The 1,129,967-nt window shown below is 38.4% G+C and overlaps 4 protein-coding genes, 1 long non-coding RNA gene and 2 pseudogenes across 18 annotated transcripts; 2 read left to right on the top strand and 5 right to left on the bottom strand.

Annotated features, from left to right (window-relative positions):
- Positions 1 to 11,468: 11,468 nt before the first annotated feature.
- On the bottom strand, positions 11,469 to 16,828 carry LOC113928518 (thymic stromal lymphopoietin). The gene is made up of 5 exons (XM_027604405.1): positions 16,806 to 16,828; positions 16,097 to 16,268; positions 15,179 to 15,223; positions 14,385 to 14,519; positions 11,469 to 12,309 (listed from the first exon to the last, which is right to left on the bottom strand). The coding sequence occupies exons 1-5, from the start codon at positions 16,826 to 16,828 to the stop codon at positions 12,193 to 12,195; spliced, it is 492 nt and encodes a 163-aa protein (XP_027460206.1). The 3' UTR covers positions 11,469 to 12,192.
- Positions 16,829 to 132,571: 115,743 nt separating this feature from the next.
- LOC113928519 lies at positions 132,572 to 134,069 on the top strand (annotated as a pseudogene). Its single transcript, XR_003521911.1, has one exon. The product of XR_003521911.1 is annotated as a thioredoxin-dependent peroxide reductase, mitochondrial-like (transcript).
- An 85,230-nt stretch (positions 134,070 to 219,299) lies between these two features.
- On the bottom strand, positions 219,300 to 242,161 carry SLC25A46 (solute carrier family 25 member 46). The gene is made up of 8 exons (XM_027605039.2): positions 241,748 to 242,161; positions 239,047 to 239,089; positions 237,588 to 237,645; positions 235,204 to 235,281; positions 234,672 to 234,772; positions 227,508 to 227,564; positions 226,222 to 226,279; positions 219,300 to 223,306 (listed from the first exon to the last, which is right to left on the bottom strand). The coding sequence occupies exons 1-8, from the start codon at positions 242,037 to 242,039 to the stop codon at positions 222,728 to 222,730; spliced, it is 1,266 nt and encodes a 421-aa protein (XP_027460840.1). The 5' UTR covers positions 242,040 to 242,161; the 3' UTR covers positions 219,300 to 222,727.
- Positions 242,062 to 495,166, top strand: TMEM232 (transmembrane protein 232). 6 transcript variants are annotated; one of them, XM_027605032.2, is made up of 16 exons: positions 242,062 to 242,186; positions 244,678 to 244,832; positions 251,424 to 251,541; positions 267,672 to 267,807; positions 278,947 to 279,058; positions 280,497 to 280,602; positions 283,139 to 283,296; positions 287,389 to 287,488; positions 291,067 to 291,233; positions 299,017 to 299,171; positions 312,951 to 313,074; positions 321,110 to 321,362; positions 351,145 to 351,323; positions 366,896 to 367,140; positions 492,080 to 492,173; positions 494,081 to 495,166. In XM_027605032.2, the coding sequence occupies exons 4-16, from the start codon at positions 267,689 to 267,691 to the stop codon at positions 494,270 to 494,272; spliced, it is 2,004 nt and encodes a 667-aa protein (XP_027460833.2). In that variant the 5' UTR covers positions 242,062 to 242,186; positions 244,678 to 244,832; positions 251,424 to 251,541; positions 267,672 to 267,688; the 3' UTR covers positions 494,273 to 495,166. The 6 variants fall into 6 exon arrangements, with proteins under 6 accessions (XP_027460833.2, XP_027460832.2, XP_027460838.2 ...); XM_027605031.2 differs by lacking the exons at positions 242,062 to 242,186; positions 244,678 to 244,832 and adding an exon at positions 250,238 to 250,484; XM_027605035.2 differs by lacking the exons at positions 242,062 to 242,186; positions 244,678 to 244,832 and adding an exon at positions 251,140 to 251,178.
- On the bottom strand, positions 447,777 to 448,764 carry LOC113928856 (annotated as a pseudogene).
- Positions 490,268 to 720,155, bottom strand: LOC113928857. Of its 3 annotated transcripts, none has more exons than XR_003521985.2 (7): positions 720,031 to 720,155; positions 694,623 to 694,809; positions 693,416 to 693,541; positions 680,440 to 680,657; positions 560,694 to 560,763; positions 545,694 to 545,741; positions 490,268 to 490,396 (listed from the first exon to the last, which is right to left on the bottom strand). It is a non-coding gene; the product is annotated as an uncharacterized LOC113928857 (long non-coding RNA). The 3 variants fall into 3 exon arrangements; XR_003521984.2 differs by lacking the exon at positions 680,440 to 680,657 and adding an exon at positions 573,412 to 573,529; XR_003521986.2 differs by lacking the exon at positions 680,440 to 680,657.
- Positions 720,156 to 929,642: 209,487 nt separating this feature from the next.
- On the bottom strand, positions 929,643 to 1,097,785 carry MAN2A1 (mannosidase alpha class 2A member 1). Of its 6 annotated transcripts, none has more exons than XM_027604650.2 (22): positions 1,097,364 to 1,097,785; positions 1,070,731 to 1,070,988; positions 1,068,227 to 1,068,371; positions 1,054,943 to 1,055,114; positions 1,035,369 to 1,035,496; positions 1,026,520 to 1,026,693; positions 1,023,607 to 1,023,793; positions 1,018,930 to 1,019,107; positions 1,012,514 to 1,012,716; positions 1,009,328 to 1,009,510; positions 1,005,005 to 1,005,119; positions 1,003,729 to 1,003,796; positions 977,110 to 977,275; positions 975,572 to 975,790; positions 974,689 to 974,811; positions 971,040 to 971,154; positions 956,569 to 956,702; positions 953,621 to 953,762; positions 951,312 to 951,445; positions 944,157 to 944,351; positions 933,984 to 934,094; positions 929,643 to 932,420 (listed from the first exon to the last, which is right to left on the bottom strand). In XM_027604650.2, exons 1-22 carry the CDS (start codon positions 1,097,496 to 1,097,498, stop codon positions 932,268 to 932,270), a joined length of 3,438 nt encoding a protein of 1,145 aa, XP_027460451.1. In that variant the 5' UTR covers positions 1,097,499 to 1,097,785; the 3' UTR covers positions 929,643 to 932,267. The 6 variants fall into 6 exon arrangements, with proteins under 6 accessions (XP_027460451.1, XP_027460453.1, XP_027460454.1 ...); XM_027604652.2 differs by lacking the exon at positions 1,097,364 to 1,097,785 and adding an exon at positions 1,096,412 to 1,096,526; XM_027604653.2 differs by lacking the exon at positions 1,026,520 to 1,026,693.
- Between the last annotated feature and the right edge of the window lie 32,182 nt (positions 1,097,786 to 1,129,967).

The raw sequence follows: 1,129,967 nt of genomic DNA, 5'->3' as shown, positions 1-1,129,967 counted from the left end.
ACGTCTATATATATTGAGAGTTTGGTAAGAAAATTGAAAAAGTTTCTTCAACCAGGACCTAACAGTTCACAAAGCCTTTGACAGCCATTTTAATCCTCAAATCAAGGCTGTGAGGTGTTTAGGGCAAAAAATATTATTACTGTTTTACAAATGAGGAAGCTGTTCCTTTGGGGGTTAAGCAATTTGTACAAGGTTCTGAGATTATTTAGTGCTCAAATCCAGACTAGCGCAAAGGTTAGAAAAGGATGAGAAGGGGAGATCACTGAAGGGCAGCTGGAGGATAGGAAAAATATGCACCCAGCAATCACACTTTCAAGACCAAACCTTGGGTCACAGATGGGTGTGGATTCACAATAGATAAGGGACCTGAAATTCCCAGAGATTACCTAATTTGTGAAGGGTCAGTTAATTAATGGTAGTATAGCAATTTGAATTTAGGCCTGACAATCAGGTTTATGTTCTTTAACCTACAACTGGACAGTGAGGCAAAAGTTTTAAAAAACTGGAACCATCATGGAAAATCCAGTATAGTAGCAGTAGATGTGCATGCTAGCTATTGTGCTGTGATTTTTTAAAGGGCAGATGTTATGGGCTGATTGTGAGTTTTCCAGTTTAACAGTTGGCCAAATTTAATTCTTTCCACCAGTTGCCTCCCTGAGTTGCTTGCTATTCAGCCGCCAGCCAAGTATGTGAATGTGTGGTAGGAGAAAAAACTAGCTCTTACTCTTTTTGCCCCCAGGGATACTAGTCACAAGTTAGAATAAAAGAAAATGTGGATATAGTAGATCATTGACAAATGATCATTTTCAATTTAATCCAACATACTAGGGCTTCACAATATTCAGGTAAATTAAATATACAGCTGTGCCATGTTGTCATTTCTAACTTTTTTTAAAAAAAAGATTTTATTTATTTACTTGAGAGAGGGAGAGAGCATGAGCAGGGCAAAGGGCAGAGGGAGAAGCAGACTACCACTCCCACCCCCACCCCACCCCCCACTTTCACCTGCCCCCACTGAGCAGGGAGTCCGGGATCCTGACCTGACCCCCAAGGCAGACGCTTAACCAACTGAGCTACCCAGGTGACCCTGTCATTTCTAACTTTTTAAAAAGGGTTAAATATGACTGTTTCTGAGTAGTTGGTGACTTCATGTATTGTGATCACCAGCCTCCAAGATGGCCTTCAGTGATTCTTACCTCCTGGTATTCAACACCCTTGTGTAGTTCCCTCTCACATTAAATAGGGTTGATTTGTGTAACCAGGCTAGGTCATAAAAGACTTTGAAGATTTTGACTTGCTCCCTTTTGGGTCATTTGCTCTGCAAGAAGTCAACAGCCATGTTGAGAGGATACTCAAGGAGTCCTATAGAGCCCTTCACATGGCAAGGAATTGAGAGCCTCCTGCCACCCACCAGAATTACCTTGCTAGGTATGTGAGTAAAGGCACCTTGAATCCAGATCCTTCAGCACTAGTCAAGCCTGCAGCCTTCTGATGACAGCAGCCTTGCTGACATCCTGACAGCAACCTCATGATACCGGAGAGATATATCCAAATTTCAAAACTAAGAAACTGATTTTCCTAAGAAAACTCTCTTGTTTTACTCCTGTATATCCTCCTCACACTCCTAATATCCTTTATATCTGTATTGGTTAGAAATGTTTGGGTCAGAAGCACAGAGAAACAAACTTTAAAACAAAATGATTCTGCCTAGTCAAGGAGGCAGGGGAGGGGCTGAGAATGTTTATAGAACAAAAGGAGCACTGGGTGTTATACGCAACTAATGAATCATGGAACACTACATCAAAAACTAATGATGTGGGCGCCTGGGTGGCTCAGTTGGTTAAGCGACTGCCTTCGGCTCAGGTCATGATCCTGGAGTCCCGGGATCGAGTCCCGCATCGGGCTCCCTGCTCGGCAGGGAGTCTGCTTCTGCCTCTGACCCTCCCCCCTCTCGTGTTCTCTCTCTCATTCCCTCTCAGATAAATAAATAAAATCTTAAAAAAAAAGAAAAAAACTAATGATGTACTGTATGTTGCCTAACTAAAAATAAAAACAAAACTAATGGAAAAATTGGAGAACCATGCTTCAGAAAGGACAAGAACTGGACCCACTCCTACTAACCTTTTCTTTTACTCTCCTTACCCCTGCCACTTTAAGTCTGCTCCTTTTGGATCAGGGAAAGGAAAATACAAGGTAAACATCATATTTGGAATGTACTCTTGGTAGTACTCGCTTGAGTATCAGATGTCCTCGGTCTCATGCATTCTGACCAACTCTTGGTCTCTCTCAAGATCCTAGTCATTGCAGTCTATTATGACCAGTTTCCCTCCCTAGAGTTCTCCCAATGCCGGAGTCCAGCTCCAGCAGGGAAAGGGTCCTTGAAGGAAAGGACGGCATCGGCGAGTGAGGAGACACGGGCACTGGATCAAGTTGCAAGCATCTCCTACTGATAGCCTCAGGGGGACTTTATTTATACATTAGAATACTTCCTTGTTTTTTCCATTCTTTCATAACATGTGATTTTATTTCTTACATCTTATTACAAATCATCTTAAATCATTTTGGATTTAAAAAACAAAGGTACTAGACAGAGCGTGACCGTGCGAGACGAAGCGTTACCTATCTATTGTGTGCTAATGCAGAAAAAGTTATATTTTTACTCTTGCTGAAAGATTATCGAAAGTTTATTCTTGCGCCCAAGGCAACTTACAATGTGTGCACCCTATCCTATCAAAGTAATATAGGGAGGTCCCTGTACTGTGGGAATGACATGAGATTTTTCTTTCCTAGAACTCTGATGTTTCAGAGGTGCCCGAGGAATCTCATCAATAGGGACTTTTACTGGGCCTGGATCCAACAGCTCCCTTAAGCGAAACTTATTAAAGAACTCTGCGTTGCTCATGTTAGATGAATTACGGATTGGAGGACATTGGGTATTTTTACTTCTTGGCCCATCGTCAGCCTTTTTGGAATCAGTTTCATTGTGATTGCTTACATAGGCATAACTAAATTTATAAATCATTTTATCATGAAACCCCAGGAAAAAAATCCCATTATTATAAAGATTGCCACAAATAAAATGAAAGGAAGTAGCAGGAGCCAGCTGTGGAGTCTCCTGATTTTCAGGATTGTCCCCCATACTTGGACTTTGTCAAACAGCATGAGTAGCTTGGCTCGTGCCATCCCAATGAGAACTTTTTATTTTTTTATGCACTCTGACTCATCTTCAAAGACACATATGAGGATCTTCCAAGTACTATCTTGCATTTCACTTAGGTGGACTTGGGGTGAGCCTACAAAATTCTGCAACTCAATAGAGTCACTTGCTTATACATACCTCTCATCTCTATAATTTTTTGGAGGGGGCACAACATTTAGCTTAAGAATTACAGGTATTGAGCAACTCAGGTCCCCCCTTCTTAGTAAGGATTGGTGGGGAAACCACAGCTCTCTCTACATCTACAAATTCTCTTTAAAGAATCTTCTGTCTTTCTCAGGTTGTGATCTGGTTATAGTCACTGGATCAGTCTGGCATCTCTAAAGCAAGTCCTAAATGAATTTGCAAGGTTTCTTTAGACATGAGGAGAGAATGGTTACTTGTTCTCAGTTTTGAGACTTTAGAAGAAGTTTCATTCTGTAGCCAATTGTGTTTCCAAAAATGATTGCAACAATATCACCCATCCTCATGCTTTTAATACGATGTGATCTTGACACTACTACTACTACCATCCAGTCTTGGGATCTTTATCTCCTCCCCTCTGAAGCTGGGTGAATCTTTTTGACTGCTTCAGATAATAAAGTATGGTGAGCATGTGACTTTCAAGACTAGATCATAAAAACCCCTTGCATTCCTACTTTGCTCTCTTGCAATGCCCACTTTTGGAGTCAGCCTCCACGCAGAGAGAAAGCCCAAACTGGCTCATGTGGAGAAACCACATCGAGAAGCCATGTATAAGTATTACAACCTGTCACCCAGCTGTGGTCTCAGCTGACAATCAGCATTAACCACTAGGCATGACAGTATACAGATGCCTCTAGAATATTTCAGCCCATAGGTATTGAGTTGCTCCCAGATTTCAGTTCTCTCAATTGACACACCATCTCTGCTGTGCTTTTTCTAAATTTCTGAACCACAGAATCCATAACACAATACAATATTTGTTTTGGAGTGGCTTATTATGCAGCAACAGTAACTGGAACACATTAAATATCGTCTTACAATATTTATGCCATTGCTTAAGCTCCTTTCTCTGCACAGTGTCCTCATACCTTCCATCTGGATAATATTCTCCCTTTTATTCCAAACCCAGTTCAAGTTCTACCTCCTCTACAAAGTCTTCTCTGACTTTTTCAGCACACAAGGAGCTCTCCTTTCTCTGAACTTCTGAGTATCGCTTCACTTAGTGCTTGTTTTCTGTGACAGATAGCTATTTTCTTTTCATTCTTTTTTTTTTTTTAGATTTTATTTTATTTTTTTGACAGAGGGAGAGAGACAGCGAGAGAGGGAACACAAGCAGAGGGAGTGGGAGAGGGAGAAGCAGGCTTCCCGCTGAGCAGGAGCCCGATGCAGGGCTCGATGCAGGGCTCGATCCCAGGACCCTGAGATCATGACCCCAGCCGAAGGCAGATGCTTAACGACTGAGCCACCGAGGCGCCCCTCTTTTCATTAACTAACAGAATCTCGTTATGTTCACATAACAGATGGTGTCGTAAGTTCAGTAGAGGCTAACACCCTCCCCAGCTCCAGCGAGTGAACATTAATTAGTCTAAGCTAATTGTGGTAATTAATATTTTTCTTGCCAGCGATTGGGTTAGGCAAAGGCTAGAGACCTAATTCTGGCCAATGAGATTTTAGAAGCTGTCTTTTGAGAGGCTTCTGGGAAAGATCTGTCTAATTTTTTTTTGTTTGGTTTGGTTTAACTGCAGCTATTCCAAACATAATATGGAGAAACAAAATATCAAGTTAATAATAAGAAAAGAAAACATTTTCCAGAATTCCTGCAGCAGACTTACTTCAAGTCCTATTGGCCAAGGCTACACTGTGAGTTCATGTTTTAGTCACGAAAGAAACTGGGAAAACAACTTTTCAGCATTTTTGACATCTCTAGAGGGAGGTGGTCTCTGTCATCAGCCACAGCAATAGCCTTAAAGCATAAATACAATTTTTTTTCTTTGTATTCTGGGATAGCCCCAACTGGAGAGCCTAAAAATAATGCCCAATTAGAGATGCCATTCATAATAGGTAAAAATGGAAGTAGGGCTCTTTCTTTTTTTACAGAAGAAGATCATAGGAGCAGAATTCTTTGTTCTATCTTTTCATACTATCTCATCTCAGGAAATTAAAACTCTTAATAGTTTTGAAGTAAAATGACAAACCATAATACTTTAATAACAATATTAATTAAAAATACCACTAAAGTTTCAATATCTTGTTCTATGAAAACTGTAATGTACATTTTTTTATTTTCCTTCCTGATATCTCCCCTCCTACCCCCTCAGACCCCACCCTTACCTCCCACCCCCACTATTTTTTGAAAATGGCACCAATCAGAATTATAGGTTATAGAATTGACAACAATTTCTAAAATTTTCAGTCTTATAAGAGCTTTCCAACCAAAAACTACTTCCCCCAAAACCAGATTTATAGTAATAGAGGAAAAAAGAAGCTTATAAAATTTGTGATTATTTACCTAAGTCCAAATATTTCATAGGAAAACCAGATTATTCTTGTAAAAATTTACAATATGATGTTTTATCAAATCAGATTCTTTGGAATAGTTAATGACAAAGAATGATCTCTCCTTCTCTGTGGGTGCAGGGGTGAGAGAGCTCCTTCATCTTTGTCTAAGTTTTCTTTTGATAATATAAAAAATATTCTGTATTATTGCATTTTAAGGCTAGATTCTGAGGTTTCATTAGTTAGCATTAGCAACACAGAGATGATCTATAGAGCTCAATTTAACTTGCAGAAATAGAGTAAGAGTTGAATATGATTTCTCTTTTCTCTTTCTAGTAAAAAATGTTATATATTTTTTAAAGATTTTATGTATGTATTTATTTATTTGAGAGAGAGAGAGAGACAGAGAGAGAAGGGAGCATGAGTGGGGGGAGGGACAGAGGGAGAGAGAATTTTAAGCAGACTCTGCACTGAGCTTGGAGCCTGACACAGGGCTCGATCTCACGACCCTGAGATCATGACCTGAGGCAAAATCAAAAGTTGGACACCTAACTGACTGAGCCACCCAGGTGTCCCTAAAAGAATGTTAAAATTAATACTACTTAATGAAAAACTGAAAAATGCTTTTGCAGTACGCCTTCTTTTTCATGCCAACCGGTTAAGAACAGTATACCACTTTATTTTGACAATGTGGTGTTGAGTTCTGACTCATAGTACCAGCAAGCATCATTACCTACTAAAGCAAAATTATTCATAACTCCAAATTTCATTCCCTGGCACTAATAATCAATTTAATGTAGATGTGCTTAATATAGGTATGTGTTGCACCAGCATAGCAGTGTGGCCTAAGTGTGTGCTAATGCTGTTGATATGGTAGTGATTCTTTACAAGGGAAGCCAGGGAGAACTCTATGGACTGACTTTGCCTTGTTCCAAGCTATATAGGAGATCTTTAGAAACACAGATGTAGCTATAAGAAGATGGACATCTGCATCAAAGGAGAAAGACAGTGTAATGTAATAGAATACTGAACTAGGTGTTGTCCTTTTCTACCATTTGACCCATCACTTAACTTCTCTAGGCCTGCGTTTCCTCTTTAACTGGTGCTCATGGTTTGGCTTCTTACAGAAGACAACAATGAGTATCCTTGGAGCAGTTTTTCATCATTGTGATAACAAATAAGCTGAATGGACTTGATCAGGCATAGAGCAGGGAGATCAGTATGTTTGATTGCCCTGGGTGAAAGCTGCAATGGGACATTTCAAACTCAACAAAGGGGAGCCCTTATAGACTCTGGTGAGTACAGCTATGACTTGAGTGAGGGAACTGATTACTTGGGCAACTTGGATGGGTGCGGATGCCCCCTGGGTGAAAAAAGATACAATTTAAATGTCATCAGGAGACCTGGGTTGAAATAGTACTCTGAGGTCTGCTGTCAAAACCAGAGAGTGAGGGCTCTAACGAGGAACTAATCATAATGGGAAGAGGAGTCTGGGCAGATGATTAGAACTTAGAAGTACCTTGAAATGCTGGAGATGGCTGATAGTGTAGCACCATGTCTCTGGAGCCTGCTGCCCATTCAAGATGTAGGTTTGGGGAATAGCCTCTGAGCATATAAAAATGAACTAAGACAGTGGTGACCTAAGAACCAAGGACTAAAGTTCAACATACATAATAACCTCTTATCCTTATTGTTTTATTTCTATATGGTTTTCATTTATAAAAAAAAAATCTTGGCATCCTAGTAAGATTTGGATCAAGTGACATATAAAAATAAAAATGCACATGACCATATTTGTAGACAATGATGAAGAGGTCTTACCAATTATATCTAATGAACAAAGGCCTAAGTAGATAATCTCTTAAATTTCTTTAGTTCTAAAATGTTACATTTTATTTCAAAGATGAGAATAACATGTCAGCTAACTTGAACATCTCACTAGTACATTCTTGAACAAGAAAATCTTGATTTATAGTATCTGGCACAAAAGGGTCTTGAACACTTGGGATGTTTGGGTAATTAAAGAGCAGATACTAACAGAATGATAGCTTGTTACCTGGTTCCTGACATGTTGTACTTACTTGAACTTTCATTTTTACCCTGGATTTCTCAATAGCAGTGCACATTTCTCGCCATGTTTGGGGTGTGCCTTGACAGGGTTCAAGATGCTAATTACCTGCAAGTATTTATTCAAATTCAAAAAGAGAGAAGAGCTGCTTACTATACTATTAGCTTATCTAATAGGTTTATTTTATTTTACTTTATTTTAATATTTTAGTGGATACGTTCAATGAAAGTAAAGATTTATTTTCTTTGTTTTGTTCATTGATACATAACAAGCACCCAGAACAGTGCCTGGAAAAGAGGTACTTAATAAACATTTGCTTCAGGAAAAAAAAAAGACCTATATATAAAATGCTAAAAATGTGAAATGTTTTTTCTTTCCTATATCAGTCATATCCCCTCCCAGAGTAATGAGCTGTGTCTATTATTTTAGGATTCCCAATACTTATACTCCCTCCCTATAGGAAGATTTATACCCCTGTCCGTTGCCCCAGCCTTATAGCAAATCCTTTGTAGACAGGGTAGAGAACATTTGACTTGCTTTGGTCATTACACATGAGCATATATGATGTACACCATGTCCCAGCAGAAGCTTGAAGAGTTATTGCATGTTTCTGCCAAGTCACTTGCTCTTTTCCTCTGCCACAAGAGGAAGACATATTCCAGATAAAGCTGCTTTTGCAGCCTGGGTCCTGGAATGAGAATGTATGTGGACAAAACCTGGAGCTGATTTGCAGTTGCCAGTTGTAACATGAGTGACTAACTGTTGTTGTCACAAGTCAGTGGGAATTAATGGTTATTATCTCACTATAACCTGGTGAGAGCCTATATGAATTCTGGAGAAATGTTTGAAAATTAGCATATAAAAACGATTTTTTAAGAAAAGTGTAGTATGTTTTTCTTTATAGAAGTATTAAGACTGTGTTACAGGAGGTAAGGGACACAAGGCTCATAAATGATAAATATCCTTTGGTAGGATTTTAAGATTTTCAAGTTATCCATGTTCTCAGCTATGTGCCCCGGGATGACACAAAATGAAGGCTTAGTGGATGTTTAATGTGCAAATGCTTTATTTTGCATTTTGGGGGGAAGGGGGTAGGTAGAAGAGGGTTGTTAAGAAGCCTATGGAGAAGAGTGGCACACTGCAACAACATTGATTCATTTTGGAATACGATAATTTCTTGCCTTTTAGATACCTAGAGAAGTAATGTTGGGGAGAAAGCAGGTGGCAGACACCAGATAGTTCTGGTGTCTGCCAATTCCACTTCTGACTCATGAAACCCTAAGGAACGGGAAACAGGTAACTTTTAATTTCAGTTTAATTCATTTATTCATTTACTCAGCATATTTACTGAGAATCTACTATGTGTTAGACATTGTACTAGGATAAAGTAGGAGCCATTCTCATAAGATTTCACCAGGTTTTCCTCAAATTCCACATCCATGTGATCTATTTACCCCAAATTATTCCACAAATTTTCATATCCAAGATATCTGCTCCAAACACAGTCTAAATTCATCCTCAACACAATTTGAAATCCCTTACCATCTCTTTCCCCATAAGAAGCATAAACAGTAGACAGGAGAGTAGAACGGAAGGGAACAGGGTCATAAAAGCAGGGCATCCGTGAGTACATTCTAGAAAAGTAGCAGCTTAGCTATAATCTCCAAGGCAAGAAGAGACTTGTTTAGAGGAAGCAATATGAAATATGCTAAAGAGTGGTATTCCTTTTATATGCTAACTTCTCCAGGACTGCCCCTTCCATCCCAGTCACAACTTAGGCTTTGTTCCCCATTATATTAAGGCCTGGCTTCATCTTGCTCACCACCCCCCCACACCCAACCCCACTTCAAATTATTCCTTAAATAAGAGCCTAACTCATATCTCTTGTTGGCTTTCTAAATTGCATCTTTCAGCAGTAAGTGACAATAATCACACAGACTCAAAACCAAAACCAAACCTTTACTCATCTCACTCACACAGTGGGAAATTAGGAGGGGCTTCAAGTTTGGTCAATCCACCCATTCTCTTGCGCACTTAAAACCTCAGGTTCTTTCCATCTTATCTCTCTGCCATTCACAGCTTCACATCTGAAAGATGATCGTATGGTAAATGCCAACTGCAATTGCTGCTGCATGCTTCTTTGTTTCCATCTCATGAGATGAGGATATAGATGATGTAAATAGCCTAATTAACAAAGGAGCCCCAGTAAGTATATACGCTTAAACCAGAATTTGCAACTTTCTTTCCATTGACCATGGAACATTTATAAAACGGACTATATATGAATCCACCCTGAAAACCTCAGTGCATTTCAAAAAGTAGACATATATAATCCACGTTTTCTTTACATTTGTAAAGTTCTTCCTAGATTAATATATGCATCTTCTTGCACATTACTTTTATTGATAGTAAGTAATCCAATTGATTACTTTTATATTAAAACACCTATGGGGTACATAGAAAAATAAAACATATAAATTACACAAAATTTTAAAGATAAAGCAGAAAACTCAAAGAAACTGCTTTCAGTCAGATGACTTTGAGCTGCCTCTTCTATCTTCAGTTCTTCATTCCTCTCTGCTTACAGGGAAATTGGCAAACACCTTGAGAAAAATTGTGAAAATATTTCTTTGCACAGTTTAGTGTAATCTCGTCAGTTAACCTCTAGTAAAATGGAGTTAATAGGCTTAAACTGCCATCTCTTTCCCCACCTTTTGCACAGGAAATTAATGAATACTAGCCTGTGCTAGACCCAAAGGAGTTTCTCTTATGATGGTATTTTAGGGCCCTGGGCCGGGTCTTTCTTTAGAGGACTTTATTTTGGAAAGAGGGCAAAGGAAATTCCCTTAGGGCAAAGGAAACTGCCTATTCGGCAACACTCTGAGCTTCTCTGGGTAAAAGCTGTGTTTTATTTACTTTTGTATCCCTGGTACTTGGCTGAAGGCATGGCACCACTAGGTGCTCCATAAATTCTTTTTGAATACATAATGTAAGCTTCTTCTTACCTGTTGGCAGGTAAGATGGATTTAGGGACCTTGAACCTCTCTTTTTCTGTGAGAACCAGCCCTCAGAGCAGTGGTCAGGGGAAAGTTTCCACTCAAGGAAAAATCAACATACTGCTATCTGCTCTATTTTGGCTAGGGTGGCCCCTCCCACTGAAAGGTGAGCGAGCCAGTACCTGCTGCTCTAAGCTGGCAGCAGGCATTCCAGGATAACAGAATGGATTTGGCATTGTTTACCTTCGTCTCCGTTGTCTCTTCCAGATGTGGGGGAAGTTAAACGGGAAGGGAGGACTAGAGGCACAACTTAGGAAAAAGATAATTGGAATGCATCTTGAAGCCACCTATCCCCAAATACTCTCTCCATAGGCAGGGCCAAGGCACAAAGCAAAAGGGGAGTAGGCAGTGGGCTTCAAGGATGAGGGGAGGTAATGAACTGAAGAAAAGTAGATCTTAAAAGTTTTCTTCACAAAAAAATTAGTTTCATCACATAATAACCAGGATTACTGGGTGTGACAATCATTTTCCAATATATACAAATACTGAATCACTACGTTGTACACCTGAAACTAATATAATACCTCAGTAAAAAACATTTTTAATTAAAAGAAATAAAAATTAAGGCTAGACCTCAAAAGAAGAGCTGAAGAAAGGTGATGCCCCTCAGAAAGTTGTGTGTGAAACTACTACATCAAAAAGACCAGTCATAAGAAGCTAATTTGAGAATTGTTTTATTAAGAAATAGTGTCAATTACAAAGCAATATGTACATTTTTAAAAGTGCTTACAAATAAATTAAAAATATATTCCATAAATTTAAAGATACATATATTTTAGCTTTAACAAAGGCACCTCTTCAGAATCTACTTGCATATATATCACTCTTGTCAGATAATTCTTAAAACTTGATTTACAATACTTCCACAATATTTTGCTTGGAAATTCTTTCAAACTGCTTCATTAGATGTACAACTTTCTGTGCACCCCCTTTTGCTTTTATTTTCTTCTTTTGTATGTTTTTGGTATGAGAACATAAGAAGTATCAGCACATGTAGAAGAAATGCTTGCCTTTTAAACAGATGTTTATATGTTATTGGGTTCAAGCTTTTCCTGCCTTAACCTTCTCCTTTCCCCTTCTACGTCGTGTTTAGATTCTTCACCTGAAGTAAGGCTTATGTAGGTGCAGCCGAAAATTACCTGGGCCAGTGAGTGGCTCAGGCATCACCACTACATCCCTCTCCATTTGAGGGATAGTATTTCCCCTGCCTTATAAGTCCATATCAAACAATAGAAGTTTACAAAAATAAGTTAAGAAACCCTAACATAATTAAAAAATAACTATCGGCAGTCTTTTACATGTCACAGTTAGAGTTAACATTACATCTACCTAATAAAGATGATTTATTTGGTTGCTATGAAATACAGCCTTAAGGAAGGTGTATTTTGTTTCTATGAAATGCGACTGAAACGACGCCACAGTTCTATTAAGTATGCAACTTGTTTCCGGCATTTATTTGTTGTAACTTCTCTTTTCTTTCTTTTCTTCTTTGCCTGGGTATTATTTATCTGTGGAACAGGAGAATCAATCGTCAAGACTGTCAGCATCTTTAACAACCATTGAATGGCAGGGTTTTCTTTATGCAAATCCATTTCTCAAGTGTGTCCCCAAAACACCTACTCACTGGCTGCTCCTGTATGCTTTCTCCAGAGGAATGCCCTTCCATCTCTCCACCCACCCACTCTGGGTTCAAGGCCAAGCGCCACCTCCATTACAAGGCCTCTGCTAACTGCTCAGACATTTCTTTTGGAAACTCTTCTTGTGCTTCAGAGTGTGTTTCATTTAACTTGGCTCTCACATGCTGTTTTTATTTTTTTATTTTTTTTTTAAGATTTTATTTATTTATTTGAGAGAGAGAGAATGAGAGATAGAGAACACGAGAGGGAAGAGGATCGGAGGGAGAAGCAGACTCCCTGCTGAGCAGGGAGCCTGATGTGGGACTCGATCCTAGGACTCCAGGATCATGACCTGAGCCGAAGGCAGTCGCTTAACCAACTGAGCCACCCAGGCACCCTCTCACATGCTGTTTTTATTATTGTATCATGGGTATTCCCTGTAGTTCTGAGCACAATGTCTTTTATGTAGGAAACATTGAATATTTATTGAATGACTAAATAAATGACTCAGTTAATGGTTTCATGATCTGACAAGACCTTAGGTTCCTCAAGAAGACGGTGTATGCCTCTTTATGGATATAATCCAGTAGACCTACTATTTGGACCCAAAGTGCTCCTCCTTTCTGCCCCTCCCACCACCTACCACCTATGTGTGCCACACACTAAAGAGGAGTTTAAACTTAAGAAAAAAAAAAAGACGTGATAATCTTCCCATGTATTCTTTTACCTGAATTACTCTTGGGTAGTGACAGACTGGGCCTTCTAGACACACAGTAGTCAGATCAAGCAAATTCATCAGGTTACTAAGCAAAAAATCTTATAATCTAAAATCTGCTGAATCATAAATATTATCGGTCTTAGGCTCTCCCTTTGGGCTTGGGAGGGGACTGAAATAAATTACTCAGACTTTCCCTTTTTCACAAGCTGTCCAGAATTTGATCTAGACTGTCTTCGATGCTCTTTATATGGATGAATGTCACTATGGCCATCTGTAGATTTGCCAGCCTTGGCAAATAGTGACAGCCTTGGCCACACACTTAGTGTGCAGACTGAGAAAGGTCACCAGTTAAAAGGCTGGCAGTAGTCATACATAACCACACTTGTCTCTCTTTTGTCTTTTTAAAATTTGTCATCAGGGAGATAAATGCCCTATTTTACTTGCCTGTTGAAATAAATATTGAAGACTTGTTATGTGCCAGGCATTACTCTAAGTACTTTAACATCTATTGACTCATTTAATCCTCATAAACACTCTATATGGGACTTGCTAATATGAGCCTCATTTTGCATATGAAACTGAGCACACAGAGCCTAGAAGTTTTGTCAATTTAGAAGTTTTGGGGCTAGGATTCAAAGTCAGGCAAGGCCATCTCCAGATTTCCTGCTCCTCACTCTGCACTACTGTTTCTATTTAGAGTTACATATCCATTCAAATGCATGTGACTGCATATACAAATATCCATATGTAAAGAGACAGCCATACAAGCAATTAAGCAAACGTGGGTAGAGATTTAATGTATAACTTAACATTTAAGAAAGAAGCACACATTATTAAGTGATAAGCCCAAGCAATGCTGCTCGAAGTTTGGAATGGGTAAGAATCTCATTAGAAGCCCATGCATGGGGACTGTGATTTTGAAGGTCTAGGTTGGGTCCTTGGGAATTACCATTTTGGATAATCACCCTCCCATGCTCGGGCAGCCAGGACGAAGGAGACTCATTGATCATACTTTGAAACACTGCCTAAGGTTCAGAACTACGATTCTGCCAAAACAATCAGAACCCTAGAAATAGATGGGTTTGGAGTCCCTGCGTGAACGTGGGGCTGAATCTACAGCTTTTACCTGGCTCATTTCCTCTTGGAAAGATAGGTCCTGAATAAAAATCATAAAGACTTCTGCAACAAAGTCCCACTTTAAGCTTAATTCCAAGGCTTTAGAAAGCGAGAGTCCAATGTATTGGCTTACCTGCATTCCGGAGTAGCCTGGGCACTGGAGAGTGAGCGCAGCATTAGTTCCTATTGCGAAGATTTCCTTGGCGAGAGACGTGCAGCCGTGGGTGGGATAGAAGGTAATGCGTTCGATTTTAGTGAGGCAATCTGGCTGCTCACGGGAGGCAAGGTTTACGAGAGAGAAAAAGAGAAAAACGCCAGGAAAAACAAACAAACAAAAAAAAACCAGTTAAAAAAAAACACGGTAAGAAAGATTTGGCGGGGGAGGTGCGGGACGGGGAGCGGGAGCCACCCCTCGCTTGGAGCGGGAGGAAGAAGTCTCGGTTGAGGAGAAGGAGAAAGAACCCACGGAAGGAGGTGGAAGGAGGGCGTTTTGAGAGTGGCAGCGGCGCTGGAGGAGAAAGGACGCGCGCCGGTTCTCGCTCGGCCCCAGTCTCAGGGCCCAGGCGACTGCCAAGAGGCAGCGCCCAAAGCCGAGGCTCTGCACCCCGGGAGAGGTTCCTCTGACGTCGTAGCCTGGTCCCGGTTCCTGATTTGCCTTTACTCCCCGGGGCGGGGAGCGGGGGAGGGAGGACTCTCCCAGAGTCCCGCTCGCTCCAGGGAGAGACTTCCTTGCCCTAAATTGGAACAATAGTAGTATCCCAACCTGGCCACCGGCCCAGAGGTTTCCCGCAGCCCGGCGTCCCTACGTAGTCTGCGTCGCCCGGGAGCCCAGCCACAGCCTGCGTTTCTACGCACAGCGGGATACCCTCTCCCAGGAACGCCTGGTGTCTCTCTGGAGAAAGCCAGCAGTACTGACCACACACTCACCGGGTCTTCACAGTAGATGGGGTTGTTGAATTCGGTGCTTTTGATCTGGAAGAAAGAAAAAAAATATATGACAAGAAGGGTAAAAATTTAGTTCACAGGAGAAAACCAGGCAGCCGCCTGCTCCCAGGTTTTAAGGATGCTCTGAAAGCAGTTTCCACTTAGGCACTTGTTTCCTATGCATCTGTTCCCGTCATTGACAAGGTAGTGAAACACTTTTGAGTTCAGATAGTGCCTGCTAGTGTTTGAAACTGGGTATCAAAGGATCCTGGTCCTAGAGAGAGACCCTCCCACCACCACCAAACTGGGCACACTTGTACACTGGACTACACAAGTGAGTAATAATACCATCTTTCAAATGCCCACAATCTGCCTTGTGGCCATTCATGCATTTCACACATGCGTGCTCTATCCAGAAATTAGAATAATCAGGAAAATGATTACTACTATATATTAAAACTCTGAAGTGCACCTTATCCCATAATGGCATTCTAAGGCTTCTGGAACACTAGAAAGAACTGAAGTGCACCTTTCCCAGGGCTATTATCTCTAGTTAGGACTTAGCTCACAAGAATTCCCTCTTTTTTACTCTCTTTTCTTTCTCAAGCCCTTTCCCACAGTCTTTCTACTGCACTTTCTAGCAGCACTTTGGTAGAGAATAGACACCTTGATGGATATGTGTTATCTATCAATATCTGCTCCTCACCAGTATCTGCACACTTAATGTGTGCCTATTTCTAGGTAGTTGTTTGAGAAGCCAATATATTTAAATATCACTTGTAAAAATTTTTGACAAAATGCTGGGCCATGATTTTTTCCAAATTATTTTTCTTTCCTTAAAAATTAAATTGTAGTTTTTATGTGGGTATGCCTATTCTTTTGATGAAAACACATTTGTTTTTTAAGTGTTTCTTCACTTACCCCATTCATATATTTCTCCAGGGCTTGATAAATGACTTCCTGATACTTCTTTCTAATCTTCTCAAAGTCACAGTCAGTGAAATTGTAGGTTAGCACCAGCCCTACCAGTTGCAAGATGAAGATCTTCCTGAAAAAAACTGACAGAACAAATAATAAGGCATCAGGCAATGTACTTGGAAGCCCAATTCCACCCCAGGTTCTCACTAAACTCTTTCCATCCACACTGAATTGTCTCTAGATCTGCAAGGCCTGCGTCAGGGGCATTGTGCCCAGACACCACTCTTTGCCTCTCATTCCCAGTGCACATGAAGCCCATATTCACCCATGCTGTTGCCTTAAGTTGGAGTGTCCCTGATGCTCCAGAGCTTTCTGGCTCCACATATATAACACCTAAACGCCTACGGGCTCTTTTCTTCTAGGCCAATGATTTTCCTTGATGTCATTCTCTTCCTTTATAGAATTCTGAATTGATCATATGAAAGGAAAACTAGAACTAGCCGAATCTATGGAATTTTCACATTGGTAAAATCATCAGGAATTTCCCTCACCTTCCTCCTTTTATCTTTGCCCTAAACCCTTGATATGTACCTGAAAGTGCTTTAAGAAACACATACCTATATCTTTCTCCCACAGGGCCACTTCCATGGCTAAGCCCCTTTCTTGTTGGAAAAAACACCCCAAAACGGCAGCCACTCTAAGGACTATTTACCGATGCTCATGCATGCTGTACATCCTGAGTATTTCTTTTGGCCACTTTCAACTAGTTCTTTCCCTCTGTGGCAACTGAGAAAACACACGTGCTTACTTAATGGGATGCTTTGGAAAGGGGGTACAGCCCCAGGCTTGGGCTGCACTTCTGCGTGAAGGCATTAAAATGCAATAGTGCCCAGAACCTTAGGCACCGGGCTGATACAAAGTTGAAATGAATGGGAAAAGATCTAATGGGGCTTGCCCACAAAACACTCACTTTCCCAAAGCACCCTTACCAATTTCAGGAAAGAAGCGCCTACTCTTGGGTGATTGGGGTCACCTCAGGGGCTGCGGTTTCTCTAGCATGTTCTATAGGTGTTCTATAGGTGTCAAGAAACCCTTAAAACCACAAAGCCCAACGCCCATCACCCTTCACAGCCCCACTCTAAAAGCCAGACAAGAAGCGAGGCCCCACTGCGCCGCGTGGTGCGCAGCCGTGCGCGCCCAGAGAGGGTGCTGTCCAGCGCGCGGCTCTTCCGGAGGCGCGCAGGATTCGTGCGCCGGTGCATCCCAGGCTCTGAGACCGCCGCTGCGCAGCCTAGACTACTTCGGTCGCCTTGGGCCTGAGCACCCGCGCGGGTTGTAGGGACAGGAGAGAAACAACGAGATGGCGGGCGCGGATTTGTACTTGCAAACCCTTGTTCATCCAGAAAAGGGCGTTGAAGCGCAGCGAAGTGAGTCAGGGAGAGAGCCGGAGAGGGTGTCTAGCCGCCTTCTGGGCTGTGGCAACGCCAACAGGGGGTTGAAGGGCCGGAAGGCCGACACTGACTGGGCTTCTGGGGGATAAACCCCGCTCCGCCCGAGCTTGGCCCGCGCCGCTCGGGGCTCTCCAGACAACCAGCTCCCCTCTTCCTCCCCTCACCCCCACCCCTTGCGTGTCAGAGCCTGCAGAGCCCTGGTCCTTGGGAAGTTCCTAGGAATCATCACCGAAGCCGCTGAGGCAGGGAGCCCCACGTGAGTGCTAGAAAGGTCACAGGCCACGCGGTGCCTGGGAACAACTGCAGGGGGTGGCGAAGGAAGCGGGAAAAGCACACACTCAGGGGTGGGGGTGGGGTGGGGACTCGGGCCAGAAGTGAACTTTTTTCACAGAAGGCGTTCAACAGCTGTACCAGTACAGCTGGACACAGTTCGCTAGTTAAGGCCTGGGGGTAAAGACTGCGGCGCTAACCCGAGTCATGGAAAGGCGCTGATTCACCGATGACTTCCAAATGGGCTTTTCTAGAATCCTCCAAGTTTAGGTTTTTTTGTTTTTGTTTTTGTCATGGCAGCATCGTTTGGGAAAGAAATATCGCTGTCCCTCTCCCCCATCACCAACTTTTCAGGATGTTGTGGGAGGATGCCAAATCTTGATTCATCTGTTGTGACATCAGAGGTGTTTCTGGTCAGCAAGCAGGAGCTAGAGACAGATTTCTTCACTAGGTTGGAATATGCTGATGGGAATAGGGACAGAAGAAAGCAGACTTCCGTGAAGTTCAACTTGCATTTTTCTAGGGTGTGAATGAATTGCCTCCCTTCCTTTGCTTCTTCTTTTAAAACTTTGCATCTATGTGGGTCTTTGTAGAGATTATGCAGACAAGGTGCCTCCTCCTCAGGCATCCAGGAAGTCATCTCTTTGCCTGTTAAACGTACTGCTAAACACTTATCTCCAGGACCCCTAATATCCTTATCTGTAACTATGTGACCTCTGAGATCACTTTGATAATATCATTTTTCTGTTTGATAGACTCTCAGTTGCCTTGACATATATAAACGCTTGGCTCCCAGCTGTCTTTCCAGCCTTATCTCCTTCATTCTCTTAGGCTTCTGTCAAAGAGTATCTGACTTTAATATGCTCTAAATGTGCATATTTTTTTCTTCGTAAGAAGAAAGCTTATTTCCTCTTCCCAGCCTCACACCCTCAGGTGTTGATATTCTCCTGTCATTCAACGCTCATTTCACTGGACATATCCAAAAGTGGTCTCCTACCTGGATGTGGTGTCACTCCTCTTTAAGACATATTTATTTTGGGCTTCTCTTTTATGATCTCCATTCATGATGTAATATTTCAATAATATTTTTCGACTTTATCTTTTTATTAGACTGTGAGGTCTTTAGAAGCAAGAAATGTTTTGTAATATTGATTTGTTCAACATCAATTTACTTTTTCCAAAAACATTTGAAATGACTTGCAATAAATGTACTGGTACCAGAAGATAAGAAACCGTCAAGATAAGGCAAAAGAAAGAAACCAAGGAATTAAAGGAAGTGTGGATCAGGTACAAGAAGCCATAAAATAACATTATTAAGAACTAGAGAACTAAGGGTGAAGGGGAGTGGAGATACAGGCGCCCGGTTATGGATATATACATCACGAGGATAAAACGTACAGCACAGGGAATATAGTCAATGGTATTGAATTAGCATTGTGTAGTGACAGATGGTAGCTACACTTGTGAGCAGAGCATAAGGAACAGATTGTCAGGTCGCTATGTCGTACACCTGAAACTAATGCAACATTGGGCGTTGGCTATACTTTAACTTCAAAAGAAAACGGGGGAATTAAGCTCAAAAGTGGTTCTGATTTTTCAAGCAAACATTGCAAAGGCGAGAACGGGAAGGGTTCTACCTGTTTGTTAGGGGAAGCCAATTTGCCGTATGCCTGTGATCATCATCATAACCACCACAGTTCGGTCTTATGTGCTGCATGTAATAGATGCTCAGTAAACCCTCAATAGATTAAAATACATTAACCTTCTTTGAAGATCATCGTTAGGAAGCAAATTATTTAATATGAAGGAATCTCTCTAAAAGGTTCTTTTTTTCCTAGCTTTTTGCTGCCTTCCTGCTAGAATCCATTTACAGCTTGCCTGGGGCTACCACTCAGATTAGGGAATCGCTGAAAATTCCTGGTGGGCTGAATAAGTTTCTGGTTTTTTTGTTTTGTTTTGTTTTGTTTTCTCTTTCCCTTTGTTCAAATGCTGAAGGTGTGAGCAGTATCTATATGTGTAGTTAGGGAAATACTAGGTTAGGTCAAGAATTGTGTCTTGACCTAAGAAGAAGAAGAAACAGAAGCGAGATCATTTGCAGCACTCTGATTACTCAGAGAGCTTAGGGAATACTCTCACCCATGAACTGGGCCAGAAAATGACCCATAGTACAGCTCTTGTCTCTTACCTTCACTAGAAAGATCTGCCATTCTTTTCTTTTCTTAGTATTTCTGTCATTGTTTTTAATAATAGTTCTCTTTCTTTTTCATTCTCTTACTCTTATTCTTTCCCTGACTCCTTTTAAATTTACTTTCTCTTCTTCTTTTAACTACGTGAATATTTAAGGTAGCCCAGTCCTCATGCAAAATTCAGTCTGTGTTTGAAGACATAGATCCAAGTTGTCAGGAAAAAGAGGTGCTATTTTTTCAATTAAAAATTTTTACTTTATTAAAGCATACTGTCATTGGACTTAAAAAATGGAAAGGTTGTCACATGTGTTACTGATGAAAGGGGATAGATTTTCTACTATGGAGTAAGAAAAGTGGATGACACACACCTTTGCTTGGTAATATTTTAGGAAGTGTGAAAATGCACTTTCCGCAGTAGTTGGGCCTGGAAGTAAAGATATAAACACTCCACCTTTTGGTTCTCACTTATGAAGAAAGGATGGGCCACACTTTGCAGAAGTGAACATTCCTTCTTTATATTCTCCCTCATTGGTCATAGTCAGGTGTAGTGTTCATGTAATGTGAAGTGGTGAGTGATGGTTTGTGATGACTGTGGTACATGTCCATTTTGCCCACTAATTTTGCATTATGCATTTGTACTCAAGCAGCCTTGTTGTTGGTTTGAACCATTGATTGGTTTTACCAAACTCCATTCTTCCTCTAAGATCCTTTGGGGACATTTCTAGACCAGAAAGTGGAGTGAGGGAGTCTCTTATGACAAATACAAGAAAAATATCTCTTTTATTTTATTTTATTCCAAGGCTGATGATACCTACATAATCAGCCTATGGCTGAGAAATGTTCCCAGATATTTTTGAATTAGGGAGTGAAAGAGGCCAAATAGATGCATGAAAACCTAGGGCCTGCACTCATTCCTGTGTAAAGAAACAGTCTTACCCTCAGCCAATTGGAGGTAAAAGATCTTGCTTACTTTATTCTTCTACAATCTAATAAGCAATGAACAGGGAGAAGATTGTTCAGGAAAAAGGTAGCCGTTGAGCTTTCTGAGAATGCTTCAAAAGAGTTGGAGAAGAGGTCAGAGCTGAAGGATAGCTCCAATTTTAATACCTTTGCAAAGATATTTACTATACCAAATACCTCCAGATACACTGTCCACCCTTTCCCTGCCCTGCTTTATACTCTAGGGAAGCTGGCCCATAAGAACTGCAGCAATAGGCTCCCTTGACCTCCAGCTTCTGGTCGGGTTCAACCAATGGGAGATTTTGGTAAGCAATCAGGGAGTAGGAGAACAGTGAAGTTGGGATTTTAATTCACCCACTCCCTCCAGGTTGGCTCCTCCCAGACTGGATGCTTTCCTCTCCTGAGGGCCCTAGCTCCTGTTGGTTGATTTTTTCATCTTGCTACCTTTCAGGTTTTGGTAACCATTCCCTTTCTTCATGTTTTTAGGTTTTAGGGTGATAATGGCCCCTTATTCTTGCTAGCCTAAGGGTACAGCTCTATTCTGAGTGTTACAATTTGGCTGGGCCAGACCCAGTTCTATACCCATTGTCCTGGCATAATTTATTAATAAAGCTTCTTTTTATCCTTAAAAGTGGCACAATTTAAAGAATAAATTATATGATTCTTATTGATTTCCCTACTTATACCCTTTGTAAATAGTTCTTTTGTTAAATTCTTCTACAGTTACCCAGTTTGAGTGTGCCATTGGTTTCCCATGGGCCCCCTGACTGATACAGTTGCCTACAGGGGTCACCAGCATGTTATCACTTGAAGTCATCAGCTTCATCGCCTTTTGTGTCTGCCTTGTGGCATCATACTAGTTCTATAACTTTTACACAGGAAATGTGGTTCTTGTATAATTAAATTCTTAATTTTTAGAAAAAAAGTGTCCCTACTCTTAGTTTAAGTGTGGAAGATGAGTTATAAGAAATTCTGCAATTTTCCTTTTTTTTTCAAATGACATCTCTTCCTAGTAATATCGTCAGCCGAGATTTGTAAGAAAAACTACATACGCGCACACCTACTTGACTCTGTTGTGTAACTTGCTTCTTGGTTGAGCCCTCATTGTTTACATATAAAATGCTTTCAAGAAAAGTTACCATTATGTGAGTCAAGTGGTGGCCACTAGCTTGATTCTCGTCTGGCATGTCTGAGGGCCTCCAAGTATTTCCCCTAGCATGAATCCCACTCTTATCAATAATGTATCTGGGTTAAACAATCGCCCTAAGTATTTCCTCTCCAAAACGTAATAAGTCTTTAATAACCATTTTATGGTAGTTTTCTAAGGCCTATTTTCTTCCCATAGAGCCAGTCAAAGTTTCTGAGAAAGGGCTGCCTGAGAACTCCAGATTCAGGGTGGGGGTGGAGAGGGGAAGAAATAGAAAGAAGGAGCAGACCCTGGACGGTTGAGGAGTATAAGTGGACAGCAAAGAAATATGGGATCTAAGAGTTTGACCTGGGGCCTGTCCTCAGGTGGGACTATCACCTAGAACAGATGTTGGGAATTTAGAGCAGGAGGTCAGCAAACTCCAGCCTGTAGGCTGAATCATGTTCACCTGCCTGTTTTTGTAAATAAAACTTATTGGAATACAGACATGCCCATTTTTTTCACAGCATTCTCTGGCCCCTTGCGCTGCGAAGACAGAGTTGTGTAGTTGAGACAGAAACCATCTGGCCTGCAAAGCTTAAAATATTTGGTATCTGGCCATTTACAGAAAAAGTTTACAGACCTCATTTCAAAAATGCATTCGAAAAGAAGAGATGGAATTTAAAAACAGATCTACAGTAAGTACTTCATACTTCCTTATTGTACAAAGCCAGGAATGAACCTCAATAACTCTGTATCTCAGAGAATATAGGCTTCTCTCACCTGTTTGTAAGAAAAGATTTATAGAATTACAATGTCAGTGCTATTCCTATTAGAAGAGTGTGCCAATGTATAACTTCATTGTAATTTAATTAAATGAAGATACTTGCATTCCCTCTAAACCCCCAAACTTCTCTGATACAATGAGCTGAATTACTTTTCCCATATATGCTTGAATTTTTGCAAAGTCAGAGGCTTTCTATTGGTGATTTAATTTTTTGAGGGATTTCTTCTAGAGGACAATAGTTTTTTAATAATTTTGATAATTTCAGACTTATGCATTTGAATTCAGATATGGTGCTTTTTTTTTTTAGATTTTATTTATTTGACAGAAAGAGACACAGTGAGAGGGAACACAAGCAGGGGGAGTGGGAGAGGGAGAAGCAGGCTTCCCTCTGAACAGGGAGCCTGATGTGGGGCTTGATCCCAGAACCCTGAGATCATGACCTGAGCCGAAGGCAGACGCTTAACGACTGAGCCGCCCAGGCACCCCTCAGATATGGTGCTTATATCCGCATTCTGTTTAGGGCCTAGAACGTGGCCTCATTATATCTGATTGTAATTCAGCTCTAGTTAATGTTTATTAAGCAACTATTTATTAGTTGCACAAAAGTAAGTTCAAAGATTCAGATAATGGCTTGTGGCATTTTATTTTGTAAATAAATGATTTTTTAAAAAACACAAGAGTTAATTAAAATTATTATTAAAATACTATTTAATTATTAATAATTAAAATTTAAATGTAGTGGGTTAATTAGTAGTCAACTAGTACAGGAACCAGGAGATGAGGGCATATGGTCCTGTCTGCTCACACATTCTATTTTCTCTCTCTCTCTCTTTTTTTTAAGATTTTATTTATTCATGAGAGAGAGAGAGAGGGAGAGAGCATGAGGTAGGGGGGAGGTTGGTGGTAGGGGGAAGTGAGAGGGAGGTAAGGGGAGGGGCGGAGGGAGAGGGAGAAGCAGACTCCCCACTGAGCAGGAAGCCCCTGTGGGGCCTGATCCCAGGACCCTGAGATCATGACCTGAGCCAAAGGCAGACGCTTAACCATCTGAGCCACCCAGACGCCCCTCTGTTTTCTCTTTATGCCTCACTGGGGTGATGTAAATAGAAGTTAATATATCAAAAGGCCTTTGGGGAGAGGCCCAACTGTGCATTTTATGAGTTAAAATGTAAAACACTGAGAGTACAGGTCTCCTTTCATCTTCAGATAAACTGCCCACCACTAGGTGTCTCAGTGGGAGTGTGCAGCATCACATGCACCTGAGAAACAGTGTTCCGGAGCAATTACGTAATGAACAGCCATGGACATTTTTATCTCCTTTTGCAAAGGGCTTGGAGTAACAATCTTCATGAGTCATTATTTTTCAGTTGCAGAGTGAGGCTAAGTGTGTTTTCCTCTGCTTGCGCTGCTACAACAGAATACCATAAACCAGATGACTTAAACGGTTGTTAACATTTATTTCTCACAGTTCTAAAGGCTGGGGAGTCAATGACTCAGATGCTGGTTGCTTCGGTTTTTGGTTAGAGCTCTTTTCCTGGCTTACACACAACTCTATTCTCATGTGATGGAGAGAGAGATCATCCCTCTGGTGTCTCTTCTTAGGACACTTATTAGGACACTAATTAGGATTAGGCCACTAATACTATCGTGAGAGTTCCACACTCATGACCTGCTTATCTCCCACATGCTCCGTCTCCACATACCTTCACGTCGAGGATTAGGGCTTCAACATTTGAATTTTGGGGGATACAACCATTCATTACATAGCATACATATCTATCTGACAAGTTGCTGGAAAAAAATTCCTGTAGTGAAAATTATATGTATATATATATATATATATATGAATATAATTATACTATTATTTAAAAATTTTCTTTGTTTTCTTTTTCTTTTTCTCTGCCTTCTTTTGAATTAATTCAATATTTTTTATTCCATTTTATTGCCTTATTTGCTTATTGGCCTTAGTTCTTTTGTGTGTGTGGCTGCTTTAGAATTTATAGTACATATCTTTAGATTATTACAGGGAGGTTCAAGTAATATATCATTTTATGTGTAGTATAGTAGTGTTATTAAAGTATATTTCTATTTCCCCCCTCTTGACTTCTATCCAGTTGCTCATATTTTTATTTCTACATATTTCTAAAATTGCACATTAATCGTATGTTTAAAAAGCAATTATCTTTCAAAGAGTTTTTAAAATAAGAAAGATTTACCTTATATATTTACCCATGTAGTTATTATTTCCTGTGTCCTTCTTTATGTTGTATATTCATATTTCTCTCTTTAGTAAGGGACTTGCTTTAGCATTTTTTTGTAGTTCAGATATGCAGGTAATGAACTATTTCAGGCTTTGTATGTCTGAATCTCTGCTTTTTTTGCCTTCAATTTGCTAAGGTATTTTGCTGAAAATAAAAAGTTTTCCCTTTCATTATTTTGAAGATTTCCTCTAATGTCTAATGGTTTGCATTATCTCCAAAAAGAAATCCACTGTCATCCTTCTGATATAAGGATGAACATAAGATGTCTTTTTCATCTGGCTGCTTTTAAGATTTTCTCTTCCTCACTGGTTCTTCTTTTTTCCCCCTAGGTTTATCTATATGTATACACACACACAATAATTGACATGTAACACTGTATAAGTTTAAGGTGTACAAAGTGTTGATTTGATACCCTAGTGTATTGCAAACTGATTACATCATAGTGTTAGCTAACACCTGAATCACTTCAAATAATTACCATTTACTTTTTGTGATGAGAAGATTTAAGATTTAATCTTAGTAACTTTCAACTATATAATAAAATTTTATTAACTATAATAACTATGCTGTACCTTAAATCTCCAAAAGAAAGCTGGAGGAGCTTTACTTAGACAAAGACTGTAAAATAAAAAAGACAAAGACTAATAAAGATAAATAATGTCATTATAAAATGATAAAGAGGTCAATTCATCAAAAGGATACAACAGTTATAAATATTTATGCACCCAACGTAGGAGCACCTTATTATATAAAGCAAATATTAACAAAGTTGAAGGGAGAAATAGCAAGGTAATAATAGTAGGGGACTTCAGTACCCACTTTCAATAATGGAAAGATCATCCAAACAGAAAACCAATAAGGAAACATTATATTTATTTATTTATTTATTTATTTATTTATTTGAGATAGAGCAAGAGCCTGAGTGAGCAGGGCCGGGAGGGGCAGAGAGAGAGGGAGAGAGAATCTTAAGCAGGCTCCATGCCCAGTGTGGAGCCCAATGAGGCTCCATCTCATGACCCTGAGGTTATGACCTGAGCTGAAATCAAGAGTTGGAGGCTTAACCAACTGAGGCATCCAGGTGCCCCAGGAAACATTATATTTAAATGACATATTAGACCAGATGGACTTAGATATTTCCAGAACATTCCATCCAATAGCAGCAGAATACACATTCTCCTCAAGCACATATAAAACATTCTTCAGTTGGAGGATGAAGATCAAGAAGATCGAAATCATGTTGAGAATCCTTTTCCACCACAATTTCTAGCATGAAACTAGAAATCAATTACAAGAAGTAAACTAGAAAATTCATAAGTATATGCACATTAAGCAACATGCTCTTGAATAACCAGAGGGTCAAAGACAATCAAAAAGAGAAGTAAAAAACTCTTGAGGAAAAAAAAATCTTGAGAAAGATGAAAAAGGAAACACAACATACCAAAACTTGTGGGGTGCAGCAAAAGTAGTCTAAGAGGGAAGTTTATAGTGATAAATGCCTACATTAATATAAAAGATCTCAAATAAAAAATTTTACTATGCACATTAAGGAATGAGAAAAAGAACAAACTAAGTGCAAAGTTAGCAGGAAGAAGGATATGACAAAGATCAAAGTGGAAATGATTAAGTAGATATTAAAAAGACAATAGATAAGATCAATAAAATTAAGAGCTAGTTTATAGAAAATAAAAACAAAATAGATCTTTAGCCAGACTGACCAAAAAAAAAAAAGAAGACCCAAATAAATAAAATTCTAAATGAGACAGTAGGCATTACAATTGATTCCACACAAATACAAAGGATCATAAGAGACTACCATGAACAATTATACACTGGCAAATTGGACAACCTAAAAGAAATAGATAAATTCCTAGAAACATACAACCTACCAAGACTGAGTCATGAAGAAATAGAAAATCTGAACAGACCAATTACTAGTAAGGAGATTGAATCAGTAATTAACAACCTTCTAACAAAGACCAGATGGCTTCACTGGTGAATTCTACCAAACATTTAAAGAACAAATAATACCAATCCTTCTCCAAGTCTTCCTAACAATAGAAAAGAAGGGAGTACTTTCCAAGCTCATTTTACAAGGCCAGCGTTACCCTGATAAAAACAGCAGACAAAGGGACAACAAAAAAGGAAAATTACAGGCCAATATCCTTGATGAACATGGATGTAAAAATCTTCAATAAAATATTAACAAACTGAGTTCATCAGTTACATTAAAAGGATTATACACCATAATCAAGTGGAATTTATTTCAGGGATGCAAGGTTGTTTCATTATCTCAAATCAATCAATGTGATACACCACATTAACAAAATGAAGAGTAAAAATCATATGATCATCTCAATAGATGTAGAAAAAGCATTTGACAAAATTTAATATTCTTTCATGATAAAAATGCTCAAAAAAGTGGGCATAAAGGGAATGTAACTCAACATAATAAAGGCCATATATGAGAAGTCCACAGCTAACATATTCAGTGTTGAAAGCTGAAAGTTTTTCCTCTGAGATCAGGAATGAGACAAGGATGCCCACTCTCACCACATATATTCAACTTAGTACTTGAATTCCTATCACCTTAGTTAGGCAAGAAAAAGAAATAAAAGGCATCCAAATCAGAAAGGAAGAAGTAAAATTGTCATATTTGCAGATGACATGATATTATATATAAAAAATCCAAAAGACTCCACCAAAAAAGATAAAAACCTGTTAGAACTAATAAATTCAGCAAAGCTGCAGCATATAAAATTAATATGCAAAAACCAGGTGCAGTTCCATACACTAACAATGAAAGAGAAATTAAGAAAGCAAATCTGATTTATAATAGCATCAAAAAGAATAAAATCTTCATCATTGGTTGTAAGCTATTTGATTATGATGTGTCATAATGTAGTTTTCATCATGTTTCTTATGCTTAGGGTTTGTGGAATTTGCATCTGTGGGTTTATAGTTTTCATCAAATTTGGAAAATGGCCATTATTTCTTCAAATATTTTTTCTGTCTCCCACTCTTTGCGAACACTAATTACATATAAATTGGGCCACTTGAAGTTGTCCTGAGGCACACTGATTCCTTAAACATTTTTTCCAACATTTTATTTGTGTTTCATTTTGGATTGTTTCTATTGTTATATCCTCAAGTTAACTATTTTTTTCTCCTGCTGAGTTCAATATGTTGTTAATGTCATCCAGTGTATTTTTAATTTCAGATTTGCCTTTGTCATTTTTAGAAATTTTATTTGGGATTTCTAAAATATCTTTCATGTTTGTATTTAACAAGCTCAATCTTTATCTTATTAAATATATGGAATATAGTTTTATTAACTATTTAGTGTTCTCTCTACTAATTCTTTTATCTGTCATTTCTGGATGTCCTTCTATTGATTGATTTCTTCTACTCATTATGAGTAGCATTTTTCTTCTTTCTTGCGCTCCTAGTAACTTTTGATTGGATGAGTGATAGTGTAGATTTGTACATTTTACCTTGTTAGGAGTTGAATATTTTGTACTTTATTGTGGGACATAGCTAATAGGAAAGTTTAATTCAGGGTGCCTGGGTGGCTCAGTTGGTTAAGCGACTGCCTTCGGCCAGGTCATAATCCTGGAGTCCCAGGATCAAGTCCCGCATTGGGCTCCCTGCTCAGCAGGGAGTCTGCTTCTCCCTCCGACCCTCCCCCCTCATGTGCTCTCTCTCTCTCTCTCAAATAAATAAATAAAATCTTAAAAAAAAAAGGAAAGTTTAATTCATTTGATTCCTGCGTTTAAGTTTTGCTAGGTGGAATCAGAGTCTATGGGTAATATTTCTCCAGAACAATGGCTATAACTTTCTGAGTAGTCTACCTGATGACCTATGAATTATGAGCTTTTCCTCTTTGGTCACATATTATTCCTAGCCTTGTGTGAGCAAGGGATTATTCTCACTGCCCTTCTACATGATTCTTTTCCTGGCATCTGGTATTATCTTTATGTGCCAGTGCCAATCAGTATTCAGTTAAAGGCTACAAGGGGACCCACACAGTACCATATAAAGAGAACATGCTTTGGAGTTACACACAACTTCACATTCTAATTCCAGGTCTGCCTGTTACTAGCTGTGTAGTTTAGGTCAACTCAAATTTCCTTGGCCTCAAGAAACCTCATTTCTCACTTGTAAAATGGAAATAATAATAATTTGTGTGAAAAAATGGGAATAATCACAGTAATAATGACTGTGAAGACTGGCTGCAAGGATAAATGTTGCTTGGATCTAGCACAGTTCCCGGCATAGGGCAAGTTTTAAATGCCACTGTAAAAGTAAATGGAGGTAGTAAATAACACTAATAGAATGTAATTAAAATGAGACACACAGTTCAAAATCTGGAAAGAAAATTAATCAGAAATGGATAATCTGTAGTTGATTATATAGATTATAAACTTCCAATTCAACTTCCTGCTAAAGATGTACCAAAGAGATAGAAGCAAAAAGACAATCATTCTTTTACTTTGCAGATTCACTGAATCTTAATGCAACCTCTCATTTTACCTTGAGTAAATGTAATTTTTTCTAGTGTTTTTTTTCAAAAAAATTCAATATTTTTAATATATATAAGTAAAGTTAAATTACTGTTGGCTATAAATTGTCAACAGCAGAACTAAAACTAGAACTCAGGTATCTTTCTGCATCTCCAGGCAGCCTGACTAAAGGAAGTGGAAATACTTTTTTACTTAAAATGGTCCGAATAGGGGCACGTGGGTAGCTCAGTCAGTTAAACCCCTGCCTTTGGCTCGGGTCATGATCCCAGGGGCCTGTAATCAAGCCCCCCCCCCCCCCCCCCCCCCCCCCCCCCGCCATGGGCTTCCTGCTCAGCGGGGAGCCTGTTTCTCCCTCTCCCTCTGCCCTTCCTCCTGCTCATGTGTGCACTCTCTCGCTCTCTCTCTCTCTCTCGTTCTCTCGCTCTCTGTCTCTCTCTCTCAAGTAAATATATAAAATCTTTTTAAAAAACTGTCTGAATAATTTTTTCTTAAATTATTCATCTTAATTTTCCAGAAGCATTGGTTTGGTTTTATTTATTTATTTATTTATCTATTTATTTATTTATTTATTTATTGTTTATAATAAAGAGAGAGAGCATGAGTGGGAGGGGCAGAGGGAGAGGGAGAGAGAATCCCAAGCAAACTCCTCACTGAGCAAGGAGCCCCATGCAGGGCTTGATCTCACTACCCCCAGATCCCAACCCCGAGATCTCCACCCCAGCCAAATCCAGGAGTCAACCACTTAACCTACTGCATCACCCAGGTGCCCCTGGATTGATTTTATGTTGCCTTGGTCATTGCAACTTTGCTTGGCATTTTTTAAAATCAGAAATTTGATCTTGTTGCTGCTTCATTATCTTCTTTTATTTGGTTATAAAAGTTTCTTCTCCTAGTTCAGTTTGTTTTTCATTCCAACATTGACTGGTTGAGCCATTATTGTTTTGTTCCCATGTTTCTGTTCTCTTGCTTTGCTTTATTTCACTTCACTTCAGTTCAAATGTTTGTTTTGTTCCCATGTTTCTGTTCTCTTGGTTTGCTTTATTTCACTTCACTTCAGTTCAAATGTTAGCTGATGTTTGTTTTCCCTGCATGCAAGCACTGCCTCAGTGTTGTGTAGACAATGATAGGACAGTCTTGTGTTTGAAGAGTATCTGTTGGGTTTGGTTGTCACTCTTTCACTTGCACTTATATCCATTTATCACTTACCTCTTCCCTTTTGCCTTATCTGCCTTATCTCCCCATGTATGCTCACTTCATTATAGTCATCTTATTCCCTGTCTCCACCTACTGCTGTAAGATTCCAATGGCTATCTGCTGCCAAAAAATCAGTGTTGGCTGGAAGGGAGTATGGCAAATTTCTGTTAAAATTGATGATCTATCCAAAATATGCTATTCTTTTCTTGAAGTGCTTTGTCTTTTTGCAATTTTTTTGCTTTAAGATTGATTTGACCATTGTTAATTTTGTATTATACAAAGTTCACATTGGGCTGAATCATTTTGCTTTATCATTTGCTTTTTACTCTTTCAATTCCACATCTGCTTTCTTCTCTTCTTTGCTTTTGCTACTCTTTCTTTCTTTCTTTTCTTTCTTTCTTTCTTTCTTTCTTTCTTTCTTTCTTTCTTTCTTTCTTTCTTTCTTTCTCTCTCTCTCTCTCTCTCTTTCTTTCATAGTGAATCCTGGGTTTGGCTGGGGTGGAGATCTTGGGGTTGGGATCTGGGGGTAGTGAGATCAAGCCCTACATGGGGCTCCACACTCGTGAGGAGTTTGCTTGGGATTCTCTCTCCCTCTGCCCCTCCCACTCATGCTCTCTCTCTTAAAATAAACAACAAATAAATAAATAAATAAATCTAAAAAAACCCCAATCCAATGCTTTTGCTGTGATCACTTTATAAGTATTAGCTCATTTAATATCACAACAATACTAATGAAGTAGATACTATTATTTCTCCATTTTACAGGTGAGAACACTGAGGCACAGGAAGGTAAAGTAAATTCTAAAAGTCACACAGCTAATACCTGGTGGATTGGAATTCAGTAAGTCAGGCTCCAGAGTTAGTGATCTTAAGCACAGTATTATATTCATAGGGAAAAAAAAAGGAAAGGAAAAATCCAAGAAGACTCCAGATGATAAAGGAGAAAAAACAAAAATATTTCTTCCCGTCCTCATGCTTTAAAGTTTATGTGTGCACACTAAAGTAATACATACTAGAATGTATTGTGCTCTTATTCAATGGTTTCTTAGAACTGTGTTATGGTCATCACATATACTATCTCTTTTAATATTCACAACTGCTCTAGGAAGTGATGCTATTAGTTTGAATCATATAAAATTATCCACATTTGGCCATTTCTGACTTATAAAAAATGACAATATCATAAGGGTCCACCTATTATTGTTACCCTTAACTACTAAGAGTACAGAAGCTTAGCATGGTTAAATTCCTTTCCTTTTTTTCTTTTAAGATTTTACTTATTTATTCATGAGAGACAGAGAGAGAGAGAGAGAAGCAGAGGGAGAAGCAGGCTCCCAAGGATCAGGGAGCCCGATGCGGGACTTGATCCCAGGACCCTGGGATCATGACCTGAGCCGAAGGCAGACGCTTAACCATCTGAGCCACCCACGCGCCCACAAGCAGGGGTAGCGGCAGGCAGAGGGAGAAAATTCCTTTTCCAAGATTGTGAGTGATGGCACTTTTATGTAGATGCGAATGATGACACTGGTAGCTGGAAATAAAGCTTGTCAGACTCCAATCTCATGCTTTTAATCAAAATACTATTCTGCCAGGGTGCCTGGGTGGCTCAATCGTTAAGCGTCTGCCTTCAGCTCAGGTCGTGATCCCAGGGTCCTGGGATCGAGCCCCGCATCGGGCTCCCCGCTCCGCGGGAAGCCTGCTTCTCCCTCTTCCACTCCCCCCTGCTTGTGTTCCCTCTCTCGCTGTGTCTCTCTCTGTCAAATAAATAAATAAAATTTTAAAAAGTGCTGTTCTGCTTCTGCATATGCTGTTCCATAGAACTTTTCATAATATGGCTATGTATCCCACTTTTCTATTCCTTATGGCCACATACACATTCGCACGTCCTCAGAATGGCACGGCTTGCTCTGGCTTCTTCTTTAGCATTAAGGTCTCTCTGGGGCCTTCCTACTTGAAGTGTGTTCTCTGGATCAGCAGCATTGGCACTACCCAATAGAAATGTGGAATCTCAGTCCCTGCTCCCACCCCCGCACCAAGCTACTGAATTAGAAACTGCATTTTTAACAGAATCTCCTTTAATGTACATAACAGTTTGATAAGCACTAGTAGACAGCCAAAAGGCTGTCTAGAAGCTCAAAACACGGGCAGCTTTCACATGGTGAGGAAAGGCAGTATAACATTCCTTAAATGAAAAAAAAAGGGGGAAGAAATGTATCTTGTCAAATATAAGTGATTCTCATGCATCCAGAAAGGCGGGGCTGAGAAGTGGAGTTCTGCAACATGTTCAGAAAGTTCGGAGGTTGGGATCCCTACTGAAAGGGAGAAGTGAGGTAGTAAGGTCTTATCCATTGGACAACCTTATGAGGCTTCTTAATTTTTTTGGCCCTCACATTGACCTTCTATTTGTTCTATCCTCACCTTATGAAAACTAAGTTCCGTTCCTGAAAATGCTGTCAAAAATTTCATTTTCTCTGTTTCTGTGAGGTTTAAAAATAATGTGTAATTTAGTAAATTTAAAACAAATTTAAAATAAATATGTGAATAAAAATCTTACTCTAATCCAAGGGGATTTACGCAACTCTGATTCACATCCTATTAACTTCAGGGAAAGCCTTTACCCATGCTGATAGAGAACTCACAGGAAGAAGTTTTTTGAATTAGGTAGAACATGTATCAGGCCTTGGGAAATCCCAGGAGCTAAAATTGAGAGTTTTGAGAGGATCCAGCTAGTATTTCGATATGAGCTAGCAGGTACCAAGGATAACAAGATGGCCAAGGTGATGAGAAATATGCCTCTGTAATGTGCTTATGTAATCAGCCCCCTACCCACACCCCTCCCCAGTTTAACACAACTGTGAACTGCTACTTCACAGGTAATAGGAGGAAAGAGAAGGTAATAAATAAGTATCAATTGATCCACTCTGCTTCTAGTTGGATTAGGCAAAAGAAGTTTATGAGTTAGAAAAGATTGTTTTTGCACATTAGTGAAAATTATTTTTGTTTCAAATGGCAATTGTTAATACCTATTTCAAAATTCCAGTGGCACAAAATGATGTTCAAAGAAAGTTTCCCACCAGATTCTCAGTGTCTCTCTTAAGGGGCTATCAATATTACTCTTTCCTTACAATTTTTTTCCCCAAATAAATTCATTTTAAAATTTTTATACAATGATATCTTACTATATGCATTGTTTTCCACTGTAATCTTTTTTTTTTTTTTTGCCAAACAGTAGAAAATCCTGTAGATTGTTTTTCACCAGTGTATATAAAACTGCCTCATTATTTTTAATAGCTTTGTAGTGGTCTGTTGGATGTTTGGATGTTATCATAATTTACTTAATCATTCCCTTATTGATGGATGTTTAGGTTGTTTTCAGTCTTCTGCTTTGACATGTCTGTGTGCATGAGAGAGATAGTAGTTAAGGGGAGAGACTAGAGATGAACTGCTTGCGTTTAAACCCCAGCTCTGACAGTTATTAGGGGGGACATGGTAAGCAGTATGCAAGGGTGAACTATTTTTACTTGAGGTAATATATCTACAGGATAAATATCTAGAAGTGGAGCTGCTATGTCGATGGGTATGTGCCTGCACAATTGTTATACATATTGTCAAGGTGCCCTTCATAGATGTTTACAACTTACACAGAGGGTAATTGTACCTTTTTCTCCATATTCTTTCCAACATTGAAATATGTTGAGTATGTTGGAAAACAAACCTTTAATTCTTTTTTTCTGTTTATTAACCAGTTAAATTGCTTGCTACTAGTAAAGTTAAGGGAAGATTGAAGGAGAACCCAACGCTGAAGAATAGGGTTAAAATAAACTCTTCTCCATTTTTTCCTAGGGTACATTTTATCATTGAAAGTATTAAATTTACTTTAATTTTCGTTAATTGTGAGACCCCAGTAAAGCTTCAAAATCTCTGTCTTACGAGGCAACGACTAACTTGTTCCTCTCCAGTATTTCTATTCTGCCCTTACTTGGACAAGGCTAGACTATATTTCCCAGTTGCCTTGCATTTGATAGAGGCCATGTGACTAGTTTGTGGCAGTACAAAGTTGGTGAAAATTGTGCACCCACTGCCAACCCTAGCCCCTAAAATACCCTGTTATTATCTTCTGCTTGCTCTTTCTTTCCTCATTGGGCAACCAAATGAAGAGGATTCTGGAAGATTCTCAAGGGTCCTAGGGAATGGTGGAGGTACTGGACGGAAGGAGACTGAGTTCCTGTATGATTATGTGGAGAAGAGCAGACTCCAGGGCCCGGACTATTAAGCAGCTATATGTGATATCAGTAAGAAAAAAATTGTTTTGTAAAGCCACTGAGATTTTGGGGGTTTTGTTATAGCAGTTTAGCCTACTCCAGCATTTCTCAACATTATTTTTATCACTTCTGAAGGTAGACTTCCTAGACTTTTTTTCATAATTGCTCCTTCATGAAATTTTAATACCACAGGCATAGTATTTTTTCTGCTAAGGAACTATTTGTATATCTGTGCTTTTTAAATAAAGAGGTTAAGATATTTTTGGCTCTCCACCCCCTTGCCAAGAACAGTTTTTTTCTCCCCAGGGATGCTCTTGATTCCACTGGTAATGGATGGCCTATCCTGGCTAATACACTTTGAAGAACACAGTTAAATTTTTCTTGGGGTAGTTCAAAGCAGTATTACTGGGAAGTAAAGGAGGAGAAAGACTGGCTGAGCTTGCAGGAGTTCTTTTCATGCTGTGTTTCTATATAACATTTGTAATCTTCATAAATGCCATGATTTGCATGATAGTCACTGTCAGGAATTCTAACAGAGAACATGCCTTTATTTATTTTTTTAAAGATTTATTTGTTTATTTGGGAGAGAGAGAGAGAGAGTGAGAGCACATGTACACACGCACGTGCGCATGAGTGGGGGCGGGGTGTGAGGGGGGCAGAGGGAAAGAGAGAGAGAATCTCAAGCAGACTGCAGTGAGCAAAGGGCCTGTCTCAAGGCCCAGTCCCAGGACCCTGATACCACGACCTGAGCTGAAACCAGGAGTCAGACGCTTAACCGACTGTGCCACCCAGGTGCCCTGAGCACATGCCTTTAAACTCACTGACTGCAACACATTTACTCCTCTGTTTGTATGTGGGTGAGAGGGGTGGGAGGTGAAGAGGGAGGGAAGAGTGGCCTAGCCTCTTATGCATTACGGTCATTTTAATATAATCAGATTGAACAAGTATCACCACATACCCCACCCAGTGCCTTATGCGAGTGAGCTGAGGAGGAATGAGAAGGCTCCAGACCACTGAGTGATTAACACAAGGCTGCTTGGATAACTGGCTTATAGGATTTTATATTTGAAAGAACACTGCCATCTTTACTTTTTCAATAGATAAGTGTCTCAGAAACTTCCTAAGGGAGTAGGAAGGAATAGAAACAGACACAGGAGCTCTTTCTCTGTGCAGCAAGCACTCTGTGTGATACACACAAGTACACATTCTTGCTACCACTTGTTATTTTCTGTTTATCTTTTTTGATAGTAGTCATCCTAATGGGCACCAGTGTTATCTCATTGTGGTTTTGGTTTGCATTTCCTTAATGATTAGATGATCATCTAATGATTAGATGAAAAGATGACTAACATCTTTTCATATGCTTGTTGATTATTTGTTTATTTTCCTTGGAGAAATGTCTATTCAAGTCCTTGGCCCATTTTTTTAACCCCCAAATCTGGTTCTTTTATTTTTATTTTTTTAGTTTTATTGAAGTCATAAAAAGTTGTAGGATATTTAAACTTTGCATCATGGTGACTTGACATATGTACACATTATGAAAAAATTCCTAGAATCCAGTTAATTAACACATCCATCACCTCACATATTTACCTTTTTCTTTGTTGTGTGAGAACATTTATGTTCTATTCTCTTAGCAAATTTCAGTTATACAATACAGTGTTATCAACTACAGTCACCAGGTTTTACATTAGATCCTCAGATCTTATTCATCTTACAGTCAAGAGTTTGTCCTCTTTTAATCACCTCTTCCTATTTTCCTCATCCCCAAACCCTGGGCTTTTGCCCATTTTTTAATGGGGTTAATTTGTTTTTTTGCTATTGAGTTGTAGGAGTTCACTACATATTTTGGATAATAACGATGATAACCTCTTATCAAATACATGATTTGTAAATATTTTCACCAATTCCTTTAGTTGCCTTTTCACTCTGTTGATTGACCTCTGATACACTGCTACTTCACTTTTAAATTCCAATTTGTCTAATTGTAAGTGAGGTTTTCATGTGTATGTTGGCTATATATATACATATATATATATATGTATATATATCTGTGAACTGCCTATTTATATTTTTCCCCTACTTTTTTATTTGGAAATTTGGACTTCCTTATTGAATTGAACTAGCCTTTTCTCCTGCTGATAGGTTGAAATATTTTTTATTTGCCATATATGTTTTCAATTTGTTAATTGAATTTAACCTATAAAGATTGTTTTTAAAACATTTTTATAGGGCGCCTGGGTAGCTCAGTTGTTAAGCGTCTGCCTTCGGCTCAGGTCAGGATCCCAGGGTCCTGGGATCGAGTCCCACATCAGGCTCCCTGCTCAGCGGGGAGCCTGCTTCTCCCTCTCCCACTCCCCCTGCTTGTGTTCCTGCTCTCGCTGTGTCTAAATAAAATCTTAAAAAAAAAAAAAAAAATTTTTTATAGTCAAATTTAACAATCTTTTATTCCATGACTTAGAAAAGCTGGCAGGCTTACTTGGCTGAGAGTGTATGTATATGCCAAATATACATACATACATATAACACATTATTTTCCAGCAATTTTATAGTTTCACTTTGAAATTTTTTAGGGTTGGTATTTGCTTATTTTCCTTTTTTGCTGTCTAACTATGAAGTTATTATATCTCTATTATATTATATCTCTATTATATATCTCTCTATATATAATATATATCTCTCTATATATATTATATCTTTATTAAATAATCCAGTTTACTCCCACAACTTGAAATGCTACCTCTGTTATATATGGATATTATTTTCTACATTTTCTTATGCATAACATTAAGCAATTTTTTTAATTATAAAATTTTCTGGACTCTAGCTGGCTAGCTACCTGCCTATGTATATCATTTCCGTTTACTAAAATACAGAACATCTCTGAAAGGATACAGAACAAACTAATAATGGAGGTGACTCTTGCAAGGGGAACAGGAAATAGGGTTACTGGAGGAAATGGGAAAGGAAGAGTCTTATGGTCCACTGTATACTCCCATGTATATTTTGAGTCTATTACTATTTGCAAGTATAAACCTATTCAAAAATAAATATATACATTTAAATGGTACGTAAACATCAAACACCACCTCTCCTCTCCCCTCATCACCCCGCCTCCTCACAAGTATGTTCTCTTACCCTTTAGTGCCTGGTATTCTCCAGAATGTTCTGCCTCTCCTAGTCCTTGGGGCCTGAGGCAATATTTAGTTCCCTAAGTTTAAAACTACAGGACCACCTTCGGCCTCCACCTTCCTGACTCTCCATGTTAAGGAAAGTGGAGTTTGCCCTGGGAGGTGAATGGAGATCCAGAGAGAGGAGGACAGTGGAGGTCACGGACAGTTTCCACATATTTGCAGGATGTCAAATTGCAGGAATGCAGGATTCTTGGGTGGGAGATGCAGGGAGAGCTTTTGAGACTCATGATTATTACTCTTGTCATCACCAATGGTAAAACTCTCAACAGCATTTCATAAATGTATTCTGTGCAATATTAGTTTCTCAAGATAACTCTTTAATTTTTTTCCTTGTGGTCGATGAAGTTTGCAAAACGAGTGATATATCTCCACTTTGGAGAATGATGATACACACTAACATTTTAAATGTATGAGTAATTCTGTAAAACAAACAACCTCTTTAATTTGTGTTTGAATTAAATTTCCTAGCTTGTTTGACTACGAAATCATTCTTACCCACACATGTCTTCAATATTTGGTTGTGACTTACCTACTGTGGCAGTGTAAAGTGGGAGCTGTATAAATTGTAACAAACAAAAGAAAGAGACAAGTGTTGGGACACCTGGGTGGCCAGTTGGTTAAGCATCTGCTTTTGGCTCAGGTCCTGGGATCGAGTTCCACATCGGGCTCCTTGCTTAGTGGGGAACCTGCTTCTCCCTCTTCCTCTGCCTGCCGCTCCCCCCTGTTTGCGCACGCGCTCTCTCTCTGACAAATAAATACATAAAATCTTTAAAAAAAAAAGAAAGAAAAATATGTTGAAGCAATAGATAAGAAATGCCAATCTGATTTTGTGTAAAATTAAATTTTTAGAAGACTATTTTGATATTTTTATAGAATAAATAGGTCAGAATTAGAAATAATTCAGCAAATGAAAACACTGCTAATAAATGGGTGCTTTTGAAACTTGAAAACAAGCCTCTTCTGCAGGCTGACCAATCCTAATAATCATGATTTTACTCTTCACGTGTTTGGCAAATCCTATCATGGTCAGAGTGGTCGTGAGTTTAGATCCCTCCTGAATTAGTTCAAATCTGAAATAGACAAGTCTAAATCCTGACATCTGCCTAAGTGTGTAAGTTCTGGAATAGGGATAACAAACTTTGTTTTCTGATAAGGTCTAAAGCAATGGTTGAATATGATAGAGCTAAAAGGTAGGCTGGGAGGGTGTGAAAACCAGGGAGGAATAAAGAAGGAATAGAGACATGACTAGAAAATAGAAAATAAAAAGAAGGGAAAATACTTGCCTGTGGCAGAGGTTGCCACTGACTATGCCTTAAGTGGCACTCAGTGGCCTCAAGTTGAAGGGTCCTCTCTCCTGAGAACATAAGCCTTTAATGTTCTCAGACCTGGCATTTTTGGATCTAGGTAGAGGCAGTGTGTTTTTTCAATCTTGATGAGGCTCTGTATGTCTGCTCTGACATTAAGAACGGGTGAGAATGTTCACAATTCTCATCTTATGTAAATGTAAAGGAATACTGTAAGATATGGTTCTCAATTCAGGCAATACATTAGAATCACTCAGGGAACCTTAAAAACATAGCAGTGCCCAAGCCCCGCCTCACCCCAGGCCAATTAAATTGGAATCTCAAACGTTTGGCTTTAGATGTGGGTATTTTTTTTTAAGATTTTATTTATTTATTTGAGAGGGAGAGAGAGCATAAGCTGGGAGGAGAAACAGAGAGAGAGGGAGAAGCAGACTCCCCCCTGAGCAGGGAGCCCAACAGGGAGCTCAGTCCCAGGACTCCGGGATCATGACCTGAGTCAAAGACAGATGCTTAGCCGACTGAGCCACCCAGGTGCCCCTAGATGTGAGTATTTTTAGACGGCATTCTAGATGAATTTAATATACCTTCCTGTTTGAGCCACAGCTGTAACAATATGGGAGGTGCCTACTGAGAATCCACCAGCTCACCAACAAGGGCACAAAGGACAATACACAAATTTGGTATGTTTTAGGTCAATGACAGTGAGGCTGCTTCTGGCTACTTACAATTGAACCTGTAATTCTGTAAGATCTCTAATTTCTGGGTCACAGAATTTTAATATAAAAAATTTTTGTTGAGTCGTCAGTATGATTACAAATTTGGCTCTAGAGTTGGACTGGCTCTGATGAAATTACTTAGGAATCAGAGGAGGCAGCATGATGTCCTGAGACACCCAAGGGATGTCTTGTATTCTAGACGTGTTCTTCCTTGCTTCCATTGTGGAGTGGCAATCCCAGTTCCCCTTGGTAGTCAGGATCAGTCACCCCAGTCAGCACAATAACTCTCTTCCTTGCCTGTTGACTCAGAAGCATGAGTAGCCCAAAGAGGCCAGTTCAATGGAATCATTGTGACTCCTGGTGGAAGCATTCCTCCATCTGTAATTAAGACCTCTAGGCCAGCAGAGCATAAGATTGCAGGAACAGGAAGAAAAGCATTTTCTAGTGGGTCTCTAGGGATAATAGTGAGGGATGCCACTACTCGCATTTCCATCCCTCGATTCCAGAACCCATGAATCCTAGATATGGGAGGAACAACATCACATACTGGATGCATCTATGTAGATGCAAAAATCCTCAATAAAATACTAGCAACTGAATCCAACAATACATTAAACAAATCATTCACCATGATCAAGTGGGATTTATTCCTGGCTTGCAAGGGTGGTTCAATATTTGCAAATTAATCAATGTGATATACCACATTAGTAAAAAAAAAAAAAGAATAAGTACTATATCATTTCAGTACATGCAGAAAAAGCACTTGACAAAGCACAAAATCCATTCATGCTAAAAACCCTCAACAAGGGATGCCTGGGTGACTCAGTTGGTTAAGCATCTGCTTTTGGCTCAGGTCATGATCCCAGGGTCCTGGGATTGAGTCCCATATCGGGCTCCTTGCTCAACGGGAAGCTTGCTTCTCCCTCTGCCTGCTCTGCCTGCCATTCTCCCTGCTTGTGCTCTCTTTTTCTCTCTCTGACAAATAAATAAAAATAATTTTTAAAAAATTAAAAAAAATCCTCAACAAAGTAGGCTTAGAGGGAACATACCTCAACATAATAAAGGTCAAATATGAAAAATTCACAGCTAATATTATCCTCACTGGAGAAAAACTGAGAGCTTTTCCTCTATGGTCAGGAACAAGACATGGATGTCCACTCTCACCACTGTTATTTAACATAGTACTCGATGTCCTAGCCACAGCAGTCAGACAACAAAAAGAAAGAAAATGTGAATCAGCATAGAAGAAGTAAAATTTTCACTATTTGCAGGTGACATGATACCACACATAAAAAACCCAAAAAAACTACCAAAAGCTACCAGAACTAATAAGTGAATTCAGTAAAGTCACAGAATACAAAATCAATGTACAGAAATATGTTGCATTTCTATACACCAATAATTAAACAGCAGAAAGACAAATCAAAGAATCAATCCCATTTTCAATTGCACCAAAACAAGATTCCTAGTAATAAACCCAACCGAAGAGGTGAAAGATCTGTATTCTAAACCTACAAAACACTGCTGAAAGAAATCAAAGATGACACAAAGAAATAGAAAGACATTCCATACTCATGGATTGGAAAGACAATTATCATTAAAATGTCTATGCTAGCCAAAGTAATCCACACATTTAATGCAATCCTTATCAAAACACCACCAGAGCTAGAACAAACAATCCTAAAATTTGTGTGGAACCAAAAAAGACCCCGGTTGCCAAAGCAATCTTTAAAAAGAAGAGCAAAGCTGGAGGCATCACAATTCCGGACTTCAAGTTATATTACAAAGCTGTAGTAATGTAGACAGTGTGGTACTGGCACAAAAATAGACACATAGATCAATGGAATAGAATAGAGTGCCCAGAAATAAACCCACAACCATATGGTCAATTAATCTTCAACAAAGCAAGAAAAAATATCCAATGGGAAAAAGACAGTCTCTTCAACAAAATGTGTTGGGAAAACTGCACAGCTACATGCAAAAGAATGAAACTGGACCACTTTCTTATACCATACACAAAAATCAATTCAAAATGGATTAAAGACCTAAATATGCGACCTGAAACCACAAAAATCCTAGAAAAGGCACAGGCAGTGATTTCTTTGACATTGGCAGTAGCAACATTTTTCTAGTTATGTTTCTTGAGGCAAGGGAAATGAAAGCAAAAATAAACTATTGAGACTATATCAAAATAAAAAGCTTCTGCACAGTAAAGGAAACAATCATCAAAACAGAAAGACAACCTAGTGAATGGGAGAAGACATTTGCAAATGATAGATCTGATAAGAGGTTAGTATCCAAAATATATAAAGAACTTATACAACTCAGCACCACAAAGTCAAATAATCCAATTAAAAAATGGGCAGAAGATCTGAATAGCCATTTCTTCAAAGAAGACATACAGATGGCCAATGGGCACATGAAAAGGTGCTCAACACCACTGATTATCAGGGAAACACAAAACCACAATGAGATATCACCTCACACCTGTCAGAATGGCTAAACTCAAGAACACAAGAAACAAGTGTTGGCGAGGATGTAGAGAAAAAGGAACTCTCTTGCACCGTTGATGGGAATGCAAACTGGTATAGCCACTGTGGAAAAGGTATGGAGGTTCCTCAAAAAATTAAAAATAGAACTGCCATATAATCCAGTAATTCCACTACTCGGTAGTTACCCAAAGAATATGAAAACACTATTTCAAAAAGATATATGCACCCCTATGTTTATTGCAACATTAACTGCAATAGCCAAATCATGGAAACAACTGAAGTGTCCATGGATAGATGAATGGATAGAGAAGATGTGGTGTGTATATATACTATGGAATATCACTCAGCCATAAAAAGAATGAGATCTTGTCATTTACAACAACATGGTTAGATCTAGAGAATATAATGCTAAGTGAAATAAGTCAGAGGAAGAAAAATGCCATATGATTTCACTCATATGTGGAATTTAAGAAACAAAACAAGTGAACAAAGAAGAAAAGAAACAAATAAACAAAAACCAGGCTCTTAACTGTAGGCAGCTAGCAGACTGCTGACACTTCCTCTCTCTAGCTGAGTTCTGTCCTCACTAAGAATCATCTGTTTTGTTTATACCTAATTCTTTTATGTAACCATGTAATTAAATGTTATGTGTATTATGAGCAGAAAGAATATTAATTCTATGAAAACTAGATTAAACACTTTGAGACAACTTGGTAAATAGTACTACACATAGGGGCACCTGGGTGGCTTAGTTAAGCGTCTGACTCTTGATTTCGGCTCAGGTCATGATCTCAGGGTTGTGACATGGAGCCCCATGTCCCTACACCCCCTTCCTCTCTAAAAAAAAAAAAAATAGTACTACACATAAATTGACTAATTTGGTATAAACAAGACAGCTATAAAAGATGGATAAAATAAACATCTGAAAAGATTTTGCATTCAGACTTCTTTACATCTCTGTAGTTTGTCTTTGACTTTTGTAAAAATGAAATTACATCATATATAGTCTTTGGATACCTTTTTCACTTGGCATTTTGTGAGATTCTGTAGTTGATTCTGTGGTTATAGCTCATTCATTTTCACTGCTACATAGCATTCAATACTAAATTTATAAATGCAACAAAATCTGTTTTTCTATTGATAGACACTTTAGTTTGCTTTAATGCTTACTTCTATAAACAATGCTACAGTAAACATTCTTGTAATGGTTTCTCTATGTTTCTTTCAGCAAATTCCTGTGGGTGATAAACTCCCTTAGGTGAGATACCCAAAGTGTATATATTTTCTGTTATCTGAAAATAATAGTTTTCAGATTAAGAACTTTAGCTTGACATTTTAAACTCATCATTTTGACTACATATACCTAATTTCCTTCCATATTCTTTTGTTGCTGGTGACCTGTCTTCTCTGAGTATAAGTCATTTCTTTGTTGAGTAAGCTCTCTTTTTACTTTGATAGTTTCCGTGGTTTTTTTAGTTTGCATTTTCAGTGTGAATATTCACACCCTTATGGAACACTCTCAGCGTTTTATTTTTGCATATTCTTACTTTGTCAAACTCTCTATTCTCTTCTTCTGGAATGCTTGTTTAAAATGTTCAAAAAGTGGGCGCCCGGGTGGCTCAGTGAGTTAAGTGGCTGCCTTCAGCTCAGGTCATGATCCTGGGGTTCTGGGATCTAGCCCCACTTCCGGCTCCCTGCTCAGTGGGGAGCCTGCTTCTCCCTCTCCCTCTGCCTGCCACTCTGCCTACTTGTGCTCTCTCTGTATCTGTCAAATAAAATAAATAAAATCTTTAAAAAAATGTTCAAAAAGTTTTTCATTCAAATATTTTACGTGTTCTTTTATAACCTTTAATCTCTATCTCCCTGTGATGTTTCGTTGGTGAATTCAATATTACTATATTTTATTTTGGTGATTCTCTCTTTGATTTCCATTTAGAATTTTTCCCATACATTTTATTTTCAATTGATAACTATATCTATAAAACTTTCAAATTTCATATAGTTCATTTTTATTTATTTATTTATTTATTTTAAAGATTTTATTTATTTATTTGACAGAGAGAGAGAGAGAGCACAAGCAGGGGGAGCGGCAGGCAGAGGGAGAGGGAGAAGCAGACTCCCTGCCAGGCAGGGAGCCTGATACAGGGCTCGATCCCAGGACTCTGGGATCTGACTGAGCCACCCAGGTGCCCCTCATATAGTTCATTTCTTATAATCTCCCTCCTTTCCATTTATTTTTTTCTCCCCAACACCAAAACACTTATTAAATTTTTTTTTTAGATTGCTCTATTTTCTTTTAACTGGGATACATTAATCTGCTAATTTATTTTCTTGTCTGTCTTTATAAATTTTCTTCATGTGCAGTGGAAGTGTAATATGCAGGCTTATCTTGATTGGGAAGTTTTTCTTTCATTTTTCCTTCATATTTGAATATTTTTGTGAAGCTTTCATTCCCAAACTAGGGCATATTCAAGGTTTGTGGGTCCTGCCACCTTTTAGATTAAGACTAGTTTTATTTTGTTCCTGGGTGTAAGGTGTCTCTGCTTTCCTCTATTTCCCTCATTTAAAAGCATTATATAAGCAATAGACTACATGGTGGCAATAGTTTCTTTTATGGTTTTTTTAAATTAACAAATAATCTATTATATGTATCAGGGGTACAGGTATGTGATTCATCAGTCTTATGCAATTCATGGCGCTCACCATAGCACATACCCTCCCGTTTCTTTTATGTTTTAGTTTTTCTTAAAGTCTCTCTTTGCACGCAGGAGAGATCTAACCTTTTCCCAGTTACCAAGCAATGAGCCTAATGCTGGTCCCTCAGCTTAGCCTATGTGGGCCACTTTGCGTTTTCATTTCCCACAGAATGTCATTTCAGCTGTCTCCTCCTGCTTCCAGGCCCAGAGGCCAGTAGACCTCAGCCCAGCTAACTGCTTATTTGGTTCTGTTTCTGGACTACAGTGAAATTTTACCTTTTAAAAAAATTATTAAGGCTATGTCTTTTTTTATTATATTTAAGAATATTTTATCAGTTATTGCTGTATGTTTGGAGCAGGAAGAGAGAAAGAATGTGTGTGTGTGTGTGTGTGTGTGTGTGTGTGTGTGTGTGTGTGTATGTGAAAACTGCCCCACAACTTCATCTTACTGGGAGTTGCTTCTTAATAATTTCATAGATTTCCTTATGTATAAGGATAGCAGCCTTTTGCTACCAATTTGCTACAAACATTTTACTGTTTTTCATTTTATTTTGTATATTGTATTTTTTATTACAGATGTTTTAAACCATAATTTCTTTCTTTGGTATACTTAGAAAATAGCAATTTATATTTTATTCTAGTGCTTTTATAGTTTTTAATATCCTAAAGTATTTGTATGCTCAATTTTCTAATATTTATTTTGATTTTAGATAGTAATAGTAGTATTTTTTCCTAAATAATTAGTACATTGTTTACTTATATATGTAAGTATAAGTATGTGTATCTATTTTATATATATCATATGTATGTTAAATAGCTCATCATATCAACTGACTTGAAGTGTCTGATAATTTTACACATGTAGTTTATACTTGATTCTTTTTTTTTATATTTTATTTATTTATTTGACACAGAGAGACACAGCAAGAGAGGGAACACAAGCAGGGGGAGTGGGAGAAGGAGAAGCAGGCTTCCCACTGAGCAGGGAACCCAATGCTGGGCTCGATCCCAGGACCCTGGGATCATGACCGGAGCTGAAGGCAAATGTTTAACGACCGAGCCACCCAGGTGCCCCAATGATTCTTTATACTACGTTCTATTTAACTTGGCTGATTTCAACAGCATTCATTAGTTTGTAATGAATTTTTATGGAGGAGCTGCTTTACTAAGTTTCAGATACATGGATAGGAGACAAACTATGGACCCTGGTAGATCTTCCCCAGGTGTCACCTTCTGAAAGCCAGCTTGAATAGTCAACTGTGCCTACCTTTTACTACATACACTTCCCAAAATTTCTACTTTATACTGAGAATGAATTATGAGATCTAGTTTATGCACAACAGTAAATTATAGGAGAAAGACTGATAGGCAGATCTCACTCTCCCACTAACTAGCCACTGTGACCTCTGTGATCCTCTTTCCTCATCTGTAAAATAGGGAGTATGTGCTCACCGTACAAAGATTTTGTGAAAATTCTACATAATGATGGAAGCATCAATGGCATTTCCCACCCTATGAAATAAATAATTAATAGATGATAATTATTATATACTGAAAATCAGTGATAAAAAGGAGCATTCAGACCTCCTGGTGAATATTCCTCTGGGTTGATTGCCCATGCCAAAAACACCACCACCAACAATAACAGAAACTAATTAGTAAGATTACAAGAGATTTACAGAGGTTACGGCCCATTGAGGATTATTCCCAGCCATGGCTAACTGTCATTTCAAATTTATTTATTTATTTTCCTTTAAATTTTAATTCATTTTTTTAAAGATTTTATTCATTTATTTGAGAGTTTGAGGGAGAGAGTGTGAGCAGAGGGAGAAGCAGACTCCCTGCTGAGCAGGGAGCCTGATTTGGGACTCGATCCCAGGACCCTGAGATCATAACCTGAGCCAAAGGCAGATGCTTAACTGACTGAGCCACCCAGGCACTCCTAATAATTTATTTTCTAAATGAGTTCTACTTGTCAGTGATTACTAAGACATGTGTCATTTGGGATGCCATCCAAGAAAAAAAGAATGACCCAATAGAGGACTTTTTATCCCAAATCTGAGCTTTTTCTGACTCTTAAATTCTGAAACATAAAGCTAAAAGAAAAAAAACCTCTGAAATCAATCGGTTGATGGGATACTCACATCAAACTAATAAGATAAATTGTAAGAGACATTTCATAAATTTATTTCCATGAATTTCTTCCATAGCTTAAGCTGTAATTTTTTTTTAAAGATTTATTTATTTACTTTAGAGAGAGACACACAGAGAGAGAGCGTGAGCAGGGGGTGGGAGAGAATCTTAAGCAGATTCCCTGCTGAGTGCAGAGCCTGACTTAACTCGGGGCTTGACCATAAGGCTTGACCATGGGGCTGCACCATGGGGCTCAATCCCAGGACCCTGAGATCATGACCTGAGCCAAAATCAAGGGTCAGATGCTCAGCTACCCATGCCACCCAGGCGCCCCTGTAATTTCTTTTTAAAAACGGGATTTTACCCTTTTTGACTGTATTGGGAAAGTAAAGATTTATCTGGGAAAATAGAAGAGAAAAGCACTAGGCACAAGGATACTACATGGGACTTTTCTTATTTATTTACAGTAACATTATCAGAGTATTAAAAATCTAATTTCAAAGGTAATATATGTTAATTTCAAGAGAATTTAAAGATAACTAAAAGCATCAAGGAAAAAATCACTCATAAACTCACACTATATATAATATTTTTAGCCATTTTTCTAAGGGTAAGAATGAGTAAAAATAGAGTTATACTAGCCAAACAATTTGGTAATAATATAGCAGTAATATTTTTCAATGTTATTTTATATTATTCTATAACATGATTTTATTTGTTTACATAATAATCCATACAAAGGCTATAGATTTTTAATTTTTAGATATTCCCCTATTGTGAAACATTTAGGTTGCTTTCATTATCTCACTGTGATGCATAATACTGCATTAGAGTCACTTGTTATATGGAACTTAGTTTCTAGTCAGCATGTAAGGTAAATATCTCATAGACAAAATTGTATCTGAAATTCTCTTAAAGCAGTTGCCACTTGAAATGTCACATCAAGTGACACTGATGTTATGTTTCTCCATAGGTCCATCTTGGGTAGGTTTTCCTCTAGATGATCAATATTTTTTGGGTGTAGACAACAAAAATTGCCTCTGGCATTTTTAAGCAAAAGGGTTATTTATTAGAAGATTATGGGGGATTATTGTTCATTAGGAATTAATTGGTAACTAGATTGGCAGACGGGCAAAAACCAAGAGATCTTTAGAAAAGGCTAAACTGCAGGGACAGTCTGGTCCATGCTTCAGTTGGTTTACTACAATTAATTAGGCCTTCAAATAGTTATTCCATCTCTGCATCCTTTTCTTATGATTAAAAGTTCTGATTGGTCAAGCTTAGGTTATGTGCTCACTGTTTAGTTGTACCAAGAATCAGACAAAGAAAAAAATCCACCTCTCTTGGCTTTTATAATGGGATGTACCATGAGAGACAGGAGTTAGAAATTGCCCTCCCAAGAGAACCTTAATCATGGGGAAATTCCACCTAAAAAGGAAATCGAGGTACTAAAAATGTGTGGGAAAGCAATTGGATACCAGGAAGTCAAGAAAAAAATATACCAGTTCAGCAGAAAAAAATCGTTTTTTTTTTTTTAAAGATTTTATTTATTTATTTGAGAAAGAGAGCACAGCCAAGGGGAAAGGCAGAGGGAGAAGCAGGCTCCCCACTGAGCAGGGAAACTGATGTGAGGCTCAATCCCAGGGATCATGACCTGAGCCGAAGGCAGACACTTAACCGACTGAGTCACCCAGGTGCCCCCAAAATCAGTTTTTTTTTCCAGTTAAGTGCCAGATAGAGAAGTTGGCTAGGGTTTAGGAGCTATATTATGCAAACTAGAATGACGCTTAGCAAAATAAGAGTTCTATGTTGTCAGAAACATCCCGGGACCCACTGAGGGGAACAGGTTCATCACTTTCATGTTTGCTCGTTCTATAGCTTCAGCTTATAGAATGACTGGCAGAATCATCACCTGCCTTATTTAAATTATTATAATAATTACTATTTTTGCAGAGGATTTAATGGCTGAATTTATGTAAATTAACTATGCTATGTGCTGGAATTCCAATGTAAGAAGAACAACTAAAATTCTTTCTGAGATAAGCAGTTTTAGAATATACATTTTGGAAGGATATCCAGTTTTGGATAGAGAGCTTTCTTTATTGAATTTCTAGATAGTGGTTAGGGAATCCTTGGACCTCAAAGAAATTGAATTCATATTTTGTGTGCATATTTCTTGGGAGGCATTCTAATGGTCTCATCAAATGTTCATTTAGCCTAAATAAGATTAAGAACCATCTTTGCATCTCTCTCTTAATTACAAAACAAGAGTTGAAACATTCAAATAGAAGTGAAGCTATAAGGCGATAAGAGGCTTACAACATTTCTGATAAACTAGGGAACCCTAGAGAAAGAGTAGTCTGTAAGAAAAATTTGGATCTGGGGGCGCCTGGGTGGCTCAGATGGTTTAGCAACTGCCTTCGGCTCAGGTCATGATCCTGGAGTCCCGGGATCGAGTCCCGCATCGGGCTCCCTGCTCAGCAGGGAGTCTGCTTCTCCCTCTCCCTCTGTGTGCTGCTCTGCCTATTTATGCTCTCTCTCTCTTTCTCAATCTCTGTCAAATAAATAAAATATATATAAAAAAAGAAAAATTTGGATCCTTTGCCAGCCTCTTTCCCTCAGCCAATCCTAGAGACCGTCATTAGTAATCTCAGTGGGTCAGCTTAAAATAATGTAATGGGTATCTAGGGACATACAATCATTACTATGAGACTAAAGAAAGTTCATTCTTCTGGAAATCATGCCTCCTTTTTTTTTTAATTTTTTTATTGTTATGTTAATCACCATATATTACATCATTAGTTTTTGATGCAGTGTTCCATGATTCATTGTTTGTTCATAACACCCAGTGCTCCATGCAGAACGTGCCCTCCTCAATACCCATCACCAGGCTAACCCATCCCCCTACCCCCCATCATGCCTCCTTTTCCCGTGATTCACACATCATGCAGAAGCCCCTGACTCCCTGGAGTTCCTATTACATATTCCTGATATAAAAATCTTACTTTCTCTTCCTCTTCTTCCCCTCCTCCTCCCCCTCCTTCTTCTTCTTCTTTTTAAAGATTTATTTTATTTAAGTGAGATATGCTTATCTTTTCCTCTAGATTTGGAGGAAGGATTCACTTTCTTTCTTTCTTTTTTTTTTTTTAAGATTTTATTTGTTTGACAGAGAGAGCGAGAGAGCACAAGCAGGAAGAGTGGCAGAGGGGGAGGGAGAAGTAAGCTCCCCCCCCACCCCCGAGCAGGGAGCCCGATGTGGGGCTCCTTCCCAGGACCTGGGATCATGATCTGAGCGGAAGGCAGACGCTTAACGACTGAGCCACCCAGGCGCCCCAGGATTCACTTTCCTAAGATGAATTGCTCTGTGTCCTTGATTTTTTTTTTTTTTTTTTTTTTTTTACTCCAGTGAAAATCTTTTAGGCTCAGACTCATTCTTATCCTTGCTTCTTCCTCCTTGTTGATCCTTCTCCCCTGACTTCAAATGTTGTGGTATATGTCTACTCTTTATAAAGTATTTTCTGGGGTGCCTGGGTGGCTCAGTTGGTTAAGCAACTGACTCTTGATTTTGGCTCAGGTCATGATCTCAGGGTCGTGAGACTGAGCCTCAGGTCAGGCTCTGCACTCAGGGGAGACTCGGCTTGAAGATTCTCTCCCTCTGCCCCTCCCCGCACTCACACACGCACGCTCTCTCTAAAATAAATAAGTAAATCTTCAAAAAAATAGTTTCTCTCACTTTCATTTTACTACCGAACTTTTTAATAAAAAGCTCACATCTTCCATGTTTTTACCACTTATTTTCTCTTTAAACTGTTGTGATCCCACTTCTATCTGAAAACTGTTTTCTTGATAGTCAGCCAGGAACAAATAACTAAATTTGGAAAGCTTGTTCTTGGCTTGAACTTCTTGGAGGCTTGAGCTAGAGAGCATACTGTTCTTGAGACTGTAGATTTGTATCATTCATTAATCTAGTCCAACTATGTTTTAAGTGTTTTACATATATAACTCATCATCACCACACTCTGTGAGGTGGTATCATGATTACCCCCATTCTAATGATGAGGAAACTGAGGACCAGAGGAGTTAAGGATGTGCCTTCAACTCCAGTTCAAATGTCCTTCATTCATTGCTCTCTCATTTCTACTTATTTTTCTGGCTTCTCCCTTTTTGCTGGCTTCCCCTTCTACCACTTTCCTCTATGGCTCAAAATAGCTGTTTGTCCTCATTTTCTCTATTCACTTGGCTTCAATAAAGTGGCCCGTTTTTATTAATAAGATTATCTTCTTTTTGGAGATCAATTTTTATTACTCTTGTGGTACATTTTGTTCATTCTGGATTCAAGGTTCTGGTTTATTTGATTGCCCACATCTAAGCGGTCATTTCCTTTCCCTTCTGCTATTGATACCCATCTTTTAAGACCTAGCCTGGGGCACCTGGGTGGCTCAGTTGTTTAACGTCTGCCTTCGGCTCAGGTCATGATCCCAGGGATCAAGCCCGGCATCAAGCCCCACATCGAGCCCCACATCGGGCTCCCTGCTCGGCGGGAAGCCTGCTTCTCCCTCTCCCACTCCCCCTGCTTGTGTTCCCTCTCTCGCTATGTCTCTCTCTGTCAAATAAATAAATAAAATCTTAAAAAAAAAAACTAGCCTTTTCTGATTTCCTTTTTCTTCTCTTGATTCCTACAACTCTTATTGTTTGGAACAATCAGTTCGATTATAAATGACCTATTGCATTATGCATTTGTTTCTTATATGCATGTCTTACCTTTTTAGCTGTACAGGAAATTGTTGGAGGAGTGGGGCTCCGCCTTTTAATTAATTTATATTCTCTATCCGTATTTAGCATCTAACATTGTGATGAATACATGAGAGGTAGTTTGCACTCCTTTGGTTTCAAACAAGATAAAACAACTATGGCTAATGTAAGCAAAAGCAAAATTGTGGTAAGGATTCAGGAAGCTCTTAGAGCTGATGGGAGCTAGAGCACCGGGGGTCCTCCTGTCAATGATCAGAATGCTGCTGCTGGTCAGGATGGGACCTCAGCCACATTCAGTCTCTTAGACTCAGCTGCTGAAGATGCAAATGAGGGGAAAGAACATCTGAATGGCCTCGCTGAGATCTCATGCTCCTCCACTGAGGGAGGAAATTTTGCTAATTAAAATCTAACCGGGTTGTATTAAATAGGAAAGAGGTCATTCCTCCAAAAAATTTATGTTGCTGTTAGGAAAGGAAAAAGGATATTGGGAAACAAACTCTGAAAACGTTGGAGGATAAACATTTATTTAATAAATGTGTTAACCTTGTGACATTGGTCACTACATTTAGGTTTGGTTTTTCAAGAGTGGGGGCAAAAATTCAGGAGCAGAGAGACATGCAGGTCAAGCACATTGTAAGGATAAATTTAGAAACTCCAAAGAAAGCAGGCTTTCATTTGGATTTAGATTCTAGACTGCTAAGACATAAGTCAGAGCATTTGATCATATGTCATCTGAACTACACTTCAGCCTGCATCTAAAATTTAAGAAGAAGAGGCTGAATAGTATAGAAGTTGCTTTTAAGGTCAGCATGGTAAATTGAAAAGAGTTCTAACTGCTCCTCCACCAATTCTCTTTGCTGTTAGGTAAACCCTTACACCTTTTGCTTCTCTGATTCCGTATAAGTAAAGGAAGGAATTGAAATAGATAAAATTTAAAACCCCACCGTTAAAAATCCTACCTTTTCACAGAGAATCTCTCATTTATCTTTGATATGGTTTTTAAGGTGGTTCGTGATTAATTATCACTTACAGGAACCATGATGGAATACCTTTATTTGTTGCTTATCTAGAAACACCAAATGACTCTTCAGTAAACTCCTCATAGATTTATCCAGATCAGTCCTGAGATTTTCATATGAGATTATGCCCCTCTCTGCATTTGGCCAGACTATCATGTTGCTCCTTTTTGAACAGTGTAAGTCCAATTTTTTGGCATGTCTACTAGGATTATCAGGAGTGACAAAACTCAGAGCCATAACTGCCACTTTAGTTCTCTCCAGATTTGTGCTAAAGCCGAAGGCTTCATCTAGGAGAGATTTTTGCCCCTTCCCTGGCCTTCTTTTTATTAAAATGGCTATTTTCCATCTCATAAGATACATATCTTCAGTCTCGGTTTTTAGGTACCCTTCTCTTAATATAGAGAGAGGTGGCTGACAGTTGCATAATTACTGCCCACCTGTACACTGTTACATGAGACTTACTCTTATAGAATAATCTTAGGGAAGTTGGACCTAAGCAAGCATTCACATCACGGATTTTAAAGTTCAAAGATTCTCCCATAGTTTACAGCTTCACCCAGATTGGATGATGATATATAATCAACATCATGTGCTTATGTATGGAAATGATTCTTGTTCTATGAACAAAGCAGTGAAGTGTAGGTAAAATTTCATTAAGGTGCATAATGTTGCAAAGAATGAACTGTTATAATGAAGTCATTTTAGTGTCCTTACAGTGAGTAACAAGGCTTTATGGATGTCATACTTCCTTCCATCCTCAACCCCAACCCCCTACCATCATATAAGTTATGCAAGTTTTGCTCTATACCTCCCTGGGGCCACCATTCACATTGCAAATTAAATAAGTGATGTTACCTGGATTTATATGATGCACAACCTGTGAAGCTTCATGGTGCTCCTACTCCCCGCACCTACACAAACACAAGAATTGCCAGCCATATAAAACCCTGAATATACCAAGTAATTGTTCAATACCGTATCTTTTTACCTGTCGTTACTTTTGCTCAACTGTCCTTCTGTACTTCATCTTTCTGGCATGCTTCACCTCTTTCTTTAAGATACATTTTAAGTTTTATAATTCATCAAACTAAAACATGACAATTATAAATATTTGGGTTATATATTACTAGATACACATCACTTAAAAAAATTCTATTATTACTGTCACACTTAACCATGCTTTATTGAACTCATCTGCTTTTCCTACTGGAGTTTGAATTTCTTGGGTATTAAGGACCATAAGTTATAGATCTTGCAAGCTCAACAATGATCATGGCACCTAGCACACAGTAGGCATATCATGAAAGTTTCTGAATAAATGGTTGAACAAATGTATGATAAATGCTTTTTTAAATCTCTGTAAGTTACTCTAGTGCAAGGTTAGAGAGAACAGTGGAGCAAGTGATGCAATAGTTCAACTGTCTGCTTGCATTTTGTCTAATGGAGTGATTGTTTGGTTTGTTTTATATTATCCTTTTTTCCTAAAAGAATAAAGGTGGTTTATACGTTCTCATAAATTATAATAGGATAAGAAAAATAACAGTGAATAGGTATGAGTGAAAGTAAAATCAGGATAAGAAATTAAGATGTACCAAGGATACAGTTAATTTAAAAAGTCCATACTACAAAGATGCTACATATTTGGTAAGAAGTGAGATACAAAAGTGGTTCTGAGATTCCTTCAAAAAAAACCAAAAAAACAAAAAAACAGAGAGAAACAAACCCAGTAGTGATGCTCATAGTAATCATGGGCTAAATACAAACCATATACCGAGGAGAAGGCCCTTTTTTATTTGATCCTCAATTAGGCTTTTGGACAATGTCATACTTGAAGGTGTTCTTATCATGAGTCATCCTTAATAAGATGCTAAGCGATGTGGTGGGCAAACTCTTAACTAAACAGTATGATAAATAGAATGAATTTTGTTGCTTTTCATTATTCCACAAAATAACTGGATATCATGATATGAACCTACAAAACAGAAAATTATTTTTAAGCAGCCAAAGCAATGTGTTATAGGTATACCTGTTTGATGCTATGGCCAGATGCAAGACAAAATCTAGTATACCCAGAAGAGTGTATAAATTACACATTTAGGCAACCATCCAAACATATTATGCCTCAAAACCAAGCAGATAGTAAATATTTCCATTAAGGTTTGACTCACAGATTATATGATCAAGTGGAAAAGAATGTAAGGTTGATAGGCTTTTGTCAAAAACCAGGAATATATTAACTTATCCTAAGATACATATCTGAGTGGACGATCATCCCACAGCCACATGGAGACTGGCTAATGCTTAAACTAGGTTTTGGGTCTACTCTAGTATGTTGGAGAGTAGCTGCCAATAGTTTTCTGATTTTTATCACAGAAACAGTTAAAATAATTTTAGGTGTTAGATTTTGAAAAGAGAACTTAGAAAACACTTTACATGGTCATAAATAATGGAAAACAAAGTAGCTAACTTTAGTTATTATAATTTCCTGGTGATCCCTTCAAGTTGATTTAGATTTAAAATATACCTTTTTTTTTAAAAAAAGAGAGAGATATTTTATTTATTTGACAGAGACATAGCAAGAGAGGGAACACAAGCAGGGGGATTGGGAGAGGGAGAAGCAGGCTTCCTGCTGAGCAGGGAGCCCGATGCGTGGCTCCATCCCAGGACCCTGGCATCATGACCTGAGCCGAAGGCAGAGGCTTAACGACTGAACCACCCAGGCTTCCCTAAAATATACCTTTTAATTCCTAAATTAAGTTAACCCACCGTATAAAGTTGTTGCACATATACCTATTATTTCGTGGAAGATATCTACCAAAAATACTGACTTGACTTTGTGGTAGCTTGTTTTAAGGCTATTTTTGTTGTTGTTATGGCAGCGATAGGTGGTAAAACCTGAATTGAGATCATTCCTACTTAGTTCATATAATAAATCTCTGTCATCAATGTGTAGGATCATATTCTATTCTGTATAGCAGGTAGTAGGGAGAGAATATAGACGAATCATCAGAAAGAAGTTTTAAACCACTAGGTACCAGTTAAAAATAAAGAAGATTCCAGTATAATATTGTGGACTGAGCACAGACATTTCTCTCCCCTATCTGTTAGGATCTTTACAATAAGAATGAAAATGGGGGGCAGGGAAAGCCTCAGAACAATTTTTCCAGGAAAAATTTAGAATTATGACCAATTTTCTCTTCTTCCCTACCAAAAAGTTGGGAATGAATACTGAAAACTTTGAAATGCATGGGGGCTGGTGGAAGACTTCCAGGGAAAAATTACTTCTAATTTCTAACTCAGAACTTCCCTAATCCCGTTAACTGAGATTTATAAGAGGTGTTAAAAAAAGAAAGTATTTCTTCTTCCTTACAAAAGCTGCTTGTAAAGTTCAGCTTTGTCAACTAGCCAGCTAGATGAGTTTCCTTTATTTATTTAAGCAAAGAATGTGATCGATATTGAAGGACACTTTTAACTGCATGGGATTTGTAAATTCATGGGACATGAAACCTGAATTTACTTATCTGACTATCTAAAGGTAATCATTTTGCATTCCAAAAGGCTTGGTTTAAGGTATAATCTGGGAGTGATGTTCTCTAGTAGTATGCAGCAATAAAGTCATTGCTTATGAGGATTGACTGTTCTCTGTTCCAATATATAGTGAAAAATATGAGAGCAGGAGACGTCAATGAATAAGAAATTTCAACAAATATAAAAGGAAGTGTTTGGAGACAAATTGATGGATGAAACATAGCAAAGAGCTCCACAACACAGCATCTATCCTGGAAGTTACATTGAGAAGATAGGAGCTGATGGTACTGATGGTAGTCACACAAAATCCATGCTGGGAGTAAGTGAGTATTAAGGGTGCAATGGGCAGGAGGTAGAGCTGAAACTAAAGAAATTAATTCCACGTCTCTCATTGAAATAAAGGAAAACCACAACAGCTACACGGAATAATACCTGTATTCTTCATTAAAAATATTTTTAATTGTGGCGAAATAAACATAAAATTTATCATCGTATTCATTTTTAAGTGTATAGTTCAGTGGTATTAAGTACATTCACATTGTTTTGCAACCATCACCATCATTCACCTCCAGAACTCCTCAGACTGCAAAACTGAAACACCCATTAAACAATACTCTCCATTCTCCTGCCCTCCCTAACCCAGGCAGTCACCATTCTACATTCTGAATCTATGAGTTTGACTACTCTAAGTACCTCATATGAGTAGAATCATGCAGTATTTGTCTTCTTGTGACTGGTTTATTTCACTTAGTCATGATGTCCTCAAATTTCACCCATATTGTAGCATGTGTCATAATTTCTTTCCTTTTTAAGGCTGAAGAATATTCCATTTTATGTATATACCACATTTTGTTTTTCCATCCATCTGTCCATGGACACTTTGGTTGCTTTTACCTTTTGTTGATTGTGAATAATGCTACTTTGAAGATAGGTATACAAATGTGTTTGAGATCCTGCTTTCAGTTCTTTGGATATATGCCCAGAAGTGGAATCGATGAACAATATGTAACTTTATTTTAAATTTTTTTTAGGAGTCGCCATACTGTTTTCTGCAATAGCTGCATCATTTTATATACCCACCAATAGTTCATAAGGGTTCTAGTTTCTCCTCATCCTTGCTAACAGTTTGTTGTTTTCTGATTTTTTGATGGTAGCCATCTCAATGTCTTTGCGGTAGTATCTTATTATGGTTTTGATTTGTATTCCTCTAATGATTAGGGATGTTGAAAATCTTTTAAAGTGTTACTTGGCCATTTATGTATTTTCTTTGGAGAAATATCTATTCAGGTCCTTTTCTCATTTTTTATTGTTATTGTTGAGTTACAGCAGTTATTTCCATGTTCTGAATATTAAACCTTTATCAGATAAATGATTTGCAAATGTTTTCTCTTATCCCATTGGTTTCCTTTTCACTCTCTTAATTGTGTCCTTTGAAGCAAAGAAGTTTTTAATTTTGATGTAGTCCAGTTTATCTATTTTTCCTTTTGTTGCCTGTGCTTTTAGGATTATACCCAAGAAATCATCTCTAAATTGTGTTCTTCATTATTAATATGAATAAACAAGAACAGATGATCCTAATTTCATGTAAACTCTTCCAGAAAATAACAAAGAGAAACTACTTCCAAAATGCTTCTGTGAGGCTTACACAATCCTGATACCAAAATAAGATAAGGACATGATGAAAATGTCTTTTTTGTTTATTACTGTAAATGAAGAGATTTAAAAAATATTTGCAAATAAAATCCAGTAGTGTTTAAACCAGATAATACACTATCACCAATTTGGTTTTATCCCAGAATATAAGGAAGTTTTACTATTAGAAAAATCCATAAATATAACTAACCTCTTAATAGATTAAAAAAAGAAAATTTCATGTAACCAGCTGAAAAACAAAAAACAAAGATCCAAAGGAATCTTTGGAATCTGTTTATTCATTATGTAAAAATCGTTGTAAGTTAGAAGAACTTCTTTAACCTGATGAACAATGAGTGCAAAGGCATATCATATAACACTCGAGACAAACAAGTTATAGTGACATTTAAAAAGATGGATAAGTCTTAACATTATAATATTTAACGACATTCTTCTTATAAGGCTAAAATAACATATTTTAAAGAACATGTAGATGCAGTCAACAATATTAAAAGGAAAGTCCGTGAACAATTAACATAGGAGTCAGGAGGATGGCACCTTGGGAAAAGGGGAAGGCAGAAAGAAAAGAAAAGGGGAAGGCAGGAAGACGGGATGGGGAGGCTGCATACTTGTCTGAAGGACCTACCTTTTGTTCTTGATGGCACTTCCATAGCAGCTTCCTATTGCATTAAAAGTAAGGAATCGAGCAAACAAAGTGGACCAGGCGTGGAGTGAGGACCACCAGTCATCATGAGCCATGAATTATGATTAATCTAGTCACATGCACCTGAGGTCAAATGAAAGAAAAACATTTGACCACAATGTGGAGGAAGAACACAGCAAGGCAGTACTTGGAGAAAACATGCTGGAGAAATTTATTTTTTGTTTATTTTTATTTTTTTAAGAATTGTGAGACTTGAGGGTGATTTTATGCTGATGGAAAAGAGGCAGTGATTAGAATGAGGCTGGGGACATAGTAGAGAAGGAAAATACCCAAAGGAGCAGGATGTGCTGACCAGGGGGACAGGAACAAGAGCACCCGGAGAGAGAAGTCTTTGAAGGGGACATTCTCTACCATGATTTCAAGAGAGAGGGAGGTGGGGAAGGGATGTGTGATGTGGAAATGTGCTGTCATGATAGCAGGAATTTGAGGGATTTCCCCTCTTAAGACTTATATGATCTTTTTAAAGTGGAAATTAAGGTGATCTTCTGAGTGAGAAGGGTGATGGCTGGCAGTGTGGGAAGCGTTGTGAATGCTCACATGGCAGTCTGAGAGTGGTTAAGACCTTCCCCAATAGATATACATATGCATGTATACATCACATCTTTTCACATCTTTTTTATCCACTCATCCATTGAGGAACACTTCCCTATCTTGGCTGTTATAAACAATGCTGCAATAAACATAGGGGTTGCATATGCCTTCAAATTAGTGTTTTTGTGTTCTTTGGGTAAATATCCAGTAGTGTAATTGCTGGATCATAGGCTAGTTCTATTTTTAACTTTTTGAGGAAACTCCATGCTGTTTTCCACAGTGGCTGCACCAGTGTGCATTCCCACCAACAGTGCAAGAGTGTTCCTTTTTCTCTATATCCTCACCAACACTTGTTATTTCTTGTATTTTTGATTCTAGGCATTCTGATGGGTGTGAGGTGATACAGAACTGTTGAATCAGTATGTTGTATATCTGAAACTACTATAACATTGTATGTTGATTCTACTTCAGTGAGAAAAAAAGAATACTGGCTTAGCATTGGTCCAGATTTTTTTTTTTTCCCAGAGAGATGTGACAGAAAAAAAAAGGGCCAAGACAGCCAATAATATTGGCAAGACAGAGGATGAAGAGACCATATATACAAAAGGAGGTGAGGAGAGGAGGAAGGACTGGGAGAAAACAGAGAATTGAAAAATTTTCTTGGAGAATTGGAAGACTTAATGTTTCCAGAGTGGATAATTATGTGAGATAATAACTTTTCATATCTGCCTGTGGAGGTAGTTTACAAATGTATAATAAATACAATGGAAAATGAGAAGTTAAAAAATAGTTACTAAGCTTTAGATGGGTCATTCATGTAGACCTGGGTGTCTGCCAGGTTACTGGAAAGTCTGGGGTCAGAGGAAGACATTAAACCAGATTCTAAAGACATCAGTGAATGAGAGGGCGTATACTTCTTTGTACTTGCTAAATTATTACAGTGATGATTAGGAACTTTTATCCCCAGAGTCTTCTGACTGGGAATGTATTTTCTTGCCACATATTTATCTTCACATCACATCATAACACTTCGGACATGAAATCTATTAAAAAGAAATTTTATCAGAAGGAAGAATGGGTTATTGAACCATGAAGTATATTTAACATAATGCTTATTGTGCAGGCAGTATTAGATATTGTGTGAATTATCAAAGTTACATTCTCTGTCCTTAAAGAGTTTGTAATTTGTTGTGGAAGTTAGGTTTACGTACACAAAACAATGAGAGAATAGCAGACTAGTTTGGGTATAAGTTGAAAATAGAGTAAATGTGTACAACAGGTGCCTGGAGAAAGGATAGGTCACTTTTATTAGGCTCTTATATGAATTTTGAAGAAAAGCAATGGTGTAAACTGCTGTAGGAACTCCTCTATTTGTATGGCTTGGAAATATACCTATATAATTTTTTCATCTAAGATAAAAATAATTTGTCCAAAACCAGAATACCCTTTTATTCTTTATTCTCTATTGAAGTGGTCATTCATTGTTTTTAAAATGATTTAAGGTTTTTTGACTCGGAATTCCTAAAGTCATCATTTTCATCCTTTCTTTTCTCCAAAATATATACCCTCTAGTTTGGGAATTTCAAAAAGGCATTACTCATTTTTAAAAATAACTTATAGAAAAAAGTTGAATTTAATGGAATGATTTTCCTTGGTTTCTTCCTAAGATTTTCATAATTTCCAATGATACATGTACAGATGAAGGAATAATTTTTTCCACAATCTGATTGGAAAGCTAAAGTCTCTATTTGGCATGAAGAAAATGGAAAGTTTTTTTTGAAGGAGTTAATAAAATTTAAACTATGTTATTTATTGAAATCATGCCCTTTGGCTATTTGGGAGTGTCAATGGTGAACCTTAGCCAAAATGCCTTTTCAGCCAGTCACTATATTGTTATTCAGGTTGCATTGCTAGGAGACATGGCCTACCTCTATCTTGGCATATTCAGCAGGGCCACAGCCAGTAGTACTCTTTGCCATTAGAAAATTCCTTTCAACTCAGAAAAATAAGAAAGGGACCTTTCTTATTGCAATGAGGCCATAGTAGTAAAAAAAGGATATTTGTCATCACAATTACCTTGTACACAGCAAGTCCTGTAAGGGGAAAGTTAAGAAATCTTGCAAACTAATCATTTCCTTAAATCTTCCAGTAAAGAAAGCCAAAGAAAAAATGGTATTTTTACTATTCCTGTTATAGCTTTATCTCATTAGTGTGGCCCAAAATCCTTGGCCTGAAATTGAGGTTGGATGAAAGATTAGAGAAAAAATTATCAGAAGAAATTGCCATCATAAGTGAAATAATAGTTTAAAAAATTAAGTGATTTGATAATGCAATATATGTTAAGAAAAAAACAGAAGATAGCAGGAGGGGAAGAATGAAGGGGGGGAAATCGGAGGGAGAGATGAACCATGAGAGATGATGGACTCTGAAAAACAAACTGAGGGTTCTAGAGGGGAGGGGGTGGGGGGATGGGTTAGCCTGGTGATGCGTATTAAAGAGGGCACATTCTGCGTGGAGCACTGTGTATTATGCACAAACAATGAATCATGGAAAACTACATTAAAAACTAATGATGTAATGCATGGTGATTAACATAACAATAAAAATTTTTAAAAAATTAAGGGATTTGAGAACAGATAATAATGACTCTGCCAATAGTTTTACCTTTGAATATAAATTTTGTTTCTATATACAGCTCTCAGGAAAATCCCTGCAATTTAGAATTGTGTTCCAATGTTCTTTCCCTATTTTCACTTTATCATTGACTTGGAAAACATTAAAAAGCATGCTTGATCTACAGCATCTATGAATTTTAGCACTTCCATAGAAAAGCAAACTATTAAGTACTGCTTTGAAATGAAATATGAGGGTGGGGGAAATATGGGAGAGAAGAGGAAAACCCTTTCTCCCTCAAGCTGGAGAAGTGTTAGGGAGAACAGGCATGTGCCTTTAGATGCCATCTCCTATAATCACAAGAGAAGAGAGCAAAGGTTAGACTCAGAGAAACTTGAGGACTGAGGATTTCTTCTCTGCTCTCCATAGCCAGAAATACCCAACTAACAGCCATTATCCCTTGCTGGCTCTTTCTTGGGTGCACCTGGGTTAGAGAGTTAGTTGAGTGGAGATGAGTGCACTTCTGCCAGTTGAGGATGGATTTTGTTGCTTTCCAGCAACAGGTGTTCACAGAGAGCTGAAGGCAGTGGGCCAGCTACTCCTCTCAGAAGCAGGATGAGAGGTGATGAGGAAGAGGGTTGCAGGAATACCCACAACAGTTGTCTTTTCCTGTTTCTCTGGTTCAGAGCCCTGAACTAAGTTTGCTTCAGGCAAATGGTGTCTGTCCCTTGCCCAGAAGCCTAGTTGCAGAGCTCTGATGCAGGGATAGATGATCAATGTTGTGAGTCTACCATTAGTAAGTCACTGTGTCAACCAAGGGCTCAATTTCCATGCCAACCAGTGCCCAATAATGAGCTACAGCCATTGATGGAGGCTGGACTTAGCTGAAATATATCATCTTCCCTAGTTATCTTGCACCCCACCAAACTGATAATGTTAAACTATTCCTTCAGTATTAGTGAACTGAGGGCCAATTAAGGAAAAGGGTAAAAAGGAAGATTATGAAACTCCTAGGAATTCAACTGTCTTCCTGCAATCTAGCCTAAACGTGCAAACCCCACTCACCAAAACAAAATTAACTGAAGTTTACAGGAGTCATCCTTTTGGGAAAGCAAATTAACAATTACCTGTATTATTGCTCAGTTAAAAGTCCTTAATGAGGATTGTGATAAAGGATTTTCCTGCCTACTTTCAGAAATATCATAAATGGGTGACCAGTAAACAATTTCAGTGCAGTCCCATAAAAATTATAGTATCTGGAAGTTCTTCTTTGGATCTGGAAATATCTTTACTGGTCCCAATTTTCAATATGATGAGTTGTGAGGCAATGTTGCTATATCATGGTCTTGGGACCAAACTATCTGGGATGGAATACTGGCTCAGCTACTTGCTAGCTGGGTGAACTTGGGCAAAGTTCAAACAAGAACCTCTCTGTTCTTCAGTGTTTGATTCATAATGTAAGAGTAATAATAATAGTCCTATGAGAGTATAAATGATCTACATATAAAAGTAAATGATATAAATATAAAAATATATGTATAGCTCTCTGAATCTTACCTACCACATAGTAAATACTAATAATTACTAGCTGTCATACTTTTCCTTTGATACTTTAGTGAGATTTTTAGAATGGCTGGATCAGAGGCAGGTAGTATAATGACCCTTTAAATCTTTGTGGTACAATGTTAAAAGATCCTACCCTCAAATAATTCTCTCACCAGGCTTCCACAAATCTCATCTATAGATTTCTTCCTTAAAGTCCCTGCCTATGGAGACATGAACTTTACAAATACAAACTGCTGTCCTTCACATATTTCCATCTTTAAACTACTATCCTGCTCATTCTTCTCTAGGTAGAATAAGAAGTCTCTATTTATACTCCAATTTATACTTCAAACATATTTTCATCTTGGCACCAAATTGTATATTTACTTCTCCTACTGGACTATAAATCATTAGGGTGTCTCTGCTCTTTCCCCAGTGCTTAGCACAGAGCTCAGGATTTAGTAGGTGAATAATAAGTAAGTTTTACTCTTTATTTATTTATTTATTTTTAAAATAAATAAGTTTTTACTCTTTTTTGACCTTGAATAGGGTCATCTTCTGGAACAAACCCCAAGGAAACGACATACATCCTTGACACTGGGAAAATCATTGTGTGTGATATTTGCTGGAAGTGTGCCTAAATATTTATTTATAATGCTTTGTCCCTCTTCCACCAGAAATGTTGGTGGTCCCCAGGGAATTAAATTTGGAAGAAATAAGAGCAGGGAATCCAGTTAATTTTATAGGAATAGCTGCTATTTCTCTCATTTTTAAATTTTTATATTTAAATTACTAAATCTTTATATTTTTAACTCGTTTCTTTTGTTACTTCTTTTCTCTATTTCTCTTGAAGTATACTGAGGATATCTCACCATTTAAAGTTTTCTGTGTACCTTGAAGCTCTTTTCCCTGTGAGGATTGAATACATATTTGTTGTTCAGATCATTAACTGAGAAGAGCTGGCTTATTTTTAAGGGGTTAAAGATTAAATAGAAGCTCCACAAGAAAAATGAAGAAGTAGAACTCTGAACCCACCTTTCAGAGACTTGCTAAGCAAGTTAGTGGTTAGTGAAAACTTTACCTCCTTCATGTATAAAACATCTTTTTCTGAGAAAGAATATCTCCCCAGTGCTCCACAAAAATGATTGTGTATTGCTTCCAAATTGTACAGTCGTGTGTGTTTGCTAAAATTACTGAAAGACTACAGAACAACCAAAATAAATAGATTTGCCATTTGACTCATCTATGCCCATAAAAAAAAAAAAAAAAAAAAAAAAAACACTGCTGATACTTCGGTGCATAACCTTGAGACTATATTTGATACTATATATAGGTTTTGTAACATTTGTATTTATATAAAAACTTTTAAAAAGTCAGTGAGTATACATCGTGTAGATGTTTTAAAGCATGTTTTTGAATTTGTTGATATCCCTATCCCATCTTATCCAAAGTTGGAGTTTAATTGTTCTCCCTCTTGAGTATGGCCATCTTAGTGACTTGAATGTAAGTAATGTAACATGGCAGAATGATACTATGTTTATTCTGAGAATAGATTATAAAAACTGACTACAGCTTCTACTTGGCTCTTTCTCTTTTGGAAAATACACCTACTTTGGGAGCCCTAACATGTAAAAAGTCTGGCTATCCTGAAAAATTCATGCTGTAGAGACCATGTGGAATAACAGAGAGAGGGGCAGAGATTGAGACAGATAGATAATGAGAGAGGGAGGGAGGGACAGGGGGAAAGGGAGAGAGCGAGAGAGGGAGAGAGACAAGGAGAGAAGGAAAGAGAGAGAGAAAGAGAGGACAGAGAAAGAGAGAGATGCCCCAGCGTGAGTCACCAGATACTTGATAATTCAGTCCCCAACCTTAGAGCTACCCCAGCTGACTCTTGAGTAGAGCCAACACAAGTAGTCTTTGCCAAACCCTGCATTAGCTGCAGATTTATGAGGAAAATAAATGTTATTGTTCTCTTAAGCCGTAAAGTTTGGGGATGTTTTGTTACATATCAGAAGATAACTGGAACACATCTACTAAATCTCTCTTAATAACTATATGGTGTTTTAATATAAGGGGTATAATTATATTTAACCATTTTTCTATTGTTGGACATTAAGGTTTTTTTTTCAGTTTTTTGTTGTTATAAAATAGTTGAACAACTTGGAACATACATGTCTGTGCACTTGTCCAATAATTATTTTAAGTTGAATTCTTAGGAATTCTAGGTAGTACACAGAAGTGTGGCATGGTGGTTGTTTTGTCATATTTCAAACTGTATGTGGTAAACCTCTATAATCCTTGCCAATCTAAGGCAGAAGATAGTAGTAAGTCATATAAAATTGCAATGAGTTAGTTATTTAATCTGGCAAACAAAAATGATATAATGATATTATAATCATATAATGGTGATGGCAGTTATTGCTATCACATTTCTAACTTCAGAGCATTCTTTTCTCTCAGTTTGAGGATAGAGTACATTTTAGAATACCCTATGGGATTTTTCTCAAAGTACAAATAGTTACAGTTTTCTGACCTCTCTACACAACCTTCTTCTCCTCCTAGTCACTTAGTTGAGAACCATCTCTTCAGTGGGACTCCACCAATGTTTGCCTGAAGTTAAATGGAAGGAGTTTAGCCTTGCCTATATGGAATCTGAGGAAAATGATCATTATATTTTCTTTATATTATAAGAAAAATAAAATATAACATATTGGGGAAGATATTAATCATTGAATTTGAATAAAACTTCCAACTTGCAAATAAATACTTTCTAAATTTTTAATGAGAAAGTTTATCTTGCTCCCATGGACATAACTTTTTTTTTTTTTGTAAATATGTATTGTATACGGATGTATGCTTGAGATGGTTACACGCAATTCCCTGATGAAGGTTTGGCAATGTTCTCTTTAAATTCTTGTAAATTATCATCAGCAAGAAACTTTATTCATACAAGTAGATAATTAAATTCTAAAACACACTTTACATCCATTAAATTTTTAACTATTTCAATAGTTGAAATTACATTTCAAGTTAAAAATTTATTTTTTTTGGCACCTGGGTGGCTCAGTTGGTTAAGCAACTGCCTTCAGCTCAGGTCATGATCCCAGGGTCCTGGGATCGAGCCCCACATCGGGCTCCCTGCTCCGCGGGAAGCCTGCTTCTCCCTCTCCCACTCCCCCTGCTTGTGTTCCCTCTCACGCTGTCTCTCTCTCTCTCTCTCTGTGTGTCAATTAAATAAATTTAAAAAAATCTTTAAAAAAATTTATTTTTTACTTCAGTGACAAATGTAATAGTAACATTTCTTGTGATAATTGTGAGTGGAGTTTGAAACCAATCCAACTTTTTAGCATTTTAAGTGTTTCATAATAATGGTGAGGCTTTTATTTGGAGTACATGCATCCATTATAAGAATAGCCCCTCATCACTAGTTGGAAGCCCCCTGAAGGGAACACACTGAGTCAGCTGCTCAGGGAGGTGCCTCTCCAGGATACCTTTGTCTTGCCTTTATGAACCCATCACCTATCCCTGAGCAGGCATGTGACTGCTGAGGTTGATGTCCAGGTGGTAGTATCTCCTTGGCAACATTCAGCAGGTTGTAGCAGAACAGAAACTACCAGGCTAGTTCATCCTCATCTTGCTTTCTCTCTCGGGCAACAGCTCTGTTGCTATTCTTTCCTACTCTGTTTTCTAACTTACTTAATTTTAAAATTTAATTCTGTTATATGCAAATAATGAATCATGGAACACTACATCAAAAACTAATGATGTACTCCATGGTGACTATAATTATAAAAAACATAATAAAAAAATTTAATTCTTGTTTAATTTCCTGCCAGGAGGGGCAGGTGCCTGGGTGGCTCAGTCATTAAGCGTCTGCCTTTGGCTCAGGTCCTGATCCTGGGGTCCTGGGATCAAGTCCCGCACCCTGCTCCGCGGGAAGCCTGCTTCTCCCTCTCCCACTCCCCCTGCTTGTGTTCCCTCTCTCGCTGTCAAAAAAAAAAAAAAAAAAAATCTAATTCCTGCCAGGAGGACCCCCTATGCTCTACTTTTACCCCAAGATTGTCACTGAGGCAAAAGGTGTTGGGCACAAGTTCGTGCTGCCTCATGGGTAGATGCACTGGTAAATTAAATTTCTAATGTTTTATTGGTAAATTTTGTGTAGACATTCATAAGTAAGTTTTAACTTTATTTTCCTTTACATGGTACTCATCTTTGGTCTGTGACATCAGCTAATGATTTGGCTTTATACAAATGGAGTAGTTTTTCATCTTTTTTTCTGTTATGGAAAATAAGTAGGGTAAGTATGATCTACCAGTTGAAGGTATTCTGGAGCTTCTAAAAATACATGGAATCAGAGCTTTTGGGGTATAGCTTTTTAAATTGATTCAGATGAATTCTCCTCCTTACTGAATTTTTCATACACTTTGGTGATTTATGTTTTCTTAGAAATGTATCCTTTTCCTTAAGGCCTTTAATTTTTCACTAGAATGGCACATATTGTCTCTGATAATTAAAAAAAATTTTCTCTAAGTTGTTGTTTGTCTTCATAAGGATTGAGATTGCAGGCTACAGAGGCTGCAGAATTTCAGTGCTGGTATTATCATTTGCTTGTGTTTTGGCTTGAATAAGTTTCTTAATGCTCTGTGACTTATTTACTCACCTGAAAAATAGAATACAAATGATATTTACCTGATAAGGTTGATATCATTGATCGTAAATCACTCAATAAAGTTTCTGGAGCATTGTCATAGTAAATGATAGTTTCTATCATTATTTTATTTCTTATTCTAATTGTTAAATATTTGTGCCTTTTCCCCTGCTTTTCTTTACTCTTGCCATTTCATATTGTATTTTTTTTCAGAGACCAGTTCTTGAACTTATGTTTATCCTATGTTTTTAAATTTACTGTTAATTTTTAAATGTAATTCTTACTTATTTTCTTACTTTTTGTAGGCACATATTGTTTTTATTTAACTAGCTTCTATTATTCTAAAAGCTTAATTCATTTTCTTTTTACTATGTTTAAGAAATACTCGTAACGCTCTAAATTTTCTTTTGAGTACAGTTTTGGCATTTTCATTGTTTTTAACATCTAGTAATCTCTAATTCAGCTTGCTGTAGGAATTACTGAGTAGAATAACCTAGTATTTTACTTTATTGTTTTAATTTCCTTTCACTTTTCTTCTGTATTCTTAGCAAGTTTCTCATGTTCAGCAATTCAGTTATCCGAGATTTTAATTACACTCTTAACTGCCTCCACCATGGGTCAGTTGCTGTTTTACAGTTTTAGATTTCCCGAAATCCTCTTCATCACACCCATCTCCTTTTCATCTCATTCTGTTGTTTTTCATTTCATTATTTTATTTTTATTTTTAATTTAATTTTTCCTTTTAATTTTATTTTTCTGTTACATTCTCATTTCAATATTTTTCCCTTTATATGTTGTTCTTCCAATTTATAGAGGCAGGTCTTTTACTTTTTCTAGGTTATCAGTAAAGTTCCTAAATTTCTTCTAGATTCTGCTATAACATATGTTGTGAAGTCTTCCAGGATATATGTCCTTTTATTTTGTACCACTCCTCTCACCCCCCCAACCCAGGTCTCTTTTAATTTTTTTGTTTTCCTTTGTGCATCCTTCAAAACAAGTGAAATATAGCCAGACCCTGTCTGATCTTACTACTCTGTCTTTTGGAATGGGAGTTGAATCCTTGGCCTAAATCTACAAATGGAAATTGTGTTGATTGGCATAGCTCCAATTATATTTCTAGTTGATAGAAGACTTTCATCTCTGGTACCTCTTTTCTTTTTTTTTTTTAATTTTTTATTGTTATGTTAATCACCATATATTACATCATTTGTTTTGGTGTACTGTTCCATGATTCATTGTTTGTTCATAACACCCAGTGCTCCATGCAGAATGTGCCCTCCTTAATACCCATCACCAGGCTAACCCATCCCCCTACCCTCCTCCCCTCTAGAACCCTCAGTTTGTTTCTGGTACCTCTTTTCAAGTTTTTATTGAATGTTCTTTCTATTCCTTCTGCGTGGTAATCTAAATTGATGTCTGTGTAATGCTTAATTCTAGAATTTGCTGTTATAAGGGTTTCTCTTTTCTGCTTTCCCCTTATAGTGTTTAAATTGTGGGTACCATAACCCTTAAAATTCACTGCTATACTATCAGTTTCAGTTTCCCCTTCCTTTCTACTTACATATTCTCTGAAATCAGATGGTACTACTCTGAAACTTGGGCAAGAGGCTGTATGCTGTAGAGTGCCCAACTTTGAGTCATTTCCAGCCATGCTTAAGCACACAGGGGTGGTGTCTATGGATCCAATGAGAAGCATATACCTGTATACCTGTAGCCCATGTATCCTCCTATAAAACACATAAAGGGCCTCTGAATCTCCAGACTTTCTCATCCAAATGGCCCCGAGCTCACTTTTTGGGCTTGCACAATTCTCTTCTCTGGTCCATCTTGTTGAGTTTGCACTGGTGTGTCCATGTGTTGGCTCTAGGAGTGCCTAGAGATGGCTATTAAAGGTGTGGTAAGTGGAATGACCAGTCTTAGGTTTGAAGACTGGGGTGACCACCTGCATGAGCAAATGGCCGCTTGTGGGCAGGCTGGGCCAGGGTGTGGGAAAAGAAGGGGGGGCGCTATGGGCTGAGGGCCAGAAGCTGACTTCTTGAGTAGCCCCATCTCAATACAGAACTTTGAGGAAATCTGAATTTCCAAAACACAACCTAAACTTATATATTATTATGAAGAATATTTCCAAATATAGGAAAATATGACATTTTATTTTAGTTTTTTAAGCTTGATTTATAATTCTTAAATACTTAGACATATGATTTATAGGCTTCCATTTTTTTCTTTCTTTGTGCTTCACAATTGTTAGGAGTGAGTCCGCTTCCAGGTAGTAAGAAAGTGATGGGAGAAAAAGGGTAAAAGAAGATGGTGGAATGGGCTCTGCTCTACAGAGCTGGAGGTTCCAGGATGGTAGGAGGAAGTCAGTGAGAGCCTGTGTTGAAAGTTTGCTGTTCTCCCAGTTTGAGTACTGTTGATGGATTGGTATTACCAGTTCTCCTGTGGTCATAGGAGTAAGTGGAATGTAATATTGTATATTAGTTGTAATACTAATATTCAGAAACAATGGTTACCACAATGTTAGTGCAGAAGGGCTGATTTTACAAGCCAGTCCTGTCAACCTTTATAATTGAAAGTAATATTTCTCAATGAATGACACCAGCTAAACCTTGATGCCAAATCAGAGAATAAATTTTTTTATCTTCCAATTTGGTGACCTTGAGGGAAGTAACATAGTAAAATAAATAAAATCAGCAGTATAGTTTGGCATACTAAAGGGTAGTTCTTACGGATATCACATAACTTCAATAGTCTTTTACTGGTTTCTAAGATTTTAAAATAATGCTATTTGAGTCAGTATGTAACAGTTGCATTTTATCTTAAGGAATAACTAAGGTTTTTATGTAAATTTTTCATAACTTTCATTTACTCATTTAAGACATATATATTGCATTTCTACTATATGCCAGTCACTGCTTTGAATGCTAGAATATAGTGGGAAATAGTAATACTGAGGGTGGGTTAGGTTTCATCTTTATGGGATAACCTTATAAAGCTTGGGTTAGTGATGAGTATTAAGATGAGTTTTATTGCAACAGTTTTCATCACAACCGTCTTCATTGCTCTTTGCTGAATTACAACTGGCAGAAGATGTGCTCCTATTTTGGCGACTTATAAAATATAAACACTAGCTCCGGTCACAGTGTTCTTTTCTCACAATTTTCAGTTTCACATTGCTGACTCACTTAATTATAAATTTCTCACTCTAGCATTCAAGATTTTCATAATATGTTACCTACTTCCTTATCCTTATTGGTTACTCCTATCCTGTGGCATCCTGTGTTCTGGCAGTCTTGGATTACTTTCTGTTTCCTGATTGTGTCTACACTTTCTTCATTTTGAGCCTTTCCTTATGTAATTCCCTTTCACAATAAGCTGTCCCTCTAAATTCTGAAAAGACTTGCTCAAGCATTACTTTCCATGAAGCCTTTTCCCTAATCCCCTCTACTGATTTTTCACTCTACTGAGCTCTCATGGCACACTGTCTCTACTTTTCTTAAGGAAAAATAAAACTGTCTTTTATTATAGTTATTATTTCCTGTTCTGAGCTCTCCTTGGTGGTGGAATCTAATGTACTCTCTTTTGTATTGCTTTTAATACCTAGTAAGTACTGACTGCAGGCCATAAGTAGATCAGTACGAAATGAACAAAGAGGAGACACTGATTTGGAGTCCTATTTGAAATACCTGAACAAGCATGCCACTATGAACTGAATATTTGTGTCCTTCCTCCCCCCGCACCCCACAACAGATTCGTATGTTGAAGTTCTAACTTGCACTGTGACTGTATTTGGAATAAGGAAGCAATTAAGGTTAAATGAGATCATAAGGGTAGGGCCCTGATTTGATGGGATTAGTATCCTTAGAAGAGACGCCCCAGCACCCTCTCTTCTCTTGTTTCTTTTCATCAAGTGAGGACAAAGTGAAAAGGTGACTGTCTACAAGCTAGCAAGAGAGCTGTCATCAGGAGTGCAATCAGCTGGCACCTCCATCTTGGACTTCAACCTCCAGATTCGTGAGAAAATAAATTTCTGTTGTTTAAGCTACCCAGACTATAGTATTTTGTTATGGCAGCCCTGGATGACTAAGACAAATTTTGGCAGTAGGTGTGGAGTGCTGCTGTAACAAATACCTAAAAATGTGGATGTGGCCTTGGAACTAGGTGATGTATTGTGGCTAGAAGAGTTTTGAGCCCAGTGTTAGAAAAATCTAAGACTGCTATAAAGGGACTGTTTATAGAAATACTGGATTTTATTTTATTTTATTTATTTTTTATTTATTTTTAAGACTTATTTATTTATTTTAGAAAGGGAGAGAGGAGTGTGTGGCGGGGAGAGGCAGAGGAAGAAGGAGAGAGAAACTCATGCTGAGCGTGGAGCTGGATGTGGGGCTTGATCTCATGACCCTGATATCATGACCTGAGCCGAAACCAAAAGTTGGATGCTTAACCAACTCTGCCACCCAGGCACCCCTAGAAATACTGATTTTAAAGGCCCATCTGGTAAGGTCTCAGGAAGAAATGAGGACGAGGTTATTGGAAATTAGAGGAAAGGTGATCCTTGTTATGAAGTGGCAGATAAGTTGGCTGAATTATATTCTACTGTTTTGTAGAAGATAGAACTTGTGAGTAATGAAAGGGGTATTTAGCAGGGGAGATTTCTAAGCAAAGTTCTCCTTACTGCTTTACAGTAAAATTTGAAAGGAGAGATGTGGATTGAAAAAGAAACCAGTACTTGGAGATTTGGAAAATTCTCATCCTATCCATATTATAAAAAAATGAGAAAACATGTTTTGAAGAGAACACTAACCATCAGTTAAAGAGATCTTGAGTACAACTCATGGACTTAACTGGACATCTCAACAGAAACCAGGAAAAGAGATGGGATTATATCAGCAGGGATACTGTCAGTTTGAATTAAAAGGGGCAGAAAAGTGGGACAGAGTGAAGGAAGGCTGTCAGATTTCTCGGATTTTATAGGATTTGACCACAGAACTCTTTGTCTGTGAATGTGTACTATTCTTCAAGCAAGGGAAGGATGACTTTTTAAAGTTAAAGAACAGAGATCACAGGGCTGCCACTCCCATCACAAGGCCAGGGGCAAGGCTGCTTCCTTACTGTTTCAGAAGGCTGGCTCATGCATGAGAGCCTCACAGAGAACCAGAGGGGTCAGATCACAACCCCTCCCCATGCTGAATGATTGTGGGTACCCCACAGAGCCAAAGGAGCAAGGCTGTCCCGCTCCTATGATCTGTGGGAGTGATGTTGTTACTCCAGTGGGCCTGGATGGCAGGACAGTAAGCTGAGAAGGATTGTTCTTGAGCAATGGTACTTTGGAGGAAGATCCTACAGGCTCTTGGTCTAAAATTATACACATGATAATTCATAGTCTTACCTCCTCATTTTTAAATTAAAGAATCAAGCTCAGAGGGGTGGAAAAAAAATTGCCCATTAGATTTTGAGCACTCTGACGTGCCACGTCTTATTTATCTTTGTATTCCTACCTCTATAACATAGTTCTTGGTGCATAAAAATCACTTGGGAAATAAATTTCACCAGTAAATATGATTGGTAAATATTTGCTAATAAATGGTAGCTGGTAGACAAAGTGTAAACATTGGTTCTCTTCATTATGAAAAACACTGACATTATTCTAAAGAAGTGCTGAGAATTATAGTAAAGGCATCAGTTATTCAAAGAGTTTGGTACTTCTCAGGAGAATGAAAAGTGGATGCTTTTGTAGTGGTGGATAAACTACAGGGAGCTGAAGTCCAAGCCATATAATAAATGACTGAAGCAGAAATGAGAACCAGTTTTTTCTTCCAGAGCAAAACCACCATAAACCAACACATATTGAGAGCAGGGAAGACAGTTGTGGAAGAGATAAGAAATGAGAGAATTGACTAAACAATTCTTTGTATGTTACTAATCCCCCAACCCTGACACCTGGGCAAATTGTTCTCAGGCTTAAATCAGGCAAAGAATCTTATTGAAATTGAGTTAATCTTCCCAGAAGGCCAAGGCCTTCAGAGTGCGGGTTGAGTTCCAGAGTAAGATTCCGTATTTTGGCTTTTGACTCTTCCCTACCTATATACCTAGTGATGCTTACAGGTCAAAAGGTCCACCTAAGATCACAGAGCTTGTGGTTACATCACCTATTTAAAGGAAAGGTCAGTGATTTCAGAGAAAACCTACATATGCTAACTAAATCAAGGAGCTTGTCTATTATAAACAGTTTTAAACAGACTATCAAGTTTCTCTAGGCATTTGGGAAAAAATAGCTGCACAAAGAAGCCATATCAAGATGAACAAACAGAACATGTAACTTGGAGAAAATAGGTGATAAAAAAATATAAAAAAACACTTTAAAAAGGATGCTAATACTTACCAGTTTACATGACAACCTTTGTTTCTGTTTTCCCAGGTTTTGATCGATAACACACCTCTTTTTTTTTTTAAGATTTTATTTATTTATTTGACAGAGAGAGAGAGACAGCAAGAGAGAGAACACAAGCAGGGGGAATGGGAGAAGGAGAAGCAGGCTTCCACTGAGCAGGGAGTCCGGTGTGGGACTTGATCCCAGGATCATGACCTGAGCCGAAGGCAGACGCTTAATGACTGAGTCACCCAGGCGCCCCAATAACATACCTCTTTTACAGTCAAAAGTGTTTAGACAACGTAAGATATGGTCTTCTTAAATTTATAAGAATTTTGTTTATTGTCTTCAAAAAGATTTATGAAGATAGTATATCTATTATAAAGCAAGAACAATGAACCAAATCTGCAAACCCCAAACCAAACCAAGTGAAAGCAAACCTTCTAAGCCCAAGAAGAAGATCCTGAAAATTAAAAAATATTATTACTTAAGTAAATATTTAATAGGAAGGCAATAAGAAGAAATAAAGAAAATCTCAAGAACGTATAGCAAGAACATAGAAAATAAGAGAAAATGTTGAGCTCTAGGAGATCAATCCAGAAGACACAAAGTCACAACAATATTTTGGAATAACATGAAATTTTAGAACACAAGGATAAAGAGAAAATCCTAAAATCTTCCATAAGCAACAAACAGCAACAACAAAAACAAGTCCCCCTACAAAGGAAGTGGAGTCAACCCCTATTAGACATCTTTTCAGGCTGTGGACACAACCTTTGGATACTTGAAGATTGTAGCAGTCCATCAAAGTTATGACAAGGAATGATTTTGAATCCAAAAGTCTATTTAATCAGTACAATTATCAATCAAGTGTGAAAGCAGAACAGTTTTCAGACATTCATACATTCAAAATTTGTTCCCATGCTTCATATCTCAAAAAAATCCTTGTGAAAATACTCATGCAAAACAAAGAAGGAATCAGAAACAAATGAATGTGGAATACAAAACTTAGTGAGATTGCAAGGAAAAAATCTCAGATTAACAGTTCTTGTATTCAAATTGTTTAATATTAAAACCTTCCACAAATAACATGTCTAACATTTTGGAATATCTTAGTGATTAGATGAGAAGTCTTTTTTTTTTTCAGCCAGGAAAAATGAAAGCCAAACAAAATTCATACAGAAAAATCAAGGACCAAATATAAGGAAAATTACAATAAGGCATGGTTAATGGGGTATAACTAGAGATAATCCTTTTGAGCTTGTTACGTGAAACATTCCTCTTCAAGGGGAACAGGTTTTGTAACATAAGATACAGGCATTTTTTGCTTAGATCCAATAACATGGTTTGGTGTTGCAGTGAATACACATAGTTACTAGCATAGTATTCTTAATGGTATTTGTTTGATTTTGATTTCCCAAATCAACCTATGATCAAAGAGTGGAAAAAGTCATGGCTATAGCACAGAATCCAAATATTAGAAAACCTAACAATATTAGAAAACCTTATACTTGATAGAATTTGGGAAGTGTTAGGAGGAAGAAGATGTACATGGAAAGAGGTATAAATATATTATGTACTTTTCTCATCTTACATAACAGAGTTAGGAGTTACTCTTTGAAGTTAAAACAAAACAAAATTGAGGTTTTATATATTATGTAAAGTCATGAAGATGATCAATAGAAAAAATAATACAATATAACTAAAACAAAAGGCCAGAACAAGGATGTATTCTAAGAAATTTCTAATCTTTTATAGCACAGTCAATAAATAAGATTGTGTGTAGGTGTGTGTGTGTGTGTGTGTGTGTGTGTGAAAACCGAAAAAGGGGTTCATTTTAGTTTGAGTCAATATTATGATACCAGAACAACATGTGAGGACACAGAAGCCAAGAGACCTGTAAGAAAATAAAAGCCCAGAAATGAAAAAAGAAAAAAAGACCGTAATATAGTGCTGTTCAAGCTTACTTGACCCAGATTTTTAGGGTAGAGATACTGCCAGCCCTAGAGTTATATTATGGAATTATAAGATTGGAAGAGGCATTCCATTCCAACTGCCCTTTTAGTTTTATTTGAACTAGAATTATAGGCTTCCTAAAAATGTCATAGCAAAACAAAAGCAGAATATTTCACCAAATTTAGAAAGATGTCACGTCATCTATATATATCTTTGCTAAAAGAAGAAAATGTTCCTTGAACTCATAGAAACAGAGAACAGATTGGTGGTTTCCAGAGAGGGGTGGTAAGGAACAGGGGAAGTGAAAGAAGATGATCAAAAGATAACAAACTTCCAGTTACAAGATAAATAAATTCTGGGGATATAATGTACTGCATGGTTATGATAGTTAACAACACTATGTTGTATATTTGGAAGTTGTTGAGAGTAGATTTTAAGAGTTCTCATCACAAGAAAAAAAGTTGTTAACTATATGAGGTGATAGATATTAACTAATTGTAATAATCGTTTCATAATACATACATATCTCATATTATTATGTTGTACACCTTAAATTAATACAATGTTATATGTCAATTTTGTCTCAATAAAATTGGAAGAAAAAGGAGAAGTTTCTGACAGCACAGCCAAATGAACACCTGCTAATACTTGAAAAATTCCACCTCCTTGCCACGCCAACCTTAAGACATATGCCTGGCAAGGACTTACTTTCTTTTGTCTTAACAAATGAAGGCATGGCTAACAAAATTCCTGCTCTCAAGCATTTACTCCATTCTTTTGTCTTATCCTGCTACTTAGGATGTTTTGAAATACCTATCTCTTTCCTGAAGTGAGAGCAACAACAACCATAACGAAATGTTATATCATGTCTGGAAAAAGCATCCAAAACCAAAAGACACCACCGCCAAGACTTTTGCCTTGATTTGGCAATGGCCACTTTTTACAAACTTTCTCTGAAGCCAGTAGGCATGCTGCCGACATCCAACAGAATTGGCCTCTGGCGTCATTTTGTTCCTCTTGGATTGCATCTCAACCTACTTGGACCCTCCACTTTCTTAACTCCTTGGCTTTTGACACTCTGCTTTCTTCTTTCATGGGAAGATGGCTTAGTGCCACACATCTCACATTTCTGTGGAAGGGAGAAAACTCCCATCCCACTGCCCGAGAGGAATCAGGATTGGTGAAATGCTTCTGATCTCTCTCTACTTTCTTTGCTATTTCCCTCTATCAAAAGGAGCACACAGTCTTGGTGAGAGCCTGATTCTCACTGGATGGTGTTAACACGTTGAAAACTGTGGCCCCACCTGATAGATTTCTCTCTTTGTTCCTGGGTTAAGACAGGATAAGCTCTCTGTCTTCCTGGAGTCTCAATACCTGAATGTGCTCAAGATGCTCTGTAGTTTCACTTCTTCCCACATGTGGATCCCAAGATCTAGACTTGAGAGCAGTAGGAGGAGGACCACATGTTGACTACAGATCCAGACTACCCTCTCCAACTCAACTTTGCAAGCAACAAAAGCAATAATAAATTTAAATTCAGAGTTTGCTCTTGTTCCACTTATTAACTTGGTTCAGATTTTATATTGGAGAAACAGGCTCCTAGCAACCCTAGGTAACAATATACCCCTGCCTCAGCAAACCAAGGGGATTTTCTTGGCCATCTGGCATGTTACAGTTCTTCCTTTAACTCTGAGCACAGGGGCCTAGTAAACTACTAAGAAAAAGGTAGGAAAGATGGATTAGGCCATTCTATTTTCTCGAGACAGTGATGATTTAGGATATAACTAGATGGGATAAATATGTGCGATTGTTTTTGTCATAACATTCTGTGCTCTATCATCATAATTTTTACATACTTGTTATCTTTGTATATATCTGATAGAGAATAATGGATACCTACCTCTTGATGCCTTAATGAGAACAGAAAAGTTGTCATTAGACACAATTACTCTCAATCATCTAGAGTATAAATGAGATTAGCAAATCCCCTCAAGGGGAAAAAGCAGCAAGCAGGTCTATCCATGTAGATTTGTTTGCGTGGCTTAAACCAGAGACTCTGTGAACCATAACTATCAAGGGCTAGTTTTAGTGGACGGCCAGACTTCTGGAGAGTTTGTTAGTGGGGTCCTAGGGAATCTTAGTAAGGACACTCTCTTAAATATGGCTCTGTAAGAGTTGGATGCACAGGAGGAAATTAGTACTTTATATATATGGAGAGTAAGTAAATGGAGATGATGATGACCCAAATTTGGGACACCTCAGCCAAGGATATCTGCAAAAGGAGTCGAGGGAGTCAGAAAAGAGGATCTCTACACTGCTATCCAGAAAAGCAGAACAGATTTCCTCAGTCACCCATGTAATTTGATTCTCATTGAAATGCAAAGAAATTGGCTTCTTTACAATTCCCAAAGATTTCAATCATCCTCTTCATATAGCTTTTGATTGAGAAGGGTTACTATAGAGAATGATAATGAGAAAGACTTGAAGTCGTCAGTCTCTTGCTCTATCACCTAGTCTGAATAGAGAGAACATGATTGGATACGGCAAACTGGTTTTGTAACACCAGCATTTCAAATCCTCAGTAAGCCTAGTTTTGAGTGAGTAAGATTACAGACTATATTGATGCAGTAGTGGAAAATGATGCTCTCAGGAACCATAGCAATTACTGATGTGCTGCAACCAGACCCAAAGTTCTGGGATGGAGAAAAGACAGAGAGCATCAGTGTAAGGCCAACAATCTTAAGGTGAAATTCTTTCCATACTGAAACATTAGGCAGTGATATTTAAAATTTTTTATTTTTAAAATACCACTGTTTAAAGTTTAAATCTTACTTAGAATTTTTTATTTAAAAAATTTAAAATGTATTTTAATTTCTGAATTTGAAGAGCTTTGGCCTAATAACTCCACTATCTTTTACCTTCAGATGTACTAAAAAAATCACAACTCTTTGGGGGAGATCATAGGTCCTAAATCTGAGTGTAAGTGTTTAAGATAAACAATATATTCAAGAATATCAGAAATTTCAGGACTAATTATAATTTCAGGAAGCTTGGACCTGATAAGGACTAATTCTAACCTTGAAGGATTTGGAGGAAACATACTTGAATTGTATAGTTGTGCTAACATTTTGAGTTTGACACAGAAGATCAAATAAATTTCTTAAGGTGAATTCCCCTCTTTCTGAGTGTATTACTGCAATTATTTTTGATCTCTGCAGAGGAAAGCCCTCTTGAGTTGATAGAACTCATAAAATGCAGAGTACTGGTAAACAGCTATGTCAGATGGGAAGGTCTGGAGCCGCACATACCACCAAAGTAAGAATATGAATCGGTGATAGATTTCAGGGAAGTCGGGGGCTCTGATAGGGAAATTGGAGAAATAGTTGGAGAAACGGGGGATGAGTGGGTGGTGATCCATCCCAGTCCCTCTATTTATATTCTAATTTGGCCATCAATATTCCTGTGTGAGACCTAACTAGGGAATACAGGAAAGTAAAGGAAATTGTCAGTGATGGCAAGTCAGGTGCTTAATGTGATTTTTATTCAGGAAGATCTCTATATCACCCTTAATTCATAAGTGAAGATATTCTTTCCAAGAACAATATATTCTATTTTTTTTAAGATTCTATTTATTTATTTGGGAGAGATTGAGAGACAGTAAGTGAGCACAAGCTGGGAGAGAGGGAGAAGGAGAAGCAGACTCCCCACTGAGCAGGGAGCCTGATGTGGGGCTGGATCCCAGGACCCTGAGATGGTGACCTGAGCCAAAGGCAGATGGTTAACTTACTGAGCCACCCAGACGCCCCAGGAACGGTGTATTTTAATTCCCATCAGTAATTTGCCTTCACTTGGCAATATTAGAAGTTTCTTTTCTGCTGTGCTAACACAGGGATATTTAAATTCCTTTACACCACATCATAATCTGATAAATAGAATTTAAACGGTATTTTAGCCTAACTCAGATATTGAATTAACATCCTTACCAATGACATTTGGATCAGGGGTGATTCAGAAGGAATGGTGTAGGCTTTCTGATGTCCCTTATTTATTTTGTAACTAAAAGGGGTAGACCATTAAAAAGAAAACAAATTTAGGTGTTCACCCAGACATAACCCTTCTGGGAAAACTGGAATCTGGGGGCAACCAGAGAAAGCCTGCTGCAGACTTTCAGTTGATAACCCCATTTCCAGTTTGGTTCTTCTAATCCTATTTCTTCTAGTGATGGCGACTACTTCTCTAGGCAGGCACTGCAATTCTAAGACATTTGACTTTCCAAAGATTCTGCATGAATGGGACCAGAAATGTGAAACTATTTCTTCTGATAGGAACAGTACAATTTACAGCAACTCTTTTCTCTGGTATTTACAACTGATACCAGCGTGGGCATTTGATGGAAAATAGCTATGGACTCTAGTCATTATTAATACCTAGCCCTGGCCAGGCTATGGGTGTTAACACTTCTCTGAGAAAGTGACCAAACTATTCTACCTTAGAAATTGAAGAGGAAAAAACCAACAACAAAAAAGCCCCACAAAAAACCACAATGGATTGAAATATATGATAATAATGAACTAACCTCAAGTCAGATCTCCATGAACTGGTTGACCTAAGAGCAGTTTTAAGCAAATGTGCTACCTACTATGAGCCATCTTTGCTTGCAAAACCTTACCCTACAGAGGAATCTTTGTGAGGTTTCTATGGCTTGTCATAGCACCAATCAGACCTAATGAGTGAAAACCTTGTGGTTGTGAAAAATAAGTGTCTCCTATTTAGTAATGGCAAAGAATTCTGTTTTAGTTGGGGTTAAATTTAGTTGCACATAACAGAAAATCCTAAATACTCAGTTGTTTCTTTCTTTTTTTAAAGATTTTTAAAGATTTTATTCATTTAAGTTTTTTTTAAGATTTTATTCATTTGAGACAGAGAGATACAGAGAGAGAGAGAGTATGAACGGGGGAGAGGGAGAGGGAGAAGGAGAAGCAGACTCCCCTCTGAGCAGGGAGCCCAATGTGGGGTTCGATCCCAGGACCTGGAGACCATGACCTGAGCTGAAGGCAGACACTTAACCGTCTGAGCCACCCAGGTGCCCCTCAGTAGTTTATTTCTCTGGAAGTTTGGATGTAGGGAGTATAGGACTGGTAGAGTACCAGGGTCACCAAGAAACCCTGACTCCTCCTATCTTGCTTTTCTGGCCTTCTTTTGCATGTTGCATCATGGCCCAAGATGGCAGCTGGAGCACTAGCATCACATCCGTATTCTTTAAGGAGACTTTCTAGAGGTCTCACACATTTCCAAACTTTGATTTTATTGGCCAAATGTCAGTTAAATGGCTAAATCTAGCAAGGAAAGATTGGAAATATATTTTTTCTACCAAATGTTCAACTGAGATCCACACTTCTATTCCTAAGAAATAAAGGGAAGAATGAATGGTCAGAGTCAATTAGAAATATCAATCTATGATAACATGGAAAAAACATATTTGTGACATCAAAGAGTTTGACCATTTTATTTTTCATTATTATAGTACAGACTAAATGTCTCCAGGCTTCACTCCAGAGATTTGAAAAGGAGCCACATTAATAGTAATAACTCATGTTTTATGGGCTCTTGCTCTTACCTGCTTTGGTATGTTCTCAGAATCTTCCACAATGCTCTCAGTATTTCTAGGGATATCTGGAAAGAATACTTTTTTTTTTCCCAAATAAATCTAGTCAGCTTCCCTGGGTCATGTGAGGGAAGACTGGAAATATGTTCTTCTATCAAGTGTTCAGCTGAGATCTACACTTCAGTTACTAAGAAATAAAGGAAGAACGAATACTCACTCAGGATCATACCCTCCACTTCCATCTACATTGATGTAAATGGTTGGTATTCATCCTTTCCGATGGCTGAGTAGTATTCCGTTGTGTATATATATATATATATACACCACATCTTCTTTATCCATTCATCTATTGATGGATATCTTGGCTCTTTCCATAGTTTGGCTACTGTGGACATGCTGCTATAAACATTGGGGTGCATGTGCTGAGTGAAATAAGTCAATCAGAGAAAACAATTTCATATGGTTTCATTCTATGTGGAACATAAGAAACAGCGCAGGGGATCATAGGGGTTGGGAGGGAAAACTGAATGGGAAGTAATCAGAGAGGGAGACAAACCATGAGAGACTCTTAACTAAAGGAAACAAACTGGAGAGGAGGTGGGTGGGGGGATGGAGTAACTGGGTGATGGGCACTAAGGAGGGCATGTGATGTGATGAGGACTGGGTTATATGCAACTGGTGAATTACTGAACTTTACATCTGAAACTAATGATGTACACTATGTTGACTAATTGAATTTAAATTAAAAAAGAATGAATACTCAAAGTCAGTTAAAAGTATCTATCTCAGATGATATTAAAAAATTCTCTGGGTCTCCTTCTGTTTACTGGACATGATACATGTGTCAAGCCATTCTGCTTATGGTTCTGACTCCTGCTGCACCTCATGAGCATCATATCTTTCTGGTTCTGTTCCTGCTTGAACTGGCTGTAGCCATGGAATACTGTACACAGTGCAAAAAAATGTTTCATTTACACAATATGTGAGAGTAAGTTGCAGACATCATGGTCATTTATCCCTAAATGAGTGAGTATTTCCCATGATTAGAAATATTATCCTACATAACCACAGTACAGTTACCAACTTCAATGTATTTATAATTGATACAATAATTTGATTTAATCTATTTTCACATTCTAGTGTTGTCAGTTTACCCAAACTCTCCTTTATAGCCACATTATTCACCTTTGGACTCTCCCTCTCCTAGGATTTCTAAGTTTTCATATCTTTCCTCATTCCCTTGGGTCTTGTTTTCTGAATGACATATATCCCTTCCCAATGTTTAAAAATGGTTTTAAAGAGAGAAAAAAAATTTAATCGTATTACTTTATTGTAAGACAAATAATAGTATGAACTAAAACCAGAGAAACTATGTTTTGTTTTTTTTTAAAGATTTTATTTATTTATTTGACAGAGAGAGAGATAGCAGAGCAGGAACACAAGCAGGGGGAGTGGGAGAGGGAGAAGCAGGCTTCCTGCCGAGCAGGGAGCCCGATGTGGGACTCGATGTGGGACTCGATCCCAGGGTGCTGGGATCATGACCTGAGCCAAAGGCAGACGCTTAATGACTGAGCCACCCAGGTGCCCCAGAGAAACTATGTTTTAAAGAAGGCCTGATAAGAATGGTATTCTGTACAATTTTTCTTTGTATGATGATACTTAAGTGTTTGCAAACCTTTAATTCTTTAACAGAATAAACTGTCCAATCCCAAATTTATTTATACTAAACAGCCCTTTCTTTTCATAGATCAATGGTTCTTAAATTTATATCACAGAATCTCCTGGGAAGTCTATAAAAATATTGAACCAATAAATTTTTGAGTGGCTGTGTGCCAGACACTGTTGTATGAAGAAAAAAAAGATCATTGAATAACTTTGGGCAAAGAAATAACATGATCTTTATTTAAAAGGAATGCTCTGGCTGCTGTGTTGAAAATATATGATATGGGGGCAAGGTAAGAAGCAGTGAGACCAGTCCCAAAGTTATTCCACACAAGCCAAGTAAGAGATGGTGGTGACTTGTGTAAAGGTGGAAATAACTGATGGGATGAGAAGTGGACAGACTCTGGATGTATTTGGTGATATAATCAATATGATTTGCTGTTTGATTGGTATGAGATTAAAAAGGAGACTCAGGAGTGACTCCCAAGACTTCAGCCTGAGTAACTTTTCTCCATATTTTAGCAATTAGGATGGGCAAATACCAGGTAAATATGTTGTGTCAATTATCTTAGAGCCAAGTTTGTCATGATGTGGTTAAATGCACACAAATATTTTCTATTAAACTATACTTTTTAAAAAAATCCAACAAATAAAAACAACCTGGTCAAAAAATGAACCAAAGACCTTAATATACACTGCACCAAAGAAGATGTACAGATGCCAAATAAGCATATGAAAAGATGTTCCACAGCATATGTCATCAGGGAGATACAAATTAAAACAACAATGAGGTACCGCTATAAACTTATTAGAATGGCCAAAATCTGGAATACTGACAACACTAAATACTGGGAAAGGTATGGTGTAACGGGAACTCTGATTTTTTGCTGGTAGGAATACAAAATGGTACAGCCACTTTGAAAGACAGTTTGGCAGTTTCTTACAAAACTAAACATACTCTTCCTGTACAATCTAGCAGTCATGTTCCTTGGTATTTACCCAAAGGAGTAAAAAAATTATGTCCACATGAAAACCTGCACATTGGTGTTTATAGCAGCTTTTTAAAAAAAAGATTTTGTTTACTTATTTGACAGAGAGAGAGCACAAGTAGGGAGAGTGGCAGACCTAGGGAGAGGGAGAAGCAGACTCCCCTCTGAACAAGGAACTTGACTCAGGCTTGATCCCAGGACCCTGGGATCATGACCCGAGCTGAAGGCAGATGCTTAACCGACTGAGCCACCCAGGCGCCCCAGTAGCAGCTTTATTTATAATTACCCAAACTTGGAGGCAACCAAGATATCCTTCAGTAGGTGAATGGGTAAATAAGCTGTGATACATCCAGACAATGGAATATTAATTAGCACTAAAAGGAAATGATCTGTCAAGCCACAAAAAGACATGAAGGAACCTTAAATGCATACTACTAAGTGATGGAAGCCAATCTTAAAAAGCTACACACTGTATAATTCCAACTAAATGACACTTTGGAAAAGGCAAAACTGTGGAGACAGTAAAAAGATCAGTGTTTGCCAGGGGTTGGGGTGGAGTGGGAAGGATGAATAGGCAGAGCACAGGTGATTTTTAGAGCAGTGAAAATACTGCATATGATGCCATAATGATGGATACATGTTATTATACATTTGTTCAAACCCGTAGAACATATAACACCAACAGTGAACCTAGTGTAAATTATGTACTCTGGGTGATTATGATGTGTCAATGTAGGTTCATCCGTTGTAACAAATTATCACTTCAGTGGGAGACCTTGATAATGAGGACAGCTATGCATGTGTGAGGGTAGGGTAACTTCCTCACAATTTTGCTGGGAACTTAAAACTTCTCTTAAAAAAGTCATAAACAAACACAACTCTTGAAACCTGCAAGTCTGAGTAGATGGTTCTGAGGCTCTCAGATTTTTGGTGGTGGGATGGAGGGAGATTTGAATATGATTTTTCATAGGCTTCCATATAGTATAAGGATCTTTGTTACCTGATTCTTCATATCAAGACTCTATTTTACACTTCCAGTGATGGAGAGTTCAGTATTGTCAGGGCATCAACTATATTTTGAATAGTTTGAAGTATTAAGAGATTCTGCTTTGTGTTGCAGCAAAATTTACTTGTTCATCATTCTGTATCTGCAACTATATTGTCTGTGTTTTCTGCCACATAGCATTTGAATATTTGAAGAGAATTATAACTCCTCTAAAGTCTCTCTTCTCTAACTCCCTTAGGGGAATCTTCCTTTTTTTTAAATCTATGATAAAAGCAGGAAATTATTTTATTGAATAGATCAATACTTTGATTTTTCAGTTTTCACTCTTTGAGCAATTTTCAAGTTTCATTTTCAGATTTCTATATTGGCTGATTGGACTCTAGTCAAAGTAAATATTGGCTCCAGAAACTATATCTAATAAGGCTTTACTCACTTCCCGTATACAAGTGTTCACATATACAGTCTGGATCAAAAACCCTTCTTTTGAACCTTCGTGAAAAAGGCATTGTATTGTTTTGCACATTTATTTTCCCTTTGTGTCTTTTTGCTTTTCTTCCTATTGAATATCTTCCTTTTCTTCTTTTCTTCTTTTTTAAAAAATTTATTTATTTATTTATTTTTTAAGAGAGCACACGTGCGTACGTGCATGCACCCCTGAGCAGGGGTAGAGGCAGAGGGAGAGAGAGAGAGAGAGAGAGAATGAGAGAGAATCTTAAGCGGGCTCCGCTCAGTGCAGAGTTTGTCCCAGGACTTGATCTCATGACCTTATCATGACCTGAGCCGTAATTAAGAGTTGGTCACTGAATTGACTGAGCCACCCAGTGGCTTCCTTCTTTTCTTCTTTTTAAATATAACAGACTTATGTAAAACCTTAATACTGTATTCAACAAATACATATATCTCTAGGATGAAGAAGAACGGTTCCAAAAGTAGTTCTTGTCGAACTTTGAGAATTTGGTTGGGTGAAAGGAAACTCAATATGAATTTACAGTTTGACAAAAAGGTAATGAAATCTTAAGTTGCATGAACAGAGACAGAATGACTTGAAATAGAGAAGTAACTACATTCCTAACTGCTGTCAGACACATCTGAAGTGTGTTTAGTTTGGCTCTGAGAACCCTTCTGCTGGGCAGACAGAGTGGACAGGAGGCAGCTCAACTGTGTTTGGGCCCTCTCTCATCATCGTCACTGGCGTCAACCCACAAGAGTGAGTCAGAGTGTGTCTAGCAGCCTCCGTACTTTCTCCACATCTGCTTGTCAGGGAAAGCATCCTAAGAATATGGAAAATCAGGACAATTGCTGTGGTCCCTCTGAGCTACTTGTCCCAGGCCTGTTCTCTAAGCTTGCTGTCCCATTCCTTATTGCTCTAGTTTTGGCATTGTCTTTGTCTAGCCATTAGAACCTATTGTCAGTGTACCACCTTTATACAGGGCAGAGTACATGTGCTTTCCAGAGATAACATTTTTCAGATTTGATAAACAGAAATTTTCAGATGTCATGACAGGAATCATCTAAAAGTAATACCATTGCTCTTGGTAGGAGCTCAGTGGTAGGTGTTGGGGCCAGGAAGGTGCATGAGAGCTGGGAGAGAGGTGGGGTGGGGAGAGAGGACAAGCCCCAGGGTGCACTCCAGTTCAGACTGCTCTTGATCATGCTATGCCTACATGGAGTTCTGACTTGGCACTTGGGTAGGAACCCCTAACTTTGAGCCTGGCTCAAGATTGTGATTTGCAGATTTTTTCCTAGGGCACTGATCATAACCAGTTCTTGTCCATGGATAAAAGAGTGTCATTGGCCATGGTACAGCTATGTGGACTTAAGTTGATAACTGTATCAGTCTTAAAAAATAACTTAGGGTCAGCAAAATGGATGTTTACATGTCATTACAGTTCAGAAAACTCTGACTTGATTTGGGAAATAATGCCTGAGGAGAATAAGATAATAAAGATTGTCATATAATTGAAAATTTTACTTTTCCAACTTAGTGCATCATGTTTATTCTGGACATCTTCTCTTGGGAATATTCACCCATGCCTCCTTCCTTTTCAAAATACACTTGTTCAAAATCCCATTTTGTTCAAATCTGCTTTTCTGCTGGGTCTCTACACAGTGAGTTAGTTGATCATGTCTTCATTAAATGTCATTTGATGATTTGTTTTTTTAACATTATTGAGTTGTAGTTAAAAAGACCTTGTAGAGGGAATAAAGAGGGAAGGAATGCCAGCTATGTAGCAGGTTGATGGGGGAGTTTTTTAGTGCCATTGAATTTATGTGGTGTGTCAACTGCTTACATATTCTGAAACATTCTTTCCGACTAGAAACCTTTCTCTCTGCATATCCCTTTACGCAGTATTCCCTCTTTTCCCTTAGAAGGACAGCTGTCTCCTACAGAGGGGAGTAATGAAAGAGAGCAAAAGTGGTGTCCTTTCACCATTGGCCTTTGGCTCTCTGGCCTATTTTTATTGCCTTTAAATACACAATTTCACAGAGAGGTTTATCTGCAGATAGTAGGGAAAAAAAAAAAAGGAGTCCCCAACCTGAGAAGATAAAGTCTGAAATTTTATTATTTCATGAAAATGTCTCCACTTCTACTTCTTATGCATTAGTAATAAAATATGGACTTACTTTCCCCTGAAAGCATAAATGAGTATGTGGGCATTCTAGACTTGCTCCCCCAGGTCCCTTAGCTCCAACTTCCTTAGATGCCGTCTGTTTCCTTCCCTCATCCTTACAGATGGCATCACTTGGACTCCCTTACTTCCTGGCTTCTGCTCAGGTTTGAATGATAGGAAATGTGAGTAAGATTCATCCCATGCTGTAGATGGGTGCCTTTCCTGGTTCCAACTCTCACTAGGCTCTGGTGGTATCATTCCTCTCCTCGCCCTTAGGCCTGCAAGTTGGTAGTGTCTTCCCTCTGTTGAAAATTCCTGGGTGCCTATATGTCTGGTAATAAACTATCTTCAGTGAAAGTCTTGGAGTGGGTCATTATTTCCTGTTGGCTCTCTGAAGCACAGGCTCAAGAAAAGTTTAGACAAATCTTGAATTCTTTCATTCATCCCCCACCTATTTTTTAGGCACCTTGTATTTGTACTGCCTTAGGCATTGGGGTGGTAGACAGTTAGGAGGGGCATTTGTTAAGGAGGATAACAGTTAAGTTAATTACAATATAGTCCTTCATATTTTGGTGGAGCCAGACTTCTACTTTGAAGGACCATTGACCTGAGGTCCCAAGTTGCTTCTTGTGCTCTGGCTGAGAGAGATATAATTGCTACTGAATGAACTATTGCAGCTGTAAGTGTCTCTTTGGGCAAAAAGTTGTCCTGATGCTTGAGGTGCAATGAATATGACCATGTATTATATATGTTTGTGGATATGGTGGGATGAGGGGGTGAAGAGCAAAGAATAAATCAATACCTCAAATTCTTCTCCTTTAACCCATATTCTTTCTATTTTGATGTGACGTTTCTACAGACAGAGTAGAATGGACTTATGCTCATTTAGGAAACATTTGGAATTCCAAAGTAGTGTGATGAGTAGGAAGTACCTAGCCACTGAATTAGATAAATCAAAAATGGAACATGAAACCAAGGAGGACAGGAAAGGGAGTGCAACAGTTAGCTCCAAGGCAAGGAATAAGAGCAATTTAAAAAATGACTAAAAGTTGGGCATAGATCTGGATTGAATCCTAACTCTGTTACTTACTAATTACATGGCATCTGGCCAACCACTTAACTCTATCAACCTTCAGCTTTCTGCTCTGTTTGTTGGGGGAAATTCTACATATATTGCAAAGTTACTGAGATATAGCACTTGTGCAGCAGTAATTGCTCAAAAAATGATAGCTGCTATTATTGTATAGCATATTCTTCCAGCTATCAATGTAATCTACCTCTTTTTTCCCAGCAGTACACTTTTGTACTTTTATTTTTTGGTAACTGACGTATTCTTTCTTGTCTCCTCTGATGTGTTTTGAGGCTGGGACTGTGTCTTTTAAAGTAGTTCTGGAAGCTCTCAGCAAATTTATAAACTAGTAATGTCTAACTCTTAGCTCTGCATTCTGTAAAGCACATGTGTTTGTTAGGCTATTAATATTTATCTTTTGGGAAATCAGAATGCCTTTGGTGATGAGGCAAGAAGCCAAGTACTGGATACGGGCCTTTGAAATGAGGAAAGATTAAGATCAGATGCTGAGGATGTTGATCTAGAGTTTAAGTCCTTTTCATAAATGACCTCTGTAAACACATTTTGGCCAGTGGTCACTAACCTCTTCGGGATTTGATCTTGTGAGACTATTCCCCGGTCATGAGTTCATCAGATTGTGTATTCCCAGTTAGATAAGTCATAGAACAGACATATTTATTTACAACGCCTAAGTCTTTAAATAAGACCTAAATATCTGTCCTCAAATTAGTACAGGCATCTTGACATCAACCAGTTTTAGTCAGAAAGAAAGAAAAAGTTTATACTAATCTAGTAATACTTTAGGAGCTTTTTATTTACAGGACTATGATTTGAGATTGTAAGTTGTATTTAGTGAGGTCTGGCATTGTACAACTAGGGCCAGGACTGTGCCTAAAAATTTACTTGTGCAGAATGAATTCAGGGACACACTATCTTCCTCCTAATCGAAAGTATCTGTTCTCCCTCCAGGTCTGGACCAATATGCCTTGTGGCCTCAAATGATTAGGGTCATTCCTTTTAGTGAAAACCAACAAGCATGTTTTGAAAAGCCATTACAATGTGCTTGGTACTTCATTGAGTGAGAATAATGAAAAAAATATAGCAAAGATTCAGCTCATATCTTCAAGAAAGTTACAACTATGATTGAAGGCATTTTCTTGGTAGTAGTTTACATTGTTTTGGCTGCAAGTGAATAAATCCAACCTAACTTGGACCAAAAAAAAAAACACCCAAAAACAATTTACTAATTTCATGAACAATGGGAAGGGCAATAGTTGCCTTGGGGCTCAAAAGTTTCTCTCATCTATCTCTGTTTCCCCGAGTTGAAATCACTCCTGAATAGCTTCTTCTTATGTGTCCAGAACTGTGATCATCAACCACACACAGATTTATTACCAAAAAGGATACGACAATTTTTTAGTTCTAATTTTTAGAAGTCCTAGGACTCTGATGGACCTACCTTAGCTTACATGGTTGGTGGGACTGTAAAAACCTCTCACTGGAATTACTGAGTTGGGGTATAAGAGCACTTTCCCAAAACAAAGGGAGTGATGTTATCATCTAGGAACTGAAACACAGTAGATACCCAACAACCTTTTCCAAATCTAAATTATTGCTCTTTGTCAGGTGTTTAGAGAATCATAAGGCAGATGATTAGGCTAACAGAGAAGATTGCAAAATAATATGAATTAGTCCTTAGCTCATTCTACTAGCTTGCAACATCATCAAAAGCCAAGGCGTCTGAAAAGAAAGTTGTTTTCTCTACTAAGTTCCTTTAATAATTGAATTCTACATGGATGAGGTAGAGATTTTAAAGTCTGTTTCAATTTAAATACAAAATGCCATACCTGATAACAACAATGCACACAGTATCCTAAAGTGCCTGCCCACCTACAGCCTTTGTGAGTTAAAACAAACAAAAAACATGAACCCACACCATGATTCATTTCTAATAAGAAATATTTAAGGAAGTTGGTTTAAAATTATCTGAATATTATTCTTAACATAAATTGCTTTTATAATTTTAGGTAGTAATATGAAATGCCTATATAATGTGCCCCCTTTTAACAAAATTAACTTTCTGAATCCAACTAAAGTGTTGCTTGCATGCCATCTCCCCATCTGACCAAGGACACTGAGGGGGCATATGAAGGACACCAAATAGGGAGCACAGTGGTAGAGCAACTGTCACTTGGCCTTGTCTCCTCCTCACTGAGGGTGGTATTTGACAAGCTTCTGACTTGTTTCTGCCTTAGTTTCCTCAGTTGTAAACCAACCATTTCTATGGAATGTTTTTAGCAAGGTCATGCGAAGTGTCTGAGGTGAAGAAAAATGTTCCTTTCTGGTTCCTTAGGAAGCTACATATTCTTGTCCTTTTGTTTTTTATTTTTTTCTAAAAAATTTTGGTACTTGCTTTTCCCACCCTCCAAAAGATCTAAGATAAAGAATAGAAGTGAGAAATTGTTCTTCCCATCAGCTAGCTTAAGGCAGGGCAAAACACTGCTTCAGACAAAGGCCAGGAGCTGGCTTGTTTTTTGGCAAGGAACTGCCCGGCAAAAAAGCAGCTGTGGCTCATACAGGAATGATATCATCCAAAGGTGATCAGAACAACAATAGTTAGTGCCTGATTTATTGTCTTTCAGGATGCCTTGATGGCCCTTGCTCAACAGAGAAGTGGGTGTCTTGTGGCTAATATACAAAAAGCTTGGAAAAAGAGTATCATTCTTGCTGATACACCCATTCCATAATACCTGTGGTGTGAAATGCTGAGCTAAGTGCAATAGTGCATTAGATTTTGCCCTCAAGCCAACTGGGTATTTAATTGAGAAGACGAGATAAATTTTTAAAAACAAGAGTAAATTAAGAATACAAGAGATGTACAAAGTCTGCATATGATTGTGTAAGATTTGAGTGGTTTAGATATTTAGTGAGTAAGAGGAAGAAATCACCATGAGTTGGTTAAATAATCACTCATATTTTGACAATGAAAAAAAATTGGCCTTCATTTGCAAGTGAAATATAACATTGATAAAGATAAGTAATTATAGGAAATGAATAATAAATGTTGCTATTTATTGAGTATCTATTAGATGCTATGCACTTTTCATATACTAGCTCTAATTATACGGATAATTTCATCTTTCATTGGTGGGGCAGAGGGGTGATAGCTAACATTACTTGCTAACCAAAGCCCTACGTACAATCATTATCATCATTATGAATTAATATTTTTAATAACATCATCCATAAGATGAGATGTTATTTTGAAGACTTAGACAAGTTAGGAAGATGTTTAAAAAGATAAACATGCCAAGTGTCAACTGTATGATAAAATGTGAAAAGTCGGGATGCCTGGGTGGCTCAATTGGTGAAGTGTCTGTGTTCAGCTCAGGTCATGATCCCAGGGTCCTGGGATCGAGCCCTGCATCAGGCTCCCTGCTCAGTGAGGAGCCTCCTTCTCCCTCTGCCTGCCACTCCCCCTGCTTGTGCTTTCTCTCTTTCTCTGACAAATAAATAAAATCTTTAAAAACGTGTGAAAAGTCACTGTAGGCTGCAGGAGGTATGGAAGGTTTTGCAAAGGAAGAGAGAGGTAATCTGGGCTTTAGATAAGAAGACAGAAACAAGAAAATCCTTCTAGGCAGAAAGAAACCTGCTAAACAAATCTGTAGAAGGAGGAATGGTTACATACAGGTGGGAAAGGTAGGTGGTGGCTAGTTTGGTTGGAGGAGAAGATTCTTTATATTGGCCTACAAGACTCTATCTGGTCTGGCTTTCATCACCTCTCTGACCTCATTTCCTCTGAGTCTCCACCTCTCCATTCCCATGCCAGCCACACTAGCCTTTTTGCTATTTCTTGAACTTGCCAGATATTCATCAGCTTCAGGCCCTTTGCAGTTGCTGTTTCTAATGTTACAGATACCTTCCTTCTAAATATTCACATGAGTTATGCCAATATGCCCATCAAGTCTTTACTCAGATGTTATCTACTTCATGAGATCTGCCTTGATCACTCTATTTATAGAGACTCCCTTGACACTCTTCATCTTTTTTTCTATAGCCCTATTGACTTCTAATATACTATATAATTTACTTATTTGTGTGTGTTTGGTTATTGTCTATTTCTTCCAACTAAGCAAAAGATGCATCAAAGTAGGGTGTTTTAAAATTTTGTGTATTGCAGACTTCCAATACCTAGAATAGTGCTTCGGACATAGTGATTAATTGGAATGTGCCATTGTTGTTGATATAGATTATCAGTGGGAATTAACACTAGAAGAGTATTTTGATGTGAGAATATGAATTCTAGGAAGACTCAGACAGAGGAAACCAGTAAAAGTGTTTGAGAGAATGAGTGACATGCATAAAGAGATGTTTTAAGGGAATTAATCAGGTAGTGGTAAATAGTTTGGGTTTTCAGGGGGAGGAATTGTAGCAGTAATTTAGAAGTGTAGTGATCTGGGCTTATACAAGAGTATTGGCAGTAGAATTACAAAGGAAGGAATTGATTTATTTTTAAAGAGGATATCTAAAAAGGAAAACCAATCACACTCAGCAACTGATGAGACATTAATACTGTGTATGTGGAGGTGAAGCAGAGACACAAAAGGTTCTGATTTATCTCTCCTTCCCCCTCCATCATTGTCTCTTCTCTGCCTTGCTCTGTGTCACAGAAGGCTAACTCTTGAGCTTCATCCAAGCTCCCTTGTCATGTTGCTTCCAGGTGGGTTCATCCAATGGGAGGAACTAGAATAGACTGGGGGGTGGCAGTTTCAGGTCTCATTGAGCTTCTGTTCCCTGGGCCTTGAGCCCTAAGGCTGCTAACAGCTTTCTGCTTTTGCTAGTCACTGGGCCTATCACTATCTTTTGTTTCTTTAATCCGTTTGTATCTCTAAAAGTAGTCCTTTCATTAGACTCTGAATTTGAACCATTTAGGGTAAACTCTATTTCCTCCTGGAAATATGATTGATGCAGAGGGGAAGAAGTTAAGAATTCCTGCAAAATTTCAACACTTGGGAACTGAAAAAGAATAATGTCACCATTAAGAAAAATAGGAAAACCCAAAGAAAGAGCTCAATTTTGAGGAAGGATGAAAACTTTACTTTGACATATATAGGGTTGGCCAAAACGGTAAATGTCTAAGTGGAATGCTTACTGGCTGTATATGAGGACTAGAGGGACCAGAATAAAAGTTGAAATTCATTCAACAATCAATTCCACAATCAGTTATTGAACCCTATATTGAGTTAGATTCAGGTTTGGGTTTCACTGAAGCCTAACTGAGATCTTTGAGCTAGGAATGGCAGTTTGTCTGTGAACGGGAGTGTAGATTGAGAAACACAGAGGGCCCAGAACTGAACTCTTATGCTCTCATTTAGGAAATGGAAGGATAAAGTAGAAATGTTCAAGTGGCCAGAGAAGGAACTGAGGAACTGGACAAGTAGAACATGAACAGTGTCAAGGATAAAGTAAAAATTCAAATATTATTAGGCAGTATGTCTGTATGTCATGAAAAGAATGCAAATAATAATCAGAATATAAATTAATTTATAATGTAAATTTTAAGTGTCATTAGCAAAAGTCACCACTTGGTTTATCTATGAGAACAAAAAGGTTTATCTGTGAAGACAAAAAGCATGGACTTAGTGGAAAGGAATTTAGATAGATACATCTACTGGAATCAGACAAAAGTAACCTGACACATTTATCTTATATAAGGATGGTCTTGCAAATGGGAGCTATATTCCATTTTGTAATTAAATTTCTCTCTTCTCAAAGCTTGAGCAGATATTGCCAATATCTGCCCCTATGACTGTCTTCTCTAACTTCCATGGTTCTAACTCTTCTAACTGCCACTCAACAAATACATATTGGACAATTTTAGGGTCTGTTAGAGAATAAGACTCTAAGACCCCTGCTTTTACGTTGCATATAATATAGTTGGAGATACATATAACAATTCACTAAACAAAACATAAAAGGGGCTTTCATTTCACGATAAGGACAATGAAGGAACTGCAACAGGAATATACAACTGAGAAGGAAGGTGCTAGAAGGCAGTAGTAGATATGTTTAGAAGAGGCCTCTTAGGAGGTAACATTTGAGCTGATGTCTGAATAGTAAACCAAGTTATAATCTTGGGGAGGACTATTTCAGGCAGACAATAAGTAGGTATACCTTACGTGAGGCAGGAATGAGTTTGAAATGTTGGATGAATAGGGAGAAGGACTGAGGGCCTGAGCAGTGTTAATGATAAGAGTGGTGGAAGATGATACAGATAGGACAGATCATATAGGACCGTGTAGGCAAAGTAAAGCAGTTTGGATTTTATTGTAAGTGCAAGGAGAAATTACTGTAGGGATGCAAATGTGGATAATTACTTTTCGTACTATATAAGGAGTAGATTATAGGATTTAAAGTGTGAAACTAAAGAGAACAATTAGGAAGCTATTGCAATAATCCAGGTGAATGATGGCTTTGACTTGGACTGCAATGGTAATTAATGAGATGGAGAGAAACACATAGATTTAGGATATATTTTGGGGCTGGAACAATGACAATTTGGTGATGGATTAAACAAATGGGATAAGAAAAAAGAACAATTCAAAGATGATTGCTAGATTCTTGGCGTGAGCGAGTGTGTGGATGTGATGGCAGTTACTAATATGGAAGAAGTGGAGAAGAAACAAGTTTCAGGGGAGTGTTGGCCGGTTCCCAAGACCATCCTCAGGTTCCATAATTCACTACAAGGACTCACAAAACTCAGAAAAGCTATTTTATTCATAGTTATGTTATTATAGTGAAAATATATAGATTAAAGTCAGCAAAGGAAAAGGTCACCCTATGTGGGTGAAGTTTAGAAGAAACCAGTCACAAGCTTCCTCTTGTCCTCTCCAAGTGTAGTCACATAGGTGGCGTTTAATTCTCCCAGCAGCAATGTGGGATAATATGTATGGAAGTCTTGCCAACCAAGGAAGCTCATCTGAGTCTTACTGTCTAGGGCTTTTACTGGGGGTCATTCACATAGGCATGGAATACCCACATGGCTGACCTTAGGTAATTGATGTCCAACCCCCAAGTCCCCAAGTTTAAACTGATAGAGCATGGCTCAGTGCTCCAGGAGTACAGAGGCACTTTATTAGGCAGAATATTTAAAAGCCTCAAAGGTTATCTGCCAGAAGCCAATAAAGAGCCAGGCTCAAAGACCTTTGGAATGTGCAGAATTTGGGCAGTTTGAGCCTGCTGAATTAACTTTTTACTGCACAAGGGGGAAGCCAAACACAATTTTAAGTTTGAGGTGCTTCTTTGACATCCAAATGGAAATTTCAGGGGTTAGAGATATGATTGTGGGAGTTTTCAGTGTACACAGCATATACAAGGTATTTAAAATCATGAGATTGGATGAGAATACCCAAAGAGAGAACCTATGTAAAAAAGAAGAGGGCTCAGGACTGAGATATTAGGCTCTGCAATACTTAGAGCTTAGAGTAGGACAATATGGCAGCACAGAAGATAGAAGTGAAATTAGGAGATTACATAGTCACCCAAGACAGAAGAAGAGAGTGTCTTAAGACAGAGGAAGTCAGGAGCACTAACTGTTAATGAGATGTTTAAAGGTGAAAGATGGAAGATCATGTGTAATCAGGATTGATCTAGTGAAGAAGCTGACAGTGATGATGGTTGAACACTACATCAAAAACTAATGATGTACTATATGCTGGCTAATTGAATATAATAATAAAAAATAATTTAAAAAAAGAAAAAGAAAAAATATAAAAAGAAGAAAGAAAACCCGTTCTTTTTTAATAAATATTATTTATTTATTTGAGAGAGACAGAGCAAGAGCAAGGAGGAGAGGCAGAGGGAGAGGGAGAAGCAGGCTTCCCACGGAGCAGGGAGCCTGATGCAGGGCTTGATCCCAGGACCCTGAGATCATGACCTGAGCCGAAGGCAGATGCCCAACCAACTGACCCACCCAGGCGCCCCATAAAACCTGTTCTTAACAGAAAAAAAACAAAATAGAGATAATTATAGGCATTGAGTCCTTGCAAAGGCAAGTTGTGCCCTCCAGAGCACAACTCGAGATGTACAATGCCTACATTGTGCAAGAGAGAAAACAGTAAACTGAGTTCAGGCCCATGTTTTTGAACATCTGGTGGGGAGAAAATGAAGGAGTTGCTGTCAAATTGCTTGTAATTTTCCAGTGAAGTAAACCCCATTTAAAATTTTCATTTTTTTCTTTATGTCTAGTCAACATAATACTCTCACCTTAAAGAGAATGGTTTGGAGGTTCCTCAAAAAGTTAAAAATAGAACTATGACCCTATGACCCAGCAATTGTATTATGAGGTTTTTACTCAAAGGATACAAAAATACTGATTTGAAGGGGCACATGTACCCCTGATGTTTATAGCAGCATTATCAACAATAGCCAAATTACAGAAAGAGCCCAAAAATCCACTGACTGATGAATGGATAAAGAGAATGTGTATATATATATATAATGGAATATTACTCAGACATCAAAAAGAATGAAATGTTACCATTTGCAAAGATGGAGTTAGAGTGCATTATGCTAAGTAAAATAAATCAGTCAGAGAAAGACAAATACCATATGATTTCACTCATATGTAGAATTTAAGAAACAAAATAGACGGGGCATCTGGGTGGCTCAGTTGGTTAAGCATCTGCCTTTGGCTCAGGTCATGATCCCAGGGTCCAGGGATGGAGCCCCATTTTGGCTCTCTGCTCAGTGGGGAGCCTGCTTCTCCCTCTCCTTCTGCCTGCCACTCTGCCTACTTGTGCTCTTTCTCTCTCTCAAATAAATAAAATCTTAAAAAAAAGAAACAGATGAACATAGGGGAAAGAACAAAAAAAAAAAAGAGAGAGAGAGGGAGGTAAACCATAGGAGACTCTTTAACTATAGAGAACAAACTGAGAGCTGCTGGAGGGGAGGTGGGCAGGGGGATGGACTAAATGGGTGATGGGTATGAAGGAGGGCACTTGTGATGAGCACTGGGTGTTGTATGTAAGTGTTGAATCACTAAATTCTACTCCTGAAACTAATACTGCACTATATGTTAACTAATTAGAATTTAAATAAAAACTTGAAACTTAAAAAAAATAAAGAGACTGGTGAGGGAAGAGAAGAATGGTTAATACACAAAATTAGAGGAATTCATGGACTGATGATCTTGATGATGGACAAGATCTGTTGGATTGAGTATAACAGGCAAAGCAAGCTGGAAGGATAAGAAGGTATAGTTTTAAAGGAGTTGCATGTATTATTTTAGTGGTGAAGTAGCTGCACATGAAAACAAAGCTCAAGATGCGGCCATTGAAGTGAATGCCTGAAATAGAGCTGAGGAGAGGTCCTTAGGAATAAGGAGGTGATGAAACCTAAGGAGCTAAGATTTAGGATGGATCAGCTATGTGTCCCTGAGCACCCAAGGGAGGGGTGAAGAGTGAGATCAAACAGTGGGAGTTTGGACCATAGAAAATAAATCTTATAAAGAGGAAAGTAAGGAGAATACAGGAGTTCAAGAATTTAATTGGCAGTGACCAAGAAAACAGACCGAATATCTGTGGACATTTCTGACTCTCAGGTCAGAATAAGAGCTGTTAAGGATAAGAGCTAATGTTACCCTTAAAGAATTAAGAGCTCAAGCATTCAGAGTTTAATTGCATTTAGGATGCGCCTAGAGAGGAATGTTTATCTAATGTTTTACTTGTGGTCACCCTTCAGATGATTGCATTCAGAAATATTTTACTAAAATGGTAATTTGATTATAGTATCTCCTTTGCTTAAAGGGTTTAATTGATTGTAGTATCTCCTTTGCTTAAAGGATTATAGTATCTCCTTTGCTTAAAGAGTTTAATTGCATTTAGGATGCGCCTAGAGAGGAATGTTTATCTAATGTTTTACTTGTGGTCACCCTTCAGATGATTGCATTCAGAAATATTTTACTAAAATGGTAATTTGATTATAGTATCTCCTTTGCTTAAACCCTTTCGATTCTTCTTAACCAAGCTACGTAACCTTGTATAGAGTAAGGAAGGAGATAGAAGGAGGAATAATTTTTGGATAAAGATGTTGAGAAATATGAAGGAAAAATATAGACACTTTGGTGAGTTCTAGGAAGATAGGGAATAGATGATGAAAAGAAGAAAAATTGGCTAAGTATATAAACATATTTCAAAGAAGAAAGGAGTTGTATGACATTTCTATTTTTAGAATATCAACAAGGAATCAAAGGAGCTAAACAAATATTTTGTTTCTAGCAAGTCTACTCCTTTTTCTGGCTTTAAATATCGTAACACAGGTGAGTGGAAAAGAGATGAAGACCACAGGCATTTGAATCAGAGATTAATCTGAATTTGAACATGGGAATAATGCCATGTGTTTCCATCTTTCCTATTAATTTCCTATGTAAAAATCAGGCCAACTAATCCATTGTTTTTACTCTTCTTGTCAATACCCCAAATATTTGGGAACAGATTAGAAACATGGTCTTTGTGTTGCTGGTATGGAATAATGCATTCCAAAGATTCAAGTTAAGAGGGAAGGTGGTAGAGAAAAATAAATGACCAGAAAAGAGAGGTAAACAAAGGAATTCAGTTGTCTTCTTTAGAAAAGCAGGAGGGGTCATCCAGCATAAAGCCTGGAGCTCCAAGAAACTCACCACTAACGAACTAAGATGTTGAAACACAAGCCTTTCGTTAGTTTTCGCTGTCATATCTCATGTTTAGTGTCCACGCATATTACATAGGTCATGGATAAGTGAAAGTTTGTATTTTTAAAATGGGAAGATTTCATTTAGTTTTGCTGCTTTTGGGCTGTGAATGTGAAGACAGACTTGGAATACTTTCACAAAGCCGTATGTTTGTGTTAACCATCCTCAACATGACAAATGGATAAGAAAGGGTCCTTGAGAAATCCCAGGAAAGGTAGGATGAGAGAAAGAAGGAGCAGATGACTTAACTCCTGAGAAACTGATATTATAACTAATCCTTCAGAGTGGTGGATGGTGAACACATCTTTCCCAGACACATAAAAAGCAGTAACCAATTATTACTTACAGCTTTGTGTTTTAAACCAACTATTATTTGGTTCTATCTCTTCCTTTTTCTGGCAAGTTCTTTCCTGGGGAAACCCTAAGGTCTGTCTTGGCTTGGGTCAAGTTTTAGTTTCACAGAGAAGTGGTTGAAATCTTGGGTTTTTCCTTTTGGACTGGGCACTGGCTTTCATCTATATCAGGTGCTATCCATTTACTGATAGTTCACAGAGGGATATCCCCAATTGGTTCTTTTGTCTTTCCCCTTGGTTAGGAGCAAATGCTTTCTTCATGCTCCATCTCCACACAGGATGTCCAACTGTTTGTCCTCCTGTTACAGGGCTAGGAAGTTTCCAGAGCTGTTGAACTGTGGCTTGTCCTTAGGGGAATGACATGGAATGGTGCTGACTCTTGAGTACATTTGGTCATTGTTGTCCCTTTTATCCTGCTTCCTGGCATTTGAGACAAAAGTGTTCCTTCTTCTTCCCTCTTCAAAGACTACTGGTTTTTCTCTCTCATTTGTCTTTGCTCTGGAGGAGCAAAGAAGTAGACTGGAGGAGGAAAACTAGCTCTTGAATAAGAATGAGTGAAAAGGGGGGAGTGAAATGTACAGAAAGTATGCTACTAATATTTTGAGCTAACACTGTACAGCATTCATGCAAATGATTAAGTTGGAGTAAATGTATGCCTTTTCTCAAACAGGACGAGGTGGTCTGAGAGAGGAAGCATTTTTGGTTGTTGTTAGTTTGGTTTACTGGTGAGCTTTCTTTTGCTTGTAAGTGACATAAAGCAAATTTGAATTAGCCTTGGTTAGATAGGAATTTGATTGGAGAGATACGGCAATATATAATGAAATGAAAGGAAGAGAACAATACAGTCTTAAGAAGGGTAAGAAGGGTAGGAATTCGGGGCGCCTGGGTGGCCCAGTCGTTAAGCGTCTGCCTTCAGCTCAGGTCATGATCCCAGGGTCCTGGGCGCAAGCCCCGCATTGGGCTCCCTGCCCAGTGGGAAGCCTGCTTCTCCCTCTTCTACTCCCCCTGCTTGTGTTCCCTCTCTCGCGCGCGCTCTCTCTCTCTCTCTCTGTCAAATAAATAAAATAAAATAAAAAAAGAAGAGGGGTAGGAATTCTCCTGGGCCTTAGAAACTGCAGCCTCAGGATCTGCAATACCCTCAGGGCTCTTTTCTTTTTCCCATTGATTCTTTCCCTATGTGTATAGACTAGCTTTCTCCATGTGTTAGAAAGCATGACCTCTCACTAACACCTAAATGGAACTTTGTAATTGGAAGAAAGAAACTACGTCCACCTTTTCTCTTAAGAAAAAGAAGGAGGTGCAGGAGAAGGAGGAGGGACAGGGGAGGGAGAAGGAAAGGAGAAAAACAATCTGAATAGGATATTTCTTGGCCAAATATTTATTTTGTGTAAATAAGGACAAAAGAAAAGAATTAGCACTGATCTGCACAGTAAGAATATTAAATATTTACTTGTGAGATTTCTTGCCTTACAGCTGGTAAGAAAAATATCTCCTGCTTTCTGACTTGATACCATGCTGTTTTATAACAATTGATATTTATACTTTGGAGACTGTGTGTGTGTGTGTGTGTGTGTGTGTGTATGTACTTCCTGGAAATAGGAAGAATAACAAGACAAGTTTTGTGACCACTACTGATGCAGAGAATTTTAGAACCCATGGGCTATTATTTCAGACTGAATAACTCTGACCTATAAAAATATGCTGCAGGGAGAAGTCAGATGCATCTTAAAACAAAATAATTTCCTGTCATCATGGGCATACTTTCCCAAAGGCATATGGAACATTAAAGGGACAGACCTGAAGAGAAGGGCATTAAGTTAGGGACCAAGGACATCCATTAGAAGCTAGTTTTGTACATTTTTAACTTCTTGATTGATTTTTTTTAAGGATAGTGTTCACAACAGATGATAGTCAACAAATATATCATCATAGAAAGCTATTTAGTTTCAAGAATATCTGTCTAGAGAAGAAATAAGACAATGTGGCACCATCATGGGTACAGGGTACAGGGAAGATCCCCGTATATTGCTTGGTCTCACAGAGATTCACAGGCCAGCAGACCCATATTTCATTAGATATATCGAGTGACTTGCCCAAAGCAGGTTTCTGCAAATCTGAGGAAGAACCCATCACCTTCCTTTGTCATTGTTTGTATTCCTTCCCTGTGTGTGACTCAGAGGCACATTAGTACTGACAATGTTCAATTTAACAAGACAAATTTAAACACATTTAATTAATAGGATACATGTTTGGCCAAAAAAAACGTCATCTGTAACATTATCAGGTTATTCATACTTTTGGATGGTCGCCTTTGTATGGTTCATGGTCTGGACATCTCCACATGAAGTTACAAAACACTGTGGTAGATGTTATACTAATTATTTAGTTTAATTTTCTCCCTTTTATGTTGTAATTTCCTTTAGTTACCTCAATCTTTCTGTAAAGACTGATACAGCTGTTCAACCTCATGTAATGATACTCTGTGGAATTGAAGAATGGGCAGTAAAGGGAATGTATCCTGAAACAAAGTAACCCTTTCATTGGTACTAGTATACCAACTTCTATTGGCACAGACGGAAGTATATTATTGAGGTGACCGCATCCTTGTAGATAGGGGGTGACCAGTAGTGATGTAAAGTTTTCTTATGGAGAAGCTAGAAATATTGTGGTAGAGCACAGTGAGGACTGTGACATAATGGCTGTGTGGACAATACAGGAAGAGACATGAGAAAATCCATTTACACATAGACTTGAGATAGGTAACAAACTGGGGAGGAAATTGACACTTGGAGTAAGTAGTATGATCATATTCCAAGTCCCAGTTGCAAAATCCCGGGTTAGGGTCTCACTGGCTCAGCTTGGGTAAGATGCTAAGTTCCAAACCAGTTCCCAATACCCAGTTAATGCAAGGGTTAAGCATTAAGGTAACTATTCCTGCAGACATATGGGTGGGGAAGAGGGAGCAGTTTTCCAAATAAGAGAGGGGTTGGATGGTCAATCCCACAATAATGCACTGGAGACTACTTCATCCACTATTAAGCATTAAGACTGAAGATACTCCTATTTTTGGCCAGCTGACTTTTCCTCAAACTCCTCCTGCTTATTATAAATATAGATTATAAAAGTCATAGAGAAAATGTAATTAATTGATTACATGGTATATTATCTGTGTTTCATGCCTTTTAGTGTTTAAGTATGAGGTCAGACTTGGAATACTGACCTCATTAATATAACAAATTAATAAAAACTTTCTGACAATTCTAGAAAGATCAGAAAGAAGACAGAAATGGAAAGTTGGCTTTTTAATTCTGAAAAAACTGAAGTTTTTAATAAGTTATCTCATATAAGCTGATAGAAGAAAATTGAGAAAACAGTGAAATTGAAACCAGGAATCACCAACTAGAAACTTTGTCCACTGAAAATTAATAAACAACAACATAAACAACTTCTTTTCCCCCCAGCTTTGTTGAGGTGTAATGATAAATAAAAATTGTATATATTTAAGATGTACATGTGATGGTTTGATATATGTATACATTATGAAATTATTAGCACTGTCAAGCTAATTAACACATCCATCACCTCACATGAGTACCATTTTGGGGGACGTGGTGAGAACATTTAAGATCTACTTTCTTTGCCAATTTCAAGTGCAGAATAGAGTATTATTAACTATATTCACCATGCTGTACATTAGATTCCCAGAATTTATTCATCTTATAACTGAAAGTTTATATCCTTTGACCACATATCCCCATTTCCCCCCACCCCCTAGCCCCTGGCAGCCACTGTTCTACTGCCTGGTTCTGTGAGTTCAACATCTTAAATTCTACATATAAGTGAGATCACACAGTATTTATCTTTCTCTGTCTGGCTTATTTTACTTTGCATAACACCTTAAAGGTTTGTTCATGTTGTCTCAAATGGCAGGATTTCTTTCTTTCTTCCCTTTTCTTTCTTTCTTTCTTTCTTTTTCTTTCTTTCTTTCTTTCTTTCTTTCTTTCTTTCTTTCTTTCTTTCTTTCTTTCTTTCTTTCTTTCTTTCTTTCTTTCTTTCTTTCTTTCTTTCTTTCTTTCTTTCTTTCTTTCTTTCTTTCTTTCTTTCTTTCTTTCTCTTTCTTTCTTTCTTTCTTTCTTTCTTTCTTTCTTTCTTTCTTTCTTTCTTTCTTTCTTTCTTTCTTTCTTTTTTCTTCCTTCCTTCCTTCCCTTCTTTCTTAAGATTTTATTTATTTATTTGAGAGAGAGTGAGCACAAGTGGGAGGGGGGACAGAGGGAGAGAGACAAGCAGACTCCCCGCTGAGCAGGGAGCCCAATGTGGGGCTCAATCTCAGGACCCTGAGATCAAGACATGATCCAAAGTCAGATGCTTAACCAACTGGGCCACTCAGTTGTCCCAGGATTTCTTTTTTTTTTTTAATGGCTTAGTAATTTCCTTGTGTGTGCATGTGTATGTGTGTATGTATACATCTAAATACACATACAAATTTATATACACATGTAAGTATACAACATTTTCTTTATCCATCTGTTCATGGACACTTAGGTCACTTCCATATTCTTGGCTATTGTGAATAATGCTGCAGTGAACATGGCACTGCAGATATCTCTGAGATCCTGATTTCATTTTCTTTGGATATATATTGACTAATGGGACAGCTGCATCATATGGTAATTCTATTTCTGACTTTTTGAGTAAGTTCCATACTATTTTCTATAATGGCTGTACCAATTTATATTCCCATTAGCAGTGCAAAGAGGTTCCCTTTTCTCCACATCCTTGCCAACACTTATTATCTTTTTGATAATAACCATCCTAATGGTTATGAGGTGATATCTCATTGTTTTGATTTGCATTTCCCTGATGATTAATGATAGTGAACAACTTTTCATGTACCTGTTGGCCATTTGTATGTCTTCTTTGAAAAAAAATCTCTTCATGTCCTTTGTCCATGTTTTAGTTAGATTATGCTCTTTTGCTATAGAGTTGTAAGAATTCCTTATATATTTTGAGTATTAACCCCTTATCAGATATATGGTTTATAAACGTTTTCTTTTATTCCATAGGTTGCCTTTTCATTTTGTTGATTGTTTACTTTGCTATACATAAGTATGTATGTATTTTTTTTAAGATAGATGTATGTATGTATGTATGTATGTATTTATATATCAGAGAGAGAGAGAGCACAAGCGGGTAGGGAGAGGCAGGCAGAGGGAGAAGCAGGCTCCCTGCTGAGCAAGGAGCCCATTGCGGTACTTGATCCTAGGACCCCAGAATCATGACCCAAGCTGAAGGCAAACGCTTAACCAATTGAGCCACCCAGGTACCCCTGCATGTATTTATTTTTAAGTAGGCTCCATGCCCAGCACAGAGCCCAACACAGGGCTTGAACTCACAACTGTGAGATCAGGACCTGAGTTGAGATCAAGAGTCCAATGCTCAACTGACTGAGCCACCCAGGCGCCCTTGTATGAAAAATGCCAGTGGAATTTTGATAAGGATTGCATTGAATCTTTAGATAGTTTTGGGTAGTACGGACACTTTCACCATATCTTTTAATCCAGGAATTTCTTTCCATTTATTTTTGTCTTCTTTAGTTTGTTTTCTCAAAATCTTACAATTTTCAGTGTACAGATTTTTCACTAGATCTGTTAAAGTTATTCTTTTTGTTTTGTTTTGTTTTGTTTTTTAAGATTTATTTATTTGAGAGAGACACAGAGAGAGAGAGAGAGAGCAGTGGGGAGGGGCAGAGGGCAAGAGAGTCCCAAGCAGACTCTGCACTAAGCACAGAGCCCAACATGGGGCTGGGGCTCATGACCCTAAGATCACGACCTGATCTGAAACCAAGAGTTGGTCACTTAACCTACTGCGCCACCCAGGTGCCTTGGTTAAACTGATTCTTAAATATTTTATTCTTTTCGGTGATATTGTTGTTAGTGTATAGAAATGTAAGTGACTTCTGTACTTTGATTTTGTATCCTGTAACTTTACTGAATTCATTTATTAGTTTGAACTGTTTCTTTGTGGAATCTTTAGAGTTTCCTGTATATAAGATCATGTCAGCTGGAAACAGAGACAATTTAACTTCTTTCTTTCCTACTTTTTTTTTTTTAGATTTTATTTCCTTTTCTTGTTCAATTTCTCTGGTCAGGACTGCCTGTTCTATGTGGAATAAAAATGTTGAGAGTGGGCACTTTTGTCTTATTCCTGACCTTAGAAGTAAAACTTTCAGCTTTTCACCATTGACAATGATAATAGCTGTGAACTTGTTATGGCCTTTATTATGTTGAGATACATTCCTTCTATATGTAATTTGTTAGAATTTTTATCATGAATGATGTTGAATTTTGTCAAATGTATCTTCTGCATTTATTGAGCTGATCATATAATTTTTATCCTTCATTTTGTTTAAGTGTTGTGTTGCATTTATTGATTTGCATATGTTGAATCATCCTTGCATCCCAGGAATAAATCCCAATTGGTCATTCTATATACACCTTTCAATGTGTTTTTGAATTTGTCTTAATAGCTTTTTGTCGAGGGTTTTGCATCAGGGATACTGACCTGTAATTTTTTTTTTTTTTCTTGTAGAATCCTTATCTGGCTTTGGTGTAAGGGTAACGCTGGCCTTATAAAATAAGTTTGGAAGTATTACTTCCTCTTCAATTTTTGGGAGGAGTTTGAAAAGGATAAGCATTAATTCTTTAAATGTTTGGTAGCTTTCACTCGTGAAGTCATAATAATCCTTTGTTCATCTCTGCCAAAATGCTAGTTATTCAAATAAACAAGTCACACATACTCAACTACTCATTTGAAAAAAAAAAAGATGGATTCCTGTGTTGTACACTGGGGATAACATAGGCATGCATGCAGAGCAATTTGGGTTCAAATCTCACTTCTGCTCTCTACTAGTTATAAGCCTAGATAAATTATTTAGCTACTCCCAGCCTCATTTTAGTGAGTAAAATAGTAAGAATTCTTTTTAAAGCATATGCAGACAAACACCAAAAAGGTAACTGTCATTTATAAAGCCTTGGAATTAGATTCTACATGAACTCATTATTCAATTTGGTCATTGTGGAAATTTCAAATGGAGAAAAGTGGGCAGAGCAGGAGAAATGCCATTGTTAGGGAGCAGGAATTCCTATCCCCTTCAAGGTCCTTCTAGCTGGACTAAGAATCAAATTGACATGAGACAGAGTAACAGGAGAAAATCAAATTTAATGGCATATGTACAGGGAATCCACAAAGACTTGGAAATTCCAAAGACAGTCAGGAAAATGAGGTGTATACGTCATCCTGAACTAAGGAGAAGGGCGTAGGGGCTGGGAAATTGAAGGGAAGGAATGAAATTCACAGGGCAGGAAGAAGAAGAGCAGATGTTTGGTAATTAGATTGTTGTCTTGCCATACAGATGTGTGATTCAGATAAAATTTATCTCTGGTAATGACCTTTATTCTGGAAAGATCCCTAATTTAGATTCTTCTGTGTATTTAAGGGAGAAGCAAAAGTTTCTCTTGAGCCCACTGGGTCTCAATTGCCTTCAGTTCAAAATAATCTTCATGCCTAGTGGTCCATCTTGGGGCAGCTTGCTCTTGGCCCTTACACCATCACTTACCAGCAGGTAACCAAGAGCCATGCCAGAATATTGTAGTTTTACCTTGGAGTTTACTCTCCTTTAGGACCTTTGGTTTTTTAGGCACAGACAGTGAACTTCATATGAGCATCCCATGAAGAATAGGCTAAACCAGCTCACAGGAGACTGATCCATATTTCATGATATTTTTTTAAATTTATACTTGGTAATGCATATTCTTTTCCAGAGTCTAGAATGCTTACTTTAACTTATAAGGCATTTCTCTTAAGAGACTCAAGTTTTTAATCTTGGCATCAATTTCTTAATAGCAAGTACAGTGCTACATAATTCCTTCAAGGAATTTGTTCGATACCACCAGAAACTGCAAGGGAAAAGCAACTGATGCAGCGGCATATGCCTGTACCTGCTTCCTCAGACCCACTTTAAACAAGTTGTTCTTTTCTCTATAATTTATACATGGCTTAGGTGAGTCCTCCTAGTTGCTTAAGACTTTGTCCAAACACATAACTATGAAAATTGGCACAAGTCTTAATTCCTTAGATTTTTCTTTCATGGGGCCTAGAGCACTGCAGTTACTCATGGCATAGAACAGAGATGTGTACGGGGGAAGGGGGGCAGTGTTCACATACCTTGGTTTATTTAGGAGAACAGATGAGCGCCATCTAAGGATCCGTATAGGAGAAAGCCAATTTCAGATGTATTTGCATTGTTGCATCATTACAAAACACTTTTCAAGCAGAGTCTCTTGATTCAGCATGAATATAGGAACTTGAAGTACAAACACTTCATATATTAAACATTCCTGATTCAGATCCACATATTACCCAAATATCTTAACTATGTTTTTCTGGTGGACAATGTACTATTATGGGCAGTATAACCCTTTTAGATATAATAGTTTAGAATGGTTATTTCCTTGTATGTATAATTTTATGTAAAAATGATAATAGCTAATATCTCCAAGAACAAGTCTTTTTCAGATATTTACAGACGACTGTTCAAAAGTTAAGAATTCTTTTTTTTTTAAGATTTTATTTATTTATTTGACACAGAGAGAGAGACAGTGAGAGAGGGAACACAAGCAGGGGGAGTGGGAGAGGGAGAAGCAGGCTTCCTGCTGAGCAGAGAGCCCCATGTGGGGCTCGATCCCAGGACCCTGGGTTCATGACCTGAGCTGAAGACAAACGCTTAATGACTGAGCCACCCAGGCACCCCCAAAAGTTAAGAATTCTTAATTCAAGTGGAGTCATGTACACTAATATTCTTCATGTTTGACAGTAATTTTAAGTAGCAGTATAAAGTAAGGTAAGTGGTGGAGAGAGTAGAAAAGCCAAGGGAAAATCAGATCTGAGACTCTAGTTTGAAAACAGCTGCTCCTGGGCAAGAGTTGAAGTTTCAAAAATTAAAAATTTATCTGATATGTAAATTCATCTGAAGATCCAGAATTAAATAAACAGAGGGCACTATCTAATTTTGAGCTTCCTTAAGTAGACTTTTGACTCTTTACTCAACCTGAGTAGATTGACCCCACAGGGGCCCATATTGTAAGAAGATTAGGAAGGACGAGAGGGTACCATATGTATTAAGGGGCTAATGATGCCAGCTCTTTTCCTCTTGTTTGTCCTAGCTCATGCACAGAGGGAAAAAGTGAATGCACAGGATGTGCAAGACCTGGAGACAAATACTAAATAAAACCACTGGGTATTATTAATTAACTGGTTCATGAAGTCTTTCTGCAAGTAGCCCAATCTAAGAGATGATTTTAATATGTGGCTGATGATACTAGGTTGTCTCTTACCTTTAATCTAAAAAAAACTATTGCCAAAAGGCTTAAAAAAGGATCATAGCTACTTCAGTGGTGAACAATATACAGTAGAGCCCCAGAATTATGCAGGAGAGAACATCTCTAACTAGTGCTTATTTTTTATGCCTCTTATCAGACATATTTTTGTGATGGAGCTGACTTTATGTCTTGCTATTCTATCCCATGATGATCCAGTTCTCGCTTTGATTTAACAAGCAACCTAGGGAAGAAAATAAACTAACAGGCCAGCAAAATCCTCCCAGGATTCTGCCATTTTATTTTTTGGTGTGACTGTCTAAATTCACATTCTAGCCTATCAAACATTCACTCACACCACAAATATCTACCAAAAGCCATCTAATAAGCCAGGAACTTTCCAGGTCTTAAAGATGGTAACCAAAGGTGAAAGACAGTATTTTTCTTTTAAGAAGCTCAAACTTTATCAGAAAGAGATCAAAATAAGTACTACACAAAATGATATGCTGTGAAGGACCATGGGAACACAAAGAGCAAGAAAAAAAAGTGAATTCACTTTGAAAAGTGGTGAAAGATTCCATGGGAGTTGAAACCTAATTGGGTTTTGAAGGAAGGGTTAGTGTTTGCAAAGAGAGAAGAATGGGGAGAAAGGCATAGAGGAGAAGCCGGATGGTCTATATGGGGAATGGGTATGAGTTTTGTGTGATCAGATAGGTGTGTTTGTGAACTACACAGGTTTGGCTGGAAGCGTCAGTCATGTGTGTGCTATGCTAAGGAGTTTGGGAATCTTCCTGATGGCAAACTAGCGTGAGGTTTTTTTTTTAATTTGATTCTCTTATTTTTTATAAGATTTTATTTATTTATTTGACAGAGGGAGACACAAGCAGGGGGAGTGGGAGAGGTTGCAGGCTTCCCGCTGAGCACGGAGCCCAATGCGGGGCTCGATCCCAGGACCCTAGGATCATGACCTGAGCCGAAGGCAGATGCTTAACGACTGAGCCACCCAGGAGCCCCTAGCATGAGTTTTTAAGTGAGAGAGAAACATAATCAGATTTGGACTTTAAAAAGATTAAGTTTGGAGAATATGTAGACAGCAATTTTTCAGTTAGAAGACACTTGCCTGAGGGAAGCCAACTAGGAAATTATTTTAATAGTTTAGGTGAGAGATAATAAGGAGCTGAATCAAAACAATAAGAATAGGGAAACAGGAGAATTAAGGCGTTTGGGTTTATGAGTCACTTCCCTAGAACTCAATCAGACACAAGAATTTGTAAAGTTGATAACAATCAAAATTGTTATTTGTGGTGATTCCCTCAGTATATACATACAAACAATGACCTGTTCAGCAGTTTGCTTTCTCCACTGCGCGGATAAATAAGAACAATGCTAAAACAGTCTTTTAAATTGAATCCTAGTTTATTTTCAAGCAAACTTGGCCATTATTCCTGTAAAGTGTTTTTGTTTCTTTGTTTTTCTGTTTAGTCTTGTAAAACATGCTTGCTACTCTAGAGCTCTTGAGATTTAAGCTACTGGTAAAACTGTGTCCAAAAAAAGGCTGGAGCTATATGAGTGTTTTTAAAAAATGGTAAGCTGTACACAAAAGGGGATTTTTAGGGTAATGGAACTGATCAGTATGGTACTCTATGCATTTGTCATGTAGGGAAGGAAACCTTTTCCCTTTTTTTTTATGTAGGTGCTTTGGCTGGTCTAATGATTAAATTGACATAAGATTAACAGGAAAAATACTAATTTAATTCTGTACATACGGGAGCCCAGAACAGTGTGAGACTTGAGGAAGTTTAACCAACACAAAACAGGCAGCTTTTGTATCTTTAAGACAAGGAAACAATGAATTTGTGAAGAATTGGCAAGACAAAGGGATTTCGGCTTGGGGTAGTAAATTAGTGAAGAGGCAACAAGTTTTGTTGGCCCTAAATCCCCTATCTCTGGTGGTAAGGATGCCTTCAAACTTCCTGGAACAGGGAGGGTACCTTTCACATGGGAGATTTATTTCCTGCTTTCAGGGGAACAAAGGAAGTCAGAGTGTGTTTTTTTCACTGGCTGTTTCTTAAGTAACTTTAATTCAAAATAATCAGTATGCCTCAGTGGCATATTTTGGGGTGGTGTATTCTGCTCCCCTTTAGTCCCACTTTTGAAACTTCAAGAAGTTTCACAATTTAGAAGCTGAGTTGGTAGGAGTGCCTGGCTAGCTCAGTCAATGGAGCTTGCAGCTCTTAGCCTCTGGGTTGTGAGTTCAAGCGTCACATCAGGTGTAGAGATTACTTAAATAAATAAACTTATCAAAACAAACAAACAAACAAACAAACAAAACTAACTGTTTAAAAAAAAGAAGCTGAGTTGGTAGATTGATCCACTATTTCATTGATTTAATCTCTTAGTCATGAAAATGGATCAGTTGGATTAAACAGTCATGTCTCTTTCTAGGAGGTGGTGATGGACCTGGGATACCAAAGTTAGACCTATATTGTATGAGAAGTCAGGTATCTAATAAGGGTAGTTCTATGGAAATAAAACAAAAATGATGGTTAATGATTGGAGCAAATTATAAACCAGTTTCTGAGCCCAGGTGACAACCAGTTAAGAAGATTTCTAGATATTAGGGTCAAAGCATCTTTTGCAGTTTGAATGTCTCTAATGATGTCGGTGGGTGTTCAGGTAAACTTTCTGAGTAGCAACAGGCACAAAGATCAACTAAACACAAGTTATTGTGGTGATTTCTCTGAAGTTTATATGAAGTCATTCATAGTCAGTTTGCAGGACTTCTGGGGAAAGGGCAGATTTTGTTCTTAGTGATTACAAGACAAAGTGGCAGAAAATTGGAAATGTTAGTTTGGAGAGTTGTAGCCAAATATTGAAGGAAACTCGAGGAAGTCAGGATCCAGTTAGTTTGCAGGTAGGAAATAAAAACTCAAAGACAATTAACAGCACTAGAATCTGGAATGAAGTGGGGGAATCAGAGGGGGAGATGAACCATGAGAGACTATGGACTCTGGGAAACAAACTGAGGGTTCTAGAGGGGAGAGGGATGGGGGGATCGGTTAGCCTGGTGATGGGTATTAAGGAGGGCATGTATTGCATGGAGCACTGGGTGTTATATGCAAACAATAAATCATGGAACACTATATCAAAAACTAATGATGTACTGTATGGTGACTAACATAACATAATAATAATAAAAAAAGGTGTACTATAATTTTCTATTGAAACATAAAATTTCTCTCTACATTCACCTCCATTTCTATCAGAGATAATCAAAGTAAGACTAATTTGTTTGCAAAAAAAGTCTAGTCTTGTTAAACTTGACCTCGTTATTTACATAGGTACAGCAAGAATAGCAATTGATGATATAGACCCTTTTAAATCTACTTTGCTGGAATTTTTCATAAGGAATCTGAGGCTGAACTTTTAAAAGACACTTGAGGCTAGGAAGCCAAGCCAAGGACTCACCATGAGACTTTGCTTGCAATACCTATAGATTTGGGTAAATTTCTCTCTTCTTGAGATTCCCCAAATAGCTTGGGGTTACTGAGCTTGCCAGGAAATGATCTTCTTTGCTCACTTGGTAAGGTGTCTGGAACCCTGTAAGAAAGGGGCTTTATTCGTTCCATAAAGTCAACCTTGGTTCCTTAAAGCTGTCTGGTTATATCTGATTTTTGCACGTCATTCTCAAATATGACATTCCAGTCAAAGCCTTGATAATATAACCAATGTTTCAATTGTGTACTGTTACAAGGAGAACAGATTCTTATTGAACTTATGAAAATAACTGTATTGCCATGATGATGAGAATATTCACTAAGAGTTTCTGAATTCTGGGGGGATCAGGCAAGGACAAAAAGATAAATGTTTCTTCTTTGTTCACAAAAGTATATTTTGCCAAGTTTCTGACAGGTTAAGAGAATCTGGAAAAACAAAACATGAAAGAACCAATAATGTTTTAAATAAAAAATCATAAAAAATATTATCATCCTAGTCAGTTCATTTAGTACCATGTAAATAATTTTTGTTGATCTTTATTTTGTTAGAAGTTTTATGAAGCCATCAATTTCTCCTTTAGAGAAACTATAATTCTTACCCAGTTTAATGGTATGATCTGGAAGTTACTAGAAACCTGTGCTTATTAAGAGTCCTTTCCTTCAATCTCTCTAAAGATGAAATACTTTTGCAAAAGCATCAGTATAAAACAATAACTTGCATAAATTGCAAAAAGACTTAAAAATGGCCATGGTTAAAGATCTGATGAGAGTTCATTATTAACAAAAAAATTTAGTTGTTTCTATGATACAAAATTTTAATATAATAACTACAATTCCAACTGATAACATTTTACCAGGATGTATCAGAATTTTAGGAATTTTATACAATTACTAGAACACATATTAGTAACATATATCCACACAAGTATAATCTAAGAAGGCTTATTATCACTTATTTGACAATGCTTCCCTTGTAATTTAACATATCAAGTAAGCCTAATTAGTTTAATATCTCTTTTTATATGGAAAGAACAGATCTTTTGAGATGTTCCAGAGATGGTCTGGAAAATCCCAAATTTCTTCCAGGTCAAAAAACTTCATTCAGAATTTGATTTTGGAAAGTTTGTCAAAAATATTAAAAAGTTTGGACACTTGAATAAAAAGGATCACAGATGATTATAAACAATCCCTAATTATCTATTTAACTAAAGTGAAATAAGATTTAATGACAAATACAGACGATTACATAATTTTAATCAAAACTTAGTTCATACTGTTAAGACAGTTAAGTAATCAAAGACCCGATAAAGACACCATGAAGTACAGGAAATTATTATAGTGAAATATAAAATCTTTGCTTTTTAGGCAGATTGCTTAAAAGGTGAAGAAAAACCTTTCATAGTATTTTATCAAGAGCAGACCAACAGTCCAAGAAAACTTTCTTTTTAGCAGATTACTTAGCAGAAAATTACATAAGAAAACTATTAATATTAAAGCTTATTTTAAAAAATGCTTATAGCAATTCAATGTTTAGCCAACTTGACTACACAGGGTAAAATTCTCCCCTCTCTCTCTTTTTCTCTGTCTTCAACTTTCTATATACATTTAGTTTGTCCTTCATTTTCTTCCTTCCCATTCTGAAAAAAACAGTTTTACTTTAGGACAAATTTATTTTCTTTTCCTTAACAAAAGTGCATCTCTATACCTTTCTTTCTTAAACCTCAAAACACATCCTACTTTCCTTGCATACAGAGTTGCTTCTCATCTTATTTCTAGTAGTTTTAATTACATGTACTAATTAGAATTTTTAAACTTTGGAAACCTTAATTTCTAGTGAAAACTAAGAAATAAGCATTTGTGAACTGGCAAATTAGATTGGCAAATTTATGAATACAGCTCATAATTTCTGGAAATACAAGCTTCCTCATAGTGCAGCCTTTCGGTATAGCACAGGACATGTTTACCAACAGACCCAAATATATTTAGCCTCTTGGTAATAGAAGGCCAAACTAGATAAGCCTATGTTCAGTTATTAATGTTTCAGTATTTTATCTTATCAGGAAATGATCTAGATATTTAATAAATATCCACCATTTAACTTAACTTAGTTAAACTCTAAAGCTTCAAGTTACCCAAAATATTTGGGAAACATAATTATTGCTGAAAAGTTTATTTATAAACTTTTATTCCACTTACATCTATCTAAATCATTTGCTTGCAACAAATAATGTTTGGATTATGCATGAAAACTTCATGAGACATTGGAGAAAGTCAGCCACCATCCCAAGCTATTTTTGTTGCTGACAAAAGAGATAGCATGAACTTATTTGACTAGTAAACCCAGGTAGAATAATCATTGTATGTCTGCATTATATTTAATGCTGATAACTCTAAAGACATGCCTATTTTAATTAAACCAACAAACTTAAATCAGCTTTTATTTACTACATATTATCCCAGATCACGTGAACTTGAAAACATTTGAGTTAGTTTCTGTATTTCTGAGTTTTAGGAATACCTCATTCATAAGCACTTATTTTTAAGCCAATTATATAGAATTCTTTTTGAAATTAATTTTGCCAATACCATCTGGAGGTAGAAAAATACCACATCTGTAATGTACATACATAGACATACACAAACATACAGACAGACACAACCAGAGATCTTATAGCTCAAATTCTAAAATTTTAGCTGTGAATCAGGTACAATCATATAAAACTCACTAGTTTATAAATAGCAGTAAGGAGGGCACGTGATGTGATGAGCACTGGGTGTTATACACAATTAATGAATCATTGAACACTACATCAAAAACTAATGATGTATTATATGTTGGCTAAATGTATCATATGACCACAGTGATATGAGGAATTCTTAATCTCAGGAAACAAACTGAGGGTTGCTGGAGTGGTGGGGGGTGGGAGGGATGACATTGGGGAGGGTATGTGCTATGGTGAGCGCTGTGAATTGTGTGAGACTGTTGAATCACAGACCTGTACCTCTGAAACAAATAATACACTATATGTTAAAAAAAAAAAGAAGATAGCAGGAAGGGAAGAATGAAGGGGGGAATCGGAGGAGGAGATGAACCATGAGACACTATGGACTCTGAGAAACAAACTGAGGGTTCTAGAGGGGAGAGGGTGGGGGGATGGGTTAGCCTGGTGATGGGTATTAAAGAGGGCACGTTCTGCATGGAGCACTGGGTGTTATATGCAAACAATGACTCATGGAACACTACATCAAAAACTAATGATGTAATGTATGGTGATTAACATAACAATAAAAAAATTAAAAAAAAAGATTACCTGGTCAAATGGCTAAAGCTTTTTACTAATGTTTGTGGAGAAGACTTTTAAGATTTGTATTTGTCCTTGACAAGGAATCTTATGGAGGGTGTAGACTAGAGTTTGGGCAAGGCAACTTTAATAGATGTTGGTATTTTACAAGCTTCTTTTCTCTTTCTGTTTTCTTCAGTCTCAGGTGATTTTGGGCTATGTTTTGTTATCTCCTGGGTGTTTACATTTTAAAGACATGGTGAGATTTGCATCTTCAAGGGACAGAGAAAGAATGTAAGTTTTCTCCTAGAAGCTTTGGAATGTATTTGTCTGTTATTAGAAGTCTAGGCTAATTATTGTTTAAATTTTTTGTTCTTTTCCTTAAGTGCAGGACAATTGAACTTCTAATGTTTTGCTTTTTTTAAAAAAATAATATCGCAAATGTCTGAAAGGCAAATAAGAAAGGGTCTGAGTGGACTTCAAATTGCTTTCATTGTCATGGCATTATTTCTCTGAAGATTCAAATTGCAAATTAGAATTGTTGATTTTTAATTCCTTTTTCTTGATTTCCTGCAGGCTGTCTTCCAAGAATTGTGTAGCTGCTTCCATTATAATGCTCGGAGTTTGACTATCCAAACATGCTATTTTGAATTTGCCTTTTTAAATCAAGGAGAAATTTTTCCCAGCAAGGCAGAAATTAAAAGATTTCTATGTTGTAGAGCTCCAAAGTTTAGTGTAGTATGCCTTTGAAAGGTCTCTATAAAGCATTCAACAAAGGCCTTCAGATGTTCTCCTGTCCAAGTGTACAGTTCAGCCTTAGACCAGTTCACCTTAGTGCAGGAAGCCTATAATATACTATTGCTTCTATTAGCTCTTGAACATCAGTCTCCAAGTTGATTCATTTCCTGATTATTTGGAGGAGGGCCTGGGAGAAATTCTGGTCATCTGTTTCATCTCTGAGAGGGGTTTTCCCTATGGAGTCATCTAGCTTGTCTATTAACTACAATATAATCATAGGTGGGAAGAACATCCCTCAGCTGCCAATCAATGTCCTTGTGAGTGGAGTTGTGAATGGTCACTAATCTTTCTAATTCCTTTCTAAGTTTGGTGGTATCTTCTGAAAGTGGAGGTAAAAGAGCTTCATACTTCAAAAGATCCGTTGTTGTCCAAGGGATGTGAATTCTTTGCCAACATGGGCAGACAAGGAGAGAAGGCGGAACATATCCACAAAGGATATTGCATTGGAAGGCCTGACACTGGTACAACCTGATTATAGAGCCCAGCAAAGTAAGCCTTACTGTCCATGCTGGGTGCTTCTGCTACATTCACTTTCTGGCTTTCAGCATTTACATGAGTAACCTGTATACCCTGGGCCTAGGGAATAGGCTGAAGTGCTGTCTATAGATTGTGTAGGGAAAAGGAGGCTAAAGCAGGCAGCTGGGTGTTTAAGGGATTTTCTGGAGAAGGTGGAGGAGTTTTTGGAGCTAAAGGAATTTGTTGAGGAGGTTGGGCCAGATATTAAGGACGGGGATTTACGTTGAATGTGGACTTTATTTTTTCTAAGTCTATTTTCTATCCTTCTATCTTTTGAAGGGAATCCCTAGGGCTAGCCATTATATTCCTTTGTATCCACTTTTTAATTTTGTCTTTCCATAGGTTGCAATAAGATAATTATTAATTATTTAAGAAGAGAGCTCCAATTTTTTCCCTATGTATAGAAGATTTTCCAATTCAAAGGATCCTTCTGGTCATTGATGAATAGGATTTTATGCTAATCTCAATAGTGACTCAAAGCAGTAAGCTTTTTTATGGCTTAACCAAGGATGCAAGAAGTGTTCCAAAGAGGGTGCAAAAGATAAAGCCCTCACAAGATCCAGAAAGTTAGCCTAAGAAAGCAAAGACCTAGAGTTAACCTTAGAAAGCAAAGCCTTCACTGTCACAGGTGGTAAGAATGTTGTAGAGAAAATGGCCTCTCCGCTGCCCATGGGACCATGAGATGCCTCCAGTCACAGGTGTGCTTTCAACTCCTCTCATAGCCCTGAGCAGTTTGGTGTTCACGTCCAGCTTCCTGATGCTTGGGTCCACCAGCATCTACAGGAAGGCGTTTTAAATAAGACCCAGCTCTAGGCATAACTCTAATGCAAATGCTAACACTGTGCTGTTGCTGTCTTCTGGGAGGGAATATATAAAACCATGGGAAACATTCCTTTGCTGCTGTTACAGTTATCTACTCATAATACCATGGGAAACATTCCTTTGCTGCTGTTATAGTTATCTACTCATAATACCATGGGAAACATTCCTTTGCTGCTGTTATAGTTATCTACTCATAATACCATGGGAAACATTCCTTTGCTGCTGTTACAGTTATCTACTGCTGTATAACAAATTATGCCAAAATTTAGTGGCTTAAAACAACAACTATTTTATTATATCTCATAATTTTTTTATACCAGGAATTTGGGAAGGGCTCAACTGGGCATTTCTTCTGCTTCATGTGGTATTGGTGGAAGTCAGTCAGTGGTATTTAGCTAGAGGATGGACTGGTGTGGAATGTCCAAGACCTCAATGTTTGGTACTTTGGTTGGGATTGGTTGGGAAGTTAGTGGTTGTCCAGAAGGGATACCTGTGGCTTCTCTAGCATGGTGGTCTCCAGGTAGTTGAACTTATTACATGGTACTTCAAGGTTCCCAGAAAGAATTTTCTAAAAGAGAGAAAGTGGACCAGAAATTGGCATTGAGAGTCATTTCCACTGTATTTTATTGTCAAAGCAGTCTCAGATCTTATCAAAATTCAAGGGGTAGGAATATAGCTCCTACTTCTCTATGAAAGGTCTGTTAAAAAAATTATGATCAACTTTGGCCACTATAGCCCCTGAGAAATTCTGTGAGTACAGGCCAAACTTCAGGCTACTAGTTCCGTTTTGCTGCCAGAGTGCTTTTTAGTTTTCTTTTCCAAGAGTCAGTCACCTGGATACTGTATCTCCCAGATACACAAGATATATTTCAAAACTCTCTACGTGATCCCACAGAAGCCCCCATCACAGAAGTTAAGGTAGAATTGGGGATCTAAAAAAATCTCCTCACCAGTTTACTCTCCCCACATTCTAGTGCCTCCTGATATCTGATCTGGTCAAGGGTTACAGGAGTTGTGCAATGATTCTGATACATTTCCTTTGCAAAGTTTGCATGTGGAGATCTGTCTCATACTGACTTTGAATTATGATATAGAACGTGTTAGCACCTTGGTTGAAACCAGGCAGGTAGAATTCTATTCTAACATCCTGTCCTACCATTTAAAAGTCAGGAGCAGACAAAGAGGAGTTAGGTGACCAGAAGAGTTTCTGTTTTGGATGGTCACCTAGACAGAAAGGGATGTTGGTCCAGGTTGCTGCAAGAATGCCAAGAGAGAAGCCCTATGGTCCCCAGGACATGGAGGAGGGAGGAACTTGAACCTCCCTCTCCTGTGTCACCTATGGCTTGAAAGTAGGGTGGTGGAGACATCCTACAGTCCACAGGCTAGGGCGGAAGTGGGGGCTTGATCACTCCCTTGAAGTGGGAGGTGGATCAAGGCTGGAAAGGCAGCAGTTCTGTGAGATGTGAAGAGTGGAGGTGGGGTGTTGGCATAGGGATGGGCAGGCTGCTAGGAAGAATTCATATGGGTGCCTCAGCCAAACGAACTTGGAGTCAGTTTACAAGGGTGTTTGACCATCCCTGGAACCAAAGCATAACTGGAAAGGTGAGAAAGGATGGAGAGAAAACAGATCTATCTGAAGTCCTCAGGGAGAACAGTGCTTATGGTGTAAAGTGATATTTCATAATTCGTTTAGGAGTGAGACCCCCAACGGCCTGCTCAAGTCACAACAGATGTTTGCTAAGGTGACTTCTAAGTCTTGCGGGCTTAACCGACTGCAGGGTTTTTTTTTTTGTTGTTGTTGTTGTTATTTTTTTATTACTGAATGAAGTACCCAAATAGGCATCAGAGCTGAACTGAGGAAAGTGTTTCTTCTCTAACAAATGTTTAGGTTCACATAGTGACTCCCTTCCAAAGAGTAAAATATGAAAAGAGGGAGAAAGAGTAATTTTACAGTGAAGAAAGCTGACAAATATCTCAGCCAGGTGATCATTGATGATGTCATGTCGACAGTGCGTATCTTTGGTATGATGTGATAAGAATGGCATTTCATCGTGCCATTCTGTGATCTTCCTTCCAAGAACCCATACTCCAGTCTAATCATGAGAAAAACATAAGAGAAACCCCAAGTGAGGGATATTCTACAAAATACGTGGCCAAATTGTTAAGGTCATTAAAAATAACTAGTCTGAGAAAATGTCACAGCCTAAGGATACATGATGACTAAATGTAGTATGGTATTCTGGACCCTGGAACAGAAAAAGACATTAGGTAAAGATAAGGAAATATGAATACAGTATGGACTTCAGCTAATAACAATATATCAATATTAGTTTATTAGTTATAACAAATGTACCTTACTGATATTAGATATTAATAGGGGAAACTGGGTGCAGGTATATGGAATCTCTCTGTACTATTTTTGAAGTTTTTCTATAAATCTAAAAGTGTTTTAAAAAATAAAGTCTATTAAAAATGTGTGTAGTTGTACCGCTTGCAAATATAAGTATTAAACAGATATTAAAAGAGACCCAAATCATTAGCCTCCCTCTCACTTGACTGCATTCCTTTTTTTTCTTTCCTTCTTTCCCCTTATGCAGGCCCTGAGTTTTTTTCCTGAACTGCTGTCGTCCCCTTCCGATTAAACTCTTTACTTCAGTTTCTTCTCCCAAGAGTCATTTCATAATTCAGTTTTTCTCGAGTAGTCAGTTTTCTTGTTTCCCTAGAGACTACACCATTGCTGTCTGTATAAATGACATTCTCCTGGGCACCTAATGCCTCCCAGGATCTGGCCTGAGAGTTCTTCTGAGCACATTTCTGTCATTCCATGCATTAACCAATCAATGTGCTAGTTCAGTGATTTTTCAGACTTTAAAATATTTTTAGTGAATAAAACCTTGTTTTCCCCAAATAAAATTGAATGTAGAAATCCAAGTTACAAATCAGATAAAGATAATACCATGGGAGGGATTAGGTTGAGAGATAACCTTTACAGCCCACCTTCCTCAAGATCTGTTGTAGGTCATCTGAATACCCCATTTCTGGATCAGTGGACTCTCACTGGTCCTAGGGCACTGAACACCCCCACCTTCTTGCCTGATTTTATGTACAGTGGCACAGTCCCAAATACCCTTCCTCTGTTTGGTCTTCTACAGTTTGGTCCTGTTAAAATCATTCTCTTTATTCAAATACTACCTCTTTCACTATGACTTCTTAGCTTGTCCAGCCAGAAATTCTGTCTCACTCCCATGGGGTTCTTGGCACTTGACTTCAACTTCTGTTATGACATTTAATGCATACTAATCTGTGTCAGAATTATTTGATTATACTAACTTCTTCATTAGTCCATAAGCCCCTTGAGGGCAGGACCTATGGTTTTCATATCTGCATATTCCCCACAGCAGGTAGCAAGATGCCTGTGCCTAGTAGACACTTGGTTAATGGTAACTGAAATAGACAGGTGGATAGAATGAACGCTGTAGATTTACTTTGGCTCAGACTCATAGTTTTGCTTTTGACCTTTAGCCTGCCTCTGAACGTTGATATGTGTTTGCTCTTTTTACACTCTTACTTCTTTTCCTGCTCATGGATGCTTATTGGACAATAAATTTTCCAGCCCATTGTGACTTAGACCTATGGAGAAATGGATATTGAGAATTCTTAGATTGTGTCCCTCCACTCCTTGTCCCATGTTCTTCACCCAAGCCTAGTCCAGTGCCTGGGACATCATTCAATTCAATATATGTTTGTTGAATTATTGAATACATGAAAATGATTTAGAAAAAGAACAATTATTTTTTAAAGTCAAAGCTGACTGGGTTCTTAGCATGTTTTGCTATAGAGAATGAGCTGTAGCAACTTCACAGCTATCCATGGAATGAGATGTCAATGATTCTGAAAATGATCTATGACATTTCAATTCAGATCAGATTTGGCTTTACAACTCAGCACTCATATCTGTACAAACCTCTGTTTACACTGTGTTATTTAGCTTGGTTTTCCCCTTGAATGCGATTCTTGAAAATGATTTACAAATATTTATTCTCAATAAAAATATTGGAGTAGAGTACAGAGTATGACTTTTTCCAGACCCTGCAATCCTCTACAGATGGCCCTAAATATAGCCATAGTGCAGATAATAGCAGGTGGCTCAGTGAGTGGTGGATTTTTTAATGGTGATAGCTTGAGGGTAAGGAAGGTTAAGGTAACATTTTTGGCTTGAGCAGCTACCTTAAGATCATATGAAAGTTATAGCCTGAATTTCCAAACTTTTTTGACCACTTTTCCCTGCCACAACTTGAAGAACAAAATGCACCATCACACACACACAAACTAAGGCATTGAAAATACTAATTTCTTGGTTTAAAATTACATAGATACACTAACTATAAAATATGCAAATATTTGAACAGTATACAAAATATACTGAACAAAATGAAAACATTTGCCTACGTTTATTTGTACTGTCATGGTTAATTTTTCTCTCAGGAGGTAGCCAAACTTTTAAGTTTGCTGGTCATTTTTCAATTCATTTTTAGTAAGTCCCTGAGCTTTTGATCGAGTTTTAGAGTATAGAAGTTTGGAGACTACTATTCCAAAGCTTAAGGTTGTTTTAGTCAGGTTGGGCTGCCATAACAAAATACCATAGACTGGGTGGCTTAAACAACAGAACTTTTTGTCCTCACAGTTTTGGAGGCTGGAAGTTTGAGATCAGGGTGCCAACATTGGGGGGTTGTAGTAAGAGCTCTTTGCTAAGGGCTCTCTTCTTGGTTTGTAAATGGCCACTTTCTTGCTGTCTTCACCTGGTGGTGGTGGATGGAGGGAGCTCTCTAGTGTCTCTTCTTATGAGGGCACTAATCCCATCATGATGGCCCTACCAGCATGACTTCATCTAACCTTACTTAATTCCCTCCCAAAGGCCCCACCTCCAAATACCACCACATTTGGGGCTAGGGCTTAATATATGAATTTTGGGGACACACAAACATTCAGTCCATAACAGAGGTCATTCTTAATTACTTCTTAGTCTTCAGCTAGATTCTGAAATTTTACTTGTAGATCAAAAGTTGCTATTATAGCATAGGAAGAGTAGTAGGGGAAAGTTTACTTAAACTCCACCTCAGTTTTTAGGCAGATTGCTTATATTCAGATGAAAATACAATTGCTAATTGCTCTTGAGTAGGTCAGTTTTCTCATAGCACTGAATGTCTTCTCCCTCATTCTACCTATTTATTTTTTTACTGTCTCTAAGCCAGTTTTATATTTGTTAAATAGGAAAAACAATATATACTCTTCAACAAATGTAATTGAAAAGTAAAATGAGAAAATGGATATAAAAACGTTTTATTAACTGCAAAGCATTCCACAGTAAAGTAACCTAAAGTAACCACAATAAGGGCACCTGGCTGGCTCAGTCGGTAGAACATGTGACTCTTGATCTCAAGGTTGTGAGTTCGGGCCCCACTGTGGGTGTAGAGAGTACTTGAAAAAATACATAAAATCTTAAAAAAAAAATACACTGGAAGGGCGCCCGGGTGGCTCAGTTGGTTGAGTGTCTGCCTTTGGCTCAGGTCGTGATCTTGGAGTCCTGGGATTGAGCCTTCTTCTCCCTCTCCCTCTGCCATTCCCTGGCCCCCTCCTCACTACCCCCCCCAGCTCACACTCGCTCTCTCTCATGTGCTCTCTGTCTCTCTCTCTCTCAAATAAATAAATAAGATCTTTAAAAAAATACTTGGGGGTGCCTGAGTGGCTCAGTCGGTTAAGTGTCCAATGATCTCAGCTCAGATCTTGATCTCTGGGTCATGAGTTCAAGCCTTATGTTGGGCTCCATGCTGAGCATGGAGCCTACTTAAATAAATAAATAAATAAATAAATAAATAAATAAAGTGACCACAATAAAGTAAAATAAAGTAATTTTATTATAATCTACACTTATTTGCTACAATGACAATTAAAATGCAGAAAAGCTAACCAAATATCTTATTTTGAGGTTTTCCTAAACAAACCACATTTCCTGCATTCACTGTGTGTGTTTTAACTGTCTTGCCAAATTTTACATAGAAAGGATTCCTGATGTTGGAGACATGTTTATCTTGGAAAGTTTGTGCCCGCAGAAAAATTGACACAGAATGCACCTGGCATCATTTTGACTTCTGCACACTGTCCGTCCAACTTGGGGATTAATCACGGCAAGAAATTGTGGGTCTCACAAGAAGCACTTAAAAAGCAATAAGGAAAGCAAAAATCTGCTACTTCTGTATACATACATTGTTAATGCCAAATTCCTGCTTTTGATACTATAATTATGAATGATGGAAACAGTGGGAAAACTGGGTAAAGGTTACATTGCAACTACTTGTGGATCTATAGTTATTTCAAAATAAAAGGGCAAAATAAAGTTCTGTTACCTCAAAAAGGAAAGAGGCTAGAGCAGAAAGAACAAGAATTGGGAAACAGATTATTGGTAAGTAATGTAAAAGTAGAGGCAAGGCAGTAATTGGCTGTTCCATTTTTAAAGGACTTGCACTGCCATCAAGGTAAACTGGTAGCACCAGAGAGAGGTGCTAAGAGATGAGCTGTGGTTTGCAAAGCCAGTGGCTTTCACTCACATACAGGTTTCAGGGGGATACTACCAAACAGACTCTTTAAGAGAGACTAGGCAAATGCCACAGATAGGCTGGGCAAAATCACAGGGTAACTGATGTTAATACCGTTCTCTCTGAAAAGGGCAAAAAAGGTTGATTCTCTTGAGTTGTGCTTTTTCTTGTTTCCATCTGACTGTTTTCCTCTCTGTTCCTCTAATCATGCTGAAGCCAATGAAGAAGACAAGAGGGGGCAATTAAACTAGCTAGACGGAAAACCATCTCCACAGGTCATTACTATTGATTTAGGAAGGGCAAGTTCATGTTGATGAAATTCTTAGATTCACAGGCTGGAAGTAGCTTTTCTTTTATATTCCCATTGCACCAACTTTCTTTCTGTTTTATGGCCGGCAGAATATTTTGTCTTCCATTCTGGTTCTTCTCTATTCTCTCCCCAAGAAAATTACAAACTCTTTAAAGGACTTTTTTTTTTGCAAGACATTTAGAATACTTTCATCTTTCTGGTTAACACCATTTGTATCAGTAATTAAACAGTGTTATTTTTGGCATCTCACATTAACTAGTCAGTACGAATTTATTTCTTAAAAGGTAGGAGTGAGAATAGAAGGACTGGAGACACAAGAATGTTAGGTTTCACATTTGTGTTAAAAGTTCAAAAATCAAAACTGTTTGCCTCTCCGCAGCAAAACTGTACCACAAGCTTCAATGTTTTAGCTTTAATCCCACGTCTATCATGATCATACCAGATTGCGAGTTTGTGAAGAAGAAAATTCTGTATGTTCAAAGTGCTTTGCCTTGATAATTATTTTGAATATTAACTGATGCAAACACGTTTCCTCTTATACTGTCACTGAAGCCAGGACATATGTGCTAAAGGCGTTTCTTCCAACTATGCAGGAGCGTTCTGCTTGAGCATCCAATAGTACTCTTACTAACGACTGAGCTAAAGGTTATCTGATAGAGCAAAAAAAAGAAAATGCTCTGCCAGTGTTCCTGCAATGACCAATACACCAAATTCAATGAACACTTTCATCAATAGTAGAAGGAATATGAAAACTGATAACATTAGTGACATTTTCAATATCCAGCTCTCTGGCAGTTACTGAAGTAGTTAAAAGGTCTGGACACTTTCCCAGTGAAAATCCCCAAGAGCTTTCTCTCTCTCACTCTCTCTCCCTCTCTCTGTTCCAGATCACCATCAGTACTTGAAGTTGCAATTTTTTTTTTCTAGAAAAAGAAGAGTTGCAATAAAATCTGCTTTTTTCTTAGCTTCAACAAAGACTATAGTTTTTTCATCACCTATGTTTCACAGAATTTCTACAAGTTTGCCTCCTTTTGAGTACTAGTCAAGTTGGAGAATAGTCTGCTGATCATCTCTGTGTGCTCCACCCAACTTGTCCAACAGCCACAGATAATTCAACTTTCAAAACTCCCCAGCCAAACTTCGAATTTCCTCTGGAAAAAATTGCACTGAGCATAAGGGTTTGATGTTCCTTTAATGGCATCCCAAGGCAGAAGATTGGCTTCTTCATTTCTGGTCCAAAATTCATATCTATCATGCAGACAGCTTCATCTGAAATTCAATATTTCCATTATCTGAGACCAATTTTTTCTTTATCTATGTTATCCATTAGTCTTCCAGGAGTAGCACATAATACATCATAGCCTTGTAGTGTCTGAAAAAGAAAGGAAGGGGATACCATTCTTGTTTGGGCACTCTGTTAGACAACTGATACTGTTCTTTTTTTTTTTTTAGGTATTTTACTTATTTATTTGAGAGAGAGGGAGAGAGGGTTAAAGAGAGAGAGAGAGACCACAAGTGGGGGCAGGGGCAGAGGGAGAGGGATAAGCAGACTCCCCACTGAGCAGGGAGCCTGATGCAGGGCTTGATCTCAGGACCCCAAGAGCCAAAGACAGATGCCTAACCAACTGAGCCACCCAGGTGCCCTGATACAGTTCTTTGGTTTTATTTTTATACATTCATAGAGATAGGGATTATTATTTTCACTTTACATACAATGAAACAGAGGCTCAGAGTGGTTACAAAACTTATAAATGGTAGAGGCAGGGATCCAACTAAGCTCTGTCTGATTTAAAAGTTCACATCGTTCCATTACACTGAGTCCTCTCTTCGTTCTATGGAGTTATCTGGTACTTCATTAGCTTGCCACAAGTATTTGTTGGCTCAACGGAGAGATGAATGGATGATTGAAAGAAACCATCTGAGGCTTTATGAACAATGCTAATCTGAGAAATAGAAATGTTAATAGAAATCTTTATAAAATTGCTCTACATTTCTAAGTGGCCCCACCTATTCCATCCAAGAGAGGCTGCTCCAACCTTCCTATGAAGTGAAAAGGGAACCACTGTGTTCCAGTATACCTACAATTAGGACAGACTCCAGCCAAAATTGGAAGGCGGGTGAAGTGAGGCTTAGGTGCTCTTCTTTCTCTGCACTTGGTGGCTCCTGCTTAGCACTATCGATATAGTCACTCCTGGACCTGAGTCTAGGCAAACCTCCAGAATTAACTCCAATTCACTTAGTTCTGCAGTCTTAGCTGCTAGTGGAACTAAGAGGAGTCAGCTTAGAGGAGAATTCACATGGGGGAGTTTAGTTCATAGAATTTGGAACCAAGTAGACTAGCTTCAAAAAGAAAAACATATGTCCTCCACTTATTAGTTCTGTCACTTTGGGTAAGCCACTTAACCAATCAGTCCAAAACTTTGGAATATAGAAATTTCCTCATATGGTTGGCATCAGGACTAATTGTGTCGATAAAGAGTGAGGCTCACAGTAGATACCTATTAAGATATAGCTACTTGGGCGCCTGGGTGGCTCAGTTGGTTGAGCGACTGCCTTCAGCTCAGGTCATGATCCTGGAGTCCCGGGATCGAGTCCCGCATTGGGCTCCCTGCTCGGCGGGGAGTCTGCTTCTCCCTCTGACCCTCCCCCTTTCATGTGCTCTCTCTCTCTCTCTCAAATAAATAAAATCTTTTAAAAAAGATATAGCTACTCTTCATAGTTTTTAGATGAATTTTTGGTAACTATAAGGCCTGTACTTTTTGAACCAAAGGCAAAGAAAATTTTTGAGTTTTGTGACTTTATATCATAAACCTTACAAAAGTAAAAAATATAGAGTTAAAAAATTTACAGTCACTTCTGTTAAAGAGAAAAAATATGTATATTTAGAACTATCCTAGAAATGGGGCTTACCTTACTTACTTTGGATTTTCACCTTGGTTTGGAGATTTTCTATTCTGAAACATAGAGCAGATGTCCATTTTATGGGCACTTCGGTCCTACTGGGAATAGGACACTGTCCAGTGTGCATCCTCCTTCTCTACCACCAACTTGGAAACAAAGGGGAAACTCCCATGAAAGTGTAGGGATACAGTTCTCCATGAGACTCTCATGTTTCTGCAAAATATGCAAGCATAACTAATTGCTCTTTCGTTCTAGTTTACCTTTATACAGGTTTTTGTAGAGTAAAAGCTTTAGCCTCTCCTTGCAGAGCCAAGTGCAGGTCTGTTTGCTGTCCAGTATAATAAAGATGTTTCCCTTTGGGGCAAACATTGGCAGGTTTGTTCCCAGCTCATTAACAGATTCAGGTTCTCTAAGTTCAGAGTTCCACTGCATGCTCTTCATCCACCCAGGCCCCCTCCCCCCACACCATGGGACTTGGGAAGCAAGGAAAACCAACTCATGATGCTTGCTGTGCTGTGATTCACAAAGTCTGTTGTCTCTAGTACAGGATTCTCTTGTCTTCTGGTAGCATGAAAATGTGACAGACTAACCTGTCAGCTTGAGAGTAGATAAAAATTCACATCGTTTACAGTTCTTGACAAAAAGCGTGTGAGAACATGGAAATGTGGTATTGTTAGCCTAGAGGGCTCAGAAATCTCTTCTGATTGGGAAGTGCAGGTGGCTGAGGGAAATTGTCCCAGGAGAGGTAATACCCGATGTAAGTCTTGAAAGATGAGCAGAAGGTGGCTGAGTGAAGAAGGCTAAAAGACGTGACGAATTCCAGGCAAAAGAAATGAGATACAGATGTGCATATGTTTGTGGGAAATTGGAATGTTAGAGCTCGGATTGCAAGGGGTTGGGCTTGGCAGGGGGATCTAAAAAGCGGTTTGGGAATATACTGATAAAAGAAAGAAGAAAAACTGATTTCTAGATTTTCTGCTCTGCTAACAGTCTCATGTGAATAGCCTTATTTTATTAAGATCGCAACTTTCTTGGGTAGGTATTACTAGCCTTTATAAAGAAATTAAGGCTCTGAGAATTTGAATAATTTCTGTAAGGTTAAAAAGCAAATAAATACTAGAACAGTGGTATAAAACCAATGTTCTTTCCATACCACCTTCAATCACTTGGTGAGGATTTTTAAATTTTTATTCTGTAGGTAATGTCAGGAACCATCTGTCTTTTTACATTTTTTTTTGTTGTTATTATTTTCTTTTATCCTTAATGTCAGGATGTCCTGATTAAGTGCATGGTAGATGGGCAGTTTGGAAGCAGCATGAGTTATTGGATAAGGGTTGTCTGGTAAGTATGAGAATAGTTATGAGATCATTGTAGTGATCCATTTGAGCGTCTTTAAAGAGACTGAATTGGGTAATGAAAATCATGATGGAGAAGAGAGTTTAATTCATGGAGTTTGGAAGTATAGGATATCATAAAGGTGAAATGATTAAAAAGAGAAGTGCAGAGGTTTATAACTTGGATGCCTAGATGATTTCAATTAGCTGAAATAGGTGATTCTGGTGGAGGAACTTTGAGGGACAACATTGTGAATTAAATTTATAAAATAAATAAGATAGGAAAGAGTGAACTTCTGGTGGTGAAATTTCAGGCAGTTTTTGCTTTGAGGAAGATAAATTTTGAAATTAGAGATGTTCAGTTTTTCATGGAGTTGACAAATTATTTTTTATTGGTAATTACAACATAATAATTAAAAATTTTAAATTGTACAGATATTAGACTGCATTTAGCAGAAATATTTTCTAGTAAGAAACACGAACACACACAAAAGGATATATGAGTATTAACAAACTATAGAAATGATCCCTGAACAGAAATGACAAATACCCGCCATTTGCATCGACATGGTTGGAACTGGAGGGGATTATGCTAAGTGAAGTAAGTCAAGCAGAGAAAGACAATTATCATACGGTTTCACTCATATGTGGAACATACGGAATAGCACGGAGGACCACAGGGGAAGGGAGGGAAATCTGAAGGGGGAGAAATCAGAGAGGGAGATGAACTATGGGAGACTATGGACACTGGGAAACAAACTGATGGTTTCAGAGGGGAGGGAAGTGGGTGGAGGGGGTAACAGGGTGATGGGCATTAAGGAGGGCACGTGCTGTGATGAGCACTGGGTGTTATACATAACTGATGAATCATGGAACGCTACATCAAAAACTAATGATGTACTATACAGTGGCTGACTGAACATAATAAAAAAAATGAGTATTAGTATGTTAATTTGCCCACTCTTTACTGTACTTCATTAAAATTCTTCTTAGTAATATGGGGCCCCTGGGTGGCTCAGTCGGTTAAGCATTCAACACTTGATATTGGTTCAGGTCATAATCTCAGGGTTGTGAGATCGAGCCCGGCACTGGGCTCTGCACTGGGAGTGAAACCTAGTTAGGATTCTCTCTCTCCCTCTGCCCCTCCCCTGCTCATGCTCTCTCTCTAAACAAAAAAAAAGTCTTATTAGTAATATTATTTCAGATTTTTACTGAAATAACAATTCCCCTCCCTGACTAAATAATTTTGGCTCAAAACAGTTGGCAGATTCCTCCTTTTCTATACCTTCTAATCAGCTCTCTGTGAAACCCCTTCCAAAAATTGAGTCCTTAAAAAGATTAGAAGAAGGGTGGCTCATGCCCAGAAAAAAGGCCAAGATTTCTTTAACTTTGGCAATTGACTTTACTCATTCTTTACACTAGCTTGTAAAAAGAAAGCCTGAATACTTTGTACCATCTGTGGATTTAAATGGGTTTCTCCTACTACTCAAAAAGATGTAGCTTTCTTTTGAAAATGAAAAAAAAAAATGTTTCTTTTGCAAAACTTTTTGTTGAGCAAAAAGATTGTGTAAATGCACATAGCAAGTTTCAGATCACTGTTTAGTCAGAGCTCCAGTTAACTGGCTGATTCACCACCACCACCGATGCCAGGATCATTTTTCTCACTTAACGATGGGGATAACTGGCTGAACGTAAACCAATGTTCATTCATCCAGGTGTGTTACCTAACAACTGATTCATTCTTAAGTTTTTCATGAGGAAGCACACACACACACACACACACACACACACACACACACACATACACACACCAAAGAGGAGGAGGGTAATAGTAAAATGGGAGCTGTTACATGATGGAAATAAACACTTGAAGGGGAGATTCTTTATTACCTTGCAAATGCAATTTGCCCCTCAAATTCCTTTACAGAAAGATTTTTTTTTTAAAGATTTTATGTATTTATTTGACAGAGAGAGACACAGCGAGAGAGGGAACACAAGCAGGGGGAGTGGGAGAGGGAGAAGCAGGCTTCCCCCTGAGCAGGGAGCCCGATGTGGGGCTCGATCCCAGGACCCTGGGTTCATGACCCGAGCTGAAGGCAGACGCTTAATGACTGAGCCACCCAGGCGCCCCAGAAAGATTTTCAACAGTAGACAGTTCGCATGTTTGAATATGAAAGTCAGGGCATTTCTTTTTACCTTACAAGTAAGGCCTCTGCAGCCCTTAGACCTGCTGCTTTCTGAAGAACATGCCTGACAAATGTATTGTGGTCTGGTTCTGGTCAAGCAAAATTCACTTTTAGCACCAGTTCCTCATAACATGCTCCTGCTGTCACCCAGCATGCGCCCTATTTTAAGGTCACCACCATTATCAATGGGCAGTTCAAAGACCTAAGCTTTGGTGACTTTAAGCTGAAATACTTGGTGCTTTTCTTATATGCTTTGGATTGCACCTTTGTGTGTCCTACAGAAATTGGTGCTTTTAGTGACAAAGCCAACAAACTTCACGATGTGAACTGTGAAGTTGTGGTTTCAGTGGATTCCCACTTCATCTGTCTTGCCTGGATCAACACAGTAAGGAAGAATTGTGGTTTGGGCCACATGAACATCGCACTCTTGTCAGATTTGACTAAACAGATTTCCTGAAACTATGGCGTGCTGTTAGAAGGCCTGGGCATCGCTCTAAGAGGTCTCTTCATCACTGACCCCAGTGGAATCATCAAGCAGTTGAGTGTCAATGATCTCCCCGTGGGCCGAAGTGTGGAAGAGACCCCCCGCCTGGTGAAGGTGTTCCACTTTGTGGAAACCCATGGAGAAGTCTGCCCAGCAGACTGGACCCCAGATTCTCCTATAATCAAGCCACATCCAACTGCTGCCAAAGAATACTTTGAGAAGGTAAATCAGTAGATCATCCCATGTGTACCCATTGCTTCTCACATCAGGAAAGAGACACAGGTGGAACTCACTTTTAGCATTTGAAAGATGATTATTTATAGAAGACAAAACACCAATTATGCTTATATTCATAAATAATACTCTGTTTTCTTTTTGTAACATTGGCTAAGGCTTTTAAATGTACTCACACACGTAAAGTGTCCTTTATTGGTAACTCTTGATGGCTAGCTAGTTTATAGAATGCTAGTTCACATAATCCTTGGATTGTGTCTTCAATGGGAAGACGAACCATTCTTCTTTCTTGGCCTTTCTTGAACTTTCATGTACACCAGAGTAGTACAGCAAAGTACTGAAGCTTCTGATCAAGGGTCCTGAAAGTTTCTTCTAGAATTTCTTTGCACTAAATTGAATTTTCTTTTAAGGGAACAAAGATCATAATCCTACATAGTTTTAAGGTGTTAACTTCAGTGGTCTAATTCAACTCTTGCAATGGTTGTATATGTACTTGAAACAAATGCGAATCATGTTTTTAAAAAAACACGGTGGCAAAGTGATTTAAGTGATCATGCGTGTTTCTCATCCCTGAGATTAATATAATTATTTTACTTGTTAGCTGACATAGGGTCTACATACAATTCTAGATATTGATTGGTTGTAGTTATAAAGGATATTTATTGAATCCAGAAATTGCATTTTGAAACCATTGTAATAATTTTCTTTTCTGAAGTGCTCAATGCAAAGTACATAATAAAAATTTTAAAAAATATACATCAAAAGAAATGTTCGACTATATATTCAGTTAGAATAGTCAGTAAGAAAGTATGTGACTTCTAGTTTGATGTATTCAAAGCTTCATTTCATAGTAAACCCAAGATATTTATTTGCTAAAAATGCTATCACAGTAATCAGGGCCTTCAAAATTTGATCTGCAAACAGAAAGACTAGAAGTTGAAGTGAATTATCCTCTTTGCATCAGGGGTCATCAGGTCCTGATCATCATATTTTTTTCTAGCAAATATTTTCAGCTTTGAGGGCCTTACTGTCTGGTCTCAGTCATAGCTACTCAACTCTGCTATTGTAGTGTGAAAGTAGCCATAGACAACACATAAATGACTGAGTGTGGCTATGTTTCAATAACACTTGATTTACAAAATCAGGTTACAGGCTGGATTTAGCCAGTGAACTATAGATTTCCAACCCCTGGTTTAAATTATTCTTATATTTGAATGTGAGGGCAATCTGGCTGCGACATCTGTCACCCCATTGATCGCCAGGTTGATTCGGCTGATCTGGCTGGCTAGGCTGGTGTCCCCTTCCTCCCTCATTGCTCCATGTGCATCCCTCCTAAAGCTGCGTGCTTGGTCGAAGAGGACACCTTCCCCGATAGAGGAGGACCATTCTTTGGTCAAGGGTATAAGAGTAGCTGCGCTCCCCTGCTAGGACCTCCAAACAAGCTCTCAAGGTCCATTTGTAGGAGAACGTAGGGTAGTCAAGCCTCCAAAACTCCAGACACATCCAGATGAGACACCACATGTGGCAGTCTGCCTTTCTTTAAAAAATTTAAAAAAAATAATAAATAAAAAATAAGTTATTCTTATATTTGCATCCAAGCCCCAACTTTCCAGTGTTTAGTACAATGCTTAAAAGGGACATAATTAAGTTTTGTTGAATGAATAAATGAATTATTAAAATAGAGTCATAGAAAAACTGTGAATTCATTCACAAATTCAACATGTATATATTCAGTATCAGATACAGGACACAATTCTAGACTCTGGAGCTACAAGAGTAGGCTAAACTGGCCAAAAATAAAATCCCTGCCCTTATAGACATTACGTTCTTGAGGGACAGCAAACAATACTTGAGATAAATAACACAATATGTAGTATGTTAAATGGAAATAGTAGGTAATTAAGAAATAAGGCACAGGGGATAGGGCTTGTGAGGAGCACTGGCCATTTTAGATTAGGTAGCCAAAGAAGGCTTTATATAAAGGTTACATTTGAGTAAAAACCAGAAGAAAGTGGGAACAACACGTTCTAGGCATAAGAAACAACAAATGCAAAAGATCTTAAAGAGATGTATTAGTGTTTTAAAGGTGTCAATTCTTTTTCTATTTTCTTCATATTTTAAACAAAGCACTTTTTCAAATAAGATATCATTTACATGTAATGAAATACACCCATTTTAAATGTAATGAATATAGTTTATGATGTCATGTGCTCCATAGTTCTTGAATGTTTGACACACCCCTCAAATATAGATATTATCTTAAAATAGCCATAGAAACTATTCAGAAAAAAAGCATCATCAAAATAAATGAAAGTTTCTCATACACATATTATACTGGGTAAGTAGTAAGAACATCAGTTTAATACAAAAGCTCAACAACTAGGTAAAAATATTACATGTCCAGTTTCCATTTTTAGATCATCTAGTGTTTATTTTTATAATTGTCATAATATGTTTAATCCTTGGTTTCCTGAGGTAATCTTTCAGACAGTTATATAGTTACATATACAGTAAACAGCCACTAGCCACAGGTAGCTGGTAAACATTTGAAATGTGTCTAGTGATGTGCTCGAAGTGCAAAATTCACATTTGATTTCAGACTTTCAGAAGAAATGTGAAATAACTCATTCATAGTTTTTATATTGATCATATGGTCTGAAATGATAATATTTTGGATAAATTGGGCTAAATAAAATATATCACTAAAATTAATTTCACCAGTTTCTTTTTAATGTGGCTACTAGAAAATTTAAAATTACACATGTGGCTCACATACTTCTGTTGGCATTGCTACTTTAGACGTAATAGCAGACTCCTCCTCTACCTGACTTCTCAGTTACATATACTTTTTACATTTTCATGATTTAAAACATTCACGTTTCTTCGATTTCTTCTTGCATTTGATTTTTGAGATCTATGAGGTCATTTAAAATTTTTTCTTTACTTTTTATTTTATGTTTAAATATTATCACAAGTATATTGGTGGCCTATGTCAACCAACAGATTACAGGAGTCTAAGGCACTAACATCTCTAGAAACAGACATTTTCTAAAACTGTCAGCTCTCACCTACAGGCAACAGGTAAAAATTTACTTCACTGTGGCTTTCAGATTTGCAGAGTTTACCCACAGAGATATTGTTTCCATCCATTTAGCTTTTTTTTTTAATTCGAAACATTCTTGTGGTGAGCATAGCATACTTTATAGAGAAGTTGAATCACTATGTTGTACACCTGAAACTAATGTAACATTGTGTATCAACAATACTCAAATTAAAAAATTTAAAATAGAATTCTATGTTGCCTTAGAAATGCTTAAGAGCACGTAAGTATGAAAAGATACCCAAAGGAACAAGTAAACTGTGAAGTGCCTGAGCAAGTTGCAAGGAAGCTCAGCACATTAGTTACCAATGTCAAAGTAGCAAGGCTGTCAGTGGATTTTTAATCCCCTTCCATTACCTATCAGTTTTTTTTTTCTAAGCCCGCGGATCTCTCCTTTTCATAGATTAAAGAGAACAACACATTTTCTTTAAGTTCTTTGATTCCAGAAAGATCTTTTGGGTCAAGAATTTGACTCTTTTGTTGCACAATCTTTCTAATGTTTATTTGAAAATAATTTATGAACATACGACAAAGTGCATAAATGCAGAAGCTAATATATTTAGCAAATGTAAACCTAATGCTTAAATTAACTGTTAATATTTTGACATATTTGCCTCAGATTTCTTTTTAATAAATTAAATGGTAACAATACATGTTCTCCTTTGCGGTGCCTCACAACTTTATTACCACCCTGATATCATAGTTCATGGCTTTGCATGTTTTTGAACAGTAACTGTAAATATTTGTCTTTGTAAACAAGGCAAAGAAATTATTTTTTGAAAGGAGAATTTAAAAAATGGTATTATACTGCTTCTTTCAGCAATTTGACTTTTAAAATCAAAATTACTTTGAGAGAGCTACTGATGGTGATACATGTAGAATCATTTAATATATTTAAACTACTGCATAGTTTTCCACTGTAAAAAAAAAAGTTTATTTATTCTGTACCCTATGGAAGGACAAATAGGATTTATCAATTTTTTTGGCTATTATGAACAGTGTTGCTATGAATATCCTAGTAAATATTTTCTTTGTGAGGATTTTCTAAGTTCAGATACATAGTAGCAAAATTGCTAGATCGTAGGGTATGCACATACCAACTTTAATAAGTATAACCAAATAATTCTCCAAAGGGTTTATACCAACTTACATTTCTTTTTTTTCTCTTTTTTAAAGATTTTATTTATTTATTTGAGAGAGAGAGAGAAAGCACGAGCAGGGGGAGAGGCAGGGGGAGAAGCAGGCTACCCGCTGAACAGGGAGCCCGATGTGGGACTCGATCCCAGGACCCTGGGATCATGACCTGAGCCAAAGGCAGACGCTTAACTGACTGAGCCACCCAAGTGCCCCGCCAACTTACATTTCTGTCATCAGGATATGGGAATCTGTTTCTTCACATACTTACTGATATTTGTTATTAGATTTATTTGTTTTTGTCAATTCTGATCAATGTGGAATAGAACTTCAGTGTGGTTGTGATTTTTATGACTGTGTTTGAAAATCTTCATTGGCCATTTGGCTTTTGTTTATTGTGAATTACATTTCACATATTTTGATCATTTTCTTTAGATTGCTTGCTTTTCATTATTTTTTCTAAAAAATGTACTTTAATACTAATTCTTCGGCAGTTACATATTTTTAAATATCTTATTCTAGTCAATGGCTTGCTTCTTTTTTTTTTTTTTTAGAAATGGAGAGACAGAGAGAGGGGTGGGGATGGTCAGAGAGACAGAAAGAGAATCTTAAGCAGGCTTCATGCCCAGCACAGAGCTCGACATGGGGCTTGATCTCACAACCCTGAGATCATGACCTGAGCTGAAATCAAGAGTTGGCCCCTTAACCAACTGAGCCAACCAGGCATCCCATGGCTTGCTTTTCTGTTTTGTTTATGGTATTGTTTGTCATATAGAAATTCCAAATTTTACTGATCTTTTTTATGATTTGGAGATTTTTAAAAAAAAATGGATATATAATTGACATAACATTGTGTAAGTTTAAGGTGTACAGCATGTTTTTTGCTACATTTATATATTGCAATATGATTACCACCATAGTGTTAGCTAATACCTCCATGACCTCACATAGTTATTATTTCTTTTTTGTGGTCAAAGTATTTAAGATCCAGTCTTTTAGAAATTTTATTTTTTTAAAAAAAGATTTTATTTATTTATTTGACAGAGAGGGAGAGAGAGAGCACAAGCAGGGGGAGTGGCAGGCAGAGGGAGAAGCCGGCTCCCCACTGAGCAGATCCCAGGACTCTGGGATCATGACCTGAGCCGACGGCAGATGCTTAACTGATTGAGCCACCCAGGCATCCCATGAAGCCTCTATTTTGATGGTGAAATATTTTGGGGGATTCAATATAAATACATGGTCATTTCCACTACCTACAAATGTATAATACTCTTGCCTCCACACATACAATTTACTTTTTATAAATTTGAAATATGTGAATATTAAGAAGTTTGGAGATAAGATGTTAATCTAGTAAAGAGAAAAAATCCTTAGATTGCATGGCTATAATCATTTTTTTAAAATTTCTATTTGCTGAGAGTTTCTCTGATAGGAGATATTTATTCTTTACTTACATTAACTTAAAAAGCTTTTAAAAGACTCAAAGTTTTAGGGGCTTCTGGGTGGTGCAGTTGGTTAAGCGTCCAACTCTTGGTTTCAGCTCAGGTCATGATCTCAGGGTGGTGAGATTGAGTCCCATGTGGGGCTCCATGCCCTGTGTTGGTGTCCTCGCTCAGTGTGAAGTCTGCTTAAGACTCTCTCTCTCCTTCTCCATCTGCCCCTTCCCCCTGCTCTCTCTCTCTTTCTATCTCTAAAATAAAATAAATAAATCTTTAAAATAAAGATTCAAACTTTATATTTAGCAGCATTTCCATTCACTGGCTCAAGTAAATAATCTATTTTGAGGATTTCTATAGACTTAAACTTTAATTCCTTATTCAAACCTTATGTTGAAAACCATTAGCTTACAGTCATCTTGACTCTGGGGCAGATTGGGATAGATCTAAACTTGACCCAGCTATTCAAAATAGTTAGTGAACCAGAAATTCTATCACAATTTCCTTGATATTACTTTTATTATCCCTATGCCTGCATGGAGCCTTCTTTATTGATAAATAGAAGGGCCACAGTGAGATGACATATTATTCAATAATCTGTGTAGCTATTGTATTTATTATGATCTTTTACATTAGTTCCTCAAATTATAGGAAAAACAGGCACTCTTATTAACAAGCCTAGAGCTGACTATATATCCTTATTTCTCTCTTATACACCCTCTTATAAATGCATACAACCTGACTCTAGCCTAATCTTGTCCATGGATTTTAATACCCAGTCTTGAATCATTGTCATTATTTTCCTCTATCAGCACAAAGTCTTGAAATGTTTTTGTTCTGTATTGTTTTCCATCCTTCTTATAGAATCAGCCTTAATTTTATCCACTTGCCTCTTTTCCAGAATTTTTCCTATATCCTGCTCTCTTCTATTTTTTTTAAAGTATATGGCTCTTTTTATGTGCTTCCTTTTTTAAATGATTTTATTTAAAGTCCAGTTAGTTAACCTACAATGTAATATCAGTTTCAGGTATACAATTTAGTGATTCAACACTTGCATACAACACCTGGTGCTCAACACAATAAGTGCCCTCCTTAATACCATCACCTATTTAACCCATCTCAGCATCCACCCCCAACCCGCCCGCCTGTAACTATCAGTTTGTTTTCTATAGTTAAGAGTCTGTTATTTGGTTTGCCTCTCTTTTTTTCCCCTATGATCATTTGTTTTGATTTGTTTTGTTTTTGTTTTATGTGGAAGCTCAAGTATTATGCAGCCCTGAATGAAGTCGTTGGGTTGGGGAAAAGATTCGGGTATGGTGTGAGGTAGGACTAGGTCCTCTTGTAACCCTGGGCATGTGACATCCTTAGATATTCAGGCACTTTATAACATTTGTAACCTTGGAAGTCCTTGCACTCCTTAGTCTCCTTTACCTTGAGTAAAATTCAATTTTTCCTCTCATACAGGTCTATCCTTACCTAGCAGCCAGCACCTGCAGGAGATTATAGTGGCAGCTTATAATTATTGTGACATTTAGTAGGTGTCAAGAACTCTTGCTAAGTGCTGTATGTGTGTTTTCTCATTAGGGGAACACAGTGAAATCTATAACATAAGTGAAGATTTTATTTTCATTTTGCCAGTTAAGAAGTTAGAGCTCAGGCGCCTGGGTGGCTCAGTTGGTTAAACGACTGCCTTCGGCTCAGGTCATGATCCTGGAGTCCCGGGATCAAGACCCGCATCGGGCTCCCTGCTCAGCAGGGAGTCTGCTTCTCCCTCTGACCCTCTTCCCTCTCGTGCTCTCTATCTCTCATTCTCTCTCTCTCAAATAAATAAATAAAATCTTAAAAAAAAATAAGTTAGAGCTCAAAGAGGTGAAATGACATGGATAGTAAACAATAGATTTTAAACATCTACCCATTTCAGTCAGCCTAAAAACTACAACATTTAACCACTATACTATTTTGCTTTAATATGAGGGGAAGATGCTAAAGGCAAAGTGACGAAGAAAGCTCTTTTTCTCAGTGCTCATGAAAACATACCTCAAGCATGTTACTGATCATTAAGGTGAAGTATCTGATATAATAATTTAAAAAAATACATGTTCTTACATCATTATTATCTGTTGAATATGTTTATGTCATTATACACTGTCCTCAGTGTGCTATCACCTGTGTACTCCTATTGTTGAAGGTAGCAGTAAATTGTCAATGATTCAAATAAGCACTTGGCAGGAAATGAGAAGTGCACAACATAAACCATCACAGATACTGTAATTGTGTGTAAAAATTTAAAAATAAAACACCCATTTTAATATTTTTTCTGACTCACTGTAGAACAATTATGTAAAATCTGTATCACTCACTATACACTGAGTAAGATAAAATTGCTGTGTTTCCAGTTATTCCTTCCTTTTTAGTGCCTTCTGATCTTTATTTTTTAAATAAATATTTTTTTATTTAAATAAATATTTTTCCTGCCCTACTCATAGTAATGAGAAAGATAACATTGCCATATTTCAAGTTACTGCTTCCTTTTTGTTATTTTTGATCTGTTTTGCTTTTCTTCACATACTTATGTGTATGAGTAAGCTGACACTGCTGTTTTTTAAGCTGCTGCCATGTTGTCCTTTTTATCTGCTTTTCTTTTCAGTTAAAATTCACAGAAATACGGGGGAAAGCAATAATAATTTGAAAGATATTGTGAAACAAGAAAATGTGGAGAATTATATACTTTATTCCACTTTATTCCAGCATAGATTTAAGATGACTCTCAGAAATATATGAGGAATACCAACAATAGCAAAACAACAACAGAGTCAGAAGACGCTATGGAAAATGCAGTAATAAGAGAAAAAAAGATAGAAAATAGGAGAGGGAGAACAAAAAACATAGAATATAAAATATAAAGATCTAATATATATTTAATTGAAGTCCAAGAGGTATAGGAGAAATTGTATGGGGAAGAGGCAATGTTTAAAGAGATAATGGCTGTTGAATTCCTAATAATGATGGAAGATATCAGTATGCAAATTCGAGGCCAAAAATAAAGAGCAAAGCAAATAAAAACAAATCCACACCTAGAAATATAATGTGGAATTGCTGAAAACAAAAAAAAATAAAGAGAAAAAATCTCATAATCAGCCAGAGAAGTAAGATGGGGCTACCTTCAGATGAGTAACATTAAAGGTAAGTTTCACTGTTGACTCAGGTCATCTGCTTTAGAGTGACGAGGAACATGGTAAGACAAATAAGTTCCCTTAGCATGAGCTGATTGCCATATTTCAGTTGTTGCTGAAATATGACTTCCATGGTTAGAAGGAATTCTGTGTGGAACAGTAGACATTCTGTAGAACCGTGGATGGTGGTTTTGGGAGAAATAATGTGGTCAGGGAAGGCAAATGCTTCCCAGAATAAATATTCACCCCAACAAGAGCAAAGTACTGCCCCCCCCTTTTTATGATGACAATGGTCTAATGTAATTAATCTGCCGCTGGTAGCTGACTGGTTACTGACTTGTTCCCATGATGAATGATGCCATGTTGATCTCTGGTATTGGCACCCAGTCAATGTGGCTCTAGCTGGACAGCCTTACTGAGTGGAAAATCATTTGATGAGTCTGTGCATAACTCCTAACCCTGCTTGCATGGCCAATTTATTTATGAACTCACTTATCAAGTACAGGGATGGCTTGGGAATGAGGCTGATTTATATATACAAAACAGATCATCTTGTCCATCTTGTCAGATTATTAAGATTCATCTTTGCTAAAATGACTACTTGGTGAGCATTTGCATGGGACAAATATGTTTAGAATCTGTACTTATTTGGAACAGTTCTTCCACATGCCATAACTGTCCACGTCAGGAAATGCCAACATATAATCCAGAACCATCTATAACCTGTCTTGAAGTTCTTTTTCTCAGATCACAGAGCTCCTCATGAAGCTATAGGTGTGGATATATAAAGTCCTGAGAATATAATTTTCTTTTTTCAAGTTCTCATAAGCATTTAGAAATCATCAACCAACCCTACTATATTTCTTATATCCGATTAAAATATCTGATGGGGATATTTCTTATATCCGATTAAAATATCTGATGGGGGGCGCCTGGGTGGCTCAGTCAGTTGAGTGTTTGACTATTGGTTTTGGCTCAGGTCATGATCTTGGGGTTCTGAGATCAAGCTCCACGTCAGGCTCTGTGCTAGGCTCAGAGTCAGCTCGAGATTCTCTCCCTCTCTCTCTGCCTCCCCCCCACTCTATCTCTCTCTCAATAAAAATAAAAAAAATACCCGATGGGAACAATAATTCAGCCACCCAAAGCTGTAATTGATAGTCATTTGATCATGGGCAAATGTAGGTAATAATTTAAGTCACTATTTTGCTACTGCATGCAATGGACTATTAGTATTCCATTTGCCACTGGCAATAGGATCATTAATGCCTATAAATCCAGGTGGTAACATTTCCTATAATTTCTTTCCATATATGGCTTTGAGTTAGAGTTGGCCATCTGAGAATTTTGCACAAAATTTGGAAGACAGAAGTGAAACAGCAACCATTACTTTCTGAGGGTCATCAGATCTGGCAGCTAGAAGTGCCTGACTCCCTAAATTCTCTTGCCAGCTCCAAATTGTCTAATTATGACAGTTCTTCAGGAGGGTGGCCTCAGCTGCTTAATGAGCTTTCTCTGACCCATTAATAGACCTTTTGGGACTCTTATTTTTCTAATCTACGATTGCCTTGGGGAATAAGTCACTTATTCTATAATATTCATAGTGGTTTTGTTTTGTGATTGAAACTTCACTAATACAGAGAAAAGGTAAAAATAAGAAATATGAATGAATAAAAGGATATCACTGCAGAAATTTAAAAGGATAATAAGGAAATTGTATAAACAACTTTCAGCCAAAATATTTGAAAACTAAGATGAATTGGACATATTTCTTGAGAAACAACTACCAAAACTGACACAATATGAAATATATAATTTAAATAGCTATATACCAATTTTTAAAAAATTGAATTCAGTGGAGAAAAAAGAAAGGAATTCAAAACCAATAACCTTACTCAGAAGTAACTTCCAGGCTCAGATAGTTTTACTGGTGAATTCTATCACACAATAACAATTTTATACAAATATTAAGGAAAAAATAATAAGCTTACACAAATATTAAGGGAGAAATAACAATTTAAACAAACTCTCAGAAGATAAAGAAGGCTGCAAGACATGCATATTTGATTTCAATATCAATTATTAAGTTAATATCAATACATATACACATATATGTACATGTGTATAACTATCAATCTACCTGTATATATGAAACAATCACAACTTTACAGAATAGAAAAGAGAAAAAAAGAATTTTTTTCCCTGAATTATTTCAGAGTAAGATGCAGACCCAATGCCTCAATGACACTTCAGCCTGCTGACCAAGAATTTTGGCAGTTAAAGGAGACCCCATGCAAGCAGAGGCAACTGACACTGAAATACTGAAGTAGAAGTGCTTTTACACAAAGAGAAGAGGGAAGAATATGTTTTGCGGCTAGATAATCCACCTGAATTCCTCTTCATACTCTCTTGCCCAATTTTGATGGTAAATGGACAGGTGCAGTAGCCATAGCCTGAGAAGGGTATTAAGACCAGAAACTAAGATACCTCAATTAATAAGATGGATAAGGTGAACAGAAACTTTTTCAGATAACTCAAAGAAAGACCATTTGAAATGTAAATGAGATAGATTTTGACTAATTAAAGTAAATGCTATTTGTCTCAAGTAATAAGCAAATGGAAATATTGATCCAAGAATTCCTACAGACAGAAAATATCCATCAACTAAAATGTCTTGATAAATTTAGAAACAGAGGACCCATCTTCTTAAAAGAATTAAGGATACACCTCATTAAAAATCATCATTGGACAGCCACATGTAGAAGAATGAAACTGGACCATTTTCTTACACCATACACAAAGATAAACTCAAAATGGATGGAAGACCTAAATGTGAGACAGGAAAATCTTAGAGGAGAACACAGGCAGCAACCTCTTCGACCTTGGCAGCAGCAACTTCTTGCTGGACATGTCTCCAAAGGCAAAGGAAACAAAAGCAAAAATGAACTATTGGGACTTCATTAAGATAAAAAGCTTCTACACAGCAAAGGAAACTACTGGTTATTTACTCCAAAGACACAAGGATATAAAGGATACAAACATACTCCTTTCTTCCTACTCTCTGATAGTCTATATTTAATCAATATGTTTCTCCATGTCCTCCTGTAAACTCTCTACCCCTCCCTTTCTATCCTAGCCAAAGCCTTTAAAATATCATATTTTTGATAAGATTTTTATTCTTAGACTTCATGCCTTCAATTTCTTGCTTGTGCAGTTAACCAAATGAATTATCTTAGAGTTTATTTCATGTTATTATTCACTTGTTTGAACACCTCTGACTTACCTGTAAACTTGTCTGTAATATTAGACCCAGAATCTCAGTATCTACTCATCACCTCACCCCTATAACATCCCAGACTTCTCCTAGGCTTCACTCAGATCTTTTGCCTATTCTGGTCTCAAGACCTCAAATTCCATCATCATATCTCTACAAGTATCTAAATCTTACCCATCCTCTAGAGCACAACTCAAGATTCATGCCTCATCTTTTCTGGCCTTAGCAGTAGATATTTATTTTGCCTTTCTCTGAATCTATATCACTTAGATTATTGCTTTGTTTCTGGGAAGTCGTTTAAATGGAATACCTAATATTTATTAAGTGAGTAATACCCAGTCTCTGAACACAAGTAGCTTATAGTCTGTAAGTTTTTAAATAAAGTACCAATTTTCCATCATTCCCAGATGAAGTCTGGATTTCAATTTATGTCCACGTTTAGAGATATAACTTGAAAGAATATTAAAACTCAGAGTGGGATTAATATGATTCACAGATTCAACTCATTTATATGAAATTGAAATAATTGAGCTTTGAACTTCTTAAATAATCCAACAAACCCACCTTATCTTAAATTTCACTTTTCTTTCCCACAGTGTGTTGTTTGCTGTTCTTTTTCTCATTCTGCCCAAACTGAAATGGCAGCCAAATGGCCAAATAAGATGAGGCACTTAAGGGGAATAAACAGCAACAACAACAACAACAACAATAACTCTAGCAGAACTCATGATAAATATTGCTTTAGTAAAAATCTTCATTTTTTAAAATTCTTTTATATTCATTATTACTGGTCATAGTGTTTGCCTCTTTTTTTTAAGATTTTATTTATTTATTTGAGAGAGAGAGTGAGAGAGAGAGAGAGCACATGAGGGGGGGAGGGTCAGAGGGAGAAGCAGACCCCCTACTGAGCAGGGAGCCCGATGCAGGACTCGATCCAGGGACTCCTGGATCATGACCTGAGCCAAAAGCAGTCGCTTAACCAACTGAGCCACCCAGGCGCCCAGTGTTTGCCTCTTAATATTAGTTTTTGCCTTTGTCTACACTGGGGAAAAGTTGGAGCCAGACACTTGTCTTCTTACATGGCAAAATGAATTGCCCAATGGCTTAAAGATATTATATTTTTGTTCGGGGATAGAGCTGTAATTAATGTTTAAAATTAGGTTGATTAAAGGAGAAGGACAGTAATAATCATTTATAGAACTTTTACGTTATCTTGGACAAATAAGAGTTAAAATTTCTGAGACTTCAGAGATATGGACTGAATTTCATAACTTAGATCAAAATTTATCTAATGATGTTAGTTCATTCCTGTATTACTCTTACAGATTAATTTTAAGTTCCTTACAGCTCTTTGAAAGGGCCCAAATAACTGAAAGATCAATCAATAATTTCAACAAATTTCAGTCAGATTTATTTGGCTGGCATTAAAAAAAGTCCAAGTGACTTCTCTTCCATAAACAGGTAAAGGAATGCATTTCATACTGCAATCTGTTAAGCAGTCATACATTCAATTTTGGCTCAATTCTATACTTCTACTGGTTGCATACAGAGGACAGTGAAGGCCTCTGGGATGATAGAGCCACAAGACTGAAAGGGCCCCCCCCCCCCAGCCATGACTGGAGAAAAATCGCCTCACATTTGAATGTTATAAGCAAAAAAATTAACTTTTAGGGTCTCCTGGGTGGTTCAGTTGGTTCAACGGCTGCCCTCAGCTTGGGTCATGATCCCAGGGTCCTGGGATAGAGCCCCACATCGGCCTCCCTGCTCAGCGGGGAGTCTGCTCTTCCCTCTCCCTCTGCCCCTCCCCCCTGCTTCTGCTCTCTCGCTTGCACTCTCTCTCAAATAAATAAAATCTTAAAAAAAAATCAACTTCTAATTTACCATACCACCTGAATAAAATAATAATTAAAAAAATAAGAGTAGAGAAAATTAAGTGAAAAACAGTATAAGTGAGCTAAAATATTCCATCATTCCCAAGGAAAAGGCAACAGATACTGTTAAAAATGATTAAATCGAGTAATGGAGGCATACATATATAAGGTAGAAATTTGATGGCAATCACCAGAAAAACAAACAAACAAACTAGAAACAAATGTCCTTGCAACAATTGCACTATCTCCACGATCTGAATTTCAACACCTGACTCTAACTGCCACATTCTCACTCTGCACTCACTTCCTTCTTGTAGCTTCACTCCAGTGATTCTTTGACAATTCCTATATTAATCTGATGTAAGAAAATAGAGAGTTTTGTAATGATTCCATGCATATGATGTATGCAGCGATTAGAATGAGTCATTCAGGAGTGGTGTTATTTTCTCTGTGTCAAGTTTGTTTGAAATTTCTGGAAATTGCCACAGTATTCTACCTTCCTTTCTCTCTATATATGTTAGTCTAACTTAAAAAAAAAAAAGTGGAGTTGTTAAGCTCCTGTAGGCAAAATGTTATAAAACAGATATAAAATATATTAATAAATTTGGTTCAACTTACGGATAAAGGTATTACATACGTATACAGACACACAATTTACTGCTGGATTTTTATTGTTTTCATCAGACCTTAAATGATTTCATCTATGTTCTTTCAAAATACATGTATTTCAGATATTTATCACATGTTTTTATTTTAAGAAAATATCTGAATGTCATTTCATGTCATTCCATTCCTGACATGATTAAAATTGGGTACCTCTTGAAAGCAGGACTGAGGACTGATAATGTGGCAGGAGATGAAAAAGAGATTTTTTTTAGTAAGTTTTGTGTCCAACTACATTTCTGTCATTTACTACATGTGTGATCGTAGACAAATTATTTAATATCTCTTAACTATAGTTTCCTTTGTATAATATTGAAAATATAGTAACTGCCTCATAGTTCTCCAAAATATTATGTTTTAGGCACATGGGGAATAAAATAAACCCATTCAGGTTAGAAAAATATGTACTTCAAAAGTCTAAGCAGAACAGTAATGCCCAATATGATGAAGCACATTTTATAGCCCTATAATATACATGTGAACAAAATCATTGATATATATGTACAAATTTACATATAATCATAAAACATCATTTATATTCATATACTTCTACATACTTTTCAATGCTCTTTGGTAATCTTACTCTATTTCAAAACCACTTTGCCTATAAGTAGAGGAAGTCTTTTAATTCCTGTTTTAAAAAATTGAATCTTTAAAGGGGAAGCTAACTACTTTCTTAAAGTCATGCTTTAATTATGAATAATAGAAAAAAGATTGGAACCATGATTTCTTGACTTCTAATTCAGCACTTTTTATAAAGTTTGTTTTTTTATTATTAGTAGTAGTAATTATGATTTGTTTGGCCTTTGCCCAAAAAATAAATATCACTATGGTGTCGTAATTGAAACCATGACAGTGTATGAAACTACCCAGGGGGAATATATTAAATGTACAAAAAAGAAGGCTTGAATCATGATCCTCAGGAAGACCAGCATTTAAAGAAAAGTTAGAACAGCATGCAAATGGAGAGGAAATGGCCAAAGAAAGAAGAAGCAAACCAAGGAAGTGAATGTAATGTCATAGAGGACAAAATATAAGAATCCTTTTTTTTTTTTTTTTGAGAAAGAGCATGCGCACAGGGAATTGGGATTGGGGCAGGGAGGGACTGGACAGGGGGAGACAGAAAGAGAGAATCTTAAGCAGGCTTGGCTCCCAGCACAGAGCTTGACACGGGGCTCAAATCTCACAACCCTGAGATCATGACAGCCAAAATCAAGAGTGGACACATAATTGACTGGGCCACACAGGCGCCCCAGGAATCTTTTATTAAAAAAATAAAGTAGTCTAAAGGGTTCAATCACATTAAAAGAAAATGTGCATTGGATTTAGGAACAAAGAAATCACTGGTATTTTGGGCAAGAGAAATTTCATTGGGGTGGCAGGAGCAGAAGATAAACTGTCATGAACTGAAGAGTGATTTGAAGGGGAGGTGGAATCATTGTTGATAAGAATTTTGTTTTCCAGGGTGCCTGAGTGGCTCAGTTGGTTGGGCATCTGCCTTCAGCTCAGGTCATGATCCAGGAGTCCCAGGATTGAGCCTCGCATTGGGCTCCCCACTCAACAGGGAGCCTGCTTCTCCCTCTCCCCCTGCTTGTGCACGCTCTCTCTCTCTCTCAAATAAATAAATAAAATCTTTTAAAAAAAAGATTTTCATTTGTAAAGAAAGGAGAATGATGGGGAAGTAGCTAGGGAAGCATGTAGGGCCATGGAGAAATTTGTTTTTGTGTTTTGTTTTAAATGGTAGAAACGTAAACACATTTAAATGTAGATGAGAACAAACCAATGAAGAGGAAAAGTCTGAAGATACAGGAAAACAAAGTAACAGTGTAGAGGGAGGTGTCTAAGTCAGGGGGCATCCAGAATATAGTTGTCAGAGTATACCTTGTATAGATGGGTGATATCATTTCCACAAGCAGGAAAGAAGAAAGGATGGTATGGATATAAGTGTGTAGATTTTGTGGGGGAAGGAGTTTGCATAAGATGGATTTTATTAATTTTGAGAAATATTTGGGAAGTGTAGAGGGATTAAAAATTTGAATCAAATGGAGACCACAGAAAATAGAAACAACAACAACAACAATAATTAATAATTGAGAAACCTAGAAGGATTCTCAGAATTGAATTATAATTGGAGGAATATAATATTAATTTCAGGGCCATTTAAAACTTCATAGTTTTGTAATTTTCTCCAGTAACAATGAACAAATGAGTAGTTGGTAGAGGATCAAAACCTTAAAAAAAAAAAAAAAGAAAAGAAAAAGAAAAAATACAAACTGACTGCCTATTGACATGTGCAAACACGATAAATTGGAAGGCTTTCAAAAATACCTCTATAACTCCTGATACTGAAAGTTCATCTAATCAGCAGGTTTACTCATGTTAGACATGCTCCAAGCTATCAGAATTTCATTCATATAACCATTCTGAACAACTGAACTAGAAACTTAAATCTGTAGTAACCAAATTGGTTCCAAGATCACATGAAGACCTATGAAAAGATAACCTGTCTTTACTTCATAATAAGATAAGAATTCTGTAAGTGACCTAATAAAATTCCAACAGCATACTTTGCTTTGCAAATAGGGAAGTTGCCAAGGCCATGAGCCACACTGATTACCTGGTTTTACTCCTTAATGCTTTAAATATTTCAGGTTCTTCACCTATACTAGAACGTTCTGAAAATTTGACTTAAAGCAAACATGAATGCTGTTTTCAAAATTTAACACAGTATTTGACAGCATTTTAGCATTTTCAAGTTTTGACATAGTTGATCACTCCCTTTTTGCACCTTGTTCTTTCACTTGCCTTCTCAGGTAATAACCTGTTTTGGATTTCCCCCTTAATTCCTGCTCTTTCTCCTTCCTGTTTGATTCTGCTTATCTTCCTGTCTTCTAAATTCTGAGATTCTTCTCTACTTTTAATCCCTAGGTGAACTTACCCAATCTTATGTCTATAAATACTGTCTACTTGTTGATTAATCCCCAATTTATGCTATTAGCCTAGACTTTTCTTTTGAGCTCCAGATTTATATATCCAGTTATCCACTTGACATCTTTATATATATCATCTAATAGACGCTAAAACTTAACCAAAACTAGCTCTTGATTCCTTCCTTCTACCACCACCACTCAAAGTAGCTTTAACCACAGATTTCCTCCTCTTAGTAAATGGCAACTTTATTCTTCTAGGTTTCTTGGGCCAAAGGTTCTTGAGACCTTCAAGACTCTGTGTTTTGTCTCCTACCCTTATCTCATCAGTCAACACATCCTGTTAACTAGGCCCATCTCATATTCATTCACTTCTCACCACCTCCACTGATACCACTCAAGCTCAAATCTAAGAAGTTCTTTCCAATTTTTGTTGTTACAAAGAAAGCTACAATCAGATATTCTTGGAGAAGTCTCTGTCTACATTATGCTGATGTTTCTCTAGGGTGGATAACTAGTAGGGCAAATACTTAACACTTAGTCATAAGGAATGGGTGTTTTATTTAATAGATGTGGTATGATTGCCATTTGGAAGATTTGTACCAATTTACACATCCTCCAGGGGAATGTTGAAATCACTTCCTGTGTCTTTTGGGATGGGTGAAAGCAGAATAGGGGTTGGGAAGGATGTCAGACTAGAAGAATTGGTGGGAGTGGAACAGAAACCTGGTATTATTATCAGGTCAAAGACAATTGTTCTTCAGGAGGTAAAAAGTCCTGATTATAAAAAATAAAGTTCCTGTTGTCAGAAATGGAGAAGGGATCTGTTTCCAGGTTGTTTCAATTAGAGGTGTCTCTAGGATCTACTTAAATTTTGGAAGTACTTGGATATACGTCGTATATTTTTTCATCTATGTTGAATATTGTGGGTTAAAGAGATACCCCAGAAATCATGTGCTCCTTCACTTATCTTTCTTTATACAGTTAAGTTTCATGTCAAATTGAATGTGAAAGCTTTTTCTGTGTATAAATTTAAAAATATTGACAGTACATTGCCAAGCTATCTATAAGAAAGGGAAAAAGAGGGTGTTAGAAGTAATTTAGTATAGAATAAATGACGTAATCAATAGTCATCCTCCTGACCATAAATGTATAACTTACTTATTTTAATTGTTCCCTCACAGAGGTAATATTGCCAATCATCCTGACCCCTAAGGCATTTATTTAGTATTGTAAGGGACTTAATATAGTAGGTAATTATATGTAGGAATATACTCTGAAAAAGTTCTGCCTCAGAAGTAAGGATGTATTCATGTAGTGAACATATTCTTGCTAGTAAGGGGAAATGTTTATGGTGAATATAGAATACCTTAGATATTCCTGTCAGGAAAATATTATTAATCAGGGAATAAGCCTCATCAGAAGTGGGGAAATCAAGGTATCAAAGGCTTCTATCAGATTGAAATAAAGATGACTGCAGGGACAGGGCCCATGCACTAAGCTGAGAGTCAAACCAGGCCATCACACCATTAACACAATATATTCCTCTCTTCCTTCAGATTCAATAAGTAGAAATTTTCTGAACAGGTCCAAAATGAGTAGAGGGGAGAAAATGAGAGATGGCCAGGAAGTGGGTGTGGGTGGAAATAAAAAGAAGAGTTTGGGTTTTTCCAAGTTTCATATATTCCAAATGTTATATTATATTATATTATATTATATTATATTATATTATATTATATTATTATATTATATCACATCATATCCAATATTACATTCTATGTTGTAGGTGTGGATTTCCATTTGGGTCAAATATGAGGGCTGCAAAGAACAGACTATAGGTTGCCCAAGGAGAAGTAACTAGACCACCTCAATTAGTTCTGCACTAGCTTGGGACTTAGCTATGATAAAATAACTTAGAAACTATGGCAAGTTTGAGCCAGACTGAAAGCTAGTGACAGAAAGGGAACCATGTACCCCTGTATAAACTGTCTTCAGGTACATGAGTTCCAAACCAGTCCTGGGCCATTTTATGAAGTATGATGACCCAGATAAATCAAAACAAAACTCACCTGAATCTAACCAAATGTAGGTGATTCTGCAGCAGTCTTGTGGTCCTCAAGTTAGGGAGTCCTCATTGCTTCATATGCCTATTCTTATAGCAATACAGATACCTAGCCATGATTCACTGGATTAACCCAGGGAAATTACAAACAGGATAGTGCCAAAGGTCTTCCAGAACAGAAAGAGTGAATACATAAGAGTATAAAGTATTCACTGCTTCTGGTAGCAAAATGGACACCATTTCAAGTACTGCCTCACAGAGTATCTGGAATACTATACCAAATGAACAACTGCCATTTGCCTGTTCCTATCATTGCCAGTATTCTCTTTATACACCAGCTTCCCTTTCTACAGTACAGCTTTCACTTTAGTTTTTAGTTTTTCACTTTAGCTTCCTCATGGAGACTAGTTTTTTTCTCCTAGCACCAGCGGGAATCACTAAAGAGACAACCCTGGAAGAGATATGAATCAATCGTTAGAACTGACTTGAAAAACTAGACGGCCAAAGTAATATTAATAGTGATTGATTTCTCTGGACAAGTGGACTTCATTCAGAGATATATTCCAGGCCTTTGACAAAGATGATGAATCTTACCCACCTTTGTGTTTCCACAGCAACTATTCACCGTTGGTGTGCCATTTTTCGTGATCCACTTTATTTCCTCCTTTTAATTTTTTTACCTGAGTCTTTCTCTCTATAAATTATAAGCCATGCCTGATTCATCTTTGAATCCAATATAGAACTGATATTGAGTCTTTCTCAGAGATAATGCAGCAACCACACAACTGGGCATTCAGATATCCTGGGGTTTGTCCTGGTCCTTTCTCTAACAAGCCAGTCATTGTTGGGCAGATATCTGCACTGTTTCATACCACATATTCTTTTTACCTGTAAGATGAAGAGGTTGGACTACATAATTTAAATTTTTTCTTCCAACTCTACATTCTAAGATTTAATTCCTGAAAAATAAGTGTTTTGGACCAATTGGTGCTTTACTGTGCATTAGCTAACAGTAATTTGTCTGCATCCATATGTGGTACTATCCTTTCTTCTCCTCCAATTTAACAGAAAATGCTAGTTAAAAATAGAGAGATATCATTTAAATAAGTATGGATCATAAAACATTTCTTTAGAAAAAAAAAAAGCTGAGGCCTTGAAGAAGACATAGAGAAAATCTCTTCTAACGTCTTCATGCTACAGATGTGGAAACTGAGCCAAGGGGAAGAATGTAAAGTGTCTGAGATTATGCCCCGAGAGAACCCAGCAGAACCTACTCTCCACCCACTACTTGTTTAATCATCCCATATTTGTGGCATATATTTGTAGGCAGCAGTGTCTTTAAAGGAATTTGGAAGCAAAGAGTAGCCTATCAAGAGTTGCTCTTTTCTTTTGTCTTATTAGACTTGACTGCTCCTGCTAAGTAAACCATAAACTGTTTATGTCTCTCTTATTGTTTCTCACTAGTTCTGTGGTATACACTTGGTTGAGATACGGTTAGTTTAGCAGTAGCCTGGATGCCAATAATTTGGCTGCCAGCAGAGCATTTGTAACAACCTCTGTGAGGAGAGTCTAGTTCTTTCTTCTCTGGAATCAGGAAGGAGCATGACTTCTCGGCAGGAGAGTTAACTCAGGTGTGGTGCAGCAAGTCTGTTCTGTGCCCATTTGGAACTCTGTCTTGGTGAGAAAAGGCTTCAGTACAGCATTGGGGAGTGCTCAGGGTCAGATGCATCACCTTGCTCTCCATTCACTCCCTACCTCCTGGAGAATGCCATGATTAGAACATTGGCAGGGTGGAAAGACCCTGGAGGACAATGATGGAGAGCTGCTGTATTCCCCCCTTGGTGGGACTGGATATATGATGATGTGTGGCTCTGATCTTTCGTTCAAAGTGGATTTGGAAGGCACATTTGGCCATGAGAACTCAGAAGTTATAATGAAAATGCTTTTTAACTGAAAAGCTATATGTGTGTGTGTGTGTGTGTGTGTGTGTGTGTGTGTACATATATATGTATATATGTATATAAAATAACTTTCTGGCATTTTACATTTATTATTTCTTCTAATCCTAACAAGTCTTATTATCATGGCACTTCTGTACCCCATGGTGGTAGGGAATTGAAAGAGACCTAGGTATGTCCATTTTTAGGGAAATGGCTAATTAATACGTGGTAGACACATACCATAGAAGAAAAATTTTGACACATACAAAATTCCATAGGGAGATCCCCAAAACAAAGTAAACAAAAAAGAGAGAATAAATTTACAGCGCAGTATCATCTACATAAAATAAACGCGGTGATTACAAATACTATATCCAAAGACACATGCATATTGAAAACCAAATATCAAATCCATTAGAGGGGATGCCTAAAGGGAGGAGTGGCTGGCATGAGAAGTGGAATTGAAAGTAACAAAATAATAGTAAAGAGAAAAGCCTTATATGGAATGATGATAATTTACAATAAGCTGAGGGCTAAATTGACTCAATTCTCTGCAAATACAAAAATCATTTTAAAATGCCATGGGCCATAATTAAAATAATACATGGAGTGCAGATAAAGTTGTACATAAAAAGAATTTACAGCCTTAAATTTTATGGTAGAAAATAACTCTTAAAATTAATAATATCCTGCTCAAGAAGTTAGAAAATAAAAAAGAAAATATACCAAAAGAATAAAAAGGAACAAAAATAAGCAGCATAAATTAATTAGAGTATATATAGACTAGACTGTAAAGAAAGCCAAAAGCTGGTTCTTTGATAAAGACTAGTAAAATTGACAGATTTTTCGCTCTATGGACCAAGAAAAATTTAAGAAAAAAGCACAAATAAATAATAATAGACGTGAAAATGGAATATAACTACAAATTTAGCAGATTTTTATTTTTATTTTTTTTGAAGATTTCTTTCACTTATTTGTCAGAGAGAGAGAAAGAACGAGAGGGAGAGAGAGCACAAGCAGGGGGAGCAGCAGAGGGAGAGAGAGAAGCAGACATCCCACAGAGCAGGGAGCCTGACTTGGAGCTCAATCCCAGAACCCTGGAATCATGACCTGAGCCAAAGGCAGACACTTAACTGACTGAGCTACCCAGGTGCCCCAATTTAGCAGATTTTTAAAAATAAATAGAGGATAGGGGCACCTGGGTGGCTCAGTCGTTAAGCCTCTGCCTTCGGCTCAGGTCATGATCCCAGGGTACTGGGATCAAGCCCTGCATGAGGCTCCCTGCTCTGCGGGAAGCCTGCTTCTCCCTCTCCCACTCCCCCTGCTTGTGTTTCTTCTCTCGCTGTGTCTGTCTCTGTCAAAAAAAAAAAAAAAAAAAAAAAATTTAAAAATAAATAAATAAACAAAAAAATAGAGGATAATATGAAAATACTCTGCATGTGTTTTCCTCCATGCCTGCCCCACAGCCCTTTTTCCTTTCCTCCAGCTGCTGACGCTTTGGGAGGCCTCTGATCTTTAGAGAGTTTAGGCTAAAGCAAAGAGTAATACAGAATCTTGAAGGCATAGACAAATTGATTCAACTGTCTGTTTTGTTTGAATATTTAGTTTAAAACTTATGAAGTAGAAAGGACAAAATATTTTAAACTAACAAGGCTAGGCGATGAGTACACAGGTGTTAATTATATTATTTTCTTTATTCTGGGAGTTGTAAAGATACCTAAGTATGATTTTTTTAAAATAAGTTTCTTCCACTAGAAATGTTTTTTTTTAATTGACTATGCATTAGCTGATTCTTTCCCTGTACTTATGTTCTCTGAAGTTTCCTGTCTTTCTATAAAGACAGTTAAATTCTCTTAAATTTCACATACTTATTCCTCTGAATAAATCCTTTATTTTCCTGAGTCAGAGTTGTTGTTGTTGTTGGTTTTTTTTTATATACGTATTAGAAATAAGCACTGCTGTATCTTGAGGAGGATCATGCTGTATTGCTGTGGTATTCCACCCAGTTCCCCTTTCGGACTAAAGGGCTTCTTCTCCAAGCTTCTAGGAATGTTGTCAAATGACATCTCTCGGTCTTCTGCCCTCATTGGGAATTGCTTCTCCTGAAGAAAGCTGCCTTGCCCAAGTTCAGATCCCCTTCTGGGGAAAAGACTGCATTTAATGACTTAACGATCGATGAGTATGAAGGCTCAGCCCCCATACCACAGCTCAGACAAGTCCAGTGGACCATTCCAGCTTCACAGTTCCCTGCAAGGTCATCTGAGGCATTATTGTGACTACACCACAATCCAGCTTCTTGACTCTTCCCAATCCTGCTTCATTCACCCCTCACAGATGGTAACTCCAAGAGCTTTCTTTAATAAAATTCTCTTTGCTAATCTGCATTGTGCACTGTGCCTTCCATGGAAACCACTATGACCAGTGACAGTGTAGCATGTTGGAAAGGGAACAGATATTGAAATCAGACATGTGCTTGTTTTAATTCTAGTTCTGCACCAGTTCTGCTACTTGGATTGCCTGGGTCTTAAAATGTGTAAAATGAGGGTAATACTTTCCTCATTGAATTTTTTGAGAATATGTTTAAATTCTCAATAGTTATAGCAATGATGATGTTGATAATAATGATTATAATTATTATTGCTATTAATGAAATCAGGTAATATGAAGAATTCAACAAGAGCAAAAATTCTCCCATTTTTTTTTTTTTTTTTGGTTTGGTTTGGTTTTTGGGGGGGAACTTCCTTCCTTCTTTCCTCCTTTCTTCCTTCCTTCCTTTATTTTTTAGCTAAAGTCATATGGGGGCCCTAATACTTAACCTTTAAAGTACATCTGTCAGGTGAAACAGAGACTCAAAAAAGGGAACTCTGAAAAGGTGAGTCCCAAAAGTCTTTGTGGCCATAAGGCCTTTTTCTGACAGCAAAATGGCTGTGAATGCACACAAGCCTCCATAAAGTCTAGCAGAAAATGGCTAATGTTTGGGCAGAGACCTGAAAGTCATGCAGTGCTGGTAAAACCTGAATATTTCAATCAGAGCAGAGAGACCTCACTAAGTTCATTGAGCACTCAGGTGAGACCTTATTAGTCTGCTTGGGCTGCCATAACAAAATATTACAGGCTGGATGGCTTAATCAACATAAACTGACTCTCTCACAGTTCTGGAAGCTGGAAGTCTAATCTCAATGTGCCTGTGGGGTTGGTTTCTGGTGAAAACTCTCTTTCCAACTTGTAGATGATGGACTACTTTCCTGTATCTTCACAAGGTCTTTCTTCTGTGTGCATACAACCCTGGTGTCTCTTCCTCTTCTTATAATAACACTAGTCCTATTAGATTAGGGCCTCACCTTTATGACCTCATCTAACCTTAATTACCTTCTTAAAGTCTCTATCTCCAAATACAGTCATATTAGGGGTTGAGGATTTAAGATGTAAATTTTGGGGAAGACACAATTCAGTCCATAACAAGACTCCAAAATAGTTGTGCTACAAGAGAAAGAACTACATGCCAAAAGTCAAGCTTGATAGAAGCAAGATGACTTGCCAATAATTATACCACTTGCCACATCTAAACCAATTCTGTTTATGGAAGAAATCAATCCACACTCCCTATGATGTATCCTTACATTATCTGTAATACAATATAAAATTACTGTACATGGCAAGTACCAGGAAAATGGATCCCATAACCAAGTTTAAAAGCAGGAAGTAGATGCATTTAAGATGACTTTAATGTTGAAATTAGCATACAGAAATTTCAAAAAAAGTATTATTAATGCCTTTAGGAATCTAAAGGATGAAGTTATGGAATCCTAAAAGAGAAATGATAACAATAAAAAATAACTAAATGAAAATTCTAGAAACAAGAAATATAATATCTAAAATGAAAAGGTCACTGGATAAACTTAAAAGATTACATAATATGGATAAGGATCAGTGAACTTTAAGATAAGTCAAGAGAAATTATCTAACCCAAACAGCAAAGAGAAAAAAAATTAACAGAGCCTCAATGACCCTTTGGGACAATATTAAACTATTTATATAAGTGTAATTTGAGTTCCATAAAAAGAAGAGATAGATAATAAGGCCAAAAATATTGAAGATATAATGGCCCCAAAGTTCTCAAATATGTTGACAAACACCAACTTAAGAATCCAAGAAACAGCAAGTACCAACCAGAAAAAATGCACTACACTAAAAATTACAAAACACTATGGAGATAAATGAAAGAGGTCTTAACAAATGGAAAGATATACCATGTTCATGGAAAGTTCAAGTTTGTGAAGATGTCAGTTCTTCAAAATTTATCAGTTAGTTGAACACAATCCCAACTGAAGTCCTAGCAATCACATTTTTGTGGAAGTTGACAAGCTGTTTTTAAAATGTGCATGGAAATGCATAGGAACTAGAATAGTCAAATTGATCTTGTGAAAGAACAAGAAATTTTGAAGACTCACAATATCTCCAATCAAGAGTTACTATGAAGTTTCAGTAATCATGACACTGTGATTTTGGCAAAAGAAAAGGTAAAGAGATCAATGGAACAGAATTCAGATATATAGAGTTAATTGACTTTTGGCAGAGATGCCAATGACATCTGGTACGGAAAGGAAATCTTTTCAGCATATCATGCTGGAACAACTGGATGAATCTATTAAAAATTATTTTAAAAATTAATATTGACCTCTATTTTATAACATATTTAAACATTTATTTTGGAAGCATCATGGACCTAAGTGTAAAAGCAAAAAGTGTAGAACTTCTAGCAAAAATAAGAGAATGTTTTCACAACTTTAGAATTTTAGGGGCTCCCAGGTGGCGTGAGCATCCAACTCTTGGTTTCAGCTCAGGTCATGATCTCATGGGTCATGGGATCGAGCCCTGTGTCAGGCTCCACACTCAGAAGGGAGTCTGCTTGAGGATTCTCTCCCTCTGCCTCCCCCTACTCTTTCTCTCTTTCTCTCAAATAAATAAATGACTTTTTTTGAAAATAAATGAATCTTTAAAAAAGAAAACTAGATATAATTGGGCTTCTTCACATTAAAAAAAAAGTGTTTCTCATCAAAAGACACTCTTAAGCAAGTGAAAAATCCTGGGAGAAAGTATTCATAATACATATATTTGATGAGGGTCTTTTATTCAAACTGCATAAACAACTGTTACAACTTAAAAAAATAAAACAAACAGCTAAATTTAAAAATGAGCAAAATTCTTGAACAGGTATTTCATAAAATTGGTATTTGAAAATCCAATAAGTACTTGAAAAGTTTCTTAATAGTCATTAAGGATATGAAAATTAAAACCACAATGAGATGCCATTGCACACCCACTAGAACGGCTACTTAAAAACAAAAAACAAACAAAAAGCTTGATCAAACTAAATGTTGATAAGAATATAGATTCCCCAGGGGTGCCTGGGTGGCTCAGTCAGTTAAGCAGTTGCCTTCAGATCAGGTCATGATCCCAGGGTCCCTGCTCAGTGGGGAGTCTGTTTCTCCCCCTCCTCTGCCCCTCCCCCTGCTTGTGCTCTCTCTCAAATAAATAAACAAATAAAATCACTAAAAAATACATATCCTTAAAATCCTTATATTATTAGAACCAAGCAATTCTTCCTAGGTATCAACTCAAAATAAATAAAAGATATGTTTTAAAATATTTGTACAAAGATGTTCATAGCAAATTTATTCAAAAAGCCCTCACTTGGAGAATGGATAAACTAATTGCAGTATATTCATTGTAATAGCATATTCTTCAGCAATGAAAAGAATGAACTACTCATGCACACAATATGGAAGAATGACAAAAATGCTATGTTGAGGGAAACATGGAGGTACAAAAGAGGACAAACTGAGTGGTTCAATCTATATGATGCTTACAAACAAGAAAACCTATGGTGATAAAGTAATACACTGGTTGCCTTTGTAAATTGGGGAATTTAACTAGAAGAGGGCATGAGAAAACTGCGTGGAATGAGGGAAATGTTTTATACCTTTACTAGGATGTTGGTTACTCAGGTGTATATATTTGTTAAAACTCATTGGATTGTAAAATTATGATTATTTCACTGTATATAAATTTTATCTTAATGAAAATAAAATTACAGGGGCTGTTGCCCATCTCAAAGTTTTGAAAGTATGGATAATAGGAAAATCTCTTAGTTAATGTTATTCTGATATCATTAGTCCCCAATGAATAATGTCCTAAGACACCTGTCTTTCCCAGTCATGTTCTTCTAGTCACTGTACCATTTATGTCATTGTTTCTGCTTACTTCAGTCAAATCATGAGTGATTCCCAATGATACATATATTTTTATTTTTATTACTACTAGATTTTCCTGATGTACAGCTTGACTAAGATGAGACAACTATTATAATATAAAAAACTATTACAATAAAAGTAACCTCAACTTGCTTTACTGTCTGATAGATGCTAAGAACATCTTTTCAAGTCAAGACATATAAATCAATCCCATTCTTTTTACTGAGTGCACAGTGTGTCACAGTTTGGATGTATCAAAGTTAATTTAATACTTTCTTTATTGATGGTCATTTAATTTGTTGAATTCGTTGCTATATTTTGTTTTCTTTTGTGTTTTGATACTACAGCTAGTTTTGCAATGAACGTTATATTTGGTTTTATGAATTTACACTTTTGTTTCTATAGATTCCAGACTAATTGCAATATTTTACTTACTTTCCATATTCTCAATACTAGTAAAACTCCATGAAGGCTGGGGTGCCTGGGTGGCTCAGTTAGTTAAGTATATGACTTCAGCTCAGGTCATGATTTCAGGGTCCTGGGATGGAGCCCTAGGTTAGGTTCCCCAACCAGCTGGGAGTCTGCTTGCCTTTCTCACTCACCTTCTGCCCCCTCCCTCCACTTGTGCTCTCTCTCTCTATCTCAAATCAAATACACAAATAAAATCCTAAAAAAAAAAAAAACCATCCCCCAAAAAATCCCTCCATGAAGGCTGACACATGTCTGTTAGTAAACTATTTTAACCCGAGAGATTAGCACAATACAAGGTACCTAGTAGGTTCTCATTGTTTGCTGAATGAACTAATAAATGAATAGATCATGTATTTGTGTATTTATTTGGTCATAAGGTTTAAATAGCAGCTGATTAGCTAGCTAGTCCAGTCCATTTAACTTCAACACTCAGCTATGAAAATTCTTTGAGGAAAGGCAACCCAAGTATATAAACGATTACTGAGAAGAAAGCCTCAAATCAACATGACAAATTTATTTACAAAATGAAAAGTGACAGAATGAAATAATTAAGTACAGAAACCTGAGGAAAAGCTGTTAAACTGAAACAGAAGCTAAGCTTTGACTTTGTTGATTAGTGACTTAAGTGAATTCCAATCACTTTAAAATGAGGAATTATTTATTTCAGTTTAATTCAGTTTTAAAAGGAAGCATTTGAATTCTTGAACAGGGTAGCTTGTACAAACAAGGATGTGTTTCTTTGTTATGTGTAGCTCAACCAGAAATGACAAGGAAGAGATGACTCCCGAGATGTGACAAAGGGATAAACCTAGGAGGTGTGCTTAATTCAAGGTACCTTCAATAGAAGTCCTGACTTTCTTGTGAATCTATTTGATTTTCCCTGGAACTTTGAAATCATGAAGTGTGTGTGCATGTGCACACACACACACATGCCTTCTCTTACTCTGTCAGTAACACTAGCAAAGTAGTGCACATAATTAATATTTTGTTAAATTAAACAATCCATAAGCTGGAGATGGGGGAGGTGGAAAAACCACAAACGCTGGCATGGAAGCTCCTGAAGAGAGAGGCAGTAGAGACTATGCTCCTCTCGACTCAGGGAATCTTGAATAACTAAAATGAATAAACAGGGACAACTCACTTATTGGTAAAGATTTAAGACTCCGAATCCTGATCTGTTGAATGCTAACCAAGGATATGAGCTTTCAAATTTTAAATGAATGAGACTTATGAATTAGGACTTCAAGTTTGATTATTATGCTATACACCAACATATACTTTTGTATTCAATACATATTAAAATAATAAAGGGCAACAAAGACTAATTCTATGAGTTAAGAGTAGGAGGATGAATAGCGATTTGCTTTTCTATTCCCTCATCTTCCTTAGGGCAAAAAAATTAGTACCTGCCCTTTAGCGCATGACTATCTGCTTGTGTCATAAATGTGGGCTCAGGGCCATTTAGGAAACTTTTCCTGATGATCTTGCCTCACCAGAATGATGCTGTCCTTAGAGTTATTTTGTTCAATGTTTTTCTTCTGAGTTTTATTTTTTATTTTTATTTTTTATTATGTTACGTTAGTCACCATACAGTACATTAGTTTTTGATGTGGTGTTCCAGGATTCATTGTTTGTGTATAACACCCAGTGCTCCATGCAGTACATGCCCTCCTTAATACTCATCACTGGGTTAACCCATCCCCCCACCCCTAACGCCTCTAAAACCCTGAGTTTGTTTCTCAGAGTCCATGGTCTCTCATGGTTCATCTCCCCCTCTGATTCCCCCCTTCATTTTTCCCTTCCTTCTCCTAATGTCCTCCATGATATTCCTTATGTTCCACAAATAAGTGAAACCATATGATAATTGACTTCCTCTGCTTGACTTATTTCACTTAGTGTAATCTCCTCCAGTCCCAACCATGTTGATGAAAAAGTTGGGTATTCATCCTTTCTGATGGCTGAGTAATATTCCATTGTATATATGGACCACATCTTCTTTATCCATTTGTCTGTTGGAGGGCATCTCGGCTCTTTCCACAGTTTGGCTATTGTGGACATTGCTGCTATGAACATTGGGGTGCATATGGCCTTTCTTTTCACTACATCTGTATCTTTGGGGTAAATACCCAGTAGTGCAATTACTGGGTCATAGGATAGCTCTATTTTTAATTTTTTGAGGAACCTCCACACTGTTTTCCAAAGTGGCTGTACCAATTTGCATTCCCACCAACAGTGTAAGAGGGTTCCCCTTTCTCCACAACCTCTCCAATATTTGTTGTTTGTTGCCTTGTTGATTTTTGCCATTCTAACTGGTGTGAGGTGGTACCTCAATGCGGTTTTGATTTGAATTTCCCTGATGGCTAATGATGATGAACATTTTTTCATGTGTCTGTTAGCCATTTGTATGTCTTCTTTGGAGAAGTGTCTGTTCATGTCTTCTGCCCAGTTTTTGACTTGATTATTTGTTTTTTGGGTGTTGAGTTTGAGAAGTTCTTTATAGATCTTGGATATCAGCCCTTTGTCTGTAGTGTCATTTGCAACTATCTTCTCCCATTCCATGGGTTGCCTCTTTGTTTTGTTGACTGTTTCCTTTGCTGTGCAGAAGCTTTTTATCTTGATAAGTTCCAAAAGTTCATTTTTGCTTTTGTTTCCTTTGCCTTTGGAGACATGTCGAAAGAAGTTGCTGTGGCCAATTTAGAAGAAGTTACCGTGTATGTTCTCCTCTAGGATTTTGATGGATGCCTCTCTCACATTGAAGTCTTTCATCCATTTTGAGTTTATCTTACGGTGTAAGAGAATGGTCAAGTTTCATTCTTATATATATAGCTGTCCAATTTTCCCAGCACCATTTATTGAAGAGACTGTCTTTTTTTTTCCATTATGTATTTTTTCCTGCTTTGTCAGAGATTATTTGACCATAGAGTTGAGGGTCCATATCTGGGCTCTCTATTCTGTTCCATTGGTCTATGTGTCTATTTTTGTGCCAGTACCATGCTGTCTTGGTGATCACAGCTTTGTAATATAGCTTGAAATCAGGCAACGTGATGCCCCCAGCTTTGTTTTTCTTTTTCAGTGTTTACTTGGTAATTTCAGGTCTTTTCTAATTCCATACAAATTTTAGGATTGTTTGTTCCAGCATTTTGAAAAATGCTGTTGGTATTTTGATTGGGATGGCATTGAAAGTATAGATTGCTATAGGCGGCATAGACATTTTAACAATGTTTATTCTTCCAATCCATGAGCATGGAATGTTTTTCCATCTTTTTGTGTCTTCTTCAATTTCTTTCATGAGTGTTCTGTAGTTCCTAGATTATAGATCCTTTACCTCTTTGGTTAGGCTTATGCTGAGGTATCTTATGGTTTTTGGTGCTATTGTAAATGGAATCCATTCTCTAATTTCTCTTTCTACAGTTACATTGTTAGTGTATAAGAAAGTAACTGATTTCTGTGCATTGATTTTGTATCCTGCCACATCACTGAATTGCTGTATGTGTTCTAGTAATTTGGGGGTGGAGATTTTTGGGTTTTCCACATAAAGTATCATGTCATCTGTGAAGAGAGAGAGTTTGACTTCTTTGCCGATTTGAATACCTTTTATTTCTTTTTGTTGCCTGCTTGCTGTTGCTAGGACTTCTAGTACTATGTTGAACAATAGTGGCGAGAGTGGGCACCCTTGTCGTGTTCCTGATCTTAAGGGAAATGTTCTCAGCTTTTCCCCATTGAGAATGATATTCACTGTGGGCTTTTCATAGATGGATTTTATGACATTGAGGAATGTTCCCTCTATCCCTATACTCTGAAGAGTTTTCATCAGGAAAGGCTGCTGTATTTTGTCAAATGCATTTTCTGCATCAATTGAGAGGACCATATGGTTCTCCTCTCTCTTCTTATTAATGTGTTCTATCACATTGATTGATTTGCGGATGTTGAACCACCCTTGCATCCAAGGGATAAATCCCACTTGGTCATGGTGGATGATTGTTTTAATGTACTGTTGGATCCTATTAGCTAGGATTTTGTTGAGGATTTTGGAATCCATATTCATCAGGGATATTGGTCTGAAATTCTCCTTTTTGATGGGGTCTTTGCCTGGTTTGGGGATCAAGGTAAAGCTGGCCTCATAGAATGAGTCTGGAAGCTTTCCTTCTGTTTATATTTTTTGAAACTGCTTCAGAAGAATAGGTATTATTTCTTCTTTGAATTTTGGTAGAATTCCCCAGGGAATCCATCAGGTCCTGGACTCTTGTTTTTTGGGAGGTTTTTGAACACTGCTTCAATCTCGTTACTGGTTATTGGTCTACTCATGTTATCAATTTCTTCCTGTTTCAGTCTTGGTAGTTTATAGGTTTCCAGGAATGCATCCATTTCTTCCAAGTTGCTTAATTTATTAGCATATAGTTTTTGATAATTTCTGATAATTGTTTCTATTTCCTTGATGTTGGCCAGTGGTTTATCAATCTTATTAATTCTTTCAAAAAAACCAGCTTCTAGTTTTGTTCATGTGTTCTACTGTATTTCTGGTTTCTAATTCATTGATCTCTGCTCTAATCTTAATTATTTTTCCTTCTTGTGTGTGTGTTAGGCTTAATTTGTTGTTGATTCTCCAGTTCTTTAAGGTGTAAAGAGAGTTTGTGTATTCAGGATTTTTCTATTTTTTTGAGTGAGGCTTGGATGGCTATGTTTTCCCCCTTAGGACCGCCTTTGCACTATCCCATAGGTTTTGGACCCATGTGTTTTCATTCTCATTGGTTTCCATGAATTGTTTAAGTTATTTTTAACTAATGAATCTTTGATTTTCAGGTTGACCCAAACATTCTTAAGCAGAGTGGTCTTTAGCTTCCAAGTGTTGAATTTCTTCCAAATTTTTTCTTGCGATTGAGTTCCAGTTTTAAAGCATTATGGTCTGAGAATATGCAGGGAATAATCTCAATCTTTTGGTTTGAGTTGAGACCTGATTCATGACCCAGTATGTGGTCTATTCTGGAGAAAGTTCCATGTACGCTCGAGAGGAATGAGTATTCTGTTGTTTTGGGGGGAATGTTCTGTATATATCTATGAGGTCCATCTGGTCCAGTGTGCCATTCAAAGCTCTTGTTTCTTTGTTGATTTTCTGCTTAGATGATCTGTCCAGTTGCTGAGAGTGGAGTGTTAAGGTCTCCTACTATTAATGTATTATTATCAATATGTCTCTTCATTTTGGTTAACAGTTGGTTTATGTAGTTGGCTGCTCCCATGTTGGGGGCATAGATATTTACAATTGTTAGATCTTCTTGTTGGATAGACCCTTTAAGAATGATATAGTGTCCTTTTGTATCTCTAACTACAGTCTTTAGCTTAAAATCTAATTTGTCTGAAATGAGAATTGCTACCCCAGCTTTCTTTTGAGGTCCGTTGGCATGAAAGTTGGTTCTCCATCTTTTCACTTTCAGTCTGGATGTCTCTTTAGGTTCAAAATGAGTCTCTTGTAGACAGCATATGGATGGGTCCTGTCTTTTTATCCCATTTGCAACCTTGTGCCATTTTATGGGAGCATTTAGGCCATTTGCGTTGAGAGTGATTATTTGAAAGATATGATTTTATTGTCATCATGTTGCCTGTGAAGTCCTTGTTTCTATAGATTGTCTCCAAAAATTTCTGTTCTATATCACTCTTGGTGTCTTTCTCCTTTCATAGAATCCCCCTTAATATTTCTTGTAGGGCCAGCTTAGTGGTCACATATTCTTTCAGTTTCTGCTGGTCCTGGAAGCTCTGTATCTCTCCATTCTTTCTAAATGATAACCTTGCTGGATAAAGTATTTTTGGCTGCATGTTCTTCTCAGTTAGTACCTGAATATGTCTTGCCAGGTCTCTGTGGATAGGTCTGGCATTATTCTGATGTTCCTCCCTCTGTACGTAAGGAATCTCTTCCCCCTAACTGCCCTTAAGATGGTTTCCTTGGTTCTAAGATTTGCGAGTTTTACTGTTATATGCTGGGGCATTGGTCTATTCTCCTTGATCTTGGGACGGGTCCTGTCTGCCTCTAGGACACGAATGGTTGTTCCATTCCCCAGATTAGGGAAGTTCTCAGCTACAATTTGCTCAAATATATCTTCTAGTCCTTTCTCTCTCTCTCCACCCCCTCAGGGATCCCAATAATTCTGGCACTGGAATGTTTCATGGCATCATTTATTTCTCTAATTCTGTTTTCATGGATTTTAAGATGTTTGTTGCCGGCCTCCTCTTATTCCTTCTTTTCTATCAGTTTGTCTTCTAGCTCACTAATTCATTCTTCTGCCTCGTTTACCCTAGCTGTTAGAGAATCTAGTTTACACTATATCTCATTTCTATCATTTTTAAGTTCGGCCTGATTAGCTCTCATTTCTGCCCTTAGAGACTCTATGTTGCCGTTAATGTTTTTCTCCAGCCTAGCTATTGTCTTCATAACTGTTACCTTAAAGTCTCTTTCTGACATCTTGCTTATATCCCTATCAATTAGGTCTGTGGGAGAAGCCATTGTCTCTGGATCTTTTCTTTGTTGGGAGTTCCTCCCCCTAGTCATCCTGTTGAGTTGTGTTTGAGGGGATTTACAGTCAAAAATATCAACCACAATCCAAGCAAGGTGCACCTTGGGAAAGTTTGGAGCAATCAGAAGACACCACCAAAAAAAAAAAACAAAAAAAAAAAACCCAGCCAAAATGAAACCCAATAATAAGAGCTATAAAGTACAAAAATAAAAACAACAAACAAAATCCACTAACCTCCCCCTCAAGAAAAAAAAAACAACAAAAAAAGGGGGGGTGCAAGGAAGTTGGCTATAATCCCTCTATGTTTCAAGTTCTTCTTGGGTGTATCTTGTTCTCTTTGTTAGAGAACAGCACTTCCTAGAGATACAGGGAAATTAAAACTGGTATATATGTAAAGGTAGTATTGAGTAGGGAAAAAAGGACTACAATGAAGCTTATATCTATATTTATATATAAAAAGAAAAAAGTGTAAGTGTGAAAAAGTTCAAGTTAAAAAGTTACTATGGAATATGTTGTATTAAACACTGGTTGAAATGATAAGTAGGTACAAAAAAACAAGAAGCATGAGAAAGAAATAAAAAAAAGAGAGAGAGAAGTTGTATCTAAGAAATACATAGGCCATGAGGCAACATCAGGAGCTTAATAAACTAATTTTCCCCTGGTGTTGGGGTTTTACAGTTTTATGGGGACCCTGGGGTTGTTGTCCTCTTGGAGGGGCCTGCCAGGCTATTTTTCAGTCAGTCCTGCTTGGGCGGAGTTGCCCTGCCCCCTATCAAGGGGCTGGGCTCTGTGGAAACCGTTTGTTTGGGCTTTTGTTCTCTGGTGGCTTCAGTTCTCTGGCGGCTTTTCAAGTCTTTTTGGAGGGTCAGAGCAAAGGAAAATGTCCTCACCCAGACCTCCCACAGTCTGCTCCTCTCTAAATCCTCCAGAACATCTGTCTCCAGCTCCCTAAGCTCTGCTGAAAACCGCAGCCTCCCATAGGCAGTGTGCGTCCCCGGGGATCCCCTCAGCAGTGGACCCCGCCCCTGCTTGTCTCTGCCCCCTGCGCCACCAGAACCGAGAGCAATCCTGGTCTGGGCGGGCCTGGGCCCTGGAGGCAATGGTGGCCAGCCCCAGGTCTGTGGGCACAGCTCCATGTCGGATCCTCTCCGGCACGGGGGCAGGAGCAGGCGGCGGCTGGGGTGGTTCTGCTATGCCCGCTAGGTCCCAGGGTTTGCCCCTTAAGCCCCTGTGTTCCTTTTGAGCGCTGTTATCAGTCCCTTCCCGTCCCTCAGCCACCGCTCTGCAAGCTATTGCTGCACTCCAGGCGCAGGACACTTTTGCACTGAGCTATTACTTTCCAAAGGCTTAGCTTCTGGAGGTCGCCTCCCCCTTCTGTTTATCCTCTGACATCTGTCCAGCAATCCCAGCTCTGTCCTTCGTGCCTCTCAACTGGTGATCCTCTGACTCCGTAGAGATCGAGACGTATAAACTTACATCTCAGGCTGATTTCGTGGGTGTTCAGAGTGGCTTGGTAAATGGGTGTTCAGATGGCTCCTCTGCCATCTTGTTTCAGGTATTTCTTCTGAATTTTAGAGACTACTTTTTTTAAAGAAATTATTTATTTATTTGAGAGAGAGAGAGATGAGTAGTGGGGAGGGGCAGAGAGAGAGAGAGGGAGAAAGAGAGAGGCAGACTTCCCACTAAGCCGGAAGCCCAATGCTCTATCCTAGCACCTGGAGATCATGACCTGAGCTGAAGGCAGATGCTTAACCGACTGAGCCACCCAGGAGCCCCTGGAGACTACTTTTTAATTAAATTCTACTTCTCAAATATAATATAGCATTGGCTGTCTTCATACCAACCCCAGTATATTAGTTTCCTAGGGCTACCATATCAAAGTACCACAGACTGGGTGATTTAAACAACAAATTTATTTTCTTGCAGTTCTGGTGACTGGAAGTCTGAGATCAAGGAGAAACAGGGTTGGTTTCTTCTGAGGCTTCCCTCCTTGTCTTCTAGATTATAGTCTTCTCCCTGTGTCTTCTAATGCTCTAACCTATATGTGCGTCTGTGTCTTAATCTCCTCTTTTTATAAGGACACCAGTCAAGTCAGATTAGAGCCCACCCATATGACCTCATTTTAACTTAATTACTTCTTTAAGGGCACTGTCTTCAAATACAATCACGTTCTGGAGTACTGGAAACTTCAACATAAGAACCTGTAACAACTAGTACTTCATACCACCACCAGCACTGATATAATGCGGGTCTTTACTATAGTCTTGGTGAGGACTGGCTCACTGTGGACCATGTTGATAGTCTTCTTAGTGTAAGTGTAGAAAAACCAGCCAAATCCAACCTCAGAGTTGATATTTTCTTTGCTCCTTTTACTGTGGTTTGGGATGGTGAGGGGCAAGGAGGGGAGATGATACTAAAGCTGGAGTAAGCTAATGAGTGTTTCAGTCTGTACTTTTGTGCTATGATACAACTTCTTATCATTGATCTTATAGTTTTTGGTGTTTTTCAAAAGATGTTTGAAAACATGTTTGATGTTGGGTGCTCATTGGAATAAAATCCAGATACATTTTTCCTTTAAAAATATTTACCTAACAATCAGATCTCTTACTTGTTCCATCTTTCTGTATTTTGCCTACCTTTTTTTTTTTAAGAGTTATTTATTTATGTCAGAGAGAGAGCATGAGTGGGGGTGGGGGGCAGGGTTGGGGTGGGGCAGAGGGAGAGAGAGAAGCTCAAGAAGACGCCACTGAGCAAGGAGCCTGAAGTGGGGTTTGATCTCATGATCCGGAGATCATTACCTGAGCTGAAATTGAGTCAGATGCCTAACTGACTGAGCCACTCAGGCACCCCTATTTTGCCCACTTTTTAAAACTTCCTTAATGATGAAGGAACATAGATGTGACTTGAGTCATTTTCTTGGCCAGAGCAAGTCTAACACCAGGTTCTGAGATAAACTTCAAGAGATACAGTATGTCTGCTTATCATCAGGGAAGAAAGAAGCCTAAGATATTTATAAACTTTATTTGTTTAATTTTGTCTCCTCTTCTTGAAACCATCAAGGGAGCAATGTAAAACATTCTTGTCTAAATGGAATTCCTTCTTGTATGAAGCTGTATTCTTTAGTTAGCCCTTCAACTCTGCCATACTATCCCTGAAGTTAATGTTCATTCTTTTTTTTTTTAAGATTTTATTTATTTCTTTGACAGAGAGAGACACAGCGAGAGAGGGAACACAAGCAGGGGGAGTGGGAGAGGGAGAAGCAGGCTTCCCGCGGAGCAGGGAGCCCGATGTGGGGCTCGATCCCAGGACCCTGGGATCATGACCTGAGCCGAAGGCAGACGCTTAACCACTGAGCCGCCCAGGTGCTCCGATAATGTTAATTCTTAATAGAAATACAAATGGAGCTTTTCTTTGTCAATAAGTAGATTGTTCTGAAAGCAAAATTCTAGATCATGTAAGAGCAACAACACAGCGCCCATAAGTGTTACGGAACATTTGGAAGGGGAAAGATTAACAGTGAATATCAATTAAAGCAAGATTTTGTAGAGGATGTTTGGCTTAAATATACCTTAGAGGATTTGGGTAAATTAAGAGATAAGGGGGGAGTCCCCCCAAAAGTCTGGTTGCAACAAAGAATGAGATATGCATGTATTATTTCTCTTTGATTTTAATCAGTTAATGCTTGAACTTTGTGGCTTCTCATCTTTTATTTTGAGTACTTAACCCCTTTTAGAGCATGGTCTATGGAGCCACTCCTAGTTCTAGTCCTCCCTCTAGCACTGTCAAGTGGAACTGACAACAACACATGCCTGGTGCAGTTGTTATGAGAGTGAAAAGAGTTCATGTGTAGTGTTTAGACAATAGCCTGGCAATATAACAGTTATATTATTAATATTATTATTACTTGATAACTCACAAGAATTAGTTTTTTTTTTAGTCCTCTCTCTATTAATCTGGTTAACCACTTTTGTACCATCTAAATCCCATATGACAAAAATTAAATGACTTTGTTACTTTCCTTCACTCTGCATTTTTTTGTTTTATTCTGACAAGGATACCTTGTTCTGTATTTTGTTCATTTTGTCCTCAAATCTAGTAGCTTCTGTATCATCCTTGTGCCTCTTATAATATATGCCTTCATTGCAAGTGGCTGAGAGATATTTATTCTCAGGATTGGACTGGCAAATTTACTCCTATTTCTTTCTTTTTTTTTTTAAAGAAGATTTTATTTATTTATTTGACAGAGAGAGACACAGTGAGAAAAGAAACACAAGCAAGGGGAGTGAGAGAGGGAGAAGCAGGTTTCCTGCTGAGCAAGGAGCCTGATGCGGGGCTCGATCCCAGGACCCTGGGATCATAACCTGAGCCGATGGCATATGCCTAACGACTGAGCCACCCAGGCGCCCCCAATTTACTCCTATTTCAACTTTATTAGAGATGATTTCCAAATTTCTAATAATTTCTGTGTGTATATGTGTGTGTGCATGTGTGTGTGTTTGCTTTTTTCATATCTGAATAAGACTAGAGCAACATCTATTTATCACTAATAATTTCCGAACTGAGATTATACAAAAGGTATTAGAAAGAGTAATTGTCTCTTCTGGACCTTGTTTCAAATCATATGCTCAGTGATTTTTAATAATAATTTGACATGACTAATTGATCTTACATGTAAGATACTTATAGCCTCAAAAGTTAATTTATAACAACAAATATAATTTGTAATGCTTTTAGTAACTGAATTCTCATGTCATTGTTAGCACAGTAACATCATTTCCCAAGTACAATGAGTCACATGTAAACTTTATGTAAAAAGAGAAATTTAAATTTTATATATCCATTTTTAACTTAAAACACTTTGGAATGAAAGTGTTCAAGACCTCCATATAGAAAATTACAAAATATTGCTGAGAGAGGTTCAAGAAACCTAAATAACTGGAGAATTTTGTCATGACCATGAATTAGATGATTAACATTAGGATGTCAGTTTTCCTCAAAATCATCTACAAATACAATGCAATCGCAAAAAAGAATCTCAAGCCCTTTTCTTCTTGGTGGGAATTGATGGACTAGTTCTAAATTCAATATGGAAATGCAAAGGACCTAGAATCCAAAAATATCTGAAAGAATAAGAGTAAAATTGAGGACTTAACTGGCAGATGTCAAATTTTACCATAAATTCACAGCATTTAAGACATATTGATATAGGAATAAATATAATATTAAAGAAAGTAAAGTGTCCAAAAACAGAAAGGAAAGACATGCTGGCTGAGGTATGAAAGACAGATTGGAGGAAAGTAACACCATGAGCAAGGAGGACATCAGTAAATATGGCAAATATTTAGTCTTAATGAGAAATGGTGATGGTCTAAATAAGGAAAGTGGAAAAGATAGAAAGCAGTGAACAGATTATGTAGAAGAGTCTCTGAGTGTATCATTTCTGGATTAGTGAGGATATTTTCTTGGTTTCTAGCATGAGCAAATGACTGAATTTATGTTAGAAGACTCTGGGGAGGAGTAATTTTGCATAAGATGACAAGAATCTTATTTATTTATTTATTTATTTTGTACATTGAGTTTTATGTGCTTGTAGGAAATCCAGAAATATTGAGTGGGCCATTGAATGAACCTGCTTACTTCTGAATAAAGTTCAGGAAAGATAAAAGGGAGAGATAAAGCAATTTAGATTAATCAGTTACATGTAGAATTGAAGTCGTGGGAGTGGATGAGATTATTGAATATAAATGTGTAGAGGAAGAAGAAAAGAGGGCCTGGTATAGAATCTTTAGGAACACCAATATTTTGCAGAAAGTTAGAACACTTCACAAAAGCAATGAATACAAGTTGCCAGAATGGCAGCTAGAAACCAGAAGAGAATTGTACCTTCAGAGGCGAGAGAAGAAAGTCTTCCAAGAGGGAATATGAGGTTACGAGGATCAAATGTAGCAAAGGTCAATATTGAAAAGTCACTTGAATTTACTATCAAGTTGCTTTTTCTGATCACAACATTTTGGTGGAATTGTGGAGATTGAAGCCAGACTGCTTTGGGTTTCAAAATGAACTCTAGGGGGAAAGAATAAGTACACACAAGAACTGTAGGAAGTTTGTTTCTGAAGCAAGGTAAATGGATGGAGAGAGATGGGCTGGTAGCTGAAGGAAGACATGGAAGCGTGGGAAGTTTATTGTTTTATACTTTTAAGATGAGTAACACAAAGGATATTTGAAAATCCTGGTTGAAAGTTGCCTGTAGAGGGAAACTGTGAATTTTAGGGGTGAGAAGTGATCCCTGAGTAGATGGAAGAGGATGATATCTAGAAAACAAGTAAAGGAATTGGGTTTAAGCAAGATTAAATAATTCTTTCATCTGAAATATTTTAAATGAGCATGAAAATATTTTTGCAGGTTACATAACAGAAATTGTTATATTTCCACTTTATAAGTTAAATAAGACAAGTTGTTGGACCAGGACCTGTGGAGGTGATAAGATCCCAAAGTTTGAAGAGGATAGAGATTTTAAATAGTGACTGTGAAGAATGGGAGGAAAAAATAAATAGTAAAAATTGAAGGATTGTAGTTTATGTTAAAGGTGTGGACAAAGTCTATCACATGAATTTATAGTTTTACCTACTTGTATGGTCATGTGTTATGGATGAATATCTGGGTTTCCCCCAAAATTCATGTGTTGAAGCCCTGTGGGAGATAGAGCCACTAAAGAGGTGATTAAAATTAAATCATGTCCTCATAAAAGAGGAAGGGACACCGGAGATCACTCTCTCTTCACCATGTGAGAGCACATCAGAAGGTGGCTGTCTATAAGCCAGGAAGAGAGCCCTCTCAGAAATCAGTCCACTAGACCTTGATCTAGGGCTTCCAGACTTCTGAACTGTGAGAAAATAAATGCTGTTTAAGATACCCAGTCTACAATATTTTGTTATGTCAGCCTGAACAGACTAATACATCCTATAGCAATTCTACAAAATTCAGTCTCTTAGATGTTGGAATAGACAAAGTAGACTCTTAGCTTGATCCAGAGCTGTGATAATGCCAGACTGGTGCAACAGAAAGATATTATTTAGGTATTTGAGATTGTTACCAAAAAAATTTACATGCCATGGAAATGTGTAGATTCTCAGCTTTCTGGACTGGCAAGATTATTTTAAACTAAAAAATTTTGAATGAATCTTATCTAAATTTCTTTGGCTGACAAAATATGCCTCTCAAAAAACACAGTTGCCATAAATCTCCTAGAGAGGAACCTAGTCATTAGCACCAGGATGAGAGACTGCATAAACAAACATTATCACAAACTGTCATACCTTCCATTTGTTCCCCTCAAAGCTCAGTTTTCTTTCCTAAATGTCCATTTATTTGATTTCCTTTGTTAAGATTGGAAATAAACCCCTAGATCTAGATGTTCAGAAAACCACTTCTTTTGTGCTCTTCTATACGCATGTGAATAAACTTTGTTTTTTCTTCTGTTAATCTGTCTCTTGTTAGTTAATTCGCAGGCACTCATTCATTTCAACCTAAGGTAATAGAGGAAAAATTTTCATCCCAACAAAAACTATGCTAAAAACGAAATGAGAGAAAAATGGATGAAGCAGTCTGTAGATAGTGAAAAAGTCAGTATGTAATATCTAACTCAAAGGATTGCTTTAAAAATTAAATTAATTCTATTTTCAAAAACTAATGATGTAATGTATGGCGATTAACATAACATAATAAAAAATAAAAAAAAATAAACTAATTCATATCTGTAAAACATGTAAAATAGTGCCTGACACATAATATGTATTCAAGAAATGTTATTACTCTATGGATCAGAGATCTCCAGTTCTTTGTGAATTAGAGGCTCTTTTTTTTTCCTTCTGTACATAGATGAGGGAATTGAGGGCCCCAAATACTAACCAGCTTGCACAAAGTTATGTATATATTAAGTGATAAGGATGGGATTTAAACTCAGGAAATCTGGCTCTGGAGACTGTGCCATCAACCACTGTGGTATGCAATCGCCCATACTCTATGGAGGAATAAAAATGTGAAAGAGCTGGAGGAATTGGGATTTGCAGTAAGAGAGGAGGATGTCTGAATTTATGATTTCAAAAGTAGGGTAGTTCTCAGTAAGTACAAGGGACTCAGCTGGACCTTGGAGTGAGTTCAGTCTGTACCCCTTACCAGTTCTCATGCAATCTTGGGAAGCCACTTTCTTCTTTGAACCTCCCCTTCCTCATTTGTAAGATGGGCGCAATAACCCATCTTGTCCTCCTCACAGGGATGCTGTGAGGTTCCAATAAGGTGCAAGGATAGGCAATTGCCTTGGGAACAGGTTGGGTGGGTTATGAGTTGTTGTCATTAGGACAGACAATGGGCCTGGGGCCTTCCAGGGATCAACACCAGTCTGGGAAGATACACAGGATGTATGGAGCATCATCCCACTGGTGACAAACAACAGCAGAGGTGAGGGACCTGGTCAGGCAGGGTGTGCTGACCTAGTCTGGGCAACTTGTGGCCAGGCAGCCTGTGCAGGTGCCCCTTTGCAGCAAGAGCTTCTCCCCACCTAAGAAACCTAAGAAGAAAAATAGTGGGAGAAGTTCAGGGATAATAATTTGAACTATATAAATTGAAAGATGGACCAGGGAAACATTGGACTGAACAAGGCATTGCGGGGGGGGGAACTACCAAAGATGTAGAGTGGCCCATGTGGTCTGTACAGAATGAATGTGTAACAAATTTTATTATCTTTAGAAGAATTAAACTGACACATGGAAGCAAGTAGTTATACCCACGGGTAAAGTAGAGTAGTTGTCTCCAAAGGAGATTCGTAGAATCTGGTAGAAGACTAAATCAGGAAAATGTGGGACAGAACCCCATTTAATGCTTTTATTAGGGTATTTCAAAAAGTTGTTCAATTATATTTGACAAATCATTATCTTTCCATTTCCACAAAGTCTAAGATAAATAAGTGCTCCCAAGTACCAGAAGTGAATGAACCATTCCTGATCATTATGGTCAAGATTTGGGTGTTCAGAGGAGACAAGACCAAATGAACAGACTACTTACAGAATTTTAGTTTACTAGAGCTTTTGTCTGTCTGGGTAAGTTACATGCCTCACTACGAAGAACACAAATGAAAAATTTCTTCACTTGCTGGTAGAAAACCTAAATTCCTTAAACAGAAATAAAAATCTTCCATTTCACCGTCAGAGAGAAAAAAACAATCAACATATAAATCCTGTCTGAAGGAACATGTTGACTCAAATGTTTTCATATTAATATGTAATTCGTCAAAGCTCATCATATGTAAATGACTCATATTATCATCATTTCCTGTTTGTCCATTAAAATGAAGGGAATTTTCAGAAAAAGGACTCTGGGCAACTGAAAAAAAGGTAGTAGAAGTATCATGTTGTGACAAGCTGGAGGCATAAGAAAAGCATATCCACATTGCATTAGCTCCGTTCCATCTTTCAATAGCAGGATGTGACACAGGAAGTTGAAGCGCACTGGGGCTTAAAGTGGAGAGAATAATGCCCCCAATATGGAGCAGAAGGGAGACATACAGAGGGAGAAGCTCCTGATGCAGAAGACAGACTTTGCAGACTTTCTTATTTTACAGAGCTTTGAAAGTCGGAAGCAAAAGTTATTCTAGGGGCATCTTTCCCCTTATAGCTGTGCAAACTCAGTTTAATGTAAGCATTGCCATTGATCAACATTGCTTTATAAATGCATCAAAATTTTGTAAGCATGGCTACATTTAATAAAATAAGTTTTATTTTAGAGCATATATTACTTTGGTTGCATCTTAGTATTGGGTTATCACTTTACCATGACAGCATATCAGATCATTATGTTCTCTGCATGCACTCATTGTTCTGTTTCTGTTAATTATAGGTATAATGTAAAGCTCCAACTTACGTTAGTGTCTCTCATGTTTACATGTTTATTGTCAGTTTAAAAGCATGTCTATTTAAATGAGCTCTTTCTTGATTACTATAAAAATTACTGACTGAAGTAATGGACATATTTTTGAGTTCAGAGAATTAATTATTTAATGATCATTTACTGAGGGCTTACAACACATTTGGCCATGTGGTATATATTATAAGCAATCTAAGGTAGTATAAGACATCATTCCAAACCACAGGAGATGTACAACCTGAGGAGAAGATATAGATTTGAAAAATGAATGAATAAGAATGTAATACAGCTAATAAAATGCTCAGAAGCACTGTATAAAAAAGAAGAGAAACCCTCACATACAACATATACTTACGGGGCGCCTGGGTGGCTCAGCCATTAAGCGTCTGCCTTCGGCTCAGGTCATGATCCCAGGGTCCTGGGATTGAGCCCCGCACTGGGCTCCCTGCTCGGCGGGAAGCCTGCTTCTCCCTCTCATACTCTCCCTGCTTGTGTTCCTCCCACCACCCCCCTCCCCTGTCAAATAAATAAATAAAATCTTTTAAAAAAAGAAACAAAACAAACAAAAAAATGTGTACTTACCATGCACACATAGGGATTCTTTGCTCCATTAAAAATGGTTATAGTTCTCAAAATGTCATATGATGTACATCTCTAAATGTTTGTACATGAGATTCTTCTTGCCTAAAGTGCCTTCTCCAGTCTGTCATCTGGCTCATATCTATCCTTCAAAACCCAGTTATGTCACTTCTTCCTGAAACCATTCTCAGGGTGCTAGGATGGCTTAGGTATTGCCAAGTTTCCTCTTGTACATATTATATGTACTTTGCTTTATAGTAGTGCACATTTTCCTGTGAATTAGGGAAGAAGGAAAGAAATATGTACACAGATATAAACACTTGTGAAGAGTGTGTGATAAAATAATGGAATTAACAATGAAAAAGCTTTGATTTTCTCTGGGTAGAAAGGAACTAGTTCTTTTATTTAAGGAAAGGGGTCATAACACTTTTTTAAAAGATTTTATTTACTTATTTGACAGAGAGAGTGAGAGAAGGCACAAGCAGGGAGAGCAGCAGAGGGAGAAGGAGAGCAGGCTCCCCACTGAGCAGGAAGCCCGATGTGGGGCTCGATCCCAGGACCCTAGGGATCATGACCTGAGCTGAAGGCAGACGCTCAACCGACTGAGCCACCCAGGTGCCCCGGGTCATAACAATTTTTATGTATAAGCAACTCTTCTAGAAGCTTTAGTTCCCTTAACACATTTAATCGGTACAATACTCCTATGATTTGTATAGTCCCGGTAAGGTTATTAGTAACTATTACCATCCCTATTCCATAGATGAGGGATTTTAGACAGAGAGGGGTTATGCATGATGCTCATGTCAGGGTTGCTGAGTTAGTAAACTCTAGAACCAGGATGCAAACTCAGACAAAGTACAGAGACCTGTACTTCATGACCTGAAAAGCGTAGTAAGGGCTTAGAACTGCTGCTACGGGATTGCAAAAAAGAAAGAGATGAAAGCCTCAGAAGATTGTTGAATGGCTTTAATGTGTGGCTAAGACCATAAGCAAACAGTGACAGGCTTCACATTGCTTTTTGAAGATCTTGATTCCCTAAGTGTAGTATCAAAGGATGTATATGTCTGGAGATTGGCACATGAGGTGGGAAAAATAGTGAAGAGAGTGAAGGAGATGGTAAAAGTGTAGTTAGGAATGTGGTAAGCAAAGCTGAGTGGGCCAGTGCTGAGGACTGATGGTAGCTGGGAAGTTCAACATGGCAGACGGAATACACTTGTTTATCTCTGCTCCCTCCCAAAAACTGCTAAAAGAAATAAGAAGATACGACCCTACAAAGATTAAAGGGGGGGGGGTGCAGCAGAAAAAGAGAAGTCAAGAATTTTGGAAGTTGAAAAATGAATAGAGTGGAACTAAGTTAGCAGAACCAGATAAAGCCATATTTGAATCCCCAGGAGGTTGGAGGAAGCCAACAAAAAGTAAACACATTCTCACTGCTGGATTCCCTGATGGAGAGGATGGAGGAGGCACTAATGAACTCTCACATGGTTCTAGATGATAGGATTGTGAGTGATTCTTTTTCAAAATTTCTGTAATGATCAATTATTACTGAAGGGAAAAAAGATTTCTAAAACAAGATTTCAGGTGTGGGACAGTTTTAGACGATGGCAAAATCCAGGCAGTAATAATGGGAGCAGGGTGTAGAATAGAGAAATATATTATACTTGAATATATCAGGGAATTTTGAACCCAGGTTATATAACATATTGTCAACATGCATATTGAAATTGACCGAGGTGGTCTTAGAACCGCAAACTTGTGAGAAAGTAAGGCTGGCACAGGGAGGATGGGCAGGAGATTAAGATGTGAGTGAAGGGCTGTGGGCTGTGGAAAACACAAACACATGAGCCATCACTTGTATTATTTCTGTACTATCTTGGCATTTTGGATAACGAAAAATTCACTATTTAGCAAAAGAAGCAATTGACATTCCTAAACCTTGTGGAGACCTAGCCTGCAAAGCTGTCTCCTTGGCATTGTCTGCAATTCCTGAGCAGGACTCCCACTCAGCCTCCAAACACCTACCAAATTTTTGAGCATTCACGTGAGCAAAGAGCCTGAAATGCAGCATTAGATTCCCTATGTGCACCTCAGACAGTCTTGCACTTGCCTTTCCAGGGAAGGAGTTCTGATATTATGATCACATTCCTAGGTTTCATTGTGTTTCATCCTTACTAGGAAAAGTGAAAATGGACAGGAAGGTGAAACAATAAATTTCTAGGTGTACCAAGTCAATCATACACATTTATATAAGGAGCTGCAAGACTCTTGATTAAAAAGAAACGTGTTGTTTAGGGTGCCTGGGTGGCTCAGTTGGTTGAGCAACTGCCTTCGGCTCAGGTCATGATCCTGGAGTCCCGGGATCGAGTCGGGCTTCCTGCTCAGGGGGAATCTGCTTCTCCCTCTGACCCTCTTCCCTCTCGTGCTTTCTATCTGTCATTCTCTCTCTCTCAAATAAATAAATAAAATCTTTAAAAAAAATAAAAAAATAAAAATAAAAAATAAAAAGAAACATGTTTGTTTTCACTTGATAATGCATCATTGAGATTTCATGGTCTGAACAATTCAAGGAGAAATACACACTTCCTGAACCTGAGTTTTAAGGACCTTGCTTCCTCCTAATTTACTCAGTTTTACATGTACTCACTCTTTCCTCACTTTTATACCTTCCACTTTCACCAGGGGTACTCTTTGTTGGACCCATCATGGCTTCCTCCCCTTTTCACTTAGGAGCTTTTAGTATAAGCCATCTTCTGTCTGTGTCACTGATGCTTTAATCTAGTTCAGTTAACAAGAATATATTACAGTATGCTGTTTTCAGCACCATGCTAGACATTAAGAGGATTATCAGAATTGTAATAATTCAGACAATGATAAACAAGAGGATGGAATGGCAAAGAGAAGTAGAAATATTTAGCGGTAAAAATGAATGTCTCCTGATATTTTATTAGGGATTAACTAAAATGTTTGCTCTCTCTGAAAGCTACTATATAAGTAGGGTATTAAAACAAATGATGCTGGGGCACCTGGGTGGCTCATTTGGTTAGGCATCTGCCCTTAGGTCGGGTCATGATTCCAGGGTCCTGGGATTGAGCCCTGTGTCAGGCTCCCTGCTCAGCGAGAAGTCTGCTTCTCCCTCTCCCTCTGCTGCTCCCCCTGCTTGTGCTTTCCCTCGCTCTCTGTCAAATAAATAAATAAAATCTTTAAAAAACAAACAAAAAAACAAATGATGCTAACTCCATGCACTTAGTAACATGTATAGTTTCCTCAACTTGATCTGTTTTTATTTGTGCATCTATACCTATTTTAATCTCAGAATGTAACTTTGTTTACATTATGGAATATATGTGGTTGGAATGGTTCTAATTGAATTAGGAGAGAATTTTAGCTTAACAAGTGGCTATCTAAAACTTCTCTTTTCCATTTTTATTTTCTTAAATAAGCTAGTTTATAATTCTATTACCTTTCCTCACCTATTGACTTAGAATCACTTGTTAATATTTTGAATTTATTTTGACAGATTGTTTTGCTTTACTCTTTCCTCAAATTAGTAATGATGATTTGTGTGATTTGGTATCTACTTGATCTGTTGACCATGAATATGAGGAGGACTGAAGTCAAAGTTTTAGGGTCAATATTCAAGTTTCAGAAATATTGGTAATTCTGAATGGTAGTTTTTTGAAATGTATGCAAAGCCTTATTAAGAGATGTTATGGGGATGTTTTCACAACTATATAAAGTTACTAAAATTATCAATTTTTTTTAAACAGATGTTTCTCTTTAAGCTAGGTGGGACAGATCCACAGCTTAGGTCCTATGAGTCAATCAGCATCATGGTATCTATAAAGTAGCTGAAGATTCCATGAGCTTAATCAAACTGTGCTTTCCCTCTGTTATACTTTAGTTTTGTTTCAGATTTTTGTCTCATTTCCCTTGATGTACAACTGTAAGACATCTCAAAAGCTAGAATCTTATATAAAACACGTGATAAATAACTCTTTTGTATTAGTCCTGAGTGTAAAAAAAAAAAAAAAAAGAGTAAAACAAAACACCTTGAAGGGATAATAAGAAAAAACAAAGAAAATGTGTATAGTTTGAGAAAGCAAAGGGACAGTTCCATTTAAGGAAGTATTAAAGGGCAGAAGTTGTGGAAACATACAGAATGAACAAGACTGGGTTGAGAAGTATTGGAGTGAATAGCAATAATTCAATTTCTGATATTGGCTCAAGCAATGAAGTGACATCATTTAAGGGACACCTGAAAACCAAAATGGTCTGTTTTTCCTGGGAATTGCATTTTTACTTTGGTCGACTCAGTAAGTCAGAAATATGCATGTATATTCAAAACTGTATTACTCAGCCGTTTTCCAACATTAGAAAGAACAAATTTCAGTTGTTAGATCCAGACTTGTTTTGGGGGTGAGTGATCCCTTGCAGTCTTCAGACAGTGTGCCATTATTTGCTCTACCATTGTGCATTATGAATATCAGAAGCTCACAATACTTCATAAGACCTTTATACGTTAGGGAGACCTATCTGAAGCCCTTAAAATACTCTTGTAGAGCTAGAAGGCTAAAGGGTAATGTCCTCTTAATTCTTCTTTGAGGTTATTCTTGAGCAATTTCTGAGTTTAACAGAATCAAAAACTGAACTCAAATACCACCTCCTGAATTAGATTCACCCATCTGCTTATACTCTGTTTCTTTATACTTTAAGTATTCTGTACGTTCATCACATTCCCCCTTTTATTGTGGTTATCTTTCACCACAGGAAATGGGTTTGTGTTCTTTTACATAGGGAGACTGGTAAATCTTTTAAGACGTTTGACTTTGAAATAATTAAGGCTAAATAGAAGTTGTAAAAATAGTACAGAGTCTTGTGTGCCCTTCCCCTAGCTACCCCAAACCTTATATAGCTGTGGTACAATATCAAAACTAGGAAGGTGACATTGGATTATTTCTGTTAACTCGACTACAGACCTTACCAATTTTTACCATTTGCTATAACTGCAATCTTTGTGTGAATTTGTGTATATAGTTCTGTGCAATTTTCTTCCAATTATATACGCATGTAACCACAACAATCAAGATACAGTTCCATTACCACAAAAGAACTCCCTCATGCTACCTCTTTGTGTTCTCACCCACCTGCCACCCACTCCAAGTTCCAGTTCCTTAGCAACTACTAAAATGTTCCCTATGTCTATGGTTTTGGCTAAAGATATTGATCATTTTTCATGTGCCTACTTTCCATCCATATTATCCCTTTGATGCCATATCCATTCATGTATTGTGCCCATTTTATAATAGGTTATTTGTGGTTTTTTAAATATTGAGTTTTGAGAGTTCTTTACATAGTCTAGGTATAGAAAAATATATTGAGTATATAGTTTGCAAATATTTCTTCCTGGATCTGTCATTTGTCTTTTCATCCTCTTAATAGTCTTTCATGGTGCAAAAGTTTTTTATTTTGAGGAAGGTCAACTTATTATTTTCTTTTATGGATCATGCATTTAATTTCATGTCTAAGAAATCTTTACCCTAAATCCCCAATTACCCCCAAGGGTGTTCTATGTTTTCATCTAAAAGCTTCATAGTTTTCCATTTTCCATTTATTTTTTTTTCTATTTTTTAGAAAAGTTTATTAATTTGAGAAAGAGAGAGCAAGTGCCAGAGCATGAACAGGGGGTAGGGCCAGAGGGAGAAGGAGAAGTAGATTCCCTGCTGAGCGGCGAGCTTGATGGGGGGCTTGGTCCCAGGACCCCAGGATCATGACCTGAGCTGAAGGCAGACACTTAACTGACTGAGCCACCCAGGCACCTCTTAACTTTTTTTAAAAAAAGATTTTCTTCCTTCCTTCTTTCCTCCCTTCCTTCCTTCCTTCCTTCCTTCCTTCCTTCCTTCTTTCCTTCCTTTTTCTTTCTTTCTTTCTTCCTTTCTTTCTTTCGAGTACCAGCCAGGGAGGGGCAGAGGTAGACAGAGAGAGAGAATCTCAAGCAGACTCTGTGCTGAGAATGGATCCCGATGTGGGGCTCAATCTTAGGACCCTGAGATCATGACCTGATCCAAAATCAAGAGTTGGTCACTAAACTGACTGAGCTACCCAGGTTCCTCTATGTTTTAAATTTAAATCCATGATCCATTTGGAATTAATGTTTATATATTAAATTTAAGTCATGGTTCATATTTTTGTCTGATGTCCAATTGTTTCATTTATTAAAAAGATTATCCTTCCTGTACTGAATTGCTTTTGAACATTCATAAAAAATCAACTATTATATTGAAAAAACTTTCTTCTATTTTTAGTTTTGGAGCTTTTTATTAGGTTCCTACTTATTTAGGACTTTTATGTCTTCTTTAGAGATCGACCCATTTATTTCTATAGAATATTTTTTTTAATCTCTGGTAATTCCCTTTTTTGAAGTCTTCTTTGTCTGATATTGATAGAACCATACCAGCTGACTAACGATTACTGTTTACATGGTATGTCATTTTATCTTTTTGCTTTTCATTTCTATGTCATTATATTTAAAGTATATACATTATAGAAAACATACACTTGGCTGTTGATATTTTTATATATAGCTTGTCAACCGCTGCCTTTTTATTGGTGTCAATCTCTGCTTTTTATTTATAAAACACATTAATATTTCTAAATGTAAAATATAATTATATTTACATTTTATATATATATTGATATACTTGGGTTTACTATATTGCTATTTTTTCCACTTTTTGTTCCTTTTCTGCTATTTACAAACCATTTTCTTTTGTTTTCTCTAGTGACAAGTTAATTATACTTTGTATAAATTTTAAGATTTATTTATTTATTTATTTGAGAGAGAGAGAGAGAGAGAGAAAGAGCACAAGCACAAGCAGGAGGCAGAGGCAGAGGGAGAAGCAGACTCCCCACTGAGCAGAGAGTCCAATGTCAGACTTGATCCCAGGACCCTGGGATCATGACCCAAGCTGAAGGCAGACACCTAACCGACTGAGCCACCCAGGCGTCTTTTGTAAAAATTTTTTAAAAATAATTGCTGTATGGATTGCAGTATTCACTATTAACTTATCACAGTCTATTTAGATACTAGTATTATGATACTAAAAAACCTTATGATAGAAAAATTGTGTTAAGCTCCTCCATTCTATGTGCTGCTTTTGTTTCTTTTAATTTTCATATATAAATCCCATAATATAATCTTATATTTTATTTAAATAATTACTTGTCTTTCAGAAACAGCCTTTTGCTGAGGCTAAGTCTCTTGGGGGGTGCAGTTGCATGGTGGGAGCTCCCTTCTTCCATCCAGCCTCCACTTGTGGAATGGAGGCTCTACCAAGGACACAGCATCCTAAGAATCTTGGGCCTCTGATTATCCTTGCTTCAGCTCATGCAGTGTTGGTTCCATGCTAAGAAAGGCATGCAAAATGACATCAGGCTGCTTCCTCCCCAACACCAAGCACTTAGCTCTTAGAGTGAGGGTATCACTCAGAAAGAAGCTTACCATTGTGCTCACCCTTGGCTCCAGATCTCTGGCTCAGAAATTTCTCTGGATGAGGAAGCAGGTTATGAAATAGTTAACACCTAATCTCTTCCCAAAGCAACTAACTTCATTTGCAAGAGAATTTGGAGAGGCTTTGCTTAAAGGCCAAACAGTAGATGTTGCTGTGAAAGGCAATGGGAAGAAATTCAAGATACAGGATAAACTGTAAGCTGGTTAGTTTTCAGGAAAGAAACAGGAAATAAGAAGCTCCCTTTCCCACCTCCTTTAAATTGTTAACAAATTATACATTGTATTTCCATTAGCATAGGTTTATAATGACTATTTGATTTTTTTTTTAAGATTTTATTTATTTATTTATTTGACAGAGAGACACAGCAGGAGAGGGAACACAAGCAGGGGGAGTGGGAGAGGGAAAAGCAGGCAGCACATGGAGCAGGGAGCCCGATGTGGGGCTTGATCCCAGGACCCTGGGATCATGACCTGAGCTGAAGGCAGACGCCTAACGACTGAGCCACCCAGTTGTCCCTATAATGACTATTTTATGCATTTGTTTTTAAATAATATAGAAAATAAAAACAGGTGTTACAAACCGAAGAATATATTAGTACTGGCTTTTAAGTTGATCTGTGTAGTTACCTTTATCAATGTTTTTTTATGTCCTCATATGGCTTTGAGTTATTGTCTAGTGTTCTTTCATTTCAGACTGAAGGATTTCCTTTAGCATTTCTTGTAGGTCAGGTCTACAAGCAAATAGCTCTCTTAACTTTTGTTTCTGGGGAAATCTTAATTTATCCTTTTTTTTTGAAAGATAGTTTTTCCAGATATGAAATTGTTCCTTCGCAGCTTTTTTTTTCTTTAAGAACTTTAAATGTCATCCCACTGCGTTTTAGCCTTCATGGTTTCTGATGAGAGATTTGCTGTTAGTCTCATTGGGAATAACTTGTACATGACCAGTCACTTCTCTCTTGATATTTTTGATATTTTCTGTTTTTCTTTGTCTTTGATTTTAATGTGTCTGAGTGTTGATCTCTGCTTGGAGTTTGTTGAGTTTTTTGTATGTATAGATTGATGTCTTTTATCAAACTTCGGAGGTTTTCAGCCATTATTTTTCAAAACATTTTTTCTTCACTTTTCTCTCTCTCTTTTCTTTCTAGGACTCCCATATAGTATATATTGATCTACTTAATAGTGCCTTGACGGCTCCCTCAGACTCTGTTTACTTTTCTTCATTCTTTTTTCTTCCTGGTCCTAAGACTGGATAATTTCAATTGTCTTATCTTCAAATTCACAGATTCTTTTTACCTGCTCATGCTTGCTTTTGAATCCTTCTAGCGAACTTTTTATTTCAGTTATTGTTATTTTTATTTACAGTGTTTCTTTTTGATTCCTTTTATAATATTTCTATCTCTTTATTGATATTCTCATTTTGAAGGTATATCACTTTTCAGATTTCCTTTAGTTCTTAGTCCATGGTCTTCTTTAGCATTTTGAGTATATTGAACACAGTTAGTTTAGTATTTATCCAGTAAATCTAATGTTTGGACTTCTTCAAGTCCAGATTCTGTTAACTTATTGTTTTCCTTTGAATGGTCCATGCTTCACTGTTTCTTCATATGCCTTGTGATTTTTGTTGTTGTTGCTATTTTGTTGAAAGTTGGGGTTGTTGAATATTATCATGTAGCAGTGCAGGAAATCAAATTCTCTCTCTATCCCAGGGTTCTCTGTTAACCATTGAGGGCTTCAGTCATCCAACTGTTTGATGACTTTTCCAAACTATTTTTGCAAATACTGTATTCCTTGTCATGTATCAGCACTGAAGTCTGTCTATTATCTCAGGTTCTAGTCAGTGACCTGACAGAGATTTCTTTAAATGATCAGAACCAAGAATGAGAATAATCTCTCCTTTTTAAAAAAGATTTTATTTATTTTATTTGAGAGAGAGAGAGAGTATGAATGGGCGGAGGGGCAGAGAGAGAGAGGGAGAAGTAGACTCCCTGCTGAGCAGGGAGCCCGATGTGGGGCTCCATCCCAGGACCCCAGGATCAAAACCTGAGCCAAAGGCAGATGCTTAACTGACTAAGCCACCCAGGCACCCCGATTCTCAGTTTTTGCAACTTGACTCTGAGTTAGATCACTCCTTTATCATCAAGACAGTTTAAAACAGCCTTAGCTTTCATCTACTGGTTGACCAGAGCCCAGAACCTACATTTCTGTCAGAGGTGCAAGCCAAGGGTTCTCTCCAGTGTTTTCTGATCATGTGTTTGGTTCTGGGCACTACATCTACTTCAGGGAATGAGATGGCCCTTCTGAACCAGTATTCCTCCAAGCAACTTTATTCTGAGCCTTTTTCCCCCAGGTTTTCAGTCTGGCTGATACTTGTCCTATGCACTGGGTTCCTATTTCTATGATAGGTCTTTTATGATCTTTCCAGTCTTTTTTTTTTTTTTTTTTGAGCAGGGGGAGGGGCAGAGGGAAAAGGAGAGAGAGAATCTTAAGCAAGCTCCACACCTGGCACATAGCCCAGTGTGGGGCTAGGTTTCATGACCCTGAGATGGTAACCTGAGTCAAAATCAAGAGTTGCATGCTTAACCGACTGAGCCACCCAGGTACCTCTCCAGTCTTTTCAATGAAAATTGGTCTACTCATGGTTTCCACAATTGCAGTTAATCTAATAATTTATATTTTACCTGGAAAATATATATTTCTTCTTAGGTTTTCAAATTTGTTTCAGTATAGTTACATGTAGTATTCTCTTACAATTATCATCTTTCCTATATCCATAGTTATATCTTCTGATCCCCAGTATTGCTTATTTTTGGGCTTTTGCTTGTTCCCTCTCTACTTCTGTTCCCTCCCACCTTCTCTCATTTCCCTTTTCCTCTTTCTTATTTACATGAAAGTTCAAGGGAGGATTTGTTTATCCCTTTTTTTGTTTTTTTATTTTTGTATTTAATAAATCTCAGCTTTGTTCTCTTTTTATTTATTCCTAGTTTTTAATTATTTTTTTCATAAATTTCTCATTTTTATTGGTATTTCTTAATAAAAGCATTTAAAGACATGTTTTAAACTTTTTCTTTGGCACAGCTTTCATTGTGTCCAAAGATTCTATTATGAAATTTTTTATTGCTTTCTAGGTAGTTTATGACTTTTCTAAGTTCTTCTTTAATTTATGAGTTATCTGGGAATATATTTCTAATTTTATAAATATTAAGTTTTTATTATTAGTTTCTAATTTTTAGATTATAGTCAGAGAATGTGACTTCCTTCCTTCCTTCCTCCTCCCTCCCCCCTCTCTCTCCCTCTCTCTCTTTTCCTTCCTTCCTTCTTCCTTCCTTCCTTCCTTCCTCTCTTCCTTCCTTCCTTCCTCTCTCCTTTAATGGAATGTACCAGACTTCCCACATCAGACCTAGATCTGAGGCTAGGATTTATTGTTTATTATCTGAATGGTTTTAGGGAAATCACCTAACTTCCCTAAGACTTAATTTTACCTTAAAAAGTAGAGATGATATGGGCACCTGGGTGGCTCAGTTGGTTAAGCATCTGCCTTTGGCTCAGGTCATGATCCCGGGGTGCTGGGATTGAGCTCCGTATCGGGCTCCCTGCTCAGCTGGGAGCCTGCTTCTCCCTCTCCCTCTGCCTGCTGCTCCCGCCTCTGCTTGTGCTCTCTCCCCCTCTCTCTGTGTGTCAAATAGAGAGGATAAAAAGTGTTTTTCACCATACTACAAGGTGGGTATGCATACCAAATATAACAATACACATAAAAGAAATTTCTAACTAGATAGTGGTCATGCATGCTGACTAAATATCACATACTGATTGGAAATTTCTTTTGTTGCATGTTGGTGAGACTCACAGAGACGTGATATGATGAGCACTGGGTGTTATTTTTAACTAATGAATCATTGAACATTATATCAAAAACTAATAATGTACTATACCTTGGCTAATTGAATTTAAATAAAAAAGAAGAGAGATAATCTAAAATGTATACTACTTAAGGGATAAAGAAGAGATGTTGGGTTTATGGAGTGATTGGCATTTGCTTTTCCTTCTGCCCAGACTGTTCTTTCCCAGATATTCATAAGGCTCACTCTCTTACTTCAATCTGGAACCTGTTCATATGTCTCTTCAGAGAGGACTGTTTTTTTTTTTGTAGGCTCCACACTCAGCATGGAGCCCAACATGGGGCTTGAACTCACAACTCTGAGATTAAGACCTGAGCTGAGATCAAGAGTCAGATGCTTAACTGACTGAGCCACCCAGGTGCCCCCAGAGGACCTTTTTAACACAAAAATCTCTTCTGGTCAATTTCTATCACTTTGCCCTGCTTTACATTTTATGATAGTACTTAACCATTTTTTAAACATATTATATAACCATTCTTTATTGCCTTCTTCATTCACTTTAATGTAAACTCCATGAGAGCAAATATTTTTACTTTTTACTCACTCTTGTATTCCTAATGCCTAGGGCCCAACATGTGGGGATCCCTTAATAATTAATAATCAAATGAGTAAGTTAGTACTTGAAAAAAAACACTAGCTAATGAATAAGTTTAATTTCTCTCAGCTGTCCAAATAACTTATTTTTGCCAAGATATGTTAGAAAAAAGAACTAACAGTTTTTAAGAAAACAGAATTCCTGGAAAAATGAATTTCCATATTAGAAAATTAAAAAAAATAAATAACTGTTTACTTGATGCCTATTTGCTATTTTACATATTCATGCACTTCTATGACTTTTGACAGAATTAATTGTTCAAAAATGAACCAAAATTATTTCAAGCTTGCATCTTTGTGAGAAATTTTCCTTTTTCATTATATATATATATATATATATATATTTTTTTTTTTGTCATACCATATGTCATGAAGATAACCATCTTTCAGATTTTAGCCGTTCTCAGATCACATTCATAATTTTTGGCCATAGCCACATACCTGTCACATGTAATTTTAATTTTCATTAATCCTACTTAAACCAACTCTCTCTATTATTTTAAACTTATTCTTGTCCTAAGTACAAACTTGCAAAATCTCAAGTTTGATTGTTATAATTTTTAAATATACAGTAAGTTAAATACGTGATTATTAAAACAAAAACTCATCTATGTGTGCCCAAATTATGCCCAGTGCGGTGGAATTGCTGACAGACTGATGGAAGATAGAGTAATGGATTATAGCAGCAGGTGAACATCCAGTGATGCTCTCTGAGGCTTGATTTATTCATGTGAAAAGGGAAAGGATGAAGTGGATGGGCTCTAAGTTCTTGGTGTTCCTCTCATAGTCTTTCTTCTAAGAGTGATGATTGGATCCAGGAAGACTTCCCAGGAAAGATTGAAGCTTGTTTCCTGGCACCCCAACTCATACATGAGTAAGGAAATGACTCCATAGGCCATTTCTGAACACTTATATCCTAGGTAATGAGAAAATAGGGGCTTTATTATGGAATTCCAACCAGATCACGTAAGTATGAAGTACATCTGCACATGTAAAATGAAACAGAAATACAAAACAATGAACAATTATTCCTACAACATACCTCATTTCTCTGGAAATTTTTTTATACGTTTTGGGAAGGTTGAATTACTTGGAAGAGCATTTTCCATTTTTTTCCTCCATATTGGAACCACCTGATTTTAGTAAAGTGTTCTCAGCTAGAACTTTCCTGAGGACCATATCCAGATCAAGCAGCCAACAAAGGGCATTTCACATGCCACAAAAACTGTGCTAAATGCTGTTAGGATGCAGGTGCTGTTTCTAAGCTTTCTGCTATATGAGGAGAGATAGGGCCATCCACAAGAACTTCACAATCATTGCCAAGTTCTTCATAGGAATAATAGTATTGAAACCACACATTTGTATACCTTTTTTATTTGATATACTAGGTAAACTGATATACTACTATTGATATATATATATATATATATATATATATATATATAGTTATAAATGTTAATTAATTTTTGCAACAATCCTGTGTGGAAGAGCTGCTGTCACTAAACCCTTTTGTAATTTAAGATTTATAGAATACTGGAAGGTCCAAAATAACTATGGGGCAGTCTGGTTCTCATTGGTGTCCTTATGGTCTATGGACATAATTACCTTTATTTCTAGAAAAAAATAATAAAGCATAAAATATGAAAATTAGAACTATATTGATAGGGAAAATAAGAGGAAATATCTGAAGTAAAACTGTCCTATGAATCCTAGCTACCTGGTTGTATGGCTGCTACTCAGAGAAAGATGGGCAAATGGGATTTGGTGCTTCCATTGGTCTCTTAGTTTTCTGATCAATTAGTTGAGCCATTGTGTTTACAAGTTTCAGAAACCTAATAATAACTAGTGTGTGCAAATAATTAGAATAAGAATGAAAATAAAGTGATTTATTAAGTTACCTAACAGAGAAGCCCATGGGTAGAGCTAGTCAGGCAGGTTATGTCCTGGCATTCAAATATTATTTTCAGGATTCTTTCTCTCTCTCTCTTTGTCTCTTTCCTTGTCTCTCTGTTTCTCTCTCTCTCTCTCATACATACACACAGACACACATATGCTCATAAGCAGACCATTTCCATGTACTGCCACCATCAGCTAAAGATTACATAATCCTTTATCTTTCACAAGGCCATCAGAGAGACAGTTTATCTTTTTTAATACATAGCTGGAGTGGGGGTGGGGTGGGAGGGATGGGGTGGCTGGGTGATAGACATTGGGGAGGGTATGTGCTATGGTGAGCGCTGTGAATTGTGCAAGACTGTTGAATAACAGATCTGTACCTCTGAAACAAATAATGCAATATATGTTAAGAAAAAAGAAGAAGAAGATAGCAGGAGGGGAAGAATGAAGGGGGGAAACTGGAGGGGGAGATGAACCATGAGAGACGATGGACTCTGAGAATCAAACTGAGGGTTCTAGAGGGAAGGGGGTGGGGGATGGGTTAGCCTGGTGATGGGTATTAAAGAGAGCATGTTCTGCATGGAGCACTGGGTGTTATGCACAAACAATGAATCATGGAACACTACATCAAAAACTAATGATATGATGTATGGTGATTAACACAACAACAAAAAATTTAAAGAAAAAAAACAGATACATATATAGATAAAATTCCTGAAATTCTGTTGCTTTGATCAACATAGAATCTGTGTAACATAGAACACAGTGTAACCCCTTGAACAAAAGGGTTGGTAGGTGTCATCATCTCAACCACATGCATTGAAACTAGGTGAAGGAAGCATCCCCAAAAGAATATCAGAGTGCTTTCACCAGAAGAAAGGGCAGGTATGTGTTGTCAGGTAAGGTAAGACGATAAAATATCCAGTAGACTGTGTTCTGCCAGTCACCGAGGGTTGGTAGAATGTCCTCAAGCAGTTACAACTCCAAAGAGGGATCCCAAACCTCAGGAATCATTGAGTAGACCATTGAAAATTACAGAGAACATAGCACTATATTCTATAACTTAGAATTTTTATCTTTGTATCTTTGAGCTTATTTCTTGAAGAGAGCAGTTCCACTCTATAATTGCTCTGTGTGGACCCTGCTGCAAGCTGCCCCTAGAAAAGGTGCTAAGAGAACAGGAAACAAGCACCAAGGGAAGAACAGGGGCGGCCAAGTGTCCTTCAAGGTAGGATGAGTTGTTGCTGCCCTGAAGTTTGGTAATGGAACTCACTGCCAGTGGAACCATTTCAGAGAAGAGCCCTTACAGATGGGAACAGCTATTGGGAGCCTGTGCCAGGAGTCACTGCCAAGAGTCATTGCCAAAAAGAGCTGCTGGGAAGCCACTGTGGAAGCAGAGAGAATTGCCACTAGTCTCAGCCCTCTTCATCACACCATTGGAAGTAACCACAGAAGTCTAACAGGAGAGTGATTGTCTTTCTTTCTAAATACCATGTATGTATATCTATAGCTACATTGGTATATAGATATAGACCTCAGTGTCCTACAAATTTCTATGTATTCCATTTCAGGGTAGAAGATCAACTTCCTTCCTTTCATCACTTACTTAGTTAATATTTATGTATGCCCCTCTCTCCAAAAAAAAAAAAAAAATTAACTTTGTACTTCTGTTGTGATTGCCATCTAGTGGAGCAAAGAAGTATGTAAATAACTGTTTAGAATACAGTGTAACAGGAATAGTTGTGCAATGTTGTCTGGGGAAGCCGGGAGATGGGGGGGAGGGAAGCTGCTTGTGCCTGAAGGACTTAAATAAGGCTATACCGAAGAAGACACATTTCATCTGGGTCTTACTGAATAGAAAGCCCAGACATTCTAACAGGAGTGGAAACCTGCTTTAGAACTGGAAACCAGGCTTCATATTTCAAAGTGTCACCTAAGGAAAGATGGTCATGTACATCACAACGTAAATGAAGAAATAAAGTAACTAGCTCTCAAAAATATATAGTTTAAGTGCCAGGAATATTTTGGAAAATATATTTCATGGAGTAAAAGAATATTTCTAATGTCTGATATGTACTGCATAATACATAGTTTCCTTCCAAAGTTTGATATGACTTATTCCTAGATAATGTGAATTAAAATTAATAAATATAACTGATTTTATCTTTTACTTTTCTAACCCCCATTCCTTCTCACTCACTATCATTTTTCTAGATCGCTTCTCCAGAAGCAGGAAAAACATGGTCTCACTGCCTGATTGTTATCATTTAAGAAACTATTATTAAATAATAAAAGGTCTTCAGTATTTGGTGAAAATTATGTCATAGGCATTATACTATTGTAATTTACAGCTATTAAGTTATTTGATGCTCTTTAAAATACTATAAAGATTGTGGCATTAATAATCCCATATTATAGTAAAGAAACTGAGGTTTAGCAACTTTTCACCAAGTATCATGATGGGCAACAATGTTACCATCCTAGCCAGGATCTCTGATTTCAGGTGATTACAACACTAAAGTAAAGCAATTGAAAATCAGGGAAAAGCAATTGCTTTAAGGATGTTTGTTTTAAGACCACTATTACAATATTTTCTTAGCTTGAGAAGAGTAATTTTGTCCACCCCAAATATGTTTCCTCATTTGTAAAATGATGCCAAATGCCTCAGTATTTTGATGTCTCATACCTTCTTTAGCCCAAACATCTAAAGATAAGACTTTAACTAAGGTTCATGAAGAAATATTTTTAGTGACTCACAAATCAACATAGATCTCAAATAACCAAATACCAACTCATCCTGTAGCAGAACAGGTGCATTCTTGAATGTGGAAACCAGGCCATCTTGGTTGTTAGTTTATAAGCCTTTTCAACTGCTTATTAGTTTCTTCCCGTTGATCTGCAGCCTCATAAAGTTTTTTTTTTGATGTAGTGTTCCATGATTCATTATTTGCGTAGCCTCACAAAGTTTTATAAGCTCTATAAGCCTTCCCAAATACTGAGGAAACTCAGTCTTTTTTTTTTAAGATTTTATTTATTTATTTATTTATCTGATAGAGAGAGAGAGTACAAGTAGGCAGAATGGCAGGCAGAGGGAGAGGGAGAAGCAGGCTCCCCGCTGAGCAGAGAGCCCGATGTGGGGCTTGATCCCAGGACACTGGGATCATGACCTGAGCCGAAGGCAGACACTTAATGACTGAGCCACCCAGGTGCCCTAAGGAAACTCAGTATTAAGTGCTTTTATTAACATGCAATACAATTAAACACCATATGATCTCACCTATATGTAGAATCTAAGAAATTGAAATAAAAAAAAAAAACCCAAACTCACAGAAAAAAGGATCAGATTTGTGGTTACCACTGATGGGGAGTGGGGAGAGGGGGAATCAGATGAAACTGGTCAAAAAGTACAAACTCTCAGATATGAGATAAGTACTAGGGATGTCATGTACGGCATGATGACTATAGTTAACACTGATGTATGGCATATTTGAAAGTTGTTAAGAGAGTAGATCCTAAGAGTTTTCATCACAAGAATAAAACCCTGTTTTCCTTTTACTTATTTTTTTTGTATCTATATGAGATGATGGATGTTAACTAAATTTACTGTGGTATAACCATTTTACAATATATGTAAGTCAAATCATGATTCTGTACACTTTAAACTCATATAGTGTTTTATGTCAATTATCTTTCAATAAAACCAGAAAAAAAGAACCAGTTTTACCAAGTAGCTGATATATGAAGAGTTGATGGGAGATCTGCTTTTTAGGTCATGGGCTATAATAATATGACAGTTTATCTGGTTTAATGAAATTTCTTATAAAATAATGAACCAAGTGATGTAACAGCTGGTAACTCTCATTCCAACTCCCACTCTTTTTTTTTTTCCAACTCCCACTCTTATATTGGGTATTACAGCTTAAAGCTAAACTCTTGAATGCTTCCCAGCTTCCATATTTAATTGACCACCAACCAACTGTTGGATAGAAATGGTAAGCAGAGGCAGAGTGGTCTAGCAACAAGAATCATGGGAGTTCAAATATGAAAGTTGGAGGTCCTGTCCAGATTTGGCTGACTTGCTGTATGATATTACTCAGACAGAAAGCCTCTCTGGACCCATCATATTCCTAGTCTGGCGTCTGTACCCCTCACGAGACTAAAGTGTGATGATTAAAGTGAAAAGACATTGCAGTTTATAAAGTGTTCATTTTTTTCTTTTCTGAATGACCATGAATAACTGCAATTTACCCTTCTTTCTTGATCAGTGTAGACTCTCTAAAAAGGTATTGTAAAATCATTAATGGTATTATCAGTTGCTGTGTAACAAATTATCACAACCACAACCATCTATTATCTCACATCTTTCTCCAGTTATGTTAGTAAAGTCCTCAGGTACTATTTACCTTGGTCCAGATAACCCACACAAAAGTTATACTTAAGTCAGAGTTATCACAAGTGACTAAGTGGGCCATTACAAACTACAAAAGCCCAAATTAAATGCATATTCATCTTTGCCAACCACTGATGAAATAAATAGTAAGGCAGTTAGTACACTCTGTTACCATTAATTAGGTGTATCAAAACTCTGCTGCTCATTGGCACTACCTCCAAGCTTTTGCATTTATGCTGCTGGGCTTGGAGCTGGTAGAGTGTGGGTAGAGGGAAAAACAAACACCTGTAAAACAAAATAAACCCACATGTACCTGAAGGATGCCAAAAATTTGATTTGCTTTTAAGTAAGTTATATTCTCAAACTATATTGAGTTTATCAGTCCAAATCCCAAATTAGAGCTGCAGTAATATCTGACCTTCTGAGACTCCTAAAGTTGGGTTATAGAATTATAGAATTATAGAATTCTGGCTTCTGAAGCTACTTGAGGAGCTCCTTGTGTCTCTACAGCCAAATAGACTTATCTACTGAGAATAGATATGTGAATATTTTGTCTGAGTCTTTGTTGGCGATTGAACCTTTTGTTAGCATGGGAACTTTGTCAGCACATAATGATAAAAGTTCCTTCCTTGACTAAACTATAAATGTAGGATTGAGCAGACAAAGGGGGTAAAAAAGATAGCATTCCTACCTATTTTTGGACATTCATGCTTTATTTCCTGTGGGTCAGTCTCTGAATGCAACGTACAGTGAGGTTTCATAATATTTAAAAAGTGGAAAATCCTCCGAGATTTTGACAGTTAATTGACAGTCTTGGTTTTTGTTGCTTTGAGTTTCCTTTTCCTTTTATTTCTCTAGGAGGTGTTTCAATAGGAAATTAGCAGTGCTGTGTTGTAAATTCTTCAATCAGCAGAGCATATTTAAAATAAGTACCCCTCAAATGACCTCTTTAACCACAGAAACAAAAATAACTACAAAATCCTCTGTTTGAGGAAAGACCAAAGAAACAAAACCAAACAGACATTTGGAGAAACTAGAAGAGAAAAAATACTACATGATTTTTGCACCTAGGACAAGTACTGTCTCATGAGATATATACACGAATCAAATTTTACTGCAAAGGTGTGATGAAGAAATGGCTGTAACTGGAGAAAGAAAATAAAAAGGGAAACGAAAGACAGGAAAAAGAGAAAAGTCATAATTTTTAAAACTGACAGCAACATCAGTAGGACGTAAGTTGTAATGAAAGCAAAAGGAAACAGACTCATTGACAGCAGAAGGAATTCATGAAACATTTATCCGGTACCTGATGTAGCAAAGAAATGGGCTAAAATGCTGAGAGTTCTAAAATGATTAAGATCTACTTTTCTTATAACAGCTACATTTCCTTGAGAACTTACTATGTGCCATAACCTTCCACACTCTTTAAAAACATTTTCAACATTTTTGTTTATTTGGTATTATTATTTTCATTTTATCAAAGAGGAAACTGAAGCTCAAAGTGTTTAACATTGTCAAGGACACAACAGTGTTAAAGGATATAGCTAGAATTCAAAAATAGATTTGTTTAATTCTACAATCCATTTTCTCTCCAGTATACCCTGCAAACTTCTCAAAGTCAGGAATCAGACAAGTTTACAAATATTACAAGAAGTGATCATGGGAATAGCTGGAAAGAAACAGGAAAAAATCCCTAACATGAATAAGATACTTTGATGGCAACACCAGTGTTAGCATATTTGGTTTTCAGTATTATCCTTGTCTTACTGAGGCATAGTCAACAATTGATAGTTATAATGATAATCCCAAGCCATCAGAAAAAGCTGTTTTGTTTTATATACTGTAATTCCTATAGAAAAAAGTATAAGATACATTAGAATTTCCTGTAGAATTTCAACTTCCCACCATCCCACCTACAAACATATCTAAGTTTGTGGCCTTCCCTACTTCTTTTCTCACATATCAAAGAAAAATTTCCTTCCTCATTCATTACCTAATTCAGTAAATATTTATTGAGTCCATGTCATGGTCTATGCTGGACTCTAGGGAGAAAATGAAGAAAAAGACAAGATTCTTGTCCATATGGACTCACATTCTAGGAGGGATAGTTATCAGATTATATATATTATATAATATAAATAATACCATATAAATGACAATTGTGTCTATTTTATATATTTTTATATACATTAATATATGTTTAGATGATTGTTATTTATATCACATATTTATGATACTTAAATACTTAAATTCTAGTTTAAGCAGAAAGAGAATATATTAAATTTTATTAGCATTTTGCAGCTTGCCTGGGTGAACCAAGGAGCCAGGCTTAGGGGCTGTGCAGCCAGGACTAACACGCAAGCCACACTATCCCACACTATGCCACACAAGCCACACTATGGCATGGCTTTAGCATGCCATCCTAATGTGGCGCCCCTGGAAACCGACACCATAGTTTACAACAGTGATACTGTTTCATCATCACTGTTCCTGAAAAGCAAAATGTTTTGGTTATATCCTTACCTAAAGATGGATTTGCTGGTACTCTTTAATTTTCTGATCTGAAGTTTCACACAGGCACATTGACTACAAATTCTAGGTCACATGCCTCTATCTTAGATGCAGGGGATCCTGGAAAAGTGAGAAATGGCTTCTATCTTGGAGAGATGGAATTCAGAATGTGGGACATTCCACAAATACAAGAAGGCTATCAAAAGACGATGAGCATCCTGGAAAAATATGCACAGCTGTGGCAGGCACTCCTAGCTGCCTCCCCAGTTCACGGTCTCCCCCTTACCCTTAATAACAACTCCTACTAACCAGACTCGGAGTGCCAGTGGACCCAACTAACAGTACTTCCTGCTTCTCCAAATTCCTTGGAGTAAGGAGTCACCATTTGACACATTTGGAGCCAATGAGTAATAGGGAAAGTCTTTGGGGGATTTTAGGAAAAACATTTCCTTTTTTTATACAAATGATACCCCAGTTCATTTTTCTCTTCTTTTTTTTTTTTTAAGATTTTATTTATTTGAGAGAGAGAGTGAGAGAGAGCCTAAGAGGGGAGAGGGTCAGAGGAAGAAGCAGACTCCCCACTGAGCAGGGACCCTGATGCGGGACTCAATCCTGGGACTCCAGGATCATGACCTGAGCTGAAGGCAGTCGCTTAACCAACTGAGCCACCCAGGCGCCCTCTCTTCTTTTTTGAAGCCACGACAACAAGAGATCCCTGAGTCAAATAGAAAATGCGTATCTATTTTTTGTTAGCTATTGCCAAATTCTATTCTAAAAGGATTGTACCAGTTGTATATCTACCAGAAATGCACCTGAGTGTCTGTTTCCTCATTATCCAGCTAAAAGATGTCACACTTTTTAATTTTCCTTAACTTTATGTGTGAGAAATAGTATCTCAGTGTAGTTTTAATTTGTGTATCCGTAACTATGAGTGAAGGTCAAAATTTTATCCCATACTTAAAGGCCATTCTTATACCCTTTTTTTATGATTTTATTTATTTATTTATTTTAGAGAGAGAGAAAGAGCTCACGAGCAGGGGAAGGGGCAGAGGGGGAGGCAGAGGGGGCGGGAGAGAGAATCTCAAGCAGATTCTGTGCTGCGTGCAGAGACTGATGTGGAGCTTGATTTCACCACCCTGAGATCGTGACCTGACCCAAAATCAAGAGTTGGTGGCTTAACCGACTGCGCCACCCAGGCGCCCCATTCCATCCATTCTTAAGAGTCTTTCATATATTTGGGATAGCAGCTTTATGTTGACAATATTTTCCTCTAGTGTCAGTTGTCTTTTGAACCTGTTTATGGGTTTTTTTATTTGCTATGTAGGTTTAAAACTTTTTATTTAGTCACATTTATTAACCTTAAATTTATGGCCTGGATTTTTAATCATAGAGAACTTTTCCCACACCCAGGTTATAAAGAAATTCACCAGTGTTTTTAAGTACTTATACTGTTTGATTTTTCCTTTATCCTTTTTTTCTTTTTTACATTTAGATTTTTGATTTATTTAGAGTTTATTCTTGAGAATCTCCGAGGTATGTATTTAACTTTTTTTTCCAAGCAGCAAAACTATTGTCCAGCACATTTTATCTAAAGAGTATCTCCCCACCCCCGCCACAGTAATATGTGATTCCACCTTTATCTTATGCTAAATTTTCATACGCACTTGGATCTATTTCTGGACTTTATATATTCTGCTTCTCTATTACTGCTCTGGCCTTACATTGTTTTAGTTACAGAGATATTACGGTATATTTTCATGTTCAGTAAGGTGACATTCCCTCAGAGTTTTTCATTTTGGTTTTGTCTTGGCTTGCAAATTTTTTCATATGAACTTTAGTATTAACTTGTCAAGTTCCATAAAATCTTGTAGGTATTTTTATTGGGATTGCATCACCTTTAGAAATCATTTAGGAAGAACTGACATCTTCACAATGTTGAGTCATCCTATCCAAGAACAGAAATCTTTCCATTTCTTCAAATACACCTTTGTATCTTTCAGGAGTGGTTTAAAATTTTTCTTTAAAACTTTTTTCTTTTGCATATTTTTTGTTAATTTTGTTCTCAAGTATTTAATCTTCTTTGTTGCTATTGAAAGAAGGATTTTTCTCCCTCCCATTATGTCCTATTATTTGAATTATAAAGGTAAATAATTTCTGTATATTTTTAATCAAACTGAATACCTTACTAAAATTTTTAAGTTTTATTATTGATATGTTAGGGTTTTCTAGGCAAACAAAAATTTCATCTGCAAATAGGGATAGTTTTAGGTCCTTTAAACCAATTTTTATGTCTCTAATTGATTTCTCTTGTCTATTTGCATCGGCTAATAGCAGCAGTACAAGGTAGAATGGGGTCAAGATTGTGGGCATATTTGCCTTGTTCTTCATCTGAGTGGAAATATCTCTAGGGTTTATTCATTAAGTTTAACTTGGTTTTATATAATTAATCATGTTAAGAGAGTATCCGTGAAGTCCTTTTTTCTTTTTTTTGTTGTTGTTGTTAGAAATGGGTGTTGATTTCTGTCAAAGGATTTTTCAACATGTATGAAGATAATCGCATGTTTTATTCCTTAGATTTATTAATATGGTGTATTATGTTAATGGTTTTCTAATACTGAACAATCCTGCATTCATGTAATAAATTCCACTTGATCATGGCATGCTATTTCTTTCACGTGGTGTTTTATCCTCTGCTAATATTTTATTAAATATTTTGTGTCAATATTCATAAGTGATATTGGTTTATAATTTTTTGTACTATCAGGTTCAGTTATATCTGTTACATAAAAATAATTAGGACATTTTCCTTCACCTTTAGTGCTCTGGAACAATTTATGGAGCATTGTGACTACCTCTGGTCTTAGAGCAGCATTTCTTAGAATTCGTTTGTGAAGCCATCTGCCTGTGCTTCTGTGGGATAGTTGCTTGATACCTTTTCAGTTTCCTCTACTAAAATTAGCCAGCTTAAGTTTCCATTTTCAAACACTGTTGCTTTTGTTAATCTGTATTTCACTAGTTATTCAGTTTATGTAGGTTTTCAAATATATTTGCATAGAACCCTGCAAACTGGCCTCTTATACTTTCTAAGAGTTTCTCCATATCACTGTTCGCCTTTTATTTCTTATTTTGTATATTTGTGCTTCACCTTTTGCTTCTTGTTCAAATTTTCTTGTAGTTTGTCTATTTTGTTATTCTCAAAATTCTATCTAAACTATTTCTTTTCTCTACCTTGTATATTTTGCTTTATCTAAATTATGATTTCCCTTTAATGCTTTTTCATTTACTTTGTTTTTTTAAGCTTGAAATTTAATTTAATTTTAATTCTTTGATTTAATTGATAGAAGTATGTAGAACTATGAATTTTCCTCTGATGCTGTTTTAAATGTATCCCATAGATTTTTATATTTGGTATTTTGTTATCATTATTTCAGATTTTATTTCCTCTTTTACCCAGAGCTATTTAGTATAATTTTATTAATTTTAGGTGAAAGGGTCTTTAAAATTTTTTAAAAATAATTTCTAGTTTTATTGCATGGTGGTTAGAATATATTGTTTATAATATTTCTACATTATAGAATTTACAGATATTGACTTTGTAACCTAATATATGATCGGTATTTTGTAAACATTCAATCAATATATTTTGCTCCAATGGTATATTTAGAAGATCTATTCTCTAGTATCAGGATATAACATTTGATATATATCCATAAAATCTGCACAATTGTCTATGTTGTTTAGATCTTTAACATCAATACTTATTTTGTTCACTTTATCTGTAGCATATTGAGAATGACACGTTAAAATTTGGTATCATTAGCTATATCTGTTTTTTACATCTTGACTACATTTTTTTTACTACTTTTTGCTTTATAAAGGTGGTTTCTGTTATTTGTTGCATAGATATTCATAATGTCATATATTTTTTGTGACTTTTGACTCAACAATTAAATGTGCCCTTCTATGCATGAGTTTATTCTGGTATAAATAAACAACTAACAAGAAAAGATTACTCTTACAATTTTCCAATTAATAAATTTAAAAGGAAATGTAGAAAGAATCACCGCTGGGTACATATCATAGTAACAATTTTTGTAGGCAGGATACACCACTGAATATTAAAATTAGCGAGTAAAAATTTCAGAGTAAATAGAATTTGCATAGTTTCAAATTTATCTCTCTAAAGATACATTAAATACAAAGGAAAATATAGTAACTTTACAGAGGAGAAACTCAGCAGACACCATCTGAATCAAGTAAATAAGGATAACATCACCAGTAATAAGACATGGTGACATAAATCCCGTGATAAGAAGAAAGGCACAGTACCATTTTTTATGAGATTCTTGCTAAAAACTCACAACCTCATTTCAATCATGAGAAAACATAAGACCAATCCAAGTTAAGGGACAAGCTACAAAATAACTGATCAGTACTCTTCAAAAGTGTCAAGATCATAAAGACAAAAAAAAAAAAGAAAGAAAGACTAAAATTTTTACAGCTAAATGCACTGTGAAACACTAGATAGTATCCTGGAGCAGGAAAAGGACATTAGTGGAAAAAATGGTGGAATTCAAATAAAGTCTGTAGTTTAGTTAATAACATATTTCCAATGTTAGTTATCTGTTCTTGTTAATTTTACCATGGTTATATAAAATATTAACATTAGAGAAAGCACTTTGAGGGATAAAAGGCAACTATTTGTATTTTTTTAATTAAGAGACTTTTTTTAACAACAGTTTTAGATTTATCAAAAAAATGAGCAAGTGGTAGAGAGGCTTCTCATATACTTCTCTTCCTCTCTGCCACAATTTCCCCTGTTAACTTGCATAAGTGTGGTACATTTGATATAATTAATGAACTGATATTGATGCATTACTATTAACTAAAGTCCATATTTTACACTAATTTTTGCTTTTCATGTTGTACAGCTTGTAGGTTTTGACAAATACATAATGTAATGCATCCACCATTACAGTATCATACAGAATAATTTCACTGCTTTAAAAATCCCCTGTTCTCCACCTATTCATCCATCTCTCTCCTCCGTTCCCTGTCCTCTGGAAACCACTGATCCTTTTAGTGCAGTTTTGCCTTTTTAAGATGTCATATTGTTTCAATCATATAGTATTTTATCTTTCAGACTAGTTTCTTTCACTTAACAATAAACATTTAAGTCTCTTCATGTCTTTTTGTGTCTTATTACCTCATTTCTTTTTATCACTGAATCATAATCTGTGGTATGGATATATCACAGTTTGTTTATCCATTCACTTATTGAAGAACATTTCTATTGCTTCCAATTTTTGGCAACTATTAGTAAAACCTCTATAAACATTTGTGTGCAGGTGCTTCTGTGGACATAGGTTTTCATCTCGGTTGGGTAAATACCTGGCAGCTTTATTCCTTGATTGTATGGTACAAGTATGTTTAGTTGTGTAAGAACACATTCCCACCAGCAAGAACGAGAGTTCCTGTTGCTCTACAACCTCACCAGCATTTAGTATTGTTAGAGATTTGGATTTTAGCTCTTCTAATAGTTACATAGTATTATCTTGCTGTTTTAGTTTGCAATCTCTAATGACCTATGATGTTTAGCATTTTTCATATGCTTTTTTTGCTATCTATATGTCTTGTCTGTCAATCTATGAGATGTCTGTGAATCTCTCCAGATCTTTTGCCCAATTATTACTTTTACTTTTTTTACTTTTAATTACTTTTAAGTGAGTTGTTTACTTCTTTATTATTGAGTTTTTTTAATTTTTTAAATTTTTTATTGTTATGTTAATCACCATATATTACATCATTAGTTTTTAATGTAGTGTTCCATGATACATTGTTTGTGCATAACACCCAGTGCTCCATGCAGAACGTGCCCTCCTTAATACCCATCACCAGGCTAACCCATCCCCCCACCCCCCCTCCCCTGTACAACCCTCAGTTTGTTTTTCAGAGTCCATCGTCTCTCATGGTTCGTCTCCCCCTCCAATTTACTCCCCTTCATTCTTCCCCTCCTGCTATCTTCCTTTTTTTCTCTTAACATATATTGCATTATTTGTTTCAGAGGTACAGATCTGTGATTCAACAGTCTTGCACAATTCACAGTGCTCCCATAGCACATACCCTCCCCAATGTCTATCACCCAGCCACCCCATCCCTCCCACACCCCCACCACTCGAGCAACCCGCAGTTTGTTTCCTGAGATTAAGAATTCCTCATATCAGTGAGGTCATATGATACATGTCTTTCTCTGATTGACTTATTTCACTCAGCATAACACCCTCCAGTTCCATCCACGTTGTTGCAAATGGCAAGATCTCATTCGTTTTGATGGCTGCATAATATTCCATTGTGTATATATACCACCTCTTCTTTATCCATTCATCTGTCGATGGACATCTTGGCTCTTTCCACAGTTTGGCTATTGTGGACATTGGTGCTATAAACATTGGGGTTTTCCATACTGTTTTCCAGAGGGGTTGCACCAGCTTGCATTCCCACCAACAATGTAGGAGGGTTCCCCTTTCTCCACATCCCCGCCAACATCTGTCGTTCCCTGACTTGTTAATTTTAGCCATTCTGACGGGTGTGAGGTAGTATCTCATTGAGGTTTTGATTTGGATTTCCCTGATGCCGAGTGATGTTGAACACTTTTTCATGTGCCTTCGGATCCCTATATTTGTATCTTTGGGGTAAATACCCAGTAGTGCAATTGCTGGATCGTATAGTAGCTCTATTTTCAACTGTTTGAGGAACCTCCATGCTGTTTTCCAGAGTGGTTGCACCAGCTTGCATTCCCACCAACAGTGTAGGAGGGTTCCCCTTTCTCTGCATCCCCGCCAACATCTGTCGTTTCCTGACTTGTTAATTTTGGCCATTCTGACTGCTGTGAGGTGGTATCTCATTGAGGTTTTGATTTGGATTTCTCTGATGCCGAGCGTTGTTGAGCACTTTTTCATGTCTGTTGGTGATTTGGATGTTTTCTTTGGAAAAATGTCTGTTCATGTCTTCTGCCTGTTTCTTTTTCTTTTTCTTTTTTTAATTTTTTATTGTTATGTTAATCACCATATATTACATCATTTGTTTTGGTGTAGTGTTCCATGATTCATTGTTTGTTCATAACACCCAGTGCCCCATGCAGAATGTGCCCTCTTTAATACCCATCACCAGGCTAACCCATCCCCCTACCCTCCTCCCCTCTAGAAACCTCAGTTTGTTTTTCAGAGTCCATCATCTCTCCTGGTTCGTCTCCCCCTCTGACTTACTCCCCTTCATTCTTCCTCTCCTGCTATCTTCTTCTTTTTCTTTTTTCTTAAAATATGTTGTGTTATTTGTTTCAGAAGTACAGATCTGTGATTCAACAGTCTTACACAATTCACAGCGCTCACCGTAGCACATACCCTCCCCAATGTCTATCACCCAGCCACCCCATCCCTCCCACACCCCCACCACTCCAGCAACCCGCAGTTTGTTTCCTGAGATTAAGAATTCCTCATATCAGTGAGGTCATATGATACATGTCTTTCTCTGATTGACTTATTTCACTCAGCATAACACCCTCCAGTTCCATCCATGTCGTTGCAAATGGCAAGATCTCATTCCTTTTGATGGCTGCATAATATTCCATTGTGTATATATACCACCTCTTCTTTATCCATTCATCTGTCGATGGACATCTTGGCTCTTTCCACAGTTTGGCTATTGTGGACATTGCTGCTATAAACATCGGGGTGCAAGTACCCCTTCGGGTCCCTACATTTGTATCTTTGGGGTAAATACCCAGTAGTGCAATTGCTGGATTGAATGGTAGCTCTAATTTCAACTGTTTGAGGAACCTCCATACTGTTTTCCAGAGGGGTTGCACCAGCTTGCATTCCCACCAACAATGTAGGAGGGTTCCCCTTTCTCCACATCCCCGCCAACATCTGTCGTTCCCTGACTTGTTAATTTTAGCCATTCTGACGGGTGTGAGGTAGTATCTCATTGAGGTTTTGATTTGGATTTCCCTGATGCCGAGTGATGTTGAACACTTTTTCATGTGCCTGTTGGCCATTTGGATGTCTTCTTTGGAAAAATGTCTGTTCATGTCTTCTGCCCATTTCTTGATTGGATTATTTGTTCTTTGGGTGTTGAGTTTGATAATTTCTTTATAGATTTTGGATACTAGCCCTTTATCTGATATGTCATTTGCAAATATTTTCTCCCATTCTGTCGGTTGTCTTTTGGTTTTGTGGACTGTTTCTTTTGCTGTGCAAAAGCTTTTTATCTTGATGAAATCCCAATAGTTCATTTTTGCCCTTGCTTCCCGTGCCTTTGGCAATGTTTCTAGGAAGAAGTTGCTGCGGCTGAGGTCAAAGAGGTTGCTACCTGTGTTCTCCTTTAGGATTTTGATGGACTCCTGTCTCACGTTTAGGTCTTTCAACCATTTAGAGTCTATTTTTGTGTGTGGTGTAAGGAAATGGTCCAGTTTCATTCTCCATGTGTCTGTCCAATTTTCCCAACACCATTTGTTGAAGATACTGTCTTTTTTCCATTGGACATTCTTTCCTGCTTTGTCAAAGATGAGTTGACCATAGAGTTGAGGGTCCATTTCTGGGCTCTCTATTCTGTTCCATTAATCTATGTGTCTGTTTTTGTGCCAGTACCATACTGTCTTGATGATGACAGCTTTGTAATAGAGCTGGAAGTCTAGAATTGTGATGCCGCTAGCTTTGCTTTTCTTTTTCAACATTCCTCTGGCTATTCGGGGTCTATTCTGGTTCCATACAAATTTTAGGATTATTTGTTCCATTTCTTTGAAAAAAGTGGTTTGTATTTTGATGGGGATTGCATTGAATGTGTAGATTGCTCTAGGTAGCATTGATATCTTCACAATGTTTGTTCTTCCAATCCATGAGCATGGAACGTTTTTCCATTTCTTTGTGTCTTTCTCAATTTCTTTCATGGGTATTTTATAGTTTTCTGAGTACAGAGCCTTTGCCTCTTTGGTTAAATTTATTCCTAGGTATCTTATGGTTTTGGGTGCAATTGTAAATGGGATCGACTCCTTAATTTGTCTCTCTTCTGTCTTGTTGTGGTGTATAGGAATGCCACTGATTTCTGTGCATTGATTTTATATCCTGCCACTTTACTGAATTCCTGTATGAGTTCTAGCAGTTTTGGGGTGGCGTCTTTTGGGTTTTCCACATAAAGTATCATATCATCTGCAAAGAGTGAGAGTTTGACTTCTTCTTTGCCGATTTGGATGCCTTTGATTTCTTTTTGTTGTCTGATTGCTGTGGCTAGGACTTCTAATACTATGTTGAATAGCAGTGGTGATAGTGGACATCCCTGCCACGCTCCTGACCTTAGGGGGAAAGCTCTCAGCTTTTCCCCATTGAGAATGATATTCGCTGTAGGTTTTTCATAGATGGTTTTTATGATATTGAGGTAGGTACCCTCTATCCCTATACTCTGACGAGTTTTGATCAAGAAAGGATGCTGTACTTTGTCAAATGCTTTTTCTGCATCTATTGAGAGGATCATTTGATTCTTGTTCTTTCTTTTGTTAATGTATTGTATCACATTGATTGATTTGTGGATGTTGAACCAACCTTGCAGCCCAGGGATAAATCCCACTTGGTCATAGTGAATAATCCTTTTAATGTACTGTTGGATCCTATTGGCTAGTATTTTGGTGAGAATTTTTGCATCCATGTTCATCAAGGATATTGGTCTGTAATTCTCCTTTTTGATGGGGTCTTTGTCTGGTTTTGGGATCAAGGTAATGGTGGCCTCATAAAATGAGTTTGGAAGTTTTCCTTCCATTTCTATTTTTTGGAACAGTTTCAGGAGAATAGGTATTAATTCTTTAAATGTTTGGTAGAATTCCCCTGGGAAGCCATCTGGCCCTGGGCTTTTGTTTGTTGGGAGATTTTTGATGACTGCTTCAATTTCCTTAGTGGCTATAGGTGTGTTCAGGTTTTCTATTTCTTCCTGGTTCAATTTTGGTAGTTGATACATCTCTAGGAATGCATTCATTTCTTCCAGGTTATCTAATTTGCTGGCATAGAGTTGCTCATAATATGTTCTTATAATTGTATTTCTTTGGTGTTGGTTGTGATCTCTCCTCTTTCATTCATGATTTTGTTGATTTGGGTCATTTCTCTTTTCTTTTTGATAAGTTTGGCCAGGGGTTTATCAATCTTGTTAATTCTTTCAAAGAACCAGCTCCTAGTTTCGTTGATCTGTTCTACTGTTCTTTTGGTTTCTATTTCATTGATTTCTGCTCTGATCTTTATTATTTCTCTTCTCCTGCTGGGCTTAGGCTTTATTTGCTGTTTTTTCTATAGCTCCTTTAGGTGTAGGATTAGGTTGTGTATTTGAGACCTTTCTTGTTTCTTGAGAAAGGCTTGTATTGCTATATACTTTCCTCTCAGGACTGCCTTTGCTGTATCCCAAAGATTTTAAACAGTAGTGTTTTCATTTTCATTGGTTTCCATGAATTTTTTAAATTCTTCTTTAATTTTCTGGTTGACCCATTCACTCTTTAGTAGGATGCTCTTTAGCCTCCATGTATTTGAGTTTTTTCTGACTTTCCTCTTGTGATTGAGTTCTAGTTTCAAAGCATTGTGGTCTGAAAATATGCAGGGAATAATCCCAATCTTTTGGTAGTGGTTGAGACCTGATTTGTGACCTAGGATGTGATCTATTCTGGAGAATGTTCCATGGGAACTAGAGAAGAATGTGTATTCCATTGCTTTGGGATGGAATGTTGTGAATATGTCTGTGAAGTCCATTTGGTCCAGTGTGTCATTTAAAGTCTTTATTTCCTTGTTGATCTTTTGCTTAGATGATCTGTCCATTTCAGTGAGGGCGGTGTTAAAGTCCCCCACTATTATTGTATTGTTGTCAATGTGTTTCTTTGCTTTTGTTATTAATTGCCTTATATAATTGGTTGCTCCCATGTTAGGGGCATAGATATTTACAATTGTTAGATCTTCTTGTTGAATAGACCCTTTAAGTAGGATATAGTGTCCTTCCTCATCTCTTATTACAGTCTTTTTTTTTTAATCTAATTTGTCTGATATAAGGATTGCTACCCCAGCTTTCTTTTGGTGTCCATTAGCATGGTAAATGGTTTTCCACCCCTTCACTTTCAATGTGGGCGTGTCTTTGGGTCTAAAATGAGTCTCTTGTAGACAGCATATCGATGGGTCTTGTTTCTTAATCCAATCTGATAGCCTGTGTCTTTTGATTGGGGCATTTAGCCCATTTACATTCAGGGTAACTATTGAAAGATATGAATTTAGTGCCACTGTATTGCCTGTAAGGTGACTGTTATTGTATACTGTCTGTGTTCCTTTCTGGTCTATGCTGCTTTTAGGCTCTCTTTTTGCTTAGAGGACCCCTTTCAATATTTCTTGGAGGGCTGGTTTTGTGTTTGCAAATTCCTTTAGTTTTTGTTTGTCCTGGAAGCTTTTTATCTCTCCTTCAATTTTCAATGAGAGCCTAGCTGGATATAGTATTCTTGGCTGCATATTTTTCTCATTAATGCTCTGAATACATCATTCCAGTCCTTTCTGGCCTGCCAGGTCTCTGTGGATAGGTCTGTTGCCAATCTAATGTTTCTACCTTTATAGGTTACTTATCTCTTCTCCCAAGCTGCTTTCAAGATTTTCTCTTTGTCTCTGAGACTCGTAAGTTTTACTATTAGATGTCGGGGTGTTGACCTATTTTTATTGATTTTGAGAGGGGTTCTCTGTGCCTCCTGGATTTTGATTCCTGTTTCCTTCCCCACATTCGGGAGGTTCTCTGCTATAATTTGCTCCAATATACCTTCTGCCCCTCTCTCTCTTTCTTCTTCTTCTGGGATCCCAGTTATTCTAATGTTGTTTCTTCTTATTGTATCGCTTAGCTCTCGAATTCTGCCCTCGTGATCCAGTAGTTGTTTATCTCTCTTTTTCTCAGCTTCTTTATTTTCCATCATTTGGTTTTCTATATCGCTGATTCTCTCTTCTGCCTCATTTATCCTAGCAGTTAGTGCCCCCATTTTTTATTGCACCTCATTAATAGCCTTTTTGATTTCGATTTGGTTAGATTTTAGTTCTTTTATTTCTCCAGAAAAGGTGTCCTTAATAACTTCCATGCTTTTTTCAAGCCCAGCTAGTATCTTTAAAATCATGATTCTGAACTCTAGGTCCGACATCGTACTAATGTCCGTATTTAATAGGTCCCTGGCAGACGGTACTACCTCTTGTTTTTTTTGCTGAGGTGATTTCTTTCATCTTGTCATTTTGTCCAGAGGAGAATAGATGAATGAGAGAACAAAATGCTAACGGTTAACAACGTCCCCAGAAAATATACTCTAAACAAATCAGAAAAGACCTGAAACCAGGGCAAAAGAAAGGGAAAGAAAGAAAAAAGAAAGAGAAAAAAAAAGAAAAAGAAAAAGATAAAAACAAAAACAGAACAAAACAAAACAAAACAAAAACAGAATATGATCAAATATGATCAGGCTAGTGCATAGATCAGTGCCACACACTAGATTTTGGGTGTATTTTGGTGTTAGAAGATAGTGCCTCCTAAAATTGTAAAGAAAGAAAGACTTATATATGTACAAAATAAGGGTTGATACAATGAAGGGATGGAAGATGACTGTAAAGATGAAAAGTATAAAAGATTTTATAAAAGGAATTGATAAGAAGTTGTTTGAAAAAAGAAAGAAGAAAATTTAAAAAAAAAAGGGGGAGAGAATGTGATCAGGCAGGAGACTAGAACAAAGCCATACACTAGTGATTTAGGGTATATTTTGATCTGTTAGAAGAAACTGTATCTCAAAATTTTAAAGAGAGAACAATTTATATATATATATGCCAAAAATAAGGATAACTACTATGAAGGGATAGAATATGACTCTAAAAATGAAAAATAAAATTTTTTTTAAAAAAAAGGGATTGATAAGATGTTGGTTGAAAAGGGGAAAAAGAAAAATTCAAAAAAGAAACAGTTAAAAAAATTAACTTTGAAAAACTAATGAATCATTGTAAAAAAGCCATGAATTCTATGTGCAGTATTCCCCTAGCGCTGGAGTTCTCCCGTTCTCCTTGATCGGTAAACTTGGTCTTGGCTGGCTGTTCCTGCTGATCTTCTGGGGGAGGGGCCTGTTGCTGTGGTTCCCAAATGTCTTTGCGGGAGGCGGAATTGCCCCGCCCTTCTGAGTCGGGGCTAAGCAATCTGCTCGGGTTTGCTCTCTGGAGCTTTTGTTCCCTGCAAGCTCTCGGTACAGCTTTGGAGGATGAGAGTGAAAATGGTGGCCTCCAAATCTCTGCCCGGAGGAGCCGAGAACTCGGGGCCCTGTTCCTCAGTGCGCCTCCATAGAAAAGCAGTCACTCCCGTCTCCCTGGTCTCCGGCCGCACTCCGTGCTCACCGGGCCTGTGACCGAGCATTTCCATCTCTGGCACCCGACCCCGCGCGGAGTCTCCAAACCCAGCAGATCCCTGCGGTGCACTGCCGCGCTGCTCCTCCCGGGGGAGGAAGGGGAGTCTCCCTGGATCTGCCGCTTGTTGGGTCCCTGCTGGAGGAGCAGTGGCCCGACTGGGCCACAGATCACAGTTTATGGCAACCCTGAGCTGAGAGCCCGCGCCTCGGCTCCGTCTCTGCAGCCGGCTTCCCCGCTCTGATACCTGGGAGCTCTGCCGCCCTCAGGCACCCCCAGTCTTTCTGTGACCCCAAGGGTCCTGAGACCACACTGTGCCGCGAGGGTTCCACCCCCCGCTTAGCCACTGGGGCGACACCCCTCAGCGGAGCCGACTTCTAAAACTTCCGATTTTGCGCTCCGCGGCTCTATCACTTGCCAGAAGTGGCTGACGGAGGCTCCCTCCCCCGCCGTCTATCCTCCCGAATATCGCCTCGGATTCACTTCTCTGCACGTCCCACCTTCCAGTAAGTGGGCGCTTCTCTGTTCAGAGAGTTGTCGCTACTCTCTTCTTCGATGTCCTGTTGAGTTCGTAGGTGTTCAGAATGGTTTGAACCCCAATCAGCTTAATTCCTGAGACCAGAAGAAATCCAGGTCTCCTACTCCTCTGCCATCTTGCTCCGCCTCCTTATTATTGAGTTTTAAATGTTCTTTGTGTATTTTAGATACAAGTCCTTAATCAGATACACGTTAAGCACATATTTTCTCCCAGTCTGTGGCTTGTTTTTACGTTATCTTTTGAAGGTGAGTATGTATGTATTTATTTATTTATTTAATTTTTAAAAAAAGATTTTATTTATTTATTTGACAGAGAGAAGAGAGTACAAACAGGGGAAGCAGCAGGCAGAGGGAGAGGGAGAAGCAGACTCCCCCCCGAGCAAGGAGCCTGATGCGGGGCTCGATCCCAGGACCCTGGGATCATGACCCAAGACAAAGGCAGACGCTTAACTGACTGAGCCACCAAGGTGCCCCTGAAAGTGAATATTTAAATAAAGAATAAAAATCAGCAAAGTTATCAAACGTTGCCCTCTTTGGCTATACTGTGTACATAGGTACATGTCACTGTAAATATTCTGATTTTATTTTAAGTAGGGTTAGATATTTTTCCAGAGCCATCATCAACAGAGTATTTTTGTTCCCTGGGAAAGAACTTAATTTAGCTTCAGGTTGTAATTCAAGAAAATGCTACATCCAAATTTATATAACAGACAATTTTTCTATTTACTTTGCCCTTTGGTTATAAAAGACTGGGAATGATGTCATTGTTATGGACTTTTCAGTAGCAATTACGGCAAATGTTGTAACTGAGAATGAATCTCTTCTATTATCCAAAGCTTGGTGATGCCCAGTTTATCTTATCCCCAAGATCCAGGCCATGTGTTCTCTCTGGCTCAGAATGACTTCAGCTAGCCCAAAGAAGTCATCTGCTCACTAGTTGCCGCACATCACAGGTCTTTTTAAAGACATAAAATGTACTTGGGGCACTACATTTCCATTGTTGGATGCAGGAGTCTTGCGACTACATCAGTAATTTAAAGAATTTGGCATTTCAAACACATATTTTCCTTGGGCACTGGGTGCTGGAGGGAGGCATGGAAAATTTTCCCCTGTCAATGGGTTAGCTCAGATGAACATTTCATAACAGCCAAATACAGGCTTTGTTCAGCACACCCTTTATACTTTTGTTTAAAAATAGTTTCAATCAGATCCCAGTAGAATCTGATTTGGGGGTAAAGAGATTCTCTAAGTAGTCTTAACAGTCTAGGTTTTTTCTGAGGCTCTGAGCCAGTCCTCAAGATAGCTCTGTAGATAGGCTCCAGCCTCAGGAGTTGGATTTCAGGCTGGCGGTTATAGGAGTTCCAAACTTATTTCCTAGATATGAGAATTGGAGATTATCAAAAGGGCGTCTTCTATGCTGTAAATTATGATTTTAACAAGCTATTTGCTTATAGTAAATACAGTTTGTATTTTTCAATACTTAGATGTACCCAAAAATGTTCTAGGTCTTGGAGCAGAATGGAGTGGTGAATTTATTTTGAATCTTAAGAAGGCTGTTTGGGAGATAATATGAGTAAAATCTGTAATTAGCCTGCCGGAGGTTCTGCTATTTCAGATGCTTGCTAGGTATGTGACTTTCATCAAGTCATGAATATTTTTAAGCTTCAGTTTTCTTTTATTTAAAATGAGATAACAGGGGTGCCTGGTTGGCTCCATAGGTAGAGCATGTGATTCTTGATCTCAGGGTCATGAGTTCAAGCCCTACACTGGGTGTAGAGATTAGTTTTAAAAAAATAAGATAATATACAGTAATATTATTGATAATTATATTATTAATATGATAGTAATATAATTATAGAATGTTAATAATTATGTAATTATTAGAATTATTATATTATAATTTAATGATTATATAGTAATATATAAGATAAAATGAGGGCAATAACCCTCATGGGGTCTCCATAATTATTAAATAATAATGTTTATAAAATGTATAAATAATATTTGTAAAGGATTTAGTACAGTGTGTAGCACACATCTGAAGGGGAGCAGAATATGCCCTCCAAAATATGCCACTTTGGCATATTGATTACTTTGAATTATAGTTACTTAAGAAACAGCCAGTGCAAGAAGGACACTCTGACCCTCCTTTGTGCGCCTGAGGACAGGAAATAAATCTCCTGTGTGAAAGTACCCTCCAGGAGGGTAGAAAGCATCCTTATCACCAGAGATAGGGAATTTAGGGCCAAGAGATATGTATAAATAAACCTGTTTCTTCTTCACTAATTTACTACCCCATGTGCAAATGTCTTTGTCTTGTGAATTCTTCACAAATTTATTGTTTCCTTGTCTAAAAGGTATAAAAGATGCCTGCTTTGGTCACTTCTTTGAGTCTTATATTTTTATGGGTTCCTATACATACAAAATTAAATTTGTTTTCCTCCTGTTAATCTGTCTCATGCCAATTTAATTATTAGACCAGCCAAAGAATCTAGAAGGGAAGAAGGGAAAAGTTCTTCTCCCCTATGAACCCAACACTCAATAAAATTTAGCCATTATAATGATGGAGATTACAGTCTTGTTGAAACAATAATAAACATAGTTGTTAAATAAGAAACACCTGTTACCTGCCAAAAGATATGATAAAGGTGATTATTTCTGTAAGACTTCAAAGGAGGAAAGAAGACTTGGCTATGTAGAAGGCTGGCCAGAAGTTCCTTGTGCATGCAATGATGTCTCATTCATCTCTTCTCTCCTGCTGTATCAGGGCACTTAGCATAGAAAATGTGCTCAAGGAACCTTGGCCCTTGGTGTGGCTTAGGATTTGAGTTAGGAATCCCAGAGATAGGATTTGTAGGTGAGATGAGAGGATACAATCTTGGAGCAGAGACCAAGCAGAGATGCAAAGACAGAAATGAGAGCCCCCCAGGTGCTGTGATTACACTAGCCACTGCTCATGCAGGGGGCACTGAGTGGTCAGAGGAAGCCTGGGAAGAGATGGCAAGCCCCTGGGTAGGCATAAGCACGTGGATGGGTAGTAGGAACTAATTTTAAGGGCATTGGGTGGTTAATGAAAGCAACTGAGCAGGGAAGCAATGTCAATAAAAGGATAGTTACAAAGAGTAAGGGCTATAGGGAAAACCTATTATTCATTTGTGAGATAATGAGAACTTAAACTCCAGAGGTCAAAAGGAGATTGGAAAGGGGAACACTTTCAATACTGCAGGTTATTTACAGACATGATTTCATTTAAACTTCAGTGAGATAGGCCTTATTTTCATTTCACAGGGGAGGAAACTGAGGCTCAGAGAGATGATTAGTATGCCATGGAACCAGAATTCAAAGCCAGGTGATCCAGGCTCCAAGCCATGCTCTTTTTGATAGGCTTTGATAATTGATTGACTATAAAATATCTGGGGAGAAATTGAAGATAATTTCAAATCGATTGCCTATGTTTGGGAAAATGCTAACATTATTGAGAGGAGGGAACCAGTTTGCAAAATAGAATGAATTTAGCTTTCAATATATTGAATTCGAGGCAATAGTGAGGAACACAAGTGCCAAAGTGCATGAAATAATTAGAGATATGTGTTTGGAGTTTAGAGAAAAATCAGGGCTAAAGAAGAATGTTGAGAAGTCAATTGAAACAATGGTAGTGCATGATATGTCCTCGGCACAAAAAAGTTAAGGCCTTAGAACAGAGTCAGGAAAATTCTAAGATGAGGTTTAGAAATTGGAGCCAATGACAGGGACAAAAGATGGAATGAAAAAGTAACAAATGAGATAAGGAATGTGCAAGTCATATATACATTTTTTGAAAGTAGGGTCTATCAAGTGACACAGAGCTGAGTTTCAGGTATATATTTGTATAGGTAATGTGTAGCTAGAAAGAAGGAGATCATGAATGGAAGAGGCAGGTGACATAGGAGAAAAAGACAAGTCTGGGATTGGGAAGATCTGGGTTACAGCACCAGCTCTGTTATTCTGTGACCTTTGTAAAGGACTCAATTTACACATTTGTGAAATGAGAGTTTTAGCCAAGATGATTTCCAAAGGTCACTCTGTGTTGAAATTCTAAGCTAAAGAGGAACGTTTCAAAATATATAGACAAGGTTGGGTACACAGTTGTATAATTCATTTACTCATTCAACATCTATTATGTCTGTAGAATTTATGTCTATGTCTATGTATGTGTAGTGAGAGTGGGGGGAAAATATGGTGTCTAGTATAAAGTTAGAGAATTTAAGAGATGCTCACATATAACTACAAGGTAGAAAGTCCATTATGTCACAGAAAGAATTAGGAGGCTATGGATGCTCAAAGAGAAAGGGAGAAGATGTTCCCAACGGTGAGGATTTGGGAGGATCTCCCAAAGAGCTCTTCCATTGTAGACCCAGGACAGATTAAGCTGAGAAGCAATTCATCAATTAGTGAGAACAGTGGTGTCCTTTGGTCCTTCTGTTGGATGTCACTAAAGCAAGGCGAACTTTGGCCTGGTGACCAGCCAAGGAGGCAAGAATTGAGCAAGTCCTGGGCCCAATCCTAGCTCTTCTTCTTACTATGTTTCATCTTGGTTGGACAAAGCTTTTAACCTCCCAGCTACAGTTCCTGCATTTATAAAATGAGGATACTGTTAAACCTATTTTATGAGTTGCCGTAGGGAATTAATGAGATAACACATTTAAGTCATTAATGATCTGGCCATTATACCAAGTGCTTGAAAATGTAAGATATTATTCTTTTCCTGAAGAGCAGATATTATTAGAGCATCTTTGAGGGGTCCCATTATGGTGGGACACTGAACTAGATATAAGACTAGGTTTGATTTATGGCTTTAGTTAGTTGCTTTACTTTGTGGACTGGCTGTGTTGGAGCACCCGTTTAATCCTTAGCCAGGTCGTTTACAACTCTGCCTCACCCTTCCTTCCTGCTTGCCCTGAGCTTATAGATCAGCTAGTGGTTAACGCTGAGGTTCTTCCTGGTTCTTTTCTGAGCATGCATCCTGTCCAGAGCATGTGCGTGGCTTTCTAAATTCCCTAATACACATGATGACTTTTGAATACCGATTCCCCAAAGCAACTCCTCTCTCCCTGGCTTTTCCTCCCTGGCTTTAGACGGTCTCTTGTATGTCCTGACCGTCATTCTTTGCCCTAAGTGGCTGAGGTTTTTCTGATCACCTTACAATGTTTTCAAGCAATGCCTACCATTTTTCTGGCCTGAGCGGAGCTCCAGTGAGGGAAAACAGATGAGCACTTTGCATTAGTTTTTCAGGTAGCCCCTAGAGAAGTTAGTACACATAAACACACTCACTTGCAAATAATGTCTCCTCTATTCCTTCCAGAGCCGGGGACTATGTCCTACAATGGCATGTGGAATACCACAGATGCCAGGAAGGCAGTTGGGGCAAAGGCAAGTAAAAACCCCACGAAGTTTTCCTACCATTAAGTTGCCTTTTTTCTTGATTCTGCATTCACTTGGTTGCTGTAAACTTGTTTTCTAGAGTTCTGACAAAGTTGGTTCTTTCTGGTTGTTTTTTTCTAAGTTTCTGTGGACGGACAGAAGTTTGTAACTGCCTACTTGCCATCTTCCTGTCATCATTCCCCTAGTTACTTAACACTGGACAAGTCACAACCTCCCTGTTACCTGTTTCTTCCCTAAACAAAACTACTCAGAAAATGCCTGAGGGCTGTTGTAAGGAGCAAATACGGGAATGTGGAAGACTTTTACAAAGTATAATGCACATGAAATCTTATTTTAGGAAGTAGGTGACTTGTTTTGTGAGCCACATCACAGTTACATCAGAAGGACTGTTTTAAATGGTGGGAAAAAAAGTTTATATATTTTTCCTGATCTTCATTTCTACCTACAAAAATACAACATTTCTTTTACCAGGAGCCCCTGTAGTCCTCTAGCATAAAAAAATACTTTTTTTATTTCAATATTTTATTGAACCTTTTCATATTACACAATTTGCTGAAAACATTTAAAATACTAGACAAAAACAACTTAAAAACACACACAAACACCTCTTGTAGCTGAGGTAATATTGTGTAAGACTCATAGTATCACAAGTTTTTGTTACTGTGCTATACAACTTGGTATCTCATTAATGAGTGACTCAAAAGAAAGACATTACACATCCAGTTTATGTTAGAGAGAGCAAGAGAACTGTGCAATTATTTGAAAGAGAAGAGAAAACAGAGATGCCAAAGTATCACTCAAATTCTAATGCAATGTGAGTTGCTACCAAGGGGATTTTATTTGCTTACATATTATTGAAAATAATTCATTCAAACCTGTCTTTTTAAGAGCTGGCAGAGTAGTCTTTCATGTTCCAAAAGATCAATCAAACTTGAGGGCAAATATCCTCCACAATCTCAGTTGCAAAGAACAAAAGCAGTGTGTTTTGTTTTCTGAGCAGGTATATGAATACACAGAAATATTGAAGCATTCGTGCTGAGTCAGTAAAGTGAATGCTTTGTGCAGTTGTTAACAAAACCTGTACTAAAAAGACAGCTGTGAGTAGTCAGGCATGTTTGCAAAAGTGAGTGAGATTCTTCACTCTCCAGTTGTTTCTGAAAACATTGGCCGAGTTATCAGATCCCCCAAACCTTGGTCATTTTGAAATCAGTTTGTTTTTACTGTTTCATATATATAACATCTAGTGCTGGGAGTTTGGAGGCTTCAATAAACTTTAAAATCCTAGGGGTTATATTTTCAAGGGCTCATACAATAGAGAAGGGTAGCTCAGGGGAAAGAAATCTATGTGCAAATGCACTAAATCAATTCATAAATTCACTTAACATACTCAGTATTTACCAGGTTTTTCAGTTTTTAACGCAATCACTTTCATACTATTTGACTCAAATGAAAGAAATCCTACAACGTAAAGCGAGCAAATCACACTTCAGCCCCATGGCCAAAAGCTGGGTTATGTAAGAGGACCATTGGGCCTGTGGAACATTTTAATAGAATCTTATTCATGATACTATTAATCATCTGAATTAAAAATATTCTGAGCTATTATCACCTTAAAAAATGTAGCCAATGGATATTTGACTTTGGCACATATATGCTAAGGAACGAAGAGCAATTTCTTAAAAGGGAGAGTATGCCTAATATGCATTACACTTATTCCTTTCTAAATTCATTCAAGTATATTTGGCCAGCATCTAAGTTCTTGAATTTTAAGGATTTTTATACTTCAACTAATTTGGAACGGCAGTGAAGAATAATTAGTATTTTACTTGCCACATTCCAATTTTAATATTAATTTGTATTCTGTCTCCGAAGAGACAAAAGACCAACCTTACTTGTGTGTGGTTCAGACTATCCATCTTGTAGTGATTCTATAATGAGACAGATTTATATAACTGAATGTTTATACTAACTTTTGTCAAAAATCTTGAAATAACCGATTTTTAACTACATGATGGATCTCATGGATTTTCATTAGTGAATACTTGATTCCAGATTCTGTTTTTCTAGAAATTTTCTGAAACTTGAAATTTTCTGAAGTTTACTCTTATTTGAAACAATCTTTGATTATAATAAAAATGATTGGAAGTTGGACAGATTATAAACATCTAAAAATTTACTTAGCAGTTCAAAAGCATTGAAAACAATTTAAGTGTCATGGGTAGGGCAAAGTAAACCATGATCTAAAAGATTAACCAGAAAATACATGTGACCAGTGGTGTTTAATTTTATTTTCCCCTCTTGGTGGAATTTAAAAATGGAAAACATGTGTAGTGATTTTTAAAAACCACACACATACCACACGAGATCATAGACAGAGCTGCTATTTACGTACAGTTTGACACTTTATTTAGATACCATTTTTTGGTTCTAAAACTATTAATCACAAAAAGTAACTGTTCCACTGACATTCAGCAAGTAAATCTGTTTTAGGTTGGACAACACTAGTGCAAAATCACTGCACTGCAGTGTGCTAAATGGTTTGTAATAAAACTGTGATCATTCCTGTGAGGAAATGAAATTCTAGTATGTTTAATGATGGATCAGTGAAATGCTTATTATTTTATTATGCAAAGAACCTCACCCACCAACTTCAACTTAGGAACAGGCAGAATTTTTTTTTTTTAAACGAACTGACAACCATGTTTTTGCTTATTACTTTTGAGATTTACTTCTTTTCCTTATCCATAAAAAGCAAGGACAAACTTCCTTTAAGGTTTTTATTTTTTCTTCATTATTCATTCAAACAAGTTTAAATAAAAGGTGATACGGATAAACTTGTTTTTCCCTTTATGTGTATCTAGTTTGGAGAATGAAACTATAAACATAAACTAGAAGAAAATAAAAACTGAAGCCATTATTTAATGACGACTATATGGAAGGCGAGAGGCACATATTTTCATGTGAATTTTAATTGTGTCTCCTCTAAGACAAGTCGTTCAGAAATATAAGGCAAGTCACATTCCTTTCAGGACACAATTTGTAAATGTGGAAACAGTAATAGTTGTCATGATTATTTTGTATTCTATCTTAGGAGTGGCTCTATAAACAGCCTGATGATTCACATATCTAGGTAAGCAAATCAAGCTTTATAAACATATGACGAATTTTCAGTTGCTGGCATTGAAACGCTGGGTTTGGATATGGACAAATATGCTGTTTGCCTTAAATCTTTTGGGTACCTTGTGTTTTAATGTTCTGTTCTGATATTCAAGCAGAAAGTACATGACTTCATCTTATGGAATAAGCTGATCTCAGAGTGGAAAATTTGTAGAGATGAAGGAAATTTTGAGTTTCGTGTGTGTACATAAATGGCTTTATATAATAAATATACAGCCATTAAAAAGTTATACAGGGACAATGCAATTTAAAACTCTTCAAGTCCTGCTTACACATGGTCAAATCTAGCCCTTCTCATCTTTATCATTGATGATAGTTTATTTACTTAAAGATAAACGATACTGATACTATATATATACTATATTAAGGATGATATAGCAGTATCAATCTAGAAGGTGAAATAAACTTCTAATAAATATTAAAGTCAGATGGAATAAATTCAGCTCTGTGAAATTCTGCTTTATGTTTGCTGACCAATTCTTCCTTCTGCCCAGGATCATGTTTAGCTTAGCATGAGTGCTACACTAGCTAGAATTCAATGCATTAAGTGTCACTTTCATGGAGGTTTCAAATTTGGAACGCTTTTCATCCAAAATATGTACCTATGCCTTTTAAAAAATGAAGAGTCAATATAATCAGCATGGGCTTTTTCTACCAGTTTTGCTTTCTAATCCATTCCCCCCCAGTATTTCACTTTTATCTCTCATAATTTCATAACGAAGTATCCAGATTATGTCTTTTAGCCTAACCAGAAACTTAAACCTCAAACACTATTCTGAAGAAGGGTGGAGTAAATAATTCTGGTAATCTGTAGAACAGCTGCATGCAGTGTGTACTGTATTATAACAGCACCAAACCCCTTATAAAAACCGAGCACTCCTTCCTCCTGCCTTATGGTATTGATACAGTCTCTCATTCCCTCGTACTGTGTGTTAATGGGAAGCACTTCATAGCCAAGGTCTGTATTGTCAATGATTGTGCGTGTTCCTTGAATGTGAAGGCGGTGCAGAACTGTTTCCAATGGGTAAAGTATAACATCAGAGCAAAGACTGGCAGCAAAGTTAGCAATAAGTTCTGGAAAATAAGCATCCAACATACTCTGCACCGGACTAGTGCTCTCAGCTAGACGGCTACTGTAAGTCTTTCTCTTTAGAATTAGGAGGACAAACTTCTGAATGACTGAGCTGATGATGTAATGAAGAACCCCATGCAGCACCGTAGGGAAGATCAAGGAAAGAAGTGGGAGCAGTCGTTTGCTATGAGGCACTCCGAGGCCAATCACTCTTCCAATTCCTTCTTTTACACATTCCAAAATTCCAGTGTTATCGCGAATGATCTCACTCTGAAATAAAAATGATGAAATGGGTAAAAGTTAACACTTGCTTACTGTGCCCAAAGAAAGCACTCTTTTTAGGTCCCTTTTAAATCCTAATTTATTTCTACGGAGGGAAAATATCAATGGCTTGCTCACTTCAAATGTTGTCCAGGCATTAGATTCTTTTTTTTTTTTTAAGATTTTATTTATTTGAGAGAGAGCGCACGAGATGGGGGGAGGGTCGGAGACGAAGCAGACTCCCCGCTGAGCAGGGAGCCGGAAGTGGAACTCGATCCTGGGACTCCAGGATCATGACCTGAGTGCCCCTAGATATTTTTTTTAAAATGAAACTTCCTAATAGACAGCAGGGAAGCTAGGAGCTACCCCTACTGGGAAGGGGAGGGGGGTAGATGTGAACAGGACACACCTGGCTGCCCTACCCTCAAGAAGCTCCTTAGAACTCATTTTGAAAAGCAACAGCTACTGGACACCTGAAGAGGTTGTATAGTGCTTAGAGTTCTCAAGCACAGGTTTAAACCCTGCCTCCACCAATTACTTACTGGTTATGTGACCTTGGGCAAGTTACTTCTCCTAAGAATCAGTTTACCATTCTGTAAAAATGGGATTAGTCCCACCTACCTTTTATGCACAGGGTTGCTGAGAGTATTATATGAAAACAGGCCTGGCTTCCAGAGACACTCACTCAATGTTAGTCATTATCATCTACGATATATCTGTCTTTTTTTTACAACTGACATTAGGGACTATGAGTCAACACAGATTCTTGATCAGCAAAAGGATATAAACATTGCAACTTGAGAGCAGTGGCATGAGTGTAGAGAGTGACTTTAAAATGCAGGAACTAGATCACAGATTTTTAATGACGGCAACAGATCATCAGTAAGCTCATTTTTTAAGAGCTTCAGGAGTTGTCCTACAGGAGATCTATAAATAAATGTGTATTTTTCAAGGGAAAAAGCGTTCTCAGAAATCTGAGTTCCCAAAGGGGGAAAAAAAACCACTGAACATGAACAAAGTAGGAAGAAAGAAGATAACGTAGTAAGCTGAGTGTGCGCTAAAGAAAGGAGAATGGCTGCGTATCAGTGGGGAGAAACAGACAAATCTCAGATATGTGCTGCATTTACAACTAAGAAGGCATATGACTGACTGGTTATGAAGGATGAAAGAAACATAAAAATCAAGACTTTCCGGGGCGCCTGGGTGGCTCAGACGCCTAAGGTGTCTGCCTTAGGCTCGGGTCATGGTCCCAGGGTCCTGGGATCGAGCCCCGCATTGGGCTCCCTGCTCAGCGGGAAGCCTGCTTCCCCCTCTCACTCTGCTGCTCCTCCTGCTTGTGCTCCCCCCGCTCTCTCTGTCTCAAAAAAAAAAAAAAAAAAAAAAAAAAACTTTCCTAAAAATCAGAACTAAAGTTTTGAATCTTTGGGGGCAAATATCAATAGTAGCACTAACAGAAAAGGAGAAGCAGCTCAAAAGGAAGCTAATTTTCAGGGTAATAAGGTGAGACTGTTCATATGAGTTGAGTTTGAGGGGCAGATGATTTAATTCACATTGAGATTAGAGTTAAAATGATTCACAAGAGTAAGGGTCTGCCTAAAGCTAAAACTTGTTCTCCGCATTATATGACACTGCTTATTTTTTCTTTAAATAACTACTTTCCTGCTATTTTCCCCCTTATCTGTCAAATGAGAATATCTCAGAGTGGTAACTCCGTAAACTGCAGCCTTATACAAAGGTTGTATCATTTGACACAATGCCAAATGCAAGGGGAGAGGAAAGAATATTGGCACAGCAAAACATTAATTTCAATTAACTCAAGTTAATTACAAATAAATAAATAATCAGCAATAAGGCCAGAAAAGCAACTAAGTGGAAAAGAGTAATTAGAAAAGCAAAGGCTAATCCCCTAAGGTTCTTACAGAGGAAACACATACATACTGAAGAAAAGAAATAAGCTAGAGGATCTGGTGTTGGAGGCAGGAGATAGGTGGTGTGCAACTGGATTTGAGTATATGTGAAGTTAAAACTACATCTTAACAGTTTTAAGCGTAGGAAGGGTACGGTAGGAAGTACATTAATACACTGTACTTGAAGCGCCACCATGTGGTTAGAAATGGTAAAACACTAAGATGCTGACAGGAGACTGCTTTAGCTTCGTAGTACTTAACACACCATGGCACCAAATATTCCTTAAAATGCATTTTTAAAATAATTTATTAAAAATTATTTATTTATTTATTTGAAACAGAGAGAGAGAGAGAGAGAGAGAGAGAGCACAAGCAGGGAGGAGGGTCAGAGGCAGAGGGAGCAGCAGTCTCCCCGCTGAGCGGGGAGCCCGATGTACGTGGGGCTTGATCCCAGGAGCCTGGAATCATGATCTGAGCTGAAGGCAGCCACTTAACTGCCTGAGCCACCCAGGTGCCCCACGGCATATTTAAAAAGAATGCTGTTTAGTAGACTACCTATGGGACTACCTGCTCACTACTGGGATGATTATCCAGCATTATTTTATGCTTAGGTAATTAGTAATTTACTGTCTGGCAACAAGCCATAAGCATTTGAGTTGTATGTAACAGCTTAAAAAGTTGGGGAAAAAAAAAGAAAAACCCCAAACAGATTCTTTGTATTCAGGATAAGCCCTTGGCTGGGTTCTGAGATAGCTGAATGAAGACTACAGCTGGCTATGGAAGGGACAAAAAGAATTAAAACTAGAAGTGTGAAGTAAGTTTGCAAAGGAAAGATACACAACCAGCAATGTGGCTAGTGTACAATCCTTGGGATATGCACGGTATCTGTGAGATACAAATTTTAAAAGGATACTGTCTTCAAGTTTTCTGGTATACAATCAGAATCTGATATAAACAATATACTGAATATTCAAAAAAATATTTTTAACTAAAAAATGACAATAAAAAGTAGCTCACCTGTACTGTTTCAATTAGACTTGCTGAATAAAAAGGCATTGCCACCATGTAAGTGAGGCTGTAGAAATTAAAACAGATTTATCAGTATACTGAAACATGCTTACACTAAATTTTGAATATCTACTTTAATATATCAGCATAATTTATATTCAAGCCTGAATATATTTAAGGTTTTCAACTATTAATATCTATAGCCTGATACTCTGAAGACCTCGTATTATAGGATGCCTTATTCAACAGTTAGTGATAAAATTTAAGTTATTAATAATAACACAGGGAAAGGCTGCAAAGAAAATGGATTTTTAAACCAGTAAAATGTAGGCTTGGTTATGATCCACTGTCCAACCTGCACATAGCTAATGTAACCTTGTTGTCTACCTGCATATAGCTAATGTAGCCTATAAATCTGATATTTAAAAGTTAGGATGAGGGATCCATTCCACTGTCTGCCTTTTTTAGTGACATTTGAGTAAGTATACTATTCTACTATTATCCTATCGATTATCATTATCCATTCCCAGATTTCCCACCCAGCAGAGCTAAACCAATGTTCAATGATGAGTGAAGTCCCCTTTTATTATTAAAAAACAATATTGTACAGCTTTGCAAAGTTGTTTCCTATCACCACTACTTAAGACAGAATAATATTACAACTTTGCAAGCCTGCAAAATATAGTTATTTAAAATAACATCAAGGTGGGACTTACCTAACCCTATGGGCCAGGTCCTGGCAAGAAGTAGTTTTCAAGGTGAATGGAACATCACTAAGTAATAATGTGCTGGAATGTCCCACAGAGGGAGCCAGCAAGCTGGGGGATTTCCAATTCACAATCTTCAAAAAAAATTAAAAAGTGAAGAGTAAAACTCTAATCCTACAAAAATGGTCAGTGTTGTAAAATCACAAAGTGTCTTTAGGACTACATTTTAGTAACACTAAGGTTTGAGTTTGCTCATCATTATACAAGTAAGTTTTTGTCTCTGCTTAATAGTAAAATGATTTTTCTGGCATTCGGGTTAAACAAATTGAAGACCTCTGCTAACTTCCTAAGAACACAGAGGAAAATGAGGTTGTGATTTCAGCCTTTCAAATTAGAAAGATTTATTTTAAAGGTCATATCTATTTCAGGATTTTATTTCTCAACTCTATGTTAACTGTCTTTTGAAGTTCTAGTCCCACAAATATTTTATTGGCCTAATTTTTTTTTGCTGTATTAAGATTTTTTTCAGTCCTAGCACTATAAAAATTAATGCAAATTTTCAATGTAAGTGCCACTTTTGATACTTACGATTTTAGTAGAAGGTGTTCTCCTATTTGCTTAGGATTCCACTTATGTGAAATCTCCCTAGAAAAATAAATTTCGATAAAACAGAAGCCATGTTATTTACAACATCTTGAATTAGCCCGACTTTCAAAAAGGCAATCAGTTGATTGTAATTAAGAAAAAAAAAATCCATGGGAGAAACATATTCTAATGGTGAACATTTTCTTTTCCGGGACACACATCAAACAATTATGGTGGTTTAAAAAGAAAAAACGTACTGAGTGCTTTTCTGTGTGCTGGAAGAAAGGGCTGACAGAAGGGGAAGAGCTACCACTAGCTATGAAAAATTTAAGACTTAAAGGAGGAGCAGGACAACTTCCAGGAGGAGATATACAACGAGGCGTTGCGGAAGAAAGAGTAGTTGGGGAGAGGAAAGCGAAACAAGGAACAGGATAAAGGAAGAAAAGGCATGAAAAGGGTGAGAATTCAGAAACAAAACAAAATTCAGTACCCGTGATGCAGAACGAATGACACATGACATTTGCATAGCACCAAATTTCCAAAGTGCCTTCCCTCGATGATGTTAACTGTGTGACCTTTGTTGTACTCCGGTATCTTTCTGAGCACTTACAAGGCCAGGCATGGTGCAAAGTGCTTTGCAGGAGCTATTTCTAACCCTCACAATGACTCTGTTATCGCCATCTCACAGATGAAGAAATAGGCTGAGAGAGGGGTTCATAATGTACCCAAAGCCATACAACCAGTTAGTGGCGGAACTGCATCCTCAACCCTGGTGTCGGGGGTGTGGAAGTCTGTGTCCCCTGTGTGTACTGCCTCTCGTCCCACTTGACGCTGGACGGCACTCTGTGAGGTAAGCAGAGCAGGGACGGCCCAATCTGCTTTGCTTAGAAGAGAAGGAAGGTCAGAAGACCCACAGGGACATGTCCGGGTGACAGGCAAAGCGCCAGGGCTGAGACCAAGGTCTTGCACCGTGTGCTTCCTGCTGCTGAGGTCACCCTCGGAAACCAGAAAAGAGAGGAGAAAAAGAAGAGAGGTGAGCTGCAGAAACACAAGAGGAGAAAGTTGTACCAAGAGAGAAGTCAGAAAGGAGAAAAGAGAATGGCGAGCGAGAGACCAAAGGGAAAGTAAATGAGGAGGCAGAATAAACTGAGAAGGCAGAGAGAGGGGTGGAAGGGGCGGGGGAAGAGGGAGAAGGGAGAGAGGCCAAAGAGCAGCGAGAGGGAAGTGTGAAGTGCACCACGGCCCCGGCAGGAAGCTGAGAAAGCATCTTCTATTTGAAATGAGAGAATATGACAAACCTAAGGAGGCAAGGAATAAATTTATTTTCTACTAAAAAGGTACAAAAAGTACTCACTAATAAGTCCTCTAAAAACAAACTTAGTACAATTACAACATGGGTGGTATGCGGACTTTCTAAGAGAATGAATGATCTGCAGAGAAACTTTCAGACAACAGAGCAACCACCTGTAATCAATAAGACCTTAGAGAGCCTTCAGGGTCGCATTCTGATTAAATTAATACTAAGACTACTATTTTAGGCCTGAACAACCATAGAAAAATATAGCTGAAATGACCACCAATGATTTGGATGAAAAATAGAAAAAAGATTAGGCTTCCCATCTTTTTGACAGTGACCTTCTGATTCTAAAACGATACATGCTACATGATTTGCAAATCATCTGGGTACTGCTGTTACTCTTATCAAGGCCCCAGAGAGTATTATCACAGGGCATTACGACAGTGATTTTAAGAATGAAATCATCATTAACATTAGAGACAAATGGGTCTGTGATCAGTATTTCTTTTTTTTTTTCTCATAGTTAAACACAGGTTTAATGAACAGCCATTAAAAGATAAGCACTGCACTACTCATTGGAATATTAATAAGAATATAACTCAAATCCTACCTTTTTTTTTCCCTTTAAATTTTTTTATTGTTACGTTAATCACTGTGATCAGTATTTCTGTAAGGACTGGGTAACTGCCTTTGAATACAATACTAATTACTACTGCCAATTCTTAGTAGCAATAAGATTATTAAAAAAGTGGGAAAATGAAATTTAGAATCAAGTTTAAAAAAAAACGAGACTCTCTTCCTTGTATCTCTATCTGTGGGTGAAACTTATTGCCACAGCTCTAGAAATTTCAATTAGCACACACAAATACTTTAGGGAAGAGGGTAGTATAAAAATCTACTTGTGATCAAATCTCTTCATATTTATCAAATACCAAAAGATGGGTAAATATATTTAACTATTTTCACAAGCAAAACCTGCCCTTGAAAAAGAACAACAAATTTAAGAGAAATGACTTGCTTTTTCTTAAAATAGTTCTCTATTTGACAGATTGATATACATGCTTCCATGCATAATCAATACACAAAAAAGCAATAGAATTTTTAAGTAACTATTTTTAAACCGTTTTTACTTATCATTCTCTCTCATTTTCACATGTTCAGATAGCTGCCCTCCTAAAAAAAAAATCTTCCCTCAACCAAACCCATCTTCCAGCTACTTCTCTTCATCTTTCCTCTGCAGAGCCAACTTTCTAAACTTGCTGTTTCCATGTCCTAACTGCTCATTCACCTCTGAACCCACTCCAAATTGGCTTCTACCCCAATTTTCTAAAAACAACTCTTGCCAAGGTCCCCATGACCTCTATGTCTAAATCCAATGGACATTTTTAAGTCTGAGGGTTACTGGAGGGAAGGTGGGCAGAGGGATGGGTTCAGTGGGTGCTGGGTATTAAGGAAGGCACTTGTCATGAGCACTGGGAGCTGGCTATACCTTATTTCCCCTTCAACAGCCATCACGCCCTCAGGTTCCTCCCTTCTTCTTGAAGCTCCCTCCGCCCTTGTATTCCACTATCCCATACTCTTCTGGATTGTCCCCCTCCCCTCTAGTCTCTACTTTTGACTCCTTTGTAGGAGGATTTTCTTAACCCAGCCACCTATTCTAGAGTTCCTAAAGGCTCAGGCCCTCTTCTTACTTTATGTTATGTTCTTTCTGGATGTAATATTATCCAAGATGATGCTTTCAAAACCTCCCAAATCCATTAGCTTCAGTTTAGATTTCTCTGTATGTCAACCATGTATATCATCTGTCTCGTGACAACTCTACCTGGACATGGCAAAGCTCATCTAAAAATGAACTTGTCCAAAATCAAGCAAATGATCTTTCTTTCCTACTCTCAGACTCTTTTAGTGGTCCCTACTTAATAACCATTAATCAGAAAGGAAATCTACTGAACTGGAGAAGGATTTCATTGTGTTTAAAATAGAATATGTTCAAAGTCAGTGAATTCAGAAGAGTAGTTAGGAGAAACAGACAACATGAGGAGAAACTGTAAGATGTTTATATTGGTACAACTACAAATGTGAGATGCATCAAATGAAGTTGAAGGTCAACCAAATGGGTTTTGTGAGAGACTGAAATAGACAGGTAGCCTTGATTACAGGTGCTCCTTACGTTAATATGAGAAATGACATATGAAAGTAAAGGGTATACATAGTCTCACTCACTCTATCTGGGAGAAGACTTGGGGAAGGACTGGGGAGGGATCTGGGCACTAGATAAAGAAAGAGATCACAGATGATGATCTTGGGTTATATACTTTTTTTTTTTTTTAAAGTAGTAATACCATAAAACTCTAAGCTTGGTAACTTCATGGGCACTACACACTTGCTCCTTTTCTCTCAGATGTGATTAAAATGAATATAAAAATCTAAATATTGGTGAATCCATACTGTCTCACCCATTCTACCTAGTGATTGCTGTGCATTTAAGGAACCTCAGTCTAGGAGACCCCCAAGCTCATTCTCCTCAGGTGGTAACTTCTGTGAATCACTTTGGGTTACTGCTTTGCTGCCTTGTCTGCTATGACTGCTTTTCCCCAAGAAAGGTCAACCCTGCCCAAAAACAGTTAGATTTTTAAAAAAAGTTTACACTGTACTTCAGAGAATGGCTTTATTTGACATCCAGTTACATAAGCCAAAATCCAGTTTGTCTTCACACAACCTGGTCTGAGCCTCCACAACAGCTCCTCCTCTATCATCCACCATCCCTAGTCCATCACTAAGTACCATCAGTTTTACCTAAATACATTTCAAAAGAGTCCACTTAGATCCACCTCAAGAGATGCCACCTGGTCCTAGCTACCATTACTTGTCACCTAGACGACTATTATTAGCATATGAACATGTGTCCTCTTAGACACTTGGGTCCTCCTGCAATCTTCTCATCTCCATTTACAATGACCCTTTAAAAACATGAATCTGATCACATCATCCCCTCTTCAATATCTTCAAAGTGGCCTACAAGGCCATGCATCAACCTGGCTCTCACCTATCTCTTCAGCATTCTGTCACACGCTCTCCCTCTTGCTCTCTGAGATTCAGCCATATGAGCCTTCTCTCAGTTACCTGAGTTCTCCACGTCCCAAGTTACCCTTGCAACACTGTCTTCACACAAACTGGTCTGAACCTCCTAATCACCAGATGTCAGATTAAATATTATTTTATTAGGGACACTGTTCCTAACCCTTTAATAATCTCACAGAATCTTTTCTTTTCCTTCAATTTGTAATCATTTATTCATTAATGGGATTATTTTACTTTATGTATGTCCCTTATACTGGCTTCTAAGTTTCATGGTCACATGTACCTTTTGTTTCTTCTCTTCACTGTATACCTGATTTCCAGCATAGGATCTAGCACATAGTAGGTACTCAGGAAGTGAATTAATGAGTGGGATTTATCTGAAAAATTATCCAAGTAGAATACAACAAAGATAGCCTTTTGTGTCTTCTTTAATAAGATCCAAAATGACCAAGAGAAAATATATACCCATACAAATGACATATCTATAGTCTACAGAGTAAGAAAGTTAGGTAATAAAATTTAATGAAATTCTGTGCCTTCCCATTCCTCTCTGTCCTTCCTTCAACCTTATGTTAAAGTTACTACTTTAAAGTTACTACTACTACTTCATCTCTGTGTTAAAGAAATAGCATGACCTGTCTGAAATCCCAGAAGTAAAAAGTGGTACAGCCAGGACCAATAGTCATCTGACTGCAAATTTACAGAATTCTTTTACACTTCATTATATAGACATTCCTGAATTTTATTATATCTTTATAAAATTTTGTGTTTGTGGGAGAATTTTATGAACATTTGACAAGTACTAACTTCTGATCTTATCCTATGAAATGAAAAGCCATAGGGTGAATAAAGTTAGCCAAGGGCAGAAATACAGATTTTTTAAGTATGAGAGGGAAAACTTTTAGCTGGCCAAATGTTTTGATTTTACCATTTAGTAAGGCTGTGTTAAAGAACTCTGACTATGAGGTCCTTTGAGAGCCATCGCATTGGCAAAAAGCCTGATTTCAGTCTTTCCTCCCTTCATTTCATTCCCTGTAAGGACTGAAGCCCAAGATTGAGACACTAGTGGCTGTACCTTCAACTACCTCACTTCCTAGTCAACCCAAAAAATTCACTCTGCCGGGGACCAACTTTGGATTAACAAACGATTCAAAGTCTTTGATGCTATCTCTGTAATATAGCATTGATACAGAAAGTCAGAGTCCTCCCAAGTAGTACCTAAACAAATTTATGATTTCCACTATTATCTACTAATGTTCCTTTCATATACACTCCTTGTTAAGGTTCCCTTCCTGTTATGCATAGCTGTGACTGTCTCAAATGTGTATCAGCCTTCTCATGCTTTTCTACTTTGACCCCAATGCTCATCCTTCTTTCACCTAAAGATGTGATATTCTATTTCAGAGAGAAAACAGGCCCAGAAGCAAGTTTCTTTAATTTCTCTTCCCTCTCCCTCCAAATGTATCTACAATTCTAATTCTCTTCTCTTGGCTTCTAGGACACTATTATCCTAGGTTACTACTACGTTTAATGGGTTTTGTGTCTCTGACAACTACCCCAACTACCTCTCCTACCTCATACACAGCCACATACACACATGGCGTACACATGTGCCTTCACACATCACCAAGGATACTGTCCTCGGTCCACTTTCTGTCGTTTTGTGTACACTTTCTCCTGAGGGAAATTCATCCATCCTAATGCTTCAACTGCTACTTTTATGCCAGAACATTCAAAGCTATGTCTCCAGCTTCAAGGTTTTTCTAAGACCCCCCAATCCACGGTGCCAACCACATTATTAGACATGTCCTCCTAGATATCCTGCAGGAACCTCAAACTTTATCTATGGAAAGTTAAATTCCTCATCTTCTTTCCCACTCCAACTTATTCTTCTTCTTGTACTCTCCAGTCTAGAAATCTATCACGGATGAAAATTCTCTCCCATCGCCTGATCCCCAATCTATCACCGATTATCTGTTGGATTTCAGAAATGTCCGTCCCTTTCTGTTCTATCCCACACTTCAGACCCCTCTCAATCTGGCCTAGATTACTGTAACAGTTCTCCACAAGTCTCTAGCTACAACTGTCTAATTTTCTATTTTACACTGCCACTTGAATAAATCCTTGATCAAAGAACCTATACACCGAAACAAACACCTTAGATTCCCAACTCCATAGAGAACAAACCCAAGTCCCTTACAAAGGCACGACCACGCTTCAGTCCAGCATCTCAGCCTCTTTTTCTCTTATTCTACTCCATAAATGCCCAATATCCAAGCACAAGACATTTATTACCCAGACCTTCCAATCTCCGTAAAATTGGGCATGCTGTCACTTCTACTTGGAATGCTCTCCTTCTCTGCCAAGTCAATTCCTACTCATAATTCAAGATATAGCTCAAATTTCAGTTCTTTTTGGAAACCTTTGCCAATAACTTCATGCGAAGTGTCCTCTGGGCACTGAAAGGGGTTTGTTTAACTATAGCACTAATCTTGATGTACTACTATAATTTGCTTACATGTGTCTCCTTCACCCAACTCATGTTTGTTCCTTAGTAGACAGTTGCTGAAACATAGCAGTAGGAGCTGAAAGACCTATCTCAATAGATACTAGGCCAGGAAGCATTTTCTTTATCACATATTAATTCAATAAGATATAACTAATTTTAGTCTCTGTTTCTTCTCTTAGCTACCTCAGGCAAGTTTTCAAAGTCAAGGTAGTTTTAGAAACTATCATATTTTGCTAAAATTTAATACGAAGCTAATATTGAAAAGATGCCAAGAAGGTACCTTGGTAAAGGTGTGAATTCACTTATTATTCCCTCTGCTCCGAGTGTGACTCCCTGGACAATAAATGTACTTCCCATTCCTTTCCAAAGGGCCCTTGGTCCCTAAAATGAACAAAATTTATTGTTATTGCTATTAATGCCTAAATAAGAAACACAAAAAAGGTCTTAATAAAATTTGATATTAAATTTACTGATATTTTCCAATAAGGCATTATTCTAAGACATTTTAGTACAGAACTACAACTACATTAATTCCTATCATTTTATTATTTGTCGAGTGGCCTACGATAACTAAATCTCTAATAATGACTAAATAGCCCTGATATTTAATTAATTTTGGCAAAGATGTGAATACATTGATTATTCAGTGACATCAAAAAATGTCATTACCATGTTACATTAGTTTTAGAACAAGCATTAAAATATTTTTATTAACTAAATTAAAAGGAATTACTCTTGCTTTAATTACTACTAAGATCAAATGGTACTTACGCTATAAATAATTTTAATAGAACATACAGACTAATTCTCACCTGAGTTTTGTTGAAGCTGTACATAACATTGATGACTGTAAATGGAGTGAGATGGTAATGCCGAGCATGATAATTAACCTATAAAAGATATTATGTTGTAATTATTTTTTGTTATTGTTTTATCAAAAAATAACAAGGCCATAAAAGATATACAAAGGAGTCACAGCATAAACAAAAGTTCAATTCTAAAGTCATCAGAAATTACTCATAAACAAATTTACTACTATTAAAAGTACATTTAAATAACTTATTAAAAGTACGGTATATATGGTTGTATGTATATACAACACAGAAAACCAATGCACAATATACACAGCAATGTAGAATATATAATAAAAAAGGCCATGCTGTTTGATATTTATGTTTCCATAAACACTAGAATTACATTTGGTGTAGCAAAACATTCATGCCACTGAACAAACAGGAACCACCGAAGAATTCAGGGAACAGGAGATTCATGTCTCTCAATACCAAGCATTTTTCACATTGTGAGCTATAAACAATTGGTAAATTATGAAATCAGTAAAGAGGGTGAGAACCAACCCTTATTAAGTAAAATAACAAAAAAGAAAGTATCAGAATGCATCACACATTCTAATGCCATTATTTCATAAAACATTTAAGTAACTCATATAGACAGATACACTGGATCACAATGTGATACTGTCACATTGTAAAATGTATGTCTGAAATCCACTGTTCTAGGGTATATACACTGTCCGTGCTCTTAATGACTATTTTTTTTTGGTGCTAAGCATGAACAGCTTAATTTGTAATTATTTATATCTTTTCTAACTTAATTTTCAAAGAAGATTAAGTTAGATTATGGGAGCTTTTACCAGTGTTATCAAATTAACCCATGGGGCCTTTCAGGGGATCTACAAATTTAAAATTATTTTCTTAATGATACTAAGGCATCATTTGTCTTTTTTGTGTTGACATCTTCAATAATAGCATAAAACAATAGTGGCTAAAGTTGCTAATTCCTTAGCATGAATCAAGACAGTTGGCAGCAAACTGTATTTTTGTACATATGATATTCTTTATCCTACTCACTTGGAAGGAGGAAAAAGCTACTTTCACTAAAGAATGTCCCTGGTGAAACAGTAAAATACATTAATTTTATAAAATCTTGATTCTTAAGTATATATCTTTCTAATTAATATTCTGTGTGTTGCATAATGAAGATAGCTGTTGTGAGGAAAAGCACTTGTCTGATGGAGTTGCAAGCTGAACTAGCCCCTTTTTTCGTGGAACACCATTTCTTCTGCAAAAACTGACTGCCAGACTATAGTTATTAACACTTGAGAAAGTCTGGGTGGCTCAGTTGGTTAAGCGTCTGACTCTAGATTTTAGCTCAGGTCATCTCATGGGTCCTGGGATTGAGCCCCACACTGGACTCTGCACTCGGCAGGGAGTCTGCTTGAAAGTCTCTCTTTCCACTTCCTCCACCCCTCCCCCCACTCTCTTTCACTCTCTAAAATAACTCAATCTTTAAAAAAAAAATAAAAATGAACAAAGTGAGTCTATTGATTAAAGGGGAAAAAAAATTGGCACTATGTGATGCCAATGATAAATCTGACTTTACAGACAATAATTAGAATTCTGAAAAAACTGCATCTACCATGAAGAACTTACCAATACTGAAACACTTTTCAGTATTCAGGTGCGATTGGTAGTGATTTAATGACAATTTTTAAAAATATTGTATAATCAAATGTCTTAACATTTAGAAGATCTACAGAACTCAGTATTTTAAAGATTTATTTGTCCGAGAGAGCGAGAGAGAGCTAGCACAAGCAAGGAGAGCGGCAGGGAGAGCAAAAAGCAGGCTCCCTGCTGAGCAAGGAGCCCAATGTGGGACTTGATCCCAGGGGACATCATGACCTGAGCTCAAGGCAGACACCTAACCGACTGAGCTACCTAGGTGTCCCAGTATTCTTCAAATAATCAACACATGATGTTACAGAACCATACATGGATAAAAAAATCCATTTGACACACAGTATAGATCAAAAGATTTTAATGGAACAGAGTACAAAAAGTTAATTCACATGGTTTGAGATTTCTCATTGCAAATAACCTTTAATATATTACTACTTATTAAGTTTTGGCGTAGTAACAAAGAAGAAAATCTGCCAATTACCTGAAAAGATATACTCAATTTTTAATACATATGTGTTTAAGTTTAGACCTTCTTCTTTCAAAACTAATTTTTACCACTTAAGAGTTTTCAAGACCAAAGGTTTGAGACTGATATACTGTAGATTCTGGTACATTTCACATGAAATAATGGCTACACAGTTTCAGCCATTTATCTGAGTTCTGTATTTTAAATCTGAGTCAGGATTATTGTTTAGAAGGTCACAGAAAAATTCATTTACCTGACATTGGCGGCGTAGAACAATGCAAGGATGTGCCAGTACATTTTCTGTAAAGAGACTATAAAAGAATAATTTATATATATATAATAATGGTAATATATGAACTAACTTTATATGTAATTTGTGTGTGTGTGTGTGTGTGTATATATACACGCACAAACATATAATAGCCAAAACTTAAATTACAACATATATGTATCTGAAATTATTCTTGCTTGAAGAATCATGCACTATTTTATGTTTCCCATTCTAACAGTAAAAAACCAAAAAATTGTCTGGACATGTTTGCAAATCATTCTACCAATAACAAAATTCAATATGAAAAGAATTAAAGCCAGATCTGCAAACTGGTAAACAAGGGAAATAACATAAAACAGGAATACATATAGTCTAAAGATGAAACTACATCTCCACATGCCTGATATGGGAAACTCTTTCCCTAGACAACTTAAATCTCCTTTCCATTTCTTTCAGAAGATGTCCTATGAACAAAGTTCCTTTCAGAAGATGTCCTATGAACAAAGTTCCTATCATCAGTTCCTTCATGAACCACTTTCTATAAATTTTAGTTTTGATGTACATTGCATTTAAGTTATAGGGATTTTAATAACTATTAATTGACTACTATTTTAGGTATCAAGTATTTCTTCTGAAACCATTCCCTACAAAATAATTACAACTGTGGGCTTACATACTAACAGTGACAGATGCACAAGCGTGAGTGCATGTAGCGTACACACACATATATATAAATAATATATCAAATGAACAACAGCTTTACGTATAAACACTGAGGCTAAAGAAAAATTACTCTAGCAAAAGGAAAATCTTAAAACACAATTTTGTTCCTATTTACATTAACACTTTCAGGTTTAATTATGCAAATAAGAGCTTTTTTTTTAAATTAAAATTTTAAAATAATGAGTTATCCCGGCAATGCAATGTAACCCTTTGTGCAATTCTGATGTATTTGAAATAATATTCACTAGAGATCACATAATCAAGATTGGAGGTTTTTCTTCCATGAAATGATCATTTAAAATAAAAAAAAAAAAGGGTGTTCATTAAATGCTGATTGTAAGCAAAACCCAGACTTTATGTTGCTAAATATCTATAATTAGAATGTTTAAGAAAGGTTCAATGCAAAATTATTTTCTCTTGGAGGGGGAGATTAGATCAGATTTTTTGGATAGACACATGAAAGTTGTTTAAATATAACTTACAAAATTCTTTTGTCATTATAAAATTGAATGTCTATTCTCTGTCCTTACTCGAAAATGATCAAGTTACAGATTTTAAATAATTTTTTCTGCAAAATAGTATTCAACATTTAATCTACTGCTCCAAAGACTCAATCTAAAGGAAGCAATACTAATCATTTAACATTTTACATTAAAACACATTGAATAAAACTTTAAATAAAAATTTTAAATTAAAAATCTTTAGAAAAAAACATTACCTTGCAAGGCCAATACCAAATCCAGCAAATCTATTCAACTGCTCTAAAACAGAAGAAATAAGATTACTTATAACCAATATTTAGGTTTACTGTAAAATATTTTTTCTTTTATTAACATGATATTTATTTAAATTCTAGGTCCAAAGTTGAATTCTCATATGGGCCAGGGAAGTTGTGGGAAGTTTTAAGGAAGACCTGCTCTTCAGCTCCAATTCATTGCTGACATGTGGGACTGTGGGCCCAGGGTTTCTAAACTGTTATTTTTCTAAAGAGATATTGTCATTTTTACATAATATCTTCCAATTTTAAAATATTGGCAACTATTTTAAAAAGCATTACAACTCTGTGCGGGCAAAATCAAACATGTCTGCAGGTAGAATCTAAGGATTACCATTTTCCAACTTCTAACTACAAACAATTTAAATTTTTTTCTACAGAAAGCTGTGACTGGTATTATACCAACAACTTCACCTCCTATCTTGTAAAATTAGTCATTTGCTGTTATTGGTGAAAAGCATCTATGTTAAACCAACAGTTGCAAGTAAGACACCTCAAAATTATTAAATTGAAAGAGTACTTAAGGTAATCAAAATGGTTAAATGAGGCTCTCGTCTTCTCTCTTGCCAAGTTTTAAATATCTATTTTTCATTTTTTTTTAAAGATTTTATTTATTTGACAGAGAGAGAGATAGCAAGAGAGGGAACACAAGCAGGGGGAGTGGGAGAGGGAGAAGCAGGCCTCCCGCCAAGCAGGGAGCCCTATGCAGGGCTTGATCCCAGGATCTTGGGATCATGACCTGAGCAAAGGCAGATGCTTAACAACTGAGCCACCCAGGCACCCCCAAGTTTTAAATATTTTGAGAATAACTGCTTAGATCCCTGTGAGAGGCTATTGGGTACATATGTGCTACTGCTGATGGCATTTCTGTTGTCTTATTCGAAAAGTTTACAGCTGGAAACATTCCTATGCATATGTCAAAACAAACAAAAAAATTTCTCCTTGGCTAAAAATCTCAAAATCATGATGGTGAAATACCACAATCTCGGGGGACCAGACATTAATTTTCTACTATAATACAATATTCACAAGGGATAACTCTTCTCTCTCTCATCTCTGCTCTTTCAAATGAAGCAATGTTGTCACTATTTCCTTACAGTCAGAATAAGGCCTTGTAAACACATCTTTGGGGAAACTATTTTAACTCTTGCCTTGAAAAATGTACAAGCCAGATAGAAGCTTCTCTTGCCAATTAAGATACTTTCCTCCTTTCAGCGTTTCCCTTTTTGCATGTACTGATCATCCCAATACTAACAGAAAATGCTGCTGATATTTTCTGTTAAGTGTTAGAAAGGTTTATTAACTGTGTAAGTTAACTGTCTAAGTCTCTCCGTCTTCAATTCTCCTTGCAAAATTACCATCGCCAGCCTCTTAAATGCTGCAAAACACCCCCTGTGGTTTTATTAAGAGTTCCTCCTCATTTTACCCATTAAAGCATAAATTATAAAAAGATAAAAATATCAGCTTTACTGACTAAGAAGCTAACTGTGGTAGCAATCATATTATGCATTTGAATTATTTTATAACTTTCCAGTACTCCTTTGGGACCTACAGAAAGAAAACTAGAGAGGGTGAAAAAGCAAACTGTATGACACTGTGTAAGTAAGATGCTCCTCCACATCCTCATTTGCTCTTAGGTGATATTTAAAGTCTATTCCTCCCAGTTAAATCAAATAAAAATTATTGTACTTCCAAGTCAAAATAAATGAGAATGAACATATCTAGAATATACTTAGTATTTAACCGTCTAGTCTAGCATTCTAATGATTTCAAAATGGGTAGAGGCAGTGATATTTCCATTTTATGAATAAAAAAGCTGAGAATATTTAGATCACAGTGTTGCAATTAAAACACAGGTCTTCTGACATCCTACAGAGAATAATTATGTCTTGATTCCAAAGTCTTGAAATTGTCTCAGTGTGTTTTACTCTTTAGTGGAGTTTTCAGGTGAGACATAGGAAAACAGGAGATGGGAAAATACAGGGGTAGTTTGAGAAACTAGAAAACAGACACAATTCCTATGATTAGGAGAAAAGGAAGGAAACGAGTATTTTTTAGCTTACTAGGTGCTCCATACTGTACTAAGCATTACTTACACCTCGTTTTATTTAACACTTAATAAACTCTATACATTATTCTTCTATCCACCTTAAAGGTGAGAAAACGGAAGGCTCACAGAGGTTAAGAAAATGTCTCAGCTTTTCAGAGTGGTAGAGCCAGGTTTGAACCCAAGCCTGCCAATGGGGAACACAAAGCTACCATTATTAATTCAAGGCAATAAAGGTGTCAGTGAACTAGGTATTGTTCACATAATTCTTCCCAATAAACAGTAAATAATCCAATTTCCTTCTTTCTTGATTTAGGCCATGGGATGTAATACACCAAAACCCTTTGAAACTCCTACCACGCAGCCCAGAGCTAAGGCAGGTGTCTTTCCGGAGGTGATCCCGAGGAAAGGTTTGTGCGAGGGAGAGGGAGCAGGCCCGCTGCAGGGGCAGAGGACGAAAAGAGGGCAAAGGGTGTGGCGCGCGATAGGTCCAGCGGCACCGGAGGCGGGACCCTCCGCGAGGCTTCCGCGGTTTGCAGGCCGCGAGCCGCTTCTCCACCACTCCACCCACCCCTGCCTCGCACCCAAGTCCCTCACCGGTACTCTGCCCCGGCACGCCGCCGCCGCCGCCGCCGCCGCCGCCGGGAAACGGTTCCTCCGCGGGGCCCTCGAGCGGGGTGGAGGGGCCCGGCACGCCGTAGGGCGGGCTCTTTTCGCCCCAGTGCAGGTTGCGGCTACCGGGGATGTCTGGGGGAGTGGTCACCCAGTGGCTCAGGTCCGACGCGGAGCTGAAGGACCTTGCAGGGAAAGCGCCGCCAAAACCCTGCTCATCCCGGGCACCGCCCCGATAGCCCAAGCCGTCGAATCCGTCCGGGCGCCGCGGATGCATCGCAGACGGGGCAGGATGACGCGAGCCCACTCGGAGCCCACCACCACCGGGGCCACCGCGACCTACGGCCACACGGCTTCTTCCCGGCCCCCGCCGCGTCTGGGGCAATCTGACAACCGGAAGTCACGTTGCAAACCCGGAAGTTCGGTGAGCACGTGATCGTAGCCTTTTCCGGGGGTCTGGCAAGAGAGGGTTGCTAAGGAGACGCGGCGGTAACCTAGGGCTAAGCAGCTGTTTGGAGGAGGTGGGAAAAGGACTGTAGGGTTAATGGAACATTGTACCAAAGAGATGCCAAGGGAACCGGGGTGGGAGGGACAGCCTGGATAAGCGGAGGTCGAATAAAGACGTTTTATCGAGGGACCTAACGCGTCGGTGGAGCTGACTCACTATCTCAGCCAGAAATGTCCAGCTGCACCCAAAGGCGTCAGATCTAGGTCTTCTCTTTTCCTCACTGGTCTAATGCCTTGCCCGCTGCAAGGGAGCTATTAGACGTTAGAGTTGAGGGGTGTTGGTAACGTCTCTCTAGCTTTGCCTCCCGCACCTAGAGTTTTAGCTAGGATCTGTTGAGAGAGCTGGTTCTGCCCAGTGAACGCAAAGGTACCTATGGACGGCTAGAGCAAGCGTTACCAAAGACCGTCGGTGGAGAAAACCTCCTCTTCCCCTCCGCTCCCCCACGAATATAAACTCTCAGGGTTTAGGAATTCAGCATTTTGCTTTTCTAAGGCTACAAAACAATTGTAAATAGTTTTTTTTTTTTCTGGTGCATCTAAATCACTTGGTGTCTTTAAAGCCCTGTGATACTGTTCAAGATGGAGACCCTAGTTGGACAATAAAGAGGATTTCTGAACAGAGGGTTGATATGTGGCTTAGGCAATTGTATTGAGTCTCTCCCTTAGTAAGTGTACCTAGTATTACTCAAGTACTAATACCAAATTACCGCGCAACTAATATCAAATTAATTACTGAGCATGGCAATACAAAATATTTCTCTGTTCCTTAGAAATGATTGAATTAAAGATGCATTTGGCTCAGGTCCAAAACTTGTTTCTTAAAAGAAGAAGGAACGACCTGTGTGTGTGCACTTTTAATATAAAAACAATAACGTCTCACAATTTCATATCAGTATCAATGAAGAAAAGATGAATTAGTAAAAGAAGGACAGCTGGGTAGCCAGTTGAGGGGAGGAAACAATAACAGCCCCTTCTCACAGCTCACCCCCACATAAATTCCAGCTGCAATAAATTGTATTTTTTCTTTATTTTTAAAAAGATGAATATTGGGAGAAAATAATAGGTGATTATTTTTCAAATAGTCAATTGGCAAACTTTCTAAATGACAGAAAAGTCAAAAACCATGTATGGAAAGACTAATCAATTTGACCATATAAAATTTAAGTTTCTATATGCAAATAAAAAAGGGAAAACATAATAATCAAAATTGGAAGAAATATCACAAACTGGAAAAAATTACATTTTAACATGATAAAGACAATGAGTCACTTTATTGTAAAAAAGTTCTTAGCAATGAGTAAGGGTGTATCAGTAGAAATATAAGCAAAGAACATGAAGAGGCAAGTTGTAAAAAAAGAAATGCAAGTGGATAATAGTTATATGAAAAAATGTTTGCCCTCCAGTAATTGAAGAAAGGAAAACTTAACATCTTTCCCCATTTAAATGACAATGTTTAAAAGGGAAAATGTACATTGTCATGCAATGTGAGAAGAAAGTAGCTGTCATTCATTTCTAGAGTGGCATAAAATATAACAACTTTTTCTTGGAGGGCTCTTTAGCAATATTTCTAAAAAACTGTAAAAATGGTAATCTTTTGAGTTCTAAATCTTAGGAAACAAATATAGGGTATATATATTGACTTATGCACATGTTCATGACATAATCGCTCATAACAGGAAAAATTGTCAGGATACTAAATATCAAGTAATTATCCATTAATTATTAATTAAAACAATTCATCTATATGGTCCTTTAAGCAAAGTATGTTTATGGAGAACCTACCCTCTGTACAGTTAATGTTCTAAGCAGTGAAGTTAGAATGATAAATGAGCCAAAGTCCTTGCATTGTTAGAACTCATGTTCTAGTTAGATGACTAATAGAGAAATAAATCATGTCAAATAATGAAACAAACATATAATGTCAAATAATGATACATATTATATATTTAATAAAATCGAGTCAGTGATAGAGGCACTGTTTTTTAGATTGGTTGGTCAAGGATGTCCTCTTTGAGGAAGAGATCTTTAAACAGACTTAAATGAAGTGAAGGAAAGAGCCTTGTGTGAATAACTGGAAGAAAAATTTTCAAGGCAGAATTAAGTGTAAGGTCCTGAATACAAGCAGGTAGTTAGTGAGCAAGGGCTCACTGAGAGCTGAAATAGGATAGGGGAAAGATTTGGCAGGATTTTGTCGGGGATGGACAAGAATTTAGATCTTTTAAGAGGAGAAGAATGAGGTGACCCTAATGATGTTTTTGAAGGACGAGTGTGACTTCTGTACGGAGCAAAGGTGGAAGCCTCCTCTACTGAGTAGACCACTGTAAGCAGCTCAGACAGGAGACAGTAGAGTAGTGTCTCCTAATCTATGGTTTCTCTTTCCCAGGCTTTCAGTTTCCTTTGCTTTTCAGTTTCCTACAGTAAACTGCAGGCCAGAAGATCCTCCTGAAGTGTAGTCAGAAGACCAATAAGCAGCCTGATGCTTCTTCATAATGCCTATGTGATTTATCTCACTTTATCTCATCATGTAGGCATTTTATCACCTCACATCCTCACAAGAAGAAGGGTGAGTACTGGACAGTAAGATATTGTGAGAGAGAGAGAGAGACCACATTCACAAAACTTTTATTATAGTATATTGTTATAATTGTTCTGTTTTTTTATTATTATTGTTAATCTCTGCTGTGCTTAATTTATAAATTAAATTTTATCATAAGAATGTATGTATAGGGAGAAAACAGTATATATGGGGTTTGGCACTATCACAGTTTCAGGCATCCACTGGGGAGTCTGGGTCTCTCATGAAGTTGCTGTCAAGACTTCAATTTGAGGTGCAGTTATTTTAGACTTAATGGGTTTGACTGGGACTGGAGGATTCACTTCCAAGATAACTCACTCAGCTAATTGTGGAAAGAATGCCCCCTTTTCTTGATGATTTGCTGTCAGGAAGTCTTAATTCCTTGCCACATAGAGCTCTCCATAGAACTTTTTTTTTTTTTTTTTTTTTTTGAGAGAGAGAGAGCCTGAGCATGTGAGCAGGAGGGAGGGTAGGGGACAGGAAGGCAGAAGGGGAGAGGGAGAGAGAGAATCTTGAGCAGACTCTACACGCAGCACAGAGCCTGACTCGGGGCTCACGCACAGAACCCTGAGATCATGACCTGAGCCAAAATCAAGAGTCAGACGCTTGACCACCTAAGTCACCTAGGCTCCCCTCTCCATAGAACTCTTGAGTGTCCTCCTAACATGACAGGTGACTTCTACCCTGAGCAAATGATTCGAGAGACAGCAAAGAGGATCCTACACTGTCTTTATGACATAATTCCACCTCATCACTTCTGTCATATTCTAATCTCTAGAAGTGAGTCAGTAAATCCAAGCCCACACTAAGTGGAAAGAATTTGGCTCCATCTTCTGAAGGGAGGGTTATTGAACAATTTGTGTTCATATTTTTAAATAACCACAATTAAACTATTACATAACAATGAGTTGATAGAGGATATTGAAGGCATCAAAGATTCAAAATTAGGAAAAATTTCACAAAATTGTATTATTAATAGAAAGATATGGATTCATTTCTTTTTACCTTTTCCCTTAGTAAATAGATTTGAAGAATTGATTTGCTTTGGAAAAAATCATATGATAGAAATATTTATAATCATGAGATAGTTTAGTAAATATTTTTAAAAGTCCAGTCATTATTCAATTAGACTTGAAATACAAGTGAAGAATAGCAGATTATTTTGACAGTCTTCAATAATTGCACAAAATGATATGACTTGCTTAATTAAAGTACAAAAGAAGAAGGTCATTCATTTATATTAATATTTTACTCAGAAATTCATACACTAAATTTAGCTCATCAGATAAAACAATCATCTACATTATACAGGAATTCACCCAGCAATATTTATTAAGCACTACTATGTGCAAGTCACCCTGTTAGGTATTATGATGCAGTTACATATTTTCTCAAGGATGAAATTTGAAGATATTGAAATTATTTATTTCAAATGTATATGTGGGCCAAGAAAAATTTTTCACCATGTTTTAATATGTATTAAACCACACCCTCATAGCCTTGCTTCTTTTTCATAATTTTCTTGGCTAATCTGCCCAGTATTCTTCCAAATGAACTTTATTTTAGTTTTTTAAAGATTTTATTTATTTATTTGACAGAGAGAGAGACAGCGACAGAGGGAACACAAGCAGGGGGAGTGGGAGAGGGAGAAGCAGGCTTCCCGCCTAGCAGGGAGCCCGATGCGGGGCTCCATCCCAGGACCCCGGGATCATGACCTGAGCTGAAGGCAGACGCTTAACAACTGAGCCACCCAGGCACCCCTCAATTGAACTTTAAAAAAACATTTCAGTCTTCACTCTCATTCTTCTAAAACACACACACACACACACACACACAATGCGCGCACACACACACACACACACACTCTTTGGGATTTGAGATGTATTCACATGTAATTTATATGGTAACTTTAAGAGGTTGGATTTTTAAATATTCTATGAAATATTTCCTTTAGTGAGTCATGGTTTTCTACTTGCTAAGGTCTATATTTATGTCACTAAGTGTTCTCTTCCAAAACCATGTTATATATCTCTATTTTTTGAGATCCATCATTTAGTGTATGGTATGAATTGAGGATCTAACTGAATTCCTCTACCCGACAATAGTGTAACATCTTTATTTTACACTTCTTTATGAAAATTGAGAACTTCCCCCACTCCTTTCTCACACTTCTCTACTTGACCCTAGATTACAAAAGCTATGAACATATCTCTTTCAAAATTTTTGTTGTCATTTCATTTTGTGGCCAAGGGAAAATTAATTGTTTAGGTGTATCTGGTTTCAGAGCTTAACATCAATTCTTCCCAGTCACAACTTCTGTATTTCTGAGTTCTTAACTTTGACTGTCTAAGTGATGTGCTCTTTGAGTGCTTTGAGTAGTTTCATATTAAAGCATAGGAGGAGTAGGAGAAGAATTTGTGGATTCTCCCTTATATAAACATGTCCTTTTGCTGTCTTCCCTATAGAATTCATGACTAGCTACTTTTTTTCTGAAGGCTCTACAGAATAAACTGATTTTTAAATTTGAAGAATTTTTTTATCTAACATTGTATTTTGTTGTTAGTAATGTGTTTAACAGTTTGTATTTTAATGTTTCTAGTATTTTTCCTAGATCTCAGGAAATAAAAAAAAATCCACCAAGTTGTTTTTATGTGCTGCTGTCTTTCCATATTAATTTTATTTGGGATATAGTAAACACTCCTTTTTTTTTCTCTTATTTCACTCATGCCCCCCATTCACCGCCCCACCCCCGGTAGCCATCAGTTTATTCTCTATATTTAAGAGTCTATTTTTTTGTCTCTTTTCTCCTTTGTTCATTTGTTTTGTTTCTTAAATTCCACATATGAGTGAAATCACATGGTTTTTGTCTTTCTCTGGTTTATTTCATTTAGCATTATAACTTCTAGATCCATCTATATTGTTGCAAATGGCAAGATCTCATTCTTTTTTATGGCTGAGTAGTATTCCATTATATACAAATAATGTGATATATATATATCACATCTTCTTTATCCACTCATTTATTGATGGACACTTGGTCTGCTTCCATATTTTGGCTATTATAAATAATGCTACAATGAAAATAGGGGTGCAGATAACTTTTCAAATTGGTGTTTTCATATTCTTTGGGTGAATACGCACTAATGGAATTACTGGATCATAGGGTAGTATTACATTTAATTTTTTGAGGAACATACATATTATTTTCCACAGTGGCTGCACTAGTTTGCACTCCCACTGACAGCGCACAAGGGTTCCTTTCTCTCCCCATCCTTGCCAACACCACTTGTTTCTTGTGTTATTGAGCTTAGCCATTCTGACAGGTGTGAGTTGATATCTCATTGTGGTTTTGATTTGCATTTCCGTAATGATGAGTGATGTTCAGCATCTTTCATGTTTCTGTTGGCCATCTGGTTGTCTTCTTTGGAAAAATGTCTATTCATATCTTTTGCTGATTTTTAATTGGATTTTTTGGTTTTGGATGTTGAGTTAAGTTCTTTATATATTTTTGGATACTAACCCTTTATCAGATGTGTCATTTGCATATATCTTCTCCCATTTATAGATTATCTTTTTGTTGTTGCTGTTGATTGTTTCCTTCGCTGTGCAGAAGGTTTTTATTTTGATGAAGTCTCAATAGTTTATTTTTGCCTTTGTTTCCTTGTCTCATATCTAAAAAAAATGTTGCTATGGCTGGAATATGGTAAGTACTCTTGATTTGCTGTCTCAAATTTTTTTTTTTTATCAAAGAGGTTTTTCCCCTGCTATTCTTTATTATTATTTATATCTTCGTTCTCCCTTTTTGGAACACATTCTATGTGGGTTGGCACCCTAAGATTTGCTTTCTAAGATATATCTTTTATAGTGTTTCTCAATTTCACTTTTATTCTTAGTCTCAACTCACTGATCTACTAGGAGGAATGTGTTTCAGAAAAGCCTGTGATCTGATACTATAATTTCTGTTTTTTTTAAACTTTATCATTTTTTAGAATTAAATAACTATTTTTTAAAAAAGAATATTATTATTTTTAGCATTCATAGCAAAATTAAGAGGAAGGTACAGAGATCTCCCATATACTCCCTGACCCCACACTTGCATAGCCTCCCTGATTATCAACATCCTCAATGAGAGTAGTCATTTGTTACAGTTGATAGACTTCCACTAACACATCATAATCACCCAAAGTCTGTAGTTTATATTAAAGTTCATTCTTGGTGTGGTACATTCTGTGGGTTTGGGCCAATAATTTCTGTTTTAAATATCAAAATATACTAAAAAATCAAAAGACTTATTTGGAGCTTATTATGAACAGAAATAATTCAGGATTGATGTATTTCAGGTTTGCATCAGTTAAATTCTCTTTTGAAATTCTTAATTTTTTAAGGCAGGTATTTCACCACGACAATACCTGCATATTAGCTTTGAATTTGATCAGAATTGCTCTTCCATATTGTTTCCATTGTTCCATATGTTTCCTTGAAACATTTGTGAACATTTGTAGAATATTTGAAGTTCCTCACCCATTGGTAGGTAGGAATTTTATAGGGATTTAAATTAATTTTATTGGATCCTATCTTTAAAGATTAGGCATTCTTGGGGCACTTGGGTGGCTCAGTCAGTTAGGCATCTGCCTTAGCTCAGGTCATGGTCCTGGGGTCCTGGGACCTAGCCCCACATCTAGCCCCACATTGGGCTCCCTGCTCAGCGGGGAGCCTGCTTCTCCCTTTCCCTCTGCCTGCCCCTGCCCCTGCTGTGCTCTCTCTCTCTGTCAAATGAATAAATAAAATCTTAAAAAAAATTAGGCATTCTTTTGTGTTTAAATTCTCCCTCTTGTGCTTAGTACATGCAGAACACCGTGGATGCTTCGTTTACTCACTATCCTAACTGCAGAGGACATTGGCAGGTTTAGATATTCTATGTAAAAGAAGACATATCTACCCTTATACAGCAATCATGTTTTTATTTTATTTTTATTTTATTTTATTTTTTAAATTTAGATTGGGGGCGGGCAAAGTTTTGGAGGAGGCATTTAAACGTTGAGGAGCCACTAAAGCACTGCCCAGCCTCTTCTCGTCGGAGCTACTGGCTGCATAACCAATGTTTGTACAGTGTTTAAAACGAATCATTACTATGTGTTTTGTGATCGTATTTTAAAGCTAATAAGGGTCTTTTCACACATCATTGCATCTATTTGTGGAAACCGAACACAGACGTAGTGAAGAAGGGGGAGGGAATGTGGAATTGCATTTACAGGTCCTGATTGGCTAAGCCCAGCCGCTGGAAGAGCAACCTTCGGGCTCTTAAAGTGACTCCGACGGCGTCCTTAGCAACCAGCCTCATTCCCCAGCGACCTCGAGAATCTTGGTGAGTCTCTCTTCGGCGGATTTGAGAGCTCAGGCTGCCACATCCACCATGGGAGCGGCCGGGAGCCCCACAAAGACCCACAAATGGGAGCGCTGAGCCTCGTTCTAGGATTCCATAGCTCTGGCTGTTGGAAGGAGCCTCTACCCCTCGGGCCCTAGCCCAGGCCCACCGTCCCCGCCCCTCCGAAGAATCTTAGCAGTCCAGTGTGGAAACTCCGGCGAGGGCAGGGAGGGAGAAGGTGGCAAATGGCCTTTTTTCTGGGGAGACTAAAGGAGGTGTGGTAATTTTCTTATTGCTCCCAATGGGGAAACTCATTATTTGAGTTTGGATTGCTTGTCCTCCCGGCAACCTTTAAATCAGAACCCTCCTTGCCTTGCTGGACAGTCTTCAAGTCTTTCCATAGTTGGTGAAATTGCACTCCCCACCCCCGTCACCCCCCCGTCACCGCCCCCCCCCCCCCCCCGTCTTTTGTGTACGCAGACTCTTTTGTACTTCAAAAGAGAAAGTTCCGAAGTTTGGGGAAGTGTGTGGTTGTGTGTGTGTTTGGGGGGGGGCGGAGTATCTTGAGGATTTGAAATAAAAAGATTTTTTAAAGGCAATCTTGAGATAAAGGTATAAGCTATTGATTAGGAAAAAATCTCTGTGTTGGGGGGAGGGTAAGGTGATGGTAGGATCACCTTATTTACCTTATCTCAGCAATATGTCTGAATGGATTCTTTTTGGTGGTCTTTGATCATATTGTTATTTTTTTAAAGATTGATTGATTGATTGATTGACTATTTATTTATTTATGCATGAGAGAGAGCGCGCATATGTGAGTGAGGGAGGGGCAGAGGAGAATCTCCAAGCTGACTCCCTGCTGAGTGCAGAGGCCCATGGCTACTCCTCCCTGCCCCCAGATCTCACCATCCTGAGATACATGACCAGCTGAAACCAAGAGTCAGCAGCTCAACCGACTGAGCCACTCAGGTGCCCCTGATCAAATTATCTTTTGATCTTTAAGGTTATAGTCTAAATCTTGCATTCTTTAATCATGTTAACTACCCAAAGGCTTGATATAATTTTAATATTGTCTAGTTCTCAGAAATCGTCTTTTAAAGTGTACTTTTCTGACATTGTTTTAATCAGAGCTTAAAAAAATACACTAGGGCTTAATGTTAAAAACTCTCTCTTTTTTTTGTTTGTTTGTTTGTTTTAATTTGGGTCTACGCCAGGTTGTGGATGAACTGCCAAGCACTCAGCTTGCTGGAGCTGTTTTAAGAGCTGAAACGTATCTCTCCAATGTGTAAACATTTTTTGTTTTGCTGCCCCATATAAGTCTTTAGATTCAAGGTGAGTACCAGATTTTTATTTCAGTAAGAACTTTTCTGTGTGAACCCTTATGATCTTGATGACTAATGTTCTTTTCTTATTGAACATCTGATTCATTATCAGAACCATTCATTAACATGATTAATTTGGTAAATTGAAGTTCATTGTCCATCCAGAGCTTCCAGTAAAGGGCATGGTCCTAAGTGCTTAGTAAATAGTTTAGTGCTATCAATTAGAATTTCCCAAAATGTGTCATGCATGTGACTCTAAGAGATAGTGTTCTAAACGTTTCTCCTGGTCAAGCATAGGAAAAATTATACATTGTACTGCTGCTTAGGGAGATTTGCAGTGCACAGGAACATATTAACCACTCCTAGAGATCTCAGGGTATGCAAACCTATTTAATTTTGTTTAGTGCAGTATTTCCCAAACTTATTTCACAACAAAAAGCTTTTAGGAGGTAATTACATCCCAAGAATCTGTATTCCACAAAACATATTTGGGAATTATTATTCAAAACTAAAACCTGTACTCTTTATTTTTACTTGTATTTCCATAAAAACAACTAGATTAGTTTTTTCAATGTAAAACAATCTCTATTTGTAGATGTCATGATGATGTATATAGAAAATGCCAAAGAATTCACTAACAGACTATTAGGTCTAATAAAAAAGTTCAGCAAAGTTGCAGTATACAAGATCAATATACAAAAATCATATGCAAGAGAATGAAGTTGGAACCCTATCTCACACTATATACATAAATTAACTCAAATAGATCAAAGACCTAAATGTAAGAGTTAAGACTATAAAAACCCTTAGAAGAAAACATAGGCATAAATCTCTGTGACTCTGATTTAGGAAATGGTCTCTTGGATATGACAATAAAAGCACACACAATCAAAGAAATAACAGACCCAATGTGTCATCAAAATTATAAACCTTAGTGCTTCAAAGGACACCATACAAAAAGTGAAAAGACAATGCACAGAATGGGAGAAAATTTGGGGGACTCATACATTTGATAAAGGATTTATATCTAAAAGATATAAAAAATAATAACTCATTAATAAGAGACAACCCAATTAAAAGTGATAAAGGATTTGAATACACATTTCTTCAAAGGAGATATACAAATGGCCAGTAAGCAGATGAAAAGATGCTCAGTATCATTACCCATCTGGAAAATTCAAATAAAACCTTTTTATACCCGTTTAGATATTTGTAATTAAAAAGACAAGTTTTGGGGTGCCTGACTGGCTCAGTCAGAAAAGCATACAACTCTTGATCTTGGGGTTGTGAGTTCGAGCCCCACATTGGGTGTGGTAAAGATTACTTAAATAAATAAATTAAAAAAAAAAAGACAAGTGTTGGTGAGTATGTGGAGAAATTAGAGTCCTTACCTATTGCTGGTGAAAATATAGTGCAGCCCTTTGGAAAACAATCTGACAGTTCCTCAAATGGTTTCCACATGATCCAGTAATTTCACTCCTTGTATATACTCAAGAGAATTAGAAATATACGTCCCAAGCATTTTTATGTTCATTTATTTAATGAACAATACAAACAGCAGTTACCACAGACACAGTTTTTGTCAAAGAGCTTTACTTATTTCATTGTCCTAACCACCTTTAAGGATAGGTACTGTCACTGCCACAGATGAGAACAATGAGGTTGAAACCTGTCAGTGGCAGGTTCAGATTTCAAATTCAGGCAGTCTGGACCTGGAGTCCAAAATGTAATCACACCATACCTTACTATATGATAAGGAAAAAACAATCACAATACAGGGAATTCAGAGTGACCAGGTCGGGGTATGTGCCAGTCAAGTTCAAGGTCGAATGTCATGCTGGGAGTCCATTTATCTCAGAGATGTAGATAGCATATAGGCATAGAGAAGGGTATAGATGCAAATGTGGGTATAGATATACAGATCTCTAAGAACGAGAAGCTCGGATTTGAGGTATTCCTATATTTAGTCTTTGTTTTTTTCTGATAACAAAACAGGATGAGGACTAATGATCTGATTCAGAAGTGTTTTCCCCTGCAAAGGACAAAATCCCGCAAAAAGGAAAAACAACATTAAAACAATAATTATACCAACAATGAATACAAGCATTCCATCAAACTTCACAAGTACCAAACACATCCTACCAAATGTCTGGGGGGCTTTAAACTACATGACAGATATAAATTTCTAGAACATGATATACTCACTTTTGAGTATTCAGTGAAATTAAAGCAAGAGATTTTTCTTTTGTGCCTTTCCAACTTCCTCAGAAGCTATGAAACGTTATTGTTCTTAACCTGTCTTTCAGTTAAATCTAATCTAGACTCTATCTTTACATTTTTGTTTAAAACACTTTCTACTTCTTCACTGAATTCTAGGAATGTGGGCCTGACTTTCCATAGTCAACACCCTTATATTACATTAAAAAAAATGGACCCAATGAATTAAACATCAATAGAATGAAAATAAAGACAACCAATGAATATATTCATTTGTCATGGTAAACATTTTGACTACCAATTAGATGAATTCAAGAAGTTGGTGGTGCTGCCAGCTTTTAGTTTGGAGATTACAGTACTCTCTTCCCTATTAATGTGAGAAGACTGTTGAAATGTTAACTGTAATGCTGTGAAAATGGGACACTATTGAAATATGAAGCAAACCCAAAACCATTAAACTGCCTTGCCATTTCATTTTACACATTAGGTAAGGGGCTGTCTAATTAAAAGCTGTGGCTCAGCCAGTTGAGCATCGGACTCTTGATTTCAGCCCAGATCATGATCTGGGAGTTGTGAGATGGATCCCTGTGTCTGGCTCCAGGCTGGGCCATAAGATTCTCTCTCTCCGCCGCCCACCCCGCCCCGTCCCTCTGGCCCTCCCCCCATTTCTCTCTCTCCCTCTCTATAAATAATACATACCTACCTATGTAAATAAAAATTAGGTAAATACGCTCACATAAACAAAGATCTGTATGAGAATTGGGAAATTTTAGGAGATAATTTCAGGAGTCTTTTTGTTAATGTGAAAGTTAAATATAGAAAAAAGACAAGATCTTATTAATTAACCTAGCAATTTCGTTCCCTAAATGAAAGCATAATTTCTTCTCTAAGAAGCATTTTGTAGCCCAACAGACACAACTTTGTTGAACCACACAGACCTAGTGGTGTAGGTGACCAGCCTGTGGGTATTCAGCCCATAATGAGACTTATACTCCCATGAATAGCACACTCTTCTCTAATGAACTGAGTTGCAATGATCCATAAAGTGGGATAGCTGTTTTCCTTTCAATGCTTGACTTCTAACAGAAATATCCTTAAAAATTTCTTCCTGATTTTATACTTTTATATTTATAAACTTTATATATTTATGTATAATTTATATTTATGGGCATATATTATTTATTTATAAATTATAAATAATTATATATTGATAGAGTTATTATAATATTAAATTATAATATAGTTAAATATATTGCATATATTTACATATTATATATATAAGACAAAAGATCAATGCAGCATTGTATGTAATAGCAAAGATTGGAAACCAATCTATGTTTAATACAGGGTAAGATTAAATAACTTACAGTATATCCATATGATAAAATAGTTTGCAGAGGGCGCCTGAGTGGCTCAGTTGGTTAAGCGACTGCCTTCGGCTCAGGTCATGATCCTGGAGTCCCCGGATCGAGTCCCGCATCAGGCTCCCTGCTCAGCAGGGAGTCTGCCTCTCCCTCTGACCTTCTTCCCTCTCATGCTCTCTCTCTACCATTCTCTCTCTCTCTCAATAAATAAATAAAAAATCTTTAAAAAAAATTAAAAAAAAATAAAAAAATAGTTTGCAGAATTGGAAAAACACATTTCTACAAATTCAGGAAGTACTTCTAGATGTGTATTACATGAAAAAATAAGGTACAGAACAGGATCTCATTCGTATTTAAAATACACAAAAGCATTAGCAGTTTTTAATGAAAGTAGAATTTCTGAAGTGAAATTTCATCTTAATCTCATTTGCTGTGCTTTTCAGATATTTTTGGAACTCTCAGGTTCAGAACTAAGGTTTTCAGCAGATATCACCTTAGAAAATTCATCAATGTAATTTTCCGCAGAAATTTTTTCATGCAGGGGTGCCTAGGTGGCTCATTGAGCATCCAGTTCTTGGTTTTGGCTCAGGTCATGATCTCAGGGTTGTGAGATGGAGTCCCGTGTTGGGCTCCACGCTCAGCAGGGAGTCTGCTTGAGATTCTCTCTCTCCTTCTCTCTTTGCCCCTCCCCTGTTCACACTCACTCTTTCTCTTTCTCTCTCTCTCAAATAAATAAATAAATCTTTACAAAAATTTTTTTTCATGCAGATATTAAGATATTTTACACCATGAAGCTTTTTACATTTCTACAGAATATCGATACTCACATTCAGTGTTCATTTTTTTCATGGTCAATTCTATCTTGTTTATTGAGCCACAAATCAGCATTTCCCCTATTTGGAAAGCTTAGCACCATTTTATGTTTTATATGTTTATTGGTAATTTGCTTTTAGTCTTCATAGTCTGGTTTATTTTTCTTGGCTCTCTCAATCCAAAGTTTGACTTTCCTCAGGGATTTTCTTTCTTTCTTTCTTTCTTTCTTTCTTTCTTTCTTTCTTTCTTTCTTTTCTTTTCTTTTCTTTTCTTTCTTTCTTTCTTTCTTTCTTTCTTTCTTTCTTTCTTTCTTTCTTTCTTTCTTTCTTTCTTGCTGTCTTTCTTTTCTTTTCTTTCTTTCTTTCTTTCTTTCTTTCTTTCTTTCTTTCTTTCTTTCTTTCTTTCTTTCTTTCTTCTTTCTTTCTTTCTTTCTTTCTTTCTTTCAGATTTTAGTTATTTAAGAGAGAGAATTGCATGAGTGGAGAGAGGGGCAGAGGGATAAGCAGACTCCCCACTGAGTGGGGAGCCTGGTGTGGGGTTCCATCTCACATGGAACAGAGATCATAACCTGAGCCGAAGTCAGACGCTTAACTGACTGAGCCACCCAGGCACCCCTCCATTATTTCTTTGATTCCTGTTTCTTCTCTAATGATTTTTTTGCTCCTTCAGGAATGGCCTTAAGATTTGATTTATGCTTGTTTTAAATTACTAAAAGAACAATTAAAGACCACCATATTATTTCATAGTTTGGGGCTGCAATGAAATTCTATTGTGTTAAGTACTTTCAATTTTTAAGTATTCTACTCATTAGGTAAATATATTTACATTATTTGAACTCAGGGCCAAAATAGAGAAAGAATCCTGTTAAGAGACAGGTGGAAAACATATCTTATGCATATTTAAATTGAAATTCCACTGTTTTCTAGATCTTGGCATATATTTATAGAATGTCATATTGACCAAATATTTTTCTTGGGCCATTTTTTCCTCCTAAAGTTACCTGGAGTCCTATCATGGAATTCAGCATCTTGAAATGTGATAATATTGCTTTACAGGCCTTTTTTCTCCAGATTATAATTTTTTGAGGAAGAGATCATATTTTCTTTTTTTATTTTCTTATTTTATTTTATTTTCTTAGCCATGTGACTTTTTTTAGTTTTTTTTATTTTATTTTATTATGTTATGTTAATCACCATACATTACATCATTAGTTTTTGATGTAGTGTTCCATGATTCATTGTTTGCGTATAACACCCAGTGCTCCATTCAGTACGTGCCCTCCTTAATACGCATCACCAGGCTAACCCATCCCCCCCTCCCCTCTAGAACCCTCAGTTTGTTTCTCAGAGTCCATAATCTCTCATGGTTCGTCTCTCCCTCTGATTCCGCCCCCCTTCATTTTTCCCTTCCTACTCTCTTTTTTTTTTTTTTAAACATATAATGTATTATTTGTTTCAGAGGTACAGGTCTGTGATTCAACAGTCTTACACAATTCACAGTGCTCACCATAGCACGTACCCTTCCCAAGAGAGACCATATTTTAATTATCTTCCAAACACAGGAAGCTCAGACATCATTAGCACTTTTATTTTTGTGAAAACTGAACCAAATTGAATTCCCTAACTGGCAACCACTTGAAATGAATAATGTGAGTATTGTTTGACAGTGCTAAATATAAAATGGTCAAAGACATTCTCCTATTTCTAGTTTATATGTTAGTGTGTGTGTGTGTGTGTGTGTGTGTGTGTGTGTGTGTATGTGTGTAGTTTTATTTATTTCATCTTCTCTATTGAATGTTGCAAATGAGTAAAAAGTACTGGCATAAGCAAAAACCCAGTAAAATAATTCATGGAAAATTACATCCATTTTTGCAATTTCTTCACAGACCATTGATCACATTAGTAGTTTATATCAAAGTCAAATGGCTTCCTATGATGAATATCAACCTAAATAAAGAGGTAAACTGAGGCAAACTCAAATAACCAGAAATGGAGTTTATTCAGGAATAGTAGAGAAATTGCAATTTGGGAAACACAAACTATAGCAAACTACAGGCAGATTTGTTTGAAGGTTTGGGGTGAACTATATTTTTGGGAAAGGAGTGCAGAGAAGGGGGAAGTCCAACCAGAGTCCAAGCAGTAAGTTCATTGCTTTTGGGATGGGGAAAGATTCTTGGTGGATGTTCATTGGTGGGAAAATAAGTTCCCATATTCTGAAAGCCAGGCATTTTACAGGGGAACTGGTCTCTCATTTCTTGAGTTTCATTTGCCTGATGGTGTATGTTTGATATTCTCCATTCCATATTCTATGGTTACATTTTAGACTCAAATCCTTTCCACAGTGAGTAAAAAAGATTTAAGGTATTTCAGTCAGAACAAGACTTTATTACTTAAGTATTAGATCATTGCAATTTTCCTGAATAAATGAGTAAATAAGAGATTGATGAGTGATGAATGAAAGTAGTTCCTGTTTAAACTTTACTGTTACTTTTTAGTTCATTTTCCTCATTGTCCAAGGCTTTGTAAATCATCTGTAAATATTTTAAAACTTCAGTTTTCAGTTATTTTGAATATCCCTATTTCATATTAATTATGAATAATTATTTTACTTGCTACTACAAAATTAAAATACATGTACTAGTTATGAATCATAGTCAATGGATTTATGTATTGCAAGAAATATTTCTGTACTTTGTTTAAATTGACTGTGTATACTCCAAGCCTCTGTTGTGTTTGACTGTAGATATTCATTCTCAGTTTTGATTAGTCTTGCCCCTGCCCTGGGGTTATACAAAGGTCCTAGGTACTCACATGTCATGAAAACATTTGAGAGTCACCATGAGGCATTAGGGCAATTGTCACATCTATGTGGTCCTTTCTGTTTTGGCATACCTTCTGGGCCACAGTGAGGCTTGGAGAAGATTTTTATGCCTCTGTTATGCTGTGGGATCCAGTCTTTCAAGACGCAGTACCCAGACATTTCTCCCATGGTACAGTCACCTCCAGGGGATGCTACTACAAGAAAGGAGATGGTTCTGAATGACCTCTGTTACCTTCCAGGAAACATCTCTCCCCACAATCCCCAAAGCTTTTTTCCTCCTTACAGGCACCCAGTGTCATCTCTTTATTGAGGTTAATTTTTTGTTTTTGCTTTTTTAAGATGGGGTGGAGCCAGAGACTAAAGGCAGTTTTAGCTTTCTGCTTTGGAGAAATTCAGGCAAGAATAGAGAAGTACAAACCAAAAGGAAGAGTTCTTAAAATACATAACGCCATCATATTTAAGAGGCATTTATGATACTCCATCACTCATACTTCTCTTTTACAAACTAAACCTTTTCTCTTTTACAAACTAAACCCAGAATGGATGAGATAATCTAGTTCCCATCATATTTTGCACAAAATGTCTGTAATTAAGATTTATAACTGATACATATAATTTAATTTTGCAGTGGCAAATAAAATAATTAGCTATTTAAAAAAACACAGTTGATGTCAATATAATCCACATACTCAAACTTTATGCTCCAGCAATCTGAATATTCCCTAGTCTGAGTTTGGATTTTTATTGTTGGCGATAGGGCTATATTAAAGGGTTAAGCAGGAGAGGGAGTCTGGGAGAAGAAGGCAATGATCAGGAGATTTATATTTGGAAAAGTTACTCTGGCAGTCATGTAAAAGATCGAGGCTAGAGGAAGAGAGATCAGAAGGAGACTGGAAGATAAGAAGTTATGGTATTAGTCTAGGACAAAGGTAATAGTGTCCTGATTTAGGAGAATGGCAGAAGGGATTAGAAGGAGGCTTGATTAACAGAGCTCCTTTGAAGATGGGAATTAATACAACATAGCGACAGATAGTGTCTCCCCACTGTTTTGATGCTACACAAGCCAATGAAAAACCCGAAGCAAGGTGAAGCCTGACAATGACCATGAAAGCAAGATCAGCCTTGGTTTCTTGTGAGTGTGAAGCTGCCAAACAGATCCCAAATTGTCTAGGTTTGGAGTTAAAAGAATGTTTAACATCAGAGAAATACCCTTCTATCTTGTCTGAACCATTGTCATTTTTACCTTCTGTTTTATGTCAGTAAATTTAATTCTAATATAATATATTCTCCTACAGTCTTATTTTTATTGAGGTAAAATTTGCCTATAGTGAAATGCATGAATGTTCATTGTACAATTCAGTGAGTATTCTGGGTATCTATTTTTGGCCACAACCATTCTAAAACTTAGTGGCTTAAATAATTTTTAAAAAATCAACTCTCATGGTCCTGGAGTTGATTATACACAATTGGGTAACTCTCATCTGGGGTCTGTCCTGTGATTTCAGTTCGATATCAACTGAGGCTCTAGTCATCCAAAGGCTTTGCTGGGCTGGACGTCCATGGCTCACTCATGTGGCTGGCAGTTGCTGCTTCCTGTCACCTGGGGCCTGGCTGGGTACTCAGCTCGAGTATCAACCAGAGCTCTTGTGCATGGCTTTCCATGTGATGTTGGCCTCCCATGGTGGTGGCTGGACTCTGAGAGAACATCCTTAGGAGACCTAGAAGGAAACAGCAAGGCTTTTTTATGGTCTAGTTTCATTGTGCCACAGTCTTGCTTCTGTCACATCCTGTCAGTCCAACAAGTCACTAAGTTAGGCCCAGATTCATGGGGAGAGTAAATTAGACTCCATCTCTCTTGAGGGGTGACAAGGCTACACTGCAGAACAACATATAGTATGGGAGATATTGCTGTACCATTTTGAAAAAATGTGGTCTGCTACATTGAGTTTTGGTACATATTCATGCTCGTGGTAGCACCTTCAATATCTAACATTTCCATCTGTGCCTTCCAGTCAGTCTCCAGCCCCAAGTCTCATCCTCCCATAGATCATCGCTATGGAATAGCTTTGCCTGTTCTTAAATTTCATGTATTTGGAATCGTATAATTTGTACACTTTTGTGTTTGGCTTCTTTTACTCAATGTATTTTTGGTGCATGTAGCAGTAGTTTGCTTTTTATTACTGAGAAGAATCCTATTAAATATATTTTTATATGCAATGTTTTTATTATCACTTAATTCTAAGTATTTTTTTTTAAGATTTTATTTATTTGAGAGAGAGAGAAAGCAGGAGAGGGGGGAGGGTCAGAGGGAGAAGCAGGCTTCCCGCTGAGCAGGGATCCCGATTCGGGGCTTGATCCCAGGACCCTGGGATCATGACCTGAGCCAAAGGCAGATGCTTAACCGACTGAGCCCACCCAGGTGCCCCTACAAAGTTGTTTTTAAAGACAGGAGCCAAAAGCTTGTGTTAGTCATCTTTAGTGGCATTGAATTACATATCACTACTTTTTTTTAATACTGTTTATTCAGAAATCTTTTTTTAATTGGATGTAATCTATTTTTTTAAAGCTTTTATTTATTTATTTGATGGAGAGAGAGAGCACAAGCAGGGGGAGCAGCAGGGAGAGGGAGAAGCAGCCTCCCGCTGAGCAGAGAGCCCGATGTGGGGCTCGATCCCAGGACCCTGGGATCATGATCTGAGCCAAAGGCAGACGATCAACTGACTGAGCCACCCAGGCACCCCTGGATGTAATCTGTTTTTTGTATGTGCAGATTCTTCTGAGATTTTTATGTATTTTTCAAATAAATATACTGTCCCTCTTTTCCCACATTTATACCTCTTTTTTCTTTTTCTTTCTTTCTTTTTTTCTTGGCTAGGACTGCTTATAAAATGTTGAATTAAGTCAGAAGAATATGAATATCCTTTATATTGTTCTTGGCTTCTCAGATAAAGCTTCTAAAATTTTGTTGTTAATTTCATGTTTCTTTTAGTTTTTTTTAGGTAGCTTTAATTAAATTAAGGAAAACTGAGATCCCTAGCTTGCAGAGGTTTTTTTTTAAATTTTTTTGTTTTTATAATCATGAATGAATACTGGATTTAATTAATTAATCCTTGGTGTACATAAAAATATTTTCTACTTTTTGGTCTTAAGTTCATCAATGTTGTGGTCTACGATAATAGATTTTTATAATATTAAATCATCGTTGCTCTTCTAGACTAATTCTTCTCAGTTGTAATGAATTATTTTTTATTGACATTGCTAGATTTGGTTTCCTTGTGTTTTATTTAGAATTTTTGCAGCTATGTTAATAGGTGAGAGTTTCCTGTAAATTTATTTTTCCATAATGATTCAAATCCTATAACCTTGAGTGGTTTAGAAATTTATCTCTTTTGCATAGGATCTGCTAATATTGTTGAAACTCTAAAAAGGCATAAAAATAATAAAATTATGGAAAACTTTAGGAAGGTGTTCTAGGGAGAAAGAATGAGCATAATAATAAAAGAAAATGACAAGCTAATTTAAATAATTAACAGTTTTAAAAGCAGTTTTTGTTTAAGTGTTCTGTTTATTCTTTTGGTTATCATAAAATATTATGATATATGTCTGTTTTGGAGTTGATTAAATGATTAAAGAGAATCTGATATATATCATATCATATTTATTTATCTATATGATATTATATATGTTGGCCCTGTGACTTTTAATTAAATACTGAGAAGAAATTGATTAAGTCTATGTAAGTGTGAATCAATACTCTAAAAAATGTTATTATATAAAACTTTAATCATGCAGAAAAGTTGGGAGATTAGAAGTTAATCCCCATTTACTTTTAGCTCAGATTTAACAATTATCAGTTAAGTTCATACATTGTGATGTATTAATTATATAATATTTTTATGTCTGAATTATTTATTACTTGATGCATTTCTATGATTAATTAGAGGAATATTATACAAAGAACAAATAGTAAGTAATAAGTATTACTCTTCATTTGGATAGTAATGACTCATTTGCAGGAGATACTATTGTTATTATTATTATTTTGAACAATTAGCTTTTTTATTTTAATTTTCCATTACATCTAATAATCGATATTAAAAAATACATTTGCTGTATTTATGAAGGTATCAATGAATTGTATATTAGTTTCCTATGGTTGCTGTAACAAATTACCACAAACTTGGTGGCATAAAATTCATTTTCTCACAGTTCTGGAAGCCAGAAGTCCAAAATCAGTTTCACTAGGCAGAAATCAAGGTATTGGCAGAGCTGCACTTCCTCCAGAGGCTCTGGGGAAAAATCTGTTCCTTGCTTCATTCAGCTTCTGTGGCTACCAGCATTCCTTCATTTGTGGCCACCTCGCCAGATACTATTATAATCTCTATTTATAGATCAGGAAACTGAGGTACCTGACAGTTAAGTGATTTGCACAGTGACCGAGATGTAATCTGTGCTGATGTGAGAATTGAAAGCAAGCTATCCCCGCTACACCATACAGAAGTGTGAGAAGGAGACCTCACAGAAGTAGGGAGAGAGAAGCCAAGGGTGGAGTGTCATGATAAATGAAAAAAGAAGACACTTATTTCTAGAAGGGATGGTAGGCTGAATCAGTTACTATGGTGGGATCAGGCGAGATCAGTACTGAAAGCTTCATGGAATTGTTTACCTGGAAATCGTTGTCAGCCTTGGGAAGATGATCTCAGTGCTGGCACAACAGAAACTAGATTCCAGATACTGGATGTTCTGCACTGGAATAAATTTAAGAGTAGATGCAATTTAATATAAAAATCATTTCTGATAGAAGTAAAGGGTGAAATCACACTTTTTGTCCACTTCAGATAAATATGCAAAGTAGATCTGTGGAATTTATTTAAATTATAACTATCCCTGGAAAGTGGTAGAGAAAATGTGAGTTATTGTAGACCATCCTCTGCGGTGGAGTGCTGTATAAATCAAGAAAATTAGAGCAAATGAAGAGATGGGTCTAAGAAGTAGTTGCTGTCGAAAATAATGATTTTTTTTTTTTACCTCTCATTTCAGTATTTGAGGGAAGACTTTACTTAAAAAGGAGAGCAATCCAATCTTTAAGATCATTTTTATTCACTTAAGATTTTGTTTTCATTTCAATCCACAAATTCAGTCAGCACCATATGTTTTGGGTACTATAGAGAATATAAGGGTATTTAAATCTTAAAGATCTATTTAACTTATAAAAAAGCTCATTTTAAAATTTACATCATGTTTTGCTGATTTAGGAAAAATGTCTATTTCTTGACATGATATAAAAGTGAAATAATCCAATTTAATAAGTCACCATTCTAATCTCTTTATACTTAATGATTGATTTCTCAGCAAAATAAAAGAAATGTGTCTTGTATTTGATAGCAGAGAAATAAAAATTCTTGTCGTCATTTTACTTGTTTTAAGGTGGTGTTACTAAAGAGCTTAATATAATTCCCTCTGTCTGCCCCTTTTTATACAATTCACCAGTCAGCATCCCTGATGTAACTGTCCTGAGAAGGAATAAAATGGTACAAATGATTACCCTAGTAGGTTTTAATAAATGGTTCAACAAAACTTTTTATCAAATAGTGTGGTAGAACCTTGGTGTGATGGCTCCACTAATCATTAGTATATGTGACTCCAGTTACATTAAAACAATGCAAAAAGGCCCTACTCTACACACAATAATAATAATAATAATAACAACAACACGAATTCCTTGTTGATAGCTTCAGGGTTTGGATTCTACTTGAGAAATTGATGAAATATCTATGTCTGTATCTATATCTTTTTTTTTTTTAAGTAGTCTCCATGCCCAGTGTGTAGCCCAATGAGGGGCTTGAACTCATGACCCTAAGATTAACAGTCAGATGCTTAACCAACTTGGCCACCCAGGCACCCCTTAATGAAGAATATTCTTATGAAAAAAATAAAAATTTTGTTAAAGTTGATATTTTTATTTTTTTAAGATTTTATTTATTTATTTGAGAGAGAGAGAATGAGAGATAGAGAGCACAAGAGGGAAGAGGGTCCGAGGGAGCCCGATGTGGGACTCGATCCCGGGACTCCAGGATCATGACCTGAGCCGAAGGCAGTCGCTTAACCAACTGAGCTACCCAGGTGCCCAGTTGATAACATTTTTAGATTCTCTATTTTGAGGTATCTTTGGGGGAGAGAGGAGTCATTTTAAACCTTGTTTTCTTTGTTTATTTACCCCACTGAGGATTTAATTCTAACATCTCAACGGGAAACATTTTTGAAGACATTCATCTTTTCTTTTGGGAAACTTGAGATTATTTGGTTGTTGTTTTTTTTACTCTTAGTCAAAAGCAATCCTAACTAATAAAATACACTGGTGAGTCATACTGTCTTTATTCTATATCACATTGCTATTCAAATAGTATTTGAATAACAAACTGTTGTTGGTTAAGCACTAGCACTGTTACTTTCAAGATTCGTACTCCCAAGATAAGGCAGAAATAGAGAGGAAGCTTGTAGAAACTTCTACAGCAACTTGACATTTTCCACCCATTCAATCTGGGGGAGTCTCATCAATAGGGTATTGTGGAACTTGCATGTTGAGTAGATGGTGCAAATACTTAACACTAGTACCAGCAGATGAGCAGGATCTTTGGAAAATAGCTTCAATGATTAGTTCAAACAATTAGTCTCTAACTTCTTGAAATCTCAAAAAATATGACTGACTGTAGTCAGCCCTATAAAATATATCACTAAATGGCTAAGAGCTCTAGGTCGGTGCATCTAACACATGCACACAAAGACCAGTTTGCTTTCCATTCAATTTCCCTTCAGTTATTTTTCTTCCTAGGTTGCCTGTATTTTTTTCTTTTCTATTCATTTGTAATGAAATTTTTAAGAGTAATTTAGAGTATGTCTGACTCAAATTCGTATTTCTAAACTCTATTTCTGAAATATGTTTTAAGAATTGTAGGTTTCTTTTTTCTTCTTTTGAAGACTTTGTCTTAGTGTAATTAAACATCTTATCTTCATAATTTTGTGTGACTCACAATAAATACTTGTCAAACATAATAGCAACAGTAAATTTGCAACATTTGTTACCATATTTATCAAATTAACTCTTTCACTATCCCTATGTCTTTATTATTGTTGTTTGATGCTTATATGTACTTTATTTCCATCATTAATGATTGTTTGTAATTATTTTCCTGAGTTCCTTTTAAGGTAGAAATATCCGATGTGAATCCAGTGTGGTGATGTTCACTGTTAAAAATTAAACTCTTGAATATATTAGTCCGGTTTGGGAATAACTTATATTGTATATTAAAATTAGGGTCACTCTAAAGGACATCCCTATATATAGCCCACTATAGCTGCTGCCTTAAAAATACATTTATTTTATATTTTAAGGGATATAGATTATTAGAAGCAGACCTTGCTATAACCAATGGCAAGAGATAAGAATGTTTTGTGTTTATAATCCATTTTGTACTGGATATTTTCCCATTGGCCTTCCAGATCCATTTTCCATCCTTCTCCAGTCTGCCTTATACCTTCTCTGGCTTCTAGTTTGGCTTAGCTAATGGGAAGTGCAGGCAGGTGATTGGAGTGGAGAGCAGGAGAGTGAGATCAAAGTTCCTGTTCTCCGGCCTCCCTCTTAGCAGGCAACCTCAGATGGGCTGCATGTCTAGACCAAAGGCCAAAGTTTTTTATTAAACACCACTTTCCTACAGCTATTCTTTCTGGGTCCTTCTTTCCCCCGGTTCCAAGAGTGGTGGGCTCACCCCCTTCTTCCAGACCCTGAGAACGGCACCATCTCAGGTTTTATTTTATTGTATTTTTTTTATTTGAATAACTCTGCCCATCTCTTTATTTAGTTACTCCATTTGAGTGTGCTGTGTGCTTCCTGCTAGAACCTTGATTAATGATGAGTTTTAAAAAATTACCTAGCTTAAAAATCAAGTGCAAAATAGTTCAATGTAAATCTGACTACCGATTTCATTACTTCATTTTGCTATTTAAATACTGCACTAAACAAAAATAGCGTCTTCTAGTTTTGGTCTTATACTCATAAAATGTATTCAGACATTCTTCAAAAAGAAAAAAGATCTGGATGTGAGGACAAACTGAGAAAGCATAATCTAAGTGGTAAGAAGACAGAAGACAAAAAAATTTACAAGTAATTTTAAAAAACAGAAAGCATAGTAATCTAATAATGATTACAAGCCCCCACACGAAGCTTCTTATATACCAAGCTCTATTCTATGTTCCTCTTTCTTTTTTTTTTTTAAGATTTTATTTATTTGTTTAACAGAGAGAGATACAGCGAGAGAGGGAACACAAGCAGGGGGAGTGGGAGAGGGAGAAGCAGGCTTCCCTGCAGAGCAGGGAGCCCGATGCGGGGCTCGATCCCAGGACCCTGGGATTCATGACCTGAGCCAAAGGCAGACGCAGAACGACTGAGCCACCCAGGCGCCCCCCAATCTCTATTCTAACCAACGTACATATATTGACCTATTTATTTCTTATAGCAACTCTGTAAGGAGGTACTATTCCCATTGTACAAGTGGGGAAACTGAGGCACAGAGTAGTTAAGTAAATCAGTTTAATTGTATCCTCTTAACTACTATGCCATGATGTTCTTCCAATGGTTTTGCTGATAAAACAGCTAAAGTATAATAAAGGCTAAGTATTATATGAAAAGATAAGTTTTTAATACTAACATAATAGAAAGAACATGGATTTTCAATCCAAAATTGGGTTTGACTCCTGGGTCTGACATTTTAAATTTAAATTTAAATTCTTCCTATTATAATTTCTTTCTTAAGCCTGGTTTTCCTTCTTGCCACCCTTTTCCCCACAAATCATGAATTTGCATATAATGTATTATTTGGTACTATAAGTGCATTTGTATTCTAACATAAAATTTAATATTTTTCTTTAGATTTATGATCTGTGAATATGCCCGTTAACAAATCACCCATGATTAATAAATTAGGAGTGATATCTTCCTCTTATCATGAAAAACTCTTGAGGTTTAAAATTCAAAATTTAAGGAAAAGAAGGAAAAATAAATCAAAGTAAGTCTGAAAAAACTTTCATTTTATTAAACTGGCAGACCCATATGCATTATAGAATTTTGAAAGTACAGAATATTATGAATAATTTCTTTAAAATCACATATAGTTCTAAAATATGTACATTTATATATATTTACTATTTTTTAAAATAAATAGATTCATAATTTGTAGTGATCATATCTTTCTAAAATTTTAAATTCTACACTTTGTTTAAAATAAGAATTTTTCCTATAATTATAAATGTCTGTTAAGTTGCCATAATAATCTGTGAAATGCATAAAAAAAGTATTTAATAACTACTGTATTGTGAAGCACTTTATTTCTATGTCCTTTGCTATTTCAAATTAAGCCAAAATAGAATGTCTTTCTGCATTTCAAATTATTTTCTTGGGATAAAGTTTCTAAAATGAAATTACTAGATCAAGGTTTGTTGATAATTTAAAGATTGTGTGTGATTTTAAGAAATTTTTAAAAACTTAAAAATGAGAATTATAGAATACATAAGAAAACTTGCATGGTGACATTTGGTTACATTTGTTTCAAATATTTTTCTTTAATAAAGAATAGATCAACAGATGAATGTGAAGTTCTTTGACCGCCTGCCCTCCCAACTAAAATAATTGTGGTATATATCATTTCAGTTCATTTTTCTACTTTAATATGCATGAATATAAAATTGCATTTTCCATGTAAACATAAAAGTAATTATACCTAACTCATTTATCTGTGACTTGATTCTTTAAAAGTCAGTATTATGTTTTTAATTCAATTGATACCAATAATTATGTTTTATTATTGATAATTATTTCTTCATTCATTTTAGTGGCTGTATAGTGTTACTATTTAATGAATACTTCTTGTTTTACTTATTTTCCAAATATTTGCCAATGAATCAGTGCTATAGTGAAAATCATTATATATTTCTCTTTGTATACCTGGGTAAGTGCTTCTTTGGAGTGGGATTTTTTATTCCTCACTTTTTGAATTTTACTTAATGCTCTTGGTCTCTGGAGTTTACATTGTCTTCACCAGTATATGAAAGTATCACCTCCCCCATCTTTGCCATCACCTGATATTGTCAGACTTCTTCATATTTGTCATTGTAATAGGCCACAAGTGGTACTTGCCTGATAACTAGTTTTTTTTTAAATCTCTGATAACTAATGAGACTCAGCATCTTTTCGTATTTGTTACCATTAGAATTACTTTTATGAGTTATCTGTTTATATATTTTCCAATTTATTTTTGTGTTTTTTCTTATCGATATTTGATATTCCTAAATATTTGTTATGAATTCTTTCAGTCTGTGGCTTGTCTTTTAACTTTGTTTTTGTGATGCCTTTCATCATACAGAAGTCCTGGAAATTAATATAGTCATTATGATTTTAAGATTTTATGATTTCATTGCTGATTTTGTTCATTCAATCCATTAGTCCATTTCATTAACATACTGTGAACTATCCATTCATTCTTCTCTTGTTGGCCACTTCAATTATTTCCTGTTTACGGTTATTATGAACAATGTTTCCATGAACATTCTTGTACTGAGCATCCTAGCACATATCCTGGGAATGGAATTGTTGGATCATGGGATATATGCCGTTTAGTGAACAGAACTTATTCTCAGTCTTTTATGATTAGTCATTTTTGTATTTTGGTTAAGAAATCTGTGTCCACCTCAAGTTCATGTAGATATTCTTATACATGATTTTCTAAAAAACTTACTGTTTTGTCTTTCGTGTGATACATGTAGAAATGATTTTTGTTAATGGTGTTATGTACAGGTCTAATTTTCCTTTTTTATATAAATACCTAGTTGATCAACACCATGTTTTGAAAAGAACATCCTTCTCCAATATTTTGCTAGTACAACTATTGCATAAATCAAGTGTCCGCATATAATGGGTGTTTCTGGCTTTTCTATTCTGTTTCACTGGTCTATTTGTCTCTATACCAATGCCATACTGCTTTAATTACCATCATTTTAATAATAACAATAGTCAACATGACCGATTTTCCAAATTTGTTCTTCTTCGTTGGTATTATTTTTAGGATCAGCTTGTCATATTTTTTTCAAAAACTTGTTGGGATTGGTTAATGGATTTTTTTGAATTTATAGATAAATTTGAGGATAATGACGTCTTTATCATAATAAGGATTCCAACTTATGAATAAGATATAACTTACATTTATTTAGTTATTTGTAAAATTTTCTCAATGAAGTTTGAATGTTTCTTTCATAGGGGGACTGTGCATCTTTTGTTAGGTTTATTTCCATGTATTTGGTATTTTTTTAAGCCTTGTCAATTTTTTAAAATTTTTATTTATTTATTCATGAGAGGGAAAGAGGCAGAGGGAGAAGCAGGCTCCCCGTGGAGCAGGGAGTCTGATGCAGGACTCAATCCCAGGATCCTGGGATCATGACCTGAACCACAGGCAGACGCCCAACCAACTGAGCCACCCAGGCACCCTGTATGTGGTATTTTTTATACTATTATATATTTTACACATATATTTTTAAAATAGATTTTTTCTAGCTATTTCCAGAAGAGAGAAATACAATTGAATTTTATACATTGATTTAACATGCAATTATATTGCTAAATTCTCTTATTGATTCTAAACATGCTTATCTCAATCCTGATTTAAAAAGAGTACTGTAGACATTTCATGATTAAGTATAATTAATGTCCTCAAAGCTTATCTAGCAATTTAATTCTAATTTGTGTTTTTTTTAAAATTCCACTAGACTTCATTACTAATTTAAGTAGTTAATGTTCTTTTATATTTTATTTACTGTTAATCACTTTCCTTGTTTTCCCTTCCTTTTTGCTTCTTAGACGTTGTTTGTCTTTTGCCAGATATACAACTTCTAAAATTTTCCTTTGTGAGAATTTTTTGTTGAGAACATCTGATTCTGTTAGTCTGAATATATTTTTATTTTATTCTTATTCTTGAAGGAAATTTAAAACTGAATATGGAATTATCTTTGGTCTGTTATCACTTTTATTCCATTTTTTCCCCTTTAGCAGATTGATGTCATTCCACTCATAGCTTCCATTATTGCTGTTGAGAAGTTAGGTGAAATTTTGATGCTATTTCTTTAATATTAATCTGTGTCTTCCCACGAGTTCTTTCAAAAATTTCTTATTGTCTTGCATTTCCTGCAATTTTACTATGATGTGTCAGAATGTAATTTTTAAAAATTATTCTGCTTGGATCTCTCAAACCTTTTAAATCTGTGGACTGTGTCATGATTCCTGAAAAGTTATCAGATACTGTTTTTTTCAGAAATTACCTTGACAACTCATTTTCTCTCCTTCTGAGAGTCTTGACTAAATGTGTATTAGATAATCTCATTGTGTATTTGACCTTTCACTCTTTCACTCTTTCGTCTCCATTTTCCTTTTTTTTGGTCTCTTTTTACTGTACTTTGAATACTTTATTCTGATATGTGACATTTTCCATGTGTACTTCTCTTGTTACCAAGTTTACCCATTGAGTTTTAAAATCTGCCTGAAGTGTAAATCTGCAATGAGACTGATCTCAGCAACACACACACACACACACACACACACACACACACACACGTATTTTTCCTTTCTCTTTACTTTTCTGCTGAGCACTAAGGCAGCCTTTTCTACAGCTCCCTGGGATCCGGGAGAGGGACTGGGACTAGTTCCTATTGCTTTTACCTTAGGCGTTTAGTCAGACAATGTGGAGGGAGTCCAGGTTTCCTGCACCTTGAAAATCCTGGCTTTTGCTTAATGCATGGTCACTTAGAAAACATACTTGGTCTTGTATCCATGGCCTTTTGTACCAAGGGAAACCAGATTCTATTTCTGGCACCAGCTGTTTCAGATGAAGCAGAGACCTATCTTGAATCAAGGAACATAACCTTTGTTTTCCTTCTTAGGTGTCACATGAATTGTCATATGCCTCATACTGTATTTGCTTCACTTATTCTTCCTTAGAAACATGCGTTTTTGCAGGCCTAGTGTGGATTCTGTTAGAGACACAGTTAGGGCTCCCTGTAAATCCTTCAAATGAGGTACTGAAGTCTATTCTGGACCAAAGAGAAAATTACACAATCTTACAATGGATTACTGGATCAAAGTATACTGTTTTGTCACGATTTTCTTTTAGAACTAAGATTATTTTATTGTGTATAGTCTGTATGCTTTTTCTACTTCATCTCAGAGATGGAGAAGACCAGAAGATTTTGAAGACTTATATCAAATACATACATTTATTTTAGCTGACTGGAAAGAATAAAAAGGAATGTAAGTCTTACATTAGGAAGAATTAGTCAAGCTGTTAGATTATTTTACATCTTTCTCACAGAAGCTGCTTATTTTTTATACCTGGGAGGCTGTAGTCGTCAAAGTTTCCTAAAATGTTAATAAACCTGTAATTTTTCCTTTTTATTAATGTTTTTGACACTTTTATAGTTAGTAACATGTACTCTGCAAATACATGCGCTAAATATTTTGAAATGCTCTATATGTACATATCTATATAATGTTACTGATTTTGATAAACATACATTTATAATATAATATAGCTTTGTAGTATGGGCTGTAAATATGTGCTGTCAGCAGCAAGAAGGAACTTTTCTAGACTTACATTTATATTCTGATCATTTGTTTATTTTATCTATAGTGTGTTTTTCATTTATCTGAATTCTTACCAGCCTTTAAGTGAAATTCTAAATGGTTAAGACCTTGTAATCAGGTCTGTTAATTTTAGCCTGAGACATCTATATTGTAGCATTTAGGGATGACTACAGATGATTTAGCCAAAAATATGGCAACTTAGGATCTGGATGGCCATAAAGAGCATGAGCACATGCAATTAAATGTAGCTTCTTTTAAGAATGTATTACTCCAAATGAGAGATCAGTAGCTACTGATGAATATCTGTACAAAGTATGTAGAATCTTGCAAAATCATAGAAACTACAGTCCTGTTATATTTGGGCTTACACCACTGTCTTAGCGCAAGTCTCTGGAAGGCAGAATATAAGAAAGAGGATTAAAATTCTAATACTTTATTTGGGGTATGCAAGGTCAATGTGCTAAAGATGAAAAAAAAAAGGAAAATGAGGTGGGAAACCTTGATGCATTACTACCTGGAGCACTAAATCACAGCTTGCCACAATGAAATATAGCAGACATGTCCATACTTGGCATAATGGGACTTAATAAGACAGGTTTCAAGAAGCAGCCACATCTCACAATAGTCCATGGGATGGAGAAATGAAGAAAGTTACTCATCTCATCTGTAGCTTTTTGTCTAGCATTTTCCGTGGTCAAGATTCATTCCACAGGTGCTAACTCATCCATACTTCCAATTTGTGTCATCCAGCACGTGGCTCACTGTTCTGGGCCATGAAGATCATGCAGATAGGAGTCAAGTGAATCTGAGACTCTATACAATATTTATGGCCAATACAGGCACTAATCATGGAGACCTTATGGCCTTGCATTTTGTGGAATGTTTTCAGTTACCAGATTTTTCTTATCCCTAAACTCAACTCAGTATCAGTAATTCACTAGTGAAACTACTTTTTTTTTTAAAGATTTAAAAAATCTTTAAAATAAGTGGAGGGAGGGGCAGAGGGAGAGGGAGAGAGAATCTGAAGCAGACTCTGCTGAGCATGGAGCCCCATGCAGGACTTGATTACATGACCCTGAGATCACGACATAGCCAAAACCAAGAGTTGGTCACTTAACCAACTGAGCCACCCAGGAACCCTGTGAAACTACTCTCAAAGGTTTCCACTGACTTTCTAAACATTGACTCTTATGATCTCTTTGTCCTTAGTTATGATATCCCTGCAGATGTGTATTTTTGGTCATGCTCCTTATCTTCATTCTGTTCTTTGGTATCTCAGTCTAGAATTGCTTGTTTGCATGGAACAGGCACATGTTCAAATTAACTCAACCAAAGGAAAATGTAATGGAAGGATACAGGGTTGTCCCTTGTGGAACCTGAGAGCAGAAGGCATAGCCAGGCCTCATTCATTCATTCAGTACTCATTATGTTCTCTGATACTGGAGATAAAATGGTCAACTTTGACAGATATAGTCCACATTTACACTGGACTATAAACATGAAAAGGGTAGGGGCTCTGGTTACACATTTGTAAAGTATCCAACATATTGATTGGGTGCTACAATGGTGAGCAAGTAGCTTTCTGCTTTGGGATGCTTTGTTGTTTTGAATGACCTCTCAGCAAAAGCCACCTCTTGGCTTTATATGACCATTCAGCTCTCACATCAACTAATTAAAATATCAGTTAATTATTCAAAATCCCCAGAGAGAGGATTAGATTGCTAGCTTGATTCAGATGTCTTTTGTGACCCAATCAGCTACAGTTAAGGAGGTGGAGTCATATAGTACTAGTATAGAAGTTGGACCCAGTGGCTCAGTAGGGACTGAGTAATGAACAATTCTCAGAGAAGGAATTTACACCCCAGATTATACATATATTTGAAATCCATTGTAATGCTTCCCTGAATCTCTTTCTATTATTTTTATTGTTTCTTCTTTCCCTCTTGCCTCTAACTGTGGGATCTGTCCAAAGATCTCCCTTGACCATTTTTTTTCTCCATACTCTTCCTCTTGAAATTTTGTGGCTGTGAGTATCACTGATAGTAAATGAATCTGAAATCTTTACTTCCATGTCCTATCCACTTCCTAATGCCTGCCTCACAAGTCTGTGTGGATTATAGACCTCTCCACTTGGATGCCTCACAGGTAAATGATAGCCATTTGTCCAGAACAGCACAGATCATCTGCCCACATTCCTCCATCTTATTATCTTGGTGTCAGTTGTCTACTACTAATTGTGTAGGCTCAAAACCTTGAGATTATCTTATGTCCACCCTCACAAATCTTCTCATATCCTGTTAGTCATCAAGCCCTATTGATTTAGCTTCCACCTAATCTCTCATATTCATTTACTCTTCCTTATTTGTACTGCCCAAACTGCAGTTCAGATGTTTATTACTTCTTACCTAAATTGTTGAAATAATTGCCCAGTGGTTTACCAACAGTCATTCCTCATTTAAAACCATTCAACATAAGACTTTTGGTTTAATCATCCTAAAGTACAGTATAATCTCTTAACTCTTCTGCACAATAGTTCCTTCATACTTATTAAATAAAACTCAAAAGTCTGTGCATAATATAGAATTAGCACCCACTGCAACTAAGAATATCTAAAATAGCAATGCCACTTAAATAAAATAAAAGATTTTTCTCTGAATGTAATCAGTCCAGAACTGGTATGGTGATCTGGGACCTAGGTTTCATCTAACTAGCTGCTCTGCTGCACGTGGCTCACATGTAAGGCCATCTCATGTTTATTGTGGTACTGAAGCTCCAGCTATCACAGTCATGCTTCATGCAGCAGAATAGAGGAATGACAGAAGGGCTTGTGCCCTTTTTTAAGTAAACGTCCCAGAATTACTAGCTGAATTTTACTTACATTTACTGGCTGAAACATAGACATACAGGCACACCTAACTGCAGGAAAGAATCTTTTCATAAGAAAAGGAGGAGAATAGACACTGATGTAGGCAGCTATAAATCTTTGCCACGGACCACCATTCAACGCCATTTATGTTTGTTCTCAACGCAGAATTTCCGTCTTCATTTCCTATCTTGATTTTAAGCATTCTGTCTGTCTATGCTGGGTTAAAATTCTTATTTTTTCTCTTTGGTCCTATTTGTATTAGTTAGGGTAAATTTGAAACAACTATAGAAAGAGCCCTCTAATTTCAGTGGCTTATATAAGATAGAAATGTATTTATCTGACATAAGAAGTCAGTGGGTCTAGGCTGACAGGACAGCTCTGCTTTTGGGGTCAGTGAGAAACTCAGGACCATCTTTATCTCATAGGATTTTGTACTCATCTGCCTAATTAAAGCTGATTCAGCACTATATTTGTGTTCCAGTCCACAGGAAGGAGGAAAAAAGCATCATTCTAGAGAAGATGGTATGTCTTTAAGTTAGAGGTGACCTGAAATTTGCATATATTACATTTGCTCATATCCCACTAGCTTAGCCATGTGCCCATATTTAGCAGCCAGAAAGACTGGGAAATATAGAGTAGCTAGGTGATCATGTGCCAAAGAAAAGGCAGAGAAAGAATTTTGGAAGGACAGCTGCTATTCTGTCATATTCCAGTTCCTCGCTATTCAAGTTATAGCTCAAGTGCCATTTCTGCAAAGAAGCTTTTTCTGAATCTTTAAGCCCAAACAGTAATGCCTATAACTAACAGTTATCCAGCACTTGATATGTACTGGGAACCAGACTTTGTGTTCTGATTTGATACTTTTCAGAATTCTACAATATTTTGTCCTCATTTCCACATACAAAAAAATGACAGTTCACACAGATTAAATGATTAAGCAAAGATTATATGACTAGGAACCATTGGAATCATGATTTCTACTTCTAAACTCCTACAGGATTTCATTTCATTTCATTTTTTTTTTCAGTACATCTTTTTGTTGCATCTCACTTCCCTCCAGATTGGGAATTTTCTGAGGCTGAGTCTGATTTCTCCTTTAGTCCTCATTGTATATAGCAAAATATCTTGTGTGTAAGAAGCTTCTCTTAAATATTTACTGAACAAATGAGTTGTCAGATAAAAAAAAGTTTTGATAAATAGTTTAGGTAGGGTATTAATACAAAGTATATTTTCTTTATATGTAAAACTAGAATGATGCTTTTTTTTTAAAGATTTTATTTATTTATTTGAGAGAGATAGAATGAGAGTTAGAGAGCACAAGAGGGAAGAGGGTCAGAGGGAGAAGCAGACTCCCTGCTGAGCAGGGAGCCCGATGTGGGACTCGATCCCGGGACTCCAGGATCATGACCTGAGCCGAAGGCAGTCACTTAACCAACTGAGCCACCCAGGTGCCCCTAGAATGATGCTCTTTATTTACTACCTATTCCACAGGACTGCGCTTATATACTTACAATACCTTACATTTATTTTTGAAGAAAGTAGAATGTGTGAAGAAATAAATTGAGGTTGTTACACAAATTATCATACAGTGATACACAAAAAACTCCTAAGAAGCAAAAAAGACACTTTAAAGAGTACATACAGGCATTTGAAAAGAAAATTTATTTGTGATAGGCTAGGCATGGTTCAAATAGCTATATTTATTTCCCACTAAATATTTACTGACATGAGCTATGGGACACCAGTTAAGGGACTCAATATCTATAAGAAAGCTCAAAGGCATTCACTTTCCGTGTTTTCAAGGATTCATTACTTTCTTGTAATTCCCATAGCACTTTGTACGAATGGGAAGATTAAAGCTATTTTGGATTCTTCATGGGGATCAAAGATATGTCATCCCAGATTACTCTTGACAAAGAGTTTTCAGCCAACCTACACTGTATCTGTCTAAGCAGATGTCTCCAAGGGCAAGAGTGAGACAGAGAACACGAAATCAAGAATGAAGTTACTCATTTCAAAATGCCCAGTTCTAGCAAAGTTTGTGCGTGCTAACACCTCAACTATTCCTCTGTTTTGCTACAAGCACCATGAGGGCAGGGCTTTTTATTTCATCCTTGTATCCCTACTTCCAAGTCTAATAGGAGATGGTCAATACCTCTGCTTATTCTGTGATCATTAGGCACTGTCATTGCTTTTACATACATCTGTCTCCTCAATAGGACTGTGACTTATGCAGGGGCAAAATCTGATTTTTATTCATGTATTTTTTCCCTGTATCCCACAAAGCAACTAATTCAGTAAATTCTGAATATAATAAGTTGTTACAAAAATTTGTTTTATTTTTCCAGACCACTCCTTCTAATAGCATGACTCCAAAAGTTATTAGACCACACAATAAACAACTCATTGATTCTACTACCTATTCACTATTCATCTTATGTCACTTTTGATCCCATGCCCTTTTTAATCCTGTGGTATATCATTATAATCACTTTACTCATTCTCTTGCATACACCCTCAACTTGTTTTTCCCACTTCTCTTTGAAATGCTTGTTTACTCTCTGCACTTTCCCCAGGGGTTCCTTTCCATTTGCAAGACTTTAAATACCACATGTGTCTTTAATGACTCATAATGACTCCAAAATTGATGTATCTAGCCTGAACTCCCCCCCCCCCGAAATTCAAACTCATATATCTGACTGCCAATTCTATGTCTCCACTAGGATGGCTATGGTCGTCTCAAACTTAATATATCCAATACTGAACTTATTCTCTACCCTCACCCCAAATCTGCTTCTCCACCAATCTTACCCTTCTCAGAAAATTACAGTTCCATCCTTCTAGTTACTCCGTTCAATCATGACTCTTTTTTTTTTTTCTCTCATGCCTGATTTCTAATTCTTTGGGCAGTCTTATTGGAGCTAATGTCAAAATATACCCATTATCTAAACTCTTCTTTTTACTGACATTGCTATCATCTTGATTTAAGCCACTATTCCATCTCACCTAAGTATACACGTGCCTCCTCCCTTGCTACCTCCCACCTTTCCACACTCCAACTCTCAATAGACATTGGAATGATCCTATTAAAACATAAGTTAAATCATGCCACTCCTCTTGTCAAAACCCTGCAATAACTTCTCATCTCATCCAGAGTTAATCTGGCTACTTGTCACCTCTCTGACCTTACCACATACGTCTTTCCTCCCTTGCTCGTTTTACTGCAGCCACAGTTGGACTGATTTCACTTGCATGGAAGGAATAAAAATTTAGCTTAAATTGAACCAACACTGATATATGTGAGGAGATAAGTCAGTCTTCAGCATAACTGGAGCTGTGCTGGGTTTTACCTATGAAGGAGGCATATACCAACAAGACTTCTGGCAACTATTCCAGAAACTTTTCTTTCAGAGGCTACAGAATTCTTTTACATCATGAGAATAATGTTTCTTAATCCAAGAGTATGATTAGATCAATCTAGGAGTCCTGTACACATATATATATTTTTATTTTACTGATTTCTCTGTATGTGTATGAAACATTTTTATTAAGGTAAAGTACTTTTTCAAAAGAAAATAGTTACACTTAGCCCCTAGAAATTGATTAATTAAAATTTGGGAACTGTTAGCTATAATTATTGATTTGTTTTTGGTTTAGTCCATCATTTTCAATCACAAAAGAATTCATCTTGAGATTCAACGAAACAAAAAATCCAAAAGAGAAGAAAGAATTGTTGGACCTAGCTAGAAAAAACATTCTAAGATGTAAGGTAATAGTACACTATTTGATTATTTAATATATGGACTTCCTGTTCTAGTCAGTGGGTGGTTACATGTTCTAAAATATTGAAAGTAAATATAAGAAATACCTTTTTAAAATCATTAAGTATCTTTAAAGATACTAACGCAAAGTAAAATTAAAGCTTACAACCAAATAATTCAATGTCAAATGGCTTTTTTAGGTGAGGATTCTCCATAAATTACTGAAGACTATAACTGTTGACACTAGTCCAAGAGTTCACCACAAAATATGAAAGGCTGGCAAATAAATTCTTGATTATGATAATTCCACTTTTTCCTAAAAAAAAAAAAAAAAGGTTGACTGAGATATCATGTGTCCCAAAGAAGAAAGGAAGCTTCCCTAAACCTTCACACGATACATACACAGTATACTCTGTTCTTTCTCTGTAACAAACTATTCACCTAACTTGTAGAAAATACATTCTTTAAGAGTATGCCATTAATGTCTAAATTTTCAAAAACATATCAAAACAGAACAGGAAGTGAAATAAGTCCTTGTTTTGCTTTTCTTACATTAGATCCAGTTTATTTTAGGCAGAGAAATAATATACGTATTACCAAATATACATACTACCAATATACATATATATGGTACAAATATATATATGGTATATGTATATATACATATGGTACATATATACCATATTACCAATATACATAATATAAAAAATTCATGAAATAAAAGTTGCACAAACTGGAGCATAAATTAAGCCATCTTTTTTGTTGTGGTGGTTGTTATTTCCCAGTATTTCAGTTCACTGTTGCTCACATATTTTAAAATTTTGGAAAAAAATTTCCAAAAAAATTTTGGAAAAAATACTTACCTTCTAGTAAGTATGCATGCTGAGAGGTGCTAGCAGGTACATTCATCAGTGAGCTTCCGTCCAATTGGCTAAGTGCTCCCTGGGGAAGCCCCAGGGGTGGGCCCATTGAGGGAAGGGTGGCAGTCTTAGTATCTGTCTCGTGTTCATTAATTTTAGTCCATTCACAGTGAAGTAGCCAGAATTTTCCAGCCAATTGGCATTAAGCTAATTTCTGTTGAATCACATTCAGTATGCTTTTCCTTCTAGAATCAGAGATGCATTCTCTTTGTGGGGTAATGAGGTAGAAGTAAACCCTCAAAAGTAAAGAATGAGAATTATTTTTAGCAAATAACTAATGATATAACTCAGAATATTAACAAACATCCTTTATGTTTCAGCGCTAATACAATTTACATAAAATATCAAAAATAAAAATAATAAAAGCAAAGATTTTTAAAGGTTTATATAAACTGGCTATAGAGCATAGCCTCATAGAGTGACTTTCAGAATATAATTAAGGGATAATCAAAATAAATAAGCAAATAAGTAAATTTATAAGAAGCTATACCTTTTGATTTGCCCTTTTCATGCTTCGCCATAACAGAGAAAATTGGGTCTCAAAACCTTAGGCTCTGGGAAGCATGTACATCTTCCTACCGCATGGATGGAAGTAATATATCTCGCTCAGTGCAAAGGAGAAATCCAAGATGGTATGTACTCTTACTAAACTCTTCTTAGTTACCCTGAGTGTTTTCTAGATTAGCAGAAAAGGCATAACTTGTCACCTTTAATATTTAGAAATGGTGCAGGAGTCAAGGAAAATTTGCCTTTCTCTATCGAAATGTCCGGTAATGTTTCACTGTGAAAGCTCCTTTTGTAATTTTGAATTTATGAATTTGACTGCTCAACTTTTTAATTACAAAATTGTTTTAAAAACTTTTGTTCAGTGCAGTCTTCATTGCTGTTCTCTAAAATTAGTAACTAATTAAAAAGTAATATAAAATGTCATTGAAGTGATTTTCAATTACAATAGGCAGTATACTTTAGAGAAACTTGTCTTGGCATTTTATAATTCTTCCTCATAAAACGTTAACCAAATGGTCCTTTGTTTTCCACTTATTTTAAACAGCCGTTTTACTCATTACCTTTTCATTTATCACTTCTCATTTATATGTCTCCTTCCAAACCATCCTCCAACCAATAAAAAAGAAATAAAAAAAACATTATTTTTAAGGAGGTAAAATTCCTTCTATCATTATCTGAATTTTATGTGTATGCCTTTTAAAATGAGTTTTAGAATGTTAACCATATGAGGTCAGAGAGTATTTCCCCATGTAAATTGAGTTTTGTAGGGCTATCTGGGAGGTTTCAAGCAACAGGAAGAAGAATTCTGTATTTAACTTGCCTTTATGGCACTTTCATCACAGTGCTATCCACAGCCTGACCTCTATTAATTGTTTAAATGATACTGAAGTAAACACCCCTGGCTTATCAACAACCAGCAGTTACTTGCTTTTTTTTGCCCATGAAACCTGTTTTGTTCAGGTATCCTGCAATCATGGGTTTCAGAAGAGGACTGGCCCTTCCAGCCTGGGGGCGGGGCAGGGAGTGGGGGTAGTAAGTCATGGGTGATCTAAAGTAATCATGGGATTCCCTTTTACTTGCCAGTGATTCGATTAGGAGTGGTCACAGGATCTGGTCCTAATCAGAGATGTAAAAATAGGTCTATTTGGAGTATTTTTATTGAATTGTTTTTGAAAAAGATAGGCCTAGGAAGAAAGCACCTCTTCCTTCCCTCCACCTTTTGATTCCTCTCTAAATGGCTTGGTAAGAGAAAGATGCCTGGAGCTTGTGTGGTCGTCACTGTTACCATGTACATCAGAAGAACTAGAAAATGAAAGAAAAATTCATACAGAGGGCAGGTATATGAGCCAGCCCTACAGCCTTTCCATCTGTGATCTTGTGAAATAATAAACATACTTATTTTGGAGACATTTCTTTGCATTTCCTGTTACACACAGCCAAAAGCTTTTTCTTTCTTCAAGATATTGAACTCCAAATAAAAACCCTAAATATGAATTCTTAGTACCGACTCCACAACTGAAAACCCTCCACATCTGTGTCTTACGTATCTCTAGTCTGCTCCTCATTCTATAGTTCACCCTCCATGCAGCAGTGATCATACTAAAATCATTTCTAGTAACTTCTGATTATGCTTAAAAGAAGCCCTGACTTACAAGGCTTTGTATGATCTTATTCTTAGCTGTCTTCCCTACTTATTCATTATGCTCCAGCCATACTGATCTCCTTTCTATTCCTTCCATGTGTTGGGCCTTTCCTTCCTCAAGTCCCTGCATTTGCTCTTCTTTTCAGATATTTACATGGCAGCCCTTCAAAATCTTTGTAATAACTTGAGGTGTAATTTTCTCTAGGGCTTTAGCTCTATATTCTTCCTCATTCATCTCCCCTGGGTCCTATTTCCTCTGCCTTGATTTTCTAGTTTTCCGCTCTTTTTTTTAAGGATTTTATTTATTTATTTGACAGATAGAGAGGGCACAAGTAGGCAAAGTGGCAGGCAGAGGGAAGAGGGAGAAGCAGACTCCCCGCTCAGCAGGGAGCCCAATGTGGGGCTCCATCCCAGGAGCCTGGGATCATGACCTGAGCCCAAGGCAGACGCTTAACCGACTGAGCCACCCAGGCGCCCTCTAGTTTTCCACTCTTCTCTTTATAGCACTTATCTTTAGCACTATCTTTTGTCATCCAGTTCTGCCCCATTTCCCCATCATTATTTTTATGGCCTGGTGATCTATTTTGTGTTGGCTGGAACAGCTGGAGCTCAGGCATCTCTCTCTCTCTTCTATCTCTAGCTCTGTAATCTCTCCAGCTTAGTGATTTCTGAGTAATTACACTTCCTAGATGGTAGCTAAGTGTTCCAAAGCTAGTTATCTTGAAAGAGAGATCCAAGTGGCAGTTGTATGGCCTTTTCTGATCTAGCATTTTATTGGTTAAAGCAGTCACAAGACCTGCTCAGGATCATGGGGAATGGGTTGTAGACTTCACTTCTTGATGGGGAGGGGTGTCAAAGAATTTGTAAATATTTAACATTTTACATTTTACATTTTTAATATTTTAAAACCATAGTCTGATTTTGGTGACAACAAATAGTTAACTGTAAGGTTTAACTGTAGCACGTAGACAAAAGCATGATCTTCAAATTATGCAGTTTCTACCTTTTTAATATTTCAGAAGCTTTAAATATGCTTTATGCTTCCCTGGACCATGCTTCCTTTGATTATGATCATCTGCCTACCTTATTTTTTGTTGCGGAATCAGTTTTATATAGACTCTGTTGTGATGCATTCCAAAAGACATACTTATATTCAGTTGAAATAAAGCTGATAAAGGTATGTTTTAAAATATTCTAAATATGTTGTAATTGCTACACATACTACATGTAGTCACATGACAGCTGTTTTAGGATCTAAACAGGCCATTGGGTTTTATTATGGAATATTCTCTTGTTTGATAGTTTGTTTTAATCTTCTCTACATGTGGATAATACATTATTACTTGATATCCAAATGGAGGTAGTTTGAGAAAATATATTTCCACCTACTATGTAAGAAAATAATATTTAATTAAAATCAGGTTTAAATGTATATGTCTGCGTCTGTATAACTTTTCTATTTTAAGGATTTTTAAATGCCACTTTCCATTTAAAAATGCCAACAGATAACCTTAACTAGTTGCCCAATTTGAGAAGATGAGTTGTTCTCTCAGTATTCTGTGTCATTTAGAGCCATAAGATAGGAAACTATCTTCATGGGGTTCATGTTTTATAAATTCTTGGATGTCATATGGTTCTACTCCCCGTGATGATTGTGGTTGCCTGTTGCAAAATTTATTATGAGTCAAAAAATTTTAGGTTAAGTAGTGGTTTATTGCAAAGAAAATAAAGAAAAGCAGAAGAAAAAATATAAGAATATATATTTTTAGGATATATGTATTTTAAGAATTACTTCCAAAAATTATTAAGTATTATTTGCAAGAATAATTTCTTATTCAGTTTTGACTATGAACTGTTAGAAACCAACCATGGAAATATTCATGAGTCAGCCAGGGCCTTTTTGGAAGATACTATATTTTAGTCCTTAGAAATCAAGCCTAGATCCTCTCCAACATGTTTGGGGGTAAAAGACTTTTGGAGACCAGGAGAGATTCAGAGAGCATGTAATAGATGTAATGGAAATTGAATGTGCAAAGAACTGAGGTTTGCATAGAAGAAGGTTGGGAGAAGAGAGGCAAGATGTTACCATGATGACTTTTTCTTCTTTTCCCTGTTTCCCAAACTGTCCATTGCGGAGATATATAAAAGATTATAAAATTACTATAGAGATTTAAAAAGATATCTACATCTCTATATTAATGATAAAAGAATGAAAGGAGAAATATAAAGCAAGTCTGGTTTTCTCCCCTTTTCTTCTCATTCCCTTTAGTGACCATTTTCCATTCGTTGCCATTTATATTTCTGCTACCAATAAATGACTCTAAAATAAAGTTTTAGCCATTGCACAAATTATTTATAACTTATATACACTATGTCTTTATTTATTTTTAAAGATTTATTTATTTATTTTAAAGAGAGAACACATGCACGAGCAGAGGGGAGGGGCAGAGGGAGAGGGAGTGAGGGAATCTCAAGCAGACTCCCCACTGAACACAGAACCCTATGCGGGCCTCGATCCCACAACCCCAAGATCATGACCTGAACGGAAACCAAGAGTCAGATGCTTAACCAACTGAGCCACCCAGGCGCCCCATCACTATGCCATTTATTTTTAAGAAGATTCCTATATCTTCTCATCTGACAGTTTAGACAGTTTGCACAGGTTCGTATAATAGCTGTGTACACTTAGAACTTAACTTGCACAATGTCTTTCTTGCACAATGATCAGTAATTTAGATGTATTAGACATATTAACTTATTTAATCCTTATAACAATCCTAAAAGGTAAGTGCTATTATTGGCCATTATTTTACAGACTGGCATAGAGAGTCTAAGTGAATTATTCAAGGTCTCAGCAGAGAAGGTTTTGAAACCCAGAAGGTTTTGAAACCCAGTGGACTCTCAGCTATAATGCTATACATTTATCTTGGCTCTCAGATTTACTCATTTCAAAGTCTACTCCTTCTTGTTCTAGATAATATAAATTAGCTAGTGGAGATAAGCATCCTCTATAAGTACCTTTGATTTCAGGCAAGAAGCCATTTCAGTTATCTTCCTTGACTTTGTAGAATTTTCATTATATATCTGACAGTCAGTTGGAAACCTCCCTTTTGATCTTTTCTTTTTGACAGTATGCTATACTGAAACATATTGCCAGGGAAGCATCACCCACCTTCATATGCACCATTTATTGATAAAGTAGTATATAGCTCAGCATTAGGAAAAGCCAGAAATATTTGATTCCATAATATTATTTACTTTCACATTTTGTGTGCCTTCTTTCCTCAGTATTTACCACTGAGTGTAGAATCCCATCTTAAGTATTAAGGTCTACTTAACTGAAGTGTAGAGAATAACATATAAGCAACGATAGTTTAATATATTTTAGATAGAAAATGTTCTTCAAGCTTCTATAAAAAAACTTGGAGCACATAACCAACCATTAAAATATAACACATAATAAATATTATTCATCTTTTCTGTTTCACTATTAGATAATAGAGTCCGAGAAATGAAGTGTCATGGAGAGAGAAGGGGAGTAAGGAATAAAGGAAGGAAAGATGGTAGAGTGAAGAAAGAGAAATTGACAAGGAGAGATTCAGTCTAGGAGGCAAAGCTCAAGCTGTCAAGCTACAGAAAGAATATGTACACAAATGAGACGAGGAAAGATGCACAGAGGGTCCCAGAATATTTTAGAGTTATAGAAAGGCAGATTTTTAAATAAAAATTTAGACTCTCAGAATATTATAGATGAAAGCTTTTAAAACCATTTTTCCAAGCATAGTTATAACTAGGGATAGCTTCTGGGGCAGGTAAAACTCATGACCAAATTGGGGTATAATACAGTGATCATTCAAACTGATCTGTTTTTCATGTATTTTTCTATTTTGTACAACTTGAAACTTTTGAACATGAATTTTTCTTTCAATATCCATCTCTAATTCCTTGCAAATTATTGCCCTTTGATTAATTTTCACTCATTGTCTATAACAAGGGGTATTTTTTATTTTAATATTCTCACAGAATATTGCAGTATTCTTTTAAATGATCTGACAATTTCCACTTCCCATCTAACTTCAATCTCTTAGAGAAGCATAATACTATATCAAAGTGGTCTGTATGAAGAGATCCCTTGGATATCCTTCATAAATGTTTTCTTTTTATTTAAGTCTATAAATGGTGCATGTTTATAATTTATAGATACATTTATAAATATTGATGCTGCATTCTCAGAATTTATTTTACCAATAGAATTTTATGATAAAAATACTTGGAAATCACTGCTATAATAGAAAGTTCGTGACTTTTGGTGTAGCACAGTCTTGGGTTCAAAGTCCAGTCATGCCACTTATTTGTTAAATTGTCTTGGTTTGATCACTGAGACTTGGTAGAATCATCTTTTTTGTTTTATTATTATTATTTTTTACATATGGATCTGACAGCACCCTGTATCGTTGTTAAGAGGATTTGGACTACATGTATCTTGATAGTGATATTTTATTCGTTTTTTTCCATAATCTTATGATTTAGCAATTTAGGAATTTGTGTTCCATTTATTTCTATAGTTTGTGGGGTTTTTTCTTATGTTCTGTGAAAACTTGCACATCATATATTTTTGCAGATATTCCATTTTCTGTATTGTATGTAAAACAAACTTGCTACACATGAAACTTCACAGAGGTAAGATAGTAGTGTTTATTTAGCAACGACTTTTTTTTCATAAGGGAATTGGGATCTTAGTGTAGCATAGTATGCCCAGGCAGAATATTTCTCAAAACTATCTAAAGAAATGTTTTTTAAACTGTTTTGACTGAAACTCATAGAAAAAAATATCTTTGGCATTGCAATCCAGCACACACACAATGCACACTGATTTATATACCAAAACAAGGAACTGTGCAATGTACTATGATATTTTCTTTTCTCTTTTATTTTGTTTAAAAATCCCCTTTCAATTGATTTCATGACTCACTTAAGGGGCATGACTTGCAACTTGAAATATACTATTCTATAGGACATGGAACAAAATAGCATTCAGTATTGGTCATTATATATAATGTAGAGATGATTTATAAGATTTTCTTGGCTGAACCAGTATTTCAACCTTGATAAAAATGTTTTAAAGTTATTTCAAAAGCACATAAGCTCAAGTGAGTTTGAAATTGTTTCATCAAAAGCAAATGTAATAATAAAATGGTTTAGTTTCCTTATAGTTTCTAAACATCTATTGATGCAACACAAAAATATTTTTTTCTTTTTCTTTTGACAGATTGGCTATCTGGTCTTCTTACGACTTTTTATATATTTCCTGCATGGTCACCTAGAAAGTTTTAAACAACATTTATTTAGACTTCAACCATATTTGTACGGTAGACTATCTTTTATTTTCTGTACTTATAAATGTTTTATGTTATAATTTGAGAAGCTCAGACTATCACTATAAGGAACATAAGCTGTATTTTATTTTTCATGAAAAATACCTATTTTTCATAATAGGTACAGTATTGCAGAACAAGGCTTCTGGGCCAGACTGCATGGGTTTTACTTTTAACTTTTCTACCTAACTAAGTGCATGATCTTGTTTGTGACTCAGTTTCTTCATCTGTAATAGTATCTACCTTTCTAGATTTCAAGAAAGTTAATTTTATATTTTAGTAAGGTAATACTAGTGACAATGTAGATACTGACCTAGAGTAAGAAGAATGTGGATGCAGGGCATCAGTTAGCTATGACATTAGTTGGGCAGGAGATGTTAACCATTATGAACTTTTAAAATGGGAATGAGATAGAGTAGAATAGTTTTGAAAAATATTTAGGAGGAAAAAGACACTAAATTTGGTGATCAATTGGATCTGTGCTATATATAAGGGAAAATGAGGAATTCAGGAGGAATCTTAAATTTTACATACTGACAAATACAGTCAAGATAGTGTACTCTAAACTGGAAAAATTCTAGAGAACCATTGGACGTGTTGAAATTTGAAGGTCAATCAGGTATATATACACAGTGAGTAGTTAGAAATACAGATTTGGAACTAGGGAAATAAGCAAAGGCTGGGATTCACTTATTTCACAGATACTAACATAGGTGATTTGACAATCATCCATGTTAACATGGCTGAAATAACCTTGGGGTGGAAAGTGTTGGAGGGGGAGAATTAATTTTAGGAAAAGTATTGGAGAACATAAACATTTAGTAGATAATTGGAGTGCCATACATCAGTAAAGGGAAATAAGAGGGAGTAATGACATAGAAATCTAAAGAAGGGAGGTTCAAGAAGATCAACATCATCAAGAGCTGTAGAAGTATTAAATAATAGGAGGTCTGAAAGTTGATGGGATTCTGTAAGCAGAAAGTCATTGTTGATCTTGGGAGCATTCCTGTTGGAGAGGTGGAAGCAAAATTCAGATTGGAGGTAAACAAAGAGTGAAGGGAAAGTTTAAGCATAAGACAGAGATGGTGAACTATTACAAAAAGCTTAGCTATAAAGGGAAAGAGAAATACATCAATAGTTTGGATGAAAAAACAGGTCAAAAAAAGAGTTTCACTTCTTCCTTTCCAATTTGGATGCCTTTTATTTCTTTTTCTTGCTTAACTGGTATGGCTAGGACTTCCAGTACTATGTTGAATAAAGATGGTGAGAATGGGCATCCTTGTCTTGTTCCTGATCTTGGAGGAAAAGCTTTCAGCTTTTCACCCTTGAATAAATGTTAGCTGTGGACTTGTCATATGCAACCCTTATTATGTTGAGTTGCATTCCCTCTATACCTGCATTGTTGAGAGTTCTTTTAATCATAAATGGATGTTGATTTTTGTCACATGCTTTTTCTGCATTTATTGAGATGATCATATTTTTAGCTTTCATTTTGTTAATGTGGTATATCACATTGACTGATTTGGGGATGTTAAACCATCCTTGTATCTCTGGAATAATTCCCACGTAATCATGGTGTATGATCCGTTTAATGTGTTCTTGAATTTGGTTTGCTAATATTTTGTTGGGGATTTTTGAATCTATGTTCATCAGGGATATTGGCCTGTAATTTTCTTTTCTTGTGACATCCTTGTATGATTTCGGTAGGGTAATGCTGGCCTTATAAAATGGGTTTAGAAGAGTTCCTTCCTCTTCTATATTTTGGAAGAGTTTAAGAAGGATTGGTATTCTCTTTGAGTGCTTGGTAGAATTCATCAGTGAAGCTGTCTGGTTCTGGACTTCTATTTGTTGGGATGTCTTTGATTATTGTTTCAGTCTCCTTACTAATAATCACTCTATTCATATTTTCTATTTCATCTTGATGCAGTTTTCGTAGGTTGTATGTTCCTAATAATTTATCCATTTCTTCTAGGCTGTCTTATTTGTTGGTGTATAATTGTTCATAGTAGTCTCTTACGGTCTTTTGTATTTCTTTTTTAAAATCCTTTTTTTCTATTGTAACATCTCCCTTCATTTCTTTTTTTAAAAAGATTTTATTTATTTATTTATTTGAGAGAGGGAGAAGTTGAGAGAGAGCAGAGCAGAGTGAGGGGCAAAAGAGAAGCAGGCTCTCTGCTGAGCAGAGAGCCCAATGTGGGGCTCCATCCCAGGACTCTGGGATCATGACCTGAGCCGAAGGCAGACCTTAATTTACTGAGCCACCCATGTGCCCCATCTCCCTTCATTTCTGATTTTACTTATATAAGTCCTCTTTTTTCTCTTGGTGAGTCTAGCTCAAGGCTTGTCAATTTTTCTTTTCAAAAAACTTTATTTTTAGTTTTAAATAAACTTTTTAGTTTAATGGATTGAATAAAGAAAACAAGGTCAAAAGAGGAAAAGATTAGTATGTTGTACAGTAAGAGATAAAAAAGAGACTCAAGATACAAGAAAGGGAATATTTGGTGGAAAAAGTCATGGAGGAGGGAATAGGAGATAATAGAAGTGTTTTGGAGACTGACCAATAAATTGCACCACTACTACAAATTCTGACAGGGTATGAAACCAAGACAAGACTGAATAAGAATTCATGTCTATCATATCACTTGTTTTGATTTCTTCATACATTATAATCCTCTTTTTAACTCCTCACTGTGTTCAGTATAGTGACTCATTAAATAATTAGATGATAGTGGCAAATAAAATTTTGAAAAATTATGTGAATAAAATCTCAAGATGTCACATTAGTTTGTTATTGTAGATCTATCCCAAGAAAACCAATAACTGTTTCATATAAGGATAAAATCCCCAATTTTGACCTTCTATCAAATACTGTTAAGTAGAGCCTTACTTATGCTACATCTCTGTCTTTAGCAACAGAATGATTTTTACCTGGGGCCATTAACAACTGCCTCCTATCCATGTAGCCATATAGTAGAAGAGTAGTTATTATTAATTTTTTCCACTATCAATAGATTGAAACTCAAAAATTGTCTAAAAGTTTACAAAAAGAACAGCATAAAGATATTTCTGTTAAGTACCACATAGTGTTATGTTGAATGACATAATTGTTGTTATATTTAAAATATATTCTTTCAAAAATCAACAACAATAACATCTTGAAAAAGAATAAAACTGGAGAATGTAGGTTAACAGTGATGATTTGTTTGTAGGATTACAGTTTCAAAGTATCCATTATGATATGATAACATATGAATGTTATAACTTGATTTATTTTCACCTGGAAGTTTCCAACCGTTATTGTGCAGTAACTATACTTAATTGGGCATTCTACCATTATGCAATTGATGTTCTGAATTATATAAACTCTTATGTATTAATTATTTACCTTGTAGTTTTCTATTATGCCAGCAGGGGTCACGCATAACCTTTAAATCTTGAATAGATGGGGGACTGGATAGCAGTTTCAGCATCTAAGTATTGAATTTAATTATATTTTAGTAACTAAAAGACAAATGAAACACAATGCAAGATATTAATGAAATATTCATCACAAATTATTTTTCTTACAATAGCACTTTGTTTTTCTGGAGAGTCATATTTCAAGTATCCAAACATCTTTTCAAATGTGCAATTCATTCTGAAAACCATGGAAATTATATGCAAAAGAGAACTCCTCTCTGGATCAGTTTTTAGCCCTGTGGAAAACAAGAAAAGCTATAAGAACATAGATTCTGATATGGTGAGTATATCCTAGTGCATAATGAGTCAGATAACATTAATATGATTAAATAATTGTGCTTGCCAATACTGCAACATTGCTGAAGATGAGTTTAGCTGGTGGTGGGGGTAGGGCGAGAGGAACAAATAGCAAAAACAATAAACCATATGCACAGTTCCTGGACAGTAGTTAATAGGATTAGCAGTGGGGCATCAATATGCAGCACTACGACTTTAAATAGAGTAATGTCAATTAATATCTTTTTCCTTATAGATTCCATCTCAGCTACTTAATTGGAAATAGCAATGCAATTTAGATTAATTTATAAATGAGGATTTTAAGATATTACATTTGTATTAAAAGGAAAGTGTATAAAGTACAGGCTATTAATGAGAGCAATTGTAATATTTGATGCTTCCATAATTCATATGTAATTACATTTAAAATGCTATTAAAATCAACTGAAATGTTTTTAAATGGTTCAGAATTGAGGAAATAAAATAATCTCTAGTATATGAAAAATTGTCCTTTAATTTCTAACTTGGATATTAGTGATCAACATTAGAGAAAACTGTCCCAATCATGTAATTCCTTGGTATGTAATAAATTATGTATTATGTGAACAGAGCTGCAGTGAGCCATATAATTGTTCATATATGTTATAGGCTGATGTACCTCAAAAAACAAACTTCAATCTCTGGGGCTCGTATGTATTTCCTTCTCTCACATATACTCCAAAAGAAAGCAGTGAACAGTTTGAAACCTTGCTTCTTTTGTTATTTTATTTTTTGTTACATATACTTATTATTTCATAGTTTATAAACAGAAAATTTGTTTTTCTAATAATTTCTTAAAAAGGAAAACATAAGGGAACGCCTGGGTGGTTCAGTCAGTTAAGCATCTGACTCTTAATTTGGGCTCAGGTCATGATCTCAGGGCTGTGGGATCAAGCCCTGTGTCTGTCTCCATGCTCAGCTTGGAATCTGCTTGGGATACTCTCTCTCCCTCTGCCCCTCTCCCCGCTCATGCGCGCTCTCTCTAAAATAAATAAATGAATAAATCTTAAAGGAAAATGTTTAACATAAGGGAAGTTGAAACAACTAAAAAAATTTAAGATTCCTTTTTCAAATAGTTGTATTATGATTTGCCTCACAGTTTTCCCATGCTTCTCTTGGGCCCTTTCTAAAACCAACTAAAACATAAGTATTTAAGGAAACACATTTAACCACATCTATTTGTAATCATTATAGGCTTTTGTGTTTTCTCTTTGGCTCATTACTTGGTGAATCATTGACACAGAGTGACATATGCTAAGTAATTTTGAATCTTTTGGTTATAATTACTAATGAGCACCAATTACTTCATTCACAAAAGGGATCTTGTTTTTAAGTTTATTTATTTATTTTTTAAGATTTATTTATTTATTTATTTGAGAGAACGAGAATGAGAGAGAGAGAGTACATGAGAGGGGGGAGGGTTAGAGGGAGAAGCAGGCTCCTCGCTGAGCAGGGAGCCCGATGCGGGACTCGATCCCGGGACTCCAGGATCATGACCTGAACCGAAGGCAGTTGCTTAACCAACTGAGCCACCCAGGCGCCCTCTTGTTTTTAAGTATAAAGAGTATTTTAACAATATATAATCTATGATACTGAACAATGGTAAGAACATTGGTCATGAGAAGAAAGACCTGCTCAGCAACTGACTATGATTCAGAGGAGGTCCGTGAGCTCTCTAAATCCCCATTTGCTTATCTTTAAAAAGGACATCACCACCACCACCACCACCACCACGACCACCACCACCATCATCATAATCATTATCATCATCATCATCATCATATTCACCCTAACTAATCTATAGGATTGTTGTGAAGATTGCAAAAAAGCATGTGCCTTGTAAATGATTGAGGGCCATGAAAATGTTAACAATGATTATTGAACATTATATTTAGGAACTCACTTTAACTTAGGCAGTTAAATATAGTAATTTTCATCTAAGGACATGATTATGCTGACTAAATAATTGTGTTTTACCATGAAGTTAATTGTGCTTAATGAGTGATTTGAGTGTTTTTGCTTAAAAAATAAGATATTGTGAAATCTTGACAATATGAGTGTTCTAGTTATGAAGCAGGCAACCTTCAGTGTTGATTCTGCTTCTCTTTAAGAATCTAAATGTTCAACAAAGCAGGAAAGAATATCCAATGGAAAAAAGACAATCTCTTCAACAAGTGGTGTTGGGAAAATTGGACAGCCACATGCAGAAGAATGAAACTGGACCACTTTCTTATACCATACACAGAAATAAATTCGAAATGGATGAAAGACCTAAATGTGAAACAGGAATCCATCAAAATCCTAGAGGAGAACACAGGCAACAACCTCTTTGACCTCGGCCACAGCAACTTCTTGTTAGACACGTCTCCATAGGCAAGGGAAACAAAAGCAAAAATGAACTCTTGGGACTTCATCAAGATAACAGACTTTTGCACAGCAAAGGAAACAGTCAACAAAACTAAAAGGCAACCTATAGATTGGGAGGAGATAATTGCAAATGTCTTATCAGGTAAAGGGCTAGTATCCAAAACCTAAAGAACTTATCAAACTCAACATCCAAAAAACAAAAAATCCAGTCAAGAAATGGGAAGAAGACACAGACATTTCCTAAAGAAGACATATAAATGGCCAACAGATACATGAAAAAATGTTCAGCATCACTCATCATCAGGGAAATACAAATCAAAACCATAATGAGATACCACCTCATACTGGTCAGAATAGCTAAAATGAACAACTCAGGAAACAACAGAGGTTGGCGGGGATGCGGAGAAAGGGGAACCCTCCTACACTGTTGGTGGGAATGCAAGCTGGTGCAGCCACTCTGGAAAATAGTATGGAGGTTCTTCAAAAAGTTGAAAATAGGGCTACCATACGATCCAGCAATTGCACTACCAGGTATTTATCCAAAGTATACAAACATAGTGATTCAAAGGGGTATGTGTACCCCAATATTTATAGCAGCAATGTCTGCAATAGTCAAACTATGGAAAGAGCCCAGATGTCCATTGACAGATGAATGGGTAAAGAAGATGTGGTGTATATACATATAGACAATGGAATATTACTCAGCCATCAAAAAAATGTTACTCAGCAAGAGTGAAATCTTGCCATTTGCAACAACATGGATGGAACTAGAGGGTATTATCCTAAGTGAAATAAGTCAGTCAGAGAAAACAAATACCGTATGATTTCACTCATGTGGAATTTAAGAAACAAAACAGATGAACATAGGGAAAGGGAAGGAAAAATAAAATAAGTGAAAACAGAGAGGGAGGCAAACCATAGAAGACTCTTAACTATAGGAAACAAACTGAGGGTTGTTGAAGGGGAGCTGGGTGGGGGGATGGGGTAACTGGGTGATGGGCATTAATGAGGGCACTTGAAGTAATGAGCATGTGGTGTTATATGCAACTAAATAATCACTAAATTCTACCTCTGAAACTAATAATACAGTTATGTTAATTAAATTGAATTTAAATTAAAAAATTAAAAAAATAGAAAGATGCTATCTAAAAAAAAAAAAATCTATCTGTTCTTGTCAATCTTGTTGTACAAAAGCTACAAGGAAATGGAAGATTCCTGCTGGACAGCTTTGCCTGAACTGGAAGGGGCAAAATGTCAACACATGAAAAGAATGTATCTGTTTAGGGGCGCCTGGGTGGCTCAGTAGGTTAAGTGTCAGCCTCTTGCTTTTGGCTCAGGTCATGATCTCAGAGTCCTGAGATAGAGACCCACGTTGGACTCTGTGCTGAGCGCAGAGTTGTCTTGTCTCCCCCCACCCCCCGCTCTTGAGCTCTCTCTCTCAAAGATATTTTTAAAAATCTAAAAAACAAAAAAGAGAATGTTTCTGCTTAGAGTGGGACAAGTCACTAAGTCTCTGTGCCTTTTTCCACAAAGAACAAAGAGCATAGTTTCAGTCTTTTCTAAGTTCTATTTCAGCTCTATACCTCTGATTTTGTGAGGGGATTATAACAGATTTTAGCCTATCAGATTTATTGCTCTTTTTCTCCTCGCATTCCCACACAATATAAAGAATTTGAAAGGTAGTGTAGCCACAGTGCTACTAAAATTTCTGGTTCAGCTAACTAATTCAGTGCCTGATTACATGTTTGAACATTGTTCCCCAGTTTCAGCCCAATTTCTTCAGTATAGCTTGGTCTAAGCCAGGCTCTCCCATTCAGTTGAGTACTTACCCATTCAATACCCATCTCTCTCACCTACTGGGAGAAGACAGTAGGAATCAGAGACGAAAATGGGAATATAAGCAATACATCTGTATTCATCCCCCTCCTTTCTTTGTTATTGACCTGCCATAGTAGAGGATTTGAGGATTTATTCTTACAGCCCTCCTTTTCCAGTAATGCTCAAAGGTCCATGACAGAATATTTTGGCCACTGCAAAATATTTTGTTTTTAATATATTTATCCGCGTTGGAGTAAAAACATAAGCATTTAATTTGTTTTCCAAGTGCTGCCATAAAATGGCTGAAAAAATAAAGAATTCTGTAGGATATACATGTTAGGATACACACAATATGCGTGTTGGTTCTATTTTAGAATAGGAAATTTCCTTTCCCTGCTGCTAGAACCCATTTTTTCTTTTAATATCCTTTAAAAGCTGATCCAGACGCAAGGTTTCCATTGACTTTGACAAATGGTGCACTTTAATTAGCTCTGTGGCTTTCAGAGCCAGAACACTGGATTGAGTTTTCCACTCTGTTGTTCACTAGCAGAACTCAATTTGCTGAGTACAGTTGTCACATGATAGTAACAACATAGTTTTTTGGAGATAGTAGATTAACTCAACTGAAATGCAGTAGACCCTTTACTAAATAGCTGCATCTGTCCTAAAGTACAAATAGTTTTCTGAAAACTAGGAAACATACAGAGTTTACATTCAATTGTGATTAGCAATCTCATCCTCTAATGCTTTAAGTACTTGGGAAGCCAAAGGCATTATCTAAATTTGGGACATTTTGTGCTATACTGCAAATGTACATGGTTACTAGGGTTAGACTGAGACACAGGTTCTTTAAAATTAGAAGCATTATCCTATGATTCATATTATATGATAATATCCTATTATCTAAGTAGCACATTTGTGTTAAGAGGTCCTTTCATGGCATTGTCAACCATCCCCAAAATGACTAAAAACAAGGATGAAACTCAAAAAGCTATCTCTGAACAGCCAAAATACAGCCCATTCTTCAAAGCTCATTACTGTTATAAAAGAGAGTCTGGTCTGATATTCAGAGCTTGTGTACTCAAATTTGCATAAGATTCAAGCTGATGTGGTTATCTGAAATTTCAGCCAACATTAGATTAATAGCACTTTTTTAGGTGGACTTCTCAAAATAGGTATTGTACAAGCTGCACTGATAGCTTGTTGGAGAATGTAATTGAGAGGATGTGGCCACTGGTTTCTCCCATGAGCTGGACCTGGGCAATCTGAGGCTCCTCCCTGGAATGCATGTTCTGCTCACTGTTCCCACAGCTGGAGCCATTTCAAGGATGTAGCCTTGAGAGATCAATGTGCTCTTGAGACCATCTGGGTGGTATAAGTGAAAACCCAGTTAAGGCTTCCTATAAACCTTAAGATTCAGGTGGGTGCAGAGGATTTGCTTGTCTTGAAGCAATCTAAAATAATCCTCCTAAGTAATTTCCCTGGCTTATTAGACCTATCACCTACCAATCTGGAGTGGTCTCTCTCTTTAATCTCTGTTTGGCCTCTGTGTACAGGGTCCAGTTTGCAAAGGAGCATAATCCAAAGCTGGGCAGCAAGGCATGCAGATGAAAGAACTATAGGAAGTGGTCATAAAGCCAAGAAAAAAAGGAAAGAAGGAAGAGAGGAAGGAAAGGAAAGAGGGAGGGAAGTAAGGGGTAAAAAGAAAAAGTTCTCTGGGAGTCATTTAAACTGTGTTAAAAGAGCCCTCTCAACTTTTTTGGGGGGATTTTATTTATTTGAGAGGGGGGCAGGGAGGGAGGATGCACGAGCAGGAGAAGAGGGACAAGTAGACTCTGCACTGAGCATGGAGCCTGTCTCAGGGCTTGATCTCACAACCCTGAGATCATGACCTGAGCCAAAATCAAGAGTTGGAGCTTAACCGACTGAGCCACCCAGGTGCCCCTGTTTTACATTATTTTAAAATAAAGCTTTTCTATGGAATATTCTAACATTCTAAACATTGGCTTGTTTTCCACATTTGCCTTTCTGAGTGATTATTCCCCACAGTCAGTAGCCTTGTGCAGAGACTTTATCTTACTAATGACTTATCTCTAGCATCTCTGTTCCCAACATAAAAATAGATCAATACACATCTGTGGGACTTAACTAAACAGTTTACTAGAAACTTAATATATCTTAGTTTAAAATTTATATATGAATTTCTGGCCTTTCAACTTAAGAATACTTAACATGACAATTATCTTTAAATTGTAGATCTAATGTTGTTTGTATAATAAATGAGAATTATAAACCCTTTTGGAGTCTCTTTAAGGGTTTCTTTTGAGCATAAAAGAATGAAATATTAAGTACATATCATAAGATGTGTATTTGAATCTGTATTGTTGGAAAAAATTCAATGAGAGTGCTATGTTATCACTGTCTAACAATAAAGTCAGGTTTCTTTATACCGGTTACCTTAGTAGATCAGCTAATTCTATGAAACTGTTAGGAAGCATTTCAAGAAAAAATAAACAGATAACAGCCCATTTTTTCCTCTGAATTTGTAGACTTTTAAAATAGTTATTTAGCAGACATTGACCAAGTCTAGCTAGGCATGTATATTGCCCTTAAAGTGGAAATCCACATTTTAAAACCTAATTTGCAGTTTGATCATTGTTCAAACTTTTCCCCATCCTCTCCTCCTTGGGTGTCAGGAAGAACTAAGTCATATAGGGTCTAAGAAGCACATTGTTCTGATAATTGTCCTGTAGAGGATATAGAATTTTTGTCATAGTATGGAATGATGTCATTGAACACAAGGGACCCATGTGAAAAGCAATTAAGTCATTAGGTTCAGGTTAACAATTGAAGGGAAGCAAAATTTGCTGCCCCAAAATATGACTCTTTGGCATAAGGATTATTTTAGGCTGGTTATTTTTAAGAAATCACAGACACAGGAGAAGCTGTGAAAACTGAGTAGAAGTTACCCTTTTTGTAAGAGATATTTACATTTTAAGAGAAGTCTCTGTTTGTATAGGTGCCTCCCTCTCTGTACTAGGAAGAGAAGAATGATTCTAAATCTCTAGAAACTCTTATCAGTGGAGAAGGCAATGACAAATCTGCATATCAACCTTACCCTTGTTTACTAGGCTTTTCCTGTTAACCATCCATAACTGCCCACCTACTGTTTTGTCTTTAGCTAGAGATGTTATATAAGGTAGTGGCTTGGGCCACTTTGAAAAGTATTCCTCCGTCTACCATGTGTACAGGAGGTATACATGTTATTAAACTACTGTTTGGTTTTCTCCTATTAATCTGTCTTTTTATTACAGGGGGGTGCAGGGGGTACAAAGGTCTCAGCCAAGAACCTGGAAGGGTAGATAGAAAATTATTTTTCCTCCCCCACACTATATATATTTACAAAAATATACTTAAGTAAATTGCTCTTTTTGGTGTAACATGAAGTTTAAGAAAATAATGCATTTTCATTTGAATATTTAAAATTTCCCAGGAAATTCATTTTCATGTTTATTCAAGTCAAATAACTCTTTTCCAGATATATTTTTATTTTTTAATTCCAGGAACATTTGCAATTTAATCAGGGAGGATATGAAGTTAACCACTTGCTCTGGCACTGTGTTGCTGCCTGGTCATGTGTTCAGAAGAATAGTCCTCAGCTGAATAAGGTGCTTGAACATCTCATCTTTCATAAAGTGCAGCTTCAAAAGAAATGCTGGTAAGAGGGATTCTATAAATCCAAAGTAATTCATGGAGAAACCTTTGTGTTTAAATGTTAAATAACCTTTGTACTTAAATGTTAATCACACCTTAGTTGACTATGAAAATAATTTATAATCTCAGTTCCAAATGCAAGGGCAATTTATATATTTTGTATTAGTTCATTTCATCAACAAATTGTTCCTATCTCATTTTTTTTTGCTAGTTTGCTTGCATGTATTGCTTAATCTATCTTTATCAAATGAAATTTGTTATTGATAAGAAGTGCCTCCCCCATTTAAAACATCCTTTATTTTTTAAGTTGTTAAACAACAACAGTGAGGTACAGTTTATTATCCTTGGAGGAAATATATTGAGGTTCTGTTTCTTTATGCCTTACTTGTAAAGTATAACAAAAATAAATCTTGACTGATGAGTGTTAGTTTCCTCCTGTACATATATTAATTTGAGAAGGAAAAAGAAGTCTTAAATTACTACCAAAGAGGACATGGGTTCAGTGGAGGGGAGAAGAATTTTAAAGGAGTATTTCTGAGGAAAGTGATCAGAGGAGATATCCCTTTTCAGTATTTGAGGATAATCAGAGTTTTGAATTCCTCTTCCAGTGCTAATGGTAATCATCATCATCGTCATCATCATCATCATCATTATCATCATCATCATCTGTCAGGCCATAGCCAAGTTGCAAATTCAGTCATCATATAGTTTTCTTAAAATTAGTTCCTGCCTCTGGCTGCCCACTGGCTGCCCACTCTACACCAAAGGACTTTGTATATGTAAATTCTAAGAATCAGGAGGATTCCTTATGAAGGAAAGGTGTTTTCCTAGTTTCATTTGGAAGTTTTTGGGATTCTAGATCAAGTAAAGATTTCTGGAGGATGGCTTAGAGTTTGCTTAATTTCCTAGAAACAGCCTAGTTCAGAAGATGTTTCATCAAGAACTTACTCTGTCTTGTCCTGTGGGAGGACAAGATGGGAGAAGTCTCACTATTGCAGTTAACAAAGATTGTGATTCTTTTATGTTTTAAAAGCTAAGGATGATATCTTTAAATGGGAAAATTACAATGCAAATAGAATATAATTTTAATAAGTATATGTTCATATAGAGTTGATAAATACAACAAAAATTAGAGATTCTCCCTGGTGCAAAGTTGGTTATTCTGAAAGCCATGGTGATTCTTTCAGACCATTCTTACTATAGAAAATAAGTTGTAGGGGATTCAAAGATACAATTTAGTTTTCAAAAGGGTATAGAACTATTTTAGCTCTTGGAAGACTCTAATTTGATTTAAAAAATAGGAGAAATTACATTTTAACATATAAAAATAAGTATTTCATGACTTTCAAGTTTATTTTCAAAGCACTCTAATAATTACCAAATAAACAAGTTTAAAGAAATACTGAGATAGTAAAAGTGGCTGATTAAGAATAGCTAATTCTGAAAGTCAAGGAATTGTTTCTTTAACCAACTTTCAGTTTTACTGTACTGCATCAACATTGATTTAATTTGTTAATGATTTGTCTTGTTAAACAAACCAACCAACCAACCACAGGTCCCAAATGTTGTCACTTGGACCAAGTTCCCAAACTGGTGTATAATACATAATCTAATTGCAGTTTCAACATCCCCCAGAAATTTAGTCTTAAAAAGATCAGCTAGGAATTTTTCAGTGTGCACCAATGAGTCTACCACTTAGACCATTTCCATCCCCCTAAAAAGATGAGATCATCTACGTGATGACACCTTGCTTTTCCCCCTAGAAAGCAGCCTCACCTAGAATAATCCTTTTCTTTTGCTAATAACTTTCTTGCCCTAATAACCCTCCCTCTATAAAAACCTTCCAACTCCTTGGAGCTCCTTTCTACTCGCTAGTTAGGGTGCTGCCTGATTCATGAATCATTTAATAAATCTAATTATAACTTCAAATTTACTTGCTTGACTTTTGTTATTTAACAGTCTTTAAGGTAGTTTTTTTTTATACTTAGTATTTTACAGATTTGGGGCCATTGGAGATCATACAAAACTATTCTGACTTTGCAAATGGAGAAACTGAGGCCATGCTTATTAGGCTTACTAGTGAGTGCAAAGAGATTTTTAGGGTCCCAGTACCTTATCCCACTATCATTCTGGCTGCACAAGTAAGGAGATAACTGTTTTGAGGCATCTTGTCACTGAATCCTGGCTTTTCCTTTTCTGGGAAGACATGATGGAAATCAAATGAGGGAGGGGATGGTAGTGTTTAGACAATGCTGAACAAACAGAGGGGTAAACTGAAAAAATTGTGGAACACAGTGACTGTTTAAAATCAAAAGGAAAAGATAATTGTTTAAAAAAAAATACTGCCAAATAATTTTGATTCTGTTTCTTATATTTACTGTTTTTTTAAAGAGGTTTCAATCTTTTTTTAAAGTGATGACTCTAATAAAAATAATCCATTGACATTAAAAGATTAATTTTTAAGTTAGCAATTTGCCTAACTTCTGCTAGTCAAATTTTCTATTGTAATGATAACATTATACCAAATATTAAAGAATTAATTTTTCTTCTTACAAAATATTTAAGTTATTTATGGAATAGTCTATACAGCTATCAAGAAGTCATTATTCCAGACAAAACAAAACAAACTGATGTAATTATCAAGATCAAACCAGAAGTGCTTTCCATTTCTGGGGAAACTTGAATATTGGTCTTACATACCCCTAAGACTAGGTACATGTAAAAAAAAATTAAGAAAATGAACAGTGTATTTAGAACGAAATAAAAATACTGAGGCATCAGGCCTTGATAGTAAATTGAGATTTTGTCAGGATTTGCTGGACCAGATAGTCTTGGAGTTGTGACACTTGGTGGAAGATGAATTTGGTGTAGTACTTGAAATTCAATGCCAAGTGACTATTAAGAGGAGTAACCTGAACAATTTTGTTTTCCATACATATCAGTAAAGTTACCATAATGATGAATCAATGTTCAGATATTTAAAATGCAGAGGGGAGACCATTCAACTGATTGATCAGAAGACATTTGATTAAGAGTGGCAAAAATACAAATGAGTGGTTCTCATCTGCCCATTTCTGATGTTATCCATCAGTAAATAATTCATCCTGTAAATCTCTGCCTTGCTTCTTATAACGCCCTTTATAAAGATTATACCGTAGAAAAGGAAAGAAATAGAAGCAAGTGGTTTCAGCTGAGCCTGAAAAAGAGCAGGCCCAGATCCACAAAAGGACTCAGGGAAGGCATCACAGAGTTAGAGCGACTTCTGCTCACTAGGGGACAGGGAAAAAAAAAACAAACCCTGCAGAGGAAATGCACTAAAGACAATATATTATAAAACAGGGTGAGGAAGTAGGGAAAAAGGGGCTACATGAGCCCCTCCTGGCTATCAGGCACCCCCTTGCCCTTTATCTGGGAAGTTTAGCTGTCCTGAACTGCAGATAAGCAGCTTGCTGTAAGGCAGATTTCTGTTTCATATGGTTACATTTTATATGATGCTTCATACTCTCAATGCTCCACCCTGCGGTTTGGCCTTTTATAAACTGCCCCATTTGCTCTGGGAAGATAGCTCAAGCCAGTGCAAAAGGCTTTCTAATCTAACATGAAAATAATGAATTGTGTTTATAATTGAATTGTTAGCCAATGAAGACTGCTGAGAAATGCAGTATGGCATTTCGGTAGAGTGGTATAACATATAAAATTATATCTCCCAAAGCAAAATAGCTGATTTAATGCGCTCCATGAATGTATTCCAAAAAAGCTTGACAATTTAAAATTATATAGACATGGCAAGTGGTTTCCAGAGGTATAGTATTTGTGTTTGAAATGAATCAAAGAACCAACTTCTTTGTAAGGCAGCAAAGCCTTAATTTCTGTCTAGGTCACTGATATCCACATTGCCTATCTCCTGAACCCCAGTGATTATAATGTTCACGTGACGTTCACGTGACAGTCTAACCAAAACCATTCAAACAACTTTTTTGTTAATAGTCCTCCTCCTTCTTCATGAGCTGAGATGGCAGTGTAAGTCCTCACTCTTCAGATTCATTTACTGGATTTTTAAATGTATCCTTTGATCCTCTGGGCTAAGTGTAACCATTCAGTCTACAGCAAAGGTAAATATGTAATTATACCTTGCTAGGTTGTGGTGCAGTAAAAAAACATTCAACCTCAAATCAGAAGACCTGAGTTTTAGTCCTATCTCTTGCTACCTGTCTAATTTTGAATGAGTCACTTAACTGCTATGCACAGAGTCTGGTTAGCAGATAAAAAAAGACGGTAGCCATTTCAGAGAGCTTTTGAGAGATTTAAATGAGATAAGTAATGAAAACCCTTCTTATACTCGGAGTCTCCGCTACTACTTCATGTCCTACTAGTTCAGATCTGAATTATTTTTTTCCTAGAGAGATTTCTGCCTACTGAATTTCGATCTCCATACCTGACACATGTTAACCAATTCACACACCCTACGTTTCGGAACCGTTACCCTGTTCTCTGCCTGCTCTGTCACAACCTTGGTTTCGGCCCTTGTTGTCTCATGACTCCTGAAGCTTTTTAACTGGTCTCTTTGCCTTAAGTTTTCCCCTCAATAATCTGTCATACTTTGCTGCCAGGGTTACAACCTAAATGCGATTATACCACTCTCTGGCTTAAAATTATTTAATAAGAACTATTTTGACATGACACAGGGGTTACATCAGGGTCTCATAACTTGCCATGATTAGAAAAAAGCAAGGAGAGCAAAAACAAAGACTGAAAGGTCCTGCTACTAGGATTCATTACCGCCAACGAACCAAACAGATGAAGTGCCTGATAGGACTGGATGGAGGTGACAGTTAGTGACCCACCTGTGCTTTCTCTGGTGAAGCTGCATTCCTGACTTGTCCAACCTGCCAGCCCTTCGTTCTTCCCCACTGTTATTCCTGGAGCTCTGAGAATGAAGCTCTGCAAGCAGGAGAAATAGCCCCTTTTAGCAGACATACTAAAGACTAGATTCACACGTAGTCCATCTTTTCTGAGTATCAAAAATCAGACAATGGAGAGAGAAGTGCATTCTTCAAAGTAGTTTTCATAAAGGGCCAAAATCAAGAATGAAATCCTGCCTTGCCCTCTTCATGTACAATGAAGATTGAGCTTAATATATTTATATTAACCCTCCCTTCCTGGACTGTTAATATAATCTGGAGTTTTTGATAACATTAAGGTTAAATCACTATTTAAAAGTGTTCTATCCCCTCCTTAAATGATGAGTTATATATCAATATTTAATTTTAAGGGTCATATTTCTGAAATTATTTTGACTTATTAAACTTCATCTATTTTTCCCACTCACTGTCAGCCTTTTACCACTAGGATTTCCCATTCTTAAGCTGTTAAATACTATTCATTTCTGGGTTGGTTTGAGTACATTCTAAGTATGGACACAGGCGACCTATTTCATTAGGTGAGCCCTTGCTTATGCACAACTCTAGGCTGAGAATAACATTCGTCACCATTCATTTCTCCCTGAAAAGTGTAATGTAGATTTTGTCTGGAAATAGGCTTCTGTGCCCACAGTTTTTTTTTCCTTAATTCCCACTTTAAATCTCTAAATGTTGCTATGCTATTTCCTAATTTATGATTAGATGTTCAAAGCCAGTCTACTTTTTTTTTCTGTTTTATTTTCAATCCAGAATTTTTTAGGCATGTCTTTGTGATTTGGCAGCCAGGATAGAAAAGGCGTCCTCTCTTGTCTCACTGGCCATCTTTGGAAGCTGTTGAGGCAAATCCTCCACTTTTACTCAGAGAAAAGCCCTGCTATATGCAGCTGTGCTCAAATATGCTGGTGATGGGTCTGTGTTTCCTGAAGGCCTTCCATTGATTGTTCATCGTTCGCATGCTCAGTGCACAGTTCCTGCTTCTCTGAGCTTGGATTATCCATTACATTAAAGTGGAAAACCCATATATGCCTGCAACTAAATTTTAAATTAAGTTTTGGCTTCTCAGCATTCAAAAGGTTTTCCTTCATTTGAATTCCATTTTGTTCATAACTTTAACATCTTTAAAGTTCCTTTCTTTTTTTTTTCTTTTTTTGTAGTACTACAGATTTTCCCCCTTGATTCTATGTTTCTTTGGTTGTTTCTTTCTTTCTTTTTTTTAAAAAAGATTTTATTTATTTATTTAGAGAGAGAGCGTGAGTGGGGGGTGGGGCAGAAGGAGAGAGAGAGAATCTCAAGCAGACTGCCTGGCAAGCACAGGACCCCAGGTGGGGCTTGATCCCATGACCCTGAGATCGTGACCTGAGCCAAAATCCAGAATCAGATGTTAACCGACTGAGCTACCCAGACATACCTGGTTGTCTCAATGGGAATTAGTAGTGGGTCTGTTTGCCAGTTTTCTCCCTTCCAAGCAGCTTTTGCGGTTAACTTCCTCATCATGGATTTGAATTATATTTTTGTATTTTAATCTCTTTGCAGTCTTTTGTTTTCTTACCATACTACCTTTCGTCAGTATCAAGGCTTTTCATTGTCTTTTCCTCTTAATTTGGTTTTATTAAAGGTGCTTAAGAGTCTTATAAAAATATCTTCTGGTCCCTGTAAGAAATCATTTTCAGAGCTATGATCCTCTCTGAGTATTCAGACTGATATTCTCTTTAGCTCTTGCTTTAATATTCTTCACGTTCTATTTTACTTACCTCATTACCTAGGAGAAATCTATAAAAACTTGGTATTTTAAAATCAGAGGTTTGTTTTCACAGCATACATAACAGAGTTGTTAAATGCTGCAACACTCAACATGCACTATCATCAGGGACCTTCCTGTATTCTTCCTACTCTTTGATTTTTTTTCTTTTGAGGAGAAAATGCCCTCCAGTGTTCCCATTATAGTGTTCCTCTTCCCTGCCTCCTACACACACACGGCCCCAGCATGGTTTTCTACCCTTTCTGTCATCTGGAAGTTGCCAGATGAGACAGATGAGGATGAAGCACAGAAATAATACTGTGGTTTCTTAAAAAATCAGTACTCCAAAGTAAGGGACTGGCTTTACTTTTTTTCTGAGTCTCTGAAAAACACCATGGATGGTAGAGATCATTTTTTTCCCCTTTTAACTTTTGTTGGGGGCACGAGGTTGCTACATTTCACGAAGTGGAATGTATGTATTCCTTGCTGCTTTTCTTAATCCAGCTCCATCAATTTTATGATTTGTGGAAATTCCCTTTAAGTTGCTGCTCCTAGTGACTTCTCTTTCATTCTTAGTCTTTCATTTTTAGGGTTGTGTGTATTTTGACATTGTCAGTGTTTTCTGTTGAAATAACCCTATGTAAGGGTTGTGACTTGGAGACATTTTAATTCCATCTTTTAAAATTGCAATTTGGTCACTGAAGAAATTGTTATAGAGGAGTAAGGAGAACCTAGGAAAACTGTCTTGAATGCTGATGTTCCTAAACTTTTTATAAGGTTGTGTAGATAGATAGGTCAGTAGCTATTTATGAAGCCTCTTATTATTGTATTTTAGCCAATCTATCATCTATACATTTATTTATTTGATATATTTTAGCTCTTTATATTAGTGTAGAAGGAACAGTGGGCTGGAGTAAGGCTAGCTGAGGTCCAGTCCAGGATCTTGTACTATTTACCTGTGTGCACTGGTTCACATTAATTTTAAAAGTGAAAGAAAAATTTAAAGTAAAATGAATCAAGTAACTATGTTATTTTGGACAAGCCAGTAAACCTCTGCCCTAGTTTCTTTATTTATCAAATTAGGGAAAATTTTATTATATTTATAAATTACTTTATACATGTTTAATTTCATGGCACTGTAAAACCAAGTCAGTCTACTAATGATTGAGACTTGTACTGTAATGAGTTCACAAAGAAGCTAGTGCAAAATTTCTAACCTAATCAACTTTGAATTCTTTCTACGTGCATTTTTAGTTTTGAATTTTAACAAACTCCAATTTATAAGTATTGGTGTTTCTATTCTATTTTTGGCAAAGGTACTTTCACTTACAGAAGATTTTGCAATCAGTAGCATTGATTGAAAATAGCGTGTTTGTGTTGAAGCATTTTTCTGCCATAGGAGGCTGACACTATTAGATCTATTTTCATCCATATTTTAGTGAAAGTGCCCTACATTAGTTAAAATTTTCCAGACTTAAAAGAGAACAGAAGAACCAAAATCTTAGGACTGTGAGGTATATTCAGGGGCAAGGCGAAGTTCTGTAAAGTCTGAGACTATACTCGTATACTCTCCTTTGCTTGACCTTATTGTGAAGTGGGGTGAGCGGTACTCTGAGAATGACTCACAGGTCCTTCACCTCCGAGGGCATCTGGAACTCAGTCACTCTAAGACTTCACAGAGAAAAGTTATCAAATTCATATCCTTTGACTTTGAAGAAATAGTCTTTTTTGTAATTTGATTCAGGTCAGCATTTTGAACCGAGCCATTTCACATAGAGTATTTTACTTAAATCTCCTAATAGTCTCTGAAAAATAGGTTTTGCTATATTTACTTATAGATGAATAGATTCAGACTGAGGTAGACTATGCAAATTGCCCTATGTCATATACCTAATTAGTGACAGAGCTAAGATTCCATCTATCATTTTTCTGACTCTAAGTTCATGCTTGTAAACATCATTCTGAGTCTATCAGTTAGGATTCAGTTCTTCTGCATGAAACAGTAACCTAACTACAATTGGATTACCAAATAGGGCACTAATTATTGCACATAACAAGCAGTACACTATTGATATGGAGATTCTTAAGAAAATCAAGACCCAATGCATTCCTAGAGATGTATCAACTACCAAAATTGAACCAGGAAGAAATAGAACACCTGAAAGGACCTATAACCACTAAGGAAATTGAAACAGTCATCAAAAATCTCCCAAGAAACAAAAGCCCAGGGCCAGATGGCTTCCCAGGGGAATTCTATCAGACATTTCAAGAAGAATTAATATCTATTCTCCTGAAACTGTTCCAAAAAATAGAAATGGAAGGGAAACTTCCAAACTCATTTTATGAGGCCAGCATTACCTTGATCCCAAAACCAGACAAAGACCCCATCAAAAAAGAGAATTACAGACCAATATCCTTGATGAACATGGATGCAAAAATTCTCACCAAAATACTAGCCAATAGGATCCAACAGTACATTAAAAGGATTATTCACCATGACCAAGTGGGATTTATTCCTGGGCTGCAAGCCTGGTTCAACATCCGCAAATCAATCAACGTGATACAATACATTAACAAAAGAAAGAACAAGAATCATATGATCCTCTCAATAGATGCAGAAAAAGCATTTGACAAAGTACAACATCCTTTCTTGATCAAAACTCTTCAGAGTATAGGGATAGAGGGTACATACCTCAATATCATAAAAGCCATCTATGAAAAACCTACAGCGAATATCATTCTCAATGGGGAAAGGCTGAGAGCTTTTCCCCTAATGTCAGGAATGCGGCAGGGATGTCCACTCTCACCACTGCTATTCAACATAGTATTAGAAGTCCTAGCCACAGCAATCAGACAACAAAAAGAAATCAAAGGCATCCAAATCGGCAAAGAGGAAGTCAAACTCTCACTCTTTGCAGATGATATGATACTGTATGTGGAAAACCCAAAAGACTCCACCCCAAAACTGCTAGAACTCATACAGGAATTCAGTCAAGTAGCAGGGTATAAAATCAATGCACAGAAATCAGTGGCATTCCTATACACCAACAACAAGACAGAAGAGAGACAAATCAAGGAGTCGATCCCATTTACAATTGCACCCAAAACCATTAGATACCTAGGAATAAATCTAACCAAAGAGGCAAAGGATCTGTACTCAGAAAACTATAAAATACTTATGAAAGAAATTGAAGAAGACACAAAGAAATGGAAAAACGTTCCATGCTCATGGATTGGGAGAATCAACATTGTGAAGATGTCAATGCTACCTAGAGCAATCTACACATTCAATGCAATCCCTATCAAAATACCAACCACTTTTTTCAAAGAAATGGAACAAATAATCCTAAAATTTGTATGGAACCAGAAGAGACCCAGAATAGCCAGAGGAATACTGAAAAAGAAAAGCAAAGCTGGCGGCATCACAATTCCGGACTTCCAGCTCTATTACAAAGCTGTCATCATCAAGACAGTATGGTACTGGCACAAAAACAGACACATAGATCAATGGAACAGAATCGAGAGCCCAGAAATGGACCCTCAACTCTGGTCAACTTATTTTTGACAAAGCAGGAAAGAATGTCCAATGGCAAAAAGACAGTCTCTTCAACAAATGGTGTTGGGAAAATTGGACAGCCATATGCAGAAGAATGAAACTGGACAATTTCCTTATACCACACCCAAAAATAGACTCCAAATGGTTGAAAGACCTAAACGTGAGACAGGAGTCCATCCAAATCCTAAAGGAGAACACAGGTAGCAACCTTTTCGACCTTAGCCGCAGCAACTTCTTCCTAGAAACATTGCCAAAGGCACGGGAAGCCAGGGCAAAAATGAACTATTGGGATTTCATCAAGATAAAAAGCTTTTGCACAGCAAAAGAAACAGTCCACAAAACCAAAAGACAACCGACAGAATGGGAGAAAATATTTGCAAATGACATATCAGATAAAGGGCTAGTATCCAAAATCTATAAAGAACTTATCAAACTCAACACCCAAAGAACAAATAATCCAATCAAGAAATGGGCAGAAGACATGAACAGACAATTCTCCAAAGAAGACATCCAAATGGCCAACAGGCACATGAAAAAGTGCTCAACATCGCTCGGCATCAGGGAAATCCAAATCAAAACCTCAATGAGATACCACCTCACACCCGTCAGAATGGCTAAAATTAACAAGTCAGGGAACGACAGATGTTGGCGGGGATGTGGAGAAAGGGGAACCCTCCTACACTGTTGGTGGGAATGCAAGCCGGTGCAACCACTCTGGAAAACAGTATGGAGGTTCCTCAAATAGTTGAAATTAGAGCTACCGTTCGATCCAGCAATTGCACTACTGGGTATTTACCACAAAGATACAAATGTAGGGACCCGAAGGGGTATGTGTACCCCAATGTTTATAGCAGCAATGTCCACAATAGCCAAACTGTGGAAAGAGCCAAGATGCCCATCGACAGATGAATGGATAAAGAAGAGGTGGTATATATACACAATGGAATATTATGCAGCCATCAAAAGGAATGAGATCTTACCATTTGCAACGACATGGATGGAACTGGAGGGTGTTATGCTGAGTGAAATAAGTCAATCAGAGAAAGACATGTATCACATGACCTCACTGATATGAGGAATTCTTAATCTCAGGAAACAAACTGAGTGTTACTGGAGTGGTGGGGGGTGGGAGGGATGGGGTGGCTGGGTGATAGACATTGGGGAGGGTATGTGCTACGGTGAGTGCTGTGAATTGTGCAAGACTGTTGAATCACAGATCTGTACCTCTGAAACAAATAATGCAACATATTTTAAGAAAAAAGAAAAAGAAGAAGATAACAGGAGAGGAAGAAAAGGGGAGTATGTCAGAGGGGGAGACGAACCATGAGAGATGATGGACTCTGAAAAACAAACTGAGGATTCTAGAGGGGAGGGGGGTAGGGGGATGGGTTAGCCTGGTGATGGGTATTGAGGAGGGCACGTTCTGCATGGAGCACTGGGTGTTATGAACAAACAATGAATCATGGAACACTGCATCAAAAACTAATGATGTAATATATGGTGATTAACATAACAATAAAAAATAAAAAAAAGAAAAAAAAGAAAATCAAGACCCAAGCTTCTTGCAGCTTCCTTTTCTTCCATTGATAGTATTGGACTTTTATCCTCATTGTTGCAAGACAGCTGCTCTACCTTCTGGCATCATATATGCTTTCCAAGCAGGAGGGAAAGGATGAGCAAAGGAAAAAAAAAAATCACCTGTTATCTAAATTTAATCTCTTTCTTAATCAGAAAAATAATAGCTTACCTGGAAGACTTTCATAATACACTTCCATTTGTATCTCATTGACTAAATCTACATTTATGGCTATTCGAGCTTCAAGGAGTGTGAGGATTCATTTTTTTAAGTCAAATTTATTAAGATATAATTTACAAAGTACAATAAAATTCACACATTTTATGTACACAGAACAATGACTTTTGACAAATGCATATACCTGTGTAATCACAATCAAGATATAGAACACTTCCATTTTGAGGAGCAATGTTAACTGAGCATTTTGCTGTTTTGAACAAAACTGAGGTTTATTTCTGAAAGGAAGGAGCAGGCAATAGGCAGCACTGTCATCTTGAGGTTAAATTTTTTTATTGAGGTATAATTAGCATATAACATTGTATTAGTTTCAGGTGTATGGCATAATGATTCAATGTTTGTATATATTGTGAAATGATCACCACAATAAGTCTAGTTTCTATGTCCTTAAATAACGGTTTGGAAAAGCAACACTGGAAATACCCTTAGGTGAGAGAAGACTATCTTTTTTTTTTTTTTTAAGATTTTATTTATTTATTTGACAGAGACATAGCGAGAGAGGGAACACAAGCAGAGGGAATGGGAGAGAGAGAAGCAGGCTTTCCGTGGAGCAGGGAGCCCGATGGGGGGCTCGATCCCAGGACCCTGGGACCATGACCTGAGCCGAAGGCAGATGTTTAATGACTGAGCCACCCAGGCGCCCCAAGACTTTAGTTATCTTTAACCTAGCTTAAAACAGGAACCTGTATAAATCTCCCAGATCTATTTATGTCTCAATTTTCTAATATTTTTGAAAAAAGATTTCAAAGAAGTCTTGAATGTGTGAAAAATTGTGGTTCAATGAGTGAGATAATTTATGTGAAAGCACATTGAGATCTGTAAAGCTCTATTCAAATATAAAGAATTGTCTTTTTTCCCCATGATTAGAGGTGTTTCCTTTTGAAAATGACAATGAACTTGACTTACTGGCCTGAAATATCACAGTTGTCAAATTCAAATATAATTGTAAAATATGCTAACTCTTTATCAATGGCTTATAAATCAAGGCAATATGCAGCTCTAGGTAGAGGAATTTTACATTTGCATTCTTACCAGTTCTCCTTCAAACTATATTTCTTTCAGTTGGGTGAAAATAGCACTAAATGTATAATTTCCTGAAACTATCAAATATATGTTCATTTATGACTACTAAATTCTCGTGTGATTTTCCAGTTATTACACAATATTTTTAGTGATAAATCTTGACAATCTTCTAATCAAACAGAAGTATAGATTTTGAGAAATTACACTTTTTGTAAAATCAAATAATCTGAACTTTTGGAGTGTCTAGGAAGGTCATTTTTAAATTTGTTCTCTCTTTTTTTAAAATTTTTTTTGTTATATTAATCACCATACATTACTTCATTAGTTTTTGATGTAGTGTTCCATTGTTCTATTTTTTTAGAGGAAAACATTCTTGAAATTCACTTCTTCGGTGCAGAAAGTTAAAAATCAAAACCTATTATGAGATTTTAGGGACACTGTAGAACCGGAGCCCTTGATTGCTTGTTATACAGGATCTATGAAGAAATGTGATCTTTTGTAGTATTTATTACTCTCAGAGTTTTGACAGAACTCTACTCTGAATTCAAATATCTTGCCAAAATGTGGTTCTTGTAGACTTTAATCAGAACCAGTGTCAACCAATACTGGTTTTTATTAAAACTAAATGTATCTGGTAATCTGGGATACTCATTAACTCTGGCCATTTTTTTCATTAAAATTGTTTATTATTGTTTTAATGAAGGTCTTTGTTGTTTTGTTCACAAAATTCCTAGGTTGGATTCAATACTGGCTTTGTTGGTCCTTGGGGAGGCTGCCAAACTAAACATGGCCTGCTTGAAAGCTTTAATGGAACTAATGAGAGATTTTCTTTTAAGCATTATGTCTGTTCAAAACCAGGTAAGAGTATATTGTTAATTTAGGTGTTTTAAAAGAACTGAAGAGAAACAAATTTTATTTTTGCCACTGTTTAAATTGTATATCATATTAGGGCTTATGATGAGCATTACTTTGTGACAAAAATTTTAATTAAATATAAAAGTAAATGCACATTTCCCATATATCCCAGGATGGATAGATAGATGGATATAGAGAGAGATATCAAGATATAGAAATAGATTATACACACACACACACACACACATACACACATCAGAGGGACTTTAAATTTTATTAACAAACTGAGGGGGGAGGAGCAATATGGCAGAGGAGTAGGAGACCTAAATTTCATCTGCTCCCAGGAATTCAGCTAGATAGGGATCAAACCACTCTGAACACCTACGAACTCAATAGGAGATCGAAGAAAAGAATAGCAGCAACTTTCTGAACAGAAAAGCAACCACTTTCTGGAAGGTAGGATGTGCGGAGAAGTGAATCTGAGGCAATATTCAGGAGGATAGACGGAGGGGGAGGGGGCCTCCGTCGGCCGCTTCTGGCAAGTGATGGAGCTGCGGAGCACAAAATCGGGACTTTTAGAAGTCGGCTCCGCTGAGGGATGTCTCTCCAGTGGCTAAACGGGGGTGTGGAACCCTCGCTGGGACAGTGTGGTCTCCGGACCCGTGGGGTCACAGGAAGACCGGGGGTGACTGAGTGCGGCAGAGCTCCCAGGTATCTGCACGGGGAAGCCGGCTGCAGAGATGGAGCTGAGGCACGGGCTCTCAGCTCGGGGTTGCCATAAACTGTGATCCGCGTGTGGCACAGTCAGGCCACTGCTCCTCCAGCAGGGACCCAACAAGCAGCAGAACTGGGGAGACTCCCCTTCCTCCCCCAGAAGGAGCGGCGTAGGAGCGCACCGCAGGGATCTGCTGGGTTTGGAGACTCCACACAGGGTTGTGAGCCAGAGACAGAAACAATCGGTCACAGGCCGGGTGAGCACAGACTGTGGCCAGAGACCGGGGAGACGGGAGTGATTGACTGCTTTTCTCTGGGGACTCACTGAGGAGCGGGGCCCCGAGTTCTCGGCTCCTCTGGGTGGAGATTGTGAGGCTGCTATTTTCACTCTCTCCTCCAAAGCTGTACAAAAAGCTTGCAGGGAACAAAAGCTCCCGAGGGCAAACCCGAGCAGATTACTTAGCCTGGCCCCCAGCAAGGGTGGGGCAATACCACCTCCGGCAAAGACATTTGGGAACCATGGCAACAGGCCCCTCCCCCAGAAGATCAGCAAGAACAGCCAGCCAAGACCAAGTTTACCGATCGATGAGAACTGCAGAATGCCAGAGCTAGCAGAATACAGCACATAGAATTCATGGCTTTTTTCCCATGATTCTTTAGTCTTTCAAAGTTAAATTTTTTTTAATTTTCTTTCTTTTCTTTTTCTTTTTCCCTTTTTCAACCAACATCTTATCAATACCTTTTTAAAAAGACCTTTTTTATTTTTCATTTCTAGAGTCATATTCTATCCCTTCATAGTAGTTAACCTTACTATTGGTATAAGTTGTTCTCTCTTTAAAATTTTGGGATACGGTTTCTTCTAACAGACCAAAATATACTCTAAATCTCTAGTGTATGGCTTTGTTCTAGTCTCCTGCCTGATCACATTCTCTCCCTCTTTTATGTTTTTTTTTTTTTAAATCGTCTTCTTTTTTCAACCAACTTCTTATCAATTCCTTTATGAAATCCTTTATAATTTTCATCTTTACAGTCATATTCCATCCCTTCATCGTATTTACCCTTATTTTTGTACATATATAAGCTTTTCTTTATTTAAAATTTTGGGAGGCACTTTCTTCTAACAGACCGAAATATGCCCCAAATCTAGTGTGTGGCACTGATCTATGCACCAGCCTGATCATATTCTTGTTTTTTTTTTTATCTTTTTCTTTTTTTTAATTTTTCTTTCTTTCCCTTTCTTTTCCCCCGGTTTCAGGTCTCTTCTGATTTGTTTAGTGTATATTTTTCTGGGGTCCTTGTAACCCGGTTAGCATTTTGTTCTCTCATTCTGGACAAAATGACAAGATGGAAAAAATAACCACAAAAAGAAAGAACAAGAGGCAGTACCGACTGCCAGGGACCTAATCAATACAAACATTAGTAAGATGTCGGAACTAGAGTTCAGAATGATGATTTTAAAGATACTAGCTGGGCTTGAAAAAAGCATGGAAGACATTAGAGAAACCCTCTCTGGAGAAATAAAAGAACTAAAATCTAACCAAGTCGAAATCAAAAAGGCTATTAATGAGATGCAATAAAAAATGGAGGCTCTAACTGCTAGGATAAATGAGGCAGAAGAGAGAATCAGTGATATAGAAGACCAAATGATGGAAAATAAAGACACTGAGAAAAAGAGAGATAAACAACTACTGGATCACGAGGGCAGAATATGAGAGATAAGTAATACCATAAGATGAAACAATATTAGAATAATTGGGATCCCAGAAGAAGAAGAAACAGAGAGAGGGGCAGAAGGTATATGGGAGCAAATTATAGCAGAGAACTTCCCTGATTTGGAGAAGGAAACAGGCATCAAAATCAAGGAGGCAGAGAGAACCCCCCTCAAAATCAATAAAAATAGGTCAACACTCTGACATCTAATAGTAAAACTTACGAGTCTCAGAGTCAAAGAGAAAATCCTGAAAGCAGCTTGGGACAAGAGATCTGTAACCTACAATGGTAGATACATTAGATTGGCAACAGACCTATCCACAGAGACCTGGCAGGCCAGAAAGGAATGGAATGAGATATTCAGAGAACTAAACGAGAAAAATATGCAGCCAAGAATACTATATCCAGCTAGGCTGTCATTGAAAATAGAAGGAGAAATAAAAAGCTTCCAGGACAAACAAAAACTAAAGGAATTTGCAAACACGAAACCAGCCCTACTGGAAATATTGGAAGGGGTCCTCTAAGCAAAGAGAGAGCCTAAAAGTAACATAGACCAGAAAGGAACACAGACAATATACAATAACAGTCACCTTACAGGCAATACAGTGGCACTAAATTCGTATCTTTCAATAATTACCCTGAATGTGAATGGGCTAAATGCCTCAATCAAAAGACACAGGCTATCAGATTGGACAAAAAAACAAGAGCCATCGATATGCTGTCTGCAAGAGACTCATTTCAGACCCAAAGACACCCGCAGATTGAAAGTGAGGGGGTGGAAAACCATTTACCTTACTAATGGACACCAAAAGAAAGCTGGGGTGGCAATCCTTATATCAGACAAATTAGATTTTAAACCAAAGACTATAATAAGAGATGAGGAAGGACACTATATCATACTTAAAGGGTCTATCCAACAAGATCTAACAATTTTAAATATCTATGCCCCTAACATGGGAGCAGCCAATTATATAAGCCAATTAATAACAAAATCAAAGAAACACATTGACAACAATAAAGTAATAGTGGGGGACTTTAACAACCCCTCACTAAAATGGACAGATCATCTAAGCAAAAGATCAACAAGGAAATAAAGACTTTAAATGACACACTGGACCAAATGGACTTCAACATATATACACAACATTCCATCCCAAAGCAACGGAATACACATTCTTCTCTAGTGCCCATGGAACATTCTCCAGAATAGATCACATCCTAGGTCACAAACCAGGTCTCAACGGATACCAAAAGATTGGGATCATTCCCTGAATATTTTCGGACCACAATGCTTTGAAACTAGAACTCAATCACAAGAGGAAAGTCAGAAAGAACTCAAATACATGGAGGCTAAAGAGCATCCTACTAAAGAATGAATGGGTCAACCAGGAAATTAAAGAAGAATTTAAAAAATTCATGGAAACCAGTGAAAATGAAAACAAACTGTTCAAAATCTTTGGGACTGAGGAAAGTATATAGCAATAGAAGCCTTTCTCAAGAAACAAGAAAGGTCTCAAATACACAGCCTAACCCTACACCTAAGGGAGCTGGAGAAAGAACAGCAAATAAAGCCTAAACCCAGCAGGAGAAGAGAAATAATAAAGATCAGAGCAGAAATCAATGAAATAGAAACGAAAAGAACAGTAGAACAGATCAATGAAACTAGGAGGTGGTTCTTTGAAAGAATTAACAAGATTGATAAACCCTGGCCAGACTTACCAAAAAGAAAAGAGAAATGACCCAAATAAACAAAATCATGAATGAAAGAGGAGAGATCACAACCAACACCAAAGAAGTACAAACAATTATAAGAACATATTATGAGCAACTCTATGCCAGCAAATTAGATAATCTGGAAGAAATGGATGCATTCCTAGAGATGTATCAACTACCAAAACTGAACCAGGAGAAAATAGAAAACTTGAACAGACCTATAACTGCTAAGGAAATTGAAGCAGTCATCAAAAATACCCCAACAAACAAAAGCCCAGGGCCAGATGGCTTCCCAGGGGAATTCTACCAAACATTTAAAGAAGAATTAATACCTATTCTTCTGAAACTGTTCCAAAAAATAGAAATGGAAGGAAAACTTCCAAACTCGTTTTATGAGGCCACCATTACCTTGATCCCAAAACCAGACAAAGATGCCATCAAAAAGGAGAATTACAGACCAATATCCTTGATGAACATGGATGCAAAAATTCTCACCAAAATACTAGGATCCAACAGTACATTAAAAAGATTATTCACAACGACCAAGTGGGACTTATCCCTGGGCTGCAAGTTTGGTTCAACATCTGCAAATCAATCAATGTGATACAATACATTAATAAAAGAAAGAACAAGAACCATATGATCCTCTCAATAGTTGCAGAAAAAGCATTTGACAACATACAGCATCCTTTCTTGATCAAAACTCTTTAGAGTATAGGGATAGAGGGTACATACCTCAATATCATAAAAGCCATCTATAAAAAAACCTACAGGAATATCATTCTCAATGGGGAAAAGCTGAGAGCTTCCCCCCTAAGGTCAGGAACGTGGCAGGGATGTCCACTATCACCACTGCTTTCAACATAGTATTAGAAGTCCTAGCCACAGCAATCAGACAACAAAAAGAAATCAAAGGCATCCAAATCAGCAAAGAAGAAGTCAAACTCTCACTCTTTGCAGATAATATGATACTTTATGTGGAAAACCCAAAAGACGCCACCCCAAAACTGCTAGAACTCATACAGGAATTCAGTCAAGTGGCAGGATATAAAATCAATGCACAGAAATCAGTGGCATTCCTATACACCAATAAGACAGAAGAAAGAGAAATTAAGGAGTCGATCCCATTTATAATTGCACTCAAAATCATAAGATACCTAGGAATAAATCTAACCAAAGAGGCAAAGAATCTGTATTCAGAAAACTATAAAATACTCATGAAAGAAATTGAGGAAGACACAAAGAAATGGAAAAACATTCCATGCTCATGGATTGGAAGAACAAACATTGTGAAGATGTCAATGCTACCTAGAGCAATCTACACATTCCATACAATCCCTATCAAAATACCATCCACTTTTTTCAAAGAAATGGAACAAATAATTGTAAAATTTGTATGGAACCAGAAAAGACCCCGAATAACCAGAAGAATGTTGAAAAAGAAAAACAAAGCTGGTGGCATCACAATTCCGGACTTCCAGCTCTATTACAAAGCTGTCATCATCAAGACAGTATGGTACTGGCACAAAAACAGACACATAGATCAGTGTAACAGAATCGAGAGCCCAGAAATGGACCCTCAACTCTATCGTCCACTAATCTTCAACAAAGCAGGAAAGAAGGTCCAATGGAAAAAAGACAGTCTCTTCAACAAATGGTGTTGGAAAAATTGGACAGCCACATGCAGAAGAATGAAACTGGACAATATCCTTATACCACACACAAAAACAGACCCAAAATGGTTGAAAGACCTAAATGTGAGACAGGAGTCCATCAAAATCCTAAAGGAGAACACAGGCAGCAACCCCTCGACCTCAGCCACAGCAACTTCTTCCTAGAAACATTGCCAAAGGCAAGGGAAGCAAGGGCAAAAATGAACTATTGGGACTTCATCAAGATAAAAAGCTTTTGCACACCAAAAGAAACAGTCAACAAAACCAAAAGACAACCGACAGAATGGGAGAAGATATTGGAAATGACATATCAGATAAAGGGCTAGTATCCAAAATCTATAGAGAACTTATCAAATTCAACACCCAAAGAACAATTGATCCAATCAAGAAATGGGCAGAAGACACGAACAGACATTTTTCCAAAGAAGACATCCAAATGGCCAACAGACACATGAAAAAGTGCTCAACATCGCTCGGCATCAGGGAAATCCAAATCAAAACCTCAATGAGATACCACCTCAAACCAGTCAGAATGGCTAAAATTAACAAGTCAGGAAATGACAGATGTTGGCAGGGATGAGGAGAAAGGGGAACCCTCCTACACTGTTGGTGGGAATGCAAGCTGATGCAGCCACTCTGGAAAACAGTAGGGAGTTTCCTCAAAAAGTTGAAAATAGAGCTACCCTACGACCCAGCAATTGCACTACTGGGTATTTACCCCAAAGATACAAATGCAGAGATCCACAGGGTTATGTGCACCCCGATGTTTATAGCAGCAATATCCACAGTAGCCAAACTATGGAAAGAACCAAGATGTCCATTGACAGATGAATAAAGAAGATGTGGTATGTACACACACACACACACACACACACACACACACACACACACACACAGGATGGAATATTATGCAGCCATCAAAAGGAATTAAATCTTGCCATTTGCAACAACGTGGATAGAACTGGAGGGTATTATGCCGAGCGAAATAAGTCAATCAGCGAAAGACATGTATCATATGATCTCAATGATATGAGGAATTCTTAATCTCAGGAAACAAACTGAGTGTTGCTGGAGTGGTGGGGGGTGGGAGGGATGGGGTGGCTGGGTGATAGACATTGGGGAGGGTATGTGCTATGGTGAGCACTGTGAATTGTGTAAGATTGATGAATCACAGACCTGTACCTCTGAAACAAATAATGCATGATATGTAAAAAAAAAAAAAAAAGAAGAAGATGGCAGGAAAGGAAGAATAAAGGGGGGAGAAATCGGAGGGGGAGACGAACTATGAGAGTGTATGGACTCTGAGAAACAAACTGAGGGTTCTAGAGGGAAGGGGGGTGGGGGGATGGGTTAGTCTGGTGTTGGGTATTAAAGAAGGCACGTACTGAGTGGAGCACTGGGTGTTATGCACAAACAATGAATCATGGAACACTACATCAAAAGCTAATGATGCAATTTATGGTGATTAAGATAACAATAAAAAAGAAAATCATTTTATTAACAAACTTGAGATCACATAGTCATATATGGATTAGTTTCCTCTTTTAAAAATTTAAAATATATTATGAAATCATTTTTCATTATATTTACATATTATTAAAATTTACATTTTGGTCTGCATGAGATAATTTAACCATTTCTTCATTGTTGAACATTGAGTTTGTTTCTAATTATTCACAATTAATTGCAAATAATGTTGAACTGGTATTCTCATACATAAGATCTTTATCTGTGCTTATGACTATTACTTCAGAATAGATTCATAAAATTAAATTACTGAATAATAGACTATGAACTTTCTTTTAATATTTTTAGGATAGATCTCCAAATTCCTCTCCAGAATATATAACTGTTTTGCTTTCCTTTGAAAATTGTATAAAGTGCCACCCGCAACAATTGAGCTTTATATAAAAAAGATTCTTTTGTAATATAATATGGGAAATTGTATTTCATTGGATTAATTTATATTCTGTTGATTACTAAGGAAATCGAAAAATTGTTCTCCATGTACTCTTTAGCTATTTGTATTTTTTATTCTTTGAGCTAGATTTTATGCAATCTACCCATGGAAAACCTGTTTTTTAATGAGTACGTTTTAGAATTTCAGTTGATTATGGTTCTTTAACAACTCTATAAAATTTGAAGATATTTTTATCATAAGTACAGTATATAGTTTTAATTATGACAGAACGTACTTTGATTATCTAATAACTATTTTCTCATTTTAGGAGGAAGGCTGCAAAGTAGATGACTTTTCCTGGGCCTGGAATGTAGTCTACATGTATACAACAATTCTTGCAGAAATCTGTTTGTATGCGACCACTTCTAATTTGCGAAAAACTGCCCTTACTGGTTTCTGTGTCTGTAAAAGTTCACAAAAAGATATTTTACGCATGGATAAATCAGAAGAACCACCAAAGTTGAAGGAAACAAGCATTTTAGGTCTTTTTGAATATTTCTCTTCAAAAATGTCAGATAATTGTAAGTAAATTATTTCTCAACTTGTTGAGAAATATTTCTTAAATGTCCCTGTCCACATATAGCAATAAGCCTTTTTTATTTTATTATATTTATTTACTTTTATTTTTTTAACCTACAGTGTTTTATTCGTTTCAGATATATAATATAGTGACTCAACAATGCCGTACATCATGTAGTGCTTATCACAAGTGCACTCCTTAATCCCCATTACCTATTTCACCCATCCCTCCACCCATCTCCCCTGTGGTAACCATCATTTTGTTCACTTTAGAGTCTGTTTTGTGGTTTGTCTCTCTCTTTCTCTTTTTTCCCCCTCTGCTCATTTTTTTGTTTGTTTCTTAAATTCCACATATGAATGAAATCATATGGTATTTGCCTTTCTCAGAATTATTTTGCTTAGTATTATACGCTCTAGCTCCATCCATGTCATTGCAAGTGGCAAGATTTCATTCTTTTCTATGGCTGAACAATATTTCATTGTGCATATATACTACATATTCTTTATCCATTCATCTATTGATGGACACTTGGACTGCTTCCATAATTTCACTATTGTAAATAATGCTGCAATAAACATAGGAGTGCATGTATCCATTTGAATTAGTGTTTTTGTATTTGGGTAAATACCCAGTAGTGTGATTGCCAGATTGTAGGGTAGTTCTATTTTTAACTTTTAGAGGAATCTCTGTAGTGTTTTCCGCAGTGGCTGCTCCAGTTTTCATTCCCACTAATGGAGCATGAGAGTTCCTTTGTCTTACCAAGACTTGTTGTATCTTTTATTTTAGCCATTCTGACAGGTGTGAGGTGATATCTCATTGTAGTTTTGATTTGCATTTCCCTGATGATGACTGATGTTGAGCATCTTTTCATGTGTCTGTTGGCCATCTGGATGTCTTCTGTGGAGAAATATCTGTTCATGTCTTCTGCCCATTTTTTCATTGGATTATTTGTTTTTTGGGTGTTGAGTTGTATAAGTTCTTTATATATTTTGGATACTAGCTCTTTATCGGATATGTCTTTTGCAAATACCTTCTCCCATTCTATAGATGGCCTTTTAGTTGTGTTGGTTGTTTTCTTTGCTGTGCAAAAGCCTTTTATTTTGATATAGTCCTAATAGTTTACTTTTGCTTTTATTTCCCTTGCCTCAGGAGCATATCTAGAAAAATGTTGCTATGGCTGATGTCAGAGACATTACTGCCTATGTTCTCTTCAAGGATTTTTATGGATTCAGGTCTCACATTTAGATCTTTTATCCATTTTGAATTTATTTTTGTGTGTGGTGTAAGAAAGTGCTCCAGTTCATTCATTTGCATGTACGTGTCCAGTTTTCCTAATACCATTTGTTGAAGAGATTGTGTTTTTCCCATTGCAGTCTTTCCTGCTTTGTTGAAGAGTAATTGACCAAATAATTGTGGGTTTATTTCTGGGTTTTCTATTCTTTTCTCTTGATATATGTGTCTATTTTTGTGCCAGTATCATAATGTTTTGATAACTATAGCTTTGTAATATAACTTGAAGTCTGGAATTGTGGTGCCTTCAGTTTTACTTTTCTTTTTCAAGATTGCTTTGACTATTTGGGGTCTTTTGTGGTTCTGTATAAATTTTAGGATTGTTTGTTCTAGCTCTGTGAAAAATGCTGTTGGTATTTTAATAGGGATTGCATTAAATGTGTAGATTGCTTTGGGTAGTATAGACATTTTAACGATATTTGTTCTTCCAGTCTATGAGCATGGAATCCCTTTCCATTTCTTTGTGTTGTCTTCAATTTCTTTCATCAGTGTTTTATAGTTTTCAGAGTACAAGTCTTTCACCTTGTTGCTTAGATTTGTCCCTAGGTATCTTACTTATAGATATAGTCTTTTGTCAATGTTTTCTCAACCCAAGTGGACAAATAGATGTTTCTGGTAGTGCAACATATTTAAAGATTTGATCTGCAATAAAGAGGATACACATATCAAAATTGCCTCCTCCACAATCAGAGGTCAATCTGATTTCTATGACATCCAACTTCTTGTACAAGCCATAAATAATACTGTGTAGGCGTTGTCAACATGATTACTGGGGAAGATAAGTTTGTCTTTTTGGAAAGTGACTTAAAGAACCTGGAGCTGCTGCTGTATTTAATTGAAAATGAATTTTTCACATGATTTTATCCTCCAAGTAAGTAAATTTTTAGAGTGAGATAACCAGTCTTAAGTCACACAGATTTGTACTTTAATTCTATAACTTATATCTCGGAATCCTTGGTCAATTTATTTAATTTTGCTGACTGTTTTCTTTACCTGATAATTATGATAAGACTGCTATTCATATCATAGGGCTTTTTGTGAGAAAAAACTATGGAAACATATAAATACTTGGCATAGTACCTTGTGCATAGTAAAGGTCCAGTAAATGTTAATAGATGTTATGGTTGTTAATGTGGTTGTTAATATTGCTATAATGAGAAAACATCAGTGAGGAAGGATTTTTTTCCCCTAACATTACTATGTACAGTTTATATCCTCAGAATCCTACTTTATTTATATATAAAGATATAAATGATAGTGAAAAATATTTTTAAATGGTATATATAATATATAAATATTCTCTTATGAATGAGTCAAATAGTGTTCTTATGGACCATTTTTATATAAAGGCTTTAATATGAAAAAACACTTAAAATCATAGTTTTGTGAAGACAATGTTATAGGAAACTAATGATTTCCATGAAGATAATTTCCTGGTGATCTAATCTGATATGGGAGCAGAACTTAAGGAATCTAGAAAAATGGATGACTATTTAGAATGTTCTGTTTTCATTCTGAGGTTTTGTGTCAAACAAGCTTTTCATAGAGTCAGATATTTATTAATTCTAGAGTGAGGTCTCTGCCCAGTGACTGAAGTGCTGCCTTTTAGTGGTTTTGATTGAATGGAAATTTCTATGTATACTTATAAATACCAACTATACATTTAACATTTGCTACCATGGACTTAACTGTGTCCCCCAAAGTTCATTTGTTAAAACTATAACCCACAATGTGACTGTATTTGGAGATGAAGTTATGATGGTAGGGCCTGATATGTTTGAATTAGTGTCCTTATAAGAAAAGACACCAGAGAGCTCACCTTCTCCAATATGTGAGGACACTGAGAAAGCAGCCATCTAAAAGCCAAGAAAAGAGCCCTTACCATAAAAAGAATCAGTTGGCACCTTGATCTTGGAAATCCTAGCCTCCAGAACTATGAGAAAATAAATTGATTTCTTATGTTTAAGACTCTAAGTCTATGGTATTTTGTTATGGCAGCCCAAGAAAACTAATATACCTCCCCAGAGTGTTGTGATATAGGCAGGTCTGAATATACTTAAATGCCTAGTAAATCCTTATTTGAAACACAGATTTTTACAGCATAGTCTCTATTTTGTATTTATTTTCATTTATTTATTTACTTACTTATGTACTTATTTATAAGTTTTTAATTCCAGTTAGTTAAAACAGTGTTATATGAGTTTCAGGTGTATGATATAGTGACAGCATAGTCTTTGATGAGACAATTTTAGCTGGAAAAACATGAGAGAAGATGATAAAAAATTATTTAAATGCACAGAATTTTTGCCTGATCCCTATTGAATTCCAATATTGAGAAATATTTTGCCTTGATGGGTCATAAAGGATAACAATAGTTAACATTTATTGAGCTCTTACTATGTGTCCAGCATGAGTCTAGGCTGATTCATTAATCATTACAACAAGACTATACCTATATTCATATTGTCCCCATTTTATAGATGAGAAAACTGATGCACTAACAGTTTATTTGTCCAAGGAAATATAGTTAGTAGGCAGTACATCTGAGTCTTAACCTAGGCAGTCTGGCTTCAGAGACCATACTAACTACCTCACTATACTGAACTAACTAAATTAGTTGACCTACTGAATGAAAAATTAGAAAAAAAATTATCCATTTTCATTTTGAAGAATGTGAAAAAGATGACTTTGAGGAATTCTGACAGTCATTATCCTATAGCATTGTTTGTAAAAAGTATTTTCATAGACTTTGTTCATGGTCCTTATTTCTAATGTAAATTCTTGGGCCTTGTTCTAGAATTTTGGATCAAAAATCCTAAAAGTGGATTGTAGGGATCTGTATTATTAAGCCTATAAATTTAGCTGTTAAACAAGCTAGTAAAATGCTGTCCTGATCATAGAGGAAAATATCTTTCTTACTTGTTGCAGACCTTTATGCATCTAATCGGAGAGTGTTTATATCAGATGATTTATATATAATTTTACAAAGAGGGAAACATAGCTTTGTGTTGTACACTATATTTGAAATGCTATATTCTATGCTCCTACTTTGGTTTTCAGAGTGTTAAAATGATAGGCTTTTATCAAGCCTTGATTATCTGGAATCTGTGTTGTGAAATTAACACTTGAAAATGGTGTATTCTGTGAGAAACCTACAGAAACTGATTTAGTGTGTCTTGCATAGGAAATACATAATGAATGATAGAACAAAATACATCACAGAATAGTAAAAATTTTGTTGCTCATGTTGTCCTCATCCAATGCACAAATCTCTAGTAGACCCATTTGTAAATAGTCCACAGTAACATTCTGTTTAAAAGTCAACAGAGATTAGAACTCCCTATCTCCGAAAGCAGGTCATCCCACTTTTAAACACTGTGAAAGATTCTTCCTTATATTAAAATGAAATCTATCTTTCTAACTTTGGTTTAAGTTTTCCCTCCTAGAGGTCATAAGAAAAAAAAACTACCAACTCTATTCCATTTCCCACATGCAAGCCCTTCAAATATTTGATGATAATTACATTGGTTCTCTTTCTCCACCTCTTCACTTTGCATTCATCTCCCATCTCTGCTTACTGCCAAGCTCCTGTGCTAACTTTTCATAATATGTGAAAAACAGATTTCCAGTATGGTTTATGATTAGCTTCTTAAGATTGCTGTAAGGTTGTAATGTTGTTAACTTTGAATTGGTAATAATTCATTCCAGTGTTATGATGTGAAGACATGTGAGACATGTGAAGACAAGTATTTTTTCATTCAATGTTGTCTATGAATGAGAAAAGTAAATATGACATTCTTCCTTTTTCATTCTTTTGTTGAGAATTATTTTCTTAAACTGGTTCTGCATTGATTTAGTGAATGAAATATACATCACAGTTGTAAAATAACTTTGTATGCTACATTTCGATTCATTTTAACTTAGGAGAAAACATTATTACAGAGCAATAACTCCTTTTTTTTTTAATAACTCCTTTTTAAAAAGCAAATGCAAGTTAATTGGAATCTTAGAACCAATTAAAATGTTTAATGGAACTCTATTAAATCTTCAATATAACTTTTATCTTGGTGAAAGTTATTCAGAAAAATATTCAGTAACAGTATTGTGTTTATTGTATGTGGAAAATAACTTCTTTAAAAATCCATGTATATGTTAGTGATAGAATTAGGCAGTCCTCATAATTCACAATTCTTTGTGTTGACAAATCTAAAAGTATAGTACCCCTGAGAATTTTATATATATATGGAAGTTAACCAAATGTATCTATTTGTCTTTTTTAAAAATTATTTTATTGTGGGAAGAGCACTTTACATGAAATCTACCTTCTTTCTTTTATTTTGTTATGTTAGTCACCATACAGTACATCATTAGTTTTTGAAATCTACCTTCTGAAAAGTTTAAGTATACATTATTGTTGACAGTGGGTACAGTGTTGTATAATAGATTTCTAGAGCTTATTTATCTCGCTTGATTGAAACTTTATGTCCATTGATAAGTAATTTGAATTTCTCCTTTCCCTCATTTTCTGGAAACCACAGTTTTTTTTTTAAAGATTTTATTTATTTATTTGAGAGAGAGAATGAGATAGAGAGAGAGAACATGAGAGGGGGGTGGGTCAGGGGGAGAAGCAGACTCCCTGCTGAGCAGGGAGCCCGATGCGGAACTCGATCCCAGGACTCCAGGATCATGACCTGAGCCAAAGGCAGTCGCTTAACCAACTGAGCCACCCAGGTGCCCCTACACTCTTTGATTATACTGTTTGATTTTATTAATATGACCATGTTAGATATCTCATGTAAGTGAAACCATGCAGCATTTGTCTGTCTTTCCATGACCGTCCTCAGCATGATATCCTCAAGGTTCATCTGTGTTGTTACATATGGCAGAATTTCCTTCATTTTTAAGGCTTAACAGTACTCTATTGTGGATGTATACCACATTTTCTTCATCCACTGGCTTTATGTTAGTCATAAAATTGCAAAAATGAGCAATTATAAAAAAGTTATTTAAAAAACTTTTTGCAGTAATCATCTTTTACTTACTCCAGGATAAATTATATTATTTATTACTTGTTAACGTAGGATATGTTTGAAGATTTATCTTTGATCTATTCTCAGGTATGCTATCTCTAGATTTAGTCTATATCTTTTAGAAAACACAGTTGTATTTTAAAAATGAAGATGAATTCAGAAATCATCAATCCAAAGTTCTACATGCCCTGCTTTCTTTTGGAGTTATTTGTAGGTCTGTAACTCATTTTGCTTGGTATATCATTCTTTATTTCTTTCTGTCATCCTTTTAAATAAAACATAATTTTCAAAAGAGATATCATTGACTGCACAATTTCTCTAAAAACCCTATGCATCTGAAATAATCTCTCAGCTTGTTAATATAGGTGACATATGCCACTCAATGCAGCCAAATATCATTCACTGAAAATTAATTAAACCCTACTCTGCAAAAATTATCAATTCTGTCAGGCTTGTGAGACAGAAAAAAGTTAGCAGAATGTTCAGTTGATGTCATGATACTGACAACATAAAATGTATGTTTTTTATTTGTACAGAAGTACAGAGAATATTATATGGTTTAAGTAACAAATAGATAATCCAGTCCAATTGAATAAGGATATTAGATATTTATTCTCTCTGCCTCTCATATTTCTATATGCTACATGCTGTGGAACATATGAGATAAATATAAGGAACAGAAAAGCTAATTTACTAATATACATAACTTCATGTTTCTCTGAACTTTCTTTTGTACCTTTCCAGTGGATTTTACCAAATTATAGCTTGTATTTTTAATAATCATTTTATTTCTCTATGTTAGTTAAGAGTAGATTTGGCTACCTGTAGTAAAAATACATTAGATTAAATAAAATGAAAATTTATTTCTCTCCCACATAAAATAAATCCAGAAATAGGCAGTCTAAGGTTGGTGTCAGGGCTTAAGAGGTTCTCAGGGAGGCAGGTTCATTTTCTTTTGCTATTCTGAGGGTGCAGAAGGGAAGAATAATAATATCCATTTTCTACTGTCTTCTTAATAGGAAGTACCACATAGCATTATTGCTGTAAACTCATTGGCTTAAATGTAATCATATGGCCACACCTAAGGAGAGTTTATTTTGTTTTCTGAGTATCAATCAGCCAAGCTAAAAGTAGTGATTCACATTACTAAGGAAGAAAGGGAGACTGGATATTGTGAAGTAATTTACAATCTGTGCAAAGCTTATTTTACCAAGTTTTGTTCTCTCTCAGGTCAGGGAATAGGTGTTATCCTTTATTGCTTCACCCTACATTACCTAATGCATTGCCTCATTCAGGGTAACCTCTCAATAAATAAGTGTTGAATATATGAATGGATGAAGGAAAGGAAATGGATACTGTATTGAGATATGATGAGATGACATTTTCAATTCAAAATGGTTATTTTTTAAAAAGATTTTATTTATTTTTCAGAGAGAGAGAGTGCAAGCAGGGGGGAGTGGCAGGCAGAGTGAGAAACAGAGAGAAGTCCCTGATGCAGGACTCGATCCCAGGACCCTGGGATCATGACCTGAGCCAAAGGCAGATGTTTAGCTGACTGAGCTACCCAGGCATCCCTCAAAATGGTTATTAAACATCATCTTTATACATTGCTAATCCACTTATTCTCATTCTTTTTCTTTTCAAAAATAATTAGCACAAGTTCTTTTCAATTCACAAGAGAAAAGTTGTCCATTTGTTTACTCATTATAATGTGAATGTGCATTATGTGCATCATTCTATATTAATGACTCATGGAGCATCAAAGAACTTTAAAAACAACTTTGGATAAACATGGCTATTACATGGTTATGGAAAGTAGGACTAAATCTGTAGTTTGTTTGATGGGGGAAGATGGGGGAAGTAAGGATGGGGAGGGCTAAATAAACATGAAAAGTTAAGAAGCCATTATGGAAACCAGCCAATCAGAAATGGGTCCTTGGGGCAGAAAAAAAAAAAAAAAGAAATGGATCCTTGGTCCTGGAATCTAAAGTATGATATATACAATACTAAATGCATTGAATTTCAGGATGAATCTGTATTTCTCTTTAAATATTTGATGTTTTTGGTAGCACTTGATAAAACTTGCATGTGAGGAAAATTCATTTGGACATCAGAATATCTAGATTTGCTGAGTAGACACATTCTACTCTTATCTTGAACATTATGAGTTCTATTAGTTCACTGAAGGCAGGATTTGTTGTGATGATTATGGATTCCTCCTTCAAAAATGTCATTAACTTATCTGTAGAAACATCTTCAATTTCCCCACAAGCACAGGTTTATTTACAGAGAAACTAATGACATTTAATTTTCAGGGCCTTTCACCACATAGGACACTTCTTCTTCTTCTTCTTCTTTTTAATTTATTTGACAGACTTCTAAAATCCTAGAAAGGACACTAGGAATATCTCTTCATAGAAAAATGTCTTTTTAAAAAAAATTGGCAAAAAATAAGTTTTTATAGTTTTTGAAAAAGAGGGCTTCACAATTACATATGCTTTAGCTCTCATAAAATCTAAATCTCCCTAATAGGCTGAAGTATTTTAAATACTAGCAACTCATAACCACCCTGCATATTAATATTGTTCTTTACATCCAGTAAGCATTCTATCAAGTTTATGTGGATTGAATTAAATTTAATATCTGCCAGCCTCTTAGGTAACTGAGAAAAACCATTCAATGTGTTGAAAATAATTATAATTAGCAAAAACAATTGTAAGTAGAGTTGAAGAGTAATTAAAGTTATCATTAAAATTATTTTTGAATTATAGTGAAAATATCTTTTCCTCTTGAATGTATTAGAGTGGTTGTTGGTCCCAAACCTTGTCATTAAAAAATGATTTATTCTGGGTATCCTAACAACTAGCTTTCAGGGTAAGTAATAACATGTATATTAATACAGAAGAACATTTGCTTTTTATTCAGCTTTTACTTTCAATTATAATATGGAAGGGCTCTTGACCTGTTGCCACAGGTCAGTGTTATCTTTATATACCTGCATGTACATACATGCTTAAAACATATTAGCATTATGTGTATGATCAGAATGTGCTGGGCAAATTAATTATTTATATATTATATATAATATCATAATATTATAATTTAGGAAAAATTTTGGGAATAATTTCTATAAAGCAAAATGTGTTGTCTCTCTATTCCTAAACTTGGTGACGAGAGTATTAAGAATAGACCACTCTGTCTTATGAATGCACGTATATGTACAAATCTTAAGTAAAATACTAACAGACCAAATTCAGCAGTGTGTTAAAGTAATAATATACTATATTTATACTGTTCATTCTAGGAATCTAAGGAGAGATCATTATTACAAAATTTAAAACTCTTTTAACTAAGGAAGGAGTTATTCTTAATAGATGCCAAAATAGAACTGATTAAGCTAAAAATACATGCCTGATTTTTTAGGAAGATAAAGCAAATAGGATTAAACCTAGAAATATAAGGGTACTTTCTTAAATTGTTGAGGATTTATCAGAAACTAAAATCAGCATCAGCCTAAAGAATTAAAAACTAGGGTGCCTGGGTGGCTCAGTTGGTTAAGCGGCTGCCTTGGGATCGAGTCTCGCATCAGGCTCCTTGCTTGGCAGAGAGCCTGCTTCTCCCTCTCCCTCTGCCTGCCTCTCTGCCTACTTGCGCTCTCTTTCTCTATCTCTGTCAAATAAATAAAATCTTTAAAAAAAAAGAATGAAAAACTAAAAATAATCTCATTTAGGTTAAGTAAAATCCAGAATTTCTACATTAATTGCTGATATTTTACCACATTCTGGATATCCTAGCTGATATAAGACAAAAAGAAAAAAGCAGGTATAATATTGGAAAAGCAGTTATGGGTGATCTGAATGTCTATTTTGAGAGTATGAAAATAATATTAGCACTAATTAAATAAAATGGCTAGTTACAAGAAACATTACTGTCAATGACTTTACTATATACCAGCAAAAACTAAATAGAAAAAAAAACCCACTTACAATAGCATAAAAACAGCAAAATCCTAAGGAATGTGCTCTCTAAAGAACAAAAGCCATAAAACTTTAAAGACATAAAATAAGACTTGAAATAAGTGAATATAAACTTTGGTATTGTAAAGATATAGATTCTCCCAAAATTAATCTATAAATTAAATGTAATTCCAATAGAATAGTCAAAAGAGTATAAATTGGCAGGTTAATTCTATAGATGATCTGGAAGAATATAGTCAAGAAAACTTAGAAAAAGGGCAGTGTCTTAAACATCAAACAACAATAATTCTCTGTATGATACTAGTAAAATAATCTGTTAGTCTACCTGGACTAATAGATTTTCATAACAGAATATAAAATATCTATATATCTGTATTTGTATCTATGAATATGGTATCCACCTTTTGCCATATTTTTTGATGTACAAGATGCACTAGTATATAAGATACCTTAATTTCATAAGGACTGTTTTTCAAAATATTAAGTACTTTTATCATATGGGCATATGCTAAACATGATTTTAAAGTATTCCTGTACAGGGGCGCCTGGGTGGCTCAGTCATTGTTTCTGCCTTGGGCTCAGGTCATGATCCCAGGGTCCTGGGATCCAGTCCCGCATTGGGCTCCCTGCTCAGCGGGAAGCCTGCTTCTCCTTCTCTCACTCCCCCTGCTGGTGTTCCCTCTCTCGCTTCGTCTCTCTGTCAAATAAATAGATAAATAAATAAGTAAAATCTTTATTTAAAAAAAAAAGTTTTCTGTACAAATAAACCCATTATTTTGTGTATGCAATTAGATTACATTATATGCTGGAAACAATAGGAAATCATAAAACTGGAGAGACAGGCATATTCTACTAGAAATTATGAAGTTCATGGAAAGCAAATATTCTGCATTTTAGTCACTGAAAACTAACAAGAAAACCATGAAATAAGAAAACTGAGTATATTCTTTTCTTTTAAAGATTTTATTTATTTATTTGACAGAGAGAGAAACACAAGCAGGGGGGTGTGAGAGGGAGAAACAGGCTTCCTGCTGAACAGGGAGCCCGTTGCGGGGCTCGATCCCAGGACCCCGGGATCATGACCTGAGCCGAAGGCAGACGCTTAATGACTGAGCCACCCAGGTGCCCCCAAAAATGGAGTCAATTCTTGAACAACAAACCACAGTAAAAAGCATATAGAAAAATGATCTTTTAAAAGGAATTTCAGTATCATTCTTATACATCAGTACTTTTTTTTTAAAGATTTTATTTATTTATTTGAGAGAGAGCATGACAGAGAGAGAGAGAGAGCACAAACAGGGGGGAGGGGCAGAGGGAAGAGGGAGAAGCAGGCTCCCCACTGAGCAGGGAGCCCAATGTGGGGCTCCATCCCAGGACCCTGAGATCATGACCTGAGCTGAAAGCAGATGCTTAACCAACTGAGCTACCCTGGTGCCCCCATCAGTAAGTATCTTGCTGAATGTTAGTACAAAGACAAACACAGAGTGGGAGGGGTATAAAGAGATTCTAATTGGAAGCTGCATTTCAATGAATTTCTTTTTGACTTAATAGGCTGCACTACTTGTAGTGGTTTTAATTTTTATTCTCAAACCCTAGAGGATCATTATCTCCCAAATTAGGTAAATCATGATTCCAAAATTTGAAAACCCTTCATCCTTGCAGTGATCCAGAAGGTGTCTTCACTGCTGACACTTACTGTTTCAGGACCTGGGGATCACCAGAGTTACCACACAGCACAACGTCCTTACTACTATGAAGGACATTTCTAGTTCCATTTTTGAAAGAATTCCATTGCTACTTTTTGTTTCATTCCACCCTATGACATTTAACACACTCCAACTTTAGTAATAGTAAGTTTCTTCCTTTATTTATTATTCTCACCTCAAAATTTGGAGCTAGCATCTATTCATCTCACTCATCCCTCCTTCGGACACCTTATTGATTGACACATCTAAGAGCAGAAATTTTCTGGTTAGTCTGGTGGGTAGTTCATTCTCTTAACAAATTCTATTATATGATGCAACTTCTTTAATAGCCTGATGCTTGGACCACATTTGTCTCATCATAATTTCATTCAATCTTCATCCAATTTTTGCATTACTCTACTTACACTACTTCTCAGGGATGTTGGATTTTTATTCCTATGCTTGTTATCTCATTATTAAAAGAACTTTTTAGCTCTAGACATCACAGACTCACATAGCATTGCAAGGCAAGAAGAAAGAGAAGGCTCTCTTCTAAAGAGTCTATTCACCTTATTATAAAACAAAAGATTTCCCAGAAGCACTCCAGAAGACTGTCCCTTGTGTGAAATTGACAGGGCTAGATACTCTGGTCACTACTAGTTACAAGGAAGGCTGGAAAAGTAAATGCCTGGTGAAGAGAGGCATTTGTGATTGCCCATGAGAATTTGTTCCCATTATCTGGGTACAGAATAGGAATTCTATTTTTAAGGAAGGGGCAAGGTATGGCTGGTAGGTCAGCAATTACCTATACTGTTTAAAAATTAGAAAAGATGGTGGTGCCTGGGTGACTCAGTCAGTTAAGCATCTGCCTTCAGCTCAGATCATGATCTCAGGGTCCCAGGATCGAGCCCTGCATTGGGCTCCCCGCTTAGCAGGTAGTCTGCTTCTCCCTCTGCCCTTCCACCCACTTGTGCTCTCTCTCATGCTCTCTCTCAAATAAGTAAATAAAATCTTTAAAAATAAATAAATACAAATCAGAAAAGATGGTAAGTTTATGCCATCAGCTCAACATACTAACACAACTTGGTAACGTATTTTATCATGTATAAGTTTTAATAGTGATAGTGTTAGCAGTCGGAATAACCAAAGTGTTTACTCATTTGGAGTTTGAGTTTGATAACATATCCAGTGTCAGAAGCGTTTTGTATTTAGTTGATATTTATGAAAGTGAAAAATTAGTTTGTGTCACATCATTAGTCAAATACTGATAAACATATTATTTTATTTTCATATTCACCTGGTAATTTTGGGCTACTTTTGTTTTTACTTGAATATATAATATACATATTCTTAATAAATATGATGCTCCATTATGTTCCTCCTCTAAAATAATTGATAACCCCTGTCCTTGTTATCATTTAAAATTGGTAAGTGGCCTTTTTTGCTACTGAATTACTTTAATTACATTTGTTTAATACCATACTTTCAACTTCTCTTTTTATAAGTTTACAATTTTCCCACTGAAATTGTTTTGTCTTTTTATTTCCTCCAAGTTCTTATGTTCTTGGTTTCTTTTGGGAATACAATAATGCTCAGCATTGCTCAACTACTGTGTTCTTTTGAGAAAGTTATAACATTTGACTTGACCCTAATGGGTCTGAGCCTCAGACTTTGGTAGTGATAAATTTAAATCTAGAAATTTATGAGGAGTTTATGTTACTCCTTGTCTATGTGGCTTATGACTTATTATTTTGCTAACAAAATCTACCAATAGGATGTGAAAGTTTTTCCTTGCTGTGCTGTTTTGTGTAGCTGTGCTCCATCTTTAACAGAATCATTGCTAAGCATCTCTGGCTTTCCATTGATGTCAAGAATGTTTTGGATGTAGAGTGGATGAACTAAGATGGTAGAGTAGTAGGGGGCCCTAGGCTTGCCTGGCTCTTTGAACTCAGCTAGATAAATATCAGATCATTCTGAATACCTAAGAAATTGATCTGAGGACCAACTGCACAACTAGAGGGAGAAAAGAGGCCACATAATGGAAGGTAGAAGGTGCAGAGATGTGATTTGGGGGAGAAGTGGATCATGGGTGCCACTGAGGAGAGGGAGTCCTGATCACAGAAAGAGACGAGAAAGAGAGAGGAGCACACAGGGGATCACACAAGGAAAACACTGCCCCAAAACCACTGACTGGAAAAATGAGAGGGGCTGATTTTCATGATTTTTTTTTTTTTTTTTTTTTACAACCATGGGGCTAAAAGACTGGAGTTTTAGAGGTTTCATGGCAGGTTGCTTAGCAATGATTCTGTTAAAGATGGAGCAGGTGTGGAGCCTGGTGGGTGCTGAGTTGCTTCTGTGGAGAAGGAGGGCAGATAGCTCAAGGTGGGGGAAGATGATGTGATCTGAGGATCCCCTGGAATGCACTGGGAGAGATGATTCCCCCTTCTTGGAGTGCATCTGAGAGAGGTGGCATTGCCTCTCTTGGTACAAAGGAGCCTTTGGGCACCATTTCTCTCACCTTCCTCTCAGCCTAAACTAACTTCAGTAAGCAGCACAGCACCAACAGTGGTGTAAAATGCTTACACCAAGCCCCGGCCCTCTGCACTCCATAGGTGCAGCTTTTCTAGGACAAGTGTGCTTGAGAAACTCTGCAGAGTTTCTGACCTGAGGTAAAGAGCAGCCAAAACACAGCAGCAGAGTACACACAGCATACACCAGAGACACTTCCTAAAGCACCAGGGCCTGGACAATATGACTTCTTCCTCATAAAGCCATTAATCTGGAGCAGGAAACGTAACAGGCTTTCCTAACACACAGAAAAAGATAGAGACCTAGACAAAATGCCAAGACAGAGGAATTCATCCCAAGAAGAGGTCACAGCCAGGGATCTATTCGAAACACATATATGTATGCTTGATCCAGAATTTAAACCAACAATCGTAAGGATACTAGCTGGGCTGGAGAAAAGCATAGAAGGCACCAAGGAGTCTCTTTAAAAGACATAAAAACTAGTCAGGCCAAAATAAAAAATGCTATAACCAAGATGCAAAACCAACTGGATGTAATGGCCACAAGGATGGAATAAGTAGAGGAATGAACAAGTGATATAGAAGATAAAATTATGGAAAATAATGAGGCTGAAAAGAAGAGGGAAAGGAAAATATTTGATCATGAATGTAGACTTAGGGAACTCAGGAACTCCACAAAGCATAATAACATTCATATCATAGGAGTCCCAGAAGAAGAGAGGGAAAAAGGGGCAGAAGGTTTATTTGAAGAAATTATGGCTGAAAACTTCCTTAGTCTGGGGAAAGAAACAGACATCCAAATCCAAGAGACACAGGGAACTCCCATCAAAATCAACAAAAGCTGGCCAACATCAAGACATATCATACTTAAATTTGCAAAATATAGATATACAGAAAAAATCCTAAAAGGAGCAAGAGAAAAGAAATCCCTAACTTACCAGGGAAGACAAATAAGAATAGCAGCAGATCTCTCCACAGGAACTTGGCAGGCCAGAAGAGAGTGGCATGATGTATTCAACCCACTGAATGGGAAAGATATGCAGCCAAGAATACTTTATCCAGCAAGGCTGTCATTCAGAGTAGAAGGAGAGACAAAGAGGTTCCCAGACAAACAAAAACTAAAGGAGTTTGTGACCACTAAACCAATCCTGAAAGAAATATTAGAGGGGACTCCTTGAGTGGGAAAGAAAGATCAAAAGCAACAAAGACTAGAAAGGAACAGAGAAAATCCCCAGAAACACTGATTTTACAAGTAATACAATGCCACAAAATTCATATCTATCAATAATCACTCTGAATGTAAATGCTCCAATCAAAAGACATAGGGTATCAGAAGGGATATTAAAAAAAAAAAAAGACCCATCTATATGCTGTCTACAAGAGACTCATTTTAGATCTAAAGACACCTGCAGATTGAAAGTGAGGGGATGGGGAACCATTTATCATGCTAATGAATGTCAAAAGAAAGCCAGAGTGGCCATACTTATATCAGATAAACTAGATTTTAAACCAAAGACTGTCACAAGAGATGAAGAAGGGCACTATATCATAATAAAGGGGTCTAGCCAAGAAGATCTAACAATTGTAAATATGTATGCTCCAACTTGGGAGCACCCAAATATATAAATCAGTTAATAACAAACATAAAGAAACTCATTGATAATAATACAGTAATAGTAGGGGATTTTAACACCCCACTTACTGCAATGGATGGATCACTATGCAGAAAATCAACAAGGAAACCATGGCTTTGAATGACACACTGGACCAGATGCACTTAACTGATACGTTCAGAACATTTCATCCTAAAGCAGTAGAATACACATTCTTTACGAGTGCACATGGGGACAATCTCCAGAATAGATCACATGCTGGGTCACAAATCAGGCCTCAACAAGTACAAAAAGACTGAGATCATACCACATATATTTTCAGACCACAGTGCGATGTAACTTGAAGTTAACCACAAGAAAAAATTTGGAAAGCCCACAAATACATGGAGGTTAAATACATGCTACTTAGGAATGAATGGTTCAACCAGGAAATTAGAGAAGAAATTAAAAGATACATGGAAACAAATGATAATGAAAACACGATGGTCCAAAACCTTTCAGATGCAGCAAAAGCAGTCATAAGAGGGAAGTACATGGTAATACAGGCCTACCTCAAGAAGCAAGAAAAGTCTTAAATACACAACCTAACCTTACTCCTAAAGGAACTAGAAAAATAACAAATGAAGCCTAAAGCCAGCTGAAGAAGGGAAATAATAAAGATTAAAGCAGAAATAGATGATATAGAAACAAGAAACACTCCCTGCAGTAGAACAGATCAATGAAACCAGGAGCTGGTTCTTGATATAAAATTGATAATCCCCTAGCCAGACTTATCAAAAAGAAAAGAGAAAGGACCCAAATAAATAAAATAACAGATGAGAGAGGAGAAATCACAACCAACACTACAGATATATAAACAATTATAAGAGAATATTATGAAGAATTATATGCCAAAAAATTGGGCAATCTGCAAGAAATGGATAAATTCCTTGAAACATATAAACTACCAAAATTGAAATGGAAGAAGTATAAAATTTGAACAGCCCCATAAGTGGCAAAGAAAGTGAATCAGTAATCAAAAATCTCTCAATGAACAAAAGTCCAGGGCCAGATGGCTTCCCAGGGAAATTCTATCAAACATTTAAAGAAAAGTTAATATCTATTCTTCTGAAACTGTTCCAAAAAATAGAAATGGAAGGAAAACTTCCAAACTCAGTCTATGAGGCCAGCATTACCTGGATTCCAAAACCAGACAAAAACCCCCTAAAAAAAGAGAATTACAGGTCAATATCCCTGATGAACATGTATGCAAAAATTCTCAACAAAATACTAGCAAATCAAATCCAACAGTACATTAAAAGAATTATTCACCATGATCAAGTGGGATTTATTCCTGGGTTGCGAGGGTGGTTCAATATTTGCAAGTCAACCAACGTGATATGCCATGTTAATAAAAGAAAGGATAAGAACATATGGTTCTTATGTGCATCTTCTCAATAGATGCATAAAAACATTTGACAAAGTACACCATTCATTCTTGATAAAAACCCTCAAAATGAGGTTAGAAGGAACATACCTCAACATCATAAAGGCCATGTATGAAAGACCCACACCCAATATCATCCTCAGTGGGGAAAAACTGAGAGCTTTTCCTCTGTGGTCAGAAACAAGACAGGGATGTTCACTCTCACCACGGTTATTCAACTTAATGCTGGAAGTCCTAGCCACAGCAACCAGAAAACAAAAAGAAATAAAAGGCATCCAAATTGGCAAGGAAGAAGTCAAACTTTCACTATTACAGATGACATGACACTCAATGTAGAAAACCTGAAAGACTCCTCCAAAAAATTGCTAGAACTGATACACGAATTTAGTAAAGTTGCAGGATACAAAATCAATGTACAGAAATCTGTGGCATTTCTTTACACCATTGATGAAGCAGAAAGAGAAAGAGAAATCAAGAACTGATCCCATTTACAATTGCACCAAAAACCGTAAGATACCTAGGAATAAACCTAACCAAAGAGGTAAAAGATTTGTACTCTGAAAACTATAGAACACTTATGAAAGAATTTGAAGACGACACAAAGAAATGGAAAAACATCCCATGCTCATGGCTTGGAAGAACAAATATTGTTAAATGTCTATACTTCCCAAAGCAATCTACACATTTAATATAATCCCTACCAAAACACCACCAGTATTTTTCACAGAGCTAGAACAAAATCTTAAAATTTGTGTGGAACCAAAAAAGACCCCAAATAGACAAAGCAGTCTTGAAAAAGAAAAGCAAAGCTGGAGGCATCACAGTTCTGCACTTCAAGCTATATTACAAAGCTATACTCATCAAGACAGTATGGTACTGGCACAAAAACAGACACATAGACCAAGGGGACAGAATAGAAGACCAGAAATGGACCCGCAACTATATGGTCAACTAATCTGTGACAAACCAGGAAAGAATATCCAGTGGAAAAAGACAGATCTTCAACAAATGTTGTTGAGAAAACTGGACAGCTACATGCAAAAGAATGAAACTGGGCCACTTTCTTACACTATACACATAAATAAGTTCAACATGGATGAAAGACCTAAATGTGAGACAGGAAATCATCAAAATCCTAGAGGAGAACACAGGTAGCAACCTCTTTGACATTGGCTGTAGGAAATTCTTACTAGATACATCTCTGGAGGCAAGGGAAATAAAAGCAAAAATGAACTACTGGGACTTCATCAAGATAAAAAGCTTTTGCACAACAAAGGAAACAATAAAACTAAAAGGCAACCCTCAGAATGGGAAAAGAAAGTTGCAAATGACGTATCTATAAAGGGTTAGTATCTAAAATCTATAAAGAACTCATCAAACAACACCCAAAAGTCAAATAATCCAGTTACAAAATGGGCAGAAGACATGAATAGACATTTTTCCAAAGAAGACATCCAGATGGCTAACAGACATGTGACATATGAAAAGATGCTCAACATCAGTCATCATCAGGGAAATACAAATCAAAACTATAATGAGATATCACCTCACACCTCTCAGAATGGCTAAAATTAACAACACAGGAAGCAAGTGTTGGTGAGGATAAGGAGAAAGGGAACCCCTCTTACACTGTTGGTGGGAATGCAAACTAGTGTAGCGACTCTGGAAAACAGTATGGAGGTTCCTCAAAAAGTTAAAAATAGAAGTACCCTATGATCCATCAATTTCACTACTAGGTATTTACCCAAAGGATACAAAAAATACTGGTTCAAAGGGACAAATGCATCCCAATGTTTATAGCAGCTTTATCAGCAATAGCCAAATTATGGAAAGAACCCAAATGTCCAATGACTGATGAATGGATGAAGAAGATGTGATGTATAGATACAATGGAATATTACTCAGGCATCAAAAAGAATGAAATCTTGCCATTTGCAATGATGTGAATGGAGCGAGAGTGTATTATAATAAGTGAAATAAGTCCGAGAAAGACAAATATCACATAATTTCACTCATATGGGAAATTTAAGAAATCAAACAGATGAACATGGGAAAAGAGACAGGCAAACCATAAAACAGACTCTTAACTATAGAGAACAAACAGGGTTGCTGGAGGGGGTGGGTGGGAGGCTGGGTTAAATTGGAGTTGGGTATTAAGGAGGGCACTTGTGATGAGTACTGGGTGTTATATGTAAGTGAATCACAACATTCAACTACTGAAACTAATATTACACTATATGTTAACTAACTGGAATTTAAATAAAAACAAAAATTAAAAAAAATAAAAAAGAATGTTTTGGATGTAAACAAATATTGGTATACATTTACACGTGTGTGTGTGTATGAGAGAGAGAGAGAGAGAGAGAAACAGAGACAGAGGAAGAGTAAAACTGGATGTGAGGGTATGTGAGGGTGTATATGGAAATATGATGTCTATTCTGGCATTTGATAAAGTGGGGAAGAATGGATTATCAATGAATTGTTTTGATGATAATATATGTATTTGACTTTTTTAAAGTTAGTTAAGTACCATGAATCATAACCACACATAGTAAATTTTTAAAATAATTTCCATATGAATTAAAACATTTAAAATAACTAGAAGAAAATATAGCACAGTACCTTTAAAAGTTAAGCAGGAAAGGGTTTCATAAACAAGAGAAAAATCACAATTCATAAAAGACATGATTAGAAGATACCTACAGAAAAATGTGCAAGATCTGTGCAGAAAAAAATGAGAGTTAAAATACAAGTTAAAGTTGAGAAATACTGTATGCACACGTATATGAAATAGTATAATAATAAGAAAAAGACAAATCACTCGCATTACTATTGCCATCCTCAGCTTTCACTGTGATTTCAAAACTTGTCAGATGGCCATAAGTGGACCAAGACTAAACCCAAATCTGACCTGCATTTCTTTCTCTCCACTGGCCCCCATGTCATTAGCTATATGTCACAAGTTGGCCTGTAAGTCTATAATTTGGAACTTCAAATAGTTTCCCAAAGCTACAACCTTTCTTTGAGAAGAGTCCAGTTTGAAATGGCATGGTCAAATCTCTAGGCTGCAGCAGGATACTTTCCTTTCTCTTCTTTATATTAGTACTTCATGGTGGGGGTGGGAAGGGTTTAGAACTGATATGTTGCCAGACAACTGGCCCTGAGCCTGGGATGTCAGAGACTGTAGGGACCTGGTTGAGGAACTGCTAGACATATTCTTTTTTCCCTTCCATTTACTGTAGCCTTTCCCTGAGCTGGTGTCAGTGCTGTTGGGGATATGGGAAGGGGGGCAGAGGACAATAGTTTCAGTTCAGAACGTGTGAGAAGAGCTGAAAACTGTATGAGGTGAAGGAAGGAGTCCCTGTGGTCAAATATTTCTTGGATAGGAGCTATATTTTGTGATCTAAGACTACTTTATACCCAATAAGTATGGGTAAAGCTAACCATTTTCTTCCCTGTCAGTACTGCCTCAGCAATTAAAACTTAACCTGTATTGATTGTTACAGGTGGAGGCAAGACCTAATTTTCTTTATTTCTTTTTTTTTTAAATAATTTTATTTATTGATTGATTTGACAGAGAAAGTGAGAGCATACAAGCAGAGGGAGCAGGAAGAGGGAGAAGCAGGCTCCCCACTGAGCAGGGAGCCTGATGTGGGGCTTGATCCCAGTACTCTGGGATCATGAACTGAGCTGAAGTCAGATGCTTAACTGATTGAGCCACCCAGGCGCCCTAAGACCTAATTTTCTGTTTACATGAGGAGCTTCATAAAGCACAAATAACCAGGACAAAGGGTTACCATGATTTTTGAAAGTTAAGTGTTGCTACTCTTTTCAGGAAGTTTTTCTCTCATCCTACAAATGAATCTTAATCTAGCTCTGTACATGTGTAAACTAAAAGATTTCACTATCTCATTCTATTTATTCCCAGTTTTGGTTGCTACTATTCCTTTTGGTTGGGACAGGCTAAAACAACATGCTGGACTTTTCAGTTGAAAATCCTTTGACTGTGTAAAAGTCTTTATTTATTCAAATAAAGGAGCTGAAAATCTCATGGGAACATTACTCACATTTTTGAGGCATAAATACAAAGATATATCACATTTGAGCCAATGGTCTCAAATCCATCTGTGGCTGAACATAGTGAAAAAAAGACCCATGAACTAGAAATAGTGAGATTTTTTTAAAGTATTAGTGATATTAAAGTATATTGCAATATGCCATTTTAGAAAACAATTTTTGTAATAATATACTTTAGCAGAGAAGAAAAAGAATGATAGTTGTTGGCTTTCTATCCAAATTAATTAAAAGCAAATGTATATATATTAATGAAAATAACTCAGTTAGATACTTGTAACTTCCTTTGTTACACCAGCCAGAATTATATTAAGATCCTTCAGAGTGATTCTGACTTTTTTTTTTGTCATTTAATCTGGTACAGAAATGAATACTAATACCCTAGAGTCACTTTGCCCTTTACCCCTCACATCTATTAAAAGTAACCTGATAATATGTTGATGGGTACAGAAATCTCTAATCTAATACATTATTCTTGTGTTTGATCCAGATATTTCTTACTGCTTTGAGTGAACAGTTAATTTTTTTAAGAAGATTGTACCTATTTATTTGAAAGAGAGAGAACACGAGGGTGGAGGGAGAAGAGGGAGAGAGACAAGCAGACTCTCACTAAGCAGAGAGCCCAACATGGAGCCCCTCGCAGGGCTTTGTCCCCGGACCCCAAGATCATGACCTGAGCCAAAGTCAGATGCTTAACCAACTGAGCCACCCAGGCACCCCAACAGTTATTTTAATTTTTAAAGACTTTTTAAGTAGCTACTTACAGGAAGGAACAATAAAAGACCATCCAAATAGGGTGAAGGATGAGAAGTTTAGTAAGAAGAGGAGGGAAAACAGCACCAAAATGGCTCAGTTGTAGATGAATATATGTGCAATGGGCTAGACTTGTCAGAAATTTGGAGTGTCAGAGGTTTGGGATGAGTCTTAGCTCAGTTGTCATGTTCTAGATGATGTTAGGCAACTTGTTATATCTTTCAGAATCGTAGTTTCTTCAAGATTATGGATTTTAAAATAAATTTTGCATGTACTGTGCTTATAAATGTAAAGTTATCATTCCTTTTTCTTAATTTCCAAAAGAATCTTTGTTAATTCTTTTTCTTTTTTCTTTGTTGCCTCTTGGATACAAAAACCTGTGAGGATTAACTATTTCTATAGAGATAGTCCAAAATCATGTTGGTATTGTTTAGTTGAATGAAACTTAAAATAACTCCAAAAATCAGAAGTCTGATGTTTCTTTAATTTATAAGAATCACAGTTGTTCTTGAAAAGCAAATGAACCACATTCTTCTTTGGTTCCCAGTTATAACTCCAGAAGATAATTATTTTCAATCAACAGATTGCCATACTCGACTATAGCAAAAGACATCATAAAAGTTAAGCAAGGCAAGTTCTACTCAGTTCCTTAAATTTTTTTTTTAAATTTTATTTGTCAGAGAGAGAGAGAGATTGAGAGCACACATGCAGGGGGGAGTGGCAGGCAGAGGGAGAAGCAGGCTCCTCACTGAGAAGGAGCCTGATGTGGGACTTGATCCCAGGACCCTGAGATCATGACTGCAGCCAAAGGGAGACACTTAACCAATTGAGTCACCCAGGCATCCCACAATTCCTTAAATTTCTGTATTAACTGCAGCATCCTACTTGCCATGATGTTTCAGTTACTGCTCCATGCCAATATAGGAATCAGCTGACTTTTGCTTTTTGCTTTTTGTTTTCTGTATTACCTGCAACAAACACTGAGTAAATTAGTAATACTTTGGTTCTCTTTGGTTTATTCTGTTGGATATGTGTTTAATATGTGTAATGATCAAATATGATATATACAGAATAACTATCAATGTTTAATGTGTATATAGATATAGATAATTATTATCACTATAGTATAACATTCTGAAAATAAGGAGTACCCTAGAATTCCTATTTATTCTACTAGTCATCCAAAATATACCCCCATATCTCTGTCACTATCTTTTTTTTTAAAGATTTTATTTATCTCTTTATTTGAGAGAGAGAGAATGAGAGAGAGAGAGCACATGAGAGGGGGGAGGGTCAGAGGGAGAAGGGAGCCCAATGCGGGACTCGATCCAGGGACTCCAGGATCATGACCTGAGCCCAAGGCAGTCGCTTAACCAACTGAGCCACCCAGACGCCCTCTGTCACTATCTCTTATGAAGTTCAAGGGTCCCCAAGACTACTCTCACTTCTGAAATCACCTATGCGTTTGAGCATCCCCAAGACAACCCTCAGGTTTGCTAATTTGTTAGAAGAACAGAACTCAGCAAAGCCGTTTGACTCATGGTTATGGTTTATTATAGTAAAAGGATAAAGATTAAAATTAGCCAAGGAAAAGTGCATAAAGCAGAGTCCAGGACAGTTGTACAGAGCTATCCATTGTCCTTTCCCAGTGGAGTTGTGCAGAGAGCATTTACTTCTAGCAATGATGTATGACTCTTTGCATAGAGTATTGTCAACTATGGAAGGTCACCAAGCTTTGGTACTCAGAATTTTTATTGGAGTTCAGTCACATACACATGGCTGACCTCAGTCTCTGGTCCTTCCAGTGGCCAAATTGATGGCCTAAGGCTACCAGGTAAACAAAGACATTCTTATCAGACAGGACATTCTAATGCCTAAGAGTCACCTCCCAGAAGGTAAGGGCAAAGGCCAGCCCTCACTTTGGACATTGTTAATTCTTTACTGTACAACTCCCGAGTCTATGTAATCATCACTTTGCTTCTAGACTACTGCAAAAACTGAAAGTCTCCCTGTTTCCCTCATACTCCCTAGAATCCATTTTCCATCAAGAAGCCAAAAAGATTTTTAAAACATAAAGCAGGTCAGTTCATTTCCTTGTTTAAAATGCTCTGTTAACTTTTCATTACACTAAGAATAAATTCCAAACTCCTTTCAATGGCCTACACATTGGCCATGATAATTCAGAGTGGGCCTCTGCACTCACAGATGCTGCAATTCCCCCAGCTTCTTGGATGGTTAACTTTTTAAAAATCCATCATACCTTATCTTGAATTCTGTGTCTTCATAGTGGTCTTTCTCTCATTGTGTCTATGGTTACTTTCTTCTCTAGTCATTGTTGAACACATTACTACCTTCTATCCTTTTCCTAACATTCATTATGAAGTGATACTGTTCTGTTTACTTTTTTAGTATCTGTCTTCCTCTACTAGAATTACATGTCCCGAGAGAGTAACACTGTCTTTTTCTTTGGCACGTTAGAACAGCCATTGGCACATAGCATTGACTCAGTAAATATTTGTTAAATGCCTGGCTTGCTGACTGGTTCTTGTCCATTGGTTTCTTGGCATTGATCTATTTCCTTTCCTTTATGTGGCGTTTCACAAAGACCATGTTTTAAACTACATCTCACAGTCAGGTTACCTTTTAGTGGTACATTTGATTCTGCCAAGTTATATTTGTCAAAATTGTAAAGGCTGCATTCATTTATACTCATTCATATAAGTAGAAATACTCATATTACACATTCACTGAATTTGTGAAATCTAAATATCTAGGCTGGTAATTAAAGGCTTCCATGGAGTTCAGACACTAAAGCAAAGCATTGCTACAAAGAAAGGATCATGATACGGGCTTTCAAACAGCATAGTTTCTTAATAAGTTTTCAAAATTTATTAAGAATTTTGTTTTGGTTCAGCTTTGTTATTTCCTAGGATACTGTCTGCTTAGCTGCAGACAGACACATTTTCTCTCAGTATATTAAAAGTAACATTTTTGATAGCTGCCACAGGGTCACTCAAAGCAGAACAAAAGTGTACCTTATTCTTCAGCTTGGTCTCTGGATGAAGAGTTTCATAGCAGGTATGCTTCTTAGCAAATGTCTAGACATGCATATTAGACTGCATTCTGCCTTTTATATAAGACAGTTGTAACACATCCCATCTGTCTTTATAAGTTTTTTTCATTAACTGTCAATCAATTGGATACAATAAATTTTCTCCACAAATATTATTTGTAAGCAATATTTCACTGTAATCAATACGTGAACAGCTCACTTTAAAAATTACTGATGGCATTTTAAAAGTTTGGTGAGTTTTGAGAACTCAGTTACCAGAATATATTTTATGGACTAATCACTGGTCTTGTAGATTCTAAAAACAAACCATATTCAATTCAATGATTCAACTATTATAGACTTATAAAATATTTATTCCTTAATAACCAATAACTTAAAATATATGAAGGCAGCTTATATGTACTTTAATCAATCCTTCTTATTAATGTAAAGAGTTTGGGAGTCTATCAACAAATATATAAATAGATTAAAATTCACAGTATGTTTTATTTATCATATTTTTATTCAAAGCTGCTTTTTTAAATTTTTGAGGTCCATAATTCCAGAACTATTAATTTAAAAACTCGTAATTATTTTGTTATTCATATTAAGTTCAAGCCTTATTTTTCTGATAGACTCACAAATCCATAATTTCACTTTTGCTATTTCACTGAAATTTTAGCTATATTTTTACAAGAAGTTATAGGCTTCTGAAAATTAAATACTCCTCACCCCCGACCATGCCACATTTTCCAAATATTATTTTATCTCCCCTCTCCCCTAACTGGCTCCTCTACCATAATGTCTTTCCTGCAAGTGATTTCGTTATTGTTTCAAGTTCCTCAGCTTAAAAATGTACTATTCCTTTCCACTTCATGCCTTCCTCCTCTTCTATAGCAAAGTAGTCAGCATAACACCCTCCAGTTCCATCCACGTCGTTGCAAATGGCAAGATCTCATTCCTTTTGATGGCTGCATAATATTCCACTGTGTATATATACCACATCTTCTTTATCCATTCATCTGTCGATGGACAGCTTGGCTCTTTCCACAGTTTGGCTATTGTGGACATTGCTGCTATAAACATTGGGGTGCACGTACCCCTTCAGATCCCTACATTTGTATCCCTACATTAGATCTCCACAATGTCTTGTTTGTCCTTTACTCTCCAAGATCCTACTGCTCATCACAGTGAAGACCTAGATTACCTCATAAAATTCCCACATTGGTTTCCCAGTTTATTGTTTGAATAGACATAACATTTTATTGAACATATAGAACACTACTCTTTTGCTCAAATATCTACCACTTAATCTGACCCCATTTATCTTTAGTTATTTTACCTTATCCATTTTTAAAAAGTAGGTTCTATGCCCAACTTGGGGCTCTAATTCATAACCCTGAGATCAAGAGTCACATGCTCTACCGACTGAGCCAGCCAGGAGCCCCAACAAGTTATTATTTTTTTTAAGTAAGCTCTATGCCCAACATGGGGCTTGAACTCACAACCCCAAGATCAAGAATTGCATGCTCCACCAACTGAGTCAGCTAGGTGCCCCTTACCCATTTTTTTTAAAGATTTTATTTATTTATTTGACAGAGAGAGAGAGACAGCGAGAGAGGGAACACAAGCAGGGGGAGTGGGAGAGGGAGAAGCAGGTTTCCTGCCTAGCAGGGAGCCCGATGCGGGGCTCCAACCCAGGACCCTGGGATCATGACCTGAGCCGAAGGCAGACGCTTAACGACTGAGCCACCCAGGCGCCCCAGCCCCTTATCCATTTCTAATATGAAGCTCAGTTTGAGATCCTCACTATCATCCTCCACCTTCTCTTTTCTTATAGCTACCTCTCTACTGGGAGTCAATAGGCCTGTTGCCAAAGGAATGAGTAGGCACAGTTTCTGTCACACATCCCAAAGCAGATGAGACCACCTCCAGGACCATGGTTGAGCAGGGCAGAAGCCTGGTTATGGAACCACCTCTGCATCTACAGATACTAGACCTGTTACCTGGGGTGCAAGTGATGTGGCCCCCATCACTTCCCTGAGCACACTCCTGCCAGGTCAATGGGTGGGTTCCTGGGTGGGAAGAGTTGCCTCTGGACCATGGGAGAGTGAAGCTGGAGCCAGGTCACAGAGCTGTTTCAGGGCCCACAGACCGTGAACCTGTTACTAAGGGCACCAGCAGGCATGGATTCCCCCTGGGTCCTTTAGTGGATAAGACTGGATAACGAGGGCTGGAGCTGAGTTCACAGTGGGGCAAGGATGCTTCCAGGTCCATGGCTGGTACCACATAAGTGCCAACAGATACGCCACCTGGGTCTGGGACTGCCTGCTCAGTCTTGGGTTCCAGTGGGGTTTCACAACCTCTTACTTCAATCCCAAGGTCCTGAAAAAGGCACTTTTGTTTATGGATGGCTGCCACATTATTTCTATGATGGGATGAGGGCTGGGGTCTTCCTATTCTATCATCTTGCTGACACCAATTCATACATATCATGTCAAATACTGCAGCATGCTAATTTTAACTTGTAAAATTTTTGTGGGGGAAAATTACATTTTCAAAAGAATTGGCTGCTTAACTGTAGCCTTGTATTTGTGGTTTATACTATCTCTTTCAAAGTATCACTACAAATGATGAAAGATGACTTAAGTTTGGAAGCTGGACATTTGCCATCCTCCTCCCACTTTTAAGATGTGTACATACTTTCACTTCTGCCTCCTCTTTCTACCTTCTAGTCTCTTCCCTTCCTGTGAATGGAATAGAACAAAGGAAAAGCACTTGTCTGAGTTGGAAAGGCTGTGCTGCCTGGGATAAGATTAGACTCACCTTCACCTGGCTCTGTCACTCATCAGCTGTGTAATGCTAGGGGACTTTCAACCAAGTTGAAGGTCATATGTTCCTTCTATTATGCTAAGTATAATATGGTCTTCATAGCAGCATTGTAGTGAGGACTAGAATAAGGGCACACAGTAGTAGAAATGCCCAAGTTTTCTAGTTATAATAGTAATTATTATTATTACTAGTCTGGATTATAAAAAAATCTATATTGAATTAGGAAAAGTTAAGGATTTTGACTTTTTCATATTGTAATTCTATCCTTATTCAAGATGAGCACTGATGAGTTCCAGTGTCATACAGACTATCATCAGGATTTAGGGGACAGTACAATACAGAATTTAATTGACTCTGAAACCCTTCCATCTCCCTTCCTGAACCTTCTCTTCCTCGTGTTTTTCTTACCTGCTTCACATATACTTGGTACTCTCATGTTCCTCTTTGGCTAACTTTAGTTCATATACCTTTTGAGACTTCCTATATTATTTTATTCTCCAAATTATTCCATCACTAACTAAATTAGAATTCTCTTCTCCTGGGGGTACCTGGGTGGCTCAGTCGGTCAAGCGTCTGCCTTTGGCTCAGGTCATGAATCCAGGGTCCTGGAATGGAACCCCACGTCGGGGCTCCCTGCTCAGCGGGGAGTTTGCTTCTCCCTCTCCCTCTGACCCCCTTTCCCTCCCTTGTGCTCTCACTCTTCTCTCTCAAATAAATAAATAAAGTCTTAAAAAAAAGAATTCTCTTCTCCTGAATAGTATTGCATAGCAATATACCACCTAGGTAAGAAATAAGAAGTAATTAAGATAAAGAATAAAGAGAAACTTCTTCCTCCTTTCTGTATGGGAGAAGTGTATCTTAAAAGTGGACCTTGATAATTTATATAAATTACTAATTGGTAGATAAGTCTTAGAAGGAGGAGTGTCTTAGACTTTAAAAAAATCTCTTCTGGATTCATTGTTCCCTTTCCTCTATTTCAGTTGATTTATGTCTCTATTATTAAAAAAAAAATCTTCCAGTCTATAATTATTATCAGCAATTTTCGTCTGCTTTTCACATTATTTTCAAGGCTTTCTTCTTGGTTCAAATGCCATGTTTCATAGCGCTTGGTCATTTTTATAAAAGGCAGTGATTTTTCTCCTGTTTTCTAGTTCATTATAAAAATGCACCGTGGTGGTCTAAGTGTTCCTATTACCTTGAACAAATGCCTCTTTCCTTGAGTCCCAACGTTTTTTGTTTTTTTTTTTTTTTTTTAATACATAGTTCCTGGTTTACTTGCCAACTTTAAATTTATGAGGTATGATATTAGGTGCAGATCTTTTCTTATGGCTGGAAATTTTAAAATAATCTGTGATCTTTTAAAATTAAAGGAGTAAGAGCTATGAAGAGTAAAACAAATTCCAAAGCTCAGAATTTCAGGTTTTAAAATATTAGCAAAATAAAGTTTTGTCTTTTTCACAAAACTGTGCTTTTCTAAGATGAATAAAACCATGTTTTCCCAAAGAATATATCTTTTTCAACAGGTGATCAAGTGATATGGATTGGATACTATGGCTTAATGTATAACCTGGTGAAAATGTCATGGGAACTTCGGGGAGATGATGAGCAGGATGGAGTTAGAAACAAAATATGGCAAATATTACAGAAAACAAAGGATCATGAGAAAGATGGGCGAATCCATAATGGCATATATATAGCTCAGGTAAGATAAAAGCCAAGACAATAAATTGGTGCTTCTATTGTCAGGAAGTGCTTGTCCTTTCTCTCTGAGAAGGGAATGTCCATATTCAGTGAGTGTCAGTGACTCACAGCTGTTTTTTAAAATTTAATACTGATCTCTGTTTAGTTAAAAATAAGAGGGTTGGCACTCTTCTGACTAAGAAGCTTGAAGAGAGGAGGTGATTTTGGGGAAGAATAATTGTTCTGCTTTGGGTTTGTGCCTGAGAGACATTTTAAGTACGCTAACCACGCATTCCAGTTTGCCCAGGTTAGCCTGGGTCTATGCCTAAATTTTCCAGCTTTCTTATTAGTAGTGAATTTATTCACTCTCAAAAGTGTCTCAATTTGGATAATGAATTATTTAGTTATCTTGCTTGTAAGTTTTTCCTTCCAGCATTCGATAATACAAATTGCAAATCTGGATTCACTAACACTACTCTTTTTCTTTAAAGTTAAATATGTATTTTACAAGTTATTGGTTTTTCTAGTTCTAGCTGAATGACTACATATTTTTCCTTCACATTCAGAGAAAATCATTATGAAATTAGCTATCCATTCTCCATGAAATGCAAATGTGATTTTCCAGAATGCTTTATCCATATGGTATCCTATGATATTTTTAAACGCTCACCAGTTTTTTTTTTTTCTTTTCTATGTCTTATTTTGAGCTAGGTTAACTTGTTTGTTATACTAAAGTACACTTTTTTTCCTGTCACTGAAGTTTCTGGCTTTTTCTTGCTTTCACAGGTGCAATTATCCTAACACTCTTAATATCCTGTTTTCTAATAATAATTAGGGATGTGAATTAATGTTAACAAGTAAGAAGAGCAAATAATGAATTCACTCTGCCTAATGGGTTGTCGAAGCATATGCACGGGCCATTATTGCAACACAGAGCATCTACACTCCAGATTCTTAGTAGGAAACAAAACCTTAAACTCCTTGTTTTTCAATCATAAATCTGACTTGGAGTAATAATCTTTATGTAGGACTATCTAAAAACATGCATTCCTTTTCTCTAGACTCCTAATATCTTTTTATAGAGAAGACAATCAAGAGCTGTCCACTTGAACTACATTGTTTTAGATTACATGGGCTTGCTTTTATGCAACCATGCCTCAGTTCTATTCTTAGCTGTGGATAGAACATAGAAAGAAAAAGAAAAAAATAATTACTATTTTATCTATTATAGTGATGACCACTGTATCACCTGGTATCCCCTTTGTTGGTATTTAAGAAATAAATCCTTAGTTTCATGTGCTCTCTGAACCTTACTATTATTTAGTATAAGCTGCCCTATAAAGTTTTAAAAAAATGAGAATCAAATTTTGGCTAGTTTCTAAATAGAAATAGAGGATGATATGTATTCATCTCACCCAGTCTTATTATATTCTCTTTGTTTTTTCATTTGCCATGAATTTTCAATTATTCATATTATTCTCTGGTTTTGCATTTTTCTATGCCACTTCACATCTCAAATGGATTGTATACTGTCACCAAATAAATAAGCCAACTCAAATTTGTCATTTCTATAATTAGAATCCTATTTATGTGCCTGTTTCAGGGCCAATCATTTGGTATAGGATAATCTTCTTTCTTCAGAATTTTAGCAAATAACTATAGATAATTACATTTGAAATTCGTTAAGTCAGTTAATCAGACATAGCAAATATTTTTAAGTTGCTAGGTCCAAGGAAAGACCTATTACTGAAGCAGTCAGCTCTGAGAATAAAAGAATAAACAAAAGTATAACTAGATGCGCTAATTAGTTTTTGATGCTTAGTGAAAAGGCTTCTAAAGGATGCTTTCATTCATTTTAAATAGTAAATGTGTGGGAAGGGAAGTTTTCCTCAGAGAAAAATCTAAACTATAAATTTATTTTTTGCTTTTAAAGACTTTTTATTGATTTATTTGAGAGAGAGAGAGAGAGAGAGAGAGACATGCGTGAGAGGGGGAAGGGGCAGAGGGAGAGGGAGAAGCAGACCCCCCACTGAGCAGGGAGCCTGATGAGGCTCTCAATCCCGGGATTATGACCTGATCCAAAGGCAGACGCTTAACTGGCTGAGCTACCCAGGTGCCTCTAAACTAGAAATTTCTAAAGGCAGTTATATTAAGTTATAGTACATATTTAATATAAGAAATATTTATTTGCATTAGATAGATTAACTAAAAGATACAATTCACTCTAGATCTGTATTATCTAAAAGTTAAGTAGAGATAGAGACATTTGGATTATTAAATAACAAAATATATGATTTATGGATATAAATGGTAGAATGCCTAGTCAGTGCCTTTGAAATATCACTTAATTTAGTTTGAATTCCCTTATTTAATATTAAGAAACTACAAGTATATACACTAAGAAATTATATAAAAATTTTCACCAAATTCAGTAGAAAATATGAAATAAATATGTATATTCTGGCTCCTAAATCTATTTTGCCATGCTAAATTCTATGGAAAACACAAAGAAATCCAAAAAATGACCTTTACAGAGTAATTTTATTGTTTCATTCAGGAGACTGAAGATTCGAAGATGGACTATAATAGGGACGCCTGGATGGCTCAGTCAGTTAAGTGTCTGCCTTCAGCTCAGGTCATGATCTCAGGGTCCTGGGATGCAGCCCTGCACAGTCAGGCTCCCTACTCGGTGTTCCCTCTCCCTCCATCCTCCGTACCCTGTCTACCCGCCCCTTGCGTGCATGCACGCACACGTTCTCTCTCTCTCGAATAAAATCTTTTTTTAAAAAAGAAGATGGAACATTATATATACGGCTAGTCCCATCAAAGTTCATGGCACAGAATGGGAGTTCAGATAAATGTCTGGTCTCTAACTTTTTCCTTATATTAATGAGGAATGCATTGTTGTCATCTTTAAGTAGTACTTGAGCTAGAAAAAAATGACGAGTTATGATAAATGACTCAAGGAAGCAGGGTCAAGGAATGTGTCTCTTAGATAAGGAAATGTGTGAGCCTAGCAGAAATAAGAGCACTGTAAGAAAAAACCATTGGTTTACTTGCCTAGTTGAAGAAAAAAGTTTGGATTGGGCAGTAGCAGGCATTACATTTGGAAAGTTATGTTTGGGTTACCAAGCTAATGTCTTAGAAACTTAGAGATGGTTTCATAAAAATAGAAATGCTAAGTAAAACAATTAGTTTTGGGAGAAAATTTTTCTTACTGAATTTTAAATAGGTGGGTAATTTGTGTTGGGCAAAATCATGTATACACTTTCTCATAGCTTTTTAAAATAAAGAATTATTGTCTTAGCACTTTTGGTACATTATTAGAGTAATTGTCTCCAATTTATTCAAGACTCCCTATATTCACATCCTTGGCATGATTTCTTCTATACTGAGATTCTTGGCTTGACCACACACTTGATTTGGACAATGAGGCAATACCAATGTTATACAGGCGGAGATTTTACTTTTTTTTATTATTTATTTGTTTTTAAGATTTTATTTATTTATTTGCTAGACAGAGTGTGTATGTGAGAGAGAGAGCATGAGCCAGTGGGGAGGGGCAGAGGCAGAGGGAGAAGCAGACTCCCTGCTGAGCAGGGAGCCGGATGCAGGGCTCCATCCCAGGACCCTGGGAGTATGACCTGAGCCAAAGTCAGACACTTAACCCACTGAGCCACCCAGGTGCTCCCAAATGGAGATTTAAAAAATGCTAATGTATTGGGGCCTGCCCTTTCTTGTTCTCTTTGAATACTGTAACTGTCATGGGAACAAACCCAAGTTACCCAGTTGGAAGATGAGAGACAACATGGCACAGAGACAAGTCATCCTAGTTGATCCACTGCCCCTCCACCCCAAGACTAACCAGTTCCTAACTGACTGAACAGCTGACTATAGACACATGAATGAGTCCAGCTAAGACCAGAGGAACCATTCTGCTGTGTCCACCTTAAATTGTTGACCTGTGGAACTGTGGGCTAAAGAAATAGTTGTGTTAAGCCTCTAAGTTTTGGGGTGATATTTTTTTTGGCATAGTAAAAGAGTTGCATAAGTGAGATTTTAGTCTGCTAAATTATTCAATATAAATATTGTTTCTTTCATTTTTATCATTTTTTAAAAGGCACTGATAATAATAGATTTGTTGAGCATGTACTATGTGCCATGTGCTAAGCACTTTACCTGCATTAATTATTTAATCCTCATGAAAACCATATGTTATTTGTATTTTCATGCTCTTGATTTTATAGATGAGGAAATTGAAATTTTAAATAAGGACATTTAAACTTTTAAAAGGTGAAGTAACTTGCCCATGGATACTGTGATATATTACAGTGTTTGCTTTTTCTAATGTTGAACAATCATTGCATTCCTGGAATGAAGACACTTGATGATGATGTAATATCATTTTTAATATTGTCATATTTGCTTTGATAATATTTTCCTTAAGATTTTGCATCTAGGTTAATGGGTGCAATTGTTCCATATTTTTTTTCTTATAATGTTTTCTATAAGGTTTTGCATCAAAGTTATGCTGGATTTATGGAATGAATTGGGAAGTGATTATCTTTTTTTCCTTATTCTGTGGAAGAATTTTGTAGTGTGGTCATAATTTCTTCCTTAAAAATTCTGTAGTATTGACAAATGAATCCATTTATCATGGATACTTATGGAAAGGTTTTAATTGTGACTTTTTTTGAGAGAGAGAGAGAGAGAGCGAGCAAGCAGCAGGGGAGGGGCAGAGGGAGAGAGAGAAAAAGAATCTTAAGCAGGCTCCACGCCCAGTGTGAGCCCAGTGTGGGGCTCAGTCTCATGACCTTGAAATCAAGAGTCCGATGCTTGACCAACTGAGCCACCCAGGTGCTTTGTGGAATTCTTTTACCGCTGTATACCTTCCTAGACTTTAAATTTCCTTGCATCAGTTTTTTTTTTTTTTTCTAGGAATTTCATCTGCAATATCTTATGAAGTTGCTCACAATATCTTTCTATGATATCTCAATGTCTTTAGGATCTGGCATGATAGTCTCTCCTTCATTCCTGACTCTTATTATTTTTGCTTTTGTTCTCTTTTTAAGCTATCATGCTAAGGAGTTAATCAACTTCTTTGTCTTTTAAAAAACAACTTTTGGGGCACCTGGGTAGCTCAGTCAGTTAAGTATCTGACTCTTGATTTTGGCCTGGGTCATGATCTCAGGGTGGTGAGATTGAGCCCTCATCAGGCTCTGCGCTCAGCATGGAGTTTGTTTGAGATTCTCTCTCTCCCTCTGCCCCTCCCTGCATTCATGTGTGCACTCTCTAAAATAAATAATCAATCTTTAAAAAAATTTTAAAAAGCCTTAATTCTCTTGATACAGATATTCTGTTTTCTCTAATTTCTTTAATATCCGATATTAGATTTATAGTTCCTTCTGCTAATTTCCTTGCATTTAATGTGTTGCTCCTCTTCCAAAATTACTTAACTGTACTCGTCACTGACTTGCAGCATTTTTCTAATATATGATTTTAATACTATTAATTTCCCTCTACACATTAATTTAGATGTATCCTGAAGGTTGTGGTAAGTAATATTTTAATTATCATTCAATTCAAAAGTTTCTAATTTCTACTATTATTTCTATTTTAAGCCACAGCTTACTCAAGTTCATGACTTAATGTCCACACATATGGAGGTTTTGCTGTTATGTTTATGATTTTGATTTCTAGTTCAATTCTACTGTGCTCAGTGATGATGCTCTCATTATTATAAAATGTTCTTCTTTATAATAAGTGTACCTTTTGGTTATGAGTATAATCATAGTAGCTTTCTTTTATGATGGGTCTTTTGATTAGTGTTTGCATATCTATTTCCATCTTTTTATTTCAAACTCTCTGAATCCTTATATGTTTAGCTCTTTGGAGAAGCCATATTTTTTTTTAACCTAAAGAGTATGGGCTTTAAATTTCAATGCTTATTCTATTTACATTTAACATCATTACAATATATGTGTTTATTTCTACATGTTATTTACCATTCTATTTGTATGTCCTTTCCTTTTTTGAATCTCATTTTGTGCCTTTTTTGGGAAGATTTTTTATTATACCATTTCATCCCATCCTCTTTGTCTGGTGGTTACACCTTTTACTTGTTACCAAAGATGTTACAAAGTGAATCCTTGTGTTATTGAAGTCTAAATATAAAGAAATTTAATATTTTCCTAGTTAAACTGTCTTAAAATATTTTAACTTCAGGACACCTTGGTGGCTCAGTTGGTTAAATGTCTGCCTTTGGTTCAGGTCATGATCCCAGGATCCTGGGATCTAGTCCTGCACCTGACTCCTTGCTCAGCGGGGAACCTGCTTCTCCTTTTGCCTGCCCCTCTCCTAGCTTGTGCGCACGCGCGTGCGTGCGTGCACGCTCTCTCTGACAAATAAATAATATCTTAAAAAAATATTTTAACTCCACTTATTTCTATTTACTTACATAGTCTTCCTGTTGAACATTTTAATTGTGTGTGTATATTGATGTTGTTTGTGTATGTATGTGTTTACAGATATCAATATATTATTAATATTTTTTACACTTAATATTCTTCAAATTTACCTACATGTTTGCATGTTTCTTTCTTTACTCTTCCTTCTTGAATCTCCGACCTTCTGCATGGGATTCTTCTTCTGCTCAAAGAAAACCCTTTCATATTCTTTTAGTAAGTATCTCCTGGTGGCTAATTCTGTCAATTTTCATTTACTTGAAGAGGTTTTTATTCAATTTAATTCTGAAGGGTAGTTTTATTGGCTAAGAATTCTGTGTTGGTATAGATATGGCATAAAGTTAAGTGTCTAATCAATTGCTCTGTTTATTCTTCCAGGCAGTGGTGTTCCTTGCATCATTTTTATGACTTTGATCAGAAAGGTTTTTTTCAGTTTATTTTTAGCTGGTATTTTTCTAGTGTTAAATGGCATATTAACATGTCTATAGTAGGTTTCAGGAATAATAGCTAATTTAACTCCTTTAAGTTCTCCACACCTAATTATTCAAATGATCAAAGTGATTAGCTCCTATACAGTTCTCAGTTTTTCTCTCCGTGGTTTCTTGCTCCATTTTTGTGTTACTCCTATGTGATCTTCTTTCCTAAATTCCACAGCTGATATTCATTCCCTTTCATACTTAATTTCTCTGAGGAAAATAATATTCATATTTATTTCAGATTTTAAAATTAGCTGCCTTTTTAAGGGAGTTAATCAGGAGTTAACCTGTAGAATAAGTTAAACAACTAAACTTCAGATATCTGAGTAAGACAAAAGCAAAATGATTTCAAAAGAAGGAGCACATTTGGTCTATAGGTGTAATGTGTTACAGCAAATATTTTGATTTTGTTAAAATCGTGCTTTCGTGTCTGGAATAGTCTGAACACTTTCTATATAACTTATCTTTGAAGTGTGTTTAATTTTACAGAACATGTGCATGGTAAAATCAAGGTTTCCTTTTCTTTTTTGACACTACATTGACAACACTTATATACAGTAATAAAACTACAAAGGTTATTTATTCCTAAACATTTTTTAATTTTCCTTAATTGCTTACTAATTCCCAGATTCCACTGAACCACTTATATTACTAGCCTGTGATACCTCTTTAGGCAACAAGTTCTCTGGTGTAAAATGGGCAACAGCTTTCTTCTACAAGGAGTAAAAACTCCATCAGTCTTTAGGTGCTCCCTCACTGCTCAATGAGAATACAGAACATCTAAAAAAAACCTATGAAGATTTGTGTCTCAGATGCTTCTATCTAAAATAAAATATGCATTCTACTTTTATTTCAGATAATGCAAATGAATATGCTTATAGGACAACCTTTGTTTATTCTTTCCCTCCTAACACCTTGTTGCCAGAAGCTTTCCTCATGTAAAGTCATTATATTACCTACACAGAGTGAAACAAAGCCTTAATGATAAACTGTTGTACATTAGAGTGGGAAGGATTTGTTTCTGATGGACTGAATATACCTCCATGTTTATGGAATTAAGTAGAAATTTCTCTTTTTATACTTTAAGAATAAATGTGCAATTCCTATGATAAACTATTGAATTTAATGAATAAAATTTTATACTTAATACCTCAATTTATCTGCATCACTAGTAAACATTTTACTAACTATATTATGTACTCTCATGTCTTGCATGCTTTTTTAATCCATAATAGCATCCTATCATCTATAATTCTTGTTATCTCTGTTCATGAAATTTGCTGCTTAATGGAGGTTACAGGAGAGGTGAAATATTTAATAGCATATTTGAAATGAAAAACAATTCTAAATAGATCCTTAAACATGAACCCTTCATTGACAAGTTCAATATAAACCCAACTGTTGCCTGAGTATTTGGGAAAGAAATAAAAAACTGTCATATACTCATAGTGGCATAATAAACAAATGTTAATTGATGTGCTTTGTTTGAAATACTTCCAGGGAGACTTGCAATGAGCAAGGCTCTTCTGTATAGGCAATTCAGCAGCATATGTTGGCATATCTAGGAAAGGTCATCATGTATAAATGTTTTCTTCCATCTGGTATATGACCTAAAATATCAAAAGGAAATATGTACAGCTAAAATGAATATGTGACTTTATTCAGAGTACCTCTGACTCATCAGGTAACACACTTTTTGGTTAATGTTTCATGGTGAGATCTTTAAACTAAAATTTATTTTTATTCTTAATGATATTCTTATACTCCTAATGTACTCTATAAAGCAGCAAAATAGAATAAACAACACTATTAGTCTCTATTTTCTCAGTACCTACCTCTCTCCTCCTCCATATATGGCTCCTCTTTTGACATAAATGGAAACTCTGAGTGTGAAAAGGCAGATGTATTTTTGGAAGAGTACAGTCTCTTTATACACCAGCAGAATTCTAATGTAACAGGATATACTGTCAAGAGAACAAAACTATTTGTAGGACTTACAGTTAGCCAGGCACTGTCCTAAGTGTCTTACATATATTAACTTACCGATACCCCATAACTCTCCCAGAACCACCATCACCCACACAGATGGGAGTGTCCGAGTCTAAACACAATTAATATAGGCTGGTGGTGGATGCATTGATGAGTGAGCTTAACTCAAGAGCTCTGCTGTTTCCACTCTGCTGTGTCCTCTCTCCAAAATTAAATATAAACAAGGCAGTAATATTTATTGAAGAATTTTTGTATATCAGACACTGTGCTAGAAAATGTAGTCAATTTTTGTGTTTAACCTTTATAATAACATGATAAAGGGGAGTATTATCATCCCATTTTAGGAATAAGGAAACACGCTCAGAGAGGTTAAATAACTTGTGCAAGATCACACAACTGGAAAGATGGATATTCCCATCTTAGTCCCTTTCTTAATCTACTACATCTGTTCTTCTTAGACTTTAAGACATTCAGGACTAGGACCTGAAATCCTGCATTTATAACATGCTCCCAGGTAATGACGGATAATGATGACCTAAGGACCACATTTTAATAGGAGTTTCTCATGCTGTCCTCCCTTGTGAGATTTTGTAACTCCTGTAGGAAATAATCTTTTGGGACTACCAATGACTCACTTCTATATAAATTTTGAAATTTAAAGAATAAAATTGTCATTTTTTTTCCTGCAAACAAGTTAAATATTCCCAGCTCTAGGATTACTTAAGGAGAAGTGGAGACACAACAGAGCGAGATGAGAGAAACAGAATTTGCTGTAAACTCTGCCGCGATGGCTACCATCTTATTTCTTTTTTATTCTCTCATGTCAAACAGAGTGTGAGCTAGCTTACGTGTTGATGTATTTGCTACATATCCTTAAGTATTGATAGAAAATTAAAAACTCTGCAGAGACTCTTATTTATTTATTTAGCATTGCTACTACATCATAATTCCTTGGAGAATTTCTCTTTGTGCTGATTATCCATCTGCTTGCTAACCTACATGAATGCTGTTTTTCTTTTTTACCACCATTGTGCCCAATACAAAGACAAAAGGGTGGGCATCTGCCCCTACCCATGGCTAGAATATGTGTGTAGAGAAATATTTTTTAACCCCACCTTTCCAACTTCAATATTAGATTAGTAAAATTAACATAAATATTCAGAAATTGCCATTCATTTCTTAGTAAAAAATTTCAAGTTTCAATAATGCAGTAAGGAAATTTTTGAATTTTAAAGCCTACCTGGGCATTGCTAAAAAGTAGGGATATAGGATAAAAATGTAAATTATATATAAATAATGTTTAAAAATGGAGTTTGAGGTAATGTTTATTAGTAGGCCAAGTTGTAGTAAATTCATGATTTTGGTATCTGTTGTAAGGGATGCTCATTAATATTTTGTGTTAGTCTACTTCCAAGAAGTATAGATATATATTTATGTGTAGTTGGCACTTAAGTCTCTGGATTATAACATTAGAATAATTAGAATAACATTAGAATAATAATAATTAGTCTTCCTTTAAGAGAAGGAAGACTCTGTAAAAAAGAAATGACTATGGTAGAATAATCATGATTCTATTTCACAAATTTGTTAATGTAAAAGTGACAATATAACATAATTGTTTTCACCTTGGCAGAGGTTGTTCAGGTCTTCTCTGGGGTGAGCTGCTCTGTCTTAGGGAATTCCTGACAGAAATGGATGGATACTTGTTGAACTTCTCATTGCCTGCTAAGTTAACCCTTACGAAACTCTGAGAGTGGTTGTTATTATCTCCATATCACAAATGAAAAACATGACAGAACTAAACTAAACACAAAACACAGGTCTAGCGAGGTAACATTTCTCAAAGTTTGCATCCTCAACTAATAAATGGAAAAGCCAGAACTGATTTCAGATCTAATTGCAAAACCCATATTTTGCTGGTACTTCCTCCAGGAAAGCAAAGAAACAAAATCTTTTCTAGATAAGGTAAATATGCATTTGACTGATATTTGAGACTATACTTCCGTTTGTCAAATGCCTTGAACATCAACGGGGAAGAGAAATTTACATGGGCTTTTGATCAGTGAACCATGATGAGAGATGTAGAAATGCCTTCATTTTGTTTCTTGAAAGAACTGGCATCTGGATCTACAACTTATCTGGTCTGGGAAGGAAGAAAGCAAGGGGTAACCAAATGAGTCATGATAAAAACAGCATCAAGGGGTAGGGGGATGGGTTAGCCTGGTGATGGGTATTGAGGAGGGCACGTTCTGCATGGAGCACTGGGTGTTATGAACAAACAATGAATCATGGAACACTGCACCAAAAACTAATGATGTAATATATGGTGATTAACATAACAATAAAAAAATTAAAAAAAAAACAGCATCAATATTCTGTAATGCAGGGTAATGTTATGTCTGGAAACAATATATTTTACCAGAAATTTACCGAAAATTATTTTTGTTGGTTCATTCATTTACTCACACATTTATTGATCCATTGCTTTTTTTTTTTAAAGATTTTAATTTATTTGAGTGAGAGACCGCAAGCAATAGCGGGGGATGGGCGTGAGGGGAGGGCAGGGGGAGAGGGAGAAGCAGACTCCCTGCTGAGCAGGGAGCAGGGGCTTTATCCTGGGACTCTGAGATCATGACCTGAGCTGAAGGCAGACGTTTAACTGACTGAGCCACCCAGGTGCCCCTCATCCATCATTCTTGTAATGGAAGAGCTCATAGTAATATATTTGTATAATATTACATATTATTGATTTTGAAGTACCTTTTCTTATAAAAAAAAAATTGAGCAAGGAAAGGTAAGCAGAATAAACTGTATCGGTAAACCACCTTGCCTGCGCCCACCTCAGCTGGAGGTTCTCCATGCACCTGGTATCTGATGAGGTATGCAGTATGTGGTGCGGGTAGGAGGGGAACCTGGGCAACGCTTTGGTGGCCAGAGTCAGACAGGGGCTGCTGTTGGTGGTGATGCTCCTACCCATGCAGATTTATTCAAATCAAGTAACTGTTGTAATGCTTTCGAGTAATTACTCCCAGAATACCTCAGCTGCCCCAAATCTAGCTAATTCCACCACCAAGACAAAGTGGTGATGCTCTGCAGTCAACAGCTAGTCTCTTCATGATCTCATTCTCTGTTCTGTATCTCTACTCTTATGAAACTCAAGCCAAGAAACATCTGTACAGTAGTCCTCCCTTATCAGCAGTTTCGCTTTCAGAGGTTTTAGTTATCCGTGGTCACCCATGGTCCAGAAGCAGATGAAGCTCATGACCAATCATCAGAAGGTCAATAGTTAGCTTAATGCTACCTCACAGCGCCTGCATCATTCACCTCCATCTTATCACATAGGCATTTTAACATCTCACATCATCGCAGGAAGGTTGAGTAGAGGACAATATTTTGAGAGACAAAGAGAGACCACATTCACTTACCTTTTATTACAGAATATTGTTATAATTGTTCTATTTTATTATGGTTGTTAACCTCTTACTGTGCCTAATTTATACAATTAAACCCTATCATATGTCTGTATAAGGAAAAGCATATATAGGGTTCAGTGTTATCATGGTTTCAGGCAACCACTGAGGGTCTTGGAACACATCACCATGGATAAGGAGGCGGGGTCTCCTGTACTTCCCCATTTTCTAAATCCGATCCTGATGGTGTGTAGATATCCATTGTGACAAGGAAGAAACAGGTCTTCATTGAATCTGTTAATTCCATACCTTATTTTATTGACACAGAAAATGTTGAGGATCCTAAAATTAAACGGTTTGGACAGCATATGAAGGGTTTGACTAGATAATGAATCCCAATATTAAATCTGCTGGAGTTTCAAGTACAAGATGAAGGGAAACAACATCCAAAATTAGTGAAGAGATGAATTTTCTTAAATGTGGTTTAAGAAGTACAGGACACATAAAACCCTACCTTAAAAATGATAATAGATTTTATCTCATCTAGAGACAAAGGGTGAGATATGGAAAAGAGATTCAGTTTTCACTTGGTTCATTAATGCCATAAGATAGGTAACACAAAAAGCTAAGATTCTATATGTACATTAGAAGTTACTTCCAGGTGTTACTGTAATTCCTTAATGTTTCAGCTGTCCTAATTTAAGGCCAATGTGCTCTAGATATTGTTAACTATCACTGTTTCTTGAGACGTGAACTCTTTCTTTTGAGGCTTTGGATTTGACATCGCATTTGACTTTTTATATAGTAATTGACATGTACCGGGGCAGTGATGGACTGAGTCTACCCCAAATCAAAGCATAATGAGTTTGCTTATATACTTATCACCTATTCCTATTCAACAGAAGTGCCAGATTCATTTAGCTAAAATGATTCCAAAAAGTGCATTGACCTCAACTAATTTCAAAATACTTTTTATTTCTGCATATGTTGAATACTTTTTACAATTTAAAAAATCTGTTTTGAAGGTAAAGTTGGCACATCTTGAAATTAAAAAGGCAAATATGTGAATTAAACTCTAAATCAAGTATGAGAAGTGAAGAGTGGAAACTTAAATTCAGAATTTTTGAACTCTTTCTGTACATACTTTTTGAAGAAACTCTATGAATCAGAATAGCCTCATTTGGAATGCTTTCTGTTATCAGTCAATATTTTTAGATAGTTAAAACCTGGTCCTAAGCCTAAAGTGTGCTGAATTCTGGAAAGTAAATCTTTCACAGCTGCCTTGAGGCACAGAAACCTTTTTAAAAATAGATACTCCTTAAAATCTTTTGTTCACATGGTCACACACTGATGCTTACATGTTCCACTATCTAATATCCCCACAGTAGTCTTGATAACTAAGGTCATTTTTTTTTTATCTTTAGAAATCTACCCTGTAACAACCATATCCAACAGATCTCAAGCTACTGAGTGTGTGATTGAACCTTACATTTTGTTTCATATGTGAATGTTGTGCACCTATTTTGGATTATATATTGTATTTGTGTATTTATGCCTTTACTCATAGTAACTTCTCAGGCTATGGAATTGATTTGTATTGAACACAAACTGTAAATAAAAATAAATGGCTAGAAAAATATACGTACTGTAATTACCTTTTAGCAGATGAACCTGCAGGCTTTGAGACATTAATTTCCTCAAAGTCACAACAAATACGAAGTGTCCTAGACACAGTTTAATTTCTTCAAAAGGAATGCTCTTTGTATGATTTCAACCTAGTTAATAATCAAGATATGCAACAACTGGGAATAGTATAGACATAACTGTTTGTTTATACTATATACTTTAAACATACATGGTTTTACGTTTTACTCTTTCCCATCCTCCAGAGCTTTCACAGTAATCCCTATTTACTTAACTGCCTTTTGCTATTTTCTTCATTGCTTTAACCCTTTATACTTTTCAGCTTTTATCATGCTCTCATTTTTTCCCACTATAATTTTGTCTAAATGCAATAGTCGATCTTCAAACAGTAATTTGATTGAGCCAAACCTGATCTTGACATCTTAAAGAGTTTAAGTTGGATGTTCATATGCAGAAAAACATTTTCTATTCCTTAATTTTCTACCATACGATCAATAGGCATATAAAATGAATCCTGAGTGACAGATAATAAACTGCCTGAAGATGGGTAATATTGAATAAAAAATGTAAAAATTTTAATGCAAGGAGGCAGCATCCAATTTATTTACGAAAGAATTCCTAACAGGAACATGTTGTGAACATTAAAAAAAAAATGTGACACATGAGATTTTGAAACTTACATCTGCATTTATCATTACCAGTTCTAGCCAGAGAAAATATGCCTCTAGCCATTTCAAAAGGAGGTTTAATTAAAAATCAGTCATGGACATTATTGAACATAAATAGGAAATTTCAGAAAATAGCTCTTTCCTGACTAAAAATTGCTTAAGTATTGTGGAATTTTTTGTTAGAAAATATTAAATTTAAATTTTTTTTCAAAAGATTAGAAAATATTAAATTTAATTTAAATAAATCCTAGAACATCTTCAGTGTGAGCTAAATACAAAGCCCTTTTCATTTTTTACTTAACACAAATTTTGTTCAAAGAAAGTTTAGATTTTTTGTTGGTTTCAAAGAAAGTTTAGATTATGTACAGAGAAATGAAATTCTGATTTAATAAAACATGTACATTCCTTCAACTGATTGCTTAATTTCTTAATAAATATTATAAATATGAAATTCATGTATGGGAACCATACAAATTTAAAATAGAAATTATATCATTAAGGGGCACCTCAGTGGTGCACTTGGTTAAGTGTCTGCCTCTTGGTTTCGGCTTAGGTCGTGATCCCAGGGTCATGAGATCAAGCCCTATGGTGGGCTCTGTGCTGCTTGGGATTCTTTCTCCCTCTCCCCCTCCCACTTGTGTTCTCTCTCTCTCTCTCTCTCAAATAAATAAATAAATCTTTAAAAAGAAAGGAAATTATATTATTAAATTTTTGAAATTTAAAAACTGGTTTGTTCATACTTAATTTTTTATTTCATTAATAACATAATTTTAAAAATCTGGGAATCTGCTTTTTTTCTTATAAAGGTTATTTTTATTTAATAAGAAGAATGCAACATTAGTCAAAGAAAATGAACATACATTTGTCTTTTATTTAAAAATATATCATATTCCCTCTCATTTAATTCTATTTCAATTGATTCCTTTTTCTTTTCTTTTAACAGGCTGAGTTAAATGACCCAACTGATCCCTTCACTAATTATAGTACAAAAGTCTCAGCAAATGTAGGGGATGAAACTTTCTCTAAATATATAGGATGGAGAATTGCCAATGCTCTTTCCAAACTGTTCTTCCCCTCCATTGAAGCCCATGTTCTTCCTTTGAAAGAACCATTGAAAAAACAGGATCCAGTGAAATATCTGAACAAAAAGGATTACATGAAGAAAAGAGTTCTACATGTTACTATAAGGTATAGTGAAGCACTATTCAAAATAGTCCTGTTATTCTAATACACTGCATTTCAAAGTCATATAAATTATATGTAATCATGTGCCACATTATTTGACTCATTTTCTCTTTTTCAATTCAAATTTTGGCTCCAACAACTTCTAGGTATTCTATCATAAGCAAGTACTCTCTTCTTAGCAACTATTTCCTCATGTTTAAAATAGATAATATTATATAATATAAATTAGTGTTTTAATATGGTGAAAGCCCCCCTCCCACTACTGACCTTCATTTGCCTAGTCTACCCCCCATCTCTCCCTGTCATTAATTGCCTATGTATCCTTCCAGGATCTATAAAATGTAAACAAAATAAATTATATTTTAAATGGTCTCTCCATTTTTACATTAAAGTTAGCATACTAATATATCATTTGGCATCTAACTTTTTTTTATTTAACTTCATTTCTTAGATTTTTTTTCATGCCAGTACATAGAGAATTTTCTCATTATTATTATATTTTTAATATGTTACGATGGTTTCCTTAGTATGAATGTAGCTCCGTTTATTTAATCAGTTTCCTATTGTTTGGCATCTGGGTTGTTTTAGATTGTCTGCTACTATATACTACCACAAAATTTAACCTTCCACAAAGGTCTTTTTATACATGAGGAAGAATGCCTGCAGGATAAATTCTCAGAAGTGTGATTTCTGAGTCAGAGTGTTTTTGCCTTTGTAATTTTGGTAGATATTTCCAGATTAACTTTCAGAGGAATTGTGCAAATTTATTTCTCCACCAGCAATATCTGAGAGTACTTGTTTCTCTTTATTCTTTCCAATAGAGAGTGTTGACAAACTTTTGGGTTTTGATAATCTGAAAAGTGAAACATGTTTTTAAGTATAGTTTTCTTAAGGTGAGTGGTTAGAATAACTTTCATATGTTAAGAGCCTTTTGTTTTTCCTTTATATGGGAATTAACTATTTCTTTTGCCCATTTTTTTCCATTGAGTTTATATGTTTTCACTTAGCTTTGCAAGAACTATTTACCTATTAATTGATGTGTCCCTTTGTCTGTGGTAAGAGCTACAAATGTTTATATTCCCTTCCACTTTTTATTTGTCTTTAAATTTTTCTTATAGTATTTTTTGCCTTAGTCATTTTTCTAAGTAATATATAATTTATCAATTTTTCACTACATATCTATTTAGGAAAACTTTTCATTTTGTGATTAAAATGTTGTCATATTGTTTTCTGGTACTTTTAAAGATTTATTTTGAATGTTTTAGTCATTGGTCCATTGGAAATGTGTGTGTGTGTGTGTGTGTGTGTGTGTGTGTGTGTGTGTGTGTATAGTGAGTTGTCAATCCAGATGGCTACTCAGTTGTCCCAACAATATTTATTGAGTAGCCTATCTCCTTTCAACATTTATTCTGATTTAAAATGTTATTTATTAAATACTAAGTTCTTATTTATTTTCTATGTTTTAAAAGAATTTCAGTAATTTGGAATTACCTACTCTTTTAAGGTTTGATAGAATTCCCTTTTAAACCATCAGTACCTTATGCCTCTCCTAAGGGTAGCTCTTTGTCAAATTTATCTATTTTTTTTAAATTTTTTATTGTTATGTTAATCACCATATATTACATAATTTGTTTTGGTGTAGTGTTCCATGATTCATTGTTTGTTCATAACACCCAGTGCTCCATGCAGAATGTGCCCTCTTTAATACCCATCACCAGGCTAACCCATCCCCCTACCCTCCTCCCCTCTAGAAACCTCAGTTTGTTTTTCAGAGTCCATCATCTCTCCTGGTTCGTCTCCCCCTCTGACTTACTCCCCTTCATTCTTCCTCTCCTGCTATCTTCTTCTTTTTCTTTTTTCTTAAAATATGTTGCGTTATTTGTTTCAGATCTGTGATTCAACAGTCTTACACAATTCACAGCGCTCACCATAGCACATATCTTCCCTAATGTCTATCACTATTTTTGTATGGCTATTGGCAAGGCTATTCAGCCAGAATGCACAGGTGCAATAAATTCAGTTCTTACAGTTTGAGGTCCATGCCATGAAAGTATCTGGAGTATCCATCCTGAATATCAGTCTCTTTTCATCTTTCTCTTTCTTCTTTAGTCAGTTTTAGCAGATTATGCTTCCTTTGAATACTACTTATTTTATCCCCTTTTCAGAGTTTATTTGGTCACAAATGATTCTTCTGATTCTGTGGTTATTTTCTTCCTCAACCAATTCTCATTTTGTGTATTTGAATTTTGTCCCTTTTATTCTTCTTAATTAATTTAATGTTTTATTCATTTTATATTATTTTTCTACTGAACCAGCTTTTAGATTCTAACTCAGCATTGTCTAAATCATTATTTGTGTTCCAAAATTATAAAACTGTTGTTGCCCAAAGGCAGACGCTATTGGTGGTATAATAATTGTGTGGAATGAGGCCAGTAGGTAGGCTTGGCTTTTGTGTACACAAAAAGTCCACAGAAAAATAGACAAATGCTTGAGCAGTGTTCTGACATAGTTTTGAGCATTTTTTCAAGAATTCTAAAGTCAGTGAGGAAGATATATACATTTGAATTGAAGGATCACACAGCCTGGACTTCAGTAGTCTTGTTGGAAGAAATAAATATTATAAAAATATTCTTCAGCATGTATTATAAATATTTGTAAGGTTGCAATATATCAAAGCATAATGAAAATGCTGGCTTTAAATATCAAGGGTATTGAGATTTACTGTAGAATCCCCAAATGTATTCTGTATATTCTCAAGGACAAAAAACATGGAAGAAAATCAATCTGGGACCACAGAGAGAACACTGGACAAGTGTACTTTGGCTTCTCATTATGTTCAGTTGAAGGAAAAGACAGAAAACTAGAAAAACAGAAGAAACAGAAGAAACTTGATATTGACAAGAGGAGATGAAGGAAATAGCAGGGGAAAGGGTCAATAGACAGTAAAAAGGGCAGATGGAGATGAATGGTGCTTGCTGGGACACAGAAAGGAAAAGCAGAGACAGAGAAGAGGAGACATATTGGCAGTGCTTAGAATAGCAGAACAGGGGGGCGCCTGGGTGGCTCAGTTGGTCCAACTCTTGGTTCCGGCTCAGGTCATGATCTCCTGGCTGTGGGACTGAGCCCCCTGTCCAGCTCTGTGCTGCTTCAGATTCTCTTTCCCTCTCCCTCCTGCTTGCTCTCTTGCTCTCTCTCAAATAAATGAATACATAAAATCTTCTAAAAAATAGCAGAACAGAGAAATAAATGTTACTAGCAGAAGGAAAGAAGAAAGAGACATACTGAGAAGACATATACTAATGAAAGGTACAAATGGAGGGATGTGGGCAAGGGTTGGGGATAGGGGAAGAGAATATGCAAAGTCAGAGGGAAATGAGACAAAAGAGTAGTGGGGTGGGGTTATGACTCAGAGAGTCCTATAGGTTTTGAAGGATTAGTAAATTAAATTTCTCATCAGAGTCTACAGTTCATTACGTAAATGACAATCATTCATCATTAATCTTTGAAAAAATGTGATCTCCTTATCCATTTTTCACAGCTCATTATAGGCTCTAGCAATTTAACTAGTGTCTCTGTCCTGACCAAGAGAGCCCCAGCAGCCTCAGCATCCCTCTGGCAGGAGCACCTCATGTGGCACAGCTCAGGGGAGCAGCTTTCACATTGCACCATTCACGCTGTAGTGTGTGTGAACGGTGCCCCCTGGAGTTGTGCATGTTGCCCGCTTCCTTTAGGGATAGACTCATCTCTGGGGACAACAGAGGTGAGTGGAGTAGGGCTACAGCTCAGCGGCCTGAAGACATATCAGGCCTGGCTGAACAGTCTCTACTGTCCAGGAGGGTTATGTGAATGAAATCTCTGCTTTTTAAGAAGCAAACTTCAGTTTAAGCTCCGCATTGATGAAATATCTCTGGCTCACTAACCATGAAGTGTGGGAAATATTATTTCTTCCATTTGCTTGATTCTGCATCTATTCAGCAGTCTCACAGCTAGCTCCTTCTGTTGCTTCTCCACCTCCTCCCACTTCCAGGTCCACAAACTGGAATTAGCACAGTTAATGAACATCTGAGCATGTTGAAGTTTTGTAGCTAAAGCACAAAGACATAATTCAAGCCCGCTGGGTACTCCACTCTTTTTCACATCTTAAAGGTCTTTGGGTGCAGGGTCATATCACCAGTTCTTCATCAGGTATTCCTAGAAATGTCCATTTTGTGCTTTCCACCAGTAGCAATGTGAAAGACAGCAAGAAGGCCAACATTTAAGGACACCTACAGAAGTTGGGTAGGAGGACAGGAAATTGAAGAGAATATGTTTCTTCATTAACTTGGAGCACTAAAGCATACCTACTTCAGTGTGAAAATCTGAAAATTTACTATTACAAGGAGAAAATGGGAGCTTCCTTACTGTTGAAGCATCTACTACATCTCATGACCTATAATTTTTTCCAAAAATATTTTTCTTCACTTGTGCTTTTAGCCTATAAAATTCTTTGAAAGCAGGAATTCTGTGTTTTGTATGTTTATAAACATTATATACATATATAAACACATATATATGTTTATAAACATATATTTTACTCTGAATTATTTGCAGATTTGACTTCTTTCTTTTATGAAAATTTTCAAAAGAAAATTTATTATTTTGCTTCTGTATATTGTTTTTATTTTTATTTTTTGGTTTTTGGTTTTGCCTTAAATTAGTGGGACATGCTGTTGGATGCGTGCTCTTTTTGCCCCTTAGCATTTTTTTAAAAATAAAAAAATCATTATGGTTCTTTACTGTATCATAAAACTGCAGCCAAAGAACTAGGCATATAATACTTCTACTTCAAAGCGTAGTATTTTCCTTTTCTCTCTTTGTGTGTAAAAATATCACAAATTTACCTTAAGGCTGAGAATTGAGAACTCTGAAGACCAAATTTTCAAAAACCAGTTCCCACATCTGTTTTGTTTCTGAAGTTTCTAAGTGTATTTTCTAACCTTATGCCTCGAATCCCTATAAACTTACAAACAACTAATTTTTTGCACATATGTGAAGACTTGGAAAATTCTAACTTAAAACTTTATCTATGACTGTGCTTAGTTTGCTCACAAGTTTTATGTTAGAAGACTTCACGAGACCAGCACACGGAAGAGATATGAGGTGAAACTAGCAAGAATGGGCTGAGAATATCTGTTGTCACTTATGCAGGAAATTTTACATGGCTGACGTCATAAGCATCATACCCAAGGCTACTGCATCTTCTCTGAAGCTTCCTTTATAAGTGGAGCAAACTCCAAAATAATAGAACGAGGAGTAGCTAACATTTACTGAATGGCAACAAGGTAGGGAAAGGTAAATACCACAATGTCCAGTAAGAACAGGCTTTATTGGAAAGATCAGTGGTCAGTGGTGAGGCACATGGTTCTTTCTCATTATCCTGTGCAGAGGGTGCTGGAGTTAGAGAAGTAATTGGACATTCACCCGGTTTGTGTTTTGAGGGAAGAGACCCTGCCTGAGTGCTACTGTGCCTTCTTATAATGGAAGCGTGAGAGATACCTTCTCAAGGAAGAAATACACACTTTGGGTTCGGTTGCCAAGCCATCTGAGATGAGGCACCAGCTGGATAGGTGATGCTAGAAATGCCAGCTGTCCAGAACCTGGAGCCCTTGGGAAGTTTTCTTAATGGTTGTAAAAGATAGCCACTGGGCTCCTTGTGAAGTTGGGTGTGGGAAAAACTCCACCAAATGAAGGAACTCTTAGGACCCCTAGTTCTAAGCAGCAAGTTGCCAGGCAATTAAGATGAATCTCTGGTGTCAAAGTTGAACAATTCTGTTTGCCACCCCATGTGAGTACCTTTTATAAACAAGGCATTGTGCTAAGCACTTAGATGTACGACCCTTAGATATAGATGTAGATGATTATTTTGTCCATTTTATAGATTTTATAGCTCTATAAAAATCTCCATTTTGTAGATGTGGAATCTGAGAGGTTAAGTAATTTGCCCAAGGACTCACAGTCATTAAGTGTGGAAGTTTGAACTTAAGTGCATTCTGACTTCTGCGTCTACTGTGATGCTTTCTTTCCCCTCAGGTGAAATTCACCTGACGGCAAAGCCTTGAGCACTTTGTTAAAAAAACTTCATAAGAAAAAGGTTTTTACTTTTATTTTTTTCAATTTCTGTCTCTTGATTTTCAGAACTTGATTTTGATTAGGGGACTTTTTTTTCTGGGCTCTGCATCTCTCTAGTTAATATTAGAAAACCTATGTCAAGGTGGAGGCACTTTCAGTAAGTCAGTATGATTTTTTTTTCCCCCTCCATTGGCTTTAGTGAAAATCATACTGACTTAACTAGAAAGTGCCTCCTCCTTGATATAGAGTGCATATATATGAAGAGAGGGAGAGAGAAGAAGGTATTAAAAGTTAAAAAAAAAAAGGAGAGCTGCAAAGAATTCTTAAATGTCTTAAAACTTTCTAGTTCTGTTTCACGAAGGGAAAAAAGAAATCTGTGTCTCCTTCACAAAATATCAAATACGTTTATTTGTAATTTCTTTCTGATTGATTTAGATGAAGTAATTTAACTTCTCTGAGCCTCAGGCTTCTAATCTTTGAAAATGTAAAAGCTGTACATCCTCTCAAGTTTGTCCTGAAGATAGAAGGAAAAACTGTAGATAAAGAGTTTGCATATGTTAGTTCCTTTTCCCCTTTGTTCTATAATTTAGTAGATTTTCTAAAATGTTTTCTCTTCAGAATATAATATTTAATTCTTAGGAAAATTAGGATCAATAATAAATGGAAGATTTATATTTTTGTGCACGTATATATTATTAAGCTATGAATTGCTGTTAGCAACTTTTCAAAGAGAGCTTACAGTTTCATGATTTCCTTTTTGGTTATGTTTTGTTTCCCTTCTTGTTTCTAGTTTTAGAATGAAAACACAGTTCAGGATGGTTCTGTATTGTACATGCGTTTTGAGGGCATGCTGTCAAGATGCATTATGGAAGAGTAAAGTTTGGAATCTTGATAGCATGGCTGATAATAATTTTCAGCTGAAGTGAGAGAGAGAGCATGAATGGGTCTTCAGAGATGAGCTCCTGATTTTTGAGCCTTTGTGATTTGATTATTAAAAAACTAGATCATCAGCTCAGATCAATCATTTAAAGAATTCTAGAGATTGAAGTGGTATTAGAATTGAAGTCCAACTGCCAGTGACAGAAACATGCTTCACACATCCCACATCCATTTCCAATACATGACTCAGTTTATCTGCAGTCTTGCCTGAGAGATAAATCAGTCCTCATCTGTCTTCTACTGTTTCCTATTCTTTCCTGCCTTTTCACTGGAGCCTTGGTCTGAACTGCAAGTTTAGATGTCATTGATGGGACCATAGCTTTAGCTGTCACTTTCACTGCAGTGTCTTTATGCTTATACAACAGGGGTCTAGCTTCAATACACACATTTGTGTGATTTTTATCTTTCATTTTTTTTATGTGATGAATTTATTGATTTGCATCTGTTGAATAATCCCTGTATCCCAGGGATAAATCTCATTTGGTTATGGTATATAATCCTTTTAATGTGTTCTTGAATTTGGTTTGCTAATATATTTTTGAGAATTCCTGCATCTATATTTATCATGGATATTGGTCTATAGTTTTCCTTTCTTGTGGTATCAATATCTGGTTTTGATAATCAAAGTAGTACTGGCCTCAAAGAATAAATTTTGAAGTGTTTCCTTCTCCTTGATATATTGGAAGAGTTTGAGGAGGATTGGTATTCTTCTTTAAGTGTTTGGTAGAATTCTTTAGTGAAGCCATCTGGTCCTGGAATTTTCTGTGTTGGGAATTTTTTTAATTGCTCAAATAATGTCTTTACTTGTTATTGGTCTATTCAGATTTTCTAATTCTTCCTGATTCAGCCTTCGTAGGTTGTTTCTAGAAATGTACCCATTTCTTCTAGGTTGTATAATTTGTTGGCATGTGATTGTTCTTGATGTAGTCTCTTATGATTCCATGTATTTCTGTAATGTCAGTAGTTGTAATGTCTTCTCTTTCATTTCTAATTTTATTTATTTGAGTCTTTTCTCCCTCCCCCCCTTTTAAGTTAGTCTAGATAAGGCTTGTTAATTTTGTCAATCTTTTTTAAGAACGAGCCCTTAGCTTTATTGATGTTTTCTACTGTTTGGGGTTTTTTGTTTTGTTTTGTTTTGTTTTTGTTCTCCATTTATTTCTGCACTGATCCTTATTATTTCCTTTCCTCTGCTAATTTTGGGCTTACTTTGTTCTTTTTGTCTACTTTCTTGTTTTTTTTTTTTAAGATTTTATTTATTTATGAGAGACAGAGAGAGAGGCAGAGGCAAAGGGAGAAGCAGGCTCCCTGCAGAGCAGGGAGCCCGATGCGGGACTCGATCCCAGGACCCTGGGATCATGACCTGAGGCGAAGGCAGACGCTTGACTGACTGAGCCACCCAGGCATCCCATTTTTGTCTACTTTCTTGAGGTGTAAAGTTAGGTCATATATTTGAGATCCTTCTAATTTCTTAGTATATGCGTTTTTTACTATAAACTTTCCTTTCAGAACTGTTTTTGCAGTATTTGATATGTTGTGTTTTCATTTATTTTGAGACAAGTTATTTTCTTTTTCTTTTGATTTACTCTTGGACCCAATGGCTGTTTAGAAATGTGTTGTTTGGTTTTCATATATTTGTAGGTCTTTTCACTTTCCTCTTATTGTTGACATCTAGTTTCATACCATTGTAGTCAGAGAAGATGGTATGACTTCAAAATTCTTAAATTTGCTAAGATTTGTTTTGTGGCCCAACTGATTTATCCTGGAGAATGTTTCATGTCCACTTGAGAAGAATGTGTATTCTGCTGCTGTTGGATGGAATGTTCTATAGATGTCTATTAAGTTTATTTGTCCTAAAGTATGATTCATTCCAACATTTTATTGTTGATTTTTTTTTTTTTTTTTTTGGTCTGGCTTATCCATCCGTTGCTGATAGTGGGGTATTGAGGTCCCCTACAATTATTGTATTGTTGTCTGTTTCATCCCTAAGGTTTGTTATTAATTCCTTAATATATTTTGGTGCTTGGGTTTTGGGAGTGTATATGTTTATGATATAGCTTCTTAATGTATTGACCCCTTTATCATTATATAATGATCTTTTTTGTTTCCTGTTACCCTTTTTGGCTTCAAGTATATTTGACTGATATAAGTATCAGTCTTTGTTCGGTTTCCTTTTGCTTGGGATATCATCTACCATCCTTTCCCCCTGAGCCTATGTGTGTCTTTAGAGTTGAAATAAGTCTCTTGCAGTCAGCTTATAGTTGGATTGCTGAGTTCAATCTACTTACATTTAGGGTGATTATTGATATGGAAAGATTTACTACTGTCATTTTGTCTTTTGCCTTCTGGTTATTTTGTTTCTCCATTGTTTCTTTTTCCTTCTCTGTCTACCTTTATACATTGGCAGATTTCCATGGTGATTTGCTCAGTATCCCCCCGCCCCCCGCTTTTTTGTTGTTTTGTTTCATGTCTCTGCTATAGAGTTTTGCTTCGTGGTTACCATGAGCTTTACATAAAACATCCCAGATAAAATGTCCTTTTTCAGGGCACCTGTGTGGCTTAGTCAGTTAGGCAACTGACTCTCGCTCTCAGCTCAAGTCTTGATTTTGGGGTTCTGAGTTCAGGACCTGCATTGGGCTCCATGTTGGGCGTGGAGCCTACTTAAAAAAATAGTCCTTTTTTTCTGCTGATGGCAGTTTATCTTTATTCACATATAAAAGTTACATTTTTTTCTCTTCCCTTTTTATATTTTTGATCTCACAAATTATCTCTTTTTATGCTGTGATTTCATTACCAAGTTATTGTAGCTAAAGTTATTTTTAATTCCTTTCCTTTAACATATATGCAATAGTTAAGAGCTTTAATATACTATTTTTAAAAAGTTACAATATTCTGTTTATCACCTTAATCAGAGTTTTTCATACTTCTGTCTTTCTGTTTCAGCTTGAAGATCTCCTTTCAACATTTCTTGTAAGGCGGGTCTAGAGGTGGTAAACTCCCTCAGCTTTTCTTGTCTGGGAAAAACTTCCTTCCTTATATCTGAAGGATAACTACTGGATAGAATATTTTTGGCTCGCAGTTTTTATCTTCAATATTTTGAATATGTCATTACAGTGTCTCTTGGCCTATAGAGTTTCTGCTGAGAAATCTGGTGATAGCTTAATGGGGGTATCTTTGTATGTTACTTTTTTCTTGATTGTGTCTGAAATTCTTTTTTGAATCATTGACTTTTGATGGTTTTAATAAAATGTTTCTTGGAGGAGGTCTTCTTGTGTTGAGATAAAAAGATGTTCTGTTAGCTTTATGAACTTATATATCAAGTTGCTTCCTCAGGTTTGGGAAGTTCTCAGCTATTATTTCTTTAAATATTCTCTCTGTTTCCTTTTCCCTCTCTTCTCCTTCTGGTATACCCATTATTCTTATGTTGGCTTTTCTAATGGAGTCAGATAGTTATTATAGGGTTCACTTTTTAAAAATCTTAGTTCTCTTTCCTCTTCCACCTGAGTCATTTCTGTATTTCTATCCTCAAGCTTGCTAATTCTCTCTTCCATATGATCTGCTCTATTTCCAATTCATTCTAATGCATTCTTCATTTCATTTAAGTTCTTCAGTTCTAGAATTTCTGCTTGGTTCTTTTTTAGAATTTCAGTTTCTTTGGTAAAGAAACTGTTTGTTAATTTTATTCCTGAGATCATTGTATTGCCTTTCTGAGTTTTCTTATAGCTTCTTTAATTTCTTTATAATGGCTGTTTTAAATACTTTATCAGTTAGGTTTCAGTATTCCATGCATTTTGGGGTTACATTGCTAGAAAATTGTCATTTTCTTTTTGTGATACCATTATGACTGTGATTTTTCATTGTGTTTGATGAGAAGTGCCTCTGTCTCTGAATTTGAAGTGGTGAACACCTTTCTTGTTTAAGCAACGTTTTGTTTACTTTGATTTCAATAGTTCAACGGGTTGGTAGTTAGGAGCCTTCCTTTTGTTTTCCAGAAGATGGTGCTATAGCACAAGTTTTGGGTTTCTCTTGCCAGCTAAGATTGGGAGTGGTACACACGGAGGGAAAAAAATAAAAGGTCGTGGCAAGGGTCAGGGGGAGGTATACACTTAGTACTTGGGCCTTTGGGTTTACCCACAGTCTGGTAGGGGGATACTCAGTTGAGGGTGTCCCAAAAGTGTGTGGATGGTCCTTTTGCTTCCCAGGGAAGACAGCAGAAGATGCTTTCCTTCAGTGCTCTTTGTCTGCCTACTTGCCTTTCCTTTCTCTGCCTCTAGACACTGAGGTCTCCCTTCAAGACAGCAACTGGTCCCTCCAACTGCAGTGCCTGTGGCTGGGCAGACTCCTACTTGCCACTTCCACCTGTTACCTCCTCTGTTAGACAAGTTGTGTTGGCTTACTACTGGACCCTCCACTGTTTTCTTTGCATTTGCAGTGGTTGACAAATGTGTATTAGCTGCTTAATTAGAATGTAAGCTTAGGTATGGCATTAATCAGATCAGGATAGTCTCCCCACTTTCTAGTTGGGTTTTGCATCTACAGAATTTTCTATTTTTTCATATATTCGTTTATTCAATAATTATTTATTGAATGCCTAATATAGGTCAAATACTATAAAAGAATATGTCTCAGACAAAATAATGAGTAAAAATAGTTACCGTCCTTCCCAGTGGAACTTATAAGCAAGTGTAGGAGAGAGATGTTAATGAAAATCACACGTGTTTAATCTTTATAATGGTAAGTGCTATGAAGGAGAATTACATGGTGCTATAAATAATGATAAGTGCCTCAAGAGAGGCACATGGTATTAAGAAGACTTGGAGCTGGGAGGGGAGATCAGGGAAGGAAGGTGGTATGCCAAACAAAGAGGCACGGGATGTGCAAAGTCCCCTTGGTGAAAGGGATTATCAAGCATCTAAAGAGCTAAGAGAACAATGCTGTGGCTTGGTCACTGAAACCATGGGCAGCTGAGGCTGGAGAGGTGGTCAGTTTTCAGCTTTATCTTAGAAGCCAAAGAAGGAATTACATGTTTGTTTGTTTTTTGTTTTTTTTTTTTGTGGTGGAGTGAGGAGTACAAGGCCGTGTGTGTATGTGTGTGTGTGTGTGTGTGTGTGTGTGTGTGTGTGTGTGTTGTGGCATGATCATATGTGTGAAGTACTATAGCTAAGTGACCTTGGGCAAGTCACTTAACTTCTCTAAACCTAAATGTCTTTCTCTATAAAATTGTATAATGATAGCACCTTTCTTAATGGGTGCCTATGAGAAAGTCAATTAAAGGTGCTTTTTACAGGGATGCCTGGGTGGCTCAGGCAGTTAAGCATCTGCTTTCAGCCCAGGTCATGATCCCAGGGTCCTGGGATTGAGTCCTGCATTAGGCTCCTTGCTCGGTGGGGAGCCTGCTTCTGCATCTGCCTGCAGTTCCCCCTGCTTGTGTGCACGCTCTCTCTCTCTGACAAATAAATAAATAAAATCTTTTTAAAAAGTGCTTATTACAGTATCTGGTACAAAGTAAACACAAAAATGTTCATTATTATTAATAAGTGTATGATAGTATAATTATAAATGCAACATAATAAATATATGTTATTGATCAATATTATATGCATCACAACAATTTTCACTACTGCTGTTGATGGCTTTGTTATGTAGGGAAAGTGCATAGGATGCTGTTGTATATAACATGCACTATGTTGGTGGCAATAGAAATGGATAAGAGGTAGATGGATCTGCATAGTATCTGGAAGAAAGAGCAACAGAATTTGAGGATGATTAGAGATGAATAAGTGACACGAATGATGAGAAGGAAATGTTTTTTCCAGGTTGAGCACCTAATCCAATAATGGTGCCATTCACTGAGACAAGGAATGGTGGGGGAGATCAAGGTGTAGCTGGGAGTAGGGGAAGATTGTGGTTTCGTTTAGACATGTTGAATTTGAAGTAGTGCTTTTAAGTTCTTCAAGTAGAGATGTCCTGTTGGAAGTGAATTTCACTTCTGTAATTCAGAGAAGTCTGAGCTGAGTCATAGAATGAAGGTGTTGACTGAGTCATGGGCATAAACAACATTGCCTTGGTAAAGAACATTAAATGAGAGAGGAGGCAAGGCTAGGGTGGAATTTTGAGGATTACCACCACTTAACATCTGAAAAGATGGTACAGTAATGCTTTTTAAAAATTTTAAGTGTGTAGAGATGTTGATATTAAGGGTATATAAGGGAGACTTTCTTAAATAACCTCCCCAAATAGTTATAGTATCTCCTTCTTTGAGTATCTTTGAGCAGCACTTTCTGCTCACTGCACAAAAAATATAAATGCAGGTGACAAAAAAATTGCGAAGAATTGTTTGTCTATGAAGCATACTTTCAAAGAACTTGCAGTATCTACCTAATGAAAACAAATTAAGTTGCCAACCAGTGTATGAAGCTTTCCAAGTTTGTAGAAAAGATCCATTAGTCAGGAAATGCAGTAATATGGTATACTGCTCACAATATATGTATATCTATGTACACACAACAGTAATAAATTTCTGTCTCCTAATGAAACATTTGCACATGTCAAGAAATACCAAGATTGGCACCAAAATACCAAGAAATTATAGAGATAGATTGTCACATAGAAGCAAAACATAATTGGCCTTTCTGGTTATTCCATAGGCTTAGAGGCTTTTTAAGAATGTTACTAGTCTTTCCAATTCTTTTAAAGGTAAGACTTGTTAATGATGTATTTATTATCATTAGCAATGGCACAGTATGTCTCTTCCATAATTTTGTCCAATAAACAAGGCACAGAGATATGTATTTAGGAGATTAATTTCTCCTCATAAGCACTTTTAGAACCAGTACTTCATGTCCTCCATTTTCACTTGAGAAAGTAAAACTTTATCAGCCCTAACAAGTTAGCCAGACTGTGTGAAAATATTCATGGCAAGGACTGCAGTGAAATCAGAGGTCTCGGAGCTGGTTCAAAACCGGCCTCAGGTGTTCCGCACTAGGGAGCCCAGTGGAGAAGAGCAAGCAGAAAGGGGGCACATGACGGAAGATACCAGTCAGGGAACTAGGAGGCGGTACTATGAATGAAGATGTGTGACACTTGTCACACTTCTGCACGTCCTCATTATCTCCAAACTCTTTGGCTGCTACATTTCTAGAATTTGTGCATTTGTTTATAAATGTGTTATGTGTTGCTGATTTACCTTTCTTCCCTAAATTTTAGTTCTCACATTCTAAATTCTCTTTTTATTTTTTTTCTTTCATCTTCCACCTCCCTCTTAAAAGGGTGCATCTACACCCAACACTAACCATGCCTTCTATCTTTAATAAATTGTCACATCCATTTATCATTCTGAACAGCTTCCACTTTCAACGCCAATTCTGTCACTGCAATATAAGATCAGTAATTACTAAGCATCCATCATATCTGAAGTGATATGTCCCTAAATTCTTGGCTGTTCACAATAGTTCACTAACCTGAGTCTTGTCAAGCTAGAACTAATGTTGACTGGTCCCCGTTCTGTTTTTTTCCCCCCTACATAAAGCTATTCAAAGGAAAAAGCCTATCTTTAGCATTGTAATTTTACTAAACCATTTACATGAACAAACCAATATTGTCACACAGAAGTCTAAGCACAGCTGGCTGACAAATCAACCACCTATTAGCATACTGATATCAAGCAAGGAGAGCTGTGATAAGTGAATTGTACCAAAAAAAGGTCACATCTAATAATTTCACTAGCTTTTCTTGCTGAGCTATAAATAGCATGTATTGCAGCCAGCAGTGATTTTCAGGAGTCTGTTTCTGAAGGCTAAGCATTAAAAAGGAATCTAACATACCCCTCCTCACCAATTCCCAAATGCCTATGGATCTTTTTCCTATAATGTTCACCTTCTATCCATGGATAAAATATAGGAAGAAGGGACAATAGATGGTGAATTCCATTCAGCACTCAGGACCACTTCCTTGACAGAACAGTATCTAGCTGGGAGAGGTGAGTCTGGCATTGACACTGCCTATGGGCTGAGGCAGGGCAGTTAACCCCACTCTTAGAACCTGGGCCAGCACCTCTCTGCCACTAGGCTGCGTATCCAGCTCCGAGGAGTTTCAGCCAAGGATGAACTGGATTAGCCTAGACCGAAGGCTTGGCAAGTATGTTCAGCATATCAGTGTGTTGCAGTAGTGGTGGTTAAGGTGGAGGAGGTGATGATGGAAGTGGTGGCAGGAACAGGCAAAACAACTGGACAAGTCGTGCCTTCCTAAATCTACCCACAAAACCCTTTGCTTCATTTGGGAAGAGCTCCCAACATCTCTATATTCATCCTAATTGTCTTCAGTCATCATGTAGTCCTTGCTCTCACATAGAGTCTTAATCAATGGCACGTTAAGCATACTGATAACAAGCAGGGAGAGTTGATGACAAAGGCATTTATATAAAAGAAAAAGTCATATAAAAATAATTCACAAGCTCCCTTTTCTCTACTCTTGTTCAATTCCTTATTCTACTCTTGATAAACCCAATGTAATGAAAGTGTCTAAATTTTGGATGCTAGAACATCCAGAAAACCACTGATACTGCACCTGAGTCCAGATGGGCCCAGTGAGTAGTATTCCTGTACATTCTTCCACCCCTGGCTAAGTAAGCAGTCACTTTAGCTCTGTATTTTAGAGTATTATTGCCACTAGGTCAGATATGCTCAGGAGTGTGATAAAGTGATAGGCCCAAGGTAGTGGTAATTTGGCTGCAAGATATGAAAAAAGAAAAATATAATTGCATTTTGGGATTATCTATCTATCTATCATCTATCTATCTATCTATCTATCTATCTATCTATCTATCTATCATCTATCTATCTATATCTACAGAACACTATACATTTAGGAAAGAATGTACTTAAATAAGTCAAAGCACTGAAATTCTCAAGAAGGCTTTTTCCCCTTTTCTTCCCATACTCAGGGATGCATCTAATCCAGCCGTGACTCAACGGGGTTTCCAGTTATCAGAAATGGAAATTATTTAGTCAGTGTTCATATGCTCTGTTGCTGAGCAAGCCTCACTGTCAGAAAGCAATTCCATATCGTTCACCTTTAATTGTGGCTATATATTACCGCATGAGTGAGAATGGGAGAAGAGTGCAGTTAATTTGATTGACGTAGACAGCCAAAGTGGGCATTTCAGACCCCTGAAATTCCCTTCAGGACTTCAGTGATCCTTTCTGGCAGTCTTGGTACATCACAGCAGTGGGATAATTGTCATATTTCCCCTCTATTTTGCCGACAACTACCTTTAACACTGTTTTCTCAACTTACTTGCATTTAGATTATTGGAGACTTAAATGATGAGGGGTGAAATGGACCATTAAATACCTTAATATGTTCAAGTTTAAATAGATTTTAAAAATAACTAGATTTAATCTGAAAGAAAACAGGCTTGCACCAAACAAAGAGAAACAAAAATACAAAAACCCCAAACACAAAAGCAAATAAAAAAACAACATTACATTGGTAAGGTTGGTGGAAAAAAATTAGGTCAATTTAACACCCACTGGCATCTGTAAGGTGTGATAGAAAGTAAACTTCTAGTCTTTTTATGTAGCTGGGACTGCAAAAGATTACTGTGGTTGGCAATGCCTTGAAAAAAAAAAAACGCCAGGTTACTATTAATATAAAACTGTATGTTAACTCTATTAGAATTGAAAACAAAACAAAAAAAATACCCCAGGTAACTATTAGGGAGTCATTGAGGGTGAAAGTATCCCAGAACAATAAACATCCTCTATGTTTTACCGAGAGGGAAATTCAAGGAATGAGATGTGCAGATCCGATTTGGGCGTGTAAGTAGGCAGTGCTGTGGCACCAGTCAGGCCCCTCCACCCCTCATCCTTTTTCCCCTCATTACCAGTTCCCTCTCCCTGGTCAAGACATTTGAATGGAATAACAACAAAAACAAAAACAAAAAAAAAAAGGAAATTAAGAAAGGAGAATAGTTTAATTTTAATTCTATGAATCTAAGCAGGCCTGTTCGAGAACATCCAAAGAGACTGCAGACCTAGTTCTTCCAGTTACGGTCAGTGTAAACTGTTCAGGTTAGCGGGTCCTGTTGCTTTGCCTCTTCTCCTTAGCTAACCCTCATGACCACTGCAGGGACTTGTTTGAGGCTAGGAACTGGGGATTTCAATTCTACCTGTGAGGCAGCCAACCAGGCAAAGCTGTCATGAGTTTCAAGAGCCATTCCCATGGAAGAAACATAGGAGTCATGTGGTCCAGTCCTCTTCTTGTATTTGAGGAAACTAAGATTTCACAAGGTTAACTGACTTTCCCAAGATCACTTAGAAGATAAGGAATAAAGCAGCAGATTTGGGATAAGAACCCAAGATTTCCTCGTTCCCAGGATGGTTTTGGGAAACTCCCGTAATTTTCATAGAGATGTAGCAACACTCTAATTGTTGAAATAGACTTTCTTCAAAGAGTGTATGGATAGGTATCAACTAAAATTTTGTTAACTTTCTTGAAATAACATATTTAGGAATTCTCATATGAAAATAAATGCCTCGTCATACCCAGGCGGCAACTTTTATATTGTCTTCGGGCCCCAGCTGTGCTCTCCCCTCCCCCAGCATCAGCATCTCTCACTGAAAGCCCAGCACTTTACTACAAGGAACCACTTTTCTCTACTCAAGTAGCTATATTAAAATATGCTTACATATTTATTTTTTTTCTTTTTTTCATATTTATTTTTTTTCTGATTGGTATTCTTTAGCTCTACATCGCAAAGATTTTTAATAGAGTATAGTAAAACATTCACATTATAAGATGAAAATTAGTACCAAAACTTAAAATACCTAAAATCGCACTCTCTAAAGTGACTGTTACAAGTAAAGGTAGACAAATAGCTATTTTCATTTATAGCTGCACATACACAACTTGTTTAATGCTTATAAACTGTCTGACTGATTTAAGCTTAAAAGCTGCCAAGATATTCCAGGGAGTACATGGTATGACTTGCAAACAACAAACAGGGAGAAGAAAGGAAAACAAAGGATCAATTATCCAATGTTCTTATACAATTTTAAGGGCCAGTTTCTTGGGTATACAAGTCAAGGGCATCATTTTCCTCTAAAAAACGTCACACAGCTCCATTTAATGCTCAGTTATTTGACAACCACACAGGTTAGTGTTTTGGAAGTAGAAGATAAGGTTAAGGAAAAGCATTTGCTGTGAATTCACCTAATTTTAAGGCTTGCTCTGTATTTTTGAACAGGGCTCGGAAAATGAGCTTATAGCTAAGAACAAAGATAGACGAGAAGAACAAAGATCTTGGCCAAATTTATCCCATAGACTTTCAAAGCTGAGTAAGGCTAGTAAACTAGGATCTGGGTGCATTTACTAGACACATCTGGATAAAAAGTGAAATAAATCACTCCATTAAGTTAGTGAAGTTCAAACTGATAAGTTTTTTTGGGTTATTCTCTTAGTCCCTTAGGAGCTTGACTTTTCCTTTGAATTTCGTTCTCAGGTATACAATCACCTACACGTTGTTTTCATTTAGATGGTCTTATAAGCACCTTAAATTTAACATACCAGGGCGCCTGGGGGGCTCAGTCGGTTAAGCGACTGCCTTCGGCTCGGGTCATGACCCTGGAGTCCCGGGATCGAGTCCCGCGTCGGGCTCCCTGCTTGGCGGGGAGTCTGCTTCTCCCTCTGACCCTCCCCCCCCGTCTCGTGCTCTCTCTCTCTCTCATTCTCGCTCTCAAATAAATAAATAAAATCTTTAAAAAAAATTTAACATACCAAAACTTACTCTTCTCCTTCTGACCCAACCTGTCCATTCCATTATTTTCTCAGTAAATTGGAAAATTCATCCTTCTGTCAATTCAGACCTTGAAACTATCCTTGACTCTGAATTTACTCACATTGTATGCTCCATCTATCAAACAACCTTCAGTTTTTACCTTCAAAATATTTCCAAGGTCTTTCACTACTTCCACTGTTTCTACCTGATTCAGAAAAGAAGAAAACACATTGACATTTGGGATAGGATTGTCTGTCTTTGGAAGGGACTTTTGTTAAGGCTCGCAATATTGGTAAAAATAGTAGGAAGCTGAGGAGAGCCGAAATGTTTTCTGTAGACCAGACACAGCACTAAGCACTGGAGGTAGAGTGGTTCCCTAGACAAATAGGCTGTTTACCTTCATGAAGTTCATAATCTAAGACAGTGGACAGATAAATCTATGAACAAATGAGGTAATTACAGATTACTTTAAGGCCCATGAGTGGAAATTAACTAGGTGATAAGATGGGAATAGTTGGAGGACTAGGAAAGAACTCTATGAGTGGAGATTTTTATTTTGATTTTCATTTTGGGCAGAGACCTGCTGAAGGAGAATGAGCATGCCTTGAAAGAGTGTAGGCAGAGGGAACCGTGAGTGTGAGGCCCAGAGCAAGGAAAGGACTTAGCGCAAGTCATAACGCAAAGGGTGGTCAGTGTGGTTACAGGGTAATGAGTAAGGGGAGAGGGGGAGCAGGTGAAGTTGTCACTGAAGCCAGACCTTACAGGCTGTCAGTCCAGATAAGGAATTCTGGTTTCATTCCACTGCAAAAGGAAGTCATGGGAAGGTTTTAACCAGAGGCATAACAGAGCCAATTTACCCTTCAGAGAACCGATTGTGGTCTGAAGGTGAAGGCTGAATTAAATTGCCATTGCTTTTATTCCTTTAATACCCTTTTTGAGATTTAAAACTTGACTTGAAAATGACCTAGTTTTATGTCAAATGCCTGTCAGAATTCCTTTGATAGGAGTCATCCTTCCCAATCACTGGAATTTCCATTTTCATCTACAGCTCTATTAACTGGCCAAAGTTCCAGTGCCTAGAAACTGCAGAAATTCACTGGTAAACCATCTCTGGCCTGATGGGGGCAACATTTGATCAACCCATTCAATGAGATTGGCATAATAAGAATAGAACAGTATTTATGAAATGATACTGATATTTTTAAATTATGATAATATTAAAGGTCAGACTTGAGATTGGTATTTAATTTTGGGTGTTTGCTTTAATGGAGATATTTTCATGTATTTAACTTGTTTAAAAATCATACACATATATACATAAATACACACAGTCCCTAGGGAGTTGATAGCAAAAACAAAATAAAACGTACACATTCACAAATTTAGAAATTATGTCCTAGTAACCATTTATGTTTTTTTATACTTAAGATATTTGCTATCCCAACAATGACAATAATAACATGCATTTCTCTTTAGTCATCTCTTCCTGTTACCGTAAAATTACAAGCAATATGCAAGGAAAATACCCATTTTGAGAGTGATTCCAGCTATAAAATTTGTTTTATATTGCATACACTTTTTACACTTCAGGCTCTGAGATTATTCTCCTAGATAGAGCTCCTAGCTATAATTCAATAGAAATCTATTAAAAACTAAATAAAACTTGACTTCCCTACAATATATTCTCAGTACAAATGAGACCTACACAAACTATTTAAATATACTAGAGCTTTTTCCCACTTCTGATGGTGCTTGTTTTCCACAACCACCTCTTGTGCACTTTGTTAGTATCAACCAATGATTTTTGAGATGTTAATTTACAATTGTCTTAAGGGGTTTTTCTTCCAACAGTTATTGAAAATTTCATAGAGGTCTCTTGAAAGCATGAAAGCCATTGACCCTACAGAATAAATTTTTAATGCAGGAAATTCCAGGAACATAGCCAAGTCATGTGGGGGCTATTTGGGATCTGGAAGGCCTTTCTTTCTTTAAATTACACCCACTGTAAGGACCTTTAAAATGGTCACCTATGCTGCATTCATCCTAAGGCTGCACCTACCAGAGATAAATTTGTCTCATGAAAATTATCCTGTAACTTTGTAATGTAGGCACTCAAAAGTTTTTGTCCTTGATTTTACTTAAAATGTCATCATAATTTCCTCTTAAGGGTTATATAACTATCATAAGAATAAATATAATGATTAATTATAGTAAGATTAATTAGTATTTGCATTCTACTTTTCTCTTGTAATTCCTTTATAAACATAAGCTAATTAATAGATCAGATGCTGATATTTTGTCGTCAAGGAGTTTAATGCTTTAAATTATGATTTATGTTTAGCTCAAGTGCTTCTTCAGCATTTTTATTTGGTGCAGTATATAGTATAACAGAAGGCAGATATTTTTCTTTCCTCTTCCACTGTAAGCAGGTAAAAGGTGTTTGGACCACTGATTACACCCATTTGTGCTTGCAAAACCTCTAGAAACAACATGAAGAAAGTCACTTTCTTTGGAGAAAATTTTAATGGGATATGACATGTAAATTTATTCCAGAAATAAAATGCATCCTATAAAACAGGTGGAGGATGATTTGCAAACAAACCACACCATTCCATATCTTGTATTGTGACCAGTTTATGAAAATTTAGAAAAGTGGTCAGAATTCTTTGCCAAGTGAAAGAACTACTTAAATGTCTAGAAAGCCTTGTACTTTCACATTGTAGCTGTATATTTCACCTCCCCAATTGTCCTTTTCAGCCCCATGATTCAGCAGTGAGTCTGCTGTCCTCAGGTTTACATGTAGGTTGTTCCCTTGCCTAGCCTTTATCCTTCAATGTACTTTTGTGACTAACTGTTCGGTGTCATTATCCCATAGTATTTTGGTTTTTTGCTTTTCTTAGATTATTGTCTATTTTGTTACTTATTTTTCTTTCTATTTACCTTGGGTATACTTTGTCCCTTTTTTTAGTTTTATAAGTTAGAGATTTAGGTCATTCATTTAAAAACTCTTATTTTTTTATAAGATGTCTTCCAAGCTACAAATTTCCCTCTAAGCTCTGCTTTGAGATGTTGTATTTTCATTTTATAATGAAATGCAAAATATTTTCTTATTGTTCTTGTGATTTCTTCTTTGAATCATGGTTATTTAGAAGTATGCCTTTTAATTTCAAAATATGTGGGGGTTTATAGATATCAGATTTATTCATATAAATATTATTCGACTGTTATTAGAGGTCATACTTGGTGAAATTTCAGTTTTTTAAAAGTTTGATGAGTTTTTTTTATGCTCAAACATTTGATCTATATTGGTGAATGCTCCAGGTGCATTACTGAAAATACTTGAAAGAGTATGCATTCTGCAGTTGTGTATAATATTATACAAATGTCAAATTAGCTCAAAGTGGTTGGTAGTATAATTAAAATCTCATTACTATTTTTTTTACTCTTTTTTATAGCTGTATCTGTTAGTGAGAGTGTGTTGTAAATATCAACTATGATTATAGATTTGGCTGTATCACCTTTTTATCCTGTAGAGTTTGCTTTGTGTTTGTTGAATCTCTCCTATTAAGTACACATACATTTATTATTTTAATGTTTCCCGAAGAATTGACCCAATATTCCTCTTTACTTCTGGTTAATCTACCTTGTCTGAAAATGTACATGGTCTGGTATTAGTATTTCCACACCACTTTTTTAATGTTTGCCTTTCTTATGATACGGATTTCTATATTTTTGTCCATTTTCTTTCACCTTATTTATTTATTTTATTTAAAATATATTGTAGACAGCATATAGTTAGGTATTTTAAAAAAAAAATCTAGGGCACCTGGGTGGCTCAGTTGGTTAAGCAACTGCCTTTGGCTCAGGTCATGACCCTGAAGTCCTGGGATCAAGTCCCGCATCGGGTTCCCTGCTCAGCAGGGAGTCTGCTTCTCCCTCTGACCCTCCCCCCCTCATGTGCTCTCTCTCTCTCATTCTTTCTCTCAAATAAATAAATAAAAAAAAATCTTAAAAAAAAATCTAGTTTGACATTTTTTGCCTTTTAATTGGAATCTTTCATCCACTTGAATTAAAAAAAAGTTTTTTTTTAATTTTCCAGATCAATTTTTCTTTCATTATAATATAAAAGGCTTTTAAAATTTTATTTTATTTCCAGCAAAGTTAAAATACAGTGTTATATTAGTTTCAGGTGTACCGTATTGTAATTCAACAATTGCATACATCCACCTGTGCTCATCACAACAAGAGTACTCCTTAATCCCCATGGTCTATTTTATCCATCCTCACCCCTACCCCTGTTTTCTAAGTTAGAGTCCGTTTCTTGGTTTGTCTCTCTCTCTCTCTTTTTTCTTCATTGCTCCTATAAATTTTTTTAAAGGTTTTATTTATTAGGTAGAGAAAGAGAGCATGAGTGGGGGGAGGGCAGAAGGAGAGGGACAGCAGGAAGCAGACTCCCCTCTGAGCGTGGAGCCTGACTTGGGGCTCCATCCCAGGACCTTGAGATCATGACCTGAGCTGAATTCAGATGCTTAACCGACTGAGCCACCCAGGTACCCCTTTGCTCCTGTAAATTTAATGTAAATATTGCTATGGTTGGATTACTGCTACCAGTTTTTCTATTTGTTTCCCATATGTTGCATCTTTTCCTCCCCTTCTATTCCTCCTTTCCTGCCTTATTTGGGGTTACTGGAATATGTTTTACCATTCCATTTTATATCACCTAATGGCCTCTTTTGGTCATGCTTTTATTATTTGATGGTTGTTTAAGGTATTATAATATGCATCTTTAACATACCCTTAGTATTGTATTACTTCATATAAAATGTAAGAACATTGTAGAGACTCTGAATTCTGGTAACTTCCTGTGAAGAGTTTTGATTTTTGTTAGCTAGCAATTTAATTGTTGGCTGATCACTTTGAACTTGTGGAGCTTTAGTTTTCACTTTATTAGGAGGGTCTGTTACATTGTAGCCTTTAGTCTTAAGAAACATTCCTTAGTCCTGAAACTTATTTACTCCTGAGGTGTGGTCTTTTTGAAGTTTAATGGCCAGCTAACAATTCTTGCCAACTTCCTCAGACTTAGAAGTATGCAAATTCCAAACTCTCCTGCAGTGGTCAGCTTAAGTTTCTGCTTAGGTCTTCAGCCTTCAGCTGTTACTTTTTTCTCTGCTCTTTAGAATCTCTTTCATATGAGTACAGTTCATGGGTTGTCCAAAAATTGAAGGGGGTTTGCACATAGATTTTCAGGCTTCCATCCTTTAAGGTGCCTTGCTCCAACCACCTGAAGGTTTTGCTTGAGTATTAGCTGTTCCGAATCTGGGAAGACTGGAGTGTGCCCTCAAGAAAAGTCACATAAATGTTGATATCACCCAGTTGCATTCTCATACTTTCGAGAGTTCAACTCCCTTCAATCCCAACAACTTTTGGTTGTTCTCCAGTGCCTTTAAGTAGTTGGTTTTTATATTTTTATCTGGAGGTTAATGACTGCCATCTCTGTGAGGGTAATTAAAATTATACCACCTGGTTATGCCAAGAACTGGAATTGGAAAAAGATGTTTTAAAAAATATATAAAGGCTCCCTTAAGAAAACAGCTGAGGAAGATTCTGAGCAAGTCATGCGATCTAGATAAAAACAAACTCTGTGCAGTGACATGATCAACCTGCTTATTTTTTTTAAGTCAATTCTATCACTGGTCTCTTCATTTTAAGGTTGAATCCAGTGATGTGGTTACAGGGATGTGGTTTATTGGCTAAGCAGACAGTATTGTTTTCTTCTTGCTTTAATATGAAATTCATTTTTATGATTAGGGAGTATAAAAGCTTCCAAATCTGGTGATTGTGAATCACACAACCTTACTTTATATATAGTCTATATAATTTCCCATGCTTATTTCAAAAGTCTTTAACTTAGATTTTATAAAATAGATGCATTTAAACTGTTATCAGACACTGAAAGTACCCACTCTCATGTTCTCATGCCCTCTACCTTGGCTTATATGAGTTTATATCCAGGGGTTCCATACTCAACAAATTAATGCCTGCAGGCCTAGGCAAACAAGATAAATGTGTAAAGCAAGCCAGCGTGGGGAAACATGAGAGAGTTCTGGAAAATGAGTTAGATTGGAGAAAACATGCATTATTTAAAAGGTCAACCTCACCATCATTTGGCATATTGGGAGCTATGGGCCAGTGTTACCAGATTTCCACTTCTAAGAGAAGGTGGAAATAGGAATTTCTGTGTGAAATATCCTGATTATTAAAATACCTTTCAGGTCAAATCAAACATATTTGATTAGTGTCTTAGTCCATTTGAGCTGCTATAACAGAATACCATAGACTTCATGGCTTAAACAACAAACATTTCTTTCTTATAGTTCTGGAAGCTGGGGATTTCAAGATCAGGTGCTGGCAGATTCACTGTCTAGTGAGTGCCTGTTTCCTGGTATATAGCCAGACAGGTTCTGGCTGTGTCCTCACATGGCAGGAGGGGCAAGGTTGCTCTGTAAGTTCTTTTATAAGGGCACAAATCTCATTCATGAGGGCTCTGCTCTTACTACTTACCTATGTCCCAAAGGTCCCATCTCCAAATATCATTACATTGGGGATTAGGTTTTCAACACAGGAATTTCAGTCTGTAACAGTTAGTGTACAGAATTCTTGTCTCTTGAATTGCTCACTTATTTCCATTGTTGGCTTGTCTTCCATTTGCTTATTCTCCCTCACTCATTTGGAATACTCCCCCATGCAAATCTACCTAAATCCTGTTTTCTGTGCTCAAGTTTCACATCCTCATAAAGCTGCTGAGAGTCTTCCAGTCTTCATTGTTCATCTTCTCCTTCTGTGAAATCTATAATATTTATAGTCTTAGAAAACATTTTATGGCTTGATTTTACTGCCTTTGTACACTGTGAATTGTGCTTCAGTTCCCAGTGTCTTTTCTTCATTTCTCCCATAGGTTTTCAATTTTCTTTATTAATTTATGGTTGGTGTTGGTACATAAGGCTTTTTTTGAAGTGTGAGGGAAGATGAAATAGGAGGATTATTGATTTGGAGATCATAGATACATCCAATCCAAACCCTTTATTTGACAAGTGAGGAAACGAAGGCCCAGTAAATTAAATGTGATTTACCAATGAGCAATCAGAAAGTTGATGGCTAGATCTCAGAACTCCACACCTCCTGTTGGTTTCTCTTTCCACCAAAGACACAGCACTCAGTAGATTTAGGACAAGGTATTTTACATTTAGTATCAAGAGATGGATTTATTCTGTTTCTTCCTGTATGTTCTTTCTTCTTAGGGTAGCTGAGTGACACAGAATTAGATTCTCTAGAGCCAAAGAGATAACGTAAAATATCTTTCCCCTCAAATTGAGAATATCTGATAGCCTCATCCAATCACTTAAGTTTGATAATGGGGAAGATGATAAATCAGCCTAACTCTGTTGTTTACAAGATTTTGATTTTATAGTATCTATTTCCCCTTATGAGCCTTACAGACAAGGAGGTATCCTGATTGCGAAAGAACAGAATTTGTCCTCTAATCTGAACTACCTATTCTCTCATAAATTCTTAAGTAGAATTAAATTTTACTAAGAAAACGTGGCGTTGCTATAATAGATCTATATTCTACTCTGGTATGCATTTGCCTTTTGAACAGAGTCATTATACCACACGATGGCATCCTAAATCAATTTCTATAAATGTTAACACTGAAGTAAAAAACATAAGGCTATACATTTATGAAACTTATGCTTTTTTAATCCAAAAATCTAGATGAGTAACATTATTCATGAACTTTAACTCATTAAAATTATTTGGAGCTTCTTTGTTCAGAGCTTGTTATGAAAAAAAGTAGCAATTATTTTTATGAAATAAAACTGCATTCACTATCATTTTGAATTGTTAAAGAGCTTAAATATTATACACTACAAGTAAATTTAATATACTCACATAAGTTTTAGCATATAGAGACTGAAAATCTTACAATGAACTACAGAATAGAACTACCAAGGTGACTGTAGAAGTTTTAAATAAAGCCTCTAAATTTCCAATAATTTGTGAATAGAATTGTTTTTGTCCTAATTTTGTTCTTTGAATTCAATTTAAGAAATCACAGTTTTAAATTACAAATAACCATATCTAACTGGAAAAATAATGCAAACAGGATAGTCCCCTCTTCATGAAATATTTAAGTTCTGTTATATCTTTCTCAGTATTATACTTATAGCTCAGTGGTTCTTTACTAGCAAAGGGAGCATGCATTTGTCCTCATTTTTATTTAACAAATATTTATTCCCTTCAATTGCTACTTAATAATTGAGTCATTACTCTTCCAAAAAGACCAGATCACTTTAATTTTGGTTCTAGCAAATATAAAGGTTACAAATGTGGCATTAAGTTAATGACATTCATTCTGTTTATTCTCATAGCTCAGCAATGTCTCTATTTATTTCCTGGAGTTAAATAGAATATTTTATTCAATTTTATTTTACATTTGTTACTAAAATGGTTATACTACTATATATTCTTGCCTCTATCGAGATTTTTGGAATAGAAAATATGATTTTCGTATCTTGTGCTTTTATTATTTACTCTGATGTTTTTATTTCAACATTTCTTCATACAAGTAAGACATTTGGGCTAAATGGATTTTTTTAATTTAGTTAACATGTTTGTTTTCATTTTATCCTTTCAACCAAGTGAGATAGTCTCTGTGACATTATTATTTGATGTGTCATACTTTGTTACATATAGAATTACCTGGAATCTTTTAAAATCCTATGTCAAGGCCCTATCTCAATCCAATTAAATCAAACTTTCTACAGGTTGAATCCCGATATCATAATTTAAAAAAATCCTTTAGGTGATTCCAATATGCATCCAAGTTTAAGAACCACTGGAATGGTAGAATGTTGACATTATATAATGATAAAACTAATCTAGTTGAAACCATACATTTTTTGCTTTTGCAACGATCTTCTGATTTGCTTAACTTTTCTAAGCTCCAGTTTATTATGTGTAATATTTAATATATGAGAAATATATGCAATGTAAATATGTTATAAAGTTTAATTAATTTAATAAATACCCATTAGCCTACCATATGACTTCAGTATTAAAAGTTATGATGTGTGCTTATTCACAGCCTCATTTACCTGCGTGAACTCATAGTAACCACCTGAATTTTGTGTTTATCTTTCATTTGTTTTGTGAAAATGTTTATAATGTGTATGTTTCTATGACTAGCTTATCTAGTTTAGCTTGATTGTAGGCTTTATTAAAAAAATTCCTTATTGGGAGGAGGAGTTAAGATGGTGGAATAGGAGGACCTTATGTTTGCCTCACCCCTTGAACACAACCAGATAAAGATCAAATCATTCTGAACACCCAGGAAATTGATATGAGGACTGAGAGAACAAACTGCACAACTAGAGGGAGAAAAGAGGCCATATCATGGAAGGTGTGGAGACCTGATTTGGGAGAGAAAAGAATTGTAGGTGCCACAGAAGGGAGGGAGCCCTGATCACAGAGAGAGAAGACAGAGAGAAAGAGAGAGATAAAGAAGCACATAAGGGATTGCACAAGAATAACACTTCCCCAAAACCATTGACTGGGAAAAAGAAAGGGACTGATTATCCCAAGTTTTTACAAGCAGTGGAACTGAAAGTCTAAAGTTTTAGAATTTTGTACCATCACCAGGATTGAGACAGCAGGTGTAGCAGTGCTCTTCTGGAAAAGGTTGGCAGAGGCCAGAAAGCAAACAGTGTGCTCTGAGTATCCCCTGGGTCATGCTGGCAGAGATAGTCCTCTTAGAGTGCATTTGGGACAGGTGGCATTGCCTCTCCTAGGACAAAGGAGCCATTGGGCACCATAGAGCTGCCCCATTCATTAGCATAGGAGCAGAGGCATCTGCTGAAGGGCGGCTAACCCGGAAGCCAGCTTTTTGCTGCACCTTAACATAAACTCCAAGCCCCTGCACATTCACAGGACTGCCCTTCTGGGATAAACCTACAGCAATGACAGCCCAGTGAGAGCCACCCCCAGAGGATTGGAGCAGGTCCATGCCATGATGGGTCCCCAAAATTTAGTTTTGAAACCCAGCCAGCACACCTGAGATAAAAACACAGGAGCACTGGGCTTCCAGGTGGGCAGATAGCTGAGACACAGACAGGGTAAAGGCAGAAATCTGAGGGATGCCTGGCACAAATGAGGGGGGAGATTGTTCCCTCTGTGAAGGCCTTCTGAATAGCGGCAAGCTGAAACTCCCCTCTCTGGGGACAACAGTGCTGTCTGACACCATTTTTACCCCTGCTATCAGCACAGGTGGACTTTGGTGAGAGGCACAGCGCCCAGGGTGGAGATTTTGAACCACTTAAAGAGAACCCCACCCCCTGCACTCTGCAGGTGCTTTTTCACTAGGGCAAGAGTGACTAAAGTCAGAGCAGCAGTGGGCTCCTCCCCCAGAAGACCAGCACTCCCCACCCCAGCGGCTTGCACCAAGTCTACTAACCACAGACTGCTGCAAAGCTCCAGCTCTAGTGGAAATAGGATCTAGCCTCTTTTAACAAGCAGACCAAAACACAACTAGTTAAAACTCACCATACAGTGGAAGTGTCCAAACACTCACCCCTGCAGGCAAGGAGAAACTTTGCAGAGGACTGGCCTGAGGAAAAGAGCAGCCAAAGCACAAGAGCGGAGTGAACAGCATATACCAGAAACACTTCCTGAAGCCCCAGGCGGTGGACAGCATATGACCTCTTCTTCTTCTTCTTCTTCTTCTTCTTTTTTTTTTTTAATAAAGATGTTATGACCTCTTCTTAATATAACCATTACTCTCAGGAGCTGGAAACATAAGAGGCTTTCTGAACACACAGAAGACAGAGATCCAGACAAAATGGCAAGGTGGAGGAATTCATCCCAAAAGAAGAAAGAAGAGGTCACGGCCAGGGATCTAATCAAAACAGATATAAGTAATATGCCTGCAGCAGAATTTAAAACAGCAATCATAAGGATACTAGCTGGACTTGAGAAAAGTGAAGAAGACCTCAGGGAGTCTCTTACCACAGAGATAAAAGACCTCAAAACTAGTCAGGCTGAAATAAAAAAAATGCTGTAACTGAGATGAAAAACTGACTGGATGTAATGATCACAAGGATGGAAGAGGCACAGGAACAAATAAGTGATATAGAAGATAAAATTATGGAAAATAGTGAAGTGGAAAAGAAGAGGGAAAGCAAAATATTGGATCATGAATGTAGACTTAGGGAACCCAGCGACTCCATAGGCATAATAACATTCGTATCATAGGAGTCCCAGAAGAAGAGAGGGAAAAAGTATTTGAGTAATTTATAGCTGAAAACTTCCCTAATCTGGGGAAGGAAATGGACATCCAAATCCAGGGAACTCCCACCAAAATCAACAAAAGCAGGCCAACACCAGGACATATTGTTGTAGTAAATTTTTCAAAATACAGAGATAAGGAAAGAATCCTGAAAGCAGCAAGGGAAAAGAAATCCCTAACCTACAAGGGAAGACAGCAGATCTCTCCACAGGAACTTGGCAGGCCAGAAGAGACTGGCATGATGTACTCAACCTGCTGAATGGGAAAAATATGCAGCCAAGAAGACTTTATCCAGCAAGGCTGTCCTTCAGAATAGAAGGAGAGATAAAGAGGTTCCCAGACAAACAAAAACTAAAGGAGATCGTGGCTTCTAAACCAGCCCTGCAAGGAATAGTAAAGGGGACTCTTTGAGTGGGAAAGAAAGACCAAAAGCAACAAAGACTAGAAAGGAACAGAGAAAATCTCCAGAAACAGTGACTTAACAGGTAATACAATGGCACTAAATTCATATCTATCAATAATCACTCTGAATGTAAATGGGCTAAATGCTCCCATCAAAAGACATAGGGTATCAGAATGGATAAAAGAAAACAAGACCCATCTATTTGCTGCTTACAAGAGACTCATTTTAGACCGAAAGACACCTGCAGATTGAAAGTGAGGGGATGGAGAACCATTTATCATGCTAATGGATTTCAAAAGAAAGCTGGAGTAGTCATACTTATATCAGACAAACTAGATTTTAAACCAAAGACCGTCACAAGAGATGAAGAAAGGCACTCTACCATAGTAAATGTGGCTATCCATCAGGAAGATCTAACAATTGTAAATATGTATGCACCCAACTTGGGAGCACCCAAATATATAAATCAATTAATAATGAACATAAAGAAACTCATCAACAACAATACAGTAATGGTAAGGGACTTTAACACCCCACTCACAGCAATGGACAGATCATCTATGCAGAAAGTCAACAAGGAAACCATGGCTTTGAATGACACACTGGACCAGATGGACTTAACAGGTGTATTCAGAACATTTCATCCTAAAGCAGCAGAATACACATTCCACTACAAATGGAACATTCTCCGAATAGATCACATGCTGGGTCACAAATCAGGCCTCAACAAGTACAAAAAGATTGAGATTATACCATGCATATTTTCAGATCACAATGCTGTGGAACTTGAAGTGAACCACAAGAAAAAATTTGGGAAGACCACAAATACATGGATGTCAAAGAACATCCTACTAAAGAATTAATGAATGGGTCAACCAGGAAATTAAAGAAGAAATAAGAAAATATATGGAAACAAATGAAAATGAAAACACAGTGGTCCAGAACCTTTGGGATGCAGGAAAAGCAGTCATAAGAGACAAGTACATGGCAATATAGGCTTACCTCAAGAAGCAAGAAAAGTCTCAAATACACAACCTAACTTTACATCTAAAGAATCTAGAAATGTACTACATTTCAACTAAAAACCCACAGCTAATATCACCCTCAAGGGGGAAAAACAGAGCTTTTCGTCTACAGTCAGAAACAAGACAGGGATGTCCACTTTCACCATTGTTATTTAATATCGTACTGGAAGTCCTAGCCTCAGTAATCAGACAACAAAAAGAAATAACAGGCATCCAAATTGCCAAGGAAGAAGTCAAACTTTCACTATTACAGATGACATGATACTTTATGTAGAAAACCTGAGAGACTCCATCAGAAAATTGCTAGAACTGATACACAAATTCAGCAAAGTCACAGGATATAAAATCAATGCACAGAAATCTGGTTAATTTTTATATATCAATAATGAAGCAGTAGAAAGAGAAATCAAGGTATCAGTCCCATTTACAATTCCACCAAAAGCCATTTTTTTTTGGTTTTTGGTTAGGTAACCAAAGAGGTAAAATGTCTGTACTCTGAAAACTATAGAACACTTAAGAAAGAAATTGAAGATGACAAAAAGAAATGGAAAAAAACATCCCATGCTCATGGACTGGAAGAACAAATATTGTTAAAATATCTATACCACCCAAAGCAATCTACACATTTAATGCAGTCCCTATCAAAACACCACCAGCATTTTTCACAGAGTGAGAACGAACAATCCTAAAATTTGTATGGAATCACAAAAGACCCCAAATAGCCAAAGCAATCTTGAAAAAGAAAAACAAAGCTGGAGGCATCATAATTCCAGAGTTCAAGCTATATTGCAAAGTTGTAGTGATCAAGGCAGTATTGTATTGGAACAAAAACAGACACATAGATCAGTGCAACAGAATGGATAACCCAGAAATGGGCCCACTACTATATGGTCAACTAATCTTTGACAAAGTGGGAAAGAATATGCAATAGAAAAAAGATAGTCTCTTGAACAATTGGTGCTGGGAAAACTGGGCAGTAATGTGCAGAAGAAAGAAACTGGACCACTTTCTTACACCGTACACAAAAATAAATTAAAAATGGATGAAAGACCTAAATGTGATTCGGGAAACCATCAAAATCCTAGAAGATTACATAGGCAGCAACCTCTTTGACTTTGGTCATAGCAACTCCTTACTGTTGGGACTTCATCAAGATAAAAAGCTGCACAGTGAAGGAAACAACAAAACTAAAAGGCAGCCTATGGAATGAGAGAAGATATTTCCAAGTGACATATTTGATGAATGGTTAGTATCCAAACTCTATAAAGAACTTACCAAACTGAACTCCCCCAAAATCAAATATTCCAACTAAAAAATGGGCAGAATACATGAATAGACATTTTTCCAAAGATATCCAGATGGCCAACAGACACATGAAAAGATGCTCAACATCACTCATCATCAGGGAAATACAAATCAAATCCATGAAGAGATAGCTCCTCACACCTGTTAGAATGGCTAAAATTAACAATACAAGAAGCAACAGATGTTGGGAAGATGTGGAGAAAGGTGAACCCTCCTTCACTGTTGGTGGGAATGTAAACTGGTGCAGCCATTCTAGGAAACAGTATGGAGGTTCCTCAAAAGTTAAAAATAGAACTACCCTACAGCCCAGCAATTGTAGTACTAGGTATTTACCCAAAGGATCTAAAAGTACTGATTCAAAGGGGCACATCCACCCCGATGTTTATAGCAGAATTTTCAACCATACCAAAATCATGGAAAGAACCCAAATGTCCATCAAGTGATGAATGGATAAAAAAGATGAATGGATAAAGAATGGATAAAGATATAGAAAATGGAATGTTACTCAGCCATGAAAAAATGAAATCTTGCCATTTTCAGTGATGTTTATGAAGCTAGAGTGTATTATGATAAGTGAAGTAAGTCAGAGAATGACAAATTCCATATGATTTCACTCATATGTGAAATCATTTAAGAAACAAAACAGATGAACATAGGGGAAGGGGGGAAAAAGAGAGAAACAAACCATAAGAGACTCTTAACTACAGAGAACAAACAGGGTTGCTGGAGAGGAGGTGGGCAAGGGGTGGGTTAAATGGGTAATGGGTATTAAGGACGGCACTTGTTATGTTGAGCACTGGGTTTTATATGTAAGAGATAAATCACTAAATTCTCCTGAAACCAATATTACAATATATATTAACTGACTAGAATTTAAATAAAAAAATGAAAAAATGTCCTTGTTATATGTAGTAGTTAGGACTACTTACTCTTTTTGATCAATTAATATTTGATGAGAGGTGCTCTCATGTTGATTTATGTAGCTATAGTAATTCAGTTATTTTCACAGAGGTAAAATATTGCTATTTTTCAGTTCTTCTGTGAATGGACTTTCAGGACTTCTTTTAAATTTTTGTTCTTGCAAACAGAACTGCTATGAATATTTTTATACAGACTCCTGGTGTATGTATGGTACCATTTTCCTAGGCTACCCTGAGGAGTGGGATTGCTGGGTGTTAGGATATGTTTATGAATAACATTAAAGATAATGCTTGTTCCCTCCCTGCCCCGAGATGGTTGTGTTGATTTATACTCTCACCAGCAGTTGTAAGACTTCCCACTGCTTCACATTCTCACCAACACTTACTACTCTTAGAGTTATTTATTTTGGGAAATCTAGTGGGTAAACAATAGTTCACTGTAGTGATTTATAATGGGTGGAATTTATTTTTATATATTTGTTTTCCTATTGGGTAGCTTCTTCTGAAATGGCTATTCTTGTCATTTGTCCATTTATCTTTTGTTTTATTCATTTTGCTGATTGTAGTTTGGTTTTCTACACTTGCTAGGTTATTTTATGATGAATATAAGTTTTTAATCTCAGTGAGGTTGAATTTACTACTTATTCAAATATTTTGTCCAGTTTAAAAAATCCTTCCCCACACCTATATCATAAAAAATATGCTTCTGTATCTTCTCCCAAAGTTGTAAAGTTTGCCTCTCGTATTTAGGTCATTAAAGAATTTGTGGTTACGGTATAGAATAGGAATCTAGGGGTTTTTTTCCCAAATGGATAGCCAATAGTCATATACTGTTTATTGAAAACCGTTTTGTTTACACTATCAGGTATGCTATGTAGGTTATATTTTAATTTCTTATATAGACAAAGGACTTAATATGGGCTTTCTTATATGTTCCATTTGTGAATTTATTCATCCTTTTGTTAAAAGCATTCCACTTTAGTTATTTGCTACAAACTCATAGTGAGTCTTCACATTTTGTGAGACAATTTCTTCTACTTTATATTTCTTCAGAAATTTTTACTTTTTTTTTTTTTTTACTATTGGGCCTGTAGTCCTCTGTACAAATATCAGTATTAGACTGGTATGTTTCTTTGAAAAAGGTTTTTATGGATTTTGCCTAAAATTGCACTGAGTTTATCAAACAATTTTGGGAATTTACTCCTTTATGATGCTAAGTTTCTATTCTAGCATAGTTTTTCATTTGGTCAGTGATTTTAAAATAAAGTTTTTAAATTTCCTGTATAAAGATTGTTTATGTTTTGTTGAATTTATTTTCATTTTTTCGCTATTATGAATGCTCTTTTTCAAAATTTCATTATTAAAAAATTTAAAATAGGTAGAAAAGTATAATTAACCTCCTTTTACACAACCTCTAGCTACAACAATAACCACTTATGGCAAATTGTGATTTATGTATCCTGCCACCCATTCTTTCCCTCCAACCCCTGATTATTTTGAGGCAAATACTTGACATCATATCATTTATAACTAGTGAATAGTGGTTTTGAAAATTTTTTAAGTGGCAAATGTATGTGAGTAAATATGTTTTTCTATCATTATCTTATATACAGCGAATTTTCTAAAATCTCTCAGTAAAATCTCTCTGTAGAGTGTTTTCTGTGAAATTTGTGACTAATGAGATTTTTAAAAATCTTCTTTTCAGATCCTTAGATCTTTATTTGTTTTTCTTGACTCACTACACTTTTGAGTACTACGTTAATTTTGAATAGAAGCAGTATTAGTGTCTTGTTCACAAATTTAATGAAAATGTTTTGAACCTTTTACCATTAGAATATTTTTGGTAGATATGCTTCATTAGAATGTGAGAGAATGTTTAATTAATTTATAGTTAGCTATGACTTCTTATCAGGAATGGTTATTTAATTCTATCAAATTATTTTCTCCATTATTGAGATATCTTCACTTTTTTGTTTTGATTTGTTATATAATGAAGTATACTCTAACATTCCTGGGATAACTCCAAATTGGTCATGATATTTTACTTTTCTAAATGTGCCGATATTCTGTTTACTTATGTTTTCCTGGATTTGCTTTGCTAGTATTTTGCTTAGAATTTTTGTGTCTATATTCGTAAGGGAGATTGGTCTGTCATTTTCTTTTCTTGTCAGTTCTTTGTTTGGTTTTGGTATCAGGATATCAGCCTCATGGAATGAGGTGGGAAGTATCCCTCTCTATTTCTTGGAAGAGTATGAAATATTGATGTTAATTCCTCTTTAAATACTTAGTAGAATTCACAGGTAAATCCATCTTGTGTTGGGATTTTGTTTAGGAGATTATACTGTTGTTTTTTACTAATTCAATCTCTTTATTTTTTACAGATCTATTTAGAATTTCTATTTCTTCTTGAGTCATTTCCAGTAGTTTGTGGTTTCTAGGTATTTATCCATTTCCATTTTTTTTTAAATTTCTGTCAGGTCAGTAATAATGTTTACTTTTTCATCTTGATTTTAGAACTCTGAGTCTTTTCTCTTTTCTACTCAAGGAACCAACTTTTGGTTCTGCCCATTTTCTCTATTGTTTTTCTATTCTCTATTGCATTTATTTCCACTCTAATATTATTTCTTTCATTTTGCTGGCTTTGGTTTTTCTCTACGTTTTCCAATTTTATATAAGATGGAAGGTTATCGATTTGAAGGCTGTCTTCTTTTTAAAAATTTTGGTAGGTTAGGCTTTAATTTTAATTTATCTCAAAGTATTTTCTAATTTTCTTTGTTATTTTTTCTTGGCCCAATTGCTTAATTAAGAATGTATTGTTTAATTCTATATACATGTGAATTTCCCAAATTTCCTCCTTTTACTGATTCGCAATTTTATTCTGTTGTGTGTGGAGAAGATACTTTGTATGGTTTTAGTCCTTTTTAATGTCTTGAGACCTGTAGTATTATGGTCTACCATATGATTTATCCTGGAGAACATTACATGTGCACTTGAGAAAAATGTGTATTTTTCTGTTCTTAACATTGTTATGCCTATTTGGTTTTTAGTATCATTCAAATCTTCTATCCCTTATGTTTTGTCTAGTTGTTTTATGCATACAGAAAGTGGGGTATTGAAGTCTCTATTATTGTTGATTTGTCTATTCTATTACTCCTTTAAATTCTATTCAGTTTTTGCTTCATGTATTTTGAGGCTCTCTTGTTAGCTGTGTACATATTCATTATTGTTATATCTTCTTGATGGATTGACCTTTTTATAATTATTCAATGTCTTTTCCCCCCCCTCTAATAACAATTTTTGTTTTAAAATCTATGTTCCATGTTAGGATATTTTGATTACTATTTGCATGGTATATACTTTCACTTTAAATATATATATATGTCTTTGAGTCTAAAGTGTCTTATTGATAACAGATCTACATTTAAAAAGATGTTCTCCTAATCTCTACCTTTAATTGGAGTGGTTAATCCATTTATATTTAATAGAGTTACTGACAAAGGAGGACTTATAGCTATCATTTTCCAATTTTTTGTCTTTTTTTTTATTTAAGATTTTACTTACTTGACAGAGAGACACAGCGAGAGAGGGAACACAAGCAAGGGCAAAGAGAGAGGGAGAAGCAGGCTTCCTGCTGAGCAGGGAGCCCAATGCAGGGCTCGATCCCAGGACTCTGGGATCATAACCTGAGCTGAAGGCAGACACTTAGCGACTGAGCCACCCAGGCACCCCTTTTTGTCTTTTTGTTGTTGTTGTTGTTCCTCTATTTTTCTATTACTGCCTTCTTTTCTGTTAAATATTTTTCTAGTGAACTGTTTTAATTCCCTTTTCATTTCTTTTACTATTTCATTAAATTTATTTTCTTTGTGGTTGCCTGGGGATTACAATTAATAATATCATAACTTATGGAAATTTAGTTCACATTGCTGCCAATTTAATTTCAACAGTATGAAAACTTTGCTCCTCTATAGCTTCGTTCTTTCCCCCCTTTTGTACTACTATTGTCATGCACCTGGATGTAGAAGACCAAAGGATCGTGCAGATGATTGCTTCAAAGTCCACTCTTCATATACACCAACTACAAGTGCCATTTCCATCTTCTGAAAAAAGTCTGCTCCTATAATTTGGAGCTGTGGTTTTCTACTTCAGTGTATTTTCCTTAAAAAAGATTTTATTTATTTGAGAGAGAGAGAGAGCATAAGCTGGGGGGGGAGTGGAGGGGCAGACAGAGAGGGAAAAGAAGACTCCCCGTTGAGCAGGGGGCCCATTGAGGGGCTGAATCGCAAGACTCTGAGATCATGACCAGAGCAGAAGGTAGATGCTTACCCCACTGAGCCACCCAGACACTCCTACTCCAGTGTATCAACATGTACTTTCCATGATTCAGAGATTGGTCAAAATGTGCCCCATCTTGTTTTCCAGCTCTGATATTACATATTTGGGGTGTGTGTGTGTGTGTGTGTGTGTGTGTGTGTGTGTGTGTGTGTGTGTGTTAGGGGGCGGTGTTACATAATTTCAGGGATTTGGCAAGACAGAACTGGAGAGGAGAGTGTTCCAAGTCTATCACCATGATCCCCAGTGGTCAGTCACTGCATTTTAAATATGAAATCTAGATCCCAAAGGCAAGTTTTTTGTCTGAAGATATTCAGCTCTGGCAACAGGTCTAGGAATGGAAATTTGATTTCTTGACTTGTGTTGATTTTCCCTATATCATATTTGTTTTTTCAATGAAATAATCTGAAAAGTAATTTCATCATCCATATATAAAATACTGTAATTTAACATTGAAAAGCTTATCTTATAAGTGAAATTAGAGGGTCCTAATGAATTTTTAGAAACAGGTAGTAACATTATACTTTATTTTTATTTATTTATTTAAATTAACATATAATGTATTATTTGTTTCAGGGGTACAGGTCTGTGATTCATCAGTCTTATATAATACCCAGAGCTCAGTACAACACATACCCTCCCCAATGCCCATCACCCAGTTACCCCATATCCCCACCCCCCTCCCCTCCAGCAACCCTCAGTTAGTTTCCTAAGATTAAGAGTCTCTTACGATTTGTCTCTCTCTCTGGTTTCATCTTATTTCATTTTTTTCCTCTCTTCTGCTATGATCCTCTGCCTTGTTTCTTAAATTCTACATGTGAGTGAGATCATATGATAATTGTCTTTCTATGATTGGCTTATTTCGCTTAGCATAATACCCTCTAGCTTACTATCATTAGTGTCACACAAAGGAAGATTACATAGAAATAAAGGTCTAAGGGGTGCCTGGGTGGCTCAGTTGGCTAAGCGCCTGCCTTCATCTCAGGTCATGATCCTGGAGTCCTGGGATTGAGCCCCATGTCCAGCTCCATGCTCAGCGGGGAGTCTGCTTCTCCCTTTCCCTCAGCCACTCCCCCTGCTTGTGTTCGCTCTCTATCAAATAAATAAAAATTTAAAAACAAAAGAAATAGGGTGCCTGTGTGGCTCAGATGGTTAAGCGTCTGCCTTAGGCTCAGGTTATGATCCCAGGGTCCTGGGATGGAGCCCCACATCAGGCTCCTGGCTCAGCGGGGAGCCTGCTTCCCCCTCTGCCTCTCCCCCTGCTCATACTCTCTCTCTCTCTCTGTATCTCTGTGTCTCAAATGAATAAATAAAATCTTAAAAAAAGAAATAAAGGTCTAAGATTCATTATTAACATCACTTTGTTTTATCCTCATGTGTCAAATTAGAACAGATGTCTTTATCAAATACTTATGAGTTATTTATTGGTAACTAAAAGATGACAGATATCAAGTGTATATTATTTATATAAGAAAAAATGATATATAGTCATCTTCTAATTTAAAGTATAAAACAAGTATAAATCAGAGAAGCAGGCATTTGGATTCAAAATAATCTATTCATTTACTTGCCAGTACTGACCAGTCTTTAATACTGAAGAGAACACAATTATTAGTGTATATGCTGTTGTGAAATAGGTTGATATTTATTTTTATTCTACAAATACAAGTAGGAAATGGAATATTTTATTTCAGTAGACATCTTTTTAGATGATGATGGAGAGCTGACCTTTACCTTTACTCTCTACATCTCTTTCTTACATAGGATAGGAACTCCTTTTAAGGCTCCCTGCCAATTTTGAAATCTTGTACCATGCTCCAGAGAACCAGTTCAAGTAGAGTTCCCTCAATATCAAAGGCAATGAGTGAGGAACAAGTCCCATTGTAATAAAACTATTATAAGTATTGGGAAAAATTGGGCATCTGGAAGAATTTCTTCCCCTTCATTCTCTAAGAAAACAGGTAAACAACAACAACAAAAAACCCTCAAATCTTCTACTTAGGTGTGGTCAGTAGCTTACTATAAACTCTCTAACTGTTCATCCGTTTTATTATCTCTATTTTGGAGGAAGAATATCTCTAAATTCTTCATACTAGTAGAGTGAGTTGCTCAGAGGCTTGCATATGGATATAAATAAAGGATGATGAAAATAAACTTGTTAGACTTGTCTAGTAAGAACTGAGTATTAAAAAAGGAAATAGTAATTCATTCCTTAATCTCTGGAGATGATTTCTTTCATGCAGAATATAGAGGTTTCCCTTTCCTTCCATTGCTATTTATTTAAGGAACACTGAAGTAGACTGTGCTTACTTAACTTTAACTTCCAATTTTTATTTCTTTAGGATGTAAAACAAGTTGTAAATGTCACTGAGAACTAAAAGAAAAAGAATACAGAAATAACGACTAGCCATTTTAAGGATGAATGTTTAAAGTAATATATGAAAAGGAACTAGTATATTAATTGAATAGATTTAAAGGAAGAAAAATTAGAATTATATATTTTTCCTCTCAGTTGAAAAAATCATACATTTTAATATATTGAATTAGATATATGTATAACACATGCTTAATACAAGTTGCTGTGATTTAAAGTGATTCCTTTACAAAAAAAGAATTGGATTTTGGGATAGAGCCCTTGACTATACACAGAAAGTAAGTTGTATTCAGTAGTGCCTTGGCAGATACTGACACGAACATATTTTGAAAACAATGTATTTAATGAACAACCACCACAAAACAGAGACTGTTAAGTTAAAACTAGTGAACAACTGGAAAAATCCAAAATATGCATGGACAGTAGATCAGATAAACTGTAGTATAGTCATTAAATGTTATATAATGAAAATGAATGGACTATATTTACATACAAAATAAGTTTGAGCTAAAGAATCAAGATGCAAAAGATTGTGTGGTGTGCTATGCCACTTACATAAAGTTTTAAAAGAATCATAACTAATATATGGTGTTGTAATGTAGGATTGATATTTGGGAAGGGACCAGTGACTGGAAAGGGGTCATGAAGTGCCTTCTGTTACTTTGGCAATGTTTTATTTCTTGGTAAGTGTGTTGTTTAATATAATGCACTTGCTTAGTGATAATTCATCAAGTTGTACACTTATGATATACAATATTTTCTCTATATATTATAATTGGGCCTACATGGAGAAAAATATCTAGGATATATGACTAAAAGAAATCTTTATACCTCCATTATGACTTATCTAAATGTATTTTGACAGGAGCAGCTGGACAAAAAGAAATGAATAAATAAATCAGTGAAATTAATACCTCCGGCCTTTAAGACATTAATTGCTGTGACTCATGAGTTCTTCTTGGGTATTTTAGGAGTAAAGGGAAGTCACAAAATTATATAGATGGTCATGGTATATTGGAACCAGCCAACAGCTTTTTAAAGAATTTCTAGTTCTATTTGGTCATGTAGACCTAACCATAAATTCATTGACACTTTAAGTCTCAACTAAGGATACCGATCCATGGCTTTTTGCTACCTTATTCTTAAACCACAAAGAAGTAGCCCCCCCCCAAAAAAAAAATCAATGTCTCCATCTGCTCTTAATCAAAGCACTTCTACTTCTTCTATAACAATGCATAGACTAAACACTGCTTAGCATTTCATTAGCTAGCTGAACTGTAATTGCAGCAGTGGTCTAACACAAACAAAGCAACTTTAGCACCTTAAAAGCTCAATAAACTGAAAATGTTGCCTTATGATATCACCATCTTGAAAATTGTGTTAACTCCCTTTGCTGCGCATAGACTTTCAATATCGGTGTCCACAAATGAATTTTCATAGTTTCTTATTCTATCTTCCATTTACATTTAACACTCTGAATCTTATTTTGTATAATTTACCCTATATCTGCTTCTATATATACACATGCAAAATATGGTAGAAAACTGAAGTCATTTTCTGGAAATCCAAGCGAAAAAATGGCCTCAGTTGCCTAGATATTTCAGATGAAGTTGTGTTTCTCTTAGTTTGAGTTATAAGGATAATTATTGCAATTCTGTATTTTATATGCATAGGCAAATCCTTAGAATTCAGAGTATGGAAAAGTGCTGAGGGCAGTGATTTCAAAATGAAAGGAAGGCATCTACTTAAAGTAGAGTAAGAATTTGAATTTATGGTTATTATTTTGGCTTAAAGTTAGAAAACTTGTTCTTTTTAATATTTCATTAATGTTTTAGTGATCAGATCAATTTTCATAGTATGTAAATTAAAGTGGGTACATATAGCAGCAAAACTGGGTCAATGTTGATGATTAACACAAGAAAAAATCATAGCATGGGATATAGTGAGCTTTGCTGTGAATACATAAGAATAAAAGATGCAATGCTTGCCAAGAGATTTTGTGGTTGAGACATGTCACATGGTAATGCTATTCAGAATGTAAAAATGAATGCCTTTCCACTATAATAACACCTATTCTAATCCTCTCATTCTAAACTGAACATAAATATAAAGGATATTAAGAATATTTGAGATGTCAATGAAATAAAATGTTGTCACAAGATAATGGTTTCCTGCTGCTTCATAAAATACCAAGCCAAAGGCAAGACTTACATTTTCAGAGTAGAAGACATTAATCCCATGACAGTGTTTTATTGCAGTGATTGTATTTCTATTATACAAAATGAGCATGTAGATTAATCAATTCATCGTATGAATGTAATTGACATGGATCATTATATGATGTACATATCATTACGTATGTTAATGTAATAAATTGACAGTGGTTTATCATCATTATGAAATTGTGTTCTTGTAGGCAGTTTATTAAAAAAAATACGGATGTTTTAGGAAATTTAACTTTCAAGGTGAGGGAAATTAGAAGTTTCTGAGTAGTTGGAGATTGGTTTTCCTTAAGAAAGTAATAGTTAATATAACTATTGAAGGACAGTATGATTGACATACTCATAAAAGTTTATGTAATAGTCTTGGGGTGCCTAGGTGGCTCAGTCAGTTAAGCGGCTGCTTTCGGTTCCGGTCATGATTCCAGGGTCCTGGAGATTGAGCCCCATGTCGGCCTCCCTGCACAACGGGGAGTCTGCTTCTTCCTCTGCCTCTGCCTCTCCCCCTGCTGTGCTCTCTCTCTCTGTCAAATAAAGAAATAAAATCTTAAAAAAAAGTTTATGTAATAGTCTTGTTAATATTATAGTTCCACATTTCAAATTGCTGACAGGCAAACAAAATAATTAAATATAATTATTTGAGCAAAAAACCACAACGACACAAAGTTGAACTCTTTCTCAAAGTGCTTTACTAAAGCATTTACAAAACTAGTTTTGTTGCTTTGAGTGATTGTTTAATAACAGTAGGTATCATTAGACTATAGCATCATTCCATATTTCTAAATACTACTATAATACAAATATAAAAAATAATACGAAGACCCATTATGCAAGGTAGCTTTTGACTTCTTATAGAAGCTCAACCATCTAAGCCAAACCAACCATTATTTCTAGTGGAAAATGGAAACCCATTGCTTGCTTGCTATTGTAGAAATACTTTAATGCCAAAATAGTTGGATGTATACCATTGAGTGTGTTTAGAATATTGTGTTTCATTTATAAATACTTATTCTTTAACATCTGAAACAGGCCTCAGGTTTGCTTTGGAAAGCTTTTCCAATTTTTTAAGTTGAGCCCAACTAGTATAAAGGCACGTCTGATTTCACATACCTTCTTGTCCTGTTTGTGGACTCTCATAAAATAAATGAATTTTGTATTTCTAATGCCATCTATTTTATCATCCTTTGTCTCCTGGTGCTATAAGACCCCAAACTTGAAAATTAAAAGCTCCATCTTCAAAATACAAGAAGTAAGGTAACTGAAAAATCTATTATTTTTTATAAAAATGCAAATCATCAAGCACATATATCCTTCAGGCCATTCAGGAAAAAAAAATCAGAATGACCACAAGTGCAGTAAGAATGACATCTGGCAAATGCTGGCAGACTTGCACTAGTCTTTCATTACTCTTGTCATACTCTTGTCATTAGGTTGTTCATTACAACATAGGCAGTCCACTGTCAGATTACTTCTTTTTATGAAAAGAAGACCTAGAATCATTATGACAATATTTCTTTATTAATCACAAATCAGTTTTTATGGTAATTTTGTTATGACTCTATTTTTCATATTAATACTATATTAGTTTGCTATGGCTTCCATAAAAAAATACCACAGACTGGGGCAGTTCCAGAGGCTAAAAGTCCAAGACCAAGGTATCAGCAAGGTATGGTTTCTCCTGAAATAGGTGTTTTTGGCTCACAAATGTCTGCCTTTTCTTTGGGACCTCACATACACCTGAACTTTTCTCTGTGCATGGGTGTTCCTGATGTCTTTTTGTATTTCTCAATTTTTTCTTTTTATAAGGATACCAGTCAAGCAGATTGGATTAGGGTTTACCCATATGACCTCTTTTAACCTTATCCTTTTAAAGGCCCTATGTCCAATTACAGTCACATTCTGAGGTTAAGACTTCAACATATGAATTTGGGGGGACACAGTTCAGCTTACAACACATACTAATAAGGTATCCTTTGAATTTTAGTATTATACATTAAAAAACCTGAAGCATTAAGTGAAAATAGGTTGCCAACACCAGATATAAAGTTACCAATAAAGCCATAACAATATATGATTTTCAAAAAAACATGTAAAAAATGATTCTTTGTTGAAAGGATTGTCACTTTTATTCTTCTAAATCTTTGACCACAACTCAAAGTATATCATTGTGCTATAATCTTACATTGATAAAGTATTTACCTGTGTATTGAATTCCTTCTATTCTAGCTCTTATTTTTTCTGTAAGGAATAAGTTCTTTGAGACATGAGACCATGATTTATATAAGTTTGTGTTGCACTATACCCGAGCACAGGGTCTGGGCACTCTATAAATATTAGGGAAATAGACAGATAATTGGATGGATGGATAGATGGATGGATGAAAGGATGAAATAATTTGTAAGTCACTTATTAATTTAGAACTGTGATTTAGATATTTTGTACCTGAGCTTATTGCTGATGAGAAAAACTCTCAATCATGGCAGAAGATACCATAGGAATATGATCCTTTAGTGTATACATAAAAGTAGCTCTTAAAATATGACCACTAAACAGATTTAAGGAAGATTTTATTTCATCACTACCATCCAAAGACATTGAGCAGAAAATAGAAAGGAAATAAAATTATACTATCTTGAAATCCAGGTGGGATTTTGTGCATACTTCCTTATTAAATATCCATCTGGTTGCCAGTCTGAGTTTTAGAGGCAAAGGCAGGCTGTGAACATTTAATATATACATAGCTCCAACTAGACTGTAAATCCTTAGAAGTTTGGGGGCAAGCGAGGAGATGTGCTCACATTATTCATTTTGTATGTCATTGTTCTTTCAGCACAAAATTTGTATACAATCTCAGGGATTTTTTTTCCCCATCACCAGGAAATACCTGTATTTTAAGCTTAACAAGAGAATTAAAGGGGACGCCTGGGTGGCTCAGTTGATTAAACATCTGCCTTCAGCTCAGGTCCTGATCCCAGGGTCCTGGGATCAAGCCCCGTATCGGAATCCCTGCTCAGTGGAGAGCCTGCTTCTCCCTCTGCCCCTCCCCCTGATCATGCTCCCTCTCTCTCTCTCAAATAAATAAATAAAATCTTAGAAAAAAAGGGGGTCCCTTGGTGGCTCAGTCGTTAGCATCTGCCTTCAGCTCAGGTCATGATCCCAGGGCCCTGGGATCAAGGCCCACATTGGGGTTCCCTTCTCCATGGGAAGCCTGCCTCTCCCGCTCCCACTCCCCCTGCTTGTGTTCCCTCTCTCTGTGTCTCTCTCTGTCAAATAAATAAATAAAATCTTAAAAGAGAATTAAAAAATATATAAGTAATATATGTATATTATGGAAAAATGAGAAAATATAGGTAAATAAAAAGACACAGAAAAGAAAGCAAGTCATTATAATTCTACTTGCTAGTGAACATTTGTTAAATAAACATCCAATGTTTGTGTATCCTTAAATATGTGTGTATGTTAAATCCATATAAATGTGAAAATGAGTCTATTTCTGTCCCAGATGGATCAAGGTGCCAAAAGGATGTACAATGACAGCAAGTACCCACATGCTAAAGTGAACTGCTAGGTTACCTATGCCAGACTTCTTGAGGAATAGCTGAAGAACAGGTTTGACTACAATTGGCCACCAATCATTACTAAGGATGCATCGTTTCAGAAAGAAAGCGTTTCTTTCTGAAGAGTCTAACGGAGAGCTGTGCTCTGTACTCTGTGTCTACCTTCTCAGGAGAGAGTTTTCTTTACCTCTAGCCAAGCAAGATGCCATACATACATAGAAACCTGGCCTGTGTACTTGGTGTCCTAGAGGAGAAGTGGATCTTTTGAAATACTCATCACATTTTTTCAGACCAAAAGAATACATGGGTGTTTTTTTGGCCAAGATATGGGTTGTCGGGGAGTGAGAGACATTGGTAGCAAACAGAATGGGTGAACTGCAGGGAATCAATAGCTGAGGGGTCAGCTAGAGAAGACATAGCTCACATTAACGTAAGTGCTGCTTGGGAATCTCCAGGAAGCACACATAAGGCATGTGTCAGGCCCAGAAAATGGTTTTGCCGCATCATGATACTGCCAGGCAGCACTTCTGTTCTTAACCTCCTCTCGCCACTTCACCAACTTCCTTCTGTTGGTTCCCTGGGAAGATTAGAAGTGAGGGCTAGCATATAGAAGAGCTTTTGGAGTAAAAAGTTGCTCATGTCGTCTGTGGACAACACTGTTTCCAAGCTGGAGGAGGATAGAAACATTAATCTAAAATGAAGTTTGTCCATTACACATAACTGGATGTTTTAAGTATTGAAATTAAATTTTAACAAAGGTAACTGAAGGAGTATTTGTCTAAAGTGATCATAAACTAGATCTGGCCTGACCTAGATTTTACCCAAGATACACACACAAAAAAATAGATTTAACTAAAGACCAGTTGGAAGGGGCAGGCCAGGGGGTATTAAAGAGGTATTCTGCTTTTACACTATACAGTTCTGCTCTTTCAGCAGTGTATACACACATGCCCACACATAAACCCTATATGGGACATGTATTAAACACACACAGTTATACACATCATAAATCTATACACATAGAAAATTGAGCTGTATTTGATGTTTTACAACTTATTTTTTCTCTTATTAATGTATCATAATCAGATTTTTGTGTAGCATAATTTTTATTTCAAAGTGATCAATTGAGTAGTTACCCATATTATTTAACTATTTCCCTGTTGCTGGGCATTTATATTATTTTTAATTTATGCATATTTAAATTAATGTTTGCTGAAGTTAACACCCTTATGATGAATAGAGAACATCCTTTCTTATTACTTAGAATAAGTGTATAAGCAAGAATGCGTAGAGTAAGAAGGTATACTTTTTTTTAAAGATTTTATTTATTTATTTATTTATTTGACAGAGAAAGACACAGCAAGAGAGGGAACACAAGCAGGGGGAGTGGGAGAAGCAGGGTTTCTGCCGAGCAGGGAGCCCGATGCGGGGCTCAATGCGGGGCTCGATCCTAGGACCCTGGGCTCATGACCTGAGCCGAAGGCAGACGCTTAACCAACTGAGCCACCCAGGCGCTCCTTTTTTTTTTTTTTTTTTTTTAAGATTTTATTTATTTGACACAGAGAGACAACAGGGAGAGAGGGAACACAAGCCGGGCGAGTGGGAGAGGGAGAAGCAGGCTTCCCGCGGACCAGGGAGCCTGATGAGGGGCTCGATCCCAGGACTCTGGAATTATGACCTCAGCCGAAGGCAGTGGCTTAACGACTGAGCCACTCAGGTGCCCCAGAAGGTATACATATTTAATAGCTGTTGGTAAATACTTCCAAACCACCATTCAGAAGCACTTACCAATTTATATTTCCCACCAGTACTGAATCAGGTGCCCTTTCCCACATTCTCTGCAATTAGTAACTTTTTTCTTTATTATTTTAATTACAGTGTTGTTAACATACAGTGTTACATTCATTTCAGGCATACAATTCGGCAATTCAACAATTCCATTATTACTTAGTGCTCATCAAGATAAGTATACTCTTAATCCTCTTCACCTATTTCAACCATCTCCCCATCCACCTCCCCTCTGGTAAATGTCTATTCTCTGTAGTTAAGAGTCTGTTTTTTTTGGTTTTCCCCTTATTTTTTCCTTTTGCTCATTTGTTTTGTTTCTTCAATTCCAAATATGAGTGAAATCATACAGTATTTGCATTTTCTGGCTGCCTTATTTCGCTTACCATTATACTCTCTAGATCCATCTGTGTTGTTGCAAATGGCAACATTTCATTCTTTTTTTAATAGCTAAATAATATTCCAATGTGTATATGTATGTATATGTATAAATCTATATACCACAATACCACACCTTCTTTATTCATTCATCTATCGATGGACACTAAGGTTGCTTCCCTAATTTGGCTATTATAAATAATGCCACAATAAACGTAGGGGTGCATGTATCCCTTCGAATTAGTTTTTATATTCTTTGGATAACTACACAGTAGTGCCATTACTAGATCATGGGGTAGTTCTATTTTTAATTTTTTGAGGAACCTCCATACTGTCTTCCACAGTGGCTGCACAAGTTTACATTCCACCACCAGTGCATGAGGGTTCCTATTTCTCCACATCCCCCCCATCACTTCTTGCTTGTGTTTTTATTTTAGCCATTCTGACAGCTGTGAGGTGATATCTCATTATGGTTTCGATTTACATTTCCCTGATGTTGAATGATGTTGAGCATCTTTTCATGGGTCTGTTGACCATCTGTATGTGTTCTTTGGAGAAATGTCTGTGCATGTCTTCTGCCCATTTTTAAATTGGATTTTTTGATTTTGGGGTGTTGAGTTGTATAAGTTCTTTATATATTTTGGATACTAACCCTTTATTGGATACGTCATTTACAGATATCTTCTCCCATTTAGTAAGTTGCCTTTTAGATTTGTTTGTTGCTTCCTTAGTTGTGTAAAAGCTTTTTATTTTGATATAACCCCAATAGTTTATTTTTGCTTTTATTTCCCTTGCTTCAGGAGATGTATCTTGAAAAATGTTGCTATGCAAATTTCAGAGAAATTGCTGCCTGTGCTCTCTTTCAGGATTTTTATGGTTTCTGTCGCACATTTAAATCCTTAATCCATTTTGATTTTATTTTGGTGTATGGTGTAAAAGTGGTCCAGTTTCATTCTTTTGCATGTTGCTGTCCAGTTTTCCTATCATTTATTGAAGAGACTTTTTCTCATTGCATATTCTTGCCTCTGTCAAAGATTAATTGACCATATAATTGTGGGTTTATTTCTGGGCTTTCTATTCTATTCTATTGATTTACATGTCTGTGTTTGTGCCAGTACCATACTGTTTTGATTACTCCAGCTTTGTAATATCACTTAAAGTCTGGAATTGTGTTACCACCAGCTTTGTTTTTCTTTTTCAAGATTGCTTTAGCTATTCAGGGTCTTTTGTGGTTTCATACAAATTTTATTATTAACTTTTAATGTGTTACTTTTTGGGGTATTTTCCAATTTTAAAGTGAAAAATACTATATAATGTTAGTTATAATTATAAATTGTTACAATTTGCATGTCTCTGGTTACTATTAGTTGCAGGTGCAATGTTTTGCTAATTTATTTGCCATGGTGTTTTTATTTTCTAATTTTATTGGCCACAGCTTCCTTCTTTTGCCCATTAAAAAATAATCTATATTTTTTCTAATTGTGTTACAACTCTTTTGATTTATTAAGAATTGTTAATACTTTGTCCTATACGTTGGTATTATATTCTCCTGGTAATCATTTATATTTACATTTCTTTTTTATTGTTTTAACCAAAGAAACATTTTGTCTAATTTTCAATTTTTCTATCGTCAAATGAGTCAGTATTATCTCATATGTTTTTCTGATTTTGGTGTCAAAATCAGAATGACCTTCTTACCTTCCTATGGTCTATATTTTATACCTAAGTCTTATATTTGAATATAACTGAAAAAATAAAAATTGTCAAACATGAACCAAATAACAAAAATAATTGGAACACACATGGGAGTGTATTTAAGAGAGGTGAGCTCTTTCCACATTTCCATAACTTTGTTCATATTCTTTTTTTTGGTTAAAAATATTATAGTTGCAAGTACATTGTCACACCTCCACCCATGTATCTTCCCTCTCTTTTCAGAAGTAATCACTATTCTAAGATTTCAGGGTGTCATTTGTGTCCGGGGGTCTATACATATTCCAGATATATCAATAAGCAGTTTGTTTTGTTTCAGTATTTTAAATTTTTATTAAAAATTTTCTAATATTTCTTTTATTTGCAATATGCCTTTTTACTCAAAATTGTGGTTCTGAAATTCTCTACTGTGGCAATTGTCTTTTCCCCAACATTATGTATTTTAGAACTACCTATGCTAATGGTTATAGATTTAGTTCACTGTTGTATACAGCATACATAGTGTATACAAATGTAAGATTAAACCTTAGATCCTCTTTTCTGCTACAACGGGACAATTAGGTAATTCCAACTTTTTAAATATTTGATTTCTAGTGTTAGAATGGATATTCTAGCTCATGTTTCCTAGGAAACATGAGTAAGAGCTTCCAAGAGAAACATACCCAGAAGAAGAACTGTTGAGTCATACAAGTGTACGTATTAAACTTTGCTAGCTATTGCCAAATCGTTCTCTAAAGTGGTGTATAATTTACAGAGCTATGTGTAAGACTTCTCAATAATCCAAATTCTTGCCAAAACTTAGATTTAAATTTCTTTACCATTATGGGAAAGACTGTCCCATTATTGCTTTGAATTGCATTATCTTCTACAGTTGTACATTTCTTAATATGTTGATGGGTTATTTTGAATCCTCTTCCATGAAATACCTGACCATATTCTGTGCTGTATTTTTCTACTGTTGTTTGAATTTTTCTCATTAATTTGATTTTTTAAATTTAAGTGTTGCCCAGATTTTTCCAAAAATAGAAGTTTTGTTTTAATTTTCTTTAAATGTGTTTTGAGGTATAAAAGTTGTTTAGTGTATTCAATTTATAATTTCCTTTAAGTATTCTGCATTTTTGTATCTTACTTAAAAAGTTGTTCCCTATCTTGTTATCCTAAGCTATTCTCCCTTATTTTCTTGAGAAAGTTTTTGTTTTTCACATTTTGGTCTTTAACCCACTTGGTTAAAATATTTTATTTTTGTGCATGGTAAAATGTAGGGATCTATTATCATTTTCCCTTCTGGAACACAAATTGTCTTGGTATTCTTTTATTGAATATTCTTTGCAACAGATTTGTAATGCTATGTCATATACCATACACATGTAGTCTGTTTCTCAACTTTGTCCTTTGTTTTTCTGTTTCTGTCCCAATTACTCACTGCTTGAATGATTATAGCTTTCTTTTGCTATAATCTTTGCTCTCTTATTTATGTGCTTTGAGTGTGACAGGCCAAATCTTCTTCTCTAGTTTTTCATGTATAACATGGTTTTATCTATTCTTAATTCTTTCCTTTTTATAGATTTTAGGTCAAATTTGTCCAGTTCTATAAAGAGTCTCGTTAAAATTTTTATCTGAATTGTAATGGGTTTATAGATCTATTGGGAATGTTTGTAATCCCCATGATAGGTCTCCATTTTATTTAGATCTTTTTTTCTCAATGAAATTATATAAATTTCTTGAAAAACTTCTCATTGGATACTGCATTAACTATTGATCATTCTACATCTTACTATACTTGATAGTTTGTGGATTCACTTGTATTGCTATGTATACATCATATCACATGCAAATAACAGTATTATTTATATGCTTATTTCTTTTTCTTATATCTAGACTAGGATGTCTGTATAATGTTGAAAAGAAGTGGTGATAATGAGCATATTTGACTTTTTTCTCTGAATCAAAAAGAGATTCTTCTAAAGTCACAGTATTAAGTATATTTTTTGCTGCAGTTTTGGACAGATATATTTTTCTAAGTTAAAGAAGTCCCCCCCCGCCCCTTAATTCACAGTTTGATTAGAGTTTTAAAATGTGTTTATCTTGGGACTGAATAATTTGTTTTTTTAATCTACTGAGATAATTTTTCCCTCTAACCTATTAATGTTATAAATTAAGTAGAAAAATTTTAAATGTTAAGCTATCCTTGCATTATTGGTATATTCTACCTCATTTTTTATCAGTACTCCCAACACTGCTTTTTATGATATATTGGCCTTTTTAGCATATTTTTTGCATTCTATTTTCTCAATATCTCTGTATTATTTTATTTTTTCAGTATGCTTTAACACAGTGTATTTTGGGATTTTATTTTATATTTTTCCAATCTGAGAATCTATTTCTTTTTAGGGTAAGCGAATATGTTCCTTTTCTCATTACTTACTTTTTGAAAACCAAATTGTTTGTATTATGTGATTTTTTTTTTTTTTTTTTTTAGTTTTTCTTTTTTGGGGGGGAGGGTGGGGCAGAGAGAGAGAGGGAGAGAGAGAATCCTTAGCAGGCTTCAGCCCAGTGTGGCGGCTGAAACGAAGTTGAGATCATGAACTGAGTCAAAAACAAGAGTCCAATGCTCAACTTACTGAGCCACCCAGGTGCCCATTTTTTAGTTTTTAATTAAAATATTTTTCTTTTTTTGAACATAATTAAAATTATAAGTTTTTATTGCCAAGAGGATTAAATATTTAAAATAGTTCCTGCTAAATAATGTTCAAAAAATTACAGCTATTTTAGGTATCCATTACCTCTTCTATTTTCCCTTTATACAATTTTTAAAAAAATTCAATTGTTTTAATATTTTCCCTAGAAGTAGTCTTCTCCATATTTTTTTTAGAATAATTTCGGTGTTTAGATTCAGGGTCATGTTACTCTTTTTTTTTGTAATACAGTTTTTTAGAGCAGTTTTAAATTCACAGCAAAATTGAGCAGAAATGTTATTAATTTTTAAACCTTAATTTTTAGGGTGCCTGGGTGGTACACTTGGTTGAGCATCCAACTCTTGGTTTTGGCTCAGGTGGTGATTTGATCTCAGGACTGTGAGATTGAGAGCTGTGTCAGGCTCCATGCTCAGCAGCAGGGTCTGGTTGAATTTCTCTCTCTTTCCCTCCACCCCTACCCCCCACATGCACGCATGCATGAGCTCTCTCAAATAAATAAGTCTTTAAATAATCTTAATTTTCTTTCTAAATAATTAATTTTAACATTTCTGTGTTGATCTTTACAAGTACATTAAAATTACTTAAAATTAACTCTAGGCTTTATGCATTTTATTTATCATATTATTTCAGTCTGAAGATGGGTGTTGATCTTGGCTAGGTCTTTTCTCTTTTTTTATTCTCCACTTTTTAAGTATGATTCAAATCCTGACTTTTCTATACTGGAGCTTTCTTAACTACAAGAGATTTAAAACTTTGTCTCTGGTCTTAACTGCTAATAACAACTGTATTCTTCAGTTGTAAACCAAATGGAAGGAGAATGATGAATAGAAAAACAAAGGTAGGTCTTTGCCATCTGAAGCTAAGAAACTTGCATTTCTCAAATAAATAGTAGAACTCAGTAAAATATGTTCATTTTCCTCTTCAGGTCTTCTACTTAGCACTATATTCAGTTCAGTATCATTCTTCATAGATCTGCTGACAAAATATATTTGAATACACTGATGTCTCTCCTCTCTACTGTTAATCCTGAAAGATGGAGGTTCAAGCCACCATCTTTCACCTTGATAATTATAGTAGCCTCAACATGATTTCTCCACTTCCAGTTTTGACCCTCTTGAAACCAGTCTGTGCTCTACTATTGGACTGATATTTTACTTCACTGAGTGAATGATTTACCTATGAGGTGTCCCTTCATTCTGAGTAGAGAAGTAGAGGGAATCTTGATATATGATTGATCTCTACAAGGGTAGTAAGAATCACTCCATCCAATGATAAAATTGCCTTCATTTACCTTGTCTTTTTGTAATGTCCATTTCAGTGGTAATTTTTGGAGTTCATGAAGTGTTCTTAGATATCCCACCCCACATTATCTTCCCTACTCAGAAATCTTATAGCACTTAGAGCATGCGCCAAAGTTTAGACCTAAAATTATGTTTTTTTTACATGGTTTGTATACTGATAATTTTATTACCTTATTTTATTATTACTTCCCATTGTTTATTTTATTTTTTTAAAGATTTTATTTATTTATTTATTTATTTGACAGAGAGGGAGAGATAGTGAGCGCAGGAACACAAGCAGGGGGAGTGGGAGAGGGAGAAGCAGGCTTCCTGTGGAGCAGGGAGCCTGATGCAGGGCTCAATCTCAGGACCCTGGGATCATGACCTGAGCCGAAGGCAGATGCTTAACGACTGAGCCACCCAGGTGCCCTACTTCCCATTGTTTAATGTTAGTTTTCCTTCATTATCTCCTTACTCCTTTATTTAACTTAGTGTTTGCCTTTATGTTCTTTCTAATGCTAGATTGTAAACCTATTGAGAATTAGAATAATATATTTTATTCTTGTGTTTTCTGTATTGATCTGATAATAAATGTTCAACAATCATTCTAATTGATTTATTGATAGGGCTAAAATGGAACTCCTGGGTCAAATAATTCCTTTAAGGATATAAATAATTGTAATTTGAAGTACCTTATATTATTTTGAAAAAGTAGGGGACATAACACATTAGAACAAATATGTTTGAAAGAGTGAGCCATTGAATCATGATTTGAGTCTTTACAAGAATGAAAAATGTTTTTCCCAATGCTTTTGATTAAATTTAATGGATGTTACTAGAGCAACTCAATTAGGTTAACATGTCTGGAAAAATAAAATAGTCAATTTGATACTTAAACATAGACCCTGGTTCTGACATTAAAATCAATACTGAATAAGCCAACATTTTTCTCATTATTTTCCTTCAAATTTAAAGGAAAATAATTTTCACTTTAAGGGTCAATTGTTCAGGTTAAATTCATTAGCAACATGTTATGAGGTAACTGTGATATAGCATTAATGATACTTTAATTGTTATTGAAAAACTTTAGTTCCAGTTTTTGTTCAAAACTAGCTATATGAATTTAAGCAATGGACCTGTCAGAGCCTCAGTTTCTGAATATGAAATTGGAATAATTTTGTCTGCCTCGAGAATTTCATGAGATTATAAGGATTAAATGAAATAGTACCTATGAAAGCATTTCTACACTTAACAGCATTTCCAGAGAAAAGTAATTCTTTATCTTAAGAGCTAATTTTAATAATTTCAAATTCTTATTTTAGGCTATAAAAAAGGTCATGTACTGAAATGTATTTTCTAAATAAAAACACCTTTATTCTAACTAAGAAATTTGCTTTCATGTATCTGCTAACTAGGCCTTCTGACAATCAACAAGATAAAGTAATTTAATTACTTTTATTAATTACAGCAAAAACTGTGACAATAACATTTCTCTTTGCTCCAAGTAGGGCTGTGAAAGAGCTCATGTTAGATTTTCTACATAGATGATAACCTGGGGAAAGGTCATATCCTTTTATATTTGAATAATTGTTTTGCATACAGTGGACTGAGTACAGCCAGACTAGGTGTGGCTGTGGAAACAGTGGCCTCTTGAACTCCTGTTCTGAGCACCCTGTCCCTCAGTGGTAAATACTTTTTATAACAAGAGCCCAAATATAATGTTTGTTACAACAAAAGAAACACAATAATTGCTTGCTGTAGTTCCAATGAGGAAGGTGAGATAATGAAGGAGAGAATGTAGTTGATGGGCTCCTATCTGTCACCCCGTCTCACACTGGCTTCTGTCTAGACTTCAGGATCACTTATGATCATTGTGGCAGGCCACACACAGCCTTTCTGTGGCTTCTCCCACAAACGGCCATTTTTATTGCCACTCCAGTGTTATTTTGATTAATGTTAACATGTGTATGATTAGTGTTAGCATGGAATATGGTTTTCTGTTCTATTTTTAACCTACTTGTAGTGAGGAGTGTTTCTTGTAGGCAGATTTTACTTCAGTCTTTCTTTAGCCATTCTGTCTATCTTTACCATTGAATTGGGATGTTTGGACCATATACATTAAATATAATTAGTAATATGATTTGGTTTAATTATACTATCTTTTTTTTCTATTTATCCTGCCTGTTCTTTCTTGTCTTTTTGTTCTTACTTTTGAATTAATTTGGAATTAATTGAGCATTTAATGATGCATTTTATCTCCTTTGTTGGCTTATTAGTTTAACTCTTTGCTCTCATTTATGTGGTTGCTATATGGGTCATGGTATACATCTTATCACAGTCAGCTTTCCAGTGCTATTGTAATACTTCACATATCACATAAGAACACTATATTTTATCTCTCCCCTCCTGGCATCTCTGTTATTCTTGTCATGAATTTTACTTCTGCATGGATTGCAAATCATATAAGAGATGTTATAGTAAATATAATAAAAGATAGAAATATAATCACTGCTTTCTGCATTTCCAGCCACTAAGGTGGGACAATAAAAGGAAGGAGAAATGTGATTGCAAATGGACTATTTCTGCTCCTGTATGAGCACCAAGGATTATTTTCTCTATTTTTTTCTATTGGTTCTTTTTCCAGTCCCTGGTAGTTCCCTCAAATGCATGGGTTGATCACTACTCAACTGAATGGGGCCTTCTGGAGATGTCCAGAGTTCTTGCTGTATGAAGCTCTCTCCTTTCTAGCGACTTGCCCTGAAAATTAGCTGCTTTGCAAAAACAGACACATAGATCAATGGAACAGAATCGAGAGCCCAGAAATGGACCCTCAACTCTATGGTCAGCTTATCTTTGACAAAGCAGGAAAGAATGTCCAATGGAAAAAAGACAGTCTCTTCAACAAATGGTGTTGGGAAAATTGGACAGCCACATGCAGAAGAATGAAACTGGATCATTTCCTTACACCACACACAAAAATAGACTCCAAATGGTTGAAAGACCTAAACGTGAGACAGGAGTCCATCAAAATCCTAAAGGAGAACACAGGTAGCAACCTCTTCAACCTCAGCCGCAGCAACTTCTTCCTAGAAACATCGCCAAAGGCATGGGAAGCCAGGGCAAAAATGAACTATTGGGATTTCATCAAGATAAAAAGCTTTTGCACAGCAAAAGAAACAGTCCACAAAACCAAAAGACAACCGACAGAATGGGAGAACATATTTGCAAATGACATATCAGATAAAGGGCTAGTATCCAAAATCTATAAAGAACTTATCAAACTCAACACCCAAAGAACAAATAATCCAATCAAGAAATGGGCAGAAGACATGAACAGACATTTTTCCAAAGAAGACATCCAAATGGCCAACAGGCACATGAAAAAGTGCTCACCATCGCTCGGCATCAGGGAAATCCAAATCAAAACCACAATGAGACACCACCTCACACCAGTCAGAATGGCTAAAATTAACAAGTAAGGGAACGACAGATGTCAGCGGGGATGTGGAGAAAGGGGAACCCTCCTACACTGTTGGTGGGAATGCAAACTGGTGCAACCACTCTGGAAAATAGTATGGAGGTTCCTCAAACAGTTGAAATTAGAGCTACCATTCGATCCAGCAATTGCACTACTGGGTATTTACCCCAAAGATACAAATGTAGGGACCCGAAGGGGTATGTGCACCCCAATGTTTATAGCAGCAATGTCCACAATAGCCAAACTGTGGAAAGAGCCAAGATGTCCATCGACAGATGAATGGATAAAGAAGAGGTGGTATATGTACACAATGGAATATTATGCAGTCATCAAAAGGAATGAGATCTTGCCATTTGCAACGACGTGGATGGAACTGGAGGGTGTTATGCTGAGTGAAATAAGTCAATCAGAGAAAGACATGTATCATATTACCTCACTGATATGAGGAATTCTTAATCTCAGGAACAAACTGAGTGTTACTGGAGTGGTTGGGGGTTGGAGGGATGGGGTGGCTGGGTGATAGACATTGGGGAGGGTATGTGCTACGGTGAGCGCTGTGAATTGTGCAAGACTGTTGAATCCCAGATCTGTACCTCTGAAACAAATAATGCAACATATTTTAAGAAAAAAGAAAAAGAAGAAGATAGCAGGAGAGGAAGAATGAAGGGGAGTAAGTCAGAGGGGGAGACGAACCATGAGAGATGATGGACTCTGAAAAACAAACTGAGGGTCTAGAGGGGAGGAGGGTAGGGGGATGGGTTAGCCTGGTGATGGGTATTAAAGAGGGCACATTCTACATGGAGCACTGGGTGTTATGAACAAACAATGAATCATGGAACACTACATCAAAAACAAATGATGTAATATATGGTGATTAACAGAACAATAAAAAAATTTAAAAAAAAATTAGCTGCTTTGGCCTCCTTTAATGACCAGATCCATCTCTTTGATTCAGGCAACAGCTGAGTTCTGCCTGGATTCTCCATGGTTTGATGACTTTGGGCAGTAAGTTAGGATAATGGGACCTTGTCTGTTTCTTGTCTTTGAGGATTATTGTCTATCATTTTCTGATGTCCGGTGTGTTGACAAGTTTTTTAAAAATCTGTATTTATAAATTTTCCTTTTAAAAAAAGCAATTTTTCAAACAGGGCATACATTAAGTTCTGTTACTTCATCTTGCCTGGAAACTGTCATTCATATTAAAAACTACAATCTATAAGGGATAAAATTATTTAAATGGTGCCATAGATATCAAAATGTTTCTTCTCTATGGATATCCAATGGATCCAGCATAGTTATTGAGAAAGAAAAAAAGATAGCTTTTCCTTACTGCACTGAAGGATTATCTTAGTCATAAATCAAGTAACTGTGTTTGAGTGGGCTTTTCCTGGACTGTGTTTTGTGCTATTGGTCTACTTGTATATCCTTAACTAATATCATCATCTGAATTTCTGTGACTTTATAAAAAAAAAAAAATTTTTTTTTTTTTTTTTTTTTTTGTATAATCTTGTTTAAAGTACCTATTCTTCTACCTCAGTATTCAGCCTTAAGGCTCTTCAGGCTGATTTAATTTTCACACAAATTTTAGCATTGGCTAATGAATGTTGCATATAGGAGTTAATTTGGGGAAAAATACTATCTTCAGAGTATTGAGCCTTTCAGTTCATAATCATAGTATATTCCTAAATTTACTAAGATGTTCTTTAATTTCTGATAACATTCAGTAGAGAATGCTTAAATATTTTTGTTAGTATTACTTCTGCATATTTGATTTTTTGATATTTTATAAATAGTATCTTAAAATTTTTATTTGCTATTTATTTGTTGTCATAAATGGCAATGTTTTGTGCATTTTGTATACAGCAGCCTTGTTAAATATAGATATTAAGTCTAAAAATGTATCCATGGATATCTTTATCTTCTATGTACAAAAGTTACTGAGGATAATAATATTGTTTTTCTTTTCTTTTTTATATCCCGGCACTTATGTGTTTTGTGTACTTGTCTCTTCTCATTATACTGGCTAGGACCTTCAATTTATAGTTGAATAGAAGTGATGATAGTGTGAATTTCCTGAATAATTCCCAGTCTCATAGATAAACCTTTCTTTTTTCTTTCTTTCTTTTCTTTTTTTGTCATTTGCCATAGACTTTTTTCTTGTTTCAAATTTTTATTTAAATTCTAGTTAACACATAGTATAATATTGTTTTCAGGAGTAGAATTAGTGATTCATCACTTAAATATAACACCCAGTGCTCAACACAACAAATGCCCTCCTTAATACCCATCACCCATTTAGCCCATCCTCCACCCATCTCCCCTCAATAGTTCTCTATAGTTAAGTGTCTTTTTTCCCTCTTCCCCTATGTTCATCTTTTTTTTTAAAGATTTTATTTATTTATTTGAGAGAGAGAGAATGAGAGATAGAGAGCACGAGAGGGAAGAGGGTCAGAGGGAGAAGCAGACTCCCTGCTGAGCAGGGAGCCCGATGTGGGACTCAATCCCAGGACTCCAGGATCATGACCTGAGCCGAAGGCAGTTGCTTAACCAACTGAGCCACCCAGGCGCCCTGTTCATCTTTTTTGTTTCTTAAATTCCACATATGAGTGAAGTCATATGGTATTAGTCTTTATCTGACTGATTTTGCTTAGTATAATACATAATTTCACTAGATCCATCTATGTTGCTGCAAATAGCAACATTTTATTCTTTTTTATGGATGAATAATATTCCATTTTATATATATATACCACATCTTGATCCATTCTTCAATGGATGGACATTTGGGCTCTTTCCGTAATTTTGCTATTGTTGATAGTGCTGCTATAAACATCGGGGTGCATGTACCCCTTTGAACTAGTATTTTTGTATCCTTTGGGTAAATACCTAGTAGTGAATTTCTGAGTCATAGGGTAGTTCTCTGTGGCAAGGAAGAAGTCAAACTTTCACTATTCACATACAACATGATACTCCATATGGAAAACCCAAAAGACTCCACCAACAAAACTACTAGAACTGATACAAAAATTCAGCAAAATTGCAGGTTATAAAATCAACATACAGAAATCTGTTGCATTTCTTTACACCAATAATGAAGCAGCAGAAAGAGAAATCAAGGAACCAATTCCACTTACAATTGAACCAAAAACCATGAGATACCTAGGATAAACCTAACCAAAAAGTAAAAGATATGTACTTTAAAAACTATAGAGCACTTATAAAAGAAATTGAAGAGGACACAAAGAAATGGAAACAACATTCCATGCTCATGGCCTGGGAGAACAAATATTGTTAAACTGTCTCTACTACCCAAAGCAATCTACACATTTAATGTGATCCTTGTCAAAATACCACTGGCATTTTTCAAGAGTGAAAACAAACAATCCTAAAATTTGTATGGAATATGTATAGAATCATTTGTAAAGACACCAAATAGCCAAAGCAATCTTGAAAAAGAAAAACAAAGCTGGAGGCATCACAATTCCAGACTTCAAGCTATACTACAAAGCTGTAGTGATCAAGGCAGTATGACAAAAACAGAGACACATAGATCAATGGGACAGAATAGAAAACCCAGAAATGGACCCAAAACTATTTGCTCAATTAGTCTTTGACAAAGCAGGAAAGAGTATGCAATGGAAAAGACAGTCTCTTCAACAAATGGTGTTGGGAAAACTGGAAAGCCATGCAGAATGAAGAATGAAATTGGACCACTTTCTTATACCATACACAAAAATAAATTCAAAATGGATGAAAGACCTGAATGTGAGACAGGAAACCATCAAAATCCTAGGAGACTACAAGCTCTTTGACTGCGACCATAGCAGCTCCTTACTAGACATGTCTCTGGAGGCAAGGGAAACAAAAGCAAAAATGAATTATTGGTACTTCATCAAGATAAAAACTTCTGCACAGTGAAGGATGTAATCAACAAAACTAAAAGGCAGCCTACTGAATGGGAGAAGATATTTGCAAATGATATATCTGATAAAGGGTTAGTATCCAAAATCTATAAAGAACTTATCAAACTCAATGCCTAGAAAACAAATAATCCAGTTAAGGAGACATGAATAGACATTTTTCCAAAGAAGATACACAGATGGCCAACAGACACACCAAAAGATGCTCAACCGCCACTCATCATCAGGGAAATACAAATCAAAACCACGATGAGATACAATGTCACACCTGTCAGAATGGCTAAAATTAAGAAAACAGGAAACAACAGATGTTGGGGAGAATGTGGAGAAAGGGGAACCCTCCTACACTGTTGGTGGAAATGCAAACTGGTGCAGCCACTCTGGAAAACAATATAGAGGGTCCTTAAAAAATTAAATGGACAAAGTTTTCAATGAATCACCATTAATTATTAGCTGTGGATTTTAAAATCATCTTTATCAAGTTAAGTAATTCCTATTCCTAATTTACTAAGTTTTTTTATTATAAAAGGATCTTGGATTTTATCAAATATATTCATGCGTCTCTTAAAATGATTTTTTAAAAAAATTCTGTTAAACTGGTAAATTACATTGCTTGATTTTTGATTTCATAAACTGAACTTGTATTTCTGGAATTATACCATTATGATCATGATATACTATGGTTTGTATATGCCACTCAAATAGATTTGCTAATGTTTCATTTACTATTATCACATCCCTGCTCGTAAGGAATACCATTAATTATTAGTCTTTCTTTTCTACATTTATATTTAAAGTTATAAATTTATTTAAGGCAATAATTTGTTATGGGTTCAAATTATCTCCCCAAAATTAATATGTTGAAGTCCTAATCTTTAGTATAAAATGTGACCTTATAAAAATAGAGATATTGCATATGTAATTAGTTAAGATGAGGTTATACTGGAGTGGAGTGGGCCCCTAAATCAGTATGACTAATGTAATTTGGATGCAGATACACACACAGGGAGATTGCCATGTGAAGATAAAGGCAGATAATAGGGTGATGCAGCCAAATCCAAGGAATACCAAGATTGTCAGAAAATCATTGGAAGCTTAGATAGAAATAAGGAACATATTTCTCCCTCATAGTTCTCACGAGAGAATAACCTTGCCAACACCTTGATCTTGTTTTCTGATAGCCTCCAGAACTGTGAGACTATAAAATTCTATTGTTGAAGCACATTAGTTTATGACACTTTTTTTTTTAAAGGAGCCCAAGCAAGCTAATATAGATATCATTTGAAAAGTTTTATCTTTTGTTTTCAGTAGTTTTAAATATGATATGCCTAGGTGTTATTTTCTTTGTATTTTTCTTATTTTTTGTTTGCAAGCTTTTTGAAATATTTCATGAGTTTTGAAACTTATGGCACTCATAGTTTTGAAACTATGCTGCAAATGCTCTTTTGATTTTCAGAGGTGTTCTGCTAGTATGATAGCTTTCCACACTGCAGTTTTAGAATTTGTAAATACTTGTAAAGAAAAACTGGCTAGATCCTGAAGCTCATTAATTATTCAGTTTTATCTCTCCAGCCTTAGAAGACCACCAAAAGTTCTCCTAGTTTTTCTGTCCCTCATCAGTAGGCCTCTACCAAGGCAAAGCCCAGATTTTTAGTGTCTTACTCTGCATTCACAATTGACAAGTTACATGGAGAAATAGTATTGAGGAAGGATTAGCTTATCTCTTTGGTTCTCTTCCCTTGAAAACTTGTCTTATCTGGCCTTCATTGTTTTAGCACCACTATCCTTTAGCAAGGTGAATGATTTAAGCTTGTGTCCTCCATTTTCTTGGTGGGAGTATTGGTCTGTCACCATCTTCTTTAATTGCTTTTCTGGTTATAAACCCCATAATACATATTTTTTATAAAAATTGAGAAAAAGAAATAAGCCCTCACTCATCCCTTTTCCTATAAACCTTAGAAAATCATTATTACTATTTTAGTGTGTTCCCTTCCAGATCTATATTTTGGAGGTGGTTTACCCAGTACACAAATACACACACACACCCCATACATACTTAAGTCAACCACTAAGATACCACTGGGGCCCTATGAACTTCAAAACCTAGAAATAAATACACATTAATGGATAAGGGGAGAGATTATTCATACCAAAATATCCTCATTCAATCATGTTACTTTACTCTCCTGAGTGAAAAAACTTAAGAGTGGGTCAATTTAGGAGACTAGTCAGCAGTGGAAGCAAAGAAAAGTGAGCATTGCAGTAACCAGCTCTAATCTAATTTCCTTTGCTCTGATCTTTTGTTCAGTATGCAAACTTGAAAAAACTAAAATTGCTTTCCTGTGTGGAACTGCCTATAGGGAGAGATTATGCTGCTAAATTAGTTCTTTTTGTAAATCAATATCTGGGATTCTGTTTTTGTGCATCTATTTTTTAAAATTAGTTTATATGAATCTACATTAGAGAGTGATCTACTTTCCTGCATTGATATAACTTGCATCTGTCTCAGAACTACTGAGGTAATAAAATGGTGGGTATTTGTCTGAGTAGCTATTTGCTTTTCTCAGGCAACACCCTCTTTCTCCACAGATGCCTTTCAATTCAAATAGCAGTACTCACTTAGTAAATAAATAGCTTATTTATTTTACATAATTGAGATTATTTTGTATATACAATTTTATAATCTATTATCTGTTATTCTTAGAAGGTTTTCCAACTCATTAAATCTCTCTAGAATGAAAATGTCACGAGAACAGGAATTTTTCTTTCTTGTTCATCGCTAACATAGAGGATGATGCATGGTAGATACTCAGCAAATATTGGGAGAATAAGTCAATAAATGAACTATTATTTTCTACTCAATTAGTAGTATTGAGTACCATATTGCCAGCAGGAGTCCTAGCTCATTTAACCAATTCTCTGTCATTGGTCATTTAATTAATTTCCAAATGTTTTACTTTCTTTAAGTTAAAGAAAATATAATTTATTGTTGCATTTTGTTTGTAACACATATGCCTAATATCCTATTAGGAGAAAATACAGAATTTTGATAATGTTGAATTTGGAGGAGCCAAGCAAATCCCAAGGATTTGTTGGCTAATCATTTGTCCTTCCAGAAATTTGCTATTAATCATTAAAAATAGAATTTTCCTAACATTTCTGCAGCTGTTTGAGATTGGAAATCATGCTGTTCCACTAAAGTCTGGCTCTGTAAAAGCCTATTTCATCCCCCCCCCCAGTTTTATTGAGAAAGAATTGATATACATCACTGTATAGGTTTAAGACATACAACATGATCGTTTGATTTACATACTTTGTGAGATGATTACCACAGTAGGTTCAGTTAACATCCATCTTCTCATATAAAGTAAAAAGAAAGAAGAAAAAAAATTTCTGCTTGTGATGAGAACTCTTAGGATTTACTCTCCCAGTGACTTTTCTATATATCATGCAGCAGTGTTAGCTGCAGCCATCATGTTGTACATTACATCCCATTTTACTTTCACTAACAGTGTACTGATGAGTGAATTTGTAGATACATGGTTGGGCACATTTTTATTATTATTTAGTTTGAGTTCCTAAATTAGTGGTTATGTATTTGTTAAATTTTTGGAATTGCTGAGTTGTTAAAGCCACCTTTACAATATTTATTTATATACCAAAATACTGAGATGGCAGTCTACTTAAATAGTAAATTGAATTTGAAATTTTCTTTAAATAAGAAGTATTCTAAGGAGGATAAGAAAGTAATATCAGATCCCTTTACTGAAATTGGACCAAGCTAAAATATTAGGCAGCCTAACTTCAGGGCTGGTAAAGGGTCTGGGCTCTAGACTACCCTTTCATGGACCCTGACTTGTCATATGATGTTAACTACCAATCATAGATCACACTGATGGAATGTCTTAAGAAGTTGAATGTGACAGCTTTGTCAGGTAGAGGTCCCAGTGACAAACAGAATTCTAGACATAACCACAGCTCTGAGGAACTTCCAGTTTGATGCCTCACTGATATAATATTTTATCAAGACAGCTTCCCAACCAGGCTGATCTTCTTGACCTGGTTTTCCCTGTCTTTGTCTATCAGCATATTCATTTGACAGTATGCTAATGCAGTGGCAGAAAGTGAAGACAGATTTTCACTCTGTATCTACATTGAAAATCTTTGCATTTTGGTAGTGCTTTACTTGGTATGGTTTGTTAGATGGCCTGAGTTTTCTTCAGGAAAATGGTCTGCTTATAAGGATAGTACTGACTTAGGAAGCCTGGTTTCCTGTGTATTACCAGGACAGACATTAGCATGATTAACTTTTAATTTCCTGCCTCAAAGCCCTTGGAAAACATTTGTAGTTAGTGGGCTGGAAGCATGGAATTTTATAGTAGTTTTATGATATAATATATATTAGTTTCATGGTATATATAAGTTTAGCTCTCAGGTTTTTCCAAATGCTATGGTGATTCATATTATATCAGTTATGTCTCTTTTTTTAAAAAAAATTTATTTAAGTTCAGTTTAATTAACATATAGTATTAGTTTCAGAGGTAGAATTTAGTGATGCATCAGTTGCATATAACACTCAGTGCTCATTATATCAAATGGCCTCTTTAATGCTCATCACCGAATTACCCCATCCCCCCACCTCCCCTCCTGCAACCCTCGGTTTGTTTCCTATAGTTATGAGTCTCTTATGGTTTGTCTCCTCTGATTTTGTCTTCAGTTGTGTCTCTTGTTCAAAATGTAAAGTTCCTCTTCATTTATATTTTATATGGAATGATTTCTCTTGTTATATAAAGATGTTTTTTAATATGAGAACTGTATATCCTCTGACTGATGCTGTGTGTTACACCTGAATAAATTTGAGCTTAAAGGTCATACCATATGCTAGCAGGGCTGGTCTCCTAGGTATCATTCACATTTATCCCATTCTTCTGGGTGTAACCACTTACTAATTAATGGCATTTTGAGCAAACTGGCAGCATAAATCTAGATTCCAGACTCAGTCTGGCCCCATAATGGCTTGTCTAGCCTTGCAGTTTTTTTTCCTTGTTCTTTTCTCCCCAGCTTTTCTACTTTTCAGCCCCCATCAACATAGTCCCAAGTTGCTGACTCAAGCATTGAGTAGTGAGATGTTATTGTCCACTAGTAACAACATTACAAGTCTATATTTCTTGGGTAGCTTTTCTCCATTTTCACTCATTTGATATTTATTGAGCATCTACAATTTGTCAGGTACTGTACTCTGCTGATAAAAGACTGAAGAGGCAATTCCCTCCTCTATGGCTCTTTTAATGTGGGAATAAAAATAACTATATTAAAAATATATTATCATAAGTTCAGTGTGTGGGAAGTGCTATGAAAAAGTTCAAGTAATGGGATGAAAAAAGGTAGAATATGGCTTCCTTACACAGAGTGGTCAGGAAAGGCCTCTCAGAGGAGGTAACATTTGATTGAAGACCTGGATGATGACAAGAGATAGCCATGTGAATCCCTGCAGGATGAGTATTTCAGATAGCAAGCACAAAGACCTTCAGATGAGAACTGTCAGCCTGGCCTATAGAATGGGCAGAAGGAAGGCCACTGTGATGGAGAACACACAGAATCAAGAGGAGATTCAGGGAGATCAGGTGGGAGGGTGGTACTCTAGGTCAGGTGAGATGCAATAGAGGGTCTGGAGCAAGGATGGAAAGGTGGAGTTAGAGAAGAGTGTTTGAAGGTAGAACTAACAGTAAATACTAATGAATTGGAGATGGAGAAAAGGAAGGGAAAAGAGGTCTTGGGAGTAAGTCCCATGTATTTGAACTCAGCAAGAGGGAGAATATTGCCATTTAACTAAAATAAGAATGGTTTGGAATTAGATCAAGGGAAAAGACAGAACTAAATGGGCAAAAATAATATGCTTGGGACATGTAAAGTTTAAGATATCTAACAAATATCCGATTATGATATGTATAGAAGCATTTGTGTGTGTGTGTGTGAGAGAGAGAGAGAAGTGGCAAAGTATCCTTAAAGATAATTTTTTAAAAGTACTTCAAAAATAATTTGAGCAAAAATAATATTTGCAATATTTTTGGAATAAATGTTTAGCATCCTAATACAAGTATTTTGGGGGGATGGCTTTTAGTCTTGATACAATTTCAAACAAAAGAAAATTTGCCAGAGTAGTACAAATGATATTCATACACCATTTTTCCAGAATCACAGATTGTTAGTATTTTGCTGCATTTACTTTATCATGCAATGCCTATTATCTGTCTATCCATCTATCTATTCACACAAACACATACACATACATATGATGTATGCATGTCAGATACAACATACATTTTAACCAAACCATTTGAAAGTAAATTTCAGACATCATGCCCCTTTATCCCTAAATACGGTAGTGTATTTCCCCAGAACAAGAATATTCTCTTATGTAAACACAGAACAATTATTGAAATCAGGAAATTAAAGTTGATATAATGCTATCCTATAATTCCCAGTCCATATTCAAATTTTTCCAATTTTTCTGACAATTCCTTTATAGCTAATTCCCCCCCCCCCCAGGTCCAGGATCTAGTCCAGAATCACACATTGCATTTCATTGTCATATCTTTCTTTTCCCATTTAGTCTGCAACTGTTCCTCAGCCTTTCTTTATGTTTCTTTACCTTGACTTTTTTTGCAGACTACAGGAAACTGCATTGTAGAATTAAACACAATGTGAGTTTAATTTTTCCTCATAATTAGATTCAGGTTGTCCACTTTCAGCAACAGAAGTACATAAATGATATGTCCTTTTCAGTGTATCATATCAAGGATGGTACTTACAGGCTATTCAATTATTGGTGATTTAAAATTTTTTTCTTGGTTCCAATTAAACCTCCACCCACTAGTTTTAGTGTTCATTGATATTTTTTGTTTGATATTTCTTGAATAGCGATCATAGTTGTAAAATCGTGATTTTCTACCTCCAGTGTTTCTACTACATTTATGAAGTCAGTTGTCTTCCAAAAGAGCTTTCCTTTCCTCCTTCTTTACGTATTTATGCAATTATTTATTTATTCATTTACTTCCTTATATCACTATCATTTTACTGATTCTTATTTTTTTCAATGAGTTTTATTTATTTTTTTAAAGATTTTATTTTTTGACAGAGAGACACAGCAAGAGAGGGAACACAAGCAGGGGGAGTGTGAGAGGGAGAAGCAGGCTTTCTGCTGAGCAGGGAGCCAGATGCGGGGCTTGATCCCAGAACCTTGGGATTATGACCTAAGCTGAAGGCAGATGCTTAACAGCTGAGCCACCCAGGTGCCCCTTCAGTGAATTTTAATCTATTATTCTCATCATTTACTTGGTCCTATATATTGCCTTCAGTCAGGTTCCTCTGTCATTTGGTATGTGTCAGTCTTTTTAACTGCTTCCAGACTTTCTCAGAACAAGCTACTTTTCACCTTATATCTTTCCTGCCCCAGTCTTGAAGTCAGCCATTTCTTCAAGGAGTCCTGGTTCCTTTTAGTGGGGAATGATATTAAGAAACCAAGGCTCTTTGTGTCTCACCAAGGCAAATACTTTGAAGAATATTTGGAAGTCCTACTTCACAGCTACTTATTTTTAATATCAATGACCAATAGGCATAAGCTGGTAATATTTTTAATTCACTACTATAAGGTAAAAGGCAGGACTTATTTCTAAGATTTAAAAAATCTTTGATTTTGTATTTTTAAGGTCAAACTCAGGGCTATGTGTCTTTGAAGCTTTGTGCACCTTTTGACATTAAGAGATATCAACCCTGCTAATGGATCAAAGAATAAAGGCTTTAGTGCAAATAAGAGTTGGTCCATGTAGTCTAAAAGAGAGTTCTACTTTGCCTAGCATCAGGGGGTAAGGATTGCTGCTGATACAGTTGAGAATAGCAGAAAGTTGATGTTTCCAAGGCAATAGCACAAAATGTGATCTCTAATGTCTGTATTTTCTACATAGAAGTATGTAAGCAAAATAATAAGGCTGGAAAAGAAATGTGCCTAGGTTAATTTCTGCATATGCCATCCAGTGGTCTTGCCTCTTTAAAGATGCTTGATGATCATCCCAAAGGATTAGTTCCTATTAACCTCACAGAGCCATTCATTTTGTTTTGATGCAATACACAATGCTGGATGGGGAAAAAAATAATTCAGTAGAACATAACTATAATGTTTCACATTGTATGAAATTTTATATGAGTTAGTTTAGCAAATATTTGGAGTGTTTTACATACAAGACTTCTAATCAAACTAATACAGTAAGTACATACTTTTTAAGCCCCAGATCATTTCATCCCTTCTAACTGCTCCAAGCACAAAGAAGGTCTATAAAAATGGCTTTTTTACTTTTAAAAAAGTAAAAAATTCATAGTCATACAAAAAATGAGGAAAGCATAGCCATATATAAAAACCATAAAAGAAATGGAAAGTAGTGAGTGGGGTTTAGCACGGTGGCCAAAAGCTGGTAGAGACTTCCTTGGGCTCATTTGCTTTGGGGTATCAGGGACTAAAAGCACCCCAACATAAGGTGGGGAGCTGTAGCCAGGCTTACTGCTAGAATTTCAGTTAGCTCCCCTTCTTTCCTGAAAGGGCATGAGGATAGCTACTATTAATCATGCCAGAACCTGTGGCTTTTATCAGGCTGCATTCCCAGGAAATTAGGAGGATACAGATATAACCTCTAAACTAGGAACTGAGCTAAGACTCTGCTGGTTTATTGATTTGCAGTATCTCCATGTAACTAAAGGAGCTCCACAAAGCCAACATGTGACCTTGTTTTGTATTAGAACACCAGAAAACTGGGACAACCTGAAGAGGATGGTTGTAAAACAAAGAGGCAGGAAAGGTTGAGCAAAGAAAGAATGAGGAGGAAAACAAGTGAAGAGTGAAGGAGATGAGAGAGAGAAATTAAAACATCAATTTAAAATTAGCTTGCAACCAAAATTCCCACAAATGAATATTACAAGAGAACTAAATAAAGAAAATCAGCAGTTAAAAGATGGATTAAGTAAGATGAAACTAAAATAACAAAAAGTCAAAAACAATGATAATAAACACACATAGGATCTTCAAGATATAATTGATGGGAGAACTTCCTTTATTTATAAGAAGTTACCATAGGGGCGCCTGGGTTGGCTCAGTTGTTAAGTGTCTGCCTTTGACTCAGGTCATGATCCCAGGGTCCTGGGATCAAGCCCTGTGTCGGACTCCCTGCTTAGTGAGGACGTCTGTTTCTCCCTCTCACTTTGCCCCTTCCCCTGCTTGTGCTCTCTCTCAAATACATAAATAAAATCTTAAAAAAAGGAGTTATGATAAACAACGGCAGAAAAACACAATTTCCATCCTCAAGGAGTTTATGATAAAGATTCTGTCTATGGATAGATGATAGATATGGATATAGTACCTTTATCATCATAAGCCCAATGAGTGAATATATATATATATATACACACACACACATATATAACATATAATATATAATACATCTGACTTTATTATTATACATATATAATACATATATATTTTGCCCAGTCAAAATACATACAAATTTTAGACTGCATTATAATGTATATTATTATTATCTGTGACATTTGCAGTGATTTTTATAAAAAGATAGAAAAGTTCTTTCTGACATATAGCATTATTTCTATTGGAAGATATTATATGAATTCCATTTTAACTTATAGCACCTAAGTTCTCTCCAGTGACTTCTTTCTTTTAATATAATGCATTTGAGATTGGTCTGTGTTGTTGCATATATTTGTATATTACTTTACATTGCAGAGTAGCTTTCACTGTATGAATATACTAAGTTTTATCTATGCATCATTTTGAGGACATTTGGTTTCCAGTTTTTTGGGGACCTATGAATATAGTCCCATACCCATAAACATTTTAGGATAAATACATATTATTATTTGATCTGGATAAATACCTAGGGGTGAGATTCCTGAATTATATGTAAAAAGTATGTTTAGTTTTATAAAAAACAGTCACAGTTATCCAAAATGGCTATACTCTTTTGCCTTCCCATCTGGAACATATTAAAGCTCTAGTTGTGAACACTTGATATTGTCACTTTGTTAAAGTTTTGTTTTTTAATTGTAGACATTCTTACATATGTGCAGTAGTATCTTGTTGTAGTCTTAAATCTCCTTTGCCTTATGATTACTGATGCAGAACAAATTTTCATGTACTTATTTAGCATCTATAGATCTTGTTTTGTAAAATATTTGAAAGTTTTTTTTTTAAATCATGGGTATAAGTTCTTTGTTAGATATCTGTTTTGCAAATATTTTCTATCTGTGGTATGTCTTTACATCTTCCAAGGCAATATGTTACACAAAGAAAAACATTTTAATTTTGATGAAGTCCAGTTAATGACTTTTAAAATTCTGTATTGTTAAAATACAGTTTTATATTAGTTTCAGGTGTACAATATAGTGATTCAACAATTGTATAAGTTACTCAGTGCTCATCATGATGAATCTACTCTTTTTCCCCATCACCTATTTCACCCATTCCTCTACCCACCTCCCCTCAGGTAACCATCAGTATGTTCTCTACAGTTGAGTATCTGTTTTCTCATTTGTCTCTTTTTTTTTCTTGGCTCATTTGTTTCTTAAATTCCACATACGAGTTAAGTCTTATGATATTTATCTTTCTGTGACTGACTTATTTCACTTAGCATTATACTCTCTAGATCCATCCATGTTGCAGCAAATGACAAGATTTCAAACTTTTTTTTAAAATTTTTTTATTATGTTAATCACCATACATTACATCATTAGTTTTTGATACAGAGTTCCATGATTCATTGTTTGTGCATAACACCCAGTGCTCCACGCAGAACGTGCCCTCTTTAATACCCATCACCAGGCTAACCCATCCTCCCACCTCCCTCCCCTCTAGAACCCTCAGTTTGTTTTCCAGAGTCCATCATCTCTCATGGTTCGTCTCCCCCTCCGATTTACCCCCCTTCATTCTTCCCCTCCTGCTATCTTCTTCTTTTCTTTCTTAATATATATTGCATTATTTGTTTCAGAGGTACAGATCTGGGATTCAACAGTCTTGCACAATTCACAGTGCTCACCATAGCACATACCCTCCCCAATGTCTATCACCCAGCCACCCCATCCCTCCCACCCCCCCACCACTCCAGCAACCCTCAGTTTGTTTCCTGAGATTAAGAATTCCTCATATCAGTGAGGTCATATTATACATGTCTTTCTCTGATTGACTTATTTCACTCAGCGTAACACCCTCCAGTTCCATCCACGTTGTTGCAAATGGCAAGATCTCATTCCCTTTGATGGCTGTATAATATTCCATTGTGTATATATACCACCTCTTCTTTATCCATTCATCTGTCGATGGACATCTTGGCTCTTTCCACAGTTTGGCTATTGTGGACATTGCTGCTATAAACATTGGGGTGCACGTACCCCTTCGGGTCCCTACATTTGTATCTTTGGGGTAAATACCCAGTAGTGCAATTGCTGGGTCATACGGTAGCTCTATTTTCAACTTTTTGAGGAACCTCCATACTGTTTTCCAGAGTGGTTGTATCAGCTTGCATTCCCACCAACAGTGTAGGAGCGTTTCCCTTTCTCCGCATCCTTGCCAACATCTGTCATTTCCTGACTTGTTAATTTTACCCATTCTGATTTGGTGTGAGGTGGTATCTCATTGAGGTTTTGATTTGGATTTCCCTGATGCCGAGCGATATTGAGCACTTTTTCATGTGTCTATTGGCCATTTGGATGTCTTCTTTGGAAAAATGTCTGTTTATGTCTTCTGACCATCTTGATTGGATTGTTTGTTCTTTAGGTGTTGAGTTTGATAAGTTCTTTATAGATTTTGGATACTAGCCCTTTATCTGATATGGCATTTGCAAATATTTTCTCCCATTCTGTCGGTTGTCTTTTGGTTTTGTGGACTGTTTCTTTTGCTGTGCAAAAGCTTTTTATCTTGATTAAGTCCCAAGAGTTCATTTTTGCCCTTGCTTCCCTTGCCGTTGGTGATGTTTCTAGGAAGAAGTTGCTGCGGCTGAGGTTGAAGAGGTTGCTCCCTGAGTTATCCTTCAGGATTTTGATGGACTAGTGTCTCACATTTACGTCTTTCAACCTTTTGGAGTCTATTTTGTGTGTGGTGTAAGGAAATGGTCCAGTTTCATTCTTCTGCATGTGGCTGTCCAATTTTCCCAACACCATTTGTTGAAGAGACTGTGTTTTTTCCATTGCACATTCTTTCCTGCTTTGTCAAAGATGAGTTGACCATAGAGTTGAGGGTCCATTTCTGGGCTCTCTATTCTATTCCACTGATCTATGTGTCTGTTTTTGTGCCAGTACCATACTGTCTTGATGAGGACAGCTTTGTAATAGAGCTGGAAGTCCGGAATTGTGATGCCGCCGGCTTTGCTTTTCTTTTTCAACATTCCGCTGGCTATTCTGGGTCTCTTCTGGTTCCATACAAATTTTAGGATTATTTGTTCCATTTCTTGGAAAAAAGTGGATGGTATTTTGATGGGGATTGCATTGAATGTGTAGATTGCTCTAGGTAGCATTGACAGCTTCACAATGTTTGTTCTTCCAATCCATGAGCATGGAACGTTTTTCCATTTCTTTGTGTCTTCCTCAATTACTTTCATGAGTATTTTATAGTTTTCTGAGTACAGATCCTTTGTCTCTTTGGTTAGATTTATTCCTAGGTATCTTATGGTTTTGGGTGCAATTGTAAATGGGATTGACTCCTTAATTTCTCTTTCTTCTGTCTTGTTGTTGGTGTATAGGAATTCCACTGATTTCTGTGCATTGATTTTATATCCTGCCACTTTACTGAATTCCTGTATGAGTTCTAGCAGTTTTGGGCTGGAGTCTTTTGGGTTTTCCACATAAAGTATCATATCATCTGCAAAGAGTGAGAGTTTGACTTCTTCTTTGCTGATTCGGATGCCTTTGATTTCTTTTTGTTGTCTGATTGCTGTGGCTAGGACATCTAGTACTATGTTGAATAGCAGTTGTGATAGTGGACATCCCTGCCATGTTCCTGACCTTAGGGGGTAAGTTCTCAGTTTTTCCCCATTGAGAATGATATTCGCTGTGGGTTTTTCATAGATGGCTTTTATGATATTGAGGTATGTACCCTCTATCATTACACTCTGAAGAGTTTTAATCAAGAAAGGATGCTGTACTTTGTAAAATGCTTTTTCTGCATGTACTGAGAGGATCATATGGTTCTTGTTCTTTCTTTTATTATTGTATTGTATACGATGATTGATTTGCAGAGGCTGAACCAACCTTGCCGCCTAGGGATATACCCCACTTGGTCGTGGTGAATAATCCTTTTAATGGACTGCTGGATCCTATTGGCTAGTATTTTGGTGAGAATTTTTGCATCCATGTTCATCAAGGATATTGGTCTGTAATTCTCCTTTTTGATGGGGTCTTTGGTTTTGGGATCAAGGTAATGGTGGCCTCGTAAAACGAGTTTGGATATTTTCCTTCCATTTCTATTTTTTGGAACAGTTTCAGAATAGGTATTAATTCTTCTTTAAATGTTTGGTACAATTCCCCTGGGAAGCCATCTGGCCTTGGGCTTTTGTTTGTTGGGGTATTTTTGATGACTGCTTCAATTTCCTTAGCAGTTATAGGTCTCTTCAGGTTTTCTATTTCTTCCTGGTTCAGTTTTGTTAGTTTATACATTTCTAGGAATGCATCCATTTCTTCCAGATTATCTAATTTGCTGGCATATAGTTGCTCATAATATGTTCTTATAATTGTTTGTATTTCTTTGGTGTCGGTTGTGATCGCTCCTCTTTTATTCATGATTTTATTTATTTCAGTCCTTTCTCTTTTTGGTAAGTCTGGCCAGGGGTTTATCAATCTTGTTAATTCTTTCAAAGAACCAGCTCCTACTTTCGTTGATCTGTTCTACTGTTCTTTTGGTTTCCATTTCATTGATTTCTGCTCTAATCTTTATTATTTCTCTTCTCCTGCTGGGTTTAGGCTTTATTTGCTGTTCTTTCTCCAGCTCCTTTAGGTATAGGGTTAGGTTGTGCATTTGAGACCTTTCTTGTTTCTTGAGAAAGGCTTGTATTGCTATATACTTTCCTCTTAGGGGACTGCCTTTGCTGCATCCCAAAGATTTTGAATGTTTTCATTTTCATTTGTTTCCATGAAATTTTTTAATTCTTCTTTAATTTCCTGGTTGACTCATTCATTCTTTAGTAGGATGCTCTTTAGCCTCCATGTATTTGAGTTCTTTCCAACTTTCCTCTTGTGATTGAGTTCTAGTTTCAAAGCATTGTGGTCTGAAAATATGCAGGGAATGATCTCAATGTTTTGGTACCAGTTGAGACCTGATTTGTGACCTAGGATGTGATCTATTATGGAGATTGTTTCATGGGTACTAGAGAAGAATGTGTATTCTGTTGCTTTGGGATGGACTATACTGAATATATGTGTGAAGTCCTTTTGGTCCAGTGTTTCATTTAAAGTCTTTATTTCCTTGTTGATCTTTTACTTAGATGATCTGTCCATTTAAGGGAGAAGGGTGTTAAAGCCCCCCACTATTATTGTATTGTTGTCGTTGTGTTTCTTTGCTTTTGTTTTTAATTGGCTTCTATAATTGGCTGCTCCCATGTTAGGGGCATAGATATTTACAATTGTTAGTTCTTCTTGTTGGATAGACCCTTTAAGTAAGATATAGTGCTCTTCCTCATCTCTTATTATAGTCTTTGGTTTAAAATCTAAAATGTCTGTTATAAGGATTGCCACCCCAGCTTTCTTTTGGTGTCCATTAGCATGGTAAGTGGGTTTCCACCCCCTCACTTTCAATGTGGGGGTGTCTTTGGGTCTGAAATGAGTCTCTTGCAGACAGCATTTCAATGGGTCTTGTTTTTTTGTCCAATCTGATAGCCTGTGTCTTTTGAATGAGGCATTTAGCCCATTTACATTCAGGGTAATTATTGAAAGGTATGAATTTAGTGCCATTGTATTGCCTGTAAAGTGACTGTTACTGTGTATTGTCTGTGTTCCTTTCTGGTCTATATTACTTTAAGGCTCTCTCTTTGCTTAGAGGACCCCTTTCAATATTTCTTGTAGGGCTGGTTTTGTGTTTGCAAATTCCTTTAGTTTTTGTTTGTCCTGGAAGATTTTATCTCTCCTTCTATTTTCAATGATAGCCTAGCTGGATATAGTATTCTTGCCTACATATTTTTCTCGTTTAGTGCTCTGAATATATCATGCCAGTTCTTTCTGGCCTGCCAGGTCTCTGTGGATAGGTCTGTTGCCAATCAAATGTATCTACCATTGTAGGTTATAGATCTCTTGTCCCGAGCTGCTTTCAGGATTTTCTCTTTGTCTCTGAGACTCATAAGTTTTACTATTAGATGTCGGGGTGTTGACGTATTTTTATTGATTTTGAGGGTGGTTCTCTGTGCCTCCTGGATTTTGATGCCTGTTTCCTTCTCCAAATTAGGGAAGTTCTCTGCTATAATTTGCTCCAGTATACCTTCTTCCCCTCTCTCTCTTTCTTCTTCTTCTGGGTTATCTCTCGAATTCTGCCCTCATAATCCAGGTGTTGTTTATCACCCTTTTTCTCAGCTTCTTTATTTTCCATCATTTGGTCTTCTATAGCATTAATTCTCTCTTCTGCCTCATTTTTCCTAGCAGTTAGAGCCTCTATTTTTGATTGCACCTCATTAGTAGCCTTTTTGATTTCGACTTGGTTAGATTTTAGTTCTTTTATTTCTCCAGAGAGGGTTTCTCTAATATCTTCCATGCTTTTTTCAAGCCCAGCTAGTATCTTTAAAATCATCATTCTGGACTCTAGTTCCACCATCTTACTAATGTCTGTATTGATTAGGTCCTGGCAGTCGGTACTGCCTCTTGTTCTTTTGTTTTTGAGGTGATTTTTTCCATCTTGACATTTTTTCCAGAGGACAATAGATGAATGAGAGAACAGAATGCTAACAGGGTAACAACAGCCCCAGAAAAATATACAATAAACAAATCAAAAGAGACCTGGAACCGGGGGAAAAGAAAGGGAAAGAAAGAAGAAAGATAAAAAAAATAGAAAAAGATAAAAAAAAGAATATGATTAAATATGATCAGGCTGGTGCATAGATCAGTGCCACACACTAGATTTTGGGCATATTTTGGTCTGTTAGAAGAAAGTGCCTCCCAAAATTTTAAAGAAATAAAAGCTTATATAGGTACAAAAATAAGGGTAAATATGATGAACTGATGGAATATGACTGTAAAGATGAAAATTATAAACGATTTTATAAAAGGAATTGATAACATAGGAAGTTGGTTGAAAAAAGAAAGTAGTTTTTTTTTTTTTTTTAAAGGGAGAGAATGTGATCAGACAGGAGACTAGAACAAAGCCATACACTAGAGATTTAGGGTATGTTTTATTCTGTTAGAAGAAACTGTATCCCAAAATTTTAAAGAGAGAGCAACTTATATATATATGCCAAAAATAAAGGTAACTACTATGAAGGGATTGAATATGACTCTAAAAATGAAAAATAAAAAAAATTTTAAAAAGGGATTGATAAATATTGGTTGAAAAAGGGAAAAAGAAAAATTCAAAAAAGAAGAAAAAGAAAATTTAAAAAATTAACTTTGAAAGACTAACGAATCTGGGGGGAAAAAGCCATGAATTCTATGTGCTATATTCCCCTAGTGGTGGAGTTCTGCCATTCTCATTGATCAGTAAACTTGGTCTTGGCTGGCTGTCCTTGCTGATGTTCTGGGGGAGGGGCTTGTTGCCTTGGTTCCCAAATGTCTTTGCTGGAGGCGGAATTGCCCCGCCCTTGCCGGTCCGGGCTAAGTAATCTGCTTGGGTTTGCTCTCTGGAGCTTTTGTTCCCTGCAAGCTTTCCGTACAGCTTTGGAGGACGAGAGTGAAAATGGCGGCCTTCCAATCTCCACCTGGAGGAGCTGAGAACTCGGGTCCCCACTCCTCAGTGAGCCCCCTTAGAAAAGCAGTCAGTCACTCCCATCTCCCTGATCTCCGGCCACACTCCGTGCTCACCCGGCCTGTGACCTAGTGTTTCTATCTCTGGCACCCGACACCGTGTGGAGTCTCCAAACCCAGCAGATACCTGTGGTGCGCTCCTGCACCGCTCCTCCTGGGGGAGGAAGGGGAGTCTCCCCGGATCTGCCACTTGTTGGGTCCCTGCTGGAAGAGCAGTAGCCCGACTGTACCGCGGATCATGGTTTATGGCAACCCTGAGCTCAGAGCCCACTCCCCGGCTCTGTGTCTGCAGCCGGCATCCCTGCTCTGATACCTGGGAGCTCTGCAGCACTCAGGCACCCCTGGTCTTTCTGTGACCCCAAGGGTCCTGAGACCACAGTGTCCCAGCGAGGGTTCCACCCCCTGCTCAGCCACTGGAGCGACATCCCTCAGCAGAGCAGACTTCTCACAGTTCCGCAGCTCTATCACTTGTCAGTAGCCGCTGACGGAGGCCCCCTCCCCCACTGTTTATCTTCCCAAATATCGCCTTGGATTCACTTCTCTGCATGTCCTACCTTCCAGAAAGTGGTCACTTTTCTGTTCAGAGAGTTGCTGCTATTCTTTTCTTCGATCTCCTGTTGATTTCATAGGTGTTCAGAATGGTTTGATCCCTATCTAGCTGAATTCCTGGGACCAGACGAAATTTAGGTCTCCTACTCCTCCACCATCTTGCTCCTCCTAGTTTTGTTCTTTTTAGGATTGCTTATCCTATTCAGGGTCTTTTGTGGTTCCATACAAATTTCATTTTTTCTAGTTCTTTGAAAAAAATGCTATTGGTATTTTGATAGAGATTGCATTAAGTCTGTAGATTGCTTTGGGTAGTGTGTTCATTTTAATAATGTTCTTCCAATTCATGAGTATGAAATACCTTTCCATTTGTTTGTAGTATAGTTCTTTCACCTCCTTGGTTAAGTTTAATCCTAGGTATTTTATTATTTTTGGTGCAATTGTAAATGGGATTGTTTTCTTAATTTCTCTTTCTGCTGCTTCATTATTACTGTACAGAAATGCAACAGATTTCTGTATATTGATTTTGTATCTTGTGACCTTACTGAATTCATGTATCAGTTCCACTAGTTTTTTGGTGGAGTTTTTAGGGTTTTCTATATATAGTATCATGGCATCTGCAAATAATGAAAGTTTTACTTCTTCCTTACCAATTTGGATCTTTTGTTTCTTTTTCTTATCTGCGTGCTGTGGCTAGGACTTCTATGTATTATTATGTTAAATAAAAGTGGTGAGAGTGGACGTACTTGTCTTGTTCCTGATCTTAGGGAAAAAGCTCTGTTTCTCCTCATTGAGTTTGATGTTCACTGTTGGTTTTTTCATATATGGCCTTTATTATGTTGGGGTATGTTCCATCTACCCCTAATTTGTTGAGGGTTTTTACCATGAATCTATGTTGTATTTTGTCAAATGCTTCCTCTGCATCTATTGAAATGATCATATGGTTTTTATCCTTAGTTTTGCTAATGTGATGTGTCATGTTGACTGATTTGCGAATATTGAACCACTCCCGCATAACTGGAATAAATCTCATGTGATCGTAGTGAATGATGTTTTTAATGTATTGTTGGATTTGGTTTGCTAATATTTTGTTGAGGATTATTGCCTCTATGTTAATCAGAGATATTGGTCTGTAGATCTCTTTTTTGCAGTGTCTTTATCTGGTTTTAGTATCAAGGTAATTCTGGTCTCATATAATGAATTTGGAACCTTTCCTTCATCTTCTATTTTTTAGAATAGTTTGAGAAGAATAGCTGTGAATTTTTCATTAAGTGTTTGGTAGAATTCACCTGTGAAACCTTCTGGTCCTGGACTTTAGTTTTTGTTTTTGTTGTTGTTTGTTTTGTTTTTTGTTTTTAGAAACACTACAATAATTAATCTTATTTGTTCAAGGGCTCCTATTGCAAGTATTAAACCAAGCATGGGCGTTGATTCTGTGAGCCCAGATTAATATATTTAGGAAGATAAAAATAAACTGTGATCCATGTATATGGATGAAAAATTAAAGGCACATGGTTAATCATATTATAGTTTTAAATTTCTATAGCCTAGAAACCTGAAGTCACAGGTCTTTTAGGTCTTTCTGGATGTCTGATAAGGTATTTGTACTTTTCTTGAGCTGAGGAATCTTATCATCTTTTAGCTTCTAGTGGATAACACTGGTTAATCTCTGAGCATTCAGGATACATGGGAGGCTCAGGAACACTTCATTCTCAATGCCATACATTCCCTTCACCATTGTTGCCACTGGATGTCTCCTGGATAGATTTTTAAGCATGGATTCAGTGAGATCAGCCACACTTAATCCAATAGCCCAGTTGGTAATCCTTTTAGCCTGATGACTTCATAGGCACTTTCAACCACCATCTTATTCACTTCTTTCCAATTTTCACTGTCATTGTCTGTTCTCATTTCTGGATTAAGTTCCTGGAGAGAAATGCCTGCCGCATTCACTCTACTCCACACAGCCACATGAGTCTCCGTGTTCTCCCAAAATGCATCCATGGCAGTTGGATGAATGCCATGTTTTTCAGCCATAAGATGGTGAAATCTAGCAGAATCCAGATCACACCCATTTCCAATTACAGAGTGCTTATGTAAGCCACATAGTTTCCAGGTGTAAGAATATCCACTGGGTTGTAAACCACAAATTATGATACAATCAGGACTGTACTTGACTATCTGAGGAATAATGAATTTGAAGACATGAACATTCCTCTGCACCAGATTGAGATGGCTCTCTCCCTCCTGCTGGTGGACTTCCACAGTTACCACCAAAATCTTAGAATTGGCAGTCACAGAGTAATCTTCATCTGCCACGATTTTAGGTGTCTGAAGAAATAAGCTCCCATGTTGCAGATCCATCATTTCTCCTTTGAATTTATTTTCTAAAACATCCACAAGGGCAAGTTCATCTGCCAGAGACTTTCCCAGAAGCTGATGGCACATGCCATACCAACTTGTCCAACACCCACTACAGTGATCTTATTGTTTGGATTGGTTGCTTCTTCTGCAACTGGTGCACTCAGTTTTTCCTTAAGAGTTGCCATTATGCCCAGGAGAGAAATGGCTGTAAGAGTCATGGGAAGAAGACTGTCAGCTGTGTTTCTCCTCCAGTGCAGGATCTGCCTATCGGGAGGTTTTTTTCATTACAGATTCAATTTCATTGCTGTTAATCAGTCTGTTCAAATTTTCTATTTCTTCCTGCTTCAGTTTTGGTAGGTGATATGTTTCTAGGAATTTATCCATTTCTTCTAGGTTGTCCAATCTGTTGCTTTGTAATTTTTTCATGATATCCTCTTATAATCTTCTGTATTTCTGTGGTGTCTGTTATATCTCTTTCATTTCTAATTTTATTTGGACTCTCTTTTTTTTTTTTTTTTTTTTTTTGAATGAGTCTGGCTAAAGGTTTGTCAATTTTATTGATCTTTTCAAAGAACCAGCTCCTGGTTTCATTGATTTGTTCTATTGTTTTTTTGTTTGTTTCTATTTTATTTTTGCTCTACTCTTTTTTATTTTCTTCCTTCTACTGGTTTTGGGTTTTGTTTGTTCTTTTTCTAGCTCTTTAGATGTAAGGTTAGGTTTTTTTATTTGAGATTTTTTGTTTTTGTTTTTGAGGTAGGCCTATATAGCCATAAACTTTCTCATAGAATAACTTTTGCTGCATCCCAAAGATTCTGGATTGTCATGTTTTCATTTTCATTTGTTTCCAGTATTTTTGATTTCCTCTTTGATTTCTTGGTTGACTCACATTGTGTAGTAGCATGTTATTTTTTTAATAGTAATGACCAGCTTTTCCAAAAAATAAATAAAATTGCAATGCTTTAACTACATTAGCTAAGAAAAAAAGTATACTCAAAAACCAAAATGAGAAATGGAAGAGAAAAACAATACAACACATAACCACAGAAATACATAGTGTGATAAGATTAGCCAATTACATACTAACAAATCAGATAACTTAACATCTAGGTATTTATGCTCTTTCCAGATTTTTTCTTGTGGTTAATTTCTAGTTTTCTAGCATTTTGGTTGGAAAAGATGCATGGTGTGACTTGAATCTTTTTGAATTTGTTGAGGCTGTTTTGTGGCTTAATATGTGATCTATTCTGGAGATGGTTCCATGTGCATTTGAGAAGAACGTGTATTGTTTCAGGATGAATTATTTTGAACGTGTCTGCTAAATCCATCCTTCCAATATGTCATTCAAAGCCATTGTTTCCTTTGTGATTTTTCTGTTTGGATGATCTATTCATTGATATAAGTAGGGTGTTAAAATCACCTATTATTATTCTATTACTGTTGACTACTTCATGTTTGTTATAAGCTGCTTTATGTATTTGGGTACTCCCATGTTGGATGCATAAATATTTACAATGTTTGTATCTTGTTAGATTATTCCCTTTATGATAATGTGGTGTTTTTCTTTTTCTCTTGTTACTGTCTTTGTTTTAAAGTCTATATTGTCTGATATAAGTATTGCTACCCTGGCTTTCTTTTCACTCCCATTTCCATAATAAATGCTTTTTCACCCCTTCACTTTCAATCTGTATGTGTCTTTAGATATGGAATGTGTCTTTTGTGGGCAGAATATAAATGTATCTTTTTTATTTTAATCCATTCCATCACCCTGTGTATTTGATTGGAGCATTTAGTCCATTTACACTCAAAGTAATTATTGATAGGTATGTACATATTGCCATTTGGTTAACTTGTTTTATGGTTTTTGTAATTCTACTCTTTTCCTTTCTTGCTCTCTTCTCTCATGGTTTGCTAGCTTTCTTTAGTGATATACTTGGATTCCTTCCTCTTTATTGTTTGCCTATCAGTGGTTTTTGATTTGTGGTTACCATTGGGTTTGGATATAACATCTTATGCATATAGCAGTCTATATTAAGTTGATGGTCACCTAAGTTTGAATCCATTCTTTACTTCTCTCACCTCCATGTTTTAGGTATATAGGGTTATACTTACATGGTTTTATTTTGTGAATCCCTTGACTGATTTTTATAGATATACTTGATTTTACTGCTTTTGTGCTTCTAATTTTCTTACTCCTTCTTATGGTCTTTCCTTTCCACTGAGAGTCCCCTTTAACATTTCTTGTAGGGCTGGTTTACTGGTCATGAATTACCTTAGCTTTTGTTTGTCTGGGAAACTCCCCCACCCCCTACCCCCCATTCTGAAAGCTAGCTTTGCTCAATAGAGTATTCTTGGCTGCAGATTTTTTTCTTTCAGCACTTTGAATATGTCATGCCACTCTCTTCTGGCCTGAAATTTTCTGCTAAAAAATTAGCTGAAAGTCTTTTGGGGTTTCCCTTGTATGTAACTGTTTTCTTTCCTTTTGCTGCTTTTAATTTCTCTCTTTATCACTACTTTTTGCCATTTTAATTACTGTGTGTCTTGGTGTGGACCTCCTTGAGTTGATTTTCTTGAGGGCTCTCTCTGCCTCCTGGATCTGGGTATATTTCCTTCCCCAGATTATGGAAGTTTTGAGCTATTATTTCTTCAAGGACATTCTGTTCCCTTTATCTCATTTCTCCTTCTAGGATCCTTATAATGTGAATGTTATTATGCTTAATGGTGTCACTGTGTTCCCTTAGTCTGTTTTCATATTTTATTATTTTTTGTCTCTCCTGTGTAGTTTGCCTTTGATTACTCTGTTCTCCCGGTAATTGATGTGTTCTTGTGCTTCCTTTTATCTACTATACATTGCATCTAGTGTCCATCAACTGATGAATGCATCTAGTGTATTTTTAATTTCATTTATTGAGTTTTTCATTTCTATTTCCTTTTTATGTTTCGTGTCCCTTTGTTAAGGGTCTCACCGAAGTCCTCCACTCTTTTCTCAAATCCAGTATCTTTATGATGATTATTTTATATTCTCTATCAGTCATGTTACTTATATCCATTTCATTTAGGTCTCTTGCTGTGATTTTTGTCCTTTTTTTTTTTTCCATTTGGGACATACTGCTCTGAATCTTCATTTTGTCTCCCTCTATGTCTGTTTCTGTGTGTTATGGAAGTAAGGTATGTCTCCTGAACTTGAACATAGTGGCCTTATGAAGAAGAGATCCTGTAGTGACCTGCAGCATAATGTCCCCTGTTCACCAGAACCTGGCACTTCAGGGGTGTTTCCTGTGTGTGTGTTGTGTGCACCCTGCTGTTGTGGCTGAGCTGCTTTTGCCTTCAGTCCAGTTATCTGTGATGGCTCTCTTTGCCTGTTGTGGGCAGAGTTTGGTCCCCTATTAGTGGGCAGTCTTGGACCACCTGGGCTTAAGTTCAGTCAGACCACGCATTTGCCAATGATGCAATAGCATCGAACAGCATGAAACTTCACACATGGAGCATGCAGTGCCAGTAATTTCTGCACTGTCAGGAGGGGATCTGTAGCTGCCAAGGACCTAGGCAGGCCAAGTGAGATCTAGGCAGAGCTAAAGAAGCCCACAGGGTTGGGAAGCAGGGTGTAGCGACGTTTTGTCCAGTGTGCTGTAGGAGGTAACCTGGAGCTAAGGCCTGGCTGGAATGGCCGTGTCTGCAGAATGATATGGTGTAACTAGCACTGTTAGCAAGTTAGGTGGTAAGTGTTGTGCTATGGTGGTTCCCACAGGTGTCCCTGTGTCTAGGCTGGGAAGTAGGGGAGGGAAATGGCCCATACCAACCCCTTGTTGCTGGAGAAGTCTCCCAATGATCCTTGCCCCTCCAGCACACTGACATTAGTAAATAAATCTCTGCCCCCCCCCCCCCCGCCCCCCGCCGTATACCATAGGTATTTTTCAAAACTGCTGCTTCTGTGATGTATCTCTGTGGGGCTGTTTGTTGTGTTGTCTCTTTAAGGGTGGGGATTCAGTTTCCCCTCCCCTCCCAGGTTTCCTAGAAGCTTACTGATTTTTTAAATTCTAGCTTTTAAGCCCCACTGATTGTAAGAACTCAAAAAATTTGGCCTCTCTGGTTTTCAAAGCCAAACGTTATAGGGATTCATCTTCCTCATTCTAGCTCCCTGTGCCTGGAGTTTCAGATGTGAGGATCTGTTTCTCTCCCTTCTCCATGCCTACAAAGTGCCTCTCTTGAGGACATTCCTGCTGGTCTGTTTAGCTCCTGACCTGGTCTCTACCCTTCCTACCCTCTTTGATGTGGACTCGTGTCTACATTTAGCTGTGGAGTCTGTTCTATCAGTCTTTGGACCATTTTCTGGGTTATTGACACTGATGTGTCTATTATCTAGTTGTATCCATGGGACAAGGTGAGGTTAGGGTCCTTTGACTCCACCATCTTCACTGGAACTCCTCTATACTTTCTATAAAGTACCTAAATTAAGAGATTAAGAATGGACTTAACTCAAAGCTTCAGAATGTTTTCAATCAAAATAGAGAACAAGAAAGAGCAGTACCATTGAAAGAAAGCCATTAGACTCTCCATTATTTGATGACGATCTGTTATTTAGCTTTAGAAACTATCATCCAGCTAATACTTCTACAAACACTGGCAGTGAACATTGAATTAAATTAAACATAGATTTCAGTTTAATTGTTTTACATTTGTTACAAAATTGAATAAAAATAGTATTGCATAAAAATAAAATTATAATTTAACAAGCTTAAATAATATTAATGTGGCTCCAAAAATACACATTATAGTTTTAAAATCTGAGAAAAGGAAGAAGTAAAAATGTGTTACATTCCCCCTCTTATATAGAGTGGGGAAAGAATCAAAAGATTATGATGCAAAGTCTATTTTTTTACCCAAATAATTTCTGATATATAGAATTTTCTGAGAAATATTAATGTAATGAAAAGAATTAAAAATAGAATTATGCCTTCCCAATCATGGGAGTAAATTAGAAGAGGAATAATAAAATTCTAAATGGAAAATATACACAGTAAAAACAATAAATCATACAAGACGTAGCAAATAAAATAAAAAAAGACAAGACATATAAATTGTAACAATAAAAGTAAAAGCCATTAGTTCCATAGTAGCCAAAGGAAAAATTAAACTAAGTGTAACTGAGAAGAAACTGTTAAAATGAGATTAAATTTTTAAAAAGAAAAGGAATGAAAATGATTTGTTAGGAAAAATCAAACATTAAAATACGGTGCGTTGCAACACTGTTTTCAGACAAATTTGAATTTTAAGCAGAAATCATTAAACAGTTCAAAGACTATAATGTTACATTGACAAATGGCACATTTGACAACTAATGCATTCTCACTATTTCCACATATACTGAAAATGACTGGAAGGAAATAAGCCAAATTAAACAGCAATTATCTCAAGGAGATATGATCACAGACAATTTGCACTTTGATGATACATACCGTTCTGAATTCATGCCCATAAATATTTAGAAAGGAAAGAAGTGAATGAAAGAAAGAAAAAACCTTCTACAAAATAAATGTAACTGGTTTTTAACCTTTTTTCTTTGTTCTTAACATATCATATATCCATATCTCTCTCTTTGCCTAACTACTCCCTTTTAAAATTGCTTCTCTGTTTTCTAACACATTTTTTCTTTCTAGTTTTCCTCTCCCATCTGTGGTTGTGTCTTCTCTGGATTGTCTTTGTTCCAAAGTTTTCTCTCCTTGCTGTTACCTCCTTCCTTGTAATTATGTAGATTTAACTACTGCCTTTCCCTGGGAAGTTTTCATTACCTCTCTACCATGCTTCTCCCTTTGCAACTAGTTGGTGGGCACCTCTACCTGAACATCTTGGTGACACCAAAAACTCAGTACACTCTGTCTAAAACTGAAGTAATTTAGTGTCATTCATCAGTAATCAAATAAGTATCTACCTTAGCCTTTAAAGTCTAAGAATTTAATGGATCCTTCTATAATTTGACCCTCTTTCTTATTCTCTATTTGGTAAAAGCACTAGCAACCTCTGAAATATCTAGGCTCAACATCTCTGATTTGCTTTAGTTAGTTAGTAGTTAGTTAGTTGGTTACTTTACCCTTCTCCCTCTCTTGCTTTTCAAATCCAAATAGTGGCCTCAAGATATATTTTCATTTTTCTGCCTCGTGTTCATCTCTACTAGCTACTCTCTATTCATGTTTCACAAGCTTCACCTGTACTTTTGAAATAGCCTCCTAAATTATCTTATCACAAATCTGCACTTTTGATTCATCTTACAATCTATTGCCCATTCAATCTGCTGAAGTATACAACTCTTGGATTCACTCTCACTCTTCCATACTTAGCACAAGTGCAGGTATATTGTGGAAGTGACTTACTATCAATGAAACATTTCCTAATTCCTTCCAGCAAGAAGTTTTCTTTCCCTTCTAGGAACTCCTATAGCCCTACCTTCCTAGCATTTATTATTTATACTTAATATTATAGTCATTTATGAACAGCATTTATTGCACATTTGGTATTTTTAAAGCTCAATGTGATATATTTCCAGTATGGGATCTTTTTTAAAATACAATAAGAATTATAATTGTTATCTCCTTATAGTTCAGCTTACTTAAGAGAAAATTTGTTTACAAGCAAGTGCTAAAATACTGAGAGAAGTTCCATTATTTTTGTTGACTCTGGCTAACTAGCATGGCATGTTCTAGCAAAGTGAACTACCAAAGACCCTCATTCAGTTTACTTTTTTTTTTAACATCTCACTTCTAAAATAAAGCTGGCTACAGAATCTTGGCTTTAAGAAATAGCCTAGTGCAATCTTTACAACTGTAGGAGAATAACAATTGTCCCTCTTGTCACAAAGTATACTTAAAAGAAATTAAGTATACTTTAAGGAAATATAATAACACGGTATTAGAACTGATTTTTATAGCAATGACATCAGATGATACAGTAATAATTAGATATTAGGAGGAACAAAATATATTTTGTATCACAGACAACTGATACAATTTTTGACTAGTTGGTTGATTAAACTCTTCTAACTTCTTAGTTTCACCTCAGTGCCCTTCTCAGTTTTGAACAGTAAAATACAGTATACTTTTATCTGAAGAACCCATTCAGATTGCTTAAATTTCCTTGGGATTGATTTTGCAGCCTCTAAGTACAGGCAGTAGTTGGTTCTGTGTGCACACACAAAAAAACTTGAATTGATTTAAAATGAACTAGGTCAATGTAGATCAATTTAGGCCACAGCAACCCATGAAGAGATGCAAATTAGGATTCTCCTACTGAGACTGAAAATAGATTCCATCAAGTCTTCTCTGAGCAAATTCTGAAAATTTATCTTAAAAGGGACAGCTATAAAAATTCCAAGATTACTGTAGCAATTCGAATAAGAGAACATGGAAGAAAGGACAGGAAATAAAAAGATATTTTGATAAAAGAATTTCCCAATATGTAGCCTAGTGTTTTAATATTCTGTTTAATCAGTTAGAAGGATGATGCCAGTGAAAGAAAAAAGTAAAAGAGCAATCTACTAATGACTCTATACTAACTGCACTTGTCAATCATATTTTCTCCTGCAAAGGTGATAAAGGGCGGTGTTCAGTTCCAAATATAATGGAAAACACTGTACCCCAATGCATGCATTTACTCTCTTCAATGTGTGAGGTGCTTAACAGACAGCTTTTTTTGTAAAGCACAGCACCTGGAAAACCAAAAAGTAATAGCTAATTCATAAAGCCATTGCACCAAAAACTGGAGCTGACTTTATTTGAGGGTCACATTGCTACCACATACTGATTATTTCACTGATGTCATTAGATTGGAATATACAAAATGGAAATGACTTTACAATTTCTTTTGGTGCATTTACCTGCAGCACAATGAATTGTTCTCCATAATTTATTACCAGAGTGAAGTGGAATCCCCATTCTGAAAATCGCAGGCATCAGATACTTGACTTTGAATCTCTACTGTTTACCTTTAGAACTTTTCAATAATAAGGTGCTCATTAAGAGCAAATTCATTGACATACATGTTTTAGTTTGGGTGAAACTAGAGATGACCCAGTGTAAGGATCTTAGCTCTGGCTCTGCCACTAGACTATCTGGGTTGTAACACAGCCCGCAGCCTCTCAGCACTTTAATTTCCTCATCTCAGACTCTCATTTGAGCCTCTATTACCTTGTCTGAACTCTCTGAGACTTGTTTCCTCATCTGAGTTATTCGTCATAGTCAGCCTGTTTAGTTCTTTCACAACTTCATTTTATAAAAACCAAGACTCATTTTTAATTCCATAAGGCAATAAAGGCCAGTATTATAAAACATAAACACCTTAAGCAGTGTGACACAGACTTCAGAACAAAAAAAACATTACCAGGGCTAAACTAAAAAAGGACATTACTCAATGATAGGGGTGGAAATCAATTCACTAAGAATAAAAAACAGTCCTAAAAATGGATGGGGCTAAAACATGTACTTACGAATACATGAAGCAAATAATGGAAGTGAAGAGAGAAATAGCAAATCCATACTTTGAATTTGAAGTATCTATAATACTTACACACTTAAACAATTCTTTCTCAGCAACTAGTATAACAATTAGAAAATCAGTAAGGATATCAGAGACTGAAACATTATCAACTAACTTTATGTAATAAACATTATAGAACATTCCAACTAACAACAGCAGAATATAACTTATTTTCATGTATACATGGAACATTCACCAAGATAGAAAATATTCTGAGCCATAAATCAAATCATATTTAATAAAAATCATAGAAAGTTTATTCTAAGACTCTACAAAAAAAAAAACTGCTTAATTAGAAAACAGTAACAGTATCTGGAAAATTTCCAAATACTTGGGTTATTTAGAAGTGTGTACCTTAATTCCATGAGAAAAGAAGTCATATGAAAAGTAGAAAATGTTTTAAATTGAAAGAAAACAAAAATTTTAAATGTTAAATGCAGTTAAAGAATGTAAAATACAGTTAAAGCAATGTTTAAAGGAAAATGTATAATATTAAATGTTTATATTAGAAAACAAAATATCTCAAATTGGTGATCTAAGCTTCCACTTTAAGAAAATGGTAAAGGAAGGCAAATTAAACTTGAAGTAGAAGAAAGTATAATAAAGATCAGTGCAATAGTAAATGAAACTGAAAGTGGAAAAAACAGAGTAAATGGAAATCAAATGCTTGTTCTTGGCAAAGACCAAAAAAATGATAAACCTCTAGTCAGACTTACCAAGTTAAACAAAAAAGTAAGCTACAAATTATCAATATCAAATTAAAATGGAAACATCATTACAGATCTTAAAGACATTAAAAGGATAATATAATATATAATATTACAAACTATTTAATGCCCATAAATTGAATAGCTTAGATGTAATAGGCAAATTCCTTGAAAGGCAAAACTATCCAAGTTCATTCAAGAAGAAATGAGTGTAACTTGACTAATACAGATAAAGGAATTGAATTCATAGTTAAAATCCTTCCAAGAAAGAAAATACTGAGCCAAATGGATTCATTAATTCTCCCAAACCTTTAAGGAAGAAATCATATCTACTCTACAAAAAAGGTAACACTTTCTAATTCATATTGTGAGTCTAGCACTGCCCTAAAACTAAAACCAGAAAAAGGTGTTACAAGAAAAAATCAGTGATGGATATTTTTCATGAACACAGACATAATTTTTTTTTTAATTTTGGTATGTTATGTTAATCACCATACATTACATCATTAGCTTTTGATGTAGTGTTCCATGATTCATTGCTTGTGAGCTCTATTACAAAGCTGTAATCATCAAGACAGTATGGTACTGGCACAAGAACAGACACATAGATCCATGGAACAGAATAGAGAGCCCAGAAATGGACCCTAAACTCTATGGTCCACTAATCTCCAATAAAGCAGGAAAGAATGTCCAATGGAAAGACAGTCTCTTCAACAAATGATGTTGGGAAACTTGGACAGCCACATGCAGAAGAATGAAACTGGACCATTTCCTTACACCACACACAAAAATAGACTCCAAATGGTTGAAAGATCTAAATGTGAGACAGGAGTCCATCAAAATCCTAGAGGAGAACACAGGCAGCAACCTCTTCGACCTCAGCCACAGCAACTTCTTCCTAGAAACATCACCAAAGGCAAGGGAAGCAAGGGCAAAAATGGACTATTGGGACTCCATCAAGATAAAAGCTTTTGCACAGCAAAAGAAACAGTCAACAAAACCAAAAGACAACTGACAGAATGGGAGAAGATATTTGCAAATGACATATCAGATAAAGGGCTAGTATCCAAAATCTCAACTTTGAAAAATCAATCATTAGAATTACCATATTCCTAGACTAAAGAAGAAAACCATTTATATGATTATTTAAATAGATGAAGAAAAGCATTTAACGAAATTTAATATTCCTTCAAAATAACTCTTAAAACTAGAAATAGGGGTGTCTGGGTGGGCTCAGTCAGTTAAATAGCTAAGTGTCTACCTTAGGCTCAGGTCATGATCTCAGACTCCTGGGATAGAGCCCTATAACTGGCTTCCTGCTCAGTGGGGAGTCTGCCTCTCCCTCTGCCCCTCCCCCCTGCTTATGTTCACTCTCTCTCACAAATAAATAAAATCTTTAAAATAAAACTAGAAATAGTTTTCTATTTCTAACAAAGGAAATCTATGAAAACGTATAGCTTACATTATATATAATGGAGAAAGGAAATGAAAAGGCACACTTAAAGAAAAAAAAAACTGCTTACAGTTGATAAAATTATCTGCTAAAATCCTATGAAATCTACAAGAGTCACCAGAATAAGTGAGTTTAGGAAGGTTACATAACAAAAGGCCAATATACAAAATCAACTGTAATTGTATACACTAGTAATTAATAATTAGAAATCACAATAAAAATGTTTTACAAGAGCAGTAAAACCAAACCATGCAATAATTAGATATAATGTGCAGGAAGTTAAAAAAAAAAAAAAAAAAACACTGATAAAAAGAAACCAAAACAGATCTAAAGAGGAGAGAGATACAGTGCTCATGAATTGGTGAAATCAATATTGTTAAGATGTCAATATTCTTGAAACTGATCCACAGCTGCAGTGCAATCACAATATCTCAACAGTATTTTTATAGCCATAGCTCGTAAAATTGATTATGAAATTTACATGGAAAAAAAAGAACTAGAATTTAAAAAGCAATTTTGAAAAATAAGAATATTACCTGGTATCTACACTTGTTATAAAACTACAGCAAGTGAGAGAGTGTGGCATGGGCATCAAGATAGACAAATAGATCAAGAGAACAGAAAAAAATGTCTAGAAATATACCTACACAAATGCAGTCAATTGTCTTTTGACAGAGGTGCAAATGTAATGACAATTGATAAAGGACAGTCTCTTAAATGGTGCTGGGATGACTGGAATTCCATATACAAAAAAACTGACAAATACCTTGTATGATATAGAAAATTAACTCAAAAGGGATCCAAAACAAATTTCACATTTAAAATTATATAATTTCTGCAAGAAAAATAGAAGAAAATCTTTTGTGGTTTATACAAGATTTCTTTTTCTTTTCTTTTTTTTTGGTGTAGTGTTCCATGATTCATTATTTGCATATAACACCCAGTGCTCCATGCAGAACGTGCCCTCTTTAATACCCATCACCAGGCTAACCCATCCTCCCACCCCCCTCCCCTCTAGAACCCTCAGTTTGTTTCTCAGAGTCCATCATCTCTCATGCTTTGTCTCCCCCTCTGAATTCCCTCCCTTCATTCTTCCCCTCCTGCTATCTTCTTCTTCTTCTTCTTTTTTTTTTTAACAATATAATGTATTATTTGTTTCAGAGGTACAGATTCAACAGTCTTGCACAATTCACAGCGCTCACCATAGCACATACCCTCCCCAGTGTTTATCACCCAGCTGCCCCATCCCTCCCACCCTCCACCAGTCCGGCAACCCTCAGTTTGTTTCCTGAGATTAAGAATTCCTCATATCAGTGAAGTCATATGATACATGTCTTTCTCTGATTGACTTATTTCACTCAGCATAACACTCTTCAGTTCCATCCATGTCGTTGCAAATGGCAAGATTTCATTTCTTTTGATGGCTTATGCAAGATTTCTTAATTACACCAAAAGCATGAGCCATTCAATTTTTAAAAATCATAAATTGGATGCCCGGAAAAAGACGGAAGAGTAGGAGGACCCTAAGTTCATCTCATTCTACGAATACAATTAGTTGAAAGCCACATCAGTGTAAATAACCAAGAAAATGACCCAAAGACTGGCAGAATGGACTCTTCACAGTTAAATGTAGAGAAGAGGCCACATCAAAGATAGTAGTAAGGGGAGAGACCAGGTCAGAAGCTAATTGGACCAATGGGACTGTCCAGAAAAGGGATGGACACCATGGACACAGGGAAGAGAAACAGACTCTTACACCAGGGAGCCTGGATGGGGAAACTAATCCTCATAACATTCAGCTGTGAAAATCAGAGGGGCCAAATTCTAAGAGTTCTTACAATCAGCAGGGCTTAAAACCTAAAATTAGAAAAGTCAACAGTCTTGTAGGAGAGTCTTGTAGGACCAAGGTGCATGTAACACACAGGAGACACCTCTGAAGTGCCAGGTCCTGGTGAATGGGAAATTGCATCACAGGGCACTAGAGAAACTAGAAATCAACCACAAGAAAATAATCTGGAAAGAACACAAATACATAGAGGTTAAATAATATGCTACTAACACAATGAATGGGTGAGCCAGGAAATCAAAGAAGTCATCCAAAAATACATGGAGACAAATGAAAACACTTTAGGTCCAAAATCTTTGGGATGCAGCAAAAGCTGTTCTAAGAGTAAATTTTATAGCATTACAGGCCTACCTAGAAGCAAGAAAAATCTGAAATAAACACCCCAACCTTACACCTACAGGAGAAAGAAAAAGAAGAACAAACAAAATTCAAAACCAGTAGAAGAAAGGAAATAATAAAGAGTAAAGCAGAGGGGTGCCTCAGTTGGTTAAGCATCCAACTCTTAATCTCAGCTCATGTCTTGATCTCAGGGTTGTGAGTTCAGGCCCTGAGTTGAGCCCAGCATGGAGCCTACTTAACAAAACAAAACAAACCCAAACTGTAAAGCAGAAATAAACAAAACGAAACTAAGAAAACAATAGATCAATGAAACCAGGAGCTGGTTCTTTGAAAAAATCAACAAAATTGATAAACCCTTAGCCAGACTCATAAATTATAAAGAGAGAGAGAGAGAGAGAGGATTCAAACAAAATCAGAAATGAAAAAGGAAAAACAACGGACACCACAGAAATATAAAGCATTATAAGAGACAATCATGAAAAATTATTCTCCAACAAATTGCACAACCTAGAAGAAGTGGATAAATTCCTAGCAACATATAACCTTTCAAAGTTGAATTAGGAAGAAATAGAAAATTTAAAGAGTCGATTACCAGCAATGAACTTGAATCAGTAAACAAAAAACTCCCAACAAACTAAAGTCCAGGTCCAGACAGTTTCACAGGTAGATTCTATGTTAATACATACTCTTCTCAAATTATTCCAAGAAAAAAAAAGGTGAAAGAAAACTTCCAAATTCATTTTATGAGGCCAACATTATCCTCATACCAAAACCAGAGGGGTGATTGGTGGGGGGATGGATGAAATAGGTTAAGGAGATTAAGAGTAGACTTAAAGGAGCACTGAGTAATGTATAGAATCAATGAATCACGATATTGTATACCTGAAACTAATGTAACACTCTATGTTAAGTATACTGGACTTAAAATTTAAAATTGCAACTGGAAAACATTTTAGAATAAAATATAAACAATATAACAAAAAAGTATATGTGAAGAATTTAAGTACTTGAAAATCTAAAAATTCTTGGGAATAAAATCAGTTCTTTTATCATTTTATATTGCAGTGGCAAAACCTAAGGCTGATTTTATTTACATTTATTTCTCTCTCTCAATATTGTAGAATTTTGCTTTTATTCTTGTAGTTAGTTTTTTCCTTGGGTCTCTCATCATGGTTTTTTGAACTGGTATAGAAAGTCATTTAAATACACATACTTAGGTCTGTTTCAGCTCTGTAAGTTTTCTGTGGTCATATCTTTGAATACTGCTTCTATTTCAAATTTTCTGGGATTTTAAAAATTGATAATTCTTGGGTTGTATAACATTTTATTCCATTTTCGTTCTCTCTTTATTTGAACTTTATATTTTCCTCTATCTCTGGAAATCTTGAATTCATAATCCTTAACACTGGTTTATTTTTCATGTCTTCTCTGTTTTCTTAAAATGCTTTCCTATGTCTTTTACCATGGCATTTTATCATTTCATACCACCCTTTCTCACATCTTTTTCTCTCTGACATTTCTATTCTTAGGACTTTCAGTTCCTATTTTGTAGATGTATTTTATATCCTATTGAGGGCCAAGTAGTATTCTATACCTACTTTCAGATTCCTCCTGCAAATAATTTTTTAAGTTTATTTTTTTCTGGATATATGCGATGATGTACATTCTTTTTGGCTTTCAGTAAATTAGAGATTACTTTGGAAGTTTTCTCCTACTTGCCATTTATTGAGGAGAGGTCTATATAAGACTGATGTTTGCCAACAAACAGTATTTACAAATTGTCCTGTGTCCCTTTCTATACATTTGCCTGCTAGTGGATACCCAAATTAGATCTGTAGCTGGATAGAAACTGGGAACAGTTTCTGGTATGCTTTTATCTAATATGGCTATGCTGGAATGTGAGTTTTTTTTCTACCCATTCTATCTGTATTTCAGATTGCTGAATAGTGCTATTATCCTCAGTCTGTTTGGAAAACAGGGCCCTTCCTATCTCTGCAAGATTGTTTTAACCCTCAGTAGAACTTGATTTAGAGTAACCTTTCTAGGATAAAACTAATGTCTGTCCATCAATTTTCACCTATTTAGAGCACCTTGGGTAGGTTAAGCATCTGACTCTTGATTTCAGCTCAGGTCATGATCTCAGGACTGTCAGATGGAGCCCCATGTCAGGCTCTGCACTGGGCGTGGAGTCGGCTTGGGATTCTTTTTCTCGCTTTCCTTCTGCCACTCCCTGCTTCTCTTTCCCTCTCTCTCAAAAGAAATATGAATAAAAGAAAAATTTTTAATTTTAATCTTTAAATTATTTTTTTAAATTTTATTATGTTATGTTGATCACCATACATTACATCATTAGTTTTCGATGTAGTGTTCCATGATTCATTGTTTGCGTATAACACCCAGTGCTCCATTCAATACGTACCCTCTTTAATACCCATCACCATGCTAACCCATCCCCCCACCCTCCTCCCCTCTAGAACCCTGTTTGTTTCTCATAGTCCACAGTCTCTCATGCTTTGTCTCCCCCTCCAATTTTCCCCCTTCATTTTTCCCTTCCTACTATTTTTTTTTTAACATATAATGTATTATTTGTTTCAGAGGTACAGGTCTGTGATTCAACAGTCTTACACAATTCACAGCGCTCACCATAGCACATACCCTCCCTAATGTCTATCACCCAGCCACCCCATCCCACCCACCCCCCACCACTCTAGCAACCCTCAGTTTGTTTCCTGAGATTAAGAATTCCTCCTATCAGTGAGATCATATGATACATGTCTTTCTCTGATTGACTTATTTTGCTCAGCATAATACCCTCTAGTTCCATCCACGTCATTGCAAATGGCAAGATTTCAGGGGTTTTTTGATGGCTGCATAATATTACATTGTATATATATATATATATATATATATATATATATATATATATATATATATATATATATACCACATCTTCTTTATCCATTCATCTGTCGATGGCCATCGTGGCTCTTTCCACAGTTTGGCTATTGTGGACATTGCTGCTATAAACATTGGGGTGAACGTACCCCTTTGGATCAATACATTTGTATCTCTGGGGTAAATACCCAGCAATTGCATTACAGTAGCTCTATTTTCAACTTTATGAGGAACCTCCATACTGTTTTCCAGAGAGCTGCACCAGCTTGCATTCCCACCCACAGTGTAGGAGGGTTCCCCTTTCTCCGCATCCTTGCCAACATCTGTCGTTCCCTGACTTGTTCATTTTAGCCATTCTGATTGGTGTGAGGTGGTATCTCATTGAGGTTTTGATTTGGATTTCCCTGACACCGAGGGATGTTGAGCACTTTTTCATGTGTCTGTTGGCCATTTGGATGTCTTCTTTGGAAAAATGTCTGTTCATGTCTTCTGCCCATTTGTTGATTGGATTATTATTCTTTGGGTGTTGAGTTTGATTAATTTTTTGCAGATTTTGGTTACTAGCCCTTTATCTGATATTTCATTTGCAACTATCTTCTCCCATTCTGTCTGCTGTCTTTTGGTTTTGTTGACTATTTCTTTTGCTGTGCAAAAGCTTTTATCTTGATGGAGTCCCAATAGTCCATTTTTGCCCTTGCTTCCCTTGCCTTTGGCGATGTTTCTAGGAAGAAGTTGCTGCGGCTGAGGTCGAAGAGGTTGCTGTTTGTGTTCTCCTCTAGAATTTTCATGGATTCCTGTCTCACATTTAGGTCTTTCAATCATTTTGAGTCTATTTTTGTGTGTGGTGTAAGGAAATGGTGCAGTTTCATGCTTCTGCATGTGGCTGTCCAATCTTCCCAACACCATTTGTTAAAGAGACTGTCTTTTTTCCATTGGACATTCTTTCCTGCTTTGTCGAAGATTAGTGGACCATAGAGTTGAGGGTCCATTTCTGGGCTCTCTATTCTGTTCCATGGACCTATGTGTCTGTTCTTGTGCCAGTACCATACTGTCTTGATGATGACAGCTTTGTAATAGAGCTTGAAGCCCGGAATTGTGATGCTGCCAGCTTTGCTTTCCTTTTTCAACATTCCTCTGGCTATTCAGGGTCTTTTCTGGTTCCATGCAAATTTTAGAATTATTTGTTCCATTTCTTTGAAAAAAGTGGATGGTATCTTAATAGGGATTGCATTGAATGTGTAGATTGCTCTAGGTAGCATTGACATCTTCACAATATTTGTTCTTCCAATCCATGAGCATGGAACGTTTTTCCATTTCTTTGTGTCTTCCTCAATTACCTTCATGAGTATTTTATAGTTTTCTGAGTACAGATACTTTGCCTCTTTGGTTAGATTTATTCCTACGTATCTTATGGTTTTGGGTGCAGTTGTAAATGGGATTGACTCCTTAATATCTCTTTCTTCGTTTTGTTGTTGGTGTATAGGAATGCCACTGATTTCTGTGCATTGATTTTTATATCCTGCCACTTTACTGAATTCCTGTATGAGTTCTAGTAGTTTTGGGCTGGAGTCTTTTGGGTTTTCCACATAAAGTATCATATCATCTGCAAAGAGTGAGAGTTTGATTTCTTCTTTGCCGATTCGGTTGACTTTCATTTCTTTTTGTTGTCTGATTGCTGTGGCTAGGTCTTCTAGTACTATGTTGAATAGCAGTGGTGATAGTGGAAATCCCTGCTGTGTTTCTGACCTTAGGGGGAAAGCTCTCTGCTTTTCCCCATTGAGAATGATATTCGCTGTGGGTTTTTCATAGATGGCTTTTATGATATTGAGGTATGTACCCTCTATCCTTACACTCTGAAGAGTTTTAATCAAGAAAGATGCTGTACTTTGTAAAATGCTTTTTCTGCATCTATTGAGAGGATTATATGATTCTTGTTCTTTCTTTTATTAACGTATTGTATCACAATGATTGATTTGCGGATGTTGAACCAACCTTGCAGCCCAGGGATAAATCCCTCTTGGTCGTGGTGAATAATCCTTTTAATGGACTGCTGGATCCTATTGGCTAGTATTTTGGTGAGAATTTTTGCATCCATGTTCATCAAGGATATTGGTCTGTAATTCTCCTTTTTGATGGGGTCTTTGTCTGGTTTTGGGATCAAGGTAATGTTGGCCTCATAAAACGAGTTTGGAAGTTTTCCTTCCATTTCTATTTTTTGGAACAGTTTCATAAGAAGAGGTATTAATTCTTCTTTAAATGTTTGGTAGAATTCCCCTGGGAACCAATCTGGACCTGGGCACTTGTTTGTTGGGATATTTTTGATGACTGCTTCAATTTCCTTAGTGGTTCTAGGTCTGTTTAGGTTTTCTATTTCTTCTTCGTTCAGTTTTGGTAGTTTATACATCTCTAGGAATGCATCCATTTCTTCCAGATTATCTAATTTGCTGGCACATAGTTGCTCATAATATGTTCTTATAATTGTTGTATTTCTTTGGTGTTGGTTGTGATCTCTCCTTTTTCATTCACGATTTTATTTATTTGGGTCCTTTCTCTTTTCTTTTTGGTTAGTCTGGCCAGGGCTTTATCAATCTTAATTCTTTCAAAGAACCATCTCCTAGTTTCGTTGATCTGTTCTACTGTTCTTTTGGTTTCTATTTCATTGATTTCTGCTCTAATCTTTATTATTTCTCTTCTCCTGCTGGGTTTAGGCTCTATTTGCTGTTCTTTCTCCAGCTCCCTTAGGTGTAGGATTAGGTTGTGTATTTGAGATGAGACCTCTCTTGTTTCTTGAGAAAGGCTTGTACTGCTATATACTTTCCTCTTAGGACTGCCTTTGCTGCATCCCAAAGATTTTTGAACAGTTGTGTTTTCATTTTCATTTGTTTCCATGAATTTTTTAAATTCTTCTTTAATTTCCTGGTTGACCCATTCATTCTTTAGTAGGATGCTCTTTAGCCTCCATGTATTTGAGTTCTTTCCGATTTTCCTCTTGTGATTGAGTTCTAGTTTCAAAGCATTGTGGTCTGAAAATATGCAGGGAACGATTCCATTCTTTTGGTACCGGTTGAGACCTGATTTGTGACCTAGGATGTGATCTCTTCCGGAGAATGTTCCATGGGCACTAGAGAAGAATGTGTGTTCTGTTGCTTTGGGATGGACTGTACTGAATATATGTGTGAAGTCCATTTGGTCCAGTGTGTCATTTAAATTCTTTATTTCCTTCTTGATCTCTTGCTTAGATGATCTGTCCATTTCAGTGAGGGGGGTGGTAAAGTCCCCCACTATTATTGTATTGTTGTTGATGTGTTTCCTTTTGTTATTAATTGGCTTCTATAATTGGCTGCTCCTATGTTAGGGACATACATATTTATAATTGTTAGATCTTGTTGTTGGATAGACCCTTTAACTAAGATATAGTGCTCTTCCTCATCTCTTATTATAGTCTTTGGTTTAAAATCTAAAATGTCTGTTATAAGGATTGCCACCCCAGCTTTCTTTTGGTGTCCATTAGCATGGTAAGTGGTTTTCCACCCCCTCACTTTCAATGTGGGGGTATCTTTGGGTCTGAAATGAGTCTCTTGCAGACAGCATATCAATGGGTCTTGTTTTTTTGTCCAATCTGATAGCCTGTGTCTTTTGAATGAGGCATTTATCCCATTTACATTCAGGGTAATTATTGAAAGGTATGAATTTAGTGCCACTGTATTGCCTGTAAGGTGACTGTTACTGTATATTATCTGTGTTCCTTTCTGGTCTATATTGCTTTTAGGCTCTCTCTTTGCTTAGAGGACCCCTTTCAATATTTCTTGTAGGGCTGGTTTCATGTTTGCAAATTCTTTTAGTTTTTGTTTGTCCTGGAAGCTTTTTATCTCTTCTTCTATTTTCAATGATAGCCTAGCTGGATATAGTATTCTTGGCTGCATATTTTTCTCATTTAGTGCTCTGAAGATATCATGCCAGTCCTTTCTGGCCTGCCAGGTCTCTGTGGATAGGTCTTTTGCCTATCAAATGTATCTACCATTGTAGGTTACAGACATCTTGTCCTGAGCTGCTTTCAGAATTTTCTCTTTGTCTCTGAGACTCATAAGTTTTACTATTAGATGTCAGGGTGTTGACCTATTTTTATTGATTTTGAGGGGGGTTCTCTGTGCCTCCTGGATTTTGATGTCTGTTTCCTTCCCCAAATTAGGGAAGTTCTCTGCTATAATTTGCTCCAGTATACCTTCTTCCCCTCTCTCTCTTTCTTCTTCTTCTGGGATCCCAATTATTCTAGTATTGTTTCATCTTATGGTATCACTTATCTCTCGCATTCTGCCCTCCTGATCCAGTAATTGTTATCTCTTTTTCTCAGCTTCTTTATTCTCCATCATTTGGTCTTCTATATCACTAATTCTCTCTTCGGCCTCATTTATCCTAGCAGTTAGAGCCTCCATTTTTGATTGCACCTCATTAGTAGACTTTCTGATTTCAACTTGGATAGATTTTAGTTCTTTCATTTCTCCAAAAAGGGTTTCTCTAGTATCGTCCTTGCTTTTTTCAAGCCCAGCTAGTATCCTTATAATCCTCGTTCTGAACTCTAATTCCGACATCTTACTAATGTCCGTACTGATTAGGTCCCTGGCGTCGGTACTGTCTCTTGTTTTTTTGAGGTGAGTTTTTCCATTATGTCATTTTTTTCCAGAGGACAATAGATGACTGAGAGAACAGAATGCTAACAGGGTTACAATGACCCCAGAAAAATATACACTAAACAAATCAGAAGAGACCTGAAACTGGGAGAAAAGAAAGGGAAAGAAAGGAAAAAGAAGAAAAAAAATATGATCAAATATGATCAGGCTGGTGAATAGATCAGTGCCACACACTAGATTTTGGGTGTATTTTGGTCAGTTAGAAGAAACTGCGTCCCAAAATTTTAAGGAAAGAAAAACTAATATATGTACAAAAATAATGGTAAATACGATGAAGGGATGGAATATGACTGTAAAGATGAAAATTATAAAAGATTTTATAAAAGGAATTGAGAAGAAGTTAGTTGAAAAAAGAGAAATTTAAAAAAAGGGGGAGAGAATATGATCAGGCAGGAGACTAGAACAAAGCCATACACTAGAGATTTAGGGTATATTTTGGTCTGTTAGAAGAAACCGTATCCCAAAATTTTAAAGAGAGAATAACTTATATATACACCAAAAATAAGGTTAACTACAATGAAGGGACAGAATATGACTAAAAATGAAAAAAAAAAGGTTTTTAAAAAAGGGATTGATAAGATGTTCGTTGAAGAAGGGAAAAAGAAAAATACAAAAAAAAAGTAGAAAAAGAAAAGAAAATCAAGAAAATTAACTTTGAAAGACTAAAGAATCATGGGGAAAAAAGGCCATGAATTTTATGTGCTTTATTCCCCTAGTGCTGGAGTTCTGTAGTTCTCATTGATCAGTAAACTTGGTCTTGGCTGGCTGTTCGTGCTGATCTTCTGGGGGAGGGGCCTGTTTCCGTGGTTCGCAAATGTTTTTGCTGGAGGCAAAATTGCCCCACCCTTGCTGGGGCCGGGCTATGGAATCTGCTCGGGTTTGCTCTCGGGAGCTTTTGTTCCCTGCAAGCTTTCCCTACAGCTTTGGAGAACTAGAGCAAAAATGGTGGCCTCCCAATCTCTGCCCCGGAGGAGCCGAGAACTCGGGTCCCCACTCCTCAGTGAGCGCCCTTAGAAAAGCAGTCAATAACTCCCGTCTCCCTGGTCTCTGGCCGCACTCCGTGTTCACCTGGCCTGCAACCGAGCCTTTCTATTTCTGGCACACGACCCCCGTTTGGAATCTCTGAACCAAGCAGATTCCTGCAGTGAGCTTCCGTGCTGCTCCTCCTGGGGGAGGAAGGGGTGTCTCCCCGAATCTGCTGCTTGTTGGGTCCCTGCTGGAGGAGCAGTGGCCTGACTGTGCCGTGGATCACGGTTTATGGCAGCCCCGAGCTGAGAGCCCGCGCCTCAGCTCCGTCTCTGCAGCCGGCTTCCCCACTCCGATACCTGGGAGCTCTGCCGCACTCAGGCAGCCCCCAGTCTTTCTGTGACCCCAAGCGTCCTGAGACCACACTGTCCCAGCGAGGGTTCCATCCCCTGCTTAGCCACTGGAGCAACATCCCTCAGTGGAGGGATTAGTATTCCACACTGGTGGAATATTAATATTTTGGCATTCACAATTGTTTAGCTTCAAGCCTGAAGGTCCTATATTACTGTGTTCTCTAACCAGCAATAGTTGAGTCCTTCAGAAGCAGGAAAGGGAGGATAAAATACGGTCTCTTATATTTCCCCATTTGCCTAGCCCAAATCTGTAGAGTTGCTATGGCAATTAATTGCTCCTCTGGTGAGACATCTCTTCTAATCTTTCATATTCTGCCCCCATTCCATTTCAATAACCCGTGAAGTGGTCTCACATCTTCAAGTATTGTTCAATCTGCACAACTGTCAGAGTAATCATTTTGAAACACAATTGTGATCATACTGTTTTACTGCTTAAAAGTCTTCAAAGACTACAAGCATGTTGTGCTGGATGAAGACAAAAGCTTCATAGAGAACAGTCAGATTCAGAGCCCCTAGTTGCCATCTCTATCGCTTCCACTTTCCTTCCTTCCCTCCTCTTACTGGGGACCAGAATGATATGCCTGACATAACAGACTGTCTGATGTCTCTGTCTGGCATACAAGAAAAGGCCAATAAATCCTGATATTTCTTGGTTCTTCAAGAAAATGGCTTCACTCTTGTGCTGGGCAGCCCCTAAAATGGCCTCCATTGATCCCTGCTTCTTGATATTCATGCCCTGGTGTAATCCCTTCTCTTGAGTAATGGGCTGGATTTAGGGATTCACTTCTAATGACTAGAATATGGCAGAAGGGAGAAGATGCTACTTCTAAGATTAGGATACAAAAGACAGAGGCTTCTATCTTGGGGACTCTCACTCACTCACCCTGCGGGAAATCAACTGCCATGTTGCCCCAAGGAGGGGCATGAGTGGTAAGAAACTGATGTCTCTGACCAATAACAAGCAAGGACTAAGACTTGCCAATGGTCATATGAATAAGCTTGAAAGTGAATCCTCCCCCAAGGAACTGTGAGATGCCTGCAACCTTTGCCAACACCTTAATTTTAGCCCAGTGAGAGACACTGAGCCAAATTCCATGTCCCAGGCCTTGTCCAAATTCCTGGCCATGTCCAAATTCCTGACTCAGAAACACTATGAGATGATTAACCTCTTGCTCTAAAGATGTATGGAAACTGCTAATTTGGGAGTAATGTGTTATGCAGTAATATGTAACTAATAAAATCACTATCCAATCACACCATAATGAGAGCCATTATTCAAGAAGCCCCAACAACCCACCCAGAGCTTCCCATTGTCTTTTTACTCTTTTGCTTTTAAACACAAATAATTGAGAAATGGGGAATGAGGAAAACTTGGGAAATGATGGTTATGTTCATCTTCCAGAACATGATGATTTTTCCATGGGTATATATGTATTATCAAAAATGTATGAAATTACAGATTTTAAGCATGTACAGCTTATTGTATGCTAGTTAAACCTCAACAAATCTGTTAAAATATGAAAGGAGATATAACATTCACCAAATATTTGTAAAAATACTCCCAAATATAATAGGCAGGGACCCAAATAAAATGTAAAGTCATTCAGAAAACTGAAACCATGCAGAAGGACAGAAGAAAAGTTAAGAATCTATAATTATCTTCTGAGAAATAAATGAAAATTTTCTCATCCACGAAAAAGGGAGGCTATAAAAAAGAATAGTGCAAGAGAGAAAGAATTCTTAGAAATTAAAAACATAATAGTGGAAGCTAAAAATTCAACAGAAGGTTTCAATGATAAAGTTGAAGAGATCTCTCAGAAAGTAAAATAAAGACAGAGGAGGAAAATGGGAACAAAAAGATAAGAAACAAGAGGCACAGTTCCAGAGGTCTAACATTAGAATAAAGAGAATTCCAGGGGGAAATAAAAGAACAAAGAAGACCATGGGAAGTTATTTATCAATGAAAGGTGTTTTTTTTTTTTTAATTTGAAGAACTAAAGACAAATTTATACATTTAAGATGTCTAAATAGTGCTCAAATATAAATTTTAAAAGACCTATTGTAAGGCACCTTGTATTATCCATTGTATGTAATAAATGATTACAACATGTAGCAACTAAAAACACACATTTATCATCTCACAGTTTCAATGAGTCAGGAATCAGAGATAATTTATCTGGGTTCATTGTTTGAAGGTCTCTTACAAGGCTGCAATCAAGGTGTTGGCCAAGACTCGGGTCTCATCCGAAGGCAAACCTGGGAAGACTCCACTTCCAAGATCACTCACACATTAATGGCAGGATTTAATTCCTTGTGGGTGTTAGACTGAGAATCTAAACAACATGCTGGCTGTTAGCCATAGACCATCTCTGTTACTTGCTTTGTAGGTCTCTTCAGTATGGCAACTTGATATACCAACTCATAAATGCAAAGAAGGCAAAAGAAAGAGTTTGCTAACAAGACAGAAGTCACACCTCATCATGGAAGTGATACCCATTACATTTGTTAAATTGTATTGGCTAGAAGCAAGTCATTGGGCCAGCCCATACATACTCTAGGAGAATTACCCAGGGCATTAGCAGAAGGAGGTGGAGATTACTGGAGTGATTTTGGAAATCTGCCTACCACTCACTTCCTTGTGAAAATTTAAAAACTAAGGAAAAAGGAAGCTTAAAACTTCCTGTGACAGAAACCATTAATCATAAAATATTTTACATGTTTTTTTTCCAGAAGACTTCCTTGCAGTTAGAGTAGTGATTCCCAGTCAGCAGTAATTTTGCCTCCCAGGAGACCCTGGCAACAATAATAGACATTTTTTGTTGTCATAAGTGGGGGGTGTTATTGCCATTCATGTGGAAACCAGAGATGTTGCCATATATCCTACAATGGAGAGGACAACCCACACAACAAAGCAATATCTACTCTAAATGTCAATAGGTCAAGGTTTAGAAACCCTGGGTTAGAATCATATATTTTTTGCCAAGTACTATGAGCTGAAATGACATGACATTTCTGTGCCAAAGCAATTAAGACCTAGTATCTTTCCTCCCAATCTTTCTTCCTTTGTCAAAGGAAACTTGAAAGCCACATGTTGAGATGGTGGCATTACAATATGGAAAGAGCTTGGACTCCTGGGTCACCAGATGGAGGAGAGCTCCTAATGAACTCTATCAGACTTTATGTGAACAAGAAATAAGCTTTGTTTTCCTAACTGAGATTTTAATGTTCATATATCGAGAAAATTCGCTATAATATAGCTCCAGAGAGACTGAACAGGCTACTACAAATGCCTGGGAATCAGGGTGGCATCAGATGCCACAAAATTAGCATCAGAAGCAAGAAGACAGTGGAGCATTCCACTCTAGAATCATAAATATCCCTTGGTATTTAAATATATTTGCTTCATAATATTTTGGAAATAGGTAACAAGATTTCACATAAAAATTTAGCTGAATCTATTCTGTTCTTCAATTTGGGTAAAGTCCAGATAACAAATGGCACCTAAATATTTTCCTGCCTCAGCTTATTAAATGTGAGGGTAAGATATTTTCAAATAATTTACTTTCTATTCACCATGTCTTTGGAAGCTTCTTGAGAATGTCCCCCAAAGGAGGGAATAAATCAAGAAAAAGGAGCATAGTGGGTTTAAGAAGGGATGACCCCAACAGAGAACAGTGGCAAGGGGTATTCCCAGGATGGCAGTGATACAGTGGATCTAGAGAGCAACCAGTTCCAAATGGTGTAAGAAGACACTTAAACTCAACATATTCAAACCTGAAGTTATCACTTATTCTCCATGCAATCTGCATCCCTCAAGGGACTAACATGTACTCAGTGAAGTTATATGCATCCTTGTTTTCACTAACACTATACTAACTCCTACTCATCCCACCCTTCTAGATTTGTTTCAGAGGTATTCCTAGAGCCATACCTCTGTCTGGGGGCAGATTATGTTATTTTTTTTTCTTCTTGCTTTGTGAAACCATCTACGTAAGTTTCTATAAGCTGCCCTTAAAAAAACTAACATCTTTTTACTATGTCTTTTGGCATCTTTCAGTCAATGACATCATAATCCTGTTGTGATAACCACACAAATTAGTGTCTAACATGAGACGGATGAAATGACCCCAGACTTTAATGGTTAAATTGATTTAGGGGATTGTAGAGAAACTAAAGTAGATGAATCTGCAATGCTAGGGTGGCAGAGACCATCCCTGCCTCAGCACTGTAAAATTTTGTATCTGGAAATGCAAGAAGAATTATTTCAGTGGAACATGTCCATTGGAAATTTTGACTTAGTAGATTGAAAAGATATTAAAATTCAAAAAGCCTTGACTTTGAGTTCCATAGTTGCTCTTTAAGCTCTGGTCAATGTGAAAATGACACCTGAAACTTTCCGGCAGGCACTGTATATGGAAACCACCAGATCAATAGTCTGACTGGCAAAGAAAAGTGAGACTGAAACTTTAGAAGCTGATGTCTGAGACAGAGCCCCTGGGATGGGAATCTCTGGGAATGGCAGAAGCCCAGTGACCCTTGAGCCTCCCCTCACTGGCAATTCTTCATGCCCAACAGAAATGGGATCACTACCCGGGCTGAAGATGTCAGAGGGGGAGAGCAGAACAATTTTTTAACTCACACTGAGGAAAGAGTATTTATAGAGTGGTTTAAAATGCAGGAACTACAAAACAGGAGCAATTAAATGGAGGATTAAGTAGTGGTAATAGTAATGGTTAAGTGGAGAACATTTTTTTTCTTTACTAGTCTATACTGGATTATTTTCTTGTAAATATCTGTGCTTTAAATATTGACCCTTACAGGAAGCTGTAATATTGAGGCGCTGTGATTTGGGCAAGCTAATTATGGTGAAGGAAGATAAAAATAATGTTCAAAGAATACTTAGATATGACTTACTGCTTGAACAAATCACCCCTCCCAAATGGAAAACCAACATTATTTATTTGAGATAAAAATCTTCCATTCTTGTGCCCAGAAAATAATTTATTGTTTAACTTCCTTTTAAAAAGATATATGAAAGATTAAATCTGAATAGGTCGAGTGTGAAAGTTATGGCTAAATGTATCTCTAAGGACTTAAAACTTTGTTTCCTGAATGTTCCAGGGTTCCTAAGATTACTGAATTGAAGTGGAATTGGGAAAAATGCTGCTGAAGGATCAATGGACAGTTCTACTTAAGATCTAATTTTGTATGTGATCAAAGTTGTTATTAGCTTAAAATACACTATTATGTCAAGATGTATTTTTAATAAGATGTTTTATATAAGCTTCATGGTAACCACAAAGCAAAAACTTACAGTAAATACACAAAAGGTAAAGAAAAGCGAATCAAAGCATTGTCAATATGGAAAAACATCAATTTGCAAAGGAAAACAGCAAAAGTAGAAGAAACACAGGAACTATAAAACAATCCAAACAATAGTAAGATGGCAAAGATGGCATTAATTCATCCTTACCCATCAATAATTACTTTAAATATAAATGTACTAAATTTTCCAATAAAAAGCTACAGAGTGACTGGATAAAAAAACAAGACCTACTTATATGTTGCCTACAAGAGGCTCACTTCAATTCTAAAGACACAAAGAGAGTCAAAATAAAGGGATGGAAAAGATACACCATGCAAATGAAATTAAAAAAAAAAGTGTAGCTATACTTACATTGGACAAAGTAGACTTTAAGTCAAAAGCTGTAACAAGAGACAAGGTCATAACATAATGAAAAAAGGGTGAATTCATCAAGAGGATGTAACAAATGTAAATTTATATGCACCCAACATTGGAGCACCAAAATATATTAAGCAAATACTAAGAGATCTGAAGGGAGAAATAGACAATACAATAATACTAGGAGACTTTAATACTCTACTTTCAACAATGTATAGAACATCCAGACAGAAAAATAAAAAGGAACATTGGACTTAAATTATACTTTATATCAAATGGACCTAACAGACATTTACATAATATTCCACCTAACAGCAGCAGAATACATATTCTTCTCAAGTGCACATGGAGCATTCTCCAGGAGAGATCATATATTAGGCTACAAAACATGGCTTTAGCAAATTTAAGAGGACTAGAATCATACCAAGTAGTTTTTCCAATTACAATGTTATAAAACTAAAAACCAATAACAGAAGAAAAACTGGAAATGTGTGGAAGTTAAGCAACATACTCCTGAACAATCAATGGAGCATAGAAGAAATCAAATGTGAAATCAAAAATATCTTGAAACAAATGAAAATGGAAACACAACATAGCAAAATTTATGGTATGCAGCAAAAGCAGTTCTGAGGGAAGTTTATAGTGATAAACATCTACCTTAAGGAAAAAAGATCTCAAATGATCTAACTTTATATTTCAAGGAATTAGACAAAGAACAAAATAAGCCTAAAATTAGCAGAAGTAAAGAAATAGCAGATCAGAGTAGAAATAAATGAAATAATAGAGACCGGAAAACACTAGAAAAGATTAATGAAGCTAAGATCTGTTGTTCTGAAAAGATAAAAAAAAATGGACAAACCTTCATCTCAATTCCACAACCCCCCCCAAAGAGAGAGAAAACTCAAACAAATAAGAAAAAAATGGCATTATACCAGATGCTACAGAAATCCAAAGATTGGGCACCTGGGTGGCTAATTGGTTGAGCTTCTGCCTTGGGCTCACGTCATGATCCTGGAGTCCAGAGATTGAGACCTGCATCAGCCTCCCTGCTCAGCAGAGAGCTGCTTCTCCCTCTGTCCCTCATCCTGCTTGTGCTGTCTCTCAAATAAATAAATAAAATCTTAAAAAAAGAAAAAAAAGAAATATAAAGGATCATAAAAGACTACTGTGAATAATGATATTCCAACAAACTGGATAAACTAGAAGAAATAGATTAAGTTCCTAGGACTATAAAACCTACCAAGAATGAATCATGAAGAAATAGAAAATCTGAATAGACAATAACAAATAAGATGATTGAATCAGTAATCAAAAAAAAAAAACAAAAAACCACTCTCAACAAAGAAAATCCCAAACAATTTCACTGGTTAATTCTACCAAACATTTAAAGAAGAATTAACATTAATCCATCTCAAAGTCTTCTAAAAAACTAAAGAGAAGAGTCCTAAACTCATTTTATGATGTCAGCATTACCTTAATATCAAAGCCAGATAAGGATACTATAAGAAAAGAAAAGTACTGGTCATTTACCCTGATGACTATAGATGCAAAAATTCTCAACATACCAGCAAACCAAATTCAGTGGCACATTAAAAGGACCATACATCATGATCAAGTGGGATTTATCCCTGGGACACAGGGATGTTTCAACATATGTAAATCAATAAATGTGATAAAACACATTAATAGAATAAGATAAAAATCATATCATCTCAATAGATGAAGAGAAGACATTTGACAAAATTCAAATTTTTATTCTTTCATGATAAAAATACTCAACAAATTGGGTATAGAAGGAACATACCACAACATGATAAAACCCCTGACAAGCCCATAGCTAACATTGGACTCAATGGTGAAAGCATACTACTGGAAGTCCTAGCCAGAGCAATTGAGCAAGAAAATGAAGTTAAAAGTATTGAAGTCAGAAAGGAAGTACTTAAACTGTCTTTGTTTTGCAGATAACTTGATTTTAAATATAGGGAAACAAAAAGGATCCATGAAAAACTATTAGAATAAATAAATTCAGTAAAGTTGCAGGATACAAAATCAACATACAAAATGCTTTTCTATACACTGACAATGAACTAGCTAAAAAATAACCTTTTACAAAAGCATCAAAAACAATAAAATACTTAGGAATAAACTTAATCAAAGAGGTGAAAGTTTTGTACACTGACAGCTTTAAGGCATTGATGAAAGAAACTAAAGAAGACATAAGTAAATGGGAAGATATTCCGTGCCTATATATTGGAAGATTTTAACATTGTTAAAATGTCCATACTATCCAAAGCAATCTATAGATTCAATGTAATCACTATCAAAATTTCAATAAAATTTTTCATAGAAATAGAAAAAAACAATCCTAAAATTTGTATGAAATCACAAAAGACCTCCACGAGGCAAAGCAATCCTGAGAGCAAAGTTGGAGGCATTATACTTCCCAATTAAAAAGCTATAATTATTGAAATGGTATGGTACTGGCATAAAAACAGAAATATAGACCAATGGAGCAGAATCAACAGCCCAGAAATAAACCCAGGCATATACAATTAACTAATATTTGACAAGGCGGCCAAGAATACTCAATGGAAAAAAGATGGTCTCTTTAATAACTGGTGCTGGGAAAATTGGGTATTCATATGCAAAAGAATGAAATCAGATGCCCCTCTTACACCACTCAGAAAAATTAACGTGAGATGGATTAAAGACTTAAACATAAGAACTGAAACTGTAAAACTCCTAGGGGAAAACAAGAAAAAAGCATCTCGACATTGGTCTTGGCAACAGTCTTTTTGCATCTGACATGAAAAGCACAGGGAACAAAAGCACAAATAAGCCAAGTGGGACTATATCAAACTAAAAAGCTTCTGCATAGAAAAAGAAATAATCAAAATATGAAAAGGCAACCTACAGAATGGGAGAAAATATTTCCAAACCATCTATGTGATAAGGAGTTAATATACAAAATGCATAAGGAACTTAGATAACTCAGTAGCAAAAAATCAATCCAACTGTAAAATGGGCAAAAGGCCTGAATAGACATTTTTCCAAAGAAGACATATAAATGGCCAATAGGTACAAAAAAAGGTGCTTAACATCACAAATCATCAGGGAAATGCATCTCAAAACCACAATGAAATATTACTTCACACTTGTTAGAATGTTATCAAAAATGGTAATTTAAAATGAGTATAGCTGTTATGGAAAATAATATGGAGGTTCTTCAGAAATTCAAAATAGACCATTGTGATCCAGCATTTCCACTTTTGGGTAAATATCCAAAGGAAACAAAATCATTATCTCAGAAAGATATCTGTACCCCCAGATTCACTGCAGCACTGTTTACAATAGCCAAGACATGGAAACAACCTGTGTCCACTGACAGATGAATACAGAAATGTGGAATATATGCACAACAGAATATTATCCAGCCGTAAAAGAAGAAGAAAATTCTGCCATTTGTGACAGCATGGACTGACCTTGAGGGCATTATGCTAAGTTAAATATGAAATAACCCCAACAGAGAAAGACAAATACTGTATCATCTCACTTATATGCGGAACCTAAAAAAGCAGAACTCATAGAAACAGAGTAGATTGTTATTTGCCAGGGGTAGGAGTAAGGAAGAAATAGGAAGATGTTGATCAAAGGGTACAAACTTGTAATTATAAGATAACTAAGTTCTGAAGATGTAATATATAGCATGGTAACGTTGTTAACATAGTTAGCAATACTGTGTTATATATTTGAACTACGTTAACAGAGTAGATCTTAAAATGTTCTAATCACATACAAAAACTGAGCTGTGTGGAATGACTGAGGTATAAACTAATTTTGTGGTAGCCATTTTGTAAATATATGTCTGTATTTAATCATCATGTTGTATACCCTAAATTTACAGTGTTATATGTCAATTATACTTCAATAAAATTGAAATAAAAAGAAACTGCAGTAGATCTGAGGAAGTCTTTGAGAAAATAAGTTTGTTAGAGTATTCTAGTAGCCAAATAATGAAAATTTAAGCTTCCCAAAGGGGGAAAAATGTATACAATTGATTGGAACAAGTTTGGAATCAGTGAAAAGTGATATCCGCAGTGTTTTTGAGGATCATAAATCTCTGATGAACATCAAAAAGGAAAATAAAGTCTACTAGAAAAAATGTCAGCCAGTGAGTCTGGATGCCCAGTTTCTCTGCAAATAAATAAATAAATGTGGGATAAAGTCACAAGTCATTCAATTGCTAAACCAGGTTGTAGTTCTGTGGGTTGTTTAAATAATACAGTATCTTTTCCTCATTGGGTAATTCCATAGGTTATTTCAGTTGGTCTGAGATAAAAGCAATAGTTTACTTGCTGAGTTGATGCTTCAACACCGAATCATAGCTCAGAGTGTGAAATGCAGGATTAAAGAGGCCTGAGATATGGTCATGCCACATGTTCCTGGGGAATACCTCTTGTGTGATGGGATGTTCATATGTTTACGTATCTACATTCCATATGAACGTTGAATTTCTAGATGTATGCAAATTAAAGTTTTTTCTTCCAGTCCTTATAATAACATCCTTTTTTTTTAAAAGATTTTATTTTTTATTTATTTGAGAGAGAGAGCACAAGAGTGGGGAGGATCAGAGGGAGAAGCAGACTCCCCGCTAAGCAGGGAGCCCAATGTGGGACTCGATCCTGGCACTCTGGGATCATGACCTGAGCCAAAGGCAGTCGCTTAACCAACTGAGCCACCCAGGCACCCTAATAACATCCCTCTTGCAATAAATGTTGAAAATCCCTCTTGTAATAAATGTTGAACAAATGAGTGAATGAGAGAATAAATGAGTCACCAACTCTTCCCTTATATGTATTCTAGATTCCATCCTTCTGAGTGTATGTACTTCTCATATGAGTCCGTTGTTTTCTTCATCCCTGTCTTTGCTCCTGCTTTGTCACCTATAATGGGTTGAACTGTATCCTCCAAAAGATATGTCCAAGTTCTAAGCCCCAATACTTGTCAATGTGACTTTATGTGGGTAAATAAGATAAGGATCTCAAGATGAGATCACCTTGAGGAGGAGTTAAGATGGCAGAGTAATAGGAGGACCCTATACTTGCTTCAAACAGAGCTAGATCAATATCAAATCATTCTGAACTCCCAGGAAGTTGATCTAAGGGCTGAGAGAACAAACTACACAACTTGAGGGAGAAAAGAGGCCAAATCATGGAAGGTAGGTGGTGCAGAGAAGTGATTTGGGGGAGAAAAGAATCACCAGGTTGTGGAGGGGAAGGAGCCCTAACTAAGGAGAGGGGAGAGAAAGAGGGAAAGTGAGTGAGCCAGAGAAAAAGAGAACAGAGCACACGGTACTGCACAGGAAAAATACTTCCCCAAAACTATCGACTGAGAAAAGGAGAGGGGCTGATTATCACAAGTTTTTATAAGAAGTGGAGCTCAAAGTCTCAAGTTTTAGAAGTCCCTGCCATTGCCTGGATGGATCCTGGTAGGTGTAGGGGTGATCCTATGGAGAAGGAGAGCAGAGGCACAGGAGCAAACATGGTGGTTGGATCCCCTAGGTTGCATGGGGAGAGAAAGTTACCCTTCTTGCAGTGCATTTTGGAGAGGTGGCACTGCCTCTCTGGGGACAAAAGAGCCAACAGGCACCACTGAACTGCCCCATTCATTAGCATGGGAGCAGAGGCAGTTGCTAAAGGGCAGCTAACCTGGAAGCCAGCTTTTTGCTGCACCTTAACACTCATTGGATTGCCCTGCACATTCATTGGATTGCCCCTCTAGAACAAACCAGCACCAGTGACAGACCAGCAAGACCCTCTCCCAGATGATTGGTGCAGGTCCATGCCATGCTGGGTCCCTAAAACTTGAAGTTTTGAAATCCAGACAACTCACCTGGATAAAACACAGGAGCACTAGGCCTCCAGGTGGGCAGATAGCTCAGACACAGGGTAAAGGCAGAGATCTGACGGATGCCTGGGACAAATGAGGGAAGATTGTTCACTCTTCTGTGAGGGCTTCCTGAATAGCAGCAGGCCCAAATTCCCCTCTGGACAAGAGAACTATTTTTACTGCTGCCCGTCAGCACAGGCAACTTCAGTGAGAGGCACAGTGCCCAGGGTGGAGGCTTGAACAACTTACACCAAGCCCTGCCTCCTGTGCTCTGCTCTGCAGGTGCTTTTTCACTAGGGCAAGAGTGCCTAAAGTTAGGGCAGTAGTGGGCCACTCCCCCAGAAGACCAGCACGCCCTCCACCCCCCAGCGGCTCGCACCAAGTCTACTGACCACAGACTGCTGCAAAGCTCCTGCTCTAGGGGAAATAGGATCTAGCCTCTTTTAACAAGCAGACCAAAACACAACTAGTTAAAACTCGCCATACAGTGGAAAAGGTCCAAACACTCACCCCTGCAGCAAGGAGAAACTTTGCAGAGGACTGGCCTGAGGAAAAGAGCAGCCAAAGCACAAGAGCAGAATGAACAGCATATACCAGAAACACTTCCTGAAGCCCCAGGCCCCGGATAGCATATGACCTCTTCTTATTATACCCATTATTCTCAGGAGCAGGAAACATAAGAGGCTTTCCTAACACACAGAAGACAGAGACCCAGACAAAATGCCAAGGTGGAGGTATTCATCCCAAAAGAAAAAAGAAGAGGTCACGGCCAGGGATCTAATCAAAACAGATATAAGTAATATGCCTGCAGCAGAATTTAAAACAGCAATCATAAGGATACTAGCTGGGCTTGAGAAAAGCGAAGAAGACCCCAGGGAGTCTCTTACCACAGAGATAAAAGACCTCAAAACTAGTCAGGCTGAAATAAAAAAAATGCTGTAACTGAGATGAAAAACTGACTGGATGTAATGATCACAAGGATGGAAGAGGCACAGGAACAAATAAGTGATATAGAAGATAAAATTATGGAAAATAGTGAAGTGGAAAAGAAGAGGGAAAGCAAAATATTGGATCATGAATGTAGACTTAGGGACCTCAGTGACTCCATAAGGCTTAATAACATTTATATCATAGGATTCCCAGAAGAAGAGAGGGAAAAAGTATTTGAGCAATTTATAGCTGAAAACTTCCCTAATCTGGGGAAGGAAATGGACATCCAAATCCAGGGAACTCCCACCAAAATCAACAAAAGCAGGCCAACACCAGGACATATTGTTGTAGTAAATTTTTCAAAATACAGAGATAAGGAAAGAATCCTGAAAGCAGCAAGGGAAAAGAAATCCCTAACCTACAAGGGAAGACAGCAGATCTCTCCACAGGAACTTGGCAGGCCAGAAGAGACTGGCATGATGTACTCAACCTGCTGAATGGGAAAAATATGCAGCCAAGAAGACTTTATCCAGCAAGGCTGTCCTTCAGAATAGAAGGAGAGATAAAGAGGTTCCCAGACAAACAAAAACTAAAGGAGATCGTGGCTTCTAACCCAGCCCTGCAAGGAATAGTAAAGGGGACTCTTTGAGTGGGAAAGAAAGACCAAAAGCAACAAAGACTAGAAAGGAACAGAGAAAATCTCCAGAAACAGTGACTTAACAGGTAATACAATGGCACTAAATTCATATCTATCAATAATCACTCTGAATGTAAATGGGCTAAATGCTCCCATCAAAAGACATAGGGTATCAGAATGGATAAAAGAAAACAAGACCCATCTATTTGCTGCTTACAAGAGACTCATTTTAGACCGAAAGACACCTGCAGATTGAAAGTGAGGGGATGGAGAACCATTTATCATGCTAATGGATTTCAAAAGAAAGCTGGAGTAGTCATACTTATATCAGACAAACTAGATATTAAACCAAAGACCGTCACAAGAGATGAAGAAAGGCACTCTACCATAGTAAATGTGGCTATCCATCAGGAAGATCTAACAATTGTAAATATGTATGCACCCAACTTGGGAGCACCCAAATATATAAATCAATTAATAATGAACATAAAGAAACTCAACAATAACAATACAATAATGGTAAGGGACTTTAACACCCCACTCACAGCAATGGACAGATCATCTATGCAGAAAGTCAACAAGGAAACCATGGCTTTGAATGACACACTGGACCAGATGGACTTAACAGGTGTATTCAGAACATTTCATCCTAAAGCAGCAGAATACACATTCCACTACACATGGAACATTCTCCGGATAGATCACATGCTGGGTCACAAATCAGGCCTCAACAAGTACAAAAAGATTGAGATTATACCATGCATATTTTCAGACCACAATGCTATGGAATTTGAAGTGAACCACAAGAAAAAATTTGGGAAGACCACAAATACATGGATGTCAAAGAACATCCTACTAAAGAATGATTGAATTGGTCAACCAGGAAATTAAAGAAGAAATAAGAAAATAGATGGAAACAAATGAAAATGAAAACACAATGGCCCAGAACCTTTGGAATGCAGCAAAAGCCATCATAAGAGAGAAATACATGGCAATACAGGCCTCCCTCAAGCAAGAAAAGTCTCAAATACAAAACCTAACCTTACACCTACAGAAACTAGAAAAGGAAAAGTAAATAAAGCCTAAAGCTAGCAGAAAGGAAATAATAAAGATTAGAGCAGAAATAAATGATATAGAAACAAACAAAAAACAGTAGAAAAGACCAATAAAACTAGGAGCTCGTTCTTTGAAAGACTTAACAAAATTGATAACCCCTTAGACAGACTTACCAAAGAGAAAAGAGAAATGACCCAAATAAATAAAATCATGAATGAAAGAGGAGAGATCACAACCAACACCACAGAAATACAAACAATTGTGAGTTCTATGAAAAATTATATGCCCACAAATTGGGGAATCTGGAAGAAATGAATAAATTCCTAGAAACATATGAACTACCAAAATTAAAACAGGAAGAAATAGAAAATTTGAACAGTCCCATAACCAGCACAGACAGCAAGTCAGTAATCAAAAATCTCTCAATAGGGGCGCCTGGGTGGCTCATTTGGTTAAGTGGCTGCCTTTGGCTCAGGTCATGATCCCAAGGTCCTGGGATAGAGCCCTGCATGGCGGGGCGGGGGGGGGCGGTCCCTGCTCAGTGGGAGGCCTGCTTCTCCCTCTCTCTCTGCCTGCTGCTCTGCCTACTTGTGCTCTCTGTCTGTCAAATAAATAAATAAATAAAACCTTAAAAAAAAAAAAAATCTCTCAACAAACAATGTCCAGAGCCAGATGGCTGCCTAGAGGAATTCTACCAAACATTTAAAGAAGAGTTAATACCTATTCTCAAACTGTTCCAAAAAACAGAAATGATGAGTGTTAAGGAGGGCACTTGTCATATTGAGCACTGTGTGTTGTATGTTAAGTGATGAATCACTGAATTCTACTCCTGAAAACAATATTGCACTGAATGTTAACTAATTAGAATTTACATAAAAATTTAAAGAAAAAATAAATTAAAACAAAATAAAAAATATAAATAGAAGGAAAACTTCCATACTCATTCTACGAGGCCAACATTACCTTGATTCCAAAAGCAAAGACCCCACTAAAAAGGAGAATTCCAGGCCAATATCCCTGATGAACAAGGATGCAAAAATTCTGAACAAAATACTAGCAAATTGAATCTAGCAGTACATTAAAATAATTATTCACCACAATCAAGTGGGATTTATTTCTGGGCTGCAAGGCTAGTTGAATATTTGGAAATCAATCGATATGATACACTACATTAATAAAAGAAAGGATAAGAACCATATGATCCTCTCAATAGATGCAGAAAAAGCATTTGATAAAGTACAGAATACATTCTTGATCAAAATCCTCAACAAAGTAGGGATAGAGGGAACATACCTCAATGTCATGAAGGCCATATATCATCCTCAATGGGGAGAAACAGAATTTTTCTTCTATGGTCAGGAAAAAGATAGGGATGTCCATTCTCACCATTGTTATTTAACATATATTGGAAGTCCTAGCCTAAGCAATCTGACAACAAAACTAAATAAAAGGCATCCAAATCAGTAAGGAAGAAGTCAAACTTCGACTATTTGCAGATGACATTATCCTGTATGTAAAAAACCTAAAATAGTCCACCAAAATTGCTAGAACTGATACATGAATTTAGTAAAGTTGCAGGATACAAAATCAATGTACAGAAATCTCTGGCATTTTTTTACACCAATAATGAAGCAGCAGAAAGAGAAATCAAGGCATTGATCCCATTTACAATTGCACCAAAAACCATAAGATACCTAAGAATAAACCTAACCAAAGAGGTAAAAGATTTGTACTCTGAAAACAATATAACACTTATGAAAGAATTTGAAGATGACACAAAGAAATGGAACAACATCCCATGCTAATGGCTTGGAAGAAAAAATATTGTTAAAATATCTATACTACCCAAAGCAATCTACAGATTTAATGCAATCCCTACCAAAATACCACTAGCCTTTTTCAGAGCTACAATAAACAATCCTAAAATTTATATGGAACCACAAAAGACCCCGAATAGCCAAAGCAACCTTGAAAAAGAAAAGCAAAACTGGAAGCATCATGATTCCGAACTTCAAGCTGTATTACAAAGCTGTGGTCATCAAGACCATATGGATTTGGCACAAAAACAGACACATAGATCAATGGAACTGAGTAGAAAGTCCAGAAATGAACCCACAACTATATGCTCAATTAATCTTTGATAAAGCAGGAAAGAATATCCAATGGAAAAAAGACAGTCTCTTCAACAATTGGTGTTGGGAAAACTGGACAGCCACATGTAGAAGAATGAAACTGGACTACTTTCTCATACCATATACAAAAATAAATTCAAAGTGGATGAAATACCTAAATGTGAGGGAGCCTGGGTGGCTCAGTTGGTTAAGCGACTGCCTCCGGCTCAGGTCATGATCCTGGAGTCCTGGGATCGAGTCCCGCATCGGGCTCCCTGCTCAGCGGGGAGTCTGCTCCTCCCTCTGACTCCCCCCTCTCATGCTCTATCTATCTCATTCTCTCTCTCAAATAAATAAATAAGATCTTAAAAAAAAAAAGAAATACCTAAATGTGAGACAGGAAATCATCAAAGTCCTAGAGGGGAACGCAGGCAGCAACCTCTTTGACATTAGTCATACCAACGTCTTTGTAGACATGTCTCCTGAGGCAAGGGAAACAAAAGCAAAAATGAACTACTGGTACTTCATTAAGATTAAAAGCTTCTGCACAGCAAAGGAAACAATCAACAAAACTAATAGGCAACCTGCAGAATGGGAGAAGATATTTGCAAATGACATATTTGATAGAGGGTTAGTATCCAAAATCTATAAAGTACTTATCAAATTCAACACTCAAAGAACAAGTAATCCTGTTGAAAAATGGGCTGAAGACAGAAATAGATATTTTTCCAAAAAAGACTTCCAGATGGCCAACATACACATGAAAAGATGCTCAACATCACCCATCATCAGGGAAATAAAAATCAAAACCACAATGAGATACTACCTTACACCTGTCAGAATGGCTAAAAGTAACAACACAGGAAACAACAGATGTTGGGGAGGATGTGGAGAAATAGGAACCCTCATACTGTTGGTGGGAGTGCAAACTGGTGCAGGCACTCTGGAAAATAGTATGGAGGTTCCTCAAAAAGTTAAAAATAGAACTATCCTGCAACCTAGCAATCTTACTACTAGGTACTTACCCAAAGAATATAAACATGCTGATTCAAAGGGGCACATGCAGCCCAATGTTTACAAGCAGCATTAACAACAATAGCCAAATTATAGAAAGAGCCCAAATGTCCATCAACTGATGAATGCATAAAGATGATGTGGGATGTCGGGCTCCCTGCTCCTTGGGAGCCTGCTTCTCCCTCTGCCTCTCTGTCTCTCATGAATAAATAAATAAAATCTTTAAAAAAAAATGATGTGGGATGGAGATATATATATATATCCAATATATAATATATAATGGACTATTACTCAGCCATTAAAAAGAATGAAATCTTACCATTTGCAAGGACACAGATGGAGCTAGAATGTATTACGCTAAGTGAAATAAGTCAATCAGAGAAAGACAAGTACCATATGATTTCACTCATATGTGGAATTTAAGAAACAAAACATATGAACATAGGGGAAGGGGAAAAAAATAAAGAGAGGAGAGCAAACCGTAAGAGACTGTTAACTATAGAGAAGACACTGAAGATCGATGGAGGGGAGGTGGGTGGGGTTGGGCTAAATGGGTGATGGGTATTAAGGAGGGCACTTCTTGTGATAAGCAATGGGTGTTGTATTTTGGTGATGCATCACTAAATCCACTCCTGAAACCAATATTACACTATATGTTAACTAACTAGAATTTAAATAAAAACTTAATAATAATAAAAAAGATCATCTTGAAATAGGGTGTTAAAGAAAAATTGCACTGGAAATTGAAGAAGACTTTATTCAAGTCTTGCAATAGAGGAGAGAGATTGAATTCAACTCCCTTGAAACAAGACAGGAGGATTTTTAAGTGCTGAGGTAAGGTAGTGGAAAAGTACCAGAGGATGTTAGAGGAGAGGGTGGTCAATGTGAAGGGATCATCTGTGCTTGCTCTCTGTCACTTTCTAACTTAGGCTCCTACTCTACCACAGAGACTAGAAGATAGGGGCACTCTTTTTCTTGATTGATTGCATTTTAAAGAGATGGCCAGGGGCCTAGGGTCAGGAAGAAGCCTGTCTAAAGTTTAGTCAAGGTTAAGGGATAGTTAAGGCCCTCTTGCTCATTTGGGCCTTAAATCCAATGACAGTGTCCTTGTGTTCTTACAAAAGAAAGATAGAAAAGACATACTGAGACGGAAGGATAAGGCCATGTGAAGACAGAGAAATATGGGAGTGTTGTGTCCATAATCCAAGGAATACTAAGGATTTGACAGCTATCAGAGGCTAAAAGAGGTATGGAATGTCCCCAGAGCTTCCAGAGGAACCAATCCGGCAACACCTTGATTTAGGCCTTTTGGATTCAAGAACTGTGAAGAATGGATTTTTTTAAGCCTATCAATTTGTGGTAATTTGTTATGGCAAACCTAGGATTGTTACATAACAACTTTCTGACACGTTTCTCTCCAGTTCTCATTTAACTCCAAACATCATAATCGTACATCTCACTAATGACTTAACTGTTTTGTCCTCTATTCCTTTTTTCTTTTCTCTTATCTTTTCTTCTTTTTTAAGTACCAGCCAAAAGCCATGACTTCCTCCTCTACATTCTTTTGATAATGCTGCTGATAAGGACAATACAGCTGAAACTTGTTTAGTATTTGTTCCATCAAAAAAGCTTTATGCCTTATGCTTTTTAATCTTCATGCAAACATAACAAGGCAGGTACTATTATTTTTATATTAAAAATGAAGACATTGAGGAACAGAGGGATTAAATAGTACTAAGTGGCAGAATGAAAATTTGCTTTGAGATCTGACTACAGAGCCCATGTGCTTAATGATTTTACTATATTTTTCTTTTTAATGTCACTGCATGTCTCATGTTGCCTTCTATTATAAATAACTACACATTTTTCTTTTTTAGTACTAACATTCAACAGAGATAACTAAAAATCACAGATGCACAAGCATATCCATTTAGTCTTCCCATTTTAAAGGATTTCTAATATTATTTATATCGTGGTGCCATTTCTTTCAACTTTTATAATTCAGGAAGGAGTTGAGGCAACTTGTGTGAATACTTTTAACCTTTAAATAATTTAAAAGTTCTGTCTTATTTATCTTTTTTTAAAAAAGATTTCATTTTTTTGAGATAGAGTGCGAGAGAGCATGGGAAGAGGGGTGGAGAGGGAGAAGCAGACTCCCCACTGAGCAGGGAGCCTGATGCGGGGAATCAATCCCAGGACCCTGAGATCATCACCTGAGCCGAAGGCAGACACTTAACCAACTGAGCCACCCAGACACCCCTTATTTATCTTTTCACAGCATTTAGCACAATTCTTTGAATGTCAGAAGTACCCAAATTTTACTGACTGAATATAGTTAACCCAAGTATCAGCCCGCAGTTGTCCCCCAATTTCCCAGCATTCTAGGATTGTATTTTCCTTTAATATTTTAATAGAATGGTGCAGGCTCCTATTGTATATGCAATGGGAAGCCCATTGCTTTTCTGCCCCACAATGCTTCTGAATCTTAGGAGTTGGGAGAGGGGTCCATATATGTTCCCTGCTCACCTACCACTTGAGTTGTTTTCCTTTGAACTCCAGCTGTTAGCTTCATTTTGTGACTTGTCTCCTGACTCTGTCATCTTCTTGCTGTCCTGGACACTGTTCTACTGACATGAAAGTGCTGTCTGGTAGACTCCTACTGATTGCCTGGAATGTAAAGGGGATTAAAGAATATCGCAGCTTTCATTTATTCATTCAATGATTCACCAAACATACAAGCATTCATTGAGTGTCTAGTGGCACTGTGCTGGGGGCACTGGGGAGACCAATGATAACCAAACAAATGAAAGTCCCCACATTCATGTAGCTCACACTCAAGTGAGAAAAACAAAACTCCCACAGATGCACAGATGAATATAAAATTACAACTGAGGTAAGTACAATGAAGGAAAGGCCCATGGAAGATTGAGAGCTATGGTAGTGGGCCTCGAACAGAGAGCAGAAGGATAAGTATGCATTAGCCAGCCCTGTGGCAGAGAGATTGGGGGAGAAAGGCACTGAAGAAAGGATGACAGCGCATGCAAACAAACCATAGTAGGGTGGAGCAAGGTACACTGCAGCAACTACAAAAAAGCCCATTGCTAGGGATGCATAAACCTAGGCCAAGAAGGGAGAGGAGTGAGACTGGAGAAAACATGCAAAGCCACTTTACCAACTGCACAGTCTACATCAGGCTTCTTTAACAACTAATGGGATTTTAATTCTAAAGTTAATTGGGAGTTATTGAAGAGTTCAAAGTAGGGGATTGACATTACCCTTTGTATTTTGAAAAAAAAAAAAATTCTGGCTACTGTATACAGACAAGAACTAAAAGGGTGAGGCATGGTAGATGCAGGGATTCCCAAAAGGAAGTGTGGGTCCAGATGAAAGGATGATGGCTTAAAGTAGGGAAATGATGGTGGAGATGAAGATAAATGGCAAGATTTGAGAAGCATAAAGCAAGAGAACCTGGTGATATGAGGGAAGCATAGGATGTCAAAAATATAAAGCTCGCTAAAATGGTACAGGCAGCAAACTGCAAAAAAAAAAAAAAAAAATGCATGTACAACACCGCAGTCTTAAATATGGGAAATTTTCATGAGCTATCTCTTCTTAGCTTCCTGCCTAAGGGCTTTTCCTTTACACCCACTTTCTTTCCTTTAAAACCATATTCTCTACCACCATTTTGTTGCTTTACATATTTCTGGACTCACAATCATTTCTTCATAATTTTAACATAATACATCTATTAAGTGGACAGCTTTTAACACTAAATCTCCACTACTTTAGGGCCTAGATTTGCACTGCCAACACTTCTATTGAACTGTTGCTAAACTGTCTGCCATAGTTTCACCCTTTGCACTACAAAGACCTTGTAGAAGTACTGAAATCAAACTTTTTTTTTTTTAAGTATATCTTATATCAATTCTTAGGCTTAGACTTTCACCAGAACTTCCAGGGTCATGGAGTTGTGTAAGACTATGGTTACTTTCATCTCCCCCCTGAGTCAAATTATTTCAGGCTTCCCTAAACCCTTCATTTCCTAATATCTCCTGTGTTACTGACCAGCTGTACTATTTATACCTCCTAGAAGAAGATTAGTTTTTTATTATTTTCTAGTTCTCATACTATATGTCATTCCCTACCCTTCAAAATGTCAGTTTAGGTATCCCAAAATGGCTTACAGAAACTAAAAGCTATATATAATAGTCTACAAAGAATAAGTAAAGTACTTAATGTTAACAAGGTAGAATCAAAATGCTTAGTATGAAATGACTTGCAAATCCATATATTCCTTGGAGAAGGAATATCTATACCTAATATTGGATCTGTTTTTGTGCTCTTTTGAAGGGAACATCCTTCTGTATCAGAACTTCCCCTGTCTTCTTACCCAGATTTCTTCACCAAGGCTGATGAAGAGTTGGCAAGAATCATTGACCATCATGTAAGACTGACTTCCTTAAATTAGCAGCAAAAGCTTTGTTCTTTAAATGCACTTTGAATTAGAAAGTGTAGTTCTGAGGCTGAAACATTAACACGTGGAACTTAAAAATAAAGCCACGATTGGGCTTTGCCAAACTTAATTATATCTTACTGTGCTATCTGTATACTTCAGTGCCTTTATTGGGTTACAGGAAATTTGGCTTTCTGTAATTTCTGAAATACTAGCTTTATCCTGTTTCCTGAATTAGTACTGATTTCCTTGTGACAAAGATCTGATATTGAACACTGAACAGTGGATTCTTCTATAGTGTAGTTTTAAAAATGGAACAAAAATCTTTTGACTCAATTTTCGATGACCATTCTTTACCCTTGAACTTAGAAGGAATCTAATCACTTTATTCTTGATATGAGTTAAACAAGCAGTGGCCATACAAGGCCATTCACTTAAGACACTTTAATCCATTGAGCTATATTTAGTTGATGATTTCTTATGAAATCATTTTATAACGGCTTATTTTTTAGGAGTAGAGTTGGAATAGAAGAGAAAGTATTTATTTTCTGTTTTTCTTAGAATATAGTATGGACTAAATGGCATATAGAATGTGTTTAAATTCTTAAGAATTAATCCTCTGTTGATTTTTCACAATGTAAAGATCAAGGTCATGAAGTATACTGAAATCTCTCAAATAAGGTAGATTAGTTGTCTTTGTTTATAGATACTGTCATTATTACACCAACTACGACTTTTATGCTACAACATAAAATCAGTAGTTTTGTCAAATAGTATTATTATTTAGTTATATGATAAAAATTTTGTCACAGATGGGTATAATTATCAAGGTAACTTTGTATTTAAAATTTAACTGGAAGAAAAGTGAATATGATTTTATAAAACTTTTTTAATATTTACTCTGAGTATGTTTAAAAAAACTTATTGCCTTTGGAAGGCTGAGAGATTTGTTGTAAATTCTGTGTTTAGTCCTGCTTATTAATATCTATATACCCCAAATGATAGTTATAATCCAGAGCACTAGTATACAGTAATTTATTAAGTTAATTGATAGGTCATTAAGCATAGTCTGGTTGTCTGTAAGTATGGATGGGCTGAGGGTAACAAAATAAGAAATAAGCAAGGGTATGAAGTGTCTTTTGGAATTTCCAACATTTCATGCCAAGGGTCATTCTATCCTGAACTTTTTTACCTGGCTTGAAGACAGATTACCACATCTTTCACCACTTCCTTCATTAAAGATAGTAGAAGGGAAGTAGGGTCCTCAAGATGATGTTTGGTTGATTTGTGGTCCTTACTTCCAACTATTGAGTCCTAGAACTTTTGCCTCCACATAATGCTGTTATTGTCATTAATTAACATGCTCGGCTGAGACGAATCCCTTAGAAGTCTTTGTATTTGTCTATTGCAGAATCAGCATTTGTCTGCCCATCAGTTTCATTTTCTACTTCATATGTAATAGTATCACAATTTTGCCTTTCACTTTAATTTGGGTTTTCTTTATGTTTTACTTTGGCTTGATTTTTTATTTTATGATTCCATGCTATCATGTAAATACCAATACTGATTAAGAATTGAAATTCCTTTGTAATATAAAAATGTAAACCCTATTACCTCTTCCTTTGAATGGTTTATTATTATTAGAAACATTAAGAGGGACTACTGGTTTCTTTTTCTTTCTTTTTTTTGGGGGGGAGGGAGGGAGACTTGTATACTTTCTAATAGAGGGCTTATATATTTTTCCAGTTATGGGTGGGTTTAAATTCCTCAAGAATATCTGTGAGAAAAACTGAGAAGATAATTGGATATAGAATCTGCATTTTGAGAAGCTAAATTGATATATTTTTTCATTTTTTCATGGAAAATCATATGTAAATGACACTTTCTCTCTGTGACAGTGGCAGGAAGAGCTAAAGATTCGACAGAGAGAAGATGCAATATGTGAGGCCCAAGAACGTAAAGACAAAGAGCTAGAGGAAAGAAATCACTTCAGAGAAATTATGAAGAGAAGAGAAGAGAAACTACACAAGCAAACCAAACCCTACGAGCTTCCTCCTAGAACTGAAGTAATTTCATTAGAAATAAAATAACCCCCCAAAGTTGAAGTCCGTATGCCAGAAATTGCATGAAAGAGACCAAGATAGCTAAATGTTAGGAAAAATTCCTTCTAATTAACTAGAAGCCATTTCTTAGGAGTTGTTATCCTGGTGCAGACTCTTTAATAGTCGTATCTAAGTCCTAAATTAACAGCTCTTAATCACATTTGAGTGAAATGATTTTACTAGTTAAATATTTTCAAGAGTATGTCTAGAGCTCTTCCTAATTGACTTTTTTCTTGTGATCATACAGCATACTTAATGATTCTCAGAGTATTGGTTTTCAGTGGACAGTTAGATGGAAATGAATTATAAATTATTAACGAGTCACATTTAAGAATTGTTCCTTGAAATAGGATGAGCACCAACTGATACTCCTATATTAACTATTATACAAATAAAAGAAGTAAGGTTCCTGATTGGATTTGTATTTCATAGTCAATGCCACATCAAATTATATGTCAGAAACTTGAATTCAATAAAGTACAATAGATAAACAAATCTGAGCAGGCCATTTATCTCAGGACGATTCGGTCTTTGGCAGATACCAAAGGAGACCCCTGAATGACATTGGTTTTTACCTTGCCAGATGAGTTTATGAGGATGGATCTGGATGGTCCTGGAAGGTACAGGAACACTTACCAGAGGGATTCAGCCAACTAGGAGTGATTTTTTAAGTGGCACCTCACTTTTTCTGAAACTCTCAATCTATAGATTGGGTAGAGGTTCCCATGATGGCTTACACTCCTTTTCTGAAAAATATAGATAATAACCACACCTCGATTTCTTGATACTCAAGAGACAGTTACTTTATTAGGGATGTTAAACTCAAATGACTACCAGGTTAGGAAGGTAACAGAAATCAGTGAAAGGGGCTATGGAATACCTACCCCATCTAAAGAAAGTTCCCCGCACTTTCAGCAATATATGTGCACTATTATAGCGTCATACAATCTTCCAAGAAGGAGCTCTTAAATAGGATTACTTTTTTCAATAAAAATTGCTAAATTTAAAAATATTACCAACTAATTTTTTAAAATCACATAATTTGGGGTTAAATTTGTGACCCATATTATGTAAATGTATAGTATCATTCTTTAAGATAATAATATATAGTAGAAAAGTGAGAGGGAGGAAGGGTGTTTTTATTATGATTCCTTATAAGGCTGTTTCAAATCTATGTGGCTCTTCCCAAACCTTTTATGTCATCCTTGTCTCAATATCTCCCAGTGTGCCTTTCCAAATACCTTCATTAATCTGTGCTCTCTTCATATATGAAAAGAAATCTCTCCCACAGAAGACCAGTCAGTCCCCTTTCCCTGAATTTCATCCCTTTGAAAATCTTGCTTCATCAGCTATTCACTATCCCCCTTGAAGGAGCTCCTTATCCCTCACTCCTACCCACAGATATCTCAATTTTCTACCACCCTTCCATTCAAAGTACTTTCTCCTTAAGTCCTGCAGTGATAGCCGCTTTCCCAGACTGCCCTTTTAAAAGTCATAACTTTTCTGATAGGCTGTGAGAGAAGGAACCACTGGGCTGTGAGGTGTGGGGAAGGGACTCTGTACATCTCACTGCTACTTACAAGAATGTCAGCAAATCCTGCTATTTCAGAACAACCTTCATACAATTCTGGTGCTTCCAATTTCTGCACTATTCTGGTGCTCTGGGGCATGGATTAGTCTGCCTTAAGGCTTCCCTACTGCAGACTTCGGTTTATTTATTTTTCTGCCCTGCTTAGTCTGTTCCCACTTGTTCACCTGCTTTCTAACTTCCACATTTTTCTTAGTATTTCCAATGTACTATCCTATTTTCTCCTTATGGATTCATGCCTTTTAAAAAAGTAATTCCTTTTGTAAGACTGTTGAATCACAGACCTGTACCTCTGAAACAAATAATACATTATATGTTAAAAAAAAAAAAGAAGATAGTAGGAAGGGAAAAATGAAGGGGGAGAAATCCAAGGGGGAGATGAACCATGAGAGACTATGGACTCTGAGAAACAAACTGAGGGTTCTAGAGGGGAGGGGGGTGGGGGGATGGGTTAGCCTGGTGATGGGTATTAAAGAGGGCATGTACTGAATGTTATACACAAAAAATGAATCATGGAACACTACATCGAAAACTAATGATGTGATGTATGGTGATTAACATAATATAATAAAATATTAAAAAAAGATTAAAAAGAAAAAAAGGAAAAAAAATTGCAGACCTGGCCAGAAGGACCAGTCTAGATGCCAGGCCCCAGACCCTGCCTATCCCAAGAGTTGAGGGGGATCAAGAGCTTCATTTTCCCGTAACCCTTTTATGGCACACCTGTTGGGAAGCTCTTACAGGAGAAGAGGTCAGTGAGGGCCAGATAAATGAGAAGGGTTTCATGGAAGAGGTGAAGATAGGACTTGGCTTTGAAAGGTGGTAGGTTGGAGGGGCAGTATTGATGGAAAAAGACATTCCAGCAGAGGAAATGACATGGAACAGGGCAGAGCAGTGGAGCAGAATACTAGATCTGTGGGCTCTGAGGAGGCCGAAGGCAGTGACAGATGATGGCAGGGGATCTAGGTTGAAAGGCAGCGGAATTTTTGTGCACTAGACCCAGAATAAAGAAATCCTAGAAATGATCACATTCAGGCTCAGGGAAGAAGGAGATGAATTATTTAAAAAGAAAAAGAATTATTATTTTAAAAAGTCTATGTGTTGGGGAGAACTGAGGAAATAGACACTTCTGTATGATGCTGGTGCAATATAAATGGTATGACCTCCTTGGGGGAAATGTTGGAAGAATCTACCAAAATTACAAATGCACATATCCTTCGACCCAGAATTCCACTCTGAGGAATTAATTCTACATAAATAGGTATACATCTTGTATATTGGTATGTACAAGGTTAGATACTGTATCATTTTTGTAATAGCAAAGGTTGAAAACAAGATTTGGAAACACCGAATATTCACTAACAGGGGCTCATTGAATAAATTATGGTACGCCCATACAATAGAATACTATATAGTTATAAAAAGAACAAGAGAGTCCTATGTACTTCATGTTTTCAAAGATACGTTAAGTGGAAAAAGCAAGGTACAGGATACAATGTTTAAAGTGCTCATGCAGCTGCAAAAAGCAAGGGAAAGAAGAAGTGTGTGCATGTCTGTGTATGTATTTATGTATAAAATAAAGGTTTCATAAAAAATTAAAAAATAAAGTAATTCTTTTTCTATCATAGTAGTAAGAGATTTGTAAGGGAGCAAAAAAAGAATAATGTATATGTGTGTGTGTGTATACATACACACACATATGGAGAGAGAAAGAGATGATTAGTCAGAATGTTTATACCTTTATTCTTAAATTATTTTGTAAAAGTCTTTATTCTTATTCTTTAAAATTCTTAGAATCTGGCAACACACATCTCTCTTGGTCTTCCTCCTATACCTGGAATATTAGAAAAGGCTAGGGCTTGTAGATCTGGGTTCACATTCTAACTATAATCCCTGCTAGCCATGAAACATTGGGTATGTCACTGAACCCACTGGAACTTCAGTTTACTCATTTGTAAAATGGGTACCATATGTGTAAAGAGTGGCATCAGTCAGAAGTGAATCAGGAAAACAGAAATGTGTCAGTCTTTTTAAGAGAGAATTTAATGTAAGGAATTGTTTTAAAGGTGTTAAGAGAATTGAGAAAATGGAAAGGAAACATAGAAACGACCCCAACTGCAAGAAATTGCTACCACCTCTATGGCCAGGGCATCAGAGGGAAAGAGGCCTGGATTATTAGAATCTAGAAGCACTGGAGACAAGCTGCACAAGATGGGATCCAGCCCTCTGTCAGGAAAATGCTGCCCTACTCTTGCTGGGACCTCTGACAGGGCACAATAAGACAGGTTTGGGGGCACAGAGAAAAAAAGGAAACAAGAACAGATTGTCTAGGGCTCAAATCATGCTGCCAGGAAGAGCAAGAAAATGGGAAGAATCAGGTTCATCCTTTGCCATCCTGGAGCTTTTCCTCCAGTACTCATGTCCCCAGCATCACAAAGCAGATGGAAGGGTAGGTCTGGGGCTGAAAGACACTAGTTAAATCACTGGAAAAAAACACGTAGTGCAATGCCTAGAACGTATTACTCCATGTAATACAAGTTAATCCAACCCCTTTTTTCGTCTGCATTTTTGGCCCTCTTTTTTGCAAGTTTTCCCCAGACCACCCCCGCCAAAAAGGAGCTTGGAAGAAAGCATCACCTTTTAAATTAATGTAAATGTAAAGCAAGTTTATTATAATTTATCTTTATAACTAACCCTTAATTCTTCCAGTAAATACTTAATCTAACACAAGCTCAACTAGAACTCTTTGTAATTTACCCTTCATATTGATTTTGCCTCACAAATCACAAAGTGTTCTCTGAGTCCCAGGCTGGGTTGGGCACCAGGTGGATTCTCTCAGTGACTCCTGTGTGTTTAGCTTATGGTTTCTGAGCCCTAGTTACTTATTTTCCAATTCTCCCCACTTCAAGTTGGTAAGGGGAAGAAGGAGAATGAGAAATATATTCCATGTCTATTAACTCTCTCTGCAGCTCTTATTCATCTTAAGTGCCTCTACTGCTTGGAAGTGTTAACTTCTCTAGGTCTAAATCCCTTTCTACCTAAAACTCATTTCCATGACTAGTTTCTACACTACTTTCACTCTATGTTTACAGTTATTTTGAAAGAGTAAATCCAGGTCTTCCTACATTCATTTACTATGAATTCTCTATAGATTTCTCTTAGCAACTACCAAAGCAGCTTCTTTTTTACATCAACTACCTAATAAACATTTCATCTTACTGAGAATGAAATATTTATAGGAATTTTAACCAGTTTTACTAGGGTATTAGAAATTAAACAATACATTAAGGGACAAATAGTAAATAAATTCTGAGTAGCATAACATGAAAATAAGCATTTCCTCTAGTGCAATCTAATAAAGGTAAATCAAAAGATTTGGAAAGATTTGTGGTACATGCCAAAGAGAAGTTTAGGGAAGAAAACAACCAAAATAAGTGTCTCTACTCTGACATTACTGAGTGGGTGTTTGGGGGCATGACGAGGTAGTAGACAAAATAACTCATGGCAACAATTTTAGAAACTCTATCGTAATGTTTAGCAATTACAATTCAAGTAATTGATTCTTCTGCTCTTACAAGTAAAAGTCCTCTTTGGGACATATGACTGTAACTGTCTACTAGTTGATTATGAGTGAACTTTCTCACTTTTTTTGAATCTTTTATATCAATAAATCCAAAAAAAGTTACAGTATGTAACTAGTAAATACAGTTCCTTCTTTCCATCTACCACCATAACCATCCCACCATTGTCTATACTACATAGTCCTATAGCAAGGTTTTACAGTAGAGGCATTTTTGACATTTTAAGTTGGATAATTATTTTTTTTAATTTCTTATTGTTATGTTAATCACCATACATTACATCATTAGTTTTTGATGTAGTGTTCCATGATTCATTGTTTGTGCATAACACCCAGTGCTCCACGCAGAACGTGCCCTCCTTAATACCCATCACCAGGCTAACCCATCCCCCCACCCCCCTCCCCTCTAGAACCCTCAGTTTGTTTTTCAGAGTTCATCGTCTCTCATGGTTCGTCTCCCCCTCTGACTTACTCCCCTTCATTCTTCCCCTCCTGCTATCTTCTTCTTTTTCTTTTTTCTTAACATATGTTGCATTATTTGTTTCAGAAGTACAGATCTGGGATTCAAGTCTTGCACAATTCACAGCGTTCACCATAGCACATGCCCTCCCCAATGTCTATCACCCAGTCACCCCATCCCTCCCACCCCCCACCACTCCAGCAACCCTCAGTTTGTTTCCTGAGATTAAGAATTCCTCATATCAGTGAGGTCATATGATACATGTCTTTCTCTGATTGACTTATTTCACTCAGCATAACACCCTCCAGTTCCATCCACGTCGTTGCAAATGGCAAGATCTCATTAGTTGGATAATTATTTTAACAGGCATTGGGCCTTCTAAGCATCTTCAGCTATTTAGCAACATCTTTGGTATCTACCTGCAAGATGTAAGCGGCAGCTCTCACCCCACACCCCTGCCAGTTCAGACTACCAAAAGTACCCAGGGGAACAAAATTGCTCCTGGTTGAGAATGACTGGCCGATAGTTTCCACTGACCTTGACTTCCAAATTCCAAAGTTAATTTCTTGGTGATTGTTTTCAGGTTTCTTTCAAATTTTGTCCAACTGCTTACACAAGAAGCTCTCACTTTTGGTTGGCTGGTGACCCCCACTTAAAATCACCAGAGGTCTCATGAAGCCACTTCATTCTTCCTCATGTCTCCATTTGCTGAAGTGGAAATCCAAACAAGAGGACCCCTATTTGTTTTATATGTGATTACCTGGTGATATTTATCACCTTTTCTGTGGGCTAAACACAAAAGACAGGAAGCCATGAAAACCTGCTCTGCCAATGCCTGTACAGAAAAGACATGCTTCATAATAAATTCCTCCCACACTGTACTTCACAGCCTTAGGCTGGCCACTTAAGACAAAGTATTTGTAAGGTTCCTTGTACTAATTCTAGGTATTTTCTCTGACATGTAGGATGTGTTTGGAAATTTAGAGCAAAACTCATTTTAAATTATCATCTTCTATAACATAAATTCACATATTTATATAGTTTTGCAAATTTGTTGATGATTTGGTTACTTTAGAGCTACATGCATTTTTCATAGTGACATAGATTTCAAGGATAATTTGGCTCTAATGTTATTCAGGCTCACTTTTTCCTCCAATCATTCTAGCTAAGGGACCTATTTACATAATACCTAGTGCCTTGTTATTTTTTTTATTCCTGCTTCATTGGAAAGCCAAGAGTAAACAAAAAGAAATGCATTTCCGAAGCACTTTTTAGTTGGAAGATCTTTGTGGTATCCAACTTTCTAGTCAAATTTCCCAAGCCTATTCTATACTGGAAAAGGCAGGTTCTTTTTTTATGAATTAATGAACATGGTAGAAGTTAAGCATTTCAGAATCATCAGTGCAACTTTTTTTTAAAACATTTTTTAAAAAGATTTTATTTATTTGACAGAGAGAAAGAGATAGCAAGAGCAGGAACACAAGCAGAGGGAATGGGAGAAGGAGAAGCAGGCTTCCCTCTGAGCAGGAAGCCCGATGAGGGGCTCGATCCCAGAACCCTGGGATCATGACTTGAGCTGAAGGCAGATGCTTAACAACTGAGCAACCCAGGCGCCCCTCAGTGCAACTTTTTTATATATAGTCAGACTACTAGCAGTCCAGTGATGCCTTGAGTATTTACTCTCAAGTTTCCTTTTAAAAACATTCATTTCATTTCACTGGAAAACTGAGTTTGACTAAATGCTAAATTCTCAGGAAGACTGAACATTGGTAGCCTCCTGGTAGGCCCAGGCAACCAAAAGCCAAAGAAAGAGAAATATAATGCTGAGAAATCATCTTTCATTTAAGTTAGCCATCAATCATTTCCCATACCTGGTTTAAGGAGAAGGGTGAAAATAAGCCTAAAACCCAGTTATTTAATTACCAAATAATAAAGGTTTGAAGTCCCTTGAAGAAAAACTCTAGAGTCAATTGCAACCCTTGGGGCCAACACAGATGAAATCAACACTCATGAAAATAGGGAGATGATAAGGAGGAATGAATTAGCTCATAAGATGTTAGTGTTAGTGCTTAGAATCAATAATCTAGTGCTTTCATTTTACAGGTGAGAAAACTAAGCACTTGCATTTCACCAAGCTAAAGATAAGATATTCATTAGTTCACTGAATACAACAAAACTATTAAGCAGGTACAATAATGTCTATTGAATCCTGAGGAAACAGGGGCTTTTAGAAGTAATGTGCAACAATGTCACTTAGGTCTGTGAGCTCTTAATGACCATACTACACTTCCTTAGAGATTAGGAAAAATAAGCAATCAAGAGTCTTACCCAAAGGCCAGTTCTGCTTATGATACCATTCTGAGGCTCTCTGTTCAAACATACATGTCATCATGAATACACACTAACAATATAGAAGAAAAACCACAAGTATATAAAGTTGAATTGTAATAAAGTTTTAGATGAGCTTTCAAAGGAATTAAAAAGTTAAAATTCTTAAAAAGTTTGACAATTCATGAAATATCAAGTGAAGTCATGATTGTTTTCAGTAATCATTCAGGAGCGAGTAATAAGATGCTACTCTGTATTTATCCCATTGTATAATTATTATGATGATGGTTTGGAAAGAATAAATCGAATTTGGGAAGCAGAGTTGTAGACAATAGGAAAAAGTTTTGATTGTGCCATTTCTATGTTCTTTGTAGAGTCACTCAATTCAGGCAAATGGAGGTTTTCTTGCCTATTCCTTGACTCTATTTTATTGACATGTTGTATTTGTCAACTAGGTATTATTTGAACCTTGAAGAAAATAAGTTTTTAAAAAGGATTTTTGTACCACATCTTCCTTATCCATTCATCTATCAATGGATACTTAGGTTGCTTCCATATCTTGGCTATTGTAAACAGTGCTGCAATAAACATATGGGTGCATATATCTTTTGGAAATAGTGTTTTCATTTTCTTTGGGTAAATTCCCAGCAGTGGAATTACTGGATCATATGGTTATTTCTTTTAAGTTTTTGAGGAACCTCCAGAGGGGAGGTGAGTGGAGGGATGGGCAAAATAGGTGAAGGTGAGTGGGAGGTACAAGCTTCTAGTTATGGAATGAATAAGTCATGGGAATAAAAGGAACAACATAGGGAATATAGTTAATGATATTGTAATAGTGCTGTATGGTGACAGATGGCACTTAGACTTCTGGTGAGCACAGAATAATGTATAGAGAAGTTGAGTCACTATGTTGTACACCTAAAAATTAATGTGTCATTGTGTGTCAATTACACACATAAAAACAATTTAAAGAAAAGGATTTTGGTAATAATTGCAACTACAGATAAGGCACAAATAATTCAAAAGGCAAACCTTGGATTTTTAACTCAGATTTCCTAGCTCTTATTCTTATGTGTTGTACCACCTCTACATCAATATAATGCAGGTAATTTTAAGCACCACCATACCTCACAAGAACAGTGATGGCTATATTTTAAATGTGTATGTGAAAAGTGAAACGGAGTATTAATCCAAGGTTGTAGATGCAGCACTGTCTGTTCCTCCAGGGACAGCAAAATAGATTTTGGAAAGTAAAGTAGGTATTAAAACCTGGATTTACAAAGGTAGTCTTATTTCTTCACCATTTGCTATGATTCTGAAGCTTGTATTTCCTGTTCACTTGCCTCCTTAAAATTACTCTAGATAACCACGTAGCATGGCAACAATTTTAAAGAAGAACAATAGGCAGGCCAGTGAATATGAGGATGGTGATGATGAGGAGGAAGATGATAAAGCCAACGTGTACCGAATCTTTATATTTTACTATGGGCCAAATTCTGTGTTAATGCTTCTCATTTAAATTTAGTTTTCCACAACTCTGGCCATATGTGCAATTATCTCTTCTTACAGATAAGGAATTAAGGCTTAGCGAGGTCAGTTAACTTGCTCAAGGTTGCACAGCTACTAAGTGGGCCTTTTGAACTTGACTTATGTGACTCCCAGGCCTGTGTTCTTAAGCACAGTGCTACAGTGAATCTGCAATTATGTCAGCATGTTAAGATTAAAATGGTGACAGACACAAGGATGATGAGGAGAATGAAAATAAACTTCTTGAGAGTTAAGATTTTGTATTTTCACTCAATGATGTTATTGCTCAGAACTTGTAACAGTGTCTAGTCCACAGCAAGTCCTCAATACATGTTTCTGGAATAAGTGAATGTATGTATGTATGTGTGGATGGATGGATGGATGGATGAATGATATGAAAGAGCATTTAAGATATTTCTATAAAACTAAAAAGCTCATTTAGAGAAGCATGTTCATTTAACAGCAGTGAGTGAGTACCCCTTCACACCATGCCCTGTTGTGCTGTGGGTGCAGTGGCAGGCCTACTCTCCTGGAGTTTACCATCTGCTTGCTGGCTTCTATGGCTATTATAAGTGCAAAAGGCTTGCATATCATACATAACATACAAAACGGAATGTAGTTTAACCCCATTGTAACTGACATCAAAGCCAGTATTTATATTATTGGACTCAGGGCACAGTGGGGACAAATCATCCTGGTTATATAGAAAAGGTAATGCCCTTCCCAAGTTACCTGACTCCAGGTTCCTTAACAGGGTCTGTTATATTTCTTCCTCGCATACAGGTTACTTTTGTGAGTATACTAGAGCCTTTAGAAAATGAATTTTTTTACAGGTATTATAAATACTGGCATGCTTCTGATATTGTACAAATATACTGACTCCTGTTCATCTGTAGCTCTGATGTCTCATTTGGCTTCTCCATCAAAAGCTTCTCCATCAAAAGCAATGATTAAAGTATACCTCTAGTAAAGGTCCTTCAGTTGCATTCACCCTCCCCCCCGCCAGCATGAACACCAGGTCATGAGACTTGTGGCCCAAGAAGAGAGGAAAGATGGGTCTTCAGGAAGAGAGGGCCCAACCCTCTACCAGGCAGGGAGATTGTAAAGAATAAGGACTAGAAGGGATAGATTTAAGTGTGCTTGACACCCTCACTGCCCACCTCAAGGTGAGGGGTGCTTACAAATATCCAGATAGATAAGGAGCCTGAGCACCTCAGGTTAGTGGCATGACCTGCTACACCACTGAGGAACTGGTAAGTAGAGAGAGGTATTATATGCAGCCATTTCCAAAGACACAGTCTGTTGTCTGGGTGAGATGAGAAGCCAGAACTCTGGTGCTAGCACAAGAAACCCAAATAGGGAAGATTAGATATACTTCAGGACACATTAGTACAAAAAATGTACCAGCCCATCCATTCTGCAGTATAGATCAGGGAGAATCCACCAGACACTGGGAAGATTTAAGAACCCAATCACCCCTCCACTACCTTACATGGCCCATATCTCTCCTCCATGTGTTCAAATGTCATTTTAGAAAAGAGAATGAGAGGTAGAGAATCTGAAAGGCAAAACAGTTATCCCAAAAGAAACAAGTTAATATTTAAATAATAGCTTGAGATACAGGCTGGGAAGATGGCAAAGTATGAGGACCCTAAGCTCACCTCAACCTAAAGATACAATTAGATAAAACATCAATATAAATAACCCAGAAAATAACATGAAGATTTTGGCAGAACAAACTCCATAACTAAATGTAGAGAAGAGGCCACATCAAAGAGGGTAGGAAGGGTGGAGACTTCGTGGAGATCAAAACAGATCCTAGGACTGTCTTCAGGAAGGAGGGAAGGACCCACAGACATGAAGAAGGGCGAGAAACAGACTATCACACTGGGGAGCCTGCACACGGAAGACAGATCCCCATAATATTTGGTTTTGAAAACCAAAAATGATCAACATCACTAGCCACCAGGGAAATACAAATCAAAACCACAGTGAGATACCACCTTACACCAATCAGAATGGCCAAAATTAATAAGACAGGGAAAAACAAGTGTTGGCAAGGATGTGGAGAAAGGGGAACCCTCCTACACTGTTGGTGGGAATGCAAGCTGGTGCAGCCACTCTGGAAAACAGTATGGAGGTTCCTCAAGATGTTAAAATTAGAGCTACCCTACAACCCGGAAATTGCACTACTAGGTATTTACCCCAAAGATATAGATGTAGTGAAAAGAAGTGCCACATGCACCCCAATGTTCATAGCAGCAATGTCCACAATAGTCAAACTGTGGAAGGAGCCGAGATGCCCTTCAACAGATGAATGGATAAAGAAGATGTGGTTCATATATACAATGGAATATTACTCTGCCAACAGAAAGGATGAATACCTACCATTTGCATCGACATGGATGGAATTGGAGGGGATTATGCTAAGTGAAATAAGTCAAGCAGAGAAAGACAATTATCATACGGTTTCACTCATATGTGGAACATACGGAATAGCACGGAGGACCACGGGGGAAGGGAGGGAAAACTGAATGGGGAGAAATCAGAGAGGGAGACAAACCGTGAGAGACTCTGGAGTCCGGGAACCAAACTGAGGATTACAGAAGGGAGGAGAATGGGGGAATGGGGTAACCGGGTGATGGGTATTAAGGAAGGCATGTGCTGTGATGTGCACTGGGTGTTATACGCAACTAATGAATTGTTGAACACTACATCACAAACTAATGATGTAACATATGCTGGCTAACTAAACATTAAAACAAACAAACAAACAAACAAAATGAGCTGCCAAATTTTGTGAGTTCTTAAAACCAGCAGGACTTAAAACCTGGCTTTTTAAAAAAATTTTCTTATTGTTATGTTAATCACCATACATTACATCACTAGTTCTTGATGTAGTGTTCCATGATTCATTGTTTGTGCATAACACCCAGTGCTCCACGCAGAACGTGCCCTCTTTAATACCCATCACCAGGCTAGCCCATCCCCCCACCCCCCCTCCCCTCTAGAACCCTGTTTGTTTTTCAGAGTCCATCATCTCTCATGGTTCGTCTCCCCCTCCGATTTACCCCCCTTCATTCTTCCCCTCCTGCTATCTTCTTCTTTTTCTTCTTAATATATATTGCATTATTTGTTTCAGAGGTACAGATCTGGGATTCAACAGTCTTGCACAATTCACAGCGCTCACCATAGCACATACCCTCCCCAATGTCTATCACCCAGCCACCCCATCCCTCCCACCCCCCACCACTCCAGCAACCCTCAGTTTGTTTCCTGAGATTAAGAATTCTTCATATCAGTGAGGTCATATGATACATGTCTTTCTCTGATTGACTTATTTCACTCAGCATAACACTCTCCAGTTCCATCCACGTCATTGCAAATGGCAAGATCTCATTCCTTTTGATGGCTGCATAATATTCCATTGTCTATATATACCACCTCTTCTTTATCCATTCATCTGTTGATGGACATCTTGGCTCTTTCCACAGTTTGGCTATTGTGGACATTGCTGCTATAAACATTGGGGTGCACATACCCCTTCGGGTCCCTACATTTGTATCCTTGGGGCAAATACCCAGTAGTGCAATTGCTGGATCGTATGGTAGCTCTATTTTCAACTACTTGAGGAACCTCCATACTGTTTTCCAGAGTGGTTGCACCAGCTTGCATTCCCAACAACAGTGTAGGAGGGTTCCCCTTTCTCCGCATCCCCGCCGACATCTGTCGTTCCCTGACTTGTTAATTTTAACCATTCTGACTGGTGTGAGGTGGTATCTCACTGAGATTTTGATGTAGATTTCCCTGATGCCGAGCGATGTTGAGCACTTTTTCATGTGCCTGTGGCCAGTTGGATGTCTTCATTGGAAAAATGTCTGTTCATGTCTTCTGCCCATTTCTTGATTGGATTATTTGTTCTTTGGGTGTTGAGTTTGATAAGTTCTCTATAGATTTTGGATACTAGCCCTTTATCTGATATGTCATTTGCAAATATTTTTTCCCATTCTGTCATTTGTCTTTTGGTTTTGTGGACTGTTTCTTTTGCTGTGCAAAAGCTTTTTATCTTGATGAAATCCCAATAGTTCATTTTTGCCCTGGCTTCCCGTGCCTTTGGCAATGTTTCTAGGAAGAAGTTGCTGCGGCTGGGGTCGAAGAGGTTGCTGCCTGTGTTCTCCTTTAGGATTTTGATGGACTCCTGTCTCACGTTTAGGTCTTTCAACCATTTGCAGTCTATTTTTGTGTGTGGTGTAAGGAAATGGTCCAGTTTCATTCTTCTGCATGTGGCTGTCCAATTTTCCCAACACCATTTGTTGAAGAGACTGTCTTTTTTTCCATTGGACATTCTTTCCTGCTTTGTCAAAGATGAGTTGACCGTAGAGTTGAGGGTCCATTTCTCGGCTCTCTATTCTGTTCCACTGATCTATGTGTCTGTTCTTGTGCCAGTACCATACTGTCTTGATGATGACAGCTTTGTAATAGAGCTGGAAGTCCGGAATTGTGATGCTGCCAGCTTTGCTTTTCTTTTTCAATATTCCTCTGGCTATTCGGGGTCTCTTCTGGTTCCATACAAATTTTAGGATTATTTGTTCCATTTCTTTGAAAAAAGTGGTTGGTATTTTGATGGGGATTGCATTGAATGTGTAGATTGCTCTAGGTAGCGCTGACATCTTCACAATATTTGTTCTTCCAATCGAACGTTTTTCCATTTCTTTGTGTCTTCTTCAATTTCTTTCATGAGTATTTTATAGTTTTCTGAGTACAGATCCTTTGTCTCTTTGGTTAGATTTATTCCTAGGTATCTTATGGTTTTGGGTGCAATTGTAAATGGGATCGACTCCTTGATTTGTCTCTCTTCTGTCTTGTTGTTGGTGTATAGGAATGCCACTGATTTCTGTGCATTGATTTTATATCCTGCCACTTTACTGAATTCCTGTATGAGTTCTAGCAGTTTTGGGGTGGCGTCTTTTGGGTTTTCCATATACAGTATCATATCATCTGCAAAGAGTGAGAGTTTGACTTCCTCTTTGCCGATTTGGATGCCTTTGATTTCTTTTTGTTGTCTGATTGCTGTGGCTAAGACTTCTAATACTATGTTGAATAGCAGTGGTGATAGTGGACATCCCTGCCATGTTCCTGACCTTAGGGGAAAAGCTCTCAGCTTTTCCCCATTGAGAATGATATTCACTGTAGGTTTTTCATAGATGGCTTTTATGATATTGAGGTATGTACCCTCTATCCCTATACTCTGAAGAGTTTTGATCAAGAAAGGATGCTGTACCTTGTCAAGTGCTTTTTCTGCATCTATTGAGAGGATCATATGATTCTTGTTCTTTCTTTTGTTAATGTATTGCATCACGTTGATTGATTTGCGGATGTTGAACCAACCTTGCAGCACAGGGATAAATCCCACTTGGTCATGGTGAATAATCCTTTTAATGGACTGTTGGATCCTATTGGCTAGTATTTTGGTGAGAATTTTTGCATCCATGTTCATCAAGGATACTGGTCTGTAATTCTCCTTTTGGTGGGGTCTTTGTCTGGTTTTGGGATATAGGTAATGGTGGCCTCATAAAATGAGTTTGGAAGTTTTCCTTCCATTTCTATTTTTTGGAACAGTTTCAGGAGAATAGGTATTAATTCTTCTTTAAATGTTTGATAGAATTCCCCTGGGAAGCCATCTGGCCCTGGGCTTTTGTTTGTTGGGAGATTTTGGATGACTGCTTCAATTTCCTTAGTGGTTATAGGTCTGTTCAGGTTTTCTATTTCTTCCTGGTTCAATTTTGGTAGTTGATACATCTCTAGGAATGCATCCATTTCTTCCAGGTTATCTAATTTGCTGGCATAGAGTTGCTCATAATATGTTCTTATAATTGTTTGTATTTCTTTGGTGTTGGTTGTGATCTCTCCTCTTTCATTCATGATTTTGTTGATTTGGGTCATTTCTCTTTTTGATAAGTCTGGCCAGGGGTTTATCAATCTTGTTAATTCTTTCAAAGAACCAGCTCCTAGTTTCGTTGATCTGTTCTACTGTTCTTTTGGTTTCTAGTTCATTGATTTCTGCTCTGATCTTTATGATTTCTCTTCTCCTGCTGGGTTTAGGCTTTATTTGCTGTTTTTTCTCTAGCTCCTTTAGGTGTAGGGTTAGGTTGTGTATTTGAGACCTTTCTTGTTTCTTGAGAAAGGCTTGTATTGCTATATACTTTCCTCTTAGGACTGTTTTTGCTGTATCCCAAAGATTTTAAACAGTTGTGTTTTCATTTTTCATTGGTTTCCATGAATTTTTAAAATTCTTCTTTAATTTCCTGGTTGACCCATTCATTTTTTAGTAGGATGCTCTTTAGCCTCCATGTATTTGAGTTCTTTCCGATTTTCCTCTTGTGATTGAGTTCTAGTTTCAAAGCATTGTGGTCTGAAAATATGCAGGGAATAATCCCAATCTTTTGGTACTGGTTGAGACCTGATTTGTGACCAAGGATGTGATCAATTCTGGAGAATGTTCCATGGGCACTAGAGAAGAATGTGTATTCCGTTGCTTTGGGATGGAATGTTGTGAATATGTCTGTGAAGTCCATTTGGTCCAGTGTGTCATTTAAAGTCTTTATTTCCTTGTTGATCTTTTGCTTGGATGATCTGTCCATTTCAGTCAGGGGGGAGTTAAAGTCCCCCACTATTATTGTATTGTTGTCAACGTGTTTCTTTGCTTTTGTTATTAATTGCCTTATATAATTGGCTGCTCCCATGTTAGGGGCATAGATATTTACAATTGTTAGATCTTCTTGTTGGACAGACCCTTTAAGTAGGATACAGTGTCCTTCCTCATCTCTTATTACAGTCTTTGTTTTAAAATCTAATTTGTCTGATATAAGGATTGCCACCCCAGCTTTCTTTTGGTGTCCATTAGCATGGTAAATGGTTTTCCACCCTCTTTCAATGTGGGGGTGTCTTTGGGTCTGAAATGAGTCTCTTGCAGACAGCATATTGATGGGTCTTGTTTTTTAATCCAGTCTGATAGTCTGTGTCTTTTGATTGGGGCATTTAGCCCATTTACATTCAGGGTAACTATTGAAAGGTATGAATTTAGTGCCACTGTATTGCCTGTAAGGTGACTGTTATTGTATATCGTCTGTATTCCTTTCTGATCTATGCTGCTTTTAGGCTCTCTCTTTGCTTAAAGGACCCCTTTCATTATTTCTTGGAGGGCTGGTTTTGTGTTTGCAAATTCCTTTAGTTTTTGTTTGTCCTGGAAGCTTTTTATCTCTCCTTCTATTTTCAATGACAGCCTAGCTGGAGATAGTATTCTTGCCTACATATTTTTCTCATTTAGTGCTCTGAAGATATCATGCCAGTCCTTTCTGGCCTGCCAGGTCTCTGTGGATAGGTCTGTTGCCAGTCTAATGTTTCTACCATTGTAGGTTACATATCTCTTCTCCTGAGCTGCTTTCAGGATTTTCTCTTTGTCTCTGAGACTCGTGAGTTTTACTATTAGATGTCGGGGTGTTGACCTATTTTTATTGATTTTGAGAGGGGTTCTCTGTGCCTCCTGGATTTTGATTCCTGTTTCCTTCCCCACATTAGGGAAGTTCTCTGCTATAATTTGCTCCAATATACCTTCTGCCCCTCTCTCTCTTTCTTCTTCTTCTGGGATCCCAATTATTCTAATGTTGTTTTGTCTTATCGTATCGCTTATCTCTCGAATTCTGCCCTTGTGAACCTGTAGTTGTTTATCTCTCTTTTTCTCAGCTTCTTTAGTTTCCATCATTTGGTCTTCTATATCACTGATTCTCTCTTCTGCCTCATTTATCCTAGCAGTTACTGCCCCCATTTTTGATTGCATCTCATTGATAGCCTTTTCGATTTCGACTTGGTTAGATTTTAATTCTTTTATTTCTCCAGAAAGGGTTTCTCTAATAAGTTCCATGCTTTTTTCAAGCCCAGCTAGTATCTTTAAAGTTATGATTCTGAACTCTAGGTCCGACATTGTAGTAATGTCCATATTGAGTAGGTCCCTGGCAGATGGTACTAACCTCTTGTTCTTTTTGCTGAGGTGATTTTTTTTTGTCTTGTCATTTTGTCCAGAGGAGAATAGATGAATGAGAGAACAAAATGCTAACAGGTTAACAACGTCCCCAGCAAATATAGTCTATACAAATCAGAAAAGACCTGAAACCAGGGGAAAAGAAAGGGAAAGAAAGAAAAAAGAAAGAGAAAAAAAAAGATAAAAAACTAACAAAAACAGAACAAAACAAAAAAAAACAGAATATGATCAAATATGATCAGGCTAGTGCATAGATCTGTGCCACACACTAGATTTTGGGCGTATTTTGGTCTGTTAGAAGAAAGTGCCTCCTAAAATTTTAAAGGAAGAAAGACTTATATATGTACAAAATAAGGGTTGATACAATGAAGGGATGGAAGATGACTGTAAAGATGAAAATTATAAAAGAAACTGATAAGATAAGAAGTTGTTTGAAAAAAATAAGAGGAAGATTTAAAAAAAAAAAGGGAGAGAATGTGATCAGGCAGGAGACTAGAACAAAGCCATACACTAGTGACTTAGGGTATATTTTGATCTGTTAGAAGAAACTGTATCTCAAAATTTTAAAGAGAGAACAACTTATATACATATGCCAAAAATAAGGGTAACTACTATGAAGGGAGAGAATATGACTCTAAAAATGAAAAGTAAAAAAATTTTTTTTAAAAGGGATTGATAAGATGTTGGTTGAAAAAGGGAAAAAGAAAAATTAAAAAAAACAGTTAAAAAAATTAACTTTGAAAAACTAATGAATTATGGTAAAAAAGCCATGAATTCTATATGCAGTATTCCCCTAGCGCTGGAGTTCTCCCGTTCTCCTTGATCGGTAAACTTGGTCTTGGCTGGCTGTTCGTGCTGATCTTCTGGGGGAGGGGCCTGTTGCCGTGGTTCCCAAATGTCTTTGCTGGAGGCGGAATTGCCCCGCCCTTGTCGGTCCGGGCTAAGCAATCTGCTCGGGTTTGCTCTCAGGAGCTTTTGTTCCCTGCAAGCTCTCGGTACACCTTTGGAGGACTAGAATGAAAATGGTGGCCTCCCAATCTCCGCTCAGAGGAGCTGAGAACTCGGGGTCCCGCTCCTCAGTGCACCCCCAGAGAAAAGCAGTCACTCCTGTCTCCCCAGTCTCCGGCCGTACTGCGTGCTCACCTGGCCTGTGACCGAGTGTTTCTATCTCTGGCACCCGACCCCATGTGGAGTCTCCAAACCCAGCAGATCCCTGCTGTGTGCTCCGGCGCCGCTCCTCCCGGGGGAGGAAGGGGAGTCTCCCCCGCTCTGCCGCTTGTTGGGTCCCTGCTGGAGGAGCAGTGGCCCGACTGGGTCACGGATCACAGTTTATGGCAACCTCAAGCTGAGAGCCCGCTCCTCGGCTCTGTCTCTGCAGCCGGCTTCCCCGCTCCGATACCTGGGAGCTTTGCTGCAGTCAGGCACCCCCGGTCTTTCTGTGACCCTGAGGGTCCTGAGACCACACAGTCCTGCGAGGGTTCCACCCCCAGCTTAGCCACTGGAGTGACGTCCCTCAGCAGAGCTGACTTCTAAAAGTTCTGATTTTGTGCTCTGCGGCTCTATCACTTGCCAGAAGTGGCTGATGGAGGCCCCCTCCCCCGCTGTCTATCCTCCCGAATATTGCCTCGGATTCACTTCTCCGCACGTCCTACCTTCCAGTAAGTGATTGCTTTTCTATTCAGAGAGTTGTTGCTATTGTTTCCTTCAATCTCTTGTTGAGTTTGTAGGTGTTCAGAATGGTTTGATCCCTATTCAGCTGAATTCCTGAGACCAGACGAAATCCAGGTCTCCTACTCCTCCGCCATCTTGCCCTGCCCCCAAAACCTGGCATTTTAATAAACAGTGGACTGATTCTGTGAGAGGCTGGAGGGTGACAGGAAATGGAATCCTTGCCTTTAAGAGACAGCATAACAGCCCACAGAGATACAGCACAGAAGGGGCAGTTTGAAAATTGCCTGACACATAGGAGAGAAGGGAGAGTTACTTACTAACCACAAAGCATGTTCCAGAGGGACAAAGAACCTTGGGAGACTCTTCCCAGAACAAAGAGCTGGTAGGCACCATTTTCTTCCCTTGCTCCCCAGCATAAAGAGTTGGAACCAGCTGTGGAAACCTGCAGAACCAGTATGGTGCCAACATTCCCTACCTAACTTTCTTGTACCATAACCTGCCCAACAGCACTTCAGTGGATCAACCCCCTCTAGCCAGTCTGGCTTCAGTCCAGATGCTGCAGGTCCCTGCCCTAGAAGACCAACTGAAATCTTGCAAACACTGTGCATCTTGCCCTCATGTGCTTTGTAGGTCTGCCCCATCCAACCCAGCCAGACTTGGTCACAGCAGCAGCAACAGCATCATCATCAAATACCCTCTCGCAGAGGACCCTGACACAAACCTTGCTAAAACTGCATGCCCGCCCCCAAGCTTGTAGATTCACCCCCTCCAGTACACTCTTTGCAGGAGCCCATTCAAATCAGGGCCACAAGCCTGGCAGTGAGCAAAGAGTTCTGACAGGGGAGCTGCATCACTCCCAAAGTAACTCCTGCCCTGGGGAGAGGGAAAGATAATGACACATACCAGTAAGACTGTGGCCCTAGCAGTGGGTTGGGGGAAGAAAGCTGGTCTGACTGCAAATCCCGCCAACCAATGAAACTTCTGAGGGAACAATACAGGGAAAGCACATTGCTACTGCATCTCTGGCAAATGCCTGGTCTGACTCAACTCAAGCCCAAGATGGCCTTAGATGAGTCCACTAACACTGCAGGTAACAAACACTGACCACAACAGGCAAAGAGCCACAGCAGACAACTGGACTGAAAGCAAAAGTGGCTCAGCCACAACAGCAGAGTGCATGCAACACATATAGGAGACACCCCTGTAGTGTCAGGTTCTGGTAAAAAGAGGACTCTGTATTACAAGGCATTACAGGACCTCTTCTATATAAGACTACTACTTTCGAGAGCAGAAGATGTAGGTGACTTTCCTAACATAAAGAAACAGACACAGAGAGTGAGACAAAATGAAGAGTCAGAGGAATAAGTCCCAAATGAAAGAACAGGACAAAACCACAGTATAAGACCTAAGTGAAACAAAGATAAGTAATAGGCCTAATCCAGAATGTAAAGTTATGATCATAAAGATACTAACCGGACTTGAGAAAACATTGGAGGACATTAGTGAGAGCCTTAACAAAGAGATAAAAAAGAACCAAACAGAGATGAAGAACACATAAATGAAATGAAAAATACACTATGTGGAATAAATAAGACTAGTGGAATCAAAAGAACAAATCAGTGACCTGGAGGACAGAGTAATGGAAAGCATTCAAGCTGAGCAGAAGAGATTTAAAAAAAAAAAAAAAAAAATATATATATATATATATATATACACACACCATAATAAGAATAGACAGGAAACTCAGCAACACCCCCAAGCATATTAATATTCGCTTTATAAGGATCCTAGAAGGAGAAGAGAGAGAAAAGGGAGCAGAAAATGTAAGTGAAGAAATAATAGCTGAAAATGTCCTGAATATGGGGAAGGAAACAGAAATTCAAATCCAAGAGGCACAGAGATCCCCCCAAAAATCAACCCAAGGAATGCCACACCAAGACACATAGTAATTAAAATAGCAAAATGTAGTGATAAACAAGGAATTTTAAAAGCAGCAAGAAGAAAGAAAATAATTACATACAAGAAAACCCCACAAGGCTGATTTTTCAGCAGAAACTTTACAGGCCAGAGAGGAGTGGCAGAATATATTCAAGGTGCTGAAAGGGAAAAATCTGCAGCCAAGAATACCCTATCCAACAAGGCTATAATTCAGAATAGTAGAAGAGAGAGAATTTCCCAGATAAACAAACGTTAAAGGAATTCATCACTACTAAAACTGCCCTACAAGAAATGTTAAAATGTACTTTTTGAGTGGAAAGGAAAGATCATAAATAACTGTAAAAAAATGGGAAGGATAAAAGCAGACATGTATATCTGTAAAAATAAGTCAAGCAATTCACAAGATAAAAGGATGTAGAGTATGACACCATATACCTAAAACGGAGGGGTGAGAGGACTAAAGAATGCATTCAAACTTAAGTGACCATCAACTTAATATAGCCTGCTATATGCAGAAGATGTTATATACAATCCTGATGGTAACCACAAATCAAAAATCAGTGACATATATGCAAAAAATAAAGAGAAAGGGATCCAAACATATCACTAAAGAAAGCCAACTTATCATGAGAGAAGAGAGTAAGAGAAGAAGGAACAGAGAAAAACTATAAAAACAACCACAAAACAAGCAACAAAATGGCAATAATACATACCTATCAATAATTACTTTGAATGCAAATGGACTAAATGTTCCAATCAAATGACATAAGGTGAAGGAATGGATAAAAAAGCAAAACCCATCTACATGGTGCCCACAAGAGACTCATTTCAGACCTAAAGACATAAAGATTGAAAGTGAGGGGATGGAGAAATATTTATCATGCAAATGGATGTGAAAAGAAAGCCAGGGTAGCAATATTCGTATTGGACAACATAGACTTTAAAACAAAAATGGCATCAAGAGAAAAAGCAGATATATCACGTGCGAATATTTATGCACCCAACATGGGAGCACCTAAATACCTGAAACAGTTAATAACAAACACAAAGGAAGTAATCGATAGTAATGCAATAATAGTAGGGGACTTTAACACCCCACTTACATCACTGGAAAGATTATCCAAACAGAAGATCAACAAGGAAACAGTGGCTTTGAGTGACACATTGCACCAGATGGATTTAACAGATATATTCAGAACATTCCATCCTAAGACAGAATACACACTGTATTCAAGTGCACACAGAACATTCTCCAGAACAGATCACATATTAGGCCACAAAACAAGTCTCAACATATATAAAGAGACTGAAGTCATATCATGCATCCTTTGGACCAGAACAATATGAAACTAGAAATTAACCACAAGAAAAAATCTGGAAAGAACACAAATACATGGAGGCTAAATAACATGCTACTAAACAATGAACGGGTCAACTAAGAAATCAAAGAAAGAAAAAAATTCATGGAGACAAATGAAAACACAATGTTCCAAAATCTTTGGGATGCAGCAAAAGTAGTTCTAGGAGGAAAGTTTATAGTAATACAGGCCTACCACAGGAAGCAAGAAAAATCTCAAATAAACAACCTAACTATATAACTAAAGGAACTAGAGAAAGAACAAAGAAAACCCCAAATCAGTAGAAAGAAGGAAATAATAAAGAGTAGAGCAGAAATAAATGATATAGAAGCTAAAAAAAAAGAACAGATCAATGAAACCAGGAGCTGCTTCTTTGAAAAAAATCAATAAAATTGATAAACCTTTAGCTAGATTCATAAAAAAGAGAGAGAGAGAGAGAGACAAAGACAGAGAGAAAAAAGGACTCAAACAAAATCAGAAATGAAAGGGCAGAAATAACTGATACCACAGAAATACAAAGTATTATAAGATAATATCATGAAAAATTATATACCAACAAATTGGACAACCTAGAAGAAATGGATAAATTCATAGAAACATATCACCACCCAAAATTGAACCATGAAGAAATAGAAAATTTAAACAATCCAATTACCAGCAATGAAGTTGAATCAGTAATCCAAAACTCCCAACAAACAAAACTCCAGGCCTGGATGGCTTCACAGGTGAATTCTACCAAACATTTAAAGAAGAGTTCGTACCTATTCTTCTCAAACTATTTCAAAAACAGAAGAGGAAGGAAAGCTTCCAAATTCATTCTATGAGGCCAGCATTACCCTGATACCAAAATCAGATAAAGACACTACAAAAAAGGAGAAGTACAGGCCATTATCTCTGATGAACAGAGATGAAAAAAATCCTCAATAAAATATTAGCAAATTGAATCCAACAATACATTAAAAAAGTCATTCACCATGATCAAGTGTGATTTATTCCCAGATGCAAGGTAGCTCAATATTCACAAATGAATCAACGTGATATATCACATCAATGAGGCAAAAGGTAAAAACCATATAATCCTTTCAATAGATGTAAAAAAAGGCATCTTACGAAGTACTACATCAATTCTTCATAAAAACCCTCCTCAAAATAAAGTTTATAAGGAACATGTCTCAGTATAATAAAGGTCATGTATGAAAAACCCACAGCTAACATCCTCATGGATGTTAGTGAAAAACTGAGAGCTTCTTCCATAAAGTCAGGAACAAGACAACAATGTCCACTATCACCACTTTTATTCAACATAGTACTGGAAGTCCTAGCCACAGCAATCAGAAAGATAAAGGGGAAGGCATCCCAAATGGTAAGGAAGAAGTAGAACTTTCATTATTTGCAGATGACATGATGCTCTACATTCTAACCCTAAAGATTCCACCAAAAAACTACTAGAACTGACAAATGAATTCAGCAAGGCTGCAGGACACAAAATTAATGTACATATATCGCTTGCATTTCTATACACTAATAATGAAGCAGCAGAAAGAAAAATTAAGAAAACAATCCCATTTACAGTTGCACCAAAAATAACAAAATACCTAGGTCTACAAGGAGGTGAAAGAACTGTACTCTGAAAACTATAAAACATTAATGAAAGAAATCGAAGACGACAAAAACAAATGGAAAGACATTCCATTCTCATGGATCAGAAGAACAAATACTGTTAAAATATCCATACTACTTAAGGTAATCTACAGATTTAATTAAATCTTTATCAAAATGCCAACAGCACTTTTCATAGAACTAATACTAACAATCCTAAAATTTGTGTGGAACCACTAAAGACCCTGAATAGCCAAAGCCATCTTGAAAAAGAGGTATCAGAACTCCAGATTTTAAGTTATATTACAAAGCTGTAGTAATCAAAACAGTATGGTACTAGCACAAAAAAAGACACATAGGTTAATAGAAAAGAGAGCCCAGAAAAGAATTTAGGATTATATGGTCATTTAATCCTTGATAAAGGAAGCAAGAATATGCAATGTGAAAAATACAGTCTCTTCAACAAATGGTGTTGGGAAAACTGGACAGCTACATGAAAAGGAACGAAAGTGGACGACTTTCTTACACCATAACACAAAAATAAATGGATTAAGGACCTAAATGTGAAACCTGAAACCTTAAAAATCCTCAAAGAGAGCATAGGCAGTAATTTCTCTGACATGAGCCATAACAATATCTTTCTAGATATGCCTCCTGAGGCAAGGAAAAAATTAAAAATAAACTATTAATACTACATCAAAATAAAAAGTTTCTGCACAACAAAGGAAACAACCAACAAAACTAAAAGACAACTTACTTAATGGGAGAAGATATTTGAAAATGACATATCTGATAAAGGGTTAGTATCCAAAATAATAAAGAACTTATACAACTTGACACCAAGAAAACAAATAATCTATTTAAAAATGGGGAGAAGATATGAACAGACATTTCTCCAAAGAAGACATACAGATGGTCAACACACACATGATAAGACCCTCAACATCACTCATCATCAGGGAAATGCAAATCAAAACCACAATGAGATAGCACTTTACATCTGGCTGAATGGCTAAAATCAAAAACACAAGAAACAACCCTATGATCCAGTAATTGTACTACTGGGTATTTATCCAAAGAATAGAAAAACCCTAATTCAAAAAGATATATGCACCCCTATGTTATTGGAGCATTATTTATAATAGCCAAATTATGGAAGCAACCCAAGTGTCCACTGATAGATGGATAAAGAAGAAGTAGTGTATACATACAATGGAATAATATTCAGCCATACAAAGGAATGAAATCTTGCTATCGGCAACAAGATGGGTGGAAATAGAGTACGATGCCAAGTGAGATGTCAGTTAGAGAAAGACAAATACCACATGATTTCACTCATATGTAGAATTTAAGAAACAAAACATGAACGAAGGGGAAAAAAGAGACAAATCACAAAACATACTCTTAACTATAGAGAACAGACAGTTGCCAGAGGAGAGGTGGGTAAGGGGATGCTTGAAATAAGCGAAGGAGATTGAGAATACTATCATCTTGATGAGCACTGTGTAACATACGGAATTGCTAAATCACTATATTGTACACCTGAAACTAATAAATCACTGTATGTTAATTACACCAGAATTAAAATTAAAAAAAAAGAAGAATGTCTTGATTTCCTAGATTTTCCTTGATTTCCTTGATTTTCCTATAATTTTAAAAACGACTGAGCTTCAGCTTTGCCCTGCCCCTAGATAACCAGCAGAGGGAGTCTCTTGAGGAAGATCCAAGCAGTTTTAAAAAACTTCAGAAACTAAATTTTCTCTTTATATTTAAAATGTATTATTAAAATAAATTTGTATTCTTGCAACATATAAATAAAGCCTACTCTCACAGATATAAATATATATAGATGGATGAAGAGTCTAAATACTATATACCAATCTGATATATGCATTCATTTATTAATTATTTTAGCTAATATTTATTTGCTGCCTGCTGGGTTCCAAAGCCTGTTTGGAACTGGGGATGTATCAATGAATCAATGAACGTGAAAGAAAATATAGTACTTTATGTCTTAAAATATATATGTCTATGTTTATAAAATAAGTAATAAAATATATAATTGCAGATAGGGATAAGTGAGGATAACAATAAAGCAGGTAGGGAGAGAGTAATGAGGGAAAGTTCATTTTAGATGGGGTCATTAGGAATGAACTTTCTAAGGATTTTGGCAAAATTGGAAGAAAGAGAATGAGCTACCTGATTTCCTGGGGGAAGAGAATTCCGGTCAGTTTTAACAAGTAAAAAACGCCTGCAGTAGTTTAAGTTCATGCTTTTTGCTAAATATTTCTTCTTTTCCTCTCTTCCAGGCACATGGGAGCAATGTACTTTCTGGCCTTTTTGTGTTGTGATGGGTCATATGGCAAATTCTGGCCAACAAATTGTGAAAAGTAATAATGTTCATCACTTCAAGACTGAGGCATTTACTTGTTGGCTGGAAAACTTACATGTTTCTTTTTTTCCCCTTTCAGAACAATAATTAACAGTGGTCAAGATATTAAGTCTTCTCTCACCTTTATATCTTTTTTAAAAAATTTTATTATGTTATGTTAGTCACCATACAATACATCATTAGTTTTTGATGTGGTAATCCACGATCCATTGTTTTCGTATAACACCCAGTGCTTAATACCCATCACCAGGCTAACCCATCCCTCACCCCTCTAAAACCCTCAGTTTGTTTCTCAGAGTCCATAGTCTCTCATGGTTCATCTCTCCCTCCAATCCCCCCCCTTTCTCTCTTCCTTCTCCTAATGTCCTCCACGCTATTCCTTATGTTCCACAAATAAGTGAAACCATATGATAACTGACTTTCTCTGCTTGACTCATTTCACTGAGCATAATCTCCTCCAGTCCCATCCATGTTGATGTAAAAGTTGGGTATTCATCCTTTCTGATGGCTCAGTAATATTCCATTGTATATATGGACCACATCTTCTTTATCCATTCATCTGTTGAAGGGCATCTCAGCTCTTTCCACAGTTTGGCTATTGAGGACATTGCTGCTATGAACATTGGGGTGCATATGGCCCTTCTTTTCACTACATCTCTGTCTTTGGGGTAAATACCCAGGAGTGCAATTGCTGGGTCATAGGGTAGCTCTATTTTTAACTTTTTGAGGCACCTCCACACTGTTTTCCAAAGTGGCTGCACCAGCTTGCATTCCCACCAACAGTGTAAGAGGGTTCTCCTTTCTCCACAACCTCTCCAACATTTGTTGTTTGTTTCCCTGTCCATTTTTGCCATTCTAACTGGTGTAAGGTGGTATCTCAATGTGGTTTTGATTTGAATTTCCCTGATGGCTAATGGTGATGAACATTTTTTCATGTGTCTGTTAGCCCTTTGTATGTCTTCTTCAGAAATATGTCTTTTCATGTCTTCTGCCCACTTTTTGACTTATTTGTTTTTTTGGGTGTTGAGTTTGAGAAGTTCTTTATAGATCTTGGATACCAGCCCTTTATCTGTAGTGTCATTTGTAAATATCTTCTCCCATTCTGTGGGTTGCCTCTTTGTTTTGTTGGCTGTTTCCTTTGCTGTGCAGAAGCTTTTTATCTTGATGAAGTCCCAAAAGTTCATTTTTGCTTTTGTTTCACTAGCTTTTGGAGATGTATCTTGAAAGAAGTTGCTGTGGCCGATGTCAAAGAGGTTACTGCCTATGTTCTCCTCTAGGATTTTGATGGATTACAGTCTCACATTGAGGTCTTTCATCCACTTTGAGTTTATCTTTCTGAATGGTGTTAGAGAATGGTCGAGTTTCATTCTTTTGCATGTGGCTGTCCAATTTTCCCAGCACCATTTATTGAAGAGACTGTCTTTTTTCCATTTCATGTTTTTTCCTGCTTTGTCAAAGATTATTTGACCATAGAGTTGAGGGTCCATATCTGGGTTCTCTATTCTGTTCCATTGGTCTATATGTCTGTTTTTGTGCCAGTACCATGCTGTCTTGGTGATCACAGCTTTGTAATATAGCTTGAAATCAGGCAACGTGATGCCCCCAGCTTTGTTTTTCTTTCTCAACATTTCCTTGGCGATTCAGGGTCTTTTCTGATTCCATACAAATTTTAGGATTGTTTGTTCCAGTACTTTGAAAAATATCATTGGAATTTCGATCGGGATGGCATTGAAGGTATAGATTGCTCTGGGAAGCAGAGGCATTTTAACAATGTTTATTCTTCCGATCCATGAGTATGGAATATTTTTCCATCTTTTTATGTCTTCTTCAATTTCTTTCATGAGTGTTCTGTAGTTCCTAGAGTACAGATCCTTTACCTCTTTGGTTAGGTTTATTCCAAGGTATCTTATGGTTTTTGGTGCTATTGTAAATGGAATCGTTTCTCTAATTTCTCTTTTTACAGTTCCGTTTTTAGTGTATAAGAAAGCAACTGATTTCTGTGCATTGATTTTGTATCCTGCCACATTACTGAATTGCTCTATGAGTTCTAGTAACTTGGGGGTGGAGTCTTTCGGGATTTCCACATAAAGTATCATGTCATCTGCGAAAAGAGAGAGTTTGACTTCTTCTTTGCCAATTTGAATACCTTTTATTTGTTTTTGTTGTCTGATTGCTGTCGCTAGGACTTCTAGTACTATGTTGAACAATAGTGGTGAGAGTGGGCATCCTTGACGTGTTCCTGATCTTAAGGGAAAGGCTCTCAGCTTTTCCCCACTGAGGATGATATTCGCTGTAGGTTTTTCATAGATGGATTTTATGAACTTGAGGAATGTTCCCTCTATCCCTATACTCTGAAGAGTTTTAATCAGGAAAGGATGTTGTATGTTGTCAAATGCTTTTTCTGCATCAATTGAGAGGACCATATGGTTCTTCTCCCTCCTCTTATAATGTGTTCTATCACATTGATTGATTTGTGAATGTTGAACCACCCTTGCATCCCGGGGATAAATCCCACTTGGTCGTGGTGGATGATCCTTTTAATGTATTGTTGGATCCTATTAGCTAGGATTTTGTTGAGGATTTTGGAATCCATATTCATCAGGGATATCGGTCTGAAATTCTCCTTTTTGTTGGGGTCTTTGCCTGGTTTGGGGATTAAGGTAATGCTGGCCTCATAGAATGAGTTTGGAAGTTTTCCATCTGTTTCTATTTTTTGAAACAGCTTCAGTAGAATAGGTATTATTTCTTCTTTGAATGTTTGGTAGAATTCCCCAGGGAATCCACCAGGCCCTGGACTCTTGTTTTTTGGGAGGTTTTTGGTCACTGCTTCAATCTCGTTACTGGTTATTGGCCTATTCAGGTTGTCAATTTCTTCCTGTTTCAGTCTTGGCAGCTTATAGGTTTCCAAGAAGGCCTCCATTTCATCCAGATTGCTCAGTTTATTGGCATATAGTTGTTGATGATAATTTCTAATAATTGTTTCTATTTCCTTGGTGTTAGTCGTGATCTCTCCCCTTTCATTCATAATTTTATTAACTTGGGTCCTTTCTCTTTTCCTTTGGACAAGTCTGGCCAGTGGTTTATCGATCTTCTTAATTCTTTCAAAGAACCAACTTCTAGTTTCATTGATCTGATCTACTGTGTTTCTGGTTTCTAATTCATTGATTTCTGCTCTAATTTTAATTATTTCTCTTCTAATGCGTGGCTTAGGCATTGTTTGTTGCTTTTTCTCTAGTTCTTTAAGGTGTAGAGTTAGTTGGTGAATTCAGGATTTTTCTATTTTTTTGAGTGAGGCTTGGATGGCTATGTATTTCCCCCTTAGGACCGCCTTTGCAGTATCCCATAGGTTTTGGACCGAGGTGTTTTTGTTCTCATTGATTTCCATGAATTTTTAAAGTTCTTCTTTGATTTCCTGGTTGACCCAAACATTCTTAAGCAGAGTAGTCTTTAGCTTCCAAGTGTTTGAATTTCTGCCAAATATTTTCTTATGATTGAGTTCCAGTTTTAAAGCATTGTGGTCTGAGAATATGCAGAGAATAATCTCAATCTTTTGGTATCGGTTGAGACCTGATTTGTGACCCAGTATGTGGTCTATTCTGGAGAAAGTTCCATGTGCGCTTGAGAAGAATGAGTATTTTGTTGTTTTAGGGTGGAATATTCTGTAAATATCTATGAGGTCCATCTGGTCCAGTGTATCATTCAAAGCTCTTGTTTCCTTGTTGATTTTCTGCTTAGATGATCTGTCCATTGCTGAGAGTGGAGTATTGAGGTCTCCTACAATTAATGTATTGTTATCAATATGTCTCTTTATTTTCGTTAACAGTTGACTTATGTAGATGGCTGCTCCCATGTTGGGGGCATAGATATTTATAATTGTTAGATCTTCTTGTTGGAAAGACCCTTTAAGAATGATACAGTGTCCTTCTGAGTCTCTAATTACAGTCTTTAGTTTAAAATCTAATTTGTCTGATATAAGAATTGCTACCCCAGCTTTCTTTTGAGGTCCGCTGGCATGGAAGATGCATCTCCATCCCTTCACTTTCAGTCTGGATGTATCTTTAGGTTCAAAATGAGTCTCTTGTAGGCAGCATATGGATGGGTCCTGTCTTTTTATCCAATCTGCAACCCTGTGCCATTTTATGGGAGCATTTAGGCCATTCACGTTGAGTGTGATTATTCAAAAATATGAATTAATTGTCATGTTTCCTGTGAAGATGTTGTTTTTATAGATTGTCCCTGTAAATTTCTGTTGTATATCACTCTTGGGGTCTTTCTCCTTTTATAGAACCCCCCTTAATATTTCTTGCAGGGCCGGCTTAGTGGTCACGTATTCTTTCAGTTTCTGCCAGTCGTGGAAGCTCTGCACCTCTCCATCCATTCTAAATGACAGCCTTGCCAGAAAGTATTCTTGGCTGCATGTTCTTCTCATTTAGTACTGTGAATATGTCTTGCCAGGCCTTTCTGGCTTGCCAGGTCTCTGTGGATAGGTCTGGCGTTATTCTGATGTTCCTCCCTCTGTACGTAAGGAATCTCTTCCCCCTAACTGCCCTTAAGATGGTTTCCTTGGTTCTAAGATTTGTAAGTTTTACTATTACATGCCGGGGTGTTGGCCTGTTTTCCTTGATCTTGGGAGGGGTCCTCTCTGCCTCTAGGATGCAAATGTTTGTTTCATTCCCCAGATTAGGGAAGTTCTCAGCTACGATTTGCTGAAATATATTTTCTAGTCCTCTCTCTCTCTCCACTCCCTCTGGGATTCCAATTATTCTGACATTGGAACGCTTCATGGTGTCACTTATTTCTCTGATTCTATTTTCATGGATTCTGAGTTGTTTTTCCCTGGCATCCTCTTTTCCCTTTTTATCTATTATATTGTCTTCCAGGTCACTTATTCGTTCTTCTGCCTCACTTACCCTAGCTATTAGATTATCTAGATTGGATTGGATCTCATTGATAGCATTTTTAAGTTCTGCCAATTCAGCTTTCATTTCTGCCCTTAGAGACTCTATGTTGCCATTAATTGATTTCTCCATTCTAGCCATTGTCTTCACAATTGCTAGCCTGAATTCCATCTCCAACATCTTGGTTATATCTGCATCCATTTGTAAATCTTCAGCATAAGTCATAATCTCTGAGTCTTTCCTATTTTGGGGGTTCCTCCTCCTAGTCATTATGTTGATGGGTGTTTGAGGGAATGTATAGAGTCCAAATTACTGACCAGAATCCGAGCAAGATGCACCTGTTTTCTTGGGACCTTAGGGTTGCTGGCCTCTTGTTTTCCCAGCCTGTCTTCTGGGGGGGGGGGGCGGAAGGGGCTGCCACGCTGTTGCTCAGGCAACCCTGTTTGGGCGGAGTTGTCCTGCCCCTCTGTGGCAGGGGATGGGCTCAGCGGGAATCAGTTTTTGGGGCTTTTGTTCTCTGGTGGCTTTCCCTGGTGGCTTTCCGCGTCTCTTCCATGAGTGAGAGCAGAAGAGACCATTTCAAACCTTCTGCCTCAGAGCAGAGAGACCACAGTCTGTTCTTCAGTGAGCTCTCCAGGCCATACTGTCTCCATTTCTGTCCGTGCTGCTATAAACTGCAGCAGCCTGGGTTGTGCGCACCTCCACAGCTCCCCCAGTCCTGCCTCCAGGTCGGGGCTGGTCTCTGCCCTTTGTGCTTCTAAAACTGCCAACCACTCCCAATTCGCATGCATGACCCCGCCGCTCCAGGTTTCCACGCCGGGGGGCTGCCCTAAAGTCCTTTCCCGAATGCTACTGGTCTGTGAGTCTGTGCCCTGTCCCCAGCACGCGAGGCTGTCACTCACTGGCGGTGTAGGATCCCCACGGCTGGGCACCCTTCCGCTGCCGTTTATTCTCAGATATCTGCCTGTGGAATCAGGGCTCCCCACTTCGTACCTCGAAACCAACCGCCTGCAATATTCTGTTTGTAGAGATCCAGATCTTCTTACATCTCAGGCTGGTTTCATGGGCACTCAGAGTGGTCTGGTAGATATCCAGCTCAATTCCGGGGACCAGTTGAAACAGGGTCCCCTACTCATCCACCATCTTTCCTTCTCCTCTCACCTTTATATCTTTTAATAAAAATGTGGATCCAAGAAGACAAAGCCTTTGGTTTTAGGAGTTTTAGATTTTGGAGTTAATACATTATTGCAGAATTGCATGGGAAGGAGATGGAAGTTAGAAGTAAATTTGGGCCGTATCATGTAGAACTATGAAAGCATGGTTCGAGGTTTGGAATCTTTACTGAGTGATGGGAAATTATTGTAGGGGGACAATGATTGATATGATTTTGATCATATCAATGGCTGTGGTTGCTTCAGCTCAAGCAGAGAGGCATAATTTGCAATAGGGGCACTAGGGAGGTCATAATGTGTGCATGTAGGTGTTTCACTGACTTTCATTAACTTTATAGCTGCCATATCAATGGTAAGGAAAATAGGTTTGATTGGATTTGGCAGTAGCTTTCCTCTAACAATATTTTCCAAGAGATGGGATTGCTTGGAGTTGAATTCCCAATCATTTCCTGCTGTAAGAAGCAGGATAAAACAATGTCTCCAGCATCAAATGTAATTAGTTCTTCTATTGACTTGTATTTTTAATGTTAAAATCATATTCCTCTGTGGGAAGAATTGATAAATACTATTCATTTTCACGTACACACTAATATCCTTGAAAACTGAGTTGATTTGTTTGACAACTTATTTCTGTGTCTCTGAGATCAAAGCATTAAGGAGATGTTACAAGATGATAACAGGAATAAGATTTTGAAATATTTGACAAATATAGTTTGTGGATTTTATTCTCCCCTCCTTCTCCTCCCATATTGTATTTCTTCACCATCATTTAAATATTGTAGTACTCAAAGGGATGGGGCACCCCATGTTCACGGTGGCATTATTCACAATAGCCAAAAGGTAGAAGTAACCCACATGTCCATTAATGGATGAATAGTGTTTTATACATAGAATGGAAGAGTATTCAGTATTAAAAAGGAAGGAAATTCTGAAATATGCTAAATTTCAGAGAGAAAAAGAATATATAGAAGGGACTAAAAGATACTCAACAGATAGAGGCACAGGAGTGACATAGAAAGTTCTCTCTAAGACCTTTCTTGAAATCACGCATTTTGAAAACAATGAATGTCTTCCAGAGAGAGAAGTCCAGCTGCAACAATAGAAACTCTGGCTGCAAATATAGTGATCAGGGATGTGCCATTTTCCATTGATTCTAAGAAGCACATTTAATTCCCATTCTAACGTCTTAAAATTGGAATGTTTCCTCTAATTGATGGTACTTAACAATTGCTGTCAGCCGGGCAACAGTTGTGACACAGTTAACAGCATCTGGCTGTTCACTACCAATCTTACTTCACTTGGGCTATGTGCATTGTTGGCTCCATACAAGTTGTGTTGCAGTGCTATCTAAAATGTCTTCAAAAAGGTTATACTATGATTTGGCACTGAAACAAAAGTTAACTTGTATGCAGGAAGGCACAGAAACAGAACAGCAGGGTATAAATTTGATGTTAGTGTAACAAATGTTCATTATTGGAAGAATAACGACCACTCCCTGTTTGTTTGCAAAACAACACAGTAAATTATGGACGTTAAAAGCAAGATACACATAACTAGAAGAAGCTGTACAATATCTTGTTACTGAGTTTCTTGGTTAGCTATTGCTACAATAATGTTCCATAACACCATCCCAGTGTTTAAACCAAATTCAGTGGTTTAACACAACTCATTATTATCATGCCTGTGTCTGAAGGTCAGCTGGGGTTCAGCTGGCTTACATGGGAGTTACTTAGATGGCTCAGCTTTTCATGTTTCTGCTCTACCTGTTGTATGGTAATATCAAAGTTTATTTATCAATTCCCCTGTTTATTAATGCTTCCAGTTTTAGCAATAGACATACTCATACAAGACATTCTGTAGACAAATATTTCCATTTCTCCAGGTAGATAACTAAAAGTATAATGCTTAGATCATAGATAATAAAAGTTGAACTACATAAGAACAACTCAAATATCTTATGTAGTTGGTATATTACTTTACAGCTACCCCAGCAATGCAGGAGAGTTCTATTTGCTCCATATCTTCACCAATACTTGGATAAATCAGTAATTCTGCCATCTTTTGGCTTGCAGTGTTTCTGATGAGAAGTCAGCCATCATTTTTACAGTTATTCCTTTTGTATATAATGTGTCTTTTTATCCTCTGGCTGCTTTAAAAATATTTTCTTTCCTTTTGGCTTTCAGCAACTTGACTATGTATCCCTAGGTGTGGTTTTCTTTATTCTATTTGAGGTCTGTTACTTGGAGTTTGTTAAACTTTGTGATCTACAGATTGATATTTTTGTTAAATTTGAAAAAAAAATTGGCCATTATTTGTAAAACATGTTTTCTGTCTCATTCTTTTTTCCCCCTCCTTCTCTAAATACACACATTTTAGATAGTTTGTTAATTCCCAGAAGTTACAGATGCCCTGTTTATTTTTCCCCTACGTTTTCCCCCCCACTATGCCCTTCAGTTAGAAATTTTCTACTGAAGTACTTTAAGTAACACTATCCAATTTGCTTTAATATTCATGCAATGAAATTTTGTTTTAAGATATTATAAACTTTAACTTTTAGAAATTAGATTTTCTTTTTAGAATTTCCACATCTCCCAAAACATTTTATCTCTTTAACCATTTTATTGATCTTTCCCATAAATTCCTTCTTTTCATAGTTATGCTAATTTCTGGAGTTGCTAATTCTAGTATCTGAGGTACTTCTAATTCTGATTACATTGACTTTTCACTCTTGATAGTAAGAACTATTTTTCCTGCTTCATCACATATCATGATATTTTACTGTATTCTGAATATTGTGTATAAAAAGCAATATAAAATTTTTAATTCATTTTGCTTCTTTGCCAGAGAATGCAAGCCATTGCTCCTCTTTGCCAGTTAAGTAAGGTAAACGTGCTGGCATTAGGAATCCTCACTCTTTGCAGATGGTATGATACTTTATGTGGAAAACCCAAAAGACTCTACCGCAAAACTGCTAGAACTCATACAAGAATTTAGTAAAGTGGCAGGATATAAAACCAATGCACAGAAATCAGTGGAATTCCTATACACCAACAACAAGACAGAAGAAAGAGTAATTTAAGGAGTCGATCCCATTTACAATTGCACTCAAAACCATAAGATACCTAGGAATAAATCTAAGCAAAGAGGCAAAGGATCTGTACTCAGAAAACTATAAAATACTCATGAAAGAAATTGAGGAAGACACAAAGAAATGGAAAAGCGTTCCATGCTCATGGATTGGAAGAACAAACATTGTGAAGATGTCAGTGCTACCTAGAGCAATCTACACATTCAATGCAATCCCTATTAAAATACCATCCACTTTTTTCAAAGAAATGGAACAAATAATCCTAAAATTTGCATGGAACCAGAAAAGACCCTGAATAGCCAGAGGAGTGTTGAAAAAGAAAAGCAAAGCTGGCAGCACCACAATTCCGGACTTCCAGCTCTATTACAAAGCTGTCATCATCAAGACAGTATGGTACTGGCACAAAAACAGACACATAGATCAATGGAACAGAATAGAGACCCCAGAAATGGACCCTCCACTCTATGGTCAACTCATCTTCGACAAAGCAGGAAAGAATGTCCAATGGAAAAAAAGACAGTCTCTTCAACAAATGGTGTTGGGAACATTGGACAGCCACATGCAGAAGAATGAAACTGAACCATTTCCTTACACCACACACAAAATAGACTCCAAATGGTTGAAAGACCTAAACGTGAGACAGGAGTCCATCAAAATCCTAAAGGACAGGGAGCAACCTCTTCAACCTCAGCCGCAGCAACTTCTTCCTAGAAACATCGCCAAAGGCAAGGGAAGCAAGGGCAAAAATGAACTATTGGGACTTCATCAAGATAAAAAGCTTTTGCAAAGCAAAGGAAACAGTCCACAAAACCAAAAGACAACCTACAGGATGGGAGAAGATATTTGCAAATGACAGATAAAGGGCTAGTATCCAAAATCTATAAAGAACTTAATTAAACTCAACACCCAAAGAACAAATAATCCAATCAAGAACTAGGCAGAAGACATGAACAGACATTTTTCCAAAGAAGACATCCAACCTGCCACGGACACATGAAAAAGTGTTCCACATCACTCGGCATCAGGGAAATCCAAATCAAAACCTCAATGAGATACCACCTCACACCAGTCAGAATCGCTAAAATTAGCAAGTCAGGAAACGACAGATGTTGGCGGGGATGTGGAGAAAGGGGAACCCTCCTACACTGTTGGTGGGAATGCAAGCTGGTGCAGCCACTCTGGAAAACAGTATGGAGGTTCCTCATAAAGTTGAAAATAGAGCTATTGTATGACCCAGCAATTGCACTACTGGGTATTTACCCCAAAGATGCAAATGTAGGGATCTGAAGGGGTATGTGCACCCCAATGTTTATAGCAGCAATGTCCACAATAGCCAAACAATGTAAGGAGCCAAGATGTCCACCGACAGATGAATGGATAAAGAAGATGTGGTGTGTATATATATATATATATATATATATATATATATATATATATATATATATATATACACACAGTGGAATATTATGCAACCATCAAAAGGAATGAAATCTTGCCATTTGCAACAACGTGGATGGAACTGGAGGGTATTATGCTGAGCGAAATAAGTCAATCAGAGAAAGACATGTACATGTATCATATGACCTCAGTGATATGGGGAGTTCTTAATCTCAGGAAACAAACTGAGGGTTGCCGGAGTGGTGGGGGGGGTGGGAGGGATGGGGTGGCTGGGTGATAGACACTGGGGAGGCTTTGTGCTATGGTGAGTGCTGTGAATTGTGTAAGACTGTTGAATCACAGAGCTGTACCTCTGAAACAAATAATACATTATATGTTAAAAAAAAAAAAGAATAAGATAGTAGGAAGGGAAAAATGAAGGGGGGAAATCGGAGGGGGAGACGAACCATGAGAGACTATGGACTCTGAGAAACAAACTGAGGGTTCTAGAGGGGAGGGGGTGGGGGTATGGGTTAGCCTGGTGATGGGTATTAAAGCAGGCATGTACTGCATGGAGCAATGGGGGTTATATGCAAACAATGAATCATGGAACACTACATCAAAAACTAATGATTCATAACATAATAAAAATAAATAAAATAAAGAAATATAATAAATAAAAAAAAAGAATCCTTATGGAGTCAAAGTAAACTGGAACTATATCACAGCTTTAGTTACTGAGTTCACCTGTGATTAGCCCTGTTTGCCTTCTCCTGTATCACCACTGTCTTTTTAATCTTGCCCATATTTCAACTGCAAGAAGGCAGGGATCCAGTTCAAGACATTTTTGTTTTACCTTTGAATTCAACTTTGGCAGTGCTCTAGGATCCAAGGAACACAAGAATATGTGATTTCTCTCAGCTTCTCAGCCCCTCCTCCATGGCTTTAATGTTCATGCTAGTAATTAATGTTCATGGCTAGTAATATTCAGATAGGGAAACTTATATGACTGAGCAATTTGTTCGTTTGGACTCTTCCAGATTTAAACATCTCCTGCCATCTCAGTATCACGTAAAACTCAGCTGTTTTCTTTTTGCCCCTGCAGAGTCTCTTCACCAACAACAGACCCACATCTCCATCCACCCATATCCAGACCCACAACTATCCCTCAGGAAGGGAAGCTGCTATGGCCCTCTGTTCAACTAGTCAGCACTTGCTTTTCTCTGGAAATCAGTTTATCAAGCCTTTATTATACCTACTATTCTTCATTATCCTCTTAGGAAATGATGTTACTTAATCTGTTTTTGTTGATATTGATCTTACTATGATTCAGAAAGATTCTTTTGTTATTCTCCATATAAACTAGAATCAGAAGCCAGACAACATTCACCTTTTGAACTTAAATTTGTATTCATAGTTTCATATTATTTTTCACAAAATTTTCCCCAAATTGAATAAGCTTTAGGGATCAAATACCTACATCTCTTTTGAAGGAACTAAAATACTTGATTCATAGTACAATTTTATTAAACATTTTTATTTATTTGTCAAAGAGAGAAAGAGAGAGAGTGTGTGTGCGCAAGTGGGGGGAGCTGCAGGCAGAGGGAAAAGCAGGCTCCCCGCTGAGCAGGGAAGCCCCATGTGGGACTCGATTCCAGGACCCTGGGATCATGACCTGAGCCAAAGGCAGAAGCTTAACCAACTGAGCCACACAGATGTCCCAACAGGGCAATTAAAAAAAGTTTTTAGAGGCTCCTGGGTGGCTTAGTCAGTTAAAGCATCCAACTCTTGATCTCAGCTCCGGTCTTGATGTCAGGATTCTGAGTTGAAGCTCTGCATTGGGCTCCACACTGGATGTGCAGCCTACTTAAAAAAAAAAAAAAAATGTTTAAGTAACCTCTACCCTCAACATAAGGCTCAAACTCACGACCCCCAAGATCAAGAGTTATATGCTCTACTGATTGAGCCAGCCAGGTACCCCACAGTGCAATTTTTTAAATCAAGGAGACATTAAAGATAGACACAAGATAAATCCTACACGGGATCTGCTTCAAACACTTTTTTCTCCCACTCCATCATCTTTCACCTTCTCTTCTGCCACTTTCTATCCCTCTCTTTCTGCTCAAGAAACAGAAATAAAGATAAGGGTAAGAGGTCATAACAAGACAGAGTAGGGTCAGAAAGCAAGGGAGAAGCCATGTTGGAGGCAAAGAATTTGGGTGGATATTAGAGAAAGAAAAACAACTTTGAGGTATACTACTATTATAAGTTAAGCCTCTAGTAAATTTAGATGTTGAAATTAAATTCATATATTCAATTCTACTGCATTTCATTTTTGAAACATAAAGAAGGCAAGAGGGGTGGGGGCGGGATGGCAGTCCACAGGGAGGGTGGCAGAAAAGAGGAGTGGAAAGGGAAAGGGAAAGTTGGGGTCAAGAGGCAAAATAGGAAGGATATTTCATGCATGGAAAAGTCCTACACCCAACCCACACCCACATCACTGTTTTGATCTTGTAACTAATTCTTCTTTGCCTCTCCCATCTCCCAGCTTAGAAGATTTGTTTAAAGTTATAGCCAAGCCCTGCTCACCATATTCCCCTCTCCCACACCTTCCCTCCTCGCTCCCAGCCCACACCACACACAGCAGAAAAGCAGTTTAGAGATCTCGCATCGCTCCCTCACAGGCCCAAGCTGCACACCGATCACTTCCAGCTTACTGCTTTTTAAAGATTTTTTAATTATATTAAAAAATAGGATTTCATAGTATATACTAAATTCAACTCAGTTTTGAGTTCATCAGCCCCAATCCCTTTGTGTTTCTATTGTAATTTCTTCCCTCCAGCGTAAATAATTCCTCGGCTTTTAACAAATCTGTGCAGCCGGTCTGCAGCTCATAAGCTTTAGATATTCTCTGATATCATTTTTTAAATCTCCTGAGCCACGACTGGTCCCTGGCAGCTCTCTGCCAAGGAATTGTTTTAGCTTCTGACAATCTATGGATAGCTGAAGCTACATGGATCAAAGTAAGAAGATGAGACAGCCTCAGTTATCCCAGCAAATCCTAAGGGAAACAAGTGTTCTATCCTGAGGCACCACCATAGATTAGTGGGTTTTATCTAGCTGAAAGTGATGGTAAAGAGGGCCCTACACATTGGGGGAAAACTCCCAAATACATTTTGACACTTAGGTCTATTCATCTGCCTTGTGGTAGTTTAAGTAGACTTTCTAATTCTATGCACAGTATAAGGGATTTATTACTTAAAATTTTCTCTGGAATTGAAATAATAAGACCGAGACTTTTCTATTTATACTAGGGGCTTAGACCTTTTCTGTAAGGATTCAGGCTGACAGTATATGATTTTAAAACTATGAAAGGCAATCAGTAGAGAATGTGTCAAAAGCACAAAGTGAGTCATCTTATTTTTCCTTGTATCAAAACGTCACAGAATTTAAAGACATTAGAAGTCATCTGCTGGATTATGGTGAACAGATCCGATAGTGGGCTGGAAATATTCAGTTGCAGCTTGGGCCTGTGAGGGAGCGATGCGAGATCTCTAAACTGCTTTTCTGCTGTGTGTGGTGTGGGCCGGGAGCCAGGAGGGAAGGTGTGGGGGAGGGGAATATGGTGAGCAGGGCTTGGCTATAACTTTAAACAAATCTTCTAAGCTGGGAGATGGGAGAGGCAAAGAAGAATTAGTTACAAGATCAAAACAGTGATGTGGGTGTGGGTTGGGTGTAGGACTTTTCCATGCATGAAATATCCTTCCTATTTTGCCTCTTGACCCCAACTTTCCCTTTCCCTTTCCACTCCTCTTTTCTGCCACCCTCCCTGTGGACTGCCATCCCGCCCCCACCCCTCTTGCCTTCTTTATGTTTCAAAAATGAAATGCAGTAGAATTGAATATATGAATTTAATTTCAACATCTAAATTTACTAGAGGCTTAACTTATAATAGTAGTATACCTCAAAGTTGTTTTTCTTTCTCTAATATCCACCCAAATTCTTTGCCTCCAACATGGCTTCTCCCTTGCTTTCTGACCCTACTCTGTCTTGTTATGACCTCTTACCCTTACCTTTATTTCTGTTTCTTGAGCAGAAAGAGAGGGATAGAAAGTGGCAGAAGAGAAGGTGAAAGATGATGGAGTGGGAGAAAAAAGTGTTTGAAGCAGATCCCATGTAGGATTTATCTTGTGTCTATCTTTAATGTCTCCTTGATTTAAAAAATTGCACTGTGCATGCTGTGTTTATTTCTTTCAGGAGAGATGTAGGTATTTGAGTCCTAAAGCTTATTCAATTTGGGGGAATTTTTGTGAAAAATAATATAAAGCTGTGAGTACAACTTTAAGTAGAGAAAGTACCAAAAGAACAAAGGGAGTCACCTTATTTTTCTATCAAAATATTACAGAATTTAAGGATATTAGAAGTCATCTGCTAGATTACAGCAAACTGATCCTGCTAGTGAGATTTAGCTGTATTCTGGCAACCATTCTCTTTTTCTTCTGGTCATAGGCATCTGGATTTTCTTTTGCCAAATTACCTCTCCTTCACTCTTTGCAGTTTTGTTGAGACTGTCAATCAAGGTATACTGACCTCCCTCCCTTAGAGACAAGTGTCATTCACTCTGGGCCATCTGGACATCTGAACTTTGAGTCTTGAGTTAAGGGATGGAAGATAAGAAAAACCAAAAACCTTTTGGAGATGTTACTCATCATCAACAGCCTGCTGATAAAACTGTCATTTATTCTAGCCATCCAACTTCTCTGAGTTGTATCTGTTCCCACATTGCTGGGCCTGGTTCTCTTCAGTCCTCTCACTGACCATGGTGCCATCCCTTATTCTTCTAACAAATTCCCTTTTAATTAAATCACCCAGGGTTTGTTTGTATTGTTTGCACCATTGAAAACCAACTCATACAAATGTACCAAGTTGGTGAGATGGTAGATGATTTTAAGAGTAATTAGCTACTCCATAGTATGTGTCTGCTTTCCTAAGCATACAAATACTTATTTTAATATTTAGATGAAAGTTCTGAAAGAGCTGTTTAAGTAGCAGTTGATACTCTGTGAGACTGCAACAAGATGTGAAAGATTTAGTCAGAAACCATCTCAAGCAGCAGCAATCTTCTATGTGAAGAAAATGATGGATCAGTAAGGCAGTTCTGGTGTTCCTAATCCAGAAGGGTTTAGAACTGGGACTGAAAACTGAAGTATCTGTAGGGAATGAGCAAGGATGCAAATGGGTGAGTCATCTATGATACACTTCCATGAAGAAATAATATAGCCCATTTTTATTCTTCTGCTTCTTTACCTCTTCATTTTCTACCTCTGACGGAGACGTGTGCCTAAAGACAGAATGCTTGACTCTAAGGAAAATATCGATGCCCGTGAAATGATAAATGGCAACTGAAACTCACCCTCATTTTCAGAGAAACAATAGGATCGTAAGGACTCAGACACTAGAGAACATACGCCCTTCACATGAGGCAACATTCTTCAGCTCTGGCCAACTGCTGCTTTGAAGGAAGGCTAACTCAGTAGTATGAGATCTTCTGATTTTTTTTTAAAAAGTAGTCAAAATATTGATGCTTTTCTGAAATACACAATAATCTGCTTATTATATATTGGTGACCAATTTGATTTTAAAAGTATGGGTCAGCGCCAGGAAAACAAGTGTGCATTCGATTCCTGAGCTATACTAGAAGCTGGGCTATGATAATTCATATAGATTTGAGGCATATAAAACACTTATTAAGAGACTTTTGGAGGAAAATGGCATAATAGGAGAACCCTAGGCTCACCTCATTCCACAGATACAACCTGATATCACTCACATCAGTGTAAATAACTCAGCAAATGACCCAAAGACTGGCAGAAGAGACTCTCCATAGCTCTGTAGAGAAGAGGCCACACTGAAAAGGGTTGGTAGGGCAGAGAAGAGTGGGGAATCAAAGAGACTCAGGACTATCCATGGGAGGGAGCAATGCCTCAGGCACAGAGAAACAAACCCTCACACCAAGCATCCCAGGCGTGGGAAACCCACATGGGGAAGACAAATCCCTATAATATTTGGCTTTGAAAACAAGAAGGGCATAATTCTGTGAGTTCTTACAATTAGCAGAGTTTAACAGCTGGATCTTTAAAATTCAGCAGAATCTGGGAGAGCCAGGAAGGTGAGAGGAAACTGAGTCCCTGTCCTTAAAGAGAAAGCACAACAAACAGCCTTACTGAGAAACAGCATAGAAGCAGCAGTTGAAAAATGCCTGGGGAATATGGGAAGGAGATTTGTTTGCTTATCTCAGAGTATGTGCTGGAGGGGCAGGGATCTTTGGGAGACTTCTCCAGGAACAAAGGAGCTGGCAGGCACCAATGCCCTACCCTGTCCCCAGCCTAGGCACACAGACACCAGTGGGAACCAGTGCAGCAGCAACACTCTCCACCTAACTTGATAACAGTGCACCCCACCACTGTGCTCTCCTGTGGACACACCCTTCCATCCAAGCTCCAGGTCTTCTCCCATAGCAGACCCACACAAACTTTGCAAATACCGTGTGCCTGCTTACATGCCCTATGCATATCCACCCCCTCCAACCTGCTCAGCCTCAGCAGGAGTTTTGCGGGAGCTGTAGGTCCCCTCCACCACTGGGCCCAGCAAGGAGCTTGCTGCACCGCATGCCTGCCCCCATATTCTCCTCTGGACAACTCCCTTCAACCCTGTAGCAGGAGTTTTCTAAAGAAGCAGCAGACCTGCTTAAACCTTACTAACGTCCTGTGCTCTGGCCCTGTGTTCTACCGCAGATCTGCCCTCTCCATTATGTTCTTGGTCAGAGCCCACCCAAGGAGGTGCCACAAGCCTGGCACTGTGGAAGCAGCCCTGATAGAGACCAACACCACCCAAAATGATTCCTGCCGCAGGGAGAGGAAAAAAACCCTACAAAACCAACAGTGGGCTAAAGGAAGATATTGGGTCTGACTGCAGGCCCTGCCCAACAACAAAAGGTTCTCAGCGGCCAACACAGGGAAAGCGCTCTGCTGTCTGATGCTATCACTCTTTGGTAAGCATGTGTTCTGTCTCAACTCAAGCCCAAAGCAGCCCCAGATTGACCCACTAACAACACAGGGACCAAACCCTGCTCACAACAGGCAAACAGAACCATTACAGATGACTGGACTGAAGGCAAAGTGGCTTAGCCTCAACAGCAGGGTATAGGAAACACACATAGGAGACACTCCTGAAATGCCAAGTTTGGTGAACAGGAAACACTGCACTGCAGGGCAATACAGGACCTCTTCTCCCTAAGGCTACTCCTTTCCTAACACAGAGAAAAAGACACACAGAGAGAAAATGAGAGATAGAGGAATATGTCTCAAATAAAAGGACATGACAAAATCATGGCAAGAGCCTTAAACAAAACAGAGATAAGTAACATGCCTGATAGAGAATTTAAAGTTAATGGTCATAAAGATACTCCTTGGACTTGAAAAAAAGAGTGGAAGATCTCAGTGAGGCCTTTGACAAAGAGATAGAAAATATGAAAAAGAACCATTCAGAGATGAAGAACTCAATACCTGAATGAAAAATACACTAAATGGAATAAATAAATAGTACACTACGGGAAACAGAAGAACAAATCAGCAACCTGGAAGACAGAGTAATGGAAAGCAATCAAGCTGAATAGGAGAGAGAAAAAATAGTAGTAACATATGAAGATAGACTTAGGGAACTCAGCAACACCACCAGGAGTAATAACATTTGCATTATAGGGATACCAGAAGGAGAAGAGAGAGAAAAGGGAGCAGAAAGTGTATTTGAATAAATAATAGCCAAAAATGTCCTGAATCTGGGGAAGGAAACAGAAATCCAGATCCAGGAGATAGAGATTTTCCCAACAAAATCAACCCAAGGAAGTCTACACCAGGACGCATAATAATTAAAATGGCAAAAATCAGTGATAAAGAGAAAAATTTAAAACAAGCAAGAGAAAAGAAAACAGCTAGATACAAGGGAAACTCCATAAGGCTACCAGTTGATTTTTCATCAGAAGCTTTACAGGCCCGAGAGGAGTGGCATGATATATTCACAGTGCTGAAGGGAAAAATCTACAGCCAAGAATACTCTATCCACCAAGGCTATCATTCAGAATAGAAGGGGAAATAAAGAGTTTCCCAGACAAACAAAAGTTAAAGGAATTCATCACTGCTAAACCAGCCCTACAAGAAATATTAAAGGGGACTCTTTGAGTGGAAAGGAAAGAATATAAGAAGTGAGAAAAAGTAGAAAGCACAAAAGCAGTAAAAGTAAGTGTACCTATAAAAATCAGTCAAGGGACTCACAACATAAAAGGTTGTAAAGTATGGCACCATATACCTAAAAATGTGGGGGTGGTGGTAGTGGGAATAAGAAGGGGTTCAAACTTAAGCAACTATCCACTTAATATAAACTGCTCTATGAAGATGTTACATACGAACCTAATGTTAACCACAAATCAAAAACCAGTAACAGATATGCAAGAAATAAAGAGAAAGGGATCCAAGTATATCATTAAAGAAAGCCAACTTACCATGAGAGAAGAAAGCAAGGGAAGAAAGGAACAGAGAAAAAGTATAAAAATAACCACAAAACAAGTAACAAAATGGCAATAATACGTACCTATCAATAATTATTTTGAATGCAAACGGACTAAATGCTCCAATCAAATGACATAAGGTGAAGGAATGGATAAAAAAGCAGAACCCATCTATATGGTGCCCACAAGAGACTCATTTCAGACCTAAAGACATATGCGGATTGAAAGTGAGGGGAGGGAGAAACATTTATCATGTGAAAAGAAAGCCAGGGTAGCAATATTTGTATTGGGCAAAAGAGACTTTAAAATAAAGACTATGCCAAGAGAAAAAGAAGGAACCTATATAATTATAAAGGGAACAATCAATAACACAAGAAACGACATCTGTTGGTGAGGATGTGGAGAAAGGGGAACCCTCTTGCACTGTTGGTGGGAACGCAAACTGGTGCGGCCACTCTGGAAAACAGTATGGAGTTTCCTCAAAAAGTTAAAAATAGAACTGTCCTACAATCTAGTAATTGCACTACTATTTACCCAAAGAATACAAAAACAGTAATTCAAAAGGATACATGCACCCCAATGTGTACAGCAGCATCATTTACAATAGCCGAATTATGGAAACAGCCCAAGTGTACATAGATTAATGAATGGATAAAGAAAGAGCTGGTGTGTGTGTGTGTGTGTGTGTGTGTGTGTGTGTGTATACACACACACACACGGATATATATATGTGTATGTCTATCCATACGTATATATGTGTTACACACACATACACACAACAGATTATTACTCATTCATAAAAAAGAATGAAATCTTGCTATTTGCAACAACACGCATAGAGCTGGAGAGTATTATGCTAAACTAAATAAGTCAGAGAAAGACAGATACCATATGATTTCACACATATGTGGAGTTTAAGAAACAGAACAAATGAACAAAGGGGGAAAAAGGATTGCGGGGGTGGGGGGGGCAAACCAAGAAACAGATTCTTAAGTATAGAGAACAAACATGGTTACCAGAGGGGAGGTGGGTGGGGGAATGGGTGAAACAGGTGATGGGGATTAAGGAGTGCACTTGTTGTGATGAGCACCCAGTGTCGTATGGAAGCACTGAATCACTATATTGTACACCTGAAACTAGTATTACACTGTATGTTAACAACTAGAATGTAAATAAAAACTTAAAAAAATACACAAAGACAAAAAAAATGAAAATACGGTGGTCCAAAATCTTTGGGATGCAACAAAAGTGGTTTTTTGTTTTGTTTTGTTTTGTTTAGCAAAAGTGGTTTTAAGAAGGAAGTTTATAGTAATATAGGTCTACCTCCAGAAGCATGAAAAATCTCAAATAAATAACCTAACCTTACACCTAAAAAGCTAGAAAAAGAACAAAACCCAAAACCAGTAGGAGGAAGGAAATAGTAAAGAGTAAAGCAGAAATAAACAATACAGAAGCTAAAGTGCGCGTGTGCGCGTGCACACCCACACCCACCCACCCACCCACACACACACACACAAACACAAATAGAAAAGATCAATGAAACCAGGAGCTGGTTCTTTGAAAAAATCAGCAAAATTGATAAACCTTTAGCCAAACTCATCAAAAAAAAAAAAAAAAAAAGAAAGAAAGAGAGAGAGGACTCAAACAGAATTGGAAATGAAAGAGGAGAAATGACACCTGACACCACAAAAATAAATACAAAGGATAAGAGAATATCATGAAAACTATATACCAACAAAGTCAACAACCTGAAAGAAATAAATTCCATATCACCTTGCAAAAAAGGAAGAAATAGAAATTTTGAACAGACTGATTACTAGCAATGAAATGGAAATCAATAATCAAAAAACTCCAAACTGGGGCGCCTGGATGGCTTAGTCAGTTGAGCATCTGCCTTCGGCTCAGGTCATGATCCTGGGGTCCTGGGATGGAGCCCTGCATTGGGCTTCCTGCTCCGTGGGAAGCCTGCTTCTCCCTCTCCCTCTGCCCCTCCCCCACTTGTGCTCATGCTCTCACTCTCTCTCAAATAAATAAAATCTTAAAAAACAAAACAAACAAACAAAAACTCTGAATAAACAAAACTCCAGGACCAGAGGGCTTCAGAGGTGAATACCACCAAACATTTAAAGAAGAGTTCATACTTAATCTTCTCACACTACTCCAAAAAAACAGGAAAAAAAGGAAAGCTTCTAAATTCATTCTATGAGGCTAACATTACACTGAAACCAAAACCAAAGACACTACAATAAAAGAGAAAAGAGGCCAATATCTGATGAACATACATGTAAGAATCTTCAACAACAAAATATTAGCAAACCAAATCCACCAATACATTAAAAAATCAATCACTATGATCATGTGGGATTTATTTCTGGGATGCAAAGTGGTTCAGTATTCACAAATCAATCAATGTGACACATCACATCAAGACAAAGGATAAAACCCATATGATTGTTTCAATAGATGCAGAAAAAGCATTTGCCAAAGTACAACATCCAACACAATAGGTTTAGAGGGAACATATCTCAACATAATAAAGGCCATATATGAAAAACCCACAGCTAACATCATACTCAATAGTGAAAAACTGAGGTCTTTTCCCCGAAACACAATGAGATACCATCACAACTGTCAGAATGGCTAAAAGAAAAACACAAGAAACAACAAGTACTGGTGAGGATGTGGAGGAAAAGGAACTCTCTTGCACTGTTGGTAGGAACACAAACTGGTGTGCCATTGTGGAAAACAGTACGGAAATTCCTCAAAAAATTATAAATAGAATTATCATATGATCCAGTAATCCCACTGTGTGGGAAGAATACAAAAACACCAGTTTGAAACGATACAACACCCCTATGTTTAGTGCAGCATTATTTGTGACATATATACATAAACTTACGTAATTACATACATACAAACATACGATGGAATATTACTCAGCTATACAAAAGAATGAAATCTTGCCATTTGCAACCACATGGATAGGTCTAGAGAGTATAACGCCAGGTAAGATAAGTCAGAGAAGGACAAATAGCGTATGATTTCACTCACAGGTAGAATTTGAGAAATAAAACAAAGGAAAAAAAAGAAACCCAACTACAGATTCTTAACTGTGGAGAACAAACTGATGGTTACCAGAGGGGAGGTGGGCAAGGGGATGGGTGAGACAGGTGAAGGGGATTAAGAGTACAGTCATCATGATGAGCACTGAGCAATGTACGGAATTGTTAAATTACTATGTTATACACCTGAAATTAATATAATGCTATATGTCACCTATACTAGAATTAAAAAAAAAGTAAGATACAATTTAAAAAATACTTATTAAGCACAACATTTAGACATACAAAATAATTCTTCAAATCAAACTTGGAAGCTAGCACAAGCCACCATGGTCATGGAATAAATCCCCAAAGGTTGCCTGATGGGATTTTTCGGGGCCCAGCAAATGATGGAGGGTAAGCAAAGGGGGGGGACATCTGTTGCAGGGAGCTTGGGAGGACATATCGATGCATTCTGCTAGGCCAGACAGGCAAATCATGCCTGATTCATAAGTGGTTTGGTCATCCTGTTATATATACAGAAATAAAGAAACCTAAATATTGATACTTCAAATTTATGAAGCCTATTCATCTCAGATCCTGGAGTGCCCAAAGCTGAAAAAAAGAATGTTGCATTCATGTCAAGTTGCTTTTAGACTACTGCATTTTACTTCATGGGTTACCTGGAAAAATGAATCACTGTTTTGCCACTGAGCATCTTCAAACAAAGAAGAGAGTAAGACTGACATCACTGTTCAGATCCATTAGTCAAAACTACAGTGGCTTTGGACAGGTAGTTTCCAAAATATATCAGCCTCATTTATACCCAAAAGCAACAACAGACAGTAGGCATTTTTCTACGGTGGCACGAGGCTCCCAAATACTAAGACAGAAAGTGGGTTTTGACACACACTGCTTTTAGGAAAAAGATTGGAAGTGGGAGGTAAAATAACAGAGTAAATGTCTACATCCTAATGATTGCAGAGAGGAAAGAAAAAACCGAACTTTACTTAGAAGCTAGATTAAAATCATTGAGGTAACAAAAGAATACAGCAGCAAGTCAACTAGTATGCTAAACAATGATATCAAAAGACATGCCACTTAGGTTTAAATGTGTCTAAGGAAGTAGAAGATTCTGCTTATTCTTGACAATTTCCATTCCAATAAATGTCATCCCACTATTGGTCTTAAGTAGTTCATTCCTTGTAGTTCAGGCATCCTGCATACCATAACATAATTAATTTGGATTCTGTTCATATACTATCTAAGAAATGGAAGAACTGGTAATTTGACTTTTGCCGGTACTGATGTACTGAACAGAATATATGTTTTACCTGTTTTTAATCTGGATTAATCCAGGCTTCTTCTATTGGGGTGAAATACGCCAGCTCTCTGAGAGTAAATCTGATTTCTTACTACTATAGAAAAATATGTTATTTATTTGCACATGTAACGGTAATATGGCAGGTAATATGTTCATGATCTCATTTGGGTTTTAATTCTCACATCAAAATATTTCAACTAAATCATGACATATCATTTCTGCTTTTATATCTGAGAAAACCAAGATACAAAGAAGTTAAATAATTAGCTCAAAATCATTCATTTTATAGGTAGAATAACCAGAATATGCTCTTCAGTCTCCCTGGTTCCAAATTGTGCATTTTCCACTCATCTATACTGACCTAAGGAAGAGTGAGCGAGAGCTGATGGATGAGAGGGGAACTGTTCTAAATGTGATAGTCAACATTCCACCATTTATGATAGCATAAGGCTAAGGAGGGCAGGCCACAGGCCACATAAAAAGAATTCCCTTTGTAGAGTGCATGCTGGGGACTTATGGGCAAGGATTATTTTATGTGTGTTCCCACCTCCACCCCACAAAGTACCAATTTAGTGGTCTTTTACCAAAAGCAGTCTGATGAATGTGCACTGATCAAACAGCAGTGTCAGTAAATGTGGGGAGTCCGGGGAGAATAGACTAACCCTTGGATTGGGAGTGGGTACAAAATTCTGTAGTGGCTTTAAAATAGCTAGAAAGGACGGTCCTAGGGATAGCCATGTGATTAAAAAAAAAAAAAAAAAGGAGCAACTAGGGGAATTTGTCTTGAATCTGCACTTACATGAAAAGAACAGTTTGTGTTTAATGTATGTTGTTTTAGAGTCACTTACGGGCTGATGGATAGCACAAAGAGCTAAAATGCTTCAGAGCCCACATCCTACTCCAGTGACTTAAAAGGAAGAACACTGAGAATCACAGGATATGAGGAATGGGGAGGACAGCTGCAGCGTAACTTGGAGACGGCTTTCAGATTAGCAGTAATGAGTTCAGACTGATGCTGCAAGAAGGATAAAGTGGGTACCGGGAGAGAAATGGACAAAGTCTGAGAAGGCCTTCACATATAATTGGCATTTTCTCCGGGGATGGAGTAAAGGAGGAAGCAGCAATGGTGCCGTGGCTGGTCGGCAGTGGGGAACGAACCTCTTGAGGGGGGTCTGAGTTACTGAGCCTGAGCAGGACTATCGTAGAGACAGATGGCCAGCTGTGCAGTGCGGAGAAACCAGAGTAGACTGAAGCCAAGAAGCAACCAAAGGGAATCTTGGCAAAGTGTAAGTTAGTCGTGAGGGGATAAAGTAATGGCTGAGGGAAGTATGCTGTTTTAGCGTTCTAAACGGGGTTGAGGCAGCGGGGACTCGAAATCATTTTTTCTCTTCTTTGTGCCTCATTTTTCTTTACAAAATCTATCCTCTTCCCCAATAAGCATTTACAAAAATTATTCAAAAAAATTACCTTGAATTTTCTGTGGCCTCAGTGTCTCCCAGAGTTTAAGCCTGTTTTCTGTGGGTTTAAAAGAAAAAACAAAAAGCTTATTTTATCAAAGTTTTGGAGCAGAGTTAACAAATAGGGGGTGCTAGGCTCTGAAGGCTCATTCTCATCTGCATGCCACCACTGCTCACTGTTAACAAGAATGAAGCTTTACACCTTCCTCAGGAAGTATCGTTATCCCTGCTGACAGCAGGATTAATGGCTGTGCTCAGAAGAAAGTCAACTGTCACAGCAAGTTTACTTGTATAGTTGTCATCCCTGTCTTTGTGCTGTGTAAGCTCTTCTTCTTCTTCTTCTTTTCTTTTCTTTTCTTTTCTTTTCTGGATTAAATGGTGTGTGGTTCAGGATTCTTCATGGCAGATCACAGAACCTGCTAGATTAAGCAGAATGGGAAGAACTAAAGGGTGTAGGTAGTTCATACAATGTTTGGAAGACTGAGGAAAAGACTCTAGGCTCCATGCCCATGCTGTGTAATGAACCACAGAGGTTCTGCCACTTCTGCCACACCAGAAGCTACTACTATAAGTGCCAACACTAGAGCCATGTGGCTTCTGCTCTTTTTAAAATCATTTGTTTGTTAATTTATAATTATTACTCCGAGAGGTATGTAGCTTATATTCTTGCTGTCTTGCCAAACAATCACCCTAGTGACTCCAGTTACTGTTCATTGGAGAATTTCTATGAAATGGGAAGAAATCTCATATGTAGAGGTCTGAAGAGAGATTAAGAAATCATTTTGAATCTCCTGGCTTAATGTAACCATGTGGATACATAAATCTGACATTTTCAGCATGTGGACATGGTCTGTGACTATCACATCTTCTTAGGTGCTTTACAAACTCATTTAGCACATGGCTCACAAAGTAACTGCTATGTGGCATTAGGGTTCATGGATTATGAAGTGCCCTGTACAGTCTGACAGGAGCAAGAAGCAAGGGAGGCTGTGGGCTCGGTGGCACCAGCCATGGCCTCGGCTCATACCCTCAAACCTGCAGCTGCCTTGGGCATCTCAGAACCTGTGTGCAACACTTTCACAGACCTTCTGGAGTCTGTGACTCAAGGTCCGAAGCTATTGTCTTAGAAAGGTGTTAGAGGTCAACATGTCAGTTCAATGCCATAAAAATACTGAAACGAGGATTAAGAAGATCCTTAGGAAAGGATTAAGACCCATTCCTTTTCAAGGGAGAATAAGACTTATTTTTAGAATTAGTTATTGTTTAATATAGTAAAATCCCTTTTTGAGAGATAAAAGTCAAAAGAATTAATATGAATTCAGAAGAAAAAGCAACTGTACGAAAACTTAATCCTAAAGATGCTATTTGTTTCAGACACTTAACTTCAGTATCGTTAGGTCAAAAGAACAATGACCTGTCCCAGATAAAAGCACTGGTAAAACTTTGGTTTAAATAAGATAGAGTCTAGGGGTGCCTGGGTCAGTTCAGCATCCAACTTTTGATTTCCACTCAGGTCATGATTTTATGGGTTGTGAGACTGAGCCCCGCATTAGGCTCCATGTGCAGAGGCATGGCTTAAAGATTCTCTCCCTCTGCCCCTCCCCGCGCATGTATGCTCTCTTTAAAATAAATAAATAAATCTTTAAAAAAAAATTAAAAAAGAGTCTATTTTTAACCAATCATAAATATAGAGGGCTTCTTAAGGACTCAGAACACTTGGTCTAGATCTTTAAGAAACTTTACCTCTGGAGGGAAATAAGATTAACACACATGAAACTACTAACAAAAAAAGACAAGAAATAAATTGTAGTTCATACTATGAGAGCCAGAGTGATAAGCAACAGGCAAAACTTGACATTATAAGACATATTCAAGTTGTAAATTAGATTACAATATATTGCACTCAGTATCTTAAAAACTAGTACTTTATGTTTTTCCCAAAGCAGAGTCATTCAGAGATGACTTACTGAATATTTAGGCATTGCCTTCCTGGTAAAAATAACTTTCTTAAAGTTGAAAAACAAGTAGTAGAAGGGAAAAGAATTCAATCACCTATCACTCTCAATATGACTGCCATCTTTATAATGACAGTATCAATTTCCAGAAACCTCATCAAATACGTTCTTCAAGCAGGGACTTTGATCCCAAGTATCTCTTATTACCCTTTCATAAGTCTCTACCTGATAGAGTGACACCATGGCGATATTTTATACCTCTGAACAAAGATACATGGCCCTTGTTCAAAGACATAAAAGAGGAATGCAGTAGGAACACGGTTGCTTTTATTCTCATTCCTTGACTCATGACCCTGCCTCCCTCCCACCTTTCCTTCTATTACCCTATCTCTGTTTTTCTAAATCTGACCTTCTGCTTTCTTCTCCTAAGAATCCTTGTGATTACACGGATAATGCAGGATAGTCTCCCCACCTCAGGAGCCTTAATTTAATTACATCTGCCCATTTCCTTTTGCCATATAAGGTAAGATATTCATGGGCTCCTGGGATTAAATACGGATATTTTAAGAGAGTGCCTACCACCGTAGGCACCACTACCCACTTATGACCTTGGTCTTTCTCTTACTGAACTTTGCTTCATACATTAGCAGTAATTCTGACTTGAATTTTTCTTTGTGAATATAAGATTATGGCTCCATCTTTTCCTTTAGCACAGATTTGTAAGTAACTGTGTAATGGCAGCGTTTTCTAGGATATAAACAGGTGAGAGCCACCATATCCTTGCAGCAGTGGGGAAATAAAAACGGGAGAAGTGACGATGTTAGCTAAAGCTTGGGAATAGGGTAACTTGAAAATGGTATATTAATTAAATGGTGTTTAATTAACAAAACGCTTGGAGATAATTTGTGAATTTCATTTACTCAATTGCACCTGTCCCCTTTCCTGTGAATCATTAAGAGGTGACAGTCCACAGAAGTACACAGCCTCTCTTATGGTGAACTGTGTTCACCTGAAGTGACAAGTTACTGAGAGAAGAAAAGACTTTCAATAATGGTTTTATATTTTTAAAACAATAATTTCCTCTTAGTCCAGACAGAAGCAACATGCTGTGCAAAATTATACATCATGTGGCAACAGCTGAGAAGTCAACATATATCATTATCAATGCTGCCTCTATAAAAGCCCCCCAAATTACCATACCTAACAATAATTTCTACTTTAATAGAGAAAAAGGGGACACAGGAAGAAACCAACTTATTCTTACAAATGGTTGGTTTAACACATAGTGAACAAATTGATGTGTAAATTGGCTTTGATGAATGCTTGTGTTAAATGTGGTTATTTATTATGAGTTCCATTACATAAATTGGTTGCAAAATTATAACAAATGTTCTTTATTAATCTTACCTTCTCTGTGGCTAGAGAATGACTCAAGGCAATTATCTTTCATGGACTTCAGCATCATTAGTGCTGATGTGCTGAGGAGGGCAGACAAGTTCTAATAATACACAGAAAACAGAAACATGCCTTTTCTTTACTTCTTACATGGGGAGATGTTATTTTTCAATACAGTTTCCTTCATCTCCAATTAAATCCTTCAAGTTGTTAGCTTCTGGTATTTTTGCAGTAACAGCAGCTGTAGGTGTAAGAAATATCTTCCATATTATGTTCTTTATGGTATGACATTTGAAATTTAAACAGATGGCATAGATTCTGGTCTTAAGGAATTTAGAGTTTGCCTAAGATGGCACAGGTGCTCTCAGGCCACATTTGGCTACTTGGTAGGAGCTTCAAGCATTTGCTCTACCGTCCAGTGACAGATTGCAGAACTGTTATACTGTTTTCCTCTTTAGCATGGGATATAAATAACTTGAAGATAGTAGCTTTCTGGGAAAGGAAAGAAAGTATTTCTTCCAAGAACACTTTTACAGCCTAACACTCAACCAGAAACAAAGAGTTAAAGAGTTATCCCAGTAGATGACCTGGAACTACCTCTTAGTTATCAGGGGCCATTTCTTTCAGTCAGTTCCCTGCTTCTCATCTTCCTCTCCCCTTAAGACTGTTGTTGCCTTTTCAGCTCTCCTTACATCCCTGGGGCGGGGGGGGGGGGGGGGTGGGGCGCAGGAGGGGAACCAAAAGAAAAAAAAATAATTCATTCTGTTAATTATGTATCTCTAACTGAAGATTGAGGGTGGAGTTAAATGGTGCAGGTGGGAAGGTGCTTATAAATCATGACTACATAAAATAACAAAAATATCAGTGCAAATTTGTCATCTGAGAAGTCACAGTCAGATGGTATGCCTGCATTTTTCACTGATGAATATTTATCGAGCACCAGTGATGTGTGAGCCCCTCAGCTGGGTGCTGGGTGCTAAAGGTTGGGGGTAGGGGGATGGAGAAAGAGTAAGTCTACTGCACCAGAAATGCTAACCAGAAAACTGGTACTCGAACACTTGTCTCATCTTGATGCCAACTGTTAATCACTGATATGAATGCTTATAAAATAAGTTAGAATTAGGTTCAGCAGTAAAAGAGAATATCCAGCAAATTAAATAGGATAGACGTTATATTTATTTTTTTCTCTCACTTAGGTGAATATCTGCATATAGGTAAAGTGCTGTATGAGGCTCCTTTTATCTGTTATACTACCAGGTATGGCCTCTTAAATTCACTTCATGGTGCAAAATGGTCACATCAGTTTCAGATCTTGTATCTGCATTTGAGTCAGCAGAACAAGGAAAAGGAAGGAGAAGAGCATGCTCCCTCCCTCCCTCCTTTAAGATTATTTGCTGGAAGTTGCACATCTTCCATGTACATATAACCGGCCAGATCTAGGCAGAAGAGAGGCCAGGAAACAGGGTCTTGATTCCAACTGGTCACATGCCCAGCTAAATATTGTGTGTTCCGGGACTTTCAGTTTCTGCTCAGGATGTAGGACGTTGTAAAGGGCATTGCCTTTGCACTTACACCAATAACAACAGCAGGGGCAGCAAAAACACCAACAATTTGAAGATTCATAACTTTTCTTGAACCCAGTAGAGAAGTTATGATTGCCAACTAATCTGAAATCTAAGGAAAACACATCCAACAAGAGTTAGGACATGAGCACTTGCTTACCTGGGATATGCCCGAAGTAAGAATTCAATTCTTTAATGAATTGCTAAAGGCCACCTGTGGTCTGGCAAAGGAATAGAGAACCCCTGAATGATACAGGGAGTACTTGCATTCACCACAGGATTTTTCTGCAAAGGACCTGGTATATTCATACAAGAGGACTAAAAGTATGTCCCTTATGACGCAGGTCTGGAGAAATAAGGGCACTGGGGCAAAAGCACAGTCATTCTCCCCTCCATATTATGTGAAATAAAGGGCTTAAGCTGTTAGGGGAAGAGAAATAAAACCTGATGCCCTAAGGCATTGATGAAAACCCACTGATGCTGGGGGAAGGGAATAAAACAAAACCTTATACACAAAGTACCTGCTGGGACCAGACCTGCAGCTGAGAGTAGATAAGATAATGGTGAAAGACCTACCCTTAAGACTCAGAAACACAGCATCTGCTTAGGACTGACAGCTGAACAAAACAACAGTGGTCTACTGCTTCAAGAGGCACAAGCGCAAGCAGAGAGACCCTTTTTGAGGCATACTGAAAAGGGAAGACCCAGAACTGCGGATAGAGCAGATAATGAACAAAAACCATCTGGCAAACCAGTCCACATGTTAAATAGAAAGTAGGCCTGAATGATTTGAAGCCTGTGTTATACTGAGAGTAATCCCAGTGACAACTCCAAAATCCATCTAAACTCATAACAATAACCCAACCACTCCCACCACACATACAGAGACACAGACACAGACAAAACAAAGCCTAGCAAAAGGAGAGATGTGTCCATTTCCAGGCCTCAGAAGTTTTTACCTCAGACTCTTTTGTCCTACACAAGATGGCCGGCTTCATCTTTTAACAAAAAATTATGAGGCATGTAAAGCAAAGATAAACAACCTTCTGTCAAGAGACAAAGCAATCAAGAGAACCAGACTCAGATACGAAGCTGATGTTAGAAATATCTATTTGAGGGGCGCCTGGGTGGCTCAGTCAGTTAAGTGTCTGCCTTCGGCTCAGGTCATGATCCCAGGGTCCTGGGATCGAGCCCCGCAAGGGACTCCCTGCTCAGCGGGGAGCCTGCTTCTCCCTCTCCCTCTGTCTACTGCCCTGCCTACTTGGGTTCTCTGTCAAATAAATAAATAAAATGTTTTAAAAAAAGAAAGCAATATCTATTAGAAAATTTAAAATAAATATCATCAATATTGTAAAAGCTCTAGAGGAAAAGGTGAACAACATGATGGATCAAATAAGTAATTCAGCAGAAGACTGAATATCTGATATTCAGTCTTATATTCAAATAATATAAGAATAAACAAAAATTCTAGATATGAAAAAGCAGAGCAACAAAGAATACATTCAATGGGTTTATCAGACACTTAATATAGCTGAGTAGCAAAAACAGTGAAGTTGAAGATGAGTCAGTACAAATGACTTAATCTAAAGCACAAGGAAGAGGAGAGAGAGAGAAAAAAAATGAACATAGAGCAGAGGACACATATGAACAAAGAGTTGTTGAAAAATTTCCAAAATTGATGACATACACAAAATGAAAGATCCAAGTTCAGGTGAGAGAACTCCAAGCAGGATAAATACAAAAACAAACTAACAAATAAACAAGCAGGCAAACAAACCAAGATACCTAGGATATTATATTCAAACTGCTGAAAACCAAAGACAAAGAGAAAATCTCAAAGGTGACAAGAAATAAAGTATATATTACACACAGAGGGGAAAATAGAATTTTAGGCTTATCATGAGGAACTATTCAAACTGGAAGGGAATGGAGTTACATTTTTTACATGATAAAAGTAAAAAAATCTTGTCAACTCAGAATTCAATATTCAGTTAAAACATCTTTTTCAAAAGCAAAAAAGAAATAAAGGCTTCCTGAAGCAAAAAATGAACAAATTAATGGCATGAAGATCAACACTAGAAGAAATGTTAAAGGAAGGTTTTTAGATAGAAGGCATAGGCTACAAAACAGAACTGAGGTCTGTACAAAGAAATGAAATGGATTGGAAATATTTTAATGTAGTTAAAGATCATTTTGTCTTAATTTTTAATTGGTCATGAAAGAGAAACAACTATCTAAGGCAAACATAATAACAAAGTGTTGTGTGTTTATAGCATATATAAAGGTAAAATACATGACAAAAATAGCACAGAGAATGAAAGGAAGGAGTTGGGACTATATTGTAAGGACCATTCACTACTGTGAAGTGGTAATAAATTATGTGATGTATATTATAAATTCTAGGGCAACTGCTAAAATATTAAAAAGGGGTATAAACAATAAGAGAACAGCGGTGATAAAATGGGATAACAAACATTTTTTAGAAGGCAGGAGAAGAGGGAAAAAGAACAAAGAACAGACAGAACAAATAGAAAACAGATAGATGATAGTCTTTAATCTACACATATCAATAATGCATTAAGGGTAAACTGTCTAAAAACATTAACTAAAAGACAAAAAAACTGTTACATTGGATTAAAAAAGCAAGTTCTTTTTTAAAAAAATATTTTATTTATTTATTTGACAGAGAGAAAGACAGCACACAAGCAGGGGGAGTAGCAGGCAGAGGGAGAAGGAGAAGCAGGTTCCCCACTAAGCAGGGAGCCTGATGTGGGGCTCGATCCCAGGACCCTGTGATCATGACCTGAGCTGAAGGCAGATATTTACTGACTGAGCTACCCAGGTGCCTCAAAAAAGAAAGTTCTACTTACATGCTATCTGTGGTAAATCAGTTTTAGTTACAAAAACATAGACTGGTTAAAAGGAAAAAAGATATTTCAAGTAAATACTAATCAAAAGAAAGCTAAAGTAGCTTTATTAATATCAGCAGAAAGGAGTATTACCCAGAATAAAGAGGTATATTACATGGTGATAAAGAAGTCCACTCTTCAAGAATTGGATATTTATGTACCTGATAACAAAGCAACAAAATATATGAGGCAAAATGTGATGAAACTGAAAGGCAAAAAAGACAAATCCAAAATCATACTTGAATACTTCAACACTTCTCTTTCAGCAGTTGATAGAACAAGGAGACAGAAAGTCAGTGAAGATGTAGAAGATCTGAAGAACGCGATCAACAAACCACCTAATCAATATTTCTAGAACCTTGTATCCAATTACAGCAGAATACACATTCTTTTCAATGCATGTGGAACATGCCTCAAAACAGACCATATTCTGCACTATAAAACAAACCTCAACAAATTTAAAGAATTGAAATTGTTCAAGGTATGTTTTCAGACCATAAGAGAATTAACTAGAAATCAGTAAGAGAAAGCTATCTAGAAAAATCACAAGATAAATGGAAATTCAACAACCATTTCGAAATATTAGATATTCTACTGACAAATAACCATGACAACAGAAATAACAAATACATGTCCATTAAATGCTTATTTGCTAGTCACTTTCCATTATGCATTGTGATATATGTTGACTATGATCATCTTTAAGAAGAACTTCATCAGTGTCTCTTAAATCATTGTCAACATTACTGGAGCCAAATTTAAATTCAGGATCTACCTGGATGTAAGCACAGATGGCACAAACACACAAAAAGCCTCCAGTATCCAAGTCTGTGGTAGAACTGGGTACCTGGTTACCCCTATTTGGCATCCATTTTAAAAGACGCACACGGCCTTTCATTTCCCAAAGCAGATAAGAATAGATCCTAAGAATTTTCTGCAAGTGAACTACCAATTCAAAAACATGAAATACTCCCAGGGGTATTAGAGACAGTATAGAGTATGAAGTTCTGGGAAAAAGAGAATGTAAATTCCTACTGAGCCATGATTAATTAATTTTCATACTAAGCTTATATTTTTAAGAAGTATGCTTTGTTAAAAAGAAATTCACTTGGATATTCTCTTCAACAATCAATCAATCAATCAATCAATATTCCACTGTTATTGAAAGAGGGAAAATGAGATATTGAGGGACAACAAGCAGTCTCTTCTAGGTAAAGACGTACAAATACATTGATTATGTTGACAGAGTGACCCCATGTTAAGTCATCAGAACAAAAGTTTTTAATACAGTTGTTATGAACTGAATGTTGTGTCCTCCAAAATTCTTATGTTGAAGCCACCTAATTTGGAGATTGGCCCTTTGGGAGGTAATAAGGTTTAGATGAGGTCATGAGTGTGGGGCCCCCAGGATGGGATTAATGTCCTTATAAAAAGAAAAGAGACCAGAGCACACCCCATCCCTCTTTCTTTCTCTCTTTATTATGTGAGGACACAGTGAGAAGGCACCTGTCTGTAAGCCAGGAAGTGGGCCCTCACCAGGAACCTCAGCTGGTATCTTGATCTTGGATTTCTCAGCCTCCAGAAGCGTGAGAAATAGATGTCCATTATATAAGCCACCCGGTCCATGGTATTTTGCAATGGCAGCCTGAATAGACTAAGATGGCAGTTCACATTGCTAAGGGGGAGGGGGTCACCACCCCAATTTTATTCAGTCCTCCAATAATATTTCCTTTTACCAAGATGCTGGACTTCCTAACCCTTCTTGTTCCTTCTGCTTCATTGACTCATTTTACCAAGATTCTGTCTCTGCAATCTATTTATCCACCCCTCTGCTGCCCCTTAGTGCTGGACTCAGTGCTCTTTTGGGAGGTAAAGGGCTAGGAGAGCAAGTGCAACATCAGGCTGCCAGCTAATTCAATAATACCACCTGGAGAATGATTCCTGCCACCTCTCAGTATCAGGAATTCCTCATACAAAAGAGTCCAAAAGGCTAACTAGTAGAGCAGACACGGCAATGTGAGCTCTTTACCAATTCTCCAATAGGGCTAATGATGCATATGCTATAGGATCCATATGTAGGAGACACAGGGACATACATCAAGCTTAGTATATCCTTAAGCATGCAACCTCTTGCATGTTTTCTTTTATCCATCACAACCCCTTTTCAACTTAATTTATTACTCTGCCCCTGCCCAAACTCCTGCAAACTCCACCTCAGTAATTCCTATCATTTCATGATTATAAGTGCAGTGTCATCAGTACACTTTATATTAACTTAATCTCTCAATAAATACTATAATAATATAACAATAAATCCCTACATAAATCATCTCTAAATTGATTTAACATCATGATGATCAACACCTGTTCTTCTGACAAAAACAATTTCATATAATTCTACTGAATCAATAGATTCTATTTTATCAAGAAAATACCATATTTATAACCTTTAATATGCTTGAGCACAGAATTATAACCCCTCTTTCCAAAACTTCTAACCAAATTCATTTCATCATCACTTTTTTAAAGATTTTATTTATTTATTTGAGAGAGAGAGAATGAGAGACAGAGAGCACGAGAGGGAAGAGGGTCAGAGGGAGAAGGAGAAACCCTGCTCAGCAGGGAGCCCGACGTGGGACTCGATCCCGGGACTCCAGGATCATGACCTGAGCCGAAGGCAGTCGCTAAACCAACTGAGCCACCCAGGCGCCCTTATTTCATCATTATTATTTAACCTAAGGTCTGAGCATTCTTCAGCACACTCTTTTCCAACTGATATTGTGTATCGTTTCTTTTCTATTTGAGTAATATCTTTCTTATTAGATGACATGCTCTATCAGGGCATGGAGAGTCACTGTTTTTTGTGCTCATTTTATCCGCAGCACTTAGCACTTTGGCTCAGTAAATATTTGTTGCATGAATGAATGAATGCAGGGTATGAAACACAGAGATATGTTTCTCTCCCTCTCTCTATCTACTCCCCCCCACACACGCGCACACACACACACACACGCGCGCGCGCGTGCGCGCGCGCGCACGGGAGCCTCAGAACTTGCTAATGGACACACACCAGCCTTTTTCCAGCAGCGTTTGACACAGTTATCTCATCATTTTCATCAGATAAGCCCATGCTTGTTAGCCTCAGGGCATACTTACAGCAATGCAGCAAAAAAGGCCATCCCTGCCATGATAGTTTATTGCAAAACGGAAGGAATAAAATAAAGCAAGCATGTAGTGCTACACATACACAAGCTAATAAACAAACAAAAGGTCTAACCCACTGTGGCATCACTGTGACAGTGGTGTCTCACAGAAACTCCAGTGGCTCTAACTCCTGTCAGAGACAATGAATGCCTGTGGTGTGTGTGCTGGAATGGAGCTGAGAAGAAATTGTGTCCAGTTCTTTGAAACTGTCAACATGCAAATGGCAGGTGAATCTCTCCAAAGGTGACCATTGCCAGCATACAAATTCTCTGCTTTAGTTGGTGGTGTGGCCTTTGTGCTATCATATAATTCTTACCGAAGAACATTACTACTAAAATATCACATGAATAAAACAATATATTTTAAGATGAATTCAGAGTCCCAAGGCCAACAGGATAGATGGATGTTGGTTTGTGTTATATACAACCGGGGTCTGATATCCATAGTAGGTCTTTACTTTGGTTTCCTGTGTCTCAGGGGTAAGGCACTCACAGGGAATATTTCAATGCTGCCTTGGCCACTCCTTATGACTAATGATGGGATCCTGTCTATTACAAAATTTTCCTTAGTGGCTAAAAAAAGACATGTTGCGGTGAAAAGAGAGTGCAAGAAGGATTAATAGCATATGATATGTCAGATTCAGTTCAGATTTCCCCATGCAAGAGATCTAATTTGGGGCTGGACTGCAACACTGAGCCAAGGTTGATCCATCCTCAGACAGCAGTAATAAAGGGTCATTCTGCAAAGTGTGCAAGATGACAGACTAAGACTTGTCCTCCAAACCGTCTTCATAGCAGGGAATAATGGAAATACTTGTGGCCAAATATCTGGTCATTGTCTTCTGTGAGGTAGGACTCTCTTGCAGCAAGATGATGTTTAAATCCTACCATTTTTATTTTTTGCTTCTGATGTTTAACAGAGATATAAATGTGTAGATTGCTCTAGGTAGCACTGACATCTTCACAATATGGGGCTGGTGGTATCACAATTCCAGACTTCAAGCTCTATTACAAAGTTGTAATCATCAAGACAGTATGGTACTGGCACAAAAACAGACACATAGATCAGTGGAACAGAACAGAGAGCCCAGAAATGGACCCTCCACTCTATGGTCAACTAATCTTCAACAAAGCAGGAAAGAATGTCCAATGGAAAAAAGACAGTCTCTTCAACAAATGGTGTTGGGAAGATTGGACAGCCACATGCAGAAGCATGAAACTGGACCATTTCCTTACACCACACACAAGATAGACTCAAAATGGTTGAAAGACCTAAATGTGAGACAGGAGTCCATCAAAATCCTAAAGGAGAACACAGGCAGCAACCCCTTCGACCTCGGCCGCAGCAACTTCTTCCTAGAAACATCGCCAAAGGCAAGGGAAGCAAGGGCAAAAATGAACTATTGGGACTTCATCAAGATAAAAAGCTTTTGCACAGCAAAGGAAACAGTCCACAAAACCAAAAGACAACGGACAGGATGGGAGAAGATATTTGCAAATGACATATCAGATAAAGGGCTAGTATCCAAAATCTATAAAGAACTTAATTAAACTCAACACCCAAAGAACAAATGATCCAAACAAGAAATGGGCAGAAGACATGAACACACATTTTTCCAAAGAAAACATCCAAATAGCCAACGGACACATGAAAAAGTGCTCAACATCACTCGGCATCAGGGAAATCCAAATCAAAACCTCACACCAGTCAGAATGGCTAAAATTAACAAGTCAGGAAACGACAAATGTTGGCAAGGATGCGGAGAAAGGGGAAGCCTCCTACACTGTTCTTGGGAATGCAAGCTGGTGCAGCCACTCTGGAAAACAGTATGGAGATTCCTTATAAAGTTGAAAATAGAGCTACTCTATGACCCAGCAATTGCAGTACTGGGTATTTACCCCAAAGATACAAACGTAAGGATCCGAAGGGGTATGTGCACCCCGATGTTTATAGCAATGTCCACAATAGCCAAACTATGGAAAGAACCAAGAGGTCCATCGGCAGATGAACGGATAAAGAAGATGTGGTATACACACACACACACACACACACACACACACACACAGTAATATTATGCAGCCATCAAAAGGAATGAAATCTTGCCATTTGCAACTACGTGGATGGAACTGGAGAGTGTTATGCTGAGCGAAATAAGTCAATCAGAGAAAGACATGTATCATATGACCTCACTGATAGGAGCAATTCTTCATCTCAGGAAACAAACTGAGGGTTGCTGGGGTGTTGGGCGGTGGGAGGGATGGGGTGGCTGGGTGATAGACATTGGGGAGTGTATGTGCTATGGTGAGCACCGTGAATTGTGTAAGACTGTTGAATCACAGACCTGTACCTCTGAAACAAATAATACATTATATGTTAAAAAAAAAAAAGAAGATAGTAGGAAGGGAAAAATGAAGGGGGGGGAAATCGGAGGGGGAGACGAACCATGAGAGACTATGGACTCTGAGAAACAAACTGAGGGTTCTAGAGGGGACGGGGGTGGGGGGATGGGTTAGCCTGGTGATGGGTACTAAAGAGGGCCCATACTGCATGGAGCACTGGGTGTTATATGCAAACAATGAATCATGGAACACTACATCAAAAACTAACGTTGTAATGTATGGTCATTAAGATAACATAATAAAAAAAATAATTGTCTTCACACACACACACAAAAAACACAGAGATATAATAGTCATGAAATGTAAGAGAGGGAAGCAGCAAGAAAAGCAAGGAAGAGAAAGTGGTTTAGACATTAAAATACTCACCTGGCTATAGGAATTGTCAGGGAAAGCACAGTCATCTTTTATTTCTTAATGTTCCTCAAAGATAGGAGATAAGAGTCTGCAGAAGTCAGTCTTTCTCCGTCACAGGATGACTTCTTCTCTGACAGGTAAACATGCCTACCAGGATTGCCAGTGTTTGGGGTGGAGGGTAGGATTATCATAGCACATGCTTATTCTGTAGCCGACAGAGATAGGTCTGACTTGCTCTTTACTTTTGTTGGCATTTTACTATGAATTTCACTGTGGCAATAGAAAGGATGAACCTGAGCTTTTGAGCAGAGACAGCAAATGGCCCATTTATTTCTAGTGTCAGTGTTTTCCTGTGCTCCAGTGGGAGCATGGCAATCTTGAAACCTGTCTGATACTGGCATTTAAAAAAGAGCTTGATTCTTGCTCAATTTATAGTACATCTAGTCCTTTGAAAGGCTTATTCTAATGCAAGGTCATGCAAAATGTTTGTGTGCAATTGATGTTGAATTTTTATACCAGCTGAGCTTCATTTCAGAATTTAATGCATTTGTTAAAACAAACTTTACTTTTATTTCAGCACAAATTCTGCTCCCAGAATTATCAAGCGTCTGAGGTTTGTTTCAAAAGAGAATGTTTTCAAGCTCATCATCCCATGGCCATGGATGTACAAGTTCTTTGCTCAGATACACACCAATTCAGTCTTTGGTGATGTTAGGAAAAACAGAAGCCCAATCTAATTGTACCACAACTTTGTAGATGTCTGGAAATTCTCTTTTTTATGTTTCTGACAAGGATCACTCTCTCCTGCTTTAAGACTTCTTTCATCATCTCCTTAACTTTTCTCTTTTCCATCATGATTAAGTTCCCATTACCATCTGACTCATTCGGCGTGATACTAACCACCCTAAATCACTGCCATCCTTAAAACACCTTGCTCACTCTCACCATATCATCCCTCCTTTGCCTCTGCCTGTCCACCCACATTGTGCATACACTGTCTCAACTACCACGACTTGGAAGTCTTAGCTTCTATTTAATTTTTATTTTCCTTTAAGAAAACTGTTATTTTCATGGTCTCCAATCCCTTTGTACAAGATCTTCCTTCTTTGGGGTAAGGGCCAAGCAGGGAGGCGAAGAAGGCTACTTGCATTTGGAACCCTTGAGTGAAAGACATAGCAACTCTTGCCCGTACGTGCAGTGCATGAAGCCAGAAAACAATTGTTAAAACCCACCTCAGAGAAAGTTCCAAGAGTTCAGTTGGTGATGGATCGCCAGAAGTTAATCAGACCAAGGGAGTATGACCTGTAGAGACAAGAGGACGTTGAACCATGAGTGTGAAAGGGACAAGATACAAATCTGATCCACTGAATGGGAGCCCAGGGAATCTCATCAGATGAGCTGGGCCACAGTATGATGTTGGGTTTTTATAAACATACAGAAAGTATTCTCCTGGAATGATTTTTATGGATTTTCATTGATTAATGGAATCGATCTGTAAAATGAGTGGCAGTGAAATTTAATCTGTCCTTCTCACTTCAATGGAATGTTAGATGAATGAAATCACCTTGGATCTGTAATCAGCATCTGTAAACATTAAAAAATAAAAGGGAGGAGAAGGAAGGAAAAGACTGTGGCTTTCTCCACCTCCCACCAGGAGCTAAAAAGGAAGCCTGGAGGCATATGGAAATCAGAAATATAACTAAATGAAATTTGCCCTTCGCTATCAAGTCCCTCTTTCATAATTCTTTCTGTCCTTTCTTGCTTTCTTTCTATAATTTTCTTTTTTTTTAGAGGTTGTATTTATTTATTTGAGAGAGAGAGAGAGAGAGAGAATGAGTGGAGAAGGACAGAGGGAAAGGGAGAAAGAATCTGAGCAGACTCCACACTGAACACTGAGCCCAACGTGCGGCTCGATCTCATGACGGCGAGATCACGACCTGAGCTGGAACCAAGAGTCGGACCCTTAACCGACTGAGCCACCCAGGCGCCCCTCTTTAATTTCCTTTTGACTGTGACTGTGAATTGGTGCGCCGATGACCAGGTCTATGTTCTACTGGCCTGGGAACCTGGGAGAAAAGAAGAAAGCAGCAGATAACTGAGAGGAGAGAGAAAATGATATAATGCAGCAGAAAGTAAGAGGAAACTATTGAAAAATTTAGGGACAGTTAAAGTTGTGCAGTCTAATACTGCTTTGCCAGACTCTTCTTACAGGCATCTTTACTCTCCCTTAAAAGGCAGCACAGGACAGGCTTATGATGAGTGTACATGAGATACATTGAGGTCTCTATAGGCTGAATGCTTCATCTTTTCAGCAGAGACCTTTTCAAGAAATTTTGAGGCCATGTCTAAGGATTCATCAAGTGCTTTGCTGCATTCCAAACCACTCTTGTTTTGGGTCAGGGAGAGAAACAGCCCCTTTTCAGAAGAGCAGAACCAGATTGGTTTGTCCTCTGACAGCTGTTGAGACCTGTACAGGGACTCACCAGGTGACTCTGGAAGGGGCTTCCTCCCACCTGCTCCAATACCAGGGAGGTGTTGGGATCACAGAAGGTCTCCAGCAGAGTGTGTGCTTGATCTTCAGCCCTGAAGAGGGACTGCACCAGATGCTGTTTCCTTCTGTACAGGGACCTACTCATTTAAGCAGCAGCCGCCAAATCCAAAGGTAAAAAAAAAAAAAAAAAAAAAAAAAAAAGCCGTTTTTCATATCCAATATTCAATATCTACTTTAATTAAAATGGATATCTATTTAAATTATTTAAAGAAGGTAGCTCTTTGATCATGAGTGCTCATTTCCAAAGACTGAAGACAGCATAACTCAGCCTCCCCAAGTCCTAATTAAAGGTGATAACCTGAATTAGCATGCAACTACTTGCTATGTTTGTCACATCACTAGTAAAAGTAGTTTCAGTGTTCTTATTTTCTCTTACTTAAATAGATTGCTCCTTCGTAAGCAGAGAGCCCAAGCTCTCCCTTCCCCAAAGAGGGTGGCGGATCTTGTTGCAGTCTGGAGGATTCCAAAAGGATATGAATGGTGATAATTATTTGGAAGCAATGAAGTAACCACTGCTGTTTCCCAAACATTTAAAAACCCTTTCTTATTCTAAGGTTTGCTTCAAGACTGATTATTTGATATTTGATGTCACTTATTTCTAACAGCTGAATCGTTCTTGGTAACTAGGCAGCACTGAAATTTGCAACTTCTATTCTAATGAACCAATATTTGAGCAATTAAAAAAGGAGAAAAATTGGTGAGATTGGTTCAGGTTTTTCATTATCCCCTTGCAATCATCCCAACAAGGAAATCAGCTGTCCCACAGCATGATGTAACCCTAGTGAAGCTGTGACATCAGGGATATGTCCATGGGGAGAAAGGAATTGCAAGAAGTAAGTATTTCTCTAAAAGGCCTTGAAATAGTATTCCAGGGTGAGCTGAGGTTCCTGGGATATTAGATGTGCACAAAGGACTCTGAAGACAGGAAGACATTTTTTATTTGTTTTTGTGTGGCTCTTGATTTCCAGCCCCCTGCCTAGAGATCAATGGTTCTTTGCTTCAACTGCCAAGTTTTATGGCTCTTCTTCTGGTAACAGGCTCTACTCTCTGGCCACAGGAGTGTGACAATGAACCAAGTCAGAGCAACATCTTTCTGGACAGAATGGTTAGCACCAGGATATGTTATCAAAGTAAGCCAAATTGGGGAATGTTTTAAATTGTAGTTGCCAGAGAAGTGCCCATTTCTCTCTAATTGGGTAGCTAAAAGGGAGAGAGCCAAGAGTAGCAGAAAGCCATGTTTCTTCTGCTAAAAGGGCTGCAGATTTTAAAAAGCTGCAATACAGGGACAGACTCACAATGGTGTCTGAGGCTCTAGTTCTAGAAGTCCCAAAGGCCAGCTGCCTCCTCCTGTTTCTATAGTTTGATTATATGAGCCAATACAGTTCTCTTTTGTTTAAGTAAATTTAGTTTTTGTCACTTGCAACCAAAGACTCCTAACTAAAACACTGACTTCAAATACAAAAACTGTCTCACCTTCCTGCTGCATTACATTTGAATTAAGTTTTGTTTCCTCTAGCACATCAGCTCAGAATGGTATCTTGCTACAAGTATATCTTGATATTTTTCTCTTGCTTTGCGTTCCTTCTAGCTATCTCTGGAATTGGTGCAAGGGGTAAAGGCCGTGCCTGTTTAGGTAGGGCCTGAGTTTTAAGCACCCACTGAGAAAGAGAACCTCTTCTTTGTTCGTGTAGCAGACACTGACACTGCCTTTCCCTTATCCCTGGGACCTTACTGTTTGGTATGCTCCAGCCTCTTCTAACTACAAATACCTGCATCTCTGTGCCTAAAATCTTCCTCAAGCACCGCGGGGAGCCACTCGTCTCATGTACATATGGCTGGAAGTTCCAAAGTATTAATATTCTCAGGAGCAAACCTTAACCACTGATGATCAAGAGTTGTGTAAAACCCCTGATGTCCCTCATTTCCTCCATGGCACGTCTTGGAGGAATGTTTGGGTAATTTCCCAGTGTTTCCCCATAAGACTGAGCTCCAGTTGCCCACTCTGGGGGATGACTTAATGATGCACTCTGTATTGACTTCCATCCTTCACATGTGTCTTTTTTTCTATTCTCGACCAGTATTTTCTATAGCTCTTAAGTAAGCCACTTGCACTTAGATCCTGATTTTAGTATCTGCTCCTGAGAAAATCCAACCTAAAACAGAATTTAAGAACCAGAAGTAAAGGATCTCCTGTCCAGAGAATGTGGTTTGAGATTCTCCAGATAGGGACCTGGAATGTATATCTCCAAAAATGAAGAAGTTTTCGGAAGATAAGGGAAGAAGAGGTTTTCAAAATCTTAGAGAACACAGGCAGTAACGTCTTCAACATCAACCACAGCAATTTCTTGCAAGACACGTCTCTAAAGGCAAGGGAAACGAAAGGAAAAATGAACTTTTGGGACTTCATCAAGATAAAAAGCTTCTGCATGGCAAAGGAAACAGTCAACAAAACTAAAAGGCAACCCACGGAATGGGAGAAGATATTTGCAAATGACACTACAGATAAAGGGCTGGTATCCAAGATCTATAAAGAACTTCTCAAACTCAACACCCCAAAAACAAATAATCCAGTCAAGAAACTGCAGAAGACAAGAACAGACACTTCTCCAAAGAAGACATACAAATGGTTAACAGACACATGAAAAAATATTCAACATCACTAGCCAGCAGGGAAATACAAATCAAAACCACAATGACATACCACTTTACACCAGTTAGAATGGCAAAAATTAACAAGAAACAACAAATGTTGGCGAGGATGTGGAGAAAGGGGAACCCTCTTACACTGTTGGTGGGAATGCAAGCTGGTACAGCCACTCTGGAAAACAGTATGGAGGTTCCTCAAGACGTTAAAATTAGAGCTACCCTATGACCCAGCAATTGCACTCCTGGGTTATTTACCCCAAAGGTACAGATGTAGTGAAAAGAAGGGGCTCATGCACCCCAATGTTCATAGCAGCAATGTCCACAATAGCCAAACTGTGGAAGGAGCCAAGATGTCTTTCAACAGATGAATGGGCAAAGAAAATGTGGTTCATATGTGATGAGCACTGGGTGTTATATGCAGCTAATGAATCGCTGAACACTACATCAAAAACTAATCATGTGCTTTATGTTGGCTAATTGAACATAATGAAAAAAATAAAAGAAAAAAGATAGTTCTGTACAACGAACAAGCCCTTACTTAAATGGCCAAATGATTTCTGACGAGGGTATCAAGACAATTCAATGCAGTAAGAAAAGTCTTTGCAAAAACTGATGCTGGGTGAACTAGACAGACACAAAAAGAAAAAAAGGAAGTTGCACTCCTACTTTACACCATATACAAAAATTAATTCAAAATGGAAGAGAAAACTATAAAATTCTTAGAAGAAAACATAAGTTTAAAGCTTTGTGATTCTGGACTAAGCAATGGTTTCCTAGATATGACACCAAAATTACAGACAACAAAATGAAAAATAAATTGGACTTCATCAAAACTTAAAAAAACTTTGTGCTTCAAAGGACATCATTAAGAGAATGGAAAGACAACACGTAGAATGGGAGAAAATATATCCAAATCATATACCTGATAAGGAACTTTACCCAGAGTTTAAAATAATTCTTACAACTCAAATACAAAAAGACAAATAATCCAATTTAAAAATGAGCAAAGGATTTAATAGCTATTTCTCCGAAGATAAAAAATGGCCAATAAGTACATGAAAAGATGCTCAAAATCATTAGTCATTAGGGAAATACAAAACAAAACCATAATGAGATAACTTTTCATACCCACTAGGATGGCCAGTATCAAGAAGACAAACAAGAAATGTATTGGTGAAGATGTGGAGACATTGAAACCCTCCCACATTGTTGGTGCGAATACGAAATGGTGCAGTCACTTTAGAAAACAATTTGGTATTTTCTTAAAAAGATAAACACAGAATTACTGTATGACCCGACAATTCCATTTCTAGGTATATACCCAAGAAAATTATAAACATATGTCCACACAGAAACCTGTACATAAATGTTCACAGTATCATTATTTACAATTATCCAACTGATAAATCCATAAACAAAATGTAGTACAGGGAATATTATTTGGTCATATGAAAGGAATGAAGTATTGTTGCACGCTACAACATGGATCAACTGTGAATATATAAAACATGAAAGGAGCCAGATGCAAAGGGCCCATGTTGTGCATTCCATTTATAGTAAACATCCAGAACTGAGTCAGAAAATAAATTAGTGGTTGCCAGGGACTAGGGTTGGGGAAAGGCAAATGCCGAGAGACTGCTCATGGGTATAGATGAAAGTGTCAAGTAGTCACAGGAGGAAAAAATAATGTTTAGATAGAGCTCTGAGAATTCAGAATGAAATCATCTAGACAAATGATTACCTGCTGATCCCACTTTTTTGGCAGAGAAGCTACATGAATGAATTCAATTTCTGGAGAAATTGTAAGATAATTCTGAGGGATAAGATGTCCATAGCTCTGCAGTCAACCTGTACAACTAGAACTCATCTAAGCAAACCTGGGTTCAAATCCTGTTACTGCCATTTAGTAGTTATAGGCAAGTTAGTTGGCTTCTCTAAAATGCAATTTCCTTATTCAGTGGTAATAATTATCGGGACGTGCTGATTTGTCTTGCCATGAATGTTGGATCTTTGAAGAGGTACTCGGTGCAGACATGTCTGTAGCAGCTGTGATGCAGAATACAGGTAAACTGTCTCTCCTTATAGAGCTTACATTCTGGGGAAGAAGATAGACAAATAAAGAAATGAGACAATTTTATTCTGAGAAAAGTACCCTTAGGAAAAGTAAAAGGATACGTAGTCATGAGTGATGATGAGGTGAGGGATGATTTTAGATCAGGTGGTCCAGATCTCTCTAAAAAGATGATATTTGAGAAAAGAACAGAAAAATAAAGAGCCAGCTATACAAAGATGTCCAGAGAACTTTAAAGAGGATTTTAAATACCAAGATTATGAGAGAAAAGAGGGAAAGTCATGGAAAAAGAATGAAAGAAGCATACTGAAGAAAGATCAACCTGGCCAGAGTACATTGTGTGGGGAAGTCATCGGGATTAATGTTGGAGGTAGGCACAGGTATATAGGTCCCGGGCCAAGATTCACTGTAAGGAGCAAATGGGATTCTATATGCTTAGCCTCCATGTTTAGCAATGGTATCGTTATTAACAGGGCGCAATAAAGCCACCAACCACAAACTTGATTTCTCCTAAGGGATACAAGAGAGTGTGACATGGCTGTGACATTCTTCATGTAGACAACCAGGGATGATCTGATTGCTCTGGCTAGCAGGCCAGTGACCCCTTTCCTCATTCTGTACTCTCTGTGGATTCCTCCCAGAATACAGACTCCATCAAAAGGGGACAGGCGTCTTAGGAGAGGAGCATGTAGGAAATGCTCTGGCCTCCCTCCTAGCAACTCCATTAGCGGATGTACCTTGTACCATACTGTGCAAAATGCGCGCTTTCCCTTTTTCAATTAAAATTGATCAGCATGACTAATACCTAAAGGGCCTGGTGCTTTAAATCCACGAAGGATTAGCATTTGGACTGTGTTGGAGGCCATAGAAGTTCTCACACAGAACTGCCCTAGTTACTACAGAAAAAGCCCTAGGAAATGGCATGAAGGGAACTCAGATAGGAAGCCAATCCACTCCTGTATCATTGCATGTTTCTTGCTGCTACTTGTGATGATGGGCTGCTCTCACCTGAAGGACCAATTATTCTCTATGAATCTTAACATGCTAGCATGACACGCTAGCAATCCAAAAAGGAAGTACAATCCATTACTGAAAATATTATAACAGCTCAGACATTAGGGAAGGGGACAGTGATATATGTTCATAAATATCAAATGAAAAGTTCCCTTTTATTTTTTTATGTCCAACATATTGGAGGAAACTTTGGGGGTTCCCAATTCTTTCCAGCCTCTAGTCAAACCTCCCCAAGGGAAGGTTAATTCACTCATTTCTTGCTTTCACTGAGGTTGTGAGTCAGGATTGAGAGCTACTATGCTGGTTTTGTCATTTTTTTTTTCATTTAACTTTCCATGAACTGTAGGACAACAGAAACAAATCCACCTATTCTTGTATGTCCGAAGAGACGGGGGATTAAGAATGGGGAAGAGGCAATGAGGAAGAGGAAGTGGTAGTTTAACCCATAACTACACAAAGAAATGCATGGTACAAGGCTTGGAAAATCCTTATTCCTTTTTTTTTTTTTTTTAAAGATTTTATTTATTTATTTGACAGAGAGAGACACAGCGAGAGAAGGAACACAAGCAGGGGGAGTGGGAGAGGGAGAAGCAGGCCTCCCACTGAGCAGGGAGCCCGATGCGGGGCTTGATCCCAGGACCCTGGGACCATGACCCAAGCCGAAGGCAGACGCTTAACCACTGAGCCACCCAGGTGCCCCGAAAATCCTTATTCCTTTAAAAAATGAACCTGAAATAACTCTTCTAGGCTGTGTACCTAATCTAGAACTGAGGCTAGCCAACTATGGATACTTTATGGGATTATATCTGAATCATTTTAATTAACACCCAAAAATGTATACATGACCATAGTTTCTGAGAAATACACTCTTCTTACAGTCTTTGGTTTTGTGCAGTAACTATGTTTTATCACATCATATCAGATTAATTTTACAGACTGAATTTTTAATGTGACTTCAAGAGGCAAGTGTGGTGGTCATATTTCATTATGTTATTAGCTGTATATATGGATGTTGCTGGTATAAAAAATATTAAAAAATGTATGCATGAATGGAAGTCTTTGATAGAAGGGCTATTTTCAAGCAATGGGTTTACGTAAATGAAGGTATAGACAGTCTTCCAAAGTGTTTTTCAAGCTGGTTTCAGCCTCTCTTTCTGAAGAAGCAACCATAACATACAAGTACAAACTCTGCCATCACAAATGATGAACAGGTTCAGTTTTTCCTTAACTAAATGTGGGCCATGGCATGGCCCGTGAGCACACAAAGGTAAGTCAGCTCTGAGTTCTATTCAAATTATTAGAAGTATCTCAGCTGATCTTCTGCCATATCCTCAAAGTGACATTTCTTGTGACTCACATTTGAAACAACTTATGAAAACCATTCCATATGTCAAACTTCATTTCATTCAGTTTTCTTCTGGTTGAAAATTGACACTAAAGATGTTTTGTCTTTCAGAGCATTTTCCTTTGGGAGCCAAACGCCTGATGATGTATAATCCTTCCTGAAGGCTTTATGGCAGGGCTTCACAAAGCAAACATTTTTTTGCCTTATTTTATATCACCCTGACAAACAGAAATGCTGAGCCATTTAATTACAGAGCCTGCCTGACACATCCAGAGAGTCAAATATTCTGGCGGCGTCTGGCTGAAGGGGAAAAATGCACTGAATTCCCAGAGTTACTTGTCAAGACGACGACACCAAGGAAACTAGTAAATAAGCTGGCGGGCCCAAGGGCGGACGCTACAGTGTGCTGTGCCTGAGTGGCCTTGGTGGCCCTGAGTCAGCTCCATTCGCCCTGCAGTGTTGCATCCTATGATGGTAACACTTTGTTTTAGCTTCAGGCTGAGTAGCCAGGAGAGGATGGGCATAGGTCAGAAAGAACAAAGGTCAAGCCACAGGTCCATATGTCATGAGCTGGTCTGTGCTTTATAGAAACTTCCAGATCTAGAGCTCGTACTCCTAATTCCCAAACTAACTCACAGAAAGAATCGGCACAGATGCAACTGAATATTTCATCCAAGTATGACACACAATCCCCATGACCGTGCATGAGTGCACTAAGATATTATATCCTGTAGTGTTTCAATGCTCTAACACATAATCAAAATGTATCAGGTTACCTTTATTTAATGTCTTTTCCTCCCTTGAGAACAGTTATTCCCTGTGAAAATTTCCAGTTCATTTTATAGTAGTAACTAAAGTATGAAAGTTACTCTCTTGAATAGTTTGTTTGCATGCTTTAAAGTTTTCTCTCTTCTTCTTTCTTCCATCAGTCACAGAACAAAAAGAAAAAGAAAAAAAAAAGTATACTTTCTATGAGACAAGCAGTATTCTAAGCACCGGAACCAAGTAGTAGAAATTGTAGACAGGTCACTGTCTTCCAGGAAATTACACTGAAGTTGAGGATTGGGGTGGGGGGGGACAGAAAATAAATACGTAAAAAGATCAATACGATTTTAGAGGGGTTGTAAGTGCTCTGAGTCAGTACAGAATGATATAGAATGGTTGTAGTGTTGGAGAATTTCTCAGATTGGCCAGGGAAGTTCTCTGATATGACGATGTTTGATTTGAGACATGGATAATGGAAATGATGAAAGGAGGCAGCCCGAAGTATTTGGGTGAAGAGCATTGCAGGAAAAGGAGTAACTTGTGCAAATGCCTTGAGACAGAAATGATGACAGATGAACTTCAGGACAGAAGGGTCAGTGTGGTTGGAGAGTAATGAATGAATAATGGAGGGGAAAGAAGGGGAGGTTTTCAAAGGTCAAATCCTGAAAGGTGTTTTAGGCATATATTTTGAAAAGGAAGACGTAAAACTTTTTATTCACAAACAATATGATCTTGTAGGGAGAATTCTGGGGAAATTCACATAAAATCTGCTGGAGTCCATGACCAAACTTAAGAAATTATCAAGATACAAGATTAATGCATGTTACATTTCTATATACTAGGAGAGAAAAATCCCAAAGCGCAATCAAGAAAATTACATTCAAAATAACACCAAAAGGATTAAAGTGCTTAGGAAAAAATTTTAAAAAGTATAAAACTTACACATTGAAAACTATAAAACATTGCCGAGAGAAATTTTTAAAGATTTACATAAATTGAGAAACATATCCTATTTGAGAAAAGGAAGGCCAAATATTTGTAAGATGATATTTCTCCCCAAATAAATCAATATAATTCAATTCAATCCTTGTCAAAACCCCATCAGGCTTTCTTGTAGAAATGGACAAACTATTTCTAAAATGTATATGGAAATGCAGAGACCTACACTAGCCAAAATAATTTTGAAAAAATAACAAAATTGTAGGATGTGCTACCTAATTTCAGGTAGTTGTGGCATCAGAACAGACATTTACATCAATGAAACAAAATCAAGTGTCCAAAATATACCCTCATATTTATGAAAAATTCATTTTTTACTATGTTCAGTTAGCCAACATATAGTACATCATTAGTCTTTGATGTTCAGCGATTCATTAGTTGTGTAAAACACCCAGTGCTCATCACCACACCTGCCCTCCCCAATACCTATCACCCGGCTACCCCATCCCCCTGCCCCTACCTTCTGTAACCCTCAGTTTGTTTCCCGGAGTCCAGAGTCTCTCATGGTTTTCTCTCTCTCTGATTTCTTCTCCTTCAGTTTTCCCTTCCCTCCCCTGTGGTCCTCTGTGCTAGTCCTTATTTTTGACAAAAGTGGTAAGGGAATTCAATAGGAAAAGTCTCCTCAAAAAACTGCTGGAGCAACAGGATAGTTTTTTTTTTTTTTTTTTTTTTTTAAAGAACTTAAGTCCTTACCTCATATAACACACGAAAATAACTCAAAATGAATCTTGTACTTGAGTGAAAAACTGAAACTACATCTTTTAGAGTACAATATTGAAGAAAATCCTTGTGAATTTAGGTTAGACAAATCTTTCTTCACTGTAACACTAAAAGTTCAATCATAAAAGAAAATACTGATAAATTAGATGTTATTTAAAAAATAGGCTCTGCAAAAGACACCATCAATAAAATGAAAAGGTAAGCCACAGAATGCGAGAAAATATTTTCAAATCATGTATCTAAAAAATGTTGTGTATCTTGTATGAATGTATAAAGAAGTGTTACAATATAAGAGAAATCAATTTTAAAATGGGGAAAGCTTTATATACAAATGGACAATAATCACATGAAAAGAAGTTTCTCAACACTATTAGACATTAGAAAATGAAAATTAAAACTACAATGAGACAACATTCTACTCTCTATAGAATGGCCATAAACAAAAACATAATCACAAGTGTTGGGCAACATGTAGAGAAACCAGGAGACACATCCACTGATGGTGGAAATGCAAATTGGTAGAGCCACTTTAGAAAACAGGCCGTTTTTGAAATTGTTGAGCAAATATTTACCATGTGATCCAGTAATTTCACTCCTCAGTATTTACCCAAGAAAAATGAAAATGTATGTTTACACATAGATTTGTTCACCAATGTTTAAAGCAGCATTTTTCATTATAACTCAAAAATGGAAATAATCCAAATATCTATGAAATGGTGACTGGATAAACAAAATGTAGTATATCCAAATAATGGGTTACTACTGAGCAAAAGGTCAAATTACTTATTCATGCAACAACATGAACAGGTCAAAAACACTATGCTAAATGAAAGAAGTCATTCATGAAAGATTGCATATGATTCCACGTAACAGAAATTTCTAGAAAAGGCCAATCTATAGATATACAAAGCTGATTAATGATTGTAGCTGGAGGTAGGAGTAGAAATTGACTAAAAAACATGCATGTGGGAACCTTTTAGGGTGATAGAAATGTTCTAAAACAGGATTGGGATGATAATTGTACAACTGTACAAATTTACTAGGGGCGCCTGGCTGGCTCAGTTGGTTAAGTGTCTGCCTTCGGCTCAGGTCATGATCCCAGGGTCCTGGGATCGAGCCCCGCATCGGGCTCCCTGCTCAGCAGGAAGCCTGCTTCTCCCTCTCCCGCTCCCCCTGCTTATGTTCCCTCTCTCACTGCCTCTCTCTCTATCAAATAAATAAATCTTTAAAAAAAATTTTACCAAAAATTGTCTAACTGTACACTCACCACAGGTAAATTTTGTGACATGTCAGTTATACCTCTGTAAAGCTGTTAAAAAATCACACTGGTATCATTGCCTGTAGTTATAACTTAAATGTTAGGTATTCATTATTTTCACCAACTTTACTTTCATTTTCCAATATAAAATTCCTATTGAACACTTCATCTCTATGCACTATGATGTTGATGTTCCTGCTTTATATGGTTTCAGCTTAAGTGGTCTTTTCAGTGCCAGTTAGCTTTAGACAATGACCAAGTTCTATATGTATCCTACTTCACACTGTGCTGTATCAGTTAGGAACACATTAAAATACAGGTAACATAAAATTCAATTTACAGCAGTATAAAATCAGGTGAGGTTTTTTTTTGTTTGTCTTATACAACTGGAAGTCTAGAGGTAGGTGGCTATTGGTAGGTTCAGTGGCTCAATATGAAACAAGAGGGTCCCCTCAGCAAACAGATGGAATAATATGGAGTGCTCAAAACAGCGATAAGAGGGGAGAAGAAAACACAAGAAGGGAAGAGAAACATCCCCAGTTAACTCCACTAAACTTTCAGTTACTAAACAACTTGATTACCTCTGCTGTGGAAGCTGAGGAAGAAGATGTGGTTTCCTGGATTTTCATCAAGATGAAAATGGCAGAGAAGATGCAAAATTTGTCCACCTAGCCAATAAACAGTGACGGTCACTTGTATCTGTAATGACATTTGGGGAACATCAGAATAGGAGCTAATGGGATGAGAACACCTGCCAGGATACAGAAAGCTACTAGTAATTTACATAAGAAATGAAATAGGAACTAAAATGGAAAAGAACCTCACTTTGTATCATCTCTGCCTTCAGAATTATGATTACATGAAGAAACCAATCCCATAATGTTGGTCTAACACTGTAATTTTATATGTGAGGAATTTGTGGTCCAGAAAGATTACCTGATTTGCCTAAATCCCCCCCACAAAAAACAGTAGAGCATGAAGGCCCATCCAGATGTCATGAATCATAGTTTTGTTCTTTTACTGTCCCAGTGGGAACTCTGTTCCCTGTTTATCTATTGATTGTTTTCATCTTGTCTTCACTATCAGACTGTAAGGGAATGACTTTTTTTCCTACCTTTTTTCTACTCCCTTAGGAGTAACCACAGTTGAGAGCACAGAAAATATCTTAGCAAATATTCAGCTGCGTCATTGCATCATAAAGATAACAAGAACCCTCAATTATTCCGTGAAATGAATGAAATAAGCTACCATTGCAATGCTGAACTTTTACATGGAAATTTTCTCTGATCTACTGATGGGGTTTACTAAGAAAATTCACTCTTGAAGCAACTACTTTAAAGGCCTTGCTCACCAATGTTCCTGGGATGAATGTATTTAGAAGTACCATTTTTCCCATGAGTTCCCAAAGGGATTGGTTGAGATTCCTAGAAGCTTCCTAATAATTGCAGTTGTAGAGATTTCCTTCAGGAAACTCATTTGACAAATATTTTCTGGTTCTCATCTAACTTTCTTTTCTGGTTCAGTGCAGCCTACAGTTTAGAGCAAAGAAGCCACCCTGTTTTTATGCAATGAATATGAGAGAATCAATCAAGCAAGTTTAGAGTACATAAAATAAAATGGCTTCATCTTTTCATTACCTGTGGCCCTCATAAGCCATGCCACCTGGCACCTGGAATTGAAGCCTGTTTCAGTCACATGATGGAACACTGGCCTCGGGATTTTGGAATGAAAGGATGAGCAATGAAAGCCAAGGCCCACATGTCTGGTATTAAGGAGAGTTTACCCCTGAGAGAATGTGGTAGCAATGCTTACATTTGCAGGAAGACTTTTTACCAGTGAGGGAGTCTATCACAGCAATGTAATGAGAGAGAGAGAAATCAGGTAGGTAAAGTAGAGATGATGAATAAACATTTCAGTGTCAAGCCAGACATTTGAAATATTGCCAGTCAAATGATGTTCCTCACCTTTGTTTCAGAACTCAAATATCCACATTGCTCTCAGTGAACTACTTCTTTATAATAGCAATAATTTCATACGCGTTTCATGAGATAATTACTCAAACCTCAAAAGAGATGAAAACAATTTAATCGATCTAAGTTCTGAAACACTGGAGAAGCATCAATAACCCCATGCCAATCTATACTCCATCACGCAATGGACTTTATTTTTATAAGGTATCAGCAAACTGTAAATATATCATATCATTAATATCACTACTAAAAATGTCATGTCCACAATGAAGATAAAAATACAAAGAAAGATTAGGCCTACAGAAGCAGAAGACAAACTGGTACCTCAAAATAACAATCTATGTTTCTATTTGAATATTAACCAAATCACTACAATCTTTGATTGTACTGAGGAAACTATATATCAAGTATATCTCCACTAGTTAAGCAGCTTTTTGAAGGAGCACCAGACCTAAACAAAATGACAGAATATATAGAGATTACACAGAACATTTTTGAAGGCCAAGATTTCAGGTGTTTTAATTTGGCAGTAATTGAATACTTCTTGAACTTAGTTTTTTTTCCATGTTATATACATAATTCACTGACAGAATAAGTAATAGTCATCAGTTAAGTGATGAAGTATGGAATCCCAATGGGCACTTTTAAATTTTAACAATATACTAAAAAGCCACTGTGTTGTTGTTTTTTTTCTTTCCCCTGGGCTTAGAGAATTATTCCAGGCCTCATTTATTACCTGCCATTGAGCACTTCTGGGTCAGCACAGGGGTTCTTAATGGTAGCACTATACACTCTAGGTCTTTTATCTTCAACCACTATTCCCCTTCTTGTCTTGATCCTGTGGACTCAGAAAGCCAGATTTATATAGTCTACTTTGTATATTATTCATAAGATTTATTAGATAATGTTACCAGGGTTTCACTCATTTTCCATGCTCCTTAAACTCAAGACATCTATTGTTTTGTTTTGTTTTGTTGGAACTTAAAATTACAGGATCTCTCTTCTCTTGGACAAGAACATTATAGGACAATGCTTGGCACACTGATAGAATGACTTCTTAATACAGTAGTTCCCCTTATCTGCAGAAAGCAAAACCATGGCTTCAGTTACCCATGGTCAGCCACGGTCCAGAAGTGAATGATCCTCCTCACATCCTTCTGTATTCTCAGAAGGTCAACAGTAGCCTAAAGCTATGTCACAATACCTATGTAATTCACCTCATTTCATTTTATCTCACATCATCACAAGAAGAAGGGTGAGTATAGGACAATAAGATATTTTGAGAGGGAAAGACCACATTCACTTAACTTTTATTATAGTATATTGTTATAACTGTTCTATTTTATTATTAGTTATTGTTGTTAATCTCTTACTGTGCTTAATTTACAAATTAAACTTTATGATAGGCATGTATGTTTAGAAAAAAACATAGTATATACAGGGTTCAGTACTACCCACAGTTTTAGGCATCCACTGGATGGATGTCTTGGAACATATCTTCCACAGATAAGGTTTGGGGGGGAGGCCACTGTATTTTATATATGGTATTAGAAAGGAGAGGTTCTCTCTTTTACACTGGATCATGAACTGTAGATACATGTTACCAGAGCTTGAGAGACTATGTCAGTTTTTGACTATATCAAAAGTTGGGGATGATCTGGAGCAAGTGGAACTTTTATGTACTGCTGGTGGTAAAATGATACAACTGTTTTGGAAACTATTTTACAGTTTCCTAAAAAGTTAAACACACACCTACAATATGACCCAGACTTTCTGCTCCTGGATATTTTCTCAAGAGAAATAAAAGCACAGGTGTACACAAAAACTTGTATGCAAATATTAATAGATGTTATTTGTAATAGGCAAAACCTAGGAATAACCCAAATGTCCATAAAATGGTGAGTGGACAAAGAAACTGTGATACACATATATGCACACAATGGAATACTATGTAGCAATAGAAAGAACTATTGATATACTCAACACGGATGAACCTGAAATAATTAGAGTGAAAGAAGTCAGATATAAAAAAATACATGTGGTATGACGACATTTTCACACGATTTTAGAAAATTCAAATTAACCTATAGTTGCTTTGGAGGAGTCAAGGAAAGGCAGTGGAAGCCTTTTGCAAGTGATGAATGTATACATACTCTTGATTGTGGTTATGATTTCACAGGTGAATACATATTTCAAAACATATCAAATTCTACACTTCAAACGCATGCAGTTTATTATGTCAATTAGATATCAAACTGTCAAAAAAAGGGAGAAACAGACGCTTAATGTTGTCATACACTAAACAAGTTACTCCCAACAGACTTTCACCAAAGGAACCTCTAGGATAGATATTTACAGCCCAGAATTAAAGACTGAAATGCAGAGTGCTGCCTATCACCACAGAAGCTAAAAGGACCGGTTTAACTCTCCTGATGTCTGACAGCTGAGCACGGACACATAACCCAATCGCTTCCAATGGGCCACAGCTTCACAGGACTTTGAATCTGAAGGGAGTGACACAAAGAGCTAGGAATGGTCCAGAACTCAATCTGATGGTAGCAGAGGCCGCAGAGAAGGAAGACCGGGCCCCTGCAGGACTGCCCACCGTCCAGGGGCACCAGAAGCAGCAAGAGCAGCGGCAGGGGGCAGCGCAGGCAGCTCTCACGCACTATGATCTCAGCAACAGTCCGCATCACCTACCTCACCTCAGCCACGTCTCCTGGTCTTTCCTTCTAGTCTAAGAGCTACCTACTGTCCTTCCAATAAAGGTCCTTTCTGCTTACAGTAGAGAAGAAAGGTTAGGAATTTAAAAAAGTAAACATAAAGGTCCAAGAGATCCACATACTGATTAGCTGATCAGTCAATTATATTTTATATTCTCTATTTTATAAAGGAATAGCCAAACTCTGCCCACAGTGAAAGTTGAACTAGGCTGGAAAACATGTCTGCAGATGGATGTGAAGTGACTGGATAAGAAAGGGCAATAAAAACAGAGTCACATCGCTCATCTGAATGGGCAGCAGAGGGACTTGAGCTCTCAGTCCCTCCTCTGGGATGGGAGGAATCTCAGATAACATATCTTAAAAGCAGTGTATACCTGAATAATATGACACTGTCTGTTAACTCTGCTGGAATTAAACTTAAAAACTTAATAAACAAAAAGGCACTGCAAGGGATACACTGGGATTAAAGTCTCCTTGGGAGAGGTTAGTCATTGCAAGCTGACTAGTTTACTGGCCAGTACTCTGAAGGAAGGTGGGAAGCAAGGAGCCTACACACACAGAGCCAGCCAAACAGGGGGAATGCTGCTGCATGTTTTGAGAGTTCTCTGGTTTAAGAATCCAGATTCCCTCATGTTCCCTCTCTAACAGGTAAGGGATTTAAGTGAGCATTTAATCACTTGCTGTAAACTTGCAGTAATTTATTTCATGTAAACAACCACCACCACCACTACCACCACCGTGAAAGCCATAGAGACATCTCCAAGGGACTAAGCAGTGACATTTATTTTGACAGGGCCTATTGATTCAGTTTCTCGGTGTGTGAGTTGCATGGGAGCAACTTTTTTTCCCAAGATAAACACTCAGAAAAGTGGTATTAATGCATTCAGGCATCGATAACACCAAGTGGAATACTTACAGACTAATGAAAATACTTAAGGAAATGGTGGGCTTGTGGCCCTTTAAGAGGTTTTCACGTATAAGACACAGGTCACATAAGATAGTAAACAGTTTTGGAAGCAAACCCTTATACCTCCACCTCTGAAATGTATCCCAAATCTGTCTATTCTCTTCACCTTCCCACGCCTCTTTGCTTTTACCTGGATTAGTGGCAACTGGTTAACCTGATTTCCCTTTCATTCACAAAAATTCATTTGTGACAAAGAAACCAGAATGGTGTTTTTTATTTTTTTTTATTTTTTTATTTTTTTATTTTATTTTATTATTTTTTTAAAGATTTTATTTATTTATTTGAGAGAGAGAATGAGAGAGAGCACGAGAGAGAAGAGGGTCAGAGGGAGAAGCAGACTCCCTGCTGAGCAGGGAGCCCGATGTGGGACTCGATCCCGGGACTCCGGGATCATGACCTGAGCCAAAGGCAGTCGCTTAACCAACTGAGCCACCCAGGCGCCCCAGAGAATGGTGTTTTTTAAATGTGTATCAAACTGCGTCACTCCCTTGCTTATAACATTTAGATGGCTTCTTAGTACATTTGGAATAAAATCTAAATTTCTTATCAGGACCTATCATGCCCCAAACCATCTGGTCCCTACATAACTCCCCACCTTAACCTTTAACATTCTTCTCTGTGCTAACTCTACCCCAACCTCACTGGGGCTTTTTTCTGTTCCTTGATGACACCAAACTCCTGCAAGACGGCTTTCACACATGCTCTTCCCACTGACCGTAACAATCTTCCTCATATCCATAGCTGACTCCTACTAACAAATCAGGACTCAGCTCAAATATTTGTTCCCATGGTAGCCTTTCCTGACCACCCCGTGTAAAGTATCCCTTACTACAGGACTGTTTTACTGTCATCACAGTACCTATCACTATCTGAGACTGACTTTTTTCTTTGTATACTTATGTATTATCTGTTGGCCCACTAGAATTAAGCTCTTTGAGAACAGGAGTCCTGTCTGTGTTAATTATCACTGCATATCCAGTGTCTACAACAGTGTCTGTAACATAGTAGACATTCACTAATTGTATATTTTATGAATTAATAAATGAAGAGCAGAAAGAACAAATCCCAGTTGCCTTTATCATCACCTGCCAGTCCACGTGATGTAGAATTAGGATTAACCGATCTGCAACATCCTATGAAGATTGATTGCTCCTGACCCTTAGTGGCAAATCACTAATAACACTTAACAGATTATCCAAAAATCAAATATTTTAACGCATACCATAAGGCTGGTCTAGTATTTTTCATCAAGTGCAAGTACTGGCTTATCATAATTTAAATATCAAAGCTAAAAGAGATCTTAAGGATATAACTGAAATGTAATATTAACAACAACAATAATAATAGCTAACATTTATCGAGGGTAGACCATGTCTCAGTCACTGTTCTAAGCGCTCTGAATGTCTTACCATATTTAGTTCTCATTACAACTCCACAAGTTAGGTACTACTGTTATGCTCCTTTATAGATGAGAAAACCCATTTAGTAACTTGTCCATGGCCACACAGCTAATAAGAGTCAGAACCCAGCCAGGACAGGCACAATACTCAATTTACAAACTCACCATTCCACTCGGACAGCAGAAATCATATTCAACCCAGATATTCCCTTCTTGCGACTCCCAACTCATGTAAGTGCAGTGCTCCAGGCAGGGCCTGCCGGAAGAGTAGTACTGGCACCCAGAGAAAACCTCAGGCTAAGTTCTAATCTTAGAAATGACCTACTACAACCTTCTTGTTGTAGAGATAAAGAATAAATGTCCAATGAAATTAAGTAACTTTTCTGACGTCACACAGTGTCAGGACCGAAACCTAATGAGTCACTCTACCCTTTACAAAGTACCACAAGTAGCTGTCAGGGAACAATAAACATCAGAGCAAGTGTCTTGATACAGGGGTTAGAAAGAGTCACACCTAGTGTGAAAAAAAATGGCTGTGACCTGGTATGGTGCGCTGTTCTGCTAAAGGTGCCTGGAATACTCCTAGCCAATGTTTCTAAACAGACCCTACTGCAGATCTCTGAGACTCAAATGGCTTTGTCTTGTTTCGATTAGTACAGAGGAAAATAGCACCACTGAGTAAAGTATACAAATATTTATTGAACCCTACATGCCCAGAGCCCTACTAGGTGGTGGTATGAGCTCAGATGAAAGCAGGTGAGATGAAAATTGGTCCCTGATCTCCTGCAAGGCAAAGCAGAATGGTTTTCTCCTGCCAAGCAGAGAAGATAAATGCAGTGAACAGGAAGTGGGGATATTATCCTTCCAGGAACTGGTAATGGCCTTCAGAAGTGTAGGCAGCTGTGCATAAGCTTTCCAGATGAATTGTTTAAAAACTACTTAGGGTGTACATTCTTTTCCTCATTTGTTCCTTTATTTGCAATTCTCCTGTTACCTTTGGAAATCATTAAGAGAAAGGAGCAAATCAAAGTGGGCAGGCTCTATTTGAGTCCAGCTACCGAGTCAGCAAGATGAGCATAAATGCATTTGGGGTGGAGTGCGTACAGTACAGAGGGCAACATTTGCTTTTTTTCCCCCTCATATCATTTAGTGAAGCCCACTCCTACCTGCCAAGGCTCTAGGATGGAACCCATGATGGATTCCAGGAGTCTGATTTGTAACATCTGCTGGTGCTCTACTGGCTAACGAGAATTAAATATCTGCTAAAGCTCTAGAGACCAGGAAACTTTTTCTGCTTACCTGGTGCTTTATCTTCGAAAATAACTGTAGAGGAAAATCTTGGCCTAATTTACTGGAACCGTAACAAATAATTATCGGATGAATGCATAGGTCAGTTGTGCCTTCTTAGGAATCACTATTAAACCAAAAAGCCAGTGTAGTGTGTCTATGCAGAAACCTCGGAATTCTAAAAGTACTTCTTGCAAACAAGTCCCTCTGTAGCAAATGACCACAGAGTCGTAGAGTACCAGCTTAACGTAAGTTCCCATCTAAGTTGATTTCTCTATTCTTTTATAACAGGAGACAGTAAATGAAACCTGAAAAAAAAATCGTACAACTATCTGACTCCAATAAACAGAAGACAAAGCCCAGATTGCCTCATTAAAAAAATAAAAAAGAAAGAAATGAAACAAAAAAACTGAGTAGACCCGTTATCCAAATTTATAGCAATTTGCCAAATTTGACAGAATGACTTTTTGCCTTATCCCTGCCAAGGATTCTAACCCACAGTAGCATGAGTTACAAGGCAGGGGGGAGAAGGACAAAGCTGATTATCATTCCTTTTAATGTGGAAAACTAAAACTCAAAGTCCAAACTGTTTGCAGTTGGTAAACGGGGGAGATTTCTGTTGGCTGCCATGACTACCCTGTATCTTCTTCAGCCTGAGAGCTTCCCTTTATTCATTCATCAAGCATTTTCTGAACACCTACTATGTGCCAGACACTGCACTGGGCCCCTGAGGATGCAGAAGTGAACAAGTCATGGCATTTGTCCTTGAGGAGCTCAAAACCTGGTAAAAGAGAAGTACCTAAAAACAAGTAATTGCAATGCCTTGTGATAAATGCATTGAAAAAATATGTCCTTCTAATATAAGGTGTTTTGGGAATGTAGATTAAAAAGCTGCTAATTCTGCAAGCTGAGCATATTTACTTCTAAATGTGGCAGGAAGAATTTAGAATCTTTCACAAGAAAAAGACTTCTGTATCAAAATTCTTAATATAATTAATAGTAATAAGGATACATCAGTAACTATTATTTTATTATTATTGACTTGTATTGGTGACCACTATGTTAACAGCTAAATTCTCACATTTTTCCAGTGAGGAAATTGAGGCTCAGAATTTAATAAGTCCTTAACATAGAAATTGCCTTTAAACTGAGCTTCTTCAGGGGAACTCAAACACTGAAAACATACAAAGGAATTCATTTCTGCCATCATCATGAAAAAGGAGACCTGAGACAGAGAGGAGAGGAACGAAGTACTACAGGAGTTTACTGCTGCCAACTTAGAGGACATAAAAAAGAGGCTGAGGAGGGGTCAAGGATTGCTGTCAGTCCTAACTCCAACCACTCCAGTTACTGGACAACTTGTGGTTCTTACACCTATGCCAACTGCTGCACCCAGAACCAGTCTGGGGAGAAGAAGAGAGGCAGAAATGGGAAAAGAGGAAGAAAAGGTAGCCAGATTCTATCACCTGGGATGATCTGAATTCTCAAAGCTATGAGATCACATCCCTGGCTCCTCCTGTCAGCCAAGCCAGCCGTGTCAGAGGATGGCCAATTACAGCACCAGTTGGCCATCAATGTAGGAGTGGAAAGTGGTTGTTACATAAGCAAAGATGCCTGGCTAGCCATCCCAAGACCCAACATGTCAAAGAAGGGGGTGGTTGCATTCAAGGAACTTCTGAGAAAACAAAACTGAGATTTCCTAAATCTTGTCCATTCTCTCTCCAACTTGAATTCTCTGGGAGGCATCTTTGACAGCAACCGCAATGCTTTGCCATTTTGACATTGTAATATTCTTTCCCATGATTCAGGGTAAGAATTACAGAGTCTACATTTTCAGTTAAAGAAGTCATTTTTAAAACCCCACGCAAATAATAACGCCCAACCAGTTGTTCCAAGGAGCAGTATGAATGTGGTAGATTCAGAATGGCCGCAGGAGGCAGAAACCTGTTTGCCTTTATCTAGCTCTGTGAGCTTCATGGCTGCTTTGACTCCTCTTTCTCTTAATTTCCTCAACTGTGAAATGTGGAGTTTGGACCTGAGTAATGTTCCCCAGATAGAAGTTCAAGGGGCAGCCATACTTGGGTCATTTAAGAGAATTTCCCAAACTGTACTCTTGGATATGTGGGGGTGAGTCCCAAGATCCTTTATTTTTTCAAGTCCCACAGAAGGTGGGACGTGTGGAATACCATCAAGCTTCTTTCACCTCATGTTTTGTCTTTGTCAATCAATGGTTCAATGAGGTGAACAGGCATGAAAAAGAACCTAAGAAACAGCCAAATTCACATTTGTCAAAGTGTTAAGACTGCATTAAAGCGCAGCTTTCTAAAAGAGCAACAAACAACTTGCATAGATTTGATGATCTTACTACCAAACAAAATCGCAAATGGATAATTCCCTAATAAATTGCAGGCATGAGACTTAGATTGTTTTCTCTCTTTTTTTTTTTCATTTTAAATGAGGTATTAATAGGTAAAATATTACTTTTTGGTCATGACAAAACAAAAGGCAAAGCCAGCAGTTGAGAACAAACAATTGTGCTGCAGCTTATGAGGAAGCCAGAGTTCTATAAAGCCAAAGGCATGCTCAACCAATGAAGCAGGTGCCTTGATCAGCAAGCACAGTTAAGAAAGAAAATTGAATTCTTTGAAAACAATTTGGAAAGGAACTTGGAAACCATATCCAAACAATGCTCTGGGGTTGACATTTCAAAAATGTATTTGCTCTTTATTCTAATCACTTTGGTACTTTCATCAAAGCGAAGACATGACATATGGAACAGAAGATATGCAGTGAGATGAAGTAGTCAGATGCAAATGGTTGGAGAAGGCCCAGAGATTACAATCTGGCTCACCTTACACATCCAATCTCAGCTCCGGAAAGACGCCTAAGAGCTGTTGTTTATGGAGAGCCTGTGGTAGGACAGGCTCTGCGTAGCTTTCTACAATCCTCCAAGGAACTCTAAGGAGACCGAAGCCCCGAAAGATTAACTATGTTACACAAGGTCTTAGACTAAGAGATGGAGCTGAGATTCGAACTCAGTTCGAACTTCCTGCTGCTTCTGAATTTAATTCTCTTCTGACCCTTATTCTAATATTATTTATGCCCTCTCAAAGCCCCAGCACACGGGCTCAGGTTCAATGCCTTCTCAGCACATTTCAGGGATTTACAGATGGAACTTCCCTGGAATAGCTGAACACCAATAAGGAATTGTTATTGAAGAATTGCTCTTTCCCTCCTGTTTTTATTACTCTTGTTAGTGCTTGGTTTGTTTTTTGTTTTGTTTTGTTTTGTTTTTTTCCTGCTATCCAATACAGCTCCCCTGTTATCTCATTGTCTACTCCTTATGAGACACATGGGCATGGTGAAAACGAAGCGAAGAATGCCATCTTTTCTTAAAACATCTCTTCTCCACAGACTTTCACTATTTGCTTAAATCTATTGTACTTACACACACAATCAGCCAATTTAAACTATCTGCAGGAAGCTACTTGCATATGAAACAGTCTTTGTACACTGAAGCCACAAACGACTGATCAGAGTTATTTCACATCCAGGGCAAATTCATCTTGTCTTGCTGAACGGCCCAGGCTGGCACATACAGTGGCTGAAGCCAGAAAGCTGGTGAGAGGTGAGGACTGAACAGATTACTTTTGTCTTTATGTCAACGGTTTGTTTCCCTGGGGATGGAGGGTGTAGTAAACAAGTCATGTAATCACATCATTGATCCCACTTGATATGAATGAAAACCAGAAAAAAAAATGCAACAAAAAGCATGCCTAGTATCAGTCAACCAAGAATTAATATGGCAATCACTGAAGCTGGGGCCTCACTGTCAGGGCATCTGGGCCTACTGCATGTACACTTCCTGCCCCCGGCAGATGAGTCCTTGTTTTTCTAGACCACGTGCCTCCACTGCACCTCATTTTCCCGTCTCCCCTCCCCTTGCTGGCCCCCACCCTATCTTTCAGCCTCCCCTGAGAGTTGTTTCCGGGTGGGCGGCTCTGGTGGTGGCAGTAAAGTTAGCCCTGGAGGGTCCGACAGCGGAAGAGTTACAGCCATAGCTGTAGGAATCCTGAATGCCATTTTCTCAGGAGCATGCCTCGGCCTTGCCCTACCTGGTGCAGGGTTTCTGAAGGCCCTCCCTCAGCGTTCCCTTCCCCCACTAGCATCCATGGAGCCTCCCCAGAGCTGGCGTGGAAGGGCCTTGGGGCTAGCTAGCCTTTGCCTGCCTTCGAACTGAAGCCTTTCCCGGAAGGTTTGGCTCCGGTGCCACATGCAAACTTCAGAGCGACCTGGAGCAGCAGGGGCTCGCTCCCTCCTCACCGGCGAAGCTGTAGAACCTGCAGACCGGAGGAGCCTGCACCCCACCAGTCTCTGATGCCAGTTCTTTTTATTTCCATGAAGCTACTTGATGAGATTCTTCATGCATAAAATTAATTTTTGCCCTCTTCTATCAGCTTTTACCACTAAAGGATTTACTTACAATTTTGTCAGATTTTATTTATATGTGCAATAAAGGGGACCCGAATCATAATGAAGGCTTTTATGGGTAATGATGGGAGATACAAAAGGAAGCTGAGAGTAGGCAGACATCCAGGCCCCCTTTGGATGCCAGGATGCATTATGCAGGAGACACCCCCCACAGAAATGCACACGAGGCCCTGCCTTCCCAGAACCATACCTCAAGTCAGATCCTAATTTGTTGCTGGGGGAGAGAAGGAGGAGCAGTGCTATTAATACACAGTGCAAATAATTAGGCTTTATGGGAATTTCGTTGTTTTCTTACACACTAGATTTGTTCCCAAACCCTTCACAAATCTGTCCTGTGCGACTGCCCTGCAGCCAGTGGGTTGCTGCACTGAGTGTCCCTTGGGAAGGTGTCTGGAGCTGGAATGGAGCAAAGATGGACAACATACTGGTTGGTAATAAAGACGCTTTCTTACTGAGTGTCCCCTAAAGCCAGGCTCTGTGCCAGGCACTGTTTTCACATGATGTCACCTAATCTTCAAAACAGCTGGTAGGGTAGCTATTATCATTCCCACTTTAAAGATAAGGAAACTAAGGCCCAGAGAGGTCTCCTAAAGTTACACACTATTCTTTGCATGGTTCACCACCACCACCAGTCACTCTTTTTTCCCTATTCCATGCTAAGTCATGAGCCCTCCTCTGCAGGCTAAAATGTTTAGTCCACTGGGTTTAGAATATGCACTAGACTGGGCACAAGAAACCTGACTTCTAGTTCTACTTCCATTTTTATTACTAAATAATAATGTGTGATCTTGAGCAAATAACTTCACTTCTCTGGTTGTCACAGTCCTCTCCTGAAAAATAAGATTATGATCTCAAGGAGCCTGTTCAGTTCTGGCATTTTTTTTAAAGATTTTATTTATTTATTTGACAGACAGAGACACAGTAAGAGAGGGAACACAAGTAGGGGGAGTGGGAGAGGGAGAAGCAGGCTTCTCTCCAAGCAGGGAGCCCGACGCGGGGCTTGATCCCAGGACCCTGGCATCATGACCTGAGCCGAAGGCAGACGCTTAACTAATGAGCCACCCAGGCGCCCCAGTTCTGGCATTTTTATCCTGTGACTCTGTCTCCACCTGGTAACAACAGAGCATGTGCAAAGTGCATGTGTTAGCTCACAGACAGACACTGAACTCATTTTTCAGAGCTAAAACACTTGAAGCTATGTAACTGTACAGCCAACACTGGGATGGTCTCTGGATTTCCAAAGCTGCGTGGGACTGCCAAGCGGCTGTGAAGCATTAGAGACTTTTTTTCTTACTCACCCTTCCCTTGCCAACACTAGAGATGAAGAATCACATAGATCAAAATGCAAGTTGCACAAGATTGCTGAAGGCTGACAACTGGAAATGAAGAGCACAGTGGTACAGTTTAGCTCTTTCCATGAAGAGAACCTTGCTATGGAGCCCCAGGGGCTAAATGTAGACTTTATCTTCAGGAAAACCTGACTCTATCAGCATCTCACATTTCCAATGGGGGGAGAAAGATATCACTAGCCACTTAAATCACAGGGAGGAATTTCTGTGACACAGTATGGCCTTTGTCCTCTCGCCATGGATTCTATGTCTTTGAAGCTGCAAAAGAAGGACCAGAGAGCCACAAACTTCTATCCATTCAACAAATACTGAGACGCTACTGTGCTCTAAGCTCATGCCAGTTATCAAGGATAAAAAGGAAAGGAAGACACAAAGCCTTCCCTGAATGTTCTCCCACTATAGTAGCAAAAATAAACAATTTCACACTTGATCTTAGCCAAAAGGCCGAGAAGCGATAAAATAAACAATTTCAATGCAAGAGGATGAAGACTATGGTAAAGAGAGTTTGTGGCTATTTGGAGGATGGTTCACCTCACTAAACAGGTGTGGGCCATGGGTAAAGGCACGCATTGGAGGCAAGGGAGGAAGAAATAATTAATTCCAAGGATGATAGCTGTTTGAGCTGAACCTTGAAAGATGAGTAGAAATTGGTCAGGCAGGTGTGTGAGGGGAAGGTGTTCCAACAGAGAGAATGGTAAGTGACTCTCCATTGATCACGCCATGCCTAATGGGAGAAAATGTTTCAACAGAGTCAGGACATTCTTCCTGTAGAATGATTTTTAGGAAGTGAAGTATGGATTGTTTAGGTCTCTAATACATGTAGCTTTCTTCTTTCTAAAGGCATTTCTTCTTCCTTTCTTTCTAGAATCTGACTGTGAAATCTCTTTCTAGCAGTCTCACTGTGAATACCCTTTAATGAGAAAGGACCCAGAAATGTCATATTTCTAATAAATAAAGAGAAAGAAAGGCTGGGAGAGACAGAAGAAACTGAGATCCATCAAAGCCTCGGCCCTGCCCAGACGCTCCACAGAGTGGGGTACCAGGCTCAGTAAACCAAGGACCAGTCCCCAAAAGAAAGACTTACGGGTAGGAGAAGCAGAAGTAGCTTACCAAGGCAGCAACTCTTAGCCCAGACATTGAATCAGCAATGAACATGAAAAGTGTAAGGAGTATAGAAAAGGCATCTTTGCTCTCTTTTGAATTGTTAAGAAATAAATGTAAAAGACCCAAAATCAGTTGCCATGAGCTAGTGGCTAGACATGAATGGAAGCCAAGAATCAGAAGTGTTTTCCATATATCATGGTGGGGAGAAGAAAAAACTGAGCATGACTTAGAGCGTCACTCTCAATGATCCTGTGCCAAACTAGACATGGGCCCAAAGGTGGAGGAGGTGTCTGGCTTTCCCCTTTTATGTTCATGCTCAGTTAAAAAATGTGAAGTGAGCAGATGGGGGGAGGGTAAGGAGGTACAATAGAGGGTCTAGAGTAGCAATCAATGCCATAAAATTGGAGAAAGTACTTCACAGCACTATTGACAAATACCATCTTCATTTTCCCTCCACAAACTATCTTAGTACAAGAATAGAAGTAGGGGTGATGAAATGAGGTGGGGTCACGTAAAAGAGAGACTTGATGGAAATAAGAATAACAAAGCATTGAGCAATTTCTTGTGACTCAGATGCAGAGAGAAAATGTTTTCATGGAAGAAAGCCAGAGGAAGGCCTCATGGGAAGCATTGTGAGCTTTTCTTTTGCAATTCCATTATGACTGTAATAGGTTTTTCTGATCACTACAGTGATGGAGGTCCTTTGTATGATATTTAGAAAGTACACAAAAGCACACAAAAGAAAATAAAAATCACTCACTATCTTAAAGAAAAGCATTATTAATATTTTAACTCCTACAGATCAAATAATTTTTTAAAAAGAAAAACAGAAGGAGGAGGCAGAAACCTATGCGAACTTTGAACTCTAAATTAGATGGAAAAAAAATTTAGTGACATAAAGCATTATCTCTATTAATGAATATGTACTGAAACACATAAATTCTTATCGGAAAGTTCATTGCTAAAAGTAAAAATATCTGAGACAAGGGTATTTTGGTATGGTGTTCATTTACATCAAAATGCTGACATAGCTTTATGATGAAGTTTTATACACAATGGAGATCCCCTATCCCATCCCATCTCTGAGTCTCACTCTCTCCTTTACCTCACCCATTCTTCTTTCCCTTTTGGATAGTCCATTGTTGCTGTAAATGATACTGACTTGGCAAGGCTCAGGGATAGAGTGACTATCAAGGAAGAAATGAAGTTGAGCACCAAGAATGAGTTTTAGCCCTGATCAAAGGTTATCTAAATATTCTTCCCTATACTCACCCCCAATCCTTATATATACAGAAATGAACAGAGCAAGGAAACCTCCCTTTTGACTCTTCACAGGACATATTCTTTGATGTTGGCTTCCACCCTCCACTCTTAAACTCAGGCTGAGGATACGATAGCTTGTTGCTAAGATAGGCGGCTTCCACCTTTTACCACCAATGATTCTCATTTGACAATGCAGATATTTTACCTAGCTGTGGTCCAGACCACACCTCATCCTACCCATTCATAGGCTGGCAACTGGATCAAGCCTAGCCCAAATCTGGGTCCTTGATTGCTAATGGAAAACTCAGAGAAATATTGCCACTGTTTTCCCCCTTTGGCTGCCACAAGCTCTAACTAGAGCTTACCTCCACCAGACTCCATGTACTCAGAGGATTTACTGGTAGCAGTATTACCAGTGAAGGAGTGGGAAGTCACAATGACTCTAGAGTTTCCAGAGAGAGATAAGTACAGTTGTTCCTAGGACAGAGCCCTGTTGCCTACCATTCTATTACCCAAAGATCGTTGTTTCTAATACAGGCTCACTGGTAGGAAGCTTGTAAGGGAGACCCAACAATATAACACAAAAAGGCTACCAAGATGTTAAAGAGATTATCCTTTTCTGAGGATACAACTTTTACCAATTTCTAGGTCAATGCATCAGCCTATCACATAGGGAAATCAAAGAGCAACATTTTTTTCAATTTGTTGCCAAAGTGGGGTGAAATTTTATCTATTTAGGATTGACAAGGGAATCTCTGGTTAAATGATACACACATACATTGTCAATAAGTTATTTAATTATATGACAATTATATTGTACAGTTATATGTGTATGTACATGGTGAAACTCAGTTACCCTGAATATTCTCAAGAATTTAATAGCTCGACCCAGCAATTGCACTACTGGGTATTTACCCCAAAGATACAGATGTAGTGAAAAGAAGGGGCACATGCACCCCAATGTTCATGGCAGCAATGTCCACAATAGCCAAACTGTGGAAGGAGCTGAGATGCCTTCAACAGACGAATGGATAAAGAAGATGTGGTCCATATATACAATGGAATATTACTCAGCCATCAGAAAGGATGAACACCCACCATTTGCTTCAACATGGATGGAACTGGAGGGGATTATGCTAAGTGAAGTAAGTCAAGCAGAGAAAGACAATTATCATATGGTTTCACTCATATGTGGAACATAATAGCACAGAGGACCACAGGGGAAGGGAGAGAAATCTGAAGGGGGGGAAATCAGAGAGGGAGACGAACCATGAGAGACTATGGACCCCAGGAAACAAACTGAGGGTTTCACAGGGGGAGGGGGCTAAGGAGATGGGGTAACAGGGTGATGGGTATTAAGGAGGGCATGTGATGTTATGAGCACTGGGTGTTATACGCAACTAATGAATCACTGAACACTATACTAAATAAATAAGTAAGTAAGTAAGTGAGTAAGTTTGGTAAGCATGGAGAAAAAAGACTTTAATAGCTCACTGTGCTCATGTATGCATCCCACTCCAATTGCTCATTTTTTAATTAGTCCAGTATCAGGACCTGAGCCAAAGGCAGACACTTGACTAAGCCACCCAGGTTCCCCTTTTATTTTTTAATTTCATTATAATTAACAGAGTGTTATATTAGTTTCAGGTGTACAATATAGTAATTCAACAATTCTATACATTAGTCAGTGCTCATCATGGTAAATATACTCTTAATTTCCTTCACCTATTTCACCCATTCCCCCACCCACTTTCCCTCTGCAACCACCATCTTGTTCTTTATATTTAAGAGTCTGTTGTTTGTTTGCCTCTTTTTTTCTTTGTGTTGTTTCCTAAATTGCACATATAAGTGAAATCATATGGTATTTGTCTTTCACTGAATGACTTAATTCACTTAGTATTACACCCTCTAGATCCATCCATGTTGTTGCAAAGGACAAGATTTCATTCTTTTTTATGCCTGAGTAATATTTCATTGTATATGTATATACCACATCTTGTTTATCCATTCATCTATGATGGACATTTGTGTTGGTTCCATAATTTGGCTCTTGTAAACAATGCTGCAATAAACATAGGGGTGCATATATCCTTTCAAATTACTGTTTTCATATTCTTTGGATAAACACCCAGGAGAATTATAGGATCATATGGTAGTTCTATTTTTAAATTTTGGGGGGCACTCTATACTGTTTTCCATAGTGGCTGTATCAGTTTGCACTCCTACCAACAGTGCACGAGGGTTTCTTTTTCTCCACAAACTTGCCAACACGTGTTGTTTCTTGTGTCCTTGGGTTTAGCCATTCTGACAGATAGGAAGTGATATCTCATTGTGGTTTTGATTTGCATTTCCCTGATGATGGGTGATACTGCACATCTTTTCATGTGTCTGTTGGCCATCTGTATGTGTTATTTGGAGAAATGTCTGTTCATGTCTTCTGCCCATTTTTAAATTAAATTAGTTATTTTTCTGGTATAAAGTGGCATATGTTCTTTATATGTTTTGGAAATTAACCCTTTTGGATATGTCATTTACAGATGTCTTCTCCCATTCAGTAGGGTGTCTTTTAGTTTTGTTGATAGTTTCCTTTGTTGTTCAAAAGCTTTTTATTTTGATTAGGGACAAGACAAGGATGCCCACTCTCACCACTTTTATTCAACATAGTACTGGAAGTCCCAGCCACAGCAATCAAACAAGAAAAAGAAACAAAAGGCATCCACATTGGTAAGAAAGAAGTAAAACTTTCACTATTTGCTGATGCCAAAATACTACATACACACACACACACACACACACACACACACATATATAAAAAATGCTGAAGACTCCACCAAAAAGCTACTAGAACTGAGGAATGACTTCAGTAGGGTTACAGGAAATGAAATCAATATACAGAAATTTGTTGCGTTTCTATATACTAATAATGAAGCAGCAGAAAAAGAAATTAAGGAAACAGTCCCATTTATAATTGTACCAAAAATAATAAAATACCTAGGAATAAACTTAATCAAGGGAGTAAAAGAGCTCTGAAAACTATAAAACACTGATGAAAGGAACCTGAAGTTTCCTGAAGATGACATAAACAAATGGAAAGATAGTCTATGCTCATAGATTGGGAGACCAAATATTGTTAAAATGTCCATACTACCCAAAGCAATCTACTGATTTAATGCAATCCCTATCAAAATACCAACAGCATTCTTCACAAAACTAGAACAAACAATTCTAAAATTTATATGGAACCAGAACCAGAAAAGATCCCAAACAGTCAAAGCAATCTTGAGGAAGAAGAACAAAAGTGGAGGTCTCATAATCCCAGATTTCAAGATATACTACAAAGCTGTACTAATCAAAACAGTATGGTACTGGCACAAAAAGAGATACAGAGATCAATGGAATGGAATAGAGAGACCAGAAATAAACCCATGAGTATATGGTAAATTAATCTTTGACAAAGGAGGAAAGACTATGCAATGGGAAAAAGTCCCTTCAACAAATGGTGTTGAGTAAACTGGACAGCTTCATGCAAAAGAATGAAACTGGATCACTTTCTTACACCATACACAAAAATGAACTCAAAATGAGTTAAAGACTTAAATGTGAGACTTGAAACCATAAAAATCCTAGAAATTTCTCACAGGCAGTAATTTCTCAGACATTGGCCATGGCAACATTTTTCTAGATAAGTCTCCTGAGGCAAAGGAAACAAAAGGAAAAAATCCCTTCATTAACCTCAAAATTTAATAAAGTAAACTAATATGAACCCATACTAACAATAATAACATCTAAAACTCACAGAACACTTACTATGTACAAGGCATTATTAAAGTGTTTTGTATATTATAACTCTTTTAATTCTTTTAACAAGCCCATGGTGTACAACATCATCATCACTCTTTTAAAGATGAGAAAACTGAGAAAAAGAAGTTAACTTTCCCAAGATGACCCAGATAAAACAGGGAAGACTCTATGTCCTTGTCAGTATGCAGGGTGAAATGAATCCTTTGGAGGAATCATTAATAAGGAAGAATTATTCATTTGTAAATTAACATCATGCTTTGTCTCAAGAATGAAGATAAGAATTCTGTGCAGTAGTCTATTGCCTCTGGGCAGCATACCCACATCCTCCATCACTGTAGATTTAACTCCACAAGTCATGGTATGGTGCATTCAGCCTGTGTGTGGGAGACAAGAAGGCATGATTCCATGCTTGATATTGGGAACAGATGCATCCAAAAAATGACTCTAATTCAGAATTCTGCTTGCCAAGGGAATGAATCTGAATTGTTTGGCCAACCAATGGATAATATGCTTAAGAAGAAAGCAAGTTTATTCAAGAAGAAGCTTTCTTCTGAGTCACTGCTGGAGATTTGAAACCTTTGGCAGAGAGATTCCAAGGAATGAACCAGCCATACAGCCATGCTTATTGAGCACGCAACCCAAATAGGACATTATCTTGTTTACTGCTCTGAAGTCAAAGTAAGACTTAAGGAATTAAAGGAATTAAAAAAAAGAAGTTCTTGTGGTACCAAGTTTTCTAATCCAAAAGCCTAGCTCAGAAATTTCAATGAAGATCCAGATAATTCATGGTTGGGCGTTTGGGATATCAAGTAAAACTGATATTTCTACATGGAAGGCTAAGTTTTCTTGCTTTTCCAATATATTTGGAACTGTATTCTGGTATTCTTCCATTATAGAAAACTTCCTACTATAGCTTAAGTCTTAATTTTTTTCCTTTATTTTTATTTTAGAACTCTAAAAGACCACCAGTCTATTTGTTTTACCTTCAGTAAATGCAAATAGTATATATATTTGGAATAAGTGAGTAAATAATTTATAGCCTGAACAGTAAATTATTTATTTACTCCAGGCATACATATTGAGAATATGAACATAAATATTTTATAGTCTGTGCCACTGCTAAGGAAAAAATTAAATCAGCTGGCTTGCAGCTCTGGTTTGTACTGTACATACATACTCTCTACATCATCAATGACTTGTGAGCAATCACTCACCATCATGCACTTCATAAGTTATTGCACTTGCAGGGTTTTCCAGAATGTTCAATCTTTGAAGTTTGTTTCAGTCTCTCTTTTTCCATATACTAATTTCTAGCTCTCACTGCTTTCCTCTTCCTCAACATTTCTCTAATCCAGTGTCTGATTAGTCCTTTACCAATCAACATGTACTTATTGAGCACTGACTATAATGCTTGCTAAGAATTGTGGATGAATACTAGGAGAATATTAACTGTGAACCTTTCTAGGATTTTGTATTCAGGCTAAGTTTTATACACACACACACACACACACACACACACGCACGCGCACGCGCGCGCGCACACACACACACACACTCTGCAAACAAATAAAATATCAGAACTCTCTAAATGCTATGAAGAAACCACATGGATACTATTTGGCTACTGTAAGCATTTATTAAAACTGAATTAGAATCTACATGGAGAAGAATTTGTGACCTCTGAACAAAACGGCTTCTTCTGAACTTTGGAGCCATTCCAGAAATGTTAGTGCACTCACCACCCAGCAAGAACTGGCATTATTATGCTTACAAAGTAGAATAAAACTACAGAAAGTTCAGAATTTTTCTGTAAAAAAGTTACAACTTTAACTTTTGTAAACTACAGTGATTGAAGAACTAGGAGTAGACTCTTTTGGTATTAAATATTTGGAACATTAAAACTGTGACACACAGGGAAGCAGAAAAAAACTGAAATTATATAAAACCATAGAAGTTAGGGACAAATTGAATATAACCTTATTTTCCAAATCCTTGCAATATTAGGACAGCTTTATAAAGATTCTCCTCTTTGACACTCAGGTGAGGGACATAGTAGGATAATGCACAGATACCATTTCCTGTACATTTCAGGTGTTTGACATACACTGCTTAATGCAATCCTCACAACTGGCAACTGCTATTAGTTTTATTTTAAAGTTAAGAAATTGAGACTAAGAGTTTAAAAGATATCCCAAAGGGCAGAAAGCCAGTAAGTGGCAGACCTAGGTATGCGGCCAGTTTTTACAATTTTCATCTATTTTTGAAAATAGTGGGGCCTCTGCCTTTTGAGTGGAAATGTCCTTATGTGTCTGTTATTTCAAGCTTCTTTGTTATGCAGTTAAAAATGTCTATATTTTTACATATTTATTTTGTATGCTTGATCTTTCAGTTTCTGTGAGAGACGTTAAAAATAGCTCAGTGAAAGTGTGGACTTGTGTATTTCCCTTGAGGTTCTAGCAATTTAGGGTTTAACAAATATGAAACTGCAATAATAAGTACATACAAATTTTAAATTGTTTCATATTCTCGGTGAATTAACGTTTTATCTTTATGAAGTGACACTCTTTATCTCTATTAATGATTTTTCATTATAGGCTATTTTGCCTGAAATGAATATGACTATCTAAACTATTTTTTATTAGTGTTTTAATATTGAACTTAGCTATTTTAGATGTTTTTAGTGGGAAATTTATTCCCATTATTTAGCCCACAATGTTGCAAATTCAGACTGCTGTGATTTTATTTATTTTTGTTATAATGTAGTTTCTCACACTACTTTTTATGAGTGTTTTTCTGATATTCTCTTTCCAGTTTTCTTACTTTAATATTATCCCAGTAAAGATGTAGAATCTTTTGGGTGGTAATTAGCTGTAACCTATGATGCTGAGGTTAGTGTGGCAAGAAATGTCTGCACGGATTATAAATACACATACATCAACACAATATGTTTTCTTTTTCCAACGACTAAAGAACACTTCTCATCTATATTTTATTTGTGGGCATTTTCAGTGTTTTCTCTCTACTAAACTTAGTAGAAACATCTTAAACTACACTCTTAAATTTAGAATAATCTCCTGAAGATCCCTAAGAAGTAAGTCATTGGTGCCAACATAAAAACAAAATTTTGAGCCAAGCAGAGAGATCCAGCCAAAAAAAAAAAAAAAAATCAAAGAAGTGAATCAAAGTCCCCTGAGAAGAGTGTGTCCGCGCTCTACTTTCACATCTTGCCTTCCTGCGCTGGCATCAAGAAGACAGGCGCTTGCCAAGTAGGTCCTCGTTCCACCCAGAATTAGAGCTTAGCCTAACTCTGCCAAGACTTTCTAGCATAGAGATCTTGAATCTTCGTTTCCCACTACCCCCCTTTGAAAAACATAATTCCATCCCTTCAGCATTCCATATTTAGTTTGTTTCCTATATGAGATGGAAAACAACAGCAGCCTCGCCAGGATGTTGAAGGAATTGTGAAAAAAATAACAAAGTTTCAGAAAATCTCAGAGAACAAATTACTAGCTCACAAAGTGACTTGGAATCAAATTTGAACTCTATCATTCCTGATCCCCCTTCTAAGAGCTGGGTTAGTGAGAATCCAAATTTTCAAGACTCGTTTTGAAAACACCTAGCATGCTTTTTAGTTCAGATTTCAACTTCTATTCATGGTTGCCAGGTATGCGAGCATATATGGATATGCAGACGTATACCTTCAATCCAGTGTGCGCATCCACGCACATGCACACACATGAACACACACTCTCTCATGCGCATTCCACCAACTACAGCAATCACTGAGGTCAACAATTTAATTATGTGTACCACTGAATCATTAAGAATAAAAAGGGAAATGCTATTGAGTTCCGGATAAAACTATATTAGGCTTCAAATGGGATTAGTTTTCCTTGCAATTGATTTACTAGGCAGTAAGAATCTGTAAATAGCTGTATTAATTAAATTAACGCAAATACAGTCGCCTATTTTATCTAGAGAGAATTAAAGTGATTTGGGAGGAAAGTAACTGCCTGCTATCCCCCATGGATCCAGACGAAAGAAAATAGATTTTTAGGCTGACCACCTAATATGGAACAATTCTCCACCGCATCAAGTTATAGGGTGGCTTATTTCCAAACCAAGTAATTCAGCAGGTTATCTCTTAATGAATAGGTTCTGTACACTCCAATTGCAGATAATTATCCCAGTGGGTAGGGACTGAAAACTTTGTTATCCATGGAGAGAAAGGGAGAAAGATGTTGCCATCCTGGGAACTTCTGATTATAAAAATCATCTAGATTAAAGCAAACTCTGAACAAAATTTCTTTGGGCTCCTACAATGACAAAGACAAAACTTTCTGAACAGACTACTTACTTAGGGAATAGAACCTGGTACTCTTTTAGTACAAATGCTCATCAAACTTAAAGCAAGTTTTGTGTTTAGAATAAAGTACTAAAAGTGAGAATTACATGGAGTTGAAAATTTATTTTCTCATTAAAATAAAGTAGCATAATAAGAGTTAATATTCCTGAACAAATTTTTGCCACCCAGCTTTATGGAAATTACCATGAACATTCTATTTTACCAACTCTATACAGTATGCCTAAAAAAGATGAAGTTTTCTAATGTGTATATAAATCAAAATCACAGGAACACTCAGTAGCCAATTGCATCAAATTTAATTTAATAGAATATAGTACCTTGCAAAGTTCTTTTCTTCATTCTTCATAGCTTTTATTTTTACTGCCTCCAATCAAAAACCATCAGAGTCCTTCATCAGGATCAATGAAGGAATGCATAGTGGGGGATTTTCATAGTCAACTTAAGAAAATGTATGAATGCACTGAGTCACTTTAGAGACTGTTCCAAGACTGCCTGTTCTGCTTTTATTCTGGCTTATTCTTCTCAAGTGTTCACTTACATATAACAAATACAGGCATCGGGGATGAAGTTAGTGGCCATTTTGCTTTAGAAACAAAATCTTTACGCTTTTTTTCAGTTGTCATATCCTTATCATTAACAGTGGTAGTTTATAGTTTTTTGAAAGACAAATCTGTCTTTAAATATATGACCATTATTTTACCTTAACTGTTTTGTTTGAAGAAAAGCCACAATCAAAGGATTCCACTTATGCGCACAAATCATGTCAGTCTGCATTTTACAATTCTACTCTGGGGTCTTGCAATAAATGGATGCAAAATTCGCTAGAGCTCTATTGCATTTTTTAGTCATTTTAACAGGATATGTTACTATAAAGAAATGACATTTTTTTTCATAAGGACACATGAACATTATATAGCCAAATTACACAGTGCTATTATTTAAAATCAGAGTCCTTTAGAAGAGAAAACATGTATAAATAAAAACCATTGTTCTAAATTGTGAGGCTTTAATTCAACCTCCATGGTTGTATTATGTAAGATTTTGACCTTGAACCTTAATTTACCCTACCCTTAGTTTCCTCATCTTTGAAGTGAGAAAAAGAACTAGACAATGTCTGTGGTCCTTTCCAGTTCTATAATGTTGTGATTCCAGTCCCATTTATTTAAATAATGTATAATTCTCCCATGGGGCTGCAATGGAGAAACCAGTTTCCCCTTTGCAAAATATGTTCTTCCTTCTCTTGGCACACTTTCTGCTCCTAGGCTGCTGAACTTGTGCTGCCTTCCCCATGGTTTGTACCAACAGTCTCTTGCTCTGTGTTAGCTACAATGGGAGCCTGTGAGCAGGGAAGTCAACAGAAAGAGAGCCGCTATACAAAGCCTGGGGCTGGCCATTAGGCCAGGCTGCAGCAGAGAGCTGTCCTCATGCTTGTGCTTTCCCTACTCCTAGTCTAAGCGCTGTGAGGCAGAGACTATGTGGAGTGGAAACAGCACTGAACCCATATCAAAAGACTGGAGGTTCAAATACTTACTCTGTCACTTACCAGCTTATGTGAGCTGGAAAAATGTGCTTAACCCTTATAAGCCACAGTTTACTTCTTTCCAAAATTGGTGAGATAATGGGAAAGCTCCTGGCACAGTGTCTGCTGTGCTGTGGGTGTTTGTCAAACATGAGTTGAATCTGGATCTGACAATGGCACCACTGACCAAGCATCTGATCCATAAGCATTGCTCTTAATCAAGGCCTGTGTTCATTTATTAAATTCCTACACTGCAGCTGCAGCCCATGACTGATGTTGGAGTTCACAGGGATTTGCAACAAGAGTCCCATAAAACAATAATCTATTTCCTAGTGAGACTCACACAGAGACTGATCTCCTCTTTGGGATTTGTTGACAGAGAGGGTGCAATAAACATTGGCTAAGCAATCACCTTGTTTAAGGTCATCTGCCATACCTAGGTCTGCTGCTCTAAGTATTTAAAAACGTGTAAGGATTTTTCAGTTTGGAATCTGTCAGGGAGAAAGAGCATGCTTTGGAAATAGGTTAAGAAACTGTGTTAAAAGATTATTCTTGCCTTTTGAGAATATGTGATTAGCATCTATCAAAGGAGACAGAGCTCTACAAGAGCCAAAGGAATAGGGCTGTGGCCCAGGTTTGGTGTTTGTCAATATCAGTTGATCTGCTGGTCAGACATCAATGTATATAAATTCCAAACTGGAGTTTTGAGCTTAGACTAACAATCCCATTCCTCTGTGTGTGTGTGTTAATGTGTGTGTGTGTGTGTGTGTGTGTGTGTGTGTCATGAGGGGCACAACCATAAAGCAGAAGGTACAGCAGCATGGAGAGCTGGCTGAACACCTGCTTCCGGAATGGGAAAGTGTTATGTTCTAAGATAAAGAGGACATAGGTGAGGTTAGGCAGAGCTGGGTCCTCGGAAGCTGAAAAGTGTTGTATTAGCTTCCTGTGGCTGCTGTAATAAATTACCCACCAATTTGGTGGCTTAAAACAACACAAATTTATCTTATAGTTCTAGAAGTTAGGATTCACTGAGAAAAAAATCAAAGCATTGTCAGAGTTGCTTCCTTTTAGAGACTCTGAGGCAGAATCTCTTTGCTTGCTTTCTCTAATTCCTAGAGGCTGCCTGCATTTTTTGGCTCTTGGCCCCTTTCAATCTTCAAAGTCACCAACGGCCATTTGTGTCTTTCTTTTATCACATCTCTGACACAAACTCTTCTGCCTTTCTCTTTTGCACTTTTTTAAAAGATTTTATGTATTTATTTGAGAGAGAGAGCGCGCATGAGTCAGGAGAGGGCAGAGAAGCAGACTCCCCACTGAGCAGGGAGCCCAAAGTGGGACTTGATCCCAGGACTCCAGGATGATGACCTGAGCTGAAGGCAGACACTTAACTGATTGAGCCACCCAGGCGCCCCCTCTTTTGCATTTAAAGGACCTCTGTAATTATATCAGCCCCACCTAAATTATCCAGGATAATATCTTTATTTCAAGTCAGCTAATTAGTACCTTAATTCCATCTACAACCTTAGTTCTCCCTTGCCATGCAACATAATATAATCACTGATTCCAGAGATTAGGAAATGGGCATCAGACATCTGAGGGGTAAAGAGGGGTTATTCTGCCTTCCAAGGTATGTTATGTTGGCAGGTATAAAACTGGGAGGGTCAGAACACGTGCCTTTTAAAATATGCAGTAGTTTGGGGCGCCTGTGTGGTTCAGTCAGTTAAGCGTCTGCCTTTGGCTCAGGTCATGATCCCAGGGTCCTGGGATCGAGCCCCACATGGGGCTCCCTGCTCAGCGGGGAGCCTGCTTCCCCCTCTGCCTGTTGCTCTGCCTGCCTGTGCTCTCTCTGTGTCAAATAAATAAATAAAATCTTTTAAAAAAAATGCAGTAGTTTTTGAGAAGTCACAAGTTTAATATGATCCCCCGAAAGTGGAGACCGAATAACAAAAGACAGAGGAATATAAAATTCTAGATAGTAGTTTAGGTCAGATACTCCTTGGAGAGAAGGAAATACTTCGTTTCTAAGAGTTCACATCCTTCAATACAATGATTTCACTGGAAATCCAGCCTAGCTGTGATGAGGGTAAAGATTTGTGAATGAAGATATTCAGCACAGTGCTACTGGAAATAGACAGATTTCCATGTAAGAATAGAAGATTGTTTCAACATAGCATGACACTGTCCATAAGACTGCATATTATACAACCATAAAGTCACATTTTTGAAAAGAAATTTTATTCCCAGCTCTCATTCAATCCATTTTAATTCTCCCCATGTTTCTGCATGATTTCTCCTACCTTCATCAAGTATTCAATAATTAAAAAAAAAAAACATATTGAGTAACGAATAAACACTAGTTTCTGTGTTAGGTGATGGAATATACTACTAAATGTTCCAGATGAAATTTTTATGGAGCTTACAGTTAAACACTAAAAATAAACATTGCACAGGTAATGGTAAATATGATGAGCGTTTTGAAAGAGGTAGCAGAAGATGCTTGGGGAGCAAACAGGATGAGAACAGGTCTATGAGACATAGGGGACTCAACTTATGGTGAAGCCCTACTAACCTATCTTCATCAGGGATTAATTCACCACTGCCTGCAGTGGGACACTGGCAGAGTTTGGTGCTTTAGAATCCACAACTGTGGACACAACTTTTCTCTGCTTCGTTCATCATTCACTTTATGGCCCCAGACCCTTTTCTTTTTAATTTTTCACCTGTTTCCAATAAATGTTATCTCTTTGTATTTTATATAGTCTATAGTCTACTTTAAAACCTTTCTAGAACAAGATGGGATAAACCAATTAAAACATGGAAATAATAAGGACCCATCAAATTAATGTGTTAGCATATGGGCTACAAGACCATCAGTATCTGACTCTCAGCAATGTGTTCTTATTCTCACCCTTTGCTTCTGGTTCCATTTGTTGTTTCTTCTTCTTCTCCTCCTTCCTCCCTCCTCCTCCTCCTCCTCCTCCTTCTTCTTCATTATGTTATGTTACTCACCATAGAGTACATCATTAGTTGTTTTTTTTATTTTTATTGTTATGTTAATCACCATACATTACATCATTAGTTTTTGATGTAGTGTTCCATGATTCATTGTTTGCATATAACACCCAGTGCTCCATGCAATACGTGCCCTCTTTAATACCCATCACCAGGCTAACCCATCCCCCCACCCCCCTCCCCTCTAGAACTCTCAGTTTGTTTTCCAGAGTCCATTTGTTTCTAAAGCAAAAGGCACCCAGTTCTCTGTCTGAACAGAAGTTTGCCCTAATAATCTTCCCTAGTCCCCTGACTTCTCCATGGATTTTTCTGTTCAGAGGAATGGCTAAATATGGACCTTTCTTCCTCTCCTGAAGAATGACTGTGATTAGAATTGCCTTTCTTGTATACTTCAGATAATCTCTAAATATCACAGTACTTGGCACAGTACAAACTCTTAATGCATAGCAGCTTCTTTTCCTTCACTTTGTTGAGGAAGGAAGAGGAGATACTTCTGTGGGACCAGTAGGTGAAATGGTTACCACGGACCCCACCATCTGCAGCAACTGCAGGATCCTAGGGTTTGTTTTGACAAAATCCATAAATTCTATCATTATTTACTCTTATATGGGGGAATCCCTTGAACCAGTACCTCAATAGTCTCTCCTCCTCTGCTCTACTTCATCTGAAAAACTTCTAATAACATAATTTTTAGTTAAAAAGGAGAAATATAAACAAAAACCTAGGATCAGATGGCTTCACAGGTGAACTCTACCAAACAATTAAAGAACAGGTAATATTTAGTCTTCTCAAACTATTTTAAAAAACAGAAGATGAAGAAAAGCTTCTAAATTCATTCTGAGATCAGCATTATCCTCATATCAAAACAAGACACTAAAAAAAAAAAGGGAACTACAGGCCAATAACTTTAGAGGATGAACATAGATGGAAAAACTCTCAACAAAATATAAGCAAACTGAATCCAATAATACATTGGATTGCTCGCCACAAAACAATACAAAATCATTCACCACAATCAAGTGGGATTTATTCCCGGGATGCAAGGGTAGGTCAATCAATATTCACAAATCAATCACAGTGATACTTCACATCAAGAGAAAGAATAAAAACTATATGATCCTTCCAATAGATGCAAAAAAGCATTTGACAAAGTACAACATCCATTCATGATAAAAAACCCTCAACAAAGTGGGTTTAATAGGAATATGCTTCAACATAATAAAAGTCTTATATGAACAACCCATAGCATACTCAAAGGTGAAAAACTGGGGGATTTTCCCCTACAGTCAGGAACAAGACAAGGATGTCCATTCTCACCTGTTTCATTCAATATAGTACTGGAAGTCCCAGCCACAGCAATCAGACAAGAAAAAGAAACAAAAGGCATCCACATTGTTAAGAAAGAAGTAAAAATTTCACTATTTGCTGATGCCAAAATACTATATATAGAAAATGCTAAAGATTCCACCAAAAAACTACTAGAACTGATGAATGACTTCAATAAGGTCACAGGACACAAAATCAATGTACAGAAATCTACTGCATTTCTATATACTAATAATAATGAAATAGCAGAAAGAGAAATTAAGAAAACAGTCCCATTTACAATTGCACTAAAAATAATAAAATACCTAGGAATAAACTTAACAAAGGGAGTAAAAGACCTGTACTCTTAAAATCATAAAACACTGATGAAAGAAACTGATGATGACACAAACAAATGGAAAGATATTCCCATGGATTGGAAGGACAATATTACTACCCAAAGCAATCTACAGATTTAATGCAATCCCTATCAAAATACCAACAGCATTCTTCACATAACTAGAACAAACAATCCTAAAATTTATACGGAACCAGAAAAGATCCCAAATAGCCAAAGCAATCTTGAGAAAGAAAAACAAAACTGGGGACCTCATAATCCCAGATTTTAAGATATACCACAAAGTTGCAGTGATCAAAACAGTATGGTATGGCACAAAAACAGATATAGGTCAATAGAACAGTGGAGAAAGCCTAGAAATGAACCCACGATTATATGATTAATAATCTTTGACAAAGGAGGTAAGACTATGCAATAGGAAAAAGACAGTCTCTGCAACAAATGGTGTTGGGAAAACTGGACAGCTACATGCAAAAGAATAAAAACTGGATCACTTTCTTACACCATACACAAAAATAAACTCAAAATGGATTAAAGACCTAAATGTGAGACTTGAAACCATAAAAATTCTAGAAAAGAGCACAGGCAATAATTTCTCTGACATCAGCCACAGCAACTTTTTTCTCGATATGTTCCTGAGGGAAAGGAAACAAAAGCAAAAAATAAACTATTAGGGCTACATAAAAATAAAAAGTTTCTGCACAGCTAAGGAAACAATCAACATATCTGAATGGGAGAAGATATGTGCAAATGGCAAATTCAATAATGGGTTAGTATCCAGAATATAGAAATAACTTACACAACTCAGGACAAAAATCAAATAATCCAATTTAAAAATGGGCAGAAGACACAAACAGACATTTCTCCAAAGAAGACATACAGATGGCCAACAGACCCATAAAAGATGGTCAACATCACTCATCAACAGGAAAATGTGTATCAAAACCACAATGAGGTATCACCTCACACCTGTCAGAAGAGCTAAAATCAAAACCACAAGAAACAACAAGTGTAGCAGGGATGTGGAGAAAAAGGAACTCTCATGCACTGTGGGTGGGAAAGCAAAGTGGTGCAGCTACTGGGGAAAACAGTGTGGAGGTTCCTCAAAAAATTAAAAATAGAATTACCATATGATCCCGTAATTCCACTACTGGGTATTTACCCAAAGAATACTAAACACTAGTTCAAAAAGATTTATGAACCCCTATGTTTATTGCAGCATTATTTACAATAGCCAAGATATCGAAGCAAGCATCCATCAACAGATGAATTGATAAAGAAAATGTGGGGTGTGTATGTATGTATGTATATCTATCCATACCTACCTATCTATATCGATACACACACACATAATATATATGTGTACACAGACACACAATGGAATTTACTCAGCCATAAAAAAGAATAAAATCTTGCCATTTGTAACAACATGGATGGATCTAGAAGGTATAATACTAAATGAAATTACGTCTGAGAAAGACAAATACTGTATTATTTCACTCATATGTAGAATTTAAGAAATAACACAAGGGAAAAAAGGGACAAACACTCCTTACTATAGAGAACTAATGATTACCAGAAGGGAGCGGGGTGGGGGAGATAGGTGAAATAGGTGATGGGGATTAAAGAGTACACTTATCATAAGCACTAAGTAATGTATAGAAGTGTTGAATCATTATATTAGACACCTGAAACTAATATAACACTGTATGTTAACAGTACTGGAATAATTTTTTTTTTTTTAAGAAAAGGAGAAATACAAACAATATCGAACCCAATTTTCAGCAGGGGCATCTTTGGTGAAAATCTTCTCAAAATTAATCCGTGGGGACTTTTTCTTGCATTGTTTCCTCACTATATAGAGTGACAAAGATACAAACCTCATAACTTCTTTACATTTCCCCCAAAGCATTCATCCATACAAGAAAACACTGGGGAAGCAGGAAGAAGGCATACAGTACAGGTCATTTTCAGTCAAATTCAGGATATTTTGGTCTGATGCTAAGAGCATTGGAAAACCACTGAAATATTTTACTCAGGATGATATTTGATATATATTTTGGAAACATCGTTCTGGATGCATGTGAAGATCTGCTTTTAAAATTAGAATGAGACAACACAGGAGGCTAATGATGTAGTCCAGGAAGACTATGATGGTGGCTTGGACAAGGATGGTAATAATAGAGAAAGAAATAGATTTAACATCTTAAAACAAAAAAAAATGGCAGAGATTGAAGATGGATTGGTGGTGAGAAATGGGGAAGACAACGCCTAGGATGACTGCCAAATTTCTAGCTTGGTGACTATATAGACTGTATGCAAGTATATTCACAAATCCATTAAGGAGCTCAGGAAAACAAAGACTTTACAACTGATTGGATGTACCATTTTTGGAGCAGAGAAGGGAATCTAAACAAGTTTTCTTTTCTTTACGTACATATAATAAAATTCAGTTATTGTGTTTATACATGTTTATGTGTGTATATATGTACACCTATACATATATGTATGTATACAAATGTGTACGTATGTGTTCAAATATATCTATATACACACATACATACTTAAGGAAGAATTTAAATAGGATTACTACAATATGTTGAGTAACTGACAATGTTGAAATTTCTAAGGCACTGTATTTTTTTATTTATATTTATTCATTTTTCAGAATTTCTATTTTGGATAGGAATTATTTCTAGAATCATAAATACAACAAAATATATAAATTTATTTTAAAAAAGAAAATTGATTCTCCATGACCATTTGCCCACACTCTTGCACTTCATCTCTTGATAATTACAGGACATTTATACACACAACGATTTTCAGAGTTATAGTAAAATGTATCAAAGACGTAATCCTGCATTCTTTTTTTTTATTGCTACTGTAACAAACTGCCACAAAATCAGCAACTTCAACAGTACACATTATTTTACAGTTCTGGAAGTTAGCAATCCAACCTGGGTCTCACTGGTGTCTACAAGACTGTGGTCCTTTCTGGAATCTCTAGGGGAAAATCCTTTTCCTTACCTTTTCCAGATTCTAGAGGTTTCCTGAATTCGTTGGCTTCTGGCCCCTTCCTTCATCTTCAAAACTAGCAACGTCACATCTCTCACCCTTCAATCTATCATCACAACTCTCTCCGACCCACAGAAAGATTTCCACTTTAAAGACTCATATGATTAGATTCGGCCCACCCAGATAATCCAGGATAATCTGCCCATCTTCAACCTTAAACATATTTGCAATATCCCTTTTGCCATGTAAAGTAACATATTCACAGATTCTGGAGGTTGGCATGGGGACATCTCTGGGCAACCATTATTCTCCTACCACACCATCAAAGTTAGAAACCATTTCTAATAACATGTTTCTTGACCTAACTGCTTCTAGTTGGTCTGTAATTATTTAACATAAGATTTGTAAAATAAATGTAAATGGAATACAATGAGGAAAGTTTTCTTCTAATCCTAATTGCCCTATTCCCACTGCTTAGCTGCCACCTATACTTCTCCCTCCCAATGTATGAACTGATTGAGGTCTTTATCATCTGAGAATAGCACTTTTTTATTAACCATCTCAGGTAACTTGAAGGTGTGAGTTTGACTGCTTTGGAGAATATTCTTCCAATTTAAATTTTTCTAATTAAAAAGTATCATCATACGATGTAAGAAACCACCTAATGTAGGAGAATTCAAAGTGTCAAAGTTACCTGAGACCCAAATCTCTAGTACATGAGAAAAGAGAGCTTTAACTTAAAAAAAAAAAAAAAAAAAAATCAGTGTATCCCAAATGCAAGTTGAAAGTTGCCTCAACATTTGTCTGAAGAAAGGGTGAGGAGAAGGGCTTCCAGGAAAGGGTCTTTCCTGTATAATCCTTTATAAATGGGCTGAAATGAACCTTTCAGAGGGGGAGAGCTGGACCATTAAAAACCACTTTCCCTGTAGGATCTTATTTTCAATCCGATCGCAATCATTTTATCAGCATGCCAGTGAACACAGGTGCTGCCAGAGTCAATCTCCTTGCTATATTTTTCTGTGTCACAGGGCAGATTTCCCTGTAATTGGTCCCACAATCGGCCAGTACCCCTCTTTTACAGTTTTGGCATTTTTCAATATGAATTTAGAAAAATCAAAAACTTCCCCTCACTCCCTCATTTTCCCATTTGTAAAATGGTGTGACCATTTACTGTTCTCTGACATAATATGCTCTGTCTAAAAGCCAAGTTCTTAATGAGGCAGCTGGCTCAGTCTTCCCTATAATCAGAGTGTGAGGAAAGCTTGCTGACAAACTAGCAGCATTCAAATCTCATGGTTAATTCTTTTAGGGAAGCTGTAGCAGTGCAGTAAGGAGAGCCATCTATCCCATTAATGAGTCAAGCAGAGAAGGTCAGGTTTTCTAGCCCCTGAATAATATTAGATCCATTTCCAGTTGAGTGTACTCTTCAGGGATGTGTCTTATCTAATTTCCTTGAATATCCATGATTTATAATGGGAATGGTGGCACCTTCTTCCTCCATCTCCTTCTTGAAATGACTCTCCATGCAGATGTTAAATCCTGAAAAGCAGCTGCCTCCAGCATCCCAAGAAACAGAGCCATATGGTATATAGAGAAATGGGAAGAAATGGAAGACTGCCAAGTATCTTGACTTGTTCCTTTACCTCATGTTTTACCAACCCAGATGTTGGCTTGATTCTGACTCGGGCCTTGGCAAGTAAGTTGCAATTAAAGGCAGATAACTGTTTATCTAATGTACCAGGGTAACCAGGCAGACCAAAAATAAGCTGCTGAAATATAGCAGGGTCATATACAAAGTCTTATCTTCAAGTTAAGACATAAATCCCATGTATGCAAGTGTCCAAGCGCGCCCAATTTCTCTTTCCAGAAAGCCTGCTACTCTTGTCGTTTTTTCCCATGTAGCAGTAAATGGTTATCATAACTCATTGCTTGAGCCTAAAATCTAGGAGTCATCTACTATACCTCTCTTTTTCTCATTCCCCACATCTAATTTTTCAGCAAGTCCTTTTGGGTATATCTAAAAATATATCCCAAATCTATCCTAAATGATAAGAAATGGAAATCATGAGAAATTCAGCTTTGCCTTTCTTTTGTAGGTCAGGGCTAATGATACAAAAAGCTATTGCTCTCTGATAGCAATGGGGATGAAGAAATCTCAGAATACCAGAAATCAAGTGATGACACTTAGCCATCAGAAGCAAGGTAGACACAACTGTTTAAATGAGTGGCATGCCCAGAGTGGCATGCCCAGAGTGGCATGCCCAGAGTGGCATACAGAGATATATGGAATATAGAGTTGCTAGAAGAAAAACAGATGGTAGCCAACAAGCCTAGTACTTAGTTTATACATTCAAAAGAAATGAAAAATGAAAGATTTTGAAGTTGAAGGCAGACACTTCAATGAAACCTAATGATCTTTTGCCCCAATTCTGGATGTGAGCTCATTTTTCGACCCAGAACCCACTGGCTGAAAAAGAGCCCAGGAAGAAAAAATGTAGAACACCACAGCAGTGACAATGATTCACTAAAACCTTCCCCAAAGGAATCTATGACCATTTACTTTATTAACCACACATGGTATGAAATGAATATTTGTGTTCCCCCAAAATTAAAATGCTGAAGCTCTATCCCCCAGTGTGATGGTATTAGAAGGTGGGACCTTTAAGAGATGATTAGAATTGGATGAGGTCGTATGGGCAGAGCCTTCATGAAAGGGACTAGTGACCTTAGAGTATTCACAAGGGAGCTTGCTTCCTTTCTCTGCTCTCTGCCATGCTGAGGAAACAACAGGAAGGTAGCCACCTTTAACTCAGAAGGCTCTCACCAGAACTGGACCATACTGGCACCCTGATCTTGGATTTCTAGCCTCCAGAACTGTGAGAAATTATATTATAAGCTGTTATTTATAAGCTACCCAGTTGAAGATATTTTGTTATAGTAGCCCAAATTGGCTAAGATAACACATTAGTGAAAGGAAATGTTAAACACAGGTTTAATAGGTTATCAAGTTGACATTTACCCCTGGGGACTCAAAGTGTCATTATAGCCCTCCCGTTACACTGGGTTTTATGGGGTAAAGAAATAAATGGACTCTTGGGTTGGTACAACTCAAGGTGGTTACAGGGCATCAATAAACCCTCTCAGAGGTCATTTTCCGAATTCTTGAATATATAATGACATACTTGGTATTTGACAGTTTGCTGTAGTTTTTTCCTAGCCTGTAGGGTTAAAGGTAGCATGGAAGAGGGCTAACTGGAAGCCTCTAAAACTATCCCCCACCTTTCCTAACAAACACAGTTAAGTCAAAAACTATAGTAATTACTGGGTTGAATGGCATAAATTAATGCCACTCTTAATGGCCTGAAGCATTGTCTGGGTGGTAGTCCATATCATATATCCATTTACCTTATCAGGGTGACCTATATTAAAAAAACATCGTGGAGGAAACAGTGGACTATGTCATGTTTACCCAAGTTGTAACCTCACTTTTTGCTGCTATAAAAGTTCTGTTATGTTTAGCAGAGCAAATTAACGTGAATTCAGGTACCTAGTATATGACCACTGATAGGGTAACGAATTTTTTTCCATCTAGTCAGGAGATAGGACTTAAAGAAGTTTATGTTCAAGTGAAGTTTAAAACAGTATACATTTATAGTCTTGCCCTGGCCCATGTTAACTCTCTTGCCCTCTGCATAATATAGTTCTAAGGGACCTACACTATTTGGACATCCAGCAAAAAATTGCTTTGGTCCATATATTTATGAAATCATATTAATCAAACTAGACGAGCAAGAAGTGGCATAAAAGCTGAGGGCCTTAGAAAGATACACGTGCTGCAGACGGTAGAAAATAAACCTGACAAAGATTAGGTTCCTATCATATCAGTTAACTTTTTAGGGGTTCAGTAATCAGGGACATACTAGGACTTGACCACCCAAAGTAAAAGACAAATTATTGCATCTAAAGATTCTCACTACTAAGAAGAAAGCGTAATGTCTGATTGGCCTCGTCAGGTTCTACAACCAGCATATTTCACTCTTAGGAATGCTGCTCTGAGCGTTTTTGAGTGACACAGATGGCTGTGAATTTGGGGGTCCAGGCCAGGAAAGCCTTCTGATGTATTTCCTGGCTGTGGCACCAACTGTCCTGCTGCCTGGCCTATGCAATCTGGTAGATCCAGTGACATTAGAGGTCTCTATGGCAAAAAGAGATGCCCTTTGGCATTTATGAAAGCCCCAGGAGCTGAATCACAACACAGAATTCTTGAGTTTAGACAAAAGATATGCCAAGGTTTTAGGATTTGAAAAATAGCTTCTGGCATGCTATTCAGTCCTGGAGGGGCAGATCAACTTCAGGAGACACAAATGATCATGTAGCCAGACTAACTGTTGAGATGGTTTCCCTTATACCCATCACGTCATAAGTTGGGTGAGCCCAACAGCAATTCTTCATAAGACAGAAGACCCATATTTCGGAACTGCATGAACAAGGACAGAGGGCAGAAATTAACCACATATACAGGTATGACAAAACCCTATAACATCTACCACTGGCACACTGTCCCTGTCCCTCTCCTGGCACCCATAGCTGCATGTGAGTCCTTATGACCAGCTTAAAGAGGAGTAGAAAAAAAAATCCATGTAAGAATGATTCATGGATAGGTTGCCTAGGTATGTTCGTATAGGCAAAAAATTAATTGCTGATGCACCACTGGCCTACTGTGGTATGTTGCTGAAAGAGAGTAGTAAGAGAAAATCTTCCCAATGGGCAAGGCTTTAAGTAGCGAGTTTGGTCATTGACTTTATGGAGATAGAAAAGTAGCCTGATACAATAATACATATTAACTCACTGACAGTGATGAATGGTTTGACTTGTTAATCTGGGGACTGGATGGAGAAAGACTAGAAGATTATGACAAGGAAGTCTGAAAAGAGGCGTGTGCATATATACCTATAGAAATAGGCACAAAGAGTGAAGATACTCATATTGCATGTGAATGGCCACCAGAATTTATTCACTATGTAAGAGACTGACCAACGAGCTAGACAGAATGACTTAGCCAGTTGATTTTAACCTGTCTCATTATCAACCCTTTCAGTGCCTATATAATATGTACATTAATGAAGCCACTTTGGTGGCAGGAATGTAGGCTATGCATGGAATTCTCACTCACAAAGGTCTATCTAATTTCTGTCACTCCCAAATGTCCAATCTTCCAGAAATAAAAACAATGCTAAGTCCCTCATAAGGCACTGTCCCTCGAAGAGCAAGTTCATTACACTGAACCTCTTTTACTCTGGTAGAATTGCTGAAAGAGGAAAGATGTCGCTTGACTAAAACTTATAGTTATCCTGGGTATAGATTTGTCTTTTCTGCCCACATCTCAGCTAGCTAGCTTATTTGAAGATTTATAGTTATGACTCACCGAAACAGGATCTTGTATAACATGGCATCTGCCTACAGGTCCTGTTTTACAGCAACGGAAGTATGGTATTGGGCATATGACTATGGCAGCCACTAATCTTATCACATATTTCAGCCCAATATGATTAATCATATGGCCTTTTGAAGACACAGCCATGGTATCTTGATTAGGACAGCCTATGATACCCACCCACCGGTCCAGAGTGTATGCCCTGAATCAACCACCATTACAAAGTGCTGCGTTCCCAATACGTGAAATTCATCGGTCCAAGAATCAAGAGCCAGAGTAATAGTCCTGCTTAACATTTTTCCCAGTGACCCTCTCAGAGAATTTTGGTATTTTCTCTTCAGAATTCTAGGCTCTGTCTCAGGTCCTAGTTCCGAAGAAGAAACGCTTTTACCAGAAGACACAGAAAGAGTCATGTTAAACTTTAAGCTATGCCTGCCACCTGATTACTTCAGGTTCCTTGAGCTAAGAGACAAATAAGCAAGGAAGAGGTAATACCATGTCAGGGTGAATTGACTCTAATCATAAGGAGGAGGTAAGGGAGCTGTTTCACAATGGGGGAAGGGAAGAACCCCTAGACATTCAGGTGATTCATTGGAGCATCTCTTTTTTACCCTCCTGCCCAATTTGATCAGTAAGTGGAAAACTGTAGCCAAATATGGGCTGAGGAAGCCATGGTGACTAGGGGCTTCAATCTTTCACTGACGAGTTTGAGTCATCCTATCAAATAATCCACCCAGACCAGCAGAGATGTTAGCTAAGGGTGAGGAGAATCTAAACTGAGTAATACAGGAATAAAAATGAGTATGAAGTGTATTCTGCAATGGACTTCAGTGTAGTTCATGCCACTCAACTGCTTCTTTGTAGTTCCCCAGGAAGTGAAACAAACCAGAATCTTGGAAATGCTTTTCCCTGATGGGGTGGGTTTTTGTATGAAGCATGTGGATCTGAGTAACACAATAAGTAGACTGTAATGACTGTTGTTGAGTACCACCCAGATCTCCAGAGACACTCCTTCCCCAGCTGCCAGGGGTGTTGTCAGCCAAGGGCTCATAGACTAGTCCTTTCCAGCAGGCCTTAGCAGGAGTTCTTCCAGGCACCTGCAGGTCCCCTCTGCTACACGGAACCAGCATGGACCTCGTTGGCACTGTACACCACATCCCCACATTCTCCTGGGGACCTGTCCCTCCAATACACCCTGGGGTGGGACCCATCCAAAACAGCGCCACAGGCCTAACAGTGTGCAAGCAGCCCTGGCAGGGACTAGCACCACTCCAAACTCACTCCTGGGGAAAGCAGAAGATAACCACACATACCAGTCCAACATCAGGTCTGACTACACGCCCTGCCTACCAGTGAAAGCTTTTCAGTGGACAACACAAGGAAAACGCCCTGTAATTCAGTGCTACTGTGTCTCTGGCAAACCCTTGGTCTGACTCAAGCCAGACTGGCTCGTGAACACGTGAACCAAACCCTGTCCACAACAGGGAAAAAGAGCCTTGCTGCTGACTGGAATGAAGAGAAAACTGGCTCAGCCACAACAGTAGAGCAAACAAAACACAGGTAGGAAACACCCCTAAAGTGCCAGGTTCTGGTGAAACAGGGAACATTGTACAGCAGGGCACTATAGGACCTCTTCTTCAGATGGCTACTATTTTCAATAGTAGAAGATATAGTTGACTTTCCTAACACACAGAAACAGACACAGAGCGTTAGACAAAATAAGGTTCCCAAATGAAAGAGCAGGACAAAATCATAGCAAGAGACCTAAATGAAATGAAGATAAATAACATGACTGATAGAGAACTTAAAGTAATGGTTATAGTGGCACCTGGGTGGCACAGCTGGTTGAGCATCCGACTCTTGGTTTAGGCTAGGGTTCTGGTCTCATGGTGTTGAGATCAAGCCCTATGTCAGGCTCTGCATGGAGTCTACTTGGAATTCTCTCTCCCTCCCCCTCTTCCCCTCCCACTCATGCACTTGCTCTCTAAAATAAATAAATAAATCTTTAAAAAAACAAAGTAATGGTCTAAAGATACTCACTGGACTTGAGTAAAGAATGGAGGACCAGAGTGACACCCAAAGAGATAGGAAACTCAAAAAAGAACCAATCACAGATGAAAAACTCAATAACTGAAATTAAAAAATACAGCAGATGGAATAAATAGTAGATGAATGGGAGAAGATATCTGCAAATGATATATCCAATATAAAGAACCTATACAACTCAGCACAAAAACTCCCGCAAATAATCCCATTAAAAATGGGCAGAAGGCATCAATAGACATTTCTCCAAAGAAGACATACAGATGGCCAAAAGACACATGAAAAGATGCTCATCACTCATCAGAGAAATGCAAGTCAAAACCACAATGAGATGTCACCTCATACCTGTCAGAATGGCTGAAATAAAAAATTCAAGATACAACAAGTACTGACGAAGATGTTGAGAAAAAGGAACCTTCGTGTACTGTTGGTAGGAATACAAACTGGTGCAGCCACTATGGAAAACAGTATGGAGGTTCCCCAAAATATTAAAAATAGAATTACCATATGAGCCAGTAATTCCACTACTGGGTATTTACCGAAAGAGTGTGAGAACACTAATTTGAAAAGACATACGCACCCCTATGTTTATTGCAGCATGTTTTAAAACAGCCAAATTTTGGAAGCAGCCCAGGTGTCTGTTGATAAATGAGTGGATAAAGATGTGGTGTACACACACGCATACACCCATACATACACACACACACACACACACACACACACAATGGAATATTACATTACTCAGCCATAAAAAAGAATGAAATCTTGCTATTTGCAACAACATGGATGGATCTAGAAAGTATAATGCTAGTGAACTAAGTCTGAGAAAGACAAATACTATATTACTTTACACATATGTAGAATTTAAGAAACAAAACAAAGAAAAAAATAACCTGAAAACCAGACTCAACTATAGAGAACAACCATGTTTACTAGAGGAGGGATGGGGGGGCGACATAGGTGAAGGAGATTAAGAGTGCACTTTTAATGATGAGCACTGCGCAATGTACAGAACGGCTGAATCACTACATTGTGCAGCTGAAACTACTGTAACACTGTGTGTTGATGATACTGGAATAAAAATTTTAAAAAACTCATTTTGAGCATGTTACTAGTTGCTCCGTATGCAAATAAGGGGGGACAAAAGCACAAAACCATGGTTTGGATAATGTTCTGGGTATCATATTTTAAGAATGTCTGACAAATTTGAGTGTATAGGTTGATGAAGTACCTAAAAATGTATCAAATTCGGGCCGTTCAGGAGTTTGGATTTTTAAACGGAGTATGTTAGGCCACATTAGGTCATGATAACTGTCTTCAGATAATTGAAAGACTAACGTATGATAGAAAGATTGGGGATCGTTTTTATGTCATTCCAGACTGTAGACCTAAGATCAATGAGTAAAGATTACAGACCAGGTTTCAACTCAACATAAAAAAGACCATAATGCCAGACAATTAAAAGCTTTCACACAATTGAATGAGCTGCTCTGAGAGAGGATGTGTTCCATGAGCTGAAGTTAAGTCAAGAGAAGCTGCCTGATCATTTTTTATGGACACTGTATGGTTTTTACCTCAAAAAACTAAATGCACTTTGAGATATAGATTAGTTTGCTGTTGCTCTGTAACAAGTTACCACGAAATTAGCAACTTAAAACAATATACATTTATTATCTCACAGTTTCCATAGGTCAGGAGTCTGGGTATTGAGTAAAGGAGTCAACTAGTTCTGGGGTCTCATCTGATGCCTGGGGTCCTCTTCCAGGCTCATTCAAGCCATTGGCAGAATTCAGTTCCTTGTAAGCTTTGGACTGAAGTCCTCTTTCTCTTCCCTGGTTGTTGGCCATGAGTCACTCTAAGTTATTAGATGCTAACTCTTGAGTTCTTGCCCCACAGTTCCCGTTAAACTCTCTCACATTCTCATGCCTCAAATCTCTTTCCAGAAGGGTCTAGAACATTTTAAGGCCAACTTGATTAGGTCAATACCAGATGATTTCCCTTTTGAGTGACTCAAAGGCCACTGATTCATAACCTCATCATGGGAGTACTATCTCATATTCACACCTTCTGCACATTCACAAGGGGAGAAAATTATACAACCTGCATGTACACCATGGGGCAGGAATCTTGGGGGCCATCTCAGGATTCTGCCTACCACACTGCACTTTCCAACTATAAATTCAAGTCACCTTGAACACTTAAAGAGTTTCTCATGGAACTAAAGGTCTTCTGGGTTAGCGAAGTATGCCTCCTGGGACTGATTTTATATTCTGACATTGGCTCCAGTACGACTGAGACAACAAAACCATCTCCAGATCAGTGACACTTCAGACGTTCTTGGGGAGGCTCAAGTGGGTTCTGAATGTGTAGAGCAATGTCCCACCGCTCTCCAGACTCCTAGCTACCTCAGAGACATCACCAATGTGGAGATGACTTAGAATCACCAGGGTTTCTGAAACACCAAAATGAACCACTGATGAGTACCCAGAACAGTGTCTGGCACTAGTAGGTATGTATTGCTGGGAATGGACCAGTTTCAGGGGTGAAAGATGAAAAAATCCAATTTTCCTCATTCTATTATTTTCTCTCAGTGCTCAGCTTTCCATCTAGATGCTAAGAGAGTTAGGATTTTATGCAGAATTGTATCAGGAACTCAAGTGAGACCCCCATGAAGAGAGGAAGGACACAATTACCAGGCAGGAGTTTGGAGGTGGAAAGCCATCCATGCTAAGAATCTGGCTACAAATGCCTCCAGGCCCTGAGGGAGGTGTTGCAAGGGACAATTATTTGTCACCACGATGGGCCAGCCTAATCTGCTCTCATGGTATGTGGCTACAACCTCCAGTGACTGTGCCCTTCCAAATCAGACTGAAAAGAATTCATTTGGCTTCACCAAGGTGAGAAATTGGGAGAAATGGTTGCTCTCCTGACATTTTGGCTTCCAGTTCCTACATCAATGGCCCCGAGAAAACTAAGCCAAGCAAACAGATCTTTATATTTTTTCAGCGAACTGCTCATTTCATCCCTGAGCAGAAACTGACCGAGCTTTATAAATGAGGGTGTGCTATTGGACAGACTCTAAACAATGGACTTTGCTTTGTATAGAATTATAGGGATATAGACCCTGTATAAAATTATGACCAGGTGAACACTGATCCAAATGAACAGTCAAATAGAATCATAGTGTGTTATTTTCTTGGATAAGCAATTAACATAGTTGAGCTATGCTTTTTGATCTTGCCCCCAGAATTTGAAATATACTCCACCCTCACTTCTTTTTTATCCTTAAGGCATGTATGTTTGTGTGTCAAAGTCTGCATACGTATAATTGTTCTGATAAAAAAAAAAACCTAATAGAAAATACAGAAAAGCTTCAAGAAAAATAATAGAAGCTACCGACGTTTTCTCCATTCAGAAAGAGTCACTATCGATGTTTTGAATTATATCTGTCACATCTTTGATATATTTCATATGTATCATGCATACTGTTTGGGAGACTGAGTTTTTCTATGTAAAACTATATCATGCATGAGATTGAGAGATAACAAGGACCATAAACTCCCCAAACCTCAAAGCAGGTACTCTTAGTATCACTATTAGGCTTTAGTTTTAAGCCTCTTTAATAGAAGCCCATCTCCAGGGAATTTGACCATATCTGATAAGGGACTATGTCAGCCCCTCTGGTTTGGGATTAGACTAATAGACCTTGTTTTCCCCTTTCTCCAAGACCCCTATACTTACCATGGACTTTTAAAAAGAAAGACTCTAGAAAGACAAGTGTTCTAAGAGCTAAGTGAGGCAGTTCAAGCAGGGCTTCTATGTAAATGCCAGAATTACTGGAGGTTTTTTTTGTTTGTTTTTTTTGACCACACTCAAAATCTACCCTCTTATCAGAATGGCCCATGGCCTAGAAGTGTCCTTGTCCTATGCAAAAGCTACTTTATGCAAGTGCAGAGAATAATCTTTGTACACACACACTCCAACCCAGGGATCCACACATGCCATTTTTGGTGAGCATTTTCTCAATTAATGAAATCTTTGAAGACTTGCTTTTTCATAGTTGCACTGTTTGGATATACCTTAATTTAATCCACTATTTTGGAGTACTGATTGCCCCCCACTTTTCCTCCTTTATATATAAGGCTACGATAAATGTTCGTGTACATTTGTCTTTAGGAATGTTTTCCCATCATCTCAAAAGACTAAGGATTTGGTTGCACTGACAACTAACAACAAATTTTTCTTATGTAAACTGTTAAAAATGGAGCATATTATTCTAAATGACCTAAACAGAATTATGCTGGTCTCAAGAGCAGATAAAATTAAAAATGGAAACACATAGAGAACTAATATTTGGAAACTTACTGGTACCAATTATATACAAGTCTTTTACAGAGAGGATGTTAATTATTGATTATTCAAAGTTGATGGAAAAAGAAGTTCCTATACTCTAGGTTTACACACACGTATTCAAATCAGTAAACTATCATTTAAATCAAACACAAATAATGGATACAAAGTGAGAATAAGATTAAGACAGTAGCATCACAGTAATATAGACTTTATTATCCAAACTTTTTGCAATCATTAAGCAGTTTTAAGTACCTAGTTGCTTTGACTCCCTAAAAATTACCAATGATTAAAAGAGAGAAGTCTCTGTGTTCCTTTTTTTTTTTTTTTTTTGTGATCTTTCTTTGCTCCTTTCAGAAGACAGCATGATTCTTTGGCTATTAGGTGGAAAGAGTTCAGAAACTCAAAATCTCAATCCTTCCCAGGGGGAAAGATGTATTGATTACATTTGGGGGGAAAGGGAGCAGCAGAGTATATACCAATGATGAGACAAGAATGGAAAATCTAAACATATAATCTCAGAAGAAAATTCCAAGCAACAAAACAAAGAGACAACCCACAGAATGGGAGAAGATATTTGCAAATGACACTACAGACAAAGCGCTGATTTCCAAGATCTATAAAGAACTTCTCAAACTCAACACTCAAAAAACAAATAAACAAGTCAAAAAATGTGCAGAAGACATGAAAAGACTCTTCTCCAAGGAAGACATACAAATGGCTAACAGACATGTGAAAAAATGTTCATCATCATTAGCCATCAGGGAAATTCAAATCAAAACCACACTGAGATACTACCTTACACCAGTTAGAATGACAAAAATTGACAAGGCAAGAAACAAATGTTGGAGAGGTTGTGGAGAAAGGGGAACCCTCTTACACTGCTGGTGGGAATGCAAGTTGGTACAGTCACTTCGGAAAACAGTGTGGAGGTGCCTCAAAAAATTAAAAATAGAGCTATCCTATGACCCAGCAATTGCACTACTGGGTATTTACCCCAAAGATACAGATGTAGTGAAAAGAAGAGCCATATGCACCCCAATGTTCATAGCAGCAATGTCCTCAATAGCCAAACTGTGGAAAGAGCCGAGATGCCCTTCAACAGATGAATGGATGAAGAAGATGTGGTCCATATATACAATGGAATATTACTGACCCATCAGAAAGGATGAATACCCAACTTTTACATCAACATGGATGGGACTGGAGGAGATTATGCTAAGTGACATAAGTCAAGCAGAGAAAGCCAATTATCATATGGTTTCACTTATTTGAGGAACAGCATGGAGGACATTAGGAGAAGGAAGGGAAAAATGAAGGGGGGGAAATCAGAGGGAGAGACCAACCATGAGAGACTATGGACTCTGAGAAACAAACTGAAGGTTCTAGAGGGGAGGTGTGTGGGGGGATGGGTTAGCCCAGTGATGGGTATTAAGGAGGGCACATACTGCATGGAACACTGGGTGTTATACGAAAACAAGGAATCATGGATCACTACATCAAAAACTAATGATGTATTGAATGGTGACTAACATAATAAAATTAAATTAAATTAAAAAAAAAGAAAGTTCCAACCAATTGAAAGCTGATTTACATACTTAATGGTGTAGTAAGAAGCCTAAGTTTTCTGTCTGTGGTTCACCTGTTTATCTATCCATTCATCCATTCATCTATTCATCCATGCATATATTACCTGCCTACATTCAAAAGAATTTGAAGTGGTTTACTCACCGGATGTTTAACAAACTGTCTTGTTGAGAATTCATGACCATTGCTCTCTCTACTAGAGCACTGACCCTAACCAATACTTTTGAATCAAGTTCTAGAGTAACAATGATAGTTTCATTTAATCCTTCTATTTTTTCAGTAAATTATTTGTTTCAAATACTATTCAGAGAGCGGAAGATGAAAGATAGTGGAGAATACCTACTCCTTCCTCCTGCACTATTAACACTTACTTTTGACTCCCACATCTCAGATTTTCTCTTTTTCAAGCAGACAAGATGCTCGATATTTCTTTCTAGTTCATCTTAAAGATGGTGCATTAAAAAGTACTGGAAGAACAGGGTCTAAGAGAAAGCACTGAGTCATCAGCTTTTTACTTAAGTGGTTTGAATCTTCAGACATATCCTTAATTTCTTGTGCCTGCATTTCCCAATCTGCAGAATAAGATGAGTATGTCTTACCTTCCTTTAGCACATGCTCATCCTGACTCACTTGCTAGGGTCTGTAAATTGCCTCATAACAAATGCATGTTTAGAAGAGTTATCCTAAATTTTAAAGGTTAAATGTAAAATGAATTGGCTGAACTAACAGAAGAGTTTTCTGGCATCAGGGATAGCAAAAGGGCAGCACAGAGAGGTTTGGGAGGAACCTAGAAAGTAGAGACAGCAGAACCTTGTTGGAGAAAGTGCTGGCTGAGACCTCTCTAAGCAGCTTTTTCTCTGGATGCTTCTCCCCATCACTGTAAGGTGGGCTGCTAATACCCCTTTTATCTTGCTCCTCAGGCCTAGTTTCTCTGGGAAAACAGTCAAAATAGATTCAAGCTATAGTGTGAATGTCTCCCTAGGGAATAACTTTGGAACTAGATCTGCCTGTTTCCTAAATAGGAAGGTAAATCATACTCCCAAGAGCATGGTGTCAATGCCAAATAATCACTCCAGGCTACTGAAAGTGGGAGAGCAGAGGACGAGATAGTTTCATAAGTAGATATAGTCATAGCCAAACCCTGGAAATAGAAAATACATATACAAGGGTTTGGTACAGTTAAACCTCATCCTAACAGACTCCACAGACATAAAATTTCCTTGAAACAAGCATTCCTTGCTACCTCCTCTCTTCCTGCAGCTTCTCAATCTTACACCCATGGTGCTATTGGGTTCTGTCTAAAAATACTGTAGCATATGTTTATGTAAAAATACTGTACCATGAAGATAATAAGGGAAGGCTCCCTTGAAAAGCACCATAGGATAGTGAAAAGAGAGTTGAGCTGAAAATGGGGAGATTTTGGTTTCTACTTTGGATTCTGCCTGTGATTACGTCTGAGAATATGACTAAGTCGGATGATCTTTCTAAACCTCAATTTCTTCATTTGCAAATTAGCAGTTTGGCAACATGCATCTAAAGCCCTTCTAGCTCTGCTGTCATGAGAGTCTGTGATAGTTGACAGTGAAGGCTCTTTTGTGCACTATGATCTATAAGTCTTGCTTATATTTTCTATTTTATGAATTCTTTTCTTAGCATTCTTAAATTAAAAAGTCACTTATTGGGGGCATCCACAAATAGCACTGGGGTAAAATGCATTAAGAATAAGCAAACATACTCATTTATATTTCTTGAAACATCAATTCAAATTTTAAACTGAAGGAGTCTTTTTTTTTTATCATTAAAATGGAAGATAAAACTAGCTCATGAAGATACCTCCAACTATGAAAGGGCAGACAGAGGAACACTACTGAGACAAAGAAAGTGGCCTCAAAGAAAAAATGTTTTCTCTAATTATAAATTTATTAAAACCCAGTGGTTCTCAAAAGGGGAAATTTCACCCCAGAGAACATTTGGCAATGCCTGGAGATACTTCTGATTGTCAAAACTGGTGTGAATTATTGGCATCTAGTGGCTAGAGGCCAGGGATGCTACTAATCATCCTATAATGCACAGAACAGCCCCCTTTAACATAGAATTATCCAGCCTAAAATGTCAGTAGCCCCAAGGTTGAGAAACCCTAATATAACCTTCTCAATTCTCCTGACCATGTTACATTAAGCTTGAAATGCCCAACGTGACACTGAAAACAGTAGCCTCACCAAAAAATGTTTATTCTAGTTTTGCCTAGAAAGAAATCATCTCTCAGATGAAATTCTTTATAAAGGAGTTAGGTAAAAAAATTACTTTTGTGGTATGCAAGCATTTATTCCTCTAGTCTGAGTCACAATCCAGCAAATTCAACTATTTTATGTCTCATATATTTCTATTTCCTGTCTTGATCTTTATTCTTTTTTAATGTCTAGCCAAAAAAGTACCTAATATTAGTTATGATCATATTGAGAAATATGACAATCCAGAAAGCTAGTCAGATTTCCAGGTATTCCTGAACACTGTCAAATCAGATGGTTATGAATGGAGAGCCACACTGTGGTTTTAAGTGTCCCTTGTTCCCAGTGTTCTCTGGGTCGATAGACTTTTGTGATGGACACCAGTTTTCTCTCTCTTTCAAATAAACACAGGTAACTGACATTTACAAAGAAGAAATTAATTATTCAACAATTGAAAAGGAGTTACTAAAAGCTCCTGAGATGAATACGGGGGATCATACTGACCCAAGATCAAATGTCCAATGTTACTCATTCCTGCTTTCAAACCTTTTGTCTTCTATTAATTACAGTGTGGGGGCTTGGATGCAAAGATAGCCACTATCAATTCATTCCTTTCCTGTATATGCATGTCACTCTTGTATCAAATGGAGTCTACTTCTTCACTCTCTTGAACCTAGGCTGGCCTGGGACTCCTTTGACTGTTAAAATACAGCAGGAAAGATGCTGTGTCAATTTGGGACCTGTTTGTTTTTTTTAAGATTTTATTTATTTATTTATTTGACAGTGAGAGAGAGAGAGACAGCACAAGTAGGCAGAGGGTAGGCAGAGGGAGAGGGAGAAGCAGGCTCCCTGCTGAGCAGAGAGCCCGATGTGGGGCTTGGTCCCAAGACCCTGGGATCATGACCCGAGCCGAAAGCAGCCACTTAACCGACTGAGCCACCCAGGTGCCCCAATTTGGGGCTTAGGCTTTAAGAGGACTAGTGGTTTTTACTTTCTCCCTCTTGGAACCCAGGCCCCATGTTGTGAGGAAGCCCGAGCAGCTGCACAGCCAGGTCCATCTGAAGAAGAACCAGGGCCTCTCGCCAACAGCCCAGTGGGGCTTCCCAGCTTACAGCCATCAATAATCACCCTGTGAGTGAGCCAGCTTAGAAGTGGATCTATCAGCCACATTGCACCACCCCAGGTGATACCATACAGAAAAGAGGCAAACTGACCATACCAAATCCTGCCCAATTACAATTCATGAGAGAGTAACTGTTTTGTTAGGTATAATTGACAAAATTGCCTATATTTAAGGTGTACAAGGTGACCTTTTAATACATGTACACATTTTGAAAAGATTATCACAATCAGGATAATTAACACATCCATCACCTCACATAGTTATCTGGTTGTATTTTTCCTCTTGTGAGAATAATTAAGATCTACTCTTAGAAAAATTTAATTATGTAACACAGTATTGTTAACTATAGGCACCACACTCTACCTTAGATCTCCAGAACTTATTCATCCTACATATCTAAAACTTTGCACCTTTGACCAACATTTCCCCATTTCCCTCACGTCCCAGCCCCTGGTAACCACCCTTCTACAATCTGTCTCTATGAATTCAACTTCTTTTAGATACCACATGTAAGTGTGATAATACAATATATGTCTTTTTGTGTCTGGTTTATTCCACTTAACAAAACATCCCCCAGGTTCATACATGTTGTCTCAAATGACAGGATCTCCTTATTTTTATGGCTGAATAATATTTCATTATATATATATTGTTCTTTCTTTCTCTCTCTATACACACACACACACACACACACACACACACACACACACACACACACATTTTCTTATACATTTTCTTTATCCATTCATTTATCAGTGGACTCTTAGGTTGTTTCCATCTCTTGGCTACTGTGAATAATGCAGCAATAAACATGGGGATACAGATATCTCTTCCAGATACCGATCTCATTTCCTTTGCATAAATACCTAGAAGTGTGATTGCTGGGTTATATGGTAGTTCCGTTTTTAATTTTTTGAGGAACCTCCATAGTTTTCGATAACGAAAGTATCAGTTTATATTCCCATCATTAGTGCACAAGAGTCCTCTTTCCTCCACATCCTCACCAATACTTGTTTATCTTTTGTCTTTTTTTATAATAACCATTTTAACAGGTGTTAGGATGACAACTCACTATGGTCTTGATTTGTATTTCCCATATGATTATTAATGTTGGGCACCTATTCATATACCTATTGGCCATTTGTATATCTTCTTTTGAGAAATGTCTATTCAGGTCCTTTGCCCATTTTAAAATCAGGTTATTTGTTTTCTTGCTATTGAGTTATTTGAGTTCCTTATATATTTTGTATATTAGCCCCTCATCAGATATATGGTTCACAAATATTTTCTCCTGTCCCATTTGGCTTTGTTTTAGATCACTGAATTTTGGAGTAAGTTTTATGCAATACTTGAGTACCCAAAGCATACATCAAAGTCTAAACTTAAAAAAAAAAGGGATCCCTATTCTCATTAACATCATATAAAGAATAACTACATTTCTATGAATAGCAAATGACTTATGATTTATTGTTTTTCTTATAAACTAGACTCTTTGGGAGCTCTGAGATGGTCAAATATACAAACTATACTAATTTCATAATCTACTGATAAGTACATGACTTTTGCTGTAGAGTACATGTAGTTTTCACCAGGATTCTAGGACCAAAATGTTCCACACTCGGCTTTGGGTCCTCTCTGTGGTGGCACAGGCAAATCAAGGACATGGCACTATGTGAATTTGGAATCCTTTACCTTTTTAGAGGCAATTGCTACCATCACCCTGACTCACTCCACTCAACAAAGGAATCAGACTGAATCATGTCCTGTGGAAAGGCACAGTTAGAAAAAGTTGGTACAGGGATGTGATATGAAACCAGCTGAATTTCTCTTTGTAGAAAGCAGTCACCAGTGGTACTCTCTGCTGACTTTTTATTTCATGTTCACCAGCCCTAAGCGGTAAGCATTTAATTAGATGTCTTCAAATATCAGCTAATGCCTTATATTTTAAATACAACTTAAGGAGCTATATTAGAGTGAAAGCAACAAGAAATTTAGAAAATGTTTCTTCATCTTGCTTTGTAAGAATGTTCAAACATTAATACTTTTTATAAATTCTAGTTAGTTGTCCTGATGTCCTTTAAAGAAGGATTCAAACTTATAAAGGTTTACTTTATCAGGAACTACAATCAAATCTGACTGCTACAGATCTGACTGCTCTAATTTTTATCAAATGCAATAGCAAATCTAGAGGCCAGAGGTCATAGACTATAGTCTTATTTATCTATATCTGAAACTCATGTACTTTAAAAAAGATAGAATACTCAATGAGAATATTTGAAGTAGACTTTTAATATAAACATGCAAACTGCATTTACTTTTTGAATCACAGCTTCTTGAATTTGGGAGGCACAGGCAAAACTAAAAAGAAAGTAGCTTATGTCAGGAAAATGCATCCTATTCACTTTCTCACAACAATGGCTAGAACCACTGATGTCTTGAGCAGCAAGTTTTTCTGTTGATTTCTTTGTGGCCTCTATGTGACCTGACAGTTATTTGAAGAGATGAAAACAGAAAAGTGGAATTCCACCCAGCTGAAGGAAAACATTCACAATGAATGTCACTAGACTTTTATTTCAGGGACAAGAATTTGATGTTTCATAAAGCTTTGTGAAGTGTGGTCACTCTAAGAGTCGGAGTAGTTTGAAGGGAAACTTACAACTTCTCAAGGCAACTGAGAGAGAGGTCAGCAGAGTGGTTTGGACAAATGGAAATTTCTGCTGAACCAATCAACTAGAAAGGGGTACTAAAATAAAATTGGTCATTTGAATGCACCTCACCCCACATGAACTAATCTTATTTTATATGGATTAGCTTACCTATGCCTTCCATAGATTAGTTATGTGTACATCACAGAAACATTTAAATCCATGAATGCATGACCATTCAATGTCCAGTTTAGAAATAAAAACAATATACATTATGATTAAGTATAATAAATACTGTCTATTCAGTACTTGAAAGAGCCTTTTACCATGATAATATGCATGTGTGTATTTGTATATCTGTGAATATTTTGTAAGAGAGCCAATTTCTCTTGTTTTTCATTTTTATTGTAGTAAGAACATTTTAACATGAAATCTACTCTTTTGCCAATTTTTTAAGTGTATAAATACAGTATTATTAACTACAGGCCTACTGCTCTTTTAATCAGTTTTCTCACATCATTATAATGAGCAGAATGTAACAGTTTCATAAAATCAAGGAAGACACCTCTTCTCTGATTAAATTTGGTATACAATCCTCTGGGATGAGACCATGAATAGAAATGGTATTAGCCAGATATGGAAGGAGGGTGATGCGTGTGAAGGAGTCCAGTGTCTCACCTGGTGAGTGAATGAGTATTGGGGAAGGCAATGAGAGCAGGAACTCTAAGAGCATGGGCTCTGACTGAGTTTAAGCCCCATCTCTCCCACCTTAGTAGCTGTGAGCCCTTGTGCAACTTTACAAGCCATTGTATCCTTGCTTATAAGACAGATAAAAGAGTAGTACTTACCTATGGGTTTGCCTGGATGATTAAATGAGAAGATGCATGTGTGAAGAATATTACCATATAAATATTTAGAGCCTTTCCCCCTTCTTTACCCAGCAAAGATAGTATGTGAGTCAAGACAGGTTAGGTTTTCTATGACAATAAACATCCTCCAACTTTCATACAGCCCCTCCATGCTAACTTCTCGGCAGACGGGTTCTCTGGAGAGAAGTTTCTGAGGAGCTATCCTCCAGCTCTTAGCTCAGCATTTCAGCTCCTTTGATCTTCTGGCCCCTCTAGGTCAACATGTGCTTCTGTAATACCTAGCAGAACAAAAGGCTAGAGAGTCAAGCCTCAGTGGTGATATGAAGATGGAGGCAGAGATTGGAGGGATGTATCTACAGGCCAAGGAATACCAAAGATTACCTAGACCCACCAGAAGCTGGAACAGGCCAGGAAGGATACTCTTTAAAGAGCCAGAACATGGCTCCGCTGATACGCTGGTTTCAGACTCATGCCCTTCAGAACCCTGAGAGAATAAATTCCTGATGTTGCAAAGCCACCCTGTTTGTGGTAATTTGTTGCAGAAGCCCAAAGAAACTAATACATATTTCAAGGCCATGTCTCTGGAAATCTCCCAACATTTCCCTCTTTCTATCAAGATGGCTGTCACATCTCCAGGCATCATGTCCATATCCAAGAGAAAAATGATAGAGAAATGTTGTCACAAACACCGTCTGGACCTTGAATTAGAAGAGTTAAAGCTTTCCACTAAAGGACCCGCCCCCCCCCCCCCAAGCAGGCTTCCCTTATTTCTTCCCTAGCTAGATTGATAGCATGAATACTCCTAGTTCAAACTAACCCTGAGAAAGTGAAGGAAACAATCCCCAAGACTGACTTGGATCCATCAGGAGTCATTGCTTGGTAACAGGACATTCCTGCCTCAAACAAAAATCTGTGTTCTACTAAGCAGGAGAGAAGAGGATAATGAATATTGGGTCAGATTAAGGATCTTTCAGATACGTTAGCTGTTCTTACGATCTGAAAGTGGTGGGACTCAAGGAAGGCATTAGAGGGAGAATTTGTTTAAATTAGAACTTTAAGTTAGAACTCTTTAAATTAGAACTCTCTAAGTTAGAACTTCTCAAATAGGACATCAGAGTAAATTAGTGTACCACCCAGATGCTGTAGACTATCACTGCTGCCCCAGAAACCAGGGGCTGGTCACATCTAGCAGCAAGGATTTAATCTAATTAGTCCAGGAGTCCATTGGAATATTATTTTTTGTGTGCATGTAGCATTATGTGAACAAGCATTTTTAATTGCTCAAGGATGGCAGGCCCTTCATCTGAACTCTTGGGAGAACCATAAAGCAGTCTAGAGCTTTGAAAAGGAAAAGAAAAGAAAGAGGAGTCAGAAGACAAGAAGGAATAAAGTCACCTGACCCCTTCAATGCCTTCTGTGGTATATTTTCACATGCATAGCCCCAGTGAATTACCCTCCTAGCATCGTAACCCCTGTACATTCTCCTTCCACCTTGATGCTGTACTTGAACATGTGATTTGCTTTGGTCTTTGGGACATCAGCAAACATGATCTATGAAGATGCTTGTTAAGTGCTTGGGAATTGGGGCTTACATTCTTGGAATACTTCATTACCATGTAAAGAAGCTGGCTGGGGACACATGACTCAGCCAAGGGCCAGCACCAACCATCAGATATGTGAGTGAGACCATCTCAGACCATTAGCCTCAGTCAAACCAGCAGATGACTAGAGCCTAGACATGGTAGCAGAAGAGCCACCCAGCTAAGCCCAACTCAAACTGCAGAACTGTGACCAAGAAAATGGCTGCTGTTTCAGAAAACTGAGAGTAATAGGTAATACCATGTAACTAATACATCCCTCCAACCTTATTTCCTACCATTTTCCCTTCCCCCACTCCACCTTTGCCCAAGGTCTTCTCACTCCTCCTTGAACAGGACAGGCTTATTTTTGCCTCAAGTCCTTGACCTGGGAGTGTCGCCTCTAGCACTGAAGCTCAGGTCCCTTCGTGGTTCATGTCCACACTGCATTCAAGACTGATCACATACCACCTTCTCCAGGAGGCCTTAGTCACCACTGCATCTAATATGTCACATACCAGCCCCCATACATTCCTTTCCTATTTGCTTTTTCTACTTTATTTATCTTGAGATCTTCTTTTGAAAACATCTGATGTATTTCTTGGATTACTAGGTTATTTTTTGTCTCCTTCACTAAAACATAAGCTCCAAGAGGACAGAGACTGTAGCTGTCATGTTCACTGCTCTATTACCTATGGCTAGAATAGTTTGGGCATATGGTGGATGCCTCAGTAACATGTTTTGAATAAATTAACAAATGAATAAATAAATGAAATTTATTAAATATGGATTTGGGTAGGACCAGAGGGAATGAGAAGGTGATATTCAGAGCAAGGACTCAAAGCATCCTTAAATGGAATTGCATTCCTAATAATTTTCATATAAGTGCAGTTTTTACCCTTTGACTTTTTAAATTGACACTGAATTTTAACCTCCTGCTCAGTGCAGAGCTTTTACAGTACATTCATAATACTTTTATTTCATTCTAATTAAATATTTAGCTACTTGTTTGCTATAATTTATAAATCAAGTTCTAAAGAAAGACTGCTATTTTAAATAAACTTTTTTCTTCGTGTGATCATACTCTTCCTAATAAAATGCCTAATTATTTTTTACAACTTCTTGAATGTAAAATTTCCAAGTAATTATGAAATTATATTTTACTTGTATTGGAAAGGCTTTATAATTCTCCACAGTCTTAACTCAGACTTATTCAACAAACATCTTTAATATTAATAAAATATAATAATTCATTATTTCTATATATGGTAATTGCATTCCTTAAAATTCTAACTCTCCTGAAAGGATATAAAATAAACACAAAATAAAGACCTCTGAGAACCCATTACACATATCAAACCACCTGTGGATTAAATCCCATGCTTGTTCTACATATATGATTTCATTCAAAACTGCTTTATCTTTAATGTGAACAACAGTTTAACATTTTGTTATCTGAATCTTTAGTCCCTGGCAGACCATAAGCAGAAAATTGTAAGGAAAGGGAATTTGGGGGTCTTTTAGGAAAAAGCAGACTGTTCATTGCACTCTACTCTGCCCTAGGTCCTTTAAATTGTTCCTGTCCATTAAAACGTATCCTTTGTATATAAATGACCAGTTAGAGTCACCGATGGTCACTTACACTGAGACTGCCTCCTGTTCACCATTTCTAATCTACTAGATTTGTATCTTTTTTATTTTTTGAGTACAGCTGACACACGTTACATTAATTTAAGGTGTACAACACAGTGATTCAACATCTTAGGTTGCGCTCACCACAAGCGTCGCTACTGTCTGTCACCATACGACCCAACTACTCAGCCATAAAAAAGGAGGTGATCTCGCCATTTGCAACAACACAGATTGACCTAGGGGGTAAAATTCTAAGTGAAATAGATCAGACTGAGAAAGAGAAACATCAGATGATTTCACTCATATGTGGAGCCTAAAAAAACAAATGACAAAACAAATAGCAGAATCTGCTTTTGCACTTTTACTGGCTCTGCATCCTGATACCCATGTCTAGTTGCCCTGGTGCCTCTCACAGTCTTCTGGCTTAACCATTAAGTCTCTCTCTTTCTCTTCTCTCTCTCACACACATATACACAAGTGAACATGTGCACACACATGCATGCACGCACGCACACACACACACTTTTGGTGCTTCCCTTATACACTCAGTAGGACTAATGATAAGAGGAAGCCCATCTCAGGAGTTTAGTTTTCCAGGACCCACAGCAGTCACAATATTTTTTCCTTCCTTTTTGAGGAGGGGACAACAGATTATAGCAGAGAGAAATTGTGCTTCACATACATATATATTTGTATATTTACCATGTATATGGTAGAGGCATATATGCTACAAAAACAAGTATGAATTGGGTTTTATTCCACAGGTTTTTTTGTGTCTGCTCTTACCATTGACCTTGCCTATGTTAATCATAGTCACCCAGAACAATTCAGTATAGGGATAAACATATCTGAACAACATTCATGGTGACCAGCATTAGTGGTGTGCATCTTTGTGCTATGGCAAGCAAAGTGCCCCCCCCCCCTTTTTTAAACCAGAGCAATTGTTACAGGTCAGCTAAACTGAATGTCATCCTTACTGACTTATTTGTCAAAGACAACATGCACTGGGTGGTTTGGTCCATGAGACCTTCTCTGAAGACATGAAATATTATTTTCAAACTCACCACCATGCTTTGCATGGGCACTGACTAACTTATAGCTGGCATCCAGCATAACATACAAATACTAGAAAATGTACCAGGAGAAAGATCACATGACATGAGCTCAGCCCAATTATTGGTTTGTGAACCTATACACAAATTGCAGCCTGTCATTTCACACAATTGAGATGGAAATCTCAGCTTGAGCAAATGAGAACTTTATGCTTTTACAGTACAATTTAAGGATGTGACAGAATTGTTACAAGACACATGCTTAACAGCACGGACTCTTCAATTCAACAGAAAAAGAAGGGAGCAGTTTCAGGAAGAGATCAGAAGCAACATTTGACATGTTATCAAGGTGGGAAGGAACATTTCTCTACCAAAGTATAAGTCTGTAGAAAGAATAAATGAAATACGTAATCTCCTTTAGAAAGGTTTATAATATAAGCAGTTAGATATGAAGAAATTTTTGATTTTTGGAAACTCAGTTCCCTTACATTGCATAAATTACACATCTTTGTGTGACTTATCATTATTTTTTAAGTGGACAAAGGACGAGATGAAACACACTATGGGACCTTCATTAGAAGTTTGCGTATTTTACCTAAAATCAGTGCAGTCACCTTCACCCATACACTCACTGTCCTCTCTATGTTACCATCTATTCTCCCCCCCATTCCAACACACATTCTGCTTTTTTTTTTAATCTTTTCTCTTTTCTTCCCCTCTTTCACCCTCTTTCAAGGCTATATGACTTTGTAAACTCCTCTTCTCCTTCTGAGTTTCCTCTCTTTTGTACAAATAATAACTACAATTTATTGAACACTCACTAGATGCTCAGTTTTGCCTATAGTGGCCCACTGATGTTCACAACAACACTATGAGGTAGATACTTTATTTATGTCCATTTTACCAATGAGGAAATAAATTAAGTAATTTGCTTAAAATAATACAGCTACTAAGTTGCAGAACTGAGATTTCAACCCATCTCTATCAAATTCCAAAGCTCTTGGTCTTCACCAGTAGGCTTTAAAGACAATCCTCACGCTATACTACGGCAATAAATTAAGCCAAAGCAAGGTACATTACTGAGCATGTATTAAGCGCAAGACGCCATTCCAACCGTTAGAGGTGAAAGTGCCGCATGTAAGAAAAAGTCCCTTTGTGTCTTTCAGGGTCCTGTCGGGAGACAGAAACCAGACCAGTTACTTATTAGAGAGAATATCATATACAGAACATACAGCAGAGTTAACTAGCTACAGAAGAGCTGAGAAGACATAATAAGAGAAATGCTCAAGTATCAAATGGAGTAAGTCACAGATTCCACCCCTAGAACTGAAGGATCAGAGGGAAAAGTTTAGAATTTTCAACCTTGGAATTTTGGAGACCCACAGATTGGTCCCTCAGACCTCCAAGGAGAAATCAGCCAGTGGGCGCTAATGCCTCAGCTCACAGAAAGTCTGTGTGGCCCTGGGAAGCAGAGCTCTGAGAAGGGAGGCCTGGCCTGCTAGTACTCGGTCTGTGGGAGGGCACAATGTCAGTGCTTCCTTGAGCTGGAAAACTGCAAATGTCAATCAAGTGCTCCTACCAGGATGAGCTGCCGCAGCTGAGATGTATTCCTAGGGGGACAGAAAGCAAACGGGAAGGAAAGTGTTCCTTTTCCCCTTCAAGACTTCACCTCCCTCCAGTGACCCTAATGGCAGAGCCTAACCGACAGCTGGAAGGGCAAAGCAGACACATGATGGAACAGTCTCAGGGCCAGCATCACAAACTAGAGCGTAAAAGGGAGTGTGTGAAGCTGAGAGACAGGGGCTTATTAATTAGTATACCCTTGCAGCTTACAATCTAGTAGAATGACTTATGCAGACGATATACAAGGTATCACAGAACTGCCAGGACACATTAAAAAACAAACAAACAAACAAACAGGAAGGTATGAATCTCATCCCATGAACTCTATAGTTTATAGGACCTATCAAATATATTCCCTTTAAATACATTTAAATCCAATTCTGGGTTCCACTGCAGTCATTACAGCGGCTCCTCCTTTCCCTAGGGCTTTGCAAACATCATTTGCTGTACTGTTGCCTCCAGGAGGTTTGTGCTGGTTTCTCCTGGGAAGCCCAGGTTCCCCCTCCTCCCTTGGAGACACCAGCATCATGCCTTCAAAGAACTTCGGTCATTACAAAAGACAGAAACCACCAACTGACTTCAGGCAGCTTCTGCTTTTAGCTCTACGAAAACACTCTGAAGAATAAAAATACAAATGGGCTGTCTACCTGCTTAGAAAAAACTTGGGGAAAGCAAATAAAAATTAATATTTTAATACACTCGCCGGTCACACAGACACAATGCCTATGGTTTCAGAACAATTTATTACTATTCAAAAACAAAGAAGTGTGAAATGGTGAACGTGCCTGTTTTGTAGCATGTCCCACTTTGTACCTACTGTGAGTTGTCCCTGAACATATCAGCCCCCAGGGGATGGGCCCTGAATCTAGAATATTCCTCCTGCTGTGCTGTGATAAAAAAAAAAAGGGGGGAGGGGAGTATGAGAAACCTCCTTTGTGGTCTTACCTGTTCATCTGTGAATATTACTGAGAAAAGAAAAACTCTATTGTTTTAATCATCATTACTATTTTCAGGATGTATAAATCACTAGTTTCACTAGGGGCTAAACATTCTCAAACCACAGTATTACTGGTGTTCATGACAATACTTCCAACTCCCTGCTGTTTTCCTCAAAGCAGAGCAGACGTAGCCTGAAACTCAACTTAATTTCCAGTCCTAGTTTCAAGGTCCTCGGAGATAATGAATGTGTTATTTGATTTATATAGTAAATGTTATTTGCCAGCATGATTTGTGCTCTTGAGATCCTGGGTACACTGTAGAGTTTGGGCCGGTGTTAAGAGTGTTGCCTTGAGAGCCTCTCTTTAGGAAGTGTCTTGAGAAAGGAGGCTTACGATCGGCAACACAGGCCCAGCGACACCTATGAGTGGCAGGTGTGAGGACTTCTAGTGCTGCTGTGAACACCGAGAAATCTCTTTCTGAGGGACTGCCTGTGGCTTTGCATCTCTGACTTGGCCATCTCAAGTGTTAAATGAGACGTGAAAGTGTTCATGCTGTGGGTTTGGTCTCTACTACACATGACTTACTGCTGCACCCCAAGGATAACTGGGAATAATAATAGTAATAATAAAAGAATATTGTTGCTGCTCCACCTCAGAGCTGGGAAATGGGACCACATAGCATTACCAGAAACAAAACCACAGTCCAGATGCTTCGGGACTCTTTTAGTACACTGCAAACAAGATCAAGATCATAATCCAAAGAGGTGGTTCTTTCTACCAAGTTTTCATATTTTGAAAACTTCTCCCCCAACATCATGAGAAATCCCAATAAGAAAAAGGAGGGTACATGATCCATCTCTGCCCACTTTGTCACTCACTAGATTCTCAAACCCATTCCATCTGTCACATACATTACTTCAAGGGATACACCAAAAAAAAAAAAAAAAAAAATTGGGTTCCCATAAAAAGAGACAGTCATGAAAATGATTTTCTTCAATTTATCCTGACATAACAGAAAATGTAACCATCCATTCAAAGTACCAGCCTAGTGCCTCGGTATATATGTGGAGTCCAAAAGAAAATTAATAACGCTGCAAGACTTTTCAAAGAATTATGTACAAAGAAATTACACTTGATGTTCTTGATAACAAGCAAATGCATCGTGATCAGCAATCCCCGGATCCTCTCTCCACGTCCTTTTTTTTTCCCATAATAGAACAGTGCACCTTGTAATACGGTTTTTTTCCCTCCTACCATCCCTCAGTGGCACCCAGGAAAAATAGTAAATTAAAGTTTGTGCCCATGAATTACGAAGATCTTTCCGACCTCTCTGAGGCAAAGAGATTTATGTGATGAAACCAGTAGCTTTTTGCAACCTGTCTTACAGCGTGCATTGTCTGCACAATAAGGTATGTCTTCCTTTCTTCCTCTATGTTAGCTAGCCTCTAAAGGTCACAAAAGCTAAATTCAACTATAATGACATCCAGTAACATCTCTATTGCCCAGAGACCACTAGCCAACTCTAATGCAATGCATTCATTAATGCAGAGTGGCATTTCTCTTAGCATTTATTATGCTCTTGTGCATAGACTCAGATCAGTTTACATTTGCTCTGAAGAATAAGCTATCCTAAACTAAACAAAAATGAAGGTGTTGATGATGATGATCATCAGCAGCAGCAGCATAAAACTGGGTTTGACTTTGCTGCTGTTTTAGCTTGGGTAGGAAATTTCAGAAAAAATTACCCAATAGATGACTTTGTTTTAACCCTAAGAGCCAAAACTTCTGTGTAGATAAAAAATATTTATTCCCATGGAAGCAGATTATTACCTTACATAAAACTCTAAATTGAATTCCCAAGAGGGCTATTAGTCTAGGTGCTCATTAACCTGTAGGAACCCAAAAGTCCCTAGAACTGCAAGTCTGTTGTAGTCATGCCATGGGCACTAGGAGTAACTTAAAAACAGTGTTGGAGTCCTCTCCCAAAGCATTAAGAAAAAAAGGGGGGGAGCTATCTTTCTTGATGTTGTTATTTTCCCTCCATCCTGAAACCAGTAATTCCTTTTGTTCTCTGTGCAACCCAACCTCTTGAGAGGACTGAGCCTTGTTGGCTGAGTTCTCACAAAGACTAAAATTAACTGTAATCACCTTTGTACAGTATGTTATTTGAAATCCCATAATGGCATAATGCAAATGGAAAACCTTCTTCTTTCCGTTCTTCCTAAGACCAGAGACCAAATAAAAATTAAAAACAACCCCTTTCCCTTTCCAATGGGGACTCTTTTCATAGTGAAATGGAAAGATTCTGGCCTTCCTTTGCTGCAGCAGCTCCCACGCCTACCTAATTTAATGACACTGTAAAACTCTAGTAGTTGCACTCCTCAGATAACACATTAAAGTGTAGCTCTGGGTGAGAAATAACCTGACATCAAAGCCTCTCAAGAAAAACACATTCATTAGACATGAAAACAGCAAGAGAGGAGAGCTCAAGTTTGCCCTCGAAAGAAACGTGAAGTGTCAAGATTCTGAGGTCACACTAAATCCTAGAAAGCCATGAAAGACTGTCTATATTTGATAATGCTGCTTTGCTGCGAAGAAGCTGAGTACTTATAACATTATGTCACATTTAACCCGAATCACAGGCTATGGTCTTCGCTGAACACCTGTGCTTAAGTTCCAACCCATCACGTGCCCGGAGGAGAAATGGAAATTGCAACATCTGCTAATGATGTGACTTTCAATCCTGCCATGAAAAGAAAGAGCTAATGCAACAAACTTTCCTCTATGGAGAAAAAGAAGCCATTTAAATAATTCCAAGCTTCTGAAGGATCTATGAGATAAGGCACAGACTGAGATGAGTGAATTCACTATTTCCTTAACTTAGTATAGAGGAGGCAGGTGGTCTCAGAGCCAAGGATCCTACTTTTCATTCCCATGTATATTTCTGGCTCATTAAAACATCCAAGAGCAACCAACTCATTGTTGCTTGTCTTGGTTTTCCATTTATTAAATTCTAAAATGCATGATGTTGTGGTGGTTTCTAAGTCACACCGTCCTTCCAATAGGCCCATGGAGCCCTATTCTGACCGTCATAAGCCTCTAAATAGTACATAGAAAACCCAAATATGAAACTGGTGTTTTAGCTAAGCTGGAACTATGGTTCATAGGTCTCCCTTCCTTGTATGGTTCAGGTTAGGGTTGCCACAGAGGAATGTGCATGAGATTTGGAAGTGGGGTGTAGTGGTGGGCATTAAGGCCAGAAGAAGCCTCTAAAACTCATGCACTCTGCTGATGATTTGATGGCTCGCCTTGTTGCATTGGGCAACAGCAACCTGGGCCAGCAACCCTCCCACCAAATTTCTCATTTTTTCTAGGCACACACGCAGCTCTGCAAGCAAGGGGCCCCAGACCCTTCTGCAGATCTTCTCCATCATCCAGGTTATGTGTAGGGCGAGACTAATGTGAGTGCCAGCTTGCTCTTGTACATTCCATTCGTCCCAGCCAGTTCCAGTATGTCCCTGCTTTACATCCAGCTTGTTCTTTTCCACTGCCTGTCCTGGGGACCTACAGTGATTACAGCCTATTCCTGTTGCAGAAGCAAGAGCTTGCCTTAGTGCTCTGGTCAAAATATTTGTGTCCCCCACTAAATTCACAAGTTGAAATCCTAGTCCCCGAAGTTGATGTTATGAGGAGGTGAGGCGTCTGGGAGGTGATTAGGTCACGAGGGCTCTCATTAGGCCATTCTGGGCCATCACAGAAGAAGTCCAGAGGGAATCCTGACTGTGAGAGGCAGAGTGAGAAGGCAACAGCTATGAACCAAGAAGAGGGCCCTCCTCAGAACACAACCATGTAGGTGCCTTGATCTTGGACTTCCCAACCTCCACAACTATGAGAAATAAGTGTCTGTTTTTGTAAGCTATCCAGTCTGTTGTATTTCATTACAGAAGTCTAAACAGATTGAGACACTTCGATTGTTTTTTTTTTTTTCCCTTCATGTTCCCTAGTTAGTGCATCTCTGATCCTCCAACCATCCCTTCTGGACTTAATTTCTGGCTTCTCTCATAGTATTATAATGCCTAATCTCTGTAATAAATCACTCATTTTTAGGTCTTTTGTTCCCCAACCAAACTCATAATTTTGTGAGTCAGGAACTTGGGCAGAGCTCCAGTGGGTGATTCTTCCACCTGCAAGTGTTGACTGGGTCACTAGACAGTATTCAGCTGGTAGTTGGACTAGACTGGAGAGTCCCAAACAGTCTCAGTCACATGAATGACACCTTGGTAGGGGCATCTGGAAGCTGAACCATACTTGCCCCCTCCACATCTCCATGGAACCTCTCCCACAGGATATCTGAAATTCCTACAAGCAGCCTCAGGGCTCCAAGGGAGCAGGAAGCTGCCAGGCCTCGTAAAGGCTAGCCTGAAGCAGGCATAACATCCCTTCCACGGCACTTCACTGGTTAAAGCATCCTCAGTGAAGGAACAGAACAGGGAGCCAACATCCTGATGGGAGGGATGCCAAAGAATTTTCAGTCATCTTAAATCCACTACCAAACCAACTGGCCTTGTTTGTGCTAAAGCCAGTGCGGTTACAATTATGCCCGTCCTCGTATTTCCTCCTCATCCCTTTTGCTGCCTTTTCCCGCATTTATTTATTTATCTACTCATTTAGTTATTTCATGTGATCCTTAAGATTGCCAAACCCTTTCATGTGGCCATGTTACTTCCCAAATAAGATTATAAGCTCTTTGAGAACAGGACTGGATTCTCTCCCATACCTATCTGCTATCTCCAGTGTCCCCAAGTCTGTGGCCTGTGGGAAGCTCCCAGATACAGGAAACCCAGGCTATGAGAGCGGGGCCTGGGAATCCAACAGGGTAGAGTACCAGTGGCCGAGGAACTGGAAGCAAAGTGGAATGTTTGATGTAGTGAACGTCCTATCATGGTAACCAACTGCCACAGAGCCAGTCAATGGTACCCTCTCACACATCAGTCTAAAGATCCTTTTAGACCAACTATGAGTGTGGAAATACTCTCCTTAAAAATTTTTTATAGTTAAAAAAAAAACCTGTATATAATTTTAAATTAATCTTCACCATGAGCCAGAGTTTTAAAAGCAATGGGTAAGAAATGTCTTTAAAAAAAACAAAACAAAGGGGCTTCTGGGTGGCTCAGTCAGTTAAGCGACTGCCTTTGGCTCAGGTCATGATCCCGGGGTTCTGGGATCGAGTCCCGCATCGGGCTCCCTGCTCGGCAGGGAGTCTGCTTCTCCCTCTGACCCTCCCCCCCTCATGCGCTCTCTCTCTCTCTCTGTCTCTCATTCTCTCTCTCAAATAAATAAAATCTTAAAAAAAAAACTTTTGATTTTGAAATCATTTTAAACATACATAGAAGTTGGAAAAATAGTACAAAAGAGTTTCTGTGTACCCTTCACCCAGCTTCCTCAAATAATAACATCTTACATAGCCACAGTAAAATGATCAAAACTAGAAAGTTGTTTCTGCCATAATTCTATTCAGTAAACTATAGACACTGTTTGGATTTCACAAGTGTTTATATATTCCTTTATTTTTATGTGAGAGATTGTGAAATGTCACCACATGTATAGATTCATATAACTACGACCACAGTCGGAATGCAGGACTATTTCATGACCCCCCAAAATTTCCACATGCCACCCTTTTATTGTCAGATCCTCCACCACCCCGATCACAGACAATACAACATACAGTGGTGCAGCGGGAAAAGGATAATAGCCATGCACAGTTCCACTGAGAGCAGAGAAGAATAAGAAAACAGCCATCAACCCACAACAATGAAGTAGCTATATAGGGTGAAACTTCTGAGGTCCCCACACCCTGGCAGTGGAATAAATTCTTTAATTAGACCATAATTCTGCTTTTTGGGAAAGTCACAGCTGGACTCCTACAGGAAGCAGACTCTGACAGAGATTAGCACCAGGAGGTTACTGGAAAATGCTCTTGGAAATAACTCCTGTGGAGAAAAGCCAATGAGCAGAACGGAGAAGAGAGGCAGATCTCCAACCACAGTCTCACGGGAAGCTTCAGCCACCCCGTGGGGGGTTCTAATGGTGGGCTGCCCCTTTAGCACTGTCCTGAGGTGGGACACTGGCCTTTTATTCTCACGCTGAATGGCCCCTAGATCTGGGAAGCTGCTATGTCTTTGGGCAAGGCAGCAGAGGGTTGCTGGCCATCAGCACTCCCAATAACAGGGGTAGGAAATTTTATGATCTGGAACGGAGGCAAAAATGGAGCATCCCATCATCTTTCCCTATTCCATCCTGCCCCCAAAGAAGGACTGTCTTTAGATTTTGGGTTTCTGGACCATGAGGGCTCTGAAAACCTTACAGAGAGTACAGGGCACTATCCAGACATTCTGGACTTTGAGCCAGATGGGGTAACACTTAGGAGGAGGAAGGTAGTCTATATGTGGGAGTAAGAGCATGAAAGTGTAGTTGGAGACCAAGCGGGTAGACCTTGGCAGAGACAGGTGTCTCCCCAGCAGAACTGCATGTTCCCACTTTGGGAATGCAGAGTTTCTGGGAACTGGCTTTCCAGGCACAGACTTCACTTATATCCCCTACTACCAGCAGTTAAAGTGGCCCTGTGTCTATTTCTGTTCATTGAAATAAAAGCAAAAGTGATGTATACCATACACAACCCAGGTCTTTCAAAACTTCCCAGCACTGCTTCTCCAAGCTCCTTCCCCTTCTGCCTGGGTGCAATGAATTTAATTCCCCAGGCAACTTTGGAAACCATGTGTTGAAGGCAACAGAACCTCAGTCAGCCTGGGTCCCGGGGAATGGCATGAAGGAGAGCCTTCTTCCACCCTGTTTACCTGCCAGATACTGTTTCATGAACAGCCCTCACACTGCTTTGATGTTTTTATCATGATGGCTAGCTCGACATGATCTAATACAACATATCCACACGTGCGCACACACACACAAATAGCTTAAAACGTAATTTTTTAAAGTTTTTTTTTTAAGATTTATTTGACAGAGAGTGAGAGGCAGCGAGAGAGGGAACACGAGCAGGGGGAGTGGGAGAGGGAGAAGCAGGCTTCCCACTGAGCAGGGAGCCCAATGTGGGGCTCGATCCCAGGACCCTGGGATCATGACCCGAGCCAAAGGCAGACACTTAATGACTGAGCCACCCAGGCATCCCTAAAACGTAATTTTTAAAAGATGCTATTTACAGCAGTCACAGTGATATAAAGTTTTTAGGTAGAAATCTAACAAATTGGCAAGACCTTACTGGGGAAATTATTAAAATTTGTTGGAAGACAATGAAGAAGAGTGAGAGTGATAGAAGAACACAGAAGAGAGAATGGTCATGTCCACAGAGAGGAAGCTATAATACTGTAAAGGTATTGCTTTTCTTAAAATGATACTAAAGATTAAGTGCAAGTCCTATCAGTCGTCAATGAGATATTTCATGAAACTTGACAAGCTTATTTTAAATGGATATAGAATAAAAAGGGCCCAAAAGAACTAAGACACCCCTGAATAAGAGCAAGATGGGACAACTCTCCTTTCTAGATATAATTATTTTTAATTCTTAGGATTATGGTAATGTGGCATCAGTGCAGAGACAGATGAAGAGCAATGCACTAGAATGAGAGCCCTGAAGCAGACCCACGTGCCTGCTGAAACGTGATCTATGATGGATGAGGGTAAAAGAATAAACCATTGGATAAATGGAGCCAGGGAAGGAAATTAGTCATCTAAAATTAGATTAGACTTGAAGGGGAAAAGCAAAGCTTTGAAAACTTTAACAAGAACTATAAAACAGTATCTTTATAAACTAAGGGTGGAAAAAAATTTCTTAAATAAAGCACATGACCCATAAAATAAATGACTGGATATATTAAAACTACGAACTTGTGGTTATCAAAATATACCACAAAGAAAGTGACAATAGAAACCTCAAAACTCTGTAAAAATAATGACAAAGACAGTCTGATAAAAAGTGGTCAGAGCAAATAAGTGAATGTAGATCAATAGGAACGCACATACACTGTGGGTAGAAGTGGTAATTAATAAAAATAATACAAGAGATACTTTGGTATTGTCTTATAAAGTTTAGTTTTGGCTTCATGCACATGAAAACGAGGAAACTCATGTCATAGTGTTCATGGTTCTAATAGTTAAGTGTTTTTAATAGTGTAAAAGAGGAAAAATCAATCCGTGTGTAGGCAGAGGATGTATAAATTGTGATGGACTTATGCAGTGGTGTGCTACTCAGGAGTGAAAGTAAGTGGGTTATGGCTCTGGGCCTCAATATGAATATATCTCAGACACAAAAGTTCAAGTTAAAAAAAAAGTAAGATTTAGATTTCATATATAGCATTATTTACATAACTTTTAAAACATGGAATTTAGACAGATACCTATTTAAATGTATTGCAACTATAACAAAAGGTGAGGGGCGCCTGGGGTGGCTCAGTTGGTTAAGCGACTGCCTTCGGCTCAGGTCATGATCCTGGAGTCCCGGGATTGAGTCCCGCATCAGGCTCCTTGCTCAGCGGGAGCCTGCTTCTCCCTCTGACTCTCCCTCCCTCTCATGTGCTCTCTCTCTCTCTCTCTCTCATTCTCTCTCTCAAATAAATAAATAAAATCTTAAAAAAAAAAAAAAAGGTGAGACAATGTTAACTATGCTAGCCAGAAGAGCAGCGAGCCCATTAGGCATTCGCTGTAACATGAAGAAGGGACACCTGAACTCACTCTGGGAGGCTCAGGGTGAGAACTGAAGATGGTAACACCTGAGGTGAGTTTTGAAGAAATAAGATGGGCGAGTAAAGGGTGGAGGGAGGAGGGAGGAAGGAAATAAGAGAAACAGCATGAGAGAGATGAGGGAGAATTTGAGACAGTGCTGAGAATGACACTGGGATGAGTGTCTGCTGGTAACTGTTTAACACCCGCACACACACGTATGTGTAGACATAAAATACATGTATACATACGTGCGTTTATTGCAGTAGCTGGGGGGAAATGTGCACACACATACATCCCATATGTATATACAGACATATCATACATACATACATACGTAAGCTTATTGGGGTCTCTAGGGGGAAAATGTGCATACACATACCCCATATGTATATAAAGACATATCATATATATGTTTATTGTGGTCTCTAGGGGGAAATGTGCACACACACACACACACATGCACACCATATGTATATACAGACATATGTACATACATAAATATGTAAGTTTATTGTGGTCCCTAGGGGGAAAATGTGCACACACACGCCATATGTATATATAGACATATAGCTATACATACATATATATAAGTTTTTTGTGAATTTTATTGATATGAATGATGTGTAGCCCACAATCTGCAATTAATAATAAACATGAAATACTCCTTATTATAAATTCCATATAGACAACTGACTCTCAAAAAATGTTTCACTGATTTTTGCTGAACTCTTCTATCCTTGGCCAACCTAGAGTTTCAAGGTAACCATGACTTGACAGTTGGAGTCACATCTGAATCCGGTCACTTTACCTAATAAACTTATTGCGATTAAATTTGATGTGTGGCCTACTTTTCAAACTATGTTTCACACTTACACAAATTTGACTCGTGAAACCAAAACTTCTTCAGGCTTCAGTACAACCATATCTGAGAACTTCAGTCTTTCGTCAGTGATACAAACAACTTCTTTGCTGAACTGGGTAAGAGTGTGTAATACCGAAAGAATATTTCCTCAAGTTGAACACTATCCACTATGTAAAGGCTAGAGACTCAACATACTTTTAAATTCAACCTGAATTACTAACATGTTCTCAATCACTTTCTTAAGTCAGGACAATCAACAAAACAATAAGTCAACCCCTGATCTGCAGTATTTGCCTATTGCTAAAATGACATATTCCCACCTTGGCTGATTTCAGGCTGCCGATGTAAAGTCAATGAATATGACTTCGGGGAGAGATGGGCAGTGTTTCCACAACACAGATACATTACACATAACCTCAAGAGGAAAGAAAAGAAAAGCAGTAAAGTAAGTAAAAAGTGATGAGTTTTCAGTATTTTTCTTTAAATCTAAAATACTTCGTTTTTAATTAGCAGGCTTTAAGTATTTTTTTAAGTACTTTTAAATAGTAGGTTTATGTAATTTATCTTTAAATAATGGCCGTGTTTAACAACTGGCTTTCACAAGGCCTGAAAATTTGGCAACTGGCTCCTGTGCACTGGAATTAGCCCTCTCCAACCCAGCACGTGGAGGATGGGCTGAGTGAGTCAATGGGCTGGGGCAGGAGAAGCTGCAAGCAAGTTTGCTGGGGCTAACCTGGGAAACTGTTGTACTGCAGTTTCCCTGCCAGGATGTGGCCTTGAGCACTGAGTCTTGCTAATGGAATATGAGTGCAAGTGACGGCATCACCACCAGGCTGGCTGATGACACTCTCCCCACCCACCTCTCTCCCAGAGATTGTATCTCCCCTCCCCCACCTGCCAGCAGAATGAAGACTGCAGTCTCAGAAGACAGAGGCAAAAGAAGAAACCTGGCTCCATAAACTTGTGAAGACCAGAATGCCCTCCTACCTAACCCCTCCACCCACCCACCCATTCACAGGCTGACCAGCACAAGCCTGAGATGAGCAAGAGAAACTTTTTACTTTGGTTAATTACTGAGATTTCAGGACTCCTCTGTCCTAACAATGAGTGGCTTATTTTTGTTTTTGTTTTACCTCAACAAATAAAAATCAATGCAGGGTTTTCTTTTGTTTGTTCTGCTTTGCAGTGAGAGTCTTGGTTGTGTTCTGTGTCCATCTTCATTGCTTCCTTAGCTAATCTTCAAGCCTAAGCTCCAATTTGGAGACTACTGGAAATCTGGGCCTGAGAAAGGGATCTCTGTGAATAGGCCCCCACAGAGTGGGAATTATATTGAAAAAGAAAAACCCACCTGCACTTTGACATCTTTTTTTTTTCTTTTTCTCTCTTTTTTTTTTTTTTTTTTTTTCAGGAGAAGCAGCTTCCAAGCCTGGGGGTCTGAAAATTCCTTAGGGCCTTCAGAGAGAGAGGTAGGTGGGAAATCTTAAATGCCCCAGGAAGGAAAGTGTGTCGTCCTCTAACAATAACAAATCAAGCGTTTCTCCTTAAACAGTGATACTAGAGGAAGTAGCAAATAAGACCAGGATAAAGACATTAATTTTTAGAAAATCAGGCCTCCACAAAAAAATATCGACCAGTCTCCCAGGGGAGAGCCATGCCTGCAGGACAGCTGGTGGGCACTGGACCAAGTTCAAATACTTCTCCTCCTTCCTCCTTCAGCACCGCAAGTAGATGCTGCTCAGCCATCTGACCTTTGAGTTTCGTGAGCAACATTATTCCTCTCTGCTTGGGGTGTCCTTATTTCTTGTTTCATTTTTTCCTTTCATTGGGAATGCCACCACATACCTTTAACAATATTATCTTTCGCAGTCTGGGGTCTCTCTCTTTTTTTTATCTTTTAGTGGGATCCTTTCAAATGCTTCCTTGCTTGAGTTCTTTCTCTGTTTGCTGACCCTCTGCTACGTGGAAAAACAGGCACATCTCTCCTGAGCCTCACCTTGTTAGCGATCCCCAAACACAAACACACAGATGTGTCACTCTTTTATCTTCGCCTATGGTGTTAGACCCTCCAGTCTCAAAACTTTTCCTGTGTTCCTTTTTATCAGAGAGAATAAGAGGTAGGGTTTTTGAAAGTAATCTGAAATTGAAATTAGCTCAAAGATTATTTTATATATTCAGATCCAAATTAATTGAGAGATATGAAATATTTAAAGTGCTTCTCTCAAAGATAAGGCTCCTTTTATAGATGCATCAAATGCTAAATATTAAGTGCCCTGCCTTAAATAAATTACTCAGCAAAAATTGCAATAGTGCTATCTAACCAAGTCCAGCAGAGTGTCTTCTCTTGCTGTTGGGTTTCCTATTTTCAAAATTTTTCTACCATCAGTGCAGTGTATCTGCGCTTTTTCATCTGTATCATTTAGGTACAGTAAACATCAAAAGCCCATTACTCAGTATCATAGAAAAATAAAGAAATTCTAATATATAACACCCAGCTGCTACTACTTTTGTACCCTATCCTCTATGGATTTTAAGGAAGAGGAACAATGACAATGATCTATTGTTGATGCCATCCATTATCCATTCATCATTTTTCTGGTAATTGTACCTCAGTTCCCCTCTGAGCCACTGCCCCCCGCCCCCTTGTTAGCTCCTTGCTTGGGAAGTGTTTGGCTGCAGACCAAAGGGTGAAGTAAGTGACCTAGGTCACATCCAGAGTATTTCCCTAGGTGAGGGAGTACAGAGAAGGGCAAGTAACCTCATCAGAGATGGTGAGAAATAAGCTAACTATTTCTGAAACTTGTACTAGCTTCTATATAGCGATTTCTTTTTCTTTGGTCTCTCACTCAGGCTCCTTAGGATCATCATCTCCCATATACGCTATACAAATGCACTATGTTCTTGTCTTAGCCTTTACTTTCAGGAGCATGGGGGAGTGAGGAGGCCAGGTTAACACACTCCCCACAGTCCATCTTCCTCAAAGCAGCCAAAACTAGACTGTGAATGCTAATTCAAACCAATTCACCCCTGGCTGAAAACATTCCAGTGGTTTTCTGTGATGTTCTATAGGAATCCATAAAGTGTGATCCTACCAACTTCTGACCTTATCTTCTTCCAAATCTCCTCACTTACAGTTCTAGCCACACCAGCCTTCTGTTTACCCTTAAAATATGTCAAGCTCATTTCTGTCTTAGGACATTTGCACCTGTTTATTCTCCTTTGAACCATCTTTCTTATGATATTTCCATGGCTGTTTCCTCATTTAGGCCTTAAAAAAAAAAAACACCTCCTAAAAAGTTCTTACCCTACCACCTGTCTAAAGTACTCACCCTATCACCAACTCTCTATCATAGTTCTTCATGATGTTTGTAAATACCTAACTTTGTTCTACTAAGATCCTATCTTTCCCTCTGGACTACCAGCTGAGAATAAAGTGGAGAAATTTTGTAGTATCTTATGGAGTAAAGAGATAACCTGGAAGAGAATGGAATCAATGGGAAAGCAGAGAACTGGAGAAACTAAATCCTGATGATGTTTGATTCTTCGCTTAAATGGAATCCAAAGCCACCCTAGCCCTTCTCTTCTCAATTAAATTATATATTAAAATGTTTCTTAAGTCTATGTGAGCTGGGCTCTCTGCCACCTGAGTTTAAGATATTGTGAACTCCACCTTACTAAGGAAAAATTAATAGGGACATAATTTAGAGGCAAAAAAAAAAAAAAAAGCCACAGGATGCTCCTTAAAGAAATTGTTTTAAGTGTATTAAAAAGAAACATACTGGAGCAAAGAATAGTAAAGCTAACAAAACTTGAAATATTTAAGTCAAACAAAACTTTTATTCAGTATTTTGACATAAGTTACAAAGAATGATGTGCAGTGCTCTTCTCTGGAGGTATTTTACAAGAGTGTCTCATCTACTTGAGGTGACTGAATTGACATCCGATCTGATGGCAGAGGGAGAACTAAATGACCTCAAGCTTTTTTTGATCCTGTGAGATAGGTAGGTAGGTAGGTAGGTAGGTAGATAGATAGATAGATAGATTTTTTTTAACCATGGAAAATGGTTCTTCTAGTCGTGAAAACTGTTTATAAAAAAGTGGGCATGTTTAAAGATAACACAATGTAATTACCAAGAGACATTGGACTAAGCAAGAACACATGCTTGGAGCATGAAGTTAAAAAAAAAAGTAAGAAAGCAGCCTTCTCTTATTAGGGAGGGCAGACTAATGCCATGTGTTTGTGACTGGTCTAAGATGCCTGCAGGATATGGCTGGAGAGTCTCAGTATCACTTAGGTATGTTTTGAGAGTCCTATTCTGCCGTAAATAATATCAACATTCCTAGCATCTGCTATCTGGAGCCAAATGTCATTTAACCAAATGCCATGCACCACGCCCATTTCAACAACCCACTTATTAAGTCCTTACAATAATAATAATAATAACTTGACATTTTGGAGCAGTCTGTATATGTCAGGTACTATTCTAAATACTGAACATGTAGCATCTTTTTTAATCCACTAATCCAATGAAGTAGGTATTATTAGTTACTCCTTTTTATTTTTTTCTCATTGTAGTTTTTTTGGGATTTTTAAAAATTATTATTGTTATGTTAATCACCATACATTACATCATTAGTTTTTGATGTAGTATTCCATGATTCATTGTTTGCGTATAACACCCGGTGCTCCATGCAGTACGTGCCCTCTTTAATACCCATCACCAGGCTAACCCATCCCCCCACCCGCTCCCCTCTAGAACCCTCAGTTTGTTTCTCAGAGTCCATAGTCTCTCATGGTTCGTCTCCCCCTCCGATTTCCCCCCCCTTCATTTCTCCCTTCCTACTATCTTCTTCTTTTTCTTTTTTCAACATATAATGTATTATTTGTTTCAGAGGTACAGGTCTGTGAGTCAACAGTCTTGCACAATTCACAGTGCTCACCATAGCACATACCCTCCCCAATGTCTATCACCCAGCCACCCCATCCCTCCCACCCCCCACCACTCCAGCAACCCTCAGTTTGTTTCCTGAGATTAAGAATTCCTACTCCATTTCATAAATGAAGTCACTTAAGCTGAAAGGGCATTTATTCTTTCAATGGACAAAATGTCAAAAGTCCCAAGAAAGGATAACCAAGATAAGATGCATAAGCTACAAAGTACAGAGCCAATCGAAGAATTTAAGAGCCAGCAAATTTGGTCCTCACCCAAATTTAGATCTGATCAGATCATCTGATCAGCTATTGTGAATATTTTCTTGGATTTTAATACTATGAGCAAACCAAATAAAATCTGAAACTGTAATTTTTCACGGAACTGGAATGGGGTAATTTACATTCAGCATAAGGCAAAAACTCTCAATGTCAGAGAAGAGGCTGATGAAGCTGAGCTACTTAAGGAGATCAAATGGCAAAGAATTCAATAAGGCCAGATTGTGTATGACAGAGGAAATGATAATGTGCCAGTTTGGAAATAAAAATAGGGAAGTCCAAATAACTTAATGCATGCAAGGGTTTTTTACCCTGTGAAAGAAGTCAATTTGAAAAGCTTCAGGGAAAATAAAAGTTCTGTGTTGAGATGAGGTTTTAGATGCATCAAGAGCTTAAAACACGTTCAACTTGACATGACTTGGCTTCAAGGTCTAGTGGTTTCATTATGAAGTGCAGATGATGTAACTACAAGCATGAATCTTACCATGAACCAAGAGAGACCTAAAATGGTAAGGGAAAAGGTTTGATTGCAAACATGAGTGCGAGGCTTGCTAGTTTCCCCTATTTTAAAGGGGATAGGCTTTTTACACTGCCTCATGCACACGGCATCTTTTATAGCAACTGAATAATTCTTCAGTGACAAATCTATACTCAGGGACCAAATCATGGGTGAGTGTATTGGAGAAGCAGATCCCAAGGACCCAGCAACAATGAAGAGGGACTCCCAGGGTTGTACACCAGTAGGCTCTGGCTGGAACCATCACTCAGGGAGGCTCATGCCATCCACTTCTCTTAGCTCATTGCCTGTGTAGTCTTCTGCATGCCTCAGTACACAACAACGGGGTATTAGGAAGTAAGGTTTAATAAAAATTTTAATTTCCAAGGGACGTTTTCAAAATAAAACAGTAAATAACTGTCTTTCTAGTGGTTGGTTGCAACACTGCTCTGGAAAAAAGGTGTGAGACCTCTTGAGATATTTCCTTACTTCTGTTACTGGGATTGCAAACAGTTCGAATTTCCAGAACACCTCTCCACTGAGTTATTCCCTCATCGTCCTAAGGTTCTGGGAACGTAGGTAGGATTCTTTCCTTCTTTTAGACATGGGCATAGAGGTCTGCAGAAACTAGGGGATCTTATAAATACCTCAGCTGAAAAAAACAGACAACCTGAGGTGGAAACTGTTGGAATCATGAACTCCCCAGCTCCCAGCTTGGGGTCCCAGAGACCCAGGACCAGTCATTTTCACTAGTGCTTTTTAATTACTCTTTTCTTATGCTTTCAGTGTATTGTGACGAACAGTAATACCCATCTATGAAATACCATCTAAACAAGTACAGTAAATCCATTTGAAATAGTGTGACATGATTGCGATCTGCCTGCCTCCTTTCCTTGCCGGCTTCCACCAACACGCCTGGCCAAGCTCGGAAGATGCAGCTGGAGTCCGTCTTTGAGTCTTTTTTAAACATCAATTGAGAGCTGAAACTCAAAGCAGCATGACCCCGGCACAACCTGAAACCTAAAAGTTTCCCAAGGCTCTTCAGTGAATTAAATGGCCAGGTTTCAAACACATGCACATGGCATTTGAATGAGGTTCAGGGTAGCCGGTCGGAAAAAGGAATGGAACAAAAGGACGAACTTAAACTCAGTCAAAGAGCGGGCATTCTGACAACAAAAGCAGGCCGACAATGGCACCCAGGCCATGCAGAGCTTCCCAGGCCTGGGACAGAGCCATGGCCCCTGAGACTCCGGCAACCGCGTAACTAATTAGAGAGGCCAGGCTACCAAGGTCAAAGTACGATCAGGTCCCCTAGACGTGACTGGGACATTTTCATAACTGCCACCTTTTCTAGGGACATCTTGAAACTTTCTGGGTCAATGTAAAAGCCAATCTCTTTCAGCAGTGCAGTGATGCTTCTGGGGATGACTCCTGTGACTCTTTCTTTTGAAATGTGCCCTGGGAGTAGAATAGAAATTCTGTCCCACCTTCCATTCCTTTCAGTTAGCAAAACAGCAGCCTGGAACAACTTCTATCGGGCTCCATAAGGTTCAAACCACCCTTTTTGTCCATAAGAGTCTGTTACGCATTCAAGACTGCATGAGGGACTGACACTAAAAATAGGGGAGTATACCGCACGATCCCATCATCTACAATCTTTTTTTGGACACAAGATTTACGAACCTGAAACAATGCTGTAACAACTACAATATTGTCCTGAGAGCCAGTTTAGCCTTAATTATATTCGATGTTAAGCAGAGTTAGTCTCAGACCCGCTCTCAGAATATAAAATCCTAGAGTGCAAGCCCATGTGGTCTATATCCCCTATAGCATCTAGCACTGAAGCTGAGCATGGCAGGTCCACAATGAATAATGGATAGTTTATAGGATTAATCAGTTGGGAAACTGAAATGCCTGTATTTCTTCATGGTTTAAGTCCCCTGGTAGCTCAGGAGATGGAGAGTGGTGGAAAATGCCACTAGCTTGTTCAAAGAACTTCATTCTGGGTTGCAAAAAGAAGTTTAACTTCTGTTTTAAAGTTCTGGAATCTGCAGGGATGGCTTCCCATTATGACTGGGTGGTGTCTGGTAGGCAAGTGTTCTAGTGGGGAGTTACCTGAAAATGTTCCTGGCTCACCCTGACCAGCACTTGGCCCATGTCACAAACATTCTCCTACTGGGCTCATGGGGCAGTAGGACAGATACTGAAGTACCTTCTAACACAAAGAGTGTGTTAGATAGCACCAGGTGCGCGTGTGCATGCACCCACACACAATGCAGAAATACTACAAGAAAACTGCAGAAAAGAGAACTAGTTCAGAAAGAGTTTGTCATTTTTCCTCTGGCAGAATGGGGGCATATGGGCAGAGGGAAAGCAGAGTCCCTCTCTCAGAACTATTAAAAGCAAGCTGGCTAGCCCCCTATTTAGCACACATACTGGTCAGTTGGAGGAAAGAAACTTCCCATTTTCTGGACCTTATTATAAAAGGAAATACATGCTAAAACTTTGTGTCCAAGTTTTGTCAACTCTAGTTGTATTTTACAGACTGTTTTTGCTAGACCTATCCAAAGAAAATAATGGGATTCAATCATTTATTCATCTAGCCAGGTATGTATGCCAAGTACTAATTCTACAAGCTGAGGCTATAGTGTTGAATAAGAAAAAAGATCCCTGTTTTCAAGGAGATTATAACTAGTGATGACTATATAACCAGTGACAACTAGTAACAACTAGTTATGAGGTGTATTATTTTATACCATTAGTTACATCATCACAACTAGTGATATAGCCAGTATATACCATTATAACTAGTGATCATTAACTAGTGATTTCAGAGAGTAAAGATGCTTTTTCTGAAGGACATTAAATAGGATGGGATGATATTGGAGGGGTGTTTATGACGAGCTGCCTAAAGATGAAGAGGTAACATCTGTGCTGAGAGCCAAATTACAGGAAGGGGAGATCATTCCTGGCAGAGTGAAGAGCAAACCCAAAGGCCATCACTTTTCTTTATTTATTTATGAGCATGATCAGCCTGATCTCTGACCCAGACAGTCTTCCACAGCAATAAAAGCTATGTGTTAGCGTGGCCTCCACATTGATAGGTTATCTTTCATCTGGCCCGAAGGCAGCTAAGGACAGAGACCCAGCAGAAAGACTGTTTCTCAGCTTCCAAAGAAACAAGAAAACATGAGGAGAATCACAACTGGCCAGGCCACACCTCCCACCTCTCCTTGTAGTAATGGTTCTTGTGGTCTAGAGGTAATGGAAATTATCTGCAAGTTTCTGGGAGGTAAAGGGTGGTTTGGCAGCAGAATGTTACAGGCCTTTACTGTTCATAAAGCACAGTCCACATAGGCCCACGGCATGGCCTGTGTTGAGGCTGACTCAGAGATGGGCTCTCCTGCTCCGGGCTGAAATTAACTACTCTCCCAACATTCTCCCTCCACAACTCATAACCTCCCAAACTGTGTGACAGAAGGAAGAAGGCAGCGGGGGGGGGGGGGGGGGGGGGGGGGGGGGAACGGCTTGCTCCTGGGGTTTTAGCTCCGTCCTGACAAATTTCCAATCCTTTCTTGTATTGGTGAGCTCTTACTTCATCAACTACAGCGACATGGTTAAAAACAAAGATTCTGGAGTCAGGCTGCCTGGATCCAAATCCCAGCTCTGCCTTTGCTGGCTGCGTGACTTGGAACAGCTTACTTCATCTAAGTTCTGGTTTCCTCATCTGTATGACGGTGGCTAGGTTACCTCCCGCAGTGGCTGTGAAGGTTGAGAGAGGGTCCATGGAGAGCCAGAACACACGCACCCGCAAGGAGCGTGCACCGGATCAAAGGCGTGTCATAGTAATGCCCGCAGGCTCAACACTCCACGTCCGTGTGGAAACATGAAGAACACCTGGGTTTATGGGATGCATTGGTACCTATGGCAACCTCAAAAACCCTGGATTAGAGGAAGTGGGGGAAAATAAAAACTGTAATTTTCCCCTTCCATGACTTTAGCCATGTTTCCAGAAGGCACTAATAGGGCTCAGGGACTGAAAAGTACATTTGTTTCAAATAAATACTAAAACAATCACAAGAATTAAAAGAAAAGCTGTTTTGCAGCTGTCTGGCCATTCATAGTCACCCTGCTTTTGGATTGTTCCCAACCACTGAAGGGAAGAGGGAGTAAAATTTGAAAGTTTTGGGCTCCCTATGAGGTCACTGCAGTTCTATTTTAATAGTTAGACTTCCAGATGATTAGTAATTTTTTTTTTTTAACAATAAGCCTCCAAGGAAAAGAAGCGCCAAGCTAGTTCTCTCCCTGAATGCTTGTAAACATTCATTATCTTATGCCCTTCTGTTCTCCTTTTCTATTAGGCTAAATTTTTTTCAAGGCCAGAGACCAGACGTGTTTTTTTACATGCCAACAGCAAAGCTGATTTGTGTGGTAGTGATATTCATCTGCTGTCATTCACCTGTACTTCTTTAGAATGGGGGTCTGGTGAATATCTCACAGCCATGGGGTATTACATTACTAATCCTTGTTTTCCAATGGCCTGGCATAGCTCCCGGAACACTGGTTTCCACTAAAGTTTGTTTTAGGGAAGAGTTAAAATAGTAGAAGATATATAAGGTTGCTAGGAGATCCCAGGGAAATGTAACACAGAATAGCAAGAGGAGAAAAGTAAACCCAGTATGTTAGCACATGCTGATGATATAGTTAACATAAGATTAAAAAGAGTATTCTAACTGAAGTTGGAAGGGATAATAAGAGTTTATTTATCACACACATCAGTAAAAAATGTATAGAGGTAGCCAGGCCTGGACTGAAATGATAGCTCCGTGGTCACCAGAGACTCAGGCTCTTCCTGTGATTACGAAGGTGTGGCCCTCAGTATTGTAGCACAAAAAGGCTGCTGGAGTCCCAGCCATCACAGTCACATTCTAAGCATCAGTATAAGAAGAAGGGAAGAAAGAGACTTCCCAGAATTTGTCTACAACATGTTTGCTTACTTTTCCTTAGCACAAACATAGTCACCTGACCTCAGCTGAATGCAAAGAAGGCTACTGCCCAGTTGTAGGCCTCAACCACCGTGGGGGACAAGATGTTTGTCAAAAGGACCATAAGGATAATAACTCTAATATAAAAATGTTTAGGAGCTTGCAGAGGATTGCACGTGTGCTTATGTTCTGTGCGGGGAGGAATGCGGGCAGAGGAGAGAGCTGGCTCTTAGGAACGGGCAGCCCAAAGTAGCGAGAGTAGCAGCCAGCTCATCTGGGGCCTCTTCGGACAAAAACAGATATACCTATGCACATAATGAGGTAAAATACTTTAAAGGCAAATAGATGATCTTAAAACGGTCACAGCTGGTGTTGTTCAGTCCAGTGTATCATAGGAGAGAAGCAGAAAGAGATCCAGGGAAGCAGCTCAGGCCCAAGTGAAGATTCAACTGTCAGCCTAGTGTCCCCATGTGTGGAATCTCTTAGAACCTGAGTATGACACGGGGGTGGGGGGCGGGAAGGCGACGGACCCTTACCCCCAGGGCAACACTGTGAAGGTGGCAGGGGGAGACCCGTGCTGCATCTCTCTCCTGTCTATGTTTGGGGTCTCTCGTGACTGTTTTGGGCTCCTGTTCTTGGATCAGTCCTCTCCCAGACCTTCTGTAGCCCTAAATACTGTGATGCTGGTATTTTTGCAATGATAGTTCTCAAAAGACTTGCTCTCGAATGACTTGAGAACTAGCCACCACTGGTAGATGCCCGCCTCCCTCCTGCACACCCGCTCCCGATCCCACAACAAGCAGGCTGCTGGAAAGTAACTGACCAGGTATTTTGAAGGGAAACTCAATAACCCCTAAGAAGCTTCTGTTTCCCTGGGGAACGTTCACTCCTTTGGCAGCGGTAGCTGAGAAAAAGGCGTAACGAAGGTCATCCTCTATTCCTGGCAGGGACGGAGGAGAGTCCAAGACAAGGGCCCGCCCCGGGCTGAGGGGGTCCTGGAAATCCCTGTGCCCTGGGAATATCACCTGAGGAGGAGAGCATCAGTGCTACTGCGAGAAAGATCATCTACCGGCCCCTGCTGTCCCGGCTCCAGGCCCCAAATTCAGAATAGATGAAAATGGAAATGGTTGAATTTGGGGGCTTTTTTTGGTTGTTGTTTGGTTTGGATTGGTTTTTCTCTGGTATCATGGAAGAGAGGTGGGAAGGCAGTCATTAACTATGACGATATATTTACTTCTAGTCTCTCCCTTCTTGCTCTAAAACCCAGGAAATGTCCAAGGCAAAAGGGGTGCGGACCAAAAGCCTTAAAGGAATTCTATCAAACTGATCTACTGTCAGCAATGAAGAAAACCCAGTCAGGCTGCTTTCACCCTGCCCTCAGCAGGGATTTCCTGCCTTTGATTAGTGTGGAAGTGCTCTCAGCCTGCTTGCCAAACCAAGGCCCTTTAGCTTGCTATTTGAGGAGCTTCTACCATGGGCCTAGAGACAACACAGATTGCTTGCCTGGCTTGGGGTCTTAAACCGTTCAGGTTGCTCTTAACAGATCACCACAGACCCTTAAATAACAGAAACTTATTTCTCACAGTTCTAGAGGCTCAAAGGCCCAAGACTAAGGTGCTGGCAGATGTGTCTGTCGGGAGCCCTCTTCCTGGTTTGCAGGTGGCTGTCTTTTTGTTGTATCCTAACATGGCAGAGAGAGCAGAAAGGAAGCAAGCTCTCCTTTGTCTCTTCTCTTAAAGCACTAATCCCATTCATGAGGACTCTACCCTCCTGGCCTGATACCTCTACTAATAGCATCACGTTGGGGGTTAGGATTTCAACATATGAATTTGGGGGATGACACAAACATTCAGTCCATACCACCTGGCAACCTGAGTCTGAGTTTCTGGGGCTCCAAGGAAGGATGCTGGCGTTCTTAAAAGGGTTTGTGGATGTGGCAGTAGTTATCACATTTGAAGGTGATGGGTGTTTGCAGAGCATCAAATAGGAAAGCCGTAGCTTTGTGCGATGGTTCCCTGTGATTGATACCTGTTTCCAAATAGTGATCATCTGTCAGCTCTTGACAAACCCAGCTATTTGCTCTGAGGCCATCAGGCACAGATTTGATCAAACAAGGGATCTTTGTCTTATGAACTTTTGTGCACATACATCCTTTCCCAGCTACAGCCAGCAAATGCCCTTAGAAGAAGGTAACCTATCTTTCTACCCTTGCCTTTCAGCACCCCTTGAAGCTATCCTCTTCTTTAGGACAGGTCCACCCCTGCTCAGTAGTTTGGCGGATTTATTCCTCTGCTCCTTCCTGTTCTGAACTTTGGGTCCGTTTCTCTTCTGCGGTTCTCCTGAGAGCAGGCCTCCTCTTGCCTCCCAAGCTATCACCTGGCAAATGAACTCCTATTGTTCCATTTTATGTTGTCAATTCATCTTTCCCAGTGACCATCCTAAATCTGCTCTGCCTGGAAACACTCTCTCTGTCCTCCAGGGACCGAAATAGGCTGAGGGGTGAGGAACAATTAAAAGTCGAGATCGAGTGTTTTCAATTACATCTGTACTTCTGGCTAGAAAGGAAACAGCCAGCACATCAGTCCCGCATGTGCACGGACACATGGAGAATTTTTTAACTAAGCGTGCAACAACAAACACACTCAAAATGCTATAGATTGGTATCAGAACTAAGAGAAAATAAAAGTATAGTAAGTAAGTATAAAAGTATATCTGGTCCAAACTTGGACAAAACTTCCGCTGAACCATGTGATCTCTTAAAAATGTTATTACATAGAGGAAAGGAGAAATTTCATGTCAGATCAAGGAACCCAGAATATCAGTAGCCATGACGCTATGAAATGTTCTGAGGGTATTTGAAAAGTTAAAAGTTTTTCAGATTCCTATTTAAGGTCACTGGTTAGAACTGAGTAGGCTATGTTGTTGACCAGACTCAAGGGTTGTTTAGGAGGTTAGTTATCTCCAAAAATTGTCAAGGTCACACAGGTGATGAGAGGCCCCAGGCGGTGCTGGGAGAGCAAGGGGAGCTGGCCGGGGGACCGGCCCAGGACACTGCTGCACTGACCATGTGGCACGAGGAAGAGGCTGATGTCCTTGGTCTGGTCAAAGAGAAATGCAATTTTTATAGTTCTTTGTCTCCCACATACACATACTCAAAAGATCCGTTACTGTGCATGTGCCTTTTACACTCCTTTTGAAAAGCTGCACAATGAAGAAAGATTTATCCATTTTAAAATGCCGTCTGTACACAAAGTGAAACCTGCTTGCATCCTTCTGGCTTATAACGTTGCTCTTGTAAAGCCTGCATGACCCGGGCCTCTTACCGGTTGCCCTTAGATGATCGGGCCCCAGGGCAGGGAGGGGAAGGTGGTATGTGCAATCTGTTAGCTATTGTACAGCCTAATGAGGCAGGAGACTAAAGGTTCCCCATGTGTAATGTTCTTCTCTGCGTCTGAGGCACTGAGGAGGCTCTTTGCAGATTCCAGCAAGTCTGAGGAGACTGTCAAGTGAGTCAGCCAAGCTCCTCTGGCTGTAGGAGTGAACTGTCAGTCAGTGATACGAAGTGACCATGCCAAAGGCTTGGCGTCCCCCTGGACCTGTATGTAAGGCCTGTGCTTATTCCCAAGGCCAGACTCACCTCAGCTAAAGTGACCTCTCCCCCACCCTGCTTCAGTCTGCAATGGAGTGTCCCCTGGAAGCTGATAACCACTGAGAAAGACAGAAAGAGAGGGTCAGCCTGAGAAAGGGGGAACATAAAGGAAAGGAGCTAGGGAGCAAGGCGGGGATGCCACTAAGGATTGCTCTCCCAGGGCCTTCAAAGAAAGCTTTAGAACTAAGATAGAGGATTCAGAGAGCTGTGCTGGGGGCAATTGAAGGCTGAAGGTGTGCAGACCAGCTGGTACAAAAGCAAAGAGTAAAGCTGGACCTGGGAGCAGCACCCCGTGGCTGTTACTGAAAGATTCACGGGCAAATGTCAGCTGCACCTGCAAGCATAATGGAAAGGGTAGAGATGATGGTGGTGTCTTCCTTTTATTAACATATATGAACACCAGGCTTTCTGATAAGGTGGGAACAGCAGGGATGAATCATCTCCTCTCTCCTGTATCAGCTGTGGTGCTGGGCTGTGTGTCTGCGTGTGTGTTTTCCTGGGTGCAGCAGGCGATTGCTCCTCATTCTTCAGGGCGGTATTAATAAGTTAAATAGTTTGAAACAGAAAAATATTATCAGTGGGCAGAGAATCCGGGGAAAATATTAAAATGATGAAGGAGCTGGTGGCTGCAGTGAGCCACACTGGGAGCTATAAATACGAAGAGCAGAGGCAAGGAGTCAAGAGTGATGGCTCGAGTACATCCCCCTAAATGACATCCTTCCCAAGCAAGCAGGCAGAGCATGAGCTCACACCCACTCCCAGCGGTTTTGCACAGTACCCCCTTGTCCCATGAGTGTGCACAGCAGCAAGCATACTCTCACAGAGCTGATTACCCTACTAAGACAGAGATTCTCAAATGTGAGTGTGCGAAGGATCATTATTACACAAACACATTTTCGGAGTCCTGCCCAGCCCACTGGAGATCTGATTCAGTACTTGAGGGATGCGGCTCAGAAAAGTGAATTTTTCAAGCACCTCAAAACTTTGAGAAACACTGTATTAGTTAAACCAGGGTAACACCAGATGAAATTAAACAAAGGTTTCCTGCAGACTATACTGTTTTCTTCCTTTGAGGGTTTTTTACTGCCAGCTCCTAGGGACCATCCATAGATTAAAAAACGGTCTAAGAAATTTGCTGCCGATAGACATTTACATCTTAGATTAAGTTTAAGTCAACAAGTTACCTATCTTAGTATTTGGCATTTTAAGCGTACTGCTTATTTTAGAATGGGAGGCTGTGCAGTCAGGTGAAGGGATTTCTCACAGCAAGTGAGAGAAGACGCTTCTGTCTTGTCGTTCCCAAAAATCACACAGAACTTGGCAGAGCCCAGAGCCCCAAGTCAGGTTCTAGATGTACGTGCCATCTTACTAGGATCATACCACCACCAACGGAATTCACTACATCTTCCTGTCTTAGTCTGTTCGGGCTGCTGTAAGGAAAATGCCATAGATTGGGTGGCTTAAAGAACAAACGTCTAACGTCTAATTCTCACAGTTCTGGAGGCTGTCCAAGATCATGGTGGTGGCAGATTTAGGCTGGTGAAGACCAGCTTCCTGATTCATAGACGGACGTCTCCTCATTGTGTTCTCACATGACAGAGGAACAAGAGAGATCTTGGGTCTATTTTATAAGAACACTAACCCCATTCATGAGGGCAAAGCCTTCACCTCCAAATACCATCACCTTAGGGATTAGGTTTCAAGATAATGAATTTTGAGGCGACACAAACATTCAGTGTATGACACCTCCAAAGTCAGACTCCTATTAGTTAAGGCAAAGGCCAGGAGAGCAGAAAGAGCTTTTGTCAGATAGTCCAAGCTGGTCTTTGATGTTATCCTCAACCACATACTTGAGCTGTGTTAGAGCTTAACTGGAGTCTGGTAAAAAGCTTCCCCACTACCTCTGAAAACGGGCAGGCTCATCCATGGGTCAGCAGAAAGATGCCATCTGTCACATGCAATCAAACAACCCTATTCACTCTAATCATTGCTAGGCACATAAATTACAATAAGTGTTCATGCATAAAGTGCAACTGACTAGAGAAAATAAACCTTCACCAAGAGATCCATTAAAGATCAGATTCCTCTATATGGAATCACCTGTATGTATGCGTATTTATTGGGCTGGAGAGTATCTCGGGCACATGGAGAAACTGGCCTCCATAAAACCCAACCACGGTGATTTGCCCTCCACCCATCTCTGGGCCACATACAAAGCCTGCCTTTTTTCCAGATAAAAGCACACTTTATTCCCTGTAGCTACCAAAGAAAAGCAATACAAATTAATTAGCACCTTTTCCATTTTTGTCCTCATTGTTAGAAATCCAATTAGATATAAGTGGAAGGGGGCCTTGCTCTTATGGTCAATCTCACTGTGCTCAAGGATGGCTTGGTGGTTGAACTAAGTAAGGAGGCCGGCAAGATGAAATAACCTTTAATTTACAACCTTATCTAAGTGTAAAAAACAAAGTATGTTGAGAAAGTCAGTAGTGGTTATCAGAGCCGAATAAAAATGTGCTTAATACTGCCAAGATGGCAAGAATTATGCTTCTTTTGTTGTTTACAAGAAAGGAAATGGGAATAATGATCACTATATATGTTACGATTTATTGAGCACCTAATATGTATGTGCCAGGTACTGACATAAAAGTTTACATAAATTATCCCTTCTAATTTTTATAAATGTTCAATGAGTATGTTACATTTAGTATTCTCATTGTACACGTGAGAAAATCATTGGGGGATTTTTTTTTTTTGGAAAAAAAATCAATTCAATTGATGTGTAAGAAGATGTAGATAAGAGAGTTCACCAGTGCCCAGGTCTCCCTTATAAAATAACTAAGGCAAAAAATTTTGAGACTCCAATAGCTTTCCTAACAACTAATGCAAAGCAGAGCAAGGACTCAAGACACAGGTATGTTGATGCCAGAGTTCATATTCTTAAGGATAGCACTCAAGTATGTTTTACGTTGTTTCATTGTTTGTATAAATCAACATTATAGTCCACATGTTAAGAGCATATATGGATTACTTTTTAAAATGTCTCTTACTGCATATACTTGGGGCAACTACCATCAAATAAATTGATGACTGCTGTATGTTTCTCCACGATAGAGGCAGTTAATAGGAGTTGATAAACTATAATTTGATTTGTTGTTGATGAAACATGGGAATAATGGGCTCAGAGAGTTAAAAGCCATGTTAAGTCATCTTCTGTAGGACCCCAGATCCAATGCAGGCATTCTATCTGCAGTATCCCTGGTGGAAAATCCTACTAGCTCAGACAATAGGCACTCCTTTTCTTATTAATGCTTTAAGATCCAAATCAAGAAGTAATTTCTATAGGCTCTTCCCGATGGATAAGGTAGGGTTTCTTTTAATGTTTTTAATTGATTAGGGTGCAGTTTACATAAAAGATGATCATATAATTTGTTTTCTCTTATTTTCTTTTCGGCTTTTTTTTTTTAATTTCAATTAGCCAACATATAGTACACCATTAGTTTTTGATGTAGTGTTCAATGATTCATTAGTTGTGTATAACACCCAGTGCTCATCACATCACATGCCCTCCTTAATGCCCATCACCCAGTTACCCCATCCCTCCACCCACCTCCCCTTCTGCAACCCTCAGTTTGTTTCCTGGAGTCCAGAGTCTCTCATGGTTCGTCTCCCTCTCTGACTTCTCCCCATTCAGTTTTCCCTCCTTTACCCTATGATCCTCTGTGCTATTTCTTATAGTCCACATATGGATGAAACCATACGATAATTGTCTTTCTCTGCTTGACTTATTTCACTTAGCATAGACCCCTCCAGTTCCATCCATGTCAGTGCAAATGGTAGGTATTCCTCCTTTCTGATGGCTGAGTAATACTCCATTGTATATATGGACCACATCTTCTTTATCCATTCATCTGTTGAAGGGCATCTCGGTTCCTTCCACAATCTGGTTATTGTGGACACTGCTGCTATGAACATTGGGGTGCGTGTGCCCCTTCTTTTCACTACATCTGTATCTTTGGGGTAAATACCCAGTAGTGCAACTGCTGGGTCGTAGGGTAGCTCTATTTTTAACGTCTTGAGGAACTTCCATGCTGTTTTCCAGAGTGGCTGCACCAGCTTGCATTGCCCCCCCAACAGTCTAAGAGGGTTCCCTTTCTCCACATTCTCGCCAACATTTGTTGTTCCCTGTCTTGTTAATTTTAGCCATTCTAACTGGTGTAAGGTGGTATCTCATTGTGGTTTTGATTTGTATTTCTCTGATGACAAGTGATATGGAGCCTTTTTTCGTGTGTGTTGGCCATTTGTATGTCTTCTTTGGAGTCTAGCTTCTTTGAGATATATTTAACATAGTATAGTGTTGTATAAGTTTAGGTGTACAATGTGATAAATGTAAATTTGACAAATATATATTTTGTGGTGAGAACTGTCAAGATCTAATCTTTCAGCAACTTTCAAGTATACAATGTTGTTAACTACAATCCACATGCTGTGCATTAGATCCCCAGCTGGCTATCCACATTCAAGTGGGAACCCTGGTGGGGTCCCCAGTTAGGCAGGGATGCAGACTATGTTCTGTGGCCAGATGAGGCCAGCAGCTGGGCTCTCTGCAACGCCCTCTAGTCCGCAACCCTGTTTGGGGTTGGATTCTGCAATTGGGCAGGGTTGCAGGCTACGTTCCACAGTTGCTCCTGGTCTGGTAGGGCCTCAGACTGTGCTCCCTGACCAGATGGAGCTGCCAGCTATGCTTTACATTCACGTGGGGCCAGAGGCTGTGCCCTTAAGTTGGGCTTCACTCTCAGATAAGCTGTTAGCTGTGCTCTACGGTTGGGCGAGGTCACTGGCTGGGCTCTTTGTTTGGGCAGGGCTGCTGGCTGTACCCAACACATGAGTGAGGCCGAAGACTGCTGTGCACTCAGTCATGCAACGTCTCTGTCTGGGCTCTCTAGTCTGATGCGGTTGCAGGCTATGGTCTGCAACTGGGTGGGGTCACTGACTTGGTTCTCTGTGGGCTTTGTTCAGCAACTGGGCAGGCCAAATGCTGGGCTTCGCTGCTGGCTGGGCTCCATGGATACTGGGTACCATAGCATATGCCCTGGGGCAGCTCAGGGTCACTCTGCAGGCTCACTGGTTTTGTGGCCCCAGAGGCTATGTTCAACTAGTGGGCAGGACTCTGTGTTGGCTCCCTGTGAATTTGCTCCCCTGTCCCGGTGGAGTTGTACAATGGGCTCCATGGCCAGTATGGCCTGTTGGTTGAGGATCCAAATCAACCACAAATGCTAACAGAGCTACCTGGCTGGATGGGGCTAGAAGCTCAGCTCTGCAGATGGGCAGAAATACTGGCTGGGATCTCTGCTCAGGCACTTCTGCAAGGAGCAACACAGTCCACCAAGATCTGAGCTCCACAGATTCCCCTAGTGATCCCTGAGACATGAGACCAGATTAAGCCTCCTGGGAAGAGTCCCACAATGCTGGGGAGCCTAGATATCCACCTTAAGTTGTTTTCTTCCCACTAGAAGTAAGCCACAGGCACCAGGGAGGCTCTCTTAGTGCCGGTCTATGCCAGCCTGGGGGGAGGCTATGCAGTCAAAGTTAAGCTGTTCCTCTTATTTGTCTAATGTGGTTCTTCAAGGTTTCTGTTGTCCAAGGGGGATGCTTCAGTCTCACCCCTGGGTTCTGGAATTTTCACAAGAGTGTGTAGTCTATGTATAGTCGCTAGTTGGTCTCCTTGCGAAAGAAACCTGAAGTCTGGAATGACCTATGTCACCCTGTTGATGATGTCACTCCCCTCTCTTCTAATTAATGTAGTGAATTATATTGATTGACCTTTCAAAAAATAAACCAATCTTATGTGTCTACAATATCTGATTGCAAAGTACTGCCCTTTTTCCTACACTACTGGATTCAATTAGCTAATTTTTGTTAAAGATTTTTGCATCCATATTCGTAAGAGAATTTGGTCTGTAACTTTCCTTTCTTTTAATACCCTTGTTAACTGCTGAAATTAAGGTGAGGTGGTCCCACAAAAAAATTAGAAAAAGATTCCTCACTGAATTTTCTCTGAAAGAGTTTGTCCAAGGTTAGTGCTCTTCTTTCTTGAGTGAATAAAAGAACTCACTGGTGAAGCCATATGCATCTTTGAAAAAAAAATTTTTAATAGCAGATTTCTATTTCATTAACAGATAAAAGATTATTCAAATGGTCTATTTCTACCTCTGTTAGTATTGGTATGTGATATTTTTCATCAATATTGTCCATTTTATTTAAATTCTTGAATTTCTTTACCTAAAGTTCAAACATTCTTTTTATCTGTAAAGTAAAATCTAGTGTGCGCTCTCATTCACTCTTCTGTCTCTCCCTCCCTCATCATGGGTGGTAGCTAAAAATTTTTTAATTTCAGTAATCCTTAAAGAAAAAACAAAATATTTATCTTTGTTGATTTTCTCCCATGTATCATTTTTTCTGTATCATTTATTTCTGCCCTTACTTTATTATTTCTCTTTCCTATTTTCCATAGCTTTGATTTGCTCTTCATTCTCTAGTTTCTTGAAATAAAAGCTTAAAATATTTATTTTCATCTTATTTTCTTTAAAGCCATTTAAGCTAAAAATTTTTCTGCAAACACTGATTTAGATTCATTCTAAAAGTTCTGATATGCTGATATTCCTTGTCATTCCATATAAAATATTTTCTGATTTCCACTTTGATTGCTTATTTTACCCAGGGATTATTTTAAAAGATTGTTAATTAATTTCAGTGAGCTTGGGAATTTCCTCATCATGTTTTTGTTACTGGTTTCTGGCTAAATGTCTATGTCATCCTAGAACAGACTGAATCATTTTCATCATTTGAAATTTTTGAGGCTTTCTTTTTGGCCCAACATACAGCCAATTTTGACATGTGCACATGAAAATGATTTGAATTCTATTAAAGCTGATTTCAGTGTTCTGTGGATGTCAATTGAGTCATGTTTATTAATTTTGTTGTTCAGATCTATCCCATTACTGAGTTTCTGTCTGCTTGTTAAATCAACTTCATTTGTAGGAATTTTCTAATGTCATTTTAGTTCTGCTTTGAATTTGTTCGTTTTCTGCTCATCTATTTTGTAGCTATAATGTTGAGTGCATATAAATTTCAGACTAGAATATCTTTCTGTAGGATGAACCTCCTTACTAGGAAATACCCTTGCTTCTTGCTATTCGTGTCTACTTTGTCTCTTAGTTTGGCTATTTTCTCTTGATTGGTGTTTAAAACATTTTTCCACCCTTTGACTTTAAAACTTTTTATGTCCTTCAAGCAGTCTCTGTCTCTGGTCAGCAACATAATGGGACTTTAATTGTTACTTGGTCTACCTTAGATTTTTATTGGAGCATTCAGTCCATTTACAGTTAATTTCTAATAATAGTTAGGGTCATATCTCCTGTGTTATCATTCATTTTCTATTTTTCCCATTTGTTCACTTTTTCTCCATTCTTCTTTTGGTTTAATCATATATTTTGTTGTTCTGTATTTTCTTTCTATCAAGTGTACTCACATATTCTTATATTTTTCTATTAGCAGTACTCATAGATCTTACAAAACACATCCTTGAATTACATAGTTAACTCAGTTTATTACATTTACCACTTTGTATTACTGTCAATGCATCAGGACTTTCAAGCTCCTGACTTTTATTGTTGTCATACATTTTAGTTCTACATATAAATGAATCTCCATAGATAGTCAATACTCATATATACTTGCATATACATATATTCATATATTTATTAACATATTTATCATACATTTATCTTTTATCCATTCTGGTATTTTTCATTCTCTCCTGCATTTCTTTGTTTCTGTCTATGATAATCTTTCTGTCTGATGAATTTTATTTAGGTTGTCTCTTACTGCAGGCTTACTGAAGAAAAGTTCTCGCAATCTTTGAAAACATTCATGCTATTCTGAAGGATATTCTTGCAGAATGCATAATTCTATTTGGCAGTTATTTTCATTCAGCACTTTAAAGATACTATTCCACCACAATCTGGCTTCCACTGTGTTTTTAAAGAAGTCAGCTAACAATTGAATTTTATTTTCTTTGACAGTAATGTTACTTTTATCTGGATGCTTGTAAGGTTCTTTCCTTTTAATATTTCTTCCAGATTTATTGTGATATGCCCATATGTGTTTCTCCTACTTTATATTTGCTACATTCTTGAATCTTTGGGGTGATGAATTTTAATTTTGAAAAATTTTAATCATTATCAAATATTACTGCTCTCCCATTCTGTGCTCTCCTTTTTAGGGTTCCTCTTATACATATGTTACATACTACAAATTTTTAAGTTCATTTCATATGTTTTTTGCCCTCTGTTCTGTCCTTTCCATTTCTTTTCCTCTGTGGATCAGTTTGGATGTTTTCTGTTGACCTGCTTTAAACTCTGTTCAGTTGTATCCGTATTCTATTGTATCCAGACAGTTCCACATATTGTGATGGTATGTTGTTGTTCCTGTTGCTGTTGTTTTAGTTCTAGAATGGTTATTTGATTTTTATAAATATTCTTTATCTATTTGGTCCTTTCCTCTAATTTCTTTAATATTTATATTACAAAGTATTATAAATAAAAAGTATTTATTATTTATAATACTGTCTGCTAATTCAGTTACCTAGATCATCCGTGGACTGACATCTATTTTCCTGTCTCTTCTCTTAATTACTGGTCATATTATCTTGCCTTTCCACAGGCCTATTAATTTTTAATTATATGCCAGATATAATGAATAAAAGAATCAAAGAGGGTCCAAATCATTTTATCTTTCACTGAAGAGTGCTTTCTCCACATTTAAGTAAATACAGTGAGGACATGATCATCTCAATCCAATTAGAAACTCATATGGGATAAAACTAGATTGCAATATTTATAATATTCAGTACATTTCTGATTTTTAATGCTCTAAGGACATGCACCTCCTAGATTTTTTACTAGAACCCTGACAGGACTTTGTCTACCAAAGCCCAGAACAGTAAATGTTGTCCATTTCTATTCTGTGTAAGTTTCAGTCCATTTATCCAGCCCCCAAGCCAATGTCTTAAATTCCTGGCAGGTGATTAATGTTCTTGATGGAAGCTCCCTCACTAGCAGATCTAACTTCCTCAGTACCAAGAATCTCTGGATATTTTACTCCACATTTTAGAAGCTTTTAGCTTAGCTCCCCCGTTACTCCAAAACTTATTTGAGGAAAACAAGTGTTTGAGTCCCCTCAAGTTTCAAAATTGCCACATCACCCCCATTTAACTGCTAAAAGCTTAGGTAGTTACTCCTCCCCTCAGCAGAGTCCGGCTGCTTCAGCAAGACTAGTCCTCGGATCATGCTCCAACTTGGCAGATGACCCAGGCTGAAAAATGGCTGGAGGTAGGTGGCTTACTTCCTTTCTCTCACATTATGGTTTATCTCATCTCTGTTACTTCCACAGCTCTTTCATGAACTCAGAAATTTGTAATTTTGTAATCTATCCATCCATTTTAAGCTGATGCAGTGGGAACATCACCTTGTCAGCATCGACTGTATCCTACCCAGAAGCAGAAATCTATTATGCCCTATCTAGAAGCAGAAAAACCCAATTTAGGAATCCTTTGGTTACAAGTAGCTAGCAACCCAATGCAAACTGCCATATATTAAAAAAGAAAAAGAAAAGGGGGGGGGGGGGACTTTATCATTTCACCTAATTGGAAAGTCCATGTGTGTAAGACTGGCTTCAACTATAGGCAATCTAAGAATTTTTTAAAAATCTCATTGGCTGTCATCAGTCACGCGCCCATTCCTGTCTTAGTTATCACCCAAACTAAATGGCCTGAGAGTGGATGATGCATGATTCCCCAGAGAAAAATCTGCATCATTTTATTAGAGGAAAGAGGAGTACATCACAGGCAGTAAGAGCAAATGCTGATTTTGCCCGACAAATCCAGCTGTCACTCATCTATTTATCTTCTCAATTGCCATAGCTTCCAACAGCCATTTAAGACTGAAAGGCATTCCTTTTGACTTGTGTATTGCTAGGGTTAAACTGAAACTCTGCTCCCGATACTCTCTTGGTATCCAAAGCATTCAAATTCATGCTGGATTGCAAATAGATACTTAATAAATGCTTATGGCTTAGTTGGTCGTGGGGTAAGCTTACCTGACTGCCTTTCACACAGCAGGCCAGCCGCTGAAGAAGGTCTAGTTTCTCAGTTTTCAACTCTAATCATGCGCTAACGCGTGCTGCCAGAAGATAGCACTTTAAAATAAGCTGTGGGTTACTGTGCTATATTTTATGCAGTATTCTTTTGAAGAAAAACTAAATGAGAAAATGGGTGAAGGTGCCTGGCTAATCCTGAGCCATTTCACTGACGTGCTCTACTGGGTTCCGCACGCCCTCATTTGCTGTGACATCGCACCTTCCAGGCAGGCAATTATGGGAAAGACTTTAGTGAGGCTCTCCAAGAGAGGAGATTGTGGGCTGAATGGAGCAATGTCAGAAAGGCAGCCCCAATTCCTCCCAACTACTTGGTGGGTCTCTCCCAGCAAAGGAAATAGTTTTGAATTCTTTCTTTCACCTGCTTGCTGCCAGAAATCTCATAAAAGCGTCTACACTTTGAGCCTGAGCTTGAAACTAGGAACTTACACTGTGAGTGAAGGGTTGGAATTAGCAGACCATGTTATTTCCAGTATGTGTGCAGATCCAATATTGGCTGTGTTGACTAAAGGCATTTGAAATAGAAAGACCTAAACGAATTAATAAATTAGAGCAAATGCATAATATGATGATAAAGAACATAGTCACTGGAGTCAGAATCTTGGCTCTGTTGCTGGGTGGCCTTGGGCCTCAGAGTCCTAATTTGTATCACAGAGCTATTGTGATTAATTGGAATAATGCATGTGAAGTGCTTAGCTTGATGCCAGGCATAACCAATAATGAATAGTTACTATTGATATTTTCATTGAATCGTGCAGAAAACTTCAGGGATAGCACCACCATGGTAATGAGTTAGTGTGGCAATGGCCACAGATAAGTGCAGAAAAGGCTTAAGGATTTGGCTGCTTTAGATATATCCATATAGGGGGTGCCTGGGTGGCTCAGTTGGTTGAGCGTCTGCCTTCGGCTCAGGTCGTGGCCCCGGGGTCCTGGGATCGAGTCCCGCATCAGGCTCCCTTCTCAGCGGGGAGTCTGCTTCGCCCTCTGCCCCTCCTCCCTGCTTGTAATCTCTCTTTCTCAAATAAATAAAATCTTTTTAAATAAATAAATAAATATGTCCATATATTTTTTTCCCTGAGCATTAAAATGTCCAACCAAATTGTTTTGAATGTCTGCAGACCCAAGGGCAGAGGCCATCATCAGAAGTTAATGCCATTAATTATTACAGGGGAAAAATTGGGTGTACATTCCTATGAGTACCTGTGTTGCTCAGAACTCATACAAATGCCAAAATCTCTTTAGACTACTGCATGCAAACTCTTACAATAATGTCATCCCCCCCAAAAAAAATAATTAGGAAGAAGGTATGTGGAATGACTTATAATTTATTTATTTACCTACCCTGCATCTGTTTTTCATCCATAACTCATCCTACACTGAAAGCAACTAGGCAATTATGCAAGCTCTATCCATTTTCGCTGAGCCAAGTGTTGACTTCTCTCCTCTTTCTCTGTTTTGAACCTCAATCCTGAGAACATCCTGTTCCCCTACTTACCACAAACACGGATTCATTTGTGGCTGATTTTAAAAACCTACATAGTATGTACTAAGCCCCATGGTGCAGACATAAGAATACAGGTCCTGTTCACACTCCAGGGAAGAAGAAGGTGAGGTAACACAATATTTTAGCACAGTGGAAGAAATGTGCATAGCCTGTAAGAAGGTAATGGAATCTGGGTCTTAAATGATGACTGAAGTTAAGCAGTCTGCTCAAGGAGTAAGAATTTTGGTGTGACCAAAGATACAGAGGCAAGAAATAGCTAAACTAAACACCATTTGATGTTGCTCAAATATGAAGTTCAAAGTAGTGAGTGTCAAAGGAATGCTGGAGAAGTAGACAAGGACTCAGGGCTATGGCTAGAGGCAATGAGGCCGGCTATGAACCTGTTCAATAATCCAGGCTAGAAACCCAAGGGGCTGAATGCAGTAGGAGCTGACCGAGAGGACTAGGCAAAGAAATGTCTAGGGAAGATGAAAATTGCAATTTTTCTAAAATAATCTTTTTAAAGAAAAACCTGAGGAAAACATTTAAAAATGAGAGAAAGACAAAGTATTAAAAAAGAGAAACCAATGAGTCTACAAAAAAGGTACCCTAAGGTAGTAAAATTATGCCAGCTTCACATTTTATCAGATACCCAAGCCCCAGAAATTGTCCTGGCCTCTATCCCATTACCCATTTATCCTGGGACAGACGTGAGGTGGCGTTGCTCCCTCATTTTTCTCCTCACAAGCACCATAGAGTCAGGTCTGCAGTCCTTAGACTGTGAGGCCATTGCTATGTACCTTCCTTGTCTCCTACAGTGATGGCCAGGGTCCCAGTCATGAGCCCTCAAGTGATAAAGCTGCTTCTTGGACTTTTGGCCATTCTTCTTCAGGTTTATATTTACTTCTAACATCCTTCCTGATACCCTTCTTCAAAGGAGAACTTCCTGGATTTCCAACCAGAGAAGTTCTTCCTTAAACTCTGACAATACCTTTTTATTCTGTAACATTTAACAGAAGAAACATAAATCATGGTGAGTTATACTCTTCAGTGACAACTGTTTTGCTCACCTATGGTTCTAAAGCAGGATCCTTGCAACTATGGCCCCATGAGTCAAACCTAGCCCACTATTTGTTTTAACAGAGTTTCACTAGAACACAGTCATACTCGTTCATTCAAGGATTCCCTCTAGCTTTATGTGTGCTAGAGTGGCAGAGTTGAGTTGTTATCCCAGAGAGTTGAGACCACGTGTGCCAGAAATAGTTCACCCTAAAATATTTACCATATAGCCTTTTATAAAGTTTGCTGACCCCTTTTCTAAACCACTATCAAGACTGATTTTTCTCTGGTAGTCACATTTATTTTATAGTAAATGCCCATATGCTTAGAGCCTGTGGAACTCTATCCAGCTCCCTACCACAGCTGGTATATCCCAACCTTAGTGCCTGTTTCCAATGTGAGAACAGTTCTCAGCTTTATCAGCTACCCCTCTCTCCCTACAGTCTGCTCTAATGACCATCCAGAAGTCTATTAATAAATTCTACAAAATTTCTACAGAAAATAGCTTTTCATATATGATATCAATTTTGAAAATTAGCCCAGCAGCAGGACATGGAGGAGCACTGAGTGGTTAGGCCTCTATGAAATGGTACAATTAGTTTTTCTCCTTTGTTCTCTTTTATACAAGGCATATCAGCAGACCTCAAGACACAGAAGGGGAGGCAAAGCTGAAATGCTTCAATAATCCATATACCAGAAAATCAATTCATAATAACTAAAATTTAGCTGAACCAGCTTTTAAGACATAGAAAATGTCCTTGATTTTCCTGTGATATAGTAAGATAATTTACATCTGTTTTTACTTAAGGAAGTATTTGCTAAGGGACAATATTATTTAATAGTTCAGAACAAGGACTCTGAAGCTATACTGCCTGAGTCCAAATCCTACCTTTGTAACTCACTTGCTTAAGTCACTTCTCTGTACATCAGTCTTCTCACCTGTGAAACGAGGTAATACTACTATCTACCCAATAGGGTTTTATGAAGATTGTATGAATTCATATACACAAAGTATGTAGAAGACGACTGTAGATAAATGCTACCTATTATTGTCTTAATTTTTATTTCTTGCATTTTGTTTGTCTCTATTCTCAAAGGTCATGAGTATCTCCATTTGGAATAGAGTATGGCTACGTTCTGGTTGAATTTCTCCACACCTTCTCCCTGCTCGGTAGGCCTCTCTCATGTGGCTTTCTTCCCATTTCACCTGCTACACGAGCCGTACTAGCCTCCTCTCTTAACCCTTTCACTCATACTGCTCACAACCAGAGTTCCTGGTCTTGGCAATTGGTCTCACCAAGAGTGGAATCGGGAGAGGAGAGGTAGAGAAGCCAAGACCTCGAAACACTGGCTCTCTATCTACGTTTCCAATGCTCACTCTGCCTGCCCCATGAGGGAAGGGACTGTATCTTCCTTGTTCATTTCTCAGTGCCAAGCCCCTAGAATAATGTCACATAAACAGAAGGTGTCCATGAATATTCATAGAAGGATGGAATAAACTGCACAGGGAAGCAGAGCCTAATGTGAGAGAGAAGCGTGAGGAATGAGTGCTGAGCCTTCACCAGCAGCTGCTCCCCTGACCTCATGGTCAATGACCAATATGGAAAATGACTACACCAGAGGGACATGGATTGTTGAAAGCAACAGCAGACAGTAGCGGTGAAGCAAAAATGAGGGCATGACTTTCTGGAAAGAATGGCTTCAAGGTCAATCTTGGGAATATTAGTAGTTTCCAACTCCAGATATATACATATAAATAAAGGTACCAGCTAATTTGATCAGAATCACATATATTACCCTTAATTTCAGGTAAAAAAAAAAAAAAGCACCATTTATTCCTAATTTGTCTGATAATGTTCCCACTCTTCTGGTGTTTGGTAATCATTTATTTCTAATTATTAATTCAGAATAAGCCTATCAAGTACATATTTGATACCACACATTCTACCACAGATGGGGCAATCTTTAAAAAAATGGGTAGCACATCATTCCTGCTCTTGTTCTGAAGGAAAGCCACTTGAAAGATAGAGATATTCAGAATGACAATATAACATGGCAAGTGCTAATCAGGGCAAGGAAGAAAGGTCATTAGAGAACAGAGAAGGGGATTAGTATATTCTGCAAAGGAGACATCCATGATGACTTTAGGAATAGGAGCTATTTGTTGAACTTTGAAGTTGAAATCTGCCAGTGAAGGTGTGAAGTGCATGTCAGACAGATGTGGACAGAGTGAGACAAAGCACATTTTGCAAATGGCAAATAATCTGAGTGCTTATTCTAAGCACTCAGCAAGCATACTGCAAGCATACGGCATAGTAACAGAAGATGAGGTAGAGAAGGTGGCTGGGGCCAGATTAGTGAAGATTTAGTTGGCACATGCACTGAAAGTCATCAGAGAAACTTTAAGGAAAAGAGTGTTGTGTGAATCCCAGATAATTCAGCTCTGTGACCTGGGGAAATCCCTTGATTTCTGTTTCTGTGAATGAGCTTAGTTTCCTGAGCTGTAGGGCACCACAACAGTGCCTCTCTCTTGTGTTATTGTGAGGACTAAATGAGTTAATACATGCAGAGTATTTAAACAGTGCAGACTCATATTAAGTAGTTTAAAAAACATATCTCTTATTACTGTCTCCAAAAGTGACCTTCTCTCTTGTGACCGATTGTTAAGACACATTTCGAAGATCCACCATTTCCTTACTCCTAGGTCACCCTGCACAGTGCACTAACAAAATATATGCTCTGTCTTGAGTACCGTTCCTGTCAAGATCCAGTGCCAAAGTAAGAGCCGTGTTGGCTGAAAATACATCAGGGTGCCGAGAGCCCAGTGTGTGAGATGACAAATTATGGCCAGAAGCAGCTATTAATCACTCATGCCAAACAAAAGAGAAGGCTATCTACAAGTTTCTGCAAGGTGATCCCTTACTCCATTACCTAAACCAACGTTATTTTATGCTGTGTTTTACTTCCTTCAGGATTTCCTTCTGGAACATTTTTTGAAAGCAGTCTTGCTCATCAGATTTGTTATAATTTTTAAAAAGCTTCCTCCTCTGATGTTTTTCATCATGCAGCTATCCCTGAACATCCTGAGTACTGAAGTTCTAGGGACTGCCAGCAGAGAAAATGCATTTCCTTTATTATATGAAATCTGACCTTTATTTCCCCCCTATATTATATTGGTATTTGATGTGGTTTTCCATTTTCGAAAGCACCAATATGGCAAAAAGAAACTATCAGTGTCTGATATGCTAAATGCCAATTCTGGGAATTGAGTGCCCAGAGGCTAACCTGGAAATAGCTATCTTTGTTTACCCACTGCAACAACCTCAAATGAGAAATTATCTCATCATATTGCTCATCTAGGTTACAGTCCAGAGAGTGGTTCCCTAAAATGATTAAGCCTCGAAATAATTCTATTTTGGTCCAGAACATTTACATTGGCCCACATCAATACTCCATGTTGTTCCCCTTCCTACTCATCTCTGCTCTGCATAAGGCCGACCGTAACACCAAAGGGCCACCTCTTTGTCTCTCAAAGGGCCTTCAGTATCCCTCTTAGTCTGGATTTCACTGAGCTTAAGTCATTTATTCTTAAATTAAGAAGTGGAATAATGTCATTGACTGGATTCTTTACCTGATAATGTTAATATGGACTAGACTTTGATCAACTTTAATGCAAGAGATGCTTCAAAACCACTAACAGACACAGGAGAGAATAAAACTAGCTATGTATGCATATGTGACACACATGGATACAAAGTGCATTTCTAAATACAGTCTCCAACTTTTTTGCTTAGGTGCCACAGGTGAAATGGATTAGGAACGGGACTATTTTGCTCATTCATTCAATCGCTTATTCATTTATTTATTTACTAAATTAATACCTGAGGAAAGCCATTCTATCATTGAACGCTTCCTTCTCCACATCTCATAGCTCTTTGAAGCCACTTAAACACTATTCATTTTTAATAGGTAAACCCCTAAATATCTCTAATCTTAAGGAAAAGATGCGCTGAGAATTTTTTGTGATGCTAAGAATAATGTGCAACTATTTCAACTGTGGCATTATTTATAGTAAAAATGGACAAACAACCTAAATATTTAGCAGTTGAAAAATGATTAATGAAATGATGGTACATGTGTATAATCCAGTGCCATAAAGCCAGCTCAGCGCTCATGTGAAATGTTTAATGATGGTAAAATATTGGTCGTATGTTAGTAAAAATAAAGATACAAAAAACTTTGTTCTCATTCCTAATATAATTCAGATTATAATTAAATATTCATGAATAAAATGTACTGATATGTTAATAGTGATCATTTCTGAATTAGAAAGTTAAAAATATTATCTATTACCTTCTTTATATATAATAAGCATATATAACTTTTACAATCACAAAACAAAACCACAGTGGGATGCATTGCATGTATGCGTGTTTTCAGTAAGCCCATTATGTGTATCATAGGATGTTGCCTCTCTAAGGGAATCAAAAGAAAAATAAAATAATAGGCTGATTCTCCTGGAACTTACAACATAATGGAGGATACCAAAGAGACAAAAATGATTTTTAAAATAGCAATACAAAAGAGGATTAAAGCTGAAACTGATAAACACATTATAGGGTGCACCACTGAAAGAATTAAGAAATGTGGATTTAGTGGGGCTCAGGAGCAGGAAATATTGCATGGAGGCAGACACAGATGGATTTGAATAGGTGAAAGAAACAGAGAGACGAGGGAATGCATTAAAGCATGGCATTAGTCCCTGTTTTGCCTTTTTTAGCCATCTTTATTAGAGGAGAGTTTATATTACATAGTCAGGGTTCAGTTAGAAGAAGAGAAGCCAGAAAAAGAAAAAAAGAAAAAGAGAAGCCATTCCATGTATTTTTAAACAGAAAAGGATACAATACAGGAAATTAGGTGCTTATGAACCACAGAAAGGCCTAGACAAAGTCAGAAACCCATGTCTAGAGGTTAGGAACCTGCAGAAAACCAGTAACACTTCATAGTTGCTCCACACACCTGTGGCAGGTAAATAGCAAAGGAAAACAGAGGTCATTATAAAACTCATCTCTGTAAAGCCCTAGTCTACTATGAAAGTAAGAATCACATAGCTTTTGCCTTTTTTTCCAAATCTTGTATAAGTGTGTCTACAAGGCAAAAGGTCAATCTATCCAAAACACTAGAGACAAAGTAGTCTAGAAGGTGTACTTCTCAGGCTTGTAGCCTTTGCCACACAGGATAAGGCAGAAAAGTACGTGAGAATGAATGCTGAGTATCTAACTCCTCTCCCACATATTCACCACATATGGTTACAAAAAAGCCCTGAAAACCAGGGTAAAGAGTTTATCCTTAAAAAAAAAAAAACAGGTTCCTTAAGCAGATGGCAAAAAATACTGTGTTGCAAAAGTGAGTTTGTTAAGAAAAACTATCTTACTATGGCAAGTATATTCTGAGTTGTTCCACCATCACAGAGTACCATGAAAAAATTCCAACAACCTCCAAGAACCAAAAGGAAATCAGAAGTGGAGTCAAAGTTACATGGGGTCAAGTTAAGGGCCATGTGCCCACATCTCACTGTGGGTCTGGAGCTGGTTTACACATACCATGTAGCCACCCTGACCCTTTCAACAGGTCAGTTTGCTCAAACAATAAATTCAGTATGAAAAGCAGGAAATACAATTGGTTTTTAAAGTGTTGCTCTGGTTGCAACACACAGACCCAACTTATAGCAACTACAGTCAACTCTGATCAAATGAGAACTGTCACAGTCATGCGCACTAGTCCTCCATGGTGATGTCTGTGCTCAAATAGTATTTTCATAGCATTGCATATCTGATTTTTAACATTTCTGCCTGCATGGTTTAGGAAAATTATATTTTAAATCTTTAATGCATTATGAATAGAATGATTTTAATATAAATTCCTACTTGCTGAAAGATAATTTCTGTTTATAACAAATTTCAAATGGCAAAAAAAAAAAACACAAAAAAGTTGAAACCCTTAAACTCTTGTCACTTGTGGGTATGAGTGGGGTGAGGTCATTCTTTACAAGGGAGAAAGTCATGAAGAATTTTGAGCGATTTACCCTACTTTCCTACTATCTTGTCTTTATGACCTACTGGTCTGTAAATTCTTTGGATGCAGATGGTGTGCTTTATGTTTCCCAATGCTACTGACCTCAGACACTTGCCTACAGCTCTTGTTTGATGAATAAATCTATTCTAATAGCCTCCATATCAAACATTGCTGCTATATCACAAGTCTGCATGGAGACTTGAAATGATGGAAGTTTCTTAGCCCAGAATTTTATTGTGTTAGAAGTCATTCAATAGCAGCACTAAAGGAGAAGGAGATGGATGAAGAAGAGGAGGAGGAAGAGAGCAAACAAGAAAGGAAGGATGATGATGAGAGGGAAGGAGGTATGATATATAACTTCTACCAAGGCGATCCCAGGGTCCTGGGATCAAGCCCCGTGTCAGGCTCCCTACTCTGCGGGAAGCCTGCTTCTCCCTCTCCCACTCCCCCTGCTTGTGTTCCCTCTCTTGCTGTGTCTCTCTCTGTCAAATAAATAAATAAAATCTTTAAAAAAAACAAAAACAAAAAAACCTTCTACCAAGGGACTAAACAATAGCTTAGCAAAGGAATTATGGTAAGGGCTGGACAAAACAGGCAGTAGGGCAAATCGAATCATGTATGGTCTTGACAAGACCCCATTATAAAAGATGTGTGTTTAATATGACCATACTTAGAAAGCAAGGCTGAGACTATGGAAAATTTGTAGGTAGGCTCCTAAAGTATGTTTGTGAAGATGTTCTGAACCATGACAAATCTCTTGAGTGGAGGCAAATAGAAAATTCTATATAAAAAAATCATGATAAATGAATAGTGTTCTCTGTGATCTATAATTTCCTAAATTGATTTTTTTTGTAAATTGATTGATTGAAGAGTGTTCATATTATTGACAATATATATGTCTTATGATCTTATCTACTCGGCTCAGCTACCAGGAACTATGATCAAAGTAAGCACTTTTGCTACTTTTGGAGAAATCCTTTCAAGTCAATTTTCCTTGGATCAGCTTTCAACATAAATTTTGTCCCTTGTGGAGAAATTCAGTACAATGTATGCAGGCCCATAAAATAGGAAAGCCTATTTTCATCAAGGAAGTGGGGCGCTGCATATTTATGCACAATGCCCCATGTAAATCAGGAAACCACAAAACTAAAGGCATTAAAAACTCCAGGTCCTTCTACAGAATACCGTGGTTGGCGCATTTTTATGTGAGAAAAAGTTAAAGCTGAGACTCAAATTCTTCTGTGTGGCTGCAATGCTTTGCCTTAATAAAGACCTGTGGCCAGAAAGAATTGCCATCAATTCACAACGTATTTTTCTTTCCAAAATTACATTTCTCTTATAAATATCCCTGGAAAACAACCTTAAGAATCTAATAAACCCTGAATCATTTTACCAGTGACCTTCTTTCTGGTTAAATGTTCTCGTCAGCATCCTGGAGGTAAAACTGAAATTTGTGATCTTTTGATGAGCCATGCAGATGAAACCTGTGATTGAGAACTGAGGATTTTGAGAGACTTTCTAAACGGAACAGGGTTTGCATGTCCAGAATCCTATAAAATGCCTACCCGTGCACTTTGTCATTTTGTTCCTTTTCGGTTACCTCCACAGACTCGAAAGAATTTTTGTGGTAATAGTATAATTAAACAGCAGGTTTTAGGTTTAAATGTGCCAGGAGGGGTTTTTATCCCCCCTTTCTCTGACCCTCTCCTCCCAAACTTTTCTACCCCATGGGCAGCAGCTTTGCAAAGCTCACCTTTACTATCCATTTGGTTTGTATTTTTATCTGATTGGGAATGACATACCTGCAGAGGTTTTGCTTTTTATCCTCTCCTATATTTCAAAGCTTGTTTCTCCCTCAGTCCTGACACTGACAATCCTTTGTGGTTTTTCTTGGACCTCAAAGGCTTAATGGTCCAGCACAGAACTTGAATCTTTGGAAATATATCCCAACCACCTCTAACACCAGCTTCAGAGAAGTTCAGGGAGCAGTCACTCAGAAGAGCAAAAGTGGTGTCCATGGTTAAATGTTCCAGGGAGGTTTTTGTCTTTAAAAATCAAGTGAATATATTAAAAGATTGCTTTAAAACCCACAGCACTCACCCAGATAGCCTGGGGGGCTTTTCGATTCACTGCAGGTATGAAGATGAAACAGTCTCAAAGTTAGTTAGCTCTCTTCCTGAATGTTTGGTGGCCCCTTTCCCAGGGAAGGGGGTAGGGAAGAGCATGACTGGGGGAGGTGAACTCTTGCATGAGACCAGTGCTATAGAAGTGGGGTAACAGTAAATGCCTCGTTGCTTCACAGGAACAGACAATAATTCAGTAAGTGCAGTTAAGCATATATGATTAAAAGAGGCATTCTATTATGTTCAGCAAGGCTCCTCTTTGATACTTTTTTGAAACTTCAAATGAATTAAGCTGCTATTTCAACTCCTTGGAGATTAACATTTTGCTCGTTTCTTTGTCACAGATTATCTCTTAGGGAAGGCCTGACCTGAGGGATGGGGGGAGAGAGAGAGAGAGAGAAGAAACAAAGCTAACATTTCTATGTTACTGATGTGCCCCCAACTCCTCTTACAAATATTAACTTATTTAATCTTCAACAACCCTGTGCACAGGATCATTATTACTCCCACTTTACAGATGAGGAAATAGAGGCACGGAAAGGCCAATAACTTGCTCAAGAATGCCTAGCTAATCAGTGACAGAGCAGGGTTTCCAACCCAGGAAATGTCACCTCAGAATCTAAGCACTTCGGGGGCGCCTGGGTGGCTCAATTGGTTAAGCGACTGCCTTCAGCTCAGGTCATGATCCTGGAGTCCCGGGATCGAGTCCCGCATCGGGCTCCCAGCTCAGCAGGGAGTCTGCTTCTCCCTCTGACCCTCTTCCCTCTCACGTGCTCTCTCACTCAAATAAAAAATAAAATCTTTAAAAAAAAAAAAAAAAGAATCTAAGCACTTCGGCAACTAGACTTCTGACGGCAACATTAGGGCTCTATTTTTACACCCACTAAACACACACACACACACACACACACACACACACACACACACACACACACAGGCCTCCAAACCTCAATTGCTTAACACCAGAGAAGTTAACTTCTCGTGTTGCGTCCAGTGCAGGTTGTTGGACAAGCCCTGTTCCTTGTGCTCACCGAGGGACTCAGTCCACTGAAGGCTTCATCTCAACAAGTGCTTCCGTAAAAACCACCACAGTGGGAGAGGAAGGTAGTGAGTCACACCACAGCTCTTAAAGCTACACATATCACTCTCACCCACGCTGTATTTGTCACTCTAAGTCATATGGCTACACCCAGTCTGAAGAGCATTGAGAAATGCAATTCTACCACAGATCCTAAAGTGGCCGGGTGGGGAAGGGGGAAGGCTACCCAGATATGCTGGATGAATGGCACTAATGACGGGCAGCTCACCTCCTTGGGACCCGCCCAGGTCTCTTATCTCACCAGTTTCCCTTGAGATAGAGTGGGAAACGACTTTTAAATCTCCAAGCGAAGACCCACATTCCTTAAACTTTGGGTTCTCTAGTGCAAGATTATTTATTGAGAATATTTGTGTCCATGTTACCCTGAAGCCCAAGGATTCCTGAACATATAATCCAGAAAGAGACTTAAAATCGATGGGCTTTCTTCTCTGCATTTCTTCCCTGTGGCAATGTGTATAGGCTGCTTGAAAGGGAAGACAAACAGAAGTTAACATTTCAAAAACAATCTATCACACTACTAAATTGATGATAAAATCTGAGAGTTCAGATGTTATTGCAAAAATTTCTTTACTTTTCCAGTCAAATTACCTTTCAGTCATTAAATTCAATCTCAGTTGGGAATTAATCCATCTCTGCTTCTTCCTAGTCTTTCTCCCTCTCCAGTCTCCATGTGCATTTTCTGCTCCCCAAGTTCGACTAGCATCACAGCCAGGATCCAAGCTCTTAACATTGAGCTCTGAGGGCCAAGGGTAGACCTTTCATATACATCATTGATGGAGTATTTAGCAACTTCAGAGTGAAATTTTCTATGGCAAAAACAAGCATGTGTCATGTTAATAGTTACAGTCTTTTGCAGAGTGTTCTTCCACTGTTGTATTAGCAGGATTTCTATCCCTTTCCTCTTATAACCAGGAGACCAGTCCCAAGAGGGATGAAGGAACACTAAACCTGCATCCTACTACTGGCATGAATACTGGGCATGTCCTGGGTACATGATGAACTGTCTCCCAGATCCATTGTTGGTCTCCTCCCTCTAACACTAGCACAAGTAACTGAAACGTGGTCACTAATTCTAATATCTAGTAGTACTGTCTATGTCAGTACTTTTAAATATGCATAGGTCAGTTTTTAAATATGAGGATTCCTTTCAAAATAAAAATATAGTTAAAAAAATATATACAGATGGAAAATAAGCATATGAAAAGAAGTTCCACACATCATATGTCTTCAGGGAAATGCAAATTAAAACAACAATGAGCTACAACTATATACCTATTAAAATGGCCAAAATCCAGAACACTGGCAACACAAAATGCTGTATGTAGGATGTAGGGCAAATGGAACTCTCATTCACTGTTGATGGGAATGGTACAGTCACTTTGGAAGAGAGTTTGGTGGTTTCTAACAAAACTAAATATACCCTTACAATAAGATCCAGCAATTGCACTCCTTGGTACTTATCCAAAGGAAATGAAAATTTATGTCCACACTAAAACCTGCACACAGATGTTTATAGCAGCTTTCTTCATAATTGCCTAACCTTGGAAGCACCTAAGATGTCCTTCAGTAGGTGGATGAATAAATAAACTGTGTTGCATCCAGACAATGGAATATTATTATTCAGTGCTAAAAGGAAATGAGCTATCAAGCCATGAAAAGACATGGAAGAAGCTTAAATGCATATTACTAAGTGAAAGAAGTCAATATGGAAAGGATTTCATGATTTACATCGTGTTCAAATAAAGATCTTTGTATGCAGCAGCTCTCAATCTGGAGATCTATGAACTAAAAAATGCAGGATATCTGACCCCTCCACACTTAAAGGACAAGGTGAATACAGTTTTTATGGGGAACTGACAATGTTCCAACACCCAGCAACCAATTCATTCAAAGTCCAGAATGTTTTTCTTGTCATCAAACCAAAATAAGCAAGCAGAGCTCCATAAAATTCAACTAGGTGCTCTTATACTACCTTTTTTTTTTTTTACATCCAAATCCCTCCTGGCTTCTATTGTTCACTGCTATGTGACTTGATAGAACTGAGAGTATCTGATAATGCCTGGCCATATCTATTAGAAGGGCAGTGAGCTATAAACTAGAGCTAATATTACCAGCCACCACTTGCCCTGAGGGCCCCAGTACAGACCATTCTTGGGAAGGCTACTAACAATCATGAGAGCAGGTATAGAGAAGGCTCTTGGTACTAAGGGAGGAAAAATAAAAACTTCAAAAATTGACGTGGATCTTAAATTTCTGGAGAGTAGGTGTGTTTATAAAGACTTTGTTAGACTTCTAAAACTCTGTTTTAACACTTTTTTTTAAGAGGAAAGAAAGGATTTAGCACAGTAGCTCCATGGTATAGCTGTTATGTTTAACAGAGGTGCTGTTGTTTGATGTTACTTGTGGGTTTATTGATCCTTTTCAGTTACTGTGGTAGCTCTCTGTAAGAATTTTAGAGTTATTTCCCAGCTACCCACCGAAGCCTTATTCATTCTTTGCTCTTTTTTTTTTTTATTGCTTCCAAACACAATATATTTTCGAGCAATGAGAATGGCATTCTGTTGGAAAAGAGAACAAAAGTGAGAACTAATTTATTCTCAATAATTATTGGTAAACAACTGGGTAAGAGAGTCAATAACTTCTGTTAAATTTTCTGGGTCTCAACCTGGAATTTTTTCTCTTGCAAAACTGAAATCCAAGACAGCTTTCCTGAAACCAGCACCAGAATACTGCAATGGAGAGAAAACAAGTCACCCTTCAGTGGCAGTCATTTGTTCTGTTACACATATCTTAGGCTGGAATAGAGTGTGTCTCTTATATTCCAGAATTACTAGAGCTCTGCTAATGAGAATGGAACGTTCTAGAGTTATACAAAGAGTTCATGGTCTTAGAACAGGGATAATTAAAATAATGGTGAGAAAACAACACAAAATGACAAAATGAAACAAAACCAACTTCTGGACTTGAAAAAAAAATCAAGCCTAATCAACGAAAATAAATCTCAAAAATATATTAAATAAAAAATAAGTTACACATAAAACTATATACCATGTGATATAATTTATTTAATTTTAAAATATGTAGTTATGTATTATTTATGAATTCCAGCACATAGAAATACATATACATCAGCTTTAGTGTGGTGGTTGTCTCTGAAGGGGGAGCAGAGCGGGTCTGCGAAGCATTAAGAAATGGCTTCAATTGTATCTATATTTTATTTGGTGGATGTAATGGATGCCTGCAATATTATTCCCTATACTTTTCTATATGCTTTATATATTTCCTAAGTTAAAACATTTACAAAGATTCAGAGTGCTTTCCGAATAATATGCCAACCCTGAAATAAGGAGCTGGCAATAAATGCAGACTAGAATAAAACCTAAAAGAAAAGTTCACAAAAAGTAACAAAAGAAGAATATGAGTGGGAGAAGGAGAAGAATTAAGAGAAATTCCATTACCCTGACCCTCTATAGGTTTCATCAATTCCTAAGAGTCTTCGTCTATGTTCAACCAAAAATCAGAGCACCAAATAAGAGTGTATGCACAATTATTTATTTCATTACTTATTCTGGATTGCCTTACCCTTAATCAGTGCTTAAGTTCGTCTAATTTACTTGCCTGGCAGGGTGATCCAGACCTTCCAACCCTAAGGCATCACATCCTCAGATGCTTTATCCTTGTTGGGCTATGGTTGCTACCATTTTCAATATATGATTAGCACAGAGTTTAAAGGTATCAAAAGGTGATGAGCTCCCTGAATTTTAGATATACTCCTTTCTGTCCTATTAGTACAGCCATCACCCTAGATCTTCACTGGGATACAAGAATAAAGTTAACGAAACTTAAAGTGAATTTCCCCAACTAGTATGGTAATTCCTTTTTTTGCTGGTTCAGTAGCACAAAGAGCCCAAAATGTTCAAATGGAAGTCACAGCTTCAAGCTCAATGGATCTGTTACCATATCCCTTGGTGAAAGCATCACTTTACCAGTCCTGAGAATGAGGACTTTTAATCTAGCATATTCTAAGATTGCACAGATGATAAACACAATTTCACAAGTGGCTCCCTAGAAGAGCTAGTGAGAGAGCCAATCCTACTTCCACACGGTTCCCAAATCCAGGTAGTTTAGCTATTGAGTACATAGCATGATACAATGGTCATTAGTTCAATGTATAAACTTCAACCTTGTGAATAGATCCTGTACCTTGTGGAGAATGATACTCTAGCTCGTACCTTAACTGAACTTTTAATAAGCCCTTCTATCATCCTACTAGGCAAGTTTTTCCACATGACGTGGATAAGGTAGTAGCAGTGGATCACATGGGTGGTCATGCACCCAGAGTCATACCTTCTTTATGAGAAAGTTTCCTGTGGTGAGTCAGGCATTAAAAACCCTTAAAGGGTAGTGTTGGCAGAGGCACTACAGGTTATGAAAGCAAATCCATAGCTGAGTTATGGGATAATGGTTGACAATTCCAGGGTTGAAATGGATCTGATATAATCAGCCAGCCGCTAAATGGTTATCTGGTCTCTCTGAGGGATGATATCAAGTCAAGGAGTTGGTCTCAGTCGATCTGGGCTAGCAGGAGGGCAGCCAGAAATCCTCAGCGTTAGTGACAGGCAGCCTCTATGCCCGCCATGATCACCACTCTGTTCACAGACCCAGTGTATAAGTAGGGGAATAACCAAGGAGAAAGACTGGCTAACATCTGCAAAATGAGTCACCCTACACAGCTGATACGTAGTGACTCTCTGAGGTAGATGCTGGTAGGATGTGAGACATAAAAATTCTCAATTTCTGTGCCTATTATCATCAGCCTAACCACGTGTCTCTTCCTCAAACTTCTTCATTTCTGGCCTTCTAATCTTATTCTTTCAACATCCCTAAATAACCAAACAATTGACCATGTATATCCATACCTTAGACGAATTCCTCACTCATAAAGCACAAACATCCAAGTGCATGCTTGCAGTTCTGCCCACTGGGGAAATGTCCCTTCATAACCATCTTTCATGACCATGTCTGAGAAGGCTGTAATGTAGTGGTGACTCACTCTTGCCTAGCAGTAACATATTGAGCTCTGTCGGTTGTTGAAGGAAACTTCACAGAAACCATAAATTTTTTTGAGAGCAGTGACAGGAATTTGAACCACCTGTTCATGCGATTTACTTGTGTCTCCTGAAACTGCGCGAACGTCTCTATCATAAAAGGATTCCTGATGCACCTGCCTGGCATTATCACCTTAGAAAATCTGTTAACACCCTGATCACGATGGGCATCTCTGGTGGCGTATTCACATAAGGTTCCTTCGTCAGACTTTTAATCTCTACGAGGGCACAGTAGCATACCACAAGCTGCTTTTCAAACAGTAAGTCATATTCTTCCCCAGAACACAGCACGTTCCCCAGAATCTTAGAGGTCTGCACTGTGACTCTCCTGTGGGGGCTTTCTAGACACTGTGAAGAGCATCCATATGCCCCTGTAGCACCACTGAACTTGCTGGGCCATATAATCCACCCAAGAGACAGGTTCCTAGAAGAAGAGATTGAACAGGGATCCTTTTTCACGTGGTGTATTAGGGAATGCTCTCAGAAAAAGGGGGGTGATAGTAGAAGATATGTTTAAGTCTTAACCCCCCAGTGCCTCAGAATGTGACCTTATTTGAAAATAGGATCTTTACAAATGTAGTCAAGTTAAGATAAGACCTTTAGGGAAAGGTCTAATCCAATATGACCTGTGAATTATAAAACAGGGAAACTAGGACCGAGAGACAGGCCCAGAGGGAGAATGCCCTGTGAAGACTGCAGAGAGTAGGTGACACATCTACAGGCCAAGGGACACCAGTGACTGCCAGCAAGCCAAAAGAAACTAAGAGAGGGACATGGATTAGATTCTTCCTCAGAGCCCTCAGAAGGAATCAACTCTTCCAACCCTTATCTCAGACTTCCAGCCTCCAGATCTGAGACAACAAATTTCTGTTGCTTAAGCCACCCAGTTTGAAGTGCTTGTTACAATAGCCCTGGCAAACTGATAAGGAGCATGAGGGAAATTTGGGGTGTGGTAAATATGTTCCTTATTTTGATTAGCATGGTGATTGAGTGAGTTCAAAACTCATAAAACTCAATACTTAAAGTGGCTCATTTCATTGGATATAAATGCTTCTTCAATAAAGTTGATTTTAACAAGTAAAATTAATGGATTACTCATTATTATTTCAAAGTTATGGCTGCTGCTAGTCATTTTTTGCTCTTCATGCTTATAGGCTACTTCATGCCAGTTATTAATTACTCTGATTACTAATTGAAAATTAGTTCTGATTCCCACAAGAATGTAGGAAAGTACTACATAGTGGGTACAAGGAGGGGTTTGTCTGGAACTCAGTGATTCACTGGGTACCTGCCAATACTTTCGTGTAAACTGGCAACTGCAGACAAAGCAGGTGCAAGAATAATCCAGGCTGTCTAGATCCTGAGCCATATACAGGTATCACATTTTTAAAAATTAAACATTAATGAAAAGGAAAAAAAGAATAACTCTCTATACTCCACTCCATATACATACCCTTCAGATACAAAGAATTTCTGGGTATCTATATTTTAATTTTTAAAAAAATCTCCAGGAAACAAGACTTTTGTTCAGGAAGTTTGAGGTAAGATTTGGGGAAGGGGATAAGAGAAGGCTAGGACAGAGGAGAGACTGGGTAAGATACTCCTTAATCAAAGGCTAGAGTTTTAATATTTATCCAGACTCAGGAGTAGTAGCGCCTGATTTGGTGTAAGAGAAAACACAATCTAGCCTTCTTACATAAAGCTGAAAGCAGGGAGAACATTGTCCTGTCCCTGAACCTGGTCCTACCTCTATCTTTCTGCCACTCATGTACACTAGCAATTGTTAAATTATTCTTTATAAATTTAGGTACTTTTGAATTTCTGGAAAAAAAAATTCTGGTGGAAGAGTGAGTCTAAATTCTGGTGGGGGAAAATGATGTTTAATTTGGAACTTAATGAGTTTGAGGAGTGTGCAGGACATCTGAATGTCCCAAATATCCAACAAGCTTACCTGGAGAAACCTGAAGAAAAGTATAACCTAAAGATAAGAACTGGGAGGCAATAAGGTAAAGGCTGGAGTCCAATAGAACCACTAAAAGACACCGTGTGAAACAAGGACAGTGGGCAGAAGACAGAAGCCTGGGGTTCACCAACTCCTGAACAATGAGGAAGAGCATGAATGGTCACAGACAGGGAGGCCAACTGGAAGAAGATGGTGTTACCAACACCGAGCACAGAGTAGGCAAGCGTGCGCAGAGAAGCCTGGAAGCTGCAAAGGGAACACACTCACTGGAACTGGCAATGAGATGATAGTTAATAATCTCCAAGAGCAGTTTCCAGAGTGTGGGAGGTTGAAAGCCAATCACAGCAAACTGAGGAATGAATGGTAAATGATGGACTAGCATACAGTTAATATTATAAGAAGAGAGTAAAAGACATTTACATGAGACAAGAGTTGAGAGGCTACTTCAGATGGGAGACACAGTGTCAAGGCAAGGTAATTTGAAAATGGGAGACATTTGAGTTTCTTAAAACGTGAGGGGGAAAGAGTCAGCACAGAAGACAGATTAATGAGGTGGGAGAGAGAAATGTTAGTAAATGGAACCATACCTGTCTGGATGAGGAAGGAGATGGATTTAAGGGAACAGATGAAGAAGTGACATGGGATAAGAAGACAGACCCCCTATTTTCAAGAAGTGTAGGAAAATCTGTCACAGGGATGTAAATACGGATAAGCCTCCCAGTGGAGAAACAAAAAGTTATCCGAAAGAGAGCGTATATGGAGTCCTTGAAGTAATAAACGTGATTTAAAAGATATCAACCCCAACAGAATGCTTTGTATCACGAAAGTCTGTTTTTTGGAGATGAAAGTCATTTATCTCGGTCACACTAAATCCGGTACATTTAGAGATTGTTTGTATACAAAAACATATTCACAAAATAAGCCTCATGGGTAAAATTAACTGTCACTAAAAAGTCTGCATAGGAACGCAGAACACAATTTTCTTAGTATATCTTTCCCAAAGGGACCTACTTTGATAGAAAATAGAACTGGATCACGGTGAATCATGTAGCCTGTATCTTACAAAATAAAACCATTTCTCTGGTTAAATATTAGGTTAGATACAGAGGTGCACTGTCTATACCACTGTAGAAGTACTGTATTTGCACATCAGTGGGTGGATGCAGGTGTGGAAGAAAGACAGGGATTGGAAGGAAGCCCTATCCTTGCTTGTTTCCTATTGTATGGATCACAGCAAAAATATGCCAGCTACAAAGAGCCACTGCCTCAGAAATGGATTCTCCTTTAACTTGGAAATCCTAACTGAACTCTTTCTCCTTCCTGAGCTTCCTTTCTCTTTAGGTCAAATACCTAATTACACCCCAAGCTTTAGATTTTCCCTCTAATCCCTCCTACAAACTGCCCACATCCAGCTAAGTATCTTTATCCATTAATGCAGAAGACACACACATTAAACTACATGCAATAAAGGGCAATGAAAAACAGGTTACAATGGTTGTTTCTACTGGCAAACAGCATTTGTAGTTAGTCAACACCCACATTTCCCACCCTCCCTTTACCTAGCATGTGACTGTTTGACGCACAGCATCAGTAAATCAGGCAGTTTACTGATCTGATTACAATTCTGAGCCCATCAATTATATTGTTCTTTCCTTCGCTTGGATGGATTGTGTAAGATGGGAAAAACTCTTAGAGGCTAATGTAAAACAAATGTGTTGGCAGGTTAACTATTTGGTTCTTCAGCGAAACTCCCTCCCCTGTTGTTATGATGGTCTATAGAACAATCACCAATTAAGTTGGGGACTTGGGGAGGGTCTCCAAACTTATTAAGAATAATACATTGCTGTTTAAGCCACACACTTAGTCCCAGCCAGTATGCCCGGGGTTTTGTAGAGCACAATTTCATACCACTTTCTGTACCTCCACACACCCGCCAAAGCAGGAGTTAATTCATACTGGACACAGCAACAGCTCCCTACAACTCACTATTTTGAAGTAATCAGGCAAGAAGCAAATCTCCTGTCCACGAGTTAATGCTTTATTGCCCTGCCTGCCATGGAGTGCTGAGAGTCTGAGATATGTACCCTGACCAAACAGGATTATGTGAACAGACATTTTCTAGAAATAATAACTTACGAGTGCCTGCCTCATTTCCCTTTGCCTGGTGATACCCTCACAAAGGCCATTTAGAAAGGATTCGGCAGCTTTCAAGATACAGAATTTGAGTAAGACTATTGAATCACAGAACTGTACCTCTGCAACAAATAATATACATTAAAAAAAAAAAAAAGAAGATAGTAGGAAGGGAAAAATGAAGGGGGGGGAATCGGAGGGGGAGACGAACCATGAGAGACTATGGACTCTGAGAAATAAACTGAGGGTTCTAGAGGGAAGGGGGGGATGGGTTAGCCTGGTGATGGGTATTAAAGAGGGCACGTATGGAATGGAGCACTGGGTGTTATACACAAACAATGAATCATGGAACACTACATCAAAAACTAATGATGTAATGTACGGTGATTAACATAACATAATAAAGTAAAACTTAAAAAAAGATATAGAATTTGAGTTCTAAAGTGTCCAAAGATCAGTGAATGCCACTTTTTTCCTCCTGTGGAGCATTTCTAATCAAAATTTGGTTACTACAGCCTAGATGCTGACTGAGATAAACCTATTTGGAACTCTAAAAATAGCATCTTCTGAGCTTCTCTGTCTTCTGAGCTTCCCAAAGGAAAGCTCTCCAATGATTTGCAGCTCATTACAACCAGAATCTTCACAAATGGGATGATTCTTTTTTTTTTTTTTAATCTTGGAAGATGCCAGATTGACAGTGCTTACAACAGGGGTCTTTGATTTGGAATTACACCCATGGTTACAGAGAGGCTAACGTGGCAGTAGTCAGCCAGCCACTGCCTTCCACAAGGCATTGAAAAGCAGGTTTCTGAATCCAAGCTGAGAACAGTGAGGTCCACATTCATTATCTGGCCACCTTCCGACGGGCCAAACAGACTTTCCAATTGGGATAATTAGGGTAGAACAAACATCTCCGCCTCCTGGGCAGCCATGCCTCCGAAGGTTTAACCAAAGCCTAGAAAAGAAGTCACGAGTTCTACAGTGCTTCCTACACATCACCATTTATAAAACTGAACCATTTTATTACACTATATCTAGGCCAATTATTTACAGGTTATTTATTTCAGAAATAAGATATGGGGGCATCACAAGAGGGAAAGACCTTGTTTCCCTCCCTGTCCTATCTAATTAAGGCTCAGTTTCACCATTCCTGAAATACACAAGTGTCATATTTACATCCATTGTCCAATGAGCATTCTTCCCACTACTCACAGGAACTAGAAAACCCTTAATTGCATAGTATGGTCCAAACAGGAATGGCACAAAACAGAATTTCTAAGAGGGAATGTTCTATCAGAGTTTCTGTTCAGGTGGCTCATTATTTTTCAGGGATGGTTTTAAGAATAGCCTTGCTACTAACAGCATTAAGACCAGAGGGGATATCAACTTCTACTAGAAGAAAACAGTATACTCTTGAGACATTAATTTTACTCTTGAGAAAATTAAGAAATCTCACTTCAAGCAAGTTCAAAAAAATGATATTCTTCTGTTGACAGAAATGCAACCTCTCAGAGCATGAGAATGTTTCCAATAGAACTACCTGTCCCAGGTTATTAAGGCTATACCTTCATACAATGCTTGATATGCTGACCTATGTCTTCATGCACCTTGGACAGAGCACTCTCTTCCCTCTCCTCTTCATTCTACTAGTTTAAAAACAAAAAGAAAGCAAACAAAAACAAAGCTTCCCTCACCCACTTGATTGGTGATTAAATTTTCCTTCATAGGTTATCGACATTTCATTTCCCAATTAAAAGGACACCTTAATCTAACACCTTTGCAAGGTAGACATCAAAACCTTACCTAAGAATTGGTTTTAATAAGTCAGAGAGCCAGCTGGGACAAGGGTAAGTGTTTTGGAAGGACAGATGTCATAATGAGGGGAAAATGAGAAGTAAACAGGAAATTAAAGGATATTTAAGATAGTGGGGTATCCCACAAGTAACCCAGGACCAGCTTTACCTCTGAGACTGGCTTGTTCGAGGAGTACTCAGAGCCTAGGTATTAACAATCAGACACACTTTGATCCAAATCCCATCTTGGTTGTACTTACTGATCTATGAAACTTAGAGTGAATCATCTAATGTCTCTAGACCTCGTTTCCTGTTCTACAGAATGCATATCGGCTACCTGGCCTTTAATGGAGATATCATACATGACACCACTATAGATACATGACCGTGTCAGGGCCCCAGAGGAGGGAACCAGAGGGACACTCAGGTGAGAGACACTGACAGGCAATGATGATATCAACTATTCATTAGAAAATAGCAAACAAAAGAATTATACATAGATTTTTCCTAAAATTCCTTATAAACTTTCTGAACAGTTATTAAAACATGAAATTGGTTGAAATGTTCTCTTCTCTTGGACAGTCATTACAGCAAGGAGGACGTTTAGCCAGGCAGGCCTGTGCAGAGGTAAGCAACACATTGTTTTGCTCCTGGACAGCATGATCAAGATGGTCTTCATGACCCTCTCAGCTTGACTATACTTTAGACAGGCTTATTCCTGACTCCAGGCCCCTGACCTTCCCTTTCTCAGAGAGGATATTTTAGAAAACTTGTCATTGTAAATTCTTTCTCTGCCCCTTTGAAATATATGTAAATCTCAGCCTCCTGCCAGTTTCACAACTTAGGAAATGTTTTTCTCAAGGACCTAGGAATCATTTTTGAAATGTAAACAATGGGGAAGATAGCACCCCTATCTCCCAATCCCTGTGGAGAATAGGAGTCTATTCTTCCATATAACTTCCATGGTGTCAATTAGCAAACACAGGTAGGTTAATCCCAGAAGGAAAAAAAGCATCTGCAAATTCCGGAATAACTAAATGTGCTCAACACCTCTATTGACCAACCTCTTCTCTTAGCATCCTCTAGTACTTTTCCACGAGCTCACTCTCAGGGTTTAAAACCCTCCGTCTTTTGTGTCCATGAAGCTAAGTATCCAGACTTGTTCTGGGCTCTCTGCCCTATTGCTGGCAATAGTACTGAAATAAAATCAACTTCTGTCTGCTCATCTTGTCCAGTGCCATTTTTTTTTCTTTAACAAGCTCCACTCTCATTTTAGAGCCTCCCTCTTGGCCATGAGTGCCTCTGTCAACATCTAGTTTAGTGCAGTTTCCAAAACCTCTAAGAGGTAATGACTTGCAGGAGGATGAAGCTTGCAATAAAGGGGAGATTCAGGGAAGTCCATCTACAGTTGGAGCTCTTTAAGATCTACTATAGAATGTCTATGCCCAAATAGCTTCCTCTTGTGAGTTCACCTCCTGTTCACCTCTCTGGGGTAAACTGGTGTAGTGAACCGGGGTAAACCGGTATAGCAAAATGTAGCAGTAAGAGCCTCAAATTTGTTCACACCTCCTCATATGCCTTGCCTTTTGCAATGTAACTTTGCCACATTTCCTATCAAGAAATGCAGTCTTTTTCTTCAACTCTTGAAATCTGAGCTTGGTCTTATGCCTTTCTTTAGTTAATGGGACATTAGCCAACTTGCCAGAAGCAGAAACTTCAAGAGCATACATGGGGGCCTGCCTTTGCTTGCTTCTGGGACCCCTACTGCCTCCAAATAATGAGGAACTACATGGAGAGATCCCAACCCTCACGGGTTTCTTAGCTGAGTTTCCAAACATGAGAATGCAGCCATCCTACCCCAGCTGATCCATCACAGCCCAGAACATTGAGACAGTCTTCAGAATCATGATGAATAACTTTTTTTTTAATTTTAAGCAACCAAGTTACCATTTTTTTTAAATATAGCAAAAGCTGATACCATCAGGATGTTACATTTACTGAGAAAGCATGAATGAATTCCCAACCCAGAGAAATGAGAAACTAGCTGGAGAAGGAGGGGTATCCAAGAAAACATTCTTTCATCATCATGAGTCTCAAACCAGAAATGTTAGCTAGAATTTAAAAGAAGGTTTTTAAGGTAATTCAGAATCTCATAGAAAATCAATCTGTCTGTAGGACTAAAAATATCTCAGCTTTGAACACTTTTTTTCATTCTTATTAGACTTGAAAGCATGCCCATTGATCTAGCAAGAGCAGTTTGCTAATAATTAGGCTGGCAAGGCAGGCTCAGGTTTGTTACCAAAAGGGTGGGTGAGGGGCCCCTTTAGTTCACAGAAGCCTCTGCCCTATCAAGACAGAAAAGATGAAGCAGCAGCAACTGAAAAATGCCTCTGTTCTCAAAAATTCAGGTGAGATTAAATTCCATCACAGAAAAATAATTTCCAAGCAAAAACCATCCCATTCCCTGTACTTGATGCCTTCCACAAAGAAGAAACAGTCTTTAACTCAGATTCCCTTCCTAAGAGATCCCATGATAAATACTGATATTCCTTTCATGTGGCACTTACTTCTTTTTCTTCTTCCTTTTTTCTTGGTCTTCCATGAGTATAAGTGATATGCACTGGTTCACCTCTGCCATTAGACTTGGAAGTTCCTTGAGCGCAGGGTCTGTGTTTAATTCATGCTTTTAGCTCCTACAAGACACAGAGAAAATGTTCAATAAATTTTTTTACATAAATTAATGGACAAGGCAGGTTCTAGGTAATACAGGGACTATCCTGATGACTACAGGGAGCTTGGCAAAAAATGGTCCCCTTCTTCGCATAAAATAAAGTTTACATTATAAAAGCCTACATCATTCATGAAAATGTATCATTTTTTTTTCACAAGGGTGCCTGATATTCCACCAGAAATCATGATACTTGACACATCTGTAATATGTTTTCCTTTGAGTGAATTCCAGACATAATTTGTTACTTGTATCTCTTTTTGTCTGGGAGACCAGAAGTCCTGAACAGGGGACAGACTTCATGAAGTGCCAAGACAAAATTCTCTTCCTGAGATGGCATAGAACCAAACAAGCCGCATCCTGACGCATATATTTTTTGGAAACTCAAACTAAAAACAGTATTGTTTTGTTTTTAAGTGGTTATTATGGTGAGATTATTTTTACTGTTTCAGTTGCTCATACCCCCCCCAAAAAAACAAACGATCCTTTCTCTTATAAAATATTTATTATTTTATATTTTAAAAGAAAGAACCAAATCAATTCTGTTTTGAACGGCACATTAAAAATGTAAGCACAAAGTACAGGGCACATTTCACAGAAGATTGGAACTGCTAACAGTTTTTTTTTTCCATCTACCGGAAGAAATCAAATGAAGCCAGTTTGCCTCTGGGGTTTTAACATCATTACAATTCATCTTAATAATGAAGTTAAAATTAACTGAAAGAAGACAAAATGTAAAAAAAAGAAAAACCTCACATCACTAACATGGGTTTATTCATGTGAAAATGGATAAAAGTAATATCCTTTGGGCACCGTTAAGGAAAAAAATCAAAATAACCAGTACATAGGTAACCCACGATGGAGGCAGCACCTCTGTCATTTTTTTTTTGTTTATGGAAGCGTAAACTAATGCATAACGCACACTTCATATTCATATATAAACACATGTTTGGACACGTGTATATACATATTAAAAAATAAATGCAGCTACCCAGAGATCTTTAAAATTATATTAAAAAATACTGCAAACAAGATGCTCTACTTACCATAGAACTGTTTCTGAATCATACATAACTAAGTTCAGGAACTCAGCTCTCGCTCATGTAAGCTCCCTACATTATCTCTGTGGAATCTTTCTGTTGAGGAATGAAAGGTCAAATGGGGCATCTCCACTCCACAGGGCCCTCAAAAGGTGTCCATGAGCACTCTTGCTTTGACTTTCATCCTTCCCCTCTGAAAGAAAGAACAAAACAGGTATCACGGTCCTGGGAAATGGACAGGAGTTTTTTTTAACCAATTAAACCCTTTTCAGAAAACTAAAGCTGTCATATGGGAGATATAATGATGGTAACAATAATGAGTTGTAGAGCCAAGTTACACACTAGAAGACACTGTGCTGGCTTGGCTGTCAGGTGGGAAAACTGCTCACTCATTTACAATCTTCCATGGTAAAGTTTAGAATTCAATCATTTTTCTTCAAACCAGTAAATTATTTTGGTTTGGACTAGAGAAAAAAAAGTGTACATTTCCAGAAAGGCTATGCAAAACTCCAAATTATAGGACTGAAAACGATTTTTTTGTGGAGTTTTATTTTGTTTTGAGAGTATGAGAGATCATTGACTTAATAGCTTAAATTTTCTTCAGTTTTTGTGCAGAAACCAACATAAAGAGCAATGTGAATTAGAACACAGAGGAAGCCCAAATTCTCATGGAGCTTTTATCTTTTCAAGTAAACAATTCCAGAAAGTTGAGGATGAAGTCAAGATTATCCATTTGCAAAAGGTGGGATCATTTCCCCCCTGCCAATAACCATCATTTCTAATTAATCAGTTTCTACCCTTTCATTCTGATTCCTTTCAATATTTAACTTTTTTTATATTATACTAGGTGCAAAATGATAATAAGGTATCAAAAAGTCACACTAGCATATTATCTGTGTTCGAAATTTTACTATTGATGACCGAGTCATATGGTTAATTCTAAGTATAGTTCGAGGAAACTCTCAAAGTTACATGCAACCTGTAACTGGGTAATATATGCACAGAAATCTTCCCCACAAAACATATATTTACATAATAAAACTAGAGATGACTTAGGTGGAGAAATTAACATATGGGGGGCTGATAGCTAATGATTTAATAATACCTTTCCATTGAAGACATAAGGAATCATAGAATCATGTGAGCAGTATAAAATATGATATAGGGTAAAAAGCAATGGAATCACAGAGTTCTAGTATGCATACATAATAGCTTATATGTCACCACCAAGTGAAGACTAAAAAGGGTGCTTTGTATCACACAATTGGTAACCTTGTGAAACACAATATATTCATTATGTTTACATGTAAGAGGCAGTTTGGTGTAGCGGTTAGGTGCATGGGCCCTGAATCCATACTACTTGGATCCAGATGCCAGCTCTTTACTTGCTAGCTGGGCGAACTTGCACAAGGACCAGAGAAGCAATGAACTGAGAGCAGGCACATTAATAATAATGGAGTTGTTGATAGTATTAAGCATACCAGTTCCTATAAAGTACTTAGCATAGACCCTGTGACATGGTAAGTATACCGTTTTTTTTTTTTTGCTATCTTTTTTTTTTTCTTAACATGTATTACATTATTTGTTTCAGAGGTACAGATCTGTGATTCAACAGTCTTGCACAATTCACAGCGCTCACCATAGCACATACCCTCCTGTCTATCACCCAGCCACCCCATCCCTCCCACACCCCCACCACTCCAGCAACCCTCAGTTTGTTTCCTGAGATTAAGAATTCCTCATATCAGTGAGGTCATATGATACACGTCTTTCTCTGATTGACTTATTTCACTCAGCATAACACCCTCCAGTTCCATCCACGTCATTGCAAATGGCAAGATCTCATTCCTTTTGATGGCTGCATAATATTGCATTGTGTATATATACCACCTCTTCTTTATCCATTCATCTGTCGATGGACATCGTGGCTCTTTCCACAGTTTGGCTATTGTGGACATTGCTGCTATAAACATTGGGGTGCACGTACCCCTTCGGATCCCTACATTTGTATCTATGTGGTAAATACCCAGTAGTGCAATTGCTGGATCGTATGGTAGCTCTATTTTCAACTGTTTGAGGAACCTCCATACTGTTTTCCAGAGTGGCTGCACCAGCTTGCCTTCCCACCAACAGTGTAGGAGGGTTCCCCTTTCTCCACATCCCCGCCAACATCTGTTGTTTCCTGACTTGTTAATTTTAGCCATTCTGACTGGTGTGAGGTGGTATCTCATTGAGGTTTTGATTTGGATTTCCCTGATGCCGAGCGATGTTGAGCACTTTTTCATGTGTCTGTTGGCCATTTGGATGTCTTCTTTGGAAAAATGTTCATGTCGTCTGCCCACTTCTTGATTGGATTATTTGTTCTTTGGGTGTCCCGTTTGATAAGTACTTTATAGATTTTGGATACTAGCCCTTTATCTGATATGTCATTTGCAAGTATTTTCTCCCATTCTGATGGCTGTCTTTTGGTTTTGTGGACTGTTTCTTTTGCTGTGCAAAAGCTTTTTATCTTGATGAAGTCCCAATAGTTCATTTTTGCTCTTACTTACCTTGACTTCGGTGATGTTTCTAGGAAGAAGTTGCTGTGGCTGAGGTCAAAGAGGTTGTTGCCTGTGTTCTCCTTTAGGATTTTGATGGACCGACCCCTGTCTCACATTTAGGTCTTTCAACCATTTGGAGTCTATTTTTGTGTGTGGTGTAAGGAAATGGTCCAGTTTCATTCTTCTGCATGTGGCTGTCCAATTTTCCCAACACCATTTGTTGAAGAGACTGTCTTTTTGCCATTGGACATTCTTTCCTGCTTTGTCGAAGATGAGTTGACCATAGAGTTGAGGGTCCATTTCTGGGCTCTCTATTTTGTTCCATTGATCTATGTGTCTGTTTTTGTGCCAGTACCATACTGTCTTGATGATGACAGCTTTGTGATAGACCTGGAAGTCCGGAATTGTGATGCCGCCAGCTTTGCTTTTCTTTTTCAACATTCCTCTGGCTATTTGGGGTCTCTTCTAGTTCCATACAAATTTTAGGATTATTTGTTCCATTTCTTTGAAAAATGGGGATGGTATCTTGATGGGGATTGCATTGAATGTGTAGATTGCTCTAGGTAGCACTGACATCTTCACAATGTTTGTTCTTCCAATCCATGAGCATGGAACGTTTTTCCATTTCTTTGTGTCTTCCTCAAATTCTTTCATGAGTATTTTATTGTTTTCTGAGTACAGATCCTTTGCCTCTTTGGTTAGATTTATTCCTAGGTATCTCATGGTTTTGGGTGCAATTGTAAATGGGATCGACTCCTTAAGTTGTCTCTCTTCTGTCTTGTTCTTGGTGCATAGGAATGCCACTGATTTCTGTGCATTGATTTTATATTCTGCCACTTTACTGAATTCCTGTATGAGTTCTAGCAGTTTTGGGTGGAGTCTTTTGGGTTTTCCACATAAAGTATCATATCAACTGCAAAGAGTGAGAGTTTCACTTCCTCTTTGCCGATTTGGATGCCTTTAATTTCATTTTGTTGTCTGATTGCTGTGGCTAGGATTTCTAATACTATGTTGAATAGCAGTGGTGATAGTGGACATCCCTGCCGTTCTCCTGACCTTAGGGGGAAAGCTCTTAGCTTTTCCCCATTGAGAATGATATTTGCTGTAGGTTTTTCATAGATGGCTTTTATGATATTGAGGTATGTACCCTCTATCCCTATACTCTGAGGAGTTTTGATCAAGAAAGGATGCTGTACTTTGTCAAATGCTTTTTCTGCATCTATCGAGAGGATATGATTCTTGTTCTTTCCTTTGTTAATGTATTGTATCACGTTGATTGATTTGAGGATGTTGAACCAACCTTGCAGCCCAAGGATAAATCCCACTTGGTCATGGTGAATAATCCTTTTAATGTACCATTGGATCCTATTGGCTAGTATTTTGGTGAGAATTTTTGCATCCATGTTCATCAAGGATATTGGTCTGTAATTCTCCTTTTTGATGGGGTCTTTGGTTTTGGGATCAAGGTAATGTTGGCCTCATAAAATGAGTTTGGAAGTTTTCCTTCCATTTCTATTTTTTGGAAGTTTCAGGAGAATAGGTATTAATTCTTCTTTAAATGTTTGGTAGAATTCCCCTGGGAAGTCATCTGGCCCTGGGCTTTTCTTTGTTGGGAGATTTTTGATGACTCCTTCAATTTCCTTAGTGGTTATAGGTCTGTTCAGGTTTTCTATTTCTTCCTGGTTCACTTTTGGTAGTTGATACATCTCTAGGAATGCATCCATTTCTTCCAGGTTATCTAATTTGCTGGCATAGAGTTGCTCATAATATGTTCTTATAATTGTTTGTATTTCTTTGGTGTTGGTTGTGATCTCTCCTCTTTCATTCATGATTTTGTTGATTTGGGTCATTTCTCTTTTCTTTTTGATGAGTCTGGCCAGGGTTTTATCAATCTTGTTAATTCTTTCAAAGAACCAGCTCCTACTTTCGTTGATCTGTTCTACTGTTCTTTTGGTTTCTATTTCATTGATTTCTGCTCTGATCTTTATGATTTCTCTTCTCCTGCTGGGTTTAGGCTTTATTTGCTGTTTTTTCTCTAGCTCCTTTAGGTGTAGGGTTAGGTTGTGTATTTGAGACCTTTCTTGTTTCTTGAGAAAGGCTTGTATTGCTATATACTGTCCTCTTAGGACTGCCTTTGCTGCATCCCAAAGATTTTGAACAGTTGTGTTTTCATTTTCATTGGTTTCCATGAATTTTTTTAATTCTTCTTTAATTTCCTGGTTAACCCATTCATTCTTTAGTAGGATGCTCTTTAGCCTCCATGTATTTGAGTTCTTTCCGACTTTCCTCTTGTGATTGAGTTCTGGTTTCAAAGCACTGTGGTCTGAAAATATGCAGGGAATAATCCCAATCTTTTGGTACCGGTTGAGACCTGATTTGTGACCTAGGATGTGATCTATTTTGGAGAATGTTCCATGGGCACTAGAGAAGAATGTGTATTCCGTTTTTTGGGATGTACTGTTCTGACTATGTCTGTGATGTCCATTTGGTCCAGTGTGTCATTTAAAGTCTTTATTTCCTTGTTGATCTTTTGCTTAGATGATCTGTCCATTTCAGTCAGAGGGGTGTTAAAGTCCCCCACTATTATTGCATTGTTGTCAATGTGTTTCTTTGCTTTTGTTATTAATTGCCTCATATAATTGGCTGCTCCCATGTTAGGGGCATAGATATTTACAATTGTTAGATCTTCTTGTTGGATAGACCCTTTAAGTAGGATACAGTGTCCTTCTTCATCTCTTATTACAGTCTTTGTTTTAAAATCTAATTTGTCTGATATAAGGATTGCCACCCCAGCTTTCTTTTGGTGTCCATTAGCATGGTAAATGGTTTTCCACCCCTTCATTTTCAATGTGGGGGTGTCTTTGGGTCTAAAATGAGTCTCTTGCAGACAGCATATCGATGGGTATTTTTTAATCCAATCTGATAGCCTGTGTCTTTTGATTGGGGCATTTGGCCCATTCACATTCAGGGTAACTATTGAAAGATATGAATTTAGTGCCATTATTGCCTGTAAGGTGACTATTACTGTATATTGTCTGTGTTCCTTTCTGGTCTATGCTGTTTTTAGGCTCTCTCTTTGTTTAGAGGACCCCTTTAAATATTTCTTGGAGGGCTGGTTTCGTGTTTGCAAATTCCTTTAGTTTTTGTTTGTCCTGGAAGCTTTTTATCTCTCCTTCAATTTTCAATGAGAGCCTAGCTGTATATAGTATTCTTGGCTGCATATTTTTCTCGTTTAGTGCTCTGAAGATATCATGCCAGTCCTTTCTGGCCTGCCAGGTCTCTGTGGATAGGTCTGTTGCCAATACAATGTGTCGACCTTTATAGGTTACATATCTCTTCTCCTGAGCTGCTTTCAGGATTTTCTCTTTGTCTCTGAGACTCGTAAGTTTTACTATTAGATGTCGCCTTTTGACCTATTTTTATTGATTTTGAGAGGGGTTACCACATTAGGGAAGTTCTCTGCTATAATTTGCTCCAGTATATCTTCTGCCCCTCTCTCTCTTTCTTCTTCTTCTGGGATCCCAGTTATTCTAATGTTTCATATTATGGTATCATTTATCTCTCGAATTCTGCCCTTGTGATCCAGTAGTTGTTTATCTCTTTTTCTCAGCTTCTTTAGTTTCCATCATTTGGTCTTCTGTATCGCTGATTCTCTCTTCTGCCTGATTTATCCTAGCAGTTAGTGCCCCCATTTTTTATTGCACCTCATTAACAGCCTTTTTGATTTTGATTTGGTCAGATTTTAGTTCTTTTATTTCTCCAGGAAGGGTGTCTCTAATAACTTCCATGCTTTTTTCAAGCTCAGCTAGTATCTTTAAAGTCATGATTCTGAACTCTAGGTCCGACATCGTACTAATGTCCGTATTGAGTAGATCCCTGGCAGACAGTACTACCTCTTGTTCTTTTTGCTGAGGTGATTTCTTTCGTCTTGTCATTTTGTCCAGAGGAGAATAGATGAATGAAAGAACAAAATGCTAACAGGTTAACAACGTTCCCACAAAATATACTCTAAACAAATCAGAAAAGACCTGAAACCAGGGGAAAAGAAAGGGTAAGAAAGAAAAAAGAAAGAGAAAAAAAAAGAAGATAAAGACAAAAAACAAAACAAAAACAGAACAAAAAAAACAGACTATGATCAAATATGATGAGGCTAGTGCATAGATCAGTGCCACACACTAGATTCTGGGTGTATTTTGGTCTGTTAGAAGATAGTGCCTCCTAAAACTGTAAAGAAAGACTTATATATGTACAAAAGAAGGGTTGACACAATGAAGGGATGGAAGATGACTGTAAAGATGAAAATTATAAAAGATTTTATAAAAGGAATTGATAAGAAGTTGTTTGAAAAAAGAAAGAAGATTTAAAAAAAAGGGAGAGAATGTGATCAGGCAGGAGACTAGAACAAAGTCATACACTAGAGATTTAGGGTATATTTTGATCTGTTAGAAGAAACTGTATCTCAAAATTTGAGAGAGAACAATTTATATATATATATGCCAAAAATAAGGGTAACTACTATGAAGGGAGAGAATATGACTCTAAAAATGAAAAATAAAAAAAATTTTTTTAAAGGGATTGATAAGATGTTGGTTGAAAAAGGGAAAAAGAAAAATTCAAAAAAAAAGTTAAAAAAATTAACTTTGAAAAACTAATGAATCATGGTAAAAAAGCCATGAATTCTATGTGCAGTATTCCCCTAGTGCTGGAGTTCTCCCGTTCTCCTTGATCAGTAAACTTGGTCTTGGCTGGCTATTCGTGATCTTCTGGGGGAGGGGCCTGTTGCCGTGGTTCCCAAATGTCTTTGCCGTAGGCGGAATTGCCCCGCCCTTGTCCTTTCGGGCCAAGCAAGCTGCTCGGGTTTGCTCTCGGGAGCTTTTGTTCCCTGCAAGCTCTCGGTACAGCTTTGGAGGATGAGAGTGAAAATGGTGGCCTCCCAATCTCCACCCGGAGAAGCTGAGAACTTGGGGCCCCGCTCCTCAGTGCGCCCCCAGAGAAAAGCAGTCCCTCCCGTCTCCCCGGTCTCCAGCTGCACTGCGTGCTCACCCGGCCTGTGACCGAGTGTTTCCATCTCTGGCACTCGACCCCATGCGGAGTTTCCAAACCCAGCAGATCCCTGTGGTGCGCTCCCGTGCCACTCCTCCCGGGGGAGGAAGAGGAGTCTCCCCGGCTCTGCCGCTTGTTGGGTCCCTGCTGGAGGAGCAGTGGCCCGACTAGGCCGCGGATCACAGTTTATGGCCACCCCAAGCTGAGAGCCTGCGCCTCGGCTCCGTCTCTGCAGCCGGCTTCCCCGCTCTGATACCTAGGAGTTCTGCTGCACTCAGGCACCCCCCGGTCTTTCTGTGACCCCGAGGGTCCTGAGACCACACTGTCCCGCGAGGGTTCCACCCCCCGCTTAGCCACTGGAGTGACGTCCCTCAGCGGAGCCGAATTCTAAAAGTTCTGATTTTGTGCTCTGCGGCTCTATCACTTGCCAGAAGCGGCCAAGGGAGGCCCCCTCCCCTGCCATCTATCCTCCCGAATATCGCCTCGGATTCACTTCTCCGTACGTCCTACCTTCCAGTAAGTGGTCGCTTCTCTGTTCAGAGAGTTGTTGCTACTCTCTTCTTCGGTCTCCTGTTGAGTTCGTAGGTGTTCAGAATGGTTTGATCCCCATTCAGCTGAATTCCTGAGACCAGATGAAATCCAGGTGTCCTACTCCTCCACCATCTTGCTCTGCCTCCCCTTGGTAAGTATATCTTTTATTCATTCAACAAACATTAAAGGAGCACATACTGTGTTCCAGGTACTGTACTAAGTACTAGGAATTCAATGCTGAACAAAATCTACACATTTCCTGTTTCGAAGAATAATAATATGAGCTGTAGAACTGTACCTTTTAAAATGATTTAGATAAATAGCAGGTCCACAATGTTTATTGTGTGTGTCTACATACTGGTCTAATGCAATACCCATGATTGTTCTTTTCCTGATTTTTTTCTCTCTCCCCTCTGTGCCTGCCTGAGTCCCCAGCGCTTAGATATATACATGGGAGATGTAAGGAACACTTTATTAGATACTGACTAGATATTCATCGCAGCTTAAAGCTACCATTCCCCCAAAGCTCTACTTGTCTGGAACATGGAAAAAAGGAAAAGATGGCCAAGTAGTGAGAAGACAAGCATGCCGGCCTTAAGATAAGATCATGAAAACTATGTACAGCTTTAGAGATGTGGACTCTTCAACACTGTTCATTCTTTCCTCTCGTATCTCTTGAGGATTAGAGCCAGAAATTTAAAGGAGTAACTGTAAACACTGTCAGGCTTCTATGTCTAAAGTCACCAAGAAAACTGAATGCTCAGCTATAGGCCCTAGCATCCAACAATGGCTTTTTTGTTAGTGTCAGGTGGCATAGATTAAGACAACTGTATCCAAAAGTCACAGCTGGAAGATTAGCTACATTTTAAATGGCATTGTTATGGGCATTTAGCCAACAAACTTTTGAGATTCTGCTGTGAAGCAGACACTGTATTCAATACTGGCGATTACACAGTGAGCAAACACGTAAGTGACCTACCGTTTTGGGGATGAGAAACACAACTAATGAAATGATCATTCTAATGATTTTAGGAATATCATACCAAGGGAATATGCAATAAACAAACATAAACCAGAGTGGATGATCAGAGAAGGGTTCCTGAAAAAGTGATACTTTAAGAAGAGTATGTAGCCATTACTGAGACAAAGACGGGAAGTGGGAGCCAGAAGAGGATGGGGCCCGTGCTGCTGACTTTGTGGTAATGTTACTAAGAAACAGATAACTAATGTGCCCCTGTATAGCAACTGGTCTGGGTACGGCAAAAAGAAAATCTTTTTTTTTTTTTTTCTTAGTAAAACCGAACAGGGTAATGACAAACTAAAGGAGGGTGCTGCTTTCTTGGATGCCTGATGCCTTAAATATAATCTGATACCTATGCACAATGTTTTCCAGTTTTGCTTTCAGATTTTATAGGAAAAAGCCAAGAGTAAATTCTTAGGTTCTTACCATTCTCAAAGTCATCTTGGACACAGAGTGCGGTACCATCAGAATGAGAACAGACCTACAGTTTCCCTTCACCCAGATGGCAGTAACATCTAGAACACAAACATTAAGGCTCTCCCCCTAAGAAACTATCATTTATTGATGACTGGCTCTACCTTTTCCACTTCCTTAAAAATGATATAAAGAAAAAAATAGAAAGTCAAAGTTACTTTGCTCTCGTTACTTATATCCTTGCTAAATTAGTAAAGAAACTTTAGGGGGAGACATATCATGGGAATCTTCGCGTTTATTTCAAATACATTGATAAGGCTTGGTCTGGTTGTACACTTTCAAGTATTTTGTTTCATTAAGCAACATTTGAGAGCTATAGTAAAAACTCTTGATTCAAAGTGTTTTATCCCTTCTGTGTGAGAATACTCCAAAGATGAAAATAAATCTCTGCTCTAGAAACAGAGAATGATATCAAAAATTGAATGGGAAAGCAGTGACAAATTTTCACTCTGAAATAAATGTGTGAGACTAGCTGACAACAGGGAAGCCAATTCAGATTCTCACTCCTCTGGTGGTGTGGCTTAACACCAAATCTAATAGGCATTTAGCTGGCTGACTAGGGCAGGAAAAGAGGGTCTGCAGCCTCTAATGCCTGCATTTGTGAGAAGGCACTGAAGCCACTAAAATTATCAATCAAGCCTTGAGGTTAGTGTCAAACTTGGTGATTTCTTTTTTCTTTCAAGGGGATCAAGCTAGAGAAATAGATAACTTTTGGTTCAAATGGTCCAAAGGAAAGTAAACATAATCTCTGATAGCATGAATAAGGATTATCAAAATTGTCATGTCTGCATAAAACTTGGAGGTTCTCATTTCTCACAATCAAGTGTCTCCTGGAGATTACAAGTTATTTTCATTTTGCTACTGTCAAGGAATAAAGTTGAACACCTGTGTCTTCAAGTGATCCACCAGACAGCTACTTAGGTTTAAAAAAAGACATTACATCAGCACAGTGCAAGAGTAAAACCAGTGCCTTGGTGCCTAGAGGAAAAAGAGTACTACAGTTTTTTAAAAATGTGAATTACTCTTGATTTTTCATTTGGTATCAGGATTTTTACTCTTTATGCAAGTGAATGCACATGCAACCAAAGGGGAGTGGGGGGGAACAACAGCTAAATGGATGTTTTAGCCATGGTGTACAATGAACTTGCCGATAATTAGACAGCAAAAGTTATACTTTCTCCTCAAGAGAAGAAAAGCCATGAACATGGGCCTCTATTCAATTCCAATCCAGATCCATGGAAATGAAGGGAAGGAAAGTTAGGAATTATGGTCTATTTGAATCCATTATATCTGTAGGATGAACTGCAAGGATAGAAAAAATATGTCATCTAATAAAAGATTAATGTGAGAACTCTTGAGTGATAACCACATTGCTTCCTCCCAGAGCTAATTATGCCTTTGAATCACATTCAGAAGGGAAGACACAAAGTTACCTTCAGCAAATACTTATTTTAATTGCTTAATAGTGAACACTTCTTTTTGAGCTAATTGGGTTATTTTTCTGGAAGGTACACAAATCCCTCTGTCCTGGTCGAATATTGAAGATGAATAATGTTATTCCTTTGGAAGAAGGATTTGGAAAACTATAATTATTGACAGATAACCAGATTATTTTTGTCAAAAGATAATTTGAATTTATTTTGACAACTGAATTATTCTATAGAGTTTTTGAACAAGTCAAATCTCAGGAATTAATCCACAGCTGTGGTCTGTGTCTTCATGAAGAAAGAAAAGAGATCATCTGTAACCTCATTTCTACACACCCACACAGAGAGTTGAGAACCCAGGGCTGAGATTATCTTATCATCCAATGTCACTTGGCGTCCCAAGAAAATATATGCAAACATCAATATTTCTTATAAGCGAGATGGATATCTTTTAACTACTCACTGGTAATACCAATGTAGAAATGGTGAGAGTGGGTTATCTGGCAGGTGGAATACTTTATTACTGAAATTGTTAAGAATTGAAAGCACACAGTGTTAATAAATTATAATCCAAAAAAACCTTTTAGTAGTTTTTTTTTTTTTTTTTTGATTCTTCTCAGGTGGGACACCTGGGTAGCTAAGTTGGTTAAGTGTCTGACTCTTGATTTCAGCTCAGGTCATGATCCTGGGATCCTGAGATCGAGCCGTACATCAGGCTCCATGCTTTGCGGGGGAGGGCAGTGGGGAGTATGCTTGCGATGCTCTCTCTCCCTCTGCCCCTCCCCTGCTTATAAACATGCATGTGTACTCTCTCTTGCTCTCTCTCTAAAATAAGTAAATAAACCTTTAAAAAAAATTCTTCTCAGGGAATGCACTCCCCATAAGTGCATCTGGAGCAGACCACTCCACCACCACTATCTTGGTATTTCACTCGTATTAATTACTTGACGTATATTATCATATTCAATTCTTTCAGCTGAGGAAAAGAAACTCAGAAGGTAAATAACTCACCTTACACTGTTACTCAACTAGTTATTCAAGTAGTTAAACAAGTAACTATAGTTACTAACCAGTTAAACAAGTCACTAAATTTATTCAACTAGTTTTAACATCAATTAAACCCAAGAGTTTCCTAATGCCAAAGCCCATATACTAACCAAGAGTTATGCTGTTCATATGAGGGGTCTGAGTCTCCCAACTCTCCCACCTCCTTCTTTATTCCTTAAATGTCACATTCACCTATGGAAGTGCTTAGGTCAATGAAAAGCTAAGAGAAATGATATCTGCACCCCAACTTGCCTCATATGAATCCTGCTGTAGGAAAGAGCCATATATGTGGGAGAGGGTTGTATACTGGCCTCTCCTCTGAAGGACAGAGCAGAGAGAAGAGAATGAGTTTGTACAGATACATATGTATCATCAGTGCTACTCTCATGAAGAACGCATGTTCCTTTAGTTTGAAGAATGAGTAGACCCACCATAACCTAAATATCTCAGATTCAGTTTGCTCTCCCTCAGGTCAAAAAAAACTTAGTAGGGAGTAAAATATAACATAAAAGTATACAGAGGATTCTCTACTTCCTTTATTGTCTAGTGATTTCAAAATTAAACTCACTTTTGGTAGGGACTGCATTAAATGTGTAGATTGCTTTGGGTAATACAGACATTTTAATAATATTTGTTCTTCCAAACCATGAGCATGGAGTGTTTTTCCATTTCTTTGTGTCATCTTCAATTTCCTTCATGAGTGTTTTATAGTTTTCAAAGTACAGATCTTTTATCTCTTTGGTTAGGTTTATTCCTAGGTATCTCCTGGTTTTCGTCCAATTGTCAATTTTGGGACTGATACCAAAAGCATTTTTCACACAACAAGAACAAACAATCCCAAAATTTGTGTGGAATTACAAAAGACCCCAAATAGCCAGGGAAATCTTGAAAAAGAAAAGCAAAGCTGGAGGCATCAAAATTCCAGACTTCAAGTTATATTACAAAGCTCTAGTGATCAAGACAGAATGGTACTGGCCCAAAGACAGACACACAGATCAATGAAACAGAATAGAAAACCCAAAATGAACCCCCACCTATAGGGTCAATTAATCTTCAACAAAGCAGGATCCAATGGAAAAAAGAAAGTCTCTTCAATAAATGGTCCTGGGACAACTGGACAGCAACATGCAAAAGAATGAAACTGGACCTCTTTCTTATACCATACACAAAAATAAACTCAAAACGGATAAAAGACCTAAATATGAGATAAGAAACCATTAAAATCCTGGAGGAGAACACAGCAGTAACCTCTTTGACATCAGCAGTAGCAACTTCGTACTAGATATGTCTCCTGAGGCAAAGGAAACAAAAGCAAAAATAAATGATTGGGACTTCATAAAAATAAAAAGCTTCTGCACAGCAAAGGAAACAATCAACAAAATTAAAAGACAACCTACTGAATGGGAGAAGATATTTGCAAATGACATATCGAAAAAAGGGTTACTATCCAAAATGTATAAAGAACTTATAAACTCAACACCTAAAAAACAAATAATCCCATGAAAAAATGGGCAGAAGACATGAATAGACATTTTTCCAAAGAGGACATCCAGATGGCCAATAAACACATGAAAAGATGTTCAACATCACTCATCATCAGGGAACTACAAATCAAAACCACAATGAGATATCACCTCACACCTGTCATAATGGCTAAAATTCACACAAGAAACAAGCATTGGTGAGAATGTGGAGAAAAGGGAACCCTCTTACACTGTGGGTGGGAATGCAAACTGGTACAACCACTATGGAAAACAGCATGGAGTTTCCTCAAAAACTTAAAAATAAAACTACCCTACCATTCAGCAATTTCAGTACTAGGTATTTACCCAAAGAATACAAAAATACTAATTTGAAGGGATACATGCACCCCGATGTTTACAGCAGCATTATTTATAATAGCCAAATTATGGAAAGAGCCCAAATGTCCACTGGCTGATGAATGGATAAAGAAGATGTGGTATATATATGCAATGGAAAATTACTCAGCCATAAAAAAGAAGGAAATTGCCATTTGCAATGACATGAACAGAGCTAGAGAGTATTATGCTAAGCAAAATAAGTCAGAGCAAGACAAACACCATATGATTTCACTCACACATGGAATCTAAGAAAACAAATGATCACAGGGAAAAAAAGAGAGAGGCAACTGAGGAAACAGACTCTTTACTAAAGAGAACTGATGGTAAACAGAGGTGGGGGGTGGCTTAAACAGGTGATGGGTTTTAAGGAGTATACTTATTGTGATGAGCACCAGGTATTGTATGGAATTGAATCACTAAATTGTACACCTGAAACTAATATTACACTGCATGTTAACTGGAATTTAAATAAAAACTTAAAAAACAAACAAAAATTAAACTCACTAGAACATTTTCATACTACAAACAAGGATGAGATTGATAACCCAGATTTGAGAAAAGTACATCTGAAGGCTTGTAGAATTGTTTTGTCAGGCTATAAATTAACCAGACCACTCCAAGTGGATTATTTACTTAAAAGGGAATGGATGTTCTCACAGCTAATAGTGTGGGAAGGATATCAAGAACAAACTCTTAGAAGTAGAGAGAAATCTGCTTTCTTAGGGAATAGGGTTAATTTAGTTTGGACTCTTAGGTGTGGAAATACACAGTGCTCTAATGGTGATGGTTAGTGAGCTGCTCCAGTCACATGGAGCCATGCAGGGATGGGTTAGGAAGTTAGTTCTCCAAGGTCCCTAGGACAGGCTTGGGCAGTAGCTTGGGTCTGGGCAACAACTGAGCTCAGAAGACCACACAGCTGAGTAGGTCAAGATGCGGATCACTGGAATTCCCCCTTAGTAGCTTCTGTCATTAGCACTGCCATGAGATTTAGGATGCAGTCTTCATGTCTTCTATTAGATTTCTAGTGTTTCTCAAGTTGAGCCCTATCTCCTCTTGGTACTTCCCATTCCAGTAAATGGTTCTGATGCATGAGTTTGCGATCCTGAGTCCCACAGAGACATTCAGCAAGTCTTAGAGTGTAGCCTCTATTTGGGTCCCCATTTGCCTATGCTATAAGCTACAGAAGATTCCCTTGCAAAAACTGGGAACCTATACAATCCCTTTGGAAAGATGAGTGCCAACATCTATTTAAAAAGGATCATAGGGGCACCTGGGTGGCTCAGTCAGTTAAGCACCTGCCTTTGTCTCAGGTCATGATTTCAGGGTCCCGGGATCCAGTCCCTCACCGGGCTCCCTGCTCAGTGGGGAGTCTGCTTCTCCTTCTGCCCCTCACTCATGCTTTCTCTCTCTCTCTCAAATAAATATCTTTTAAAAAGGGATCATAAACACAACCTATGGTCTAATAATCACACTTCTAACTACATACTCAAAAGAACTATGTACGCATGTTCACCAAGAGACTTGTACAATAATGCTCATTGCAACGCTATTTATAATAGCCAAAAGCTGGAAACAATCCAAATAGGATGGTTATATAAAAGGTGTTATACACACATAATGGATTACTACATAGCAAGAAGAATGAGCAAACTATAGCATGTAACAACATGAATTCCACAAACATAAGAAAAAATTTAAAAAGCAGATGCTAAAGAATTGCATGTTGTATGATTTCATTTTTATAACATATAAATATAGGCAAAACTACTGTATATTTTAGAAACCATGATAGTGGTTACCCTAATGGGGAGGGATAGATAATGACTAGAAGGGGGCATAAAAAGGATTTCCTGTAGTGCTGGTAATATTCTGTTTATTGAGATAAGCCTTTTCACATGTGTTTGTTCATCTTGTATGCATTCATGGAACTATATAAGCTTATAAGATGCACACTTTAGTTATTACTATATAATGTTACAGTACTTGAATCTGAAAAGTTTCCTTTAAAATGATAATAATAATGGAGGTTTTAAAGTCTGGAACTCTGCCTTGCTTTTGCCAACATCCTCCCCCACCCCAGGTCTCACCACCTTTGGCTTTTGGAGTCATGGAAAGACTGATGAACACATCCTTTGGAGTGAGGCTTGTTAGCCTCCCTGGACTTATAAATACTGCCCTTTACCAAACTCAAAGCAACAGCTAGAATCAGGGTGTCTTCCACTTGCCTATATTATTACTACAAAATATCAAGTTCCATGAAGATTAAGTCTTGCTTTCTCATCTGAATGTCTAATGTTAGTTCAACCTACCTCCATCTTTCTTTTCATTCACTCATGCATTTTCTTATTAAATTATATTTTAATTATTCAATTATGTTGGGCATTAATGCTCAACTGTGGAGATAACATTAGCAAATAAATTCATAGTCCATACAACCTCCCTCTGCCTCACTTCATTCCTGTAGCTTCATAGTAGATGATCATGACCTCCTTCTCAACTAATCTACCTGATATCCAATAAACCATCATGATGTGGCAAGTCATCTCTGTCCATTTAAATGAGTCCATTACATGATTCTAGTGTATGTAAATAAAATTTCTAAAAAAAATGAATAAAACCAGAAATATGCTTCTATTTGTCTGTGATTTTCTTTGTGGGAATCATCATATCCTAAATGTCTAGCAATTTTTAAATACCTTCTTTATCTCATTCCCATGAACTAGGGAGCCCTGTTAAGTGGATAGTAGACTCTGGGAGCTATGTTTTTAATAAAAGAAAAGGAGTGCCTAGCATTTCTCTGTGGATTTATCAGCTTCATTAATTAATAACTTATTCAGTGAATTTAATAATGTCAAGTAATAATACAACCCATTAACAATGACTTCAGTTTTTCAGAATAATAGGCATAGCTATATGTGTACCAACCTTTCGAGTAAAACTCATGAAAACGGTATAGTTACTATGTTACCAGATTCAGTCTCATTCCCAACAAACTAGACAATTGAAAACTCTGAAAATACTTTAAATTTAGATTTGTTGGGATATAGATATGGACAATATTTGCTATATCAAAATGCAATAGGAATTGTAAGCACTCTTTTGAACCCACACTTTCCAGGCCAGTTTGGGTGATGACGCCCACTTATATTATAGATGATGTTATCACAAAAGAATAACCAGACTCTTAAGGCTACAAATCGTCTACATTTGTTCTGAAAGAACTGCGCACATTCCCAGTTACACATACCTTCACTGTTACACATACCTTCACTACGCACTTCTGCCCTTTGCTCAGAAAAGATACATTTCCAGACATCTATCCCACAGATGACAAACACAGATTTCACTTCACCTCTAATCTGATCTTTATTTCAAATTCCTTTTCTTTAATTGGTCTAAGCAATCTTCAGACACCCTTACAAATAGTACGCTTCCTTTCCTTTCTTTTCCTTCTTTCCTTCCACAAACATTTATTCAGTGCTTCCTATAGTTCAGATACAGGTAGCACAAAAACAAGTAAAACACTTTCTGACCTGTAGCACTATAAAATTTCTACCAATCCACCAACTTCAAACCACTCAAGTTCCCTTAGCATCCTGGTTTGGGTTTCTGATGCGTAATCTAAGCTTTTTTTAAAAGCAAGTTTGGCACAGATTTTTTTTCTTTTTTTTTTAATTATGTTACATTAATCACCATACATTACATCATTAGTTTTTGATGTCATGTTCCACGATTCATTGTTTGCGTATAACACCCAGTGCTCCATGCGGTACGTGCCCTCTTTAATACCCATCACCAGGCTAACCCATCCCCCCAGGCTCCTCCCCTCTAGAACCCTCAGTTTGTTTCTCAGAGTCCTTTTCTTATAAGCTGCCAGTGAAACAAAGAGCAAGCATTCCTCCGTCATCTTTCTTGCTCACATCTCCTTGACCACCCGCTTCTCATCCACTCCACGGACTTTCATGGCCAGGTTGGTAAGGTGATTTCATAGGGAACCCAATCTACTGGAAAAAGCCATACTTCCTCCTAGAATCCCCGGAGCACTTTTTGTGCTGAGATTTTACTGACAATTATATTCCAGAGACAACAACTGAGGATAAGATGCAAGGCACAGAAAACCAACACTAACACAGGATGAACCTCACACCACCTGAGTCCTAACTCTGGTGCCTGTCTACTCAGTCCTAGAACATTTGTGGAGATTTGTCATTTTAGAGATATGGTGATGAGAGCAACAGCCTCTAATTTCTTAGTAACTATAAAATCATGAATAACTATGTTACAACTATCCCAAATGAGTTTTCCCCAATCAGTTCTCAACTTGATTTCATTTCAGGGTCAACACTGTGGGTCATTTTATATGCAGAAAATGTCCCTGAACTGAATTTATTGCCTCTCAGTCTCTCAACAGGCTTACTACTCCTGGATCAGAATTTCAGCTGTGCTAACATTTAGGGCTACATTTTTTTTTTTCTGCTGGCGCCTGGCAATTAACTCTAATAACGTGTGAGTTGTGGCATAGCTTTAAATTCTTCCAGTAGATTGAGACCTACCTTAAGGAAAAAGCAGTAGGGCTATATATATATATATTTTTTTTTCTTAAACAGCGAACATTTATTTTCTCACAGTTGTCCGTGCGGATACAAGTCCAAGATCACAGTGTCAACAGGGATGGTTCCTTCTAAAACCTCTCTCCTTGGCTTATAGATGACTGTCTTATCCTTGTGTCTTTGCATGGTCTTCACTGACATATAACTGTTACATACATTATAAGAGTTTCAGGTGTACAACATAACGATTTGATATTTGTATATATTGCAAAATGATCACTATAAGTCTAGTTAACATCTGTCACCACACACAACTAATGAAATTGTTCTCTTGTGATGAGACCTTTTACTTTCAAATATGCAACATGATACTATTAACCACAGTCACCACACTGTACATTACATCCCCAGGACTCATTTATTTTATAACTGGGCATTTTATAACTAACCTTTGATCACCTTCACCCCTTTTGCCCATCCCCCCAACCTCCATGCACCATCCCGGGAAACCATCAGTCTTTTTTCTGTATCTATGAGCTTGGGTTTTATTTTTGCTTTGTTTTAGATTCCACACGTAAGTGAGATTATGCAGCATTTGTCTTTCTCTGACTTATTTCACTTAACATAATGATCTCAAGGTTTACCCATATTATCTTAGATGGCCAGATTTCATTCTTTTTTATAACTGAAAAATATTCCATTGTACATATATATTTTCTTTATTCATCCATCCATTGACAGATACCTACATTGCTTCCATGTCTTGATTATTGTAAATAATGCTACAGTGAACATGGGGATGCAGATATCTTTTCATGCTAGTGTTTTTGTTTCCTTTGGATAAATACCTAGAAGTGGAATTATTGGATCATATGGTAGTTCAACTTTTAATTTTTTGAGGAAACTCCATACTGTGTTCCATAGTGGCTACACAAATTTACATTCCACCAGCAGTATAGACGAGTTCCCTTTTCTCTGCATCCTCACTAACACTTATTATTTCTTGTCTTTGCATAAAACCCATTTAACAGGTGTAAGGTGATATGTCATTATGGTTTTGATTTGCATTTCCCTGATGATGGGTAATACTGAATACCTTTCCATTTGCCGTTAGCCATCTGTGTGTCTTCTTTGGAAAAATGTGTATTCAAGTCCTTTGTCCACTGTTTAATCAAACTACTTTTTTTTTTTTGCTACTGAGTTATATACATTCCTTATATACTTTGGATATTAAACCCTTATCAGATATATGGTTTGCAATGGATGTGTTAATTAACTTTATTGCGGTGATCATTTCTCAGTATATACATATATCATCATTTCGGACAACTTAAACTTACATAATGTTATATGGCAATTATATTTCAATAAAGCTGGAGAACAAAAAAAGAAAGGAAATAGGAATATAGAACAAGGAGGGCAAATAGAGTACACTTTAAAAAATGACAGATTTCAATTCAAATATATCAACAATTATATTATACACAAATGGACTAAGTGATTTAATTTTAAGAAAAATTTGATCAGACTAATGAAAATTACAGCCTGATGTGGTTACAAGAGACATCTAAAACACAGATACGGAAAATCTGAAAAGAAAAAAAAAAAGACCCTATAATGCTAACCAAAAGAAAAACTGATATAGCTAGATTATATCCAAGAAATTATACTATTAAGAGAAAGTGTTATTAGGGATACAGAGAGAGATTTCAAAATGATAAATTCAGCATGCAAGGAAAATATTTATATGTATCTAAAATTATGCTCTCAAAATATGCAAAGCAAGAATTCGCAGAACTAATAATAAAATATCATCTAAATAAATGGAGAAATAAAACATTTCATAGACTGGAACACTCAAGAGTGTAAAGCCTTTTACAAACTGATGTTAAGAATTACTGTAATCATCATCAAAATCCCAACAAAAAATTCCTGAAACTTCACAAGTGAATTTTAAATTTTATTTAGAAATGCAACCATTATCTGTAAATAACAATTTTATTTTTTTCATTTATTTATGCATTCATGCTACAATTTACTGGCATTAACCTGCAGAATGATATTGAATGAAAGGAGTTCTACTGGACCTCCTTGTCTTGATACTGATCTCAGAGGGATCAATAGCATTAAAATTGATGTCTTTTTTAAAATTATTTTTTATCAGAATTAAGGGAGTTCTCTTCTAGTCACTGTTTTCTACGTGGTCTCCCATAATGAATGTAAAATATATTTTTTCAAAAGTGTTTTCTGCAGCTGTTTGGATTATATATGAGTTTTCTTTTTTATTCTGCTACTGTGATAAATTACATTGGTTGGCTTCCATATATTATACCAATCTTGTATTCCTAAAATAAAGCCAACTTAGTCATGGTATATTATCGTTTTTATGTATTGTTGGATAGGATTTGATAGCATATTGTTTATAAGTTTTGCATCTATGTTTACGGGTGAGATTGACCTATAATTTTTCTTTTAATAATCTCTGTCGGGTGAGCTTTATAAGCTAAGTTCAGCGAGTATTCCCGCTTTTGCTTTGTATCTTTTTTGTCTTTTGAGATCTGTGTTTTTTCTTAAATATACATTAGAAAAGTATGCTAAAATATGCCCCTATGATTGTGATTTGTCTATTTTTCCTTTTAGTTTTGTCAATATTTGCTTTATACAGCATACACATTTAGAATTATTACAGCTTCCTAGTGAAATTAATATCATTACAAAATATCCCAATTTGTCTTTAATAATGTTTCTTGCCATGGGCGCCTGGGTGGCTCAGTTGGTTAAGCGACTGCCTTCAGCTCAGGTCATGATCCTGGAGTCCCAGGATCGAGTCCCGCATCGGGCTCCCTGCTGAGCAGGGAGTCTGCTTCTCCCTCTGACCCTCCCCCCTCTCATGCTCTATCTCATTCTCTCTCTCAAATAAATAAAACATTTTAAAAAATAATAATGTTTCTTGCTTTTGGCTGATATTAATCTAGTAAGACCAGCTTTCCTGTTGGCATATGAATTACGTATCTCTTCCTACCCTTTCACTTTCAAACTTTCCCTATCTTCTAGTTTATGTGCATCACTCATAAGCAGCATATAGTTACTGTGTTTTAACCTGGTCTCACAGTCTTTGTTTTCTTGTGGTGTCGGATAGTTCATTTGCATTTAATCATGAATGATATATTTGTAAATAAATCTACATCTTATTTAGTGTTTTCTATTTGTCTTGCCTACATTCTGTTCCTTTTTCTCTCCTTTCCTGCCTAGTATCTTTTAATATTCCATTTTACTCTCTATTAACTCAGTAGCTGTACATTCCTTTACTATTCTCGCAATGATTTCAGTAGATTAAAACATGCTTCCTCTACTTATTAAAGTCGAACATTCCCCCACTACTGGTTCCCACCACTTTTCCAAGACAACTCAGGAATTTTAGTACATAACTCTACATCTCCCTCCTCCTCACTTATATTCTATTCTTATTATGTACTTTAATTCTCTACCTGTTTTAAATGACAGTTGACTTAATTTTATTGTTTTATGTAGTAATATTCCTTCAATTTATCCTTATAGCTACTAGTTTTTGCTTCTTCATTCTTCCCCGCATGTCAGAATTGCCATCTAAAACCAAGTTTTTGTTTTTGTTTCTTTGTGCCTGAAGATGCTTTCTCAGAGGCTGATTTGCTGTGAAGGAACTGAAACCTAAGTTTTAGAAAATCTTACTGGTAAGGGCCCTTTCTAGTATGTCCACATGATTATACGCTTTTATAAAATTTGCACAATAAGATGTTTTAGCCAAAATGAGCTAAGACCACAGACTCTTATACTCATGTTTCCCTCCCCATCAAACCTCCTTTCACAACAAAGAGTACTTGATTGGATACAAGCTAAGAGAAGGCTGAGTTGCACATACATTTAGCTTGGATTTAGTGGAATCTATTTTTGTGATTCACTGTCACTTCTGTGTATAGCTAAATAATTTCTAACCATCTTGGGATAGTCCTACCATCTGTTTTGCTGATTCGCCTGGCATCACGATACAAAGATGAAGGGCCAGGGTTGTATCACAAGAATACATCCTATGGTGCTCTGCACTGGGGGTATGTGGTTATGCAAAAATAAATGAAAAAAGAAAGAAAGAAAAAGAAAATATTGAAATGTTCAAAACCACCAACTGGTAGTGGGAAATTCTTTGATTCATCAGACATGCAAAATCATAAATGGAAGATTATGTTCTAAATGATGGTTAATAAAAACAAAAGGTTTCTCTTATCAAGAATACATCAAATAAGAGAGCACTATAAATAAACATTTTGTACATTTTCTTTCTTGGTGGGAGATGTGTGAGGTAAAATGTGTAAGAATTTCCGTGTTTGTGGAGTATAAACATGGGTAATATACAAGTATCAATTTTATTTGTGTGTGATGTTTTATGCCTATCAACAGAAAGGATCATATTTTAGAGTATTTGATGCACATTTTCCTGATAATATCTAGTGTTCTAAATGAAACAACAGACGAAACTGGTGCAGCAAGTAAATATTTAAAAGGAGGATTATAGATATGTTTAGTGGTTATTTAATTTAAATACAAAATTTGGGTTTGGGGATATTTGGGGGTTTTGGGTTTTCTTAAAAGCATTTATTTATTTTTATTCCAATAAATTTTACTTATTAACAACTTTACAATCAAATTTTAATTTTTTCTTTCAAAAAGGGACCCAAAGTTAATGAGTTAATGAGTTCTAGGTTCCACAAACCTTGAATCCAAATGATCCCTTTAGTGGTGTAGTCCATACTAAATACTCTGTTTTTTGCTTAAATGCAAATGTCTTTAATTCTCCATTTTGGAGGAAGATTTACTGGACTTTGAATTCTAGGTTATGAATTATTTTAATCCTTTGAAGATATTTCTCTTCCTTCTGGTTTCTACTCTTTCTGTGGAAGTCAGCTGACACTCTGAATGTTGCGTCTTTTTAGATAAAACTGTCTTTTTTTTCCTGGCTGTTTCACAGATTTTACTTTTTCATTGGTTTTAGTGGGTTTACTATGCTGAATGTCCTATTTATTGTTCATAGTGCCTTGAATCTGTGGCTTGGTGTCTTTCACCTTTCATAGAAAATTCAAAACAATTCTTTTTTATTGCTCCTGTTCTTGCCCTCTCTCCTCTCCTTCTGGAGCCCTAGCAGTATAAACCTTTATTAGAAATTTTTAGGCATCCCTATTTGTCTTATGCTACTTTTTGCATTTTCCCTCTTTTTGCCTCTGCATGCTTCATTCTGGATACTTCCTTCTGAAAAGTCTTCCAATTCATTACTGTCTATTCAACTCTAAATAATGTTTTTTTAACTCATCCATTAAATTCCTAAACTTAGATATATTTTTTTTAGTTACAGTTCTGTAACTTAGTACTTTTTATTTTGTCCTCTTTCAAAATTTTCACCCATTTCCTTAAACATATTGAACAGAGTCATTTTAAAGTCTATATCTGACTTTTTCACTATATGTATCTCTTATGATTCTATGTATCGCCTAGAGTATGTTGTCCTTCCTAGGATTTGGCCACATTTTTTTCCTCTTGTATGTTTAGGTATTTTTATCCCATGGAGGAATTAATTTATCCCCTGGCACAATGCCAGGAACACTGGCAAATCAAGAGAACCTTGATTATTTAAAGAAAAGGAGGATTCAAACAAGGCTTCACCCCGAGAGGACAGGACTGTCTCCAGCTCACTCTTATCTTTAAGAAACAAATGTTGAGAGTTTCAGCCTATGGAGCCGACCAAGATATCACCATCTTGGAAGGCCCCGAAGTCCAATTTTTTAATGTAAATCTGACAAGCCTGTCAAAAACTCTGATTAAGTGGAAAAAAAAAAAGAGAGAGAGAGAGATCCATAGAGAAAAAAACAAAACAAAACAAAACTCCCTGACTCAAGAACTATAAGGTTAACAATGTGAAAAATCCTTAAGAATCTACAAGAAAGCTACTAGAGTTATTGAGTTTAACAAAATCATAGGATAAAAGTTCACACAAAAATCAGTAACATGTACTAGCAATGTATGATTGGAAACTTAAAAATAACAGCATTTACAGTTGCAAAAAAAATTAAATACCAATGCTATAAATCTAAAAAAAATGTATAGGAGCTCTTATTAAAATCCCTAAAATTCTAATAAAAGACAACCTAAATAAGGAGATGTATCATAATCATGGATTAGAATATTCAACATAATAAAGATGTCAATTCTCCCCAAATTGATCTATATATTCCTGGAAAACAAACTAAAATCTTAGAATAATACATTTTTTAGAATAGTATTTTGTAGATATGAACAAACTGATTCTAAAATTTATATGAAAGAATAAGGAAACTAGAATAGCTAAAACAACTTTGAAAAAAAAAAACAGTTGAAGGAAGTGAATCTAACATTTATCAAATATAGAGTGCTATTGGTGAGGGAATAGCACGCAAGTCAATGGAACAGAAGAGAAAGTCCAGAAATATTTCTACACAAATGTGGCAATCCGATTTTTGACAAAGATATAAAAAATTTAATGGATAAAGTAGGGTCTTTTCAACCAATGGTACTGGAGCAATTACACATTAATATGCAGGGGAAAAAAATGTGACCTTTGACCCAAACTTCTCACTTATACAAAAACGAATTCAAATTAGATCACAGATCTAAATGTAAACATAAAATTATAAAACTTTTAGAAGAAAACAAAGGAAACATACTCATGACCTAGAGTTTGGTGAAGAGCCCCAAAGACATTATGCTAAAATCATGATCCATAAAGGAAAAAATTTACAAATTAGACTTCATCAAAATTAAAAATTTTACTCTGTGATAGTCACTGTTAAGAGAATGAAAAATCAAACCACAGACTGAGAGGAAACGTATGAAATCACAGTTAAGACACAGGACTTACATCTAAAATGAATGATGAACTCTCCCGCCTTACGGTACGGTGGAAGGAATAAAGGAGAAAGAATAATGCTATCTCTGGAAGAAAACGTCAGGAGTTGAGAAGAAGCGTTTGCTACTTGCATTCACTAGTTTTTCATTCTCTTAACTACTGAGCTTAATCATTAAGCTGGTGGTCAACCAGGGCTGAAACTTTACCTCTCAGGGCAGAAGAGCAAGCCTTCAGGGCAGAGCCCTGCTCCCATCTTCATTAGACTACTGTCCTAAGGCCAGCCACTGCTTTTGTGTGTTTTATCCAGGGACACCCGTGGACAGCTCAGATTTGACTCCAGGATATTCTGGAATTGGTCAGAAAGGAGGATTAATTAAATCAATTCCACTGTGTACTCAAGGCTGAAAATAAGTCTTTTTCTTCTCTATGTTGGTTCTCGAGTTACTTCCAACAACATTATCCAAAACAGCATATCAAAGATCCTACAATGAGATTAAATGCCAACATGAAAATACTTGAATAATAAAATGCCAACATAGAGATGTACCCAGATTCAATATAAACCGCTTCCTATTACCAAATTCCCAGAGAGAAAAGATCAGAGATTAAATTTACTTGCAAGTTTAAGTCCAAAAACATTCAAGTCCAAAAACATTAAGCTTCAAAATCAAATTTTCTTGCTCTTGAGAGTTAAAAGCCCAAAGTCCAAAGAGCCTCCTCCCAGATTTTCATTCTGCTCAGTCTCAGTCAGAGGAGTTCTTAATGCCTAGCTGAAACTGCAGGCTGCTTTGCATATTCCAGGCAAGATTATGTGCTCAAAAGAGCACTTCATTTTCCAGACCAGACAGAGACTCGGGGTTATCTGAATAAATAAAGGGTAGGTGAAGAAGGATGTTGGTCACCTATGAATATAAACTCAGTTAAGAAAAACCATTTTATAAATGAGTAAGCTGAGATTTAGGGGGAGATTTTCTGTATTCCAGGTATTTGTTTATTTACTTAAAAATATTTTATTTATTTATTTGAGAGACAGAGAAAGAGAGAGCATAAGTCAGGGGGAGGGGCAGAGAGAGAAGCAGACGCCCCACTAAGCAGGGAGCCTGACTCATGACCTGAGCCGAAGGCGGACATTTGATCATCTGATCCACCAACGCACCCCCCCCCCCCAGATACTTAATACATGACCATTCTTGGATTTAAAAACAAATCTGATGACTCTTAATGCTTTGTTTTTCCTGCAACATTCACTAAAGACTGGGAGAATTTTACGGAATCATCATTATCAGCACATTATTCAGCTAATGCCTTAATAATGCCATATAACAAATTACCCTAAAAGGAGGCTTCTCAACTTCAATATTATTGACATTTTGTGCCAGATAATTCTTTGTTGTGGGACCTGTTCTCTTCATGGTAAGAAGTGTAGCAGCATCCGAGGTTTCTACCACTAGAAGCCCCTGTGGTAGACAGAATAATAGCTATCCAAACATGCCCACATTCTAATGCCAGAACCTATAAATATGTTACCTTTGATGCAAAGGCCTTTGCAGGTATGACAAAGGTGATAGAATATTACTCTCAGGATCGTATTTCATTATGTAAGATTTATCTTAACACACTGGAGAAAGAGAGCCTCCTGTTGGCCTTGAAAAGTAAACAGTCATATTTTGAACTGCCCTATAGAATGAGTCACAATGATATGGAACTGCATGCAACCTCTAAGACCTGAGATCGTTCTCCAGATGACAGCCAGTTATAAGCCAAATGAGAACAGAAGTAGATTCTTCCCTAGCTGAACCTCCAGATGAAAACACAGACTGACGACACTTTGCAGACTGTTGAGACAGCAGAGAACCAAGATAAGCAATGCCCACAATCTTGACCCATGGAAATCATGGAATAATAAATGAGTGTTGTTTTAAGTCAGTAAGTTTCTGGTAATTTGTTATGCAACACTGAAAACTAACACACCATGACAATGAATAAGACATGCCTTAAGGCAATGAATGGTAGTTCTGGCAGGGAAAGCAAATGAGTACCCAGAGTTAGTGTCTATCCTAACGAGAACAACGTGTGTCTCTTCCACGATGGAAGTGGTCCTATGTGACCAGCTAACTAATTCCCCTGGAGGACTGTGCTACCACAGGAGCTTAAGTGGTGGTCTGCTGTTGACAGGTTGGACACTCTGCAGTGGCTATAGCCCAGTCAGCCTTGGTGGGTGGAAATCCGTGTTGCTGAGTGGAAAGGTAACCTCTAACCCTAACACAACAGGCACTTTGTGAGCCTAACGGACAAGAACAGGGGTGGTTGAGGAAAGAGGCCTCACCGATATCCTTAGGATAATTCGTGTGGCTTTAGACAAAAACAGTCATTTTTATCTCTGCTTCTTTTTGTCAGGAATCCAGTGAGAACTTGGCTTTTTATTTAGGGTCTTTCATGAGGTTTCAGTCTTATCTCAGGTGGGGCTCTATTCAGCAGAAGGTTTGACTGGGTCTGGAGCATCCACTTCAAAGGTGGATCATTCACATGGCTGGCAAGTTTGAGTCCTAGCTCTGACCTATTAGTACCCTTATTATTCGAGGACAGCTGCTAAAATTCTGTGAGCTCCAGTCTGCTTGGCTACACAATGGAGATAATAACATATACTTTGTAAGGTTGATTTGAGAGTCAGTGATCACATGTCAGAGCACATGACAAAGATTATACTAAATGAAAGGACACTATTCCTATCATACAGGAGAGGAGCGGGAGCTGATGTTTACAGTGTGACCAGGAGTTTGTACCAGAGGAACAAAATGATTTAAAAGCCCAAACAATTATTAGAATGTGCCTCAAACATAAGAACCCTGATGGTCCCAGAGAGCTAACTCCTTTATAGTTCTTCTAGCCCCACTCCATTCTACCACAGTGCAGTGTAATGGTCTAGGCAGCAAGGGCAGCACAAAGGCCAGTCAGTCCATGCTTCCTGATGGGTCAGTCCCTTTCCATCCCCAAAGGTAAACCAGAGGTTTCCACATAGCTTTTTGCTATTCCTTCCTTACTGCTAGTTAAGTGCTTATAAGTCGCACCCACTTATGTGTAACCTGCTGTTGCCCCTTGTGCTTCCCACCTCTTTGCTCACGATGTTCCTTCCATCTTGAAACCCTCCCCTGCTTGCTTTCTTCTCAGAAAATCGACCCTTGTTTCAGGGTCCACACAAAATTTTACTTCCATCTTTAGAATTAATCCTGAAAGAGTTTTCTTTCCTTGGAAGTCTCTTAGCATACTGTGCCTACATCAATCTAAACCTTACCTCCGGGGCGCCTGGGTGGCTCAGCTGGTTGAGCGTCTGCCTTTGGCTCAGGTCATGATCCCAGGGTCCTGGGATCGAGCCCCACATCGGGCTCCCTGCTCCGCGGGGAGCCTGCTTCTCCCCCTCCCACTCCCCCTGCTTGTGTTCCCTCTCTCGCTGTGTCTCTCTCTGTCAAATAAATAAATAAAATCTTTAAAAAATAAATAAATAAATAAATAAACCTTACCTCCTATTAGTCTTAGAAAGCCCCTGACACTGTGGTGACCATGTCTTTCACTTTCTCCATGGTGCCTTGTACAGCATGCTTGTCCTAATATGCATTCGAAAATTCATTTTGAGTATTAGACTTTACTTCAAGAATTAATTCACATCTTTGCAGTAAACTGACATTCGTCTTCAGTGTGAAAATCGCAACAATGGTAAATATTTGTACTCCTGTAAAAAGTAAACACTGAATAGGAAAGACTTCCTTTTTCTTTTTCTTCTCTTTGAAACACTTTTTCTCCATTTTATGTGAGAACCAAGAACATATAGTTTCCTGACACTATTTAATGCCTAAGGCATTCTAATAGAATCACAATAGTCCTAAAAGGAACTTTAAAGGGTAAAGTAAAGCACTCTTATTCCTAAATAAAACTGCAATTAACTCTGCCTAGAAAAGGGAATATATATATTCTCTTAAGAATGTGCTTTAGAGAACTGGATTAGAAAGAGAAGTCAGAGTAGGAAGACTCCATCTTTCAACCCTGATTAACTCCCTTCTGTTCCCACAGTTCCAGTCTTTGCTGTGATCCTCCCCAGGATGCCTTCTGGCGTTCCCAAGGAGAATATGCTCGAGGAGAACATTAATGTTACTTTTTTCTGATAATTCTGGTTGTTATTTTCTGCCCCAATTTAGAGAGAATGGAATTCTCTTTGTATTCTTTAAAACAGTTCCCAGGCCCATGTCTCCTTAATCAGCAACAACCACTATACAGTAGCAATTTTTCCTTTGGTGTAAAGTTACTTCATAGAACAGCCATTGAGGTAAAGCCAAATATTAAAATGCGAGGACCCTAGGGCTTTAAGAGGTCTTCTAATTTATTCCTCTGACTTCAGGTATGAATACACAATCCATCACAAGGGAGACTCTCCTAGGTTTCAAGATTTTAGGGAAAAAAAAAATCCAATCTCCCCTGTCAACTGATTTCCAACTTCATACAACTTGCTATGCTGTTTCCTGGTGTGACGGTGGTGGCGCGGTTTAGCTGGGCTTAATGAAGTTAGACTTGTTCTGTTCCTTGACAATCTCTTATTAGAATAATAATTAGAGGATTATTATAGATAGGATAACCTAATTATCTTTCAGCATTTACTTTTTTTTTAAAGATTTTATTTTTATTTATTTGAGACAGAGAGAATGAGAGAGAGAGAGAGAGAGAGAGAGAGCACAGGAGAAGGGGGAGGGTCAGAGGGAGAAGTAGACTCCCTGCCGAGCAGGGAGCCCGATGCGGGACTCCATCCAGGGACTCCAGGATCATGACCTGAGCCGAAGGCAGTCGCCTAACCAACTGAGCCACCCAGGCGCCCTCAGCATTTACTTCTTAACTCAGTTTCTTGATGCTCAGAAATCATGCTTGTCCACTCTTCATTTGGTTAGTGCCTTCTGATCTGTCTCTATACTGTCCTCAACCATCTTTGGGCACTGCTGGAAGGAACAGTGTAGATGGCTCTAGTAACTCAATACAGAAGTATGGATGAATTTGCCACTGCACTTTCCTGCTTGCCAGGAATTCCAACTTCACCCTTGTCTTCCATGTATCCAGCCTCCTAACGTTGGCCCCACAGACCTGTTGAAGTCAAGCTGCAAACTAGATTCAAACGTTATGATCACAAGTGAATTAACTGATCCCTCTTCTGTGTTCCCGTGGCTCTCTATGCTTACTTCTATTAGGTGACATGTTTTTAGATACATATCTGTTTCTTATACATATTAAAATACAAACAGTGGAGAATAGGAACCAAGAGATTGCCTGCCTAGAATAAATGCTCAATAAATGTGAAAAAGCAAAGGATGCAAGGAAGAAGGGAAATTAGTTTAGAACTGGAGGAGTTCACAAAAAAGATCAAGTCTGGCCATATTTTACAAAGAAGGAAAGTCAGACAATAACAAATGAAGTGAACCAAAGCCACATGCCTATTAGTGAGAGGCTGTCTGGGCATTTATGAATTCAAGGGCACCCCGTATCCATTCCCCAAGGCACTTGGTAAGAACACTCCGACCTTAGATCCTTAGTCATCTGTTTAAACTCTTAGGGAAAAAGGAGCTTTTCTGTCTGGCAGCCTTGAGCCTGGGAAGATTCAGGACAGGGGCTGTTGGCACCCATTGTACACCATTTGGAGCCTGAGAATAAAGGCAACACAGAGCAAACAAAAGCTTGAAAGGTGAAGAGAGACTGGGTACATTGATGCTTTTTACACCCCAGTCAAAACAATCCTGTAGAACGAACACGTTTCCTTTTTTCACTTAAGTGTGACCTGCGCTTTCTGACTTGGTCCTAACTGAAATAGTGCAGTACTTGAACTAACAGGTCATCTAACTCGCAACCTGTGTTCTTCTCACTACCTAGGTACTGCCTGCCCCCTTCCCAATATAGTTTTCCTTTTTCATTATCAAGCAAAGAACAAATCAAAGGACAAATCTTCTCTAGCAATTCTACTCTGAATAGGCAGCTTGTAGCTTTTCTTTGCATGGCCCTGCATCTGACGGGTAGAAGGATTACCTCACCATCCCTATGTAGCTAGATCCCTATTTATCCATCCCCAAAACATGCTTGCTATTTAAAAAATAAAAGTACAAAGCTCTAATATTCCCAGAGCCTTCAGTCTCATTCCAAATGTGTTCCAATTTCTGTTTTTTCAGAGTTGAAAACGAGAGCCCTAGGGAGCCCTGAGTTCTGGTGCATACATATGTATGACCTTATCAATGCAGAGGCAGAAATTCTATGCATCCAGAAAGCCCTGAGTCAGAGGTGGTTCCTAGACTGTTGTTGGAATTGATTTCCTCAGGCTGTTAAGATGACTTTTATAACCTTACTATTGTAGCAGAGAGGGTCTTATTTACTCAGTAACTGATCTAGTAGCTTTGTGGAAACAGCTCACACTCTCTTCCTGGGCTAGGCTGGTACCAGCTTAACTAAATCAGAGGGAAATCCCACATCCAGAAATCAGCACGGCACTCTGATCTATAGTTAATATTTCAAAAATAAAATACAATGAAGTCTGCTGAAGTTTTCTGCCAGGCCTGGGAGAAACTTGCACCCACAGAAGAGGAGAGATGTTAAGAATCAATTTACATTATGTCAGTTTATGATTTAAAAATATTTTATACTTTAAGATATAAGAATATTCATTCCAACACTAGACTGGCAAATGAATCACAAGAGCCTAAATCCCCATCAGTGGGAGCTAGTTAAATGAATTATGATACACACCTCAGTGGACTTCTATAGAGCTATTAAAATGAAGAAGGCTGGTCTCTATGACCTGAGATGAAATAATCTTGAAGGACATCTTGAACGTGAAAAAAGCAAGGGGGCAGGAGAGTGTGTGCACAATCCAAGTATTCATGTTAAATGAAGGGAGAGGGAGCTCTGTCAATGTGCGTACACACACACACACACACACACACACACACACACACACACACACACACACACACACACACACACACACACACACACACACACACACACACACACACACACACACACACACACACACACACACACACACACTTTGATATGCAGAGAACGTTCCGGGAAGGATTCACAGGAAAAGAGCATCAGAGGTGGCCTCAGGGAAGAGAACTGGAGTACTGGTGGGGAGAATAACTTTACAATATATTTCCTTTTGTACTATTTGAATTTGTGTTACCATGTCTTCACACTGCCTATTAAAATAAAAATAAAGAACAATATTCCAAGGTCTGACTTTGATTTAGAGTTTAACAATAAAAACATTAAGACTTTATATTCCTTTCTTCCTTTAAGGCAAAAGCAGGCCTTTTCCATCTTTGGTACTTACTTTTGAACAAATAGGATCCAGTATTTTTAGACTTTCTCCCTGGAGTCCAAAGCTCACTGTATTAAAGTAGCCGGGGAAATACAAAGGAGTTGGAGCCCAAGTTCTGTGTCCTAAATGTTTTTCAGTCATGCAGAAAGTAGCTTTTCCCCAGTCCTGCTGGTTAGAGCAGCAGGAACATGCACTGAGGTAATTTCTTCTTTCCTGCAGATTAAAGAAAGGGTTTAATCTTTTCTCTTTCTCTCTCTCTCGCTTGCTCTCTCTCTCTCTCTGAGAAGGTTCTGTTGTTCTTTTCCTCAAAGTGAACACACATCTGAAAACAGCTCTAGTGCATTTCTGCTGGAAGGAGCAAGAAGCTATTAACAGCCGCACTTGAGGTGCTGTGAAAGCCCATTACCCCAGAAATAGTTTAAGGCAAGTCTGCAAAAACGTGTTCCCCCAGCATTATCATTCTTACCTGAAAGAATGTGGTTCCTATTTAGCAGGAGACAGATGTTCTTACCTCATTTCACTGAAAAACTAAAGTGAGGTAAATAAAGACAAAAAGTCTACCTCCTGAGAATTTGCTTTGCTTAATTTTGAATCACAGATTTTAGATGGGGTCATTTTTCTCTCTGCATACATCCCCCCCTGCCACCTCCTTTGAGGTCCTTAATGGCACCTGCCTGGAACTGTGGCTCTGAAATACCTAGTTTGAGCTTATTCCCAGACACGGTGGGACTGGATCAAACAGTGAACGGAAGGACCATGCCTAAGCCTTCGTCACTGGTAAAGCAATTTGCATAAACTCATCCCACAGCTGTTCCTTAGGCATAGAACTTAACTAGTGTCAGCTCCAGACAGACTCTTAACTGGTGACAAAACTATCTAAGTAGAAATTTATTTGTGTGGCTCTCTACTTGCTCTTCTCCTCCTCCTATCATCCTCACTAATGGTTGCAGGGCTCCAAAGGGCAAAAGATAAAGTTCAACTGTGCCCTAGCTAATGTTTAAAGGAGGACTCAGAGGGCTAAATATAGCTCAAGTTGAACCTTGCCTCATTCCCAAAAGATGTACAGTTCTCAGGAAGGTCATTTCCAACAGCAGTGTCAGAGATTTCTTCCATTTAGTATATGGGCAAGAAAATCATGAATCAAGACTGGAAGGTGTATTTGTCAAGCTTGAGAAGAAGGCGACAGCAGAAGAGCCCCCTATAAGCTCTATCCTGTCTGAACTATACTTCAGACATCAGAGGTAAGAAGGAATATCCTGTCATATACAATCAATATTAAAATTTGAGATCAAGAAAATAGTAAGATTTCTCTGTCTCCAGATCAGTGATTCCCAAATCTGGCTTCATGCCCATTTCATATGCCTGAGACTTTCCCCTAAAAGTTCTGATTAGGTGATACTGAGGGTGGAGCAGGGCGTGGGATCTGTACAGGGTTCTGCTGTGTAGCCTGAGCTGAACTTCAACTCACTGTAGCTCTGGCTGAGGACCCTCAGCAGCTAGGACCACTTGATGCTCTCTCCCTGGTGACTTAGGAATGATCAGACAAGCCTGGAAATTTGCTACCTTCTGCACTCTATGGCACTTTCCTGAGTGCAGTATACTGTCTCATCATAGCCCTGCAGGGTAGGCAAGCCAGGATATCTATCTCCATTTTACAGATGAGAAAACTGAAGATCCAAGAGACTTGCCGAAGGTCAAAAGCATATTGAGTCAGAGACAGATCCGGAGTCCCAAACAAACCCTCTATAAATAGTTTCCCTCTAGCATTGTAGCTTCCTCTAGGCTTTGGGTCCAAGATGAGCTGCCTAGATGCTGGCAACCATTTTGCTTCCTAGGATCAAAGGAAAACGCATGAAATCCTGGCCAGAGCTAAAGAGGACAACCCTTTAATTGTCTAGATAAGGAAATTGAAGCACAGTGACTTGCCCAAAATTACATAGCCAGTTAGTGGCAAGAAAAATAAACAACAGTGGGATGACAGTTAATATAGACCAAAAGCAGAGCAAGATGGAGGGGAACTGTATATCTCCTGCTTGGGGTTTCAACAAAGTCGAAGCGATTACTGCACAGACAGCTGCTGTGTATTTGGAAGACTGCCCAGTGCATTGAGAAATGGACCATGGCAAAGGGTAGCCATACAAATCACTGAGGTCACCTTGATGGTCTTTATGAGTGTGCCAGCCAGTCTGTGACTATTTGTGTGTGTGTGTGTGCACGCTTGTGTGTGTTGTTTAGTTGCCAAGAGGATGTTCAAGCAAGCAGGAGCCTATAGACATTTAGCAAAGGTAAAAAACAAAAACAAAATATCTCCCTGGAAAGTGTTAGCATAATTACCCAGCCAGTCTGTTTCTTACCTGGAGGTAAATGCAGTCTCTACAATTCCTGTCAATTGTGACGATCATTCATGATGCAGAAGTGTGCAGGGAAGAGGTCGCCCCTCTCTCATTCCATCTAATTTCTCTAACCCTCTAGCATAGCTAGAGATGAACCCAACTCCTGTAAAACAGAAACAAACTTCAAATCCATGTCAGAGCCCGCCGGAGAGAATGATTTACAAACTGCCAGCAGAACACTGGTGTAAACAAGATAATGCACATTAATTCTCAGCGAGTCAATTAGCATTCAGTTATTCTGAACAGGGCCTGACCTTGATGCTTGAGGATCTGAAGAGAATGCAACCTGTAGCTTAAAGGAAAATGCCACCTTTTCCTCTCAAATTGGCAGGTCTCGAGGGTCCAAAGCCTCAAGAAGCACTCTTCCTCATAAAGACGCACAAAGGGACAAAACCTGTCTCAACACAACTCTTGTATTTCACAACTGATGTCTTTTTGCCTTTGAGGCCACAAACACTTTGATGACTCTCACCTTTGATCTAAATTTCTAAGGGATCTAAATTTTATGCTGCATTCCCGAGGCATCTTTCACTTCAAGTCATCTGAGGGTTTAAAAGGTCTTAAAATGAAGAACTGCACACATTTCTTTGGATATTTCTTCAATTGCTAATTCAAAGAAGAGTATCTGTTTGTAATTGTCATGCTTATTAGCATTATCTCTGTTTTCTGGGGGTATTTTCCTTGGATTTGGGGAAAGGATCAACCAGAGTCCCTCACAATGTTTTGCTACTCCAGGGTAATGAGTCAGATACTCTAAAAAGGTATGTGACCCAATGAGTACACTGGAGCAGAGCTTCCCAAAGTTGAACATGCACATAAATCTCCCAGGACCTTTCCAAAGGGAGATTAGCCCAAAGATACAGATGTAGTGAAAAGAAGGACCATATGCACCCCAATGTTCATAGCAGCAATGTCCGCATCAGCCAAACTGTGGAAAGAGCCGATATTTCCTTCAACAGACGAATGGATAAAGAAGATGTGGTCCACATATACAATGAATATTCCATTGTATTACTTTGTATTCCATTGTATTCCATTGTATTACTCAGCCATCAGAAAGGACGAATACCCAACTTTTACATCAACGTGGATGGGACTGGAGGGGATTATGCTAAGTGAAATAAGTTAAGCAGAGAAAAATAATATCATATGGTTTTACTCATGTGTGGAACATAAGGAACAGCATGGAGGACCACAGGGGAAGGGAGGGAAATCAGAAGGGGACGAAACCAGAGAGGGAGACTAACCATGAGAGACTCTGGACTCCAGGAAACAAACTGAGGGTTACAGACGGGAGGGGGTCGGGGATGGGGTAGCTGGGTGATGGGTATTAAGGAGGACACGTGTGGCGATGAGCACTGGGTGTTAAACACAATTAATGAATCACTGAACACTACATCAAAAACTCAGGATGTACCGTAGGGTGGCTAAATGAACATAATTAAAAAAGTAAAAAAAAATAAAAAAATAAAGGGAGATTCTGATTCAGTAGATTTGGAGCGGAAGCTGAGATTCTACACATCTTACAAGCTCCCAGCTGATACGGATGCTGCTGGTCCAAGCACCACACTGCATGGCACTACCTGAGGTACTTGTCTGAGGGGCTTCTTCCGTGACACAAGTAGTTCTTTTAAAAATGGGCCCTTTCACAATTTCAAGACTGCTATCTGTAACAGGAGGTGTTCACTAAACACTATTCCAGATGAAGGGCCTCAAACTTGTCCAGTTCAGACACCGTAGGCATACAGGCTTAGAGGAATGCCTCCAACACCAACCCTTTCATATCCAGGGGACCCGCATTTGAAATAAGTGTTTTGTTTTTTGTTGGTCGGTTTGCTTACTGTTCATTTGTTTTGCAGGGTTCATAGTTGTCCACTCTAGGGTAATTGGATGGAGACAAACCCAATTCTAAGGGTACTAATGGCCCTTGCTTCTGTTGGACTACCAAATGATAAAGAAAACACTGATGAAAACAGCAGATAGAATAATATTCCTTCCCTCAGAGGTTGCAGGATCAATTGGCTGGGTCCTCAGTAAAGGCAAAAATACATTCTTTACCAGACACAGACAAGGCAGTTGCCTGCTGGGGATAAATCTGACTGGGAACCAGAACAGTGTTCTTCATGGAGTCCTTCTCTAATGCACTCAACAGACACTCCAGGCAACATTTTGCCTCTTCCACACCCCATCCTTCCCCAACACACACACATACACACACACACACACACACACACACACACACACGCACGCACACATACTTCCTAGGCAATTTCTCTGGAGTCATTTAGAAGTCTCTGTGGTCCCATCTGTCCATACCATCTATTCCCCATCTCTTCTCAGGATTCCAAACCAATAATAATACAACAATAAATAATACTAACAACAATAATAATCACCACTATTTAAATCCTCATGACAACCCTTTAAGATAGGTATTACTTATTATTCTTTTTATGGATAAGGACTCTAAGGCATAGAGAGGATAAACAATTTCCCCAAGGTCACACATCTAATAAGTAGGGATACAAACACAGATAGTCTGGCACCAGGGTCCACGATCTTAAACACTACATTATACTTGTCCATACTTTTTTTTTTTAATCACATTACCAAAAAGAGAAAGAGAGAGAGACAGAGAAAAACTTTATTATCCTCTTTATCTTTTACAGTGGATGGCTCATTAAAACCACAGCCAAAATAATTAGCAACCAAATAAATTAGTTTCCTTTTCAAGAGAGTGTTTCCAAACACTCCCCTGAGGTGAGGGAAAATATTTGCATTCTGTCCCTGTTGGTGGGGTGTGTGCAGTGAAGTGTATTCCCTTAGAATGAGTTGGGCTCCTCTAAGGAAGCAGAAAATAAGAAGGAAAACAAAACAGTTGTTTCCACAGTAAAAAATGTTGACTCTTCTTACTCCCTTACATTTGAATAAATTTTATTCCCTCTTTGGGTGTACAGGTCTTACCGCCTTTGTGGAGCTGCTGCCTGCATTACACCAACCCCATTCCTTCCTCGATTTTTTAAAAACTGGCCAGTATTATTAGAATATCTCTACATGCCACTTGAGTATATACAGCATATTTTTTTTATTTTATTTTATTATGTTATGTTAGTCACCATACAATACATCATTAGTTTTTGATGTAGTATGTTTTTCTTTGTTTCACATATATTATTCTGGTCTCTTCTACTTGATTCTGAGCATTTTGGTTTAAACACTTATTCCGGGGTGCCTGGGTGGCTCAGTCGGTTAAGCGTCTGCCTCCATCCTGGGATGGAGGCCCATATCGGGCTCCCTGCTCAGCTAGGAGCCCGCTTCTCCCTCTCCCTCTGCCTGCCATTCCCCCTGCTTGTGCTCTCTCCCTCTGTCAAATAAATAAATCAAATCTTTTAAAAACATTAAAAAAATAAACACTTATTCCTAGAATATTGTCTACTAATTTTGGCTCTTTATACATATTAAGTATTGGATATGTTCATACTTTACTGGGCAAACATTGTCATTCTCCTCTCCTAACGTGGGATAACTTAGCTATGTGTGATTTGCTTAGGTGGTTAGTGCATCAATTTCCCTGTGCCTGCACAGTCTAGGTCACAGGCTCTCTATGTAGCCCCACTACCTGTATCATGATAGAATTACCTATGACACCTCGAAATCTAACTAACCATCTCATACCAATGCATCATGGTCACAAGGATACTGCGCAAAAGATGTCGGCTGGACCAGAGCAAATTTAGTAACACAGTACTGAGAAAACAAACTCAGAGTTCAGTCTCCACGGATAAAGGTATGGAAGGGACATCTTTGTGTATAAAGGGCAACATTTAAAGTTTCGATTTAGGCACTGAGGAAATCTACTCCAGTAAACTGATGAGGGCCAGGCGGAAAATTTCAGAGAAAAGCTCTAGTAAATCCCATGTTTTCTAGGTTAGTAATTCACTCGTGGGTCCCTCAATTACATAAAGGAACAAGTGTTTAAAAGACAAAATTAATTTAAGGGCGTATGGGTGGCTCAGTCCAACTCTTGATTTTGGCTTAGGTCATGATCTCAGGGTCATGAGATCGAGCCCTGTGCTGGCTCCACACTAGGCATGGAGCCTTAGGATTCTCTCTCTCCCCATCTCCCTCTGCTCTTGCCCCCTCATCCCTGCACATGTGCATGCACACATTCTCTCTCCAAAAAAAAAAAAAAAAAAAAAAAAAAAAAAGGCAAAGTTAATTTTGAGCATTTATCTGATGGTCCAGGCTGAAAAGATACTGAAAAAGATCATTTTAAGACCCATTTTTGGACACTTTGAGAAAAATAAGATCAGGGTAATGTTTAGAATGTTTGGTCAGGCTACCTTAATGTTCTCTGACAGAGTAGGGCATCCTAAAAACGGATACAGATAATATATCTTAATTTTACTGAGACTCTGACCTCATTCTCTATGGCATACTCATCAATGAACTGGGAAAATGTGGTCTGAATCATGCAACTGTGGAATGGACAAAAAGACAACCTAGAGGCAACTCAAGGCTGTAATTAATAGGTCTGTATCACCCTGGGACTTCCACTAAGTAAAGAAAGTATACTGTCAGCATGTTATTGGATACAGTCATTTACCTAAATGTTGACATTAGAATATTATTTACTTTTCCTACACACCGAGTCATGGGAGTAAACGTGCCTATTTCAAGAAAGTTACTTCTCCCCACCACTCACAAGAGCTTAGAGAGATTTAAAATGGAATAGGTGTTTATCAGTTGAGAAAAGGGGATTATGTGAAACTTAAAATGAAAGTGAGTTGATGATTAAGGTACTTGCAATTTTAACCCTTTGATTTCCTAGGTTTTGAGTAACACCAATAAAAATCCATTACCATATTCCTATCTGTTTCTAAACTCCTGCTACAATTTATAAACAGACCAGGCTAAGAAGTGGACTATGAAGCAGGCCATACATCTCCCTGGGACACTTGAATCCCAATGTGACACTTAAGCTTCCAGAAGACTACAAGTAACCCCATCATCACCATAGAAATGCCACTTACTTATAAGGCAGCCTGAGCCATTAAACTCAAGAGCCTCTGGAGTCCATGGTCTTTGGGGATACAGTGAGACTGATATATTCTTGTCTCGGACCACCGCCTTCCCCTTATGTGTCTTTCATCTCTTTACTCTTCACCCTTGCCATGTCTCTCTAAGTCACCAGGTTGTCACTCTGGTTCTGTATTTAACTTGCATCCCTCTCCAGCTTGATCTTCAAAGTTACCATTTTTAATACTGACCCTACTATAGTGCCAGAAACTCCGGCTTCCTCTTCATTGGGTTGTGTTAATAATCAAACAAGTTCATTTATATTCAAGCAATTGGAACATGTTAAAGTACTGTGTGGCAATTATTTCTATTTTTGCTCTCATTTCTGGCACTGATGATACTACATGGCATACAGTAGGCATTCATTAAACGTGTTGAATGAACCAATAAACAAATGGAAATACATTCCACCTTACACATCAAAATCAAGTCAGTATTCCTGAAGTTAAGCAGCCCCCCCCAAAAAAAGTTGACTTTAATTAGGTGCTTTGTTTTAAACAAGTATCATGTGAAGTTTAGGATTTTTTTTTTCTATTTCTATGAAAAATATCACTGGAATTTTATTAGGGATTACAGTGAATCTGCAGATAGATTTGGACAGTATGGACATTTTAATAATATTAATTCTTCCAATCCATGTGATGATGGGCTATCATTCCATTTATTTGTGTCACTAGGGAAAGGATAGTCTCTTTAGTAAATGTATTGGAAAAAAGTGAATATCCAAATGCAAAAGAATGAAAAAGGATCTTTATCTCACACCATACACAAAAATCAATTCAAAATTGATTAAAGACCTAAACATAGCAATTAAAACTGTAAAACTCCTAGAAGAAAACATAGGGGGAAAGCCCCTTGACACTGGCATTGGCAATTTTCTCACATATGACACCGAAAGCAGAGGCAACAAAAGCAAAAAAAAACAAGTGGAACTACATAAAGCTAAAATATTTCTGCACAGCAAAGGAAAACATGAACAAAATGAAAAAGCAACCTGGACTGATGGGAAGCAAGATGGCAGAGAAGCAGGAGACCTGGATTTCATCTGGTCTCAGGAATTCAGGTGGATAGGGATCAAACCACTCTGAACACCTACGAACTCAAACAGGAGATCGAAGAAAAGAATAGCAACAACTCTCTGAACAGAAAAGCGACCACTTTCTGGGAGGCAGGAAGTGTGGAGAAGTGAATCTGAAGCGATATTCAGGAGGATAGATGGCGGGGGAGGGGGCCTCCATCAGCTGCTTCTGGCAAGTGATAGAGCCGCGGAGCACAAAATCGGAACTTTTAGAAGTCGGCTCCGCTGAGGGACATCGCTCCAGTGGCTAAGCTGGGGGTAGAACCCTCGCGGGACAGTGTGGACTCAGGACCCTCAGGGTCACAGAAAGACCGGGGGTTCCTGAGCGTGACAGAGCTACCAGGCATCGGCGCGGGGAACCGACTGCAGAGACAGAGCCAAGGAGCGGGCTCTCAGCTCAGGGTTGCCATAAACTGTGATCCACGCATGGCACAGTCGGGCCACTGCTCCTCCAGCAGGGACCCAGCAAGTGGCAGATCCGGGGAGACTCCCCTTCCTCCCCCGGGAGGAGCGGCGTGGGAGCGCAGGGATCTGCTGGGTTTGGAGACTCCACACCGAGTTGGGTGCCAAAGATAGAAATGCTCAAAGGCCAGGGAAGCACGGAGTGCGGCTGGAGACCGGGGAAATGGGAGTGACTGACTGCTTTTCTATGGAGGCGCACTGAGGAGCGGGGCCCCAAGTTCTCGGCTCCTCCGGGGTGGAGACTGGGAGGCCGCCATTTTCCCTCTCGTTCTTCAAAGCTGTACAGAAAGCTTGCAGGGAACAAAAGCTCCTGAGAGGAAACCCGAGCAGATTGCTTAGCCTGGACTCAGAAGGGCAGGGTAATTCCGCCTCCAGCAAAGACGTTTGGGAACCACGGCAACAGGCCCCTTCCCCAGAAGATCAGCAAGAACAACCAGCCGAGACCAAGTTTACTGATCAATGAGAACGGGAGAATGCCAGAGCTAGGGGAATACTGCACATAGAATTCATGGCTTTTTTCCCATGATTCTTTAGTCTTTCAAAGTTAATTTTTTTTAACTGTCTTTTTTTTTGAATTTTTCTTTTTCCCTTCTTCAACCAACATCTTACCAATCCCTTTTTTAAAAAACATTTTTATTTTTCATTTTTAGAGCCATATTTGATCCCTTCATAGTAGTTAACCTTATTTTTGGCATATATATATATAAGTTGCTCTCTCTCTAAAATTTTGAGATAGTTTCCTCTAACAGATCAAAATATACCCTAAATCTCTAGTGTATGGCTTTGTTCTAGTCTCCTGCCTGATCACATTCTCTCCTTTTTAAAAAACAAAACAAAACAAAACAGAAAAACCTCTTCTTTATTATTCAAACAACTTATTAATTCCCTTTATAAAAATTTTTAGAATTTTCTCCTTACAGTCATATTCCATCCCTTCATTGTATCAACCCTTATTTTTGTACATATATAAGTTTTTCTTTCTTTAACATTTTGGGAAGCACTTTCTTCTAACAGACCAAAATACACCCAAAATCTAGTGTGTGGCACTGATCTATGACCAGCCTGATCATTTGATCATATTCTCTTTTTTGGGTTTGGTTTTGTTCTGTGTTTGTTTGTTTTTAGCTTTTTCTTTTTCTTTTTTTTTTTCTTTTTCTTTCTTCTTTCTTTCCCTTTCATTTCCCCCTGATTTCAGGTCTCTTCTGATTTGTTTAGAGTATATTTTCTGGGGACGTTGTTACACTGTTAGCATTTTGTTCTCTCATTCATCTATTCTCCTCTGGACAAAATGACAAGACGGAAAAAAATCACCTCAACAAAAAGAAAAAGAGGTAGTACCGACTGCCAGGGACCTAACTCAATACGGACATTAGTACGATGTCGGACCTAGAGTTCAGAATCATGATTTTAAAGATACTAGCTGGGCTTGAAAAAAGCATGGAACCTATTAGAGAAACCCTTTCTGGAGAAATAAAAGAACTAAAATCTAACCAAGTCAAAATCAAAAAGGCCATTAATGAGGTGCAATCAAAAATGGGGGTGCTAACGGCCAGGATAAATGAGGCAGAAGAGAGAATCAGTGATATAGAAGACCAAATAAAGAAGCTGAGAAAAAGAGAGATAAACAACAACTGGATCATGAGGGCAGAATCAGAGAGATAAGCAATACCATAAGAAAAAACAACACTAGAATAATTGGGATCCCAGAAGAAGAAAGAGAGAGAGGGGCAGAAGGTATACTGGAGCAAATTATAGCAGAGAACTTCCCTAATTTGGGGAAGGAAACAAGCATCAAAATCCAGGAGGCACAGGGAACACGTCTCAAAATCAATAAAAATAGGTCAACACCCTGACATCGAATAGTAAAACTTACGAGTCTCAGAGACAAAGACAAAATCTTGAAAGCAGTTCGGGAGAAGAGATCTGTAACCTACAATGGTAGAAACATTAGCCTGGCAACAGACTTATCCACAGAGACCTGGCAGGCCAGAAAGGACTGGCATGATATATTCAAAGCCCTAAATGAGAAAAATATGCAGCCAAGAATACTATATCCAGCTAGGCTGTCATTGAAAACAGAAGGAGAGATAAAAAGCTTCCAGGACAAACAAAAACTCAAGGAATTTGCAAACACGAAACCAGCCCTACAAGCAATACTGAAAGAGGTCCTTTAAGCATAGAGAGAGCCTAAAAGCAACATAGACCAGAAAGGAACACAACCAATATACAGTAACAGTCACCTTACAGGCAATACAATGGCACTAAATTCATATCTTTCAATAGTTACCCCGAATGTGAATGGGCTAAATGCCCCATCAAAAGACAAAGGCTATCAGATTGGATTAAAAAACAAGACCCATCGATATGCTGTCTGCAAGAGACTCATTTTAGACCCAAAGACACCCCACATTGAAAGTGAGGGGGTGGAAAACCATTTACCATGCTAATGGACACCAAAAGAAAGCTGGGGTGGCAATCCTTATATCAGACAAATTAGATTTTAAAACAAAGACTGTAATAAGAGATGAGGAAGGACACTATATCCTACTTAAAGGGTCTACCCACCAAGAAGATCTAACAATTGTAAATATCTATGCCCCTAACATGGGAGCAGCCAATTATATGAGCCAATTAATAACAAAAGCAAAGAAACACATTGACAACAATACAATAATAGTGGGGGACTTAACACCCCCCTGACTGAAATGGACAGATCATCTAAGCAAAAGATCAACAAGGAAATAAAGACTTTAAATGACACCCTGGACCAAATGGACTACACAGACATATTCAGAGCATTCCATCCCAAAGCAACGGAATACACATTCTTCTCTAGTGCCCATGGAACATTCTCCAGAATTGATCACATCCTTGGTCACAAATCAGGTCTCAACCGGTACCAAAAGTTTGGGATCATTCCCTGCATGTTTTCAGACCACAGTGCTTTGAAACTAGAACTCAATCACAAGGGGAAAGTTGGAAAGAACTCAAATACATGGAGGCTAAAGAGCATCCTACTAAAGAATGAATGGGTCAACCAGGAAATTAAAGAAGAATTAAAAAAATTCATGGAAACCAATGAAAATGAAAACACAACTGTTCAAAATCTTTGGGATGCAGCAAAGGCAGTCCTAAGAGGACAGTATATAGCAATACAAGCCTTTCTCAAGAAACAAGAAAGGTCTCAAATACACAACCTAACCCTACACCTAAAGGAGCTGGAGGAAGAACAGCAAATAAAGCCTAAACCCAGCAGGAGAAGAGAAATCATAAAGATCAGAGCAGAAATCAATGAAATAGAAACCAAAAGAACAGTAGAACAGATCAACGAAACTAGGAGCTGGTTCTTTGAAAGAATTAACAAGATTGATAAACCCTTGGCTAGACTTATCAAAAAGAAAAGAGAAATGACCCAAAGAAATAAAATCATGAATGAAAGAGGGGAGACCACAACCAACACCGAAGAAATACAAATAATTATAAGAACATATTATGAGCAACTCCATGCCAGCAAATTAGATAACCTGGAAGAAATGGATGCATTCCTAGAGATGTATCAACTACAAAAACTGAACCAGGAAGAAATATAAAAACCTGAACAGACCTATAACCATTAAGGAAATTGAAGGAGTCATCAAAAATCTCCCAACAAACAAAAGCCCAGGGCCAGATGGCTTCCCAGGGGAATTCTACCAAACATTTAAAGAAGAATTAATACCTATTCTCCTGAAACTGTTCCAAAAAATAGAAATGGAAGGAAAACTTCCAAACTCGTTTTATGAGGCCATCATTACCTTGATCCCAAAACCAAAGATCCCATCAAAAAGGAGAATTACAGACCAATATCCTTGATGAACATGGATGCAAAAATTCTCACCAAAATACTAGCCAATAGAATCCAACAGTACATTAAAAGGATTATTCACCACGACCAAGTGGGATCTATCCCTGGGCTGCAAGGTTGGTTTAATATCCACAAATCAATCAACATGATACAATACAGTAACAAAAGAAAGAACAACAATCATATGACCCTCTCAATACATGCAGAAAAAGCATTTGACAAAGTACAGCATCCTTTCTTGATCAAAACTCTTCAAAGTATAGGGATAGAGGGTACATACCTCAGTATCGTAAAAGCCACCTATGAAAAACCCACAGCAAATATCATTCTCAACGGGGAAAAGCTGAGAGCTTTCCCCCTAAGGTCAGGAACGTGGCAGGGATGTCCACTCTCACCACTGCTACTCAACATAGTATTAGATGTCCTAGCCACAGCAATCAGACAACAAAAAGAAATCAAAGGCATCCAAATCGGCAAAGAAGAGGTCAAACTCTCACTGTTTGCAGATGATTTGATACTTTATGTGGAAAACCCAAAAGACTCCACCCCAAAACTGCTAGAACTCATACAGGAATTCAGTAACATGGCAGGATATAAAATCAATGCACAGAAATCAGTGGCACTCCTATACATCAACAACAAGACAGAAGAGAGACAAATTAAGGAGTCGATCCCATTTACAATTGCACCCAAAACCATAAGATACCTAGGAATAAATCTAACCAAAGAGGCAAAGGATCTGTACTCAGAAAACAATAAAATACTCATGAAAGAATTTGAGGAAGACACAAAGAAATGGAAAAACGTTCCATGCTCATGGATTGGAAGAACAAACATTGTGAAGATGTCAGTGCTACCTAGAGCAATCTACACATTCAATGAAATCCCCATCAAAATACCATCCACTTTTTTCAAAGAAATGGAACAAATAATCCTAAAATTTGTATGGTACTAGCAAAGACCCCAAATAGCCGGAGGAATGTTGAAAAAGAAAAGCAAAGCTGGAGGCATCACAATTCCAGACTCCTATCTCTATTACAAAGTTGTCTTCATCAAGACAGTATGGTACTGGCACAAAAACAGACACATAGATCAATGGAACTGAATACAGAGCCCAGAAATGGACCCTCAACTCTATGGTCAACTCATCTTTGACAAAGCAGGAAAGAATGTCCAGTGGAAAAAAGACAGTCTCTTTAACAAATGGTACTGGGAAAACTGGACAGCCACATGCAGAAGAATGAAACTGGACCATTTCCTTATACCACACACAAAAATAGACTCCAAATGGTTGAAAGACCTAAACGTGAGACAGGAGCCCATCAAAATCCTAAAGGAGAACACAGGCAGCAACCTCTTCGACCTTAGCCGCAGCAACTTCTTCCTAGAAACATCGCCAAAGGCAAGGGAAGCAAGGGCAAAAATGAACTATTGGGACTTCATCAAGATAAAAAGCTTTTGCACAGCAAAAGAAACAGTCCACAAAACCAAAAGACAACCGACAGATTGGGAGAAGATATTTGCAAATGACGTATCAGATAAAGGGCTAGTATCCAAAATCTATAAAGAACTTATTAAACTCAACACCCAAAGAACAAATGATCCAATCAAGAAATGGGCAGAAGACATGAACAGACATTTTCCCAAAGAAAACATCCAGATGGCCAACAGACACATGAAAAAGTGCTCAACATCGCTCGGCATCAGGGAAATCCAAATCAAAACCTCAATGAGATACCATCTCACACCAGTCAGAATGGCTAAAATTAACAAGTCAGGAAACAACAGATGTTGGCGGGGATACGGAGAAAGTGGAGAAAGGGGAACCCTCCTACACTGTTGGTGGGAATGCAAGCTGGTGCAGCCACTCTGGAAAACAGTATGGAGGTTCCTCAAAAAGTTGAAAATAGAGCTACCGTACAACCCAGCAATTGCACTACTGGGTATTTACCCCAAAGATACAACTGTAGGTATCTGAAGGGGTACATGCACCCCGATGTTTATAGCAGCAATGTCCACAATAGCCAAACTATGGAAAGAGCCAAGATGTCCATCGACAGATGAATGGATAAAGAAGAAGTGGTATATATACACAATGGAATATTATGCAGCCATCAAAAGGAATGAGATCTTCCCATTTGCAACGACGTGGATGAAAGTGGAGGGTGTTATGCTGAGCGAAATAAGTCAATCAGAGAAAGACATGTATCATATGACCTCACTGATATGAGGAATTCTTAATCTCAGGAAACAAACTGAGGGTTGCTGGAGTGGTGGGGGGTGGGAGGGATGGGGTGGCTGGGTGATAGACATTGGGGAGGTATGTACTATGGTGAGTGCTGTGAATTGTGTAAGACTGATGAATCACAGACCTGTACCTCTGAAACAAATAATGCAATATATGTTAAGAAAAAAAAAAGAAGAAGAAGATAGCAGGAGGGGAAGAATGAAGGCGGGGAAATCGGAGGGGGAGATGAACCATGGGAGACTCTGGACTCTGAAAAACAAACTGAGGGCTCTAGAGGGGAGGGGGGTGGGGGGATGGGTTAGCCTGGTGATGGGTATTAAAGAGGGCACGCTCTGCATGGAGCACTGGGTGTTATGCACAAACAATGAATCATGGAACACTACATCAAAAACTAATCATGTAATGTATGGTGATTAACATAACAATAAAAAATTTTTTAAAAAATGAAAAAGCAACCTACAGAATAGGAGAAAATATCTGCAAATTCAGGAGAGGGCTAATATCAAAAATATATTTAAAAAACTCATACAAGGGGCACCTGGGGTGGCTCAGTCAGTTAAGCACTGCCTTCTGCTCAGGTCATGATCCCAGAGTTGTGGGATGGAGCCCGCATCAGGTTCCCTGCACTGCGGGGAGCCTGCTTCTCCCTCTGCCTGCTGCTCTGTCTACTTGTGCTCTCTCTCTGACAAATAAATAAATAAAAATCTTTAAAAAAATAAAAAACTCATACAAGTTAATAGCAAAAAAAACCAAATTAACTGATTAAAAAAGGGGCAAAGGACCTGAATAGACATTTTTCCAAGGAAGACACACAAGTGGCCAATAAATACATAAAAATGTGTTCCACATCACTAATCATCAGGGAAATGCAAATCAAAAACCAATGATATATCTTCTTACGCCTTTTAGGATGGCTATGATTAAAAACTCAAAAATTAACAAGTTTTGGTGAGGATATGGAGAAACTGGAACACTGCTGGTGAGACTGTAAACTGGTACAGCCACTAGGGAAAGCAATGGAGTTTCTTCAAAAAATTAAGAATAGAATAACCATATGATTCATCAATCTCACCTTTGAATATCCATCCAAAGGAAATGAAATAGTATGTTGAAAGGGTATCTGCACTCCCATGTTCATGCAGTATTATTTACAACAGCCAAGACTTGGAAACCACCTAAGTAAGTGTCCACTGACAGATGAATGGTCAAAGAAAATGTGGTATACATATGCAATGGAATACCAGTCCACCATAAAAAGAAGAAAATCCTGTCATTTGCAACATGAATGAACCTAGAAAACATTATGCTAAGTAAAATAAGCTACACAAAGATAAATACTGCATGATCTTACTTGTAATGTGGAATTTAAAAAAGCTAAACTCAAAGAAACAGAGAGTAGAACAGTGGTTGCCAGAGGCTGGAGGAAAATAGGAGGATGTTGGTCAAAGGATACAAGCTTTCAGTTCTAGGGTGAATAAATTCTGGAGATCTAATGTACGGCATGCAGATTATATTTAATATTTAATAATACATTGTATCCTTGAAATGTGCTGAGAGAGCAGATCTTAGATAGTCTCACTACCCAAAAAAGAAAAAAAAAAAGTTTTATAGATGATGGGTAGATGAATTAGCTAGATTGGGGGGGAATCATTTCACAATGTGTTCATATATTAAAACATCACACTTACACCTTAAATATATGCAGTGTTCATTAGTCAATCATATCTCAATGAAGCTGGAGAAAGAAAAAGAACTGTGGTCTTGAACAACGGAACCCCTCAGAGAGTTTGAAGCAGTGGTATGACATGAATCAGAATTGCATTTTGTTAGGGTGATGAGGCTGGGGTAATGAAAAAGAATAGGAAGAGAACAAGCAAGGGTAGAAGCAGGAGACCAGAGGGGAGGCTGTGAAAGAGCACAGAGTAGAGAAGATAACACGGATCATCAGAGCAGTAATGGGGTAAAAAGAGGCTGAAATGACAGGTATTTGTGAGAAAGAATCTGTAAATGATGGCCGAATGGTATTTAACCTAGTTTAATGTGAAAATGCCATGAGGCATAATTGGAAGCACATTCATCCTTGTTTGCAATTCTGGGATTGAGGTAGCTCCAACAACTGAGTCATCAATTATAGTTCATCTTTTAAAGCAAATAGTTTGATGATATTTAGACTGAATATGAACATACCTTGCCCATTTTATCAATAACAGTTAATTCATGTTTCTATAATTCAAAATGATGAAGTAAAAAAGAAAAATATTATTCTCCCTCAAGCACAAAACCAAATCTCATTTAAATATGGATTTATGAACTTTTTTTCCACTGGAAAAGAGTAACTTTTGAAAATTTGATTTTGGTCGATTAGAAATGTCACTGCCAACAGACTCCCAAACAAGTTCTTATTGGGGGGGGGGGGGAAGCAAAGAAGTGATTTACTGAACAGATGTAAAATATACTGTACAATGCTCTCTCTCACCCAATGTCAACACACTGTCAATCTGGGGAACAGATTTGTCCTTAAAGGCACTATAGAGAGGACAGGGTTTATAATGCCCCCGCTAGGTCTTTGATACCTAAAAGAGTTTGAAAATAAGAATGCACTGCTCTTTTAAAAGCAGAGGCAGAGGACTTTAATGCCACTTTTCAATAGCACCCAGAGGTTTTGAGAATTAACCAGCTCTGAAAATATATTATGTGCTCTCTGAAGGAAAATTGAAACACAAATCAAAATAGTTGAGGGAAACATTAGTGCCCTCCAATAGCTGAAGAGGTGCACAATGCTGTGCTCCAGCCTCTGCAGGCCCAAGGCCAGTAACACAGAAACTACATTTCAGTGCAATCTAGCATACAAAAGAAATGGTAGAGGGTCACCTCCCTGTAGTCGTATCAAAATACTCTACCATCAGGCCCTCTCTTTCCAGCAGCTCCCTTGCTCCCTGCCTGAACAGAGAGGTCTAGGGATCCTTCTGTTGGAGCTCTCAAATTCCAAGCGCATTCTCCATTCCAATATGGCAACTCTGTTGTTAGTTACCAAGGTGCCAGTCACACAGCAAGGACTGGGCTGGGAGTGAGTGTGATTTGGTTCAAAAGTAGATTAAGAAAATACCCAGGCTTCTTATAAATAATTTAAATTCCAAAGATGACTAGAGAAAGAACCAAGTATAGACGCAGCTGTGGAATGCACCTTGCTAATAAGGAAACAGGACTGTTGTACATTACAATAAATCTTTATCTGGGTGTAATGCTGATATAAGCAACTTCTGATTCTCTTTCCACCCTTCACAATCACAACTGTACATTTTTTATCCTGAAATTCAATATTTACTCATTCATCCATTCAGCCAACATATATTGGAGCCACACTATGAACAAGACATTGTGCTGGATTCTGTGAGAGAATTCAAGATGAGTAAGACCCAGAGATTTTACTAAAGGGGCTTACAGTATAGCAGAGAGGTTAAATCCCTTGACTTCTGAAGGGGAAATAATAATCTTGAGTTTGCATATCAAGTCTGGTTGTTGACCTTGGGGAAGTTTATGGATCTGAGTTCTGGCTTCCTTGTTTGTAAAAGGAGGATAATAATAATAGATATCATATAGGGTAAGCATGAAGAGGAGGAGACTCAGAGCCACAGAGCCCAGCACAGAAAATGGAAAAGTCAAATCAGTCTGCCTTCAGGATCACCAGTTTAGCATGAGCCAAGAGTAGTCAGGAAATGTGGCTTGGGACCAGACTACAAGGCCTTGAATGCCAGGCTAAGAGATGTGGACTTCATCTAAAAAATGTTTGGGTGTCCCTAAAAGTTATTTTGTACAGGAGTCAGGACACGGATAAATCTGTATTTCAAAAGGATAACTGCATATGCAATGTGATAAAGAAACTGGAAAGAAGCTAGAAGCAAAGAACCAATTTAAAGGGTGACTGCAAAAATACAGGCTAAAACACAATGCATACCCTCAACCTAATCATGAAAAATAAGCAAACAAATCCAAATGAAAGGGCATTCTACAAAATAATTGGCCTATACTCTTCAAAAGTGTCAAGGTCATAAAAGACAAGGGAAGACTGAGGAAGTGTGACAGGTTGTTGAGAATGAAGGATTCATGACAACTAAAATGTGACGTGGATCCAGGATTGGATCCTGGAACAGATCAAGGACATGAGTGGGAAAACTGGTGAAACTCAAACAAAGGCTACAGTTCAGTTGATAATATGATTACCAATGTTAATTTTTATAAATGCATCATGGTTAGACAAGATGTCAACTTTTGGAAAGCTGAGTGAGAGATATTAGAGCTCTCTGTATCATTTACATAACTTTTCTGTAAGCCTAAACTTATTTTTTTTAAAGATTTTATATTTCAGAGAGAAAGAGAGAGCATAAGCATGAGCAGGGGAAGGGGCAGAGGAAGAAATGCAGACTCCCCCCTTGCTGAGCAGGGAGCCTGATGTGGGGCTCCGTCCCAGGACCCTGGGATCATGACCTGAGCCAAAGGCAGACAATGCTTATCTGAGCCACCCAGGCGCCCCAAGCCTAAACTTATTTTAAATAAAAAAGTTTTTAGTTTTTAGTTTTTTAAGTCTAGGCGAGAGAAGATATGGACCTGAATGAGGGTTCTGAGAACTGGGAGAACCAAAAGCAGAACTGGTAAGATACTGGACGCCGACTGGGGTTGGTAGGGTGACGGAGGAGTCACTTGAGAATATGACCCAAGTCTCAGTGGCTGAGCAATTAGTAGTCATTTACTTTTCCGAAGTCCCAAGAAGGAACAGGTTGTAGAGGATGGGTCATAAGTTCTACCCTGCACGTCTTGAGCTGTAGATGCAGATTCATAGGAAACTGGATATGAAAGACAGAGAAAAGGTGGGATTGTAGATTTGAGAGTCAGTAATATTAAGGTAAAAGAACTATGGGAGTGAATACATTTACCAAAGGAGAGAGAGAAAAGGATGAAAACAGACACTTTTGGGGAAATAGCCACATTTTGGAAGAAGATGAAAAAGAAGTGACCACATTTTAACTCTAATACTTTCATCAGGGGAAAGCTCATATTCAAAAATATAATAGATTTGGAGTAAACTGGGGCTCTGGTAAACACCAGTTTTATATGCCCATAAGGGAGGTAATTAGTGATAAGAATTCAACAAAAACAGAAAAAGGAAAAGAGAAAATGAGGGGTCATTTGTGTGTGCTTTCAAATAAATAGAAAAACTTCAACAAGTATGTTATTGGATTGATCAACTTTGGGATTTGAAGTCTCAGTGGCATGTTTTAGAAGAATGTAACTGTGCTTTTTACCATTAGCCTTAAAAGTTAAAGCTCCATCTCCCCCAAATATCCTGGCTTCTTGTAGAGTTCCATTATACATTTAGAAGAATAAAATTGCAAAAATGAGATGAACAGGATAGTCTGATTGTCACGCATTTTAGGAAAATCTGCTCAAGAGTAGTATGGTGTTTTAAGTTTTCTTAGAAAAGAGGGCGCCTGGGTGGCTCAGTTGGTTAAGCGACTGCCTTCGGCTCGGGTCATGATCCTGGAGTCCCAGGATCGAGTCCCGCATCGGGCTCCCTGCTCGGCGGGGAGTCTGCTTCTCCCTCTGACCCTCTTCCCTCTCGTGCTCTCTATCTCTCATTCTCTCTCTCTCAAATAAATAAATAAATAAATAAATAAAAGAAAGAAAGAAAAGAGTCCCCACACACATATTTTAAACATGTATGCCCATATGTATGCCTCACATATCATAAGTTTACACTTTGGTGAACCTGTTTTGAACACAAATAGCCTTCGGCTTTCCAGCTTCCTGAGGTAGCTGGAGAGTTGTCTATCTGCAAGTCCCCACTTTGTAGAACAGAGTTGCTCCTCCTCTAATTCTAAATGGTTCTTTTTTTTTTTTTTAAGATTTTATTTATTTGACAGACACAGTGAGAGAGGGAACACAAGTGAGGGGAGAGGGAGAGGGAGAAGCAGGCTCCCCACTGAGCAAGGAGCCCGATGCAGAGCTCGATCCCAGGACCCTGGGATCATGACCTGGGCCAAAGGCAGACGCTTAACAACTGAGCCACCCAGGCGCCCCTAATTCTAAATGGTTCTTAATGCCATGGTCCCATAGCCCTTGTGCTGGACCTCAGTGGGGTCAACCAGAGCTCCTCTTTGGGATTTAAAATGATAACTGATTATTTAGACTCTATAGTGATGAAAGCTGCATGTCATGAAACTTGGAAACTGTCAGCAGCCATGGTCTCTGCAAGTCTGTATTTAAAAATAAGAATACAGCTGGGCGCCTGGGTGGCTCAGTTCGTTAAGCGACTGCCTTCGGCTCAGGTCATGATCCTGGAGTCCCAGGATCGAGTCCCGCATCGGGCTCCCTGCTCAGTGGGGAGTCTGCTTCTCCCTCTGCCCCTCCCCCCTCATTCTCTCCCTCTCAAAAGTAAATAAAATTTAAAAAAAATAAAAAATAAAAAAAAATAAAAATAAAAATAAGAATACAGCTGAAATGCAGGTTGAAGCTGATGTAGAACATCCCAAAGGAGTTCTGGTTACTGCTTCCAATTGTTGCTGGAGCACAGAAGTATCACTACCCCCTTTCAACTCTACACGTGAGCACATTACTTACTCCCAAAGCCTTCCATCAAACTCCCTTTTGTTGCACAAGGTAGTTAGAAGTGGATTTGTGTCAGCTGCAATTGTAAGAGTCATCACTAATACTCCTAAGGATTCTGCCTAGTTAAGAGGACTCTGTTCCTCATTCTTCATTTCTAATGAATCCTTGGGCCCTAGGATAGGATTTGCTTGTTAAATTTCAACTCTTAAAGGTAGGGGCCTCCTTCCCTCCTCCTTCCTTCCCTTTCTCTCTCTCTGCCTCTCTCTGTGTCTGTTTCTGTCTCTTTCCTTCTCAGTTAGCATTGGGGCCAAGTATGGCATCTGATATCTAACCTAGATCTGGAAGTTGGACCATTTTAAAGCATCCTTCTATCTCCAACATGACTCTGCACGTGAAGTTTGGTTTTCAGAAGAAACAGTCTTATTTTTAAACACAAAGAAATAAATGCGATTGGTAGTACAGGAGCAAAAGGAGCTTTAGAACCAACCAAAACTACATACGAATCTCTCCTTGCCACACACTAACTTTGTGACCTTGACTAAATTGCTTAACCTTCCATACTTCTCATAAAAACTAACAATGAATAGTTTCTACTGTGCCAGGCATTGTGCTAGGCATTTCACAGGTCACCTTTACAAGGTAGCTGCTGTTATCCTCATTTTACATATGAAAATACTGACCTTTAGAAAAGTTAAGTCACTTGCCAAGAGAGGGCACGAAGGACCCCAGAGTCCACACCTAACCACCAGGGGGCATTATACAATACCCACCCCACAAGAATATTGTGAAGATTAAGATACTGTAGGTACTGTGTCTGGCATCCCATATGTGGTGGTAATAATTACGATTCATTCCCAAGAACCAAGTCTCTCTTTTCCTCTTACCTCCTTGTTGTATGTCCAACTCTAAGCTACAGGAATCAAACACTGATTATTTTGAAAAACAGGGGCGCCTGGGCGGCTCTGTCGGTTGACTGTCCGACTCTTGGTTTCATCTCAGGTCATGGTCTCGGGGTTGTGGGATCCAGCCCCATGTCAGGCTCCGCATTCAGTGCAGAGTCTTCTTGTCCCTCTCCCTCTGTTCCTTCCCCTTCTCTCTCTCTCAGTTGAAAAGAAAAGAAAAGAAAAGAAAAGAAAAGAAAAGAAAAGAAAAGAAAGAAAAAGAAAGAAAGAAAGAAAGAAAGAAAGAAAGAAAGAGAAAGAAAGAAAGAAAAAGAAAAAAGGAAGAAAGAAAGAGAAAAAGAAAGAGAAAGAAAGAGAAAGAGAAAGAAAAAGAAAGAAGAAAGAAAGAGAAAGAAAGAAAGAAAAGAAAGAAAGAAAGAAAGAAAGAAAAAGAAAGAAAGAAAGAAAGAAAGAAAGAAAGAAAGAAAGAAAAGAAAGATGGACAAACAGATAAATGCAACACAATCAGATGCCACTTGGACAGGATGTTTTTGTTGTGTTAATGTTCACACCATGAAATAATAAACTAATCCTTCTATAGACAGCAGCTACCCACTACAGGTAGGTGAATGAGCAGGGCCACTAGCTAACTACTGTACTGTCCATGAGATGGGCACTGATCTCTATTCAGAAAGACCACGGGCCGCAGAAGAGCAAGGCGGAGGAGGCCCACTTGGCTACTCAAGGAATTGATTCTCGGCTCCCCCTACACTGCTTCCTGTCCTACCTCTTCACGCCCTTAGGTTTGCCACTGCTGCTCCTGTTTGTTTGAGCCCAGAGAATGCATGGCTTATACTGGAAAGAGACATCTTTCCACGGCTAACCAAAAGAGCAAAGACAATAAATGGTACGCGCTCATGTAATCAAGCAGTTTGTCTCTTTATATTAACAAATTAAATGGTGAAATTCTTCCTTTGTCCACTACAGGCTAAATTGGGCCTTCTTTCTTCCCACTTTGCTCAGGGACTTTCCCCTCAGTCTTGCCCCTAGTATCAGTGAAAATTAAAAACCTCCTTTCCAACACTCAATATCAAATACTTTCTCTGTGTGCTCAGATCTCTGAGACAAAGTTTTACTGTTACCTGATTTCACACATGAAAGTTGTCTATATTCCCCTTTCTAAAGAAACAAAAGGAGAAAATGCAATTATAGGTTCTGTCATACACTATACCTGTCACATAAGCATCTTTACATTTCACTAGTGGCCACAGAGATGACAGGGCAAAAATATCCCTTATTCTTCTTGCCCTTTAAAAAAAAAAAAAAAAAAGGTCTTGTCATGGAGAGGGTTTTTTAAATTATTATTATTAAAATCTCTTTTCAACTTTTCTATGTCAAATTAATCACTGAAATTTGACAACGATGTTTTTGGCTACTCTACTATGGATTCAGGCAAACTAGTTAAATAAAAATTAATTAAAGAAAGAAATTATTTTTATCATACAGTACTATTACTTTTTTTAAATATTTTTTATTTATTTATTTGACACAGAGAGAGAGATTGAGAGCACAAGCAGGGGAAGTGGCAGGCAGAGGGAGAAGCAGGCTTCCCAATGAGCAGGGAGCCCGATGCGGGGCTCGATCCCAGGACTCTGGGATCATGACCTGAGCCGAAGGCAGCTGCTTAACTGACTGAGCCACCCAGGCGCCCACTATTGCTTATTCTAACAACATTATTCTGAAATATAAATTTAGAAGTTCTGTCCCTGACACACTTACGGATAAGTGTGTTTACATGTATGTATCTGGGTCTGCAAGAGACAATGCATTTAGTGTCTGAGGCAGCAGAGTAGACTACAATATTGTACTAGGTCTAGAGAATATTAATTTTCATGAGACCAGTTTACTCATTTGTAAAATTGGGATGATAATGTCTTACAGATTTAATATCAAGATTAGCCATCATAAATATATCCAGAGGCATGCAATATTGAGTGAATGTTAGCCCTTGATATATGGCATATGTTTTATGTGTTAATAGTACCTAGATACACAAACATACGTAACACACATATACACTAAATCATCTAAAGGATATAGTCAGAGACTCAAATGTGGAATTATTGATTCTGCAAACCTCATACAGCTATTCAAGGCCATTCAAGAGATGCTTCAGTGTCTCCACCCTCAGCAAACAGGAATCCTCTTAGAAGGTAGCGTTAAAATTCACCAGGGCATCAATGATTTGGGGATGATGACTTTCAGAGCCAAAGAACAGGAGCAGAGATACTTGCCACCTTTATTCTGCTCATCTCTAGTCAGAACTAATAGTGCTATTCATTTTGAGAGACCCTAAACAGTTCTTCACATTTGGATTGTGTTTGTGCCACCATTAAATCGACTCCCTGGAAACAAATGGATTAACAAATCAGCAACAAGCAGGTCTTTTGTCCATTTCTATCAGCTTGGGCTGGCACTGCCTTTCCTTTATTGGTCTCCAGGAAAACATGTGACCCAGTGGGCAGGTAACTAATGTGAGAGTCCTAGCAGTTAACTTCATTTTTCAGGATTTCTTCCAAATTTGCTCCTAGAAGAATTCATGGGTAATGGGGTGAGTTTTTGAATCAAAGGGATTTAAATTGGAATCCCAGGTGGACAACTCATGGACTGAGTAACTTTAAAAAGGTTATTCAACTTTCTGAACACCAATTTCCTCATCTGAAATATTTTCTACCACAAAGGCTTGTTCTTACAAGTCCATGTTCATGTGTGTAAAGCACCTGCTGTACACCTGGCAAATGGTAGCCGGTCGTTAGCGGTTTATTTCCTAAAAAATACTACTAGCATTTCTATCTACTCTAAAACCCTGGGATAGGCAACTGCTGAACCTAGAAACATTCTGATCTAACAGAACAAAGGCATAAAAGGTAAGTGTCCTCAATAAGGAACACTGACTACACATTTATTAATCAAAGATTGTGTTGACACAGCTATTGAAAAGTCATGACTTTTGCATGCACTAAAGCCATTTATATTTAATACATTAGATAAAACATTTGACAAATGTTATATTTAGATTTAAGTAATAAGGGGACTTTATACACATCTGCTTTGCTTATCCAATACTAAAGCATAGCTAATAATTTCAAAGAAGGTGGATTGCAATTAACCATCACTTTCATGTCTGTAATACAGGGATAGCAGCTCTTATCTAATACAGTTGTCATGAAACTTAATGTCAATAAAAGTGCTAATAAAATTTGAAACATTTTATAATTTCTGAGTTTTTCTACCATTAAGTCAACAATGGTTATTTTTCTGACAGTAAAGGACCCAGTTCAGTAATTTGCTGATTGTCATCCCAAATTACATTATTTACACTGCAAAGTTTAAAATACATGATATTTTAAGTAGTCAAAAATAGATCACAACAATCCACAATAGCCAAACTGGAAAGAGCCAAGATGTCCATCAGCAGATGAATGGATAAAGAAGATGTGGTGTATATACACAATGGAATATCATGCAGCCATCAAAAGGAATGAGATCTCACCATTTGCAACGACGTGGATGGAAGTGGAGGGTGTTATGCTGAGTGAAATAAGTCAATCAGAGAAAGACATGTATCATATGATCTCACTGATATGAGGAATTCTTAATCTCAGGAAACAAACTGAGGGTTGCTGGAGTGGTGGGGGGGGTGGGAGGGATGGGTGATAGACATTGGGGAGGGCATGTGCTATGGTGAGCGCTGTGAATTGTGCAAGACTGTTGAATCCCAGATCTGTACCTCTGAAACAAATAATGCAACATATGTTAAGAAAAAAAAAAAAGAAGAAGATAGCAGGAGGGGAAGAATGAAGGGGGATAAATCAGAGGGGGAGACGAACCATGAGAGACGACGGACTCTGAAAAACAAACTGAGGGTTCTAGAGGGGAAGGGGGTGGGGGGATGGGTTAGCCTGGTGATGGGTATTAAAGAGGGCACATTCTGCGTGGAGCACTGGGTGTTATGCACAAACAATGAATCATGGAACACTACATCAAAAACTAATGATGTAATGTATGGTGATTAACATAACAATAAAAAATTTTAAAAAACAGATCACAACAATAAATATACTTAAGTGGTAAAATGTAGCAAAACACTATCCCAAACTTCAAAGAACATCCTAGTTTCTAAAAAGTCAAAGTTATAAAATGACCAAAAATAGCTAGATTTGTAAAAAGTAGTTCAGTGGCTGATGGTGAATCTAATTCTTTCGTTTTGCAGTGTTTATATGTGCAGTGTGTTGAGCAATCACTTATACAAAGCCCCAGATGACCAGTGAAATGTGCAAACAACATTCTCTCTGCTCTGCAGAAGTTAGACACTCTTGCACAACTGTTTTGTGAGCTCTTCTCGTCTTGAAGTTTATCAATTTTTGGCTTCTATGTATAACCCAATGTCTAAAATCTGCCAATTTAATCAAACACATCCACTTATCTACTCAAATTCCCAGGAACAATTATAATGATAGAAGATTTATTCTCTAGGCCCACTTAAAAATGTGATGAAAACTATGGGTCTTCTCTGCATATATACACACATACAATTTTGCAGACTGCTTCAGGAACTGACCGACCACATAGCTGAGATTAAGCATTCTTGATCTAGAAGTAGGTGTACGGTTGGAAGCACGGGAAAGGCAAATTGTGAATTCCATCTACATCACGTTTGTCTTTATATACTTTGCGACTAGCCCAGTGGTGTGACAAAGTAGGTTCTCTGTAAATATTGGATCAATAAAAGATTGAGTGAAAAATGAGGTAGAAAGAACAGGCAGAGGATAGCAAAGGCCCCCTGATTCTCTATTTAATGAGGGAATAACCAAATTTTCCCCTAAAAAAAATGTTCATTCCCTGTAAGATTGACATTTTGTGAAGCTCTATGGATACTCTCTTAGCACTGCCACCTGACTCTAGGGGCTTAGAAGAATTAACACAATTTCACATAGTGACTGACTTACAGCAAAGAAGGAAATTGTGTCTGGGATGTATGAGTCTCCAGAGATCACAGGTTTTACTTGGTTGAGCTGAGCGATGTGTTGATTCTTGCCTCATTCACAGGTAACATTCCTGTTTGCTGGGCAATGACATCACAGCCATTCCCTGCAAACCACAGAGGACTGAATATGCTCTCTGCCCACTAGGAGTATCTCACAGCCCCTGGTATGTGTGTAGAGGAAGTCACTCATGAACTCACGGTTCTCTCTTTTGGGCAGGGACATTTTCTGAGGTGATATTTTAACCACATCAGTTGTTACACCTACCTAATTGTTTGTTAATAGCAACCAGCCCAGGAATCTGTGTCAGAACTACCTATTCCCCTTATGCCACTGGCATTCTAAGGAAACCCCAAATCCACAGAGAAGATGTAGACTGGCTGTTGTTTACAAAGGTCTACCGTGCAGAGCTGTGAACGTGAGGAGAAAACAGAAGACGAAGATGTCTTTGGAAAGTAGGAGAGAAAGTAAAGTTTCCCCAGAGACTGGACACCGTGGAAGCTTCTCCTTCCATTCTTCATCCTTCCCTCATTTCCAAAACAACAGCACATCATATTTCTAACTCACTCAATTCCTCTACTGAAAATTACCAAGGCAAACCAAGCAAACAGCAGGTGTAAATAAGACTCTGATTTGTCCTGATTATTTGAGTTGTACGTATCAATTCTATGCAAGAGTAGCAATACTCTTTTCATACCCGCCCCCCAAAAATGCCACGAAAATGACATCCTGAAGTCCTAGTGGATATAAACCACAGGTTGACGACTTCTGTGATCAAACATTAAAAGCAGAAACAACTTCTCTCTCCCTCACTGACTTTTCACACACTTTATTTTTCTCTTTTGCAAATACTCAGAGTCATTTCGTTTTCTTCAGGCATTAACACCTATCCACATGATGGTGTTTAAAATCCAGTAGGTCTGGAAATGCTAGTCTCTTCCTCCCTCTATGCCCTCCAATCTATACCACCACTCTCAGTGGCTGACTCCAAAATGGCATGAGGCTAAGAAAATAAAGAAGTCAAAGGATTGTGTCATTTCTTAGCAATTGTCATTTTCCCTTTCATTGAAGATGTAATTTAACAGCTCAAAGTGAAAACTGAAAAGAATGAGCAATTCCTTTATTCAGGACTCTGTAGAAACATAACAATATTAGGCAGCTGCCTTGAGGAGACACAGCAAGCTTATTTATTTTAAGAGGCAGTACAGAGATGGTTGGAAAAAAAAATTAACCTGTGTGTTCCTCCAGCCTCTTGGATTGTTATAATTTTAATGTGATAGTATACCCTTCTCTCCATTATGTTCACACGTACATTCTTATGTGGATTCAATACCACAGTATCACTAAATGAAATTGCATCTGGTAGTCCAATGCTAGGTAGTCCAGGGTCTAAAGACTTCATTTTATTCCTTTTCATTTGAAGATGAAAAGTTCAATAATTAAGTGACCTGAACCATATTAGATATCTTACCATTATTCTAACAATTTCAGTTTTAAAGCTCCTGCACATGGATATCACTGCCAACCTGGAGGGATAGGCTGCAAATGACCTTGGCTTGGGTCAGTCTCCAGAACACACATCCTCAGGGGATTCCCACAGGTCTGTCAGCCTCTCTTCGCTAGTGTCCTTGACACAAAAAACTAGCTGTATAGCCCTGGCGAGGCTCTCAGTCTATCTAGGAAAGTAGAAGTGATTCTGTCAATAAAGCTCATCATACACAAATACCTGAGGATGTCCCAACAGACCACCTGAAGAGCAAGTTCTGAATTTCAAAGATGTGTTTCCTGATTCTATAATTACAGAGCTGATGGTGAAGTCACAGAAAGCTCCCAGGGAGCGAGGAGGAGCTTAAATGAGGGATGCTCCTGGTTATAAAACAATGCTGACTGCAGCTGTGTGATCTAAACTTTGAAGATAAAAAAGACACTTTATAAAAGCACAGGCTCTTGGCTTCATATTCAGCATGTCCAGAAAAACAAATTTAAAAGGTTTTGTACCATTTAAAGATATTCAGGGAAAGCAGGCCATTCAGAAGACTTCTCTAAATTTTTACCCAGCTAATGATGGACACTTATTTATTAAGCAACCTACTTTAGTGAATAGATCGAAGTATTCCATGATAGACACTATCAGATCCAGTGACAGACACTGTACTAAGCATTAAGTGTATAGAAATCAAAATCAAAGTCTAGACCTCAAGAAGTTCAGTGTATAATTTGAAAAAAAAAATAAAAAGTTACAATCTAAAATTCACCAAATTTGTCAAGGATTCCGTGAAGTCATTTCCAATGACTGACTGCATAAATTGTATTATATCCATAAAGATAGGACATACTGATCTAAATGAATTATGGAAAAGCTTTGCTAATGAGGATAAATAAAAATGCCAAGTTTTTGATATTGCACAAGCCAAAGAATAGCGGTTATTCTGAGAACAGTACAAGATTCTAGTCACATTTCTGGTACTACTTCATCATTTTGGTTAAGTCTTTTAATATTTCTGGCTCTGTTTCTTCAGCCCTTAAAATGTTATAAAATATTTCTAAAGTTTATCATAGTACTAAAATAACATCTGTGTATTAAAACATGGGATATCATAAAGTGTTTCACATCTTAAACTCTGACTACACTTTCTGATGATTCAGAAGGTTAGTCATCACTACGTCAACATAAGTGGAGATAAATGCACACTTGGATTTTGGTTCATTTTATTTGCCACTGTATTGTGTTAAGCAACTATATCAGTCAGGGACCCAACAAGAAATGGTAACATATTCTGGAATATGCCAAGGAGCGTCCAAATGCTATTTACACAGCTGTGGGTCAGTGTAGAACCACAAAGGAAGAGTGCAGTAACAAGAGAGGCGTTAATAGAACCCAAAAGAAGAGGGCTGTGTAAAAGATGCCACTCCTAGTCAAGGGACCCAAACACCTGAAGCAATCCTATAGAGACTCCCAATGTTTTGTAAAACCAAAGTGGCATCCATAGCCTTCGGAGGTAAAGGCTAGGATGGAGAAAAATGAAGAGAATCTAGGGTGATATCAGAAGATATTTCGAATGGTCTACCTTTTTACCCCACCAGTATCTATTCTTACCCTTTATCCACATAAGGAGTCAGCCATTATGAAAAACAGTATGTCGGGTCCTCAACAAAATTAAAAATTCAACTATCATATGATCTAGCAATCCCATCCTTGGGTATATATCCAAAGGAAGTGAAACCAGTATCTAAAAAAAGATACCTGCACACCCATGTTCATCACAGCATATTCACAGCGGCCCAGATATGGGAAAAAACCTAAATGGCCTCTGATGGATCAAGGAAATGTGACATATATAGATACAGATATATAATGGAATATTATTCAGACTTACAAGAGAAGGAAATCCTGCCATTTGTGACAACATGGAAGAAACTAGAGGGGGTTATGTTAAGTGAAATAAGGCAGAGAAAAACCAATACTGTAAGGTATGTATCACCTATAGGTGGAATCTAAAAATAAATAAAAGCCAATTTTCTGGAAACAGTAGAATGGTTGTTGCCAGGGGCTGGAGAAGAGGAAAATGGGGTGATGTAAGTATAAATTTCTAGTAATAAGTTTTAGAGTAAGTTCTGAGGCTCTAATGTATAGCACGGTGAGTCTAGTTTATAATATATGTATACTTGAAAGATGCTTAGAGTAGATCTTAATCATGCTCACCACAGAAGGAAAGAAAAGAGTAACTACGTGAGATGACAGATGTATTAATGATCTTGATCTTGGTAATCATTCCACGATGTATAAGAGTCACCACATTGAAGACTTTAAGTACATATAATTGTATTTGTCAATTCTTTCTCAAAGTTAAAAAGTTTTTAAGTCATGTGTCCCCAATACAGATGTTATACAATATCTCATTCGTTAAAGCATTAGAAAAGGCTGATATCAATTAAGTCCCACTCAAACCTAAAATGTTCGTCACCATTTGTGTCCATCAAATGAAGAAGAGGAGAAAAGGAGGGAAGAAAAAAATATAGAACAAAACATAACTGCTGCTTCTGTAGCCAGTCATGAAAGCTGAGTTGATAATCTTCATCCCATCCCATCCCATGATTCTGTCATCTCCACCAGGACTTCAACTAGGCAAAAACTTTACCTGATGGTGTGGCCCAAACTTCTATTTCTACAAAATCTAAGGTTTTAGCAGTCTTAATGGGATTGTTTTAGTTTTCCATTGACTGGAACTATTGAGTATAGACTGTTGACTGTGTAAGAAATTCCCCATTAAATCCCCTCGGTCCCCTTCTACGCTCTGCCTTCAACGATTATCAGAAATCATGGTTCTTCCTGGAAATTGGGACAATCACCCCAGACAGAATGATGCTCTTCTGTGCCACAGGGAAACCAAAATGACCAGAACATCCAGTATGTCACAACATTGAGGGCTGGTAAAATAATTCCTCTTTTCTACTTTAAGCTGTCCAAACCCACCAAGGCCTAAATTGCAGAGATAGGGAGCAAATGTTTCCCAAATGGGTTGTTACGTGTAATAGTAAGACCCTCCCTTCTTCACTTTTTGGTTCCACGAGGCACATAGTCTCGCTAACAGAGAAACTAGTGTATTGAGTAACTAAGACCAATGCTTTTCTGGTATCTGCATCTTATCACACAGCATCTCAACTTCACAACGTGTTTCCTAGCTAGAAATGTAAGTGAACTTCTAGCAGACCATCCCATCATGCTATGGAGCCAAGTGCTTCTCAGCAAAGCAAGGGCTGAGACCATGGGTGTGTGCCTGTGTTTCTGCACTTACTCTACTGTAAAATGAGTACCCTGGCTAGAGGTGATGTAATTTGGTAAACCATGGCAATGAAGAAAACATTCCTCAGACACACGGATGGTGGGTTGAGCGTTCCTGAAATATGAATCTAGCCTTGTAAGGAGAAAGCTATGCCGTCCTTATCTAGAGAGTCAAATATAGCTAGTATGCCACCAGGTTGACTGCTGGTCCTCCCTTGAAAATGGTGCCTGGGGCACCTGGGTGGCTCAACTGGTTGAGCATCCAACTCCTGATTTTTGGCTCAGGTCATGATCTCAGGGTCTTGACATCAAACCCCCCGAGTAAGGCTCCTTGTTCAGTGGAGTGTGTGCTTGAGATTCTCTCTCTCCATCTGCCCCCACCCTGCACTCACACTCTCTCTCTCTAATAAATAAATCTTAAAAAAAGAGAGAAAGAGAGAGAGAAAAGAGAGAAAAGAAAGATAAAGATAAGAAAGATAAGAAAGAAAGAAAAAGAAAGAAAGAAAGAAAGAGAAAGAAAGAAAGAAAGAAAGAAAGAAAGAAAGAAAGAAAGAAAGAAAGAAAGAAAGAAAGAAAGAAAGAAAGAGAAAAAGAAAGAAAGAAAGATAGAAAGACAGACAGAAAGACAGACAGACAATGGTGCCTTAGGAGTTCATTGTTGGTACATATGGTTGATGGTTGATGGTTTGGGTGGTCAGGAGTGGCAGCAGCCAACTGAAGGGAAGACCACAAGTTTGAACACATGCATAACTTTCATCCCTGCCACTCTAAATACTCTGTAGTTGGACTCATTGGGTTAGAAGTAGGTGACTGAGGAAAAAAGACTGGCAATCAAGGGAAAGAAATCTCGTCCACCTCTTCAGTGGATGTCCTCTGATGTGCGCTACATGGAACATGAGTATCGTCATATGCTGTACCCATTCTGAGAGGTCCATTCATACCTCTCTCTCAGAGATCCTTGCCACCAATTTTTCAGCATTGTTATCTCCAAAGCCCTGATCGGTCCACCAGCCCGTAGGCTACTGCCCATGAGCCAACTATATGTCTATACTTTAGCTGTCTCCATTTTCACACAAAATAAACAACCACAAGTTCTGATCCTATGGAGGATTTCTGTTCACTTCTGTCTTTCAGGCCACCCTGAGTGGGACTGCAGTGTAGCAGCCAAATTCTTCTTACTGGTGCAGACGTACTACACAGATAGAAGCATACACTGGGCTTATGCTTTTCTCTCCTCAATCCACAAGTCAGGAAACCAATATGGAAGTTTTTCCAATGACTAAGTATATGTTTTACAACTGGGAAAAATAACCTCAGGATGGGTTCCTGGTCCCTTTGGACACACCTTTAGACAGACAGTGTGCAGGACTCCGTATCACCTGAGCTCCATAAACTCCTATTATGACTCGTGAACTACCGTGTCATTTCGGGTCTCTAAGGATCTTAAGTTCAGAGCCAGTACCCAATAAACCCTGAAGAGCTGAGTTCCATTTTCCTGCATGCACAGTCACCCTGGAAAATGGCTCTAGGAATATCTGAAAAAGGTTTGTGGGTTTGTTACACAGTTGTTCCTCAAAGGGACTTTACTTCACTTTCACTTAAGGGACTCTGGGGCTATGCATTGACTTAGGAAATGGATAAATCCCACTTTAGGTAATTGTTTTCTTCCTAGGCAGCCCCCCTCTTTTTTTGCTATGTATTTCATATGGTTCAAAAAGCGTTCTATTAGGCTGCCCATCTATATCATTTCTGAGGAGAAATTGCCAGAAATTCCTGCAGGTCAAAATGCTCTAGTTACCATTTTAGACATGGTTTTATTGTAGTAATTGCATTACCACCTGTTCTCTACAACTTCATATGACATTATTCCCATTGAGATAAAAAAACCCAAATCCACTAAAATGTCTCTACGTTGTATACGACCAACAGAGAACTGGCAATTCAGAAATCTTCAAAAATGGTGGTGTTCTCCTTACCAATGATTTCCTAATGCTTCAGGGAAGGCAATACCCTCCACATTCTCCCAGAGTGGTGATCAAAAGTGGCTGAGCTGGTTGCATATAACAAATCCATTCTGGCATTCCTATTTCCTGCAACATCAGACTCCTACCTCTTCGGAATGCAGGCATGGGGAAGAGCTAGCATTTTAACCTTATTAACTGTAAGCCAACTTTGGGTACAGATTTAGATCAGTCAATCCAGCAAACTACTCATGCCTCTACCAAGTGTTGAAGCCAAAATATTATATTTTGAATTCCAGTGGGTACTCGCTTCCATGAATTTATCCTTCTCTGATTATATTTATTATGTTCAATTAACCAACATATAACACATCATTAGTTTTTGATGTAGTGTTCAACAATTCATTAGTTGCACATAACACCCAGCACCCATCACCACACACGCCCTCCATAATACCCATCACCCTGCTACCCCATCCCCCCACCCTTCTCTCTTCTGTAATCCTCAGTTTGTTTCCTGGAGTGCAGAGGCACTCGTGGGTTCTCTGAGTATATTTTATCAGTGTTTCTCAAGCACCACAAGAATTCACTCATAGCTTACTTTTCAGGTGCCCAATGATAGAGAATGGCAAGGCCATTTTGCTGTTTTGTGGGGTTTTTTGCAACTGTATTTCTTTTTCATTTAGTTTTTTTATTGAGAGATAACTTCAAAAATACATCATGAATGGTATGAAGAACTTTAATATAACCTTTACCTAGATTCAACGAGAATTAAACTTTTATTCAAGTCATAATTTTGTTCCTCTTTCTCTACATAAACATATCCTCATTCCCTATTTTTTTCTAAATTATTTGCCATTTGAGGACACTGCAGACATCATGTAGTTACCCCAAAATACTTCAATATGTATTTCCCAAGAGCAAGGACATTCTCTTACATAAGTACTATACAATTACCAAAATTAGGAAATTTGATTTAGATACATGTTAATATAATTCATTATCTGTATTTGAAATTTGCCACTTGTCTCAATAATATCCTCTATAGCTGTATTTTCCCACATAATGAAATATGTATTGTTTGGAAATAAACTTTTCTTTTTTTTTTTTTTTAAGATTTTATTTATTTATTCATGAGAGACAGAGAGGCAGAGGGAGAAGCAGGCTCCCAAGGAGCAGGGAGCCCGATGTGGGACTCGATCCCAGGACCCTGGGATCGTGACCTGAGCCGAAGGCAGACGCTTCACCATCTGAGCCACCCAGGCGCCCAAACTTCTTTCTTTTTTTATTATTGCATTAAGAACAGTTGTGAACTACCTTAACAAATTTTGAAGTGCACAATCCAGTATTGTTAACTATACACAGAATTTTGTACAGCAGATCTCTATAACTTCCTCATTTTATACAATTGAAACTTTATATTCAGTGGATAGCTCCTCCCCATTTCCTTCTCCTCTAAGCCCCTGGCAACCACCATTCCACTCTCTGTTGCTAGGAGTCTGAGTATTTTAGATACCTCACAGTAATGGAATCATGCAGCATTTGTTATTCTGTGACTAGCTTATTTCATTTAGCGTAAAATGCTCCACATTCCTCCACGTTATCATATATTGCAGGATTTCCTTCTTTTTTTAAGACTGAATAATGTATTTATATACCACATTTTCTTTATCTATTCACCTATCAATGAGCATTTTGGTTATTTCCATGTCTTAGCTATTGTGAATAATTTCGCAAAGAACATGGCAGTATAGATACCTTTCTGAGATCCTGATTTCAATATATAGTCAGATGTGGGGCACCTGGGTGGTACAGTCAGTTAAGCTTCTGACTCTTGGTTTTGGCTCAGATCATGATCTCAGGTCCTGGGATCAAGCCCCATGTTGGGCTCTGTGCTCAGTGAGGAGTCTGCTTGAGATTCTCTCTCCCTCTCTCTCCGCTCCTCCTGTTCTAAAATAAATAAATCCTTATACACACACACACACACACACACACACACACACACACACACACACACACACACACAGATGTGAGATTGCTGGATATTTTCTACTGTATTTTCTACCCAATTTCATAGCATAATTCTACTTTCAATTTTTTGAGAGTCCTCCATACTATTTTCCATAGTGGTTACACCATCTTACAGTCCCACCAAAAGTGTTCAAGTGTTCCAATTTCTCTACATTCTCACCAACACTTATTGTCTTTTGTTTTTTGATAATAATTAACTTACCATCCTAAGTGTTAACTGATATTTCATTGTGGGTTGATTTGCATTTACCTGATGATTAACAATGTGAGCATCTTTTCATTTTCCTGTTGGCCATTTTCATGCCTTCTCTGGAGAAATGTCTATTCAAGTTCTTTGCCCTTTCAAAATCAGATTACCCATTTTTAAGCTATTAAGTTGTAGGAGTTCCTCATATGTTTAAAATATTAACCCTTTATCAGATACATGATTTGCAAATAATTTCAACCATTTCATAAGTTGCCTTTTCACTCTTGATTATTTCCTTTTCCGTGCATAAACATTTTAGTTTGACATAATCTCACTTGTCTGTTTTTGTTCCATGTGCCTTTGGTGTTATATCCAAGAAATAAGTGTCTAGACCAATATCATGAAGATTTCCCCTACATTTTCTTCTAAGAATTTTAGTTTCTTACGTTTAAGTCTTTAATCAATTTTGAATTGATTTTTGTGTATAAGATAAGGTTCCAATTTCATTCTTTTGCATATGGATAGCCAGTTTTCCCAGCACCATTTGTGGAAGAGACAATCCTTTCCCCATTATGTATTGTTAGCAGCTTTGCTGAAGATCAGTTGACTATACACGCATAGGTTTATTTTTGGACTCTATTCTGTTCCATTGGTATATGTTTGTTTTTATGCCTCTACCTTTGCTCTTCTTTCTTAAGATTGCTTTGGCTATTTCAGGTTTTTGTGTTACCATATGAATTTTAGAATTTGTGTTCCTATTCCTATAAAAAAAAAGTCACTGGGATTTTGGTAAGGATTGCATCGAATCTGTAGATCACTCTGGGTAGTATGAACGTTTTAACATTAAGTCTTTCAATCTGTGAACATAGGATATCTTCCCATTTATTTGTATCATTAATTTTTTTCATTAATGTTTTAGAGTTTTCAATGTACAAGTCTTTTATCTCCTTGGTTAAGGTTGTTCCTAAATATTTTATTCCTTTTGGTGCTATTATAAGTGGCACGGCTTTCTTAATTTCCTTTTTGAATCATTCCCTTGTAGCGTATAGAAACATAACTGATTTTTGCATGTTGATTTTGTATCCTACAAATTTATCAGATTCTATTTTCGTTTTCATGAAGTCTTCAGGGTTTTCTATATATAAGATCATGCCATCCGCAAACAGGTAATTTTACTTCTTTCTGATTTGTATGCCTTTTATTTCTTTTTCTTGCCTAGCTGTTCTGGCTAGGACTTCCAGTACTATGTTTAATAGAAATAGTGAGAGTGAGCATCCCTGCCTTCTTCATGATCTTAGAAGAAAACTTTTTTTCACCATTGAGTGTAACATTAGTTGTGGGATTTTCATATACGGACTTGATTATGTTGAAGTGAATTTCTTCTATGCCTCATTTTTGTCATGAAAGGATGCTGAATTTTACCAAATGCTTTCTTTGTATCTATTGAGATGATCATGTAGTTTTTATTTTTTATTCTATTGTTTCCCTTCATTCTGTTAAGGTGGGATATTACATTAGTTGATTTGTGTATGTTGAACCGTACCTGAATCCCAGGATTAAATCCTACTTGGTTATGGTGTATGATCCTTTCAATGTAGCATTTTATCAAGGATGTTTGCATCTATGTTCATTGTGAGTATTCACCTACAGTTTGTTTGTTTGCTTGTTTTGTAATATCTTTGTCTTATTTTGATATCAGGGTAATGCTGCAAATACTTTGGACAATTATACACCAACAAATTGGATAACCTAGAAGAAATTAATTCTTAAAAACATACACCCTAACAAGAATGAATCATGAAAAAATAGAAAACCTAAACAGATCAATAACAAATAAGGAGATTGAATCAATAATAAAAAAAAAATTCCCAACAAAGAATAACCCAGGACCAAATGGCTTCATTGGTAAATTCTACCAATCATTTAAGAAAGAAAGAACACCAAGCTTTCTTAAACTCTTTCAAGAAATTTAAGACAAGAGAATACTTCCAAACTCATTTTATAAGGCCATTTACTCTTATGGTATATAGGCTTTTTTTTTTTTTTTTAAAGCAGTCCTGGTCAATGTTGGGATCTAACTCTTTTCATGGACCACAAGGAAATGTGCAGGGGGTGGAGGCCCAAGAAAATGGATATCAACTTCTGAAGCAACTGAAACACTATCTCAAGGGCAGTCATTGAAAAACTTTAAACAGAGGAGAGTTACTTTCCTCAAATGGAAAAGGAATGAGAACAGGCTCCCTCTTCAAGAGGGAGCTCTGGGAAAATCAGAAGCAAAAATTTCTCAGTCTTGCTCATATCTAATCTCGTTCAATTACTTAGGGTCTCACCACTTCGCTACCAATTCCCTAACTTTAGCGTAAGAGATTTGGTAGTGTTCTGTGTTTACTTAGCATGGCAGTTCTTCATCCCTTATAGTCAGAACCTAGTTGACAAACACAGCAGCCCAAGGTCGACTTCACAAGGAAGTGACCAAGAGATATGATCTCACTCTCCTTCTTCTGTTCTCCCATACAAACTCCGCTTTGTCAAAACCCAACCAGAAACCAGAGGTAAAGAGAAACTTCTTGATATAGTCCATTCAAGTCAGCCTCCTGGACAGACACACAGCAGGGTGGAGAACAGTCAAAATGTATCTGGGAACAGGAAACAACAGATACTCCGTATAGTAGTACCAAAAACTCAACTCAAGCTAACCTCCCTCGGGTGAAGATTTTGAAAAATAACCTCAGGAAGGTTAGAGCACCAGACTCAGAAATGAGCAGAAACCAAGACTGGAAATAGGAACTGTAGTAACAACCCAAAGAGGATGAATTCTGTCACTTTATTCTAGATTTCAAATTCTAGAGTAGATTTACAGGTTTAGCATAGCTTAGTTAATGTGTCAAATTTAGTTAAGAAGGACACCATCACTAATTCAGTACCATCAGATTATACTCAATGGGTAAGAAATAATATCCCAAATGGAAAGCAGAAGAAAAGTATGCTACCTTGCCACAAAACATCAATTGCCTCCTTTAACCACGGAGGGATCCTCTGCTGGACAGCACTGCAGTGGAGCTGGACACCCAGGAAGTTCTGCTGTTCACAGTGTAGCTCCTCAGACTACACAGCACAAGGAAATGGAACACTAAGCAACAGTTCCAAAGTCTCGTCAAGGTAGGAATATTTGGATGCTCTCCCCACACTGAATATCCAGGGCACTTTGGCTGAACTTCTTCTGTGTTTATCAATTTGTTAGATTATTTCAGTTTAAGAATGTGCCACATCATACCTATTCAACCACACATGCTGGTGAGGCAGGATCCTGAGTTGTTTTTATATACCCCTTGCACCTAGCTTCATGACTTAAGCACAAAGCTCAGTAAATACTAATTGAACAATGAATAAATGGATGAAAGAAGTAACCTCTTGAACCACTCAGAAAAGATCAAGTTTGATTTAGTTTGAGATACAAGTACATTTTATTATGTCTTCCCATTCTTCACCCAGGGTATATGTGTCACTCTTTTAAAATAAAAAAAAAAATGATTTAGAAATAATCTAGTCCAGAAAATTACGTGAAAGAAGGCTTCAGTGTAAACTCCTATAGCAAATGGAGACCGTGATTCAAGTGGCCATTTCATTTCCACTGTCTCTGGGGACCAAGGGAAAGCCTTTGGCTCAAGTTTCCCCCTCTCTCAACAGATCTCTCTATAATATTTCCCAAAGGAGCAAAAAGCTCTTTGAATTTTTTTTTCTGCTGCTGAGAAAATCAGCTTATATGTATCACATATCAGTGCTTACAAGAAAAACATTTGTTAGCTGACTTAAAAACAAGTTAGAATTAGCTACAGTTATGATTCAGTTGATGACCCACAGTAGCTTCTGGCTGGATTTTAAACAATCAGCCTTTAAATATAGTCTTGTAACGGGACAAAATCAGTTGTATCCTCATCCTAAATCACTCAATTACTGTAATATCACAAATGAATTTTTTAAAAATAAAATAGAAGAGAAAAGAGCATGTCTGGGTGTACACACCAAAAAAAAAGTTCATTGGGTTGAAAACACATTACATTGGTCACTTTTTACATACATACACTGGCTGTGCCATTTGCTATCTTATCATTTTGTAGTGTTTTCCATGGTATGCTTTTTTGTACATATATATGCTAGCTGTGCCATTTGGTATCTAAAAGGAAGGTTTATGTAACTAAAATACTAAGATTCCAATATACATATAAGGGCGAAAGACCTAAACAAATAATTTTAAAAGAGAAAACACAAGGCAACATATTGAAAACTAGTTGATTCATTAATAATACAGAATAGAACGAAAATTGGAAGGTAACACTTTGGCTATGAAGCAAAGCATCTTTTTAAATAATAAAAAAGAAATACTTGCTAACACCAGCAAAGATCCTATAAAATAGGAGCCCTCAGACACTTCTAATTGGAGTGCAGATTACAATCTGACCTAGCTATGAAGAGCCTCAAAATATTGACACCTCTGACCCATCTATGCTCACCTTGAGGAATCTACCCTAAGAAATGATTCTAAATGCCTATGATACAATCTGTAAACAGGTATTCACTTTGCCAAGCCTCTCCTTGATTAAAACTTTTTATAAAAGACCAAGTTTGGTTGCCATCTCCCTGCTGTACCTTTCACCTCTTCACTGATCCCTCTTCCCCTCTCTCAAGTTCCCAGAGTCTTCCATTTCCTATCCCTTTGCTGCCCAGCCCCAACCCCACTTCATAAGGCATGAACTACCGACCAGGAGTGGTATTAGGTTGAGAAGAGGACAGACCTGGCTAGCTTCTGTGAAATTACACCCATTCCCACAACAGCTACTCTGTCTACTCATCTCAGAGTCCTGCTGATACTGAGCCTTGCCAGACTTGCACCTGCCATATAGAAAGGAAAGAAATCACTGATGAAAAACAGGGGATATGAAAATCATTTCCAAGAAGCAGGAACTAAAGTAGGCCAGGGGGCAATCAGTTATACACACACACAAAATCCCTCAACATAGTTTCACCCTGAGCATTAAAAGCATGCCTACTGGGCGCCTGGGTGGCTCAGTTGGTTAAACGACTGCCTTCGGCTCAGGTCATGATCCCGGAGTAGTCCCAAGATTGAGTCCCGCATCGGGCTCCCTGCTTGGCGAGGAGCCTGCTTCTCCCTCTGACCCTCTCCCCTCTCATGTACTCTCTCTCTCTCATTCTCACTCTCTCAAATAAATAAATCTTAAAAAAAAAAAAAAAAAAAGCATGCCTACTGGCATCTTACCTAATTGCCTTATCCATTTGTGCAGACCATCATTTCCAAAATCACTTTCTTGATTGGGTATATGTGTGCTGCCTTTGGCATTCTTTGTCCCTACAAAGATTTAAGAAGATTGAAAAAGTGGGATGTAATCTGAGGTTGGCCTTTGGGTTTTAGCAAAAAGGAAGAGGGCCAAAGCTTTGAAGCAAATCAAGAAAAAATAAAAATTTACTTATATAGCCAGAAGCCTAAAATTCACTACGGAGGTATACTGGTGGATATGGTGGAGGGGACTAGGTTGTTTGGCACATGTCTACACTAACCCACACCTAATATTTGCAGGTACAGGGCAAGAGTACCAACAGAGACCCAGCTCATAGGTCATTCACTTCCCTGTCTTGTTCGTACCAGCGATTGTATGGTGAAGGACCTTACAAGCATACTCAGGACGTGCAATTCAGAAATCCAAGCTCCATCCACACACCCCTGAAACAACTGTCCTTTGTCCTCAGAGAAGTCTTAGAAAAAGGCACACAAAATCCCTGGAAGTGGATGTGGGGCCAGTCAATACCAGACTGTGGGTACCTAGAATATGGTCTACAACAGGAGAGTAGGTTTTAAACAGACATGTTCCCTTGGCCCCCAAGGCCCTCGTCTCCTCATCAGAAGTGAAGCAGTAAGAACCAAGACTAGAGAGGGTTCCACTGAAGCACTGAGCCTATGGCGAAAGTCACAATTGTCCAGGTCTAAGACGGTCTTTGGTCTGTTATACATTCATTCATTCTGAGTACTGAAGAAAAAGAACTAAAATGTCCCTACACTCATCATAATGACCCATAGTTATGTATTTCATTCCATTCTTTCCTTCTGACAGTGATGACAATATATTGGCAAGTTATTCAATATGGATTAATGTCCTAATGATGGTTTGGTTCTTGAAGGTTTACCTGGACTTTCTCACATATGTAAATAAGATGATTATCATTGCACCTGTAAATATCAGGCCAAGCTAATAAAAGAAGAGAAGGAATCACTGCCCTCAGTCCATGTACCAGATGCCAGGAAAAAAGGTGGGCGGAAGCGGGAAGGGAGGTAGCAACTTCAGTATCATTAGTTTGTTGTAAATAAGCCTCTATGCTGGGGACATTACTATTAAGTGGAAATCACAGCCACACGTTTTTCTGGGCTTTGAGGACCCCATATGCTTCACAGCATAGTCAGTGAAAACACTGATACTCATATCCAGAAAATACGATGCGAAAGATTGAGTACGCATCCCTCTGATATAGAGGTGTATTCCATTACTCCCAATAAATGTGCTAAATTGCTGAACTGGGAGGTCTGCCAGTTCCCAGATAGCTTGGACGTATACGATGCTCCCTGGGCCACAAATTTCTCCTGCCTCTGTTACACTTGTCTCCCACAGTACAGCTATGGCATGATAGAGATTAAAATAAGCATAGTTCCTTTACTGTGTGTTGATGAGCCACTGACACGCAGGAAACAAATGGTGGTTAGACTGAATCCATGAGCTAGACAATCTTTCTCTTGGTAACTGACTTCTCATTTTATTTCTTAATAATAATCCATATACCCAGCCATTTTTTATTATTATTACTAACCATGATCACTCTATCCTTGAATCTAATTTTTACACTTAATGTGGCTCTGGAGAAAAAGCCTTTTCTGCCAGGCAGCCCAAGCCTCCTTGCCTTTAATTCATCATGCAGCACTGCACTTCAAGTTCAAACTTGGGGCTGAATTTCCAAGTATTGTTCTGTTTCCACACTCAGAGCAGGCAGTTAAGGCTGGGTTTGCACAGCGGGCACCCTGTTGCTGCCGGGGCTTGTGAAATGTAATCAGGGAGTAATGTTGTGTGTCGGCACTGTGAGGTCCCCAGAGCCAGGTGCTACATAAATACAAGGTATCAGAATATTTTGACCCGTGGTGGTGGATGGTGCTTTGATACATACTCATCACACTGCTTTGCGACAGGCCTTTGCAAAACACCACAAGACAATCAGCAGCTGGGCTTATCTCGCTGTGTAAACCTCGGGGGGGAGGCAGGCTGTGTAAACCTCGGGGGTGGGGGGGCAGTCATAGCGTACTGCAAGCTGACTTCCAGAGAAGCCATGATCATCTCCATCTCTTATTAATTTCCTTTTCACAACCGAAAATATGCAACCCCCAATGCTGCTCCGCATTAAACAGATCCTGATATGCTTCAAATGATCCATAAACTCTCTTCCGTGCTTTTTCTGAGTAAATGAACATTTAGGGAGAAGAAACAATTGTAGTCATATTCTTCCAGAGATTAGGTCTTATTGGTTCAAAAGATGATTCTTGGTTGTGTTCACTTTAAATACTGAGGCATTCAGAGCTCTCCCTAAGAACAGAATTTGTAACGCAGAAGCATCTGAGCGACCTAGCCAAGGATTATATTCCTCACCTACATAATAGCTAGGTGATAGGGATCTAGAGGCAACTCCAGTCAATATTGAATCTGTAATAACAGAAACACCATAACAGTATCTGCTATAAATGAAATTTCAGATGATAGTGGTACACACCCAAGTTATTTTTATTTATTCATCTTAAAGCCATGTGAATTTTTAAAGGGCAAAACTCCTGGCTTGTTCATGTTTGCAAAAAAAAAAAAAAATGTACTAGACTAGGCTTTTACTACGTGTGGACTAATAGCAACACAAACTGCTCTGGAGCCCATCACTGTCTTCATCAAATACCTTGGCAAGGAAGAAAGAAAGAGTAAGTGAATGCTTTGGCCAGCATTTCATAATAACCCAAAACAGAGCCAGCTTTGGGATCGGCATTACAATCAATCTTTCAGACTGCAGAAAGGGTAAGAATGGGATCTATGGCAAGACCTGTACCACACTCCTCACGCACTATTTCTGCGTCTCACACACACAAGTACACACGCACAGACTTTTAAACACAAGCACCTATTCCATCTGGAGATTGCAAGTCTTATCTTAAACCAGAACTTCAGGGAAAATGAGTTACACAGTCAGTGGATAGTAGAGTTATCAGCTACTCTAATTCAAAGGTAAATGTGAACATGTGAACCCAGAGAATTATCACCCAATATCAATAACTGGATAGTCCGTTTTTCAAGAAGAGATGGGAATATGAGCATGAGTAGAGATGGAGAACCTCCAGGGAGGCATTTTGGTAGCATGCCAGGAGGTTTAGCAATGGTGGGTACGTTATTTTCCCTTGGGACCCTAGTAATTCCCATATAAATGTGCCCTTCCCAAAGTCCCCTCAATTTAAAATGTTAGCTCCCACTAGACAGCAAAGCTTTGAGGCGAAAATCTAACTATCTACACCTTCTTTTCAATGAATGAATTTTCATAATATATGATTCCAAGAGCAGATGCAACATGACTGAATAGCTGCATTTCCCAGAATGTTGTCCTGACAACAAGTTCAACGTTCCTTCTTTAATCAGAAACCTGACCACCAGATAAATGTGTTAGCTTTCAACATGACCCTTCATTGATTAAATTTTGCCCAACTTAGAAAATTAAATGGAAAGAAAAGGGAAAATAAGATTGGTTTTACTTTGTTTTCAGCTGAAGTGTCTTATTTGTCAAATTACTTCAAATAAAAATATACATGTATAACGTTTAGACTTTATCTGAAATACAGAAAGTTTATTTGTAGTCAAAATGGATTTGAGTTCCTGGGTTCCCAATGGCTTACATTCATTAGATTGGTAATTGTTACTTGCTGTGTGGTTGATCAGATAATTATTGCTAAGTAAGACAACGCGGGTGAAAAAGAACCGATTGCGTACTTAACCAATGACAGTTTAAATCATTAACTGTAGGAGTTACATTCATGTGCACATTAGGTTTTATGAAAGCTGTGTGTATCTTGGGGTGGCTAATGGAAGAAAAAGGTACACCCTTCTGTTAAAATAGAACCATAGAAATAGCCCTCAGTTTTAAAGAATCAAGAATTGAGCCATATAAAGATTAAGTGACTTTTTTCAGAATCACGTCACTAGTTAATAACCCAGGCAGGACTAGAATGTCCTCTCAATAAATATTCTTGGAATGAATGAATGAAACGCAATGCCTTTCAAATAAACTCTTGCGCCACCACTGCAGATTTACATCTTAGTCTCCCAAATAATAGGCAGAAATTACCTCCTATACCAAATAATCAATACGTATATGATGACAGATTGATAGGACAGATGATAAAAAGAGAGATTCAGGGAGATAGATTCCTTAATCCCTAAATTTGGGAAATTATATTATTTTTCCCATTTGGGAAAAAAATTTTGCTCTCTTTGAATATTTCCAGGTGATCTGGAACAAATACTCTGCGTAGGAATAACACGAGTAGTATTTAACCATATGTCTATGTAAAATGTTTCTAATTATCCAATCCTGTTTTCCCAGTGACAATGAGTTTCAAACAAAAAATTCCATGTGGATCTCCTTGCTTTCTTACAGAAACTCCAGAGGCCGCTATTCCCATGGTCCCTTTAGGGAAGAAAATTATCATCAAGGAAAGAGAGTTAGTAGGCTCAGATAAGAGACCCAGACTCTTAACATATTCAGATCACTTTATGATGAAACAATACAAATAAAGACCATTGACGCAGGGCTTTTCAACCCTTCCTTTCACTTACCTTCCTTTTTCCCTTCTTCCTTCTTTCCGTTCGTTTTTTAAGCAGTAAATCACATTTTAAAAGCACACTGAAACTGGAGCTATCCACTGAATCAGTGGCATTCCATATCATTAGGAGAGGCCAGATACTGACGGGTTTCAAAGAAGGCAATTCTTACATTTAGGGTTTTGAAATTCATGGCAGAGTTAATAGCTTAAAAGGCAAAGTTTTTCTATTTCAAGAGGAAGGATTTTGAAAGAAGAAAGCATTTATTGAAATGGCAGTTTTGAAAAAAATAAGAGCATTAATTTTATACTACATACAATGAGGTTAAAAAAAAAAATGCCAGATTACATAGGAGCCATTTTCCACTCTTACAAAGAGATAAATTTCAACCAGGCTCGGAGCAGGAAAGGATAGTGGAGGGGATAACAGTAGATGGCTGCTGGTGGAGGTCCCTGCAAAGGAAATCTAGATAGGATTGGGGGGTCTGAGAGCTGGAGAAAAATGTACGCCACTTCTCAGAGCCCCATGAGGGGTGCCAGGGAGCCTTACAGAGAAGTCCCCCTCTCCATCATGGGACCAGAACCATGAGTAGAAACAGTGGCAGATCAGGTATAGGCAGAGAGGATCCGAGAGAGCCCTGCCCGGAGGCTCCACAGCCCCGAGGGTAAGGGAACAAATCTGAAAATTTCCAGTGACTCCCCCAAATGGGAAGACAAATGGCTGAGGGAATGAACCAGACACAGCTCTGATTAGAGCATGCTGTTGTGCATGCTGTGAGGCCCTTGAGCTGGTGGTTATGGCAGGTCAGGGACAAGAGCAGCAAGAGAAACTGATGATTCAAGCTGAAAACTTTTGTCCACACAGAAACCTGCACATGGATGTTCATAGAAGCTTTCTTCTTAACCGCCAAAACTTGGAAGCAACCAATATGTCCTTCAGTAAGTGAATAGATAAACTGTGGTATACTTAGAGAATGGAATATTATTCACAACTAAAAAGAAATGAGCTCAAGCTATGAAATGACATGGGGGAAGCTTAGATCCATATTACTTAGTGAAAGAAGCCAATCTTAGAAGGCTACATACTATATGATTTTAACTCTCTGACATCCTGGAAAAGGAAAAACTATGGAGACAGCAAAAAGACCAATGGTTTCCAAGAGTTAAGGAGGAAGAGGGATGAACAGGTGAACACAGCATTTTGGGGGGCATCGAAAACACTTCATATGACACCGTAATGATGGATATGTGTCATTTTGTGTTTGTCCAAACCCACAGAATGTACAACACCAAGAGTGAGCCCTAAGATAAACTACGGACTTTGGGTGACTATGATGTGTCAGTGTAGGCTCATCAGTTGCAACAAATACCCACTCTGCTGGGAGATGTTGATAATTGAGGCTGTACATGTGTGAGGGCAGGGGGGTACATGGGAAATCTCTATACCTTCCCTTCAATTTTGCTGTGAACCTAAACTGCTCTAAACAAATGGAATCTTAAAGAAAACAAAAGCAAAACAAAACCCTGACGGCAGAAGACTAGCAGAGAGGGCTGCCTGACTGCAGAGAAGAGTGTGGCATCAAAGGTGGTAGTGGACTAGACCTGCATGCACTTCTTCCAATGCCAGGATGATTTTTAAGCCCCAGAGACAGATTCAGAGCTAAAGAGAAAGAGAGAAAGGAGCAGAACCTTGAAATACCTTTGTGTGAACTCTGAGTCGACTGAGAACCACAGTGGGGGGATTAAGATATAATTTAAGCTCAATTATAGAACATAAGGTTCCAGTTTGCACATTTGTTCACTGCCTGTCAAATTCATGCCTGCTGTACCCAGCAAATAGATGTAAATGTGCTTTGGCGTTAGTGGGTTAGGGGCCCAGAGCCCCACCAGCTCAGGCTCCTACACATCTCCCACAGGAGGGTTTCTCCACCTGAGTGTTTTTAGCAATTGGGGGCCACATAATTCTTTGTTGTGGGAGCTACCTCATGCATTGTAGGATTTTTAGCAGCATCTGTGGCCTCTACCCACTAGATGCCAAAAGCAAACACATTCCCCAAGATATCATCAAAATGTCCTCTGGGAGTGAAGGGAAGGGTGAGGAACTGCCCCCGGTTGACAACCACTGTTCTAGAATATCCCCTAGGCAACCTTGAGAAAGGAATCACAGAACTCCATGAAACACAGTTTATAAACAACAGATGTAGCCAATTTCTCATTCACAAATGTGGAGTTGAATCCAAGGTAGGTAAATTGACTTTCATTCTGCCTCACTATAAATTGAGAGAGCCAGGATTATAACCCAGATTTCCTGACACTAAATTCTGTGCTTTATCTTCCTGGAATTTGAAATCTGAGAAAGCTAGCAAAAAAAAAAAAAAAAAAAAAAAAAAAAAAACCTGGCACATAAGTAGCAACTTCTAATTATGTACTGAATGAATGAATGGCTTAGCCATTTGGGTCATGCCATGTCATTGGACATTTTAGAACCAAAGAAGAACAATGACCCAAGCCTTCCAGCAAGTGGCAAAGACACTTCTAGGGGTCACACTATTCTTTTCAGTGCCAATTCTAACTCATCTGTACATCTGTGAGTCCAAAGTAAATGTGGAAACATATTACTGGCCAATTTTTGACTCAATGCTGATAGTCATGCCATATTTAAAGATTTTGAAGATGTGAACATGGAATGACATTATCTATTTCCCAGGGCTCATGGACAATGGGGGAGTTGTTGAAGCAGAAACGTGTACTACAAAACTCCTCTAATGAGCATTATCTGAACTACACACCTTGACCCTTACCCACTGCGCCTATGTACTATCCCTTAGTTATTTCCAGTGTGTTGTCATGTTTCCCCTACAAAATTGCAGATGGCTCTAAAACCGATCATAGTATTTTTCTCTTTCTTTTATGTTTTCTATTATCTTTATCTAGCACAGTACTGGGCACAAAATAGCAGATGCTCAGATTTGAACACTGCTCACCATAATTCTATAGTAATCTCTTTGATTTGTTCAGAAACTGGGCACGTCCTGAGGGCCAGTCTGTCTGCCACAGATAGGCCAAAAGCTGTGATTCTATTTTCCGTCCTTATTTATTAATGTGTAGTTGGATGGCACACTATCTGATATCAGAAGCCAGTGGCAACTTTCCAATCTGTGTCTCTAATAGAGATAAATGTGGAGCAGAGGTGGCAAACTGGCTGACAGCCCACCAAAGGCAGCCCTAGGATAAGTTCTGTCTGGCCATTTATTAAAGGCTACAGAGGTAGACATGGGGTATGCCTGGGCAGTATGAGCAATGTGGCACCAAACCCACCTCACCAGTTACTTAGCTTCTCTGTTTTCTTACATAAAATCAAGTATAAATTATTTAAAATGTTCAACTCTTACAAATGAAGATAGTCATAGAGCTATTCATCAATCAAAATATAAAAAATTAATGTTTTAGTATTAAATGACATTATTAAATGATATGAAAAGCCTTTATTCTTCCTGTCTCTGTTAACTCCACCTCAGGTCGTCAGTGTCTCAGTAGACACATTTCACTATACAAAACACCTGAAAATAACCCCCCGGCCTCACCCACTCCCCGTGCCCCACAGCTCTTCCGAAAGGCAGAAAATGATACGATTTTCTTATGGGTTTTTAGAAGAAGGTCATGTGTACCCAGGGACAAAACTGTAACCATTAAAAAAAATTATTAAAATATAAGTATTCCCAGCCTTCTCTCCTGCAAAAGAGAATTCTGGCTTTGCCCATTTGGCTCATTCTGTTCCTCTAAACAACAGAGCAAGGATAGTTCCTGGGATTTAGTGTTGGGGAACTCTGGCAATGCTTAAGGGGTGGAACTAGAAAAAAAATCAAGGGAAAGAGGGTTTGCACCAAAACAAGATATAGTCCTGATTTATATATATTACATAATTTATATATATCCTATATATATGTGTGTTTGTGTGTATATCTATATATATTTAAAGGATTGAATGTAACAGAACAGAAAGAGGCAGTGGGTAGGAGAAGAAAAGAAAATCTGGTGGCTCCTGTGTGCTGGCTGTGCTGAGGGTATCAGTTGGCTGGGAAAGGAGACTTAATGAGGAGTTTGGGGCTAACATCAGCCCTTAGCATAGAGGCTAGTAGAATGACAAAGACTGAGCAAGATTTTCACTGCATCCACGCGTGTTTTAACTTATATCTCCTACTCTTTCCATTTCCCGTCTGATGTCTTCTGAGAAGACTAAATTTGGAACTGTCTTTAAATGCAGTTTTCCTTCAGACTATTTGTCTTTAAATCAACACCTAGGAAATATCTCCATGTAAGACCTTCCATGGAACGTCACAGAAAATGCCACACGTACAAGCGCAATGGGGAGGAATTACGTTTGAATTGTAGAAATGTCTAGGAGTACAGATTTAATCAAATTTCAAAGAAAGTGGCATTGTGAACTGTAGAGGATGACTCTGTTGGAAAGGACTTACCAATCGCTGCACTCAAGTTGCTGACACAGCACAGCAGGAACTCTTGGAATCTGGAGAACAATGGAGGACTGACCTGGCTCCAACCAAAACCCTGGAGGAAAACGGCAGAGAACTCCCTGTGCCTTCCAGTTCCATGCGTGCATTGAGAGGAGGCGGCGACGGCAGCAACTCTATTAGCAGATACAGCTAGTGTAGCTCTGTGGGCTAGAGCCCAGCTGCTCTCTCCCTTCTCAAAATTAATTTGCCAAAACATCCAAGAGTCATCTTTGTACTAAATGATGCATGATTAAAAAAACACACACTGGCTATGCCTGTCCTTGCCACATTCATTACCATGATTTGCTAAACATTTATGAGCCCGCCACTATTCTGGGTGGCAACCGCTCAGTAAAAGCAGAAAGGACCCTGGAAATGCACTATGCTGTTCCTTCTGGAAGGCAGAGCTTCAGATTTATTTGTTGCTATTTTCAAGCAAAATATTTCAAAGCAATCTAAAGGCTTGGGAGAGCAGGCTTTCCTAATAACACTATCAATCCTAAACCCCATAGTATGCCATGGTCTCAAGTGATTTTAAAAAAAAATAGTAACACAGAAAAGTAGCAGCTAAATATCAGGAAATACAAAAAAAACAAACAAACAAACAAAAAAAAACCCTGAACAGTAGGGAAGGGGGGGGAGTGGAGAGAGAGAGAAGACTATGTAGGGGATTTAGTCACAGTTTATAAAACATTGATGACTTTTGGCTACTGTGCTTTACTCCTGCAAATGGAAGAAATTCATGCATAACCTATAGAGTAGGATTTCTTTAGAGTGAATGAAAGCAGCTGAATAATACAGTTTCATTCGACTTTGAGATTCCTTTCATCTTACATAACTACCAGGAGAAGCACTGCTGCTCATATCCCTTCAGCTGATTAAGGGGTGAAACGAGACTTGTTCAGGCCCCATGTGTTCCTCAGAGATCCTCAAGCGAGGGACTCACCACACTTCCTCTGTCCCCAGAAGGCTCAAGTCTGAGGAGGGACAGATACTGCCCAAGCAATTCCTCCTGACATAGGCATCTCGGGCTCCAATTTCCAGCAATCCCGAGATGCCCTTGTTTCCTCGCCTACACCCTTGTCTACTTTTTAAAAGTAGCTAGCTTTTACTCGGGGGGCCATGAAAGTCTCCACTGTAATTAGAAAGTACAACAGCAAAGTTAGCTCTACCTCTAGCTAGTCAGAGGCTGTGTTAGTCAAAGATCTTTGTTCCTCTCCTTATAGATCATCAAATTCCATTAAAAAAAATGCAAAGAAGAAAAACCCTACAAGGCAGAACAAGAACTATGCTGAAGAAAAGTCAATAAAACAATTTGCTCTTCAAGGGACTGGCAGAGGTAATTTCCACTTTGATCTTCCATACCTGCTTCCTGGTTTGTACCTGATTTATTCAACTTTTCCACATTCAATTTTTTGATTAAAACCTGTTTTGTGTTGGTTGAGGGCAAAAGCCTTTAATTATCCTCATGAAGAATGCCTTCATTGGATTCCAAAACAGAAGGGACACCTAAGCCCTGGGACAAGGAGCGGATAAAGGTGTCCGCATTCATAGGGATGACATGGAACTTCTTGTCAACCACTTGAACCTGTGAGGCAGGGAGTACATTAGAAGTCAAAATGAAAATAGCACAGAAGCCAAATGTATGGCTTTAGGTTAAGTTATTCAGAGTCCTGAGGATTTTCCTTGCCAGTCAGCTCCAGATTTGCAGGCTTTTGCAATTTTCAAAAAAGGAAACTGAGGCCCACACAAATTAACTCACCCGAGATTGTGCAATTTACCCACGCTTACCTGCGGAGTGCAAGAGCCAGCATTGCCTCCTAACTCCCAGCCACAGCCATTCATTCATTCACCATGAGACGGCAGTAAAGAGCTCTCTTTGAAAGCACTGCATGCTGAGGCAGTGGGCAAAATGCCAAAACATCAGGATGATGTGGTCAAGTGATTTAAAAATGAAATCAATCATCTGTATGTTTAAGTGGCATAATGCCAAATAGCTAACTAACTAAATGTTTAAATGTTTAAAGCTTGGCCACTGCCTAAGTCTTCGTAAACTCCTAGGGTAGCTTTATATGAATTGCAGTTTCCTTGTATTAAATGGCGCTCCTCTTGTCTTTTGGGGAATTCTTCTTTCTCAATAGTTCAAAAGGCTCCGTGCCTCCCAAAAGTGAAAAATGGACTTCCTTTTTCATGATCACTAATATGACTAATTATGGCTGAATCCAGAAAAACACAATTACATATCTGAGGATTGCTTGAGGAAGCAGGACACTGCTGACTTGCAGTGTCATATTCTACATCAGTGATGACCTCTATTATCCTAAATACATGTACACAGTAAAATGCATGTCTTGCATACACGGCTGCAATAGAGTGTGGCATATAACGGAGGTTGGTGTTCAGAGAAGTGATGAGAGAGAGAAACCCCCAGAGGCTCCTGGGGGTAGAAGGCGGTCACAAAGAGGGCCAGAATGGACCCTAAGCAGCAGAGAAAAAGTATCTAGGAGAAAGTGAGAAAGATGATGGCGATCACGAACAGAAAGAAGCAAGTCATCTACCACTGAAAACCCCAGTGGGGTAGCAATGTATATCTACCTACCATCAGCAAAACTGATTGACTTCAGAGATTTGGGAAATCAAACCCAAGTATCAGGACGGCATGCCTTTTGTTGGGGGAGGTAGAGTAGGAAGGGCCCTCTTTTATTCAGCCACTAGAGACTAGATGTATCCAGCAGAAGTTCTAGAATTTGGCAGAATATAGGAAGGAAGCTTAGCCAGCTTAATTAATATGGCTTTATGCTCATTAACCTTAAGTCTATGTTACGAGTGCTTTTCAGATATTCCCACGAGGGTTGGCAGAGGAGAGGAAAATGCTGAGGCATCAGTATTCGTGAGCTAATTATCTGGGGGAATCTGCAGAGGCGTCGGCTGACTCTGATGACACTCATCCCTCTCTAGGTGTTCTGTCTTTAGACAATTCAGCTATGCATCAAATCAACCAAGGTTTACTGAGAACCTACTTTGTCCCAGGACTCTCAAGATGCTGAGATTAAAATGCTGAAACATTATCAAGTTAAAACATGATTATGATCACTGTCAGCTGTTTCAACAATCCCTAAGCCCAAAGTCAGGACAAGCTCCAGGTTGAAGGATACCCTCTGGTTTCTGGCCCTTGTTTGCTTACAGAATGAAGTTTCAACCCTTTCAGTAAATGGAATCTCACTGAAGCTTCTCCCCCAGCTTTTGGGGGTAGGGAGTCTTAGTGTTTTTGTGCAGTAAAATATACCATGAACTTGTAAGACAAAAGAAATACTATAAAAATATATGTGCGGGTTACGACGGATAAATATTAACCTCAATTCGAGTGAGCCCTCACAAATCAGTTAAAAAAAAAAAAAGTAAACCCCAAGTGCAGTCTTTCTGAGTTGAACATTTTTCTACTTTTGGAATTCTTACATTAGTTCCCTGTGTAAGGACAAATAAAAAATTCAAAATAAGAGGCTTAATTCTCCCTGTTGAAAATAAGGGCAGAGAGTTCCCTCTCTTCCTTCTTCTTGGACCATTCACTTTAGACAACTTGTAAGCACTTTCTCCTCTCTGTGCAATGTATATAAAACCTTTTGAAAACTAAATGGGCCCAAGGGGCACCTGGGTGGCTCAGTCGGTTGTCTGCTTTCAGCTCAGGTCATGATCTCCGGGCCTGGGATCCAGCCCCGCGTCAGGTGCGTCTTGATAACCTAAAAATGTCTTTCTCAAACACCTGAGAGCTACCTCTTTGAAATATAAACATCAAAGGAGACAGCACCCCTATCTCCTAGTTTTTTATGGGAGGGTAGGAGCCTAATTTTGGTGGGCACTTTGCTCCACGTTGCAAAATCACCACCCCATGTCATAAAGGTATAAAAAATTTTTCTTCTGGATAAAGCCGATAGGCTAACACAGATGGTCACCCCAATTACCACATACAGTTTGGACAAATATGTGTGACAAATGGTGCTGTCAAGCCCTGTTACTTGAGGATTAGTTATTATCTTGAAAACACGTATGAATGGGTTGTGTCCACTTGGCTACCGAAAGGGTGAGATTTCTTTCTGTCTTTACAGTCTCCTAGGGGATTGCCTGTGGTGCATGTCCCATTCTGGTCTAATATTTATTCAATAGTTAAACTATTTTCTGCCTCTACTACTTTGCGGGAAGGTTTTCTAGGTTGGAAGAAGATTTTGTTTTTTAATTATATTTCCCTCATACCTGTAATTGTTTTTTGTTCATTTTCTCCACTAGAACATAAACTCTGTAAACCCATCTGCTTTTCCCCATTGCATTTCTCCAATCTTTGGCAAAATCAAGGTACTCAATAAATTTTAAGGGATGGACGTGATGACTGTTCTGAGAGGAGAAGCTTGAGATGGTGGGTTTCAGAGGAAAACTGTGACTTTCTAACATAGCGGGGCTTGTCCAAAAACAGTGCCAAGTGAAATGGAGCTGTGAAGAGGCTGCTGGTCTGCAGGCTTCTCTCATACTTCCTCCGCTCTCCTGCCTGACTTCTCAACAAGGAGTAAAATCCCCATAACAAGGGTTAGTCCCACTTGGCACAGCACACGTGTCAATTCTTCTCTGGGACTGCTGAGGGAGATGAAATCCATTCTCCAAAGAGAAGAGTTAAACCGGTCATAACAGGATCTAGCAAAGTAGGCAGTCTAGTCACCTCTGTGTATCTGGGAATTACGTGAGGATACCACCTCTCTGTAAAGTAATCGTGATAATAACCCCTAACACTGATAAATTTATTCACGACTTGCAGTTGGTTTGATAGCCCTTATCTCATTGATCCTGGAATCACTTCTGTGAGGTAAGGAGGCCAAGTATGATTATCCCACACCAGAGACACAGAAACCAAGGCTCACAGGACTTAGCACTTGCTCAATATTTGGCATGTAGGCAGAGAAAAAAAAAAAAAAAAACCTGATGCTAAGACTCTGACCTTTTGATTTTTATTCTAGCGCCACTTCATTTATTCACGTTATTTCCTAACCCTAAACAAAAGAGCAAGGGATAGCCACAAAGCCTTTCTTAAAAAGACCCTGGTGCCCACAGCCTCTATCCTATCCTGACTTGCAGAGCCTCCTGTACCATGTCCCCAAGTGTACTACACTGGGGCTTCACTTACATGACCTAACATGAAGAGGACAGGAATTTGCCACATGGGATTCCTGGTACCTCCTCTCATTTGGCTGCCCCTGCCCTGCAGTTGAACCCCATCGTTGGTGGAGCATCATAAGCACGGAGCATATCGTCCTCCCAGTGTCTAGGGTTCCTGGTTAGAGAAGATGGGGATAACTATAAAAACAGCAGCTCTTTAAAGATACAGAGAGGTGGGATCTAAAGACCATGGAAAACAGGAGAGCTGATTTCAATACTTTTACAAGGAGATGAGAGGTTAGCTGGAAAAACAGGAAGGTATTTGTATTCATTCAATCAACAGTCAGTGCACACTGTGTGCCGGGTATAGGCTGGGCAACCATGAAGAGGATGTGGCCCCTACCTGTGGCACTTCACAACTCAGCGTGCTAGACAGAGGAGCAAATGAATCATGAATATCATTCCATTTTATAAGTGCTTCAGCCCAGCAGCAACTATTAATCATCGTCCAACTCGCAGTAGAATATTCATCCAAACAGAAATTCAAAGTTTCACAAAATTTCAGAATCAAATAATACATCTGCCCAATGTAAACACTTCTGAAAGTGAGGAAGATAAATAAATGAAGCAATTATTTATTCTGGATTTAATGGAGGGGCCTAAAAAGTATTGAGAGTTAAATCCTTTAAAGCTACCAAGTTCTTAATAGAAGCCAGGCTCCAGTCTGGGCTGTGGACATAAAAACTGAATAAGACAAAAGGACCCACAGTAAAATGAAAGTAGATGTGTAAACTCTCTATTACAGAGGGTGTGGTAAGTGTTATGACAGAGCAAACCGTATAATGATATAAGAACAGAGAGGAGACATTTAAATAGGGAAGTCAAGAAGGACTGCCAAGATATATGACCCTTAAACTGAGCTTAAGAGAGTGAGAAGTTTACTAGTTGTTATGGACCGAATGTTGTCTCCGCCCCCCCCCCAATTCCTATGTTGAAGCCCTAACCCTCATTGTGATGGTATTAGGAGGGGAGAGGTAATTAGGTTTAGATGCGGTCATGAGGGTAGAGTCCCTATAATGGGGGGGATCAGTGTCCTGAGAAGAAGAGCAAGAGACCAGAGCTTAACTTATGCTCTCTCGCTCTCTTCCCCTCTCCAAGTGCACACAGAGAAGAGGTCATGTGAGCACACAGGGAGATGGCAGCTGTCTGCAAGCCAGGAAGAGAGTGCTCATCAAGAACTGAATCTGTCAGCACCTTGATCTTGGACTTCTCAACCTCCAGAACTGTGAGAAATAAATGTCTGTTGTTTAAGCCACCCAGTCTATGGTATTTGGTTATGGCAGCCTGAGCTGGCTAATATACTAGGTTAAAATGAAAAAAAAAAAAAAAAAAAAGAAAAGAAAACCATTTTAGAAAGAAAAAAATAAGTGAAGAAATCACAGATGCTCAAGATAGCATGCCAGGTTTAAGAACTAAAAGAAGGTTGGCATGATTAAAGGGTGGGCATACATGTGGCTTAGTGAAAGAAGATGATGCTTCAGAAACAGGAAGCCCAGGAAAGCCATATATGCTAAAGTGGGTACTTGAACTTCACGCAGAAAGCTACTGAAGGATTTTGAACAAAATAGGACTTGTTCAGAATTGCTACTTAGCCTACTCTAGAGGAGGGCTAACAGGATGGATTAAAAGAGACAGGTCTGAAGACAAGGAAGAAGTTAAGTGGGAAATGTGGTGGACACAAGTTCTTTCTTTAGGGACAACCCTTCCCCTAATTTACAAGCCTGGTCAGGAGACATCGTTCAAGTGGGCTGATGGGTCCTCCCTTACCTAGCCGAGGGATGGGCAAGTGACTTCATTCTTGGCCAGTCAGAATACTCATTCACCACAATTTAGGACAGGGCTCAACATACAAGATATGCTTAAAATTTTACTGAATAATTAAAAACAGCATTATAGAAGTGATCAAGTGATCCAGAGAGTTCCTGTAATTCTTGCGGTGTAAGGCTTATAGTTTATGGCAACTGTAATAGGAAAAGATAAGGAAGCAAATGTTATCATTCAGTCTTCAAGTTAACATTATTAAGTGCACTCTGCATGCCAAGTGTAAAATGAGGTTCTGGAATAGGGTTGGTAGAAATACAAATATAAGTAAAACACAGTTCTTGTCCTTAAATATCGTATTTTTAAAAAGGGAAACCTTTATTACTCGAGATCAAAAATTTTTAAAAATGCGTAATTATACAAATAAAGGAATATGGTCATCCAGAGAAATTTGCTAACTAGTAGTTCTTGCTGCAAGAATCAGGAAAGGCTGTGAAGAGAGAGTTTTTGAGTTGACCCTGGAGCAGATAAAACTTGGACAGATGGAGATAGGGACAAAATTAGTATTCAACTGAATCAAGGAGGATTAGGGTCATTAACTTGAATCCCAAAATGGCAGAAGAGAAAGAATTGCACAAAGCATTAAAATTACTAAGGAAAAGGAAACAAGCAGAGGCAGTGAGAGATGACAGTGTCATCATTTGAAGCATTCAAAGTGTAAGGATCATCTATGGTTCAGAAATGGTTCTGGAAAGCAAGGAGGTTCATATATGGGAGAAGGGAGGCAGAGTTTCTACTAAGAGAAGGAAAGGAGCAGGTGGGTATGAGACAAAGCACTGCCTCTCCACAGCAGAAGGAGGATGCAGGAGAAAAGAAACGGAGGAGCCTGTGTGCCGGCCCCATATCAGATCCGTGTGAGCCTCAGACTGGGGATGGCAAGAATGAGCAAATTGTTGGCAGAATGAGAATGAGGTCAGCAGAGTCCTGCTGAGTGGAGCAAAGACACCTCTCCAATTGAGAGTCTGACTTCAGAAATACAGTCATCCATCTTCTCATTAACGCTCGGCCCTCCATCACTCTGGTTGCTCTGTTCACCATCCCTCTTCGCACTAGAAAGCAATCATATACGCAGTGGGGTAGGAGTAAGACTTTCTGCTGCTTTTCTTTTGCCCTGATTTTTAGCTTTAATGTCCTAGAATCAAATGGAAGCAAAGTTTACTGCCGGGCTGTAATTGTTGATGGGAGAAGGTCCTTGGCATAGTGAGCTTCCGCAGTCAGCATTTGTCTTTTCCTGGTTTCCCCAGCTCCTGACTTCCCCTCGAGCCCCCACACCCTTACCAACCTCATCATTCCCAGACTGAGCCATTTCCATCTCCCATGAAGCACAGCTCCTGGCATTCGTTCTAAAACTCCCCACTTAAAAATCCCACCTGGCCAGTATTTTGTAACACGGATGAACACCTGCAGATTAGAAGAAATGAGAAACCGAGGGAAAGAAAGTAACATTATGGTGCTCCTGCTAAGCACATCAATACACATTCCACTTCTCACAAAAACTCCCGGAGCTAGATATTGCTGTGTCTTTTCTATCTGAATATTACTAAATGCTGAGGCAGGAATTCCAGAATGAAATCCTGAATGGGAAAAGAAATGGGCAGTATGAAGTCAAATCCAATCCAGTTTAGGAAAGTGAAGTGAAAAGGGGGAGAAACCTATACAGCTTCCCTCACTCTTGGGAACTGGTGTGCGGTGTCTAAGGCATGGATCTGAAGACGAAACCTCATGAAGGTGTGTGGGGGAGAATGATCAGGTTATTCCAAGCCACAGAGCCTCTAAGAGTCTCTGATGGTGTTTTTTTTCCAAAGGGCCTAAGGACAGGCAGTTTTGTTGGTAACAGAAGGGGTAACCAAAGAGGCACCAATCAAGGATCCAGCCTGAGAGGGCGGGCCTGAAGGAAGCCAATGTATAAAAAGCTGAGGGGTGGAGTAGGAGAGAAGGCACTTTGGTACCGCTGTTTTCTGGGTCACTCCTGGCTGGACACTTGAGATAGATACCCTTACTCTCTTAGAAGACACACCCAAATGACTCATTGGATGCCAACAGCAGGAAATGTGCTCTTGTTATTACCATAGTGTTATCATATCGAATTCTAAATGAGGAGTTAGGTCATCGTAGCTTGCTGAAAGGTGATGTCATATGATCACTTTTGTAATTATCAAAGGAGACAGTTGAGTGAATCTAGTTTTCTTTAAAAGACATACTTATGAATTCACTAGTGCTCCATCAACAGTCCCACCAAAATATTTCTAAATTTACCTATAATTGTTTTTGCTCTCAGAATTGATTTGTTAGCCTTTTTCTTCTAAGTTCTTTTAGAGTATTCTGTGGGTTTTTTTAAAGTTTTGATAAATTTCCTCATAACTGTGCCAAAAAACCCTAATTTGGGAATTATTCCCAATAATCTCTAATGATTATGGGATATTGGTCAACAGGGAAGGATGAAAAGTTTTTATCTATTTCCCTCACATAAACGAGAACAGAAACAAAGAGGAGCAGTTCAAGCCAAGCAATTGCCCAGGGAGCCAATCCAATTTCTTTTATAATTTTTAATTACACAAGTAATTCAAGAAATATTCTCCTCATAAAAATTTCAATAATACAAAGCAAAAGTCCCCAGTTACCACAATACTTGATCCTACTCTCCTCTTTGGAGGAATCCATTATTATTAGTTTGGTGTTTACCTTCCAGAACTTTTTTTATGCATTTATACATGTATTAGGCAATGTATTATTTAATATACATACTATCACATGCTTTCTTCACTTATGTCTTTGAAATAAAATTCAGTCAAAACATAGTAATCTACCCCCTTCTTTTTAACTGTTATGTATCTTTCTAATTAGGGTAACAGTAGCTACTTTAACAAATAAATCCCAAAATATCAGTGGCTTAGTACAGTAAAAGTTTGTGTCTTATTCACCTACCAGCCCATTGAAAGTACTGCAGGCTAACAGGTAGCTTTCCTCCATTCAGGAAACAAGCTCCTTCCATCTGGTGGCTGGACATCTCTGAGGGTCTTACTATTAACTGCATCCAGTCAGGAGAAGAGCCCAGAGAAGGTACATCTACTTTTGAAAAGATGTAACCTAGACGTGATGCACATGACTCCCACTATTATTACACTAATAACTTCAAGGGGGGTCTGGAAATTGCTAATTTACCTATTCTGCCATTGATGCGTTGTTTCTACGTTTTGTTCTTCTGATTAATGGTCCAATGAATGTCTTTTAGCCTGTCTTTGTACGTACAGGGTGCAAAGTGAGGTATGTAAGTGATGGCTCAAAGAACATGCACTTTTCTTATCTTAATGGAGATCGACAGATTGCTCTCCAGAAAAGACTATACCAATGCCTACTCTACCAACAATGTATCGCATTCCTAGACGCCACTAACACTGGCTGCTATCAATCATCTACATGTCACCAATATGATAAATAAGCATGATATCTAATTGCTCTAATCACATTTCCAAGATTACATAATTACGCTGAGCATCTTCCACTATGTGTGTTAGCTATTTACATGAATGCGTCTATGAATTGATGAGCCATAACTTTTGCCAATGTTCTGTTTGGTGGGAGATGAACCGAAATGTTCAAACGGAACTACTGCAGTACAGTTCTGACTGGGGCCCTCAGATGTGGGATCGATCCCACCTACAAAATGAGCCATGAAAAGGCAAAAGCAAGGCTTTCTAAGTAGGTGGCTGAGAACCAGCTTTGGGACATTTAGATGAACATCTCCCTCTAGACCTTAAAAGAACTTGGAAAGGCCGAGAAAGAGTGGAAATAATGGAAGGGAATTTTGAGGAGAGGTAGGGGAGGTGGAGGAGAAGGAGACACATGTCTCTTGCTCAAAACAGTGAAAAGGTCTTTAACGATGCCCTCCCCTAACATGAAACTGAATCCATGTCTTAAAGGGCTTAGGGACAAAGGGGCCCCATGTCTCAATCCCTCCTGAGAAAGCTAAAGGGAGATTATGTGGTAGCCAGCCACTCAGCAGGCTGATGACAAGGAGGCCCTTCCCAGACCTTCAAGAACAAAGAATTTATTGGACAAGATTTTTCTGGACCAGAAGTGGTCCATGCGTAGCAAGGGCAGGCTTGAGGTTGTCTTAAATTTTGTTCCAGAGGCCGCTTGTAGAGGTAAAGTAATCCTAGTACGGAAAAGCTGAAAGCATGTTACTACGTGCCTTGCGGTTGAGGAAGGAATGAGAAGTAACTTACCTGAAGAATTCATTTGCCGATACCAGAGTGAAATGCGAGGACAGCATCTCTCAGTGACAGAGTGGGGGAGGTCTCCCAAAACTCCACAGATGTGCCCCACGCTGTGCCCATGTCAGTCAGCAAGAACATATATACCCACCTCCTACTTCCCACCCTTTCCCTAATCTCAACCCTGCAGGAGTCACAAGCATCCTAGTAAGTAGAAGAGGAGGAAAGCCAGGTGGAGAACAGTGGAGTTTTGGGGAAGGACTGGCCACACACTAACTCCTATGGGGGTTGACTCAGGTGTTTATGCTTTCCACATCATCTGTCTGGGTTAAAAACCTCAAGGACAGCAGCAAGGACACCGAGGGTGCATAAGCAGAGGGCTCTACCAAATATGCCAAATTCTGACACTAAACTTATCCTGCACTTCACAGTGTGCTAGATTTGGGGAAGATAAAGTGCTACTAAGGAGAGGAGACACACACGTCAGTTTGCACCCGTGACGAGGGATAGGAGAAGAACAAAGACCCCCTGACTCCTCCCAGAGAGGGAGAGGGCCATGTGCTATGCTGACGGCTCAGGGAGGCCCGTTCTGCTCAGCCTACTTCTAGGTCCCGTGGGGGACAAAAAGAGAGAGAAAAAGCATTTATCCTGAACAACCTAAGAGATATGAATCTCCAAGAAAGTATAGTGTTGATGATCATCTGAATCAGTGGACACACAGTGCTTGCCTACATATTTTTTCAGCTTTATTTAGTGTCTTTAAATGAGTTAACACCTTAAACTTGTCCAGCATATAACAAATGCTCAACAAATGATATTATCATTATTGTTATTAAAAATAATAATCAGATTCCGTATAAGCAAAAACTATCTGGTAGATGATTTTGCTCACTGCTTATATAGTCACTGAGATGTGACGTCGTTTCTATTTTGTTAAACAAAAGTGGTCACTGTTGTGGTCTCCTGAGGAAAAAAAAAAGTGTGTGTGTGCACACGCATGTGCATGGGTATACAAAATTTCAAATGATTCCTGAAAGAAACCAGATGAAACCATATTATCAAAACCGAACCTGTAGGGGCACCTGGGTGGCTCAGTCGTTAGGCGTCTGCCTTCAGCTTGGGTCATGATCCCAGGGTCCTGGGATCGAGCCCCGCATCGGGCTCCCTGCTCCACAAGAAGCCTGCTTCTCCCTCTCCCACTCCCCCTGCTTGTGTTCCCTCTCTTGCTGTGTGTCTGTCAAATAAATAAATAAAATCTTAAAAAAAAAAAATGAACCTGTAATTCTGCCAGGTAGACACTGTCATACTACTGTGAGAGCCAGGTGTTGATGTTAACATTATCCCTCAAAGCCACCTCTTCTTCCCTAGTAATTGTGTGTTTAAAATAGCCATGAAAGAGTGGATATAAAGGAAAGTGAGCTGGAAAGAGCTCTACTATGGGTAATGAGTAGCCAGGGCATAATAACCTTGGGCAGTGAGAAGTGATCCAAAACAGGAAGACTAGTGGTGCCAAAGGAGACCTGGGCGCAGATGACAGACAGCCTCCAGCTAATCTTGAGTTTTCAGCAACTAATAGCAGTAAAACCCAACTCTGTTTAGAGTCATCCTTCCACAGGGAGAAGGATCTGGACAGAGAGGCCTCTACTGGCTGTCTGCTCCCGTGGGGCAACTTAGAGCAGATGGGCAATGTGAGGAACAAAAAGCCTGATAGATGTGCCATCATGGATCTGTTGTGTGGATTTGCTCTTCCACTTTGTTTGCCAAAAATGGGAAGAAAAATCTCTCGGAATTCTCAAGCCTTCCTGCTAATTGAGTTCAGTTTATCTAAATGAGTAGAAATGGCACCGATGTACTGACAACTACCCATTTTAGGGAGAGCAGTAGTAATCAGCACAATCATCTCTTGACAGTTCAGAAAAATCCTAAGATGCCAAAAACTCAAGTCCTGTCTAACTAGAAAACTCATGTACAGGAAACTAAAGGTCTCCCACCTATGTCTCGGAGGTGAGTATCATGGGACAGGAAAGGGGAATGAGGCACCAGCCAACTAGTAGCTTTAAACTCTAACAGAACTCACTCACAGGCACATAGGAGGTATGTCCTTAGTATTCATGTCCCGTATGTGCCACTGGACCCATAAAGGCTGTGTTTTCTTAATATTTTATCATCGTCAGCATCAACTTGCTATTGGATAATTAACAGACGGCAGTTAATTGCTCAGTTTGCAGATGGAGAAATTGAGTATTCTTACTCAGTGAACACACAGACCATCAGAAGAGACCCTGGGTCTTCCAATCTATTAACTCAACACGTACAGAAAGAAGACTCTCTTGGCTTCTTCCTTATGAGCTAGAATAGCTTTCTGCCCAGTCAGAGGACCAGCAAAAGCAAGACTGAGGGACAGAAGGTGTGGACAACAGAGGAAATGGGCCTTGGCCAGCTCTGCATACAGAGTAGAGGCAGTCAGACAAGGTGCCTCAACAACCAATGTGTCCTTTCAAAAAGATCACCTGCACCATATTGGACAAGATGATCACGGCAGCGCTTTCACTTTATCTACCGCATGATACCCAGTGAATTTTTTTTTTATTTAAATTCCCAGTGAATTTTTTGTGAGTGTTCAACAAATATTTTTTTCCAAGAAAGAAAGGAAAGGAGGGGAGAAGAAAGGAAGGGAAGAATGGATGGAAAGGGCAGAAGAGAGAATTAGATTGCCCGTGGAGTTACCTAGTGCCGCTCTCATTTTTTAAGTGATATAACCAACCGAGACCCAGAGACGTTGACCAGAGAGAGCAAAGTAGTGCCCCCCCCATCACTGTTGTGCAACTCCAAAACACGTGGAATAGAGCAGTGCTTTCTAAAAACAAAAGCTAAGGAAGGCAAGGGAGGACGGAAATGTAAAGAAGAGTGTTGACTACATGACAGTCTAGGTTATTTTATGTAAAACACTGGAAAAAGTTATATTAAAAAATAAAGAAATTGGTATCTCTGAACCATACTGCTATGGACCAAATGTTTGTGTCCCTCCAAAATTCCCTGTGTTGAAGCCCTAACCCCCAATATGAAGGTATATGGAGACGGATCCTTTGCGAAGTAGTAAGAGTAAGATGAGGTCATGAGGATGGGGCCCTAGTCTGATGGGATTAGTGCCCCTGTAAGAGACACCAGAGAGCTCACGCTCCTGCTTCTGCTCTTGCGCTCGTTCCCGCGTGCGCTCGCTCTCTCTCCCCCTCCCCTCTCTCTCTCTCTCTGCCATGTTAAGGACACGGCAGAAAGTAGGCAACCAACTGCAAGCCAAAAAGAAAGACTTCACCAGAACCCAAATGCTGGCACCCTAATGTTGAACTTCCAGCTTCCAGAACTGTAAGAAAATAAATTTCTGTCGTTTAAGCCTCCCACGTATGGTATTTTATTGTGATAGCTCAAGCTAAGACACACACATATGTGGAATTCGATCCTAGAAAAACAGTTTTTATTTCTGCATTTCTCATTTGTAATACCCTTTCTCATGTCCACCCTCCTCCCTACCACATGCCCATACACACACTCCTGCCATGCACATTCTTCATGGTCCTGCTCCCCATTTTACTGCCTTCTAAAACTTCCCAGATCTTATCCCAGTCAGAACTAACCTACCATCTGTCAGCCTACCCAAAGCCCAAGGGACCACAGAATCGCTGCTGTATATCAGACCTGCGAGCTATTCATGAACATGTCTTACTTCAACCCTCGGTAGGCCTTGAGCAAAGGTCCAGGTCCCATTCATCTTTGATGCCTTGTCCTGCCTAGCATCATGTCTCACTCCAAGCAACTTCTCCATAAATACCTGCTGAAATAAAGGGATCCGACTATTGTGTGCTTACTCGGACCCTAGATGGGCCTCCTTCCAGCCAGAAAAGACTGTCAGGTCCCACTAGGGTTAGTATGCCGCCTTTCCTCCTCTAAGATTTAAGAAACTGCTTGCGGATTCCACCCGCCTTCCGAATATCAAGAAATCGATGACAACAAATGGTGTTGTCAAAGGGCCAGATCACGGGGGGAGCACATATATTGGAAGGACCCATGGATGGTCCACTGACACAGGGCCCACGGAGCTTATCCAAGCGGGTGCTGCCAGGCCTCCCACATGGAGCCAGGTCAGGCTCGGGCAGAGGGCAGCTAGCTGATCTCTGTCTTCACTGTCAGAGTGATGTCTGTGTCTGTCAATAAGGAGAGGAAGGGTGAATTATCTCAGTACTGGGCTGCAAGGCATAGAGAGGAACAAATAGCCACTTGAACTCCTGCAAGATAGGGGGGAGAGGAACGGCGAAGCAAGAATTAAAGACCGGCAAGCCAGGGGTGCACAGACGAGTTGTGCTACCACTGTGCAGGGGAGCGGGATGGAGAATAACTCACTGCATGTGCAATGCATCATTCATTTTAACCCCCGGGGGCAGGTACAACTAGCCAGTATTAAAATTCCAGACGGGCATAACATCACTAGCCTCACTGTATATACTTTTAACATGCTGGCTAAGGATTAGAACCGGGAGCTGAATTATAATCTCGGACATGCCCTAATCAGCGCTTGTAGCGAGGTGCTGTGATCCCTGACAAACTCTTTCCCTCAGTACTCTGTGCCTTTGCCTTCTTAGCCCTACCTCTAGCTCCCAGGCCCCCACCACACCGTCACTCTACCCACCCCTCCTGTGGGGGCCGCCAGACCTTCCGGAACAGCCCACTCAGTTCACGCAGCAAAAGGGATGCAAGTCTTGAGAAGGATGCCGGGAACGCTAGGGTGGGAAGACTGAATGGGAAACAGAGCAAGAGAAACAAGCAAAGTTAATTTAAGGCCCAAGAAAGCGGCTCTGACATTCTCATTTCTGCATTATCTTTTGCCTGGCAGCTGCAGCTGTTCACCCACTTTCATCCCTGACACAAACAGTCCATATCTGCAATTACAAGCATCCGGGGAGCGAGCATTAGTATGCTGCATGCGGGCTGGGAAAAGGTGCAATGCTGGGCTTCTTCCTGCCTTAGAAGTCCCTAGCAGACATGCCCAGGAACAAAGGGAAAAGAGATACAGAAAAGCCGGGCGTCTGTTGGATGCCAGAGCCCAAGTCTGAAGCATGAGGTCAGCTGATTGTGTCAGAATCAAAGGAGCTGAAGAGAGGAGGAGATGAAATGCAGTTGGTGGCTGAGGCGGATTTTTTTTTTTAATCTGTCTTAAAGAATTAACTACCCACTAAGACCTTTGGGCTAATTTTAGGGGTAAGTAAAATGGTAATAACGGGGAAGGGCAACTCGGCCCAAAGCCAAGCATATGGGGAGACAAAAAGGGAAAACTGAAGAGGAAGGCTATTGAATATTCTCTCCCCTTTACTCTCCTATCGTCTATCAGTTGATATTCTGCCATTGCTTCCCTGCCTCCTCGTTAAAACAGCATGCCAACAGCATACAACAGCACTACAGCCACACAGAACAAGTCAATACATCCCACCCGGGCTTACATCAGTCCTAATAAAATCAAGCCCCTCTAAACATCTCAGCTTTACACAGTAATTGAGTCCTACAGGACCACAGGAAGCTTTGAAAGTCACCCAATTAGAAAATTACATAAGAGAAAATTGATAAGAAATACATCAGAATGTAAATGTCCAAAATAGGCAGCTGGCTCAACCACCTATAAAACACACATTTACTAGAAAGCTACGCAACCAGTAATTTGGGTCTGTGGTTTTGAGCCAGTGTTATATATCCACAAAACACAAACCTCATAAGGAAGCTGTGACAGTGTGAGAGTTTCTGAAGCTTGTAAAAGGTGTTGTTTGGCACTAGGTAAAAGCACTTCTGGCCAGGATCAGTAAGGAGTCAGTCGTGGGTCTATACTGCGTGGGTGCATGTCTGTGCACACACCCAAACACTGACCAGTCCAAACAACCCTCCTTCCTCACTGAGGACCAGAGTCCTGGCTCTGAGAGACTTTGGGAGATAACAGTAGACATTACTAGTTCACTTTTGCATTATCTATTTTCCCTCCTTCCTTACCAACTGAAATATCATTTGTTCTAGTGCAGTAATTTGTCTTATTAAAAAATAATAATAATTTAAGGAAAAAAAGCTCTTCCCACCTTCCTGGCAAATAAGTTGGCTCTGAACAGTGAGATGTTAGTGGAACTCTCGGCTAGGACTACTAGGAAAGCTCTGTAAAAAGAAGCAGTCATTGGGTACCCTTTGTTCAACTGTGATGAAGTAGAGTCATCGTCATCTTGTGACCAAAGGCAGAGGCCTAAGGTCAAAATCCACATGCTAAGGGCGACTGAGCAGGAAGACAGGGAGCACCGGGTTCCCAGTTGGCACCGTGAGTCACAGTACCTGCTCTGCACCATCTGTCTCCACACTTCCTGTCACATACCAAAAAAAAAAAAAAAAAAAAGAGAGAGAGAGAGAGAGAGAAAGAGAGAAAGAGAATAAGAAAAAATTGTTCTTTGGGTTTTGACTTACATCCAAATCTATTTCTAATTTTTATAGGAGTTATCCATTAAAAACTGGGAGAGATAAAATCCTCCTCAAGAGGAGCCCTCAAGAAGAGAAGCCAAATGAAAAGTCTGATGGTTAGCACACTGGGCTGTATATTGCTCCCCCCAAATTTGTGTCTACCCAGAACATGTGAATGTGACCTTATTTGGAAATAGGATTTTTGTAGATATATCAAGGTAAGATAAAGTAATACTGGATCAGGGTGAACCTTTTTTTTTTTTAAGGATTTTATTTATTTTTATTTGTCAGAGGAAAAGGGGGAGTGGGAGAGAGGCTGCGGCAGGCAGAGGGAGAAGCAGGCTTCCCGCCGAGCAGGGAGCCCGATGCAGGGGTCAATCCCAGGACCCTGGGATCATGACCTGAGCCAAAGGCAGATGTTCAACCGACTGAGCCACCCAGGCACCCCAAGGTCAGGGTGAACCTTAAATCTGATTTGACTGGGATCTTTCTAAGAAGAGGGAATTTTGAACAGAGACACACAGAAGAGAACAGCATGTGAAGACAGAGGTAGGGAGCGGAATAATATACCTGGAGGCCAAGGAATGCCAAGGAATGCCAAAGATTGCCAACAACCACCAGAAGCTGGTAGAGAAGCATGGAACAGATTCTCCCTCAGTCGTCTGTTGTTTTAAGCCACTCAGTCTGTGGTCCTTGGTTCTAACAGCCCTAGGAAACTAATACAACTGGTTTGTCACCTACGGGTTTGCAGAGATGTGTTTTTATATGCCATGTTTCTAGAATGGGAAACTGAAGAATACTAAGAAAACTGAATTCTCATCCTGGGTCCTATGAGATAGGTCAGGACTCAAGACTCCCTGAAAAATTATAGCTGTTTATGGGTTTCTCTTTTCTGGAGGTGACCAAGAAAGGGAAGGAATCCCAGGTTTGCATTTAAAAGTGGAGGCACTGGGCCAGTTGAAGCCAATAATGTGAGACAGCTCAGAATGTTTGGTGAGCATAAGTCAAACACAGGAATTACATAACATGAATCATCTAAGTGATGACACCATAGTACACTGCTTGGTGGATATCAAAATTACATATCCAAAGATAGATTTTAAAATGTACCAATATTTAAATGATCAACAATCCAGAATGTGATAAATAAATATAGAAAATACCATCAGTGGAATACCATAACTTACACAGAAAATTGTTGGAACAAAATGCTATGTGAAAAACCAAGCTGGTTAAAAAAAAAAAATTATATCATGTTTCCATTTGTTGTAAAGAAAAATATTAGATGATAGAGAAAGTGGAAAATAAAGAAACTGATAAAAAAAAATAAAGTACCAATATATATCCCATCAGAGAGATACTTAAAATTAAAATAATTTAACTAAATCAACTCTGAGACTTTGCTGGTGCTTCCAGATCCAAGACTAAGCATGCAATAACCCAATACTTGGCAGAGCAAGAACAGGGCTGGTAAGAAAACTATCCCTTCTTCAGTGTGGGTTTAGGTAATGTGAACTCTAAAAAATTAATGTTTATCTTCAAACGCACTTATTAAAGAAAGTCCTCCAATCTAAGACGCAGCAGGCTGGTAGTTTTCCCTGGTGGAGCAGTGGACAGAACGAGAATAAGAGGAAACCTACCTATCTCCTACTCATTGCTCGGGTCCCCCATGAGGCTTATGAATATGAGTGTTAGTGAACATTAATGTTCACGTGCCTGAAATTCTAGACTGCTGGACTCAGGAAAGAACCAACAACTCAGAGTTCACTGTGGCTGGATTTTCTGAAGGTAGGCACTGGGCTTGATGACCTGACACAACGAAAATGGAGTTAATTAAGGTCACAAGGACCCCTGCGAACTAAACCAGGACTAGCATTATCCAAACTACTTGAGGCTGCTGGTTCAAATATATGAGAAGAGAAAAGTCTAAGTTATAATGGAAAGTATTCTATTAAAGAGATGCCAAGGGAAGAAAGCAGGTCACTGATGGAGAGAGAGAAGAGATATAAAGAATTAGGTTAAATATAGTATTTTTCTGCAGACAGAAGCTAGAGGAGAAGGCAACAGCATAAGACCACTTAGCCCTGCAGAAATTCTCTAGGTCTGGGCCACACCCTCCTCCACCACCTTCTGATTTACATCAGGCCTTCCCTATACTTGGTGTCTGCGTGTATGTCGGGGTGTGTTGGTGTGTATTTGTTGAGTTTTTGCAATGTCTGCCCTGATCTTCCTACCACTACTGAGTGCTGATCTGTTCTCTTTGCTTGATTATATTATATTCACCAACTTCACTGTATGGAAGAAAACTCTGAGGCCCAGAGAGTCGGTGGAAGAGCCAGAAACATATCCAAGCCACCTTAAGTACAGGGTGGTACCCGCCCCCCCCCCCCCGCCACACACACACATTTCACGGTTCCTCTCTTGAATCTAGTGAAGGGCCTCTGTTTGCAGGACGGAGGCACTGTCATTGGTAACTGAATTGAAGTTCTCGTGCGAAGGAAAGTCTGTACGTGTCAAGTATCTTACAGATAATAAAGATTGCTTCCAGAGTAATGGAAGGCTTAAGAATAAAAGGAGGTCCAATGTGAAGATAATACGGAAAATATAAGCCAGTTCAGGCAAAAAGTCTGAGGCAATAAAAGCCTTTGTTCTCCCAGATTTAACGTATTTATTTGGCAATACAAGCTCACTTAATGAAGACCTAGAGGCCATCTTATGTGACATGAAATATTAATGATGGTCCTATGTATCACCAAAGGCTGAAAACTGAGAGGATCACAAAAAAAGAATATGGAAGAGAAGTAATTAACATCAATAATTTGTACTACTTCCAGATGGTCAAACTAAAGGGCTCTTTTTACAGGTCAGACTATAAACTATGTAAATTGGCCAGTAAGACACATCACTACAGATTGAGACCAGAAACTACATCCAGTGTAAAACTTCAAATAATTCAGAAACCCTAGTTCTTACCTGGAAACACAGAGAACTCCGATGACACATCCTGACTTTTTCAGGCCTCGAGCAACCTGTGGACTTAAAGGGATCAAAATTTTAAAATTTGAAAACATTTTAATTCCACAGCTGTATACTCCACACGCAAAAGGCAGCATTCGTAGGGTTATGGAATGTTACTGATTTCTGCTTCAGGCTATGTCACAGGAGTACACGTGTTTTTTTACCCCACCCCACCCCCACCATCTTTATTGGGGATAGCTGCCCCAGAAAGCCAGCTGAAAGCAGTGTCTGGCCATTGATGCTGTACCTGATGTCAAAGTGGGAATACTCAAGTTCAGGCGCCCTGCACTCAAAGCACCACAATGGACTCTGTAGCAGCCAGCCAATTTCCTCCTCACCTCCAACATGAGCAACTTTGTCCACTAGGCCACACAGCAGGCCATCTCATACACCTGAGTTTCCCTCATGGGAAGGGGTCCTTCACCCTCTGCCTGTAAATCTTCTCTCCTTTAGACTCAGATCTAAGTCCCTGGACCAGAAAGGGAGAGCAGTACCTGAAAGAAGGACGGTGCTGTATTCTCCATCTTCACCTCTCCTCTAGGTACCCAAGGAAACCTGCTTTGAACAGGCCACATCCCCATTGTGCGTGCACTTGGGTAACAGAGAGGACCATATGTCACCTACCAGTCCAGCAGATATGCCGCCCCTGGTGTCCTGAATTCCAGCCGTGCTCATAGTTCATTCATTCAGTCAGTACTCATTGCAAGTCTACCCTATGCCATATAGAAGTGCAATAATGAACAAAAGCAGACTGAGTCCCTACACTCATGGAGTTTATAGCCTAGTGGGAGAAGCAGACATTATTCAAAGAATGATACAAGTTGATATAAGGGTACAAATGCAATGACTAATAAGTGGTCCTATGAAGGGCACATATAGAGGAGGAAAACCATCTAGTCACGGAGATAAAAGATTCCTGAGAAAATGAGTAAAGAGTTAACTAGGTGAGATGAGTAGAAGGAGTCCTCCAGACCTCAGGAAGAGCAGTGGAGGAGAGCTCAATGCAGTGAAGAAATTTAGGCCCAAAATAGTACGTTCCCCACACAAGTTGATTCAGTTAACATTACTGACTATAAAGCACTGTGGTTAAGTACCAGGTAGCACTATGTAATTAAAAAAAAAAAAAAAAAAGATATAATCTTTGATCCCAAAGAGCTTAAGGTCTAATAGGGAAGACAGGAAAACGAACTTTCATGGGAGCATGGTAACTATGGTGAGGAAGTTACGCATAAGGGCCTAGGGGAGCCTCACACTAAAAGGTCAGTCGAGACGTCCTAGTGAGGGAAAGAAGGAGAGCATGGGATTTCCAGGAAGAGCAAACACCCTGGACAAAGGCACAGAGGCATAAAACAGCAAGACCTACTCAGGGATCCATGGGAAGTGGAATTTGGCTCACCAGAAGGGTATGAGTGGAAGGAGGTCAGGAATGTGACAGGAGATGAAGCAGGACAGGCAAAAAAATGAGAGCCCCTAAAGAGGAGAAGGCTTGTGTGTAAAGCTAAGGTACTGGAACCTTGTCCAAAAAGAAACAGGGAGATAATGGAGGATTAAAAAGAGAGACAATGAGCAATTTCGTCTTTTATTTCCTTTTGCTTTTTTCCCCACTACTTCCAACAGTGAAATGCACTAAGATTTCAAAAAAAAACAAAAAACAAAACCTATAGTGATTGATCCTGACTCTACTTTGTCATTTTCACAGGTTTATTTCCCCTGCTGGATGTTAGCACATAAAATCCCCAGGTGCTTTTCAATGTATGTTACATTTCCTCCGGTTTAGTAACTCAGAGAGTTCTTTGCTTTCCATACTCTTAAGTTTTGGTGGGCAGTAAGCCATTCTGGCACAGAGCTAAAATTAATATTTTTAGCAATTGTGTGGTCATCTGTGTGACGGAGATATACGACAGAGTACAGGTTTTTTTTATTTACTCAACATCAAAAATGTAATATTTTAAAATGATAGCTCTTACTCTTAAAACAAGCTCAACATCTTAGAATATGGACTATTTTTCATTAAATTTTTAGTGTTATTTCTGACACATGCAATATAGTTTATTAAGATAATATTTATGTTGAAAAGCGTAAGACAGGAAATTCTCATGAACCTACTATCCCGTGAATACAGTACGAATAAGTATTTCCCTTCTACCTCATCTCATCCCTTCCCTACTGAGCCAAAGATATTCTGAATTCTGTGTCTATGTTTACCTTGCATTTTAAAAATAGCTTTATTAAATGTGTATGTATATCTAAACATATTAATTTTTGTGTTTGAGCATTATCTTTATGGTGTCATACTGATTATGGTCTTTAAGACTTTTTTTTAAAATTCAACATTAGATTTCTAAGATTTATAGGTCACTGAGTACAGCTATGAGTCCTTCATTTTCACCGCTATACAATATTCCATCGTGTAAATGTAGCACAATGTATACATCCGTTCTCTTAAGAATGCATTCTAAACAATTCCAACTCTTGGCAATTACAAACTGTTTCCTAGGAGCCTGCCCTCTGAGCACACATACAGGAATTTCTCTGGAGTCTATACTAGGCATGAAGTTGCTCAGTTATATGGTGTTTCCATGTTCAGATTCCCAAGCTGATCCCAAACTGTTTTCCAAAGTGATTTTCTAATTTACTTCTTCAAGACCATTATATAAGAAATCCTACTGATCCACATTCTCACCAATACTTTGATTTAACACAACGACAATGGGAATAAAAATGAAAAAAAAAATTTAGGCTATATTTAGGAGATAAAACATACAAAGATGTGGTGGGTAAGAAGGAGAATTCAGGATAACTTGATATTTACTTATTAACTTACCAATATAATATGTGTACTCTTTCAGTTTAATCATAATTATTTCCTTGATTATTAAAGAGATGAAATACCTTTTTATGCTCACTAGCCATATACTTACATGTCATTTGCCCATTTTTCTATTTGTGTGCGTGTGTTTTCCTTATTGACTGAATTATGTTTTTTTAAGATTTTATTCATTTATTTGACACAGAGAGAGTATGCACAAGCAGGGGGAGAGGCAGAGGGAGAAGCTGGCTCCTCGCTGAACAGGGAGCCCGATGCGGGGCTCGATCCCAGGACCCTGGGATCATGACCTGAGCCAAAGGCACACTTAACTGACTGAACCACCCAGGTGTCCCTGAATTTTTTATAATATACTCGGGGTATTAAACTTCTGTAGCTCATATGTGAGACGAATATGTTCAACCACTCTTTTTGCTTTCTTTATGATGTTTTTTGGTAAACAGAAGTTATTAATAGAGTTGAATTAATAATTTCTCTTATAGTTAGAACTTGTTGTATCTTGTTTGACAAACCTTCCCTACCCCAAAACAAGAAAAATATCCTCCTATATTTTCTTCCTAAAGTTTTTCTTTTTGCAAAGTCCTTCTCTCTCTGAGTTGACTCGGGTATAGCATGAGGCAGGAATTCAATTTCAGTTTTTTGAATGGATATCCAGTTGTCCTAGCACTATTTATTGAACAGTTCTTCCTTTCTTCATTGATCGTCAGTGCTCCCCGTGCTAGATGTTTTCTGTGGCCCTTGGCACCTATTGATTTCCTATTCTTGCTCTCCCCAGTACCACAAAGGCTAGAAACCTAGGAATTGACTTTTCCAACCTTCTTTGCCAGCAAGCTTTGAGATGCGGTTTAGATGCTCTCAGAGAAATGCACTTATGCAAATTTGGAAAACAGTGGGGAGGTAGAAACAATTCACTCCCAGCAACAATGGCAAAGGAAATACAGATGTGGGTCCATAGTAGGGTTTTCAGGAGCCAGATGTACTCAGAATTCCTATGCTGGGGACATACACTGTGGGCACACTGTGACTTCAGTAGGAGTGTCCTGAAGTTTGCTGACCTCTGAGTAGCAGCCAAATATTGACTCTCTGGATGGTTATAGCTGTGAATTGCAAAACTAATAGCACTGCTGTGGCCCACACCTTTGTCCCTCCAGCCCTTCAATAATCTATATGTCCCTGTTTTAATTCCTCATACTTGAAATATGGGATAGTTCCCATTTTCCCTAATTCATTCTGTCAAAGATCACAGTTCCATTTATAAGTGGATCTCTTCCTAGGCTTTCTATTATGTATCATTGGTTGATCGTCTATCCATGAAGCAATAACACAGTGCCTTAATTATGGCTTTAGAATAAACCTTGGTGCCAATAAACCAAGTGTGTCCATCCTAATCTTCTTCACAAATGTTTTAGGTGTTCTTAGCTCTTTGCTATTCTTTATCTATTTTAGAGTCACCTTTTAAAATCCATTAAAAAAAAAGTCACAATATTTATTGGACTTCAATTCTATAGATAAGTTTTGGCAAAATTTACATGCATCCACATTTTAGAAGCATCATTCTAGTAAAGGTAAGTGTATTAGGTTTTCCTGGGTCAGACTGAATTTTTAAAAGACCAGCTAGAGGGGTGCCTGGGTGGCTCAGTGGTTAAGCGTCTGCCTTCGGCTCACGTCATGATCCCAGGGTCCTGGGATCGAGCCCCGCCATCGGGCTCCCTGCTCAGCGGGAAGCCTGCTTCTCCCTCTCCCACTCCCCCTGCCTGTGTTCCCTCTCTCGCTGTGTCTCTCTCTGTCAAATAAATAAATAAAATCTTTGAAAAAAAATTTTAAAAATTTTAAAAATTTTAAAAATTTAAAAAATAAAAGACCAGCTAGAAAGCTAGGCAATTAGGTGAAATAAAACAGTGACAATGAGAACACAGAGACTTATGTCCAGGAGATAAGGCATACAAAGATATACTGGCTATGAAGGAAAATTCAGGGATGACTCAGGTTTCCTTCTGGGCCTCTGGGTGCTATGCTTTAAGATAAATACAGAAGCAGCCTGCTTAGGAACAAGGACAATGAGACTAGTTGGGGGATGTTGAGTTCTGGTGACTAAGAGATAATCAAATGAATGTGAGTCTGAAACTCTGCAGAGAGGAATAAGCTGTATATTTAAAGTTCTGAGTCAGCCGCATCTAAGTGCCTGTAGAAGTCAGTGCGGAAAAATGTACCCACACTTGGGAAGAAACCTTTGTGAACACTGCCATTTAGAAGGATCGCAAGACAAGAAGCCAATAAGGGAGACTGAGAGGAGTGTCCGAAGACATAATAGGACAACAAGAGGAGAAAAATGTTATGAAGGGTAAAAGAAGAGCGTTTGAAAAGGACATTGTTAACACTGTCAAATAATTAGAGGAAAAAGAAAATATCCATCAGATTTAAAAATATGAAGTTAACTGGTGGAAATAATTTCACTGCTGTCTTGGGGACAGAAGACAAATTGCTGTCCATTGAGCAGTAAATGGCCAGTGAGGAAGGGATATGGGAAATGTAAATGGCTCTTTACGAAGTTTGGCTGCAAATGAAAAGAGATATACCACACTAGCTAGAGGGTGATATGGGGTCAGAGGATATCATTATAAAGAGCATGTTCATATGCTGAAGGGAGCAAACACTACAAAGTGCGTGACGGGTGGCCCAAGGTCTCTGTCAAGGCAGAAGACAAGACTTCAGTACAGATGGTCGTGTAGATGAATCAGACTTTCCCAGTGAGACCGACAGTCTTTCACGAAAATGGGAAAGACTAAAACCGTGGGTCCTGATGGAAATACATTTTATGGGTGGTTTTGGGTTGTGGGGGTGAGTTATTCCTTGTTTTTTCCTGAAAGAATGAGAAGGCAAGGTCCATAAGCTGAGAACAAGAGAAGACAGAGCAGAGGAAAGGCTATGAAGAAAGCAGTGAACATTTGGAACAGTTAACTGAGACAAAAGGGAGCAGCTGCTGACTCGCTGTGTGGGGCATGACTCAGGGCGGCCCTGAGAGTCCGGCTGAGACTGAAGGCTCTGTTCAACCTGCTACATAATTTCCCCCAGTAGAGCATAGTAACCTGGGGACAGACTAGTTTGTCCCAAGCCCTGTGTACATGACTCCACATATTAGAGTGAAGTTGGATACATGTCATGTTATCTCACTTGACTTTTATTGCAAATTGGGGCAGGCTGAGTAGCAGCTAACTAAGACTGCCACAATTACACCCACAGGAAGAAACCAAAGAGAAACTAAACGATAGTACAACAGGTCTGAAAGTGAAAGAATGTATACATAGGAAAATATTCTTTACCTTTGGCTGCTTTGGGCTACACCCAAAGGCACTCTGCTATGCTGCTAGGAGCAACAATTATTCTTTAAATAAGGTTAGCAAGTTAGCACCATTACTAAAGACAACTGAAAAACATGCAGGGAAAAAAACACCATCCAAAGATGGATTCATACAGGATAGTGATTAACCAACTCAAGCCAGCAGATAAGATATCATGCTCTTTAGGAAACTTAATAAAACTGTAGGACTTATTGATTTTGCTCTTCCTCTGGGCAGAAATATGCCAAGAATATACACAGAGAAAATAAATAATCTCGAGCTTTCGTAAGAAAGCTAAAGCAAATGTGGAGTTATAGAGTCTCTGAGTGAATTCGGGGATAGGGCTGGTTCAGCATGCAGCTAATATTATAAAGATTCACTACCAGGTGCTGTGTTAACAAAGATGAAACACCTATCATATGACCTGGAGATTTTTTTTCTCTAAAATGTACCCAGGAGAAATGGAGACAGAAGAGCAAGTTATTACTTGATGTACTGATAAACCATCTGTGAAGTAGAGATCCATCAGATTCCCCATGAGAGGCAATTCTAGAGGGTTCCAGGGGAATGGTTTGATACTTTGTTAATCACCAAGACTCCAACAGCACAGCTGTTACTAGAAAATGTGAGGGGTTAGGGCGGAAAGTTGCAGAGGGGAGCTCCGAAGCACCAGAGCTTACCTCGTTGCCCTGAAGGTGAGGTCAAGAGACATCTGCTGCAGCGGCTCATGGGACAGGATTGGCTGAGGTGCTCACCACTCACACTACAAATTTAAAAGTGGTTTCCCAGCTAAAAGGAACAGTGGAATGGGTAGAAGGATGCATATCTGCTTATAATAGCATGGGCATGTGTGAACTGCAATCTATAATGGAAATCAAGGAGAAAAAAAAGATAAAAGAATGGTGAAAGAAGTCAAATCAGGTGAGAGGCACATGCTAGGAGAAATGTGACTTAGGAGAGAAAATCAAAGAGAGAAGAAATTCCTTTGTCTATATCTACTTTGCTTGCTCTCTCCTCTTGTCTTCTACTTTTCTGTTATGGGCAAATGCCCCATTCCCCCATGTGCCACTGGCCAAGATTCAGCCATATTGGAATAACATTTCCAGAACTTCTTGCCAACTTTCATCTCCTCCTCCTCAAAGGAGGAGGAGCAATTTATCTACCTTGTAGGTACTCTGCTCTTAGCAAGCTAGGAATAGAAGCAAATATCTTTAATCTGATTATAGGCTATGGAAAACTTCTATAACAAATGTCACATTTATTAGGAGTTTCAATAGTGACATATTAAAATTTTCCCTGCCTAAGATCAGAAACAAAACAAGGATGTCAGTTATCACTGACTCATTTACTGGAGGTGCTAGGCAGTGCAACAGAAAATAAAAATACAATATAATAAGTCCAGGAAAGCTTCTTAGTTCATCCACACTGCTCTAACAGAATACCATAGACTAGGTGGCTTATAAACAACAGAAATTTATTTCTCACAGTTCTGGGGTCGGGGAAGTCCAAGACCAAAGCACCAGCAGACCGGTGTCTGGCGAGGACCCACTTTCAGGTTCGTACACAGCTGTCTTATTACCGTGTCCTCACACGGCAGAAGGAGACAAAGAGCTCTCTGGGATCTCCCTTATGAGGACACTAATCCCATTCATGAGGGCTCCACCCTCATGGCCTAATCATATCCCAAAGGCCCCTCCTCCTAATACATCACAGTGAGGGTTAAGTTTCAACATATGAATTTGCAGGGGGCTGGGGGGATACAAACATTTAGTCTGTAGCAAAAAGAAAGTGCTCTTATTTACAGATAATATAATTATGTGCATTGGAAACTTCTTAAACTTCAGTCAATGAATTAATAAATGAATTGAACTCAGTATTAAGAATCAGTACATTTTATATGTATAGATAGATAGACAGAAGCAGCAGCATATAATTAGGAAAGTTTTTTTAATTCAGAACTTTTATAATAGCATCAAAAATCCTCAAGGGGCTCCTGGGTGGCTCAGTTGGTTGAGCGTCCAACTCTTGATTTTGGCTCAGGTCATGATTTCAGGGTCATGAGACTGATCCCCACATCAGGCTTCACACTTTGCACGGAACCTGCTTAATTTTCTCTCCGTCTCCCTCTCCCTCTGCACAGCCCCCCACCTTTGCTCATTCTCTTAAAAAAAAAAAAAATACTCAAATACCTAGAAATAAATGAAAAGAAAGTTGTGTAAAACCTCTACATAGAAAAGTAAAGACCACAGTGAAAGAAATTTAAGAACACTTAAATACATAAAAGGGTGTATCACATTTCTGGATGGAGTATTATTATAAAACTTTATTTCTTCCCAGATTCAGTAGAGTCCTAATTAAAATGCAGCTTTCTTTGTAGAAATGGCAAGAGCCAAGAACAGGAAAGACTACCTGAAGAACAACAACAACAAAATGACAGGGCTTATAGTGTCAGATATTAAGATATCATAAAGCTTCAGTAATTAAGGAAGCATTGTTTTGGCATATGTATAGACAATTAGATACTACTGACACAGAATAGAGAATCCAGAATTAAACTCACACTTATATGATCTCCTGATAGTTGACAAAAGTGCCACAATAAAGTCATGAAAGGATGGTCTTTTCAATTAATAGCACCAGATCAACTACACATATATATGATGAAAAAGCACACCTTCACTCCATTACACATCACACTCAAAAAACTATTCCAGACAGATTCTGGGCCTACATGTGCAAGATAAAACAACTATTCTAGAAGAAAGTATAGGGGAACATATTCATGACCCTGGGACGAGCAGAGATTTATTACACAAGGCACAGGGAAATTACTAGCCATAATAAAAGACATTGAAACATTAGACTGAATTGAAAACGACATAGCAGTAACTACTAAAGTTGGATATATACATATTCTGAGTCAGAAACTCTACTCCTAGAAATAGACCCAACAGAAATGTACACATATGTGTATAAAGACACACATGAAATGTTCTTGGAAGCTTTATTCATAATAGATTCAAACTGGAAATAACCCAAATGTTCATAGGCAATAGAATGAATAAAGTGTGGTATATTCCTACAAATGGAATATTATAGAACAGTGATAAACCAAATTACTACTACATGCTGTGACCTGGGTGAATCTTACAAACATAATGTTGAGAAAAAAAAAAACAAACACAAAAGACTACATATTATGTGATTCTATTTTTATAAAACTCAAAAACATGTATTTGTATAGAAAACAGAACAGTGGTTAATTTTTAGGGGGTAAAATTACTAAGAGTTGACGTGAGGGAGTCTGTGGGGGGCTTGTAGTAGTCTAGTTTTTGGATTATGGGTACGTCTTTTTTATGAGAATTCATCAAGCTATACACTTAAGATTTACACTTAATGATGGTTCATACATCAGTAAAAATAATATACAAAATAAAAATTATAAATATAAGTTAGATTTCTCTCTCTCTCTCTTAGACTTCAATGTCTTTATATACTGAAACAAGATGAATATATATAGCACTCTGGCTCTTACAGAATTATGAAAATTTGAAAAATCTATATACTGAGTTGTTGATTGGTGACTGGGTTGTAATGGAAACAGAATGGAAGATCTCAGTTCAAGTACCTGAATTCTCATCTACTGGTTTATAACCTTGAGCAAGTCTTGTAATTTTGTTAGCCTCAGTTTCTTCATCTATAAAACAATGGTAATAGCACCCCTACTTCAACATCCTCCCTTGACCAGTCTGGAAAACATTTTTCTTTTTACATCTTACCCTCAAGTTTCGCTCTTTATGAAATTTTTTCTTGTTCCTCCCAATAGACTTTAACAATCCTTCCCTGTTTCTCCATCTACACTTTGTACATACTTTACGGTATTAGATTTTGTTAGCGCCCACTAGAAGAGAACATCTAGAAGCTTCTAGAAGGATGGTTCCTTTTCAAATTTTGTATCCCTATAACCTAGCCCAATGCCCAATCAGTGCTGAATAAATACATGAATGAATGAATAAATGAATGAATGAATAAATGTCTTACCTATCTAACCAAGGGACTGTAAGTTTTATGGATTAATATGCACAAGGGAAATGTTATATGGATGTAAATTATTGTGTTCCAATGCACAGGAGTAAGTCACAGGATCGTTATTCTAGTTTGTCTTATTCACTCATAAAGGAATAGAGTTCATTTCTGAAGAGCCATGATAACTGAAAGTTTTAAAAATTATTCTCAGAAGCTTCGCTGAAACTCCTGAACTCTACAAAGACAGACAACGGACTAAACAAAATAGGAATCCAGTCAGAAGTGACAGTAAAACACTTGTCATGAAGACAGAAGCCATGTTTAAGACAAGCAGCCCTCAGGATTGAAATGCCATCTCACTGTCTACAATCCAAAATTCAGCGGAAGGGTAAATAATGTGGAAGAAGACCAGCATGTCCGACTACTATAAATGAGGCAATTAGACTATCTGTTGAACACACATTTATGAAGAGTGGTGCTGGCAAGCCTCTTCAGGAAAATTTATCTGTTTCTTTTGTGCAGAACTGTATAATCAAACTGTCCTCTCTTTGTATAGATCATGGTCTTTCTGGTTTGGGTTTATAGCATACAAGCTAATTTTCACTTTTTATTTTCATAAAAGAACTCTAGCCAAACTATAACACGTCAATATTACCATCAATGCCAACAGTAGCAACAACATCCTGTTTTTCCTCAGCGCCATTTAATCTCACCTTTCAGGACCCAGCACAATAGAAAAATGTCTGAGGAAGGAGCCTGATTGACTGTAGGGATTGGATCTGAACTGCAGAACACTTCATCTCCAAGTCAGCAGTTCAAATCCAGCCTGGAGTGAAGAGGATAAAAATATTTCCAGGTGTTGTGTGCTTAAATCAAGTTTAAGCCTTGATGCAGCTCCCGGAGGCAAGGGATCAGCAATCTATTTTAGCATCTTGTTCACCGCCCTGAAGCAAGAACAAGGTCTACAGACCCAGGAGACTGAACGAGCTCTTTATCCCAACATCTAGCGGCATTATTTAGGCCTTACCCAATGTCCTATTAGCCCCTCTCCGGAGGTGCCAAGATTTTCATTTAACCTCACTTCCAAACACTTTCTAAAGCATTACCTCCCACCGTTGGGATGCTAGAAAACAAAGCTAAGAATTTATAAAGTAAAAGCGACTCAAAGCTTTCCTTCTCAGACAGCAAGATAATTCAGAAAGAACAAGGGGGAAAAAATTTAAATTCAGATTTACAAACTTTCATGTACACGGCCATGAATACGTAGTAACTTCACTGATAAACTTCAAGATTTTGCCCAGGGAAAAAGATCAGCCTATTATGAATGTAATGGAGTTCCTATAAATATGATACATGACCTGCTAACCTGCATACTGAATTAGATGCTGGAGACATTGCTGAATCACAAACACCTGTTCCTGAGTTTCTGTAAATACATCAGCTATTGAATCAAAGTAATCACCACCAGTAGTAAATCATATCAAACTCAAGTCGGATACACCTTATGGGTGAGCAGATACATCACCAGGCAAATTAAAATCTTGATATATTACCACTGTTAAAATTTGCCAAACAATTACACAGACCCTTACATTTTCAGTATCACCTCACGCAATTCCTGATGTTTTATTCAATTTTATTTTCTGAGACAACCTTATCACTTGACCAAACTGGTATAAGGGAATGGTGGTCAGGCTATGGTTGATCAAATGGAAAGTTACTGAGAGCCCCCATCCTGACCCTGGCATAAACTTGAGCAAGAAACATCAACTATCTGGTCTATCTCTTCATCTGCAGAACAAGAGTGGGAAATGGGGGCAAATGAAGCATTCTGGAAGGTTCCTTCCAACTCTGTATTCTAGAAAATTTAAACATGTTTTAAAAGTCTCCTTCTCTTTTCTAAAAATAACTTAGTTATTGTAAACTAGCTCTATTCATGTTTTCTTAAGAGGTATTAAAATGCTATAATTCTATGCATTTGGTTTTTATTTTAAGAGTGACTGGTATCTATTAATTGCCAAGTGATTTCTAGGAATATATTTACTTTGACTTGCAAATCTACCTTTCTTCCAGATATGTTACAAACTAAAATCTGCTGGAGTCCAAGAATGTCACTTAGTCATCAACAAACAAAATCATTAACCCTTGCTCCAAATTGGCAAATCACTTGTTCACATTTCTTAATTTCCTCATTTACTCAGCCTATCAACCAGTGTTTCTTCAGCACCCACCACGTGCTAGGAACTCTGTCAGATGCCATAGTTATAAAGAAAGAGCTGCTGCCCCAAAGAGCTTACAATCTCTTGAACAGTTTGACAGAAAATAGAAAATAGTCTGTCAACTTAGTTACCCCTGAGGAGGACCAGCCCACACAACTCAATTCAGTACCTCAGGAAGAGATGGTAATTATATGGAAGTTTTTTTCTAAGGCAATTATCATCTGTTCTGTGCTCCTCTGGTGTCAGGAATCATAGACACAAGCATACCCTACCTTTCACAGGTGTATGGTGGATTCCACAGTGTGTGTCTCCAGGCTTATTCCAAACCAGTTTGTGTTCACCCATCTGTATTTCTCCTTTTATCCCACTTTCACCTGTGTTATTTTGGTATATTTCATGTATTGTTTTAGTCTACTTGAAATCATTCTAGAAAAAGGCAGGGTATGAATGAGTAAATCCAGATACTGACAAACTTACACAATTAATTCCAGAAGGTCTTGCACAACCTGAATTTTTCGTTAAGTCAAAAAAAAAGTACCTTTCTTTAATATTTTGATTTTCTTTTTTAAAATTGACCTCCTTATGCTAAGGAACCGTCCCTACACTCTGGCTGCACTCTATCATGATTAAAATGAGAAAAAAGGGGTGAAGTAACCCAGATACCACTGTGGTAATGAGCTAATTCAGAGATAGTCTGCAACTCCTACAGCAGGAGACTTGCAACAAAGGCCAAAGAAGTTCCTGCCAACTTCATACATTAACTTTGAGATATTCCTCAGGCTTGTGTTTTCAATCATAAACCAAAATTTTCTTCATCTCTAAAATGGTGTTACGCCCTTCAGAGTAACCCAGGGAGGTTGTGTCAGGCACTCTCAGGAGCTTGCCGTATGTGACCTCATTTTACAACCCTATGATCTGTGCTCATAAAAGGCTTACTCTGAATGCTTTCAGAAGACTAGAAGCAAAGAGCTCTTGGGGCAAGGACTGTGTCTATACACCCTGCAGCCTTCTAAAACTAGGACAGTATCCTGCATACAGGCAATGCTCAATCAATGCTGAGGATTAGGAATAGCTCCGGATGACAGCTCATTCAAACAGAAGGCTCCTGACTTCATCAACAGACCCTTTGCCTTGTCCTGGTTATCTCTGAAGCTGTTGTTCTGACCTTCCATGGCTAGAACCAATTCAGGAAAAGTATGAGGGCATAAGAAATTTTTGTTCAGTGTTTTATAATGTGTAGATGGGTTTCATCCCTAGGAAATGCTTTGCCGGTAAACTAATGTTTGTCTGAAAGTGTATTTTCTCAGCCTGAAAAGATTCTAACTTCTCTGAGCAAGTTCAGTGAGTGCTGCAAAGATGATGAAGTTATAAATCGGATCCCTTTCTGTGGAAGTTATTAACACTGGGATAAGCTTGGATGGGGAAAGCAGAGGGTAGAAATGAAAAGGAAGATTTCCTATTGCTGTAAAGTTTTGTGCTATCCAAGTAAATTATTACAATGCATATCCTTAATTTGATCAAAGAATTATTTCCTATGTAAATTTTCACCAAAGGTATAACTTTCCATTAAAAAACATCATTTGATTCAGTGTGAGCATCACCTATGGAGATTTAAGGCTATGTTCAGACTACTCAAGACTCACATGCTTCGGGCGCCTGGGTGGCTCAGATGGTTAAGCGTCTGCCTTCGGCTCAGGTCATGATCCCAGAGTCCTGGGATCGAGTCCCGCATCGGGCTCCCTGCTCCTTGGGAGCCTGCTTCTCCCTCTGCTTCACTCTCTCTCCCTCTGTCTCTCATGAATAAATAAATAAAATCTTAAAACAAAAAAACAAAACAAAACAAACAAACAAAAAAAGACTCACACGCTTCAAAAACATTTTAGAAGCTAAAAAGTTAATAATTTTTAAATGCTGATTAGAATTCAAACAATTTAATGGTCCAAAATAAAAATGCATTACTAGTGAAAAGTTCTGATGATGCCAAGAGCACACAGCAAAGATTTAACAAAGCATTAAGGTTAAATCAGGAGGAAACTGAATCTTCTTACAGCTGGGATGGCTCATCATCCAGCAAAAGGGAAGCCCAGGCCCCCCAGCCTGACTCCGGGGAAGGGGGCAAGGCAGCTCTTGTGGAAGAGGTCAGCCTGGAGACACAAGCCTGGCAAGACTTCAGGTTTTGAACATTCCATGCCAGCCTTCCAGGGGCCTAAGAGTTTGATGCACAGGTTTTACCAAAGTTTGACTGCCTTATGTTCTAGACCTCTTGGGAGTTTAGTGTCATTATAATCAAATCAATGGGGACTAAGAATTCTTTGCTCAGTCGATACTTCACTTTCCCGTCAAAACGTCTGGAACATTCTATCCAGACCTCATTAAATATCCTGGAGTCTGGAGGTGAGGGTGGAGGCAGTAAGATCAGTGTTTGCACCAGAGAAAAGGATGAATATGAAGCCAAAGCCCATTCTTGAATATTTATTACTAGGCTCACACTGGTGGTCTTGGAAAGAACTACCAGGAGGCACTGTGAGCAATCCATGAGGCTTAAGGTCATGCCTGGAAGAAAATGGAGCCGATTTTGAGCAAATTACATTGAAAATGACACCATGGTTTTTAATTTATTAGATGTGTTCACCCTTCTTGTCTCCTAATTCTCACAAAGAAATGATTCAGAATCCAGTGTGTGCATTTTTTAAAAAGATAACTTTTTTACACAAAGTTTTACATACAGTAAATTCTTGATCCTGTCACAGGCATACATTTGTCCAGCACAGATTTACTGGGTGACTATTATATGCCAAGGCTAGTGCTGACAGCTGCAAATAAGAGAAAAAAAAAAATATATATATATATATATAATATATACACAATGCCTGCCCTCAGGAAGCTTATGTTCTAATGACAAAGAAAGATACTGAAAAAACAACCACAACCATGGGAGGAGGGGTCCAAAGTTTCTATGCAGGGCACAGCTCACAAGGGAACCTACCTCTTCCATGGTCCAGAGGAGGACATGATGTTTAAGGCAAAATCTGAAAAGTGAGAAGAGTTTTCTCAGATCAACAGTGGGACACAGAGTGTGCAGGCTACGGAAACAGCCCCTACACCCAGAAGAAAGACAAAGCAGCACGGCCTGCAGGCACTGAAGGGAAACCGTGGGAACTAGCACATGAGAACAAAGAAGAGGCTAAGTATTAGGCAGGGCCCAGTACTCAAATGTTGGGAAACCATGGTAAATTATTTCAGATTTATCCCAAGTGCCTCAGAAGCTACCAGTTAGAAAACATTACTTACTCACACCTATTATCATTTCCAGAGGAAAGATAATTACTATTGATGGTACTTTGTGTCTCAAGACAGGTTTCAAGCATAATTTTCATTATTTAAAATTTTGCAATACATGGACATATTTGAAGAAAAATAATTACAAAGAGAACTTTAAAGGAGTGGGTTCCTATAAATGGAATTCAAGTGCAAATGGTCCCAATGGCTTCTATTTCCTCTACAGTCCACAATCTGTAGTATGGGCCTTCATTTCCACGCGATGGCAGAGACAGAAAATCCACATAATAATAGAATCCGGGGTACTTTAGGTATTGTGATGGTGAAATGAGACTGGAGTATTGAGGATCCTCATTGTTCCACTCAGTTCATGCTTTTGGGGCATAACAGGAAGTGAAGAGAGATCTAATTCAATCAGCCAGAACAATTCTTCCCTCAGCGTAGTCATTGTCAGGTGCAAAGCCAGGTGTTTTAACTCTTAACCCCAGGAGCCCCTATGAGCACCTGAGCAGTCACTTGGAAATCCCAGCTTTCACCAGCTGTATTTATGATGCTTTTGTTATTTATTCTTCTAGTTCCCTTCCCCCAGAGGAAGACTCCCAAAGCACAAATAGTTTCCCCATCCTGCTCACAGAGGGGTTCCTTTCCCAGGGGGACAAAAGACTTCATTCCACAGACAAAGCTGAAAAGACAAAAGCTGGCTGAGGAAGAAGGTAAGGATTCTAGCTCAAATCCTCCAGGAGGTGCCCCTACAAGCCTTCCCAGATTCCTCCAAGATCTCTCTTTACTCTGAAAGCCCACGCCAATATAATCCTCCCCTTGAACAGAAGGGATTGCAACCAGGCAGAAGAGGAGATTCAAGGGCCTGAGTGTCTTGGGGACACAGACGACGGGGAGGGTTGTAAATGTCTGTCTGGAGCCTGGCTCAGGAGGGACTCCTGACTTTCCAGGGCTAACCCTCTAAACACACCGCCTGTTTGGTTACCTCTAAGAATATCCTACACAAAGAGGAAGGAAGGAAGGAAAGAAAGGAGAGGAAGGAAGAAAGAAAGACAAGGAATACCCACCAGAATGGAGGTTTCTCACCTACCTGGCAAAATTTATGCCAAGACTATCACAATCGTCACAAGGGGAACAAAGGCCTAAAATAACGACTTGCCAGTAAATCAAAGCACAAGGAAAAAAAAAACCGCATCATGGTAATTAGATACTGTATTTGGCTTCAATGTATCTCAAACTGAAGTTTCCAATACAGTTTTGTTCCCTTCTTGAAAGGGCTAATTACACTGATGTTTCCAAAGAAACATGCGATGGTTACAGTGGTTTTATTAGCATGTTTTCCAGAGAGCTGGTATGAATTAAAAGGCCAGTTTCATTCAAAAAATATTTGGTCGTTTTATTTTCAAACTCTGAAAGTAGGAGCATTCATATTTATAGATCCCTGTGTACACATAGAGATGTGCAGAGAAGCAGCCAGTGTCTGCCTTTGGCTTTACTTCCAAGGAAACAGGAATTACTCATGCACAAATAAGTACAAATAGCTGTCTTTGCAATCATATAGAACAAACTTAGGAAAATACAGCCATTCCAAGTGGTATCAATGCGCAAAGGCATATATTTGTTTAGTTTATTAGATTTGTGAAATTGTGCTTTTTTGTGTGTGATACAGACTCTTCAGGGAACCAGTACAAAATGACATTTAATTTAAATAGACTGCAAACAACATTGACTGCCATATATTAGCATCAGTAACTCCCCATAATAAAACGAAGGTTTTTCTCACTGGGGCTTTGCAATCAGGGCAGGCAGAGAAAACTCTACAAATGAGGACCCTCCGTAGGAAGTCTCTGCAGTTCTTTCCCTGAAGCCTGAATTTTGAAACCATAGCTGGAATGCTTCAAGTCATGCTAATTGTGATGGTGGCACATGGAGAGAGGTGCAATTTCCAAGACCGGGATTATTTAGGGACGTAGAGGCCAGTGTCTTAGTCAGAACTGCACTAGGATGGAAAAGGCAGCCTGAGCTCACTGGGGCCTCGTACTGCCGTAGTTCACCCCACTTAGCAGTCACGGGGGACATGCTATATTCCCACAGGATCTCTAAGGGCCAACACTGACACTCATATATAACTAAAAACTGATAGACTCGGGGGAAATTGTCGGCAATGTAAAATCACCTAAAATGTTACATACCAATCATACCTTCCCAGTCCAAAGTTTAGATACTTGCTTTGAAAAGCATCCATCCTCCTGATAGTCTTTGGTTAAAAGGAAAGGAACAAGATGGGCTGCCTGGGTGGCTCAGTCAGTTAAGCATATGACTCTTGATTTCGGCTCAGGTCATGATCTCAGGGTTGTGAGATCGAGCCCCTCATTGGGCTGCATGCTGGGTGTGGAGCCTGCTTAAGATTCTCTTTCTCCCTCTCCCTTTGCCCCTCTCCCACCCCAAAAGGGGGAAAGGAACAAGAAATCAGCAGAGCCATGGGGCAGAAAAGATATGGCCGCCACTGAGGGGAGCAAAGGATGGGGGTGAATTAGGTTGAACCAGCAGTGAACTGTTTGATAATGTAAACTGAAATGGCCCAGCTCTTGTAAGTTATAAGAGTGCTTACTTTGAAGTGTTCAGTTCTTTGGTGGTTAAGTCAATTTTTGGAAATGAGGACCTGTGTTGTTTTTGCCTTCCCAGAAATCATTCCTCTACCCCCAGTTCTCCTTTGGGAGCGTCCTTCCTTGCACTCAGAGCCACTGTAGAGTGTGCTGAACACTCACCTATTCACCTCTAGCTCTAGGATCAGGCACCTGATCCATTCCTAGTCAGAGCATGTGGGCCTCTTGGTCACAATAATTGGTTCAAAAAGGGGCACACATACACCATACACTGGACTAATAAGACCAGGAGTGTGTCACTGGATTTTTCCCATAATTAAGAGGAAATATCTTTTTATTTTTTTAAATATTTTAATATAAAATAAACTTATATTTATATATAAATTTACATATAAAAAATAAATCTTTTAAAAAAATCTAAATTTAAAAAAAAAAAATCTGTCAAGCTCTAGACACAACCTGAGGTCTAGGTTTATCTCCCCACTAGACTCTGAGTCTGTCCAAACGTAAGTGCTAGGTCATTTCAGACCCAAACACCCAGCTCCTAGCTCAATGTCAGGCAAATTACATTGAACCAAATCAAGCTGATTAAATGCTGTAGGTTGACTTGTATCCCCTCCCCCAAAAAGATATGCTGTAGTCCTGCCAGTATCTTGGTATGTGACCTTATTTGGAGACAGGAACTTTACAGAGGTAATCAAGTTAAATGTGGTCATTAGGGTGGGCCCTAATCCAATATGACTGCTGTCCTTATTTAAAGGGGAAACTTGGACTCAGAGACAGACAGACATGCATAGAAAGAAGACAAAATGAAGATTCACAAAGAAAAAATGGTTATCTACAAGCCAAGGAGAGAAGTCTGGAATGATCCTTCCCTCACAGAGCTCAGACGAAGGCAACCCTGGGAGCAGTCTTGATTTAAGACTTCCAGCCTCCAGAACTGTGAGATCATAAATTTCTATTGTTTAAGCCACGCAGTTTGTGAGGCTTTGTAATGGCAGCCCTAGAAAACTAACAGAAAATGAATACATATATGAATGTGTTAAAAGAGAATGAAGAAAATACTACAACAATATATGAGGTGGAATAGACTTTCAAGGAGGGTACAATCCACAGAGTCAAATGCTGCAGATGGTGTGGTGGCATGAGGTGGAAAAATGTCCTTTGGACATTTGGTGCTTTGTGCTTTCTGCTTTGCTTCCGAATACTCTCAGTGAAAATACACCTTAGTAGAACGGTGAAGGCAGAAGCCCAATTATAAGGGGACGAGGAGTCTAAAGAGAAGTAAGCAAGTAGGGGGAAATTATGGAAAAGGGAGATAAATCTATAGCCTACAAAGGAGTTTTCTGTAGGATGGAGAACTGAGTCTGTTTGTGGAATGAAAAAAAGAAGGCAAAACAAGGAAAGGTTAACAATACAATAATATATAATTACATTGCCTTTCCCCAAATTACCTCTGCTTAGGCATAAACCACAGCACTAATGACAGATTCTACTCTGATCACTGCAAGGCAGGCGACCCTTCTCCCTGACACGTCCACAGAATTTTCCTATTTCTGTCAGCCCTCAGACTACCCTGGCAACTGTCTGTGTCAAAAGACAAGTCAGTAGGGTGGAGGGCAGCCTCCCGGAGGATGCACTTCACACTGGCCCTCGTACTCCCTTCACCCTCTACCTCCTCGTGCCTCAGGTGAGTCTGTGTCCCATTTCTTCAGCGCTGGTTCTTATTAATCCCAGCTACAATGGCAGCTAGCTGGCTGGCAGTGGCTACAGGCATGATGGTCTCTAATATGAACACACAAAAATATGCAGGCACATGGGAATCTTAACTCTTGAAATCCAAATCCTCTGGCAACGTATATAATCCTAAATGATTCCTTGGGGAGCTAAGAGGAGCTTGGGGCTGATGATATTTTAGGATGGAGCACTGGCTTAGTCAGCCAAGGCTGCTATAACAAAATACTGCAGACTGAGTGGCTTCAACAACAGGAATTTATGTCTCACAGGTCTAGAGGCTGGGAAGTCTAAGATCAAGGTGTCGACAGATTCAGTTCTTAGTGAGGGCTTGCAGACAGATGCATTCTCCCTGAATCCTTACATGGAGAAGACATAGAACTCTGGTGTCTTACTCCTCTTTAAGGGCACTAATCCCATCATTGGGGCTCCACCCTCATAACCTCATCTAAACCTAATCACTTCTCAAAAGCCCTACCTCCTAATACCATCACATTGGGTGTTAGGGATTCAACATATGAATTTGGGGGTGGAGCATAAACATTCAGTCATAATAGGTATTTATGCAACTCTTTTATATAATATTCCACACCTCTCCTACCTGATCCACAGTTGTTCTGTCTTCACTGGGAATTCATTAATTTCCAGATACAATATTCTGGTCTTTGAGATCGCAAAAGCAAGCATGAAAGGAGTCAACAGCCAACTCAAGAAAATATTTGGAGTCAGAAATCCTTGCATCAAATTTCTAGCCCCATCACTTATTAAGTAACCTTGGAAAAACCACTTAGTATTGCTAAGCCTCAATGTCCTCATCTGTAAAACAGCATGACAATAATGCCTACATCTAAGGGCTGTTCTTACTAAATAAGGTAAGACATGTAAAGCATTAGTTCTCTCCCGGCTTGGACTTAAGTCTTCTCTAAATACTAGCATTCATTGCAAACCCCAACATAAGCCCCATTTTAGAAAATCAAATCACAAGGTAGTCTGCTCCACTGAAGTTAAAATTTTGTTAATAAATAAAAGTCTTTTCCCCTTGATTCAAGATAAAGCTTCTCAAAATATAAACACACCCCTGGTAAATTTAGGTGAATTGATGGAAGGTGTGAATGACTGATGATAGCAATTTGAGCACAGTTTTTTTTTTTTTAACATATAACGTATTATTTGTTTCAGGGGTTCAGGTCTGTGATTCATCAGTCTTACACAATTCACAGCACTCACCATAGCACATACCCTCCCCAATGTCTATCACCCAGCCACCCCATCCCTCCCACCCCCCACCACTCCAGCAACCCTGTTTGTTTCCTGAGATTAAGAGTCTCTTATGGTTTGTCTCCCTCTCTAGTTTCATCTTGTTTCATTTTTCCCTCTCTTCACCTAGGATCCTGTCTTGTTTCTCAAATTCCTCATATGATAATTATCTTTGTCAGTATGATTGACTTATTTCGCTTAGCATAATACCCTCTAGTTCCAACCACGCTGTTGCAAATGGCAAGATTTCATTGTTTTGATGGCTGCATAATATTCCATTGTATATGTATATATCACATGTTCTTTATCCATTCATCTGTTAATGGACATCTAGGCTCTTTCCATAGTTTGGCTACTGTGGACATTGCTGCTATAAACATTGGGGCGCAAGTGCCCCTTCAGATCCCTACATTTGTATCTTTGGGGTAAACACCCAGGAGTGCAATTGCTGGGTCGTACGGTAGCTCTATTTTCAACTGTTTGAGGAACCTCCATACTGTTTTCCAGAGTGGCTGCACCAGCTTGCATTCCCACCAACAGTGTAGGAGGGTTCCCCTTTCTCCACACCCTCGCCAACATCTGTCGTTTCCTGACTTGTTAATTTTAGCCATTCTGACGGGTGTGAGGTGGTATCTCATTGAGGTTTTGATTTGGAGCTCCCTGATGCCGAGCGATGTTGAGCACTTTTTCATGTGTCTGTTGGCCATCTGGTTGTCTTCTTTGGAAAAATGTCTGTTCATGTCTTCTGCCCATTTCTTGATTGGATTATTTGTTCTCTGGGTGTTGAGTTTGATAAATTCTTTATAGATTTTGGATACTAGCCCTTTATCTGATACGTCATTTGCAAATATCGTGAGGAGCACATTTTTTTAAAGATTTTTTTATTTGAGAGAGAGAGTATGAGGGGGTGTGGGGGAGGGAGAGAGGCAGAAGAAAGAGGCTCTCTGCTGAGCAGAGAGCCTGATGTGGGGCTGAATCCCAGGATGCTGGGATCACCAACTGAGCCACCCAGGCACACCACACATTTTAATCAGGGAGAAATACAGGCAGAGGATGGCCTATGGAACTACATAGAATAAAAGTATTGAAAGAAAAGGTATCATGTGCAAAAGGTAAATTCACCTGCGTGCAAATAATATGTGGCCTCCCTGTGGGTAGGGAAAAACTGAGGAAAGGGTGTGGTTTCTGATCCAAGTACAGTGGGACACAGCTCACAGGCCACAGCTACTGGGAGGATGGGAACAGGAAAATGTCTCAGAAAACAGTAACATGCCCAATTCCAGTGACCAGTATAGTCATTCCCCTCAAATGGAAAATGGTGCCCCTGCCACACTCAATTCTTCCTAGACTGGGTTCAATTCAGCCTTCTGCAAATCAAGTCTTGGTGCCAAAGTTTGTTCTTAGGAGACTGAAACAACCACCACCACCATCACACAACAAAAATCCAGTTTCCATGACTTTTACACACACAACTGGTTACACTTTTCCTGACCTGAAGCAGCACATGAGAGGCTGCTGATTCATGTCTATAGTACAACTGATCATCTCTGTTTTCAGCACAAAAAAGACTACTACTACTGTCTAGGGAATTCAGTGACAAAATTCATCATTAGACTACAAGCAGTCATCTGGAACCAACCTCTCAAATAAGTTCAAATTTTTAATAGTGACACTGAGTGGAGAGCTTGAATTTTCAACTGTGATTCCCAGTTTTATCACTTATGAACTCTGTAATCCTGTTTAAGTTCAATTCATTACACCAATATTTATTATCTGCCTAATATGCTACTTAGTTTCTCAGACTGTTTCCCCATCTGCAAATGGGGTAATAATCCCTACTCCTGAGGTTGTGAGAACTCAATTATAAATTGCCTAAGTGACTAGATAACATTTTGAGATGGCAACTTTAGTTGTCTAGGGGTTAGGTAGCTATCTGCATAGTATCGTTTAAAAGAAGCCAGATGAAGGCCTATCCTACCCTAAAATGTTTCATTTCCTCCTCCGAAAGCAGGAAGTGGGCTCCACGCTTTTTTTGCTTGTAAATCATTTGCCTTCCTGGCTTTTGTTTATACAATCTTAACCCCCAGAGTTGAGGGTGGGGGAAAAAAAAAAAAGAAAAAGACTTTTTTGGTTGGAGAAACGTGAAGGGAAAAAAATTTCCCTCAGACCAGATTCCTTTGGGATTAGAGGAGAACTAGAGATCTCCTAGAGGAGTGTGGAATGTGTACTCAGGCTCAACCACTCAAGGCCCACTATGGTCAGAGCAAAACAAAGCAATACACGGCTTCATGATGCCCATATGCAGACGGAACCCTTGGCCACCTCATGAAAGGTCTGTGTGTCCTAAGAGGGGTAGAGACGACTATATACACATATTGGCCATGTGGACCAAACCGCTGGATGTTTAGGAGTTATTTGTATGGGTAATTCAAGTGACCAGACAGCTTCTTTTCATCACCTGCCAAAATCCAGGTATTATGTAAGCCTCCCAAGACCTTGATGTGACCTCAGTTAGCAGACACTGAAAATCACTGAGCTTAAGCCTGGCAGGATGGAAGCTTACAGTAGAAAGTAAGTTGACTTGAAGACCGTATGATGGGACATGACTACAATGAGATTCCTCTTCACACACATGAGGATGGTTATAATAAAGAAAATGATGTACTGGAGAGGATGCGGAGCAATTGGAACCCTCATACATTGCTGATGGGAATGTAAATGGTGCAGCTGCTTTGGAAAACAGTTTGGCAGTTCCTTGAAAAGTTAAACGTAGTTACCATATGGCCTAGAAATTCCATTTCACCCAAGAGAAATGAAAACATATGTACATGAATGTTCAAAAACTTGTACACAAATTTTCATAGCAGCATTATCCATTTCCACAAAATGCGCAAAGACTTCAAATATCCATCAAGTGATGAATGGATAAACAAACTGTGATATATCCATACAATGGAATATTATTTGGCCATAAAAAAGAATGGAGTACTGATTCACGCTACCACATGAATGAACTAGTTACACTAAGTGAAAAAAGCCAGACACGAAAGCTCATATACCGTATGATCAATTTGTATGAAATGTCTAAAACAGGCAAATCCATTGAGACAGAAGGGAGATTAGTGGACACCAGGGTCTGAGGAGAAGGGGAAATAGAGGGTGACCACTAATGGGCATGGGGTTTCTTTTTGGGGTGATGAAAATTTTCTGGAATTAGATAGTGGTGTTGCTTGTACAACTTAGTGAAAACAATAAAAACCACTGAACTGTACACTTTAGAAAGGGTGAATTTTGTGATAGGTGAATTACATCTCAATAAAACAGATCTATGTCTGCCCATTTGAGTTATAGACTAAAATTTACAACTGCTACATATGTAAAGCACTTTTACATAGACCTGGATCAGAGTAGGAGTTCAATAAATGGAACCTATTATTAGAAAGCAACTCAAGGCAGGATCTGATCTTCACAAAAGTGTCAAAAATGCAATTTCCCACTAGGCACAAGCTGGTAGCCATCTTGAAACAAATTAAAATTCTCTCGGTCTCTACTCCCCAAAGCTAAAGAAAGGTATTTTGCCTGACATGGGTTCCTGATCTAGGGAAGGAAGTTGTTCCCCTTTCTGCCCACAATGGGCAGAAAACAGACAGTCCAAGAAACCCAAATTAAGGAAATTTAATCTAATTCATCAAAACTTCGCACATTATCATGACTGCAACCCCTGCTGTACTGATACCCAAAGACTGTCCTAGAAAGGAAAGGATTTCCACTTCGAGTTTTCTGATACTATCATATGGAAAGGAGAGTAGGAGCAGAACTGTGTGATTTCAAGGATTTAGATGTTTTAAAGGGACTGAGAGAGCAAGATTGGACAAATGAAGGCAGTAACTGAGAGTCCGGATAGCACGGCTGACACAAGCTGCTCATGCAGGAATTAGGGAGCAAAGAACTGTCCTCAGAAATGTCCCTTTAAGTTCAAACACAAGCTTCATGCGGATCAACAGAGTGAAAAACTTAAAATGAAAAGACTGGAGCATAACTCTGAGATGAGGAATGGGTCTTTTTCTTATGACTGTTAAATGTACAGTCCCCTTATGATGGAAATAATGTTATTACCCTGGAGGGTGTTCTAGTATGATGTCTGCTGGCTCATATTTTAGTTTAGAGCCAAAGTTCTTAAGAGTCATGACTTACTTCTGAAGGAATGAAAAGGACTTTGTGAAGAACAGAACTAGTCAACATTATTATGGGGCACTGACATAGCAATTTGCTTGCAAATGATTTTAAAAAACGACTGCTAATAATGCACCTTATTGTATATATCTCAACAAAGCCACCTTGGGTAATCAAAGTAATGCAAGGCAATGGTTAACAGAAAGGAAACAGGAGAACCTGCAGCACTACCAGCAATGACTGAAATTAAATTAAGTACATAAAATAATCCAATGGGACCACTAGATAGCCGTGGGCAATAAAACAGTCATCTAGTCATTTCATGTGGTTGTGTAGTAATGTGTGGGGGCAATAGTATTTACTAAGTAAAAGAACTGACACAAAGACTGAAAATTCAAAAACGGAGGTTCACCTGTGTGCTTAACTGGAGAGTAATGTTATTTTCTTTACCTCTGATCAAATCACAGCACACTCATGCACACAAACCCCATGACCAGAATGACCAATGGAACACCAGAGTCACTGTTGTCAGAGCTACTATAAATCTTCACTTGAATGAAGAAATCATGGTTATTGCTATCAAAGAGCACAATGATAATACAGAAAATGCTTGCAAAAAGTTGAAAAAAATCATGAAACACTAAACACACACAAACACATCATTCACATTTAAATGCTGCCCATGGGTAAAGGGTGATGCAATCAGGTTCCATTGTAGACTCCCAGTGAGCGAATGCTAGTTCCTGCCAATTAGGTAGAGGCCAGACTTTATAGATCTCTGGAAGTGAGTGAATCAAGGCCCTACCTCTAATAGAGAAACCCAGAACACAAGGAAATGTTGTAGAATAAAACCTCACACTGAGCCCGGTTAGCCATCTAATCCAATCCCTCCAGTTCTCCCACCACTGTCCAGATCAGTAATGGATGATACCCTTCCCCGGTGTGGATGATACCCTTCCCCGGTGTGTCTCCTTGAGGCACACAGCATCCTCAATTGAGGTGCTAACGGAGATACCCTGTGAGCGTGTAGTATCCATCACTTAACGGTAACCTGATCTCAGTCTCTCCTGCTTGTCTTTTAAAGAATATATAAACCCACATTCAGCCCATTCAACCAGAAGTAGGGGCCCAGATCAGGCAGTGATAGTAATTTTTAATTCACTAATGCTTAGAGCAACCAAAAGCACAGGGGCTAAAGGACTTATTTGGGAACAAGTCTTATTTAAAAATGCACTAGACCACATCAAGGAGTACCACTGGGAAAACATAAGGAGAGGCCATCCCAACCCTGCCCATGAAAGAGTCTCAGAAGAGTCAAGTGGCATAGATCCATCTATGGCCTGAAAACCAGACTGGCCTGCCCAAGTATCTTGCCCCTGCCAGCTCACAAAGGCAATCCTCAAACACCAGCCAATGTGCAAGCTGCCACTCAGAATGATCTCCCCCAACTCCACATTCCCCGCCCAATTCCAGCTGCTTTTGCTGTGATAAAATCTTCCCAGCTCTAAATTATTGGCTCTGTAACTCCAATTATGATCCTTCCTTTATGTCCTCAGGTTTGAAATTGACCTTAGTGGATGGTCTTCCAGACTACCTAGAGGCTGTTCCTCCTACTCCCAGTCAGCACCACAGTCATCAATGCCATCAGCCTATTGCATCGCAGCCTTGTCCTGGCCACTCTGTTAGTGTTCTTCTCGGCCATCACAGATTCCTGCAGGAAGTCAGGGAAGATTCAGGCACCAAAAAAGTAGAAGAAAAACAATCTGAAGAGAAAGTGACTAGCACCAATGATAACAAATAACAATCATGGGTTATTATATGTGATGGCTTAGAGCCCACCAGGCGACCAAAGAATGAAGAAGTAAGCAAACAGTGAAGTAGATAGTAAGTATGTATGTACTATGCTTTCAAGAAGCAGAGATACAGATAAAGTACTGTCTTGAGATGGCAGCAGGGTTAAAAGAGGGGTTTCTGAAGACTGTAAGGACTTGAGCATTAGATGGAGGATCTATCCCTAGAAATGAGAAAGGCCATAATTCTCAGACACGCAGAGAAAGGAAAAAATGGGAAACAGTGCAGAGAAATTGACAAAGAAAAATGAAAGTTGAGGGAATTTATGTTCATTCATCTGATATCTTTAAAGTGAGAGACAAGTCATTTTTTAGGAATAAGGAAATCAGTAGCAGGGTCGGTATCTGAATACAGTTGCCAGTCAAAGGAGTTGAATAAATAGGTTCCCAAAGAGCTGTAAGGATCCAGTTTACAACTAGAGAACATGAGTGTGCAGGAAAGACTTTCCTCAGCAATACTCAGAAGACAGATGAGACATAAAAACCAGACAGTGCACCAAAGTTCGATCCAGTGAGGACTGAGATTTCCGAACACTCTGGTTAATGTTTCTGTGAATGGCTATAGTACACAAGTCCACACAAAGGGTGCTCAAAGGGAGGATGGACCCTAAAAAGAGGCAAAGAGTTCATGGCAAAGCTAGAGTTCATGGTGAAGCCAATTCTAGGTTCAGAATGACCAAGGGAAAGAGGACGAGATCAAAGAACAGGAACTCTCATCAGAGAATGGAAAGAAAGGTGAGTGGAGTTACGCAGTGAAAGGGTTAGGAAGCCAAGGGAATAAAAAGTCTCAGTGGAGAAAGGAAAACCCTTGAAGCAGAGAGAGGAAGACCAAAAGGCTGATATGGACGAAGACAGGAACTTATCCCCATGAGCCCATCACTTTAATAGGGATCTTCAACCCTTAGCGTCTGTATGATGAGAAGCCCTTGGCAGGCTGCTAGAAGAATAGTGAGAAGAGGACAACATTCATTAGCCCTTAAGTCAACTAGATAATCAAGAACACATTGTTGATAGAGTCCTGTGAGTTAACACTGACATTCTTCTGATACAGCTAAGGAGTCAGGAGTATAACAGTGTGGTATGGGTCTACAGCAACCCAGGAAGAGCCAGGCTATCATTTTACATCTTCAACTCCTCTTTCTCTCCTTCAGTGTTTCAGAAAATAGGTAAATGCTATCTGGATGACTAATTCAATTTATTTAATAGTATGTTTGTTTTTGAAAATGGCATGTTAACTATAGTGTGTCATATCAGATAGAAAAGATATGCAAACCAGATTTTATTTTAAGTTCAATATTACTGTGATTTAGAGAGTATGATTGGCAATTCTGAAGCATGAGAAAAACATTCACTAAAGATTTTAAAAATTATTTCTAAATTCCTCTATTATTTATTCCATCTGTTCTCTGGGCTGTACATGTATATTTTTAACATGGTTCTACTTTTGTTAATTCTTTGATAGTTTGCTAAGGGAAATACTTAGTGAGTTCAATCAATATCCACTCTATTGCTAACATTTGGCCTTCTGTTAAAAAAAAAAAAGTTTGGATGGTCATTCACTGGAGAAAGAAATCCTTTCATGCACCCGTTAAGATTTAGAGGCAAGAAATCATTTTTAAGGAGTTTGACCTATGAATTTTATTAAGGTTCATACATTTTTGTATCACATGTGGAATACATTTTGTATTCCAATTATCCTTGGAGAATGTAACAGAATTCCCTTCCCCTAGTCAAGGAAAAATAAATTCTTAACTTTGAATTATCCTGGCTAATGGTTCTGCTTCTAACCACGACAAAGAAATGAACATCAGACTTGCTGCTCTCTCATCAACAACTAGAGAACTTAACAAAATATATGAAGCAATTATACACAGATATTAAACCATACGTAGCCCCAGTCTGTGATCCACAAGATGAGAAACAAATGAGCTAAGCCTTGTGATATCCCTGGCTTTCTACCAGGAGGCACTTTTCAAACTGTGGTTCAAGAAGACAAAAATCCAAGCAACCATGGTGGTTTCACTGAGTTGGGAAAACAGAGAAGGGCTGTGGGGGCTGATGCAGTGAGATTTGTGGGGCAGAACAGAAAGCCATGCAGAGAATGATCTCCAGATAAGTGCACAGGTGTCCTCTTGGGGCTTTGGCTGCATATCAAGATGTACATGCATTGACTGAGACTTCCAATGGGTAATTAAAGAGTAGGTAAAGAACAACTGCCAGTAAGGAAGCAGTTAAGTTCAACAATTCTTAGATCCCAGAATCTGGGAGATACTTGATTCCTGGTATTTTGTGTAGAGAGATCACCGAGGGATTCAGTAGAGATCACAGATGTGTCACTCCTTAAAAGTAGGACTGAAGTTGCCTTGGAATAAAAGTTATCCTAGATACACTCTAAAAGCTTTGAAATAATTCTCAAAGGAATCTAAAAGTAGCTTACTTGCCTGTCAAACTTTCTATAGGAAGACGAAAATAAACTATGTATCAATATAACATTGTCCACAATCCAATAAAAAATGAAGAGATAGGTCAAGAAGCAGGAAAATAGGATTTTTCATATTTTGGTAAGATAGTAGTCCCTAAATGATTCTTGAAGGGATTCATTTCTGCATCATTAAGAGAGCAAGGTTTAAGATGGCATAGCCAAGGAAAATAATCACTAGGTAACTTGTCTCTATGCCTTTGGCCCACAATCAGCTCCATTCTAGGTATTTAAGAAAGTTGTCTCTGAGAAGAAAGACAATGCAGATGGATTCTCGCGTACAAACAGGGAAGAGTTATTTAAATTGCATGACAAATTTTGCTAAAAATACTATAATAGATCAGAAAACTATCATGACATCTCTACAGTATACAACTGTTTAGGTGAAATATATTTATCTTGACATATTTATTGTTTCTTATTTAATTTTTTGGGATGGCCAGAAGTGAATTATTTTTCCTAAAATGGCAGGTATTTGAAAATGACCCTGCATTCTCCCCAAAACAGAAAAGGAAAATACACATTGATGGAAATGTAGAGCAATAAAAATAGAATTAGGATAGAAAAATAAAATATAAGCCACTACCATCTCACAAAAGGAACAGTGTTGTCTTGGGAAAGTAATACAATTGGCTGTGTTTTGTTTCCTAATAATATGAAAACATTCTACTGAGTCTGTCTGGGTCTGACTTTCAAGCAATACCGTTATGGTTGGTTACATGGTTACTAAGTTACTAAGATTACTGAAGTTACATGGTCTTCCCTAGCAAAATAAATTATTAGAAATGCTTTATAAAATATATTTAAAAATTACAACCATCAACTGAGCTACAAAGGAAAGAAAGAAGGAAAGAAGGAAAGGAAATACAAAGAAAGAGAGAAGGGGGGAACAGACAGAAGGAGGAAGGGAGAGAATACTAAGAACATTTTTAACAAACAATAAATCTGAAAACTCAGATGAAACAACTTTATAGAAAAATATACATTGCCAAAACTGATACCTGAATAACTAAAAAACCTGTTATCCAGTAACAAGTGAAGAAATTATATTAGAAATTTTTAAAAATCTACCCACAAATTAAACATCAAATCCAGAGATTTAAGTTTTTGTCTCCCAAAATGTTTAAAGGACATTATCTTTACCTTAGGTTAGTGGAAGAGGGAAGTGGGAAGAAAATAAAAATCCTTTTGAAAAAAAATTGTTTTTAAAAAAATCAGGCTATTTAAAAAGTGCTAAAAAACAAAGACAAAAAATATTAACTATTCAGATTGAAAAAAGAAATTTTGTCTTCAAAAGGTTGGCTATGAAAAGATTAAAGCTATTTTTCAAAAGAAATGATGAAAACCAGAAAACAAAGGAATGACATACTGCCAACCTAAAATTCTATATCCAGAAAAAATATTTTGAAACAAAGACAAAATAAATACATTTTCATTACACATTTTGAAAAAAGCATTTCCAGTAGACCTGCAATAAAAAAAAAAAAAAAAAGACTAGAGACACCTGGGTGGCTCAGTCTGTTGAGTGCATCCAACTGTTGATTTCAGGTCCGATTATGATCTCAGGGATGTGGGCTCAAGCCCCACAGGTAGGGCTAGGGGCTGGGGGTTCAGCGCAGAGTCTGCTTGTCACTCTCCCTCTGCTCCTCCCCCTCATCGTGCTCAAGCGTGTGAGCGCGCATGCTCTGGCTCGCTCCCGCTCTAAGTGAGTCTTAAAAAAAAAAAACATGAATGACAAAAATAATACAGAAATGGGTGTATTAAAGTGTTCCAAGGTTCTACAGTTTTAAGGAAGTGGTAAAGTAATACTAGCTTATGTCAAAATGAATATACGTGCTTTAATCTCTAGAAATTGAAAAAGAATAAATAAATTATATAGGGGGAGAAAAATAATAAAAATTATTTGATTAATCCAAGGAGAGTTAAAAAAAATAAACATAAAGCAGAGGTCAATAAAATGTTAATTTAAACACAAATATATATGTAATCATATTAGCATAAAGGGACTTAATGCTACCATTAAAAGACTAAGATTATCATCTAAGATTTAAAAATGCAATATTTAAATTGCTTCAAGAGACAAATCTGAAGTATAAGGACAGGAAAAGGTTGAAAGCAATAGGATGGCAAAAGATACACCATGGAAACCTAAATACAAAGTCAGATGAAGAAAATTTTAAGGCAAGAACATTAGCAGAGATTAATGGGGTATTTTATAATGATAAATGAGCCAATCCACCGGAAAGATATAATAGTTCTAAATCTGTATTCATTCAACAACAGAGCGTCCAAATACCTACTAATAGTCTGGCTATCAATAACAGGTTTATATTTGAAAAAAAAAAATCTAGCAAAATAAAGGAGAATTAGTTTTGTAATCTTAAGTGATAAAATAAGTAGCTAAAAAAAATCAGTATGGATACTGATATATGTAGATCATTGCATCCGACAAGTGAACAATACAAAATCTTTTGAAGTGCAGATGGAACATTTACAAAAGCAGACCATATGCTGCCCCATAAAACAAATCTCAACAAACTGCAAAGAATTTAAATAATTTCAGTGTTTTTTTTTTTCTGACCATAACGGGGTCAAGCTAGAAATAAATCAAATGGCTTGAAAAAAATCACATGAAGATTACTAGAAAATCCCCCATTGCTTGAAAACTAAGCAGCATACTTGTAAATATTCATCAATCAAAAACAAAACTGTTGGTTTGCAGACTGGTCGTGTACATAGGGGCAAGGAGCTCGAAGAAAGTAGCACACAACTTCACATTCATTGATCGGTGGCCGTTTTTATAAGCAAGGGAATTTACGATGTTTGTCGAGGGCGTCATAACAGGAGTGCATCTCCGCAACCACCCCCCAGAATCTTAAAGTTTATATGGAGGCCTTACCTGGGTTCCCTCACAGACACCGTCCCCCAGAGTCTCAACAACACTGTATTCTTTCAAGGCTGCGACCTTGAAAATGGCTCCCACTGTGTAAACAGTGGGCGGAACCAGCATTCCCAAGGGCCAGGGAGGAGGGTCTGGAGCCTCTAATTGCCCACATGCAGCTCCAGGGTCAACCATCCGTGGCTCGTTATCGATAATCATCTCCAACAAAACATGATACCAGAACAGATTTTTAAATTAAATGATAATGAAGACATGATTTATCAAAATTTGAAACTTGAAGGTTGCAACTAAAACAGTACTTAAAAGAAAACTTTATAATCTTCAAAAATATACTTAAAAAGAAAAGGCTAAAAAATAAACTATCTGGGGGCGCCTGTCTGGCTCAGTCGGTAGAGCCTAAGACTCTCAATCTTGGGGGTTGTGAGTTCTAGCCCCAGATCCAACATAGAGCTTACTTTTAAAATAAATAAATAAGGGCGCCTGGGTGGCTCAGTCAGTTAAGCACCTCTCTTTTGGCTCAGGTCATGATCCCAGGACCCTGAGATCAAGTCCCAATCGGCTCCCTGCTGAGCCGGGAATCTGCTTCTCCTCTCCCTCTGCCTCTGCCCCTGTCCCCCCACTCATGGGTGCTCTTACTCTCTCTCAAACAAAATCTTTAAAAAATATCAACCATCTGATCTTTCTATTCAAGAAGCTAAATAAAATAAAGCAAAGCAACCCCAAAGAAAATGGAAAGAACATAATAAAGATATATCCAAAATTCAAGGAAATTGTAAAATTTAGATGAAATGAACAATTTTCTTGAAAAAGAGAACAGTTCAAAACTAAAAAAAAAGAAACTAAATACTAGTTTGATATCTATTAAAGCAATTGAATTTATTATTAAAACCTTCCCACATAAAGAATACTCCAAGTCTGGATGGATTCACTGTGAATTATTTCAAATATTTAAAGAATTAACACGCATACAAATACTTCCATAGAAGAGAAACAGTAAATGCTTTCAAATTCATTTCCTGAGGGCAGCCTAACCTTGATATCAATATCTGACAAAACATTACAAGACTGGAAAATCATAGACCATATTATCTAATTAGCTTAGATACAAAAATCCCCAACAAAATATTAGAAAATCTCACCCATAAAAAGGTTAATACATCACCACCAAACGGAATTTCAGGTAGGCAAAGGTGTTTTAACATTCAAAAATGTTATCAGTGTAATTTACCGTATTAAAAGCAAAAAGTAGAGACATTATATAATTATCTGTCAATAGAGGCAAAAAAAAAAGCATTTCATGAAAATTCAATACCCATTTATATCTTTAACAAAAAAGGGAACTTCCCGAATCTGACATAAGTTATCTACAACAGTCTAACAACACACATAATGAATAGTTTCTCACTGAAATGAGGAATGAACCAGGAGACTCACTACCCCTGTTTCTATGCAACCTTGATTGGAGATTCCAAACAATGCAGTGAGGCAAGAAGATGAAATCAAAGGCTTAACAATTAGAAATGGAAAAATAAAACTGCCATCATTCACAGAAGATATGATTGTGTATATAGAAAATTCAGCTAATTAATCAACTGAAAATCCACCAATAATTAGAATTCTTAAGTGAATTTATATAGATTTGATGAAAATCCTCCATGAATATTTCCATTTCTGTATAGTCCTGACATTCTAAGCAAGGAGGCAAGTATGAATAGCAAAGGCCTTGGCAGGAAGAGATAATAAATGGTTCTAGAGAGATTTGGAGATTTATCTCTCTGGAGCCATTTGCTTACTACATTCATGGATAATAAACCTAATCTCTTTCTCCTGCGGGGAGAACAGGCAGGTTTGTAGCAGCCTCATAAGATCGGGAGTTTCCAATGGTCAGTGTTGTCATCTGCCCACAGACCTGGGTGGGCAGAATTCCCCTTGGCCCACTCTGCCTTACCCCCATGAACTTGATGGGGGTAGGGGAGGGGGGTAGCTAAGAAAAGTCACGTAAACGTGTGCCGTGACTAATAAATTGTCTTCAACCAGTTTGGCTCGTTTCCTTACTGATCAAAGTCATTGAAAAGTGGCGAGCAAATCTTAGCAACTGTTTGACCGTTTGACTTAACACTTAACAGCAAATGAGTCAAAATAGAAATTAACAAACAATACTATTTACAGTGGCACTAAAATATATCAAATGCCTAGAATTATATCTAACAAAATTGTAAAAGACTTCTACACTAAAACGAGTCATGAAACAACAAAATAAAATTCTAAATAAATGAAGAGATTATCACAGGTGTTGTAAAGTTCAGCATTGTGAATGTGTCAGTAATGTCAAAATTAATCTACAGATACAATGCATTCCCAAATAAAATCCCCCCAAATTGTGCAAATTAACAGGTTTCTAAAATTCTTTATTTCATATACACTCTCAAACGTACAGATAAGCGCAAAGACCCTACAAAACCAAGGCACTATTGAAGAAGATGAGCACTGGGAATCTTATACCCAAAGATATCAAAAACAATTATAACATACAGATAGGTCAGTGGAATAGAATAGAGTCAGTAAGTAGTCTACACACGTTCAGTGACACGACTTCTGAAGATGACACTGTAGTGCAAGAAAAAGAATGATCTTTCAAAAAACTGTGCCAGGTCAATTACCACATACTAAAATACGAATGTAGAACGCAATCTCCCACATTACACAAAAAATACTTCAGATGGATTGTGGATCTAAATGCCAAAAATAACCAAAAGGTTTTGAAGAAAACATGGAATATATATCCATGACTTAGGAATAATCAAAGCTTTTTAAAAATAGGACACAAAAGGCACTAATCCTAGAGAAAAACAATGATAAAATTTAACTACATTGAAATTAAACCAAGCATATGGTCTATAGTGGGTTGAAGAGTAGCCCTCCAAAAAGATATGGCCACATGCTGACCCCCAGAACCAGTGAATGCGGTCTTCTTTCATAAAAGGGTCTTTGCCAATGTAGTTAAGGATCTTGAGATGAGATCATCCTGGATTATCGTGGTGGGCCCTAAATCCAGTGACAAATGTGCTTGTAGGAGACACATAGAAAGGAATGTGCCACATGAAGGCAGAAGTAGAGATTGGAGTTACTCAGTCACAAGCCAAGGAACACCTTGAGCCACCAGAAGCTGGAAAAGGCAAGGAAAGTTTTGCCTTTAGAGCCTTTGGAGGGAGTCCAGCTCAGTCAACACCTTGATCTTGGACTTCTGGCCTCCAGAACTGTGAGAAAATAAAATTTCTGCTGTGGTAAGACCCCCCAGTGTATAGTCATTTGTTATAGCAGGCACAGGAGACTAATGCAGGGCCCTCTGAAGTATGGGGTCCTGTGGGACTGCAGAGGCCATGGGCTGATGAAGCCAGCCCCGATGGAGCCGTTATGATTGTTCAATGACAATTTAGACATCAATGATGACAGTAAAATGAAATGGACTAAGACATATCAAATATGTTTAAAGCCATGAGTTAAAAACAATACTAAAGATCACCTTGAGGTCTGCTAGGTAACTAACCTATTGTTTTAGTAGAGGCTGATGAAATAGAGAAAAAAGTTAAGAATTCAGCTTGCCTCATCTATACAAACTGCATTTCAGAATAATAGTTGAGAAAGGAAAGCTCTTCTCAAATGATGTATTCCAGCTAGTAAATGAAGAAAGAATGATAGAATATCACCATTTTTCACCCTCCGTTGAATTAAGGATCTAAGCAACAATCATCAAAGCTTGATAACATGATGCAGGAGAAATAACAACACTTTCTGTTTCTTGATTCAAGTTTATAATCCTGTCTTTGATGGAGTCATGCAACTGAAAAAAAAAAAAAAAGTCGAACCTGAAGCTGATCAATCATCTAGCTCTAACTAGCAATTTATAGGAAATACCAGGGTCAGAGAAGCATGTTGAAGGATGCCTTGAAAATGCAATCAGGAACCAACAGTCTGTGTTTTCATGAGAAATTCAACAGTTCACAGAACATGTTTGCTTGTTTTGTTGTTGGTGTTGTTATTTTAATAAATAAATTACAAGAGAAACAAAAAGAAAGGAGAGAAGACCTCCAGATTAAAAGAGACACATGGACAAAAAATTTATCATTTTCATTTTTTGTTTTGATCCAAATAATAAAGCATTTTCTTAAAAATCCCAATAGATTTTTTAGGTGGAACTTATTTGATAAACTGACCTTAAAAATTCATAGAACAAAAAGCAAAGAAGATGTATGACAATTTTGAAGACAAACAACATAGCATATGTAATTTTTCTCCCACATCATTAAACTATTATATTGAAAATAGTGAGTATTGGCAGGAATGGGAGTGCAAATATTCAAAAAGTAAGGGCACTAATCACACAGAAGGGCTTTAGCACTGATCCCAGAGGCCCTGGGTGTGCCAGATATTAATTCTTTAATTTCTAGATCATGAGTGGGTTTGAGGAGGCAAGGTGCAGTCGTAAGAAAAACTTACATTCGATCACTACCTCATCCCACAGACAAAAAATTAAAGTCTAAATATCTTAAGAAACAATGTAAAAAAAGCAAAACTTTGAAACTGTTAGAGGAAATACAGAGAATATATTTTGACCTCAAAGAAAAGGAGTCTTAATAAGAAAAATCTCTAAAGGAAAAGACTGACAGTTTTGATTATAGTGAAATTTAAACTTCTGCACAAAATGATACCATGTACAAAATTTTTAAAGGCCCAAAGATAGGGAGAAGATATTTACTATCACACACAGACATGTATGTTTAAAGGCAAGAGGTTAGAGAAATGGGGGGGGGAAGCAAAAATTATAATAAATAGAAAAGCCAAACTGTCAGTAAGTATATAAAAAGATTCTCAGACTCTCTTGTAATCCAGTAAATACAAATTAAAACAATAAAATACCATCTCATAAACAATAAAATGCCATCTCATCAGGCAAAATTTTTCAGAGTTAAAGAAATGTGGGTTGAGTTACATAAAATTGCTATTTTTGTAGATCGAAAGTGATTACATACAGCAATTTCACATGGTTGAACCAATATATACCCTATAATCTAGTATTTCCCTTTCTGTGTATAACCCCTCTCAATCAGGGTTCTGTGAGAAAACTGCCCTATAAAAAAATAATTTGGGTAACAATTTTCTCCATTCACCCGGGGTACATAGCTAGTTCCATTCTAGATTCATAGGAGGAATTCATTCATTACATATGAGGGATGCTTGAGCGCAGGAGGCTTTAATTCTCTCCCAAAATCCTAAGAAGGGACAAAAAGAAACTTTTTCATATGTACACAATAAGGCATGCATTAGGATATTCAATGAGCTTTGTTTTAACAGCCAACATTTTTTAAAATGTGTATTTACGAATATATACTCTTATGATGAACAAATTGGTACCATATTCACAAAATAGAATGAATGAGCTAGTTATATATGTGCCCAAACAGGTAAATTTCAGTAGTATAAAGTGAAAAAGCAAGCTGCAAAAAAAAGCATACAGAATATGATACTTTTACACAAATTTTAATAGCATACAAAACAACTCTATACATTGTTTTTCCGTAAACATACGTGTGACAAAAGTATAAAAAGTAATTAATAGGAAGAGTAAGCTGGAATGTCAGTATAGGCCTTACCCCTGGGAAGGGAGGCACAGGAAGATTTCAACAATAAGCGTAAAATGTTATTATGTTACGATTTCCCCTGTAAAAGGGATTTGTACTTCGTTAATTTATGTTCAGTCTAGCTGTTACCCGCACATGGAGGTTTGTGTAATTATTTTCTGTACTCTTCTTTTTAAAACTTTAGAAGAAAAAAGAGAAAGCCTAGCATGATTGAAGATAAGAGCAAGTGCTCCCACTCAATGCAGCCCTTACCATATGCCGACCACCGCAGGAAGCCCCTTACACGCCTTATCTCACTTAATCCACACCGAAAACCTGTGACAGGTACACCAGTCTCCTTGTAGATAAATGAAGACCAAAGTGTGGGCAAGCCCACATTTCTAGTCGGTTAGAGTCAGAGCAGTCCCAACTACAAATAATTACCTCCACGGTGATAGAAAAAAGAACAATTGAATTTCATGAAGTTATTGTAGGTTTTCTGAATTCATCCACTTAGTCATTGATTCTCTCAATCATTCATTCCTGCTCATGGCTAAGGCTAAACTCCATCCCTTAACAACTTGTGTAAGCTGGGGCTTTTTAACTTGATGACCCCATCTATAAATGGAAGGCCCTTCCTTTTGGGTTGATGGCAGGATGAAAAACACATGTGCAGAACAAGCACTCACTACATCTTGGTAACTATTTACTCATTCACACGCTTATTTGCAATTAACTGTCTTGCCGGGTGTCAGTCACAAAAATTGGCCCTGAGGATGCAGACATGAGGAATGAATCAGGAACTGTGACCTCACGGCATTTCTAATCTACTGGGTCAGAGGCTCACAGGAATGTGCAATCGCAATGAAGTACCACAGGGGTGAGACCCATGTCTAAATAAGGCACAGAGGGACACGAAGTTAGATCATGCCACATGCTGGAGATGAAAAAAGGATATGAGGAAGTCAAGACAGTCTTCAAAAATTAGAGTTGGTGTTTGAGTTGATTCTGGGAAAATTAATCAGTTTTAGCCTAGCTGAGAAGGAGAACATTCAAGCAGAAGAAAGAACATCAGCAAAAGCAGGCAACTGAGGCCAGGTCTGGCCGGCTTGGTGAACTGTCACGGTGTTGGGGGAAAGACGGGAGATGCCGGTGTTGAGGAAAAGGATTGGAAAGATCCTTAGGGACCAGACCATGAAGGAGCCACATGCCGTGCTTCACTCGGTTTGGGATTTCTATCCTAAAGGAAACGGGAAGATACTGAAGGATTTTAAACACTGTGAAGAGATTTTGGGACTGGTGGGGTGGGGGGTTACTATGGCAGCTGAGATTCTAGGCTTACACATTCTTGTGATCATGTAATTCACATTTCCCTCCCCTTGTTAACCATAAAATCCATTAAGGTACTGATTATCAGTCATGCCCAACATGATGAACGTCCCAACAGAGTTGATGGTAGGGATCTCAAGAATATTTATTGAATAAATGGAGGAGGTGAGATTAGAAATAGTAGGCAACGGAAATAGTCTGGGGGCAGGGGTTGGGGAGTGGAGATCACCAGGATCTTTCCATGGTGGCAGTGGCAGCAGGGCTGGGGGTGGATAGGAGAGACACAAGGGAGTGTACCGAGTGAAGTCGTGAGAGTTACAGAGGACTTGGAAAACAAGGGAGTGGTGTCAGTCTTGGGAGATTCTATCTTGGGTGACTTGATGAACGGTGGGTGCTATTGACTGAGCCCGGGGAAAAACAGGGGGTGCACAGGCTTGTGCACACGAGAAGTGGATCGTCTACACTGTGATGGGGAGAGGGAAGCCAATGTCAGATTCGATTATTTTCTTTCTTCTTTCACACTCTTGCTTGCAAAGAAATAAAAAATACAAGAAGACATTTGAATGGAGATCATTGTTGCCCGTGAATAAAAGGTTCTGATATGTATATTTTAAAAGACTAATGCCACAATGGTGAGCAACATTTGAAGGAAAAGAAATATCATGGTAATTGGGAAGGAATGGAAGAAATTAAAAAAAAAAAAAACCAAGACAGAAACCTTTGAAAAATCTTGACATAATGGGAGGAAATTAAGGAGGAAGGAATTATAAATGGGAGATGAAATTTGTGTGAAAGCAGCATGATAAGGAAGAAAGAGTGAAGAATCTATTTAATAATGTTTTAACCTAAAAAATGGTGACTAGGCATTGCTTTAAGATAATGGGTGCTGTCAAACTTCAGTGGGAGCAATTTTCCAGGCCTTTCAGTTAATAGAGGTCTGAATCCAAATTAGGGTGCCCATGCTCGGAGAACCCAAAAGGTATCCTAGTGGGAGTAGAAGGTCTTGCATGTCACATTAAGGGAGCCCTGATCCCACCAGATTTTAGCAACTTTCAAAACGGAAGGCTAGGTGCTGTCTCTGGAATTCTGCTTACCACTAATGGCTCAATTAAGAGATTCAGACCCTTTCTCAATTACAAGGACCAAGCGATGACCATCTCAATATTTTCTTCTGATTTTTTTAAAAGCTCCTGGCCAACCTTCATTTTTCTTCAAAGAATTTGTACACATCTACCTCCTCTGGAAAGGCTGCTCTCTTTTTATGAGAGAAAAATAATTAAAGTTCTCCTTCCCACCTCTAACTCCCTCTCTGCCCAGCTCCCACACAATGGACGTTCAAGTCTCCCTAGATTGCAGAATAAATATTGATCAGTGCAATCCTGTTTACTGTGGGAATAATGCTCTGTGTTACTATCCATTCCTGTTGCAGGTTATACCTTGTGAATTGGTATCCGGCCATGCCTCATAGGTGTGAATGTAGGACAAACGGATGTATTTAGTGATGATGGTACAGTTCCTGCCTTTTTCCCACCCTGTGATGTCCTAGCACCTAATTAACGGCATGATTTCAGGATGACTGTCCGCCTGTGTCCGTTTTTACTTTGAATACAATCAGAATAAGCCAGATTCCACTAGTATCATTGTCACTTCCTGAGGTCTGTTAAACACAAAACATGACAATATGGGCCCCAAAGGACACCACATGAAATTTCTGCCGTGATTAAATTTCTGTCTCCCATAGTTTCCCATGGAGAACTTTGTGAGCAAGTGTAATCCCAACTAGCTCAACTCCACACTGCCCCTTCCAGCAACATTAAGAGCATTTTATGAAGTGGCAGGATAGAAAGTATCAAGAGCAGAAGGATCAGGAATTCTCCTTCTTCCCCAGCACTGGGACGGAGGATTTGAAAGGCGAGTCATCCAATGGGCAGCAGCAGCAACTCTGTCATCTGTGTTTCCCATGGGTTGGAATTTTTAGTGAAGTCACACTAACAAAGCAATTGGCACTGGGCAAGTCTGGCCCTACCTCCAGGACTATAGGCCCTGGGGGTGCACAGTTCAGGACACAAAAATATCACAAACCAAAGACCCTGCATAACTTATCACCACTTTCTACCTGAATTAATTACCCTTTCATAACATCTTATACTGCAGCTTGAGGCATTGTTGGTTGTATTAGTCAGGGATCTCCAGAGAAGTGGAAACAACAGGGTCAGTATAGATATACATATACATATATATACACATATATTGTATACATATACAGTCTGAGGCCAGAGGCTCTCTGCTTGCAGAATCCCTTCTTGCTCTGGGAAAATCAGGTTTTGTTTTATTAAGATCTTCAACTGATTGGGTGAGGCCCACCCACATTATAGAGGTAATCTGCTTTACTCAAAGTCGGCCGATTTAAATTTTAAACTTATCCAAAAAAACAACTTCACAGAAGCATCCAGAATAATGTTTGACAAAATATGGGCACTGTGGCCCAGCCAAGACATATAAAATTAACCATCACATGAGCCATGTCGGTTATGTTGTTTGTTTTTATTTGTTTGATTCATTTGTTTATTTGTTTTTCCTGGATGAACTCAGACAACACTTATATTTTTCTATAGAAAATCATCTTACATGGGTGAGAGGGAAGACCCCGGAGAAAAATCTGGGGAAGTTATTTCCTTGAGTTCTAGCTATACGTCCAGGCCTCTGCTGGATGCCTCATAAACCTCCTTCCACTCAAACCCACACCCACCTTATGAGGTATGTATCATCTTCCCCATCTTTCAGACCCCAAAACCTGGGACTCAGGTAGGTTAAGTGATCCTTCCAAGGTCACCTGCTGGAGAGGAGGGACATAGGAATATTACCTCAAGACTCTCTGACTGCACTGCCCCGTCATACCTCCAATATGGCACACTGTTGATGATGTTCTACAGAAGAGCCCTGACTATATATGTGCACCCAGAATATTTTTACACTGCCGTATTGCCTCTTGAGATATCTGTCCTGCTCTGAGGACAGCAGATATGTTTAGTAGAGCCAAGCCCCACAATCGAGACATTACATGACACAAACAATGACAAAGTTAATGATACATGACTGAGAAATCACAAATTCTCATCTGTGCTCTCATTTGTGACCCGGATAGTTCCTTATTCATTCACTTTATTATCTCTTTGCTTGTTCCAGATGTCACAAGAAAGTGGCCTAAGGGCCAAATTTGATTTACAGACAAATTTTGTTTGAACCCCCCACCCTCAGTCCTGCACTGTGTTTTGAATGTTACTGGTTACCAACATTTCAAAGATCAAGAGCTTTCACATCTAAAAAAAAAAAAAAAAAATCTATTTCCTGCTTTCCCTGAAACTTCAGGAAATTTGGCAACACTGGGTCACAATCCCCACATGGCGAAGGGACGCAGGAGGTGCAAGCACTTCTCAGCAGATTTTGGCTCTATTTCATCCTAGTGCCACATCCCACTGGCTCACTTTGCTTTTTTTATGTTCCTTCCTACATATCCCCTATGCCCTTTTGAGTATTTATATTCCACTCTTTGGGGGAAAAAATGTGTGGAGGTGATTCTGAGACTGGGGCAGGATAAACAATTTTCTTCACAATTCAGAATGTCAGTTTATCCAATAGAACCAAGAAATTATTTTGATTCCTTTCTTTTTGGCACATTCTCAGGACCCATGAACCATAGGTTGAACCTCTTGCTTCTGCTCTCTAACCTGAATAATATCAGAGAGCCCTTACTTGAGGACCTCGGGGAAACTTGTTCTTTTGTTGAACATTTGGATTCTTAGGAAACTTCTCATTAAATTGTCCCCCCTACAAAATCTGCCATCCCCTGGTTCTACCTCCAGTTCAGTCCTTGGGGGTCCTCTTCACCTGACAACTCCTCAAATATTTGGGGGCAGCTCTATCTCCTCTAAGCCTTAAGCACCTGGCAAAAATCTGCCTGTGTTCCCCACAGGGGAATGTGCCTGGCTTCAAAGTCTGCGACATGGTCAGTGATGTAGAACTCTATCAGAAGGGGCGGGGGGGAGGGGGGAAGGATGCCTGAAGATCTCCTCTTTTTATATTATTATATCTTAAGAACATGAAAGTTCTGACAACGAAAGATTATCTTCCAAGCTTGCAGGACTGGATTCCCTGAGGTGTTTACGCAGGAGGATGCCTTAGTGGGCAGAAACTGTGTCTCCACCTCTGAACTACATAAATGTTCCGTAAGTATCCAGCTTTGGATACTTCAGCCTTGTTGGTAAGTATGTGTTCTTATAACCCAAACTCAGTTCAAAAGGAATCTAAGATGACAAATTCTAAATTTCTTCTAATTTTCCAGAAGCGTATCCCAAGAGCATATGTGTTTGTGCTAAGTATCTATCAGTGGTAGTCCTATCAAAAGGAGCATTACCCCACATTAGGATACTTGTCAGACAGACTGAGCATCAAGGACATCCCTGGTCAGGGGAGGACAGGTAGAAATTTCTATGGGCAGGAGGGGTACGTTAGACAAGGGAGAGTTAATCACGTTGTATAATTTCATGTGTATAATTTCACATATGACAAAATGGAGTCTAGTCTTTAATACATAGCTGTTATTTATGCAGTGTTTAGGAAGTTAAAAATCTCAGAAAAACAAAGATCATGATCCTTTAAAATAAAACTTGTACACAATAGAAATCAATGTTAGAACAATTTGTGGGTACTCTAATTACACAAAAGTTTCAGGTTTTGATGAAAGGAGAAGAGTTTAGTATGAGTTAGTAAAAGCTTCTTTCTACTTGGAAAGAAAACATCAGAGTGAAGTCTTCTCAGGCAAAAGTTGGGTGACCATAACCTTTCTCTTTCAGTAGATTGTCTTTTGGCTATTGCTAGAAATAAATATCAAAGGCAATTTAAAGATGAAAAAAATAAAATCTATCTGAATTAAGCAGAAGAATCAAGGCACCCAGTTTCCTGAGTGAAGTGTATTGTAGTTCCTGAACCAAAGTGTTGGCTGCTAGGATCTCAAAAAGACATAGCAAACAAATCAGGTTATATAACTTTCATCTTCTGATAACAAATGCCTAGCATCAAATTTTAGCTGGAAGGTACTGCCATCTCTGAGATTCAGAGAAGTCAAGGACATATCTAAGGTCACACAGCCAGTAAATGGCAGAGTCAGGATTTAATGTCAACATGTCTGACTCCAAGGAACTATAATAATCTTAACTCTTTTCACAATTGCGGAGAAGTGCTAAGACCAAATTCTAGGACTTTTCTTTTGTACTACAATGGAAACCGACTCTCTTTCACAGGTGCTGGCGTAATATGAGCCTCAAGTTCCAGGCTCCAGCAAGTAAGCCTAAGAGTGGGGGGAACAGGAGAAAAAAGAGCCGGAGCAGCTGCCCAACTCCGGGGAGCGCCACTCACACGGTTTCCAGGCACCGGGAGCTACCAACACAGGGGTCCTGGCTCAGAAATTGATCTGATGACATCACTTAAGCACCGAACAAAGCCCCTCCTAAAAACAGTTCTACTCTTGGAGTTAGTCAATTATGGGAGCCAGTGAGTTTTCTTTTTCACTTAAGGTAGGTCATAAAGTACGTGTAATTTATACAGTTACTTTATAAGCCTCTCATAAACACTAAGCAAGGTAATGGATATGAGTGTCTAGCTCGTGTTGATGATGTAATAGGCACAGTTCAACGTTAGCTCTCTTCCCCCCCCAAATGTTTCTACTTCATTAAATCCTCACTTAAACTGGACACTATACATTAAGTAGTTATTAGTAATTCCAGTAAATGTGATTAACTCAGTTAATTACCATTTCTCCTCTGCCTCTATAGGGGTTTTCATCTACTTCTGCCCTCTTATGCTTACTTTCAGAAAGAGAGGGAGGGAGGGAGGGAGGGAAAAAAAGAAAGAAAGAAAGACAGAAAGAAAGAAAGAAAGAAAGAAAGAAAGAAAGAAAGAAAGAAAGAAAGAAAGAAAGAAAGAAAGAAAGAAAGAAAGAAAGAAAGAAAGAAAGAAAGAAGAAAAAAGAAAGAAAGAAAGAAAGAAAGAAGAAGAGAAAAAAGAAAGAAAAGAAAGAAAGAAAGAAAGAAGAAAAGAAAGAAAGAAAGAGAAAGAAAGAAGAAGGAAGGAAGGAAGGAAGGAAAGGAAGGAAGGAAGGAAGGAAGGAAAGAAGGAAAGAAAGAAAGAAAGAAAGAAGAAAGAAAGAAAGAAGAAAGAAAGAAAGAAAGAAAGAAAGAAAGAAGAAAGAAAGAAGAAAGAAAGAAGAAAGAAAGAAAGAAAGAAAGAAAAAAGAAGAAAGAGAAAGAAGAAAGAAAGAAAGAAAGAAAAAGAAAGAAAGAAAGAAAAGAAAAGAAGGAAGAGAAAAGTGGGGAAAGGAGGGAGGGAGGGGAAAGAAAAAACGAATCAGAACAGAAAACCTCCAGCCACATGCACAGTCTCTCTCTCATCTGCCTCTGCCTATGTTGGAAACATGGATTAGGACCTTCTAGAACAAAGTATGCGTTCCCCTGTATTCATCTGTACTATTTGGCTGAAAATAACAGAAACATGATTCAAAGAATTAAAAAAAAATTTAAAGGTGATTTACTGGATCATAGCACCAAAGCACAGAAAGGAAGGAGGTAGAGTGTCCCTAGGAACACAGGACTGAAGTAAGGTAAAGCACAGCTCACTGTGTAGCTTACACCCTCTCCGCATCTCATCCACTCCTCTTCTACCCATTTCTCATCTTTCTGTCCTCACTGACTTCATCCTATCAGCTCTTTTCCACATTGTGGGGGATCTGGCAGCTTTGAAGTCATATCTCTGCAGGTCATGGCCCAACAGAAGTAGAGAACTCTTCCTTTCATCCTTTCGACTTCAGTGAAGAGCACTGATTATATAGATTTGGTTCACAGGCCCAGTGGTCAGGCCAGAGAGGGGAAGAGGGTGCTGTTAATAAAGAAGGCATGCTGGGGGCGCCTGGGTGGCTCAGTCGTTGAGCGGCTGCCTTTGGCTCAGGTCACGATCCCAGGGTCCTGGGATCGAGCCCCACATCGGGCTCCCTGCTCAGCACGGAGTCTGCTTCTCCCTCTCCCAGTCCCCCTGCTTGCGTTCCCTCCCTCGCTGTGTCTCTGTCAAATAAATAAATAAAATCTAAAAAAAAAAAAGAGAGAGAGAAGACATGCTGTATGGAAACAAACAGTTGTACCCCACATCTACTTTCGTCCCTTGGAGCTTGGAGCAAGCCTTAGACTTAGGCGGCTGACACATGCTCTCTCTCTCTCTGCAGCGAGCGCCATCATGGTCTGAGTCTACAAAGTCAAAGCTGTCTTGCAAGCATCCTGCCAAGACAGATACAGGGACTCCCTAAAACCTCAAGCCCCAAAACCCACAGGGCAGAAGCTCCCCAGGAAACTAAAAAGATGCATTTTTATGATTCCTACTCTTGACCAAGTTTCTAATCCTCTTCCTGGAGGTTCTAGGAAATGAAACTGATGATCGGAAACTATGTCTGCCAAACCTCTATCCCAATACAACAAATCATTTCACTGCAGCTCAGTCTCGAGGGTCTACGTCATCCAACTGTTGTGTTTGTTTGTTTTCATCTCTCTGAGGACTGGCCCCATATTTCCCCCCACCATGCCCCTCCAAGGCTCTTCCTGGAGGAAGCTGAGTAACTAGGGTACCCGAAGAAGCCCAAATGAGTGGCTTTAGGTCACGTTGATATCTGTCAGGACAAGCCAGCCCTATTCTTTTCCCCCATTGTCAGCTCACTTGAACTGTGGGCATAGTAATAAACAAGGAAAAAATGGCCTGTAGCACAAACACATTGTACACCAGCTTTACAATGTAATTTAAAAGAAAGATAAAAGATTTTTTTAAATTTTTTTATTGTTATGTTAATCACCATACATTACATCATTAGTTTTTGATGTAGTGTTCCATGAGTCATTGTTTGTGCACAACACCAAAAGATCTTTTTAAAATAGAAAATTGGTGCTTTTAAATCAAATATTCAAGCACATGATATCAACCTAATACACAACCATGGCAATATTTTTTTTTTCCTGTAGAGTTTTAAATATTTAAAACTTTGAAAAAAGAAAAATAAAACACCAATAATCTACCACCCAGCACAATTTCTTTAATTCTTATAGGTGTTCACTCAGTCTTAGACATTGATTTTAAATTGCCTTAACTAGCGGTGCCTGGATGGGTCAGTCAGTTAAGCATCTGACTCTTGATTTCGGCTCAGGTCATGATCTCAGGGTCATCAGGGTCATGAGATTGAGTCCCATGTCGGGCTCCACACTCAGCAGAAAGTCTGCCTGAGATTCTCTCTCTCCCTCTCCTCCTCCCCCTTCCCCCACTTTCTCTCTCTCTTTCAAATAAATAAGTCTTAAATAAAATAAAAAAATTGCCAAGTAACTATATTTTTGATACCCCCTAATTTCATTCAAAACCAATCTTAGACAATTTTCTGAAAACACATGGTCCCACTGGTAATCATGCATGGTGGCAAAACAACTTCTTTTCAGTGTTAGCATGCTGGTGAATACATACCTTAATCTGTACAATTCCTAGCTTCAGGCAAAAGATTGGGCAAAAATATATAGAACAAAAAGGTGAAGGTCAGAAATATCAGCAGGAGGATTTGATTTCACTTGAAACTTTTTTCAAAGAGGTATATAATCACATACCCATCGAAGTGTGGTTTGCAGGTGTGTGTAGGGCAATAGAGGTCTTTTCCAGTCTTATCTCTCACAGTGTCAAGAAAGAGATTGTAATCAGATGAGGTGTGATATTGATTGTGCCTAGTCTGAAAGCTGAATAAGTGATTAAAAGTTTGAACTATATGGAGGGTTACTTATTTGTATCCTAAAGGAAAGTTCTGGGTAAAAATGACTTGTTCCAGCAGTCTAGGCTAGTCTGCCTGCTGGCTGTGATTATCTGTCTTCCTGCCTGTCTCCCTCTGGAAGGAATCAGAACTTTGAGAGCTGGGATGGCTGTTCCATCATCTCCACCTAATACTTGCTCCTCAGCCCCAAGGACTCAGTGTGTCTGGCTCCAGGTGTGGTCCTCTGCAGGGCACGGAAAACAAGCATCTCAAACTCATCAGTCCAACACCCACCTCTTTATTTGCCCCATCAAACTGCTCCTCCCCCAGTTGGCCCCATTCTACCATCTCAGTACTGGACAGCTTATTATTCAAATCCCTCAGGCCAAATCCTTTAAATATCCTTAATTTCTCTTTTCCTTTCCTTTCTAAATAGCAAATCTACCTGAGTCTACTTTTAAAACACATCAGAATTTACTACTTCTCACCACCTTACTGCTACTCCTCTGGCCCAGGATGATACCAATAGTCTCCTAGCAGTCTCTTGGCCTCCACCATTACTTTCGCTCCCTTCCCACTCAACACAGCTTGTTCTCAACACAGAACCCAAAACCTAAGTCAGATCATGTCACTCCTCTGCCCCAAATTTCCCATGGTTCCCCGTCTCCTCCAGAAAAGAAGCCAAAATCCTTTCAGTGGCCTGCAAGACCCTCCATTATCTGCCCCCATTATCTCTCTGATCTTCTGCCGCTCTGCCCTTTCTCGAGGCACACCAGCCACACTGACTGCCTGGATCTCCTTGAATATGGCAGGGTATATTCCTGCCGCAGGAATTTTACTTGGTTTCCTTGGTTGAAATATTTTGTACCCAGGTATTTGTATGACTCACTCCTTCACCTCCTTTAGGTCTTTGCTCAAATGCCACCTTCTCTGGGAAGTCTTCCTTGCTTGCTCAATTTAAAATCACAACTCTCTGGCACCCTTCCCACTTAATTTTTCTCCACAACCCCCATGACCATTTGACATACTGTATAGCTTAATTATTTATAACCTATTTATTTTCCTTTACTAGATTTTAAGCTTTACAAGGGTAGACGGTTTCTGGTTAGTTTGCTGCTTTATCCCTACTTCCTAGCCCATGTTACTAATAATGTCTTTTGAAAGGACAAATTGTTGGTTGGATAGATAGATGGAGAGATGGGTGGGGGGGTGGATAATTGAATGACTGAACTAATGAATATATTAGGTCATTTCATTTTAAATTATACATAAAAAAGCAAATCATGTCAAAATATCCTACCCAAATTTCAGGGTGAGTTAGTATAAGAACTGACCTCGATGTTAGGCTGTCAGACTAAAAGGCCAGTGTTCTTTCTATCCTGCTAATTTCAAAACACCCTCCTAAACTTCAGATTTGGAAAAGGATTAGGATTAAATACTTTGGGTGAATAATCACCTCTTTGTGCACAGCAATTATGACAAGCAAGCAAGTAAAAATATTTAGGACAAAAAATGTATCCTGATCAGTTTCAGGACACAAAACAGATTAAAATTCCAACCAACTAACCAGAAGAAAAGGGAGAGAGATAGAAAAAATACATACTGAGGGATGATTGTTCTTGTTTGGATTTCTATACTGATAAAAATTAATCAAATTTTCCATGCTTTGTTTTACTTCACACTGTAAGGATGGAGACTATGTGCAACTCAGTGTCATCCTTTCCAATTTCTGATCAATAATATTTCATGGCCTTTCAGGATTAGTAGATACTACAGTTGGTTTCTCAGGGACATGACTAATAAGCAAGAGGAGCTGACAGATGGCTTAATGCAGATGACTGCCCTGGAAAGAGATGGTCTTCAGAGAACATGTCAGATCTTATCATTTCATGAGAGGATGATGTCCTTTATGGGGTGAAAAAGGAGAGAATATATTGGTCTGATCTTTTGCTCTGTCCTTTGAGGGTAAAAGGCAGGAAGCACACAGCCAGGATATCTATAGTTTGTGGTGTAAGCTTGGATGCTGCCCTGTCCCCCACTCCAGCCATTAGTCATTCCTCTTTGCTGTACAAGTTGGGGTGTCCCTCCTCTCCGGAGAGCTGCTCTTAGGGCTGTGTTAGGCTGAGCCTTGGAACTAGTGAGTTTGTCTTGACAGGAAGGAAGGATAAAAATTATGGAAATGATTACTGTTTCAAACCTAGGAGAGAAGATGAATGTGATTCATCTTCCTCCCCCCCCCCCCCCCATCATCATGCAGCTCTGGATTGTGTCTGTGAGGCAATGTACTCTACAGGGCGACTGGGAGGAACTGGACAGACAGGTATATGGAAGTGATTACTGCTTCAAAGCCAAGGATGGGAAGATGGCAAGAAAGTGAGTACATGGAGTTATTACCTTGTGTTTTGTTTTGTTTTTTTAACATTCTGTACTTTTGTATTGGGAACTAACAGCAGTGGGGAGAATTGATCAAGTATATGACTAAATATTATTCTCAAAAATGTGCTGAAGTAGCCAAAAATGAAAGGATACAAAATATGGCATCTCTCAAAGTTATTCTCTGGGATGCTTACTTTAGTCCAAATTTTCATAAAAAGCTTTTAGGCTATTACATTGATTTATCCATTTATAAATGCTACTATTTTGTAGTCTTTGTTAATAACAAAGAATTCATTTTCCCTCCACCTTCCTACTCCCACACACAAATATACTTTGTGTTGCAGGTGTTTGGGTTTATCTTGTATTTTCTCCGCATTCCCACTTTCCCCACCACTTAAGATTCCCCTCACACTGCATTCACAGATATTTAGCAAATTTCAGTTGTGTTCTCACTCAGGTGGAAGAGTCTAATTTCAGCAGACAACTGCTCTAAGAACTGTGGGAAAGGGCCCCTATCCTAGGGCTAATTATTCAGACATTAGTGTAAGCGCTTATCCTTCTTGAAACATTCTCCATCACTTTGCTCTAGACAAGATTTCACTGTAAATCTGCTACTTTTACCTATTACACTTATGGGTGGCTCTTGCCAGCCACTGAACAGGAAGATGCTTGTTTACCCGAGGGCTCACCGCAAGTGAGTCATCTTACTGAAAGCTGTCCAGGCCTTCCCTGGTTAGCTTTCAGACCACCGGCTGTCCTTTCCTACCTCACTTCCGATTGCCTTATTTCTCATTAGTCATTACTAGAGGAAATGGGTTACTTTAAAAATACTAATGTAACTTCTCATGAGGGAAAATGTAATATTTTGGATTCGAATGGCAAATGGTGTGGTGGACTGGAAGGAGCAGTGGACTTAGAGTCAGATCTGAGTTCTAGGACCAGATATGCCCCTGCCTGGCTCTTCACCCTTAGCCAAGTCGTTGGCCCTATAGTCTTCAGGTTTTGCCACCAAAAATTGAAAGGATTATATCGGATCAGGTTTTTCAAGTGGTATGTCTTACAGAAAACTAGTGTCACGTAGTAAGAACATTTTTCCAAGTTTAATATTTCATTTCATTCAACTAAAATTTGCTGAATGCCTTCTATATTCTAGGAAAATAACATAGGACAATGATCCTGAGTGCTGTGTGAAGAGGAAAAAAAACAGCAAAAAATACAGAAGACAGGGCAAGGGATGGTAGAAAATGTAATGACAAGATAAAAATACTGGAGAACTCAAAGGTGAGAAGAGGCAGAAGAGGTCAGGACAATATTTGAAAAGATGCTATTCGAAAACTTTCAAGGACTAATCCGAGCCAGCGATCCAGAGATTCAAGAAACCTAGTGCATCCCAAATAGAATACATTAAAAGAAATTTCAAACTTAAATACATTATAGTAAAATTGTTGAAAATCAACAAGGGGAAAAAATATTTAAAGATGTCAGGGGAAAAAAACCACTCAGATCATAAGCAAAGAAATGGACAGCTGACTTCTCAATACATCAGTGGAGTCCTGAATGACACCTTCGAAGTCGTCAAAGAAAATGTCTGCGGATCTAAAAGTCTATATCCTGTGAAACATCTTTCAAGAAAAGAGTAAAAATTGGGACACGTAGGTGGCTCAGTCAGTTAGGCGTCTGCCTTCAGCTCAGGTCATGATCCCGGGGTCCTGGGATCAAGTCCCACATCGGGCTCCTTGCTCAGCCGGGAGCCTGCTTCTCCCTCTCCCACTGCGGCTCCCCTTGCTTGTGCTCTATCTCTGTGTGTCAAATAAATAAATAAGACCTTAAAAAAAAAAAAAGAAAGAAAGAAAAGAGTAAAAATAAAGACATTTACAGACCTAAGAGAGTTCATCATTAGCACACACCCATTAAAGGATCACCTAAAGTAGGTACTTCAGGCAGAAGGAAAGTGACTCTGGATGTAAGCTTTGAGATGCAGGATGGACGAAAGCGAGCCAATATTAATCAACATTGATTGTATAAAGCAGTAATAATAATGTCAACTTTTTAAAAAATAGATTTAGAAACACAACACAAAAACCAAAGTCAAGAGGGGGACAGATGGAATTCAACTTCAAAGAGAACTGGTATTACTGGAAGGGGAGTCAATATTCTGACTACTTTTAAACTTCAATGATTTAAGTACATTTGGTACAAGCCTAGGGAAACCACTAAAAGAAAGCAACAGCACATGTAACTTCCGAATTAGTAGAGGGAAAAAGAGAAGACAAAAATTACTCATTCAATCGAGAATAAAAGGCAAGAAAGGAAAGAAAAAAACAACCCCAGAATAGTCCTGGCACGTAGTAGATAGTTTTAAAATATTGGCAGGATGAACGGCTGCATTCATGAAGGAAGGGCTGGGTGAATGCACATGTCGACATTCCTATTCTGAGGATACCAGGTAAGAAAGAAAGCAGTTCCAAGATACCGCCTAGTTTGGAGGTTGTGATTTAGAGGTAAATGAGTTTACTAAAGCGGCACACACCAGCATTTGTCCTGAAATGTACACAGCCCCTTGGAAATCCTCAATGGGAGTCGTCTTTCCCGTATCCCTGAGTTCCATTCCCCTTGAGGCGAGCCGGCTGAGAAGGCACCATCTGCATTCCACAGCTCTGATGTATGTTTGGTGGCACCCCAGGATTTCCCCATTCCCCACATGTTTAGGCAAAAGTCATTTTAATTTTTCACTTCATTTCAGTATTTCTGAATGCTACTTACCACGTAAGATTGCATTTTCAGACTGCCTTGATCAGTAAAGGATTTTCGGTTGTGCCCGGCCACCCTCTCTACTAGATCCCCAGGCGGAACAGCTGCAAAACTTAATCTAGCTTTTGGTAATGAATTCATCCATCTTATTTGTATGCAACTCAGGCAGACTAACCCCAACTTTAAAGGAAAATGAATGCTGATCTTTTTAAAGAGAGTGAATATGGATCAGCCTGATCCCTGAGAGGCCTGGAGAGATTGAAGTTGTTCAAGTCTCCCCCCCACTCCCCGGCCTTAAAGGGTAAAGCCGCACAATCAGGAAATGATTTGACCATCCCGTCAATCAAAGGCGCTGCCCAAACCTCACTCAACCAGACTGATGAGCCAAACGGACTTCTCTTGGGATGGTAAAAATCAGCAGCCCTGCTCAGCCTCTTAATCTTTCTGAGCTTCAGTTGACTCATCTGTGAGTTAGGATGCGTTCAAACATAAGCATCTACAACCCTGCTTCTCACACTTTTGGGTGCATCGAAATTACCCAGGGTTGTGTATTGGTTTGTTGTGATTTCAAATCCACTTGTTTATGACTTAAGTGACATTGTTTTGATCTCCTTGTTTATGACTTAAGTGACATTGTTTTGATCTCCTTGTTTATGGCTTAAGTGAAGTTGTTTTGATCTAAGGGAAAATCGAGGAGGCCGTGTCAAGATGACATGGGCAGAAATGTTGTCCTACCGAATGCTTATTGATATGACTGTGCAGAGGAGCTACTATGACTTAATGCACATTTAAATTTTAAATACCGAGAACTGCTGAGGACTTACCGAGAGTGTTGTCTGGGCAAGGCCACTCTTTGCTGATCTAAACAGCTCTCCAAAAGATCTTGAGATACTTGCTCCAGCTGTAGCCAGGCCTCTCTTGGTCTGCAGTGGTGTTAAAGCGTGCAGGAGACTCAGGAGGGAAGGGACATCTGTTTCTGCTTAGCAAGGCTACTCCTTATAAGCAATGGTGCAAGACATGTGGGGGTCACTGGAGTAATAGTAACCTTTGGAGCAGCCCACCCTGCCTTCCAACGCCAGTGCCATCACCCACTAGAGAAGTGCCCCAACAGCAAGGGACAGGCAGAAGCCGATACACAGCTTTTAGTTGGAAGGACTGATTCTACCGAGAACGACCATAGAGAAAGATTCACCTCAACGAAGTTTGGACTCTCTTTCATCTCCTCTTTGCCTAGAACAATAGTGCAGTTACTCTATCATTGGTTTGGAGTGTTATTCCTTTATTGGCTCATGAAGAGACATTACCCTATATGCTTTTGGCTTGTGAAATGTTACTGTTAAAAATTATAATTCTCGCAGTAAACCTGTGTTAGCTAAATTACTGGCACAGACAGATCTCAGTCTCTGGGCATAATTTGCCCCCTGAAAACACCCAAGAGAGCTTATGAAAATACAGACTGCTGGCTCACCCCAGAGTTTTTGATGCGCTAGTTCTCAGGTGGAGCCCAAGAATGCGTATTTCTAACAAGGTTCCAGGTGATAGTGATGCTGCTGGTACACAGACCACACTTTGAAAACATTGACCTTTCAATCTCCTTTCAGCTTTATTATTGTACTCTAGAGTAGTGCAAAATTCAAGTCATAGACATTTGTATTTTAATGTTAACTTTATATGTAAAATAACATTTCTAGTTTTTATAAGCATGTGTATTATCAGACTGTGTTGATGCACTGTAGTTAAGAACAAGTTACAATTGCTCTCATCATTTGCCTTTGGTAGTTGACAAAGAACCTTGGCACACATTTTATTTTTCTCTTCAAGTGAACATTTAATATGCACAGTCTCCCAAGTAGGCAGTAAAAGTGGCTACGGTGTTCACGGGTACCAGAAAGAAATGTTCAATTTCAGGAATATGCTTGCTTGACCAGTTCCTTACTTCTAGAATGCATTAATTCCTCTGGATGAAGACTGAAGTTCTATTAAAATGCAAATGTCCCAGAATATAATAAAAGTACACAAACAAACAAATCTCATCAGTCAATCACCTATTACTGCAAGTGATTTTCTCAAATCATTTCATAAGCCCCAAATGTGATAGGAATAGGAAGGTGAAGCCATAGGCATGATCCACCAGATGGGGCCTCATCATGACAGCAAAAGGATATGCATGTTGGAAAAGTTCACCAACATCATCATTTCACCTAGGCCTGGACTCATCTATACATTTGGCAAGGCCTTCTGTCAGTGTGCCAAACCAGATGCAGTGATCTTAAGTTAAAGACTATGGAATCAAAATGAATAAAGCTCCATGATTCAGATTTGCCTAATAAAAGATGGTATTCTCAAAACTCATGTGGTTTCCTGAACATGTTACTGGACAATTATATAACAGAGTATAGAATTCTGTCATCTGGACCACGAATTAATTACCTGTGCATTTGGTAGAAATGGTTAGGCCAATGGCTTCTGCAATCATGGATGCAAATCCAGGTCCCCAACCGATCTTTGTAGCACAGAAAGGAGTTAAACACTGCAGATCTCTAGGAATATGCTATAAATGAGACCAAGCAGAATGAAATTTAGCAGCTGTGTGTTCTCCTGAGTGCTTCTTATTACCTTGTTACTTGTTTCTTTCTCTCTAACTAGAAAACATTAGAATATTTGAGAACTCCTGGGGCCTGGAATGTCTTGGGCTACCTTATCCATTTTAACCCAAAATACACTCCCTGTTACAAGCAAGGCAAATTTGCAAAAGGAAAACAAGCCAAATGTAGAGCATAAAAGAAGTTGGAGTATGCATAAATCAGACAACCAAAAACATGAGTTCCCATAAAAATAACATCACAAAAGCCTGCCTATGTATAACTAACAAAGATGGTATACTCTGTGATCTTGCCATGACATTGTATCCACTTAGCATATCATTAAAGCAAGGTATACTTCCAAGATACCAAAATGAGCAGACATTTAATTTGATTTCAGTAAATATGGGTTAGAATCCCTGCTGCTACCTAACTGCTCTAAAATTAGATGCCAGTGACACAATCATAGAAGAAGCATATCTTTAACTCTGGGTAGCAGAGCCTTTGGGTTGCTGAGGTAGAGGGAACTGTTTCTGCTAACTGCCATTTTGCTTTGTACACAACTCTATTACCATGATATAAAGCCTGCAGAGCTATAAATAGCAATAATTGCCTCCACTGTGAAAGAAGTTTGGTGCTGGACTGGCTGAGCTGAAATCCTAGCTCTGCCACTGAAAGACTGGGACTTCAGTGTCTGTGTCTTCACCTGTAAAATCAGATAACAATAGTATCTACTTAATTGCCTTATCATAAGGATTAAGTCATTGAGAGACTAAAACATGGCAAGCACTGAAAACAGCGACTGGCACACAGTAGGTGCTAAATAAATGTGAGCTACGAAAGCTGATTGCTTCTGCTCTTTCTTCTGCAAGTCTATCCATGATAATCAATGTGTGCATGGGCTCCCCTCGGGAATGAAAATCTTTGCTCAAACAGAAAGCACTCATTCAAAGAGAAAACTCTTTGCTAGCAGCCCAGGGCATGGGTACCTTCATACCCATGATACACACCCAGGTACACACAAGAGAAGGGACCAAGATGGAGAAAGGTCCAAAGACGGTCCACACTCCAGAACTGGAGCAGGGTCATTCCAGCTGCCCTCCAAGGTCTGCTCGAGTGCCATTCAGGGGCTTTCAGCTCAACCACATTACAAAATATGGATGCGGGGACTGAAATCCCAGACCCGCCATTTAATTGTTTTGCAGCCTTTGGAAAGGGACTTACCTTCACTGAGCCTCTGTTTCTGAAGCTCTAGAATGGTGATGGTCACCCTACCCTTCAGGGTTAGTGTCAGAGCTGGAGAAGGCAGCAAACACTGTGGAGCCCTACCACCTTTGTTCAGCAGCAAAGGGAAGGCCGTCTCCACAGGGAACCTCTGTGCTGCTGACATGTGAACCATGTATTCTCACTAGTTCGGACTATTTTGCCTCTACCTAGACCTCTGTGCACTTTTTTTCCCTAAGCTTAATGGCCAACAAATTTTATCATTATGGTTAATAATAACAATAGCAACCCGCAGTTTAGCGTCTACCATGAGCTTCTTGCTGCTTTACTCCATTTCTTGATCAGAGGAACTGATGTATTGGGATCTATACACCTATAATCTATTATTTTATATATATGAAATGTATATTTATAGATTATCATGACGTATGTACATATCTCATTTGTATATGCTTATAGCTATGTGTGCATGTAATATGGATGTGTGTGCATACACACACATACACACACGTACACGTGCATAATTTTTAAAAAGATTTTTAAATGCCTTCTCCAAGACCTATTCTTTGGAAGCTAGGCAGATGTGGATTTGTGGATTTCAAATCAACTTCCCTCTCTCCGAGTTAGTATTAAAACAACTGGGCGCTCCTTTTTGGATTCACTTGTCTCTTTATTGTCTCCTCAGGCTGAACTTGGTTGTAAGGTCACACAATCTTGTTGAATCAGCTCAATTTGTTCATTTAAAGTCATCCCATCGTTTCCACTGATGTGAGTTTAAGTGAGAGCAATTCAGACCTTGTAAGTTGGTAATGTCCTCAGGTCCTCTGAGGACCTCACTGCCGAACCCCTCGACCTACCCCACCCTCTCAGCTTTTATAGGAATGTTAATGATCAGCCTCTTGATGCTTTCTACCTATTTGTAACTCTCCTGAGTCAGTATTCACCTTAGAATGTCAGGGGCTCAGGCATTAAAATTCAGGCCCCATATAGTCCACCTACTGGTAAAACTAATGTCCATTAACCTCAGCCTGAAATCATACAGCTCAGAAAGGCAGAGAGAAAGCTTCAGTTCACTCAGAGAGAGTTAGCTTAAGTCCTCCGGGGCAGATCCTACATTATCTCATGAAGCCTACAGTAAAACCAAAGACCATGCAAAGGCCACAGAATTTATTTTTACTAGAATTGTCTCCTGAACTACAAGGCACAATAATGGGGAAATAGCGGGGGCTTGACTATTTTATGAGAAAAATGTTCTCCTCACAGTGATTGAGCTGCTCAGCTACAGCCCTACCTTCCTTGTCTCTCTTCCTCCTGAATGTTGCAGCTCTTGAACACATATGCAATTTCTGTGTGGGCATATATATTTATGTGTTTGAGAAAAATCTTTAAATAGAGAAAAACATTATCAACAATACAACAAACAATCCCACAACATATTAACTATTGGAAAAAATAGCATTGACTATTGAAAATGTTTTGTCTTATGTGCTTTGGATTTTTTATTTTATAAAACAAAAATAGATCACAGTGCAGTCTTCTTTGACCCTTCTCTCTGAATCCATTAGCATGAATTAGCATGTATAGTATTCTAGCCCATTTTTTACTCTAACATATATATATATATATGACCATTAAAAAATATGGTATACTATGTATTATTTTTTTTAATTTACCTAGATGGTATCATCCTGTATCATTCTGCACGTTGCTATTTCCACTCAACATTGTGTTTTGATGATGTATAATATACATTTTGATATACACAGATCTAGTTGATTCTTTTTAATTGCCCAGGGTCACAGGACACATCAGTATAGGAGAAATAAAACCTGCCCATTTTACCACCCAGGTACGAGAGGCTAGGGACTCCAAACCACAATCGGCATACAATGCCTTTGGGAAAAAAAGCGTCAGTTAACATCTATCAAACTGTAGTATGTCCAAGAGTGTTCATCATGCCCTACACTGAGCTAGATAAACAAAGTCACAAAGGGGTACCTACCATTGCCAACTCATGAATGAGTTGGGAATGCAAATTTAACGCTCGAGATAATTAAAAGATGATGGAATCGATTTTTAATGGTATTTTTTTAAGGATGAAATCATTCCAAAGCTGGGAGAGATCACCATCGACAGGTTACAGTTAAAGAAGTCTTTCTGGAAGAGGCAGTAGTTGAGACAGGCAATGAAGGGTGGCAAAAAGCATAAGAGACTAGGAAAGACACGATTGATTAGGAACATCATAAAAAAGGGCTTATGGGTTGGAATAAGTAGGGAGTCTGTGGAATAACCCTGAATGAAGAGACAAAACAGCTATTAGGGGAAAGGTGGGCTAAACATGCAGAGAAATCTGGGAACCAGATGACAGAGCCTGTGCTTGTTACCAATATGGAGCCCTTTAAGGATATCCATGTAGGATGGACTCTAATTGCTCTGTCTGCAGCTTTTAGAATCTTCCAGGCCCTCTCACACCCCTGTACCTTTGAACACACTGTTCTCTCAGCCAGGAATGCCATTTCTGACCCCGTTAGCTTTCATCTCAGGCAGCATGCCCACGAAGACTTCCTTGACAAATGCCCCCTGCTCAGGATTAGGTACTCCTTCTCATACACTCTTATATATTGGACTTCCTTCTAGCATAGAACTTGTCGGATTGGGTTGTAACTATGTTTAGCTGTCTTTCCGATTAAATTATAAACTCACTGGGAAGAAAGACTTTGACTTATTTATCTTTGTTTTCCAGAATGTAGCACATTGTCTGTTTCATAGATGTGCTCAATTATTGTTTGGATTAATGCCTTAAATAATGATTAAAGAACTATGTATATTCATGTAACTTTCCATATTTTAAAATATTTGTATGTAAATATTATCCACTTAGGCTAAAAAAGAATCATTATTTTGATGCCTTTTGACTTTTAGAATACTTCCCACTAGAAAGAAACCAATTATAACCAGTAGGAACATAAAGAACTGTCAATAATATATGAAATTAGCGATGTAAATTATGAAAGGCAAGTCAAAGTTCTATTTGTCCTGCAACTGGGCAAAACTCAAAACCTTCTCATCTAGAGAAAAGAAAAACCACGAACACTTTGATGGAACTGACTATGACACTTCAATCATGCCATCTCCAAATGGATATATTGTTTAAAAAAGAAAAAAAACATTGAAATTTCCCATAAAATCTACTTATAAAATATTAATTTGTCCATTTATTCATTTATTCAAAAAATATGTTTTGAGTGCTAGCCCCAGGGATACTGAGTGATTAACAGATGCCCCTATTCACGTGGAGCTTAGAGTCAAGTGGACGGGACATACAAAAACAAAAATAATGAGTAAATAAACAAATGAAATCATCGCAGAGTGTACTAAGCCATGAAGAAACAAGAAACCAACGAAGAAAATCACAGGGTGGGTAGGCCAACTATTAGAAGTGTGGGCGGTTGTCCCACTTGAGAAGAGAATGAGCAACGCTGAGCAAGGCTCTGAGGCATGAGAACATTCCAGGCAGAGGCAGCGGCCTCTGCAAAAGCCCCAGGGAGGCCAAAGGCTAGGAACGCTCAAGAAACCACCAGATCACAGGTAACTAGAAGATGCGACTGAGGATGGGGGCAACATGACAAGAAACCGCAGCGGTGGGCAGAGCCAGAACAGGCAGACCCTACTGAGGGGTATGGATATTTTTCTAGGAAAATGAGAAGCCATTAAGGGTTTGGTTTGGTTTATTTGTTTTGCCACTGAAAGGTTTTAACAGCAGCAGCATAATCATATATTGAGTACTTGCTATGTGGCAGACGTTGGGCAGAGGGAGGATGTGACGAGCATTAACCTGAAGACACACTGCCGAGGTTCAAATCCTGGCTCTGCCACTTGCCAGCCATGTGACCTTCGGCAAGCCACTTAACCTCCTGCGCTCATCACAGGGGTCGTGTGAGGGTTGAGTGAGTGAAGTTCGAGAACAGAACCTGATGCACACTAAGTGCTTCATATACGCCTTTATCGAAAGCTTTGCGTATGTCAGCATTTCATATCACACTTAAAATAATATCCTAAGTCTTTCCCATGGCTTACAAGGCCCTACATGATCTGGCCACTTCTCTAACCTCATTTCCTATGACTCTTCCCTTTGTTAGCAGCTTCTAGTCATTTCCCAAGTGCACCAAGTCTGTTCCAGTCCCAGGGTTTTCTCTGTTGTTCCCACAACCTAGAATGTTCTTCCCCTAGAGAGAGGCATGGCTTCCCATTGCTCATTCACGTCTCCTCCATTGCCCCCTTGGTCAAGAGGCACTCCCTAACACCCTCTCACTCTGCCCGCTCAGCCTGCTTCATTTGGTTTTGATCACTGATCAGGACCTGACCCTCTTTTTATATTCCTATGTTGAGTTGTTTATTGTCCGTGTCCTCCGTGTTGGCAGAGACTTTATTTTTACACTGATATCCTCACTACCCGGAAAAAAAAAATAGATGAATGAGATAATGGATAAATCACTACATTATCTCATTTAATACTGCAACTCCATCCGGCATCCTTGTTACACAGGTGAGAAAACAAAGGCGGAGCAAGGAGACACAAGCTGTCTGTGAGGGGCTGCATCCACTCCTGCGGTTTTTTGGTTTTTTTTTTAAGAATTTATTTATTTGACACAGAGAGAGAGTTAGTGAGAGAGAGAGCGAGCACAAGCAGGGGGAGCTGCAGGTGGAGGGAGAAGCAGATTCTCTGCTGAGCAGGGAGCCCGATGCGGGGCTTGATCCCAGGACCCTGGGATCATGACCTGAGCCGAAGGCAGACGCTTAACCGACTGAGCCACCCAGGCGCCCCACCACTGCGGTCTTAATCACCACCAAGCCCCCTCCATGCTTGACTTCACATTACCCGCCCACCCTCGGCCATGCCCACACAAACGAATGAAGACACTTGTCCCCAGCCCACCATGATGTTTCTAGCACTTGACAGCTCCTGGCAGAGAAAGGGGGGCAGTCCCTCACACTTCTGCCACCTTGCAGCCCACCCCAGGGTGATGTCCACGTCAACTCAGCTCTGCTGCGCCCATCTCTTCGTCAGCCATCAGTGTTTCCATCGGTGCCAGCTAAGGAGCCACTTTGTCCCCACTCCCAGCTCTTTCTCCTCTTGATCTTTTCTGGGTGGACCCAAAGATGCAGGCCACATTGGAATGAGGGAGCTGTGAATAGATCATCTCCCTGGGCGCCTTTCCCTAGCTGCCTACAATCTTCAATAAAAAGGCTACCTCATTCTGCCAACAACCTCTTGGTGGTACCTGACCTTCTGTGGTTTGATCTTTTTTCAGCCTGTCTTTGCAATTCCCTCAAACCTGGTTTCCCTTTCAGTGCCCAGAATACTGATTTATTTTGAAAGAGCACCATCGGCTGTGTCTTCTCTGCTCCATAAGTTAATCAATAACTGAGTCCAGCCCAGCAGTGGATCAACGAATATTCCCCTTCTGCTCACCCCAGCCTTCCAACTCTGCTTTGCCCTGGGTTATGAGCGCACTGAGTTCCAGGGCCTGGGAGGGGCGAGGCATACCAGGAAGCAGAATGCAAGCGCAGATCAATCAATGTGCAGAAAGTAGGGTAAACCCAACTTCCCTTTGAGGGGAAACCTCTACTCTCTTAGCTCTTTCAAAAGGAAATACAGAAAGAAAAATTCATGCTGCTTCCTCTCCCCTCATTTCCAAGGAACCCTACACATCCTGCGAAGAGATGCTGGAGCGGGACACCTCCACCCCAGCTGAAGGAACTATTTCAGGCTCCACCTTGCACTTGCTTCTCCAAGCCCACAATCTGTGGGCTCACCAGGCTTTTCATCGCATTGGCGTTCAAGCCTGGAATTTCCCTCTCTGCCTAGTCCCATCGGGTTCATGACTGAAGCAGCCGCCATCATATTTTGAAGTATTAATTTAAGTAGCTGCCCTCCCTGTGCTTTCCCCTCTTCCTTCCTTCATCAAAGCAGGTAGCCGGCTCTTTGATTCCTTGCCTTAGGGGCAGGTACATGGCAAAGTGCAAAACAAGAAGCCTGTTGGATTTTCTGGTTTGTGTTTCCTTAACCCTAAACCCACTGAGGAGGCGGAGGAGGTCTGCTGGAAGAAGTAGAGGGGATTGGGAAAAGTAGCAAGTGCAGGATGGGCTTCCCCTGGGCTGAGGCAAGAGGATGGGGGGCACCCAGAGAGACAGCAGAACTACCTGGTCTTGTTCTGGGGTGGCACCTTGCAGCACGAAGACCTCAGAAAGAGATGTTCCATGGGAACCCAAGGGGGCAGAACCCTAAGCACAGAGGGTCCTGGCTTTGGCAAAGCTGCCCACATCCCATGTGATGGGGAAACAGAGGAGCTACCAGATGTCAGGAGACAGTGAGGGTTTGGGAGCAAGGACGCCAGCAGTGAATACAGTGGACTTAAAAGTCAGAAATCTTTTCTTTTGCAGGCATTACACGTGTACAATACCCCTCCCCAGGCTTTGGTGCAATCCCAAGGGGAAGAAGGAACCCCAATGACAGAAAAGGAACGTGCCACCAATTGAACCAGGAATGGGCATGCAGGGTTCCAAATCAAGTCGGTGTTCAGAAAACAGAATGATATATCTTCGACAATGGAGTTTATTGGCATGAGTTCAAACATAGCTTTAGATATCCCCCTGGCTCTTCAATACGCTTTCTCCCAGATATTACCTCTTCAATCTACCTGAGACACGCACACATCAAGTCCAGGCACTGGATCCCACGCCCAACTCCAGCCCGAAGGCTCACTCCTGCTTTTCTAGGGGGCAGGGGGGACATCTTCAGACAGGCATCTTAACTCCATAAGGGCTACTGTGGTAAAAAGTTAATTTTTTATTTCCTTCATGTCAATTGGCATCTTGAATCCAACATTCCCAGCACTCAGTTAATGCTGTCCCCAAGAGGAAAAGCTCAGTTATCCAAATCCTTCTTCCTCTACAGAGGATTAATTTCCTGGGGATTCTTTATGGCAAATGTCCTTCAGATCTCTCTTCTGTATCTCTACCACCACAGTCCTATCAGAACTTGACTACTCCTTGCTAATACTATCTTAGTACACTGTCATAGACACCTCATGAGCACGTACATGGATATGAGTACCAATGAGATGAAGAACCATGTAGCCTGTATTTTATTATCTGAATTCAAATCTGTACATTCTAATATTTATGATCAGAATTTATTCCAAAGAAAGAGCCTTAAATGTGAAATGCATCTCCATTTTACTATTTTTTAACATGCATTTGTTATCTTTGCATGTAATGGAGTACGGACATTGTTTTGTCCAAATGCTAACATTGGTTGTGGTAAACCGGCATGGTCAAGAAATTTGTCACAATAGCCAGCCTGTCAACCAGGCATTTGGACTCAGTTCAGCTTGGGAAGCCAACCGAGGTCAACGGTTGCTATCTAATAAAGTCAAAGGTCTTTCTAATTAATGCTAACAATCACAGAGTGCATTTACTCTAGGCCAAAAAAAAAAAAAAGAGTTGATGCTGGAATTGAGTGGGCTATTCTTCCATGGTGGACCGCATTCGATCAGACAACTTGCCAGAAATACAAATTCCTTTTTCAGCACTAGGCAGCCAGGGAGAGGGGTTTGTTTCAAGGGATGTGAATTCATTAAATTATATTTCAGAAATGTGAAAATGGTAGACTTTGGTGATTAATGGCAGGAAACTTGGACATAATAAGTTATAAGGACCTGTAAAATATGACACTGCCATCGAACAGACATGGGAGTGTAGGGTGTGTTGGCAAGCCTCAAAACCAGCATCCTCCAGGAAAGAAAAAGAGACCAGCCTTCTCATGCCCAAAGAGCAAGGAAGGAAAGCAGATGCTTCAATGAGAGCCACATGCCTCCACTCGTCCAAGCTTGGCTGTAACAAATGACATTTTCAATATTCATAGGGTAGAGAAGGTAACCACTACATTCCCCAAATGATTCGTTACCTTTTATTCACTTGCTATCTATTTATGCTGTCGCAAGAAGGTGGCAAAACAGACTTTCTTGAATTTTACATGATTCCCAGTACAGATATATTTGCAATCAACTTCCTATTGATTCTTCATAGCCACCATAGTTTGTACTTGTCAGCGTATCCTTTGTAGTTTGTACCTGGTCTGGGCTCACTCCTTCACCATCCTAATAGACAGATGTTGTATCTAATGTTTTATTTTATGTAACTCCAGAGCTGCAAATGATCCCTGGGCTTCACTTAGGACATGCTGCTGACAGACTAGCTGTTTTCCTCCCTGGGACATCCAGCAGCTACACCAGCCAACGCAGCCTGAGACCTATCCCTGCGCCTCCCCTCCCATCTGTGCAACTTGCCCCCCGGGCTTTACAGTGAGTGTTTGAGAACCATCTTCTGTGATTCTATTTCACCCTGTGTTGCCTGAAGCAAAACTCATTATCTGAAAGTTCCATCATCTCAAACTTGCAGATATGTGTTGGTTATCTGTTCTTTTATCTAAGACTACGTGTTTTAGGCAATGGGGCCTCTGCTGAGTAAGTGCTTTCATGTGGAGAACTTTTTCTGTAGCTCATCCACTCCATTCCCTTAACAGAAGTGGGTCCTCTGAAGATAATACAAAACAACAGTTTTGAGCATTAAAAGATGGAGACACTGGGTATGCTAAGGATCAGAGATTTTAATATTAATTAGGGGGAAATTGTGGCTCTTCCCTCTCCCTCTTCCACAATGCCTTCTTCCAAGCTCTCTTTCTTAACTGATAATTCTTGAAGTCAAATACCTTATAATACTTTGTCAGAGTGTCCTAGGCTTCTAAGACCAGGAGAATAATGACCCTGGTCAGAAAGCTGGCAGAGTTTTGGAAAGGCACCAATAAATCAAGCTGAATATTTTTGATAAAATGCATAAAGATAAATTGGTAGACAAATGATGGCTAGTTATGGATTTATTAGCAAGGGAGAACTGCAAGGATATTCAGCAAACTATTAGCAATGCTTATCACTAAGGAGTACATTTCCAATGATTTTTATTATCTTATGTGTGCTTTAACAAAAAAAAACAATTTTTTTTTTTTTTTTGGCTGGGTACCGTATACTTCTTTATTGATGGTACATGAGAAGGTAGGGCTCCCCAAACCCCTCCCCTTCTTCAGGGGGTCTGGGATGGAAACGGTGGAGGTCGGGAGATTCTCAGTGTTTTGCGGGATAAGTTGGGGCAGGGACTCCCCAGCAGCTGAGGGCCTCTCTCTCCCTCTTGCTCTCGCTGGGGCTGGTGGTCCAGGGGGCTCTTACTCCTTGGAGGCCATGTGGACCATAAAGTCCACCACCCAGTTGCTGTAGCCGAATTGATAACACTGACTTATTTTTTAGAGCAGTTTAAGCTCACAGCAAAATCAAGGGGAAGGTACAGAGATTTCCCATACATACCCACCCTCCACTCAGTATAGCCTCTCCCGATATCAACATCCCCCACCAGAGTGATGCATTTGTTATCATTGGTGACCATACATCGACACATTTTAACCATCCCAAGTCCATGGTTTACCTTGGGGTTCCCTCTTGGTGTTGTGCAGGCTATGGGTTTGGGAAAGTGTGCAATGACACGTTTCTATCATTATGGTTGATACAGGGTGTTTTTGCTACCCTAAAAGTCCTCTGTGTTCTGCCTATTCATCCCTCTCCTTGCCCCAATCCGTATCTGTTTGGGTATTTCTTTTTCTCAATTTGCCCCAGTGAGAAACTGTAGTTTTTAATGAGAAAAAATGTTTTATAGTGAAATAAAAACAGAATTGGTCTGTAAAATTTGGAAAACCCAGAGAGTGGATAAGATTCCAACCACCACTTGGACTTCTTACATAATTATTCAAGAGAGAATGTAGAAACTGCTGGCATTCGTAATCCTAGGTCCAGAAATGGGTAACATCACCTCTGCTGTATGCTGTTGGACAAAGCAGTCACAAGTCAGCCCAGATTCAAGTAGGTAGAGGCAGACACTCTGCCTCTCAGTGGCGGAATGACGTGTATACAGGCAGGGAAGGAACTGAAGGCAGTCATTTTCAAAAAACACCACATATTCCCAGAGGGTCTGATAGGGAAGGGAAGAAGTCAAAAGTCTCAGAGTCTTGGTTTATACCTGATTCTTTAGAATTGTGGAAAGAAAGTCATGCCGCAGAGTGGTCTCAGCCTAAGAGATGGCAGCTAAGTTTCACGTTCTGACGCCAAAGGGTGTCAACAGGGTGGGTGAACTCAATTTAAAAAAATAGGCAAAGGACCTCCACAAATATTTCTCCATGAAAGATATACAAATGGCCAATAAGTGCATTGAAAAAAATGTTCCACATCATTAGCCATCAAGGAAATGTAAATTAAAACCACAATGAGATACCACTTCTCACCCACTAGGATGACTAGAATCAAAAAGTCACATAGTAACAAGCGTTGGTGAGAATATGGAAAAGGCAGAACCCTCAGAATACACTAAGGATAGGAAAATGTAAAATGGTGTGTGGTCACTTTAAAAAATGGTCTGGTAGTTCCTTAAACATTTAAAATAGAGTTACGTTATGACCCAGCCAATTCTACTCCTCAGTATGTATACAAATGAAAACATTTATCTGTAGAAAAAACACGTACATAGATGTTTAGAGCAGCATTATTTATTCATAGTAGCCAAAAAGTGGAAATAATCGAAATGCCCACTGGCTGATGAACAAAATGTGGTGTATCCAAAACCAATGGAATTTTAGTTGACCACAAGAAGGAATAAAGCACTGAAAGGCATAAAGCACACAACATGGTACCTGCCACAATGTGGATGAACCTCGAAAACATTATGCTCAGTGAAAGAAACCAGTCACAGGATACCACATATGATCCAATTCATATGAAATGTCCAGGATAGGCCAATATAGAGAGACAGAAAGTAGATTAGCAATTACTTAGGCATGGAGGGTGGATAGAAGGTTAGTAGCTAAAGAGTATGCATTTTATTTCTGAGGTGATGAAAACGTGCTAAAATTGTGGTGATAGTTGCACGCATCTATGAATACAGAAAAACCGCTGAATCGTACATATAAATGGGTGACGTGTAGGATGTGCGACTTACAGCACAATTCTTTTTTCTTTTTAGAGAACTGGTCAAAATCATGAAAAATGAAAACAAAAAGTGGGAGGTGAGTAATATAAATTCCTTGGCACCTCCAGTTGTCTAGGGCAAAGTGGCTGGCATAGCCCAAGAGTGGTCTGAGGAAGAGTAACCATGGCTGGCGCTTGAGAACACACTGAAGATGTGGGAGTAGAGAAAGGGCGAGGTTCATAGAAACGGTAAAAAGAGATCTCAGGGTATGTAAACTGGATCCACTTGAGGAATGTACCTTTCTGTGATCGAGAAGACACAAAATTCTGATTGTCCATAGCTGGGTCCTATGCCTACCCTGAAACTAGACCGAAGAGAGGAGAAGAGGAAGCCTCCAAAGGAAAAGCGAAGTGCCAGCACCGGGAAGGAAAGGGAAGCTGAGCAGCCGCAAGCAAAACATGCCCACTATAAAGAAAACAGGTTTGAGGATTCCATCTCAGGAGTTTTAAAAGTCGAATGGAAAAATCTGCCTCAAAAGTGACTAAGCTTCTTGTACAAGAGGTATGCAGCAGTTGCCTGGGGAGTCTAAATGGATGGCCCTTGTGGTAGGTAGGCAGCTTTAAAAGAAACCCCAATGACTCACTCCCCCTATATCCATGCCCTTGTGTAATTCCCTCTCCTTGACGACAGGCCAGATTTAGTGACTTGCTTTTGGAGAATAAGATGCGGCAGAGATGATGGGAAGTCACTTTCGACAGTAGATGACTTCCATCTTGGGTGCCTTCTCTCCCTTTCTTGACCTCTTGCTCACTTGCTCACTCGCTCTGGAGGGAGCCAGCTGCCAGCTTCTCTGTGGAAACCTTGAGGAAGGAACTGATGTCTCTGGCCAACCGCCAATGAGCACGCGGGACCTGTCAACAGCCTTCTAAGTGAGCCTCGGAGCAGATCCTTCCCGCCGTGTGGAGCCTCAAGACAAGAGCAGCCTCAGCTGACACCTTGACTACAGTCTCATCAGACACCCTGAGCCAGAGGCAGCCGAGCCTTGTCAGTTTCCTGCCCCAGTCTGTGAGATAATCAGGGTTTGTCCTTTTTAGCTGCTAGGCTTTGGAGTAATTTGTAACACAGAGATAAATAACCAGCACAGCCTCTAAAGCCCCGTCTCATCCTAATAGTACATGAGTTTGAGAATCTTATTTTATCCAAGGGATTACTACTGTGGGATGAGTATGTACGTGCATATGCGTGTGAACACGAGCATGTGTTTGTACGTGCTTGCATGTATTTTGAAGGGGAGGCCAGGAAGGTGATGCCTGACATGGAGAAAGGACAATAATTTCAGACTCCAGTCCATTTGGATGTTGATATGCCCTGGCTCTACCTAGCAACACACTGCTTGCTGTGAACAGAACTTGCTTCATCTTTCAAAGAGAAGGAAACTGTTGCTGTGACAATGGTCACAAAAGGACTAGGAGCGACCCCTCTTAACCATGTCTCATGCCCTACGAGAGATTGCAGCCAGTGCAGGGTTTGGGCAGGTCAAATGAGCCCCTCCCCCACCAAAATAGTTTAAAGTGTAATCAGCATCACTTAGACTTTTTTTCTGATTAGCATGGGAATGGTCAGAAGCTTCTTGAGGACCATTTATCTCCCTAATGCTATCCTTTGCTCCACAAGAATATGTTAGCCTCCTTTTCTGCCCAGAAATCTACGACTGCCCATGTTAAAGCCATAAATTACGCAGGAAGCTCCTCTGTGCAGAGATCAAACCTGGAACACTACATGGCTTTTATTCATGCCCAAAGCATGCAGCCTGCCTTGTCCTGGAGAGAGGGGCCCTCCCACAGCAGGAGCTACAGAAACACTGTTGACATGATCAGAAGCCTAGTTTTGCTCCTGCTTCCCGCCTGCCCCCAGCAATCAGCCTCTCTCCGATTGTCAGCTCGCAGTTACCCTAAAGGCATTACAATTACAAAAGAACAAGAGCGGGCATCTCAGAGCAGCGAGTAAAGGCCCCTCTGGGATTCTTCTCCTCCGGTGATTCTCAAGTGGCCCCTCCAAAGGGGCAGAAGCCATCACCTTGGTCACCTGAGGCCTCCCAGGTATGGGTTACCAGAAACTGATCCTGAGTTGGTTGGAGGTCATAGTGGAATTAGGAATGCAGGGGTCCAAGAGTTTTTCAGACATACCATTCAGATGGGCATGTGGAGGGGACCACAGCCTAGAACAGTATTCTGTTCTAGCCTTAGCGAGGATGAGCACTGGGTGTTGGTAGATCGTCCAGTTTGGAAACAATCTCGGGCCAAGGGCTGGAGGGTAGGCCCATTCAGGGAATGACTTCTGGTCTGTGCTCTCTGGCCCCACCACGACACAGCTGAGCTGTCAAGGAAAAAGATTCTTCCCCCATAGTCTGGAGTCGAGCAAGAGACAAAAGGTCTGGTAATGCAGGTAACAGGAACTCCTGGGGACAGAAGGCCTGCGTTCCAGTCCTGAAGCTTGCTTTGATCAGTTTGCCTTGGTTAAGCTTTTTTGGTTTTTGTTTTTTAATTATAATTAGGCTAAACCCACTCAAATTAGCTTAGGCCGAATCAGGTGTCTGGTGTAAGTCTTGCATAGAAACCAAGGGAAACGAGTAAAATTGAACCACAGAAGAAACTGGATCTTGAACCTAGAAGGAGACCAAGGTTCAAGACAGTTTCTCTCTCTCTCACTCCTTTCCCCTCCCTCCATTTCTCTTCAGCCCACCATCTCTCTCCCTCCCTCCCTCTCTTCATGTTCTCTCATCTAGCTGTGATGTGTGGCTGTCATTTCTGTCTGCTCTTGCATGCCCACATGAGTTGGCCCTCCAAGCACAAATGTCCTCAGGTCAAAACACTGCTAAACTAACAAGCATTGTTGAATTCCATTTCCAAATTTCCTGGTGACAGACGCTGACCGGACAGATGGGTTCAGGGGTCTGATCCTGGTCCCATCAGCTGTGGCCCGGAAGAGGGGTAGGGGTGGGATTCAGGCTCCCATGGCACAAGAGAGCTGTCAGCAGCAGCCTCTGCGGATGGGGACAGGGGTGGTAAGAGAGCAGGCACGGGGAGGGGCCTCTTAGGCTGGGCAGACTGGCCCGATGCCTGCGTTCTACTACACGGCCTGCTTGGATGCAGTTCTTTGAGGAGCTTAAACGTTTAGTCCCCAAACTCCTCCCTTGGGAGTTCTGAGTTCAGTTCAGTGAAGACAAACAACCTTGGGGTAGGATAACGTCTCCTCACTCTGCCCTCAGGAAGAGCAGACGGTGTCCACACCAATGCAGAAAACCTTTGGTCACAAGATAGGGAACTCTAAGGACAAGTCAGAGCATATTGGTCATCCGCTCTTGCACTGCTACCTTCTCTCCCCAGTGCCTAAGCAAGGAGATAGCTGGAGTCTGAGGGAGGTGCTTTAATTAACCTGTTGAGGCCCAGAGGGAATCACTGATAGCATTATCATGGCACTAAATGGATCAGAAGTTCCAAATGTCTTTCTAAGGTGATTGGATCCCCAAAGGCCTAGAAAGAGTCAGTGTGCTGCCCTAAGAAGCCAGCTTACTACTCTAGCAGAGAGTAGATGGGGCGCTGGGGAGGGAAAGGCTCCCAGGCAGCCGGCAGAGGACTCCTCTAAGGTTATTCACACAAGCTGCGAAGACACCTCTCTGGCTTGTGTGGAGACAGGTGCCCCAAGTTACACACTGAGGCCCTTTTAGGGATTTCTTACTCTAGTACATTCATGTTGGTTTACTTCCCATCTTAGCCCATAAATCATCTCTTTTTCACTCTCCTGTCTTCCTGCAAATGGTTGAGAAATTATATGACCCAAAGACACCATCCCTGGACTGAGGTTTCCTTCAGTGTCAGTCACTTTTGAATCAAGTACATTTAGCTGCGGTCTTGCTATTTTTCTAAATTACTGTCCTCAGCAAATGCTTCAATAAAACAGTCTTTTTATTATTCTGATGGAATTCAGCAAACAGTGTCTATGGGACTTTTGTTTTTTGTGAAGTGCTCTGTTGCCAGGATACCCAGGGTGAAGATGTCAAAAGAAGACACATTGAAAGGACAAGCTATCGTGAATATCCCAGAATCAGCCCCTTGCATACTAATCATCCTGAGTTACCCTATGTTGTTTCTCTTTGCTATAGGAAAGATACCAGAGTCCACAGTTTCTAAATAATAAACTATCCGGAGAACAGAAAACATGTATTATTAAGGAGGGCATTGCATCCTTAACTCTCTTCTTTTCCCTCTTTTCCTTTCTTTTAAAATGTGGCACTAGGAACATTAGAGACAAATTCTGGTGTTCTGTTAGTGCAAGTAGGGAGATGAAAGAGAAATAGATTTCTTCACTAACAACTTCAGGAAGAACCTAAAATACAATGAGAAGGAAAAAGGAAAGGATGAGAGAAATTAAAGCGACTTCTAACAATAGCAGAAGGACTCTGTGGTCACCTAATTATTTTAAAAGCATATATTGAGCATTTTGTTCACAAGCATTTTATTAAGCACCTTCTAGGTACATAGTATGATACTATGGCCTTAAACTTAAACTAGATGCATTTGGGATGATATGGATATAAGGTCTTGTATCCAAACAAATAGAAAATAGAAAAGGCAATTCTACAAGATCAGAATAAAGAGGCTTGAGATTGCATTGGTAGTAACTCCCAAGGCTATAGGAGACAACAGATCTATGATAAGCAAACGGTATTATGTGGGGGGGGAGGGGCAATTTAACTTTGGTCTGTCTCAGTAGTAGTTCCTGATCACATGAATATATTGCACCATTAAAATGTGGGTTAGCGACACTAGATGATACATGAGGGATTTTGTTAATGTAGATACAATACTTCAAAAAAAAAAAAACTTCAAAAAAGTGTTTCAAGAAAGATTCCAGATGAGACCAACAAGCTTGGTGGTCTTGTGGAGGAGGGTGACCAGAGGCAAATTCTAGAAGCTACAATATCAGAATAATTATTGAAGAAACTGAAGACGTTTAAGCCAGGAGGAAAGAAGTTTACAATGTTAGTAAAAATGCTATTGAAGTTGTAGAAAGTGGCAAAATCAACTCTAAACACATCCATCTTGACCAAAAGTTGCCTGAGCTCGAACGAGCACACTTCTCTCATTGCGCAAAAGAGTAGAAACTTGAATGCTAGATTTCCCAAAGAAAGTCAGTTGGCAGTCTCCCCATTGGCCATGCACCACTGAGTCATAACACAGGGCCTGGGCCCGACGGGACCCTTGCTCTCAGACATGGCATCATGATCCAAGTCCGAGGCCTGACCGTGGCTCTGAGGGACTCTTCTCTCTTGGCCAGAGAAGGAGAAAGACAATTCAGAGCGCTATTCTCTTCTGCAGGAGAGAGGTTTCTCTCTTGCCAGTAAGTTCTTGAAAGAGCCACAGAGAGTTGGAGGTTGTCATTTTGGATTTGAGCTTTCACCTCAGGGAGACATAAAGCAAACACAGATCCTGAACCCCCACTTAGGGAAATCCATTCCCAGATTTCTGCCCATTTTTTACAATGCTCATCCACAGAAGCTAACAGAATACAAAAATCATTCTTTTTTTAAAACTAAAACATCTTTTCCACAATTTGTGCCGAAACATGCTGCAAATACCAGAAGTGTAGCCCACCCGTGACTTCTTAAGCTGTTTCTAAAGGAAGACATGTGTGCCCTTCCTCCCTTCCTGCTGCCAGCTTGGCTTTTAAAATGATTTGAATACAGATGAGCAAGAAAAGGTACCATCAGGACTCCCAGAAAAACATCAGACCATGAGAAACCATAAGAGTGATAGAATCAACCTCTATTATTCTAGTTATTCAATACTGCATATCATCAGTATTGAGTATAGAAGAAATCAGAATTTTTATATTGAAATCTAGATTAACCTATATGCTGGCTTGACTAGTATATGTTACAGAGTGCTGTAAGGATTAATTACAATGATTATACTTCATGCCCACTACATATCATTAAAATGATTTTGAAAAGAACGTTAAATTGGTTGTGAACTGAGCAGTATTTTAAAATAGCTTCTCAGCTTTTCAGTATACATAAAGAAATTTAAAAGGTTCATACCTGGGTCCAAATTGGGATGACTTTTAGAGGGAAAAGAACATTATTCATAATAATGCTGGGACAACAGGTGTAAATTTGGACTAGCCAAGGAAAACCGGGAATAGTTTTCCTAACTAAGGTGGGAAAGGCATAAAACATAGTTAAGGGCCTCCTGCAGGCCACCTTACACACAATCATTTGCGTAAGGACGGTGTCACAATACATAAATAAATAAATAAATAAAACGTTGTCGGTGGACTGGAATTCACCTCACGGAGCCATTTTTGTGTCCCAAGCAACCATCCCTCAGAGAACATGGGCAGCGACAATTCAACCAGTACAGCCACTCACGATGAGCATGCTTGAGAGGAAGCCACACCGTTGGGATATCATTACAAACAGAAAGTCTGAAATTGACTTTTCATGATTTCCAAATGGAAGAACGGGCTTCCACCAATCATGCAGATCCTTGCTTCGTAAAGCTATTTTTTGGTTAAGATTTAAGTGCTAACAAATGTATCTTTCTGTACAAATGGCATGTATCAATGCAACATTTTTATCCGGTCCCTGCTCTCCATCACCCCTAGCTAAAAGCACTGTGGGAAGACTGAAAAACACCTGAAACCCACTGCGGGTTGTAGTGACTGGGGCTGAGGTGAGGGCCAAGCCGATGGACGGTTGGATTTCAAAGGAAAATGTGCATCTCTTTCCTTGTACCAGGAGCTAACCATCAGAACATCAGGAAGACCTGGAATTACCTAGGACTTTACATCAAGGGAGAACAATATCCACAAACAGAAGCAGTTCAGTTCAGCTTTGAAGTGAATGGACATCTCAAGGAAACCCTTCCATGCCCATTCCTCAGAGGGACACGGGAGCCACCAGCCCCCACTGCGGGGTGGGGGGCCTCTGTGCCAGGCAAGCTTTGCTTTCCAGCCAAAGAGCCAAATGAGGTTTCAGGTTGAAACAGTCTCGATAGCGCTGCTTTGGAGGCAAATAAACTACTTGCTGTCAGGTAGAAAAAGTTGCAGGCATGACAGGGGACTGCCATAGAGATAAAGAAGAGGAAGATGAGACATTCAAAATGCCTAAGGAAAGCGGAGGGTTTCAGGGAAGCATATTTGTTACGAGAGTTTAAAATGACCAGAAGAGACCAAGAGAAAACTCTCACGAAATCGAACCAATATTCCATGTCAAAGCTGGGATCTCTAGTTAGATCTCCTGGGGCTTAGGAAATCAACTGGGTGGTATTTAAGTTTCCATGTATTACAGCCCCTGAAGAGTAGCTGTGTAGAGTCCCCACCTTCAGAATAGCTGGTCCAGAATAGTTCCCCGAGCACAGATTGGTTCATTCGTGTTTTCGCTCATCACACACCTGTTAGCTGCACAGAGGAGGCAACATCACACAGTGCACTGTCAAGGGCCTGGTGTCTGGACTCAGAATATATGATTTCAAGTCATGGTTCCAGCACTTCTCAAGTGTGTGACCTTGCAGGGGCGACTTGATGGCTCTAGGTTTCAATTTCTCCTCAAAATGTGGGGAGGGGGCAATAACGGGGCTGAACTCACAGGAGTGTAGGAGAATCAAGCGAGTCAATGTCTATGAAATGATAAAGCAGTGCCTGGCAAGTGGTACATACTCTGTAAGCGCTGACTATCATTACGGATAACGGAAACCCGTTGATTGCTTTTCCACAACCAGACCGATTGTTCGTGCTTCTTGTTGTTTCGCTCCGTCCTGTTCTGGAAAGAGTGTGACACAGCTCACAAAAACAAATAAAATACAGTAGGATGGCATAATTTTCAAGTGGGGACAAAAGAAGTCAAAGCAAGGGTGGAGCTGAAATTAAGCTAGGATCTTTATTGCTTGTATTTTTCTTTTTTTCATTGTGACTCGACCTCTCCAAGGAAAGACAACAGCAAGACAGAGACACGGGGAGGGGAATCCTCACGTAAGATATGCCCTATATTTGATGTTACAGTCTACTCTTACATAACTTTCAGGTTGATGGCTCATTATTGCTTCCTCTGAAGACAACATTTTTCCTGGTTTTGTTCTCTTTCCTTTGCCTCACTGATCCTTAACGTTCATGCCAGAAATGTAGAGCAGAGAGGAGGAATAAGCTACTAAAGAGGGGGAGGCAGGGAGGGGGTAGGAGCCAAGAACAAAGGCAGACACAGAGCCAAGGGAAGGAAAGGGGTCAGGAAGTCTAAGGGGCTCAAAACACTCCCCACCCAGACCTCAGAAGATGTGCCCTATCTCTGCCAGAGTCCTCTGGGGGCTTGCAGGATCTACAGGGAACTCCCAGCCTGACCTCTGCTTCCAATTAGTGCTGCCCATTAACATTTTCATGAGGTGATGCATTTGTCTTCTGAATATGGTAATGATGTCAGTGTTCTTCCTAGTCTTGGAAGAATTTATTCACCAAAAGTGTCTGCTCCAGGAAGCAATTAGGAGAGCACTGTCTTAAAGAATTTTACTGTGGCCTGAACATCAGGATTAACTTCAGTGTAGGTCATGCTTATGTGTCATATAAACAAAGAAGTTATTGATATTCTAGAACTAGATGACTACAATAACAACTCATGTTTAGATTCATGAAACTAGAGGGGACCTTTTAGAGACCAGTGAATCCTGCTTCCTTATTTTGCAGCTGCGATGGAGTGATCTTCCCCAGACCACCCTACCTTGTTCTTATTAGAGTAGGAGCAGATTCACAAAAGTAATTTTTTTTTTGTCAGAAGAGATTAATGGAGCACAAGTCATGATTTCCTTCTTTTTTCAGTTTTATCTGTGCGTGAGCATCTCTCACTGCTCTAAGCTGGGTGTGTCAGGATGTTCACTACAGTTGCTCTGTAGTGGGCCATTTGGGACCTTTCCAGCAGCCATCTGTCACTGTGGCCATTGTTATTTCTCATAAGAATCAACCATGATTTGAGAAGAGTTTCCACTCGTCAGGGGAAACCATATCACCAAGATAATTACATTGCAAAGCATAGTTTTGTTTGAAATGTAGTCCGTAAACTCTGACTGGAGGGCCAGAAGGTAATTCCATACTTACATACATGAGCTTTATGCCACCTAGTTTTCTCACTGCTCAGGAAACATGGTGGCAAAAGGAGTGGCCTCTGGAAATAGACTGCCTCAGCCATTAGCTACGTGATCTTAGGCCAACCTCTCCAAGCCTGTTTTCTCCTGTGTGAAATGGAGACTCTGACAGTAGTACCTATGGCATATGGTTATTGTGAGATGTGAATGAGATAAGCCAAGCACTCTCATACATGTAGGCATTAAATGAAGCAAAGAGGTTAAGTCAAGCCTGGGGAGTAGACAGACACTCATTTAGCATAAGAAGGTAAGCAAAGGAAATGCCATGCTATGAGGAGATTCACCTTTGTCATGCAAGACATCCAATTGCGTTTTTTAGTTATTCCACTGAGGACAGATATCTGAGGGTCTTCTCCCTCCCTTCCTTTATCCTCATGATATGGTGCTTTTACCGGTATCCTTTTCCCCATTCCTACTCCATTCAAAAACAAAACAAAACAAAAAAAAAAAACAAAAAACTGGATGGATCGAACAAAAAATGACTGATCTCCCATGTTTTGAGGCTGGACACAGGAAATGCAGAAACATTAGGAATGGTGAGCAAAGGGGTTAAAAGCACTGCCAAACTGTAGGGTTTGTCCAAGGGAGGAGGGAAGGACATCCAAGGATATGACATGCCCAAGAATCTAGAATGCAACTGTGGGCACAGGGAATAGCCAAAGGAATACATTTTTGCTTCACTGGCCAAATTGGGGGGGGGGGGTGAAGAAGGAATACATATTGTTTTTCTCCATCCTCACCTCCAAATTCTAGCAGGATGGATTTCTCCATTTAGAAGTGGGAAAGTAGAGAGAAATAGGTACAACATTTGGCAACCATCAGTAATAACTGACTCAGGAAAGAATTATCATAGGATGATAAAATAGGTAAATGTTTGGTGGGAAACAGGATATTTATACAGTTTCCAAATACTAATTAGAAAGAAAAAGTGGTAATTTTACAGTGGATGCCCCATAACCATACAATCCAAGCTAGCATCACCAATAATGAGACAAACTGACATCATGGGCCTCCTGGTATGATGCACTAGGCTGGACACAATATTACTTACATAGTATTCCTGCCAAAAAGCCAGAGAAACAAATTAAGGAGCATTTTACAAAACAACTATCTAGGTACTCTTTCAAAATGTCAAGACCATGAGAGACAACTACAGGCTGAGGAACTATTCCAGATGAAAAGGGACCAATGAGTAGAATGAGTGATCTTAGATTTGATCACGGATAAAGAAAACATGATATAAGAGATGTGATTGAGGGGCATGTGGGTAGCTCAGTCAATTAAGCATCTGACAGGTGATTTCAGCTCAAGTCATGATTTCATGGGTCCTGAGATCAAGCCCCGTGTCCAGCTCCACACTGAGTGGGGAGTCTGTATGAGGCTTCTCTTCCTCTCCCTCTCTCCCTGCTCGAACTCTCTCTCTCTGTCTCTCTCAAATAAAATTTTTTTTTAAAAGAGATGTGATTGAGATGAGGTCTAAATATTAACTCTATATTAGGGAATATTATATCAGTGTTAAGTTTCCTTAATCTGATCATTATATGATGAGTAAGTAAAAGAACATTTTTGTTTCTCAGAGATACACACAGAAGTATTCAGGGGTCAACATCATGGCATCTCAAATCCTTTAGCAAGTTTCATAAGAAGAAGGAAGAAGAGGAGAAAGAGGGAAGGGGGAGAAGGAGTAGAAGCGTGGTGGGAAGTTCTGCAGAAACAGAGAAACAAAGCGATGATTGCAAAATGTTAACACTTGTGAATCTAGGCAAAAGGTATATAAAGTTCATGACATTATATTTTCCTATTAAGTTGGAAAAATTTTCAAATAAAACATTTGTGTAAAACATTACATAAATAGAGAAGAAGAGAGCAAGAGATATGTACAAGACAACAAGGTGATTGCAAGATGGATTTGTTATTGAAGGCACCATCCCCTTCCATGAAAGGTCACTGGCTCGGATCGCATTTCACTTGGGGGTGCTTGGCTAAGCTCCCCTTTTGGTGCAATCTCCAAGCGTATGACTGTAAATCACTGTGCTTTCACTAAACATAGGCTGCTGATTTTGTGTGGCCTTAATATTTTTGAACTTATTCATTTTTTTTTTTTTTTTTTAGTAGCACTCTTATGCTGCCTACCAATCAGGAAAAATCTGTTGGAAAAAAGTTTAGGAAGGCAGCAAGACATCCTCAAAAAGCATAGATACATGGCTTAAATATTTCTGTTCTCTTGAAACTTTATGTGTACTTTCTTTGAGTGGGTGCTTGCCAATTGGAGTTGCACATTGTCTTTCCTGCATCAAGCACACTCACACAACCCATACATCACCAATTATTTCCAGATTCAGTTTCTTTAAAGTTGAAAGTGTCTTTCTCCTAGATGTTTACTTCTTTTCAATCATTTACAGGTATCTCGCCCACTGATTTCATATAGACTTTTAAAGCACTTGGCTTTTCTTGAATTCCTCCAAAGCACTCAACTTATTTTTCATCAAGAAAACTCTCTTTCCTGAAAGGTATCATCAGTTTATGTAATATTTAATTAAATTCTATAAGTACAATCTAAGGACAGCTAGATGGAAGAAGTTCAGAAGCAAACACAATTGGCTCTTGTAAGCACATGGGCACATAGCTAACTGAAGGAGCAGAAGCACAAAAGCATGATGCTGAGCGGCCAACTGACTATGTGTATTCAGGGTGTCCCAAGCTGCAGTCACCATGTATTAGAAGAGAAGAAATGGAAGACCATCGGTTAATTCCATAAGGAGTTGGGCGTCAGTGAAGTGCTTCCTCCTTAGGAGATCTTCAATATTTACGTATTTTCAACAAACAAAAGATTTGTTATTCTGCGAGGGGAAAAACATCTCTTCTGGTGATGAATATTAATTCTCTCTGAAGTTTACCACCTACACCAGAGAAACTAAAATAAGGACTGGTGGTTTGGTTAATGTGGAGCAACTGAGTGCCTACTCCGTGGCAGGAGCTATTCTGGGGCGGGGTGGGGGGGTGGGCGTGGGGCACAGGTTTCCTTTCCTTTCCGCAGCTGCCATCTTAGTGGCTCTAGTGCTGGGGCAGCTGGGTCCCCCTTCTTTACCCCACTAGAGTCTGCCAAAAATGTCTGCTTGACTCTCTAAGTAAGGAACTAATTCAAGGCTCTCCTTTTTCTCTTCCGGGAGATGAGAAGGATGAAAACGTGGGAGTTTTTTACCCTGTGTCGAGTCAAATGATGTTATCATTTGCCACATGTACAACATGTTGTTTATGGTACAGTCAATTGATCATGACGCCTGAAACCAAGTGATAGATGGGCCGTGGCTGTAGCAGCAGCACAGAAACAAGGAAGAATCGCCATAATTAACATATGGAGGCGCACTGATGCAATTTTGTGTCTTCCTTTATTTAAACAATTTTCTAAATTTAAGATGATTCCTTTAATTAATCATAGAGTGAAGGCTTTTTAGTGTCCAGTATTTATCTCTGCCTTCAAATTACTTAAAAAAGACCGCTGCGGCTGTTAGTAGCAAGAAGCGGGGAGGCGACTGGGAGGATTAAAAACTGTGTCGAAGAACACAGCCATAGGTGTGACACCCTCCCTCCGCAAGCACACACCGGAGGACCTGGAGGCTCCGGGCACAAGATTATCCTCAAGAATGGCTCTTCCTTCCTCTCCGTGAATTAAATCCTACACTTTGCTAAACGCTCAAATCAAGTTTCCCTTCCTCTGAGCAATTTTCTGCCCCTACTCCTGTCTCATGGAGACATAAAGATGCATTTCATGAATACTCTTCAGCAATGACAGAGTTCAAAATCTTATTTTATCAATGAGTAAACCAAGACTGGGAGAGAATGTATAAATAGCACAGACACTGTCATGTGGTAGAACCAAAGCAAAACCCAAAGTCTCCTGTGTCCCAGCGAAGGGCTCATTCTAGGAGACCGTGCGCTCCTTTTAATCACGTGAGTCCTTATTCATTCGGACTCTGCATAACTGCCCTGAACTTGCTTGCCATCAGAATGCCTCTGCTTTAGGTATGTGGCACATGACCACCCAGTTAGCATGCAGGTTCCTTGAGGGCAAGGACGGTGCCTTTCATGTCCTCTGCACGCACCTAGTGAGGAGTCACTGATTTAAGGACGGTTGGGTTTAATGAGCTAAATCTCAGATCAGACTGCGTCAGAGGCTTCCTCCCAAGAACCCCCAGGTCCCCCACTAATCTCACACAGCACATGTCTTCTGACTGCATTTCCAGGCCCCCCCTCCGTGCTTTTGATTAACTTCTGTATTTTTCAGCCCGTTGTATTGCCAAAGCATCCATTTTGTTTCCCCAGGTGGGATATAGAACTGTAGGTAACAGGCAGTTAATAAGCTTAACAGGTAGGGACAGAGGCTCATTAATGGTTGCTCTGTGATTTGTGGCCGGTCCCCCCAGCACCTAAATCTTGAAATAAATATATTCAGAGACTCCGCTATCCCAGAAGAGGACATGGATCATTTTTCTTTCATTAACAATGGAGCCGCTACAGCAACATTTTTATTTATATGCACATTTCCAAGACTAAAAGCTTGTCCCTTTAAACCTGCTTGCACTAAATTTTGATCAGCCCTTGATGGAAGAAGACTTATGGATCGGAGACAACCTGGTAACCATCTGTGCCCAATGCATATTAAAGGAAATGTAAATTCACAAAAGGCTCCCCAGCATATATCAGTTTATCCGCCCAGGGAAGACAGAAGATGATTACATAATCTGGGACAAAAGCTCCAGATTCCAAAGGGCCATGTTAATGAAGAACTTAAAGCAGAGAGGTGTCTTCAAAAAAAAGAAATTTCTAGATAAAAGGTGGATCCAACTTTCCCCTCTCTCTCTGGTTATCTATCTGATGTGCTAGGCACTTTGGAGGTTTGCGTCCAACCATAAGACCACACGCACAACACACAAACACATATAAATACACATCTCTGAGCCCTAGTGAATGAGGGTCCAGGCAGGCGTAATATTTTATGACCACCCTCTAGTACCACACCCCTTCCTTCTCCCTCCCTTGTCCCACTAGCCTATGACCATAGCCTCGGAGCTGCTCTGGCCTCAGGTTGCTAGGTATACAGTATGATCCAAACTGAGGCAATCATCACATCCCTCTCTCCCAACGCTTTTACCTGCACGGACTTAATCTAAACTAATCAGATTCCTTTCTGTGACTTTGGAATTGGCACTGAGAGGCCCGGCTCAACTGTTCAGCAGAACTGAGGGTTTTGCAAAATTGGGAGCTAAGAGGTGGCCCTCTTCCGCCACGTGCTGAAGAAATAGCAAACACTGGTGCAGTGAGAGAAAAAATAAAGCAGAAGCACAGTGGCAGGTGGAGAGCCAGAGCCTGGCAAGTCCCGGAGTGAAACAAAGAGAGAAAGAAATGGTGTTGCTTCCTGACCATTTTCCAGGTGCTAGTCCTGGCCTGCCCTGGGCCCCAGCCTAGCCACATGTTCTTCCCTTTGGTGTCAGGCAAGAGCCCCATTCTCTTAGCATCAGTCCACCATTCTGCCTGGTTTGTGTGCAATCACAAAGAGTCTTTGAGGAAGACCCCTGGCCAAGGGAAGGCAGGGCCCAGCCCAGACTTCAGGGCCATGCTGGGCTGGGAACCTGCCCACCGCCTGGCCTGACCAATGCCTGGCCCGTTTCAGAGCCAGATCCTCTTGCTGCCTCTGAAAGAATCTTTTCAACGCTCTGCCTTTGCCAGAAGCATGTGGAGCTAGAAGACAGGCACCAACGCTGAAGGAGAGAGCCTCTGGCAGAAGTGGGAGCAAAACCAGAGATGGCTGTTGACAACTGCCTCATTCCCTAGCTGGTCTCAAACTGTAACTTACTGCGTATCCCCTGAAGTGTCCCTGAGTTCTGCCCTGGGGTCAGGGACAAGGAAGCAAGCCCAAGACCCTACCATGGGCAGGCGGTCCCACCTGGACACACCAGGCTTCAGTGCCAGGGGCTAGAACACAATCCCGCTGCCACAAAGCCAGAAGGAAAGACAGGTGGGAAACTTCCTTGCTCTCCACCACCTTGAAGGCCTATTCTTTCTTTCAAAGATATTTTATTCACTATTCTAATTTTATTAAAAGCTCAATACCCAACCTGGTTAAAGTTGTGTCTTTCCTTAGCTCTAACACATATTCTAGGATCTGATCACTGAACTGAAACTTCCCCAAGCAAAGCCAAAGCATGTCCACTCCCAGATTTCTCCGAGTCACCCCATCCCCCATCTGCCCCATCTCCCCCCTCCCCCCTTCTTTGATAAGCGTCTCCACTCATTCTGCAGACTGCCTGAGCCAGAGGGAATGATTCAGTCCCACCCGGGACACCTTATCCTTGGAGTGCTAAATACAAGTTAAGACTCGTGACTCTTTTCAGCTCTAATCACAGACTAATTTCTCTGATACAGCGACTCTCCAGATTTCTATTCAGCTCAGACCCTTGGTATCAGGCCTTGGAGCTGTTCTGGGCCCTGGCTGCAGGGCAGATCCTGTGATCCCAGCTCAGGCAGTCACCATATTCCTCCCCCTCCAGACCTTTTTACCTGCTTTGTTTTGATTATCTTAAAATCCTGCCAAACCCATTAGGGCTAATGCTTAGCTGAAAGCAGCCACGACCTCCTGTCAGAGCTTGGCACTGCAGAGCCATCCGTGACTAGGAGGAAGCTCCTGATCTTCCCTGAAAGGGGCCAGCAGCCTTTGCTTCCAAAGGGAGGGAGATGGGGAGCAACCGTGGAAAAGGCACCTCCCACCCAAACCGCTGAAGCCAAAGGCTCCCCTCCCCCAACAGCTCAGGCCTCCGTGGGAAGGACAGAAGCAGCTGCAGAACCAACAGCAGCCTTCTGATTCAGAAAGTCCCACCGGCAGCTCTCCGAGTTTGTAATCAAAACAAAAGCGCGCCTGTGTTTTGGCAAGCTTCAGAGGGGTTAGGAGTGGAAGCAAAAGCAAGGTGGTTAAGAGAGCAGTGCTTTGAGCCTACAGCTGCACAGATACACCACAGCAATCTGGCACCATGGTGCTTGGTGACCTTGAGGGGTCACCTAACGGACCCTTGACAGGCGGGAGATTCACAGTTGATTTACCCGCAACGAGGGTGCCCTCAGGAACTCGGCGCCCAGTCAAAGACCCTCACAGCCTGTCCTTCCGTGGCTTAGTGTTATTCCACTTTTCTTTAATATTGAACAAAAGCTTCTGTAAGCCTCCCCTTCATTCTTGGCTCTGAGAATGTCCTTCCCTCCCCCTACTCAAATCTGGCACATTCTCTAAGACCAAGCTTTAGTGACTTTTTCTCAAAGCCTGTCTTGGCTACCTACTGGAGCCTTCAAGTCTCCTCCTACAGCCCTTTCAGATGGCTGCGCACAATTTTGCAGACATTTTATACTCCTTTCCATTGTTCTCCATTATTACGTCTGTGTTATCGCTGCATCCCTCCACATCATAAGCTCCTCGAGCCCAAATCATTTCAGCACACCCTTGGATTTCCATGATTGATTAGAAAGAAAAATAAATAAAACAGCGACAATACACAACCCAGGGAATGGTTTCACACTCCTTACCCATTCGTACTCTGAGTCAAGAGAACACAGCACTCTGTCATTTCCAAAGGTCACAAAAAGTTCACGTGATCTTGGTCAGCCGACGGAGGTCTGGCAAGCCTTGTCCATATGGGTGTCCCTGCTGTCTATTTCTGTGTGGTCGTCCCCTCAGTGAGGGAGTCAGTGATACAAACAGTGGTGCCTTCCACTCCGTAACTGCAGCATCTTCCTCTAGTCCCAACTGCGGAGTAGGTCTGGGTCTCCCGTTTTGGCAGCCAAAGGCCTTATCTGGCTCCTTCCAACTGCAAGAGAGGGTAACAGGACCATGAGCCTCCTGCAGCTGCAGGGATGGACCACAGGCAGCCGGTAATCACTGGAAATGATCACAAGGACTCTTCCTGTTTGCTTCACCTTGAGTGTCCTTGGAGGGCCAGGCCCTGTTCAGAGAGAGTTGGGGAAATTGGAAATGAGGCTTTGAAATGAAATTCTGAGTAGAGCTAGCTGAGTAGACCCTCACAGATAAAAAGCCCTAAACAACAGAAAGACAGCATGCCCCCACCTCACTCTCCAGGACCCACACAGTCATGCCTGGCTATGGCCTGTTGCAGTCCCACCTGCCACCTGCCCTAGGAAGCAAGGCACAGGGACCCTCATGAGCCTTGGAGACACTGATCACTTGCAGGGGTTGAGGAGGAAAAGAAAGAAAATCCATTCAAAGTCCAATTCCAGCAGAGTTCAAATAAGAGGACTTAGATTTTTTTTAAAAAGTAAATTTAGAAGGACCTAGGACCTCAGTCATTGGCTAATTTCTCTGTACTCAATCCATATGGACAATATATGTTTAGGCTTAAGTGTTTCCAGATTGGGGTATGAAGTGAGGAAGTATTATATCTTTTATTTCACCCTGAGGAGGACAAACCAACTCCTAGGGGCAGCGTTGTTGGGGAAGAGGAACATAGCATTTAAAAAAAGAGAGAGAGAGAGACAGAAAGAAATAGAAATGAACACATCCAAAAATGCCTCCAAGACTTCAGTTATATCTTTGTGTGTATTTTGACAGAGCTCTTGGCTCTAAGAGGCCTAGCCAGGCCTCTTTGACTCGGGCCTTCTTTTTCCTAGAAATGCCCTGTTGTCTGCTCCCCGCTTTCCTCACGTACCACACTCCAAGACTTCTGCACACCATTCGGCTCCTCACCACTCACACACCAGCCTAGCAGCTCCACGGCTGTCAGGAGAATTGCCTGTTATCAGGCTTCTGTGAGATTAAATTTAGTCATTATCTTGGAAGAGAGTTATCTCATGTTGACAAAATCCCTCAGAGTTCACTGTAGAGAACTTTAATTTCCACATTCAAATGAGATTTGAATTTGATCAGGCATCAATTAAACACTGTGCATTACTCAGTGACCTAGCTTCTGAAGAAGAGGCACTGCCTGCTCTCTGCTCATTCAGCTCCAGTGTTTTGTTTCCTCCTAAAACCATCCCTGGAGGCTATAGGTCAGAATCGGAAATAATGGGCAATCCATGTGCAATACTACATGTGGGTTTGATTACTGCTTTTAAAAAGAACCTCAGCATTCTCAATTATAGGCTGACTTTCGTGGGTCAACTCAGTCCCCACGGGAACAACACCACGTGGCATTTAAGAGCAACCCGACAGGCCTGAGTCCAATTCTGACTCCATCACATCTAGCTGTGTCAAACCAGGCAAGACAACAAACCTCTCCAAGCTCAGGTTCCTCATCTGTCCCCTGGGAAATAACAATGACGTAACAAATACAAGCTTAGTACAAGGCCTGACAGAGAAGAAGCACTCGATAAACAACAGCTGCCACTTATCCGTATTCATCATTTTCTACATTTAATTATTTATTTAGTCAATCGTCAGATAGTTGTGGAGCGCCTACCAAGCCATTGTGGAAGATCATGGGGATAGAGAAATAAAAGTATGTGGTCTCTGCTCTCAAAGAGCTTATGGTTTGGGGGTGAGACATATTTCTTAGCAAGTTTATGAGATTGTGTGTACAAAGGGTTAGGAGAGTATTGGAGCAGGAGCATCCAAATTTGGCTGAATAAATCAAGAAAGGCTTTATGGAGGAGGTAGCTGTTGAGCTCAGATCTGAGAGATCAGATCTGAGAGATCAGTGTGTGTTGGGGACACAAAGGCAGGGAGGCCACTTCCCCCCAGGACATAGCTTGTGTTGAGTGTCGGAAGATTCGGAGAATACAACTCACCTAGGTCACTGCAAGCTGGCCCGTCACACCTGGTGAGGAGAGGTAAAGTAAAGGTGAAGGGGCAAGTAAGAGCTGCCTGACAAAAGCCCACTCGAGGCTCTCTTTAAGGGAGAAATGATTTTAGTGGTTTGTACATTGAAGATAAGGCCCTGCTCTAACTTATTTGTACCCAGAGCAAAGACCTGCTGTGATGGTTAATTTTATCTATCAACTTACCTGAGCCACAAGATGCCCAGGTACCTGGTTAAGTATCATCTCTGGATGTGTCTGTGAAGCTGTTTCCAGAACAGATGAGCATTTCAATTGGTAGACTGAGTAAAGCAGATTGCCCTCCCCACAGAGGGTGTTCATCAACCAACCCACTAAAGACCCAAGCAGAACAAAAAGCAGAAAGAAGTTGAATTGCTCTCTCTACCTGACTGCTGAGCTGAGACATCAGTCTTCTCAGACTGGGACTTAGACCATCAGGTGTCCCTGGTTCTCAGAACTTTGGACTCAGCCTGGAATTTACACCACTGGTTTTCCTGAATTCCCGCTTGCAGACAGCACATGGTGAAATTTTTAGCCTCCATAATCATGGGAAACCAATTCTTCTTTGGAAATCGTATATATATTTATGAAACATAAACATAAATATATATATTTGTTCTGTTTGTCTGGAGAACCATATCTGCACAGAGCAGATGCTCAATAAGTGTTAACTGAAAGACAAATTAATGAATGGAATATTCTAGGATTAGTCTTATTTTCAGGAATCAGATCAAATTTTGTTGGAGAAAGGATTAATAAGGAGGATATGGAAGTTCCTACATAAATCTGTTCCAAAGCCTTCCTATTTTCCACTGGAAAAACCCCAAGACCCGTTGGATCATCTCACACGTGTTCGATCACAGGACATACCCAAACACATCTTTCTAGCTCTGTGACTATCCCACAATCAGTTTATACTCAGGCGACATTGGCTCTTGCTGAACATCATCATTTTCACCTCCCAAAGCAGGGGGCACTTACTGTAGAGTTTGGCTATGAATCTCTATCTCTGGTGGAACCACTCAGCACTTTTCAAAACAAAGAATGTAAACATATGGTTCAGGAATTCAGAAGAGCTAGAGCCAGTCCTCAAGTCTGTAAGCACATCTGATGTGGGAGCAAAAGAAGGGTTGGCCTGGTGGGTGGGGAATGGAGGACATCTGTGAAGAAAGTAGGCTTCTGCCAGGTTCCTCTAGGGAAAGGGAATTACGATGGACGTAGGTACTTCCCCTAATCCTCTAGGCATTGCATTTTTTTTAGTAATCATTTTGCTTTCCACTCACCATGCACATCCTTATGGGTAGAAACATTATCTAAATGTATATTCAATACTTGGCTTATTGTTGACACTCAAATATTGAACAATGGTGAAAACTGTGCACATACAAGCAGCATTTAGATGGCTAATAAAGGGGAAATAAACATACCACACACCAGAAGAGGTTTCGTGAGGTGCCAGTCATGGGGACTCATCCATATACTCCCTGGCTGTTCACGATCACACAGTAAATACAGTACACCAGAAGGCATGAACCACATGTTCTCCATATTCACTGTTTTTGGTAGGCACTAAAAGTAACTTCAGGATCTAGGTGAAGGGACAGGGTAACATGGCTGCATAACCCGTTAATTATGAGGGGGAGAAGAGCAAGAATGCCTTGCTCAGTGGAGTGTCCCGTGAAGGGTTTGTGAAGAGCTCTTTCCCAGGGAAAGAGCAATTTGGGTACTGTTCCCATTGATTCTCTTTTGCGTTTTTTTCTAAGCTCTTCCGTGAAGAGGATTCTGAACAGAAATTAACCTCCAAGGGAAAAGTAGCAGCATTGATAATAAATTTTTTGTAACTCCATTTGTAGCTCCATCCTTCCTCTGACCTTGCGCATGAGTTAGGAGAGAGTCCCAGACAGAAGAAATGCATTTTGAAAGCTGGAGAGTCCTTTGTTGCTCACTTGAAAGAGTTAAGTCTGGGTCTCTCAGGCCGAACAGATTTCCCTGCCCATGCTCCATTAAAACAACCGGGCTGCTTCTCTCTGTGAAATGACCATTTTTGTCACTTGGTGAGACTCCTTTTTCCTCAGAAAGGTCTCCCTGGCAATGTTAGCACGCACGTGAACTCTCATTCTCACGTGTTGGTCAAGACCACGCTTGTTAATTAGAGTCCATGGTGACTTGGATGCATGGTCAAAATCACTTTGCATTTGTCTCATTAACAACTTCACACTTGGAGTCAGGCTTCCTGTGAGTCTCAGCTGCCTGGGGAGGGTGGTGTGGGAAGAACCAGAAAGGGTCCACCACCCTTGGCCAAAGATATCTGCACTGCCTAGGAGCTATGGGACCAGAAATTTTGCCATTTTCAATCTGTTTTTGCAGAGTTAGCATAACCTTCCCAAGGATTTCTATATTTTGTATTCAGCAAATATATCTTAAGCATCTTTCATGCACAGGCCTTGTGGGAGACGTGGCAATACAGTAGCCTGCACAACAGAGTCTATACGAACGATGGGTATATATCCATAACCATAATCTAGGATAAAAAGTATAAAGGTCTTAAGAGAGCTTCAGATAAAATGCTATGGGAATTCAAAAGAGGAGGTTATTGATCACTTCTGACTCAGAGGATCTTTTGGCATTTGAGCTGAGCCCTATAGGGTGGGTATGATTTGCACCTAACTGGAAGCCATTCTAGAAGCACTGAAATTTACGAGCTTTTTTCCTATTTTTTAACAGTAAATATTTAAAAATAAATAAGTAATTTTGTTCCCCAGATTCATTTTCTCTGTGGCAAGAGAGGTCTGGGACCGGCAACCGTTTCATCAGGTACCTCACCAAGCATTTCAAATAAAAGGGCACCAAATCAGTGGGAAAACACAAGCTAGACCAGTGAACTTTCTGGATTCACATTTTTATTTGTACTAGGCGAAACTTGGATATAAGCAATAGAAACAGATGTTTCTCGTTAATGTCTTTGGGGGTTTATGACCAATGGAGATATGTTCAAACCTTATCCCAAAGTAGCAGGGGGCCCAAAGCCCTGCCAATGGCTGAGTGTGGGGGCTTGGGAAGGGACTGTCTTCAGGCTGGGAGTAAATGTAGGAAAGGTGGACTAGCTCTGGCCAAGGGTCCAGCTTTCTAGGGCTGTCAGTCCAAAGACAGAAGGTGTGATGTCACAGAGAATCTGGGGCACAAGGTCAAATCTGGCAGTTCCATGAGATAATGAGACTACTCACACAGCCTTTTTTTTCTTTAATCTTTTTTTTTTTTAATTTCTGGTGATGGTAAAATATATGTAACATGAAATTTATCATCTTAATTATTTTTAAGTGTATAATAGTGTTATGGTCATTCACACTGTTGCATAACCAGTCTCCAGAACTCTATTCATCTTGCAAAATCCTAACTTTATATCCGTTAAGCAACGACTCTCCATTGGAGTTGTATAATATTTGTCCATTTCGTGACTGGCTTATTTCACTTAGCATAATGTCCCCAAGTTTCATCCATGCTGTAGCTTATGTTAGAATTTCCCTACTTTTCTTTTTTTAGTGCCTTTTTTTTAAGATTTTATTTATTTATTTGAGAGAGAGAGAATGAGAAATAGCACGAGAGGGAAGAGGGTCAGAGGGAGAAGCAGACTCCCCGCTGAGCAGGAAGCCTGATGTGGGACTCGATCCCGGGACTCCAGGATCATGATCTGAGCCGAAGGCAGTCGCTTAACCAACTGAGCCACCCAGGCGCCCCTAGAATTTCCCTACTTTTCAAGGCTGAGTAATTCCATTGTAGGTATATACCTCATTTTATTTATCCATCCATTCACTGATGGACACTTGGGTTGCATCTACTTTTTGGCTATTGTGAATATTGCTGCAATTAATGTGGGTGTGTAGATCGTTTTTCAAGATCCTGCTTGCAACTATTTTGGATAAATATCCAGAAGTGAAATTATTAAGTCATATAGTAATTTTATTTTTAATTTTTTGAGGGACGACCATACTGTTTTCCATAGCAACCATGCCATTTGACCTTGCCATCAGTAGTGCACAAGGGTTCCAGTTTCTCCATACCCTGCCAACACTTGCTATTTTTTGATTTTTTGAAAGTAGCTATCCCCATAGGTATGAGGTGACATAGGGACTTATGAAATTGTGCCCAATGGACAAGCCTGCTCATGCAGGGAGGGAGCTCTTAGAAGTGGAAGTTGGTGCAATGTCCCTTAGCAAGCCTACAAGGTAAGGCAGAAGGGAGGCTCCCCAGGGAAGTGCTGCCGGCATGGGTAAGATGGACTGGGCCTGCTCTGAAGCTCCTGAGATATGCATGTGCCACCACCACCATGCCTAACCCTTTCTCTTCGGCCTGATATCCAAGCAGAGAGCAGTGCCACAGTCATTGTCAAAGGAATCCCAACTAATGGGAGGCAATGCAAGAGACCGAAGGTAGAGCTGGTTCTATCCTGAGTCTAAAACATTCTTTAGGTCATAGAACAGAAACTTTTTCTGTGGCATTGCATAATACAATTAGCCTATCATATTATATAACAAATTCTTGGAGGGAGGAGGGTACTGAATATTTGCTAGAACACTGATGTGGGTGTTTTGGGGAACCATCTGTTATTGAACTGCTTTGCTGGGCCATTCAGAGAAATTCCCAAGATTCCAAGTGAAAGCTTCAACTAACTGAAGCATGACTCCTTAGAGTGTAGCTGGGCTCCTTTCTTGCTGGCGTCTCTAACCCTGAGATCACACTGAAATTTCCCCCAAAGGTCACATTTTCTGTTTAATAGCTCACCATCTCTCACCATCTCTACCCATGGCCACAATGTCCAGATGCTAGGATCCATCAGTGTAATCTGAAAACATAAGCATCCAAGCAATTCTTCCCCTGGTTCATAATGATATTTTGGGATACAATCTGCTATTTAAAACAGCTGTTGTTGATTTACTTGGGACACATGCTGACTTTACGTCAAACAGAATGTCATGCAGACTCCTCCAAGGAGTCCTAGGGAGAAAAAAAGAAAGAAGAGCATAGAAGATAAGAACAGCATTTATAAACGTTTGCCTACATTCAAAATTCTCCTGTATAAATTTTTTCAGATACTCTTGGAAATAATGTGTCTATCTAACTGATTTCAGATTTCCTATTTCATCATCCATGCTCCTTCGTTGATGTGAGCAAAAGAGAAAAAGGGGAAATTTTCCCTATTGACAGTGAAGCACTAGTTACACTGAGGAAGCCTTTGATAAATACTGAAATAATAATGAAAAACCAAAAAAGACAATTCTTTATTTTCAAGGAGGCACCTTACCTCCTCAAATCTTCTCTCTTCTGTGTAACCTTCCTTTTGTCCCCTAATCTCAACCAATTTCCATATTCTTTATCTTTCTGAAATTAAACCAAATTTCCTTAGTTTAACGAAGATTTGTTATGCACATAGGTTTATCAAGGACAAAGAACACATCAGAGTGTGAGCACTTTGACAACACAGAATGCATCTTTTAGCCTCCAATCACAAAGCTTGGAAGATGTGGGTTCTTCATAAATGATCAGTTAAGTTAAATGAAGCATGTGGTTAGTACTCCAGAAAGAGATATCCGAGGGACACCCCAGTGGAAGTTTGTTTCTCCTTCACCACCATGTCCTCTTTTCTGCAGACTGCTATCTGCTCCTTTGGCTCAGTCCCATTATCACCTCTCCTGTCTTGCCATTGGCCTTCACTAGCCTCCCACCTTCCAGAAACCAGACCTCTTTGCTCTGCCTCAAGGTATCATATCCATCTGTGCACCAGGCCCTCAGTTCTGCTTTCTTTGCTATGCTGGGACCAAGCCTCAACATGGCTTACTCTTTGTCAGCTCACTCTCCTCTATTCTGAAGTCTAATTGCTTCAACCTGCATCCCCATACTGACACATCTGTGTTTCAGGAGGATGACCAAAGAAGAACCTAGATTTTTTAATAGTTTCATCAAAAAGCCAATTCCAAAGAACATACAAGTGGTCAATTCTGCTTGTGATCTATGTACACTGACATATCTCGGAGTCCTTAGAGAGAAAAAACACAGGAGTTATAAAGAATCAGCCACTAAACAAATATTGCTACTCAACTACAGGAATAAAGAATAACATGTTGGAATTAGCCAATACAGCAGGCATCTTCTGCCTCCATAAAGAAGACCTAGTCTCCTTATGTATCAAAAGTCAACCATAACAAAACAATTTTTAAAGAAATATAAAAGATGTGGTGAATTAACAAGGTGCAAAAAAAATGGCTATGGAGCATATCTTAGTCTGTTCAGGCTGCTATAACAAAAACCACAGGCTGGGTAGCTTTTAACAACAGAAATTTCTTTCTCATAGCTCTGGGGGCTGGAAAGTCCAAGATCAAGGCACATGGCCACATTTTGGTGAGGGTCCTCTTCCCGGCTCATAGCCAGGACCTTCTCCTTATGTCCTCACATGGTAGAAAGGGTGAGGGAACTCTGTGGGATCTCTTTAAAAAGAGCGCTAATTCCATTCATGATGGCTTTACCCTCATGACCTCATTGCCTCCCAAAGACTCTACCTACTAATACCATAATTTGGGAGGGATAGGATTTCAACATATGAATTTGGTGGGAGGCAGGGAGGGGGGCAGGGGGACAGGGGACACAAACATTCATACCATAGCAGAGAACCTACTGTATGCTATGTTTATCCTAGGTACTGAAGATCCAAAGGTAAACTTAATCAGGAACTTGCATTTATTGGGTAGACAGAGAAAAGCAAGTGACAACAAAAAAGGTGTAACTTCAGATACTAATAGATGCTTTGAAGAAAATACGATCAGGTTGAAGGATTGTGGTAAGACAGCGGGGGGCAAGGACTATTTCAGATAGGATGGTGAGGGAGAGATTCTACGTGAAAACTCTTGTAAAGATCTGGAAGAAACCCTTCAGACAGAGGGAAGAGAAATTGCAAGGATCCCGTGGAAGACATAAGCATGGCCTATTCCTGGAACTAAGAAAGCTCATGTGACTAAACAGACTATGTAATGGGCACAGAAGTAGGAAATTAGATCAGAGAGGTAGGTAGAAGCCAAATTATATGGGACTTGTTGGCCTGATAAAGAATTTGAATTTTACCATAGATGTGATAGTAATGTGTTAGAGAATTTTGAATGAGAAGTGACAGGATCTGACTTAGGTTTCCAAAAGATCATTGAGACTGTGGTATGGAGATTGGATTTGGGGCAGTTGCAAACTGAAGCAAGACAATCCATTAGGAGGCTTTTGCACTAAATGAGAGCAGATGGTGAAGCAAAAAGAATAATCATCTTGAAATTGAGGAGTAGCTAGATTTGAGATGTAACCTGAAGAGTGGACAGGACTTGCTTACATGTATGATCTAGGAAATGAAGGAAGCAAAAGATTAAAAGGCTACTCCTGTAATTTTGACCGGAATACCTGAGTAGATTTTTTTGGACATGCTGAGTTTGAGAAATGTATTAGACATTGGAGATGCCAGCAAGGCACCTTGATGTGAGTTTGGAGCTCAGAGGAAGGGCTGGGGCTGGAGACAGGAGACACATAATATTGAAAGCCATGAAACTAGATGCAATCACCTGCAGATATAAAGACAGAGATCTGAGACGTGAACGCCAGGGCACCCCAGAATAGTGGTCAGAAAGAAAAGGTGGAATCAGCAGAGAAGCCTGAGAAGTAGTTGAGGTTTTAGAAGGAATATCAGGCACTTGTGATGGCTAGATGCCATGTGAAGAGTGTTTCAAAAACAAGAAGTGAAAATGTATGTCAAATGATGCTGAAAGTTCACAAAAGATGAGGGCTGTCAGGTGATTTGGTAATAGGTAATAAGTGACTGATGACTTTGCCATGATGGTTTCAAAGAGTAGTGAGGACAAAACCCAAGGGAATGAGTTAAAAAAGGGACCGAAAACTGATCAAGTGGAAGCAGAGTACAGACAACTCTGTGGGAGTGCCGTGTTGTCAAAGAGAGCAGTGTAAGTAGGCAGTAGGTGGAGCAAGACGTGAAACTTGGGTTCAAAGAAGTTTTTTGTCCGTGTGGTTTGTTTTGTTTTATGATGAGAAATATTATAAGTGCAAGCCTGTGGGAATCATCTAGTAGAGAGGAGAAAATTGATGGTAGATGCTATGGACTGAATGTTTGTGTCTCCCCAAAAGTCCCATGTTGAAGCCCTACTCCTTAATATGACGGTACTGGGAGGTGGGCACTCTGAGAGGTGATTACGTCATGAGGGTGGAGCCCTCACGAATGGGATCAGTGCCCATTTAAGAAGATGCATGAGAGAAATTACCCCTCTCAGCCATGTGGGGGTACAGCAAGAAGGAGTCCGTCTACAAATGATGAGGCGGGCCCTCAGCAGGAACTAAAGCTGCCAACACCTTGGTCTTGGACTTCCCAGCCTCCAGACTCTGAGAAATACATTTCTGCTGTTTAAGCCACCCAGTTTATGATATTTTTGCTATAGCATCCCAAACTGGCTAAGACAATAAGGAATTGTTGGAGTTTAAGTGAGAGAGGATAAGCTCCAGTTCCTAAATGGATAGAAGACCTGGCTTTGAGAGGACACATTTTTCTACCCCAAGTGCTTTTCTTTCAGAATACATATACGAATTGCTTCCATTTTTTCCCCTCCTTCAGTAGAGACAACCCTGTGGGCTATCTATGAAAGATAGGGTTTTTTTTTTTTTTAACCTTTCACACATCAGGAAACTGAGACAATATGGTTAAGCAACTTGTCTGAAATCAAACAGCTAATACAAATATTAGAGCCAGGACTCATACACTGAGCTTCTGAGGCCCCATCCCTGGTTCTTTCTGCTTTTCCACACACCATGTGTGCAGTGGTAGGCAATGGAAGTGCCGCTCTCGGGAGGCCAATTCAAAGCCATTGGTTTAATATCTTTTGGAAATTAAGTAAGGCAAACTTTTGACAAATTCATTCAAAACGAGTGTTTTCCACTTTGATCTGCACCTGTCTTTTCCCTAGCTAGCCTAGCCCAGAGACTCAGAGCTGACAGATGGTCGTTACTCTTATCAAGGGAGCACTCCTATCTCTTCTCTTCTGCCAGTCCTTCCAGATGCATTTCCTCTCAAATGACCGTCTTATCAAGGATATAGTTCATTCTGCTAACAAAGAGCCGAGGGACACACTAGAAACATATTAGACAGCAGAGGGGAGATGGTCTGGAATTATCAATTCGCTGGGCCTAATGCTCAAATGCATAATTAGCACGTTGACAATTGTTCTGAGTTGGGCACAGTCTTATAACGGTCAGATCAAGGCATAGTCCACAGTACTCAAATCTGGCATTTGCAGTTTTCCTCTCCTTAATAGAAATTAGGAAATTAGAAGCTTTCTTTCTTAAACAGATTTTTCTCTTTCCTTTTTTTTTTCTTTTATATTTCTGCCACTACCTAACTTGCCCTTTAAAAATACACTTATATTCTTCCAAGGATGAACCAGAGTGAGAGAAGAGGATATGAATCTGAAAGGTGGTCTTCACTGTTTTGCCACATCTGCTTGAAATTCCATAGCTGGCACTGAATCCTAGAGATTACCACAATGACTAATGAGTCACACAGCTCCCAGTCTTAAATGCATTTGTGAAAATGTTCAGGGATTCGACCCCAACTTCTCAACATCCAGAACGAGAGGTGTGAGAGCTCCCAGACATCAGCTAGCTCATCTCTTGCCAGGTCTGGATTTTTCCCTTCTGGATAAGATTCTAGCAGATGCTTTAGCTAGTCTTGTTTTAAATATCTTAAATGATGGCACTCCCTCCCCTTCCCGCTGAAATTCTATTTCACAGTCCAGTGGATCTTATCGCCAGACTGTGTTTTCCAGAAAGTTGCCTAAAATTCATCTTTTGTTAATTTCTTAACATAACTCATATTTACTCACTTTGGCAACTCACCTGTGAGCAGCCTCTCTCCCTCATTGGCAATTAAGCCAGTAACTCTACAAATGAGCCATCACCAGCCAATCGCTCCCCTCTATTCCTTTTTCCCTGCTGGATAAACCTGGCATACGGAGAATCTCAGGGGACTGGCGTCCAGTGGTTTTCTCTCCTTTTTCCTCTGTGTTCAGTTGTCACCTCATCACTCTTCAGTGGTTGCATGGACTGTTCCCATCCACCAGGCTTGGCTGGGGACTCCGTCTCAACACAATGCAGTTGTTCCCCGGATTCCTCCCTGGCCCTGACTCCACGAGGATTCCTAAACCCCGCTCTCACTGATACAGAGCGGGGACAGTCTGCGGAAGGTGCACACTGCAAAGACAGTCAAGGCGGAAGATGCCACCCAACTCCCTCAGGGAGCTCCACGCTTCCCATCCCTGCAGTGTCTTGTCCATTCTCGTTGCAGCTCCTCACTGCTCACATTCCCCAAGGCTTTTTCTTCTGCGCATCCTCCTCACTAGCCACGAAGTCAGGCCCTTTTGTTTTTCACTTCCAAATTCCTCTGAAGCTACGGTCCCCCATGCCTGTTTCCTGCCCCCCTGACATACGTTATCACACTCATATTTTTCTCCTTTGATGAAGACCAACCTGCGGCCGGTATCACACAGATAGTATTCGTTTCACCTTTTCATGTATCAGGATACAGAGAGAAAACGTGGCCAGGTGACTTGCCTGCGGTCAGGCAGCTGATACCAGTATCAGAGCAGAACTCACACCCTGAACCCCCAATGCCCCATCCGCGGTTCCTCCTGCTTTTCCACACCACATGTGTGACAGTGAGAGACACGCAATGGAACTAGGCTTTGCTCTGGATTCCGTCGTTTTTCTAGGAAGGTGCCTTATACCTAAATATACTTATTTTACCTGCCGGGAAGGATCAACTTTGTAACTTCCTTTTTATAAGAATTGTGTATCGTGGATGTTGTTTTGATGATTATCAACAAAAGAACAGTTTTCTGCAAAGTTAAATTTTTCCCCCTTTGCACTAAGGCCAAATGTGTCTCACTATCTGGAAATGCTTAAGTACATTATATGATGACTGGAAAGTAATTGAACAGAATTTACATTTTGAATCCAAGAAAATTACGTTAGGCTAAGGATTTTTAAAGGCCATTTTTATTTGGCTCTGCTCTTGCTTGAACTAAACACCCACCCAGCCATAATCAAAAAAAAAAAAAAAAAAAAAGCTGCTTTTGTCTTCATGAACTGATGTCACTTCAATTGTTCTGCTTTAGAATCCCCAGGACTAGAGCGAAAAACAACACAAAGAACAAGCAGTAACTGGAAAGTGAACAAGTCGGGAGGATGTGACTAACATACCTGCATACTGCTTACTAAATCGCTTCGCATTGCCACACAATATGAACTATGGTCTGCTTCAATTTCCACACTGTATTTTAAGTTTTGCTTCACTACTCTGGTTTAATTTCTAAAAAAACACAGGGTTTCACAGTTATAGCCAACTGCTTATCCCAGGCAAATTAAATTAAGCCCCTGGCATGCAACTAAAAGTTTGTTTCGCCTAATTGAGCAGCTAATGGGTATGGATGAATTTGAGGTACAGATAAAAATATTGTTTTCAAAGAGCCTTTCTGATTAGCATGCACTGAAATGGGCAAAGAAAAATATTTATGCAGTCATTTTTATAAGCATGTTCAAATCCATTGGTTAAGCTCCAGGGAAGATTTCAGAGGGTTCTGTCCTGTCTTTACATGAGGTGATCTGCTCGTTGCTAAAAGAAGGCTAAAACCCTTCACCAAAGACATCTTGACATTCTGCTGTATCGACGCCGGGCCATCTTTAATAATGCCTGCAGGACGCGTGCTCTTCCCATTACCAGCCTGTGCCTTCCCTCAGTGACTGAATGGGTCTCCGCTCCGAAGAAACATCATTGTTTCATCTTATAAATGGCCTCATCTAATAAATGACCCTATGCCACTGTGCCACAGTGTTAGTGGGATGGAGGAGGGACGAAACAAATAGTTGGGGAGGTTGCTCTGAAATATTAACGTTCTGGAACTTGTTACATTAGTTCCCTATCGCTTTGCTTGTTTGCTGTTAGAGTATTGAATGTCTGGGCAGATGACAATTTCTCCGGAAGAATCTCCTTCTGTGACACTGTGTCCTTTTCAACAACATTAACGACAAAACAAATATGTGTTTTATTTTCCACATCTTATAATTATAAAAGAAATGCAAAAAAAAAATCCCACAATCCTTATCCAGTTCACATGCCATTTAAAAGTCAATAAACAAAACTTTAAAGAGCTATTTTCAACGACAGCGGTCATTCAAATTGCATCTATTATTTGCCTCAAATTCCATCTATTATTCCTGTACATATATGATCTTCTGAGGGTTTTATGTTTGTTTGTTTACTGTAATTTTGGTTTTCTTTTTAGATCTCTTGCCCATTTATAATGAAAGAATGGAGGAAATGCTTCAGGTAGAGATTAGCTTATGCCAGACACACAGAGCAGGTGCCAGAAGCATCATTTCCCGAAAACTGAAGTAAAGTTGTTGTGGGGATAATCCTCCAGGAGATGCATGCCTCAGTGGTCCTCCATGCATTTGGTTCAGTTGGTCCATACGTGAGCCTGTCGCATCACATCACACTTACTGTCTTCAGTACGTCCTTGACCTTCAGTGAGCTCTTCCTGGAAGTGTTCTGTCTCCAAGCAATCTGTTTTCCATACCTCTGTCCAGAACTGGTCATCAGAGACCAAAAAATGACTGTCTTATGACTTGGCTGCTCATTTGCTGAGCTAGGAGAAGAGCATCTTAACAGAGACTTTCAAGTTTAAAATTGTTATGAAATTCAATTGAAATGTATCCCCTCCCCTTATCTCAAATTCCTATGTTAAGGTCCTTATCCCCAGTTCCTCAGAATGTGACCAAATTGGAGATAGAGTCCTGACAGAGGTAATCAAGTTAAAATGAGGACATTCGTGTGGGCCCTAATCCACTATGACTGGTGTCCTTATAAAAAGGGGCAACATGGAGACAGATACATACAGAGGATGACGTGAAGTTACAGGGAGAAGACAGCCATCAACAAGCCAAGGGGAAAGGCCTGGAACAGATCCCTCCTCTACAGTCCTCAGAAGGAACCAATCCTGCTGACATCTTGATTTCTGACTTCTAACATCCAGAACTATGAGACAATAAATGTCTATTGTTTAAGCCACCCAGTTTGCAGTACTTTGTTATAGCAGCTCTAGCAAACTAATACAGGCACTCATTTCCCATGCTCATTTAATAAATATTGGAGACTGACCTGAAAATGTTTCTGTATCTACCAGTGGAAATTCCTCACTCTGGCTATTGAGCAAACTTTAAACAAGAAATTCTGATTTTTCTATGCTGCTCATCAATCTGCCTCAGATTAAATGTGTTCTTATTCCTGGCTTGAGTAAGAAAATTTTACTTTTTTTGCCCCTTTACAGTTATAGAAATTTTCTTCCTACAGACTAATATTAGTCTAGCAACTCATTTCTATCCACTTTGAGATCAAGAGTCCAATCACATTCTCTTGTGGGTACAAAAGCAACAGATGCTAATTGCACATCATTTTATTATTCACTTACTATATCAAAATGCATAGCAAATAGAAACTTCCCTCTATATAACATATATACATGAACCATATGCACATACACATACATACACATCAATATCTATATCTATATATGTGTGTGTGTGTGTGTGTGTGTGTGTGTGTATATATATATATATTCTTCCCCTTTCCACAAATTCTAGCTATGTACCCTGAAAGCAGTCCACCCTGGAGGTCATAGGTAGAGTTCTCACCTGGAATGGAAGGGGAGAAAGGAAGGAATTTAACATGTATTTACCATCTATTATAAGTATATAAAGTTAAGACACATATTATCTTAATTAATACTCCCACACCCTGTGAGTTATGTACTGTTGCTTTTACAAATAAAACAAAATGAATTCGAAGTGGTCATGATCACTCACATTTGAGTGTTCTGGCCAGAACAGACACCTTCTCATTTCCCTAAGTCTTCACTGCAATTACACCCATGCACACATATGCAGGCTTCCTCCCAAGGTGGAGGGAACTTCCCAAAGATGCGGAAAAGGGCACCATTCGGTCCTCCATGACCATGGCAGTTTCCTCCTTGAAAGTTTCTGTGTCAAGGCCATTAATTGAGGCCAGGAACACCTGGAGGCAGGAGATCTTTTCTCCGTACCTGTCAGGACTTGGTTCCCATGCCATCCATCTCCCAGGCCCAGGGAGTGTTTAATGAAGTTGATTTGGATCAGTGGAGATCGGTGTTTAGGCCATCCTCCAAGACCTCTAAAACGTCCGGGAAGCATGCCCATTTTTGGCAAGGAGTCCAGTGCTTATTGTGGTTTTATTTTTAAATAAACCTCTCTAACATTTTTTTCATTGTTTATTTTATTGAAAGCTCTTTCAGTTATTCAAATCAATTCAATCAGAATTTACAGAGCACCTATTTTGTGCCAGGCATAGCTGGGGTATAAAAAGATCTGTGAGATACTGCTCCTAAGAACTTGAGGAACTAGGAAGATACAGTAAACCCACAAATAATACTAAGAAGCAAAAGTGAAAGCTATAAAGGAGTACACTAAAGAGGTACAGGAATTTAGACAAAAGAGACTTGCTTCTGATTGGAAAAAGTCTGGAAAGACAACATAGATAAGGAGTTAGCATTTGATATGGTGAGCAATAAGAAAAAGATTCCTAAAAAGAAAAAGAATTGGGGGTTATCAAGGAAGACTCAAAAGGTCACTCTGTTGGAGAATGGGAGCAAAGGGCAGGCCAGCTGGAGAAGAGGCTGGAGAAGTAGATGAGGTTCGGGTCTTGTCAGGCGTTTGGCCATGGGAGAGCATCTGGATTTTCTCCTAATTATAGCAGGATCTCTGAAGGGTGTTAAGCTGGGCAGTGGCATGAGGCCAACTGGCATTTTGAAAAGAGAAGTCAAGTCAGAGTCCCATGTGGAGAATGTGCTGGAGCTAGGAGTTGAGTTAGGAGACAATAGCATTAGTCCACTTGTGACAATGTATTTTATATAAGGGTGAAGCTGGGAGATATAAAGGTAGATAAATTTGAGATGTATTTTGGAAAAAGAAACAACGAGAATTTACTAGATGAAGGTGGAGTGGGGCATTTAAGCAGACAGAACGACATAAGCAAAGACTCAGAGGAGAAAAACGGTGGGTCCACGTGGGCTTCAGGGAGACTAGAACAGCATAACGCTTCCTTGCAATGAGTCATGGGGCATGAAATAGTATTATCCTCACTCGTTGGTTCCAGCTTTATTTCCTACCCCCCCCACCCTCCACACATGACTCATAAAAATCAAAAAAGAAAATGTTGCTAGAGATGACAGCCCCCTGTGCAAACACAGAGGTCAATATTCCCCAGGATGTGTAACAGTTGTTACGTGAGATGCTTCTTGAAAAAAAAGTGGAGGGGCTTTGTGGTCAAATAAGTTTTGAAAATGACTTTCATATCCCCTTCCTGGAAAATGACAAAGCACATTAACATGCTAAAGACTTTGAGATGTCCTCCAACACAGAGACCTACTCAGCTTTGTTAACAGTTAACCTATCTTTTTTCCAAACTAATAGGGTTTTGGGTTCCTCGGTCCATAGAAGAAGCCTAGGGATCCTGTGTGACCACTGACCTGGCCCACAGGACCAGCTGCATAATTTGCAGGGCCCAGTGCAAAATGAAAATGCTGGACCCCTTATTCAAATGTCGTTAAGAATTTCAAAACAGTGACAGCAGAGCAGTAACCCAAGTATGGGGCCATTCTAAGCATGGGATTCTGAGGGACTGCGCTGAGCTATGACAACCATGAAGTCAGCCTTGAGGACTCATTATCTTCAAGTCACAGAGGGGAAAGCAAACCCCGAAAAGTGAAGTGGCCTCTCCATGATCTCACATTGGGACAATGGTGGCACCAGATCTGATCCTGGGCCTTGTGATCATTTACAGCATGCCAGACTGGCTTCTACAAGGTAAACCAGACATTTTGGGGGTGGGTCTTACTGCTACATTTGTAGTTGACGTCACTCCCCATTCAGGCACAACACACCGTCTCTGGTCTTGACCCTCCTTCAGCAGACTCTAACCACCCTGAGGGACCAACTCTCACAGCGCTTACCACTAATTTGCTACTCAAGCTAATTCCACTGCTCTTTCTAGACATCTCTCTGCTTTATTGCCACTGGTCCTAGAACCTAATTACTACCCTAACAGCAGGGCTGGGGACAAAGTAGAACTTTTAAAAATATCATGAATTGCCTGACCAGAGATGAATAAGAAAGCTAGGTTAGCAGAGGGAAGGAGGAAACCATGATTATCTGACTCTTGCCTTGCTGGTGAGAAAGAAGCAAGTATTTCCTATCCATATTACATAAAACATTTAACACAGTGTTTTGGACATAGTAGGTGCACAAAAAAAGAAAGTGTGCTTTCTTTCTTAAAGGTAGGGAAGCTAGAGAAGTCTATGTGGAAACAGAATGAGCAGATGTGAGCAAGTCCAGTGCCCTGTGAAACTAGGTGACGCCAAGTTCTTCAAGAAGAAAACAAGGGAGGACTTTAAAGGAGACGTTAAGGATGAGCTCTGGACTAGGCCACCCACGTATTTCAGGGACAGGAAGGCAAGGATGCAGGCAGATAGAACATGGGCCTTAAAAAATACACACAAACACACACACACACACACACACACACACACACCCCCAACAACAACAAAAACAACCAGAGGGGTTTAGAGAGGAAATGAAGGGTACAGAGAGTTTCTACCGTTTTGTCTTCTTTATTAATCAGCGTTCTTCAAAGACACAGAACCGGTTGGATATATCTATAAATATAAAGATATTTATTATGGGGCGCCTGGGTGGCTCAGTCGGTTAAGCAGCTGCCTTTGACTCAGGTCATGATCTCAGGGTCCTGGGATCGAGTCCTGCATCTTTGCCCTCGTCTGCTTCTCCCTCTCTCTCTGCCCCTCCCCCTTCCCATGCTCATGCTCTCTCTCTCTCTCTTTCTTTCTCTCAAATAAATAAATAAAATACATATTTTTTAAAAGCTACTTATTATAAGGAATTGACTCATATTATTATGGAGGTTGTCAAGTCCCAGGATCTGCAGGGTGAGTCTGCAAGCTGGAGACCTAGGAGAGCCTATGCGATAGTTCCAGTCTGAGTCTGAAGGCCTGAGAAAAGGGAGAGCCAATGGTGTAAGTTCCAATCCAAAGGCCAGGAGGCTCAAGACCCCAAAAAAGCTGACACTTCAGTTTGAGTCTGAAGACAAGGAAAAGCCAATGTCCTAGGTCAAATGTATTGAGATAAAGGGAACGCTCTTTCACTTGGGGGAAGGTCAGCCTTTTTAAATTCAGGGCTGCAACTGATTGGGTGATGCCCACCAACATTAGGGAGAGCAGTTTGCTTTATTCAATCTACTAATTTAAATGTTAATCTCATGCCAAAACACCCTCACAGAAATACCCAAAATAATTTGACCAAATATCTGGGCACCCTGCGACCCAGTCAAGTTGACATAAAATTAACCGTTATGTCTGCCCAACATCTACCCTTTCTTATTTTAACTCCCTGACTCTATTTCCCTTTAGGGAACCACTCCTTGTCCACACTCGATCCATGTAGTTGGGCCAGGGCTGACCCCAACGCTAAATTTCTAGGAATGGACAATGAAAGCATTTCAACCCCCTGGATAGAGTGAGTGATTCTGAGACAGACCACTGAGTCTCACTCAGATCCTGGGACTTGGGCTATAAGCTATTAGGAGAGAGGAAAATAAAATGAAAAGGGAAGTTCTCTTCTGGGGTTAACATGTTGGTAGGATATAGAGCAAGAACTGCCAAAGACCTGTGGGAAGCACCTACCTAAGATTAATGCCAACACACAAGAATGGAGCTGAGAGGTGAAGAGAGAGAAAAAGAGAAACTGAGGCTCGGTGACAGGGTTTGGTTTGAGCCCTGAGACAACTTTCCTTAGACATTTTAGTTGCACAAGTTGCATGAGTTAGTTGCTTTGAGTTTCATTTCATGCGTAAGCTGATTTAAGGTAAGTTCTTTTGTAAGCAATGAGTCCTGACAGATGCTGTGAGCACATTATGGGCAGAGAATAAGCGAAGGGAATGGGCCTCCCTTATCTTAGAAGCAGTGAGCAAGTGGCTGGCAGCTCTGCTTTCCAAACGGTCCTTTTGAACTAAGTTACAGCATCGCTGAAGGCAGTTTGAGTGAGCTGGACTTAGCTTCTGAGGCTGAAGCTAAATCTATCAACTACTAATGTCACACTATTAACTGGAAATGATTCTGTCCCTAAAATTCCATCACTTTGACGATAAAAATCATCTGGTGCCATTTACTATGAGCATATACAGTGTACTGTCAGGGCTGGGATTGGGGACAGTGAGCGAAGAGCTTAAAATCCCATTCCTACTGCGCTGAGTGGTGGGAACTGAATTTGGGACCCTGGATGGTTCCAGGGACAAGTTAGAAGGACAGGCTGGGGCTCCCCTGACATCATGAAGATGGTGGAATAGGAAGCCCGGACACTCCACCTTCCACAGACACAATGATTCACAAAAGCACATGGTTCAATGCCCTTCATGAGAAGCCCAGAAACCAGAGGAAAGGTTCTCGCGCCCCGGACAAGTGCCAATCCAGCCACATCAGAGCCAGTCTGGAAAACAGATAACACTCTCTCGCCAGAATCCCCGCTCCTGGGACAGAGCCCAGAGCCATATGATGAGGAACTCTCAGCGCCCACTTTCTCCCTAAGGAGCAAAAGAGTTGGAACATACATCCAGTGTCCCAACTCTGCTGAGTGCCACCCAAGGGTCTGGCTTGTATCTTGCCTCTCGCAGGGAGTTGCTAGTCCCCTGGGATTACAGAGAACAAAGTGGTAGTTTGCATGGGTGTGCGGGCGGGCATGCACCATGGCTCTCCCCTCAGGCTCAGCGCAGAGTGAGCAGGCCCAAAACCCCAGCTGCTCCCTGAGGAGGGAGAGAGTCCAATCGCACATCTAATGTCCCAACTTTTCCTAGTGCTGCCTGAGGAACTGGCTTCAGTCTCACCTGTCTCAGAGCACTGACGGGGCCCGACATACACTAGCCCCCTGTGGGCTACAGAGAACAAAGACGGCGGTGTGATCTAGCACACAACTACTCACCACAGCCGCTCCTGCCAACCCAGAACAAACAGGCAAAACCCCTCAGATCCCAGCTTCTCTTTGGGGGAGGGAAAGGGTTGGACAGAGTGTTCAACAATCCAACTTTTCTGGGGACTGCGTGAGGAATTGGCTTCGGTCTCGTCTGCCTCTGAGTACTGACAGGACCTGGCACATGCTGGATGCCTGGGGGCTGCTAAGAACAAAGAAAACAGGTTGGATAAGCACTAAGCTTTGAGAGGGCTCCAGAATCTCTGACTGGACATATTGCTGAATGTCTTCTTCTTCTTCTTTTGTTTATATTTTATTTATGTATTCGAGAGAGAGAGCGAGAGCATGAGCAGGGGGAGAGGCAGAGGGAGAAGCAGACTTCCCGCTGAGCAGGGAGCCTGATGCAGGCCTCGATCCTGGGACTCCAGGACCATGACCTGAGAAGAAGGCAGACGCTTAACTGACTGAGCCACCCAGGTGCCCCTGAGGGTCTTCTCCTTTACAGTCCATGAAGACTGGGACAAGTGGCTATTTTATAAAATGCACAGACACCAACATAGGGAATCAAGGAAAATAAAGAGACATGGAAATATGTTCTCTCCCCTGTCCCCCACCCCGACAAAAGGAACAAGATAAATCTCCAGAAACTGATCATAATCAGATGAGATATATGATTTACCTAATAGAGAATTCAAAATAACCATGATAATGATGCTTCCTGAGGTCAGGAGAACAATGCATGAACAAAATGAAAATGTCAACAAACAGAAAAGATGTTTTTTTAAGTATCAAATAACAATCAGGTTGCTAAAGACAACTGAACTGAAAAATACACTAGCCAGACAAAGACAAAGACACTGCAAGAAAAAAGAACTACAAGCCAATGTCCCTGATGAACACAGATACAAAAATCCTCCATAAAATTCTAGTAAACCAAATTCAACAGCATATTAAAGGGATCATACACCATGACCAAGTGGTATTTATCCCTGGGATGCAAAGATGTTTCAGCATATGAAAATCAATTAATGTGATATACTTCATTAACAGGATGAGGGATAAAAATCACATGATCATCTCAATAGATGCAGAAAAGGTGTTTGATAAAATCCAACTCCATTTCATGATAGAAATGCTCAATAAACTAGGTATAGAAGAAATGTACGTCAACATAATAAAAGCCATACATGAAAAGCCCATAGCTAACATCATACTCAAAGGTGAAAACCAGAAAGCTTTTCCACTAATACCAAGAACAATGCAAAGAGGCCCGCTCTTGCCACTTCTATTCCACACAGTCCTGGAAGTCCTAGACAGAGAAATAAAAGCATGCAAATCAGAAAGAAAAAAGCAAAGTGCCCCTGTTTGCAAACGGCGTGATCTTATATATAAGAAATCCTGAAGACATCACACAAAAAAATATTAAAACTAATTAAGTACAGTAAAGTTGCACATACAAAAATCAATATACAAAAGTCAGTTGCCTTTCTATACGATAATAACAAACTACCTGGAAAGGAGATCGGGAAAAACAATTTCATTCACAATAGCATCAAAAAATATAAAATAAGTCAGTGCTAACTTCAACCAACCCGTGTTGATTTCAAAGTCCTCTCCTTCTTCCCCTCCCTTTTCCTTCCTTCCTTCTTTCTTTTCTTTTCTTCTTCTTTTTTTTTTTTTTATAATTTTTGAGCCCTCTACTGTTCCAAACATGATGCCAGTCACAAAGGTTAGGAAAACAAGCAGTGAAGAAGTTTATAGCCGGTGTTTGGAAAGGTCCTGGTGGGGGGTGGGGGGGGTGGGGGGGAGCAAAGCGTGTATCACTGTTAGAGTACTGTACCTGACTCCTGAATTTACCTTATTTTTAAATTTTTTCATTCTATTGTGCTATATTACATTTGTCTAAAATATTTGAAAGCCTTTGGTAATGAAGATGCATAAATAAATTATGTACATATATCTCTTCATAATTTTTTTTAGTTCTTATAATAAGTGCAGTTTTTAAAAATGAAAATTCGAGCATAGACAGTAATTCTTTTATGGTAATCCTATGAGTCTTGTTTCAATAAACAAAGTGGTATGTATTGCTTCGAGGAAATATAGGTACATCGATAGGACAAAACAGATTGCCACGAAGCCAATACTTGGTTTGTATATAGACTATTTCGTGTTTGTATATGTAATGATTTAGTGTAAGAGAAATGTAGTACCATATCTTCATGGGGGAAAGAATGAATATTCAATAAACAGTGCTGGAGTAACTACAGCACTATTTTGAAGAAAAAAATTTACTTTAATCACATAAAACTTCTAATGGCTTAGAGTCAAAGGTTAAAAATTAGCCTCAAACAAATGAGAAGAAAAATATTTAATCCTTATCAGATCCGGATGTTTGGAATGTCTTTTAAAGAATTAACCAATGTAAGAATTAAAATAGAAAAGGGTAGTGGAACTGGTCATAAAATGGAAAACATTTCTATACAAAAAAAAAAATACCAACTCTCAATTGGTAAACAATATACTGGATGCTATTATTTGATATGAAATATGCTAATTCAATACATAACTTCTTTAACATAAAGAAGTTAAAGGAAAAACTTAAGATAAGCACTGTCATGATTATAACCTTGGGCCAAGGGCTGTAAGAAACTAGAAAAACAAAAACCATAAAGGACCCTTAAGGACAATCTCTCAATGCCTTTTTTCAAGAAGCATATACGCACAGTAATCTACTCAGGTCAACTCAGTTTTTAGGATTTTCCCTAAGGAAACAGTCTGTGGTGAGTCAGAGAGTCGTGTTATCAGGATTTAGATGGAGTCTCATGCGGAACAGTGAAACACTGGATGTATCCTCAATGTCTGACAATAAAGGAGTAATCAAATAAATTTCAAAGATAGTGCAATATAATGGGGGAAGGGTTCATAAAACTACTTTAAAATAGCTTTAAAGAACTAATAATTTTAATTTTTTAAAGATTTTATTTATTTATTTATTTGACAGAGTGAGAGAGCACAAGTAGGCAGAAGGGCAGGCAGACGCAGAGGGAGAAGCAGGCTCCCCGCCGAGCAGGGAGCCCGATGCGGGACTCGATCCCAGGACTCTCCCTGAGTCAAAGGCAGCCGCTTAACCGACTGAGCCACCCAGGCGCCCCTAAAAAGCTAATAATTTTAAAAACAACTTTAAAATGCTAAGTATGATTCCAAGCCTATGTACGTAAATAAATAAAATAGCATGCAATAGGAGCATAAGTAATTTTTTTGGAGCTTAAGTATTTTTTTAAAACTGCCTTCCATTTTTTCTCATTTGTCTACAATGAATATATGTGAATTTTACAGGCAACACCAAAATTTTTTTAATTTCCAAGAAATTTTAAAAAGAAAAAAGAAAATTCTTTTCCTTCATACGCTTCCCTGATCTTCAGAGAGAAAAGCGGAGGAGGAAAAAAGTATATATAAGAAGACTGTATTTAAGCCTCCTGTTCCCAAAGCAACCTCAGAAAAGATGGCCCCTCAAACTCCCATCTCTTATTTGCGAACACAACCACTGTGGGGTCTTGCACAGCCTGAATACAGCCATGGGCTCCTGCCGCTGCTGGAGGTAGGGTGTTGGGACAGCGACCACCTGTTCTCTGTAGACGCTCAGCTCCCTGGTCTCCTTGCAGCCTTTCTGGCCCGGCCAACTTCACAGAATGAGGAAGCCTCGGAGGTCGTATCTAAGCTTGGTTTAACACCAGACTTGACACTGAGGAGCTGATGACAAATGCTGGCCTGGCTCACGGAGAGGCCACGGAGAGTCTTACCAGCCAGGCTGCCCTCCAGGTTTTCCCCCTCCCTGTCTCCCTCTAGCTGAGTGATCACGACAAAAATACCTAACCTTCTGGGTCTCCATTTCCTCAACTGAAGGAGCGATTATAATTTCCACCTCACAGTGCTGTAAGCAGGGCTTCTATCCAGATGGCACATACTGGTACGGCTGTATTGATTATTAAAATATTGAAATTCTTCAGTACCAGTTGGCAAATAACGGCTGCCCTCGGCCCTCCAGTGTCCCCATGGTTTCTACTTGCTTTCTCCGTAATCTTCCAACTAAAGGCAGAGGTGCCTCCAGGGCCCTGCTCCTACACTATTCTGGGGTGCCATTGGAATTACCCATAAAGGTGCCTTATTGTCGTTAAATAGTTTGAATATTTTCTCTGATTGCAGGAATTAAATATGAATGAGGTGTTTCACGTGGGTGAGATCATAGACTGAGGAGATTTGGAGCTTTCTTTCAAGAAGCATATACGCGCAGTAATCTACTCAGGTCAATAGGCTGTTTTGCCCCTTGGGCCTAAGCTACATCCCCTACAAAGGTGAGGAAGGTTGAGGAGAGGCGGAAGAGCGCTGACTGGTACGACCCAGAAGCAACTCTCTGGCCTTTAAGCGCTGCCTCCGCTGGGTCTGGAGGAGTGGGCAAGGTTAGCCATGCGCGAAGCCTCATTATGGAATCAGCACAACTGACCTTCCTTAGCCTCGCTACTTGCACAGGAAGAACAGAACTAGTTTATTTGTACAATAAAAATAGTTTTTCTGAAGAGGAAATACATGACCTTAGATTTTAATAGATCATCTGAGAGTTTTTGACACTGATAAAGTTTAAGAGTTGAACATCTGGCCTATTTCGCTTCAGGGCTGGGCTGCCAACTCTTGAGAAAATAGCGTCTAAGAAAAAAAAAGAACACTTAATTTATTATTCTGGTCTTTTCTTGAGGGCATTTTTGTCCATTCCTTAGAAAAGACAGGCCTAGGACAGTCTGCTCGGACATATTTCATGCGAGAGATCTCTAATTCTGGTAGACACCCGTCATAATGAACAATCAACACTGTTACCGTTCTCCAAAACATTTTTTTTTCCTTGCCCTTTCATGTGAAAATACTGAGAAACCTTCCAGACAGTGATCATCCAACACAAATTTGTTTAAAAATATCATCTAATTTTTCTGGGAAATTCGCACATTAATGATACTAACGTGATTCCAACTTATACGAGAATTACTTCTTTCTTGTTCTTGATTAATGTAGTACAAAAAAATAATACATGATATTAAACTGGGGCAGCTTCGGAGCATTGTTATATGGTGAGAGTGAGAATTACACTGATCCGAGTGCATTTAAATGGCATAGAATTCAGATACTTTTTTTCACATGTTCGATTTCCTGTTGAAAAATGTGACTGTCCTAACACTATATGCCCTGTTCATTCTCAGTCCTTGTAAAGTCGTGGGGAAGAGAGAACCATCCAAATTCTGTGCTCCTGTCTTTTGGGGGCATTTAATTTGCAAGCCTGTTGTACCGATTTGGAAACCTGAACTCAAAGGGCTCTAGTACCCCTAAAGACAGTCTCCTGAACTATTACTGTTTTGTTTTGGCTTTTTTCTCCTCTCTAGGATTAGAAAACCTTCTGAACCTCATAACCAGAGTTTGGATGAGGGCAACTTGCATTTTTCACAGGTGTTCTTGTCTGTGACAAAGGACAAATTAAGTCTCCAAAATACTCATCTGCTAGCTTTTTCTGATGACTTCTATTTCAAGGTCTTCTCTCTCTAATTAGCCTCCCCAAATGGACTGTTTAATGCATAACTAATCTTGAACTTGCTCTTTTCTCTGACTGAAGAGAAAATTGCACTTCATTTTGTTGAGCTATGGTGCTTATGTTGCACATTTATCAGCAAGTGATATTTTAGAATTCTAGATGGCAGTTCTTCAGAGTTTCCTCATTGGCAATATTAGATTGGGAATTACTAATGATGAATATATAAGCCCTCTTTAATATAAGGTCTAATCAAAATTGTTCTAAATATTTAGCTTCTTAAATTCAAATTATTTCCCAAAGTATATTAGTCTAATGTGAAGAAACATTCCTTTTAGGGTCTAGAGGAAAGTTGAAACATTTATAACGTTTGTCATGGGGCCAAATAAATCACTGATAACAATATAATGCAGTGTGTTGATTTTAATATCTTCCTAGCTCTGCATCTACGTTATTTTAATCTATTTCTATTAGTTTCTTTTCAACAGTAAATAAAATACTTCAAAAAAAAAAAATCTTAGTCTGAAAAAAAATGGCCATGCTTGCTTTGTGTTATTTTACCAAAGTCATTTTTTATTTTTATTTATTTTTTTTCCAAAGCCATTTTTTAAAGTTTGCTTTTGTTTGTTCTTCGACTGCAGGTAAAGAAGTGGAAAAAAATATGTACATACAAGCTTGAAATACACTGGCAAATAGAGTTCACAGCATGATCCCTTTTAATGCTTTATACCACACTTCTGTAGGCAACAAACAACAGGGTCTCTCTGTGCCTACAAGCAGGCAGAGTTCCCTTGAAGCGAGCAAGACTCTGTAGAAGGACTGGAGGGCAAGTACTTAGGGAACCAAGAGCCCAGGGTATTGGAAAAACTTCCCTAATGTTCCTTTCTAAAAACTGTAACTCAGGGCACCTGGGTGGCTCAGTCGGTTAAGTGTCTGCCTTCAGCTCGGGTCATGATCCCGGGGTCCTGGGATGGAGTCCCTCATCCGGCTCCTTGCTCAGCGGAGAGCCTGCTGCTCCCTCTCCCTCTCCCTCTGCCTACTTGTGCTCTCTCTGTCGAATAAATAAATAAATAAAATCTTTAAAAAATTTTTTTAAATTAAAAATACATAAATAAAAACTATAACTCTTACCTTTTAATAGGAGCCTTGAATTGAATAGTCAGTAGGAACAAAACCTAAAAATCCTCAGGTTTAAGGGTAGGGAGATATCAACCAAGGAAATATCAAACCGGGGAGAGTCACAGAATCCAAGAATGAATAATGGTACAAAATTGGCGCTGTGCAGTTGACTTCACAGGAAGAGGCACTTAAGAGGTGAAAGAGGGGAGGAGAGGGTCCCAAACATAAGGAAACAGGCAGTTAAACCCTCAGAGGTTATGTCTTCACCACCCTACCCCCCAGGCGCACAGATCTGTTGCCAACTGAACACCACAGGAAGATAAAATGGGACTCAGTCTCGGTTGAGTCTGAGCTCTAGGACGATAGCCGGAAACTGTTTTCAGATTCCAAAATGATGCACAAGACTACCTCTGCAAGAATTGTAATGGATGTGGTTCAAATCCAGTTTTGCCTTTCTCAAAAGAAGGCTATGAAATGGTTGAAATTAAATACCTGGAGAAGAGCAATTAGAGAAAAACATTTCTTTAGAGACATTTGCCACAGTGCTGAGTCTCATCCCTTCCCACACCCTGTGCCTTCTTCAACCCCAGTTGGGAGAGTGATCAGTGTTGCTTTCTGCTGTCTTCACCTGTGTTTCATTTCTCCAAGTCTAGTGAGGGGGCTGAAAGTAGACCACAAGTCGAAGCTTCAGTGTGATCTCCGACACCAAGCTCCACACAGCTAGCGCCTGAGAAATCGACGAGTTAACTATGTGGCTGAGGCTTGGTGCCAACAGGTGGCTAAAGGAAAAATGGGCTGTGTTTTGGGAAGATGGTGCACTCAAGGATGGAGACGCACACAAGATACCTAGGGGGTAGGGGAAGGAAGCCATAGTGATTAACAAAAGCATGTGCCCACATGGAGGAAAAGGTTGGTGAGAGATTCCCAGCAATGGATGATCTCAAAGAACCCAGGAAAATGTCCCAGGACAAAGTCAACTTTAAATGTCTACCACAGATTAATGCCAGTCCTGGCCTTTCTTCCTTCCCTGTTATCTTGTCCGAGAGTTGGGGAGGAGGGCAGAGAAGAGCTTGCAGAGTAAGGGAGCCAGTCACATCCTGCTCACCTTCTCCTCTTGGGCCCTGCCAGGCCAAAGCTGGAAGAGGGGAGAATATAACTTTCAATAAACTTTGAAGTTTTGACTGGACAGACATCCAGGTGGCAGAATTGACACGATTCTGGAAATGAAAGGCTATTTTATTTTCTGGTGTGTGATTTCATCAGGGGACAGAAAAGAGCCAGTCCCTGAAGTAGGTTTGCTGCAGTAGTTGTAAGAGAAAAAAAAAATTTTCAGTTACTTTATGACTGTCCCTTAAAAGTCTCATTTGTTCAATGACAATGATAACATAAAAATGCACATAAACATATAAACAGGTAGGCAAAAGCAGGCCGTAGAACAACTCTAGAAATGAGAAAGCATTCCACGGAGAAGAGGAATTAGGCAAGACTGAATATCTGCTGGAGACATAAAGACAAAATTCTGCACTGCATTTAGGACAATAGAAGAATGGAACTAGGGACGCCTGGGTGGCTCAGTTGGTTAAGCGTCTGCCTTCAGCTCAGGTCATGATCCCAGGGTCCTGGGATCGAGCCCCACATGGGGCTCATTTCTCAGCGGGGAGCCTGCTTCTCCCTCTGCCTGCCACTCCCCCTGCTTGTTCTCTCTCTCTCACTCTCTCTCTGACAAATAAATAAAATATTAAAAAGAAGAAGAAGAAGGATTGAACCATTGGGGCCTCTGATGACAGCAAATGGTTCCCAGCAACCGTGCCTTTGAAAAGAAATCATCTCTGTGCTGAAAGCCTAACCTCCTTTCTTGGGGAAAATTTAAAAAACAATCTACTGATGTGGAGTATTCATTTCTCAGTGTATCTTTCAAATCAGAAAGGACTGACCTTTGTGGGTGGATGACTGGTCTTGGTTCTAGGTCCACCTGTACCTCCCATATAATGCAGGCAATCACCTTCCCAGTACAAAGCAGAGTTGTATATGGGTTTGGATAAGAAGTCCATTCTTCTGGAACCTCATCACTGGAATGTGCTGATCATCGAAATTCTTATATCACTGGACTGAGACTGTAACTTCTAGCTAACAGAGTTTACTGACCTAGTCAGATCCACACGAACGATGACCATATGAACAACAGCTTTAGGAGAGTCATGGAGGTGGAGTGTGGGAGAGAAAGGAGCATCATGTGACTACAAGGCAAGACCAACCAGCCTGGTGTATCTCATGCAACGATCCCCACCGTCTCTCCCTCCTCTTTCATCATACTGTGTATAGAAACTGACTCCTTGCGTAAATGAACTGTCAACAAGCATTATTAGATACAATCTTGGCTCTTTCACTAACAGGTGGAATGATCCAGACCAACCCATTTGCTTTTCACCTCAGTTTCCTCATCTGCTAAATGAGGGGTTGGATAGATCAGTGGCGTGAGGGGCATAAAGCAAATCTGCTATATAAACTGCAGACCTCAAGCCCATCCCTAGTGATCTGAGATTCAGTAGATAAAGGGTAGGGCCCAAGAATCTGCATTTGAACACATTTAAGGGGATTCCAGTGCAGATGATCCAGAGAAACATTAAAATACATGACCTCTAAGGTCTCTTACAAGTTACCCTCTTCTACTCAATATTGATTGAGCATTCACAGAATGCACCATGCCTTACAAAAAACAAATGTGCTCAAGTAACATCGATTTTTATTTGAAATCCATATTCACTGGGCACTGGGTTGGACAACAAGGATTCCAGTCATCATGGTACATCATGGCATGCTGCTGGCTGCACATTGATTGATACGCTCATGTTTTCACTGATACAGGTTAACTACATGGTTAAACTAAAAGATCTCCCTTAACCATGAGATGTTATGATTCTATCATATCCTTAGGTCGACCATTAGGAGTGGTTAATTTTTCTCTGTTATTTAAGACTAAACATACATGTACTCCTCCAGAAGTCTTCCAAGAAGTTCTCTGTGGGGTTAAGAATGCTGTTGTAAAGGGTTCAAAATAACACACTCTGAGTAAAAATAAACTTTCTCGATCCTCTATACATTTGCTATCTAAAAATGCCTCCATCCTAGAGAGTTCAAAATTCGATCTTCCTCTCAGTATTGTCCTGCCCTCTTTCCTGCTCAAGTTGGCATCTGGACATAAAGGTACACTTGTGTGTGACCACATACCAGAAAAGAAATGTCATTAGGGTCATGTGCCATCTGCTGGATCCTTGCTGGTCTCTGATGTGCTGCCACTTGTTTGGTCTGTCGCCCATGTGACAGTAGTAGCCTCCATTGAAGTATGCTTCTCTTCACCTGGTTCCTTCAAATGCCACATGGGCACCCTCTGCTGAGGTCACAGACTTAGTTGTAAGGTCACACATGCAACGCCTTCTTTCTGATGCTTGAGCTCTTCTGTCCACTGCTTCTTTCCTTTCCCATCTCTGCCAAGGATAAGGCATATGGTAGGATATGAAGAAATGGGGTGATATCTAAAGCTCAGCCCCCTAGACACCTCCCTCAGCCATTTCCAAAATCCTGTCTGGCAGCGTGTTAGACGTAGTGTCATGCCAACTGTGGGGAGGCTCTGAAATATATGCTAGGATAAACCCACTGTTCTGGAACATGTTTCCACCACAGAATCCAACAAAGTACCAACCCCAAGGGGGGCCAGACTGCTGGGATATTCATGTCTAATGACGTGTATTTCTTCTTTCACCTCCCAGCCACCTCCTCTCAGAATTATGAAGGGTTTTCCCTGTTCCTCTAAGGTAGAAATGGCCCTTAATGCATATATCAGTCCTCTACACTATGGCTTATAATAAAATTCAGTGACCCAGATTCCCTAGGCTTAGCATTTGATTTAGAAAAGGAATTTTGGCAAATTTAAACAACTTTTTTCCCCCTCTCAACAAAGCCTGGATTTCAATACTACGGTCTCACTGTGAGTTTTTAAAAATATGTTTTCCCACTGAAGGCCAAGAAATGACTTCTCTGTTCCAACCTCCTGTGAAATGATGAAGCCCATTGATTTAGTAAGTGCCAAGCCACACAGCAGTATGACTTCTGGGAATGAAGAAAAGTCAGTTTAATGTTTGCATAAATATTTTTTCCTGTAAAAACAATAATCTAGATAGATTGCTTCTCAGAAACAGGAAGCTAAGAAGAAAATAATTTATGCAAGTGTAAGCATTGCACCTAGGGCCTTAGATGGCAAACTTGAGACCAAACATTGTTGAGTTTCTCTACTTCAGGGTCTCTTGTAGATGCAAGAATCACAGAAACATAGGGAGTACAGTACTCTAGATATCATTACTGAGAAAACTGGTACAATGAGAGACGACTTCTTTCAAGAAACTAACAAGATGAGTAGTATCTACTCTTTGACAGCATGGCCCCGAACTAGCACTCCAGCTTTACATCGCGCTCCGCACCTGCGCCAGCCCGTCCGCAGACCTCCTGACCCACTGATTGCCTTCTTACATCTGTGTCTTTGCTCTCACAGTCCCCTCAGTGGAATGCTCCTGGGTTAGGGCTTTAAAGAGTAGTCAGCAAATCCGTTAGGGGATTAAGTGAGTATCCAAAATCTTGTCTCCTGCTTATATTTTCATCAAACGAGGTAATCTTGTGTTGTTACAAGTTGGAAGTACCATATTTAGATTCCTTTTACCAAAAAAATGGGGTACTATAGCAGTAAATTACTTTGAGGGAACAAGAGATGATGTCCAATTTCCCCTTGCTATAATTTGTCTATTCTTTTTGAAAGGACTTCTGAGTGGGAGCCACGAAGCTGAGTCTGGCTCTGAGAAGAGAGAAAAATGGGAGAACAAACACTGAGCAGGAAGCAGGGAGACCACGGTTGTTACCATAGTGATGAACATCCAGTCCGGATGGTGCTGTTGCCGGCTTCTGCTAGTGAGTGGGAGAAAACCACCTTCCTTCTGGACTAGTGTAGCTGAGGACAGAAAAATCTGAGGTGACCAATTTTAACTCTCTACTTGAGAGCTTAATTTGTATCTCTATAGATAGAGCCAATGCTTATTAAGCACCTAAGTGGTTGGCAATGTGCCGGAGGGTTTTAATGTATGTAAACCCAGAAAGTTAGGGACTAACATCCCCATTTTAAATATGAAGAAAGCTAGGTTTCAAGAGAGTAAATAAATTGTTATTTAATGAACTAGCTAGTAAAAGGGCAGGGCCAAGATTTAAATCCAAATCGTTAAGTTAAATGCAATCTAATTTATTTCCATTGTAAACGTGTTTTCACCAAGCCACAACTATGCCTTTCAAATGACTTGGCAGGAAAATTGTATCCCTTTGACTAATGAAAACTTAGGGGACTCTATGGTGGTTACTCCAAGCTTTGACATTTTATAGTTTTCCCTGTTTTGCAAGTTTTATAGAAAAATAATTTATATTAAAGCTTTCTTTCCTTCATTTATAAACTGAGTCGGTTTTCTGATAACAGCTTAATTCATTAAGAAGTGATCCTAAATGACAGCTTTCAGTGTATTTTGCATTAATGTGACAGCAATCAACAGTTTACTGACTGTAAACATCGTTTCCTAGGTAGACAAAGGTCATGGAATGCTCTCATACATTCTTTTTCTTCCAAAAACAGAAGTACTTTTGAATTTTTAACAATAATGCCATATTACCAGTGAACACAAGAAATAATATCAAAAAATTAAAGACATCCGTAGTTCTATTCCTATTCCCATCCTTATTCTATGACAGTAACTGTTAGTATTTGTCCTTTCTGAACATTCATGCAGAGTGTAATGGTTAAGAGCATGGATTCACATTCCAACTTTGCCACTTACGAGCTGTGTGACGAGGCAAATTAACCTCAGCCCTCAATCTTTTATCTGTAAAACAGGAATAATAATACTACCTACCACATGTGGCTCTTATATGGGAAAAAAAGTGGGATAAATTATGCTAAGTGCTGAGCACAGTACTTGGCACGCCCTAGCACTTTATAAATGGTTGCATAAAAATGTCTTTATCCATCTTTATATATATTGTTTACATAAATGGATCATGTTATACATATTGAGCTATAATTCTCACTTAACAAAATATCTTAAGACATATACCCATGACTATATGTAAGAATCTCCCTATCAGTTGAGGCATAATCCTCTATAGTACCCTTTATCCTCACATGGCCTTTCTCGCAGAGTGTGTCTGAGGAGAGAACAAGCTCTTGGTGTCTCTTCTCCTGAAGGCACTAATCCCATCATGGGGCTCTACCCTCCTGACCTCATCTAACACTAATTACCTCCCGTAGGCCCCATCTCCAAATACTATTACATTGTGAGGTTAGGGCTTCAACATACGACTTTTGGGGAGGACAGCAACGTTCAGTCCATAACATATTAGGGTAACAGATTTTTAAATAGTAAATGTTCATATGCATATCAGACTTTCTACAATTTATACTCTTACTGAAGTATGTGAGAGCCCGATCCTCTACATCTCATCATTAACTCATCATTAACATCAACATCATTAACTATTGTAACTCATTTTATTCTTTGATAATCTGATAGGTAAAACATTATATCTACCTTTGATTTGCATACATTTGATTATTCATGAAGATAAATATCTTTTCCTATGTTTATTGGTGGACTATATTTCTTCATTTGGGAATTTCCACTGTATATCTTTTGTCATTTTTTCTATACTAATATTTTTCTCATTGATTTCCATGAGTTCCTTATACATTAGAGGTGTTGACACTTGTCTGTCAATACTCATCCACATCATACTTTCCCATGGCAACCAGAATTGACCTTGATGATACTCATTACACTCAAAGGTACTTGTTCAGTGTGGGTTCCTCACTTACTGGTTCACAAGCTCCATGAGGTCGGGCATGCACTTGTCCTTTTTTTTTTTTTTAAGATTTTATTTATTTATTTGACAGAGAGAGAGACAGCGAGAGAGGGAACACAAGCAGGGGGAGTGGGAGAGGGAGAAGCAGCCTTCCCACCGAGCAGGGAACCCTATGCGGGGCTCGATCCCAAGACCCTGGGATCATGACCCGAGCCGAAGGCAGACACCCAATGACTGAGCCACCCAGGCACCCCAGGCATGCACTTGTCTTACTCAGTGCTGTGTTCCCAGCTCCGACTATAGTGTCTGGCCCATACTTGAATAAATAGCTCCAAAAATGTTGAATAAATTTGTTTTCTTTTTCTTTTAACTTTATTGATGGTGTCATTGGTTATAAGATTTTTTAACCTTTATAATCAAATTCATCTATTTTTTTTGTTCTCAAGTTCGTACCATGCATAGAAAGGCTTTTACTCTCCAATGATTTAAGATATTTTCCTGCATTTCTTCTATTATATTTATAGTCTTAATTTTTGCAATAAATCTTTCATCTGCAAACTATTTTTATGTGTGTTTGAGGTAGATATGCAATTTTATTTTTCTCCAAATAAACACCCTACTATTTATTGAATGATCTACCTCTTTACCACCAATGTGAAAGCAATCTTTATCATATTCTATGTAGGACACATATATTTTATATGTATGTTTTGTTACGTGAAAGGAAAAAATCTCTATCTTTCTTCTTCTAAGCTTTTTTTTCCCCCTGATTTCATGCAAGGATATTTCTAGGTAAATATAGTGTCATTTTGCCAAGTCTCTGTTAAGTGCAGTTATTCCCTAAAGAGAAAGCCGCTGAGCAGGGTATTGGATCAGGAAAAATAATCTTCCAATCTGGCTTCCTTCATTAGCTCTCCAACGTTAAGATGCTCAGCTTTGAAAGATCCATAATCATACCTGTCTGACCTGCTTCACAGAGTTATTGTGAGACGAGAGGGTGCAAATTAGTCTGCATATTAAAAGTGCTCTAAAAATTAGACGTTCCTGAGAAGTGAGAATTATTCGTATTCTCTATTATTGACAAGTATCCAGCAATCTCATCTTGAAAGAATTTACTCGAACGGATTGGAACTAGATGAGTAACATTCTGTGGTAAATGGTGGCAAATCAGTGAAAACATCTTCCTGGTTTAGTCCAACTTGTATTCTGAACTGCCAGTGGGGAAGTCATCCTACAAAATGAATCAAGGACTGAAGACCTCTTGTCTAGTTTTGTGCGTCTGTCCTCTTGGTCCAGGACCATGTCTGTCACAAATCAACATAATCCTGCAGCCCTTCATTCTTGGACAGGGTCCCGGGGAGACCCGAGAAGCCCCCACGTACTTCTCCAGAGGGCAGTGGGATGGCTTGGATAAATGTGTTTTGAGAACTCTTTATTAGTTTCCTGAGGCTGCGGTAAAAATTACTGCAAACTGGGTGACTTCAAACAACAGACATTTATTCTTTCACGGTTCTGGATGCCAGAAAAGTCTGAAATCTAGGTGTCAGCAGGGCTGCACTCCCTCTGGAGGATCCAGGGAAGAACCCTTCCTTGACTCCGCCAGCTTCTGGTAGCAGTTGGCATTTTTTGACTTGTAGCTGCGTCATTCCAGTCTCAGCCTCTGAGGTCACCTTGCCTCTTCTTCATTGTGTTTTCTATTCTGGCTCTTATTAAGGGTATTTGCCATTAGATTTAGGGCCCACCCAGATAATCCAGGATGATCTCAACTCCAGGTCTTTAACTGAATTACATCTGCAAAGGCCCTTTTCCCAAATAAGGTAACATATTCAGGTTCCCGGGATAAGGGCACAGACAGATCTTTTTGGGAGCCACCATTCAACCCACCTCAAATGCCTTGTATCATAAGAGGAGGTAAATGCAAAGCAAGCTCAGAACATGGAGTGCTTTATCAGCTTGAGACCCAACAGGCCACAGCTGATAGTAGCCAAATGGAAGTTCATTTTCAAATGATGCTCATGAAGTTCTGACATTTTGCTGTTCCTAAAATATTCATATAGCTTCTCTCAGACTCAAACTTGACTGAGGTGGAATTCAAAGACTTACATTTAATTATCTCCTTCTGGCTCCCATTCCAAATCTTCAAACCCTGAATAGAAAAGAGTCAAGACAGGATCACCAAACTAGCACGTTTCTTATTTCAAACTACCATGTCGCCTCACAGAACAAGATAAAGATCTCAACACCAGCCTTCCCGTCAAATCCTCTTTGCAAAAGGCAACAGCTCAGGTGCTTCTCACAAGGGCAGCCTGTATTTCCCTAAGCAGACCTTTCCCTCAATCTTTCAGAGCATAGCTACAGCAGGACTGAATTTAATCACAGAGGGCCAAAGATTAAGATTTCTTGAGATCTAAAGTGATCTCTTGTGTTAGTCCTTCAATGGAAGAATCTCCTGTCCCAGGGGCACCTGCACTCATCTGAAGCCATGCTGTGTAGGAGTTTTCAGTGCTCATTCATAGGATAAATCTCAATGGTTTTCACATAGTCCTTTCAGGATTTTTCATATTACTCTTCAATTTTAGGCATCTACCCCTCCAGAGAAAGCTTCAGCTTAGGTTGTTTCAGGAGAAGAAAATACTGGTGCTCACAAAAAGAAAACAAAACAAAAATACATTTTTTGCATCAAACAGATAATTCTATTTCCATTCCCAAATGTCTAGCTACCCAAAGGTGCCACAACCAAAACATGGAGAAATAGGACTTCAAAAGGTGACTTGGCAAGGGCTGTGAGCGTTGCCATGGAGAACCAGTAAAAATGCATTTTGTTTCATCTGCTAAAATAGCTTTTTGCAAACCAGAAAGAAGTGTTTAGGACACCTTCTAATTTGGAAACTTGGCAGTGGTGGCTTTAATTAGTAGATCAGAAAAAAGATTTCTTAGGAGGTGGAGTGACTTTTCCAAGGTCCCAGGGCCACTTTTTACAGGATCCCGGTCTAGTGCTCTTTCCACTACTGATACCACATTTTCCATTCTCTCTCTTTTTTAAAAAAAGATTTTACTTATTTATTTGAGAGAGAGAGAGCACGCACACAGTGGGGTGAGGGAGAAGGCGAGAGAATCTTGAGCAGACTCCACACTGACTGTGGAGCCCAACTTGGGGCTTGATCCCACGACCCTGAGATCATGACCTGAGTCAAAACCAAGAGTCCCTCACTCAACCGACTGAGCCACCCAGGCACCCCATCCATTCTCTTATAACTAAAATACTCCCTGGAGTGACAACTCTAGGGATTCTACACCAAGTGGACTCTATGCTTTCTCTAAAGGACCATTAGTAAGTATTTTCAGTGTTCGGGGCCATATGGTCTCTGTTACAACTGTTCAACTCTGCCTGTGTAGCCATACAGCAGCCATGGAAAATATGTAAACAAACGGCATCACTATGTTCCGATAAAACTTTAATTACAAAAACAGGCAGTGGTTTGCTTTGGCCTGTAGACGGTAGTAGTTCTCAGGCCCCTAGATAGACTAAGGTTGGAGTTCAGTTTCATTAACTCTCACTTTCCTGTTCTGTAAAATGGGTATAATAACAGTATAGCTGTATAGGTTGGTTGTAAGGATTCGATGATGTAAGTATGTCATGTGTTTATAGTGCCTGGCACGTAACACTCAATAAATGTTGGCAATTATTATTAGTATTATTATTATTTATAGATTTTATTTATCTGTTTGAGAGAGAGAGAGACAGAGAGCTTGAGTGGGGCAACTGGGGGGGCAGAGGGAGAGGGAGAAGCAGACTCCCCGCTGAGCAGGGAGCCCAACGTGGGGTTCAATCCCAGAACCCCAAGATCATGACCTGAGATGAAGACACTTAACCGATTGAGCCAGCCGGGTGCCCCTTTTATTTTTTTAAATTTCACTACAGTTAACATACTGTTATATTAATTTCAGGTATACAGTATAGTAACTCAACAATTGTATACATTACTCAGTGCTCATCATGATAAGTACACTCACTCTCTTTCACCCATTTCACCCATTCACCTCTATTACTATTTTTTATTATTATTCTACCACTAGTTTACTTTTTACCATACGTTCCATAAAAAGGAAGAGAAACAAAGGAATCAACATGTAGTGATCTTTCTTTTTCCCTTGCCCCCAGACAAACCAAAATGTGCCCACTGCCATGAGCCACCCTCTGCTTCACGAACATTATCGGGTAGCTGATCATCACAATCACACAGATGGTAACATCACACTCTGAGCTCCCAGGGCTCCATATGCCTCACATAGACAGTTTGTCTTCTATTTGGAACCCTGGTAAGTTCTGAGCTCCTAGAGCCTCCTGGCTCCCCGACACCAGGTGCTCAAACAGGTAGTTTCTTTTAAAATATCGAAAAGCTTTCACTTTCATTGTTTATTTCTAGAGATTTTAATGAAGCCAGGTGCATAGTTTCAAAGACCAGTCGTTTTTGCTGGTGCAACCATGCTCCTTCTGTTTCCTTCTAATTTGAAATTTTGTACTTCACAGAGCTCCATCTTTCCAGTGCTTGTGAAAGCTACAGGAACTGGGGCTTCAACTTTGTTGAAACCTTACTCATCTCTCCTCATGCAAATAGGGTGGGATTCAGGATAAGGTGGGCTATCTTTCACCTGCTGTAGATTTTACTGGATTATAAAACCTCATCATTATTACATTTCAATGACACAGGCCCCAGAGATTGCATTATGACAAGGTTCTACTAAACTTTAAAATATTAAACCCTTTTAAAGCTGAAAGTATTTAATAATATGTCTTATTAATTTTTTAACCTCTTATGTAGGTGACAAATATTCCTGAATTTATGGTTGACAAATTAAACCCTAGGGACAGTCCTGAATAGATTGACTGTAGACTAATGAAATAGCCTGTAAAATTGTTCTGTCCAAGCTTGGATTCGACACTGGAAGTCTTCACCGTATCATTGCCATGGAGCTCTGAAGTCAACAGGTTCATATATAAGAAATATCCATTTCATAATTGCCTTAATCCAGCAGCGCATGGCTCCAATAAAAGTATCACAAATTCAGAGATACAGGTGCCCTTTTCTTCACAATTTTGGCAACTATGTGACGTTACCTTAAAGTTTCCTGAAAATGACATACGCGTTTCTTTCCTTTCGCTTTCTTCAATGTGCCAACAGATCAACCTTCATGGGCACACTACCACATATCCGTCCTCTTCGGTAGGGTCCAAAGCTTAGATACAGATTACAGAGGGTCTTTAAATTCAGCAAAGACACTTCTGGTCTAACTTCCAGTGATTTCCCTTCATGAAACTTCCACCAGATTTGAGATACCTTGTTTTGGTGCCGTTGCTGTCTTGCCACCTCCTCTCCCACACCTGGTAGGTGATATGCTTCCATCCTTCCCGGCTCAGCTCAGAGCCTCCCACCTCCCTGCTGTCCCTCTGCATCACTCCGGACAGAAGCCAACTCTCCTTCCCCTGTATCCAAATATCCATCACCCGTGCAGTCAGCGCTGAGGTGGCTCCCTTGCTCTCTGATCGTATGCCTTCTTCACTCCATACAGGACATCTTCTCTCCTTTACTAGACCACAGGGTAAGATTATTAAAATCCTTCTCCCTCGGAGCCTAGCACAGGTACACTGCCCAAATGACAACTTCAGTTAATGTTTATTGAAAGCTCAGTGCAAAATCTAAAACAGATTACCTGCAGGCTCTATTAAGGGGCGCCCCATAAATTAAATGAGGATTAATTTGTAGTTTTTACCTAAGAAAATACATTTTAACTTCAAAGTAATCTTATTAACTGCACTTAAAAAAATCCATTTAAGAAGACAAATGAATGAGTCAAATTGTTTTTCTTGAAAACTCACTTCCATACAGGCAGCCCGTAATGATTTCAGTCCTGCGTGTGACAAGGAAATCCGTCTCAAGAAAGGCAAGTGCTCTGATCTTCTGCTCCAGAGGGGAGTTTCGGACCAAAACAAAGGCCTTGCTGAAACTTCAGATCGTGCTTTGAAAGCCAACCAACGAAGGCTACATTTGGTTTAGTGAAGTGTTTTATACATCCAGACCCTAGAGACACATCTTGCTTGGTAGCAATGCTACTCAGATTTGGGACCAGAAAATGAGCCCCAAGGCTAAGCTTGTGAATAAAAAAATTGGGAAGCTATATGGAGCAGGGGAGCCAAGAACACTAGGCTCCATCCAAAGCCCTTAAAATATGCCCTTTCAAATAGCACTCTTCCAATTTCCCTCCTTTGCCTGTTTGGAGATTCAGAAATTCACTTATAATCTTTCAATGATAGACATCTGTTGGGAAAAAATAATAAAATATTTAAAGCGTTAGCTGATGTACTTCAAAGGAGCTAGTCCCACTGACTTGTTGCTCCCAGCCCAACCCCTTGGTCCTTTTCTCCTCTGCCTTCCAGATTTTGTTTGACATGTGGAAGGTTCATCTCGGTGCACAGGAGCCAGCCCCAATCCCACACTTGAAGTGAATCTGACTCTTTGTGCCAAAGGGACTCTGCAATCTTCAGGCAGGTTGCTAGTACACACATCCTTAACTCACTTTGCATTTTTTAAAAACCTTCTTCTTGCCTTACAGTTGAAAAAAACCTCTTCACGATATAATTGATTAAACATAATTTTGTTAAACATATTGAGCAAAATATGCAAGGTGGTGGGAGCAGCAGGGACAAAGTAAGGAGGGGATGTGTTCTGAGGAACCTACTACGACTGAGCCTTAGTTGAGCAAGTACACACGCCCCTGTTCAGGAGAGTACCTAACGGAGAAAGCACGGCGCTGGGGCAGTGGTGAGAACCACCAGTTTAAGTGTTTTTAGCTCTTTCTAACAAAACACTAAGCTCAAAATGGCTTAAACAGCAAAGTGGCATTATTTCACATAACGAGAAGGTTGGAGTTGGTTCATTCAGCTGCTCAATATCATCAGGAACCCGGGCTCTACTCATTTTTGACTTGGTCGTCTAGTTGACTTTTGTCCTCAGGCTTGTCACTGCAAGGTTGCAAAAATGGCTGCAGCAGCCCAGCATCAACACTTATATCAATACTACCTTTAAACATTGTCCTCTGAGGGTAAGATGCTCCCTCCTTCTGAAGAGGAAGGAGGCCTCCCCCAGGAGTCCCCACCTGACTTCCCATGATAGTTCATTGGCCAAAATTGTGTCACATACCAATTCTTAAATTCATCATCCAGCCTGGAGAAGAAAATTCTCATGACTAATTTAGATCAAGAACAATTCACCTCCTGAAGCTCCTGGGTATCTGATTATGAATAAAATCAGGGTTTATTAGCACGGAAGGCAGAGGGGCAATGACTGGTCATTAAGCAACTACAGTATCTTCTATAAGGAGGTCACATCCTTCAGGGAGATTAAGAATGCCGTTTGAAACCTCTATACTTTAATTTCTGCTAATGGGACCTTCCTGAAGGCTTTTGAGCAGGAAAATAACATGAGCAGATTAAGATGTAAGGGATTTGGAAACATTGTAATTCTGAAAATTATAATTCTTGTTTCACAACATTTACTGGTGGTACACATATTTTCATTCATTTATTGAACAAATATTTTCCGAACGCCTGCTGTTCCAAGTGTGAGGATGCAATGCTGAATAAAAATGCTGGGGTTGTTGCCTTCAGGAGAGCTTATATTCTGGTGGGGAAGGCAAACTACATCATTTCAAGTTTGACTCTGTTTAAGCAGAAAGGAGGCAGTGTAATAAAAATACTCAGCGAGGGAGTGGAGGTGGGACTGGTTTAAATTGGCTGGTCAAGGAAGATTCTTGAGAAGATGATGCTTGAACTAAACCAGAATAATAAGGTGCATGCCAAGGGAGGATCTGAGAGCAAGTCTGAAGCAGAAGGAACAAGTGCAAAAGCCCCCAAAAGGGATAATCTTGGCACGTTAGAGACCCACAAGGATCCTAGACAACACTCAGAAGGGGGCATGGTGGGAGATAAAGCTAATTTGGGTCAGGAAAGGATTTCTTAAACACCCGCACCCTCTTCTCAGAGTTGAGATGAAGGGGAAGGACATGGACCAAGCCAGGCACGGCTTCTGGCCCATGGTGAAAGGTTGCATGATATTCCAGGTGTAATGGGAAACACACAGTTTTCAACAGGGAAGATATTTTTTCAAATTTTACTTTCTTTTATTTTCTGGCTTCTGTGTGAAAAAAAAGAGACATAAGGGGACAGGAGCCCCCTTACAACTCTGTTGTAAGGCAGAGTCCCATGTGCACAAAGGTGGCTTGGAATTGGGTGGCAGTGGGACAAGTGGACAGGTATTATGGGATGCTTCCTAGAGATTGTGAGGTAGAGGAGTTACGGTCAAGAGCTACTTGGAAAAGTTCAGTAAGAGCAGAGAGAAATTACTCCCTGAGGAATGTTCTAGGCTAGTGCTTTAGTGTGCATGTGAATCCTCTAGGGCTCTTCGTAAAGTGCAGATTGTGACTCCGCGGGTCTGAGGTGGGGCCTGGGATTCTGCTTTTCTAACCAGTTTCCAGGTGATGTCACAGCTTCTGGTCTGAGAACCACACTCAGTAGCAGGATTCTAGCACATGGGACCTTAACTTACATATTTAGTTGTATTTCCTGCTACTGTCCTGTGCATACCGTGTACAGACTGGTGCTGAAACAGTGGCTACATGTGGCTATTTTAATTTAATTAAGCTAAAGTAAGATATTCAGTTCCTTAGTTGCACTACTACATCTCAAATGCTCAAAAGCCACAGGTGGCTAGTGGCTACTCTATCCGACAGCCCATGGATAACGAACTTGCCCTTATTAAAGAAAGTTTTATTGGGTGGCACTGCTCCAGGCCGAAGAAACTATTTCTAGTTCTCTATGCCTCCTGTTACCATCTTTCTTTATCCTGTCTTTTCCGAGGAACACACGTATTGTCTCTGTTCAAATCAAATGCATCTTTTAAGAACTATCTCAAGTCTACGTCTTCTATGGAACGTTCCTGGAACTGAAACTGGGTGCGCTGATTCCTTCAAATCTGTGTATTTGGTTTTTCTCCGCAATGTATTTCTACTGTATTTTGTCCGCCTCGTATTCAAAGTACCCAGCTCTTTTCTCTGGTTGTAGAATCCCATTTTCTATGGGTGTGCATGTTGGGGAGGGGGAGGACTACTCACTCACACGATTCCGTGTGATTCATGTGAACCGAACGCTGCCCTCACCACGGTCATTAGCATATGAGCCAGAGGACAGCCAGTGACATCAATCCCAGGACACTGGCTGAATAATTAAAGGCGCTCTCTCAGTGGGGCACCCAGCCAGCCGAATGCGAGTCTGGGGCTGCTGGCAGCCATTTTGCCCTCAAATGTGGAGCCCTTGCGTGGGAATGAGAACCACGGAGAGGAAAGCCAAACCAAGAGATGAAGACAGATCCTGGATGACATCATCTCATACTTGGCTCTGCCTGTATTTGCAGTGCTCCATCTACCCTCGACCGTTAGTTACTGGGGACAATTTCCTACTTCCGTTTCAGCCGGTGGGCCTTGCTAATTCTCGGCCACTCCCCTTCCGGCTACCCGTTCAGCCATCCAGTCACACTCACACTCCCTTGGTTGCAGTTCACGGGTTCACAGGAGGCGTGCGAGCGTACACCTACATAAACTAAGTTTTTCTTTACAAGTTTTGATATTCAAATTATTTTGACATGTTGATAATCACATATGATGGAGCCAAAGACTATTTTCCTTATCTGCTAATGAAATGCTTATGGGTATTTCTTAAGTTTTTAGTTTGGCACATACATATTACAAATTGAGTAGCCTCTTTACTAAGTTACCCAAAACAAGCCCAAACTCCCTAGTTAGCATGTTATTACTTGCCTGGCTAACTAACCCATAAGAACCAACAGCGTATTTGTCCTTCAGCCTCCCCCACCTCCCGGTTTTGAAGCTACTGCCTTGGGCGCTGGGTGGGGCCAGCAGAGCGCCTCCAGATCCCACTCTCCCAACCCAACTCTCCCTCCTGGATCAGCTCACAGGAAACTTCTTAGCCTCATGTGTTGCCTTCCTCTCACTTTTGTCCTGAAATACATGGAATCTGGCCAGACCCTGCTCCTCCAATTGGCTCAGAAGGCCCCACAGGTACCACACTGTCTGGAAGGTTCCTAGACCCCCAAACTCAAACTCACCACCACCCCCGCCTGCCACTTGCTCTCTAAAACTGTATTTCCCAACTAGCACTGGGCAGAAGGTGGAGTGACTCATTCTTGAAGGAACAAAGAACAGACCCTCACTATTCCACCCTACCCCTCAAAATGTATTAATACATGTTGTTTACAAAATAAGACTTAAGCAGCACTCTAGAGGACTATGTACATGGTAAGATTTATCTTTTATTAGAGATCTTATATTACATATTCCCAAAAAGATATAAAATCTTCCAAGAGAAAAATATCAAAACCTATTTGATTCCAAGATAAGCAACATAATCAAAATGAAAGCACAGATTTTCTTCCAAAGGAATGTGAAAACATTTTGACACAAGTACAACAGACATGGGAAGGTAATTACAATGTTTCACAACACATTTTATAGCATTTTATTTTAATCAGTATTTGAAGAAAACAAGGATGCCGAGTTCTCAAACATTGCAGGTAAAAGCTCAAATTTTCAAAAAAAAAAAAAAATCACAGAAAGGAATGACCTACTTGCTCAACTGAACATCTGCGATAACAAATGTAATAAAACCCAAGCAAACAAATATACCACCGAGATCACAACTGAAGTGTGTGGTTTTTAGGTGTGCCAGAGACACTAAATAATCAGGTCTTGACCACAACCCAAAGCAAAAGCATCCTCTCATTTCCCTGATGACTTATTCTAAAAATAAAAAGCAGAAATTTGCTGGTTTAAAGAAAATTTCTGCTTTATCTGTGGACGGTGGCAACACAACACTAAGACCCCGACTGACATGGGACAGATCCATCTCAAACAACCAGAAGTGGCAAAACCACTGTTATTGCATCAAGATATTTTATTTCAACTGATCAGAATTTCCAGAATGATTAAGTACACCCACTTAACCACAGAACACAGTGAACTCCCAAAGGAAGCTTTTACATTTAAGATGCAATGAAAATACTGATCTTATTCCTGGGATTTGCTTCTGGCAATCTTAACATCTATAGATGTCCACAAAAAGGAAGTTTGTTTTTTTTTTTTTTTTAGTTGTTTATCCCCCAAAATGAGGAAGGAAACTTACAGTACATGTTTATTGCATGAAATTACTCCCTTATAATACCTTCATCAACACCAGTATTGTTTCCCTAATTATTAAAGGTGAAAAAAGTTTATGAACTTAACATAACTTAGCAATAATTGTAGGAGCTGCATCTTGGTTAAAAAAAAAAAAATGATCATCAGACTACCTGGTGAAACAGAAATTAGGTTTCAACTTCTCTATAAAGATGCTGGAATGGCAGGAGGTAAAAGGAAGTTTAAAGTCAGAGAATACTAAATTTATTAGGTAATACAAAGAGAATTTTCAAAAGTGTACATACTCAGTGAGTCCTTTCTATCCTAAAACTGAATATTCTAAATGTTTCTAATGTTGCTTCAGTGTTAATGTCATGTTAATCATGATCCCAAATAAATTTTATCAGAAGTATTGTAATGGCACATAGGCTTGGAACTTCACTTTGAGTTTAGCACGTACAAAAGTTTGGAATTCACTCAACACACATGTTCTTTAATAAAATAAATCAGGATGAGCTACGTATAAGTGGGTTTCAAAACAGGGTCCCTTTTAAAGCATTCTTTCATAGAGTTACCTCCTGTGAAATGGAAACAGTGTATGGATTTTGCATGTCACACAATCCTTGCTTCAAGCTGCCGTCTTCTTGGCAGCAGCGGATTTTAATGAACAGTACTTTTTCTTCCTTGTTTTGTTTTCTGACATCTCGGTACATTCAAATAGTCAAAATGTTTAGAATAACATCACCACAGATTTAATGAAACAGATCAGAACGTGGCCAGCATTGTCAGGCAAAACTGGTAACACTTCACGTGTCACAGAAAGTACCCACCTCCTCCCCACCCCCGCCCCCTCTCCCCCTTCCTCAGTCATATGGACACCAAAAGATTTAACAAGACTTATAAAAAAATAAGGCACATTTATTTTGATATGGTTATTTTTAAAATAGAAAACCCCTCTCCGAACATCTGTATTCAAATGAGCTGTGTAAAAAGACACCTTGTGGTACCGAAAAGAGGTTATGGTACCTATGGGATTGCTTCTTCTATTTTAGTGACAATGGAATAAATTGCACCTATCCCACATTGTCAAGTAATGAAAATATGCCTCTTTTTCTACTATTGAATGATTCAAAATCTGCTATTTCTGGAAATACTTACAAAGAGTGAGAAGGGAGGGGTCAAGTGGTTCATTAGAAAAAGGTGTGAAGATCAATGATGTACAGATATCATAAGGGTTGATGGATTGCACTTTTCCACATATTTCAATACACAAAATTTTTCAAATGCGTATGAATGATTGCAACCATTTTGGCCATTAGCTATTACCCTTCAGCTTTTTATTCCATTTTGGTAAAAATGGGTATTTTTGTAAAACTAATGAAGGATCAGCAACATGAATACTTACAACAATCTCTTCACAACCCCTGACACAGATATAGTTAGTTAGCATTTAACCTGAGATACAATCTGTGGAGAGGTTGTTTTAGACATTTCTTCCTTCGTTGTTGCATCGATTCATACTGATGGTGGTGGTTCATGGATGGAACTTAAAAAAAAAAAAACTGGCTATAGCATGGCTTTTTTTTTTCTTTCTGTACTAGTAAAAAAAAAAAAAATAATAACAATCACAGAATTCATGTCCTCACAGTAGCCAGAAGCTAAAATAATGTGCTTCCTTATTGCACGTCAAACCAAGAAGTATATAAAAGACAATGCTTCCCAATCCAAATCTGAAAGCCAGGCTCATCTCAACTGGATTCGGAATGTGCTGATTTCCATGGGACTCAAGTTGATCTCACTTATATTTCGGGCATCTGGAGGTGAATGCATCAAGGATAATGATGAAGGTATGAGACTTGCGACAGTAAACATGCTAAAAAGCTTCTGTACCAAAATCTAGAAAATAAATGATAAAAAAAATTGCAGTTAGGTCAACTTTGAAGAAAGATTAGTAGCACATCTATATATTTATTCGGTGGAAAATAGAGTAAAACAGTGTGTTTAAAGTTTCCTTTTAATGATAAAAAGGGGAAGAGGAAGGAGATTAGACACAGCTCTGCGTGCTTGGACACACAGACCGCCCTGGGACAGACACCTAGGAGAAGGGTAACCAGGAGAGGACAGCTCACTCTACATTCTTCTTCTGAATTTCTTGAGAACCTATCACGTGCAGGGGCCACTTTTTCAATAAAAGAAAACACATCTATGAGCCAGCAAGCTTTAAAAACATCTGTGTCCTCTTACACTCAACATTTAAACCTAACAGTTGTGGTTCTTCTTGTTCCCAAAGAGCTGAGAGAAAGGACACAGGGTCCTCATGTCAGTGAGTCCCATTTTCAGGGTTGGGGGGTTGCTGAGAAAGTACTACCCTCATCCCATGTCTCTCTGGATCATATAATCCCCTTGACGCCTTAATGTCTACATACAAATGCTTACAACCAAGTATACTCACATCATCAGTAATAAGGTAAAGCGTAAATATCATGAAAAACAAACCCAAAACTATCAGTGCTTTCTTCGCACCAATTCCACGGAGGGCATGATACGAGAAATGAAGAAGCTTATCTGCCTAAGTGGATTTTGACGCCCTGCCATATTGTCTTTTCTCTCCTTTTCAGATCCTATGCACATTCTAGTTTGTAGGGTTGGAACTGAATCACTTAAGTCTGATCTACAGGTTATCTGTGAGGTTTTGGAGAAGAGCTGGGTCAGCTGAGCTGCCCCGAGGGGCAGACCTGCCTGTGTGCCATTCAACTGTCTTCTCTGAGCACAACCTGCTCAGAGCCAGAGGCAGAAGACTGGAGGTTCATTTCCTTCCAAGGAGAGCCTGAGGGAACTATGAGAAAGACCAGCTCGAAGAAGACAGAAAAACCAGGCAGCCGGCAGGTCAGTCTGAGGACCTGTTTGGCTGGCACGGTGCGGACTCCTATGCAAATCTGGCTTGATCAGGAGCTCTAGACCCTCATTTCCCCTGGGAAAACAACTGACTGGAGCTAAGTAAGGGTGCTTCGGGGCTGTGGTAAAACTCCCCGACTGGCCAGTGTCACCGCTTCCCTACCCCACCCCACCCCACCTTCAGTTATTATAAAACCTGCTTTCGCCCCTCTGAGACTTCACGGAACTAGATCCTACATGAGCATGTGTGAGAGGAGGGAATATGGGGCGGGGGGAGGGAAGAAGATGCTTTGTGGCTGGCAACGAAAGGCCTAAGAATGGAAGAGGATGTTGCCCTTACACGTGCCCATGTTCCAGACGTGCATTTTGATGCTGACAAGGAGAAGAGACTGAAGGTTGAAAAGTGCTTTCTTAAGATGGAGAGACTTGAGCTAATTACAGCAGCTGAGGGGAATGAGTCCGTGAAGAGGCAATGAAACAGTATCTTATTGTCAGAATGATTAGCAGAAAGCAAGGATTTCAAAGCACATGAAATCAATAAGCAAAAATCCCTTTTCAGCTCACCTTTCCCTGGGTTGTAGAACAAAGCAGCCCTGTGTCTCTGCTCGAGAAGCGGCAGTCAAACCCCTTTCTGTGGAGGATCAAGGCCGCCTCATCGGAATGCTTGCCATCCACCTGCAGATGAGCAGAGAGCGACAAGACGCCACAGCGACATTAAGGCAAATAGTGACACCACTGTATACTCCACTGTTTTAAAGTCAGCATCCCCAAACCAAAAATGCTCATTTTATTTAGCAGTGAAGCCAGGAAAATTCATTTCCCCTCCAGTCCCACGTTCACTGTCAGACCTGCTACATCCCCTCTACCTTCCCCACAAGGAGGCAGGTGACAATATGTTTTAAGTCACCTCATGCCCTGGTTTCTGGCACAGTCCCCGAGGACCTGGGTGTCCTTTTGTCTACATGTCACATACTGTATTATCAAAGTTTCTTCAAATAAAGCATTTATTTTTTTTAATTTAAATTCAATTACTTAACATATAATGTATTATTGGTTTTATGTCTAGGTAGAGGTCAGTGATTCATCAGTCTTACATAATACCCAGTGCTCATTACATCACGTGCCCTCCTAAATGTCCATCACCCAGTTGCCCCATTCCCGTAACCCCTCCCCTCCAGCAACCCTCAGTTTGTTTCCTATGATTAAGAGTCTCTTATGGTTTATCTCCCTCTCTGGTTTTGTCTTGTTTTACTTTTTCCTCCCTTCCCCTATGATCCTCTGTTTTGTTTCTTAAATTCCACATACGAGTGAGATCATATATAATTGTCTTTCTCTGATTGACTTATTTAGCTTAGCATAATACCCTCTAGTTCCATCCACTTCGTTGCAAAGGGGCAAATAAAGCATTTAATTTTTATTTATTTAGTTTTTAACATACATGTCAGCTGAATAAAGTGTACCTGAATTTAGTCCTTATCTGGTCATTGAATGATGTATCATCCATCTCAAAACTGAAACACACTTCTTTATTGAATGCTAATTTTTGCTAATTGCATTAACATTTTTAATCTTTAATGCATTGGTTCATTATTTTTATATAAAAGACATTTAAATTGAATTAGTTATGCTTATCACTTGCTAGGCCAACCACATTTATTAGCTTGATGTATCATTTAAATTCACATTACAGAAGCTATTCTTGTGCAGGCAAAGAGAAAAATACTAAACATGACAAGTCAGCTACAGGGATCAATATACACTTGCTTGCAGTAAAATTTCTTGCATCCATTTAAGTAAGGATGCCATGAGTGCTCTGAAAATTTTAAGTTACAATTCTCTTAATAAATTTTATGTTTCCTCAAGGGGGGAGACGCTTCTGATAATAAGCAAAATAAGAATCCTTGGACGAATTAAGGGACAGCTATTCAAAGGAGTTGAGTGTGCTCAGCACTGACCTGTGATGAAAATGATCCCTTTTTCTCCTCTGTGACCACAGATACGAATATGTCCAAGTTCTTAATCATCCTCACTGGGGGATATGATTTTTAAATGTGCCACAGAGACATCTTCTCTGAGGAGCTGCCAGTATTCTCACCACTGATTTGACTTTAATGTGCCTGAACAATTTAAAGCTGGCCTCACCTCAGATTCTTGGCTGGAATAACCTGTTTTATGATATTTCACACTGGTATTTTGCAGTGGTACTGCTAAGATTTTGTTTGAAGGGAGAGGAAAGAGTCATTTAAGGAATTCTGAGTCATCACAGGACCGACATGATAAACATAGCAAGTTTAAATCATATGACAACGTTTTCTAATAAAATTTCAAGGTGTTTCACACAGTCCCAAGATAGCATGAAAGGAGCACAGTAAAAAAAGAAAAAAAAAATTCCTTCATTTATCACATACATAAGGTCTCCAGAAGAACAAGGATAAGTCTGTTGCGGGCTAAGTGTATAGGCTTAGAATAGTTACTGATTACTTAAGCATCAGTTTCTTTGTCTGTAAAATGGACCTAATGCAGGTTTCCCCTCTTCATGGGAGTCATGGTGTCTGTAAGACATTGAAAATACTATGGTGGCTTAGCTTATAGGACAGAATGTGTTGGTGCAGAAGCTAGAGAAAATGGATCAGAACCTGGGCTGGGAGTCAGGCAGCTCGAGATCTAGATCCTAGCTCTGCAATTTCCTAGATGCTTTTAGCAAAACCTGGTTTTTCCTTTACCATAAAATGGAGATGAAATTCAATTGTGTAACAGAGACTCAGCCCAGTGTCTGCAGCAGAGGAAGCCCTTGGTACATTTTAGCTATTATTCTTTCTGTCATTGTAATCTATAAGTATTTGTGATTATTTTCCCAATAGCTCACTTAACTTTTTATTCATAAATTTTCTTGGTGACATTACAACTCTGTAGCTGAGGAATCAGAGACCCTCCAAACTATATGTCAACAATTATGCATCAAAATCATAACATAACAAAATCATGACCAAGTCCCAATTCAGATTCACTATTTACATGGTCTATTGATGAGGCTCTTTTAAAAGCACCTATCCTTATAACCTAAAGCATTTGGCCATTTTAACTCACTAGACCATCCTTACAAAACCACCAGACAGCAGGCTTTGTGAAAATTCCCGCAACACATCTGCTCTTGAAATAATGAATGTGTGAGGCCTTTACCAGACTGGAGGTGATAATAAAAAAAAAAAAAAAAAAAAAAGGAAGCATCTTTGGAATTTTGCCATTAGTTTTACAAGAGATTTAAACAATACAAAAGTAGAACTTGAAGTCATAAAGAGTAATTTTCACTGATGGAAAAAAGTTACACTTTCTCTAAAAACCAAAACTACATTGCTTTTGTAAGGACCAGAACACCAACTGAAATAGCAATCATCTTGTCCAAGTTTTTAAAAATTAAATATTCATGAAAGTATCAGTTTTCAAGCAAAAATACCTGAGGCGAAGCAGCAGTTTTTCAGTTTCAAAGTCTGTCTCGTCATTTTATTTCTGAGAAAACTGTTTTTCAAAGTACGGAAACTGAATTTAACTTGAATATGCATGCAAGAAAACAGATACCTTCACAAAAAAGATGCTGTTCACTCGAGGAGAGTAAACACTCTGAAAGATCTGTTTTTATATTAATTAATGTGTGAGTACTCTCCGGACCTCAGGAAAAAAAAAAAAAAAGGGAAGGGGATAGGGAAGAACATTTACCAAGTTTGAAACTGCACCACAGGTGAGCTTCAAATCAAGTGTCTCTGTATACAGCTCAGATCACATTTGAGGCTGAATCCCCTCAGGAAGGCTTGGGTATTCCAAAGCCACTCAGAGAATCCACTGCAGAACTTGTTTCCAGGGGATAAAGCAACCTGTGGCTCTGTGGCTAAGCAGGGCCCGGAAGTTTCTCTGGCAACGGGGCACGGGGGGATGGAAGATGGTGCGGCCGGCAGAATGAAGCCATCAAGGCTAGAAAAAGCTGGATCGGGAGCAAGACACACGAACCAGTCCTGTGTCTGCAGATACGCCTTTAACCTCTCAGAACTCACAAAACTCAGGAGATTCGTGAAGCGCCCCTTTGAGGATCAAGTCCCAACCATAATGACAGTAACAGCAATCGCAGCTAACACTTTTTGAGCACTTGCCGTGTGTGGGACCCTGTACAGAATACTTTTCACGGAAGAACTCAATTCATCTCATAACAGCCTTTGAAATGGTGGAGGTGGTATACAAGTTTGTATTATTATATTTAAGTGCATGTGAACACTGCAGTCATGAAGCATGCCCTCTCATAGTCAACTAGCAATTATCACTGACTGACCCTACATTAGTCCTTCACGATCTTTCCCACAGATGGCGGGTGGGTCCTTCTAAGGGACTGAGTGGTCAAGAGAAAAACAGGCAGAGTATTCCCTAACATCTTCAGCACTCTCACGCCCCTTTGTTCCCATACAAGAGGAGTGTAAGGTTCTGGACCGGGATCTGGAGTCAGACATGCTGGGGTGCGCCTCTCAGCACACCGTTCACTGGCTGCATGACCTGGGAAAGCTACCGACCATCTTTAGGTCAGCTGGTTTCCTCCTCTGTAACAGGGGGGCACAATATTGCCTACCTTCCCAGTACTGCTGGGAGAGCTAAACAAGGTTCTTTACAAAGAAAACACTCAGCTTAATGCCTGGCACACAGACAATTTTAGGCATCCTATTAATTTTTCAAAAAATATATACGGAATATAAGTCAAGGAGACATCGAGATTTACTTTGGGAATAAAATTCAACCTCCAATTTATATAAAAAAAAGGTGCCTATATTTTTATTTCATTGAACTCTCACCGTTGAGAACCTTCATCCGTCACGCACTCAGTGCTTAGTACATGCCAGATACTGTTCTAAGTGCTCTACAAACGTTAACTCATTTGATCCCTAGAACATCTCTGAGGTGGGTCCTGTTATCATGGCCATGTTGCGAATGAGGCAAATGGGAGAATGAGGGGCTGTGCATTAAGCGAACCGGCCGGTAAGCGCAGGTGATGTGCTCAAACGAAGGCAGCGGGACTCCGAAGTGCTCTACCAGCTTCGCCCTCCTGCCTCCGCGCTAGCTATGGACTGGTGCCCAAGGATACCCGCTAGGAGGGAAAAGAGAAAGATCACTTTTAATGTGACAGAAGAAAAGGCTATAACCTGAAGGAGCTCACTCTCTGATCTGAGGTTAGAAAAAGGGAGTATTTAATCCGAGGTTCCAACAGCCCTAAAACCATGACTTATCAAAACATACATCAGTTGAGAAAGGAAGGCGTGGACACTGTCATTTCCACCCACCCACGCCATTTGAAATGGGATTTAAGGCCATTCTGAACATCATACGCGCACACGGCAGTGTCTCATAAGCAGAGCAGCAGGCAAGTTTCCCTCCATCGGAGTGGGAGAGAAGCCAGAGAGAGCTGTGCCGGCCCCGCCTCACACCACAAGAAGTTTGCCTAGCGCATCAACAGATAAGCACACTCCTGGAAACTGCAGTCAACGTTATGTGTGCACCCTTTTTTTCTGTGGAAGAGAGAAGCCATAACTTTGACGAGATTCCCTAAGAGAAATGTGTCTCCACCCTCCTCAAAGAACGTCTAAGGTCCATACAGATTAAGGCATGGCTAAACAGCCGGTGGAGAAGTTTCTCCAACCTGCCCAGACTCCTTGAAAATGCCTACCGACATCCATCTCTCCCTGTATTCTAGGCAAGTGGAAAGGTGAGAAAACTGCACACTGCATTTTAAGTCCTGAGATAGGAAGTAACCAGTAGGAATTCATTTTCCAGGGCAGTTATTAAAATGTCCAATAACAGTTATCCTGTTTTGATCAACAAGATGACAGAAAGAACAGGGAAGGTGAAGGGCTGTTCTTAGATATGTACAACGAGGAAATTTTCTCCACAATTTTCACCTTTCCAGAAGCTAGGGAGATTAATAAAGCACCGATCAATTCTTATAAGAAAGGCAAAATGAAGTAAAAACCTTAAACTGCCTCTTACAAGAAAAGGGGGCGGTGTAAACAAGCGGAGAGAGAAAATCTTATTCGGTAAGTGGTGCTGATGTTGAAATGATTATTTAACTATTTGCAAGAAATGGTTAAGCAGAAATCAGAATAAAATGTCACAGAGATAAAGCTAAATGTAATACACAGAGAGGTAGATATAAGATACATATCTATAAATGAATTAAATAAAAATACATCTGAACATAAAAGAGGCGGAAATAATCTGGGAGGAAAGAAAAAGGTCAAACAACGTATCACTGTGCAAAACACCAAGGCAGCATGGCTCCATGAAGCCTAATTAAATGGCTTAATCAAATTCCTTCTGGTCCCTGGAATGTCCGCATTCCAGGCTGAAGCTATCTCTCCAGCCTACAGAACCCCGACCGATGATCCGTGCCCCCGTGAGATTCCCCCAGCATCCTCTCTACCAAGACTCCCTTCCCCCCTAATCAATACCCTTTTCCTGAGGATGGCATGGTTTTCCTGTTCCCGACCACTTCACTGGTGCTCCCATTCCCCACCTTTCAAGCCTTTACAGAATCTTCTTTTTAGTATCTCAAGCTTCTGACAGTACAAGAAAAGGAGATGATAAAGAGAAGAGAGGGGGGCCGAGCCTCCAGGAGGAGAAGGCTGACAGTTCACTGCTAGACGGGACTGCACTGGCGCACTCGGCCATGATGCGAGGCAGGGTTTAAGAGATGTCTGTTCCCATTGTCCTCTGACTGCAACTAGATGGCATGCAATCAGTTTTTTCCAAAAACACATAAAAATAAGAGTAACATATGCTTATATAAAACCATAAACTCATCTACCAATATAGAATAATTCCTGAAAAACTGGACTCCGAGGAACAGATTTAGTAACTCTTAAGAAGTCAAACACCACCCTCCAAGGCCCTGTACAGCACCCAGATTCAGAAAACCTGCATGTGGGTCCTAATTCTGCCATGTACCGCTGTGTAACTGTATCTTAGTCATTTAACTTCTAACTTTTACTTTCCCAATTTAGTAAATGGAGATAACAGTAATGTCTAGAATCATGAGAGTTTTTAAAAATTACTAATTCTTAAGTTGCCCCACCCCAGACCTAGGGAATCAGAATCTCAGAGATGGGGAAATTTGTAAAAGTCTTCTCTATTTCAAAATCTCCCCGGTGTGATCTGGACACACAGACTCTGAGGGCTGGTAGTTGGAAATGCTGCAGCACCTTGGTGGGTCAGCAACACCTCCAACCCTACCGTGCCTCTCTCACTGTTGCTCGAGTCCATAACCTCTTTCTTCCTGAGGAGTCAGGCTGCCCAAGTGAGGTTTAGAACTTGAGGAACCTTCAGACGGTGACCTGGGAGCTGGGCAAGCAGGGGCCTCCTCCATGTCGCTGCTGATGAGGGGGTGAGGCAGGAACAAAAATGTGCCTCCATCGTGTCAAGGTGGTTCTCAGACACATTTCTTGTGGGAGGTGGTAGTTAGGAAAATGCTTACTTACATACAGGCCAATGGAGACCTCTGGTCTTGCTTGGAAGCCGAGAACTATGTTCACATTATTTCAATGGGAAAAATGCTTTGCAACCTCCAAAGGAACAATTCATTATTATAAGTTTGGAGCTGCCAGCACACAAAAATAGGAATACAGTCCAAAATGTTGAGGTCTGGTTTCTGGATTTCTTCCAAGTGATTTTTGTCTTCTTCTAGTGTAACCATGAAATTACACTTGACACCTTTTTAAGTACCAAGCTTTCTTTGATTCAATACCTACATCAGCTTCTTTCAATGATTATTTTCCTATTATCAGAGGTTAAGGGACAGAAAGCAATTCTTTAAAGAAGTGATTTTGAATGGACAAATCAATCCCCTTGGATTACTGGTGAGCTTTTAAACAATTGTTAGAAATATGTGCTAAGAGTCAAAGACTAACACAGGAACCGGCACTGATTGATAGGATAACGTAAAACAGCCCCAAATAATACCAAGTTCTGATCATGTGCCAGTGTGCTAGTTATGGTTACACATTAATATTTCAGTCTTTATTCTTCCTGGTCAAATTGTTAAATTGCTTTCTATTTCCTCTGCTAAAACTCTAGTTTGCACCTGAGCTGGCAAGTACCGTGCACCATCAGGGTGACAATGTATGTTTACAAAGCACTTCTGTTTCCAAAGGGCTTTCACAGCATCAGTTTATGTGTTGCTCACAACAGACCTGCAGCAGGCAGATCTGATAGCAGCCCCATTTTATAATGGGCAGCTGAGTTGGCACTCGGCCAGCCATCAGGGAGTGGAGGTGGGCCACCTGTTGAAGGGTGTGAGGAACAAGGGAAAGCCAAGCGGACATAGTGAGTGGAGGCCAGACCACACGGAGCCAAATTCTTCAGAGTCTGAACCAACTGGATAGCAATGGGATTTTTAATCTGGGAAGTGATGAGAACTGGATGACAGGAAGGCAGGCAATAAGCAGGAAGCAGGTAACCACAGAAAAGAGGTGATCTGGAGAACAAGTGTCGGCCCTGGATTATAGAGGGGAAACCCTAGAGTCATTGACTCCAGACAACTGGGTCTGCTTCCAGAAAACAATCATGGGAAAGAGTCATCTAGAAACGAGGCTAAGGAACAGTGGCCACTGTGTGCCCCAGAAGCCCTCAGATCCTTAGGTTGCTGATGTCCTCTACCATCCACGCTCAGAGGCGGCAACGTGAGGCTCGGAGTCTTTAGTACCCCCTACTCTATCCCCTCCTTCCCTTTGGCTTATGAATTGATGAGAGGAAAAACTCAGGAAGGCTATCCATCGCTGGTGTGTTCTTTCCATGAGTCAAAAAAGTTGACCCACAAAAGACTAGCAGAATCCTAGAAAGAGAGCTCATGAGATTCGCTCAACCAGCAAATTGTTGCTGAGCCCCTTCTATGTGCAAGCACTCTTCTAGGCAACAGGATGCAGCAAGGAATGAAAGAAAAGGCCAGCTCACATGAAGCTTCTATTTTCACAGCACCCACGTTTAGGCCTTTCTACTTGCTTGTAACTCTTCCTGGACCATTCTACCCCCAGAAATCTGCATGAGTCACTTACTCTCTAACCTCCTTCAGATTTTTACTCCATTAACACCCTTTCTGCAAGGTCCTCTTCCAACCACACAATGCAAACTCGCATCACCTTCCAGAACCTTCCCTCCTATTTTCCCTCCCTAACACTTAGCACCATCTAACACATTATATGTTTCTCTTATTTTTTCTTCTTTATTTTTCTCCTCCCACCAGAATCCATGCTTCAGAAAGGCAGGGGTGATGGTCTGGTTTGCTCACGACAGTATCCCTAGTGCCTTTAGCTGTAACTGGCACGTAGTGGCATGAAATAAATCCTGTAGGTTCGTTCACATGATCAAACAAGCCTTTTGACACATGCAGATATACACAGGCCTCCTGTGTTCACCTGTACTCATTATCACAAGCCGCATGGATATCCCCACATAGTCAGGCCTAAGTTCCTTCTCTTGGTCATACAGTTTTAAAAGCCCTATATGTTCAAATTTGCAAGCATTTATCCTTACTTTACTTGGTTTGCTTTAGTTCTTTGTGCTTAAACGAAACGTTTTTCTCTTCTTATGTGGTCTTCAAACATGAGCATTCTCTTCTTTTCATACTCAGGCCATTTATTACATTCCCTGCAGAATCCCTAAGCACTTAAGACTATTTCTAGCTATGCATATGTCAATTCACAATATCAAAACAGCTCTACAAAAGATAAAAATGTCAAATGTCTATTTTTTATTCTTTTCAAATGCAATCTCTGACTTTAAAAGTAGGCATACATGTAAACAAAAGCAGTCTAACTGAATTAAAATTCCAAATCTAATCAAACCTTCCCCTCTCTTCCTCTAGTGTATCCTTAGATGTCTCTAAATAGTTGGTTTCTCAATGCAAACGTCTGAGTTGCAGTGATTTTCAAGAGGAAGATAGGAATGTACAAGGCCTCTGATACAGAAATAATTAAATGCTATGCTTCTTAATTCTCTAACGCCTCAAGATACACTGGCTAACAAGGAGAAATGAATGGAAAATGCCAGAAAAGCTGATCTTATGGCCTGTTCTCCCACCTACTACAATGTGACCCCAGGGCCAGTTTTTGCTTTCTTATCTGTACAAAGATAATATACCCTGACCTTGGCACCACACAGAACTTTTCCGGGAATAACATAAATTAGTAAGTGGGATACGCTCTAAACTACACAGCAACAGTCAAATAAAAGGTAGAATGATTTTGCCTAAAGGCCAAGTCCTCTTAACGGCTCCCTGAAGCACAGTAAAACCCACAGTACAGTTGACCCTTGAACTGTGCAGGGGGTTAGGGGCGACGATCCTCCCCCCAACCGGAGTCAAAAATCCGCATGACTCTGACTCTCCAAAACATAACTACTAAATAGCCTACTCTTGATTGGAAGCCTTACTGGTAACATGAACAGTTGATCAGCACATATTTTGTATGTTATATGTATGTTACACTGTATTCTTATAATAAAGGAAGCTAGAGAAAAGACGATGTTAAGAAAATCATAAGGAAAATATATTTTCAGTCCTGTGGTGTGTTTATGGGAAACAATCTGTGTAAGTGGACCAGTGCAATTCCAGCTCATGCTGTTCAAGGGTCAGCTGCAGTTCTTTCTGCTTCTCATCCCCTTATATCAAATACATTACAAAAAAGTAATTCTTTATAGATACATTTTGGGATATACCTTTGACTGTATAGTCCTCAGATTAACAAGATGAATGTCACAAGGCAAAGATGACAGTAACGGAGAGAATTCACCTAGCAGCTGAAGGGTGGGCACGGGGATCTTTTCTGTCATTGTAAAGACAGGATGATTCAGGAAAGAGGAAGTTATGTGGCTAACGAGAGAAGGGTAACTGACCGACTTCTTTTCTTCTTCCTAGCAAGAAAAAACAGAAATGCTTAAAAGTTATATATATGCAGTTTTTACAATATTAATGGAATTACCTGACAGGGCTTAAAGAGAAAAGAAATATAAACATAAACAAATATTTTAATTTTATTATGTTTTGTAAATAACAGTCTTAGCCAACACAGAGATTACCAAGTCCATTTATAAGCAATACAAGAAAATGAACAGTGTCCACCTAACTCATGTTTAGAAAGATCTTTTTTCCATTGCTTTAGTATTAAAAATCCTGACAACATTTTCCAAAAAACATTTTAGGACAAGGTATAACATTTTATGGAAACTCCTTCTCAACCTGCAACAAAATTTTTAAATAGATGGGTTGGGATATTCACACATCTTGCACATCATCAAATGTGATCTCTTCTCCCTCAGGTTTTACCCACCATATCCTCATGGTTTCATTTATACACTCAACTAGACCATAACATCGTGTAGTGATTTGAAGCTATGCTCGATACATGTTACCCAATGACAGGATTTTTTGGGAAAAAACTCTCAAAATAAATAAGGTTTTTAAAATAACACAGGGCATATACCTAGATCATCTGTTAAATTTGGTAAATCACTACCACTGAACTGAAACTGTTAAATTATGTTATGCAATAGTTAGTACATATTTACCTAGTACACAATTATTTAGTAGAATTTAAAAGCACTTTAGTCATTGCTATGGTATATACTTAAAGACAAGTGGTTCGGCATGTTCAAACATTAAATAAGTCTGCCAGGGCTGGGGATAGGCATATGGTAGATGATACACTCAATTAATTAAATCGATGACTAAGTAGAATCTTAACCAATAATGCCTAAGGTATAAGAGCACACATAGAAAAACAATAAGAAGAGAAAGTAATTTATGTAGAAAGGTTTTTTCATCAACAGTGACATGTGCAACAAATTTAATTTTGTATCTTATTTTTAAACTGTCCATTTTACTGATATCCTCTGATTTTGCATCCTTTTTGCAATACAGGGCTCAAATAAAAGGCTTGGCTACTTATCTGGCTGAAAAGATAGGATTTATAGGAGATACGGGGCTTAAAATTCGGAATGTCAGATTAGCACTGAACAGAGGGTATTGAGCAAAGAGTGGCAAGCATCTTGCCAGCAGCGAACTGTAGATGTCATTACAATTCAGACTATGGAGAGAGAAAAAAATTAAAGGCAGTAGAGGGACACTGCATATTAAGATACTGACTGATACAAGGTCTAAAAGACTTGTAAAAAAAATACGCACCCATCCCACACTCTTTTTTTAAAAGAAAGATTACATAAAGCATATATAATAATATTCACCAAACAATACTGAAATTTAATGCATGTTGTTGAATACTGAGGGAACAGTTTTAACTGGAAACTTTAAATGTACTCCAAGATCAAAGGACTTCATAATCTAGGTCAGGATTGCTGACAAAATCACTTTTCAGTAATAAAAGATAAAAGATCCCAACAGAAAAGAAGACACCTGCCGTATCAGAATCAGAAGGCATTAAGTCCATTCTAGGTCAAGTAACATTCAGAAAAAGCTCTCTGGCTTTGTTCTATGCTCTTGGAGGAATCCCTAGACACTTCAGTGAATAGGTGGGATACTTCTTGATGGATTATGTATACCTTTCAAACAGTAATGTGCATATACTCTTCCTCCCAAACACACCAGTTCCCTTGACTCTCAGTGCCCCCCATTCCCAACCTACCATACATAAAAATGGCTTGGGGAGCTTTAAACATAGATCCCCGAACCCTAACCCAAATCTACTTAATCAGAACTTCCAGGGGGGAGCCCTAGGAAGCCAAAGCTTAACAGCCCCCAGAGTGAATCTCAAATCTCCGTCACTCTGACACAGCTCTGTGGACACGTGCTGGGAACCATCACCCCAGACACCCTCCCAACCTTGTAGAAGAAACCACTGCCTTTGGAATCAAATGTCTGAGTCTCATCCTTTAACTAGTTTTGAATTAAGAAAATGATTCAGACTCAGAAACATGTTAATGATAAGTCTCGTCAAAGGAAACAATGTCATGACTGTAAGTGCTTCGAGAATTCAAGAACTGTGCCATTTATTGTCCCAAGTAGGGTAAGGAAGAGAAGTTTAGGGAAGATTTGTGGTTCAGAGCTATAAAAGCACCACAAACAAATAACGCTGCTGGAAGCTGGCCAGGCAGGGTGGGACAAAATCTCACAGAAGGTTCCACAATTCACGCACTTTCTTAAATGTTTACAGCAATGAGGGGCTCGACAAGATATTTAGCTGGTGAATTATCACTTTTTGATTAATCTCCTGGAAAGGTAATCTTTTAACTGTAACCTTTATGATAAACCCAAAGCTTATAACACATGTTTGCTATAGGAAATTTTAAGCTGTAAATGAATTCCCCAGCTTGCAGTAACTAATATACTACTGTAAACATTATTTGGTTCCTTGTGGGTTGGAAAGCTTCAAGCTGTTCAGATCTAGCTTTCTCCTTGCAGCCTGTATGAAATTATAAAGAGTTTCTAGCACATTCTGATCCAAACCACACGAAGTTGAGATCTCCATTGGGTTCCAGCCCTTATTTTATAAGTCAGAACTTCCTGCTAGGCTCCATGGTGTTCTTCATGAAGCCCATTTAAGTTATCTGATCCCTAAACATCAAAGGTTTCCATCCATCTACATCAAAACTTGCTAAATAAATTATCTAAGACAATAAGAGATGATATTTTGAGTTACTTTGGCTTATTCAGTCAGTATGACCTGATACATGGTGGGAACCTGATAAATGTTTTTCTGAACTTAATCTATCAACAAGTAAATGTAATATAAATAAAGGAGAGAAAAATACAGTAGGGGAAAGGATGCGGTAAAAAGAGACAAAAGAAATAATGAATGAAAATATAACGAATCATAAGATATAGAAATATATCTTATTTAGTGCAGAGGTGAAGCCTGGTGATCTGTGAGCTAAATTTGCCTATAGATAGGTTTTGGTAGGTCTGCATGGTATTAAAAAGTTGTCTGTTTTTTGGCCAACTCTCAAAAAAAGAAAAAAAATCCAGGAGATTTCATACTGAAATTGTCAACAACAACAACAAAACTCCCCAAAACAGGTAACTTTTTTTTTTAAAACCCAAAACACTGGAAACCCAAGTCACCCTGGGCCCCCATATTCCCTCAAGTGCAGCTGAGTTGTAGCTCCTTGGTGGGACGTGTCCTCACTCATCACAGAGCTGGGGTCACCTCACTTAAGCGTTTGCCCTTAAACGTGACCAACCTCCCTCATGCCATCACTTTTCTGAGCCCTGTAAGCATTTGAGCTTTTCATCCGATCTCTCCTAGCTCCTTTTCCTGACATGTAAAGAACTGGTATCCACAGGTAAAATGACACAACTGTAATACCTGAACACTTCCCAGCACTCCTAATTCCTGGTTCAATGCCCGCTACCTATAGCAGTCTTCAGCAGGAAGGGATACAGAGTAAGCATCAAAGAAAGAAAACCTAAAGGGTCAATGCTAAAGAGACAATTCCCACTTTCCACTTCCGTTGGTCATTACACATGGATGAAAGTCTACCTCACATAGCTACAGTAACCCACTGGGCATCTGCACATCTCACAGCGATCATCATTCCAGTCCTTGTTCTCACTGCCTCTCTGCGGAACACTCACGAACAGGATTCGGTTCCACTTAGTCACCCAGATCATTCCTCCCAGCGGCTCTGGCAGGCTGAAGACTTTCCACTAAAATGCCTTCCTGTACAGAGACTGTCTCCTCACCACGGTTCCTACCATCGACATTTTAAACATGAGAGTCTGAGTTGAAAATAAAAACACTTTCTGTAAAGTTTAAGTTATAGGAGATGGAACATTCCTTAATCAAATGTCTTTTTAATCAATTGCACTAGAAATTAAAATGTATTTTCTCTTCTCTAGTTCATTTTTTATTTAAAAGAAACTATTGATTTAAGTCCAAGAATCTATAGTTGAGCAAAAAGAAAAATTTAACCAACATAGGATTATGAAAACATTGGATCAAATTTCAATCAATTACTATCCAAGGAGTTTTGAAAGGGAATAAACAAATTACTTCACTTCTAAGTGAAAGCTTTATAGATCTGACATGAAAATGCTTATTGCCAGAGTTAACAGAAGCTTTGCAAATTAGTGTCTATATAGAGAGAAAAAAAAATCATAAAAGCCAGCGACATTTTCGGGAGGAGAAAAAGATAGTAGCTGCCAGCACTCAGACAATGATTTTCCTGTGCAGTTTTAGTCCTCAAATTAAGCTATCTTGTCAGTAATTGATTTAAACCATGAGTCCCAAGAACTGGTTTAAATCTTGACATCTAAAAATGGATATTAAAGTCTTTTTTCCTAAAAGATTCTAGATACTGAAAGAATTCTTGGCTTTAATGAGCTGTTGCCATTTCATTCAATCAACTAGTGTTTTATTTATAGAATAGCTACCACAGGCAAGGAGCCCTGTGGGGTACATGAAAACGAAGCAGGCAAGTCCCTGGAATGGAGCAGGGGAAGAGAACATGCCGAGTATGACAAGGCAGTAAAGCAGGGGCTGGGATAAATGCAGTGGCACAACGCACTATTACAGCTCACTCACTTATGCATTTGTGCATTCATTCATGCAACACATATTGGGTGCTTCCTCTGCTAGGAACAATTCTAGAAGCAGAGGAACATGGCCCCCACTCTCATGAAGTTATGGTCCAAAAGAGGAGAGAGACAATGATCAAATATAATTTATGCATGGAGGACAGATGCGCAATTCTGAGGAGACACTGAGGATGGTGATCTGGCCTGGTCAAGAAAAAGCAGTTGACCAAGGCAGCTTTGACCTGAACTGTTATGAAGAGTTCCCGGGGCAGAGAATGAAAACTCAAATGCAAAGGTACTGTGGGCCCCAGGTGCGTGGGGAGTACTTGGGACTGAAAGAAAACCAGTGGGCCTAGAGCAGAAATAACGCGAGTCCTGCTAGATGAAGCTGGGGGACAGGCAGGGCCCAGATCATGAGGGGCTCTTCAGGCCACAGGAAGGATTTTGGCTTTTATTAGGAGAGCAATGAGAAGACATCTGAGGGTTAAGAAGGGGGCAGTGAGGTCAGACTGAATTTTGAAAAGACGAATCACTTTGCTTACTTGACTGAGACCAAATATGGCAGGAAAAGAAGAGCAGAATGATTCAGGAAACACATGATGTTTGTTTAGATGACGGTGGTCGAAATAAGCGAGTTTATAGATTTGAAATATTTAGGCAATAAGATAGCCAAGCACTGGGGACCATTCTTTTAAGAAAGGGGCAGGCAAAGGAGAAGTATCAACGAGAGATGACTCCTATGTGTGTGGTTCTGGATGGAAGGTGGTGCTAGTCCCCGAGAGAGCAAACACTGGAAAAGAGCAGGTCTGGGGGGAAGGGAAGAGAGATCATGAGAGGGATCATGGATATGTCGGGTCTGAATAGCAGGACGCAGCAAGGTAGATGGGTCTGCAGGTAAGAGGTGAAATGTCATCTGCATAGCGGTGGTCACCAAAGCCACGGGAGTAGGAGACATTGAAGAGGGAGAACATATAAAATGAGAAAAGGAGAAGGCGTGGGGCCAACCCTTGAGGACTCTGACATTTAATGGCTTAATTAATAACCATTGGAGAGATAAAGAACCACTTGAGAGGTAGGAGGAAAACCAAATGAGCACGGCACCACGGAAGCCCTGACTAGACTGTCTTCTAAGAAGTGACGTGGTCAGTGTCAAATGCTGCTGCAAGGTGAAGTAAGACGGTGGATCTCGTGACACTGGCAAGGCTGTGTGTGTGTGTGTGTGTGTGGATGGAGGAGCTAAAGCAAAGCTGAAATGAGTTGAGTGTGACATGGAAGCAATGAAATAAACCCATCTCCCAAACCGGCTCAACTGGGTGTGGAAGACAGGACAGGAGAGCAGGGCAAATGGAAATGAGTCTGCGTGGACGTTGTTTTTGGTTTTTATTTTTAATAGGAGAAAATGAAGAGTGTCTAAAAGCCTTCAGAAAGGGTTTCTTTCCTAGGGGAATGTCAGCTCTGAAGGGCAGGGAGAGAGAAGGAGGATGATCATGCTGAGATCATGCTGAGGAGGGCGCTGGGGTATGTTGCAAGGACAAGCGGAGGTACTGGCCTGGGAGGAAAGGAAGGTAAAAATGTCTCTACCGCAACATGAGGGAAGAAGGAAAGGGTGGGAGGAGATGGTTGATACCTAGAACCGAGAGCCCTGTCAGATGTGAAGTCGATGGTGAGGTCACCAGCTAAAAAGAGTAGAAAACATCTGAAATGGGTCAGTGAAGAAAGAAGGAGAGCAGAGTGAGGGAAAAAAAGGCTGTGTAGAGATCATCTGCGGTGGGAGATCAGTAAAGCATGGAGGACTGTGATGATGACTTTTGTGTAGCCTTGAAGAGGCGTATTGTCATGTTGGTTTACATCCAACTGAGCTTGAGCCAGATTTTTTAATGGAATGCTGGGGTTTTGTTTTGAGAAATCAAAACTGAGCAAGAAGATAGACAAGTAAATCCATTTTCAATTGAGGAGTCTAAGACTAGAATAAGCACACTAAGGTTTCCAATAAATTTTACTAATCAAACTTAATCTCCTAAGTATGTGGTTAAGTTCTATTCTTAAATTCAACTCTTATTTTCTTTCAAAATAATTTCAGAAAATCTCACCCAAACTGATTCCTTAACATTATTTTACATCTACATAATAAGCAAAAATAAAAAATAAGATGACCTAAATGCAAATCTGACATATGTGTAACTGAAGTTCTCTTTTTTGTCAATATAGGCTACACCTATTATAAAGATATCTCAATCCTGGGAACTGTAAATCATAAAAAAAAGTGGACATTCATAATTTCAAATTTTGGGTGGCAAAGAACAATCAACGTAAGAACGTATGAGTTATTTTTTTTTTCCTACCATATTCACAACACTTCTTTTTTCCAGTAGTATTCGAAATAAATTAGCTGTAACCTTGTTATCATGGACACCTTGCTCAAGGCCGCGATTATCATCTTGCATGAGTCTTCGATCCATGATAACTTCAATCTGACCTAACAAACAAACAAACAAACTGGCCAGAGTTATTTAATACAAACATCCAGTGAGAATCACATAAGTTTAGGCACAGTCCTGATTTAAGCCAAGGAGACAGATCCATACAGCCCAAAGTACCAAGGGCTTTCTCAAAACAGCTAGTACAAATGCAAAAAAGAGGACTGTATTTCCATTCTTCTTCATTAATGTCTGGTAAAATCTGGTAAGAAATTTAAAAATGAGACAGATCAAAACTTAAGTGAAATTTAAAAAGAATTAATCTGAAGAGTAAATTATGTCCTCTAAAATTTTTAGTGGTAGCATCTGGAATTTAAAAACATTTACGAGGTTCATTAGGAAACATACATCACACATGGAGTAACAAGGCAAATACAGAGGTGTAGAATCTAAAAAGGATTTGAAAGACAGTTTAGGTTACTTGATATCTGGTGATTCTCTGAAGAAACCCCAGGATTTGGAGACTCCCAGCACGTACCCCCTTCCCTCCCTGGTATTAGGTTAGTGGCATCAACTATCCTCTCTCCTCCAGTTCAAGAAGAGGTCATATTCGGTTCCTTCACTGGCTGTGCAATAATTCCACACCTCCTCTAGTTTAAGTTGTAAGCTAAGAGTTAGGCTATGAGAATACAAACTAAAAAAACCCTATCTAAAACAAAGCAAAAAACCACCCAGAGCCACAGTCATATATTTACACTAAAAAAAACTTAGTCATACATACTTAAAAATATATGCATATTCATCCATCCACTCATTCACATTTGTTATAGTACTAAATGCTCTTTTGGCATAAAAGAGCAATACATAAAATATTTTAATAACTATTATTTTTACATAGTCAATCCAACTCTGTTTAGTTCTTTCTTCTCAGTTTAGGTACCCAGTACATAAAACTGCCAGTGATGGTCAGAATTTTCGTTGTTACTACCTCCAAATTTATTTTAGAACACAACTGTCTAGAATGTGCTCCTCAGGCACTGGGACGAACTGGCCATCTAGAGCTTGATCACGTCACACCCAAATGAGTACATCAATCTCTTGGCAATTTCTCTCTTCTCCCTGCCTCCAAATGTTAGCCCTCATAACATGTGACACTCAGTAAATCTGGGCTGTACTCAAATTGTTCTTCTGTTTGTAGGTACTCAAATGCTAGGGTGCTTGGCTGTCTGTAGCAGGGGCACCTGGGCCAGGTGTGACTCTTGAGCCCCCCACTTTTAAACCTTGCCTTAAATTCTCAAAGCTGGGTCCTTAAATAGGGAACTAGACATTAGGACTGGAGCAATCATGGACTAGACAGTTATGCCACTTCCCTTGATAAAGGCAAGCTGAGAAATAAAGCTCCTCTGCCCCTAAACCACATTTAGGAATTTTATGTGAAGTTGTCCAATCTATAAATAGTTGACTTAATTTTTTAAAAATCAAAACATATGGAGTGCCTGGGTGGCTCAGTTGTTAAGTGGCTGCCTTCGGCTCAGGTCATGGTCCCAGGGTCCTGGGATCGAGCCCCGCATTGGGCTCCCTGCTCCACGGGAAGCCTGCTTCTCCCTCTGCCTACCACTCCCCCTGCTTGTGTTCCCTCTCTCGCTGTGTCTCTCTCTGTCAAATAAATAAATCTTAAAAAAAAAAAAGGAAAAAAATTAATCTGTGTTTATGATTTCTCTCTCCATCTTGTTCTATCTTTTGGAATCCTTAAAGTTGTGTCTGTCACCTCTTTATCTGCCTAGCTGTATCATTTCAACTCCCTTTCTTCTTTTGGGTGGAAGTGCCCTAGAAGGATGTGATTCAGAGAAGGACCTAGGTTTAAACTGTTAGGTCCCGCCTTTGCGAACTTAGGCAACTCTGGGAATTTCTAACTTTTATCTCAGCTCCCTCTCCTCTTTGGCTTCGCGGAGAGTTTCCACAGCCATTCTATTATGACAACGACAGAGGCTTGTGCAAACAATGAGCTATCAGGAGAGAAAAATTAATCTTTAAGAAACAATGGTTTCATGGAGTTTTAGGTCCCTCATTCTTCATCAGAAGATTGAGGAAATACATTATTTTATGTTATTCTCACAAAACCAAAATTAATAGCTGGTGTCTGAAGATGATAATTAATACATATGACCAACAGAAAAATTATACACATGGAACTGAAACTTGTAAGAGCAAAAAAGAATCCAAACAATACGTACCACTTTTCAAACTTGAAACCCCTAAAGACTGAGCAGAAAGTAGTGTCAAGCGATGCTTGGTATCCTGTATATAGGCCATTGTAGTCATCGGATAGACATTTGCTTGAAGAGGTAATTTGCTCATTGTCATTCTAGGCTGAATCTATAAGGCCAAACAGTTCACTTTAAAGAAATCAAGTGATATTTACAGATGTACGTTAAAAATTAGTACTGACTATAGTCACATTTCTTCCAAAGAGAAAAAAATATAGCTTCCTTTCTTGTTCAAAGGAAGAGCTAATTTGGGAATTAAAACATTCTTTCAAACAATATGAAAAAAAAATAAGGAGGATCTTAGAAAACTTTTAAGTGAGAAAGGTAGAACTTATCCAGGTTTTTAAAATAGGCATTCCTATTTAAATTCAGAATAAAAATCCTTAACAAAAGTCTTCTAGCTTTCCAATATTTGCATAAAACAAATTATAAAGGTATTAAGTATTCATTTCTCATCTAAATCTAACATACTGCTTTTGTAATGAATGCTAAGCATAATAGCTCTCTATTCCCTTTCAAAAAATATCTCTTATAATTCTTGAATCAGTTTTAACAAATACCACAGATCCCCTCATCAAATCCTCTAACACATTACATTAAAATAATCAAATTCATATTTATATTTAAAAACTCTTCAGTGCTTATGTTTCCTGTTTAGTGTCAATGTAGGTAGTTCCATATTTTAATTTTTCTTGGTCTAGCATGTGAATGCATGAAATACGTTTTTTTGTTTTTTGACCAAAAATTCACTAAGCTGGTTGGGGTTAAGGAGATTCCCTCAAACCGCAGGAGGAAACATCAAACAGAGACTTCGTTATGAGGTATCTTTTTCACACCACATAAAAATGACATCTCTCCTGTTCAGCTCATGCAAGTCTGACATGACACTCAAGAAGGAAAGGAGTACAAAGTTACTGTAATAGTACTGAGTGCCCATTATAAGGAGGCAAAGTACTGGGCATTCACAAATATGATCTTTAACCTTTACAACAACCCTGTAGTGCATCCTTCAACTTACTGGTTGTACTGAATAGTGTCCCCCAAATTCATGGCCACCCACAACCTGTGAATGTGATTTTGTTTTGAAATAGGATCTCTACAGACATAAGGTATAGTGGATTAGGGTGGGCTCTAATCCAAGGGCTGGCGTCCTTCTAAGCGGGAAATCTGGACACAAAAGGACACACATGGAGACACGAGGAGAATACGACAGGGCCTCTGGGACAGCAGAGGCAGACAGTGGAGTGATGGGTCTACAAGCCCATCAGAAGCCACAACAGGCAAGGAAGCACATTTCCCAAGAGCCTCTGGAGGGAATGTGGCCCTGAAGACATCTTGGTTTTGGACTTGTGGTGTCCAGAACTATGACAGAATCAATTCTTGTTGTTCTAAGCCACCCAGTTTGTGGTAATTTGTATCACAGGCCCAGGAAATTATGAAACTGAAGAAACAACTGCAAAATGTTAAAAAAAAAAAAAAAAAGAAAGAAAGAAAGAGAAAAGAAGAGATAGTTTCAAAGAATTTTCCATTTCTCCTTTCCAATCCTGACCTTCCCACTCAAATTAACTTGTATACTCAATGAAAAGGACATTCACACTGTCATGACTACGGGGCTGCCACCCTCATTCTCTACCTGTCGGTCTAGATTTCTAGTTTTGCCCAAGGACTACTCTTTCCAAGGCTTAAAAAATGGCCTATTTTAGAAGCAGAAATACTTAGGTCATAAATTTAGAAATTTATAAATTTAGAAATAATATTTTCCCATTTATTCAAATGCTCGATCCTGGAAAAGAAAATTCACATTTTTATTCACTTTCACTGTTTTTTTTCATTCATGTATACACCCACACATACAAATAATTGCTTCTGTAAGATTTTAAGAAAAGAGTTTCTTTTGTACACAAGGAAAATGAATCACCACCATAAAGTCGGGGCTTCATTTGAAAACCAAACAGCTGTGGTAGAATTAACATGTAAATTCAAAGTGTATAATGCAATTTTTGTGCTTTGAAAAAGGTTTAAATTTAACCTTTGCAGGAAATTGTAGAAGAGAAAATTATCACAATCCCTTCCACTCATCCCAGTTGAAAATCAGACAAAGTAAAAGCATTTGTTGTGAAATTATTTCTATTCACAGCCAGAAATTTCTAAAATGCTAATGTCTCAAAAACATGCTAATGTTTTTAGTAGTATTATTTCAAAGCTACATTGTCACACACATATACTTTGAATATAGAAATTTAAGTAACAATCAAAAGAGCCCTATTAAATTAGAGAGCTAACAATCTGAAAAAAATTGAGTCAATTTTCTCATTATTATTTCAAACTATTTTGTGAACATTTTGATTAAATACATACCTACCCACATTTCTAAATATATATGTGCTTGTATTTCTTGGTCTACGTATATGTACACCTGTGTGTGCACAAAGGTAAATACACATACATTATTGATAAAAAGAGGGGAAGAGTTTTCCTAAAATTTAAGAGCCCATTATTATATTATACATTTAAAAGTATGTATGTAATAAACTAAATATGCACAGACCATTTCTTTATGAAGGGAAAAACATATACTCCACCAATCCCTAATTATGTTTCCTTTCTATTAGATAAATTCAGATATATTTTGGTGTCAAGGTATTTAACATGCAAATGGTCGCCAAATCTGCCTTTGAAAAAACTATATCTGTAAATCAGATGTTCTACAAACCAATCTCTCAAATATCTGTTCTAACTTTGGAAACCTGGTTGAATATAGAACCTCTAAGTACCTGTTAAAATTCAGTTTTCCTTTAGAAATAGTTTGTAAACTTAAGCATATTTTTCAAAGGATCCGATATTAACCGGCCCATTACCATATATAAAAGTTACACACTAACAGCTATTACTTAGACATTTTAAAGGAAAATTACCTGGTATCCATTCAGGTCAGTATAAAATTTGTTTTGGCTGTTTATGCTAGAAGAAATTCTCATTGCAATCTCACGATTATGTTCTTTTCGGATGTCCACGATATTGGACACTTCCACAGTCTGTCCATCTATTCCTAAATTTTAAAAGAACATATACGTTAATAGAAATTTATTGCTCCACTTTTCTTATACTGTATAGAACTTCCAAAGTGACATACATTTTCCTTTTTCCTATTCCTATCTTCACCATTTTTCATGTTAACTGTGCCACTGTTCACCTTTTTTTCTTTTTTTTTTTTTTTTTTAACACTGCCAGACGGTAGAAAACATTTACTCCGGAGCGCATGTAACTCAACAGAAGGATGAAGAGGTTGGGATGAGATAAATGCAGATGAAATATAACATGCAAACGATTCTCCAATGAGTTCTGGAGGGAAAAGAGGACGTTAAATGAGAAAAGGTCAGCCCCGCTCTAGGCCAGGCCGCCTGTCACGTGTACGGCCATTCTCCAACAGAGCCATTTGAGCCTACTTCTTCACGGCTAGCATTCCGCATTGGAAATCTGAAGCAGTGAGATCTACACTCTGTTGGTTCAAGAGACAGTCTATTATTGCCCATGATCTATAATCTAGGAAGAGACACGAGATCCGATGAGATGATTTATGGCTAAAATGGATATTATCATATTAGTATTTGTGGAGTATAATCTGGAGAGCGCCCCAGAAGTTAAATCAATTTTAATTGAGTTTGGTATCTCTCAGGACCTCTTTTTATGGAGTGATTCATTTTGTCCTTTGCTATATAAAGCAGAGGACAGCTTGAAGAAGTCCCAGATGTATCAAGTATTTTTTTGGATAAGCCTAAACCGTTCACTAATTTCTATCTGTCATGCCACCCTAACTATATCTTCTGGTCCTGAGTGAAGCCTTGGGTCTATTTCCGAGATGGAGAGGGGAATTATGGCGAAATCCAACACTCCTAATACAGACTGAGTAGAAGAGATATTGGATCTTCTACGAAATCAGGAAAGCAAGCAATCAAAAGAAGAAAGACTGGCCCTATCCTATTTCATATGGCAGAAGGTTTTTAAGGTTCTAAGAACCCTGGACACGTACCTGCAGCTGTCAGTCATTACCCACCAGGCCTCACACACACTCTGTCACAGTGTGCTGATCACCAGCACACTCTTTAGACAAAGAGGGCTATGTAAAGAGAAAGGGGAGTGGGAGAAGGGAGTACGGAGGACTTTTTCTGGAAGCCAAGAAGAATCCCCAGGGCTTAGAGAAGGTGAAAGCAAACAGTTAAAGGAAGGAAGTTTGAATTGGTGGGACTTGTGGAAAATAATGAAAGTGCAGCTAGCTGAGGCACTACAGGTTTACGTGAGAAGTACACCGGAAATTCTAAGACATAAGTAGTAATATGCTGACAATACCAAATGGGTGGAAACCTCCATCAACAGAATTTTCAGAATTCTCACAGAAGTTCTTTTCTGGGAGATGTTACTCTTTCAACTCGACAACCTCAGAGATGACTTCAGCTTCTTACTATGTTCATAAAGCTGTGATGAGCAGTGTGACCTCATGTGTGGGGGGTTAGAAGGTCCTTTTCTTTTCCCTCCCACTTTATGGCCAGTCTGAACCACTAACCTCTGCCCTGTAAAATATACATATAACTTTCCTTCTGACAATTACCAGATAGCTGACCCAAATAGCTTCACTACTACCGGGAAGTTAAAAGAAAAAAAATCACATCCACTGATGCTAGAACAACGGTATTTTCTTTGACTAGGAAATGTATTACTTTCGATGCAAACTTTCCTTTCAGTAGGTTTATGTCAACTCAATATCTTTCAAAGCCAATGAAATGTATATGGAATTTTAACAGACAAGCTTCCACAAATGAACCAAAGATGCCAAAAACACAAAATACAGCACTAGGGATGAAGTCCCCCATGAAGCATTCAGGAGAACACTTCATCTGCTGGAGGCATTCGTGGCTGTTTAGCACCGCGTACGTTTTCTCCTCTCTAGACTGGATATTCTCCCAGGGGTCAATAGAGTACATGAAATGAAATAAAGTCTTAACAAAGGAGAGTGTCATTAATTTCAAGTCATGTATCTCTGGAAAACATTTACAATAAAAAATGCTTCAAGAAAAAATAAATAATTTCACATTACCTCTGGCAATAATAAATTATTTCTGTTGAGAAAATGATCTTTCTTGAGCTCAGTATTATGCTCAGATCCTGTTGTGGCAACAAATGCTTAAGTCTCCTTTAAAAGGAGCCTCGATGTCCATTCACAATTCAGCAAGACATTAATTTAAATTCTGTGCCAGGACAGGCTTTTAAAGTAAGATCAAACCTAATATACTTATTATGAACAAACCAAATAAATCTTATAATGGTAATCAAAGCAAGGAGGTATCCCTGAGTTATCAAAGGTAATTAGTTTTTAAAGAAGAATCTATGTGAGGGGGATTAAGGACTGCTACCTTTTCCTACTCTAGGTCAAGAATTCCCTAAGGTGTGCGATTCCCAAAGAAGCTCATGGGATTGAGGGGAGAACTCCCTGGGAAGCATAGGTATGAACCGATCGGTCTCAGTGACCTGCAGAATCTTTGCAGTATGTGGCAGCAAAAGGTTCTTTTACCAAATTGATTCCACCTGGGCATGGATGGCCGGGAATTTCTAAGCCCCTCTGGTTTTTCTTCAGTCCTGGGAAAGAAAACAGCTCCTACCTAACAAGAGTAGTCCAAAGAGGTGGGGGTGAGTTATGTCATTGATAAAGACAGAGAATTAAGTACCCCCTTGCTGCTAACACCTCACACTCTGTCCCCGGAAAGAGAGAATGGAGATTATTTACCTTTATTAACAGAAGCAATGCAAGGTAAAAACAGAGCAAGTCCACAGGTGGAAAGCCATCATAGAGAAGCGGAAAGAGTCTTGCAGAACTCTGATGTTTTGTTTTTTTCCTCCTCCCTGGAGCCTGTTAGCTCCTTACAGATTGTCTTACACACCCTCTCTGCATTCCAGTTTTTAACAACATTTTGGGGATGTAGTAGGTGCCGAATCACCATTAAAGAGAATGAGTCAAGATGTGAGAGGCTGTCCATGATGGAGAAGTCAGCTGACATGGGAGGAAAGCAAACTAGGCCATGGACAGAGTTTAAATAGAAAGATAAGGGAATAGGTAATTTTGAGCAAACACATGCAGGTTAGAATGTAAGCTCCTCAAGCACTGGGACCATGTCTTATTTATCTTTATGCTCCCAGCACATAATAGGCAGATAATAGTGTTTGCTGAGTGACGGGCAGCAGTTACGTGGAGGAATCAGCCAACAATTACTGAGTCCTTGCTATGTACCATATGCTCTGTCGTATGCTTTACATACAGTAACTCATTCAATCCTGACCCTAAGCCTAGGAGAACATACCTTGCCCCAGATCACAAGGCTGACAGAACCAGCACTAAGCCTCTCGGCCATTATGTCTCAATGGCAAACTGACCACTAGAGAATGTTAAAGTTACTTTGGGACCATGGGTTGGAGAAGCTTTGCAGTGCCTCTAAGTAGAAAGGAGACCTCCAGGTTATTTTTTAAGAAAGGAAGAGGGTACTGATCTGGGATCTGATACGCTGAAAGTGCTACCTAAAGGAGACAAATATATTATTAATAATAAAATAAAAATAATATAAAATAATTATGGGACAGGCTTGCCAGAATACAAAACTTCTTTAAAACAATCCGAAATCTTTCTTTAAAAATGTCACAGTCACTTTAGAAGCCAATAAAGTAATATATACTAATTAAAGACACTATGATCTCACTTATCTACCTAAGATGAACACTAATCACAAGCACAAGCATGTTCACTGTGCACTGGTGCCAAGGGTAGAAACATGGGAAAATAGGCTAAATGCCCACCAACAGACAAATGAGTAATAAAACCAGTACACCCACGTTTTGGACTGCTCTGTAGCAAATGAATGAGGTAGCTCTCTGCCCTGGCAAAGAAAGATATCTGATGTAAGAAGTGAACGGAGCATTTGTACAGTGTGATGAACTTTTTGCTAAAACCAAACACAATACTATACCTTTCTACAGATATGCATGCAAGAGGGGTGTGTGTGTGTGTGTGTGTGTGTGTGTGTGAGTGAGAGAGAGAGAGAGAGGAGAGAGAGAGAATGCAAGTGATCGAGTGTGCACACAGGTATCTGATTACCTCTCTTCAGTAGTGGATAGGGACCACGCACAGATTCTAGAGGGATTTTACATTATATATATATATATATATATATATATATACTATAATGTCTGACATTTTTGTCAAGAGTATACATATGTATTATTTGTATACATAAAAATTATCTTTTTTATTCTATTCTTTCTTAGATTTTATTTATTTGACAGAGAGAGACACAGCAAGAGAGGGAACACAAGCAGGGGGAGGGGGAGAGGGAGAAGCAGGCTTCCCACTGAGCAGGGAGCCCGATGTGGGGCTCGATCCCAGGACCCTGGGATCATGACCTGAGCTGAAGGCAGACGCCTAATGACTGAGCCACCCAGGTGCCCCCATAAAAATTATTTTAAGCATGTTTAAAAGAAGATTATTTTCTAGGAAGGCAGGGAAAAAGATGAAACTGAGTAGGGTTAGGGCCCGGGGTAGGGAGGCATCACCTTTTGATTTTGTTGCTTAGCACCAGTCTTAATGAAACTGAGAAGGGCACCCCTTCTCGTGGGGAAAGAAAACCTGGAAGGTATCTCTGACACATCATTTGTGTGTGAAAGAAGAGGTGGATGGAAATGTCCAGGGAGGGTGTGGCTGAGGAATGCAGATGGAAAACCTGAGGCTAAGGCTCTGGGCAGCAGCTGGTGGCTTTTGGAGAATTCTAGACCTCATTTTCTTGCAGTCTCCTTTCTTCACCATCAGATCATTGTAACACCTATCTGGGAAGCTGAAATCAACCCCAACCTGCAGAATCTCAGAGTTGGTCCAATCCTCTCCACCAACCCAATCACCTTATTCTAGCAATTTTGAAATGCAAAGTGTACCTTTCCAGGGAGTACACCTAATAAATCAGACACTACTCACCATACTCAAATGCTTATAGGAGTGAGAGGCAGCAGCTTGGGAAAAAGAGCAAAAGAGAGCCAGACTCACACTTGGCAAGATTTCGATATCTTATTAGAGGTACTCAATGTGTGATTAGGACAAGTCCTTACATCAGGATGCAGTAACAGCAACTGGCCCACACCCACCGAGGAAACTGAAAAGTGAAGGTGAGAACCCAAAAGAGGTGTTTAACTGAATCTGACATAGATATGAAATCATATAAAATAAATCCTCAAAAAACCCATCTAAGATTCAAAGCAAGGTCTTCAGTGAGTATCCTTAAAAATGTAGGTTCTTGGGCAAAAATGCAAGCTTGTTATCTAATTGTTGCCCTCATTCCTTTTTCTTGAATCTGTGTCTGAGCAGAGGGGGTGACTGGAGCCATCATTTCACAGCAGAAGTAAGACAATGGTAACAATAATTGTTGACAATAACAATAGTGAACAAAAAAAGCTATCCTGAAAAACCAGGGCTTGAAATTCTAAGTATTGCCCTTCCAATTTTGGGAGTATTTTGTTCTATATTTAAATCATCAAAAACATAAAAATACCTTTCCCATTATGTATTTACTTTCATGCAGTGTTTTTGTGAACTTACCCAACAGGAGTTTTTTTTTTTTTTTAAGATTTTATTTATTTATTTGACAAGAGACAGACACAGCGAGAGAGGGAACACAAGCAGGGGGAGTGGGAGAGGGAGAAGCAGGCTTCCCGTGGAGCAGGGAGCCCGATGTGGGGCTCCATCCCAGGACCCTGGGATCGTGACCTGAGCCGAAGGCAGACGCTTAACAACTGAGCCACCCAGGTGCCCCTGAACTTACCCAACTTAACCAGGAGTTGACACTTAGGGTTATTAACTAATACACACTGCTTCATTCAATACATAATTTTAACGACAATTCTCGCAACAATGATAAATTTAGTAGGCCAATATGGAGATGATGTTTCTAAAAAAGCAAATATTATCATTTTAAAAACTGTACTCACATCTGAAAGTACCAAGAATGAAATGGTAATAACTTCCATAACTGGATGACCTTTTTGTCCATGTTGACTTATTCAACTTGCCCATCCATTTTAAAATCCAATTTATCCTCTGAGGTACTTGCTGATTTCCAGGTCTGTAAATGTTCATATTGACTATTTCTCCACAAGTGAAAATTTTAACATCTGCTTTCATGAATATAAATTTGAGTAAATTTCATTCCAAGTCTTGAATTTAAGAAAATGATGATGCACCACTTCGTTTCATTTCTAAAGCACTCGATAAATAACTACTATGACCTATCAACTTATTATGAGCGAGGCACTAGTCTACATATTTTAGGCTTTTCATTGCAGTAATTCTTAAAATGACACAAAAGTAAATGCATAATAGGAAAGGTAGAGCATTTTGATTCCATGGATTGCAACTTTTGGTTAAAGATGACACCAATTAACTACAATATACTTGAAGACCTAATAATAGAAAAAAATACACAAGAACACTGAAAGCTGTCTTTTTTTTTTTTTTTTTTTGTCCTAATAAGCATTGATTTTAAGAAACAACAGGTTTTTTGGAAGCTCTGTCTTGGAGGGAATACAACATCTACGTCAGTAATATTTTTTTAAATCCAAAACAGACAAGATCTAACGAAAGCACTTCCATGGGGAGTGAATAAAACAGCTCACAACACCGTAGCTTTCCTGTTCCCTTCCCCATGATCCAAGCTGGGGCTGGTCCAGGACAAGCGAGGGAAGAATGCTAGAATACTCACAATGGTCTGTTCGCATACTCTCCACACTGACAGTCACTCTGAACTTGCCTACTTCCCGCTCTCCCTAACACGCTCCTTTCCAAGGTAGCTTAATGCAGGAAGCCTGGATTCTGTGTACTCTTACTTCTCAAGCTGATCTTGCCATGGAGGTAAGCAGTTCTTCCTTGTTTCTTCTTTTCTTTTTTTTTTAAACCACACTTTAACCGTTCCTTTTTTTTTTTTTTATTATTTGAGAGAACGAGAATGAGAGAGAGAGAGAGAGTACATGAGGGGGGGAGGGTCAGAGGGAGAAGCAGGCTCCCTGCTGAGCAGGGAGCCCAGTGCGGGGCTCTATCCCGGGACTCCAGGATCATGACCTGAGCCGAAGGCAGTCGCTTAACCAACTGAGCCACCCAGGCGCCCCATCCGTTCCTTCTCTTGAATTAACAAAAAAGAAACAGTAGCATACCACTCACTCATCCTAACTCCAGGGGACGCTGAACAGAGACAATTTGCAATACTGGTGTTTGGTTGAACTTTAAGGCTGGGTAACAAATATTTTTCCAAAACATGTGATTTTCTATTGTTTGCTTTCAACAAAACTGAAAGTGTATCTAATCAATTTGTCAGGCAGTAGATCATTAAAAATAATTGACTGAAACTCAAGTTTGACAATAGACAATTCTGTAATTTATGGACCATAACTCACAAGGAGTTCAAGGGACTGAATGACATTCTTATAACAGAACTCCTTCCATTCCCACATATTTACGGTAACATCATTTTTTTGCCTTACCTTTATAAAAACAAAAATTAAGAAGAAAATCGATACTGAAACCTATCTCATTCTAGCAATAAGTAACATTCACTGATGGATACATGAACATATGGGGATACAAAGGGCACATACGATTCATCCACTGAGAGAAAGGTTTCCATTAAAGTTCATGAAATAAATGACCAAAATGGCAATATACAGGGACTATCTTGATCAACTGTATACTACTAATAATCTTTATAACTCAATCCAGAAAAAATTTAATACTTACTTTTAGGATGACAGAATTTTTAAACTTAATATACACATACATATGTATTTCATAAGAGTAATGAAAGGTTGATCAATAACAAGACTCTCAAGCATAAAAATATTTCACTAAGATAAAATTCTGTGGGAAGTAGAATGGAAATATGAGTTCAAGGAGAAAATAAGAATGTGAAATTTGACTGTTAAAGATCTTATTCAGGCCTTTTTTAAAAATGCATGATTTGGAAATCAAATAGCTACTCACTGGATATGCTTATTTTAAAATATCAATATTTATTATATTCCAGAAAAAAACATCTTTGGCAATTTTTTAAATGTATAAAAACTAGATGTCAACTTAAATATATGTAAGAGAGAGTTTTTCAAATTCTAATAGGAACAAAGGAGTCTTATTAAAAAAAACCCCACTTCACACTCTGTAATGTTCTTTCTCTCCTTCCTGCCTATATAAATGACATTTCTCTAAGTCATAGCATCTCAACAGCTCACTTCCTTTATCAAATCTTCCCCAACACCCCCAACCCTCAATAGCTACTGTCTTTTGTAACACTTATGTTAATTCATCTGGCCCACACCTTTTTTTTTTTTTTTTAAGTAGACTCCACACTCAGCATGGAGCCCAATGTGGGGCGTGAACTCACAACCCCTAAAATCAAGACCTGAGCTGAGATCAAGAGTCAGACGCCTAACCGAAAGAGCCACCCAGGCGCCCAAAGCCTACACAACCTCTTAAGGAGACACAACACTTAATATGTGCCAGCCTTTATGTATATTAACTCAGTTAATCCTCCAACACTTCTGTGAGGTAGACTCTATTATTGTCACCTTTTTCCGGATGACAAAACCAAGGACAGAGAGGTAATAACTTGTGCAAGGTCAAGCAGCTAGCTAGTAAGCGGTGGAGCTGGGAAAGGAGCTGCAGATGACGTGCAGGTTCGTTGACTCTGGAGTCTGAGCTCTTAACCACCATACTCCCCCTATATTTCCCATCCCCCTGCCCTTCATCTGAGTTTAGTGTAACACTTATTTGTGGGGGAGGATGCTTCCCTGCCAAGAAGCTATGCTTTCAGCACAGCGGCTGCTGTCAAAGAGCCCCCAAGATAACCTCTGAGTTCTGAATTTGTGTAGCCAGAATGTGCTTACAGTCCCTTAAAATAACCTCCTCTTTCATGCCTGTAGGGAATAATCAGATTCGACACATAGCTACTTATTTCAATTTTTAAAAGTTCCAATTAACAGGAAAGAAAAATCCTTAGAAGTCAATTGCATATTATGGTATTCCAAAAATGTTTTAATTACCTAAGTTTGCCTAGCCATAACTTACTTAATGCTTTTTACTCTTAAACTAAATATGGAACGCAGTCATGGGGAAAAAAAGAGAGATTGATTGCAAACCATTTTAATATCCTCATGAATCTTTTTATGGAAATAAAAACAACTTCAGTGAAGCTCTGAGACCTTGTTTACAAGGAGGAGGACTCCAGGGATGGAAGGCCCAGATTCAACCATCCTTAGAAGATGAATTTAGGAGCAAGGAGTTAAGCACAACAGAGACTTTACGTGATACTAAGTTTTGTGAAGGCTCCTTAATGGTTATACCTAACTGGCCATCTATCTAGTCTTTCTACAGTTTAAGAAACCAAGTCCGTAAGAAATTTAAGGACAAACTCAAGGTCACTCCGGTTGGCTTCAAGGTGCAACTAAGGATTCAGATCTCTAGTTCCCAATGTGATTCTGTGTTTAACTAGATGAAGTTCATTTTGACTCTCTAAAAGTCAAGGGTCATGTTATTAATCCAATCACATTACACATTCAAAACAGAGAAAAACTAAGGGACCTCTTTTTGAATGCTAAATGTGCCCACGCAAGGAAATTACTCAGTCATTGCAGCCAAAGGAAAGTCTTTTCTTCCATACTTTTTGATGGCAGTTCATTACATTTTACCTCCAGGCTACTTGCTTTCTTTTAGCAAGATCCATTACACATAGTACTTTTATAATATGTCAGTGGAAAATAGGCAAAAGTATTGCATTTAGATATTTCTCTTAAGGGTTGAAACACGGTTTACACACATACTCATTCACTCACAAACATGTGCCTAGGAGAACGTAGTCCTGGGGGGATAAAAAACTTGAAGGTATATATTTTAACCGATCTGGAACCTGAACCTTGTGCTAGTGAAAATGTACATGACACACTGGTAACCCATAGCAACCTAATTCTTCAAAGTAGCTGTTGATGTCAGAAAACTAGGGCACCAAAGTCTAATAATTACAACTCCGAAGACAAATGAAGCCACAGCTAGCAAATGTCACTTACTGATCATGATGTCACTGCAAGGTATGCACTTATTGTGATGAAACAAATATAACATAAGGGGATACAGGGGCTCCTGCCTGTATCACATTCTATCTTCCAAATCAAGATCAACAACAACAAAAAAAAGCTAAAGTAGCCTTAGTGTCATGAAAAGCTTCCTTCAATTTAATGAAAGATGATTATAGTACAAGAAAAATTAATCCTCACTTCTCCCATCTTTTCCTCCAGAAAAAATGTTATTTTCTATAAACTAAATATAATCTTTGAAAAATAAAAAAAAATAGTTCCAAAAGGGCATTTCATTAAATTATGGGTGCTACAAATGGATTTCTTATTTAACCTGATAGAAGGCAAAACATTGTGTTGCATTAGAAATCTTTCAAATTCCTCTGATCTTAGGGAGCTTTTAAAGCTAGTGAGCACAAGATTTCCTCTAATTTAATATTTCTAGAAACCTTTTGAATGTAATGTTTGAGCAATAATGAAAAGAAACACAAGAGTGTTTTTTAATAGCTTAAATGATGTTAAGAGAGGACTCTAAACTGCACCTCCTACCATTTTCAGAATCTGGAGAGAACACAAATAGAGACACTAAAACTTAAATATAAAACACCAAGAAAAAAAAAAACAAAAAAACAAAGTTGGTTGAACCTATGCCTCCCAACTCAGTTTGTTGCAAAATCAATGATGACCACACAGTTTTTATAATCTGGGAAGTGCTGTTTGATTTGTTTTTGATTTTGTTTTCTCGCAAAGCTTAATTGGGGCCAAAGGTTACTTTGAGGAGAAAACGGTCAAAGAGTAACTAAAATAGAGACTGAGGAATTTAAGGATACTTTATCAGGTTTGTATTACTTTAGTTTTCTTAAAAGAATATTTCAAGTAAACTGAATTTGAAACATTTAATATAGACTCTTAATAAAGACAGATATTCCATAATATCAACTCTGTTTCTTTATCCTTGTTGCTGAGAGGTAATAAAATCTTTTGCATAATTAATGGTTTAGTAACCTAATACAATTTATCTAATCGTAAAATATTAATAGTTTCTCTCCCCCAAGCCCCATGTTTTTCTGGCTCATAAATTTGGTACTAACAACAAACAGGCTCTATTCATTAATACTCATCCGAATAACTGCATCTGGTCAGTTTATTTAAAGGGGGCAAAATTAGCATATATCCAAAGACAGTTTAGAAAGTTAAATTCGAAAGTAGGTATTTGTGTTCTTTCAAGAAATATTAAACACAAGCCAATCGACAAAAGCATGGAAGTTGGCTGATGTTTTCTCTATACCTAAGATGAAAAGCTACATCTTGTCCATGGATTTTGATCAATCGCCCAGATGCCTGGTTTACATGAGGCCAAAGTTTAAAACACCGAAGAGCTTTCAAGTATTTCACAGTATGGCTGCTTTGGTGCAGCATAACCAGACCCCATTCAGGCACTTTGAACTCGTCGACATCCAAACACCCTGAAGACCTCACATCTCTCTTCCTTAGGTTTCGACCAGTGATTTAATTAAAACTCCAATGAGCCAGGATCCAGACAACCTGAGCCTTCATGCAACGGTGTGTGAAAGAAAACGACAGATGGAGGGAGGTCAGGAAGGCCACTGAGAAAAGGCTCTCTCTCCACAACAGGGCTTATTTTTTCCAAGAGGGAGATTTGTTGAGAGGGGCTCAGATACAAACATAGAAGGATGTATAGTTTGGATGAAAGTCTTTCAGGTGAACTGGTATCTCCATCTCCCACCGACTGCTTTCATGTTGGAAAAAAACAAAAAATATAAAGGCTCTGGGCTTGAGAGAGCAAAAAGAAAGATTGCTATGTCACTTCGAATAGTTATATATGCTGGTTTCAGGTTCAGTCCAGGCCAAGAACAGTAAAACTCATTGGGAGAAGCACTCTAAGTTAACTTCACATTATACCTAACTTATTTATCTGCCGTTTCCCACCAACTTCTGAAGCTTTCTGCTTTCAAGCTACAGAAATCTCATACAAATGCTTCACCCTGTTTATTCCACCCATTGTGACATCCAGAGGCAATCTGAGGTCTGTATTCTTATTACTTTTGTTATGCTAATACTCTAAGCGCCCAGTGGATAACAACTTCTCTTTCTTAACTGACCAATCCACTGGCATTGTCACCTTGGAGGGCCGGGAGTCAGTTAAATCTTGGTGGTTCCTGGTTCCGCTAAGGGGCTACTAGTCAGCCACTGGGCATTTTGGACTGCTCAGTTAGGGAGAAGGAGAGAGGAGAAAAGAAAAGCTTTTAGGGCCTGGTAAATGCATGTTTGTTGGGTTGAGTACACAGGCAAGTCGGAGCCTATTAATTTCCAAATCAACCACTGGGATAAGCTCACAGTCACAGCAGCAGAAGAGGGCCCTCTAATTTACAGAAACTATCCTCTGTGATGAGCACCAGATCCCCTGGACCACCTGCGAAAACTCTGAGGCTGCAGTGATGGTGACAGACTCATTTAAACAAAAAGCAAAAGCAATTAAGCAAACAGACTTGACTGAGAAGTAGGAATTCTCTGGCGAGCTGCTTCAGCATTAACTCTGCGACACAGCCTATCTCCTAAGTATACCTAAGGAAAAACAACAGAAAACCATGCTTGATGACACAGGTCTGGGCCAAAGCGGGTGCCATGCTGTACTCAAGGAAGAAACATTCCATTACAAGCAACAGTTTTTTAAGCAAATCTAAAAGCAGATAAGGCACATCTCCTGTGTGATGGGGATGCTACTTTGTACCCATAAAATGAAACCTCTGGCCATAGCTGAAGGTGTAATTTTAGAGCTCTCAGAGATGTGGAACAATGGCTTATGCAAGAGTAGAAAAGGATGGTCAAAAATATTGTTTCTGACTTACTAGAGATTTTAGAAAACTCACTAAAAGATTATTTCAGAAGCAAAGACTTTCTTGTAGGTAGCAAAGTGAATATTCCCTGAACACAGTACCCTTTGCTTCGCCACAAAACCCAAAAAGCAAACAGTGCCTGCCCATATATTTTATCATTAGTTTCCAAACGCTTTATTATCTACTGGTATAAAGATTCAAGGAAACAATATTTCCTTTTCTAACTTTTTCAGCCTAGCTAACAGCAAAGAAAAATCTAAAGTGGCATTTTTATGAGGTCCTTTTCTAAGAGAGTTGATACCATGGTTAAGTGGTCTGGTTACTAGGATTAAATTTGTGGTTGGAAAAGTACTCCATTCTAAAGACAGTGAATGGTTAAGTGGTCTGGTTACTAGGATTAAATTTGTGGTTGGAAAAGTACTCCATTCTAAAGTCAGTGAATTCAACACCAACCAACATAAATGTGCAACTCTGAGGGTGTCTGGGAGCCACGGCTCCATCCAAATCCACTGCCCATGGTTAAGTCCCTAAGAGGATTAAAAGCCTATTTACTTGTCACTTGGTTGATAAAGATGCTGCTCATCAATCCCGTCCTAAAAGCAATAAACAATCGCCCGATTTTATACTCTCCCAGGTAAAGACTTGTAAACAAAAAGAACTAGTAAGGAACATTTTTCTTAAAAGAAAGTTAAATTCCAGTAACACCTGCTATTGTAATACATTCCATATTTAAGGCAGGCCATACGTGGGGGGAGTGTGTGCATGTCAGAGACAGTCAGTGATCCACTAACTGAAAGCCGTATTTGACAGAATTCCCATTTTGTAAAATTAAAACAACAACAAAAAACCCCACTGTTTTTAGATCTTAGAAATAAAGATTCCAATTAATGAACTCATGACCAAGACAAATATTATGAGAGGTAAGAGGAGATATACATAGGGAAAGAACATATATATGTAGAGTTAAATGTTTTACCATTTCTGATTATCAAAAGGCTAATAAGTATATTTTTTAAACCACACAGTGAGTATGATGACAAGTTTAGGAAAGACTACCATACATACCATGTTCAAAAAACCAATTGCTCCGTGAGAGACTATGGACTCTGAGAAACACACTGAGGGTTCCAGAGGGGAGGGGGGTGGGGGGATGGGTTAGCCTGGTGATGGGTATTAAAGAGGGCACGTTCTGCATGGAGCACTGGGTGTTATGCACAAACAATGAATCATGGAACACTACATCAAAAACTAATGATGTAATGTATGGTGATTAACATAACATTAACAACAACAAAAAAAACCCAAAAAACCAATTGCTAGTTTATTAAAAACGACAAAGAATTCCAGAACCAGTGCACATGTTTCACAGCTATGCTGCTCTGTTTTCTTACCCTGGATGTTGTACAGTCGGACTCTATGGGTAACATGTTCCAAAAAGCAAGTCACGTCTGAATAAAACCTTCCACGTTGCACTCTGACAAAGGGCAGTGTTGTGTAAACATAAGGCTGAGGAGGAAATGACATTTTTAAGAAAAATTTCAGCTTTTAACTTTTCCAAGGGATGTTTATTATCATTTCCCAAATGGCAAATACATACCACCTGATATTTGCAATCTCAAGTGAAAACCAAACCTTACAAGGTATCAGAACAGACGCATGCTATAAAAATGGAGTATAAGGTTTTTCATTAGACAAAAAGTACTGAAAATAGAAAATAAAAATGTTTACAACTTGACTGGCCTAGATGATCTACAAACATTCCTCCCAGCTATAAAAATTTCTAATTAAAACCCTTCTATATTGTCCATCTGCTATTTATTAGAAATACCATTCATTCTACAGCAGTGACATTTTCCCAGGCAAACATTTATTATAACCGTGGCCCCCTAATGTTCAGGGGTCGGGGGGCAGGTGGCAAGGATGACCACAGGGAGTCATCTAAGCAAACAGAAAGCAGGATTCAGAGACATCGCTTAATCACAGTGAGGTTTACTAGTGTTTAAAACACACTGCCCTAGCTGAATATAAAGCAAATTTACAAACTTGAAAAAACTATGGCAACCACTGGTTTAAGGTTTCGTCATTTCGAATCTAGTGTCAAGAAAAAACAGGAACAGAACTTAACTTCTGTGACACAGGAACACACTGAAAGCATTTATGAAGAATTATATTTTCTCTTTTTCTTTTTTTTGGAAGGAATTATATTTTCTTAAGCATTACAGGCTGCAGAAGCTCAACAATGGCACCTAGGCTTGCATTGCGAACTACTTAAGTAGCATCAGATTTTCAGAACTGTGCAATTTTCTTCCAAATGTACCTCTCTGGTTCTAGAAAAAATATTCTGAAATTAATATAATGCGTTAAGAGTTTACAAAGTTCTTGGATCTAATTTTACTATATAGCTAAAAAGTAAGGGAAGAAGATGAAAGCTGGCATGGGGATTTCTGGGCTCCTACCTGTTTCTGATGCCCCCACCTGCCTCCCTGATAGTCTTTTAAATTTTTTCTTTGTAAACATATGATAATTCTCTTGGACTTTTTATTTAATATTAGAGCTATTTAAAGATAGAATAATTTTAAATAAATTAGTCACAATTGTCCATACATAATATTCCATAAGTATGCTACTTTTCATTTTTTCTTTAGTATAAGAACAGTCAATCAAAACCAAATTCCTGGGGTGCCTGGGTGGCTCAGTTGGTTAAGTATCTGCCTTCGGCTGGGGTTATGATCCCAGGTTCCTGGGATCAAGCCCCACTTCAGTCTCCCTGCTGAGCAGGGAGCCTGCTTCTCCCTCTCCCCCTGCTGCTCCCCTTGCTTGTGCCCTCTTTCTCTCAAATAAATAAATAAAAATCTTAAAAAAAAAGCAAACCCAAAACCCAAATTCCTGTCTAAGTGAGAACAGACTGATACAGCTTATACTTAGGATGCACCACCCTTCCTAGAATGGCTACTATGAGCTGTAGTTTACCTTTAATTCCTCACTGATTAAAAAAAAAATCAAAACAACAAAAAACTAGACTCCTTAGAACAGTCAATGCTTTTCTTTAAAATTATTTGATTTTGGTTAGCAGGTTTTTCTAAATTGAAGAACAAAAGTAACTTCTGCAGGAGACAGGTCTCTAGGCAACAAAATATGGAGAATATTTAACTTATCTTGAAGTAGAGAAAACCTATATAAGTAGAAGAGCAAAGGAAGATGCTCTAAAGAAAAAAATACAGAACTGACTACACAAAAATTAAAAAAAAATACTGTAACAGCATAAAATAATTAAATTAGATGACTCATGGATGGAACATTCCACAATATATAGGAAAAAGGATTAATTTTTACCATATATAAAGAATGCTTATAGATCCGTAAGTCATACCAGTAGAAAAATGGTCAAAGGACTTATATAGGAAACTCACAAAAGATATAGGAGAGAGAAATAAATGTATGAAGTTTAGCTTCCCTAATAATCACAAAAACTTAACAGTAAAATATTTTTCACCCATTATTATAGGTAAAGCTTTTGATATGGCTGATTCTCAGTGCTTGGAGTGCTGTATTAGAGAGCTACTCTCAAAAATGCTGGTGGGAGTGAAAATTTACGCAATCACTTTAGAGGACAGAGAAATGGTACGTATCAAGTTTTTTTTTTTTTTTTAAGGTTTTATTCATTTATTTGACAGAGAGAAACACAGCTAGAGAGGGAACACAAGCAGGGGGAGTGGGAGAGGGAGAAGCAGGCTTCCCACTGGGCAGGAAGCCCGATGCGGGGCTCAATCCCAGGATCCTGGGATCATGACTGGAGCTGAAGGCAGACACTTAACGACAGAGCCACCCAGGCGCCCCAGTACGTATCAAGTCTTAAAGGCCTCATCCACTGACACAAAATGACTCTTCTAGAAAGTTATTCTCAGGAAATAATCATCACTGCATAAAAAGAATGCTACAAAGAAAGCTTATCACAATGTTACAGTAGTGAAGTATTGAGGTATTGGGAGAAAATCTACATATGCAACAATAGGAAATTCTTTTTTTTTTTCCACATATATACAACATTTTTGTGTGTGTGAGAACATTTAAGTTCTACTCTCTCAGCATATCATATAATACGGTGTTATCAACTATAGTCCCCATGTTAGACATTGGACCCTCAGACCTTTAATCACAACAGTATATATTAAAATTGTGTTTTCGAAGAATATACCATTTGATTGTGAGCACTGTCACAATGAAAAAATATGTAAATGTAGGAAGACAAAACTTGAAAATGGGGGAGAAAGGGATATGCATAGTAAGACAATAAAAAATACATCAAAATGTTGGCAGTGGTTTGCATGGCCTTCGGAATAGTTGGTAAATTTTATTGTTTTCTTCAGTTTTCTGCATTTTCAAAAATGTGCCAAAACTTGTATATATTACACCTTTACAGTCAAGGGGAGGGAAACATTTTTATTTATTTTTTTTATTTTTAAAGATTTTATTTATTTATTTGAGAGAGAGAGAGAATGAGAGATAGAGAGCATGAGAGGGAAGAGGGTCAGAGGGAGAAGAAGACTCCCCGCTGAGCAGGGAGCCCGATGTGGGACTCGATCCCGGGACTCCAGGATCATGACCTGAGCCGAAGGCAGTCGCTTAACCAACTGAGCCACCCAGGCGCCCAATTTTTTTGTTTTTTAAAGTGCTGAAAGTTAAGGAGAAAAATGGCCCATTGGGCAATTTATTCTTCTCCTATGGCTAGATAATTTGTCTCTGTATATATGCTGTGCCACATATGTACAGAACACCACAACAGCACCTGAACCCTCCATCAAATCTGGCTTCTTTCCATGGAGAGCAACTGTTCATTGTAGCACCTTAATGAATTCCAACCCTGCAAAATTATTTACCTAATACTCACGACTACCAATTGCCAAGTGTCAATAAGGAAATATAATAGTGGAACCAACTCATCTATACCTAACAGATGACAAAATAATGAGATGAACTTATTATTTTCTTCATTACTCTTTCAATAAATGCTTATTCACAGCTCAGTTCATTGGCACTTACCTTGGCTTCCCCATCAGGTAAGAAGAGGTAGGCACCACTTTTGTCCTTTTTACTGGTGGTTCCATACCATGAAAATTGCACTTTTACTTCATGATGTTTACTGTCTTCTTTATTTATCATTTCCTAAGGATAAAAACAATGTTTAAAAGCAACTCACTATATTAAGATTTTAATGTTGTATCTGGTTCCATGTATATGTTGATTAAAGAAAAAACACCAAAAAACCTCAAGACAGACAGAAAAATGCTAACATTCAGCCTCTAATGTTCACGATTCTTGGATGAACACCCCAAATCTTATATTTAAAAGTATACTTTTATAGCTAATACTTAGAATTTAAAACTTTCACAATAGAAACAAAAAGTCACAACACACTTCATTAAGGAAGAAAGAGATACACAAATTAAGAGATGTAGACCAGTGCTTCTCAGACTTTCTGTACTGAAGAAGCAGGTTTATTTTTTTATTTCCAGTATGCATGGACCAATATTTTTGTGAAGTACAATAAGAGTGAATTACTAGAAAAGTTAAATTTAAAGTGATATACAAAATATACACTCAAATTTTTTATTATTAGATTCAGCAGGCATAAATTTATTGTGTCATTGTGCTTTCAGAGTTTCCACAAACATTTTTCTCAACCATCACAGCTTCTATACTTATCGTGTGGACCAGTAACAGTTCACGGAGCAGCAGCACCCACACACCACCCTTGTTAGGAGCAAGTGGTCACAGTGGACCACATAAATCAGATACATATAGCTCATCCATCCTTTCTCCCAGAGTATTTGCATCGACTTTCCCCCCTCGGCATATGTAATCTGCACATATTATAATAAAAGTGATAAGCCTTTCATGAATTTGAAAACTATTCAGAACATACCTCCAAAAGCCCAGACTGATCAAACCGAAGTTTAACAAAGGAGTTCTCCAGAGTTATATCTTCTTCAGTACTTTTTACGTTCTTCATGTTGAAAATTCCTTTATCTTTTACATTACCATTATGCAGGACATACTCAGCTAAATGTGGGTCTGAACTTGCTGATTCCAAAATTCTATACACTTTCAGTCCGAGTGGTGGCATCTGCACTAGGAAAGAGATCTTTAAAAGACAGAGGAGAGAATTTTTTTAAAGAGAAATGCAATCTACTGAAAGAAAAGCATTTATACATCTAGTAAGAACAACAACAACAAAACTATCATATTTTAAAAAGAACTTAATACTCTACTATAAAGATGTTTTGAGAATTTATGGGTAGAGTATCCACATTTCCGTTTATCCAGGGAATCTAATAACTTCAAGTTGGTAGGACTATCAAAGGCATGAATGCTTTCATTCAATATATGAAATTATACGAGCATCCTCAATTGTCCTATGGTGCTCTTAATGGATGCTCAGAGGAGAAAATTCTTCATGAAGGTAGGAGCTTTAGGTGAACAACGATTTTTCTTAATTATCAGGAATCTTTTCATACTATGGTTTCAAGTACATTAAAAATAAAAGTGGTAAACGTAATACTATAAATATTAGGCACGCTAACAGTGGCCATCGAATGCCTGGGGTCCAGCAGACAAAGCACAGAGGATGCACACACACCGTAAGTCGTGACCTCTGCCTTCTAGGAGTTATTCCTCCCTTTTCTAGATAGGCTGTTTCCTGTAACATCTGACCAAAACTTCTATTATCTTCTCCTTTCTAACTAAAGGATTATGAATTTATGAAAGCAGCCAGCAAGAGCTTTTAACAAGCAAAGTAATTCTCATTTAGAGTTCCCAGCTTATCATTGTGTCTTCAGAAGTACAGTTTAACTTGCACTCGAGACTCCAAAAATTCAACTTTTCTAGTGATGTGGGGGTCCAGTTTAATATTACTTTAAGAAATTTTCTCCAAAAATGTCTATTACTTCAGGCCAGGTTTTCCACAGTTGTATCTCAGGTAAAAAGCACCTTCCTCTATTTTAAGAAGTCCTTCTTTTATGGTGTGTCATGTCACCTTTGCAATGAAACGCTGAAAGTACCTGAAGTCATTTAGAAAAGGTGTTATTTATCTCAACTTCAGTGTGCATAACTGTTACTAAATTGAGTTAAACGAAAAATTTCAAAATTTTTTAGGTAATGATGAATTCATTACTTCAGGAAAAAGTTCCAATACTTACAAAGATATACAATATACATGCTAATAACATACTCATAATAACATGTGATATACACAAGAACGAAGATATTAGTATTCTAGGAAACACAGGATCTCTTTTCCTTTAGTGTCATTTAACTGGTCAGTTCAATCCTCTGGTATCCACAGCTTTAACCACTTCACATACACCAATTTGACGGCTTGAGGGGGCATGGACACAGATATAAACTACATACTAACTATGCTTTTTTAATGGTGCCTCTTTAAGTTCTATGGCAAAAACATACCTCATAGGCTGTCTGTGAAATAGTACTTGCTGTATTCCAAACTGCACTCATCTGAATTTCCACAGGCTTTCCGGAAGCAGAAGACACTTGTGCTGTGGGGGAACTCACATAGACTGAGACTACTGAGATTCGGTCTTGTTCTGAAGGATTACAGACCACAAGATACCTGCAAAAACAGCTGCTTCACTACTTGGGTCTTAAAACAGTATTTCTACTTCTTTTACACTATGTGTAAGGACTCAGCTTGTAGACATAGAGTCAACACATGGAGAGGTCTTACAAGGAACATTCTGGTAAAATTTTTGGAGAACACGCAATTTCATCACAAATAACACACAGTACAAAGGGTAATGAAATAATGATTCACTTTCTAAGAACAAAATGTTATACAAATGGAAGACATTAATAGAACTATAATAAAGTTATTTCCATGGCCCAGAAAATGACCTATATAACACATGGTTTTATTAGCCTTTCTAAAATAATCAGCTTTATACGATTAATTTCCTGATCCCTGCCTAAGCTTGCTGAGTAAGAAAACACATACATTGCCTATTTGTACTTTAGCCACAATTAATTTCAATTAAAATCCTGACATTCATTTTAGACCACTAAAAGACAACAAAAACGTATGGCTATCCCCACAGAATCACACATTTATTTTATATACATGGGGTCCTTATTCCCCAAGAGAGTTGGTTCTGGAAAAAAGATCATTTGAAGTAACTCCACTTAAAAAGGGGGTTAAAATTTTATAACAAATAGTGCTAAAAAAGATTTGACTGGGCCTAGCTAGAAAAAGGACAACACACACTATTAAAATAAGTTTAGACAATTATTTTAAACTACATGCAATTCTTAGAATGAGCAAAAAATGAATGAACTGGAGTTTCTGGCAGACTTTTTCCAACAATATTTTATATTAGCACATTATGACACCCTTCACACATTTAATTTTTATAGGATGGTTTTAAACATAACTACATTTGTAAAAAATATTCAAGGACTTCATCGTTTTTCCTAAAGTCCTCTTCTTAATTTCTTTGATATTCAAAGAATTCTTAATTGGAGATCCTCACTGTTTCATGGCTTTGCCTGTGAGCAGAAATGTCCTAGACCATCATATCACAGACTTCATGAAATAGAGTCTTTGAAAGATTTATGATTTTATGATCAATTTGAATCATATTATCTTCAAATAAATCAAAAGATATTTCAAAGAGGATGTTTGAATAATATAACTCACTGATTCATTAGTGAATACTTTCTTGATCGAAATATTTTGGTTTCCTATACAATTCTGTAACTGCAGGAACACAGAACTGAATAGCCACATAGCAACCCCATCTCCCCGACCCATAGCAGCTACATCAAAGATGAGAGACACTAACTAATATTGTGTATTTAGTGCATTAGAAAGCGCAGTCATGCTCTTTTATTTTACGTGTGTCCTGTGTATTTCAATTGCATTGCAAATCACGTAAGAAGTAAAATTAATACCTGCAGTGGTCAAAACTAAAGTGAAGGACAATAGGAAAACACAAAAGAAAGAGCATGTAGCATAAAATCTATAAAATGTTTGACTTATAAAGGGTATATATAAGGTTTTATACCTTATAAAAGGTAGCTCTTATGATGGAAATAGTATTCTGAGATACCAAAAGCGACAACACAGCAATAAAAATGTCTCTAATTCCTAATGGCTTATAGTATGCACCAGGATCACACAACCTAGCTTACATCACTTATGTTCACCGAGATTCCACAGATGTACGAGAGGAGTGGCTGAAGCTGTGTAGTCAAAAACATATTTACAAAGGACACTGAAGTCTTGACATACTGGGTAAAACCCTATTTTATCCACAGAAGCAATTCTAAAGGATAGTGAGGGCAATGCTTAACAGACTTACCTGAGGGATCTGCCAACCTATTGGCACCCTCCTACTGCCCTCTACCAGAGCTTATGTGTCACCTGAATCGTCCCATCACAAACACACCTGGAGAATCACAACTGCCAGGATTCATTGTTACCAGCAAGAAAATACTGTATTCCTAATGTACAACATGGGGAAGAAAAACAGTTGAGGATCACCTATCCTCAGCACCAAAGATGTTTAAGCCAGCATCCCAGAAATGAGTGATTTACTGCTTAACCCCATGTTCCCAGAGGCTTAGAGATAATATGGTCTGAAGACTCGGGCCAGTATCCTGATTCTGCAGAAGCCCTGAGGCACACCCAGGTACTGAGCCTAGAATTCCTACTGTTGGATGCTCTATTACACAGGTCTGGTCATAAGGGCTCTGATAATAAAATGTAACATGTGCCCAAGAAATAAATTAGGTAATAAGCATCCAGAACACGGATTCCTTCCCATGTCTCATAGGGGGAAAAAGATTCACATTTAAAGCAAATAATAATTTTAACCATACATTTGGTTTTTTATATTAAATCGCTTTTTATAATAAGCTGTGAACTAGGGTCTGTTTTGTTTCATTTTGGTAGCTAATTAGTATGTGACCATAATGATGCTTCTACTGTACTGAATGATTATATAATTATCATGCCAGGAATCTATTAAAAAACTAAATGTGTAGAGTACATAATGAGTATAATGTTGCACTAAGAAAATCATTTTTTTAACATAATTAGAGATTCACACCATGTTCTTCAAGCACACCACAGCATAAATTTACCTGACATACACACAACTCTTATCTACATACATTTTAAGTAGAGTACAGAGAAAGTATAATCACATATGAAATATTTCCTTTGGAAATAAGCACACAATCAAAAATTAACTAAATGTTCATTTTTATTATGTTTGGTAGTCAAACATTTGTTATACTGCCAACATCCCTAAATAGGAGTCCATTTAAACTCATCAGCTGTGAATGAAACCAACAGGTTTCAATATCCTAAATATCAAACTCAGTTACTGAAAATTAATATCTGATTCACACTAAAGAAGAGGAGAGTAATACTTATATACTAAAAATGGGGATAGTTAATTTCTATTTTATCTTGTAAGTAACTGTAAAGGAAGCTCCTAACTTTTTCCCCCTCGATTTTCCCCACATTTACATTAGCTTCTTCCTGTCATCTCTCACCAGGTCACATCCAGCCTTCTCATTCTCATTATGACACTAGCCCCGTTAACTTGGGCTTACAGCAATGATCTCAATTCTCTGTGTACAAGGAACAACCCTCACCTCACAAAGGCAAAGCATTCATATGCTACCTGCCCATCAAATTAGATGACAGACTATGATCTACTTTGAGAGAAAAATGAAAGGACATCTACATGCTTTGTAGTCAAATTGGGAATCATTTTATGGAAGAACTAGAATTCCATTGTAAATGTGGTTCTGTCCTTGAAGACTCTATCGAGGATGAGTATATTTAGAATTCCTTCATCCCTTTTGTAGAAATGATTCATGCCATGTTAAAAAAGATGACTGTGGCACTCTCTCTCTAAGGCAAATCTAATTGGTGCCAACTCTGAACAAGAGTCTAGGAGCACATGGACCTCCTTCTAGGACTGGATGAAGGGCAGAGCGGAAGGAGTATGCCTCATGGTCAGAGTGACCTTGGAGTTACCACTTAGCATGCTTCCTGTCTGTGCGGCCCAACCCTCGGGCCTGTATAGGCAACTTATAAGGTACAGCCTTTCATCTTTCCCACCGGACAGGTAGGAAACTGAGGTTAGGTACAGGTAATACTCACCCAGCAAAAAGTGCCACAATAAGGCTTTGAACTTGACCTTACCCCCTTAGCCATCTTCTTAACCATTTTACTCACAGGTCAAGCTCATTAAGTACCTTTTTGACAATGGGTTTCCTGTGGAGATTTCCTTAGTTCCAAATTCATATGTGGAGAATTTTTTTTCCTCACTGATGCCAAAGATCCCCATGGAGTCTCTTTCTTTGGGAAGTTCAGGATTCACAGAAAGCTATTTGCATTTCAACATATTATATTTGTAAATGAAAATTTATAAACTGGAACACTGGAACAGAAAAAAATCTTGCAATATACACCAAGGAGCTCATCTTATGACCTCACGACATGAGGTAAGCAAAACAATATTCAAGGAAAACATTTAAGAAGCATTACATATATTTATGACTGTGTAAGGGAGATAAAAATGAGAAGTATCTGCAAGTCCCCTTTAAGTGTTTAAAATCAAGTAAGCAAACACCAGGTTATATGAAAAATCATTGTAACTTCACGTGCCTAGTGTAGTACCTGACACAGAATAATAACATTCAATAAATAGTTGATAAATGAGTAATGCACAAAAATCCCACTAGGAGAATGTATCATTTATAAATAATGCCTACTAGTACGGGGCTTTATAATTTTATCAGATCATTTTCATTTTGATAATTTTAATTCCACAAAAAAATGCTTTTAAGGTCGACAAGCTATATAATTAACCCCTTTTCAAAGACAGGAGAAATGACAGATCCAAGATCACAGAGAAAGTTAAGAATAAAGCAGGCTAGAGCTCAGTGTGTCTGATTCTTAATCAATGACAGCATAGTAAAAAAATTCATATCAAATAAGAATATATTCATCTTCCCTAAGTAGCCTCATCAGTGGAGCATAATCTAAAGAGTAGTAGTAAACCTAGAGAATTTTCTGAAGGTGGAAATATACAGATTTATATGTTTGTAAAAATTTCAATTTCTAGACTTGAAGTCTTTCTGATATAGTCCACCTAGTTTTCTCTATTTAAAAACATAATGCTTACAATGTTAGTTGCTAAGGGGAAAAGAATCAAGATATTAAAAACAAAAAGCGATTTTGACACATGACAGGTCTCAAAAATCACAGAGTTCTATGATTCCTGGGTTCTGGAATCAAACAAATTCAAGCTGAAAACTCCACAACAGGCCTTAGAATTTGAGAGGCTTTGGGCAAGGTATTTCATTTCTCCAAGTCTTAATATCCTCATCTATAAAATCAGGAGATAAGACTCTTATTGGAGTTAAATGATAAAATGTTTGGAAAATCACATAGCTCAGACCTGAGACAAAGTAGAATCCCAAAAGCAATTAAATCTCTCCTTTTCCTTACAAAATCCTCCTGGCGTCCTGACCAGGGACTCTGGTACATGAATCACACTGGATGGTGAAGTGAGTGTTTTAATTAACCCAGGTCACTGAGCTGCCTTAAATGCTTTTTGGTGTAAGGCATATAAAAATCTAAATGACAGAAATTAACTAAACTACGTATGTGATAACAAAGATTCCTTGAAACGAGAGTTCAGATAACATGGGAGGGGGGAAATAAACGCACAGGTGCATATAATACGCCCATGTACAAAGTAACCACATGGTGGAGAGAAGGATACCTCCTGTTATGTGTAGTTACAAACTCATGAGTGTGATTACATAGTCCCTGTCGTGGAAGCACCTACAATCTAGAAGAGAGAGACGGAAACTGTTAAGTTCAATACAACAGGGTAGGTAATAAAGGTACGCACAGAGCATCCTGCGATGCACACAAGAAGGTGGCAGAATGATTAAGAATCAGGAGAGTATTCAAAATAGGAAATTAATTTTACACCAAATGATTGTATATACAGAAGATGACAAAACTTTATTGGGAGACATAAAAATGAATAAACGGAGAGACATACTTGCCTAGGAGAGAAAAATAAAAGACCGACAAAAAACCCCAACTATCTCAAAGTTAATTCATGAATCTTATGCAATGCTAATCAAAATCTCACTGAAAACCTTTTGTTGGGAGAAAGAGCAAAAAACAATTCTATATCTATAATAATAGACAGGCAAGACAAATGGTTAAACAGACACATTAAAACAATATGCCAACACTGATTCTAGATTAAAAAAATGTGGAAACATAAAAAATGATGTAAGATTAGTAGAAAAAGATAAGTATGTCCTCTGTGGCACAAAGGGTCTCTCTAACCATAACAGTACAAAAATAGCGAAGTGAAAGGCTAGCAGAATTGATAACAAAGCTTAAGCATTTTCTACCTTAAGGTTAAAGAATCCAAAAAGAAAAGAAAATCAAATTTGGGAAATTTGTAAAGTGCTCTTACAAATCAATAGAAACATAAATGCCCAAGTAGAGAAAGTGAACCTTTTTCAACTGTCAGACTGAAGTCGAAAAATCAGGGCTGCTTCAGCCTCTAGGAGACACAGCTCTCGGAGAGACGGAGGAGCTGACAGGCAAGAGCTCCACTTCTACCGGCCAACTAGAAAACCCAGAGAGATGCGATAATCGTTTGCAGGCAACAGAGAACGCTGCCGAGGGGTGCAAAGAACTTCAGAGACGTGAGCTTTCTTCTCTAGCCATTTTACCCTGGGGCATGCCAATTCTCAGCCTGAGAATGGCTGAGTTCCACACAAAGCCTAGAGGAGGGTCACTGTGGGAGCAGAGTGGCTGAAAAGCATTTGGTGAGGACTCAGGACGCTTCAAGTATACACGTAGCTTTCTCATCAGTACACGTGGCAAATGTTGGGCTGCTGTACAGAAAGGGAAGCTTAAACCCTCAACAGAAAGCTGATGAAAAGTAGAGCAGAGACATCTCAAGATATTTTATGCAAAGATTGATTTATTTGAGAGAGAGAGAGAGAGAGAGACAGAGTGGGGGGGGGAGGGGCAGAAGGAGAGGGAGAGAGAATCTCAAGCAGACTCCCCTCTGAGGGCAGAGGCCAATGTGACACTCCATCCCTGAGATCATGACCTGAGCCGAAACCAAGAGTCAGACACTCAACCGACTGAGCCACACATGTGCCCCCTCATGACATTTCAGAACCTACCAGGGAGTAGGGTCCACAGAATATCCAAGACTATTAGCTGAAAACTTGGAGAACTAGATGAACAAGACATGAATTAGCCTCAGTTTAGCATAATGCTTGATTAGAGGAAGACTGAACGCTTTCCAGAAGAAAGTATTTTCTGGAGACTACATAAATTTCATACTCAATATCTACCACTTAATACAAAATTTCGAGACATCCCAAAAACAGAGCCTCATGATTAAACACCAAGGAGAAAAAGACAAAAGAATGAGAACTACACATGCTCTAGATACTGGAGTTTAACTGATAAGACTTCTCCTAAGTAGGTGAAGGGATGAACAATTTCACCACAGAAACTGAATACATTAAAATTAAACAGAATGAAACTCTCTAAGGAGAAATATTTGAAATTAAGAATTCTGCAGATATATTTAACAACAGAGTACATTCAGCAGAAGAGAAGTTAAACTATTAACAGGGTACTTCCTCTAGATTCTGGTATTATGAGTGAATATTCTGCAACTACTTTTTAATACTTCTGGATGTAAAACCCTCTTCTACGAAAAGTATGTATTTTTTAAAATAATCAGAAAAATATGACAACAACAACTATGCTTGTTTATAGTACTAATAGACAATGCAGTAATTCATAAATAGCACTTTACCATAAAGAAATAATTTTGCTATTTTTAACTCATAGTAAATTTGACTCAGCAAGTGGTATAATGTTTTTCAGCCAAAATGGTAATAACAATACCGATTACACCAACAGCTGTACTTAATTTGCCTTTAGAACACTGCCTAGCATTCAGGATGTACTTCACTTGAATTAACTCTGTTCAGTTTCACAACTAACTTACGACATCCTAAATCATACCTATTTTACAGATGTGTAGAGTGGTTCAGTATCCACTCACGGACACAGAGCCACTTAAGTGAGAGAGCCAGGATTTAAATTCCTGCAGTCAGGCTCCAAGGAACCTTGCAGGTAAGGAGGGTGGTTCTATTTTCCACCAGTGTATGCGCTAGAAGCAGATGTGCCGTCCGCAGCACTCAGGAGTCCCATCAGAGTCCCCATGTCCCCAAGGCTCTCGGTCTGCTGCTTCATCAGAGTGCTCTGTATCCACCCCATAAAGAGCCTTCACTCGGAAACCTTCCAATCACCTCCAATGGCAGGACTGAGGTTTAAGGGAGTTTCTTTGAGATGAAATCAAGGCTACCTTCCTGAGCTGCTATAATGACAACACAAGCTGTTCTTTCACTAAGTTCTAACTTTTTTTAAGAGGTGGTAGGAAGGGAATTGCTATAGTAAGTCTCCATTTTGCAATTGTGGTGTTATTCTGGAAAATAGTTTCCTATGTCCCAGTTATTGGACGAGCTTGCTTAATTTCCACGGTTGAGTTTTCTATGTAAAAACTTCCTTTCGTAGTGTTTATCCAAATGAATGTTTTATATACGATTTATGTGTTAACAGACAAGACAACCACTGTTAGCTAGATGCAACTCTAGTTATCACCTACTTCGGATCCCTCTCCCCCAGCACGTGTAGCAAATGGAATTAGGTTTCAAAAAAATGACGCTAGGGGCGCCTGGGTGGCTCAGTTGGTTAAGCGATTGCCTTCGGCTCAGGTCATGATCCCGGAGTCCTAGGATCGAGTCCCACATCGGGCTCCCTGCTCGGCGGGGAGTCTGCTTCTCCCTCTGACCTTCTCCCCTCTCATGCTGTTTCTCTCTCTCTCTCTCTCAAATAAATAAATAAAAAATCTTAAAAAAAATAAGTAAAAAAAAAAAAATGACGCTAGTTAGTGCCAGAGGTGGGACTAGAATGAGCCCCTGACTCTCAGTCCGGGGCTCCCTTCACAATACTGTGCTCTTTTTAGGCACCTGACCATGAAATCTGCCCAAAGCTCAATGGTATGGAAACGAAATAGTATATAAATGTTGTCAGAATTTATTGCTGCAAATATTCTTTATAGCTGCAACTTGATACTATAAGGCATTAATTGTCAAAAGTACAACTACATATTTCAGGAATGGGGAAAGCACTTCTAAAAGCCAAAATATTAACCAAAGTAGAATCAACATGCAATTTTACAACTTTTATAAATAAAACAGGCCTGAAAAACCTTACATCTATTTTAAGGGCATAAGAGAAAACAGCAATAAGAAGGATAAATACTCCTTTCCAACTATTCTAAGACCTTTGGTACTAAAGCAATAATAAGAAACAGATACAAAAGCTGCACATAATTTGGCTGACCCTACGAGTCTTGTCACCAATTAAGTTGCTTTCACTATGAGAGAGTTTTGCCTAAAACAAAAATACCATCTGTTTTACCTAAAACATTAAGATGTTCTATTTTCTTGTCAATTCAGAAATCACATCTGTAGCCATTTTCTGAAAAGACAGCAGAAGGCATTATATTTATGGGTGACTGCATAAGGAATGATGTTCAATCAAAATGTAATTTTCATCTACTGGGAGAAAATTTCATTTCTCCAATAACTATAACACTGTAACTTTGGAGGAACACATAGTACATAAACAGGCTGATTTTCATGAATAAAAAGACCTTAAAAGTTAATGCAGTAAAATAAAGTTTTGTTACTAAAGACAGACACAGCAAATATGTTTGTATTCACTTTGTATATCTTTGCCAACAACAGAAATCTATCCTGTGTAAGGTTTTTCAGGTGAAAAGAAAAAAAAAACAAAAAAACAACTTTATGTTGGTGCTATGTCTCTCCATGCAAGTGAGCCATCATATAAAAGGTAAAATTATGAAAACAACAAAACACAAACCACTTTCTATTTTCAAAACACTTTTAGACACAATACTGGTCCTGGGAAAGACATTCTACTCTACAATCCAATGAACTGACTGAAGAAGATACAAAACACTAGAGAAAACATCACTTACAGTGAAGGCAAACACAATGTCACAAGGGATAAAGAACGCGGTTCGAAGAAAAACACACAAGCCATCCAACTACCTATAATACTTCCAGTATATTTTAAGCACCTACAAAAAAACCCCTAAAACCCAGGTATGTTTTACTTTGAAAAGTAGCCTAATTTCACATACAATATTCTTGTCTAAAATAAAATAAAATAATAAAATAATGCTGCTCTCCAAATAAGGATGAAATAAATACGTCCAAAGGCTCTATTTAAAATTTTTCTTTTACCACAAAGTTGTGAAGTGTTCTGAAGTCCAAGATGGGCTTGAAGCCCTTCCTGACTTTTTCAGGATCAGGATACCTTCACTAAAATCCTTTTCCTTGCTCGTCTTGTAGTGCACGCCTTATTAATCTGCATTTAGAAGGAAAAAAAATCTGGTTCAGAAGAATAGAAGACTTTGAAATACGCCATGTCACTTCAGTCTATGCTGTGAACTGCTTTGAGTTAATTAGCCCTGTCTCCCCAGTTTCAGAAGACATGATGGACACAGGGAGGAATGAAGAGAGAGAACAGAGGACTGAGTGCGCAAGAAGCCAGAATAAAAAAAAAAAAAAACCAGCTAAGGACTCTCATTTAATCATCACTTCCCCCCACCAACCCCAATACAAATCACTTTTAAAAATGACTCGTAGTCCAGATATTGACTTTCTCTCTTTCATGGTGCATTACACAGTTCCAACTAACAGGGGGAAAACCTTTGGCACCACAGCAATAACAGAAGGGAATCATTCAAGATTTGCATTACCTGGCAGATACACCAAAACTAATGTCAGCTTTTCTTTGCCACTATCTCATCTCTTTTCCCAAGTTTTTCTTAGGTTTTACCAAGTTATGCATTTCCAAATATCATAACTGAAAATTATTATAATCCTTCCCAGATTACAGTTGGTAGTCCCCATGCTAACTCTACCTTCACAGTGTAACAAAATATCTCATCATAATCCAACACACAGAGGGCACACATTTTTCCTCTCCATCATCTGCACTCTCCCGATTATGATCCTTGATGAGGTAATTGCAAGATGTTGGAAGCAACAAACAAAATCACTTTGATTTCATTAGACAAACCACACAACTAAAACACCTTGTATAAACTTAATTCACTGTATAATAATCTGACAACAAACTAGAACCACACAGCTAGTTAAGAAAGTTTGATTTAAAGTATAAACAATAAAAAGGCAATTAAAACACAGACTAACCAGGCAATTTAGCAGGTGTTCACTGAACACATAACTACTTTGCCATTGCTTTCCAAGAAATAAAACTTAAAACTACCATTTTAAATGCAGTCTGTTCAGGCACTTCCACAGATAAAATCTAAAGCTAATAAAATCTAAAATAATTTTGTACCTAGGAACAAAATCACAGCAGACTAATTATAAGGGCCTGGCAAGGAAGATTTTTTTCAAGTTCACATAAAATTGATGAAAAGAATGATTTAAGATATCATGCCCTGAAAGCACTAAGGAGACAAACTCCGACCACGTTGTAAATCTTTCAGAAATCGGTATGTGAGAATGATGGTAGCCTACTGACAAACATTTTCTTCCAAACTTCTAAATGACAGTAAAAATGTATATATAATTAATATACAGTTATATTATTTAAAGCTGCCTATCATAAACTTTAAACTGCCTAATGCAAAACTGTACGAAGTATTATTTCAGGAGGTACAAGAAAGGAATAAGAATTCTTTTTTTAATTCTGATAATGAGGAAGCCTAATGTATATTCAAGAAGCTAGAACACTAGTAGACAAGCAGAATCAAGGAAAGGACTCTTATAAAGAAGAAAAGTTAGCACTTAAATACCTCTGTGCTTCTGGAATGTGGTACAGAGGGTGAAGAGTCAGCACCACTTGACCTGCAAAAATTTCTGGAAAGACAGACATTTTTCAATTTTTGGAAGGGATGGGAAGCCGGACAAAGAGGAAAAGTGGAGGCACTTAAGCATGATGCTAGTAACAATCCAATGCAAGTCAGAAGAGTTATGGTGCTTTCTCCTGTACTGTGCCTTTATTAGGGAATTTGCTAATTACTTTAAACTAATTTTTTCGTAATTCTTCCAAACCTTTATTTTATAGTTCTATAATCTCTACCTGCAAAATCTGAAAAACTCTGAAAATCAGGTTTTTTCAAAACTCACTTGGTGGCAAAACAAACTGAAATGACATGAAGCCACATAAAATTATTTATTCTACTTGATCTTAATATTCAGAAATTTTAAATTATTTAATGAACCCTGTCCCAGACTTAAATATTTATGTAATAATATGCCATATATGCATATTATGTTCCTAGAAAATAAAAATTCTGAATTCACAAAAGATTTCAGGTAAAGGATTGAGGATTTTATTTAAAGGTAGGCTATACAAGCAGTCCAAGTCACAGACTACTTATAGAAGACACCCGATATGTGGTTCTGAGCAAGAAAGAAAAAGAAAAAAACAAAAAACAAAAAACAAAAAAAACAAGAAATGAAAGGGGAAGGAAAACATGAACATATCCCAGCACAGTGTTACAAAGGCAGGAACACAAAATAAATCTGTCATTGAATGGCTGACTACCTGAACCAAGGAATAAGTATCTTTTAACATGACCCTAAATAGGTCATTAAGAAACAGTAAACATTTAAGAATATTCTATTTTCTTAATATATGAATACCCCAAATCCCAATAGGACATATATGCTTTTACTTTACCTCTATCCCAATTCTTAATTTTGCAATATCTACTTATGTTTTGGTTTTAGAATAAATGGAAAATCTGTTTCTTTAATAATTGTGTTAGATATGATTTTCCTACCTAACTGGTAGGAGAGTCTTGAGGACAAGCTTTTAAGAAGCTTCTAGCACCCAGGACTGATTTATTCAGCACAGACCTGTTTCTACAGTGTGCAGAATACAACTCCAGTCTGAGAGAAGAGGGCAAGGAAGAGTAGTCCATGATCAGAAAACATGGAAGCTGGCCTGAGTCGTCTAGCTAATGAAACTAATGAGCAGATAATGCTAGCTGCCTACCCAATAGCCATTCCCATATTCTCCTTTCCTGACAGAAACTCAATTTTACTCAGGAAGACAATAATCGTGGCTTAAAAAAAAAAAAGCCCTTGATTCTCCATGCTTGAGGTGGATACGTGACACAGTTCTGGCCAATGAAATGTAATTAGAATTCAGCAAGTGGAGCTTCCCAGAAAGTTATTATATCCTCAGTTTAATAGAAGTCAGCAGACTCAAGTGGCATAACTTTCATCCTTTGCTTGTCCTATCCCTTCCTGGCTGGAACACAATGCAATGTCCAGAGAACCAGGCACAATCCCGAGACCAGGAGAACCACCACAGGCTAATGCAGAGCGGAGAGGTAAACGGGGCCTGGTCCTTTCACGACCTCATGGAATGCATCACAAGGCCTAGATTACCTACTACTTTGAAACTTGGTTTCTTGGGAAGCCAATGTAGCACACTTTTTGTTACATGCAGTTGAATGCAGTCTGAAGCGAAACACTATACTCACAACAAATGATACTGAAGTACCCAAAACTCCTACTGATCTTAAAAGAAGGTAATACTGAATGCAAGATGATTCTCCTAAAGCAAAAATTTTCCCATAAAGATTGATCACTACAAACATATTTTTCCTCAGAGGGATGCTTAGTTTTAAATCTGTCCTTAATTGCCTATCAATTATTACACGTAACTTCTCATAATTGTCACCTTCTCTACCACAATTTTTAATGATCAATCAGCAAACATCTCTTGTATACCAAGTACTTCTTCCTTATTTCATTCAACCATTCATAACTTCTTTAATTCAAGTGAGTCTTCTTTATTTTCTCCATGGAATGTGAAAGGCAGATTTCATAAAAACTTAAGCTAAAACCTCAGAATTTACCAATCCTATGCTCTTTATTACAAAATACATGCTAGCGTAGGCATTGTTTTTAACTTTATATAGAATTTTATGAACATAGTATATTTGACCAATTCCTCGATGGTTATTATTGAACACTTAAGTCTTTTAAAGTATTTTTTCAGGTGATAAAGCTGAGAGAAAGATTTTGCCCACAGTTCTCTTCATCTCTACACAGGATAGATTTCTTACAGTGCAATGCCTAATTTGAACGCTCCTGGCACATATTACTGGGTTACTTTCTAGACAGACTGCTAGGTGTCATGTAAGAATGATGAATAAGACCCAACCTATGCCTTCATGGGGTTTATAGCAAGCTTCTTCAGAGGAATATTATATATGTGCTATGTGGGACAACAGTGGTGAAACACACAGTCCTGTGGGAGCATACAAGAGTGACACCTAACATGACTCAAGTATACTGGAAAAAGTTTCCAGAGAATGTAACATTTAAGCTGAGTCCTAAAAGATAACCAGGGGTCAATCAGGCAAAGTGTGTGTGTGTGTGTGAGAGAGAGACTGGGGATGTGGTGGGAGGGGGTTTTTGTTTTGTTTCCAGGCAGAGTGTGTGTGTGTGTGTGTGTGTGTGTGTGTGTGTGTCACTGGGGATGTGGTGGGAGGGGGTTTTTGTTTTGTTTCCAGGCAGCGTGTGTGTGTGTGTGTGTGTGTGTGTGTGTGTGTGTGTGTGTGTGACTGGGGATGTGGTGGGAGGGGGTTTTTGTTTTGCTTCCAGGCAGCGTGTGTGTGTGTGTGTGTGTGTGTGTGTGTGTGTGTGTGTGTGTGTGTGTGACTGGGGATGTGGTGGGAGGGGGTTTTTGTTTTGCTTCCAGGCAGCGTGTGTGTGTGTGTGTGTGTGTGTGTGTGTGTGACTGGGGATGTGGTGGGAGGGGGTTTTTGTTTTGTTTCCAGGCAGCAAAGGTCTAGAAGTAAGAGAACATGGCATGTTAAGAGAATTGATAGTTGAAGGGCTGAAACACAGTGCGGGCTGGGGTAATGTGAAAGATGATGCTAGAGAAACCAAAATGTAGACACATAATTCAAGTTAAAGAGTCTATGAGTTTATCCTTAGGGCAGTGGAGAAAAGAAGAGTTTTGAGCAGCTGTAACATCATGGCTAGTATCTGTTAAATGCCTACTAAGTACCAGATTCTACACTAAAAATTCATATACGTAACCTTATTTAATTTCTCCAACAAATGTATGAGGGAGGGACACCTGTCACAGGAGTGTCGCCATCACTCAGGGGAGAGACAGCAGCCACCTAAAGTAGGGCACTGGTACTGAAGCTAAGGAGAAGCGGACAAAACTATGATCCGTTTAGGAAGTAGAATGAAAAGACCTGGTATTTATTTGGGTACAAGGAGAAAGTGAAAGAGAGGAGACAAAGATGATCAGGGTAATCCTGCACTTTATTGTACAAATGAATATACCTTTGAGACTGAAGGGGGACACTAACGAAAAACTGGAATACATGATCACTCAAAAATTGAGGCCCAGGTAACTGGATGACGATGCTGAAATTTTATTAAGGAGCTCGGGACCACAGAATATTTGAGTAGAGAGTAGGAGTCATTTTATTTTTAATTAAAAAAAATTTTTAAAGGATTTTATTTATTTGACAGAGAGAGATAGCGAGGGAGAGCGCACAAGCAGGGGGAGTGGGAGAGGGAGAGGGAGAAGCAGGCTCCCCGCTGGACAAGGAGCCCAACGCGGGGCTCAATCCCAGGACCCTGGGATCATGACCTGAGCCGAAGGCAGACACTTAATGACTGAGGCACCCAGGCGCCCCGGGAGTTCAGTTTTATACGCACTCAAATGGAGGTACAGGTGGACCATTCCCATGGAGCTACCCATTTGGCCTGTGGGCAGAACTTGGCAAACTTTTCTCAGAAGAGATATGTATACGGTGAGTCAACAGTACACGGACAATAAATGAAGGCAATCGAGTAGGAAATATCACTCTCACCAGGAGCTTTTATCTTTTAAATCTTCCTGAGGCAAAACAATTACTTAATTAAGATCTCTTATATGCTCTTGACTCTCTACCTCTTTTAGATTTTAACATAACCTGAAGCTACAGATCTATATTCCTGTAGCTTTTTCTACAGTACATACCTAGCTGCAGTCCTGGTAACCAAATTTCCAGTCATGATCTGCATTTCACGATGTCTCATTATTTTCAATGCCTTCTTACTTTTGATTAGTCAGCTGAGTTGACTTTATCAAGAAAATTTTCAAAAAGAAGAGTACCCATGGTTCATTTTCTGTTTTCATACTTGAAAATGTCTTTTTTTGTTGCTTTCACATATAAAAGATAACTGTGAGTATAAAACGATTTAAAAACTCTACAGTCTTCTCATTACAGAGAAGAAACCTAAGTCTGTTTAGCTTTTGTTCCATATTATACAGTATCTGTCTTTCTGCTTGCGTACTTCTACAATGTGTCCCTTTCCTTTTAATTGGACTAAGTTACCAAGACATACCAGGAGTGACCCTCTTTTCATTTATATTACCCAGAACTTAACCCTTTTATCTATAAAGCCAGACCTTCTCAGCTCAGAAAACTTTTCATCACTTCTATCTTTGATCATTGTCTCTGCTCCATTTTTTTTTCCTGAAGAAAATCAGTCTTTTGTTAAAACCTTGTCCTCCATACCGATCATCTTCTCTCTCGTTGTTTCCACTCCTCTTCCTTTTCTCTGCATTCTTGCAAAGCATCTCATGGGTTTTTTTTCTTTCGTGTCTCTGGACGCTCTTTCACAATGTCGGCCTCACTCTTCAGTATCACTTGTAAAGATGCTCGCTCATCGTGCCCCCACCAATAACCTTCCCTTTTGTCGCTCCCCCGTACCATCTCACCATCTTTCATCTCGGCTCTTTGTTTTCCGTTTCAGATTTCTTAGAGATCATGACTCAAATTTTTTGAGAACTCCAAAGAGGTTTTTTTTGTAATGTTTTCCTGGTCTCTGTAATAAATCATTTTAAAAGGTAAATTGTTCTTCTGAGTCTTCATGTAGCACTACTTTCTGTCGTTCTGTAGAGCCTTTGCAAAGGTTTGCTAGGATAACTTTCCCTTTACTTACCCTCACAGAAGCAGACATCCAGACCCTGTGTATACTAATGGTACTCTTGGTCTTTATTTTGGGATTAAAGCCCCTCTCTTACCTAGAGTTAGTTTATTTGACAAGTATTTGGCAATGGATTCAAAAGCAAGGTATTTGCCAGGGGATTCAAAAGCAAGGTAGTTCCCTGCCATCATGGAGCTAATATTTTAGCAAGGGAGATAGACAGCAAGAAACAAATAACCTAAATAACCAGCTTGTTAATAATGCCTAAAGGAGGGGAAGAAAAATGCAGTGATGAAGAAGAGAAGAAGAGAAAGTTATATAATATATAAAATATATAATAAGGAAGTAAGTCCACATGCATAGAGCTAGCCTGAGTACAAAGGTCCAAAAGGCCACCATCCAAGGTGGCTATGTCTGTATATTCATTGTTTTATGCCAACTCTGGCGAACAAATGGAGGGATTCTTTCTTCAGCAAAGACTATCATGGGTATCCTTCTGGCCCATGCCACTGTCAATAGTAATCTCCTTGAACAGATACTTCGCTAGGTCAATGCTCTACCATCAGTTCCCCACTTGTTTCTGGCCTATTTTATTTCTTTTCTTTTTTTTAAATTTTATTATGTTATGTTAATCACCATACAATACATCATTAGTTTTTGATGTAGTGTTCCATGATTGATTGTTTGCATATAACACCCAGTGCTCCATTCAATACGTGCCCTCCTTAATACCCATCACCAGGCTAACCCATCCCCTCACCCCCCTCCCCTCTAGAACCCTCAGTTTGTTTCTCAGAGTCCATAGTCTCTCATGGTTTGTCTCCCCCTCTGATTCCCCCCCCTTCATTTTTACCTTCCTACTATCTTTTCTTTTTTTTTTTAACATATAATGTATTATTTGTTACAGAGGTAGATTCAACAGTCTTACACAATTCACAGTGCTCACCATAGCACATACCCTCCCCAATGTCTATCACCCAGCCACCCCATCCCTCCCACCCCCCACCACTCCAGCAACCCTCAGTTTGTTTCCTGAGATTAAGAATTCCTCATATCAGTGAGATCATATGATACGTCTTTCTCTGATTGACTTATTTCGCTTAGCATAATACCCTCTAGTTCCATCCACATCATTGCAAATGGCAAGATTTTTTGATGGCTGCATAGCATTCCATTGTATGTATATGTGTGTGTGTGTATGTATGTGTGTGTGTGTGTGTGTGTGTGTATATATGTGTGTGTGTGTGTATATATATATATATATATATATATATATATATATACATACACACCACTTCTTCTTTAACCATTCATCTATTGATGGACATCTTTGCTCTTTCCATAGTTCGGCTATTGTGGACATTGCTGCTATAAACACTGGGCTGCACATACCCCTTCGGATCACTACATTTGTATCTTTGGGGTAAATACCCAGTAGTGCAATTGCTGGGTTGTAGGGTAGCTCTATTTTCAACTTTTTGAGGAACCTCCATACTGTTTTCCAGAGTGGCTGCACCTGCCCATTTTATTTCTGTCAGATTCAGTCTCCAAATTTGTTGTGAAATACAGACACAATGGAAGCCCTCTTATAAGTGTGAGTAAGGCTGGCAATAGACCTATTAACTGAAAGAGATCAAGTTGACTTGAAAGTTAAAGTTTTTAGGTAGTACAATTTTAAGTTACACACATATGACTTAATAATTCATGTTTTCATATGTTTTATATATACTTATATATATAACATTTCCTAATCTACTGATATTAAGAGCAAAGCTTCTGGTTTAACTATGGGACCACTAACTGGAGTCCCATGTCATATTTTCTGCATAACCATGCATGTGATTAATCATGTATGGTTTCCAGATTACGTTTTTCTAAAGCAGACCAAGAACTTCACCACTTGAAAAAATATTAAGCAATATGAGTACAGACTGCTTCTACATCGTTATGACTTCTTCCCAATTTTTTTTAGGCATCTCACCAGTGACTCACATTTGTTGAAAATTTCTAAAGAACCCAACTTCATTTAAAAAAAAAAACAATCTTTTCGTATAATTCATCAGTTCAATAAAAATTAATCAAATTGTGCAAGAAAAATAACAAGAACAACTGATCTGGGAATAAATAATTGTTTCATGATAATCATACAATTCAACGGAAAGACCAGAGGGAGAGAATTGTACCAGTTTCCCTAGCTAGTGGCCTGTTAGGGACAAGGTCAGGTTATCATGGGCACAAAAAAGGAATGGAGAGAATCAGTTGATCTAGTTGGCCAATTAAATGGAGACTGGTTAACAGAAATCTTAGGAAGAGAGAATGAATAGTTACTTTTTCTCCTTAACACGCTCAAAAAGTAGCCCCGTCCCTGTATTAAAATATTAGTTCTCTGTTCTAGGTGGTAGAGTACCCAAATTTCAAAGCTTTGGGGGTAGACATTATAAAAATGAAAAGGAATCAATCTCCACACCTGCTTCTAGAGACCTGCAATGTAGCTATTATTTCTAACTGTTTACCGCTGGTCAGTGAGTAATTGTATTTTCCAGTCCGGTTGATCAACTTTATAGTTTGTGGATATCTTAAATTGTGGCAATAGCTTGACTGTCAAACCAAGGTTTGGTGTTCCTCTGATTGTTCATCATCATCTTTGTTTTCATGAGTTTTAAGAGGAAATTGAGAGAGTCAGTCTCAGAGTCCCTAGTCTGCCATCACATAAAATGAAAGTGTCAACTTTTTTGTTTTTTCATATAATAAGTGTTATTCATCTAAGTCAATGTAAGGCTGAAACAGTATTTCTGGAATTAATACTCATCATTTCTGATATCATAAAATAAATAGAAATGTTAAGGGTAGGGAGACTGTTGTGGGAAAGGTAGAAATTCTCTCCCCCAGAGACCTTTATATTTCCCTGAAAAAAATCAGGCAAAATACAAGCCTGCGAATGACTGATTTAGAATGGCAAACACCGGATAAGATTATTTGATGTTGTGATCCAGACATGATTGCTCTAAAACTAGTTATAACATAAAATTAACTAATATATCATGTTGAAAGTATCTCCAACTCCCTAGGAAGTTTTTGGTTACTTAAAGTAATGTACTATATTCTACTCAAGTCTTTTGGGTCAGACATCCTTTCTAAAAATATCCCACATTACACACAGGCTGAAACGTGTTTCTGGATAATTGGAGAACCGGTCAATCTATATCTTGAAACAAGTCAAAATTAATAAAATGTAACTCAGATGCAACATAGATGAAAACACACAAACAACTTTCACAAGCAAGAAATACTTAAACAGAAAAGCATCTCAGAGGAGAGTTTAGGAACTCCTCCTTCAAAACCAGTAATGGGAATTAATTAAATAGACTATGCTATTTTTACCCAGATAGCCCTCTACTAGACTAGAACTCAGTTTTTTATTTTTAAGAGTCTCCAGGACTGTCAGTTAACAATTGCCCCATTAAAAGAAAAGTTCTAAAGTAACTTTAAAAGGAAAGGACATTTCAGGTGCTCTCGTAACAACAGAACATGCAGAGGGTCCAGAGTGTCAAATCCTAGTCAAATCATGTATTCTATTATTACTTTAAATTCCCTTGGGATAATGTTAAAATGCAGCCCTTCATTATCAAGGACAGAAACCCTCAATCTCTGTGACTTTGCACATTTGTTTTTCTGCCAGCTAATGTGAAGACATTTCTGCACTAGTTTTCTAGTACATGACAAGATGTGAGCTCACACTGTTACGATCCATGAGCAATAAGCACAGTTCTTACACTAGTTATCACAGTTATCACTGCTAACACTGTTCCAGCTCCCCCAAGAAAAACTACCATGTACAAAGTAAGCTGCATTGTGACGTTCACAGCCCTCTCAGGAGACGCCAGGTGCTCAGGTTAGAACCACTTCCGTTCAAGTAGCGGAATCTCAGCTCAGTTCTTGAGCTACAGATGACTCTACCAGGTCTATATTATAATAAATAACACTGCCAGAATCTGAATGGTGAGAATTCTATTTCCCTAGAAATTCCACTTCCAAACAATAACTGTACGGCTGTGAATTTGGTTACTTCACTTAAAACTTACATTTAAACAACTGGTAGGAAGATTAGATACAGTGTGACTTGGTATAAAAATACATTGATGATATGGTAACTGATGAAAAAATGATTTAAAGTCTTGAATTCCATTACACTAATAGATAATTACTGTGAGGAGAATGGTTTGTGATAACAACATTAAAAACACAAAATGCAGAATCAGGCAAATACTCTAAGTCAGCAACAACAGAAAGTCTTGTGTGTAAAAACTGATCTGATCAGTAATGTCCACAATAGCCAAAACATGGAAAGAGCCCCAATGTCCATTCACTGATGAATGAATAAAGAAGACATATATATATATATATAGATATACATACACACACAGTGGAATATTACTCAGCCATCAAAAAGAATGAAATCTTGCCATTTGCAACAATGTGGATGGAACTAGAGTGTATTATGCTAAGTGAAATAAGTCAGTCAGAGAAAGACAAATACCATATGATTTCACTAATATCTAGAATCTATGAAACAAAACTGATGAACACAGGGGAAGGGAAGGAAAAATAAAATAAGATAAAAACAGAGAAGGAGGCAAGTCACAAGAGATGCTTAACTACCGGGAACAAACTGAGGGTTGCTGGAGGGGAGGTAAGTGGGGGGGATGGGGTAACTGTGTGATGGGCAGTAAAGAGGGCACTTGATGTGATGAGCCCTGGGTGTTACAGGCAACTGATGAATCACTAGATACTACCTCTGAAACTAATAATACACTGTATGTTAACTAACTTCAATTTAAATTAAAAAAACCTCATCTGATCAGGTAAACTCATTTAGATATTTGGGAGTATCTTTTGAACCCACCCATTCTAAAGTGTCTTCAAGAAAGCAATCTCCAGGGCGCCTGGGTGGCTCAGTTGGTTAAGTGACTGCCTTCGGCTCAGGTCATGATCCTGGAGTCCCAGGATCAAGTCCCACATCGGGCTCCCTGCTCAGCAGGGAGTCTGCTTCTCCCTCTGACCCTCTTCCCTCTCGTGCTCTCTATCTCTCATTCTCTCTCTCTCAAATAAATAAATAAATAAAATCTTAAAAAATAAAAAAAATAAAAAAAAAAAAGAAAGCAATCTCCACGAAGGTAATTCTGTAAGAATGCAATGATGCTGAGATGCAACCTAAAATTTTTCAGGTCCCATGGTATGAAACTCTAAAATCTCCAATGAGGAGTTGTCCAAATGTTGAGCAAATTCAAAGCTTTGAATTGTTACTTATTTTTGCTTGTAGTATTATTTAGTGTATTCAGAAGCCCTCTGGCATCCAAACTCCAAATACTGGATGAAAGAACTATTTGGGGAGAAGATATACCAGGATATCACATTTTCACATAGAATGTCTACGCATATCTGGTGTCTGAAGTTTAATATTCTCTTCAATCAGTAATTAATTGTATTTCAACAAGTCTTTATTCAATTCTTACTATGTTGACTGCAATTCCACAGGCATGGTGGGAGAACTAAATAAAAGAAATAGTTTCTACTGTCAAGGAGTTTACAATCTAGCAGAATTAACTTCAAATAATTATTATACTGGGAGAAATAAGAAAACACATCAATTCCCAGTTACATGATTGAATCATTCTGGACTTGATTTAGATGAAAATTTGGGGCCAGCATCATAATGGGATGGCACTTTGGCATTGTGGGAGGAGGTGGAATATTGTGCACATGGTTAAGTATGTGAATTGTAGTGGCCAGTGGATAAACTGTGGTGGACCACCTCCAAAGATGACTGCCATCATTCCCTTCAAGTAACGGAGAATAATTCCCCCTTGAATCTTGGCTGACCCTAGTGACTTGCTTCACTAAGAATGTAGTGGAAAGGACCTTCCAGGAGTTCTGAGGCTAGGTCCTAGAAGCCTTGCCACTTCCACCCAGGCGTCTTTCTTGTGTTCCTCTATGGGTAGATTCCTGTGACAACTACATGCCATAAATTAGGGGCAGAGAGAAACTGAAGACAGAAGAGCAGGAAGTCATTGCAGTAGTTCAAGTAAAACATTTTAAAAAAATCATAATGGAAGCCTTAAAACCAGAAAGTAATAGAAAGACAGGAGACAAAGAATGTCAGAGGTGAGCAGAGGGGAAAATCCAAAAGACTCTCTAGCTGATGAAACTTGAAAGAACAAGAAAAGGTGGAAGTCAAAGTGGGTTCTAGAGGCTAGAAAACTTATGACTCGTTCAGGGTGTCCTAACTTCTAACTCTCAATTGTACCTGCTTTCCATATAAAGACTATTTTTCAGCACCTAGACAACCAAAAAGAGAATGATGCTGTTAATAAAGACTAGGATCCAAAAAGAAAGCACACACGGAGAAAACAAGAGGAAATTAAATTAGAGGTGCTGGGCAGCCATCCAGGAAGCACCATTACAACAAGCACATGACAATGGAGGTACTGAGTGCCTTTTCAGGAACTGAGTACTTTTATTTTTTTATTTTTTATTTTTTTCAGGAACTGAGTACTTTTAGTATCTGTTTGATACTCTAAAGTCACCCAAGCCCCGAAAACAAGGACTTCTTTTGTGTCTCCACATGGCTGGTGGTTTCATTTCAAGTTAATCCCTTCTTTTTTCTGGCCAAAAGAGATGTAAGATCCCTTACCAATAAACACCTTGCTAAACATTAAAAATACTTAATGGTAAATTTGTAATGGGTTTGAATAAATTGCTCTCAAACTAAGTTTTCTACTTGAAAAATTAAATTTTCAGATTTACAGAAGTTATCTCAATGCAATTTTAGTTGTATACTCTGTGGCATTTCAAATTATCCACATTAAAAAAAAAAAGTTCCTCCCCATGTTGTCAAAACACATTGAGTTGGCGGCCTGTGCTGCGTGGTATTTGCTTCCATCCTGCCTGAAGTACCAAACACTGAAAGAAGGCCGAAATCCCTGCCTGTCCCAGGAGTTTACCTTCCGTCCTCTGTGTCCCGCACACATCCCTAAATCCTGTGTTACAGTTTTTCTTACAACTGGTTTCCTTAGAGGAAAAGAAACACCTCGGTACATTCGAGGATTATTTAAGGCTAGAAAATTTATGACTTGTTCAGGGTGCCCTAACTTCTAACTCTCAATTGTACCTTCTTTCCACATAAAGACTATGAACGCATATACTATGGAGCTTACCTAACCTTGTGAACTCAATCAGGCTCACGGACATGTACTACATCTCCATGAGCAAACTAGGGACTCCTTTTTAAAGACTCCCAAACTAACTTATGTTAGGTTATAGCTATAACTAATGTTCCCAAACAGCATGATCAAATTCATTTACATGTATTATTGAAATTGTGTGAGTTAGGGGTGCCTGGGTGGCTCAGTCATTAAGCATCTGCCTTCGGCTCGGGTTGTGATCCCAGGGTCCTGGGATTGAGCCCCGCATCGGGCTCCCTGCTCAGCAGGAAAGCCTGCTTCCACCTCTTCCACTCCCCCTGCTTGTGTTCCCTCTCTTGCTGTGTCTCTCTCTGTCAAATAAATAAAATCTTTAAAAAAAAATAGCTATGGAATTGTGTGTTAGATCAGTGTTTCTCAGACTTTTCACATAACTCCTTAAAGACTCTTTTTGGGCATTTTTTGCTAATCATCCCCCCATACAATTTTAATACAACACTTAAAAGCATATCTGTTATTGTACTACTGAGTACTATTTTTATGCTTTATATATTTAAAAAAATACTTTTTTTTCAAACTCCCTAAGAACCAATTTTTACTCTCCTAAGGAGGATGTCTCTCTCACTGAGAATGCATGTTTTATTTAGATTAATAAATTGTTGCTCAAACAAGAATTATTCTTAACTTCAAAATAATGCTAAGCCTTAGATCATTATATAGGGACTCATGAAGAACATGAGAAAGACTCAGGACCATACTCCTGAAACTTTCAACTTCAAGACTGAGAAGTGCAATGATTTCACTTTCAGTATCTGCTAAATAAAACTATGAAATTCTTCCATTTTAAAGGCCACTGTCATTCCGCCATTCTTCACTGATTTTACTGAGAGATCAGTAGCTCAGATTATTTGTGGCTAAAAACTAAAATATAGATTTTAAAACCAGAAGTATAAGTAGTTCTATTCACGAGGTCCTCAAGTACAAAATAGATAATAAAGATACAAATAAGAACTTGACAATCCTAAGTATGCCCAATTCACCTAACTACGGAAACAGTAGTAGCACTGACATTTGGTAGAAAAGAACTGTGAAGGAGTCATATTAAGATGAACAACACTATTTAAATACAAACTGTTTAAAAGGAAATATCAGAAAGCAATCATTTTACTAATAGTCTCAAAAATACTATTTACATTGATGTATAGTTAAAACTCAATATTAAAGCCCCCAAATATATTTCTTCTTAGTTAATACACCTGGATCTCCTTTCTTCCTCCAGCATAAGTAGGGCTAAATCATCACTTACTCCTGGCTAAAGCAAGGACAAGAGGAAGAAGAAAAGCTACAGGGTTTGTAGCCCATTAGGGCTCCATCCTACCCACCCTACCACGCATCCAGAGGAAGACCAATGGGGTGGGGAAGGGGCATAAATTACTTATAGCAAGAATAAGGCATTCTTATAGTCAGGAGAAACAAAGATCTTCCCCTACTAAAATAGAGAAAGGGGGATTATGCCTAATACCAGAGTTTATTAGGGGCACAATATTTAAGGAACAGCCATACAATCTCAACTACATCAAAATATTACTTATTTTAAGACAAAGAAAACATTTTGTAATGGGAGTATCATTACTCTCTCATGACCTGGCAACCTGAAAGCTGTTAAGCCTGCAACAGGACTTCAAAGTTGAGACTTAAACTGTCTTTTCCAGTTAATCCCTTCTTTTTCTGGCCAAGAGAAAGAAATGTAGGATTTCTTTACCATTACTTTAGTGATACTTTAGTGTTACTGAAAAATAACTGTCTTCTTGTTCTAAGGTATGAGCTGTATACATTTTAAGTCTCTACTTCCTGAAGAGATTTAGCCAACTAAGGTTTTATTCTCTGAGTAACAAAAATGTCAATTTTATTAGCAATTGTAAATTTTCTGTAATACTTTGATTCCATTTCTTTTAAAATAATTCTAATAAAGAATACCTAAAATCATGAATTATCCTTTACAATTATTCTTTTATCCTACAATTTGTACATACTAAATTTCTCAATTTAGATAGCAAAAAGTTGTATTATATAAGAATATAGTGTGTATCTGGGGATAGTGGGTACTGACCTAGTGATATTTGGTCATTTAGAACAGAAGACTTGGTTAAATAATTACCAATAAAAACACAAAACATTTCTTTATAAATCAGAGGCAGCCGCCAATTAATCACCCCATTTTCAGGCCAACTGAACACCCTTCCCATTTGCCTTAACATAAATCCACAATGCCAAAATGAGACAGTCTGGCCAGCACAATGACAGTTATCTAGTAAACAATTTATAGTAGGAACTTTTCATAATTAGGTTTCTTCCTTCATTTTAAAAATGGGATCAGGGATCAATGAAAAGGTAAGTAAACAAAGGGTTAAGAAAGAACATAATCATAAATCATATTTACCATCCATACCAAATACCTGTAAAAAAATATTGTTATAATTGTTCATTCAGTAATTAATGCATCAAGCACTGTGTTCGCTATTAACATTGAACATGACAGTCATGGGAGAAAAATCCATTTCTTCAAAAAATTTTTTTAAATTAATAAATTTATTAAACAAAATACTGCCTCAAAGTATATCCTGGCTAGGGAAAAGAAACATGAAAAGCAAAAAAGTCAAGTCAGAACAGTAGCAAAATGTATGAGAAATTATGTATTTACCTTGGCTCTGCACTCAGCATTATTACAGTTTTTTGTGGTAGAGAACCTTGTGAGTTTTGTTTCAAATCCTGTAAAAATAAACCAAAATTTTTTATTTTACTTTTAAAACTTAAGTTTCAAAACTAGCTATGTAATAGTACTTACAAAAATCCTAAAAAGGACACAATGGTTTCCTCCTTCTAGCTACATAAAGGTCCAGCAAAGTTCAAAATAAGTAATTCTTGTGTGTGTGCATTTTTATGGGTGTGTCTTTAGACTTCAGTACGGCGTGTGTTACACAGACTACTAGAGTCCAATTAGGAACCAAGTAAATCAAAGTTCTAAAGATCATTTTGCAAAAAGTTTCACTATTTTACCTTTGTATCACAGGTTTCATATCCTTAAGCAATGTATGTCCATTTATTGGATTTTTTACTTTAACATGAAAATGTATAACCATAATTTGACTGCAAGCATCAGTAATGAAAGTACTGAACTTATTATCTCTGATTCCAGATGTGTAAGTTCCAATTACATGTAAAATTTCAAAGCCTATGGCTCACAATAGACTCTAATGATAAAATGTTACAATTTTAAAACATCTGAGTTGCCAAATGGAATTCTAAAGAGGTTTACAATCCACCATTTTTTTCCACTGTTCTTCCTTGCTGCTGAAGAGTAAATTCTTCCTCTCAGAGTATGTTCTGTTTTATTGGCTCCCCTGATCCTAGCCATGATACAAGCCAAGGCAGGAATCATCCCATCTAACAGATAAATGAATGAGGGCTCACAGATGTTAAGCAACTTTTTCAGGCCCATGCAATCAGGTACAGAGGTGGGGCTAACAGCTAGTCTTCTAATTCCTCAACTGCTCCTCTGCTCTTACACACATCTGAGCACTGCCCACAGCGCTCCATGGGCTCATCCTGAAACCAGAAGACAATTCAGGGGCTTCTAATTAAAGCCAAGCAAAATAACTAATTACTACGTCCAGTTACCTTACAGTATCATCTTAATAGTGTTCTCAAAGCCGTATGTTCCACATAATGAAGTTCATTAGTTTTCATGCTTAGACTTAGTCAGAACAAAACATACACCATAAATCAAATACAGACACACTTACAGGAAAGAAGAACACATAGGCATTTCATATAAAATGATACAAATTCTTTCAAATCATGTACAAGGAAATCACTATTTTTCAAGGTTTCTTTTCACTCAGCTTCTCACCCCCTTTTCTGAACCAAGAACAAAAGAATCACACACTTTTATGATAATATAAAAGGTAGCAACTAACCATGTCTAGGAGGTTATCAAAAGAGTAAGAGTTGTATGAGTTTTTGTCCTTCAAAATAAGAAGTAGTGCAGAATATCCAATTATCTTCTTCAAATTCGTTAATGAATGAAAGAGTCTGTGAACCAAAAATTTTTACTGGTCTGAGAAGTAATTCAAACATCAGTATACAATATTTTCAGTTTCTTTAATAACGGGCAAACCACCATCATCCTGTATTCACAAAATGAAACCTATAATGAACCTGTAATGAACTGACTTTTCTTTGCCCAGAACTAAGTACTTAGGAAAAAAAGGTCAGTCAAAAGATTTCACTAATAAAGATTCATTTAAAATAGAAAACTTTCTGTATACACCTGAAACATGTAAGCTTAATCAAACTACCAATACTTTCTATGAATATCATGCCAAATACTAAGAATATTCAACATGATCACTCCAATAGCTTTAAGGCTTTGTTACCAAAAAAGTGATTTGGTCCTGTCCTTTAGAAAATTCTTTAACAAATGTTGAAACAGCCAAAGAAAGCATGAGATTAACTGTCACTCTCAAGAACATTCATTCAGTATACATACTTCAAAAACTCAAATTCCTGAAAACTTCAAATAAATATTTTGTTGACTTTAGTTTCATGTTCTTGTTCAAAAAAAGAGAAAGTTTTCACAGGTCTGGATAATGAAATTGTCTTTCTCCTTGTTACTTTTCTTGGTCATTAAAATTGTTAATTGTAGGGCGCCAGGGTGGCTCAGTTGGTTAAGCGACTGCCTTCGGCTCAGATCATGATCCTGGAGTCCCGGGATCGAGTCCCACATCAGGCTCCCTGCTCAGCAGGGAGTCTGCTTTTCCCTCTGACCCTCTCCCCTCTCATGCTCTCTCTCTCAAATAAATAAATAAAATCTTTAAAAAAATAAAAATAAATAAAATTGTTAATTGTATTCAAATTGTATTTTTATGTCTGAGGAACCAAAGAGATGCGTATGAATCAACCTACTCAAGATCATTCTGGAATACAATCTTGGTACAGTATCAACTATTGCTGAAGCACTACACCTGGGAAAAGAATTTGAAGTTTTTTCTGAAGTTCCATCTTGTTTCTTTAAAGCTTTATAGAACAGGTAACCCTAAGTAAAGTCACTGCAGAAATCTGCCAAGAAACTTGGCTAAACATGCTTTCAATCAGCCATTGAATCTATTATGTTTATAGGGTGATTATATTATTTTCCCCAATACAGGAAGCAATTTTGGACCTACATGTTAACATTTTGGTTGGCATGCAACAACAAAAAAATGTTTAAGAGAATTAAAAATAACTTCTTTTTGCAGAGCATTGAGATTACTTTCAAAGATGTAAGTGATCACAATCAGTAAGTTAATTAACTATGCAAATGTGTTATACATACATAGTATTAAAGTCTTATGCATGTGAGTTCAGGCCATCATCCAGCTAAGTTTCTTAGTCTATTCAAATGTTTTCCTAGGTGATAACAAGTGTTTTCACCAGACTAAAAGACAATATGAATGACTACAATTCAGTGATAGACACAAGCCCCTCAATTTATTTTTATCTACATGGCTATCTTTATTAGGCTGTCAGACCTGAAGAATAAAAGTCATGTTCTCCATCAGCTAAAACCTTATATGTATTACAGTGCACTGGAGCTTAAACCGAGGGAATGCCACACATCAATGTTTGTATCCTAAAGGCACATGCACAGTCTTCTAACGAGGTAAGCACTAAGTACTGGTACCATATTCCCCAAATGCTTTCTCAGGATGCATAAAGCCATTCTGTTTAAAGCAAAACAAGACTAAACACAGTAAATTAAGTTTGGGAAACACTGGGTAAAGCAAAATTTTAATGTTTCAACAATTCATCATTGTGGGATTTCCCAGAGCCTCTAATTTTCGAACATGCCCGTATTTTATTATCACTGAACCGGACCATCACTTAGAAATCACAGTTTTCTACTCTTGTGTCATTACTACTGTTTCAGGCAGATACTATCATGTTTGTCAGTGAATAGTTTGATCTATACGTATGGGCCCTCATACTTACCCTTTGTTCATTTTTTTCTCCTTCCTATCTTAATTACAGCATAGAAATAGGCAGAATTCTAAATCTTTCTGTAACTGATCTCATTACCACTTCTTCTCTTGCAAATAGCCCCATTATCCACTTTTAGGCCGAACATCCATCACAAACACTGTCCCAGTCTAATTCATTTTTTCATGTCATGATTAGAATTAACCTTTTAAATAGCCATGATGTATTCTTGCTCTCCGGGTGATAATTATATAAACATTCAATCTACTGTTGAGAGCAGTACTCTAAGTAAGAACCACCTTTAGATGGCAGAAGAGAAAGCTAGAAGGGTCTGGACCCCTGCTGGCATTGTAGAGCTGCTATACCTGAACTGGGGACCTGCAGACGTCTTCCACGTGGCATAAAAATAAGTAGGATAGGATTTATTCAGTTTCAAGTTGTTATTACTAGCAGCCAAATGCAATCCTTAACTCATACACTTGTTCACAGGGACACTTCTGCCAACATTTGAATAAACAGTCAACAGTCTAAGAACAAGAGAACACCCAACGCTAGCTGCCTCTTTGTTTATAACTCTCTAACTTGTGTTTTGAAATTTCCTACTTAAAATGTCTATGCTAATGACTTGATAATTGTGTATGACTTCTCAATGAAGTGTGAAGTGCTCACAAAGCAAATTTACAAATGTCAAGTATAATTTGAGAATTATTGTCTTTTTTCTCTAAGATGCAATTTTGTACAGTGATGTTTCTATAAGCTAAAAGTATAACCAAACATATGGAGGAACTAATGATAGCCCTTCTGGAAAGGTTATGAGACAGAAAATGTTCGGTTGCAAAAACTCAATGACCTGTACTCAAGTCTCTTTCAATATGGCTGCCAGAGAGAGAGCAAGTAGACAGTATAGGAGAATGATTTCTTCATTTCCTCTTAGGAACTCTTTTCTGAATATAAGCCTCACTTTTAAACTCAATAAACCAAGAAGACAGGAGCAGGTGAAAAGGAAAAAAATGGAGGATCTGACCTTATTTTAAAAAATGCCTTCTGTGGGAGAAAAATCAATTATCATTATCAGCCAATGAATGTTTTCCATTTTAAGCCCAGCTCAACCTCAACAGATGCCAAATACATTTGCCACAAGAAAACGGAGAAGATATTCAAGATGCTACCATGAATATATTTTCAAGGACTCAAGTCAACTAATGAAACCTCAAGAATTTGTTTTTCAAATATCTAGAAAGGCAGTCAAAATACTGTAACTAAAATTTTAATTAACACTTATAATGATTAATGGTATCAGTTGTGGATCAATCTGTAATGTTGACTTTATATGTTGTATACACTTTTAACATATGGGAGGGAGCATTTATTAAAAAAAGAGATTCTCTTCTTAAATCTATATTATAAGAAAATCAGAGCATACTTTAACAATTTTAAAATATTATTGAAGTACACCATTATTGATAGGAAAAAAATCTGGAAGAAATAATAACTAAGCCATAATGAAACAATAGTCAAAACTCCTTCCCCTACATAGGAATCTCCTCTACAATGATCCTAATGGATGGTTACCCAAACTAGGGCATGATGATGGAAATCTCACTATCACAAAAGGTAAGCCTTTTGATTATTGGGAAGCACTATTTACAAAGTCTCCTGCTGTTCTGAGCTAAAGCCTGTACTCACTGTTTCCAAACTTGCAATGTGAAAATAACTTAGCTTTCCCTCCCTCACTCATCTCACAGACCTTCCAAGAGTTGAAGATGGCTTTGATATCAATACCCAGGCCAACCCTTCTCATCCCAATTCCTTATATCATCTATATATGACAAGGTTTCTAGGTTCTTCTACTTCTTGGCTATCCTCTAAGCTGAGAACAACTGGATATGAAATAGGATGAAATTAAACTGCTATACAGTCAAGTGTGGCTCTTTATCTCCTTGGATTATAGCTATGATTTATTTGATACCAAATTCCTGATCAACAAGGTAACCCCAACTACCACATTATACTTGGGAGAAAACAGAATCAGCTTTATAATAATGTTTTACTACTCCATTTGCAGAAATGCACTGCAATAAAAAGTTAGGACAGCTAGTACATTGTCAATAGAATTCTTGAAAAATGCTTTGAATATTGATGTTGTTTTTCTATAGCAATACTTATACGGATGTCATTATTGATATAGTCTGATGTATATTAACAACTTCATCAAAGATATAAGCCTGTGACCCAAAATTTAAAAAAATTGTTTTATAATCACTTTTTAATAATTATATTACCTGGTACCATAATCCACAACCACCCAATCTTTTGCAGTTCCTGTGATAGCATCATGATGTTGAAACAGTCCCAAATTTCTTCTGGCTTCTGTCAGTGCCATGTAATGGGATGATGAAAGAAATTTACTTATCTTGTATTTCTGAGCTTGTTTCAGGGCGAAATAGTAAAGAATTTCAGCAGCCCTAATTGTATAAAACAGTCATTAATTCTTATTTCAAAACAAACATTTACTATTTAAAATATGTGATACTGATACAATTTTCAAATGCGTTTTTTTAAAAATCCACAATTTCAGCACAATTTATAAAAAAGATATTGATAATAAATATTCCTATAAAACCATCAAGGTATCCATCTAATATATCTAGATTATCAATCATCAGAGAACATCATGTCTAAATTGATATAAAGGGCCCTTGTTCTAGATGGTCCTGGAAAGAAGCCAGTACCCACTGGCAGCGAGATAGGTGTACTTATGTATATAACATGGTGGAAAAAAAAAAAAAAAAAAAACAGCTCGACACAGCAGTAAAAAGTGGATAGTGGTTGCTGCCCTTTCTTCTCTCCAAGATCAGCCCAGACACATACAAGGAACTTCATCACGAGAAAGCCATTCACTCTCACATAAGTACATTAAAGGAGAGATGGTGCGGAAATGGTCACATGAGTGGGAGACTAACAGTGAAGGAGAGGCAGAAAGCGATGGCCTGACAGCTCAGTGACAACAGCTAGTCCCCGTGCTGAATGAGAACATTCAGTAACTAGAGGGAAAGTAACGATATAAACTGAAAGGTGATAAAACATATGCTGTCACTTCTTGTTTATTTTAAAGAAAAAAATACTTTGGCTTAAGAGTAGTTTTTGAGCAAGAATATAGGGACTTATCATTTTCATGCTTTATTTTTTTCATCAGAGGATATGGTTCAAGACAGGTTTCGAAAAAAGTTCTTTAAAAAGAGATACGGCTTGATGAAGTAAAAAGTGTAAGAAGGTTCTTTATGCCAAACATATTAAGGAGGATGGAGAGAAAACCAAGGCAGCTTGAAAATGTATCACAATATAGGGAAAAAGGAGAAATTTAAAGTACTTAAAAAAAAAGGAGTTGCTTCAAATTTTGAAATAATTAAAGGATACTAAATAATCTCTGCCTTTAAAATCTAATCGTTCCAAAATTCATGGCAGGAGAAACACTAAATTTGAATAAAAGAAATTGTGTATATATGTTCATCCATATCCATAGCACATATTCCTGGCTTTGCAAAGAGTACATATACATATAGATATCCCAAAATGTAAAAATGGGATTTAAAAAATATTTTCTTCTTTATACTCTTCTATCCTATCCAAATGTTTTACAAATGAGCTGGGTGGCTCAGTCATTAAGCATCCGCCTTCAGCTCAGGTCATGATCCCAGGGTCCTGGGATCCAGCCCCGCATCGGGCTCCCTGCTCCGCGGGAAGCCTGCTTCTCCCTCTCCCACTCCACCTGCTTGTGTTCCCTCTCTCACTGTGTGTCTAGCTCTGTCAAATAAGTAAATAAAATCTTAAAAAAAAAAGATGAAATATCTATAATCAGACAATAAACTTATTTTCAAATGTTGATTACATTTTGAAATTCATAATTATTATATGGTTTTCTGTTGTTTTATTTTAAAACAGAATTTTCAAAACATATTATTACTCACACTAAGTACTTCACCTTAAATATGTTCACTAAATTAAAATTGAATCAATATTTGTAACTCTTTGTCACTAAAAAATAGTTGACACTTTTAAAAAAATGCAGTAGTCCAAAAGAATCTCTACATTACTTAGTACTTTCTCTGTTTTTATCATAGGTAGTTTAGAATAACATAATAGAGAATTAATATTCTATTGGGCAAGAATGCATAAATCTCTCTAATATAGAAATACCATTTTATTAGAAATACAGTAATATGTATCCATCTGGCACATTTGTGAATATCCCCAAAAACAGGCAAAGATCAGGCTTTTGAAATAATGGTGACAGCACAAAACAGTAAAAATAAAAAAAAACACACTACTATACCAAAGTACAACTCTGGGAGAAATTCATGATCTTTATAAAAAGGCTTTCCAAAATGTACTGTTTCTACCAGTACAGAGAAAAAGGTAGATATAACATGACTTTTTATTTTTAATACTGAGATTCATCACGAAAATTAATCATCATGAATTCATGATCTGAACTAAGTTGAAAGTGAACTCATCATGAAAATGAATTAACCTCCCAGGCTACACACACATAGAAAGAACCCCAGGAGCCCCCGGGGTGGTTCATCTTTACCAAAAAGCAACAAGACCCACAAAGATAGCTACTAGCCATGTGTGACTATTTACGTTTAAATCAACTCAAATTAAAGGAAATTAAGAGTTCACTTCCTCAGCCACACTGGTCACATTTCAAGTGCTCAACAGTTACATGTGGCAAGTGGCCATACTGAACAGTGCAGAAAACAGAAACAAAAGACTTCTACCGCTGCAGAAAGTTCTGCTGGACAGTGACTGAAAGTTCTACTGGACAACGCTGGTTAAAGCGTTTTTGTTTTCTCCTGACTTTTCTGCCTTCTCCGTCACTATGCTTTTTCAGCCAATCACTCTGCTACCATCAGTTCTCATCTCTTTCAAGTTATGTTCTTCTAAGCAGAGAATCACACCTATAGAAATATGTTTCAAATAAATAAGAACTGAGGTGGAGCCTCTGATGTTCTCCCACATATAAAATACATTAGTTTTAGATTGTGTACTTTGAGGCCCACATTTTAGCCACAGACAAGCCCTACTTGTTTCTTGTGACCCTTGCTTGTTTCCAGCAATTTAGTCTGTCTGGCTACTGACGTGCAGACACACATAACAATGCCACTGGATGTTATCACGGTGTGCAAACAATACCAGTAGTTAATTAGAAACATACAAAACATAAGATACAGGAGAAAGTCTAATCACATAAACTGCTTTTCCTTTCAGAACAAAAGCCCATGTAATAATCTGATTATGCGCTGGAGACATAGTTCTGATTGCATTAGAATTTCACAATTACATTAAGCACATCCCAATACTGCATACATGTTGTATGTTATGCAAAACTCTATACTATGCTATGTGCTATGATCACATAAAAAAGGTGAATAATTAATGTAGCTTTCCAAATGTAAATTTTGTACCTTAAATGGGATTCCAATATCCTATCCATTCGTTTGTAAAAGGGTCTGGATGTAAAGTAGCCACTCCAGTAATGATCATCTCGGTCAGCGTAAGTGAAAAAATCTCCACTTAGAACAGGGAACATGGATTGGCTATTCTTTCTAATGGTTACATCTTCTTTATCCAGTGCATCAAAATAATCTGATAAAGTCCCAAATTGTATCTAATAAGAAAAAAAGTGACACTTAAATTATTCATCTCTACCTTAAAATTACTTCTAGGACTGAAAGGAAAAGTTAATAGTAAATATTTAAGATGTGCTTTCCAGTTAAGATGAAATTCTAGCTCAGATTTTACAAAACTCAAAAGCAGGGGGAAAAATATATAGTAGCTCTTTCACTTGCATCAGGTCCCAAATTAAACTAAAATAAAACTTACACACCTAAGGGGTTAGAAGAACTACTTAGATATACAAATCTGTGGATCTGAAAATGCCTTACCAATCTCCAGAATTTCAAAGTGTGCAAGGGTCAGGGAATAGAATAATTCAGAGATGAATAAAAGATGGGAGGAAGCAGCAAAAATAAAACACATACAGTTTGGTTAACCATTAAGTATTTTCATATGTCATATGCACATACACTCCCCTTGCCTCCCCATCCCCCTTGCTTGAGCTCTCATAAGGGAGACTTTAAGAACAGCAGGTCATTAAAAAAATGGACTTTCTCTACCAGCAGGTAACATTGAATAGAAGTAAAACACAAAGAGTAACAAGAACTGCAAGGTTGACTGCTCAAACGAAAAGGTCTTTTGACTAATGATTTAAATTACCAGAACATAAATCCATTTTTATGAGCCCAAGCTATTCCATAAATCAAAGGAAAAAAGAAGTATTATACCACACCATGTAAACAGGTATTAAAAGGCAGTGTTTTTAGAGATAAACAGAGAATTTAACAGGGAATGTATTTCTTTGAATATTAAGATGCTATTTTTGTTGTTTCCTACCACACACACAGACACACACACACAGATACTAAAAGCTACTTTGATTCTATGTGGCAGAAAAAGAATTAAGAGTAGTTAAAAACAGGGGCACCTGGGTGGCTCAGTCATTAAGCATCTGCCTTCGGCTCAGGTCATGATCCCAGGGTCCTAGGTTCGAGCCCCGCTTGGCTGGAAGCCTGCTTCCCCCTCTCCCACTCCCCCTGCTTGTGTTCCCTCTCTAGCTGTGTCTCTGTCAAATAAAAAAAATCTTTAAAAAAAAAAAAAAGTAGTTAAAAACAGTGAGCAGCACTCTAGAAGAGTGGTTAAGAACAGCACAGAACCTGGATCCAGAAAGCATTGGTTTGAATTCCATCTCTACCATTTACCTAACAATGTGGTTTTGAGCATATTTATATATTGTCTCTGTGTCTGTGTTACAGTTAATAGGGTTCTAAGTAAAATGCTTAGAAACACAACTGGGAAATAATGGTCTAAGTTTTAGCTATCATTTTTCTATTGCAAAAGCAAAATTTCAGCTGGAAACATGATATGTAAGACAAATAGAAGTTATCATCATGTACCTGTGACACAATAAATTTTGTAACAGCAAAATAAATAATTATTTCTAAATCCTTATGTTTACATCACAGAAAAGCAATTTTCAACAATATTACCTAGTCTTATTTTGGCTTCACCAAATACAATGTATCTTGGGCAAATTAATATATTTGTGCCTTGGTTTCCTCATCTATAATGGGGATAATTATAGTACCTACCAGAAAATGTTCAGAGAATTAAATAGAATAAATAAGTTAACTAAAGTGAAGCACTTTAAAAAGTTAATAGCAGGGGTGCCTGGATGGCCCAGTTGGTTAAGCATCTGACTCTTGATTTCAGCTCACTCAGGTCATGATCCAGGGTCATAAGATTGAGCCCCACAATTGGCTCTGTGCTGGGCATGGAGCCTGCTTAAGATTCTCTCTCTCCCTTTCCCCATCCCCATCCCCCGCCCCAAAGTGCAAGCTCTCTCTCTCTCTAAAAGAAAAAGTTAATAGCAAATAGTAAGTACTTAAAAATTAAGTGTTATTTATCACTCACTTAACACATTCTAAGCAGCAGAATATAAGTGTGTGTGTATAACCACGAGGGTCACAAATGCAAAGAAATACAGCATTAACTTCAGGCCCAATAGTACAGATAAGCTCAGGGAAGTATACTGATAGAAGTACCAAAATATTCAACAATCTAAATTTCTGACTCACTTTCTCATCTATATAAAAAGGGATTTCTATGAGATAACAAAAATTCCCTTCAGTTTCAGATTTTAGGGAACTGTGGCATGCTACAGAGCTAATATTAACAATAAAGTATACCCTTTTAGAATATTGTAACTAATTTTTGGTATTAGCCAAGATGAAAATATTTCCTTCTTGGTAATTTCCCCAGGCAAAGTTTAAGTAAGCAGCCTGGTGTGCATTCTCACAAACTTACTTCAAATCTCAAAGGACTGATAAATAATCCTGTATCTACGCTAGAGTAGTTTCAAAAGAAATTATTTAAGAGTAAATTTTTCTACAGTCTTTTGGTAGCTCAAAGTACATATTCCAAATAACCAAAAAAAAAGTAAATGTTTTTTACTTCAAAAGACAACAAATTATATCTTTAACATAACCTTAAACATAATCAAACTCCTCTATCAGAGCAACATATGAGAAAAAATACATACATTGTTAAATAAGTGATGACCAATGGGAAACTAACTGGCTTGGTTGGTACAATGTCAATTTTTTAGCCATCTAAATTCAATTGCTTACTTGTGTTTTTCCTTTCATTAAAAGAAAATAATAAATTGAAGCTTCTGGCTTGGACAAAATAACTTCAAACATCCTACGGAGAACAGATATAACTAGATAAACCACAGAGAGAAAAAAAGCTTTTGCTTGAAGGATCTAAGGACAATCAAAGCAGCCAACACTTGAGTGACAAAAATTCCAGAAAGAAAGGAAATGCATGAAGGTTACTGGGTACAAGGTTAGAATGCAAAAGTCAACCGTATTTTTATACATGGAATATACCACATTCATGGATGGCCTAATATTTGTAAAGAAGTTAACTGTACTCAAACTGATCTATAGGTTCAATGCAATCCCAATCAAAATTCCAACTTTTTTTTGGTAGAAATTTAAAAATTGATCCTAAACCTATACAGAACTATAAAGAAAACCAATGCAATCTTGAGAAAGAAAACAAAATTAGAAGACTTAGGCTATCAGAAATTAAGATCCATTCTAAAACTACAGTAATTAAGACAGTCTGAGATTAAATAGACAAAATTGAATAGAGTCTATACAAGAGGCACACAAATAGCTTCACTAAAAATTAATGAAAAAGATGATGCTGTAGTAAAGTGGGCAAACTGGTCTTTTCAATAAAGGGTGGTAGATATCCATATGGGCAAAAATGCACCTTGATCCCTATCTTCATACAATTCACAAAAAAATCAATTCCAAACAGATTACAGACCTAAATATTGAAGGTAAAACAATAAAGCTTCTGGAGGACAGCTTCATAGGAAGCATATTTTCATGACTATGCGGTATAAACAAAAATTTCTTAAGCAGAACATGACATGGAAAGGAAAATACTGTTATATTAGATTTAATTAAAACTAAGAATTTCTGTTTATCAAAAGACAGCATTAAGAAAGAAATTAAAAAACAGGCTCACATAGTGGGAGACAATATTTGCATAACTTTTATCTGAAGAAAGACTCAAACCAAAATATATAAAAGAGTTATAAATGGTACAAAAAAACAGACAATCCAATTTAAGGAAAAGTCATCAAAAGATTTAAATAGTCACTTCACAAAAGAGGACACCTAAATGGCAATAAACTTATGAAAAGAGGTTCAACTCATTAACTATCAGGGAAATATAAAATAAAACCATCATATCGATCATAAAAAAATAAAAATGAAAAAAAATCCTAACAATAAAAAATCTGAGTAAGGAATACAGCAACCGAAATTGTCATACAATGCAACGACTAGTGCATCTATTTTGGGATACCATTTGGCAATATCTACTGAAGTTGAACATGTGCATACCCAATGACCAAAAATTTCTATCCCATTTTATACCCACATAAATTCACATACATATATATAAAAACATGCACAAAATATTCAAAATGGCTTTATTTGTAATAGACAAAAACTGGAAACAACCTAAATGTCTATTAATAATACAATGGACAAATCGTGACATATTTGTCAAATGAATACTAAAGATAATATACAGTATTAAAAATGAATATACTGTGGGGCACCTGGGTGGCTCAGTTGGTTAAGCATCCAACTCCTGATTTTGGTTCATCATGAGAATGAGCTTCACACTGGGCTCCGCACTCAGTACAGAGTCTGCTTGAGAGTCTCTCTCTCCTCTCCCTCTGCCCCTCCCCCTGCTCACACTCCCCCCCTCCAAAATAAATAAAATCTTCAAAAATATATATATATATACTGCTACAGGCAACAACACAGATGAATCTCACAAACATAACGCGGAGCAAGGAAAGCCGGACACAAAATAACACATACTTAAGATTTCCTTCTTGTATCATTTCAAAAGAAAAAACACTAATCATGATGATAGAAGGGAAAATAAGGTTACTTTTTTAAGATTTGGCAATGATTTGAAGGACGTCTAAGGGACTCTTTTGGGATGCCATAATTGATCTGTCTTAGACTAGAGGGCAGTCACATGGGGGTTTCTAAACTTGAAAAATTCTCTGTACACTTAACTGTTTGTGCACGTCTCCTATGTGATACTTCAATTTTTAAAGTGACTTTACAAATTGCCCTCCTGGGCAAAGAAGGAAATAGGTAAAATACAAAAATCAGTACTTTAATTCTTTAGAATGAGTGGGAGATCCTTTTGTGGATCTCAAAACCATTCACTAGGAAGATGTACTTAGGGATAAAATACCCATCTACATATGCCATCCCCTAAGCAAATGTTCGTGTATCAGCTTCATCTTTGAGGAGACTACAGAGATGATTTAAACATAGCCCTAAAGTTCATAATTTGGTAGAAATTCAGTTGTAAGTATCTTGAATACACTTGGCATTTTATTTAAGTTTATTTAACTATTTGATATTATTTACATTTACTTAATAAACCTGAATTCTCCCTACATAAAATGTGGCCTATCATCAGCTTTCTAATTTCCTAAACAGTAACATCTCTTCCTTTCTGTAGTATTTCCACAATTTTTTTTTTAAGATTTTATTTATTTATTTGAGAGAGAGAGAATGAGAGATAGAGCGCACGAGAGGGAAAAGGGTCAGAGGGAGAAGCACACTCCCTGCTGAGCAGGGAGCCCGATGTGGGACTCGATCCCGGGACTCCAGGATCATGACCTAAGCTGAAGGCAGTCGCTTAACCAACTGAGCCACCCAAGCGCCCTTCCACAAATATTCTACTGTCTCATAGGTTAGTATGTGAATATAATAAACACGTTGGGTAATTTTCTCATAGAGGGTCTAATATAGGACTCTTGTTTGAATCCTGACTCATGAAACATATGCTTAAAAAAAATGCCTGTATGTGATCAGGAAAATCTGAATCTATCTGGATATATGATAATATTGAATTATTGTCAATTTTTTAGATGTAATAGTGGCATTATGATTGTATTTTTAAACAGAGTCCTTATCATTTAGATACATACTGAAATGGTTACAGATGAAACTACATGACTACTATTTCCTCCAAAATAATCCCTGGGAGAGGGTGAGAGAGGACAGTGAGGCACAGCTGAAGTGAGAGTGACCTCGAGTTGATCAATGTGGTAGCTGAGCTATGGATATGGGGAGGCAGGGGTCAGGGGAAGGGTACTTAAGTTGTTCTCAAAACTTTAGGGTGGCACCTGGGTGGGTACATTCAAAATTTTCCAAAAGGGAAAAAAAAAGAGGAAATACTACAGGTACATGAGTAATTTTGGAAGTCTTCTCAACTAAGAAAGATGCTAGTGTATTCTCTGGACACAAGACATTCATTTGCAAAATTCATGACATGTTCATCTGCATTGCCCGTCACATTACTAAAATCACAAGGATGCAGCCATCAGAGAAACAAACTTTTGATGCTGGTAGAAAAACAGGACATCACTGAAAACTGAAGATCACAACTTAGTAGGTACATGTTTATAACTACATAAAAGTAACGTCTCTTTAATGCTGTAGGAATGGGGGGAAAGGGACAACTTCAGAAATGCAACTATAGTACGACATAATTTTCCTCTTTAAGAACTACTCTTACATAAGAACTACATATTCTAGGAAATATTGGGATGTGGGACAAAGAAACTAAGGGTGTTGTGTTTTAGCCTCATTTAATAATAAAGGCTCAACTTCAAATACAGTATCATAATTAAATATTTTCAAATTACCTTAACATTATACTCAGGATGAGAATTCATATAATCAAAAAGCAGCTGATAATTCTTATACTGATGATCCCATTCTATGCGTTCACAGTAGCGAAAATCATCTCCTAGTGGGGCCAGGACAACTGTAGTACGGAAGAGCTTTGACTTCTTTCGGTACTGATCTAGAAGCATCTCAGCCCTACAAAAGAAAAAGGGAAAATAAGAATAGTATTAAGAAAAAGACAACGGGGCAACTCATTAAAAAGTGTATTATGTTAAAAGAAATTATATATTTTACCTGTATTCTAGGTTAGTATGATTTATAAGGCAGATTTTTTAAAACTACTATACTAATTTTCATTATCCACTTAAAATATTCACAAATTTTGGGGTGCCTGGGTGGCGCAGCTGGTTGAGCATCCAGACTCTTGGTTTTGGCTCAGGTCACGGTCTCTAAGTCATGAAATCAAGCCCCGCATCAGGTCCTGTGCTCATCTCTGAGTCTGCTTGGGATTCTTTCCCCCTCTCCCTCTGCCCCTGCCCTCTGCTCTTTCTCTCTCTCTAAAATGGATAAATAAATCTTTTAAAAAATATATTCATAAATTCTTACCAGAGAGAAAACCCCACAGTTTTCCAATGGATTATCCTTAGAGAAATAAAGTCACATACCAACTTTGACATAAAATTACTGGGAACATCAATGGCTTCCCTGAAGCCTGGCCATAGACACTGGATCCCAGGTTGCCTGTGTTTTAAAATAATTTAGTCCAAGAAGCCAATAAGGATTTCTTATCTATATATAAACTTTGAAGTTGGCTTTGACTTAAGATCCCTTTCTCTAATATGATCTAAACTTGCCTGATTAAACATAAAAAAATTAATAGTTTGCATGAAACCAATTATAGAACCTGATTTCCTCTTCAAAAGGAAGAAAAACAACTCACTTAATACCTGCCATCAATAAACTGGGTATCTGTCAGTGTCCTTCTCAGTGCTGATCAACAGATACAGCTTTGGAGATCAATTAGCTTTTCTGATTTCTACCTCCCTCAAATCTAACCCATGAGTCCAAAGGTCAGCTAAATACTAAAGGTGCTGATGTGTTTTTATATTTCATATTCTAGTATTCTGCAGAAAACCTTTGGGATTGAACTGCTGAATGCTGAACTGGGGTACCATTTGAGGAAGTCTAGGAATACAAAGTATTTAAGAGGAATGGCTTACAAAAATGAAATTAAATAAGCGGATGAACTCAGAGTAGTTCTCTATGTTTGTAATGCCAAGCTTAAGAAATCAGTGATAAATGACTAATATGCTTTTTACCCAGTATTCCAATTTTCATTTTTAGGGTTATCGAGAAGCTCCAATTCATAATATAAAAACTTATGAAAGAAACTCAAAGAACATCAATAATGTAACGAAGTATTTTATAGAATTAAAAACATTTAACTAAATTTAGAATCTCACATGATCTTTTTATACTGATAGTCTCTGAAACTGCCTTGCAAATATTAAATTATTAGCAAAATTCAATAACTTGGTGAGTAAAATATAACCATAATGTTCTTACATAGCATAGGTTTCTGAGATTAGCATTCAGTAGAGTACTTAATTTTTACTAATAATTTACTAATATTCCACACTTACCAAAAATAACCTTGGATTATTACTTATAATTAAAGAATACATGTCTAATGAGATTAATCAAATAGAAAGATAAATAAGAGAAAAATAAGAGAAAAAAACCAAACATATAAATCACAGATATGAGAAAGATACACTGTGACTGAGCATCCAATCAGACTCCCCTAGGCAACCAGCATAGAAAAGTATAAGTGATCATTAATGAATGCCAAGGTCTACTACTAGATATACCGTATCTTGTGTGTATATGCATATGACACATAAGAGGAAAGAAATCACAAACATTAAGTGTGACTCTTCCATTCAGCATCTGTCCTAACTCCCAAGCTCCTGCTCAGGAGGTGTCAACACGGAATTCAAGAGACCAATCTATACTACCTGGTAGAGAGTGGATATTCACTAAATACATGGTACAACTAATGCCAAATGAAATGACCAATATCACACTTGAAGATGTGCAGCAGCAATCTGCTCTTCACTCCTACCAGGTTAGAAATGTCAACTTAACTAGAACCAAGAACATCCTGTATCATTTGACACATAAATCACCATCATATGTAAAATACATTGTATGAGAACAAAAACTCAACGTGATAAAGAATGGTACTTCTTTATTTGCAAAGTAGAGGAACCTGCTGAACTAAACAGTACCAATTTTATCACCTGTAAATTAGAGTTAAATTTCATTTTCTTTAGGGCATCAAAAATCAAGTGCCACTAAGCTGGAATGCCCATGTTTGCTCTCCATTCATCACAAAGTAAAAAGGACGGTGATATCTGGATGTGAAGTAACCAGTAAAGATTTCAAGAATTATAAGAAGTTTTTTAAAAAATCTACATAAGTATTAAATAGACTCTTTCACCTCTATGTCCCCAGGTGCCTGGAAATCACCTGCAGATTCACTGGAACTGACTGAGCACAAGGTATGTTCCTGGGGAGCAATCTTTGTAGTGTCAGATGGGACACAGCAAAAGAATTATGCAAAATAGCCCCCCCCCAATAATGCACTTTAAACAGGTACTCTCAGCAACACCCAAGAAAGAAAAAGAGGAGCCTCACAAGGTCTTTGGTGCACTGGGAGTCCCCAGTTAAAACATCTGGTTACCTTCAAAGAAATTCCCTATCTCTGACTCCCTGAGCTACAGAACAGCGTATGCTGCCTAGCTCTATACCTTTTGCCACATAATATACTGGATTATTGGGGCACCTGGGTGACTCAGTCATTAAGCATCTGCCTTCGGCTCAGGTCATGGTCCCAGGGTCCTGGGATCGAGCCCCGCATGGGCTCCCTGCTCCGAGGGAAGCCTGCTTCCCCCTCCCACTCCCCTGCTTGTGTTCCCTCTCTCACTGTGTCTCTGTCAAATAAATAAATAAAATCTTTAAAAAAAAAAAAATATATATATATATACTGGATTATTCTCCTCCGCCTAACTAACCTAAGCCCAGAAAGCATGCTATTCACTCTTCTTCCCTGCTGTAGGAACCAATAAAATGAAACCAGGTTAATCCCTAATCTTGGGACAGTTTTTCAAAATAACCATAAAAGTCAGATTTTGCTAGAAGCGATCTATGGCTTCAAGAAGGCTGCCATGTTAAAATACTTTTGTGTGTGCCAGAGTGAGGGGCCCTCAACAGAATATTTTATGGCCACAAGGACTGACTCAAGGCAGAGACTCAATCTCACCTTCTCCTTCCACACAGTTTTTAAAAAAGCAATTTTTAAAATAAATAGACTTGATAGTGCACAGTGCAAAGATCTTACTTTATTTAAAAGGCTTTACCATTGTGCTTTGCAACCATCTGGGGGCATGGTTATGTTGGCACCCTATTCTCATTTTGTTGGGCTGGAGATTTTTCTGAAAGCTCCCTGGGTGATTTGGGCAGCCATGCTTGGTAACTACCGACCTGCCTCACCCTTGCCCATTTAACCCTCCTGTGGAAGGCAGGATGCCTGGCTTCTTCTTAGCAATTCGCACGAGTGTGGAGTTCCCCAAAACCATCAAACTTACAAATGGCCAAAGAAAAACTGCACATAATTATTGTTATACAATTAGTGTACACAATATGATGAGTTTAAAAATATTCCTACACTTGTGTTGCCATCATGTTATTGAAAATTTTTTAAGGACAACATGTACAAGAACCTAGGCAGAGTAGGTTTTCGGAAACCAGAAATTCCAGGGTCTTAAAAACAGTTAATGAATGTTGCGGTTTGCAGAATTTATGGTTGTCATCCTAGTTTAACTGTTTGTAGCTCCCCCCTCACTCTCAAAAATCTCCTCATGTGTTCAATAAATAACACGATCGATCTAAAAAAATAAAAAGCCTGTATCATTTTTCTGCCAGAGGTGAGTGGTTTATATTGCAACACAATGTTTTATTTAAAGGCATTATACACCAGTAATTTTAAAGTGAAGAAATTAAACTTTAAAAGCACACAAATGACAAGTATAGGTAATGAGATGCTTCCGTCATGAGCGTAATTTTCTTCCTAAAAAAAGGATTCATTCCTTTCTTATTTAAGTAAATATCTTTAAGTATAAATATTCCTAATTAAAAATTGTAAGTCAAAAATATCAGAAAGATCGAAAGAGTGTATTCATCAGAGCTGGGCAGCATCTACTATTATTGAAATTGTATTAAAAGAACAGATAATTATACTCTTTATGTGTTCCATTTCAATAAACCTGTTTTTGTAGTTGGGTTGCTTTTCTTACCAAAGTATACAACAGAGGCCAGAAGTTTTATTATCAACGAAAGTATGTGAGATCAATCAAAAGCAGCAGAAGGCTTTTATAATGAGGGCAAAGGAGAGGGTAATAACAGAGTGTTATAGGTTCTCCATTGTATATTGATCAACTGTTGTTCATTTTCCATTAAGTTATAACACATAAAAGGCACAGTCAAAGCTCTGGCATTTTTAAGCTGCTTTACATCTGGTTGAATAAGTACCCTGAGCATGGATAATGTTGGCTACTGAACCCTTTAGCAAAGAGCAGCAGAGTTGTTGCTTTGTTCAAGATGCTGTCTTAATGAAATGCATATTTTCATACCTCTTTTGGACATTTCCAAGATGTATTGTTTCTGGGGGGACTCCCCAGGGACAACCAAATCTGCCTCCGGGAAGCCGTTTAAAATCAAACTGGCAGCATATTTTAGGATCAGGTCCGCACGTATGAGGGATGTCATAGCTGTAGAAGGGCATCATGTGGCAAAAAATATCTGTGCCAGATCCCAGATCTAAAATAAAGAGCCAACAGACAAACCTGGATTTATAAATTGTGTTTTCCCAAAACTGTTCAAAATGCCAGTACTTTCTACATATATAATGCAAGCTCCACCCTAAATCTACAACCTACTTAACTACTACTCGTACATAAACTCCAGTGGCATTTAAAGACCACCAGCCTGAAGGAAGAGACTCACATCTCAGTCTCTCTCTACCTCCTCTATCTAAACTGAGCAGAGACCCATCACGGACCAGAGTCCACTGGCCTGGAAAGATACAAAGGAACAGAAGCAAAAGTTATCACTGGCTCATCCAAAAATATGGGCTGTGTCCATCGCTGGCTGCCAGCTCCTTGCCACATCTGTCCCCACATCAGTAACGGGACACACTGGGGAAGACCATGACACTAGCCGCAAAGGAAAGGAGAGAAGGAAAGAGGAAGAGAATAAAAGGAGGAAAGGAAGAAGTAGGGAGGCTTGTGAGAATGCTGGGCAAATTCCTATCTATTTCTCGCTGTGAGGAAAAGGGCAACCGGAAGAGTTCACAGAGTCTCCCCAATGTTCACCAATGACGAGCCACTGGGACTTTTCATCAAGAAAGCAGCACAGGACAAGGGGAAGTACTTCTTAAAAACAAACAAACAAACAAACAAAAAAACCCAAGAATAAAAACAAAGCAAACAAAAAATATACTGAAAGCGAGTGCTGGTTCCTGATGCAGAACTGTCTTTAATTAAATCCTCAATGCCAGCAAGTGTTGTTATCCCTGCCCTTGAGAGGTCAGAAGCCTACCACGCAGTGACGGAGGACTTGAGCAAGGGTTAAAAATGGTTATCTTTTAGGATCCTGACCTGTAAACACCTCTCTGTCTCTATTTAAGTGTGGATTTCTACTTTTCAGCAGTGGGTTATGTACTGCTTTTATGACAAAGACAGACACAACAACAATGAAAACAAACGTTTTAAAAAATGAAAATAACTCCTTCATTAAGAACCGGAACAAAGAAGCTCAAATGAGTTCCAAAACATAATTTTGAAGGAACGTGTTCAAATCTATCTGGTAAGTGCTAAAATATTCCAGTTCTATCTCATACTCCATTTAGTTAAAGTAATTACCAGCTCATTTCCAAATTTTAAAGCTTTTATAATTTGTGTATTTCTGTGCTGTCAGTTGCTTCACTGAATCACACTCGAGTGTGACATCAGGGATGCCGGTCACTAATGCTTGCTATCCGCACAGAGGCCCTCAGTGGCAACTCTTCTTCCCTTCTCCTGGGAAGATCAAAGACACTCAACAGCCCCACTCCTTCGCCTCACCCGTACTATTTAGCAGCTCATTTACACATTTCAGTTTCTCTTCTGCTGTTGGTCTTGTCTTTTATCAAATTAAGACTGTAATTTCCTGATAGGCAAGGAAGTTTTTTATATTTCTTCCAAGCATGGTATTAAGCACATAAAAGTACTTAGTAATTTCTTGCTGATTGATATTTATGGGCAATTTGAATGTAGGCAATACTGTAAGTAGGGCCTCTTCAAATTAACAATCCCCCCTTTTTTTTAATTAATATGCTCTTTGCATTTGATCAAACTATACAGGATATAACCCCCTACAAGTTCTCGTTTTCCCTACAGGTTTTAATTTCCAGAATAAAAAATTATATAGTTAATTTCTTTCCTTATTGAAAAAACAGCAGTACGTATAAGGAAGTTACTGTCTAGATTTACAAACGATTTTTTGAAAACACTTAAGGGGGGATCTAACACAGGAAAACAAGTACGATGCAATGCAGTAATTTCTGAACATTGTTTTAGCAACAGAACCCTTTTTGTGGATGAAATCTTACTGAAAACCCAGTACCGGGAAAGCAGTGAATGGCAGGGGCTTAAAAGCCTGGGCTTCTGAACTACACAAAGCTGGATTCAGATCTCGCCTCTGTACCTACTACCTGTACTTTTGGCAAAAGGCTTCACAGCTCTAAGCATCCATTTCTTCACCATTTAAAAGGGATAATGAGAGAACCGAAGTTAAAAGATAAAGATCTAGTGAGAGAGCAGATATAAAGCATACAATACAATGCATGGCCCCTAATAAAGACCTCAGTAAAGAAAAAGAAATAATAAGGTATTCTGAATTAAATGGGGGTTGGGAAAGGCAAAAACCTCTCAAGAAGCCTAAATCTTGTCTCCTTCCCACCCCTCAGCAAAGAGCTGTAGAAGTATGACCTTGGGACCACCTGTGCACCCACAGAATACAGCATGAAAACAAGCAGGACAGGTAATAGGAGGGCTGTTCCAGGAGGACAGGATTAATGGTTTAAAAGGCACTTCTTACTAGATGCAGAGACAGGAAAGACAGAAGGAGGAAACACAGGCTGAATGTGAAATAAATGACTGGATGTAAGTTCTCACACATGTTCAACTTTGTGATAAAACACGTCCTTTTCAAAACAGAAGCAAGTAAAAGCATTATTTGCAAAAGACTAATTCCTTACATTTATTTACTTCCTTTAGGCATAAAAAAGAATCCACAGTGTTCTATAGATAAATATCCTCACCACTGCTTAAGAGAATCTTAACACAAATACACTGGGAAAAAAATCGTAAGACTGTGTATCTTGAAGCAGCCTAATTTTCAAGACTGACATTCTGAATAAAGCCCATAACAGCAGGAGTTCATAACCCTTATAAAATAACATCTAGGTCAAGTGAGATCTTCCACTTTTATCACACTCTACATACCCCAATTCTGTCTCCAAAAAAATTCCAGCGTTTTATGCAATGCAAAATGTTTTTTAACTGCATAATGAACTCTCTGAATAAGCATGTGAGAAAACCCAGCACGTTTGAGGAGATATGCCATTGTTGGTGAATGTCCAAAAGGATCAATAGACCAACCGGACCGAGGTTTCACTCCTGTCGATAAAGAAAATAAGTGTTATTTTTTTAATTGATAATGAAATGAAAAGAAGTCACAATCCATTCAGAGCCATCAGAGTTCTATGGTATTCTGGGTCTGAGGACAAAGCATCTGCCCAGCATGTCCCTTTAGCATACGCTCCCAGCAGGGCTCCCAGATGGGAGGACGCTGCTGCTGCCATGTCTTCTTCCCAGGCAGAGGAATTGCGCTAGAGGTTAATCAACCGGCACTGAAGTCAGTACTCTGTCATCTCATAGGTACTAAAAAGCTCCTGCCATTTGATGGAGCTAGAGAAATAAACAGGACCTAGCCCCCATCCTTCTAAGACCTCACAGTCTTGTTTTCCTTTGAGGTGGATAACCCAGCAACTTGCTGCTATGTAATAAAGAAAAGTAAGCTAACTTATTTCAACCTGGACTCCTCAATCCCAACGTTAAGGAATTTTCAGGCTGTCTTTCATACCTCACAATAGCTTCAAATGATCTTTTTATACGGTAGCAGAAGTGGCCAAATTAACTGCACCATATTTCATTAAATCTTAGTGAAACATAATAAAATTGTAATATAATATAATGCTGGTACTTTCTCTCTACCCAGAAAGGATTAATGGAATTTTCCACAATTGACCCATAGCAACTGTTAAGAGCCATCGACTAAAGATATAGCTCAATTTCACATAGGGTACAATGTAAAAAATAAACATAATAAATGTAAAGACTGGAATTAATGAAAGACTAGTCATCCGGCATTATACAAATCTGATCTTTTATTTATTCAGGATACTCAAAAGCAAACTTGCACATACAACCTATACAAATCTATAGAAGTAGTATTACTATGTGCATTTTTTTCAGTCAAACCCTGGTTAGCACTTCCATATACCTAGACTATGAGAGGTTCTAGGATTACAAAAATGAGTTTATCTTGATCCTGACTACACAGAATATCATGCAAATGGGTGTAATACAGAGTATCAGAAAAGGGAGGGGAGGGAAGAACTCTGTGGAACAATCTTGAAGATGAACACAGAGCTGGGAAACCAGCAAAGGAGATTGAGGAGAAAAAGTCAGAACTCTCAGAGGACCGAGAATATGTGTCAAAACTCAAAGAACTGACCACATATTTTTGCGTTTCACATATGTAATTCACCTCTAAAAACTGTAAAGAAATCTTTTTTAAAAATAGTTTATTTATTTATTTGAGAGAGAGAGAGAGAGAGAGAGGGAGGGAGAGATCATGAGCAGGGGGGCAGGGTAAAGGGCGAAGCAGACTCCCCGCTGAGCAGGGAGCCTGATGAGGAACTTGAACACAGGACCCTGAGCCAAAGGCAGATGCTTAACTTACTGAGCCACCCAATTTAGCTCATATTTCTGTGCTGTCAGTTGCTTCACTGAATCACACTCAATTTAGTATTTTTGGTTTTTTGTGGTGGTATGGTTTAACAATTCTGGAACTACTTTTCATGTATTCTAAGGTTGAGCAAATTAAGACCAGGGAGCCAGGGTTCACACTGTTAAGGAACTACCAAATATGTAAATGTGGGAGAGCAGAATGTACTTTAGGACACTGACTTGAAATAGGAGGTATCAGCACTAATTTATGGTTTTGTAACACACACCCACACCCACACCCATTTTCTAGCTCTGCCCCAGGAGGGCCTAGATGCAGTAAAACCTCAGTACCAATGAGCACACCTTAGCTTCTAGATGATGACTTCTAAACACTATGCTCTATTAAAAATAACCTTAAAGAAATGGCTCATCCCAGGACAGTGGCTGGTAAAATACAAAATAAGCCTGGAACATATACTTAGAGCATAAAGTAAAGAAATGGTCAAAGAATAATGGGAACATATTAAAATAACTCAGGAGACAGCCTGTAGGGGCTTCCACTATCCAAATGTGTGACAATTGGGGCATCAAAATAAACAATGATAGTACTGGGTTATAACCCACTGAATAAAATAAGAAGCCATGAGATCCATGAACCCTAAATAAAAAGAAAATAAAAAAAGAAAGAAATAGGAAATAAAGGAAACAAAAAGGAAACCAAAAGGAAAGGTATATTCCTTTCAGTAGAATGCCAACTAATAATTATAGAAGGAATGACAGAATTAGAAAACCATCAACGGATCCTAAAATTACAACAGGCAAGTTTGATGAGGAATAGGATATTTAGCTAATCTCAATGTGTCTCCCACAAATAAGTTATTAGTTAAAGAAAAAAGATATAACAGTACAGCAAAGAAACTTAAGAGACACAAATTAAGCAACTGACCAAGGCTAGCAGCACCAGTATTAGAACAGGGAGACATCATGTGCCTCCTGACAGGATGCACTGAGGCCAAGAGAACATCACTGCAGTGATATTCGAGCAAAATAAGTAGATTGGTTTAGGGGCACCTGGGTGGCTCAGTCGGTTAAGTGACTGCCTTCGGCTCAGGTCATGATTCCAGGGTCCTGGGATTGAATCCCACATTGAGCTCTCTGCTCAGCCGGGAGCCTGCTTCTCCCTCTCCCTCTGCCTGCCACTCCCCCTGCTTGTGCTCGCTATCTCTCTGACAAATAATAAAATCTTTAAAAAAAAAAAAAAAGAAGTCGATTGGTTTAGGTTAGGAAGGAGGGAAGAAGGGAGGGAAAGAAGGAAAGAGGGAAGGAAGGAAGGAAGGAAGGAAGGAAGGAAGGAAGGAAGGAAGGAAGGAAGGGAGGGAAGGAAGGAAAAACAACCTGAAGCTAATCGTGAGGAAATGGACATACTCAAATAAAAGGACTTTCTACAACAAAGTTCTGCACTCCTCAAAAATATCAAGGTCAAGAAATTTCTAAAAAAGGCTGATAAAAAAGGCTGAGGAGCTAGCTGTTCCAGATTAAAGGAGATTGAAGAGATGTGATAACTAAATGCAACACATGAGCATGGTTGGATCCTGGACTCCATGGGGAAAAAAAAAAAAAAGCACCTTTTATTAAAAAAAAATGCTATTGAGAATTTGAATATAGCCTATGAATTTGATTACAGTATATCACTGCTAACATTCTGGATTTGATAACCTTCTTCTAGTTATATAAGAAAATGTCCTTTTTTTTAAATTTAACTTTTTAAAATTTTGTTATGTTAATCCCCATACATTACATCATCAGTTTTTGATGTAGTGTTCCATGATTCATTGTTTGCATATAACACCCAGTGCTCCATGCAGTACGGGCCCTCTTTAATACCCATCACCAGGCTAACCCATCCCCCACCCCCCTCCCCTCTAGAACCCTCAGTTTGTTTCTCAGAGTCCAAAGTCTCTCATGGTTCGTCTCCCCCTCCATTTCCCCCCCCTTCATTTTTCCCTTCCTACTATCTTCTTTTATTTTAACATCTAATGTATTATTTGTTTCAGAGGTACAGGTCTGTGATTCAACAGTCTTACACAATTCACAGCGCTCACCATAGCACATACCCTCCCCAATGTCTATCACCCAGCCACCCCATCCCTCCCACCCCCCCACCACTCCAGCAACCCTCAGTTTGTTTCCTGAGATTAAGAAGAAAATGTCCTTATTTTCTTAGAAAACACACAATGAAGGATTGGAAGATAAAGGAAGAAGATGCCTCCAACTTACTGTCAAATAGTTCAGAAAAACATGCATTATGAATCTAAGTACAGGACATATAAAAGAGCCCTTCCCAGCTGTCATGCAGCTTTTTATAAGTTTGAAATTATAACAAAATTAAGTTATAAAATAATAAAGGATTGAAACATCCCAAATAACAAGGGCGGAATTAGCTTATAAGTGAGAGTAAAAATCACCATCAAATTCTACAGTGATGTCAGATTTTAGCAACGTTAGGGATGTTTTCCCTATCAAACTCACATGATCCACAGGAGCAGCACCCTAGCTGCAGTGGACTTAAGAGTCCCTGGGAGGTGATGAGACAGAAAAGGAAGAATGTAAACCATATTTTTTAAAACTCTGACATGAAAGGAGGTGAGAGCTAGGCAGAGCCTAGAGAGGACCCCAGTATCCCACTAGGGTTTTCCTTGGTATGGTAAGTATTGTTTTAAAAGGGGTAAGGGGCAAATTTAGGTAAAAGCGCAGCATAAAAAAGTGCCAAAGTTTTATAAAGGGTATGTTTGCCAATAATACCAGGAAAGATCATGAAAAAGATTTTGTGCCATCAAGCAAGATTATCAAAATATATAATAAAGTAAAATTGTTAGGAAAAATGACAAGAAATGGTCATTAAAAAGAATAAAATACACCCTTCAATTTTTGACAAACCTAACAGACTTAAAAATTAGAACATAAGTAATATGAATAATATAATTGTCACTGGATTATTCCAAGTACATTTAATATTAAAGCTTAAGAGAAGTCAGGGAACAGTTAGAAAAACAGGTATTTTGGACAAAAGACAATGTTAATAACTCAAACTTCAAAAAGTTTATGATATTTTGGGCAAAAGATAATCTTAATAACTCAAACTTCAATAGGTTTATAATGATATTTGCATAATAGAGGTCACAAAAGCAGAAATTAACAAAAAACTAAACAATTTAAAAAGCATTCCATGACAAAATATCAAGTGTCCAAAACAACATGCTGTTCTAAATTGCTTAAAAAGCAAAACAGAACATGAATTTACAAAATGCAGCCAAAGCTACAAAAAGATATTTCATTTTCTCAAATGTGTTCATTATCTAAATGTAAGAGCTAAAACCATAAAGTTCCTGGGTAAAAACCACAGAGTAAATCCTTATGACCTTAGGTGAGACAATGGTTTCTTAGCTGTGACATCAAAACACAAGTGACAAAAGAAAAACTAAAATGGACTTCATCAAAATCAAAACTTTTGTGCATCAGAGGACACCTTCATGAAACTGAAAAACAACCCACAGAACGGAAAAAAGTACTGGCAAATCATTGTCTGACAAGAAACTAGCATCAAGAATATAAAGAACTCTTACAAGTCAAAAATAAAAAGACAAAGAACCCAACTGTAAAAATAGGCAAATAATTTGAACAGACATTTCTCCAAAGAAGATATATAAATAGCCAATACACACATGAAAAAATGTTTAACATCATTAGCCTTTAGGGAAATGCAAGTCAAAGCCATGATGAGCGACCATTTCATACACACTAGCATGGCTAAAATAAAAAAGACAGTAACAAATGTTGCACATGTAGAGGAATTAGAACTCTCATACATTGCTGGGGGGAACGTAAAATGGTGCAGCCATCATGGAAAACAATTAGGCAGCTCCTCAAAATGCTCAACATGAGCTACCATACGACCCAGCAATTCCATTCCTAGGTATAAACGCAGAAGAAATGAAAACGTATGTCCTCATGAAAACTTACGTTAGTGTGGGGTAGGGGGATGGGGTAATTGGACGGTGGTCATCAAGGAGGGCACTTGATGTAATGAGCACTGGGTGTTATATGCAAGTGATGAATCACTAAATTCTACCTCTGAAACTAATAATATATGTTAACTAAATTGAATTTAAATTAAAAAACTATATTTGCTGGGAAAAAAAGCCAAAAACCAAAAAACAAACAAACAAAAAAACCTTACACAAGTGTGTATAGCAGCATTATTCACAGTAGCCAAAAAGGGGAACACTAAATGTCTATCAACTGAAAAAAGGAGAAACAAATGTGGTCTTTCCAAACAAAATAGTATTTATTCAGCTATAAAAAGGAATGAAGCACTGATACATCCTACAACATGAATGAACTTGAAAACATCATGCCAAGTAAAAGAAGCCAGTTACAAAGGCCATATTGTATGATTTGGTGTATGTAAAATGTCCAGAAGAGTCAAATCCATCCATACAAAAAGCAGGTGAGAGGGTGCCTGGGTGATCAGTTGGTTAAGCGTCCAACTCTTGATTTAGGCTCAGGTCATGATCTTAGGGTCCTGAGATTGAGCCCCATGTCAGGCTCTGTGCTCAGTGGGGAGTCTTACTTGGATTCTCTCTCTCCCTCTGCACCACCCCCACACACTCTCCCTGTCTCTAAAATACATGAATACATCTTAAAAAAAAAAAAAAAAAGTAGATTGGTGGTGGCATGGGCCTGGGGCAGGGAAGAGTGGAGTCATAAAGGAGTGTGACTATTAATGGGTAAGAGATTTCTTTTGGGGATGTTGAAAATGTTCTAAAAATAGAGGGTGGCAACGGTTGCACAACTCTGTGAATATATACTAAAAACTACTGAATTGTATACTTTAAGGGGATAAATTTGATGATATTGGAGACAATACAATTTTAAGAAGAAAATTTATGCTGAGCAAAAGCTGCCAGATCCAAAGGAGTCAGTCCATATATACGAAGTTCTGAAATAGGCAAAAATAATCTACAGTGATAGAAATCAGAGAGCAGTTGGCTGCAGGAGAGTTGAGGAGGATGAGGGAACGTCCTGGGGTGATGAAAAAGTGGCTTAACTAGGTATATATATTTGCCAAAACTTGAACTCTATAGTTAAAGATTTGCATGTTGCACTGCATAGAACTTATATGTCAATAAAAGCTAAACATAAAGAAAAAAATCCCCAAACTGAGGTTTATAAAAGAAATATTCTTGGTTTAGAACATAATTATTTAAGAAAAGTGGCACTGTGTAGGGGGTCCCTAAGTCTGCCACCCCCATTTAGTGAGCTGTTAAGAAAATGTACAGGACTCGGCATACAGTCATACTCACAGCTATGACTTATTACAGTGAAAGGACACAATGCAAAATCCACAAAGGGAAAAGGCACAGGGGCACAGTGTCCATGGGAAACCAAGCACAAGTCACACAGGACAGGTTCAATCCGTCCATGTTTTGACAACAATCAAAACAACTGTGACAACAGTGAAATGCTATCAAACAAGGAAGCTCCTAAGAGACTCAGCGTTCAGGGTATTTTTGGGGGGCTGGTCATGGAGGCATCCTCAACCTAGCAGTACATATTAAGATTCTGGGACTTCCAGAAGGAAAAGAACTCAATACACGATCACAGTAGCATCTGTGATTAGCATAAACTACATTGTTTTTACACAGTTTAAACACAGTGAAACAATTCCACAGTATCTGTGTGGTAAGGATACATGTTTTTTATTGGACTTATTTATTGGCATTTCTGTTTTTTTCCCATTTAAAAATTTTTTCTGTGTTAAAGTCCCTGCCACCCCCACTCATTCTTTCTTTATATTTTGGAATAATTCAAACTTAAAGAAAAGGTGTAAGAAAAATATGAAGAACTCCCATAAACTCCTCCACCAGATTTACCAATTATTAACATATTTGCTTTATTTTTTCTTTTGCCATATCATTGGTGTGATTGTTGTTATTATTAGAATAAGCTGCGATATCACACCTGTACACAAAAAAGATAACACAGGAGGTCTGAAAGTGCTATCTTTAGAAAGGTCTTGCTTGGAAGGTTTGCCCTTGGCTGGTGTCTGGGGGCCTGGATTTCCTAAATGCTACAAAACTGTACTCAGATATGAAATATTTGAAAAGAATTACCTACCGCATTGCAGGATGCAAATATTAGGTACTGCAAAGATTTAAATGAGTCCCATGTTCTTACCAGTTCTAGTGAACACCTGGTTTTATCGGGGCAGGGTCCTCTCCCACACATCTTGTGGTAACAAGATCCTTCTTTCCCATGGAGGACGTATTCACATGGTTCCAGTGGAGCGGACCATGCCTTCCACAAACCCCTCTCCCCCATGACCATTTCCAATAAACTGACTAGGGCTTGATGATTTCAGCCCCTATACCTCTGGCCACAGAAACTGGCTCAGAGTTACGCACTTAATCCAAAGTAAGACAATTAGGTAAGGCATTAAGAAAAACTTCTACTGATTAGACTGGGAAGATGAGAATCCTAGTTTGCCTATGGCCCTCTTACTCACCATGTGAAGAGAACCAGGAGAAGACTAAAGTCATACAAAAATAAGCAGAGCCAAGCAGAGCCTGGGTGGCTCAGTCGAATGAGCATCCGATTCTTGACTTTGGCGGAGATTATAATCTCAGGGTTGTGAGATCAAGCCCCGAGTAGGGCTCCATGCTGGGCATGGAGACTGCTTCAGATTCTCTCTTTGCCTCTCCCTCTGCCACTCCCCCACCCCCCCTCTCTCTCTCTCATAAATAAATAAATAAATAAATAAATAAATAAATAAATAAGCAAGCAAGCAAGCAAGCAAGCAAGCAAGGAAGCAGAGCCAAAAGAGATGGTGTCCACACAATATAACCTGAGTCTCCTGGATCCAACCTTACCTGAACCTACCATACTTCCTGAATTCTCAATGACAAAACTAATACCTTCCTTTCATTCTTCTTTTTCCTTCTTTTTCCTAGGCAAGTAAATTAAGTTTTGCCTCTTCTAACCAACAGTTTTAACTAATATAAAATTAAAATCCTAATGGGATACTGTTAAAAGAAAATTATTCTAAAATAAATAAGAATCTACACAAAATAATAGATTACAAAGTAGATGACCCTAAAAGTGACCACAATATATTTATGCAACTTAGCTTATGATGGAGGAAACATCATAAATTAATGAAGGATAAAAAAAATACTGGGGAAATCAGTTATTTAAAAAAATAAAATAGAGCCTCATCTCATGTTCCCCAAAATTAATTGCCCAAAGTAGTCCAAATGAAGAAGAAAGACGTCAATACATACCTAGATTTTTTTCCAGCCACTGATGTCCTTCAATTAGTTGGTCAATTAAGGCAAAATAATGTGGAGCAGCTTCATCAGGCATAACCCAGCCACCTGTCACAATTTCAAACTGACCGTTCTGTAGCAAACTAGAGAGAAAATAAATATAGGAGTTTACAATAACATCCACAAGAACAGTTCAAATAAAAGATTTAAAATAGCATAAACATCAGGGACGGCCCTTAAGCAAGTATAACCATTACTTACATGAGTTACTAAAAAAGTTTTTTAAACCAGGGAATAAATTTCAACTTTGGGGCCCTGGTGATAAAACATCCTTAGTGAAGTGTGTGTGTGTGACCCTTCCTTCCTAGACAAAGCCTCTGCAGGTCACTTTGGAAGTTCCTTTTCATAAGGTTATAATCTCCCAGACAACTTCAAAGATCCTGATGTCAGGAGACACATCTGATTTATTTCTGAATCTTACAAAGCACACCTAGCAAAGTGCTTTACTTGCAGTATATGCTGAATGTTTACTGGAGGGCTGTCATTTTAAGCATGATATTTGTTTCAATATACCTATATTGAAAATCAATATTTATTTTAGTCCTTCTGACAATGGTAAGTTAATCATGCAAACTACACAAAAGTAATAATAATAAAGGTAAAGCCAGTAAATAACACATGCCTCTGGGAATACAGAAAACATTATAAAGCACTTTGCTCCAGATTCAGTTAAAATGTGTCTATATAGTTTATTTTACATTACTGAGTGAAAAGCTCTAACATTACCATTATCTGTCCATTGGGTACTCCTTTGCCATAATACCACACAAGGTAACTAGATTCCCCACCCCTGGAACAACTGAATTGTTACAAGAAGATCCCTTCCTCAAAAAAAAAAAAAAAAAAATCACAGACTATTAAAAATTTGAAGTACCTAAGGAAGTATAGAGGTCAAGAATTTAAGCAAACACCTTAAATGCCATAGACTTGTCAGTCTGCAGTAAGATGGTTTGAAAAATAGTGTAGAATTTCAGAAAGAAAAGTAGCTTTAATAAGGATACACATCACTGGATACCTACCCCTAACAGCCAAGTACCAAGCCAAATTTTGTTGAAGCTGCCCAGAGGCATAGAAGATAAACATTTTCCTACAAAGCCTGTAACAGAATCCACTACATTAACACAAGATCTGATTTATTCAAACATATGCATAATCATATAATCAGTGAGAGAGTGGATAATGGACACAAATTTTAAAAATGAATGAATAATTCCTTGTATAAAATTTTTAAATGTTAATTTAATCCTGTATTGCCATGGGAATCACCAACTAACATAATTTCACATGGACACTGTGATGGCTCATTATAGTGTCTAAAAAACCCAAATGTCCAGTCAAACCTTAGATTCTCAGAGGCCCAAATCAAGAACTTACGACCATAAGCTGGGAATCTCTAAAAAAAAAAACAAAAAAAAAGACAAAAAAAACCCCACCCATTTCTTTAAGAACACAACTAAATCCAAGGCTATTTTATCCTACCCTTACTGTCAAACTGCTTCCAGTCAGTTCTCTTTCTTCTCTTTCTGGTGATTGCCAGATTTAGCCATACTCCGGAGGCCTTGGCCCACACCCAGCTCTTAAGTCTTATGGCCAGTACTTAGAAGCCTGAGATGTCAGGACAGATCTGGGATTTAAACTCTGGCCATCAAATATAGAAACGTGGCTCCTTAACTCAGCATTCTAGTAAACAGATCTTTTGGAAAATTTCAGAAATAAATTGGTCAAAACAAAGTCTTTGCTGCTTCTGAATAGTAAATAGAAATTACAGATTAAGAAGTCTAAAAATTAAAAAAAAAATCACTCCAATGATGGAATTTTTCATCTCAGTTTTATTTTGCTACGTGATCCCTGTCCCCAGGCATGAATGGGCTCCAAGAAACAGCTAGGTGAGCAAAGAATCATACCTACTATATACAGCAACTAATTTCCCCAGGTCCATTTGTAAACAATCTATCCCTTCCTCCTCCCCATGATGGCCCAGATGTCTGTGATCAGTACTGACTTCTTACTCGAACGCAATGATTACCTTGAAGACTGACTTGTCACTTAATTTTGGGAAGGCATGAAAAGCCTCCCATGCATTAAAATGTTTTCCACAATTTTTTTACCTACTTATTTTCTTCTCTCCTATTTTTTCCAAACTGATTGGTCCCAAGTGTCCTCATGTCTCAGCCCAAATAAAACCTGCCCAGAGAAGTCTCCCTGAGTACCCAAACTAAATCAGTCCTCCCACCATACCACCACACTCTCACACGACAGCATTTATCACCAACCAGAATTACCTTGTTCCGTTTCCATGTCTCCTCCCTCTCCCTCCTCAACCCCACCCACCATGAGAGCAGACTGTAAGCTCCCAGAGAGCAGGGACTAGCACCTGCTGTTTTGCTCACTTATCCACACCCAGCACTGAGAAGTGTGTGTGGCATGTAAGGGGCACTCTGACAGCTGTGAGATAAATGAGGAATGATTGAACGAGACTCTCGGCTCAAAGTCAGTATTGACAGAAAGTTTTAGATTAGATGAAGCTCACAGACACATGCAAAATAAACTGGACAGCAAGGGGCCAGGTGGAAAGGAGTCTGAACAATCTGGGTGTGAGGTGGTACAACCCAGAATATGAAAGTGGTGGGGCGTCTGGGTGACTCAGTCAGATAAGCGTCCGTCTTCGGCTCAGGTCATGACCTCAGGGTCCTGAGATCGAGCCCCGTGTCGGGCTCCCTGCTCATAGGGGAGTCTGCTTCTCCCTCTGCCCCTCTCCCTCCGCTCCTGCTTGCTTGCTCTCTCTCTCTCACAGAAATAAATAAAATCTTTAAAAAAAATATGAAAGTGGTAGGAAATATGGAAGAGAAAGGAGAGAGAGGAGGTGTCTCATAAAAAATCATCCATGGGAATTGGGCAATGACTGGCAATAGAAGGAAGGATGAAAGCACATATGTCTTGGGTGTTAATTCCTGGTGTTTAACGGCACCGTAGTGTGACACACACAGTGGAGGTGAGAAGGGAGGTCACTTTGTGATCATAAATATAAATATGGATAAGGCTGTTTGATAGGCCGGTGAGACATCCCAAAGGAGCTAACCGAAGATGAAAAGTTCAGGAAAAGAGGCCGATATAAAAATTAAGCTTGGGGGGACTAAAACACAGAGGAAACAGAGAAGCTAGGAGGTGAGGAGAAAACAATCAAAAGGACAGTAAGGACCAAGCAGAAGGAAAATATAAAAGGAAATAGAGGCAATAAGAAATGTGAAAGATAAAAAGAATAAATCTGTGCAAACAGCCTGAAACATTCTAGAAAACAGTAATGAGGTGCAACCTATGCTCCCACTTGGTAAAAGGCATTTTTACAGTTAAAAAGCTACCACGTAATTGTGACTTACTCAGAAAAAGACACATCGGTGGGCCAGAATATAAAGCTGAGAAATAAATTTTTAAAATATTTATACTATTAAAATAGCAAATTACATTACTGGAAAAGAATGGGATATAGTTTTATTTAATAAAAGCTTCAATCAGAGGGATTTAAAACAAACTCATAAGAAAGCCAAGTTATTACATCATACAAACCAAAAGACTGATACTTTGAAAGAGCATGCTCATATAGGTTTTTAAGAAAAACTAAATGAATAGGTCACAACAGGCATGAATGTCACAGTCGCAGGCCAGAAAGGACACAGGTTTTAGCTTTTCTGAGGATAGTGTCTCTAACCAAGCAGAAGAAAAACCAAACGGGGGAAAAAAAAACCCATGATATGAAATATGAAACAATATAACAATGATATGAAGCAATATAACAATGACTAGATACCTGGCCAAACAATCAGGTTGGTGAGTACTCCTATTCCACTGAACTGCCTGGTTTTCCTAGTCTATACATAAGAATCGTGAAAACCAGATGATAAACTCTAAGACTCTTAGAGGCAGGAAGGTGTGGTCTTTATATTAAATTTTCACTGTGTTAGGCACAAACACTCACCAAAACCAAACCAAACCAGAAACCCACACACAGCAATTGCAGAAGAGAGAAGGGCACAAAATTCCCATGTATATGCCTGTATTCTAGAATATATGCAGTTAAGTATCTCATGAACGACAGAAAAACAAAAAAGGTCCAAAGAAACACGAGGAAAACATTAACCTGATGATTGAGAAACACAGCAATGATCATCATCATTTAGTAACAAGTACAAAAAGTAGGACTGCCAGTCTACAGAAACAACACCTCACGAAAGACAGAAAAATATTTATAAGCAATAATAGAAAGGCTACGGTAGCCTACAAAAAGGTAGGCTTTTTAATTTATATATATATATTATTTATATGTATATTATATATAAAATATAAATATTAAATATATATTTATATTTAAAATTGCCACTGTTAGCAACATGATGAAAATAAAATTAAGACAGACTGCAACTGTATATTTGAGACTTCAATTTTTTTTTTTTTTTAAATCAAGCAATGGGAAGTACAGCTACAGAACAAGTCACTTAGAAGACAGGTGCTTCCAGTGTCCATGCACTTAGTGCTCAACAAGCACAACTGAGCTATTTCTCTGGCCCAGAGGAATACAAAATCAAAAAAGACATGCCCACTCCATAGGATCTATTTCACCGTTTCTGCCAAGAGACGCTTCTGGCAAAATTTTTGCATGTACACTTTTCCTCGTATTTCCTAATAAACATGAGCTCTAGAAGGGGAAAGGGAGGGAAAGAAAAGAATACAGACATACAGAAAATAGGAAACCAGGCACTAACTTCAAAATTAACAACACTCCTGTTTCACTTTTTTAAATGGTTGACCTGTAACCACTGGTAACAGCATTACACATTTCTGTTTCTACTATTTCACTGCTGAGGAATTTGGTATAAAAAGCTTAACAAAAGAACTGATCAAAATTAGGCTGAGCATATCTGTCACAGCTCGATTTGCCTAAGACGCAGAATTTACACTTAAGAATGTCCTTGCCAGGCACACGAAGCAGCAAATCATTTTCTCTGAGTGTCACTTTTTCCCCTCTGTAGACTCATCACACATTTGGAACTTGGTCACACATAGAAAGATAGACTCAAAGAGCTTTTTTCCCTAATGGGGAAATGGTTACAGATAACTTAGTAAAAAATGCATCATTTAGCCAGCTTCAAAGAACCACAAATTAATTTCACATGAGAAAATGAATTGAATTTGTAATCATACATCTGGGGAAATATGAAATAATACAAGATGATGTACAGGGATTCATTCTTAAATAAAAATTTAGTTAAGTGGAAAATTCAAAAAGATGGAGGCTCCCAACAAATCAATTAATAGCCTAAAAACATTTGCTTATCATGTGTCTGATTCATACACCTTTCATGGGAAGTATCTAATATATGAGAACAAAAATAAAACCTGTTTTAAGACTCCTCATATAATACTAATTGGGGATATTCATCGTATACTTCTGAATATTGTTGATGCCTGTCTTTAAAAATATGGTACACGAGGGGGTGCCTGGGTGGCACAGTTGGCTGAGCATCTGACTCTTGGGTTTCAGCTCAGGTCATGATCTCAAGGCAGTGAGATCAAGACCCAGGTCAGGCTCTGATCTCAGCACAGAGTCTACTAGAGATTCTCTCTCTCTCCCCCTCCTTCTGCCCCTCCCCCTGTTCACACATTCTCTCTTTCTAAAATAAATAAATGTATATACATGCATATATGTATATAAAGATTTAGAACATGAGGGACGGATGGCAAATGTGTTCTCTCTCATCATTCCTTCCTCACTTCATTCCAGCCATACTCCTTTCATTTCACTATCCACACGCTCTCTGCCCGGCATATTTTCCCTCCCAACACCTGCCTCACCGGCTCTTATGGATCCACCTGGAGCTTTTCCTAGCCACCACATCTCTTCTAAAGCCCAACCACCTATATAGTTACCTTTCATAAAACCCAAAACTTTCCTTTTATAACATTTATCACAAAACTTAATTACACACTATATGTTTACTGTCTTTCTCCCTCCATAGACTGTAAGCTCCATGAGGGCAGGAGTCACACCTAGTTTGCTCACCATTTAACACTCAGGGTTCCTATTAGAAAAGGATACCAATAACTCAAAAGACAAGTGAACAAAGAATATGCAGCATATATTTCAGAAATGGCCTCCCAAAAATGAAAAGAAATTTAGCCTCATTCATAAGGAAATGCAAATTAAAACATCAAGGAGATGTCAGTTTTACTTATCATATTGGAAAGATCAAAAAGTTGTGTAACATACGATGAGGTCAAAGATGTATGGAAATCGGTATTGTTACACATTGCTGGCAGTAACTATCAAATTGTAAAATGCATATACATTTTTATACATGTTCATTCAAATTAAGTCAGAAAATAAAGTATAAAAATAAACAGAAGCATTATACACACTAACTATAAAGATACATTCCATGCATTCACAAAAGACCAGAAATAAAACTACACGGTCACACACTGGGAAGAGTCAAAAAAATATTTTTATACTGTCTTTAAAAAGAGGAGCTCTTCTTTCCTGAAAGATTCTCCAAGATATATTAAGATTAAAAACCATGGTACAATATCCATTAGGATGGAAATTAGATTAAAAAAAAAAACAGCAAATAGGTGTCAAGGATGCGGAGCTACTGGAAACCTTGTACATTGTGGGTGGCAATGTAAGGGGGGACAGTTGCTGTGGAAAACATGGGGGGTCCTGCAAAAATTCAAACATAGAATTACTAAATGATCCAGCAATTCCACTTCTGGGTATATACACAAAAGAATTAAAAGCAGGGACTTGAACAGATATTTGAACACCTATGTTCACAGCAGTATTATTCACAATTAGCCAAAAGATAGAAACAACCCAAATGTCCAATGATGGATGAATGGATAAAAAAATGTGGTATATTCATGCAATAAAATATCATTATTCAGCCTTAAAAAAGGAAAGGAATTCTGATACATGCTTCAGCATGGATGAACCCTGAAGACTTTATGCTAAGTGAAATCAAAGCCAGACACAATAAGACACATGATTCCATTCATATGAGGTACCTAAAGTAGTCAAACTTACAGAAACAGAAAGTAGAATGGTGGATGCCAGGGGCAGGACTGAAGGTGAATGGTAAGTTATTGTGTAACAGGTACGGTTACAGTTTGAGATCATGAAAAAGTCCTAGAGATGATGATAGTTATGACTGCACAGCAATGTGAATGTACTTAATGCAATCAAATGGTACAAATAAAATCAGTAAGATGCTAAGTTTTTACGTTATGAATATTTTACAATAAAAAAACAGTCATTCAAAAAAAGATCAGCACAATGTGCATAGCATGCTATTATTTGCATAATAAACATGTATTTGCACACAGGTATATGTACATATGTTTTCCTGTATATCTATAACAGTTCACAGCAGCTGCATTCTGTGGGAAGAACTAGATGGCAAAGAGACAAGAGTGGTTCATCCCTTACCCTTCACTGTGTACCCTTTATACACTTTATACACTTGGACTTACATTAATTAAATGGGGGCACCTGGGTGGCTCAGTCGTTAAGCGTCTGCCTTCAGCTCAGGTCATGATCAGGGTCCTGGGATCGAGCCCCGCATTGGGCTCCCTGCTCCACGGGAAGCCTGCTTCTCCCTCTCCCACTCCCCCTGCTTTGTTCCCTCTCTCGCTGTGTCTCTCTCTGTCGAATAAATAAATAAAATCTTTAAAAAAATTTTTTTAAAAATTAAAAAAAATAAAACATTAATTAAATGAAAATTTTTTCTAAACTATAAATATTATACCCTGATTTCTCCTAAACACTGAAAACTAACATAGCTATAGCATAAAATAATCATGAAATGTTATTTAAGAATATTTCCCATATTAGATGGCTCAATTAATCATTTTTTTAAAGATCTTATTTATGTGGGGGGGGGAGAGAGCATGAGTGGGGTAAGGGGCAGAGGGAGAGGGAGAAGCAGACTCCCCACTGAGCAGGAAGCCTGACACGGGCCCAGGGCCCAGGGATCATGACTCGAGCCGAAGGCAGACGCTTAACTGACTGAGCCACCCAAGCACCGCCATTTCTGTAAAGTTTTAATAAAAGGATATTCTTTATGCAAACTGGTGCAGCCACTCTGGAAAACAGTATGGAGTATCCTCAAAAAGTTAAAAATAGGACTACCCTACAATCCAGCACTGCACCAGGTATTTACCCAAAGGATACAAAAATACTAATTCAAAGGGATACATGTACCCCAAAGTTTACAGGAGCTTTATCCACAATAGCCAAATTATGGAAAGACCCTAAATGTCCATTGACTAATGGATAAAGATGTCATATATATGTATATATATACATAATGGAATATTAGCCATAAAAAAGAATGAAATCTTGCCATTTGCAATGATGTGGATAGAGTCAGAGCGTATTAAGCTAAACGAAATAACTTAGAGAAAGACAAATATGACACGATTTCACTCATGTGTGGGATTTAAGACACAAAACAAAACAAATGATCATAGGGGGGAAAAAAGAGAGAGAGGCAAACCAAGAAAGAGACTCTTAACTGTAGAGAATAAACTGCCAGTTACCAGAGGGGACGGGGGTGGAGGGATGGGTGAAATAGGTGATGGGGATTAAGGAGGGCACTTGTGATGAGCACTGTGTGTTGCACGTTAAGTGTTGAACCATTATACTGTACACCTGAAACTAATATTACAGTGTATGCTAACTAATTGGAATTTAAACAAAAACTTAAGAAAAAAGAAAACAAAAAAAAGAGGATAGTCTTTAAATATTTCACTGTATAGTGAATATTACCTTCATTCTATCATTTTCCAAACCAAAATTAATAAAATGCTCATTCATAATGAATCAAAAAATATATGAGATTAAAGAATAAAATTCAAAAACATATTCACTATCTTGCTATAAATGCATAAGGGGTTATGGGAGGCCCAGTTTTTAACCAACTTATTTTACTTAATACTATACCAATGCACACTTTCCATGTTAATAAACAGACCTATCATCATGCTTATAGCTGTACTGTATTTAAAGGACTTTTGAGATATCAACACAATACATGTGTGTTTGGTTTGATCAGTTTTGACAAGTGTTTATACCCCTGTAATCACCAGCAAAAACAAGATACGGACTATTTCCATTAACTCAGAGAGTTCCTTCATGCCCCTTTCCAATTATTTCCTGCCTCAAATGCTCCAAAAAAGAAAGACATTCTTACTTCATGATTTCTGTCGTAATAGATAGGTTTAGCTACTCTTAGACTTCATAAAATAAAATCATACAGTATTTATTCTTCTCTGTCAGGCTTTTTTTGTTTAACATGTTCATTAGATTCAACCATATTACCATGTATTTCAGTAATTCATTCTTTTTCATTGCTGCGCAGTATTCCACTGCACAAATATGCCTTTTTCATCTATTATCTTGTTGATGGACATTTGAACTGTTTCCAGTGTGAAAGTACCATGAAAATGTCTAAACAAGTCTTTCTGTAAGCATGTTTTTATTTCTCTTAGGTAAATTCCTAGCAGGGGGCTCCTAGGTCTTATTATGTATGTGTTACTTTGGAAAACTCTGGTGGTTTTTCAGAAAGCACTTGTCCCATTTTATATCCCCACTAGCAATATGACAGTTCCAGTTGCTGCACGTTCTTGTCAACTCTTGGTGTTGTCAGGCTTTTTGATTGTAGCCATTCTAAAGGGCTTGTGATAGAATCCTGTAGTAGTTACAATCTGAATTTCCTTGATGACCAGACATTAACCAGCCCGAGCACACACACCTTCCTCCTCACTGCTGAAGCCTCATAAACTTCTTCCAGGTGTTTGAACATGCCAAGCTCTTGCTGATAATCCCTGGTCCATAATCACAATTCTCCTCTCATAACCTGGAATTCCTTCCCCACCCCCTATGTAACTGGCTAATTCTAAACCCCTTTCAGGTTTCGGCCTGAATACCGCCTGCTTCAGGAAGCCTTCCAAGACACACTTCTTGCTTCCATAGAAGGAAACACTTTATTGGGATACTATGTTTTTTTGTTTTTTTCCCTTATTTTATTTTTTTAAATTTTTTTATTTTATATTATGTTAATCACCATACATTACATCATTAGTTTTTGATGTAGTGTTCCATGATTCATTGTTTGCGTATAACACCCAGTGCTCCATTCAATACGTGCCCTCTTTAATACCCATCACCAGGCTAACCCATCCCCCCACACCCCTTCCCTCCAGAACCCTCAGTTTGTTTCTCAGAGTCCATAGTCTCTCATGGTTTGTCTCCCCCTCCGATTCCCCCCCCTTCATTTTTCCCTTCCTGCTATCTTTTTTTTTTTTTTAACATATGTATTATTTGTTTCAGAGGTGGTACACATCTGTGATTCAACAGTCTTACACAATTCACAGTGCTCACCATAGCACACACCCTCCCCAATCTATCACCCAGCCGCCCCATCCCTCTCACCCCCCACCACTCCAGGAACCCTCAGTTTGTTTCCTGAGATTAAGAATTCCTCATATCAGTGAGATCATATGATACATATCTTTCTCTGATTGACTTATTTCGTTCAGCATAATACCCTCCAGTTCCATCCACGTCATTGCAAATGGCAAGATTTCATTCCTTTTGATGGCTGCATAATATTCCATTGTATATATATTTACCACATCTTCTCTATCCATTCACCTGTCAATGGACATCATGGCTCTTTCCATAGTTTGGCTATTGTGGACATTGCTGCTATAAACATCGGAGTGCACGTACCCCTTTGGATCCCTACATTTGCATCTTTGGGGTAAATACCCAGTAGTGCAATTGCTGGATCGTATGGTAGCTCTATTTTCAACTTTTTGAGGAACCTCCATACTGTTTTCCAGAGTGGCTGCACCAGCTTGCATTCCCACCAACAGTGTAGGAGGGTTCCCCTTTCTCCACATCCCCGCCAACATCTGTAGTTTCCTGACTTGTTCATTTTAGCCATTTTGACTGGTGTGAGGTGGTATCTCATTGAGGTTTTGATTTGGATTTCCCTGATGCCGAGCGATGTTGAGCACTTTTTCATGTGTCTGTTGGCCATTTGGATGTCTTCTTTGGAAAAACGTCTGTTCATGTCTTCTACCCAGTTCTTTGGGTGTTGGGTTTGATAAGTTCTTTATAGATTTTGGATACTAGCCCTTTATCTGATATGTCACTTGCAAATATCTTTTCCCATTCTGTTGGTTGTCTTTTGGTTTTGTTGACTGTTTCTTTTGCTACTATGTTTAATTACATGTCTTTCCTGTTCTGCCTTGAAGACTGGAATCAGGTCTGTCTTCCTCATCTCCTGTATCCCCGAAGTCTAGAACAGTTAAGTATTTGTTGAATGAATGATGGAGTAAATAAAGGAAGGCTTCGGAAATAAGGTAATATTTCAGCTGAGTCTTGAAAAATGAGTAAGACTGAGATTATCCATTGCACAAAAGGAAAAAAAAATTCTAAGCTCAACTCATGGGCAAATTCCTAAACAAGAAATAACATGTGTCTGAGGACACCCACGTGGCTCAGCAGGGCTAAGAGCAGACTGTGAGGCAGGAAGTGATCAGAGGGAAGGATGGACAAGTAGGGAGGAATCAGGGCAAGAGCCAGTGTGTGCCAGACAAAAGAGATGGATCTGTACCTTTTGACACTGAAGCATCACTGAAGCATTTTAAAGCCAAGAAGTGAAATGGACAGAATGATATATTAGAAACCTAACTCTGTTGGAGAAATGGAGGACACTTGGAAGAGACAGAGGTAGACACAGAAAGACCAGCTGGAGGTTTTCATAATAGTAGGAAACACAGAGTAATGGGCCTGGAGCTGGGGTTCAGAGCACAGAAATACTAAAGAGGCGTAACTAACAAGGCTTAGGGGGACTGACTGGATTTGGCCTGAATGGCAGATGGAAAAGGCAGAGCACACAATGCTTAACAGCACTGGTTCTGGGGCCGGGCTGCCTGGCTCTGGTCCTCATGCCCTACTCACTAGCTGGAGGATCTTAGGTGCGTTCCTTTACACCCCTGCCTCAGTTTCCTCATAAGGAAACTTAACTCATCTTAACTCCTAAGAAAACTATAGGACTGACCGGATATATACATGTAAGTGCTTACAACATGCCTGGTATACGTTAAGCACTCAGGAAGTGTTAGCTGTTACTATTATCATTAAACAGGGAAAAAAGATGTTGAGGCTGGCACTTTAGATCTGGACGCAGGCCAACATCTAGTAAAACAACAGCATGGATGAGCCTGCAGGATGAAGAGGAGAAGCAAAGGGTATGACCCCCACAGGCGAGAAAGGGACATGGAGGAAGTGAGCAGAGGAGGAAACTGAGGGGATGAAAAAGGAATGCTCAGCAAGGCAGGAAGAGAAACAGGGCAGAAAGAGCTCTGGGTCACAGAAGACAAAAACGGAAAGAATTTCAAGGACAGTGAAGTGGTCACCGTTGATGCTGCAAAGAAAGCCTTCAGGGGGACGGCGCAAACATCCAGTGGATGGAGCAGCTGAGAAGTCCCTCATGGCTTTTGCCAGTATCCATGAGGTAGACAGAAGCCAGCAGCCGAAGTGGCTGAGGGGTAGAAGCTGCACAAAGCTGCCTCACTGGTAATGAACTGGGAGTGGAGGAAGTGGGGTGAAATACATACTTCTTCAAATACACATATGCTGCTGCTTCAACTATTAGAACTAAAATTATTTTAGACACCGGTGAATTGCTTTGATTCCTTTGATGAAATGCTATGTATCTTTAGGCTCTAAACTCAACCCAAATCTGCAATTTACTCTGAACATCACAAGACACACTGTAACTTCTTATTGCTCTGCAAATTTCACAGCAGCCTTCAGTCAAATACCATAAAATCTGACCTGTATAAAATGTATAATAAATTAACCTGTATGAGAACTTTAAAGGTACATTTTTATAGTGAAACCTGAAATGTACATCAATAAGTTTGGATTTGTATTATTTAAGAATGTGATCTCAACCATTTCTCTGATTTCAATAAGCAAACAGATAGTTAAGAAAATAGGGTACAAGGTTCACTTAAATATAAACCTAGGAGGGGCGCCTGGGTGGCTCAGTTGGTTAAGCGACTGCCTTCGGCTCAGGTCATGATCCTGGAGTCCCGGGATCGAGTCCCGCATCGGGCTCCCTGCTCAGCAGGGAGTCTGCCTCTCCCTCTGACCCTCTTCCCTCTCGTGCTCTTTCTCATTCTCTCTCTCAAATAAATAAAATCTTTAAAAAAATATATATATAAACCTAGGAAAAAAGATGTAAGAGAATGACAGAAAGAATAAAAATTTTCCATTCTTGGGGTCTCCCGAGTGGCTCAGTTGGTTAAGCATCTGCCTTCAGCTCAGTCATGATCCTGGGGTCCTGGGATCAAGTCCCACATTGGGTTCCCTGCTCAACGGGGAGCCTGCTTCTCCCTCTCCCTCTGCCCCTTCCCCCTCCCAGCTAGTGCTCTCTCTCATGCATGCGCTAACAAATAATCTTAAAAAAAAAAAAAAAAAAAGATTGTGCATTCTTGGCAAAGCAACGAAACCCAGCAATGTGTTGAAGATAAAATATTTTCATTAACCGTCACTTCAATAATCCTTCACTGATGATACCTTTCCTCCCCACACACATATGAAGCCTTACTTCATACCAAAATATCCACACGGAAGCTGGTCAAGACTTCGGTGAACACAAACTGTTCTAGGTTCCAACAACTCACTGGGCTTCTTCACTGAACACCAGTCTCAACAGCAAGAGCACATGCCCTGTAAAAACTGTTTCAGTGTCTCAGTGCCCAGAGAGAAAAAAATAAGTATGTAATATGCTGGGTGCTAGTCAAAAGAAATGCTAAGGTTAATGTTTCAGCTGCTTGATTCTGAATAAGGATTCACATTTTGATGTATTATAAACATCATGCAGTATTTAACTGCATTTAGCTGAAGAAAATTCAAATATGAAGCCTAAAAAGTAAAAAGAATGTTAACATCCTAGTCATTTTCAAAAATAAAACAAGCATAGACAGAAAATGTGTTGATTATTTAACGGGGGAAGTTTCTTTTAAATCCACTGGATATGTGTTACAAGTAGGCACAATGACTATAATTGATTAAATTACTTTAAATCACACACACACACACACACACACACACACACACACACACACACACACAAAGGCTAGATGTTGTTTGCATGGATCTCCCTTTAGTTAACTAGATTCTCATTTTTAAAAGCTTATAGAGCTGAATACTGCTGCCACAGGGGGTGAGAATCAAACAAGTCACTGCTAGAATAGATTATGGGGATCATTTCAGTTATGTTTCTGTTAAGTTTCCACAATCAATTGGTATTCTTCAGGGACAATAAAAGCTTACATGGAACTCTGCTGGAATTAACAGGTTCTGTTCTGCAATAGCTAGCTTGCAAATTTAGGTACAGACATATAATCCATAGACTCATCTTCAAAAAGGAAAAAATAAGCCAGTGCATAAGCATTATACTAGCAGTCAAAAAAATTCTATCAGTTAACACCACTTAGTACAAACTCAGAATTTTAAACACTGAAAGCACACCTATACATCTATTAACTTTTCCCCAAAACATACATTTAGACAAGAAATACTAAGAATGTTATGTTTGAGTAAGTAGGGGGAAAAATGCTATCACCCTAATTCCACAGATAACTATAATAAGTGAATAAAAGTGTACGATTATGCCAAGAAGGGAGAAAACTTTGACAAAGCTTGACCAGAAACAAAACTCATTTGCCCTAAGTTTGCTATAAAACAATGTTTTCTTTGGGACTCCTAGGTGGCTCAGTCGGTTAAGCGTCTAACTTTGGTTCAGGTCATGATCTCAGGGTTCTGGGATTGAGCCTGTCAGGCTCCCCACTCAGGAGAGGGGTCTGCTTGTCCCTCTCCCTCTGCCCCTCCCTCCATTTGTGCTCTCTGTCTCTCCCTCAAATAAATATAAAATCTTAAAACAAAACAAAACAAAAAGAACAAACAAAAACAATATTTTCTTCAAGCAAAATGGTATCATCAAGATCAGGCCTATATTCCAGAATATTTCGCATTGCCAAAATAGCATCTGTCAAAAGAAGTTTAAGACAATGAATTGAGCATTAGATTCTAATTTGTATTCCCACTCCTTACCACATCTTACCATTTTCTATCCTTAATTTAGGTTGAATCCCGTAACATTGATATTTTTGTACATAAAAATGGTGAAATACTGGCAATTTCATACAGCTCAACCTAAGTAAAATGGCCAACAGAGTAGAAAAAGAGAGAGAGATGTGCACCCAGCTAGCATAAGGAGAAGGGGACTCTTCCCATGCTATAAAATTGGCAGTGGATCTAACAGATACTACATAGATGAAATTAAAATTATTCAAGTACTGAGATGCCATCATCCTACAAAAAAAATCAACATGGAGTCTCAAATCATAAAGAGAAAGGACTCTGAGAGATTTGGGCAACAGCCCCTAATTTGGAGGGCCAAGGACTGAAGCAAAGCTGTATCTTGGGACAGACACTAATCACTATCTCCATACTTCAACCTGAGGGCTCTTTGAGAGCTCAACCTACAGAGAAGCCTCTCGACCCCAAGGTCCTTTCTGCTGCAGAGGGTAGCTCCCTAATGCAGCCATCCTGGGAGGAAACAAGCATGGCCTCACCTTACGAAAAGCAGCAGGCAGCAAGCCCAGTTTCCTTCGGAGGTAGCTGGACTCTCTCCTATACTCTTGTGAAGCAGGACCTTCAGACAGGCCAAAGCTCTTACTTGGCTTACATGTCACAAAAGAGAAAGCTGAATGGAGAAAGCTAATCCTGGCCTCCTCAGCCTCATCCAGCAGAGAACAAACACTTCATAAATCTCCCCATCTTCCCACTGCCCCAGCTCCTCTCCTCCCCTCGGCCACTCCTTCTCATGACAGGGACCTCTTCTCCAGCTGCTGGGTCCCTGATGCTTATGCAATCTTTCAGAATCCAGCTCTCCAACAAAGGATCTGAGGGGGAATACATCAGCTAGCTTTCTTGTTTGCCAACAACACCTGCTGACTCCGGAGAGGAAATGCACTGGGAGACTCTCCTGGGCACACAAAACTGAGGACTACAAGTCCAAGCTTAACGAAGGGCTGGAAGAAAATGAGAGGTCATGCTACAGGGATCACAGGGACCATGTCCCAGGACAGGAAGAGTCTTATGAACGCACCAGGGCTGTGAGGGATGACCTGCAACCTTCCCTCTACGTCTGCCTCCTCTGCTTCCTTTTGTCCATCCTCGTTTCACTCTCTAACAACTCAGAACGCTGGGCAGTAATACACTGATTAGCTGAGCTCAGGTCATAGCTGGCCTATCTGACCTGAGGCAGGAAGATGGAGGATCTGACATGTGTGAGAGGCCATTTCCCAAAAGGAAATCAGGGGGAATGGATGCTGGCCAATCACTATTAACTAACACCCACAACAAGGAAACAAAGTATTTAGTTAGAACAGGAAGGAATCAAGGCCAGTTACACTCTCTGTTTTGGGACAAATTCCAGGTGTATGTACGTCTGTTATTGTTCAAGGATGAATAAAAAGGAGGAAAATAATTGGACTTAAAGGGTACAACATAAAGAATGCAGAACTGAGGGGTAAAAAACAAACAAGCACACAAAAACAGTTAAAACCAAGCATTCAAAGCCAGAAAAGAACATGTTTCATACCCTCAAAGAACTGAATCTGAAGTGGGGGAAAAAAGAACCCTTAAGAAAAATCTCCCAAACATAGTAAATATAACAAAGAAGTCAAAAATGCATGTGGAAAAGCGAGACTCAATAACTAGAAAATTTAATCCCTAGAGAAAATAAAAACAGTATCTAGTAAGAGCAGAACACATAAGCCGAAGATATGTTTGAATTGACAGATGGAAAATTTAATAATAAGTTATACCTAGATACATGGTCAAAATTTAGAATTTTATGGATAAAATTTTAAAAATCCTAAAAATGTTTGAGCAGGGAAGTGGAGGGGAAGGTTATCTTCACTGAAGCAATACATTAAAAAGCTTTTTTAAGAAAGAAAGCATATATTTTATAGTTAAATTCTTTTATTAAAAGATAAAGACTCTCAGGATGACTTCGGAACTAAAGCTCTACACTGAGTGTCCAAGACAAAGACTCAAAGTGACAAAAACTAAAGTAACAAGAGCTTTTAATATTTATTAAGGACTTAAAATATGCTAGGCATTGGGCTAAGCATTTATTTTTATTCATTCACTCTTCATAAAAACCAAATAAAATAGGTCCCAATATTATCCTCACTAGACAAAGAAAATGAGACACAGAGAGGTTAGGTAATTTGCCCAAAGGTCACACAATAGATGGGAGTTGCCACAATTTGAACCCAGGTAGCCTCGTTCCAGGGCCTAACCATTTGAACTACTGTTCTAAATGAATTCTCTCTAATGTAAAAAGGGCACAGAGATCAGGCAAATCCAAACAAACTACAAGTGAGTGGTAGTTATAGTAATTTTAGTTATTAAAAGGAGAAAAGATAATTATTTGTCAGTGGTGAGAGTTAGAATTTATGATCAAGAAAAAGAAATACTCAGCTCAGGAGTGCCCAAACCTCGTCGCTCTTGCACCATTGGAGATATTCAGGAGGCAGTTGCAGAATGCATGACTGAATGAGCTAATAAGCAAAGATCGGGCACAAACCCTTATGTACTAAATTTAAAAAGTAATAAAATCCCTAAAAATAAAAGGGAGCTGACAGGGGAACAGTGGTAAAAAATAGGTAGAGTCACTTCTGCTATAAATGCTTGTTTCAAAAACAAAAATTTATTCCAAAGTGAATGATTATATCAGGGAGCAAATTTTGTATTGCTTAACTGAAATTCTGTCCCTGAGAAACAGAAGTGAAGGCAGAAAACTGCACCCAGTTGAACCCAACCACATAGGGATACACAAGACACACACACACACACACACACACACACACACACACACACACACACACACACACCCCCTCCAAGGTCTACCAGCTACCTCAGTTCACTGTGTTCACAATCATCCACATATGCCAAAAAACTTCCTGTCAGATTTCAGATAACCCACTTTCTACCACTTTGCACTAACTCACAATCTGTACCCTTTCTGACATCCACATCTACAAGTATAAATTTCAGGTCTTTTATTGTAGCATTTATGTTATTTCTAACCACCTAACATATGTAAAACTCTACCAGCATCTTTATTAGATTCCCATCTCTTCTGTGTGTGTGTGTGTGTGTGTGTGTGTGTATCACTAGCAAAGTTTTTGAATGCTGTGCCCTATCAAGGAAAAAAAAAAAGGTCTGATGGATAATGATGTTAAACCAAATCTCTCCAAATTATCTTTAAATATTTGTGTCAACTTCCATCAAAATCCTTTTCTTTTTTGATACAGGAGGAAGAATTTAACAAACTAATTCTAAAGCTCCTTGGGAAAATTAAGTGGTCACTCATTAAAAGAATTTTTCAGTAAAGAAAGACAAAGGGAGATTTAAATTGCCCGTTAATGAAACAGATCTTAAAGCCACGACAATCAGAGTCAAGCAGAAAAGTCCATGAAAGAAGTCAGAAAACCCAGAAATCAATGCATATTTAACTACAACAAAGATGGCACTTCAAATCAGTAGGGAAAAAAAATGGACAATTTACATCTTAGGGCAGCAGCAGAGCACAGCATGGGAGGGAACAGCCCGTGGGGCTGGACAGGCGGCCCCGGCTGGCACGCCAGCAAGGCACATCCCAGCTGGGTGACCCCGGACGACCAGTGTCTTTATCTGTAAAACGAGGACAGTCATTGTACCTACTTCACAGGACTGCTGCAAGGATTGTCAGTTATCATTTGTGAAGTGCTCAGAACAGGCACTAAAACAGTAAGTGCTATATATGTGGTATTAAATAAATAAAAGAAAGCAATTCATGCTATGATAATCTTTTAAACTCTTGGGAGCAGAAGGGAGGGACACATGGGGAACAGATTCTCCCATCATACCACACTGAGAAAATATGCATTATCAGTAATCAAAAATCCAAATTAAAGTATTTCACCCATCAAATTGGTCAAAGTTTTAGAAAAAAATTATACTGGTGGCCAACGAGGCAGAGACATTGGTACAATTCTATATGGAAGATAGAAGAATACTCTGAAACAATCTTTCCAGGGGTCACTTTGATTATATGCTTCAAAAACCGTTTAAAATATTAAGCCCCTTTGACCTAGTAATTCAATTTTCGGGACAAAGTTGGAACATAAGGACTTCAACAGAAAGTTTCGAGTCACTTTTTCAGAGATGAACCAGAATCAGGGAAAAAAGGATGTGAAGAAATATTTTAGTTTCAGACATAATGCTAAGAATTTTTACCTTCTAAAAATTCAACTCTTGTTTCACTGTATAATTGTTTCATATTACCAAATTGTGAAAACAAAAAACAAACAAACAAAAAAACAGTTTTAAAACAAACCTTTTAACAGCATCCTTCTTCGGCTTATCTATAGTGTCCCACCACTTTGAAAGGTAAGAAATCTCAGACCACATAAATTTTCTCCGTGAGTCTTCTTTCAGCTTGATGACCATGTTATTAAAAATATACTGAGTCATCTCTCTAAAGTAGTCATCAAAAGTCTTCAACCAACCTAAATCAAGACACAAATACACAACAAAGGTCTGATTCGTATGTCTGATTTCAACTCAGTCACATTCCATTGCATCACCTTTGGATACCCTTAGATGTTTCATTCATATGAAGACACATTTAAAAATTTCAGGAATGTTTCAAGTAGTGAAATTCCATTTCAATGGACATGAAACTCAAAAAGTCACTAATGACAAAAACACTCTGAAAACTGCACAAATTCAGATAGAGATGAGGAAAAAAAAGAAAAATGACCTGAGGCCAAAAAGCATTTATTTATGCTTAGTAATTATAGTATTGAATTCAATTATTTATAATTTATCTCTAATTTAAGGAATTTGCTTTAATTCCAAAAATCTGAACAGCGTTAACCAGCTGGCAGTACTACTCATAATGTAATGAAAACTGTATCCTTTCATACCACATCTGATATTCCCTACCCATTTTAGTAAGTAAACTTAAGAAAAAGAAAAGTATAAACTATATAAGAGCCAGCAGCAAAGCAGTAAGGTAATTAAGAGCACTATTATGAATACAGAGAAGTAGAATTATGCCAAGAATGGGCATTAGTTTCCAAAGGCTGTAAATTATTCCATTTTTTGGAAGCACAAACTGACACTAATCAAACAACACAAGTGTATACATGTATGTCAAGTCTTTTTCAAAAGAAAATTGTAGATACTGAGGACTTAGTTCTCAGACTTTTCTCAAATATCCTGGAAATTTTATCTAAAGATATTTGCAATTTCACTATAAAGAAACATCTTTTTATAAGATTCTATTTATTTGACAGAGAGAGAGAAAGAGAGCACAAGCAGGGGGAGCGGCAGGCAGAGGGAGAAGCAGACTCCCCGCTGAACAGGGAGCCTGACGCAGGACTCGATTCCAGGACCCTGGGATCATGACCTGAGCTGAAGGCAGACGCTTAACTGACTGAGCCACCCAGGTGCCCCATCCCTATAAAGAAACATTTTTAACAGGACCCATAGGTCCAAGCATAGCCCTATCTGGCAGAGCATTAAAGCAACATGATAAGCAGCCAAGGGAAAATCATACCCAGCTATCCACTGGCCACATGGACCTTCCAAAGAACAACCTCTTATCTATGAAATCTTACAGAGAGATAGGAGTTTCTATACATCCAGGCTAAACTACTGCTCTATTTTTTCCAAACCTCAAACATGTGGGGAGACTAAAATATTAAGGGGTCAACTGGTTAGTTCTTTTGTCTATAATTAATATCTGAAATATACTATATTAGCTGAAAAATAATAAAATGTGCTAGGGCAGAGAAGACAATGCAACTGTTTTGACAATGTAAATATGAGCTTCTGAAAAGGGCACTGACACTCTGTATTTCTCCCTTTTGCTTTAACTAAAATCTATTCATTCATTCCATAGTTATTTAGTGAGCATGTACAAAGTGACAGGTATGAAGCTAGAAGCCAAAGAGGAATTCAGTGTAAAATATTCTTTACAGGACTTTCTTGATCTGGGGCACCTTTAAGTACTTTTAAAGTCACCAAAGAATACTATGTGGATAATTTAACTTTTCCATGTTTAAATAAAAAGCCTATACATATAGAAAATTCAAAGATAGCTCATGAAATAGTGCTTTGCAAAGAATCCCATCTTGCTTGGCAAAGGTACAAACTTGGACTCCTGCCCCAGACCACAAAGCCAAGATCCACATCTGGATTCCCAAGGACAAGCAAAGAAAATCCAACCCACCCCAAGAATGCTCTAACTCACTGCTAATGCTGACCATGCCAACATCTAAGACAAAAAAACATCAAGTGCTCAGACCAGAGTCCAGGATGTAACACAGCACTTGATAAATGTTAGTTGCTATTATTATTATCATCTTCATCAGTCTTTAATGGACCCTTCCCCATCTCTACAATCAAAACAGGTGAAAGAGGAAACAAAAAGATATTTCTAACAACTAAATTTTGAAAAGGGCACATTTATTTAAAACATTTAAATAAACTGTTCCACATCTTAAACATATTGGTAACCCAAAACTTTGGTTTGCAAAGAATTCATTCTATGCCCCTATTAAGGGCTGAATTGTGTCCCCTCAAAATTCCTATGTTGAAATCCTAAACCTCAATACCTCAGAATGCAACTGTATGTGGAGACAGGGTCTTTCAAGAGGTGATTAAGGTATAATAAGGTCATGAAGGTGGGCCCTAATCCAATAAGTCCTTACAAGAAAAAGCAATTAGGACACAGACATACACAGAGGGAAGACCATGCGAAGACAGAGGGCTATCTGCAAGCCAAGACGAGAGGCCTTCAGAAGAAACCAACACTGCTGACACCTTGATTTTGGACTTCCAGCTTCCATAACTGTAAGGAAATAAATTTCTGTTGCTTAGAGCCACCCAGTCTGTAGTACTTTGGGATGGCAACCCTAGCAAACTAATTTAGCCCTAGAAAAAATCAGTGTTATTACCATCTGAAAAATAAAGATTGCACTGTGGGGAGAATTTATTTTACCAAGTACCATAATAATAATTTAATTTAACATGTATCTACCTCCATATTGCAAGACTGAGCTAAAATCAAATGTTTGTAAGTGACCTCTACTTCTGCACCATGCTATTATTATACATGTGCAGTAAGGACCATGTAAATTCTTGAAATGGCTCTGTGAAAATTACTGTCTTTAAGACATCACACATAGGTATTTTACCTAAATTTTAACAAAAGTCAAAACTAAGCCCTAATTATTTGGCTATTGACTCAATGAAAGAAAAGAACTATGAACAACGGAATTACTCCAAAATTAATTTAATAATAAAACTCTAGTAATCTAGCATAGAAAGCAAATTTAGAGGAAATTGTCTTTATGAAGATGAATAAGTAACAGGGTTTTTTTTTTCTTTTTTAAGTACAATTACTTGTTTTCATCAGTTATAATTTGTTATTAGCTAAGATCCTTTCAAAGAATAGTTTATCACAGGAGTTTTCATAAAGAAATCACAGTGACTGATTAATTCATTTTGCCTTCAACACTTCATTTGCCCTTCAACAATCATGCAGAAAATATGTCAAAGATACTTACGTGAGCCAAAACACATGCTCAGAGATGTCAACTTAAAAGCCTTCCATAAAACTCATCTATAATAGATACTAATATCACTACAATATAACACAATTAATGAAGAATGAACTAAAAGATAGCCTCTTGCAGCTTTCAATATTGAGTAATATAACAGTAAATTAGCTTTTATTGCTCTTATACAATAGAGTAATCAAGTATTCCCTTTTACACTGAATTGGCTCTTTCTTTTCCTCAATTACTGTAAAACTACAATTGTATATTAACATAAGACCAATCAGAAAGACAGTATTTTATGAAAAGTTGTATGGGATGATTTTTTGTGACATAAAGTTATATTCCTACCTCTGGATTTAATAATCTTAGGACATTGAGTTGCAAACTGATTTACTTAAGTGGTCAATTCACAGTCTTTTTCTTTCCCTTGCATACACTTGGAAATTGAACTAGGGCTAGAATAGCACGAAGAATACCTTTCCATTTATTCTTTTTCCCCTCTAACAACACTTTAACCCATAAAACAGCTAATCACCATTTTTAAGTAAGTGGGGGAAATATCTGAAACAAAGAATACATAATTAGAAGTTCTTTAAAGCAGGCATAACTCCAAATTTGCTATCACTGTTTTATCATAAAAAATTTTAAGTTCTAAAATATAAAGCCTAATAAAGTTGACAACTCTACTGCTTATTTTTAATGCTTGTGAACAATTAAGCACCTCGTAACTGTTCATTGACAAAACACTTTTTAAAATTTCACTCTTGATCCTGCTTCAAAATCTAAAGACTTTGTGGCACTCTGATCCTCTCAAGGAACACTCAGTTTCATTTGGTTCAAGGGCATACACAGCACCAATTTAGCACTTGGGCAAGGGGATCCCTTCCTGAGCCCTGGTCACTTGAGGGATCTTCATTCTTCCTCTGACCACAGTCCTTTCACACAATAAATTCCCAAAGCAAAGGACGTGCCCACCCAGAGCCTGCTCTGACCTGCCCTTCTGAGTACCAGGGCCCAGAAATCTGTGTTCAAACAGCCTCAAGCCAGTTTCTAGAGTCCACCAGGGGCCTTCTATATGTTTTTCTATAGGGAAGTTGACCTGCAGGTGGAACCTCCCTAGCCTGAGCAATGGGCAGAGGGGATGCAGTTTGCAGGGGTGTGGGAAGGGTGCTGGGGTGTCTGCAAAGGAGGGCCTGGTTTAGGACAGGGCCATTTCTGGGAAACAGGGTTGGGCTATCATAGGCTGGCTCTTCCCACATGCACCAACACATTCTAGTAGAGAACTGGAGCCTGATCAATCTCAACCCACACATGGCCTTACTGATAATGGTGCTATTTCTCAAGGCAGGATGAAAAGACCTATCTTTATTTAGCAATGTATCAGTTTGATTTATAACTTTTAAATGTTTATACAAAGGGCCTCAGGGCCTCCAGGTATTTCTGCCCCAATTCCTACAAATTTGAAAACCTATAACCTGAACTTCAAAGCATTCAATTCTCATGAAGCCAGCACCTGGTATGAAGCCTACACCATCAAGAATTCAGTAAGTATGTGATAGATGAATGAAATGTGTGGCCAAAAGGATAGGGGAAAAAAAGGTATATGAAATATAAAAACAAATTTATTACTCCAACTAGAAATGAAACCAAAAGGAAAAGACACTGCTCACATACACAATTAGCTCTAAAGCATTCATTGTCTGTTCTGATGCTAACCTAATAATCTTTGGCCATTATCTTTTAAGGTTCTATTTTATATTTAAAAAAGCTCTGTCAGCCCTAAGATGATTTAAAACACACATCCCCTCAAATCATCACTACACTGTTGTGATTTTAACTGCTATAATGATTTTTTTAATGACTACATTTATTCTACTCAAAGTTAAATAGGTACCGAATGTTAAGAAAGCATAGTAAATTTTGAATCAGAAATAATTATATCCAGATAATAAACATGTAAAAACTACAACTTAAGCTTCAGGTTACTTCTGTTTTAACATAATATTCTCAAATTAAAAAATAAATATAAATATTCATAAAATAATAAAACTTCATTTTAGTAATTAAGTTATTGTCTACCAACATATGATCAACAGGTTTCTCCCATCACTTGTCAAATCCTTCCATAGTTGACTGCAATAGCCAGTCTTACACTTAAGGCATCACGTACCATCTTAATTGGTATTATCGTAACTCAAATCCGCTGCTGATTAATTTTAATTCTAACATTTCTATTATAAGTTAAGCTTGTCTCCCCCCGCCCTGATAAACTGTGAAAGAGTTTTCACCAACGTCTTGTTCCAGTTTATTCATTCAAACACAAACCAAGCCTCTAATAAGGCAAAGCAATAAAGCTAATCAATGAAAACAGATTCCACAGTGAAAATAGGAAAGAAATGCCGTGGGAATAATAGAAGTGGTGAATTCCTACCAGGAGGACAGAAGAGATTCTTAGAATAGTCATCATCTGTATAGAGGAAAAAGGCGGTAGTTCCCAAATAGAAGGAAGAGCATATGGAAAAGACACTAAGCCACGAAGGTCTGTGTCAGTTTCAGGGAGCAGAAGGCAGGCGGGTATGGCTGTGTGGCAGCTTACATGGTGGGAGTACGGAGAGAAATAAAAATAGAAGTGGGGGTCAGATCGCCGAAAATCTTCTAAACCATTCTTGATTCTTGCTGAAAATTTAGGAGGAAGGAAGTTAAGGTCTTTTGATCTGTGCTTTCAAAAATGAGTGTGCTGTGAATGTAAAGGACAGACGAAGATGGTAAAGGAGAAAACAGGAAACGAGGCCACTGCAAAAATTCTGCTGGAAAACGTTTATGAGGCCAAGGAGGCAAAATGGAGAGAAGATGCTAACTGACTGAAGCTCCCAAGAGAGAGAAGAGAGAGACTCAAAGACGAAGCTGAAGTTTTCCAAAGACCTGTGAGTCTCTGGAAACCTAGAAGCCTGCTGAATACTATAAATGCTTCTGAACTCAGGTTTCCAGAATCACCTCACCTTTTTCCCAGATGATTCAGTGTCATCTAATAGTTTTCAAAGCATATCAGCTTCACGTCCACGAAGCTGTTTGAGATACAGCACTTTTTGAACCCGTGTTAAGATGCCCTCACTGGAAATTCTATCCCACACCACGGGAGCCATCTGCATTACTGTTAGGACAGCTAGGGTTTTGTTCACCCTGCAGCTGTATGTATAATGTCCAATTGTGACCCCTTTGCTATAGTGCTTTTCTAAATGCCCTTTAAAAGACCCGCATACCTCGATAGTTGACACCTGCCATTGTGAGATCAACCTACACAATAATTTCTAAATCTGGGCTAAATTTACTTCCCTCCCTTGTTAAGGACTCCATCCATGAGCATCAATTCACACTGAGTAGGACACTTCAGGCCTACTACGTCTTCCCCAAACAGGGCTTAGTGGTCTGAAAAAAATGAAAAGTGTCTATAATATGAAAGACACCGTTAGAAGTAAAAGTAAAAGTGACTTCCTTTGAGGAGTTACTCTTAGGATACGAGGCTATTTAGCCTTACGGTCAAGGCAAATGTGGGGCAAATTATCAGTTTCTAAAAGAAACCATTTAAAAGCTGGAAAAATACTGCTTCAAAATGACTTGCTAATTGTAAAATATGCAGCAATGAGGAAAACCACTCACCATCTCATGTACTCAAGTAGTATTTAAGGACAGGGACATCCATTTCAAAAAGGATAGACCAGAAGGAAAAAAGGAGGGGAAACAGTGTGGTGAGGTGTCTACTTCTGCAAGACAGTTCATAAAATGTTTTATATGATTAATCATACTAAAGTGGATGGCATCTGACACGGAAACACTTAAAAGACCTTCTTCCTAGAAGCTCTGCCTGTGGTTTCAGAAGTATTACCTTCCAGAAACAATATTAATAGTTACAAGTCCGAGTCCAGAGCTTGGGTTCAAGCCCAGGCCTGCCACCAACACATTACTTGGACTCTCTTCTGCCTCAGTTTTCTCACCTGTGAAATAAGGGTAATAACAGGACTTTTGTCATAAAGTTGCTGAGAGCAGTAATGGATTTAATACGTGAAGAGAACAGTGCCTGAAACACAGTAAAGTCCCATAAAAACTAGCAATTATTTGTATAACTGGCACATTGGTGAGCTCTGAAGCACCCAGACTGGACAGACAAAAGTAACCAAAATAGGAGAATGGGGACATGTCTGATGATCACCTACACCTCTAGGTGCTACTTGATATATATGCTCCTAAGGAATGCAGTCCAGTGAGAGCCGCCAACAATCAGCATTCTCCCTCTGAAAAAGAACCTCAATACACCAATTTCAGAGATCGCTTAAAAAGATAATTCTAAAGAGCTATGTAAACATTTAACTCTTAGTGCCAACATTTTCTTAATTAAGATTGCCAGATAAAATACAGGATGCCAAGTTAAATTTGAATTTCAGATAAATAATGAATAAATGTTTACTGTGTGTTCCATATGATATTCGGAACACATATACACTAAAAAAAAATTATTGTTTATTGGAAATGTAAGCTTAACTTACATTTTTTTTAAAAGTTAAATCTGACAACCCAAGGGGCTCCTGGATGGCAAAGTCGGTTAAGCATCCGACTCTTGGTTTCGGCTCAGGTCATGATCTCAGGGTCCTGAGATCAAGCCCTGAGTCAGGATCTGCGCTCAGCAGGGAGTCGGCTTGGGATTTTTCTCTCTCTCCCTCTGCCCCTCCTCCTGCTCGAGCACTCTCTAAAATAAATAAATAAAATCTTTAAAAAAAATCTGGCAACTCTATTAACAGCCCAAGGTTCAGATAAATGTGCCAAACTAGTTAACGCCCATAAAGCAAGAAAATCATTTGAACTAAATAAAATATCTTGAGAAGCAGCATGGTAAGTAGAAAGAACAGAGATCTTAGAATCAGGCAAATCTGAGCTTTAATTCGCCATCCTGTGCCAATTTATAACTGATGGATCTCGAAGACATTAGTATATTGCCCTTAGCCTCACTGTCTTCACCTGGTAAATGGGGTTTAATTTACCAGTTTTGAGGGTTGCAGAATGGATTACATGAAGCAACACACACTAAACACTCCCCTGATACAAGACAGGCAATGAATACCAGTTCTCACTCAGTTCTTCCTCATGCATCTTAGCTCCAGAAACTCAAATTTCCCATCACAGTGGCCAAAACCAAAGAACTCATTTTATCCCTCAATTATTAAACAGAACAAAGTGCTCCCCAAACTGTGCCCACAAACAAACCTCCCCTCTCTTGACCATCTCCTTCCACTCAGCAGGTTCCTTTGGCAGATGGAGATGCAAGTCTCCCCTGCTTTCACCCGTCTGGGCGTTACCCAACTATGGCTGACCAGAACTCTTTTCTTCTGATTGCTGAACAATACATGAGCAGAAAACCTTTAAAATAATGTCACACTGCGATTTCCTCATGTTTTTGTTCTCTCTTGCTTTTTTTTTTTTTTTTAAGAAAAAGGGCATAGGGGCATCTACATGGTTCAGACGATTAAGGGTGACTCTTAATTTTGGCTCAGGTTGTGATCTCGGGGTCGTGAGACTGAGCCCCAAGTCCGGCTCTGCACTCAGCAGGGAGTCTGCTTGGATTCTCTCTCCCTCTCCCCTCACCCCACTTATACCACTCTAAAATAAATAAATAAATCTTTAAGGAAAAAAAAAAGAATAAGGGTACATACACTCATTTCAAATTACCATATAATGCTAAATGCAAAATTCTGTTTCCTTAATTTTAAAAAAAAGTGAAAAATCCTACTCACTCATTTGAATCAATAAAAACTCTGTAAAACAACTGCAAATGCACAAAATAAAGTGATTTTCCACTGTGGCTCTTGTGCCTAGGTCTCTCTCTGATTTGGAGTCATACCACATGGGGGATTATCTTCTAATGTTCATTTTACAAATTGCTTAACTAACAATATGCTGTCCAACTTTCCATTTAGTATACCTTATCTACTCTCTACACGCTGTGACTTTTTTGAAGGAAAATTAACTAAATATTTCAGCAGTTTAAGTAGTGGGAAGGAAAGAATTAAGATTGTAGATACAAAGGTGCTGTAATTGTGTTTTAATCAGCTTATTAAATATAACATGAACATGTATCAATCAACTAACATTTAATTTCATGGTCTATGATTCAAAACTTTTCAAAAGCGTACCAGTACAAAGTTATCAGCATTCACTTAACAATTCCTTTCCAATTTTGTTTTAACTCATGTAAACCATATAAAATACTGTACGACAACTGTTACATGTCCTCATAGACTGGAAGAAGGCATGATTAGGAATTAAAATACAAAACATAATTTGAAATTTATCTGTCTTGTGAGATATCAGAACTTGATCCAAAAAGAAAAACACCCACATATATAAAAACACAGCAACAGAATTCTTAAAGTTAGGGAACTCAATATAGGAATCTTTCATAAGTCTATTTCAAACATTCCTATCCCCAACAGACAAAACTCCGATGAAACAAACCACTGAGCTAAAGTTTGTTTTAAACTGTTGCTGCAGAAAATGCAAACAAATCTCTATAAATCTCATTTAGAAAGTAAACCGCCTAACTGCACATTCATTTAGGAGTATTATACGAAGATTTCCCATTACAGAGTCACATTTTGACTTGGAATGTTTGCGCACACACTTATCTCTTTTCTTCCACTGAAAGTGGGGTTTCTTCATGATCTGAATGATTTACTTCTTCACAGAATAATTTAGCTTACCTAAACTCTACTTTTGTGAAGGAGCTGTGAAAATTATCAAGAAAAGCCAGCGGGTTCCGTTCTCTATTTTGCTTGGTAGCAAAAATCGCTATCCCTTTCGCTTTCAAAGGTCCATGGGGGAGCCTGGGTGGCTCAGTCGTTAAGCATCTGCCTTTGGCTCAGGTCATGATCCCCCGGGTGCTGGAATCGAGCCCCGCATCGGGCTCCCTGCTCCCTGGGAAGCCTGCTTCTCCCTCTCCCACTTCCCCTGCTTGTGTTCCCTCTCTTGCTCTCTCTCTCTCTCTGTCAAATAAATAAATAAAATCTTTAAAAAAATAAAAAAATAAAAGGTCCGCGACGGACTATTATTTCTTCCTCAAGTGGAGGAGGGCCTGAGGGTAAGGGTCATTAACATCTTTTACTAAGACAAAAAGACTCAACCCTGGTTGCTAAAATACCAACAGAAAGATTCACTTAGAGCAGTCAGGACCAGGGATTAGAGAAATCTCCCCACGGAACAACACACTAACTACAGCGGGAACCCCTAAGGCAAACAAACAAAATCTCAAAGGCATAGGCAATCCCTCCCTTTGAAGAGCTTCATATCATCTGCTATTTGTATTTAAAATTACAAAGCACATTTTAAATGTTTTTTGTTTTTTTTTTTTTTTTTAAGGAATAGAAGACAACAGGAAGAAGAGATGGAGGGAAGCTAAAGAAATGCGCAAGTCAAGGTCCAATGTTTCATCTGAGTCTGCAGAATCACATTCCCTGGTTCAATGGTTTATTTAACTGAATGAGTCAGTACCATGTGCCGCTGACTCTTCTGGGCATTAGCGACCTGCTGGTTATAAGACAAAGTGTGAGCCCTCACTGAGCTTACAATCTAGTGAGGAGACAAAGCAGAAGTGCTGTAAACGTTGACATCTCTGTCTGTGTGCACGTATGGAAGGTTCAAGAAGCTTCAGAGGGGCATGGAGACAGGTCAGGAAGGCCTCATCTCTATTTAGCAATTACTATATGCCACTTGTTGGGCTAGGCAATGAGACAGACTGAACAGGAGGCACATGTTCTCTGTCCCTTGAGTGTACTCAGGTGGGAGGTCCAGGTAAAGTAACAAGGAATTCCTGTGGTGTCACTTACTGCCCCTGGAAGTCTGACAAGTTGGTAACGCCTTCATCATGAATAGTGGCACTCACCTTCTAGGGTTACTGTGAGCACTCAATGTTTATAAAACATTTGGCATGCTACCTGGAAAATCACAAATTTTATTATTACACTTAAGCGTACGTGTTCTAGAATTACAAGAAATGAGATTGGTGGAAACTGAGGATGGCAGAAAAGGGGAAGAGACAATAAAAGTCTTTAAAAAATCTAAAAGGGAGGAGAAATGGGTTCACATGAGGACTTGCAAGACATACTGCAAAATGTATTGACGACCCTAGAAGAAACTGGATACAATGGAATCACATCACATACCCAATTAAGAGACAAGAACTGAACGGGCAGAGAAGAAAGGAGAGAATAATTTAAATACAACAGGGGCTCTGCCACCATTTCACTCAATAAGGGAATAGTTCAGAGTGAATGAGATTTACAGAGAAAATCATCTGTAGTCCTACAGGCAAACTCGGATCCCACCTATCAAGTGTGAACACCTCACCTCACTGTAAGTCTAGATATAAACAAAGACCTGTTTTTCAGTACACATACCCTAGATGCAAATGTACTATTTAATCTGACATACAAGTAAGTAAATAGCAAAAGGTATTTTAATTACATGTGATTTTCCTCACCTTTTGTATTTACTTGATAACTAACTCCTGCTTTAAGATGATCTACCATATGATCTGCATTTGACAGACACACAAATGTGCCCAAAGGACTTGGGGCCAGTATACAGCCAAGCCAGGATGCCTGCCTCATTCTGCCTGGCTCCAGATCCCTCCAGTCTTTCCATGATGCCTGGCCATCGGAGTTTGGATTTGAAGGGACAGGCTAAGATTAAGGAGGAAGAAGATGCAAAACATTTAAGAGGAGAGGTTAATAAGATGGATGGGTATTTGTAAGAAAAGATAAAGACATTAAGACCAAAGACAGAAAAACCAAGTCAGAAGCTGGTGTGACATATGCTCATCACAAATTTCCAGAATAATATTGATTTCACATATTTCAGACCTCTGTGCATACTGAATTTTGAAGTTTTATGTTAATTCAAACATTTCAGCATCCAAACTGTCTCTGAGTACCTTTCGCATCCAAAGCAGCACACGTGTGTACACACACATAGACACACACAACTTCACCAAATCACGTGTCCAGACCTAAAGCAACAAGTTCTACTGTCTTAGAAACAGAAAGGAACATATGCCAATAAACCAGTGGGAAAGGATATAAGTCAGAGATAAATGAATGCTGGGAGTAAAGAAAAAAACCTTCAAAGTACTAGGTGAATAATGGTGCCTCTGATTAGTAATGATGAAATGGAGAAATTGAGAAAAATAACAAATAGAAGTGTAAGTCAGTCCTCAAAGGAAGTCTTTCGAAGTACATTCCCCAAAAAATCCTGCAATGGAATTCATGAAGTATTTACTCTGTGCCAATGTACTCACACTAACAAATCTATACATCGAATCATATTTCCCACTGTAATTTTAGCAATTTTCCCTTACCTTGGAGAAAAAAGTCTCCAGCCCCAATAAATTACAAAAGCTGTCATATGAAATAATAACAATAATGATAATGACAAGAGTTACTGGGGCCATGCATCATGCCTTTACATTTCATCTTATGAAGCAGATACTTTATTCTGATTCTACCCGGGAAAATACTTTTATGTTCAGTAACTTGCCTAAAGTTGTCTCACACCATGGGGTTGGGACTCCACACTCATGTCCACCTGACTAAGGCTCTTAACCACTTTACATTGCTTTTCCATTTTAAAGATCCAAACGTTCCCACGAGAATTCTGCCATTTTTATTGCCAGTTTATGAACACAAAATAATTCTCCCATGCAGTATTTTACAAGAAGTAACTACAATGAACAGTCAGCACCTTAAGTGAATTCAACTTTTCATCCCCAAAACAAAGACCTTCTTGTGTTTATTACTATTTCACATTGCACAAGTACTATCCATGAATTGCTCATAAATTGATAAAAACTCAAAATACAATGACATATAAAAGGAATATGTTGCTGGAACAAGTCAGCGAATAGTGTCTCAAAAACTTGAGAAATCAGCTCTACCAGATTCTCATTAAAATACTCTGTGTGTACAGGGGCTTAATAACCTGTAGTTTTTTTGAAGTGTAAATTTTACCTGGGTCATTATGGGAATGAGGCACCACAAAGACTTGAAGGGGCTTAGAGTCCCATTCATTAAATAAATAGCTAATGTCAAATCCTTGTTTCCAAACTCCACCATCTGGATTGTCAAAAGGAATTAGACTGTAAACATCCAACATCTAAAAATACAAAAGACAAAATATAGGGGAAAAAAGAGTAAATTTAACCATGTATTATCATTTGTAATTTGAACTTAATGTTGGAAAATATTTGCTCAAAGCTATTCACTGTGTATGTATTTTACTAGATAAAACTATTTCTGTAGACATTAATTGAATAGTTTAAGGCAGAAAACATTTAATTACCATTCAAATTCTTAAAATGCTACTGTGTTACTTAACTATCCTGATAAATAAGCCCCTCCTCCATCTGCTTCTAATGAAAAATAATTTCATTCAATTCCTTCTTGCCCTGCTTTTCTTCTAATACATTCTAGTGGAAACTGATAGGAACTAAACAGCAAAGAAAAAATTTCTTGATGAAATGTGATTATGACCAAATATTTCAGCATTTTCACAAGCAATAGTGATAATGATTTTTTTTATTTTGAGTTGTCTTTATTTTACAATTAATCACATATATCTTAAAATCTGTATTTGAATGGAAATGCATCTACAGCTATTCCTTCATTTAGCAAATGTTATGTTCACCTTTTTCATTCTAAAACTAAAACTACAACTGAGTCAATGAGGCATAATCATGTAAAAATGGAAATTTTTAAATGTTCAAATGCTCTCTATGTTTCCAATGTAGTAGTCCTAGGTAATGATCTTTTTGGACACAAAGGAAAAAATATTGCAGAAAAAAAAAAAACCTAAAAGCTGGTATTTTACATATCCTCTATAATACTAAATGTGACAAAGAACACAAAACTGATTTTACCAAAATGTGACTTTGGTAAAATTTAAATTATGTAAAAATTATATATACAATTTTAATTATGTAAAAATCACTATATATGATAAAATATATAAGCGGGTTACAAAAAAATTTAAAGATAGTGAGCAAATTATGTAAAAAGTGAATGCAAAGTATTTTAAGGCAACAACATATCTCTCACTTCAGAATGTATGACTTTAATAAATAAAATAAAATGCTCCCAAGGATGAGTCGATAAATCTTTGGGAACCAGCTGGAAAGGAGGATGTGTTAGCAGTCTCTGTTATTCCTTCTGGTTCTTTCTCCGGCCCTGCAACTCACCCTGTACCCCACTGCCTCGATCCGCCTGCCTTCTGGGGTTGTTCACAACACTGCTGTTTCTGTCCAGCCCAGATTTAACAACCCCCTCCAAAAAGAGTTTTGTTGTTCTCCTTTAAAAGGTACTTATTTAAAATCTATACAAAGCCAAGACTCACAAAAGTAGATATACCTTCACAGCACAGAATCCTGATAGTGTGGGAACCTGACCACACACTAGTTGATAAGATTGTAGGCACAAAGCCTGGCCAATTCTGTCTCCAGCTGCTGGCTTGGCCTGTGAGCCACGGCTTCAAGATCCTATCACATTCTCTGTCCCCAGAAGTTAGTGGAAACATCTACTCCAAAGCAAGGCCAGAGCCAACCCATTTTGTCCAACTGTAAAACATTTGCCCTTTACAGACGTGTCACCAAGTTCCAGCTTCAGGTCTAAGGTACAGGTTAAATACAGCTCCCTGCTAACTGGCAGAACAGAGCACATTTGACACACTTTAAATTTAAGAAAAGCAGTAGTCCTTTCTTATCCTAGTTTACAACTCCACTACCCTCTAGAAAAGCGCTATCCAAGAGAAACAGAAGGCAAGCCAAATCTGTAATTTCAAATTGTCTAGTAAAATGAAATAAGTGACATTAATTTTAATGACACATTTTATTTAATCCAATATACTCATAATATTATTATCTCCATATATATGTAAAATGAAACAAAGTATTTTGCATTTGTTTTCATAATAAGTCTTCAACACTTAGAGCACATCTCAATTCCAACTAGTCATATTTCAAGTGCTCAGGAGCCACATGTGGACAGTGAGTTTCATACTGAACAGCACAGCTCTAGAATATTTCCCTTCTCTCTCTCACAAAGAGATATTCAGCAGAAGGTATCGAACCCTACACTGTGTAAAACCTATAATGTATAAAAGATATATAGTAAGAATAAGGTTTTTCTTATACTCTTAATAGGAAGATAAGAAAATCTCTTTGGTCAAATTTAAACCTCTAAAAGTCTTCATCTACTAGACAAAATAAGACCTAAAAAGCATACAAAAAGCCATAATCACAAAGAATAAAAATAATAAAAAAAATCAGGGAAATATAGAATTACAGAATTTTATCACTGAAAAGAACTTTAATGATCATGTGACTAATCTAGTCACTTTACAAAAACAGAAACTGGAATCCAGAGAATTTAAGCAACTTACTAAGTTAAAACAGATACCAGATCAAAAAAGAAAGAAAAGCAAGAAAATCCCAATGATCATTAACGAATGCATACGTTACCTGCACATCTGAATTCCGACTTCCACTTTGCAAAGCGAACGAACAGTCTTCAGGGTCCACTACAAGGGACAATTGTTTTGATGGCAGAAGAGGTGCGCCAGCACCTTGGCTGAAATTGCCTTGTGAACTTTTTGGACCATCCTCCACAGACTCACTCAAATTGATGACCGAGTCTCTAATATTTGAGATGATCTCATTATTCTCAGCTAGCAAACGCTCCAAATGGTCTATTTTTTCTTGCAACATTGAGAGCTGGCCCTACAATAAAAAAGAAAAAGGCAGCTATATGAAACTCTAATATAGCTCTGCTGAGGCACACACATTTTTTTTTTAATTATGTGCCTGCCCAAGAGGGCAGCCACTCACCCTTCACTTTCCACTTTTATAAGTGGGACCACAAAAAGCGTGGACGGTTGGTAGTGTTGAAACAACAATTTACAACAAAAAATCTTCATGGCTGCAATCTTTGTTTAATCGTATTTTAAAATGTGCAACAGAAAAACCAAAAATATTTTGGGATATATTTCCTATTGCCCCAAACCCAATCCTAAAAGATCTGTTGAGTTCTCTATAATAGCTAAGTATAACATATTATGTTCAGGCATGAAATTTTAAATTTCAGTTAACTGATTCTAGTTACTTGAAAGGGTCAAAAAGTATGAACCTGAAAAAAATCATTCCATTGTAGTAACCCTAGTGGACAATCCTAAATAAGAAATATCTACAGGAAAATCAATTAGTCAATTCTGAATTAGCCATATGCATGAAAAATAACCATGCTATAGGTCACGTAGACTGCTTCTCCTACATTGTGTGACTTTAAGAGTTTTTTGGGTTTTTTTTAAAGATTTTATTTATTTGACAGAGAGAAAGCTAGAGACAGAGCAGGAGCGGAGGGGGAGGGGCAGGGAGCCTGATGTGGGGCTTGATCCCAGGACACTGGGATCACAACCTGAGCAGAAGGCAGACCCTTAACCGATGAGCCACCCAGGTGCCCCAACTTTAAGGTTTTTTAATTGATCCTCACATTAAGAGGCTTGTCATCTTTATAATATAAACCTTGTTGTAGAGAGTAATATTTCAGCTTATGAAAGCAAGGACAATCTTTGTCTTGTTCATTCCTATATCTAGGGCCTTAAATACATGGTAGATACTTAAATATTTGTCCCATGGCCCTTATATTTCTGGAACTCAACAATAATTCTTTAGTGAGCACCCAGTGTACCAGGCAAACGCTACATGCTGGGAAGACAGATACACATAAGATATGGGTCCATACCTGAACACAAAAAGTGACACTCTCACAAGCAACAGCCTACCCAAAAAGTCCACACTAGGGTTTAATAAAATAACTCTATGCCTAGTGAACAAATAACTCTGGACACCCAAAAACAAAAGTTCTATCACCAGTAAATAACAGGAAGACAGAAAGGAGGAATGTAGTAACAGGAGGACAGTAAGAAAGAGGAAGGGAAAAGAGAAAACACCTGAACGTCCAAAGGTAAAGTACTGGTCAAATGGTACATCTATATCATGGAAATGTTTTCCGTCACTGAAAATTTAGAAATATTAATTCCTTAAAAACAGAAATATACTAATCACAGACCTGTACCCCTGAAACAAATAATATATTCTGTTAATAAAAAAAAACCAGAAGTATATGGGAAGGTACTTTCAGAAGATACAGTAGAGAAAAAGTTTAAAAAGCATGCATAAAAAAATAGTAATCTGATATCATCCTTTTTGAAAAATAATTATGGAAGACCATAATCAAGATGGTAAAAACTGGTTATGGGTATTTATATTCTTCTTTCGTCTGTTATGAATAGCTGCTGACTTTGTAATAGGGAAGCCAGGAGAAAAAAAGGATTCTACTTCCGTGTTAGAGGCCAGTTCAACAAGGGGAGGGGAGAGGTCAGCGGACTGGTGTCTACCAAGGGAAGCCCACTGGAGCCAACTGTGTGAAACTGACAGAAGTCTGAAGGGACTAGAGAAGATATTTTGGAATGAGAAAAGAAATATCCAAAATTAGAAGCAAGTCAGCAGGCCATTAATTTTTTGGGGAGGAGGGAGGTGGGAGAAAAGATGACACTGGGGACAAATATCCAAAGCCAGAGACAAGAAACATTAAGACGGCCTCCACACACCTGAAAGATGCTCTCCCAGGCCTACTGAAGAGGCATGGGACAGAAATAGCCCCTATGTGTCAAAACTGCTGTCCTATAAGCCAACTGTCTCCTCTGGGGTGGCATGCTAGGTCTCCAAGAGGTAGAACTCTGAAGAGTATTTATCAGCATATTACACAGAAGCCAGAAGTACAAGGTTTTAACACAGAACTCATCCTGTAAGACAAGCCCCATTTCCTCTAGTGAAAAGCTAGAGAAAACCTGCATCAGTTCATGACTAGACATGGCACAGCAAAGGAAACAGGATGCATCAGTGCAACACCAGTTCAGGGCTCAAAGAGAAGCTGGTTGAACCACGTAGATTCCAGGTCAGCAAAGCTATTGAGCAGTATCATACTACAAACCCTTCTTTATCAGCAGACATTGACGCTGGTTGAGTGGTTCTCAGCAGAAAGGCCAAAGTGAGTCCCCTTGGCATAACCCAAAGCTCACCCAAAGAAGCTTAAAATGTATGAGAGTCAGGCATGCAGCTAACTTATATTTATTTTTCTAAACAGACATTCTATCAAAGGCTGTCTGAAATAAAGGAAAAACTTTTCTTCACTTATTATCAAAACACTGCTTTTTGAAATCACTTCTGATGAATTCTGTTGAATATTTCCAATACTGAAGATACAAGTCTACTTCAGTGATGCTTGCAATTTCTACCACAGCAGGTAACAAGAGTAAATCAAGTTCCTGATTCCAAGCAGAATTAGAACATGTTGACTTGTCTTGCCTCTAGTAAAGCTACCCTCCTCTATAAAGTAAAACTTAGTCTAAAATACCAGCACCCTAGAGCTTTTAAGATGCTGCATGCTTTATCGTATGATAAACTTACAGTGAGTGTATAAATTAATACAGGGGTGCCTGCATTTCTCCAGACCTTTCTGTATCAGGAAAAGATAATTTTGGAGCCATGCATACAGTTCAACAAGCACACACTGAGAAAGAAGAGGGCTCTATCTAGGAATATTCTTACGATGGCCTTAGTCCCATAACCCATGGATGAGAGTATTATTCAAAATAAACACTACAGGAGAGAGATGTTTTGTGAAAAACAATCCAGAAGGCACCAAAGACGACTTTCGATCTCATGGTAGCTTTAAAGATACAATTAATGATCAGTACCTGGAATTCTGTACCGAATTAATAAGTCCATGGAGAAAATTGTGGTCTGGGGATATGGCAGCAGAATGGTCTAATGAAAATAATTTTTTAAACTACATTATGCAGTGGAATAAAATCTCCCCCCAAATGGCCGAAATTCTTGAAATACACACACCTCATAAGCAAATTTTGTATATACGGCAGAGAAGAGTGGTATGGCCTTAAAAGGATGTGCTTGTATTCTTCATTAAAGTAACAGAAATCATAGATAATGTTTCAATTACACTGACAAGTCAAAGAATACTGATAGTAATACCGAAAAAGACAATTTTCTGTAGGGTAAGAAAATCACTTGTGAGAAAACCATTTTATTCTTTGATTTGCCAGTCAGTTCTATAGGGAGGCCATGGTGTTGCACGGCGGAGGAGTGGAGAAGGAAATCATGATATTTGATTTACTTTGATTTTGATGAAAGAGAAAAATTGAGCAAAAAAAATCACTAATACGAATGACTTTTGAGAAAGAAAATTTAAAGCCTACTACAGGCAAAACAGGATCAGAAACCACTCAGTCCTATGAACAAAATCAATCAATGTACACCTACAGCTAAATCTGAAAACTTATGACATAATTATTTGCCCCAAGTAAGCACTAGCTGCCGGAATTGGCATCACTGTGATCACTCAAGCTCAGCTGAATCTGCACATCAGCATCTTCCTTCCTGTTACAGTAGAAAAAAAAAAAAATGCATGCCTTTCCCCTTCCCCACTTCAAAGGCCAACACTTAACTGGTGAGCTCCAAACCCATCTCTCTCAACAGCTCAAAGGCTGGTATTCTTTTGGTTAAAACTCTCTCAACACTGCTTCATCAAACTCCCTTTTTAAAAGTAACTCATTCTCAATTGTGTAACATGTAACTTCAGGTCAAGCTATATGAAATTTGCCATTCTCATAAATCAAAAATAGTAAAATTCACCAATCTCCTATGGTTCAACTTAACATGATATCCTATCTAAAACATCAAACTCCAATGCTTCCCTTAGCCCCACGATTCCCTTCCCGAGCCCCAACGCCTTCACAGACATACAGAGATTATCAACAGTCTGTACTCATCACCCCCCTTCCTTATAAACTCCCATTCCCTCATCTGCCCATTCCAATCAGCATCTGCCCACCACTCCACCAAAACTGCTCCTGCAAAGTCCCCAAAGGCTTCCATGTTGTTAGTGATGATAAGCAAACACTGTCCTCCCCTTACTCATCATCTCAAGGAGCATCTAGCATTCTAGACCATTTCTTCCTCCTGGCAACATTTTCTTCACTTACTCCCAGCCCAGCATGCTCTTGGGGTTCCTCCTGCCTCCTGTTTATCAGTCTCCTTCTCCCCCCAGCATCTACATGACAGAGTGCCTGCCTCAAGGTTATTAACACCTGAGCCTTCTGCCTTCTATACTATCTTCAATTATCTCATCCACTCCATGGTTTAAATTCCATTTTTTTTTTGTACTGATGTCTCATCTATATTTCTATCTGCAGCTGAAGCCTCTTCTCTGAAAAACAAACCCATCTGTCCTAACAACTATTCCACTCAACTTGGTTTCAAACTTATGTCCAAAAGATACCCTCCCCAAAAAAGCCTTCTACAATCCTCAAATCTTCAGTAAGTAGCTTTAATCTCCATCTAGTTGGTCACTCCCAAAATCTCGGTGGCATAACTGATTCTTCTTCCTTCCTCACCGTGTTCATACATCCAACTTACCTGCAAGCTCTTTCCTTACTACCTCTAAAATACTCGATGAATCATTCTACATCTCTCCCTCTCAGCTGCAACCACACTGATCCAAGCCTCCAGCAACCTCTCCTGCCTAGTACACAGCAGCCTCTTAACTAATTTCCCAGTGCTAAGCTTACACCCTTCAACCATGCCCTACACAACTGCGTTATCCTTCTAACAATCCAGTGCTAGTTTCTCACTGCACTTCTACTACAATCAGTAAACACCTGCATCTATCTATCCCTCCCCCAACGTAGCTTCACCCTGATCTCATCTCAGTTGTAAGCTAGTTCCCCTCCTCAAACCATCTCAAGACCTTCATACATGTTCTCCCTTTATACAGTGCTTCAAATCTCACCTGAAACATTCCCTCAGCGCAGCCTTCCCTAGCCATCCTACTGAAAATAGGCCTTCTCGTGTTATTCTCTAGGTCTATTTTTTGCTTCTTCCACAGCCGTTTTTTACCTATTTATTCATGTATTGTTCCCCATCTTCATCACTAAATGAATCTCTATATTGAGAACAGGTACCACAGCTGTTTTATTCATCACTGTACCCTGATGCCCAGCACAATGCCTGATGCACAAAAGAACTGCAAATATTTACTGGGGGGCGGGGGGGGGGAGAAAAAAAAAACATACTAACATTTTTTTCTAAGACAAGGAAGTATTAAATGTCATTTTTTGGCACACAGCTTACACCAAAATAATACGAATAAAAATAAAACACTCTTAACAATTTTTTTTAAGAAAGAAAATTCACAAAAATCTTCTCTGTGACCCAAAAAGTAGGTAAGAATGAGAAGGAAAGTCCTGAATTATAGGGTGATCTTCATTGACTGAGAGGGAAATGGTACAGAAATTGAGCTGTTTGGCCACAGAGTGACAATCATGACCTTTTAAGTAGGATAGAATATGCAGCTCCTCTTCGAGGGCAGGCGAAGATTATGGACTCTGTACAGTCCAACCAAAAGTTTTAACGTTCACTACTCTCAGTAATCAGCGTTCACTGGGCTCTAATTCCAACTGATGCACGGGATAAAGAGGGTTTGGTAAAAGAACCCAAGGCTGATTCTGAAATTCTTCCTACCACAGTAGTGATAAAAGGTCTTCACTCAACCAAATCAAGTTTTCTAGTTAAGAGAACGATAGATAAAATATTATGATTTAAAATATAATCACCAATGGTGGGATTCAAAAGAAACAAAATTTTACTGGAATACATATGTGTATGTACGTCTGAAACACTAGCTCCATATCACCTGTCATTCATGCTTTCTTTTCCCCCTTCTTGTCAGATTTTGTTAGATTCAGTATATCACTCCATCACATCAAGATCTCTCTGGGCCTGGATTCTGTCATAAAATGTGCCCACCATGTACCAATGTGATTGGGTAAAAGGCTCTAAGAGTAACCATAAGAAGCATCTGAAAGGCTGCTCAAAACTACAAATCCCAGGAGTGCCTGGGTGGCTCAGTAGGTTAAGCGTCAGATTCTTGGTTTCGGCTCAGGTCATAATCTCAGGGTCATCAGATCGGGCCCCAGTCGAGCTCCATGCTCAGCGGGGGCATCTGCTAGAAGATTCTCTACCTCTGCTCCTTTCCCTGCATGCGTGCGTGCATTCTAATAAATAAATAAATCTTTAAAAAAAAATTACAAATCCTAGGGATCCACCCTGGAATCTTGGAAAGGGCCACAGAAACTACAATGTTACATTCCACAAGTGACTCTGGTGATCGGACAGGTTTGGGACCTACATCTCCAACTTCATGCACGTCAGTGAAATATCTAAGATATACCAGCCAATAAGCCATTTGGCAAATCACCCCCTAACTACCTGAGAGGGTAACATAAATCACAAACCTGCACCCTTGGATAATCTGCTTAAATGGATATTAATTCTCTTAATTATCCTTGTACCATACTCCTCCATTTCATGCTTTAGGATATTATACCTCACCACATTTTTATTTTTAATAACTGCAAATAATGAATACCTTTATTTTAATAACTCCTTTTACCAGATAAAGGCAGTTGAGCTAGATGGTTAAGCACAAGAACTCTGGGTCAGACTATGTGGGTTCTAATCCTAGGTCTGGCACTTACTAGCACTATGACTTTGAGGAAGTAACTTAACTTTTCTGGGCCTCAGTTTCCTTTATGGGCAAAATGCAGTGCTAATACCTATTGCTTGGAATGGCTGAAAAGAACTTAGCACAGGGCCTGCCACCAGGTAGGCATTCGAGAAGACGTTACCTTTGCTGCTGCTGCTACAATAAAAGTATGGCTTTCTAAAAATCACTTTGGGGTTTTTTTTTTTTTTAAAGATTTTATTTACTTATTTGAGAGAGAGAGCGAGAGAGAGAGAGAACACAAGCAGGGGGAGAGGCAGAGGGAGAAGCAGGCTCCCCACTGAGCAGGGAGCCCTATGTGGGGCTCGATCCCAGGACCCCAGGATCATGACCTGAGCCGAAGGCAGACGAGACGCTTAACCGACTGAGCCACACAGATGCCCCTGGCTTTGAAAATCACTTCAAAGGGTACCACTTTCCAGGGCACAACAACTGTGATTAAGAACAGGCCCTAAAGCCAAGCCAAGAGTAACGTCATCAAAATGGCAGCAAGGAGACCCCAACCTCCATCCTCCACAAAGATCAACAATGAAACAGCTATCCATGAACAAAAACAGCTGTGGGACAGCTCTGGAGTCTACTTATAAAACTTCGGCAACACAGTGGGACAAAAAAACTAAAAATAACCACACAGAAAAAAAAAAAAAAAGACTGCTTTATTTTGCCTGCATTATCCCATCCCCCAGGTCGGCAATGCTCAATGCCAAGAGGGAACTCCCCAGCCGGAAAGAGTTCCCTTTGCTAGGAAAGAAGAGCAGGGTAAAACAGGTTCCCCTGCCGCTGGGAGCACCACACAAAGGGACACAAAGGGACAACTAGGAACAAGGAAGAAAAGCAGGCGCTACCAATAGTAGCCACACAGCATGAACAAGAATGGTTCTGTGACCTGCTCTACAGACAAACCCAGCAGCTTTCACCAGTGAAGGAACCAATGGCCAGCACAGCTGCCATGGAATCCCTGCAGATTTTACCAGTTTTCACCCAACCCTTGTATTGGCATTTGTTGATGCCACCCACCTGTGGCCCTCCTGCTCTCTCCCCACTCAGCCCCTCTGGAACCTAGGAAACACGCCAGCAGCCAGCCAAGGCCTCTGTGGCTGCTCAAGTGCAAGACTCCAGCCCAGATCCCAATGGCTGATCCCCACTGCCATGGAGCTAGCCCCTCGAGCTATGCACTTGCAGGCTGCCAACCTGCCAGTTGTCACCAGTCTCCACTGCCTGCAAACGTTCAGGAAGAGACTGCAGCAATAGGAGAGCAAGCCGATAGCCAGGGCCTCCACAGCTGCTTGTGAACATGGATGAAGTCCTGTCTTTGTCACTAGCCTGCACCATCATGCTCACCTGGCATCAGACACTCCACCTGTGCAACTACACATCCCCTGCTTGACCTCCACCACCAGCCTCCACTGCTGTGTGCCCATGGTGAGAATGAGCAGTCATGGTAATACCATCAACAACTAGGTCGCCTGCAACTGCCAGTGCACCCACAGTTGGCCCCAGCCTTTGCTGCCTGCCTTGGATCCCACCACTACATGTATGTGTGCAACTAGCCCCTGCCACTACACAGGCCTCTACAGCTGAGTAGGTGCACACAACCAGGTTTGGCCACCATGGCTGTCTGCCCCAGCTCCTAGCCACTGGGCCTGGAGGTGCCAATGAGGACACAAGCAGCCCTTGCAGCCACTGCTGACACCCTGGAGCATTTGCCAAGAACCACACAGTTGTCAAAACTGTGGACCCCAGCAACCTGAGCCAAAGAGACATCACGCCACCCTCAAAAGAGATGCTGCCACGTGCCCCTACACTTGGTGCCCCGCACCACTAGAACTGGAGTCACAGGTGCTAGACCTGGGGACATGCTGGGATCACTAGCATGCTCCAATGTCCCCTCTCCCACACAGGTGAAAGGCTTCTCTTAGCAAAGTCAGTCCATAAAGTCTGGAAGAAGTGACTGCTTCTTCAAAAGCATAAACACCTGTGCAAAGTTATAGGCATCACTAAGGCTCAGGATAACATGACTCTACCAAAAGAATATAGTAAACCTCCAGGAACTGGTCCCCCCAAAATGGAAATACAGCTATTGCCCCACAAACAATTCAAAATAATGTTCTGAAGAGGTTCAGAGTTACAGGAGAATACAGATAAACAATTTAACAATATCAGGAAAACATAAGAACAAAATGAGAAGTTCAACAAAGAGACGGAGAACATAAATAAGAACCAAACAAATTTTGGAGCTGACCAAAACAATGACTGAACTGATGTCAACAAAGAGCTTTAACATAAGACTTGACCAAGCAGAAGAAAGAATGAGTGCGTTCCAAGACAGATCAACTGAAATTATCCAATCAGAGGAGGAAAAAAGAAAAAGGAATGCAAAAGAGTAAAGAAAGCATACATCATCTGTGAGATACCAACAAAAGAACCAATTTGCAAATTATTAGAATTCAAGGAGAAGGGGGCAGAAAGCTCATTTAAAGAAAAAATGGCTGAGAACTTCCCCAGTCTGAAGAGATATGGATATCCAAGTTCATGGAAATAAGAGGTCACCACACCAAATCAACTTAAAGAGATCCTCTCCAAGACACATTACAATTAAAGTGTCAAAAGTCAAAGAGAATCTTAAAAGCTGTAAGAGGGGAAAAAGCTTGCTACATTCAAAGGAACCCCCATTAGACTACTGGCAGATTTCTCAGCAGAAACCTTACAGGGCAGGAGAGAATGGGATGATATATTCAGAGTACTGAAAGAAGAGAAATGCCAACCAAAAATATACCACCTGACAAAGCTGTCCTTTAGAAATGAAGAAGAGATACAGATTTCCCCAAACAAACAAAGGCTAAGGTGGAATTCATCACCACAGCACCTGCCTTACAAGGAAAGCAGAAAACAGTTCAAGCTAAAATAAAACACACTCCTTAGTAACATGAAAACCTATGAAAATATAAAACCCACTGATAGAAGTTAAATATACAGTCAAATTCAAAATACTTTAATATGGTGGAATGTTAGCCATTTAATTCTACAGTAAAATGGTTAAAGGACAAGAGTATTAAAAACAACTACAGCCACAGTAATTTTTTTTAATTTTTTTATTGTGATGTTAATCACCACATATTATATAATTTGTTTTGGTGTACTGTTCCATGATTCATTGTTTGTTCATAACACCCAGTGCTCCATGCAGAATGTGCCCTCCTCAATACCCATCACCAGGCTAACCCATCCCCCCCAGCCCCTCCCCTCTAGAACCCTCAGTTTGTTTTTCAGAGTCCATCATCTCTCATGGTTTGTCTCCCCCTCTGACTTACTCCCCTTCATTCTTCCTCTCCTGCTATCTTCTTCTTTTTCTTTTTTCTTAAAATATGTTGCGTTATTTGTTTCAGAAGTACAGATCTATGATTCAACAGTCTTACACAATTCACAGCGCTCACCGTAGCACATATCTTCCCCAATGTCCATCACCCAGCCACCCCATCCCTCCCACCCCCAACCACTCCAGCAACCCTCAGTTTGTTCCTGAGATTAAGAATTCCTCATATCAGTGAGGTCATATGATACATGTCTTTCTCTGATTGACTTATTTCACTCAGCATAACACCCTCCAGTTCCATCCACGTCGTTGCAAATGGCAAGATCTCATTCCTTTTGATGGCTGCATAATATTCCATTGTGTATATATACCACATCTTCTTTATCCATTCATCTGTTGATGGACATCTTGGCTCTTTCCACAGTTTGGCTATTGTGGACATTGCTGCTATAAACATTGGGGTGCACGTACCCCTTTGGGTCCTTACATTTGTATCTTTGGGGTAAATACCCAGTAGTGCAATTGCTGGATCGAATGGTAACAGCTACAGTAATTTGTTAATGGATACACGATAGAAAAAGGTAAGTTGTGACACCAAAAACATAAAAGGGAGGGTAAAAGAGTAAAAGGGTAAGGTTTTTGTATGTGATCAAAGTTATTATAAAATACACCATTATATCTATAAAATGTTCTATGGAACGTGTCATGATAACCACAAAGCAGAAAACTACAGCAGATCCACACAAGATAAAGAGAAGAGAATCAAAGGCATACCACTATGTAAAATCACCAAGTCACAAAGGAAGGCAGCAAGAGAGGAAGAAAGGAACATGGAAACTACAAAAAAGCCAGGTGACAATTAATAAAATGACGTTAAGTTCTTACCTATCAATAATTACTTTAAATGTAAATGGACTGAATTCTCCACTCAAAAGACAAAGAGTGGCTGGATAGCTTTAAAAAAAACAAAAATCAAAAAACAAGACCTAACTGTATGCTGTCCATAAAAGACTCACTTCAGCTTTAAAGGACACACATAAACCCAAAGTGAAGGGTTGGAAAGAGATACTTTATGCAAGTACATGTATGCATACACACACACACACACAGTGGAATACTGTTCAGCCATAATAAATTAAATCTTCCATTTATGACAACACAAACGGACCTTGAGGATACACTAAGTGAAATATGTCAGACAGAAAAAGTCACATACTGTATGATATCACTTACATGTGGAATCTAAAAAAGTTGAAATCAAAGAAACAATAGAATGGTAGAGGTTGGGAGGGGAAACGGAGATGCTGATGAAAGGGTATAAACTTCCAGTTATTAAAAAAAAAACAAAAACCCTTCCAATGATAAGATGAGTCAGTTCTGGGAATCTAATGTACAGCATGCTGATTATAGTTAATACTGTACTACATAAAGTTGCTAGGAGAGTAAATCTTAAATGTTCTCATCATAACAAAGAAATGGTAATTATGTGACATGATGAAGGTATTAGCTAACACTATGGTAATAACCATTTTGTAATACATAAGTGTTAACCAAATCAACATATTGTACACCTTAAACTTAATACGTTCTACGTCAATTATATCTCAATAAAGCTGGAAAATAAAATAAGATAAAAAATGAAGCCAAGCCAAATATGAATTACAGCTCCACTACCCCAAAGAAACCTTGGGCAAGTTACATAACTTTCCTGTGTCTCAATTTCCTCATCTGTAATGAAAAATACCTCACCCATAGCGTGGTTATGAGTGTTAAATTAGTGAGCACATACTAATCAGTTTAAATAGTGCCTGGTGTGGTAGGCAGAATGAAGGCCACCCCAATGATGTTCAGGTTCTAATCCCTGAAACCTGTGACTCTGTTACTTTACCTGACAAAAGGGACTTTGCTGATGTGATTAACTTAAGGGTTTGAAAGATGGGGAGACTGTCCTAGAGTATTGACAGGCCCAGTGTAATCACATGGGTCCTTACAAGGGAAATACAGGAGATGGAAATCAGAGTCAGAGGAGATACAAAGAAGGAAGAGGTGGTCAGAGTGATGCCGTGCTGAACGGGGCCTGGAACCAAGGAATGCAGGCAGCCTCTAGAAGTTGGAAAAGATGAGGCAACGGATTCTCCCCTAAAGCCTCCGGAAGAGAGACAGCCGTGCCAACATCTTGATTTTAGTCCAATAAGACCCATTTCAAACTTCTGATCCCCAGAACTGGAAGATACACATTTTTCTTGTTTTGTTTTTTTTTTTTAAGCCACTTTGTCTGCTTTGTGACAGCAACAGTTGGAAACTAATACACGCAGTAAAGAGCTGACCCTATATAAATAAAGCTTCCACTGACTGGCCCTCTTAGAGGAAGTCTGTCCAAATCCCCATCAGAAGAGTTGGAGAGCTGTGAGCCTCAGCAGCCAAGAGCCCCTGCAATGGAGCAATGAGAGGTGAGAGCATGTGACTCTACAACTTGGCTCCCAGGGCCATGTTTTAGTCTCATGAGGCTCTACACCTATCTCTGAACAGAGGAAGCAGGAAAAGACTTAACAGTTAAAAATATTTTTCCAGGAAAGAAACAACATCTTCACCTTGGACAGGTTTAGGGGAATGAATAAAAAGGGTTTTAAGGCTACTCTGGAGCTATGGTGGGGCAATAGGGAGTCAATGCTGTGGTGGCTTGGACCGAGGTGGTGGAGGACAGCAACAGGATGGGACAGGACAGATGAGCTAGGAAAGGGAGGTACAGGGAAAGAAGAAAAACAGCCTTTGCATTTTGTTTTGTTTTGTTTTTTACTGAGGCAACTGGGAAGATGGGTGGCATTGTAGGGAAATCAGGAGTGAGTCCCGGGAAAGGAGCCGAGGGAGAGGCAAAAGTTCTGTTTTGGAATGATGAGACAGCTCAATGGTGGTGTCAGGTAGAGACATTACATCTCGAAGTCAGGAGAATCTCTATTTGAGTGGTCAGTGAAAATATGAATTTAAAGCAGTGGCGACAAATGGGGATTACCTATAGAGAGTGCACAGATCTGCCTTTAATAATTGTAAGAGGCTCACCAGGCAATTCTCACACATCCCCGGTTAAGAACCACTGTATGAAAGCTAAATATAAAAACAGTGATTTGGTAACAGAGTCTTATTTCCAGCAGAGTGTCACCGTTACTGCAGTAGCTCCAAGTCAGGCAGCCGCTATTCGACTATATGAAAAATCCCGCTATTTATATTAAGTCAGATTGTGGGCACTCAACAGGAAGGCATTTTGGTTTCATAAAATGACAAGAAACCCCTCAAGTGACCACTCCACCCTTAAGATGTGTAGTGCTGAGACCAAAAAGAGTGTAAGCTGAGGCCCTGGCCATAGTCATGCATGCAACACTACCAAGTTGTAACAAGCCACAAACCACAGTGACAAATGACCTTTTAATGGTGTTTCCCAGACCTGAAGCTTATCATGCCTGAATCTTTTCCAAGGTATTAATTGCCTTTGTGCTTCCACTGGTCCGTTCAAAGAAATAATGTACTCACCAAATGAACACAAAGAGCACTTAATTATTAATTACATAACACCTAGCCAAAACACGGGAGCGATGGGCTTTGCCTTGGCAAATCAGTACTCATCAACCTCACACCTGCCTACGTGTGACGTCAGTAGAGGCTACTCAGATACAGGTATACAACAAGAGTGCCAAGGGACGGTGAAGGGAAGAGCTGGGACTTCAAGCTCACCATGCCCTGCCCTGGCAGGGAACCCTCAGCACTCAGACGCTGCCCCTGGGTAACCGCTCTGCAGCTGTCAGAATCACTGTGCCTCCCAGCCCTGACCTAGAGTAACAACAGGCCACGCCAGTTTTCCCCACCCTTGTGAACCCCATCCTTTCGCCACCTCCAAAAATGTGGTCAGGACTCCAGTTGCTGGCGCTGTGTCCAGGCTCCAGGACACACCTCCAACCCTACCCTAGGAGTTTCCAGATGTAAACTGAGATTAGAACTATGAGGCACCCCACCCACACCACCCCAATGCAGCTGCACAAAAACCACGTCCAGCTGAGGCCACGTTTTAGACACCACGCTATTGTGTATAAATCGAGATGCTGCAAAACAGCCATCTTTTTTAAAACGATTATTAGAACAAGGGCTTGTAAGCACACCATGTTTCGATTATAAACAATTTTCACACAGTGCAGCTTTATAACTTTCAAATACATTTAATAACTGCAATTAAGTGGTGCTAAGCAAATTAGGTGTTGACTAACAAAATTTTTTAACCCAGCACTTCCCGAACTGTTGTGTGGAACATTTCCTTTCTTTATATATATATATATATTTTGCAAATTATTTTTTTTGAAAACCGCACTAATTTTACTTCTACGACATATTTTTAATGTACTTCTATTCTTCTATATAGCACTCTGAGATAGTCAACAGTGTATCCCACCCAAGAACATGCATGAATGTTCACAGGATAGGCTTTCAGACGGCAACAATTCTCAGGGAACCAGGGTCATGCTGTCTTATGTCATCTGGTCTATGGCTGCTGGTTGATGTTGCTAATTTGTCTTACATTTTTTGAGATATGCCTGCCTTTATGCACAAGGGTTGTTATTATGTACTATTTATACCACCTAAATTCATTCTGCATGGATGAATGGCATATATCGTATTTTAGGATCTGATGATAAAAGTTCCATCAACATACATTTACCCAAGTAATTTTCAGAAACACATTAATGTAAAAAAAGAACAATTGTTGGTAGTGGAAAAAGCAATCAACCTAAACACTGTTAGCCTATTAAAATAAATGCAACTGACATGTCTAAGACGGTTTTTCATACAGAAAAGTTTTGGGGTCCTCTGAAGACAGTGTTAAATTTTAAGTAATCAGCCTGCCTCCGATGTTATTTACACTAATCATTTCCTAAAAAAGCCCATTCTATTCCTTACAGACAGGAGAAAGGAAGTGTCTAGGCAAGCTCCATCGAATTATTACAAATTCTGAATTTCCTAACTTTTCATTTCGAGCAGCAAAGACTCTCAAATTTCACAAATCCTTTCCTACAGACTTTATAAAAGTCCATCTGAACCATTCAATCTACAAGGGCAAGGTGGGGCATGGTAAACACCACAGAAGCAACAAACATAATAGTAAGGCACAACAGAATATGTAAAAATATAATGAAAACAGATTTCTAAGTATCATACAATCAGCTATAAAGATGAGTTAAGGATACAAATTTCTCGGGTTCTTCTTAAGTTTTTTTTTCTTTCTCTTCAACAATTATTGGTTAGATCTTTTCCCTAAAAGTTAGAAGAAATATCCTGCATTTTAAGTGTTGTAGTCATTGGGCCCTACAAGTTTTCAAAAGTTGGCCTTGGGCCACAGACAGTTCTTATCTGTTCAGTTTGAGCAAGGGAGGATTTGGTCAGCCACTAATCAAAAAGGGCTCTTCTTTACTATCAACAAGAGGCAGTTTGGGGGTACTCAGAAATCTGTCTGATCTTCAAAACAACCCTGAGCTATGAAGCCCCTATTTCAAGTGTTGCCTTTTGATCTTTAATAAATCCATCTCTCTTCATCTCTCCCTCTCTCTCTCTCTCTCACACACACACACAATCTATTTTCTGTTCTTATAACCTAGAAAAAAAAATCATTTCACTCCATAATTTGGGCCAAAAATTAGAAGGGTCTTTTTTAGTTTCCTACTGAAATGCTTCTTTGAAATCCTTCCTTATGATAGTCTTATCTTTTCTTAGGTATGCTGATCAATGAGCTGGTTTCTGACAATCTGAATACAAGCTGCTTCATTTTATTAGCATCTGCTACACAATCATCTTAATACGAGAAGCGCAGCTTTTGGCTAGAAGAAATGTTCCTCGGCTGTCTGCTCTCTTCTCACAAAGCACAGTCCCGAGTGAGCTCATCCACTCTAACTATGCTGATGACTACCAGATCAGCATCTCCCTTCACCTCTCACTTGGGCACTGCAGCCCACTTGGCTAATTCTACTAACACCCACCTTATCATACACGAACCTGAGGTTGGCTCCCCAAACCAGGTCATCTTCCAAACTATCCCCTTCTGCAAAGGGTATTAGCTAATTCTCCAAATGCCCCAAAGGGAAAAGGGTGGGAAAAATTGTTTCATTCAAGCCACACCCATAATTACCCTTTATAGAAATCTGTTAAAAAGCCCTGATGCACATATGTCAAGAAAAAAGAAAAAGAAGAAGATAGCAGGAGGGGAAGAATGAAGGGGAGTAAGTCGGAGGGGGAGACGAACCATGAGAGATGATGGACTCAGAAACAAACTGAGGGTTCTAGAGGGGAAGAGGGTGGGGGGATGGGTTAGCCTGGTGATGGGTATTAAAGAGGGCACATTCTGCGTGGAGCACTGAGTGTTATGCACAAACAATGAATCATGGACCCCTACATCAAAAACTAATGATGTAATGTATGGTGATTAACATTAACAATAAAACATTTAAAAAAAAAAAGCCCTGATGTTTCTTTTACAAAATACCTGCACATTTTTCTCTTCCTCTTGATTCTAGCCATTTCGATACTGGTATAGGGATTTAGTGCCTTATGTCTATATTACCTTAAACAGATTCTCAGCTGCCTTCCTGCTTCTGAGTCTTCCTACACACTGCTACCAGAATAATCTAGATTGAATACTCTTAGCTCCCTTCCAGGTCTAAAATTTTTTATGAAATTAATTCTCCAGCATGATTTTTCTCAAGCAGCTTCCTAACATACTCAATAACTTTGAATGGCTCCCTACCATCTGACTCATGTAACCTCTCAGACTGACTCCCAGGGCAATTAACAATCTGATCCCAAACTACCTACCATGTTTCCCCAACTACTTCTTACAAGCACCAAAGATTCCAAATCAAACCAATCTCCTCACCTCTTCTCAGGGTGCAAGGCTCCTTCATGTCCCAAGCCTTAAGCACGATACTCCACACTAGGAATATTCTTTCTCCCTTCAAAGTCCTACCCAGTCAGAAAAGCCAAGCTCTGGCCTCAGGTCCTTTGGTCAACTTGAGCCAGGCCACTACCAGAACTTAGTGCTGAATTTCCTTTAAGGCCTCCACCCTTATGCCAAGAATAAGAATTAAGGTCATGGACTCTTATTTTATTTTATTCTTAGCTCCTATATCCCCAGAACCTACAAAAATACCTGGTACACAATGGTTACTCCATAAATCTGTTCATTGGCAATAACTAGCATTTACTGAACATGTACTATGTGCCAAGCACTATTCTAACTTTTTTTTTTTTTTAAGATTTTATCTATTTATTTGAGAGAGAGAATGAGAGACAGAGAGCACATGAGGGAAGAGGGTCAGAGGGAGAAGCAGACTCCCCGCCGAGCAGGGAGCCCGACGCGGGACTCGATCCCGGGACTCCAGGACCATGACCCGAGCCGAAGGCAGCCGCTCAACCAACTGAGCCACCCAGGCGCCCCCTATTCTAACTTTTTAACATTAACTCTTTTAATGAGTAATTAACACTCAGCTGTCTCTAATTGTTTCACAAACAACAGTTGCACCGCCTCAAATAACTAAGATGCTCTTGCAAAGCAAGAAACATTAGCTAGTACATCTACTGTAATTTCCACAGTACCTAACACAAAGTAATTCTCAAATATATACCGAGTAAAGAACAATAGAAAGCACTGAATTACAGGCCAGGATGCATACCCCGGGTATGCTAGGTTAGGGGACCCAGGGCAAACTGATGAAGCCCAGTTTATGTGTCTCAGTGTCCTTCTCTGAAAAATCAAAGACTAAATTATCTGATCTGGAATAACCCTCCCTACTTTAAAATTCTGTATCTGCCTTTCTCATATTATGACTTTTCTAGGGGTGCTGGTGACTATTAAGAGAATGACTACCTCCATAGAGTCTCAAAATGCAAATTCAGAACTTTTTTAGGGAGAAAGTAATTCTAAGAATAACTCCTATTCTCTGGCTTCCATCTTCTAATGTTCTACAGGTAAAAATGTTACCACGAAGGCCAGGACCCACAAATCCCACAGTTTTTCATACTTGAGATATGAAGGAACAGGGGTGAATTGCTGCAAAGTCTGTCTTCAGCCCCAAAGTACAGCCTCACCCTGAAGGAGGAGAGCTTCCCATCATAAAACAATCAGTCCTGGAAGAAAACACGTTTAAAAGAAAAAAAAAAATCACTGACAAATTCCCCGGCTCTCAAGTCTCCTGATTCAGGACAATGAGGTTCACTGGTGGGACTAGGTCACATTTGGGACCTGCTCTGTCCTTGGAAAAAGCATTTCATTTCTCTTGACTCCCAAAGGTAACCACCTGCAAAGGAAGCCAGTGAGAAAACCATGCACATGTGGAAAATGCTGAAATGCATACATTTAAAAATGGAAAAAAATACTTAAAAACTGCAACACCACTCAATGAGACTCATTACACTCATTTTTGTTCGGACTAAGTGTACTGCAATTTAATGATGACAGTAAAATCTCTGAGGACACAAATGGGGTGGTGGCCTGTGCCAAAAGGAATGAAGAAAGTCACACATAATCTTCAGGAAGCATGAAGAAGGATCAAAATTAGCAGGAATTAATTACTCTTTGATGAGTAGCAGTCCAGTGCCCCTGGAGGCAGACATCCTGGTAGTTCTCTGCCTCCAAGGTGAGTAGCCTTCAGGGTCCCAGAGAGGACTGCCAAGTTCCATCTTTGATGGACCCAGGCTCTCCTTCCACAACCCTAACTAACCCAAGCTGTCTGATTAAGCTCAGAATTCAGCCCATCTGTGAATTACAGCCAATCCAAAATACAATAAAGTCATGGTTTTCGACCTTGAGACTATGGATCAATTTTGCAGAGTTCGTGCCCCAGAACCCTCTATCCCAGAGCAGTCCCGTAGTGAGAAGCCTGCAGGTGATAGAGGGAAACAAATTAAACATGTCAAGCATGTCCATGCTCCAGCACAGAGGTTCCCCAAGGATACTTGGAAATCTATGAAACATGTATATAATACCAGTTTTAAACCACACTCTCAAAACACAAACTAAGTTTCACTAATGCTTATCTAATAACCAGGTGACAAGAATTTTGTTTTCAATACACACCTCTGCTTCAACGGATCTAACCACACTATTTGCCTCTAACGTTAATAATAGAGAAATACAGTTTAAATCTGAGACTGGCAAACTTTTTCAGTCAAGGGCCAGACAGCAAATATTTCAGGCTTTGTGGGTCAGAGAGTTTCTGTGGCTACTACTCAGCTCTGCTCAACTCTTGTGGTACAAGCAGCCAGAGACGATTTGTAGAGAAATGAGTGTGGCCCCGTCATGAAATATTTAATCAGTTGAAAACATGAGAACCATTCTTAGTTTGTGGCCCCACAAAACCAGGTGGTGGGCCAAATTTGGCCCACAGTTAGCGGAGTTAGGCAGAGTTCAAGACCAGAGACCTTGGGGACAAAAGGGAAGGAAGGAGAACATCTGCCAAAAACTTCAGTCTTTTCCTACCCCACTTCCATCGTCCTTTCTCTAAAAAAGGCTATTTAAAACAAAATGAATTGAACAAGAGAGAAATCTCTGTCCACTTTATTTTCCAGTTTCTGTTCCTGCTTTTTCTCAAGAAGGAATACAAAATGCAGTAACTCGAATCAGAATTAACAGAAATAAAGCTTACTTAAGAAAACTTCAGACATCGGGGTACTTGGGTGGCTCAGTCGTTAAGCGTCTGCCTTCAGCTCAGGTCATGATCCCAGGGTCCTAGGATCAAGCCCCGCATCAGGAACCCTGCTCAGAGGAGAGCCTGCTTCTCCCTCTCCCACTCCCCCTGCTTGTGTTCCCCTCTCTCGCTGTCTCTGTCAAATAAAAAAAATCTTAAAAAAAAAAAAGAAAACTTCAGACATCTCAAATTATGTTTGTGTATGACTTTTATACTACCTTATTACTGATCAGTATATCTTTCCTTCCTATGCTAAAAGATAAGGGGAATAAACCTGGACTACTTTCAATCTCTAATTCAATTGGCAAAAAGTAAAAGATGATCTATTTATTATCACCTGCCCATAAAGTTTTTCTCAGAAGAAGTATATTCAACTTTAGAAAAGGAAATTTCATTATAATAATCCTCTTTTTCTTTAATTTGCATATGAACATAATATCTACCCTTGTATTTTCTGTAATATACTAAAATTTAGAATCCTAAAACATAAGCGCATTTTTAGGCATCCAGAGAAAGGATACATTTCAACCATCAAAAAATGCTAGTTATCTTTTTGAGAATTAGAACTAAGCCTTCTAATCATTCCTTCCTAAAATGCAAAATGCTAACACAGTGCCATGGGTATAAAGAATAGGCCTTTGGTTAGACTGCAACCAAGTGATTTTCAACAGGGTTAACTTTTTTCCCCTCAGAGATTTAGCAATGTCTGTAGACCTGTTTGGTTGCTACAACCAGGAGAAGGAAGAAAGGTATTTCTGATTTATACTGGGTAGAAACCAGGATGCTGCTAAGCATTCTCAATGCACAGGACAGCCCCCACACCAAAGAATTATCCAGCCCCAAATATCAATAGCTATGAAGTTGTGAGGCAGTCAAAAGTAGAGTATGAAAGTTTTAAGCTAAAGTGCTTCCAAGTTGATCTTTTATTTAGAAAATGGTGTGTTAAATTTACAAATTCAACATAAAATATTTCCTGGGTACCAACTATGAGCTTGTCTGCATAAAAGCACAAATAACATTACATTAAATATACTATCTCATAACAGAGTTACGTTACAACCTCAACAGACTTAATTCATTCAAATCAAATGATTCATTGCCTATCACAAAGCAAATTTGGCAATACTCAAACACTAAGTCTGAAGTCCATTCAGTATAATCAACCCTCAAATTTGTTTGAACCTCAACATGGATTCAACCTTAAAATTAGCAGCTTGGCTTGAAATGTACAACTGAAACAGAAGCCCATTTTAGTCAAAATGGTCTACCTCCCTGCTCCTGATCAACCTGCTAATCACAACTATAAAAAGCAAAATCCACTCTTTGGGAGCTCCTCCCCTCTTCAGCGCTATGCGTACTGTAAAAGCTGATGCTACCAGTTAACTTGACCACCGAGACAGAGGGGGCCAAAAGCACAGGTAAGGCCTTTATAATCCAGCAACCAGAGATCCTATCCAAAGGTACTGAATATCCTCACATTTTCTTAAAGATCTCTCTGCAAGAGAGGGAGCAACTAAGACCACTGGGCTCAAAAAACGAAAACCCAAAGGAGGGACAAGCAGCTGCAACTGAACTACTTACCACTCTACTAGGAAAAATCTCAACACTTATTCCGGTCTGTCAAAAAAGGCCAAAGTTTTAACAGCTATCACAAAGTACAAAAGCTGATTCAAAGTAAAACAACAAAAAAAGTGGTAATTTTAGTCAATTTGCCCACAGCCCAGATACCCCTTAATGCTAACTAATGAGTCAGAGAGAAAATGCCCTTCAGATAAATAGGTTTGCAACATCTCCCAAACAAAAATACCTGTTTAGGCCCTGAGAGCGGTGCTGATCTGGGAACAACAAATTCAATTCAATTAAAAAAATAATAAACTTGGGGCGCCTGGGTGGCTCAGTCGTTAAGCGTCTGCCTTCGGCTCAGGTCATGATCCCAGTGTCCTGGGATCGAGCCCCGCATCGGGCTCCCTGCTCTGCAGGATGCCTGCTTCTCCCTCTCCCTCTGCCCCTGCTTGTGTTCCCTCTCTCGCTGTGTTTCTCTCTGTCAAATAAATAAAATCTTTAAAATAGTAATAATTAATAATAATAATAATAAACGTAAGCCTTCAGACTAGATGCATTCTTGTCACAGTTGGTGTATAGGAAGTGAGCTTGGGTCTTGGTCAAATACACTGGGCAGGGGTCCTGCAGAATTGCTGACCTCAGGAGGGGGTGGTGGACACCAGCCTCTCCAGATGCTTCCATGTTCTTGCCTTCCTCCTCAATGCCTGCTTGCCACCACTGCCAGAGTTCCATCACTTGCCACAAGTCGCAGATCTCAAACATTACACCCTCCACAATGAAACTAACTCCCTTATACACACCTGCCCAAACCCCAGCGACAAGTGCTATAGTTTATGGAGTGCGCTAGAATATGTAGAAGGAAGATCATGGATCATGTTTTTTTATATATCATTCTTAAGGTTCTCAGATTTCTGAAAGCAAGAAAAAACAACTGGAAGACTAAAGTCAACTTTTATTAAACATCAACTATGGACTCTTTAAAAAGTACTAAAGGTGTAAAACGTTTAAGCATATTTTTATGTGTTTATTCACAATGAAAGTTAAAATCCAAAAGGCCTGGATAGGACAGTCCATTAAACAACCGTCTCTTGATTTCGGCTTAAGTCATGATCTCAGGGTTGTGAGATCAAGCCCAGCGTCAGGTTCTGCACTGGGCATGAAGCCTGCTTAAGATTCTCTTTCCCCCTCTCCCTCCATTTACTCCTCCCCACCTCTAAGAAAAAATTCCAAAAGGCATAAAAGTCTCCACATTCCAAAGTCTTTTAATCAAATATCTTAAAGACATTCTTACTTTCTTGCTTGATAATTGTTATCTGGGCAAAGATGAAGTCTGAACTTCACTTTCACATCTTCTATCAGAGTTCCAATCTCTGAAGACACTTCTAAGAGTTAATATTAATCCCTATGGTCATAGTCTACACTAGTTATTTAAAAATTGATCATCTGTTACACAAAATCTGATTTATTAATTCTCCAGATCCAAACTTAAGACATTAATAAGAGATCTATTAAACTCAATGTAGACAATAAGCAACTTGTGAAATCTGCTTATAAGAAGTGACGAAGAATTTCAGGACCTTAACAATGTCTCTCTTTTCTATCTACTCAAATTCTTATATTACCTCAAATCATCTTCAGGAAATTAGGCCTTGGTCAGCCTCTCAACTGCAGTGTAATTTTTATTAATTTTTCTAGCTGAGATTTATTAACCCTGAAATATACACAGAAGCTAACAGAGACAAGGCTGCCTGTTGCCTCCAAGCCTCAAAGGAATTCCTCTGAGGAGCAAAGCGAAAAGCCTTCCAAAGACTATGTCAGAGGTAGGCTGTTCCTCCAGGGTGGGAAAAACGGGAGCACCCAGAGTTGGGCCTACTGCCACCCCAGAGTCTGGCCAAGTGGTGAAAAACACAGACTTGTAGGAGGAAGGGAAAAGAATGAAAGCCAGAATAACAGCAAACAGGCTGCTCTTGATCTAGGATGGCTTTACAATGTATCCTGCTTACCAGCTAGACCATCTATAATACTGAAGGTTCCACATTGACTTAAACTAAAATCCTAAATCCTAAACTAAAATTCAGCGGAAATTAATCCCTTTCTAGATAAATCATTCTACTAGACACCAAAAATGATATATAGTGATGGACTAGCTTGCTTCAAATTCACCGAAAAAATATATTGCAAGCTAGTTTTGTTGTGTGGTGTTCTCAACAAATTTAAAATTTATAAGTAATAAAAAAAAATAAAAACCAACTCAAAAGGCTGGATGCTGTGCTACATAATGGTTTTCATTACAATGTTGAGCTCTAAAGTGAGCGACAAGACATTCTGGGAGAGGTATAAATCTCAAATGTTAAACATTTCAGAAAAAGGAACACATTCGTTACAGCTTCATAATGAAAGTTCCTTAAAAAAAAAAAAGGTGATAAGCTAAGAAACCACAGAGCAACATGCTCTATCTTCCACACCAGATCTTTTCTGTAGGCAGACTGGGACCTAAAAAGTAGGCAAAGATTTACTAAGAGTATAGTAAAGTGGCTGAGGGGCGCCTGGGTGGCTCAGTCTTTAAGTGTCTGTCTTTGGCTCAGGTCATGGTCCCAGGGTCCTGGGATTGAGCCCCGCATCGGGCTCCCTGCTTGGTGGGAAGCCTGCTTCTCCCTCTCCTGTTCCCCCTGCATGTGTTCCTGCTCTTGCTCTCTATCTCTAATAATAAAACCAAGAAAGAAAGAAAGAAAAGAAAGAAAAGAAAGAAAAGAAAGAAAAGAAAGAAAAGAAAGAAAGAAAGAAAGAGCAAGCTGAAAGCCTAGACTCCAAAGGCCACCTGTTCATATCTCAGCTTTTAGCTGTGCGACTTTGGGCAAGTTAATCTCTCTGTGCCTCAGTTTCCTCATCTACTGGGTGGTGGGGATCAACTTTGTCCCATACGACACACAAGGTTGATGTCAGGCATGTAAGAGTTAGGTTTACAGAGTGCTTATTCTGACCACCTGTTTGGGGATTCAGTGGCTCTCCAAAACTAAATCAGCAAAAAAGTGCTTTCTTCCTGAACCGAAAATCCAGTCCTGAAAATCTGAGAATGTCAATCTTAAGCATAAAAAGCTCCACCTTCCAAATCCTCTCCCCTTGCACACAAAACAGAATACAGACAAGACCCTTCTCTTCCAGCAGCCGCTGTCACTTTCCATCAAAGGCATTCTGCTCTATGCAGAACTTAAGCCCCCTGAGGAGGACTAAGGCTGGATATTAAAATAATTGGAATTAACTTTGCCTAAGATTTCCCAGTAACTGAATGAGTCACTCACTTCTTCAGAAACAGTAAAATGTCAAGGTTGCCACAGAACCCCAGCCCCAGATGTTTGCATAAATCATTTCAAGTGATTATCAAGCCAAAGCCAAAGGACATTATTCAAGGTAACAGCTTAAATAAAATGTATCAGTTTTTATGATTTTTCCTGTAATGAAGAAAATTCTGAAAATGTGATATGGGGAGGGGGGAATCACAGCAAGTTTAGCTACCAAATTATACAACATGTTAAGCAGGGCTTAGAACTCCTTTTGCTATGGCTTCAGAGGGTTTACCCCACTTCAAAATTTTATGCAGTCTCATCAACAAGCACTGGACAAACTCTAAAGTCAAGATTTAAAGACATTCCATATTGCTTATCTCACTATATTTCCTCCATCATATTAAGAAAAAAAGCTTTTAAAATTTTTTGACACGTTTACAACAATATTTTTAACACCTTTCACCTGCAAAATATTTTGAGGGCTCTGTATTGATGACAGCATCCACAAAGAGGTCTTTTTTTAACTTTCCGAATTCTGATAAAGTTAGTAGCTTAATTTCAATTAAATTCAGGCCTTTTGCCTTAGCACAAGAACAAAGAGCAAGGATACTCTCTGGTCACTTACATTGTCACAAAAGGAAGAAAAACTCTGTCAACTTTTTCAGTATCTCTGAGTCAAGTAGTTGTTAGATCAGCTTGTCACGGTTTTGAGTTCTCCAGTTCAACTCTTTAGAGGTTACTACACAACACCCAGTTTTACTAAAATTTCTGAAGAGTACAGGTCATGTGCAAAGAACTTGAAACAAATCTCACACGTGGCACGGCATCTTTCCAAACACAGCCAATTGTCTGTTTGCTTATTTTTAGTAACTTTATATAAAAGACTTAAGACGGGTGGTTTCCCAACTCGATGGAGAATTTGACCACTGGGCGCAGGACTGAGCGCCCCACAGCTTCCGGCTGGAGTATAACACGCGCTTCCCTACTGGGCTCCCACGTCTGCTCCAAACAAACCCTATGTAATAGCTGAAGAATGACGACACTAAAATCAACCCTACAGATTCACATCTAAGAGGTTTGCAACACGTAATAAACTTTTGCTTATTTCTCGAGAGACAGTGGAGTGAAAAAACAGACCAGATGGGGTCTGTTTGATCAATTTCCACGACTGGGGGCGCTCAGGGGGTCTGTGCAGCTTAACCCTTTGTGGGCCGAGGGGCTGCCCAAGAGCGGTAATCGAGCGCTGCGCCGGTTCTCCAGTTGGCAGGTGCCCGAGGCCACCCCAACAGGCCCGAACGCTAGTGCGGGAACATGGCCACTGCCCCTGAGCGCGATCCCGCCACCGCATGCCACCCGGCACTTTGTTAACTCGGAGCGCCCGGGAGGAGAAGGCTCCCGGGTCTCAGTCACCGCCGTCCGAACGCTGCAGAGCTCGAGCTGGGGGAGGCTCGGATCCTCCTCCGGTTCGGCCTCGCCCTGCCCCGGCGCGGAGGTTCGGCAGGAGGGAGAGGTCGCGAAGCAGCGGGGAACTACGGGCCCCCACGCCTACCCTCGTGGAGCCCCACGCCGTAGCTTACCTGGGGAAAGGAGCCCTCGCGACGCGGGCTCTTAGGGTAATCTAAGTGACCCCGGTCCAGCATCAGGTAGAGCGAGAAGATCACCACACAGAAGATCGCGCTGCCAAACACGGTGAACTGGCGGCTTAACTTCATTTTTCCTCGATAGACTCGGGGCCAGGACACTGTCCTCACCGAAGAAAGAGGCGGACTGTGGACTCCTGCAGGCGGCCGCGGGAGGCTCCCTGCTCCGGGGCTCCTGCTCTCTGCGTTTTTGGCTGCCGGTGCGGATCCCAACCGCACTCCGCACCTCGTCTCCGGCGCCACCACACGCCCTCGGCCTTCGCCCGGGCCCACCGCCCTCCCTGGGGTCGGGCGTCCCTCCTCAGGCGGGACCCGCCTGCAGCCCGGAAGGGGCCCCCGCAAACTTGATCTCGAGCTCAGCGCCCGCACCCGGCAGGCGCAGGGCAGGCGAAGAGGTCGCTGTCCGGACTTCCTGCCACCGCCGCCCCGACCGAGTCAGCAGGAAAAGTTTTCTCGACGAGGGCAGGCGTGTCCCCCTCACCCAGGAGGTGCGGGATCAGCGGCTCTGGGGTCGACAGCACAGAGCTGGGTCCGAACAGCCCAGGGGAAAGGAACCAGGTCGGGAGGAGCCGGGCCCCACAACTTAGCGCCGGGACGGCCGGACCCGCCCCCGCGGCGCCGCCCCCGCTAGAGCGCCTTCCTGCTGCCGCCGCCGCTGCCGCCGCCGCCGCCGAGGCCGGGCCGGGGTGCACCCTGGGCGCGGGGACGAACGGATCCGGCAGGAGTTTCCTCCGAGCGCGCGCCCGTCCGCTGGCCTCTCCCGCCCCCCAGCGCCCCTTCCTCTCCCCTCCCGGACCCGGGCTGCGCGAGGAGGGCGCAGGGGGCGGGCGGCGGCGGCGCGCGGAGGAGGAAAAGGAGAGCAAGGAGAGGAGCGTCCCCGGAGAGAAGCCCGCTCCAGCTACAGCCGCGAGTCCCCTCCCTCCTTCCCGCCCCGCAAATGCGGAGATGGCGGCGGCAGCTGCGAAAGGAAGCACCGGTTCTCCAGCGCCACTCGGCGCTCCTACACCGCCCGCCACGAGCAGAAGGAGACAGCCGCGGCGAGGCGGCTGCTGGGTCAATAGGCGCCCGCAGCCCCGGAGCCGAATAGGCGGCTGGCCCCGCCCCCTCTCGACGCGCCGGGGTGGGGGCGGGGCCTCCGGCGACCAATCACAGTGCTTCGCCCATCGGGCCCGCTCTGCGCCCGCCTCCCTGCGCCCAGGCGGAGAGAAGACCTCAGACGGCTTTTGTGAACTGGCTGGCAGCCTGGGTGGAGGTGAGGCCCTCAGAGGCTTGCAGACGCCAGCAGCCCGGTTCCACAAGGGCTGAGCTCTCTCCCCACTTCCTTTTCGCTGCCCAGGTTTCCTGTCCTTGAGGACCCGGGCCTGGCGTGCCTGGGACGTCAATTCGGTGAGGAGCTGTAGAAATAGAGAAAGGGCCTTTGCTTTCTGTTCAGACTCATCTTTTCCTCTGCTGCTTTTGGTGACTTCTTGGTGAAACCTGAGGGAAAGGAGACTGCCAAACGACAGCTGGCTACAGAGTCTCTGAGTGGAGCCCAAGAAGTGATGCTGTGCAGGTTATTGCTCTATTGCCGCGCTGTTCCAAATCCGCCCTTTTTGACTGCACTGTGAGAATGGATCTGGGCCCTTTTAAGTAAGTTTTCCTTTGCCAGCAGCCGCTGAAGCTTTGTCAGTAGAGGGCGCTGAAGAGACATTACAGGAAGAAAAGGGTTTTTCTTGCTGGTTTTGGTATATGTGTAGGCAGGCGCTTGCAGCGTACCTGGCTTTCTCCAGTGCCAAATTCCGATAGTGCTTTGGAGGTCAGAAGTTTCCCCCTCAGCCTTAACTCTAGTGGTTGTGTAGTGGAGGTGCTAAGGTGAGCCACTACCCCATGAACAGCTTTCCAGGCTTTCTAGAGACAAGATTAGAGACAAGATTTGTAGTAAATTCCACAGGGCATATTTCTGCCCGTGTTACTTCTCTGCCATTCAGTGAGCCAGAGTGAGAGGACTCTTCCCTCTCCAGTGAAGTCAGGAGGGGGTGGGGAGCCTTCTTGGGAAACTCTAGCTCCCAGCCCAGGGATTAGTTATAAGGTTAGCTCCTAGTAACTGCTATTTGTATATTCCCTAGGGTTGTCTTCCCACTAGTGAATCTCTCATTAATTCTCTGTTATAGTTTATAATTGTTTCATTTAGGCTTTTTTATTTTTATTAAGCTTTACCTATAACTGCAAGAGATGGCTTTGGAAAGATGGGGTTAGGAATTTGGTTTGATTGGGCCTTTGGCTTGAGCTCAGTGCTGAACTCCTTGCCAAAGGGAAATAAGATTCTAGAGATTCATGGCACACAGGGTGTTTCAATTAATCAATTGCCTGTGGCTGATTGTGATGAAGTGCCAACTGAAGCATGTGCCTTGAGGGGGGGCCCAAGTGGCAATGACACTTGACTGTTATGGCTGTAAGGTGACTATAAGGACTGTGGTGTGAGATGGATTCTTTTGAGCTCCTTTGAATACTTACAAAGAGAAATGACAAACACAAATCCAAAGGTATGGCATGAGAACCAGAGAGCTTCTATAACAATTCTAAAAGAGGCTCTTATTGTAGCAACAAAAATTGTATTTCTGCAAATTGAACGCAAAATTTTAATTTTCGGGTTACTGAATTACAGCTTGTGTTGAATTCACAAATGTGCCAAGTTTCTCATGTAAAAGAGTATTGATGATTAAATAATAGGACTTCAAAACTCAGAATGGGTTGGACCCAGATGAAACTGGCAATCTTGAACCATTAAGTCACTCTGGGTCTCTGTTACCAGTGGAAGTAGGTTGCCCTCCCTTGTCTGAGGAGGTGGGCTTCCTCTGCTTGAAAACTTTGTGACAACCTCACCTGGGACAATCCCTTGAGAGAGAATTCACATTCTCCTCAAAACCCACCACAATCACCTTCTATTGCCACTATACTCTTAAATAGCGTCAAATCTTAGCATGCTTCTGGGGGATAGGTGCACACTGTGGTGAAGGAAGAAATAACTTAAACACCAAAATTGATACATGGGCAGGAGAAATAACTTACCTTGTTGATACATAGGCAGAGAACTGGAGAACATGTTTGGGAGTGGCTCCTAAGGGTGTTAGACTACGGAGGACACTGTAGAACACTATATTGAGCCAAATTTATTATTATGATGTTAATTATATGTTTCAGCTTATGCAGCTAGAGGTGGTTCTAACAGCTTACTTGGTTGATTGATGGAAACTTGGACCCAGTTTGTGAGGTTGAGGTGCCCAAGTTTCCCAGACATGTGGAACAGGGAATCCGAAGACTTAGGGAAATGTTATACTGGATTTACCATATACTACCTGAATACCCATCCTCAACTGCATTCCATCAAAGGCCCAGAGACACTCCCTTCACTGAAAAATTGAGAAATAAATTAGTGAGAGGAAGACATGCATCTTTGAAAATCTCTATGGATGTTCCCCTCTGTAGGCCATGTATGACTACAGAGGATGACACCACTGAGATGGGCTTCTGGATTTCACTGGAGATTACAGGACCTGAGAATAGCAGAGGACAAGCAGCACTTAGGCACCAAATATGATGTAGGTACATTTGCCTTAAAGGGCAGCAGGTGTGTACAGACACTCAGATGCCTTAGTCCACAGAGATGCCCTAGGAACAAAGTACATAGCCAGCCTAACAGAGTAGTGCTTGATATTTATAATAGCAAAAGCTCTAAGGTAGGTAAAATCTAACTTGAGTCAGCTGAGTGGACAATCACAGCCTCTCACGCAGTATTCAGACCTAAACCAGTTCACAGACCCAGAAGCCCTTGATTGACAGAGCGTCTCCTTCAGGAAGGACTTTGCACAGATCACAGCAGTAGTACCATTGATGGACCGCTCAGATCATGTTCAGATTTTTGCCACTGTGGACAATGTCATAATAAACATGTATTTTTCAATCCTTAAAAGTAAAATATATCAATGTTTCATATTGCTTATATTTGGAAATGATATTTTGGATATAATGGGTTAGATTAAATACATTATATGAAATATATAATTTTACCAATTCTTTTTTTTTTTTAAAAGGAAGGACCTTGCACCATTGCTACAATACATATTTTAAATGTTTGCCCAAGCCTTCCCCAAAGAGCTGTGTATCCATCTACACTGGAGAAAAGGAAATATGCAGATCTTTTGAGATTTACTGAATCTGAACTGATGCTAATCCCTAAGACTACAAAATGCCTCTTTCATGCTCCAACCAAAGTTAGAGTTTATCTTGGTCAGTAGTTAGATGAAGTCTTAGCTCATGTTGGTTCTGTTAGTTCACTTGATTCACACACGAAATTTGTGGTTATTTTCTCAGTTCTAAAACTGACAGTATCCCGACATTGGCTTTTTAACCCATGAGGTGGGTGCCTTTATAGTAGGAAGGCCAAGTGGGATGCTCCTGGAATTTTCACTGTCTTCCAAGATCATAAACCAGAAACAATACCACCAGAAGGACTTGAAAGAAGCAGGGGTGGTGATATCTAGCACATTCCCATTTAACCCACCAGTTTGGCCAGTGTAAAAGTCATATGGATCCTGAAAAATGTGGATTACTGTAAACTTAACCAGGAGGTAATTCCAGTTGGGGCTGCTGTTCCAGGTGCAGTATTTTTGCTGGAACAAATCAACACAGCACCTGGTACTTGTAATACAGCTACTGATTTAGCTAATGCCATCTTCTCTATACTTCTTTATAAAAACCAGCAGAAGCAGTTGGCTATTACCTAACAGAGCCAATGGTATACCTTCACATGGTTACCTCAGGGGCACATCAGTTCTCCTTAATATAGTCTACAGAAATGTTGATCCTCTTGACATTCCACAAAACATCACACTGGTTCATTCTGGTAGTTCATAATGACAACATTATGCTAATTGGACCTGACGAACTGGAAGTAGCAGGTATTTCAGATGCCTTGGTAAGATATATTTGAACTAGAGCACAGAAGAAAATAATGAGTATGAGATGATAACTCTAAAGTGGTCCTGGCAGGTCCCCACCTTTAGGGTGGGATAAGTTCTAGGATGCTACAAGCTATACAAAACAAAACAAAAAACAAACAAACAAAAAACCACTGAGCGATGAATCCAAGCAAATGGTGTGGGTTAGAAATGATGAGGATTGGAAAAAAGAATAAAGTGATTGCTGCAGAGACTAGTTATACCAATCATGTGGCTATGGAAGGAAATGAAGAGCCCAGCTGGTAGGAGAGGAATACTCTAAACCCTGGGAAGTCAGGGGTTGGGGAAAGAATCATTAAGCCTCTCTTGCCTCTCACTTATAGGACACCTGGCCTGGTCTATCATCTCAGAATGCCTTTGTAAACTTGAATACCCATTCTTTTTTTAAATAAAAGAGAGAGAGAGAGAGAGGAAGGAAGGAAGAAAGAAGAAAGAAAAAAGAAAGAAAGAAAAGAAAGGAAGGAAGGAAGAAAGAAAGAAAGAAAAAGAAAGAAAGAAAGAAGAAAGAAAGAAAAGAAAGAAAGAAAAAGAAAAATCTTTGAAAACCCATTTTTAACTTAAATCCTAGAGTCCTAGATGTTAGGACTTAGATCTTTAGTTTTTAGACTTTAGGGACTGTTGCCCTTTCAGATAGATGACCTCCACCTGAGATGACGGAACAAGATTAATTTTCTGGATATTAATATGCCTGCCACCCCACAAGCCTACTCCCTTGTGGTCTCTCCCTATCGTTGTATGCTTTTTCCAGACCAGCACCACTGCTGAATTTAACTGATTGCTGCATCTATCATTCCCTCCTGACCCTGCTGACAAAAACTTAACAGCTTTTCCTTCAGACACTGAAGAATTAAACCTTGACCCCCATGTCAGCAAAATGCCATTGCCGAAGTCATTACAAACTTCTGCATTAGCAGACTCTAGTTCACCTGGAACAGTCCACACCATAAGGGCTAGGCTGGTTGGCTCTCATAGCCAGATTGTCCTCTGCAGAAGCAGCACTGCAGGCTGCTTTGCAGGAAATTATTTAGCTCTAAACAAGGAGTTTGTCCACCATAAGGGACACAAAATTGACCCACCCTTGTTGTCATAAATGGCATTTACACTCCTAATACAGGTTATGCCCCCAGTAGGGTACTTATGTGGACATCAGACCTATACTTGCCTGACAAACCTAAACCAGTGTAAAATCTCTAATGCAAATGATAATAAACAATCATGTTGCCCTGGACCTCCTGCTGGACATTCAAGGGAGAATATATTCAAATGCCAACACCTATTACTGCACTTAGATTAATGAATCAGGAAAGGTGGAACAATTATCTTCTACCTTAGAGAGAAAGCAGTGTGGCTTTCTCAGGTCAATCTTAACAACACCTGAAACATACTTAACCGTCTTGGCTCTGGATGGGGAGACTTTACAATTTATCCTTCAAGTTAGCCTGACCATCTTGATAGGAGTCATAGTTATGGTCACTTTTATCTGCTGTGGCCTAAAATGAATGGAAAATATTTGGTCCAAGCCCCTATAATCAATCAGTACAATTAATTAGGTAATCTCATGGGTGTCCTAAACTCCTGAAAATAATTCTTACTTCAATACATGAAAGGTCAGAGGTGGAGTTATTGGGGTATAGCCCGGCCACGACATGACCTTCCGTGTCTTCACATAAGCCAGAAAGGCACTTCTGATCAGTCTTGGTGGAATGCCCTATAATTCCTCCATGACCAAGAGGAGATAAGCTTCTTGTGAGCAGCAGACTTCTATCAAACCATTTCTCATTGAGCTCCCTAGTTTCAGTAGAGCATAGGACTTTCCATCTGACTCCACCCCACTTCAATTATAGCTTCAAACTTCTGTGTGAATCTAGAAACTGTCAGACTACAGTTTAGATGGCTTCTCAGGAACAGATCAGCCCATCACTCCTGTCTCTCTCATTAGGTCCTTCCAGTTGAGTATCATCCTGTGGGACTAGAGATGTGGGGAGGTGACACCATGCTGATACTATTTTTGCTGTGTAAGTAATAAATTACCTTAATCCAGTTGAAGCTATAGTCATCTTACTGGCTGAATCTCTGCAAGTGTGGCAAGCCAACCTAGTAGCTTCACTAGTGATCCTTGTGGCTCTGTTAGCTACCACTTTGCTGCTTAGGGGCTATTCAACCACTTGTTAGAAGGGTAGTATTTTCCTAATCTGAAGAGTGAGTAAAGCCATTCTAATACAGGGGGAAATACTCGTGCAGAAAAATAGGGTGAGCAGAATCAAGACTTTGGCATATTAGGGCAACCAAGGCCTGCAGGGTTGGAACAAGTGGAGAGAGAGATTGAAGACACAGGAGAAAGAAGAGTTAAGTGACAGATCAAGGTGGTAGGGAAGAAGGTACAGTGATGGGGACCAATAGCTCTGCAGGAGAGAATCACTCTGGACAGGAAGAAGATCCCCCACCCCCGCCAGTCCCTCTGAGGCCAAAGAAATCAGCCTTCTCCCTATCCTTTCTTATCATAGAGCTCCTGTGGTCTTCTGGTCCCTTACCAGGTCTCCCAACTAATCTTACCCTACTTTCGCCACTTTTCCAGTGTTCTATGCTCTAGGTTTGGGAAAATGTCAGTCCCATTAGTTCTTGCCTAAAATCCATCAGTAGTTTCCCAGCACTTTCACATCTAATTCTAATCACATTAGTATGAACCCTAAGTTTCTTCAAATTCTGACCTCTGCCTATCCCCCTCCCCTACCCCTGCTCTTTCACTCACAGTCCTCACGCTAGTCATGTTGAACGATTTGCTTTCTTTCTGTTGAGCCAAGCAGACAGGGCCACTGGGTATGGTTGTAGAAACCATACATAGAATATCTCTAAGAGGTGCTGTATGTATTGCTGATATTGTCAATTTGTTATTAGAACTATCTTCTGGAAGATGGCAGTAGAATATCTTATTCTAATGAAATTAATATGACAATTTTGTGATATATGGAAATAAAGTACCTTGAGGAAAGGCCAGTATTATAACAACTTGAACAAAGGTGCACCTCAGATCCTTGGTACAATTCTTTATGTTTAGAATGCTTTTCAGCAGCCTTGTCCACCAGCAAATTTCTACTCATTCTACACAAAAAGCTCAAGTACTATCTTTATCTCTTCAAATATTACCGGGTATTTGTTATAACTATTTGTTTCATGGTCTGGAAGTATTTGTGTTCTTATCCCTTCTCTGAAATGTCTAGTATTGTGGGATTTTTTTTGAAGATTTTGTTTATTTCAGAGAGACAGAGCATGCATGCAATCAGGGGGAGGGGCGGAGGGAGAGGAGAGAGAGAATCCCAAGCAGACTCCCCGCTGAGACCATGACCTGAGCCGAAATCAAGAGTTAGATACTCAATTGACTTGAGTCACCCAGGTGCCCCTAGTATTGTGTTTTTAATATTTGTCTTTATTCATTTTACCTTGAATGAGCACATGACATGTTCTGGATCAGAGGCAGATTTTCTTACTATCCCAGAGTAAATAAGAACTGCATGCTCCACTCTCCCAGTTTGCTCCAGGTCTTACCCTTGGGGCGATATTATGAAAGCCAATGAAAATTTTTCTACATGAGTGGCCAGATACTCTATAGACAAGGGACAAGAAGTGATTTTTCTGTGTTTATAAAGATAAAGGATGCAGCTGTTCCTCCTCATCTCCTGAAAGGCTCTCCTCCTTACTCCAGATGTTTCTAAGCTCTAGGGCCTCATTCCAAGTTGGAATTTAAATAACTATAAAGATAACACTCCAGTCTCCCCAGCACCTTCAGAACTAACCTAGGTGCCTATCCCAGGATATAATATTTTGCTTTGGGGATGATAAGAGTTTTATTCGCCCTTTGGACCAGAGCAATTAGCTCTGTCATTAGGGAAACAAACAGCTACCGATCTAATCATTATGATATGAGAAAATGTATCTAGGAAAAGTAAAAGCAAACATTCTCTATAGTGCACATGTTTCTGTGGCTTAGGAGGCTAGAACTTTTTACACCAACACTTAAAAAAACAGAGAAGTTTTATTTTACCTTATCTGGAAGCTGGATGGGGGCAGGGCCCATATCATAAAGATTCAATCTGGTTCCTTCTCCAGGATACATAGCTTTTGTGACTTTGGGAAAGTTATATGATATCTCCAAAGCTCCATTTTCCAACATGCCACACTGGGATAGTAATGGCTATTTTTCAGCGTGTGCTGTAGGATTACAAGAGGTAACAAATGACATACTGAGAGAGCATTCCCCAGTTACTTTCCATTTTCTCAGGAAAAGGGGAAGAACGGTCCCATGAAGAAGCGAGTAGGGTAGAGAACATTTGAAATAACCATTACAGGAAGTGGATAATGGAGTCGACATGGATAATTTGGACAGCAGTGATATGTCATGGAGGAAGTCTACAATTTTCTCTCCCTGGTATTGATCCATGGCTTGAGAGCCCAAGGAAAGTTGACTGTGAGGATGATCTAGCAAGAGCCATTTGCATCAGAATGCAAGAGCAATGGCCATGTGAGGAGTGCTTTGGGTAGGAACATACACTATTTTCCCTAACTACAGAAATAGATTTTTGCAGCTGAGGTTTGTTAAAATGGGCAATCAATGTAATCTTGAACAGGAATAGAGCCTGGGGTGAGGTTTCTGGAAGGTATGAGGTCTGGCTCCATTCTTCTGTTGATGAGAGGGTCTATGTCTATACAAGAGCCTCAGGTTATATTTGGTAAAACTGGAAAATTTATTTCTTCCCGTGCCAACTGCTATTCTAAGTCTGACTGAACTCTTTAGTTGCCTAACTACATCATATCTAAGATTAAGGTTTGAAAGGGGTTAAGAACTTAAGAAAATTTTATCATTATAATTGCATAAAACTATAGAGGTTGGAGGGTTCAATCATTTTATCTCCTATCCGTTGGCCCATGAGCACCTCTACACATCATTTCTGTGTATGCCAAGAGTGCAAGACCCCTGATTATTCTTTACTTGGGTCAATTTCAGGATTGTGTTTGCTGTGAGCAACCTTGAGCAACCAAGTAATATTTTCTCCCAAACCAAGAGCAGGCTTGCTTACCAAAAACACTATAAAAGCAGTAAATTCTCCAAGTTCGGTATTCTTTGGCCTATGACAGAAATCTGCTATGTGTATGGCACCCATCTGGACCCCTTCCTTTAGGCCCTCTGGGGTTTGGGAGACATGGGAAACTAACACCAATATCATGCTTATGCTGCTTTGACATGCTTTTTTATCTCTAATCCAGGCATCTTGTGTTCTCTTCTGGCATCCATGAAACAGTGACAGGCCCCACAGACCCTTCACAGATCCTGAAACTACTCGTCTGCCTAAGAGAATCACGACACTGTTGGCATAATCTTCACCTCCTTATGCTTTCCCTTCCATGAAGCTGAGAAAGAGGATGAGTCAAGTAACATAATAAACTTCTGAGAAGGTAAGGAAAAGAGAGCTAAAGGAAGAATGCCTTTTCTTCATAGTGTTTCTCACTATTTGAAATTATTTATTGACTTACTTTAATGTCTGTGTCTTCCAGTAGAATGCAAGCTCCTGGAAGTTTGGGACCTTTTGATTTATCACTGTATCTTAATGAATAAAGTCATGTCTAGCAATGTCAAGGCTTAATAAATATTCGTTGAATGAATTAATGATTATTTGGGCCTTGAGCCACTAGTTGGGGTGAATGGGTAGTACTCATAATGGATTGCTCTGGTTCATAATAGAAGTCTGTTTGCTCCTGAATGGCATTTAAAGCTATTCCTCTTGTCTTTGTGAATCTTTAAGTTCCTTAAGGGTGTGTTTTTTTTTTATAAGTCCTTTAAAGAGAATTTCCCCCAAAATTATTTTACTAATCATCTTGATTACTAAAGAAAGTCCAATATGGGGATAGAAAGAAATAAACTCTATATAATGAATGACCAGTGTATGCTAGGTGCTTTACCTGTGCTGCCTTTAGTTAATTCTTACAACTCTGTAAGATTAGTATGTTAGTATCTATTTTATTTAGAAAGGATGTAGATACAGAGAAGTTAGACAACTTGCTTTAGGACACATAGATACTAAACGGTATAGCTTGTTTTTTCTGGGTTCGAAACTTCTCTTTTCAATACAGCATTCTACAGAGTTATGATAATTTATACCTTGTGAACAGATTTTCTAAAGTAACAATCAGGATGTGTATCAGTCAGGGTTCAGTGTAAACAAATAGAAACAATTTTAGGTATTTTCACGAAGGAAGGTATTTAACAAAGGGTGCTTACAAAAACGAATGAATGATCAGGGTGGGAGAAGTGAGTGACAGACAGAGCCTCTGAAAATCAATGATTCTAGTACAATACAGAGTTGACCTATTGGCGGAGCTATGACTGCTGAGGACTTTTGGAATATGAGTATCAGTAACATAACCCTGTGATGGCAGGCAGAGACAGAAAGCTACTGCTGTCCCAACTGCTTATTGTCCTTCAGGGGGCTGAATGATGGGCCATGGAACACTGCTTCAGAAAAATGTTTCAGTGACTTTAATTATTAGGGAAATACAGCCAAGAGTGGTCAGGGTGACGGCCCATCTTCTCTTATGTTTTCTAAATCTTGCATGAATATATCTAATTGCAGACCTAATTCATATCCATAGCTCTAGGCGCAAAGAAATCTAGAAACTGTTGTAAGCTTCCAGTTTCTGCATTATGAAAGACGCCAGAAGATGAGGGTGGAATGGACATTAAGTGAGCCAACCTGCAGTATTTACTACGGGCAGTATTGGGAGAAATCCAGACGCACATACAGAAATACATATAAGAAATACTTAGAATCAGTGAAGATGTTTAAAACTGACTCTGTCCAGGAAAACCTGTAATATGTAATTATTTATTTGAACTCCAAACCCCTGACATTAAAATCTTTATGGTTATGACTTATCTTAGGGAAAATATCCATGCACATGATCACTAAGGCCAATAATATATCTAAATGTGCACATATCAGAGAAGAGAAAATTATTTGTGGTGTAGGATCATCACTTCCATTTTTTTTTATAGTCCTTTGTTTGCTGACACTATTACTGGCATGATTTTGGGGGAAAGGAGGCTTATTTCCAGCAGGCCCCAGGTCTTTCTCTGGATTCTCTTTGGCTCTGGTTTCTCATATGCCAACACAGTACTCAAATAGGAAAGGCTTAACAATTTAGTACTCCAGAGCTTCAAAGACACTTAGCACATACACACATTTTACATGGAGGCCCCAGGGAAGCAAAAAGATTTGCCTGGGATCTCATGGAGACTGGATTAGAAGCCAGGTTCTCTGGCTCCCTGTCCAAACCTTTCTTTATCACAACAAAATCAAGACTTGGATTGTATGCCTCCTAAATACAGAATGATATTGTGTATGTGAATATGTGTGTGTGAGAGAGGGAGAGAGAGAGGGACAGACAGATGCCATTTACATCAAGTTCAGTAAGAGGCCAAACAGCTATATTTTTCAGGAAACATACTTACATGTTAAGCATGAAGCGAAGTGAGGAAATGTTAACCATAAAAATCTGGTTAGCAGTGGAGGTGGGGAGTTGTTACTAGAAAAAGGCACAAGGGAACTTGTGGGGTGATGGCAATGTCTCAGGAGACTGTAGGACTGAAACTTTTTTTGTTAATTTTGAAACTATAGTGTAATGTATTTGACTTTCTTGGTTTCAATAACACTTTGTTTTAGTCCTTCCTGTATAATAGAGCCAGGCTAGGTGCTTTTCATCGATTATTTCCTTTAACTCTAACCAGAACACTCTCATAGGGGCACTGTTATTATCCCCATTTCATAGATGAGCAAACTGAGATGCAGCCTTCACTAACCTGTCCAGATCCACACAGTTAGGTAGCAGAGCTGGTATTTGATTCATCTGGCTGCAGTGTCAGCTGCTTAACCATTCTGCTATGATAGATACCAGAAACTGAGTGGCTGAGTAAATTATGGACTTTTCTTTTTATTATTATCTTACAATCATAAAAGTTATAGTTACGATAACCATGTTAATAGGAGAAAAAAGGAGGATACAAAATTTTATAAACACACACAAGTGATTACATCTATGTTAAAAATATATGTGCATAGGTATAAAAGATCAGAATATACACTACCAATAAGTTAGGATGATGAAAATGTGGGTGCTTTGTCTGCCCTCTTCTCTGTTTTCCAAATTTATTTTAAAGTGGCCATTTTAGATTTACAATGGGAAAATGTGCTGTAAAATAAACTTTCCATTTACCTGAAACATGAAATTTCATTTCCACACCCTTCTTTCCTACAGCTTTGTATAATCTTTAGAAGCCTCTTCTGCTCAGTGAGTGACTTCATTAGTAGATTGGTGGCACCAGATCATTCTAGCTATGCAGGTCACAAACCCACAGCCAGCTGAGGGGAAGGCGGATAAAAGACTACATTAAAAATTAAAGCAACGTGGGGAGATGTGGAGAGAATGTGCTTACAGTTATTTCTACATATTTAATATTTATGCAATTACAAACCAGTCATGACAAATCTTAAACCTCGAGTCCTATTCTTTTTACCCTCTGACATTTTTGACCTTGAACTGAGACTGCCAAATAATGTATAAAAAATGGCTGTGGGAGAAGCATTTCCTTTGGCCTATAAATGATAAATGCTTTTTTCTTAGAAAGTGATCTCATTTCTTCCTAGCCTTTGTTTATTTTCAATGCATTGTATTTTTTTACTCTGTTACATTCTGATCACCCTTGAAAGCGCTGGGCTTTCAGTCTTCCACAGTTTGGTTGTGTTGTGAATTTCTGGTGGTGCTGCTGTGATGTGTTTTCTGTCAGAGGAAATTTACAGGCACATTAGCCTACTTGACAGGCACAATGAGCCACAAGGCTCTCCTAAGGAGAAACTTCCATGTGCTGTGGTGAGGTTTTCTCTGTCTCTCCATCCCAAACTCCCTCTTACACTTTAATACCCCACCATGATTCAGACACAAATCCCAACCACTTTTGTTTATAGGAATTACCTTGGATCCTGGATTTAACTCTTTGGTTCCTGGTAACAGTGTTACATCAGTTCTGCATTAATTAATTCATATTTCTGCAACAATCTGGCTACAGTAGTTTGTGGATAAAACCAATGTTTTCCCTTACAGTCATATAGATACCAAGTAAGGAATGGATGGTAACCTTTTTTTTTCCTACGATGAGTCATTGACACACAGTGGGGAAAATAGCATCCAAGAACTATACAGATGAAAAGCAATATAATTAAATTTTATGGAGGGTGTTTAGAGAGAAAATTCTAAAACAATTTTCTCAGTGTGTCATAGAAAAATGGTCAACAAGAATCAATAAAACTTATTAAAAATTCAAAAACATAAAATGAGACATAACTGAAAAGGTAAACTGTTTTCTTGGCAGATTTCAAATATATTGGAGTATTTCCCTACAGCCATTGGCAAACGGCAGGCCTGTGCATTTTCAGTTTTATGTATATTATGTTGCCCTAGGGGAGTAAATTTGTTAAGACATAGCAGTTCTGGTATATTCAGACCCTGACTTGATGTTAAGCTATCTCTTCAATTTAACATCTTCCAGACCTCTTTAATAATTTTTGAAGGGTGATTTTATTTTGAGATAATTCCTTTTGTCCTTGGTATATTTGGACTATAAGCACGTAACTATGTAACCTACAGAGATTATTTAGAACAATCAATGTGGTGCGTGGCTGGCTCTGTCGGAAGAGTGTGTGGCTCTTGATCTTGGGGTCATGAGTTAGAGCCCCACGTTGGGGTGTAGAGATTACTTAAGTAAATAAACTTTAAAAAAGAAGAAGTTACTTAGAACAGTCTTAATTCACATGTAAATTTCTTGCTCAATTCTCTGCTAAGAAGCAGAGAGGTATTTACCAAGCCAATCCATAATATTGGTCTGAACTATATTTGTTTACTGAATTTGAATGAATAAATAAATGAATGAAACTTGCCTTATCTGGAAAGTAAGAATAGTTGGCTTCCTGGTGGACTAACTCTTTAGAAAATTAGTGAGGAACATTCTTAGTTGGGCCCTATCTTAGTTCAGGCTGTTACAACAAAATGCCACAGACTAGGTCACTTATAAACTACAGAAATTTATGGCTCACAGACGAGCAGGTTGGAAATCTGAGATCAGGGTGCCATCAAGGTTGGGTGAGGGCCCTCTTCCAGGTTGCAGACTTCTTATTTTTTCTTTGTCTTCACATGGTGGAAGGAGCAAGGGGGCTCTCTTTTATAAGAGCACTAATCCCATTCATGAGGGCTGTACCCTCATGATTTAAACACCTAGCAAAGGTCCTACCTGCTATTACCATCACCTTTGGGGCTTAGGATTTCCACATATGAATTATGGGGAGACATGAACATTCAGGCCATAGTAGGCTCCCTTCCCCTTTTTTTCTTTCTTAGAGCCGTACTCTGTCCAAATTGCTTCAGAATAGCCAACTACAGCTGTGTTCTCACCTATGCCCTTTCTCCCTCCCCATCTTTAAAAGGACAAATGAGACTTCTTCGGTTCTGGCAGCCTGGTGGTCCTTAGAGAGACTGGCTCCTTCCTCAGGCTCCCTAAGAGTGAGAGCAGGCTGTAGATTCTTATCTTTAGAGTGGTTCTTCCTTGGTCTGTTTTTCTGCTATGAGGGGGATTCTTCTTTCTGCCTTTTACTCCTCTGTAATGACTGCAAGGATGAGGAGAGGAACCTAGTTTTCCAGGCTGTCAGGATGAATAGAGATCCCTACAGCCAGTCCAGAGCAATGACAAGGGGTACCATTAATCTGCCCACCATCTGGGAAATACAGAAAATGTCAAGAACAGGAATTGTTTGCCCTCACACAAAGAAAACCAAGGCACCAGTCACTGGACTTTTATATACTGCCATTCTCCATCTAAGGGTCTTCAGAAATAGAATTCATTAATCTAGAGTGATTTGAATAAGACTTTTTTTTCTGAAACAGAAGGCCAATTTAGACAACACCTCAAGGTGTTTTTCAGTTCATTTTTTGCTTGTGTTATTTTTTAGTTCCCAGGGTCATGAAATAATGGCTACATTTTAATAAGCAATATAAATTTCTGTCCATATCTAAACCAGTGGGAGATTTTCTCTAATTTTAATGCTGAATTATTTTAACAAAATAATCATCAAATACCTCTGATGTGCCAGGCAGGCACAGCTGTAAATGCTGGATATACAGCATAATGCATATATTAAACCTTCAGAGTGCAGACTGCATCTAGATGCTGAGAATTCTTAAGGCCCTCTGATGAATCCATTCACATTTTTGATACCCAGTTGTACTTTAAACTGTACTCAGGTGAGCTCTCCAAATTGTAGGTTTCACTGGTCACCTGCATCCCCTAGGACTAAACCAAAGACATTGAGTTCTAGCTCCTTTATCCCAAACCCAGCCTACTGGATGAGTTTTTATTGGTATGAGTGTATTCAAGAGTAGAGTTTTATTATCTTCCCAAAGTTCTGAGGACTTTTTTCTTTTGGTAACAAGAACTCTTTCCTGAAAGTGAGTGCCCAGGTAGATGAACTGCCAAAAAGGAGGCTAAAACATGCAAACATTTGCTCGTGTGGTTGTCTGCACTTAGCTATCTGGGGAGCTGCTACAAGATGGATGGAGAGGCAAAATTACTCACTTGGAAGGCTGGCTGTCAAGACAAAATCCAAACCCAGGAGCTTTTCTCCTAAGAACCCCTATGACATTTTATTCTTTAAATAAATCTTTTCTTCCTCTCCTTAGGTGAGAGATTGACATTTTAAGATCAATCATACCTCTTCTTTGCAGGGTTGGTAGACTTAGAACAGGATAAATGGAAATTAAGCAAAATTTCCATTTTTTTGAATAAAAATGCTCAAAATAGATATATTCTAATTCAGTCTAAAAGAGGGATGCTCTTTCCCCAGTGGTCATTCTCATTACTGTGGTTATCTCAAGACCTTTTGATGTCAAAATTTCACCCTGTTTTCTCTAAAAGAACCATTCTGAGCACACACCTGCTGTTTGAATAGCAGCAGAAAGCAAAGGAATCTCACACTATGTTTTTCTGCATCATAGCCAAGAATGTTTTAATGCTTCTGATATAGCCACAAGTTACCACTTTTCCCAGCCCCTCTCCATCATGAGATAAGTTTCATCTGTTACTGTAGGCTACAGTTGAATTATTTCCTCCTGTTTCTTTTATTCAGTAGCCCCTCTTTTTTTTTTTTTTTAACGTGAGCTCTAGGCCCAATGTGGGGCTTGAACTCATGACCCTGAAATCTAGAATAGCATGCTCTACTGACCGAGCCAGCCAATTACCCTCTCTTCTTGTTCATAGTGGTCTCATTAGCATTTGGCTAGTATCTCCCAAAACCAGATTTATTCAGCACTTTTAACTAATTTAAAATGATTCCTTGAAAATATAAGGCTGTCAGGCCATTCAGTTAGTCAATACGCATTTATTGTGAACCTGCTCTGTGCCAGGCATTGGAGTAGGTGCTGGATACCATAGAATTCCAGGGAGCATGCTGTGGTCACAGGAGTACTAGATGAGCATTAGAAAGTGGCATTCTGGGACCAGCCTTGCCCCTGACTAGTGTGTGGGCTGGGCAAGGCCTCCAACCTCTAGGGTTCCAGTTCTCTCACATGCAAAATAACAGGCAGAGAGAGCTACTCTTCCTTCAGACTTCTAAGTTCTGTTATTGCCGCTGGTTTGGTTAGTTGCAGGGGGAACCCAGTGGCCTTGCAAAAGCAAATTCTTTTATAAGCCTTCCCAAAGGGACTTCATTCTAATCCAAGGAGGAGTTTCAGTTCTAAGACGAATGCCTTTCAGAGACCCAAGAAGACATTTAAAGGGGAGTTTGGTCAAATATTTGAGCATATTTCCCCCAAAATGCTTGCCGGCTTTCCAGTTGCTCAGTAGTATAAGGTAGTATAATCTCCAAGCGTGGAGGGTCAATTAGAATTCCAAACACCATGGTTTAATCTCCCAGGATAATAATAAATCCAAGCTACAAAAACAAGCAATAAGTCCAGATAATTCTGGACTTCCAATAGTGACAATTCATGGGGGCATGTTAGAACTCCCCAATTCTGTGGGATTTCAGTGGTTTCAACAGTTTTCATAGCCTCTGAGACTATTGCTATTTTTTTGTTTGTGAATATTGACAATAAAATGAATGCTTGCTGTTGTACAATATTGTACTGTTCCTAATTTGCAGGCTGCTAGATGTTCTTCTAATATCATGTGAGAACTATGTTTTTTTCTGTCTTCTCACCCTACCAAATGTATTTTATAAGATAGTTTTTAAGATGCATCTCAAGTTGCAAAATAATATACAACAGTTTGGTATTGGGACCAGGCAGGTTATTTGAAATTCATCGTGATTCCTCAACTTCTGACATAAAAAAAAAAGCAAAGAAAACAACAAAGGAAGCCTCATATTGCTCCTTGGATCTCCTCATTCTGCATTTACGGTTAGTTCATTTCAATTTCTTGTATCAAAAGAATATAGTAACTTACCACACACCATTGATCAGAGGGAGGACAGTTTCTTGTTTCCATTTCTTAAAAAAAAAAAAAAAGACCCCACATATACATCATACATAAATTAAAAAAAAATGAAGAACAGGTAATAAGGTATGAGTTATATTGAATAGCTTTATTTCCCTGACTTGCTGATAACATTTCATGGCTTTCTCTTCTTTCTTTCCTCCCCCTCACTATAAATATCAGAGCTGATGACTGACTTTTACTGCTGCCTTTCATGCAGACTCCTCAGGCTTGCAAATCAGCTACCAATTCTAGAAACTTTCTCTCTGTCTCCCACCCATGCTTACATCGTTTCCTAATAATGGGGCAAAGGGACACTAAGAACATACAAATATTGTATAGCACACTGATTTGAGTAGTAAAACTCTTTTGAAGGTTGGATTTTGGACTCATTGCTTCATTCAGCTCATTTCAGTCCATTTGGTGCATGGTACAAGGCAGCTACCTACTCAATATTTTGCCTATTGGGAGGATGGCAAAAGGGCAACCTGGACAGGTGGACACAAATGGAGCAACATAGAAATGTTGGCAACAAAGCCTTTCTGCAAGCAGTAATTCTATTCCCACTTCAAACTTTGTTGCTCTTTAAAAATAACATATCAAGATACTTTACCTTTCTAAAATGAGTCACCTTCCCTAATAATGGTCCAAACACATATTCTCTCATCTTCTCCTAGCACTTCACACTCACATGCCTATTCTGCCTGATCAAAACTTACACGAAGCAAAGGCAGTGGGTATATTTGGGGCGGGGTGTATATAGACACATGTACACATACCTCTGTATATCTAAATACCATGCTGATTTAGAAATGGAAGAATAGAATAATCAGTCATGGTGATTAGCATTTTTGAGAACATACTGTGTGCCAGGCACTATACTAAACACTTTATTACACACTCACACTCACATATACACACACTGTCACTTAACACAATTTGAGGGAGAAACTATTATCAGCTCCATTTTATAGATAAGAAAACTGATAGGCAAACATGTCAAGTGAGTTGCTCAAATCACACAGCTGTAAGGTACCAGAGAGGCATGCTAACCCAGACACTGTGCTGCTTCACCAAAAACTCAGATGCTTACATCACCCAACAAGTTACACAACGTATGTGTTATTTGGGAACTTGTTTCCAAACATTAAATAAACTTTGGTGCTATTGCCAGTCTTCTGGATTTGTGACAATTCCATCTTCCCCAAAAGTGAAAGTTTCTCAAGTTACAGCTCCTGGAAAGAAACCTTTAATAAAACCTCAGGCTCGGGGCGCCTGGCTGACTCAGTCGTTAAGCATCTGCCTTTGGCTCAGGTCATGATCCCAACATCCTGGGATTGAGCCCTGCATCGGGCTCCCTGCTCTGCTGGAAGCCTGCTTCTCCCTCTCCCACTCCCCCTGCTTGTGTTCCTGCTCTCCCTGTGTCTCTATCAAATAAATAAATAAAAACCTTAAAAAAAAAAAAAGAATAATTATCATTAAAAAAAAACCTCAGGCTCTTGGACTGTGCTGGCTGATATGAGAGCGCATATGGCTACTTAAATTAAACTAATGTACGCCCCTCAGTTGCACTAGACACATTTCCCATGTTCAATAGTGGCATGTGGCTAGTGGCTACTCTGCTAGCCAGCACAGACATTGGACATTTCCACCATAATAGCAGTGCTGCTCCAGGAGACAGATAACTGAGGAAATACAAAAGAGCAAATGATCCTTGAGCCCCTTCCAGAAAAGGAACTGACGTGTTTCCAAGGAAGGGACATTTATCGAGTGCCTATTCTTGGCCAGGCACTGTGCTAGGTTCCAAGAGCACAATGATCAATATGGTTCAATGAGGCAGACATGATCTCTGCCCTTCCTGGAACTTGCAGTCCCTACCAGAGTCAGTCACCCGAGGTAAACACTGCTGTGAACACTGCTGTGGTAAGGGAGTCTACAGTGCTAGGAGGCAGAGAAGACCTAGAAGATGCAGCATTGAACTCTGGCTTCGGAGCAGGAGTCAGGCAAAGCTTTCTGGAGAGAAAGGAATGTAAACTAAGATCTTGATTGTGAGAAGGCTCATGAACCAAATACAAGAGAAAAAATGTTCCTCACTGAAAGAACAGCCTGCGTGAAGACTCAGAAGCAGGGAGAGAGCATGCTGTGCTTTAGAGGAGTTTAAAGAAGTAAAAAAAAATTACTTTCTCCAGTCTGTTTCTCAGAGTCAGAGCCTGGATAAAATCTTTTTTTTTTTCTTCATATTTTGACCAAGTTATATTGCATGGAGGGAAGGCAGCAGAAGCAAAAAGCAGAGGCTTGTGCAGAGGAGGTATACAGGAGCCAGAAGTGGCTAGTAACTACCCCTTACCACTCAAGTGCTTTAATACGAAGAAGGTGCACAGAGAGGAGCCTTGCAATGTGAACAACAATGCAGTAGCCACTTTATATGAAGGACAGTGGCCAGATACTGTGGCAGTTTACTAGGATTGTTTTACCCAGTCCACACCATAAGCCTAGATATTTCCCTACATTTATGCTTACATAATTAGAAGTTGGTAGAGCAACCCATGAGATAGAACCACCTGAACTCATGAGCTCTTCTTCTGCTGAAACACCAGGTTATACAGTCTCCCCAGTTACTGCTTCTTCCGTGCCCAGGCTAGTACCACCTAAGAAGACTGGTTTGAGGGATGGTTGAACTCACACAAAGACATGGAAGAAAAGCCGAAGAGTAGAACTAAAAAAACTTGTAACTGCAGAAAAATTAGTTTGTGCCAAACTAAAGTGTAACCCAAAAAAGGAAGTGGCTAGGGGAAATTCCCTCCTTCTTTCAGAACCTACCTGTTAATAGTTAACCATTTACCAATATTGATTAACCCCAATAGAGTAATTTTGCTTTTTAGCCTTAGAATTTTCCAGAAAAGTACGAAGCTAGGATCACTTGTATTTGTCATCTTATTTAGCAGTGATCAGACTGATTCAACACATTTATGATTTACAGTGGGATAGTTCAAGCCAACTTTCTTCACAAACTTCCTTCTAAGATTGCCTCAATCTGTTGAAAACTGTTTTATGACTCAACCCAGCGAAAATTTCAGCAGCACGTATCTTCGGATAAAATGCTTCATTCACATCAAGGAGTAATTAAATGTGCAGGGCATGAAATAAGCAGCAAGTTTGGCTTCGGAGCCATCTTGCAATCTGTAAACGATCCAAGATAGACCATATGCCTTTAAATCTAGATGACTGCATACGTATCCAAGAGAAAGCTAACTGCCATTTCTGCGCAAGAGTCATCAAAAGATGAAAAAGGAAAAAAAGATGAAAAAAGATTTATGTAGCTTGTCTGATAAATGTATAGTAATACATGTGTGCACTGAGACTTGGTATATGGCTCTTAACTTTCCCTTTTGGTTCTTGATTCAGTTCTTCTAGAGGAAGCATTCAAAGTGACAACTCAACCAGCATCATCCTTCGGTAGCTCATTGCAGTGGTCTGGGGTAGCTATTTGACAGAGTTTTTCTGTCTGACAAGGGTTGCCGCTCCTCTTCTTTTGGTTCCTTACAGAAATCTCTCCCCCATTCTATGCTGGGGCTGGCCACCACTGTACCACCCTGATTCCTGAACAGGCTTGCCATACCTCAGAGGGGTGATTGGTTCAATCATGACCATGTGACAGAATAAGGCCAGTCTGAATCTCCCCAAGATTGCTGTACAGATGGGGGAAGGAGAAGTCTTCCATCCATGGGCTTGCAAAGCTAGGAGGACGTGAGAGTGGGGCTCTTGGTGGCCATCTTGCTACTGCACGAAGAGAGCCCATGTGAGAACAGCCAAACGGAAAAGCAGAGCTGAGAGTTGGAGACAGAGTGCTGACCACATTGTTTGGGCTTGTGGATTCCATCATGTCTAATGTCACTTCATGAGCATTGAATGAGCTAAACAGTGACTGGCAACAATAGGAGGTGCTCAGTAAGGGTTACAGCCCATCTCTTTTCCTCCCTCTTTGACTTTGGCATCTGCCAGATAAAGATTCAAACCATCTTTGGCAGCCAGCACTTCTCTTTCTGGCTTTTACAGGAAAGCCAGTAAGAGAAGGGAGAATGATGAGCACAAAGTCAGCCCCTCAGAGCAATGCAATCCCCATCTGCATCTTACAGATACCTCTTTGGAAGCAGCCCTTCTCTGCTCAGCACACTCTCACAGCTCAGACAACTGCTTGGTCCAGAATCAAGCCGGTACGAAAAATGATACTATATTTCCTGAAAGAGGAAGGAAATGAGTTGGCCAGACCCTAAAGGGGGACCTACTACAGGAAGCAGGCTACATAAGCACCTCAATGGGCATGCAGCTTTCCAATGGCCAATCATATGAAGGTGCCAATCTGTTTGGCTCTTTGTCAGTGGCACCATTCTATAGAAAGCAAGCAATCTAGACTGTTAAAAATACATAACTTAATCAACCTGACACAGTGTTTAACCTCGTGAAAACCAGACAGCATGGTGGTAATTAGTGCTAAATACTAACAGTGATTTAAAATTCAGTTACGACGGGGCAAGTAAAGCCACCTCTACTGAATGGTGTTTGCAAAATATGCATCCTCTCACGCCTGCAAGGTGGCAATGATAAACCATTTGCTTGCACAATAAATGCTGGTGGTTGATGATCAAATTGGGTTGTTTATGTGCTACAGTATGTGCAGTATGAAAATCTTAAAGGTAATTTCTGAGATCTTATATTTGTGATTTTTCAGACTCAATAAGCAATATCTTAAATATCATGGAATTTAGAACTGGAATGGATCCTTACAGATGAAAGAAACTAAGGCTCAGAAGGGTTTAACAAGCTACTAAATGGCAAGGCAGGGGCTTCAAGCCACGTCTTCTGGTTTTCAGTTGGATGGATACCTCTCTGTCATACCTCACTCTCTCAGAGATGATAGCAAAGACATCAGAGTTGGGCTGGATCTTCTAAGACATCTAGCCAAACCTGCTCATTTACGGGTAATGTAAGGAAATGGGGCCCAAAGAGATGAGGTTTTTGCCGAAAGTCAGAGAGGAATTAGGCTAAAACTTATTGACTCCTGGACCAGCGCTCACTCCTTGTTGCCATGGATAAATAGGCTTTATTAAACTTAGTTGTAAGCACAAGTCATCCCACCATTTAATTTCCATCAAGAGGCAAACAAACTAATGAACACCCAGTCATCACCAGGGAAATCTGGCAGTGGATTAAGGTCTGGCCATAAAATGTTTTCAAGAGAGACAGAGTCTCCTAGTCAAGAAAGTACATGGTAACGTATAAATAAACAACTGAACTGAAAGACTATAATCTGCCAGGTGTGTTGTGGTATTTTATTTTTCTTATAGTCACTGCGATCTAGAGGCTGCAGCTATTTCTGATACTGAAACTTCACTGACTTCAGCAAAAAGGCCCTTAAATGGCCTAAAGCATCAAGTCTCTTTTCGGTTCTTGGTTCCTAATTATTCTGATACGGTAGACAGGGTTAAACTAGAGTATTTGTGTTGTTGTTAAAGTTTAAAGTTCACTGCTTCCTAAATTCCTGTAGGATATGTGTATACCAGGTAGAGTCTACATAGCTGTAAATAAGTCTCAGTCTCTTTCTTCCTCTCCTGTTCTTTCTGAAAATTAGAGGAGTTAAGTCATTCTATCTAAGGAAGAGGGGGAAGGTGCGAAGCAAGCCTCTGAGTTGCCTGTCCGCCTACAGAAGAACATTAACATTGTTAATCAGCATTACAGGCTTGGCTTTGCTTCCTAGGGAAATGGTTGGTAGAGATATAAAACGCTTTAATCCTTTCTAAGCAATGATGTCCTTGGTGATAGCCAGGAAGGAGGGATTTCTTTTCGTTTATACCTTTTAGCAACCTTGTAAAGTTTTGAATTACTTACAATAAGAACCAAACTAATGTCAAATTAGGTTAATGAGGAATTAACAACTGCTTGCTCTATGGCCAACATTTTGCTAAGCCCTCCTGAAGGGACAAAAAATAATATTGTCCTTTGAAGAGTTCACTATCTTTATAGAGCAACAATATTTAATAACAAAAATGACAAAATATTTCAGTTCCTTGGGTATAGTGCATTCTGGTAGGGCTGACCCTCATCCAGTGGGGCGTGACTCTGGGAAGCCGTCAGAAGGGCAGTGAGGAACAGAAGGTAGTTCTGAACACTGGAAATAGCCCAATAATGAACACTAGGGCTGTCTCACATGATGACTCAGGAAAGGAGTCATCTCCATTTTTTTTCTTGCTTGCTTTGGTTTCCTGCAACAAAACTTTTAAGACTACAATGTAAGGGGTCCCTTGCCCACACTTTACCCCTTGGTCCATATGTCATCTTTTATGTGGCTCAGGAAATGGTGTTCTCAAAGCTAGTGAGATGGTGCAAAAGAGCCCCTTCATTCTTGCTGGTAACACCATTAGCCTCGGAACCAGGGACTGTTACAGATCTGAACAGACACTTTCCTCTCATGCTGAATGATGAGCCTGAAGTGAGTGAAACCTTCAGTCTTGACTCTTTTATTACTGAGAATAAGAATGTGGTTATTGTATTCCTTATTTATTTATTTTTTTTATTTCCCCAGCCCATACCTTTGTGTTTCATGCAAATAATTCCCTTCATGGGTCTACCCTATTTGTACTTCACTTACATTCTGATTTATCTGAGTTTTGGGTAAACAAATGCTGAGGTAGCAGCTATAGCCCTTGTACAAAGAATAGTCAATCAACCCCATTAAACCCTTTTGGAGCAAAGTAGATGTGCCTACCAGCTCCCCTTTCTAAACTGCTTATGTCAGGCTCCATTATAGTTACTAGAAAGGACTTTGGAGATAGACCCAAGATACTGGGGGTTCCCAGGTAAGTTCTTTGATTTCTCAGAGTTTCTGCTTCCTGATCTATAAAATAGAGACAATAATAATACTCCCTCCTAATGATGTCAAGAGGATTAAATGAGGTGCTACAAGCAATGTGCTAAATATTATACTTGGCCTATGGGTGAATACGCAATATTGGCTTTTATTTTTATCATTATCCTTAACATCAATCTGGATGCTCTTTTCAGTTAAATTTTACTGTATCAAAAAATGTTGAGGGTGAGTCAGAGAAAGGCCACAGTGTGCTTTGTCATTGGTAAAAGAAGAAGGAATGCTGAAGTCAGGCACAGACCTGTAACAGATGAACTCTAACAGAAATTTTTATTGTTCTATTAGCAGTATAGTAATACCAAACAATAAAAATAAGCAGCAAAGCACCTGCTACTCCTCCACCCTAACACATTAATTATTATTTTTCTATATTCTTTTTTGATTTTTTCCATCACCAAACATAATTTTGCAGTTACACTTATAGCAGTTTGGATCTATTCAAAAAACACATGAATGCCCTGGTGAGCAATTATCGATTGCCTACTGAGTATCAGGCCTTATTCTAAAGTACTGGGAACAGAAAGAAGAAAATACCTTGAAAATCTACAATCAATCTAAATAAAATACAGTTTTTTGTATTGGTAGCATATCTTTCTTCCCCCCACAGCACAAGGATTTTCACATGTTGCTGCAGAGGAATGGAGGAATAGTCAAGAAACAAAAGATAATGCATATTTCAGAACTGATAGTAAAATAGAGAAGTGACTAGAGAATGTCTAATGGCTGGGTTAGGCCATTAGAGGCATAGGAATATCCTGCATGAGGAATCATTTATATCACAGAAAAGATAAAGTGAGAAATAAAGAATGAAAGGAATTCAGGTAATACATGTGTTGTGGGATATCTGCAATAGTGATGACTTCAAAATAAATAGAAATAAACAATCAAATGTGAAAAAGAGACTCATTATAAAATTGAAACCATTCATGAAATAAGAGACAGGAAAAAGAAAACTCAGAAACTTAAAGATAAAATTATTTGTATTCTTTATTTGTATTCACTGTTAGCTTAATGTTTGTAGGTACCTCAAAATGGGGTTATCAACCAAAAGAGAGAAATCTATCCATTAATAGAAAAGTAAGAAATCAATTGCAATTAAAAAAAATTGTTAAAGGGGTGCCTGGGTGGCTCAGTTGGTTGAGAGTCCAACTCTTGGTTTTGGCTCAGGTCATGATCTCATGGGTCCTGAGATCAAGCCCTGCATTGGGCTCCATGTTCAGCAGGGAATCTGCTTGACAATTCTCTCCCTCTGCCCCTCTCCACCTCAATAAATAAATAAATAAATCTTTAAAAAGATTTATTGAAATCTCAAAAGCAGTAACAACAAAAAACTCCACAAAAATAAATGAGATAAATGGGAAGCACTTTGTACATATCGTAGGAGAATTTTTGAATTCTCTTTTTCACTCTGAATTATCTTGCTGTTATTATTGCATTTCTTATGGGAATCACATGAACAATTAGGCAATGTATACAGGCTCAGTTGAGATCTTACTGATCCATCACCTTTCTGGTAAGCATTCATTGTCATCAAAAAGAAAATTATATACTTGACCATTAAAATAATCAACTTCCTTAAATCTTAGCAAACTCTCACCCAGAAATAAAAGTGTAAGTGACTTTTACTGACAAAAGTAATGCTTCTAGGAAGGTTATTGCTTAGTTAACTGGTTTCCAAAATACTGCTAGAGAAGCACAATAGGAATTATTGTTGTGACAGGGCTGGCATGGGTTGGATATTGGTGAATTTCAAGTCTTTCCTCTGATCAGTTGATGTCCATGACTCAATAATAGGATGGACAATTGAATTGATGTCAATCGTTTATTAAAAGTAATCCAACAACAACAAAAAAACCCTCAAAATACTTTAAATGTTCATAAGTTGAAAATTAAAATTTATAATACATCCAATGCAATAGAATACTAATCAGCTATGAAAATAACATACATGCACCAAATGTATATAAATATTTTACAGAAATCACATGAACAATGAGGATATATAATATACATGGATATTCAAGACACAGAAAGGTATTCAAGATAGCTATTAAATAAAAATTCTAGTTATAAAATGGCATCATATACATATCCTTTCTGGGGCACCTGGGTGGCTCAGTCAGTTAAGCATCTGACTGTTGATTTCGGCTCGGGTCATGATCTCAGGATTGTGAGATCGAACCCCACACTGGGCTCTGCACCCTGTGCAGAGTCTGCTTAAGATTATTTTCTCTCTCCTTCTCCCTCTGCCCCTCCCCCTGCTCGTGTACTCTAAATAAATAAATAAATAAATAAATAAATAAATGATAAAAATCTTTTTAAGAAAGTTACATATCCCTTCTAAAGGGAAATTACATACACATAAAATTATTTCTGGAAGGATACACAAGAGATTGTAAATAGTGACTACCTCTAGAATGAGACTGTGGTGAGAAGTATATTTGTGCTTTTCAGTTTATACACCATCATATTGTTTGAATTTTTAGCGCTGAGCATGAATTATTGTAATAGTAAACTAGTTTAAAACTGAAAAAAAATTTAATAAAAAATTGCAAGGACAGTTAATGGCAAATGGCAAATATATCCAAGAAACAATTGAAAGCTTAATAAAGGGAAATCATTATTTGGTCCAAAAAGGTGAGATAAACAATTTTCAATGAAAATAAATTTATTTCACAAATCTAAAATAGAAAAACCAGAAAATAAATGCTAAATAATACATTAAACACATTAGTTGCCATATGTTAACAGCACTAAATTATAAGGAAAACTGTGAAACTAATGATTTTTTTCAAAAAGTCAGTTGCTTTAATTATCAAGAATCAAATATATAAATGGAACTTTTCTCAAAGAACTTTATGAGCTTCCCTATGAATATGCATCGAAAAGACAGAAGGCCTCTTCCCTTCTTCCTAACCACACTCACGCACACACAGCTCTGCCATGCACTGTCAACATATGCTCACTACTGAAGGGAAATTTAATTTCATGACCCACCTAAAATATCGACATCTAAATGTAGACATTCTTTTCATTGCAATAGCTGCTGCAACCATACCCTTACATGGTAAAGAAACATTCAAAGGGATATATACATTTTTGGAGTGTGTCACATGGTAATTTAACATGTGGCACTTGCAAAGGCTAGGCATTGGAGTAAGAGCTGCTTCTTTGCAGTACCCATTCTGGGCCAGATCGTGCCTGTGGTCATCAGATGTGTCTACTCACTCCTTTCAGTATTTATGTTAATATCACAAGGGATTCTTGTAACATAAAACTTTGTAGTGACAATGCAAAAGGCAAAATAAGAATGTCTGAATCCAGACTGGGGAATTAGTATATGAGATCATAAATAGGTAATTAGACATACAAATACTATATGGTTCTCTCAGTAACCCCAAATCCTTCTCATTAGAAGATGGGTGAAGACTTGAGCCTGGTCCCATTTGGACCCTCACCTTCTTGCCTATCTTCCACTGATCCTCTTTCATATCGTTAAATTGTTATTAGTAGCTTACTATTAATGATGATTCTTGTTACCATTTATTGAGAACCTAGCATATATCGATTATTGTACCAACCACATTGCATGTATTTACCAAATTCTTATAATTCTACAAGGAAGTAAGGGCTCAAAGAGGGCACATGGTTAGTAATTGATAAATAATAATAATTATAAATAATAATGGATAATATAAAAACTAAGATGAGAAAACTGTTGTACCATTTAGGTTTCTGGGTTGCAAATGATAGATTCTGACTCTGCTTAACATAAGCACAACAGTAACCTACTGGAAGAATATCAGAGACCTCACAGTGTCTATGAATATCCTTCCAGAAATTATATATATACTTTTTCCCTTTATTATATTTTTCCCTTTAAGCAATATGTGATATTATGCTGGAGAAGTGGGCTCAAAACTTGTTGAAGGAACACAGGAGAGGCTAGGCAGTCAAAAGTTTAGCCCAAGTCATGCCACTTGTTCATAATAGAAAATAAAATGGACACAGTGAATGGACATCAAGGAGAATGGCTGAAAATGATGCATTTAATGGAATATAATGCAGCCATTAATAAAGATGAATTGAGCTCTCACTGATAGTTTGGAGAGATTTCCATAAGGCGTTGCTGAGTAAGAAAAGCGAGATGCAGGAAAGTATCTATAATATGATCCCATCTTGATAAAACATCACAGAGCCTACATATTCATATATATATGAATATATATATGAATATGAATATGTATTTGTCCACGTATGACTACATGATATAGAGAAAAACATGGAAGGATCTAGTCTAGGTTGTCACCAGAAGTGTTTGGCTGGGGTGGGGCAAAGGGCAGGATAAGGAATGATAGAATCAAGGACAACAAAAAACTGAAAAGCACACTGTGCGTATATGATTACATTTCAGCATTTTTGCATTGTTGTGTTTATATGTGGCACATGTAATAAATAACAAAATTTTAAATGCCAGGGGAAGGGTCTGGTTAGAATTCTGTCACTGCTGTGGCATCAATGTGAGCTTGCTTTTTTATTTTTTAAAGATTATATTTATTTATTTGAGAGAGTGTGTGTGAGAGAGCATGAGAGGGGAGAGGGTCAGAGGGAGAAGCAGACCCCCTACTGAGCAGGGAGCCCAATGTGGGACTCGATCCCGGGACTCCAGGATCATGACCTGAGCCGAAGGCAGTTGCTTAACCGACTGAGCCACCCAGGCTCCCCTCAACATGAGATTTCTACATGTGTGCCTTTTCTACATCCTTTGCTCCAGAAAGAGAGCATTTGAAGATGGGGAGCATCTCCTGGTCTGAGCAAGTATATTAGTGAGCTAAGCTATTGAACATATGTAAACAGATGTTACAAAATACCACAGGCTGGGTAGCTTAAACAACACAAATTACTTCTCACAGTTCTGGAGATTAGAAGTCCAAGATCAAGGTTCAGCTGATTGAGGTTCTGGTGAGACCTTTCTTCCTGGCTTGTAGACAGCTTGTAGGCAGCTGCCATCTCACTGTAGCCTCTTATGACCTCTTCTTATGGGCCAAGATAGACCTCCTTCTTTCTTGCTCTCTCTCTCTCTCTCTCTCATTCTCTCTTCCTTTTCTCATAAGGCCACCAGTTCCATTGGATTAGAGCCCCACTCTGATGTCATGTAACCTTAATTACCTCCTAAAGACCCTGTCTTTAAATACAGTTACATTGGAGATTAGGGCTTCAACACATCAACTTTGGGGGAGACACAATGTAGTCCATAGTAGTGAAGAAGCTTCTTTATTTTTTATTCCATCATGGGAATCTCGGTCCTGACTTCCACTAGACTCATACACACAGTGGCAGATTCTCCAAACACCTAAAGGTGGTTTGACTGGGTGGCCAATGACACTTGACTAAAACCCATGTACACTTTTTACTGTGCCAGATAGTTTCCTCTGCAAAGATAATTTAGTCTCTGTGTATGAATCATGCATGTTTAGACTTTAGGTATAAGGTCTTTAGCAACGATATTTCTATTGTGTGAGCTACCACTTTTCCTAATTTGCTATTGTACCAATCCAAATTTAATCTGTAGGATGTTTGGGGGTGGGGATGGGGTTGAGGGATATCTTTCATATTTCTATATTGTCTCTCTCTTTGCTGTGTGGTGATAGTAAGAAGGATTATACAGACCATGCTGACTTTTGGACAGAAAATATTCATTTATACCTGAAAAAGATTCTCCTTCTGAGCAGGAATCACTGGCTACAGTACTCCTTCTTTTGTCACACTATCAAATACTGCCTGGCTACAATCACAACAATTTTGCGATTTAATTATTTCATATCTGCCTTAATGGATTAAGCTATTGCACCTAGTTATTATTGTTTCACAAGACCTCTTGGTAGACCAAACATCCAAAATGACTCCCTGCTCTCTAGTCCAAACACAGTTTCTGTGAGGCTAAAACCCATGCAGTCATTGTAAATGCATAAAAATTCTTGGAAATCTATTGAACATATGTAACAGATGTTACATAATGGATACTAAAATTCAAAACTGTGTTTCATAAAAATGCCTTTGAGAAGAGTAAAGCCAGAAAAGCGCAAAAGAATATAAATACTGTGCTACCATTTGTGTAAGAAAGAAGAAAACACTCATTCACATACCTACCTGTCTTGACAAAATGAAACATTGGAAGATATAATGGGCTGATTTGTGTTCCCTCAAAATTCTTATAGTGAAGCCCTAGCCCCTAGTACCTAAGACTAGGCAGGATCTTTAAGGAGTAACTAAGTTAAAATGAGCCCATTAGGGTGGGCGCTGGTCCAGTCTTACTGATGTCCTTGTCAGAAGAGGAGATGAGGACACACAGAGAGACAGCGGGAGGCTGAGTGAGCAGAGGAGTGACCATGTGAAGAGGCAGTGAGAGGGTGGCCAAGCAGAAAGGCCTCAGAGGAGTACACTTAGTATGCATATTTTAGTGTCTCATATTCTTTTCTCAAAAGGAACCAGGGCTTCTTAGAGCAATACCAGAAGACTGGAGCAGAAAAGGTACAAAATGAACCTACAACGTTTTGTTGTGCCAGAAATAAAGGAGGTGATTTTAAAAAATGATAGAGGCTAGTTCGGAGAGTCTAACACTGGCCAAATTGGGACAATGTTAATGCCAAAATAACTGAGTCCAATCATGAATTATAAATTAATTATAAGCTAGGAATCTACATGTTCATACCGAGAATAAGATAAATGGATAAGGGAGAGGAAGGGCTCTTGCTTACAGTATAATGCACAGTGGATTCTAAATATAGCGCTAATTTTGATGGGGAGCAGGATATTTGCATAGTCTTCAAGAAATTTCCCATAGGTTGATTGTTAGTTATAAGGGAAAATATAGTAACTATGTAGTACACAAATACCAGGACACCTTCACCACTTAATCAAAATTCACATCACCAGTGAAGAACAAATAGACATCTTGTGCTTCTAGATGCGATATCTTGAAAAGGATACAACATTGCTTATCCGATATTCTGGCCAGTAATGTATAACCTGAATTAAATCATGAGGCAGTATCAGAC

Source organism: Zalophus californianus, chromosome 5 (genome assembly GCF_009762305.2).
Source record: "Zalophus californianus isolate mZalCal1 chromosome 5, mZalCal1.pri.v2, whole genome shotgun sequence".
In the NCBI taxonomy this organism is placed as follows: domain Eukaryota; kingdom Metazoa; phylum Chordata; class Mammalia; order Carnivora; family Otariidae; genus Zalophus; species Zalophus californianus.
Note: the sequence above shows the minus strand (reverse complement) of the source record. Positions and strands in the feature narration are given on the sequence as shown.

Coding starts and splice junctions, on each gene's coding strand:
- LOC113928518 (XM_027604405.1), bottom strand. CDS start 16,828: ATGTACAGCATGCATGAGCATCG. Junction 14,520..15,178: donor CCATCTACTGTGAAGACCCG/GTGAGTGTGTGG, acceptor TCCCGTGAGCAG/CCAGATTGCCTCACTAAAAT. Junction 12,310..14,384: donor CAGGCTACTCCGGAATGCAG/GTAAGCCAATAC, acceptor CCTGTTCCACAG/ATAAATAATACCCAGGCAAA.
- SLC25A46 (XM_027605039.2), bottom strand. CDS start 242,039: ATGCATCCGCGGCGCCCGGACGGATTCGACGGCTTGGGCTATCGGGGC. Junction 227,565..234,671: donor GAATTCACACCTTTACCAAG/GTACCTTCTTGG, acceptor TTATTTTTCTAG/GGAGATTTCACATAAGTGGA. Junction 223,307..226,221: donor GTCTAATTGAAACAGTACAG/GTGAGCTACTTT, acceptor TTTTTATTTCAG/AGTGAGATCATTCGCGATAA.
- TMEM232 (XM_027605032.2), top strand. CDS start 267,689: ATGCCCGTTAACAAATCACCCATGATTAATAAATTAGGAGTGATATCT. Junction 287,489..291,066: donor ACTTCAACCATATTTGTACG/GTAGACTATCTT, acceptor TTCTTACAATAG/CACTTTGTTTTTCTGGAGAG. Junction 313,075..321,109: donor TTATGTCTGTTCAAAACCAG/GTAAGAGTATAT, acceptor TTCTCATTTTAG/GAGGAAGGCTGCAAAGTAGA.
- MAN2A1 (XM_027604650.2), bottom strand. CDS start 1,097,498: ATGAAGTTAAGCCGCCAGTTCACCGTGTTTGGCAGCGCGATCTTCTGT. Junction 1,009,511..1,012,513: donor ATATTGGAATCCCATTTAAG/GTACAAAATTTA, acceptor TTATACAATTAG/GGCTGCTGAAATTCTTTACT. Junction 971,155..974,688: donor TACCTGATGGGGAAGCCAAG/GTAAGTGCCAAT, acceptor TTTCCTCCTCAG/CCTTATGTTTACACAACACT.